The following is a 1069484-nucleotide window of genomic DNA, read 5'->3' as shown; positions in this document are numbered from 1 at the left end:
AGGTTAAATCACTGCAGCCCCCCCCGCAAGGACCCTTCCACTGCCTTGATGGGAAAGCTCCTTCTCTGCCTTTCACCCCGCTGCGCTCTGGGATCTGTGTGCGAGATAGGATCATAGACTCATAGAATAGTTAGGGTTGGAAAGGACCTTAAGAGCATCCAGTTCCAACCCTCCTGCCATGGGCAGGGACCTGTAGGAAAACAAAGAGGTTGAGCAAGAAACAGCCAAACCCCACTGACAGCAAAAAAAACCCTCCTGGAGAAAGAAAAAAAACCCCATATATATATAAAAAATGGGGGGAATCGATAAAAGCTTCATATTTTATTATTGATTTTTAAATAATGGAGCAGTGCCCACTGCGAGGGGATGCGACTGCTGCTGGAGCCTCATGCAGACAAGCTGGGGTTTGCATTACAACGTTGTTATGCCCTGGCTGAGATGAACTATCATCTTCCAGATCTGGGAGCACTGTGTGTTTTAAAGTCTGACCCGCTCAGCAGCAAGGAAACCTCCCTCCGTAGCCCTGTGAGGAGGATTATGCTCTAACCCTCCTTGTGCTGCGTCCTTCAACCTGGATCTAGCACCCTAAAAGCCCATTTCCAACCCATGACACACTCATGCCGCCCACTTAGGAACATACAACTCCTGGCTGTTTGGTGGGGATGGAGTTTTAAGACCTGCCTCTATACAGCAGCTCTGCCCCAAACCTGCTTGGCCACATTCATCCCTGCCTTCACTTCCTTGCCTGTCCAACCTCTGTGGGCAGGGACGGTCCCTCCTTCTGTGTGCTGTAGCTGGTGCAACAACAACTCCACGCTGGCTGGATGCTCTGTTGCATGTCAAACGACAACCACCTTTGCAGCACGCCGCTCAAAGAGGGCGAGAGGGGCTCTTGCATCACTTCAGAGCAGTAATTGCAGCTCGCGGTGCCTCTGGGAGGGAGGCAGGACACCTCTTCAAGATGGGGACAGCACAGTTAAGCCATTTGTTGTTTATCATCTCTGTGGGTACACAAAGGAGGGGGGTAACCCCTTAAAGAGCAAATATGTCATTTGTTCGGAATGCATCTTCTCAACAGCTTTGTTTTTCTGCAGTGAAACGCAAAGGCTCGAAAAGGTTTCTTTACCTTTTCACTGCCCGAAGGAAGGCCTTGATCCTATTCAGTCTCTGCACAGATGCTGGCTACAGGCAGATCAGTTTGGCTACGGTCAGATCAGCTTGGCTATGGTCAGATCAGTTTGGCTATGGTCAGATCAGCTTAGGTATGGTTGGATCAGCTCACGCAAGGTGCTGTGTGCGATGGAGCTGAGAGCAGGGGAGGATGGAGAAACCAGCTCTGCACTGGCATCAGCCAGCGTTACCTTAGTCAGTGCACTGGAGCTGTACCAATTTACACTGAGAGTCTTGCCCTCAAACCCTCCTGTGTTGGGATTTGCAGGGAAAACTGCATCCTGGCGACCTGTGCTTGAGGGATCTTCCCAAACCCCAGAGCAATTTCAGGGATGCTGGTGACCTACTGGGGATTTATAGAGACCCAATCGAGAGCAGGCGACCGTGATTAATAGGCAGGTACCGTGCAGAGCCATCCCATGGTGTACGTTAATGATTCACAGCCGAGGAATTCACTCGCGCTGACACCAATGCAAAGTGGTATCAAGTCTGCAAACCAGTTGCAGAGAACCCCATCCGCATTTTTATGTTAACAGCTTCCACTGCTCCACTGAACCGCTTCCTTGGGCGATGGGTGTTCAAAGAAAGGCTCCATAATTACCACTGTGTGAACTGCAATGAGTTATTCTACATACTCTGTGACAGCCTTTGCTTTATTACCCTGCTCCTTTGCTGCACACCCTTTTCTCTCCACCCATCCCCTACTCTGGATCACATTTATTGATTCAGTTACATCACAACATAGAGCTGAACAGTGTCCAAAACATGAAAACCCCCCTTTTTTCCATGCCTTTGGTGATGCCTGACACATATACCTCAGATTCCTGGGATTCTGGATGGGAAACAGGTTGCATTTTCTATACACTTCAATATGCTGCCATCTCGAATGTGAAATACAAGCTCTGCGCAGGAAAACGCTCAAAACAAAGATGCTCCATGTGAACGTGCCTCCCTAATCCCGCTGTGGCTGTACAGAGAGTGGGAACAGCGAGATAACGCTGCCAGAATCCATACGATCCAACACAGGCAACGCTACAACGGCGTAAAATGCTGGCCCTACTTAAAGCGTTTGGCCACGAAGATCAATATTACCCCAATGCCTTTAGGAGCTACAGACGCTGCACGTCATGAATGCGGCTCGGCTTTGGCAGCGCTCGCACGTTCGTAACAGCTTTACCAACTTCAAGCTGTTCCTCCGAGGGGCGATGGAGCCTGAACTCAGGCTGGCCCCGGCTGCCGGTGCAAATCCCTGCAGCCGGAGCCAGCAGGCAGCAGAAAGCTGTGAAAACCACATCCCCCTGTTTGAAAGCGAGGAGAGGCTCGTGTGGAGCCATCAGGAACTCGTCCCTGCCAACGGGAGCGACTGAAGGAGGAACAGCAGAACCAGCAGGCGCAGCAAGGGGGAAATGAAGGGGTGCCATGGGAGAACACACACCCAATAGCTAAAGGGGCTGCAGGGAACCTGGAGAGGGGCTTTGGACAAGGGCCTGTAGGGACAGGCCAAGGGGAATGGCTTTAACCTGCCCGAGGGGAGACTGAGATGAGCTCTTAGGCAGAAGCTCTTCCCTGTGAGGGTGCTGAGGCGCTGGCACAGGGTGCCCAGAGAAGCTGTGGCTGCCCCATCCCTGGCAGTGCTCAAGGCCAGGTTGGACGCAGGGGCTTGGAGCAAGCTGCTCCAGTGGAAGGGGTCCCTGTCCGTGGCAGGGGTTGGAGCTGGATGGGCTTTAAGGTCCCTTCAACCCAACCCATTCTATGATTCTATGATAAGAAATCACGTTCTTTGCGCACAATAGTGCAGAAGGAAAACATTTTTCCACGAAAAAGACCTTTTTCTTCACGTTCAATGCGCGTTTCGCTGCCTCTGGCAGAAACCTCGAGGGTTTCAATCACGACCTTCAGCGCCGTTCCTCGTTGGTTGAAACCGAAATCACAACTTCTAAGAGCGAACCCGCAGTGCCCCCAGCTCCTCCCGCCTGCTCCGCGTTTACTTAAATGAGCCGTGCCATCTACTGGCAATAGGGAATGCTGCAGGCGGAGCAATTCCTCGCTCCGGGCCGCTGGTGGAAGCAGCAGGGATGGATGGAGACACCGGGAATTTCCTGTGGATTAGGAACCAGCTGGTTAAAACGCTCTGGGCTACTTATCCCAGCCAGGCACTAATCCCATGGAAATGCCCTGCGCTGAGGTCAGTATAAACCGAGACATGCTGGGGGGGAGCAATGCAGATCAGTGCTGCCTGGGCGCTACGTGCCTGCTTTCGAATTCCAAGCGAATGCTCAGTCTCAGGAGATGCAGCTCCACAACAGTACGACCTGACTTTATCTTCGTGCAACAGCAGAGTGAGATGGGAGCAGCTTTTTCTCCTTTATTTCATCAAGAGTTGTCGAGGTTAAAGAGGAAAATGAATCATCTCTTTCAAGAAATGGAGCCTTTTCAAGATGTAAAAGAGCACAGCAATGGAAAGCAAACCTCAAGGTGGTCCTTTCCTTCATGTGATAGCCAGGAGCTCCAGCAGCAAGCATGGGGAGGGGGAACAGCAGCACAAGGTGATCTGATCAGAGAGTGAGACAGTTTGAAGCATCCTCTCTGCAGCGTTGTGGCAAAGACGGGGCATCAGAGCTCTGCTGTTTTAATAGGGACTTCATTTTGAGAAGGGATGGCTTGTGGGTCTGCAGTGCTCAAGGTGCTCCTTTGGATTTGCTGGTCCAGTTGCTAGTGGTGGTGATGGGAAAACAATGGATTAAACCTGCTTTGTCCCTTCTCTGCTGGAAATCCTGGCAAAACACAGCACATCCCATCAGGAACGGATGCAGAGCCCTGGATGGTGTCGGTGGATGCAGCCAGAGGACACTTGCAGTGCTTGCACTTGAACATTATTAAATATTAAGGACATGGAGCTGTTGGAAGAAGTCCAGAGGAGGCCACGAGGATGATCAGGGGCGGGAGCACCTCCCGTATGAAGACAGGCTGAGGAAGTTGGGGCTGTTCAGCCTGGAGAAGAGAAGCTGCGTGGAGACCTCAGAGCAGCTTCCAGTGTCTGAAGGAGGCTACAAGGATGCTGGGGAGGGACTCTTCATTAGGGACTGTAGTGACAGGACAAGGGGTGATGGGTTCAAACTGAAACAGGGGAAGTTCAGGTTGGAGATAAGGCAGAAGCTCTTCCCTGTGAGGGTGCTGAGGCGCTGGCACAGGGTGCCCAGAGAAGCTGTGGCTGCCCCATCCCTGGCAGTGCTCAAGGCCAGGTTGGACACAGGGGCTTGGAGCAAGCTGCTCCAGTGGAAGGGGTCCTTGCCCGTGGCAGGGGTTGGAGCTGGATGATCTTAAGGTGCTTTCCAACCCAAACCATTCTGTGATGAATGGGGTTTGCTATTCCGAAACCACAGCCCAAGCCAAGGCCCAGCCCTGCTTCCTTCAGTAAACCAGGCAGTTCGAAGCTATTTTGTGTGGAGCTGAGCTGGGACACAACATTAGTGAAGCATTTCACAGTTTTGGGCCCAGGGAGAGCTTCTTCATGCCTGGTCCTTCCTCCTAGGATGGACGAGCTCCTCATGCAACTCTCCCACCTGGATCCAGATACAGAATCACAGAATCCCAAGGGTTGGAAGGGACCTAAAAAGATCATCTAGTCCAACCCCCCTGCAAGAGCAGGGTAACCTACAGTACATCACACAGGAACTTGTCCAGGCGGGCCTTGAATATCTCCAGTGTAGGAGACTCCACAACCCCCCTGGGCAACCTGTTCCAGTGCTCTGTCACTCTTACAGTAAAGAAGTTCTTCCTGATGTTAACGTGGAACTTCCATTTCATGTTTACCCTGTTTTTTCCACTTAATGCTGTTTTCACCATGGAAGAGAAGGAAACGGAGTTTTCCCATGTTTTTCTCACCTTCTCAGGACAGAAACCCATTGCTCAGTGGAAAGAGCACCAGGCAACGCTCCAGACACGGGCACTATTCTGGTTTAAGCATCAAGACCACTTCATCCCTGTGTTTTTCCCACTGAGCCCAGAAGCTCTGTATGGAAAAGACTCCCTCTATGCCTCTATGGACACTCCTTGGCACAATGCTGGGCCCAGGGCAAGCAACCAGAGCCCAAATGATGCTAAAACAAGCAGGGAGACATCTTTGCCTTGCCTACCCATCCAACCCTGCTCTGCTCTCACATCCTTAGGCATTACTTCAAGAGCAGATGGTGCTCTGTGGTAGAGCAAATGAGCAATTATCCTCCTGACACCCTGCAAGCCCCCCCCCCCCCCACCATGGAAGAAGTTACTTCACCCCAAGCTAAGAGCTGTTGTCTGGCTTTTCAGCATAATGGGATGTAATTGAGTTTCATCTGGTTGGGGCAGTAACTCTGAGGACTTTTCTAACTGCATTACTGTCAGCTCAATGGTCATGTGCCATTATATCTGCTGGTCAAAAACAGAAGCCAGAATAGAACCAGATGCTTTCCCCTCTACTCCTCCTTCCACCGACACCCCTTCAGGATATGAGCTTGCACGGTACAGTCAGTATAATGCTATTAGAATAAGGAAGTCATTGCTGTCATATTATATCCAGGCCTCCCCTACAAAGTGTAAATGATTTAGAGTGTGTTTGTTTACAACTGCAGACCACGCACAGCTTAGAGCTAAAGCGACTGGAGCATAAACCTAGGATGCACGTGGGCTTCGGGACACATAAATCTTATTCTTCTTGCTATACAAGTAGGGAAGCACGAGCAGGAGCGAATGGATGATGAGGGACGAGTCCCTCAGGTCCTGTTTTCCACTCTGCACCACCAGCTGAGAACAAGGAATAGACAAAATGCTGTGTTTATAGGAGACTTAAAGCTCTACTACAGGTAACTTATAGCTGAGAGAAACAGAGCAAAGCCAGGAGCTTATCCTGGAGAAGAGAAGACTCCTGAAGGGGAGACCTGAGAGCAGCTCCAGTGCCTAAAGGGGCTGCAGGAAAGCTGGAGAGGGGCTTTGGACAAGGGCCTGTAGGGCCAGGCCAAGGGGAATGGCTTGAACCTGCCCGAGGGGAGACTGAGATGAGCTCTTAGGCAGAAGCTCTTCCCTGTGAGGGTGCTGAGGCGCTGGCCCAGGGTGCCCAGAGAAGCTGTGGCTGCCCCATCCCTGGCAGTGCTCAAGGCCAGGTTGGACACAGGGGCTTGGAGCAAGCTGCTCCAGTGGAAGGGGTCCCTGCCCATGGCAGGGGTTGGAGCTGGAGGAGCTTTAAGGTCCCTTCCAACCCAAACCATTCCATGATTCTCTGATTTTCAGACTCCCCCCCGGCTCCCACCAGCACTGGGTCAAGGCACAGCACATAAAAGCCTGTTCCCATTACACTGGAGGTCAAATTTTGCAAATGGCCTTTTCCAATGCCCTGCAACGCTGCGAGCTCAGACACTCGGGTACCCGCCCGACACAGAATGAGGCCACGCAAATGGAGGCTGAAACGCGGCACTTGTTCAACAGTGAAAATGAACACTGGAGTGAGGTGTGGAGGTGATAGGCTCCTGTGGGCTGAAAGCATTTGGAGGCATAGGAAGTGAACTGTATTCCTCGTTGAAGTGTCGACTGCATTTTAGACAGACACCTCCTAAAAGTCAGGTCAGTTTTGAACTGCAGATTAACCATAAAAACATCAAAGTGTGAAGAGACCTCTCCTAGATCAGCACCAGAGGATGCTCTCCAGCTCCCACCGAGCAGCCACCCTCACAGCTGAATGCTGCTAAGCTGTAGATGCAGCCATATGCATCCCTGGGCCTGGCCAGACGGCTGTTCTGAGTTTGTAACGCTCTGGGAAATGAACACTTGATAATGTCGTATCTCAGACGTGTTAGCACAAACTTTCTTCCTTTTTTCCATACCAGCACTGTTACAGATGGCATTAGATCTCAGGAACACAGTGCTAAACCCACTGCGGTTTAGCACATAATGCAAGGCTGCCCCAGGGCAGGTTTAGATGGAGCTGAGGAACAATTCCTGCCCCAGAGGGTGCTCAGGCATTGGAACAGGCTGCCCAGGGCAGGGCTGCAGGCACCGGCCCCGCAAGGGTTCACACCCCGTGGAGACGAGGCCTCAGTGCCATGGGGCAGGGGTGGCCTTGGCAGTGCTGGGAATGGTTGGACTGGATGAGCTTAAAGGGCTTTTCCAGCCTGGTTGGTTCTGTGATTGTACGACACAGAATGCGATCCTGCCCAGCAAGTCATCCATCAGGTTTGTTAAGAAAGAGGCTCATGAAATCCTTTAAATGCTTGAACCCTAAATCTTGAACCTAACTTGAACCTAACTTCCTAAATCACCCTAAACACCAGTAATTGATTAATACCATTAATAACAATGGGATTTGGAAGACTGAAATCACTGCATAAACCAGGCCTTTGGTTATTTGGGTTCTGCAGGTGGCAAGGTTCAGACGTGCAGGGTGACCGGGGAAAGCAGCACCCAATGCCTGTGTCCAGACAGGCACCTACAGCACACCCTGCCCAGCACTTCAGCTGCTGCGCAGAGCCCCTTCTCACAGCACGGACCCTGTGCACCCACTGCTGGGCAAGCCTGCACGCACACAGTGATTTATTGACACGAATCAACTGCAGAGGTCACTTCAAATGCTTCACGGAGATGCCATTGTGAGACTTGAACCTGCCACAACACGGCCTCAGCAGGTAAAGTGATGCCAGAATCCCTGCAGAAGGCAAGTGCTCGCAGCTGCATCTCTAGAGATGCAAACTGGCTACTGACCGAGCACTGATTTCCATTGCTTAGTGCAGAAATGGGAGAAACCTGCTCCTGACTCAGGCAGGGGAGCCTGGAAATCTATCCCTGATCCTCTCCATAGCCTCTGCAAGTCCCTTTGTCCCCTTTCCACCTGGAGCATCCCAGCTATGTGAACAGCCCTGGCAGCACCAACACAGAGGTCAGTAAGCCTGGAAGTTGTCTATGGTGTGTGTCTGCCTGTCTCACGTGTGAATGGGCAGCCTGTGGCCATGCCTTCATCAACAGGCAGAAAACAGGAGATGTCTCAGCCAAGTGTGGATCACAAGCCTGTTCCACACAGCTTAAGCACTGAGCACTTGGAGCCCAGGATCTTCGAGGGGCCACAAAGATAGCACTGAATTAATGCTCAAAAATCACTTTGGTGGGAAAGACACCATAAAAGCATTATTACAAAACTATTGTGCCTATGAAATACAACTATTTCTCCCTAAGGATGGAAATCTGGCTCTTTTAGAACTCATGGCAGAGAGTAGATAATAATACAACATAGAAGCTTATAGAAACTGGGTTGGAAAAGCCCTTTAAGCTCATCCAGTCCAACCGTTCCCAGCACTGCCAAGGCCACCCCTGCCCATGGCACTGAGGCCTCGTCTCCACGGGGTGTGAACCCTTGCAGGGCCGGTGCCTGCAGCCCTGCCCTGGGCAGCCTGTTCCAATGCCTGAGCACCCTCTGGGGCAGGAATTGTTCCTCAGCTCCATCTAAACCTGCCCTGGGGCAGCTTGAGGCCGGTTCCTCTTGTCCCATCCCTTGTTCCTTGGGAGCAGAGCCCAGCCCCTCCTGGCTCCATCCTCCGGTCAGGCACTTGTAGGGAGCCATCAGGTCCCCCCTGAGCCTTGTGTAGAGGCCACCTCCCAGACCACACTGATTTCTTCAATGCATTTTGCCAGCAACCTGCATGATCAGTGACTTCTGAACCTTGAGACCACCGCTCTTACAGTGCACACAAGTATCAGCACATTAACCTGCTGAAGGCAGTAAGATAAAGAGCCATTGGTGATGAGCAAAATGAAGATCAGGCTTTGCAAAGAGAATTAAAAACGTGCTCTCTTGGCTGCCTCAAATTATTCAGGAACAAAAATCAGTTGTAGGGGTACTAAAACTAAACAGCAGGATTGCTGCCTCCGAAGGGCCTCGGGACATGCGGGAGAGATAAAAATCACTGGAGCAGTCTAGGAGCTTAGAAATGCCAAAAATGCGTTTGAAAGCGGAGCACTTGCAAACTTCCTGCCTGGCTTCTGGTGTGGGAGGGCACCCAAAGGCAAACAGAGGGAAGTCCTGTGGGGAGGTGCTGAGCAACAGTTGGGTGATTTGGGTCAGTTCATAGAATCACAGAATCCCAGAATGGTTTGGGTTGGAAGGGACCTTAGAGCTCATCCAGCTCCAACCCCTGCCACGGGCAGGGACCCCTTCCACTGGAGCAGCTTGCTCCAAGCCCCTGTGTCCAACCGGGCCTTGAGCACTGCCAGGGATGGGGCAGCCACAGCTTCTCTGGGCACCCTGTGCCAGCGCCTCAGCACCCTCACAGGGAAGAGCTTCTGCCTTGTATCCAACCTGAACAGTTCCTCTGTTTCAGTTTTAACCCATTACCCCTTGTCCTGTCACTACAGTCCCTAATGAAGAGTCCCTCCCCAGCATCCCTATAGGCCCCCTTCAGACACTGGAAGCTGCTCTGAGGTCCCCACGCAGCCTTCTCTTCTCCAGGCTGAACAGCCCCAACTTCCTCAGCCTGTCTTCATACGGGAGGTGCTCCAGCCCCTGCTCATCCTCGTGGCCTCCTCTGGACTTGTTCCAGCAGTTCCATGTCCTTTTTATGTTGAGGACACCAGAACTGCACACAATGCTCCAGGTGAGGTCTCACAAGAGCACAGCAGAGGGGCAGGATCCCCTCCCTGAGCTGCTGCTCACGCTCTGGGGGTGCAGCCCAGCACACGGGGGGGTTCTGGGCTCAAACTGAAGCCAGGTCATGGGGAGCTTCTCATTGACCAACACCCCAAGTCCTTCTCCTCAGGGCTGCTCTGAATCACTTCTCCACCCAACCTGTAGCTGGCTCTGCCACATCTTTCAGTACTTTGGGCAAGCAGCTTAATTGCTCCATGCCTCAATTTCCTGCAGTAAAGTAGTGTCAGCGGTAAGAGAAGCACAGATTCTGCAGTCATTTCATCCACGTTTCAACCATAATCCCAGACTGGTTTGGGTTGGAAGTGACCTCAAAGCTCATCCAGTTCCAACCCCTGCCATGGGCAGGGACACCTTCTACTAGAGCAGCTTGCTCCAAGCCCCATCCAACCTGGCCTACAGTTCCTGCTGGAACTCTCTATGCCTTTAAATGGCCACACAGTCTTGCCCTACTCTTGCCCTTCACATGAAAGCTCTCCCTTTCCAGCATCTTTGCCGAACACCTTGTGCAGCACACAGAGCCACAGCTGTAGGACAGATAATAACACGTTTCACAGCAGCAATAAAACAACGGGAGCCATAATTTCTTTGAACTTTGGGTCAAATGTGTTGTTAGCCAAGTCTGTAAGAACTCCTGTAGTAAATTACATACGTCTCTTTATCGGCAGGACCATAAAGTAGAACTTTACAACCCTTCTGAAGGTCACGACTCTGCAACAAACAGTAAGACGAGACAATAAATTCAACCCCAAGACCCCCATTTCTGTGGCTTTGGAAGCATTGGTTAGATCTGTGGAATGAGAGCTTTGACAATCTTCATACAAACTCTTCCTTATTTCTCCTTTTGGACCCATCTCCCAATTCCCCCTAAGCACAAGGAAGAGGCGAAAACGACAGCAAGAATGGCTGCTGTTGGGTTCAGCAGCAACAAAGCCACGTTTATCTCTATACACACATTTAATGGAAACAATGACCAAAGTGTTTCTTGGCAAATGAGTGCCTTCTCCCCCCCACCACCCCGAAGCAAAACACATCTATAAGCTACTTCCAAAACAATCAATATGAGTCCAGCAAGCAAAACTGTACATTTCCCATCAGTGCCTTGGCATTCCCTCAAACAAGGGATGCTTTAGAAATCACAACAACTACCAAAGAAACTGGAGGGAGGAGTGCTGAGCTGCGCACCTCGCTGCTTTCCCCTCAGCTCCGGGGCCCAAAGGCAGGTAATCCAGCTAAAATCCCTGCGCTGCTCTGTTGGCTTCTTAACATTTGGCCAAGAGATGCATCTTTTTGTCTGCGCTCGTACAGAAGCTGGTGCGACAGTCCAAGATCTAAACACTGCAACGTAAATCATAAGGGAGAGAACAGCAATCTCTGTTATTAGCTTCAGAGCACGCGTTTGCTCTCATGTGGATTTAAAACTGGGGAGACCGAGACACAGTGTTAGATCTGCAGGTATTACTCTTTTAATTAAAACCGGAGGACTTTGGGATACTTTGATCCTGAGCATAAGGATATAAAGTGAAGGGATTATCTGATATTCTTGAAGTGAAAACAAAGGTTTTCCCTCTAAACACTCTCCTGAGAGGCTGGCATTTGGTTATGCAAAGTTGATGGCACTGCTCTTTTGTTCCCAGTGGTGCTGCTCTCCCATCCCTCTGTCCTAATGTTGCAAAGCCACAGATGCGGTAATCAATGATGCTGATTCTCTCCTCTGATGCTCACACTAAGGATAAACCTGGAAAGAGGCTTTGAGGAACTGAAACTTGAAGAGATGCTCACCAAAGGGATGCTAGAAGAGACCGCGCTGGTTACCTGGGCTGGAGAGCTGATCGCGCACCGCACTGAGAACACCCCAGTGTAAGGCACTGCACTGCATGTTCAGGCTAAGAGAGGATTCCTGTGTGCAAAGAATAATGGCTTTTTATTTGAAGAAGTGTCATTTTTTATCTGGCTTCAGCCTTTCTCACAGTGCAGGCTCTGAGAGAAGAGGTAGCACAGAAACCTCCTTCAATCTAAGTAATTCGCAGTGTGTTTCCCTGCCTACATGTCCAAGAGCAGTGACCTCCCTTCTCCCTCCAGATTAACTTCCGCTTCATTCCGGGAGAGGAGATCCGAAGGAAATACATGACATTCCACATGGAAATCCCAGGGAAAACACGTTGCATTCCTTGGCAATACCAGCCCACGTTGTATATACATAGCCTGCCTGGAGGGACAGAGCAGCTCCCACCCTGGCTGAGTATCCATAAATCAGGCTTCTCACAAGAACATCAGTCTCAGTATTAACTCTAAGCAATATCATCACACACATGGGCCTCAGCCTCTCCCATCACTAGGAAAAACAATGCATGTTTAAGGCTGTTTTCAAGACTGGATAACCCTTTCTTCTCCCTTCAGAGCCTGAATGTTCATTTGGTTAGTTCTGGGGACAACCCTGCTCTCCTCCTGCTTATTCTGCCATATTATTAGGGGTAGTTCTTTCTGGATGAGCTCTTAGACCCAAGGATAATGTCCCCTTAGCTCAACCCTATCTGTCAGATCTCCAACTCACCAAATATGTTTGAATGAAATAGAAATACATGTAGAAGATGAGGGAGACTGCTCCTCTTGGACACCTAGCTGGAAACACATGAAGAACCCCTCACAGTGCATCCTTGCTGCATCTTTCTTACCATATACCTTCATAAACCTACCACCTACAAATCAAAGGTTCAACCTACTCCTTCTGTCCTGCAGTGACCTCTTATCAAGGCAAAGAATGAAGGGTGGATTATAGCAGTTCTTGGTTCCTGCAAGCTGTCACCTCCTATCGGGCCCTAACAACCACTCTGAAACAGCCCTGCCATCCTTCCGTGACTTGTGACTCATGGCACGTCGTCCTAAGATGTTTTGGCACCTTCCATTGTCTTCTCTACACCTTGTTTTTCACTTGTCCTTGTTTAGCCCCACCCTGCCCATCAGATCTCGCATCTGACAGCGTGATCAACAACCTCCTGTTGATGCCAAACCCAGCACAGCCAGCCCAGAGCTGCAGTGGGGATGAGAGCACAGTGAGCAGGGGATGGGTTTGCCACCCGTCCACTCTGTTTTCAGCAGATGGGCTTCCAGTTCAAGCACTCTCATTTACAGCAACTGTGGTAGAAGCAGTGACTAAGGATCTTAGTGAGGACACTGGCTCATCACACAGTGTGGATGGGGCTGTTTGGCAACTGTACTCCGTCCGCATCATTCTGCTGAGAGAAGTAATTCCAAAACATAAAGGCAATGACATTTAAGACAATGCGTTAAAGGGAGAGATAGTCCAAGTGCAGGAAGACACTTGGGTGTCTGATGCAGGAACTCAATGGTTGCAAAGAGAAGGCAGGTGCTTGAACTGTTTTGTGGAAGCAGACTTACCAACTCAGCCTGGAGAAGAGAAGGTTCCTTAAGGGGAGAACTGAGAGCAGCTCCAGTGCCTACAGGGGCTGCAGGAAAGCTGGAGAGGGACTTCGGACAAGGGCCTGTAGGGACAGGCCAAGGGGAATGGCTTGAACCTGCCAGAGGGGAGACTGAGATGAGCTCTTAGGCAGAAGCTCTTCCCTGTGAGGGTGCTGAGGCGCTGGCACAGGGTGCCCAGAGAAGCTGTGGCTGCCCCATCCCTGGCAGTGCTCAAGGCCAGGTTGGACACAGGGGCTTGGAGCAAGCTGCTCTGGTGGAAGGGGTCCCTGCCCGTGGCAGGGGTTGGAGCTGGATGAGCTTTAAGGTCCCTTCCAACCCAAACCATTCTGTGCGCTGTACCAGGCAACACAAACCAGCACATGCACAGCTAACACCGGCCTGATCAAGCAGACAGAGGACATAAAAATCCAATCTCAATATGCAGGGGATACCCCAGTGCATGCAACAACCACCCCACAGTAATGACCTTGTGGTGATGTTGTCTGCATGATCGCATCACTCAAAAGCCCCAGCCATGGACCAAACTGAAACGTGGCAGGTGCCAAATGACATAAATATGTATTTTTAGGCACTGCAGGTGCAGTATTATCCAGCCCTATCCGAGAGAACTGTGACTGCAGCATCACCAGCGCAATGCTTGTTGATTACCCCTTTTCAATCTCTTTCATCTAGCTGGAAAAGAAGTCTTCAAGGCTGTTCTGCAGCCACTTCACGTTGTATGTGCCAATTTACACAGCACACTGCTAACGCTCATTAGCAATGAAGCTGTCACCTTGCTTTTTCTTTCTATATATTGTTTATACTGCAGCAGGCTTGGGCTCCAGAGCGGTAAGCACTATGCAAATGCCCAAGTGTTGGGTTGTGATAATTTGGAAGGGAAGAAGGATGCTGGAAACCCTCAGTTTAAGTCCCAAATAAACCACTGGTTTCCAATTGCCTTCGGCAAGTCACTTGATGTTCCCATAATCTTCAAAACAGAAATGAGTATTTCTTTACCTGGCAGGGAAGCTGAGAGAATAAAGCCATTACAGACGGCAAGGAGGTCAGATCCTAGGGTGATAAGCAATTACTTAATACATATGCAATGCTTGGGAGCATATGTTGGTTGCTGTTTCAAAATACAGACAGAACTTCTTGGTCTGATGAGCACACAAGAGGTTTTCTCAATAACCACAATAAAAAACCAGAGCAACAAGAAAAACACCAATAAATTGCAAACTGGCTCTGAAGAGATGAATGAACTCTCATATAAGTGAGTATTTCTTTGTGCCATGGACATTTGCTGTCTCGGGGACAGAAAACAGACACCTCCCGCAGAAGCTGGGTAACTACTTTGGGTATACAGAAAGGAAACATGTACCCAAGACAATGAAGAGAACACTGATGTCAAGTGCTATGGTTTTAAAACAGAAGAAACCATGCAGAGTTACAAAACAACCCAGCGCACGTCTTTATTGATGATTCACAAACTCAGACATCGTTCACCTAATTCACTCCAGCGGTTCCAATGTGGCATTTTTCCTTGCTGGATTTGGCTGATTTTTCCAAGGTAAACAATATCTGCTTTCAACTTGGGGTGGGGACATTCACACTTTACAGCAGCCATTTCGCAAGAGCAAGTGCATCACAGCCATGACAATACTTCCCAATTTTATAGCACTCAATCTTCAAAGCACCGTTCAGGCATTTAATGAATGCCTATTACAGCCTCACAGCATTCCTGGCTCCCAGTCCATTTCAGGTCACACCTCTTTATTAGTATTTCACATAAAACCCCCACTACTCCCAACAATGCTTATTCAGTACTCCCATGGCTTGTACTGGTCTCATGAGTATCTTAACCCTTTAGTTAAATGGGATTTATTAATACTCCTGAAGCACACTGAGGACACAAACTGTTATCAAATGTGCTTCCATATCTTACCAGAACATGTATTCTTTTCAATAAGCCATTATTACATGTACCAAGAGTTTCAGTGATACAAAAATGACCTTGATTTCCCACTAAACCGCACTTCGTCATACCCTGGCATGTTCTATCCATTTAGCACGCCAGCAGTTTTCCCCATGTGAGTCAAGTGCTACAGGAGACAGGAGTGAGAAAACCTGGGGAAAGGAATGACATCCTTGATATTGTCAACTCCCAGGATGTACTGCAGGTAGCGTTCAAAGCCCATGCCGAAGCCTCCGTGAGGAACTGAGCCGAACTTGCGGAGGTCTAGATACCTGTAATTTAAACACACAGTTACATTTGCAGCCTGCTGGAGTGGGGCTCTTCATCAGGGACTGTAGTGACAGGACAAGAGGTGATGGGTTCAAATTGAAACAGGGGAAGTTTAGGTTGGATATAAGGAAGAAGTTCTTCACTGTGAGGGTGGTGAGGCACTGGAATGGGTTGCCCAGGGAAGCTGTGAATGCTCCATCCCTGGCAGTGTTCAAGGCCAGGTTGGACAGAGCCTTGGGTGCCATGGTTTAGTGTGAGGTGTCCCTGCCCATGGCAGGGGGGTTGGAACTGGTTGATCTTAAGGTCCTTTCCAACCCGAACCATTCTGTGATTCTATGTAATTAGAGTGAGCTTTTTATCTTGGGTTTTGCTTTCCGTCCTCATCGCTTTGCTTTGATCACTGTGGATTTCTGCCAGCACAGGCAGTGGGGGTCAGGGATGTGAAGAGGAGCAGCTCCCTGACAGGCAGAACTATGTTAGCAGAAACCCCAAGTGCAAACACAGTTCAAGCAGCACAGCTACGCTTTGCTAATACACTAGAGCCTGTCTTGGTTAGGAGCAAGAACTCATCTGGGTACAAAGAACAGCTCAGCTTATATTGGAAGCATCTTGGTAAGTTTCAGTATCTAAAATACTCCCAGCAGAGGCACAAAGCCCAGCTCCTGTAGAATCACAAAACATTTTCATTGTTGGAGATGGGAGTTGCCTGCTTGGGTTTGTTTAGCCCCTGCCATGCTGGTGTGGAAATCCGCCCTACGTTAGTCTTTTTCTGTCTTCTTTTTAATAGCCAAAGTAATTTCCAGTAATTTCTCAGAAGCCTAAACAGGTCTTGCTGCCCGCTGAACATTCCTTCAGATTTCCTTTTGTCTCTTAAGGTAATTACGATGGGGCTTTGTTGCTTTTCCCCTAATCACTCTTACAGACTGAGTCATCTATTTCCACAGTAAGTCAGCAAAAAATCTTGGACATATCTTCTCCACAAAATGAGACCTGGAACAAGAAGTTTCATATCGGAGAACAGCACAGGAAACTTGGAAAACATTTGGAAATAGATATTCCAACTATATGGGTGTCCACAAGACTATGATGGCTCTTCTCTGGAGAAGAGAAGCCTGCGTGGAGACCTCAGAGCAGCTTCCAGTGTCTGAAGGGGACTACAAGGATGCTGGAGAGGGACTCTTCATTAGGGACTGCAGTGATAGGACAAGGGATGATGGTTCAAACTGAAACAGGGGAAGTTCAGCTTAGATAAAAGGAAGAAGTTCTTTACTGTGAGGGTGCTGAGGCATTGGAATGGGTTGCCCAAAGAACTGGTGAATGCTCCATCTCTGGCAGTGTTCAAAGGCCAGGCTGGATGGAGCCTTGAGTGGCATGGTTTAGCGTGAGGTGTTCCTGCCCATGGCAGGGGGGTTGGAACTGGATGATCTTAAGGTCCTTTCCAGCCCTAACTATTCTATGATTCTATGATTCTTTAGAGTTCCCCATTTCCCAGCTGGACTGTGGCTGCTGTGAACTATATTTGCAGCCATAAATTGTCACCAACAGTTTTATTTTAATAGGAGTGAAAAACATCTCAGTGGTTCTAATGATTTATGGGGCCACTTCTGAGCTTGCTGTGGCCACAAAGTTATTCTTTATATGAATGCCCTATAAAAGAGATTGAGTGACTCCAGATGCATTACATGCTTCTAATCTTTGTGTGTATTTAATCATCCCAGTTTAAAGAAAGAGAAATCAAGTACACTGAAATATAAATGCAAATATATGTTTTACTACTTAGGCAGTGGAGTAGAGGGGGAAAAACACTGTGGAAAAAAATGAAGATTGGATTGATTGCAGTAAATGGCTTCCCAGGTTTTAACCACTGTTAATGAGCTGTGAGGAAAAACAGTATATTTGTGTGCATATATATATATATATAAATATGTAAAACATACATTATTGTATGGCTTAAATATACATCTATTTAAGCATACTTGCTTGGATGTCAGAATTTTGTTGCCTTGAAGACTACATTTTAAGAGTGAGGTGGAAGTATGAAGACAGGCTGAGAAAGTTGGGGCTGCTCAGCCTGGAGAAGAGAGGATGTGTGGAGACCTCAGAACAGCTTCCAGTGTCTGAAGGGGGCTACAGGGATGCTGGGGAGGGACTTTTCATTAGGGACTGTAGTGACAGGACAAGGGGTAACGGGTTAAAACTCAAACAGGGGAAGTTCACATTGGAGATAAGGCAGAAGCTCTTCCCTGTGAGGGTGCTGAGGCGCTGGCACAGGGTGCCCAGAGAAGCTGTGGCTGCCCCATCCCTGGCAGTGCTCAAGGCCAGGCTGGACAAAGGGGCTTGGAGCAAGCTGCTCCAGTGGAAGGTGTCCCTGCCTGTGGCAGGGGTTGGAACTGGATGAGCTTTAAGGTCCTTTCCAACTCAAACTATTCTATTATTCTATGAAGGAATGCCACTGATCACCTCTACTTGCAAAATAAGATACTCTCCAATAAATTCTACATCTGCAAGAGATCGCCCTGGCAAGCTCAGTTTGACACTGTGCCTTTTATATCATATGGAATCATAGCACGGTTTGGGTTGGAAGGGACTTTACCATGAAATAATGTTTTTCCTTGCAGTTCATTAGCAGCAGTTAAACATCTGGGAAGCTATATTTATTACACTCAATCCAGCCTTCAGGTGCTTTTTCCCACAGTGGTTTTCCCCTCTACTGCCCAAGTAGTAAAACCAGAAGCAAACTTTGTAAAATCATAGAACTTCTTAATTCTTCCTACCAGCACTGACACACAGACTTAAAGTCTGAACTTAAGCAGAGGAAGCTCAGGTCAGATTTAAGGAAGAAGTTCTTTACTGTGAGGGTGGTGAGGCACTGGAAAAGGTTGCCCAAAGAAGTGGTGAATGCTCCATCCCTGGCAGTGTTCAAGGCTGGACAGAGCCTTGGGTGACATGGTCTAGTGTGAGGTGTCCCTGCCCATGGCAGGGGGTTGGAACTGGATGATCTTAAGGTTCTTTCCAACCCAAACTATTCTATGGTTCTATAAAGTGCAGTTATGCCTCTACTCTAAGTTGAGCAGCAGGCTTAAAAGTGAGAGATTCATAAGAAGTATTCGAGTTTCCACTAATACACTGGAACTGCCCCTGGGGAGCTCCACTCAGCAGCTTCTCAAGGCTTGACAAGGAAGATGATGGGCAGATCTGATGCTGAGGGTGGGGGTGACTTGTGAAACAGGAAAGACCTTGTAAATGTGAGGGATGTGGGTGCTGGCCCTGGCAGATCAATCTGTACCAGCCCAGTAGTTCTGAGCAGAACTGGTGACAGCTCTGGCTGAAACCAGTCATACAAATAACAGCACAGCCATTTCTGATGACGTTTGTAAGCATATCTCATCCTTTGCAAAGACAGTTGAGACTAAGCCCAGCATCTTTTCTCTCCCTTTTGCTGGCAGCAGAGTTTATAAAGTCATTCTAAGGAGATGAAATAACTCAGCTTCTTCCAGATGAACAATAATAATAAATTCTACCCTTTCTTATCCAGGGCTTTCATCTGTAGATCTCAAAGCACTCGGAGAAGCCATCCTGGCAAAAGGAGCGAAACAAAACCCATTAAAGCTAATGGAAAAAGTCCATTGAATTAAACATGCTGAGGATCAAGAGTGTGAATCCTTTCTGATGACTGTGCTTAGAAGAAGCAAAAGAATTGAGAAATTTTCCATTCTTCCCAGATGAAAGAAAAAGTAACTGCCTGCAGATGATGAGAAAATTCCCTTTAGGATGGAAAATGCTCCCTGAGGTTTTCCTTCATTCAGTAGTCTCCAGACACTGGACGTTTCTCACCTCAAACACAGTCATGAACTAGTCTTGCTATTCCTCCTAGTAGCTCATACTTAAGAGGAGAGCTGAGCCCTCCCTTGGCAACTGAGGGACTGTGCAGCATATTTCCACGGGGAAATAAGTTTCTGTGACCCCAGCTAGCCCCAGAACTCATATTCTGGACCTGGAGGTCTTCAGAGATTTGAATCTTACTGAAGTATGTGCTGCAACAACATCCCCCAGCAATGAATTCCAGGAGCTTGTTATGTGCCAAGTTAGAAGAGCATTTCCTTTCATCCTTTAAAAAACCTATACCCTTTTATTATCATCGCCAGCTCCTGTGTTGCACAGAAAAGCACTGTGAACATCAACGCTCTCTTAGTGACCATTCATGAGCAGAGTGTATTCTCTTCGGTCTCCTTTCAAAACAAATACAATCTTGATCTTTTGTGTAACCCCTTCGCTCCACTGAAGCCTCTGCAGCCGGCTGGAAAAAGGGAAAGCTGAAAGAATAGAGATACTGTGGTGCATGAAGTTTTATATTCTACTAGGAAATAATCGTTAATGAAAGGCTAATGAAAAACTACTCTGAAATGCCATTTGCAGGATCGTTTTGTTGAGTGTTTCAGGACAAACATCACCAGGGTTGCTGGGTTGAAGGCTGGCTTTGGTTTCAGGCTCTGCTACAACTTCTGGGGGATCCACAAAGAAAGCATTCAATATAAAACACTTCCATTGGCATGACAGGGTCTGGGCACAGTTTGGCTGGCTTTAGCACTGACTTTGTGCCTGCATCTGTATGGCCCAGCACAGTGCTCTGGTTTCTCCCCAAAACAGGAGTAGTAAGACTAGGAAGCTGTCAAGGACAGTGATGGGCTATTCATCTTCACTGGGCTATGGAGGAGGTTAAAGGTAGACTGAAATGAGCTCTTAGGCAGTTCTTCCTTGTGAGGGTGCTGAGGCACTGGCACAGGGTGCCCAGAGAAGCTGTGGCTGCCCCATCCCTGGCAGTGTTCAAGGCCAGGTTGGACACAGGGGCTTGGAGCAAGCTGCTCTAGTGGAAGGTGTCCCTGCCCACGGCAGGGGCATGGAACTGGGTGAGCTTTAAGGTCCCTTCAACCCAAACCAGTCTAGGATTCTATGACATGAATGCTGCCACTGGCCATGGATTGCAAGTGGCTCACCAGTGATGCTGCTCCTGAAGTCCAATTCCTTCTTTCTACCCTGCCACACAAAGACCCAACAGAACACTCTGGCTTTAAAGAAAACTAGGAATTAAAGAGCTTAACACATCTCAATCTTCTCCATCTACAGCAGGAGCAAGGCCAAGACAACACAGTAATGTAAATTGTAAGACAGCAGATAACACCTGTTCTGCCACTGTGTACCTTTATCAGTGTTACACCAGAACATAAGGTACCTGGATTCTAGAGGGCTCAGCATGAGGCCATCTTCTTCACTGATGTGCATGATGATAACCAGAGTGAGGAAATGGGTGCCTTGCATGTAGAAAGACTGTCTGAAATGCTGCTCAATCTGATGCTAGTGATGTTGTTCATTACAAAGTACCTGCTCCCTTATTGCTCGTGCTAAGCTGGCACCAGGAGGCCGCGAACAGGATCAGGTCCCCTGTTTCCAAGGCAGTGAACTGAAGAATATTCAGGAGTCTGACCATGTCCCTTTATCTACTTCTTCTGAAAAGCTTTCTAAAAGGTAAGAATGGGCAGGAGCACAACAGCATTTCACATCATCAGCTTCCTCTTTGCCCACTGATTCTTGCACAAACACCACTCCCGAAGCTGCCCTAGAAGTCAGCCTCCACAATATCCTCATGCTTAATGGGAGAAGAAAACAGGCAGAAACAGATATGGCAACATATAAGGGATATCAAAAGGGATAACATCTCATACCGCAGACCACTATTAGTCAGCAAGTATTATACCGAAAAGGGAATGACTCAACTGTTCTTCAAGGAGTTTGAGAGCCAGCTTTGGAGACTAAATTCAATCACTAAATTGGAGGAGATTAATCTCAGTCTCTCCTGCCACCTCCACTGAAAAGATGGATGCTGGCAAACCATCTCCGTGTTTTCTGGCAGAGTGCGGACTGTAGTCCAGAAGCATTCAGGATTAGTCCTACCTTGCACCTCCCTAGCACACTAGACCCTGCTATGTCAAGGAGTAACAACAGTATTAATCTTCTCTGGGAATGTGCATCCTCTGTGATGGAGTGGAGAGAACAGAGGAGGAAAGAGTCTCCAAAACAAGATGACAGAAGGAAAGAGTTTCCAGAATGTGATGCAAAGGGGTGATGGGCAATGTTATCATCTTCTCTTTTACAGGAAGCATGAGGCAGAGCTGTGCTATCCTAGTCATGCTGGAAGGCTCTTCCACTGAACACCAGGCTTCCTAAGGCTGTGTCGCAGCATCTAATCACACAGCTGATCATCCCAGTTCAGGATAAGCCTTCCCTCAGATGAAGTGATACATTAAATTCTAGCCCATAAATGCCAACAATAAACGGAGATATTTAATCCATGCTGTTTGCAAACAGATGACGTAAAGGTCTGCCATGCACTGGGCTGCTCCCAAGTGATTCCATGCTGTGGAAATAGGAGAGTGAAGCCTCTTACACTTGCTCTGCTTTGTTTCAAGGCAGCCTCCCTAATGAGCAATCCAAATACTGCAGACTAGTTGAATATACTCTTTTGAATCTAAACTTCTCCACAGTAGATACTACAAAGTACATCCCAATAAACACTTGTCAAGAGGAACATTAAGATCCTTCTGTCGTTTTAATAGGCTAAATTGTTAATTCAAAGGTTGATTTGTCTCCATTGCTGGACAGTTTTAATTGCTTCAACTGCTTTGTTAGGGGAGAGTTTTCGACCCAACTGCCCTGCCAACTGCAAAGGGAGTTATTCACAGAGCTGCTAAAGGTCACAGAGTGCTTGTGGTTCTCTAACCTGTTTATCTCAGGCAACGGCGGTCAGAATCTATTCAACTCTGAACACAGCCTAATGATTTAATATCAAAAATCATTATGGGTTGCAAATTAATCCACTTCATGCAATACTGAAAGGAATGACCTGTGCTGTGAGTGGACAAATCAGGAAGACAAGCTAAATAGCATTAGATTAAATGTTGTTTAAATGAACAGGCTGTTCCATTCAGACTGGCAGTGATGGCAACTGGGCCAAGAAATGTCCCCTCAAGAACAGGATCGACATAACTGGTTTAAAGAGTCTCAAAATAAGAAATAGAGCTTGAAGACCAAGATAGTGCCTTACCATTGGTAGGTATCTGCGAGTCCTAATCTGTGGAACAAAAAGAAAACCCCTTGTAAATTAAGGAACAGCGGAGATCCACACAAGCAGCACTTGCCTGGAAAAGAATGCTACAAGGAAAGGGAGGCTCTGATGATTAAACTCAGTCCAAAAAGGAAAGGCAGGAACTGAAGGGAAGACATGCTCCATGGCTGTCAGTTCTGGTAATTAGCAGTCTTGAACAGGTTCCCAACATGCTGCTTAAAACATGAAGTTTGTTTTGTCAACATACAGGGTTGATCCCAGCTTCATGCAAAGACTTGTGCTTGCTCTTAACTTCAACCATATCAGTAAACTCTGCTTGTGAATGTTTGGAGAGTACAGGCCTGAATATTAAATATACAAAGACCTGCAGCCAATAAATCCTCATTTGTGAGAGAGTCAAAGTCTCTCCACGTGTGTGGCTATGTGGCTCCCCTTCCATAGTGCATGAACTCATTGAACTCCTGTACTTTATTAATGTGTGTAACTTCTGTAAAGCTACCAAATAAAAAAGGCTTTTCTCCAGTTGCCACCAGTGAACCCTCTCTCCTTTTCCTGCCTTGGCAGAACCAGAGCAAAGTTGGGTTTTTTCCTATTTCTCTGAACATGAACAGAAAACCCTGAGAGCAGAGACCAATTCTCTCATCTCCAGTGCACTGCAGCTGTCTCTGACTGTGGCTTGGAGAGCTATTGTATGAAGTGTGTACTAAGGAGACAAGAATCCTCCTGTTCTTTATTTCTTGGAGTTATGCTGGGTCTGCAGGAAGCAGAATTTAAAAGCTTCAACAAATTACTTGGGCTCAGCAGATCAGATCCTGAGCACTCAAAACTGGGAAAAACATGTGAAAAGAGGTGTTATTTTCCAGGCCATCCTCAATGCAGAGCTGTACCTTAAGGTCACTCAAGACACACCTAGTGTGAGCTGCCCTGCCCATGGCAGGGGGGGTTGGAACTGAATGATCTTAAGGTCCTTTCCAACCCAAACCATTCTGTGATTCTATGTGCAGCTTGGAATACTTCCTATGGCTTCCCTGACAAACAAGGAAGTTTGGCTTCAACTTCCACAGAGACCCTTCCTCCAGCCCTACACCTTGAGGGCTGTAAATTCCAGATCTCATTGGCAAACACTGCAAGTCCAAATGTGCAGCAGGCAACGCTGTACTTTGCTTCAGCTGAAGCATACCTGCTTTGGCAGAGTTTGCAAGGAGAATAGCAGGAAACAGGGAATAATAACCTATACTACAAATTGAGAGCCAATGTTCTGGTGATTTTAATGGCCCTGCGCATTTTGTACTCATGCTGAAGTAGATTTTGCTCTTCTCCATTGTCTAGATATCTCTTTGTGAGCACGTGGCTGAGTTAAGCAACAAATTCATTCCCAGTGTGTAAATGGTGTGACTCTGGGATTAATCCTCCTCCCAGAATCACTTTGCACAGATGTATGACTGGTCCAAATGGGAGTGTTCAAGGCCAGGTTGGATGGGGCTTGGAGCAAGCTGCTCTAGTGGAAGGTGCCCTGCCTCTGGGAGGGGGTTGAAACTGGATGAGCTTTAAGGCCCCTTCCAAAACAAACCATTCTATGATCCTATGAATGGTTCTTTTGAACAATCAAACGTGATTAATTGTCTATGGGAGTAATTGTCTATGGAGAATATTTCCATCTATTGTGTCAATTGTTGTTAACTAAACATCAATTTTGATATTCTGACACTGAATTTAGCCCAGAATTACTTAAAGTCACATCATCCAGAATAAAGCAACAGGGAAGGAGCCTGTATGACACAGTACAGGTCCCAGACTTCCCACAAAGCTATTAGTAAAGAGCCATATTCTCTGAAATGATGCCACTGGGGCCAGCTGCATCACAGTGAGAGAAGCTTCTGAGCAGAACTGCAGTTCCTCGGTTACACAATGTGATGACAAATATACCCAAGCTCTGCCTACGTGACAACTTCCACCTTTGCAACCCAATCTCAGCCTCAAAAGCTGTGAAGGAAAGGCTAAAGGATGAAATGCCTTGCATCAGACCCTGATCCAGACAGTCCCAGTGGATCTGAGGCATTCTGCTGCCCTAGCATAAACAGACTCTTGTTCTCTGATGAGTTAAAACAGAGAGGCAGTTTGCATACCTACAGCAGAAGCACAACTTCATCAGTTTGTGATCACCTACTCAGTTAAATAGATATCTCAAAGACAAAACCAGGCTTCCATTAATTACCATCAATTGCCCTTCTGCCCCTGTCCTACTAACCACTGAGGGCTGCTGAAACACTCTTGGTCAGGCCATCTCCTGCCATCTGTGGGTTTTCCATACCTCTGTAAGCGTGACTCGAGGAAGGGCAGTCGCTCCTCTCTCAAGCTGCCTCCACACAACTCCCCTACTCCTGGCACCAGGAGATCAACTGCTGCAACCTTGAAAGAAAGAAAACTGATTTAAGCCACATCATACAGCCATACATCTGTGGCAGAAGTACAGTTGACACTGATGGTTGTTTGCAATTAGGTAAAGTACTTGCACGTGCTTGAAAAGTCTCTTGTTGACAGGAGAAGGCTGGGAGGGAACTTTACAGTGATAACCGTCAGTAAGTCTACAGAAAACCTAAATGAGTGCAGTGATGTTCCAGATTGAGGACATCTACAGCAGGTGGTATGAACTGAATCCCATCAGGTCACTCTGGTGACAACCTACATATGTAGGCCAGCCTGTGCAGGGTTTAAAGAACTCAATAGCAACTCAGAAGGAAGCAAAGACACACTGGCAGCTTTCCTGAAGCCCTGATTCCCTCAGACTTTAAGCTGCCCTGATGCTGCAACTTGTGTTTATCCACAGCTGCCCCCATTTCTTCAGCCAGCACTAATGGTAATGATGCCAATGGATAAATGGTCCCAGGGTTACCACTTCTGCTGTTAGGTTTGGGCTGGCAGTTTCCTCTGTACTCTAGAGATACTTTGCTTATCCCATAGTTGAACCGTTACTAGAATTAAAGCCACTGAAGTACCACAGTGGTACAAGGTGGGGCAGTTGCTCCTTTCAGCAGAAGCAATGCTTCCAGTTGTCTCTGTTCAACTGGGAATCACACCTTCAAAGCATGAGACTTGTGAAAAAAGAGCTTACTTCTTGTGCCCATCTGCTGTTTTGAGGATTACGTGGATGCCACATTTGGATGACAAGAGAATCATGGACTACTCACAGCTATGCAATTGTCGGCATTTCACCCAGTAGTGCAGAAGTTTACCAGGAAAATAAACTATGGCAAACTTCTCTTAAGAGACTTAAGCAATAACTGAACACTATCCAGCTCCTGAATCTTCCCCATCCTGTTGTTCCTGCTTTGAGGATTTATTTTACAACAGGAAAAAGATTGAAGAGGATCACCTAATGGTCATATCTTATATTCGACTTCTTGAGTGGAGGCACAGAAGACTATCCTTATCTATACATGTATACGTGCATGTATCTACCATCTACAGGCTAAGACACATGCCTAGCCAAAAAAGTGGTGGAAGTGTGATCCAAAGACTCACTGTGTGCTGAGGTCCATCTTCATTGTCTCGCATGTAGAAAGGTTTGAGGTCATATGGGTAGTTAATCACAAACACTGGAACCTCACCACAGTGCTTCACCAGGTACTTTTCATGCTCCGTCTGGAGGTCACAGCCCCACTGTAAAGACAGCAAAAGGGACTTGGGATCCTGCTCTGGTGCATCTTGCCTGTGGCAAGAGACCCACCAAAATCCCTGTGTAGGAGAGACGTGCAGCTCTGAATAATATGAAACAAAGCACAGCAATTTCTCACATAGGCCATCTGTTAAGCAGAGTTTCATGAGTTTTAAGGCAGAGTAAAGCAATGAAAAGAACATGGTTTGACTTTCACAGAACAGGGAGAGATCATCCCTGCAACAAGCCCAAGCATTTAATATCAAACCAGAACAAACCCCAACCAAACAGAAAATAACCCCCAAAACCACACTCCACACACCTCAAGGGAAATAGGCACCTATCCAAAGTCAGCTTGCTCAAGCCAGCAACACAGCCTCATTTCAGTATTACTTTTGGTATATAGGAAGCAGCTTTGCTAGGCTGACCGCTCTCTTCCCTGCTGGGTCCTGTTACATGCTACATTAATTCTCACTTAAGAAAACCCAGCATCCCATTAACCAGTTCTCTGTTATCAGAAACCATGGACATTTGCAATGCCCTTCACATCTCCTTTCTTCCAGTGATGTTATAAATTCTGTGGCTTTTGACCAGAGACCATTATAGGATGGGCACAGAACACCAGGGGAGCGCAGAGGAAAGAGGGGAACAGACATTCTGCAGACTCCTTATCTGAACTATGTTTGCTGTCTCAGACCAAGGCAGTACAGACAGGGGATTTGAGGTTCTACATCCACTTGTACACAGAGATGAGACAGTTACCCACTGGCTACAAAGGTGGCTTCAGCCCAGAGGGTTATCTTCCTCAAAGCATCAGACTGAGACGAAGATAAATCAGTATACACGAGATGCATGCTCTCCCTACTGCTCTGTGTGTGTGAAATTGGGTAAAACACAAGTTTTAGAAAACCAAAGAATAACAGACCGGTTTGTGTTGGAAAGGGCCTTAAAGCTCCTCCAGTTCCAACCCCCTGCCACGGGCAGGGACACCTTCCACTAGAGCAGGTTGCTCCTAAGCCCTGTCCAGCCTGGCCTTGAACACTGCCAGGGATGGAGCATAATACCATAACCTGAGAGTATTAAAACCAGTCGCATATGATCCTTTTTCCCAGTCAACATCCATGTTTTGGAAAGTCAATGGATTCCCTTTACTTACATCTTGATTACATGCTATTTTGACATGTTTTTGGCTTATTAGTCCTTGTCAAACTTGTGGTGCTCTCCTAATATTATTCCTTTATTTGACGACTATTGCAGCATCAATCCTTAGATGATTGCTGCTGAATTCACAACACACTCAGCACTACTCACATACAGGAATGTGAAGCGCCTTTGCTAAAGTCTTGGCCCTTGAACAGCAAACTCATCACTTCCTTCCCTGCACATTACATGTTCGCCTGCTACAGATCTTACTCCTTATACTGTTCCCATTGCAACCCCAAAGGGCAAAAGTGATACCTGGGTTACAAGTGTGCAAATACCCCTTGGAGGGAGATATGTTACTGTATGAAGTAACAGCTCTTGTGGTATCAGAATAAAAGGAGATCTACAAAGTTCAGGCTGGTTGTGAGCAGGCACAGGGACAAACCGCCATGGAACCACCTACCTCTGGCTTGAAAGTGAAAGCTTGAGAAGCTTGCTTCAGAATTTCCACTGCTTCGCTGTAGGAAATGCTGCAGAGGAGGAAAAAAAAAGTCTTTAAGATAACTATGAGAGGAACAACAAAGTTTTCTGGCTAAGAGCCGCGCTGGAAAATGAAGGAGGCATTTCCCCCCCACCATGCCAACTTGTGCTGTGATGTCAGACTTCCCAGCAATGCTTCTCTGGATAGAAACCAAACCCCATTTTATATGGCAAAGAACGCTGTTTTCCTGTGCTAGATGCAGGGCAGGAAGTGCCAAGCTCTCCAGATACTTTTGCTTTATTGCAATGCTGCATTTGAGTCAGAAGTGAGCTCTGCAGAGAACTGCTGCTTAGAAATTGGTGGAAAACATTTCCTCATTGGTATGGCTCCAACAACACAGCTCTCCTGTTCAGGATGGTGTTAGGTAAAAATAACAGCCCAGAGTGCAAAGGGCTTGGAGCTCAAACATTTTCACTTTACTTTGCTAAGATCCTGACATTTATCTCAGCCTGGAAGTGAGGAAAAAGTGCTTTATACTGAAGGTGGTAAAACACTAGCACAGGTTGCCCAGAGGGGTAGTGGATGTGCCACCCTTGAAGACGTTTAAGGCCAGGCTGGATGTGAGCAACCTGATCTAGTTGAAGATGCCCCTGCTCATTGCAGGGGGTTGGAACTGGATGAGCTTTAAAGGTCCCTTCCAATCCAAACTATTCTACGACTCCATGATTTGCAGCAATGTTTCTCTTCTCTTCTGACTCATCTGGGAGTGGATTCTCCACCAGCTCCCACCAGAACAAAATAACAGCATGATGGCAGAGCAAACAGAAAAAGTACAGTGGAAGATGCTGCAGGTTTGATAACTGGAAATCAGGACTCAGTGGAAGACACTTTTGCTGACACGTTTTCCAGGTACCAAGCAAATGTTGTGGGCAGAGTGAAGAAAGCATAACCTGATCCCTATGATTTGATCTCTCTGTATCACTGGCTAAATCCAGCTATAAACCAAATTCCTTAAAGGGCACAAGCTCCTTACACCCGGCTACGAGGTTTCACTAATACAGGGAAAGCTTCTGGTGGAAATACCTGAAGAAGAAATATATTCCCTCCATGTGTTTGGGTTATGTGAGGCCATGGTCCAAGTAAGGTATAGCACTGGCAGAGGTTCAATGCATGTAACTGACGTGTATAAGCCAGGAATGCCCCTGCCAGCAGATGATGAAGAGGGAAACAGAGAGGGAGAAAGAGATGGGCTGAGTCACTCTTTTTTCGCTCAGACCATGGGAGAAGCTGAGTGCAACTCCTTCCTTTTGGGAATATAGCTTAGGTCCAAAGAGAGAAGGACTGAGATGGGGAGACACTGACTTCACTGAGGTCTCCCACAGTGCTTAATGCAGGCACAAGGCACAGGGAGGATCTATCATCATCGTATTGCCCAAGTGTGCCTGTAGCTTAACAGGAAAACCAGCGCTGGGCTGAGCAGCCCTACAGTGCTCTGGGCAATGGACAGCATCACTGGTTGAAGAGACAGGCAAGAAAGAGTAGGGAAGAAGATGTATTCTTGGGGGCCAAGGAGAGAAATCAAAACCCTTCAGTTCTTCAGCACACAGGGAACTGGGAAAAGGAGCTGCACAAGCAACTGGAAATAGAAAACTAACTGGGACATTAAAACAGCAAACAATAGCTTCATAAAAAGGGAGCCACTGGAGTGGTAGCTTGAAGAAAGGCAGAGCACCAAAGCCAAACCCAAGTAGGGCAGTGAGGAAACCACTGTGCAGGTACATGCTGGAAGGAAGATATCCATATAGAACAAGATCTTGCCCAGGGAAGCAAAAGCCAAAGGCCAGCAGATTCAGATGCCAGTCTCATGCAGTACAGTACAAAAGGAACTGCAATTCATGCTCTTTTGGAGACATCACGCTAACCCAGAAGTTATTGAGCTGGGAAATGAAAAGGACATGCACAAAGTAGGAACTCTTCCCCCAAAAGCCCTCTTCCAGATCACTTTGAAACACAAGTACTTACGTTACAAATCTCTTCTTCAGCATTTGTTCCAACCTGCCCTTGGACAAAACAAGAGAAAATGAAAATGTAAAGCTACTCTTAAGGGTTCAAGGAACCAGAGGAAACTCAGAAAAGCACCTCCTTCTAAGTTTTAATGTGCAAGTCTGCATTGTCATCTAAATATGGGCCAAAATCCCAGCTATACAGTGCTTAAAGGGTACCACATTACAGCAGCTGATGATTCAGAGGTTGGATGATGTGACAGATACAGTTCTGCCACATGAGCTACCAGCTATAGAAAGTTCTGTGTTCTCCCTCTGTTGGCCTGAACACTTACTCAGCCTCAAGACTGACCTTTAGCTCCTCGTAGTTTGTTAACACAGGACAACACAGGCATAAAAATAATAACAAAATTAAGCCCCCTATAGTAAAAAGCCCCCAAAACGCATAAATTGCAGCTCTTTCCTGTCACATTTATTACCTTCTGGCCAGGAGCTACGTATTTATGAAATAGCTCAACATCACGAGGACACTTGGAGAGCACAGTGCTTGTTACAGTCTGGAAAAGATCTTCCATAACCTAATAGAGAAAACAGGAGGGCATGAAAAATTAACACTGCTTGAATGTCCCAGGCTATAAATAAAACACAGTGCACATCAGCCAAAGGGTAGAGAAGGAGCTTCTGTCCTTCTGCATGGTAAGACTGCACAACAGGATTGCTCAGTAGCTGAAGAGGACTAGAACCTGTTATCTCTGCTGCCCGTTTAGGGCTTTAGTGCCTGCTGATGGCCTCAGTACCTTCAGTATGATATCTCCAGTGAAAAAGGCACAGCTAAAGTATTCAAGCAGCAGCCCTGGGCAGCCACAAACACCCACTTTGCAACCATTTGTGGTGACTGGTCTCAGATTAATTATTAGTGAGGTGCCTGCTCTGTAATGAGCAATTCTGGGTTTGTGCTTTGTTGTTAGAAGAGGCAGAACTAAAGGAATGAAGTACTCCTAGCACTGTGTGCAGCTCTGGTGTCCTCAACATAAGAAGGACATGGAGCTGTTGGAACAATTCCAGAGGAGGCCACAAGGATGCTCAGGGGCTGGAGCACCTCCCATATGGAGATAGGCTGAGAAAGTCAGGGCTGTTCAGCCTGGAGAAGAGAAGCTGCGTGGAGACCACAGAGCAGCTTCCAGTGTCTGAAGGGGGCTACAAGGATGCTGGAGAGGGACTCTTCATTAGGGACTGTAGGGATAGGACAAGGGATGATGGATTCAAACTGAAACAGGGGAAGTTCAGGTTGGATGCAGTCCAGGATACAGTTGATTTCTGGGCTGCGAGTGCACACTGAAGCCAGCTCATGTTCAGTTTCTCATTGACCAGCACCACTAAGTCCTTCTCTTCAGGGTTGCTCTGAATCTCTTCTCTCCCCAGCCTGTAGCTGTGCCTGGGATTGCACCGACTTAGATATCATCCTTTACTGTGAGGGTGCTGAGGGGCTGGCAAAGGGTGCCCAAAGTGTTAATGCTCCATCCCTGGCAGTGTGCTAGGCCAGGCTGGACAGAGCCTTGGGTGCCATGGTTTAGTGTGAGGTGTCCCTGCCCATGGCAGGGGGTTGGAACTGGATGACATTAAGGTCCTTTCCAACCCAAACCAACGTGCTGAGAGACTGCTCAGTAAGAGCAAAGCAAAGAGAACATGTGATGAGGAGAGAGCTAAAGCAGAGGACAGCAATGCAGGGATGTTTGAGAAACTAAAATAGATGTGGTTTCATTTCCCTAAACCAATGCGAATTAACTAAATGCCATTACCATCCAATTTGGATACACCTGTCCAGTAAAATGGGCTTCACCCACGAAAAAATTACAATGCCATTTTGGTTTTGACCAAAAAAGCCCCCATGTGGGATGCTGTGGCGTTCTGATCACCTGTGAGGGTGATCTTTTTTGGGTAAGCAATGCAGACCATCCAAGACACTTGCTGTTGTGCAGGTTAAGAGTTCCCATGGCTCCTCATAGCCCTACACCTGCACAAAGAGGTAGCTGGTACCTGTGTAGTACTGATGATCCCAACTCTTCTTCAAAATCACCATCCCTATTCTTATCGCCTTAAGAAACAGAGCCATACAAGCAGGCTGCACATCTCAACCTGGGATAGGACCAGGTTTTTCCCACCTCTGAAAGTCTTGGTACATTCCTGGCTTTTATTGTGAGCATCTTTAGTTGTAGAGAGGAGAGAAGTGAAGTATCCACTGATGATATCTAAGTTGGAGCAATCCCAGGCACAGCTACAGGTTGGCGAGAGAAGAGATTCAGAGCGGCCCTGCGGAGAAGGACTTGGGGGTGCTGGTCGATGAGAAAATGAACATGAGCTGGCTGCAGTGTGCGCTCGCAGCCCAGAAAGCAACCGTATCCTGGGCTGCATCCAAAGGAGCGTGACCAGCAGGGCGAAGGAGGTGATCCTGCCCCTCTGCTCTGCTCTTGTGAGACCTCACCTGGAGCATTGTGTGCAGTTCTGGTGTCCTCAACATAAAAAGGACATGGAACTGCTGGAACAAGTCCAGAGGAGGCCACGAGGATGATCAGGGGACTGGAGCACCTCCCGTATGAAGACAGGCTGAGGAAGTTGGGGCTGTTCAGCCTGGAGATGAGAAGGCTGCGTGGAGACCTCAGAGCAGCTTCCAGTACCTGAAGGGGGCCTATAGGGATGCTGGGGAGGAACTCTTTGTCAGGGACTGTAGTGACAGGACAAGGGGTAACGGGTTAAAATTGAAACAGGGGAAGTTTAGATTGGATATAAGGAGGAAGTTCTTTACTGTGAGGGTGATGAGGCACTGGAATGGGTTGCCCAGGGAGGTTGTGAGTGCTCCATCCCTGGCAGTGTTCAAGGCCAGGTTGGACAAAGCCTTGGGTGAGACGGTTTAGCGTGAGGTGTCCCTGCCCATGGCAGGGAGGTTGGAACTGAATGATCTTGAGGTCCTTTCCAACCCTAACCATTCTATGATTCTATGATTCTAAGTGAGCAGCAGTCTGTAGACACAGCGAAGCCCAAGGGAGGCTACCTGTGACAAGACAAACCTGATGTTCAGTCAGCAGACCTGAGCAGGTCTCTGCCTTGCAAGGCACCAGATCTTAGAGGGTAAGAGGAACAAAATGCACAGAAAAGAAGAAGCTGGGCTATTGACATAGCCAAGATGAGATTTCAGGCACGTTATTCAAACTCTCATGCTTAGAAGAACATCCTTCATCACCTGAACCACCTCTGCATCCCATCAGACAAGAGGAGCTGGTAAATCCATTCTGACTCCTCTGGAGCCAAACTCAGCCTCTGGACTCCTGCATCAACGTGGGTCCTCAAGATCCAAATAAAGGAACAGCATTACCATATGCAGATGAAGAGTTTTCCCCCTCCTGGTACTCAAAACACAGAGGAAATGAAAAGCCAGCATTCCTGCTGCTGAGTAGCAAAAAACCAACCAGGCAGCTTTGAACTTTCTTCAAAGTAGCAAGAAAAAGGCTTATGCAAATGAAATTAGAAAACTTCTTGGCATTTCATCTTGTTTCACCAAGCAGAGACAAAGGGATTTTACATGAAGCTTCCTCTTTCTAGCAAATGAAAGTATCATCTGGTTTCAGAAGAGCATGTTGTTTAATTAGCACTTCTTTTCCTCACTGTGCGATAAAGTAACAGTTAGGTTCCCACAGCATTCCACATGAGCAGCTTCCTCCTGTGGAAAAAAGAGGTGGGTGGGATGGGAAAAACAATCTGAGAAACATTTCCAGGTTTGAAATGGAGGTTTTTATCCTGGCAAAAGAGACAGACATGTGGGTCATGCGTTGGCCTCCTCGCTGCTCTTAGCTCTTATTCATGCCAAATGTGCATTAGGCATGAACAGGGGAGGGGACAGAGAAAGGCAGGGGGGGAAAGCTGCTGAACTGAGTTCTGGCTTTGAGCATAATGAAGGACTGGAGAACAGGCTATATGAAAATGAGTGGGGAAACATAAGCACTGGCTCGTTGGTTTGAGGGAAGACACGAGCTGGAGATACAGGCAAAGGGATTGGTTTGAACATATCCTGAAAGAAACATGGGACCCCTTGTCTTAGGACAAGGGGTAACAGGTTCAAACTGAGACAGGGGAGATTTAGGTAGGATATAAGGAAGAAGCTCTTCCCTGTGAGGGTGCTGAGGCGCTGGCACAGGGTGCCCAGAGAAGCTGTGGCTGCCCCATCCCTGGCAGTGTTCAAGGCCAGGTTGGACACAAGGGCTTGGAGCAAGCTGCTCCAGTGGAAGGGGTCCCTGCCTGTGGCAGGGGATTGGAAATGGAAGAGCTTTAAGGTCCCTTCCAACACAAACCAGTCTGGGATTCTATGTTTGGTAAATGACTTGGGGAAAAAGCCATTGGAATAATAGCAATTAGCTCATCCCAGAGGTGAGACTCCTGATGCCTAAAAGTCCATTAATACGGGTGCTTCATAACGGGAATGTAGAAGTTGTGCTGGTAGGAGGGCAGGGAAGGAAGACAGAGATGTTTCCCCTTCTCCCTCCCAGCCTTTCTTTATTCACCTTTCAAAGCAGCTCAGCAGTATCAATCCTGCCTTTCCCTGATGTTGCTGTGGAACTTAATGGTTAACTGTCCAGTTTTGATTAGGAGCAGCTCCCAGCTGTATTGTTTAATTTTAACTTGGGTCTTCTGATATTGCAACTTATCCTCTTCCCAAATAAAATTATAACCAGAGCTGAAACAGAGAAAGTCATCCAAAAAACAGCACTAAACGTCAGCAGCAGCAATTGAAGGTGCTGTGCACTATAAGAAGGGCTCAAATCACCATCTTTATTGCACAAGACACTTTCAGGAAACTCACAAGAGCAGGCAGTAGAATGTATGTTGCTGCCTAAGAGCTCATCTCAGTCTCCCCTTGGGCAGGTTAAAGCCATTCCCCTTGGCCTGTCCCTACAGGCCCTTGTCCAAAGCCCTTCTCCAGCTTTCCTGGTGCCCCTTTAGGCACTGGAGCTGCTCTCAGGTCTCCCCTTCAGGAGCCTTCTCTTGTCCAGGCTGCCCCAGCCCAGCTCTCTCAGCCTGGCTCCAGAGCAGAGCTGCTCCAGCCCGCACAACATCTTTGTAGAATGGGTCCAGTCTGTACGGAAATCTCTGGATTCACTGCAGCCATTGCCCCTCCAGTCTTGAACTGAAAGTCCAAGGTCTCTACACTCATCTGTCCTCTGAGACGCCTGCTGCCCCCCTCTCCTCTTCTCTTCAGTGCTGTGTCTTGAAGCTGTATTTGTAGGTCGTCATCTTCTGTTCTTCATTCTGCTGTCTTGGCAGTGCACTGGATTTAAATGATCCCACTTCACTCATGACACTAATGGGGTCTCAAAGAGGCCATACATGCAGACATTATGGAATTCAAACACACATAAACCCCCATGTTAAAACCCACATTATTTAGGCTGTAAAATTAGGAAATGCCAAAAGGAAGTTTTCCTGAGGGCATTTTTGGGAGTTTATGGATAGCATTAGTCTTCCTTGACAAGGTCACATCCTAGCAGCATTGTCTCTTTAAGAGATGGACAATACATCTCTTTAAGATGAAGAACACAATTTAACACACAGTATTTGAGCTCTGTCCTGAGGGCAGAAGTATTGTCTTCCACTGGTTATGTACTTCATCAAAATTAGTCTGCTGTCATTACAGCCCAGTGACATGGAGCATTATTACCTCCATTTACAGAAGGGATTCGAGGCATGAAATGAAGTCAGCAGTAGCGCCGAACCTGGGTGTCTGTTTCAGGCCACCTCAGATCTGAAACACGGGTGTGGGTTGATTCCCAAAGCAGTTTGCACTTGGAGTATTTTCTGTCTTCAGTGTAATGGCAAAGGCAGTTGGGCAAATCTGACTCCAGGCTCCAGGGAACAAACACTGGTAAGCACGTGGAAATGATTTGCTCCAAGTGCCTTGCGCAGTGCTCTATAGGGACATCTGGGTATCTGCAGGGCTATGGGTTCCTTCTGTGAAGTGGCATCCAGCAGCCACAGCTGAGACTCTCTGTTCCCTAACCTCCATCAGCATTTATTGTTCAGCTTCAATGGCCTGTGAAGGAGTGGTCTGACAGACAAGACTCTCCTTCTTTTCATGACAAGAGTCCATTTTACAAGGGCCTGTACGGACAGGCCAAGGGGAATGGCTTTAACCTGCCCGAGGGGAGACTGAGATGAGCTCTTAGGCAGAAGCTCTTCTCTGTGAGGGTGCTGAGGCACTGGCACAGGGTGCCCAGGGAAGCTGTGGCTGCCCCATCCCTGGCAGTGCTCAAGGCCAGGTTGGACACAGGGGCTTGGAGCAAGCTGCTCCAGTGGAAGGTGTCCCTGCCTGTGGCAGGGGTTGGAACTGGATGAGCTTTAAGGTCCCTTCCAACCCAAACCATTCTCTGATTCTATGATACTGCCTTAACCTGATCTTCGTGTAACTTCCTTCTCTTTCTCATCCAGTTTGAAAGAGAAGTGCCTTAGGGGAACCTGACTCGACTACTCTGGAAGAGGCCACAGAGGCCTCTTCTGAGATACACTCACATAAACCCTGTGCACTAAAGTAGTAACACTGTCACCCAACCATGCAGGGTTGAGTACTACACTGAGCACATGGGACTTTCCACAGAAAGTATTGTGAAACCAGCACCATGAGAGTTTAAGCTTTTCTGTAGCTCTAAAACACATTTTGGCACAAAACACACATTTAGATTGCATGATCAAGACACATGAGACTTCACAGGAATTGTGCTACTAATTTAGGAATAACTGAGCACTATTCCAGGCTATTACAGTGGGGAAAAAAGGCCGTTGCTCCAAGATTCCAGGCCCTTTGCTCCCAAATACATGTAACTTTGTCATTAACTCTTCCTTTTCCTTTTATTTTGTAAGGAAACGTGTCTTTTGGAGCTTTGGAAGAGACAAAGCTCTCAAGCCAGTGAATGGCAAACATGCACCTCTTCATAGCAAGGCTCTTCTTTCATGGTGTATAAGCACACACCTCACACTGAGCATTCCCAGCACACTGACTTGCTGCAGTTAAGAGGTATTCAGTGCAAATGTTGAAAACCAGTTTTAAAACTCAAGTTTTAAACAATACAGCTCTTATGGGAGGACAAAGTTCAGATGCTCACCCTGGCCAAGAGCCCCTGAGGCTTTCAACTGGGCGCTCTACATTAAAGAAAGAATATAGAGATGGCGACAAACGAAGCGCCCAAGGGGCAGATCCATGAGAGAACAGTGAATTTAGGTCAGTGATGAGGGGAAAGAGAAACTTCAGTTTAAGGCTTTAGAGCAGCTGTCAGGTTTGTTTTGTTTCGAAGGAGAGATTGCCCAATGGTTTAAAAATAAGTGAAATGGGAACTCCACTTCTGCAAATGAGAACAGCACAGAAGTAAGTGTGTTGCAACGCAGGCTTGCTAGGAGGAATACAAAACGATGGCTGCTGGGAGGCTTTTTGCTATAGGGTAAGACTTTGGAACACGAGGGAAGAAGAGAAAGGGAAGAGTACAAGCAGAGACTTCACAAGATCTTTAGCAACAACAAAAGCCAAGCCAAGGAGGGAAGTTCCTCCTTTCCCTACAATAAAAGCCCTACACAGTCCAGAACAGTTCTCAAATCTAATTTTGTAAATTGTCTGAACTGGCTATCTGTACTTTAAAAAGGCAAGAAATGAGGGTTCTCAGCACACAAGTACAGATAAACAGAAACACAGTCCTGAAAGAGAGGAGACAGAGATGAGCTCTTAGGCAGAAGCTCTTCCCTGTGAGGGTGCTGAGGCGCTGGCACAGGGTGCCCAGAGAAGCTGTGGCTGCCCCATCCCTGGCAGTGCTCAAGGCCAGGTTGGACACAGGGGCTTGGAGCAAGCTGCTCTAGTGGAAGGTGTCCCTGCCTGTGGCAGGGGGTTGGAACTGGATGAGCTTTAAGGTCCCTTCCAACACAAACAAGTTTGTGACTCTAAGATTCTATATCTTAATGATGGGCTCAAGGGCTCAAAGGGAAGATCCTGCTTATTATACTAGATAAAGGCAGTAAAGACTTCAATCAGCTCCTTATTAACTAGAGAAACAGGGAGCTCAGGAAGCATAAACGCAGACTTATGCTGTGCTCCAAAAATACACAAAGTTGTCCTGGAGAAAAGGAGAAAGAAAACACAGAATGGGATGCTATGAATGAGCAGAGATTCCCAGCAGGTCAGCCCACACAGCCCATTGCCACCCGGACACCCAAGATGCAGAAGCACCACACACAAGGGATGGAGGATGTCAGCTCTGCTCAGGCCATACTGACTCAGCAGCCTGTATGTGATCCAGGCTGAAGAAACCAACACATGGATGTTACTTTTTACAGTGCCTCAGGTCTTTTACTTTTTAAGGCTGTTTCTCCAATAGCTTCCCAAGGAGTATATCTGATATATGAGAGCATGCGGATGTTTTTACAAGTCCTGCTGGGCACAAGCTGGCTTGTGCTGAGACTGGTACAATGCTTTAGCATCCCTCATGAGGTTAAACTGCAACCAAGAGGTCAATCCTGAAAAACCAAAAGCTGGCTGACTAAGGATTTCTTTCAGTCCTCTGCTAAAGCCACAGTGAATAGTGTATGCCAGGAACTGCTGTTTCTGCTTCAGATTTCAATGCAGGTTTCAAGGAGCTCCTTCCAAGCACACCCAGGGACACACTGCACAGATACTGCTCACTCACTGGGGGGATGCTGCAGAGTTGGAAGGGGAGAGTGCCACTTTCATTAGCCCATTCACACATTTCCTGGCAACACAGCAACTGTGCAGCCTCCCATTCAGATGAGGGCTGTGTCTGCACCTATCTTTTCCCTTCCGAATTCCCTCTGTGGCTTCACTTCCGCTGAGCAAACCCTGAGCCCTTGGGAAGTCTCTCTGCAACCTCTACATAAGGCGAAAGGAGCTATGACCTCAACTGAGGGCAGGAAACACAGCTCAGGGAGGAAGAAGCAGCTCTGGCACTGGTCCTGCACGGACACTTGGAGTGCTCACCTGCATGATGTCTTGAAGGCTCTCAGTGAAGGACAGCTCAGCCTCCACCATATAGAACTCTGCCAGATGCCGGCGACTCTGTGAGTTTTCCGCTCGGAACGTCGGGCCAAAGGTGAACACACGGGTAAAAGCCCTGCAAGCAACAAGAAACAGGCAGGTCAGGCCCAGCACACAGGTGAGTCTGTTATAAAGCCCTCAGGTTTCTCCCAGGAGACAGGAGCACTCATGTCTCTGTTTCATCTTTGACCAGTTCAATGGCACTGCTGGGTATGCTGCTGTTACGCTCCTTCATCCAGGGATGGAGAGGGGTTATTCACACGTCTCCACAACTCAGGGAGGTTGCACAAACCCTATTCAGCTTTCACTTAACACCATTCATGCTCAAAGAGCTTTTTGTAGCTGTGTAGGAATAAAAAATGCTATTCTGCAGAACTACATCATTGGAGAAGCACCCAGACATCACACTAATTGGGCTCCCCTTGTCCAGGTCCGGTTTTGGCTGCAAGGTCTGACCTTTATGGGTGCTGTGATATCCTAAAGCTCAGTAAACCAGAGAGGTTCCTGCTACTGGTGTTATTAGCACTGAGAGGTGGCTGGGGAAGGCCCCAGGATGGATGTACAGTGCATGGCCTGCAGTCCCCCTCTAGTGGCAAGCCCAAAGCTTATTGCTGAAAGAGCCTTCCAGCCTGGGCTCCTTCCACACAACTCAAAATGCTTCAGCTAAAAGAGGCCCCTGCTGCAGAGAACACAAAGAATCATAGAATAGTTAGGGCTGGAAAGGACCTCAAGATCATCTAGTTCGAAACCCCTGCCATGGGCAGGGACACCACACACTAAACCATCCCACCCAGGGTTCATCCAACCTGGCCTTGAACACTGCCAGGGATGGAGCACTCACAACCTCCCTGGGCAACCCATTCCAGTGCCTCACCACCCTAACAGGAAAGAATTTCCTCCTTAGATCCAATTTAAACTTCCCCTGTTTAAGTTTTAACCCATTACCCCTTGCCCTGTCACTGCAGTCCCTGACAAAGAGTCCCTCCCCAGCATCCCTATAGGCCCCCTTCAGGTACTGGAAGGCTGCTATTAGGTCCCCACACAGCCTTCTCTTCTCCAGGCTGAACAGCCCTAACTTCCTCAGCCTGTCTTCATACGGGAGGTGCTCCAGTCCCCTGATCATCCTCGTGGCCTCCTCTGGACTTGTTCCAGCAGTTCCATGTCCTTTTTATGTTGAGGACACCAGAACTGCACACAATGCTCCAGGTGAGGTCTCACAAGAGCAGAGTAGAGGGGCAGGATCACCTCCTTTGCCCTGCTGGTCACCTGATGCAGCCCAGGATACGGTTGATTTCTGGGCTGCGAGCGCACACTGCAGCCGGCTCATGTTCAGTTTCTCATCGACCAGCACCCCCAAGTCCTTCTCCGCAGGGCCGCTCTGAATCTCTTCTTTGCCCAACATCTGGGATATCATGTTATGCAGGAGCAACCAATGCATGTCCTAGTATGAAGCTGTTTATCCAGCAGCCTTCTGGGGACTCTATTTAAACACATTCTCTCTTGTTCTGCAGCCACATCATGCTGGATTACACAGGATACAAAAAGCTTTCTTGACTCTTCACTTTCTTGGTAAGGAACCTTCCTATCAACAGCAACACACCTTTCAAAGGTTGATTTTTGCTGTGGGGAAGCCACACTCCAAGCAATACCTTTTACACTGTGGGCTCTGAGCACTTGGGCTCCTGGACATCCTCAAGCCAGTGAGAGCTTCCCAAAAGAGAGTCAGCTGTGTTTCCTCTCATGCTGCATGGGAAGCAAACCAAGACCAGGGAGTGAGCTGCTTCACAAAACCCATGGACTGGGCAGCTGCTGCCTCGGGGTACATCTTTAACTTGACATTATTATAGCTGTAGAGAGCTTGTAGGAGCAAAAGAACCTGATCAGTAGAGATTAAGCACAGTTTAACACATGAAAGGCTGCGTGCTAATTGCTGGGGCTGGCATTTGACTTGCATCTTGCTTCGCAAGCTTTCAGCTGAAAGAGGATGTTCACTGGAGTTTCTGCACAGGCTAATTTTGTTCAACTGAAGTTTAAACAAACACCACTACAGAAAGCAGCGTTTTCCCTTCACCCCTGATGGAGGCATCTACACCACAAATAAAGGAACACACACATTCAGCTTCTCTCATCTGTTCCCTCATGTCACATGATGGTTAAAGGTTACGATCCAGAGAAACAGAACTTTCTTTTTCCTTGAGTTTCTAGTAGTAAACACACCAGAGGAAAGTTCCAGGTCAAGCCTGAATACGTAGCATGCCCGTAGGTTTCTCTTCCCCATGGGCTCTGCTTTCCCTGCTCCAACAAACACACTTTCTGTCTCTGCTTTGTTCCAACACCTGCACTCATACATGACCACAGCACCTACAATGCTAACCACATTTAAGGCAAGTATCTTTCCTCAAGCATCATTTTCAGTTGCCTCTTTTCCCTCTGCTGCCCTTCTCTCTTGCTGGGATGTTACTATAAACTTCTGCCGTCACTTGATCATCCTCCTTCAAGCTGCCCTTTGCTGTAGTGTCTACAAAACCTCAGCAGTGTTTAGATAAGTGACTACCAAGACTATTACTCACTGCACAGGTCAGTATTATCTCATCAGTTCCTTGTGCTCCCCCATCTGGAGCCATCTGTTGTCTTGGGTCACACAGAAACGCATGTCCTTCCTCACAAGGCCTTTCTGGTTTGTTTTTCAGTTTTCCATGTTCCTACAGCACCTGGCACAACAAGGTCTTGGATCCAAAGCTTAAGAGCCTCAACTGCTATAGCAATACAAACAACAAACATGAAACAATGAGTCACTGGCCAAAATTGTTCAATATCACTTTTGCCTGCCAGGCCACAGAGGCTGGCCTGCAGTGAGAAACAGGAGACGCAGGTTCTCCTGCTACCTGTGCCCAGGTTTTAGGCTTTGCTGATACATTTCAATCTGGGGCTCTTCAGTTAAAGAATTTCCCCTAAATAAATAAATAACAACTGTGACTGGGCCGGGACCGGGCACAAGACAAAAACATGTTGAAAAGCTTGCAATTGCTGAAGTACCCACTCGGGTCTGCTCGGTTTGATGTGCAGGTCTCTAAGGTCTTGCTGATAGGAAGTCCTTAAGACAACACTTGAAAGTAAAGAGTGGTACCAGCTGCCTTGCAGGAGATCCTATCCCACAGAGCAACACGATTCAGTGACACACACGTTTCTCACAGTTTTTAGGAAAGTTGGGGCTGTTCAGCCTGGAGAAGAGAAGCTGCGTGGAGACCTCAGAGCAGCTTCCAGTGTCTGAAGGGGGCTACAAGGATGCTGGAGAGGGACTCTCGCTAGGGACTGTAGAGATAGGACAAGGGGTAACGGGTTGAAACTGAAACAAAGGGAAGTTCTGTTAAAGGCAGAAGCTCTTCCCTGTGAGGGTGCTGAGGCGCTGGCACAGGGTGCCCAGAGAAGCTGTGGCTTCCCCATCCCCGGCGGTGCTCAAGGCCAGGTTGGACACAGCCTTGGAGCAAGCTGCTCTAGTGGAAGGTGTCCCTGCTCGTGGAGGGGTTGGAACTGGATGAGCTTTAAGGTCTTTTCCAACTCAAACCAGTTTGGGATTCTACGATTCTCGGCAGCTGTCCAGGCATGGCATTGACATGTCAGTGACTATAGGTTACTATGGCAGATGAGAGTCTCCAGCAATGCTACTGTGAGCACTTTGACCTGGTTCTTCTTTCCTACTGACTAACAGCCCAAGCATGATGACTAGTTATCTTCCAAGGGGCTTGCTGACTGCAAGATATCCGAAAGTAATGAAAAATAAAGCCCTTATTGCTCCCAAGATGTCAACCATGGTCAAACGCTTCACAGTCACAGATCGATTTTGTGCTGCAAGAATAAAGCCTCTCTGTGCCCAAGATGGAGCTTTTGGGGAGGACAAGTGCAGAACAACTCCCATAGGAACTGATTTCAGCCTCTTCTCAGCAACAGGCATCCTGTGAGGACCAATCTTGTCTCACTTGTACACTGAGTACCACTGACGTCTACAAAACTGAAGCGTTAGCATCACAACTTCATGGACTATCCCAAGGTGCTCAACAGCAGCAAGCGTAAGGGCCCTGGGATAGCCTGTAGAGAGCCTCCCATCATTGGTGTAGGGCTGGATTTGGCTGGAAAGAAGGAAACAAACCCCAAACAAATAGAGCCCAAACCCACATCTACAGGGAGAGGAGGCACCATTCATTGCTCAGGCAAATTGTAAAGGGAAACAGAGAGATACAAATAACTGTGAGAACCTCACCACGATCCTGGGACCCTGGCAAAGGGAAACTAGCCAGATGTCATGCTGGCAGAGTGATCAAAGGAGGGCTGTAAATGCAAGTCATGTGGTCATGGCAGTGTAGCACTGATCAGAGGCCTGCACATAACACAAAGAACTAAAAATACACACGGGCCCTGTTATCAATTCTAAGCGTGAACAGTTAGTTTTCATCCAGGCATCACACACTGTTTACTTGCCTCTGCCATTCCAGACATCAAGCAAATGCATGCTACACAAATCCGACCTTTATTTGTAATTCATCTGCTATTAAAAAACATATCAGTGATTTGATATGCTTCTGTTATCACACTGAGCATGTATAAACGCATTAGAGAAGAGGGATGGGAGCTGACTCCAGCTCCGTATTCAGTGTACCGAGAGCAAAAGCAGTCACTCTGTTCTGTGTGCATTCAGCACCTAGCACAATGGAGTCTCAGTCCAGGGCTGTGACTCTGATGCTCTCCGAGGCAAATAATCAATCATTTAACATTCCCAGACCTCTACAAGACATCCAGCATTCAAAAATAACTTGAAAACTCTTCTTTAAGGATCCAAAAGTGCCTAGGTCAGATAGGGCTGTGTGCACTCAAGAGTCTTTGAAATACATCAGCAGTGCTAATTCCTCATCTCCAACAAAAGCACATACACACAAGCAGGAAAAAAGCAAGCCCAATAATCTGTCGAGCTCTTTTCCTTAGCCATGACAAGCAGAGCAGTAATGTCTGTAACACTGTCCTTGTACGTGCTAGCAAAGAAGACAAGAGAGGCTTTGAAAGGAGACCCTTTGCAGTTCAGCTTCCCCCAGATCAGAGCTCTGGACAGCAAGGCCGAGTGCATTTATGCTGTTCACAGGCACTGCCAGGGTCGACACCAGGAGAAGGCACAGAGCTGCTTAATTAATTGCTCCCTTTCTGGGGCTCTGTTTTGCTCTGCCCAGTTCTCTGAGAAAATCTGAGAGCTTAATGGGGAGGCCAAGAGAATACCCACAGCGCTCCTCCTGATACGCTGAAGTGCGGCACGACGCAGGGCTCCATCCTGCAAAATGGGTTTAAACTTACTCAGGGGAAGTTCAGGGGGGATGTAAGGAAGAAGTTCTTTACCGTGAGGGTGCTGAGGCACTGGAATGGGTTGCCCAGAGAAGTGGTGAATGCTCCATCATCCCTGGCAGTGTTCAAGGCCAGGCTGGACAGAGTCTTGGGTGCCATGGTTTAGTCTGACGTGTCCCTGCCCACGGCGGGGGGTTGGAACTGGCTGATCTTAAGGTCCTTTCCAACCTCAAGCCATTCTATGATGCTATGAAAATGCTGAGCTTGCCTGCTTCAGACCAGTGAAGGGATTAGCCACCTTCCAGGTACAGGCTCACAAGAGTCCCTCTGGATGCAGACAGCAGTGCTTGGATGCATTGCTGGAGCACAGCATCCTCCTCATGGATGATCACCTGATGGCGGCTCATTCTTGCACTGGCTGAGTTTGTGATCCCCACCCTGTGAATACTCAGGAAGGGAGAAACTTACCCCTTTTCACCCTTATTTCACACACTACTAAACCCCTTTTCAGAAGCAGCTCCTCTCCCCCTTTGAGAGCTTTACACCACGCAGAACGGAAGCTCATTTCATTTGAACTCGTTGACAATTCATTACTGAGGCAGTGATAGAAACCAATGGAGAAGTATAAAGGAGCTGTGCCCAAAGCTGCTCAAAATCACTCTGTTAATTAAACTCACACAATGTTTATAGGCTCGAGCATCTCTGCCTTTTTACACTGCAATCCCAATATAATTAACTGTACTGAAAGTTCCCAAGCCAGGAATGGATTATGCTCCTTTTCTGAGCCAGGACTCCATGCTGCTACCGGGGTAATAAAGACTTATTTGTGCTGTCGAACCAAGGGGATAGAACTCAGAGCAAGGCTATTAATCAAGAAGATGCAATCCCTGCACAGTCAGCTCACAGCCTATGCCAAGGTCACACCACATTGTAGTGACCACAGCTGGAGGCAGAAGCTGCTTGTTCTGACTCAGGGTTAAGAACTAAACCACACCAGCACACGCTATCCATTTGTACGGTGCCCTCCTGCTCACCCCAAAATACAGGTGTCTGTATAAACACAAGTGCAGTGAATACTCCGACAAGGTCTGCAGTAAAGAGATCAGCTGAAAGTGGTTCCAAATCTTATGTACAGTGTGTTCCCCAGAGAAGCTGTAGCTGCCCCATCCCTGGCAGTGTTCAAGGCCAGGTTGGACACAGAGGCTTGGAGCAAGCTGCTCTATGGAAGGTGTCCCTGTCCGTGGCAGGGGTTGGAACTGGATGAGCTTTAAGGTCCCTTCCAACACAAACCAGGCTGGGATTCTATGAAACAGTAGCTTCTAATGCAAGGACAAAATGACACATGATGTCAGCAGAGGAGGAAAGGAGAGCAAGGTGACCCTAAAGCCCAGGAGCTCAGCTTTGTCAACCACATTTTCCTTTCCCTCAGGAAGAGAAGAAATTAATAAAGTGAGCCATCTGATTTAATTCTGCTCTATTCTAGCATGACCGTATTCATTTGGAGCATGGAGGACCTACCTGCTCCATCAACATATGTAGATGACTTTGCTTTGCTGCCAAGAGACACCACTTGGCTGCAGTGCTTGAGCCCAGTACAACTGGAATTGCTGAGGGATGCTGAAATTTGCATGTTGAAAGATGTTCTGGCCCCATTCACAAACCCACAAGCACACAGACAACAATTCAAACATACTGATCCAATGCCTCCAGGGTCTAGTTTTTGGAAGAGCTGGAAACCCAAAGCTCCTAATGCTGCCAGCGAGGTACAGGTACCCAGCAGTTTGAAGAAGAGAAAGAGCATTTCGTATCATTGAGCTGGGTAGATTGTGATAAACTAAAACTTCAGAGCTGGACAGAGATACCTGCTTTTTAACCTCAGTGTAAAAATAATACTCCCATTACTATTGTTAGGTGGCTTGGATTTGTCACAATAAAAATCAGAGAATGGTTTGGGTTGGAAAGCACCTTAAGATCATCCAGTTCCAACCCCCTGCCATGGACAGAGACACCTTCCACTGGAGCAGCTTGCTCCAAGCCCCTGTGTCCAGCCTGGCCTTGAGCACTGCCAGGGATGGGGCAGCCACAGCTTCTCTGGGCACCCTGTGCCAGCGCCTCAGCACCCTCACAGTAAAGAACTTCTTCCTTATACCTAACCTGAACTTCCCCTGTTTCAGTTTGAACGCATCACCCCTTGTCCTATCACTACAGTCCCTAATGAAGAGTCCCTCCCCAGCATCCCTATAGGCCCCCTTCAGACACTGGAAGCTGCTCTGAGGTCCCCACGCAGCTTCTCTTCTCCAGGCTGAACAGCCCCAACTTTCTCAGCCTATCTCCATACGGGAGGTGCTCCAGCCCCTGATCATCCTCGTGGCCTCCTCTGGACTCACTCCAACAGCTCCATGTCCTTATGTTGAGGACACCAGAACTGCACACAGTGCTGCAAGTGAGGCTGAAAAGGCAGTTGGGGGATTCAATTTCATACAGCAAAAAGGGGTTTAAAAGACTCCTCACTGAACAGGCCACCTCTGTGTGCCCTCTGAGGATGTGAGATGAGAAAAGCTGCATCCTGACATGGACTGTTACAGCAGCGTATGAGGCTCAGGCCTGGGCAGCAGAGCTGGTGTGCTGTGTGCTAAGGTTTCAACTTGTGCTGCAATGAGATGGGACTGTGCTTCGTTTTGTAAGCAGCCAAAAATAAATACATAAATTAAAGGGAAAAAAGATGCTGTCTAAGTTCCCAGACAGGGATTGGGAAGTGCCAACTTCCCCTCCAGCCAGTCAGGCTGAAGCAATGCAGCAGTTTCCCTTACTGCAACCTCCAATGAGTCCTACCATGCTTGCAAGGTCTTGTGCAAAGCATCACCCTCCTGCCATGCTCCAGGATCAACTCTCACCCTGTCATATCCTCTGCTCCAGCTTCAGCAGCAAGAAAAGGAGAAGATGGGACAAGGATCCTGCCCAGGTCATCCTCCTCTGCCTGAATATAATCCAGGCACATATGAGTTATTAACAATGTGACCCATATACCGTAATTATCTGGCAAAGCACCTGCATTTTCTTTATTAAACCTCACAGCACACTTAAGACACTGAGGTGCTGGTTTACAGATGGTAGGAGAAGAGGGGAAAATGAAGACAAAGGAAACAGGTACTCAGAGACATACAGTGCCTTCTGCCCCAGGCTCAAATATGTCACCAGCCTTCATCCTCTGCCCTTTTATGTGACACTGCTGTATTTTATTCTCAGTGGAGCCTTCTTTTGTCCTAGTTTTGGTATTGTTATTCCTAATTAAAGTGAATAAAACAACCAATTTTTGATGTTTTTTATAATGATAAACGTATCATTTATTATATGATAATAAACACTAACAAACCTCAAGTTGGGCGGATGAAAGCCATCAGAAGTACTTAAGCATGTTTTCAGGTAACCATTCCCCACAGCCCAACTAGCAGAGAACTTCTAACAAAGGAGTAATATAAAATGTTTCAAAGCTTTAAATAAAACAGGGAGCAAAGATGTTTTTGAAATCTCAGTCATCCCAGGGTCTTCTATTTTAAGCCACAAAAATACATTACCAACATTGGGGGGGAGGGGAGCCAATTGGGTTAAACCTTTGTCCTCTCACAGCAGAAAAAACATTTCCTCCAGAAATTGCATTAGAATACCTACAAATAGGATTTTTTAAAGTGAATTTAAGTTTGCAGATGGGCACCGCATCTACAAACTCTGTAAATATGAATCACAGCAAGAAACCGCACCAGAGTGTACACTGTGGCACAAAGAGAGTCACGGTTCAGGCAACTTAAAACGTTTGGGTGTCGTTACTTAAACTCTCCAAGGCCTCAAATTAGAACCCCAGACTGGTTCGGGTTGGAAGGGACCTTAAAATCATCCAATTCCAACCTTTTGCCATGGGCAGGGACACCTCACACTAAACCATCTCACCCAAGGCTCTGTCCAACCTGGCCTTGAACACCGCCAGGGATGGAGCATCACCACTTCTCTGGGTAAAGGAATTTCCTGTTTCCCCTCCCAAAAAAGCAGAGGAGGGGAGAGGACCAACAGCGTATCTATGAGAACTGCAACCTCCACCCAGCCTAAGTGACCCTAAGCTGAGTGCTGCACCTACCAAGTTCATGCATTTGGCCTCTTAGTAACACAGAATCATTACCAATTCCTGCAGCAGTCATGAACCAGACTGAAGCTTGTGGTAATTGATTAAAACCAGACATGTCCCAGTTGCTTTTTATAGCTCCTATTAAGTGTCAGCCTAATTAATGGAAGTTAGTGCTAATTATAAGAGTCTGCGTCGTGAGTCAGCCTCAGCCAAACGTTGTGCAAGAAATGTCAGAAAGTGGCTTTTTTTTTTTTTCCCAGGCATCCAAGATAAATAATTACACTTATTTTTGCTACTTCTTAGCAACAGGAATGTTACACAACTGGACATCATTCCTGCAGCTGCATTCAGAAGGATTTCAAACGGTACAATGGAGAGCAAATATTTGCTTAAAGACAATGCAATCTGTTCCATCATTAGCAAGTCATTCTGGAGTCAGATTTTAAGGCTGTGTTTGCCAGGCTGCTGAAAATGAAGCTTCAAACACATCTCTCGTCAGCTCTGCGGGGTTTTCTTGAACACCAACAATGACAGCTAACTCTCTCCATCTCTTCCATTTAAAAGGTGGAATCAGTGTGATCTCAGTATCTTCTTTAACCAACATTCAGCTCTCAACAAACTCAGGTAGACGCAGCCAAAATGGTCTGGATGTGTAAGATTGTTTTAGAGCCTCTCCGCAACGAGAAAACTCTGCTGAAGGACTTCAGAGAGTATCTGGAATAGGAAGAAAATCCATGCTGGTTTGGAAATCAAGGGCACGTGCTTGAGGAGGGAGGAATGGGATTAATTCTATTTCAATTAAGCCATGTTTAATAGCTAGATGTGAACAGGCAGATGTCAGTATGAAAGGCTGAGATTTTAAGTTAGGCAGAAAAATACAGGTCCTGGGGAGAGATGCTGAAATGAAAGTGAACTAGAGAAAAAATTCACCAACTATAGTCTTGTGGATGAGACTGGTGGAGAGAAAATGAGCATTAAGACAAGAATAAACTTATGAGGACAGAATGATTCAGGCTGGAAGGGAGCTCAGGAGATCACTGGTCCAGTGTTCTCTTCAAAGCAGGGTCAGGAAGAAGGCCAGACCAGGCTGCTCAAGGCTTTATCTAGCTGGGTCTTGAAAACCTCTCAGGATGAAGAGTGCACGGTCATGCTCAGCAATCCTTTCCAGTGCTTGACTGATGTCTTGGTGATTTTCCCCACAGTATATCCACTCAAAACTTCTCCTGTTTCAACTCTGGAGCAACCTGCTCTAGGGGAAGGTATCCCTACCCATGGCAGGGGGCTGGAACTGGATGAGCTTTAAGGTCCCTTCAACCCAAACCATTCTATGATTCTATGAGAATCCCCCTGAAGGCCTGATAAAAGAAACAGCTAGGGTAGAAGGCAGGGAACGAAGAGATGACTCATTCTGTGATTTAGGGAGGGGATAGCCCCAGAGGTTTCAAGAAGAGCAGTTTTAGTTAAACCTATGATGCAAAAGGCAGAACAGACAGTGCATGGGATGAAGTGTGGCACAAGGAACAGCAATGCAAAACAATGATGTAAGCTATGAGCAAGAGGGGTTGAAGGGAGAGGAGCAGGTTGAGCTTGTGGGAGGTGCAGATGGGTGAAAGGAGCAAAAAACAAACACTAAAACCAGAGTAAATACAGCCAGTGAGCTGCACTTCTTGGCAACACTTGGTTTTGGCTGTCTCCAATAGGCCTCTGAATCATCTTCAGCTGTCACAAGCCCTCCAGCCTAGTTCAGGTCCCCAAAGGGGCCTTTATTCTCACCAAAGGATCACTGGGCAAGGAAATACCACAAGAACTTCACAGTAAACCCATGACATTTAAATCCAGTTATCAGGACACACACAGTCCTACAAGCTGCTACCACATACACTGGTTACTGACTCAGCTGAGACTAAAACTGAAGGGGAGTTGTATGACTGAATAAAGACTTTTTGCAGACCTTAAAGAGCCTATAGATTTACAGCTGACAATGACTCAGACACCATGAGCAGCCAGCCTAGATGCTATCACTGCAAAGATGATGTACAATGACAAGTTGTGCCAACTAGGCCATTCACGGCATGCTGAGAAATAGAATGAACTTCTCTGACCTTGCCTTCAATAAGAAGCATACACAGCACAGCAGATAGTAAGTGCAGGAACATCGCTCTCTACACCTTTCCTCATGGAAAAAGGATGATCAGGGGGCTCGAGCACCTCCTGCATGGAAACAGGCTGGAAAAGTTGGGGCTGTTCAGCTTGGAGAAGAGAAGCTGCATGGAGATATCAGAGCAGCTTCCAGCGTCTGAAGGGTGCTACAAGGATGCTGGGGAGGGACTGCTCATTAGGGACTGAAGTGATAGGACAAGGGGGGATGGGTTCAAACTGAAACAGGGGAAGTTAGATACAAGAAAGAAGTTCTTTACTGTGAGGGTGCTGAGGCACTGGAATGGGTTGCCCAAGGAAGTTGTGAATGCTCCATCCCTGGCAGTGCTCAAGGACAGGTTGGACAGAGCCTTGAGCGACATGGTTTAGTGTGAGGTGTCCCTGCCCATGGCAGGGGGTTGGAACTGGATGATCTTAAGGTCCTTTCCAACCCAAACCATTCTATGATTTTATGATTATAAATGGCTCAGTGTTCTCTCTGTTATCATGTTATCATCTGTTATCTGCACCAAGCAGCCCTGCCATAAAAATCGAGCCCTGAGCCCTGGACAACACACTGGCATGTGTACTCAGGTGATAGCCTCTGGGCTGCGGATGAACCCTCAGCAAGGACAGCAGAAGACCTGGTTCCAGATACATCAGCTAAGTCTTCCCCTTGCCCAGCCTTTTCCAGCCGCAGCTTTAGTTCTACAAAGCTCATGAGCAGCCTCCAAGCTAACTCCAGAGATGATTGCTAAGCTGACTTTCTGTTTCCTGCCACATAAACACCATGGACAAATGCCTCCCTGCCTGTCATACCTATCCTGCTTCACCCCTGCAGGATCTGTCTCTATGCTCCTGTGCCCCACAGCAAGTCACAACAGGATTACAGGCCAAGACTGGATGGGGAAAGGGCTCCCAAGCATTCCTACCTTGCTCTCCTCCCACAGATTCTCAGGGAGCAGTTGCTCCTGAAAGCCTGCAGCAACTTAACCTTCTATTTAAGCTAAAGAATATTTCCTCTTCTAGGCAGGAAAAACTCTGTCTGGCTAAAACAAAGGGTAAATTGCACAGGACCAAATCCAAACCACATAAATCTTCACTGTTTTGGCTGCTTTGTTTATTGGGAAGACCAAAATATTTCCGTTTTGGGGCAGAAAGACTCCCACATCCATCACAACACATTCATTCGCCAAGCAGCTCTGGTTGCTATTATGCACTTACATCCTTTGATCATGTAGGAATCCCATTCACAGAGTATGGCCCAATTTGATAACCACAGGTAAAACCTTCACAGATCTGAAGGGCTTCAGATCAGTTAATACTGTGATGCATCACTACGGTGCTTCTGCATCTAGACGAGCTTAATCTATTTTTGCAGATTGAAAGGATTCAATATCACTTGAGCTATAGGGTCAACAACTCAGTGCGCTTAAATAAAGGAGCAGGTTCACAGACTTACACGCCATTATGAATAAACACATCTATATTTAGATGGCACTGGATCCATTTAAAATGCCTGTAAGAACAACACGCTACTGTAAAATAGGAACACAAAGCTTAATGTCATGTACTGCACACTGAAGAGCATTGATTTATTTTTACCTATCCTTAGAGGCCAAGGTGCACCTGAGTGATTATCAATGGAAAATACATTTACCAGGCAGGTCTTGCATCTGCCCAGTTCAGCCTTCATCCCAGAGCAGGCTGTGTGCTATTTAGAGGGAACAGACTGATGTATGAGAGTGAGATTGTTTTTCAAGTTAATCATTACTATCCCTAGTTTTGCTTTAGACTTACTTGATTTGTGGAATTACATCTTTCAATAGAGGTCACAACATTCATCAGTCAATTAAATCCTACAGGTACAAATCCATGTCATCCCATCTTCTTTCAGGGACACACAAACTCCACCACCCTCCAGTTAAACAAACCTCCTCCTCATTAGCTTTCCCCAGCTAATGGCTGAGATGACGCATCAGCCTGTTGCTGTCAAGTGACCTGTGCTTCAGTCACAGCAGCCAGGGCACCACATGTTAAACATCCTGTCCAGTGAGAACCTTCAGCTGGAACATGGCAGCAGATGATAACCATCTAGGTGGTCTGGGACAGTGCCAGGCAGAAAACAGCTTTCTGAAGACATTTGTACCTTTTGATTTCTACACAAAACTCACACTTTGAACTGCAGCTATTTACCAGCAGCCAATTGAACTGCGCAGCAGTGATTAAATAAAACCCATTAGTTCTCAACAGTGGATATGACGCACAGTTAACACTAAGACTGTTAAGAAACATTCATCAGAACCTCTTCATCAGGGTCTGCAGTGATAGGACGAGGGATGATGGGTTCAGACTGAAACAGGGGAAGTTCAGGTTGGATATAAGGAAGAAGTTCTTTACTGTAAGGGTGGTAAGGTGCTTGTACAGGGTGCCCAGAGAAACTGTGGCTACCTCATCCCTGGCAATGCTCAATGCCAGGTTGGATACAGCGGCTTGGAGCTATCTGCTCCAGTGGAAGTTGTCCTTATCCGTGGCAGGGGTTGGAACTGAATGAGCTTTAAGGTCTCTTCCAAACCAAACTATCCTATGATTCTATTCTGTGATAAAGCATCAAGTGAAAATGCCATGAAACAGGAGAAATGAGAATTGGCAGAAGGAAGAAACACAGCAGGAAGACTGAAGGAGACAGAAAAAGGAAGCTTTGGAGAAAAACAGTAAAGGGGAAAGGAACATGATAACTAAAATGAAAGAGCTTTTCTTGCTGAGACATGCCAGATATGAACAATAGCAAAAAGACATTTAAGGTATTACACTGATTAGCAACAGTCCTACAATCATTCCCATAAAGATTATGCTTCCATCCAATATTCCCAATTCATGGCAAGCAGGAGACTCCTAGTATTTAAATCTAGTTCATAAACCAGAATTAAAAAGCAGTCTGATTTTGCCCTGCTTCTCACACCATCATCCAGCCACTGCTGCTCTACTGGTTTCTGGCACACATGGGGCAGTTATCTAATGGGTATCAATGGGACAAAATCAGGAAGATCCCTCAGATCAAGCTAAAACCTTCTCATTCTACTCACCCTGCCATCACTTCCAAATGGAGCTGGCCAGAAACAGTCAGGAAAGCAGGCACATTGAAGAAATGGGTCTTTTCTGCAGATTCCTTTGCCTCATTTGCCACCTGTAAGTCAAACCAATGAACAAGAAGTCAGCCCATCAGGGTTTCATTAAAAATCACAGCTCCTGGTTTATTTCTCCTATTTTCTCTCCGGAAATTCCATGAGATTCAACCCAAACAATGCTGAGATGGAATCCAACAGTGTGGGAGGTCACAACTCAACACTCCCCCTCTTTGCTCAGACTGGCTCTAAAATCTTCTCAAGCAAAACACATCAAGATAAAGCATTCCTCAGGACTTCTCTATGTCCCACACAATGATGTGTCTATGTAATGAAAAGCCTATTTTAAGTGGGAAACACCACAGCTCCCACTTCCACTTTCAATGACTCATAAGGACATAGGTTGTGGGCATCACAACAACTTGCAGAACAGGTTTGCGAACTGTAGCACGTACCCCCAGTGTCACCAGCAAAGCTTGGACACATAAGCACAGAGGGAGGGTACACAGCTCTTTCATACGTTTCTCAAACTAATAGGGATTGTAAACTGGATCCCCAGGTATATCTGTTCAGATGACTGGGAAGTAACCTAATACAACACAGCTTCATAGAGTTTAGTGTTTCCCCATAACTTTGTGGGCAGCACAGAGTTCATACAAAGCTAAGAGAATCTACAGCTCTTCACCTCTCACCTTCACACGTGGGTATGTCAGGAGCTCTGAATCTTACTCAAGGAATGGTGTAACTTCTGTGTTTGACCATGGATGAGCTGAATTAGAAAAGCCATTGTAGAAAAGTAAGAGATAACAAATATAAAATGTCAGGAAGGACAGGGTGCCCAGAGAAGCTGTGGCTGCCCCATCCCTGGCAGTGTTCAAGGCCAAGTTGGACACAGGGGCTTGGAGCAAGCTGCTCTAGTGGAAGGTGTCCCTGCCCATGGCAGGGGTTGGAACTGGATGAGCTTTAAGGTCCCTTTCAACCAAAGCCACTCTGTGATTCTATATTGACCATTTTACAATCAGGGATGAGAACAGATGTGGTAGAAATTAAGATTTTCTAGAGCAGCCTCTGATTTTTGGCTCCCTTGTAAAGTAACACACATAGAATCATAGAATAGCTAGGGTTGGAAAGGACCTCAAAATCATCAAGTCCCAACCCCCCTGCCATGGGCAGGGGCACCTCACACTAAACCATGGCACCCAAGGCTCTGTCCAACCTGGCCTTGAACACCGCCAGGGATGGAGCATTCACAGCTTCCTTGGGCAACCCATTCCAGTGCCTCAGCACCCTCACAGTAAAGAACTACTTACCTCCAACCTGAACTTCCCCTGTTTCTGTTTGAACCCATTACCCCTTGTCCTATCACTACAGTCCCTAATGAAGAGTCCCTCCCCAGCATCCTTATAGGCCCCCTTCAGATACTGGAAGGCTGCTCTGATATCTCCATGTAGCCTTCTCTTCTCCAGGCTGAACAGCAACTACGTAGCTAAGGGCTCCATCTCTACCTAGGGGTTTGGGAACAGGTGAAGAAACTATATCCCATGTTTTTGGGAAATGCAGATATACAAAATGAAAATCCCTATGAAACACATGATGAAGAACATTTTACCCAGCAACAAAAAAGATGCCATCCTATCAACCTGGTCTCCAAACATAAGCAGTGATTTTCACTCATTCCTCCCAAGATGGGCAACCTGATCTAAGTTGCTCTAATTGAAGATCTCCTTGCCCACTGCAGTGGGGTTGGACTAGATGAACTTTGAAGATCCCTTCCAACCTAAAGTGTTCTATGATAAGATAAACAGTGAGCGGGAAGAGAGAAATCTCTATCATGTTGAAGTTTGAAGCTTCACACAGCATTGCCTTCAAAATCCAGTTTCAAGTCTGATGATAAAATGGAGGAGTATTTTCCACATCAGGTGCCTTGGCTTTTAGCAAAGAATTTTCAAACCACTGTTATTTCCTTTTCATGGGCAACTGAATTTGTTTCCATTGCAAAAAGACAAAGAGTAATCAGAACAAAGAAAAAGGAATGCAATATCCTCTTTAGACTTGTTATTCAGGCTTCAAGAAAAGCAGAACTGAGACAATATGGAGTTGGAACCATCACAGCTTACACATCACACAGGCACTGAAGAACAAACTACGTTTCATGTTGGCTTTTGCATGGTTTTTTTTTTCAGATCACCAGATATTTTCAGCATAAAAACCAGGGAGTAATGGAAAATGTAGCAAGTTGCTTGTTTCATGGTGAAAAAAACCTAAAAACCAAAGTGCCTTTAAAGGAATGGTATATTTTGGGGTTTTGATTTACAGACACAAAAGAAAAAAAAAAAAAAAGACCTCCGTGTCAAGCACCTTAAAAGTAATTTGAATGTAAGGACTGAGCTTCACCATCTCCCTGCCAGAACCAAGCTGACCACAAGACAGTGAAGAGCACACATGGCAAATGGAATCATAGAATCAACTAGGTTGGAAAAGATCTTTAAGATCAAGTCCAACCATTCCCCAGCACTGCCAAGACCACCACTAACCCATGGCACTACAGACCTCATCTACATGGCAGTGCAAAGGAGGGGATCCGTCCCCTCTGCACAGCACTAGTGGCTCAAGAAGATCACTGGCTGAAGTGCTTGCTTCCCCAGTACAAGAGGGACATGGACATACTGGAGTGAGTCCAGCAAAGGACCAAAAGAAGATGCTTAATGGATGGGAGAATCTTCCATATGAGGACAGGCTGAGAAAGCTCTGGGACTATTGAGCCTGGAGAATAGAAGGCTCTCGGGGGACCTTATCCTTGTGCATAAATACCTGATGGAAGGGACTGAAGATAGAACCAGACTCATCTCAGCTGTGCTCACTGATAGGACAAGAGGCAGTGATTTTTTAAAGAGATACATGACATTTCATCTGAAAACAAGAATAAGCCTTTTTCATTTGCTGTGAGGGCAGTCAGACACTAGAACAGGCTGCCCAGAGAGGCTGTGAAGTCTCCAACTCAGGAGACATTCAAAACTTAACAGCACAGAGTACTGGGCAACTTGCTCTAGCTGCCTGTCTGAGCACAGTGAGATGGATGAGATGCTCTTTAGAGGTCACAGCTTTGTGACTTTTAAAAAACCATGAAGATAAATGAGATTTTTGCTTCAGCTTTTTCTGTATTTCAGTATCATCCCTAAGCTCTGGAAGAGTCAAAAGTTCAGGAGCAAGACAGAAATTTCAAAGCTAATTTGATGAATCCTTTCCTCTGAGATAAGTCTGAAATAGAATCATAGAATAGTTAGGGTTGGAAAGGACCTCAAGATCATCCAGTTCCAACCTCCCTGCCATAGGCAGGGACACCTCACACTAAACCATCCCACCCAAGGCTCTGTCCAAACTCGCCCTGAACACTGCCAGGGATGGAGCACTCACAACCTCCCTGGGCAACCCATTCCAGTGCCTCACCACCCTCACAGGAAAGAATTTCCTCCTTATATCCAATCTAAACTTCCCCTGTGTCAGTTTGAACCCGTTACCCCTTGTCCTGTCACTACAGTCCCTGATGAAGAGTCCCTCCCCAGCATCCTTATAGGCCCCCTTCAGATACTGGAAGGCTGCTATTAGGTCCCCATGCAGCTTCTCTTCTCCAGGCTGAACAGCCCCAACTTCCTCAGCCTGTCTTCATACGGGAGGTGCTCCAGCCCCTGATCATCCTCGTGGCCTCCTCGGGACTTGTTCCAGCAGTTCCATGTCCTTTTTATGCTGAGGACACCAGAACTGCACACAATGCTCCAGGTGAGGTCTCAAACACCCAGTTTCCAATGCGTACTTCTTAGGAGTTATGCTGAGTGTTACTAGCTCAGCTAAGCATTGCACTACCTCCAGCCACTCAACTCCCCAACTTAGTTACAGGGATGCTGCTAAGCTCAGGCTTGTTTCATAGAATCACAGAATGGTTTGGGTTGGAAAGGACCTTAAGATCATCCAGTTTCAAGTCCCTGCCATGGGCAAGGACACCTCAAACTAGACCACGCTGCCCAAGGCTCTGTCCAACCTGGCACTGAGCACTGCAAGGAATGAAGCATCCACCACTTCTTTGGGCAACCTGTGCCAGTACCTCACTACCCTCACAGCTTGTTTGCCAGCCTTTGATATTCTACAACCTGCCATTTTCCCCAAAGAGTCTGAAGGTGTTGCTTTTGTTCTCAAAGAGCGCTGCAGCTCCCCTCAAAGATAAAACAGAGACTGCCAAGGCCTTCATATCACAAGGCATCATAGCATCACACTAGAGGGAAGAACAAGCTTGCTTTGTTCCACAGAGATCAATGAAAATATGACGATCTGTGGCTTCCTTCCTTTGTTTCATAGGTTTTGCGGCTCTAAAAAACCCCAAAGAACAAATTCCAAGGATGCAGAAACAGGCCCCTATTGTTTTCTTCAAATAAACCCAGAGTATTTGCTCAAAAACAATAAGGATATTAATAATCATACAAAGATCCACATGCCACAGCCCCAGAGCCATGGCCAGAGCACTAGAGAGAGCTATGTACCCTTCCAGCTCCTCCTATTGCCAATTTAGCTTTGCTGCATTCCTCATTCCACCAATGAAAAATCCCACCTAATCCTGTAGGATGCAACTTCTAAACAAGGAGAAAGAGGCAGACTGGGAGCAGGAAAAGAACAGAAGGGATCAGCCATGAAATCTCCACGCTTCCCCGCAAATCCACAAACAGGATACAGCTGTCTGCAGGAGCTGGGGCTTGGTTTATTTATAATGACTTTGTGTCATTTTTCATTCTCCAAATCAGATGGAATCTCGGGGAGGGAGAAGGAAAACAGACACAACAGCGAGGGACTGAAGGAAGAGTGTGAGAAAGTCTAGAGCTCAACTGGGCTTAGAAACTGCAGCCAGTTTGAGAGGCCACTGAGAGATCCCAGATGCGAATCTGCTTTGCGAGCAGCTCCTAGATGGCTTCCAAGAGAAGATGAAGAGTGAAGAGAAGGCGAACGTTATTTCCCCATCACCATCCAATCGCCTCTCCACAACTGCCCACTTCCTCTCCCTCATTTGGAGACAGAAAGCTTGATGAACAGGGGTTGCGAGCTGCAAGACAATCCATTTGCTATGCAGGGAGAATGAAGTAAGTCCCTTTTCCTTCAGAAGGGACCCCTTCAGCAAGGAGGTATCCTGTAATCAACTTCACACACTGAAGCACAGAATTAGGACCCTGTTTTCAAGTGCCTGTGCCCCAGGTTTATGCTCAGCCTTCTAGATCAAGCATGTTTCGTCATTATACACAACCATAACCACTGGTAGAAGATAAATAGTAAGTGATGCTATCCCTTCACTGCTGACTCTGAGATTGTTTTTCATGTCCATGATAAGCAAAACAAAGTGACAACATTGTGATGCCTTTATTTCAATTTGATGGACTTTTCTCCCACTTCCCAACCACAAAATACCTATCTGATAAATGATTGGGGGGAATAATGTGTTTGAAGTTCTCTCCATTCCGTAGTCAAAAATGACCCAAAAAACAATGGGGAAAGAGGGAGGGGGAATTACTATGAAACATTTTGGCGTTTTAGAATAAACATGCTACAAACACACTAGGAATCAACATCAACATCAAAAGCTCATTCTCATTCTAAATACAAGAATGACTGGATTTAGTACCTGTTTTGTTCTCCATCTCCTCAAATGGCTAATGATTTCATTTAAGATGATTCCCTTTGATGTCAGTCTTGTACTACCATTTGCTAGAGGCAATTAGCTTTGGGAAGGTATGAACCATTTGATTCTGTCTTTCACTCGATGCAAGCTAAACACATGAAGGGATCAGAGACGATTTGAAAAGCCCATAGAAATCACTGCTGTAGCTCTAACCCAGGCCCACACCACCATCCTGCTGCAGCTTCACAGCACCACATCTTCAATCCGGACCTGCCCCCCTGTGATGTCCCATTGTAAACATGTTTGGGTTTTCCTCTTTAGATAACCACTGCAAAATTCATGACTTCCAAGAAGTCCTCCTTCCAATTCAGTCCTAATCCCAGTCAGATGGACTTGCACTGGGCAACAGCAGCTGGTTCTGCTGAGACAAACACCTCAAATATGGACTGTAATTACAGATAGAGATGAACAAGATAGAAGTGAGCAGAAAGTGAGAGAGCTAGAAATACAAGAGCACTGCCCTCAGCTCAGCTCCAGCTTACCCTGCTCCCTGCTGAGCACCTCTCTGACGTCCTTGTCTCCCAGGGCCTGGCTGCCTCCCAGGCTGTGACACGTCTCTAAAGGGGAAAACACCTGACAGACGCCAATACTGCTGCCTTTAACTATGATTCTCCCCAGGAGATCCTTTCTTGGTGTTGACAAGGCTATTTCAGCAGTACCAAAGGAACAGTAGATGCTGCCTGCATCTTTTGCAGCAGACTCGTATCTCTGGTGCCACAGTAGGCACAACCATGAACCTGAACCCTTCAGGTATCGAGAAACATTTACATTCTCTCCTGTGAGAAGGTAGAAAAAACAATCCCAAAAGCCAAACACCGCATACTCCCTAGATTGTAGAGAAGAATAATAACTGTAAACATGAAAAAAACATCCAGGCAAGTATCCTTAACTGTATGGGCTGCATCCCCAGAGTGTGAATGGCACATTGAGGGAGGGGATTCTGCCCCTCTGCTGCACTCTCAGAAGACACCCTCCGTCCCCCCCACAGTCCTGATCCAGCTCTGGGGCAACAGCACAAGTGGGACATGGAGGTGTTGGAGCAAGTCCAGAGGAGGCCATGGAGATGCTGCAAGGGCTGGAGCAGCTCTGCTCTGGAGCCAGGCTGAGAGAGCTGGGCTGGGGCAGCCTGGACAAGAGAAGGCTCCTGAAGGGGAGACCTGAGAGCAGCTCCAGTGCCTAAAGGGGCTGCAGGAAAGCTGGAAAGGGGCTTGGGACAAGGGCCTGTAGGGACAGGCCAAGGGGAATGGCTTGAACCTGCCCGAGGGGAGACTGAGATGAGCTCTTAGGCAGAAGCTCTTCCCTGTGAGGCTGCTGAGGCGCTGGCACAGGGTGCCCAGAGAAGCTGTGGCTGCCTTGTCCCTGGCAGTGTTCAAGGCCAGGTTGGACACAGGGGCTTGGAGCAAGCTGCTCTAGGGGAAGGCGTCCCTGCCCATGGCAAGGGTTGGAGCTGGATGAGCTTTAAGGTCCCTTCCAACAAAAAACATTCTGTGATTCTATGATGATGATCCTTTCAAATAAGGAAATCATCTGATACAGCCCCTGGATAAAGTTAAACAGCACCCAGATAATGAGTTATGTGTGAGGTAAGAGACAAGACTACTACAGAGCACATACTCTCTACTGGAGGCAACAGGTAGAGTGTAGCAGTTCTTAGGCACACAGCAATGCCCTGAGGAAGGAATACAGCCACAGGCAATACAAAACACATGTGAGACCTATTTTAAAGAGCCATGAATGCCAACAGAGCTGTTGTACTTGGTAACTCAATGCATGCTGAGTTCTTCTAAAAGGCTGCATTGAAGCAGCAGGGAAAGTGGCTGTCCAGGGCCTCTTCACACGAGCTGGAGTGTCCTGGGCCAGAAAGACTTCTCCTTGGAGTACAGAGGAGCTTCCACTTCTCCACAGCAGCTGAGGACAGTCAAACAAGGAAACTTTCCAGGGAGCAAAGTGGAAAAGACAGAGCAAAAGACCCAGAAAACAGGGAGCCTTCAACACTGCAGACAGAGTGGGAGGCTACCGAAAATAGCAGGGCACAGACATGCAGCTGGGTCACAAAGGAAAGGCAGATTTCCTAGGAAGCAGCCCCAGAAGGTGACTGGGTAGAGTTTCTTGCACCATACAAAGCTGCAAAGAATTTTAGACTTCAGAAGGAGGAAAAAAGAAGGAAGGAAAGAATCTGCCCTGAAGTGCTGAGACTACTGGTACAGAGGAACTAACTCAGATTTAATTCAAAGGACTGTCTCACCCTGCTGATCTACATTCCCCCTCATTCCACTACAACCCAGCTTTCAATATTCAAAGCTCTTTTGGTGTTTTCAGTACATTTACTTTAGTACATACTTTAAAGAGGGCAGCACAAGCAAGATGCTACCCTCCCTTCCAAGGTTCCCCCAAAGGCAGGGACCATCCAAGGTGCAGAAATCCACAGGTTGGTGCTGCTGATGTTCTCCATGTGGGATAGGGGCTGCCTGGCTGACCACTTGCGGTGGTGTCTCCTCAAACCTACACTTTACAGGTGTAGAAAGCCTCAATTGTAAAAGATGTCTTTGGAGTTCTTATGATTGATTTCTCTTTTCATATCTCCTCTGCTTACCACCCTCTTTTCACTGTTACATGATAGAAGTGTTTAGCTGAGTTGATTTGCCCAGCAGATAGAGAAGGGATTCTCCCGCAGTCCAAGCCCTAGTATGGGAACATCCCAGCCAAAGCTATGCGCAGACTAATCAGTACACCCCAAACCAAACAAAGATAATAAGGAAGCTGAACATATAAACAAACACAAATCCTACAGGATTAAGAGATCACAGGCCTTCAGAAAGCCTTTTCCTTCTAACTTAAGATACTTTTCCACCCCATCTTTTCATGTCTCATGTAAAAACAGATTCCTCTTCACTTTCCACCATTTCCAAGGAATGCAGGGGCCTGAGCAGCCCTCAGACATTAGTCAGAGGATTACAATTGTGCCACTCAAGAGAAAGCAGCTATTAAAAGGCAGTGGTTCACAGCGAGTGCAAAAGCAGCCTCTGCTTGGGTCCTAAAGGCTCCTCAGCCAAAGTTTTCACCTTATTCCACTGGCAGCAGGGCAGGAAAACTGGGGAGATTTATCACTTTTATACACATAAATCAAAGCAGAAAAACCAACCTGTAAGTAGCAGGTGTATTAGAACTACTGTAAGTTCAGGAGCAATAGGATACCAATTTATATTCTAAGTTGCAACTGGAGAATAGGTCTTAAAACTTGAAGTAGAGGATTTAAACATTTATTAAGATGAAGAATGTAATATGCAGGTGGCTTTCACCATAATTCTTGGCTACTGCTCAAATATAAGAGGAACAGGAACTTACTTTGTTCCTTGGTCTGTTCAAGCAGGGAACTAAGGGCTAGTTTAAAAGTGACTAAACACAGCAGATGGGGAACGTCGTGATGGTTGGTTTGATTTAAAGCATATAAAGATTCTGGGCTTGCTGCAAATACCACACCCTTATTTTTATGTCTGGCACCCTTCTGTCATCCTTCTTTTTATATCTGACAGCCTCACATGCATGGCCTAAAGCAGGCTTAATCTTCCCCAGATTCCACTGTCAAGAAGCAGCGTCACTGTGAAGTGGTCTTGGTCTCTGCTAGCCAAGACCAACTCCAACAGAGCTCTGTAGAAACAAACCCAAGTCCTAAACTAGGCCAGACAATGAAGTGGTACTTAAAGAAGAAACAGGAAATCGGGGAGAACTTTACACTTCCAGAAAGCAAGTGGGTTTCTGAAGCCTTTTCTTTGGGGTATAGGACATTTAACAAGATCCGGCTTGACACCTCTCAAGTATAGCCATCACTGGATTTCTCCAAGACAGGTATTACTTACGCCTATGCAATCACACTGAGAAAGAGCAAGGTATTTGCCTTTAACTGCCTATTTAATGCAGTTTATACAAGTTTTTATTATAATACATCTTATACAAGTTCCAGACTAACAATTTAGCACCTCAATCAACATGTGCATCAGTGCTTCTGTTACCACCAGCCACCTACGCTGTAGTCCTGCATCCTCTACAGCTTTCAAGTGGATACAATTTGTACCAAAGACGTAATACATGTACAGCTGCAAATTGTATAATGTTCTCATCATTAACTCTCACTTGTTTTCACATCTTAATTTACATGCAACAGCCTGGAACAAACCTTTGGTAGCTTTAAGGGATCTCAATTAAACCAGGAACAATTTAGCTAATCAAACTCTTATTGTCCCAGCAAGCAAAAAGCTGAGCTGGGCTGGAAGGGAATCACTAGCAGCACAGGTTAGACCTTGAGATCCTGAAGAGCCAGCACATGGAGGCTTTTTGTCTGCAGAGTGGAAGACACGATCCTGCAACAAGCAACTGCTACCTCAACACTTTCTTTTGCTTACAGATGATTCACCAGCAAGGCTGGAGCCAATAAGCATAAGTGGCAATGGGTGTAATTGTTTGAGACAGATGAGTGAATTTCAAATACACAAGTATAAAAGGCAGATGGAATTTCTTAAGATTCATGGAAGCAGGGGTTAGGAATCATGAGAGGCCTGTGGGGAAGATCTTTGTGGTTTAGTTGGATTTAAGTTTCATGGGAGGTTTTGAACCAGGATGTGAAGTACTGTGTATAATGACAGACTGTGGCAGTACTTAGGTGGATGGATGGGGTGACTTGGCAATGTTGAGGGAGAGTCCTAACATGCAACAGGAGTAGCATGTAGGAATAGATACACAGGTGGCAACCTGATCCAGTTGAAGATATTCCTGCTCACTGCAGGGGAGCTGGATTAGATGAGATTTGAAGGTCCCTTCCAACCCAAACCATTCTATGATTCTTTGCGCAAGGGGGTTTAGGTATCGCTGACTTTAAGGAGTTATAATGAATTATAGCCTTCATTAAAAAGCTAAGAAATCTTTGTCATGGGCTGTCCTGAATGCCCCATCCCATCTCTTGGCCTCTTATAATCACATCTTTCTGCTTAATAAGATGTTCCACCTCCCTCTGTTATTCTCTGCTGGAAACTTCTCCACAGTACCAGGGACAGAAAAACTTCATCACTGCAAAAGGTGCTGAGTAATGTCCAAACCAGCAATAACAACAAGAATATAAAGTAATGTATCTGTTTAACTCTAAATTATTAGTAGAAGCAAAGGACTGCTATGTTAAAGATATATTCACAGGAGTACATAAAGGAGAAGTTTTGCAAAGACAAACCTTTCTTCCAGCCTTCAGTGACTCCAGAACTGCTTTGCAAACAAAAATCAAACCAAACAACCAACCAAACCAACTTACCCCAATTTGAAAGAGTTCTCCAGCACCTTCACAATCATTTGATGTAATTATGGGGGTATGGATATGCACGTAGCCATTGTCCTGAAACAGACAGAACATGTTAAAGATACCAAATTCAAGGATGGCATCAACCAGCACCCATCAAAACTCAGCTATCGGATCCCAACCAGGGAAAACTCAGCTATCAGACCCCAACCAGGACAGAATATCTGCTCTCTCAGGCAAGTTCTGCCTTCATGGACAGAGGACTACCTAAATACTAGCACGATGTACAAATCCATGTTTACTACTTGTGCTTTTTCTTCCATGTTTCATAAAGAAGTGAGATATATGTCATTAGTATGGGGTTTTTGCAACTGCCCATCTCCACTTCATTCCCATTTCTTCTCGCCTCCTCCAGTAATATTATATTTTTGGGCAGTTTCCATCAAATTCACCCCTATGGCCTCAATACTTCAGTTTCTTCCACATTTTTGGAAGATGGTGGTTAGGCAGAGGATACTCTTGTAGTGTCCTCCACTAAGAGAAATGATCAAGTGTGTTAGGCAACACTGCATAGGAAAGAGGCCTTAAGAACACCCAACCACCATGAAAATGTCAATTCCACCTCACACCATCAGAGATAATGAAGTCAAACTGATTTTGAGAGACAGGTTATACCCTGGCTTGGTCATATTTTAGGTACCTGGAGAAGTAATTACACATTCATGTAATAGTTCATAGATTCAGCAGAGGCCTCCAAGGCTGTATGAGGAAAGAGCCCCTACTCTCTGTGTTTGTCTGTAGTGCAACTATGGCTTTTATACCAGCTGCAACCCAATTTTCAGTGTATGGGTACATCAAGCTGACCTCAGACAGTCCCACAGCATGTTAAGAGGCAAAACCAGGAACAGAACTCTGCTGACCATCACCTTCCTGACTTAATGTCCCTCCAGAGATTACTGCTGGAGCACGATCATACCTGTGCATGTCAAGGCAAACAAGAACCTAGAACAACCTGATTTCAGCTGTGAACAAGGGATTTGTTCTTCTCTCTTGCACCATTGTAACAAGGGAAGCCCTTTAAAATCAGGGTGTGCCAGCATTACCATGACACAGGCAATGATGTAACATAACCCACTGTCTATTTACTCAAAATACTGGTAAAATGGAAATGTTTTTAAAGCCCTAGTTTCACAGCTTGTACCAGATTCATACAAACTGACCACTCACATGGTCCTGGTCCTTACCATCAGCTAGTTAAAAGGCTGGAAAGACAGGAGCAGTATTTACTGCCCATCCTGAGAATCAAACTAAAACTAATTTGGACTATAGAGTTCATAAGGACAGGCAATGCATTTTGTGGAAGTACTAAAACACAACAAGAGGGAGCAAAGTCCCTGCCATCAGCTCTATGCTACCTTGGTTACAGGTGAAAGACCTTGGCTTGCTCAGTGCCTGGCAGAAGCTCCTCACCTACAAGTTTTGGAGCCAGCACTATTTGCTTTGTCAGGGGAGGGTGGTTTCAGCTTATTGAAATCCAGGTCTCTGCCACAATTCCATGCATACTCCAGAGATCTGCTGCTCATGTGGCCTCCCAGCCGTACACGAGGTTTGGAAAATTGCCTAAATTCCTCAGACAGTGGTAGGAGATGCTGTAAAGAAGCACATTTCACACAGAAGATCCCCTTTGGATCACTTTGGAAAGGACTGTGAACTGCACAGGTCTCAAAGATGAAAATCCCATAGAAGGACTCCTGGACAATTCCCCTTATAAAAGCTCCTAAAAGACTTCAATATGATTCAAGTCACATTATTGGTTCTGACAAACCTGGAAGTCAGTGGAAGCGCAAAGTGGAGGTTGCCATTCACATGGCAACTATTTCACTGGGCCTAGGAGCAATGTGCCTACCCACACGGACCACAGGATTCAGGAGAAGATTTAAAGATGACATTTTAGGCTTCAGCATTCAAACCAAAGGCATTTGGCATTAGACATTCACTGATGGAAATGAATAGGCTACAAATGTTTCTCAAGTTACAGAGAATCTAGATAATTTCAAGTGTGTATTAAAAAAAACTCCACTTATTTTCTTCCAGCATCAGGCTCTTCACAGCTTTGCACAGTGAAAACACTCAAAAGAATCACAGAATAGTTTAGGTTGGAAAGGACCTTAAAATCATCCAGTTCCAACCCCCTGCCATGGGCTGGGATGCTTCACACTAGACCATGTCACCCAAGGCTCTGTCCAGCCTGGACTTGAACACTGCCAGGGATGGAGCATTTACCACTTCTCTGGGCACCCTGTGCCAGTGCCTCACCACCCTTGCAGTAAAGAACTTCTTTATATCTAATCTGAACTTTTCCTGTTTCAGTTTGAACCAACCACCCCTTGTCCCATCACTACAGTCCCCGATGAAGAGTCCCTCTCTGCACCTTGTATAATCCATTCTGATTATACTTCCTGGTTACGGTATGTTCTGACACAAGCTGGACGCTGCAACATTTTGGGGATGGTGACACACAGTTTTGGTAGGTGGCAATTTAAAGGCAGTTTTCCTTCCATCAGAAATGGAGCAAACTACAAATGTTCCTTGTGAGAGGAGAGTCATGACAGAAGTAACTGCAAATATCAGGTCAGGTACCAAATCTTCCTCATCCCTTTAAGTATAACTTTAGTGCATTTGTTGCTGCTAAATTAATGATACTTTACATATCTTAATGCTGCTCAGCTCTTGAGTGTCTTGAAGAGGAAGGTATGTCACAGTTAGAACAGGAATTAATTTGAAGTAAAGTCTCTGTCACAGCAAGATGCTTTATCTGGGCTGCCTTCCCTGCCCATGTTTGGAATCACAAATGGTTGTAGGCGATGCCATCTAGTGGCTCTACACCAGTAAAGACTGCTTCCCAAAGTGGCTCCACACCAGTAAAGACTGCTTCCCAATAGAGCTGGCTTGTGAACTTCCAGCTGGCACAACGCTGAAACAACAGCAGCTTTACCTGACATGCTTATTCTATTAGAAAAGTAAAATTAAAATTGCATAAGTCTTCCAAATACCATCCAGTTCCACACACATTAACTTCTAGAGCAAGCAAGCCTTCTTTGCCACTGCAGGAGACATGTACAAACATATTTGGGACCAGAAAATGAACCCCAATGATTTTCACATTACTCAGGATGGACTAATCATGACACAGAAAATTTTTAATCAGAAAGCTCTTAATATGATTCCACTCAAACTAAAACCAGTTGATCTAAACTAAAACATGCATCAAAAGGAGCATGAGAAGCAGGTCGAAGAAGGAGATTCTCCCCCTCTGCTGCACTCTGGGGAGCGTCCCCCGCAGTCCTGATCCAGCTCTGGGGCAGCAGCACAAGAAGGACATGGAGTTGTTGGAGCAAGTCCAGAGGAGGCCATGGAGATGCTGCAAGGGCTGGAGCAGCTCTGCTCTGGAGCCAGGCTGAGAGAGCTGGGCTGGGGCAGCCTGGACAAGAGAAGGCTCCTGAAGGGGAGACCTTAGAGCAGCTCCAGTGCCTAAAGGGGCTGCACGAAACCTGGAGTGCGGCTTTGGACAAGGGCCTGTAGGGACAGGCCAAGGGGAATGGCTTTAACCTGCCAGAGGGGAGACTGAGATGAGCTCTTAGGCAGAAGCTCTCCCCTGTGAGGGTGTTGAGGTGCTGGCACAGGGTGCCCAGAGAAGCTGTGGCTGCCCCATCCCTGGCAGTGTTCAAGGCCAGGTTGGACACAGGGGCTTGGAGCAAGCTGCTCTAGTGGAAGGTGTCCCTGCCTGTGGCAGGGGTTGGGAATGAATGTGCTTTAAGGTCCCTTCCAACCCAAACTAGTCTAGGATGTGATGATTTCAATCAACAGCTTTAAAAGAAAGAGCTCAGGTGTGCTAGAGGAATTGCTACCTTTATCTACTCACACAAAGAATCACACTCTCTCTATACCATATCTGTGGAGTTCATTTGCTGCCCCACCACCTGCACAAAGCCTGTGCCATGCCCACAAGTTGAATGAGACACATTCATAAAACACAGGTGCTTCCCACCCATCAGTCTGTAATACATCAAAACAGGAGTCTCCAAGTCTCAGCCAACAGCATTCATACAGACTTGTAACCCAGTAACAGAAAGGTAAGAACTGAGAAGAAAAGTGTGAAGCTCCAAGTCAGTTTGTCAGAGCCTTCTTGCATTACAGATTTTCCTGTGTGGGATGAGGCTTTTATCCAAGGACTAAGGTCACCGCAGAGGATGGGTTCAACAACTCTGTATTATGTTGTGTTCCACAGACCACACACACTCACGGGCAAGTATGTTGCAACTTAGTGAAAGGAATAAAATAACTAACAGGAAGTGGGTGGAAAGATGCTAACAAGACCGCAGATGTGCTGACCTGATCATAAGCAACACAGTGGCCAAGCCCTGAGCCAGGCCCAAGCCTACAAAGAAAACCACCATGTCTAAAATCATAGAATCCCAGACTGGTTTGGGTTGGAAGGGACCTTAAAGCTCATCCAGTCCTAACCCCTGCCACGGGCAGGGACACCTTCCACTAGAGCAGCTTGCTCCAAGCCCCTGTGTCCAACCTGGCCTTGAGCACTGCCAGGGATGGGGCAGCCACAGCTTCTCTGGGTACCCTGTGCCAGCGCCTCAGCACCCTCACAGGGAAGAGCTTCTGCCTAAGAGCTCATCTCAGTCTCCCCTCTGGCAGGTTAAAGCCATTCCCCTTAGCCTGGCCCTACTGGCACTTGTCCCAAGCCCCTCTCTAGGTTTCCTGCAGCCCCTTTAGGCACTGGAGCTGCTCTCAGGTCTCCCCTTCAGGAGCCTTCTCTTGTCCAGGCTGCCCCAGCCCAGCTCTCTCAGCCTGGCTCCAGAGCAGAGCTGCTCCAGCCCTCACAGCATCTCCATGGCCTACTCAGGACTAGCTCCAGCAGCTCCACGTCCTTCTTGTGCTGTTGCCCTCAAAGCTGAATCCATACCCTGCAGTCAGGATAACGCATTCCCTCCCTCCCAGTGTGCTCCCATGAAGCCAGACTGGGGGAGTGTTTTAAAGCTAAGCTCAGTACAGAGGGGAGTACCTGGAAGAATGAGTGGATGCTTGCAGTTGCTTCACTGCGGATTCTCAAGAGGGAGCCAAGTGTGTTGTTTCTGCATCGCAAGTGAGGGAACTGTCGGACATACTCCAGTGGGTGCCTCTCCTTCATTTTCAGGGGGAACAACTGAAAACAGGCACAGAAAAATAAGAGGATGAGAACTTGGAGTCAGTCTAGTTTTATTACTGTTCATGGGATACTATTTCTGTCCACTAAAACTCAATTGTCATTACACAACAGGGAAGAACCAGATGCTTTCACCTATCTTCTAGTTATTCTGTGGATTTTATAATGCTTACAGCAGAGCAAGAGCCATGAACACAAGAGAAGAACGCAGTGTTCTGAAATGCTCCACCCTTTTGGACATTGAGTCTTCTTGAAGTCCATCTCGCTCCTGCCAAAGGAAACCGGTTCCAAACATGCCTGTGGCAAGTACGTTCCTCCTCCTGCATAATCTGGAGTGTTTTGCCAGTCCCACTGCTTTTCCAATTCACATCCCAGCCAGACTGAATCAGGTGAACCACCTGGCACAGCAAGTGCTTCACGGTGGGACAAGCTGCTAGCATGTGTGCCAGTTTCCACATAGAAACAGCTCTGCCCCAGAAGAGCTTTCATGGTGATCCCATGTTTCACCCTTGAGGTACCCTACAGACACTGCTGACAAATCAAAGCCTGCAGGATCAATCAGACTTAAAGAAACTACAGTCTGAGCACGCTTTGCAGCATACTTGGACCTTCTGAAATCCATTTCCAAAGTGGTCCTACCAGTTGGGCCCCTGCTGCAGTGACATACCAAAGCATTACAAGGTCCCACCACGCGGATGGTTTCAGCTTTCAGCTCCATGTTTTGCATCTTATGAGGACTTTTGACCAGCTTCCCTTGCACTTCCACTGCGCTTCCAAAAGTCAGGTCCCTAAAAAAACAAGGAAAACCAATATTCAGATACACAGACAACAACATTCAGAGGAGAGATTCCTGTTCATGTAGCTGGATCACTTGAGATCACAAGAGATACTGCAGCCATAGGGCTTAATCCGTGAACTGAAAGTTTATTAAATGCATAGGTGGGAATGTGAATAGATTCACAAAGCTAAAGAAGAATTCAGGACAAGTTAGGAATGTTGAACAAAAGGAAGGGGAAAAGAGACAAAGGGCTCTTGTGGGGACAAACCAGGCTTATAGAGAAATGAAGTTAAACATTCAAGTTACATGATGAAGGTTCCTGGATCATCCCAGAACTCCCAACCCCAGCCGAAAGAACAACTGAGAGTAACAAACAAAATGAAGCTGTAAAACAAGTGCATTACTTTATTATAGTACAACAGACATGCCTATCTAGGGGTTATGCCTACCAAGGCTGCCCCGAGGTAGTTATTGAAAGAACAACAGCCTTCCAAAACTTGAGGGACAGTTATTCCTGGTTATCCCTGGCTATGTTGTGCGATATCCAAGCAAGCCCAGCAGTAGTCCAGAACAACCACACTGCTACAGCTATTAAGAAAATGAGCTCCAAATTGATCTCAGAGGACAAGATACCGAACCACAAGGCCTCAGCTAAGTGGAGACAGAGTAACCGGACATGCTCCATCCTAAAAACACATCCAGAAAGCCCAGAATGCCAAAGGGCCTTTCCTATGATCAGGTGAGTGACTGGCAAGAGGAAAGGAGGCCTAAGCAGACCCCACCAAGATCACCACATATTTCCTCAGGTATCGCAAACAGACCAACCTGTTTTCCAGGCTGGGATCAGCAACGATCTGGAGGCTTTCCAGAGAACTCCCATCATTTATGTGTAGGAACAAAACTTCCTTCTGGGATCGGACAGAGCGGACCCAGCCCTAGAGGTAAGAGAAACAGGAACTTGTTATTTCTTGGCACCAGCTCAGTGTCATGATAGTCTTTTTCCAGCTGGGCAGGACAAGCTACTTTAGCCCTATTTTAACTTCTTACTGAAATCAAAGGAAATATTTCTTTAAGGACAACAAAAAATTAGAAGAAAAATAATTAAAAGCAAAAATCAGTTTCAGTTTTTCTATTGACTTCAAAGCAAAGAGAAAAATCCTTAGGCAGAGACATCAAATCTCCTCCTGAGTCCAGGAGGGGTAGCTAAGACCAACCTGCATCTCTGAGGTGCTGAGAATACAGAAAGTGTGCTCTGAAGATGTAAAGTGTTTTAGCAAAGTACATACACTTATTAGTGATGTCCCTTCAAAACACTTCTTACTGAAACAGGAGAGAGCAGGGATGCACAGTCCTTTATAACACACTCAAGACTGTTTGGATGCTGTTCAGCCTGGAGAAGAGAAGCTGTGTGGAGACCTCAGAACAGCTTCCAGTGTCTGAAGGGGGCTACAAGGATGCTGGAGAGGGACTCTTCGTCAGAGACTGTAGCGACAGGACAAGGGGTGATGGGTTCAAACTGAAATAGGGAACATTTATGTTAAATATAAGGAAGAAGTTCTCTACTGCGAGGGTGCTGAGACACTGTAACAGGTTGTTCAAGGAAGTGAATGCTCCATTCCTGGCAGTGTTCAAGGCCAGGCTGGACAGAGCCTTGGGAGACATGGTATAGTGTGAGTCGCCCCTGCCTGTTACAAGGGGTTTTAACTGGATGATCTTAAAGTCCTTTCCAACCCAAACCATTCTGTGATCTATGACTTTATGACTTTTAGTATTAATTTTTGTTGCTGTATCACCTGTAGGGAGGTTCTGACTGAAACCTGTTCACTAAAATAAAACCTAATGCGCTGGATGCTTCCCCTTACACTTCAAATTCAATACTGATATGAAAAGATGCATTAAGAAAAAAAATCTAGCCATGCTCTTGTCTAGTTTGACTAAAAGAATTAAAAGAGTAGCACAGCAGTTCTTTGTGACAGTAAAACAACAGAACTGGCCATGTACCTGTTAGGTTAACATTTTCATATGAGTTTTCAATGAAAAACAGCATTTCCTTTAAAAGAAATCAAAATTTAAGTCGGCACCAAGCCACCAAGCAAAAGAAACAGCATCTGAAATACAACTTCCTCAGTTGCTCCCCAGTTCGCAAGTGTTGAGACAAAGCTGCCCTTGAAAGCAAAACTATCTGTTGGGGAGCTTCCAGCTCATCTTATAATAATACCATAGAGAACAACCAGAACCAGTGCTGATTAAAGAACCAAACTGCCTCTTTTCCAAGCAGTTTTGTCTTTGGTTTAACTGGAAGTGTCCAAATTGTTCCTATAACTTCAAACTGCACAAGTGCTTTAGGGATTTTATGCCAAACAAATGCAAATCCATCAGCTTCTCTTGTCTAGACTGAACCATCTTCAGGCATTGAATAGTACCAAAAGCACTCTTAAAACTACGACGTTACTACTAACACACACAAGGCATTAGCCAGGTTTGTATAACAGGAAGAGGAAAACTGCATGCAAGAACTATGGAAGGTTTTAAAGCCACAAACCCAATAATCAATGAAACTTCAGCTTTTGCTCCAGGCTCACGATTTCAGACATTTACCTAAATGACCTCTGCAGGGTGTTTTCACCTGAAACAAGAACTACTGCAAGAAACGAGAGTCTAAAACTAAAGTCTGATCATTTGGGCACCCTCATATTCTTATGACTAAAGAAGCAAGTGTTTAAAAGGTATTCCATACTGTAACACACCTGAAGCCGTTGTGCTTATCCTCTGCATTCCACTAAATCCCCAGAACCTGTCATACACATTATACTTGATGCATGTTTAATGTATAATGGCAGATGGTTTTTGTAATTTGTTTCCTCTTAAGTGCTCCTTAACAAAACACACAAAACCCCTGAACAATGAAACATTTTCCACCTCATCAGGCTGTTCTGGGATCTGTTAAGGAGCTGAGTCTTGCATCCTGCAACAGGAAATAAAGAGCATAACCACAGGCCTGTATGGGAGCAGTAGGGGCTGCGGCAGCAATGCTTTGACCACCTCAGGCTTTACTACAAGCAATGTGTAATGACAACCCCAACTCAGAGCAGACTGCACATTCCAGCAACCTGGCTATGAGGCTGGGTTTAAGCCAGACCAGTTCCCCAACCCAGTTTAATATAAAAACACCCACAGTTTTGCCAGCACAGAACCAGAGCAACAAAGCAGCAAGGACCTGGGGTAATAAAAGTGCAGTATTGCCAATTTCAGCATCAGTTTATTCCAGCTTGCATTATTCACAGAACTACAACTGAAAAGCACCTGTACTGGATGAGCTTCTCCCCTACCCCATTAAGCTTCATCTATGTGTGTACAGGAACACCAGTGTGTTTGAAACTGGGTCTTTTGGTCAGTAGAATCCCAGACTGGTTTGGGTTGGAAGGGACCTTAAAACTCATCCAGTCCCAACCCCTGCCACGAGCAGGGACACCTTCCACTGGAGCAGCTTGCTCCAAGCCCCTGTGTCCAACCTGGCCTTGAGCACTGCCAGGGATGGGGCAGCCACAGCTTCTCTGGGCACCCTGTGCCAGCGCCTCAGCACCCTCACAGGGAAGAGCTTCTGCCTAAGAGCTCATCTCAGTCTCCCCTCTGTCAGTTCAGTTTAACACAGTTACAAGTAGCCCAGCCCTTTACAGATTCACCCAGAAATACTGACAATTGCACAGTCCTAGCCAAGGGCCTTGCATTAAAACAGGGATTATAGACCTGCAACCACTGCTCTGTCTGTGGAGAGCACCAGAAAACAGGGGGACACACAAACTGTGTGCTGAGGAAAGCGCAAGAGCTCCATTGCTAAAAAGCCCATTTATCCCACTTTACCTTGGTGCACAAAAGGAGGTGGATATGAACACCAATGAAACTGTTATCACTGGCTTTAGCCGACACTGCTATAAACCTAGATGTAGAACAAGGCTTAAAGCAAATCAGAATAGTTTGGGTTGGAAAGGGGTTGAAAGCTCATCCAGTTCCAACCCCCTGCCATGGAAACCCCTGGATCTCTGCGGGAAAGCTGCATTTACACAGCCCGGCAGGAATCTTGCCCTCAGAGCTGTAAAACCATCAGCACAGAGGCAAAGCTTCACTCTCCCAAACCAACCTGGTGATAAAACCAAACGTGTAAAGCACACGTTTCAGTACAACCCATCACAGTAGCAGCCTCTCGCTGCAAACCCTGCGTAACCTCACAGCTTTGGCGCTGATTTAACAACCCCAAACCGAATTAACACAGCAAAACCTGGCGCTGCAGACTGTAAAGAGAACCTGTGACCTCAGGAAAACGCTCTGCACAGGCTCTACCCCGTCTCCCTGAAGCACCGGGGTGCCCAGCGCAGCCCAGGCCCCCGCCCGCCCGCTAAGGCTGTGGGGTGACGGTCGTTACGAGGCACACCGCGACCTCCCGGCCACACACCTGCACTTTAACCTGCTCCACCGGCTCCGGGGCCTGCAGCGCCTCACGGACCCGCAGCGCCCGCGGCAGGGAAGCGAAGCGGCGGAGGCCCCGCCGCCACCACCCGCCCCGGGCCCGCAGCATGGCGCAGGCCTAGCGGGGCCGCCGCTGCCGCCGCCGGCCCCACAGCATCCCACCACGGCCCAACCGCTGCCGCACGGCTGCCGTGAGGCGAGAAGAACCGCCTCCCGGAGCATCATGTGACAGCCTTAACCAATAGCCGCAAGAGGCTGCCCCAGAGAGCCAATCGGAACGGGAGATCTCCCATCGCGAGAACCGCCTCTTCCGCCGCCGCTGCGCAAGGGCTTCTGGGAAATGTAGTTCTTAAAGTTCCGTGGCAGGAGGACGTGATCCCAATGGCAGGCAGGAAGGAATTCGTATGGCAGGCGGAAAGGGATCCCTGTTTTGGGACACAAGGGATCCCCATGGCTCGAGTAAGGGATGCTGCTGCTCTCTGGGACCTTGGCAGTGCTGTGGCTGCCTCCTCTGCCTCAGGAGCTCTACCTGATCTCCCACCACTTCCATTGCGCAAGACGGGGAAGGGGCCAGCTTGGAACACCTGAGTAACAAGACAATTCCAACTGGGATCTCAGCCAGGCCAGGCTGCAGCCCTGCTCCTCACCCAGCCCTTGGGAGCAGGATGGAGGGAGAAGCTGCCCTCCTCAGTGTACAGTGCCCTGTGTATTTCAGGGATGATCTGTAACCTCCTGTGCTGCTGCATCCCTCTGTCATACCGCGGGATAAGCACTGGATGGACCTGTGCTTTTCCTAATCAGGGATGCAGGATGTGGTTCTGCTCTGCAAGCCTTGCTGGGGGACAAAGCCCTTCTTCTGTCCCTTTTTCAGCCTCACAACCCTCTGCCCTTCCAGCTCTGCAGAACGAGAAGCGTTTCCAGCTCTATGGAGAAGGATTTGGGAATCCTGCCCCTCTGCTCTGCTCTTGTGAGACCTCACCTGGAGCATTGTGTGCAGTTCTGGTGTCCTCAACATAAAAAGGACATGGAACTGCTGGAACAAGTCCAGAGGAGGCCACGAGGACGATCAGGGGCTGGAGCACCTCCCGTATGAAGACAGGCTGAGGAAGTTGGGGCTGTTCAGCCTGGAGAAGAGAAGCTGCGTGGAGACCTCAGAGCAGCCTTCCAGTATCTGAAGGGGGCCTATAGGGATGCTGGGGAGGGACTCTTCATTAGGGACTGTAGTGACAGGACAAGGGGTAACGGGTTCAAACTTAAACAGGGGAAGTTTAGATTGGATCTAAGGAGGAAATTCTTTCCTGTGAGGGTGATGAGGCACTGGAATGGGTTGCCCAGGGAGGTTGTGAGTGCTCCATCCCTGGCAGTGTTCAAGGCCAGGTTGTATGAGGCCTTGGGTGGGATGGTTTAGTGTGAGGTGTCCCTGCCCATGGCAGGGGGGTTGGAACTGGATGATCTTGAGGTCCTTTCCAACCCTAACTATTCTGTGATTCTATACTGGTGAGCAAAACCTGGACAATGCACGCTCACAGCCCTGAGGCTCAACCAGATTGCGGGCTGCGTTAGAAGCATGGCTAGCAGGTTGAGGGAGGTGATTCTACCCCTCTGCTCCGCTCTAGTGGGATCCCACCTAGTGTTCTGTGTCCAGCTGTGGCATCTCCAGCACAACAAAGACATGGACCTGTTAAAGCGAGTCCAGAAAATGATCACAAGGCTGGAGCCCCTCTCCTATGAAGAAAGGCTGAGAGAGGTGGGATCATTCAGCCGCAGGAGAAGGCTCCATGAGCATCTTATTGCAGCCTTTCAATGCTTAAAGGGGGCTTATAAGATGGAGAGAGACTTTTTGCTAAGGCCTGTAATGACAGGGCGCAGACAGTGGTTTTAAACAGTAGATTGCACATGAGGAAGAGCTCTTCCCTGTGAGGGTGCTGAGGCGCTGGCACAGGGTGCCCAGAGAAGCTGTGGCTGCCCCATCCCTGGCAGTGCTCAAGGCCAGGTTGGACACAGGGGCTTGGAGCAAGCTGCTCCAGTGGAAGGGGTCCCTGCCTGTGGCAGGGGTTGGAATTAGATGAGCTTTAAGGCCCCTTCCAAACTGTTCTGTGTTCCATGGAAAAGGGGTAACATCAGTGCTGCTTCCCCACCCAGCCCAGGCTTTGCCTCTCTATTCTACCCTTTGCCTGGGCCATGTATGTTCCTCTTCTTGCACAGTCACACCACAGGAAGGCAGCAACAGAACATAGCTGCTGTGCTTGTGGTCAGAGGTTGTCTCATTCCTGTGTGCTGATGTTTGGAGCCCAGTGGGTGAAACAAGAGACAACAGCAGTGTGATGCCCCAGGGCCAGGAGGTGCTGGGAAGCAGCTTTGGTAGGGAGGCAAATCCCTGCCTCGCTGCAAGTCAAAGTCTCAGGTACGAAAAGAACTGCCAGCCAGCGACCTCATTTAAAAGGAACAAGCTGGGCTCATGGGAAAGAGAAGAGCAAAGCTTTGTAGATGCCTGGTTTCAGCTTTCCCCTGTGGTGCTTTTTATCTGTGCATGAAAAGCTGCTTGTCCTCAAAGTCCCCATGCTGCTTGCCAGGGCCTTCCTTCACCTCTGCCTTTGCTCCCATTTAGCCCATGTCCCTGCCTGTGGCTCTTAGTCTAGACCTGAGCTCTGAGCTGCCTTGAAAGGCCGTCCTGAGGAATTAGAGCTGCAGGGCAAAGGCACAACAGAGCTGGGTGGATAAGAAAGAGGAAGGACAAGAGACTGCAGGGAGGGCTGCAAGTGCATCCTCAGCCAACAAGGACAACTTGTCTCTTCCATGCTGCTCCGAAGAATGAGGCAGACTGCCTGTACACGTGCAGGTTAATGCCTTAGCACTGGGGGCACAGGGACACACATGTCTTGGTACTCTTAAGTGAGCAAGATGAGTTTTGTTCTAATGCCAGGCACCAGCCCCTCCTGTAAGGGCCAGCACTGAGCTTTGGTGGCTGTTGGTACAGTGATGTGATGTGTTCTCTGAGACAATCACAGCTCAGGAAGGAGCTGGTGCTGCTTCAGTGTCAGGCAGAGATACAGGATGTAAAATGGTAGGAAATGAGGGCTCAATCGTTCAGGGAACTCCTGGCTTAATGTGAGGATTAAACAAGTGTGTAATGACTGTTCAGTGCATGTTATGTGTTCTCTTTGTCTGGTCACAGACAGTGCATTTCTTACTGCTCTCAGCTATAGGTTTTCCTCTCTTGTGCAGCCCATACTGCAATAGAATACCTTTTTCCAGTGTTATTTGACTCATAAAATCCTTTTTAGGCCAAATAAAGAATTAAATTAGGGAAAAATTAGGGAGTAAGATCAATGACAGTTTAAATACAACTGCAAAGGGGTAAGGTCCCTCCCCTCACACCCATCTGCTCCAGGGCCAGCAATGGATCTTTGGAAGGAAGAGGAAAGTCTGGCCTCAAGTTTAGAGGACTGGAATTGAAATATTTCCATCTGGATGAATCTATTTCCTTCTAAAGACCAAACGATATCACTGGAGAGGGCAGAAATTTGGTCCCCAAAACAAAAAGGATGACGAAGCAGAGTGCAAAGCTGATGGTCTCTCATATTTCATGGAGTCACAGCGTGGTTTGTGTTGGAAGGAACCTTAAAGCTCATCCAGTTCCATCCCCCTGCCATGGGCAGGGACACCTTCCACTAGAGCAGCTTGCTCCAAGCCCCTGTGTCCAACCTGGCCTTGAGCACTGCCAGGGATGGGGCAGCCACAGCTTCTTTGGGCACCCTGTGCCAGCGCCTCAGCACCTTCACAGGGAAGAGCTTCTGCTTAATGTCTAATGTAAATTTACTCTCTTTTCTGCCTTTTTATTTCTACCTGTTCTGCTCTTGGTCTCAGCTCTACCTCAGCTCCTGCTCCGTACACCCTGATCTACATCGTACTCCCTTTTGCCGAGTTCCTCACCTGAGGCTGATGCTACCAGGACTTTCTTACATTGCTGTGAGCTTTTCCAGGCTCCTGGACTGCAGACAGTGCTCATGTGCTGACAGCAATTTGCAGTAAGATGCCAGGAGCATAGGCAGGGGTTGCTGTGTTCTCCAGCAAACACCAGTTTATTCCGCAGCTGAACCATGGCCCCAGTGAAAACACTAGATCTGTTTGTTTCAGTAGGTCTGTATGGGTCCATGCAGTGCTGGAGCTAAGCTATTGCTCTGTTCCTTCTCTTTTACATCACCTGAGTGTTTTAGAGCCATTTCAGGTGCCTGCAAAGACATGGCAGTGTCTGAGTGTACATTTTGTTTCTTTCCCTGCAGAGCAGAGCTCTTCTAACAGCTCTCCAGAGGGCATTGCTGCTGTTTGTTGCTGAGATCTTTAATGTAAGTCTGGCTGGGAGGCAGGAAGCTGGTTGTCAGGGTGTCTGCAAGGCAGGAGGTTGAAAGGATGGTGAGAAATAATGATGCTTCTCTACTCCCAGGGGGGTGTAGGGGCTGTAGAGAATGCATGGAGCAGTGGTGGGAAAAGGGCATCAAACAGGCAGAAGTAGAGAATCAGCCTTATGCTTGTCAACCCCTTGGCACCATCCATATAGTAATGTCCAACCTGGCAGGAGAAGTTCTCTGAAGTGCCTCCTCTGTGGATGTTTCAGCCTGATGCTTTAGTTCCAGACTGTCTCCACATGGAGCCTCCTCACCCATGCCCTCTATATCTTTCTGTTCCTTCACTTTGTCCTTTCTTGCAGGTGGAGGAGGAAGAGCTCCACACAGTCCTGCTATTGAAGTGAATCTGTCCTTGTTCCATTCTGACTCGGAGATCCTCCAGACCTGGCCAGGGAGTGGGACTCTAACAAAGGCAAGAAACAGGGTGGGAATGGCACAAAGCAAGAAATCAGATCTTGCCTCCTCTGTGATGACACTCACCTGACTGGTGTCTGGGTTGTCCTGATTTGTCCATGTAGTTTGGAATTAGAGATGCTGTTGCAGAATAACTCTCCCCTTGGGGCTAGGTGTGTGCAATTCTTTTCCATGTCTCCTCCTGAGAGCCCTGAAAATGCATTTGCCAGTAGTGGCATCTTTCAGTGAGGGCTTTTATCAGCAGCAGGGTCCGGTGTTCATGGATCTCTGTCTGGACTCCTGAGTATCCCGAGAGTCCAGCATCCTTTTGACTACATTAGGACATCAACTTTTACTTCCTACTTAAAGCTTGATATAGTGGCTTCGGGGCAGATAAAGGACTATGCATGCAGAGCATGAGCATGTCCTCCCAGAAGGAATGGAGAGTAAGGCAGATAGATAAATCCTTGTTAACCTGTGGATAATATGCAGTTCTTCAACCTGACAGACTCCCTGTGGTTATGAGATCTTCTCACCGTATCAGCAGATGCCCTTTGGTGTCCTTAAAGGTCCTAGTTTGAAACTTAGATGCACGAGACAGCCAACATCCTGCTGTGCCTTAGAGGTAGGAATAGGAGCACTGTGGTTAGAAAGTGCTGGCCTTTTTTTGCAGTGGTACCTTGGTAACCTGAAATGAAGCACATTTGTCTTTATTCCAAAGTAAAGAATCTGTATTTCTTCATTTCACAGTAGTAACTTCACAGTGAGATGAGATACAATATGTAACACATTCCTTCCAATAAATATGGTTGATTTTCCCTAAGCAAACCACTAGTTTAGATGCTTCATTCTTTCTGTCTCACATTCCAGGTTTTTTCCTGAATCCTTTGCTGAAAACAAACCCAAAGCAGATGTAAAACTTCCTACCATGTCCTTTAGGTTTTGCTTTATGTTCCCCAGGAGATAAAGCGGAGATGTTGACCCTCTGTCAGAGGGTGTTGTGGTTTAACCCCTCAACTAACCCCACACAGCTGCTCACTGACTTACCCCAGCGGGACGGGGGAGAGAACTGGAGAAGTGGGAAAACTCATGGGTTGAGATAGAGACAGTTTAACAGGTAAAGCAAAAGCAAAACAAGGGATTCATACACCACTTTCCATAGTCAGGCAGGTGCTCTGCCATCTCCAGGACAGGCTCCATCACACATAATGGTGACTTGGGAAGACAAACGCCATCACTCCCACCATTCTCTCTTTCCCCTTCTTCCCCCAGCTCTATATGCTGAGCTGACATCCTATGGTGTGGTATGGGAATGTATTTCCTTCCTTCCAGGCAAGGGCAGGAATTTGGTCATCAGTCCCAAATCAAAATGATGATGAAGCAGAGTGCAGAACTGACAGGCTCTCAGATGGCTTTTCATAGAGTCACAGACTGGTTTGGGTTGGAAGGGACCTTAAAGCTCATCCAGTTCCAACCCCTGCCACAGGCAGGGACGCCTTCCACTGGAGCAGGTTGCTCCAAGCCCCTTCCAAAATGAACTTGAACACTGCATGAAGATGACTGTAATACTGGGCTTTGTGCTGGCCTTCTTTGTGGTGGTATACATCATCTCTTAGAAGAAGAGGAAAGGTGAATTATTCATGAGCTAAGTAGAAACCCATTCTTAATGGGGCTGCAGAGAGATGTTTTAAAGCCTGTCAGGCTTCACTAGAATTCAGATTTACCATGATCATTTCCTTGGGTTCCCAGCATTCCAGTGGGTTTTATATGGCCTAATCCAATATCCGCAGAAGCCAGTGCTAGCTTTTAATTTATTTTCACTGATGTTAGATTGGGCTTTCAGTGATGAGGAGCCATTTTAGAACTATCATCAGCTGCTGAAAGGTCAGCCCAGTCCTCTGAGATGCAGTCCTAGGCTGTGGTGATGGTTTCTTATGAGTACCCAATTAGCTACTCCATTCGCAAATGTCCCCACATTGCTTTGGTGCAGATGTATTTTGTACTCTCTAGAAACAAATACATTCCTGCTTGTTTATGGAAGGTTTAAATTGCTTTCTTTTGAAACTGAGCAGGGGAAAAAAGGAGAGAACATTATCTTATACAGACAGTGGGATTGAGTGCACCCTCAGCAAGTTTGCCGATGACACCAAGCTGTGTGATCCGGTTGATATGCTGGAGGGAAGGGATGCCATCCAGAGGGACCTTGACACACTTGTGAGGTGGGCTGATGCCAACCTCTTGAAGTTTAACCATGACAAGTGCAAGGTCCTACACCTGAGTCAGAGCAATCCCAGGCACAGCTAAAGACTGGGCAAAGAAGAGATTCAGAGCGGCCCTGCAGAGAAGGACTTGGGGGTGCTGGTCGATGAGAAAATGAACATGAGCCGGCTGCAGTGTGCGCTCGCAGCCCAGAAAGCAACCGTATCCTGGGCTGCATCAAAAGGAGCGTGACCAGCAGGGCAAAGGAGGTGATCCTGCCCCTCTGCTCTGCTCCTGTGAGACCTCACCTGGAGCATTGTGTGCAGTTCTGGTGTCCTCAACATAAAAAGGACATGGAACTGCTGGAACAAGTCCAGAGGAGGCCACGAGGATGATCAGGGGCTGGAGCACCTCCCGTATGAAGACAGGCTGAGGAAGTTGGGGCTGTTCAGCCTGGAGAAGAGAAGCTGCATGGAGACCTCATAGCAGCCTTCCAGTATCTGAAGGGGGCTTATAGGGATGCTGGGGAGGGACTCTTCGTCAGGGACTGTAGTGACAGGACAAGGGGTAACGGGCTAAAACTTAAACAGGGGAAGTTTAGATTGGATCTAAGGAGGAAATTCTTTCCTGTTAGGGCGGTGAGGCACTGGAATGGGTTGCCCAGGGAGGTTGTGAATGCTCCATCCCTGGCAGTGTTCAAGGCCAGGTTGAATGAGGCCTTGGGTGGGATGGTTTAGTGTGAGGTGTCCCTGCCCATGGCAGGGGGTTGGAACTGGATGATCTTGAGGTCCTTTCCAACCCTAGCTATTCTATGATTCTATGATCTTCCAGAAAGATGCATTCTTGTTCTCAAAATGTTGTCTTGAGTAACAGCATCTTACCCAGCCTTTGCTTTCTCCTTTCTAATAGTTTAAGAGTATTAGGAGTACAAACAAGTGTTGGGTAAGTCATTGTTGTGTGATATCTTTCATGGTTTAACAAGGAATATCACTCGGCTTCATCCTATACTGTTATTTTTCCTTAAGCAAACTCCCTTAAGCAAGCCACATCCAATGTAGCCATTTGCTCCCATTAATTCTCAGACTATGGGTTGAGGTCATGAGCATCAGAAGGAGCTGAATTCCCTGTCCACCATCCCAGCTGTTAATAACTAAGGAAGAAAAGGCTTGGTGCTGAAAATGCTGAAACCCCTTTCCTTTGACCCAAATATCAGTTTCCCAGTGAGCTATGATGAGAACAGTGTATAGATTTGACTCTATAGGAACCAGTTTTCAAGTCAGATCAGTGCCTGAGCTTGTTGCACTTCTGTTGTTCAAGTTATCCAAGGGATAAATGCCTTAGGTAGGTCTCCAGGGTCTCTCAGAAATGGAACTAAAAAACATTTGGGTTGGAAAGGACCTTAAATCTCATCCAGTTCCAACCTCCGGCCAGCTTGGATGTGGCTTGGAGCAGCCTGGTCTAGTGGAAAGGGTCCCTCCCCATGGCAGGGGTTAGAACTGAATCATCTTAAGGTCCTTTCCAACCAAACCCATTCTATGATTCTATGATACTGCTGCAAGGAGCTGCCAGAGGAAGACCAGAGCTCCCCAGCCCTGCACTCACCTGGAGAGAGAAGAGGGGGATAAATGCTAGCATTTCTAAGAAATGCTTTGTTCTTTGAGCAATTTATCTAAGTGCCTGCAAGGATTTAATAACTGGACGCTAATTAAATGCACTAATTAACCCCGTGTTTAATCTCAGCTCATTGCTAGCTTTCTGTGCTGCGGAAGCAGAGATGTAGTCCCATATATCATGACATCCAGCCACGTTGCTTAATTGTGATTCCTCTGCACGTGGTGCAGGCACTGAGCCACTAAGGTGATGGGAGGAACACGGAAGCCCACGTACAGGAGAAAATTAGAGGGGAGAAGCCAGCCCTGCGTGACTAACAACCTGGGAGATCATTTCCATGAAGAGGATGCTGACAGTCTAATTTGTTTCCCCTCCCCATTAGCACTGGCTTGTTCTTATTGATGCCACTGCTTTGCTAAGGGTGATGGGAACAATCTTCTGATGACAAAATGGCCATGTTACTCCTTGGCTCCATCTTTGTCACCATGGGTCCAAGCTGCTGTGCTACAATGCTCACTCTCCCTTCTCACCATAGCTCCCCATGAACTTGTTTTTCTGTGAGGGTTTATATGTGTGCTACAGGTAGTACTTTGGTGTACACCTCACACAGCCAACTCTCAGATGTCCATGAGCTGTTTCCTCAGTGCCACAGGAGAAGAGATATCTGAAGTGACTGCCCAGAGCCAGCTCAATCCAGCAGTACATCAGGAGCAATGGGATTTTCCTGCTTCCAAGGCTAAGTAATTCCTCCTGGCTCTGGATCTGTGGGACCCTGGAGCATGCTGGTGGGTTGGTGAATTGTGGTAGGCCCAGGAGAAGGTATACTCCATAGGAGAAACAGAGACAGAGGATTCACAAGGTTGAAAATCCTTGCACATCTGGCCATCATCCTGATACACACACATTGTGGATGCAGTATTTAGTGGGGAGCATCTTAAATCCCATCATTGCTTCTTCTCACAGCTGGTAAGGAAACTATGCCTGGGAAGCTACCAAGAACCACAGACTGCCCAACCTAGGGTAGAATAATAGCCCCCAACAGCACTGTTTAAACCAGCAGCATCATGTTCCCTTCGGTAACTACATCTACCCACTGTTCATTAATGTAAATATGGGATGGAGATGAGCTTCTCTCAGGCTCATAACCTCAACTTGGGGTCACAACTCCTTCTTTAGGAGTTACAAGATTAAATGTGTTTGGAAATGAGTATGTGCAAGCATTAATTCAGCTGGAGAAACAGGCTGCAGTGAGGGGATGCAGCAGTCACCTTGATTGGAAATCACCAAGGGAAAGGCAGGCACGGATCTCTCCGGGATGTCTTAGGAGAATGAATCAGGATGTGAGGAGAAGGGGGAGACGATGCACCAGGGGCTTTTCTCTGAACCAAGCAAGCAAATGATTGCATGAAACCAGCAATCCCCCAGTGCCTCTTTGTGCAGCCCTATGCAGCCAGCGGAGGAAATTGGTGACTGTACCCAGCAAGGCTGGTTTTAATTAACAAATAATTATCTACAAATTGCTGTAATTATTGCCTTGGATTCCAGAGGATGGGGACGTTAGCACGAGACGAGCGCCGTTTCCTTGCGAGTGAAGTGTTTTCCCTGCCTTATCTCCAGTGCTCTGCTGCTGTGAGGTTTGGGGACTCGGCAGAGCTCTCCTTCTGAGAAAGAGATAAACCAGCTCAGGCTGCCTGGAAGGGGAAGCATGGTGGGAAAGGCACCAAAGGAAGGTTATTGGGATGTCTGTCCTCATGCTGGAGTGGTTTGGGGGATGACAATTAAGAGATAAACCTCAGCACTGAATGCCAGCAGGAGGATACTTGCACGTTGATGAGGTGGTGGAGCAAAAGGAGCATCCTGGTTTGAGATAGTTCAATGAGAAGGGGATAAAACCAAGTTTGGAAAAGGGGGTTAGTGTTAATTCAGGTCAAATGGAGAGCATGGAGCTGCCCTGAAACTTGAGCACTGGGGGATGCTGGACTGGAGAGTGTGCACTGCTGGCCACAGAATCATAGAATGGCTTGGGTTGGAAAGGATCTTAAGATCATTCAGTTCCACCCCGCTGCCATGGACAGGGACACCTCACACTAAACCATGTCGCTCAAAGCTCTGTCCAGCCTGGCCTTGAGCACTGCCAGGGATGGGGCATTTACCACTTTTCTGGGCAACCCGTTCCAGTGCCTCACCACCAGCACAGCAAAGAACTTCCTTATATCCAACCTGAACTTCCCCTCTTTAAGCTTGAACCTGTCACTGTAATGTTCTGGACCATGTTTCAGAGGGAGAGTGATGCATGCAGAGACCTTCCACCACTTTTTCCTTCAGGTTCTGCTGCCATACTCCATGGTAGATATTCACAACCACCACCTCTTCATGGTTACAAAGAGTCTACCCCTATGGTAGCCTAAGTAATAATACACAAAGATGTTCATTATCCTGAAGGGTTTATATCCATTCAGCAGGGTCTAACAGGGGGAAATCCAGCCCTGTTTGCAGGAGAGGAACTGAAAAGGCTGTGATTTCTCCGGCTGGATGGGCAACCTGCCAAAGAGCTCCTGCTCCCAAACTTCAGTGTGTTTAATCTCTGAATCCTGCTGCCTCCCAAGAAACAATGCCCTTTATTCTGTCACTCCTAAGTGATTCTCCGAAACGATGCCGCTCGCTGCCAGGGTTTCCATGACAGCCTCCACTTCAAGCTGCTGGTGTGCTTTTTCTTATCCAACCATGGCATATTTACCTGAGGGGAGCTGCCTGTGCCATGTGCTGCTATGAAGTGTTGCCTTTATTTACCCTGTACTACATCTTTTCACTTCCCTGTTTGGGTTGGGGACCCTGTAACTCCTTCCAAAGCAACGTGGGGTGCATGGGTGACTCTTACAGCATCCTTTGTCTGTGAGAAGATCTTCTTGATGAAGAGATGCTGTGGCTTCGTGCTGTGTGAGAGTGTAAAGAACAGGATAAGCTTAGACCTTTGTCCTGCTCTCACCCTCAACTTGCCTTTAGCAGCAGGACAAGATAAAAGCCCTTAGCCCTGCTCAGCAATATCCCACTTGGCCTGAAAACATAGAGGTGGCAGATTATTTCCTGCTACTTTCTGGGGTAGCAAGAGGAATTAATTTGGAGGCATGAACTTGTGTCACTGCTGATGCCCAGCATTGTCTCCAGCATTGGCTGATCTCGAGGAGCACCTTCAGACCTCTTGAGGTTTAAGGTCCAGGCATGAACTCATCCTTCCGGAGCTCACATCGGGATGACATCCTCAGCAGGCACAGGATGACATTCCTTAACCTTTTCAGCTTCACTTGTTCATCGTGTGAATGGAAACTTCCCCACTCTGAAAGCCAAGTCTTTGCCCTTACCGCAGAGCCCTTGATGCTGGGACCTAGTTGAGCATCCATAATGCTCCTGCCTTACTGAAGGCATGGCTGTGCCTCAAATATGTGACTGTAGCAGGAAAACAAAGAAAATTAGACCGCGCTTTAACACTGTTAGGATCAAAAAGTGCCTTTTGGGGTTTCTTTAATACCAACCCCTCTCCCACGCACTGTGGCCTTTAAATAGATGGTTTCTAATGAATGGAAAGAGTTCATGGGCAAAGAAGCTGTCACAAGAAATGATTGATTGTGCTTAATATTCTGTTTTCAAGACCAAAAAGGAAATCTCTGAAATATCCTTTGGCAGGTCTGGGAGCCTAATGAAGTGGTTCATAGAAATACAGAAGAAACCGAGGGCCTGTTACCAGCAGAGCAGGCAACAGTGGTAGTGTTTCATACCCTCTTTTGCAACACGGCTGGGGGGGTGTCGTGGTTTAAACCCAACCACAAACCTCGTCCACTCACTCCCCCCTTCTTGCCCTCCCCCTGCTTCTGGAGGGACGGAGAGGAGAATCAAAAAGAATGCAACTCCCACGGGTTGAGATAAGAACAGTTTAGTAACTAAGGTATAACACAAATCACTGCTGCTACCACCAATGATAATAATGATAAAGGAAATAACAAGAGGAAAGAATACAACACCTCAACACCAGCTGACCAATAACTCGCCCCCACTCCCCCCAGCCGAGCACCGACCAATACCTCTTCCAACCCTGTCGACCCAACCCTTCCGGGTCACTCCCTGTTACATCCTGGCCATGACGTGCTGTGCTATGGAATACCTCTTTGGTCAGTTTGGGTCAGGTGTCCTGTCTCTACTTCCTCCCAGCCTCCCCTCCTCCCTGGCAGAGCATGAGGCTCAGAAAGTCCTTGGCCAGACCAAACATTCAAGCAGCAACTGAAAACATCGGCGTTATCACCACTGTTCCAAGGCCAAAAGATCAAAACACAGCACTGTACTAGCTCCTAAGAAGGAGAAAACTGACTGCTGCTGCTCAAACCAGGACAGGGGGGAAAGGCAGAATTCAGATTCAATTGCTTCAGAGACAAACAAAGCCTTTAGTGCAACCAGAGGGTTTAAAAAGTAGGGAGAAGAAACCAGCTCTTTGTTGGCAAAACCAGAATTGTCTTTGGAGTATCTGCAATGTACTGTGCCCCCCATCACTATGGTGTTTTATGCCACCAAGCTTTAATGCCTTTGGAGAATTCCCATGGGAAGCCAGTCTCCTTTTGTGCTATTGGGCTACACTGGTGAAACAACTTGTCCTAAATCACATAAAAGGTCAAGGTCACGCGTGGGATTTGAACTCCAACCTTAAGATGTCTTGTTCTGTGCATGCAACATCAGCTCTTCTTTTATTCATGCCTCATTTCACTCCAGATAGTTTCTGCTGCCTTCAGTCTCTCCCAGCTGTCAGTGATGCTTTCTGCTGCTTCCAGTGTGTTCTCATATGTCCCCAAAAGGCTGGACGACCTCGCTACTCTGTGAGAAGGAAGAAGCTGCCTTGTGCTGCTCTGCAGGATGGCCAGTTTGAGCTTCTCCCCTACAAAAACAGCAAAAATGAGGATAGGGATAACAAGGTTCCAGGAGAAATTCTGGGCTGTTCTCCAGGCCAGTGTCACCTTCAAGTTAAGGGATAGCAGACATTTCATAGAGTCATAGAATTGTTTGGGTTGGAAGAGACCTTAAAGCTCATCCAGCTCCAACCCCTGCCACGGGCAGAGACCCCTTCCACTGGAGCAGCTTGCTCCAAGCCCCTGTGTCCAACCTGGCCTTGAGCACTGCCAGGGATGGGGCAGCCATAGCTTCTCTGGGCACCCTGTGCCAGCGCCTCAGCACCCTCATGGTAAAGAACTTTTTCCTTATATCTAACCTGAACTTCCCCAGTTTCAGCTTGAACCCATCACCCCTTGTCCTATCACTACACTCCCTAATGAAGAGTTGTGCCCCCCAGCGTCCTTATAGCCCCCCTTCAGACACTGGAAGCTGCTCTGAGGTCTCCACGCAGCTTCTCTTCTCCAGGCTGAACAGCCCCAACTTTCTCAGCCTGTCTCCATATGTGAGGTGCTCCAGCCCCTGATTGTCCTCGTGGCCTCCTCTGGACTTGCTCCAACAGCTCCATGTCCTTCTTATGTTGAGGACATTTAACTCCAGAGTGTTTCCATGCAGATGTCTACATCTGAGCTGTTGTTCACACTCCTATAGCTGATGGAGACAAATAAGCTTCTCTAGGGAGAAAGATGTTCTCATCCTGGCGCAGACATCCAAAACATCCTGGGTGTATGCTCACAGGGGTGCCCGAGATAGCAGTCTCAGATGGCAAATACTCCATGGTTAGGAGAGATGTACCTGTCTGAGATGTGTTTGCTATAGACGATGCTTGTGGATTTAAAGCACTCCTGTATTACTGTGGGGAATATCTCAAAAACCACCTCAGCTGGCTCTGTGTGTATAGGTGCTGGTGAGCCAGGTCTTCAAAATATACCGTTTTCTGCTTTTCCCATCACAACCTGCACTGACATTCCTTTCATCCAAACATTTTCCTTTTCCTTTTTGGCTACTTCTTCCCTTTTGTCACTAGATGACAGCAGAGGTCTCAGAACAAGGAGTTACAAGACCAAGGAGTGCTCTGAACCTAGGGCAGGTACTGCTTCTATACAGCGCAGTTCATGGCTGGAACAGCCAGCTCGGTGGCCCAAAACATCCAGGCACCTTTTAACAACTCTTTATCTACTTATTGGTCCGTCAGATTATGTACAAATACAATATTGAAGTTAAAACTTCCCCCTTTTGGGGAGTTTTGTGGAGCTACTTGTGTGTGCTTTCCTGCTTCTGTCATTCCCATCCTATCCTTAAGTATTTCTCTCACCCTTACCCAATGCCTTTTGTATTAAACTAGGCTTGTGCTCTCCGAAGATGGACACTACCCAGCCCATTTAATCCAACAGGAATGCTTACAGACACAGGCGACTGGAACACCTTCCAGCCCTGTACAGCCTGCTTCTATACAACACCTGCAGACACAGAGCTGAGCTCCCAAGGAATAGGTAGAATTCTGTCATAATTGGGAATTGGCACCTAAATATGAGTATAAATGTTCTAGACAGGATGAATGGATGGATGGATGGATGGATGGATGGATGGATGGTTGGATGGATGGATGCATGGAAGGATGGATGGATGAATGAATGGGTGGATTTTAGTGTGTGCAGTGATTACTTCTTCTGGTGGAATATAGGCCAGATAATTGAGAGGGGTAGATAAGGAGTGAAAAGGGCATTTGAAAGAATTATTTCATTATAAATAATGCTGCTATTGGGAATACCTTTACCTGGCACAGATAACAGGGAATAAAAGGCTAAGGGTTTTGACACGACCCAATAAATGCCTGATTTCTGTACCTAGGATGCTATGGAGGGGGCTGGTGCAGACCATGATCTAGCAGAGAGCTCTGCATGAGCACATGGACCTTGTCTGATGATCAGCTGAACCAGGTCTCGGATCTGTACAAAGGTATTCTGTGGTGAGGTTGTGATTTGTGTTCTCAGAAGGATTTATGTTCTTTAGGAGACATTCTCTGTGATTTATTAATAGTTTCATAGCAGATTCTGGGACAATATTTCAGAAGGAGGATTTTCATTATGAAATTTTCCAACCTAAATCCCCAACAGCAATCTTCAGTGCCTGCAGCTCTTGGGCATGGCCTGGGATTTTGTTCTTGCCCAAACCACAACAGAGGAGATGAGATACAGAGAATGAATCTTTCAGATACTGCAGAACTAGAAAGTGTATTTCAAGCTTCTTGCCAGTGACTAGAAGAAGCTTCCAGCTTGTTTTCTATAGTGATTGTGGTTGTTGCCTTTGTTTTCCCTGCAGTATGATTTTTACCCTCAAAGGCAGCAATAATATACAGATACTGGTAGACCTTCATGGTAGGTCCTTGACCATCTACTCCTATTGACTTCAATCATGCAGCATCACATCTCTAAAGAGCTGGTGTTGTGCATTACAATGGGAAACTAACACAGCATTTTTCTTTCTGATGAATCAGCCCAATCCACAGCCGAATGAAGGAGAAAAGATGATATTAGTTATTTGATGTCATGCTCTAATTGTTCCTGGTGGTGGAGATGGAGGTTTCTATGGAACAATGTCTCCTAGTTCATTGTAGCCATCTAAATAGTAGGTAGTCAAACTAAGCTGGTAGTATTGGATCCCCATATGACAAAACAGCTGGGTAGATAACTCCCCAAAATGGTTCTGCTCTTCCCAATATGAACATCTGAAATAGGAGTAGGGAGGAGTAATAGGAATAAGGAGTCAAGAGAAGCTTGTGTCTCTCAGTTGGCCACAAAGAGAAAGTCAGATGAGTCACTTTACTTACACTAATTACTGACACTTGGGTGAGATGAAACCTATTGCTTGGAAGGAAGAGATCAGAGATCATTTGCTATATGTCCTGAGCAATCTCGTGTGTGTCCACTTGAACCCATGGAATATGTCAGGGTAAGGTGGAGTAGGGGAGAAGAGGAAAGGACAAGAAGGAAACAGACAGGAGAAAGGAGAGGAGAGGAGAGGAGAGGAGAGGAGAGGAGAGGAGAGGAGAGGAGAGGAGAGAGGAGAGGAGAGGAGAGGAGAGGAGAGGAGAGGAGAGGAGAGGAGAGGAGAGGAGAGGAGAGGAGAGGAGAGGAGAGGAGACGAGAGGAGAGGAGAGGAGAGGAGACGAGAGGAGACGAGAGGAAGGGATGGGATGGCACAGACAGGATGAGAAAGATATTTAAGCTTCTGCAGCTATAGGTAGGCAGAATATTCATAAACCAGTACACAGATACCTGCCCATTGAAGTCACTGATTATGCTTTTTGCCTGATTTCACGTGCTTCATCCTCTGGTTTGGGAGCTGCCCTGTCCCTAGGACACATGGCTCAGGTGGTGGCTGATGGATCACAGGGAGAGCCTGGCTGTGTTTGAGAGCTGGCCAATCACCTTCAGCATCGCTTGACAGGTCCCAAAGCATGAAGCAGTTCCTATGTGGACCAGCTAGGAGCTATCCATCTGTTTCATGTCCTCTATTAGAAACTGTGAATCAAGGTAAAATGTACCCTGGAGATGACAACTATCTAGGTCACCCTGGCCATGTCCACAGCTGGCAGAGTGGCAAAGGGAAGGGAGAAGGGTGGCACTTGCTGATGCATCAGAGCTGAAAGCAGATCGTTAGAGACACTGGCACAGCCTGAATGTTATAGATCAGCTACCGCTGACCTAGAACATTCACCTTGAGGTTCAAAGGATGACTTCTAAGCCCTGTTACCGCAGTTTTGGGATTAAAAGGGGTCCTGAGAAGCCCCCACAGGCTCAGTCTCAGGCGAAACAGCCTGCAGTTAGGCAGCTACGTGTCTGTGGTACCAATTGAGCTTTTAAATCTGGAAGCATCTGCCCCAGCAGTGATTTGATTTTATGCAATGTGTCTCATGCTACTGTATTGCGAAGCATGCCACTAAATCCTTGCACATCAAAGGAACAGAGTAAATCAAGCAAAACTGCATAAACCATGTGATAGCTTGGTTTTGGCAAAAGGTGCTGAGACAACGCTGGAGGCTGTGGTCCTCTAGCTAGCAGGATGAAATCACACAGCCCAGAAGCAGTGCTGGTTTTCCTGTGCCACCAGGCAAAAGGCTTGTGGCTAAGGTTGGATTAGGAACTGGTCTGAAGTCAAGTGCTCCAGAGGTATAGTCCTGAGTTTGATCATAGTTTTCCAGGTGGATTAAAGCATTATTCTTAATCTTTTTGTGCTTCTATTTCCTGCTCCATGTTTTTTTCCCATCTTCCATGAGGGAGATGAGGATTAATTAAAATGCAGAGGAGGCCATGAGGATGATCAGGGGCTGGAGCACCTCCCGTATGAAGACAGGCTGAGGAAGTTGGGGCTGTTCAGCCTGGAGAAGAGAAGCTGCGTGGAGACCTCAGAGCAGCTTCCAGCATCTGAAAAATATCTACAAATATACATTTTGGGCTATTCTGTGGTGGGGATAGGTTAAAAATGAGTCATGGTCATTTTCATGAATTACGCGCACAGCAGAGTGTTTCCACACTGCGAGCCATTATGAACCCATAGGTGGAGAAGATAATTATGGCTAGGGTAAAGCTGTGCCTAATTTCCCACTCCATAAAAGGGAGACAATAAGTCCCTTTCCTCATGGAGGTGTGTGATGATTTAATCACGAGGGGAGCTGTGTATTTATAGGTTCTAAAGACACCACTATGATTATATAGCCCCACCTTCTGCATCTCAAAGCACAAAGAGCATCAGCCACTAATGTCTATGTCGAGTTCATTTTTGTTTGAGCTTATAGCACATCTCTTAGCAAGATAATTCATGTGGCCAATCTGAACGCATGCATCAAGTTATGAACCCTGTTTTCTGTGTTGATTTATGCACAGCATTGTAATTTCAGCTTGGGATTAAAATATCCATTTAATGCTATCTGTTGATTTATCGTACACCCTGCTCACTGCAAGATCAGAGCAATGTCAGCCAGTCAGTGCCCTGAGCAAAGAAAGAGCCTGACACATCCCTGAGCCATCATCACAGAGAAATTGTGGCTATCACCATTGCATGGCCCTAACACCAGCAGAATGTTCTTCCCTGGGCTGTGAGTGATACCAGGAACCCATCCGCTGCATGGGTCTGTGGGTTTAGCCCATCTAATTCGCCATTTGCTTTATGTTCATGTACCAGATTACAGAGGACAAAGGTTTTCCTTTGTTTAATTCCCAAGTTAAAGCTTTATACAACAACCTCATGAACAAGCATGGGACTGACTGGGATATCTTTGCAGGAATGTGTATAGATAGGCCAACAGCAAACTTCTAGGAAAGGTACACCCATGAAGCTGTAAGTCTGGTTTAACAGACCATAAGAACAGACTTGGTGAAAGAGCTGTCATCTGAATGTGGTTTCCATATGGTGAAGAACCTTGTTATTCAGAGAGATCAGTTTAACCTGCTGTGTTTTGTTGCTTTATGATGTGTCAGGCACTAGTGTTGTCCATCACAGCATTTTGCTCTTGCGAAAGCTTTTCCTAGCAAGAGCTAATGTAGCCTAGAGTTATTTTGCTTATTCTGTTGGATGTGAGATCACTGCCATACATTTGAAGATGTTTTACTCTGCATGGGAGAAGGCGATGCGCTTCCTGATGGGACACATGGAGAAAACGGACCTGTGACTAGCTGTGAGGGCTTTGAAGATAAGTTTATCCTTCATCACATGCAAGGAAGCTAATGTGAAGACACAAACACTGGTTGACCTCTAAAATGGCAACAAGGTCTGGCCCACGGGGACAGCATCCTTTAAAGCCTTCAGTTATCTGGTGAAGATTGAAGATGCTTTCTAAAAGTGACATGACATGATCAAAACAATTTCTATGCCAAATGTTGGGGGGGGGGGGTGTTATCCTTGCTGTCCTCTAAAGAGTAAAACTAGCAGTGGATAAGCTTAGAGGGAATCAGGGGGAAGGCGTGAAGGCTGAGTGCAGTGTGCTATGCCTGCAGGAAAGACTGAGATAAAGGCTGTGCTTGAGCATCTGCCACAGGGACCCAGAGGAGGTCCAGCTTGAATCCAAACCAAAGAGGGGACTTATGGTCATATTTTGTGGGACTTCCTGTTTGTGTCTTCTCTTGATGGCCTTCCTGAAGTTACCAACACAAACTGACCCATGATTTAAAGACTCCAAGTTCTGGAGAAGCTGCTGTATTCCTAGGTAGGTAATTTCCCAGGAAACCCTTAAGAAAATCACTCCGCATTCCCATCTGAATTTACTTTCTGTCTTGGCTTCGGTGTCTAACCACCATACGTATTTACTCTATTCTCCCAGGCACAAAAGCTGACTTGAACATGGTCAGACAGGGGCACTCTGCTAATTCTAATCAGAGAATACACCCTCAGTAGCTGTTTGTGGTCCCCAGCTATTTTCCATTGGTGGTCAATTAGAGGACTATATTATTTGCAGCATGTCCCAGGACTGATAACAACAAGGTCTACACTTGGAAGAAAAAGGATATACTCCTCAGAGGACCAGCTTGTGGTAATATGTGGAGTAATAAACCCAATAATGCCACTGAAACAAGGAGCAAAGATTGCTTTATGGGACAGCTGGATGTTTTAATGGAGAAATATGGCATTAAGGGACATGGTGACAAGTCAAGAGAGGTGGGGTAGAGGCTTACAGAAACCAAAGAGGCAAAAGAGATGGGAAATAGCTTTTTCTTGTTAAATAAGCCCCTACCTCCCTTTTAATGGCAAGGAAAAAATGTTCCTCATGGGAAAGCGTTTTACACAACTTCGTGGAGATGAGATGACCACAGCTTCGGCTCGTAGGTGTGTGCATGGCAGCCTCTTCTGTCCAATGCTGCTCTGTGGCACCGTTGCTGCGCCTCTGGGCTGTGCGATGCTCACATGGCAATCAGAAAGTCATCCTTTTGCCTTTCCCTCCACTCATCAGCATCCTTAAGCGACCCAGGCTTCCTCCCTTAACTCCAGCCCCCTCCTATACCTTAATCTCTTCTTGGAAACACACAGCACCAATTGGAAAGAAAGGTTGGAAATAAAGAGCGATGCTTTTAGCCTTTCGTAAGGATCTAGAACACTTGACCTTTTTTTCCTCCCACTGGGTTACTTCTCTCCTTTTAATAAATCAAATAAAACTGTAGAAGCACTGCATTTCATCTTGTCTGAACTGTTATATTGAATCTCCCGGGTGGGTGGAGGTAGGTGTGTATGGAGGGGAATGGCTCCGAAGCCTGAAAACATGAGAGATGGCTCTCTTAAGCTCTTCTGATTTCACAGAGAGTTGCCAGATAGGACTTTAATTAGGGCCTATCAAAACCAATCAGGAAAAGCAAAGGTTTGTCAAGTTGTTCGCTGCTGCAAAGCTTTTTATATTTGTACCAAGGGTTTTTTCTTGGCCTTGTGCACAAATTTATTCATCCTAACAATTTTACAGCTGCGCTCCCTTGCTTATAGCGCATCTCTCTGCATGAGAAACCTCTTTTGTCATCTTTGCCTCTTGCTCAATTGGTAATTCTCCTGCTGGGATGGGCAGGAGCGCTCAGGCATTGCCAGGGTGGAGATCAGATTTTCACTTTGCACTTTTCTGGTAGCTCAGAACATTTAACTCATGTGCTGATAATGCCATTATTTGTGTTTCACCTGCAAAGCCGGTTGGAAAGCCAACAGTCCCCATCACTGAGTGATGTAAAACACAAGCATAGAATCATAGAATCACAGAATGGTTTGGGTTGAAAAGGACCTTAAGATCATTCAGTTCCACCCCCCCTGCAATGAGCAGGAACGCCTCACACTAAACCATCTCACCCAAGGCTCTGTCCAACCTTGAACACTGCCAGGGATGGAGCATTCACCACTTCTCTGGGCAACCCATTCCAGTGCCTCACCACCCTTACAGTAAAGAACTTCTTCCTTATATCCAATCTAAACTTCCCCTGTTTAAGTATAAACCCATTACCCCTTGTCCTATCACTACAGCCCCTGATGAAGAGTCCCTCCCCAGCATCCTTATAAGCCCCCTTCAGACACTGGAAGCTGCTCTGAGGTCTCCACCCAGCCTTCTCTTCTCCAGGTTGAGAAGATGAATTTAAAGCATGATAAATAATCATATTTTATAGCCTGTCAAGGAAGCCAGCGCAATTTTAAAAGAAAAATTAGAACTTTTTCTTTAGCAGATTTTAGTGGAAATGTGTTTTTTGCCCTGTTTTTAATCCCACAATGTGGTTCACATTATCCATGGAATTCTCAGCTCTGTTGGGTTTTCAGAGATTTCAGTCAATAGGGAGCGGTTCAACTACTGGATGCCAGGATCATCTTGAAGTGCTTTGCTGGATCAGAGCCCCCATTATCAAGATATTGGTCACACCAGCTCTGAGATCCGGGAATATTTCTTGTTCAGAAAACACCATTTCGACTAAAATTGTTAACTTTGGGGTCTAATACAGCTGCAGAAGGGAAATATATGGCAACTGGAGGCTGTAAAAACAGAGTGGGATCACCGAACACATCTGGAAATGCTTTAATTACTGCGTGTTCAACTTTGAACTACTTGCTTCCTATGTAAATACAAGGCTGGTAATTAAAATACAAGCTTTAGCTCATGTGGATTGCCATCTTTTAACTACTGATTTGGAGAACGGAGGGAAAGAGATGGGGTAATTTTATGTTTGTAGATTTTAAGGCCAAAAGGATTGTTTGCTGTGACTGGATGTATAACAGACCGCTCAATTCCACCCCGTTACTCCTCTTTTAAGCCACAAACCTGGTGTTGACAAATGTATGTTTTCCTGAAGACACTTAATCTTGAGAGGAGAACATCAAGTGGTGACGTTACACCTTGGAGAGAGGAGGGAATACTTGTTTAATGAGTTTTAAGAAAGCATAAAGATAATGTAAGGCTTTTCAAGTCCTTCTTTTAAACAGTCCAAGGGTGTATGACATTTCCATTTGATTTGCAATGAACCAGTTACAAAGAGCCATGGTTTTATCTGTAATGAATTGTATATTTAATTTAAGATGTGTTAATACAAAACTAATGGAGGTCCAAAGGAGATACAGTCAAAAAGCAGTTGAGTTGGTAAATTATTCTGAGGAATTACTTCGAGTAAGCTTGAATTTGCCGACTTGCCATGAAATCTTGTGCACTTGGCTCAAGATGATAAATTAACTGTGCTGTAAAACTGTTTTAAGTACGTTTTTGGTTGCATTAACGAAGCTGCGTGGTCATAGAAAGCTTTTTGCACAGTATTAGGGCATGCCTCGTCCACTGGCCATCATTTTGGGTGAGCAAGTCCTTTCTGTCTATAGGTGGCTGGGTGGTCTGTGTGAAGGCAGCTGCAGCTCTCCACAGTGCATGCTTCAGACCCCATCAGATCACCTCTGGGCTGCGTGAAAGCAATGCCAAGCTGCAGATGATGTTATTGCAGAGCTTGCCTTGAAATGCTGCACACTTTGGCTCTTCTAGATTTGCTGTTGTGCTCAAAGGATATCTCTGTGCTATGCTGGTGGAAGCTACACCACCAGCATAAACAGGGGAAGTTCAGGCTGGAGATAAGGCAGAAGTTCTTCCCTGTGAGGGTGCTGAGGCTCTGGCACAGGGTGCTTGAAGAAACTGTAATGCACCATCCCTGGTAGTGTTCAAGGCCAGGTTGGACACAGCCTTGGGCAACATGGTCTAGTGTGAGGCATCCCTGCCTATGGCAGAGGGGTTGGAACTGGATGATCTTAAGGTCCTTTCCAACCCAAACCATTCTATGATTCTATGATTCCATGCCTTTGACTGGTTCACTGGGGTGCTCGTGATTGAGCTTGGCTGAAGAGAGCTCTGTGGTTATTTTAGATTAGACCAATCCCTCTTCTAAGTGTTTCTTCCCTGCTTGCTGTGGAAGATGTTCAAGTAGCTAATTATGATCCAATATATGATTTCCTGATGGTTAAAATCCAGTACATAAAGGGGGGGGTACAAAGCTGAAGGGGGACTTTTTGTAAGGGCAAGTAGTGACAGGACAAGGAGAATGGCTTTAACCTGCCCGAGGGGAGACTGAGATGAGCTCTTAGGCAGAAGCTCTTCCCTGTGAGGGTGCTGAGGCGCTGGCACAGGGTGCCCAGAAGCTGTGGCTGCCCCATCCCTGGCAGTGCTCAAGGCCAGGTTGGACACAGGGGCTTGGAGCAAGCTGCTCCAGTGGAAGGTGTCCCTGCCCGGGGCAGGGGTTGGAGCTGGATGAGCTTTACGGTCCCTTCCAACCCAAACCATAGGATTCTGTGAACGTTACATAAGTGAAATCAGATTCCTTACTGTTGACTGCCTAAATAGACACACTCCATGGTTACACCATGACCCAGCTCGTCCATCTATGGCTAAACCCAAGGAAGCCTCAGGATGGGCAAAGCCAAATCCTATGCATAAAAGCAGCAAGTCTTTTAGGAATCAAATTGTCCTTGGAAAGCTAGGACTGAACAAGCCAAGGAGCCTGGACTGACATCCCAGTGCTGCACTGTATTGCCGGTAGAGATGGAAAGAACTTGACTTCTGCAGTTTCTCTTCTGACTGCCTTTAGTTTCCTCCTGGAGTCTAATGTAGAAAACTTGAAAACGTGGGGAAATGAAGAAAAACCACTTTGTGTGAAATATAACCTTCTGAATAAAACCGGGAAACTTTTAGAGTAACTATTGTGACATTACTGCACCTTTTACTAATAAATATTCTGAATTATGTCAGTTTATATCAAAATGTATAATATTAGCAGTAATGATTTCCAGCAATTTTAGACTTTACTACTGGTACTTACAGAGCATTGTTATACTGAATTATACTGAATATATATAAAGACGCCATTTTCCCCAAGCTTTCTTCCAGAATGATGAAGATTTTCTTCCCCATTTGCATGACAATATGAGGGGATGTAACCTTTCTTTTTTGCAAGTCAACAATATTGATGCTTCTTATTTTCAAGTTTGTAATTTCCCTACCTATTTTATCAGTGTTTATAAAGATAAAACGTATGCAAGCGCTTCAGTCTGCGGCACTATTGCATGTGTGGGGTGTATTTGCATTATTGGGAAGTAAACAATTGGAAAGGAAAACAATACAGATAAAACCAGAAGATACCATCGTGCTGTTGGGCAAAACCCTCTGAAGTCCTGTGTTCTGCTTCCTTTGTCTCAAAACTGATTTACTACAAGTGGAAAAAGCAGAAAGCAGAGCAGTGAGGATCATAGAATCACAGAATGGTTTGGATTGGAAAGGACCTAAAGATCATCCAGTTCCAACCCCCTGCCATAGGCAGGGACACCTCATAATAAACCATGGCACCCAAGGCTCTGTCCAACCTGGCTTTGAACACTGCCAGAGATGGAGCATTCACAACTTCCTTGGGCAACCCATTCCAGTGCCTCACCACCCTCACAATGAAGAACTTCTTCCTTATCTCCAACCAGAACTTCCCCTGTTTCAATTTAAACCCATTCCCCCTTGTCCTATTACTACAGAAGATAATGAAAGGTATGGCATGGTTTCTGTATGAACAGCTGAGAAGGAAACAGGAGTCTATAAAATCATGAGTGACAAGGAGAAGCTAAATAGGGAATAGCTAATCGTGGTTTCTAATGCAAGAGTCATTACACTGGAATAACAGGAGTATTTTACTGTTTAAAATGAAATGAAAAGGAGCCAGATGAGGAATGTTATGTATAAGTTGACAGGTTGTAGCAAAAACCTGACTCTGGACATCTTATATCCACACCATCAAAGGGACTGACTGATATCTCTTCTGTAATACAAAGGTTGCAGTTCCAGTGTCAGATGTAGGATGTGAAGTAGAGCATCAACCAGGAAAACTATTGATAGCTGATATACCCCTGAGAGTATTTGATGAGGCTGTACTTGAAACTGATACAGGGAACAGTATAATACAAGCATGTTTGATCAGAAAGAATCATCCAGTTTCAAAACCAACGTGGAATAAATTTACATCAGAGGGTGAGATGGAAACCATCACGGTTGGGATTGTGTGCTGGCCAGGGAATTATACACCTAACTGGTATTTCCAGTTCCAAATGAAGCACTGTGGCAACTCACGGCAAACGGCCTGACGATAACCATATCGGCTTCAGAGGTGCTGCATCCTTTGAAATGCTTCAGAAAAATACAGGAATTTTAAGTGGATGCACTTAAAGATCCTAAAGAAGAGCCTAAAATGAACTTGAGGCCAAAAAATGCAAAGTGAAACATGGAAAAAAAAAAAAGGTGTGAAACTGATGAAAAATGCAGTGGGGACGAGAGCTTGTGCTGATAAATCAGAACTATTTCAAGTCATGTGCCACATGTGTAAAACAGTGACTATCTCTTAGTTTTGCTTATTCACCTTGCCCTAAGATTGTTTTAGTGGAAAATCTAATACCAAACCCATCATCACTCATGTTAGTTTGATACGTGCCAGGTATAAGATCCCAGCAATAATTACAAGCAGGAACAACCTGCTGGTTCTGTGGACAAGACCTCAAACAAGTTGTATTTGCTCACGGATTTGAGTTCCTCTCTGCCCAAAACCATGCGGAAAACCTATCTGCAAAGGTCGATGTCGGCAGCGTGGACCCCAAAATCTGATCAGAAGAACACAGGGGTTCAAAACCCTGCAGCTGGCGAACACGTTGGTATTGCAGAGGCTCAGCTGGCTGCAGAGGATTAGGGAGATAGAAACTCCTACGGAAGATTTGTGGAAGGATCTGAGTGCAGTTGCAAGCTGTTCTGAGTAAGAGCAATAGGGTTATGAAACCTGCAGAAATAGCCCTAAAAGTAAAGTTAAAAATGAGAACGTTGCAGAGCTGTAAAGGAATGAGCAGAGGGACAGAGATGGATGGGCCTCTTAGAAGAGCAGCCAGCACACACAGTGCTTCTGGGAGCTCCTGGGAGACTCACTGAGTGCTGTTAAAACAGTTAAAGCGGAGCTGAATGTGGGTTTCTTTTTCCCTAAGTGCTGTAATACAAATTGCAATGTGAGCTAATTTGCTGCTGAAAAACAAGGGGTTGTGCTTTTATGAGGATATTGACTATTTCCAGAACAAGAAACAAGGTGATACTGCCCAGATATGCCCAAAAAGCAGCTGGGAGGCTTCTGGAGTCAGGTTAATGTTTGAACTGTAACTTGACTTTTCTACTGCAAGTTCAGCATCAGGCTGCCTTCCTGATAGGACCCTTAGTGGCCTGGTTCTTCCTCCATCAAATCCATGGTCCAAAGCTTTCCTTTTGAGCATCCCAGGCAGGACACGGCCTCTGGTTTCCTCTATTCTGGTTGCAAGTCATGTAATCCCACTATAGGTGTCTACAGTGGAGGTGTTACTGGTTCTTTTAGCTTGCCTTTGCAGTCAGAGGACAGAAATATGCTGCTTTGGTGGTGTCCCTTTGCACATCTTGCTGCCCTGGCATGATGCTAAGCTATATGGTGACAAGAAGATTTGTGCTGGAGCAGATATAATGTGGGAGAATGAGCACTGGTGTGGACAAGATGAGACCCACAAGACACAAACTATGAATTCTTGAGATAGGGTAATATCTTCTTAAGTGGGACAAGCCCTATGAGCTCAGCCTGAGACTCACCATCTATGCATCTTCACTTATCTACAGCCATAGGTGGTAAGATGCTTGTATGCTATTCACCTCCTTGTTATTCACCTCTTGACAACAGGCATGTGCTCTTCAACTGCAAAAAGACACACATCACTCGAGGAAGAAGCTCAGGGATTCTCATCCGTGCACCTTCCTACCCCAAATTACTGTGGAGCAGTTTAGCACACTCCATGCCCCATTAGATGTGCATTGATTATTTGGCTTTAGCACCATCCATATTCAGTCCATCAATGTGCAAATGCTTCCCTGGGAAATAAATATCCATAAATCATTTTGCTAAAACCTCCAACCAAAATAAGGGCAGATGATGCTGCTAAGTGAACTGTACGACTGATTGGAAGTAAGAGCTTCTGAAATAGCTTCTTGATTGAGAATATATGTCTCATTAATCTTTTAAACAGAACAGTGTGAGCTGAGCACAGGAAGATAATGGAGTCCCTAGCAGCATCCTTGGCCCTGCCCTTAGGATGAGGGCTGCAGTGCTTGGGCCTCATTAAACAAGTCACTGAGGAGAAGGTGTCATTTTTTGGAGGTGCTTGAAGTACCAAAGTCTATAGTCACTGGGGAGCATGACTGCCCTGCAGGCAATGGGATGCAAAGTGGAGATCATCCCCCTGCCCTGCTTGGTTGCTTCTCTTTCTGTAGGTGGCTGTGTTCTTCTCAGACTTGTGTTTTGGCTACTTAACCTCTCCTTACACCCCAAATCTGGCCCTGGCCTGAAGCTCCTCAGTATTAGGGGTGGTGAGCTGAGGTTGAGTGATGATGTGGACCTTGTGCTGCCCATTGAGCAGGACTGGAGGAGTAGAGGATCCCTACTTCCAACATGCAGTGGTTGGGGCACCTTCCCAGAAAGATGGAGTCGCATTTGGTTCCTTGTCCAGTGGGTTTTCCATTTGGATTCTTCGCTGGCATCGTTGTCCCAGGGTTAATGGTTGTCCCGTGAGATGTGGGTGCATTGTGTTGTCCGGCCTGAGGAAAAATGTGGATTAACCTGTAGCCTTGCACCAAGAGAGCTCCTAGAGAGACAGGGGCCTGGGCTGTGCTTCAGCCAACATTGCTCTTTTGTGTAGCGTTGTCTTCACAGCAGAGACCACAACCAGGTCATCCCTCTTGAGGTGACTCTGGGTTCTTGATCACTCCTGGCTCTGAGTGTTTCAGCTGAAATCAGAAGTGAGATAAGCTCCATCCACAAAACATCCAAAAACCTGGTGTCCAGAACAGCCATTGAAGCGCCCCGGTTTGGATAGAGGGAGAGCAGAAGCTGGTTTACTACAGCTTGGATGAATAAATGCTACCACTGCTGTGTATAAGAGAGGATGCAGCATCCTCCCAGTATGTAAATACAAGCAGGGCTTGGCACTGCCATGGGGATGTTTAATTCCCTGGTGTAAGTAACGCGCCAGAGGTGTTTGGTGGGTTTATGCTCCTTTCTCATCCCATTATAAGGGCAGGAACATTTCTGAACCACTTGGTCACCTTGTGACTATCTCTGGTGGCCATAAGCTCCCATGGCACTGCCAACAGCTCACAGGAGTCTTGGCAAGCCAGACAACTTGCCTTTCATTCCCACTTACACCAATGAGTCATGTTATCTTTGGCTGGTTTGATCACTTTGATGTTTCCTCACTCAGGTCCTTGCACTTGACACGCTAAATGTGGTATATACATCAAATTATTGACCTCTGTGCTTGCTTGTCCTTAACATGAAGTCAGACATTAACACTTTACAGATCAGTACAGAGCAAACAGAGCCAGGTTAGAAGAAGAGCTGAAACGTTTCCTCTCCTTGTGTTTTTGAAGCGTGGTTTAGCAAAGGCAATTCTAATCTCTTTCGTAAAGCGTGATGCCAATAGCAAAGTCCTTCTGAACTTTAATGACTATTTCCCACATATGACTGGGAAACTCCTGCTATTTCCACTTGAACAGGGAGTTTGGCAGAAGTCTTTGGTGGAAATAGATGAAATATTCTGATCATAACCAGCAAGGGATAAAATCAGGATCTTCTAAACCAGACTGAAAGCTGACTGCTCTGCAGTGCAGCCAAGAGGCTAATGTTTGATGAAGGTTGCCTGCAGTGCAAGCCTGTCGGGCTGTCATTTCTTAAATCATAGTGGTTTGCTTGATTTTCTTTGGAGGGAAGAGAAGGGAATGTGTAAAATTAATGTCAGCAGACCCCTGGTCTCTACCAGCAGAATGGGTTGTAAAGTGCATCTTTGCCGTTCTCCATCTTCCCTCTGGAAATGGAGGATGTTCTTCTCCCTTTATTGCTGGAAAACCAGTTTATTTTGTAATGCATCACCCGAGTTTTTTCCTCCCTTTCCTTTTATTTTTATTGCCTTGTGATGCCACGTTGCAAAACCATAACATCGTCTCTTTGAGGTCTAAGCGCCCCATGGGTGTTTGTACATAGACGTGCTTGCTATTCTGCAGGATTCCGCTCGTTACCACCATAAAGCATCTGACCCAGCACCATTTCTTTCTTAAAATGGCCTCTTTCAGTATTTCAGCCCTAAATGTGGCTTTGAATTTGCTGATGCCATCAATTACAGTTACAGATCGGGCCATGCTTCCAGTTCATGGCCCCTTTGTGAGCCCTTAAAGAACCCAGGAGCAATTGGACAACATGGTGTGTCCGGTAGATCAGTTTAAGTGTGATGGAGGACCTGTCTTCAGTCATGCTGCAGCACAGGGTGTTGAGCTTGAATGGAAAGGAAATAAGCAGAGACCAGACAGAAACACTGGATCAAATCCTGCAGGTGATGATGATTTACATCCATGGAGGAATTACATCATCGTGTGCTCTTCTCAACCCACGCAGAAGAGCGTGTGGTTCTGCATCAGAATCAAAACATCATCTGGGGCTTTTCCACTGATTTCAGGAGATTATAGATCATCATGGGATTAAGGTTGCATCCTCTTCATGTCTGATGGAGATCACCTCCCCTTTCATTTTCATTAGTGCCCTTTCCAGCTTTCTTCCCTACTCCTCTTCCCCAGGCCGGGGATGTCAGGATGCAGGGAAGGGAAGGTCGGGGCACTTCAGCCTGCTGTAGAGTTGGATGAAACTTGCCAGATTCAGAAGGAACATTCATAGATACTTCTCATTCAAGCCACAATCAATATAGCAGCCAAAAAAAAGCCCCAACCCTGCAGGTATCTAACATTTAACCATTCTTTCACCAGTTGTGAAGCCACTGAGATTTGGGGAACTCTCATCAGAAATTCTAGGGGAAAAAAGGAAGGGGGGGGGGGCTATGATTTTGGGGGGATGTTCTCCTATCTCTGTACTTCCTGTTGTCTGAAGATCTTCTTGTCTTAAGATCCTTGTTCCCTTCCCTGCTGTGAGGGGAGATCTCAGCCCAATGGCATCAGATAGACCCTGACACTGCAAAGCCACACTCGGGAAAGGGCCATAAACGCAAGGAGAGGGACAGTTGGTCTTGTTGTGGTTCTTCTCCCTTGTCAAAGCCTTATTTCTACTGATTTCGTTACTTTTTAAACCCTGTGGTTTGCTGGATGTGCAGGACAGGGTCTGCTGAGGACCTGCAGACTCCATCTGATGTTCTCCTTGACCTCCTACGAGCCCTCTCACTGCACACCCTATCCTCCTCCTCCTCACCCAAGCTAGTTAGGCAGTAATACCAGGCACAACAGGATTTGGAAGGCTGCTGTACTAACAGCAACCACATAACTGCCTTTGTTTGTCATAAATCTCCTCTAAGCTAGTTTTATTAAGGCTCTTGGGTTTAGGTGCTGATAAATTAACATAAATTGCCATCTTATTAATGGCTCCCACTCCAATCTTCCTTGTGATGAGAAAGATTGGGGTGAAAACTCTCAGCAGAAGTTGCATTTGCTGGCAGGTTGTTTTATTATTATCCTGGTGTGGTTGGTTTTGCTTTCTGCCTTATTGTAATTAACTAACAGTGGAGAAAGTCAGCCTTGCTGTGTCACTTGCAATTGCTAGGGTCCAAGCTGCAGCTGTAATTTAGAGGGCTGGAATAATCACATAATTACTCTGCAGTGATTACGGGAGACTTGCATGGTCAGTGGATGAGAGAGATTAAATGGCAGTGGGAAAAAAGATGCAGACATATGTTGCTAGTTAAGTTAACTGCTTTATATTAATCCGAGCCCACACAGGGAAAGTGCTATACTTATACCTCAGAACTGGATGCACAAAATCCTTGTCCAGACTGTGGGGGGCATAAAGCCCTGGTGTCCTGGTTCCAGTGAGTGGGAAGATTAGTTTTAAAAGAGGAAAATAGGCAGTAGGAGGATTAAGTCCTGGAGGTAATCTGCTTCGCTTTGGCATTGCTGAAGCAGCCTTATATGCATTTTCCTTGGGATGGCAACTCAGATCTGGTGAGCAAATTGGTCTGGTCACCAGTGCAGCCTTAGCAGCCTTACATGCGTTTGCCTTGGGATGGCAACCCAAACGTGGTGACTAATTTGGTCTGATGACCAAATCATGTTGCTCTTTGTTGTAACAAGGTACTTTTAAATCAGTCCTGCATGCTTGATAAGGCAGGTTGGAGGGTCTTGAGCTGGAAGGGGTTTTCCCAAGTTGTTTCCCATGGATAGGAAGAAAAGTGATTAATGGCTGTTCCCGATTCTCTGTTAAAAAGAAAGGCTGAACATTGAGGTTGTTTGTGTCAATGAAAAAGGGATACTGGTGAGATTGCAAAGGGATGCTGCAGCCCTTCTTCCCATGTGAGAAATTGTTACGGGCATGTTTGTTCCCACCCCAGCTGGGCGAAGGGGTCCATCAAATCAAAGCATGGTGTGGGCTCATCATTCCCATTTATTTTCACTGGGGCTCACCCACAGGTCTGATCCTGCATGCAAATGTATGTCTTTGCTGAATGGGTGTGTGGCAAGTTTAGGTGCAAGCTGGCCTTGGTGTCCAAAAGGCATTTATGGGCACAATACTGAAGCTCTGTTCTCCAGACATCCTTGGCTGCTGCAGGGTAATGTAGCATAGAATCATAGAATAGTTAGGGTTGGAAAGGACCTTAAGATCATCTGGAATAGAATGGAATAGGGTAGAGTGGAGTGCAGTGCAGTGGAGTGGAGTAGAGTAGAGTAGAGTAGAGTAGAGTAGCACCAGCTACTAAGAAGAGTAGAGTAAGTAGAGTAGAGTAAGTAGAGTAGAGTAGAGTAAGTAGAGTAGAGTAGCACCAGCTACTAAGGAGAAAAATGGCTACTGGTGAACCCAGGAGAGTAGAGTAGAGTAGATTAGAGTAGAGTAGAGTAGAGTAGAGTAGAGTAGAGTAGAGTTGAGTAGAGTAGAGTAGAGTAGAGTTGAGTAGAGTAGAGTAGAGTGGAATAGAGTATTTCAGTTAGAAGTGACCTACAGTGATAATCCAGTCCAACTGCCTGACCAATTCATGGCTGACCAAAGTTCAAGCATGTTATCAAGAGTATTGTTTATCCAAACACCTCTTTAAACAGAGACAGGCTTGGGACACCTCTCTAAAAAGCCTGAAGACGTGAAGCATCCCCTCCATCCTCTCAGCCCTCTCCTGGCTCCTCTGCTCCTGAGGTGATTTCCAGGTAAATCCGGTCATGGAAGTGTCCAGCTGAAGCTGCCATCAGGGATGACCTCGAAAGCACTAGGACTGGGCTACATTGAGTGTGGGATGTTCCAGCCACCGCACAGAGGTGACTGCTGGAGACATTGGCAAAGGCCGTGTTTCCCAAGGAGGTGCTTTATTTCCCTACGAGTTTAGGGCAAAAAAGCTTCCAATGAGATAAAAGTCCTGCTTTAAAATGTTGTTGGATGGGTTCCCTCAGTGGGGAATGGGTGCTGTCCGAAATCTGCTTCCCAAACACCTCTGTGTTATCAGTTGCACAGGTACAGTGTACACGAGGTTAATGAAGACAGGATAGGAAGGGATTAGTAACAGATTGCAAACAAGTTTGTGCTAAGTGGCTTAGGGTTCATCCTGTCCTGCTTCTAAATGCTGATTTCTGCTGTTTTCACCTTCCAAAACACATAAACTGTTGATTTTGATTAGTAAATGAATTTATACAGATAAGCTTTAGCCATCTGCTAACAGGAAGATGTGTGCCACCACCTCGTCCTTTGACATCCAGAACTGAACTTGTGGGGTTTTGGTGCAGGGCGTCCATGCTGATGTGCATCTGAATGGCCAAACGCAACCCCATTCCTAGGTATCCCATCCATGATGCAAGAGTGTGTAGCACATTTCCCTGCTCTGAAAATCTATCCCAAGTCCTATAATTCATGCTTGTAATTCTTGACAATGAACATAGTACTACTATGCAGAAAAGGACGGAGAGAACAGAAGGGCCCCTTAGTTCCCATCACTTTGTCTCTCTTTCTGCGCATCCTCTGCAACCATTTAGATCTGGAGTAACTAATAATAGAAGAATAACGATATATAACTATTCCAGAAGAACAGAAGAGTAACTAATAACAGAAATCAACTAATGCTGCACTGACACAGTTCAAATGGGGAAAACAGCATTCCTTCAGGCTGAATCTGGATCTCGGCTTGCAGTGATTTTCTTACTTCGGTTTCCAATGAGAAAGGGCAGTTGCATCACATCTAATATTCAATGGGAAGCCTGAAAATATTCTTAGACTCCATATCAAGCCTTCTGCATGCCCTGGGCCCTGCTTGATTTGATTATCCAAATCCACCCAAACCCTCAGCCACACAGTAGATTCAGAAGCAATTTAAGAGCTCATTACCTCTAATTTGTTTTTAATTCTTCTCTCTGAAACCCAGAGGGCTGCTAGCAGTTTCAGAGTGATTATGGGGGTCTGCCTCTGGTAAGTAAAACTCTTTGGATGGAGGCGGAAACTTATTTGTAGGACATGGAGGGCATTTCATGCTACCGCTTCCAGACTGACTCCTTGCAGCATCCCATTCAGGTTGTGCCTATGCAAGATAGCGGCAGCCAACAGCCGACAAGTAGCTCAGGCATTTCCCATTTTATAAAGACATTTGGGGCCTATGAGGTTTTCTGTCCTTTGCAGAAAGGGATCTGATTGTGTTTGACCTCCTAACAGGCTTTCAGCACCTTCGTCTACTATGTGAAGGAAGACAATGCATCAGTGACATACAGGAGAGGGCCCTAGTTGACCAAATGATCCTCTTCTGATCTTGAACTTAGGTATTCTCCACTCCTAAGGTCAGGGGAAGATCTTCACCTTTTAATATCTGTTCACGTGCAGGGCAGGGGGCTGCTGCTCCTGCACTAAACTGATGCCTTTACACTCCTAAAACAGATCAGCACCCATTCTGCCCTGTGCTAAGGGTAACACCACCATCCCCAGACACAAAGCTTGCCCTTTGCACAAGACCATGGAAAGGGGCCCCATTCCAGTCCCATCCCTGTGAGCAATAGCTGGAGTCAGCCTCCTCCTACAGCATGAAGATGTCCTGATCCACACAGGTGGACTCAGAGGATACCATGAGCTACATAGTCAAAGCAGGTAATGGCACATCACCTCTCTCTCACAGACCATTGGTGACCCAGTAAATCTGCTGTACTCTCAATATCTTTCTTTGTGGTGCCATCAAGAGACTCTGGTGGAAGGGACAAAGCAGACATCACTGAAAATGGGCTGGCGAAGCTGTAATGGGAGTAAAACCACGTCAATAAAACAGCAGAACCTGCAATAAGTGGGGAAATGTGTAGATTTCGTGTTGAAATGCAGCATTCCCTGCTTCCCGGCATTGCTTCTTCAAGTGCTAATGGCACCATCTGCCCTCTGTGCTTCCCACCTTAAGCTCCAACCCCCTTCTTAGAAACCTTTCCAGGTGCTGTAAAAGCTGTGGATGGAAGCATCAGCTCACCTTCCCCAGCGAGGGGATCATTCCTGGGGTTAAAACACCAAGTCCAACCCAATCCCTAATGGATGCCCTGGCCCCGGTGCTGCCCACCCCAGGAAGTGGCAGCCCCGCACAGCGCTGGGCTCTGATCCCTGTTTGGGAAGGGTGTGAACTATTTCTCTGCAGATGTATTTGGATCTGATTTTCTTCCTTTCCACCCTCTCTGTATCTGAACCATCTCTTTCCAGCCTTGCCTGTTTCCCAGAAAAATAAGCCCTTGCAATCTTGTCTGCTTCCTGACTTAAAGCCTGCAGGGTTATGGGGTGGTTTTTTGCTGTTTCACAACAAGAAGAGGAAGAAAAGGAAGAAACTACATTACCGCTAAATGCTTCAAAGCTAATCTGAGGTCCCTGGTAAATAGAAATCATTAAAATCCAGCCTGTTTTACAACAGAAAAGGTGAAGTGAATTTGCAGAGTGTGTATTTTCCCTTCCCCGTGCTCATATTAAGGCTTGCTCATAATATTGAATGAGCCTTTTGGTCAAAGACGTGCTGAGTCTTGCCCCGTTGATCAGCAGGGATTAAAATAAGACACCTGGGACTGCTCACATGGAGGCAATGAAATGGGAATCCGAGGGCTCTGGAGAGCAATTTGGGAAGTTTCCTTTCTTACAGCTAAGGCTGGGGCTGGATTTTCCCCAGATTTATTATTCTGCCTGGGAGAATATAAAATAATGAGACTCCTGCTGCTTCCTAGGGGAGACTCTTGAATTGCCTTCGAGACATCACTGTCAGCCTCAGGTTTGTTCCTGTCTTTTGCTGACCTGAATAAAGGGGCAAAGAAGAAAGTAAAGAGAATGTGTTTTGATGCTTTCTGGTGGGCAAAAATGACTTTCATGATTTATTTTGGGGGGAAGGGAGCTGTTTGTTGGTTGATATCAAGTAAGAAACATCAGGATTATGGAGTTCGCTGTGGAAAACCTTTCTCTTTGCAAAGTGAGAGAAGAGAAATGGGATTGCTCTGCAAACAGCTGGGGTTAGAAAGGACCTTGAGATCCTTGAGTTCCAACCGCTCTCGATGGGGAAGGAATGCTATGAGGCTGGAAAAGCACAGGATGAGTTGCACCGAAGGGAACAAAAGCTGGATGATGAAAAGGAGAGAGCAGCTATTGGAGCAGGCAGGGGAAGAGAGTCAGGCTGTGGGATGCTGAGGTTTACAACAGGGTGGCTTTAGGGCACAGGGAATGCAAACGCCAAGGATGTGATAGGAAAAATCCCACCAACGTATTCCTTGGAGAAGGAAAACCAAAGCGTCCCATTCAGAGGGCTGGAAAATGAGGGAAAATAAGGAAAAGCGGGTGCTGGCAGGATCCGGCTGAGGTTTTCCAGGATAAATTATTGCTGTTAGCTGTAAAGAAGAGAGAATTGAGCATGAAGAACACAGGGGTAGCTCCAACGCTGTATTGTTAACATACTTACCTATAAAGCTGCTCTGTGCTGAACATGGACCTTTTGTGCCTCTGATGTTGCACCTTGGGCTTGCACCGCTGGGCTGCAAACACCAATGGTCCCTCAGGAAAGGCCGTAATTCACGCATTTATGGCATACTGGGGGCTGCTCTGCAGAGCAGAGCTCTGCCTGCCTGCAGCTGGGCTTGCAGACAAGGTGGGAAGGACAGATGTGCCTCCATGGTGGGCTTTTAATGGGGCCCTGTGTGCAAATTAACCCTGCCACACAGCCACTGACCCCCAACGGTGAGGAAGAAATGTGAGAGGTTTAAAAACCATCACTGCTGACAAGTGAAATATCATACAGTCATAGAATGGTTTGGGTTGGAAGGGACCTTTAAACGCCACTTAGCCATGGGCAGGGACATCTTCAGCTGCATCAGATTGCTCAGAGCTCCATCCAGCTTGATGTTGGATGTCTCCAGGGATGGGGCATCTACCACGTCTCTGGGCAACCTCTGCCAGCGCCTCACCACCCTCATCATAAAAGTGTCCTTCCTTATAATAACGGCCCAACTTCTTGCACGCATTTCTGCTGGTCGTTTGGGTGGTGGTGTCTGGAGATCGCCCGTCTTCCACCTTGGGTGGACCTGGAGGTTCAGGCACTTGCAGCTGCAGCCGTAGGAAATGCCACCCGAATCTGTCTGCTTTTGGGAAGCTGGTCCCTGATGTTTGTGAAGATTTGGGTGGGAGAAAGTGTACTGGGGGACACCAGAAATAAGCAGTGGTTTCAATGGGGGTTAGGAGGATGGATCACAGGCCAGGGATGAGCTAACAGATGATGGGGAAAGTTAAGAACAGAGTTTGCTGGGGACTCAGTGAAGGAAAACCCAAGGATAAATCCCCAGTGAGAGCTGCTTCCCAGCCACTGTATCTCTCTGGTTACAGGTGAACCTTTCCACTTCCATCTCATTGGGATACTCTTAGGAGCAAAACCTGCTATGAGGCTCATGGAGAATGGATATCCAGGCTTTCTGCTGGATATCCATCTTTGTTATGGCTGGCAAAGGGCTGTCACGTCACTCTCATCACCCTGGATCCTTTCTGAGCTGCTCTTTTATTTGCTAGAACAAAAAAACAGGTCTAATTTGAGGGCAGCTGGGGCCACCATCTGAAAACAGAAGGCCCCAGGGAGAAAGGAGAGCTTGTGCAGCCCTGTTTCACACAAAGGGGGAATAAACATATGGAACAGGTTAACAAGTGAGGTGGCTGAAGCCACGCTATAAATAAGGCTATAAATAAGTTCAAGAGGCACGTCGACAGGCTGCTGGGGAAGAAAAAATAGCTGGTGGGGAGGAAAAGATTGAGGATATTAGGATGGGGGTGGAGGGACCTGAAAGGCAAGTTTATGATAAAGGAAAAATAAGGTGGAGAAGCAATCTGGTCTCTTCTTGTTCCAGCTGTGCTGTGTGTTGGAGGAGAGAGCTATCTGAACCAACGTGTCTGAACCAGCAATGAAGGGTCTGTTCAGCATAAGGCAGGTTTTACCCATAAAACTGGAAGGTGTTGAAGAGAGTCGACAGGGTTGTGTAAGAAATTGGGTGTTACATTTCTTTGGAGCTGCTCTAAGGGGTGAGTGCTCCATCCCTGGCAGTGTTCAAAGCCAGGTTGGACACAGGGGCTTGGAGCAAGCTGCTCCAGTGGAAGGGGTCCCTGCCCGTGGAGCTGGATGAACTTTAAGGTCCTTTCCAACCTGAACCATTCTAGGATGCTATGATCCTATGTGTAGCAGATGTTTTGTGGTTGCCTTGCCCAACCAGGTCATAAGGAACTGAAGTGTGACCAAAATCCACCAAAGCCACCATTCTCCAAGATTTTAAGTAATCTTTTTTGCTGAGTAGCAGACCTCTTTAATAACTCTGCACTGGAAAATCCCAGTGCTTAAATCAAACAGGAGACATGTCCTGAGCTGTGCAAAAGAAGAGGTCTCTGAAATCCTCACATGGACCAGCATCACCATGCCGAATGAGGGAAGCATCCAATGCTGTGGTACTCATAGATCCAGCCAAACTGATTGTATTAGATATAGCAGCCAGTCTTCTGGTTGATGTGGTGGGAAATGAGATGGGAATGTCCAGAGTGAGAAGCCAAGATTGTTAAACTGGGATTTTAAGTTATGTTAGTAGTGGGTTGCAATTACAGGGAATGGAGCTGATAGATTTAGGGGATTTCTGATGCTTCTCCTGGCAACAGACTCTTGATATCTGCTCTAAACTGCTTGGAGCCTGGCACCATTCACAACAGCAAAGACGCATTAGATCCCCTGCGTTGCTCCCTTTGAAAATGAAGCTCTCTTACTACCCATATGAACACTATATAGATCTGCCCATCTTGAGGTGATGGAGCATCTTTGCTTCAGTTGGGTTGGCCCTTCTCTCCCACACCATGGACGTAACAGGCCTTTCCCTATACATGTCCAAAAAGTAACCTAATGTGATGAAAGCCTATAGACATCACAGCCGAGTGAAAGCATCATCAGATGGTTCCTCAGAGTTAATTCATCCATTCATTATTAATGTGTGCCTGGAATTTCAATTTACTCTCATTACAATGTGATTGATGGTAAAGATCCAGCAGATTACACAGCACAGCACCGCTCTTTCTTTGAGCAGAACGAGCCAAGCACTGCTTCATGGGCAGAATCAGAGTCACAGAATGGTTCGGGTTGGAAGGGACCTTAAAACTCATCCAGTTCCAACCCCTGCCATGGGCAGGGATGCCTTCCACTAAAGCAGCTTGCTCCAAGCCCCTGTGTCCAACCTGGCCTTGAACACTGCCAGGGATGGGGCAGCCACAGCTTCTCTGGGCACCCTGTGCCAGCACCTCAGCACCCTCACAGGGATGAACTTCTTCCTTATATCTAACCTAAATCTCCCCTGTTGAGCCATTGCCTCTTGTCTTATCGGGCCTTTTACTTTGCTTTCTCTTCAAAAGTGGGACTTTTCAAGTCTCTCTATAGTAACTGTCTTTCCTTTGTTTCTTTTAAAGCAAAAACTGCTGCTACTTTATTGCCATGCTCTAAATTGTCAAAAATGGAGAGAAATACAGAGAAATCACACGAAAACTCACTACTGGGCTTGCACTTGTAATGCAGGCACAGTAAAGAGATGCTCAAGGGGGTGATGCTGATGCCCTGACGCCTGAAGCTGGCGGTGAGGACTGCGCTATTAAATGGAGCAGTCCCACTATGCCACACGGTCACTACCACCCTTCTCCTCCTCCAAACGCAGGCAGTGATTTCCCGCGTAGCCTGGCCATGCTCCAAGCTGTGCTCTGAGCCAAACCCTGGCCTTTAGTTATACAGGAGTTAAGGCCTCATTAGTTTCTTATTCCCATGTCAGCGGGCTGTTAGCAGGCTCTGAATTGGCCAACCTGGAGGCGAGCCAGCCAGCAGCAGCGCAGGGTCTGGTCCCCAACTGCAGGCACAGGGCCTGTTGGAGAGATGCGTTTCACACGCATCCCATGATACCAGTCCCAGCTCTTCTCCCAATGGATCCTGCTTGAGTTAAGTTGCATTGCAGAGCATCCCAGGAGCTCCATTGCCAGGCTCCACTGTTGATCTAGGCTCCTGGGGACACGTTTCTCCACCAGCTACTTTTCTCTTCATCTGTCCTCTGCTCTCCAAATCCCAAGGTGCCCTGATGCAGAACAAGTGCCTCTTGATTGCTTGGCTCCCCAGAGAGCTGTCTGTAATCCTGCGTGTTGTGTTGGATGGTGCTCTCCTCTGTGAAGTGAACATCTAAAGAGTTGGCTACCCTTTCATCTCTAGAGCCAAGTATTCAACGCTAAGTCAGTCAGCAGGGTCTAACCAGGTCTTCAGATCTTCTTCTGGGCAGCTCCAGCCGCAGATTGCAAAGAGCTACTCTTTTCATCTGGTACTAGACGCAAAATGCATTGGCGATGGGGTTTTCAGAGGAGGGGGAGAAAGTGCCGTTGCAAATCATGCTGAAAATTCAAGCTGGCAGCAGAGCTCTGAAACGCCTTTGAAAGGCTGAGCAAAACATTTATGTAAGGCTGTGTGGCCCATCCCTGGAGGGAGGAGAACGGCTGGTGTCCCAACACGACTGGGTTATTTCACCTGGCCCCTCTTGATCTCCTTCAGCCCTTAGATCTCCTTGCTAATAAGGTCCATATGTTTATTATCCTTCCAGTGTCAGAGACTTTCACGCCACCCTATTCTACCTTGCGGTGTTTTCCCAGTGTGCAGCAGTTTGCTAGGAGGAATGTGAAGCCTTTTGATAGCTTCCAAAGGTGGCAATTAGATCACTGCCTCCCGCCTGCCTCTCGCAGTGAAAATAAACTCCCATTTCCTTTACTCTGCCTCATACCAATCCTCAGGAATTTCCAAATGCTTCGTGGCGTTCCCCAAATCTCTGTCCCCACAGGGTGATTGCAGGGGATCTGAGACAAGGTCATGGGTCATATATACAGCTCTCTAGGTGAGATGTGGCCATTCTTTTGCAAAGCAAACCATCTCATTGCCCCGGATTTATAAACTATTCCCCTTGCAGCTCGACACTGTCTCAACCATTTCTTTTGTACAGCATTAAGGATGGGAAAGGTTTTCTGCTCTGAGAAATCAACTGCTTTAGCTGTCACATGAATAACATGAATTTTATCCAGTGATAGGACAAGGGGCAATGGGTGTAAACTGGAGCATAGGAAGTTCCACGTTAACATCAGGAAGAACTTCTTTACTGTAAGAGTGACAGAGCACTGGAACAGGTTGCCCAGGGGGGTTGTGGAGTCTCCTACACTGGAGATATTCAAGGCCCGCCTGGACAAGTTCCTGTGTGATGTACTGTAGGTTACCCTGCTCTTGCAGGGGGGTTGGACTAGATGATCTTTTGAGGTCCCTTCCAACCCTTGGGATTCTGTGATTCTGTGAATAACATGCGTGTCTGGGTCCTTTACTTCCCTCTTTCTCTGTTGTCTTTCCACTTCCCCATGGTTAAGCAGGAGATGGGATTGCTAAGCACTGCCTGGTCCTCTGTGTGAGGTGGGTCTGTTAAGGATGGGAAATTAAGGTTCAGAAATGGAGGGGCATTTTCCAGGCTGGCTTTGGTGTCATCAAGGACTATTAACCAAGTGCCTTATTTAGGTAAAATTCCATCTCAGGACAGTAAGCTTTTGCAGCCTTACCTTTTACTGTAACCCACTTTATTTTTAAGGGATATATTCTGCAATGGTATGAGCTTACAAGGGTGTTTCTGGGTGTCTCAAGGCATTCAGTGCCATTATCTGAGACGCTGTGAAAGGCCAGCAGAGATTGCATCAGGCTTACCTCCAGGAAAATAAAGAAATACAAAGACTGTAGGAGCTAAGCAGTTAAACAGGAGGAGAGAATCCAAAGGGCCTGTTTCAGGTTAGATATAAGGAAGAAGCTCTCTCCTGTGAGGGTGCTGAGGCACTGGAATGGGTTGCCCAGGGAAGTGGTAAATGCTCCACCCCTGGCAGTGTTCAAGGCCAGGTTGGACAGAGCTTGGTGACATGGTCTAATGTGAGGTGTCCCTGTCCATGGCAGGGGGTTGGAACTGGATGGTCTTGAGGTCCTTTCCAACCCAAACCATTCTGTGATTCTGTGAAGAAGTTTTGCAAATCCCACTTAGAAAACCCCCATAATATTTTGGGATAGGTGAAACAGAGACTTAATAGGAAGAAAATACACCACATACTGGGGAGAAACTATTCCTAGCCAGAAGTCTTGAGCAGATGTGATCAAGCACAGCATTTCTTTCGGAGTCAGAAGAAATTGCTGCTGAAAGCAAAGAGATCAACAGTCTGTCCGAGTAGCTCTATGGATTGCTGTTCATTCGTGCTAATAACTTGGAACAGAGAATTCAACAACAATTTCCCCAGCGAGTGGCACTGCTTCCAGATCCATGCTGTCCGGCAGGAAACTCAATGGAGATTTGAGATGTTTGGCATCTGAAACTTGAGTCATACAGAAGACCTGATGGCCTTCCTGTCAGATTCTCTGGCTACTTCTGTGACTTCAGGTAAGCCAAATTTTCATTAACTGTTTCTTTAGCCTCTTTACATGAGGTACCATGGTCTGAGACGGAAGCATTATCCCAATGCCTTTATTTTGAAGATCTGACCCCTCTTCTTTCTTTAACAAAAGAAGAGGATGCAAAGTTGTCAAGATGATGAGCCCTACAGCTGGGCAATTTCTGTCCTAATTCAGGAGGGTTTTGGTGGTTGTTCTCTCAATTTTTTTACAGGGGGATAGTAAATATGCAGTTTTTCACTTCTTTGTTGAGTGTAGGAGCTCTAAGATCAGGCTAAACTGCTTTCAATGTCTTGATAAGATGCCTTCTTTTATATATGATAATGAACTTTGGCCTCGTACAAATGGAGGCCCCATGACCAAAAATGCGATAGATTTCCTTCTCAAGTTATGACTGTCAATGAACCAACCTCGTGTTGGGTATAGCGCCAAACCAGAAATTACATGCAATGGCATTGACTGGTTTGCTATTTCAACAGCAATTCTGGTTTAGGCCCTTGGAAGGTCTTCTTCTTTACTTTCATGCCCATAATATCCAATAGTAACATATCTCCACCACTTCCATGCTTAGGAAGGCTCTACTAAGGTAGAGCTGAACACTTTTTGGGCAATGAGATGGTGAGGATCCCACTTAGAATGTAGTTTACACTGTAGCACTCTTGAGCATTTATTTATGCCATGGAAAAGGAAACTTGTCTAACTCAAAGAGAGTGTCTAGGGAAAGGCCACGTTTTGTGTTTCACGTGGATTCTGCACGTGGCTAAAACTTATTTGCTGACCTCAAGAAAATGTGTCTCATTGTCATTGCAATTGCTCTGCAGGCCAAGTACCAGAGGAAGTCAGATGTGGCTTGTGCTGTTACCAAGGAACATTTCATTACCCATTTATTGGAACTGATTTCCCAAAGACTGGCATCTTCACTGAATTACACAAACAGGTATCGCCTACACTTGCACCTTCACTTCCAAAAGGAGCCTGGAATAAACCCAGTTTCCAAAAGTGCAGATAGAAGCTCTGGATGCTCAATCCCATACCTGATTTTATACTTGAGGAATATTTAATTCTGCTCATGGACATTTTATATCACAGAATCATGGAATCATAGAATAGTCAGGGTTGGAAAGGACTTCAAGATCATCCAGTTCCAACCCCCTGCCATGGGCAGGGACACCTCACACTAAACCATCCCACACAAGGCTTCATCCAACCTGGCCTTGAACACTGCCAGGGATGGAGCATTCACCACTTCTCTGGGCAGCCCATTCCAGTGCCTCACCACCCTTACAGTAAAGAACTTCTTCCTTATATCCAACCTCAACTTCCCCTGTTTCAGTTTGAACCCGTTACCCCTTGTCCTGTCACTACAGTCCCTGATGAAGAGTCCCTCCCCAGCATCCCTATAGGCCCCCTTCAGACACTGGAAGCTGCTCTGAGGTCTCCACGCAGCTTCTCTTCTCCAGGCTGAACAGCCCCAACTTCCTCAGCCTGTCTTCATACGGGAGGTGCTCCAGCCCCTGATCATCCTCGTGGCCTCCTCTGGACTTGTTCCAGCAGTTCCATGTCCTTTTTATGTTGAGGACACCAGAACTGCACACAATGCTCCAGGTGAGGTCTCACAAGAGCAGAGTAGAGGGAGTGTGAGTTTTCAGTGCTACAGCTGTAGGTGAATATTGATTTTGCTGTGCTCTCCAGCAAGTTGCATTTCTCCTGCACTTTGGAGAGGAAAAGTTCCAGATTAAAGTTGCTATAAGAAACTTCACCCATGCAAGTTGTGTGCATATGGACTTGTACAGATTATGACTGTGTTTTATCTCCTCAATTAAAGCCTTCTTCCTTGGCATGAGAGATAGCTGCAAAGGAGACACACAGGAGCGTGTGTGGATGCACGCTCACAGTCAGCTTGTTTTGTTGCTGTCTCACCGTAGTGCATTCTGCCTTCACACACAAGGCTGTGTCTGTGCATAGAAAAAGTCAGCTGGCAAGGGGAGGAAAACCTAACCCTGCATAAAGACTTAAATGCTTCCTTGGAGCATGCCAGCTCCAAGCAAGCTGGCAAAGCTGCCCTCTCATTTTGGACTTTGGCATGCAAAGAGACATCTCATTCCCAGCAAATGGAGAAGCTCTCCTTAGGTCTAGGTGTCAGTGGCACGGGAATGAATACATGGGATTGCTGTTTCCATTTGCTTGGGGATGTGGATGAAAACCTGAAACAACACCTGCTGACTGTCAAATATGAATGAACTTGCTGGGGATAGGAAAGAAGTGGAAGAGAAGAGATCGACTCCTGCTTTTGCCCATATTTTGCCTTTGGCACTCATCTATTTGGTAGAATCATCGGCTGTCTGGGAGTCAGCCTGTTGCTTAGCAGCAGAACAGCTCTCCTGTTGCTCTGGAGGACTCTATCCAGGGACACCACGGAGGAAGGGATTGGGCCATTTTTGCTCTCAAACAGCAGGTTTCTGTTTTTTCCTTTATCCATGAATTATAGCAGCAAATCATTTACAGAGAAAATACCTTGTTCCCCAGTAATTCAGTTTAAGGATGTATAAAACCAGTCTTGATATCTTATTTAGAGTGCTGTGTTACTCACTGAATTTATCTGGGTCTTCTTGCTGCCAATGCTATCATGGGCAAATGTTTGCCCATTGAATAAGACATATGTACCCTTCTGGTTTGTTGATAGCCTCATGGATCAATAGCTGTCAGTGGATTATAGATAATCTGTGCCTTGCACTGTTGCTTGTGGAGGGGGTGTGTGTGTGTCCAGAAATTCACATAACACGATAAATAAGTAGGCATGTGGGTATTTATTTTGTTCTGCATTAGCATCCAGCTAAGACAGAGGTATTCACTTCATGGTTTACTGTGCAGCTCTGGGTGATCAGCTGTGAGGATGGCACAGACAATATAGTGCAGAGTTACGTGCTACCTCTCAGAGCAGTGCTGCAAAGTCCCTTACACCATCATCCTGTTCCTGAGCACCTCAGAACAGACATGTGTGCTTAACTGATTGCAGATCCTTCTGTGTCTTCATGGTCCTATCTGGCCAAGCCCCATTTTGGAAGGTATACAAGCTTTCACTCAACACAGCTGGATCCAGCAGTTTGATAGCTGAAAGTAACTGATGCTTGAGCAGATGATCTACAGGTGAATAGTTCAGGGAAGACACAAGATATGTGGGACCGGATAGGAAGAGAAATTCAGCCTTCACAAAGTGGCCAAGTCCTTATGAACAGCACTAAAATCATGTCCTTTGTGCTCTGCTGAGCTCTACCACCTCCTCTTGGAAAACCTCATCCAGCTTCATCCAGTTGCCTTGTCCAGTGCACCTGCTGCAGCCTCCGCTTGCAAATTCCTGTTGGCTGATCTCAACATAAGAGATGCTCTTCTATAAGGTCCTGTGCCTGGTGGCAGCACCACCACAGCTCTGATCACACCGCCTGTTGTGGCCAAGCACCACACTGGCCCACAGTGTCTTCTTGCAGCTCAGCTTCCTCTCCTGCTGAGTTCAGTGCCAGAAGAATTAAGGAATCCAGTGACTTGCCAACAGGCCTTTGAGCCTTCTGCACAGCTTAGCTGTGGAGGTTGTCAACCACATTTACCTTAGGGACCAAAAGCAGCAGAGTCCTGGCTCAGCCTCAGCCCCTCCTCTGCATTGCAGCCCCATTGCAAGCAGCCAAAATCTGCCTCTCAGGTTCCCTGCTGTCTCTTGTGCCTGTTTCCCATCTACTCTCTGCACGTGATCTTCGCCACTTGGAGCAGACCTTCACGGGCTGCCTCCCTGCCATCCCACCACTAATCCAGGAGCCAGTGCCAGCCCTGCGCTCCAACTCACATCAGTCCCAAAGTACCTCCTGTTGCCTTCCCTTGGAATAAGACCCCGTGACCTCCTTTCTTCCACTTGCCTTTTTGAACGCATGCCCCAGCCTCATCATTGTTTTGGCTTTGATGGCCAGCACACACCTTCATGTTGGCCGTGGTGCAGCAGAGCAGATAGGGGATGAATTTAGACCTGGCGCGCAGCAGATGGGGTGGATGGTCACCAGCTTCTCTGGGATGTGTTGGCGACTGTTCAACCAATTTCTTGCTCAATCTGGAAATACCTATCTATTGCTGTAAAGGTAATGGGTAATGTTTATGCAGCACAAAGGATAAATTCAAGGCCCAAATGGTTCCTGTGTCGTAAAGAGGTATTTTGAACTCATGGCGTTAGATGTGACTGATGGCGCCCGCTTGAACTGATGCGTGTTTTGCTGCTATACACCAAAGATCACCTCTTCCAGCTGGCACGGGGAGATCTGGCTGCGTTTCATCTGCTTTGCACCTCATCAGCGGCGAGGATGATGCTGGAACCAATTTCGGTGGTGATGTGGTAGACAGCGCGTGAGGCAGAGCAGGATGTTGGGAGTGGCTCCGCATCTGTCTCCCATCACGGGGTCTGGCTGGGATTTCTCAGCTGGCTGTGAGAAGAGCAAAGCTTAGGGAGTGAGGAGCACATGTGCCCTGAGTGCACAGACACAGCCGGCGAGCAGCGCTTAATGAGTGAGGTTATGGCATGAGGTTGCAAGAGCTGGGTCTGTGTCACTCCCTTGTAACATCTGGATTTGTCGCTTCAGCCCAGCAGAGCCTTAAACTCTTCCTGCAGTGGTTAAAATGCACAAAATAGGGTGTGAAGCAGCTTAGTGTTTGGAAAGAAGTGTAAGGCTGGTTTATGGGTGAAAGGAGCCTTAGGAAAGCCAAAGCATTCTTATAACTCTATTCATAGAGTGATGGATGTCGGAAGGGACCTCTGGAGGTCACCTGTCAACCCCTTCACACTCAAAGCAGGGTAATGCTTGCTTGTTGGACTGTAGCTTGCAGCCGCTTTCTTTACTGGTTGTGCATGGTTAAGTTTGAATTTCTGAATATTCCTCGCAAAATTCCTTCCGTTGCTTGCCTGGTGTGCACATCTTCTGTGGGAGCTGTTTGGGTTGAGTTGTGCCAGACTGCAGAGTGGAGCCTTTCCTCCGCACGCCCTCTGCTCCATGGACAAAAGCCTGGAAAACAGTCTGATTCAGAGCAGATTTCAAGCCTGTGGATCCCCAGAGGGATGGGGTTTATATCAGAGGGCTCTGATGCATAAGGGGAAATGGCACCTGCATGCACAGAGATGGCTGAGCCACGCGAGGGCAAGCTCCTAAACTGGAGCAGATGCCACCACTTGGCTTTGCCATCTATTGTGCTATCAGCAGCCAGTGGTTGAGCACGCGGACACGGAGCAGCAGAGGTGAGCAGCTGGAGGAGGTAACATCAACAGCCATAACTCTGTCCATCACAACTGCAACAGCTCACAGTGAGATCCAGTGAGCAATGCCCTTGGTTCGAGAGGGTCCTGTTGGACAGCCTAGGCTGAGATGGTTGGGGCAGGCCTTTGTCCTCTTCTTCACAACTGTTTCCTTTGGCCTTTGCAAACTTTCCTCCAGCCCACATCCCTCTTAGAAGCCCTCAGCAATTCCTTTGCCCCCAGTTTAAATAATAACACAACCTTTCTGGTGGTTATCTGTGTCCTACCCAGCACCTCATCAACAGGGCATAGAGCTTATGTCTGCCTCACGTGGGCAGGCACCCTCTTTCTTTTGCAATCTATGAAAGGCTAACAGAAGAAAGCTGGTTGCTATCTGTGCTGTTGCTTAATCCCCAGTCTCCAATTCCCGCTATCAGCGCTATCAGTGAGACTTTTCTCTCTGCCACCATGTTGCAGAACAGCAGATAACATAATCCTAAATCCCAGGTACAATTTTGACCCTTCCGCCGTACCGACCTTATATTTGAAAGCAAAGTCTCTTGCATCAGATGAATCACAGCTGGTAATATTCTCCTTCAGCCTCTATTTCCTTAGTATCAAACCAAGCCCCATGTGCTTTCTGCTGTCTTATTTTCCTAAGCTATTTTCAGTTTTCATTTGAAAACGTCGTTTAATGTGGCCATGCGTGGAAAGCTTTCTGGTAAGAGGAATCAAAACCCCATTCACGTTACATCTTTCCCTCCTGAAGAGCATTGATTTATGATTAAGAATTATTCTTGCTGCCCATAAAGTAATTTTTTCCAGCATGCTGGTTGCACACGGGGTAAGATTAGTTCCAAATCCAGATAGCTGTGGGTTTATCAGGCCATCTAACATGCACATACACATGCACATATGCTTAAAAATGATTCAGTGGCCAGTTTTTTTCTGTTACATAGAGTAAATTCAATCCAATTCGTTACATTGTCTTGGCTTATTACTGATGGAGTTGGCACTGGGATGTGGTCCAGGGGCTGCATCTGTGTGGGTATTTCCATGATCACCTGCACTTGTCTTAGACAGGAGTTTGTGTGCCAATTGCCAAGCCGTGGTAATATTATCTGGTTTATTCGATATTAACATACTCTCACAATCACAATGTCTGCTTTACTTACGCATAAAAATGTCTTCTAGGAAGATACTTTCATCCTTAATTGCATTACAGTAAAAGCACGGGGTTCATGATGGCATTTCTTGGAATAGCCCAAGTGGTTTGGGTTTAAGCTGTATGGAATGCTATTGTGAGCCAACCTCCAGACTCCTATGGTACTCATGGCATGTCTACTCAGGGAAAGGCTGTGACTGGACTCTGTGGGTTAATGCATTAAGTAGAAAGGGTTCCCTTTTTCCAGGGAAGTAGCAACTGCAGCACTGGGCGTTCATGGAAGCAGTTGTAGCCTGGCTTGGAAATTGCAAGGATTATTGGCCTTTATGTGTATGTGGGTGTAAACCCTTTTCCCCACATCCTGAAAGTGTGTTTTATCTCCTCCAAAGTCAGGACATGATCATTTTCCCCCCAGCATCTCCAAGGTGTCATGCCCCTTTGGCAGCGTGACTCCAGAGGCAGGATCTAGAGGGAAATCCCCACACATCACAGGATTAGGATTAAGGATCCTGCAACCACACTGTTACCTCTGAGCCTCCCTGGCCCCAGGCTGCTGCTCCTTAAACGGTTCATCCCATCTGTGCCATTGGCACAATGTGGGCTGCAAGGAGCTCAGCACTTCCCGGCTGCCGTGTTTCGTCCTGGAAGTGCCAAGGACCCAACCTGTGTTGTATCCATTGTACCATTTACTGTAGTGACAGGACAAGGGGTAATGGGTTAAAGCTTAAACAGGGGAAGTTTAGATTGGATATAAGGAGGAAATTCTTTCCTGTTAGGGTGGTGAGACACTGGAATGGGTTGCCCAGGGAGGTTGTGAGTGCTCCATCCCTGGCAGTGTTCAAGGCCAGGTTGGATGAAGCCTTGTGTGGGATGGTTTAGTGTGAGGTGTCCCTGCCCATGGCAGGGGGGTTGGAACTGGATGATCTTGAGGTCCCTTCCAACCCTAACCATTCAGTAAAGAAGTTCTTCCTGATGTTAACGTGGAACTTCCTATGTTCCAGTTTACACCCATTGCCCCTTGTCCTATCACTGGATATCACTGAAAAAAGCCTAGCTCCATCATCCTGACACCTACCCTTTACATATTTGTAAACATTGATGAGGTCACCCCTCAGTCTCCTCTTTTGCAAGCTAAAGAGACCCAGCTCCCTCAGCCTCTCCTCATAAGGGAGATGTTCCACTCCCTTAATCATCTTTGTGGCTCTGCGCTGGACTCCTTCAAGCAATTCCCTGTCCTTCTTGAACAGAGGGGCCCAGAACTGGACGCAATATTCCAGATGCGGCCTCACCAAGGCTGAGTAGAGGGGGAAGAGAACCTCTCTTGACCTACTAACCACTCCCTTTCTAATGCACCCTAAGATGCCATTTGCCTTCTTGGCCACAAGAGCACATTGCTGGCTCATGGTCATCCTCCTATCCACCAGGACCCCCAGGTCCCTTTCCCCTTCACTACTTTCCAGCAGGTCAACCCCCAACCTGTACTGGTACATGGGGTTGTTCTTCCCCAGATGCAAGACTCTACACTTGCCCTTGTTAAATTTCATCAAGTTTCTCCCCGCCCAACTCTCCAGCCTGTCCAGGTCTCGCTGAATGGCAGCACAGTCCTCTGGTGTGTCAGCCACTCCTCCCAGTTTTGTGTCATCAGCAAACTTGCTGAGGGTGCACTCAGTTCCCTCATCCAGGTCATTGATGAAAATATTAAACAGCACCGGTCCCAGCACCGACCCCTGAGGAACTCCACTAGTCACAGACCTCCAGCTAGATTCTGCGCCATTGACCACAACTCTCTGCCTTCTTCCTTTCAACCAGTTCTCGATCCACCTCACTACTTGATCATCAAGCCCACACTTCCTTAGCTTATCTATGAGGATGCTGTGGGAGACAGTATCAAATGCCTTACTGAAATCAAGAAAAACTACATCTACCGCTCTACCATCATCCCTCCACCTAGTCACTTCCTCATAGAAGGCTATAAGGTTGGTCATACATGACTTCCCCCTCATAAAACCACGTTGGCTGTTCTTAATGACCCCCTCATCCTTGATATGCCTAGTGATGGAGTCAAGAATAAGTTGTTCCATCATCTTTCCAGGGATGGAGGTAAGGCTGACCGGTCTATAATTACCCGGGTCCTCCTTCTTGCCCTTCTTATAGATTGGTGTGACCTTTGCCATCCGCCAATCCTCAGGCACCTCGCCCGTTTCCCACGACTTACCAAAGATGATGGAAAGTGGCCTAGCAATGACCTCCGCCAGCTCCCTCAGCACCCGTGGGTGCATTCCATCCGGACCCATCGATTTACAAATGTCCAGTTTGCATAGCTGATCCCTAACCCAATCCTCATCTACCAAAGCAAACTCCTCCTTTGTCCTGACTCCTTCTGGGGCTATAGAAATCCGGGGCCCTCGGGGAGAGTCTGCAGGAGTAAAGACAGAGGCAAAGAAGGCATTCAGCACCTCTGCCTTCTTTATATCCTCTGTCTCCAGGGTACCCACTTCGTTCAGCAGTGGGCCTATATTGCCTCTTGTTTTAGTTTTATTTGCTATGTATTTGAAGAAGCCCTTTCTATTGTCTTTAACCCGACTAGCAAGATTGAGTTCCAAGGAGGCCTTAGCTGTCCTAATTGCCTCCCTACATCCTCTAACAACTGTCCTATATTCCTCCCAAGCGGCCAGCCCCTCCTTCCATAATCCATAGATTCTCCTTTTCCACTTGAGTTTGCCCAGCAGCTCCTTGTTTAACCACGCCGGTCTCCTAGATCCCTTACTTGACTTCCTACTTATTGGGACGCTCCGATCCTGAGCTTGGAAGAAGCGGTCCTTGAATGCTAACCAACTATCTTGAGCCCCTTTACCGCCTAGTACACTTTCCCATGAGACTTCCCTTAGCAGTTGACTGAAGAGGCCAAAGTTGGCCCTTCGGAAATCCAGAACTGTGGCTTTGCTAGGTATTCTATTCCTCCCACACAGGATCCTAAACTCCACCATCTCATGGTCACTGCAGCCAAGGCTGCCATTGACCGTCACCACTTCAACCAAACCCTCCTTGTTGGCGAGTACTAAATCTAGCAGCGCTGCTCCCCTAGTTGGTACGTCCACCATTTGCATTAAGAAATTATCATCAATGCACTCGAGGAACCTCCTAGACTGTGAATGACTGGCTGTGTGAGTCTTCCAGCAAATATCGGGGTAATTAAAGTCCCCCACGACGACTAAGGCATGTAGTCGCGAGGCTACTTCCAGTTGCCTGTAGAAAGCCTCATCAACTCCTTCGTCCTGATCAGGAGGTCTGTAATAGACCCCCACAACTGTATCACCCGTGCCAGTCAGCCCCTTGATTCGTACCCACAGACATTCCACTTGCTCCTCATCCGACCCCGGACAGAACTCAATACATTCTAGTTGCTCTCTCACGTAAAGAGCAACTCCACCACCTCGCTTTGCTGACCTATCTTTCCTAAAAAGGACATAGCCATCCATGACCACATTCCAGTCATGTGAACTGTCCCACCATGTCTCTGTAATCGCCACTAGATCATAACCTTTAGCCCGCACACAGACTTCTAACTCCTCCTGTTTATTCCCCATGCTGCGTGCATTGGTGTACAGGCATTTCAGGGAGCCAGTCCTAGTACCCTTTTTCCCCTGCGGGACAGGGTCTAAAGAGCTATCCTTTCCCACAAGTGAAACAAGAGATTGATAGTCCTCCTTAGCCCGCCATCCTTCAATCCCTAGCATGTTCCTCTTGGGCTTGTCCCCAACAGGCCCAGTTAAATCCCCTCCCCCCTTCATAACTAGTTTATTCTATGATTCTATGATTCTATGATTCTATACCAAAACAAAACAGGGGGAAAAACCTGAGAAACCCATTCCTTTCCCAAACGAACACAGATATCTGTGCTGTGTGACCTGTAAATTCAGCAGTGATTTGGAGAAAACCTGGGCCTCTTGTTCCTTAATGTGGCCACGTACTGCTAATGGGGAGTTGTGCTCTGTAAGTGCTGCAGTACTTGATGGCACCTCCTGCTCCTGCAGCTTCCCAGTATCAGTGGCTGCTGGAAAACCCTTTCTGAACCTTGAGCCAGCTCCATAAACTGGGAGCCAAATTTGGCTGCTTTAGGAAAGCCACCCAAAATGCCTTCTGCATCCTTCTCAGTATAGAATGGTTACTTCCATAGTTTGAAGGCATCTTTTGAGTGCAAATAAAGCACCACGGCTAACCTAGAGCCAGGATTTTCCAAACATGTTTCAGGTATTTCTAGTTGTGGGTACCTGATGTGCAATCTCTGCATGGACCAAAAGCTATTGGCATGTGCCAGGTTGCTCACACAAAGACCCCTAACATGGAATGGAAGATTTTGCTGCCTGCTTCTCAAAAGGAGTTTGTCAATAAATGCATAATACATGATTATAACCCCCCTATCTTCTGTTTTGGGTCCCTCAGTGTGGAATTAAACCAAGCCACACACAACAGCATCTCTCTGGGACTTCATACTTAAACCTTATTATTTTCCCCTACGGCAGCAGGAGAGGAAGAGGCAGCAACAACTGATGGCAGAGGAATCGGAGCAGCTGGAAGAGGATGAAATCCAAGAAAACAGCGAACTCGGGTGGATTTTCTCCCCTCCCCGGAGTCTGAATAGTTTTTCCATCCCGCAGAAAGCATTCATGGAAGGGAGGTGCTTTCCTCCCTGTTTGACCGTAACAAGGAGCATGCTGTGAATAAAAGGTGCTTCCAAAAGCATCTGGAAATATTTCCCACTCCAAGCAGAGGCTGTGGCTCCTGCTGCGAATGCTTTGCAGCATCCGAAAACAGAGAGAGAAAACGTAGGGGAGAAGAAACTCAAATAGGACAGTTTCATGGCAGGTGGAGGGAACAAGGGCTGGGTGTTGGGGAGCAGTGGGTGCCCCATATGAATACTAGTGTATTGCGCTGTGCATGGAATGGCACTGAGCCTCTGTGATTTGTTCCCAGCTGTCCTGGTGGTTCTCAAAATAGGAACTACCTAGGTAAGAGCAAAGCTTGGTCTGTGGAACCCCTTGCAATGGGGATGATTCCCACCGGTTACCAGGTATACTGGCTGGGGGCAGAGGGGATCACCCTGGCTTTTAGTCACCGTTGGCTGGGTTGCCATTTCTGTGATGCTCCTTTATTGGTAATACCAGACTGTGGCCAATTCACAAAGCGGACAACACCCTCTGAAACGATGGTGAAGATCACTTTGGTGTGTCTGATAGATTCCACATCCAACCCACCTCTGCCATGGGCCCCTTAGAACTGGAGATGCAGTGCGAGCCTGGAAGCGTGCATTCCTAAACAGGGAGTTTAGGAAGGGCTCTATCTCTCCCCTGACCTCTTTTACTTTGAGAGGTGGAAGGATCTGTAGTCGGTGTGTGAAGCTGCAAGAACTTGGTGTTCAGTTGCCGTGCTCTGACAGAGCTCTTCTGTATGACACTGGTCCAGCTCCTTGATCTCTTGCCTTTCAGATTCCTATGGGAATCTTAAGGTTTCCCTTACTTTGAGGATGTGCTTCTTATTGTCTGTGAGGGATGGTGGCAGAAATAGATGCTGCCTATTGGCACCTATGTGTGCTATAAACAGCTCTAAGCAAGATGCTTCTCCCTTTCCTTTTTGCAAGCACATACCTCACTTGTGAAGCTTGCTGTTAGCCAGTCCTGCTTGTGGTATTTTCTGAAGAGCTGGTAAATATGGCCATATAATGATGTCACTTATACAGAACAGAAGCTGCACAACCCAACCGCAGACTCATCAGTGGGTCACAGATCTTGACCATGGGGGCACAGTTAATTTACCCCGGCTATTAGAGATGCTCCAATATCATCTCGTGCTCCAATCCTTTCACTTGCTGCCCCTCTGACCAGGGTGTGTTGGGTGTATTCCTCATTCCTGGACAATGTCAACCGAAGATCAGAGGGCGTTTTATGACTTGCTTCGTAAAAGGCTGGGATTTTCTGAGCTGAAGACAAAATAGCTCCTGTAAGCTAACAGAGGCTGCTCGGAGCAGGCTGTTCACTTCTGCTGGCTTCTTAGTGGCAAACTCTCAGTGAAAGCCTCAAAGAGTGATATGTGGAGAATAGATAAAGACATAACACGGCAGAGAAGAGAACCTGAAAGTTTTCTCATGCGGGTGTCTGTCTGTTGGGATGTATTTATTATCAGTTCCATGTCATTTTATGTTTTCCAACGTTTTTCAGATATATGGGATGATATAAAAATATGGACTCTCGCGACGGTGTTATAAATGATTGGAAATTACCATCTGGGAAGTTTGTCATCTGTAATATATAACACAATGGAAGCGTGTTGTGTGTATATATATATATATATATATATATAAATCTATATTAAAAAAAGTTAAATAATAAAAAAGAATCCCTTGTCAGAAGCAATCTGTTTTCTGGGAATATTCCAGATGTAAAGTGGAGATTTACAAACCCTGCAGCCTGTGCACAGAAAATGGATGAAAACATGAGCTGCTGGTTGGTGTTAAACTGCAGTGGCATTCCTGCAGCTCTCTGCATCCAAGCCATGTGCGCAGCATGGACCGCTTCCAGCCGGGGATCCAGCAGCGCTGCCTTCCTCCTTTCCAATACTTTGGAAGACTGCACTTCCCTGGTGGGGTTTGCATGGGGACAGATGTCTGTTAGTCAGCAATTGGCCTTGAGAGGCTTTGGACAGGATTATGCACCTTTGTGCTTTGCTTTTCCTTTTTCTCCCCAGATACTAGGAAATAAATGGATTTAATTCAGATGAGGATGGGAAGAGCTGCTGCTGCTCATCACTAAAGTGGATGTTTGCTTGTACGGGAAGGTAACTCGATTTTTGACGAGCATCTATTTCAACACAATTGTGCAACCATGGGAATGCAATTCGCATTTCTTGTGCTAAATAACCAGGCATCTGTCAGCCGAAATAAAACTGAGTGTGTTTGACTTCATAAGCAGCAGGCTGCTGTTGCTAGGACTTGCCACCTAGAGAAGCCATGGCAAATGCTGTGCATTTGGCTATTGATAACTGTTGATCTATGTGCCAATAGCAATAATAAGGATGACTGAACTGGCTCATGGAAAGATGGAAAATATTCCCAGGCTTGGAACTAGATCTTAAAGTCCTTTCCAACCCAAACCGTTCTATGATTCCATGACTTTTACCCTGGCTTTGGAAACAGGCGATATCTATTGTTCTCACATTAGCCAACACACAGAGGGATGTGGAATGAGAGTGTAAAGGGCCAGAAGCAAGGAAAACCATGGTTCACATTGCATTTCTGTGAAGAATCACCTATGCGAGTGTGGTGGTGGGAGAAATGGGCCCACAGACCTCACCAGAAAAGACTCACATGGGTAGCAGGCAGCGGCTTGACAAGGGGAAGGGATATGAGCCTGCTTGTCTTGGCCTGAACGAATCAGTGCTGGTGAATCTCATTCACAAGCAAAGGAATGCCTAATATCTTAATTCAGTGGGCAGCCTCATGTAAAAAGTCATTCTATTTTATGTCATCCTTGAACTATCCATTTTTCTGTCTCTTCCCCATCTGCTGGCCATTAATATCCCTTTGGAAAGCCAGGAATTTCTTTTCCCCCCAAAGGCACATAAGTTTCCATTCTTCCTTGACTCTGCACAAAGCCTCCAAGAAAATCTCTCCCAGCTACTTGCTGAAAACTATTTTTAGGGAATAGATTTGCTGCTGAGGCATAATTCAAGCTTTTCCTTCCCTGCAGACACCTCCCATGAGGGCTCAGCACCAGTCTCTTCACTTGGGTGGAATAAGTGCACAAGGCCAAAGTTCACCTCCAGCAGCTGGGGAGGGTGAGACCCGTGGCAGTTAACAGCAACCACCATCAGCTTCACCTCCCTTCATAGTCACTGAAGAGAAATAGTCACTTCTACAGTGTGTGGCATCTGTCCTAATGCACCATCTGTCTTAGGATGAGATGGATCGTGGCCCAATGCTCTTGATAGGCTATAATGGGAGAGTAGCACAATTAGTTGAATGGATAGTGTGAGGCGTCCCTGCCCATGGCAGGGGGGCTGGAACTGGATGATCTTAAGGTCCTAACCCTAACCCAGCCCTAACCATCCTATGATTCTATGATAGCCCCTGGTGGCGGACAGGATGGGCACCTCCTTCGATCACTTCTGCTGGAGGTGGAGCTATGTCTATTATACATCAGACAAAGAAAAGGATCAGTGAGAGCTTTGGGTTGAAGTGTACATGAAACTTCACCTGTGCTCCTGGGTGGCTGGTGGCGCGGTGACCTCAAGGCTGGAACAAAACCCCGATGCCAAATAAATACCTGAAAATGGACAAAGACTTTAATTATGGGGCTGACGGTGGATTCTTTCAGTCCTTTTGAATATACTAAAAATACACGCAAACGCTAACGGCCTCTTCAGTGCTTAGAAAGATATTATCCTTAATGGACTTCTATCCTCGCTGACCAACCTCTGCCTAAAATACCTTTGGTGTCATTGGCCAAAGTCAGACAATGTTGTCCAGGCTGCTTCTGTCTGAGCTAATAGGCACCACAGGTACTCCTCTAGGGATTTCAGGTGGCAGAGCTGTGAAATATTGAGTGAGATAAGGCCTGATTCTGTTTCAGAATGGTCCAAGGAAACAGATCAAAACCAATGTTTGAAATGCCAGAACTATGCCCTCTCATTACTGGTGTATTTTCTGCACACACTTCCCTGTTTTTTTGTTACAGAAATAGCTTTAGGAGGGGAAAAAGAGAGAAAAACCATGAAAGTCAGAAGCAGGAGGATTTGGAGCATCTTTATAAATCCCACATTGGTTCGATTTCATCCCCTTTCTTGTCTGGAGATGGAAAATGTTCTTGCAATTTCTAATCTTCCAATCTTCCCTCTGCACAAAGCAGGGGAAGGTGGAGGGAAGAAGGTGGGGAATGCATTGCTTGCAATGCCTAGCTGCTCTCGTTAGATCATAGGCTAATTCCTAATCTTTGTGTTGCGCAGCCTTATTTACATTACATTATCATTTCATTTATGGGCCCCTCGGAGCTCTCCATCACTTTGGGGAGCTCTCTAAATTTGCCTTTCATCACGTATTAATGAGGTGTTAATAGCTCACCCAAGCCATTTTTGAGCAAATACCGCATGATGTGTGTGTTCTGTGCAAACAGCCCTTGTGCTCTGCTAATATATGACTGGTGGGGACAAGGCGTATGCCACCTTACTGCTAATTTCTACTTCCATATGCTTTGCTTGCATAAAACGCCCCAAGCCCTTTGGAGGCCAATGTGGAGCTCTGCAGCAAACTGAACTCCTTGAAGGTCTATGTGCCATGTCTGGTGTTAAAGGGGAGGAGAATGAGACAGAGTCATTGAGGAGGGGGCAATTTCTGGAGGCTGGTCCAAGGCAGATGTGCTACATCCGCACACATCTGGCATCTGGCTTGCTGGGTGTCCAGGTATCAGGTAGAGCATTGCCTGCAGGAGCAAGGGTGGTGGGTGACCTCCTGCTGCCCAATTTGCTGGGGCTGAAGGTCTGAATCTGTGCCATGCTCTTCGGTGTGCTCAGGGATGTGGGGATTTTTGACTTGCCTGTCGCTGCCTGTCCTTTAGCAGTCAGTTATCAGCGTGTTTGCTCCTGGTTATTGATCTCTGGTGTGAGCTTCAGCCCAGGCCAAGAGCACTTTTTCTTCTTTCTTTTTATTTTCTCTTTTAAATGACCATCGGGGATGGATTGGGCTGGGTAAAAAGAAAGATTTGAATTTATGGGCAACTTTATTCTTTGCTAATTATATATATCTCTGTGTGTATATATGGGTGTATATATGTACATCATACATATATGTGTGTATATATATTATATCTACTGTACATATGCATAATACTATATATATATTATATATGTATTTCCCCCCTCCTAAAATGAGCAAGTTCCAGATGCAGCGGGAGAAATCCAAGGTGTTTTCACCTAGTAGTCAGGAAACATCAATTTTCCACATTCCTTTCCATGTTGCAGTCTGCAGTTCAGCCAGGTTGGCTGAAAAGGAGCAAAAGGGTGAAGAAAGAACAAGAAACTACATAAAATCATAGAATCCCAGAGTGGTTTGGGTTGGAAGGGACCTTAAAGCTCATCCAGCTCCAACCCCTGCCACAGGCAGGGACCCCTTCCACTGGAGCAGCTTGCTCCAAGCCCCTGTGTCCAACCTGGCCTTGAGCACTGCCAGGGATGGGGCAGCCACAGCTTCTCTGGGCACCCTGTGCCAGCGCCTCAGCACCCTCACAGGGAAGAGCTTCTGTGTTACACACTCATGGAAGTGACGGGAAAAAGCATGGTGATGTACCTTAAAAACAGGTTAATAACCAGCTTATTGACTGGTCCCTAAGAAACAGGTACCATGTATGAGAGAAGATGCAAAAGCTTCTGCAGAAGGTTTCATTGTCCCTAAACCAGCCCTCCTGGAGCAATCCCCAGCATCCCTCTGCAGGACCTGTGCTACCTGTGTTACCTACCACAGGGAGCTGTGGCAGGTAAAGTGGACACTCTTGTTCTGCATAATGGACCCTGATCACTTTGAATGACTTGGAGAGATAACCCTTTCCTGATGAGCAGACCTTGTTACCTTGTTCAACATTCCCATTAGCAGGGAACGGTGTTTGCAGCCCCATCCAGAGGACAGGATGTGTTTCCGACAGCCTTTGTAGCCCTGCCTGGACCAGGCTGTGTTGTTGTAAGACCCATCATGGAGCTCAGCTGAAGGGATGTGGTGCAGCCTTTCCTTAATGCACCTCCCATGAATTCTCTGGGATACGTGACAGGATGAGACCCTCTTACAACTGACCTTTTAGTAACAGTAAAATCACTCAGTGGTGCCCTTTATGTTGATTTATCATTGCACAACATAAAGGGATCCTATACCAAATGAGGCACTAAAATGATAAGACTGATAAGAAGAGACCAAAAGAAGATGGGGAACAACTGGAAGAAGTTTCACTGGTGTTTGCAATCAAAAGAGATAGGAAACCATGGCTTATCTTGAATGGCCGTGGGAGGGATGTTTTTTTCTCCTTCCTGACAGCCGAAAATGAAGAGATGATGTCAAGACAGGCTATGCAGAATCTATCTCCAATAATTGGAGTTCTGGACACTTTCTGTAGGCTTCAACTATGCTATTTTTTGCATTAAAAACAAATATTCCAAAAAGGAGATTTTTCCAGAGCTTTCATGTATTTTGATTTTATTTCTTTTTTATCATCAGGGCATTTTGGTCCATTGGCATAACAAATACCGAAAGTTTGAATGGCAAACGCTTGAAGGTCTCTTTTAAGAGAAGGAGTTAAGAGAAAGACCAATGATTGCCCCTTTTTAATGAAAGGGGCAATCATTCCTCAAGAGCTGCTGATTTATGCCCCTTCCTAATATTGGGAATAAATGTTTTCATTCCCCAACAAGCGTTTTGTATAGAGTTTGCTGCTGGGAAGAGATTCCCAGCTAAGGTGGAGTGATTCCCATTGTCTTTGGTCTTGCATCAGGGCCTGAGGACCATGGTTGCAGGGTCTTTCAGTGGATCTTGCTGTAGAGCACAACCTGGTTGTGCTGGTGTTGGTGGCTGTCCATCTCTTAGCACCGACATCCACTGCTGGGCATGGTGTGGAGCATCCATGGAGTGCCAAGGAAATGATTTAGAAGGAAACATCAAGTAAGCCCCTTAGGTTTGGACTGAAGTGGAGCTCACAGGCGTTCAACATTTTCCATCCTTCCATGTTTAAAGGGTCCCACAAAGAAGATGGAGACTCCCTTTTTACAAGGACTCACACAGGACAGATGAGGGGTGATGGGCACAAGTTCCTCCTGGGGAGATCCCAGTTGAGCACAAGAGGAAAGTTTTTCCCAATGAGAACAACAATCCATTGGAATAATCTCCCCAGGGAAGTGGTGACTCCCCAGCATTGGACACTGTTAAGGTTCATCTGAACAGGGTACTGGGCCACCTCGTTTAGGTCATGCTTTGCCAAGAAAGATTGGATCAGATGATCCTTAAGGTCCTTCCAACCTGGAATTCCATGATCCTGTGGTTCTATGGCTTGTTCTGTGCTCTCAGAGCATGCGTCATTGCGTATAGAGAGTGCAGACACTGCGCCAGGCTTGGCAATCGGAGATACCCCAGCAAGTCTCCCAGCTTCAGTGCATGTGATGGTGAACCAAGGCCAGGAACAGAGCTGGTCCCAAGGTAGACCACCAAAAGCCAGTGTGCTCTACCAGCCTCCTTTTGCAGGTAAGAGGCTGAAGCAGCCAGATAGCAACCAGTGTTTAACCCAAGAATACCCTTGTCAAAGTGACATGCATGGCAGCTGAAATGATTTGTAGATACAAGTTACTTTTGAACAGATTCAGTAAAAGATGCCAGGAAAAACTGTGGAAATGTCAAAACATGCCTTTTTTCCCCTTTATGGATTGCTGAAAGTGCGTGTTTCACATTTTTAAGTGTTATTTAAAGAAAATCTCATTCCGTAGCAGTCTTTTGGTTGCAAAAATGGACCTAGGTAAAAGAAGAAAACTATTTGAAACATGCCCGAGTCATTTGGTATGAAACGAAAGGTGTGGAACGAGCTCTTTGTCATTGTGCAGCCAAAAAGCAGTTCAGATTCTCCCTTCCAGTTCTACTTGACCTCCTTTGTCCTCCACTCTATTCATCAGAGCAGCCAGAGCACCAGGAAAGGGCTGCTATCAGGAGGCTAAAATTCAGCTCATCACTGTGGATGTGGGAGGTCACCTTCTCCAGCCTCTTTCCTCTATTCTAAGCCTTAGAAATTACCCAACATTAACATTTCATCAGTTGAGGGATTTGGATGGCAGCTCGCACAGTAGCTGCCTAAAAGCAGTATTGGCTGTGCTGCAAGTCAGCCCTTCCCAGGGTATTTTGGGTGCTGCTGCTGTGGTTCATTCAAGTGTTGGTTATGACTGTAAGGTCATGTAGTCACTGATGGGGATTCTAGTCCACCGTGTGCCTAGGAAGATGTAAATCCAACAGAGGCTGTGGAAAGAAGGAAAACAGACCAGGAATGAGGTCTTAAAGCACAAGGAAGAAAGTTTTGTAAGGAAAAATATAAACAAATATATGTAAATAAGGGGGTATTTCATGGGCTCCTGTCTTTGGCAAAGTGTCAGTGGGGCGCTGGAAGATCACAGACACTGGTGGATGAGGGTTAGGGTTAAGGTTAGGGTTAGGATTAGGGTTAGGGATAGGGTTAGGATTAGGGTTAGGGTTAGGGTTAGGATTAGGGTTAGGGTTAGGAGCGTGCACCAGTGTTTTCTTTATGTGTTTCAGCTAGAAATTTAGATTTAGGAGGAAGAATTTGGCTGTCTCGAAGTAGTTTAATGTTGCAAGATGTAAACCCAGGACTTTTTTTAATGCCTTCCCAAGGGTTTTCGTAGTTAAGTCTGCTTTGCCCTGCTTGATCATGGAAAGATTTAAAAGCATCCTTGAGCCTGGATCACTCACACGGGTTCATGGCCAGAGCCGGAGCTTGTGTCAGCACAGATGGTATTGTTAGACAAGCGAGAGGAGCACAAAGATAAAAGACAAGGAGATAAGTGCGCTTCAGGAGTGTCAGCCCTCCAGCTTTGAAGTGCCAGGGCATGTTTGCTGCAGTCGTTCCTCAAGGTCCCCGTAGAATTGCTGAGAGGAAGAAAGCCGTGCTTAGAAAAGCTGCCCGATGACAAGACCTGGGGATGTAGGGCACTGAGCAATCACACACTGCTTTGCTTGCTCAAAGGGTACCTGCAGGGAGGAGAGTGGGATGGGGCTGTGTGTGTGTGTCTTTGTGGGAGTAGGGGGGAGAGCAGGAAGGGGTGGAGAAGTCTCCTAAATGCTTGTAAAGACCGGAAAATCCTTCCTGTGGTTCCTCCTCTTAAACATACACACATTATAGGTATATATATATATATACACACACTTATTATATATATATGTACACACACATATATATCTATACACACGTTCTATATATATATACACATTATATACACTCATATAGATATAGATATATAGAGATAAAGAGATATAGAGATATAGATATTGATATATAGCTAGAGATATAGATACAGATATATACATATGCATATACGTACGCATATACAGGTATGTATACATATACTTGCGCATATACAGATACGTACGCATATACATACACACATGTACATGTACATATACATATACATATGCACATATATATACACATGCACATACATCTATTTCTGTATGAATATACAGCCTCTTTTGAGTTGTGGGCTGTGAGCAACCCACCGAGCTCATGTAGCTTGGTGTGCCTGGATGCTGTGTAGGTGTGAAGCTGCCCAAAGCCATGGGCATACAGGAGACCTGCCTTGGTGCTGTCTCACCAAATGCTAGGGGTGGCTCTTTCTGGTGTGACATCCAGAGGCAGGCAGCCACTGGGAAGGGAGCCCGAGGGTTTGGAGGAGATGCCGAGCAATGCCTTGTGCAGTATCCTCTTGACCCAACTTCTTGCCCCAAAGCATGAGCATCCACCATGAACAGAAGAGGATGTTAGGTCTAGCACAGACAATGACCAAGATCTAACCTCTTATAGCTGCTCTTTTAGAGTCCTGGACCAAAGCCTGGGCATACCAAGATCCATCGGTAACATCCAACTCTAGGAGCTGTATTTTCAGGGTGAAAAAACCCTTCTGTATCTTGGTGCCACCTCCCTGTTGGGCCCTGAAGGCCTCAGTAGCAAGCTGGTGAGATCCTCAGGGTAGTTGCACCCTTGGGCCACCCTTAGGACCTGCTCCTTGACTGTTTGTTCAAGGCTTGATGCACTTTGTACCTGCCCCAGGAATGCTTATCCTGGGCAGTATGAATACAGAAGCCTTTTAGGCATAGAAATGGCTAACTCCTGAGTGATCCTTAGTGATCTCTTTGCTCCACTATCTCCTGCCATGAGCTTGTCTGTGGCTGGTTCATGGCCACATGCTGATGGGGACTGCCATGTGATGGATTTGGACATTTACTATGAGGTACCATGTGCTGGGTTTGGACATTTAATACAACGTGCTATTTGAGCATCTTCTGCAGCTGTCTGAAAGTCAGAAACTCCTCATTATTGCTGCTGAGGAGCCTTTTGCTCCTGTTTATCAACCAGCTCCATCTTCCAGCCACTTCTTACCCAAAGACTAAGGGCAGTTCTGAAGTGCAGCAAGCCCTGGTTTTCAGCCCCATCCTGCTGTGAAGAAGAGCCTCCTCACCTCCAGTGATGAGAGACCACCAATGGGCAGCAGCGCTGGTCCCAGATGCTCTTTGATCCCTGCAGGCTGGTATCACCCCCCCTTTGAAATACTACTTTATTATGGGAATGTGGGACCAGCTCTAGCTAAAACTGCCATGACTGAGACAGCAAAGTAAGGCAATGAGGGGAAAACAGCCCAGAAGAGGTCACACCAGCGAGAGGGTGGCACAAGGGCCTTTGAGTTGCAGCTATTTCGTTATTTGTCCCCCAGCTGTGTGATCTCAGGCCAAGCGTTTAACCTCAGAGCCCCACTAGTCCTGCTTGTGAAATGCAGGTAGTATTTCCTATAGCTTTAAAGAGATTTCTAGGGGGAAACCACAGCACAGGTACGGAGCACAGCGATTGTAAATGACCACAAAGTCCTTATTTCTTTATAAGCTTCATTTGAAAATCACCTTTCCTCTACTTTTTCCATTAAAATCCAGGACCACAGATTACCTGGAAGAAGATTTGTAGAAGCGATTTCATCAGCTCCTTTCTGGCTGCATTGTGGGGTGTATTCACACAATCTTACGCCAGCCCGTGACCTGCCATGGCTTATTAACCCTCTGCCTTGATTACGTCTGTATTGCTGATGAGCAGTCCTGCTTGCTAAGGATGCTTTCCTACCAGGCTTGTCATGCTCCGGCTTCAGATTTAGACCTTGAGGGTTTTGGTGCTCAGATTGATGGTGGGTGGATGGTGGATGATGGATGGTGGATGATGGATGGTGGATGACGGGTGGTGGATGACAGGTGGTGGATGATGGGTGGTGGATGATGGATGGTGGATCATGGCCTCATATTGCACCAGGGGAAAGTTTTATTGGGTATTAGGAAAACTTTCTTCCCCAAAAAGCTGCTCGGGCATTGGAACAGGGTGCCCAGGGCAGTGCTGGAGTCACCATCCCTGCAAGTGTTGAAAAGATGTGCAGATGTGGTGCTTAGGGGCATGGTTTAGTGGTGGACTTGGCAGTGCTTGGTTAACTGTTGGACTTGATGATCTTAAAGGTCTTTTTCAAGCTGATCTATTCTATGACGAGGTTTGGTTATGTAAAACTGGAGGACACGAGTATCTTGCAGACAGAAAACAGCAGCATAACGATGAGCTAATGGAGCCCTCTCATGTGCTGCTCTTGAAGGCAGAAATCAAAGCCATTGCACGGTCCTGCTGGTTTGCAGCATCTCACTTGTGGGACCGCCTTTGCTGAACGAGCTCACTCGGGTGATCTGAACGACTTCCCCTGCCCGAGAAACTGTGGGGTAAGAAAAGCTTGGGGTTAAAAATCTCCACTTTGTGTCTCAGGAGAAGGACTTGGGGGTGCTGGTCGATGAGAAAATGAACATGAGCCGGCTGCAGTGTGCGCTCGCAGCCCAGAAAGCAACCGTATCCTGGGCTGCATCAAAAGGAGCGTGACCAGCAGGGCGAAGGAGGTGATCCTGCCCCTCTGCTCTGCTCTTGGGAGACCTCACCTGGAGCATTGTGTGCAGTTCTGGTGTCCTCAACATAAAAAGGACATGGAACTGCTGGAACAAGTCCAGAGGAGGCCACGAGGATGATCAGGGGCTGGAGCAGCTCCCGTATGAAGACAGGCTGAGGAAGTTGGGGCTGTTCAGCCTGGAGAAGAGAAGCTGCGTGGAGACCTCAGAGCAGCTTCCAGTGTCTGAAGGGGGCCTATAGGGATGCTGGGGAGGGACTCTTCATCAGGGACTGTAGTGACAGCACAAGGGGTAACGGGTTCAAACTGAAACAGGGGAAGTTTAGATTGGAGATAAGGAGGAAATTCTTTCCTGTGAGGGTGCTGAGGCACTGGAATGGGTTGCCCAGGGAGGTTGTGAGTGCTCCATCCGTGGCAGTGTTCAAGGCCAGGTTGGATGAAGCCTTGGGTGGGATGGTTTAGTGTGAGGTGTCCCTGCCCATGGCAGGGGGTTGGAACTGGATGATCTTGAGGTCCTTTCCAACCCAAACTGTTCTATGGTTCTACGCTCGAGCAGCCTGAGCAACGTGGCAGGCCCAGGTCCAGACTCAGAGCTGTGTTTTGGCTGTGGTTGTTTTATTTCATTCAGAGAGTGGGAGATAAACTGGCATTAAGCCCAAGCACGCTGGGTCGTGAACCACACGGATGCAGTGCTTGCCCTGTTCCTGCATTCGTCCCCATCCTTCACCAAGTAAATCCTGACAAGGATGTGCTGGCAGGGCTTGGGCAGGCTTGTGTTTTACAGACAGTATGCTGGAGGAGAAGGAGGTGCTAGGGCTTGTGGTTTGTATTGTGGGCTGGTGTTGGAGCAGAACCCAAGGAATGCTTTTACAGCAACCAAAATCACAATCATTCGTGTGATTCCCTTGCCTGGGCTGCTTCAACAGACTGAGGGACCTGGGGGGTTCAGATGGAGAAGAGAAGGCTCAGGGGGGACCTGATGGCTCCCTACAAGTGCCTACCAGGAGGATGGAGCCAGGAGGGGCTGGACTCTGCTCCCAAGGAACAAGGGATGGGACAAGAGGAAGCGGCCTCAAGCTGCACCAGGGCAGGTTTAGATGGAGCTGAGGAACAATTCCTGCCCCAGAGGGTGCTCAGGCATTGGAACAGGCTGCCCAGGGCAGGGCTGCAGGCACCGGCCCTGCAAGGGTTCACACCCCGTGGAGACGAGGCCTCAGTGCCATGGGGCAGGGGTGGCCTTGGCAGTGCTGGGAACGGTTGGACTGGGTGAGCTTAAAGGGCTTTTCCAACCCAATTGATTCCATGGTTCTAGGGGAGCTCCTCTCGCCCTGGAAATTTCCCTACAAGCGCTCACCATGTGAAAGCAACCTGCCCAACCCGGAACTGCTGTGTTTTGGCAAGGACCCAGCTCCGTTGTTCCAGAGGGACACACTAAAACCCAGGTAACTCTGCAGAGCAGGTCACTCTGCGAAAGACTCCATCCCCGCTCTCGACAGTGACTCAACCTTTCTGCATCTTGAGCCTACATCTGTCTGGAGGAGAGCTGAAGGCATTCCGATTGGAACCCTGGACTTTCTCCAGCCTGCAGGTGCAGCATTATCCCATCCACACAGTGTGGTGCAGGGATGGCAGGATGACCACACACACCAACCAAGCTAAAAAGTCCTGGAGGGACCAGTATTTCAGGCGGGCTGTGTGACGTTCTAAGTCCTGGTTTTGCCTCTAGGAAGGACCATCGGGCTACACTTGGACCTGTGGGGATGACTGGCCTGAAGGCGCATCGCTGCTGTTCTGTATGCATCCATTCCTCCCATCGGAATAGAATCACTATTCCTTATTGCTAGCACTTCCCAACTATATATGAGATGTGGCCTGTGGTTGAAGCACCGGTTGCTTTCGAGGAGGAATGCAGAAGAGGGCAAATTCTTCTGTGCTCCCATCTTATAAGCAAGGAGAGTCTCCTTGCAGCCTCCTAAAAGATAAGCCTCTGGCTATGGCTCCTATTAAAACCATGATGTGATAAGTCTCCTCTGGCCTCCTGAACTGGCATGGCAGGGTGGCTCTCCCGAAAGCACTTGATTTACTACCCATAACGTTGTGATTAAAACATTGCTCTTATCTGGCAGGACCACATGAGGCAGAGCCAAACCTGCTTCTCCAGCAGCTTCCAATGTTGCTGTTTCCTTGGCTGCCCTCAGGGGTTAGTCCTTGGTCCAACGCATTTCAATGCAGTTATCAATGATTTAAAGCAGGGTCTTTGCCGATGATAAACGATGACGAGTGATGGGCGGTGGGTACCGGTGAGGGCAGGTCACTGCCACAGGGTGGTCTGAGTCCTCTGGCTAAGCACTGCCTGAGATACCGCGTGTGAAGAGCAGCATGATGCAAGCCAATGCGTCTGCCTCGGAGCAAAGGCTGCAAATCAGACCCACAGGAAACCGGAGGCTCAAGGGAAGACATCAAGGCTGCCCTGTAGTCATCCCAACAGGCATTTTCTAAGGCAAGAAAGGGGCCAACTTTGTCTTTCTTGGAGACAAAGATCTCCCATGAGCATGGGAGAGAGACCCTGTCTTTATGCACAACTCTTGTGCTGAAGAAGGGGTGAGCAAACACACCGATTAAAACCGGCCAGCAGATGGAGAGCAGACTTTGTGCCATGAGGCTGATGGAGCTTATCTTGCTTGGGGTAGCAAAGGGACAGCAAAGAGGGAACCTGGTCGGTGTCAAGGGGACATTTGTGTTGTGGGATGGCTGGAGAAGCTGCTCCAGGTCTGGTGGTTGGAAGTTGAAGGCTAAGCTTGGCTCTGAAGCAAAGCATTGCTGGTGGAGAGGCTAATACCCCACCCGGAATGGCCAAAATGGGGCAGAAACCTTGGGGAAACCTCATACGGGATAATACCCACCAGCAGTTGAACTCCTCTCACCTAACTTAGCACGGATGCAATGAGAACTGCTCCCTCTGTTTAGTGCCGAAGGAGAAGAGGTGTCATTTGGTTGCCCTATCACAGAGACCCACCTTCAGAGGAGAGGAATTACACCCAGCAGTGCTTGCCTCTACTTTTCGCCCTGAAAGACCCGATTTCATGGGGTTTCAGAGAGCAGAGCTGTGTCCTGGCACTAAATCTGGCTGACCACAGAGGGCCTCCCTGCTCCATCACCCAGTCCTATGCTTCGTTTTATACTAAAAGAAGGGGAGATTCAGGCTGGATGTGAGGAAGGAATTCTTTGCGATGAGGGTGGTAAGACCCTGACACAGAGAGGTGGTGGATGCCTCATCCCTGGAGACATCCCAGGCCAGGCTGGATGTGGTTCTGGGCAAGGTATAGATGAAGATGTCCCTGCTCATTACAAGGGGTTGGAACTGGATGAGCTTCAAAGGTCCCTTCCAACCCAAACCATTCCATGATTCTATGATCTTCCCCTTAGGTTGTCCCCAAGGACCATGCAAGGATATTGTCCTCCATGTGCCTCTAACCGCGCTCCTGAAGTTATTCTCAGTCTTTTCCTGAAGCATCAGAACAAGCCATCAGAGGAGCAGCATCAAGGATCACAGGAGGGTTTCCCTAGATCACTATGGCAAGTGCCACAGCAGTTTTAATTCTCCCTCTGATGAACAAGGCTCAGATGCACACATCTCTGCTGGATACATCACTAAAGCCAATGGTATATTGATAGTTTTGCGTTTCTAGGGGGATGACTTGATTTTTGTGGACAATGTAGTTCATATGATGTAGTTGCATGTTATGGGGACTTCGCCAGTGCCTCAAGGATGCTCTGAATCCCTGGCACTGCCTCCTGGGGTCAGCAAAGCCCTGGGGTCATCTGTGATCCTGCACCCCATACATAGGCAGGGGATGTTCCTGCAGGTGTAATTTCGAGTAGCAAGGGGGACATTTTGGTCAAGTCACAGAATCATAGAATAGTGTCAGGACCTTAAGATCATCCAGTTCCAACCCCCCTGCCATGGGCAGGGACACCTCACACTAAACCATCCCACCCAAGGCTTCATCCAACCTGGCCTTGAACACCGCCAGGGATGGAGCACTCACAGCCTCCCTGGGCAACCCATTCCAGTGCCTCACCACCCTAACAGGAAAGAATTTCCTCCTTAGATCCAATTTAAACTTCCCCTGTTTAACCCGTTACCCCTTGTCCTGTCACTACAGTCCCTGATGAAGAGTCCCTCCCCAGCATCCTTATAGGCCCCCTTCAGACACTGGAAGCTGCTCTGAGGTCTCCATGCAGCTTCTCTTCTCCAGGCTGAACAGCCCCAACTTCCTCAGCCTGTCTTCATACGGGAGGTGCTCCAGCCCCTGATCATCCTCGTGGCCTCCTCTGGACTTGTTCCAGCAGTTCCATGTCCTTTTTATGTTGAGGACACCAGAACTGCACACAATGCTCCAGGTGAGGTCTCACAGGAGCAGAGCAGAGGGGCAGGATCACCTCCTTCGCCCTGCTGGTCACGCTCCTTTGGATGCAGCCCAGGATACGGTTGGTTTCTGGGCTGCGAGCGCACACTGCAGCCGGCTCATGTTCATTTTGTCATCGACCAGCACCCCCAGGTCCTTCTCCGCAGGGCTGTTCCAGGTCCATCTCCCATGTATGGACCAAACGGGTGACGAAATTCAACATTTTCACAAGAAAAAGAGGAAAAAAGCACAATTTAAACACAAAATATTCTTTTATTTGTCACCGAAGGCTACACACGGTCACTTCTGTCTGTTTGCTTCCGTTGTTTTCTAGAAGGTATCTACATCTGCACTTATTTACAGCCCCGTTGTATTTACACAAGTCAAGAAGACAGTCTTAGAAACACAAAGTGTCGAGAAAAAAAATTTCCTCAAGAAATTAGTTCCAGACTTCAGGAATTACACAGGGTAATGACAGGAGTCTTCAGTGCCGGCCTTACAGATGCAGCTGGGGTACAAAGTCCTTTTCCGGGCCGGAGCTGCATTGGAAGTCCTCACACATAATAAACCTTTTATTCTTTTAATAGAAAAAGTGTGGTTCTTTGATTGATTATTGAAACAACATCCACGAACTGCCCAAAAGTTCTATTGGAAAGGTCTATTGAACAGTTTCTGAGGGAAGAAAGAATTATATATAGATATATATATATATGTATATATTCTGAGTTAATTTTTACTTGTGGTTTTCTATGCTCCATTGCCCAGAAAGCATCACCCTCTGGGATGGGAATTAACAGTTGAGCCATGTAAGACTTTGTCAGGAACACAAAGTTTTATGGCCATTAAAGGAAAGCAGGCAAGAGACACAAAAGGTTTCCCTCAGGTGGGCCGGGTTCTAGTATGGGGCGTCCCTGCCCATGGCAGGGGGCTGGAACTGTGTGAGCTTTAAGGCCCCTTCCAACCCAAACCATTCTCTGATTCTATGAACCAAGGATGGAAGAGCCCCAGGGCCACCCCATGGCCCTTTATACAGGAGAGAAACAGGGATGCTGCGCGTCCCCGTGGTGTCTGTTTGAAATCTGCTCGACAGCCTTCAGTAATTCTATCTGAATGCACCCAACAGATGGAAATAAACCCCACAAAAAGCTGGTTTGCTTGGGTTTTCTACAAAACTCATGAAAATCCTTCAGCGTACGGGGGGAATTCAGGTATCTATTTATTGATCGTGATAAAAAGTGATTACAATAACAAGAGATGCTGAAAACCTTGCTCTCCTACTGTAGAAAAAGGGAGCAAAAGTGCCCCAAGCCATGACGATGGAGGATGCTGCTGGCCAAATGGGAGCCAGATTTTATCCCACCAAACCCCAGCACTGAGGCACAGCATCCAGGCTCGGCAGTGCCACCAGGGCAAGAAGATAAAGCCAATAAGAAGTAACAAGCAAAGCAATCTTTCTAGCTCCATTATTAGCATGGTATGCCTCCTCCCTGTTTAAAAAGTGGCCATAGGAGTAAGCGAGGTCCCTGGCCCTGGTTTCAATTACACCGAGATGGAACCAGACGAGGCTGCTGTGCCGTTAATACAGCGGGGGCCCTCCCTCTATATCATAAAATTGGATTCCAAAATCTCATGTAAAGAGCCTTGTCTTTGCATAATGGATCGGGCTGCCATCGATCACCGTGACACTTACAAGTCACAGCTGAAAAAGTACTTTATTAAGGGGGTTTTATATATTTTTCCTTTAACAATTTTGATTGATTCTGGTCACGCTGCCTGTGTAATAGACCGAGCGGAATCTCACACCGATCCCCTACGCTCAATAAAGCAACTACAGATAGATTACAGAAATCCCTCACTGTTCCTAAGTTATGGCCAAATGGTGTCTCAGGGACTGCTCCCAATCATCTGTGTCTTTTAAACTCGCATCAAGCATCGGGGGCTTAGAACGACCTTGGTCTCATCGGCTCTCGCCTGGTGCTGCTTAGAGTTGTTGGCCCATTTTCAGCGTGGCTCTCATCAATAGCTGTGATGACAAAGATATGATGAGCCGCGTGATTCCCTCCGGTTACTGCTGCTTAATGATTTTTCCAAGCTCCAATCTTCAGCTGAAAGGGGGAAAAAAACCCTGAAATCAAATCAAGAGCTCGGAGGAAACAAACATTGAGGCATTTCTTGTGCCAAGTCAGTCTTCATCCTCTCCTCACAGGCTGTCTACACAGGACATATTTTAGCTGCAGAGGCCTCATGGCACTGGTTCCTGTTTGGATGCCACAGCAAGTTGGTCCCATCACTGTTGTTCCTTCAAATAGAGGATGTGTTGGTACCAGCACCAGCTATTGAGGACTTGCGATGTCGGTCCTTGCCCATTGCTCACATTGAGAGCTTCAGCCCCTGCTCCAGGCTGTTGGGCTTTCTTCTCCAAGCTGTAAGACTTGGCCACAATGTTCCCTCCATCCTTTGGACTGGAGACAAGCCCATTAGTTCACAGTAATTTAAGCTACACCTTTGCATCTTGAAGGGAAACTCATTTTGGCGGAGGGGTGATTCCTCTTCTTGGGAGTGCAGAAAAATAGCTAACTTCTCAAAGTCAAGCCATAAAAGCACACGAGACTGCATTGACGTTATCCCTTAGAAGTGGTCTGGCATGCAACTGGCCTCTAAAAGAGCATCTAGAACAACGGGATATGGGGTTAGTGCCATGGGATTTCCACCCAGGACCTTCCAATCTTACAGAAGCAAGGATCTGCTACCCCCCTGCCCACAGGCAAAGGAAGAAGGGTCGGTCAGGCCTGGCTTGCGGACAGCAGAGTGCAGTCCCTCATGGATCTTTGTGTTCACAGCCCATTCCTGCAGCTTCCACAGGAATGCACTTGAGATCCCGTATTAAAATCATTTTTCACTAACAAAGGGGTAAATTTAGGACTGAACATACTTGTTTCTTCTCTAGCCATCAAGTGGAAAGCTTTCACCGAGGCTGAGGACTCAGGAACGTAGGAGCTGTCTTTGGACAGGTTTGTCCCCATCATTAGACAGTCGTCCCGTTCAACTTCCGGGGTTTGATAGAGAGGAGCAACACATACATACATATATATATACTTCTATATATATTTTTCCCCCTTTTTTGACATAATGTCCATAATTCGTGTGCTGGTGCAGATCCATGAGAAGACCCCCATGGACCTGTCAGGCAGAAGGGCGCAGTCACATCCCACTGCTGCTTGAGGATGCTGACAAACACATCCCGAGCTGCCTGCACCATGGTGCAGAGCGGGATGGCTTCCAGGTCTAGGAATGCCATACGTGTGCAGTGGGACCAAAAGACTCTTGAAAACTGGGTGAACTCCCCAAAGTCATTATCTCATGTAATAACCTGAAGAGTCTGCGTAAGGCTGTAGAGGTGCCATCTCAGGCTGGCAGGGCTCCAGTAGGAATAGCTCACACTCGAATCCCTTTCCTTGGCTGCGTGAAAAGGTGGCCCATTTACTCTCGCACTACTCCTCTTAGCATTGTAACACATGGACAGGGAGGGATACAGAAGCACCACTTCTCTTCGGAGCCACTCGGAGTGTAAATGGGATGCACATCGAACTCTTTCTGCTTTGCAGGCCTTCACCAGGAGTTGGTACCAGCTTCCCACAGGTGTTTTCTGCTCCACGGATGCTGTTTCAGACATCCAAAGCCATTACAAGGTTGAGGTTCTGGGAGGGATTTGTCCCCGGTGTGACTCGGGAAGGGGGAAGCAGGGAGCTGGGTAGCCTTGGGATGAGGGTGCTGCCTCCTTCAAGTAGGTGGCAACTGCTGGTTTGGCTGACACTGCCCCTAATCCCCACTGGTGCATCCTCAGGGCAACCAAGGCTTGCCAAGAGTTTGATACCAGCATGGCAGGAGGTAAGGCCATGGCTTTTTAACCATCCCTGGCAGGCAGTGGCCCGAAGCAACTGCTTCCTTTCCAAAGTCTAGGGCTGTCCCAGCCAATGCATCTCCTCCCAGCTGGCTCTACCAGAGCTGGATACCCTTTCCAGCTGCCTGCGATTCACTCCTGCCAAAGTAATAAAGATTTCCTGCTGCAAGGGGTGGTTCAGAGCATGAGCACAGAGCACCAGCATCGTCACCCTTGCTGCAAGCAGGAGGGACCACCAGAAAACCAGGACCATACAGATGGGTATGGGGAGTGGGAACTGGAGGAAGAACAGTCTGTTGGGGGAATTTCCATCCCATCACCTTCCTCCTGGCAAGCACCCAGGAACAGACAGGCAAGGCAGACGGAGCTGGCGGACAGCATCTACGGGGAAGCCGTGATAGCACGGGGCTGCCAACGTTTTGCTGCTCGAGGATTGCATGTCCAATGTGCACCCCTGCCTTATCTTGTGGAGGCTAGAGCCTGCAGAGCTGTGTTGGAGGATGCCAGTGGTGGGGACACGGGTGCATTGAAGGGCTCCGAGTAAGCAAACAGCCTTGGCATGGATTTGCACGTGTCCGGTTATCTCTCTGCAGAACTGGGAAGCCAAAACCAAAGTGGATGGAATAAAGAAAACAACAAATCAGGACTGAGGTGTTCCCAGAAGAGACACGGTGCGAGCTCCTGGAGCCGGGGTACGTGCAGGTGGCAGTGTGATAGAGACGTCAGTTTGGGACCAGGGTTGGCCATCTCCAGCCGGAGCTCCAGTGAGATGCGGGGTGACAACCTCTGCCCGCAGGAATGGCCCTTGCTACCACAGGACTGGTTCAGGCGGGGAAGAGGATGCTAAACTCATCTCCTTGTTCCCTTGAATTTCAAGGACTCTTGCAAACACCAGAGCATGGAGGTTTTGTGAATACAAATTACAAGAGCTGAGTAACTCTGTCAGCAGTTTCGTGTTAAAGCACTGGGTCCCCTCCGCAGTGGGCATTTCCATTCAACCTCCCCCTCTCTTCTCTGCTCACAGCCAACTGGGCTCTCCGTTTAACTTGAGCTCGGGTAAGAACCAGGGAGAGGATTGATTCCAACATTCTCCTTCTTGTCCCACCACGCACAAGCTGTTGCTACTTATTAAACGTTTTAAAATCCCTGCTGCCAAAGTCCCCAGGAGACGTTTCGCTGCCATAGTCATAAAGGACTTTGCCAGCATGCTACTCAAAACTGCGTTTCCCAGCCAATAAATACGAGCTCCAGAATGAGGAAAAGCAGGGTTTGGCTCGCTCTCATGTTCAGTGGTATGTCACTGGGATACTCTAACTACTTTTAAATTCAAATCAGCTTCCTACAAATTAACTGCTTTTATCGGATACAGCACAGTGGACTGTTAAACACGTAGCCTCATGTACTGAAACACTATACATTTAATGAAGTTATGCCATTAGCAAATGTACAACATGGGTGCATTAAATCCACCTATAGAACAGCTCTATGTATGAGAGAGAGGATTGATTTTAGCTTTTCTCAATAGAGCAGGAGTCCCTTTCTTGGCTTTTACTAGGTTTTTTTAACTAAAACCAGGATTTGCACAAAAAAACAAAAAACCCAACCCAAAAGTATCTACTCTCATAATGAAAAAAAGACTGATTTTTTTTCCTTTCTTTATTCCAGTTCAGGAAGGAAGAGAATCATCTTGCAAGTCAGTATCATCAGCTCCTTTGCCTCTAGAATCTACTTCTGCTCAGCTGGAGCTCCCCCCCAAAAAAACCCCACTTTATGTCCCAAGTGAAACGGGAAAACTACTTGTAAGGTCTCTTTTGAGGCACATGATTCGGACGGTCACTTTCGGAGTATCGGAATCAGCGTTGTCTTCCATCACCTTTCTTTCCAGGAAGAGCTCTCCAGCGCGCCGCGGGCTCCCTGTGTTTCGGGTGGAAGGCTGTCTGTCCCTGCCCCATCTCAGAAAGGGTTAGGATGACACAGGTTAGCACAGACACCCCTTTCGCACTTCACACCTAAAGGATGGACGTTGACGATTCCCCACTTCAAATTCCTCACATAGAGGTGTGTGTGTGTGGGGGGGAAATAAAAAACCCAACAAAAATAAGGACAAGAGACAGTAAATTTCACTGTGATCACACTACGGCAAAATATACCTTCTGTTCCTCGCAAAGAAACACGTGTGAAGGCCAAATTAAAGAGAGGGGAGCCAAAAGGGATGTTGCATGAGTTACAGTGCAACCGTGTTATTCCTTCTCTTTCTATTCTCCTTCCCCTCCTTCCCCCCCCCCCCCCCCCCCACCTTGTTCAGTTTAGAAAAAGGATTGAGTACAACACAGTCAGGTTAAGTGGCCACAAAAGAGTAGCTGTCTTTGGCAAGAAGTCACCTCATCGCCCCTCTCTGTCACCTTCTGCCCATCTCGCTCTGTCTCATGAAGTGGATGTTGTTGGCGCTGTCTGAGAGTTCGGGGTACTGCTCCACTGAGATCACGAAATAGCCGTCGTAGCCCTGTACCCGGCCCGTGTTTAGCACTTGTTGCTTCTCCCCTTCTGTCCACGAGCGAACACCCTCCTCCCCATCCCGCAATCTCTGCTGTTCCCGGGACCAAGCTTGGGCGACAGCGCGCTGTCGGGCCAGCTCCAGGACGCGGGTCTTCTCCTCGTCCAAGGTGGTCCCGTAGCGGGTGTTTAGACACAGCGCGCCGTACTGGAGCTGGATGTCCGTGTAACGTCTAGTCCTTCCATTCAGCACTGTGTTGATCTGGGACACCGTCACGTTCACGCCGTTCTCCAGGGTCCTCCGCCCGCCGCTGAGGCCCAAGATGGACAGGTCACCCTCCGACGGCCCTTGCTTAATGAAATAGTGTGTGTCCACCCCGTCGATGGTGAAGTGCAAGTTCTCCAGGTAATGGGCATTGTTTAGGATGGCCGCGATCCTCCTCCCATCCTCGTTGGCCACACTGATGATGTCGGTGGCCACGCGCCCGTCCTTCATGGCGAACTTGACTCCTTTGCCGAAGATAGAGCCTCCAGAGGCAAAGTTCTTGTTCTTCTTGACCTGCCGGCACCCGGCGATGCTGGAGCTGTAGATCTGCTCGAAGCGCTCCAGAGTGACAAAGGCCTTCAGCTGCTTCTGCACTTCACACTGGACACCCAGAATTGACTGAGCAGGGAGAGAAAGAAGGGAAAAATGTGTTAGAAAGGCATTATGATGACCCAAAGGCATTATTAGCATGCTGGAGACCAGCAGGACATCTTGGAGGGGAGCATCGTGAAGTGGGGAATCTAATGAGAAGCTCAGTTTTTTTTTCCCTTATTGCGTTTTTTCTGATGTTCAGTTCTTTTTAATGGAAGAGACATTTTGTCAGGGACTCTTCATCAGGGGCTGCAGTGATAGGACAAGGGGTGATGGGTTCAAACTCAAACAGCAGAAGTTCAGGTTAGATAAAAGGAAGAAGTTCTTCACTGTGAGGGCGGTGAGGCACTGGCACAGGGTGCCCAAATACATGGTAAATGCTCCATCCCTGGCGGTGTTCAAGGCCAGGTTGGACAAAGCCTTGAGTGACATGGTCTAATGTAAAGCCTGTGTCAGGAAGGTTGGAACTGGATGATCTTAAGGTCCTTTCCAACCCAAACCATTCTACGATTCTATGATTATTCCCCCTTCATCTCATTGTTTCAATAAACTGAACTGTATCTCAAATAATGATATAAAGGTGAAAAAGGTGTGAGGGTCACCATTTCGACATGTAATTATGTTCTGCTTCAGTGTTCTTCACCTGCACATAACAACTCATTCCTGTTGTGGCCATAATGCTTTATAAAAGGCGTTCAGATTTTCTGTGAAAAGGTCTGGAAGTACTTGTAAAAGTTCCCTCTATCTCCACTTTGTAACTCCTTGTGCTACCTTCCAAAGCCCTGCGTTACAGGTATGACCCTCAGAGTGGCCACAAACCTTCTAGATCTCATTTTGGCCTGGCCAAAGAAGGTTTTTCAAGTTAAAGAAAGACCTAAATCCAAATCCTCTTCACTGCAAACCCTCTAGAACATGCCAGGCTCCCTGGAGCCAGCACACAGTGAGTGAGCAGCTCATCATTACTGCAGAATGTCTTTGGAAATGCTCTCATCAATTCATGGAAGCACCAGCTTCTTATAGACCCCTGTTCATGAACAATCATTCCCTCAAATATCACAAAAGCAAGAGGATGCTAAGACAAAACTCTCCTGGCACTGCCAACAGCTCAGCTCGATAAGGGAATGACATCCGGGATTAAAAACAGGCTAAAAACAGAAGTTTGCTGCATTCCCAATTATGTTGAGGGAATTTAACATCCATGAAGGATATTGCCTTAAACTGTCCACAAGGTACAGGCTCAGGTGAGAAGATTGCACCAGAGCAGGTTTAGATGGAGCTGAGGAACAATTCCTGCCCCAGAGGGTGCTCAGGCATTGGAACAGGCTGCCCAGGGCAGGGCTGCAGGCACCGGCCCTGCAAGGGTTCACACCCCATGGAGATGAGGCCTCAGTGCCATGGGGCAGGGGTGGCCTTGGCAGTGCTGGGAACGGTTGGACTGGTTGAGCTTAAAGGGCTTTTCCAACCTGGTTGATTCTGTGACTCTAAGACAATTTGGATGACGCAGGCATTTCAGTGTGGTCCTCCCAACTGAGACTTGTAGCATGGCAAGGGAAAGGAAATAAACCCTCATTTCCACAGTGCCCATTTCCAGGGAAAGGTCTCAAAACATTAAATAAACAGAGGATTTAGCACTGCAGCTCACTCAGAGGTTTGCCTTTGACTTTGCTATTAATTCAGGATGGATGCTAGCCTGGTTGGTACATGCTTTGATACTACAGGTATCACAGCCAACAGCTGTGCCATGATCTACCTTACTCAAGCTCCATAACCTGGGACCTTCTGGCCTGAGGGAATTTTCAGTTTTCCATTTTATGGTATAATTCTACCTAGCTTTGAATTTCAGGTCAGTATTTGCCCATTATAAAAGGAAACCCTTCTTATAGATTTTATTTTAATTTAATTTAATTTTATTTTTATTAAAATGTATGACCCAATGATAGAATACCGGACCTTCCCCTGGTCTAGCTGCATCCTGCCTTTGTGATACTATATGAACTCATACAATTCTCACTACTTTACCGTCCATCCGGATGCCATTTAGAAAGAAAACAAACAGCACCCACCCTCCTACTGACAAGACTTGGAAGTTTAAGGGATTACACATGACCTAACAGCAATAGCTGTTAGATCATCTGTGTTAGGCACGGCCATCTCCTGCCTCAGGAGACACACACAGGATATCAGGCTAACTGCCTTGTTGATGTCCTCTTGGTCTCCATCCAGGTCGTCTCCTTCTCTACACTGGGAATGCAATTCTCATGCTGCATGTACAACTGTAGGACTGACACTGGCACTTCCTGGTGGCTAAAACCAATGGTTGACCAAAGCCACAGAGTTGGGAATCTCTTGACCTTCAGGCATGGAGGACTCAGTAAGTGGGAGATGCATGAAGTTGGGAGCTTGAACCACCTTAGTTAGCAAAGAAACTGAGCAGTTAACCTGGCCATGGCAGGGGGGTTGGAACTGGATGATCTGAAGGTCCTTTCCAACCCAAACCATTCTGTGATTCTATGATTCTACGAATCTGTAACTGGTGGACAGCCCTTTAAGTGAGCCCCACTGACTGCATGAACTAGACACTGGAAGGCTACAATGGGTGCACACATATAGACATCTACATGTCTAAGTCTTGCATTTGTTTGTAACTCTTAACAGCTGATAATCTGAACAGTCCTTTGGGCTTCACTGACAAGTCACCTAAATGGGTGGTGTTGAACATCACTTTTAACACTATGGGGAGCCCTGCTTGGCCACCAACTGCTGCTGGAAGAGTGTAGGTAATCCCTGCTGTAGATATGGGGAAGTACAGGAATATGATATGAGGATATGGATATGAGGATAGATATGAGGAAACTCTAGGTTGCTGGACAGGGCTTTGAGCAACCTGGTCTAATGAAAGGTGTCCTTGCCTGTAGCAGGGAATTTGGATCTTTAAGGTCCCTTCCAACCCAAACCATTCTATGTTTCTATGATTCTATGATCTCAAATGGCATCAGCAGCTGAGTTCATTGTAGATCTCTGCTGGCTGTAATGAGAGCTTGGATACCAAGTTCACAGGCAGAGACCTAAACTTAGGTATCTTAATCAAGAACAAAATCACACTCAAAGGGTTTTCCACTGGGGACTGGTTACAGGCCTTCTGGGCTCTCCCCATCTTGTGTCATATTGGGAAGTAAGAAATCAGACACGTGCAAAGCTGTAATGCTGAACATCATCATCACTTAACTATTACAATAACTAACCACATCTCTATTACCTTGAAAATGAGCCCAGGATGACTTTGAAATGACTTTTTCACTGCATTGCTTTGATAAAAAAGTATATCTGGGAACATCACCTTTTAAAAGGAAAAGCAAACACATCCATCTGAAACAATAAACCCAATAAATCGAGGCACACCAGTGTACAGCTAGCTTGTGTGCTCTGCTGTGAATAGAAAGGGGGCGGAGGCAAACAGACTACATGTAGTTCAAAGAGGCAGCATGTCCCTGACTTGGAAATTACCATTTCTGTTTCATTTTAGAACTCATTTTAACGAACTGGCAACAAAAAGGAACAGAAAATGCTGCAATGGCATGTGGTACTCTAAAATAATGCTGCTGCTTTTAGCAAGGTATCTATAAAACCAGTTTTAGGGCAGGAAGCAGGGAACTCACAGTCATTTCAATGTTTGTTGCTAGATGTGAGTGACAAATATGCTGGGTTTGTTTTTCCTCACAGCCTTTTTTTTAATCAGATGTCCTTAGGTGACATTTCACTTTATCTACTAACAACCCATTGGAGAGAAGAGAACGACCTTCATGATTTGTTCGCTGCTGCGTGGAGCTCAAGAGAACAGCACATCACAGAGATCTCTGAATAGCCTCTTGCATTTTGCCAGCACCTCTTGAGGATTTGAAATACCATAGCCAGATAGCATCATCTGTTGTTTTTAAATACCGCCTTCCAGTGTGAGACTGAAAGCTTTAATTTCCCATCAAGGATCCAAGATGTGAAGTAAGTGAACATGTTTCCAAGTTACTCTACATCCTTGTGCCGTTATACACAGTTAGGTGTTTCTCTTGCCGCCATATGGCTTCCAACACAGAAAGCCACTTCTTTAAAAGACTTAGAAGTTATGATTTCTCTGAAATAAACTCCTTCCTATTTATCCCAACCTTTCTGTTAACAAAATCACTCTTTGGAAATCAGCTTCTTTGCTTCATTCAACCTGGCCATCACCTGAAGAGAGTGAAGGTTGGACTTGGTGATCTTAAAGGTCTATTCCAACCTAGCTGATTCTATGATGACGAGTCCCCATTCAGATGGGGATCAATCACAGCAACCTATCAAGCACCCATCCATCAGCACGGCTGCACTACGTGCTGAGGGGCAATGGGCTTGCTTAGAAACCTGCCAACCACGAAGTAGGACAATGGCAGTGAGCAACTGGCCAGCAAGCCCAGTGCTGCAGATGCTGCTTGATTAGCAATGAATGAAACACTCTTGGGCTTAGGGGACAGGTCTCTTCTCCATCTCTCCAGTGTACACAGCTGCAAGGGGATAATGAAGTTGAGCTCATCAAGCGGGTTTCTGTCTATGGGGAAATAAGAGGATTTGCCTTCTTTTCTTGCTCATCTATTTTCATGAAGCTTCAAGAGTTAATGTCTTTGAGACTCCCTTCCTTGTCTGAGATCCAGTAAAAACTGGCCACTGCTTTTGCATAACACAACTAGGAGCTGATGGACAGAGGTGCACACAGTGTGATGGCCCAATACCAGGACAAAGCACCCTTAACGTCAGGATGCCCACTCTGAATGATGAACACTGGCAGAGCCAGCCCCTCAAACAGCTTGTCCTTGGGAGAAGCTCTGCCAGAAAGCACAGCCCTGAAGCTCACTCCCTGGCTGAGCATCCCAGAGCTCCAAAATGCTGTTCCATAAGGGATACCAAAAGCTGTACAGCCTGGAATGAGCACTGCAGAAAACAGAAGCCTTCCTGGAGGCACAGTACTCATGAGATAGAGAGAAGGGTAGTTAATAATACGATGTAGTTAACAATATAAGCTCCGGCTCCAAAACACTCCTCCCTGCAAATAGAGTTGTTCTCGCTCAAGCAATTACCTGTCAGTTCAACAAGACAAAAGAGAAGGGGGAAAATAAAGAGGGAAAAAGAAGAAGAAGAGAAATTGGATTCAGGTACATCAGCTCCACAATAAGCCAGAGGTCACCCAGAGTCCCCTGGTGCCAATAACACTGAACTTGTTCAACAAACAATTTAGTGACAGCCTTATGGTCACAGGGAAGAGGGCGGGGGGGAAAGTGCTGCCCAACAGAGTATTGGATTTTAAATGTCACTGCAGAGCTGCAGGGGGTTAGAGCAGGGTTTATGACACGCTGCCTCTTTCTGAGCTGGTGCATGCTCGAAGTCAGAATTATCCCTCCCATCTTCCAGCCCTGGAAGGCAAGAACCAGCAATGTTTTGGATGGAGATGCCAGGGCCCTCTGGCTACGCACTCTGAAGAGAAACAACACAGCCATTTATGTGGAGTTAGTTGCTTTGCTGCTGTGCTCCTGTTATACATTCCTCTCTGATAAAAGAACTGACTTAATCTGCCGGGCTACAGATCAGCGAAGCCAGTGGAGTAGCTCAAATTAACTATGGTTTATCTGGGTACGTGACCCAGAGAAACCTGGGATTGGAAGACATGGAGATGAGAAAGCTGTGGTGCATCATTTAGTGAATATCCCCGATTGCAAGGATGGGCATTGTTCTGTGCCTTGCGCAGGCTACTTTTAAATGACAAAAGATCTGGAGCTTACTCCATATGCTCTGGAAGATCATTTCACACTTTGATCAGTCTAAAAATATTATTAATATTTCTAAATATTACTAATATTTACTTAAATATTCTTAATATTATAGCATTTATATATTATATAATATATAATATATAATAATATATATTTATATATAACATTAATATTATCTAAAAACATTCCCTGTGCTCCCATTTACCTTTAATTCTGAATTTGCAAAAGTTTCTATTTTCTTCCACATGCTTCATCCATGAATACAGAGAGAACCAGCAGGAAGGAGGGCTGGATCGCATATGGAAGTGTGTATATATAGCTAGAAGGGCTGGGAGTGAACAGAACTTCCTGTGAAACATCAGTGTCAGCTGCAGAGACAGGCTCAGGAACAAACAGATCATGTTTTCAGGTATCATATTGTGAATGGGGTTATTTGATGCAAATATATGCTATGATATGCTGGGTGTGCCAGAAAGGAAGGGGATCCTGCTCTATCACATTTGAGAGCCACTTGCTATCACAGCATGATCCTGCAAGTGTAGACTACAATAGAAATGCTCATGTTTTGCTGCTGTCATAACACAGGGGAAAGATATGAAACAGCCTGAAATGGTTAAAATCCACTTTCAACACTTGACTGTAAAAGTGACTCATCTGGAAGCCCCACGGCTGTGTAAAGCCCTCTTTTAGCAAGCAGGTCCCTGCATGGTCCTCACTGCAGGTTTTTGCTTTAAAAACCTGAAAGGGACATGGAGAGTTCCTTTCTTTCTTATTGCTCATTCAGGCAGATTCATCTAAAATGGATGGATGGAAGAAGGAGGGGGATCCTTGGTTTTATTCCCAGCTCAGCTGCTTGCATGAGCAAGCGTCAGTCTTCATCTCAAGCTGTCAAGTTACTTGGCTATTCAGTAAGTCTAATAATAATAATAATAAACAACTAATGATAGAATAATGATATAACAATAATGACAGCAACACCAATAATAATTTCTATAGCAGCTCTATGAGAGTTATTATCTACTGCACATAACGATTCAGAGGTAATCTTTTGTGCGGGCTTTGAATGAGCTTTCCCTCTTTGCTTTCTCCTGTACAGCTTTGCCTGGGGAGCCTGTGTCACATCAGAGAGGAGGAAAAATCCTCAGGCTATTTCTCATTACAGAAATAATCTCTATTAGCGTTTTATTGTTTAATCTAAAGAAGTGAGAAGCAAAAGAGGAGTCCCTGAGCTCCAAAACGCGACCGAGTTCTTGCGGCGTTTTCAAGCATCGACTCAGCCACTGTAGCAAAAGGCACAGTTCTTTTTGTCCCCCTCTATTATAAAGTGATATGGCTTAATATAAATCTCTTGTTGAAGTTGAAGCTGGTACATTCTAGCTTGTCCTCACCATAGCTATAAGGCTGAGCACCAATGATGGGCTGACACATGACTATTCTATTAATGCACAGTATCTTGTTCATACCTCTGAGCGGTACCTTTTGTGGTTCGGGAAATGTGACGCTGTATTTTACCCTCCTGGTGTAATATGTGTACAAGACCTCAAGAATCTGCTGCAGGACAGTGAGATTTCAGTGAACTCATGGACTAAGAGGCTAGGAGAACAGCCGGAATCACTTCCACTTCCTACTGTTATCATTTTATTATGTTATATATTAAATGTTACATCCTGATCTCCCCAAGCACGATGGTGCCTCGCTGCTCTCGTGATGCTTGAATACACAGCAAGCAGGAATTCAGTCTAACAAGGATCCAGACCAAACACAGGACGGCAACCCCAGAATAAACCAGGCTAGGAGATTAAAGAGTGTCCTGAGAAGTAACTGACTTTTGCAAGGTCATACAACCCATAAGCAGTAGGGCAGGGAGTAACCCAGGGCTCTCGGATCCTGACCCAGTGTGCAGACATTTAACAACGCTGCCTCCATTTTTCAGCTAAGTAATTCCCAACAGGAAGAGAGGGGGAAATGACTGGACTATGAAAGCTTTCATTCTTGCCAATTTCATCATAGAATTTTGTGCAAGCCTCTACCGAAGTGGCTTCTGATGAAGGCCTGTTCTTAAATGTGGGACACGACGACCTGGGATTAAACCCCATCAGGTAACATGAAAGTTAACTCTCAGCTAAAACTTCTCTCTGGTGAGACCCACTGCAATGCAGAACAGTTTCCTAGGCAAGTACTGCGACTTGTTTAAGACATTTTAAACCAGAGTGAATAAATTCCTAGCAAAAATATTCCATAGAAACTATTTCTGTATCAAGATTTGCTTTTTTTAAACTTCCAAGCATCCTTGGTGCAAAGGCATTTGAACTGAGCCTGCGATATGTGAGAACAGGGCCTCTGGTGGGAGGAAGAAACAGGAACACACCATTCAATTGAGCAGCCACCAGAAAACATCACAGCAAAACCCACCACGACAATAAGGCTCATAAAATGTGATTATTCAGTCAGATTTCATTGCTGTAATGGGGACTGAGGCACTTTTAATCTCCCAGTTCACCTGGGAGCACATGCTGATAGAGGGTTTATAATAAAGACTGCAACTGTATAGTTTGCTGATAAGGGTGTGAAGTACAGTATGGAGTTGCATGGATCACCTTGCTATTGTCCCATTCCTGGGTTTTCATCTGTGTGTGGATTAACTCATAGGATGGCTCCATCGCATCCATGTCTGGTTTGGGGTAGCCGGGGATGACGTTGTGTAGCTGGAACCCGAAGGTGAGCAGCCAACTGTTGACATCTGGAAGGGAAGAGAAGCATAAATAGATTATCTGATCTCTCCAGCAGGATTGCCCAGGAGAAGGCACAGAGCAGGGCCCTGTGTTGATGGCACTGTAGCAGGACCGGCCAAAAAGATGAGTGTCTCTTTAGTGTGAGGAGCACAAACCTTAATGGTCTTTGAAAGAACCATGTGTCAAAGCTAGGCTTTCCACATCCAATCACAGTCCAATTCTGTGTTTTCCAAATGTTGGCAGTGATCAAATGGCCCAAATCAAAGCCAATGCCACATCTAACCTTCAGCAGCAGGGACCTGCCACTGCTCTAAGGTACGCAGGACAAGCACAGGAACACCACCACAGTAATGGAGGCTGAGATGCTCCAACTGAATGGGAAGTGTTGTGCAGTCCTACAGTCACCTCAGACACAATATTCTTCTTCTGATGACTTTCAAAGGGCCTGCAGGCTGAAGACTAAGTTTAGAGATCTGTGAGCCAGAACGGTAGGACATCCATGACAAACATCACAGTCATTTAGCAGGTGCTCATGGACATATCCTCTGTTTTTTATCATGGCTTTTCCACCTCAGTCCTGAGTTTCTTGGCATTTTTCATAAGAAGGTGTAGTCTGAGTATTAAAACTCTAAAGTCACGTTATCTTTTACATTTAAAATCAGCCTCCACACTACCTGCAAGGTGCATTACAGTGACAATCAGTGTATATGCCCCATCCCTGGCAGTGTCCAAGGCCAGGTTGGATGGGGCTTGGAGCAAGCTGCTCTAGTGGAAGGTGCCCCTGCCCGTGGCAGGGGGTTGGAACTGGATGAGATTTAAGGTCCCTTTCAAACCAAGCCAAACCTATGACGGTAAAGTTCAACCAATATCTGCTCCATGGGATCTTAAGTATTAGGATGTAACTGGGATTGTGCTGGTGCTGGACGTGCAAGAGGCTCGATTTTCATTTTGCTAAACAAAATAAATGTTGTTAATCTGAAGAAGGGATCAATTTAAATAACCAAACATGCATCTTTTAATATTTCTTCTCTATTGCCCAGGAGCCTAAATGAGTGTGTTGAAGAGCTGGTCAAGAAAGGACATTATGGATGAGAGTGGCAAATAAGGCGCCTCCAGATGACTGGAGAACCAGGAGCCAAACAAACACTCTATCTGTTGCTTGTTTTCTTCCAGGCCAAAACATTGCCATTGGGCAGATGTCCAAGAAGCCCTTGTGACAATCCATGTGGAAGGGGAAGGATTTCTGTAATAAAAACACTTCTGTTCACTCAATGTACAGATTGTTTCTGGAGTGTCTTCTGGAAACAGAGAGGTTGAGGGGGGAGGGAAAGAAATTAAAAGGCTCATTTGATTGTTTTTCCTTGCTTAGTGCTAAGCCAGCCGGCTTCCAAATCCTTCTCATCTGAAAGAGAATCACGGAATCACAGAATAGTTAGGGCTGGAGAGGACCTCAAGATCATCCAGTTCCAACCCCCCTGCCGTGGGCAGGGACACCTCACACTAAACCATGCCACCCAAGGCTCTGTCCAGCCTGGCCTTGGGCACTGTCAGGGATGGAGCACTCACAACTTCCCTGGGCGACCCATTCCAGTGCCTCAGCACCCTCACAGTAAAGAACTTCTTCCTCAAATGAAGACCTTTGATGTACATATTGTAGACCTGGTGCTCAGGAGAACAAAGTAAACCAGTGCAGGCTGGCGTTGGTGCAGGAACCATTTCCCAAGCACTTCACAACTGTTAAAAAGACCACAGAGCAGGGATGCTGAACAGCCAAAACCCATGTAACGTGTCTGAAAGATTCAAGACAGGCCTTTTTTCTTTTGATACCAAACTGACTTTCAAAACATTTGCAAACAGGAGCTTGTTCTTTTTGGGAAGAGGTGTTGGACTACCCAGAACACACACACAGAAAAAGAAGCGATCCCAAAACAAGGGAGGAAGGTGTGGAGCTGAGAAACCAGAGGGGAAAATATTAATTTGCCAAGAGGCAGTGACAAGTTTTTTGACAGAAAAGTGCATTTCACATCACTGAGGGGCTTTTTTTCTTCAGCTACAGTAACCCTGCCAACACATTTCACAGCAAATTCATTTGAGGGCAAAGAAAAAAGAGTGCTTAATGCAGACACATGTAATGGAAATGTCAGTTCAATCCATCAGGATTGCTGAAGCTGGCAGCAAAGCTCTGTGCCATGAAGTGTACAATCACTAAAATACTCATGTTTAACAATGGGCCTCTCAAAACATAAATACCTGCTTCTCTGCTCTCCCCTCTACATGTGCCTCCAATTTGTACTTATGAGCTCAGAAACCTCATCACTGGAGACCAAAGCACGTGCTGTTTGCCTTTGTCCTGGGTGCTGAGCTCCCATAAGGACATAAGGATCAGGATGGGGATGGAGGGTCAGAAAGTGGTTCCCTGGGCACATTTGGTTGTGATGACAAGGACACTCTCGTCATGGGTCCTGCCCATAAGATGCCTGAAAGCTTCAGCAGGAAGAAATGCCAGAGCAGCAGCTTTGCATCAGAGCACTCATCCCATCTGGTCACCTGCTTCTTCCATGCACTGGGAGTGGAGAGACTTAAAAAGTGCATTTGAGCTCTGTACTCTTGAAAGAACGAAAATGGAACTTTTAAGGCCATGGAAAAAGTTATTCAGTGCATATAAAATATTAAAGTATTGGGTTTAAACATCTTGATTTTATCATCAGAGCTGGGTGGGAACCTGCTCACCTGTACCAAGACAGGCCTGGAAATTTCATCTTGTCTTAACTTGAGCAGGAAAACAAAACTCTGTTAATATGTCCTGAAGGAACTGTTAACAACTAGTTCTGGTGTCCTCAACATAAAAAGGACATGGAACTGCTGGAACAAGTCCAGAGGAGGCCACGAGGATGATCAGGGACTGGAGCACCTCCCGTATGAAGACAGGCTGAGGAAGTTGGGGCTGTTCAGCCCGGAGAAGAGAAGGCTGCGTGGGGACCTCAGAGCAGCTTCCAGTACCTGAAGGGGGCCTATAGGGAGGCTGGGAATGGACCCTTCATTAGGGACTGTAGTGACAGGACAAGGGGTGATGGGTTCAAACTTACGCAGGGGAAACTTAGATTGGATATAAGGAAGAAGTTCTTCACTGTGAGGGTGGTGAGGCCCTGGCACAGGTAGCATATTCAAAGAAGAACAACGTCCCTTGTGAAGGGCCTGGGGCATAAATTCTGTGAAGAGGGAACTGGGGTTATTTAGCCTGGAGAAAAGGAGGTTCAGGGGAGACCTTATCACCCTCTACAACTACCTGAAAGGAGGTTATAGTGAGGTGGGGGTTGGTCTCTTCTCCCATGTAACGGGCAGTAAGACAGGAGGAAATGGCCTCAAGCTGCACCAGGGCACGTTTAGACTGGAGATTAGAAAGGGTTGTCAAGCACAGGAACAGGCTGCCCAGGGAAGTGGTGGAGTCACCATCCCTGGAAGTACTCAAAAGACATGTAGATGTGGCACTCAGGGATATGGTTTAGTGGTGGCCTTAGCAGTGCTGGGTTAATGGTTGGACTCGACGATTTTAAAGGTCTTTTCCAACCTAAATGATATTACTATTCTAGGATGCTATGAATGTACAAAGGACATTTAATTTACAGAATGATTTTCTGTATAAACACCCCCCCCCCCCAAGAGCTCATGTTATTGTCCTTTAATGAAGTCCTGAGTAAGCAGTTCAGAAGTTATGTCAAGCTGTGGGGTAGGTATGGCCTAAAACGTGGCTTTTGAGTCTAACCCACCTGCATTTATTGACTTTTAGTAGAAACTGTTAAATCTGTGGGGCAGATTAACTTTGACTAACTACATGGTTAGTGTAGGCTGACTGTAATAAAAGGTTTAAGTCGCTGCTGTCGTTCTCCTAAAGCAAATCTGCATGTCATTTGTTTAGTTACAAATAAATCTCTAGCCAAAACTGCAAACAAGAGCTGCCCCTCTACAAAGTGAAAGGTTATCAGCACATTAAGTGGTAGCTAAACTTGGGATATCTGAGGGAATGAAAATCTGGAAGCAAAATAAAGAGAACACCAAACAAAAGGAAAGGAAATGAGTTTGGGAATTAGCATCTCCATCTATGCTAATGAATTCAACATACTCTGGACATAGGCGTCAACCGGCAAAGAAAAGCTTGTGTCCATTATATTAAACATTGGAAAACCTTGTGGTGATCAGGATACTAAGAGGGAAGAAACCTATTGTGTTGGTTTGGGCCAGGACAGAGTTAATTTTCTTCACGGTAGCTAGTATGGGGCTATGTTTTGGGTTTGTGCTGGAACGGCGTTGATCATACAGGGATGTTTTCACTATTGCTGAGCAGTTCTTACACAAAGTCAAGGTCTTTTTGCTCCACCAGTGAGTGGGCTGGGGTGGGCACAAGGAGCTCCTTATGTGGCTCTTGCTTTGCTTATTAAACTGTCTTTATCCCAACCCATGAGTTTTCTCACTTTTACTCTTTCAGTTCTCTCCCCCATCCCACTGAGGGGAGTGAGGAAGCAGCACTGTAGGGCTTAGCTGCTGGCAGGGGTTAAACCACAGCAAGGTCTAGAATACATTGATGAATTTAAATGTCTTACCTGTCATGTAGCATTTGATATCCTGAGAGTTGCTAATGGGATTGTTGTTTTTGAACATATACAGGTTGAAAGGCATTATGTTATTGCTACTCAGATGCTTCCACATATCATGGTCTGGACTTGTCCAGCGACCCGCTAGCACATCATAGTCTCTCCGCCCCATGTGGATAAGCTTTGTGAGTGGGTCATACAGCCCTCCATGGTAGCCAATGATGATCTGGAAGTTGGGATTGGTGTCCATATAGATCTCCCCATATGCTGTGTACAGTATCTGCTTAATCATTAAGCCAGTCCCACTGAAGACAGCCAAAGGAGTGCCAATGTTATCACAAGCTATGTAGAATTCATCACCGCTGCTGAGCTCCATTGCAAAGAGGTGGCCTTGGAGGTCATAGTAGAGGGAGGTGATCTCGGAGCTCGAGTGGTTGTATAAGTGGGTGACCTTGGTTGGGTTGGTCAGGTCTGCGTAGAAGAACTGCAAGTGATGGCCATGGCTGGTTTTGCTAGACACTCTCCTTCCTAGGCCATCATAGCGGTATTTCACACTCCATCCACTGGCTTTATTGTAGGCTTTGATGAGCAGGCCAGCTGAATTGTACTCAAAAACATCATTGCCCCTTTGCTTCAGGAAGCCATCTTCATCCATTTTGTACTGCACATCCCCAAGTCTAGTAATCCTATCCCTGAGGTCGTACCTGAGCGGTGTAAGTCGGGCACTATTCCCTGGACTCAACAAATGGAGATTTCCATTTAGGTCATAGCTGTAACGCCAGAGGGGTTTGTCATTGATAGACACTGTCTGCAACTGGCCATCAGCATCGTATTCATATGAGTACCTTGTTGTGTTGGCATAAGGTCCAACCTTCAGCTCTTTCTTAACCACTCTCCCCATGTTGTCATACTGCACAGTCATCCAGTACATGAGAGACCGGAATATCTCATACTGGACCTCCTTCATCCTGCCATAGGCATCAAAATGTTTAGTGTGGGTCATGACAGCAGTGGTGATAATCTGGTTGATATCGTAGTAGATGACTCCAAATTTACCGAACTGCTCAGTTTTGCCTGAGACATCATCATACCTGTAGAGATCAATGGGTAAAGGTGTCTCGTTGATGACTGCTTGCATGCTGGTCACCCGAAAGCTGTTGTCATAGTTGTAGTCAAAGCGTGCATTCACCATGCCTTCCTCAGTGAAGCGGAAGATCTGCCGATCAATGAGGGGTCCTATCTGCCTGTATCTGATTGTACAGGTGAACCCTTCATTCTGCAAGTTTATGGTCTTCAACATGCCAGCAGTTTCATCATAAGTGAAACTGATCTTCGTGGTGTCGTAGAGCATCTCGGCTAACTTGGACAACTTGCCATACTTGTAGATGACCCGTCTCCCCGTGCCCAAGTACAAAGTGTGGAGGAGCTGCTCATCCTCTGTGAAATCCTGAATGACCGAGGCGTTGCCTTCTGGTGGCCTGTAGATGTTCCTGTAGTAACCAATGGAACGAATGGTTTCTAAAGTCTGACGAGCAACGTTGGGCATGGTCACCGATGACAACCGGTCGTTCTTATCAAACTCAAAGATGTACTGTCTCTGGCTGTGAAGGAGCAACACCATGGACTGGATGGGAGGGAGAAAAGCATAGGTTATATTCCTGGTTTTCAGTCAAAATGCTGCTAAACTCTCACAAAACATGCAAAATTCTCCAATCCAAAGAGTAGGGCGAGTGACATAAACCTCTGCCCCCACAGGGTTAAATGGTGAGAGGCGTGCACAGCACATCAAGCACCCCCAAGTAGAGTGGGTCACAGAAAGAATGCACAGAGGAAGGTCTAAGTTCAGAATGCTCAGCTGTTTCAATCAATACCCTGCAGCTAGCTGCCTCTACCCAAATTCCTTGTGCCAATAGCTTTTACACACTAAATAAATACAATTGGTAGAGCTACTTAAACAGTGCTTGAGAAAGCATCCCCTGACACCTTCCAATGCCTAATTAATTCACTGTATCGCCATATCTTCTACTACTCTCTTACTCCAAACTTCTGCCTGACTGCTTATTTGTTCTGGGACTTTTTTTTGCATATAACAAACAATCCACATGGATTGTATAATACAAGGAGCAAGTCAATACTTTCTCCTTTTTAAAAGTTATGTTACTGTAGTTTCCTTAAACTGTTGTAGGCATAGGCTCTATGCAAACCTCAGGAATAGAACATTCCAGCCTCAGGTATGCTGCATATGGATCTATAGAACACTGGGCAGTATAACGATGAGTGGTAATGCCCAGAAGGATTGGAGTCCCATGCCAACGTACTGAGTGCAGACCACAGACAATGCTGCAGTGTGCTACAACAATCTGACTGGATTCATGCCTCATACTTCATTACATGTATTTCCTACAGAGCAGGAATGGGCCCCTTGAAGAAGGCAGCGTGTCAGATTGTATGGGTTGTTTCCACATGGAAAATCCTATTGGAAATTCCTACTGTTCACTCTTCTAACTTCAGCTGGAGATATTTTATATTGCAGCTGGCTCAACAAAGGAATGTCGTGCTTAAAAATTCCAATGCCAAAGCTTCACAGCATTAAGACAAGCACTCAGTGTGTCTGGGAAGAAACTTCTCAGGCTGTTTTCAACTGCTCTTTGGTGGTCTGGCATCAAAGTTAGTATGTGCACCTTAGAGAAGGCAGAAGAACATAGGACCATAGGACCATAAATCAGCTGATGTGAAGGAGAACTGCTCTACTAAAGTCAAAGGAGTAAAGCCCATTTGCACCAAACACACCACCTCTAATTGATAAGAGGATTCTAACCTTCTCCAAGTAAGTGTAGCTCCATGATTTGCCATCAGCAAAGATCCTGGATGTAATCCTGCCAGACTGATCATACTCCATCCTTTCTGACATTGTGCCCCTCTGAATCCCTGCAATGTGTCCTCCTGGGGAGTAGGTGACATTGACCCCATTCAGTCTGCTGCTGGGTGACCAGAGGCTGGGCCTCCCTGCCTGGTCATAGAGGATGCGGAGGGTGAACTTGCGGTGGTCATCATAGATCTTCTCTGTCCTTGTCACACGGTCAAAGTCGAGGGACAGCAGGTTTCTGTTGTGAACCTACAGGATAAAGAGGGAGAATTAGGAAGCTGGAAAGAATTCAAGCTACAAAGACCACCCTTTCCTTCACCAAATACCTCTTTAGACCATACTGGAGAGTATCCGTTTGTAATCGTATATTGCTTCTGTTGACTTCAGTGAGGAGAGAGGCAGAAAACCAGGACAATTCTGAACCATCACCATGGTGAAGGAATATTGCTCATATCCCAAACCTAGGCTTAGAATTGCTACAGCAGGTGTGATTACAGACCTACAGAAGATAGAGTGACAACTTGTTGCAAGGAATATTTGCGAGGTACTCTGCTTCTCAAACCTAGGTTATACAGTCTTGCTGCCATGCACATCAAAAATAACGCTTGTAGAAAGAAGATGGATGTTGTGTCAACACAGGAGAAATCAGAGTTTTTCTCTGAGTCTATATACTCAGAGAATATACTGCAAGCACTGGAGGTTGAGCCTTTCCCCTGAGATGAAGTATGGAGGCTTCGACCACTGTAGATGTTACACAGAGCAGGAGGTTTTGCGTGAGAGCTGCAGCTTTAGTTTCATTGTCCTGGGGTTATTCGCTGCTGCATAATTACACTCCTGTTACCTCCACTGCTTCTGCATTTCCAAAGATCAAAGGTATCTACTTCAAAGCTAGGAGCAGGAATACATCCTCATTCAGGGATTGTAGCGCAGAGCAACAGAAAAAGAAGCTGATAATACAACTTGTGTGCAAGAAGATTCACAAAGGCACGTTGTCACAGCAGCAAAGCACTGAGCAAGGATGAAAACCCCACATTCCCAGTATGAGCTTGCCAACGAAGGAAGCTCTTTTGCCGTCCCACCACTTTTAAACCTCTTTCGTTTGCTGAACCCCTCTTCTCTAGAAAGGTACAGACTCTTCCTGGATGAATTTTAAACTCCCTTTGCAGCCCTTTAGCTGCAGGCAATAAACCAGAGTTTGCTGCCTGCTGCAGGGTCTTCAGACCAAGTTATAACACTGCCTTATGCCCCTCTGGATAAAGCCAACACTCCTGACCTGAGCACTGTTCTCAGCCCTCGTCTGGCTTTGATCTTGGCCATGGCTTTAGGGTGTATGATTGAATTCCCACTATATTTTGAAGGGATGAGGGAGTATCTGAGTGCTAGACAGCAAGAGAAAGGATGGGGCAGAATACAGAAGGGGTTCCTCGGCCCTGGAGGAACAGGAGAGGGAGAGGCAGGACCACTGCAGTGCTTTTGTGCTGTGTGGGTCCTTTCCAACCCTAACTGCTCTATGATTCTATGATTCTGTGCTTGTGCTGAAGCTTAGAGACACCACAACATTGGAATTCAAAAGAAGGCACCTCAGGAGCTGGGGAATCAGTGCCCGTGATGTAATTATAAGGATGATGTAAGAGGAGGGAAGTGCAACAGTGATTTTCAATTAATGAAGAACAATGGTAAAAGGCAGGTATGAGTCGAGGGAAGAAGCGTTGTGGAAAACAGATAATGTTCTAATTAAATATGTGTAAAATAGAATGTACATTTGTGATGGAAGAAGGAATCAGCCAACAGCCCGCTGTAACAGGCGAGCTGGAAAATAACTACAAAGCTATCGAGGCTTTAAGTACAGATGCACACATAGAACTAAGAGCATTTTGGTCTCTCGTAGGCTCTTGCTGCCATAAATAGGGAAACAGAAGTGGCAATCGCTTGCAAAAAAATCAAAGCAGGAAGGAACAGCATCTCTGCCTTCCACCTCTTCGCAGAGCAGCTCCAGCCCAGCAGCTGCAGCTTCTTCTGCTCCTGGTCTCTGCCAAGAGAGCTGGAAATAGCTCTTCCAGGGCTGGGATTGACATCCAGGCTGAAAGTGGCCCCCTGACCTGTGTGCCAGGAGCAGTGCCGTTCTCTGTGCTGGAAGGACCAAAGAACAGGTCCCCGGATGGCTCTTAAACTCAGTCCAAATCCCTGTATTCCATTACTGGTGCCCTAAGTCATCCCACTCTCCCCATGCTCTGGCAAGTGATTTCTGCAGGACTAGTTGGAACCAATCTTCCTTTTCGTGAGCTTTTAATGATTTGTTTTCTCAAACATGGAACTCATCCTTGCTCAATGGCATGTCTCGAACAGAAGGGAATTTTCTGCAGAAGAACTGAAAGGGCCGCAGGCTTCAGCCCAATAACCATGTGTTACGGTGAGCAGCTAAATAAGGTGCTGCATCCCTGAGCCCTTAACCTGGAACAGGGTCTGAAAAGCTCCTGCAAAAGGCTTTTGCCCCTCAGAGCGTTTGACAAGGTTTGTGATCAGCACAGGATTCAGACAGGGAAAATCTAAATCCCCAGTTCACAGTGTATTTGACATCCCTCTATAATATACGAGAGACTAAATTTAACCCCAGACTCATGCTCCATAATACTTCCTTCAATCCCTTAGCTTGCTTTGGGAAAGCAACAGCATAATCACATCACCATCTCTGAGTTCTCCAGTGTTTCCTAGGGAGCTCCTTTAGCTTAAATGATAATTAAACACCATGCCCTGATCCTCCTAGGTGCACAAGAGCACAGAAAAGGAAGCTTTCTCTTGCAAACACTCCGGCAACCTTCAGCAGAAGAGGGCAAACAATACTTCTGCAATGAGAGCTCCCGGAGCCAACAACATCCATGTGATAAATGGCTGCCTACAAAGCAATTTCCCCAGTGAATTACTAAAACCATTGGGGTGAGCATCTCCAGACCTCAACACCTTGCGGAGGTGATGCTGGGCTGTTCTCATTAGTCAACACACCAGAAGCGGTAGCAGCACATCCCTCTCTGGTCACGCTGGTCCTGGGGAGTGCCTGGTCTTGATGCTACCATGAACCTGCTGCCAAGGTCTTGGGAAAAACAAAGTGACTTACAACAGGAGTTTCCATGGTTAAGGGAATAAAAGAGCTGAGCCAGCAGCTCTCTTTTGGCTGTCCTATTTGCTCCATTGTCAGAGATTATTTTATGTCCTTCTTCATTGAAAACCTCAAGTTTGTTTAAAAAGGAAGGAGTCCGTTCCTTGGAGTGGAATGCACTCACTGCAGATGGACTCTATGTTGCTGTTGGCCATTGATGGGTTGAATTTGTAGCCAGACAGCTTACGGAGGTATCTCACTGCCAGGGTGGGTGGATCAGAGCACCACAACTTTCCATCGGGTGTGTGGTATAGAAGGGAAAGGGTCTGCTTTAACATGCAAGAATAAGAATACTCTCCAACAGTGGGAGGAAAGGCCACAGCTCTTAAGATGTGGAACTGTTGGAACAAGTCCAGAGGAGGCCACGAGGATGATCAGGGGACTGGAGCACCTCCCATATGGAGACAGGCTGAGGAAGTTGGGGCTGTTCAGCCTGGAGAAGAGAAGCTGCGTGGGGACCTCAGAGCAGCTTCCAGTGTCTGAAGGGGGCCTATAGGGATGCTGGGGAGGGACTCTTCATTAGGGACTGTAGTGACAGGACAAGGGGTGATGGGTTAAAACTTAAACAGGGGAAGTTTAGATTGGATATGAGGAGGAAATTCTTTCCTGTTAGGGTGGTGAGGCACTGGAATGGGTTGCCCAGGGAGGTTGTGAATGCTTCATCCCTGGCAGTGTTCAAGGCCAGGTTGGACAGAGCCTTGTGTGGGATGGTTTAGTGTGAGGTGTCCCTGCCCATGGCAGGGGGGTTGGAACTGGAAGATCTTAAGGTCCTTTCCAACCCTAACTATTCTATGATTCTATGTGGATCCATACGATGGCAGAACAAAGAATGCTGGTTTCAGGGAACTCCCTTTTCTATAGTGGCCAGATCCCGTTCTCATCTCAAAGGCTTCACAGAATGGTGCTGCAGCCTCTTCGGGTATGTTCTTTCCCCATGGAGCACCATGTCTTTGCTGCTGTCTCATGTGGGCAGTGGGGGTGAGGGGAGAGGGAAAGCAGTGATTTACTCACATATGGCGGAAAATGATAACATGTCCCCAAATGAACAAAACATGTTGAACTTAATTTCCCCCAGCTTCTCCCTTGCCAGGGAAAGCAGCAATTACTGGGATGAGGGAAGGGGAGAACATGACACACGGAGAATGTTAAACGCCAGGCAATCCCCAGGGAGGCAATTAGCACCTTGCAGGTTTATGTCTTAGGGGTGCAGATGCTGCCATGCAGGTACAGACAAGCAGCTTAAAACATCTTGTATACCCTCAGCTATTTTGAACCCCTGAACAGAGCCATAACTGAGTCCTTTAACCATGTAAGATGCTCTTCTGCTTCACTAGAAGGGTCCCGATAGGCTCAAAATGTGAATAAATGCTGGCAGATTTATAGGGACCAGCCTGAAAACTCATTTTGCAAGTGCTTCTCCAACTGCAGGACAATCTTCAAGCAAAGACACATTCTGCATTTGAATCTACTGTGAGAATTTGGGAAGATAAAACTGACATAGGCAGCTGAGCTGTGGCTAAGTGAATGGAAACTGCTTTGAACACCAAATAGCTGTGGCAGATTTCAGCAGGGTCACTCCTTTCAACAGAAAACCTGCCTGAAAATTCCATTCGTTTTTTAAATGAAATAATAAAATGGAATGGAAATACAGAAGACAAACCAACGCAAAGGGATCTGCAGGTATAGACCAGTTCCCACTGAAGGACCAGCTTCAGCTTTCACTGCTGTTTTCGCCTGATAGTAAAATACGGGGCTATTGAAACAAGGGGAAAAGAGCAGAGGCTGGGCTGGGGAGGGTGAAGAGCAACACTTGACAAGTGTGAGTGAGGAGAGGTGGGAGAAATCACACCAGGATGCCAGGGGTCACGCAGCAGGGAACAGGGAGAGGTGAAGAGCAAGGACTGGGAAACATATATCCAGAAACTAGAGCATTAACCCTGACCATTCTATGATTCTATGATTAACATTTGCTGCAAAGCTGAAGTGCAACTGAATAGCTGCAATCCTTTTAAAGTGGTGGCATTGCACAGCACTAAGCATCTTTCCCCAAGGCTCTGAATTTGCCAGGTGCTGAGCAGCTTCCCAGGAACCGCTCATCAGCTCATGACTGAGACCAGCAAGGTGCAGGGTGAGTGCACAGGACTTCCTATGACAAGTTACCAGCCTTGCCAAGCAGTTAGCAGGGGGAGATCTTCAAACAGCCCTGACAAGTCTGCGGTGCAGTGTGTGGAACAAGGTTTTCAAAACACATCAGTCTCAAGCACTGAAAGGACCGTCGGGCTGGAGTTGTTTGTAACACTTCACTTAGGGGAGCAATGACAATTGTGATGAACGGCCCTGAGAGCCCAAGTTCAACAGATCAGCAAGCATCGGGAATCCAGATATTATTCTGAGGCTTCCCTGGAAACATAATCACAGAATGGTTTGGGTTGGAAGGGACCTTAAAACTCACCCAGTTCCAAGCCCCTGCCATGGGCAAGGACACCTTCCACTGGAGCAGCTTGCTCCAACTCCCTGTGTCCAACCTGGCCTTGAGCACTGCCAGGGATGGGGCAGCCACAGCTTCTCTGGGCACCCTGTGCCAGCGCCTCAGCACCCTCACAGGGAAGAGCTTCTGCCTAAGAGCTCATCTCAGTCTCCCCTCGGGCAGGTTAAAGCCATTCCCCTTGGCCTGGCCCTACAGGCCCTTGGCCAAAGCCCCTCTCCAGGTTTCCTGTAGCCCCTTTAGGCACTGGAGCTGCTCTAAGGTCTCCCCAGAGCCTTCTCTTCTCCAGGTTGAACAAGCCCAGCTCTCTCAGCCTCTCCTCATATGCTCAGAAAACTTTTGGTGCTCAGGTCTATTACTGACAGCAGCATGGATGCAAAATACCTGCACTAATTGGTGTAGTATTTTGTAGTTACGATCATCTCTTGCTTGCTTGAACAGCCTGTCATGATAGTTAAACCTGTGGTCACACATGGAGGTCGCACATTCCCAGAGATGCAAAGGACTTGTAGGCAAATCATCAATCCTACCAGTGACGGCCGAGAGAACATCAGCGCGGATGTGTGTATTCAAATCAGAAAGGTTGTGTCACTGACAGTGAACAGCTAGTTCTGTGTCCTGCAGCCTCATCCCTATTGCAGACAACACAATCCTTGTCCCTTTGTGTCACGAGACTGAGAACTGATGACATGGGAAGTGCCATCCAAAATGCTTCTCACTTACCCTCAGCCGACGTCCGAAGACGGTGACCTGCCCTCTCGCTTGCTCCTTCCTCTGCCTCCACTCCACGAGATTGAGGCCGTTGTCGATGGGCAGGGTGACGTTCCTCTTCCCCACCGTGGGGTTGACGGTGCCTGCCAGCAGATGTGGCTCGGTCTGCAGGGCCACCTCCATGCCATTGGCGAGCATCAGCCTGAGAGAGCCATCGGCCCCTATGTAGTAGCTGTTTCGAACTTGGTCTGAAGATAGAAAAGAGATCTTTTGAAACCCAGTGATAGAGCCCCAGCTTTTCATTAGCCCTCTCACTCAGGCTTCCTCAGCATTTCTGATGGCTGTCACCAAAGGCATTCTGTCACTCACCTGTCCCATTCACAGTGAACAGAACATTGGTTTCATCAGTGACGGACAATCTCTTTCATTCTGATGAGGTTCTGCACCTCAAAGCTTTGCAGAAAGGTCTTACATGAGTTAAAAGAGGCACCAATATAAAACCCATGTAATACCCTAGCAAAGGACACAGCTTCAAACCTTTTCCTCCAGGCTAAACCACTGGGTGGGGGGATGCATGTTTTAAATCACAGTCCGGATGAAAACTTTCCACGCTTTCATACCCTCAAGATCCCAATTCCACCACAAGAGATGAAAAAATGGGGCCACCCCCTTGTCTCACCAGTGACAGGAAATTGCACAGTGAGTTAATGCCCACCAGTTCCCCAAACAACAGCCAAAGCCTTTCACTTGGGAAAGCTTTCAGGAGGCAGCCAAGGCCCTCGTGTTTGGAAAGAAAGCAGAGGCACTAAGCTCCCACACATCTCCATACATCTGGCCTCTGCTAGCTCATGAGAGATCAGCATTTGTGGCCACGATTTGGGACTTCAGGAGGGGAAGAGAAGAACTTTATCCTTTCCACATCCTTCAGGAATGAGGCAGGCTGAAAGCCCATCCTTTGAATCCCCAGCTGGCATTTCTCTCTGCAGAGAGAAGGGTAAGAAAGCACAAGGCTTGCTCAGTGCAGAATGGCTTTAAAAGCACATTATACAAAGACTGCCTTATCTGAAGCTCCTCAAAAGATGGAAAATATTACCATTTCTGCCTCCCAGGCTGCCATAAATACCTAATTGTGAATAAAAACACCCATTAAAAATTCATGTCAATTGTTTTTCCATTCTGAAGCAAGTTGGGGTTTGTTCACTCCTTGCTCTGCCACAGCACAGCAGGAAATGCGATCATAGTGGTATTATCATCTCTTGTCTGGACAAAATAGATCAGCAAAGAGCACAGTTTGGTATCATTAGGAAAGGAAACCTGAAACCAGTTGGTCTTTTCCTATAGTGAGTCTGATCCTGCTCCTGTTGTAGCCAGCTGGAGTCTTGCCACACTGATCTCAGCAGGACCACAACTCACTGTACACAGCAGTAATAGTGTCAATCTGCGGTGGCACTGGATTTTGCCACTATAAACATACAGCAGTGACCCATAGTGTAGAGCCGAGTATTTTAGCTATATCACTGAGTACTGAAGTTGATGGGTTTTCAACATAGACTCCACCAGGATCAAACCCACTGCATGCTTGGTTCTGCAAATGGAGAGAAGGGGCTGTCACTCTTCTTAGATGCTTGGTTTGGTGAGAAAGTGGTAGGAGATGTGCTTTAAATGAAATCAATGAAATATCTCTGCGCAGTTAATATATCCCTCCCTCTGTCACCAGGAAGCAAGGGAAAGTGTGAAGGCCACCACGAAATTCACTGAACATGTGATGTTCCCTTTGTGTCCCATAAGCAGCACAGAGGGGTTATGGTGGATTGTCACCAGCACTGTGGGGAATTCAAACCCTCCACTTCCAACATTTTCCCAAGAGAAGACTCTTCCCGGCTTTGGAAGCAGCTCCTCAAGGGCTACATGAAATCCAGGGGCCATTGGATGCTGTATTTTATGCTGCTTTGGCTCTAGGGCACTACTGCCCTATTTTGGCTTTGAACAAATGCTCACTTTGTCGTTAGTCCAGAGGACAAAATCCCACCGAGGTGCTGAGATGCCTGCGACCTGCAGAGGCTCCTAAATCCATCTGACAGGAATCTGTAACCTTCTGAAAATGCCTTCTCAGATCTCACCCATTCACAGTGTGATCCAGCATTCCTGAGAGGTTCACCAAGGATTTGGGAACGCTAGGGAGCTGTGAGTCCGTAAGGAAAATGCACGAGCAAAGGGAATCTGCCATATGCATTTTGCTTAGAGAACAGTGGAGAGGGCAAGACACTCACAGACCTTTAGAATGCTTCCAGCTCCACCCCTGGAGAAGTACTTGGAAGGCAAATTACATTTCAGCTGTGCTCAATACGTCCCTGGGCAACTCTTGTTTCAGTTTCTACAGCGCTGCCATGAATAAACAGCTACCCTAGTCTGGGAATTCACAGTCCCTAGTGCCTGTGGGAAAGCCAGCCTCGGCAGGTCACAGGCCACCTCTGCAGCGTTATGCAGACCTTCACTTTAAGATGAGCTTCTTCAGATCCAAGCATTTCCAGTACTGTCTACTTCTAAGGATAGTTGAGCTGTTTGTGATACCACATGTCCTGATGGTAAGAGTGGCCCCGTGCTGGAGGGCAGCACAATGAGGTAATTGACTGTGGCACCATTATCTAACTGTGCCTTCAGCTCCGGGTGTATAAATCACATCACAGTCAATTATGTCACTAAAGAGCCCCCAACAGTGGGCTCCATTGCTTAATTAGGCTCTTGAGATGAAGCCAGCCTCATGCTTGTGCAGTCGCCAGACGTTTCAATGTGAGTGGATGGATGGGGCAGGGTAGAGGTTGGATCTGCTTTGCAGGCTAGAAGTAAAGAGTAAGAAAGACATTGTGTTCCCTCCAGGAATAGTGAGGATGGCTTGAAGGGGCTGGCACCCTCTCAGCTGCCCTTTCCAGAGGCAGGAAAAGCAGTGTTCAGGCATAGGAGGTACTTGCTTTTAGGAAAAGAGAAGGGGAGGGGAGGGATATGCCAGTGATGTGGGAACAAATATGACTCTGGAACACATTGATCTCACTTGGAGCACTTCATTCCTCATAAGGAGAAATGATGTTTGACACCCCATTGCCCATTAGGCACAAGCTAAGAGGGAATGAGAGCTGGGGTGGGGGGTGAAGAAAGTGGAGTCTGAAAGTCTCCTTTTCTCCAGGCTCCGGGAACAGGAGTGATGGCTCACCCTGACCCTAAGGAGCCTACAGAACTTGCAGATCCAGGCTGGTGTGGTTTATGCACTACAATTTCTGCTCCTACCAGTATTTCAGCACCTTTCCCCCTTGCTATCAACTCCTCTTTTATTTCCCATTTCGACACCTTTCCTTCACCTCATCAGTCCTCCACTTGCCCAGTTCACCAGTGCTGGTAGAACTGTGCTCATTTCCAACAGCCACAAACTGGTCCTATGAGTCCCGCCCTGACTGCCCATCTCTCTTTTCTCCTTTGTGCCTCTGCACACCAGCCCTTCAGCTCAAACACAGACCTTCTGAGGACAAGGATGGTCATTTTTCTGGATGCTTGGACAGCCAGGCAATAAAGAATCACAGATTCCAACATCCAGCTGGAAGCATCTTCCAGGAGAAGAGTTACTGCTAAGTTGGAAGCCATTAAGAGAATGAAGCAAAGGGGTTGGCTGGAAGTGCAGCTAGATTTATGCAACCCTTTTTGTTATAACTGGAATGGTGATGATGATGATGGAGGACTGCACTGCATGAGCGCTGCATGGCAACGGGACCAGGTGAGAATGAAGCAGAAAACAACGGCAGAGCAACCACAGAGTGAGGGAATGTGGTTAAGTAGGTGTGAGTGGGCACCTGCAAGAGCATGTAAGGGTGCTAAGGATGCAGGTGAGTTTGGCATTATCAAGATGATTCCTGTTTCCTGATCACAGAATCCCAGACTGGTTTGGGTTGGAAGGAGCCTTAAAGTTCATCCAGCTCCAACCCCTGCCACAGGCAGGGACCCCTTCCACTGGAGCAGCTTGCTCCAAGCCCCTGTGTCCAACCTGGCCTTGAGCACTGCCAGGGATGGGGCAGCCACAGCTTCTCTGGGCACCCTGTGACAGCGCCTCAGAACCCTCACAGGGAAGAGCTTCTGCCTAAGAGCTCATCTCAGTCTCCCCTCGGGCAGGTTAAAGCCGTTCCCCTTGGCCTGTCCCTACAGGCCCTTGTCCCAAGCCCCTCTCCAGCTTTCCTGCAGCCCCTTTAGGCACTGGAGCTGCTCTCAGGTCTCCCCTTCAGGAGCCTTCTCTTGTCCAGGCTGCCCCAGCCCAGCTCTCTCAGCCTGGCTCCAGAGCAGAGCTGCTCCAGCCCTCACAGCATCTCTGTGGCCTCCTCTGGACTTGCTCCAACAGCTTTGTATCATTCTTATGTGGGGAATCCCAAGATGATGGATAATCCATTGTTTCCAGCTTGGCTGGGAGGGCGACAGCGGCCCAACTCACCTTGGAGCAGGGTGTAGAAGGCTCCTGATGCTGACAAATTGGTTGTTATTGTAACATCATCCTTGCTGGAGGTTTCCACCTGGACATGCACGGAGCTGTCTGTATCGCTGCGGAAGCTGCTCACTTGGCCGGTAGGGAAGGTCACGTTGGTCAGGCGGCCAAAGCTGTCGTACCTGAAAGGGAGGAAGGAGTGAAGTCAATAGCATCAACAGGGGAGTGGGATACAGGAATCATGCTATAAACCAGTCTTGAAGTCTTCACCCAGATTTTTCCCAGAGAAAAACACATTGTCACTGTCAGACTGTGATGAATTTTTGGCTTCATGAGAAGAAAATCACAGCTTTTAGCTGAAGAAAATCAAGCACAGAACAGAAAATGACTAAATAAGCATTACCCTGTATTTTGACAACATTTTCCCCTTACTTTTCATTGTGCTTCTTGTTTACAAGAGTAACTTTATTTCCCATGTATTGTGCTGTGACTTATGGCAAAGCACTGGCCTGTGCACCCTGTCTAGCAAGAGCTAGGAGTTTATGGAGGCCACCAACTGTTCTCTCTGGTTGTGTCCTGAGCTCTTCAGCATTTTCCCCCCTTATTTTAGGAGCTAATATTAAAGTAGCAGCAAGGACCTGCCAGATTGGCCACATCAGAGAGAGAACTGTCCTTTGTGAACACGGTGTAGAGCCCTGAGCGCAGCTGAGACCCCCTTATACTGTTCCTAGCACCATCTGGAAGGGCTGGTTTCAAAGTGTAAAAAGAGAGCTCAGTTTTCACCCCTACTGTATCCTTGGCTTTTCCAATGAGGGAAACTATATAGGCATCATCTGGGATGGTTTCTGTGATGTGGACACTCATGTACCAGGACCCAGATGAAATAAGCTGCATACATTCAGGTCCCACAGCAGTCCACAAACTGGGGGGGAGTACCAAACTGTAAAAAGGAGGAGCAGAAACTTGTGTCTAGAGGCCTTCTGAGCCAACAGATCCTCCTGTGACACTGCCAAAGTGTGCCTTTGGGTCACAGACTGAGCTCAGAGCAGAGGGCTGGCAAGGGACCTTTGCTGTGAGGCTGTTGTAGATGGAATTCGAGAAGAGCAGGATGCTCTACTGGCTTCTCTCTGCAGAGCTGTTGGATCTTCAGATGAGATGGACCTTCATGGAAGGGATATTTATACAGGTTTGGAGAAACAGGAGAAAAATCCCAGCTAAAGCAATCAGTGATGAGTGTTTGACTTCTTCCATATCATTTCAGAATGATTTATATGATATATAAGAAGATCATATCAAGAAAACTTATCACTTGGGGTTATCAAGTGACCAGTGGGTGAGCAGAGAGAACTCATTCTTCTGCCAATACCCACTGGGGAGCCTTTGATAGAGCACAGTGTCCAGTGAAGGCATCATTCCTCAGAATGATGAGCTAATGTAAATGATACATTAGGGATAGCAGCTTAGAAATCATGATCTAAGAGGCAAAGCTCCGCATCCCATCCCCCCCCCCCCCAACCGAAAGGGTTAATTTAGAAGAGGGGGAACAAGGACAAGGGAAGATGACACCCTGACAATGGTTGTCCTGAAGAGCATTATAATGAACTGTTCATCACATCTACTGAGGATGTGACAAGAAGTAATCAGCTCGAATGGGAACAAGGAAGATTCACATCAGAAGCTGGAGAACATTTTCTAGACCTATGGTTGCTCCAAGCAATAGATGGAGCACTGGAAACCCCATTGCTCAATGGTTTTAAGGATAGGGGAGAGAAATGTGTTAGGGAGGGTCTGGGTATAGCTGATCAGACTTTGGAGGGAGCAGATGGTTGAGGAACTCTTGATCCTCCTCTTCAGGATTACTCTGAGGTGGGGAATAAAACCCCATCTAATAACAAAAACCCCTAAACAAACACGGGAAGGGAAAAGGGAAACGGAAGGGAAAGGAAAAGGTGAAGAAGGGGAAGGGGGAAGGAATGTACTCTTGAACAGCAAGCTATGAGAGACTCAGGTGCAGCCATTGGACTGACTCTGCAATATACATGTAAAGAAATCCATCTCCTCTTCCATTCTCAGTCCCTTTCCAGATCCATACACAGTGCTGGTACTTTGCTTCCAGCAATACACTGTCAGTGCCTTAGTGTGAGGAAGGGCTGGTTGAAAAAGTGATTTTTGCCCGAGTTTAATATTTAGTGCATAGTGACTAAGGGGGTGAGCTCATTGCAAATGTCTCCATCCTTCAGGTTTGGAGCCACCATCCCCTGGAGCTTTTCTTGCCCATTGGGCAGAAGGGGAGCAGGAAATGTAGAAGAAAGCATTGGGTCCTCCATGGTGTCAGCCTATCAGTCAAGGGATTATCCAAGCATGGGGGACAGGGCAGCCTTGCCCTTTCCCTCCAAGCACTTGGCAATCAATCAGCCACTTGTGCAATGGAAAAGAGGGAATGGGACGACTTCAGGACTGCATTGCAGGAGTTTGGCAGAGACCGGTTACAGCTTTTCCAAGCATCCAGCAGCACACAGCTTGGATTCGAACTGAATCTCCTTGCAAGAGCCAGGACTAACGTGCTCTCAGCACCAAATGCTTTGCTGCATGCTTGTGGGTGTCCCGGCATGGTCCTGACACTGACATGGTACGTGCTTTGATTGTGCTTTCTCCACAGTCATCTGCGCATCTCCTCCCAGAACAGTGAGTCTTAAACTGGAAACATTATAGGTGATGATATCTTTACCCCTTCTGCTGAGATAGGACACAAGGGACACGATTTAGTCTCTCCTTTAAGCTGAGAAAACATTGTCATTGCTACAGGTGTGCTGTGTAACACCCCAAATTCTTTCTACCATGACATTAAGAGTCCTATATATAAACCAGTCTGAACTGTAAAGGTAGACCCAGACCTCACATGCTCCAGACTTTAAGGAGGATGGATATGAATTTGGCACCTTGGTGGGATGAGCAGGACTTATTTATATTGCTCTATTTATACTTTAAATAATGAGCTCCTCCTGAAACTGAGCCTGATTCACCTCTTAAAGTCATAGCACAAAACCTACACGCGCTGCCCTGAAGTCTAAGGGGCGAGTTTGGTGTAATTCAGGTGTAAGTGTGACAGGAGGTCTGTGGATTAGGGAAAGAAGGAGAGCAACAGCCAGGATGGGGGCAGAGAGCTCGTCCACATGAGGAACATGGAAGCTATTTCATGTAAGTGTTGAGTCAATGTCTCGTGAGTCACATTTTACCCTATTGAATGACACTCAGCACCATGCTGAGAGTCACCAGAATCCCTGTACTCTATTCAAGCCCTCCTTTGGTGAGCCAAAGAAAGCCTCAAAAACCTGTGGATGCCCACTTTAACAGCCCCAAGCATGAAAGAGTGTGATGGTGCCTAGCCATCTGCGCACACGTTTCTCTTTTAAAGTCAAAATTAACCAAGTACGATACATACATTTTACACAGTTCCATTTTTACAGCTGTACAACACTTACACTATAGGGAAGAACTTCACCAAGAGCAAGGACTTCCATTTGGGACTTTAGATCCTGAGAAGCAAGGTTCTTTTTGGGCCAGAACAGCCTGGAATGGTGTGCTGGAACTGGTTTAAGGTGTCTGCACATGTACGTTAGACTTTTGGCACCTCTTTAGTCACCCCATTCGCCTCCATCACAAGTAACCTGGACCATCTGTGTTTTCTGCCTTTGCAAGAGCTGCTGCCCCTCTGCCAAGCAGCGAAGACTGGACTCGCTTTGGGGGTGACAGCTCCCCTATTTGCAGCTGCAAGGAGGTCATGAAACACAGGCAGAAATGGGAGAAGGAAGCACAACTGCACTGTTCCCATTGCTGTTATTACCTGGTGGCAGATGAAGTGTAAAACACCCATGTCCAGAGAAAAACTCCTTTTAGGTAGCCCAATGCAAAAGGAGGTGCGGGAAGCCAGTTAGCATGGATACACACAGCATTTTCCTCTTGGCAAGCAGCTCCTTTTCTCTTTTGCTCAGGACTGGAGCACTTTCCCCTTTTGCCTTCATTTAGATCACACAGCACGTACCTGATATCATCTGTCACATACCCTCAGTCTCCCTGGATGCTTGAAGGCTTGCACACCCCAAAGAGATAATGTGCTTCATGAGTTAAATGAGGTGGCTCCTTCTACCTCTGCTTTCAGCTCTACAAAGGCATTTCTAGGGCACATTCTTAGCTTGGAGAGGCCAAGCGCCTGGCTCTTATATAGTTGCAGGTGTGCCCTGGTATTTGCAGTGAGATAAATCTCTCCTAGTCACCTCATTTTGCAGCTAAGCTGCCTAGGCCTGTTTCCACAGTGTTGGGATTTAGGAGTCGGGCTGGTTTTCATCAGAGCCCAAGACTTCTGTGTTCTCCAAATGCTCTGAAAGCACCAGAATTAAGGAATATCTGAATCAGGGGAGTGCACGCAGCAGCCACTACGAGCAATGAATTCATCACCTGCTAACACAGCTGCTGCCTCCCATTCCAACCTGCTGCACAGACTGAGCGCTCACCATTACAGTGGCAATTATTAGGCCAGCAAAGGAAGCCGCTGCCATCCATTCCCAACTGGAAACGTATTTAGCTAAGGTTCAATGCACAGAATTAAAATGGTATTTGGTGCTTATGAGCCCTAATTGTGAGCTTGTAAACATCCAGAGCTTTCATTTATCACATTACCATTGTGTAGAGACCTGGGTCTTGGGAATTAAAAGACAGCAATCCCAAGTACTGTCTATTTAGAAATCAATTCCTTGCATGAGTCTCTGGGTTTCTTCATTTTAGCTTTTTTCCCCATTTCATCAGCCTTTTAAGACTACAAGAGAAGAAAAAACCCACTGTGATAATATTGCATTTAGTGCCAAAGTGTCCTTTGCAAGCTCTATTTTGAATGTAATTATACAGATGTGCACCCACCGCCTCCTTACACGTTTTCAAACGATATTACACACAGCATTAAAAATGAATCTATAACAGACAAATACACATGGAGGCAAAGTCCCTAGTAACACAAGGCCAGGTTGCAGCCACCATCTATAGAATCTTTTGACTGCCCAGATGTGCTGAGGAAGATAGGAAGATCTCGCTCTAGCTTTTATGACACTCGTGGTTCCCTCGCGTCCTAAATAAACTCTGACACCACCAGGCATTCATTTCAGGACAGGCCAATGGCTCAAGACCTCACAACTCAGTGAGAGTGCTGGAGAGGTACTATTTTAGCATGGCATTTACCGGAGTTTCGCCATAACTACCTCAGAAGAACAACAAGAATCTGATTATTTTATCATGAAGAAACTGGGGAGCCAAGACATCTTGCTAAAAGGAAAGGGAGAGCCAAAGACAAAGGTGATTCTCACACCCCAGTCTGCTGCAGGAGCAGAAAGAGACCCTCACTTGAATGACTAAATCAAGGACACCACCAAAACTCAAGTGTGTGACCTGAGATATCATCAGGTACTAAAGGGATGCTACCAAGGCAGTAAGCAAGCTTTTCCCAGCGTCAAGAAGTGGTTGCTCCTCTGAAGGGAAATAAGGGTTATTTATCTCTGGGTTCCACTAAAAGAGAACAAAACTCAAAGCCTTTATGTCAACTGCAAGGCAGACTGAGTCTGCACCTCACCCCGGGGTAGATGCTGACCTCAACACCCAGTTCTGGTACCCCAGTTGCCCAGACCAAGACACTGGTTGGTGCACTAAACACTGCTGATGCTGAGGTGGGACCTCTCTGAGTCCTGGGGGTCACTGGGAAGCCACCCAAGGTCCTCCTGCATGCTCAGTCCAGCTGGCTCCTACCTTGCACCCATTACAGTGTGTGAGGTTTGGCACAGCTTGGTTCCCTGTAAAACAGCATGCCCTGTTACAGGTCAAAGCTCCCTTTATTGCCCATCTGAAGATCTGGCTCCACAAGACCCTTTGCCCTCCAGGCAGCTGTGAGCCACATCTTGGGCAGTCCATGAAAAGGTTTTGAGTTTCTGGGCTTGGCTGCAAGTGAAGTGAAAGGATTTAATTCCATATGGGAGGAGGTGACCTTTGAAACTAATTGGGCACGCAAAGGACCTAAGAAAAAGGCTTCATTTGGGCTAAATAATGCAGCGAAGGTTTGACTTGGGCTCAGGGGGAAACTGAATTACCATACAGTGATACCATCTCAATGAGCTAATCAAGATAATTGCTGTATTCTTGATTTAAACAAGTACATTAATAAGAATTCCCAGACTCTGGAGCAGACAAACAGCAACTGCTTAGAAACTTTGTGAGAGCTGGTAGCAATTTTACCAGGTCGAGTGAGAAAGCAGCAACAACAAAGACGCGAGTAGTCACATACCACCCTTTGTCTTTGACTTGAGGAGTGGAACAACAAGAAGCTGTTCCCCTGGCAGGGTTTCCAGATCAGCTTCCTCTGCTGCTGATTATCACTGTCACAAGTTCAATGGGAAGGCAAGGCTTTAATCCAGTTACTGGACAAGCTGAGCTGCATTGCATTAATTGACAGCAAATGTCAAGCTCTCTGCAGAGGCAGAGAAGGTCTCTATAATGCTAAAATCATCAAAGAAGTCCTAGATAGGCCTTTGGGGACAGGCTAATTACTGCGGGGAGTGAAGTTTCACTCTCAAGGAAAGGGAAACTTCACCATTATGCACTGAACCTTACCCAGCACTCAACCCAATAAAGCAGGATTGTTACAGCAGGCTTTGGTATAGGACATGTGAAAGAAGAGCTGTGCTGCGAGCAAGTCCGCTGCTGCCTGCAGACAGCGCGTATCTCCTTCCACTACAGAAATAAAGGGACAACGGGCCAGTTCAGCCTGAACCCTTGGAGGACCTGGATTCCCCGGTGTGCCCTAGAGATAGATGTCCAGTATCAGTGTATCCTGCCTCCTCTTCCCTCCAGAATCACAGCTACATTCCCGTATGTCACAGCTCTTCGCAGCCTTACGATAAAGGCTGAGAACAACTCAGGTTGCTCACATTGCTGCCCTAGTGGAAGGTGGCCCTGTCTGTGGTTGGAACTGGATGAGCTTTAAGGTCCCTTCAACTCAATCCATTCTAGGGTTCTATGATTCTATGAAATGCCCCGGTAAGAGCAACAAACAAAGGGGAAACAGAGATGCTGGATGTGCATACATGTAGTGCTGCCACTCTTGCAACACCACTGCTCTTTCATGTCGGACGTCTGGTTTATGGATGTGTATGGACAGTCAGGTAAAGGTAAACCTCAGAAGGACGTTCCTCATGGGATCACTAGTGAAATGTAAACTCGCCAGGTGAATTCACCTTTACTCTTAAGTTTTTAAACAGCGGTGTCCAGCTTGCCCTGGCCCATAAACAACTACCGTGTGCTGTGAAAAAGCTGAAGTTTCTCCTCAGAATTAGATATGATGTCTTCATTTCCTGGCCATGAGTAAAACCGAAATAGGAGCTTCACCTTCCCCCTCAGCCATGACTAAAAACCCTGAGTAGAGCACTTCCCAGCTGCTTGTGATTGCAGGATTTACCTAAATCACTTAAACTTACAGTAGATTTCCTGATGTTCTGATACAGAAACCAATAAACTAAAGGTATTGAATGTTGATCTGGTTTACAGCATCTTCTTCAGTTTCTTAGATACCAAGGAACTTCGATTCCACCCTGCCTTGCCTGCACTTATCCCTGCAATTCGTGTTTGACTCATGCAAATCTTCTGTCTGGTAAAGAATATGTATTAAGAAAGGCCTCCAGAGCCATGATCTAAGATACTAAGATACTGCTTCTCATCCTTGGTCAACCCACCAGTCGGGCAATCTCAGCCTCAAAATATCCTCCCTTCCCATCAACTTGAGTGTCTCTGGCTTTGCCTTCCAGCCCCTTACCCTTCTCAAGCCTTTCTGTGCTAGGAAGTCACTGTAGGTGACAGTTTTGTGCTGACATGCTGTGACCTAGACACTTTCCAGTCTTCTTTACATTAAGATAAACAGATCAAGCCTCTTTCTGCCCACAAATGCATTTTGGTAGTGTTTTTCTGCACAGCACTGGGAGGCTCTGGCACAGGTTGCTCAAGGAAGTGGTTAATGCTCCATCCCTGGCAGTGTTCAAGGCCAGGCTGGACGGAGCCTTGGGTGCCATGGTTTAGTGTGAGGTGCCCCTGCCCATGGCAGGGGGGTTGGAACTGGATGATCTTGAGGTCCTTTCCAACCCAAACCATTCTGTGATTCTATGATTCATTGTCCTTCATAAACCACGACCATCAGAACTGACAGTATTCGTCTCATTGATGCTGTACAGGGATAAAATCAGCTTTCTGCTACCCACTACAAGAAAAGCAGGATGAGTAAATGTGCTTGTTTCATTTGCCCATCGAAGCAACAAGTTTGACAGATTTACCATGGAATTATGCTGAGGATCACACTGAATCACTTCATGCTTTGCTCACTACAACCTCTAGAGTTGTAGTGAGCAAAGTAGAACTGCTCACTCTACTGCAAAGCTGAACTGCAGTGAGAACTGCTCAGTGCAGTTCTTTAGATATGGCCTGTTACATGTGTACCCTGGCACTAGGGGGTGTAAGAACATACTTTGTTTAAGTGAAACCTACTTTAGCAAGCAATTTAAGTCTCTCACCTTCATTTACTGATCTTTGCATTTTATTGGTCTGATTTTATATATTTTTCTCACATTACACATGCAAAACCTGAGTAGAATCAATCCCTGCTGATTCACCTGAAACAATCCCATTGGATCACAGAATCCTAGAATGGTTTGGGTTTGAAGGGACCTTAAAGCTCACCCAGTTCCAAGTCCCTGCCATGGGCAGGGACACCTTCCACTAGAGCAGCTTGCTCCAAGCCCCATTCAGCCTGGCCTGGATGATTCCCTATTGATTACCTTTGAGAGCTATCACAGTGCAAGTTCTTGAGCCATTTTTATGTGTACTTTTAACAGCAGGGAAGAGCAGACTGATCTGCTTTCCAAGTCCCTAGTGGATAGGTTAGGATAGCATAAGATAGGATAGGATAGCATAGGATACGATAGGATAGGATGAATAGTGATGTTCTCCAGTTCGAGCAAGGAAGATTTAGACTGAGCAGATAAAAAAAGCTTTTTAGCAATAACAGTAAGATAAATACATTGCAATCAGTATCAATATTTATGAGTAACTTAGATGACTTTGATAGGACCCATATGACCAAATCATAGACACCTGCAGTGTAAATATCTGGTATCTGAGGTAATCATTCTGGACTACCTTTACAGAGAGAAACCTTCAGAATCCAACCCATGTCCTAAAGCAGATACCTGACGTAACTCATAAGAAACACACCTTGAAAGTGCCTCTTCTCTCCATTGCCTATAAAAGGAGGCTGAGGTAAGATATAGACCTCAGATATAGACTTCAGATATAGACTTCTACACTGTAGTTCTATAAAGTTGCATCAGAATCTGTCAGGACCAGTTAAATGCAGATAACTGATCACAGGTTTGGATGAGGTATCTCTGAAGACACATTCCCAGTTCTGATTTCAGTGATGCTGTGCTATCACCTAGTGCTGACTCGCTCTAGTCAAGATTTCCATAGCCCAGCCACTGGAGAATACTGTCTTCCATTTAGCTCTAAAAAGCTTTCTTATGACTCTTCTGAAGTGCATTAAAAGACCAGAATGATGACTTTCACAAATGTTCTATTTTGCTGGATAGCAAGAACTAGTGGATCACTGTTATAAATATATCCACAGAAATAAGTTGGATTTTAGCTTCTGTCTCATTTTATCTTCTTTATATTTTCAGTCACACTTTAAAAATAAAAGATGATGTTTGAGGTATAAATCTGACCATTATTAGCTGTAATGTTTAGTTTGCTTTACTCTCCATGGCTACATCTGTTTTCAAGCACAGAAACTATTGGGTTCTTTGCAAAAAGACAATACAATGCCTCCTTAATTCAGCACAATGGTCCTGACAATATAGCAGGCTTCCACTGCTATAGAGAAAAACACCCTATCTTTCCTCCCTAAAGCCCCCCTCAAGCAAATTCACTGTAAGAGATGGAAGGGTATTAACGTTGATTCACTGAGGAATATCGCTCTAGTAATTGCAAGCAGAACATTGATGGAATGCAAATAAACCTTTCAAAAGATTCATCACAGAGTTTCCATCAGTTCTTTTTGAGGCAGGAGCACTAATGGTGAGTATTAAGCAAAGATATTTGCAACTGGGCCTGGAACATTTTAAAGGAAGACCCAAAGCAAGTGCATGTCTAACACAGGAATATGTGGGTTTAGGCAGCTTTACTTCCCTCAGCCTCTTTATTTGACTGCTTTTTTCTTTGTAATCTTGGGAACTGTCTATTTAAGCCCAATTGGACTCTTACAATGGGTCTATTATTATGGTAGCTGAACACTTCCATGTACCCACTGAAACCATATGGGGAATTATGCACTAAAAGGAGTGTTTCAAAGAGGTTTGACTTGAAAATATAAATGAAACTGAGGAAGAGGGAGGTAAAAGGCCTCTCAGCAGCAGGATGAATTTGCAGAGCCTCCTTCTAGGTGTCCTTCATTCGGTTATCTATCTTTTTCCAATTTGAATCAGAAATGTGTTGTCTTCATGGTAGTTATAAGGAGGGAATTGCTAACAGTAATACAGCGAAGCACGAATCTTCAAGCCACTGCCACCTCTGGGTTTTCAATGCATCCCATCTTTTCTCTGCTCAAAAACCTCTTTGGGGCAAGGATGGTCTTGAACAGTTCTGAGGCTATTTTTAAAGCTTAGTGAGGCCAATGACAACAATAGAGATCAAGCAGCCCATTAATTACAGACTCACTGTCTGAGCAGGCTGTCATTAGTCATTGCCAGTTGTCGTTCTACATCAGCCCTTTTACAGAAGCTCAAAAAGGACACTGCAGCATGGGAAGGAGGTGAAAAGCTGTGAAAAAAGAGGATCTGATGGAACTTTGACACTTCCAAAGCTTTCAAAGCCAAGAAAAATTCTCTGACAGCAACCTAAATACCCAGGCCTGACTGCGTGTAAGGAGAACCAGGTGTCCAAATGACTTAGCTGATTTAAAACTCAGCTGAAACTGCCTGACTCTTGACTTGATAGAGGGAGGTTATTCAAACTCTAATGTACTTCTTTCCAGTATTTAGTGTTTGATCCAATATTCTCTGTTCTGGCTATTTTATTTGGACTATAATTCTGTCCAGGGAATTAAATTCTATCAACCTTTCATGGTTCAGAGAGCACGGAATGAAGTCAGCAGCACAATATTCCTAATGTACTTACTCGTAAAACGTTGTCCAACCATTTTCATTGCTTTTAGTGGCAAGGAGACCAGAGTTGCCATGGTAAGTCATCATGGCCACTTCATGCCCCTGTGTTGTTACGCTCTTGAGTGCGCTGTTAGTACCAATTGTCACCCAGTAGACTTGGCCATCAGGCACTACCAGCCAGAGGGGCATCCCTGTGGAATCTCTTCGGATATTGACCAAGTTGCCATTATTGTCAGTGATCAGGGTTATATCTCCATCTCCAGAGTAAGTAAAATTGTAAAGATAATCTCCAGTAGTAAGGCTCTGAGTATAAAGGTGCTTCCCACTGGTGTCAAACAAGTAGAGTTCCTGGTCTATAGGTGAGGATAACTCGTATAGGTTTTGTGTGTTGAGGAATGGTTTGTTTTTCCGAATAAAGCGGATTCGGATATTCCCAAGGTCAGCAACATAGAGCTCCCCATCCGCACACACGGCGAGGGAGGATGGCGCATTGAGTTTGGCATCCTTGGCATAGCCATCATCCCCTGAGAAGCAGTCACAGTTAGCATCGTTCTTGCAGTCACAGCTGCTTGGTGCGCCAGCAACGAGGGATATCTCTCCATTGGTGGTGACCTGCCTGATGCGGTTGATCTTCTTCTCATCAGTCTCAGCAATATACAGGACCCCGTTATGTGAGACAGCCAGGGCGGTGGCAGACTCCAGCGTGGCATGGATTGCCACCTTGCTAAGGAGGAAGTGATCCATGCCTGGCACTTGGCAGTGCATGGGCCTCCCTGCCACGATGCGCACTTGGTGGTTCTCGGATATCTGTAACACAACGTTATTGTCCAGGACATAGAGTGAGTTATCCATTGGATTGACTGCCAGATCCGTGGGCCATTCCAGACGAACCTTAATGGCAAAACAACACAAGGAAATTACTATAGCAAGACCCTTTTTTATGGCATAATTGTTATAAATCAATTGCACTGAGGATGTTTCAACATGGGTTAAAGGCGGAAAGGGTAAAGGAAGCACAGCTGCTTGATATGGTGGCCATAGGTGACACAACCCTGGTGTGAGTGAGGGGTCTTAGCTCCCAGTCACATGTAGGAGGCACCTGTGGACACCCACACTCTGCATTGCGGCAGTGGTGGGAGCAGGGTGGTGGACAGAGGTAGACTCACCCCAGCTCTTTCACCTTGCTATGAGGTGTCAGGAGCTGTGGAAAGGGCACCAGTGCCCAGGGAATGCAGGAGCAAACCAGAAGATCTGAAGATTCATAGAACCACAGAATTCCAGAATGGGTTGGGTTGGAAGGGACCTTAAAGCTCACCCAGTTCCAAGCCCCTGCCACAGGCAGGGACACCTTCCACTGGAGCAGCTTGCTCCAAGCCCCTGTGTCCAACCTGGCCTTGAGCACTGCCAGGGATGGGGCAGCCACAGCTTCTCTGGGCACCCTGTGCCAGCGCCTCAGAACCCTCACAGGGAAGAGCTTCTGCCTAAGAGCTCAGCTCAGTCTCCCCTTGGGCAGGTTCAAGCCATTCCCCTTGGCCTGTCCCTACAGGCCCTTGGCCAAAGCCCCTCTCCAGGTTTCCTGCAGCCCCTTTAGGCACTGGAGCTGCTCCTAAGGCCTCCCCTTCAGGAGCCTTCTCTTCTCTAGGAGGGGGATTCAAGAGGATTTCTCCTTTTCAAACAATGCTTTTTAAATTGGTGGAGCCTGGACCTGATAGCAGAGAGCCAGGACTGGGAATTTTGTTGTGTGAAGTGCTATGAAATCAATCAAACAAAAGAGCGATCCTTTTACTAAAGGATATTCCAGGCAAGTGGCCAAGCTCCTCTGGGTAAATGACAAGGAGGGATAGACGCAATAGGGGTAGCTGTGGCAGCACGTGTGTGTGCCTAAGTTATAACCACAGATTTTCTTCTTGATGCTGCAAAAATGCAAAATAGCAATTCACAAGGAATTCAGGCAATTTCAACTCAGGGATTAAAAACCTCCTATCTTCAGAGTGGTCTGCACTTCGGTTTTAGCATAGCGGAAGAATGGGTTCAAGCAATAGTGGCACATCACAGTTCTGTTGCCCAGGGAAGCTCTGAATGCTCCATCCCTGGCAGTGCTCAAGGCCAGGCTGGACAGAGCCTTGGGTGACATGGTCTAGTGTGAGGCATCCCTGCCCATGGCAGGGGGTTGGAACCGGATGATCTTAAGGTCCTTTCCAATCCAAACCATTCTATGATTCGATGACTCTACACTGATAACCCATATACACAAATAAACTGAAGAAGTGACTGGTAACGCCATGAATGAGTGAGCACTAGAAGGTCTCTAGCTCTACTTCTGCAGTATACTGTCCTTTCAAGTGAGGCTTCTCTTTTAGTTGCCAAGCCTAAGAAACATTTAGCCACAGAATTCAGGGCAATTTAACTGTATTTGGTTTCATAAATACATGTAAATTGTGCATTTAAAAGTTATTTCAGTTTACTTCATGTTTACATAGGAAAAAAGGAGTCAACATTGTGCTGAAGGCAACTGAGCAATGCTTATATGTTTTCCTAATGTTCCATCTTCCCCATGGTGTAGGTGTGGAGGGTGATTGAATAGAACAACTGACTGCACCCATGTGGTTTTAATCTGTATGCAACAGCGTAGAATAGATTCATAGACTAGTTTGGGCTGGAAGGAACCTTCAGAGTTCCTTTAACCCAACTCCCCTGCACTGAGCGGGGATATCCTCAACTAGATCAGGTTGACCAGAACCCCATCCAGTCTGGCCTTGAATGTCTCCAGGGATGGAGCACCCACCACCTCTCAGGGCAACCTGTGCCAGTGTTTTACCACCCTCATTATAAAGAGTTTCTTCCTCGCATCCAGCCTGAATCTCCCTTCTTTTAGTTTAAAACCATTCCATGATGTGCTCTGGGACCTTGGCACATTCAACATGGATGTAAAGTGCCGGGATCGCCCTGTTCTTTTGTTTTGAGCATCCAGTTTGGAAGGATGCTTCATCCATCTCAGTTGCTGTTTCTTCTTATTTGTTTGAGGTGACTTTTGCATCTATAAATATTATATTTGCAACCTTATTGGAAGGAGGGGGAGAAGACGGCAGGAGGCTCAGGTCCAGCAAACCATCTCTCACTGTGATTTTACTTAAAACCAAGAAGAAGGGACCAGAGGAAGACAGGAGACCCCTATTTTTAAAGCCTGGAGTTGAACATCTCTGCCACAGCCATGTTTTACTTTTGATGCTCTTAGTCATGTTTGAATCCCTTTTCAAATTCTATTCTATTCCATTCCATTCCATTCTATTCTATTGGCATTGAACACAAGGTATTTAATCCATTGAGCCTTCCAATGGCAGGGCTTCCGAAGCTCATTTTCATTGCTAAGCAGCTGCTGTGCTCTGCCTACTCTAGTTCTTTATTTGCACAATCTCCCTTTCCTCAGCTCCTGGCCTATTTTAATCCTTCCTGTAGTCAAACATCATAGCCTGTGGTTTTCTCTTTAATAATGCATGCCTCCATCTCTTCCAGTGGGTCTTTAAGCTCCGTAGCCTTGAGTTAGCATCAAGAGCAGAGTTTATTCTGAACCGACAAGGGAATCTTCAATTTCTTAAAGACTATCCCTTGTCAACATTGGCAGCTAAATATTTCATGTCCTCATGTCCCAGGGAGCTTCAGCAACCTGACAGAAAAGACCCTTCTGGCCACTGTAAATGATGAAAAGCTACTTCTCAGGCTGCTTTTTGGTCTGGTTTTCTTTTGAAGTTAAACCTGTCTTGGGTGCATTTGTCCAGAACACCAGTGGTTAATTTGCCCATCTCGGACGGGACAAGTTCATCTAAAATCAGCTCCTGTCATTTTATAAAGGGAAAAGAAAGTTTTTAGCTGGTACATTTTAGCTCATCTCAGAAGTATTTAAACATGACAGGCTGAGCAAGCTGGGGCTGTTCAGGCTGGAGAAGAGAAGCTGTGTGGAGACCTCAGAGCAGCTTCCGGTGTCTGAAGGGGGCCTGTAGGGATGCTGGGGATGGACAGTTCATCAGGGACTGTAGTGGTAGGACAAGGGGCAACAGGTTCAAACTGAAACAGGGGAAATTTAGATTGGATATAAGGAAAAAGTTCTTTACTGTGAGGGTGGTGAGGCGCTGGCACGGGTTGCACACAGAAGTGGTAAATGCTCCATCCCTGGCAGCGTTCAAAGCCAGGTTGGACAGAGCCTTGGGTGGGATGGTTTAGTGTGAGGTGTCCCTGCCCATGGCGGGGTGGTTGGAACTAAATGATCTTGAGGTCCTTTCCAACCCAAACCATTCTATGATTCTATGACTTTGTTATATATATATATATATATATAGTCATGTAACCTGCTAGAAAACAGTTTTTAAAGCCTGAATCCACAATGGTCTTGTAGTAACTGCCCCTGAAATTCAGCTGAAGAAAATACAATGCCGGTAAGATGAGAAACATACTACAAGATGGCCATCAACCAGCAAAAATTGCTTCTATAGAAGGCATGAGGGCTTTTAAACTCATAATTCCAGCTTGTTCATAAATTGTGGGCAGTGGGAACCAGCTGCAAAGAAGCAAGAATAATCTGTTCAAATTAGAAGGAAAAACAAGAAGAACAGATTCCATATGGGAGCACAGAAATTATCTAGGTAGTTACAAAAAGGAAACCCCGTTGACATCTATTGTGGCTGAATAACAGTACTTAGCCCTCCAGCTATGATCTGTATTTTCATAGGAGAGGGCGACATTCCTATAGCCAGGCAAACAACACGTGGCACAAAGGTTTCAAAGGACACCATCTCTAAACTGGCACAATTTGACAGGTTGGCCAATGCCCCACCAAAGCAAGTGCTGGGCTGTAACAGATTTCTTTTCTGTGCCATCCAGAAATAAAGCAATCGTCAAACTGAGATTTTTATATTCTCTCTTTCTTTTTCTCTCCACCTCTAAGCAGCAGGACTTAAAAGCCCAGCGTGATGGTGGCTGCAACCAATTTGCAATCTGATGCAATTCAAGATTCTTGTTTTCCTGCTGTTGCTAATTTTGGCACCACGGCCTCCAATCAGTATTTCCTAGATGTTAATTTCATTCAGGTCTAAAACTGTGCTGGGCCAAATTAGGATGGAGGGAAGCAAAGAAAAACACCCCATGGTTAGCTGAGTTGTAATAACAGAGCATGGCACATAGAGCTAGTAAAATGAGTACTGCTGCACCTGGTCTTTTTAGCCTAAAGCAACTAGTTTCCTAAGAAGTGAGCCTAAGGGAACCTGCCTTCCCAGGAATCTCTGTCTCCCGCTGATTGGGAGTGCTGAAAGAGGTCTCTTCTGTGGCTGGGACATCTTTACATCTCAGAGATGTCTCAGTTCACAGACATCATTAGGGTTGGAAGGGATCTCTGGAGATCATCTGGTCCAATCCCCTGCCAAGGCAGGACCAACCCAGAGCAGGTTACATAGGGATGCATCTATAGTGGGTTTTGAATGTTTCCAGAGAGGGAGACTCCACCACCCCCCTGGGCAGCCTGTTCTAGTGCTCTGCTACCCTCAGCATAAAGAAGTTCTTTCTCATAGAATCATAGAATGGGTTGGGTTGGAAAGGACCTTAAGATCATCCAGTTCCAACACCCTGCTATGGGCTGGGACACCACACAGTAGACCACGTCACCCAACACTCCATCATGCTGGGGTAAGAACTTCTTGAGGCTTAGTTTCTGGCCATTGCTCTTCAGCCTGTTACTGGGCACCACTGAAAAGAGTCTGGCACCATCCCCTTGGTACCTGCTTTTGAGACATTTATATGCATTAATGAGATCCCCTCTCAGGCTTCTCCTCTCTAGACTAAACAGGCCCAGCTCCCGAAGTCTCTCCTCATAAGAGAGGTGTTCCAGACCCTGATTGTCTTTGTATTAGGTCACTTATGTCTTTCTTTCTGTCTCTATAGGATCTTTCTTTTTCCCCCAGTCATTTTCATACCATAAACTATGTAGAGATGTAATTCTCCTTGAGCCCTTCCCCCTTTGTCAAACATGGGGAGGCACAGACATGCAGATAGCATGAAGGCATAGGCTTCTATTTTGCAGAAACCCAACCAAACCATCATCTTACCTGAGAAATGTCCATGACAGAGTCACAGCTGAGAGGCCGAGCAGAGGTCAAGTCATTGGAACCCAGCACTGTTGAGATGATCCCATTCTGATCAATCCTCCTGATCATGGTGCCATCCACAAAGTAAATCAGCCCAAACTTGTCCACGGTGATGCCTGGGGAGGGCAAAAGCAAGACAGTCAGAAAATGACAACAACCTGACAATCATGGGATGAATAGAAGTTGGTGTCTGGTTTGACGCTCATGAAACAGTAAGGTTGGGAGCAATGTATGTTATGGCATTCAAAAGGGATGAGATGAGAGTTGGACATGGGGGACTCCTGGTTATCAGGAACCATTCCATGGAAAGCACTTCCAGCTGGCACGTGATGTCATTTAGAATTCCCTGTTCACTTGGAAAAGGGCATGGCATTTGGTGAACCACTGAAAGGAGAAGGTTTTCTAATAGCTATATGTCTTCCTAATAGCTATATTAGAAAGTCTTATATTAGTCTTACATGTTCAGAAACATGGTGTTATTGCTCATGGTAAGAGAGAAGGGCCACGAGGATGATCAGGGGACTGGAGCACCTCCCATATGAAGGTAGGCTGAGAAAGTTGGGGCTGTTCAGCCTGGAGAAGAGAAGCTGCATGGAGACCTCAGAGCAGCTTCCAGTGTCTGAAGGGGGCCTATAGGGATGCTGGGGAGGGACTCTTCATCAGGGACTGTAGTGACAGGACAAGGGGTAACGGGTTAAAACTTAAACAGGGGAAGTTTAGATTGGATCTAAGGAGGAAGCTCTTTACTGTGAGGGTGGTGAGGCACTGGAATGGGTTGCCCAGGGAGGTTGTGAGTGCTCCATCCGTGGCGGTGTTCAAAGCCAGGTTGGATAAAGCCCTGGGTGGGATGGTTTAGTGTGAGGTGTCCCTGCCCATGGCAGGGGGGTTGGAACTAGAAGATCTTGAGGTCCTTTCCAACCCAAACCATTCTATCATTCTATGATTCTAATATTAAGCCATGCACATGAACATGTTACACTGGTGAATCTTTCAGAAATGGAGACAAAAAAGGCTGTGAAAGACCCATCAGGTGAATCAAATTCCAGGTGGATAAATGTGGAAGGCTTTTTCCTAGGATAATCCTATTAATCTATAGTATTTCACCTATTTCTGAACGCTGCTCAGTGATTCAGTTCATTGTCCAGACCTCCTTTGTAGACATACTCCTGTCAGTGGGTTTGAGGTCTGCTGACAGCAGTCACAGGCTGCTGATCCTCGTTTCCTCACCTGCAGACCTGTGCCATTTCACTTCCCCCGAAACATCGTTTCTCAAGTGCTTATCTTAGCACAACCTCCTTTAATCCTCTTTATCCCAGGCTAGCTACACTCTGCATCTTCCATCGGAGGATTTCATAGTGCTTTACACTTACTAATTAGACCTCATAGCAGTGTGTGTGATCATCCTAATTTTGCATATCAGGAAAATAACAGATAAAGCCATTTGCACAAGGTCACAGAGAAAGTCCATGGCTAAGGAAGGAATAAAACGTTAAGGGCCCCATTCACCTCTCTTTTATGTTAGTATAAATTAAAAATAACTCCACAGAAACTAATAGAGTCATCCATCTCATCTACCCTGCGGTGGCAGAATGTGTGGCTCAGTGTAATGTTTGAGGGTCTTAAAGACATTAAAAGAGCTTAAAGGAACAGTAAAGAATGTAGAAGCCTTCAACATCCTTTTCAATGTAAGCAAATACTCTGCCTGGGATAGACACTCACCACTGGGATAGTGGTGAGGCACTGGAATGGGTTGCCCAGGGAAGCTGTGAATGCTCCATCCCTGGCGGTGTTCAAAGCCGGGTTGGACAGAGCCTTGGGTGCCATGGTTTAGTGTGAGGTGTCCCTGCCCATGGAAATAGATGGATCTAGCTGGAACTGGATGATCTTAAGGTCCTTTCCAACCCAAACTACTCTATGGTTCTATGATTCTATATAAATATTGGGATCTTCCTGTTCGGTTTCTTCAGCTAGCAGGGTAGCAATCACTTGGCAGAAAGCAGGCCTCTGCACTGTGCATCCTAGCAAGCATCTGGAGCTTTTCCAATCAGTGGGGAGCAAGACCTACTTCTAGGGTGGAATTCGTATCACCCTACAGCAGATATCCAGAAGAGATTACATGAACCCTGCCAGAAACACCTTTTCCTCCCCACTGACTGTAAAAGGAGAGTACAGCAAATACCTCTGAAGGAAACATTTATACTGCAGACAGATGAAATTAGTGAGATGAATCCTCACCCTAATGTTTTTCTGGCTGTCATCACGGTGACAGAAATGATGGGAAATCTGTTTCAGCCAGAAAGCTTTGAGGCTCTTCCCGAGGAAGCGATGAGACTTTGTGTTTCTCCACAGCGCTGTTTTACAGCCAGATCCCCTTGTTTGAAACATTTACCCTCAGTCTCCATCCGCTGTGAGCTCTGCTGTGAAGTACAGATGCAGCAGTTCACAGATCAAACATTGCAGAGTTACACGTGGCAGGGACTAATCCCCTGATTGCTTTGGCAATTAAAATCATGGCCTTCAGCCAGCGCCGCAACTATTGCATGGAGGTGGATGATACGCAGAAAAAACATCACATTTGGTCACACAGAAAGCCACAGAAGATGCCTGCAAGGAATGGCAGGAAAACCTTAGGACTAAGTCATTGTTTGGGAGAAAAAACAAACTTCTCTGTGGAGCTGAGGTAAAGGAAGGGATTCAGCCATGGCTGCAACCTCTTCATTCAAAGTCAGTTAGGAGTCAGGAAAGTGCTGTTTCAGATCACTGAGTTGAATGGGAGCGGTGTATTTTATGCTAGGAGGTAAACCCAGCGTTTTCCTTAGTTCTTCACAGCATCGCCCTGTCTGAAGGGCATCATTTTGACCTGGATTAGATATTGGACCATCAAAGAAGTGAGGTTTCAGAATAGCCTCTAGGGCAGCGAGGAAAATTACTTGCTGCTTTTAAGATGAAGTTCATTAATTTTGGAGGGGATTACATGGCAGGATTGCTGAGATAATGGATGACAGGACTAAATGACCCAAAAGATTGCTTCTGGTCCTACATTCCAATACCTGTGTTTAATTCATGCTGAGATAGGGCTGATCTTTGCAGGACCATGAAACAAGAACCTCAAAGAGGAGCAGAAGGTACCTGTTGCACACCTGAATGCTACAGGAGCACTGGCAGCCATTTATTCTCGCTATACAAAATAAACACATCAGTTGCATCTTAGCACTTTGCCTAAGGCTTGCAGAGGGATCTGGTGGTAAAGGCATCAATATCTCACTGGCATCCATGGCTTTCTGGAGGTTGTCTTCACCTGCCATGAGATCTGTCAGCACTGTGCCCCAGTTAGTGCCCTGTTCAACGAGCCATCCGGGATATTGGCACACGTCTCCTGTCACTGGTGTCTGCTGTTGAAGCGAAGGTTACTGCTCCTCTAACTGAACGGCAAGCTCTTCAATGCTTGCTTGACAATCAGGAATGCAGTGGAGCTCTTTAAGCAATACGGTAGATGTGCTTTTTCAGAAGAGGCATGATAGAGGGTTTAGTGGATCTTAATTGGCTTTTGTCAAGCACAAGAAGCTCTCACCCATTCCTAAGTTCACGAGGAGTATTTTGCAGGATGCCTGTCCCTTACTCTGTGTGACAGGCCAAAAGCCAGTGAAGGGTGGCAGGCTGGAGAATGTGATTTTAAATGAGGCAGAATTTTCTCTCTTAGCTAGTTCCATATGTATTGGATTGGATTTATCAGCAGCGTGTGCTGACAGCCGATCAGGGTGTTCAGTGCTGGGGTCTGATGGCTGGTCTGATTAACGGCAATACTATCCTGTACGTACTTTGGCTCTCGAGCCAGCTCTGATCAGTTGATAGAGGACAACTTCAGTTTGCATTCCAGCTTAGACAAAGAGCTGCACACCCAAAGAAGTGAAAATGGGACAGCAAAGTTGCCACTTATCATCCTACTCCAGGGCAATGTGCATGTGTTCTTATCACAGAGTACTTCGCTGCTTATCCCTCTTTCACGGAAGCTAAGCAATCTCAATTGCCTTGCATTTCCTAAGATGTTCTGCAGGGTAACAGCATTTGCACTCTGTCAAAGCCCGAAATTCCCATTTGCACATGCTCCTCACACGGCAACTGCTCCAATCCCTTCCTGACTTTAGCTGATTGCCTTGGAATCAAATCTAATTATGGAGAAGGAGCCCTGCTCTCCCACAGACAAGTGTCTTTGGATGGATGACTTCTGCAGAGTGGGAAAGAAGCATCTCGCAGTTTCTTCACAGCAGACTGTAGAGGTTAAATTGGACTTTTCTGTGCTTCCTCCCTGAAAATGGCACAGTTCCAGCACTGGGAGCTGGCTCTGCAAATGGGCACAGAAATAGGTAATTCGTGTTACGCACATCAAGCCAAAGGCCTTGGCTCGCTTTGACAGAAAGTTCTTCTCATGTTTCTATAGGAACATAAGGGAATTAAAGGTTTTCAGCACATAGCTCTTAGCTTGATCTCACAGTTACTGAGAGAAAACATCTGCTGCACTACCCAGGTAGCGTTGCAGATTCAAACTTCAAGCTCTGAGATGTGAAACACACACGTTCTAAGGTCATTCCGGCTCCCCTTGGAGAGATGGAGATCCCATAAGGAACAAGGGCTTGTAGCACCGTCTGCATCTCACCAGTGAGTTGTGCTGATAGGAGGTTGTGACGTGATGACATTAGCTTGAAAGGTCAGGACCTTGTAGTGTGAGGAGGTGACAGCACAACGTCACGCTGCAAATAACTACTGGGACACAGTGGGTTTGCTCTGGAAGATGAACTGCTGAAAGTGATGGCATTGTACTTGTAGCTCTACGTAGATGCTGTTTAAAACCCCTTTTAAGTAAAAACATAGGTGCTAAAGGGATCCATACTTCGAGCTTTCTTGTCTGGCTGGCTGCTGAATGAGTGAGTGATAAAATGCTGGCTGATAATCAGTGTCAATAAGTACAGAGGAATTGGCAGGGGATGGAGTAAGCCGAACTAGTCATATGCAATGACAAGCTGTAAAACAGCTCATAGGAAAAGGATTTCGGAATTCCTATGAAAAGTTCTCTGCAAAGATCAGGTTTGTGCTCTGCAGTGGTCAAGGAGGCAGCTAGAAGACAGCAGTGGACTGGAGAGGAGAACCGAAATCTCTGTTCTGGCCTCAAAAAGACCATCCTTTTGCCTGCTATGGTTGAGCAAGTTGTGGAAGTTATTAGCACAAACCTGGAGGAACAAAACTAGGTGTTGAGGGAGGTTTATAGACCTAATGATGATGGCATCTAAGCACAGAGGTGCAACCTCTTCAGAAAGCCCCCTAAATGTTGATGACTAGAATCTGGAGTGAGAAAGTTGGGGCTTAGGCTGAGAAAGTTGGGGCTGTTCAGCCTGGAGAAGAGAAGGCTTCGTGGAGACCTCAGAGCAGCCTTCCAGTGTCTGAGGGGGTCCTATAGGGTTGCTGGGGAGGGACTCTCTACTGGAGACTGTAGTGACAGGACAAGGGGTAATGGGTTAAAACTTACACAGGTGAAGTTTGGATTGGATGTGGGGAGGAAGTTCTTTGCTGTGGGGGTGGTGGGACATGGGAGTGGATTGTCCAGGGAGGTTGCGGATGATCCATCCCTGGTGGTGTTCAGGATTGGGTTGGACTGAGCCTTGGGTGACATGGCTTGGTGTGAGGTGTCCCTGCCCATGGCAGGGGGTTGGAACTGGATGATCTTAAGGTCCTTTCCAACCCAAACTATTCTATGATTCTACGCTAGCAAGGAAAGACCACTCCATCATTGCTCCTTTCCCTATGTGCTTTTCCTGGCTAGAGTAAGAGGCAAGATGCTTTGTTCAATCAGCCTCTGGTCTTCCCTGACATTATTATTTGACAATAAAGCCGTTAACAGCTTGTGGAGGTGGAGTTTCTTCTTCTAATCCTGTCGAATTCATGACCACTTAGTGAACAACTGAGGTTCTGTTTACACGTTCAGCAGGACACAGTGAAGGAAGCAATCTGTCCCCACACTAATTACTTCATTTTGCATTGTTTTCATGGTGCTAAGTGAATTAGACATCCCCCCACATAGACACACACACACACACACGTCCCTTCTGAACTCTTCTTCCTGTTGTGTCAGGCTTGTCACTGCAATCTCTCTTAATTGCAGGCTCCTTGGTAATTTCTCTGCCACAACATTTTCCCAAGGATAACCACTGGTGAGTGCTCAGATGAAAACAAATGCTCTGACAAGCTGGAGTTTTAATTTTGCCTTTAGATTGCTTGTAGAAGAGGATCATTATTAGCAGATGATAATTAGAAAGTGGTAACACTTTAATTTGCAAGGATATATTGAAATTCATTAGCAGCTGCAAGCTTTGCTGTGCTTTGGGGCAAGTGACTTGGAAGTATCAGACCAGGTCCTAATAGCAATGAGAAATGACCCGACCAAACAGCTGCCACCACTATTTCATCTGCTGATTGACCTGGCCTGTATTTGTATAGCCTGGCTTTATCACAGAAACTAAAGACAGGGGAAGGATGAAATTCCTGTCAGGGCTGTATCCATCCTTATATCTTGTCTAAGCTGATCGTGTAAAGGCAGCTCTTTCTTGTTCAATAGAGAGAGACAAGAACCTCTGCCCAGAAGGAACTTCCGAGAAACGTATGGACGGGACAAGGGATAATGGTTTTGAACTGAAAGAGATTTAGACTGGCTATAAAAAGGATTTTTATTGTTACAAGGGTGCTGAGGCGCTGGCACAGGGTGCCCAGAGAAGCTGTGGCTGCCCCATCCCTGGCAGTGCTCAAGGCCAGGTTGGACACAGGGGCTTGGAGCAAGCTGCTCCAGTGGAAGGGGTCCCTGTCCATGGCAGGGGATTGGAACTGGAGGAGATTTAAGGTCCCTTCCAGCCCAAACCCTTCTATGATTCTATTTTATGTCCTTAAAATACAGAAGTAATTATCTTCAGCCAAAAAATGATCTTTAGCCTTAAAAAATAGAGTCCTGTGAGAAGTGGTGAAACTCGAAGAACTGAACATTCCAAGTCCTTCCCTGGCCAGCTGATATCTCTATAGCTACAGAATAGTTCTCTAATCTCCACCGAGCATTCACTTAGGAGCGTTTATTCCCCTGCCAAGACAGGGAAGCAGAGGGTAACCTGAGGACTCCTGGTTACTTATACAATGAATCATTCCTATTTGGAACTATTATGAAATACAATCACATGAAGAGCGAGCATCTGCTGGATTCTTCTGCCAGGATGAGCCACCGCGAAGGTACAAAGAATAGAATAGAATAGAATAGAATAGAATAGAATAGAATAGAATAGAATAGAATAGAGTGGAATGGAATGGAATAGAACAGTTAGGGTTGGAAAGGACCTCAAGATCATCCAGTTCCAACCCCCCTGCCATGGACAGGGACACCTCACACTAAACCATCCCACCCAAGGCTTCATCCAATCCTGACGATATACTGTCGGTGTGAGTTTTCACTGTTAATCATTTATTGAGGTGAATGGGAAGAGCTTCACACCTCCCAAAGCTTTTGCCTCAGCAGACTTTGCAAACTCAGGCTGGAACCAGATCAGGGAACGCTAGGTATGAATTGTCCGTTGGCATTGTGGGCTTTCCGGATTATTATTTTCTTGTCACCATTTTGCTTCGTGTCGTTTCCTCTTTCACCCTCGATTTACTGCTGCTTTGTGGGATTTCAGAGCTGAGAGGAATGAATGCATGAGTTTTGCCTTTATAGGACTGAGGTGGAAGAACGGCCTCCTGAGAGCTTGAATTGCCAACAAGAAGGATTTCAGTGCTTTTCAGCACTGAAAGTTCAAAGCTTTCGCTTTGAACTCCAGAGCTCTGCTATAGCAAAGCAGAAACATAAGACATAGCATCATAGAACGGTTTGGGTTGGAAAGGACCTTATGATCATCCAGTTCCAACCCCCTGCATGGACAGGGACACCTCACACTAAACCATGGCACCCAAGGCTCTGTCCAACCTGGCCTTGAACACTGCCAGGGATGGAGCACTCACAACCTCCCTAGGCAACCCATTCCAGTGCCTCAGCACCCTTACAGTAAAGAACTTCTTCCTTATATCTAACCTGAATTTCCCCTTTTTCAGTTTGAACCCATCACCCCTTGTCTTACTGCAGACCCTAATGAAGAGTCCCTCCACAGCATCTTTGCAGTCCCCTTCAGACACTGGAAGCTGCTCTGAGGTCTCCTCGCAGCTTCTCTTCTCCAGGCTGAACAGCCCCAACTTCCTCAGCCTGTCTTCATACGGGAGGTGCTCCGGCCCCTGATCATTCTCGTGGCCTCCTCTGGACTTGTTCCAGCAGTTCCATGTCCTTTTTATGTTGAGGACCCCAGAACTGCACACAATGCTCCAGGTGAGGTCTCACAAGAGCAGAGCAGAGGGGCAGGATCACCTCCTTCGCCCTGCTGGTCACGCTCCTTTTGATGCAGCCCAGGATATTGTTGGCTTTCTGGGCTGCGAGCACACACTGAAGCCGGCTTAAAAGTCATCAAAGCCTTGCAACATCCACCCATGTAGGGAAATAAATAATACTCCTCTTATCTTGCACAAGGGAGACTGGAGGAACAACAGAAATTGTGGGGTGGTTTTTGCTCTGCTTGAACATGAAAGCGGTGCAGAAAATTGGATTACAGCTTTCTGGATGCCCTGAGCTCATGACTCATCTGCTGGGCTGCCGGAACCTCTCTGCCCAAGTCACTTCATTTCCTTTTCACTCAGCCCCCTCATTTCAGTGAGACAATTTTTACACTGGAACCTGACCACGGTGGCTGTGCCCTTTCTATAGCTGTGCCCCTGGCAATACTTTATCCCAATACAATGGTCACCTCGCGGGTGTCTGGAGTGCTTGGAAGCCATGCTGGGATCTTTGACTATTACAAGGGAAGCAGTTTGGCTTTCAGTGTTTATTGGCACAAACCAGGTCTCCCAAGGTATATTTTGCTTCATCCTGCCAGGAAACAACTGACATATAACCAAGAAAGAGATTACAGCTACAGCTGACACAAAAGGTCACTAAATCAGTTTGGGTTTCTCTGGTTCAGTAACAATAATGTCATCTCTATGTCAAGAAAAATAACTTCCTGAGATTCACAGAATCATAGAGAGCTTTGGAAGTGTCAAAGTTCCATCAGATCCTCTTTTTTTGCAGCTTTTCACCTTGTTCCCGTGCTGCAGTGTTTTCTACCAGCTTCTTTTAAAGGGCTGATGTAGAATGACAACTGGCAATGACTAATGACAGCTTGCTCAGACAATGGGTCTGTAATTAATGGGCTGCTCGGTCTCTATTGTTGTCATTGGCCTCACTAAGCTTTAAAAATAGTCTCAGAACTGCCCAAGACCATCCCTGCCCCAAAGAGTTTTTTGAGCAGAGAGAAGATGGGATGCATTAAAAAACCTGGCTTGAAGATCTGTACTTCTTCTCTGTATTACTGTTAGCAATTCCCAGCTTATAACTACCATTAATGATAGAATCCCAGACTGGTTCAGGTTGGAAGGGACCTTAAAGCTCATCCAGTTCCAAGCCCCTGCCACAGGCAGGGACCCCTTCCACTGGAGAAGCTTGCTCCAAGCCCCTGTGTCCAACCTGGCCTTGAGCACTGCCAGGGATGGGGCAGCCACAGCTTCTCTGGGCACCCTGTGCCAGCGCCTCAGCACCCTCCCAGGGAAGAGCTTCTGCCTAAGAGCTCATCTCAGTCTCCCTTCGGGCAGGTTCAAGCCATTCCTCATGTCCTATCCCCACAGGCCCTTTCCAAAGCCCCTCTCCATGTTTCCTGGAGCCCCTTTAGGCACTGGAGCTGCTCTAAGGTCTCCCCTTCAGGAGCCTTCTCTTGTTCAGGCTGCCCCAGCCCAGCTCTCTCAGCCTGGCTCCAGAGCAGAGCCTAGCCAAGAACAGCAACAACAACAGCTCAGCTGACTTCACCTTGCTGGTTTTTGTGAAATAACCAGGTTTTGCTGAGGGGTCGCTTTACAAAGAAGCTGGGATAAGCTTGGAAATTGTGAGGAAGAGGGGAGATACCACTCCCAGATGCAAGGCAAAAGAAAACCTGCAGCACATTGATGGGGGAGCCAAGAACATCTAAATCCTTGCAATCCCAACAGCTGGGCAAGAAGACATACAACAGGTGAAAATGCCGGATTCCTGACAGCATTCCTGCATCCTTGCGCCTCTTCACAAACACTGCAGAAGGTGTGTATACTAACAGTGCTTCTGCCTCATCTCTATTCCAAGGAGCTGTGGACAGCTGGGAGGAGCGACATCCTCCATATGCAGAGCTTGTTACCTTGAGACTGCCAGACTGAAGTCTTGGCTCCACACAGGACTGCATATGTTTGGCTAAACCTGCTTTGCACAATTTAGTTCACAGTCATGAAGGCTGTGTGATGCTTTTATGCTGATGTGACTGTGCTTTTATCTCATTTGAGAAAGCTAATCGGGAGCCAGGTGAAGTCATGCCGAATTAAACCATTCCCATATCAAAATTAGTGTCCACCCCCCACAGCTCTTAAGCTGGATGCCATGATATGTAATGTCAGTGTATAAATCTCAGTATCTCTGAGCTGTATGATGGTTTTGCTGCTACTATATATAGTACATTATAATATAGATCATATACATTAAATATATATATTTTATATTTGAAATATTATATATTATATACACATATGTACATTCTATATACATATATATATATAAATGCTTATAGAGCTTTTTATTTTTTTAAAGCCAAAAATGTCTCAGTGAACTGAAGTTAAGTGAACCCAGTCCAGACTGGGAAGTACCAAACACTGCTATTTGGTAAGGAGAAGCAGTGGCTAAATGGGTATAAAATTGATGGGTGGATTTGTTCTATTGCCCTTTGGACACATGGCCATCATTACACCCCTCTGGTATGGCACTCCTTCCAATAAGAAGAACCAGGACTGAGGGTGAGACATACCCACTTATTTACAGAGGCAAGCCCTTAGGATGTGCTTGTGGGTTAACTGGGGAAGGTTTGCAATATCCAAGGGCATTGAAGAGGTCTGCAGCATCACTAAACAAGCCCCTTTGTAAAAGACCCCTTTAGAAAAAGCCTGTGGAGAAGAAGCAGTCTCACCCCTGGGATTTGTAAGGGTAGCATCAGTGCCTTTGCCTCCATCTCCGCAGCGGGTATCATCAAACGGGAGGCACTGATCCCCAGTTCCAGCCAAGACCTCGGAATTCTTCACAATGTCTTTCACTGATGTGGTTGACTTGATTTTATAGATACGTCGGCTGTTGGTGTCGGAGAGGTAGATGGAGCCAGTGATTGGATCTGTGGTCAAGTAATACTTATGGGCTGGGCTGTGGCTGAAAAACAAGGGTTTGATGTTATTATTTCCTTGGATGATTTGTTTCCGTAAGTCAACAACAGGCAATGCAAGCACTTTAGAGGATAAAAATGCATAGGGCAGACAGACTGTGAAAGTGGAGCAGTGCTGTACTGGACAATGTTAGTGCACAGTGTGTTACAGCACAGGATCCTGAGCTAGAGCTGTTACCAGTCCCAGTGCCTGGGGTGATCTCTGGCATGGAGAGCACCTACCAAAGGGAAAGGCTCACTGGCTTTAGCTAAAATCATGCCAGGAACTACTACAGGTTGAGTCCCAGTGCCTGAGATTGCTTAATTTACTTAATATAGACGTAGTCCTGAAACTGGTGTTAGTGCAGTGCCAGAATGTGAAGGGAAAGCACAGTACATAGTACACTAGGGGCAGAAAACACAGGAAAAAATGAAGTTGAAAGCAAAAATCTGCCCTCCCCAGAAAGACCCCAATATAAAACCCAAACGCAAACTCCCCAGTATAAAACACTTGAAGATATACTCTTCAAGATCACTGTGTCAAGGCATATCTGATGCTGGCACTGACTCCAGCAAAGACTCTAGAGTCCTGTCCTGCCCTTATGGGGGTTAGGGGAAGTCCTGCCACTGGATTCAGCTGGACCTCAGTGAAGAGAGAAACAAAATGGTTCTCGGAGTGCCACATTTTGCCCTAAGCCAAACATGACCAAGGAGGAGAGCTGAGGAACCCTAACATCGGTCTCCTGTTAAACCCCACTCACTCACTGCTGCCTTGAAAAGGAGAAAGGGGGGCTGAGAAAAAGGGCTGAGCAGACAGGAAAAGCTTTTAGCTCTATGACTACAACACTAAATGAGCCCAAGACTGAAGAAATGAATGAACTAGCACCACTTTATGGAGAGCATTCAATGGGACTGGCCAGAGAAACAACCAGGATGAGTTTAGACACAGTTTTAATCATTGTCTTTCAAGGATTCTCTCTATAGTTTAATACTAAACTTATTAACTTCCTTTATTAGAAGTAAGTATTTACTACTAGTCTGGACTGAACTGCATCTCTTCTAAGCCTGAAACCAATGTATTAAACTTGTAACACCTGCTGCCTGAACGCAGGTCTCTTTCCTGCTATGAAAGGCTAAATAGTAATTAGAACAAGCACGAAAAAGTCTCTCCTTTCCTCCAGAACACCTTCAAGCTGTCAAAACTCATCAGGTTCCATGAATTCATACTAATCATAGAGGCCGTAGTTCACAATTTCCCACTTAGTGGAATTGTTCCAGGAGAAGCTGGTTAGAAACCCGAGTGTCGATCACAGTTGACTCTATCCCTCATAATAAGAATTTTCCTCTCTCTTTCAACCTTTCTGTTAGGAAAATTAACCCCTCTTCAGACACTATGAAATCACTCTCTGCTTAGAAAAGCTCTAAGTTGGTTCTCCATTTGAATCACTTAATACTTTTTTTGGGGAAAAAAAAGCCTTTCTGATTTATTCTGGAGCATCCCTAGTGATTTATCCTATTAAAGTCTGAACAGATTTCACCTCCCCAGATGACACTGATTCTTGCTAAATAAAATGCTCTGACCTTCAAGACAGCTCCAGCCTGACAGTTCAGTCTCCATCTGTATTCCTTCCCAACGACAGCAGGCTGGGAGGGTATTATTTCATTTACCTGCATGTCACTCACACTAAGCAAGTGGCTTCAACCCTGGTGGAAGAAGTTCCCTATGGGAATCCATCATCCATTCTGACCAGGGCCTTGTGTTTTCTGCTGACTGTCCTAACAGAGCCCAGCTGAACGTCAGTCAGCTTTTGAGCTGTTCATAATCTCTGTTTTGCATGAGAGGCGGGCAAGAGGAGGATGTTTTTAATGGCACTTTGCAATTCCTTAGCATCTTCGCACACAGGTAGCTTTCCCCACGTCTTAGAGCGGGCCATTTGCAGATGGACAAAGGCAAATGACTTCCTTAAAGATGCAGAAAAATGGTGTCAGAACTGGAAGTTCCTGCTCCCCTCTCCTTTGTTTTTGGGTCTAATAGCCTCGCTCTGCTGTATTTTATTATTGATTATAACCTTTTCTAATCCCAGCTCCTGCGTAGAATGGACACTGACATAAAAGGTGATTACTTTAAACCATGGATCAGAGAACCAGGTGAAAGCAAAGCATTCATCCAGCAGAGAAGCTGAATGGTACCAAATTTACTAAGTAAAAACCTGTCGTATTAAGGTCATACTTTGAGTTGCTGCTGGTAACCCAAGTGTAGTTTTATTAATGGGGTCCTGAATCTAGATGCTGTAAAAAGTAGGTGTGAATTCAAAGTTCACAATCATTAAAACATTAGCTCTGACTGGTTAAACCTTACATCCTCTTCATAGCTGGATGCCACAGAGGCACACACCCCCTGACTAGCAAATGTGCCTTGGAAGAGGTAGGGTAGGAGCTAATTTTGGTTAACCTACCCATGGCATGGTAATACTCTTGGGTCATTTGGGTCTGGATTTCATCTGGCAAGTTGATAGAGGAGCTCCCAAGTCATACAATTACCTTTCTAAAGCCAATGTTATTCATGGTATGGGCACTCCCAACACACAAACTTTATCTTGGCTGCTGCATGGCTCTGTGTGAGCGATAGGAAGTGCTGGTTCAATGTTATCAACTAGATTACTTATATGTGCAAGCATGGTTTATCGTGGTCTCCTGCACCTCACTCTATGTCTTTTGTGGGTATCCTGGGATAGCATAGGGAATGAAGTATTTAACCTGGAATGCTTTGGGAAGCTAAAATACAAACTGCTAAGGATTGTCAAGCTGCCTCTGCCAACAGGTTTCAGCACTGTATTGGGAAGATGTCATGCTCTGCCCTTGTCCCAGTTGCAGTGTTGTACACTGCAGCTTTTGTTTAACACTTTCTTTGAGATGTGTCAGGATGAGAGAGGCTAAATAGGTAATGTAAAGGTCCTAAACTGCTTCCCTTCACCTGTGAGAATGGATGAGCACTGGAGATGGGAACACCGGGGCTTTGCTGTTTATTTAAAGCCACAATCAATAGGCAAATCCAAGTGGTAAATTGGACTGAACTGAACAACAAGTGAAACAAATCTGCCTGGGGCAAAGCAAGAGGAAGCAAAGAGAAGATTCTTTTCCCTTTCATCCTCTCTTGTTGCTCAGTTAGATAGCAAACCAAACCAAAAGACAGGACTCCTTACTGTTCAGAAGACTTAATCAGGTACAGTATTTGTAGTCTTGGAGTATACATCCCCCACATTGACATTGCCACCACTACTGGCTGTGGGTGCAGAGCTCGTTACCCATTCAGAGTGTTTCTTTAGCAATTAAAGCTCTTTATAAGAAACCCTGAGCACTGCACTGATATTTGAAGCCCCTGAAGCAACACACCAAAGTTGCAGGGTTGGGGAGGGCTGGTTCCTAGCCAAGAACAGATACTTTGGTGGGCATTAGCTGGCAATGATGGTGTAGTCACTGGGAATGAAGACAGCTTCATAAGCAGAAGCTGTCCTGTAGCCCCAGGTGAAATGGAGGTGATACTGCTTCCTTGGATGATGTGATGTGCTGGGAAAATACAGGGAAGTCCTCCAAGTCCACAGTGATCTGGGTTGTTTGGGGTTGTATGGGGTTACATGTATGTTCTCCCATACAGCTGCCTTGTCCCCTTCCTTTCTTCATTCTCATTCTTTGGACAGGATAATGCCAGCACTATGGGGAGCTCTGCAGACATGTGAAGAGATTCAAACTCCATTTTAAAGAGCTTTACATGATTCCTTACACACAGGCATAAGGAAAAGACAGTAATAAGTTGGGTGAATAGGCTGACACATGGCACTCACAGATTACTTCTGGTATCATGTAATAGAGGCAGAGGCTTTAAGCAAAGTTTGGTATTATCCCCTTATTTTGGAGGAGTCTGAGGAAGGAACGTCCTGCTCCAGAGTGGGAAGCCAGTATTTAAGGAATAAAGATGAAAACAAGGAGATGGTCCCTGCTTTCTGCAGGCTGGATATAGTATGTCAGCACAGTGGACTGCACCTTTTATTGGCTTCTATTCAATGCCAGGGGATTCATCTCACTGAGCTTTAGGTAGGTATGGGGTGAATGCTAACATCTGAACTCACTGGCTTAAGTCCCTTTATAGGCAGTAGAGAGACGTAGCATCATTAAGGGGGTGATTTGGATGACTTACTTTAAAACATTCATCCTACAAGACAAACTGCACCTTAGCTACCCAAATGCAAGGGCATCTACCACCTACTGTACAGGACAACTTCTGTTGGCACCAGTATGGCTCTGGCTTCCACGGACACCAAGGTTAGTTACCCATCACATCTGATCTGAATAAACCCCTGGGGCTTCATTGGCTCTGATGTGTCTGTTTAAGGACACGAAACCACCTCTGTAAACCCCCTGAGCCTTGCTACCCACATGCATTTGCTGGTGACTAAAGATCCACCAAATTCCTGCAGCCAAGTGCTTTATGTTGAGCAGGGCTGTGTTTCCATGGCTCCATAGGAAGCACCCTGCAGCTCACAGACAGAGGATTTTATTATAGCTTGTGTGAGGTACTGGTCTTTTTCTTTTTCCCTGGGAGACACTCAATAGATTAATACATAAGGAGGCCACGCAGTGCACTTGAGCTGAATTTACACTTGGCCTTTTAGTGTTTTCAGTTTGTGTGCGATGCCCAAAGCTCTTCTTAGTGTCACAGGCTGGATAATAAAACTTCATAGCGATGCCATAAGCCAACCCAGGGACTGCAAAGGACTTTTGATCTGATCTCAGAGCAGCTTTCTGAGATACTTCTTTGCCTCTAATGGTAGATTTGGCTCTCTAAGGTATGAATGGAAACAAGAAAGGAAGAATCTAGTTAAGTGTGGCCACTCTTTGTGTATTTACAAGGCAGAAATGCCTCAGTGCCCTCCATGTTCCTGCAGGGAAAAGATAATGAGAATTAACTGCAAAGTTTCATTTCCATGCTTGGAAAGAGTCATCAGGTTCTATAAGCCCACCTAGACAGACACACTGGAGTTGGTTCCTATTCATCTAGTAGTGAATGCCAGATGGGTGTAAACTCAGGAGGCAGCACAATTTGGTGATGCTTTTTGGTCTACCTGATGTCCCCCATGCTCTACATGCAGCTATGTTGGAGTTAGACCTTGGTGACCTATGCTGTGCTGTACAGCCAAGCCTCTTAGCTGGTAGCTCCAGAGCCTCTGGAGATCAGGCTCACCACAGGCTACGCAGTGAGGAGGAATTCTTTCCCTTGAAGTGAGGAAGCTTTTGCACATGGATTGCAGCTTTTCCAAGCCACTAGGATTCAGTCCTGTGGATCTCACTCTTTGCCTGTCAATGGTGTCAAGCTTAGGACCTTCTGGAACTCAGAGCACTAGATCTGAGGATACACTGACTCATTTCCCTATGGCTCAGAAGTGAAGAGGCTTCCTAACAAGAAGTATTATGGAAAATCATAGAATGGTTTGGGTTGGAAAGGACGTTAAGATCATCCAGTTCCAACCCCCTGCCATGGGCAGAAACACCTCACACTGACACAGAAATGATGTCAGCTCGTACAGATGACTCCCTTAATGCACTCACAGCTGGGAATATTTGATCTCACCTCCTTCCTCCCTCACTGGTTCCCTTTGGATGTACTGGAGCAGGCATGTCTGGGCTTTCTATCATTTCATTCCTCAGTCTTTAGAAATTGCCTGAAGGCTGAAATCCTGCCAGCTTAGTAAGGCTCTAGTGGCATCTGCAGCATTTGTGGCCAGTCCATACATCTTCACTCAGTTATTGCCTTCATATATAAAAAATCCTCTTGTAACAGGTATTTGGCTGCTGCTTTTTGCTGTCAAAGCAGGTGCAGGTTGGTGGCTGTGTATTTCTAGGGCATTAAGGACACAACCTGGCGGTTCTAAAGAGAAATGAGTTTTTCTATTGCCTTCAAATGATGTGAAAGAGGGAGCCGGGGGGCTGGAACCCAGCCTGATGAAGACAGTCAGTGCAAAGGTTCTGTGTACAGACCTCCCAGTGCTGCTAATAGATGCTCTGGGCCAGCCCATTATGCTGTGGAAGCTCAGCCTTTTATTAATGTTCTGGCAAGAAGACAAAACCCCAGTTTCTACTCCATTGCATTTCCAGACATGCAGATAAAATGAACGTTTCTGGGTTTGCATAGCCTCTATGAAGTCAAAGAAACTGCAAATAAAAAGCATGTAGCAAGAAAAATCCCAAATGCAAAAAGAAAACTATATATATATGGTTTATTGCATATATATATAAAAATGTGCGAAATAACTCCAACTCCACAGTCTAAGCTTCTAATTTAGAAAGCAACCAGGGAGAAGGATGGGAAACTTGTCAGAGCCAGAGCAATCCTTGCAAACACAGATAGTGACAGGAGGTTGACATCTTCCGGAATGCAACTGATTGGATCAAACCCACTGAAACTCCAGTGAACCCAAGTGACAAATACCCTTAGTGACAAAGCTCCAGTTTAGGAGTCTCTCTTTCATCTTGTTTTCTTGTCACTGCTCCTTCTCTTTCTTTATTGCATCTCCTGGCTAAGGTTCTGAGTTGCACTGCCTCCAGTCTGAGCCTGGCACACTTTCACATGCAAAAGCTCTGTGTGAAGAGCTCAGACTAACCAAAGTAACAAGCACTTGCTTCCCTAGGTGGGTGATGCTGGGGTAGATCTGACCCTTCTTTATGCCTGCTAAACTCCCCAAAACTCAAAAGAAAGGCATGTCACCATATAAGAATGATTTGTCCATCCTACCTATTCCAGTGATGCGTATCCTGACACTGTCCCTATTTCGCTTTCTCGGCTAATTCCCACCCATTTTTCCTTCCACCCTCCTCCTCTTGCTCCCCTTGTGTCTATACTTCCCCTGCCTACAGCTATAACAGCTCAGGCAGGAATCCGTGTGGCTCTGCTCTGTGATTAATGGCTCCCAGTTCTGATGACTGATTGCCTATGCCAGTTTTAATCACGGCAGCTTCATTTGCTCTTGAATCATCTGGAAATGGCACTTGTGGATCACTGTGTAACAACATGCAACGAGACAGGGAGTGGCAGAAGAATTCTCTACTGGTTGGCTTACCTATGTCTGAAATCTTTATTTCTGACAGAAGACAGGAAAGCAGGGAATAGAAGAAAGAATGAGGCGTTAGCAGCTCAGTTCGATGCATTATTAGCAGATTGAAAACTTGACAGTAACTGTATCATACAATGCAATAATAAATAAAGACTTAGCTGGAATGACACTGATATATTTTATACTGGATATTACTTGGCAGTGAGCTCACTTATGTACCCCTGCATATCACAAAGGAAGCGTGATCTCACCTGCTTGGAGTTATTCACTTAGGCAAGAGATAGGACCAGGTAGAGTGGATCATTCAGAGCGGTGCTGAGCATATGCAGCTATCTCTACAGGTTTTTTCACTCAGTCAAAGCAATACCTTGTGTGTGACAAAGGTAACTTAACAGTTGCACAGTTATGGGTGGCAGCTCATTGCCAAAATCTCATGAACTTTAGCCCAAACGACTGAACTAACGCTGAGCTGGGTATTTCTTATGGGTCTATTATGTACCCATCTGCTGTTACCTATAACCCACAGCGCGTTTGCTTTCCTCTCCACAAAAGAACACTACGCTCAGAAGATGATCCCCCCAAACAAAACCCAACACCCAAACGGTGAGGGTGTAAATCTCTGAGGAGATGCTGATGCGAGAAGACACAAGCAAACTCTATGGCTTTCCTCCATAGCTCTCAGTCAGCTGGCATCTGAACCCACTTAGTTTATGGCACACCAGAGTGAAGAAATGTTCGTTAGATCCAGTAACCTAAGTGTTTGCACAGATGAAGCAGCAATCGCTCCGGCAGATTTAACTCTGGACTGAATTTCACCCTGTGGCTCTGCACAAAAGCCAACAAGGCCACCCTGTCAAGGCTTCCAATTCTCTCTCGCCCAATGAGGAAATGCTCAGCAAAACCTCCACTGAGTCTGGTACTTCCACTGACAATGGAACAGGGATTGCGATCTCAAACTTGTACTTCTGGGAATGAGATACTAATCCCACTCAGTTGCACTAGCATTTGGGCCCCAAATCACCTAGGCTCTGCTGGAAATCTCACCTTTGGTCATTACAATAACTGTTTGGCATCGGAAGAATATTACATTCTTTAACATGGACCAGGTCTGAAGATTTATTGCAGCTTCCCACCCTACAAACATGAGAGAAACGATGTTCTCGTGTACCACAATGGAATAGCAAGAATCAGGTTCTTGCTTATTGACTCAAAAGGTATCCTGGGCCTCGAAGAGGTAAACATCTCACTGTGGGCTTCCTAACTCAATGACATCTCCTGATTCCCTTATTGCCCTGTGAGCATACCAAGACAGCAATTCTGTATGTGCCAGCCTTGTGCTGACTGGACTTCGTTTTCTCATACACAGTGATCTAAGACTACGGTTCTGAGTGTCAAATAAGACCTTCAGCAAGGTCTAAGGACCCTAGAGTGTCTGTAAATGAGGGACTAGTGGGATCTTGCACCAATTTTTATGCAGACCAGCTCTTTTTATATGTGGCCTTGTGAAGCAAATGGAAATACAAAGCAATGCTGTATGGGACACTGCTGCTCTAGGAAGCTGTGTAGTAAGCTTCTACATGGCAGTCCTTGCAGAAAAGAAGCCTTACTTTTGTCCTTTGCAAGCAGGACATTAAATGTGAGTCGAGCAGGGAGGTTCCTACTTTCGGGAATCTTCTAATTTTCAGGCCAGGTCTTGAGAGGCAAATGGGAACATGAACCTTCCTACCATGCTAACCTCATATCGACCTCTCAGGATGTTAGGCTGAGCCTTTCAAGCAGAGATGACTCATTCAGAAACACTCATTTAACTCTACTGACTTTCCTGGAGTCAGTCATGTCCAGCCACATAGAGTCTAGAATCAGGCCCTGGTGCTTTGAAATGGGTAATTGTATTTGTTATAGATAGATAGTAAAACTATCCCCAGTGAAGTCAGCTTGCAATTTTCAGTCACCATCTATTTAATTTTGTCAGAACTTAATGCAAATCTTTATTTGTCCCTCTCCCTCCTTGTTTTTAATGGATGTTCCTTCCCCATCCTCCCTATTTGTCCTAGTATATATATTTCCTCCTTTGTAATTTGGGGTTAAAAGGAGACACTTCACTTCCTTTCAGGCGATCCACTTATATGTCCACCCTGACGCTGCTGTTCAGGTAGGAACTGAGGGGGGCTGATGAATTTGTCCCCATGAAACACAACTAGAAAGACCCAGTCTGTGACTACTTCGAGTGATGCTCATGTTTTAATTATGAATGATCATCTGCCCTGATTAACCTCTACATATCATAATCGTGCTGCGCCCTTTCAAGTCATCTCATCATTTTAGGTCATCTCTGGGGCTGACTGTTAATGTTAAGGATTCCCACTGGTCTCTAGCTACACAAAAGGCAGACTTCAACACAGTCTGATTTAGCAGCACGATAATGTGCCAATATTTTTGGGGTGTGATATATTTCTGCGTTTCTCTGGTGTAAATCAAAGCAGAGTTGCAGAAGAGGCAAATCTGGACAGCTTCCTGTTTTCCTGTGGGTTTTCTTTAAGAGTTTTGCTCATTTTCCTTTTGGATACATCAGATTTCTGCAGAACTTAAGGGTATAATCATAATGGGCACATTCAGTAGAGCGTACCTCAGCTCCAATATGTTGGTGACATTGCCAGAGGGAAAGATCCTTCGGATGTAGTTGAAATCTCCAACATAAAGACTTCCATCAGACCCACATGTTAGGGCAACAGGAGCCAGGAGTTTGTTCCCATCTGCAAGACCATTGCAGCTTGGACAAGAGATGCTACGTCTGCGGCCGTTGCCCATAATGCTTCCAATTACAGGCGGCTGCTGGGAGATAAACTGGTTTTCCCCGTTTCCTTTATGTAAGATGCCTAAGGAGAGAAAACAGTAATAAGGACATTAAAGAGAGACAGGGAAACTGAGACCAAAGGGAGCACAAACTGGCAATCCCAGAAGGGGAATTTGTCATGTAGCAAAGGAGGTTTATCATCTGTCACAGCGTTGTTTTGTGATGGTTTCTAATGAGGAGCCCCTTATCTGGAGTATTTTTTATAGACCATTGCATTTTTGGCAGAACAAAAGTATTTTGGGAGAACAAGACTGTCTTTAACATTGAAGGAAATAGACTTTTCAGCATCTCATGACTTTTTACCTGTCTTTTCTGTCCCTGCTTGCTCTGTAATTTGGAGCTTACCAGGTAAAATCAACGACACAGCTCACGGAAAGATAAGGGACAGGAAGACCATGGTGCATTCTATAGAGAAATGTTTCATCTGCAAAGCTTTAGGAAGCTCTGCTTATGTTCCCTGTAAGTGTAGTGATTTCAGCAGTGATGTGGGCTGAATTAGATGTTTGCTCCCATACCACTGCTACCATCCATGGGGACACAGTGCTTCTGTCTTTTAAACATGTTCTGATCAGCCTCAGTCGTGAGCAGCCTTCAAGGACCCTGACACCTTCCCCCTTCCCTTACGTCCTGTGAAGCCTCTCATTTCTGCAAGTACATTTGCACGTTGGAGGATGTGTCTGGGTAGAATTATGCTCAGTGGTATTATTTTAGGACTATTTTCCTTGTTAATACCCTTCTTTTAAGACACTACAAAGTCAGACATGCCAACATTCGGGGACTCTTCGTCAGGGACTGTAGTGACAGGACAAGGGGTAATGGGTTAAAACTGAAACAGGGGAAGTTTAGATTGGAGATAAGGAGGAAATTCTTTCCTGTGAGGGTGCTGAGGCACTGGAATGGGTTGCCCAGGGAGGTTGTGAATGCCCCATCCCTGGCAGTGTTCAAGGCCAGGCTGGATGAAGCCTTGGGTGGGATGGTTTAGTGTGAGGTGTCCCTGCCTATGGCAGGGGGGTTGGAACTGGATGATCTTGAGGTCCTTTCCAACACAAACTGTTCTATGATTCTATGATTCTAACATTCAACTACTTCATGATGGCCAGCTTCTTTTGCATTTACACACACCAAATCGCTTCTAAATGTAGGATACTAGAAATAATACGTTGGAAAAACGTATGTGAGGGTATGTTTGTTTTCAGGTTTCTTTTCTTTCCTTTTCTTGAATTCTTAGTGATTAGAAGCAACTAGGCCTTGCAACGGCACGTAATTCCCATTACGTGTTACAGACAACCTACCGCTCTGTATGTTGAGGGCATGGTGTTTATCCAGGGACCATCCTCCAAGTTTGGAAGCATCAATTTCATAACCCTGAAGCACGGCTGTCCTCTTCTCCCACAGGATCAAGTCAGGACAGGATTCATACTCATAACCTACTGAAACTAGGAACAAGAGAGAAACAAAAGACCCCCCAGATTAGTAACCCAGAAGTGCACACACAGAGTTTCAACTGAGAAGGGGTAAGAGCATTTCTACAGGCAACTGCCAATTCCATTTAAATGTCCTCACCATAATGCAGAGTCCTAATAGTTTTCCCTTTAAAGGCCATCCTGCATTTATAAAGGTCAATGCAGTTGCAGGTGTTGGGTAAATGTGCTAAATATTAAAAAGGCACTGGTTTAGAGACATATTTGAAACCAACGGGGATTCCAGAGTGTAAAGCACTGCCTGGACTCATGGGGAGCATTTTACTATCTGCTATCTTTGATCAAAGTCTGCATGTCAGGCACTTGCTAAAAACCATGTCCTTTCTCGGAAAGTAAAGACTTCTCCAAATGGGTCACGGGGCAGCAAGTCCCTCAGAGGCAGCAGTCTTAGACCAGGCTGACTTGTGGTCATTGTCAATGTCAATAGCATTTGCTTGTCATGATGTCTCATCAGAACCTATAAAGAACACACTGGAGTGAAGAGTAAGAAGATGTCAGTAAAAGGAAAATCGTGTTTTTGACAGGATAATGACCCCTTGATGATTTTCTCAGAAGCAGCAGGAGCAGTCTCATTGATCTGCTTTTCTTCTGCCCTACCTGATCTTTTCAGCGCTAGCAGCTGAAGCACAGCAGAGCTGCAAGTCCTACACAATGAGAAGCAATTACATAGCTCACTTTTTATTACTAGACAAAAATAAAGGTCTGATTTTACAAGTTTCTCAGCCTCCTTGAAAAGTGCTGAGCACTGAGTGAACTCAGGATCCCTCACCAAATACAGCCTTTTACCAGGTCAGACAGTATCGCAGGAAGATGTAATTTAGGAAATGAAGGCTTGGCATTTTCCACTCTTCTAGAGCAGGACACCACTGAAAGCCTGAATGATGATGTCCTCAGATGTGGTTGAGTATTCTCAGGCTGCAGAGCTATGTCATGGAGCACTCCAGGACCCAATGCTGATTTTAAAGATGTAAACGCAGCCTGTCAGGATATGCCACCAAGATGTTTCTCAGTGTGGACTCCAAACTGGATAAGGCTCAGCAGGTTGTATCATCCAGCCTGCCCAAGGTAGCTGAGCCTGAGCGGGAGGAAGGCACCCATTCTTCCTCCTAGAAAACAAGGCCCTCTACAGCTCCTCTAAAAAGACTTATCTTCAGTTGGCTATGAGGCATCAGTCAACATTCCTTCTTTCAACAAGAGCTCTATTTGCTCATTTGGGATCTCTCCCATTTTGCTGGTATCATATTTTCGGCAGCCTAAAAGATCCAGTCTAGCCTATCAAAGACCTGTAAGTGAATGTCCTCTGGTTGCTGATCAGGTGGGAAGCAATCACTGCAGAGCTGCATCTCCCCTGCTCACTGTACTCAAGGTATGCTCTTCTCTCCACCACCATCACACAGGGCTCAGTGGGTGAGGTCTGAGATGGAAGTAGGAAGAGGAATGGAGTGCGTCTGCATTCATTCACAGCAGAACTTCCTGCCCCACCATGGACTTCAGCTTCTGCCCCTGCAGAGTGGGTAGCAGGGGCCACAGTGCTTACAGTAATAAGCACGTTGATTATGCAGAGCCTTCTTACTCTCGGCCTTGCAGCTTCTGACAGTCTTTTGCAGATGTAAATCAATGCACAAGGTATAAGAAGAGCACCATACTCCAGTTTGGGATGGTGTTCTTGAATGGGTAACAAAGAGGAAACTAAGATTCAAAAGGAGCATGACCAGCAGGTTGAAGGAGGTGATCCTGCCCCTCTGCTCTGCTCTTGTGAGACCTCACCTGGAGCATTGTGTGCAGTTCTGGTGTCCTCAACATAAAAAGGACATGGAACTGCTGGAACAAGTCCAGAGGAGGCCACGAGGATGATCAGGGGCTGGAGCACCTCCCGTATGAAGACAGGCTGAGGAAGTTGGGGCTGTTCAGCCTGGAGAAGAGAAGCTGCGTGGAGACCTCAGAGCAGCCTTCCAGTACCTGAAGGGGGCCTATAGGGATGCTGGGGAGGGACTCTTCGTCAGGGACTGTAGTGACAGGACAAGGGGTAATGGGTTAAAACTTAAACAGGGGAAGTTTAGATTGGATATAAGGAGGAAATTCTTTCCTGTGAGGGTGCTGAGGCACTGGAATGGGTTGCCCAGGGAGGTTGTGAGTGCTCCATCCCTGGCAGTGTTCAAGGCCAGGTTGGATGAAGCCTTGTGTTGGATGGTTTAGTGTGAGGTGTCCCTGCCCATGGCAGGGGGGTTGGAACTGGATGATCTTGAGGTCCTTTCCAACCCTAACTATTCTATGATTCTATGATTCTATGATTCTATGATTAGAGCAATCCTGAAGGTCAGGCACAAGGAAGAATGAAGACAGGGCTCAGCTCTAGACATTTCTTTCAAAGCAGTGCTGACAGCTTTTGGCTATAGGTGACAGGTAGCCAAATGCCTCTAAATCCTAGTTCATTCCTTCTGTACGAGTATGATGGCAGCAGCTCAGGATGTATGTGCTGGGCCATGAGCCAGAGAACAGAGCAGTATTCATCTGCTGGGGAAATGTGTGCTGTCTGAGCAGCTGGGCCCAATCCTCTCCAAGGAAACAGCAGTGACCCAGCAGGGACCACTTCATGTGTTAGCAGTATGGACCATACCAATCTGATGATAGAATTAAAGCTGGCCAGGGACAACAAGGACAACAAGAAAAGCTTCTATAGGTACATTGGTAATAAAAACAAGACCAAGGAAAATGTGGGTCCTGTCTGGAAGGAAACAGGAGACCTGGTTACCTGGGATATGGACAAGGCTGAGGTACTCAACTTATTTGCCTCGGTCTTCACTAGCAAGTGCTCCAGTGACACTGCCCAAGTCACAGGAGGCAAAGGCAGGGACTGGGAGAATGAAGAGCTGCTGTATGAGATCAGGTTCAAGACCTTCCAAGAAACCTGAAAGTGCCCAAGTCAATGGGGCCTGACAAGGTGCATCTGCAAGTCCCGAGGGAACCGGTGCATGTGGTTGCCAAGCCTCGGCCATCATATTTGAGAAGTTGTGACAGTCTGGTGAAGCTCCCACTGACTGGAAAAGGGTAAATATAACCCCATTTTTAAAAAGGAAGACTAGGGGAACTACAGGCCAGTCAGTCTCACCTCAGTGCCTGGCAAGATCATGGAGCAGATCCTCCTGGAAACTATGCTAAGGCACATGGAAAATAAGGAGGTGGGTGATGACAGCCAACATGGCTTCAGTATGGACAAATCATGCCTGACAAGGCCAGGCAGACACTGGATGGAGCAGCCCTGAGCATCACTGGATGAGCAACCCAAGGACTTGGGGTGTTGGGTGAGGAGCAGCTCCCCATGACCCGGCTTCAGTGAGCGCTTGAGCCCAGAACCCCCCCGTGTGCTGGGCTGCACCCCCAGAGCGTGAGCAGCAGCTCAGGGAGGGGATCCTGCCCCTCTGCTGTGCTCTGGGGAGACCCCCCCCTGCAGCCCTGATCCAGCTCTGGGGCAGCAGCACAAGAGGGACGTGGAGCTGCTGGAGCGAGGCCAGAGGAGGCCATGGAGATGCTTCAAGGGCTGGAGCAGCTCTGCTCTGGAGCCAGGCTGAGAGAGCTGGGCTGGGGCAGCCTGGACAAGAGAAGGCTCCTGAAGGGGAGACCTGAGAGCAGCTCCAGTGCCTAAAGGGGCTACAGGAAAGCTGGAGAGGGGCTTGGGACAAGGGCCTGTAGGGCCAGGCCAAGGGGAATGGCTTTAACCTGCCCGAGGGGAGACTGAGATGAGCTCTTAGGCAGAAGCTCTTCCCTGTGAGGGTGCTGAGGCGCTGGCACAGGGTGCCCAGAGAAGCTGTGGCTGCCCCATCCCTGGCAGTGCTCAAGGCCAGGTTGGACACAGGGGCTTGGAGCAAGCTGCTCCAGTGGAAGGGGTCCCTGCCCGTGGCAGGGGTTGGAACTGGATGAGCTTTAAGGTCCCTTCAACCCAAACCATTCCGGCATTCTATGATCAAGGACAAGGTCTGTGCATTGCCACTCAGCTGCTTCTAAAAAGAGCACAAGCCCTGGGGTCACTTACCAAAGGCTTCTGAGAGCCCATACACCTTCTGGCTGTAGACGTCTGTCTTGTCCCAGATGAAGTAATAGGACAGGTCTGGTGCTGCTGCAAACCACTTTCTGAAGAGGCGTCCCTCGACGGCCACCATGAGGTGGACTTTCATGAGGTTGAAGGGGATGGTGGGGTGGGTCATGCTGATCCTCAGCACTGATTTGTAGCCAGCTGTGCGGCTGCTCAGGTAACTCACTTTTATTTTACTGCCAGAAACATTAATCTCCTCCTGTAGAGCCTGTGGAAAACCAATCCAGGAGGTGTTGAACCAGCAGCGAGCAGACAGGAAAAGGCAGTAAAGCTGTAATTTATCAAACACACCTTTACAAAAGCTCTGGTAGACACGTCTAGAAAAACAGCCCATTAGGCATCAAGTATAAAACCATATATGTAATTTATAGGATTAGTTGTGGAAGCAAGGAATGCCCTCATCTTTCTCCATCTCTCTTACACGGGACAGCAGGAGACCAAAGTATCTCATTGAAGTCATTATTTACAATGGGACTCACTGTCCAAAGGAATCCCAGCACCCATGGCTGAAGGAGCTTGGAGTCTGAGATAATCCCAGCCCATCAGTTTAGCTTCCATTTTCTGTCTTAGTCTTCTAGGTTTCTATGGCTGCTAATTTTTGCTCCTGGCTTCTTTTTCCCAGTAAAACATCAAGCCCTACTTGCCCTGTGTCCTTATGAATGTTCCCTGGCCCCGATCATAACCTGCCATTCTCTCCATGTCATTGGTTAATCTTGCTTCCACCCTCCCTCCTCTGACTTGCCCATTTCTCCCTCTTTGACCCTGCTCCTCTCCTACCTCACCTCTGACCCTCTTTGCCTGATCTACCTCCAGCCTTTCCTGTGTCAGGATCATTGTTTTCTCACCTCATATTTGCTCCTGCTTACAGAATCCTGGAATGGTTTGGGTTGGAAAGGACCTTAAGATCATCCAGTTCCAACCCCTGCCATGGGCAGGGACACCTCACACTAAACCATGGCACCCAAGGCTCTGTCCAACCTGGCCTTGAACACTGCCAGGGATGGAGCGTTCACCACTTCCCTGGGCAACCCATTCCAGTGCCTCAGCACCCTAACAGGAAAGAATTTCCTCCTTACATCCAACCTGAACTTCCCCTGTTTCAGTTTGAACCCTTCACCCCTTGTTCTATCACTACAGTCCCTGATGGAAGAGTCCCTGTCTGACATCCTGGTCCCTGCTTAAAATTCCTTCCCCTTTGACCTGTGTGATGAAGCTCTTGGCCTGACCTACCACCATCAACCCCTTTCCCTTCCCTTGTGCTGTTGCTTCCCTTCCTTTCCCAAATTCCTCTATATTCCAGGTGATTTACTTCATTTTCTCCTCCACCAATGAGTGTGGGTATATCTGAATGACTGGGACAGTGATCTCACAGGTCTCTATTCCAGTACAGAGTTTCACAAAAGAGTAGACAAACAACAGGGGAAGTTCTGTCTGCCCTATTCTGCTTTGAGAACAGAGAGGTCTCAGTAAAGACGGGATTCTCAGCTAATTTACTTGCTAAAGTACAACCAGATCTTAAAACTTCCCACACTTGTAGCTGGAGCAAAGCAGGGAAACTTTGTGGAAGTCACCCCTGACACCATGCAAACTACTGATAAAAAAGGGCATTTCTGTCTTAAGTCTTAGGAGAAACATATTTTGTCACTTCCCAGGAAATGCCACTCTTAGCTAAGCACCCAACATGGACATTGTCAGCACAAGCCAGGAACCCTTGGCACAGTCTGAGAGATGAAGGTAGAAGCTTTGCAGTGAGCTGCAAAAGAAAACGTGGTCTATTAGTGGGATGTGTCGGAAGGCCACAGTTGGCACTGTTCCTTCCTGTACCACTTCTGAGACACTTTAGCGTGCTGGACCCTAAATGAGCTGTGAAAATACTTCCCTACAATAAACAGCTTCCATAATATTAAGGGCATGGAGGCTCGAAGGCATGTAGGTCAAGACATCCATCCATCCATCCACCCATCCTGGTGTTACCCAAGCTACATGGCTCCTATACTCAACTCCTACACGGGAGCAGCAAACCACCCTGGCATGACAAGTTGCTCACCCCTCACAGGTTTTCTGCTTAGTGTTATCAATAATGACAAATCTTGTTACCTGCCCCCTGAAAAGACCTCTTCAAAGCTATTACCCAAGGCCCAACACTTGTTCAAGTGATAACTTACACCTCGGAGGGTTGCAGCACTTGACAAACGGACACATCCAGAAGTTAAAGCACTATTCCACTGTGCTCATAAATATTTACTTCCCCTCATGCAGCCTTTTCAATTTACATATCTCAGTGCTTAGGAGGCTCCAAAATGACAGAACTGGGAAAAACCCAGGACTTCTGAAGTGTATTTTATGAGCTCAGCAACAAGCTGGGCTGGGACCAACGTCAACCAGAGACCAACTGAGCCAAGCTGCAGTAAAGGTGGTCCCTTGTATCGAATCTGTCTTCATATGTAATCCCTCTAGGAAAAAGCCAGGCAGAAATAATTGTCATGGAGTTACTATTTGCAGTGTCTGGTTCAAATCCCTGTCAGATATAATTACTCCTTTCTGTCATGATCTGTCTCTGCTGTCTGCTATTCCAAAGGACGGGTCAGCACTGCGGTACCGAGGCGCTGAGCAGCACAAGGGGCTGTGTTTAAAGACTTGAAGAGAGGATTCAAATGGTAATTCAGATTATCCGAAATGCATTTGTAGCTTGCAAGTAGTGATAAACTAGCAACAAAGCAGGGCATTCGTGGGGGGAGTATAATCCAGTAGGACATTGGTGGGAGAAGAGGGGAAGAAGCTTTAAAATACTCAGAGTGCACCAAAAAGTAACAACAGCTGAATTGTGCCCTTATTTCTATTTGGTAATTGCTGTTTGGCCCAGATCAATGCTCATGGTGCATCTGGGGTCCTGGCGAAAGATAAGGGCTCTTGGAATTCATTGAAGCCTAACCAATATGATCTCTAAAAGTGGTCCTGCCACCAAGCTGGTCAGGAGAACTGGTTCTTCAGGCTTAGTAGGGATTTTCACAGCTTCCCCATTTCCGTGTCCCCTTCACTGCTGGGTGTTGATCTATGGCTCTGTCAGTATCAATTCTTCCACTCTTTGCATGAGACAACGTAGAAAATCTTATTTCTGTGTGTGGGTTACACATTTCTCTTACAGTTACTCTTCACCTGCCAGCAGACAAGGCAAGGAACAAGCTTTTCTTCTAGTATGATGCTCAGAAGGAATACTGAGACAGAAAAGCATTTAGGGTCTGATTCAGGGGCTTAACACAGACATGTAGCACTTTCAAGATGTCCTATGGTATCTAAAGCCTCTGCAAGGGGATGACAGATCTAACATGGAACTTCCTGAGATCTCTTGTCTTTATGAAGCTACAGCCTGGAGGCCTGGAGGGACACATCAGAGCATCTTAAATGGCACCAAATCTGCCTTTAGGCACCTGAATCAAACACTTGAAATGTGTTAGTTTGTCTTTTGATTGCATCCAGGTAGAGGATGCTATTTGTTGGAGCTCATGAAGCTTCTGTCTGCTCACTTGTCAAAACCTCAGCCCTGCCATCTGCTTGGCACCTCCTCCCAGCCTTTTGCTCACACCTTTTGCACTTCATATTTCTCCACTGTGAGCTGCCTATTATAAAATGCAGCTGCAGAAACTGTCAGAGAGTCACAAAATCATTGAAGGGTTTGGGTTGGAAAGGACCTTAAAATCATCCAGTTCCAGCCCCCTGCTCTTCCACTAGACCAGGTTGCCCAAGGCCCATTCAATTTGGCCTTGAACACTGCCACGGATGCTCATTTAGGTTATTTTTTATAGCAGATATATCCAGTATAGGAATGTAAAGTAGTCCATTTATGGACTGAAGTACTCTGCCATAAGTCAGATTGCGTTGTATATGTTGTATACTCTTACACCACAAATTCTGTTAACCTTCAGCTTATATTTGAGGCCCAATACTGCTTTACTTAGGTTTTGCCTCAATCATTTGGCATGTGCAAAAAATAGTGTTCATCATGTGTGGGTTTTATCTTATCTAAACTTGGCTAGCAGGCTCCTCTGAACTGTACTAGTGCTCTTCATGGCAAGCAGGCAGAGATAGGCTTTTCAGGAGGTTGGTGTGGCCACATTAGCTTGAGAGTGGGATTCAATCTGGTTCAAGGCATCTAAATTCACACGTTGGCATGTAAGTGTGTGAAGTGAGGTGGGCATATAATCATCAATTACAGTCAATGGAGATCTAACTGATACCATCAGTGGGAACCAGACACCTTCAAAATGGTCAGCTTAATTAGTCTGTAGGCTCTATTAATGATATTGATTAGGTTTCAGGCAGCTTTAATGGGAGCTTGGACATCTAGCACACATCCAGATGACTGCACATGAGCACCTTATTTAGGCGCCATAGTCTCAAAATTACTCCCACTTAGGTCTTAATTAGATCCCATAACTACAGGTGTTTGGTGCAATTTGGGATGTCCAAGTTATCTGGCATTCACAAGGGTTTGGCAGATATAATGCTGGACACTGATAGGGGAATCATGCTGGATTGGCAGTTGGAGGCCAAGCAGGGTATCTGCAGGACATTTCAAATGGCACTAAACATCTATGATGAGGGTGGTGAGGCGCTGGCACAGGTTGGATGCTCCATCCATGGCAGTGTTCAAGGCCAGGTTGGACACAGGGGCTTGGAGCAAGCTGCTCTAGTGGAAGGTGTCCCTGCCCCTGACAAGGGGTTGGAACCGGATGAGCTTTAAGGTCCCTTCAACCCAAACCATTCTATGATTCTTTGGCATGGTGAATGCTGGTGTCTACAACCCAGGGCAAAACATGCCAAATAAAGGAAAGCTTAAATGCTGTTGCATCCATGTATTCCAACACAGGAAGTGTTTTTAAGGAAAATAATACTCTGCTCTCATAAGACCTCACCTGGAGCATTGTGTGCAGTTTTGGTGTCCTCAACATAAAAAGGACATGGAACTGCTGGAACAAGTCCAGAGGAGGCCACGAGGATGATCAGGGGCTGGAGCACCTCCCGTATGGAGCCAGGCTAAGAAAGTTGGGGATGTTCAGTCTGGAGAAGAGAAGCTGCGTGGAGACCTCAGAGCAGCTTCCAGTGTGTCTGAAGGGGGCCTGTAGGGATGCTGGGGATGGACAGCTCATCAGGGACTGTAGTGACAGGACAAGGGGTAACGGGTTCAAACTGAAACAGGGGAAGTTTAGATTGGATATAAGGAAGAAGTTCTTTACCGTGAGGGTGGTGAGACAGTGGAATGGGTTGCCCAGGGAGGTTGTGAGTGCTCCATCCCTGGCAGTGTTCAAGGCCAGGTTGGACAGAGCCTTGGGTGCCATGGTTTAGTGTGAGGTGTCCCTGCCCACGGCAGGGGGTTGGAACTGGATGATCTTAAGGTCCTTTCCAACCCAAACTATTCTATGATTCTGTGAAAATGGATAATTCAGTTGTTTGTCCTATTCAGTTTGAAACCCAACTTCCCATTTGGCAAAATACTTTGAATCCACAGCAGGTTGTTAAAAGTACTTTATCTGACTCACACTTCCCTAAATAGGGAAAAAGGGGGATGACGGATTAAAAGTAACCCTCTTGCTTTGCTCCCGAATGTCAGGAAATGCAATGAAACCCCGGGTGCTCCGCAGGCTGGCTGCTGGCCAGCCATCTGCTGGCTGATTGCACATCTCAGCAGCTTTGGAGAGTGAGGGGACTGCCTCCAAACCCTGAGAAAGTTCACACCCGACCATCCACCACTGAGCTCTGTAATGCCCAGTGCATGAAATCAGCTCCCCAACAGAAGAAAGGCATTAGAGTATAAGCGACCCATCAGTCAAAGGGCTGCCTGAAGGCTTGTTGTGGGTTACATGAAGGTCCCAGCCCACCTCCTGCGGATGAGAGGGGAAAGCAAAGCAGAGCCAAACGAGGTTTTTGCTGTTGGCCACAGTGCTTTGCTTCCATCTCTGAGGGATAAGGGAAAATAAACCTTCTGTGTGTGCTTGTGAGTGAGTAATCCTGGCAAACATCTGAGAACGGTGCAACATGGAATGCTTTTTAGGAAAGCAAGGGAATAGTTGTGTTTGTTTTGCTCAAAGAAAGCAAAAGCAGCACAGAAAGGAGATTATTTTCTCCTCGATTCAGACGGTCCATACCTGGATTTCAGGAACAATAGGACCTTTCTCCGAGCAGGAACTTGCAAAAGCTGTTAGCGGAGATGGGGAGACCACAGGGTTGGGCCGGGCGAAGTTACTGAGGTCACAGCTTGGGATCTCATTCTCCTCGTGCCTCATGACGATGGTTTCCATCACGAAGAAGCGATCCCACGGCAGCCACAGGGTGTGCTCCTGGGTGATGAAGGGAGCCCGCTCGAAGTGCAGGATGATGGAGATCCCACCGATGGTCACGAGATCAAAGCTATTTAAAGAGAGGGGATACTAAGTTAGCATTCCGTAACTCTAGTTACGGCACCAGTTAGTACCATCCCGTCTGTCTGTAACAATTCCCTAGCAAGGGTCCCTTGGAAAATCACTGCAAGAAACACCAGCCACATCTTACAAGCCTAAAACCTGTATCCCACAGGAGCTTTAGCTGATTAAAAGCAAGCTGCAGAGGCAGGAGTACAAACAGCTTCTTCGCGTGTTGTCTTCGTGTATATTAAAACCATACCCACCCCTTTTTTGGAGACAAATGTTTATCTTTGTTAGTGCTTTTCTGGTGTTATTTGACCATACATTTGCTTTTCTTCTTTCTTTTTAAAGTATTTATCATCCAAACCCAGTCACAGATTGGATCAATTCACATGATGAAGGAAACCATTTGGAAAGCGGTTTCTCTGACACACCACCATATAAATTGTCTTGGCATCACTGCTAACCTGCATAATACCGAATGCAACCCAGGGAACATGTGGAACCCAGGCATGGACTAAGTTCAGTGTACCAGGCACAGGAAAGAAATGAACACCATGCAGGCAGCCTCTGTACCAGAGCACTCAGTGTTGCCTTTTGTGACTCTTAAGCAATGAGAACAGGGCAGATAATTCACTGCCTGTCGTCTGCAACTTCACCCTATGCTACCTCCAGCCACAAGGACTTTTCTGCCTGTGTTAGTGTTGGATAATATTACAGCAGACCTCCAGCATGGTGTGAAAGGATGTTACCCTGATAAGGAAAATACTCATCCCTTGGATGTAAAGATGTTGGGATTAGGGTTTTTGCTTCATTTTGCATTCAAACTCCACATCTTGCCGGAGATGGAGATTGTCTGAATTACAAGATGCATCTAGTATGCATAGACTCGAAAAGGAGGTGTTAACTGAGAAAAGAAGGGATTTCACCACAATGTGAAGATCTGTTTTCTTCTCTGTTTTCCTTCTCAGTATCTATTCAGTGGCAATGCCAAATGCATATTTCATGCAAAGAAAGTTTTCCCATCCTTGCTTCTCACTTTCGATGCTTGGCGCTAATGTATGACAGTCACACAGCTTTGAAGCACGTGAACAGGCTTGCTGGCTTCAGCAGAGCTCCTCATGCGCTTAAGTACCTCTCTGTGCATAGGAACCAGGATCTGAAAGCATCTGAAAGTGCCCCAAGCCAGACTCAATGCACCTTGCAATCACAAGGTAAGAAAGAAGCTGCAAGAAGCATTTAAAGTCATTTCTAAATGAATTATGAAGCTTTCAGATAGGCTGCAAAAATCCCAAAGGAGCAACACGGGGTCTGAACTGTTTCTGAAACCCAAAATCTTTGTCAAACAATCATACAAGAAGAACCTATTTTTTGACGGCTAAGAGACTGAAGAACCATTTAGTAAATGTAACAATGAAAAGCCAGTTATTCAGGAAACAATGTGAAATTGAGTCCATGGGAGGGAGTGGAAAGCATTTGAAAAACCTAAAGACGTGTTTATTCTATCACTCAAGTGGGGGCATCAGCTTCCCAGACCTATGGAGCTTGGCTCGCAGCAGCCTGATGGAGGAACGTGCCGGTCCTTGCCAGCAAAGCTGCTCAGCATTTGTACTTTGATGAGAACATTTTTAACAGTCAATTAGCATTTGGCAAAGCCTTCAGCTGGGAGGGAGAAGCTTGCTCTGCAGGAATGCGGGCACTGAAAGGGGCAACGGGAGGGAAGAAACTAACAGTACAAACGGTGCTCAACAAGTTTTTAGGCAAGTGGGAAGAGGGGCTTTTGTCTGGAAACACCTCCCATTACCTCCTTTGTGAGAGGTTCTTGGCTCTGTAGAGCCTGAGGCAGGGATGGGAACCTTCCTGGGGGGGAAATGACCTCGCATCTCCTGCAGCCCCAAAGCAGGATGCAGAAGGGAAAGCACCACCTCCACGTCAGGCTCCAGCAGCTGTGAAAACAGACACAGGGCAGGGCAGTGATTTTTTTAGCAGCATCTGTTGTTATGAGCCTGTTGTTCCAGAGTCACAGGGTGCAGCTTTGAAGTTACCTTGATGAACTGAAGGAAAGCTTAAACCCGGAACCCAACAGAAAACCCCAAACTGAAGCCACCTTCCTCCCAGCTTCCTTTAGTGCAATTCAGTTTAACATGAGCATCTTGGGATTGAAGGAATGAGCTCATTTCATTTCTGGTTTTGCTGCCGATCTCTGATGTCTTTCTTATCACTCCGGAAACAAATCACACTTGTTGTACAGTCATATTGGTCTGTTTTGCTTAAAAGACTCTGGAGAGACAGGCCAAGGAATGAGATTCTGTCTTTATTGACAAAGCAGGCTCAAAGAAAAACACCCCACAGGACAGCGTAGCTCTTTCTCATCTCCTTGGCTCTGATAGCTCATGGATTTGGTCTGAGTTTCAGCATGTGATGGCAGATACACCACCCTGAAAGAGTCTGGAGGCTTTCCTGATGTTATTAACACTGTGCCTACAGCCATGGGATCCTGAGGACTTGCAGCCTTTATAAACTAGCAAATTGAAATCAAATTTGATTCAAAACTTCATCAAATTTGAAGCTTTATGTAAAAAGATGGCTTATAAGCCAGTGTGGATACTTCGATCCATCGATTAACTTCGCTTTACAGAGAAATGCATAAAACAGAGTGGTTTGAGAGTTATCATTTTACTTTCATGCCTTGTTAATCTGACAAAAGGCTGTGTCCCAGTAATTAGGCTAAAATCATGTGAAAGCCTTGAAGTTATCAAAGCTCAGACTAAGTAATATGACTTAAATAGGACCAGGATTAGAGGTTGTATGTGAGGACTGTAACGGGAGCAAAACCTACTCGCAGAGACCAGGAATGCAGTGAACCCACTTACAGGGGTGAAAAATTCAGTTCACTCTAATTCTGAACCTGAAATTTTACTTACGATGCTCACTTTGAAACTTGGTCATGCCAAAAAACCCACCCCAAAACCCCAAACCTGAAGCAACTAAAGCAGTTGAGGAACCAAGCTGTGCAATCCTGTCTTTAAACCCCCTTAACTTTACAACCACACTTCCTGCTCTGCTATCAGTGAACTGATTTCCTAACTCAATTTAAGGCAACTCAGCACATGTTTTCAAGAATAGATATTCCTATGGTGAATATGCCAGATAATAAAGCCAGTGAGTTTAATGCAGTTAGCTCATAACCCCTGGAACAAGGTAACTGCTTGCATGAGTGCTCCCATTTTATCTCCAAACCAGAATGACATTGAAGATGTTCCAGGTGACCCCAAGTGACTGTGCACTGCTATGGACTGGGGATGCATGGAATCTGCTGCTGTAGCTCAGGTGAAACTCCTTCTTGCTTAAGAGCATCACCTTCTTAAAACAAAGTGACTCCATCACATGAAAACTGCACTGTGCAAAAGCTGATGAGAAGTCGTGCTCTATTCAGAAAATTAACTGAAACCCATCAAAATGCACAATAGTCACTGGAATAGCAATAATTCTTGACTTGATTTTGAAAGTGCTTTACAAATAGTATTTAATAAAGGCCGTAACAATCAGGGAGGAAGACAAGTGAGTGTTATCTCCCTTTCACAGGCTGGTTGGCTGGCCTAGGAAGGTTAAGAGATGCATCTAATGCTCCTCGCTACATCAGCAGGATTAGAAAGGAGGGATGTCGACATCCTTTTCTGCCCTGACAGTTTTAGTGTGAATGCTCTTAAATACCTACAGGCAATTTTTAGAAGACCTGGATTTTGGTGTTCTTTAAGAAAAAGGCTTTCACTTTTCCATTTATTACCTACAAAGTACACTGTGTACTACGGAGGTAATGATTCCAGCACTGCAACTGGACAATCCATTGGACGTTGGTCATGCACCAGATGTGCACAAGGACTCTGCAGAAGCAGACTGGCTGGAAAGGAAGGTGAATAAAGTGAGCTGACAGCACGCAGTCTGAGCTTTGACTGACCACCGGCAGCTGCTGACAGAAATCCCAGCTTCAGGATGAATCCCTCTCTGTTGCAGATTCCCTGCTCTAAGACAGCTGGTATCGGTCACGTTTGTCGTTTGGAGCTCAGTGTCTGTCAGCGACTGAGTCAGCAAACTGCAGCTCCTTGAAACTAATTTCACTTCTGGAGGCTGGCAGCCAGCCCTGAGGAACCAGCAGTCCACAGAAGACCGGTGGAGCATACAGCTGCTCCAGCTGCACCGCTTCCTGCCCTGCTCAGCTGGAGGCTGTGAAAGACGTGGCGTGAAAGAAACATCTCTAGTTTGAACTGCCAGCAGAATATAGAGTCATAGAATCCTGAACTGGTTTGGGTTGGAAGGGACCTTAAAGCCCATCCAGTTCCAAGCCCCTGTGTCCAACCTGGCCTAGAACACTGCCAGGGATGGGGCAGCCACAGCCTCCCTGGGCACCCTGTGCCAGCGCCTCAGCACCCTCCCAGGGAAGAGCTTCTGCCTAAGAGCTCATCTCAGTCTCCCCTCGGGCAGGTTCAAGCCATTCCCCTTGGCCTGGCCCTACAGGCCCTTGTCCCAAGCCCCTCTCCAGCTTTCCTGCAGCCCCTTTAGGCACTGGAGCTGCTCTCAGGTCTCCCCTTCAGGAGCCTTCTCTTGTCCAGGCTGCCCCAGCCCAGCTCACTCAGCCTGGCTCCAGAGCAGAGCTGCTCCAGCCCTCGCAGCATCTCCATGGCCTCCTCTGGACTCGCTCCAACAACTCCACATCCTTCTTATGTTGGGGGCTGCAGAGATAGATGCATTAGGGGGGATTTGCCTTTCACCACCCAGGAACTAGAAAGAAATTGTTATTCAAGTATTAGAAAGGTCTGGAGCTCAGACATCAGTGCTCGCCTCCCTGCCCTGTCTGTGTTTAGCTTACGTGAATGTTTAAGATAAAGCCCCTCTGTGCTAGGCACACCACAACTGCAAAGCAAAGAGGCATCCTTTTCCAAAGGAGACCACTAGTTTTCCTGGGATGCCTCTTTATTACCCAGATGTCACTGTCATGTCATCCCAGAGGTGGAGCATCACTTGGAAATCCTCCCAGTCACCATCAGTAGGTGCAAACACCCCTGAGCCTGAACAAGGCAGCATTAAGCACACATTACTAGCATATGTTCCTCTCTTTCATTATAACTATCATCTTTGGCCAAATCAAACCTTTAATGAAAGTCATAGAATCACAGACTGGTTTGGGTTGGAAAGGACCTTGAGATCATCCAGTTCCAATCCCCTGCTGCGGATCGGAGAGGTGCTAACATCGAAGTCCTCTCCCAAGTGCTGGTGGTTAGGAGTGAATGCATAGAGCATGTGCAGCTGGATCCCCTTATGTTCCAGCTTTTGTTCTTAAAAGAAAGGGACCCAATTAGCACTGACAGACAAAAGATAAGATGAAAGACATTCCCAATTTGCAATGCTTTTGTTTTGGTTGAACGTGATTGCTCAGATTTTAAGCACTTGCCTCCAACACAACCGTAATCTTAATGACTTCTTCCTAATCATTTCAACATGAATTAGCAGGAATAGAGCTGTTGGGAGCAGGAGACATCTTTTCTTTACGTGTACAGGCACTGCATTGTCCATTTGTTGGCTAAAGATGCTTGGTGTTATCACAAGGTTAATAATAATAATAATACAGGCTATTTCAGTTGGAAGGAACCTATAATGATCTGACCAATTCAGGGCTGACCAAGTTAAAACATGTTATTAAGTCCAAATACCTCTTAAACAGACAGGCTTAGAGCATCAACTACCTCTCTAGGAAACCTGTTCCAGTGTTTGACCACCCTCTTGGTAGAGAAATGTCCTTATGTCCAGTCTAAACCATCCTCTGGAGCAGCTTTATATCACTACAACACTTCCTACCAGTGGCTACCAGGGATCAGCAGCTCTATCTCCACTTCCCCTCCTCAGGAAGCTGTGAGAGCAATGAGGTCACCCCTCAGCCCCCATTTCTCCAAGCTAGACAAACCCAAAGTCTTCAGCCACTCCCCACAGGACATTCCTGCCAGCCCCTTCACCAGCTTTGTTGCCCTCCTGTGGATGCATTCATGGACCTTCACATCCTTCTTACATGGTGGGGCCCAGAACTGCACACACAGTGCTCAACGTGAGGCCACACCAGTGCTGAATACAGGGGGAAAATCCCCTCTTTTGACCACTTGGTTAAGCTGTGCTTGATGTACCCCAGGATGTGGTTTGCCCTCTTGGCTACCAGAGCACATTGCTGGATCCTACTGAGTCTGCTGCTGACCAGCATCCTCAGATCCCTTCCTGCACTGCTGCTCTCTGGCCATTCCCCTCTGAGTTTATACTTGTGCCTGCTGTTACTCCATCATAGGTGAAGAATCTGACCTTTAGACTTGTTAAATTTCATCCCATTAGTCATAGTCCAATGCTTCAATCTACCCAGATCCCTCTGTGAGGCCTCTTGTCCCTCAAGAGAGGCAACAGCAGCTCCAGTTTGGTATCATCAGCAATGGCGCTGATGGTGCATTCACCTGCTGCATCCAGATCTTTCATACATATATTGAACAAAACTGGTCCTAGATTGAGCCCTGAGGTTCAAGGAACACCAGGAACACCACTCGTGACCACTTGCCAGCCAGATGTAGCCCCGCAACAATAATGCACTGACATCTTCAAAAGGCATCAGCAATAAATGTGCTCTTGGAAGGAGTTTCTCTTTAGTGGTGATGATAATAATGCTGAAACTGCTGCTTGAACACTACAATTCCTATAAAGACATCCTACCTGCCGTCTTGTCTGCTGATGGTGTATCCAAACAGAGGATTGTTGACAAAGCTGATGTTCACTCCAACCAGAGGGGTCCCATCTGCAGTCATCACCTGGCCTCGAATCACACATGCGTGTCTGCAAGAAGAAAAGTGATGAGAAATACTAAGTTTTTTTGGCAAATTCAGGTTTTCCTCTACTTTTATGGCTGGAAATTCCTATGGATTAGAAAGCCCAGGCCTTCATGCGCTGGAAAGCCGGGAGACACGCTGTACCTCTTGATGGTGGGATGCTGCTCTTGGAGACTCTCGGGAGCTATGTATGAGCATTCAGTACCTAAAATGAGGCTAATTTTTACCCTACTCTTTAAAAGCAACTGCTGCAGCACATACTTCATTAACTCTGGACTTCTGTAGGAGTCACAACACGACGCTGGAGTTTGCTACAACCAAGTTTCTTGACAATATTGCCCTAATTAAAGGCAAAGCACTTTTAAAACCCAAGAGAATAGAAACCTATCAAGCACTTCATGGATATATTGAAGGCACAAAAGCCACAGAAGCATCCTGACCAAGGCTTGACAGCTCATTTCTTCCACACTTGGGAAAACCACGACAGTTATTTGCTAGGTTCAGACAGCTTCCTATGAACTGCTTGGGGAATGCTGACAGGAAGGGCTTTTTCTTCCCAAGTTTGGTAGATCGCACTGTTTTATGGGCTACAACTACTCCAATTACTCTATGCTCTGTAATGTGCTCTTTTATCTAAGGGTTTCAAGGATCTTTACAAACATTGATGAATACTGCAAGATAGGTATTTTACAGAGAGAGGAAATAAAGCACAGTGATTTTCAGTTGTCCAAGGTCGGTCAGGAAATCTACAGTAAAGCCAAAGACAGATTTTCAAGGTTCTTATTCCAAAGTCTGTTTCCAGAGCTCTAAGTCATTGCTACTTCAGGAACCTCCTATAAAGACAAAGCATCACATGTCCGGGAGAGCATCTGAACCCAGTTTTTAGCTGAAGGTAACTATTTCTCTGAGCAATACCAGCAAATTGTGGTGTCAGTGTGCCAACGGGAGCCAGTGAGTGATTCTCCTCACTGCCGTCCTGCTGGAGAGCAGGGATGGAAAGCCGATGTTCCTACAGGTGCAGGACCAGATCTCAGCTAGACTAAATCATCCCACCTGCACACGCTGTCTACCAGCTTGAAGTGAGAAATGCCACTTTACTGCTTCACCGAGGATGGTATCTGCAGTGGTTTGTGAAGATGGTTTCATAAGCATGGATCACCAGGGAAAGATCAAGTGATTTCCTTATACACCACCTAAAAATCTAATATTGTATACTACAAGGAGATTAAGTTTAATTTTTGTTTAACAGTATTTGCATATTCCACAGCACAGGAAACCATTTGTCAGGGTGTCTTAAACAAAACTCCTACTGATCTAAGCACGGAGCTCTGATATTAACAAAACTCCTCAAAGTGTTACCAGAATGTGACAGCAATCTAAATCAAAACTGGATCCATAAAATTACAGAATCCAGACTGGTTTGGGTTGAAGGGACCTTAAAGCTCATCCCGTTCCAACCCCTGCCACGGGCAGGGACACCTTCCACTAGAGCAGCTTGCTCCAAGCCCCTGTGTCCAACATGGCCTTGAACACTGCCAGGGATGGGGCAGCCACAGCTTCTCTGGGCACCCTGTGCCAGCGCCTCACCAGCCTCACAGGGATGAACTTCTTTATAGAATCATAGAATCATAGGATAGTTAGGGTTGGAAAAGACCTCAAAATCATCCAGTTCCAACCCCCTGTCATGGGCAGGGACACCTCACACTAAACCATCCCACCCAAGGCTTCATCCAACCTGGCCTTGAACACTGCCAGGGATGGAGCACTCACAACCTCCCTGGGCAACCCATTCCAGTGCCTCAGCACCCTCACAGGAAAGAATTTCCTCCTTAGATCCAATCTAAACTTCCCCTGTTTCAGTTTGAACCCGTTACCCCTTGTCCTGTCACTACAGTCCCTGATGAAGAGTCCCTCCCCAGCATCCCTATAGGCCCCCTTCAGACACTGGAAGCTGCTCTGAGGTCTCCACGCAGCTTCTCTTCTCCAGGCTGAACAGCCCCAACTTCCTCAGCCTGTCTTCATACAGGAGGTGCTCCAGTCCCCTGATCATCCTCGTGGCCTCCTCTGGACTTGTTCCAGCAGTTCCATGTCCTTTTTATGTTGAGGACACCAGAACTGCACACAATGCTCCAGGTGAGGTCTCACGAGAGCAGAGTAGAGGGTCAGGATCACCTCTTTTGACCTGTTGGTCATGCTCCTTTGGATGCAGCTCAGGATACGGTTGCTTTCTGGGCTGCGTGCACACTGCCGGCTCATATCTAATTTAGATCTCCCCTGTTTAAGTTTGAACCCATTCCTTGTCCTATCACTACAGTTCCTTATGAAGGGACTTGGAGCAAGCTGCTTTAGTGGAAGCTTTCCCTACCTGTGTCAGGGGGTTGGAACTGGATGAGCTTTAAAGTCCTTTCCAACCCTAATCATTCTGTTATTCTTTCCATGATTCTATATCATTTTCCATCCTTAGAGAGACCTGAGGAAGGGTTAGAAACTGCTTTCTCTCAGCTCCTCATCAAATGGCTGCACATTTGTGAAAGACAAGGAATCACAAGAAACAGGCTGTTTCTTGACGACTAAGTCTCAGGCACGAGGGACGTGGTATTCTGGATGACTGACAGCATATTCAAGCCAACACTGGGACTAGGAAGGCTTTAGAATACTTGGGAGACCAGATCATGCATTTTTGTGAACCCAAAAGGAACGCTTCCACCTGGTATTTTCTCCTTCCAAGAGTTAAAAGCAAGCAAAGGAAAGAAACACAACATGTTGCAGGCGTCTCTCCTGCTGTCCTACACAAAACACGTGTCCAAGCAGTTGCAAACTTCTAAGCAATGCTACAAGTACATTGGCCTAGATCCTCAGCTCACGTTGATGGAGGAGTGTGCATTATATCAGCAAGCATCTGGTCCATTACATATCACAGACAACTATTTCTACAACAACAAGCACCAGCACAACATGGACAAACAAAGAGCTTCCTCTCGCCTCGGCAGCTGTAACAAGTACATTGGAATTCGCACCTTCCAGGAGGAGACTCAGTTCCCATTCTAGACGACGCTTCACAGCACTGTGCTCCAACTGCATTAGCACATCTACGTGCTCCCTAACTCAGAGGACACTGGCATCTCTTCTTAGAGAAGCAAGCCCAGCTGCATCCAGCATTCCCACGAGGACTATAACAATGGCTTTATTTACATGCTATAAGGAACGATGCTCCCGCAAAGGGGACACCTCTCCCAAAGCACAGCGATAAAACAAAGCTGGAGCAACATGCACAGATCTGAATGCAGTTAAAAGCAGGTGGGGTGGAAACTGGAGGCAAACCACGTTTTCCCTGATTAGAGCCTCCAATCTCCTCTGGGTGACAAAAGTCGCTCCATTTGGGAAAACGCAGTTAACACGGCGAGCTGGAAGCAGCTGGTTGCTCCAGTATCAACGTGTCCTTTCTGGAGGCAAGATCGACTATCCACAATGCATCAAGCCCCCCCAGGAACCTGGTTAATGCTAATTTAGTCAGCCATTTCCTTCAGAAGACCTTGGTCTAAATGCAATTACACTACAAACAAGTGAAGTGGTGCTGCTAAGATGCTCCGATCCCAATACATTTCCATAAAATTAGCTCTCATGTTAATAGAAGAGATTTATTCCATCAGTCCAGCCCTGCCAGTTCAGTGTTTTCTGCACTTGAACTGAATTTCTTGGAGCTGGAGCCTCATCTTCCCATTGAATTATTAAGATTCCCCCTATTGCTTCTATTTTTGGCCTTCTTTAGGTTTGGTTTTGTTTCCCTTTCTGTTTTTACATAAGGCTGTGTGGATTCTTGCTTTAAAATGAAAAGCAGCTTGTTTTTTCCCTCTTCTTTAATTAGATTTTCCCTTTCTTTTACTTTCTTTCAATTTCTTCCATAAGAGCTTCCCTAAAAGACTAAACCATTGCCGAAGTGCAGTCTAGAACACCACATATGGCTTATCGGGCAATTTTATACCATCACTCTGTGAAGTCATTCTTTATTCCCTAGAAAATGAAATTAAGTCTTCCTGGTAAGATCTGGGCCACAGTGGCAAAGCAGGCAGGGGTGCACCGGTGCCTTCACATTCCCATTGCTCAGATACAAAGGAAGTTTGACAGGCAGGCAACGGAATTCAAGCAGGCAAAACCAGCTTTAGAACAGAAGTCACAGGAGTAAATTCCCCAAAAGCCATTCCACATTATGGGAGCACATTAAAGACTTGTCTTTAATACCGACTCCAATCCGATGTGTCATAACTTAGACATTGGCCCTTCCAGTGTTTCTTATTCAGGGATGTTTCCTGTTGGTATTGTGCTTGGTACTGGGAAACAAGACTAAAATACTGCTTCTACTAAATACGTTTCACTGGGCAAAGAACATTCCATGCACCCTAAGCCCCTTTTGCTGCAAGAAAAGTACATTCTTTCCTTGACTGAGGAGAGGCACCATGGGAAACCTCGCCCCCATGAATTTCTGCATGTATACATTTCAAAGTATTTCCACCATAACTCACAATGCCTTCTCCTTTAAAGGTTTCAGATGTGTGGAGATGGCTGTCACGACTGCTGAGCCATCCTCAGCCAAGTTATTCATAATAAATATTTTCACTTGCCACTATAAATCTCTGCATTTCTTTGAACTTACCACTTCCATATTGTATTGGGGTGTGCATATATATATACACACATATATAATGTATATATATATGTGGAATTTATCCTTCTGCTCTGGATGAGACATCAACAGAGCACCACAGAGTGAAAATCTAGAAAGCTACTACTCATTAGCAGGAGCATTATTAATTAAATCAGATGATCTTACTTCTCTTTCTTCCTCTACTATGTGGACTTGCTATGTGACACTGGCCATGTCAGCTAGTCTGTATGTGTCTTTGTATTCCACCTGTAAAATAACAATCAAGGCACATGCCATCCTTACAGAGACATTAGAAGGATAACTGTGTCCTGCTAATCCCTTGCACAGGGATTTTTACACTCGCATGGCACTTTACCTGGGATATTATGCTCAGACACTTTGCTGGTAAGAGCCTACAAATACAGTCATTTGTTACCAGCATAATCTTATGGCTTCAGCTGCTGTGGCCTTTTTGCTTCATAACAACACAGGATGAAGCAAGATGTACCTCGTCCAGTTTGGGTTGAATGTCCCTGTCTCATGTTGAACAACCTCAGGGCAGGATGGTAATAGGATAGACAGAGAAATCAGTGCTTGTGCCAGGTAAAAGTGAAGGGCAACATGATCAAACGCATGGACACAGAGAGAATGCCTGAGCTGGCAGATGGAGGACAAAAGCAGAAGAGGAAACAGCAGAGCACACAGACCTTCCACTTCACTGCTTGTGCAAGTGTTTCCCTCAGACCTTGTCTGTAAAATAGCTCTGCCCACTTGCCCCTTAACTGTGCTGAAAAACTTCCGAGAGTCTTTCCTTGAACTGAGTCAATCCCTATCTGGCTTCTTCAGTCCAGTAAGATAAGCTTAAACTTGAAACCTACCTATTGAGCTTAGCTGCCATATGAACGAAAGAATTAAGGTTAGGAAAAGGCATGGAAAAGACCCTGCTGAAGAGTCCCTTGTTAAACAAGAAAGGCATGTGTATAACAAGAAAAAGGAAATTCCAGACCCAGAAAGAACCCCACACCAGCACAGTAGCACTAGTGAGTTACTGAAAGGGTTTGGCACATCAGCCTTCCAGTATCTGAAGGGGGCTACAAGGATGCTGGAGAGGGACTCTTCATCAGGGACTGTAGTGATAGGACAAGGGGTAACGGGTTCAAACTGAAACAGGGGAAGTTCAGGTTACAGATAAGGGAGAAGCTCTTCCCTGTGAGGGTGCTGAGGCGCTGGCACAGGGTGCCCAAGAAAGCTGTGGCTGCCCCATCCGTGACAGTGTTCAAGGCCAGGTTGGACACAGGGGCTTGGAGCAAGCTGCTCCAGTGGAAGGGGTCCCTGCGCATGGTCTTTAAGCTTGCCATGAGCTTTAAGGTCCCTTCCAACCTAAACCAGTCTGGGATTCTATGCTTCTGTGTTGGGCAGCTGGGATACAAGTCCAGATGTATTTAGCAGGGTCTGTTGTGATGGGACATGGGGCAATGGTTTTAAACTGAAAGAACAGAGATTTAGACAAGATTTAAGGAAGAAATTTTTTATGATGAGGGTGCTGAGGCACTGGCACCGGGTGCCCAGAGAAGCTGTGGCTGCCCCATCCCTGGCAGTGCTCAAGGCCAGGTTGGACACAGGGGCTTGGAGCAAGCTGCTCTAGTGGAAGGCATCCCCCAAGCAGGGACTTCTATAGTGGCCGTGACAGACATGGTTTGCAACAGATTCTGCCACTGAACTTTCTGAGCAGCTGATGAAGTGGGAGATGCAGGAGAAAAAGAGTGAGTGATGAAGAGCAAAGTTTATAAGAGCTCTGACCAGGCTCAATAAAAGAAAGTCAATTCTAAGTTGTTTGCAATGAGAAACAGTATCTGCTTTGTTTAACCTACTCAGTGGAGCTATTTATAAGGTCCCATCACTGAAGGGTCAGGAGATGCTGATGATTCTTTATGCAGGCATGGTCCTTACTGTTAACTTTTTGCAGGAAGCCTTCTACAGTCATTTAGATTCCCGACAACACACACAGTAAAAACAACTGAATTAAATGCTTCAAAGAAAACCCATTACTGCAGCTGTCTGAAAAAGGACAGGGGAAAAAGCAACATAATTCTTGCATACTTTTATGCATGTGGCTAATGAAATTGGTATTTGAAGTCCAAGAGGAAAGCCCTTATTAATCAAGATTTAAAGTAACACCTCCAGATGCAGATTTTATCTGTATTGTCTCTTTAGATCTGGTTTAACCTGACAGCCACAAAACATCTGAAGATCTTCTCCAGCTGATGTTTTTAGTATCCATGACAGAGTTTCTGTTGACCTGCTCTTGTCCAGTTCCTCAAGCTCCACACTTCATGCATCCGATTCTGTTCTGCTCCATAAAGACTTACAAACTGATAGTTCTTAAGCATCTCTTTTGGCAGCATCTTTCTGGACAGTATTAGTGACTGCTACTGTAGCTCTTCCAAAAGGAAAGGAAGGAATCGTTAGTGCATGACTGTTAGCAACAAAACGCAATGCTCTTTGAGGACCACCTACAACTTCTAGAAACCCCATGTTCAAATGAACATTGCTCTCCCTGTTGGCTCCATTCCTGAAAGACTCAGGCCCTTGTTGCTTTGAAAACATCTCCCAGGATCTGAAGCTTTTTCACCTACTTGATGCGTGTCCTTTTTCTCTTTATGAAAGCCCAGTCTTCATCTCTGATCTGCCAAGCAATCTGGCCACTGTTGGAAAGAGATGCCACTGCTGCCATCCAAAACATCTTGGGTCTTTATGCCTCATTGACTCACTGTTTTTGCATCCTAAGATTTCTCAGTTGAGCTATAATGGGAAGGTGGTAGGATAAGGGATACAGGAGGGCTGGTCAGCAAATACGAAATGAAGAGGAAAAGACAGTGATGCTGGTATCTGGAGTTGTAAAACTGGCTCCAACTATACTATTTATTGACGTGGTTTACTGGCAGACTTGGCAATGCTGGGGAACAGTTGGACTTGATGATGTTACAGGTCTTTTCTAACCTGGTTGATCCTATGATTCTATGATTTATCCGAGAGTATTTTAGAACAGTTTTATAGCAAATGCAATCCATTATAAAGTTGGGCTGTGCTTTACTGCAAAGCCTTTTACTCACAGAGTGGTTGACTAAGTAATGCTTCATAACTTGATGGTTCCTTTACTCCACTACAACCAAAGAGACACTTTCTTTGCATGAGATCCCAAAGAAACAGAATCAAACTCCTATGTTTTTAGGTCTGTAAAACCCAAGTCAAGCATTCAACAGTTCAGAAGGTGCAAGGTAATTTTCTCACCTAAGATTGAATTACACTTATTTCATAATTTGTCAGAAGTGATACCATAGCCATTACTTCTATGAGAGATAAAGACTTTATGGTGCAATAACTTTCAGAGATGAATAATGTATTCATGTCACTAAAAAACGTCTGCAGAACTTACCAGCTCTTGTATTACTATCGTATTTTACGTCTGGTATTTACTTTGTCAGCTGTGACCACAGATTCAGCTCTGCAGAAGGCACAAAATAAAAGCAATTCCTTCCATTGAATTTGAGGCACCACAAAAGCAAAATTGAGCAGAACAGAAGGAAAACGAGACATTCTTACCAGGTTAATACTAAAATGAGCTCTCTTTCGGATGAAAGGGTAAGTTCTTTAAATGTATATAAGCTCTCTGATAGCTCTGTAATGATCCAAAGCCATTGGGAAAAAAATGGTTCAATAAAATATAGAGATTTTATAATTGGGATTTTAAAACTGCTTTTTTTTATGTAGGAGGTTTTAACCAATTTGGTAAGCAAACATCACACTCAAACGACAGACTCCTCTTGATATATTGAAATGGTTGAAAACCGTACTTAGCAACCAGCATCTAGAAGGGACTGCCCCAAAGCTGATCTGGCAAGGCAGAACCTTGCTGCATCAGTGCAAAGCCACCAGGATCAGCTCACACAGTTTCCCCTGCAATTTAATGTCACTGAATCATCACAGAATCCCAGACTGGTTTGGGTTGAAGGGAGCTTAAAGCTCACCCAGCTCCAACCCCTGCCACGGGCAGGGACCCCTTCCACTGGAGCAGCTTGCTCCAAGCCCCTGTGTCCAACCTGGCCTTGAACGCTGCCAGGGATGGAGCAGCCACAGCTTCTCTGGGCACCCTGTGCCAGCGCCTCAGCACCCTCACAGGGAAGAGCTTCTACCTAAGAGCTCATCTCAGTCTCCCCTCGGGCAGGTTCAAGCCATTCCCCTTGGCCTGTCCCTACAGGCCCTTGTCCCAAGCCCCTCTCCAGCTTTCCTGCAGCCCCTTTAGGCACTGGAGCTGCTCTAAGGTCTCCCCTTAAGGAGCCTTTTCTTCTCCAGGCTGAACCAGCCCAGGTCTCTCAGCCTGGCTCCGTAGGAGAAGGACAGGAGATTTTGGACTGAGCTGGCCAAGAGGTGCTCAGGCTCTCCAGTGTGGTCTGGGGTGAGGAAACCTCTGCAGAGGCGAGGCAGCAAAGAGCTTGGGGCAGAAAGCACCCTCAAAGTGTCACCTTTGCTTTTCCCTTCCTGCAGGCTTCCTTTAGGAACTTCATCCTCTCTATTCGCGATTCAACAAAAGCCACGGTGCCACATGAACATCATTGTGTCAGTGAGCCTGTATTTAATTTGAAGAAACCTTATGCAGCACTGAAATATTCAGATCTTTCCCTCAAATAGGACATGCAGCTTCTAGTGATGTTCCCATACTGAATGGAGCTACTGACTCAGCTCGTAGTTATCACAGCAGACACGTCCATCAGCGAGTAATGTACAACAATGGACACGTGGGTGCCCTTTTTTCAGAGGAGTGTACCTTTAACATTGAATAAGCATTAATCAAATAACTATGCACCAGTTCCAAAAGAACACATCAGCATCGACACTGCAGTTCAACTCCTAAACCCAAACGTGCGTGTCAGCACCTGTGTAATGCAGGAGGTACTTACCTCATCAGGAGCTTTGATTTACTGCTTGGCAGTTCTGAAGGCTTCAGGTTTGCCTTCTGCACTCTAAAAGAGCTCCTGGGTACACAGGTGTCACCTGAGACCTTTTAATCCCAGCTACAGGAAGATGGAGCATTTATATCAGCTGCTTTGCCTGATCCAAATCACATCAGGAAGGTCCTACTCAAGAGTCTGTTGGTAATAAATAGCCAGGGTTTTTTAATGCTGGTTAAGAGCTGGACTCCAGTTTTCCTAATGACTGTAGACAGAACCTCCTCCTACTGCCGTTTGTGAAAGGGGAATCTAATAACATTATGATTACACAACTGTTATGGGAAAGAGCCAGTAAAAGTGGATAGGAACTTTGGTTTGGTTCTGTGGCTAAATGTTCCACAAAGAGGATGTAAATAGCTGCATATATTGCATTGGTTTAGTATATGGAAATAACTCCATGCTGAACTTACTTACAATCACTTTAACCTGATGTAATGCCATATTATATAGTTTAAAATCAAAAGAAAAAGGCTGAAAATATATACATGTATGCCCTGTACACTGAAAATGTAAGTTTTTAAAGTAGACTTTCTTATGCTAAAAAGGAATAGTGGAAGGTGTCCCTGCCCATGGCAGGGGGGTTGGAACTGGATGAGCTTTAAGGTCCCTTCCAACACAAACCAGTCTGAGATTCTATGAAAATCACACTTTTCTTGAAGGCCTGAAAGCCATTTGGATCTTCCCCTATTTTCTTAGTTTTCCTTTGGCCACAGTAAATGCTCACAATTTTAGGTTTGATGGGCCTTGGGATTGATGCAGTTTGACAATAAAGCCCATCCATTTATTTATTTATAGTAAAAGAGTGCACTAACAGCATCTAACAGTGCTGTGATTCCCTCCCCAGCTGGATTAGTACGGTACGTTGTGCAGCCCGGCACACAGTGGGGATGCAGGGACATGGAGCGACATGTTTGTAGATACCTTGTCACTAAGTAATGATAAAGGAAATGTGCAAATTTAATTCTGATTAGATTTTTAAGCCATTAAAACAAACTGTTTATTGTGCTCACACTATTCTAGTGCCTGATACCAGCTCCGGCTCTCTGATGTGTCTTTATAACTCAGGTGGTTATTTTGAATTGCCCATGTAATTGGGATGGCAGCAAGTAGATATAGAATCATAGCATCATAGAACAGTTAGGGTTGGAAAGGACCTTAAGATCATCCAGTTCCAACCCCCTGCCATAGGCAGGGACACCTCACACTAAACCATCCCACCCAAGGCTCGGTTCAACAAGGCCTTGAATATCACCAGGGATGAAGCATTCACAACTGCCTTGGGCAACCCATTCCAGAGCCTCACCATCCCTACAGTAAATAATTTCTTCCTTATATCCAATCTAAACTTCCCCTGTTTCAGTTTTAGCCTGTTACCCCTTGTCCTGTCAGTATGGTCCCTAATGAAGAGTCCATCCCTAGCATCCTTGTAGGCCCCCTTCAGACACTGGAAGCTGCTCTGAGGTCTCCACGCAGCTTCTCTTCTCCAGGCTGAACAGCCCCAACTTTCTCAGCCTGTCTCCATACAGGAGCTGCTCCAGTCCCCTGATCATCCTCGTGGCCTCCTCTGGACTTGTTCCAGCAGTTCCATGTCCTTTTTATGTTGAGGACACCAGAACTGCACACAATACTCACAAGAGCAGAGTAGAGGGGTAGGATCACCTCCTTTGACCTGCTGGTCATGCTCTTTACATATACATATCCTTATATATACAACCTGTCCCAAAAAGAAGGGGTAGAAAACACATCTACTTACATTCTTTACCAAAAATGCCATTTCTGCACATGGTTTTCTTTAACCTGTGCCAATACTTCATATAAAAGACTCTGTGGAGCAGGACTTCAGCCTGTTCTTGCAATTTCCTGACAGTGTCCCACAAGAGGGCACAAATATATCAGGTGTCCTACTTGCAAGTCAACAACTTGACACCACTGCAGCTTGTGCTGCTCCTTATGGTGACGGACAACTAAGGATGGCTTAAAAATACAAAGCAAACAGCAAGAGTAAGTGGTTTCAAAATCAATACAAGAACGATCAAGTAGCAGAAGAGTACTTGTTATCTGTTCATCAAAATTATGTGAAAAGACATTCTGTGCATCCAGAATTTAATTTAGCTACTTGCTTTATCGTCATAAACACTCATTTCAATATGGGCAATGATTATTTTTTCTTCCCAAACATGAATAATATATAATTGCTGGTATTTTGGAGGAGACAAGGTCTTTACCTTTATCCATCAGGGCAATTTATCATTGTCTTTCTTTTTCTTCTGCAGCAGGGAGAGAGCTTGTCAGCTCAGCTTGTTCTTAAAAAGCTGGAGTGTAATTCAATAATAAATTCACTCAAAGGCTAGCTGTCATGAGGCATTCATTTATTTGTCCCCATTAGGTGATCTGCACTGCTGTTCTCTCTAAAGGGAAGCTAAGCTGTGCTTCTGAAGGCCACAAAATAGATTGCATAGAAATGCAGTCATCTCCTTCACGCTGCTGCTACTTCTGCCTTGGACATACAGGAATGCCAAAGCGCTGTAGTTCCCTCAGGGGTGATAACCAGCCAGCCAGGGCCTGGGAAAGCCCTGAGGAACAGACTGTGGCTACTGCTCTGAATGAGGAGTGTGTCTGTGCCACAGGGGCTGTGTCTCTGCAGGACATCGGATGTGCAGGAGGCAGAGGTCCACGTCACCTCTGTGTTGCCTGCTCACGAGGGACTGCTCCCAGCAAGTGGCACGGATTCAATTCCAATCCTACTCCATTAGAGTGATGGCGCTGGGACAGAAAGGTGTAGGATGTTCCATGCCCAGCAATCTACAGTCCTACATCAAGAAGGAGATTCATGAATCACGGCAGCAGTAATGGAAGGGTTATCCTATGGCAGTGTGCTGGAATCCTTCATCAGAACAAAATATTTCCTGCTTTCCCTCTTGTTGGGACAAGCTATTAAGCCAGCAGCTGGAAGGAGACATGGAAATGGCTGTGATCTTTATGGAAACACTGAGGAGTTCCATGGATAAGAGGGATACTATCACCTGTCTGTTGTAAAGGCAACTGGAGGAGATTCAACGGTGAGAGCACTATTGAACAAAGGGCATATCCACACATGCAAATACAATCAGTCTCATTTGCCCAGACTAACTGGGTCCCAGATGGTCCCAGCCCATGCTCCTCCACGGAACAGTTATTGTGTGACCTCTGCTGAAGCACTGCCATTTTCAGGGTGACAAAGAGACATCTGTTCAGAGGTTCAGCTTCTAGGAGGTGAAAACAGACAACTGAAATTGCAAAGAGAAACCAAGTCCCTGCCCACGGCAGGGGGTTGGAACTGGATGATCTTAAGGTCCTTTCCAACCCCAACCATTCTATGATCTTAGAATCATAGAATCATAGAATAGTTAGGATTGGAAAGGACCTCACGATCATCTAGTTGCAACCCCCCTGCCACGGACAGGGACACCTCACACTAAACCATCCCACACAAGGCTTCATCCAACCTGGCCTTGAACACTGCCAGGGATGGAGCACTCACAACCTCCCTGGGCAACCCATTCCAGCGCCTCACCACCCTAACAGGAAAGAATTTCCTCCTTAGATCCAATCTAAACTTCCCCTGTTTCAGTTTGAACCCGTTACCCCTTGTCCTGTCACTACAGTCCCTGATGAAGAGTCCCTCCCCAGCATCCCTATAGGCCCCCTTCAGGTAGTGGAAGGCTGTTCTGAGGTCCCCACGCAGCCTTCTCTTCTCCAGGCTGAACAGCCCCAACTTCCTCAGCCTGTCTCCATACGGGAGGTGCTCCAGCCCCTGCTCATCCTCGTGGCCTCCTCTGGACTTGTTCCAGCAGTTCCATGTCCTTTTTATGTTGAGGACACCAGAACTGCACCCAATGCTCCAGGTGAGGTCTCACAAGAGCAGAGCAGAGGGGCAGGATCACCTCCTTCGACCTGTTGGTCTTATAGCCTATGATCTAAGTAAGCAGAAACCACTTGCAGTGGTTGAGTTTATCCAGACCCATAGGATCTTTAAGAACTAAAAGGAACTTACACCATGCTTTAAGATCCTTAAATGTCATTTTTAGGAACCCAACAGACTGGTGAGCCTGGAGCGTGTGCTGTGGTGCTGTCTCAGGGGTAAAACACACCTCCTGTTGAGGTCCTTCAGTGCTATTTGCAGCTGCCCTTGTGATGAGTCAAGCTATTTAATGTGAGAAACGCAAGACAATCACAGCTTGAGGTGACATATCTGTAGACCATATTTAGTGATATACACCCTATGTTGGTATTTTAAGAATGGCAACCTCATAAATCATCCCTATCTGTATAATTCTTTGTGTTACCTTAGTGGAACAAGGACTGCCATTTATTAGTTCCACTGCATTTAATGAAAAGCAGTCATTAAAACCTTTCCTACTGATCTGAATCTTCACATTCCCTCCCTCTAGTAATCTATATGCTAGATAAACATATCTGGTAGCAGGTGCTCCTTTTGAATCCTGAATCTTCCTTTTAGCAGGACATCTACAGATGATTGGTAATTCTTTCCTACATAGAGATCTATCATCAGATTGGATGTAAATCCTATAGCAGCTTATGCAACTCTATTTTATATTCAAAGCCTGATTTTACAGCAACAAAGTCACAACAACTGAAAGCAGAGAATTCACTGTGCTAACATCTAGTCCAGAGTATGGACTCTTCAGCATCCAGAACCTGCAACCTTCAGAATGCTGATGAAGAACAACAGTTGTGACATAATGAAGGTTTGGCCTTAGTCCAAATCACTGTTGTCAGCTTTCTTGGACCCTGAAGAGATTGGCAGCAAGACAAATTAAGGCAACTCCCTGACACTGGTGTGCTTTTAAGTCTGAGGTCAGCCTGTGGACCACCGGGGACAACGACATACAGGAGGTGGTACCCAAGGGATGCTGGAGATGTTCCTCCATGGAAAAGCACTAGGTCAGGCCCAGAAGAACCTGAGAGACCTGCTGAGATGCAAGTGCTGAAATAAATACCCACACAAACATGAGGCTTGTACATTTTCAGTACCCAGTTATTCTGTGCTGTGTGTGGGAAAGCTGAAAGTAAGCAGTTAATGACTGGGTGGAATTCAACGGAGCCCAGACCTAAGAATCACCTCCTGGCTCAGGGTCATCACTTCTGAAAGGCAACAATCAGGGCAGACCCTGAATGATCCAAGAATCTGACACCACAGGGTATGTATTATGGCATCCTGCTACACGATTTTAAAGGGATGACCTCCCCTCACAGCCAGGCTTGTACTTAAATGGCCGAGATGCAGTCACAGAAGCGACCTGTGTAAGATTCCTTTGCCACTTCCTGTTCTTGATGATGATTGCAGTGATAAAGGATGTCTCACTATTAAAACCAATCTGTATTGGAGTTGATTGTTTATACTGGAATTCACTCTAATAGCCCTCCCTAGTTTGTTAGATTGTCTTCAGTTCTTTTGAGGTCTCTACTAGTCACACCATAGATTGTAAATACCATTCTGGTTTCCCTATATTTTGGCTCTGTCAATGGAAGAGGGTGTGCCATTGTTGTTTACGAGATACTTCTGGAAAATATCAGTCACTTGAACCAGAAAAGTCATGTTAAATGGGTGGCTTTCATGTCTTGAAATAAAAGAAAGAAGGAAAGATGCAACTGCCCATATGCATTGGGAGACACGTCTCAACTGCTGCCAGGACACTGCAGATGAGGAGACAGCAGAATTCCACAGAATTCTCCACATATCTACTTCCCTTAGACATCTTTTGGTGTTCTGCATCTTCCTGCTATTCCATGTCTCACAATGGCCAAGTGGTTTATGCCTTACCTCGTACTGAATCAAACCCCAGATTCACTCACCCTCCTTCAAAAGGATTGTCTCCTGGGATGACGTGAGTGCTGTCCTTGCCGATCAGGAACTTGATTCGATCATAGAATGAATGCAAGCTCTGCTGGGACACGGGGGCTTGTGTCTCCTGGATGATATCCAAGGGGTCCGGGGAGCCCAGGCACAGCGCATTGATGTGACACAGTGGTTGCAAGCAGCAGTCTGGGTCCATGCAATCCACCAGGCCATCTGCAGAAAGGTAAGGAAGATTTTAGAGCAATGGTAAATAACACGGGGTGTTGTAGACTTCAGGCTCTAAGATCTCTTTCCAACGCACACAACAGAGAAATGTGAATTTACACCTTCACAGAGTAAAGCATGTTCCCTTAAAGTCCCAATAAAATCACAGGCATATTGCACCATACCATAGAATCCCAGACTGGTTTGTGTTGGAAGAGACCTTAAAGCTCATCCAGTTCCAACCCCCCTGCCACAGGAAGGGACACCTTCCACTAGAGCAGCTTGCTCCAAGCCCATGTCCAACCTGGCCTTGAACACTGTCAGGGATGGGGCAGCCACAGCTTCTCTGGGCACCCTGTGCCAGCACCTCAGCTTGGTTGCAGTTGGAATAAACAGTGATTAAAGCCATGGTATCTACCATTGCTACAGAGAGATCTATACATACAAACCCATTAAGGATTCTGGCTGGATAGATGAGAAAGTAAGGGAGATTTCCCTGGGAAGGTTTGATCTCTGTTGGCTTCTGTCATGTTTATTCCATGCAGACACAGAGAAACAGATGACTTCATACTCTCAGGATATAAATCTTGTACTTTCAGCAGCACTAAATTAATAATAACAACAATAATAGTAATGGACACACGTGAGAAAAGCTCACCAAGTGTACTCCAGTAAAACAAGGGGTTTCGTATCTGTCAAGTATCAGATGCATGGACAGTAGTACTTCCCTTCCCACCACCATAGCAGCATTCCCCAGTTCATTTTGAGATGCCACCGCTCATTGCCAACAGCTTAGTTAAAAGCAGTAACAGGAAAGGGGTTCCAAAGAAAAGCTCAGAAGAGGTTTGATGAAGCATGGCATTTAGAAATAGAGGTTGTTAGCATGCAGTAGAGATGGACCTTTAAATCAGATAAGGGAACTGGATGGTTTTGTTCTGGAGTAACGGGATATGAAGCCCTTCACTTCCAACTCATCAGTTCAAGCAAGACAGTTTGACAGTGAATGAAAATTGCTACCATGTGGTGGCTGTTCGCATTGGCACGTTCACCTCTGTGAAATGAGTGCTGGGTCTCAACGTAGTTGCTGGGAGCTCTATATGTCAGAGAAACCACCTTTACACCTAGCATCCTACTGACCATGTCAGCACAGAGGCAAGAAATGAATGGGCTGAGATAGCAACACTCTCCTGAGAGGCAGGTCTGTCCTGAAGTGGGATGAGATTTAGAGTTGTCAGGATGATGTATTTTTTATTTCAAAGAAACAGTAAATTAAAGCAAGACAATTTGGCACTACTACAGATTGTGAGCTTCAGTTTCATCCCAGTTACACCAGTATGAATTAGAGCTGCTTTCACTAATGTTCTTGACACTACTTTGAATTTAATATAAATAAAGGTGTGAATCTGATCTGGTACTTATGATGGCTTACGTGCCGTGGACTTAAGATTCTGTTGAGTTATACCTGCTCCATTCTTGGAAGACTTTAGTGCTATAAACCAGCACTGGAACATCAATTCATATAGTTACGGATACACCAAAAACTGAACTAAAAGCCTGTTCAGTGATCCCAGAGCTTCCAGTCTATGTGGAGGTCAAAATGCAATGCATATCTGCTCCATGGAGTCACGTACACTCACACACAATGAGTCATTTTCACAAGCGCTCTACACCTGCTATTAACGACAATGGGAGCAGTGTTAGACCAGCAAAAGTGCCTTTGAAATACTATCCATTACCCTCACCTCTGTTCTGATACCTCGACATCTTTATAGCTCCTTGTGAAACTGCCCCCGAAGTTTCATCTTGGGCACAAAACCCGCCCATCTGCCTTTTCTCTTGGCGACTGGGGATAATGAAATGGCTTGATTTGACCATTAAAAATACGACTTGCTGCAGATGATTAGGCCAGTAGGATCCTGTAACGTCAAATCTCAGATGGAGTTTGAGAGACCGTTCACAGAAGGAAACCCAGCATAGATGGAATATCCTTATCCATAGAAAAAGAAACAACAAACCAGCCCTTATATTGTATTACTCCAGCTTCAAGCAAGATAAACTGTTGTCATTTTCTCCACACATTAATAATGTTTTCTAAGGCCACAGACACTCTACTGAGGAGATGGCAAACCAGCTGTGCCATAGCTCTTCATTACCCTGCCTTTTATATTGGAAATGTGTTTTGGGACCTGAAACTGCAAGACAGCAAGAAAACGTTGTCTTTGCAGGAAACAGTAGATAAATGTTTGAAGAACAGATGCACAGCACAAGGTTTTGCATAGGTGGGAATGCCGAGGACTCATCTGTAGATGAGCCTTTCAATTGATGTGTTTCAGGCCTGGAAGGAATAAGTTCATAGAATCACAGAATGGTTTGGGTTGGAAAGGACCTTAAGTTAATCCAGTTCCAACCCCCCTGCCATGGGCAGGGACACCTCACACTAAACCATGGCACCCAAAGCTCTGTCCAACCTTGAACATTGCCAGGGATGGAGCATTTACCACTTCTCTGGGCACCCTGTGCCAGCTCCTCAGCACCCTCACAGTAAAGAACTTCCTCCTTACATCCAACCTGAATTTCCCCTGTTTCAGTTTGAACCCATCACCCCTTGTCCTATCACTACAGTTCCTGATAAAGAGTCCCTCTCCAGCATCTTTGTAACCCCCTTCAGATACTGTTGAGGGTAATGACACCAAAGAGGTTTGTCATGGACACAGAATCATAGAATCATAGAATAATTAGGGTGGAAATGACCTTAAGATCACCTAGTTCCTCCCCCTGCCATGGGCAGGGACATCTTAAAGTCATTAAGGTCCTCAAGAGCTCAAACTGGGGTTTAGCTATTCAACTCCCTCTAATATCAACAGCAGTCTCAGGGCAAAGCATTTCTTCAGCTTAGAAAATGTAAAGGCCATTTTTGTCTGAGCCACGCAGAACAGCAAGAGTTAAGCTACAAACCAGATCATAAATAGTGATGTCCCCATCTGAATATTGTTTTCTTCTTGTATGGTCCACAAGTGAACCAAGTGGTGCCTTACAGTGAATTGTAAGGAGATAGCCACAGCTATGACTTCTTATGCCCTGAGATCTCTCGCTGGATCCATCAGAAGAGTGAGGATAAAGTGACATTAGTAAGAAGCTCCCTGCCCATGAAGAGCGAGTGTTCAGGGAGCTGCATGGATTAATAGAAAATAACATCAGAGCAAAATAAAACTCCTCTTTTAATGGTCCAAATAGACAAAAACAAACGTGGGAAGGAGAATATAGCAAGGTACAATCTCACAGAACAATGTGAAGTCGTAATGCAAAACACCTTTGAAATGTATAAAGCATAAAGGTGAATTTTCCTTAGGAACCACTGCACATTTTTCAGAGAGAGGTAACTAAAGGAGGTGAACGTGGACCAGTGGCTTCTGCACCCCAAGTTTTGCAGCAGCAAAGCCACAGAGATCCATGATCCACGTGTGGATTCCTAACCCCAGTAGGTCCAATAGTACAGATATACAGCACTATAAGTTCTCAGTTATGGACACATTGATACAGCTCTGGGTTTTCAAAAGGGCAGCTCCCTTATGCTACTTACAGCCATAATATGTCCATGGCTCTTCAGAGCAGAGAACAAATGTGTTGCTGAAATAGCTCCATGCAAGGTTTAAAGTCTTGCTTAGAGGGATTTCAGTGATTCATATGCTTTAAGGTCAAAGAGGCTACTATGATCAGCTTGTCTGACCTCTTATATACACAGGCTGTTCGTTTCTTTTCCCCCAAGAAGTGAATTAAAGCCTGTCTTTTAGAAAGATGTCTCATATATCAAAGACAGCTGATTACAGTGAGTCCACCACTTCCTCTGGAAAGCTATTCAAATGCTTAATTACTGCTAGGAAACTGCATCTGATTTCAAGGTTGAATTTCTCTAACTCCAATATCCCACTCCTGGAACTTGGTTTGCCTTTATCTGCAAGGTTACCGATGTTTTCTTCTGCCCTGCATGCTCAGATGTCTTTCCATGTGCAAGTCCCTCCACACAGAGCAACGATCCATTCCAAACCTTTTCTCTGAACAGCTGAGGAAGATTAAGCTTCTCACCATAAGGTCTGTTTTCCAGTGGCTGGATATTGTGTGCACCATCCTTTGATCCCTTTCCAGTAATTTCACATCATTTGGGATGTGTGGGCACCGACGCTGGATGCAGAACTGTGGCAGCAGCAATACTGGGTACAGAAGAGAGACCACATCCCAACTTTGGGTGTTTTATAGTTCTAAGGTTCACCATAGCCTTTCAGCAACAGGCTTGCACTGAGAACTCATGTTGAGACAATGATCTCCAGTGACCTCTAAATCCTGTTCTGAGTCATTGCTTCTCAAGAGTCTCACAACCCATAAGCAGAACGTGCTTTCCTGGCTCTCAGGGGTATTATCTTGCATTTTGCTGCATTAAGACACATTAGGTTGGATTGTCACCTTGTCTTGATGTGAGTCAGGTCACTGTATCCCAATTATCCAGGTACACTGTTCACCACCGTATCAAGCTCTAGGTGACCTGAAGCTTTTGCCAAGAGACATTTAAACTACATTTGAAGACAATGCTGAAAATGCTGAATAGGGTTGGATACAGCAACCAGTTCCAAGGGATCCCTTCAGAAACAATCATGGGTGCCTTTCAGCTAACAAATTAATTTGAAGACCTGTCACTGAGCCAGATTTTAAACCATCTCTTGTGTTCCTTGTTATTTCCATGGAATAAGAGTTTTCACATCTTTAGGATGCTTTATGCATCCCCTATAGACACATGAGTCCTTTTGGCAGTCCTGCAGAAAATAAAGCTCTTTTGTCACACTTCCTTTGTATAAAGCCATGAAATAAATACCTTCTGCAATCTCAGAGTTACCATGGGGTGAATCGTATCAGTGCCTTGTGAAAAGGGAGCCATTGGCAAGACACTGCCACATCTGGTAAATAGTGGGATCAACGGTTTGCATCTTTCACCAAGACTCATGTAATCGTAGAGTAAGGAATGCTGGATGGGTCCTCTGGAGGTTATCTTGTGAGTGCTGACTCATTCCCTTCAGACAGGGACAGACACGAAGGAGAATGAGCTGGGCTCAGCAGAAAACATTCCTTTTCTGCCACTGAGGATAAAGCAGCTCCAATTTATTCAGATAACATTATTTTTTAGGGGACCAAGTCCACTTTGATCAGATACTCTGTGCTCTTGTGTATCATAAAACAGTGAGGTTTACTTTGGAATTATTGCATCTAGCTTGTATGTTGTGGATGGAATCATAGAATCCCAGACTGGTTCGGGTTGGAAGGGACCTTAAAGCTCATCCAGCTCCTGCCCCTGCCACAGGCAGGGACCCCTTCCACTGGAGCAGCTTGCTCCAAGCCCCTGTGTCCAACCTGGCCTTGAGCACTGCCAGGGATGGGGCAGCCACAGCTTCTCTGGGCACCCTGTGCCAGCGCCTCAGCACCCTCAAAGGGAAGAACATTTGCAAAGAGATCTGAAGAGTCAAGAAAACCCAACGATATACCCATAATTCTCATTAAAGACCTGCATCTCCCAATGCATTTTCAGCCTGTTTTCTACGCAAGCATTGCTTCACGGAAGGGACTAAACAATAGTTATCTGTGCCTTCTTGGAGCAAGACCTTGGCCTTGGCTTTAAGATGACAGAAGGAAGATTTAGATTAGACTTTAGGCAGAAGTTCTTCCCTGTGAGGGTGCTGAGGCGCTGGCACAGGGTGCCCAGAGAAGCTGTGGCTGCCCCATCCCTGGCAGTGCTCAAGGCCAGGTTGGACACAAGGGCTTGGAGCAAGCTGCTCCAGTGGAAGGTGCCCCTAGAAGGATCCGAGCCCAAAAACAGCCTGTTGTAGGTCTGTCATGGCAGAACAGGGTTGGTTTGGAAAGCACCACAGCTGCCTGGGGGTTGGTTAAACAGGAGATGTTCCTTCCCACCAGGGTACAGAGGATGAAGCAGGCATTGAGTAACTAAAGGGATTTGTGACTGTCTTCCTTGCCCATCAGCCTTCCCATCCAGAATCTCCAGCTTCTATGAAAGCCTCTTTTGCTAGGAATGGTTTAAGATGCCAGTGCACACAACCAGCCACTAACTGACAGGAAAAACTGATAGGCAAATTTCCTATTGAACTCCTATTGCAGCTCTTTTGGCTTACCTCTAAACTATGAGATGCACGATGCATTCCCTCCTCAGAATCAAAACTAATTGTGTTCACAGCCACTACTGTCCTGCAAAAGAATTACTCTTGAACATAATAGGGATGCTGTCCCTGCATTCCCCGGGTTGCTGCTGCACTTGCTGGCTGCAAAGTGCTCATAAATCCCACAGCAGTCTCATTCCTCTTTCAAGCCCCATGCACTTCAGCTTCCGAGTCCCTCACCCACCACCATGCAGCAGCAGCGAGGTGTCAAGGCTGACGGTTCTGTACAGCAGCAAAGGGCTGGTTTTGAGAGGCTGCTTCTGCAGTAAACAAGAGCAGCCAAGAGTTAATAACATTTCAAATGAGCCGTGGCTTTTCCTGGCCCCACAATTGTGTTGCCTGATTTAATGGGCAGCATCTTAGATTGAATAATTGAGCATTGCTACAGAATTATGGATGCTGCAACAGAAATCCCTCATGCTAACAGCAACAGCAGAATGCAAACAGCCTTCAGCCAGAGGTGTTATTATGTGTTTAAGCAGACTCTGGCAGGTGCTGCATGTCAAGTGTCAGGCTGGGACAAGCAAGCAACAGGCAGGGATGGAGCTGTTGGTACACAGAGAGCATCCTGTGGACACACAGGCAGGAGGGAGGAGGTCGGCTTAAGGAGCCTTATTAGGGAAAATCTGGGATGACAAACTCAAGGAATGCTCCTGCTAAAGATCAGGAGACTTTTTGCTACTGACTGCAGTGGGAAGAGCCTCTGTGAGGAACTGTACATGGCAAAGCAAAGCTAGAAAGAAAATCATAGAATCACAGAATAGTTAGGGCTGGAAAAGACCTTAAGATCATCCAGTTCCAACCCCCTGCCATGGGCAGGGGCACCTCACACTAAACCATGGCACCCAAGGCTCTGTCCAACCTGGCCTTGAACACTGCCAGGGATGGAGCATTTACCGTAATAATAAATAACAATAAAACCTCATTGTCTTCCACTGCCAGTGAAAGCATAAAAAGCAGCAATTATACAATTAATTGTGTCTCTCACCTCATCCAGTTCTTATCTTTCATTTTCTGTGTCATTCACCAGACAACATTATCACTTTTTCTGGAGGCACTGTCTTGTTCTGTGATACTTTTGGCTGTATTACTGGGAGAGTCTGGATGGGAAGGGTTTAAAATCATAGAATCATAGGATCACAGAATAGTTAGGGTTGGAAAGGACCTTAAGATCATCCAGTTCCAACCCCCCTGCCATGGGCAGGGACACCTCACACTAGACCATGGCACCCAAGGCTCTGTCCAATCTGTTCTTGAACACTGCCAGGGATGGAGCATTTACGACTTCATTGGGCACCCTGTGCCAGTGCCTCAGCACCCTCACAGTAAAGGACTTCTTCCTTATCTCCAACCTGAACTTCCCCTGTTTCAGTTTGAACCCATCACCCCTTGTCCTATCACTACAGTCCCTGATGAAGAGCCCCTCTCCAGCATCCTTGTAGGCCCCCTTCAAATACTGGAAGCTGCTCTGAGGTCTGATGAAGATGCACAAAGGTAAAGCTAACACAGTGTTAGTTTTACCACAGAGAAAAATAGGTTTTACCCTTCCAGCTCTAGTCTAGACTCTGGTGAAACAGACACTAAGGGAATGGCTCAGTGCTTCTGTACAAAAAGCAAGTTATTGTTCATGGGAATGCTTGCGCTCATGGAGCTTTACAGGAGTAATGATGCTGTGCCCCAAGCTGAGGACCGACACTCAATTCAATTAGGTTTGGGGAATATATAGGCTTTACTCCAGTGCTTCACAGAGAGCAATTTTACCTAGTCAACAAAAGAGTCGTAGCTTTCGGCCCCACTATGAGGAATCAAAGGGAAACCAGAGTAAGGAACAAAAGCAACACGACTGTCAGCCCCCTGTGATCATGGGGCTGATTAATGTTCTCTTCGCTCTTTCTTATCCCACCTGCTCTGTTTTGATTTTGCCTGAATAAGGTTCTCCCTGGTTGTATCCTCCTTAAATGAGAGTGCTGGCTGCCTGGGAAAGGAATTACCCTCACGTCTTTCCCTAAGTGCTCAGCACATGTTTGCAAGTTCCAAATAATATAGTCAGATGTAATAGTAATCGTGTATTTGAATTACAGGATTCCTTGGGCTTTAGTGCAGCAGCAGAGCTCTGCGGTGCCAGGCACTAGAGAAATACTTTGCAAAAGGTTTAGACTAATGCAGAGCTACATTCTTGTTCAAAAAGCATCTGAAATGAAGAAGAAGGGAAGTGGAAGGAGGAAATGACAGAAAACACATGATAATCACCACTAGCTGGGCATAAAGCAGAGCTATAATAACGTGTTTAGAGTCTACAAGTTCACAGCATCCTCCAGCTCATCACTGCTCTGGAGAATACAGTTGATGCAGCTGGCTTCATGGGTTTCTTCCTTTCTCCTGGCAGGCTCTTAAAGGGAATTACACATTGCACAGCCAGTAAAGCAGAGCAGAAAGCAGGAAACTGGTGTTTCGAGTGAAACTCATGAAGCTGAGCAAGGAATGTGAGGGCCCTACCCAGCAGAGGAGAGGGCGGCAAGTATAGGCTGCTTAACCCGGTCAATGGGCATGCAACGCCGTACCTGAACCCGAGCCAAAACACCTCTCAAAAGTGATTCCTCTGAGAGAAAGGGACTCAGAGCTTAGAAATGTTTAGTGAGAGCAGTGGGTTCACACCTCCAGCAGCTGAGATATCCTCGTCTCGAGATCTCTCACTTTCCTGGCAAGTGCTGCAAGTGCTAAGCTACTGCTGAAGAGATCACCCTACACTACCCTGGTTTCTGCTGACTGAATCCAAGGCAATTCAAGCCATCATCTGAGCACAGCTTGGAAAGCGGGCTCACATGGCTCGGATACAGGGTTGTTTCTCATATTCTGGGCAAGAGGAATCTGGCCATGCAGTCTACGCACCCTGAGCGCAGTCAGGGTGAAACCTGAGGTTTCTAAGGGGACTTTCTACCCAGAGAGTCAACAGTTTTCTTCGGGTGCTAAAGTAGGTCTGGTAGAGCTTTCCTGAGTTCCTCCTTTGAGCACTGGTGCCCAAACTCTGTTTAAACATCTTTTCAGGTGCAGAAATGCTTTGTGAAATGCATGTCCAAGCCCCTATTTTCTGAAGGTGGCTCATGCCACCTTTTGTTACATCTCACACACCAGCACTGCCTCCTTCCCATGAGTAACTTTCCTCAGTTCAGCAGGCAGCGGTAGGTTTCTGACAACACAGAGGAGACTTTCATGGTTTCTTTCTTCATCTATTAGAATCATAAATCATAGAATGGTTTGGGTTGGAAAGGACCTCAAGATCATCCAGCTCCAACCCCCCTGCCATGGGCAGGGACACCTCTCACTAAACCATCCCACACAAGGCTGTGTCCAACCTGGCCTTGAACACTGCCAGGGATGGAGCACTCACAACCACCCTGGGCAACCCATTCCAGTGCCTCACCACCCTAACAGGAAAGAATTTCCTCCTTAGATCCAATTTAAACTTCCCCTGTTTAAGTTTTAACCCGTTACCCCTTGTCCTGTCACTACAGTTCCTGACGAAGAGTCCCTCCCCAGCACCCCTATAGGCCCCCTTCAGACACTGGAAGCTGCTCTGAGGTCTCCACACAGCTTCTCTTCTCCAGGCTGAACAGCCCCAACTTCCTCAGCCTGTCTTCATACAGGAGGTGCTCCAGCCCCTGATCATCCTCGTGGCCTCCTCTGGACTTGTTCCAGCAGTTCCATGTCCTTTTTATGTTGAGGACACCAGAACTGCACACAATGCTCCAGGTGAGGTCTCACAAGAGCAGAGCAGAGGGGCAGGATCACCTCCTTGGCCCTGCTGGTCACGCTGCTTTTGATGCAGCCCAGGCATTTTATTAAGGACTAGTCAGAAGTACCAGGAACTCTCCCAAGCTGTCAAGACAACCCATAGCCACTGCTTTAGACCCTCAGATCACAACCCATCCTCCTGTCTAATGGCACAACCAACTACACCTGCTTCTGGATGCTGTAACACGTAGGTTCACACTAACCTCCTGACAGTGCTAACAGCCGGCAGCAGGTGATCCCCAAATGTTACTATCCAACAGAGAGCCAGCAAAGAGCTGAAACCTGAAAACATGAACCAGTCATTTTGGTCTTTTGCTTGAGGAAAGGTTGAAGAATGGTCATCATAAGACAGAGGAAGAGAAGCTGGGTGATTTATAACAAATTAAACCAGCTATCCAATCTTCCCGGGTACAGCAGACTTCGCAGTGCTTTGTGGCTCCTCCAAGATGACCCTGCTGTTTGCCTGGCTCTGTCTGCGATGGTAAATGATAATTTACGATGGCTGTTTTCCCAGGTGTGTTCAGATCTCAACATTTCCCTTTCTACCTGTAACTAGCACATCAGTGCATCATTCTTTATGGTTTCGAGGAAGCAGGCAGCTCCCACACCATGCCCAGGAGACAACGTTCTTGGGCTATAAAAGCCTCGCAGTGTGAACAAAGAAAAGGAAGATACAAAAAGCAGACCACCACCTTGCCTGCAGCTCCAGCATTTGCAAAGCCAAAGGTTTGCGTGCTGGGGTTCTCCTGGATTCTTTGCAAGTCCCTTTAGAATGCTGACGTTACCTTCAGGTGTAACCCTAAGAACTGGCAAGGAGCAGTGCAGACTCCTGCCAGCTCTCAAACACGTTATTTGGCGTGTGGTGGACAGATGGTGGACACATGGGTGTTAAGAAGGCCAGTGAGCAGTGCCAGCGTTTCTCTTGCCAAAGGATTTGAAATGCTGCTGACCTAAAGCATTCTGCAAGGCTTCACCTTACTACAAGCACTACCTGACCCTTGAATAGGGCAAGTAAGACATGATGGACTCATGAGTCCTGCAGTCCTGCATCCAGCTCTGGGGCAGCAGCACAAGAGGGACGTGGAGCTGTTGGAGCGAGGCCAGAGGAGGCCATGGAGATGCTGCGAGGGCTGGAGCAGCTCTGCTCTGGAGCCAGGCTGAGAGAGCTGGGCTGGGGCAGCCTGGACAAGAGAAGGCTCCTGAAGGGGAGACCTGAGAGCAGCTCCAGTGCCTAAAGGGGCTGCAGGAAAGCTGGAGAGGGGCTTTGGCCAAGGGCCTGTAGGGCCAGGCCAAGGGGAATGGCTTGAACCTGCCAGAGGGGAGACTGAGATGAGCTCTTAGGCAGAAGCTCTTCCCTGTGAGGGTGCTGAGGCGCTGGCACAGGGTGCCCAGAGAAGCTGTGGCTGCCCCATCCCTGGCAGTGCTCAAGACCAGGTTGGACACAGGGGCTTGGAGCAAGCTGCTCCAGTGGAAGGGGTCCCTGCCTGTGGCAGGGGTTGGAACTGGTTGAGCTTTAAGGTCCCTTCCAAGCCATGATTACTGTGTGGAGTTGTGCCAATGGGCTATGGTGCAGTTAAAGAAACTGTATTGAATCCATTCCTGAATTACATCATCCTTGAAGTGAGAGCTGGTTTTCAGAGGCAGCAATAACGAATACTCAGGGCTGCAAGGAAAAGCTAAAATCCCTTGTGCAGTGCCATGGTGCCTCTGACCTGCTCACTGCTCCAGGGTTGGAAGACTAAGGCAGCATTTAGTTGTTCTGGCCCAGGAGGATGGAGAGAAGGAAAGCATAAGCACTGCTCCACTTGGTAGCTCTTGGGTAGCATCTGGTGGGCCACAGTCTAAACTTGCAAAGGCAAAATGGGCCCATGTGTACCTTGGAATCCTTGCTCACCCTACGCTAAAAGCATTGCATGTAGCTGTGATGAATGAGACAGAAACTGAGGGGCAGAAGCTTCACTAGTACACTTCCTGCAGAAAAAGAGAATAGGATGACTTATTTTCTTCACTCCCAAACAAAGAGCCTTGACCAGGTGACAGAGAAATGAAGCTCCTATACTTCCACGTAATATACATTAGGATAGGACAGCATTATTTGACTGGAAAGGTTATCTATCTATCTATCTATCTATCTATCTATCTATCCATCCATCTACCCACCTACCTATTTATCCTTCCACCCGTCTATCTATTCAAATTATCCTGCATTAATCACTAATACAAGCCTTTGGATGTGTTTAAATTGGGAAGAGGCAGCAGAGAACAGCAGACAACTGAACATCAACCTCCAATGAACATGAAGTGTTAGACAGTATCAGGAACATTCATATTCCAGACATATTTTTCACCTGAGAAAGACTCTTGCCTTTCACAAGTGTAGATTCACCAGGGGCAGAGTTCAGGAGTTATTTAGCCACTGGAATTGTTCAAAGCAGGAAATGAAGGATGCGGTCGGTTCCATCTCCCAAAGAGCCAGCTTTACCCTACCTGGAAGAATTGGCTACTCTGGAAAAGCCCAAAACAATAACAGAGGCCCTCAAGTGAAGTTCCTGTGTTGATCAGACAGAACCTTTAGACCAAAAGAGCAATTTACTTTATATCTGTAATTCTCCCATGGTTTCAGGACATTCTAGTGTATCCAGACAGCGAAATGGGGAATTTGCCAACTCTCTGGCTCTCAATATGGAGGTTATCAGACAGATAGATAATTTCCCATGAGCAAAGATCGCTAACACAGCTTTGCTGTGAAGAATATCCTCTCCTCTTCCCTGTTATTCCCATACACTATGTTCCTAAATGAAATGGAATCCATATATAGGCTATGCAATATCAGCTTCTTCTCAAGGCTTTGTCAAATGCCCTTAACTCCACTTCTAGGACTTGTCACAGAGGATAATTTCCTTGGTCTTTTAAACCTTCAAACTTCTTATTCTTCAAGCACATGACAGAGCACTCAGTGGGGGCTGAGAGCCCTGCTTTCAGGTAGCGAGTGTTTGCAGCCATGAATTAGAGAGGTTATTTTCTGCCAAAGAGAGGCAAGAACCACTTTTCTCAGCTTGTTTTAAGGAAACACCTCCCATTTCTGGTAATACAGGTGGCTTCGCAGGTCAAACGTGCAAAATCCTCTCCTTTCACCCAGATTGTTAAAGCTCTCTCACCGCACTGTTTTTCCTTGTCTGATACTGGATCATCACCTACGCTCAGTTACCTGCTACAACTCCTTTCAAGTTGATGGGCTTTGTGTTTAAAAGTGTAAATGAAGTGGCCTTGGGTGTGAAACCTAAGTGCTGGCTTTGACAAATGACACTGGTGCGCGGAGAGGGAACTGCTTTCCAAGACACGTCTGTTTTAAGCCGAACAGAGATTACGTTTCACTGCATCTCTGCCCCAGTGACTTGTGCCCAGCTTGTTATTGTTTGTCTGAGAAAGCTCCAGATTGAAGAGGCAAACACACCCTGTAATTTGGGACCCGCGTCCCTCAGGGTATGATTAGGCTGGGCTTCAGCTCCCATCATCCTGAGGAATTTCCGGCTGCAGGGATCTTGATTAGCAGACACTCGATACCACAGTGCAGGAGCCAGCTTCCCACGAGCTCGGGCAGGGTGAAGCTCCCCCCATAGCGGTGTCTCAGCTTCAAGAGATGCTGCTCTGCGCAGAAAGTGCCTCAAAGGGCAGCAGTCATCCACCAAAAGTAGGGGCCTGCAAGGTAACACCTGAAATAACTCAGAGAGATGATGCCCTAAATCTGCTCCTCTCTGCTGATGGTGACTAGCTCAGATGTTTGACTTCTAAAGCTTCATGAAAGGACTACAATCTCCATTGCCTGTATTCATGCGCATATGAAGACAAATTTGGCAATAACCCTGTAATCCTTTACAGGGAGCCAAAAAAACCCACCTTTCTCCAGCCCTGAGCATGCATCACTCCAGAAACTGTGACAGGATCCCAAAAGAGGGAGAAATTATAGTGCTCATACACATGCTACATGCTCTTTTAAGAGGCTCTTCAGGCTTTCATCTCTTCAGCGAGCTTCTAAGCGCAGCAGTTTCTCAGGGTATAATGTTTGTGGTGACAAAGTGGCTGCATTAAATAGGGGCTCAGTTCTAAACACAGGTGACCAGTGTTGTTTGAGTTCCCTTTGGATAGCTGAGAAATCCAAAGGCTGCTGTCACACATGAAACATATATATGTCCTATTAGAGATCCAAGTTAACATGAAGGGGAACGAAAAAGCCAGCTCGTATACTCTGTTTTCCTCAGATGGTGCTGGACAAAAGGCAACAGGCATTAAGTTGGAACATGGAAAACTATTATTAGATATTAGGAGGAAAATTATTACTGTCAGGATGGCCATATTCTAGAGCAGGCTGTACAGAGAGGTGGTATATCCATCTTTGGAGGTGTTCAGGAGTTTACTGGACATCATTTTGAGCAACCTGATGCAATTAGAACTGTGTTGAGTGGGTGGATAACTGGATAAGTGCTGGAGTTATACAGTCATATGTATAAATTATCCTATGGATGTTCTACAAATGTCTCCAGCTGTCTTGCTATAGAAATCAGCATAACAACTATGAAACAGGTAAAGAAGCAGCCTTTCTTCACAAGTCCATGTAACTATATTCAGATCCTTGTGATACACAAGGAACTCGGGCTTCAGAGCAGAAATGCCTCACCACTGCCGATGCCCCTACATCTCAGGGGTTGAAGTTCTAGATTTGAGCTCACAAATGATTAACAAAAACCAAGTCAAGAGGGTGTTTTCCACTGTTTCACTTTTCATCTGAGGAGAGCCCTTAGCAGTGATGTAGCAAAATCAAAGGAATAACAGTGTGTGCTATTATAGTTATCTGTAAGCTGTAATGCACACCATGTACATGTACTAGTTTTAGTGTACCAAGAGTGAAGTCAACACTCATTTGTGGGCTCTGACACATGAAAAAGCTGTCACAAGGCAACCCATTACAACCTATCTGTTGCTCTGCATACACCACTGCTCCACATGAGCTCACCAAATGCAACTTAGCAGCTGATGTGCACTCACTTGTAAACACATCGATGCCTTTTGTCTCTCCTGTCTACATCTGCTGTCCTGCAATGGCAAGGTGACAAACAGCTTGTTTCAAGGTGAAGGTAACCTGGTTCTAAAGTTAGCACCTTGAATCAGGAGGTACAAGGAGGTGGTGTTCCAGCAGCCTACTCAGAGGGTGGCCATGCTCTTTGTGATGTTACACTGTTGTGTTCTGCACTGTATGTCATTACTCCTTCCTTCTCTGTTTCTAAAAGCTCCACAGGATTTCTGTTGGTTATTTTTTTTTCCATGGAAACTGGGATTATCCTTGGCTCTGTTTACCATATTTTTACACATCTGATGCGATGAACTTTACTGCTGCCCCGTGTCAGCTGCACATAGGAAAGACAAGTACCGTGATGCTCAGTTTCATGTGAGGCAAAAAGCGATCTTTGTTTTAGAGTGTGCACTCTTTGCATGGTTCTCCAGTTTTTTTCCCCATCTTTTCTAAAGGGATAATTTGGTCCATTTGCCACGCCAGATGTGCAGAAGTATTTTAAGTATTCAATCAGAATCCCAGTTGCTGTGAAGCAGATAATCACAGTCTTGGCTTGGCTATTTGTTGTAGCTGTACTGTTCTTGTGAATATGATAAAACAGAGGCTTGCAAAAGGCAGTCTCCACTTCACAGTCTGGGTCCTGGCCCAGACTTGTGGTTTACAAAGCCTTTTGCTGAGTGACAACAAAACAAATTATGCAGTCTCCCTTATGCCTTAAATTTAATATCTCATCTCCTGCCCTTTAATTCAAACCTTCACACTGCACCAGGGTTTCCTTTGTAATGAGATAACCCTGAATATTAAGTTTGCATTACGCAGAGCTATTATTCACATGCCTGACATCATTACATATGGAACTGTAATCAATAAAACATGGCTCGAGAGGGATTGGATGGCTTGTGGGCATGGGGATCAGTCACCAAAAGCCTCTAAGTTTCTGCAAAACATCCACCCCAAGTCAGTAGTGACTTACTGGGGAGCCTTGATGAAAACCTCAGGCAGTGAGGCCATTTGGACAGGCAGGGATGTTGGCTGTCTGAGGTGGTCCCATTGTATCACTGCTGAGCCACTCATCTGGGGTGGGGTGATGTGTACGTAGCCTCTGCTTGCTCTCTGGTATACGGACTTGATTTGAGGATAAACAAACATCCCCCTTCAGCCCTGGCACCCCAGATCCATTCCATTTGAATTCAAATCCACTCTGGCTGAGTCAGCCTGGCAGGCTTCACTGTTTGTTCCCCACCAGCTGTCAAAACCCAGTCTGCCCTGCAGCATCAAGCCCAGCTGACTGCTCACTGGGTGAGCTCTGCAGGCTCTGTGAAGCCTGACACGACGCATGTGCTCACGTCCTACCTCCATCGTTGTCTTTCCCATCTCCACACGCAGTCTCCATGGAGGTGTCACATCCTGCTCCTCTCCATCCCAGCTGGCAGACGCAGTGCCAGCCATTCATGTCCAGAGTGCATCTGCCGTTGCCGTTGCACAAGCCAGGGCATCCCTCTGCAAGGCAAAGAGCCACATGTTCAAATGCACTGCAAAGACAAAGCAAACAGCCTGGAGAGGGGCTTAAGTAAACAGCATTTTCCCTTTGCCTTCTGTTTGTTTCTCTTCTCTCACTTGGAGTCTTCCAGCCTATCGGGATGGTGGTGACCACTCAATGAGCTGCTGCTGCTGGCTCTCCCTGGAGGTCCTCACAGCACAGCCTCACTACTTAGACCCGAGGAATCACGGAATCATAGAATGGTTTGAGTTGGAAAGGACCTTAAGATCACCCAGTTCCAACCCCCTGCTATGGGCAGGCACACCTTCCACTGGAGCAGGTTACTCAGGCTCCAACCTGTCTCTCCTGGAAAGGTGAGCTTTGGGGAGGCAATGAGATTTTCCTGCTTCACTGGTTATAAAACCCACCTTGCCCTCTGAGTCTCTCAAAGCATTTGCTATGGAAGACCAAGAGTTGGGGTTACCTAAATTGCATGTGGGGCTAAAGCTCCCAGCACCCAGCAGGATAAAGGAGCTGGCTTCCAGCAATACTGAGATCTCGGACTGGTGAGCAGTCAAAGCCAGACGGAAAGGGAAGGCAGAAAACATTTGGAAAACACTCATTTTCTCCACTGTAGTCATTTTGGGTGGGATTCATCTCATCTGGTCACAATCAATCAATAACAGAGATACCTTCAACTCTCTGTAGTTGCAGAGAAACAGATTGTCCCATGGCATCAGCCTCTTCGGATGTGTTGGATGCCAATACCAATGAGCTGAGGAAAACACCCATTTCTCCCCAGGGACTACAGAGAGCCCAGCACAGAGGCAGGCGTTTATTTTATAGGTGATAAAACTCAAGGGGGATGAATCCTATCTTCCAGTCTGCTCATGAGGGTTTGATTTCTCATCTGATGATCTCCTGCTGGAATTCTTGTCCTGTTTCTTTCCCCAGTAAGAGAGCACTTTCAACAGTAAGCAGAGATGGGAGGGAGGCTGCTTATATACTTCTGAGGGCTTTTTACCTGCAGAGCTCAGAAATATTTACCAAGAAGCCATCAGAAAATGTAAGATGCATTTTACAGCTTAGGAAACTGAAGTGCGATGGACTGAAGATCACTCAGCAGGACAGATTACAGCAGGAACGCAATTCAGTCCTCCTGAGCCCTGCTTTAAGGCCCTCTCTATTTAGATGTGTGTTGTGCATCCTGCCACGTAGTTATGAGTTTCTCCAGCTTTGCAAGACAGGTTTTGCTTGTGAAAGTGTGTGAACAACACCAACTTATCCTGTACTAATGGGTTACAACAGGACAATGAAGAGGTGTAGCATCTGGTTGACTGCCCGACACATGAGGGTCTGCCCATGGAAGTGGTGGGGCAGCATGTAGAGCACATCACGTCATGGTGTGTCCTGCACTGGGGAAGCACCATTCAGAAATGACTTGCAACTAAAGGATGGTGTCATGGTGAACTTAACAGCTTTTCTAGGGGTGTTTTACTAAGAAGTGACAGATTAACAGGGGGTAAATGGAAAAGGGAACAAAGGTGGTAATGGAAAAGTCCTTTAAGAGGATCTTAAGTTTTTAACTTGCAAACATATTTGCTGTATTTTAGTATTTTTGTTTCATTTTCAGTATTTCTATATTCATTTTTAAGTGTGTATTCTTGGGGGGACACACAGTGTGTGGGCATGCTTGCATGTACTCTCATATTTCTACACTATATTTGTATTTATACACTACAGGAGTGTTATCTATAGGCGAGGTTACTTGAAATTCTCCCTTTTGATACCCTGCCTTCAGTTACTTACAGCAGTGCCAAACTTTTAGCTATTTAATCTGATCTTTTTCTGTACTAAATTGATGTGTTTGCTCCCTTTCAGCACAAGCTTGTTTTGGAGAATGAGAGGAAGAATCATAGAATCCTAGAATAGTTATGGTCGGAAAGGACCTTAAGACTATCTAATTCCAGCCCTTTGCCATGGGCAGGGACAAAAAGAAGTGTATTACTTCTTAAAGTAACCTGGTAAAATTACTTTGCTAGGTAGGTAATCCCTCTTTGGACTAGACAAATATAGTTTGGATGGGACCACCCTTATGGTATCAATAGGACTTTTATCTCATCTTTATAAATCTGCCTAAATTTGCCTAGAGGAAAAACCTCTGAAGAAATCTCACTCCAAGGGTATCCTGCATGGATCCATTAGAGCATCATCACTGAGCACACCTCATGTTTTACTGCTTGGACTCTTTATAACTTATCCTATAAAGTTCTTTTCTATGCAGCAGTTGCTCTGGAAACTCCTGGCAATGATGCTGTGGTGTTGACCTGGACAAGAGAGCAATGAGAAACATAGAGTTGAGTGATGAGATGTTGAAGACGCCGCTGTAGAAGGATAAGAGAACAAGAGTTGGATACCATTAGATTTAACCCAACAAGTATGTTTAATTCCTAAAGCAGGCTCTTTATTTTCTGCAATGGGAAGAAGATAGGTTTTAAAAGTTCTTGCTGGGAGCTAAAGACAAAAAGCATCCTGGGTTTGGTTCTCCGGGGTTTGGTTCCAAGCCATGTAGGAACAGATCGAAACCCAGAAATGGTTTAAGTTAGCCTATGAGGTTTCATCTGATGACAATTCAGAAGAAAAAGTGGGATTCCATGTTATTGTTTTTCGTTTCAATTATATTTTGTATTTCCTAATCTTTGGAACAAAGATCTCAAAAGCAAAGATCTAACATTAGTAGACAGAAATGATACTGTAGAGATCGATCACTTGCTTGAGACTGATACAACCAAACGATCTTCATTTGTCTCATGTGAGGAGTGTCTAGCAAGTACAAGGAAAAACTAATACACCTGTAAAAATCAGGAATTCATGGAACTTCACGTGCTCCACACTCCCAGACTCAGGAAAGGAGGGATTTGGAGTGGCAGAAAATAGCTGATATAATTTGGATGAGGCACCTTCTGCACCTGAGGAAATAAGAAACCTTGATGTGTCCACTGTAGCACAGCAAAGGCTGAAAAGACTCTGATTGTGTTGCATACATTCATGGCATGGATGAAGAGTGGGAAGGGAAAACAGCTATCTAAGCTCAAGAGAATAATGCTGGAATAAGAACAAACGAGCAGGAACCAAACATGAATAAACTCTGGCTTGAAAATAGAAAGTAAAATAAATAATCTGCCAGGATCAAAGGAATAAAGTTCTGGAGTAGCTTCCCAGTAGGAGTATTAAGGAGAAGAACCCACACTTACCTATCCAGAGAGTGTGGTACATTTATGTAAAGTCTTACACAAAGTGGTTACCCTTTACAGCAAAGACTGGACTCTAACTGAGGAGACCCCATTCAGTCTATGAATTTTGTGTGCAATTCATTGTCTAAATGAAATGTGTTTGAGAGTATTTGAATGGACTTTCTTGGACTTGATCTGGACCTAGAGAAACAAAGTCAAGCATCCCAGAAAGCAGACAGGAAAAGCATCAATCAGGAGAGGAGAGACAGAAGAGAGAATCTCATGAGATTATGTATTCCTAAAGCATGCATTCCTCTTCTTGACTATTAAGGGTATCCAGGGTGCTAGATGAGAAACAAGCATCTACGCTGTAGATATCTAAAGGAGGATAAGTCCCACTTGTAATTTCATACTCCGCTGTCTGGGCATCTTTCAAGTCTAGAATGTAAGTTTACCCATCCCACAAAGGAAAAAGACACCTCTGGTTCCTAGTGAGATAAATCCCTTCCAAGGAGTCAGAAAGAGCTGCTTCCTAATGAGATAACCTCTTCTTCACATATTCATGAACATAAAAGTTTTCAGCTATTAACCATTCCATTAGCAAGTACCAGTGATGTGAGGATTAAGCTGTACCTCTTCTGTGTCACGGGTTTGATAGGAAAGAAGACGGTTTCCAGAAGTAATGAGAAAGGAAACCATTGATAGAAAACAACACAATTAAACAGCAGCTATATGAGTACCTTCAGAAAGGTAGATGGTAACATGGACATGTAGGCCAATATTTCTTCACTGCATAAAGACTTGACCATCACTGACATTAGAGGTAGGAACATGCAGTATTCCCCAGTCCACAAACAGTGCACTTCAAAGCACGTGACGAAAGGACAACACAAATAAACTTGATCCTCTCCTTTCCCCCATGCTGGGGAATAAAGCAAAACATCACCTTGTCTCCAAAGTGCTTCTGAGTACCAGCACAGTGGGATGGCTTAATCCTCACAGACTTACACAGCCATAATCTTGCAGCCCTGATTTCTCATAGCTAGAGGCACTAATGACTCATTATTCCTGTTTGTTAACTGTATTTAGGTGACTAAGAGAATTAAATACAGAGCTTTTTGAAGCAGTGCAGGGGGTACTCTTTCTGTGGGTTTCCAACCGATGCACATGAAAGTGCTGCTGAAAGATGATAATAGTGGGGGACATTCCCAAGGATTTCAGGTCTGCCATGCAAGAGGTAATACAGAGCAGGGAAGCAATATAGAAGTGATTTTTGAACTAGACAAGAGTATCAGAGTCGAAGGAGACTGTCACCAGAGTAAGAAATCATCCTGCCATTTTAAAGCTGTTGGCAAAATAATCTGCTCTTAATGATCTGTACAGTTAAGGCCTCTAATTAGTCCAATTATAAACAAGGTTCAATGGGATTTTCTTCAAGCCAAGCCTCATTGCCACTTGAAATTGGACTTAAAAGATAAGGCTATTATCTTTCCTCCATTGTCACTAGGAAAGCGCTGATGGATGTTCTAGCAAGTCCCAACAGACAGATGGTGAGCTCCAAAACAACTAGGACATGGCCGAATGCAACGTGTGAGGACATAAACACTTGGATCTTGAGGGAACAACAATCAGGAAGTGACCTGCAGAAGTTCTGCAGGACTGAAGGGGAGGAGCAAAGCATCAGCTGATCCCTGCCAATGATGAGAAACGCAGGCAAGTATCCTGAAAACACTCAACTCTTCAACTACCACCATGGTATTTTGTGACGGTGGGAATCCAGAAACCCTCCATCAGATTCATCCTGTAAAATGAAGATTAACAAGTTACTTGCCAGAGCTCCTATTGCTTATAACTCCAAATGAGAGAACTGTCTGTGGTCAGGCCTTTGGGTCCTCAGTGCTTCTCACACTTCAGAAGCTGCCCAAAGAAGCCACCCTGCAGCCATCCCTGAAGTCCAATGTTGGTTTTATTTCATATAACTTCACATAGAGTCATAGAATGATTTGGGTTGGAAGGGACCTTAAGATCATCCAGTTCCAACCCCCTCCCATGGGCAGGGACACCTCACACTAGACCATGGCACCCAAGGCTCTGTCCAACCTGGCACTGAGCACTGCCAGGGATGGAGTATTTACCTTTTCTCTGGGCACCCTGTGCCAGCTCCTCAGCACCCTCACAGTAAAGAACTTCTTCCTTATATCCAACCTGAACTTCCCCTGTTCCAGTTTGAACCCATCACCCCTTGTCCTATCACTACAGTCGCTGATGAAGAGTCCCTCTCCATTCAGACTAGCTGTTTATATGCTCACTGCAGGACTAATTTGGTTATATTTTAAGAGTGAGAATTGCTAAACATCAATAGAGATTAATTACACTGATGTACCATCAGCTCCAATGGTATTCTGGATGGAGAATTTCTCCCTAAAATCAGTGCCTTTTTAATAGCAGGCACCTCTTTTCATTCTGAGCATTACCAGTGTTAATTAGGCCTTAGGTTAGAAAACTCCACTCCAGCTCTAGTTACAGCTTCTTGGTTTAATCACGCTGAAATTTGCTACTGAAACTTGCTCTCTAATGTAGAAATAATTCTGCACCTTCTCTGACTTACTGGTTTACTGTAAAGCTGTAGGAAGGATTCAGCAGCAAATCAGGCTCACCCTTGACAATGCGGGATTACTGGGAAGGGATTTCAACCAGAAAGATGTTAATAATTAAGAAAGCCAAAAGGGCATGAGTAATTTAGGTTTGAAATATGCACACCATGCAGTTAGCCAAGTAAAAAACCATGTACTTTTAATGTTCCAGCTATTGCTAATCTTTCCAAAAGAGGCCATGCATGGAAAGAGACCATCTTTTACTATTAGTATGTTACTTAACCTGTTACCTACTGAAAAACTCACTAAGTATAACATGTCTTTATTCTTGGGCATAAAGGTGAGTCAAAAGGCTATACAGAGGAAAAATGACAGCAACAGACGACTTAGTAAATAACAATTTGGCCACTGAATGGCAAATCAGTACTGAAGGTGCCTGGACCCAGGCTCTGTAGGTTGATCCTCTCTTTTCTATCCCTTTTGTGCTTATCTGCTACCTTTTGATCCAACCTCCTCCAACACATGTTGAGATGAAAAGGAGTCATCCTGGGGTTTTGAAATGCAAACCACTGGGATGTGGAACATTAATAGGAGGCTCTGATCCCACTCCTTAGTGATGGCTCCTATCTTCCTGTAAGGATGCTACCACTATTACTTCATAAGGACACAACAAGTGACCCTCTTTCCTTGATATAAGAAGGAGAATATACTTTTTAATCCTAATTTAAATGAAGTCAAGCATGCTTTACTGACGATAAGCAATCAGAGAAAACTACCTACCACTTAACAATCCACTGATCTATAAACAGGGGTCCAAGGACATCTACAAGTTGCTGCATTACACTGAAGATGAAAGTCTCCTTATTTAAACTGTGGATGTTTCCTTACCATTAATACTTGTTTGTCTGTTAAAACCTTTTTCCTATTTGTGATTGTACCTGAACCTGCTTTTAAGCCTCAATGAAAACAAGAGAGAGAAACATTAGATTGTGAATTCATTCAGAGAAGTGAAGTCAATAGGGCAACCGTGTTTCTTGTCACACCACAACAGCCCTATATGGCAGACACTTCATTTTAGCTGTTCACTGGACCAGTATTTCGGCATATCTGTCCTTCTTCATCAGCCTCTCATGGCTGCTGTTTCTGATTGCTCACAACCTGAAAAGGAGGGTAATGCTATGGAAGAAACTGATTTGTTCAACCTGATTTCTTGGTTTGTTTAACCAGCAAACAGAGGATGCTGTGCGGTGTCAGCGCTGTGTTGCTGTTAGTGTCAAATCAGCCATGTAGAAAGAGATCTGTGTCCAATTCCATCATCTTTCTTGTCAGATTGTTGTATTTAACTAGATGTTAAATTTCAATGGTTTTAGAACACTAAATGCGTTGGGGAACTATTTCTGTTTAAAAGTCCTAAATTCATTTAGCTCATTGCTTTGATTCATAATTGAGTTTTCTTGAGGGTAGGAGATGACTTCTATTCTGTAACAGTTCAATTCCTTTTCTTCCTCCCTGACAAAAGACCTGGGTCCTAGACTTGCTTCACATCTACAGATAGGAACATAGGATTGGGTTTTGTTGTAGTGTACACTAACGCAACATCAACCACAGGGCTGGATTTGGATTTCATTGCAGTGCACACTAATGCAGTGTCACTGATTTCCATAGACTTTGTGGATTTATACAACCAGAGGCTTTGAGGTCATAACAGTTTTGTATTAAGAACCAAGAATAGTAACAAAGCATTACTCAAAGTTCCCATGTAAGACTTTGCAGTCATGGATCAAAAACATGGAGACTCCACACAGAAAGGGCACTCACCTGCTTGTTACAAAATGGATCATAGACATTGAATTAAACCCCATCACTGTACAGGGCTCCTGCTGTATTCACAGCCACTTTTGTTTCCTCCTGACTTGCCTTACCTGGGTAGGAGGGGTGAGGATGAGAGATGATTTGGAGGGGAGGGCAGGGACAGAGGGGATGGACAGGAACACTGATACGATGTTAACACGAGGGTCACAGCACTCACGGAGGTTAATTCCTACCTAAATGACTGGAAAGTTCACCCTTCCAGACATTAGGGAGCACTTTGGTGACAATGAGGAAGAGATGCAACCTCAACACAGCATGTTCACGGTGCATTTTTCAAACACAAAGACAATAGGAAAAATAGGAAGGAAGAGCATACCTTTCACTACCTTATCCAGATAGTGAGCTTGGGAGATAAAAGACAGGACATTTAAGGTAGGATTGAATAAGTGCATTGCGGCTTACTACGAGACTGTGCAGGTGCTAGAAAGGCAAAGGAGAGTTCGCTGTGATATGAAAAGAAAAACCTTGATTATGAGGAGAGAAAAAAAGGGAGAAGGGTGCAGCACAGCCCTCCTCAGACACAGAGCTCAGGGAGGCTGCGTTTAGGTATCCGGTCATCTTTGCTCGGTAAGGTCAGGGAGAGAAACAGGAAAGCTTTAGATATATACTTATGTGCTTATATATATATGCTATATATATGTATAAATACATATATGGCAGAATCTTGTAGTGCTCTCTCTGGTTTACTGCTTTTTGTTTCACCAGCAAAACCAGAGTCATTTGGAAGTGCTCCACCTCACCTGTCTCACCATTCCACACAGCTCTGTGATCTTACCAGGCTGGGAAAGGCTTTTCCCTGGATCCTCCTAATGGTAACACATTGCATTTATCCAGCATCCTCTAGCCCCGGATCAAATTACTTCCCAAATATGAAATTAACCTCACGGCAGCTCTACCACATTGGGAAGTATTCATACAGTCATTCCAAGGAGGGCTTAAGAAAGACAAATGATAGTTATAGATGTGGTGGGAGCAGTCATGTGCCCAATTCCCATGGAACAGTAATTTGGATAACCACCTTCTAATTGATGTTTTGGGGTCAAAGAGAAAGTTGGTGGCAAAGACATGAACAGAAGCCAGGATTCCTGCCTTGGAGAGCCCTTGGACGTGCCTGCAGGCGGCACTCTCTGTCCTAGCATCATCTGGGCTTTATTAATAAATTAGAAGCTCCAAGTGTTGCATTTCTCTCTTTCATTACCTGTTTAAATGTTATATCCCTTGTTCTCTTGTCTGCTCCCTGGAATCTCTCTCTCAGTTGTGCCCTGGAACCCTCCTGAAGAGGTTTTCGTTTGAGATGCAGACTGCCCACCTGAGGTCACAGTCCTGGCAGGAATGATATTCCCATCCTGTGACTCTAACAGATCCACCAAAGCACTATTGTAACAGTGGAAAGGGCTCTGAGGATCAGAGCTAATCTAGTGCAGGGCAGTTATGAAGCTTGGGAATGAGGTTAACTCATCACCCTGGTGCAGCAGTAGCGATGCAGGAAGCACAGCACCACCATCCACTTGGCTTCAGCCACCAGCCTGGGAACGTGTCTCTTGGGTTCTGACATCCGCAGCAGCCCAACCTGTAGTCATGGTGCAGGTACCAGCAGCGGAGGCAGCTGCCAACCAGATGTGTCAGTTATATGTGAAGTTCTTTTGTAATCTGAAAAATAATGGGGACTTTCTATGGGAATATTCCATGGTAGCATGAACCGCTCTTCTCTACACCTGCATGGTCTTGTTCCCATGTTATACTTCTGTCATTACTATCACAGTATCACAGAATGGTTTGGGTTGGAAGGGACCTTAAAGCTCATCCATTTCCAACCCCCTGCCATGGTCAGGGACCCCTTCCACTAGAGCAGCTTGCTCCAAGCCCCTGTGTCCAACCTGGCCATGAATTAACTACTCCTTTGGAAAGGATGGAGGACATGTAGGGGCTCCGAAGAAAAGCTACTTTTCTAAGGTGTCCCCTGCACTCGAAGGCACTGCTCCATATCACCACCCCTCTCCTAGAATCCACTGTCATAGAATGGTTTGGGTTGGAAGGGACCTTAAAGCTCATCCAGTTCCAACCCCCTGCCGTGGGCAGGGACACCTTCCGCTAGTCCACGTTGTCCCTTCAGACCTACTATGGGGGGAGCACCTATGAGCATTTTCAGCCTGAAAGCCCTCCCATTTCACCGGCCTGAGCTAACCTGGTTTGCTTGGCCTGAAAGTCCTTGTGAAGCACAAAATGAGCATTTCTCTTGGCTCACAGAGAGGAAGGGAGAGATGGGAGAAGAGGGATGTGCTGGGGGCAGGTCCATGGGCAGGACTTCTTCCCCAGCACACTCTCTTCCTTCACTTTCCAACTATTCTTTTTCCCTTTGTCTTCCCCATGGGGTGAAGAGGACAAAGATTCAGTGAAATCCCTGGAGTTAAACTGCGATCACACAGATGTGAAGGAGAGGAGACAGTAGCCATTCATCACAGAACCAGTGACGGCAGAAGACTTTTATGCCACAGGGGAAAAGCCTATCTTTGAAGTTCACCTCTAATATTTACTGTCAAATATGCTGTCCAGCTACTAAAGGCCAGATTGCCTTCAGCTTGATGCAAAATCATGTCGGAACAAAGCACCAAGCACATATTTTCCACTGACTGCTACAGCTGTGGCACTCTTTCGGCTCTTCCCATGGCTCTTCCCGAAGCCACGCATCTGAACTAGGCAGGGTGAGTGCCAGGGAGTCAAACACAGATCAGCTTCTGCTGTGGATGTGGCTGAGCACTGCAGAGAGCTGACTATCTGCTCTGTTGGGCAGCAAGAGCCTTCACCAGACACTGGTGGGCTTATTCCATATTGGGCTGCACACGGACTGAGCTGCTTTATGGATGTGTTGGAAAGCTGGGGAAAAGAGACCAGGATCCACCTGTACTGTGTGTGCCTTGTGTGCATTCCAGCTGCTCCTGCAGAAACCAAGAGGCACTGAACAGAACCCAGCCTATTCATAGAATCATAGAATAGTTAGGGTTGGAAAGGACCTCAAGATCATCCAGTTCCAACCCCCCTGCCATGGGCAGGGACACCTCACACTAAACCATCCCACACAAGGCTTCATCCAACCCGGCCTTGAACACTGCCAGGGATGGAGCACTCACAACCTCCCTGGGCAACCCATTCCAGTGCCTCACCACCCTAACAGGAAAGAATTTCCTCCTTATATCCAATTTAAACTTCCCCTGTTTAAGTTTTAACCCATTCAGGACATGTGTGGTTACTTATTCAAGAAGGCTGACGAAAGGCAAACTTAGAGGGGCAAATGTCTCAAAACCCAGACTTTTGCTAAGGAGAACAACAAACAGCCCCATGGCATCATAAGCAGAAGCCCATGTGGGTCAGGCTGTCTGTCTCTCTAGGCACTTGTTATTCCACACATGAGCAGTGCCAGGCCCAGATTTTCAAAAGGAATTAAGCACATAGCCTTTGAGGAGATCAATGGGAATTAGGCACTGAGGTGCTCTGAAAATCCTGCTAGGTAGGCTGTTGTGTGTTTGGAGAAGTAACTGCTGCTCCCTCAGAGCTCTAGAGACTCTGCAGTACTAAACTTCAAGTGATGGCTTTGGTCTTGTGCGCAGGATGTTCAAGGATGATGGACATCCCAACTCCAGCACACAGGGAAGCCCTCTCTGCCATTATTTTGCTAAATAACCCTAATATGAATCAAAGAATTAAGGCCTGTTGCTGGTAAAATAGCATACAGATGCACATACCATTGGCATTGTCTATTAAACCCAGGAAATTTCCTGTGGTGCTGCCTGTTAATCAGTCCCATAGAGAAGCCTACCACGGAGCTAAGTTGTAATTTGGCCTTTCAGAACCCACAGTAAGAGGGTTCATTTCACCTTTAAACTCAATGCTCCTAAACCCCACACTATTCTCCCTGGATGTGGTTTGGTCCAGAATAGGAGAAAGCTGAATTCTTGCAATGTTTCTAACTGGGGACAAAGTTGGGATCTGCTGGAGAGCCCATCATAGGTCTGTTGTATTGTGGCTGTTGTCATGTTTGGGGCTTTTTTCCTCTAAGAAATCAGAGTAAATCAATTGAACCATTCTTCAGGATTCCTGCAGTTAAATAATCAGCTTTCTGTTCTACTCTTTTGCCTGGATGCGTTAAGCTTGCTGAATTAGGATGATGAACGCGAGCTTCTGCATCGATTTCTTGGTTGGGAATTAGCTAGGGTTCTTCCAATGAAATCCCTGAATGTGAGCAATCAAGCTAGTGTACTTGGTGACACGAATCTTTGTATGAGCAAACAAAATTAATCCACTGGGATCAGAATTCCCTTGAACACCGTTAAGAAAGAGCCTCCTATAGCCTACAAAACAAAAGGATTTCTTACTCTCAAACATGCTCAGCAGGAAATGGAAGAAGTGTCCTTTACTTGTATCATCCATTTCTACTATGTTACCTGCACACATGGCAATGTTGTTAAAGCATCACTTCAGCAATGGGGTTTTATGCTTGTCAGTGCTAAAGCAAACCGGGCCATGACATAGACATTACTGTCAACAGAACAAGTTGCCATGCAAGGAAATTACACAAGGACGAGGGGAATGCTTTCCACATACTTAATGTAATTCCAAGTCAATGTCCTTTCATCTGTGCCAATATAACTAGCTTATTACTCCTGCTAAAGCTATTCAATTTTCTTGGATATTTATGACTTTGCCAAATCTCCTTTACATTCCACACATTTATCAACGAAATCTTCTGGAGGAAATACTGTTTGCAGCTTCAGAGGCATGAGGCTATGGACAAATGTGTTGCTCAATCACCATGCAAGAAGATGAGGAGTGGAGGGAAGTGAAAAGAAATGGAATTGCTCCTTCACTTTAAGTATTAAAGAAGGACTCTTGTACCGAGGCAGCCCTGCAATAGGAAGGTGGCACCACACCAGATGATAGTGTGCACCAGCTAAATCTCGATGCTGACTGCATTGAAGTGCTGGCCTTTCCCATGATAACATGGGTTCTTCTTACTTAAAGTGAGGAACACTGCAAATAATGGGGTAAAGTGAATTACACTGAAGGATAAAATGTTGTTTTGTGAAAATGGCCTGGGCATATCAGCTGTGTGGAGAAATATCATGTACTGAACTAGCAGCATGTTGTTTTTGCAGCAGAACTAATAAAATGGCACTGAGGGTATGAATCAGGCTTCTTTTGGTGCAGAAATGACTTTCACATCAAATTGTCCCCTGGAATTTGGGGCCTGTTAAAACCTTTTCATGAATCTGTGTTGCTTCCCAAATCAAAGTGCTTGAACACAAGGCTATAAAATAACATATTAGAAACACAGGATTGTAATTAACACAGGACTGCTCTCTTTTCATTTTGAAGTCATTTAAGAAAGGGTGTTTTTAATCCCTTCCTCGTGAAAAGAAATGAAAGCTGCGAGGGCCAGAGCGAAGAAAGCAGAATGTAATATCTAATGAGACAAAGGAAGTTTTAAGAGCTAGACATTTTTCATTACGGGATGCACGTGGAGGCCATAATGTGGTAGGGTGACTAGCATAAATAAATGATAAGTAGAATTGAGCTACAGATATGATTTGTACCATTACACTAATGATGGAATTAACATACTGTGATCAGGCTCCATTTCCTGTGTGTGTGTGTGCAAACTTACCTGGTGTTCAAGCAAAGCGATGTCTACATGTAACTAAGTTGATAATCCACATGGATGACTATGTGGACATTCACCCAGGTATTGCTAGTGGTTAATTTTGACGTGGTGTGATTTATATGTATCATGGCACAATAAAAGCAACACAGAGGTAAATTTTCTTATCTTTGAATAAAATTGATTAAGCCAAAATGACCAGAGGAGAATTCTCACTCTTCTCAAGTCAACTGCTATTTTTCAGGTGCGCAGAGGCATTATGGAGAGTAGAAGTGGATTCACTAATTTAGCTTGCCATTAACGCATAATAAATGGTGTCTGGGGAGTTTTAATGCTACTGATTTTATACTATGACTATGGAATGGGGCCTAAAGGAGTTGAATGCATGAAAGTCAGAAAAAGGAAGAAGGGAAAATGCATCAAGTCATTAAGTGAGATGAAGGAGAAAGGTAAAGCAAAGCCAGTTCATTAATGATGCTGCAAACTGATTAACATAGGAACTGCACCTCTTTGCATTATTTGAGGCATATTGGTGGCACCTTATGAATAATAATAACAGGCATGACACCAAGAGCTCAAGATAAGTGCAGGTGCATGAGGAATGCAGAACCAAAGGGAGAAGGAAATGAAACGGTTAGAAAGGTAGCCAAGCAGGCAAGGGATAAGCAAGACAGAGTTAAATACCAGCCAGAAGTCATCTGACTCCAGTTTCCTCTTTTGTACTGGCAAGCAAAGTGGCAGTGCAAATCATGGAGCAAACAAAAGGGAAGAAAACTTTAAATCAGATGCATGAGTCTGAAAATGCTGTCACCATAGTAGAGAGAAGTCTTAGAGGCCACAGAAAGACCTTTTGAAAGAGGCAAAGTGGGATGTGTTTAAAAGCATCCAGCTGACATTTGATGGCTTGTCTCTGTGAGACCAAACACCGCAGAGGTGTACTTCATGTCTGACAATCAAATATGTCTATATAGCCACATCATCAACAAATGAAAGGACATTTTGCCTTGTTCCCACATGGAAATGTATGATGTCAGAACTGGAAATCCAAGAACAAAGGTGCTCATGCTACACTAAGTCACACATACTCAATTCAGCATGCGCCTTTTCTCCTCCCTGAGCATCAGTTACACTTTGAAAAGGAGTCGGTTTTTCTTTCTCCCTACCAATAGTGCAGTGCTCTCCGTTCCAGCCCGGGCTGCATTCACACTTGCCATCCCGGCATGTCCCGTGCTCATTGCAGCGTGGGTGACACGCTCGCTGGTCGCAGGCTGTGCCCATCCATCCCTCCTCGCAGCGGCAGGTGCCTCCGACACAAATGCCGTGTCCTCCGCAGTCCGCTGCACAAATCTCTGTGGGAGAGAAGAGAGAGGAGGGGATATGGGTGGAGAGAAGGGAAAAGGAGGGGGGAAATCCAGAGTGTTATTGTTAAGGAAAACAGCCACTCTTCACTACCTCGCCTTATGGGGCAATGAAAGGAATTCCTGGAGCTCCCAACACTAATCCTTCCTGACAATAAGCATCTAATAAGTATATTACAATAAAAAAGAGATGGACATGGATTGCAGAGGTCTGCTGTGATTGATCCTCCTATTTGCTTTCTAATTCTCTGGCACTCCTCGAGCTTTTGTGATCACCAAATCCGAAGGGGAAGGCTCTTCCAAATAAGCAGAACAAAAGCCACATTTAATTAAAATCTGGTTAAGCGTGGAAACAATGCGCTGATAAAACTACTGGTGCTAAAGTTGAGTGTTGGCAAAGCCTGTTTAGGGCTTGTTAACCCACAGTTCTGGGGATGGGATTCATTCAAACCCTGCTTCTTTCAGTACAGAATACTTCTATTTCTACTGAGTCTGCACATCTGCAATGTCCTTGTTCTCCTATCACCCATTAAAAATCCCCCCTCTGGTACATGGAGGTACCACCCTGCTCTTTTTGTGAGCTACACACACTGGAGTTGATAGGATGGTGTTTGTGCCCAAGTCTTATTGGAGTTAACAGAAGCATGGAATCACAGCTGGATAATTCAGTACTTACCTCCTATAAAAGAGAAGAGCTAAAGGACATTGCCTTTTCACAGGTGCTGGCTTTCATACCCTCTGTGAGCCCCACTGGGCATGGGACGCAGGTATGCATGATTAGCTGAGACTAAGATTGGATTCAGCCGCACCTAGGCTCTGTCAAGCGGGGGTCCACTCTGAACCTCATCACCAAATGGGACGGTCTCCCTTATCCTTTTCACCTTTGGTCTCCATATAAATCATTTTATCATAGGACATAGAATCCCAGGCTGGTTTGTGCTGGAAGGGACCTTAAAGCTCATCCAGCTCCAACCCCTGCCATGGGCAGGGACACCTTCCACTAGAGCAGCTTGCTCCAAGCCCCTGTGTCCAACCTGGCCTTGAGCACTGCCAGGGATGGGGCAGCCACAGCTTCTCTGGGCACCCTGTGCCAGCGCCTCAGCACCCTCATAGGGAAGAGCTTCTGCCTTATATCCAATCTCAATGTCCTCTCTGGCAGCTATATCATGTATCAATATTTTAAATCATATTAAAACTGCTCCTCTGATACCTTTGATGTTCATTCATTCAGCAACCCTGAACCACTCATTTCGCAACAGCTTTTCAGCGGTGCTGCTCTTCCCACCCTCCATAAGCCCCAGTGGACATGAGGACACAGCCACGCATCATATTTTTGATGAGCACTAGGCTTTTGGCTGCCGTTGGGATGAATTTGGGAGACTTCATGTTTTCATCTGCACTGTATTCATGTGGAAAAAGTGAGACTTGGTGGAGAACAGGTACCCACGAGGCAGGTGTTAAAGTGCCTGTTACCACCATGACTATACAGGGATGATTTTAAGGATAAAGGTAAAACTAAATATTGATGTGGTGTTACATTGTATGGGAAGTGAAACGAATCTTCTCCAGGCTCATCCCCTGACTGCTCACCTTCGACTTTTTACAAACCATGACTGCACTCTCCCCAGAAGACAGGCAATTTAGGCTGTATTTCAGACCATCAGGTCTTTCCTCTTCCCTCTGCCTGATGCTTCTCAATGTGATTGACCTTTCCTGAATGTTTTGGTCTCGAGCCTTCTGCCTGACTGAGCCATTTCACAGATTTTACAGGGTAGGGACACAGCTCCCCTTGGGGAGAGTGAAGACAAGATGTGAATAGAAGAAATGCTGAGCAGGGCTGGGCTGGAAGCCCAAGAAGAGGTACCAGGGTACTCTGCAGAGCGCATTTTCTCTCTTCCCCCCCCCATTATATACCTCCAGAATGAATATCTCAGGCACCAACCTGCCTCTAGTGCCTCTCTTTTTGCCTTTGAGCATATTAAGTGCAGGATTCAGAGGCTTGGGGTGGAGGGGGAACAGGTATTATACAAGACATTTACTCCGGGTCACTGACTGCACATAAAATATTCAGAACTACTCAGCCTGCATTAGCATCACACCTGACTGAAATGCAGCCTTACTCAAGCTGCATTTAGTCTTTTGCTAATTAACACCATAAGGAACAGGAAGCTTGGGCTGTTTGGGGACTTTTACATGCTCTTCATACAGGGCCGGAACATCCACTTCAGCTCCAGAAGGAAGGTTATGCACCATGGAAGAGAGCTGCAAGGTCTCCACCCTTTATGCTGAAATGGATTCTTGCCTCCAAGGATGAGAGAGAGTTCTTTAGTTCTTTATTATCCTTGTAACTAGGATAATACTAATAGGAAAGCTTTGCATATCTAGAAAACATCTTATTACCCAAAAGAGACATGAACACATCTACTTCCTGCTTACTCTACAGCTCAGGGTGGTGGAGCAGTTTCCAGCTGAACCCCATTTGTTGCATGTCTCAGACGTTACCAAACCCTCTCAAACATTTAGCCCTATGTATTTAAATCTCTAATGAATAAACTCGGGAGCACAAATATGCTTAGGACACTCAGGAACTTGTCTGTCCCATTTAGAGTCAAACCTGAAAAAGCATTTGGGCTCCTTGGCTGCTTAAACCAAGGCACAAGATGTGCAGATACCACTTGCTGCCGAAACAGAACAGAAACTAATGTAAGTTTTTGAAATTACACTATCAAACAGTTACGACATGACCAAAGAAGGACTCTTGAGTTGCTATCAGAAGTTTTTACTTTGCATCTGGCATCAAGACAGAGATTTTCACAGCTCTTAGACGCAAGGGAGGTAAAACCATACTACAGTGCCTGCTATGAACATAAGGAGCCCAGCCATGCGCGCTCATTACCCCTAGCCCAAACTAGTAAAGAGTTGTTGTAGCCTGTGATGCTTCCTAGCAGTCTTTCACCATACAGCACCTCAGATATTGGACAGAAACCACTCCTCTGCTTATTGGTTTCCATCCTTTATTCATGTGCTGAATTTGACACCTCCTCCCCCAGCCTGTACTGATGCTACCTGGGGTTGCCCCAACCTAGGTGCAGAACCTTGCAGGTAAAGTAAACAAGGCATAAAGAAGTCAATGGGGCCACAGGCACAGGACCTCCTTGGTGTCCTGATATCCAGTCTTGTGTCCTGCGTGTAAGATAGGGAGATGCAGCTCATAGTAGGTCAACCACAGGTTGGTGGTGGAGGCAAAAAAAGAGAAGACAAAAAGGAAGGTATTTTGAGAGACAGTCAGAAGCCTTCTTGGAGTTATTTAAAGGTGTGAAAGGAGAATAATGGAGTGACATTCAAAAACAGGGAAGAAAGAAAAAAGCAAGCACTTTCTGAAAGGTATAATCTCTGTGGAGTCACTCCTGTGGGAAGGGATGGAAAACCCACTGGGACATTTACACCTCAGCTGCAATATTCCTTGGACAACACGCTGCCAAGGAGCAGTTATGCACACACAGGCAAGGGACATGCACTGCACAATCTAAACCCGAGAGAGCTCTGGCTAACCCAGAACACTGGGAACATTTGGGGCTTCATCTCCCACCCAGCTGAGACCCCAGCCGTACCATTGGCTACGCAAGAGAGTGCAGCCTCCAGGTTATGGATGTATAATTCATATATAATGGATAGTAAAGTGGTTTGGATTCGCAGGCCTCATGAGCTGTAATAAAGACCCTCAGCTGTGAAAAACACTTGTGAAGCAAACTACTTACGACAGTCTCCCTAAAATGTAGTTTAATTATTTCTGACAGGGAAGCAGGAGCCAGGAACTCTCAAATCTAAATCTTCCATTTAGCTGCCAGTTTAAAGATAGATGGGTACCATACAATTTAAATAGCCTTACAACACACATCCTGCTGCACGCCCCGGCCCATTATAACATGGCGCTCTTAAACGCTCACAGGTTTCTAATGGGTGATTAAATAGTCAGAGTAGCTTTTACTTTACTGCTGGCACTCAAAGAAATGATCAGAATGGATTTCAGATTAAGTTTCCACTTAAATACAGCTCTTTTCGGACAGCTCAAGACGATTTAAGGCTGATTTACAGAAAAGGGCAGGTGAATCGTTCCGTCCTCATTCAGTCCCAGGGACAGAATTTGCCACCTCTTGTCTTATGACAAGCTGCATTTTGCCTTGGTACATTTCCCCATTCTGTTGTTAAAATCAGAGGACATGATTAGCTCCCATCTGAGCTGCGTGAGCAAACGAGAAGGAAAGCTTTTAATTCTCCTATTACAGTATTCACAGCCTGGCCAGCTGCATTATATTGCTCCTGCCTATTTAAGCTTAGTTTGAATGCAGTGCTTGTGCATAAAGGAACCTGCCTGGTAAATATTTTCACACCAGCTGTTCCCAAAAGGTGACTAAATATTTCCTTTCATCTTTAATCTCTTCCACTGTTTGTATGAGCAGCTCAGCCATTCCTTATCCTTTCCTAGAGGTGCATTGTGCTTTACTACATCTCGCCGTGCAGCTCTCAAGGCTGCCCGTAATTCCATGAAGGAAGGGGATCTTCTGAGCGAATCTGGTGCTCAGTTCTAAGGGGTAATATGAGGTTTGACATTTGCACTTAGCAGAGGGCACTCTTGGATGTCAACTGATTCATGGAAGCACAGTTTTAGCTAAGGAATTGAGTTCATTTCTACTCTACCATCTGGGTTTTCACCATGTTACTGCCTAGGATTGGTGTCTTCCACTGCCTGGTTTCATCCCACTCTTACCTATGAAGAAGTATATTGAGCCCAGTTGCCCTGGGTCAAGGAGGAAAGAAAAGTGGTTCCAGGGGTGATTTACCTCACATGGAGAACTCCTGGGGCAGCCTGTGCTCAAGGCACTGTTGAGTTTTGGGTGATTCACCCATCTCAAATGCACCATTAACATTATCCTTCTAAAATGATACTGCCATTTAAACAGGATTCTGGTTAATTTTCATGCAAATAATCAAAAAAGAAGCAATCCATCTTCAGTGTCAGGACCTGCTCTATTCCCTCACTGCTCACTCCTAATGGGAACCAGCCCTTGGGACCAGCCTCAGCTGCCTGCTGGCTAGTTTCTTAGAGAAATGGCTTTTGGTTGTCATTATCCCCTCACGATCTGAGGGGAGATTTCCCTTTGGGCTGTAAAGGTTGCACCAGGCTCTCTTAAAAATCTTAATCCCCATGAAACCTACCCAAAATCTGCACCGTAGCTGTTGATGTGCCTTAACTTTCCATATTGCACTGTGTTGTTATATTATTCCACCTCCACCAGCACATTTCTGTCTGTTTTTTGTCACTTACTGCTTAAGAATCTCAACTGTCCTAGGCCAAGATTATCCTTTTTGTTCTGTGTTTGCTCTGTGCCAGGTGTAACGAGGTCACAGTCCATTAAGAGCACTTTAGAAGTAAGAATACTAAAGCAATTACTCATACAAATAAACCCCTTGTACCTGATTCTTTCTTTCTCTTCTTTTTTTTACATATCCTGCTAAAACCTGTCCCAAATCTGTCCCCTTGAGAAGAAAGAGCCTGCTATATTGCCTTTGATATTCCAGAAGAGGGAAAAGAAACCTATCAAACACTAGCCACCCGTGTAACGCTTTGTTCGTGGCCCTCTTTAATTGATGTAACAGACACGGTAGCTGCCAACATAGGAAGTGGCCTAAACCAGAGTCTCCTATTATATTCACATAGCATTAAAGAATTGGGTTGGGAAAGGGATAATGATGTCAATTTGTGCTTCATTTATGGCAAATCCACCTTTACATGTTTACCCCTATCCCCCGAAAATCCTAAAATTGGCTTGACAACAGTTTAAAGCTTTCCAGCTTAGAGGAGAGCAATGCAGATGAACGTTTTCCTTTAGCATTCATGTGATGCAGAAGCAGAGATTTAGCTGCTTGTGACCTGCCTGCTAAATCCTTTAATAAATATGGATTTAGTGCCAAAATATAAGAGCAGGTGAGATTGCTCAGAGCTTCCTGAAAACTGGGGCAGTTCCAGTGACCTTCAACATATTCATAGAGAATTTAATAATTAACAATCTGTCTTAACGGAGGGTTTCCCATTTCAAGTCGCTCCATCTGAGGCACTTTCCAGCCTCAGACAGCCCTTAGAGGAAAAGAAGCAAGGAAAGAGGGACTGCAGAGAGCTGAAAAGCTGAGTCTGGTGAGGAGCTAAAGCCTTGTTTTCGCAGCCTGAATTTGCTTTAGGAGGGAAGCTATGGGGAAATCATCTAATATAAAGATATGGATGGAAAACCCAGAAGGTTCATGATTGGGATGATTTAGACAGCAGCAAAGTGCTAAATACATTCATAATAAAAGACATTTTGCAGTGTTATGAAACACATTTATGTGATTTGATAACTCATAAGTAGTGACACACGAACTCCTCTGCTGGAGCTGAGGAAGACATAAAGCTCATTAGCTTTTAAAACCATCCTTTTTACACGTGTTCTAAGGAAAGGTTCAACCCTGGAGCAAGACAAAAGCTGAAAGGTGAGGTCTGAACTTGCTGTGCTTGTCAGTAACAAATCCGTAGCACAAAATCCTCTGGAAAGCACCCTGTTTCAGTAGAGATTGGGGAATGGTTGTACGACTCCTGTCAGTGTCATTAATTGAAGGTCATGTGTTCCTGCCATCAGAGATCACATCCTAAAAGCAAGGTCTCCATAATTTAATGCCTTTATACAAATAATTTGTTTGCCTGTTTTTGAACCAGACATGAATTATGCAAATATTACTAATGTAGAAATTATTATAATTATTTATGCCAATAAATATAGAACATATTTGCTTTTAGGAGTGTAATCAACTGTCTGGTACTGAGACAACGGTCCACTCCACTCAAGGATCTCAATGCATATTATATAGCTCAGCAGCATATTATATAGCTCAGCAAACTGAATATCTCTGAACGGTAATAGTTATTTATTTTCTTCCTATGGACGAGGAAATCGAGATTGAAGGATGCTCTCCAGGGACTGAAAAGGAATCCATCAGCTTTGCTATCACCAGCAGGATGGACACTGACCTTCAACGATGGTTTTGAAATGTGACTCACGACTTGGTCCAGTATTTATAGGGTGGCTACGGAGAAGATGGAGACTCCTCTGTTTTACAAGGAGTTACATGAACATACAGGTAATGGGTAGAATTTACTCCTGGGGAGATTCCAGTTGGACACAAGAGGAAAATTTTTCCCAGTGAGAACAATCAGCCACCAGGATAAGCTCCCGCAGGGAAGTGGTGACTCCCCAGCGTTAAGATTGGGCTGGACAGCGTGCTGGGCCATCTAGTCTAGGTCATGCTTTGCCAGGAAAGGTTGGACCAGATGATCGTTGAGGTCCCTTCCAACCTGGGATTCTCTGATCCTATGATAGGACACCTGAGTTTTCACCTACTGAACATGAAGCCCTAAGGAGAATCCCAGAGTGACTGCACTGGGGAATGCATATCCCGCATTACAGCATGACACTGTTACAATGCCTCATCAGTTGGCCTAAAAGCTGATGTTGCCAGGCTCTGCAGAAGGATGACTGAGTAGAAGTCTTCAATACACGTGCAGAAGGGACAACTCTGCACTTGCAGAAAAGGATGGGTATGTGCAAAGGAGGCATAAAACACGTGCATTACAGAAGAGGAGAGAGTTTTAGAATCATAGAATCATAGAACAGTTAGGGTTGGAAAGGACCTCAAGATCATCTAGTTGCAACCCCCCTGCCATGGGCAGGGACACCTCACACTAAACCATCCCACACAAGGCTTCACCCAACCTGCCCTTGAACACCGCCAGGGATGGAGCACTCACAACCTCCCTGGGCAACCCATTCCAGTGCCTCACCACCCTCACAGGAAAGAATTTCCTCCTTAGATCCAATCTAAACTTCCCCTGTTTCAGTTTTAACCCATCACCCCTTGTCCTGTAACTACAGTCCCTGATGAAGAGTCCCTCCCCAGCATCCCTATAGGCCCCCTTCAGGTACTGGAAGGCTGCTCTGAGGTCTCCACGCAGCTTCTCTTCTCCAGGCTGAACAGCCCCAACTTCCTCAGCCTGTCTTCATACGGGAGGTGCTCCAGACCCCTGATCATCCTCGTGGCCTCCTCTGGACTTGTTCCAGCAGTTCCATGTCCATTTTATGTTGAGGACATCAGAACTGCACACAATGCTCCAGGTGAGGTCTCACAAGAGCAGAGCAGAGGGGCAGGATCACCTCCTTCACCCTGCTGGTCACGCTCCTTTGGATGCAGCCCAGGATACGGTTGCTTTCTGGGCTGCGAGCGCACACTGCAGCCGGCTCATGTTCATTTTCTCATCGACCAGCACCCCCAAGTCCTTCTCCGCAGGGCCGCTCTGAATCTCTTCTCTGCCCAGTCTGTAGCTTTCACCCTATGTGGTTAAGCTGGCTGAGCTGCCTATAGCTAGGAGAGGAGTCAGTGGAAATCCCTAATAAAAGAAAGCACCCATCTCTGGCCCTCAACTAGACACAAAAGATTAACCCCACCTCAGCCTTTCCCCCCATTTTCCTTCTGCTGTTGAGTTCTTTGCTTGCATAAGCAGCTTTGTGTTTAACTGAAAGGCTTCTGCAAATCCTCTGCGGGGTCTCCTCTCTCTCTGGAGGTTCAGATCAGGAATGCAGGCAGCTCTGAGCTGCCTAACGTGGGGATGAAATGTTCACAGCGCAGCTGCTGAGCAGATCCAGGAGGTCTGTCCCATAACTGCCCTCAAATCACTTCCCATCTCTCAAATGAGTAAGGAAGGAGTTAGGTATAGTAAAATCCTTCAACTGATGTATGGCTGAGTCTCTTACTCTGTAAACATACAGCACCTACACAATGGGACTCTTGGGAGTTCTTGCTGGAAATAGGAACAGGAAGAACAGGAGCAGTCATTAGCAATCTGTGTGCTAATGGATCACAGCTCTCACCCAATCTGTGCAGCTGCACTATGTACAGTGGTACAATTGGGATGTCTGTCAAAAGAAATCTCTCATCTGAGTGCAATTTCAGCTCGCTTCAGATTTGCATAAAGGTTTTCCAGCTCCTGTCTGAAAAGCTATAACTCAGGGAGATGAAATTCCATTAAACTGGTCTGCTGCCTTTTACCAGCCTGTAGTTTCTACAATATTTATACCCTATTTTCACTCTTGCTTTAAATGCTTGGGACTGACCATCACACGGTGTCTAAAGAATCTCTTCTATAGCTGCGATTTACTTTTGTCCTCGTGTCAATCTTCCCTTTATTTATTATTCTGAACTTCATTTTACACTCTTGCTGTGGAATGGCAGGACATGAAATGTCAGGGACTGACGGACTTCAGCCTTGGCACTAGGATTTGCTGCATGAAAACAAATATCCCAATGTGCAGGATTAGGTTTTTCTCTTTGATGCTTAATTGGATCTCTGTGCTTTCTGGGATGGGAGTTAAAGCTTCCCAGAGAAGAAACAATTCCTAATGTATTAAATGAAGTTCCTAACAAGGATTCTTCTTCTCTGGACTAATTTTGATTTCCTTTCTGTGTCCATAAGAAGGAGATAATTTGACATTAGAAAAGCCTTTTGCTTGTGCTTACAGTCATTAAAAAGAACTAACTTCTCTTCCAATTCTATACAGTTTGGTTTTGTCTAACATAAATTCAACAGAGCATTTACAAATGTGTCTGCTGCAGTAAGCCCAAACTAGATTTGCTTGGGATTCCCCTGATCGGAGCTTGGCACTACTATATAGACAGTGCCACAATGGTTTCCGCAACTAAATACCACCCTGAACCAGGACAGTTTCATAAACCAAGTTTGGGTTGGAAGGGACCTTAAAGCCCATCCAGCTCCAACCCCTGCCATGGGCAGGGACACCTTCCACTGGAGCAGCTTGCTCCAAGCCCCTGTGTCCAACCTGGCCTTGAGCACTGCCAGGGATGGGGCAGCCACAGCTTCTCTGGGCACCCTGTGCCAGCGCCTCAGCACCCTCACAGGGAAGAGCTTCTGCCTAAGAGCTCACCTCAGTCTCCCCTCGGGCAGGCTCAAGCCATTCCCCTTGGCCTGGCCCTACAGGCCCTTGTCCCAAGCCCCTCTCCAGCTTTCCTGCAGCCCCTTTAGGCACTGGAGCTGCTCTCAGGTCTCCCCTTCAGGAGCCTTCTCTTGTCCAGGCTGCCCCAGCCCAGCTCTCTCAGCCTGGCTCCTATGGAGTTTATTAGATGCCCATCTATCCACACAAACAGGATGCAGCAGCAGCTGATCCAAAAGCTTTGTGTCTGCTGTGCTGTCCATATGCTCAACACCAGGCTGGAAGGATCACTTGCAGTGAACAGAAGCAAAGCTCTTTCCAAAGCCCTTTCAAACTTTTCATCTGTCAAGATCATTAGGAAGGTGCTCATTAGTGCAAATTGCAATGATAGCTTTTAGAGCACGAATACCTTGCAACTTGGAAGGGGGAAGAGAGGCTGCACTAAATCCAGTGCATCCACTTCAGACAACTCATTAAATCAGGGATTCCTGGCCTTCAATAGACACCAATCCACAACATGACAATCATTGGTCTTGTGCTATTTTTGCTGGCTCATTTTTTCTGTTACTCTCTTTTACTGACTCCTAGATTATTTCCCCTATTGTTTCATCTCAGCCATTCTAAATTGGAATGAAAACATGATTTGATGATGCTGAAAACATCCAATAAACCTGTGCAGAAACTCTGATCACGATGAGCTCCAGTTAGAGTGTAAGGTCACAACTGCAGGAACAATCCACCAACAGTAGCATGGAATTGTGTGATTGCAAGTGGAGAAGTCATGACATCGAACCTAAGAGCATCCTTGCTGAGGTATATGAGTGAGGTACGAGAGGACCATCTGGATCCAGCCTAGTTAAGGTAGATCACAGACAGAGCCTGACCACACACAAGTATCCACCTTGATATTCCAGCAGTATCCTGGATAAAAAAGGGAATAGTCAGAACCTGAGACTAGACTCACAATACATGGAGGATGTATACACAGTGTGAGCTGCTTACAAACTGATGGGCCAAACTTACCGAACATCAGGTACTTCAGTTCAGAGGCTGCACCACTGCCACAGAGTAATTCTAAGCCTGCAGAAATACTCACTGATTCCATGGCTTGACCTATTCCATGCAATGACCATAATGTTTCAGATTCTCAGCTGGTTTCTGTATTAAGAAACAGAAGATCAACTGGTTCTATCTTGAGAGAATGTAAAGAACCAGTTCTCATCACTCTTGCAGGACAGTAGTTTCATCCTCAGTGACAGCTGGATTACACTTACTATGTCAAAGAAGCGACTTAATGTCGTTTAAAAAGCAGCAATTTCAAGACAGATAGTAATTGCAGAGAACAGGCTAAATGATGCCCAGCCTCCATGTTGTCATCATGCAAGTCCAGAAACCGTAATGACTCTTAAGGCTCCTTTATATAAAAGAAATCAGAGAATTAGCCAAAATTTGGTCATCTGAGACTCATGAGTTTTTAGTGATACAATTGCTTAACCACCCTCAAAACACTATTTTAATGGGAGCCACTTAACCACAGAATATACTATTGTGTTGTGGCGCTGTGAAACATCTATTCTCCATCTCCAGTGTGGTGCTGTGAAACATCTATTCTTCAAACTAGCCAAGTTAACATGAACCCCACATGGTCCAGTCCGTCACGGTTGTTTTCAGTCAGTAAAGTCCACAACACAAAGCATAATTGATCCAAACAAATACAGCTTCATGGTGTAACTGCTGAGGTCACATTTGGAGATAGGGAAGAATGCTGAACTCAAACAGGCTTGCTGGGAATTAGCCCTAATTGTTGGAGAAAACAAATAGGGAATAAATAAGTCCATCCATTGCCCATTGAGCGGGTCTGTAAATTTGCACTGATGCTGGTACAGCTGATATAAGAGGAAGATTTACTCAACACAGTTATGCCTAAAGGTCAGTGGAGACCAGCATTTGCTTCTTATACCACTGGACATACGCTGTTCTCAGCCTGAGACATGACCTAATCAGACCAAACATCTTGTGATCTAATGGTGGAAGCCAGACTGATGAAATCACCATTTCCACTGGTTTTGGCCAAGTTTAAATGACAGCTAGAACACAAGCTGTCAGTCCATTCATCTCTCCCTTGGTCATTGTATGTGACCAAGACTGCAGGGACTGCTGCAGAGATGTGCCTTAAAGTAAGATCCTAAATGCATCCTGAAGCTGTCAGAAGTTTGATGGATCTTTGGTTGGCCAGGGAATGATTTCTCAGTTTTCAGATTGGAAGTAGGAATTATTTGAAACATAAGTTGTATTTTCTATCTTAGTGTGAGTTTTCTCCCTGCCTTTAGTTGCCCTTTCCATCTGCTGACCACAAAGATATTTGGACTTCAGAAGAATTGGACTCCTCACAGAAATAACAACAACTTATATCAACCATTACCCTTTTTCCTCCACCACACCAGGGTCTCCTTATAGGCATTTTTCAATAAACAAAGAGCAAGGGAGTAAAAGGGTATTCAAATGAAAGCCTCCCTCAATACTTTTATTTCGAATGTTTTGGCTGGTTTTAGTCTTTTATTGCATTTTTAATAAAAAGCTTAGAAGACCTTAAAGGATAAGTTCATCTTGGCAATGGGTAGGCTAAAATCTGCACTCACAATCCCAACTACATCAAACCCTTTATGTTTTGTACAGTGATAGTTCCTGTTAACACTGTTGACTCTCTGGGTTCGCTTATTCCTCCACAATTCACAAAGCAGAGCCTATGATAGCCTTGGGTAACAGCACTGGGCTGCATGCACTTTATTCCTGACCTGGTTTCAGGATGGTTCCCTTGGAGAGAAATCTTCTCTCTGCAGAACCACACAAATAAAATGGGGAAGATCACAAGTTCACAGATCAGCACGTTATGGCTCTGTAAGGCTGAGGATGAAATCCCTGCTGGCACAAAACATGTTTTGCCCTTCAACAACTGTTAAAGGACCAAGTTAAGGCCTTCAGGAGAGGTTCTGCAATTTAGTACTGAGCCAGAACGGGTTCCGATGGTATCTTCTGAAGCTGAGCTTTGAAGACCCTTTGCTCCCATAATTTCAATTGCTCCAGACTAGTGTTTCTCACTATGTTGCAAGGGTACTGAGACAAACAAGTTACAAGCAGAAGGAAGATCATTCCAAGTGGCATTTGATTACAAGCTGTGCCAAATAACTTCTTTTTAGGTCCTTAAGATCTAAAATATATGGATTTTTATCAGTTTCACGTGTTGTGTCCTGAGATGTTGCTCTCTTGCTCTTCCCCATGTGTTTAAAGCTAAGAAAAAGACAAATCAATGAGTTCTTAGGCATTAAAGGCTTAGCAGGCTTAGGCATAGAAGGCTCCAGCCTGTAGTAAGGTACAAGTTGATACCACATGACAGCTGATGTAGTATCCGTCTTTTAGAGAAACATTTTTACCCCTTAATGAAGAAAAGGATTGTTTAAAGGAGGAATTATATGAGCATTTTCCAAGGATGGATTTTTATCTTGGTGGCCTTGGGTACAACTTGACTTTAGGATGAAATTCTGCCCAGAGAAGCTGTGGCTGCCCCATCCCTGGCAGTGCTCAAGGCCAGGTTGGACACAGGGGCTTGGAGCAAGCTGCTCCAGTGGAAGGGGTCCCTGCCCGTGGCAGGGGTTGGAGCTGGATGAGCTTTTAAGTTCGCTTCCAACACAAACCAGTCTGGGATTCTATGTTAGTATAAATAGGATCAAGCTACCAGATTTCATGAGATATGGTCGTGCATGCCCAGCCCCAGTCTCTGCTCAGGTTTGTTCCCTTTGCCTTTTCAAAATGTGGAGTAAAACGTCCTAAGTTCTTTACTGAATCCCATCTTCCAGTTCCCAACTCCTATCATTAAAAGCACAGCCCATGATTTTATATCTCCACTGCCAATTTAGGACCACCATATACAAAGTCCTATCCCTATTACTGCTCTTCTCCAGTGTACTTTTAAGGGTCTGAAGTACTGCACTGGATGTCAACCATGCATAAAGTGAGTCATTACAAATGAATGATTGAGAAGGAATCCTTATCTGTATGCAGGTCGATGTACAACCACTGTCAACTGCCCAGAAAAAGTCAGTACACTTACTATACACAGAACATAATTTCTATTGCTGCTTTGTATAATCAGCTTCCCAATGATTCTAGCGAATACCATGCATGTCAAGATGTCAACTACCGAGCAGAGAACAGAGTGAAAATCACCGATTTAAACTTGAGGAGAGTAAAGGGCAACACCAGATAACTTAATTCTTTTAAGAATGATTTTGCATTCAAGCATAATATTGTTTCGATATGCCTGGGGTTGTACTGATGCATCACGGAGATCCCCCTGGGAAACAGTGCATTCCCAAATTCAAACAACCTGACTCACCTATTCATTTCCTTGCACTCAGCAAATATGCCTTATAGTGCATAGCTTGTTGCCTCTTGATTAGCCAGCAATACCTGGTCCAGTTTGAATAGGTCAAGAATGAGACTATATCACATATTAAGTTCAATTTCACACTGCAGCACAGGCCATTCCCTTCTTGCCACTATACTCAGACAACAAGAGGTTAAGAGAGCTGCCCTGTAATGAGTTGTCAGACCTTGGGAGAATGAAGTCCTTTGCTAGGGCTTATTAAGAGGTGAAGGGAGATAGGTCACCAAAACCCTGGGACACAGAGGATCTGTGATGGCAGACCCTGGAAAAACAGGGTTAGGATGGGTGTTTCCTTAATTATCTTTCTTTTACTGGGTTATAAAGGACCCTTTTATATTTGCTTATGCAACAGTACTAAGACGCAAAAGGGAAGGGACTTAATTCTCCATGGAGAAATCAAAATGCCCCTTTTGCTGCTCAGTCCAGGTTACCTCTGGACTTACCTCTGCACCTTTCTCCAAAAGACTTTCTTTATACGTAAGGATCTACCAGAAAAGAGTGCACACTGAGGGAAACAGGATCCTAAGAAACAGACCTTTACATGAAGGGGTGAAGCATGTTTAAGAAGCATTGTTCCAGAGTGAAAAACCTGAGGTAGTACAGCAGCAGCCCTGTGTCAGATATATCTCAGCCCTATCACCAGATATACTGGTAGCGGTTACACATATAAAACAAACCCTCCCCCATATCATTACTTCTTCCTGTAATGCAGTGCAGAGTAGAATTCACAAGAAATTGAATTGCCCGGATTTTCTATGAGGACACAGGCTAAGTGGGATGAAAAAAGACACCATAAACAGGAAACAGGAATCTCTGTAATATTATTATCTTGTGAAAACTAAAGGGTTTATCAGCAATCTGTGCTCCTCTAATGTTCCTTCTAAAGGCAGGTGAAATCTTAGCTTAGAAAGACTGAGGCTAAGGTTCAAAGATGGTCTGGTTTCACTTTCTACATATGACAATACACAGAGGTGAGGCGCTGGCACAGGGTGTCCAGAGAAGCTGTGGCTGCCCCATCCCTGGCAGTGCTCAAGGCCAGGTTGGACACAGGGGCTTGGAGCAAGCTGCTCCAGTGGAAGGGGTCCCTGCCTGTGGCAGGACAGTTGGAACTGGAGGAGCTTTAAGGTCCCTTCCAACCCAAACCAGTCTGGGATTCTATGATGCCATGATCCCACACAGACTGCTACCTTCTAAATGAATACAGATTTCAGAGAGGCATTGATCTTCATCCGAAGGTGTTCAAAGATGGAAACTGGGTTTCCATATGATTATGCTCTTCTCAGCTTCTGCATCTCGATGTGGCTTACAAAAGGGGCTGTCCTTGACACTAGCCCATGCAGGCACAGTCCTAGAGATTTCACTGGGACTGAACATGGTCCTGTTGCTTTACTACGTTGAGGTGGATTTATGCAAGTACTTGGCTCATTCATTTAATAATACTTCTATTTGGTCCTACTTCATAGGACAATGGAAACCAGGCCCCTTTACATTACCTCCACCCTGCTGGGGTGGGCAGTGTGTTGTTACATGTACTAACATGGTTGCTCACTCTATTTTCATCATGCAAGAAGAGCACCATGCATCCTGTGAGTACCTCTGTCTTTCAAACCAAGTCATCAATTCAGTGGAAAGGTCCGGCTTAGAAATGGAAGTTTACAAATCACCTCGGCTGTGGTTTTAGCTGTGAGGCACAATAACCTGAACGTTACAAGCAGCTCAGTGAGGAAAAAGGTCTTGGAATGATGCTCAAGTTTGTCTCAAATAACCTCGCAGTGCCAAAGAAACTTTGCACTAGATGGATTTATAAAAGCAGTATAAGGAAAGCTTATAAATCATCTGTACAGGAACCTGCAGGTTAACAAAGGGAAAGTGAATTCTGTCTGTGTGTAGAAATAAGCAGTTTCCCAAATCCATCCCTGCAATCCCCAAACCTCTGGATAAACTCAGAGTAATGACTCAATTATGAGCTATGCTACAAAATCACTAGAAATAACACTACTTTTCCCCTTATGGTGGTCTTGTAAAGGAACTCATAGAGCATGGAACTGAAGATGTCAATCTGGGGAAGGGAAAAGCCTGCCGCTAAATTTATCCTCCTATCAATGCTGGATAGTTTCCCTCCCTACACCTGCAAAACTTGTGGTCAGCCTAGTTTTAGCCCCAGGCAAATAGGCCTCCTCTTCTGTTTATTCAATTTTTGTTTCCAAGAAGCTTTCTAACATCTAACTTGAATGATGACAGTCAAAAGGTTTTCTTTTTATGTCCTTTGTACCACTTTATTCACATTGCCCCATCCTTGGAAGTCACTCTCTTAAAATACTCGCAAGCAGTTAACCTGATTTTCTTTACACATGAAAGTAATTCCTTAGTGAAAATGCAGTTTATGTGATTTTTCTATTGTATCCACCCTCCTAACAGGTGCTTTTTTGGTCACTTTGCTCAAAATTAATCTCATTTCATTGCCTATACTGAGCTGTCCTGGATTTTTGGCCTAGTTCCACCCCAGCTGTGCCAGGTAAAGAAGCTGTTACTGCTGTAGTCTCTTGTTTGTGAGCACAAAAGCCTTATGTTCCATAGGTTCTGAGTATTTAACATATTGTAGCATTTCTTAGTGTGGCCTCTAAAAACTAATTGCATTTGGAAGAAAAGGGTCCTGAATGTTTTTTCTTTAGCCTTCATTTCAGATACCTGATGCAGGTTTTGAGCAAGATGAAGGAAGGTCACAGTTCCAAACCTACACAAAACTGCCCATAAGCATCTATCTTCTTGGTAGGTGCTTCTATTATAAAATATTTCTACCCTGTAGAAGTACCATTTACTATTTACTTGATAGAGGACAGTGCTATAGCCTTACGTGAACCTCATGTGACACTCACCATCCTGTAGCTGAGCCTAGGAAAGCACAGCCTTTGAATTCCAAAGGGAAATGAGACCTGAAGGATTGTCACCTCCTCCTTCTTGTTTACAGCCACCTAAGGAATATTTAGTCATCTCCTAAATAGCAAACCAGACCCTTTGGTGGCTACTGGGATTCATCAAGAACTAACACCAGAACAAGCAGTTATATGTAGACCATCAATTACATTCATAGCAACATAATGAACAATAGCAAGCCTAGGTGGCTTTAATGGGGTTATTTATTATATTACTCTACGCTCAGCAATGGAAGCAGAATTATTTATGTAGTTGAGCTCTGGCATTTCTGCTTCCAGTCATGCCCTACATGGGCTTTACTGGAACACATTTATAGCACTTCTATAGCAGATCAAAGCCTGAATGTTTCACAGAGTTTAAAGCAAACAAAACCCAGCAGTAAGTCACCGCTGACGTTACCGATTGAGCAATCATGTCCAGTCCAGTTGGGATCGCAGCTGCAGAGTCCAGTATCCGGAAGGAAGGTCCCATGGCCGGAGCATTGGTCCAGACACGTGGCTCTTGGGGTCTCACAGTTTGTTCCTCCCCAGCCCACTGAACAGTGACACTCTCCTCGTACGCACACACCTCGTCCCGAGCAGGTAGGATCCATGCAGTCCACTACATGGGAAAAGAAAGAGGATACAGATAGGGAAAGCAAATGGGAATTTCATGAGAAAAAGCCATCAGACTGCTATCTACATAAGGCTATTTATATGATCTTTAGGTCCTTTCCAACACGAAGAATTCTATGATTCCTTATAGTATCTCAAAGCTCCAACCAAGAAGCAAAGCCCCATTGTGCACAAAGCAGATGCCTCATGCAGGAATCATAAGACAGTTTGGGCTGCAATGGACCTTCAAAGGTCATTTAGTCCAACCCCCCTGCAAGAAGCCGGGACATCTTTAAGTAGATCAAGAAGAGAGTGTCCCAAAAAGGCAGTGAGACCTAAAACAGTGTCATGGAAAGCAGAGAAAAATTCAATTATTCAACTCTTTTATCCAGGCCTAAATAAATGATCTTCCTGGTAAGAACAGCCTAATATCAATTAAGAATAGAATAAGAGTAATATTCTCCTGCACACATATCGTGCCTCCATTTATTCTATTAGAACAACCTAAATTACTGCTCCTAATGAATTCAAAGCCGAGCTCTAGTTTTCCAAGAGAGAATTTTACACAAAGATTCAGCAGAAGTTAATGTCCTTATTCAGCAAAAGACATGCTGAAACTGAAGAGTGTGCTGAAATCTATGCAGGTTTCACAGACACTTACATAAATTTCACATTAAATAGATCCTTTGAGAGTTTTCTGGAGTAGGAATTAAACAAAATCATATATTTTTAGTACTGATGGTTTAATTTTTGACTTATTAATAATATTCTTTTATTTTCTGGGGGTTTTCCCCACTCAAAGAGGCACTTTCCTACCAAGACTTGAGACCCTTCAGTTACAGGGTATAGCAATGCGCACCAAAAGGCTGGATGTTGTGCTGCCTGATGCCTGAGTTATGTGTTTTGCAGACAACTATCAGACAACTCTGCCCATGGGGGGATCTTCACCCAGCAATCAAAACCTATGATACCCAAATAAAGAAGTAGAGGAGCCCATTGTCTATCTGTATATAAAAGCTCATAGAACAGCCTAAAGAAATTCTTCCCACCTCTTGTAAGGGTGTGTAGCAGCACCCTGGGGATCAGTGACAAGTGTCTGGCTAAGCAGCAAAGTGAATGCTGTCCAGCTCCTAATAGAGAAGAGCAGAACACACCACCACACCCCCAGCGGGTTTGCGGCCTGTTTCTTCCCCTCTTATAAAAGCTAATCAGAATCCCAATGACCTGCTTAGAGATCCAGAAGCGTTACAAGGAAACACAACAGCTGCTCAGATAATTCCCTGGCTTCTCAAACCCTTCTCAGCCTGACAAGTAATGGCTCACCTATTACAATCCCAAGGCATGCGAGAGCGTTTGGGGTTTTGTTTGCTTCCTGGAGCCCTGCTCACAGCTGAAGATTGCAAGAGGCTGGAAAGGATGAGTCTATAAATCTCCTTTGCTGTGAGTGAGCTGGGAGCTCGGGTGCCAATTTTAGCCTGAGACCCTTGAAGCCCTGGCCCTGTTCTTTCTCAGCAGTAATAAGTATGAAAAGGACTAAGAGATGGACCAGCAGCCCCGTATACGTTCTCCACAGCTGGTTTGAACGTAGGGAACAAAGATCACAGGCTAACTGACAAGAGGTTACCTCCAGGCAATTAATCATCCCCTCTGAAGGTCAACTGGGAAAAAAGGTGAGTTTTACAGGGGCTCCATTGCAGGAGGCAGACAATCTGCTATCTCAGCTCAAACACAGGCGATTATAAGAGGGGAATGTGCATGTCAGAACCCCCCATTTATCATAATCCCAAGGCCATTTTTCATGTTGAAATGAGCCCTTTCACAAAATGTCACACACAATGGTTACTTTAATCTCAGCCTCACTAGCTGTATCTCTTTAGGCTTTCTGCACCATCAGAAGGGCCCTGGGACAGGATTACAGGCTTCTGCTTTCTTCTTAATCAATTGCTTAGTGGATTTGGAGTACAAAGGTATATTTTTAGGGAGTTCTGCTCGACAAATTTAGCTGCTTAGCTCTGGGAGGAGCAGAGATGGGGAGCAGGGCAGGAAAGCGGAGCTGACAAAATCTGGTACAGGTGGAGAAAGAAAAGAGTTTTGCATATATATCTGTGTTGCTGCTTGGAGAATGTCCCAAATGGTCTAATTCCTGCTTGGAAAATGCCCCATTTATAGTTCAGCCTTGTGCAGAATCTTTGCCAGGGAAGATAAATCATGCAGCAAGCAAGGTTAGTGCCTCTTCTATGCTTTTCCCCAATACGCTTCATGCTTCATTGGCCACACAAGTTATTAGGGCTTATTCGGTACCCAAAGAGCAACTTCTCATTTTTCACTGCTTAAATTCGCTCCGTTCCCTTCAATGTCTCGTTGGCTTAGCCCATGCCTTATAAAATATGGGCCAATAAACTAAGGAAGGAGGCAAAAGAAAAGCTCATGTAAGATTGTTGGCTGGTGTTTTATAAACACTGCTGAACTTCTATAGAGGGGGGGGAGAAAGAAAAGACAGAAGAAACCCTGGAATGAAACCCCCATTATAAACACGGCCTAAGCAGTGAAGCTGCAAGAACTGAGAAATAATAAACCCTAATCAATTCCAGATGGTTCTTCTTAGAGGAGAAATTAAAAAGTAAAAGCAATTTAAAAAATAGTATAAATCAACTTTTTTTTTTTTACCAGATCTGAAGATATTCATATATAAATGTCCTCAAGATTTCCCACGTGGCGCATTTCATCCCCCCTCCCCTTCACAACACAATACAAATTATGCTTTGAGTATGAAAACCAAACGCATACTTGGAAAAATATGAAAGGGATCATAAGAAAAAATCATGTTCCCTTTGTTCTTCATTGTTTTTCAAGTTTTTACCTAGTGGGACTGACACTGTCCCCTCCAACATGAAATAACTGAGCAATGTCTGGCTTTTCTGCTTGAAATGGGAGCAGGGGAATAAAAGGTTCCTGTGAGAATCTTATTCTGATTTACACACATTAAACACCTGGCTGGAGGCAAAATCAGATCGTTTCATTTCTGTTTAGCCAGTAAAGATAGGATCTAGTAAATAGGGAGATGCTTTAAAGATCCTTCAGTAGTCACCACCTTTGGGAATCGCATGCCCCATGGCTTCATGGAATTGTGCTTTCTTAAAGCAAAATGAAGCTTTCTCAAGAGCTGGCTTATTGTTGTAAGAGCTGATACTGTCTTCATCTAACTTACAGACACTGAAGCTACGCTACATCCAGATGTCCCACTCCAATACTTTTAACACATCAAAAGGATTGATAGATGAGATGCCATTCGAACGTCTGAATCCAATTCAGCCTCTTTTCATTGTATGTGAAATAAAGCTATTCCAGATAAATCTTTATCTTGTGCACATGAAGAACACCATAAGTTAATTCCAGTTCTTATACGTGTATCGAGTCTATCTTAAATCTATGGGGTGGTGCAGAGCATTTACGTACGTATCTGCAGAAGCATAATTTAAATATAGTTATTTATCAGGTCATCTGCATTGAATTTTAACAAGAGTTTTCAAAAGTATTGAACATTATTCTTTAAATCAGGCACTTTTGGATGCATTCTTATAACTGTCCAAATGATTTGTGCACTCACAAAACACCACTTTTTCATTTAGCAATAAGAAGCAGTCACAGACTGGAGAAGATAAAGGTTTATGGTGGCAGGTGACTCCCTATACAAAAAAGATTGAAGATAAGTGCTAAAAGGCACTGTATTTCTGAGCCATAAATCTAAATGTAAATGAAAAATGTTTGGGGGCTAATGTGTGAAAAAAGCCATGGAAAAGCCATTAAAATAATATCTGATTTTGAAGCAGAATTTAATTCAAGTCCTGAGCATTTCTAAGCTTTTAAAGCTGACAAGAATCAGAGACTTTCTCTCACACGCCACCATTTTGGGGATGGAAGCAACTGAAATCACTTGGCATAGCCCAGCAGAGAAGAAAGCACTGTAAAAGTAATTATACGTTTCAATGTGTAAATGGAAACGGTGCTTTAATAAGAACATTTGAACATATGATTAGATGCTCTGGTCTTTCAACTCAATTTGTCTGTCTGAAGCATTTGATGGCTTTTCATCCAATTATTGGACAAATATGATAGCTAATGACAAGTTATGACAACATATCATTTTTAGGTTGCATCCATCTATTGTGGCTCTAAGGTGCCTATTACTGTTCTGTTTAAGCGCCAGTCCTATTCTGAATTGCCTCCATCCATGTAATTACGTAAAGCTAAAGGCTAATTGAATGTGTGGTGCAAATACCTTCTTCACAGCTTTCTCCTTTGTATCCTGGGTTGCAGATACAGGTCCCCATGATGCACGTGCCATGGTTATTGCAGGAGACATCGATGCACTGGTTGGTTGGGACATCACATTCTGCTCCCTTCCAGCCGCTGTGGCACAGGCACCTTCCCTTCATGTACTGCCCGTTTCCACTGCACAGCACAGGGCAGGATGCTGGGGACAGATAATAGGCAACACATCAGAACACAACTGTACATGGCTATCACTTCAACAAAGACCACAGGAGTCCAGAATGGGGTTGGAACTAGATGATTTTAAGGTCTTTTCCAACCCTAACTATTCTATGGTTCTATGATTTATATTCTTCATGCACATTTTTCAGTGGGGTATGTTGCTCTTTTCTTTGCCAAACCCAATTATTTTATGGGGATGACACCCAGCTGTTGACTCTGTGCTCCTGTGACTGTTTAAACCAAACAATGCTCTTGAATTAGAATGTCTCCTTGTTTTGTGTCTCATCCTTTTTTTTTTTCTAACTAACCTCTTGTATTCTGACTTCTCAATGTACTGGTGTCTTCTTTCAGCAGCACCACTGACCTTAGCTTGCTTATCAGTAACTCTTAGCTGCTGCCAAACTTCATACTTCCCTTGACACTGCCTCTGCTGAACACAAATCACTCCCCTGTTCTGTTGGAATCCTCAGCATTACGGGTTCCAGTTGCTTTGCTCACAGTCCAGAATGCCACGTTGAGACTTGTTGCCCTGATTTAGCTCTTGTCATGCCATAAACTACCAACTTTCTCCACCAAAAGAGTTGTCAAGCATTGGAACAGGCTGCTCAGGGAAGTGGTGGAGTCACCATCCCTGGAGGTAGTTAAAAACCAGACGTAGACATGGCACTTAGGGACATGGTTTAGAGGTGGACTTTAGGGGTTAACAGCTGGACTTGATGGTCTTACAGGTCTTTTCCAACCTAAACGATTCCATGGTTCTGTGATTCTAACTGAATCTCCAGCTCTCTGTTTTGGATATCATCTCTGCTGGACTCCATTCACCATCAGACACAATGCAAAACTGGCCTCTAGTCTTCCCAAGCTCCCTGTAATGGAAGTTCTTCAAATCTCCTCTCTTTGCATCAGTTTGTAAAGGATTTCTAATTGTCCTTGTTCCTGGCAAAGGGGGCTGATTCTCAAGGTCAACCAGATACAGGATTTCTTCCCTGTGATAAAGAGGAGAAGAGGAAGCTGACAAGCTCCGGCTGTGGCATGATGGATCCCAGGAATTCAGCGTTTTCTGAGCTAAATTTGGAAAATGTCAGGCAGAGTGGCATGGGATGAACTGTAGGATACAGACCAGGCTCCCCAAGGAAGGAACGACATCAAGGACTGGACCCTAGCCTCCAGGATCAAAGCTTGGGTAACAACTGCTCTCTGAGCTTCCTTCAGTATCTGAAGGGGGCCTATAGGGATGCTGGTGAGGGTCTCTTCGTCAGGGACTGTAGTGACAGGACAAGGGGTAACGGGTTAAAACTTAAACAGGGGAAGTTTAGATTGGATCTAAGGAGGAAGTTCTTTCCTGTTAGGGTGGTGAGGCGCTGGAATGGGTTGCCCAGGGAGGTTGTGAGTGCTCCATCCCTGGCAGTGTTCAAGGCCAGGCTGGATGAAGCCTTGGGTGGGATGGTTTAGTGTGAGGTGTCCCTGCCCATGGCAGGGGGTTGGAACTGGATGATCTTGAGGTCCTTTCCAACCCTAACTATTCTATGATTCTATGATTCATGTCCTCTCTGATGATGCTTTCTCCCTTTTCCATCCTCCACCCTTTTCCACCCTCCACACCTGCCACTTTACACTCCTTTTGTCCTATGCTCTGATCTTTCCAAGGAAGCTGGTGATTTCTGTCCCTCAGAAACAAAAGCTGCCCCTGTTCGCTACCCCTTGACACTTGTTGTTTAAGCCCTGTTCCCTTCCATTTCATTTTGCTTCAACTCAGCTGCAAGAACATAGATTCAACACAGATTTCTCGTGTTCACTGTTGCACATCATCATCAGGTGAGAGCAGCTGAACTTGTCATCTGCCCCTCACAAAGGCAATTTGTGGATGTTTTTATGCAGGACAAATGTGAAAGGAGTATTTCAGTACGGTGTTTAATTCAACTGCATCAGGCATGTGATGAATGCAATGTACCTCTTTTGCTTTGCTTCTGACTCTGATTATACACAGGAAGAGGTATTAATATGGTTGGGGAACATTCCTCTCCTTCTCTTCCCATCTTTTCAGCTAGCAACTGCATAATGCACATCCAGTGTTGCTTCCATGTGTCCTTATAGTCAAGCTGGTTTGAGTGTAACAGAATTAATTACAGCAACCTCACTGAAACACAAAGCACTGCCAGCTCTGTTAAGCCCATTTGATATGCAGTGAACTATATTTGCCTGACCAAGATAAAAGAGGTTTAGAAGATAAACGAATTTGGCAACTGTTATTACTAAAGAGCCCTCTGTTCACTTTAAAGGAAGGACATTGCAGTGTTGCGTTTCAGGTTCATCGTTTGCACTGAGATAGCTACCTATACAACATGAGACATCAGCTGCTTCAGATGCCCTGTGTTTTGTACATGGTTCACAGCAAACTCACTCTGTAATTTCACTTTTCAGCTTGGCTGATGGAATTTTCCTCCTGTCTCAGATTTCACATGCTCAGTAATGGACCCTGTCCTTTCAAGGCACTGGAAAAGGATCTTATGCAGCTCTTTTCAGCAAGGAGAAAGAATAATTGCCTTTAACCAGTGGGAAAGGGCTGAGAAAGACTGAAATGTTTTCTGACAAGACAGCTGATCACTCAGTACAAGACCAGATAAATTGCTGGCCATCTGCAATAAGACTGGTGCTATACAGAGTCCTCTATGGGGAACACCTTCAGCATAACCTGGAAAGTACTGCTGCAAATGTCAAGGCAATGGCAAGAACAAAACCTCCTTTGCAGCACACCATAATGAATAAAGACAAAAGAGGTGTCTGGAGTTTTTCCACTGTTACTTGTGTGACTCTTTTCCATACATAAAGATTTATAAGTATTGTTTGATCATTCAGACTCCGACAAACAAGATCCAAGATGCCGAAGTTACAGTCATTCCCTATTGCGACTAATGGTAGCAATAACCCAAATGCACACCACTTCCCTTGTAAAGTTTAGCATCAGCGAGTAAGATCATTCCATTGTTTAATTTATACAGCACTTTATAACACCATCTCCCATGGAACCATAGAATCAACCAGGTTGGAAAAGACCTTTAAGATCAAGTCCAACCTTTACCCCAGCACTGCCAAGTCCACCACTAACCCATGCCACTAAGGGCCTTGAATACAAAGGCCCATGAATACACTCCTGTGATTTGTTCTCATTTACTCAGTTTAAATTAATTGGTTAATAATACATTCATAATTAACCCTTATTAAAAGCAGAAGGGCTTTTTCTGCTCCACAGTCTCCCACTTATTTGGATGCTGAATTATGAGGCTGATTTGAAACAAAGGAACACCCAGGAAATCTATGACCTAGAAATCTTCACGTGGGCACAGCACTGCTTATTTAAGGATTACTGCTCAGTACAAGGACCAGTGCATTGCTGCAGATGGATACTGCATTACACATGCCACAGTTGCTGCCCTCTGAGGGATTATAGGTCAAACCTAGCATCTTAGATTCCCCTGAAAACCAACAGGAAGCCAATGCTGGGGCCCTCCTATCTCATGCTCATGGGAAGATGAGCCTTTTAACAAGGCCACTGGGTAGAAATGCATACCCAAATAGCATTTTGACACTCCAGGTATTAATCTGTCTTCCTAAAGGCAGATCTGCACCCAAGATGAGTCTGAACTAAAAGATACAGTAGAATAAAAGATGTTCCTATCAGCCGGAATAAGGACTGTAGTGAAATGGGACTTAGCTACTCACGTGGCTCAACTGAAGTGTGAGGAAGCTGGCTTATAACCCATGAAGGGATGCGAGCCCCTCTGAAAGTGAATTCAGAACAAAAGCTCATATATTCTGACTTACAGCAAAGGAGCTTCTCCTTTACTGACTCTACAGGGAGCCTTGTGGGGGAACAAGCCCTGAACTTCTGCCCCTATCTAAAGTTGGGAGGTATGAGCAGGAATATGCTGTGGGAGATGGGGGGAAAAAGCCCTCCTTTTGTCTCCAGCTCCAGGGATTTGAAAAGGAGCTTGGAAATGCAAACCGAGTGTAAGGAAATGCAAACCAAGTGTAACCTGAGTCAGCAAGAAGTTTGACAGATCAGCTCTCAGGGATGCAGACTGCCACATCCATCTTACTGGGCTGTGAACTCTGAAACACCTCTGGGGTTTTAGCCTGGACCAAAGTGGTTCAACACAGAGCTCCCCTCCTGCCTGTGGGGTTTGCAGCCCTCCTTATCTCTGTCTTTTGGCTGGGCTACAGTGACTGACCCACGCTTGGCTGGAGGGGGAGAGGACATGGGGTTGGACAGAGTTTAGCTCTCCCTCTTGGGAAGGAGCCAGTCTGCCTTCCAAAGAAGTGATGGGCTGGGGTGAAGGCCTGACCCATAGCCTCAGCAAAGCTCCTTGTGTGGGCATTAGCTTTTTACACTCCCTCCCTCCCCACATTTATAAATCTGCATTTAGTTTCTGGGACTGTTGGAGCCAAAACCCAACAGGCCTCAAAAAGGTTGACGTGTTCTGGTATTTCCCACATGCAGCGTTTTGATTTCCTGATCTGAAACGTGTTCTCACTCTTAGTACTTCAGTTTGGTTTTTAAATGTTTAAATAACCTAAAAGTCTTCAGGTCACACAAAACTCCTTCCAAAAACATTTATTAAAAGTACTTATCACTTGAGCAGAAAAATGCTTTATATTGTTTTCTGGGGTAAGCCTCCTCCCCAGTTTTCCCAGTGTTTTCACTTTTGGCCAGAGTATCCAGTGTTTCATAGAATCATAGAATCATAGAACAGTTAGGGTTGGAAAAGACCTCAAGATCATCCAGTTCCAACCCCCTGCCATGGGCAGGGACACCTCACACTAAACCATCTCACCCAAGGCTTCATCCAACCTGGCCTTGAACACCACCAGGGATGGAGCACACACAACCTCCCTGGGCAACCGATTCCAGTGCCTCACCACCCTCACAGTAAAGAACTTCCTCCTTATATCCAATCTAAACTTCCCCTGTTTCATTTTGAACCCATTACCCCTTGTCCTGTCACTACAGTCCCTGACGAAGAGTCCCTCCCCAGCATCCCTATAGGCCCCCTTCAGATACTGGAAGGCTGCTACTAGGTCCCCACACAGCCTTCTCTTCTCCAGGCTGAACAGCCCCAACTTCCTGCCATTACTCCACTCCAAGCCCTACTTTACCCCTGCCCCACACCCCCAACCAGGCTGTCAGTGATCATTCAGAGCTCAGGCAGATTTGCAAGGCCTGCAGCAATGAAAAAGGCACTTGATTTTCGTGGAGTCATAGAATCACAGCATGGTTTGGGTTGGAAGGGACCTTAAAGCTCATCCAGCTCCAACCCCCTGCCACGGGCAGGGACACCTTCTGCTAGAGCAGCTTGCTCCAAGCCACCTGTGTCCAACCTGGCCTTGAACACTGCCAGGGATGGGGCAGGGATAACCCACAACTCCTGAGTGTCTTAGAAAGTATCATTATAGGGTTTGTCACACAATGGTCGCATGCTCTGCTAAACAAACAATAATGTCATATTTATAAGTCATAGGGTTTAAAGTCCCTTCCAGAGAGAAGATTCCCAGGATGACTCTTTGTCCATACGCAGCTTGGGGTTGTGTTGTTGCTAAGGTCCCAGCAATCATGACTAGTAGGAAACAAATCCACAGATCTGACCTGTTTCCATTGTACTGCAGCATCGTCAAGCATGTTGAAGTGTACATTGTACAAGCATGAATATAACATCCACAAGAATTAGCTAAAGGGGATAGGGGAACAGTTAATCAAGTATAGATTCCTACCTCTGCCACAGTCAGGGCCCAGAAAGCCAAGGAAGCAATGGCAGGTCCCAGACACGCAGTCTCCATTCCCGTAGCAGTTACTGGGACAATTATCCACTGATTCTGGAAAACAGAGGAAAATTCAGATAATTCCTTCGGCAAGGGAAAACCTCTGAGCTTGGGAGGTTTTGGATGACAGGACAGCTGAAACTTCAAAGTAATCACTGCACTCGGGGATGAAAGCATTAGTCTGAGCTTCACCAAAGACACTCAGTCATTGACAGCAACGGACGGTTCCATTGTAACACATTAGTGAGGAGTGACTGCAAATCCCATGGTTAAATCACAGCTGCCCAGCACCCACCAGGCTTTGTCCTCACTCAGTACCTGAAAACTTCCACGTGTCTTTTCCTGCTGCGTACTTATCCAGCTTTTTTCCCCTCTTTGAATGGATTGGAGAGAAGCAACACACACCATTCTCACTGCAGAACATGCACCTTTGGTCTGATTTTGTTGAACTGGGTGAGTGAAAATGGGGCATTTATTTGTGCCAAGCAGAGCTGGGCTACGGCAGCAATGTTCCCTAAGAAGTTACTGAACACAGACCCCTGATTCATCCTGTCCTGCTGGAAGATTATACCTCAGCAAATACCTTCTCATTTGTTCTGCAGTATTATACAAAGAGCCATAATAGTGCACGTTGGGGGAACAGGAATGGGGCCATTCCACACTCCCGTCTGTTTCTAGTTATTATTTGGCAACAACACTGGCTATTCCTCTTTCCAGGAAAGTTAGCAGGTAAGCCCAATGTCATCTAGCACCTTTATTGCGAGGGCAGTTCAGAATACTGGGGCTAAGTTATCTGTCATAAGAGAAGAACACAAGCTGGTAAACATCAGCTATCAAAAAGAGCATGAAAATGAGTTTACTCGATTAAACTATGACTGAAGACTGAGTAAATATGAGTAGGGCTTGGAAAGGTGATGGAATACCATGGTTCATCCCACACTATTATTTCACATGTTCTTAGAGGGTGATGCGTACCAGAGTCCAACTGGATTCAGTCGTAGAGGAGAGGCACTGGTGGTACATCTGTTGTGGAGTGTGACCCATGTGAATAATGCCTGTGCTTTAGACTCCATGAGTCCTTGTGGTAGCAGAGATTTGTAACTCCCTACCGGCGCAAGTGAAGAGAAACAGCTGCAGCAGAGATGTGCAGATTAGCCTCTAATCACAACTGAAAGGAAGCCTGTTTCTGGATGGGTGTTCTCCCAACAACACAGGTTTCGGAAGGACATTTTAAAGGATGTGGTGTAATTTCAGCGTTCCTAAAGGGCAACAGCGGTTTTAAAGACTAAAAACAGTTCCAAGCATTTATGTTTTAAGCCTTGGCACCAGACATCTCATTATCAGATAGCTTCATGCAGCAAGGAAGCTACAAGGAAATGCTGTCAGTTTTCTAACACTTAAGCTCTCTAGTTAAGCAGAGATTCACTTTACGGTGTATGGAAATCCAATCACAGCATGCAGTCAACACCTGGGGCCTGAGCTGCCGCCTTTATTCCAATCAGATCACAGCCGTGCTTCCGAGAATAAATAGCAACTCGGGCCTTGTGCATTTATACGAACACTCAGGTATACCAACACAGCCTTCATAGCAGGTCTAAACACAAATCTATGCTCTAAATGAAAAGTTAATGTTAGTCGGGATGTTTATAAGCTTCAGAACTTTGTGATGGTTTAATTTTACTGCTGAAAACAAAAATTGTTTTGCTTTATGCATTTTTGCCTCTATTCATTCCTTATAATGCTTACATCCTTCTTGTCTTCAAGAAATACATGCAGAAATGTAGAAAAAGAAGTTACTTATTTACACACATATAAAGACTATGCAGAGTATGAGCACTGTGAAACAAGATAATGAAAGGGGCAAGGAGATTTAACAGCTCCTGTTGCTAGAAGGGTCAGTCGTTTTCCTCTAATCCTCTCATCCTAGGCACAACTCTTAAGCTCCCTCTTCTTGTGCTGGCTCTGGCACTTGTCAGACCTTTCAATGAGCTGGTTAAGCTCAAAAGGTGGCAAAAAAAAAAACAACTTAATCCAGCAAAGAAAAAGCCAACAAGTGAATTGTTTTCTATGGCGTGAAAACTGGGAACACGAGGAGTAGGGCCTACTCAGTATCATAGATGTCTCATGCAACCTCACCATCACACTGCCACACTGAGCCTGGCCTGGGGTCTGAAAGCCTGTAGCAACGCTGCATAAACTTAGAGTCCTAGAGTGGTATGGGTTGGAAGGGGCCTTAAAGCTCATCCAGTTCCAACGCCCTGCCATGGCCTTTTCCATAAAGGAAGTGTTAAATGAATTTGCTTTTTTATCTTGTAAACTCCAGAGTTACTGAGAACAAAGCAGGTTTGGGACTTAGGCTTGGGATCAGCAAGCCATAGAATGACAGAACCATTCAGGTTGGAAAAGCCCTTTAAGCTCATCCAGTCCAACCACTGCCCATCACTGCCAAGGCCACCCCTGCCCCATGGCACTGAGGCCTCGTCTCCACGGGGTGTGAACCCTTGCAGGGCCGGTGCCTGCAGCCCTGCCCTGGGCAGCCTGTTCCAATGCCTGAGCACCCTCTGGGGCAGGAATTGTTCCTCAGCTCCATCTAAACCTGCCCTGGGGCAGCTTGAGGCTGGTTCCTCTTGTCCCATCCCTTGTTCCTTGGGAGCAGAGCCCAGCCCCTCCTGGCTCCATCCTCCTGGCAGGCACTTGTAGGGAGCCATCAGGTCCCCCCTGAGCCTTCTCTTCTCCACCTGAACCCCCCAGGTCCCTCAGCCGTTCCCCATCACACTTGGGCTCCAGGCCCTGCACCAGCTCCGTTGCCCTTCTCTGGCCTCACTCCAGCCCCTCAACCTGTATCCGCAGGTACCATCACAAACTGGAATTTCTTTTCACATTGCAGACTGCAGGCATTCACTTAAGGCTTCCCATAAAACCCTCTGTCTTCATCCCAGGACTGAATGTCATTCCAGAGGTTACAGCTTGCACCAGGAACAGCTGAGCTGATGTTCTGGCCCTTCTGAGATGTACACATAACGTGCCCACACATCCATGCACACTGCTTTAACATGTACAGTTCAGACTAAACAGGAGGAGATGGGTGACTTGGCATAAGAAATTAGGGAGCCACGATGGGGGAATCCTGCAAAGAACAAAGGATCAGCTGGGCTAAGTCTTAGCATTTGGAAATTTGCCTAATTATTATCCAGTGGGTCTTAGATGACACAAGAGAGCAAACTCTTCACCACTCAGGGAGCCCTAACTTAGTGGCATGAAGCAATTGTCCGCCTTTTACATCCACAGTCAACATTGCTACAGAGGTGACAAACTCAAGCAGTACATAAGACAGGTCACTGCGAGTCAGGGCTAAGTTGCAGTCTCCTTTCTATAGCTAATTCTGCAAGCTGCACATGTAATCATATTTTCCAATTTATATAGAATTCCATATGGTGTTTTATGAACAGTGCCATGGGAACTGTGTTAAAGGACCGTGACAATGTGTTCTTTTGTTTTCCTTAATTGTTAAAGTTCATTGTGAGACCGTGGTCAATTCTTGCTTAGAAAGAGATAGATGTTCCCCGTTCTCTGCCTGACTCCCACAGCTTTCTCTTGCCTTCCAAATCTCTGAAGGGATCTGATTGACACCAGCTGGTAAGGGCAAAGATTATTCATTAGAGGGTCAGCCAATTAATGATGCATGATGCTTTCCCAGGGTTTTGCTATCGTGTCCAAAGAGAACATTGAAAATGCAGCTCCCCTGACACCTTTCAACAAGCAACAGCAGCAGGAGCAAAGCTCCTGAAAGCAAACAACTCCCGCTGGGAAAGACCTCCAAGACTCGAGGTGATGGGGCTTCTAATGGGGACTGCGGGAGCTTGTGTATGGGAGTAATTGTCCTGTCAGCTTCAGGATCTAATTAGCAACCGAGAAAACAAGTGATTCCCCGAATAACTGTTCGAAGCACCCAGACATGTCATTTACTCCCCTGAGAGGAGGAAATGACATAAAGAGACACATGGTCTTCAGATCCACACTGTCCGAGAGTGGTACGGAAATGCCTTGTCTGACACAACAGGTATTTCCCATGCTAGTCCAGCCCACCTCACTCAGGAAAAGGAGGATGTACAGAACCGATTCTGCAATAGAATCCCAGACTGGTTTGTTTCAGAAGGGACCTTAAAGCTCATCCAGCTCCAACCCCTGCCACAGGCAGGGACCCCTTCCACTGGAGCAGCTTGCTCCAAGCCCCTGTGTCCAACCTGGCCTTGAGCACTGCCAGGGATGGGGCAGCCACAGCTTCTCTGGGCACCCTGTGCCAGCGCCTCAGCACCCTCACAGGGAAGAGCTTCTGCCTAAGAGCTCATCTCAATCCCACCACTGGCAGTTTAAAGCCATTCCCCCTTGTCCTGTCACTACATACCGTTGTCCAAAGCCCCTCTCCAGGTATCTTGCAGCCCCTTTAGGTACTGCATTCATAAAAATGAAAGATGGAAACCATTCATTAAGTGTGAAAGCCAAGGCTTCTCCAAGAACAAAACTCTCCTGAAGCACTCTTTAAGCTCCTTCCCGCCCAGAGCTTTAACTGTCAAAGCAGAGAAAGAAACACATCATGCTCTGGAACAAACCTGCTTTACTTCATGCACCACGTTGACTTACAGCTGCTGGGGATACTTTGAGACTGTGCCATTTGTCTCAAGGGACTTTTTTCAGTACAAGTAACCTCACAGCCGGTAGATTTTGAGGGAAACTTGGCTGAAACCCTTCCCTCGTTGCTTGTTTTCCCACTGCAATCACTCCTTACCCTGAGAGAAGCTATAAACTGGCACGATCCTGCCCATACCCTCAGTACGACTTCACACTACACTGTCTTTCATTTAAGAACATCACCGAGTTCAGTAGGAGATTGCTAATTGTTCCCATTCCCAGTTTTCTTAGGCTGGCAATCTGAGGCACAGACAAATACACTGTTAGCTTCGTATCACGGATGTGACAGCAGCAAAGCTCCCAGGCTAATGGTCTGCGCAGGGGACCACTTTGCTGCTGACAAAAAGCCCTGCGAAAGCCAACTCTACTGTGGGGAACTCCATAAAGATCCGTCAGCCTGGCTTACAATTACCCCCATGAATTACCTTTATCCAGATGAAATGCAATAAACATATTAAGGAGGCAGACAAACTGTTAGACCCTTGATGGACTTCTTATATATATACTCACCATGTTTGCTGGTCTGTGCTGCAGCTACTCGAATAGGATTTCCGCCTTATTTATCTACAATGCAACGTTCAACTTCATGGCTTGTTTCTCTATCTTTAGGCCAGAGGCCAAGGCAGATGTTTGCCTGACACCAAATCCTATTAAAGGCTGCAGTAACGCAATTGTCTGTTAAAGATAAATATTTTATAGCCTGCACTTGCCACCAAGCATCATCATTCCCTGAGCATTTAGAGGCAACTATCTATTGGCAAGGCAAAAATAGTTCTCGAGCTGGCAACTGAAGGCAGTAGCTTGCCTGGCAGTTAATAAGCACCAGGACTGCTTTCTAAGAACTCATTAAATGCCATTCAGTGCAGTGTGGTTGGAGGAATGCAAATGTTAACTATTTCATTCCACAACCTCAAAGAGCTGTTTTGGAACTGGCAGTGTTTGGTGTCACAAACTTGTAGGAATAGCACTGCAGTAAAGAATCAATCAGTTTCTGGAATGAATGATAGAATCATATAATTCCTAGACGGTTTGGGTTGGAAAGGACCTTAGAGCTCTTCCTATCCCCTGCCACGGGCAGGCACACCTTCCACTAGAGCAGCTTGCTCCAAGCCCCTGTGTCCAACCTGGCCTTGAGCACTGCCAGGGATGGGGCAGCCACAGCTTCTCTGGGCACCCTGTGCCAGCGCCTCAGCACCCTCACAGGGAAGAGCTTCTGCCTAAGAGCTCATCTCAGTCTCCCCTCTGGCAGGTTCAAGCCATTCCCCTTGGCCTGGCCCTACAGGCCCTTGTCCCAAGCCCCTCTCCAGGTTTCCTGCAGCCCCTTTAGGCACTGGAGCTGCTCTCAGGTCCCCCCTTCAGGAGCCTTCTCTTGTCCAGGCTGCCCCAGCCCAGCTCTCTCAGCCTGGCTCCAGAGCAGAGCTGCTCCAGCCCTCGCAGCATCTCCATGGCCTCCTCTGGCCTCGCTCCAGCAGCTCCACGTCCCTCTTGTGCTGCTGCCCCAGAGCTGGATCAGGGCTGCAGGGGGGGTCTCCCCAGAGCACAGCAGAGGGGCAGGATCCCCTCCCTGAGCTGCTGCTCATGCTCTGGGGGTGCAGCCCAGCACACGGGGGGGGGTCTGGGCTCAAGCACACACTGAAACCGGGTCATGGGGAGCTTCTCATTGACCAACACCTCCAATTATTTCACCGTCTTCTCTGCTGCTGCACCACAGCAACCTTATCAAGCCATGGATTCTTTCTCCTAGACCCACTTTGTCCAGGATAAAGCTGCCACCTCCAAGCTCATTGCAATAGCATCTCTCTTTCACAGGGCGCTCCCTGTCACTGCCCCAGCTACGTTAGCAGTAATTTTAATAGGAAGCCAGGCAGTAGAACATGAAAGGCAAAGATGGCTCTGAAGCCCTGTGAACACATTTAATTTACTTCCCAGTTGCAGAGCTTGCAGTCTTGTTTATGTTTCAAAGAAATGATGTGACTCAATTGAATTTCACTGCGGGATGGGTTGGATTCGATGCCTTAGAGAGCTGTCACCTGCCCTTGTAATTGTGATAACAATGCCAAGGGAGACGTGGAGATGAGAGGGGATAAAACAGGTTTCAGGTACCTTGAAACCTCAGAGTTGATATTATGAGCCCAAAGAAAAGAAAGGGGGGGGAAATATCCTGGAAACAAAGGAAATGTGGAAATGCTGGGTCTGGTATTCTCTTCCTCCTCCTCTTCTTTTCCCAGCTGAAGTTTGAAAGGACCGATTCCTTCTCATGGTACATCCTCACCTGCTGAGATTTCACTTTTTTCTCGCTTCATGTGTGTTTTATATGGCTTTTACATTTCCAGCTCAAGAAATCCACACCTGGCAGCCAGGGATGTGAATGTCTTGACAGCATCATAGAAACTCAGTCATTATTTCTGAGTGCTCTTTGTTTCCTCTTGTGCAGGGCACGCAGTGAGATGCTGATGCTGTTAATGCCACCTGATGTTGTGCCAGGTTTTGATGGGTTTTTTCTGTTTCTGAAGGCTGGGAGGTCTGTTTTAATTAAAGATCCATGCATATAACCCTGTTTTGCTCTCATATCCCAGTGGAACTCTAATCTTCACATGCCGGTATGTAAGGATGCTAAATTAGGAAAAGGCCACAGGCAGGCAGTCCCTTAAACAACTCCTGAAATTACTCCTGATTCTGGAAAGTCAGAGTGAAATTGCAGTATCCCATTGCATGCTGCTCTCCCCACACCCTTTTCCTACAAGAACTTTAACAAAGAAGCAGTTTGCAGTGGCAGATACCCCGCGTCTCCATCAGTGCTCTGACAGCAAATACCTGCTCCAGCCAACAGCGACTCCGGAGCCTGGATCACTTCAGAAGGTGATGGTGAGGCACAAAAGGTTTGGTGTTCAGGATCACTTTGGGTTACTTATTGAAATCATCAAGAGCTGCTGAGTCTGCCAAATTCGACAGCACATCATGTGAGCACATTTGCCTTCGAGATGCCTGTGCTTTTCCTTCTAGGCCTGGCTTGAGCTATCTCTCCAGGTACAGGAATGGCTCCCAGCGCAATAACGCTGCTCTTTCTCACACTGTTTCAAGCACGTTGGACTCCAGGCCCCGCTTGGAAATACTACAGAAACAGCTCTTTTTTTGTGCACTATTTTTGAACTTCTGTTCTACAGAAACAGGGACCAAGTGGGAATAGTCTGGGGAGAAAATAAAGAAGAGAACAAGACCGACCATTTCAGAAGCCTGGGCCACACTTGGTCTGAATTTGGTTTGTCCTTTGAGAAGGAGCTTTATCTCATGGATTCATTCCCTTCTCCTACTGCTTCCTTTTTAAGAAGAAAACTGTCTAGCGTAGAACACCTTTTAATCTAAAGCTATTGGATGGTTGAAAGCACAAAGTGAAATGGGATTTCAAAAGCTTTTGGGCACTGGTCTACGGATGCTACCATTTAAGTTAATGGTACGATCTCTTTTGATTTCAGCAGCATTTAGCAGACCCTGCTAATATATTTCTGCTGCTCATAGGGACATACAGGGAACATTGTTTTCTTCCCTGAGAATGTGGGCAATGCTAAAACCATGAAAGGGTCTATGATATACAGTTCTTAAGGAACTGTACATTGACCATCTGAAAAACTCCGTTCCAAATCACTTGAAAGGTGATCACAGGTTAGAACAAAGAAATCAGGACTGATTTAAACAAAGAGTAGCTGTTGGGCTGAAGCCTTCTTCTTCTTTCTACCCTGCAGCTTGTAAGCACAGTAACGTTTTAATCCCACACTTGTAACGTACACATGTATGTATGTATGAGATCTAGAAAGACACCTTGCAAACAGTTCTTCCTTTTTTGCAGCTGGGATGTTTTTAAACCTGAATTTCACTCCTGCAAATGAAATGCTCATATCCCCAATTTGCCCAAGGGATTGCAAGGAATTGGGTTCTTTTTTGTTACTTCCCACTCTCATAAATTGTTACAAATGAATACAGGAAACAACAATTATTCAGCCTTCAGGGTTCAACTTCTGGAGCTGCACAAGCAAGCAGGAAGTTACTTCACGTTCAGTACATTACAATTTCTATCCCTGTAGCTCAGGGCAAGGCTAAGGCTGGCCTTGAGTCTCATTTTAAATGATGTTGTAACTTGGTGTATTCCAGGGGATAAAAGCAAACTATTCCTGCATACACACACAGAGGACCTCAAATATGATCTCATTTGGCCAGACAAATGCCATGAGACCCTGGTATCCTGGTTTGTTGTTCTTTCTTCTTCTTCTACTAGTGCTATTATTCTATTTTACCTTTTATTTCCAATCATTAAACCGTTCTTATCCCAACCCTTTTACCTTTCTTCCAGTTCTCCCCCCTGTCCCACCATGGAAGGCTTAGCAGTGGGTAAGCAGGTCCTTAGTTGCTGCTTTGGCTTGAACCATGCCACTTGGCAATGCTATCATTTTGGATGCATGAAAGATTATGTTTCCTTTTACACAAAGTCTTTAGTAAATAAATCCAGCGTGACAAAATAAGGATGTAGTGGCTGGAGTGGCTGATGTCTGAGGTTCAGTTAGGTGGGTGCCTAGTGCTATGGGTGTGCTCTCAAGCTATGACACTTCATCTCCAGCCGCTGCTACAGAACGGCCTGAGTCTCCTGTAGGTTTTATGTCAGATCTGTCCCCCTGTAGAGCTGCCCTCTGGAGCATCTCAGGTGCTGACAGACACCTGTGCTCAGGCAACTGCATTGAGCTCTCAGTGGTCTTCAAGCAGGGTCAGGGAAGAAGCAGAACTTACAGCTCAATTCGTGCCTCTAGCAGATTCACTGCACAAACTTAGTCGAATGATGCTCCTGAGGGCCTCCCGCAAGCCCTCTAGAAACCAGTTTAACATCAGCTAGGTAACTTGTCCTGAGACTGTTGTAGCCCTTAGAAAATGCAAGCAGCCACACATCTACTGCACAGACCAGCCATTATCATTTAAAAAGTCAGCATATGCCAGGAGTTACTGCACAGACAATGTCCTTCTCATCCCACTTGGAGAGATTGGTCCAGTAACTCCCGAGGTGCTGATGCTGTTGACTTCTGTAGTCTTGCATACATATACTTTAATACATCCTTTAGGAAATTAAGGCTTTAAAAAGGCTGTTTTAGTGCAGAAAGGGTTCTCCTTTTGTTTGCCAAAGCGGACGAGTAATGAGTAACTCCCACAGCCTTCTTTCTGTGCTTTAGCAGGGGAGCACTCATGGAAAGAAAAGTCTGCAGAGAGCTGTTCTAGGAGCCCGGTGATACGACACAGGAATCCAACAAGCTGTGCTTACATCAGCCTGCAGTCTGGGAGCATGGAAAAGAGCTATATACCAAAGTGTAAAAACGAAAACCATATGCACAGTTTTACACGCTCCTCCAGAAGCCCTCCGACAGCACTGGATGTGTGTTATTAAGGCAGAATTCTGCTGCTCTGAAAATAGGGAACTGAAGGGGGAAAAAAACCACAGGGACAGAAATAATAGAAAGAAAGAAGAAAAGGCTTTAACTTCACTATTAAATAAACCTTTTCTTGACCCTAAAACTAAAGTAATTACCCCAATCAATAAACCTTTTGTACAAGCTCTGGAAGATCAAGAGAACTTGCCTGCCTGCACACAGCACACTGACAAGCGAGTTCAAGGCTCTCAGCCCGTCTGAGTACAGATGTAGGCAAAGCTTTTCAGGAAGACAAATCTACCTCGGTTTTTCTACCACTTGAAAGCATGATCAAAACCAGACAAAATCTGGATTAAAGACATTCAGACGTCTGACTTCTACTGAGATGAATGCTTGTCAGCATCCAAGCAGTTACAAACACTGCTTAATTTCTGTTGTACAACAGTATAAATATGTGTCTGCTTGTCTATTTTTCACTTGCATTCACCAGATCGATTGAAAGAAGAATATACATATAAAAATACCTTAGAAAATCAACAAAAAGCTCAAGTGTAACATTAAATTATTCCATCTCTGCCTTAAAGCTGAGCTAGTTTTACAGTATCATTTTCTATGGTTAGCTTCTACTCGCAGAGCATCAATGAAGAGATAGGCTCAATATGGAAAGAGCAGCCATGGAAGTTTTTACAGCCAAGCATCTGACCTTTACAGGCTTCTTATTATTTAATTATCTTTGAGATGTGTCCCTAATTTCCCCTTTATTAGAGATGCCTGATGTCTTGAAAAGAAAAATCCTGAAATCATAATTTTGCCTGCTATTAGCAGCTCGGGAAGCAGGGTTACAATGCAAGTATTGCTTCAGACACTTGGAGAGAGAAAAAAGGTCATCAAAATAACATGTGGATTTGAAACAATTGCTCTGAGTTCAGGTTTCTTGGAACTGCTGCAGCTCCAGCAGAAGCAGGCAGAAAACTGCAGGTGACATTTAGGGAACAGTGTGTACTTCTTCCCCTCTACCGTGCTCTGGGCAACAAAACAAGAGGGATGCGGAGCTCTTGGAGCAAGGCCAGAGGAGGCCACAGAGATGCTGTGAGGCCTGGAGCAGCTCTGCTCTGGAGCCAGGCTGAGAGAGCTGGGCTGGGGCAGCCTGGACAAGAGAAGGCTCCTGAAGGGGAGACCTGAGAGCAGCTCCAGTGCCTAAAGGGGCTGCAGGAAAGCTGGAGAGGGGCTTGGGACAAGGGCCTGTAGGGCCAGGCCAAGGGGAATGGCTTGAACCTGCCCGAGGGGAGACTGAGCTGAGCTCTTAGGCAGAAGCTCTTCCCTGTGAGGGTGCTGAGGCGCTGGCCCAGGGTGCCCAGAGAAGCTGTGGCTGCCCCATCCCTGGCAGTGCTCAAGGCCAGGTTGGACACAGGGGCTTGGAGCAAGCTGCTCCAGTGGAAGGGGTCCCTGCCCGTGGCAGGGGGTTGGAACTGGATGAGCTTTAAGGTCCCTTCAACCCAAACCTTCTGGGATTCTGTGAGTCTATGACTGAAGCTGAAGGGATTTAAGTACCAGGAGTGACGCTTGATCTGTCAAGAACTGTCTGCAAAGGCAGACAGGGAGATAAACTCCAGCACTGGAACAGGTTCATCCATTGGCTCACTACTCTGCAAAGTTCATCAGTCTGGGGGAAAAGGTGGAAAGATTAAGGGTGCACTGATAAAGCTATTGTTGACTTCCAGGTGCTAAAGTTTAAAGGGCTGTATCACACATCATCAATGTTTTACCAAGAATAACAAAAATTCATAAGGCAAGGGGAGTGCAAACTAACACGGAAAGTTTCACCTCTGCACAGCTTTCCTGCCATTTCCAGATCTGCGCTCAGGCTCTATTTGCTTTTTCTTAAGCCCTATAAAGCAAACAGATCAGATTTACACACAGGCTGGATGAAATAGTGAAATCTCACCACTACTACACCTGCTTGGAGAGGGGAATTCTTGCAGCTCATAGGAAGCTCAGACAAGAGGCAGTTCACCCCACTTTTCTCCCTCTCCAGGTTGTGTCAGTTTAAAGCCATTCCCCCTTGTCTTATCATGAAATATCCCTATCAAAAGCTCTTCTCCAGCTTTCTTGTAGGCCCCCTTTAAATATTTGAATACTATTATAAGGTAACAAGTGGTGTCCCTCAGGGATCGGTGTTGGGACCGGTCTTGTTCAATATCTTTGTCACTGACATGGACAGTGGGATTGAGTGCGCCCTCAGCAAGTTTCCGATGACACCAAGCTGTGTGGTCCGGTTGATGCGCTGGAGGGAAGGGATGCCATCCAGAGGGACCTTGACACGCTTGTGAGGTGGGCTGATGCCAACCTTATGAAGTTCAACCACGACAAGTGCAAGGTCCTACACCTGGCTCGGAGCAATCCCAGGCACAGCTACAGGTTGGGCAAAGAAGAGATTCAGAGCAGCCATGCAGAGAAGGACTTGGGGGGGCTGGTCGATGAGAAAATGAACATGAGCCAGCTGCAGTGTGCGCTCGCAGCCCAGAAACCAACCGTATCCTGGGCTGCATCAAAAGAAGCGTGACCAGCAGGGCGAAGGAGGTGATCCTGCCCCTCTGCTCTGCTCTTGTGAGACCTCACCTGGAGCATTGTGTGCAGTTCTGGTGTCCTCAACATAAAAAGGACATGGAACTGCTGGAACAAGTCCAGAGGAGGCCACGAGGATGAGCAGGGGCTGGAGCAGCTCCCGTATGAAGACAGGCGGAGGAAGTTGGGGCTGTTCAGCCTGGAGAAGAGAAGCTGCGTGGAGACCTCAGAGCAGCTTCCAGTGTCTGAAGGGGGCCTATAGGGATGCTGGGGAGGGACTCTTCATCAGGGACTGTAGTGACAGGACAAGGGGTAACGGGTTAAAACTTAAACAGGGGAAGTTTAGATTGGATATAAGGAGGAAGTTCTTTACTGTGAGGGTGGTGAGACACTGGAATGGGTTGCCCAGGGAAGTTGTGAATGCTCCATCCCTGGCAGTGTTCAAGGCCAGGCTGGACAGAGCCTTGTGTGGGATGGTTTAGTGTGAGGTGTCCCTGCCCATGGCAGGGGGGTTGGAACTGGATGATCTTGAGGTCCTTTCCAATCCTAACTATTCTACAATTCTATGATCCCCTGAGCCTTTTCTTCTCCAGGCTGAACAACCCTGTTGATAGAGTTTGTTAGCCTACCCATAGGCAGCAAAAGGAAGGGAAGCAAATCTGAGCTACTCAGTCTCTTCCTTTTCCCTTTGCTAAGAACAGGCCAAACACAAAGGCATCTCCACTGGGAGCTAAAGAAGAGTCATTCTTCTCACCTTTCATACAAGGAAGGCTCTCAGTTCCGTGCTTGCCTTTGTGCCCTGCAATTTCTCCTCTCCTTTCTAAGCTCAGTCCTCCTGTGAAGTGCTCCTCTGCTGGTGTCCTTCTGGTGGTTGTGAGCTGCTGCCCTGGGGACTCTACGGGGGTGGTTGTATTTTAGGCTATTGCAGGAAGGCAGCTTGCCTTTTGATGTGTATTGCAAAGCGCTCAAGGAAATCACTCACAGTCGTTTTCTTTATGGATAGGAGACAGGGCAGGAGGAATGAAGGTCCTTCCCTTCAACTACAGCATTGTCTCTTGCTGAAGATCAAAGTGAGATAAACCCTTGCACCCCATCACGGGTGTTCTACACGTGTTTCCTGGTGCTTGCTGGGTGACATGCTGACAAACAGCGATGCTCTCCTCGGCCCAGACAGATGACTTGACTTTGCCTTTTGATTTCTCAGTGGCCCTGCACCGCCAAGCTTGCCTGAGCTCAGCAGTACCAGCTGCTGGAGCACACTGACTCCAGAGATGCTGTTTTCAGGCTCTCAGATGTTTCTTGCTTCTACCGAGCAGGTTTTTGGCCAATAGCTCTGTCTCGGATGTGCTGACTCCAGCTGACTCCTCAGCCTTCTATTGTGCCTCCCTTACATAAGATTGCTCTGAATAAATTACCACGCTCAGGCAGAGGTGAAGCCACAAGGCACTTCTCAGGGAAGTGTTTCTATTAGAAAGCTCAGACACTGCCACCAATGTCATTGACAAAAAGGTTAATTTATTATTGAGAGACCCCGATTTTCCATTCCTTTCTAATGTTCAGAGGAATGGGATATAAAAATGCTATTAAAAGCTGAGAATTTGCCCAGAATAGCCTCTTTTTCCCTCCACCTGAATTGCCTGTACTATGCAGAAGCTCTGACAGGCATTAGGACGCTGTATTCTCCCCTGGTTTATGGGCAGTGGCATGTCACATTTTGACACCACCTAACTCCTTAGTGATAATGATTCCAGCTCCTTTTAGCAAACAGGTTAAACTGCCAGCTCCTGCCCTCAAAATCAGTGCTAATGTTCCTGGATTTACTTATAGCTACATTGGATCCCAAAACTATGTGATGGACAGCCTCAGAATTTATGGAATTAACTATGTGTTAGCAAACTGGGAATACAGATGGTCTTTTCCCATTTTTCTCTAGAACAACAGGAGCCAAACAATTCCAGACAAGCTCTGCACAGTAATTGCAGTGGATATTGTCATACAGAGCCTGCAATGATTAAACTGGCTCTGGAAAGTTCAGGCTGCTGGAACAAAGCAGAGACACTTGGAAAAGCAGCACCCTTTCCGTTCAGTACCTTTAGTGTGGAAGTAAAAGCTCTCCTTTTACTTCAGCAAGTCCTTTACCCAGGTGAGTCCTCTCTCACAGGGGAGGTTTGCCTGAATGACTGCACATTTTGGCTTTATGAACTTACTGTAATGATCACCATTATCAACCTGGTGCTTTCTATTATCCATGATTATTAATTAATGCTTAATGCATGTTCCCAGCAGTTCCATCACCCTCACAGCATCTCTGGGGAAATACCACTCTCCTCGGTTTTACATAGTGTGAGCAGCTGAAGTATGAGCCTAGGCTGGGTCAGGATTAGCACATCAATCAGAGTTCAAGAGTTCCAGGCTGCTGGTCCTCTTCTCAGATCACCGGATCCTACTTCTTCCTGCATCACAGCTCGACATTTCAAACCCACTCTCACTGGAAGCCCTGTGTCAGAGCAATAACAAAGGGAGATTTTTCTACGTGCTTCTGCCACAGAAATCAACTTCAATGGCAGCTTGCTCCTGACAGTCCACACAACTCCTCTGCAGGTTCCTCACCCCACACAGATGGCTCTAAGGCTCCCATCACAGGTGGAGTTATTTGCCATTGCAGTTTTACACCCTGGTTCGTAAGCACTATACCAGGTTGCTGAATCTTCTTCATTCTGGCACCAACAAAAATTATAGCACTAAAGTCCTTTAGTATTTATAGACTCAAAATCTAGCAACCATGACTTGCCAGCCCTCATGAATACACTTGGAAGGTCCCTTCCAACTGTTCCGTGATTCTACGATCAGGGGACTGGAGCACCTCCCGTATGAAGATAGGCTGAGAAAGTTGGGGCTGTTCAGCCTGGAGAAGAGAAGGCTGCGTGGAGACCTCAGAGCAGCTTCCAGTGTCTGAAGGGGGCCTATAGGGATGCTGGGGAGGGACTCTTCATTAGGGACTGTAGTGACAGGACAAGGGGTAATGGGATAAAACTTAAACAGGGGAAGTTTAGATTGGATTCTTTACTGTGAGGGTGGTGAGGCACTGGAATGGGTTGCCCAGGGAAGCTGTGAGTGCTCCACCCCTGGCAGTGTTCAAGGCCAGGTTGGACAGAGCCTTGGGTGAGATGGTTTAGTGTGAGGTGTCCCTGCCCATGGCAGGGGTTGGAACTGGATGATCTTAAGGTCCTTTCCAACCCAAACCATTCTATGATTCTATGATTCTATGAAAATCTTTACTTATCTCAAGTGAGTTTCAAAGTGTGCAGCTTGTACCTAAACAGTTTCTCCTGTAAACTACAGAGCTGTGTTGCTATACAGCTGTCAGTGGGCAAAGAGATTCACACATATGGGGCAAAGCTCTCTCCTGCATAGCAAAAGAAAACCTCCTTGTACTGAAACACGGAATGACCCCAGGTCAACTGGGGAGATACAGAATATACCATGGAATATATATCAAGGACTGTTCTGCTTATCGTGGCCATGAAGGTACAGCAGGGTATAAACAAATAACATGTGATTGCCTTAGAGTCAGTCTGATGTACTTCTCACCCGCACCATTCCCCTGTGGTTCAAAGGCAAATTAAGAATGGTTTGTCTTTTCTTTTTTTCCCTGTGTATGCAATGAGGAAAGTCTGGCTAGAACACTTGGCATCACAGTGAAAACAAGAACAGCTACCGAGTGTGCTTTAAAAGTGGGAGGGGTTTTGCCTGTGAGAGCCTTGCTGATTTTCCTGTGTGAAGTTTTGAACTACAGGCATTCTTACACAAGGAAAAGAAGGTCACTTACAGAAGAGTATTTAGAGGTTCTTGTGGGCAGGTGATCAGTGTAAGTTACAACTGTAATCGCTAAAGGAAACTGAAAGCAAACCAGCCTTCAACAGAAAAGACTTCAGTTTCATAAGCCAGCATGCAGCCATTTCTGCTGTTGCTTTACTGCGAACAGGGCTGAGCACATGCACTTGCAGGTTTTAAATTTAACGCAGAGCATTATAACAGTGTTTCCACTTCTGCATTAGATAAACTTTAGTGCTCAAATGGAATATTGGGATCCTAATGACTCTGCTTTAATAAGACCTAAACTTTTAATTAACCTGCCAAGATAAATTACAGCCATAGCTTTCAGGTAACTATTGCAGACAGCTGAGACTCAACACCAATGCCTCTTCTGGGAGAGGGATTAACGGCAGCTTTGCAATGAGTCTGCTTTTTTCAAGCAAAGGGGAAAAAAGAAGTCTATTAAACAATCAGTGTGGCTAGAAGAAAGCCGAGTGCTAGTTTTATGGAGCAATCTTTCAATTACAGCCAAATGAATTTGCGCATATGAACAGTTTCAGCAGGTCAGTCGAATTTAAAACGAAGTATTATTGACTCAGAAACAGACTGATATTTATAGGGTGGAAGAAGCATGCCTGGTGTGCTCGGCTGTCAGGCAGCGCACCGGCTGCATCCTGGCCTCCTTAGCAACAAATCAGTGCCTGTGCGTTGGACTGGCAGAGAGCACTTCTCTGCCACAGCAACTGAGAGACCTGGTTAGTTCATTTGTTCTTAAGAAATCTCAGCTTCTTGCTGTTAGCAAGCAGAAATGGAGATTCCCGTTACTGTGGTTCCTGCTACCAAGCCTCACAGTGCTCTGTATTAGTTTTAACCCCAGTACGCTGCCTGAACTCCAGCTTGAGTAACTTTGGTCATGCTCGAAGGCAGGACTGTCTGTCACACAAAGCATGGTGCTGCTCTTCTATAATTCCTATCCCTCTGCACAGAAAGATGAAAAAAAGCCTGAACAAAAATAACTAAATGAAAAGATCAAAGAAGGAAAATGAAGCAGGGAATTTCAAGCTTGTAATCCATCTTTGGCACTGGGCAGACTCTTGTTATGGATATAGTTATTAAAAAGGCCTACAAAATACTTATGAGATATTTAAGGCCTAACAGTACTCAGCTTATTGCTAAATACAATCTCCTACAAGCATTCTTTCTGAAACCACACAAAGCCACCATGCAATTGAGTATGTGCGTTAATACCTGGCCCCGAGGCATATTTAGGAGTTTAGGAATAGTACAGGAAATCCTTACCAATAGCAGTAGTAAGAAAAGAAACCACTTCCGATTCCTTGCCATCATTGTAGAAGGCTAAATGCCATATTCCTGAATCTAAATACTGGATAAACCCCGTCTCATGGCTGGACAAGGGCACAAAAGCTCTGTGTTGCCGCTGAGGTCCTTCTAAGCTTCTCGCCTCCTGTGTCAGTAGACGTCTTCCATCAAGGAGCTCGACAAAGTCAAACTGAAACATAAAGAAAGAGTGATGTTTGGGTGTGCTTCAGGCTTCCTCAAGCTTAGTTTCATGTTCTGGGTCTATAGAAGCAGCAATAAAGAAGTAACTCAGATCTGCTCCTGGCCTACCTGCAAGTTACCATTTTGGAAATAGCCAGTGTATGAATGTAATTACCTGAATCAAGAAATCATCTTTATTTAGAATGGGGCATATTGACCTTATTGATGTGCTCTCATTCTGTACAAACACAGCAGGGAAACATGAGGCCCAGAGTCCTAAATTGCACTGTAAGTGTGATGATAAAGATGCTTATTTGTTAGTCTCTCTGTGTCTTGGCTAACAAGGGAAATAGGAAAAGCCTAACCAGGTTGTTTGCCTCAACTGCTATGGGTCACCAAGGAAAATTTAAGAAGTATTTGTATTAAACTCTGGTAGAGCTTTTGCAGGAGTATTTTGTTTAGCCAGAAAGGGTTTTCTCAAAGCAATAGCAAAAGTGGTTAAAGAATCATAGAAGATGAGATGGAAAAGAGATAAAGTAATATATACAAGTCCCATTTAGGCGGTGGCTTTGGGAAGCTGTCCTCAAAAGGACACATCCATTTTTCGCCAGGGTAACTTCATCGGAACAACTGCCTTGATTTTGTTATTAGTGTTGCAACTACCTTTAGTTCCCTATTGAAACAACTTTCCAGAGACTTTCTGCAGTGATTGCATTTTGTCTGGTGACCCATTAATGGGACAGGTCTGATACAAGCTGAGCAGACAACACAGATGTTAAGTGAACCTCATCTAATCTAACTTTCACCCTGTAGTTAGGTGACCAGGCCATCTTGTGAGCAGAATACAGCAGCTGAGCACTTTTCTGTTCCTTAACTTCACCTGGGTTTGCCTCTCTCATCCAGCTGGTCAAATAAGGCTGTAGTTTTGGGCAGGAAGAAGGGAAATAGACAAAAATGAACACCACCGCTTATTTTTGTGGCAGTAAATGTTTCTATGCTGAAGAGTTGCTGAGTGTTGGCTGAGTGGGCAGCAATATTTAGGCTTTTTGACTTTACCACTGCAATATGTGGGTGATTCTGTTACATTGTGAAGGGCATCACTATTATAGAATCATAGAATCATAGAATAGTTAGGGTTGGAAAGGACCTCAAGATCATCCAGTTCCAACCCCCCTGCCATGGACAGGGACACCTCACACTAAACCATCCCACACAAGGCTTCATCCAACCTGGCCTTGAACACCAGGTGTCATTGTCCTGTTCTACTTGGTGCTTGTCAGGCCACCCCTGGAATACTGTGTTCAGTTTTGGTCCTGCTGCACAAAACAGGTGTGGATGGGCTGGAGAGGGGCCAGAGAAGGGCCACAAAGATGATCCAAGGGCTGGGCAGAGTGTGAGGAAAGGCTGAGAGAGCTGGGACTGTTCAGCCTGGGCAAAAGAAGGCTCAGGGAGACCTGATCCTCATGTGCCAGTGTTTAAAGGGTGGCTACAAAGAAGATGGAGACTCCCATTTTACAAGGAGTCCCATGGAAAAGACAGGTAATGAGTAGCATTTCCTCCTGGGGAGGTTCCAGTTGGACACAGGAAGAAATTTTTCCCAATGAGAACAATCAGCCATTGGAATAATCTCCCAAGGGAAGTGGTGACTCCCCAATGTTAGACACTGTTAAGACTGGGCTGGACAGGGTGGTGAGGCATCATGTCTAGGTCATTCTTTGCCTAGAGAGGTTGGACCAGATGATCGTTGAGGTCCCTTCCAACCTGGGATTCTGTGATTCTACGAAATGTGGTACTAAAGCAGCTTTTGAGAACATAAAAGCTGGCACACCTGCAAAGGACATTCCTTTTGGGGTTCTATCCAAGTTATCTTTGCCAGAGACAGAGTTTCTATTTTGAATAATGTAAATACACATCATAAAATGTACTAGTGAGAGATTGGTCTGACTGACACTTTGTGAGCCAGGTATTTGTAGCTATTGCCTGGGCTGCCTCCTCATCAGGCCTCAGTGTGGCTATGACTGACACAGCTCCATCCCCGGCAGTGTTGAAGGCCAGGTTGGACAGAGCCTTTGGCGATATGGTCTAGAGTGAGGCATCCCTGTGCATGGCAGGGGATTGGAACTGGATGATCTTTAGGTTCTTTCCAACCCAAACCATTCTATGATTCTATGATTTTGTCTTATAAGCATCCATTTCTAGTTGTAGATGCTTAAAGCTTATTGAGGTGAAAACAACTTCAAGGCACCCAGCTATGGTGAGCTGCTGTTGTTACAGTCCAGTTGGGGCCATGCTCTACTTGGGGCTTCCTGCCAAAAGCAAAAGTTCATTTTTATAACTATTTACAAGATGCTGCTGTGGATGTCGATGACTTTGCAGAGTTACTGGTTACCAGTTGTAAACAGTAATTGAACCACAAATGGATTGTGCTTTATTGCATTTTAATACATCCAGCAGTTTTTAATATGCAATTCGAGTTATTGCAAGCAAGGAAGTCGTAGATAAAATACCACATTAATCAATTCCAATTGGACAAAGGGAAAAATGCCTCCCACAAGCTGTGATGGCCAGTCCCTGAGATTTATATTTTACTAAAATTTGGCCTGGGTTAAAAAGAGTTTTAAATATTATTTGATCTAGAAAGATTAAATAAATAATAATAAACCTGTGTTAACTTTTACTATGATTTGTTGAGAAGAATGAGAAGAAATGCTTGGAGTTAACAGTAAATTATTTCAGGCTTCTGCAGGCTCTAAGACTACAGAAATCTGGAGCATGTATTTAATTCCTACTTATTAGTGTCCATGGTTGTTGGCGACATAGGCTAGAAGACAGGTCACCACGGGCAGAGAACGTTAGAATCATAGAATGGTTAGGGTTGGAAGGGACCTTAAGATCATCCAGTTCCAACCCCCCTGCCATGGGCAGGGACACCTCACACTAAACCATCCCACACAAGGCTCTGTCCAACCTGGCCTTGAACACTGCCAGGGATGGAGCATCCACAACTTCCTTGGGCAACCCATTCCAGTGCCTCACCACCTTCACAGTAAAAAACATATCTAACCTGAACTTCCCTGCTCACGCTTGAACTGATTACCCCTTGTCCTATCACTCCAGTCCCTAAAGAAGAGTCCCTCCGTTCATCTTCACTCAAGTTTCCCAAAGAGAATCTGGAATAGATTGCTGCTTTAGCATGGATAAATATGACTTTCAACAATTTAGGGATAAAGATAACTTTGAACAATTTAGGAATAAATATGACTTAACAACTTAGGAATATATGCTAAGGGTCTACAGCCTTGGGATCAGTTCAAAGATCCTGACAGAGAGAATATTAAGGCTCACACTACAGAAGATGGATTATCTAAGCAGAAGAAGTATCTAATTATCTAACGCATAAGAAAACCTGATTATCAGCTAGAATTTTACTACTGCCATCAACTAGATGATAGGCTGGGGGAAAATAATTGACCCTTTATTCAGTTCTTCAAGGGAGGCTGTGTCACTGCTCTGATCATATATTTTGCCAAAGTCTTGTTTATGACATTCCTTACAAAACTTGGGAATACAAAACTCATTGGGTAGATTTATGAGGTGCAGCAGATACTGTGGAGTATGCAAGAGGAAAGATGAGATTTGTGTCAAATATATTAACTATGAGAGACAAGTTTACAATTTCAGCACAGAAAACAAGTTACCTATTTAATGACTCCTAAGACTAATAAATCACAGTGAGATAGAACGTCATATAAATAAATAGAGGGGAACAATGTTGTAATTGACAGTAGGTTTATAGAATAATAAATCTAGGGAAAGGGATCATTTAAAATCCCAAATTAAATATTAACAAATAATGCATTGGTATTGATTCAATATCTGCAGCTTCATTAAGTTATTTCATCAGAACAGGGTGGGATATGTGATCTGTTTCTCCAAGTGTACCATTGGTTTTTATTGTCCCTCTGGTTATCTTTGGTGATATTCCGGTCCAGATGATGATTTTATTATATACTTGGCAACCCTCAGTTAGTGGTTACACAAAAAGTAGGGCTCTCAGCACGTGCATTGCCTCGTGCATCATGTCAAGTTGAGAAACGTATAGCATATCTCACGTTCAACATCTCATTGTTAGCAGAGGCTTCAACTGATCCACAACCATGGTGTTTTAAGTGGGAAACATGGATAAATCACCCAGAATATCCCAGCAAAAAATGAGGTTAAAGGGAAAAAATAAAGCAGCAATGGTGAGGTTGGCGTGGGCTTCTTAATTGCTTAAAACATTCCTATGGTTGGGTTTAGTGCCTTACACTAAATAGTTTTGCTTTAAGTTCGGCAGATCTGAGGTTTAGGTGTTAAATTTCACATTTGTTATCTAAAGAACTAAAACTATTCATGTAAGAACTCCTGTTCCGCAACAGAAAGTAATAATGATAATAAACAAGTAAAATCAATACAGACTTCTCATCTACAGTCACTATGATGTGACCAAGACTTGAGTTTTGATTTAACTAATACAGGAGGTTTAAGTCCGAAGTGTTTGAATCTCCCTGTAAAAAGAGTCTGATTAAAACTGGGCAATAAAAGCACTGCTGTGCCACTGAATTTATGACCTGCTGATCCTATTGAAACACTTGAATTCTGCAGAAAAGTAGGCAGAGAAAGTGTAGATTTATGACACCTCTTTGACATAAATAAGTTGCAGGTGTGTTAATATGTAGAAAATACCACATTACCCAGAAAGACTGTAATAAACATATTTGTTTTCTCAAGAAGAAAATAAAAGCAGGGTATTTCTATAAATCTCAAGCAGTTGTGTAGGCTTTTCAGTTAATAGCAGAGGGCAAGGATAAGTTACAGCATTAATATAAACCTGGTAATACTTTGATAACTTGCAAGTGGGAGTAAGATGCTTTGCATTGCCTGGTGAAGAGCAGCTTAGAAACTGAACTGGGAAGTAGAGAACGTAATGTACAAAGTCTTTATTTAAGGGGCTGGTTCTTCAGAGCTTTTCCCAGAATGGGATTTCTTGCCATGGCTTTTGCCAAGGTGTGTCAAGAAAAGCAATCATTTTCATCCTACTAAATGATATCTTGGTTGCTGTCTAACTAAACACGGTTTTGTTTGGTTATACACCAGTTACTGGGCCCTGACCAATCCCAGTCTAATCTGGCAGTGGACATGCATGATGTGAAGGGTTGACTCAAGGCATTTCAGCACAGAGGACACAGTGAATCTTGGTCCCATGGGGTCTTGCTGCTCTTACCTTCAGAGGGGAAAGGCAGTGGCTGAAAGAGGGAGACAGACCTGAGATGCAACAGGGTGCTTAAGAGATGGGGGTTTTGATGCAGTTTAAGTGTGGCTGCTGCTGCAAGGGTTCTAGATGGAGAAGGTGGTATCTCATGCTACCACTCATGCAACCACTAGCCCACAAACCACTTTTCCTCCCCTGGTAGCTTGCTGCGTTAGGCAACTGCCTGCTTGTAAGTGCCTATAGTACATAGAGTTAATGTGTGTAAACACTGCAGTTGTCACTTGATTATCTTTCTCTGGACAGATGACATTTAACACCTTCGAAGCATGTAACAAATTCTTGCAATAAACAGCTGAAATAAAACAATAAGCCATAAGGACACACAATTTAAAACAGTTATTAAATTGAAGTCCCATTACCTGTGTATGTGATGGTGGGAGGCCTTTTCTGCCATAGATGCCAACCAGAGCAGCCTTTCCTAAAGACACATTGAATTTCAGATGCACTGGGTGGTCGATGAACACCTGAGATCTCCAAAAGATACCAGGAGGGATCTTCTGTGTGGCTCTTCTGCCAACATCAATTTCTCCGGAGTCTATAAAACTGTCGTCGGGAAAGAAACTACTGGGTTTTCCTGCCAAAACACAGGAACAAAAACCTTGGATTAGCCTGAGATCCTAAAAGTAATCCAATCAGACTGGTATCTCTGACACTGATCTTGTAAAACAGTCAATTAGTGTCCCGAGGTCTTCAGAGTACTTTGTCTAGCCAATCCATATGATTAGGGGAGGAAAACTGGCAGGGTTATTCCTGGCTTCAGGAACTGTTTGGTTTGAAAACATGGACATAGGAAGAGCAACCTGGAGAAAAATGGCTTTTTTGTTTCAATGGTAGCATCAGAGAGTGTGTAACTACATTGTGAAGAGAAGATAAATCATCTGACATTAAATCCTAAACGAATATAAGTTCATGGATGGAGAAGTCATCGTTAAATTAGCAGAGAGAAGCGTAGTAAGTGTGAGGCAGACACGTCACAGAATGGAATGGTAGCGTGGAGAACAGCAGCATGAACGATGCTAAGTGGGGAAAGGAAAATGTTTATCTGTTAAAATTAACTCTTGACAGTGGTAACAGTCTTTGAAACCTGCTCAACAGTCCAAGGGAAAAAGAAAAGGACTGGGGAAAACGAAGGAAATCACACCCTGCACTTGAGTAGTGTCTACTAACAGATATAGAATCATGGAGTCACAGAATGGTTTGGGTTGGAAGGGACCTTAAAGATCATCCAGTCCCAACCCCTGCCACGGGCAGGGACCCCCTCCACCAGAGCAGCTTGCTCCAAGCCCCTGTGTCCAACCTGGCCTTGAGCACTGCCAGGGATGGGGCAGCCACAGCTTCTCTGGGCACCCTGTGCCAGCGCCTCAGCACCCTCACAGGGAAGAGCTTCTGCCTAATGTCTAATCTAAATCTACCCAATGTCTAGTATAAATTTAGCCCTAATCTTATAATGATAAACATCTTCTTGTGCTTAGCCTCTGGAGCCCATGCTTCTTCAAACTTTAAGCAGAGAAGCGAAAGTGGCTGAGAGGTTTTAACTGGGTTTCAATACAATCTGTAAAGTGTGCTATAATCGTGCATCTTTTCAAATGACAAGCCAACAGAGGCATCTGTTTCATAAAGCAACCACCAGACTGGAGAGCCTGAGTCTGCAGACGGTGATCACTACATGCGGTGATGTCCAGTGGAGTCAGCAGGGAGCTCAGCATCCCTTGAAACCCCGTCTGAGAGATTCAGGTTACAAATTCACACACTCACAGTCCCCAAAACTGGTGGCTGCTTCAAAAACTCTGGACCCAAAAGGAGCCCAGGAAATGAGGGGCAGAATGAAAACTATAGTGCCAGAATGTTGCCTTTACAGCCTTTCCTTCAACCAGTGGCCACAGCTTTACCTGCAGGGCAGAAAGGCAATGAAGGCGGCAACTGCTTAGAAAAGAGCCTTTATTTAAAGACACTTCTAGTTAAGAAGTTTGCAGAAGTGTCACCTGAAAGACTCTGGCTTTAGTACGGAGAGCATCATGTCACCAACAAGGACTAGTATTCACTTGAGGAATTCAAATTAATGTTATCTCCATCCATTAGAGCACACTACTGTGTGTTTCACAGACTGAGCCATTCAAACAAAATGAGGAGAAACCTTTCAGGTACATATAACCTTTTGTAGGACAATCCCATTATGAGATGCTTTTCTTACAGAATCTACATTCAGGAAATGGGAAACAAAAATATCTTTTCCCAAGCTGGATTCAGGTCAAATAGTCTTAGAATTTACTTGGAGTGTTGAAAAGGTGAGTGGTAGAACAACCTTTCCGTTTACTGTTTCATATTATAATATTTCCCTTAGTATTATATAATTTTAATTATTATCATAGAATCAAAGAATTGCAGAATGGTTTGGGTTGGAAAAGACGTAAAGATAACCCAGCTCCAGCCGCCTGCCATGGGCAGGGGTGCCTCACGCTAGACCACGTCACCCAAGGATCTGTCCAAAGTTGCTTTGAACACTGCCAGGGATGGAGCCTTAAATTTCTCCTTACACCATCCCAACATTAACTGTCCAGGAGAAACAGACATAAATTGTCTCTGAAATCCATATATAAATTAAATGCATATTAACTGTTAACATAAGACATTTCTGAAGGTGTCTCTTTGTAGGATGGAGATTTTTTATCTTCTTTAGCAGAACTTTTGCTCTCAATAAGACTAACCCCTGATTTAAAGTCAGCAGCTGCTTACATACACTGCTGGAGTGGGGCTTGATGGCACGTTCATTTCTGTGCTATCTTGTGGCAAAAGTTGTAATCATAGAATCATAGAATGGTTTGCGTTGGAAAAGAGCTTAAGAACCATCCAGTTCCAACCCCCCTGCCATGGGCAGGGACACCTCACCCTAGACCACGTCACCCAAGATATGTCATACCAGCACAGCCAAGACAGCAAAGGGTGTATGCATATTCATAGCAAAAAAAGCTACTATTAATTTTATAAGATCCTCATTTACCTTTGCTTATCACATAAATACAGAGGGAACATCACCTGAATGCTTGTCCTCTTTTAGTCAATGTGCATATTAATAATCAGAAGTGGCTTAGGTAAATGGATGGTCTTTCTGAACCATTCTGTGCTGACAGAGTACAGTTATAGGATGCAAATCAACTAGCTTGCTTCCAAAGGGGATTACTCTATCAGCTGGACTGTTACTATTTATTTGGCATACTATAAATTACTTGCCACACTGTCAGGATTAAAGGAAACAGTTCCCATGTCTTCATGCAAAGTTTCTTATTCTATTATTTAAGATGAATAGACTGAGGATTGCATTAAAAAAGAGCTAAAGGCATCACACAGTTTGGTCCAAATGAAGGCTTTATTTTTCTGATTACTACTGTCATGTTTTATAGATTCTTAGAAATTCAGATGAAAAGCTAAAATATTTGATATGCAGCCTGATTGTTCATTAATAAAGATTGTACACTGGAGTGAATCAGGGAAGCTGAGGATTTAACATGATAGATTATACAATCACAAAATGGTTTGGGTTGGAAGGGACCTTAAAGCTCATCCAGTTCCAAACCCCTCCCCATGACAGGGATACCTTCCACTAGAGTAGGTTGCTCCAAGCCCCATCCAACCTGGCTCTGATGGATGTTGCTGTGCAAGAGATGGCCTGGAGGAAATCAGTGCAGTACGTGTCCTGCCTGTACAGAGAGCAGCACTTGCTCACGTGAGCAGAAATGCTTTTGTGATTGCACAAGATAATAACACAGAAATACTTCTTTGTGCACACAATTGCAAAGTTCTTGTCTCCTCTTGTGGACAATTCATGTCTGAGAAGCAGATATCCTAAGAGCTGTCACATCATGCTGCCAGCAATTGACATTTATCCTGACACAGAAGTCTAAAAAAAGGCTGAATTCAGTCCCTAAAATGCATTCGTGTTCCATTAGTTTTAGCCTATAGTCAGATGAGGCCCTATGGACAAGATACTTCCCAAAGTACAATTAGAGCCAATTCAGCTTCTAATCAGAAATGAGGTTTTAATCAGAATATCTGACTCCTTAGAATTAACTTCAGGTCTGAATTCTTAATTGGGCTGTCAATTACTTTGCTCTTTCTACAAGTTACCTTGAACTTTTTAGTTGCCATAGCAACTATTCCTAATTTATTTGGATATCAAAATGAACAATTTCATTTCAGGCCTTGCTGACTCTGCTGGTATTTTTGACAGCAAGGTACCCTGACTCATCAAAACCCTTCAGAACACACATTTCTCTGCCTTCAATTGCAGTTAATCACATGCTTAAATATAAGCATGTGCTTCAGCGCTTTGCTAAACAGGGATGGGCTTAAACACAGTACTGGAGCACAGGCACAGATGAGAAGGGATGACTGTTACTGGGAATTGGCAAGCCATTGGTAATGATTCATTCCAAGCAGCTGTAAGGATATTCGAACACATCCCAGCCTCTTTCACTGTGATCAAGAAGACTTTCAAATGTATTTCAATCTATTATACGATACATTTCAGTCACATGCATTTTGGTTTGGAACAGCAGCCGTGTAGCTAGCACATTCAGGACAAGATACTGTCCTCTAAAACCTACAGATCCATAGATTCATAGAATGGCTTGGGTTGGAAGGGACCTTAAAGCTCATCCAGTTCCAACCCTGCCACAGGCAGGGACACCTTCCACCAGAGCAGCTTGCTCCAAGCCCCTGTGTGCAACCTTGCCTTGAACACTGCCAGGGATGGGGCAGCCACAGCTTCTCTGGGCACCCTGTGCCAGCGCCTCAGCACCCTCACAGGGAAGAATTCCTGCCTAAGATCTAATCTATATCTATCCTCTTTCAGCCAAGATTCTCTAAGATCTATATGAAGCACTAACTTGAGGTATTTCCTAATGATATAAGCAGGGTATTTCCCACAGTTCTTTTTTAATAAAGCTTTTTGGAAGCAGTCAACACTTCTACTGCTGTCACTGTAAGCATGGCTGGAAAAGAAATCAAGTGGAGGTCTTTCCATCACTTGGATGGCAGTTTTGTATACATCCCTTTCTTCTCATTTTGACTTTTTAGAGTAAATGGACAGATCCAAACTAGATGTTGGGGAAATGAAACATATGGCACGTTAGGGATAGGAAAAGGATCTGTTATGAAGTATTTTTGTCTACAACAGCAGGGGTATCTGCAGCTTGCTGCACTGTCTAGTCAGGCTTGCTGAGAATAACTCACTTAGCTGATTTGTCCTTGTAGTAACTTGATGTCAGCCATCAGTTGCTAGTAAATACACTGTTTTTAAAGGAACACACATAATTATGGCCTTTATTTGGACTCATAAAGACAGATAAGAACAAAAAATACTACTATTAATTTCAATGAAACATCAAAATATAGGCTCTCAGCCAAAGTCCAGGGAACCCTGCATAAACTTTGGAGTGCAGCGAGTTGCCAGAACAGTAGCATTCTTCTTATCTCTTACCCACAAAACTTCCTCCCCCAAAATAACTATCAAAAATAGCCAATGCCTTCAGTTTGACTGGACTCTGTTAACCTTGTATAGAGAAGCTTGACAGACAAAAGAGCTTTCTGAAAATCTGAGTTTCTCATTTCTCTAGCTCAGTCTTAGGAGGGATAAAACACCTTCCCTTTGAGCTTACGGGTACTGTTGGTAGTGCTGCCTCTATACAAAGCACAGTAAGATATAAAGCTGTTGGATAATGCACTGCAGAACTGAAGACCCATCACTTGCACTGATTTCAGTTACTGTCACAAGCTGTCAACATCGCGATGCTTTGTGGAGACCAGGCCTTTTTATCTGGCTACTTCTGCAAAGAGATGTCCAACTCTGCGGTGCCAAAAACCACACTGTAAAGTAAATATTTTGGTCTTCAGAACATATGGCACTAAATGGCAACGAATAGGCAAACTCAAACATGTTTTACTAGTGTAGGGAGACTTGATCCAGTGCTCAGGGAGTCACTTAATATTCAAGACACGTTAGTATTCCCAGGAATACAGCCACTCAAGGCAGGGTTTCACAATGACCTTCTGAAGCCTGTGAGATATGGTACGGATGGTTCCACTTTGGATTTGTGGTGAAGTTGCATATAGTTTTATGACATTAGTGGACATCAGAAGAGTATGAAACTTAGAGAACACAAGGAAACAAGACTGACAACTACTAGTTCTAGACGTGAAAGACTGGAAAAAGCACCTGGTGATGGCAGCATTGAGGGTAATGGAACATGAGATTGGATGGCTGGAGTTCAGAGGCAGACAGAAGACTCACAACATGGACACACACCAACCATACCTTCACTGGTTCCTTTGCCTTTCCTGTCAGGTAACTCTAACCCTGTGCCCCCCGAAGGATATAAGGAGACGTCCGTTGGCACTGGCCAACTGCTGGCTGTGTCTTCCGTGATCTCATACATCTGCCCTTCCATCGGCTGCAGGTGCCAGTTTAGGCCAAACAGGTGCATGGCTGTGGTGAGCAATGAGAAAAGTCATCTTTTTCTGTTGGGGAGAGGTTCAGAACTACAGGGGCACTTTCTAAAGGCTCCGCTTTGCCTTATGAGTGGTGATTGCTTTAGGATAAGAACGGCATTAATGTCATCAGACAGCCCCTGCTGCTTCTATCGTACCAACTCCCTAGGTCTTTCCACCCACTTAAACTCGTTTTAGATCACCTGTACCAATCCATTCTGCTGCTTCCAGTAGAACTGACTCACGGCCTGTGTGAGGGAATAACCAGGCACAGTGCTTCAGAAAAGGGCTGGGGTGACAGTGTGGTGAACACAGAAATACAAGGAGTAGTATTTAACAACATACCAATAAATGCCAGGAAATCACACTCCGGTTTATACTACTGTATTCATAATGTATTATATAGGTTCTTTTTTATTCCTTTGTATTTTGTTTAAACCCACCAATTACACCCAGAAACACAGATATCTCTGACAGCTTTTCCTATATAAGACCAAATAAGAACTAAGGCAATTTAAGACCCAGCACCACGAATGCAAGCGACTACGACTGGGTGCTCCTTAGTACAACTCAGCTCCTCCTATTCAGATCAAAGGTACCTCCTCAAAGTTTGAAACCAAGCAGCGCTGTTTAGCTTTGTGTGATACCAGGGCACAGCTCTTTGTCAAAGTCACCCAGTGCATATGTGAATAGGCTTCCAGGAATTTCATAAAGGGAAGTTAAGGAATAAGACAGAAAACTTAAAAGCAAACACATGGATGAGAAGTATGGAAAATCATATGCTTATACCACTCATAGCTGCCCCTTGAAAATATAAAGCAAAAGAATGTGGCTTCCTGTATCAATCCCCAACATAAACATTTCATACTCAATCAGGATCCAGTTTAGCTCCAGGCTCTGCACAGCCAAATGATCCCGTAGTTGCTACATTTGGAATGACATGGCTTTTTTAAGGGAATGCCTTGGTATTTTACACTCTAATTTCTCCAAGTAACTGTACAATGGCACAAGCATCACAGCCACTTAACATAAACAGAACCAGTGAAGAAATAGAGCATTTCCACAGCCCATAGTTCTTATTTCCTTCTCAAAGATACAGCTGAGCTGGGCGAACACTGTTAGGGACAAGAGGTTAGTTTGTTTAAGTCTGTGCATCAGGAACAATCTTTTCAAGAGGATTGAAAAGTAATCGGAGCAGTTCTCCACAAACAGCATGTTTAGGCAATTTTAACAAAATCAGTGATTTTTTCCCCCACTTTAATCTCAATTAGGTCATCTACCATTTACTAACAGGAATAAGGTTGTCTTTGCACTACTACATCACAAAACACAGTGAGAGCAAAACTCTCCTTTTACCATGTCAATAAAGTCTTAATCATTAGGAAAGAAAATACACTCCGAAAGCTTCCAACAGCAAGGAATCACAGTGAGGAAGGTCTCCTGAGGACCCGCTCAAAACCTTAATGTTTTTATCCAGGTACACATTCCAAGACGGAATGCCAGCAACACAACTGGCGACTCAACCAGGATACTTTAGGCATCTGAAAGTACATTTCCTTGGCAGACAAACTGCAAGGGAAGAGAGGAAATCAGGCTGGAAGCAAGGAATTTGCATCAAGCATTTGGCATGGCTGTGCTTGCACAGTATCTTTGTGTTTATATGGCTCTCATCATCTGAGTACGTAGGCACTTGAGAGCTATTGACCTCATGGAACCTCATCAGGTAGGAATCTTATTTCTCCTTCACTGCAAGGAAAAAGAGAACTACAGCAGATTAAAGGACTTGTTGGGGCATTAAAGTGTGATTGTGTGTTCATTGACTTAAGTTACTCCTTACTCACAGGTTCACAAGCCCTAACAGGCATTTCATGGACTGCTCCACCAGTAGGCTTCAGTGCTGGATGCTGCCTGGGAATGCCATCCAGGCTGGACCTCTCCAAGGCCGAGAGTGTTACCCAGGTGCCATTGGAGGTTTGTAGTTCCAAGTGGAATGAAACCTGTACTGTTCACTCCTCCAAACCCAGGCAATCCTATACAGCAAGCAGCCTGGATGCCTCTTCAAACCCTAAGTGTTTAATCCCAACTCCACCTACCAGTTCCAACTTCATATTCAGCGATTTGCATGAGCTTATACTGGGCATCACTGCTTCAGGCAAGAACCGAGCCAGTGGGCTGTTTGCTCTGGCCTTTGGATATCACAGTCTTAAGTGCCACACAAACTCTTAGGAATACAGTGAAAGGCCATTGTTTCCCTGGAAGGTCACTGTTTCTTCTCCTCTCCTTAGGAGAACTTTGTTGCTTGTGGATCATTATTTACTGCAAGAAAGTGAAGGTGAAGAACTCAGCATTGCTTGGGATGGGTGGGAAAGCTATAAGCATTTCTTTCAGGCATGTAAAATCCATTTAAAAACACCTGAGAGGAAATGTCTTATGAAGGGAATATCTTGCTTCAGTGTAATGACAGAACTGGTAGCTTGGAAGTGTGCTAAGGCTTTTTTTGACATTATCCATCCCCTTAAGCCACTGAACCAACCATTCAATACCACCATTCATTCCTGAACACCTGAAAATTGTCTTACAATGTCCCAATATAGAAGATATGACACAATAACCTGTAATATAGATACTGTGTTATGATAGCGATAAAAAGCTTGCATTAATACATTAACTTTTGTCTTTGGTTAATAGATTTTGTCTAAAGTAAAAAGCTTCTTGTGTTCATTGATACCATCATCACAGAGATCACAGAAGCAAAGACTGGTTTGGGTTGAAAGGGACCTTAAAGATCATCCAGTTCCAACCCCTGCCACACGCAGGGACACCTTCCACCAGAGCAGCTTGCTCCAAGCCCCTGTGTCCAACCCGGCCTTGAGCACTGCCAGGGATGGGGCAGCCACAGCTTCTCTGGGCACCCTGTGCCAGCGCCTCAGCACCCTCACAAGGAAGAATTCCTTATATCAAATCTAAATCTACCCTCTTCAATGGGAACCATTGTCCATTCTCCTGTCACTACAGTCCCAGGTAGAAAGCCTCTCTCCATCATTTTTACAAGCTCCCTCTAAGCATTGGAAGGCTGTAAGAAGGTCACCAGTGATGACCCATGAGATCTATGTGCACCATGCATGCAAAAGCACAAGCATCCAAGAAACAGAGATATATTAGAAAATCATTTTGTGATTTGTGATCATTTTTAAGTGGCTTAAAAAGAGTTCAGAAAGGGGTGCAAAAGCCTGGAGCTAGTGCTTTATCCAGGGCTTCTGATTTGATGTTTCTAACCACAAAACAAAAGCCTATAAATATTCCCACCCATAAAGCAAACAGGCATCATGCAACTTCTGCTGCAGGTAGGTGATATTCACAAGAGCCTCCCTGAAACAAGAACAAAGAGCTGGATCTGCTTTGGAAACACATTGCAGTAGCAGACACTTGTTAAGAAGTCTTCTGATCAAGTCTTTAATGTTAGTATCTTCCAAACAGCAGTGACAAGCTGGTAGAACATTCATTCTTCGGCTTGCCCCCTCTAACTGCCACACTCATGCTAAAAAGTCAAGTAGTAACAGCAGTGGATGTTTTGGGTCTCTACATCTCAGTGGGATGTGTGAAACAACACACTTAGATATTTAAAGGATTTAGGAGAGGTACAAATCAACCTTGCCCTGTGCTGAATTGATGCAAAGTTCTTCCTTGTGAGAAAGAAAGAAAGAAAAAGAAGACCATAATCAAGGAAAAACCCTGGAACAATGGATGAGAGGCACAACCATATACTTTGAAGTGTTAATGTTCCTGAAAGTAAACTGAAGCTGTAAAAATAGTTTGAGATCCCTGATGTTCTCAGTCTCCAGGTCAATGGAACCCACTGTTGACATTTTCTCTGGCTTTCTCTCCCCCTCTTTGCTCAGCTAGATGGAGGATGTGGCTCACAAAGAGCAAACGCCTTCCTAAAAGCCGCTCTTGTCCTTCTCCCTCTCCCTCCCCAACAGGATGCTCAGTAGATACTCAGCTATTGAAGGCCCCCCATGTATTAAAAGAGCACACTGCAATTAACAATCATTAAAGTGTTCCCTTTTGTAAAATACCATGTAGCTTTCACTGCCTGGGAAGCCTCCTGACATGCCCTTTGCAGAAACCTTGCTTCTCTTTCCCATGGCTAATAAAACTCTCGTGTCTGCCTTCTCTTGGAACGGAAACAAGACTTAGGGGAAGCCCTGCATGTGTCCTCTCTGGGCTGGCTCAGCACCAACAACTTAAATGATATAAAGGCACCTGGGGCCTCTGGCCCATTATACTCGTGTTTTGACATTAAATCTTCGACTTTCACAACCTTTTAACTGTAGCTAAGGACTAGCAAAAAGTGCCCTGAAACTTGCTGAGCCAGTATCAGAGTTTTCCATGCAGAATAAACCACCTTGTCCTCAGTCCTGCCGTCTTGGTGGGGAAAACAAGGAAGCCAAACTCCCACCCTTTCAGGGTTTGGTTACTTTGCTGAGTTCAGCAGTTCAGTGTGATGTGGCTGTCCATTTGATGGACTCGGATTCACTTTAGCAAAGTGAATTTACCCACAGTTTAGCATCAGCTGAGCTGTTTAACCATCCAAATAAATCAAAGTTAATCTTGGTGGAACCATGTATTCAGGGTAATGGTTCTTGATGTTTTAATACATTATCTTTATGTGTATTGCACTATTCTGACTCCATAGCTGCTTGTGGAGGCCATAAGCAACATTAGGTGATGTTATTAAGCCAAATAAAGAGGAAAATTGTTTCCAAGTTTGTTTTGAAGAGACACAGGCTTTTGGGTATCTTTGTATTATTACCACTTGCTTATGACACAGCAAAACACTAAAGTCAAAACACTTTACTCAGCAAAGTGGAGAACAAAGAAACTGGTACAGCATTTGGGATGAAAAGGGACAAACAAAGGTAATAATTCACATAGTCAACAAAATGGACATCATTTGGGACAGGTTGATGGAGCGAAGGAATTCGCAGAGAGAGGCAGATGAATGTGATAGATCACAGGGAGAAGAAAAGATAAGACATGCTTACTGAAGCATGTGAGACCCCCAGAAACCACCCCCGTCAGCAGAACATTGGAAACCACTTTGCTGGCCCTTTATTAGCTCGTTGCTTTGCAGCAAGCTAAGTGTAATAAATAACCGAACTGATCAGTTGTGATGCTTGAAATCAAGGTGATGGCTGAAGCCACCGGCTGCTTGGAGAGTCTTTGTTAAAGGCATTCTCACAGCAGCTCACAGGCTCTCCTCTCTCCTGTCCTGTCCTCTCCTATCCTCTCCTCTCCTCTTCTCTTCTCCCTTTTCCTACTGCAGCTGGCCTGGTGCTTTCTAAGGAATGAATAAAACAACAACAGTTTTACTACTGACAACTGAACTTGCCCTGAAGAGTTTCTCAGAACTGGGAGCTAAACAAAGCACCAAGTTAATCATCACCACTGCGAGCACGGTGCAGAGAGTGAACAGCACATAGGAAAGACAAAGTCCTTTGAGCTTCTCATCTGAAACACCTAAGCAGTGTTTCCACTAAGAATGCTCCATGCACTGAACCCATCTTTACCTGAGGATGTCTATGGGGCTGGAGCAGCTCTGCTCTGGAGCCAGGCTGAGAGAGCTGGGCTGGGGCAGCCTGGACAAGAGAAGGCTCCTGAAGGGGAGACCTGAGAGCAGCTCCAGTGCCTAAAGGGGCTCCAGGAAAGCTGGAGAGGGGCTTTGGCCAAGGGCCTGTATGGACAGGCCAAGGGGAATGGCTTTAACCTGCCCGAGGGGAGACTGAGATGAGCTCTTAGGCAGAAGCTCTTCCCTGTGAGGGTGCTGAGGCGCTGGCACAGGGTGCCCAGAGAAGCTGTGGCTGCCCTATCCCTGGAAGTGCTCAAGGCCAGGTTGGACACAGGGGCTTGGAGCAAGCTGCTCCAGTGGAAGGGGTCCCTGCCCATGGCAGGGGGTTGGAACTGGTTGAGCTTTAAGGTCCCCTCCAACCCAAACCATTCTGTGATTCTATGATCCTATTTCAGTACATTTTGCACAGATAACACAGGGGAATGCACAAGCTCTGGAAACACCAGATTCCTCTGCACAGTCACTGCACCCTCCTCAGCTCAGCTCTGCGAACACTGCGCTCTATGTGGAGAAAAGCTTGCCTCCAAAAAAGCACCTCACTGCACTGGTGACAGCAGAGAGAAAGAACATTGGGAAAGAGTGAGGAAGAAAGTAAAAGGGGCTTGGAACAGGAAAAAGAGCTGGAGCGCAGTCAGCGGTTGAGAAGACATTTATACATCTTGTTCCTTTGCCCTCGTTTTGTGCACTCAAGTATAAGGTATGCGGTGGCTACCTATTCCTCTTTAACCTTCAGCTTCAGCAGCAGACTTGTAATAACAGTCTTGAGGTTTGTGTTTTCTCCTCCCTGAAAAAGAAGAAGCTAAATTCCACCAGTGAATTACTCAAGGCTAAATTTGACTCAAGGAAATGTATTGCCTTCCCTCCTGTCTCTGGAATCAACTCGCCTGTAATTATCTGGATAGCTGTGTCTCTCTACACTGAAATCAGGCGATTTCTGTAGAAGAGGGAGAATTGACTGGTGCAGAATTAATCATATTTCTGTGACATTCCATGTTATGAAAAAGAGCTTTTCAGCATGAAATAATCACTGGTTTGTCAATCGTCAATAAATCAAGGAAGATATTAAGAGAATGGAAACAGTAAAACAAACACTAAAAATAAAGAGTTTTTCTCTTACATTTGTGTTCCATTTCAGTGCTAGACAAGGCTTCTGTGTCCCGGCATGGCAGAACATACAGAATCACAGAATCCCAAGGGTTGGAAGGGACCTCAAAAGATCATCTAGTCCAACCCCCCTGCAAGAGCAGGGTAACCTACAGTACATCACACAGGAACTTGTCCAGGCGGGCCTTGAATATCTCCAGTGTAGGAGACTCCACAACCCCCCTGGGCAACCTGTTCCAGTGCTCTGTCACTCTTACAGTAAAGAAGTTCTTCCTGATGTTAACGTGGAACTTCCTATGCTCCAGTTTACACCCATTGCCCCTTGTCCTATCACTGGATATCACTGAAAAAAGCCTAGCTCCATCATCCTGACACCTACCCTTTACATATTTGTAAACACTGATGAGGTCACCCCTCAATGCAGCTGAGGACTGAAGTGGCCCTATGGCCTGACTGATGTTGGCAGAGGGTAAAAGCAGTAAGTACGGACACAGTACGTTTTACCTGTTCTCCTTGTTTATATGGTCAAGTCCGGGACCAGACAGAGCCAAGATGTTGTTTGTCTAAGGGCAAGGGACACTGAGTATTGCAGTTATTTAGCACCCAAGTATCTAACAAGTTCTCAAGACAGGAATTGAAATATAGGATCCTGACTAAAGATCCCAATGGTTCTTAACATCAGGAATTCACATCATTTAGACATACAGTTTGGATTCACACATACACTGCTGGCAGTGTTCAATGCCAGGTTGGATGGGGCTTGGATCAACCTGGTCTACCAGAAGGTGTCCCTGCCCATGGCAGGGGTTGGAACTGGATGGGCTTTAAGGTCGCTTCCAACCCAAACCACTCTGGAATTCTATGGTGGGGCTTTAGGACCTTAAATAAGAGATATGTGCTTTCTCAGCCAGCTCAGCAAAGAGACATGCTATGGAACCCCTCTAGTAATACCTGGGACCCTGCCTGATGCCTGGCCATTCCTCCACATCCAGAGCTCAAACTACGCATGTACCAGCAGCATTTCTTTCAGAGGTAATTCGGGCTTCCTCCTTCCCTCCTTCAGAATCACCACGTACAAAGGAGGAATTCAAATTCCTACCTCTTAAAATTCAGCCATCAGAGTGGGAACTGCGTCTGGGGAAACAAAGCATTGTGGTAATCACCTAAAGTCCCGGCTGCAAATGCATTTACTTGCTTTGATTCGACACAAACCAGTTATTCTTTGACCCCTTCTGACTGCAGAGCTGTATCAAAGCTTTCCAAGGCAGCAGCAGATGGTCTACCAAATAGTATTAGCTCCTTCTAAGGAGAACACTTTATATTTTAATTTAGTTCCCAATTGCTCTTAATAGGGAAGAAAAAAAAGAGAGCTTCCAGCTGAAGCATCACATTTCTTTGAAACCTTTAAGGAAGTGACTAGAAAGACACGTTATAAAATGAAGCAGTTCAGCTCAATGTTTGTTCAATGCAAAGAGTCAGCACTTCCTATTCAATGTCTTCCTAATTACCCCTGGGGATCAAAGACTTTCAAGTGATTGCTTGTCCATTCAAACCACTAATAGATGATCACCGGCCCCTCTAGTGCTATAGCAGCTTGCTGGATGCCCCTCATTTCCTGCAGGAAAAGGGAAAACGCAGTTTTAAATGGGTAAATGTAAATATTTTTATGAGTATTTTAAGGGGCATTTCTAAGTGTCAACCTATAGTTAAAAAACAGACATAGACACAGCGTGGTTTACCCAAGGAGCTGTCTGCTTAAATACAATCTGTCATTCCCTTCAGCACCCACACCACCATGAAAGCACAATAGGAGGTTGAAAGATGGACTTCAGCAACACTTTGCTGCCAACGAAGCAGCTTACTGCACTGAAGAGATGTATTTCAGCCCCACAGCTCTAGTAAATGTGGTGCAACACATGCTCAGGCCTGTCTTGGTAAAATAATGTTTTCCCTTCTAGGCATCTTTTCTGGCAGAGACCATATCCCTATAAATATTAGTGAGATCTTTCGTCAAGATCAAAGTCAATTATAAGATGGTCCCACTGTACCTCTAAATGGAGTTTTAATTTGTGTGTATAATATTAGAAATAATGATGTTCCCATTGGGGTACTCACTTCAATTAGAGAAATGAGGACAGGCAGCACTACCACAGGGCCTCCTACCTTGCGTTGCAATTCCTACGTTTCTGGGCTAGCCTGGTATGGACAGTATAATTTGACAAAGGCCATTTCATTACACACATATAAAATGCAAAACCCTAATTAAAAGGGGTGCAATTTACATAGGCAAATAAACAACCTCTTGCATGCTTCCTTCCTTCATATCTCTATTAGATATAAGGAAGTAGCCTTCTACGTAGCGGCTGGAGAGGGGCTTTGGCCAAGGGCCTGTAGGGACAGGCCAAGGGGGCTTTAACCTGCCCGAGGGGAGACTGAGATGAGCTCTTAGGCAGAAGCTCTTCCCTGTGAGGGTGCTGAGGCGCTGGCACAGGGTGCCCAGAGAAGCTGTGGCTGCCCCATCCCTGGCAGTGCTCAAGGCCAGGTTGGACACAGGGGCTTGGAGCAAGCTGCTCTAGTGGAAGGTGTCCCTGCCCATGGCAAGGGGTTGGAACTGGATGAGCTTTAAGGTCCCATTCAAACCCAAATCAGTCTGGGATTCTATGCTTCAAACCTGCTTTCCAAAATGAATATAAAGGGTTGCTTAAAGTCCAAGAAATGCATTTTGCTGTGTAAAAGTCACAAACAATGCCTGCTTTCATCTATCACCCCAGCACAACAGAGGTGGGATCAGCGTTCAAATGCAGCATCCCCGTTTAAGGGTTAAGATCTAAATACTGTTGTAGAACGTGATGTGAGAGCCAACCTCTCAAACTGCCTGCTCATCCCTCCTTCTGAACATGCACATGATTTTATTATAAGGACAAGTAAATTATTTGAGAGCGCTGCTTGGGGTATAATCCTACCATCAGCTGAAAACTGCATTAGTGTTATTAGTCACCATGTACATTCTATTAGCACTGGAGCTCCAGCTGGGCTGTGCTAGTTGGTGTAAGAAAAATGAACAAAATGACAAGCTCAGAATCCCTTGATGACCAAAGCAGAGCTTTAACTTGAGCTTTACTTAGAGTAAATAAAACCCTAATAAAATAGTAAATAAAATAGTAAATAGTAAATAATAAAATACTATTCTAATAATAATAATAATAAAACAAAATAATACTCTAATAAAATAGTAAATAAAACTCTAATAACTGAATAAAACTAGTGCCTTCAAGTGTATGTTGGAAGAGCTGGGAATTCAGCATGAATTGACACACTTTATAGATCTGCACAAGTATTCAGGAACTTCTTATTGGTTTAACTGAATTGGATGACAAATACGTGACTATTTGTTCAGCAGGCTAAGAGTGTTTTACTTTATTTTTCTAATGTTTCTTCACGTAAACTTGAAATCCAAGAGATTTTTCCAACAGTTCACTTGGAGAGGACAAAATCCTTTATTTTCCTGTATAAACGCTCAGCAAATGGATACAAAAGTACAGTCTGGGAAAGCTGTAAAGCGTGTGACACAGCAAATCATAGAATCACAGAATGGTTTGGGTTGGAAAGGACCTTAAGATCATCCAGTTCCAACCTCCTGCCATTGGCAGGGACACCTCACACTAAACCATGGCACCCAAGGCTCTGTTCAGCCTGGCCTTGAACGCTACCAGGGGTGGAGCATTCACCACTTCCTGGGCACCCTGTCCCAGGGCTTCACAACCCTCACAAGGAAGAACTTCCTCCTTATATCCAATCTAAACTTCCCCTGCTCAAGTTTAAACCCTCACCTCTTGTCCTATCAGTACGGTCCCTAATGAAGAGTCCCTGTCCAGCATCCTTGTAGCCCCCTTCAAACACTGGAAGCTGCTCTGAGGTCTCCATGCAGCTTCTCTTCTCCAGGCTGAACAGCCCCAACTTCCTCAGCCTGTCTTCATACGGGAGGTGCTCCAGTCCCCTGTTCATCCTCGTGGCCTCCTCTGGACTTGCTCCAACAGCCCCATGTCCTGTATGTTGAGGACACCAGAACTGCACACAGTACAATTAATGCCACAAGAATATTTTTCCTGTCCAGAGAAAATAGGCAAGATCCAGTAGTGAACTTTCAAGCAGTATAAATGTAAGGGAATGGTTCAGATCAGTGTGAAAAGCTCTCTTCATAACAAAACACAGCCTGATGATTGTTCCCTTGGATTTAGGACTAAATCCAGCACTTAGATTAAGGTAAGTGCTGGCAAGTGCAACCCAGAGCGTCCTCTTAAAAAGACCCACAGCCATCTTTGTACTTAATTACACCCAAAAAAAGCTTTTGCTCAAAAAACTCCAAGTTCGCCAAGTCAAGCACTCAAAATTGAGCAGAGAACAGTATTAAGATTGCTTGTGTGATTTCAGATCAGCCCCCCTATGCATATGTAATCTGTAACAGCCTTTAATTCCCTCATCACAGGCTATTTTTTTTCCACTGGCCCAATGCTGAGCAGAACAATGGCACAGAAATTGCCACTCAACCCTGGCAGCTCCAGCACTGCTGCACGTTCAATTGCTTTCTAGGGATGCCATATGTGCAGCCTGGCTGGGAGCAATAGGAGGGGGTTGGAAAGGGAAGGAATACAGTCAGTGCAGACAATTTTGCTACTGCTCTCTGAATAGGTACCTACGGAGCATGTGTGAACTCTGGTTTTCTAGTTTTGTGGCAGCCGGATCTGGGTGGATTTGGGATATGATAAAGGACATGGAGCTGTTGGAGCAAGTACAGAGGAGGCCACGAGGATGATCAGAAGCTGGAGCACCTCCTGTATGAAGAGAGGGTGAGAACACTGGAGCTGTTCAGCCTGGAGAAGAGAAGCTGCGTGGAGACCTCAGAGCAGTTTCCAGTGTCAGAAAGGGGCTACAAGGATGCTGGAGAGGAACTCTCCATTAGGGACTGTAGTGATAGGACAAGGGGTGATGGGTTGCCCAAAGAAGTGGTGAATGCTCCATCCCTGCCAGTGTTCAAGGTCAGGCTGGACAGGGCTTTGGGCAACATGGCCTTGTGTGAGGGTTGGAACTGGATGATCTTAAAGTCCTTTCCAACCCAAACCATTCTATGAGTCTATCAGTCTATACAATAACAGTAGGTCCAACAGCAAAGTTGTGCATAAGTGAATGACCACACAGGGATCCAGACCCCTACACTTACAAATCTATTCAGGGTTGTTCACTTGTAATAACTTAGGCCATGTGAATTTAGTTCCATCATTAAATGAGAACATATCAAAGTGCTTGTTCAGGGACATAGGACACTGCCTTACCCCTTCATCCCCAAAGACCATGTTGATCATAGTGAATCAAACAGTATCAAGCAGTGTAACTTGAAAATCTATATAATTTATTTGTTAGAAGGGACTCTTCCAACATTTTGGCTCTGCTCAGCCAATACCTTCTGAATTCCTGCACACAATTCAGCTAGCAAGGACCAGAGATTATTCACAATACAAAGTTTAAGTGTCATCATCAGTAAGAATTGAACATTACAGAAATGCAACCACTCTGGAGCAGCTGGATGCCCACAGTGGTCCCATGTACATGTTTTACAACCTGAAGTAGTACGTGATGTAGCTTTACTGGAGAAGATGTACAAATATAAGTAACCAGTAGGATTAATACTGTTTGGAATATCACTACATTTTCTTAATAAAAAGCCTCAAGAAGCCCTTTTGATGCTTGAATTCATTATCATTTCTACCAGAATCAAACAAGATCCTATTCCAATGATAGTTCAATCAGAGCTTCTTTTGAAATACTTAGTGTAAGCGTAGCTATCGTCCCTGCTAACAGCCTTGATCTGCTTTGCTTTTTAAAGAGTTTCTGCATAATGAAGTGATGCTACAGTTGTACAACACAAGCAAGGTGCAATGCTGCTGCTGTGTTATGTGCTACCATATTTGAAAACAGCTAACATATGCTGTTCTTATCATCTTTCTAGGCAAAAGCTTCTGGCTGCAATAAGGACAGGCTTGGAAGCTAAGGTTTGATAAAATCAAATAAAGTGGAAGATAAAACCATAGAATCCCAGACTGGTTTGGGTTGGAAAGGACCTTAAAGCTCAACCAGTTCCAACCCACCTTCCACTGGAGCAGCTTGCTCCAAGCCCCTGTGACCAACCTGGCCTTGAGCACTGCCAGGGATGGGGCAGCCACAGCTTCTCTGGGCACCCTGTGCCAGCGCCTCAGCACCCTCACAGGGAAGAGCTCCTGCCTAAGAGCTCATCTCAGTCTCCCCTCGGGCAGGTTCAAGCCATTCCCCTTGGCCTGGCCCTACAGGCCCTTGTCCCAAGCCCCTCTCCAGCTTTCCTGCAGCCCCTTTAGGCACTGGAGCTGCTCTCAGGTCTCCCCTTCAGGAGCCTTCTCTTGTCCAGGCTGCCCCAGCCCAGCTCTCTCAGCCTGGCTCCAGAGCAGAGCTGCTCCAGCCCTCGCACCATCTCCATGGCCTCCTCTGGACTTGCTCCAACAGCTCCAATAGGAAAAGCTTGTGATGGTGGGAGAGGTTTTCATTTAAACACAGAGAGATTCAATGACCTCTAACTACCTATTTACTGAGCACCAAATTCTGATCGCTCAAAGTGAACTATTTAAGTGGTCCTTTTGGAGCTTTAAAGTTCCAGCATAAAGAGTGGTGCTGAAATCCTGTCAGAGAGGAAAAGAGGGGATTGATTCTTTATTTTACAGGTCATCTAGTACATTGCCTAGGTGGTATACTTCACACCACTTCTCTTAACACTATCAAGATGTATCTCTACCACATAGCTCAAGTTTAACTACAGGTAAAAACCTTAGAGAATGCATCGCTGTACATATCCAACAGAAATCTAAGACCTGGCTGCAAAATAGGCTTTGAAGGCATCTTCAGATTTGCATAGAAAATGAAGGGAAAGAAACACTAAACTATAACCGAGGAATAGTTTCACTGCCAGGAACATCCCTTTACTGAGCTTACTCATGACAAGTTACCCACAAAAATGTATGGCATTTAAAAACACTGAAAGAAAGCCCATTACAGGCAATGTTTCTCTCTGTCTCTACTTAATTGCAATTAAATTCCACACTAATTAATGAAATAGAAACATGGACTCAAGGAAAACCCTTTCTAGTAGACACTAAGATCTGGAAAACTGATTTCTTTTCAGTGTCTGTGTGCAAAGGCCAATCTAAGCCGTGAAATGAAGATCAGAGCAGCACATCTGTGCCGCTGTCATAAAGGTGATGTCAGTGTGCTGTTATTTTCCTTTGGGGGGGGCTTACAGCAACTGGTAAAAGCTTATAAAAGCTGAGAGCCCACATCGTACCATTTAATAAGAACAGATGGAATTAAATTCATCCCTTCTTGTATTAAAGATTCTTACATTTAAGAAAGGATCAGGCATCTAAAGGGCTACGGGTGATATTATGTGACTAATGTGTGGTTTCTTGATAGAAACTCCAAGATCAGATGAAGCCCTCTGGATATACAGCCTTAACCTACTTCCAACAGGTTAAAGACTCATCATATTGGTGGTCTACTTCTAAATGGAAAGCTTCCAGTGATCCTCCAGTGATGAAATAGGACCAGATTTTGACAAAGGGACCTCTTCATTCAGTGTCAAAATAGAACAATATGAAGAAATAAAAAGGGAGGATATAAACTCCCAGAACAATAGGGAAAGAGGGAGTAATCTATATCAATCTGAGGCTATGCAGAGAGTTGAAAGAAGCTGAGTACATGAAGAAAAAGATACATGCCTTGAAAAAACACCAAGACCAATAGAACATGTTTTAGGTGCATTGAAACCTTGTAAACTGAGCAACACTAAGCTATGGACTTGATGGAGGTGGGACATTGTTAATAATTTATAGCAAAGGCTGAAGTGTTCAGTAAGAAGTTTTGTTCTGGATTTTGCAAATAGCTACAATAACATGACTGTTTCCTAAGAAATAAGTTGGGGTTTTTTTCCAGTCCATTAATAACCAAGAATTATATTAAACTACATCTATTCAACGACAAACAGTTTGAAATCTGCAGGCTCATTTAACTTGTAGCCAGTAAATGAGACAGCAAGGAGGAATCTGACTCACTGATTAATACTGAAGCAGCTGCCAAGAGACTAGAACTGCGTTAATGCTGTATAGATATTTAAGAAGAGAAAAGAAGAGGACGCAAGCCAGAACAGGCAGCCTGACACCTATCACAGACATAATAAAGAATTCAACTGATGAAGAATAAAGAAAGTGAATGCATGATAACTCAGGTCCATATTGATTTACTGGTAAATAGATCTTAAGGAACAAAGAGTTACTCATTTTCTGACAATATGGCAGATTAGCGAGACATTTGGTTTAGGACTTTTGATTAAAGAAACAAGCACTTTCCAACGGTAACAAGTAAATGTATGGATTTGTAAAACTGAAAGATCTTAAAATCATCATTGCTGCTGAATAATCATCAAATGTTCAAATTCCTCGTGAAATTTAACAACCGACAGTCAGCCTGAAAGTGTCCAGCATTTACTTCAATGTTACATCAATGAGGATGACAAACCATGCAGGTGACTCAAAGACTATTCAAGTGACAAACGTAACGATGAGGACAGAACAGATAAAAGAGCTGGACAGCTACTAAGTTTGAGTTATCTGAACAAAATGTGCTTAAGGTTCAGACAAAAGGTGTCACAGGCCATCTCATACATTTAGGATCATAGAACGGTTTGGGTTGGAAGGGACCTTAAAGCTTATCTAGTTCCAATAAGGGATCGCAAGTTGTGCCCACGAAACGGGCCACGGGCAACTGGAAAGCAGAGAGTGAAAATCACTGTACGAGCAAGCACAAGAATATAACAATATTGTTGCATAACAATCTCCAAATGTCATTTTTATGGCCACAAAGAGCTAATGAGATCCTTACACATCTAAGTTGAGAAAAAGTGAAGTATGTGACTTACGTATGTAAAATGGCAGAGTAAGTAGCTGGAGTTTACTGGTCTTCAGTGCCCTAAGTGGACAGCCTTCATGATGTGACAGCGCTTATAGCTTTTACCATTGAAAGTGAAGAAAAGAGTCTTAAATAAAAATGATGGGAATCTTCCTACTCCTTCCTTCTTCAAATAAGCACTGAATTAGCTCTTAAAAGATGCAGCAGTGACCAGGCTCTATCAGTGTAGACTTCATCAGTGCAGACTTTATCCGTGCAGACTTTCTGCTTTGCACTGATTTCAGAACATGTTGCAGTCAAATGGAATACCTGAATTAATACTTCCCAGTGTGCCCACACTGGGCAACTCTTTAGCAGGTTTATACTACCTTCTACTATCCTTTTCCAGTAATGTTTTCTGGCAGTGTCTCTCTTTCAATAGCATATACATCATCATATATTTCTCCTACCCCAACAGCATTTATGCCATGTTACAGATCTTATTTAGGCTGAAACAGTGAATGTTCTTTAATGGAGTTTATATGGTATGTTTTTTAACATCATTCATCTGAAAGAATTTATCTCCACAAGAATAACTTTAGAGTGGGATCTTGTACCTTTATCACCTTTATTTTAAAGCCATGGTTAAATCACTTGGACTTCCTTTACTCTAAAACATAAAGCCGCTATCCAAACACACAATGCAAAATCCAAACCAACAAAAAAAGATGCACACAATCCTTTAATAACACAAACAGCTCTTTGCAGGTGATAGAAAATCAGATCTGAGATATAATTCAAACCACCACGCACCTAAAGCTGCAATGCCAGACAACAAAGCAGGTGGAAATATAAGACTGAATATAGCCCGTCTTGGATTTAATCTTGTGTCTTGCTCATCTTTCTGCTGATCACGATCATGTGCACATGTACTGCATTAACAACTAAACACCTTTTCTTGGTCTTGTTGGGCAAAATGTATATGTAACACTTCTTAATGTAGCTACAGTGAGCTGTACTTTGGGGATCTATCTGTGTTTCACGCAACACTGTGTATCTGTGAATGTCAGAACTGGGGCTGAGGCATTTGAGTGATTCATTGTGGATCCGACCAGGGAAAGCTTCTTTTGCCAGATTCCTGCCGGCAGCTTCCCCAAGCTAAGTGCTACTCAACCAACCTCTTGTAAACTTTACACACAGCAGCTGCCCTCACTTGTTCCTTAACAAGAGTGAAGTGTGACTGAGGATAACACAAACCCTGCAATCTTCCCATCTCTCTGCTATGGAACAAATGATGCAAAAAGATTCCTGCAACTCCACGCTCTTTCGAAGGATCAGCTGGATGTTCCCATTGATGGCACCACTCCATGGGGTTGAGACTGTTTTCATGTCTTTGCTTTCCTGAGATAATATATAGGAGCCGAATTTGGAGCTCAACAATGAAAAAGACATGACAGTCATTTAGAACTGGACCGAAGGGTCAGCATCTGCCTGGATGTATATTCTGTCTTTAGTCAGGTCAATCTCCAGAGTCAGAAACATAGAGAAATACAGGCAGACTTCTATATCCCAGCTCTTGTTGCAGACACTGGGACCAATGCCACCAGCTCTGAGTGCATTTGAACCAGTGCTAAGGTAAACAGAGCATGTGCACAAGAAGAATAAGGCCAGGATTTCCCAAATGTCATTGGGTGTAAAAGAGCTAGATGTCATTTAAACTGCATGACTTAGTGGCACTAACCATGCTTGTAGGCATTTGGTATAATAAGAGCCAGCTTTAGCAGTAAAAACCCCACATATTCTACTGTAAAAGATCAAAATGATAGAGCTGGGTCACGACAATGGTCCCTCTCAATTAGTATCCCAAAATGTTATGTTTCACAAACATTTACAGTACATAAAATGAACTATTGATAACGCTATAGCACCTTTCAGACTGGATCTGGCAGTTTTATAGATTAAGGGTAAAGTGAAGTAAATGAGACCCAAAAGTTACTGAGTGAACCATGTGCAGTAACTTTGTGAAGATGTGAAAGAACCCTGAAAGAACCTCAAAGCTCCTTAGGTAACAGACTGACTTCATAAAGGCTTTGCTAGAACAGGCTGTTTAGTTTCCATTCCTGCATTTCATCCAAGATAAGATGGAGGTAGAAAACTTTGACAGATCCTTGCAAATCAAAAGAGCAAAACAGAACTTTATCTGGGGTCAGAAAAGAAATATTAAATAAGACAGAAAATGAAAGAAACTTGCTGGCAGGGCAATAAACTGGGTCCTATTTTAACTTGAACAAAAACCTTAATATCAAGGTATAAATGTAGGTTAATAGATATCACTCATGTTTAATAATTAAGCATCAGCAACTTTTCCTATTGATCTCAAGTGGCATGTAAATACCATGGTAATTGGTGTATTACACATCCAGAGCTAACTGCCTGGATAGATAAGAGCTTTGGAGAGCTGCCTTAAATTGGGCTTATTCCATAGCATCAAAGAATCACAGCCCAGCTCAGCTGAAGTTAGTTTGCAGGGTGATTCTTAGACAATAAAGACACTTTATAAACACATCATAGTCCTAGCACAGTTTTACTGTGAAAGCATTTTGCCTGTAGCAAGCAACACTGTTCTTTAAGTGAAGCTGCATCTGTACAGAGTTCAAATGAGCACAGAGCTGAAAAGGAGAGAGAGCTCTGACTCCAATCAAATGAATGACTGTTTTGGCTTCATAATATGTTTTCCAGCCCTAACTTTAATCTAAATCAAATGCCCATCTTTCTTGCTGTTCCTGCAATGCAACCGCAGCACATGCTTAAGTATAGGAAAATTGCAAGTGCCTAACTACATCAAACTGTACTTCCATCTAGTCTGGAATCTACATCAGGCAGAGGAGAATACCTTCTGTTTCAGCAGAAAGAAACTATTCTCCATCACTAATTCATTTAGAAACTATTCCATGGATCTAGCCAAACAGCTGCTGGGCATGGAGATCTGGACAACCAAACAGGTCTTTTCTGTTTCTAAACTTGGAATTCTTCCCCCCAAGGAATGTCAGAGACTCTTTACAGTGCTGTGCTATCTGGTCTGGCATTTACCAGGTACAGAAACTCTGCTGGCAAAGTATTTGGATAGCAACGTCCCTCGGTGTATTATCTGTCCCATAAGACTCTCACTATATATTAGTTGTCTGTGGCATACAGACCATATCACATCCCAGCACAATGAAAATTGCCCTTGTTTAGCTGTCAGCTGAATGGACAGTCCTAAAAGGGGGAATTTAATCTTAAAGCAGTGTCTCTTCACAACCTCCTGCAACAGCAAACGTGCAGGTCAGTGACAAGCTGCATAAAGGGGCTTTTCACTTCAGTGGTTCCAGCAGTGCCATTCCCACCATTTTAATGTCACAGCCCTCATCTGCCACTGCTTTTCCCTTTGGTGTCCTCACCCCATGAGACAAGCTTTCGTGGAGCTCATGAGATTTGCATAAGCTGCATGTGTGCAAAACTTTGATGTGCATTGTCTTCACTGCCTCTGGATATAGGAAAAGGTGGCAACAAGTCAATCAAAAGCTGGTTAATTCAAATGAAACCCAGCTTTTGGTGTTTAATGCACCCTGTTCTATTTTGTTTGTCATTATCTCTCCAGACCAGTGACTCAGCCCTGTAAAACTGTCAGCTTGATCATGGTGTTGACACATGATACCAGCCGTTCAGCTTCCATAGACTCTATTTATGCCTCCTGTCCTCTCCTTTCAAACAGCCCAGCAAGATAAATGAACCTCAGACTATGAAATACCACGAAAACTTTCACAACATAATGCAAACTCTGCCTTTTAGCCTTAAACCAGTGATATAGCAAACTGAACCAGCTTCGGCAAAGAGCTTCAGGAATGACCCAATGCCTTGTTGTTTCCATGCCTCAAGTGGTCGCCCACCACAGTTGTATTTGAGCATCTATCACGCAGTAAGTATTGCTAATAGCAGAGTACTCTGTGCATCTCCTGATGTCTGTATCTCCACACACTTGTATTGGTACGAGATCTACAATGAGTAGTTTTTAACGTTTAAACAGAGGACTAGGACATGCCTGATGCTGTGAAGAGCATCCTGAAGCTCGAGACATTACTCTGAACTACTTCCATTAAGTGATCAGTATACAGAAAAACAGTAAATGCCAAACCACTGCCATGGGATCTGATTCAAAGTCTACTCACTTAAATGGAAGCCTTTCCAATGACCCCACTTTGCTTTGGAGGATGAAAATGGTCATTACAAAGATAATTTCTATGGTTGTTTTAACTAACAAAAGGAGATGGAAAGTAGCCAAGTTCCCAACACTCATGAGCTGTTATATAGACTTCCTTACTCATGATTAAGTTATACCTTACCACTCAAATAGTTCCTATGGCATTGAAGAGAAAAAGATAATACTTAAATGAGGACAGGTATAGAATCACAATATCATAGATTAGTTTGGGTTGTAAAGGACCTTAAGATCATCCCGTTCCAGCCCCCTGCTATGGGCAGGGACACCTCACACTAAACCATCTCAACCAAGGCTCTGTCCAACCTGGCCTTGAACACTGCCAGGGATGAAGCATTTACCATTTCTTTGGACAACCTGTTCCAGTGCCTCACCACCAGTAAAGAACTTCTTCCTTATATCTAACCTGAACTTCCCTGTTTAAGTTTAAACCCATCACCCCTTGTCCTATCGTTACACTCTCTGATCTGTAAGAAGGTGCAACTATGCAAATACAGAGGGGAAAAGAAGCAGAAACTGGAGGAAAACCAGTAACTTGTTTTGCAAGCAGACCAGGTTATTTAAAGGAATGAACAAATTCCTCTTCAGAACTGACAGTGTTTAAAGGAATGCAAAAGGCCTCAGCTTAACTTAGTGAAAGCAGAACCATTCTGACCCCCCAATTCAGTTGTTGTCTCCTGGTTTAGGTGATCCCATTCTCACGGGCGCCTTGACAGGATGTAGAAAATAATTACAAATGAAAAGGTTATTCATAATTTTTAAATGAGTTAATTAGTAAACCCCGCCAGAGTCACTCATTACAGTAATTAATAATTGATTATACTTGAAATTAAACACAATTTTTCATCAAAATCTAATTAAAGAGCTGCCTTTTTGCTTGTTGATTAGAACTCTGGCTCTGGTAGAGACAATCTTGGCTAAATATGTTTATGCTGAAGTGAAGCATCGAGTTTGATTTTTAATAATTGATAGTTCCTTTAGAAATTAGTGATTATGACCCATAATTACAGCAGTTCAACCTGATCAGCATTCCTGGCTCCTCGCCAGCCATCCATGAAGCCCGGCAAAGGCCATGGAATTCATCCGGATTAAAAAACGGGATGGGAAAGCACTCAATGGACCTACCTTTTAACCACATTAACTGGGACATTAACTGGGATTTCAAAGAGGAGCTTGAGCTTTTCAGGACTCTGGAAAAGGGGTTTGAGTTGGGGAATACCGAGTGGCATTCCAAACTCATCTCCGTCTATCAAGCAGCACACACCTCCTCTGTCGGAATGAGCAGGCACCGCTACTTTGAGTTATAACAGTACTCCTCTGACACCCTGAGATAATGTCCAAAGGAGACATGTTCAGGGCATAGGGAGACTAGGAGACAAATGAGAAAGGCGAGTCCAAATGTACATAGTAAATGATGAAAGTTGAGTGCATATTTCATCAAACTGCTGCTGATTTCAGCTTGGTTAATTAATCATTCCTGCTCCTCTTCCAGGAGCACATAAAAGTGACTGGAGTATGATGCAAGGCAGGAATGGAAAAGTATCAGTCATTAAAGAAGTGCACATGAAAGGAACACAGGAATAGCGATCCTTTGTGGTGGTGCTAATTATACTCAAGTGAAATGAAAGCAAAAAAATCTTTCGATCCAGGCTCAGATTTGTAATTCTAACCACAACCTTTTATAGATCATTAGTGTACAGGAAGTCAGAGTGAAATCAAAAAGGCTCATTTGTGCCATGAGAAAAGGGCTTTCTTCTTACCCATGATCACATCTGTAAGCATCTGACAACTAGAGTTTGAGCTACGGACAGTTTAAACATAAGTCTCGGAAGGGACCTTTGAGAGACATTTATAACACAAATATCACATCTAACTGAAGGCAAATTAATGGTAACACCCCGGCTTTACAGGCTGAAAACCACAATTTTCACCTCTAACAGTTCAATTACTTTTCCAACAACCACCGAGAATGATGTTTTGCAACGAATACTGACAACCCTTATAAACCAAAGGAATTCAGGTCATGCAGAGCTCAAGAATAATCCCCTCTTCGCCACCCCAACTTCCCCTAGTCAAAAAAGGCTCCGTTGGACCCCAGGCTAAACTCAGTCCTTCTGTACCCTCTCAGTTACCCTTGTGAACGTCAATATAGTTGGTGAAATGACTAGCATGCGGCACCAAAAGATAGAATAAACCTGCATTTTTGTGTGTAAGCATCCTGGTTCTGACCCTGTCCCATCAAAGTCAATGGTGGAGAACTCCCATGGACCTGGATGTGACTGAGACACAGACTTCACTGTCTGCTTTAATGGGTTCTGCTGGTGGGTTTGTCTCACTCCAGGTACACTTTCCTCTATGTAATGGAATGTAACCAGTCCATGTCATTGAAGGGAGCACTCAGGTTTTTCTAGAGCTCCCCCGGCTCTATGTTCTTCGTGACATATGTTAGGCTCCGCACCCTAGCATTGCAATCACAATTAAGCCAACAGAGACCTTATTTCCCCATCCCTTTGTACCACAACCTGACTCTCTTCTTCCCAACCACTAGCGTTATGGGTAGGTTTGTAGAGAAATGCAAGAAAAGCAAAGAAATAACCAACAGAAACAAGCTTACCTATGAAATACGCCAGCAGGATCACCAGCGTGACTGAGATGACAATGGCACTCAGGGCAGCACATTTCCAGTTACAGTACTTATAGGGTTTCTTCAGGTTAAAGGCAGGCCTAGAGAAGGTACTTCTGGGAAGGGGCCTAGGGGGTGGTGAGTACACAGTGCTGGACGTCAAGGGATATCCCGGCGACGTTGTACAAAAAAGGGGAGAAGTGCCTCCAGGTTTGAACAGGAAGTGCCTGAGGGAAGAAAGACCAACAGCAAGTGATTCTTCACAGCAGTCGAAGCTGAGGGAGATGCAGGGTGGGAGGATGGTGACTGCTGCCGGGACGAGGAAAGCAGCTCCACACAATGCTGGCTACGGACATGGATGGCATGCACGGAAAGAGAAAGAATCCAAATCAAACTCGAGTCACACAGAGTAAAGGAAAACAGAAGAGAACGAAAAACCACAGTGCCAACAATGCCACAGAGAACTCTTCAAGGGCAGGAGTCCCCTCTGTGGAACAGCTGGCGTTAAGAGTGAGATGAATACCCCAAGCACAGCTACGACAGACTGGTGGCATGGGCAGCACTGGGGGCCTGCTCACGCTCCCATAGAAATTCCCTATGGAGACTGAAGGGAAGCGTAGGTCAGATTAAAGAGGGGAAGGTGTTTACCAATTCATTGATCACTGCATGACAGCGTTTTGGGGGGATGGCGTCGGTGAATGGAGATGGGGAAAGAGAGCTTAAGCCATTCCATAGCACCCAAATTGTCACAGAGGGGAATATTCACACTGCCCCCGCTTGGCAAATTTAAGCGTGGGACAATGGCACGGCTAAAGGCATCAAAGCCCAGAATTCAAGTCCTTTGTGTGGCTAGTGGGGAGAGGCCCCTGCTTGCAGAAAGCAGTGCAGAGCACCTCAGTTTGATGCCTGCCTTCAAAAAGTGTGAATAACTGTCAAAGGCAACAGCGTTTCCTGTCCAGTGACACGTTGGGAGGCACCGTATTTTGCCCATCATTACAAACGCAGCCTGAGAGCCAGCCTATGAGGACCTTGGGTGAGGCTCATGAAAGTCAGCACAAAAAGAACCCACTGCAGTCCATGAGCTCCTGAAATGAGATGTCCCAATGGGAGTTCTCTCCACAGGAATCCTAAATGAGAAACTTAATTTTGGTGGGACATCATGAAATACAAGGCATTCAAATCCCAGGTATGAAACTTGGGGAAACAGATCTGACTCGCCTATCACCATGCTGATGTGAAGCCAAAATGCAGCTTGTGAGGACTGAGGAACAGCCCCAGCGCAGTTTGCACATTCTGCTGTGGTTTACAGAGCCAGATTTGCAGGCAGCATCGATGCAATCAGCATGGATCCATGGGAGTCAGTCAAGCCAGTGGGTTATCCCAGATGAAGACGTGACTCTTATTTTCCCCTCGAAGCCACTTGTCCCAGGGGGAAATGTCACATGCAGCAATATCACCACGCAGAAAAGCCACTGATTCATGCAAAATAAAGAAACACATAATTCTCCCAAATAGGTGTTTGTAGTATTCCAGCCATGGGTTTATTGGTACTCCAAGCATGACTGCTGAGCAGTAGAGAATGAGTCATTATTTCCACTAATGCTCTACATCAAAACATTCCTTTTTACAAAGACTCAGATATTATCCCGTGTTTCTGGAAAGTATTTAGGCACAGATGTATCTGTTCAGAGCAAAGAGGTACCTGCAGTGTTCAAGAACATCAATTAGACCTTCAGTTAATGACAGCTACCAAATTAGAAAGTACCAGCAAAACAAGGTCAACAGTTTTGGCACTAAGTGGCAAGTTAAAAGCTGCTTTTAACTTTGATGTTAAGTGACCAAATGTTTGGTAAAGATGCCAGCGTGGTGGATAAGTCAAAAACAAAGGCTTGGCTTCCACACACCACTAGCAGACACTTGTGAGATAAGATACGTGGCAAATATCAGTTTAACAATGAAGTATCAGGCTGCTGGCACAATAATGGTTTAAGATTTTTAAGGAAATTAACTTAATCTTAGTTTATATGGGACTCAAAATTGCTGTAGGTACTTCTTGCTAATGAAATCACTTTCAAAACAAGGGAAAAAAAGCAAGCAGCATGCTGTGGCTCACTAGCATATTAATGAATCTGCCATTAATACGGATAGGACACAATGCTCCAAGCCCCAGAACCTCAGTTTTAAAGCTACTTTGGAAGAGGCGAGCAATGGTGTTGCCCTTAAACATCATTGATATGACCAAATGCTTTCATGCAAGGATCATAATGACTGTACAGTAAACAGGAAGACCACGGAAGTGTCACATACCCATCATTGTAAGCACCGTCATGTCGGGAGGAGGTGAGAATGTCCATCTCAATGAGGTTGTCCTGCAATGTCTCTAGGAATGTCTGCTTTGCTATGTTTCTACGTACATATGGAAACATGAATGAAGCCAGTGAGTCATGCATATATGAAGTGTGATCTTATAAACCACAATGGTTATAGTGCAGTTGTGCATGGAATTAGAATGATGGACCATATATTTATATGTATAAGATGCTACACATATACATATATAGCTTCTAAGGGTGTTCACTTCTCCCTCTATACACTATATATATGCATATACACACATATAAGCACACACGCCCATGTGCATGTGTAAAATAAGCTGATGTATTTGTTGATTTCACATTAGTTATTGCCAGTGACACACAAGTCTGGATTCAGAAGAGCACATTTCAACCCAGAAAACATCTCTAACCTTGCTAAACTCCTGCACCCGTCCTATTATTCCTTTGAAAGGGCATAGCACAGCATCCATAGCCCACTGTGGTAGCACTTCCATCTAACATCCTCATGGATTTCCAGTGCAAATCTGACGCTCCTGTGCTTAAGTTTCAGTTTTCCATTTGAGAACTTTAGAGTTACCAATTTGATTAATTTCTTTTCCATTGTGGAGCAATCATTTGCTATTTAGAAGTTTCAAAATGCCGAAGATGAGCATTCCAAGTAAAAGTGATAAGCAGATAAAAGCTGGAAAAGAGCTATGCTGTAACCCAAACTCCAGTATCAGAGTATTGGCTGCAATATGACTAATACAGGCAAGAGATATCCAGGGTCTGCTGGTGCAAAAGCCTGGTTTTGGCTTTGCGTACTACAGTGGCATTTTGCAATCTCTGGCCTCCCTGGCAGGTACTTTGATGAGTCACATTTTGGTCTATATATACTAAATGGATTTGTACTTTTGGAGGGGAGAAGAAGGAACATAGAGAATTAAGTCAGTGGCACAGCTGGGAACAGACTGTGTCTTTTACACCTTCAGGCTTGTTTCTCAAGACCTGGCAAAAGAACATTCCTGGTTTTGCCCATGTCTGTTTTCAGCATCAAAACTGAATCTAAGCCTGAATGTGAATCAATTCCCAGGCCGAAACTAGCACCGGGAACATAACAGCATTGTGACACTTTATCACTTAGTCAGGATGAAACGCTTACAGGATATAAGTGACGTGATGTGAACTCAAATGAGAACTCCTCTGGCAAAGAAACTGGGTTCAGGTAACATGCTATACCAAGAGAAACCAGCCCTGTCATATTATACCAGCCTTGATACCATCTCTTCTAAACCATCCTCAACCTTCATTTTCTTTTCTGCCTCCTCCTCTTCCTGCTGCTAATGCCAGCACTTGGTTAGCTCAACTCACTGCTTTTGGAGGCTTTTGGGCTGTTTTGACAGAATAGATCTATTCCTTGATCTGAAGGAAAGTAAAAGGACTCCTGTTTGTAGATTTGGAGTAAAGTGGATCGACATGCATGAGCTGTGTGCATTAGCATTTGAGACATCAATCCATCCCCAAGTGTTTGCAGCTTCCTCACATTCCCTGGGAATGCAGGAAAGGTTGGATGTTGAATTCAATGCAGAAAGAAGCAACATGTGTGCATGCACTGAGCATTGAATGGGTAAGAGGCAAGGCATCTAGCGACACACCAATCAATACAAGTTCATCAGGAGTTAAAATCCATGTCAAACCCGTTCCATGAATTTCAGTTGTCAATAAAACAGGGTTAGATAATCATATCATGTATGGTTTTGCAACTGAGAGGTTGCTGGGTCATCAGGGTGATGAATGTCCTCCTCTCTGAAGGCTGGGCAGAGTCTGCTCCCTTGGACATTACCTGTGAATAGCTGTCCAGTTACACAACACTCTCCCTTCTCATTACGAGCTGTAGTGGCAGAAGCTGACCCTACATGATTACCACATGAAATTCCCTGGGAATGGAAAGCTGTTGGTTTGTCAACTAGACGTCCATCTAGTTGGCATTTATTTGCTCCTGCAAGGTCAAGTGTAAAGGAACAGAAAGGAAGCCACAGAAGAAGAAAGAATGAGGAATAAATACGGGAGGAGCTGACTTACCTGTCAGGAGTGACTGCTGAGCAAAGACCTTCTCATCAGAACCTTGGTAACATATTGCTTTTAAAGCAACAAAAAAGGGAGCAGAGAGGAAAAGAAAGAGGAGAAACAGAAAAGGGAGTAAAGGGAAACTAATGAAAAGGAGGGACAGAAGAAGAAGTTCCTCTTGCAACACAAAAAGTTCTCAGATACAGGGATATGCTGATGGTGGCAGTTGTGTACTTGTGCTCCACATCTTTGCTTGCCTTTCAGTGTGGGTATTTCCAGGCAGTGACAAATCACCCTAAATTCCCAGTTCTGAACACTGCCTGGAGCCCAGGGCAGTCAAAATGAGTGATAAAACTCTAACTGTAGGCACGTTGCACAGCCTGTGACAATCCCTGTTTAAAAGACGTAGCTTTTTCTTCATGTTTTCTCTCTCTGTTGACTAATATGGGATTTAAAAAGGAACGGATATTCAATGGAAATACAATTCCATTTTTGACATGAGATTACTCTAATCTCCTATTGCTGTACTTCAAAGGCCTTAATGCTTGGATTAATGTCTCTTTATTTTTTTACATATTGGACATTTCACTCTCTTAGGTGAAGGTTCTCACAATGTTTGCAGTAGGGAAGGTCATCTTCATGGAAGAGATGGAACTGGGTATCCAAGTTTGCTAAACAGCTCTGAAGCCTGGTCTTTGGTGGCGATAAAATTCCAGCTGAAGGAAATGGAAGACCTCTGTATGCTGGAAGAGCAGGCTATGGAAGTGGAGATTTGTTACAGAATTCACTGCTCAATACATACAGCCCAGCCTCTTTGTATTGTGACACCATTAGAACACATTTTATGTTCTTAATGATGTCTCATGAAGGAACAAAAGCCTGTCAGTGATGCTCTATAAACGTGCTCATTTGCTGTTTGGCATGAAATCAGACATTCTTTTCCAACATGATTGTTGTCTGAAGGGACACTGGGCAAAATGACACCATCAGTGTGTCTAAAGCCAAATCAGTCTTGAATCGACCTGTTTTCTACCTAATGAATTAAAAATAGCTAATTTGAGGATCAATCACAAATGTGACTAATTTGCGATGCAAGTGAAGTCATCAGATGATGCAGAAGATCTCTTCGTGCAGGTAGACCTCCAGCTGTGGTTAACAGCAATGATATGACCGACCCAACTTGTAGAATGAACACTCTGCTTCAGATCTTCATAAGTTTTCATCCACAATGATTTCATGGGGAGTCTTTAAGGATGTACTCACTTCAATTTAACAGGAACAGTCCAGGACTACCCAGATAATTGCTCTGTCTATGAACTCCTGCATTTAGTAAGATGTGGTAAAGCTGATTCTTCATCTCCCTCTCGAATTACCAACAGCATCAGACAAATGGGAGCAGGACGTTTTCAGCAAAGAGCTTTTATCTATCTCTGACATTCCTCCACTGACCCAGCAGCAAGGACATTCCTTCTCAGTTGCAAGGTTCTGAGACACTCCAGTCAGATGTGAGGATGCCTTGTCACTATTAAGTCAGTGTATTACCTCTTCTCCAAAGAGTTCACAACCTGGTTTAGGCACAGGGTTTCCTCCACAGTTACAGATTACTCACAAAGGGGCTGCAGGAGTGGGGCCTAAGTATTTCTTAAGGTCTTTTTTTTCTTGTTTCTTAAAAGAAGTAACACATAAAAGTCAATGCTTGGGTATATATACTTCAGAACGAGTAACACAATATAATTACTGAAACTGTTGCCAAATCACACTTGCAGTACTTGCTTATAATTTTCCCTTAATCTTTTGGATCCAGTCTTTAGATGAGCCTTTTTAATAAAGCAGCCATGGAGAAATAAATTACCCTTCAATGCCATGAAATGTGATGCTGAGGTCTGCTTGGGAAGTTTCAGAGGGCCAGCAGGCATAGCTCATCCTCAGACGTGCTCATTCTTACAAACCACTTTCTTAGCAGGAGCTGGCAAAGCTGGTACATTTTGTCCCAGGATCTCAATGAGATTCCCACAGGCAGGGATGTGACAAGTTCACGGCTCAGTTTTCACTTATTGTATGTTTGTTGCTGTCTAAAATCTTTCTTGTTGGTTTGAGAAGTTAAGACAAATGAGGGGAAAAAGGCAAATAAGTAAGTGGATCGTGTTTGGCTTTGAAGACTTCTCTCCAGACACCACATATGGGGGCTCATGACTCCAGCATCTTCAGTGGTTTCCCAGTGGAAAAGGAAATGGTGGAACAAAAGCTCTGAAGGATGCCAAAACTGAGTTTCCAGTGGGACAGGAAGAAGTGGAGCACTCACCATCGGATGGGAGGACTGAGGCTAAGGGAGGATGACAGCTCCCTGTTCCAGAACCTACATAGGACCTAACTGAAGCAATGAACTAGAACAACTCCATGCATCCCTGTTGTATCCTTCATGTGTGGCATAGGTGGAAAAGAATTGAAGAGCTAAATGGAAACCTACTAGTAGACTGATGCCCTGGTGAAAGCTGGTGTTTCATGCTTATTAGAGCAATGTTGTAGGGTACTAATGCTGCAGTCAACCTCTCCTAATCAGGTAAAACAAGATCAAGCTCCTAAATGATGTACTACAGAAACACCTGCTTGATGAGGCACAGCTAGAGGGCTAAATCTTTTCAATGTATTGACTGATTTCAGTTTCTTCAATAGGATATTGATTTATCCTACCACATAGAAAGAAAAGATATTAAAGGAAAATAGAAGAAAGAAAACCAAGAACATTTTAATCTATGCTTCCCCATTTTAAATGAGGAAAATAACCTTATGAGCAGCTGTTAGAGACAACTTTTTTAGTTTAGGAAAGAAGAGCAATTTCCCCTTCTCCTAGTCCAAATAAAAAGACACAAGGAATAATAAATACAGCTCAAAATACATAAGCCAAACACCAGGTCATAAGGTGAGTAGTTAGCTATGCAGATGCGAGTGTTTTCTATGAAATCCTCAGCACACACAGTCAGAACATCGTGAAGTACCAAAGAAAATGACTTACCTGGTCTCCAGTGGGATGTTGCTGTTGAGTAACCAGTTGTCCTGAGCATGGGCTGGCTCTTGAGCACTGGCTGGTTGTTCTCCAGAAAGAGAGTGGTCCGTAGGAGCTGGGCTGGGATTGCTGCGTGGAGTGAAGTTCCCTCTGTTTAGGGAATTGATGGAGGCCGCGTGGTGTTGATTTGGGGTGTGAGCATGAGATATTGGAGGTGGTGGAGTTCGAAGCCTCGAATGATTTTGAAGATTTGGAGGATGATCTAAAACATAAGGAAAATATCTTTAAGGTTCCTGATTTGAGTTGCTCCATACGGCGCTCATTTATGTGCAGGCACTTTAGGGAGGCTGGGATGCCACCTATCCTAAATCAAACTCAAGCCTTGTTCCATATGCTCTAATGACATATGTATTGATCCCCCAGCCAGCTAGAAAAATTGTTGGCTTTCATGCCCAAAAGTTCGGAGAGCTTAAAGCACTCCAAAAAGGCCGTCCTGACAGCCAAGTTAACTCCGATGAACAACCACAGGTTGCAAAGTGCAATCTATCTGTGACACTGATTTGTGATAAAGCCTGAAAAATACAAGCAGCCTGGATAGATTACACTTGAGAGCAAGGTTATGATGGATATACAGCTCCCAGTGAAGTTCGTTCTGCCAGTTTTACCCAAGAACTTTCAATAGTTAAGTCAACAACAAGACGGAGAACACATTAAATCATAGATGGGAGTTTAAGGAAAGCCATAAAGCTGTGTCAGGGTTATACAATTTAACAACATGCAATAGTTTGTACTGTGAAGAGATGTACTCAAATGGAGTAAAAAATGCATGTGGCATAAAAACTTGAGGTGTCAGGAAAATGAAAGAACATATGGTGAAGAAAGATAGAAAGATCAGTAATAGGGCTATTTTGAGTAAAACTCCCAAGTATTTGTTAGTCAAGAGTCTGAGGGAAGGCAAACACTTAGGAAAGACCAACCCAGTGCTGGTTATATTGGTATTTTTATTCCTTTCTAACTAAAATCAAGGATTTTGTTTTTTGCATGTTTTCTGGAAATGAAGAACTAAATTATTTGATGGAACTGGACAGAGATTGACAGTTCAGCACACTGCATATGGGACACGGGTAACTTATTCCTGATTTTAGTAGGTTTCTGTTCCTAAGCCATTAATACGTAACAGTTATCTGATGCCTTATCTGAAAAACAGTGTATCCTGCCAATGTAATACCACATTAGTGTATCTTGAAAAACTAATACTAACCTAGTGATACAACAAGAGGTGATGGGTTCAAACTCAGGGAAGTTCAGGTTGGATGTAAGGAAGAAGTTCTTTACTGTGAGAGCGGTGAGGCACTGGAACAGGCTGCCCAGAGAAGTGGAAATGCTCCATCCCTGGCAGTGCTCAAGGCCAGGCTGGACACAGCCTTGAGTGACATAGTTTAGTGGGAGGTGTCCCTGCCCATGGCAGGGGGTTGGAACTGGATGATCTTAAAGCTCATCCAGATCCAACCCCTTGTCACGGGCAGGGACCCCTTCCACTGGAGCAGCTTGCTCCAAGCCCCTGTGTCCAACCCGGCCTTGAACACTGCCAGGGGTGGGGCAGCCACAGCTTCTCTGGGCACCCTGTGCCAGCGCCTCAGCACCCTCACAGGGAAGAGCTTCTGCCTAAGAGCTCATCTCAGTCTCCCCTCGGGCAGGTTAAAGCCATTCCCCTTGGCCTGTCCCTACAGGCCCTTGTCCCAAGCCCCTCTCCAGCTTTCCTGCAGCCCCTTTAGGCACTGGAGCTGCTCTCAGGTCTCCCCTTCAGGATCCTTCTCTTCTCCAGGCTGACCCATCCCAGCTCTCTCAGCCTGGCTCCAGAGCAGAGCTGCTCCAGCCCTCACAGCATCTCCCTGGCCTCCTCTGGCCTCGCTTCATCAGCTCCATGTTCTAATAATGCTGCAGCCCCCAGAGTTGAATGGGAAAGAGTGTAAGTCCTGGAATATGCAATGGGCACTCCACAAAGTTCTCCTGATATGGGTTGACTTTCCCTAATAGAGACTGAGTCAGAGGCTGTTCCTAAAGATCTGCTATGTAAATCTCAATTTGCACCCTATTATTGCAGACACATTGCAGATGCTATTATGGATAATGCTTTCGAATCAAGCAAAAATGTGTCATTTTCATTCGCTATTTGCATACCCTCTGTGATTTCTTTGCTAAGTAAAGACAGCACATCTATCTTACTCTGGTCTATGTGCTTTTTCAAGGGATTTTATAGCTTGTATTTCTTTTTTCTGACATTTAGGGAGCTTTTCCTCCCTGAATATTTTGAATTCCATTATACACAAATTCTGAACACTTGCATTATGTCTGAGCATTTCTGAATTTCACATACCTGGACTGGGATTAGCAATTATTTCCCTTCCATACAATCTCTTTTTCTTTCCTTCTTCTCAAGTTAAAGAACTTAATTTCAGGCCAGATTGGACACAGGGGCTTGGAGCAACCTGGTCTTGTGGAAGGTGTCCCTGCCTATGGCAGGGGGTAGGAACTGAATGAGCTTTAAGGTCCCTTCCAACCCAAACCAGTCTGGGATTCTATGGACATTAGAAAGAAGGTGGAGATAAAAGCATGAGCTACAGAATCTTCCCATTGAAAATTACTGCAGCTGTGCAGGACTTTCTTGATGCAATAAAACTATTGAGGTTCTTACCCTCTGCAGTCACCAACGATCCGATGGGATTTGCAAAGGATAAGGGAAGCCTACAAAGCAAATTCTTTCTTGATTTCCTACAATTGCAACTGTCTCTTTATTTGCACACGCTCTTTGTAACTTGTTCCACAATGTTTGAATGATATAGTTTGTGGCTGTATTTCCCCACAGGAAGGAGAAACTTAAAGCTGACTGCAGGGGCTCTCTTTCATCATGTATGTGCGTGAATCTCATACCCTGGGAGATGCTTTGATTATCCTGCTATATATTATATATAAATGCTGTATCTTTGTAGCTGCTCAGGCAGCAATGAATCTTTGCAGATCCCACCACATAGGAAGGATACAGAGGAAGTCAGATACAGCTTTCTACATCTAACAGCAAGCCTTTATTGGGACAAGAGCACCACAGGATTCAGGAGACCTTACAGAGGAGGAGGACATTGCAGTCACCATAGGAATTGTATTACGTTCCCCAAGATCTTTATTAACAGACTACAAGAAAGCTAGCTGTGACCATCCCTGGCAGTGCTCAAGGCCAGGTTGGATGGGGCTTGGAGCAAGCTGCTCTAGTGGAAGGTGTCCCTGCCTGCAGCAGGGGGTTGGAACTGGATGAGCTTTAAGGTCCCTTCCAACCCAAACCAGTCTGGGATTCTCTGATTCTATTTGTAAGTTATCTTGGCTTACTCAAAAAGAGACGATTCTCAGCATTTGCCTTCTTGCAGTTTCCCTCTTTGGTTTCCAAAAAGACACGGAATTTATTATTCCCTCTCTACTTGTTGGAATGAAAAACCTGACATATACTATTCAGAAGGACTAAGTAAGCTAACAAAGTAGTGAGGACTAAACCAAAGAACTGGTAAATTACATCCTCCAGGCCCCTCCAAATTTCTACGTCTCCAGAGTCAAGCAGCACAGTTTAGGGGATGATTTTGGGACAACAAAAGAGATCTGTAAATAGCAAAGGAGCCCTCTCAGTCTTAGACGTGAGGTGCCACTGAAACAGAGTCCCAGAGATGAAGTTCAACTTGTAGAAGAAAAGGCTGGCACTTTGGAAGTCTAAATAGCTCAGAACATAATGAACACCCCTGTAAGCCTCATTTTCTCTAACGGGTCTCCAAAGTGTGTCAAAGATGAAACACGCCAGGATTCAAACAACGAAATACTGGAGATCTGACTGTGAAAACCACCAACAGAAATCACGTTGTCTTTGTGTTGCCTTTGTTTTGTTTGGTTTTTAACATTAAACTGTCATGGACTAACACTGGCTTGGTAACCACAGATAAAGCAGAGCTGAAAGACAACTCAGTTAATGAAGCTTGCACTTGGCACATAGTGGAGAGCCTTGACAGAATCCTGTGAATGAAGAATTGAGCAACTGTGAAGCATAAAAGGATTACCAACGAGGAGCTCAAATGACAACATCAGAATAAAAGGTCTAAACCCCACGTTCCTTTTCCTTCCCTCAATCTTTAATGAGTAACACTGATTTGAAATTAGTCTATATAACAATTACACTTTCTGATTCATTAGCTTTGGGGACTGTGTTCAGGGCAAACCTCAGAGTGAAAAATAGGTTCTCATCCTTTTTAACCCCTTCTCCTGTTCCTTCACACATTTGTCATTTGTATGTCTGCTCATGTTCACACTGCCTGATGCCTGACTGGGTTAGGTACAGGAAAGATTTCTCTTTACTCACTGTAATAGCGCCAAGTGGAATGAATCACTCATTGCTCCCTTGAACTTAAACTCCACAGCAGTTGTGATGACTGACTTGGTGGTGTGGCTTTGGGCAATTGTGTTTGTACCCACACACAGAGAAATCCCATCCGTTGAGAGGAAAAGATCATATTTGAAGTAATGAACTCTGCATCCAACTGCCAGAGCAGCTCAGAGCCTTGCTTCAGCTCCAAGGCCATGCTACAGTGTGGTGCGGATGTACACTCACAGCCCTCCAGGCAGCTGGAGCTACCTTCAGCTCAGGGGGAACCTGATCGCTCCCTGCAAGTGCCTGACAGGAGGATGGAGCCAGGAGGGGCTGGGCTCTGCTCCCAAGGAACAAGGGATGGGACAAGAGGAACCGGCCTCAAGCTGCCCCAGGGCAGGTTTAGATGGAGCTGAGGAACAATTCCTGCCCCAGAGGGTGCTCAGGCATTGGAACAGGCTGCCCAGGGCAGGACTGCAGGCACCGGCCCTGCAAGGGCTCACACCCCGTGGAGACGAGGCCTCAGTGCCATGGGGCAGGGGTGGCCTTGGCAGTGCTGGGAATGGTTGGACTGGATGAGTTTAAAGGGCTTTTCCAAGCAATTGATTCCACGATTCTATGATTCATCAGCTCCCTGTTCCTTTGGGTGTCAGTGGGTATGGAAGCTGGGGTGCCTTCACTCCTTGACATCATGAGCCACCTAAGGTCACGTGGACTAGAAAACACTGAACTAGGTCTTCCCCAGCACCCTTGTAGGGGGACAGAGAGTTTGCTGTTAAAAGTGGCACTGCCTGCCCGAAGCAGGGGCCCTGTCTGACACACAGAAAGCCAATGACAGCATCTGTAAAATGAAAGGCCAGCAGAATATTTAACCCCCAAGTTAGCAAATAATGGAAAAATACGAGGAGAAAAAGCAGAATGAGAGAACTGCTGTCTGCCCAGAGGGTACCTTGCTCCATCACAGAGCTGTTACTGATATTCTGCATTCTAGAGAAGAATTTCCTCCCCCAAAGAATGCTACATTAGGCTGATAGCAAAACAGCTGCAGAACATAAAAGCTGAAGTGAATTTTCATGACAACATTACCTACAGTGCCCCTGTGAATGTCTCCAGCCACTATCCAAGGTTAGTTTAGACACTGTTGGTAAAGCTACATATAGTAGGATCAGTGAAGAAAGACTCTGTAAGTATCAAAATCCAAACTTGACCTATAGCACCATAAAATGTGTAAAGAATGCAATCATTCTTCATCCTACAAACAGACTGCAACCAGTAGCGAGTGGAAATGGGGAACCTAGAAACCATACAGCAGATAAAATTGCACCTTCTTACTGAGGTATACTGGGTGAGGCATCCCCGCACATAGCAGGGGGTTGGAACTGGGTGAGCTTTAAGGTCCCTTCCAACCCAAACCACTCTGTGATCCTATGAAGCACCTCACTAACTGCCCATACAACACTTCCCTGTCTTTACTACTTATAAAACCCAACAGATACACCAAATGAAGTCTGAACTAGCCACCTCCTCTGCATTCTTCCCATCAGATGTGTACACTATATGCAAACTTTCCTCCCAAGTGCCAAAGTGCCTTTGCAAAAGCAGAATATTGACTGTGGGGTTTGAAATCAATGTTCTGTTTGATGCTGGGCTGTCAAGCTTTGCCTGTACATAGTCAACAAGAGCTCTGGGTGGATGTGTTTTCATCAGTATGCATCTGATTGAATTGAAAGCCCTACAAGAAATGCTTTTAAAAAGGTCGAGCTCACTGTCAAAGGATGATACGCATTCTTTTAACCCATGGAGTTCATTATTTAACTTCATAAAAGGGAATCAGAGAGTAATAAAATCAAAGCAGAGTATTACTATTTAGAGTCTGAGAGTTTATGAAGAATCATTGCCTTAAACACAGGGGAAAGTGGAGAAAAAGGCCACAATGTCTGGCAGAGTGTAAATGAGTTACTTAGATTGAAATAACATATTTAAGTTCTTAAGTAAGTTACTAAAAACATGGGAAGTTGCCTCTACAGTGCCCAAGTAAGCAAATTTTCTTGCAGTCTTGCAGACTCCAGGTGTTTTGCTGGGCTTACTGAAAAGGAACGCTGCAGGAAAACTGCAGCCTACCTCCTGAAGAACTGGGAGCCGGCAGCCCTCTTTTCTATACAAGAGATGTAGGAAGTCAGTACTTCTGAAAATCACAGACTGGTTTGGGCTACAGGGACCTTCAAGTTCATCCAGTTCTGTGAAGGCTACTCTACAAATGTACATACAACATTCTTGTGCTTCTCCCCCAGCATTTGATCCTTGCCATTTAGAATCATAGAATCCCAGACTGGCTTGGGTTGAAAGGGACCTTAAAGCTCATTCAGCTCCAACCCCCTGCCACGGGCAGGGACACCTTCCGCTAGAGCAGCTTGCTCCAAGCCCCTGTGTTCAACCTGGCCTTGAGCACTGCCAGGGGTGGGGCAGCCACAGCTTCTCTGGGCACCCTGTGCCAGCGCCTCAGCACCCTCACAAGGAAGAGCTTCTGCCTAAGAGCTCATCTCAGTCTCCCCTCGGGCAGGTTAAAGCCATTCCCCTTGGCCTGGCCCTACAGGCCCTTGGCCAAAGCCCCTCTCCAGGTTTCCTGCAGCCCCTTTAGGCACTGGAGCTGCTCTCAGGTCTCCCCTTCAGGAGCCTTCTCTTGTCCAGGCTGACCCAGCCCAGCTCTCTCAGCCTGGCTCTAGAGCAGAGCTGCTCCAGCCCTCGCAGCATCTCCGTGGCCCCCTCTGGACTCGCTCCAACAGCTCCATGTCCTTATGTTGATGGCCCCTGATCTGAAATCATGTGCGTCTTTTACTTAAGTTATTGTCGTGGTTTAAACCAATCCACACAGGTCGTCCACTCACCCCCCCCCCCCGACCCTCCCCACTCCCGGAGGGATGGGGAGGAAAATCAGGAGAATGTAACTCCCACGGGTTGAGATAAGAACAGCCCAGTAACTAAGGTATAACACAAATCACTGCTGCTACCACCAATAATAATAATGCTAAAGGAAATAACAAGAGGAAAGAATACAACACCTCAACACCAGCCAACCAATAACTCGCCCCACTCCCCCCAGCCAAGCACCAACCGATACCTCGTCCAACCCTGTAGTCCCTCTACCCCTTCCGGCTCACTCCAAGTTACATCCTGGGCATGACGTGCTGTGCTATGGAATACCTCTTTGGTCAGTTTGGGTCAGGTGTCCTGTCTCTGCTCCCTCCCAGCCTCCCCTCCTCCCTGGTAGAGCATGAGGCTCAGAAAGTCCTTGGCCAGACCAAACATTCGAGCAGCAACTGAAAACATCGGCGTTATCAGCACTGTTCCCAGGTCAAAAGATCAAAACACAGCACTGTACTAGCTCCTAAGAAGGAGAAAACTGACTGCTGCTGCTCAAACCAGGACATTATCCACCCCTTATTCCATACCATTCACGTCATGCTCAGATCCCACATCTTCAATATGCCGTTACTCTTACATATATATGTATACATCTACATATACACAGAGAAAAACATCATTTCTTAGTGCATGGACCTATAAAGCTGCTGAGTCCATCTGGTCCATGATGTCAGGCTCCATCTCTTGTAACAGTCTCTCAGAGCAGGAGAGGCTGTGTGCAGTGTTCACACTCGTGAATAACCTGGGCAATAGTGTCCATTGCTAAGTCCACCCCTCGATCATTAGTCCATCTCTATGTTGCATCTCTGCCCTGATGGCCTGAAGTGTCATGGCCCACCAGGCTCGAATAATTCACTGTCCCCTTCAGTAGTTTCTGCAGCTGGTTGCTGGGGACCCCATAGAGCCACCTTCCATCTCCAATGCTTCCAAAGCACTGGAGGGGCCCAGTGGACCAGATGCTCGCTCATACTGTCCCAAACACCCTGCCACTCATGACTGTCCAGCCTTGGGGAAGATCTCCTGGTCCTCCTATATTGTGGTCTAACCCCAGACAAGAAGCAAACCCGACTCTGCTTAACTTCTGAGATCAGACAAAATGGCCGTGGGTAGAACACGCTCTGTGTGTGTGCCAACATGCTGACCCCCATCACAATCAGCAGGCAGGTCCCAAGGGTACCCACAGGCCATTCAGACCCTTCAGAACTCTCAAACGATGCTGCTGTGCTTGTCCCTGGGGCTGGTGCAGCTGCTGTGCCTGCCGGCTCTCCCACCACCAGCTTCTCTCTTCCTGGGTGCTGCTTTTCCTCCTCTGCCGTGCTGGGAAATGCTGCCTGGGCTCCTGCATCCTCCTGCGGCTCTGCGGGCGGCTTCCGAGGGACGCTCCCGGCCGCCACGAGGCTCAGCTCCTCCGCTGGGCTCGGCTCCTCCGCGGGGCTCGGCTCCTCCGCGGGGCTGGGCTCGGCCGCAGGGCTCGGCTCCTCCGCGGGGCTCGGCTCCTCGGCCGCCTCCTCCCGCTGCTCGGCAGCCGCCTTCCTCCCGGCCTCGGGCCCCGCTCCCGCCGCCGCCTGGTCCCCGGGGCCGCTCTCCCGGGCCGCTTCGGCCGCCGCCGGCTCCCGGGGCCGCTCCCCCTCAGCTCCCCGCAGCCTCACGAAGACGGAGGCGAGGACAAGGGCCAGGGCGGTGAAGAGCAGCGGGACGGCCGGGTACAAGTCCACGGCCACGTCCATCTCTCCCTGCTGCTGGAGCCCACCTGTATTACAAGCCATTGCCATAAAGTACAGTGAAACAAAAACCTTAGCCCAAGCCCCACACTTGATAAACACTACCACAGGGAATACCGGCTCTAAGTAATGTACTACATTCTGAAGCTCTGAGAGCAAGAGAAACAACTTTGAGAGCCAATAAATCAGCACTGTGACGACTATTAATCTGATCATCTCCGTCGTTATCTCAACCCTTCGTGCCCCACGTTGGGCGCCAAAAAGAACTGTCGTGGTTTAAACCAATCCACACAGGTCGTCCACTCACCCCCACCCCGACCCTCCCCACTCCCGGAGGGATGGGGAGGAAAATCAGGAGAATGTAACTCCCACGGGTTGAGATAAGAACAGCCCAGTAACTAAGGTATAACACAAATCACTGCTGCTACCACCAATAATAATAATGCTAAAGGAAATAACAAGAGGAAAGAATACAACACCTCAACACCAGCCGACCAATAACTCGCCCCACTCCCCCCAGCCAAGCACCAACCGATACCTCGTCCAACCCTGTAGTCCCTCTACCCCTTCCGGGTCACTCCAAGTTACATCCTGGGCATGACGTGCTGCGGTATGGATACCTCTTTGGTCAGTTTGGGTCAGGTGCCCTGTCTCTGCTCCCTCCCAGCCTCCCCTCCTCCCTGGTAGAGCATGAGGCTCAGAAAGTCCTTGGCCAGACCAAACATTCGAGCAGCAACTGAAAACATCGGCGTTATCAGCACTGTTCCCAGGCCAAAAGATCAAAACACAGCACTGTACTAGCTCCTAAGAAGGAGAAAACTGACTGCTGCTGCTCAAACCAGGACAGTTATATATTACAATATATGCTATATAAACCCTCAACCTCGTTTGCAGTCAGCCAGGCTATCCCAGTGGCTATGGTTTGGGCAATGCCTATGGCACTTGGATGATTACCCCTCACGTCTCCTTTCAGTGGTGTCCAACTTGCACAGGCTCAACACAACCAGCTGGGTGCCCTCCGCATGCATAAAAGGCCTGGAGAAATGGACGCAACTCAGATTTGCTGCCTCCCCACTGCACATTTAAGGCACACAACTGTTATTACACCTAAGGTTATCCTTGAAAGAAATGTGCCATGTTTCTCTGATGTCTGCACTTCATTGACTTTAGGCACTGAGGAACTCTTTTGTACTGCGAGTTTAACCGGTTTCCCTGCACATGCTGTCTCCGGTGTTTGTTGTGTGGTTCTTTCATACGGTAGCATATGGAGACAAATACATAAGCAAACACAAAACCACACAGTTCAGCCTTGTGGCCAAATCAGACCTCATTAGCTGGTATGGTTACACTGGCAAATCTCTGAAGTGTTTGTGTAAAGCAGCTTCCCAAACCAAGGTACCTCCACGAAAGGTGCTTTTGGTTGCTGCAATAGCAAATAAGCTCAGGCTTTTGCCAATGCAGCTCTGTCAAATATTGGCTTTTATTTTTTCATACACCTGTATTGGAAAAGCTTTGAAATATAGACCTGATTTTTTGCTTGTTTCTCCCTCAAAATAATATGAACAGTCTCTATTTTGCTTACGCCCTTCAAAACTCTTGTCTAAACTGCAGCACTGCTCTGCCTTAGCTGCACACAAACAACGGGATTGACAACCCCTCAGCTCCACCAGCAAAGCTATTGACAGTAGCTGAGGAAATAGTCTGGTTTATATAAGTTTTACATTGCTGTTATCAGTGATGATACGGAGACTGTCCTTTTGCAAATACGAAGTGATACAAGTTCTCTGCAGTTTGACTGTGTGACAGGACCAGGCACCAAATCTTAGGGTGAAAGATTAAAATGCTGCAAAAACATGTAAAGAATTTACTGTATTCAATCGTAGAATCCCAGAATAGTCTGGGATTAAGGGACCTTAAAGCTCACCCAGTTCCAACCCCTGCCACGGGCAGGGACCCCTTCCACTGGAGCAGCTTGCTTCAAGCCCCTGTGTCCAACCTGGCCTTGAGCACTGCCAGGGATGGGGCAGCCACAGCTTCTCTGGGCACCCTGTGCCAGCGCCTCAGCACCCTCACAGGGAAGAGCTTCTGCCTAAGAGCTCAGCTCAGTCTGCCCTTTGGCAGGTTAAAGCCACTCAAAGTTAACTTGCAAGCTTTGGGTATGGATTCTTATCTCTAAGGGACACGTAACTCCCAAAGCCACCAGGGAGCTGAGGAAGGGGTTTGCTCCTTTCCTTTTCATCTGTACATATCTCAGGCTGGTGAATGAATCAGACTCTGGAAACACACAATGCTATTCTTTCACAGCAAAGTGCTTATGGAATGTGCCATGATGTGGCGTAGCACAATGCCAACAAGCACTAATGATTTTAATTATTTACTCTACAGAAAGAAATGGGGACATTTCACATTGGCAGCAACCGAAATGAACCCATTCGAGTCCCTGCTGGCAAATGGAGATTTTTATCATGGCTTTGGATCACTTCTGCACATGGTGCCACCCAGGTGCCATCAAACAGCAGCACAGAACCAGCTTGCCAGTTCTTCCCTTGTTGCCCCCTCATCCCCATCCTCTTTTTCATTGCTTTTTCTGCCTTTAAAGCTTTAACAAATCCAATTCTTTTCATTACCTCCAAAGCGCAACATGAACTGGTGACAATGCTGAGAGCTGATGCCTGTCATAGTGATTAATGCCTACACCCCCCGCCCTGCCTACAGAAGCTGCCTGATTTCATTTGGTAAAAACCATGGGTGCAGTTAAGTGTAAAATCTCTCTGCACAGGTGGAAAAACCTTATTCCCTTTGGCACAGGGATGTGATTTGTGAGAGCGGGGCTCCATGACCTTTCCCTTCAGGTTCTAGTTGACATTCTGGGAAGCGCGATGGCAGGAGGCTGCGCTCCAAATAACTCGGAAACAGACATCAAACTTTTATGTTTTTATTAACACTTGAAGAGGCCACTAAAAGAAAATCAAAACGATGAATCTGTCAAGGCACCCCTCAGCAATGCAGTGCTTTGGTCACGGCAGAAGGGCAATGGAGTTTACCCAGCGTTTGTTTGTCTGTCTATCCATGACACCTCATCCCTTAATATCTTGTTACCAACAGTCCCTCTGGCAACACACCTCCAGGAGGAAATAGCCATGATGAGTCTTAGAATCATAGAATCATAGAATAGTTTGGGTTGGAAAGGACCTCAAGATCATCCAGTTCCAACCCCCTGCCATGGGCAGGGACACCTCACACTAAACCATCCCACACAAGGCTTCATCCAACCTGGCCTTGAACACCGCCAGGGATGGAGCACTCACAACCTCCCTGGGCAACCCATTCCAGTGCCTCACCACCATAACAGGAAAGAACTTCGTCCTTATATCCAATTTAAACTTCCCCTGTTTAAGTTTTATCCCATTACCCCTTGTCCTGTCACTACAGTCCCTGACAAAGAGTCCCTCCCCAGCATCCCTATAGGCCCCCTTCAGATACTGGAAGGCTGCTCTGAGGTCCCCACGCAGCCTTCTCTTCTCCAGGCTGAACAGCCCCAACTTCCTCAGCCTGTCTTCATACGGGAGGTGCTCCAGTCCCCTGATCATCCTCATGGCCTCCTCTGGACTTGTTCCAACAGTTCCATGTCCTTTTTATGTTGAGGACACCAGAACTGCACACAATGCTCCAGGTGAGGTCTCACAAGAGCAGAGTAGAGGGGCAGGATCACCTTTTTCGACCTGCTGGTCACGTTCCTTTTGATGCAGCCCAGGATACGGTTGGCTTTCTGGGCTGCGAGCGCACACTGCCAGCCCATGTGTGGGTAGGCTCATTTATCACATTCTTTTCTCTTTTTACTTCTACATTTTATGATATAAATCTCAAGCCTACAATGAATCATAGAATCATAGAATCATCGAACCATAGAATCATTGAATCATAAGATCATAGAATGGTTAGGCTTGGAAAGGACCTTAAGATCATCTAGTTCCAATATCAACTATAAATAAACAGACACCACAATATTAGCCAATTATAGAGACATTCCTATATGTTCTCATGACAGTTTTTTACCCTGTTATTCTGAAAGTACCTTCGTATAGCTCTCTGCCCTGTTATAGATGTGCACAAACTCATACAGTGCTACAGAGACAGAAATAAGTTCCTGTACGAGGTGGTTTTGCCTTTACTGGCATCCTACATTAAAGTGATGCTTGCTGCGCATCAGCTTTCATCTTGAGAAAGGGCTAATTTGAAAGGAATAAATGAAAAGGTTTTTGGTAGAACACAAAGACTGCCCTGGCTTTCCTGAAACAAAATGCAAAAAGCAAATTGCATCCGAATTACTCTTTATTATCCCAGGAGAAGCTGAGGAAAATCATTGTAGCAGGTTATACAGCAGATTTAATAAAGTGCAGAAGATAGAAAAAGGTGTGAAAGATGCATATCTATTTCTGCTAGTCATACTTTGTAGACACAAGTCTACAAACTGCCCATGTGTGAAACTGCCACTGTATTACTGATAGAAGTATTTCAATGGGGAGATCAGAGAATCACAAACTGAGTTGGAAGGGACCCTAAAGCTCATCCAGTTCAAACCCCTTGCCACGGGCAGGGACACCTTCCACTGGAGCAGCTTGCTCCAAGCCCCTGTGTCCAACCTGGCCTTGAGCACTGCCAGGGATGGGGCAGCCACAGCTTCTCTGGGCACCCTGTGCCAGCGCCTCAGCACCCTCACAGGGATGAACTTCTGCCTAAGAGCTCATCTCAGTCTCCCCTTTGGCAGGTTAAAGCCATTCCCCCTGCCTTGTATCTCCTGAAAGCGCAGCAGAGGGGGAGAACCCTGTCCCTCAACCCACTGCTCATGCTCTGGGGATGCACAAACAGCAGTTAGGGACCTTTTCCCATTTATCCCAGTCAATGACATCTGTGAACTTGAAAAATTGTCGATGAATGTTTTAAACTGAAGCTCTGAACTAACAATATTGGTGCAGACCCCTGAAGCCAGGTGCTTCACTCGTGTAATGATGAGCTTTGGAAATACACGCTCCTAACAGTAACTGAAGTCCAATATTAGCAGAGGATTCCCTCAGCATGGGGCTGTTGAGGAGAGCGACAGTGCACTCAGATAACGCTTTGGCATGAAGCGGGTGACTTTAAAGCTCAGATTATCACGGAAGATGAATTTTCTATGGTTCTTTTCATTACTTTCTCTAAGTGCTCTTGACATTCGTGAAGCAGTTCAGGAGAGCTTCCTAGGAAAGCTGTCAAAATAAAGTAATCACTTTCTTAGGATATTGTTCAACAAAACGTGAGCAGGGCATGGTTTAGAAATGAAGATCAGCAGCTTGTGGAGATGGTGCACACACGCATACACCTGCACATTATCCAGGGCTTTATCATAACAATAAAGCATAATACCATATGTGTGTTGTCAAAGACCTGTAAGTGGTTGGTCTAGGAGGATGTTACACGACTTTCATGTATCCTCGCAATATACATTTCAACTCTATATGAAACCTGTGTGTCAAACATTGGTACTTAGTCGCTGAGCAACAAAAACATTATATTGCCTTCATATTGGAAGCATTTGGTATAATATTTATACCCCCTCTAACTCTTTTTAAACAGAACAAATCAAGTGCGGTATGGAGTCGTATTAAAATACTGCCTGGCTTTTTTAGGGGCAATCTTGTTAATAGTAGTTTACTGTGTGCCACAGGCACCGACTGGCACAACTCTGTGAGGGTGACTAAATGGCTGGCTTTAGTTAAAGGGATGATCATAAAGATCTATTTTATTATCTCTAACTCAACTACATGGGATAAAGGTTTTTTTTTTTTTTTGTTGGTTCCCTTTGTAGTCTCAGAGCTTCCCCTACCCCCCCAGCTGAATGATGTATGGTCTGGAATGGACCCATCATAAACCACAGGCTGTAAATTAAACATTGGGATGAATAACTGGATGGAGGGTTTTAGGAATGCTAACACAACACATGTGATTGAGTCTACTGAGGGAGCTTCTTCCAAAATAAGCATTTCTGAAAACAGGCTGAGAGAGCTGGGCTGGGTCAGCCTGGAGAAGAGAAGGCTCCTGAAGGGGAGATCTTAGAGCAGCTCCAGTGCCTAAAGGGGCTGCAGGAAACCTGGAGAGGGGCTTGGGACAAGGGCCTGTAGGGCCAGGCCAAGGGGAATGGCTTGAACCTGCCCAAGGGGAGACTGAGATGAGCTCTTAGGCAGAAGCTCTTCCCTGTGAGGGTGCTGAGGCGCTGGCACAGGGTGCCCAGAGAAGCTGTGGCTGCCCCATCCCTGGCCAGTGCTCAAGGCCAGGTTGGACACAGGGGCTTGGGGCAAGCTGCTCTAGTGGAAGGGGTCCCTGCCCGTGGCAGGGGTTGGAGCTGGATGAGCTTTAAGGTCCCTTCCAACACAAACCAGTCTGGGATTCTATGATTTCTGAAGCAGAAGTACAATTAATAACATGATTTAAATGAATAATGACTGGATATTTTTAGCTATTAGGCTTACATTTCACACACTATTTTTATGCATAGAGCTTTGGATTACTTACTTTTATCCTAAAGGTTCCTAAAGCACTTCAGATATATACCAGATACTATCCCAGTTACAGGAAAGAATCACTTAGCACTGGAAGGCCATCACGCCTTCTGCATCAAGGATGAAGCCCTGACTGCTGCAGACAACAGCAAAACTCAGAAAGGCTTTAGTCAAGCTGGAATTGTACAACTCATCTTCTGCAAAAAAAACCCCACCTTAATACTTGAGGGGAACTTTAATAGTGAAAACCAGGCAGGACTTTCTTCATCCTTCAGTCGCAGTGATCAAACTATGACAGGGACAGATCTGTGTTTGCTGGGAGGAATCCAGCAGCCTGGCTCCCTGGCAGCGAAACCATTGGGAAAGGAATGTGCAGAACCTCCCACAGCGATACCCTGCCCTTGATCTGCAGCAAACCTCCTGTATTGTCAATGCTCGCCTTGATCTGCAACTACCTCTTGATGTCAGCTGCAAGTTTTGTGCACCGTGAGGGCAGTGGATGGCTCCTAAGGAAAGGTTTAGAGGCTGAGGATGCTCTGAGATTAATCAGCATTTGATGCCTCGCTGGAGAAAAACAAACGAGGAGGGTTTGTGGATACAGCAGTGAGGAATAAAACCCCATCACACTGAAAAATTACACATGAAGCCAGAGAAGAAGAGCAAGAGTAAGGCAGGGAAAGGTTAGCCTTGAAGAAAGGGTCAGTGATAGAAGGATGAGGTTACCTTCATCTCTTCTTCTACAGTTTTCCTTAGGAACTATCAATTTTCATCCGGACGATCCTTGATCTTCCCTCATCAGCCAAATGTGAACTCCCCAATCCCTGCTAAACTGTCCTTAAACACAGATTTTATCAGCCATATAAACCAGCAGGGTTGGAAGCAGATGCTCAAACTTCTCTGCACCTCTCTCCTACCTAAGTCCAGCCTGGAAGATCCATAGGCAAAGCATCAGACTGCTCCCTGAAGTGAATCCCGACTCAACTTTGATGGCATCTTCTGGCCCAAGAGATGGCCTGACCTCATATTAAAACTCTGGGCAGCACAGGATTTACACCTCCATGTCTTTAAATTCACAGTAGTAAAGCCATCAGTTACAACCCCCAAAAGCTTCTGTGTAGTTGCGCGGTGTCTAGCAGAGGATTAAAGTGGTATTTGCCCTATTTGGGACATGATGCTTTTAAAACATGAAAACCCCATAAATACTATTTTTCATTGCATGGAAACTTTCAGCTGAGATTCTCCAAGTAATTTACAGCATTAATTAGTTAAGAGCATCTGATAACAGGGCTCCATGTTAAGATTATTATGCCTATAATTAAAGGTAATGAAATGATGAAAGGACCTGTGCTCCATTTGTACATTAAAATAGTGAACTCTGAAGTAACGAAAAGGTGGAGCACAAAGATTTGTGACTAAGTACACATCAACTTGTGCATTTCATTTCTTCAGGCCTCTAGCTAGGAATATATGTGTGAGATACGAAAGATTTGGTAGAAGCTTTGCCTACGGTACATAGATCAGCACCAGAAAAGCAGCAAAAATATGAGACCAGTGAGAAACGCTGGGTCCAGTGGTGGCAATGAAGAGTGGATGGCTGAGCTCAAGTGTTTCAGGATTTCAAAAGGAAAGGGTCTGCATGGCATTGAGGGGAATTCTTCAATGACGAATAGCTTTAACCTGCCCAAGGGGAGACTGAGATGAGCTCTGAGGCAGAAGCTCTTCCCTGTGAGGGTGCTGAGGCGCTGGCACAGGGTGCCCAGAGAAGCTGTGGCTGCCCCATCCCTGGCAGTGTTCAAGGCCAGGTTGTCCCTGCCCATGGCAGGGGTTGGAACTGGATGAGCTTTAAGGTCCCTTCCAACCAAAACCAGTCTGGGATTCTGTGGTTTTTATTCCATTCTTGATGGACACACACTCAAGAATGGAGTGGTTTGGGTTGGAAAGGACCTTAAGATCATCCAGTTCCAACCACTCTGCCACCTCACACTAGACCATGCTGCCCAAGGCCCCATCTAACCTGACCTTGAGCACTGCCAGGGATGGAGCATTCACCACTTCCTGGGCACCCTGTGCCAGTGCCTCACCACCCTCACAGTAAAGAACTTCTTCCTTATATCCCACCTGAGCTTCCCCTGTTCCAGTTTGAACCCATCACCCCTTGTCCTATCACTCCAGTCCTTGATGAAGAGTCCCTCTCCAACATCCTTGTAGCCCCCTTCAGACACTAGAAGCTGCTTTGAGGTCTCCATGCAGCTTCTCTGCTCCAGGCTGAACAGCCCCAGCTTTCTCAGCCTGTCTTCATACGGGAGGTGCTCCAGTCCCTGATCATCCTCGTGGCCTTCTCTGGACTTGCTCCACCAGCCCCATGTCCTTTGTATGTTGAGGACACCAGAACTGCACACAGTCATCCTTCTGCCTTGGAGGAAGCTCAATTATTTTTAGGGTTCATTATAAAAGCTCTGGTGAAGTGACACATTACTTAAGCATCCTTCTGTACAGAAAGAATCTTCTTTTTCTTGTTCCTTCTAAAAGACCTCAGATCTCCATGAGATAAGCCACAGAAGACAGCATATACCTTACGATGAGGGACTTCTCCAGTCAAATGGCTTTCAGATGATGGTGAAAGGTGTCAAGGTTGTGGGTGGAACCCTGCGAGTCATCAAAGCTGCATACTTTGATGACTACATTTTCTATACACATACTACATCACCAAAGTTTGGAGTAACTCTAGAATTCCCTCTGCAATCCAGCAGGAATCAATGGATTCCGAGGAATTACATTAGTTAGAAGTTTGTATCCCAACACCAATGTCTGAGAATGAGCCATTTGGAACTGGAGGCTGGCAGATTAATCACACTTGTATCCAAATAAGTCAAGACACTTTGATTCATCCTCTGCAGAAGCTGTCCCTGGCTGTCACTACAGGAAGCCTTCATTAGAGATCACCATCTCCAGCAGATCGAGCAAGGATCCATGCACATATATCAATAGCATTTCTATCTCTTCGCTGAGAAACATTCCGCTGACTCCAAAAGGGTTTCTAAGTACAAAGCATGCCAAGTGAACAGGTATGGAAGCAGAACAAAAGCTCTGGTTGACAAGGAACAGCTTTGTGGCTCACACAACTTATCAGCAGATGAAGACAAGCTAGATGTTAGCTGTCTGCAAACTCAGCATCTGGCACAACACATACAACAGAGTGGTTTTCTGCGGGAAAACGAAAGGTTCCAGCTCGCCAATGAGCTGAACAGCCTTTCATAAGCTTTCACACACTGTGCATTTCTGATACAGAACACAGCAATCTAAGCTGTGGTGCACAAAGCTCAATCTGATGCCGAATACACTGACCTGGACAAAAGAGATTGCTACCAAGGGGTCCACGCTGTGGTGTGTGATGATGGGGCAATGGGTGTAAACTGGAGCATAGGAAGTTCCACGTTAACATCAGGAAGAACTTCTTTACTGTAAGAGTGACAGAGCACTGGAACAGGTTGCCCAGGGGGGTTGTGGAGTCTCCTACACTGGAGATATTCAAGGCCCGCCTGGACAAGTTCCTGTGTGATGTACTGTAGGTTACCCTGCTCTTGCAGGGGGGTTGGACTAGATGATCTTTTAGGTCCCTTCCAACCCTTGGGATTCTGTGATTCTGTGATTCTGTGTGATACTGGGCTGCTATCTACTGCTCGGATCTCAGGACCAGAAGTAATTGGGGTTTAATTCTGAGCCAGTTATGCCAATGTGATTCCTCACAGCTCTAATAAAACACAGCCTGAGCCACAGAGTCCTTTGATCAGCAGCAAAGAGGAGAATGTGCCTATTTATATGGAAACATTGGGGTGGGAGAGGAAGGGAACAACTTCCTTGGAAGTATTCTTTCCTGTAGCTGTGAAGGCTACTCTACAAATGTACACACAATGTTCTTGTGCTTTCCCCCAAGCATTTGATCCTTGGCATTTAGAATCATAGGTGCCACAGAACACTTGGGGTTGGTAGGGACCTTAAAGCTCATCCAGTTCCAATGCCCTGCCATGGGCAGGGACCCCTTCCACTGGAGCAGGTTGTTCCAAGCCCCTGTGTCCAACCTGGCCTTGAGCACTGCCAGGGATGGGGCAGCCACAGCTTCTCTGGGCACCCTGTGCCAGCGCCTCAGCACCCTCACAGGGAAGAGCTTCTACCTAAGAGCTCATCTCAGTCTCCCCTCGGGCAGGTTAAAGCCATTCCCCTTGGCCTGTCCCTACAGGCCCTTGTCCCAAGCCCCTCTCCAGCTTTCCTGCAGCCCCTTTAGGCACTGGAGCTGCTCTAAGGTCTCCCCTTCAGGAACCTTCTCTTCTCCAGGCTGACCCAGCCCAGCTGTCTCAGCCTGGCTCCAGAGCAGAGCTGCTCCAGCCCTTGAAGCATCAAAGTGGTCTCCTCTGGCCTCGCTCCAACAGTTCCACGTCCCTCTTGTGCTGCTGCCCCAGAGCTGGGTCAGGACTGCAGGAGCGGCCTCCCCAGAGCGCAGCAAATGGGGAGAATCCCCTCTCTCGACCTGCTGCTCATGCTCTAGGGGTGCAGCTCATCACTTGATTGAAGGTCTACTCAGAAACTTCTCCAATACAATATGCAGAGGCAATAGACAAGGCTGGATAAGTTAAGACTGGAAAGAGGAATCCAAAAAGATGTAAAGGGTAAGAGAAAGGAAGTGAGTGGAATACCCAAAAAATGCCATGCATGTAGAGCAAAGTGCACTGAACTAACACGAGTATGTGAAACCATCAGTCTCAATTGTGTTAAGATATTATTGGTCAAACATCTGCTTCTACATCAGCATCCAGAAAAGAAGCATCTTAAGAGTACTGCAGAAAGAATTGTGGGGTTTGTTGGCTGCTGGTTCTTTCCTTTCAGATGCTGATTTATGCTACACCTACTCTCCCTACTCCCACTAGTTCAAGTTTATGAATCAAATAACCTGACTGATGAGTAGTCATAGAGTAGTCATGTTCTCATCTTTTAGCATACTACTTCCTTTTCCCAGTTCATGTCACTGAAGCTGTCAAGAAAAGAGTACTCTCTTAGTGAATCAGAATGAATGCAAAGGAGTAATGAACAACATATAAAGCACACAGATCTTTGTACTCAGCCTCTCAGCGGCTGGAAGCAAGTTCAGATAGAGACAGATTATGCCCAAGAATTTACACCTATAAAATATATGTAATAAACTGAGTACAAATGTGGAGTGTGAAGTTATCACTTCATCAAAGGCTTAGTTTGGTTCTCACCAAAGAAGAGAATTAAAACTCCTGCTGCCCACATGAGTCTCTGTGTCTGGATCTTTTCTGATAGTTAAAAGTTACTCATATTAGAGCCTATCAATATGCTTAACCAGGAAAAGAAAAGGACCTAGCATTCGTAGAGGAGATCTAAACAACTTCATTATAAAGCTGTGAGGGAGTCACAATACATTAGGAAGAACAAATGTAGTCTGCAGTGGGTTTTGAGTTCTTTCTACACCATTGACTTACCAGAGGAAAGTACTACTAATTACACCTACTTGCATTGATTTTTTTTCTGCTTCAGGATGGATTACCTTGTCCTGCCCTGAATCTAATGATTTAAATTAGAATGAAACCACAATCTGATGGAGGTTGGAAGTTACCCTTGAAAGAAGGACATCAAACATCGCATGAAAAAAATCCTCTTTCCCCATTAACTCCCCTTTCCAAAGAGGCTGAGTTTCAAGTGATGTGATTTAGCAAATACTCCAGTGACATAATATACCACACACTGCAGGAAATGCCAGATACATTTCTCGAGGCTAGATAAGGTTCAGTGATCCAGCTCCGGATCAGATATGATCCTGTTTACACTAATGTAAATCCAAACTAAAGACCTCTGAAGCCAAGGAATTAGTTAGATCAGAATCTACTCTACATTGTAAATGATTACGTTCTTAGGCGCAGCCTTCCTTATCTGTCTCCTCCTTTTCCCCTTCCATACTCTCCAGTTTTGCTGATGGGACCATGAGGATCATCTAAATGAAATGCGTATGCTCTGGGTCACTGAATACCTCCCAATCACTTCCACATCAAATCCACTCATTTGCAGCAGTGGTAGGAAAGATCAAACCTTTCTGCTGGTTGTTTTATTTGTGTTTCTTTCCTATTATCCCCCTGAGAACTCCATAATTATGAGACAATTGCCATGGAAACATATTACACCCAAACCTAATCATAATTAAATCAGTGGCCAAATGTCTATCAGGTTCTTCATAAGAGTCAACTTCTTCCTCTACTCATACAAGATTGTATCTTACCCACCAGTCTGGGACTTTTGTCTGACCTGGTTGTTGTGAGGTCAAGCTGAGAGATGGATCTTAAAGTGAATTTCCTGACTATTAGGCAGGGTAACTGCTTCATCATTTACAGGCTATTATAGCAATTATAAGTCTCTTTTTGTTTTCCATTCCCCTGCTCTTCCTACCTGCCCTCCAAGTATTCAGAGATCATTCTGTGACACCCTTGCCATTTTGTAATCAGTGACAAAACACTTCTCAGTTCCTGGCTCTGTGTGCTTTGCACAGGCAGTTACAGTGCATACTTTCCCATGCAATACCTACTATTAATCTGTTGAAAATGGATTGGGTTCAAATTTAAACAGGGGAGATTTAGGTTGGAGATACAGAAGAAATTCTTTACTGTGACAGTGGTGAGGCACTGGAACACGCTGCCCAAGGAAGTTGTGGCTGCCCCATCCTTGGCAGTGTTCAAGGCCAGGTTGGACACAGGGGCTTGGAGCAAGCTGCTCTAGCAGAAGGTGTCCCTGCCCATGGCAGGGGTTTAGAACTGGATGAGCTTTAAGGTCCCTTCCCACCCAAACCACTCTGGGATTATAAAATCTGCAAATTTGACAACTTCCCATTCGGTTCTATGGCAGGTGCACGCACAATCAAAAATTCCATGAAAAACAAGGACACTGCAATGAATGGTCCAATATGGATTTATAGCAACTGTCTCAGTGGGTCCTCATGTGTAACCTGGCACAGAACAGGCAGTGTCAGAGATATTGGCAGCATACTGAAGGATCTGGGGGGAGCAGGTGGGGAAGACACTGTAAAAGTTTATCCAGATATTTAATAGAACATACATAAAATTACAAGAAATAGATCTGATAATCAATACATAGCAGAACTGAACTTTCCCTGTTTCAGTTTGAACCCATCACCCCTTGTCCTGTCACTACAGTCCCTAGTGAAGAGTCCCTCTCCAGAACCCTTGTAGCCCCCTGCAGATACTGGAAGGCTGCTATGAGGAGCAAAGGAGCAATCGTGCTCAATACTGGAGGAAGGATAACATGAGCAAGTCCAGACACTGCAGACCAGGAGCATCCCTGACCTCACAACCCAAGTGCTATTTGCCTTGCCTGACCTCAGACATAATTTTCCCTTTCTTTTCCATACATTTCTATTTTCTGCAGCCTCACCAGCTTAGGCATTATATAACAAGTGCTTTGAAAGCTCCTGAAATCTCCTTCCCTGTACATTATTTCCTTCATCTGCACGATCCTAGAGACACGTGTAAAACTCATGCCCTAGATTTTAATGATGGTGACCTTTGGGAGTTACAGTTGAGTCGATGCCATTTTAAACAAGAGCCTGGTACTGCAGTGTATCTCTACAGCTGTAGCCAAGTGAAGCAGTGACAGGGTAATTACCAGTTATTTCCATGAAGAACTTTTACAACATGAGAGCATGGATATGCCAAGACTCTGCATCACCAGAACAAGTGGAAGAGTTATATTTTTTCACCAACTTCAGAGTAACATGTGTTTGGTGTAGAAAACAGAAGTATTCAATGTGTCTGAAGGGGGCTACAAGGATGCTGGAGAGGGACTCTTCATCAGGGACTGTACGGATAGGACAAGGGGTGATGGGTTCAAACTGAAACAGGGGAAGTTCAGGTTGGATATAAGGAAGAAGTTCTTTACTGTGAGGGTGCTAAGGCACTGGCACAGGTTGCCCAGAGAAGTGGTAAATGCTCCTTCCCTGGCAGTGCTCAAGGCCAGGTTGGACAGAGCTTTGGGTGACATGGTTTAGTTGAGGTGCCCTGCCGGGGCTTGGAACTGGATGATCTTAAAGTTCTTTCCAACCCATTCTACGATTCTATGAAACTGAAAATGTATTGCACTGTGCACTGTTCCATATGTTTGTGCTCTCTTGGAATTGGAAATGCTTTCACAAAATTGCTTTAAATTGCTATTTTGGCATGCTTGTAACAGTCTCCAGGTAAAAAGTAACATTGTGTTTATAGATTCACAAGCCTAGTTTAGAAGCTGAACTTCACAAACCAGCTGATATAACATGGACAGTGAGAGCTAAACTGGCTTATTTGAACTTCAGCTTATCACCACTAAAAACTCTGAAGCCAAATTGATGCAAATACTATGGATGTATGTGATTGGGATTTGGTTAATTCTTCTACTTAGGCACCCAAAGCCAGAGCAGAGTCTGCAGAAGCCTCAAGGTACCATCCTTTCTCTCTTGATCTTCTTCACCTCATCTTCCACTGGCTGGTGACGGCCCTGAGGCACCCATCTCATAGCACTGAAGCTGCTTTCAGACTCCAACTCCTACTCCTGTCTCTGTGGGAGGAACCAGCTTGCACAGGAGTAACAGAAAAAAACCCTTTAGATTTCCATCTAAACTAAGACAAAGTGTTTGAGGATGTATCAAGGTTTGAAAAGATTCAATAATGAGAATTGCTACACATGCCAGCAATTTTAGAACACAGAAAATTACCTCTGTGGCACTAAATATTTTAATCAACTTTTGATCCAGCATTCCAAGTCTCAAATGACAATGACAGGATTAATTTCAGCAGCCACTGACACACACTTTAAAAGGTTGGTCCTTGTGTAACAGTGTTTCTTAAAAACACCCCCAGTACAGCATGGACACACAGGGGAAACTACATTTGAAAACCAACCTGACAAGTGCTGCTGCAAGGTATTTCTCAGAGATGTTAAATGTGTCCACTCCTGCAGAGCTTGGGTTTTGTTTCAACATCCTTCTGCTATTGTCAATGCACAGAGTAATTGCACGGTACCGTAGCAATTTTCACTGGAGCTATTTCGCATGCTGCATCATATTTTACAGGAACTTGCATAGTTAGTACTGCATCTGGCCAGAGAAGTTGATGGGATAATGAATACTGTGTGCAAGAGAATCTGATCTGTGGTACACTTAACATTAGTCTGGAATAAATCTGTCCTGGTATAATTCAGATGTGAGTTAGATCTACACTGTGGATCCAGAAAACCACTCACTGCTGGAGGGAATCAGAATCATGGAATGGCTAGGGCTGGAAAAGACCTTAAGATAAAGAACTGGCTGGATGGCCGCACACAAAGAGTTGTGGTCAATGGCTCGATGTCCGGCTGGAGACCGGTAATGAGTGGTGTCCCTCAGGGATCGGTGTTGGGACCAGTCTTGTTCAACATCTTCATCGCTGACATGGACAGTGGGATTGAGTGTGCCCTCAGCAAGTTTGCCGATGACACCAAGCTGTGTGGTCCGGTTGATATGCTGGAGGGAAGGGATGCCATCCAGAGGGACCTTGACACGCTTGTGAGGTGGGCTGATGCCAACCTTATGAAGTTCAACCACGACAAGTGCAAGGTCCTACACCTGGGTCGGAGCAATCCCAGGCACAGCTACAGACTGAGCAAAGAAGAGATTCAGAGCAGCCCTGCAGAGAAGGACTTGGGGGTGCTGGTTGATGAGAAAATGAACATGAGCCGGCTGCAGTGTGCGCTCGCAGCCCAGAAACCAACCGTATACTGGGCTGCACCAAAAGGAACGTGACCAGCAGGGCAAAGGAGGTGATCCTGCCCCTCTACTCTGCTCTTGTGAGACCTCACCTGGAGCATTGTGTGCAGTTCTGGTGTCCTCAACATAAAAAGGACATGGAACTGCTCGAACAAGTCCAGAGGAGGCCACAAGGATGATCAGGGGCTGGAGCACCTCCCGTATGAAGACAGGCTGAGGAAGTTGGGGCTGTTCAGCCTGGAGAAGAAAAGGCTGCTTGGGGACCTCATAGCAGCCTTCCAGTATCTGAAGGGGGCCTATAGGGATGCTGGGGAGGGACTCTTCATCAGGGACTGCAGTGACAGGACAAGGGGTAACGGGTTCAAACTTAAACAGGGGAAGTTTAGATTGGAGATAAGGAGGAAATTCTTTCCTGTTAGGGTGGTGAGGCACTGGAATGGGTTGCCCAGGGAGGTTGTGAGTGCTCCATCCCTGGCAGTGTTCAAGGCCAGGTTGGATGAAGCCTTGTTGTGGGATGGTTTAGTGTGACGTGTCCCTGCCCATGGCAGGGGGGTTGGAACTGAATGATCTTGAGGTCCTTTCCAACCCTAACTATTTTATGATTCTATGATTCTATTGTTCAGTTCCAACTCACCCTTGCTCACCAGCAGCAGTCCTACTGCCAGCACTGTCCTGTCTCAGCCAGCTAGTGAGAAGATACACACCCGTGTGAAGCGCTCAGATCCTATCTCACTGATGGGTACCACAGGCCTATCATGTACCAAGTAAGAGGCTCAGCCACACTGGTGATACTGTGCTATACTGGCTTGGTATGTCAAGGGCTTAGTGGATACAGTTAATCACAGTTCCTCAGGCTGTGTTGATGTTGATGGCTATATTGATGGGATGCTCTTGAGTGAGCTCCAGTTTCCCCTTGCTTGCAAAGCACAAGAAGGTTTGCAGGCTGGACTTCCTCAAAGGCTTAAGCAAGTCACCACAAAATCCAAGCTGAGGTCCTACACAACTTCTAGGTAATTAGGATTACAAATTGAAAAGCCAAGGAACAGCCACGGTGACATTGATACAGTCAGATGACTACATCAGTGTTAGCCCTTTGCAGACTAACCTCTAGTATCAGCCAGTTCTCTAACCTCCTTCTACAGATGGTGGAGAGACCTAAACATTAGGAGATGCATTTATAAAATGACATGAACCACTTTGTGCTTTTTGATTACATAAATGACTTCCAACCCATAAACTTGGTGCTTATGGTTGTTTATGGGTGTTCAGGAGGTTTTCACTTGGAGAAGGGCATAAGCTTTCTTCTTGTGTACAGATGGCTGAAATGCTTTTTCAGCAAGGCGGTGGCTTAACTAACCTGGGCAGGCACCCTGGAGCCATCCCAAGGACTGGAGCATCGGCAGGGGAAGGTGGCACTGAACATGGCATTACTGGAAGACCAGAAGTCTTACAGGGAACATGGTAAAGGACAAGGGTTTGAGAGATACTTTGGGAAGCAAAGGAAGGAGTTAATGAAGAGCCGGCAATAAACAGCATCAGCCACCAAAGTCTGAGCAAGCAAAAGGGAATTTGCTGTGGGTTGAGGAGCCCAAACAAAAGAAAAAAAGGAGAAAATAGAAAAGAAAACAGGAGAAAAGAGAAAAGATGAAAAGGAGTAAAGCAAAGCAGCAAAGAACGCAGATGGCGCATTTGGTTGCAGGCATTGAAAGGTTCACGAAAGCTGTGCACATGTAACCACAGGCAACCATCAGCCCTGACATCTGCACTGCCAGATTCCCACTTTTTTGGAAGATAAATAACTTATTTTGAAGGGAATACTTCAAATAATAGTATAGATACTTCTGTAAATCATGGTCTTATTCCTCAGCTGTATTTCATCAACTTTACCTTATGTACCATCTTTCTATCATATGCCAGACACAATGTTCCTCCATCCTATTACCTTCTAACAACCACTCCTAAACTCACCATTTCATAGCCCTCTAATTCTGCTGCCTTTCAACCCATCTATAAATGTCCAGTTCTACAGGCTAGTGGTTCTATTTCTATAAATGTCCCCAGCAGCTCTCAATGCCAATGCAAGGATAAACAGAGTGAAAAAGCCTCTCTCTATAGTGCTTCTTGAGCAGGCTTTCAGTGCTCTGTAGCCATCAAACTGAATCACTATTCTTATACTTGATGTATGTAACTCACTTAATGCTTCAAGAACTAGGACAGGAATGCCATCAATATGTGTTTTCTGTGACTGCCTGCCCAGTTTGCTTTTGAGTGAAGGAAATACCTATTGTATTTATTAAAGTTCACAGAATCATAGCATAATTTGTGTTGGAAGGGACCTTAAAGCTCATCCAGGTCCAGCCCCATGGCACGGGCAGGGACCCCTTCCACTGGAGCAGCTTGCTTCAAGCCCCTGTGTCCAACCTGGCCTTGAACACTGCCAGGGATGGGGCAGCCACAGCTTCTCTGGGCACCCTGTGCCAGCGCCTCAGCACCCTCACAGGGAAGAGCTTCTGCCTAAGAGCTCATCTCAGTCTCCCCTCGGGCAGGTTAAAGCCATTCCCCTTGGCCTCTCCCTACAGGCCCTTGGCCAAAGCCCCTCTCCAGCTTTCCTGCAGCCCCTTTAGGCACTGGAGCTGCTCTAAGGTCTCTCCAGAGCCTTCTCTTATCTTCAACGACAAAAGACCACAAACTCACATGCAACCTAAGGTTAAGTACACGCTGAGCCTCACACAGGCTGGGTCTCTTATATGGACATACAGGACAAGTCAGGTTCTGCTGAAACTCCCGGGAAACAGGAGTGTTGATCAGTTCTGATACTCAGGCTCTTCTGTGTCAAAAACTCCTGATGGAACAGGACTTGGGTTCAAATTCAAAGCAGAAAAAGATATAAAGTGTGCTTATGAGGTGCTTTTAATAGCAGTTCTTGACCTGAAATGTCATTTTCATACTTCTCATTCACTGTTTACCTCATACCTAGATATTAAATGCAGATAAGCTGGTCCTAAATGTAGCCTTCCTTTTTCCATACTGATTCCAAAACTGGCATCATAGAATCACAGAATGGTTTGGGATGGAAAACACCTTAAGATCATCCAGTTCCAACCGTCCTGCCACAAGCAGGGACACCACAACTAAACCATGTCACCTAAAGCTCTGTCCAACCTGGCCTTGAACAGTGCAAGGGATGGAGCATTTACCACTTCCTTGGGCACCCTGTGCCAGCGCCTCAGCACCCTCACAAGAAAGACCTTCTTCCTTATATCTAACCTGAACTTCCCCTCTTTCAGTTTGAACCCATCACCCCTTGTCCTATCTCTACAGTCCCTGATGAAGAGTCCCTCTGAAGCATCCTTTTAGAGAACTTTGATCCTTGAGCAGCCCACCTCCTTACCATGTTAATCCATTTTAGTATTTGAGCTAATCCTTTTGTCAAAAGGATTCTTGGGAATACCAAGAGGCAGCTGCTTTTACTATGTCCTTGGCAGTGTCTGAAAACTGGATGTGTGGATATAAAGGAAGTAAAATTCACTCAGAGAGAGCCCCAAATAAAGCATAATCTCTCCCATAATCATTTCTGTAAGTCCGCAGGAGTAGGCCTAAGGTTCACTAGGTGTCCTAAAGCTTACAACCATGACTCTTTGTTCCCCTTGCTTGAGCAAACATTTGATAAAGGAAAGATGAAGAGCAATGTTAATCCTGAATTTGTATCTCAAGACATGCAGGGGTGAAAGGGAAAGGCAGAGATCTGGCTACAAGGTTACAAGAGAAAGAAATCCAAAGATACTCTTCAGGGGAATTACCTCCCATCTTACCTAAACAACTACTTTAATGCAAAGTCAAGGAAGAACTGGCCTTCCAGAAAGGTTTAAAGTTGCATAAAAAGGGAGATATACAGACCCATATGGCTGAATAAAAACCCAAGAGTGAAGAAAGCAGCTTCTAAGTGTACGATGTACAGGCAGAAGTCATGGAATGGTCTGAACAATTCCAGAGATTCCTGCAGGAATTTACATGTCAAAAGAGGTCTAAACATAAAGGAGGGCAGCCCAAATCCTCATCTCACCATTGACTGTGCTGGTTCTCGAAGTCCAAACCAAGTTATTTAACCCATATAAACCTTTCCATGTGTGCAAGAGGTTGGTAATATTTACCTCTGCATGTCTTTGGGCTTAAAACATTATTATTTGTAAAGGACTTTGAAGATGAATCATGTTATGTGATTGCTAAATATTAGTATTAATAAAACCATGGCATATTGTTTTAGTTAAACAAAACAGTATATCTTTATCTTAAGAAGCTTGTCAGTGCATAATGAACTGAGACTGTGATTGCTTAATATAGTTACTGCAGTTTCTAGTCTCAATGTTGTGTATTTGTTGTTCACATTGCATTGATGTATATTAAATTAACAAGATTATACTGTATGATTGCTCTCCTCTTGAGACCCTTAGGAAATGAGGCTGTCTTAGGGACCACAGTGTTAAAATAAATATAACTTTATGTATTAGTTTATAAGCATGGACTGGCGTTTTTCTGCAGCTTCGGATGTGTTTTTAATGTTATCTAATTCCACATTATATTTAAAAGAAACTTCACTGCTTCGAACATTAAAAACAAGAGTACAAAGTATAGAAAAAGACTGCAGGTTGGTCTATTTCATTTTTTCTCTCATGGAATGGTCTGGGTTGGAAGGGACCTTAAAGCTCATCCAGTTTCAACCTCCTGCTGTGGGCAGGGACACCTTCCACTAGAGCAGGTTGCTCCAAGCCCCCTCCAACCCGGCCTTGAATGCTGCCAGGGATGGGGCTGGAACCACTGGAGAGGGCTGCGTGAACATACTGATGGCACCTGGGGCTCTCAGAACAGACAACACTATTTAGGTGCATCCAGAACTCAGTTAAATACACTTGGAGTCAAATACTCAATTTCCTGGCTTAAACAATACTGTTACCATAGCCCTGAATTTGTCAGGGAGGGCAGAATCATTATTCAAAGTGTCAGCGGTTTCCATACACCTTCTGGGACATATTCCACAGCTTTTTTATTCTTGTGGAATTGAATTTACTTACACATGTACTCCCAAATGAGAACCACATATGCTCTGCTCAAAGCAGAGGTTAGAGGAGCTGGTCCTCAGGATGTAAATACAGAAGCCTTGCACCTCCGCTCATCTATGAACTTAGAACTATGTTTTGCTCTTGGTTTAGAAGCTTTTAAGGCTGCAAATAAATCTCGACCACCCTGACACGGCTCCCACTGCACAAGCCATTCATCCAGGATAAATTCAGCTGTCATTTTGGGGACAAAGAAGCAGCAATGAAGCTGGTTCCATGTGAGGAAGGTGATTACTGAATCCACTAAATGACAGTGATTAGATGCTCCTAAGAAGCCTCAAGAAATCTCAAGCAACTTCTGAAGGGGGGGGGGAAACTTCATCATTAAACATCTGCAGGCTCTTGCAATTGATGTGATTTTTCCTTCCCTCCCCCCTTATAAAAAGTAAGCAGGTTCCCAAGAGACAAAAGGCCGAGAAGGGAGTGTAAGTGGATCAAGGGGAGCCTTGGGAAAGTCTCAGACAATACAGCTGAATGTGGCATTAAATGGTTCATTTGGTGGTAAGTGATTAAAGGGAGAGGATTTCTTTATCATGGAAATGGCTCCTCTCTACTGCTGGACCGATCTGAAGCTCAGAGAACAGGATAACTGTGTTATAATGGTTTATAATACACTGCTTCATGTTGGACTGTGACGAACATTTGCATGAACACAGTCAGGCAAGGAATCCAAACAGCAATAGATTATGGTTTGGCAGGAATTATTCTCCTTGGTGTCAAAAGCTCACAACCCAGAACATGCTGCCAGGTTATACATCACCTTAGAGCAAAACATGTCAGTTTTAGACACCACACTGAGAAAACAAAGGCCCTTCATGGGATCCTGTTTTACTCCATTTCCAAGTGTAATTAAAATTAGACTGGCAATGGGAAAAACTATATGGCAATCACTGAGGGAATTGCACACCTGGATTTAAACCATTTAAATCCTTTAGAGCCCTAATTTATAGTTTACAATATAAGCTATGATGACAGTGAAGAAGGAAGGCCAACTTGCTCAGTATATCAGCTAAGAGTTTCAGAGCAATCCTGTTTCCAAATCCATTTACTAATTCACTTACCCTTCAACTAAGTTCTCACCATCTTATCTCTAAGGTCTGAATGAGGGGAGATTGAGATGAGCTCTTAGGCAGAAGCTCTTCCCTGTGAGGGTGCTGAGGCGCTGGCACAGGGTGCCCAGAGAAGCTGTGGCTGCCCCATCCCTGGCAGTGCTCAAGGCCAGGTTGGACACAGGGGCTTGGAGCAAGCTGCTCCAGTGGCAGGGGTCCCTGCCTGTGGCAGGGGTTGGAACTGGGTGAGCTTTAAGGTCCCTTCCAACACGAACCAGTCTGTGATTCTGTGAAGTTTGTGAAGAAGGGCTGAAATGCCTTTAAAATTTCACTGATTCAACACACTTCAAACTTTCGAGTGAAGAAAAGGCAGTCTACTATGGTTGCACAACCAGAACCTTGCATGGAACCAAAGGAACAATACATTTAAACCCTAAAAAAGCCAGAAAGTATCATTAAAAGATCATCCTTTTCTGCCTCAGCTTCCTAGACACCGATGGAAGCATAACAAATGGTTATGGTTTCATTTTGCTGTGTAGCAAGGAGGACTTGAGAATCCACAGGGCCTCATCTGCTGTTCCTTAAGCAAACATCTAATGTAATTTTAAATCTCACTTCATCATTGTGATAGCTTCAAGCAAACCTCTCCCGTGTGCCAACCTTTCCTCTCAATGGCATCCAGTCAGTGTTACAGAACTGACAGGAGCAGCTCTAAATCATCAGCTCCCCGATGGCTGTGATTTGTGACACAAGGTACACTTGGAGGGATGTAGCTCCTCGTTCTTTATCCTTTGCTTTTAAGCAGCACTTTGCAGTCTGTATGTACAAAGGGCTAAAGATAGTTATTGTCACAGTGGTAAATGATAAAGTTTAATGGTGTGCAGGGATGAGTTTACAAAGATATTTAGGTGTGTGAAAGTGCAAGAGATGAATGATGAAGTCAGTGCTTTCAAAAGCATTGGAGACGGGTTTTCTAGAAAGCCTTAGGCTCAAGTTAGGCTTTGTTTCCATGTGGTCCGTGATTTTAGTGTCTAAGTGTTCCCAAAAGTTACTGTGACTTAGGCTCGTGCATCACTTGGGCACTTCTGGAAACCATACCTTTAGTGTACGTGTACACATATACCCCTAGTAAAGTGTACAAAAGTGCCTGCACCAGTGAGGTGTCTCTCTCTAAGTGTCGGGAGAGTGAGGTAAGTGCTTGCTAGGCACTTTTTGCAAATCCCTTGGGAATCTTTCTGCATTTTAATGTCTGTAAATAAATCTCACCTCATCCTTCATTGTCCTTTAAAAGCTGCACTTGAGGACAACTCACACAAGGCCACTGTGTAAGTATTGATAAAGCCTGGATAATCAAATCTCCCAGTGATTACTGATATGGACTCACTGTTAAGGCTGGAGCAATGCCAGCTCCAACACTGCCTATCAGCATCAACAGCCCAGTTTGACCTACAAGTGTTCAAGCAGAGGACACAGACATCTAGAAGATGATCTGCAAAGAGAAGAGCTCTGCTAACAGAGGCATACTTGGTCAGCCCAATGGCTTTTGCCACTGTAATGTGAGGCACTGGCACAGGGTGCCCAGAGAAGCTGTGGCTGCCCCATCCCTGGCAGTGTTCAAGGCCAGGTTGGACACAGGGGCTTGGAGCAAGCTGCTCCAACGGAAGGTGCCCTGCCTGTGGCAGAGGTTGGAGCTGGATGAGCTTTAAGGTCCTTTTCTAACTGTGCTATGAGTCTATGATTAAGTGAATGAAGCCATAAGCACCAACTATCACTCACTGCCAAAGAAGGTCTTAAGGTGTACCTTCCTGGGCACTGAGCTGGAGAAGAAAAGGCACTACAAGGGCAGCATTTACCTGATACTGGCATCCCCGCTACAAAAGAACCACTCAGTCTTCCAGAGATTTCCATTCCTCTACAGCCACAATGAACTGGCCAGAAACCTCCTCCCTCCTAACTCTGATGGCACTTGTCTGAACACAGGACTGTTGCCTCTCACTAAATCTTCTTAAAGAGAAAGGAATAAAGTTCTGAACACTGAAAATGAGATGTTAAGATTCAAAACCCCAGGAAAACTCTTCACTTTACCTCTTGCCAACTACATACCAGGAAGCCATGCTTGCTATTTCTTCAGCAAATGAAGACTTACAGGCCCTGCATGGTCTAGAGAGGACTGAGTAGATAAAGGAGGGGGGGAAAACCTCACACATGCCTCATCAGTTCTCCCTTAAAAAAAGAAGTACCCAGCTAAGGCCTAGATGGCCCCTGGGTCTTTTTCTGGGTTATCTGACACCCAAGTATGTGGCTTCAAGCAGCAAATGTGGAGGTCGAGAAACCTCCCCTGAGATGTGTTGCAGTCTAACATTGCAGCATGATGTTTGCTCAAAAGTGACAAGCGAAGTCCCAGCCTCCTCTTTGCTTCCCTGCTACACACTTAAATGAACAGAGAACACAAGGGAATGTGCTGGGCAAAGCCAGTGCTGGCTTCGGGCCTTCAGTTGTCAGAGGGTCCCCTTTGCTTACAGAGACACAGTAGGGAACGAAGAAGAAAGAATTACAGGGGCAGAGGAATGATTATTGAAAGCATTCATCATGCTGTTTTATGGCAAAGCTGGTGCTGGCTCCAGTTCTGGGGGTGGAGGGATCTCTAAATTAAACTCACATGAGCCACTCCTGTTCATCCACTTGGTTACATCAACTGCCCACCGGCAGGAAGCAGGGCATTTGTAAATCTGAAGGAGAAAATCATGCCATCTTAGCACAGGTACGTTTTGCTGATGAAGGCTATTTATGGGAATGAGTAATAACTAACAAAGCAGATGACGAGGTGGGGCAGGGCTTCAAGTAAACCTTATGAAATCTCATTTCTGATTCCATCTGAGTTTCCAGTGCTTTATAAAAACATAGCTGGGATTAGATTGTCCTGCGCAAAGGAGAAGGAAAACAGATTGTAACGGGTAATTTCTTAATTACATGGTCTACCAGATGCAATGTTCTCCCCAGCAGCAAAATGTCCATTGACTTTTACAAGATATGGCTGGACAGAGACAGAATTATAGCAATAACTCTGCCCTGACTCCCTGGGGGCAATGTCTTCCTTCTTTGCTTACCCAAACTTTGGGCCTTGTCTATTCTTAATGAAGACAAAAGGAATTCTGCTTTTGATGTAACCTTGAGAACACCACAGCAGGAAGCACTGGACACACTTTGATGTGGTTGTACACAGATCTCGGACAACAGCAAGTTTCATGGATGGGAATCCTGGGCTGAGTTCAGCGTTAGGAGTATTACTCAAGTGCTTAGAACTTCCTAGCAACAAGTTTCAACCCCTTTATGCCTCAAAAAGCTATGAAATAAAGCAAAAATTAACACAAAATAGGAGCTAAGTAATCCCCTGTACTGGGCACCAATGAAGCCACGCCTCAAATACTGTATTCGGTTCTGGGCCCTCACTACAAGAGAGACATGGAGGCGCTGGAGAGGGCCCAGAGAAGGGCAATGGAGCTGGTGCAGGGCCTGGAGCCCAAGTATGATGGGGAACGGCTGAGGGACCTGGGGGGTTCAGTCTGGAGAAGAGAAGGCTCAGGGGGGACCTGATGGCTCCCTACAAGTGCCTGACAGGAGGATGGAGCCAGGAGGGGCTGGGCTCTGCTCCCAAGGAACAAGGGATGGGACAAGAGGAACCGGCCTCAAGCTGCCCCAGGGCAGGTTTAGGTGGAGCTGAGGAACAATTCCTGCCCCAGAGGGTGCTCAGGCATTGGAACAGGCTGCCCAGGGCAGGGCTGCAGGCACCGGCCCTGCAAGGGTTCACACCCCGTGGAGACGAGGCCTCAGTGCCATGGGGCAGTGGTGGCCTTGGCAGTGCTGGGAATGGTTGGACTGGATGAGCTTAAAGGGCTTTTCCAACCTGGTTGATTCTGTGATTCACTGACTCCCTGTCCCTTTGGGTGTCAGTGGAAGCTGAGCTGCCTTCACTTGTTGCATTGGACTTGATGATCTTAAAGACCTTTTCCAACTTAGTTGATTCGATGCTGAATGCTTTTTTCCACATACTGTTGTCATACTATAGGTTACCCCTTTTTGTATGAAAGGAAGCATTTAGGGCATAGTACGTACGGACACAGCTACCCACAGTACAGGCAGTGTGATGATAAGTGGGAGCCTATTACAGAGAATTCACAACTCACTAACTCGGGCTCCATGCGAGCGCTGCAGGATACACACCACAATCTGATCTCAGTGTTTGTCACTTGTCAAGAAATGGAGAACAAAAAGCCAATTAGTTGTGGTTTGCTTTCTTTTGTTTTGCTGCAAATAAAAGCTGAGCTATGATACAAAAAGAATTCCTGGTGTGTGTGTATGAGGCAGGGAGAGGGAGGAAACCCATAAACAAACATTCTTACAGAAACTCAAATCATTGGACTTGCAAAACAAGGACAGCTGGGATGTATAATCCAGAGCATTAGAGAGACTGTATTTTATACAACAGAAACTGTTCTGGAATCTCTACGCTGCTCTCCTGAGACCTCACTCGCAGCACTGTGCGCAGTTCTGGTGTCCTCAGCATCAGAGGGACATGGAGCTGTTGGAGTAACAGGCCTCCAGAGGAAGCCACAAGGATGATCAAGGGCTGGAGCACCTCCTGTATAAAGATAGGCTGAGAAAGTTGGGGCTGTTCAGCCTGGAGAAGAGAAGCTGCGTGGAGACCTCAGAGCAGCTTCAATGTCTGAAGGGGGCTACAAGGATGCTGGAGAGGGACTCTTCATCAGGGACTGGAATGACAGGACAAGGGGTGATGGGTTCAAACTGAAACAAGGGAAGTTCAGGCTAGATATAAGGAAGTAGTTCTTTACTGTGAGGGAGGTGAGGTGCTGGCACAGGGTGCCCAGAGGAGCTGTGGCTGCCCGATCCCTGGCAGTGCTCAAGGCCAGATTGGACACAGGGGCTTGGAGCAAGCTGCTCTAGTGGAAGGTGTCCCTGGGTTGGAACTAGATGATCTTAAGGTCCCTCCAACCCAAACCATTCTGTGATTTTATGATTCTATGACTCCTCTGTCATAGTTACATTCTGATTTCAGTAATTCTATTCCACTCCTCCAGATTTTCCCTGTCTTTGCAACTGGTTGAAATAGTCTTTGTCTTTCTTTTTTCCCCAATTCGCATTCAGAACTATTGGTTTACTGTTCAGTGGAGTGAAACATCACAAGTCACTCAGGAAATGAGACTACAAAATCAGGTGGTCCTTTTATTTCCTAAGACCTACACATCTACACAGTGCTGTTTCATGGTCTTAGGCAGCTGCAACGTGTTTCACTGCAGACGCACTAGAATGCTAGTAATGTGCCTCCAGTGTCTCTTCACCTGCTGCAGAACAGGGTGGGGAGGAGGAGGTACACAAATTGTCTCAAACCAGTCTGAGATCATCATCTCTAACCACCCTCACAGGAAGAACTTCTTCCTTATTTCTAACCTGAACTTCCCTCATTTAAGTTTACACCCATCGCCCCTTGTCCTATCACTACAGTCCATGATGAAGAGTCTCTCTCAGAGGGATACTCATGTCAAGAGTCAATATTGAGGTATCGCAAAGATGATAACAGATCTTTAAGGAACCACAAAGAAGTGGTTGAGATTTTGGGTTTGTGTCTCAGTTAAAAAGAGCACCTGACACCATCCTGGAGCACTGACCGGCAATGAAAACTGATAGTTTAGTTCAAGAAGTCCCAGCAACAATCTGAGCTGATGAAGCATTCCTGGGTTTTCCATTCTAGCATGAATCCAGTCCAACATCTGATAGCATCAAGGAGGAGAATACACGACTAGTTTATTAGGACAACCTGATTTAACTCAACAAATACATCAATAGTGCTGCTAACAGTGAAGAGGCAGCATGCAATTTCCTAACCATTCTCTAGAGACAAAAGCAACTGGGAAATTCAATTTCATCCCAGTCTGGAATCTAGCAATAATAAGAAATGTATTTTTTGCATTCAGAATTATTTTTGTGTAAGGAATTAGCCAATACCTACTTTAATAGCAAAATGATTTTTCCCATTCCTACTGATAGTGATGGGACTATTTTAGGTGCAGTGAGTGTTTTAATTCTCTTTTTGAGACTCTATATTGAATGAGGAAATCCTGCTGCTTTTCCTGCTACCACAACTCTGTCTTTCAATGTGCTGCTCATGAACTACTGAAGCTTATTATGTTTAACTAATACAATCATGCAAACCAAGAGAGTGATTCTGTACAAACACAGATTAAAGTTCTTTACCTAGAGCTGTGCTTAGGTCACTCCTAAGGGAGGATGAAGAGAACAGCCTGTGTGCATAGGGGGAAACATACTTCTTGGTTAAGGACAGCTCCCCTCCACGCTGCTTCCTTTTAAGCAGCAATGGGAATCAAGCAATGCTGATTTCTAAGTAAGAAAACAAGTCCAAATTTGCTTTTCAGCACAAACAGAGATAATTAAAGTGCTCACTCGAAAGGAAGCTGCATGAGAAAACAACTTTGCACTTCGGAGGACACACACTGTGTGTCTTGTTATGCCAATTTATTTTAATTAATCAGAAAAACATTTGTTTGAGGTGTGAGCAATGTGAGGGCTCAGCCTGTCATTCTGCCTCCCCTCGAAATGCCCAGAATGGCAATTCCAAAGCAGAGTGTACCTGGTGTAAGGAGGAATCTCTCCTTCTGTTACGTCATTAAAAAGGAGCAATATAAATTCAATGGGCCACATCTTTGTCCTTCCACTCACCTGGAGTAAAGCTGAGCGATGCTAGAGTTCACACAGCACTGAAATATGATTTAACCTTTTATGGAGTGTGAAGAGGACCTGGGGTAATGATTGACGGACCTGAACACCAGCATCCTAGCCTGTAGGTGTGGTAGCAGGACCAGGGCAGTTATTGTCCCCCTGTGCTGGGTACTGGTTAGGCCAGACCTCGAATCCTGTGTTCAGTTCTGGGTCTCTCACTACAAGAGAGACATTGAGGTGCTGGAGAGGGGCCAGAGAAGGGCAATGGAGCTGGTGCAGGGCCTGGAGGCCAAGTGTGATGGGGAACGGCTGAGGGACCTGGGGGGTTCAGATGGAGAAGAGAAGGCTCAGGGGGGACCTGATGGCTCCCTACAAGTGCCTGACAGGAGGATGGAGCCAGGAGGGGCTGGGCTCTGCTCCCAAGGAACAAGGGATGGGACAAGAGGAACCGGCCTCAAGCTGCCCCAGGGCAGGTTTAGATGGAGCTGAGGAACAATTCCTGCCCCAGAGGGTGCTCAGGCATTGGAACAGGCTGCCCAGGGCAGGGCTGCAGGCACCGGCCCTGCAAGGGTTCACACACCATGGAGAAGAGGCCCTCAGTGTCATGGCGCAGTGGTGGCCTTGGCAGTGCTGGGAAACGGCTGGACTTGATTATCTGAAAGATCTTTTCCAATCTGGATGATTCTGTGATTCTATGTGGTGCTCATAGCATTGCAGGAGCAAATACCATCTTCTATATTCCTCTTTTCATGCTTCATTCAAATAATGAGCCTAACTGACCTGTCCTCAAAGCTGTCTTTCCTTACCTTGTCTACCCTGCTCCAAAGAGCTGGGCAAACCTTCTCCAAAGAGAAGTGAGCCCCCAGAAAGCATGCGATTGACATGAACTCTTAACAATGTCTCTTTATGAAGTTTTAAAATGTAATGAAATTTGTTAATATTTCAGGATTTTCAATATTAAAATTATTAAAAGGTATTTTAACAACATACTTTGGATTTTATTCCTCTTTAGTTTGAATGTCTGTAGTTGTTCCATGTTTAAACCTGTTTAAATGATATAAAAAACACTAGAAAATTCATTTTGCTTTTCTTTTAGTTGGACTAAAGTTATTGGTAATTGGAACATTCCAGAGGCTGATATTCCAAAATAAGCACCAGATTTCTCCAGGGATAGCAAAGTCAAATGTACTATTTGCTCTGACACATGCAAACTACTATATCACCTATACGTATCAGTGCTACTACTAGTAGTACTATCACCTAATTGGAACTATTTGCTGTGCTGGAAATACTACTGGGAAAGAAAAAGCTGGGGAAGAAAAAGCAGTTTAACAGTTGCATAGCAACCAGAAAAAGGCAAGGTGGACATTCCCTGAGGATGAGTGTACACAGACAGGGGCAGCCAGTAACTTGGCTGCAGATGAGGCTGTCAGGCAGTGCCATCCTGACTTTAGTCCAGCTACAATCCAGCAGGCAGTGATTCCCGTTGCATGGCTCTGCAAGCTCTTTGCCAGTGCCTCTTGCGTGTGATCAGACCAGCTCCTGGCATCCAAATGGAATGAAAGCTCGCAGAACAAATAAGCAAGAACCCAAGTCAAACAGTATGTGTGAAATGGCAGCGTCAAGCAAGAAGTTCTCCAGCCAAGGCAGTTTTGGCACTCAAACAGTTCTGTGGTACAGTGTATAAGGAGCTGCTGTATGCTACAGACTGAGAGCAAGAAGTGACCTCTATCAAACTGGGCTGCATCCCCTGAGCATGAGCAGCAGGTTGAGGGAGGGGATTCTCCCCCTCTACTGTGCTCTGGGGAGACCTCCCCTGCAGTCTTGATCCATCTCTGGGGCAACAGCACAAGAGGGACATGGAGCTGTTGGAGCGAGGCCAGAGGAGGCCAGGGAGATGCTGCGAGGGCTGGAGCAGCTCTGCTCTGGGGCCAGGCTGAGAGAGCTGGGCTGGGGCAGCCTGGACAAGAGAAGGCTCCTGAAGGGGAGACCTGAGAGCAGCTCCAGTGCCTAAAGGGGCTGCAGGAAAGCTGGAGAGGGGCTTTGGGCAAGGGCCTGTAGGGCCAGGCCAAGGGGAATGGCTTTAACCTGCCCGAGGGGAGATTGAAATGAGCTCTTAGAATCATAGAATCATAGAATAGCTAGGGTTGGAAAGTATCTTAAGATCATCTAGTTCCAACCCCCCTGCCATGGGCAGGGACACCTCACACTAAACCATGCCACCCAATAGGAGTGGCTTTAACCTGCCAGAGGGGAGACTGAGATGAGCTCTTAGGCAGAAGCTCTTCCCTGTGAGGGTGCTGAGGCACTGGCACAGGGTGCCCAGAGAAGCTGTGGCTGCCCCATCCCTGGCAGTGTTCAAGGCCAGGTTGGACACAGGGGCTTGGAGCAAGCTGCTCTAGTGGAAGGTGTTCCTGCCCATGGCAGGGGTTGGAACTGGATGAGCTTTAAGGTCCCTTCAACCCAAATTGTTCTGTGATTCTGTGCTTCACAAAACCATCAGGGGGAAAGCCAACCTTTCCATGAGCTGCTTAAAAAAGACTTGAAAATGCCCGAGCTTGCTTATTTTGCTCACCTTGGACTCCTGCTACAGTCACTGAGCTCAATCCCTAAGTCATGTTCAATTGTGATTTACTCTGTGAAGTATCCTCCTGTTAACACATGAGAAACTGACTTGTAACCTCCACAACTACCACATGCTGCTGTGCCTAGACTGCCCGGTGGGTTTCATGCATTACAACCATTACAAGTAAAGGTAGTTTATCGTATAGAATTTACCATATATTTGCAGAAGAAGGATAAAACACTGTATATTAAAGGTAATGCAGAGCAAGCCTTTCTTATAATCGCAAACCACTGAAGACCAAGAGACCAGAGAAGTGTAACCAAGGAGAAAAAAATTGCCCATAATCTTTTATCCTCTCTCACAATAATCTTATTTTTTCTCTTCGATTTTTAACCTTCTCTGTCACCACCAGCACTAAAAGCTGCTTTTCCCCCTCCTCCTTTTGCTGGAAGAACAAACAAACAGTTGCCATTTCAGTCAAAGCAATGTTGTTCTTCTCCTGGCAGGCACTGGTTTCAGCTCACAGGGCGGTCAGTTCCTTTGGCTCCCATCCAGCACGCTGAATAAACTGTTCTGGCAGTAAGTGCAACTCTGTTCGGGCTCAGAAATGAGCGCTTCAGACCTGTTTCCAACCTGAGCCCTTCCAATTTACAGCACTCCAACGCCACAGGAAGCACACCAGGCCAATCTGAAACTCAAATATAGTTGAAACAAAGCTTTCTTCCATGCTCTTAGGTCTTTTTCTACCCTTTTCTTCCTCCTTTCCTTAATGTTTGCAGGTTGGAATTTAGTGCTCTCTTTTTTTTCTGCCCCAAGTTTGTCTTTTGCAACCAGTACTTCATCCAAGTGAGCCATTTCCTCCAAAATGCACTGACAGATCCTTGTAATCTTTTCTCTCCTCACTTCCCACCTTTTGCACAGAGCACTTTGAGAGCTGAGAAGAAATCCCCTGAACTTACAAACCTCCTGGTTTTATATGCATGCAGTCACCCAGCGCGAGACTTTGGACTCTCATGGTGCAAAATGGAAAACAAGGAAACTCGTAATGCAGGAGAAACTATGGTTCAGTAAGTGCAAAGCTGGCTGGAAGGATTAAAACTGCAGGCATAAGTGTTTGAGTCCTCTTATGCTCTGCTCTTTGGCAGAGTAACAGCAGAATTCCACTTTACTGGGGTAAGGGATGGGGTGAGGAGATGCTTGTGGAAAGGGCAGCAGATCTGAATGCAAAGGTTTAGGAACTGTACCGAGCGCTGTGTTTGAAGTTATTATTTGCTCTTTCCGCCCCTCATCCTTCACACCATTAAAACTCCACCTCAGCCCCCAGCCTCAAAATGAGCAAACAAACAGGCATTGCTGGGTATCGGAATCCCTCAGTGGTGACATTCACTGTGGTGACACTTGAGCTGGGCCAGCAGAAACCACTCAAGCGGCTCATGCAGGGGATGCCAGAGTGACACATTAAGCACCAAACTAATCCCCACGTTGTGTTTCTGCTGCACAGGTGTGTTCAGGGATTATCTTTCTGCCACACAAGTCACTTATGCCAATCTCTACAGATCCTTTCCCTTTCCTTCAGTTCCTCAGTGGAGCTGAAATAAGCTTTCGCATGGCTACTGTGCCGAACAACTTCCAGGGAAATTAATACTGGGAAACTTCAAGTGTTCTCATTAACTCCAGTGCACAGTAATTTATCAGACATTGTAGCATGCAAACATCCTGCTCTCTTTGCATCTAAGATGGAAGTTACTACATTCTTTGAAACGACCTTAAATATTGCCCCCTCCCAGTGCTCTGCAAAGAACAATTTGAAGGAAAGAAATAAAACTGAAAGCTTTAAGACCACCTCAAAATCCTGCACATAAATATTACATTAATTCATGATGGAGACAAATAGTAAAAGAGATGCAAGAGCCCTGAGATGTGTTTGAAGTCGTGAGATAAAAGTTAGCACGTACAAACTCCCATTTCGAAGCAGAAGTAATTCGAAGAGGTTCTACTTAATGGACGGCACAGCAAATACGGGGTCTGGTTTCCAACAAAAAGTGACATGCAGTAAAATATTTAGGCAATCTTTTGGGACTATATAGCATTTCATAAATTAAAGGGCATTAGTCCGCTTTGCACGTGACAGCAACCAAGCCGCAGTTCAGTCAGAGGGGAACTGTTTGTGTTTTAGCCCAAGATGGATTGGAGGAACTTCTGACATTGATATAAACCTCTCAAGAGTTTTTTAGGGAGGAGAAATGGAAGACAAAGCAAACTGTTTTAAACAGGAGCTACTACAATATTCAGCACAGGCTTAAATTCCCTGTTTAGGAGTTAATGTGACTAAAAGCTAGGATGTGATTTTCAAATAGGTAGCTAAGTGCAAATTTCACATCTGTATTTGAAAATCAGTGATTTCTCACTCCAGTTGCAAACAGGGTATTTTAGGCAGATCTAGATAGATGCATTACTCGGATATCTGTCTGAGTTAGTGCATTTTATATGAATTCCATGCAGGAACATCATGGTTATCTGTAAACTGGTCACACTAAGCCTTTTTCAGCAGGTGAAATCACGTTTAGGATGTCACCTGTTAGAAATCAATTGCACCAAAGCACTTAATTGTGTTAAGTGCCTCTGTCCACCTTTTTGGGAGAGAACATAGTGTGATGGTTGTTACAGGAATGGGAGACTAAGGGGAGATGAATCCTGCCATGCTGCTATTGCAGAATGCCTGGGTGACCTAAGGCTAGTCACTTGTGACCTCTGTAAAATGGAGATAATCACACTTATCTGATTCAAGGAGGTACCAAGAGACCTACTGTTTCCTAATTGCCTAGAGATATACACAGGAAAGGCACGCTATAACTACTTCTGCTATTAAAAACAGCTTCATGGGTTAGGTTTCTGGAAATATCTCCTGGTGACACAATAGATTTTACCCATCTGTGTAAAAGTGTCAAGTACTGCTATTATTTTGACCTCATTGATAAAGAAAGGATGGGTGGTCTGGTAGACCGAAGTGCATTTTGGCTGGAAGCTATTACCCTTTGAGACGACCTCTTGTTTCAAGTTTCATTGGGGTATCAGAAAAGTTACAGGCACCAGTCAGGATTTCTGTAACTCACTCTTACAAAAACACTAAAATCTGCTTTATCTCCTCCAACTTGCTACTCCTCTGCATTAGTCCTAATGGTATTTTTCCCCATCAGACATAGGTTAATGGCAGGAAGAGATGTCAATCCCATTTGGTTTTACCTGACTTGTCTTTCTTTGGGTACTCATTGCATATGTGAAGCTGTACCAACTTGTCCCACACTATTAGAGAGATGTAGAAAAAATTACTGCAATACAAAGAAGGGCAGCAAAACTGCTGGTAATTTAAGAGGAAGGCTGAATTTAAAACCAAGATGCCTGAATGAGGAACTATATGGCTTGAGGTAGGATGTAGATCCTTTTGATAGCCTCATGTAGCCATTCATTTTTAGGAAGATTAGGTGATTTGGGCAGGATTTATATAAACTGAGTAGCAAGGAAAAGAGCTGATTTACATTAAAACATCACCCAAGCAACCATCAAGTGGTAGCAGTTTTACTATTGAAATATGGCTCTGGAGAACTTGTACAAAATCTCCACATCTGGCCAGGCAGGATAAGTCAAAGAAGGGCTCAGTGTGTAAGCATGAGTTTTAACCTGGAGTAATATATGCTGATTTTCTTTTCATCAGAGCAATTTCATACCAGAAATACCTCTACAGAACCCAAGTATCTTCACCTCTGTCTAAAGTGCTCATTTACTACTGAGGACCCTTGTTTTACTCAGTGTGTTTGCCAGCAGGAACCACTCTGTCATTTGTATCAGCAATGCCACCCTCACCCACATGTGCTTCAAGGCTTGACTAATGCATGATCTTTATGCCGTGCTCCTTATGAAATCCTGTGTCCTATCACGTTGCCACGATACTGCCACTAGATTTATAGCTATAACTAAATCATCTGATCATACCACTTCTGTGCTGTGCTTCTTCCATTACCACCTAATGTATCAAAAGCATCGATTTTACACTCGCGAGCTTTCCTACTGAAGCACTCCAAGGTCTTGCAGCACTTTATTACTTCCCAAGCCCACTCCCAGAGCTGTCATGCTAATGAGGCATGTGGCACTGCTTTAATTTCTGTGCAGCAGGTCACAAAGCTCAATTCTCCCCTCATGTGGGAGAACCTGGAGTCCAATTCCTGAGCTGTCACGGCTGGCTGATTTTGAATAGTGCCTGTGATGACACAGACTTGCCTCTCACTGGCCTCGCCACCACAAGGCTGAAAAGATATATGGCCATTTATGGGTTCAGAATGCTTTTCCCTATTTGCAGTGTGTTGTACTTACTGAACGCCTAATATCCTGAGGTGTCCCAAATGCTGGAATTATAACCTGCTTAACCTCAATAATTCTGAGGGGCAGATTTGTTTCTCTACAATACAGGTCTTATTTAGACAGGGAGAAAATGAAACACACTGGGATTAAGAGACTAAATTGGGAGGACATGTAGAAATACCCTGAAAACCTACAGAGATTTCATGGAACAGAAAAGGCTCAGATTCTCCAGAAAAGAACAATATGTTTTAAGACAACAGATAAAAATTGCCTGTAATTATGGGTCCCTTTCAACATGAGATATTCTGTGATTTCTATGAATTTACTGCCCTGCAAAAGGAGTCTTTGGTTTCTTCAGTTAGGACAAGTAAGAAAGACAAGAGGTTACAACAAACTGACAGAAGGGAGACTGAGATAAGCTCTTAGACAGAAGTTCTTCACTGTGAGAGTGCCCAAAGGTTGGAAGTTGGACACAGAGGCTTGGAGCAACCTGCTCTAGTGGAAGGTGTCCCTGACCTGGCAGAGGACTGGAACTGGATGAGCTTTAAGGTCCCTACCAACCCAAACCAGTCTGGGATTGTGATCCTATGATTTGGCCTTCAGTAGTTCCAGTAACATGGAGTCACTGGTCTGTCTTTCTGCTACACTTTCTTTGCATACAGAAAAGACTTCCATTTATAGAAGCCAATTAGTAGGCTTCCATTAATAGATCTAATTATTACATGCAAAGAGAAAAAAAGATGTATTATATCTTCCCTGCTAAAAGTTCGGGAAGACCTTGAAGCCATGTTACAAATAGGCTGCCTTAACCACCGCTTCCCTACAGAGATGTGAGCACATATTGAACAACAACAGTAAAGCCCTGAGGTACTGTGGATCAGCAGAATGGAACGAGAGCACAACATGATTTTTCATTTCAAGAATCTAAGTATCTCCAAAGCTTGTAAGAACCAAACAATGATCACTAACTCCCATTTTGCTCATGGAAGTCAGGCACCAGCATTGGGGTCGCTTGGCCAAGGTCACAAACTGTCACCAGTCTTCTGCCTCCTACTTCCAGCCATGACTTCCTACAAATCACTGACCTCACAGTCGAAGAGTTTGAGCTAATGCCATTCAAGCATTTAAAACACTATACCAGCTATTCCATCTCTTTTGGGTTGTCTTTTTTTTTTTTTTTTTTGTCACAATTCACATGGCAGGAATTAAACAAAACTTTAACCCTCAAAATTCTGGTGTTTTCCAAGCTGCCAGCAAAAATTAATTCTTATGTGGGATGTCTATACTGGGGCTTGTAGTCCTCAAAGGCTTAACCCAATTGACTCCTAAGGAACTGTGACAGTCTTTCATATAAAGCCCTCCAAGATCAAAGGCTTCTTCTGTAATATAACTGTCTATCACATCAGCTTTACTACCAAGCATGGGCACCAAGGGCTTGGTCCTGCTGTTAGACACATGGTTAAGGATTGCCCTCTCTTGAACAAAACAACCCTACTGCTTTGCACCCAGGTACACATGGGAAGTAACTTCAAAGGATACACTGTGGTTCATAGACACACAGCAAGAAGCTGCACTATCCCCTCACGTCATGTTCCAAATATCATTTTTCAGAAGACTTGTGCTGTATCCACAGAAGGCACTTTTTCCTCTGCGTTCAAGCCTCAAACATTTTAACCCGATCCTTTCCTTTCTACTTGGAGCCTCAAAGCTTCCACCCACAACACCTAAAGCTATCACCACTTTAGTTGAAGAACTTGTTGGGGTCACAGGATGGTTTGAAAGCTGTGGCTGAGATTAATAGCGTGTTACAATAAACACAGTGAATAATGCAAAGTGCAGAAACGATGGAGGAGGAAGTGGGGGAAAACATCTTCTGAGGCTATGCAGTTACGGGATGTTTAGTTTGAAAGAACATGCAGGTCAGAGAGAGACTTCTGGCATCTTCTCCCCTACAAATTAATCACTGCTTCAGAGTGACCAGCAAATTCCAGCTTATAAATAAAGTTCAAAGCCCCCAGGTCCTCATTTTGAAATGGAGACATATGGCTTGAAAACAGCTAATGGAACAAGCCTTCCCAAAAGTTTGAGCTCATTCCCAGCTGAGAGATCCATTTCACAGGAATAACACAACGCAGCCTCAAGTACACGAGCATCAGACTTCCTTCCTGTATTTTAAAATACTTTGCACTTCCACACCAGCTTTTATCTGGTGCAGGGAAAAAGTTCTAATGAACCTTAGCCACGAGTACTCCAAGTGTAGAAGACACACAAGCCTGCAGGAACTGAGAGCACACACAGGCTCAAGAGATGATCCACACCCAGAAATAACAAGTTCAATGCTGTGCACCCAGAAATCTCAAGAGATTTAAAAGACAGTATTAGCTTACTCTATGATGTCTACAAGTGATGGAGCCATGGGTCCCTTTGACTACTCATTTGCTGTAGTGTAAACCATGGCTAGCTCCAGTAATATCGTACAGATGAGGGAATAGCTTGGAAAGACGCTGAAGCCATTTATGTATCTTCCATTTACAATGAAGAAAACTAACGTTAAGTTTTTCAGCTGAGAAGCCCATGGCAGAAACCAGAAGGCTGAATTCCTACTACTTGCTCCAGTCTCTGGACAACTCTGCCTTCAATGTTTTGTTCTTCTAAAGCTGCCCAGAAGCATTTTTTCCACACTGAATCTGCTCCTTTGGGGGGGTTTTTCATGTTAGTCACAAATCTCTCAGTATAAGCTGAGGTAGACCAAAACACTGGCAGTCCTGTAGTGAAAAAAGCATCTAATGGGCCATAAATTAATGTTTCATTTCCTTTAATAGTGTAATGATTAATTCCTCCTTCAGAGCAGGATTTTGTTGCACTACAAAGAAAGAAAGAGGGGGTTTTAACATCGAAAAGGATCAAAGGCAGAATGGTGCTATTTTTTGTTTGTGCTCTTATACCTTCACTCTTCAAACAGATACTTCTTCCCAATTTTGTAAAGAAAAAGGTAAAAGAAAAAACACCGCAATCCATCTCAGATGAGACCTTGCACAGCTTGTCAAGTTGCAACCCACAGTGAATTTTTACTGCAGATATAAACCTCTGAAAGTAGGGGTTTCTAATGGAAATGCTGACATAACCTTAACTATACCAATGCTGCTGTAATGCTCAGGTTACCAGGAATATTTCTGCTGCCAATTCAGTTTAACAAGTCTGAATGCATATAATTTGTTCCAGTTGTCTTTCCTCAGAGTGGGGCTCCTTTGTGCACACTTTCCAATGTGGCTTGCATTAAAAGAAAGGGGAAAAAAACCCCAACCCTACTTCTATGTAAATTCATATACACACTGATACGGTTTTATCACAGCTAAAAAGCTATAAATCTGCTTTAACTGATTCAGTGTGTTCCCTCCTGGCCTGGAAAGGTGACTTGTTTCATTAGTGCCTTTCCCTGAATGTGACAATTGTAACCTTGCTTTGCTCCCTTTGGGATATTTAGTCTCTGCAAAAAGAAGCTCGACTTTCTGCATATCCACATTATCCACTCCTGACCAAACAAACCCTATGTGAGCCAGAAGGATTTCAGATGGGTCAGGATTTGCCCTCTTTAGGAATCTAATCCAAATGCCTCCCACCCGTATCAGCCATAAGAACCTAATCCAAATTATTTGCTTCTCACCTTGGCTCATCCTGAAGGCAAAAACCTAACAGGTTAAACAAATACTCTCAGGGTGCAAAGTGAATTCATGGGGCAAGAGCTGAAGTGACAGCAAGGTAAGTGGGCACTTGTAGTGCTCCATGTCTTTCAAGAGGTCTGCAGCTTGCACACTAAAATCTTTCCTCGTGGTAGGAAGAATGAAATGGGAGGAATCAAAACTCAACAGGATGGCTCCATCACTCAGTGCATAGGAGCAGGAATAACTCATGATCTGATCCTGCCTCGCATCTGCCAGTTTACTCAATCTTCAGGGTCTAAGAGGCACTGGCTGATGCTTGGGAATTCAAAACCTGAACCTTGTTGTTGTCTTTACAGCACAGATTAATTTGGAAGAATGATTTGAGGATGCATTTTCCAATGTCAGTGAATTTTGGAATTGTTTTGGGGAGTTCAAGTAGATGGTAACTGTGAAAATGAAGCCAAAATGACCAGATTGAGGCTCCCAAGTAGCTTCTCAGGCTTCTATGGTCAGCCACAGCTCTTTCCACAATGAGTTGCAAAAGAAGGAATCTCCTCAGGATGATTCAGACACAGATAGCCTGAAATGCCTCAGACTAAATTGAAAGCTTATGATTAAGACTCTTGTTTAGTTTCCTGACTAAAATTAAAAGGGAAGAATTTAGGTCACAGTTTCTCAGGCTGAATTCTGAATATGTTCCCAAATAAGAGGATAAATTCAGTGAACACTTATGTAAAACTGGCTTTCAAAGTACTGTTTTTCCAAGCACCTCTCCTATAAAAATGTTCTCTTATTTAAAACTGTTTTAAAAATTATTGTTAAATTAAACATCTTTTAAACCTTTCTTCTCTTTAGGATGGTTTTGCCTCAACTTCTGAAATGTTGAAGCAGTTTTAATAGAGAACAGATTAATCCAAAGAATATTTTTAACATTTTAAATGACACTTGGAAAATGATGGGCTCTATCTTCCTATTCCTCAGTTTCCCTTGTGCAATGATGAATTGCTATTATGAGTAACACTGAGTGCTAATGGACTCTGCTAATCTCTGATAATGGAGGCAGAGATTAATTGTTATTCTTACTTAACACAGTTACTTCAGTAGTAAAGAAAGAAGCAACAGAAAACAGCGTGCAAGGACAAAACACGGCAAGAGAATAGACACTCCATCCACAAGCCTTTTTGGAAAGCAAAAAAGAAGAGGCCTTACATAAAAGAAAATCTAATTTAGTTGGGATTTATTATTAATTATTAGATGAGCAAAATATCAATTATTAAGATTACATTATCAAAGGTTCTTTTGCTCTCCCTAGTCAGATCCCTGAAAATTCTCTACTTCTAAGAAGCCTTCCATGATACCATTCTTTCTGTGAAATGCTTTAACATTCAGTATCTTTTGAGTTCCCTGCTGCAGTTTGATTTCTCTGGAACTCTCTTCCACCCCAGTGTTGTAAACACCTAACCCTCTGCTTGAGCAGGACTCCTGCAGGATAACTCGCATGTCTGAAGATGGACCTGAAGATCAGAGGAGTGATTTCTGAAGCCAAGCAGGCTGATGCTGAGTTCAGCCTTTCAGCTGGTCACACTAGGCTGCAGAATGAGTCTGAAAACAGGAGTCTCTCTGTGGCAGCACACAGAGTACTGAGTACGTACATAGACAAATTCAAAACTGAGCAGAAAGTGTCTTGTATTTCTGGAAGATGACTTCTTTTTAGATCCTGAAGAAACTCAGCCATAGCAGCAGTGGTGGCAGAGGAGCTGCTCAGTTGCTCACTGGAAGATGTCAGAAATGCACAATTTGTATCAAATTAAACTATTTGATAAAAAACAGATAAGGCTATAGCAGTTCCTTCATATCTTCATAAATCTGAGCCAAATCATTCAATAAAAAGGTGGAAAGTTATTTCTGAGGGATGGGAGAGGGAAGTGAATTGCAAATGGCAATTGTCTTTAACAGCTCAAGGCTGATCATTAAAGACAAAAAATTATAGAAAATAGGGCACATCCTTTAGGTTACAAATCAGGAGGTCTAAACTGGTCCTATTAGTTAGAAATAAGAAGAAAGATCTTAGAGGAACTTGCTGCTTTAAATTGCCCAGCACTCTAAATAAAGAAAAAGTGGCAAAGGCAGTACAGGAATCTGCATTAACTCCTGACCATGGATTTTGCTGGCCAAGTGGCTCATTCATGCAGATCCCACTAAGCAAAAGCAGCACATACTGAGTTTTTTCAGATCTTGGGGTCAGATTGATCCTGATTTGGCCTATTTTCCACTGAAATCAAGGCAGTCACACTCGTGTCCTAGGTTTTAACCCTGGAATATTGATGTACTCAATGCAGTTTTCCCTCCTCCCATCCACTGAGAAAGCAATCTGTTCCTGAGGTGAGGGCTGCATTGTCCACGCTTCACACAACGCTGCACACTCCTCTTGGAATTCAAAGTCTAATCACACTGTGAAGCCTGCCTACCTCCCATCTCTCCCTCACTCTTTCCAGCAGCAGTGTCACTGTGGGTGACTAGCAGCGTGACCCTCCACTGCTGCTTCTATTTGTGAATAAATGCCTTCAGTGGTAGAAAAGAAACAAGACTGGTTAATCAGTGGGGAGTTGTTGGAATAGGGATGTATTTGAGGGAGAAGCCAAAGAAATTGGGATATATTGAGAAGTGGGTAATAAGGCTCCAAACTGTATTCATTCCTTTCTACAGACTTTAGTAGATGTTACCTCCAGTGCCACCCAAGTACCTTCTAGGTCAGTTTTAGTTTAGTTTTAGAAGTGATTCTGGATTTTGTGATTCCCATCTCAGAGGTTGTTTCAAATGTCTACATCCAGCCTTCCTGTCTGCCTGATATGAGTGACTTAGAGAAACACACCAGACCCCACAAAATGACAAAAGCACACTTCACACTGAGTGCCTGCTCACTGATGAAAGAGCTGGAAGAAGTCAGGCACTTCGGCTTTTACTACAAGGCAACACAGTGAGTGTTCTCAAAGGAATTTAGATGTCAGCTTTCACCAGATTTCATATATTTTTCAAAATCTGTTCTTTGTCACTCTGCACATCAGCTCCCCATGGGGATAACAGCCGTTTCCCTACCTCACAGCTGTGCTAAGCAGAGATGTACCTGCTGACGTCCCTAGTGCCACAGCTGGGGATGCTAAGGGAAGTGGACAGTGATGGGCAGACTGACATGCTCTCCCTAAATATCATTCCCTAGAGATATGCTCTATTTCTTTTTAACTTCTTTTTCATGTTATTTACTGGTTCAACTGGAACAGAGCTGCTGCCACCAAGCCAATCTTCAACCTCTACAACCCTCTTTTGGCTGGCGCTCAACCTTTCCCAGCCTTCAGCATCCTCCCTACAACCCCACTGGCTCCTGCTTCTGCTCCCATGGCACTGTCAAAGACTACATAGAACAATGTTCTTATCCGCACATCATCTGGTAGTTTCTTAAAACAGATTAAAGATTGGATGCCTACAGACAGTTCTGGCTTCTCATCAGTAACACACATATATACCTACATACCACTATATTCATATACCGACTGATGAGAAACCTGAGTAACTAATTTGTGTTTCTGAAAGTCCACAAGGCAGCCCACTTTTCACATAATGCTAAACCCTCAAATCAGGAGATTAAAAGGTTTCTGAAAGGAAACATCCTGAAAAGTTCGAGAGTTGGGGTTGTTTAGCCTGGAGAAAGGAAAGCTCTGTATGACCTTTGAATACTTAAAGGGGGCTTATAGGGAAGATGGAGAGACACTTTTGACAAGGGTCTGCAGGGACAGGACAAGGGGAAATGGCTTTAACCTGCCAGAGGAGAGATTGAGATGAGCTCTTAGGCACAAGTTCTTGCCTGTGAGGGTGCTGAGGCACTCGCACAGGGTGCCCAGAGAAGCTGTAGCTGCCTCATCCTGGCAGCGTTCAAGGCCAAGTTGAACACAGGGGCTTGGAGCAACCTGCTCTAGTGGAAGGTGTCCCTGCCCGTGGCAGGAGGTTGGAACTGGATGAGCTTTAAGGTCCCTTCAGCCAAAACCGGTCTGGGATTCTATGAAACTAAGACATTCACATCCTAGTTACTTCGGGTAATTTTAGGTAACGCAAATACTATTCCAGAGTTGACATATATAAAACCAAAAGTGAAAAGGTCCAAGTCTGAAAATTCCTTTTTTCCTTAAAATTAAGTACCTGCTGATAGTATAGGTACAATAAAAGTTAGGGATTTCTTAATGCTCTATATTACTTTTACTAAGTAAATGCCAAACAATAGCTTGTAACACATCCAAAACTAAAAGCCTTAAGAGACTCCGGCATATTTAAATAGTTATTCATTTATTCCAGCTTTCATTTGAAAGTTTAGTTGGACATTTTTCCTGGAAGTGTAGAAATAATATTTTGAGTATTATTACCTTTCTGGAATGAAAGGAACTTAGATAAAGAATAGCCTACTGTATCTTCAAAAAGTAGCATGTTTCTTAAGTTCCAAGTGCGTTATATTTGCTATTTACATGGGGATTTGCAACAGCAGCACTGCTCCCTGGGTGTTACTTACTTTGGATGGACTTCTCTAAGGCTGAGTTTACACAGCTGTGGAAGGAAAACCTAGCCACAATCAATTAAAAAGTGCAACACAAATCCTTTGGACAGCATTCTCAGGCTGTCCTGCTGTTGAGACAGCTACTATTCTCCCAGAATGAGTGCTCTAACTGTATTAAACTTAGTCCTAACCAAAATAAGCTGTTACTAATTTTCACCATTTAAGGAACATAAAGACCTGCCTTTGTCATTTAAAGTTTAAGCTGACTAAGCCCCATAGAAACACAACCTTAAGGAACTAAAGCAATTAAATCCATTTACAGAGGTCAGAAGAGCCTTTGGGTTTTAGACATGATGGGCTTGTATGGTCTGTGCTTCTTATTCATGTGAACTCTCAGATTATGGGTTGGTAGGTGGCATTAATAAGTCACCTTTGTTTTCCTCCTGATAGAGGAGTGAGGCTGAGCTGATCCTAACAGTCGCCAGTGTGCTGGCATTACCTGCACTCCTGATTACTTAACAACTACAATAAGCACACAAATGAGACCCCAGACGCCCTGTCTTTGTGTGGAACGTATTTATTACCAACCTGCTGAATCCTACACACAAAGAAGGCCTCAGGGAATGTCGTATGTCTACAAACCAATGCAAAAGCACTGAAGAAAAAAAACAGACAAATAACCAGGCAGCTGAAAAGCCTGAAGTCTAACTAACTCACCAGTACATCAATAATGCAATAATGTCATAAGCCCACGGTGGACTCTGAACAATGTTTTGTCTGTTGTTCAGCTAATTAGTAAAAGAAGAGATTAAGGTATTTAATGCTTTCTCTTTCTTCCCTCTTTTACCTGGAGGGTGTGCATGTATCTGTACATACATATTCCCTAAATGAGCTAAGTACATATGTTATGATGTTGAAAACACAAGGTGGAGTGTGAGTTTGGCTTTATTTCCAACAAGAGGGTCCTCTACGTGATTTCAATGAGCTGTGACTGCAAGGACTCAGATGTGTGTGTGTATATATGTGTGTGTTACAGGGTCGGAGGGGAAGGGGAAAGCGGTACAAAGAATATGAATTTTAAGCAGTTTCCTGAATGAATACAACACTGTATTTCTCCCTACTCTCCTTAGGATGACAATTCAGAGAGATAACCTTCTCCTTTGAAAAAACCCTGAAGGAAAAGTTTGTTTTTACCATAACAAATGCAACAAAAGAAGAGGGAAGCTGGGAAAAGAAGGAGGGAGGGGAAGTTAGGGGAAACAAATTAAATGTCAAAACTTTCTCTCCTTACTTGGAGATAACAGCATAAAAGGAAACCTTCTCAGAAGCTTAACATACATGCAGTTAAGCCATTGCCAGCTGCAGTAAACCTCTCTCTCACCTTTCTTTCTCTCTTTCAAGATATCTTTGAATGCCTTCTCTTCATCATAAATCAGACTTGAGAGCAATTATCACTCTAGCCGGATGGCAGTGGCCTGAGTGGCCACTGCTATTCCACTGCTGTAATCTGCACTTCCTCAGGTTACACTACCCTTGATGAAATTTCACATTTCTTTGCCAACGAGCGTTAACCTCTCCATTTAGGACTCATTGTCTTTGCAGCAGAGAGCTGTGAATCTCATTCCTCCTCTTGAAACTTGTTTTAGCAGCACTGTCCATCCATGGGGGGAGCCGAGCACCTTCAGCTCCCCATTAGGAGTCTTAGAGCATCCCGGAGCTCTGAGGGAGCACAACAGGGTTGTGCTGCCGCCTCAGATACTTACCCTGAGGGCATCTCTCAGAGCCTCTGCGGGAGACAGGGATGCAGACACCCTCCTGAGCACACAGTACTGATGCCACTGTCACAACTGTCAAAGAAACTGAATTTTCACCATTTCCTTCTCCATCCACACACCCTCTGGTGACAGGTTTCTGACAGCAACAGGAGCCTCCTGGCTGCTTCCAGGTGCTCCAGGCCTGCGGTGGTTTGGGCCCAGCTGGCTACCCTCCCCTCAACCACCACCACCCTCACAGAGAAAGGGGATTTTGGGTCAGTTTTCCAGCCAGGAGTTAAAAATAAAGCTAAACAGAGCTCAAATCCCTTCCCCACCCCGAAAAGAGAGAACACTCCAATCTTCAACTCACATGAAGTTCCCGATCTCTGCCCAGGTACCACAGTGGCTTATCCCTCGCTAGCAGCCAGCACAGACCTTTATGAGGTGATTCGCCCACCACCACCTTATCCCTCTCCACACATCTTAAAACTCAAGCCCCAAACCGACCCCAAAGGGCACATCCGCACCCGCGAAAGGCAGTCAAGTCAAGCATGAAAAATAGATATATAGAGAGAATCACTCACCATTAGCGGCGACACAGAGGTTTCCAGAGCCACTTTTAACTAGGAATGAATTAGGGACAAACTCTTCCTCAGAGTCAGAGTCCGCGGCCGGCTGGGCCGCGCCGTTGCCCAGCAACCGCCCCGGGCCCTCATTGGCCGGCGGCGTCGGGGGAGGGGAAGGGGACTGCTCGGGGGGGGTGGAAGAGGCGGACGAACACCGCAGGGGAGGACCTGCGGGCCACGAGCACACACACACACAGACGGACACACAGAGAGAAAAGGGAGGGGGACAAAACAACAATAAAACAACGGAATGAATAAAAATAAACGAAAAAGAACGACAAAACACAGACAGAGGGACAAAGTTGAGCCGGGCCACGGGGGAAGGCTGCACCACACCACCACCCGCACCCCCCTCCTCCCCCGGCGCCTGCCCCAGTGGGGCAGCCCTGCCTGAGGGGCGGCGGACTGCACATAGCTGCTCGCCGGGGCTGAGGGGCTGGTAGTGTAAACGTCCCTTAAAACCCATATCCAGCGGGGTTTGGGGTTGATTATAGCGTTTTAGGGAGCCCGTGGTGCGAGATAAGCTTCTTGCCACAGGGTGGGCACGCAAAATGAGCACACAAAGTGGGCATTTAATCAACGAGGCAATGCGTCGACGCCCGGTTGTGTTTTACCGGAGTTAAAAGTTCTGCCCGACTTATTGCGAGGTAAATTAATTCAGCTTTCGCGTTAAAAGGGTAAAGCCCTTTTGGGGATTGGATTTAACCATCCCCTTATCGAGTTGACTTGAAGCTTCCCTCACACAGGAGGGAGCCAGGCATCGCTATGTGGTGGTGAAGCGTGTCAGCGAGCCGACACACTGATACAGGGCAGCAGCGAAGCTCGGTGCAGAGGCATTTCGTCGATTAAATAGTGAGAAATGCAGCAAACTGGGTTCTTTCTTGGGTGATATTTTACATAAGGCTGTGCCTGATCGAGGAAAAGCTGCTGCTGACTGCAAGTTGGATCAGGTATGTGGAAGTTAAGTAGATCCAGTTCAAAAGCCATAACGTAAATACGTAATAGTTATCAGGGTCTTATTCCCCTCAGCTTTTTTGCACAAGACTGGGAAATTGAAACTCCAAAAACTGGTGAGAAAAGACGTGGAGGTCAGGTATGTGCAGTGCCTCAATAAAAACAGGGGGAATGTGAACACAGACATACTAGGTTAAATACAGGACAATGCATTTAAACATAAGCTTTTCCCCTGATACATTTGATCTGGAAGTCGGAATGATTAATCTCCCGTATTTTCCCAAATGCTGAAACGTTATCATGCAAAATCCATCAAAATAAAGGACTTAAACAGCACAAGAAAACCAGCAAACTTAAAAAAAGGATTTGTTTCTGAAAAAAAAAACATGTTTTGAACATAACACAGCACACAACATAGCTGTACAGTAGTTCTTACCAAACACAACATGAACACTTTAGAGAAGGACACAAACCCAAAACAATACAGTGGGTTTAACATTTAAATCCCCCGGAGCTGGTCCTGCTGAGTTTCTTTTCACCTTGGTCATTGTTTTTTCTCGTGGTAAGCACTTGGATATCATTTCCCTGGCGTATGCAGGTCTTACAAATTGCTGATTATAATCAGAGCAGGAATTGTGGCATTGGAGATAGGGATAATAAAGGGTTGTACCTGTGCTCAGAGACACAGTGACTGTGGTCACCCAAAGGAGGAGACAGCCTCGGCAGAGAGCCTTGGCTTTCCTGCATGAACTGCTGTGTGTTTTGTTACCATTAGCAGTGGAGTTGTCTGGGTCTATTCTTTCTGACAACCCTCCAAACAAGAGAAGTTTCTCCTTCAGGAATGCGGCTTTTAAGGCATCTGCAGCCCGCTTCACACTCCCTGACCCTTTTTATGGTGCCAAGGTTATAACCTTCCCATTGTATTAACTACCGGTAGGAGCTGGAGAGAAGACAGCAAAAAAAGGAGCACGTGCAAGGGGATGAGCACTGCTTTCCCTGTCACAGACCCTGACATGAAAATGGAGATTCAGCCCTAACCCCAGTGTGCTCTTGAAGGAGCAAAGTCTCTGCATCTTCCTCTTTGTTGCAATGGAGATTTGATGAGCCCTGATGTAATGAAGTTTAAATCATGACTTTGATTTGCTATGCTTTTGTCACAAAACAAGACAAGATGCATTTCTAATACTGTGTCGCCAGAGCTTGAATTCTAGCGTGATGATGAATGAAATGGAAAGGAAGTGTTAAACTTATATCTTCCTATAGATCCATACAGTTTTTCAAGGTCCCTTCCAACCCTAACCCTAGAATCTATGATTCTATGATCAGGTGTACTTTGGAAGTGGAGGACACAGTTTTACAGCCATTGAGTGAGACAAACTTGATTTTAAAGTATGATTTCAAGCCTTTGACTCATTTACCCAAAGACCAGTAAAAATGCATGAAAAGGAGGTTAATGATGTGACTACTCCTGACAAAAAAAGGTGTCTGGTGAATTACAGTGGACCCCCAATGCTCTCCCTGTGTTTTGGTCAGGCAGCACGCTTGGCATATCTATACATAAAGCCTGAACATAAAGATCAGAAGCAGAATGAGCTGAATTTGGAATAATATAATAAAAAAAGAAGTGAAATGTCAGTGCTTTTTCTCAGCCATTTCCACATGGGTGCAGGTTGTTTTTTCTTTGTACGAGCTTCCTCATCAGAAGTATTGGAGTTTTGGCAAGGATAAAAGAAACCTCTAATGAAAACTTTGGATTTTAATCAGCTGCACCATTGCAGAGTGCACATGAGAGCTTCCCCTGGGACTTTATGGTTGTTACATGCACTTGCAGCAGCATATGAGCTGACCTTTACAACGGAAGGGTCCCTAGGAATTGTGTGTAGTAACTACATCCCCAAGGGCTGTGCTGCTGTGAAAAGCACTGGCATGTACCACCATGCTCCCTGGAAAATTCCCTTTTGGGCATACAGTAGGGGTGGATGCAACAGGAGGTTTTACAAGTAAAACAGAAGGTATGTGCTACTCAGCTGTGCTGGCAACGTATGGTTAAAATGCATGGGGAGAAAAGTGAGTCCAGAGGAGGCCACGCAGATGCTGCAAGGGCTGGAGCAGCTGTACTCTGGAACCAGGCTGAGAGAGCTGGGCTGGGGCAGCCTGGAGAAGAGAAGGATCCTTAAGGGGAGACCTTAGAGCAGCTCCAGTGCCTAAAGGGGCTCCAGGAAACCTGGAGAGGGGCTTTGGCCAAGGGCCTGTAGGGACAGGCCACGGGGAATGGCTTTAACCTGCCCAAGGGGAGACTGAGCTGAGCTCTTAGGCAGAAGCTCTTCCCTGTGAGGGTGTTGAGGCGCTGGCACAGGGTGCCCAGAGAAGCTGTGGCTGCCCCATCCCTGGCAGTGTTCAAGGCCAGGTTGGTCACAGGGGCTTGGAGCAAGCTGCTCTAGTGGAAGGGGTCCCTGCGTGTGGCGGGAATGATCTTTAAGGTCCCCTCCAACCCAGACCATTCTAGGATTCCTTTCTAACATGCAAGCAGCTCTGTAAGATGGGGGTGTCTTATGTTGTGGATCCTTTCAGACACTTGCCTCTTTTTCTCTGCTTGGACAGAAACCCAAGAGTTAAATCTGACGTTTTCGCAAAAAAATAAACCGAGAGAGAGACTGAAGATACAAGTTTGTATCTTTCTCAGACCAGTATCTCATTGTATTTGCTGCAGCAATAAATTCACTTGGAGCAACATCTCCAAGTGAAACGAGCAGGATTTGGCCTGTAAACTTTCATTCCAGCTGCCAGAGCAAAATCTCTAATTGATTAGTACAAACTGAATTCGGAGCACTAGTGGGTTGCTATGGAACCTGAGCAAGTAGGCCAAGTCACTTTGCGGTATGTGCTGTTTCTCCTTCAAAAATACAAACCAGAAGGACCAGATAACGCATTCATTATGCACACTCTTGCAATTTGGAAGCTAACTCAAAGAAAAACAAAAAGGATTCCAAGCATGGGCCCCTTGGCATCAATTTGTAACAATCTTATATATCCGCTTGCAGTGAACAGTCAAAATTGCGTTCTTTGGACTTGAGGCAGGAATAATATAAGTTGAATGTCTCTGTATGAGTGATACGTTACTTGCACATATTCAGAAGGAAAGAGAACATAAACTTGTATTTTATCTCTGCATCAGTATTTCAGATGAAGATCTAAAAAAATCAGGGGGAGATAAGTTAGAGTTTTTGTTAGATTTATGAACATACTTGGGAAACTCAAACTTGGGAAATAGGTTAACACAAAGAATCTGTTTCCCAACTTAACTGAGGAACACTGCAAAATGCAGGCAACAGCTTTAAATTTACAGAAGAGACAACCAGAGCAGACTCTAAATAGTTAGGGGAAAGTAAGACAAACAATAAACATGCCTTCACTTTCTGCTGCACATTTGGCTGTCATATTTCAGAACACTGTGTGTTTCTAGAATTACTCTGTCTCTTGCAGGATTTGGCCTTCAGAGATCAAGAGCTGATTTAAACCGGGTGTATTCATCGTGGTGTGAATAGAAGGGCTGCCAGGAATTCAGAACACTTGAGGATATACTTTTAAATGAAGGACAGTAAATTGTTTCATACATGATATTCAGTGGATTACACTCATATGTTTACAATTTGTCCCAGAAGGGGTGAAAAAGAGCAAATACACAAATGCAGACTTTTCACAGGACTCATACCACAAGACAACAGGATTTAATAGAGTTCAATACAGAATCATCATAAAAGCACAGAATGGTTTCCTTCCACTAGAGCAGCTTGCTCCAAGCTTCCACCTTCCACTAGAGCAGCTTGCTCCAAGCCCCTGTGTCCAACCTGGCCTTGAACACTGCCAGGGACGGGGCAGCCACAGCTTCTCTGGGCATCCTGTGCCAGCGCCTCAGCACTCTCACAGGGAAGAACTTCCTAATATCTAATACAAATGTCCCCTCAGTTTAAAGCCATTCCTCCTTGTCCCATCCCTACAGGCCCTTGTCCAAAGCCCCTGTCAGCAATATACCCAGAATGGTATTATCTGCAATCAATAAATCATTAATATCAGCTTTTCCCATAGTACCTCCTTTTGTTGAGCTTCAACCAAGAATCTTTAAGAGCTTGACAAGCATTGAATAGGTAAGATTTGAAATCCTGTTATCAGATCTGTTGGGATCTGCTATGAGATGGTCTGATCAAATTCAGTTGTACAGACTTACACTTCTGACAGATAAGGAAATTGAGTCACAGAGAAGTAAGTCAAATGCAAATTGTCTTGTCTCCTGCACACTGTCTCTGGCCGCTGAAATAAGGCTGTTTGTCACACTCAGCTGTATTTTAAAATAGCAGAATTCCCAGCATGAAGGAAGGACAGGGGGAGGCAGAAGTGCTGCAATCGTGACTACCTCAGTACAGCAACTGCGGCAGCTCTCATGTAAGAGTATTAAGTCATACAGCTGAAAATGCTTGGCTTTTGTACAACGTTAAAATCCAACAGCGTCTGGCACTGGTACCGGTGCACCACTAATGGTAGGCACCAATACAAACCAAACACATCCCATACAGCTCTGGCCTTTAAAACGTAGGGCTCGAGTGCAGTGTGGTTCAGGAGGAAGGCTGTGGAAGTGATAGCAGAGTGTGTTCTGTAGTGTGCTGGCTGGGTGTATTATCCTGCCGAAGGAACGTGAGTGTAAACACATGCACCTCTTTTTTTGTGTCTTCCTCTCACTTTGCACAGTGGGTTTGAGTGATTTTTCTTGACATCAAAACTAAATCTTATCAGTCTGTATTAAAACTGGAGCTAGTTTTGTTCTGGAGAAAGCCACGACCTGCTTACACAACAGGAACACTTAGTTACCTCTGATCACAGAAATTAATAAATACATCTAAAGCTCAGGCAATTTTATCCTACAACATGTCTGATGGATTAAACCCCACAAGCGTGAAGCAGTACTGAGGAGTTGAGATATTCTGAAGTCAAAGAGCTACATTTGAGAAGTGACAAGCAAGGAGGGCACTGAGACACTCCAGGCAGCACCTCTGTGATGGACTATTCATGCATATGACAAGGTGGGAAGGGCAGTGCCCTGCCTGCATGGCAGTGTGCAGTTCCCCATGGCATATAAAAGGCAGTGATTTGCTCTACTATCATTTCAGGGCATCTGAGATCCTCCTGGTTGAGGAGGGGAGTGAGAATGTCTGGTATTGTGCTTTTCAAGGTGAAGGGGAACATATTATTTGGACAAATCCAGACTATTGCAAAATTAGTTGTGTTGGGAGGGACCTTAAAGCTCATCCAGTTCCAATGCCCTGCCATGGGCAGGGACACCTTCCACTAGAGCAGGTTGTTCCAATCCCCTGTGTCCAACCTGGCCTTGAACACTGCCAGGGATGGGGCAGCCACAGCTTCTCTGGGCACCCTGTGCCAGCGCCTCAGCACCCTCACAGGGAAGAACTGCTTAAGAGCTCATCTCAGTCTCCCCTTGGGCAGGTTAAAGCCATTCCCCTTGGCCTGTCCCTATAGGCCCTTGGCCAAAGCCTCTCTCCAAGTTTCCTGTAGCCCCTTTAGGCACTGGAGCTGCTCTAAGGTCTCCCCTTCAGGAGCCTTCTCTTCTCCAGGCTGCCCCAGCCCAGCTCTCTCAGCCTGGCTCCAGAGCAGAGCTGCTCCAGCCCTCACAGCATCTCCGTGGCCTCTTCTGGACTCGCTCCAACAGCTCCACGTCCCTCTTGTGCTGCTGCCCCAGGGCTGGATCAGGACTGCAGGGAGGGTGTCCTCAGAGTGCAGCAGAGGGGAAAAATCCCCTTCCTCTACCCTGCTGCTCATGCTCTGGGGGTACAACCCAGCACACGGAGGGGTCTGGGCTCAAGAGCACACTGATGCCAGATTATAGGGAGCTTCTCATTGAAGACTTAATTGTGCTTGGAATTTCCTAGCCCAGGCCCAGGTGTAGGAGCTTGCACTTGGCCTTTCTGAACTTCATGAACTTCATTATCACATGGTAAAAGCCTGGTTTAGCATCCAGGAGCTTCGCTCCATCAGAGATGGAGAAAGAGGAATTTTCCTCAGGGATAAACAGTATTCATGCCTTTCCTGTGGATAGCATAAAACACCTCTGGAAAAAGAGCAACGTCCTCGGGCTGACTGGCAAAACGCATTGGTGAATCATGGGAATAAGGAATTGTGCAGATTTATTGCTGTTCTTTAACAATAGGTGGTCACAACTTTCCTAGTTCAACTGGGAATATATATCTTGTGTTTCAAATTGATTAAAAAAGCAGTCTTGGAAAACCACTCTTAGTTATTTATATTTCCTGACTTTCCACCTGCACTTATGTTGATTTTATTTAATTTCATTTTGTGTATTTGATTTATAGCTGTGGAGCCAGAGGGGAAAATAAATGAAATAAAGGGGGCAAATGAATATCATCTTAACAAGAAAAACCTGGGCTGCTGCCATGTCACCAAAATTAGGAAATTAATAGTTGGGTCTCAAATATGAGAAATAATCACATGCCCTGGATGAAGAGTGGCATATTGGGGGAAAAAGGGCCATGCAAGGTTAAGAAAGAACGAATAAATTCACTTGGAGTATGAAGAACATATGTTAGGTGGACTTCACCTGCCTTGTGTGGGTGGTTTGTGTTACTTCCCCTAACTGTGGTTTTTCCCTCCCCTGTGCTGTGAAGATGTGCAGTGATTGTCTCTATCTGTTTGCCAGGATGTGGAAGTCACAAAGTCACTGTTGGCAGGAACTCGGGAACATGCTCGTTCGTACAGGAGAGACCATGGGCAGACCTTCTGTTAGTGGAAAACATCTAGAATGGCATTGGTTCTGTGAGGGAAGATGTGATGCTGGGGTATATAAAAGCACTACAACTGTATGCCTGTATGATTGTATTTAGACTTGATTATCCTAAAGATCTTTTCCAACCTAGTTGATTCTATGATTCTATGCCTATTATCTGCCTCTGTCTCAGCACAGATAATGGACCATTTGAGCCCTACGGTTATTCCCCAAACGAAGGAGAAGTTAGGAAGGGACAAAAATAACCCAGACCGCAGCTCTCCTTTCCCCCACCTCCCGAGGTTACTAACCTGACCCAAAACAGCAGAAAACAATTATCCATTGAGCAAGATGGAGAGGAGCAGGGAGGAAATTGTTCCCTTCTGAAAGGCAGCTCCTCGGGGGCTTGGGGTGCTCTCAGGCAGCACAGCCACACTTGGAATGTTTTTTTGCCAACACAAGAAAATAATACAGCAGATTTCAGAAAATTACATGGGCAATTGCCTGAGCCGGATACTTGCTTTGCTCATTTGTAGGCACAACAGTAGAAACAGATTGTGAAAGTTAGTTACACCAGTGTCTGCAACATCAGTCTCCAGCGCTGAGATCGTGCTGTTATTCAAAAGCACAAACAGGTAATGTCATTTCCAACTATAGGCGAGATTGCTTCTATCTCTTTCAAAGGAAGAAGGATCAAGCAAGAAAGACTCTTCTGAGAGAGACAGTATAAACAATCCTAATCACCTCAGAATATTTATATCATTCCTTGTGAAATATTTATGCAAATAATTCACCATCATCTCAAGTTTTGAAGGGAAATACAAGCCCCTAATTACGGATCAGCATTACAAAAGCCTTTTGCAGCTTTACTCAACCCCAACTTGTAAAAGAATAATGTAATCAGTAGGCAGGCTGATGAGCTGCCCGTGAAGTGGCCTCTCTCAATCTGACATTAATGCTCTATCTGATCCGAGACACCCAATAGAAAGTATGAAGTTCTCTGCAGAAGATTACATGCAAATCTCCTAAAAGGTCCATTTTCCTGTATTTGAACACCAAACCATAGGCTTTGCAGAAATTGCTTTATCTAAGCTTAATGCTAACACAAAGGTTTACACTAGCCTTGCAAAACTTTGCCTGACAGGCTTGGTGAAGGCAAAGCACCTTTTCATATTCTTGTTAGCACAGCAGGAAGGAGTTGTTATACATGGGCCACTGCAAGACTTTCTCACCTGCCCCAACAAATAAAATTTACAGCTAAATCTTGCAGGCTGGTTGCCACTAATTCCCTAAAATTCACTGCTGAAATGATGCCAGGGGAGGCAAAACTGTGGAATGCTGGGAAACTACATGACATTAGAGCCCACGTACCAGGAGCAAAGCTAATTCGTCCTATAGCCACAGCACCAACAATATCCATAAAAGCAGCAAGTGATCAGTGATACTCTTTGTGACCTTCCTGGCCGGTGAGGATGGGTTTTACATTTATCATAGGCAAAACAAGACATGGTGAGGCACACTGTGCTGTTAAGAAGCAAGGTGTGTATTATTTCCCCCTGTTAACACAACAGTCACAAACGAGCATCTCTTGAAAGGAATTAAGATTGCAGTTGTTAAATTCAGGACTTGTTTGGAGAAATGAGAGTTTAATGTGACATTGTGCAGCATAGTCACTATATGGTCTTCCTGCAGTCGAGAAGTACAGCTTTACCTTCGAGAAGCCAGTTACTCTGTCTCCAATTTCAGTTCGAATGTTTTATTTCTACTTTTATAAGAACAGGTCATGATAGGACAGGGGAGAATGGCTTTAACCTGCCAAAGGAGAGACTGAGATGAGCTCTTAGGCAGGAGCTCTTCCCTGTGAGGGTGCTGAGGCGCTGGCACAGGGTGCCCAGAGAAGCTGTGGCTGCCCCATCCCTGGCAGTGTTCAAGGCCAGGTTGGACACAGGGGCTTGGAGCAAGCTGCTCTAGTGGAAGGTGTCCCTGCCCGAGGCAGGGGTTGGAGCTGGATGAGCTTTAAGACCCCTTCCAACCCAAACCAGTCTGGGATTCTATGATTCATTGATTATACAGAGAAGCTTGGGTGTTCCTAACTGAGGTGGGTAAGTGTAAGTTACATGAACCTGGGCTTAATGTCTCAAACCTGCCTGGAGATAAAGCAACCTCACAGTGACATTTTTGGCAGTGATATTTTGGTTTGTTCTGTAACAGCTAAGGCCCCATCATATGTGCAGACTTAACACTTCCCCAGCAAGCTCACAGACAAAGGTACTGTATAGTAGCAACGGAAGCAGAGACTAAACACGTAGGAAGCTGGAGATAAAAGTTGCAGAGAAGGAGAACTCTGAAGCAATGATATTTTATGTTTCTCTTGAGAAGAAATGTAGTCTGTCTAAGTAAGTGCAGCCCAAGCAAAACACAGCACTGCAGACCCCTGGAGCCTGACAGAGTGGTATCAAAGCTATACTGCAGTGAGAATCCGGCCCCATCTATCCATAAGCTAGCTCCCTGGAGAGGAAATTTGGGGTGAGAGGAATGTTGCCTGAATAAAGAGATTGTATCTGTTCCTATTTTTGTTCCTAAAATTACTGTTAGCTTTAGATTTCTGTGGTGCATAAAGGTAATGAACTTACTTGTTTAGCCTACACTTACTGGGACAATTTCCTCCTGATCCCACAATTTATCCCCATTAGGGTTGGATGCTTGCATCCCTAAAATTATATGGAAGTCATTTTCCAGTGACTGTTATTTCTTACATTCTAGCCAATCTTCCTTAATTTTGGGAAGACCTTTTTTTCCCAGTGCATGGTTTCGAACAAAGCCAACAGGCTCCCTTCAACATCTAAGAGTCATGGTTCAGAAGATCATTTTCTTTCTTCAACTGACAAAAGAGATCAAGGCAACCTAGTGCTAAAAGTCTTCTTAGATGGACTTCTAAAGGGATCTGATTAACGAGAAAGGTTATTTTCCATAGCAGTTTCTTCTTGTGAGCCAGCCCTGGGGGTCTGGACTTGAAAACAGTAGGAAGTGTGAAGCTCCTGCAGAAAAGGAGGCAGGAGGGCTGCACCAAGATGGTAGAAATCTCTCTGCACCCAGGTTGATAGTAGGTGTCATTCCTTTCCCTTTGAGTCTGAGAGAACTCTGCTATGTAACCCGGGAAAGAACTCTTCAGACCTGTCTTGTCTGATGCTCATGCACCGTATTCTCTTTTGGCATCCACCTCATGCAGGAATGCATTTGAATCTCGTACATACCCTGTTCGTTAAAAAATCAGGCTTATTCTGTATCCTCCAGTTATTTTGATGTTTTTTGTCTGCTTATTCTGCAGGCATTTCGAGACATGGGCTGCTTCTCCTTATGTGCATGTGGAGCTAGCAAAGCAGCAGGACCTTGATCCTGTGTTTGGCCATTAGGTGTTCCTGCAATGCAAGCTGTCAGAGTAGGGAAGTTGTGCTTGAGAAGCTATTGTTATTTTAGAGGACACTTGTTCACAATGTTCTGTAGACTGAGGGAGACTGAGAGCATCCCCTTGCTAAGATCTGAGTGCAGGACAAGTTCTACATTTCCAGGGAGGTCCAGGTGAAGACCTCATGCTTACTGAAAAAGCTATGTAGATGTGTAGCGCTCATTGCTCGAATCCAAATTTTCCCTTTGTAAACCTGCACTTCAGCTTTGTTCCTGGAAAACCTCCTGAATTCTTGCTGAAGCAAAGAGCCAAAATACAGGTATGTTTCTGCAGGTGATGCTCTTCTCTCCAGTCAAAGATTGCCAGTCAGTGGTACTGACCAAGAAGTTAATACAGCAATATCATAGTATTATGCCAGAAACAAATCTGTTTGGGACCAAAAACTGTGATTTGCTTTACATTTGTTTCAGGCATAGAGCAACATTATCAAATAAACTGCAACAGTGACCAAGAAGAGAAAGGGAAATCGGTAGAGACAAAGGCTCAGGTTATTGAATGGCATTTCCAGTCCCAAAAGGGGAGCAATTTTTTGCCTCCAGAATAATAGAATCATATAATCACAGAGTGGTTTGGGTTGGAAGGGACCTTAAAGCTCATCCTGTTCCAACCCCCTGCCACAAAGCATGTCTTTCAACAAACCAAGTTGCAAGTGCAATAGCAAGACTTGAGGAAGTTTCAGCCATCACTGATGTTACTGTTTTGTTCTCAACAGCTTTGATTAAGATCTTTAAAGCTGCAATTTAAATACCTTGATCATTGCTTTACTGACTTCTGCCCTTGAAGAGAAAAATCTTTACCTTGACTTTTGTTCAGTTCCCCACTTAGTGAAAAATGTGAGATTGTTCACGTCACTATGCAAAGAAAGGTCCCAAATAAGAGAGATTCTCTGGCTAGAGGGGAGATAATGATAATTCAAAACACATAAAAGGCCCATGAGAATTATTTGTAAGAAGATAAATATTTCAGTAGTTTGGAGAATGATTCACAGCTGTGTGGGCTATAAAGAGTAGAGCTAAATACAGAGTAAAGTATACCCATGGCCTCATTCACTTAGCAGTGTCTCCGTCTCTTGTTGCCCCAGCTTCTTGTTTTTCTGAGGGATAAAGGAATTGGTTATCTTCAAGAAAAAGCTGTTGCAGAAAGATGAGGACAGTATTAGAAACTAATTCAGTGCTGAATTACGGCACCTGAACCCATGTGAAAACATGCTACAGGCTTTGCCAGAACAGAACAAACTACTGGTCCGCCTGATTTACCATCATTTCCCTATTGCTGGCTAATCCCAGCTCCTGTAAAGCAGTTCATTACACCCTATGGGATAGGAGGAAACCTTTTTATGATACTAATCATAATACAATAGTAATCAAAGTGAAGCAAGAAAGCAAGATGCCTAATAGTCCTTATTCTTTTCTGACTGGTGAAACAGTGTGTGCTACGCTTATTCCAGCTCATAAGGCATTATTTTTCTCTAAGGTGTTTGCCCCCAAACTAACATGCAACAGGTAGTTTCACATACTAGCCATGAAATATTCCACACTTTCCCTTTTTTACATGTAATGGTTTTGATTGTGATAAAATGCTAAGGGGAGCAGAGAATCCATATGTTTTGAGTGACAAACAGCCCTTGTTTGTTTTGTCCATCTCTGAGGTAGTTGTTCACTACAGCATTGAATTCCCTTCTATAACAAGTCTAATTCTGAATTCCCAATCAATTAGGCTGGGCAGTTAGTCCCCAGAGTTTCAGGGGGCTAATAAAACCCACTCTCATATGTGCTTATGTTATAGTGCACTGAACACTTTTCAGCATGCTGTTGAACAAAGTAACCCAGTGGTCTCTTATCTCTAATTTTGATGATTACCTGCCTGCCCTCTTTGACAGCCTTGACCTTCTGTACACTGCTCAACAGTTTATACAGGCACTTGCTTTCTTACACTTCTTCCTGAAGGAAAGATCCTACTCTGCAAGCCCCATGCAGACCCAGCTGCCTTTCATCCAGTCCACATGTGTGTCAACCAGATGACTGGAGTGAAGCTCACGCTCACCAGCCCTTGAGGCACTTCTGCAGACGTTACAGTGGTTCCACCATGCTTTAATGGGTAGCTCTGGCTTCAGTTTTGCCTTCATTTTTACCTTTTGGCTGCCTCTACACACATTCTTATGAGCTGTGTTTTCCCCATACTCTTTTAAATTTTGATTGCAAAGAGGCTTTTTTTTCTCTCCTGGACCATTTTTTGAGTGATGCTTTTCATTTTAAAGGAGAAACAAACCCCAAAACAATAAAACCCATGACAGAAAAACTTGAAGAGTTTAGAAGTGGAAAAAAGCTTTTTTAAATGTATGATCTTTTGGTTCTATATATGATCAGTTGTCTTTTGTTCATAAAGTGTTAGCAAGAGGGACAGCAAAATGAATATAAAGTATGGTCAGCAAATCTGATCACTTCTAGGGCCTAGTAGGTTTCCGGGCTCGTCAAGTGTCTTGCTATTTAACCTGCTGTTTCCCTAGTTTTTTAACATTAAAAAGAGCATTACCAGAGAGAGAAACCTCTATTGGATAGCAAGAAACACTTTTTGGAGCATACACTGACATGAAGAGCCCGCTTAAATCCTCAAAAGGGCTAAAAGTAGCTAATCTCACCCAAACTGAATGGAGTCTAGAATCAAGATTTCCCACTTCTTGGAGGAAAGGCTCCAATTCCTAAATTATTTCAGAAGGGATGAGTGTTGTCATCACACATCCATCCTCAGAAGATGGCTAGAAAGACTGACACTCAAAGGCTTCCTATTAGTTTCACTGGAAGACTAAAGATACTCATTTAGGAAAACACACTGGCGACACCCAGGCCTCCTGTGCTGTCAAGGTGGGAAGGGATTCCATATGGTGGGTTGAATTCCTCTGCTTATATTCAGGGCCATCTGTCTCCTTCCACTTCCGCTTTCACACACAATGTATTAAAAGCAAAATGTAGATGCCTTTTCCATAAAGACTGGATTTCTCCCAGTCTGCTGGGGGACCAAATTGTAGCAGGTTTCTTAGACTCTTAAGATATGTGTGATAGTGTATGCATAAAAGTTACAATTTGCAGACCTCTGTCCTTAAAACCAAGAACATAGATTCATCTTTCCTTCATAGAATCATACAGTCACATAAAGGTTTGGGTTAAAAAGGACATTAAAGCTCATCTAGTTTGAAGCCCCTTGCCACGGGCAGGGATGCATTCCTCTAGATCAGCTTGCTCCAAGCCTGGCCTTGAACACTGCCAGCGATGGGGCATTTCCTTAGTTAAACTGAAATGCTGACGTCATTGAGTGTTGATGCCCTCACAGCAAGCAGGTCAGGATGTTTTGGTCATGTTGGATCCTGATTGTTTTTATAGGTGCAGAGAACCCAGAGCTCTTGGTGAAGATGATAAATGGATTTTGGTGTGTGTCAGTTTGTACAATTGAACAAAGTTATGCTTACAAGTGAAGGCTTGAAATTGCTAATAGACATTATCATAAATATGGGTTATTTCCAGATATATCTTAAACCTGCACCACAGAGTTTCCACAGAAAGAATGAGTTGTATTTTTAGTGTTACTGGCTGAAATAAGCTGCTGTCTATCCCTGTGCCTTTGGGCATAAACTAACCCACCACACGCCCGTGGGAAAACAACACACATTTGGAGATGCTTTAAGGAAAACAAAAGCATGTTGTTCCCTGTCATAGGCTCAGTGTATACAGAAGCTACAGTAAAACTCATTTACATTTGGGATTCTAGCAATGGGCAGGTAAAGGAGCTCTTGACAATCTGTTTTGCATCCGGGGGTTCCTGAAGGGGTTCCTTATCTAAGGCTCTTTCAGAGGCAGTTCTGGTTGGATCTGTCTGCTGTTCCACAATAGGGTTTCTTTTTTAGCTTTTCATTTTCTCTCATGCTGAAGCTGATGCAAAGATAAATGTGAGAAGGCATGACATTTCCTTTTTGTTATATGCTTGTGATTTTTATTATGCATGTCCCCAAAGGTAGCTAAAACCAGCATCTGGCTCTATTTCAGTATTCTGGCCTTCCAGTCAATGAAAGCTCTGGAATCTGGGAGCAAAAGAACTACTCCACAGCCAACGTGGCCATTCTGGTGTGAACATTAAAAGTCCTGACAGACACACACAAAAGGGTTCTGGTCACTGTTATTCCATGCCATTTATCCTGCAAAAACCACATGCAGCCATGCAGGCTCTGTTATATACTCTAAGCAATTTCTCTCAACTTGCACTTAGCTGTGAAGTCTGCTGCTTCTATTTCAGATTTAAAGAAAGCTTGTCTACGTTTTCTGAGTACATCACTTCCAATAAAAGATACTACCAGTGCCTGTAAGTGTTTTCTTGACTGACTCCTTAGATTATCACACCTACAAAAATATGCCAGGAGGCTGATATTTCGAGGTCTCAAATGGCATACAGATGCTTGCTGGCTCATTTTGAGAAGTAGTTTTCTACTACAATATAGGTTTTATAACTGTATTGGTAACAGTTAGAATCATTTAAAGCTCTTCAGGTACTAAACCACCACATTTGTCTTCATCCTCCCAGTTTTGGTGGAGAACACTCACATCCAGTAATAAAAGGATGTGAAAACCTGATGTGAATGACATGAAATAACCCTATTATTTAAAATATAAGGAAAGTCTACCACAGGTCTCAAACAGCACAGATAAAAAGAGAAGGTTGGCAAACTGAATGTGGCCATTTGTGGAAAGAGCTGTATTTTGTACACAGATTTAAGTTGCAGCCTTTGTGGTACTGCATCACTGATAGCATCCGCATGAGCATGGAGGCAGGAGAAGCAAAAGCCATTTGGATGACTTTGAACAAATGGGGACCTGAAGACTGAAACCACAAAGAGCACAGTGGCAGAGTGGGGAAGATGAGGAGCTGCTAGAGAAAGCTTTCAGGATATGGGGGAGAGACGCAAAGATGGGAGAGTTTTTTGTGGCATTGTGAAATATGATGTTCAAAAAGGGAATTGATGAAATAATAGTGATGAACTTAGCTATTGGACTCAAAGGATGGGAAAGCATAGCACATGCAAATGCTTTTCCATCGGGTCTACTCAGTAAAACATACACGTCTAGTGTGAGGTGTCCCTGCCCATGGCAGGGGGTTGGAATTGGATGATCTTAAGGTCCTTTCCAACCCAAACCATTCTATGTTCAGCAAATGTGTCATGGGGAAAAAGCCTTCAACTGCTGTACCTCGTGAGCTAAGTCAGGTAGAAGAATAGAGATTGGTCTGTGGCTCAAAATCTCCACAGCAACAGGAATATCTGCTGCTTATGTTAATGCTGGTTGGGAATTGGAAGGGCAACATCTTGTTTAGAGAAAGCAGTTATGTCTGATTGTACACTAACACTAGTTTAAAGCCCAAACAGGCATGGATTTTCCCTACCTGTGAAAACAACTCTTTAAGTCATTAACTTTTGCGGTTCCTCAAGAAACGTGTATATTTAGCGTAATTTCAAACCTGCATGGCCAGCATTGTACACGTTATTTCTGGTTTTCGTAACATACAAATAATACAAGCTCTGCTCTTGCTGTGGGCAAAGGCCAGTTGGAGGAACAGGAAAGGTTTTATGATGTAATTCCATCCTTCGTTCTTACTTGCTGTTTGGTGATGCTGTGGAGTCAGTCAAGAAATGGATCAATGAATATCTTCTTTACACTTCCCGTTTTATCCTTCTCCAGAGTACAAAATGGCTGTTAAACCATGTAATGGAAAACTGGACTGGAGGAGTGTTTTCTGTACCCATCACTGACAGAACTGGAATGATAGTTGATCATAGAATCCCAGACTGGTTCGGGTTGGAAGGGACCTTAAAGCTCATCCAGCTCCAACCCCCTGCCACGGGCAGGGACACCTTCCACTAGAGCAGCTTGCTCCAAGACACTGTGTCCAACCTGGCTTTGAGCACTGCCAGGGATGGGGCAGCCACAGCTTCTCTGGGCACCCTGTGCCAGCGCCTCAGCACCCTCCCAGGGAAGAGCTTCTGCCTAAGAGCTCATCTCAGTCTCCCCTCGGGCAGGTTAAAGCCATTCCCCTTGGCCTGTCCCTACCTGCCTTTGTAAAATCCATATATATTTCTTAGAGTGAACTTTTCTACCTACAATTTTTTTCGGAAAGGCCAGAATTTTAGCCACTGTTAGCAGATAACATACTTTTTTCAAAGGTCAATCATAAATGCACTCATTTCACTTTATTATTCATAGTGGCTTCTACTTGATTTCTGCAGAGTTCAGACTCTGGGACAATCTTAGATGCTCACTGTGCTATTAACAAGTTGTAATCTTTTAAGAAAGGACAAAAATGACTGTGGAGAGAGTTCACAGAAGCCTTAAATAAAAGGCAAAATAATGGTAAAAAGTTGTCAGGCAGGTCCCTTCCAATCCAAACCATTCTGTCATCTTATGCTTTATAAGCAGCATGACAGAAATGTGCAGCTACAATGTGAGATTGATGGAATAGGCTTAGAAATGGTATGTGAGACACTCAGAAGGAGATGGAGACACACAAAGCAGGCTTCAGACAGGTCATCTCTGGAAATGGAAAAGCCACATAGATATAAACAGGATGCTGCCTTGTAGCCGCTTTCCCATGGTGCGTCCCCAGCTAAAAAGCAGTCCTTGACTCTTTAGGATTGCCAAGGAATAGTCTCAGCAGTACAGACTAGCGCCATCGCAAAGCCCTGATGCACTGTTGAATGACAGATATAAAACCTCAGGCTTTTCATGTCTCTAGAGAAGTCCAGACCAGGCTGAGATTGAAATCCTTCATGGTGTCCCTGTGTACTTTTCTGGATAAGGGCTTGGGAGGGAGTTGAATTTCTGAAATCCACAGTTTGAGGTCCACCATTCACAAGTGTGAGCATCTGAGCTTTGCTTGCCATGTGCATAGAGTGTATCATGCCTCAACAGAGCTGATACCCATGGTCATTTTCCACATGGACCGATCTTATTGGTTTTAATTGAATTAGTAATAGCATAAGGCACTGTTTAATGAGACTCAGGAAAATAGGGGGTTGGAAATCCCTTGTGTCTCAGATCCTGTTGGCTGTGTTAATGCAGAGGTACATTTATTCTGTGAGCCACCCCAGTGAAATCAGTGCTCATCCCTATAGAATAACTTTTTGCCCAGTCTGATTAAGAGAAGAAAAAATAGTTTCTTTGGATGAGAAAAGTGGCATAGAAGAATAGCAGTATTTTCATACCCTTTCTTATTAATATATTAAACCCCACATCATTCTTCAGGGCAAATGAAGCACACCAGTGCTCAGCATGACTGTAGGTCACAATCACCCATGCCATTCCCTCAGATAGATGGCTTTTACATGGTGTATCCTAGATGGCCAAAATATCAGGAGGGTAATTTGTCTCTGAATTATGGCTGTTAGTAATTAATCCTCTTTTGCTCTGGACTTGAGTGACCTTTATAAAGAAGCAATTTGAATTAAAAGAAGAAGAGAGAAATAGGGGAAGAAATGAACCATCCCTCCACAAACAAATACACTTTTTGTCTTAAACTTGCAGTGAGAACTACAAAAAGACCCCAAAAGACCACAGCAGACTTTAAATATAACCCAGAAGATGTATACTAACCAACTTCTGCTGTGTTTGAGGATAAAAAGCTTTCCCGTAGTGGCAGTGGGAAGCCTGTGACCTATCCAAGGCTTGCCAAAGCCAGGTCATCTCAGTGATAAACTGCTCACTCCTGCATTTCCATCTTGAAAAGCTTCCTGATGAAGTGAGAAGGAAAATGTCCGGCCTCTGTAGATAGGGTGTTTCTTAAAACCTTGATCAAAATCAAATGTCTCCCTTCCCTTTATTAGGAACGTTAAACAGAAGCAGCTGTGCTAGGGACATGTATGCTGTCAGTGTGACCTTCAGAGCTGGTACCTGCTCACTGGTAATTACATAGCGATAGCTGTTGATCATGTAGAAAGTGAATCCAACACCTTGTGGGAAATACCTCTGAGGAAACAAAGGAGTCCTGATGAAATGCTGCCCTGCTTTATTGGTGTGAGTGAACGCTAGTGTGCATAAAAAGAAACGACTACCATGACAGATAAGAAACAGACACCGTTTTCGTGCAGATTTTGTGCAGACTGTTTCAGGTGAGACATCTCTGCCTGTTTATGTGATTGTCTTGTATGGTTTTGGCTTAGACCTTTCATTTTGTTAAATGAAAGAGGAGAGACCTCTCTGAGACTGTCCTAAGCGTGTCGAGAATGGCAACCTGATAACTTTGTTGTTCCAAAAGACATAGGAGAATGAGCAGAGTAGTTTGTGGTGAAACCATCCCTGTGCCGGAGCTGCCTTGGGTTTCCTGGGGTCGGCAATTTGGGTAAGTGAACAAGGTAATGAACATGGGCCTGGTGAAGTTTAAATGGAGAAAACCCTTTTCTGCGCTATTTATGTTTTCTCATCTGCAAACCTGGGAGCTTATCTAAAGAACAGTGGCGACTTCTCTTTCAGATACAGCAATCTCTTCCGTCTCCGCTTCATTATATGTGGTTTCAAGCTCTGTCTAATTGAGACTGCCTTATCTATGTTATTCTTAGATGCCAGAAATTAATCCGTAAGAGCTACAAGTTTATCTTTCTCCTTTCTAGCCACATCTTAACTCCAAAAAGCCCATGCCATCACCTTGCTTTGCCTCATTTATCAAAATAATATGACAGCTAATCCTCCTGGAAGAACATACTGTGAGATACGCAGGGCAGGACAACCACATTCCCAGGGCTCTTTTTGGGAAGTGAGGGCTGGGTGCCCATTCTACATCCCTGTGATGCCTATGGAGATTGGTTGGGTGGCTGGGACAACCGAATGCTAATGGAGTGTGATGGCCAGATAGGGCAGAGCCTTGGGCGATACGGTCTAGTGTGAGGCATCCCTGCCCACGGCAGGGGTTGTTACTGGATGATCTTAAGGTCCTTTCTAACCCAAACTATTCTATGATTCTATGGGAGGGATAGCAGCCTGGTAGGACCTGAACCCACTGCAGATGCCCATCTTAAAGCCTGTGCCTAGCAAGGATGCCCAGTGATGATCACCTCTCCGTGGTGACTCAAAAGACTCAGATGGTGTCCCCTAGTCCATCACTATCACCATACCCTGTCCTGTTTAATGAATTAATGCAAATGACCCCTTTTCAGAGCTGTCACCAGTCCTGCATTTGCTGCACAAAGCCCATCCTCTCTCAACACCAAGCATATTCAAACCCGAGTCAGATGCCCACATGGTAAATGATTATATTAAGTTCCCCTGGAGAACTAAGCCCTGTGTTTATTTGCAGAACAGGTGAGCTCTGCTATTAGGCTTAAATGTGAGGGAATTGGAGGTTTGCAGGAAAATGTTTAAATAGTTCTGGTTCAGTGAGCGCAGATTCCTAGTAAGCACCATAAAGAGGTGGATAAAAGGTGCTGAAAGTTAACTGCTTGGCCAGCTTCAGGCACAACTTTAACCTCCTTTAGTAATTGCATTCTTAAGGAATTGTTTGGCTTTGTGAGTATAGAATATATGAGTGAAGCAGGTTTCCCACTTGCTTAAGGAGAATGGTCACTTCAGGATTTTCTTATACAGACTTTTGAGGGGTTTTTTTGGTCCTGATGAATCTAGACAACTACGTCACAGTGATGTGAATACATACACGTACTGCATCCAGACCTCAGATCAACTCTCCAGAAACGAAAGGACCAATTCAAATGTCTCAAACCAATTTATTCCCAACACTTGTGATTTTCCAATTCAATTATGTCATAGAACATGATCCAAACCTATTAAAATATGCAGTGGTGGCCCATTGAAGGAGTGGGGTCATCTAGAGAAATGGTTAAAAAGCTTGTGTCAGGGAAGCTGTTCTATCGGCATGGTGGGGACCATGTGAACTTCAGCATAATCCAGGTCTTGAAGCACAAAAATTGCTGTAAGATCAGTGAGTTGGACAATGTCATTGATCCCTGGAGCAAAGAGGAAAGGTTTGAACGAGCAACAACTATGAACGTCCCAAACATGAATACTGAGTTGATGGGTCACAGAATCTGAGACATTAGAAATGGGAAAGACCTACAGAGGGAACTGTTATTATTCTGCTTCAGTTCTCACTCCTGTGTTTCACACTGGGCACAGACTTCTCTGACCCAAATGTGGGGTTTAATATGTGCTTTGTACAATCAGTTTAATCTAGGGTCCTGAGTCAGTCTCTTGTGTTAGGGGGCCCAGAGCTGGATGCAGGACTGCAGGGGGGGTGTCTCATGAGGGTGGAGTAGAGGAGGAGGATGTTCCTGCTCATTGCAGGGAGGTTGGACTAGATGGTCTTTAAATACATCTTCCAATTCAAACCAGTCAATGATTTCCGTGTTTCTCAAGATTCTGACTGTGTTATGATAGCTGCATTCTTAGCCTGGCATAAACCTGCACTGCTTCCCAAACAGACTGATTTTGCTAGTGGATCCTAAGGCTGAGGATTCTCCCTGTTCTTCTCAGGGTCTCAGGCTAAGTATGTCCATACATATATTGACATAACCTTTTCCATAAGACCTGGGCTTGATCTGCCCATGCACCAAACCCATCAGAAGCAGTTTAGTCATGGACCTCTCATTTACTGTTGTTAGCACTGTGGTATGTTGCTACATGGCTTCAAGGTTTACAACAGACATACATGGGGCTGGCAAAGAGCTGGGGTTGTGTGAGCTTATTCAACAACCCACTGTGATGTATTTACTATCTCTGAACCTGTTTAGATTTCCTTTGGATGGGAGCTCTTTGAGTGGGAGACACACTTGGAAAAGATACTGATTAGAAACTTGCTAAACAACCTAACAGATGACAAACGTCTCCAGCATTGAAAGCTAGAAGTGAAAAAGACCATTTGCATCTTGTTTACCTCTTCCTACCTAAGCTTGGCTGTGACTCTGTCCTCATATATTTTCATGTACTTTACTCTGATAGGCTTTAAATTACTCAAGTGATAAGGTCTATACACCATGCAATATGCTCTACAGTAATTGCGGTGTTTTTCAAATGAGCATTTATATTCTAGATAGACTGATAATAAGACTATTAGTGATGTAGCTGAAGGGGCAGAGCACTACTCACTTTTCATCAGGCTGGCCTTTAGTCACAGGAGCTGTAATTCTCATTAGCAAAAGCAACAGAATGCTGTACACAAGGTACTTAAACCCCACCATTAAAGAAAGCATCTATCGAAATGCTCCTGAAGTGTACATCAAAAGATGCTTCTGTCACCGTGGCTAGCTTCTAGCAAAGGCTGGACTGATTGCTGAAGAATTGCACCTCACCTTGAAAATCATCTGCATAAAAAGCCAAGCTTCAGGGGAGCAGCAGAAGAGATTGCATCAATCAGTTCTTTACTGTGAGGGTGGTGAGGCACTGGAATGGGTTGCCCAGGGAAGTTGTGAATGCTCCATCCCTGGCAGTGTTCAAGGCCAGGTTGGACAGAGCCTTGGGTGAGATGGTTTAGTGTGAGGTGTCCCTGCCTATGGCAGGGGGGTTGGAACTGGATGAACTTAAGGTCCTTTCCAACCCTAACTATTCTATGATTCTATGATCAAAATGATTAAAAATAGGAATAGGTTCTATCCAAGTATTTTCTTCTCTGTGCTAAGGATATTTCAGTAATAGTCACATTTCAGGCATCCAGTTTTTCACAGAAAGTTGCTGTTCTTTGATGAGAATCACAGAAATTACTTTAACATCATTCAGGTGGAGGAAAGTTCTCTTTTCTGAGATCTGGCTCTAACTCTGGTCACCAAGTGCTGCAGGCTAATGCCACCCATGAATTAGCAATTATATCTGAGGGGGAATCGACCCAAACCAACCCGAATCCAGGTTATCCCATGTCTTCTGGCAAGCTACATATAATATACAGCCCATACCATTGAAAGTGCTCTTCTAACTTTCTAATTTCAGGTATTTGACACTCAGCCTGAACTCACACCGGTGAATTCTTTGCATCACTTTCCAACCTGCAGCACTGTGTCTGTTATCCGAGTTACTGTCACTACCTCTGTGAGCAGCACCAGGACCCATATGGCTGGATTTACTGCTTGACAGAACTGAGTAAGCGGCACAATGTCCACAAAATCACGCTTTCTCAGAATAATCCTGATGATTCCCATGCACGTTGTAGGCTGTCCAGCCGATCCAGACTTCCCTCCCATTGAGCAGTTCTCCCATCACTGAATATACCATGCATGTACTTGAACCTTTTCCCATGGCAGACCTCTGAGCTGATCCCTGTGCAGCCCAACCCCTAGAATACGTCCTGTGTGCTTCCTGAATGTTTCATGAATCCCACATTCAGTCTGCAGGCTTTGAGGGGCACTGGGGAGCTGACATATTTACCCTTCCACATCAGCACCACCGTTATCTTTCCTAAAGGAGGTACAGGAGCACCTTTGTTTTCCAAAATAGGTGTGGGCAAAGGAGAGACCATGGTCCTCACCAGTCACTCAGCCGCCACATCATCATTCTCCCCAAGTGCATTCCTTATGCCATTTATTAGCATTGCTAATACCCAGCACCTCATTTTTATGCCACTAGCAGCAGTTGTGAAAGCCATACTGAACTTTCTAATCCATTTATCTATTAATTTATTATCTAATTAAGGCTCACAGTGACAGTGCTATTTGTTTAAAAATGCCCTCCAACTAAAGCAATACAAAACACACATGCATTCAAATCAATTAAAACGGTACTTGCTAATGTGTTCCTTAATCAGTTGGTAACTGTTCCAGTAGCATTTAAAGGAAGGCAGGATTCATTTTAACTTCATCATAATCGTGTGACCTACTTGCATGGTGCCAAACTGATACAAATGGATGTTACTGTCATGTCATAAGGGCACGGAATAGTGCCAGCCATGAATTTTGCAAGAGCCATCCTAGGAATAAGCCTTTAAAGGGCCTTAGAACATTAGTTTGAATGCAGTCACTGAAAGGCAAGGAGGCAAAACAGACATTTCTGAAGAGTGTATTGAAGTTGACATCATTCTTCATGCTGTATCTTTGTGTGATTTTCTCTCTCATGAGCTGTGTCTTCTGCACAACAGCAGCAGAGACTAGTGCCACATAGAATCATAGAACAGTTTGGGTTGGAAAGGACCTTAAGACATGCCTCATGCTTCATGTTCATTACAGAGAAATAAATACACCAGTCTTCCTATGTTGCTTAAACAAAGCCTGACCTCATTCCTCAGCTACTGAGCTGTGTCAGAGCCTTTCCACCACGGCATCCTGCATAATACCTTAATGCCATTTGTTTCGGCCACTGACTCCAAAAGCAGTCATCCCTCTTGTTTGGATGCAGGATGTGCAGGCACTGCACATCCCAACCAGGTGCAGATGTTACACCGTGATCTCCCCTCCCGATGCTGTGAGAGATCAAATCTGATGTGAACTGCTTACTGTGGCAGAGGTTTTCTGGGGCACAGCTGGAAGAGCTCTGCTTCCTCACCTCCCTCCCTGCCCCCAGAGCTTGCAGTCGTAACAGCACAGATTATCACGCTGGAGAGACTTGCTCCATTTGGTTATTTAGAAACATTATAAGAGCATCTTTCAAAGCCCATGGTAATGCACACTGACACCAAGGTCTGAAACGCAGAACCCCATGGAATTCAGTCTGGGAATGCATGGAGGGACATTCATTCAAACACAAGATTTGTGTTTGAATGTGATTAAGGACAAGTGCTGGTTTTCCCTTCCTGCATGAAGCATCACTTTCCCTTCTGCTCCTTATTTACAGTACCGCATAGGATATTTCTAAGATGAGGAAAGGCAGAAAAAGCCAGATTGAAGCTCCATATAGCTGTAGTTCCTTCAGCTAAGAATGGCTAAATAACATTTCTCAAGCAACTTACTTATCAAAACCTGTGGTTTCTCTTCTCTTTTTAATGCTAAACAAGTATCCATAAGAAAAAGAAATGTGATAAACAGGACATTTGTACTCACTGCAAGCCAACACTCCTATTAGGAGAGTTTTAAAACTTCAGTGACTGAAAGGACACAGCCATGTCTGGGATGGAAATCACTCGCTTTGCCTGAATCCTTGCCTACAAGGATGCCGGACAGAGGCTCTTCAGCAGGGACTGTAGTGACAGGACAAGGGGTGGTGAGTTCAAAGCTAAACAAGGGAAGTTTAGATTGGATATAAGGAGGAAGTTCTTTACTGTAATGGTGGTGAGGCACTGGAATGGGTTGCCCAAGGAAGTTGTGGATCCTCCATCCCTGGCCATGTTCAAGGCCAGGTAGGACAGAGCTTTGGGAGACATGGTTTAGTGTGAGGCATCCCTGTCCATGGCAGGGGGTTGGAACTGGATGATCTTAAGGTCCTTTCTAACCCAAACCATTCTATGATTCAGATTCTACTTTTACGCAAGCCTTATAAAAAGGGAAGCAATAAACCTGAAGAAACTTCCTTTCCTTTGCAAGGCAAAACAAGAGAGTGGGGGGAGAACTCTCAGGATCTGATCTTGCTCCAACTTCAGAGGAGGCTGTGAGCTTCAAACCTTCGCTGCCTCCCAGTGCAAGTGTCAGCCCAGAGGCTTGCAAGCTGGTTTTCAAGCGACAGCCAAGCCACCTGAAGGGTTGCTCTGCTTTATCAGTTCAATGGGGATTTGTTTGATCAGGTTTACTGGATGATGTCTCCCGGAGTGACAGCCGTGGGTCTGAGTAGCAGCTGTGTGTTCAATAAAGCACGTCCCACTCCCAGAGCTTATTTCTTTCCTTTTGTGCTTTATTTACCTTGGCTGACATTATGACACTCAATTAGTCTTAATATTGGAAATGTTTTCTGGATTAGAGATTCCTGTTTAATAAAGCCTGGGAGGAAGTGTTAGGTCTGATTAGTGATGCCTGACTCAAAGGAAAATAAACTCCCACAAACAGCCTACTGACAGCTAACCCCCAATCCTGAATAATGCTGCAGTGGGAGAGGAAAACACCACTGCAAAGGGTTGGGATACAGCCCCTCAAATACTCTCGGTGACCAGGATGAACAGTGGCCACATAAGAAACCTCCTACTCATGTGGGTAACTGCTGGTAGCCTGAAGGTAAAGCTGCACTGCCTGGTTTTGGTAGCATGTAGCCAAGCCATGGCTGATTAAGGGAGTGGAACATCTCCCTTATGAGGAGAGACTGAGGGAGCTGGGTCTCTTTAGCTTGGAGAAGAGGAGACTGAGGGGTGACCTCATCAATGTTTACAAATATGTAAAGGGTAGGTGTCAGGATGATGGAGCTAGGCTTTTTTCAGTGATATCCAGTGATAGGACAAGGGGCAATGGGTGTAAACTGGAACATAGGAAGTTCCACGTTAACATCAGGAAGAACTTCTTTACTGTAAGAGTGACAGAGCACTGGAACAGGTTGCCCAGGGGGGTTGTGGAGTCTCCTACACTGGAGATATTCAAGGCCCGCCTGGACAAGTTCCTGTGTGATGTACTGTAGGTTACCCTGCTCTTGCAGGGGGGTTGGACTAGATGATCTTTTTAGGTCCCTTCCAACCCTTGGGATTCTGTGATTCTGTGAGCTCTCCCTGGCTCCTCTTTCTGCATCATGATTCCCTGTCTCTGTTGGCTGAGATGCTCACTGCATTAGTGAGATAGGTAAGCTCAAAATCAGGCAAAAAATAATCATTTAACTATTATCGTGTCCCTTAGGATCTTTTCTACCGAAGGGAACTTGGCAGCAGCAGTGCTGCCCTCAGCAGGGAGAAGATCTCTGCTAAAGCTCCTCACCAGAGGAAGAGAAGGAATTGCTGCTGGCCTGGTAGGCAAGGGGTTGGCAGCAGCACCATGAGCAGGGAGGGTAGGATGAAGTGTAAGGAGAGCAGTTCATGAAGAGGGTCGTGGCTGGACCTTTGAAGGGATGGGTGGAGAAGAGCCTGGGGTAAATAATGATGGAAAGCTCCTGCTAGAAAGGGCAGGGTCTCCCCAGGAAAGGAGGGATCTTTATGATATCAGGCACCAGGACCTGAGCATTTTTGGGAACTCAGAAGTGGACCTTGTGGGTGCTACAACTCAGTCATTCCATGGAACAGTCAAAGGTATTGTCCTGTCTGGTTGCCAGTCACAGCTGAAAACTCAAACACAGGTCTATACTAGACTTAACCATTGGTGAATGAATGCCAGAGAACACAACAGTATCCTGCAACTTGAAAGGGAGACCATGGCCAGGACCACGGCTGTGCGTGCAGGTTTGGTGTCAGTACGGCACACAGGTTTGCTCTGGAGGACGGCCTCAGGGATGATGTATGTCAAAGAATCATAGAATCCCAGACTGGTTTGGGTTGAAGGGACCTTAAAGCTCATCCAGCTCCAACCCCTGCCATGGGCAGGGACCCCTTCCACTGGAGCAGCTTGCTCCAAGCCCCTGTGTCCAACCTGGCCTTGAACACTGCCAGGGATGGGGCAGCCACAGCTTCTCTGGGCACCCTGTGCCAGCGCCTCAGCACCCTCACAGGGAAGAGCTTCTGCCTTAGATCTAACCTGAACTTCCCCTGTTTCAGTTTGAACCCATCGCCCCTTGTCCTATCACTACAGTCCCTGACGAAGAGTCCCTCACCAGCTTTCCAGCAGTAGCAGAGTGCAGACTTACTTGGGGAGGAGGAATACGGAGGGTCACATTCTGCTCTCCAATATAGTAAAATAAACCAACTTTACACCAGCATTTAAATGTAATAATAATCATATAGTGATAGTTTAATTAATTTAATAATACACTGGGGAAAGGGTTGGTTGAAGACTTGCAAATAAATAATTGCAGTGGCACATCCTGCCTGTATTATGATAATTCTAAACATCTATCAATACATAATACCACAACTATTGATACACAGTTACCACTATATCAATATCTTCCTGTATCAATATATAGGGTGAGGGATGTGTGAGAGAATCCCTTTCTAATATTGCTGTGGGATAACTGCTGACAAAGAAATCACTGATGCTTAAATGGAGTTTCTGTACTGCAGATAATTCCAGGAATGTGCTATAAGAAAAGTAATGATCTCCTGTTGTTCAGTTTTCAATTTTCAATTAAATCAATAGCACAAGTGATGCTGTGCTCTAGAGAAGCTGACATAAAACCAGGTTATTATGGGAAGTCCCTACAAAACGTGCGGCTGGTATTGCTAATTCTACTTTAAAACAACTATCTCCCTGCGCAATTATATTTCAATAAGCAAAAGGTTATCTCTGTTGTAAAGATACAGAATGGGGAAAACACTCAAATTGTTGCAACGTTATCACTGGAATTTATCCTTCAGCTTGATTGTGTTCTCAATTACATCAGATCAAATGTATTAAATATCAGTCAGGAACGGGTATTACTGAGAAGGTTTTAGATCTCAAGAACAGAAGGTTTTTTTCACCTACATTATGCTCAGTTTAGGAAAATAAACTAGAAGCCAAACAAAAAGAGGTGAGAAAGAACAGGAAAAATCTCCATGCTATGACCCAGAGCCCAGGATTTCTATTTGCTATAATTACTATTGGTATTGTTATTGAGTATCATGCTCAGTGCACCAAAACCCTTTTAGCTTGATCTTGTGCAAGTCACCCGTCACCGATGATTCACTCGCCTCATCTATAAAGGGGAAATAAATGTCCTTTCCACAGCTGGGTCTTGTAAAGACACATTTGCAGGATTGGAACAACCACTATAAACTGGTTTCTGATTCAGGCATTTATAAACTGTAATGAAAAAAGGCTGAGTAATCACCAACAATCATATCACAGAATGGTCTGGGTTGGAAGGGAACTTAAAGATCATCCAGTACCCACCCCTTTACTTTGGGGGGTGGAATATCTTACCTATATATTTTATAGTCTATATTCTAAATTATATACAATATACTATATACTATATGCTGTACACTGCATACTATATACTATGTACTGTATATTGTATACTGTATACTATATACTACGTACTAGATACTAGATAATGAATAGATAATATATATATTAATATATATTCTATATTATTCTATATTAATATATATTCTATATTATTCTATATTATATATAATAATCTATATTATATATTATATTATATTATGTATTATATATATTATATATATATTAAAGTGTTATATGTTATATATATAAACTATGTTACATTATAATGTTGATGTCTTATCTGAGATTCCCCCTGCGATCTTCCTAGTTGTGGGAAAGTGACAAATCATTTTCTGTGTGTTTCTGATAGTCAAAATGAGTGTGGCTCTTTGTAAGAGTCACTTCTTTAACAGGCTCTTAAGCTTCCATTATGTCTTGCTCTGCTGAAATACTTTTGCTACAGAACCAGACATCAAAAGCATAATGTAGCTCCGGACACTGGGGCTGCTTCACCAACTGCTGCTCTAAGGTTGTCTGTAAGAGAGCAGCATATTGGTTTCTTTTTATGAGACCCTGTAAAAGGAAAGCTGGTACTTAGGAAAAATGAGATGGTGCGAGGAATATATTGTCTGGATTAAGTTCAGCTCCAATACTTATAATGTCAAGGAATCTCTACCGAGTTTCAGTATAAACACATTTGTGTTTTTCTGGGGCAAATCCATCCTCCTTCATCCGTGCAGTTTTCCAGAAGTTTTCTTGTCTCTTGATGCCCGGAGTGTGCTCACTTCTTTAAAATAAAGACATTTGTTGGTTCTGACCCATCTCACTGCAAAAATACCTGCTGATGGGCAACACTCTTCTGAAAGGTGGTACCCTCTGCCTTGTTAGCAAGCAATCCCTAAAGCAATGTTCACCCAACTGCTTTGATTGCCCCTGTGTCAAGGAACAGAGCACAGGACTCAGTTTTTCCTTGGTTTAGACTCAGAGGCAAAGCTAAAACATGCTCACATCCCTTTTGTGAGGATTCGGTCAAACAAGCATCTCCCTGAGATGGAAGCAAAATGGACTGATAAGTAGCTCATCTCACAGCTCACTAACACTGCAGATGGTCACTGACCAGCTATGCAAGAGGGGGACTTGGAAGTGACCGAGACATGCATTTCCTTGGAGCAGAGAATCGATAACATGGAAAACAAGGAAAACAAGGAAGGAAAACAAGGCAGGCAAAAAAAGGCAGGCAGGCAGAAAGAGAGAAAGCAAGAAAGGAAAGAAAGGAAGAAAGGAAAGAAAGGAACGAAGAAAGGAAGGAAGAAAGGAAAGGAAAGAAAGGAAGGAAGAAAGGAAGAAAGGAAGAAAGAAAGGAAAGAAAGGAAGAAAGGAAGAAAGGAAGAAAGACAGGAAGAAAGGAAGAAAGAAAGGAAAGAAAGGAAGGAAGGAAAGAAAGGAAGGAAGAAAGGAAGAAAGGAAAAAGAAAGGAAGCAAGAAAGCTAGCTAATATGACAAGTTATGAGAGATTATTAGGAAGTAGCTCTGTACTTTGACAACTAATCTCAGTTATGAAGTTTTGGTCCATGCACCCCGTGTTTAGTTTTTGGTTTGGTACATGTTTAGAGGGTGGAGGGAGGGAGAAGATTATGGGATCTTCAACCCAGAATGAGAAAAAGTGTTAATGGGAAAGATTACTGCCGTATAATCCTTAGCAAATGGCATAAAAGCATTAAATACCTGCATTGCTACTACGCCTGCCTGCAGAGATATGTCACTGCCAGAAATGTAGTTGCTCTTTCCATGGCCTCTGTAGCAGCAAGAAAAATTCAGACTGAAGCTGTTATTCTGTACGGTCTCTTTGCAAATCCATTGGATTTTGCTCACAGGACCATAAAAATTGCCATGCTGGGTCAGATCAATGGTCCATATAATCCAGTATTCTTTCTCTGACAGTGACTAATACTATATGTTTTGGTACATCACAGGAAAATGTAAGAAAGCTTTCCTGACCAATTATAAAACAACCTTCCCATAGCGAAAGGCTTATCCTTACCTCTGGCACAAAATAGAGCTTATTTGCTTGAAGCCTGAAGGATTTCTATTAACTCCTGTCTAACCTGGCCTTGGTTATATTCACTCTTCATATAAATACCTCTTCCTCCTTCAAATCTGATTAAGTTTTAGCTTAATGATATCGTGTTGCAGTGAATTTTACAGGTTCAATTGTCTTTAGAAGTACATGTCTTTTATCACTCCTAAACTTACTGCCCTTCAGTTGAGCTGGATGGTTCTTGTTTTGATTTTATGAGTGGGAGTAAATAAGGCTGCCAATTTACCTTCTCTGTAGTACTCAGGATGTAATATACTTCCACAAAACACCTTTTTATTCACCTTCTCTTTAAACTAACTGTTCCCTTGCCTTTGCAATCTTCCTAACGTATTCCGTGCTGTGGGAGACTTCTACCACCCTGAAACCCTTCTATTTCTTTCAATAGATAATGAGTTATTTATTCAGCTCTGGTTTATTCTTCTCTGTTTTATTTAAAACCATAATGACTTTGGCACGGAAATCTGCATTTCTGATTCAAAATGCCCTCAACCAGTCACTGTATTCCTACCAAGCTCCTGCCACCATGCACTAGTGTGCTATTTGTGGGATTATGATTGCAATCCAGTTTCAGTATTCAAGCAGTGCACTCGTATTCCTAAATGCAGTTCTGCACTGAGCACAGGGGTTCCCCGAACTGTTGTTCATAGTAGCCAACCATTTCTACCCTGAAATCCCCCAGAATCTATCAACGTGCTTGACCCTCCAACCTCTGCATTTCCCCAGTGGTTCAGTTGTTCCCTGCACTGGAGATAGCTCTGGATTTCCTCCTTAGCACCTCTAACCCTGTCACTGCTCTTGTGTCACCTTCTGTCTTCACTGCTTTTCCATGTCAGTAAAAGCATATTAAATCCAGTCCATTCATACTCCTTTTTCTTAATATCACATCAGAGACTTTTTATCTAAGTCCACATTAAATACAATCAACTGTCTCTTTATCCCTTTTTTTTTGCTAAGTTCAAAATAGACTGGAAAAGACTAACAGAGTGGAAAAACATGTTTACATCTGTCCCATCCTGTACATGGGGCTTATCTGTACTATTTAGAGCCCTGCTTAACATCATTTCCCATTCTAGCAAACTGAGTAAGGCTCATTGGTCCATCATTCTGAGATCCCAATCTCTCTTTTAAAGAAGCAAACAGAAGATGTTTGGCCCTCCAGTCCCCTAAGCTCAAGTAAGAAGGTTCTCTTTCTGTGACCAGCATCAGCTGCTTTTCCAATAGCAGTCAGCCATAGAGCATCTCTCTGTTAGGAAAATAAGTCATTCAGTACACTTGATTTTAGCTATCTAGTCTCAGCAGCAAGACACAGTCTGTAATAGTACGAACACAAATACTGTAGAACCTTTACAGTGTGAGTTGTTCCCCAGGGCTCTTGTTCTGGTGGCATAAATCACCCTCTAGAGATGCTGATCTCTTTCTGCTGAATACCAGGACTGCCTAGAGGACCAATGTAATGACTCAGTTCTGCCTGACTAAAGTTGCCTGAGATGGATCCTCCTCTAAGTGACCTGAGAATCTTTAATATAATGCTTTTTTTATAGCCTGACATTCAGATTCAACTCTGATGCTATGTTTTAAATGGGTGAGGGACTGAAGGGCTCAGAAGACTGACAATAGTCTATGGAAACTATTAAGAAATGAAACTCTTACTGGCTGACCAAGTGATGGAAAAGATTGCCCAGAGAGTTTGTGGAGTCTCCATCCTTGGAGCTATGCGAAAGCCACCTGGTCATGGTCCTGGGTAACCAGCTCTGGGGGCTTGGACCAGATGATCTGCAGAGGTCCCTTCCAACCTCAACCACTCTATGAGTTTGAATTCAACTGTCTGTGATGGCACATTGCATTGGTTTGTGGACCACTTTGTCAATCCCACAGTAGGAAGACAAGAGCTAAGAACCTGCCAGCTTAACTCCATATCTCAGAGCCTTGCTGGCAAGGATTGTTTGAGTCCTGAGCAGATCCGCATTCATCCTCTCAGAAATGCTGCCCAACTTGCTACAGAAGGACAAAGGTTTTAAAAGTACCATGTTCTACTGTATGCAATATATAGTCAGAGAGAGAGATTTACTCCAGGAGAACATTTAGGACCCATTCTGTTTAAAGAACAAGAGTTGAGCAATGGTGGTATTTGCTATATATAAATGTATATGACAGCTAAATATCCTCATACCAGCTGTATAAATCTATATAAAGATTTTAAAGGTATTTGCTTTTGTTTCTCTATAAAAAAAGTTTAAAACTTAGTAAGGTGTTTCATTGACTGTGAATGTTAAGTCCCAGCAGTTAGAAACGTGGCGAGGAAATTGTGTTATGCGATGGGATGAGGAAAAACCTCAAGCTGTATCTCTCAGGAGAAATCAATGCGCTGTGTCTTCTAATGTCATAAAAAATACCTCCCAGCAAGATGTATTCAGAGTAGTATTAGCAGAAAAGTGAGCTTCTAATGGCCTTTATTGATTAAGGCAAAAACAGCAGACGATTCTGAGGATACTGCTGTTGTATGAAACAACTGGAAGTACCTTCACCTTACTGTACTCCAAGCAGATTAAGTGAGGATGCCCCAGACTCAACATCCACAGAACTGCCACTGGGGTAACCATAGCCCTATGCTTCAGTGAGAAAGTGATTTACTGAGCTTGAAAAGAGCTTCCCCATAAGCTTCTCTGAGATACTCTTCCTTTGTCTCCAAATTCAGCTTTTTTCCAAGTGCAAACCCTCCTTTGTCCTTCTGAGGAACGGCTGAGGGACCTGGGGGGTTTAGATGGAGAAGAGAAGGCTCAGGGGGGACCTGATGGCTCCCTACAAGTGCCTGCCAGGAGGATGGAGCCAGGAGGGGCTGGGCTCTGCTCCCAAGGAACAAGGGATGGGACAAGAGGAACCGGCCTCAAGCTGCCCCAGGGCAGGTTTAGATGGAGCTGAGGAACAATTCCTGCCCCAGAGGGTGCTCAGGCATTGGAACAGGCTGCCCAGGGCAGGGCTGCAGGCACCGGCCCTGCAAGGGTTCACACCGCGTGGAGACGAGGCCTCAGTGCTATGGGGCAGTGGTGGCCTTGGCAGTGCTGGGAATGGTTGGACTGGATGAGTTTAAAGGGCTTTTCCAACCTGGTTGATTCTGTGATTCTCAAAGACTTCCTTAACCATCCTGTTTCCCTCATTAGCATCCATCGGAAGGAAGTTTGCATGGGGGAATGAGGACAAGAGTCCCTCTGAGGGACAGCAGCCCTAATGTATTATGCCATTCATAAAGAAAAAGTGAATGCTTTGGAGAATGAATCCACAGTGACTGCAGGACTCTCTCTAGGAGAAGACACACAGTCAAATGTAGCTGAGTTACGGAGGCTTAAGAGTGTGGCAACATCTGAGCTGCTGTGACTCAGAAGGCTGTGGTGGGGGGGGGGGGGACACAGTGTCATGTGATGCATTGGCTGATCATAGAATCATAGAACAGTTAGGGTTGGAAAGGACCTCAAGATCATCCAGTTCCAACCCCCCTGCCATGGGCAGGGACACCTCACACTAAACCATGGCACCCAAGGCTCTGTCCAACCTGGCCTTGAACACTGCCAGGGATGGAGCACTCACAGGTTCCCTGGGCAACCCATTCCAGTGCCTCACCACCCTCACAGTGAAGAACTTCTTCCTTATATCTAACCTGAACTTCCCCTGTTTCAGTTTGAACCCATCACCCCTTGTCCTGTCACTACAGTCCCTGATGAAGAGTCCCTCCCCAGCATCCCTATAGCCCCCCTTCAGACACTGGAAGCTGCTCTGAGGTCTCCACACAGCTTCTCTTCTCCAGGCTGAACAGCCCCAACTTTCTCAGTCTGTTTTAATACAGGAACTATGATGCTGAGAGGGACAGAAATGCACTCAGGGTATCTGCCTCCCTGGTAAGCCTGTGCCTGTCTAGAGGCACGCTCCTAATTGTGAGATGGAAAATGTTGCTTTGCAATTCCTTCCTTATGCTAAAATCCTTTGTTTTGCAGGGAGTGAGCAAAGACAACAGTGCCCCAGCTGCACGATGCAAACTCATCCAGCTCTACCCATTCACCAAGGCTTGACTGCATGCCCACGTCCTCCAAAATATATCATGATGGGCACAGACCGTGTCGGTGGCCTCTTGACTCGCTGCTGGGCTGCATTATTGAGATGAGAGCTGCTGAGAGCCATAGCCAACAGCATTAAGGGCCCTGCAGCGCATCTGAACAGTGGCTATGCAGCGCTGCAAATGGGCGAGGATGGACATTATCTTGGATAGAGGCCAGATCACCGTCAGCCCCAGCCAAGGAAACCAGTTTGTGACTATCCCTTTGGTGAGTGCGCATTTATTTGGTGCAAGATTAATAAACCTAAAGTAAACAGACAAACAGGCTCTGGAGCAGTGTGAGGAGGTGGCAATAAAAAGGGATAATAAAGAGCATAAAAACATAATCTGCAGCCAGCCACAGAAATACCCTGCTCCCCAGGGGCTGTTTTACAGAGATGGTTCTCTCTTGCAAACTGTAAATAATGAAGGCAGGGTCTGTAGCAGGGTGCAGAAGCAGTGTTAGGAGCTGATTGAAGGTGCTAAGCACTGCATGGAAGCAGAGAGCATCGCTGTTCCTCTGCTGCTCAAAGCACTGGAATCACCCCAAGCGATTGAGCCCTTGCCAAGTAATTCACCGCTCTGTGGACAAGACCCTGCTTCTTGTTCGTGTTTGCTGATCTGATGCAGTTCCTAGTGCTTAGTGGTTTAACAGAACTCTTCAGGAGACACTCTATTTATCACTGATAAATCGCTGATGAAATCTAAGGTTCAGTTATAAAGTGAGAGCTCAGCCACAGCTGTATGAAAGGCTTTCCTCTGGCTTAGAAATACACCAGTGAAGATACTCGATATGATAACCCTGCACACCCCCTGCACTGTTCAGTGTTTCTTTCAGGCTTTTACTCTTAAGGCATAATTATTGTTTCTGGATAATGATTGAAAAGATCTGTAGGTTCATCCCATGCAAGACCAGCATCACCCTGTCCTCAACCAACTCTCTGCTCCTTTACACACAGAGTGAAGCAGCTGAACTCAGCAAAGAGCTTCTCTGTTCTAACGAGTTTTGTGTTTTCAACACTGCTGGTGCCATCACCTCCCTTGCATAAAGCACATCAGTGGCTGGATGCTTGGAGCAGTGGCTGTCTTCCTATGTTTCAGGGGCCCTTTCTGTCTGTTGTTCAAGCAATGCCGTAAAAGCAGTGAATTCACACCCTTTTCTGTGCAAAACCTTGCAAGTCCCCTCATCTCACTGCACAGGTACAGGGATGGGGATGATTTCCTTTCCTTGCAGGTGTAGGTTGAGGATAAAGCCCATGAAAAGCTTGGAAACATTCATAAGAATTGTGGATCTGCCTTTGAACCAGGGCCTTCACCTATTTTCTTATCAGCCGTGCAAATAACAGATGGCATAAACAACTGCTTTGCAAGCTCTTTTTTGAGCTGCAGTAGACATGTAACTAGAACATGGAAACATCCTAGTGTAGAGAAGACCACGCTGCAAATCTTCTAGGTGATTTTCAAGGTTTTTTGGGTTTCCAACCCAAACCAGTCTATGATTCCATGATTCTTCCTTTGTGTATATCCATTATTTCCCAATAATAGATACAGTGCTGCTGCTCGCTCTGGATCCTGACCTCCGCTACAGTGATACAATGCAGCAGCTCCATTGACTTTCTCATTTGTGTTGCCCATAAAGCTGCTGCAGTACAAAATGCTTTCTGCTCTGCATTCTGCTTTCATTTCCATGCATTTCTTGCCTGATACCAGAGTGGAAGTAACACCAGCACAGTTCAGCCTTCACCTCTTCTTGGTATGATTTATGTGCCTCATACAGCAGCTCTAGGACAGATTATTCTCATGTATACTGTGCTCCAGCATATTTTCTCCTTAAACTACCTTGATACCTCTAAACAGAAGCAACACTTGAGCAGAGACATGAAACAGAAGTTGAAACAGTGGGGAAAAAAGTGCTTGGGCACTACTGCATTAAAAGGAAATCCCACATTAAGCCCATTTCCACTGTGATCTCTGTGAAGGGTGCAGGCTCTACATCAATGGGACACAAGTTCTGTCGACATCAGTATGCATGGGATTTGATTAAGAAATGGCAATGTATGGATGTTATTTATGGCTTGTGTAGTGGTGCTGGGGATCTGGTTGGACTGAAGGTTGGTGTGAAATGTGACACGAACCTGAATCTCACCTTCTTGAGTCAGCTATGTGCTAAAGATTGAAGATACATGCTGGTTTGTCTAAGCTCTTTAACACTTAACAGGCTGGCTGTTCTTATAGGAAAGGACATTTTAATTGCAATGAGCAGCTTAAGAGTATTTTAATTCCAGTTAGTAGCTTAGGGTTATTTTAATTGCAATTAGTAGTCTAGGGGTATTTCAGTTGCGATGTATTGGGGAGCACTACCTCTACAATACAGTTTCATCAGTGTGGCATTACTTGAGCAAAAGGCCACAGGGGACTTATTCTGATTGAGGCAAATCTGCTCCTAAACAAATAAAGTTAACTGACAACAGGGTACTCCTAAAGAAAGAAACAAAAACCCAAGGAAGAGAGCTACCTGCTAAGCTAACTTACTTTGCTTAATAGAGGAAAAAGAAGGCAGACAGGGAATATGCAGTATTTCAATTGGGTAAACACTGGAGAGGGAAAAACAACTGAGCTAAAAGAGTTTTTTTGGCACTGGAGGAAATTAGTGTAAAGTGGTATGAATAATTCTGAGGCTGAAAATGAAATGAATGTTTCTAAGCATCTGAAGAATGAAGCAACCGTTTCCAGTGAAAGCCATGGGAGCAAGGTTCTGATCTGGTTTCAAGGCAAAGAGTTTATTCCTGTCTATAAAGTGAGTCTGACTTTGGTGAACCAGGAGGTACCTTTGGGTCTCAGGAATGACAGGGCATGGCTCCCAAAGATTTGGGAGTTTCCTTGTTGCACTGTCAGTATAAAGAATATAGTCAAAGAGGGGGAAAAGCAAAGAATGGAAAGATGCAGGGAAGGATGGAGGGGAGGAAAGAGAAGAGAGAAAGCAACAGAGATAAAGGGGTGGGGGGGGGGGAGAGAAAAGAGAGAGAGAAAGGGAAATAGAAAGAAAGGAAAGAAGGAGGAATAGAAAAAGAAAGAAGGAAGAAGGGAAGGAAGAAGGGAAGGAGGGAGGGAGGGAGGAAGGAAGGGGAGAGAAAGAAAGAAAGAGAAAGAAAGAAAGAGAAAGAAAGAAAGAAAGAGAAAGAAAGAAAGAAAGTGAAAGAAAGAGAAAGGAAAGAGAAAAAGAAAGAAAGAAAGGAAGAAAGAAAAAGAAAGAAAGAAAGAAAGAGAAAGAAAGAAAGAAAAAGAAAGAAAGAAAAAGAAAGAAAGAAAGAAAGAAAGAAAGAAAGAAAGAAAGAAAGAAAGAAAGAAAGAAAGAAAGAAAGAAAGAAAGAAAGAAAGAAAGAAAGAAAGAAAGAAAGAAAGAAAGAAAGAAAGAAAGAAAGAAAGAAAGAAAGAAAGAAAGAAAGAAAAAGAAAAAGAAAGAGAAGTGTAATAATCTTTTAAACCAAAACCAGCTACACCTAAAGCCCAGATGATTTCAGAGAAGCTGATTTACTAAAGCTTTCTAGTGTTTCACATAATCAATTGCATCTCACCATTGCCTGACTATTGTTTAACATACAAGCGCAATATAGTTCCAGACCTTGCTTGGGGCAGGTAATGATGGTGTGTTTGTGTGGGATGGAGCAGTAATTCATTTCAGACACGGAGGTAATTCATTGCAGACACTCTTTAAGAGACTGGGGGGAGAAAATAAAATGACAGATGATTTTACAATAGTTCAGGATTATTCTTTTTTTAACTGCTGACCCTGGAACTGGTAATAGCAGGAAATGGAAAGATTAGCATAAAGAATGGTCATTGATACTTGGGGTCTGATAGCCATTTCTGCTGAGCCTCTCTACTTACTTTGAAAGGAATGAAGCATTAAACCCAGGCAGGGCTTGCTTTCTTGCACATATATGGTATTACAGCTCTTATGGAAAGTGTAAAATGGGTGAACAGGAATTATGCCAAAGGGTTTCACAGGAATAACTCTGAACTCACATAAAACACGACAGAGAATTAGATCTTTTCTGTTCTAAATTGAGTAAGACTTCTCAGAAACCTATAGAGAAGCTATCATTTTCCATTAGATTTATTTTTCCATGGGAGAAGAAAGGGTGGAATTTGTTTACTGCCTGCTTAGCAGCAGAAAGTGGTTGTGTGCAGTAAATGAAAAGAGCAGCTACTGATATCCATACAAATAGTCTAAATATTACTACAGAAAAGAGGTTTTCCTAGGGAAGTCGGAGATGGAGGTTAAGGGAGGGTACAGGCATTCCACCCTAAATGTGTTAAGAACCAATATGACCCTTTAAGATGGGCTCTCAGAACTTGTCTGCTTTATGGACAAGCGACCTTTAAAGAGTATTGTAGGGATCCTGATTTTGTAAGTGAGGCTCAGCTCTGCAGTGCCAAAGTTCCACCAGAATTAAAGGTGAACGGAGGTGGATTAGAGCCATTCACACCCCATCTGCTCAATTCAGCCACCAGATCTACTTTCCACCTCAAAGGCTCCTGCAGCTTAACCTTGAGTCTGAAAAATCTGTGCCTTTTCCCTTATCATCACTCTGAATCATTGGACAGTTTTAGTGATGCAACAGGTAATCCACTGCCCTTTTACATAGCTTTGCAGGTGAAATATACTTGAAAGATGTCCTTAATAAGCTTGTATTCATTCCCTTCTTCTAACCACTGGAACCTGGTGTGAAAAATACTCAAGGAAGGATGGATGTGACCTAATTTGGGGGAAATATCATCAATGGATGACACAGTCTAGATAAGTGTTAACAGTAGAGCTGCATCAAGCAGTTAACAAAATTGATGTGATTAATAACAACAATAGACAACTACTTGTGTGACTTTGGATCGTCAATGCTCTGAGTTCCTAAAGGAGCCAAGGTGAGGAGATACTCTGGAAGGAAATGGGAACTGCTGAAAATGGCCATTTTTCTTTTCCTGATAGCAATCTAGGAAACCCCTGCAGCATTCCCACCATAACGTGGAAAATAAAGCAGTCAGATGTCATACTGCTGTCTTAATTGTGGTAATCATGCATTGGTTCCAGACACAAAGAAGGATGCTGCTGGTCCTTCATTAAAGGGAGACTGAGTTTTATGAGACATAAAAGGAGGAAACACAGTAATGTGAAGACTTCCAGGGTTTAATCCTGACTGACATGGAAGGCGAAGGTGTTCGGCCTGGACCAGGCTTTTTGTCAGGGAGTAGTGGTGATGACAACACACTTTGAACTGAGTATTCACAGTAGCATCCCTAGATGTGATGAATATAAGCTAACTAGGACACCACTTAGGAAGGGACCATGCATGCAGCATGACAGATCTCCCAAGAAATGTGGCAAAACATGTGTGCAGAGGAAATTTCTCCCTTTTCTCATACACTGTTCACTTTAAAGCCCGTTTTTGCGAACACTTGCTGCTTGACTTGCTTCCTGACACCACGAGGAGTCCCATTTAATTAACCTGGCAGCCTATGGTGGTGAAAATAGACTGGGGCTTGTAAGTGTAGAGATTGACAGGCTCTGCAAGCTGCCGGGGTTTGCTCAGCTACAGACGCTATTGTTCCTCTATTATTTTGATCATACAGTCCCAGGTTGTACATCCAGTGGCTGGCTGCAGCTGCAACGGTAGTTGAGGATGGGGAAAGGAGGGGGAATGGGACTGTTTGACATGGAGCATCAGCAGTTCACTCCCCCACGTCTGTGTTGTATCGGGTATTGAATCGCCTCTGGCTAATCACAAGCCTTCTGAACATTTTCCTCTGAGAAAACAGATGATCAAATGCAAGAAAGCCTACTCATTAAAACAAGTACTGGGAAGGTTTTGTTCTGTTCAGACCCATCTCTGTGTTTGAGTACCTAGAGAACCAAGTGCTCTTAGCTCAATAGCATCTGTTTACCATCAGCTTTGTCTGAAGCTTCTCTTCTTTTGTGTTTTTTTTTTCCCCCAAGTTAATAAAAAAGGAGTTTGAAAACTGGTTCTGATTAAGCAGGTCAAACAGTGAAAATACTCTCTAAGGCCAGAATATTCCTGAAGATCCCATCACGGAGTAAAACAGAGCATGGAAATCACCCGAAGAGTAGCAGATCAAGGCAGACAGAAGTGACTGACTGAATGCTACTGGGTTTGGAGATGCTGCAAATGGAGGTGCAACAATTATAGAATCATAGAATAGTTAGGGTTGGAAAGGACCTTAAGATCATCCAGTTCCAACCCCCCTGCCATGGGCAGGGACACCTCACACTAAACCGTGTCACCCAAGGGTGCATTAGGTGCCAAGGAAGTCACATTAGGGCTTGGGGAGGACAAATACAAAGGACATATTGTATAGCACACCAGAGTCAGGGTGGCTGCGTTAGAAGTTGATTTTTTGCATTGCTTTCTGCCTACTTGTCTTGTTGGGGCTGCACCATGCTCCTGTCTCCTCAAGTGAATGTGACACTGCTGTTTTAAATGATACTTACAGCAGTCACATCCTCTCACTAACCTTATCAACAGCTGAGACAGTGATGGGCACACAGTCAATTGCTATACACCACTTCCACGAGAGTATTTTCTTTCACACTGTTATTAAGAGAAATTGCCTATTACCAAAGTAGCTGTAAGGTGGGGGGGGGGGGGGGGGGGGGAGAAAGAGGAGAAGTGTATTTTCCATCACAATGCAGTTAGGTTACGTTGTAATTGGCAGCACAGTGAGTATGGCACTCCCACCAGGTCCCTTAACCTGATTGAGTCAGTTCTTTGTGTGAGATGCTGCTCTTTGTGCTGCTTCATGTGACTTTCTCTTTTAGCAGGGCTGTCCTTCCATTCCTTGCAGGAGATGGAGAGCCAGGGGGAAGAAAAGCAGTTCTTGTCTCCTTTTACTGAAGTTAGTTCCACTGCAGTAAACGTGATTCCTTCCTATGTGTTTGTGCACTTTTGTGGGTGCTGCAGGCTGAGACTGTAAATTCTAGCTATAAAAATAAAACATGATGCACAAAGCAGGTGAGACAGAGTGAGCTGTTCTTTGCTGGTATTTGGCTGCTTGGGTGGGTGTCCATGTTCAACAAGCTTGTCAGAGATGTGGGAAGTTTGCAGATCCTACTGTGGTGTACAGGGGCAGTGTCCAGTGTTTTCGATGCTTGAAATCATGAGCAAAACTGTATCTGTTTCATCCCACTGCAAATGGGGTGTCTTTCTGTTAGGCTCCAGGGAGGGATGTCTGTATCCCAGTGCCTACTGATGTGGACTACCCCATAGCCTGGCTCCTTATGCATCGGGGACAGAGAACACCTGAAGCCTTGCATGGTCCATCAAGAGCCTACCCACACTTCGCATGTCCTTGGCATGCCTGCCACATTGCCAGCTTGGTCTTGTCATGATCTTTAATGAATCCCAGACTGGTTTGGGTTGGAAGGGACCTTAAAGCTTATCCAGTTCCAATGCCCTGCCATGGGCAGGGACAACTTCCACTAGAGCAGGTTGTTCCAAGCCCCTGTGTCCAACCTGGCCTTGAACACTGCCAGTGATGGGGCAGCCACAGCTTCTCTGGGCACCCTGTGCCAGTGCCTCAGCACCCTCATTTTACAGAATCCCTTCCTAGAATCTCATCCATCTTTGGCTGTTCTACTCCAAACGGCCTCCTGTGTGCACTCTATGCAGACCCTGCAGGGAAACATTCCTCAGACCAGCCCCCTAAGCCATTTTCAGAGACAAGAAAGTTTGGCTCCCATCAAATCCACAGGCTGCCCCTTTTACATTAAGTAGCCTGGAATTGCTTCTTTCTCCAGCATGAAGAAAGTAGCTTTCAAAGAAATACATGAAATAAAAGCTTCTTTCTCGGTATCTAATGTAGTGCAGGTTTCTTCAACGAGTTTGAGAGGAGCCTGAGGACCCAGAATCTTTATCAGCATCTGACCACAGCCAGAATGTGGAAATGCTATGGATAGAGTGAAACACGGCTTTGAGAAATCATCAGATGCCTGGGCCAAGTTTTACAGAGAAATCTAATTCTCAGATTTAAGTACAAAAACTGGGTTTAATCCATTGCTGGCACAGACTCAAACCCAGGGTAACACTTTCTATATTGCCGTACCTCCAACACACACAGAGATTATTCCACTTTATAAGTGCTGTATATTTGAGAGTTATTGGGAGCTACAGAAAAATGCAGAGGTTTATCTGCCACAAAAATGTCCTCAGCATCTCCGGGCAGCTTTGGGGATTTTTAAAGGAATTTATTCTAAAAGTTAGTGTTGCTACTTAGGAACTGAGTTTCATTTATATCCATAGAGAAATACAGAGCCACCAGGAAGGATTTGTATTGTAACACACAAGGTGAGATCTGTAGGTATATAGCAGCCTTCCAGTATTGGAAGGGGGCCTACAAGGATGCTGGAGAGGGACTCTTCATCAGGAACTGTAATGATAGGACAAGGGGTGATGGGTTCAAACTGAAACAGGGGAAGTTCCGGTTGGAGATAAGGAAGAAGTTCTTTACTGTGAGGGTGCTGAGGCACTGGAATGGGTTGCCCAAAGAAGTGGTAAATGTTCCATCCCTGGCAGTGTTCAAGAGCCTTGGGTGCCATGGTTTAGTGTGAGGTGTCCCTGCCCATGGCAGGGATTTGGAACTGGATGATCTTAAAGTCTTTTCCAACCCAAACCATTCTGTGATTCTATGATTCTATACGTAGGTGAAGTTGGATTATGAAATTCATATTTTCTGCTCTAATTGCTGGCATAAAATGGGGATACATACAGGAAAACCTAGTCTAAAATAAAGTACCACAGAAGAGATCTGCAGGACTCACGCGATGTAAGGACTTTCTGTAACAATAACAATGTTAGCCAGTTCATTAAGTAAGAAGCCAATGTGGTATTTGATGTAATATATTGTATTACAGATAATATATATGTAATATATTGAATAGGATTGGAAAGAAATCTCATCAAGTGGATTAAGATAACCACAAGCAGGGGTAGTTCAGTGTACTGCACGCACAGATTTCTCTTTAGCCATCACTTGCTCGTGTCCAACAGAAAATAGGCTAAGAAAAAATTAACCCTTATTGTAAAGAGTTATTTCTATACACAGAGGCATAGCAGCTGGTGGCATTGCTCTGATCTATCTCTATATTCATGTCTAGGTGATCAGGTCTATGTATGTCCTTCAATGTAACTCAGAAGTAGGATTTTGTTCGAAGTTAAACCTGCCACTTGCCAGAGTAAAGAGCCAAAATCCCCCCAAAAGAACAATCTGTGTAACTTGTCACAATACAGGCAAATACACTTGTTTTCATTCCAGAGAGATGTCATGAGCCCACAAAGTAAAGGGCTAAATTCAAGACTTCTGGAAGTCCATGGTTAAAAAAATGTGCTTTCACTGCAATGGGTATGAAATCTCAGGTGGCCACAAACATCACAAACAATCCCTTCTCCAACCACTTCAAACCTATGTGATGTATTTTTCTAACGTGCTAACAACTAAGCTTATCTCACATGGAAAAAAACAAAGGCATAAACACAGCTATACCCGTGGGTAGAAGTGCTCTTTGCATCCGCTGTGGTCAATTGCCAGCCCTTGCACCCCATGCTAGCAAGAAAGCAGCTCCAGGAGAGAAACCCCTTCTGCACTAAGGGAGTCCTGAAGGGTCTCCATCTCCATCTCTGCAAAGTGAAAATCGTCGTAGGAGGCTCTAATTATCCAGTGGCAAATTAAATGGCAAAGTCAGCGTGAGCCTCGAAGAGTCTCTGTTGTAAAGTGGGGGTTCTGGTGGGGGTTTTGTTGTTCTGTTGTTACGGGCTGGCTTAATGCACAGCTCATCGTTAGCAGCCACTTGGGTTTAGCCTGTGCGCTGCAGTCTGGGTCAGGAATCACATGCATGTGATCAATATATTTTGCTTTGAAAGCATGGGAAAAGCAATGTCTTTTCCAAGGCAAAAACAAACAAGTAATGGAGAGAAAAGTTCCCTGAAACTCTAAGAACAATCTCAGCATCCTTGGGTTGAATAAAACGCCATGCAGCAAACTGATGAGATCTGTTCAAGCCATTCAAACACCAAGAAGTCTGGAGAGGTGGAGAGGTGGAGAGGGACTTTTTACAATGGCTTGTAGTGATAGGACAATTTAGATTGGATACAAGGAAGACATTCTTTACTGTGAGGGTGCTGAGGCACTGGCACAGGGTGCTCAGAGAAGCTGTGGCTGCCCCATCCCTGGCAGTGCTCAAGGCCAGGTTGGACACAGGGGCTTGGAGCAAGCTGCTCCAGTGGAAGGTGTCTCTGCCTGTGGCAGGGGGTTAGAACTGGATGAGCTTTAGAGTCCCTTCCACTCCAAAACGTGCTGTGATTCTAGGTTCTATGAGTACAGGAGTTTACCAAACCATCCAGCACATGCTTGCAATTTGCTTCTCTTCATTGTTCTCAAAACCCCCAAAGTCAAAATCGAATATGAAAGCACATTTTCTGATCAGGAGAAACAAAGCATCAGGAGTTTGGCTCTGTGTTTGTCAGCCAGCTTGTCTCTTCTTCAAGGCTTCACAATCCTTTCGGTTTATAAACTACGTGTTCTGCCTGAACTGCTAATGCAAACTGTCAATGATCAAGTAAATACCTTGTCTGCGAGACTTAACTTTTTTAATAGAACATGATCCAAACAGTGAGCTTCAAGGCTAACAGAAAGAGAAAGGTTTTCATGCATATGTCAAGGTACAATTTCATATCTAAATTTAGCCGTAAATGTGTGTTGGGATGGCCTGGCAGCATGAATTGCACAGCAGAAGCACAGCAGCCCCACGCAGGGTCCTGCTCTGAGCCTCCGGCATGAGTAGGTATTATCTCGTAGGAAGCAGGACTGGGGCCTGGTATGTAAGAACAACATAATGATCCTGCTCAGTTTGGCTTCACCAGTGCTGAGAAACTGTCAATTCCATATGTGAAGTACCATAGAAAAGAGCAATTGGGATTCAGGGGATGCAACATGGAGGAGAGTTGCGCATGGGTAACCTTAGCCACTGAGCCGAACCTCCACTTGGTTTTAGTCAATATATACCTTTTCCCATCAGATACTTACAACAAAAGTGTGTGCTTTCATGTGTGCACCCAAACCTTTGTTTTTTCATACTAAAGGAATTTGAGCTTTTTAACTTTATTTGGTATTTTATATCCATAAAATTTGTAGCTGCCCCATCCCTGGCAGTGTTCAAGGCCAGGTTGGACACAGGGCCTTGGAGCAAGCTGCTCTAGTAGAAGGTGTCCCTGCCTGTGGCAGGGGGATGGAGCTAGATGAACTTTAAGGTCCCTTCCAACACAATCCATTCTGAGATTCTATGGTTGAACGCTGGCTTTAGCTCATGCTTTTAAGGTAGAGAAGCAAACTTTCTCCTCTCCTCTCTCATCTAATGGTCCAATATTAAAAGGATTAATTCCTCCACTTTTGTGGGTGCTTTATAACTAACACCATGTTGATATTTGCCAGCTGTAACACAGAAGAGTAATTTCTGGCAGCTAATGCACCTCTGCTATATGTCCCTGTCACTCTCCTCCTGCTCCAGGCGAGCTCGTATGCATGACATGAGACAGTGCTGTAAACTTCATAGTCCTGAAAACCTCAATCTAGGCAATGATTCCTTAAAACTTTGGCACTTCTTTCAGTTGCCTGACTTTGTAGGAGTTTTTTGTTGGTTAACAGGAGAAAGACAGAAAATACACGCTTGACAAGCTCAAAAATCACAAGGTAAAAAGGAAGAGGCAATCTGTATTCTCATTATGCTCGAGTTCCATGATTGTAAAGTGAGTTTCATGACTTTTGAAAGGACATTCAAGGTCTCCGAGTTTTGGTCTTTGGCAGTGAAGGCAACAGTCATTTTATCCACTTGTTTGTGAAATAAGAGCAAGCTTCCTACCAGAATTTTCAACGTGTGGGTGGCAAAATTTCCTCTCTTTGAGGAGTTACGAGCTTCTAAGTTACTTCCAATCTATACAATAGGCAATAAAGTAAATCCAATAATGCCTACCGCTGTGTTCAGCGCTCCCATCCTCTTCCCTTGCAGTGCATAATTTAACATAAAGCTCCATCTACTACACGATGTAATGTGGCATGCCAGGAAAGTGAACCGTAGGGTGGAAGTTATATAGTAAAGGCTGAAAGAAGTGTGTTTTTTCCCCCCTGCAGGGTTCATGATACCATTTTTACTCTTCTGAGATGCTTGAAGTTCTCTTCTGTAGAATGAGGCTGCAGTTTGTCTTCCCTAAGAGTGAAGGGCTGCGTTCCCCATGATGCCTTATGTGCTGTGTTGTGCAGAGGAAGAAAAATGACCCTGGTAGTTCTCACCTCCCTCTGGTCAGCTGGCAATGACTCTTAGAAACAAAGCACAGATCAGAAACGATGCAATGTGTTTTTTCCTAAGAGTGGCCAAATCATTTTGCAAGAACATAGGAGCAGGTTTTCCAATGGCACAAACTGTTCTTGTCTCACGAGAAGTGTAGCTACAGAGACCAGCATCAGGTGAGGACTTGGCCACTTGTCCTACTACTCTTGGTTATGGGTCTCACTTTCCTCCCCTTTCCATCCTTAAATGGGAATTTCACCATTTCTTTATCTTGAGTTAAAATTCTCTGGTACATAGTGAGTGCTCAGACTAATCTCTCACAGGATTTGGGAAGTGCTACGTCTAACAGGGGATGACAATCTAAGTGATCATTTCTGGCTCTTCACCCACTTTTCATAGCATCATATCATAGAACAGTTTGGGTTGGAAGGGACTTTAAAGCTCATCCAGTTCCAACCCCCTGTCACGGGCAGGGTCTCCTTCCTCTGGAGGAGGTTGCTCCAAACCCCATCCAACCTGGCCACATTTGTTGACAGAGCAGATTTCCATTTAAAGCAAACCAGAACGGAAACATCTGCTTGATCTGGAACCTGTAGCAACAAAGAGAAAGCCATGGGCTAACAGTGCTGGTACCAATCTGTGAGCTCGTGAGTACTCGATTTCCTGGATGCCCACAGTGATGAGCTCTGAGTTTTGGCTGTTGAGGATGCAAAGGGCACTAGGGTGGGAGGGAGAAGGAGGAAAAAAGCAATGAGAAACCCTCTATAAGGAGGTGGCTCAAAATCCCAGGGTAGAATGGAAACTGGTTGGATGCAACCTCCTTGTGATTCTCCTCGGCTCAAGAGGAGGTGGATGTATTTTATGCCACTGTGTTGCAGCCTCTCCAATTGGCTGTGACCTTTTAACAGTGAGCTGTTCTCAACTGTATATATATATACGTATACATATATACATGAGCATTGATCTACAGATTCTGAGGTAATTTGGGAAGTGCAATAAATATACCTAAGTGGAATATAAATTAATTCTTCTGACTCAGAAAAGTTAGTAACATATGGTTTGGAAATGACTGCACACCGTTAAGAAAAGTAAGTTCTCTGCTCCAGCCCTCCCACTTATCTTGCATGTAGAATTAGGGAAGAAGGTGTTGTAAGCCAAGGACCTTAAACTGGTCCTCTGAGGTCAACGCAAACCCTGCTCTTAATGTTCATAAAGAAGTCAAATATTATGGAGTTTAATATATACTTAAACCAAGGCATGTATTTGATTTGTTTCTGCACTTGGGGTGCTTGGGCTCAGCTCGTCTGATGTTGGCACCTATTAAAATACACACTTTAAAGGAAGGTGCTTGAATGGCTTTATAAATAACACACCGGGCTGGCATCATTGAAATGTGATCTGTGAACAAGGAAAGTACACAAAGCCCCGGAGTGGGTAGGATCAAATCACAGACAGCATATTGTCTCTGTTTTCAAGTGTTCTGAAAGGGGCAAACCAACCAGGATGCTGGGCTAAGACTTTGATCCTATTTGTAACAGTGCTATGCTTTTAAGTCTCTTGTCTTTTCTGAGTGGCAAACCACTCCTGAGTTAAGAAAACACCACAGTGCAGTCCAGCATGAGAAAAAAACCCACAAACCCACACACCCCACAAGGAGATATAAATAATTCCCTGCTGCAGAGAAAGGCTGCAGCGTTACAGGGTAAAGTTGATGAGAGAATTCAGTGGTAGCCTTTATAAATGCAGGCATGAAGGTTTTATCCGGTAGTAACAGTGGTGCTAACAAGAGCGAGTGCCTCTTGGGTGTGTTTCATGAGGCTAGGGAAGACTGTAAAAGGCCCTGCAGAGACCTGCAATGCTTTATTTAGAAGTCCCGGAATACAGCCCAGGAAATCTGGACTCTTGGAATAAAGACACGTTAGATTAGAAGAGCTCCCGAGTCCCATATGAGACAAAGGGAACACATTCCAGCGGTGTTCTTCCAAGGTATTGCAAGGACCTTGAAAGGCTGATGAGTAAACAAAGCAAATGCAGTGAAAGGCCAGTGGTGGCTCGTTCACCTTTGTGTTAGACTTGACTGAAAGGGAAGAAAAAAGCTCTAATGCAGAAGGGTCTCTAAGAACTCATCCCCATGGGGATGTTCTCATCCCTGTTTTGTCTGGATAACTGAGCTTGTGCAGCATCTCCTGTAGCAGGCAAGTGCCAGCACTCCGGCTTTACGAACCAGGTAGGAAACCAAGGCACAGTGCCCCTAAAAGGCTTCAGTGAGGGACAACTGAGAAGTTAATGGCAGAATCAGGAACAAAATTCCCTTGTCCTGAGTTTTCATCACAAGACCCTATCCTATTTTCTTTCCTCTTGCACAGACAAGGGTAGATACCACATTTTTACAACGCATTAAGTCACATCGATGGCTAAAACCACAGAAAAACCCACCCCAAAACCACCAGCAAGGCTAAGGTGAGCCTCATGGATCTGAAACACTGTGTGATCTGGACTGATCTTCCCAGCTTCAGACATGCCATGAGCTGAAGCATCAGAAATAGGGCAACATAACTTATCGCCACAACATTTAAAATGAAGTGTGAGGTGTCCCTGCCCATGGCAGGCGGTTGGAACTGGATGATCTTAAGGTCCTTGCCAACCCAAACCATTCTGTGATTTGAAATCCTGGGCTGCATCAAAAGGAGCGTGACCAGCAGGTTGAAAGAGGTGATCCTGCACCTCTGCTCTCGTGAGACCTCACCTGGAGCATTGTGTGCAGTTCTGGTGTCCTCAGCATAAAAAGGACATGGAACTGCTGGAACAAGTCCAGAGGAGGCCACAAGGATGATCAGGGGCTGGAGCACCTCCTGTATGAAGACAGGCTGAGGAAGTTGGGGCTGTTCAGCCTGGAGAAGAGAAGGCTGCATGGAGACCTCAGAGCAGCTTCCAGTGTCTGAATGGGGCCTAACAAGGATGCTGGGGAGGGACTCTTCATTAGGGACTGTAGTGACAGGACAAGGGGTAACGGGTTCAAACTGAAACAGGGGAAGTTTAGATTGGATCTAAGGAGGAAATTCTTTCCTGTTAGGGTGCTGAGGCACTGGAATCGATTGCCCGGGGAGGTTGTGAGTGCTCCATCCCTGGCAGTGTTCAAGGCCAGGTTGGATGAAGCCTTGTGTGGGATGGTTTAGTGTGAGGTGTCCCTGCCCATGGCAGGGGTGTTTGAACTGGATGATCTTGAGGTCCTTTCCAACCCTAACTATTCTATGATTCTATGATATGGGCATTTCTGGAAATACACCTCTGTAGCACAAGACATTGAGCACTTCTCTGCCAGCTCAGCAATGTACTGAATACAACTCTTCTAATCAGAAGATCATGGCTAATAGACTTGATAAAGAGGAATAAAAGAATCGCACTATTTATTTGTTTGCTCAGTGATGCTTTTTCTGAAGGCTGGATTTTGCAGCTAGAGAGCAAACTCTGGGCTATGGATTGCCCTTTCTAACAGTGTGGAGCACACTCTGCACAGCAGGATCCTGGTAATTGCTTGAGGGCTTGAGGTGTTACTGAAGTAAAAGCCATCACTGAAGTGCCAAGCACAACAATTAACATTTGAATTATTTACACACTACAGGTGGTCTATCCATATGTATCCGTCCATAGGCTTGTACCCCGCTTGGTATGAAAGACTTAAATGTAGCTCTTTGGAAGTGGAAATTCTGCATCCATGGAATAGATTTCCATGTGAGCCGAAATGGTGATTCACATTTGAAATGGAATTAGCACTGGAGGAAATGAGGGATTGGCATTTAGGGTCACCTCGGCACTGTTAAGGCAGAAAATGATACACCATCACCCTCCATCCCACCGGCTGAAAGCCTTGATCCAGCATCCCTGTATCCAGCCTCTGATTTCTGAGTGAGAAGTTAAAGCTGCAAAAGAGCAAAGGTGGGAGCGGAAGGAAGGTCCAGCAAATTCACAACCAAGGCAGTGTGTTGCCATTTTCAACCCCTTAGCAAACAAAATGTAGTGCAGCAAGAAAGTAATTGCTGTTGAGGGCAATTGTGCAGTGAAAAGCATTCAGCTGGTTCCACTTCAAGGGCTGTTAATCTGGGGGAGCAGCACAAGAGGTGTTTTCACCCTAATTGATAGATATTGCAATCTTTTGAGTATTGAAAGTATAGAGAGAAGCAAGGTCTATATGTCTTTTTGCAACACACGTCCATCATCCATCTGGGGTTTTGCCAGGCACCAATCACCATAGTAACCCCCACAAATCCCTTAACACTCCCTTGAAACCATCCGGATCTGCAGGAAAACCAATGAGCACAACCATCGCTTCCCAGCTCAGCTCATAGTGCCCTGCCTCATTAACCATCAGGTAATGACCAAGCCGTAACTGCTTCCCCCCTTAAGGATATGAAGGTTGTTTCAAGCAGCTAAATACAGTGCTTGGAAACAACAACCCCACTGAAATGGCCTGTTAATGAATGATTTATTAGAGCGGTGGCAGCAGCTTTCCCTGGGATCATTTCTTAATTAACAACCACTAACTAGTTGATGTCTGTGTGGAAAAAGAAAGGGAAAAAAGGATCTAAATGTATTGCCTATGGGGTGTGTTTTGTTTGCTTGTTTGTTTCTCCTAAGGTTTTAGAATCATAGAATGGCTTGGGTTGGAAGGGACCTTGAAAGCTCATCTAGTTCAACCGCCTGCAATGAGCAGGGACATCTTCAACTAGACCAGGCTGCTCAGAACCACATCCAGCCTGGCTTTGAATGTCTCCATCCATCTCCTCCTGGGCAACCTGTACCAGTGTTTTACCACCCTCATTGCTCTGTTGATGTGCCCATTCTGCTACCATACTGGAGCCGTACCAACCCCGATCTGTCTCAACTACATGAGAAGTGATCTGTGTTGTTTTCTTTACCCATGTTTTCATCCCTGTCTCTGACAGAGCAGGAAATCACAGATGGATTTCTGATAGAGAGGCAGGACCCAAACTTTATCCAGTGGGTTTTGTCCATTAAGCAGCATTGGTGCTTCAGTTGCCACTGAATAAAGAGGAGAAGAGAGGAAAATAGTGAGAAGGACTATTTCACTATCTCAGGTTCAAGGCCTGGACCACCACAGCAAGAGCTGGAAATGTAAATTAGGCTGTAGAAGGGGTTAAATATTCCCTGCAGAGATGAATCCAGCTTCAAACCACAATACCTTGTTAAAGACAAGTCTCTGTATGAAGGTATCTGATTCAGCACTTAGATACCCTATGGGATAATTGGAATGACAGGCTTGGATGCTTAATATCAAGTTCCAAAATTTGAGTATGCAGCATTAATAACCTCTCTTTGGAGCAGCTGAGAAAGGCTTTGAAGCATAGAAAAGTTAGTGCTAGGTGAGGAGCTGCTACATGTCAGCTGCTGCCCAGGAATCTCCTGAAATCAATGCAACCCATTTTTAAGCTGAGATATCATCAGAAACCTTATGTAGGCAGTTGTGAAACAAGAACAAGCTACACTGATACTCAGAGATGGGAAAGGGTGCGGGAATTAAATGGTTGCTTTGCCAGATTTCCATGAAAACACTGTTGGCATGAGAATCCTGTTCCACCAAGCATCTCCTGCCAGCTTGCCATCTGGCTGTGTTATCCCTGTCAAATATGCAATCATAGGTATTTCTGACCAGACTGATACTTGTTTGTTTCTGATGGTGCCTGCAGTGTGTCAGACCCACCAAGCCGAGAGGGGGAAGAGGGGTGGTCTTTGCATTGCCAAGGTGGAACATCCTTTTTCACAGCTCCTCTTCTTCCAGAGGTCCTTCCTCTGACATGGAATACGATGCCCCCCCAAGTTCATTCCTAGAGGAAATCATAAGCTGATCCACTATGCCATAAGGCATAAACCTTTGCTGAGGTCCAGTGGGAGCTCTGGAGGCATCTTTCTGGGGTTGCCTCTGATGTGGTTGGAGCCCCAGTGAATTCAGCCTAAATTGAAGGGAGAGAGGATGCTGCTCTCTGGACAGTGCTGCAGAAAGCCAGGGGTGCCCTGATTGATAGACCACAGACCAGCACACTTCATTATAGGCATAAAAAAGCCTAAACATATGCCTAAACATTACAAGCCCAGACATCTGCATGATGTCCGCTTACTTGTGTATCTGCTTATCCATCCCTATCAATACTGACCTGCTCTCTTCACCCACTCCTCCCCACCACAAATCCCACTCAGGAAAACTGAAGAGTGGGCACGGTTATCGCGTGGGCACAGATTTAAGACTAGAAGGTCTAGTTTGCTGCCAGTATGCAATCATTTGCATTCCATCCCATGGAATGCTCTCATCTGCTGCTGCCTTTGGATTGACCTGGAGAGCCTTTCCCTGCCGGAGTTCCCTTCTCCTGCCCTAACGAAACCAGCCCTGCCAAAAAACCCTTAACCTGTGGTTTGCAACACAACAACAACAACAAAATACAGCTCTGACAGGGGGAGAAAGGAGAAACCCTGCAAGTTTGGAAGAGAAGAGCAGCAACTGAAGTGTGAACCCAGTCTGCTCTTACTGGGAAGGGAAGAAAACCTGACTTCCTCCCAGATCTACGAATGAAATGGGAAAGCAAAATGATGGGAAAAGCATCCTTTGCGTGGTTGCTGGGACAGCCATGAGCTTGTCCTGAAGTCATGGTAATTGCCACTTAACTCCTTGCCTTGGGTTATGTTGCCAAACACCAAAGCCTGTATCCAGTTGCTCCACAGTCCACGGCATCCCTGTGCCACGGTTTGCTAACAGGACCTGCTTCCCATGCCCACCACCTTGCCTCTTGCTTCACCATGTGGAAAGCAGGTTATTTATTTTCTCCTCTCTGAATTGCGTTTTGGACTTTTATTCTGTTAGCTCTGAAAGTTATTGATCAAAGGAGCCGCAGCAGAGAAATATCCCTGTGCAGGGGCCACTAACAGCCACATCAATTTGCATGGCTGAGCATATTTCAAAGCACTTTGCTGTTGTTTGTATGTGGCATCTTGTACCAACCCTGGAGAGATGCGCAGAGAGAGGCTTGCTGCAAAAGGGGAAATCTAAGAGTTGCTTTTGCTTTACTCCTTTTCCTGTTGTCCCATGGGTTGTGTCAGGTAGGAGCAGCTCTACAGCCCCTCACCCACACCATAAGCAGCTTTAGTGCTTTGAAATGTGGATGCAAATGATTTTTCCAGGGTCATGTTGTGACACAGGGGCAAAGCAAGGAAGTAATTGAGAATTCCTGATACATCTTTCATGACCTAGATGGAAAAAAATCCCCTCACTGCCTGGGAAAGGGCAAAAGGGGAGCTGAATTCCTCTTTATACCTAAGGGAGAAGGAAAGATCGTAGAATCATAGCATTACAGAACAGTTAGGGTTGGAAAGGACCTTAAGGTCACCCAGTTTCAACCCCTTGCCATGGGCAGGGATGCCTCATGTTAGATCATGTTGCTCAAGGCTCCAGTCTGGCCTTGAATACTGCCTGGGATGGAACATTCACCACTTCTTTGGGCAACCTGTTCCAGGACCTCACCACCCTCACAGTAAAGAACTTCTTCCTTATATCTATATTGCACAAGACAGGGTTGTTGAACCATGCGAATAGAGGGTCTAAAACTAGAAACACAGATGCAGTCGTCTGCATGCAGGGAAAGATATTGGAGCTGGGAGAGCAATGCAGGATTCCCCTGCCTAAAGGGCAGCAAGGTTTAGTGTAGGCTGGGGAACCTGGAATCTGGGAGCAGCGAGGGAGGTTGTATGCGTGTGAGCATGGGTTTTTAAAGTGACTCAGCCCTGCAGCATCAGCAGAGGGCTGGGAACAGCGTGATTCTCTGCTCTTCTTCAGACACAGCCTAAGTCTGCTCAGCAGAAAACACCGATCTTGCTGTAACTGGTATTTTTTGACTTAAAATAATGCTTCTTCTCTTTTTATTTGGCCTTTGGGGGGGTGAAACCAACTTCATTTCTTGCCTGGACCCAGCACAGGTGCAAAATGCCTCGCAAACTTATCAGTTTACATATGCTAATAGGATGAATTCTCAATGTGCTCCAGATGAGGTGAGCTTTGTAATACCAAAAAGATTCCATTTTCAAGGACATTGTAAAGTCACTTCCCCTGTAATAACGAGAAAAGGCTGTAAATAAATTCTACTTCCCCCTTCTTATCTGTCACTTTGCATAGAGTTAAGCAAATGCCAGGGTATCTGAAGCACGGCATTTACTAACTGTGAAAACCCAGTATAGACCTGAACCTAACTTCTGCTTCCTTCATCACCCTCACAAGTGCATTGGGATGTGGGGTTTTCTTGGCCATGCCAAATAACTTAGAAAATGCAATTCTTAATGGTTTTGGAAGTGCCTTCAACTTTTCAAAGCCTCTGATGTTAGACAACTTCACAGCGAGTGCTTGCAACAAGCCTCAGCTTCCTCTGGCACTGATGAGATAATGAACAATTTAAGCAAAATGAATGAGAAAATTAAAATTAACAGTCCAGAAAACTCTGAATGATGAGGGATGAGCCTCTGATGAGTTAGAAATATTCAGGCTTTTTGAAGGATTATGGAGTATTTGCCCATGAGCATGTATGTGTATAAAAATTCATAGCTTTCTTCATAATAACCATTATCACTCGATAATCTTGAGACTATACAGACCCTATGCCATGTATTGGCAATAATCTCCCTTCTCTTTATGGTTGCACACTGGAATTACATTCATGCAGACACAGGAAAATTCTTTACTTTGACTGAATGAATCCAACAATCTTCCATAGAAGTAAATGGTTTTCATTCCTTGTCATATTCCGACTCACACTGGAGTCTGAGCAGGTTGAAGACAGGGTCATTGAATCTATGGCTAAATGCTCTGAAAGAACCTCTTTAAAGAGGCATAAGAGTGTCTAAGAGACAAATCATTATCTATTAAAATGCAGCTGCTTCTGGAGTTGGAGACCACGTCTAGAACAGAGAGTACTTGAGATTAGGATAAAAAGCCAAGAACAATAAATGCTCAGTGGAAAAGAAATGAAGAAACACTGAAACAACATAGGGCAATGTCATCTACATTCTCACTTACTCCATCTATTGTCGTCTGAACTTTACTGGAGGACACAAGAAATACCCATAATTTTTGTTCCTGAGTTGTATCTAGGAATGTCAGATGAAGAGGATCACAGAATGTGCATATAATAAGCCTAGTTTACAGCTCCCCTATCAACTTAATAACAGGATGAACTGGGATGCCATCCAAGGCTCAAACACTCCTTGCAATTAAGCAGAGTTACCAGCTCCTAGAGGCGATGCCGTGGCTTGAAAGCTGTTGTTGTGCGGCTGTTAAAATAGATTTCTGACTCTAAAAAACTCTCCAACACCAAAAAAACACAGGAAAAAAAGGGGAAAAGGTGATTATCAGGCAGCCCTAGCAGATGTTTGTGAAAGTGTTCAGTTGCAATCCTAGCACTCAGATTGGGTTTGCCAACAATTGCTCAGAGGTTTAAGAATGCAGACTGAATCTGGACTAAGTCACAGTACCTATGACTATGGAGGCAAATCATTCAAACGTTGTGTTTTCGTCTTATTTCCACAAAAGGTAGTTTAACCTCCTGGAAGCTGGATGAATACAAACCTGCTACATGGTTTTTCCCTCCTCACCACCCCAGGTCTGCGAAACAGGCCTGAATTTATGACTCCTTCATGTTCTTCCCTGTAATCTGCACTCCTCGGGCCAGATCCTCAGCTAATTTGCCAGAGTACAAGGTACCCCAAAAGGCATTGATTTAAAAAAGGTTCGGACTTTATTCTCTGGCTCTTTGCAACATGAGAAACCATTTATATTGGTGCAACGTGAGTTAAAATTGTGCTAAAACGCTCCTATATCAAACCGAACCTGATTTTCACTAGTATACAGCTAGTTAAAGCACACGGCAATGAAAAGCCTCTATGAGTCTTTTAGGTTCCAGCTGGTAGCACCAGAAGAATCCTTCAGAAGTGAGGCTGCTTCCTATTCAATATTAACTTTACACATGGGAAGCCTGATCATGAGCTATTAAAGTCAATAGGATTTTTATCATTGACTGTAACGAGCAAACCATCAAAGTATATGTGTTCTTCTCTCCCCTTCACTCTGCTTCTGAGTTTCCCATAATCTTTCTTCAAATGACTTCTCCCTGATTTTTTGTCCTTTCTTTCCCCTCAAGTTTTCTGCCATCAATGCCCCACATGGAAAACCCAGAGGCTGAATAGGAACTGCTGCAATGCTGTGATTTACAACTGCAGCTGAAAGATCCTTTCCATGTTTCCAGGCAGAACTGGGTAGATTGGGGAGCTCTCAGCAGAGCGCCTTTGGAAGCTTGGTTTCCATTCAAATCAAATTGAAACGGGGCATGAACATGAGTGAAGGAGGAGCAATCAAACCCAATAGAGCACAGCTGGAGAGGCCAGCTTGGCAAAATGCTGAATATCCTGCGCTCTTGATGATTAAATGAGCCGTAAAGTCTTTTGGCATCTTCTAACATTATGCTCTGATGTCCTGATCTTGCAGAGGACTTCAGCTATGCCTAATTTTAATCTCTTGCTTATATCCCAATGAGATCAACAGGGTTTTGCTCCAGATTCATGCTATCTCATTAGAGGCACTTAGCTGAAGCAGAGAAGAGAGGAGCAGTGGTCCTCATCTTCACTGGATAAGGGACAGACAGCTCCAGGATGTCTTCTGTGTTTTGCATTAGAACTGGTGAAATGCTTTACGTGGTGTGAATACTTATGAAAAACGATGATGATAAAGGACAAACCCAGATGATCGCAAACAACATCTCAGAACTTTCCTTCCTCTACTATTCTACAAGCATTAGATCCCAAAGTGTGTACAGACACGGCTATGCCACGCAGTCAGAACACTGCACCAGTGCTACAGGTAAAACACTGCAATATCAGATAGCTATATACAAAGAGATGGCATAATCCTAACATGAACCTGGTAAAAACTCTTTATAATCAAGGAAAATCAATGTTTTGGCACAGAAACAGAAAGTTAGGAAACCAAGCATGCATGCAGTCTCATTTTCTTGCAGGCTGTTCTTATCGGTGGAATGAAATGATCTAATTAGTTTATGGACAGCATTTGTCCCTGAAGATCACAGCCTGGACCTGGTGTAGGGGGGGAAGCCCATCTGAAAGCAGCTCATGTTTTTCATATGCTAAGTGTGTTCTGATATCTTTGAGATGAGTTATGCAAAGTAAAAATAATACTTAACAAAGTCTGATATCCACCCAAAACCTGGCTATGGTGGAGGAAATGAGGACAATCAGTTCCAAAGACTCTAAAAACAGTTTGCAGCGGGACTCGTATGGATGAAAAAGTAACTAGACCCCTAAAGCTCTTATATTTTAGTACCTAGCTAATGATAAGACATACCTCTTTTTGGATCTGTATCCTTGGGAAGACCCAGCGACTCAGTTCCGCACTCATAAATGACCTCCATGTGCTCAAAAAGGGCAGCCAGAGGCCACATTTTTCTCGTCGTGTTGGAAAAAGCAGAGTTTGACAAGAACATGAGAACCCAACAGAAGGGGTGGAATTGTCTCTGGCTGCTTCTCTTTCGTGTTTCTCAATAGAGTTATCTTTATCACTCAATTAATGTGTCTAAATCTTCATTTCCTTATCGGTTCTCAACAGTGCTTCCCAAACAGTTCCAGGAATGGAGACGACAACTGGACCATTGTGTCACATGGCAAAGGCAACAGGGTCATTTCCAAAGGGAAGTAAAAACATCAGATTTGGGGTTTTTTTTCTTTTCTTGAGATTTTCTTTTTGATTGTTCTAACTGGAACATGACAATTGTTGTGGTGCAATTCCTGGGCCATCATGATCCATGATGAAGAATCAGTTCTTGTTCTGATTTTGGCTTTCCAGGGTGATTTTGGCTTTCCAGGGTGATTTCTAAAGATGCTCTTTGCACTTATGTATATCCCTCTTTTGTGCTTTCTACAGTTTTGTTCTGCCTGCACCCTGACAGATCAGGGTAGCAAAAGGCAAATTGGTATTTGTAGGGTATGGAGGGCATGGGATTGCATTAAATAGATTCAGGTTGCAGGGACAAAGCTGGCATTATGGAAATCACTGGAAGTGGGATGAGCCTTCACTAAATTCTCCAGGAACCGAAATTAAAGACGTTTGTGCTGTCCCTGATAAAATTAAGCAGCTAATCTCTGACCTGTAGATGACAGGAACTTGCCTAGCCTGTTGTCACTCGTGCTAGCATTTTACATAGTCAGACTTCAACAAAATGCATTCCATGTTTTCCAGCCACTCATATTTTGTATTTATAATGACTTTTTTCATCCTAGCTTTCAAAGCCTTGACAAACACTGGCATTTTTACCTTCACATCAGTTCTTTGGGTATTATTAGACCAAATTTAATACTGAATAAAAGGAAATGCTGAACTCCAGAGCATCTACTAAGTCAGCTACACGGCTTGGATGAGACGGCAGGAGTCCTGACTACTAGGCTGTTATTCTAACCACTAAACCATCTTCCCTTCTTTTGCCTTATGTCTTTTGGGAATCATCCATCAAATAACTTCCCTGCATTTCCTTTTATTGCTTCCCAGGTAATGTTTATTGCTTTGAAAGTAACTAATCGTTGGTTGGGCTCTGCTCAGATGCAATTAAAAGGATATTCCACCCCCCCCCCCCCCCCTTAAAATGCAGAGCATCTCTGAGATTCCTAATCATCTGAGTTTTATAACTCTGTTTTATTACTTTCCAAATATACAATGCTCATAAAAAAGGTAATTGGGTCTTTACAATAATGCCATTTCCTAATGTTCACCAATGAGGGGAAATTATCATCATGGAGCAGAATATTATGTTTTAATTGTTTTGCTCTCTTATCCCATGTCAAAAGTTTTGAGGGCAAACGTTAGGTATAAATACTAAGCCATCACTACTGAACAAAATGGTTGTCTGGGGTGATGACAATTCTGTTAGGCAGGGAGCATCAGTGATGAAGGGGGGAAGATGAAAATATAGAGACTGGGTAGCTTGATATACTACAGGAAGAATATGAAATAGCAAGTGTACAGATTTAAGTCTTATTAGCAAGGGTTGTGGAGTCTCCTACACTGGAGATATTCAAGGCCCGCCTGGACAAGTTCCTGTGTGATGTACTGTAGGTTACCCTGCTCTTGCAGGGGGGTTGGACTAGATGATCTTTTTAGGTCCCTTCCAAACCTTGGGATTCTGTGATTCTGTGATTCTGTGGTTTTGCTTCAGTTCTTTGAACTACCTAGTGCATACCAGGCAGCTCTGCCTAATGGAAGCGCCTTAAAATCCTTCACTTTGCTCGGTCCTAGAGTAGGTTGAAAGCAGCTTTTACAACCAGCAAACACAAGGAGAAACACACTGGAGCAGGGGTGTTAGGTTGGGTCCGGGAGTCAAAAGGTGTAAGAAGCAGAGCATCAACGTGTTTACTGAAAGAAAAATATGACCATTTTTGGTGTCAGGCTTCAGGCTGAATTGCTTTTCTTTTCAAAGCTGGAAGTAAGATCGAGCCTTTAAGGACCCAAACTGAGGACATTTTTAGATATAGAAAGCCCTAATGAAGCTCCTGTTGCAGTTCCCCATGTGCAAGGTGGGGCCAATAACCTCTTTCTCTGGCAAGCTCTGTAATTCCTTTAGGATAAGAGTTGTTCCTTAACGTGGAATGAGCAGCTCTTTGCCCAGCAGGGCTCTGACTTCTCATTGAATGGTTCAAATTTGCAGTGAGTCAAAAACACATAAACCCCAAATATGACAGTACTTGCACAGATGAATTTCAAGCCGCTTCTGAGTTTCCCTTGTTCCTGTATTCCCGTGTTGAATGCAGAGACATCCTTTCTGTCTGGCAGTGCTTGCAATTAAAAAAGCCCTCTGCCCTCCTGCATGGGAAGAAAGCCTTCAGGTATGGCTCGTGTTTGATCCGTACCCACCGCCGTGGCTCGCAGCCCTGTGAACCTGGCACTGTGTTAAACCAGCGGCTTGCCGGTGTGAAGAAGTGACCTGTTTGACACAGGCACGTTATACAGGACACTGCAGGCGGTGGATGACACAGAAATGAAAGAGGAACGTGGGATTAAGAGGGATGTTCAAGGTCACCAACTCTCATCCCTCAAACGTAAGAGGCATTGCCCCGCACGAGCCTGCTCACGACGGTCTTAAATCTACTTATTTTCCTGTCTAATCTGACTGGAAGGAATTCCAGAACCCGTTCTCTAAACAGTTACAAAATTTCTCCTTTCCTGTCTACATTTATTTTTGGCCTATTTGTAGTCATCTGTTCTTGTGCCAACATCATCTTTTAGCTTAAAGACCTCTGCTCCCTCCCTGGTGTTTACCTGGCTCATGTATTTAGAGTCTGCAATCATATCCTTCCCCAGTCCTCGCTGTGAGAGATGAAACCCAGATAGGCTTTGCACTAACCCCAGGCTCCCCTGTGCCACAGCCATCCAAATTGCCATTTTTTTGCAATGGTTTCAGTTTAAACTCTCCTTTCTTGAACACATTCCTCAGAATATGGGTGGAGGGAAGAAAAAAGGGATAGAGTCAGTATTGCCATGAAGGAAATGAATGTCCAGAAGGAAGAAGATGTATGCGAAGTGAAACAAGAAGGGGCTAAATCAAGAGGAGAGCCCCCTGATGCCAAACCCACTACCTTTAAACACTTATTCATGGCATACCTCTCTCATAGCAAAGGGTTATTAAGGCTGGAGACACTTGGATCTCAAAAGCAGCATTTCACCCTGTGATCTTCTAAGTCTCATCCAATTTGCTTATGAAATGAAAATCTAGCAGGAAGTGTTTGATGGCTGTGCATATTAATCTGTGCTAAAACAAGAGCTTTCATTATCATCTTCAACGCTTGCTTTTCCCTTTTGCCACCGAGGTAGTGTGAAGGTTACAGTTAAGGTCAACCTCAGCCCATGTTTATTGGTTTATTCCCAGATTTTGAGTTATTGATATTGAGCTTGTCCAGGAAATCAGTGCAGTGCAGTGTAAGGCTAATTGATAGCCTGCTGCTCCTTTTGCATATTAAAAAGATAACGTTATAGAGTGCAATAAGGGCTTAAGGGAGGCCTTCAATGTCTTTCTACTACCCAGTCAAAGCTTCACAGACTCTCGGGCAGCTGGTTTCATTTATTTCTACACTGTCTTTTCCCTAAAGCTGTCTTTAATGGTCAAAGCAGGTTTCATTCTTTTCCCTTCTCATTTCTCCAGAATATGAAACAAATGCCCACCACGCAGATATTCAGAGAGCTCCCCTGCTTGGATTTGTTCCATGCATATTGCTAGACTGTACTCCAGCTTGCTGGGTCCCAAGTATAGACACAGCATCGTGGGTTCATGGAATCGGCAGGGCTGTGAGCTCTAGCTGAATGCTGCTTCCCTGACTATTGGTGATTTCCCTTACTTGCCCTTTGGTTAAAGTTCACCTCAGCCCAGTATATAATGGAATCATAGAGTGGTTTGGGTTGGAAAGGACCTTAAGATCATCCAGTTCCAACGCCCCTGCCATGGGTAGAGATGCATCACACTAGAGCATGTTGCCCAAGGCTCTGTCCAACCTGGCCTATTAGCGATGGATCATTTATCATTTCCTTGGGCAACCTATTCCAGTGCCTCAGCACCCTCACAGTAAAGAACTTCTTCCTTATCTCCAACCTGAACTTCCCCCATTTCAATTTAAACCCATTTTCCCCTGTCCTTGTTTTTCAGAACACCCACAAATTCACCAAGACTTTGCTTTTTATACTCTTACCTGCCCATATTGCCTCCTGTGCGTGTTTGGCTGCTGTGCGGCTCCCCTCCCTTCCCTGCCCTAATGTTGTTATAGGATATTGCTGTTTGCTGAGAAATGAAAGATGATATTTAAAAGGTTGCTAGTACCAGGTTGACTGCTGTTGAATTTCAGAGTCCCTGGTACAAATACTGAATTCTATTACTTTCATGGTAACAGCCTCCCCAAAGGATTCTCCTCTTGCCTCATATGCTCAGTCCCTGGTCAGTTCATATCAGATTGTTCATCTGTTAGATGTAATAATAGCATCGTGCTGCAGCTCTACGGTGCCTTTCATCTGATGTGTTTTACAGAGCCTGGGCAGCTGTTGTGGAGAAGCAGGTGGGAAGCTGAGTGCTGAGGCTCTTTCTAAAGTAATTTCGGTTGACATATATTTAGTGAACCCATCCTGCTTAAAGGATAAAGAGGTACCGAGTGTATTAGATATGTGTATATATACACACAGCTAGGTAAAGTGACAGGGCTGGCACCCTTCTTCATCACCCCCCCTTCAGTCCCCAAAGTGCCCCCACCATACTGATGCTTCAGGACCTGATTTTGGGAGTCTTGTGAGGACTACGTGTGATTCTATGATTCTGTGACTGAGTGCATCTGTCTAGACACAACAGGGGAATTTGGCTGTGGTTGCTGTTTAAATGTACTTTCAGTGAACCAAGACCAATGAGAAGAAGGATCCTGTTTGCTCAGAAATAAGTCATGAATGTGATGATCACAATAGCCATGTTACTGGAACTGTAGAAGAAGAAGGCAACTGAAGCAAACAGGGGTGATCACATTTATGTACAAAAGAGCTCTGCTTTTGAAGGGTAGAAAGTTGTCTTGGAGAAGCATCCAGAGACTCTGGATGTATCTGCTTTGCTTAGCACAGCTGAACCTGGGACAACTCTGAGTACTGGACTAACACACACATATGTGATATAGCACAGTGCCCTTCCAGAATGCGGTCTGAGATCTTCAGAGTAAAACTAACTGATCATAGGATCATAAAATAATGGAATCATGGAATGGTTTGGGTTGGAAGGGACCTTAAAGCTCATCCAGTTCCAACCCCTGCCACGGGCAGGGACCCCTTCCACTAGAGCAGGGTGCTCCAAGCCCCTGTGTCCAACCTGGCCTTGAGCACTGCCAGGGATGGGGCAGCCACAGCTTCTCTGGGCACCCTGTGCCAGCGCCTCAGCACCCTCACAGTAAATAATTTGTTCCCTATATCCAACCTCAGTCCCCTGCAGTTTAAGTTTGAACCCTGGGCAATAGCTGTGACTCTTACTCTGTTGCTCTGGTCCTACCAGCATCCTCTCATGGGCACTGGGTGCTGTAGTTCTCACTAGCCCAAGACCAAAGGCACAAGCACATCTTCAGTTTTCTCAAACCCAAAGGGCAAGATGTTGCACTGAAAGACAAATCCTGAAGCCTGAAGAGCTAGAAAGGGAATTCATATGAAATTGTGGCAGCTGTAACTAACTACACTGGGAGGAGGGTTGGCTGAAGTTGTACCACCACAGTCCCTGCTATAAATGCAGTGGTGTCCAATGAAATGGTCTAATGAAGTGATTTCCCCTTCCCATACAGAAAAAGGCTATTTTTGACTGGTTTGTGATCCATCAGTAGGGAGTGATTCTTGGAGAGCCATTGCCTGTTCTGATTTCCCAGTAATGCAGGTGTGAGTGGCTGAGATGTGCTGGCCAGAGGGAAGGAGCAATAGGAAGTGAGAACGGTGGCGACCTTGTCACACACTGAATGGCAAATTCGTGCTTTCTAAATATAGCCTCTTGCCTTTCCCACAACACCAACCCGCACTGCAGCTTCAGATGTGCCTGTACATCTCCTCTCAGTCACACACAGACCCACTTGATTCAAACACGATGCAGTAAGTCTGAAGTGACCTGCTCAGAAGTATATACAGGATGAAACTCAGAGCAGTGTTACACACTGACTGCTAACACTGAGCATTGTATTGTGCCTCTCAGGTAATACCTGTCCTACAACACCTTCCCAAAACCCTCAGTACCCCGAAAAGGGCGTGACTTTTATCATGCCTTAAAGAATTTAGGATGAAACTCGGTTTTACAGCAGTGCTAAACACCAAAAGTTTTGTCCCCAGTAATCCTAAAGCCACACAGATAGGATGACCATAGAATAACAGAATCACAGAATGGTTTGGGTTGGAAAGGACCTTAAGATCATCCAGTTCCAACCCCCTGCCATGGGCAGGGATGCCTCACACTAGACCATGGCAGCACAGGCACCAGGATTCAAGGGTTATTTTACAGTAGTGCTGCTCTTACTCCAGCTTCACTACTCCCAGTTGAAACACAGCTCTTCAGTGAAGACAGATGCTCAGAGCTTAAGACCCTTCTGTTGTATATGTGGGGGTGACCAGCGTGACTATACATTCACGGAAACAGATGGAACAGTTTATACTACAGTACTCATGCATATTTGGTTTGTATTTGAATGAAAGACTAACAGATGCAATGTGCTGTTTTATTTTTTAGGAAATATATGATTAGATATGGTTAATTTGCAGAGGGTAATGAGCTACATGCCCTTATTAAAAAGTCATATATTTATGTACATTTCTAGCAGAAACATCTTTCTCTTATAAAAGGAAGTTCTCTGTTAAAAACAGAAAAGCTGACCTCTTTGGGTTTGTCTGTGGTTTACCTGCTCCTTCTTTTCAGCCACTGCACTCTGATGCGTAAGAAACCCAGACAGGGGAATGCTGAAGGCTGAATTGCAGCACTCCAGAAATGTGCTCTCTGCAGCTGGTTTGATGTTTTTCTCTTATGTGTGTATATATATATAGATGGTTTTATTTGGGTTTGAGAACATCTCCAGGAAAACTGCATTTCATTCTCACCATGTTGACAAGGTCTTCGGCATCTGAAACTTGACTGGCCTTGATATTTCAGTCGTCATATAATGAGACATTAGGTGAAGTATTACTAGGTGACACCTTCTTTAAGGCTGTCACTTACTTGGGCCTCAAGCAACTAACATGATGCTTTTGCTTTCATTAACAGCTACTTTGGAGGACTTTTTGTATCTGTGAAAAGAGCTGATATATGCATTACTTTACCCCTGAATTTAATAAATTAGATTCACCAACAAAACCCGTAAACCTTTCTTTTCAGTCTCATACATTCATTGGGCTGACCATGTTAGAGGTGTACACCACCACTTCTTAAGTGTTCCAGAGGGCTGGAGTCAGTAACATCAGACCAATTCCTATACACTAAGGATCTCAGTGGCACTTTGGGTAGACTTAAAGGACTGGGTATGACAGCCCTGGGCTCTAGCCCCACTCATGCCAATGACAGAGCATGCAACACCAAGCAGACATAATAAAGAGGGGTGGAAATGCATCCCAGCAACCACTTCTGCTTGCATCTGCCCATGCACACACACACTTTGCAGACCTGAACACTGCCTCTTTGCAGCAGTTTCATGAGGTTTATTTCTGTTAACTTCAAGCAGCAGGTAATTGCTATAGGATGTGGATGCCTGTAGCATTAAACATGGTAGTCAGTTGGTTCAGTACCAGCTATAGGTTACTGATAAGAAAGACACCTTGGCACAAAACGCTTGGGTCAGCCTTCCTGTTAAAGCACTGTGAGCTTTTTAACATCCATGCAGAGCAGTCTCCTTCAAAGCAGCGACTGACAGTGCCACGGAACCGTGTTTTCCTGTCCTGGTGGGATGAAAAGCCGAGCGGACTCTGCTGAGGAGTTCAGTCCAGTGGAAGCGTGAGTCCCCCTGACACTTGGCCCAGGCTTTACCCACTCAATTCTGCTCTAAGAACAGCCTTTGTGCCAATTCATTGAGCAGAACGAACCTGGCCTTTATCGTGGGGTGCATTATCCAATTGGCTCAATCTCAAATAAATCACACTGTCCCACACTGCCATCTCCTTCAACCTACTTTTAGGGTAAAAGCTCCATCAGCCAAGCTTACAGGCACTGAATTTGTGCAATGGATAGCTTGCCAGGGAAAAAAAACACAAAAAATACAAGACTTGGCGTTTCTGTGAGAGATAGCTTCCTTTGTAGGGTTGGCAAAGGAGGAAGGACTGTGATAAACATCATTACTAGCAAGTAGTTTTCCCCCTTCTGATGCAGCTCTGTGATGAATTTGTTATCTGCCTGAATTAAAAATCTCTTCAAGATGTTTCTAGTCTCCAAGAAAGGGAGAGACTAACAGAGACTTCCCAATAATAATAAAGGGGGGAATGTCAGGAGGGAAAAGATGTCTCTCTTGTTCCTCTAACACTTGACAAAGCACTTTTCCCCCCTGTTCCCAGCACTACTCTCCTAAGCAGTTTGGAAGGGAAATGAGTTTGCTTGCAGATATTTTTTGTTCTCTAGCTAGAGAAACAAACGCATCCACTGAATATAGCTCTGCCAAGAAAATAAGAACATGGGCAGGACTTTGAATGGAGTCACTGATGGGAATGAAGGAGAGGAACAGTTTGCTGTCTGAATTGCTCATCAGGAAGAAATGAAGGTGAAGAAAGGGAGGGAGGAAATAGAGTTGTTTGAGTAAGGATACTGAATGCAAAATCGGAGTGGAAGAAACAGTAAATGATGAGAAGAAGCTGGATGGGTCTGAGTCATGCAACAGATTTTGCTCTTCCCTGAAGCTGTGTAAAACAGACACTACAACAAACCACCTCGGAAACCTTTCATGCCATAGGAAAATGACCCGGGGCAAGGTCATGCCTTCAACAGATGGCCAAAGTCAAGCTCTTCTGTTGTTCCCTGTCCTGCCCAAGTGGTTGAGATCTCAGTGGTTTCAAGTGGCATCTCTGAGGTTTTATGGCACGTCATGAAGAGAATTACTGACTGCTTCCTAACTCCCTGCAGGGCTGCATAGGGCCTTGGCAAATCCTAACTCCTGGTCTTCCCATACCAGCTTCCCTAACACAGGGCTATTTTCTTAATACTCCCTGCTAATGACCTCCTGAATTCCATGTAATTCCTAACAGTCTTAAAAATAATAAAAGCCAAAGTCACTAACCAGCTTTCAGACAGCATTTTTGCAAGTGGTAGGTATGTCTGCATACCTCAGAACACACGTACAGTAAAGAATATGTTCATTTTTAAGTTGGGTTTTTTTCCATCCTATTCTGGAATCTTAGGCTTATCTGGACTTGGAAATGTACCAGTGTAATTATTCCTGGAAAATTGTTTGGAAACACTCATTTCAAAGTAACTCTCTACATGGAATCAGAATGATCAGGTATTTGTGCCAAAAGACAGGATGCTGAAATAATCATTTCATAAGAGCCCTATCAGTAAATTTCCAATTGGAGAGCAGCTCATATACACAGGAAGGAAGCAAACCCTATTGTCTCGCTCCTTCCTTACAGCCCTTGTTTTACAGCCGAATAAGCAAGAATGAGGCTGTAGATCTATGTCGTCTTCTTCTTAGAATCCAAAAGGCTTTACAGAGTCTTTTGGATAAGTTTCAACACCCTGTTCAAGTCCAAGGAGGAAATAAGCTCTTCCAGAAATCCACCAATCTTCCTTTTTTCTTCTTTGAGTCTGGCTGTAGCTCAAAGGAACCTTATGGACCATCTGTCCCTCCTATCCTCTCAACCCCCACATGCCACCATTGATAAGACATCAATCTGTGAAGCAGCTCTGGGAGAGATTCTTTTAGTAGTTTCTCCAGGAAAGCATCCGAGTGATTCCTCTGCAGAATCTATCTGCTCTCTGTGTCTGCTGAGGAAAAGAGGTATTGACCTCTCCCCGTCTCAGCTATGGTCTGGACATTCTTCTCTTGAAGGACACAAATGTATTTGCAAAGGCTTCAGACAAAGGCAACAATGAATTAAACCCAATTCAGGGAGGACAGTGATAAACAGGGCATGGCTCATGAGAGCGTTCAAGGTTTGGAAAGCATTACTTACAGTGAGACACTCCAGAAGAAAAGAAGTAAAGGAAGGTTAAGGATTCAGTTCATCACTGTCTATGGGCACATGGATCTGTTGGGGTACTGCTCAGGGGCAATAATAGATGCTAGGTGTCTTTGGGAACACTTCCTGAATATCTGCTCTTACCCTTTGTGCTCATGTGGGACCAAACCATGACCTGATGCTGAGAATACAAACCTTCATACCACTGACTGAGATAAAAACAACTGGGGGCTGCACTTGCTTCAGAGGCCAGATTGTGGCTCTTCCTAAAAGTATCCAAGAAAAAAAAAAAGCTTCTGTTCTGAGGTGGTAAAACATCTTCTAGGAAAAAGCACTAATCCCTTCTCAAATACACCTCTGGAAACTGATCTTTTCCATAGTCCTGCTGCTTACAGAGAGAAATTAGTCTCAACTCTTCTATATCACAGCTGCTTTCACCCAGTTGGCCTGTTCCTTTTGTTTGTCTTCCAGCAAGACATCCAGGCCTGAGCTGATAGACACCAAGAGATGCTGCTGAGAGGCTTCTTAGCCCGACCCCATGACACTTTACAGAGCCAAGACCTCCAGGCTGTCATCCTGCTGCATACAATAGCTTTCCACTGCCATACAGCTGTAGATCATTGCATCTGCCTGTGCTCTACTGTGCCTGTTTAGGCCCTGTCCTTACAGCTTTTTATTTGTACCGCTTTACTACTCTATCTAGTTGTAGTTTCCATGCACATTATCAACCGTGATTTGAAGTTTTCCATTGGGTAACTACTAAATGTTGAAAAGTATCATACTGAGTTGTAATACCTAAAGCCCAAATACCTCCCCTTTGGCTCCAGAAACTCTATCCGACAATTAATGTAGCAATATCTTTCTTTTCCACCCTTTCTCCTCTTTCTTTGGTCAAAACATTGCTAATTTTTGACCAAATAAGAATCTGGTTCATCCATTTATGCTAGAGGGGTAGGACTGCACTGGAACAGGTTGCCCAGGGGGGTTGTGGAGTCTCCTACACTGGAGATATTCAAGGCCCGCCTGGACAAGTTCCTGTGTGATGTACTGTAGGTTACCCTGCTCTTGCAGGGGGGTTGGACTAGATGATCTTTTTAGGTCCCTTCCAACCCTTGGGATTCTGTGATTCTGTGATTCTGTGACTGTCCACTACTGTTTCACCAGTGCTCTGCTTCAGTTCATGCAAATCCCAAGGTCTAACAGGAGCAGGAAGAGGGGTCATAACCCAAAATTCATGTGGGAACCAGCCTATTTGCTACCAGCTCACATGAAAGAAGATACCCCTCCACAAATAGGCATGACCCCCACCAAAGGGAGTTATGAAAATATCCCATTCAGCCTTAATAGGAACCATGGAGCTTTTGTGAGTTGATCCCTGCTTTCTGCTTTCTCTATTCACAGCCCCAACAGAAGGAAAACAACCAAAGAAGGAAAACTTGCCATGATTTGAGGGCAGAGAGCATACCAGCAGAAGGGGCCCTATGCAGATAGAATGGCAAGGACTATCCTCAGGGTAAACCACACTTGATGGACAGTCAACAGCCAAACATATGCAGGTAGGGCTGAGGGACACTGTGATTTCAGAGGGGACAAGGAGAACACATTTGTCCAGCTGCTGTGTATCACATATTATATGGTTTAGACATATCATTTACAAACATATACATCTATATTCGGTTTGCATAAAGGTCTACGTCAACCTTTATCTAGATGCTTGAGCTAATGCCATGCAGAACTCAGCACCTTGCAAACATGCAAGTAACCCTCTCCTTATCAACCGCACTGCCAACATGCTGAAAGATGGACGCCTGATTTGCCTAAAAAAGACCTGTTTTCTCTACAGCTCCATCAGGAAGCATTCCTCCAAGCCCTGTCCCTATTCTTGTTTGTAGACTGATCCCATGCCAAGTTTTCTGCTCTCCTGACACCAGGGGAAGTGTCTGCAATGCCCAAGGTCATCCCCTTCCTTTTCCTGAGAAGTGGCCCAAGATTAACACTCCTTCAGACTTCTACAAACACAGCACTCATTTCGTGGCAGTCCCCCAACATAGCATGGGTCATATCACCAGTCTGGGAAGCAGGCTTCTTGAGGGAAAGCTGAAGGACACATCAAGCAAACCACACATGCACAGCATTTGCCCATCATGTCACCAAGAGGGAACACATATTAAATGATGAGGAGGAGCAGAACCAGCTACAGGTAAAGTTTGCTTTGTTGAGCATTAATAAAACTAATGGGGTATGTTTATGTAGCACCTTTCATTCCAAATGATCAAGTGCCTTGCTAGCCTTAATCATTTCACCCATCACTGAACTGCAGACACCTCTGGGGCGGAACATTAACAGCTGCTCGGTAGAGCACAGCAGCAAAACAGAGCAATTTAATGGAGGAGAAACACCTCGTCCAGCTGCGTGTGCAAAGGGAATTTTGTTAAGTGGAATGTAATTATCCAAAGCTGTGGTACCTAAGAGAGAGGGAGACATTTCCCTTCATGCTCTAATGTGGGGAGACGGCTGCTTTTCCAGCCCCCAACTTCCTAGGGAATCAGCACCGCAGCCTGGCTCTGGGGTTGCATTTGAGTCTCAATTTAATTTCCATAAGGCTCCCAAAAGGAAAAGCATCTTGGAGATATTTTGTGGGATTCCAGATTCCCACTCTTTCAGCTGAGGATTGACAATGGCCTATTTCAAACACGTAAACCAACTAGAACGAAATGAAGAACGCGTCTAGAGACAGGCTTGGTCCATCCACGTTCCTTATGTTATATGAGAGGGATAAATCATTGTCCCTAAGCTGTTCATGGCAGGGTGGCTTGAGCTGAAACGTAATAATGGCTTAAACCAGCAAACAGAGAACCTTGATTTAAATAATCAGTTTTAATCTTGTTTTGCGTGTGTGCTTTTCAGTTATTTTCTTCTAAAACTGGTTGATTCTCGCTGATTGGTATAATTTGCTGCTTTATGCTAAATCAAAGAATATCCTATATCTATACATATTTATTTCGCCAATTATATAGTTTAGCATGCATTTATTCAGATTCCTACTTTTTACATGTTTTATGAAGAGAAAACGGTGAACAACAGATTTCTTATTCAGCACATGATTGCTGGAATTTTTTGGAGGGAGAGGGGTTGTTTTTCATTTATTTGGAATTCACAAGAAGCTGCATTTAAATGGAAACTGGAATTCAGTCATAATTTTACCCCCCTCCTCCTGAACCGACTGTAATAAAAGTACTTGAACCTGCTGGAGATAGGAGAAGAAAATAAGTCTTGCACAGGAAATGAGCTGGTGTTAGCAAAGACAGCGCTAGCTGTCGCTGGGGAACTGGAACAGGGGTGCATTTCTAAGAGAGCTCGGCAGTGATTCTTCCTGGCTGCCAATGCTGGCTTAAATAGCTCCTAGGGTATTTTTGTTATCCCACCCTCAGCCACTGGCCTTTATATGTCCCAAATGAGGAAGATCTTCTAGTGGGTGGGATTTCTGCTACTCTGCCATGGGTCAAACTGTTCTCTGTGGGACAGCAGTGGTCGCATGGGATCCGTGAAATCAGAGCTCTGTGTGCTGACACCTTGTCATGAAGAAAGGATTAAAATCACGGAATCCCAGACTGGTTTGGGTTGGAAGGGACCTTAAAGCTCATCCAGCTCCAGCCCCTGCCACGGGCAGGGACCCCTTCCACTGGAGCAGCTTGCTCCAAGCCCCTGTGTCCAACCTGGCCTTGAGCACTGCCAGGGATGGGGCAGCCACAGCTTCTCTGGGCACCCTGTGCCAGCGCCTCAGCACCCTCACAGGGAAGAGCTCCTGCCTAAGAGCTCATCTCAGTCTCCCCTTTTTCAGTTTATGAGGTCTTGTCTCTGGTTTTATTCATGCAGATCTTCCTCCCTCCTCCTTTTCAACTTCTGCACATGCTCACTGAGCTACTTGAATGACTTGGTGTGAAAAACATCTCCCTTCCCACCTGCAAAAGATGCAGTTGCTTTCAGGACCTCATCTGGCACTTCCACAGACCGGCTCTAGGTTCTTGTTCATAACCTGCAGCCAATCCTTACTTTGAGTTTCCTTAAGACTTTGACATAGCTGCTTGTAAATGATCTAAATACTATTTAAAAGTCTCTAACAGATTATTCTGACTTTAAGCCTTTGTCGAGGCTGCCATAAATTCCCATTTTGTTTAAACCACTTCTCCATTAAAACAAGACATGTATTTAACTTAAACAATAAAGTTAACATTTCTCTCTATCTCCCCCACTACAAAGCACCCAAACCAGGGCAGAAATCAAAGCACGCGTCTCTGAATGCAGCAGAAAGCTGTCATTTTGATGAAGCAGTTCGCTTCTGAGTTTGCCACTGCTGAAGTTGGCTCTGGAAGCCCTGTAGCACTTCAGGGGGTCATTAAATACAGCAGCGAGAAGAGGGCTGTGCTCAGCATGAAAAGGTCTCGCCTACAGAGAGAGCGGCAGGAGGGGAAAACAGCCACTTGCCTGGGTGCTGCAGCAGAGAAAGACATTTCAGTGCCTTTCACACTGCATTCAGCAAGTGCCCTGGGCACCTGTGACCATCAGGGGACCCAGGAAGCTCTTGTGATCTCCAGGAGAGGTTTTTGTCGAATGGCTTATGCTGTATTGTTTGACGCTCACCATCTCACAGCCCCGGCAGGAATAGCAACAACAGAAAGCAGGTCTTTTTCAGCCCCCAGTATATTCAGTGCCCCTTTGAGGGGCTGGCAAAGCCAGTATTTTAAACACTTCAGCGCTGAAAACTCACTTAAATGTATTACTGGGTTGAACTGGTGTAGAGCTGCTTTGTCGGTTTATGTTTGATGAGAAAATATTTGGGTTCACAACTTAAAAGGGGGTAGAGAAATAAATAGAAATAACATCCTCATTTGCACAAAGGGAACTGCGATAAAGACAGGGAAATGAAGTGAGACTGCCAAGGTTAAGCACTGTCTGTAGGAGAGCCATGGATTAAATCTCTTGAGCTGCAGTCCAGTGCCCACCCAAAATCAGCCCTTCTCTTGAGTCCCATAACATGTCTGCTCCCTAAATATCTTTGTATAGCTTAGTTACTTGTGGCAAAGACTTCGTATTGAATGGCTTTGACTGAAAAATGTAACTTTGTAAAATGTTTAATCTATGTGAACACAAGATAGGAATTATTGCTTCCTCTTTATATACATTTTTCCAAAGGAGCTGTGCTGGGACGGACAAAACTTAGAGCCTAGAATGGAAGTTTTTAGGGGCAGTTCAAAGCAGCACTGAAAACTTTGCAGAATTAGGGCAGAGCTGCATTTTCAATCACTGCCCTCAACTGAATAAAATGGCATTTTTGCTAAAAGTTAATCAAAAGCCTCTGAGAAATAAAGCAATGAGATTTTAATGAACAAAATTCTCATGGCAGAAACTGCGCTTTCCTTTATTTGGAGCTCAGCATGCACCTCTGGGCATGGGTAGAAAAACTAACATGCTTTTTGCTCTCCCTTTGTTCTTGCTTATGGGTGGAGACACATCTTCACTGAAAAAGAAAAGCCAGATGCCTCAAGGGGCATTGGAGGAGAGCAGACCAGATGTGAGCTAACAGTCTGGACGCAGAAGTGGATGTGGTGGTCCAAATGGGAATTCAGAAATACAGACGTGTATCTGGAAACGCCAGACTGGGAAGCAAGCCTGGTACACCTTTTCCTTGTGTAGGAAATAATGCTATGCCTCTTTGAAAGGCTGGGATGGTGTAATAATATGCCCTGCCCATTGTATGTTGGTGTGACCCCTCTACAAATCCAGGATGAACCAGAAAGAAGAGGAAAGGCAAAGGGAAGATAAGCTTTGGATCCCTGGGCTGTGTTTAACCTTCAAGCTTAACTCTGCAGGGCTGGGGTTCTTTGACCACAGTGATTGATATCAGACCATTTTGAGCCCTTGGCCATCACCCTTTCATTGTCTGAATTTATTGTCCCCTCTAAATCCTTTGCTCTTCTTTGTGATGTTTCTCCTCCACCTACCCCAGGAGGGCTCCAAGTGACCATCAAGCTGCAGGTCCACCCTGACCCAAGCACTGGTGTCCACGCCAGCTCTGATGGCCCTCAGTGGCCTGACCATAATCCTCACTCCATGGCATTAGCCATTCCCCATTGGCAATGACACACATATCCCACCCCAAAACCAGGCTGGAAATCAAGTGTTGCTATCAAAAGAGCAATAGGTCTTACACTGCTGACCCTAGCTGCATGGCCCTTAGGGTGTTTCACACGGAAAGAAGTTATTTATGGTACTCAGAAATAGTATAAAAAATGCACAGATTTACTTCCAGAATACTTGGCAGCTCACCAGCAATATTAATAAATGCAATTATTTTCCTTTAGAAGAAATCTCCATGACAAGACAGTTTATAGAGGAGAAGGAAAGGACAAAAAATAACAGCGTCATTGAAAAGAATGGCAAATTCTTACCTGTTAATGTCGCTTCTACATGCCCTCTTCCCCCATATCCAGGCTATTAATGAGTTTCTAGAGTTTGGGCATTTTTTCCTTGCTTAATGATTTCACCATCATCACAATAATAATAATGTGAAACCTACACACTAACCTATATTGAACTGCAGTTCATTACAGCAGAATAGCATTGTGAAGGGTTTTAATGTCAGCATCCTTTCAGACACAGATTACAGTAATACAGAAAATACATTCTCTATGGGACCTACCATATGGGAGTAAAAATAATAAAAGAAGAAAATGGAAAGGCTTCTTTTCCTTTAGAGGCAAAGAGGCCAGCGATGAGATAGATTAGCCCTAGAAATCAGTGGGAATTCTTTCAATGTGGAACAAAATCAAGATACTGATCACTAACACAGCAACTGAAACACTAAATTTGGATTAATCCCATGTAACTTCACCTCCAAAATTGGGAGCACGGATGCCACGGGCTCCTTTTAGGTCCCTGGGGTGAACTAGATGCTACCAAAGGGATGATCAGCTCTCAAGAGGGTTGAATCCTGCACGACAGACAGCGGCATCTTCATCTGAAGGCCTATTTTACACCCAGTGGCTGAATGTGGAGGCAGATTAAGGGTCTGTTGCCCCAACCCTACCAATTTGGTGAAGAAGGGAGGTGGTTCCTCACCTTTTCACTTTCAAGATGTGTCTCGGGGCTGATATCTAAAAAGGACAAAGAATATAAGAGGACAGAATATATGAGGAATCCATCAGCAAGAATGTCAGTGGTTAGAAAGCAGGATCACAAGTAAGGAAGGTGTAACAGCCTTCAAGGGAGCCATTTTTCAGAGGAGAATGTAGCGTCTGGGATGGTCATGTACCTCAAGTCTCCTTTTTAGGACTAATGTTCTTCATTGGAGTATTAGTATCTTTACGGTTGGAGAGCCTGAAGGCACATTCCTTCCCCTGACCTTCACATTTCAAGTGGTCACCAAGTCTCTGAACACCTCTATAAGGTGGTTTCAGTAGACCGTAATATCCCAGGTACTGTTAAAATGAAGAATTTCTTGCAAATCCTATCTGGAAAGGAGCAGCGTAAGAGTTTTGAGGAGCTCAAACAAGAAAAGGGATTAGTGAAAATTCCCTTCTGGATCTGCTACTCATCTTCGTAGTTCTTCACTAACTTCTGCAGCTGATGATGGATCTTTAGTGGTACAGGGTTCTGGCTAATTTTTACTTCAAGCTGAAACATCTTGTTAATATTAAGGTTACAACTGATAGGAGGCAAGTGAAAGATGACAGCCAGCAGATGCCTGATCTTGACCGGGTAATTCCAATTTATTCTTGTCTTCCCCTACTCAAAAGGCATCAGGGAAACTGAATAAAGTAGAACTCACAGCACATTCCTTTTGCTTTTAATTTATTGTGAAGAATGTGTGTTTTGGGGAAAAAAACCTCTCCTTTCTGAATTCTCCAGAGCCTGAGTATCACATTTTTACCCACATGGTCTGCAGAAGAAGCATGTCTGAAGTGCACACTCATTTACTGGAAGTACTTTATAAGGCACTATTTAATTCAAAGGGATAAAAAAATAGATGATGCTGCTGCAACCACGGTAATAATATTAACAGAGGAATGTATGAAGCCTGAAAGGAAATTACTCATCAAAACATGGTAATAAAAAGTCACCATGGATTATCAACTGGGATATGAACAACCCATTTGTAATGCTAAGATTATACAGTAATTCTGACACTGCTAATTGCACTGATATATTGGAGTGTATTTTGGGCTAGTGATTTGGGTCAGCGTTATTTGGACAACAGGAAGGGGGATGTAAAGAAAACTGAGTAAAAACCCTTCCTATGCAGAGGGTCAGAGCTGTTTAGGCAAACCTTGCAAGGCCCTTGGTAGCAAGCATAGGCAACGTTAGGAGATGAGCTCTTAACAACCGAAGGGAAGAAGAGAAACACATTGGAATAGTTACTGTTTGCCTAGAGCTCCCGTTGCTATTGTAAAACAGCTCTGAGGAGAAAATATTTGGAAGAAGCTGATGAAACTCTGGACCTTGTGGCTTGATCATTGAGCCCGCTTTCTGATTTCATAAGAAGTCAAAAGGGATGCAAGAAACCAAGCGGCAAGCAGCATGTTGTGGTGTAGTTAACCAAGAGTACTGGGACTTACACCACTCTGGCATGCTGGCTGCTTAGCAAAAACAGTTACCACCATGCACCTAGGAGCTGATCACCACCACACACTCAGTACATGATCTAACACTGCTGATGGCAACAGGAGAATTCAAAGGCTTCAATGAGGTCTGTATCAGACACCACTGAATGAGTTTCACTCATTAGTTAGATTTTTAACTTCCCAAGAGAAATAATATGGTAGAATTTCTTTGGTGTTCCTTGTTTGAAAGACTTGTCTTTCATTATTTCCTGCTCTAATGTACCCCTGTGTTTCCAAATATCTTCTCTAAGCATTCAATTCTATCAAGTCCTATAATTTCCTATGCAGTTTCTTAAGCACTCTTTCCAGCAGCAGTAAATGGCTTAAGCAGTGTAGAAGCAGAAAGTGTGGCAGTTACTGCAAGAAATGCTCTTTAAACCATGTATTATGCCAATTAAAATGGCTCAGGGTTGGGTCTGTGATGGTAGAGCAGCCAGAGCTACCGTGGTTGCCAGTATGCTTCAGCTTTACAAAAGCCTATGAGGCAATTTATTTGATGGGAAAGCAAAAGTTAACCACAACATATCCACTGCCTTTCTGGTCAGGTTGGTAAGGCTTGGAGAATGGTTTGTATATTGGGCTGGTTGTTTGCTTAACAGTGTTAAAACTCATCTAATGCATGCCTGAACAGTAGTGACTAAAAGAAAAATTATTCCTCTCCCTAGGATGTGGGTCCAGCAAAGTAAAATGAATTGGTGCTCTTAATCTTGTCACCAGTGAGTAAGTGTCTGTACTGCTGTAGCCACCATACCACTTTTGGCACTGACTGGTGATTTCAGCGGTGAAGCCAAAGACAAATGAACCTTGAGACTGAGCTGCTCTTCTGAAACGGAGGTGACAAACAAATGCATGGTGGGAGTGTTGGGGCTGACTGTACCTGCATCCACTTCATTGTTAAATGGGAGACTGGAGTCCAGCAGAGCCATTCTCACCCCTTCTGCACACATGAAACGCATGCAGAATTGTTTGCAGGATGTTTCCTACATTGAATGGTGAAGATGGGGCTGTTCAGCCTGGAGAAGAGAAGGCTGCGTGGAGACCTCATAGCAGCCTTCCACTACCTGAAGGGGGCCTATAGGGATGCTGGGGAGGGTCTCTTCATCAGGGGCTGTAGTGACAGGACAAGGGGTAACGGGTTAAAACTGAAACAGGGGAAGTTTAGATTGGATCTAAGGAGGAAATTCTTTCCTGTGAGGGTGGTGAGGCACTGGAATGGGTTGCCCAGGGAGGTTGTGAGTGCTCCATCCCTGGCAGAGTTCAAGGCCAGGTTGGATGAAGCTTTGGGTGGGATGGTTTAGTGTGAGGGGTCCTTGCCCATGACAGGGGGGTTGGAACTGGATGATCTTGAGGTCCCTTCCAACCCTAACTATTCTATGATTCTAAGATGGAAAGAAGCAGCACAGTGCAATTCGACAGCAAGGGTCCTGTAGCCTGAATTTTAGCTTCCAGGGTGGTTAGAACTGGAATTTTATCTCATGTCTACTAATGTCTCAGTCCACTAGATAAGAAAATGCCCACTCTTCAGCAACACTTCTGCTGCAAGAATTTCTTTACACAATACGTTACAATTGAGCATCTCCAGCTCGGTTGAACTGTCTTGAGCCATCTGATGTTATTCATCCTGCCTGTGAGATCCTTCTGGCCGCTTGCTACTGCCCACATTCTTCCCAAGAAGAGACGGTGACAGAGAGAAACATCAGCTCCCCTCTGCACATGTACACAGCATAAATCACTGCTGACTTGTCCTGCTAATGAAGAAAACTGCTCCCCCTCTCTCCTGCTGTTTCTCATATTTAACCAGTTATGTGCCTTAGTAGACATTAACACTAAACCCAGATTAAAACTAAAGAAAGTTGGGGCTGTTCAGCCTGGAGAAGAGAAGCTGCGTGGGGACCTCATAGCAGCCTTCCAGTATCTGAAGGGGGCCTATAGGGATGCTGGGGAGGGACTCTTCGTCAGGGACTGTAGTGACAGGACAAGGGGTAATGGGTTAAAACTTAAACAGGGGAAGTTTAGATTGGATCTAAGGAGGAAATTCTTTCCTGTTAGGATGGTGAGGCACTGGAATGGGTTGCCCAGGGAGGTTGTGAGTGCTCCATCCCTGGCAGTGTTCAAGGCCAGGTTGGACAAAGCCTTGGGTGCCATGGTTTAGTGTGAGGTGTCCCTGCCCATGGCAGGGGGGTTGGAGCTGGATGATCTTGGGGTCCTTTCCAACCCTAACTATTCTATGATTCTATGATTCTATGAATCCTTAGTTTGCCATAGCTATTTAGGAATAGGTGAAAGTTAAACAACCTTCTTAACACATTGAATGTAGGGAAAAAAGAAGTTGGTTGGTTGGTTGTTTTCTTTGTGGGAATGGATTCTGTATGGGAATATCTACATTTCCTGCCAATCTTTCCTGTTTGGATCTATGTGGGGTCTGCCAGCATGATTCATAACAGTTTGGGTGAGTCTGGAGTAAGATCTCCCTTATAGACCTAACGGAAATATTCATGGGTGCTTACACAAAAACACTGCCCGCCTCTACATCAGTACAAGAGCGTGAGGTGCTCAAAGCCCAGTCTGACCAGTTCTGCATGGCCCTGAAGTCAAAGAAAGCACAGCAATGCTACAAACTATGGAAACTGGGGAAAGAGGGAGGCTTATATAGCTGACAGAGACAGCATTCAATATGGACCATTCTCAGCAGCTATTTGTCTAGTTTACACTTACAGACTTCTAGCACTGGAGTTCCTCTGTCTCCTCCAGTGCCTAACTGCCTACGAACTGCTTACAAGGAGAGGAGGATTTAGGTGGCTTTGTTCAGCTGATAAAAGAGGTTGCTAAAGGGAGACCTCACTGCTGTCTTTTAACTCTTTCAGGTATGGTGATATGCAGGAGGTGGAGTCAGAATGTCCTCTGAGATGCTCAGTGAGTGGATGACAGTTGTGGTAGTGGAAATTCTGGCTGCCTATCAGGGAAATAACTGATCTCAACAGGCGTGGTCAGCACCAGAACCAGGACATAGAGGTGGTGGCCTCTCCATCGTGGGAGATACACACAGTGTAACTGAACAAGGCCCTGAGCAACCCAATCTGACCTCAGTTATCCCTGCTGTAAGCAGGAGACTGGACCAGAGACCTCAGCGATGCCTTCCAACATAAATTACTCTGTGGTACTGTATTTTTGCGGTACTTCTACTTCATATCTTTATGAGTATTTTGCTTTTAGTTTGTGACTGAACTGCTGCAAAGTAACTCAGTTTCTGGAAGACTATTACCTTGTTCTTCATTGTGCTCTTCTCTATATTAAGCAGTTGCTGGCTCAGTACAAAGCCTCTTCAGGGTTGCTTAAGGTAATGCCGGTTAACTCCAGGCTCAGATCCAAATGACCACCCACTTCAGGAACTTCTTTTGCTTGAATCAGTCTTACTGAGAAACAGTATGATCTAGTGTAAGAAAGAGGTTCTCCGAATACCATTGCTACTCTTCCAGGAACCAAACTCCTCCCTGTGCGTGGGTCCAAACTGTTAATGGGAGTTCACAGTATCAGCTTAACTTAGATGGTCATATTGCAGTATAACCTCTTTGAAGTGATTGCTATATTGGCAGCAGAGAGTGATTGCATTATCCTCAGACAAGGTGCAGTAACTTGAGTTGTTCCCTCTGTCCCCTTATTCTGCAGAGACCATCCAGGTTGAGCAAAAAGCACTGCCCAGTGGAAGAGAAGCCATTGGGGCTGTTTGGGTGTGCAGGATCTGAGCTCAGGGCAATGCCAGAGTTATAACTAAAGCTAACTCTTCAGTGAAAACAAATACTTAACCTAGTAAGAGTATTCAACCTCCTGGATGGCCTGGGAATAGTTTAGATAAAGCAGCGCATGGCTTTTCATGCCAGCTGCCTATACAGGTGATTTACGGACTGTAATATGCCATGGAACCAGAGCACTTCCTCGGGTTCCTTAAAGACAGAGGGGTGGATTGTGGCTGCTCTTACTGAGCAGTGTATCTGTTCCTTCAAGGCATCGCTACTCCTGAAATAAAAGCAAACGTGCTTTTCGAGGGAGCCTGACCTCTCATTTTCTAAGAACAATAAATGTCTTGGTAGAATTGTGCTTCGACAGCTTTGGATTTACAAACATCAGAAGTAAATTCTGATTATTTATTTTGGATAAATAATGAAGAGCATAAAAATTGCTGACGTTAACCTTCATTGGAAAAGTTGGTTTAATGGGCCCCATAAAATCTTCTATTGATGGCAGGTTCATAAAGCTCCATATTGACTTCAGCTAAAGGCTATAACTTCTATCGATACTGTCAACAATTAATATTGACTAATAAAAGTATCCTGTAAACTGAGTCATAGCATTATGTTACTTTATGCTGCCATTAGCAAAACTTCATGTCTTCTTGAAAACATTTCTCCTATAAATCTGGGATTTCTCAGAATAGCCTGTGTAATAGCTATAGCGGAGGGCCCAGTGCAACTGCTTACGTGCAGAGGGAGGAAACACAGGGCAACCTTTGTGTTTGCTAAACCAAGCTTCTGAGAGGATCTCAGGCTTCATTTGCTCCATCAGCAGGTTTCAGGATGGGAGAGGTTTATGTGAAAAGGTTTCTCACACCTTTATCTGTGCCAAATTACACACCAAAAATGTCCACATTTTGTCTGCATTTATGACTTTTCCATATTCCTTCTTCTCTTCCCCCCTTGGACCGTTGTTTGGATCCATTTATACCACTGTTTCAACTGCAGTCCCTATATTGGAATGATGTCTTTCAGCTCTGGGCAGGTTTTCCTAACCTGAACCTGGCTGATGTCTCTGACATCTTCCCAGGGACGTTTAAGCATCAGCTGAAGATCCCAGACAACATAGTTTGGATCATATTTTCCCTCAAGTTCCACCACCTCTTTTATTGCCAATATAAACAATACAACTACATACTGGACACCACCATTCTAGATTATGCTACACAGACTGCATTTTTTAATATGATTTAGCCTTTCTCATTCCAAACACTCAACATCTAAGACTGCAAATGCCTTGGGCCCAAAGAAACTCCTGCTACATTTGTAAAGCACTTAAAACCCCTTCACGTATGTTCTCCACCTTTCTGTCTTCCCTTTTCTAATTGCTATGAAACGGTGGTTCAACAGATGGTTAGCATGTCGTTGAATTTAAGGGAAGAGGAATTGAAGGTTGACTCAATCCTGACAGGAGTACCACTGCCTCTGTTTTTACTTTCAGTAAAGCCTTTCAAGGCTTGTGCTGTTGCTAATGTGTTGTTGCTAATGTAATTTCATTTGTGAGTGATCTGTAGGTACAAAGTTGCATATGCATTTGTAGAGATAGCATTACGGAAAACAGTGATAAAGACTCCAACAGCTAAAGTAATGCTTCCCTCTTAAGAAAAATGCTTTTCTTAGTAGGCATGGAAAGAAAAATGTATGGGATAGGATCGCAGCTGCTCATACACCACCATGGACAGCACAAGAGAGAGCTTTGGGTACAGGTGAGCGGGATGGATGTGCAAGGTGTTTGCGTTTGGTTTGTTTTCTAGCGATTTCTTGGGAATGTGCAAAACTCGAATTGACCGTGATGATCCCTCTGGGTTTTTATCCATCCACAAGGCTTGGAAGGAGAACAGTATCATCTTGGCAGTGTGTGTCTGTCTGTTCAAATGGGTGCAACCCTGGGAGACACTACAATAAGTAAAAAAATACTGTAAAGATAATTTAAAAAGACTCTTCTGTACATCCTTTAAACAGCAAGGCCGTTTGTCTTTGAACTCTGCCTAATATATCATTATCTCCAAGCAGAAACTTATTAAGCTTCTACTGTAATTTTGTTGGGAGTTAAACATAAAATCATGTGGGTGGTGTATGTTTCACCATGTCACGGCTTCCCAAGGAAAAGTTATCATCATTTGTCACTGTAATACTGTGGCAAAAAGCATAAAGAGAACAAGCAACACAGTCATTTCACATCAGCTTTCTGCGCTGAGCTCCAGCTCCTGATGACTTGTACGCAGCGGCTATATTAAGAAGCAGGCTGTGCCATAATTGAATTAAAGGTGCAAAGGCATATAGGGCTGTGTGAACTCCCAGGTCAAGCTGCAATTGAATCAAACCCCTCTCTCCTCTCCTACACTGCTTAGCAGAACTGCTGACCAAAAGGTTCGCAGACCTACAAAACGCAGGCAGGAGTCCCCGCAGCTGGAGACACGAAGTTAGAGAGGGAAAAAATCTGTGACCTTCAGCTTTTATTTCGCACGAAGAAAGAGGCTTCTAAAAATATTTCACCATCATTTTCCTTCAGAGAGCAGTCAGTTGATTTGCATAAATGAAACGGCTCCTGTCAAGGAACCAGCAAGGAAAAGAAGGAAATTATCTGCCCCGAAAATCTGTAGCAAAGCTAAGAGCAGCATCGGCCAGAGGAGGGGAGATTTAAATGCTTTTTTGTCTGAAAGGTCGCTACAAAAAGCAGGGAGAGCATTACAGCCACTTAATGATCTCTGTCGCTGTGATAAATAACCAGGATCTTATCCAGCAGTTTATTAACAAACACTCCGTAGGACAGTACAAAAGGCCACGACATGGGGCTATTAGAAGAGTGTTTTCACTGAGTCTGATTAATAAAACCCAACACAAAACCTAAGGAAGATTAAAGTGGAGTGGTAAGAAGAGGCATTCCCGATAAGGCCTGAGGCTGATGTTGCATGCGCTGTCACCACTTACCAGTTTCAGTGTTTTCATGCTCCGTGTCAGTGAGGGTGAGGTTGGAGTTGGCCCGGCTCGACAAGCAGGAGCTGCGTCCGGACTTGGTGTTGCGTCCCCAGAGCCTCACGGGGTGCTCGGGTGACATGACCACGTCTGCCTCCGTGTCGGCATCCGAGCCGGTGCTGATGGAGTAGCCACAGTGTGGCAGCCCAATATCAGTCCGGTACAAAGTCCCGTGTGGGGGTGTCACATCTTCAAGACCCAGCTCTCGCAAGGAGAAGTTGGCTCCTGGGAGGAAACACAGCAACATGGTTACTCTTGAACAGGGGATAGGTTCATATCACACAAGTCAAGGACAGAACCATTCAACCTCTATCTTCAAGTGGGGCACACCGTTTCCTGTGTCCTATATATCATAGAATCACAGAATGGTTGGGGTTGGAAAGGGCCTTAAAGCTCCACAGGCAGGGACACCTTCCAGTAGACCAGGTCTCTCAAAGCTTCACCCAACCTGGCCTTGAATAAACCATACCAAAGATTGAACAATATCGCACCAAAGATTCCCCTCTTTAGTGGTCTTGCTTAGTGCGAGATCAAATGACCATACCAAGACCAAAAATCAGCTGGATTTCTGCTTCTGGAACCTGACAAAAACACAGGGCATGTTCAATGAAGTCATCAAATTTGAAAGCAAAGACAAATGGAGAAATGGTGGAATTATTTATGAGAGGCAAAAAGTAATCTTCTCTGGAGAGAAGCAAAATGAGGCATGCAATGATCAAAACTCCTACCATACACTTGGCAACTTTACTGCAATAGGAAATTTGAGTGAATTCTGATCATTGAAATCCCTGAAATTACATACTGGGGATTTAAATTTCCTTTGGCAATCTCACTTTCCCCTTGCTGACCACTCACACCTTGACTCAGTTTAGCTATTCATTCTGACAGTCACAGCAGAGGTTATTTGGCTGTGAATGCATGTAATTGCTGACTAAAAATACAACCCTAAGAATGACTCTTGAGTGAGTTCATGCCTAGTTACCTGCAGAACTTCAAAATCAGAGCAAATCAACGTGAAAAAGGCTTGAAACATTATCGCACTTTGGAAAGTTGCACAATGGGGAGAGCAATGAGCAGCTCCGCTTTCAGCCACATTTATTTACTAGTGCATGCTTTTGTTTTTCAACCCTGAATGTCTTTAAAAGAGTTTGGTCACCCCCGAATGCCTTTAGTGGCTCTGTGCATTTACACAGCACAACGCACCCGTGATCCCGTTACACTATGCATTGATGGGATGGATTAAGGAACTGAGCAGTGTTTGCAGCATAGACATGCTTCAAGGGGACAAATCCAAATGAGATCTCAAGCAAGGTTGGGGCCCAAACCTACATTTGACCACTGAAGTTCATGTCTACTCATTATTGACATCTGTTCGTCAGGTCTGGACCTCGAGGTTGCACCCAAAACTGAGTTATGATTCTCTCCCTTCCCAAAACCACACAATCATGTGGTTCTCCTCACATTTCCTTTTGCTGATGTTGAATATCACACAGTGGAAAATGTGTATCCAATAGAAACCGTCGGATTTATACTTTTCCAGAGTCTGGTTTAGCACTTGAGGAAACACCCTGGCTTTTTCCTGAGCCCTGCTGTGTGGGGAAGGTCTGTATTACAGCACACATGCATTGAATGACCAGCTGGCCCAAAGTAGATGCTATTTTACTACACTTTTTCGTTTAGTTGACTTTGCAGCTCATAGCGAACAGGGAGAAGGTGTTTGAATGCAAGATGAATAATGGAGCTACATTTCCATGTAAAGCTCAGAGAAAGAGCTGTTTGCCATCAGGAAGAAATAACCAATGCTCAGCTGGCTCCAGATCTACAGCTGATAATACTCAAACCGTATAAAGCTTTCGTGAACTTCGCACCTTTTTAATTGACTGAACAAAACTAAAGCTTTCACACAGAGTGGACAGATAAGGTTGCTTAGGGCTCACACCTTCATCAAAGCCCGGGGCCTTGCTTGGGAAGCACAATGCAAGCTTGTGGCAAATTAATCCATTTAACTTGATTGCAAAGTGGTCTGAGAGAGTGTCCCCTGCCACTCCATGGCATGAGGCAGCAAATGAACTTGACCTGAGTTATTAACACAAGGAAGCAGTATCTCCCCAGAGACCTCATTCCTCTGCTCCAGTTTTGACTTCTGTGCAAGGCCAGGGTAGTTTTTCAACCATCCTCCACGGAGTACTGTAAAAGGTCATCTTTTGGTTTTGCTTGTGTGTTTGAGTCACCAGTGGCGAGTTCCACCTTCCCGTGAAACAAGCCACATCATCAGACACGTCAATGTGCAGCATGACTGATGCTCTCCAGTTACAGCAGCTCATAAATTATGAAAAATGACTGCTACAATTAACTGAAAATCAAATTTATTTGCAATAAACAGCAGGAGATGCATCGATTTCCATACTCTATGCCCACCGTTGCCTTTTAAGCTGGAAGAACTCAAGTCAATAAAAGGAAGATAATAAATATCTGAGACTTTTTAATTCAGATCTGGTCTATTTTTTCCTGTGCTGACTTGCACGTTTGCTGGCACTCTCACTTGAGCTAAAACCATTTAAATGCTGACTTGTTTATTTACTGAATTTATTTGGTCAATTTGAAATGTTTCCCCCCTTCTGCCTCCCAAACCAATGCAGGAGAAAAATTCACTTTGCCTTGTTGATGTCAAGCAGGCTAATAAGGTTTGGTTTCAGGTGGCATGAGGCCAAGCAGCACCACAAAGTGAGGTGCATTCATGGCTTTCTGCCAGTGGGAGATGTGGCGCAGAAAGTCTGCTAAAGCTCTTCAGGCCAGTTTTGGGGATAAAATGGGAGAAAACCATAAATTGAAGAATCTGTGGGTGATAAATCAGAAGCAGAACTGGTGCCCTGACATGGTTAATCTTAATCTCTTCTCAATTAATTTCAGCCATTTAGATCAGTGGTTTTTACTATTTCTTGGTACCCTACGCAATTTTCCTGGGGCAATATGAACTTGTTTACAGCAAATTTATACTCCCTGTCAATAGACTGGCTCTATCTGATTTATCTTTTGTGGGCTTCGGAGGAGAAGTCTGTGGACCTGCACGGCCTCACAGACCTTCAGGTTGAAAACCGCTGACCTATACTAATTCACATCTATCCTGCGCAGTGAATATATTGTATGAAGTGATCAAACTCAATGACCTAAAAGGTGTCCTTTTCTTTCTAACTTCGTAGATTCCTTAGTGAGGATGAAGTGTTTCAGAGTTGCTAAGAGGAAAACTCCTTTTATGATGCCAAAGTATTACTTACAACACATATCGGCCCCTTTGTTTATTATTGCTTGTTGCAGTTATCCTGAGACACAAACACCAAAGCCATGTGCACAAAGATACTGCTGCAAGTCATTCTGCTTGTGCGTGCCTTCAAGATGAGTCTTGCAGGAAAACCACAAGTGCATGGTGTTTGAAGAGTGAAATTAAGCAGCCCCCAAGTTAAACGAGTGCAGTTACATGCATGCCTTTTGGACAATCAGCTTCTCCAAGCCTGGGTCAGCTATTTTATGTTCATTGTCTGGAATGCTGCCTACTCGATTTGACTCACTTTGCCACTTTGTGCTTTTTTTGATAGACTTCTAAAAATAATTTATGTGAAGCTCTGCTTGGATTCTGAACTAAGACACTTGTGTCTCTACAGGAAAATGAAGATGAGACTACATCAGGGGCCAGAAATCTGCCTCACGTAGGCAACAGCAGCAGTGAAAATATAACTGCATTGACATCAGGGTAGCAATAAAAAGGAGCCTATCTGGAATCTCTTTTAGGACTGTGGAGCCCATGCTGACCCATGAACCTCCACATCCTCATAGCTACTGTGACCCAGATTCACTAAATGGACTCCTGTAAATCATAAAAATGGTTTTCCCACTCGTCTAAAATTGAAGCATGTTCCCATCTCAAATTGACGGCCTGCAGGCCAGGTACAATGCCAAGGCTGTTAGTTTCCATCTGCATCTTCCTTCTTCCATGTTTCTTGGGTTTTGCTGTAGCCCAGATGGACAGTGTGGAGAGTGGAACTCTCCCCTCATTGCCTTCTGCCTTGGCATCCCTGCTGACTTCCTTCATGACATAGGGAAATGGTCTCCCGAGCAGGCAGGGACTTTCCATACCATGTCAGTAGCGTGCAGCATGTGCACAGAGGGTCGGGTCTCATACTGAGAAGTGGCAAAGGGCTGTTGGAGGCAGAAAGACTAAGGCACAGAAAATGTGACTTAGTAGATGTTAATGTTCACGGACTAGTGGCATCCCGCTTAATGACACTGGTTTGCACGCATCCCATGTATGTGCAATATATGAAGATGTTCCTTGTTTATCTCTTTCCTTATTCCTTGCTTTTGGGATCAGAGTCCTTCAAAGGCAGCCTCCCACCCAGCCCCAGATTAACTCATGGTACCTGCAGCAGCATCTGCTAAAATGGACTCACCTGCTCGGCAGAATTCATCAGCCTCCTGGTGAACCATGTCTTTGACCCTGTTGCTGTAGGTCAACCTGGAGTCTTGATCATAAGCCTTCAGAGTCTCACTGGAGCTGTAGGACTTCTGTGGTACCTTGCTGTCCTCGCTTTCAGCTGAAGAGCTGGTGTAGCGGCGCTCAGTGTCACGGCGCCGAGTCAGAGATCGATACGGCTTCCTTTCTTTTACATCCATGGCACCCTGGTCTGAGTATTCAACATTAAAATAATGACGTCTGTGTGGTGGTCAGATTGGAATAACCTGGAAGAGACAAGAAAAGAAATGGAATCATAGAATCATGGAGAAGTTTGGGTTGGAAGGGACCTTCAAAGGTCATCAAGTGCAACCCCCCTGGCAATGAGCATGGACATAGAATCGTAGAATAATTTGGGTTGGAAGGGACCTTCAAAGCTCATTTAGTCCAACCTCCCTGCATTGAACAGGACATATTCAACTAGATCAGGTTGCCCCGAACCACTTCCAGCCCCAACGATCTAGGTGGGATCTTTGGGCACCAAAAGGTCAATGTGCCTACTTAGAATAGAATAGTTAGGGTTGGAAAGGACCTTAAGATTATCCAGTTCCAACCCCCCTGCCATGGGCAGGGACACCTCACACTAAACCATCCCACCCAAGTCTCTGTCCAGCCTGGCCTTGAACACTGCCAGGGATGGAGCACTCACAACCTCCCTGGGCAACCCATTCCAGTGCCTCACCAGCCTCACAGGAAAGAATTCCTTATATCCAATCTAAACACCCTTTCACTGAACAAAAGAGATATAACTTAATGGACTACAGGAAAACCCTCCTTAGAATTACCAGGGAAAAGAAAGTCTCAATTATGTGTGACTCATTTAATGGTTGCCACAGCTAGCGGGACACAGACAAGTGGCAACCCGCATCTCTCTGAACTGGGCACACACTTGGGGATTTGAAACTGATTGTGATTTTCCTTGTCTTCTTTCCACAGGAAGTGATTCAGACACCTCCAGGAGTCACGTATTTGATCCATCAGTCACCTAATCTCTGGGAAATCAGGATGTGCTGAAATGTCTCCATTTGGGCAGCCAGAGAGCGTTGGAAAAAAGCTTGTCTTCTAGTTTTAAAAGTGACAGGTAGATTGTGAGGTCAGAATGAACGAATGAAAGAATGGGGCAGTGTAAGAAGGCAAAAGGGAAGGGAGAGAGAGAAAAGAATGAAGGGGTGAGATATGAACAGAAATCAGATGATAATGTCTTCTTATTCAGAGGGTTCATCTTTATTAAGCTAGAAATATATTAGAACTTAAGCAGAGTTGAGAAAGTGTAAATAAATGATAGTGCTCTGCTTCATGTAACAGCATGAGCTGGGATTTAAGCCTGTTGGAAAACCAAAGTATATATATGCACCAGTATGCAAACAGACACATTTGCAGACAGAGCAAATATAGAAAATATCAGAAATAAAACATAAATTCAAAGTGGTTTTGTCAAAATTATTAAGAAATTGTCTTTTCACTTCATTATATGCAGCAGAAAGCAAGAAGAAAAAGTCAGTCAGTCACTTGCAGCGAGATGGTAAAGTATGTTTTTGACTATCTAAACTGGTTTATACTGGTAAAACCCACAAACCAAACATTGAAACCTGCAATTACAGGCTGAGTTTCTCAGAAACTGAGTCCTGCTGACCACTAAAGAACAGAAACCGAGACTCTAAATGCCGTACCATGGTATTGTTATTTAGTGCCAGTACTTAAAATCAGAGAAGAAGATCAGAAAACACCTATCAGTTCTTGGTGGTTTTCATAGCAAATACGTATGGAAATGTGTTGGCGAGGACTGAATTGCGTTGTGTTGGCATTTCTCTCTTGAAAGGCTGAATCCTGAGCTCGCTAATAATATCTTACTGCTCTATGACTCTTAGATCCCAGCCTCAGATGCTGTGCCCTGGGTTTGTGTTGCAGCACAACCCAGCTATGGTGCAGTAGTCGAGGATGGATGCGCTGTGAGCTTTGCAGGTGGGTTTAGAGGGATGTAGTGGAACAGCATTTGTGGCTGTCAAAACTGTGAGCCTGATGGAAGACTCTTTGCACAGTTTCTGATAACCTACAAATCATAATACTAATGCAGAAGCTTGAAAACAGTGTTTTATTACTAATTCCTCACTTGCTCTCTAGCACAAGCATAACTAAGCAAATTCTTGACCTGAAGAAAGACTACAGGAGAAAGCAAGAGCTGCTGCATGGCTGTGAATACACCTGCACCCGGGTAAAGAAAAAGGGGGTCCCACTCCTATTTTGGCAGTTCTAACTCTGCTAAGACTGCTCTACATGTTTTGTCCCTTTAACTTCCCAAATGAACTTTGCAATGACAGAATCCCAGTTCCAATGACTTTTACAGTTTCTGTGGCACTCTTCCCGGAAATTAAGACACTACCTAAAAAAAAAATCCACTTAATGCTCTCCCAATCTATTCCAGTGATGGCAGCAGACCAAGTTCACACTTCCTATTTGTCAGCAAAAGGCATAGAAACTACTGAATACAAATGGAAGAGGGAAGCTGGTGGGGGGAAAGGTTGGAGTGTCTTATAATTGAGCTATGTTTAAGTCATCCGCAGAGATTTGAGTACCACTTTGATTTTAAACATGTGTTTAAACCCACCAAACTCACTGACTTCAATCCATTCATGTAAGTTCAATACCAACGGGACTACTCACCGGCCAAAATTTACACACGTTAAATGTTTTGCAGAGGTAAGGCCTGAGAGGTGCAAGCACTAAAGGCTGAATGTGGAAGCAGTACTGAAGGAAGTGGTTTTATGCTAAGCAGCAGTAGTAGTGTGCAAGAGATCTACCGAATATTGGTAGCTATTTTGCTCTATTGAATCAAACATATTGGCAATTTCACACTGGAGAGAGATAAAAGGAACAGAGCATCTGATTACTTTTCAGTGCACTGTCTTCCTCCCTTAAAACAAAATCAAAGCTTTTTTTGGCTTGAAAACCTGTGACTTGTTTTTTACAACTGTTATTGAATTGGTTTGTCTCCTTTATACCTTCTCTGTTTGTGTGAAACCCTCAAAAGGAGCAGGTTTGTTAGACCTTTTAATAAAACACCTTAAAATAGGCTCCTTCACAACGGCGTTGTAGCAGGAGCTGTTATAATGAACTCTGAAATTGTGGTTTATTGTCACGGGGAATGGAGATAGCAAAATGTGAGTGAGAAGTGGTTACTATATAAGAAAGAAATAGGGAAAGGTGGCTTCAATCTGCTCACGAGTATTGCAGCAACTCCTACCAAAGGCCAGTCATTTAAAACCCCTCTACTGGGAGGGGCACACAAGCCAAGAAAGCCTTTCTGCACAGTCAGAGCCACAAGGTACAAACAGGGTCTGTAATTACCATTAGTAACCTCGCAACATAGGAAATGGCCAAAAAACCCATCAGGAAATTGACTGAATTCCCACCAGATGAAGGTTTTTCTTTTCGTAAAGAAAGGTGCTGAAAATCTGAAATTCCTCCTACAGTTAATCAAAAATAGCCCTGTAAATTTGCACCATTCACATCCACATTCCTCTATAGCAGTGCTTCAATTCCCAAGTCGTTCGTGTCTTTATAAGTTTAACTCTCCTTAGCCCATTTCTTTCTCTGTCTCTCGCCACTTGGCTTGACTTTTCGACTAGAAAGGTCACCCCAAAACACATCGTGAAGCATTTTTTATTGTTCTTTTTTATTTAAAGAAGGAACCATTGCATTTAACTGACTTAAGTAAGTTTCCAGCACCTCTCCATGGACGTGCAGTTCTTGTCATTTCATTTTTATGGCCCAATTCCCAGACGGTTTCGATACCTCGCCTTCAATAGAGTTTTGTTGTCAGGGAATGTGCCTCACAGCGTTTCTGTGATAGATTATTATTTTTCTATCTGCTACTCCTTGTGTCTTGATTTCACTTCTGCTACAATTTCACCCGTGCCATCAACACCTCACATTTTTCCTGACTTCTCTGGCACACGCTGAATACAAAGGATCACACTCATCTCAGTTACATACTCAACCACCGGCTTCTTTCCGCCTCTAGCTCGTGATTGCTCCTCATAATTTTAAAAGCTTCCATAAACTTGCTGGATATAAAAACCCAAAGCTTCTAATATTGTCCTTTCCATCGCCTCACTCCTCCCTCCACAAAAGCACAGAAGCCTTCTGGGCTGAAAACGTAAGACTCAAATGCAGTTGATTTTAGGCTCTTTAATGTATTTTGTATAGATATAACATGATCTCAGTCCCTAGGTAATGCAGAGGATTATTATCCCATACCTGGAAGTGTTCAAGAGCAGGTTGGACAGGGCTTTGGGAAACATGGTCTACTGGAAGATATCCCTGCCTGTGGCAGGGGGTTGGAAGTGGATGAGCTTTAAGGTCCCTTCCAAAACCTCCAAACTGCTCTGTGATCATGCTCTGATCCATTTCCATTTAGGAAGCAATTTCTTGTCCTACAATACAGTGTTCCTGGTTTGATTCTTTCATCATACTGCTGTCTGCATAACATATAAAATTTCATCTTATTGTTTTACTCCAGGTCAGTTAATGGCAATAGCCATTCTTACTTCCGTCAGCCCTCTGAGTGTACGATCCCAGCTGGACCACAAGCTGGTTTGGAATGTAATTCACAACAGAAGGATCCTCCAGGCTTTATTCATTCAACTCGGAAAAATTCCACTGACCCCAGAAAGTGTTCTTCACATGCTAAAGCCTGTAAAATCAGACTCCTTAACATAGTTATATTTTTGAGAGGTGATGGACTCTTCTTGCATCCTTGCATATATGTCAAGAAGTGGAACGAAGAAATGAGCTTTCTAGTTCTGGTGCAGTGGTGCAGTAAGCACAACACTTATTTGCAGCTCTTTTTATGTTGCTTTTGCTTTGGTTGGCTCCCAAATAATCCTTTTTTATTATGTTTTATCCTTTCTATCTATCCTCCTCATTCTCGGTTCTGTTGCTTTTTTTGTTGCTCTTTGGAGCTTTGATTAACCACACCGGCTTTGTGCTGCAGGATCGCACTCAATGAATGGCAAGGGGAATGATTTATTTTCTGAGTCACTGCTCAAAAGACAAACTTCCATCAATCAAAAAGCAGACAAGAGACTATGACACCACAAAGAGATATGCTAGGAGGTGCTTACAGCAAAAGGGACAGGTGGTCTTTGATAGCTGACTTACATTGCAGGTCGCTAATCACAGAGATTAGCAGCAAGGTGATAGACAGTGCCTGTTCTGGAAGGCAGCATGTCACATCATCCAATTTGCTGTCAAAATGTGAGGGTTTAAATGGCAGAGATAGCTTTACGTGTTTCCTATATAGTTACGGCAATGGGATGATGAGAAAGCTGGAAGAGTGAAATACATTGTCTGCATGGACACGTGAACCCTTGGTGGGTTGATTCGGTTCACCTTTGCACTGGAATAAGCAAAGCGACTTCTCACAGTCATCTGTTTTCCTCCACAAAACTGCCTATGCAAAAAATGGCATCGTCTTACTTGGCAGGGCCTGCTTTTTGTCTTCTTAAAGTAGATCTTCTCATTCCACTGCTTAAGGCAATTTTTTTCCCCCTATTTTTTATTGCTGCTGCCCTTTGTAGAATGACTACAGCCACGGAATACTGAGCAGCAAGCTGGATTTTATTTTCCCTCCTTTGAGCTCCACAAATCAAATCATTACCTAAGACCTAATGCTGGTAAGTAGTGAGCAAGTATCCTTTTCTTCACTTTATAGAGGAAGAGCTGAGGCGTGGGAAGTCAAAGTGACTTGCTTAAGGTGGTACAAGAAGAAAGCAACACAACTGAGAGCAGACTCCTGATCTCCCAAGCTGAGCCTGATCCTGCGCCCCGGGTTTGTTGAGAATCAAGTCCCGTAAGCACAGCAGAATACTTAATTTACGAATTCTTGGCCAATGCATGTCTGAAATCTTTGTGTGAGAGGAGTCGTATGAACCTCAGGTATTATTAACAAGATGCTCTTTCATGTTTGGGTAGTGCCCTTCAGTCAGAAAGGCTGTGGAGCATGTACAATTGCAATTGTGTCTGACCAGTGCAGTCCCATGGTGAATGATGAAAACCCCACTCAAACTCAAAAGAAAAGAGAGGTTTTTGCCATGTGTACATGAATCTTCTCCAAAACACCACTGGATATTGAGATCAGACCAGCAATGTTAGTTGAGAAATTAGCTCCAACTCAGGACCCAAAGCAGCAACTGAAGATGTCTTGAGTTCAGATGCTTAAATGACTTTGTGGCTCTGGCTATCACTTCACATTTAGCACCTTATCGGAAACAACACAGCCCACTGTGACAGTCCCACCACACCTGCACAAGGATGCAAATGCCTGCTTCAAGGCTTCATATTCTGGTTTCATAACACAAAATGCTGAACCTGAGAAATCTTATTTGGTCATTTCTGTTTGTCCAGAAAAATCTGTGCTATTGCCTGCCATTCCACACCTGGTCTAAAGCGCGAAGCCAGCAGAAATGTAGTGTTGAATCTTCCAATATATTCAGCAAATATTTAAGCATGTACTTAGGGGTGATTCAAACCAAATTTGTATTGCCAGGTGATCAGAGGCTGCGATGATGTGATCGTAGCAAATACCCGACCACGGCTTAAACAGTGCGATGTTATTTACCAGGTTTCTGGGAGATTCTTCTATAACATAAAAGACTGCTCTGTTCTTTATTAAACTTTAAGCTTCAGATTTATAACAGAGGTTCAAACCCCAGGAGGTCTTTCTAGGAAATAAATTAAGCTGTAGGTATAACATCCTCTCACATTTTTGGCAAAGGCTTTGGAAAGAAGCAGGCACAAGAGAGAAGAATGAAGAGTCGAGTTAACACTGTTTGGCTTCAACCCAGTGCTTAAAGAAACTAACAAAAACTCCCTTTTCTGATCCCAACCACTAAGCCTTTCTTTCTACCGGTAAGAGACTTGCTAAGCAATTGGTGACGTCCTGGCCAAAAGATGTGGTTTTGTGACCCTTCCGTGAATAAATCTAAAACTGCAATGCAATGAGGCTGGAGGCCCAGAAAAGCTTGAAACAGTAGTTGAGATTTGAAGGATGGTGGGAAAACATGAAGAGGGCTGGAATGCAATCATCTCTGGTTTGCAAACCCCTAAGTCTTTCCTCATGGGCTGCAGCCTTCGGCCTGTGTTAGGGGAAGATTTGGGGGCCAGAAGTTTAAGAAGCTTGCAAATAGTTTCTGACTGGTATAAGCAGTTCGCAGCTGCACTCATCAGAACCCTCCCCAAACTGGAAATGGCTTTGGAAACAATCTAGTCTTTATATTAAAATACTCTTTATGAGTCTATCAGCCATTCTTGGACAAAGTGGGTTTTCTTCAAACCTCGGTTTAATAGATAATGCATAAGGGTATCTAAATAATAAATGCCAGAAGAGCCAGCCTGACAATGTAGACTGATTTAGGTTCTGACAATGCAGACTGATTTAGGTTCAGCCTGCAAATTGTTCCTGACTCGCTAAGTCAGACTCCAGGTTTGGGTATGTGGTGTGCCAGACATCCATAAACTGCAAAACCAGCTTGTGTATCGACAAGTCCCAGGGTGAGAAACACCTACATGGCATCGCATGCAGGCAGTCACTGAATGAATCCCACTAAAGCATTCCCATTCTTCCTCCATCACACACCATCTGCTAATTTGTGCTGCTTCCTGGAATATGGGAGGCTATGATTTAAGCCCTTAATCTGAATTTTATAAGACGAAGTCTTGAATGTGTCTCAGAGGTATCTAGGAAGCGCTAAGCTTCCTCTGTCTGTTTGGGGAACTCTTCGCTTTTCCTTCCAAACCCCATAATCAGAGTCTGTTTTCTTTCTGAAAAACAACAAAATGCCTTTGATAGTCTCTACTCATCTCCTAGACAATAAGAAAAGGCTGGTACAGGGCTCACTCAGGGTGGTAAACTTTGTACCCACTCTTGGGTAAGCTCTGTAGCTAATTCTTAGTGGTCTTCTGTGGCCTACAGGCAACCTATATAATAATGGTGGCCCGTATGAAAAGGTAGCAAGAATCCCCAGACAAATCCCATGCGCGCCTTGTGCCATTCAACCTCTTTGTCACACCGTTTGGAGAGGGAATTCCCATGCTTAGGTACACTCTTCTATCCCCGCTTCTTTGCCAAGTAAACTGAACAAGGAACCTGCATCTTTTTGTTATCCCTGTACTCAGTGCAGTCATAAGCAATGTTTGCATTTCTATGAGCTTCTAGGAAATATAGGAAGAAACAATGGCTTTTCTCTGCATACGGGTGTACGAAGCAGAACTAGCAATCATGGTAAGGATTCAGAGCAACCAAACTCCTTTTTACACAGGAAAACTTTATGCAGGGCTGTGCATTAGCTGCTCAAATAGCTGACTATACTCAACAACTTCATGCCTGTTGTCTATATCTAGTTGACCATCCTATGAAGTGCTCCTGAAATCATGCAAAGCAGAATGATGCAGTGATGCAAAGCAGACCATCATGCTCTATATCCTGTCTCCCAGTGGTGAGCGCTTTGGAAAAGAAGGGGAGAGTAGTTGGGAACAGTGATTTAGGGAATAAGGTTGGTCCTTCCCCTAAATACACATCCAGAAATTCAGCAAATTTCTTAGCAGGACCACTGGGTTTGACCGGCCTTCATGGTCCTGTCCTATGAGACTTTGCCTAACCCCATTTAACTCTTAAATGCTTTTGGCCTTTGTCAAATCCTGTGAGTAGTCCCCCAATGTGATTATGTGTTGTGTGAAAAAGCACACAGCCCGATCCATAAGATCAAGGCTTTGAACTCGTACCCACTCTCAGATGTACCTTCTTTATCACTATTATGCATTATTTCTGCTCTTATGGGAGAGAAACAAATGAAGGCTGGGATTCTTTAAGGAAAGAAGGCATGCCTGCCTTTTCTCCCTGCAGTCAGCACTGCAGGCTCTAATCCTGCCTGCAAACACACTGGCACTATCAGGAGTGGCTGTGTTTGCTGCAGGAAAGCTGAGAAAGAGAAAACTGTTGGTAGATAAAGTTTAAAGCATAAACCTTGTCGTGTGTCTGTATCCCTCAGTTAAGTCATCACGTTGGTGTGCACCTTGGATGTGAAACAGAGTTCAGTGCACATCTCCTGTTCTCTACCCTTTGGATGCAACTCGGCGTGTGAGCTGCTCACAGGGTGACAGCTTGAATGGAAGGAGATTTGTAATGGGTTTTGGGGTTTTTGTTTGGCTTGGCTGTGACAGTAACAGAGTAAGAGTTTATGCTTGCATTGGCTTTTACTACTGCAATCGAACGTCAGGGGATGCCTTAGGCTCAACTGAGTTTGGAGGAGTATACTCAAATGTATGCTCAAAAAGCATTGCTAGGCAGAGATTCATTTCGTACCTGCCTATTTATTAACACTATTTATACAGACACTCTGCAGATCTTCCTGCAGCAAAGGGAAGCTCTCGCCTAATCAGGTAGGACAAACAGCATAGGGAAATGTGAGTATTACCATCCCTCTTCTGCAGGCAAAGGCAAGTGTCCTGTCCAGATTACAGGACCCAAGCAAGTAACACCCCACAGTCCTGCAGGATTAGTCACAGACAACCTGTCCTTGTCTTACTACAGTATCACGTGTAAAACTGCCCCTGCTCTTGTCACAGATGCTGTGGTACTGGGCAATCTGTCCTCACTTTGCTTCAGCAGGGAAAGAAACAAGCCTGTTTTCTGGTACTGATAAAATCCCCCAAAGAGTAAAACTTTAAACTCAGTTTATTAAAATATGAATTATCTGTAAAAAGGCTGAAAAGTCCCATGAATTGATTTCTGATTGTCTGTGGACTTATTTTAGGACTTCTCTGTGAGATAATCAGAGTGCATTGAGAGATGCTAGCGATTGATTAATCAGTATAACCCCTACTGTGTCCAATGCTTAACTTTCAATTACACATCAAGCTTATGCAGTAGGCAGTGTATTTTTCTTAGGTAAAATGCTATGGGGAGAAAATAGAGATAAAAATAGTAAATTATAAATAGCAAATAATCACTATTTCATTTTTTTCTTAAACAAAGGGCTCCCTCATTGCAATAACAAGGAAGGGTATCACCTCTAAGAGCATTCTAAGCAGATGCAATCCCTCTTACAAAGAGAACTTTATCCGACATCCCCACAAATCACTGTCTGCTTGACACAGACTATGCTCTGTCAAGAGGACTCACATCTGGTTGCAGCTCAGCACTGACGTGTACAGGGTATGAACTTCCAAAATAGACTTTGATGAACTCTTCCAGATGTACAAATGCTGCAGGACTGCAAGATGATAGAGCAAGGGGCAACGGGTTCAGGCTTAAACAGGGGAGATTTAGGTTACCTATAAGGAAGAAGTTCTTCCTTGTGAGGGTGCTGAGGCGCTGGCACAGGGTGCCCAGAGAAGCTGTGGCTGCCCCATCCCTGGCAGTGCTCAAGGCCAGGTTGGACACAGGGGCTTGGAGCAAGCTGCTCTAGTGGAAGGTGTCCCTGGCAACACAAACATTCTATGATTCTATGTATTAAGGAGAGGGCTTAATAAGCTAATGACAAGCGGTACTGTAGCTCAAGTAAAAACGTAAACCACTGCATTTATACTCTCCTTGCAAAATTCTGCTTTCCTACTTGCTCAAAGTATCAGAATAACAGCAGGGTTAATTTTTATTTAGTTCTGGCCTTTTTGCCACCATGGTAAAAACACAGACGGTAAAATTGAGATTCTGATTTTATGTTTCAATTGTAAATCTACACGGCAGGGTGAGCAGGCTGCCCATATACGGACCATTTGTCTCACTTCACTTCGGATCTAAGTCCTGCAAACATCTACAGCCAGTCGCACTTGATTCCTTCTACAATGTGTGAAGAAAAAAAAGGCGTTTCTAGGGCAAGATTCATTAAAAACTATTTCAGACATCTATTACACACACAGGTAGAACGTTACCTGCAAGCGACTCTTTCTCTATTGACTCCAAGGGGACCCTAGGTTGAGAGCACAGACAGGAAGGGAGGTGACCTGAACAAGGTCACGCAGGAAGTCAATGGCCAAGACTGCACAAACCCCAGCTCCTGCTTGCACTTCAGAAGCCTGTTACCGGAGCTATAGGATTTTGTACCAGTACGCATGAAAGCCAAGTAGCTTTCACATTTTTCAGTAGACAAAATGCTAGGTAAGAGATTAAGTGATTTATCCAAGTCCAAACTGGAAACTAAAATATAGATTATTAGTACTAAGACCATTTATTTATTGACTAAGTGATAAGTCATTCAATTTTCGACAGGAAAATGTCCTGTATTTGACTTTTTTTGTGGCAAAACACACTTACTTATTAAGTCATTCTTACAATGAAGAGAAAGTTTGTGTGCCATTGAATGAAACAAGTGGAAAGGCTCACTGTTCTGCTGCTTTGCTACCATGCCCAGGAATCCAGCCTGAGGAATAGGCAGCAAAAAGACCTTGGAGGGAGAAAAGGGAAAGGCAAACGAACGACTTGGGGAGGGGAGGAGGCAATTGAAGATGTAAATGGCTCTTCTTAGCCATACCTTTAATGACTACTTAGACCAAAGATTAGAAGTAATTGAACTAGCTCTCAGTCAACAAAAGATGCAAATAGATCGTAAAGCAGAGTAGGATTACATTAATTTACACTAAAGCAAGAGTAATTAGTCAGTGTTTGTGCAGTGCTTAGAGAGCAGAAAATGCTATATAAATGTTAATTATTACTATTTGTTTCAAATAGGTGCAACAAACACAATCTTTTATATGTCTTAGGAGGGAAAAGACAACAATGCAAACCTCAGTAATGGGGCTCCAGCATTTAACTGAGACATAGCAAAGCACATTGGGAAAGACACAGAGGTCTTATTCAGTTGCTATCTTTGAGCTGTGAAGGTTTCATTTGAAGTCATAAGTTGACTTTCTATCTCCGGAAAGCCTGTTTTATGGAAAAGGAAAACCAAAAATCCCTCGCCCAAACCACCAGGGCTAGATGCTTATGGTGAGGCCACTACTTCTGCAGTGTACTGTGTGCAGTTCTGACCTTGCACAAGGTTAAAGGACAAGAGAATTTAGGAGATGGAGGCCATGGGTTTAAGTAGCGAGTTAATCGTCGTTTGGACCATGCAATCCTTCCTGAGATGAAGAGATAGCAATGTCTTCGGCACAGAGTCTGGGAAACAGCACTGGTTTCCCCTATGCCTAGCTGTGCCACTAATTTATTGCGTGATCCTGGACAAAGCATTTAACCTTTTGGGCCCACTTTATGAAAAACAGATATAACCATTCTCAGCTGTTTCACAGCCAAGGAAAAGGGTCCTGTTTGATGCTTTTAAACATGTTATTTCAATAAAGAATCTAGGGGATATGTATCGCTATTAAGAAGATGACTGTGAGAGTCTAGGAGTCTAACAAGAAACTTATTAGGTGAGATCATACAGTTTCAGGATGGATTCTGGGCCATGACATGCTAATGATTCGCAAAGATTATTAAGCTCGTCAGAATCATGGACATAAAAGTGAAGTAAAATGCTTATCTGCTTTTTTGCAGTAAGTTCTTGACCCAATTTCCTTCCTACCTTGGCAAACACTTGCAGAGAAGAATGATAAATAGCAGAGGTCCGACCACTTTGAATGGTTTAGAAATCGCAAAGGATAATTCAATTAAAAAAGCAATTTATATGAGAGAAATATTTTGCCAGGATATGAGCTAATAGGAACCTATATTTAGTGCTCATGACTTTCAAAGCAGTACACAAATGTTAATTTATTAGGTAACAATTATATCTGTAAAGAAGGAAGTGGTACAGATGGAGGCAGAGGAGATGGCAACATTCCCTCAGCCATGAGCTCCTGAAGCCCAGCGTTTCATTGTACATATCATTGCCCGAGTGAAGCCGGATCGATGCTTACATCTGTTGGATGCAGAAATCAGCAGGCAATCCAATCGCCAAGAAGCCTTTAAACATAAGTTTGTTTTTAGCAAAGTTCAGGCTCCTGGGTTTGTAAATGTCAGCCTCAGTGGAGGAGGGATGGTTCCACGTCTCAGCGTTTCTGGTGACAAACCCAGCTTGAGATGTTCCCTCCTGGCAGGGCTCAGCCACCCTGCTGCTCGCTGCCTCCCTAGGGATACTGATGCAGCTGTTTGTAAAAGCACACCATAAGCAGATCAGGGAAATGGCCTGGAAATGAAAAGGAAAAAAAAGAGCCCTTATCTGGCAGATCCTTACCTTCTTATTGTGTAAATCTACCCCAACTTTAATGGGGCTAGGTTAAAATCAATCTGGTTCTGCAGTGGGCTTTCACAAGTATATAGGGATGCTGGGGATGGACTCTTCATTAGGGACTGTAGTGACAGGACAAGGGGTAAGGGGTTAAAACTGAAACAGGGGAAGTTTAGATTGGATATAAGGAGGAAGTTCTTCACTGTTAGGGTGCTGAGGCACTGGAATGGGTTGCCCAGGGAAGCTGTGAATGCTCCATCCCTGGCAGTGTTCAAGGCCAGGTTGGACAGAGCCTTGGGTGCCATGGTTTAGTGTGAGGTGTCCCTGCCCACGGCAGAGGGGTTGGAACTGGATGATCTTGAGGTCCTTTCCAACCCAAACCACTCTATGATTCTAAGTACTTGCACTGGCTCAGGCAAGAAGGCAATACACTGGGATGGGAAGGAAAACAGATCGGGAAACATTCTTCCATCTAAACTGGAAGATGGATCTATATCCAGTTTAGGTCATGGCATGCAATATCTCACCTGATCTGAAAAATCTGTGTTTCTAAGCAGTTTTCAAGCCGTAGAACATGGGCTTTCTAATAACCCTTCTAATACATCTTTCCCAGCTCTGGCCCCTACCACCCAGCACATTTTATGACTGAGAGATAATATCACTCCGTTTCTGCCAAGAGATCTGCTGCTCATGGAAGCTGCCTTGCTGAAACCCCTCTGCTTCATGTCCACACCTCATCCATTTCTCCTTGCTCGGAGACCGAAGTTTCCCTGTTTTAATTGGAATTTCTGTTAACACTTCATTGTCTCTGCCATGGTTTTACCTCTCTTGAAAACTGAGGACAAATTGAAAACTGTTGACACAGTCCAATGCAGTCAGCATTTTCTTCCTCTTTCTTTCCCCTTTTGTTTCTGTAGCAATTCTTGGTATCCCATGTAGGAGAAATGGATGTGAAACAAAGCCAAAGACAGATTTGCTCTTCCCTGCCTCTGAATGTTCTGTTTTGTGAATCACGTTTTAAGATATTTTATATATTTTATATATTTTTTTATATTTTTTATATATTTTAAGATACTCAACAAAGCTATTCAACAAAACACCTTTCTGCCCTTGTATTTCTGACCGCTGACGAGTGAGTTCGTTGTGTCATCTCCCGACTAGCATTGGGGTTTACACCAGCAATGGCTTTTGTGAACTGTGCATCCGATCCAAAGCCCATTAAATTACATGGAAGTGTTTTCCATTCATTTCACCTGGGGAGTAAAATGGGGCTTTATAAGCTCAGCTCCCTGCAAAAAACCTTTTAACGTTCACGTTTATGGCATGGGCTGCACTGCATCGTATTTCAGCCTTCAAAAGTGTCAGTGCTGGGGATGAAAAGGTATAAAATTAAGAAATTGGAGTCTTTTGGAAATCTCCGTCCCAGAGTGAGCCAAAATGAGCCTATGAAGAACCACAGAAGAAAGAACATGGTCACAGATGTAGCCTGTGACCTTGGGAACCTCTGCTTTGCAAGGATTCCCCCCCAAGGACCTGCAAGGGGGCCTGGGTTCGATGAAGAAGGTATTATTTCCAAAGTCAGGCTCCTTTCTAGCATTACGAGGACAGTGCCTGCTATAATTCAGGCATGTTTGAAGTTCCATTCCCTAATTATATGGAGCTGGGGCCTGGGGCAGGCTGGTGTTCAAGCTGTCACTAAACGCTTTCAATGCCATGTGGGGTCATTAGGTTTACAAACAGGTTGAACCTAAACACTGGGGCCTGTGCATTCAAGCTGATTCCTTGGGTAGGTAAAGAGGTATTTGTGTTTTCATTTAGCGTGAGTGATACCAGCACCTGCCACTTGCTCTGAACAGAGCAGTTAACCCATAACTCCGTCAACTCCCGTTGATGGAAAGCAAAGCAGATGAATTAATGGCTCCCCTGAGAGGAGCGAAGGGAGAAGACTCATGTAAACAAACACCTCACAAAATACAACTGTATTAATGGGAATGGAAATGACAGAGAAAACACCTCTCCCCATCCTTGATAAGGCACAGCAGGCTGGAGGCAAACAGCCACAGTGATGCTAAGGGTGGGGAACATACGGCAGGCGCTTCGCAGCTCGTGCAGTGGCAATTAGTGCATCCCCAAAGCAGATGAAAGTCTTTTGGTCCTGCTAATGGCTGGGATGACTTTGCAGCTCTCTTGAAGCCTACGGATGTGTAAATACAACCCTTGCCCCTCTTTTTGGGCACACATGCTGGCAGATGCGCCCTACAAGCTGTAATTAAAAGGGAAAGGAGGTGGAATATGTGATCCTTTTAAAAAGCTGGTTTGCTCTTAGGGAAATATAGAGGCTGATCCATGCCCCTTGGCTTCATTCCTCATCTGAAGGTGGGTTCAGTATCTTCAGCTGCTTGGTCCCAGATGTGGGGATGTGATGCTGGGACATAAACTGAAAAGCATTCGATTATTTCTTCTGTAAAGGGATAATACAGAGACACTTAAATATCCTGGTGATGGCAATGTTACAAAACACTTAAATATCCTGGTGATGGCAATGTTATAAAGAGCCAAATCTATAGGTCAGTTGTGCGGGCACTAGCCTGGACACGGATCTGATTAACAGACATTTTTCCACTCCCCATCTCTGTGGTTTTCCTCTCTCAAATCTCCTTCTCCCTTTCTCTCTCTGATGGGAAACTGAATTTTACTTGCTTTTCCTATGGCTGCTTTCAAATGGTCCTGGGCACACAGGGTTTGTGCACCTCACAGCCCTCCGAGGCAGGGAAATGTTTGCCTGGACACAAAACGAAAGCAAAGACCTTTGTCTATCTCACCTTGACTGCTCCTTTTTACCCACGTGTATCTCCTTCCTGGAGATACATAAGCATCTGTGGGACTCTCATCTGGTGTAAAATGAGTGCAGAAATGGAAATAAATCAAATGCATCCAATGTGGTTCACTGCTGTATGGTGCGTTGGGGAAGCAGGATCCACTGGTGGCCAAAGCTATGGTCTGAGGGAGGGTTTATGAGAGACAATAATGCTGTGTTTAGGGTAAAGGCAGGTCCCACATCCCTGTCACCCTGCTGTCCTGGTCAGGACTGCACCATAACTCCCATCTGCTCTGCATCCCCAGATGCTGCAACATCTGGATGGGGAGGGTGTGAAGATTTTAGCCAGATTGGAGGCTTTTAAGTGCGGTTTTGCCTCCCTTGCACCTCAGCTCATCCAGGAACGTGGAGGAGCAGCCTGTAGCTGAGCTTTCTCAGCTGAGCAGAGCTTGTGTTAGGCCAAAATTGTAATTCAGGGAAGGATCTGTGTAAGGAGGGACGAGTACAGCATCAAAGCGAGGAGCTGTAAATGGAAATCTTATTCACATGTGTTTTACCTCCTACCCTGGCATTGTTCAGTGCCTGTGCGTTGGCTTGGACTGAAGCCAACGAGTCAAACAACATTCTCCATGTAATTATATGCTTAATGGGAACAAGCAGAGGTCTCCATGGCCTAGATTTGGAGAGGATTGTTTCTTAAGTAGCTGCCTCTGAGGATGAGGGGTGGGGGGAACATGCAGAAGCCAAGGGAATGAAGTGTTGTTGGAAAGGCACCAAACATGGTGGGAATACATGGTCTAGGGGCTCTGCTCTGCTCCCCAGCCAACTCTAACAGCACTCAGTGGTTGCTTTGGCACCTCTTTGGATGGCAAATAAAGAGCAAGAAGTTGCAGCAAATGATCATCTTGCCCTGTTGAGAGCCTGCCATCCTGAGCTCTGAAAGCAGATGGTCACATTGGTGCCAAAAGCAGTGACCAGGAGTGCAACGGAGGTGACCTGGCTGGACTTGTGGTGACAGGGGGTATTTCCACATCACCCTTTCTTCTACAGGTTAATGGTCCTATAAGGGCAGCAGCAATAAATAAATGAATGTGCCTACCACGGAGCCTCATTACTGTAAAGCCCAGCATTACAATCCTGTTTATTTACCCTGTAGAAGCTAGGTTGGCATGAGGATGGCAGGCATGAGCATCCTTCCACCTTCCCTTCCACTACTTCTGATGCAGCAACAGCAGGAGAGCAGGCAGAAAGCTGGGCTTGGTAATGGTTTAAACCCCTGATTTAATGCTGCTGTGCAAAGCTACTCTCGATGGAAGGGCTCTGCATAAATGTTTGGGGAAGGGGTGTTAGGATCACAGACAGACACCACTGAGATCCTGGCCTAAGGCAAACATGCCTGTAGCTCTCTTGCTTCATGCTTTTCAGCTCAAATTAGCTGATCCATATCAAAGTGGGCAGCTCTTTTCACGGGGGAAAGAGGAGAGAAGGTGTATACCACATACCTGACTCCAGGATTTTGGGAACAAGGTAAATGTGAAGGGAAAAGGGGAGAGGCAATGGTTGGGACCCCAGTATTGGGTTCAGGCTCAGGGCAATGCTTTCTCCTATAGGACTACAGAGGTAAAAACACTCCAGGAGAGTACTTAAGCAGTATATTAACGGTGTCAATATTAGTTGCTACTCTCTCTTTATTGTTTCCTTAGTTAACAGATCCCACCCCTTTCCTGGCCTGTGTTTGCGTTTTATAAACCAGTACAAGAACTACAGCAGCTTTCCAGTTGGCCCAGGGTTTATATAGGCTAAGGATGAAATCAAAGCATTTCACTAAGATAAGAAATGGCCTTGGTAATTTGTAAGTTTGGAAACATGTATTTAAACTTTCTTCATTAAAGCGAGCAAACACACAAACAGCAACAAAAGCTGTAAATGCCTTTGATGGTTACATTTATTGCTAAACAGGAATACTAATAATGTATTGGTCCTCAACCAGCTTTTACACCAGTCTGATCTGGGAACGGCTCAACTGAAATCAGAGACACAAAGGAGATATCTACACTAGTAAACTGAATATTTTATTACAGTAAATAACAGTCTGGGACTGTTCCCTCGTACTGAGGCCAACTGGCATGGAGAACCCTTCATCTATATAATAAATCCTCCTAGTATCCAAAACAGGGTGACTGGAGTCTGCTCCATTTTGGGTCTGCTCCCTGGCCCATGCTAATGCCTGAGCCCTGCTTAGAAATTGTTTGGCCCAGGTGAAAGCATTGCCAGGCACCTCTATTAATTGTTGTTCAGTTATTTATCAATACACACCGTCACTCCCTGGTATTGTTTCATTTACTACCACGAACAGAGCCAAACCCGCAGCTGGCCAAGCTGTAAGGAAATAGGTACCTCCATATTTACAGTAGTTTTCAGCCTGTTTAGTAAACCAAAATGTGCTTCTTGTTTTGAGTGAAAATTAATTACCCAAGCCATGAAATCAGTGTGATATCCTGCTCTTTAACCCATGCTAGCAGCGCATTGCAGAGACCTAGGAAGAGCTAGGTGGTGGTAGGCTCACAGGCTTGAACGGCACAAAAACTGGGACCTTGGATTTGGTTTTTAAGGAAATCCCTGCTCCTTCCCTTTCCTCCCAAGGTTATTGAGCAATGTAATTTTTCTCAGCGTTGAATTTAATGTTCTTTCTTCCTCCTCTTTCTCTGAAGAGTAAAAAGAACAAATGAAATGAAATGGATGTTTCATTAGAAGTCCATCGATAGAGCAGATATCATTTAGAGCAGGCTGTCTAGGAGTGAAGGAGCATGAGCCAGAGAAGATGCATTGCCAAGTTGCCCCCCCAACCCCTAATCTCTGATTTCAAGCTATTACATGGAGCCCTACAAATCAGCAAACAATAGGAACAATAATGAAAGGGCGTTTAAGAAAGAAAGATGTCATTTGGGGGGGATTACAGAACACGAACGCTGTCTCTCCCAGCTCTTGGCAAAGAATGAATTGGAACCGCGTTGTCGCCAAATCAAATATTCCTAAAGCACCCCTAGGGATTGTTTTGCAATTCTGTTAATATTTTAAAAGCATCCCTTGATCTCACCCGTGCCTGCCTGCAGCTATGATTTCATTACGTGCTGAAACAGATGTCTTCCCTCTCTCCCTTCTCCCCTCTTTCTCCTCAAGTTTTCACCTTAGTACGGTGCGTTATGAACAACCGATTCCGAGGCCCATGGGCACATGGGATCCACCAGGAGACAGAGCAATTTAAGGCTGCCATGCTTGCAGGATTGGCCTTCTCACCAACACCGGCCAGCCACCAGTGCAATAAAAGTCTTGGGGTAGAAAACAAGATCAAAACGTAACCGAACAAACAGAAACATTCCCCCAGAGCCATAGGGAAAGCAGAGCCATGATTGTTCAAAGCAGCTTGGTGGCCTGATTCGGAAATCCTATCTGCAAGCAGAATTCCCAACATAAATTGCCTGTACATTACCCATAACTCTCTTTTTTGAATGAAAGCTGAATAAGCAGGGATCGGAGGGGCATGCCAATGGACGAATGAAAGCCTGGGTTCTTTGTACACTTTGCTATGAAAAAACACTTAGCAGAGACCTAACAGGATCAAGGCTATCTACCTCAGCAGTATTTATGCTGCTGTTTATCTTCTGCATGGCTGACATAAAGGTGGGGTCTCCCTGAAGGTCAGGGCTCTGATTTTGCTTGACATCCGTAAAGTGCCATCCATCAAGTGAATAAATCATGAACCACAAAATGATAGAAAGTATGGCCAAAGCAGGTCAAATGCTCTGTCCCTGGCCAAAGAACAGGCAGCTGAACAGCGCTACTCCTAGCAATGACCCATGCTCCTACCTGTCCATCACCATAAAAAAGGATTGGCTTGTTTTCTGGCTAATCTCTTTCTATTTGTTTTCATCAGTTCTGTGGTTCTCAGAAGTGGGTATCACACCGAGGTGAACAGAAAGGTAGAATGATTAGAGGACTGTGCACTCATTAGTAATAGAAGTTTCCCAGTCAAACCCTGTTATGAATAAAAATGACTTCCCCATAAAAAAAGCTTATGAAATGACCACAGATGGTGTGCTGGAAAGCAGAGCTCCAGTTACAGCTGGGGAAGCAGAGGCAAAGAGGAAGAAAATCAAGGGACAAACCCATGTGGTGAATCACTCGATGCCTCAGCTGGCAGCAGAACCAGGAACTGAACAGAGATGTTCTGTTTCCTGGTCCAGATCTAGTCTAAGTCTTGCGGTTAGGCCAGTCTCAACTCTGAGACGTTTATGCTCTTCTGTCACTGCGGGGGAAGCATTATCTGCTGGAGAGCACATTTTCATCCCAAACTTGTAAACTTCACAGCTAAAATCGCTTCCTCCCTCCCCTTGCCACATGGCTTGGCTTCTTTCCTTCCTCGTTCAGTGTATTCAAATATGCAGATGCTTCAGAATGGATATTTCAGCGGTGACATCACATGCTCCTTCTAAATTTGGCTATTAAGCCATCTTCTTTCTTTAACTGTCTTTTAAATAGAACAGAGCTGGATTGTTGGACATTTTATCTGTATTGCTTGTAAGGCCTCATTTAATATGTAGACTGCAGGCAGCAACAGTCAGACATATGTTTTACCTTTCTAGAAAGACACCAGTTTGACAGCAGAGGACCGGGCAACTTCCTAAGTAGAAAGCAGCCCGATTCACAGAGAGAAATAACTGCTGCTAGTTCAGATCTGATTAGTTCTAAAGACCACCTGAAGACCAGCCTTGTCTCTGAGAGGCACCTGCATACAGTAAGTTGGCTGTGGGGATCCTGCAGGTGCGGTTATGTTCTACAGCTCTCTTATGGAGGATGTTGTGGTCCAAGGACAATACCTAAAGGCCCTGCCTGCAGGGCTCAAATCTCAGAAGGAGACATTTTCGTATCATTTAAGGAGAGAAGTCTATGCAAAGGCTGAAGGAGGTTGCACATCTGGCAGGCACGGAGAAATAAGAAGATAACAGTAATAACCAGGGGAAGCTAAAGGGAAACCTGCAATAAATGGGGACTCTTTACAGCAACCGCGGAGTTACCTTCCCAAATCAAGAGAATCAGCCTCCAGAACAACAAAAGGAGCAAACAGAATCACAGAATCCCAAGGGTTGGAAGGGACCTCAAAAGATCATCTAGTCCAACCCCCCTGCAAGAGCAGGGTAACCTACAGTACATCACACAGGAACTTGTCCAGGCGGGCCTTGAATATCTCCAGTGTAGGAGACTCCACAACCCCCCTGGGCAACCTGTTCCAGTGCTCTGTCACTCTTACAGTAAAGAAGTTCTTCCTGATGTTAACGTGGAACTTCCTATGTTCCAGCTTACACCCATTGCCCCTTGTCCTATCACTGGATATCACTGAAAAAAGCCTAGCTCCATCATCCTGACACCTACCCTTCACATATTTGTAAACATTGATGAGGTCACCCCTCAGTCTCCTCTTTTGCAAGCTAAAGAGACCCAGCTCCCTCAGAAGGTACAGAGAAGCTTTAAAAAATGGAGTGTGCTCCAGCACCTGATATGTAAACAGGATTAAATTCGATGTTGGAGCTGTAAGAGGGCATAAAGGTTGCCCAAATGAAGGAAGAGACCGGCAGGGTGGGAGAAGCACAGAGCCATGTACCAGGAGCGCTTGTGTCTTTAAGGTTCAAGCAGCTTGAGGCGGGCAAGCCCTAACAACCACTTGCGAGCTGGCTGATAAATGGGTCAGATGCGTTCTGTCACGCTTGGCTGGGGATGCTGGCCATGAAACAGAGAGGGGGATTTGTGTGGAAGTAGAAGGTCCGTGTAGCCCATGCTGTTTATGTCACTGCCCTGTGAGTCATTGCTGGAGAGAAGAAATAGGACCTTGAAGAAGAGCCTGGAAGACTGTGCAGTGGAGGTAATCAGTCTATGCCTGCTGCAATGTGATGTTCTTCAAGCTTCCCTTGCACTGTGACCTGAGCTGCTGAAATGCACGTCAAAGAGTGACAGCAGGTTACTAGCATAATGATCTTAATTATAGCAGAAATATTGCTTTCTTATTGCCTTAAAACAATAGCAGCAATGAAAGGTAGCTTTGTTCCGTTCGCTGAAGGCTGGGAGGAAGATGCACATATTCCAGAATTTATTTTGGGAATAGAAGAAACAGGTTAAGGAGACTGTCTAATATGTCATGGTGTATTAGAAGCTCTGAGGAAAGCAGAAGTTGACTTAATCCTTGTCGCCTTGTCCCACATCAGTAAATGCTGAGCTAGTCCAGCTCAATTAAACAATCCCAGTGCAGGACGTGTAAATCCAGACCCGATTATTAATGGAATTCAAATGGTTTCATTTTGCCTCTATAGCTCAGTACCTGCAAACAGCTGCCTGAAATTCTCCTTTTACCTTCCACACCTGTAAACCAGGAGGCAATCTTAAAAGCAGACAGAGACAAGGACTGCTCATTCCTGTATATGTGCTCCCCAGTGCAGAACACAGGCCATGGTTATTCTTTTTCTCCATGAATTGTTCCCTGCCTTTCTCCCTCCCAAAGACAACCGCAATTCCAAAGGCAATAACATCTCCACACTTCCTGCACTGTTGCCTGTTGATGGGTATGATTTCTGTTATGAGAAATGTGAGCATTAATCCCTTCAGGCTACACCAAGGTCTCTTGGCTCTTAGCAGATGTCCCAGCTGGTCTGCAACTCCCCAGCATTTTCAGACTAAACTGTGATGGGGTTTGTTCCCTGTATTTCATTCCGACATCAGAGCCAAGCTATAGGACACCAGCAATGGTAACAGTGGTGGTGTTGCTTCCTACCCTTGATGTGAGGTATTCCTGGGAGAGCAGATGGGGAAGGCAGAGTGTCCCCTTCTATTCAATTGTCAGACCTGGTGGCATCGCTCTACAGTTTCATCACTACCTCCCACAGCAGTGAAGTGTGTGTCTCTACATGACTCTGCTACGAGCAGGCTTAGAGTGTGACATATATCCTTAGGTAGTTGCCAAAAGTGTATCGGTATGCTGAAGAGAGTGTGTGCAGAGGAAAGCTTAAAGGGAATAGATAAGAAAACCTGTTCTATTCAACACCATGCAATAAGTGGCAAGCAATAGAGACAAAGAGGTTGTAAAGAAATCTGAATGATTCAAGTGTCAAGGCAGAAAAGGAATGGATATCAGTGCTACCAATTAATTCAGAAGGAGAAGATTTCATTAAGAAGAAGGAAATTTCTGATTCATATAATGAAATATTTTCCTAATGATTAGATCAGGGAACTAGAATAAAATGATAATAATAATTTAAAAAATCTCACTTCTGAAACTGGGCTTCCCAAAGCACTATAGGCACAGGGTGTTGTGGATAAATGAGCAGCCCCATGTCGGACTGGGAAAAGAATAGCTTGGTAGATTCTTTTCCACTTAAGTTTATTACACTGTATAGTTCACAATCTGGACCAATGATTGCAAAAGCCTGTCTTTGTTTCTCAGTACCCTAAACCAGGCAGCTTGGGCCTGCTCCCAACCACTTTGCCACCACCCTGTATTGTCAGGGGAAAAGAAAGCAAGCTGTTTCCATTTAATGGCAATCCATACCCATATCTCAAGGCTCTGGTACCCTCCACACAATCAGAACGCAATTCATTGACCCAAAGAAAACCTGAACTCATTGCCTGGGTGTCAGAAGATCGATTCTCTGTAAGGAAAACCTCTGGAGCTGCAGAAGTGCTGTATAAACCTCCTCCCCTCCTCAAACATCTGCTTGTCATTTGTATGGAGCGTGGGCTAGATTCCTTGCTCAATGGCAATCCCCAGCAGTTTGTAATGGGCCCTAAATAATCCTTAACTTATCACAACAGCTGCTGGAAGGCGGCCCAGGAGGGCGGTTGGGATGATAGTTTGACTGAAGGCAGGAGATGCTTCTCATAGCAGCTTTGACAGAGAGGAGGATCAGAGCCACCGAGTAACACCACTAAGCTCTGAAATATCCCAGTGTTCTTGTCTTTGTGAGGCATATCCATTGGAGATCTGGAAGCCGTCAGCTTGTTCCAGCTTCGTAGCACCCTCAGGGAGGAAGCAAATACTCTGCTGACTATGAAGATGTGCAGCTACAACTGCACTAATCCAATAGGAACAGTGAGTCAGGAAGAACAGACCTACCGCTAGAGACAGGACACCAGAATGGAGAGACTTATAACCGGCAGATGTGCGCTGCTTAACATTAGTGAAGACAAGGAAACTTCACATTCGTGAGCATTAATGGGGACTTCATCTGATCTACAGTATGTCTGCACCTTAAATTTCCTCTAGAGCACAGCTGGGTGTTAATCCCCTTTTCATGCTATACCCCTCTCTGGCAATGAATATACTTGTCAATTAAAATATGTTCTTTGAAGTTATTTCAAGCTTTCCAGAGTAAAGAACTGCGAAGTCTCAATATGACCCACAATTAATTAGGAAGGGACAAATTTGATCTCGTTTATGGGAGTGTAAATGTGTTGTAACTCTATTCCCAGCCTAGCAAGAGAAGCCATTTACTCTTGGTTGTTAATTTTTGTTAATAACCTTTGGCCAGGAAAAGGCTTACCCTTCAGCTGGTGCTCTGTGGACTCCATCTTCCTGTGGGTTTCAGTGTTGCATAGCTACAAATGCTTTCTTTTAAATAAACTCACCCTCGAGACAGGTTATCGGCCACGAGGATGATCAGGGGCTGGAGCACCTCCCGCATGAAGACAGGCTGAGGAAGTTGGGGCTGTTCAGCCTGGAGAAGAGAAGCTGCGTGAAGACCTCAGAGCAGCTTCCAGTATCTGAAGGGGGCCTATAGGGATGCTGGGGAGGGACTCTTCATCAGGGACTGTAGTGACAGGACAAGGGGTAACGGGTTCAAACTTAAACAGGGGAAGTTTAGATTGGATCTAAGGAGGAAATTCTTTCCTGTGAGGGTGCTGAGGCACTGGAATGGGTTGCCCAGGGAGGTTGTGAGTGCTCCATCACTGGCGGTGTTCGAGGCCAGGTTGGATGAAGCATTGGGTGCCATGGTTTAGTGTGAGGTGTTCCTGCCCATGGCAGGGGGGTTGGAACTGGATGATCTTGAGGTCCTTTCCAACCCTAACTGTTCTATGATTCTATTCTATGATTCTATCCGGATGACACAACATGGAATCTGCTGGAATATTTACAAAAAGAATGAGAATCTATCCTGTTTACTCTCTGTCTTTTGAAGTGTTTAATCTCTAGACATCTCTGACCTCATCTGCACTAAACGTTTTTGGTGTGAGATGGGGACAGAGTTGGAAATCCCATGTCCTTATGTTCTGATTTGTGCTTTTATTACATATGCCATGCCATCAATTAACTGTTTATATCATGTATTTTGTTGTTCATATCAGTTGTTCCTATCTGGTATCTATTTGCTGTATGTTGTTATTTAAAATGATCATGACTGTACGTGGTGTCTCTTGAAGAAGAGCGCAACATTGAAAATGGTTCTGCAACTGCATGACGGGTCTCACAGTGGATCGGTGACAGTCATAGGCCAATGCAGTTCAGCATCAAATGCATCAGCCTCTGCCACATGAGCTGAAGATACAATTCCTCAGATACAAGCCAGCAACTAGAAAGATTCATGATCATTTCCAGTTAAGTCGTGATGGCAACCAGATCCTCCACACTCGGCTACGGATGGAGTTCGCATGTTGAAAGTCTAAATGTGGCATGGAAATTTTGGATGAGCAATTAAAGATACCCCTTGCCAAGCTTTCTACTTACTGAGCTACTTACTGAGTTACTAAGAAGACCTGGAGATCATCCCAAGGCCAGGCTGGATGGGGCTTGGAGCAAGCTGCTCTAGTGGAAGGTGTCTTTGCCCATGGTAGGGGTTGGAACTGGATGAGCTTTAAGGTCCCTTCCAACCCAAACCATGCTGTGATACTATGCTCATTTGAAGAAAAGGATGTAAGAGATTGTCCTCTAAACTGGCAAAAAAGGGAGAACAAAGTTCAGTCTGATGTTCAAACTAGTTTCGTTACATATTTGAGATGTCTCCAGTCATTGGACACGGCTGGGAAGATGCTGGGAGAACAGGGAGGAGAGCAAAGCCGGGCAGCTGGTGTTGGCAAACACAAATGGAAAGCCGTTCCTACCGTTCCCATCTGATAGATTTTTACACCACTGTACAAAAGAAAACAAGCACAGCAGAGGGGAAGTAGTAAAAAAGAGCTGATAGTATTTTACAGTAGAAGTTCAATAGTACAGCACTGCTCTTTCAACAATATAGAAAGAAAAACAGTGAGAAATCACCAGCTGAGTGTTTGGACATATTCCTTGACTATTTCATTAATCCACCTTCATTTATTTTTAGCTTGATAGTGTGATCCACAGCAGTTGATTAAACTGTAGAGAGCAGTAATTTGTTCAGCTAATGTGAAGAAATGAAAGACAAGCACACGTTACATGAGTCTTGCAAAACTTGATGTAATAATCCCAAACTCTGTGTGCCTTCTTCGAAACATTAATGAAGTATCATCACACTTCCATATTGAACTACCACCAGGCATTATTGTCAAGACATGGAAATGAAAAGGATTAGAGTGTCGGTGATCTCCTTAGGAATATATCTGGAAAACAAAGTGCATCAAGAACCCTTATTCACCTTTGTATTAATCCTGGTTTTATGCAATTACATTTTGTTGCTTTAAGAAGGCAGTGAACATAAAGGATTTCATTTGGTATTCCTGTTGCTTTCATCACTGTATTTTACTGCAATGAAACTGTAAGTTAAAAAAAACCCCAAACATGCATGAGAAAATGAAAACCAAGAAACCTCTTTTGCTATCTACTTCTCTGAGTGACACTCTTGAATATTTTAATGCTATTTACTGATGTGGCATTCATTCCACCAGTGTAAATGCAGACAGGATCTGGCCCCTGTTAGAGGATGTTTGTGTATATTAGTTTTTAAGTGGAAGCTGGTGGAAGAAAAAGAATCAGTCCATTGGGTGACTTCAGATTTATTTCCAGTGGGCCTCAGCACCTTCAAAGTGCTTCTAAAATCATATTAACTGAAACTCAAGTAGAACCCTGTTGAGTACACTTGTGCTGTGGCAGCTACAATCGCAAGGTTTGAAGAACTGTGTTTCACAGACATATATACACAGCCTTGATGTCTCTAGTGCCCATGTAACCTTCTCCCTCTCTGTCTCCCCACGTGGTTTCCCTCTCTTCACTCATTTTTCTTATTGTATTTTGTTTTATTACAAGGGAGAGGGGAGGGCAAACACAGCCGGTGACTCTTAGAGCTGCAACATGGAGACACAAATCTCAGAGGTGGTCAAGGCTCAAAGGCTTGCTGGGGAGCCTGTGTCTTTTGGCTTCTGCTCTCTATTATTTCTTGATGAGCACTCATCAATATTGCCTTTGGGAAAAGAAAAGAAGAAAGGGGAAACGAGGGTCTGATCTTTATGTTGTCTAGTGGGCTGGCTCACTAAACGGCACCTTAAATAACAAGTCCCGTAGTAGTAGAAGTGCAATAACTTCTTTGTGGTATTTCCTTAAAAGAGCACTACACTATCAACATCAGTTTTCTCCAATGAAACAATCACACTTCTGAAACCCAAGATCTGCTTTTTGGACCTCCTTAAAGCCTGTTTTTATTCCTTCCCTGCCATCAGTTCTTTGCAAAGAAGGCCCTATTTAAATCCTTTCCCTGACTCAGTATGTGTTTTTATATATTCTTTCATTACCTAGCTTAACTTGCCAACCAGAGCTTTGAGAAAGGGTTTCAAGGATGGGCACCCAGGTATAAGTGACCTATTGCACTCTACCACTGCCCTGATGTTTGACCTTGTGCAAATCAATAGAGAATGGGTACTGTTAAAAAGCTGTATTTGCCAATATTTAATGCTATATAAATATCACTCTAACTGCTGCTCGCTGACATGGGAATAGTCTGTTTAAACTATATCCAATAATGAAGTGGACAAGAACTTCCTCAAGTTTGGAGAACACCACAAAAACAGGAGAAAAACTGTAGGGAACAATCCAGAGAGATCAGGGTCAGAAATTAGTCTCAGAAAGTTGCAATGGAGGTTAAACAGCTCCATTTCAATAAAGGGCAACCTCCAAAAGTTTGGGAAACTGTAAGTCAGGCCATAAATTTGTATTTGGAAATATGGTAAGTGAAAGACTTCAAATGTCAAGCTACCATGCAGAGTAGTAAACCACAGGCAGCAAAGTGAAGAGCTAGAATGCACTGTGCTCGGGAACTGTGTGTGGGTTTTTAGCACAGCAAATTCCCAAGATGGGAGGCTGCAAAGCGTTGTAGCAGCTGGATCTCCACTGAAGGAGAAGCCTAAAACTGGCTGAGACATCAAACTTTGTGAGATGCTGAGGCTCGCTCCAGTCCCATCCATCTGAGATGCTGTTTCCCCGGCCACAGAATGAGATCTGAGCACTGGCCTTAGTGAACCCCACATTCCCAAAGCGAAGAAAAAAAAGCAGGGGAAATGGTGAAATATGAAGTAGATGGAAAACAAATTCACTTAGAAACCCCAGGCACAGATCTGATCACTCCTTTGGAGAAAAGACAGCATCCTGGCAAAACAAACTCTGCAGGGTCTGCGAAGCTTTTGTTCTGTTACATACAACTTAATTGTTGGTTTTGCCTCTAACTTGCATTTCTGAGTCATTTGTTTTTAATTAGGCCTCTAATTGCCACATTTTCTGGGATCTTGCTATTGTGTCCCTGAGAACACCATCTATGTTCAGCGTTTACTTTCTACTGTTCTTACCCTGAAGAAAAAGCCGTGTTGTGGATGTATCCAACTCCACCTCTTTCTGCCTTGATTAGGGGAAACTGACTGTTGAGTGTCAACTGAGCACAACCCTTTCTGTCTCCTTTTGGGATTATATATCATCCTTCCTAAAGGTATCTCTTGGCCAGATCCCAGTCTCCTAGGGTCCAATATACCAATTAGTGCAGGCATTTACAGCAATCTTGAATCACAGAAAGGTATGGAAAAGCAGAGGATTTATTTGACAAAAGAGCCAGGTGCATTGGAACTAATTCCCTACCAGTACACTATTATAGTCATGGCTTCTGCCAGGGATAGGCAGTTTTCATTCCCCTTGGGAGCTAAGTGGAAGCTTTACCATCAAATGCTGGAAAAACAAGGTAACGAACTCACCAAAGATGCACACTTTGGAAGCAATCCTGCTTCCTTTCCTACTATCCTGCAGCAGCTCAGAGCTGCACATCGTCCCCTGGAGAATGACTGCCCATTGCTAGCACCCTGCTCAATCTTATCACAACATCCCAGCCCTGAACGCTGCGGACCATTCTGATCCAAACACAGGCTTGGGTTGCTAACAGGACAAAAAGCAGCTCTGAAAGGGGAAAACCCAACATGAAAAGCTATGCTAGAGGAAAACAGAATTTGTGATCGGGTCTCTTCTATGTATAGATGTAGGCTGGTTTGGGTTTGCACACTGGCAAAACCAACGGCAACACATAGGTCAGGGGAGCGAGCGTGCTGTAAGGGAGCACAAAAATAGGTTCATTGTTTTCCTCTGGCAACACTTTGCAGCCACATCACTGTAGTAGATGATCCTGTGGAGCACAGAGCAGTAGAGATGCAGGTCCCGGGAGCCCAGGGCTGGGAAAGGACCTTTATCTGGTCTATAGATAGATGGATGAAACACAGCATGGAAGAACAGAAAACACAGCAAAGCACAAGAACAAACTTAGCTGTGCTTAGACAAAGGGCTTGTGGTTGCTTCCTTCTCACCTTCTCTCTCATGGCTGCATGGCAAGCAAAAACAGTCATGGCTATAAATAGAGCCGACAAGGAAGGAGGACATACCCTGCATCATTCATGAACATGAGTCTCAGACGTTCTGCCAGAGCATAACTTAAACATTTACTTACATCAAAGTGGAGCACGATCAAAAACTGCAGGCTTCCCTCAAGGCTTTCATTCAAAAGAGAAATAGAAAGAGAAATGCACTGCACTTCTGTTACTAGATGCATTGTATAAATGAAAATTAGTGTAAACAGTCTGGAGATAACTAGATATTAAATGCACACAATTTATATAGCTTGAAGGAAAACAGTAATTGGTTAAGCTCATGAGAGAGCTAAAACTCCATATTCTATTGTTTCTTTAACAAACGCAAAAAGAACTGGGTAAAAAGGAGCTACAGCACCATTCCTAGGTCATCATTATCACCCTGAATACCAGAAGGGACTGCCTTCATGTCTAGACCCCTACAGTCACAGGCAATTATATCAAATGCTAAGACCCACCTAAATTAAGGCACTCGGTTGATGTATCCGTCTTTCCCCCAGGGATCAGCATAACCCACATCAGATGCAGCAACCCCACCCTGAAGATGCCTGATTTGGCAGGAAGGCTCCTAATGCAAGCACTGAGTTACTCAGCAACAAAGCCAAGCCCTTGCCCGCACAACATCCACTCGCACACACCAAGCACAAGTCGTAAATCACTCCTCCAGGCAGTATAACAATGCAAAGACCTTTAGTACCTATAACCACAAGAGGTAAAATCTACACTGGGCCGCAAATAAAAACCAGGGAAGACTAAGGGCATGGCCAGTGTTATAAATCCCCTGTAAAGGTGGGAAATATCTTGTGCAAATGCCTCAATGGACCACCATCCCTCTCAGAAAAGCTTTGTCATCCCTGGTAATATCGCCAAAGGAGAATTCTTTCCCAATCCCTAATCTGGAAGACTCAGCATCCCTGGCACATCACCCTGCTCTGCTAAAGCTACAATCTCCAGTCAATCAGTTAATGCAGTTAATGAGCGATGCACTGCAAACTTAAGGAGAGCCCAGAGGACTTGCTTTACTCCCTGGGGTGCTCTTGCCTACAGCCTTGCACAGCCTTCATGTCTGAATGCAAACCTCTTCCTACTTATCTTATGTATTCGTCAAGGCCAGATATAAGTTTGTACAGTGCTGAGCATGTCCAGGCTTTGGTGCAACTCTAATGCATATCTGCTAGGCTTTTAGCAAAAATTCCCCCCGGCTTTAGCAAGAACTTGAAGCAGAACAAGAATTTCATCATGAAATAGGCAGATGAAGTCAGACAGGTTTGAAATGTTTGTAATTAGAGGCGCTTTTGGGTATGATGGGTGAAGATATGGGTAGATCTCTGATTCCTGTGTCAGCTCTCTACCTTTCTGATGCAAGCTCAGTTATGTGCAGCTCCTTGGATGCATGATTTTTGTTCTTTTCCAGATGAGGATTAAATTCTCACTAAAATTGTCTGGTTTTTGTGAACTCTGAAGAAGCATCCATAAGCATCCTTCTGTTAGAAATGTTTTTCCCTATGTTTGGCAAAAATACCCATCTCTATCCATTTCTTTTTTACTTGCAAACCCTCTCACCTCCAAACTATGGCAGGTCAACAACAGTCAACAATCTCTCTCAAAGTCAGTATAATACATATAAGAGCAACAGACCTTATGGCTATAGGTCTAGCCAAAAATACCAGCTTCTTTAAAGGGACAGCATTCTGCCTTATTGTAAATGATTCTTGCTGACGATCAGTCTAGTGATGTTTGCATTGCGCTATCAGGTCACTGTGCAACCAGATACTCATCACGTATTTGCAGATCCCTGATGGAATTTGCCACTGTTCCACATTTAAATGGCTCAGTCTATCAGGTCATAACCACCAGAATTTGCCCTGATGGCAAAGATGGAAAGGAATGCGCTTAATATGCTAGTATAATACAATAGAGGACAGAAAATAACAAATACTATGATTATCTCTACATCGTGTATGAGACCTAAAGAAATTAATTAGGTTCTCTTCAAAGTAACAAGTAAAGCTTATTACTTCAAATACCTTTTTCTACTTGATTTTCCCCTTTAAATCTGTATTTTACACCTACCTATAGATAGAGAAACATTATTTTTAATATTAAAGCAATTATCCAGTAAACTCCAGCTGGTCCTACTCAACAATAAAACTAAATCAGAATATAAATTGCTTGCATGTGCTAAATTGGAATACATCTGCTCGTATTTTGGTGTTAAAGCAGCTTTCTCAGGGTTTCTAAGCTCCAGCATTGTTGTTACCTGGCAAAAATAGAATAATCTAGTTCAACAATTTAAGAGTATTAAGGGTTTTCTTGCCTTTTAAAGAATGTCTCCTCATGAACCTATAGCTCCATATAAATACATAAAAGTACCAGGGATGAAAAGGTGTCTGCCCAATGGAAATGGAGGTCTGAATTTAGAGTGAGTTAGTACTGGAATTGAAGGTTGGACAATAAGAAAAAAGATGGGAATTGTGCAGGGAAAGAGAGATTAAAGGAATGGACAAGGAAGCTGCAAAGTTGTGCAGTTTTGAAGGTGTGGATAACAAGACAACTGAAACCATGAGGCGGACTTCCCTATCTTCCAGTAAGAACAGTTTAAAAAGAGCAACTAGTATTTACGTGAAGCCCATGCTGCGAAGCTAGAAGAGATACGATGAAATAACAGGAGTGACAAAGAAATCCAAGATTCAATCTAGTCGAGACTCTAAGGATTATCCAAATAAACTCTATTTATCGCTGACAGCTGAAGTAGCAGTTGAAAGTGATGATGGTGATACTGCCTTCTTCCCTTGCCTGTCTCCCTGCTGACAGTTACACATAGCTCTGGTCCAGCCAGGGCAATTCATGGTATAATCAACGAGATTTGGCACCATGGAGGATTTTTTAACTCCTGCTCATCTAAGCAATTCTCCATTGTGAATGGGAATAGAATCTTTGCCCTTCTGGGATAGAATAGATGAAACAGCACGTGTCCCATGATGGTGCTAGCCATGACTGATGCGCATACAAGGAAGCAACAGCAGAAATTACTATTAGTCTTTAAAAAATACTTTCTCTTATCCCCAAGAAGTAAAGTCCCAAATAAACTACCACACTCCAAATTTCAGGTATCTGACAAGAACCTGCAGATAGACTTGGTCTCTCTTTCTGCCTGGATTCCCATTGTGACAAGGATTCCCCAGGATACCTGCTTCAGATGCCAACTCTGCATGCAGACTGTGCAATATCCAAGACAGTTCTGCATCCCCCTTGGATGAAGATGTGTTCTTCAGCTGCAATAACTGCCCAGTTTCCTGCTCCACACCCTGGCTGAGCACTGAGGATGGACAGAGAGTAACCAACGGTTTCCAAGCTGACAAAGTAAATCAGATTCAGGAGACCTCACCTATGTTCTTATCATTTGGAGTTGATTTCTTGGCCAGCGTAGTAATGATTCAGAGCACAAGAGCAAACAGGGAGTGTGACCTCAGGAAAGTCAGGGAGTATCATTGCTTTTCATTTTGCATTACACTTGGTCAGAAGCAAAAGCATCAAGGCAAGGAAGATGTGCATTTAAAGCACATTGGAAGTCATTAAATGTCATTTCACAGAAGGGGAGGAAGACTGCACTAAAATCAACCTCACTAACCAAACAACTCCCTATGTTTGAGGAATTTTGCTTTCAGTCCTATCTTCTCCAATGAATCTCCGCCTGAAGTTTAATCATGTCCTATCACAATTACTCACTCTGTATCAGTAACACTCAAAGAGTTGGGCCATGTTTGTTCAAACCTATAACTTTATTTATGTTTTCTTATCTCATCTGGCTGAAACAACATTGAACTCCACAAAAAACGAGCCAATTCCGTATTTTCTGTGCCATATAATTATTTTTCCACATTCAATTTTCTTTCCTTATTACAGATGTATTTTACAACGTGTATAATTAGATACAAATAAAAATCCAATTGGATCAATACCAAAACCATATTTTCCAGTTAACTGTACCAATAATTCTCCTTTGCTTTCTTTACCTATGTCAGTGGGTACCTGAAAAAACAACTAATGCAATTTTGCTGCAGGACTAAATTGACTTCCAAAGCTGGGGAGTTTTCAGTGAAAATGTGATTTTAGGGATTGCTGAATAAATTATCCATTGTTATTTAAAAATTGAGCTTACTCATATGAAGCTTAACCAAGCCTGCCAATAACTGCTTGCTTCTAAAAGAATATGATGATCATAGAAAGGTGCTGATAAATCACAGCCTGTTTTCTTTTCCATCGCGATGCCGTTACTCACCCATATTTATAACATGCCACTGATTGAAGTGTGCATGTTTATAGGCTCTCTGGAAAAGTCTGATAAAGGCAGTGATTGGTGGTGGGCTACACTCCAAACGTCTGCTGCTCCAACTTCCTTTCCCCACCGATGCTGGAGCAGAGCGTTCTGCATCCTTCAGCAGCTCATTTGCTGTGCTCTCCTTGAGCGACGTGGCAGCGGGTGCCAAAGGAATGCAAAGTCATGCTCCTGCCCGCTGCCCTTCGGCTTCTTTATTTGCTTTGCACTCTTCTACCTGAATGCATAAGAAAAGGCTCTTGTAAAGACCTTTCCCTCCCTGCCTGCTCATAGCAGGAGCCTGCTGCGTGGCAGTGTTACTCTAATTTAAGCTGGTGGGAGGGTGTACTTGATGGTTGCACCAGGTGCTGGGTTGGAGGGGTCTCCTCATTGCCACGTTCTGAAAAGCTTCATTATTTCTTCCCCTTCCTCCAGTGCTCACTCCCCCTGCCTTTGGCATGGTGATGCTTTAATTGCAGCCCAGGCTTAACTCAAATTCGTCCTGAAAGCATTTTTAGCCTGTTCCAGAGCTGCTTTTCAGTTATGAGGGCTGGATGGTAGCTTCAGTGGCACATATATATATATCTTCAGCTTAGCAAAACACTAAGAAAAGGTTTCGTTGTGCTTTCAGAGCTTTGCTATTAAACTTCAGCTTCTGCCAGTGCCACAGGAATTTTTCCTAAATACAGATAGATGTACTAGATACAGCCTAAACAGCTTTTCCACTGATGGTTAATAGGGAGGAGAAATAATTGTTGGGAATTCAGTCATTATAACTTCAGCATCAGGATATTGTGTTGGGTCTACAATGGAAAACCAGCCCAAAACTTAGCTCAGTGCTGCCAAAGTTTGGAAAGCTGGACCGAGAGCTGAAACAAAAGCCATGCTGGTATTCTGCTCTGCTGATAATGTCCTTCCATCAGTTGTGAGGCCCTGAAACAACCTCATCAGACGGTCGTTTGTCAAAACCAAAGTTAGAGCCATCTACCATATGTAATTTACAGCCGTGGCTTGACAACATACTGCAGTTATCCCCAGCAGACACAACTGTTTACATTTTATACACATAATTGGGTCTGGTTCAGTAACATTTTTCATTGGTGTGTCTGCCAAAATTATTAAGCTATTAGTACACGCTGAATCGGTGCCAAGCCAAATATTTGCCAATAAAAATGGCCTTATCTGTATAAATGCCAAAAAGGTTTGTGTTTTTTGGTGTGCATGTGTATTTTTAAGACTCTACTCCATATAGATATATGGATATGTAAATAACAAAGCTATGACTTGACGCTGATGTAGAGTATTAGGTCAAGATAACCCAGCATTTGGATGTGGCCCATGGGTTCATGTCTTGTCTGCCACATTTTCTGCTGTGGCTGTAGAGGAGATATGCAGTGTCCAGTGGAAAAGCCCATGGAGAAATCTTCCTAAATCACTTCCTAGCAAGGTGTGGAGGACTAGGCACCATATCCGTACAGAACTTGTATTCAACTTGTATTGAGGGAGAGGGATCCTTAAGTTGGCATCCAGCCCCAGCATGCAACACTCAGCCCACCCTTTAAACACAATCCTGCAACACTACTCAGCTCATCTCATCATAGCCACCCTGGCACCCATCCTTCTGTGTCAGTCCCCAGAATGGGTGTTTAAATTCACATCCCATCTTCACTACCTACAAGGAATTACAGAAGCTCAGCAAGTTGGATTTGTATGAGGGGTTTTTTCACATGGAGTCTTGGCAATCTTAATGTGTGTTGCTTTTGTGACTGGTCACAGGGATCAACAGAAAAAGAGCAGTTTTGTTACTGGGAGTTAAGCCTTCTCCTTCAGTACTATCTGCAGCTTCAACACTGATTCAGGGAAATGCTTCCTCCAAAGCACTTACCCGCACTGCATCGCAGCTTCCCAACTGAAGAGGAGGTGTGCTGCGTTATTTAAAAATGCTTCTTTTTAAATCTTGTGGAGAGGAAAATAGTTTGTAAGTGGCAACTCTTCAGGAAAATTCTCTCCCACCTCCTCAGGAAATAGGCTGCTTGCTGTCATATTCTCAGCTCTTCTTGTTCAGACCATCAAAATGTGGGTTCCTCAAACCCTTCAATTCCTCAAGTGCTCGTCTTCCCCATAGCCCATCCATGGGAAGCAAGCAATGACCTGAACTCCCACGCACCTAAATAGGACTCAATGTGTCTTAAATTTATGGGGCTGATTGTTAGTAGTGAGGACAAAGAGCAATGCTAAGATAAAGAACAAAGGCAGAAGCTTTACTCTTTACTGTAACTGGACATCAAAGATGGACACTTGTATTTATTTTGGTTAGAAGATACGTAATCAACAGAAGAAAGGTAGACTGCAGAGCCCACAAATCTGTGTGACACAATGATAACACCAGACCTCAACTCAAGTAATGAAGAGGGTGCACATTTTCCACCCCCATTAAAATGTCTGCAATATAGCTTATCTAAATGGTTTTTACAGGTGCAACTCATCCTAATGTACACATATAAAATACATCAGCTAAAGAGCTCTGCAGAATTCTCTTTCCCTTCATGGACTGTAGGTGAAGTCCAGGGTGGCTATAGCCAAAACGTTGTATTGGGTCTGGCTGCGATGGAGTTAAGTTTCCCCATAGCAGCTGTGCTTTGTATTGGTAGCTAAAAAGGTGTTGATAGCACACCAATGACCTGGCTCCACAGTGCTCTCCAGCATCAAGGCTGCCTCTCCAACATTCCCCCTCACCAGCAGACTGGAAGTGGGAAAGGTCTTGGGAGGGGATACAGCCAGGACAGCTGACCCCAACTGACCAAAGGGCTATTTCATACCATATGACATGGTCTCAGCAATAAAAGCTAAGGGAAAAGACGAGGTCGGGTGGGACGTTTGTTATTTATGTTTGTCTTCCGGAGCAACCACTACACATATTGAAGGCCTACTTCCTGTAAAGTGGCTGGACACGGCGTGCTGATGGGAAGTAGGCAGCTTGGTGGATGCCAGGAGTCCAGCCAACGTCAATCCACCACAATGTGGATGTCTTTACTGCAAAGAGCTAAAAATTAAGGCAAGGTAAATTCTGTCTCTACGAATCGCCAAATGCTTTTTGAAATGTGCCGAATTCCTTGGGTCCCAAAACTCTGACAGGTCTTGTAAGCACTCAAGAAGCCCACAAGAGTCATTCAAAGGCTGTAAGATCAATGTGCCCGTATTTTATTATTATATGAAAAAACATACTCTGTTTAATACTTCCAGAAGCCCTGAGCAAGTTTGCCGATGACACCAAGCTGTGTGCACCTCCCGTATGAAGACAGGCTGAGGAAGTTGGGGCTGTTCAGCCTGGAGAAGAGAAGCTGCGTGGGGACCTCATAGCAGCTTCCAGTGTCTGAAGGGGGCCTATAGGGATGCTGGGGAGGGACTCTTCGTCAGGGACTGTAGTGACAGGACAAGGGGTAACGGGTTAAAACTGAAACAGGGGAAGTTTAGATTGGATATAAGGAGGAAATTCTTTCCTGTGAGGGTGGTGAGGCACTGGAATGGGTTGCCCAGGGAGGTTGTGAATGCTCCATCCCTGGCGGTGTTCAAGGCCAGGTTGGATGAAGCCTTGTGTGGGATGGTTTAGTGTGAGGTGTCCCTGCCCATGGCAGGGGTGTTGGAACTGCAAGTTTGCTGATGACACAAAACTGGGAGGAGTGGCTGACACACCAGAGGACTGTGCTGCCATTCAGCGAGACCTGGACAGGCTGGAGAGTTGGGCGGGGAGAAACTTGATGAAATTTAACAAGGGCAAGTGTAGAGTCTTGCATCTGGGGAAGAACAACCCCATGTACCAGTACAGGTTGGGGGTTGACCTGCTGGAAAGTAGTGAACGAGAAAGGGACCTGGGGGTCCTGGTGGATAGGAGGATGACCATGAGCCAGCAATGTGCTCTTGTGGCCAAGAAGGCAAATGGCATCTTAGGGTGCATTAGAAAGGGAGTGGTTAGTAGGTCAAGAGAGGTTCTCCTCCCCCTCTACTCAGCCTTGGTGAGGCCGCATCTGGAATATTGCGTCCAGTTCTGGGCCCCTCAATTCAAGAAGGACAGGGAATTGCTTGAAGGAGTCCAGCGCAGAGCCACAAAGATGATTAAGGGAGTGGAACATCTCCCTTATGAGGAGAGGCTGAGGGAGCTGGGTCTCTTTAGCTTGGAGAAGAGGAGACTGAGGGGTGACCTCATCAATGTTTACAAATATGTAAAGGGTAGGTGTCAGGATGATGGAGCTAGGCTTTTTTCAGTGATATCCAGTGATAGGACAAGGGGCAATGGGTGTAAACTGGAACATAGGAAGTTCCACGTTAACATCAGGAAGAACTTCTTTACTGTAAGAGTGACAGAGCACTGGAACAGGTTGCCCAGGGGGGTTGTGGAGTCTCCTACACTGGAGATATTCAAGGCCCGCCTGGACAAGTTCCTGTGTGATGTACTGTAGGTTACCCTGCTCTTGCAGGGGGGTTGGACTAGATGATCTTTTTAGGTCCCTTCCAACCCTTGGGATTCTGTGATTCTGTGATTCTGTGATCTTGAGGTCCTTTCCAACCCTAACTATTCCATGATTCTATTTCCCTGGGATGGGCACACAAATGTATGAAATACAAGACTTTAATTTCTCTGTGTTTTTAAAGAGCACACTGAAAATAGCACAAGTTTCCATAACATCCCATTATGGTATTTTTGCTGCTTTTTGTTTTTAGTCTTCTTTTTTAAGACAATCTACACCGAGTTTCACCAGTTCTCCTCTCTTTGGATGATATCCCCTTAAAGCCATCAGGCATGAAAGGATAACAAGTCAGCTTTGATCTCACCTTCTCTGTACTTGAAATAGGGCCTTTATCTTAATGTCCTCAAGTTGTTTCTCCTGCCATGATTAATACACCCATTAGCCATCACTTACTTAAAGGTTTTTTTCAAGCAATCAATGTGCAACACTCATCAAGAAGCCTTGAAGTAAATTTTAAGTTATTTTTCCACATGGTAACCAAGAGGCAGCACTGCTGCAGCACTGGCTGTGCATCTGTACAGTGTAAGGTGTGTAGCTGCACAGTAAGTAGCTTACACACAGTGCAAGACTGCCTTGGGGAATGTAAAGAACAGTTGGACTCAATGAACTTAAGGGTCTTTTCTAACCTAGTTGATCTTGTGATTCTATGAAAACACCATGGCATTGTCGCATTGCCTTTGGGCAACGTAGGGTTCAGCTTCATCTCACCCAACCTGGCTGATGTGTCTAGGTGAGAAGATGGTTTGACCTGGATTTTCCTCCATTCCCTTTAATTGGTGCAGACAGAATGGAAGCTCCTGAGGGTGGTTTCCTCATTAAGACCCATGAATTTCCTCCGGAGCTGTTTATATCTGGAGGAAAGGGGATTCATCCCATGAGACAGATGCCCCTTGCTAGTTTTCTAGACTCACCTTATGTACAGGAATCAGACAGAAAGTAATGCTTCTGTGCTCAATTTAGCCACCCTGTTTTATATGTTCACAGAAGGTGAGAAGAACTGGCCATTAAAAATGTCTTTTTCTTTCTGAAATTTATAAGAGACACTTAAGGGTTTTTAGGTGAGATGAATACTGCCTCAAATAGGATTAAGTGGGTGATTCCAAGCTGTAACTCTTCTATTCATTATTTTACTGTATTGTGAAAATGTAAATTCATTTCTTTCTCTAATCAGAAAAGGGTTATTAAAATCCTATGAAAAAAGAAATAGTTATAAAAATTCCATGAAGCAAAGAACACGGGGCAGTTTTGCTGGAAGGGACTGCCCTGGCGTCGCTCTCCTATGCATTACATCCCTACTCCTTCTCTTGCTCAGTTCCAACGGCTATGCAGCTGCTCTGAGAAAGAAGACACAACCCTCCATGCAAGGGATGGCAATCCCTTATCACTTCCACCTTTCCACCCCGACAGCTGCTGACCATGAAGGGAGCAACCCTTGGAAACGAACTGCCTTTATTTTATTGTCGCTTTTTTAACATCAGTAAGGGATAAAGCCCTCCACCTGCCATTGTGCGGCTGAGTTTCTAATCTCTGGTGCCAGCACAGCTGCTGGGAGCCCACCCTCAAGCAAGAGAAAGTGGAGTCAGGCACACATGGGGCAGGATGGCTGCACTGATGTGATGTGACACACACATGTCCCCTCAGCACCGGTAGAGATACCCCCAGTTGTTAAGTGCTGAGCAGAATTCCGTACTTCACCCACGGCGGCAGCTCTAGACTGTATTCAGTGTGCTGGAAACTGAAGTCAAAGTTATTTCACTTGGTTTTCCTATGGGAATACATGGTCAGGAGGTTTTACTTTTGTTTTTAATGATCAGCCATAAGGAGGTGGCAACTAATCCCTAGGGATAACTCCACATGTCACTGCTGGCTCCAGCTATTGATAAAAGACTGATAAAAGAAACAGAATATGACCCTGCTCCATAGGCTCTGGAGCCAGTGATAATCTGATAATGAGTCCTACTTGGTAGGTGCTTTTCCATGTGTTTTCCTTGATTTAGAGTCCAGGCCCTAAACACCAATTTGTTCGCATTATCAACAATACTGTTTGCAAGGCCTTTTGGAAACCAAGCAAGCAAACCCTTCCAGACCCCTCTTGCAGTTCTTGTTTTCCTGGCCAGAGCTCATTTGTCTGCAGCACATTCAGGTGACAAGCCCGAGAGAAAAGTCACCTTCAGCTCCAGAGAAAAACCAGGCACTAAATGGACTCAGAAGGTGCTGCACATCCACCACGTTTTGATGATTACCAGGGGCCAATACTCTCCTGACAATTAAGCCTGAAATATTGTGACAGCCACCACTGGAGACTGAGCAAGGAGCGGCAGGAGCTGAATGTCTGAGTATCAGAAGTGAAGGTAAAGAGCCAGAACTGTGGGGGCTGCCAGTGGTTAGATCATTTTACAGTTGAAAGCAGTGAGATAGGTGCTTAACTGCAGACACCAGCTGGAAAATGACTTCAGTTTTCTTATCTGTAGACTAGGTCTAATTCTATTTGCCTCCCTCCAGGGGAGCACGATGCGTTTGGTTTGCTAATGGGTTTGGGTGCTTCAGGCTCCTGAAGCCTCAATGCTCAAGGGCTGTGAGTACAGGTGCACCCTGCCATATATATATATGTGCATCCGATCCATACAAGATGATAATGCCAGGTTAGAGGGGAAAAGCAGGCTTCCTGAAGTTGTGAGTGCTCCATCCCTGGCAGTGTTCAAGGCCAGGTTGGATGAAGCCTTGGGTGGGATGCTTTAGTGTGAGGTGTCCCTGTCCATGGCAGGGGGGTTGGAACTGGATGATCTTGAGGTCCTTTCCAACCCTAACTATTCTATGAGTCTATGATTCTATGAATTAGGAAGGACTATAAGGGTGTAGTGGAGTTTGAAAGAACTTCATAGGATCACAGAATAGTTTGGGTTGGAAAGGATCTTAAGATCATCTAGGTCCAACAGTCTGCCATGGGCAGGCACACCTTACCCTAGACCATGTGACCCAAGGCTTTTCAAATGCCCAAGAGAATTTCAAATGAGGCATCAAACCACTGCATTTGGTTTGGTTATAAAAATCCCAAGGAATCTTTAATGGGAATGAAAGTGTTGAAGCTATCCCTTGACTTAGTTATAAATTTGTTCATTATCTATGTAATATTCTGACCTACCTAAAGCTTTCATTTGTGCGTGTGGTTCTTCACTTAAAAGGGTAATTTTCTTCAGGGTGTGTTGTACAGCTCTCCCAACATAGGTCCATTTTAATAACGGGTGCAACCACACGTGTCGAGATATTGGGATGGTCTCAGAGGATCACGTAACACATCTGTTCGTAAAGAACTCTCAGGCTGGTTAAACAGTCATGGGTAAAGATAGATGTTTCAGGTTCTGGGGTATGCCCCATGAAGCCAAGTGTAGCTCGGGATAACGTAAAACTAGCCACTGATGGTGGCTCCCATACTGGTTTTGTCTGGGATAGAGTTAAGTCTTTCCGTAGTTGCTGGTATGGTGCTATGCTTGTCTACCCAAGTAACCATTATGTGAGTGGTTGTGTATGGGTTAGCTGCCTACCAGAGCTAAACTATGACAATGGGATAACCTTGAAAATGCCATGCTTCAAAATAACTTTAATTTCAGTCTTGAAAAACCATAAGGACACCAAACCTTGTCTTATGGTCAGGAACATAGTCACTGGGACAGCAGAGGGATTTATAACCCATGACACTTGTCATCTGATGTCATTACCTGCGTCTGCCTACAAACATGTTCCCATTATTGCTTACTAAGATATGCCTTCCTTTGGGCTCTTATTATATGTATAAACACATACATATCTGCTGAAAGGAAGAGGAACTTCCAAAGTTCCAAGTATCATCGAGTGCTTTAGGTTGAAGGGAACCTTTGGAGGCCATCTAGTCACACCTCCTGCTCACAACAGGACCGAGTCTGAAGTTGGATCTAACTGGGGAATTAGATCAAGTGGCTCAGGACCTTGCCCAAACCCGTTTTTAATATCTCCAAGGATGGAGTTTCCTTCTATGCCAGTATCTGACTAAACTCATTGTGAAAATCATTTTCCCAATCTCTAAACAAAATTATCCTGCTGCAGCGTGGACCTGAATGAATGTTGGGATGCTTCAATTTAGCTCCTTTAAAAGGCTTCCTCTAGGACATTGTGAGAGTATAAGTCTCCTTCAGACCACACTCCCCACTTGCAAAGCAGAAACAACATTTCTTAACAGATGCATTTTTCTGTCCATTTCACTCATATAGAAGAAAATTGGGGATGGAAAGTTCAGCATTTAGTGCAAACAGTCTCTGGCATAACCCATACTAACAAATAATTCCACACTGAAAATGCTAAATGATCACAGTGACGAGAAATATATAATGGAAGCATGGTTCATATGGTTTTGCTTCCATTAAATTTGGCTACTGGAAACCCTCACAAATTTAAAAGTACATTCAAATCCACCAGGACAAAACTCATCTTGAGTTTTGAGAGAAGGTTTTAGGTGTATTTTTAGTACAACCTAATTTCCACATCAGATAAAAGCCCCTCAGAAATCACTTATGTCTCCACACTGAAATAACTTCAAAATGTCACACATGAAGCTCTCCACCATCATTAACTGGTGTGCAGTGTTGATTTTCACGCTGCAAAATTGAATGAAAACAGGAGTTTATCAGTGAAATGCTGAAATAGCCTTGAATATGGGGAAGTGAATGAGTATAATTGCTGATGGGTTCTTTTTATTATCAAGAAGTCTGATTATAGCTTCGTAGACTTAAATTATGGCAAATCTAGGACAAGATCAATTTAGTATCTAGGCAAATATTTATATGAGGCTGGAGATTGGCATATATTGATCTGTTTATAAGAAGCATAATTCTGTCTGCAAAATGCATTGGCATTGAACAATTCCCTTTCCACTATGCTCTTCCTCAACAGCAAGGAGCTGCAAGTCATGAAGAAAGTCAAATCCCAGTCAAATAGAGCCGTGAAGCCAAGCCAGTGGTTAAGGACCACCCTTTAGATGGAGACTGATTCATGCCAGGGTATGTATTGTGGATAAATTGATAACCAGCTCATGTAGTAAGTTCGAAATCCTGCTTGAAGGGAAAGAAAGCATTCAGAATGTCTATAAGAGCCCAATTTGTCAGGTTGGCAGCTGTCCATGGGTAACATCACCCAGGGCAGAGCATCAGCCGCACCATCCCGAGTCTCCCAGCATTCATGAGAGGTCGCCTTGACACAAAGTAGAAGAGCGTTTCTAACTTGTGGGATGAAGAAGGATCCTTGTGAAACGATGACCCTTCCCAACAAAGGCTGCTTTTGTCGCAGGGAAAGGCGGGTGTGGGGGCAGGGAAGAGAAGAGGCCGGATTACCTTTTGTTGCATTTGACAGTTGAAAAGGCCCTGGTGAATAATTACCCTTAAAACTAACAAACAAGGAGAAAGCAAAAAAAAAAAAGAAAAAGGCAGAAAAAAGAGAAGAAACCCCCCCTTGACCCCTCCCCCCACACAATAGCTCCCTTTGACATAAAACCAAAATAAAAATAACTTGTAGCAGGAAAAATAATAACTTAATTTGACTTTCCTTTCTGCTTTTGGCAAGTGCGCGCACACACACACACAGAGATCTAATTGGAAGGCTCCTGGTGTCACATTCATCTTAAACTTTCCTAGGCTGGATCCATTCGGCAGCAAATCTTCTGCAGTAAAAAGAATCAAGGGGAGCTACAGCAGCAAAAAGCACACCCTTGCTTGAAGGCCCCATTGTTTTAAACACAAAAGAATAATTCCTGGTGAGCAGCAGTTGTCATCTGTTTTGCATACTCCTTATTCTGCTCTTAATTGGCATTATGTGGAAACTTATCTAGAAGGCCATGGGAACCAAAAGGCATCCCTTGCCTTCTCCTGCTTTGAGCAAGCAGAACCCAATTAAAGCACAATTATCTCTTGTGGTATTAGCATCCTCATCTAACAGATAGACGTTGGGAAGCATTATTAGTCTGGGAGCTGCCACCTTTTCTCATGAAAATTCTTGTAAAGGTCATAAATAAACTAAAGGAGGCACAAGCGTGCAGGCTTTGGTGAGCCAAAATGCAGTGTTTTTCTAAAGTATTTGATCTGGGTCTGTGGATGGTGTTCTAAATACATTTCTGTTCACCAGGGAGTAACTGACCTCACATTCAAAATGCACTCGTGGAGTTTGGATGCAAGCCTAGAAAAATCAATGAGATGGCCAAAGAAGCGCAAAAAAAGACACAGGTGTCTTCCCAGAAAGCCCAAGCTGTCTCAGAAAGCCAGGAACTTGACAGTTCCACCACTGCTCCTCTGTATGACTATGGGAAAACACTGCAGAGAAATGAAAAGATCCCATTTCAAATTAGGACCCAGGGTCAACTCCCAAATCCGTATCCTGCTGCTCAATATTGCAAAGTGAACACATGAGTTCCTGCAACCTCTGTATCCAAACGGACCTTCAGCAATCCAAGACGACCATGACTTGGAGAAGGTTCCAATTACATCCCTGTGGCAGTGTTCAAGGCCAGGTTGGATGGAGTCTTGGGTGATATGGTTTAGTGCGAGGCGTCCCTGCCTGTTGCAGGGGGGTGGAGCTGGATGATCTTGAGGTCCTTTCCAACCCTAACTATTCTATGATTCTGTAATTCTACATCACCCTTATTTTTGTATTGCTGGGGGGGAGGGATTTGACGCAATCTTTGAGGTGTCCTTGGAGAATGAACATCCACTGCTCATCCCAGTTACATATGTGCCTGGCTTTTACAGACTTCAAAGATAGCTCTGCATACCTTCCGTATCAGAAGCTATCCCCAAGTTAGCAAACATTTGCACTACCACTCATCCTGTCTCATCAGCAGCTTCTAAGAATATGCATGTGTCAGGAAACGTCACGCATTTTATCGCTTCAGCAAGTCATGCCACCACAAAGCAGTACATGTCCCAGTTGTATCCCTCAGTATTCCCCCTGGATGTAACTATAGGTTTCATAAAATGAAGCAAGGAAACAAAGTCCTGTTTTATTTTCCTTTTGGATATTCTACTGCTTTCTTTTCAAGATGTGTCAGATCCAGCTAACATATTTTGGTGAAGAAGAATCCAATGTGCCAATGCAAAAACCAGAATACCCCTCTTAGAGGTGCCCCAGAGGTGCCTGTCTGCTGCCCCACAATATTGTCAGCAGTCTATTCAGTCATTCAGTATTGTCAGTCGAGTTCATTTCCAAAGTTCATTCCAGTTAGAACCATGGAATGGTTTGCGTTGGAAGGAACCTTATGATCATCTAGGGAACACTAGAACTGCACACAGTACTCCAAGTGGGATCTCACAAGAGCAGAGGGCAGGACCACCACCTTCAACCTGCCGGTCATGCTCCTTTGTTATAGCCCAGGACATGACTGGCAAAATAGTTCCTAGAATAATGCCTGTTAGGATGGTTTTTAGGATGCCATCAGCTCTTTCACCTCCCAGAGCTGATCTCCTGCCTTCTTCCCTGGTGAGCTCAATGCTACAGCTACATAAATCTGCCCAAACAGAAAACAATGCCACTGAATATGTGCTATTGCTGTTGTCATTGCACACATGCTTTTTGCTTTTACCACTGTTGGCTAGTGCAATGGGAGGGAGAAAGACACCGTCCTCTGCCCAAGAGCCTCCTGCAACAGAGGAAGCTGCTGCAGACTCCCTAAATAAGCAGGGCAGTTGCAAACAAGGAAAACAATCCCACTTGTACACCTCTCAATGGATTTGTTCTATGATTTTTTGGAGCTTTTGATAGTGGAGTGTGCTTGCTATGGTTAAAGAGATCAGAAGTTCAAACAAGGGGGACCAACATGGAAATGATGCCAACTGCATTTAACTATGAAAATACAAGATTTCCACTGTGCCCCCCATCATGTAAGACCCAGAGGCTGCTCTGAGAGCAGTGGAGTAGAATGAGCAAATCCCTTACTCCCAGCACAAAGATGAAACCTGGAGGGAGACAGCTGCGGTGGAAAGGATCGAAACGCATGTCAAGCAGTCGATGAGATTTTGGTTCAGATTTTGATGAGATTTATTGCTGCAAATGTTTTCCCTGGCAAATGTCACACCATTACAATGCAAAAAAATACCCCCAATAGAATAAAGAAAATGAAGTGAAACCCAGAAACTCTGTCCAGATCAGTGACAGCTTCAAACTCAGTCCTCAGACTCGCAGGGTCATGGATGGCCTCCTCTGCAAGCAAGTGTGCAGGAGAAGTGCTAGAGAGTCCTTTCACCTCATCAAGGCCACCGCCTGTGACTGCAGAGCATGCATAGAGAGCCAGGACATTCTGCCAGCATCCTTCATGGTGTGGCTGGCTCCATCTGGGAATACCACATGGAGCACATTCTGCAGCTGAGCACTGCCCAGCACAGCTGCAGCATTTTTTACACACGGTCTAATATGTGTGAATTAAGATCCTGTATAGAATAAGCAGGATGGTCTGCATCTGCCTGTTGAAGAAGCATCTTAGGGAGCCTCTCCTGTTCTGTCCTTGATGGGATTGCCAGAAGAAGACCCCTTAGTGCCTTGTAATTACATTTAGGAGTGCCATTTCCTTAGCACAGTGAAAATGGAGGATTCCAGGTGAATTGTGCCTTGAACAGGGCAGCAACTCTGCATGAGTCTAGCCAAGCTATATCTTATTTTCCCGAAAGGACTGAATGCTCTGTAGATCCGAATGCACGCCTTAGGCATGCATCTGCACCTTCTATTTAGCAATCCCTGGAGAAAACAAGTTGTTTTCAACATGCAGGGATAAAGAAACCTCCTCGAGCCAGATGTCCAGCTCGGACAAACACTTCTCACCCTTTGGATTCTCTGTTCTCGGGCTGCTGTTCTCACAGGGACCTGTATTTCTTGCTTCAGATTTGGCAGATCCTTGCGGAGGCTGCAATGTACTGTTACCTGTTTTTTCTGAGCTGAGCAGTAACTCAGAGGTGCTGAACTCTGTATTAAAATCTAATGTACTTCTCTTTCCCAACAAGGCCACATTAGGTTAATATACTGCTAATAGCAAGTGTTCAGGATAATACTTTCAGCTGAGTCAGGCTGTCCTTTCCTGCTAACAGGTTAAACGTGACAAAACGCTTGCTTCTTTGCCTAAACCAGATAAGAGTCATGTCCGTTTGGCATCCAGAGCAGAAAAATAAACTAGACTTAATTTAGCAACACAGGGAAAAAGGCGACTGCTTCAAAGGCACATAAACCTCACCACGTTTATGATCGTCCATTATTATCACTGGTAACACTATGCTGTTATTACAAAACGGAGTCAGGGGAAGGATTTCACCTGTTGAAGCGTGGTTTAAATTGCCTTCCTTATTTAAGCTTGTCCTTCATGTTAGGATTTAATAGGAGTCCTCACAGGAGCTACACACATGCTGAACAGTTTTGCAGCAGCAGTACTCAAGGGTGCTTTCTTGTACCAGGTGAAGACAGATCCTATAACTCACTTTCATTTGTTTTTCCATACTTCTGTGTTTTGGGTTATCCTGTTGCATGAGAGATGAATGCCCCTACTCACCTTCCTGTTTGTTTTGCCTTGTGATATGCCCAGTGAGAAAGCGCACAAAACCCCAAATGTCCCCAGCAGCAGAACCGAGGTTAGAGTCATACACAGCTGAAAAATTAGCATTGAAGTTAGATGAAAAAGCTCTGCTTTTTTCATGCAGAAACGTTTAATGCTTTCTTAAGGAATGGAAACCCATGCTTATGCGCCCCAAAGTGAATTTCGCTCCTTCTCTCCATCATCCTCCCCACCCTCTCAGTCAAAAATTAGAGTCTGTATATTGAAACAATTCTACTTCGGGACAGCCAAGCTTTTGAAAGCTTTACCATTAGCACATATAAGCCAAAGTAAACTGGGATGCAAACCCCTGGATGCAGAGTTCCTGCATCAAATCAGCTCTCCGTACCATGGCTGTGGGTGACCAACCAGGGCTTGCATGGAGTCTATAAGGGTGACACATGCTGCTCAATTAGAGCTGCAAAACAAGGAGCATCAAGGAGTTTTGGCTGCATTACAGTGGGGTTCAGACTTGCTCCTGGCAGTGCTAATAGGAGCTACATATCTGCTGCAAGGGGGAAAGGTATGCAGCGATGGAGAGGGAACAGAGGATGCAGCAGCTGCCACTGCAGCGTCTGTACTGTCCGGTGGCACTGTCTGTGGCTGTAGTACTCCTGATGTACTGATTGCATTGGCCCTGTAGAAATCATAGCATATTAGGAAAAATCCTTCACTGAAATGATGCTCAGGCATTGGAACAGGCTGCCCAGAGCAGTGTTGGAATCAACATCCCTGAAGTGTTCACAAACCGTGCAGATGAGACCCTTTGTGACATAGTTTAGTGATGTACTTGGCAGTCCTGGGGTAATGGTGGGACTTGATGATCTTAACGGTCTTTTGAACCTAGTTGATTCGATGATTCTATGGTACTGGCTGCATTGGCCCCATGTGTATCACTGTTAGATCTGTCTACCACATATGTTATGAGGTCATGCAAAGATCCAGAAAGAAACTCAGTAAGATCCTGAAAGCAGCAAAACTGTGTTAGAGCATCTAGAGGAGTGCCTGTTTGTGGAGGTGGGTGGTATGTGTACAAGGTGTTGCACTGCGCAGGCTGTGGGTTAAGCCTATGTCATTAATACTCTCCAAACAACACGTGCTTCTCAGAAGGAAGATGCTATGATATTTTTGTGTATTATTAAACCTACAAGGAGATGAGCAATAAGTATCCCTAAGGGGAAGATTTCTCCAAGATACTCCACATCTGCAGCTAAAGGCGTTTCCACTGCTATGAAGTTACCTCTTCTTTCCAAACAGAGTAATGATGGGATCTTTGCTGTTGTGTATCAGTTCTTCGGAGGGTGTGAGATCACATCTCCTGCATGTCACAACAGGAGGAACAAAACCTAGGCTGAAAATAGCTTTCTGCAGCAAAGCAGAAGGAAAACAGAGTCTGATGCGTCCAAGAAATGCAGCTGCAATTTACTCATAAACAGGGGGAAAAATGATTGACTGACAATGTACAAACAGTTCCCATATTAAACTTCTGATTTCATACTGGTTTCTACGCCCACCCTTCCATGCACCCCACAGCCAAGTTGCTAATTACATCCTTCCTATTGTTTTGCCAATTCCTCCTCTGGCAGACAATGGGAGGGGAGAGGATTATGGAGACCGATGCACTTGACAGCAGAAATAAATAAGCAAATGAATGCATAAATAAATAAATAATGCCTCCACTAGTCACAAAGAGGAGCCTATTTCGTCCTTCCTCCAGTATCTTGAGCCAAACTAAAAGGGTTATCCAGGAAAAAAACGTGATGATCTGGTGCCTCAGAGAAATAAGTATCAATTAATTCTTAATTAACATGGCATGACAGATTGATTTGAATAAATAGAGCCTTTTAAATGAATGTCTTTCTATGTTGTGGGTTGAAACAAGATGCCTTGTGGGATAATGAACAGCTCCCTATTGTAATATACCATCTCTAGCACTGTAGCACCTGGAGGCTTAAAGTGCATCACTAGCCCAACATGTTTGATGCTGTATAAATATACAGTTGGTAAAGATGCTTATCTTGGATTTGTAGTGCAAACAAGAAGACATGCTATGGAGATCCTGTGACAGGTAGGTCAAGTCTAAGAAAACAGGGAACTTAAGGAAACCTGAAAAGATTAGCAGTTTCTAATTAGCTGGGAAAAGGGATTTTGTACAACACCTTATCCCCCAAAACTTACCTATATAAAGTGTTTGTGAACGTCCCAAAATAATTAAGAGTTGCCTTATGGGGTTTAACAGGAAAATAGATAGGAAAAGGGTACACAGGTTGAAGCAGAATGGCATGAAAGCCAACAAAAGCAGCCAGTGTTTTCAAGTTGGGGAGCCTAATGTCAGCCAGCTAATGCTATCTTTCCTCACCTGAGTAAAAACAGTCTGATCAGCAACGCACCACAGTTTCCATTGAGAGCTTCAAGTGAGCAGCAGCTCTGAAGATCACCCTGTTTCCAGATCAGTGCTGGCTGCTCCAAAGCAAAGATGCTGGCTGAAAAGCACCCCGAGAAATACTTTACCTACCCTGAGGTATTTTGTTCCTTTTAAGGAGACCGTAAACTTACAGCCCCTCCTATTTGTACTGTTCATATTCACTTCCATTGCCTTTTGCAAACTTGATTCATCAGTTTAGCACAGTGTACTTGGGAGGCAGCTATCAACAGACCCCTTGAGATGGAGACGTGATTGCCACACATGGCTGACTCCACTGCCCAGTTCTACGTAACTGAGTTAAAAAAATCCGTGATTCCATAGGAAATCATAGAATCATAGAATGGTTTGGGTTGGAAAGGACCTTAAGATCATCCAGTTCCAACCTCCCTGCCATGGGCAAGGATATACTAGACCATGTCGCCCAAGGCTCTGTCCAACCTGGCCTTGAACACTTACAGGGATGAAGCATTTACCAATTGCCTAATTAATTAATTGATTGATTTGGGGTCTGTTATTGACTCTGTGATCCTTTGTCACTAATCAGATCAGCTAGCAGCAAAATGGTTGCTAAATGCATTCAAGTTAAGCAAAACTGAGTAGCAATCTTCTTTTATTTTCAAACAAAACCTCTCCAGGTTGTGCTGTCAAGTAAGAACTTACCTTCAGTAAAAAGCCATCTAGATGTGCCCTGTGAACTTATCCATCTCTTAGTAAAGAATGCTTGTCATGTTCAGTTCAGCAATTCGGGGAGTTTTATTTTGGAGATTTCCTCTCCTTTCCCTCACTCCGCTCAGTTTGCTGTAGGCTGTCACCTCATTCTACTCTTACCACTTCCCATGAAAAGCTGACTTTGAAAACACTTCTTTTCCTGACTATTTTTCACCTCCTTCTTTTTTTTCCTTTGATGCGCAGTCTTTACCTTGCAGTGAGATCTTTCTCAGGGATCAACTTTATGAATCTTTGCTACAGACACAACATTTCAGCTCACACCAGCCCTAATACTTCCAAGCAACCAAACCCCAACACACTGTGTATTTCATTGGAGTAGGCTAAATATGCATACATGTGTGTATATATATTTGTATATATATACCATATATATATAAAATACATGTGTATATATATATGAATATATATATCATATATATATATAAAAATATATATGTGTATATACATATAGGAGACAGGCTCTGAGTACCCAATGGATTGATACTGATCATTGCTATTACGGCAAGAAGCTATTTAACTCTTTATATCAGCAAGTGGTTTCTCCCCAGAGAGTAAGGAACAAACTCCTGGACATAACCTTGCTTTGGGAACTGCCCCTTACTGTTTATGTCAGTATCTGTACAGCCCTGGTGATTAAAACACTGGTGTTCACTAACTACTTCCATCCTATCTTGCAAGTCAACATGATTCTGCTTCAATTTCATTTAAATATCACTTTATGTTCAAGGCTATGAGTTTTAGAATTCACTTGACCATACTCATCGTTTTATTATTAACAGGCATTTCATTCTCTCCCTTCATCATTCACGTCAAAACTTTCCAGGTTGAGGTGAACAGTTCCTACTTCTTTACACGAGCCTGTAGGTGCCCCAGCCCTCCTCTGTAGTGCTAGGTGCTGTATGTGCTAGCCCTCACCTGTAGTGCTAGGTGTTCTATGTGTATGTGCACCTTCCAGGTGAAAAGCTCTGAAAATCTGAATAAAGAAGGTAAGTATCAAAGCGATAACTTTGAACCCATGTTACAGATGGGAAATAAGGGCTTAGGGACATTAATTCCTGAAATCATCCCATCTAGCTTTGGACAACGGCCATGCATAATTCAGGCGTCTAGTTGCCCTAGACAGTAGCCTACAAGGAAAAAGAGAGCAAGAGAGAGACAGACTTCTCTGCAAGCAATTCATGCGCTTTACGGACTAAATCTTATAGAGAGTTCCAGTGTTCTCTCGCTGCCTGTACAGGAAGACTGGATTAGTCAACACTTCATTTAGGTCTCAGAATCCATTATCAAAATATCCACACATCCAGCAATTTCCTCACCCATTGAAGCTTCCTGGGGAGAAGTCTAACCACATCATCTTTCCCTATGGCTAATTCATTCTCTACTTCAGTTCTGCCTATTTCCCATTTAAAAGCCACCCTTGTTTTCCAGCCTAAATGTAGTTTCTGATAACTTTGTACCATTTTGACTCTGTCCTTGGGGGCTCCCTGGTCTCTTGCTATCTCCATCTCTTTCTATGTACAGGATCTTACCAGTCTCATTCAGGTGAAAACTGTCTAACATTAGATTTGGAGTAGTCAGAATGGATTTATGAAGAAGAAATCATGCTTGACCATCTGACTGGCCTCTGGCTGGACTTTGTGTTGCTGAGGTCAGTCACTGGTGATGTACCTGAGGGGTTGATACTGGGTCCAATACTATTAAGCCTCTCATGAATGGGACTTGGATGAGGCAGAGTGCACCTTGAGCAAACATCCAGATGATACAACACTAGAAGGAGTGGCTGATACACCAGAAGGTTGCACTGCTACTCAGAGGGACATGGACAGGCTGGAGAAATGAGCCCACAGAAACCTCCTTATGTTCAACAAAGGAAAATGCCAAATCCTGTCCCTGGGACAGAATAAACTCAGGCACCACTTCAGGCTGGGGACAACTGTCTGAAAAGCATCTTGACAAACAAGGACCCGGTAAGGCTCCTGGTAGACATCAAGAGCCAGCAGTGGGTTCTTGAGGTGAAAAAGGTCAACAGTGTCCTGGGCTACATCAGGCAGAGCACTGACAGCAAGTTGAGGGAGAGGATGCTCAACACATAGTGGGACGCATCAGGGTGCTGGGTCCCTTTCTGGGCTCCCTAGTACAAAAGAGACATGGACATACTGGAACAAGATGCATGGAGGGTTATGATGCTCTTTAAGGGGCTGGAGTATTTCAGTAGGAGAAGAGGATGAGAGAGCTGGGAGTTTTATTAATGTACATAAAACCTGATGGATGGGGTAATGAAGATGGAGGCAGATATTTCTCGTGGATTTGGCAATCCTGGGGTAACAGTTGGACTCGATCTTTTCCAACCTAGCTGATTCTATGATACTATGATTCAGTGGTGCAGAGCAACAGGACAAAAGGCTATGGACACAATCCAAAACGTGAAATTCCATCTGAACATTAGTAAAACCTTATTTGCACTGAGGGTGGTCAAACACTGGAACAAGTTGCCCAGAGTGGAGTCCCACTCACTGAGTTGCTAAAACTTCAGCTGGGCACAGTAGTCTCCACATTGCTTTCTGTTCATCTGAGGAGTCCTAGCCATAACCTTCAAGCAGCAAGCAGCCTTCCTTGTCTGCCACTGTGGATAATGTCACCATCCTGCCATATGCCCAGAACCTTGTTATCAGCTTCAACTCATACTTCTCTCTCAGATGCCACTTCCCAGTTACATCCAAGCCTTGCAGATCAATTCTGTATAACACACGTCAGTTAACACCTTTCTTCTCTGTTTACCCATCCAGGGAAATCTCTTCTCTCAGGCTTTATCAGGCTTCATCTCAGGCTTTTACTGAACATCTTAATTCCTGCAGAATCACTTCCATTTTTCATAGATGTAAATATGCCCTGATGATATTCCCTGGACACAAAGGCCATTTTTCCAGATATAGCCTTGATTCCCCTTCCCCATTCATATCAAAACTAGGCCGTCTGCATCCAATCAAGCCACACAACCATTTTCCACAGTCCATGTGCTGGATTTTTAAATGAGTGCTTTTGTATTTTCTTCCATGCTGTTCCCCATAAATATCTATAAATTAACCTTGTTATTCTCTTCCTTTCTCTGAAGTAATATCTAGAAAGCAGGGACAAGGGGCAGGTTGCAGATGCTCTATTAGCACTGCCCATCGTACCGACTAGCACTTTCTTATTACATCCATGGATCTCCATCTGTCTGTCACTATCCATGGCTTCTTGATTTGTACTTAGATGTAAGTCATTTCATGCAGAGAATGTCTATGTTTCTAGAGTGCCTGACAAAGTAAAAAGGAGTCCTTGACTGGCACTGTAATGCAAATTGTCATTGTCAGATAATAAGAATAAACACAGATTAATAATAGATGTGTTCTAAAGAAATCACTGAAATTCCAATTAGAAATATGTGCACAAGAAATATTACAACTGCCATAATTTGATTTTAAACCACAAAACATCATTAATACATCCCAGATACTGGAATTAGTACTTACTTTTTGTAGCAACCGTCTTAGAAAGATCTAGGAATAATCCATCAAATACGTCTTGTAGGATACAGTTTTAACCTGGACATGTGTTATTCTCAGTCTACCTGTAAAAAGACAGAGACACACACACACAAATTAAATCAGTGTTTTCTTTAGTGATTTGTAACTTATTTGGTATCCAAAACGGATTAGTGCCTGCTAACAGGTAGACGAGTCACATAAACCAGTCATCTATACACATTGTTCCGAGTGTAATATCGCATCAGCATTGTACCAGGGTATACTTAGCCATCCCATGGAAATAAATGTATGGGTTAAATACGAAGTAAGGCTTTCTGTACAGCACTTAGAATTAAATGTCTGTCCTTGGTTGACTATGCAAATATCCATCCCTTTGCCAAGAGAGTAATTTATCAGTTCCTCAGCTGCAGTTTCAAAGGTTTCCACTTAATGTGATAGTTCTTCCTTTCCTATTGTGTGATTTTGCAGTCCTCAGAAGCTGAAAGGATTATTTTATTTATGTGGTTATCCCAACTATTTCCTCCCTTAAATCTTTCACCTTCATTAGAGTGAAATGACTGAGATCTTACACAGATGCTTCTCGTCGTTTCTACTCACATCAGTAAATTCTGTCTTCTCCAACTTGCTTGTGGTATTGAAGAGCCCCAGTTTAAAAGCAAAGATGCATCTGTGAGAAACTTGTCACAAGTAGGAGGTTCAAAGAAAGTGTAGCACAGCACCGGGGCTCCTCTTCTGTTACACCTCATATTAGTCTATTAGCCTCAAGCTCCCTCTCTTAGGTCCCTTCTGTGTCTCAGGAAAACAAAGTCCGATAGGGACTGGGGAGGTGGAGAAGAGACCACAGCAACTGCGCGCGTGTAGTTTCATGGAAAGCCACTTTTGTCAGGGCCAGCAGCTTTCCCAGGCTACCCATTTTGCTTGATATTCATCTATTTTACATGCACTCTGATGCACAAGGTCTTGCAGAATTGGAATAAAATAAGGAATCTGAATGAAGTAAACACGCTATTATAGAGGTGGGCTTCCATGTCCTTCCTTGGCAACCTGTTTCTGCATACATGGTCTGAAACTCCATTGACCTTTTAATCTTGCCAATTGTAAATGAATTTTGAATCCAAGCTGTCCACTGGAAAGGTGCAAAGGTCACCTTTAAATAGCTTCTCTGCTACATTGCCCTTTACGCCATGGTCCACATCCTCTGGCTTCCTCCCATTAATTCTGCTTCTTGAACAACTCTGCTTTCACTGATTGTGTCCTTATACGGATTATTTCTTCCCCACATGCATTTTTCGGAGCTGCATCTCATTTTGGCATTTCCTGCTTAAGGTTTCTAATCTCTCTATCTTCACTGATTTATGCAGTGCCTCCCAATTTGGATCATCTGTGATTTTAATTAACATGTGCTCTTCCTGTCTTTTGGCTAATGAATGAAGATGTTTAAAGAAGACTGGACTCAAGACTGCTCCCTGATGTTCCCCCACTAAAAAACTCACGCGATTCAACACATTTCCATTTATTATCTCACTTTGCTAATGGCCCTGTGGATGGTTTTTAATCAACATCACAGAGTCCTTATCTAAGCCAATCTGAATTAATTTTGTGAGTATCCTCTCTTGCTGGTGTGCACTTCAACAAGAGGGAAAACAAAAGAACAAGAGGCCATTGCTCACCAAAAGGCTTTTCTGGGAGATTTGAAAATGAGGAGGAGGTGAGAATAAATAGTTCATTCTCCTCTCTCAGGATTCTGGTACATTCATGGTCCCCCACCGCCATAATATCTATACTTCTCCTAATTTTTAAAGTATGTATTTTTAAACTGCTTGTCAAGGTAGGGAAATGCTGTTATTTCCACTTTCATGAATGAACTCCAGCACAGAGAGAATAAGGAGGTGGCTGGCTCTGCACTTTTAGCAGTCATGGTTACAAATTGAGAGGTTATGGTTGCTTTTGCATTTTCACCTCTGTGGATGCCTGCCTGTGTATCTCTGGGATGACTGAGCAAATGCACCGTCAAAGTGATTTAATTTCATCTTTAAAACACAAAATAAATGAAGAAATAATAAAATCCAAGTTTATGTCAGTATGCACATATCTATATCACGAAGACAGGCTGAGAAAGTTGGAGCTGTTCAGTGTGGAGAAGAGAAGCTGTACGAAGACCTCTGAGCAGCCTTCCAGTATCTGAAGGGGGGCTATAGGGATGCTGGGGAGGGACTCTTCATTAGGGACTGTGGTGATAGGACAAGGGGTGATGGGTTCAAACCTGAACAGGGGAAGTTTAGGTTGGATATAAGAAAGAAGTTCTTTACTGTGAGGGTGGTGAGGCAGTGGACCAGGTTACCCAAAGAAGTAGTAAATGCTCCATCCCTGGCAGTGTTCAAGGCCAGTCTGGACAGAGCCTTGGGTGACATGGTCTAGTGCGAGGTGTCCCGTTCTATGATTCTATGACCTGAATACCATTTTGAAAGACTGAGACTAACTGGATGCTAATGATGGCAAAAAAAAGTGCGCATCAGGCACCCAGAGCACGTAAGTGCTTATTCCAGATCACAGGATATAGACTAAGACATAGAATGATATCCGCTGTAGATCTGCAAGTTATTTGGACACTTCCTTCTCACTCAGTTGGGTGTTGAGATATTTCTAAAGACCTGGACCGAAATGTTTTCCATGTTATACAGGAAATTTGCACTGGATTTGAACCCAGATCTTCCAAGCTTAAAATGTGCTCCCCACCTAAGGACGTCTCTCCTTTCCTATCAAGAGGATAATAATGTCATGTGATGGACATTTAAGCTCCAGTCAGTTTTATGACTACATTCTTTTGTTCCCCAGAAAATAGGATCTCGCCCTGTCCACATGCACAATTCCCTCCACTGTCACCTCCCAATAAACAGTTTTAATGTGGCATTCACATTCCTTTTGGATGAAAATAAAAGGCCCCTTTCTGCTACAGGGCAAAGGATTAGGAAAGGCGTTTGCAGTACGGACTTACTTTACAGGGGTTATTTATTTTCTGACATATTAACTGATGTTTCTGAATCAGCTCTGAAATATCCTAAAAACTTCAAGTTATGTGGGGTTTTTTTAATAAATTCCAGCAAGATTAAAAAAAACAGGCAATTATCCCCTTTTCCTTCCCACCCCCGTCACAATCAAAACTCATGAGGGGAAAAAATGGAAGGAAAGGAAAAGAAGGCAAGGGACCAAATTTTTCCAGGAGCACCAGCAGCCATAAAGAAACTAATCATGAGCTAACAAATGATCTAAGGGAGCACAGAGGGAGGTAAAAGCATGAAGAAGACAATTAGGAAAACATTTGCAGGAGCAAACTTTATAAATACTCATTATAGTTTTTAAACACATGTCCAAATGAATAGGTGCTCTTGCTTCTGCCTTTCCCACTAATACATTTAGTGCAAAAAGACACAGAGGACTAAATGTTTGTCGCCAATACCCTCCTCATGTGAGGAAATAATTACACAGTTTTTTTCACTCTACATTTTTAAACACAGCCAGGTTGGAAATGAATTGCCTTTGACTTGCTAAAAATAAGCATAAGAAACTTAATCTGAGTCCATCGCCGGTGCAATTTATACCATACACAACTTCAGTGAGGTGTAATTAGCAGTGCATTGCAGTAATTTATTATTGGTTTAAACAGCCTGAACAATCAGGACCTTCCAGCAAAATGGGAATATAGGAAGCTATGTGCCAGACATATTATGCTGGTTTATATTAATTCAGTTATTTTACCTTCGGTGCACATTCATCTATCCATACAATGCGAATGCTCCATTGAGAAGGATGCTGAATATTGAATCTTTGGCTCAATATGAAGTATGAACTCTGAAGCATAGCCGCAATAATACTTCCATTTGCATTATGATGATTAACATTCCTCTGAATAGGAAGCATCCAGTAATATTAATTGCAGAAATAGTGAGATTCCAATTGTCATAAATCATTGTGCGGCGTAAAGCAAGCTCTCCGAGAACCTTATAGAAAAATAGGTTTTGTGTGGGTTTTAGAGTTAATTTCAACCTCATTTTCTCCAGGCTTTCCCATTTGTGTCTGTTGACAAGACAGTAATTATGCTTTTCTCTTGATTAACACATTCTTTTCAGTAAGGTCCCAAACAGTTTTCACATGAAAGGCTGAATTCAACAGACCATGGTTTTTCTCATTACAGACTTAGCATTCACCCACAGTCAATTTATCTCACAGATACTTCCTGTCTCACAGGAAGAAGGGTGGCCTTGAAGCTAATGTTCTTGATTTGATCAGAAGTTTTCTCCACAGCAGTTGAAATGAATACCTTTTCAAATATGATGATTATTGAATTCATTTAAAGAGGGAAAATAGGGGGGTAATGGTCGAATGGTATACCGTTTCTCTTCTTAAAACTCCGATCTAAGGGAGATTTCACCTTACTTGAAACAATGCCATCTCTAAATCTATACAGACTTATCAAATCCTTATCTATATATCTTTGTATCAAGTCGACATTTCCCCCTTCATTACCATTTCTTTCCTCAACACTGAGCAAAATTGGCAATATTCATTGATGAATCAAAGCGAGCAACTTTGACATTTGGTACATCAGCTTTCATTTGTAACAGGCATACGATGCAGTGATTTATTTTGATGTATCACATTGTACCCTAAAGAGCATCCAAAAATAAAAATGCTTTCATTATAAGTGTTGTAAAAATCAGGGATCTGTATCAGGGACCACACACAAGGAGAGAATGATTTCTTTCCACCTGTCCTCTTTAATCCAGACTTTTGATGGTTGGATTGTTTTGGGGTTTGCTTGCTTGGGGGCTTTTTGGATATGTTATTTCCAAACATATCATATATTCAAAAGGCAACTGAGGGGTCTAAGCAGTGTTCAGCCCTGGAAATAGCAGAGTTTTTCCTGGTAGCATAGTGCTTTGGGCCATCCCTGATTAACTCACAGTAGGTGAGATGCCTCTAAATTACTCCGGTATCAACTGAATTCCTAAATGACAGTGTCCACTTTGTAACAACCCCCCCTGAGATGGCAGTAATTAGTGCCATGCTCAACAGCACAAGAAATGGTCATAGATGACCTTGTTGCTGCTGGGAGGCTGAGGGAAGGAAGTAGATCGTAGACATGTTCTCATGAAGGATGTTAAGACTAACTATGTGTTTCTGTCCAGGAACACTGTATTCCCTATCTCTGCGCCTGATCTGAGGATGCTGCCAAGCAGTTAGACATGTTCTGTAGTCCACTTCATCCCCAAATAATGCTTTTAGCAGACGTTTACCATTAAGTCAGAGTTTAAGTCTCGGTGTTAGCAGAGCTTCAATCTGTGCCTGAAGTCAAGGCGCCACGGCCAAATGGGGAGAGTTTGATGAGTTGGAGACACTCATGACCAGCATTAAATAAATAGATACATACATAAACGGGTCACTGCTGTATGCTTCTCTCCATCTCTTTCTCCATTATCACCCCCTGCTGCAAGCAATGACTGGGGGTTTGCTGTCTAACACAGCAGCTAAGCAGGGTGAGGTGGGAAGTGGAGACAGCACATGCGGAAATGAGTTGAAAATCATCCTCCCAAAAGAACAGGATAACACAGGACAACCTGTCATTATTTTGTTCCCCCATGAAGAACAGAAAGGCATGGCTGATGTATTCAGAGATCATAGGCGTGTTCCAAAAGGCAGCAAACGAATGCAGAACCGTCTGCATTGGGTTCAACAGAGTCAAAGGACATTTTTCTCTAAAGCAGTGCATTCCTTTGCAATGACTGAAGCCCAGCCACCACCACCTTATCACTTTCTACAGCTACCTGAAAGGAGGTTGTTAAGAGATGAGGTCAGTCTGTTCTCCCAGGTAACAAGTGACAGGACAAGAGGAAATGGCCTCAAGCTGCACCAGGTGAGGTTTCGATTGCATATTAAGAATATTTTTTGCCCTGAAATGTTTGTCAAGCATGGGACCAGGCTGCCAAGGGCAGTGGTGGAGTCACCATCTCTGGAGGCATTGGAAAGCCATGTAGATGTGGCAGTTAGGGACATGGTTAAGTGGTGGACTCGGCAGTGCTGGGTTAAGAGTTGGACTCAATGATCTTAAGGGTTTTCTCCATCCTCAAAGATTCTTTTATTCTATAAACATGCTCCAGACCTGCACATCCTGGTGTACCAAATGGACACCCCACGTAGAAATATTTATTGGCTTCAGCCTAATGTTTCAGCGCCATATATGCTGACAATTAAATAAGCATCATGATCTTCACCCACACAATGAGTCCTTGGTGGGGAATACATGGGGAAGATGGAGCTTAGAAAGGTAGGAGGAGATCCTTCATAACCAAACTGTAACAGCTTACAAGATTTACACGGAAGGCCATCATTCCCAGACACCGATTCAGCAGGGAAAGAGTTAAGGGTTATTATCCATCCTTTTTGTGGATAAAAAGGAAACAAGCGTAGACCATTAGAGGGAGGATGGAGAGCGCATCACTCTGGGGGAGGAACTGCAGGAGCACTTAAGCCTGGAGAGCTGCTCTTTCCCTAAGCACCTCTTTCTGCTCACACATCAAGTCAATTTTGAACCTCCTCAGCCAGGACAGCTCCCATCGAGTGTTTTGCACATCCTAATTGGTTCCAATTGTGTCTTAGGGGCCTTTTCACAGCATTGTACCTCTGCTGTTGTGTGGTTGTTTTAAGAAGGGTGAGGCTGGGTTTTAAGCAGTTTATAGAGTCGGAAAAAGCTGCACAGTGGAGGCTTCTCAGAATTAAGATAATTTTCTCAGTGTGTAATAATTTCAGGTGAAAAAATGGATTTCTGGGAAACGGCAGCACAAGTGAAGGATGGAGAATGTGTCCTGTTGAGCTCCGGCAGAATTACATTTTAAAGTTCATCAAAGAATTACCGCCCTGTGCCTTTTGTGGACCAAGCTCTTCTTCCCCCCTTGTTGCCAGATCACCAGGTATGCTTTGTGCGAGAAGTCGGCTTCAACATTCTACTCTTAATTCTGCCATATCTAAGTCTCATTTGCTTATATATGTTTTGGTCATCACAGATTTCACTCAGCTAACTTTATATGTCTACATATTAATTATTAAGGAGCTATCAATCTAGACTCACTTAGATGCCTAGTTTTTAGTTGCATAAGTCAACAGTTAATGAGTCTCACCCCAAGTTGTTTTCTCACTGCAAATGAGTACCTTTCCTTCCAGCCAATAATTGTAACGTTGCCTTGATAAAGGCTAAGCAGCATTTCAGTAATGACACTGTTCAAAACATTACAGTTGACCACAATAATAAACCTCTTAATAACTTATTTTACCAAGCCAGGAGAACTTGACAGAATACCCAGTTTTGGCCAACTGGAACAAAGAAACAGGGCATCTTCACCAGCCTGAAGTGCAGTGACCTTCTTTGAGTTGCTTCTGCTGTGGGAATTCGGTTCACTGAACTTAGATTTCACATGGGCTGGGCAATTGTACCAAAACACAACAGCTTCTCTCTCACAGATAAGTTGCTCCTACACTTGCAGGGTTTAAAATTAATATCTCCATCTGATCAAGGCTTGAAAAGCAGTTTAGAAAGCATACATAAAACCTTCCTTTGGATCTAACCATCAAATTTGTTTTGAAATGCTCATAATCCATATCATTAAATTCGAAGCATTAAAATATGACTTTTGTGCAACAACACCTCCAAAATAAATATTTTCCTGGTCTACTGTGAAAGAAAGAAAAGAAAATGTCTTTTTTGGCTTCTGGATCATTTTTTCAGCTACTCCTTTTTCAGTAGGAAACTGTTTTTTCTGTTGGGCTCATTTCATGAGTAAAAACATTTCTTCTGGCTTCTTCGAACTATATATTAAAAATGTCCTTGTAGAAGAAAGGATTTCTGTATTGCCTAGAAAAGCATCACAGTGTGTATCCCAGTTCACAAGAGATGTGTCTATAATTGTTGCTCAATTGTTGTCCCTCTAACGGCTTCAGGTCTTTCAGCACAGACTTGACCAACAATAAAACATAATCTCACCATCAATACGCTTTCCGTTAAAGCTGTTAAATGGAAGCAACAATCTTTCCCTTTATCCGGTGTTGATCTATAATCCAAACCCCCTTCAAATGCTTTGCAAGGAAGGGTAATCACAGCCCCTATTTTTTTGCCAGTGGGTAGGTAAGCTGACATTGAGAAGTTTACAGGAGCACAAGTGTTGAGCTCAAGGATGGAAACCTTGACCCTAATAAAGGCTCTCAGTTGTGGACTGAGCTATGTGGAGCCCTCATTTCTTGTAGGCTATAAACACTCCTGACTATCACCTTATACATGCTATCTGGTCATTGTGTAGATTATTTGGACAGCTGAACTTTGACATAATTTTGTTTGAAAGTGATGAGGAAAATTGCAACTTCCTTGCAGGGTTTTTATCTCACTTGCCACAGATAACACACAAAAATCATCAATGAGACATTTGTGTTTTCATATTTCTTAAGAGCAGAATAAGCATAAGAAATGCCAGACACCAATGATTAACAAGATGTACAAAGCCAAAGCTCCTAGTATAACCATTGAAACAAATTAATGGTATATGAAATAGGTATTAAATAATCTTTTAACATCTTTTTAAAAGCTGTTTTTTTCAGAAATTAAAACATAATGTAGCTGCTGGAGTGGATCAACAGGTAGATTGGGTTAGACAGTTCTGCACTGCTTGAGGGCACACTGTGCCTGAAACGTGCTGCTGAACCCACTCCTTACTTTGTAATTGATTTACTGGTGTAAATCAACTGGTTGTTGCATTAGTAAGACCAGTACTTTGTGAACAGTGGGCAAGGACATTGCTCCTGAAACTCAGTGCTTCTGGGTTGGGAGGATGCGCTCCTCACCATTGACCCCTTGCTTTCTGGGGGTGTAATGCTGCTGGGGAGGTGTTGAGAAAGGAGTGAAATTATTATGGACCATGTAGGGACTTCACATACCATCCCCTGTGCCTTGCTGCAGCTTTTCTCCTCCAGCTCAATGGGATCACACCCTAACACATGACCAGTCCAAAGAGGCCATGGATAGTGACCTCTGAGTAGTGATCCCCCTGGGACTAACCAAGGGTGCTTCTGACCTTGAGAGATACCACCACAACCTGAGGCATCTTCTGGGCTGGGAGGTCTGACACAATACTAAAGAAAGAACTGCACCTTTCCAAACCAGCAACGAGAGGCCGTGTCGGATGTCCTAGCACATCCCAAATGGATCAAACCTTTACTACATCAGAGAATACATTCATAATTGTATCCTTCCTTTGCATCCCATCACATGGTACGTCTACCCCATTGCTGCATGCTTAGTAGCCTGTCCTGCTGGCTATAATGCTGAGGCAAATGTAGGCATGCTGTGATGCCCTCTCTGGAAACCAGGGAAGAATTTGCCTCCTGCATTTAGGTGGCATATTGACATTTGAATGGCTTTAACAAGGGTTCCCACTGCAAAGGAGCAATCAAGGGTAGAGCTATGAAAAGGTTTCCATTTATGATGACAGGAGAGGTTTGTGGGCTCTGAATGCCCTTCTGGCCCTTCATTCCTTGTCCTGAAAGCCCAGGGTGAATAATTTAGATACTTCTGGAATGTTCCAGGAATGAGGTGGTATTAAAAAAGTCAAAGCATACACTTTACTTATGTGGCTGGACATGCACGCACAAATACATCTACTCATATCTACATAAACATGTATATACACAAGTAGTGAAATTTGCTATTATCAAAAGAACTACAAATACCGAGTGAGAACGGCACAGCTGGAGACAGATTGACATATTGTACTGTGCTGTAATGACTCAGCACAGGAGTATTTAATTTCCTCCCAGAGGCAAAACGTCTCTCCTTCTCCACTGGAACGAATGGGGTGGCTAAGCAGCCTTTGCTTTTTAGTGATTGCATACTATGATACAAAGGGTTATAATTTAATGAGGAAGATGCTGTGGATCAGAATTGCAGCATTCTTCTTGATTTCCCTTAGAATAAGAACAAAACAGGGCATTCAGGTGTTAGCTATGCAGAATAACCCAAACCTCTGCACATTCACACCCAAATGAAAAGATCCCATTCTCTGCCAGAAACAACTTCTGTGTCATGGGAAAAGCCCCATCATAAACCTTTGTTTTAGACCTTTCTACTCGGTCCCTTAATAAAATGAGAACACACCCTCTGCCGAGTGCTGGGACTGCAAGAAGGAACCTGTTTAATGAGATGCCTCAACAGCCTCTCCACCAGACTTGTCACAAGTATCTTTACAGCTGTGACTGTACCAGGAATAGTTCACTGCATCATTTTCTATAACCAGCCTCATTATTCTCCACCTCCTGCCCAGTCAATAACTTCTATAAAAATAACATTTCAATGTCCATAGACAATCTGGAATTCTCTGATGGCAACAGCCACGCTCTCCAGGGCACCCCCTCAGGACAACACAATGAGCATTAAGGTTCGAATCTGAGATACTCTTCCTCATTTCATTATTTAATACATCTCACGGAGGGCTTGAAGCTAATGCTATCATCTTGAGCAGATTGATTGGCTCTTTCCCTGCACAACAGAAGTTGAATAAAAGCAGAGGGTCCTCATGCATCCCCCTTGCCCACGCTGCATCTCTGCTCCCAGCCTTTCTATCCCTCCTGACGATGTTGTGTGCAGTACATTGGTATTTTCCTGCTTATCGCTAGATCTCCATCATTCTGTGAATGGGAATGACGTTCCTTCACAGACCTGCTTTTATAAAGCAAACCTATATCCATAGGAGCAATTAGCCCCCTGCTGTGAGTTTAGACACACCAACCCTACTGCAGCTGCTCCCTGTTGCCGGCACTAAATTTTCCTCAGTAGTGGATCAACGTGTTTAAACACTTTGATCTTCTTTATCTCAGCGAAAAGATTTGAAAGCCTCCTGGATGAACAAGTTTTCTTTTGGGTACAGCTCCATCTCACCCACCATTTCAACACTGACCTCAAACTTTTGTGCTTTATTTACTGGAGAGGCATCGTCTTTTGAAATGGCTTCTCACATCCTCTCAGAAAGACTTTCCCCCTCCTCAACACTGAGCTTAAGTAACGGTACTTCAAACAGCAGATAAGAGGCACAAAGGGGACTCAGTCTTATACACAGCAATTCAGAATCATCTTAATCTCCGTCACGCACTTTCTGATTTTCTTTTTAATCTCCCGCAGCACAGTGTGCACCAAGCACAGCTGAGAACTTGCTATTTAAGCTGCCTGATTACTGTTACACTATGAAAGCTTAACTAAGGTTTAGAATACATGAGCACAAATAAACTGCAGCGACGGAACATGCATCTTGGATGTGGGTGCAGAGTTAGGTAGATGATGGGAGATAAGAGCTAGTGTCACCATCCTCCTTCTGATGCGTTGAAGCTTACCTCTTGAGGAGTGACAACTATGAGTGATGTGAAACTGATGAGTAGGAAAAAGCATGGGGTGAAAAGCTGTCAGGCTTACTTGTTCAACCACTGCAGAATTACTGGTCTTCCTACTGTAACTCTGCCCCTTTGCATACCATGGGGTTGGAACAGTGCGGGAATGGGGAATCCAACTCATATTAATGAAATTACTTCTCTGAGATTTGGACTGTTTTACCCCAAACTGACCTGATTTACTGTTGTGTGAAATGTTACCTCCTGTGATAAAAGCAAGAGAGTTACACTGCTCAATAGAGCAGATGGGGAAGATGGAGAGACCTTATTGTGGCCTTTCAGTTCTTAAAGAAGGTTTATAAGGAAGATGGGGATGGACTTTTTAGCAGGGCTTGCAGCAATAAAACAAGGCGTAATGGTTTTAAACTAAAGGAGGGGAGATTCAGTATAGACAAAAAGAAGAAATGTTTTAGGATGAGGGTGCTGAGGTGCTGGCACAGGGTGCCCAGAGAAGCTGTGGCTGCCCCATCCCTGGCAGTGCTCAAGGCCAGGTTGGACACAGGGGCTTGGAGCAAGCTGCTCCAGTGGAAGGTGTCCCTGCCCGTGGCAGTGGTTGGGACTGGAGGAGCGTTAAGCTCCCTTCAACCCAAACCAGGCTGGGATTCTATGATTCTATAAGGAACCTAGAGAGTTTAATTGACATTACAACTTTCTGGATGTTAGGAGCAAATTAATAGGGCTGCTCTTATCAAAGTACTCAGAAATGCAGGCATTTTCCCTCACCTCAGTGCTTGGTGCTGGCAGCGGCACAGAGCTCAGGAATAAACAGCACCATTAGAGAGGGTTTTTGCACAAAGGTTTGCTCATCAGGCGTGATTTTAATACCACAAACAATCAGAAGAGTTGATGGAGAGACAGATAACTGAGTCAATACTCAGGTGAAGCTTATTTCTGCTGTGGTTTGAGTGCTCCTACCCTGCACCGGCTGGCTTTATTACGCAGGTGGATGGAATGTGCTCTGCTCCATTTCCAAGGGACCCACACAAGCCCGACGTAAATCAGTCAGCAAGTACCTTGAACCGCAGATATTAGGAATGCAAGTGAGAGGAATTCCAACGTGAAGCATGTTTAGACAAAGAAGCAATTATGGCATGGAGAGAAAAGGAGTGCAAAAACTTCAGCTGGAACCAGGGACGGAGCACGGTAGCTCAGGGAGGTGGAAAGTCTGATTCTGTATTTATACAGCCTCGTAAATGGGGTGACTTTAATCTCCTGAATATGACATAGCAATATCTATTGGAAATGAATATCACAGACTGGTTCCCAGAAAGGATTTTGGAGACTGGTCTTCTAATATTCATACCGTTCAGAAAGCTGGATTCTGGTCTCATTTACAAAGGGTCTGCCCAGGTGTGCTTTTATGGATGTCAATGGAGTTACACAGTGCAATGCAGAATTGAGCAAAATAGTAGCTAAATATCTTGCACTTTCATTGCAGAAGAAGGAGGGGAGAACAAAGTGGTTCATATCACCGCATGCTGCAAGTTTGACCATAAAACCCCATTCCCAGTGGCTCAGCACCTGTTTAGATAAATGGCTTACTTGAAATCCACAATACAGTAAAGCTTGCACGTTTATCCATATGGCACTAACATGAACTGCCAGCTGTGGCCAGTCGTCCAATATGTTCTCTCTCCATCTATGACATATGAAACCATATGGAATCATCTATCCATTAGGAAGAGATCATTTTCAGACAGGAAGGCTTCCTGACACAATTATTAGCTGTGGCGTTCTTGACCAGGAACAGGCTGAAATAGGCAGGAAACAAAAAGGGGCTTATGTTGTCTTAAGGGGTCATGTGAAGAATTTTCTGTTCTTAAATCATCTTTCAAGCTGGTCCTTTTTTCCAAAAGAGAGTGCCTTTTATCTCTCAGCTTCATGTCATTCCACTGCATGGGTTGCTATTCTCTCCACCCATTCCTGCGATGAGTGATCATGGTGCATGAGGGCTACTGCTCTCCCCTGAGTTCGGGTTTGATTTGGGCCAGCAGACAGGTACGTGACTTGCTGGGAACAATCTGGTTTAGGAGCAACTGCTGCAAATGCTATTCACAAGCAAGTGGTCCCAGAACTGGGACTCAACTGTATTTCCTTCCTAAGTGGCGTTCTCTTTGCACATGCTGTTGGTTTCACACTGAACCACAGCTAAACACTGTATATCAGCATAAAATCAAAGGAAAACAGTGACAAACCAGAGTCATTGGCTGAATTTAATAATATCTTTATTGAGACAGAAAATCCTATTAAGGCAGTTCGCCTGCTCTCCATCTGGAATAACTCAATTACTCTTGATTTGCACCAATGCAAATGAGATGAGAATCTGCCCCCAGAACACTTGCTAGCTATGCTCATTGACATGATCAGAAGTACAGTGTTGCCTATAATCAGCCCTGGTTTACCTCTAATGGATATAAGCAGAGACAAGAGCCTCAGGCATTTCAGGCTCTGTAGTGAACAGCCCGTTCCTGTGTGCCAGTAGAGTATGCAGATGATGTGCCGAGAATCTGGGAAGCTTATTTTGGGAATTTTGTGACCCAAAATGAGTTTAAAATCCAGACATATTTCTTAAAAGTAGCACTCAGATATTGGACCTCTCCCCCAACATGCATTGTACCTCTCCTAAACTTAAACGGGGGAGACTTAGGTTGGATATAAGGAAGAAGTTCTTCTCTGTGACACTGGTGAAGCGCTGGCACAGGGTGCCCAGAGAAGCTGTGGCTGCCCCATCCCTGGCAGTGTTCAAGGCCAGGTTGGACACAGGGGCTTGGAGCAAGCTGCTCTAGTGGAAGGTGTCCCTGCCCATGGCAGGGGTTGGAACTGGATGAGCTTTAAGGTCCATTCCAACACAAACCATTCAGTAGATAACAGCTCAAAAGACAGTTGCCCAAACTGCAGACTTTGTGAAGTGATCACCTGCTGTCTCCTGTTCAACACAGCAATGGCCCATCTCCAGTCCTTTTTTTTCCCCTTTTTATAGGAGCTGGTCACTACTGGAAGGATCTAGTTAACAAGTTTTGTGCTGTCTTGTGGGAATCGCCGGGAGACGAGCTCATCAGATGATGACCAACAAGTCTCCCGGCGATTCCCACACTGTCCTGCTGCCATATCATATTCTGGAAAAGAGAGATTGATGACTGCTTGCAGTCCACCACAGCCCGCAGTTAGGGCAGTAAATGGGAAGCCAGGAAAAAGACAAAATATGTTTCTTTAAAAAGTAAACTTCACAACAGTAGGAGGGTCTCTGCAAATGTCCAACTGTTTGAGTGTTTTCCGTACCCAGATAGTGACATTCACACAGTATTTCCTTACTCATGAGCTGCGCTGGTTTCTGTAGTCACAGACCTAGAAGTGCCCACTATTCACTGTGATGGTTATAGAGCATCAGTGAGAAAACACCAACCAAGGGACTTTGTAAGCAGACTAGGAGTTACTCACACCAGAACAGGGCAATTTAATGTGTATTAAGTTGAGTTTTCAGACAACTTTTTGTTGGCTGGATGGCCATATGCAGAAGGTGACTACGACAGACACAGTAAGTGAGAATTCATGTACACTTCAGAATATTTTAGGCACCCAATTACATGCAACACAAAACCCATGAAGTGGGGAACCTAAATCCTCTGCCTACTTAATGCAGGCATTGCCAGATAAACTAACATTTAGCCAACATTAAAAATCAGACGGCGTGAATAAACCAGTAATTGCCCACTTTGCTGACAAAATCAACAAGGAGGTAATAAGAATCAGTCTTGCCTAGAGAAAGAGCACTCACTGGGAAGCAGGATACATGGATTTGTTTCCTATCTATATCAAATGACCTCCATATGTTGATCTTTCCAGGGACATCAGCCCATAGTTTTTGACTACTACATTGCTGGCACTCCAGCTAATAAAGGATGCTGTTGTCCATCTACTAGTCACAAGCAGTTGTACCAGCACTTTTATGCCCATGACCAGGGACATTTCTATGATGAATCTGACATTGTGATAATCATTCTCCCACTTATGATTTGCCTTTCTTTGGTCCTGTAACTGCTTATACTTCATGTCTTTATCATGCATACCTGACTTATTTTGAAACACCACATGCAGTCATCCCACCACAGGAGCAGTTTAGCTCAATGCCATGCCATACCGTGCATTGATAGATCCACCCATTGCTTCCCACCTTTAAATCCATAGCAGGAATTTCCTCAATTGTATTTGTACCAGCTACCAAGTCAACATATCACTTTAGCTCTGACATACTTATCTCTGCTTTAGACTACAATCTGGATCAGATAGCTTCCTGAATCTACAGAGTTTATTAAGACTGAAGAGATCATAATCAATCAGGAAGTGATTAAACAAGCTAATCCATATGCTTCAATACATCTATATGTACAGACAGGGGGTTTAAAACACACATACCCATAAAAATATTTCATATAGCTATCAAAACATTATAAATCAGTGTTTGCAGCTTTCATAATGTATTTGAACAAAACCCCCCAGAAATTCCACAAAATTTAGAGGTTGCTGCTCCAACCTGACATTTTGGTTAGGAATTGGTAGGATTATTTGCTTTTTTCAGTCTTTCCCTATGCTTCTACACCTACCGCAAACAAGTGCTATGCCGTCAGTGCCAACCTAAAAGAGAGTATCCTAAAACCGTGGTTGATGGTAGCAGAATTATATCATAGCCATATATCCATATATCATATAGCCATATCATACCATATATCCAAGCATTGTGGATATATGAAGCACTAACAAAGCGCATGTACTGCACAGATTGGCTACTAGTCTTAAGTAACGTGTTCTACAAGTTGCCAGCCCAGTTGTAGGAGCAGCAAGTTCCAGAGCTGCCCATCAGCCCTTCTCAGAGCCATTGCATTGAAATCCTAGAGAAAAGGCCATCAGAAGGGGACTGCTTTAGTATTTGTCACACTGAGCCTTGAAGAAAATTAGGCAGGAGCGTTCATTTTCACACTTTCTCGAGTACCTCTTGTGACAAGTTGAAGTGACCTTGCAGAATGTCGCAGAAACTATAACTGTAACAGGAACCAAATTCCTTCTTATTTCTCTTTTAGTTAGTGATTGGGAAGAACATGTCCAAGACACTCTTCAAGGCAAATCAGACCACAAATGCTGTTTCAGGCTGCAAAACTAAGGTGCAAGGCAGGTACTTTTTGAGAAGCCCCTGGCACGTTAACTCCCCAGAGCTGAAGATAAGAAACCAGACCTTTGACAGCTGGGGCCTAATTAGAATTACCCTGGCTTTTCATTAACTTCAGTAGAGCTGCATTGACACTGATGGGGAATTAGAGTGAGGACTAGTTTGTCTCCTCCTGTAGCAGGCAAATGCCATCCCAGACCCATGGATGAGACATGCACCTTGTCCATTCAACAGATTTTTTACTCATTTATGCCTCTGTTTCCTTTCCCATTTGTTGCCTACTGAGATGTGATGCTTTGTGAGACAGGGTCGATCTTGTACATATTTACCTATGGCCTGATGTTGCCTGAAACTCTAGCAGCAATAAACTGCCCCAGCTGCATTCAAATGTAAATACCCCAAATGACAGAAAAACGTTTACATCTGCATCATATATTTCTTGTTTGGGAAGGGGAATAAGCTGCAGAAGTAAAAGGCAGGTTTACTGTAATGCAATACTATGGCTTGTAACAGTATAGTTATTTTAGTGGGGTATTTATATTCTCAGCTGACATAGTTTACTGCTAAAACCTTCTTCCAGTGCTCACCCAGTCTGTGCTGGAGCAGAATCCTTCACAATGCTGCTGCAATCCTGACTGGTACCTGTGGATGTTACTGTAACGCAAATAATGAATAATAAGAAGTAATAATTGGACATGAACTGCCTGCACTGTGCTGTCATGGGCAGGCAATACAAATTACTTGCAGGAATTTTTCCTGCTCCCCTCTATTCTGCTCTAGGTGACAAGCTGTTTGTTAACTTTTCCTTCACTGTTAGCAATGAAAATGTGCATATGTGGCAGCTAGTAACTCAAGCTTCCCACGGGGACAGTCAATTCTCTGCTCCTTGGTCCTGCGCTTAGTTCGCTCAGTCACTTTTCCCCTACGGATCCAGTAATAGAGCAGGAGAAGACATGCCAGAAAGAGAATGAGAGCAATAATTAACCACAAGGAATGGAGAAACAGGACTGGTTAGAAAGAGCAAGAAACAATGGCATGTCAAACAGCAAAACATCAGTGCTTAATGGCTTAAACAAGGAACATGAAAGCCTTGTTCGTTCTTGTCCAGTGACACAGGAGCCTCTCTATCCTCAGAAATATCTCTCCGTTAAAGGATAACATTAAACAATCCAATCTTTAATAAGCCACTGGAAACCCAGAGGCACAAGACAGACCCCCTTTGTTTATCACAGACCTTATATGCTCAGAGGTCTTCAGATGAATGAGGTGCCAGACAGCAGTCTGGGAAGGCTGGGGGTGTTAACTCAACACCCTCCATCAGCTTCACAGAGCCATCAGACTCCACCCTGGCTTTCCCACAGTGGCTGAGGATAATGAGGAAACTATTCCAAAACTATAAGAAGTCTAAAACAATTCCGCTTCTATCTGAAAGTCAGGGTTTATGCCATGTATTTACTATAGGAGTGAAAAAATCTTAGCTTTGATGACTTCAACAGAACTCCAAGAGTCACCCACTTGCCTAAGTAGGGCTATCTAGTCATGTTTGAGACCTACTGAGGTATCCCACAGTTTCTTGCCCATCTCATGCAAGCCTTTTGGAATACCTTGCAGCACCTCATATGGCGCTGAGTGCCTATGTCAAGGTACCTGTACTACTCTTTGGTTTGTACTGGGCTACAATTTCACCTTAAGGCTACTTCATGATGATTTAGAGTTTGCAGAAAGCTTCCTTTTCTTGCTTGATCACAACAGTAGTTAGGCCTCAGAGGACAAAACACTGCAGAGGCAGGATGAATATATGTGACAAGCATTGAGCTCGTTTACCCTCTCTGGCTTGCAGCATGGGGAGCAGATAGAATCATAGAATGGTTAGGGCTGGAACGGACCTTAAGATCATCCAGTTAAAACCCCCCTGCCATGGGCAGGGGCACCTCACACTAAACCACATTACCCAAGGCTCTGTCCAACCTGGCCTTGAACACTGCCAGAGATTGAGCGTTCACAACTTCATCAGGCACCCTGTACCAGTGCCTCACCAACCTCACAGTAAAGAACTTCTTCCTTATATCCAACCTGAACTTCCCCTGTTTCAGTCTGAGCCCATCACTCCTTGTCCTATCACTACAGTCCCTCATGAAGAGTCCCTCTCCAACATCCCTGTAGATCATGCATTTCAACCCATAGCAAGTGTTAGAATTAAAAAAGTTATTTCTAGATGCCAGGTCTTTAAGATTTTACTTATTTGTAGGCTGAAGATTCAAAACTGTAACCTTCAGTAGGGATTTGCCTAATGCCTCATACAAAACACATTGCCTTCTGCTCTGATAGCAGCTCTATACATGCATGACAGTGTTAGCTTCCCCATTTGCACCACTGGGACACCAACTCTGCATTAACTTCATTGGAAGCATTAGATGCAGCTGCAGAGAGGCAGTTTTAAGGCTTGGAACTTTTGAAGATCCATCCAAATCCTTGATTAAGACAAGGAACCCCCTGTTCAATGTTTCTCTTTCAGCAGCAAACTAACACAGAGGGGGGAAATGAGGCTTCTGTGCTTTGCATGAGATCTGGGCTGGAAGGTTCTGCTCAAGGTTTTCTTCACATCAAGCTCCAAGCACAGCCACCTGGGAGTCACTTGACTCTCAGACTTGGTCAGATTCATGGCAACTTCCCAAGCACTCTTATATGCCTGTTCTAAGAAAAGAGACCCAGCACTATCTTTAAAACTGAAGCAACCCAGAGCTCTGTCCCATTAGCTCCACTGGACAGATAAGTTCAAAAGCACTTTGGCAAGGAACGTGTGTCTGACACCTTTCCCTTCCATGATGCCTCTCCAAGTAGACTCCTAAGTTGAACTGCAGTCTTTGATAGGACACTTAGTAAAGCAAAAGGGGGTTTGGGAAGGTATCTGGCAAAAACTGGCCTGATTGATAATACGCATTGTGCCCAGAAATCTCCTTTGAGCTTCCTCTTCATTAAGCTAGATGATTCCCTTTGAGAAGGGTAATCTAAAAAGGCGGTGAGGCACACGCAAATAAGTGAGTGAATCCCTGTACAAAGTGCAACCCCTTTCAGAAAGGTGTTAGGGAGAACGAAATGCACGTGAGCTGTATGAAAATCCCTCATTTGCACCAGGACGAGAGCGTGTAACAGCCTCCTTTGCTCTTCCTCACTCCTCACGCTTGTAGAATAAAGACTTCCCAAATCTTTAAAGATGCCAGCATGGTGTTTACACCTTGCTACAAAGAGCAGCAGGGTTTTGATCAGGAAAATCTTCTTTGAGGTGAAATAAGCACGTGAAGGGGAGAGAGAAAGCAGGTTGAGTGTAGATGCAATAGAAAAAGATACTATGATTTTTTATGAACTTAGGAGTTCATGAAATTATGAGTAATTATGAGTTAATTTATGAGACTTTAAAGAAGAAAATCCCTGGCATAGGAAATTAACTTACACACAATCAGATTGACCCTCCTTATATTTTCCCCTTCTGACAGACCCCTTAGATGGATTTGCCAGGCAGATGGAGCTGGGTGCTTTTTGGCATCATGGGCAGGGAAGGGTTAAAACCAGTGATGCTTTACATTTGCATCTCTGCATGCACACAAACAAGAGACACTGCTGCCTCTTAGGTTAAGAAAGATAAAATCAGGTCACTTAAGATAGGAAGAAGAAGGAATAAAACAAAACCAGAGCTCAGAAATCACCACTAAGGGAACATTCCCTACATGTAAGAGTAATGCAAAGGGAGAAGTGATATTCCTGCAATCAGACTCCACTTCTTACACCCCCTCTGTTGCCATGAGAATGTCTTTTGAACTCTGCGTTTGTTTCCTCACCTACAAAAAGTGGTCAGCACTCACATAATCACTTTGCAGAGTGCACAGGAAGATTAGCTGCCTACTATTCGTCATATAAACACAGCTCTGAAAGTGGGAAGGAGTATTTTTAATAAATAGCTCATTATAATTTGACTTCAGTTTTTCCCAGCAAGGTCAATCAAGGTTTATTTTTCAGCCAAAAAGGAAGTGCAGACGCTTTAACCATCTCGTCGCTGATGGGTTGTCTTTACCTAAAGTGACCTCCACACAATACACGCTTTTATAGCACACGCTTCTCTTGGTCAGTGATGTACGCGGGTCACAGCGAGCAGCACATGAAACAATAACAGATTGATTTGTATTTTAATAATCTGACCTTGTTTTAGCTGGGCAGGCAATGGTGGTTTGCATCCTGTCATGCTGCAGATACGACAGGTTATGGATCCTGGTATGACTATTGAGTGACTTCACGTTTCTACCGCAGAAACAGAGATCCAAATAACTTTAAATAACTTGGAGTATTTCAATAACATGCAAGTGGCTGCAGCTTTGCTCTTTAGCTTTTAACCTGCACAAGCTCGAGTGGTTTTGTGCCCTTTACAACCAAAGGACCAGGGCAAATTTCTGTTCCAGCATACACAAAGCTATTTTATTTGTTCTAATCAGATTGACCTGGATTCACTTGGCTTCCTCCAAGCAAAATTCCCTGCACTGCTCAAGACAAAAAAATAAAGCCCTCAACATATCTGCCAGATGCAGTGACCCTCAGCTAAAATAAAAGATTTTCATCAGCATATTATGGTATTTCTTCAGCTGATTTGCTTTTGTCTCCTAAAAGCCTGCGGGACACAAAGACAGCACTAACTTTTCTCCCCATCACAATGCTCAGTGATAACATTAGCTGACCCACTTCAGCGCTGCAATGAGTTATGCTATTAAATGACTGAAGGCAAATTGATTCTTCTGTCTTCTCATGACCTAAGTCTTGATGCATATGAAAAGAAATTACTTCTTTTTATCATTATGAGGGCTTGCCATTTACCAAAGAGTGCTTTCTAGGGAGAAGGAAGCTGCCATATGACCTGTGTAAAGTTGGTAAATAGTAATTTAGGCAGTTTACTTTGCTTCCCCTGGACTTGTTCCAGCAAGTCTACATCCTTCTTATGTTCGGGCCACAGAGCTGAATGCAGTACCCCAGGTGGGGAGCTTAGGCATCAGCCTGAGTTAGTCTTGTCATCAAATCTTACTGGGCTTCAAAGTTAATGGTTGCAGATGTGCTGCTTTGAGTAAATGAAGATGTAGTCGGGTAGACCTATCTGTTTCCCCTTGAAGTGTATAGAGATACTTGGCTGATATGAGATGAAGAGAAAAATGGGGATGAAAGGCAACTGGTTTTGGACTCATTTTAAAGAGGCTTCCTCATTAAGTCAAGAAATATTGCGATTGTTGGCTGCAAGGTTGGTTCAGATCTGGATCCATAAAAGGGATGGTCTCCATTCACTGCTTATTTGTAAATGAAGGGTCCACTGCATGCTGGCATTTAGTTTGGCAAAATAGAAGGAAGGGAAGGGCATCAGCTTGGTTAAACTCATTATCAGTCCACTGTTGATATGATTAATTGATGCTGATGACTTTGTTTCTGCAACAGAAGGCAGTTCAGGCCAACAGAGGGTTATAACACAGACAGCAAGGTTTCCCAGATCAAAATAGGTAAGTACTTATTCTGAATATCAAGCTGGGCAAAGGGAATGGGGAACTTCATGGGCTGGGAACTGCAACAATGAGGATGGGATTGCACTATGAACTATGTGCTGGGCAGGTATTACATAGAATCATAGAATGGTTTGGGTTGGAAAGGACCTTAAGCTCATCCCATTCCAATCCCCTACCACAGGCAGGAATAGCTTCTACTAGAGCAGGTTGCTCCAAGCCTTGTCCAGCCTGGCTTTGAACACTGCCAGGGATGGAGCATTCACAACTTCCTTGAGCAACCTGTTTCAGTGCTTCAACACCCTCACAGAAAAGAACTTCTTCCTTATATCTAAGCAGAATCTCTCCTGTTTAAGTTATAACCCATTACCCCTTGCCCTGTTGCTGCAGTCCCTGATGAAGAGAACAGTGATCTTGATCATTAGGGACTCACTAATTGTACGTTTAAGAGCAGGTACATAAATAAAACACCTCCACATTGTGGACAGATTGCATGCACACATTTAATTCTATTATATCTACACTTTCTTCACAATTCCTGTTATATGGCCCATTGATAGGATTTTAAAATTTAATTCCCCAGCCCCTTAAGTCCAGAAAGCACTTTCTAAATAACATATTGCCAATACTGATCTGAATTAAGACCATCCTGTAAATGCTGTACCATGCAATTGATTTTGCTTAGCACTATTTGCTTTATTTTCCTTTTCTTTTTATTCTTCCCAGATGATATAAACCAATAACTGCCTTTCTTATTTTGGTCCTCAATTGAGGAACAGGAGTAATACCTCTGAGGGAGTAAATGAACACTGTTAAGCAGTTTAAGAACACAATTCTAGCTTTGTGAAAGCAATGCTAGTAACAGTTTGCAGGGCTGGAGTGCCTTTCGTTTCAGATCCTGAAGATCTTTACAAATTGCAATCGGTGGAGAAATGTCATACAGCAATCTGACTAACACTGGCAACTCCGTACGAACACTTAGCAACACGGCAGTGAGGTCTATGGAAAAGGCTCTGTTAAAGTGCACTGTGAGTGAAATATACCCATCACCCTAAAATTAACCCAATTTTTTAATGCACGTAAGATAGATGAAATATCCAGTTTGTCCAATGAAGTGATTTTCATTTCTTCAGCAGATAAAAAATGAGTGCTCTTTATAAATTTTTGTAATTTGCCAAATCTTGATGATTTGGTCATTTTTCTTCAAAAGTCCGATTTCAGTTGAGAGCCATAATTTTCTAACGGACAATCAGATAGAAAACCATCAAGCATAGCTGCTGATACATGGTCACCAGCTCTATGAGTTGGTCATTCTTTAAACAAAAAGATTTCAAACTTTAATTGCAAAAAAAGTCACACAATCATAGAATGGTTTGGGTTGGAAAGGGCCTTAAAACTCATTCAGTTCCAACCCCCTACCACAGGCAGGAACACCTCACACCAGACCATGTTGCCCAAGCCCCATCCAACCTGACCTGGAACACTGCCAGGGATGGGACATTTACCACTTCTTTGGGCACCCTGTGCCAATGCCTCATCACCCTCACAGTAAAGAACTTCTTCCTTTCATCTAAACTGAACTTCCCCTGTTTGAACCCATCACCCCTTGTCCTATCACTACAGTCCCTGATGAAGAGTCCCTCTCCAGCATCCTTGTAGGCCCCTTTCAGATACTGAAAGTCTTAGGTTATAAATCTGCTTAAGGTTATTCATAATATTATTGCCCTTAATGTTTAAAAACTAAATGAATGGAGGCTTTTTCACCTATACCATTTTAGTGGGATTTTCCCCTAAGCAATCTTTCATAGGTCTGCTTTAAGTCTGATTAACACAATGTTTCTGCCCTCTATTTTTGGAACATCAGGTGAATCCCAAACTTATTACACATCTGCACTGTGCTTCTTGCTTCACGATGGGGAGAGCATGTCTGAGCAGAGCCTGAGCTCTCCTTCCACACTTCTTGGTATGCACAGGTGGCACATGAGATGTTGATCATTTGTTGCTTTAGCTGTAGAGAAGAGCCAGGCGTGGAGGAAACTGTGACTCAGAGATGAACACTTTAAAGTACTTCTTGGCTTCTTTAGGGCTGCTATAACCGAGCCATGATGCAGAGCCCTTGCTGAGGGCTGTACACTCAGTTGGGTGATGCTTTCACACTTGGTGGGTGCCAGTACAAACCCACTGAGTCAGTGAGTCGAGGATGCTGACTTGCACTAAGCATGGCCCAGGCTCTTCCAAGTGAACGCAAGTCTTGTCCCAGGTGTCACATCTTGTTCCAGGACACAATGAAGCTGGGCAGTGGAGCTGGTGCAGGGCCTGGAGCACAATGGCTGAGGGACCTGGGGTGTTCAGTCTGGAGAAGAGAAGGCTCAGGGGGGACCTGATGGCTCCCTACAAGTGCCTGACAGGAGGATGGAGCCAGGAGGGGCTGGGCTCTGCTCCCAAGGAACAAGGGATGGGACAAGAGGAACCGGCCTCAAGCTGCACCAGGGCAGGTTTAGATGGAGCTGAGGAACAATTCCTGCCCCAGAGGGTGCTCAGGCATTGGAACAGGCTGCCCAGGGCAGGGCTGCAGGCACCGGCCCTGCAAGGGTTCACACCCCGTGGAGACGAGGCCTCAGTGCCATGGGGCAGGGGTGGCCTTGGCAGTGCTGGGAATGGTTGGACTGGATGAGCTTAAAGGGCTTTTCCAGCCTGGTTGATTCTGTGATTCTGTGATTCTATCTAAACTCTACCAGGAGTCAGGGACTGAGCTCCAGCACTGGCCTCCCAGTTGCTGGCACTGTTTGGCTGCTGTTGCTCCATAGCTGTGTTTTGGACCATTCCTGCTGGATGTCCTCAAAGCAAATCAACTCTGGACAGAGTAGCAATGAGGATGTGAGCTTCTTTCCCTTGTTCTCCAGGCTATAGATAAGTCCTTATTTTATGTTTTAACAGCATAGCGCTGCTGTAGAGATCACAGACAAGCCATGTTCTTCCAAGCGGGCTTTCCCCGAGCGTGCATTTCTCAGTGTCATCCTTTTTTCTGATCACATTTATGTTTTCTTTCCCTTTTTGTTAATGCATATCCTACAGAAGCTGCACCACTGACCTACTTTTTAAAATGCATCATAGAAACTCCTGGCTCTTTGAATGTTTTCACACAGGATTTATATCGCAAAGGTTAGTCCAAGCAGGTAACGGACCAAAGCAAACATTTACTATAGTGTGTGTGAAATGAAAAAATAACAATAATACATAGATCGTGTCAGACTTGTGAATAATACAAGCAGTGAGCTGAGTTGTGTCAAAGCATAAACCAAGCAATTCGTTTTAGCCATGCAAATCTTCTGTAGCCAGCCTGAAGTCTCAATCACAAAGCTTTTCCTGCACTGTTACAGAGAAGACCTTCCTTTCACTGCAGAGTGATAAAGAGGCACTAAGCCCTGCTCTGTCGTTAGTCACAAGTCATTTTAATGTGGGTCTGTAACATCGTGAAAGATGACCTGCAAAAGGCAAGTGGCAGGCTATAATTCTGTGCCTTGGAAGGTAACACTGGGATCTACTAGCTGATAATTGACTTTCCTGTTATGCACTTAGCATCTGTAATACTTTCAGACTTCAGTGGGTCCTTGCTAGATGTGTGTCTGTTAATCCCTGCAAGAGGGACAGAGCAGTAAGATATCCATAGTGTGGAAACACAGAGAAATTGTGGCTGCCACATGCCTGGAAGTGTTCAAGGCCAGGTTGGACGGGGCTTGGAGCAACCTGCTCTAGTGCTGCCCCTGTCTGGGTTGGAACTGGATGAGCTTTAAGGTCCTTTCCAACCCAAACCACTCTATGATTCTGTGAAATGACTGTCCCTTCCTGTCTGAAAGCAGCAGCAACAAACATGCAGCTATGAACCCAATTCCAGTTGCCAGTCATTATCATTCTATTATCTGATACAAGCTCTACCCGGCCTCAAAACTGACTGGGATCCTGTTGTAGAAACGCAGTATAAGGTTTTGTCTCTGCCCTGAAGAATTTATAACCTGATCAGGCAAAAGGCTGGAAAAGTATTCGGGAAATTCCACATGTGCTCCCTGTTTTCACACACCTCCCTAAGCGCTGACAAGTGGCTACTGTCAGAGACAGATAAGAGGCTAGATGGACATTTGGTTTGCCTGCTCTGAGTGCTAAGAGCAAAGAGCAAATCCATGCACTAAGGATTCGACTGATTTTGCCAGAGCTGGGTCAATAGCCAAAGAGGGCAGAGAGCTCAGGGGCTGCAACCTGGAGCCCAGCCTGGGAACTGCTGCAGTGCATCCAGACGGGTCTTCTCCTTCTCCCTGGAATCTCGACAGCCTAATAAGGCTTTTACGTGCTTTCTTTAAGAAGGGATTTCCAGACTGTGGCAGGAGCATAGATCCAGACATTGCCTGGGCTGCTTCCATTGCTGCTCCTACGCTTTTGACATTGCAGAGTGGTTGCGAAAGCCAGCCTGGTTAACACGGATAAAGAACCGTTCCTCATGTACCTACACAGAGCAAGCAGTGATAGGTTCACATACTTATTCCGGTTACATCCCACTTGTGGAGTTTGATATTCACCTCTGTGTGATGAGACAGCCTTTAAAGCAGCGCTGCTGAAATCAGACTGTGGGCTGCTCCTCTGCAGGCACAGGGATTTAAGCAGAGAAGGAGAACCACCGGGGTAGGCTGAGAAGACAAATGCAGCTGGGAATGTTTGTACTGCTCCCTGTTAGCCTGAAGGAAGGTATAACCAGTGTAGGAACATAAGCCTATGGCATTACTCAGTGCAAGAAAAGCACGAACACATAAATCCTTGGGTTTATCCTCCTTTGCTGCCTTGATGAGGGGTGTCTCCCACCTGTGATTCCTAGTTTGCACTGTAATCCTCACCTGCCTTAGTCTGTATATTTTGGATACGGATTTGAAAGTTGTGATGGTATGTGGTTTTCAACAGAGTTTCCCCAGCCATACCTAGCAGGTAATGTGGATCTGGTTTATTCTGTAAATGTGATACATCATCCTTTCCTAAAGCAACTAGATGTGGGGCTTTTTGGAGGGCAGAGAGGGAAGGAACAGAGAAAAGAGATGGGAAGGTTTACAAAATCTGCGTTAATAACTCCTAAAACCCACTAGATATACGGACATTTTTTCACATTCCTTTTGGTTTCTTTAACTGTATAATGAACTGAGACTGATTTTCATCTCATCACTCATTTGGGATGTTGAATATGTGAATCCCAGAGCTTTTTGTTACTCTTATTTGCTGCTACTAAACTGGGTTCCACCAAAGCAAGCTGATGGATATAAAAAATGTGTCCAGCCACAGTTTGGGTTCTGAACTAGACCATGAAATTATAAATAATAGTCATATCTTCAGTTAGCCAGTGAAAATATGTCTGTAAAATAGTTCACTTTTGGGCCAGAGCTAACTTGATCGTCTGAATGTCATTTAGAAGAGCTGCATATGAACGCCTGTATGTGAAAAAGAATTGGAAGGTACCATCACATCTGTCCTCTTGGAATCAGGTACCCTTAAATGCCTGTGAAGAAATTCAGCTATTTGAAATCATGATACCAAACTGAAAAACATCCTTTCACCTTGAATGCAAGAATCAATATTGATCCCCTCTGCCATGTGGTAGCAGATTTCAAGGTCAGCCTCTCACTGGCAATGTGGAGCCAGGATACACGCTGCAGTGAAAGCCTTTTATTTCCATTTTTCCTATTAATCTGGAGTAAAATCTGTATGAGCTGTATCCTGGCAACTCCCCTTTTCCCAGTCAACTCACATAGCACAGTTTTGAAACTTACCCACTTTCTCCCTTGATTTTTACCCCCTTTAAAATGTCCCATCTCCATTTATCTGTCTTTCTTCCCAGTCCCTTCTCTTTTAAACTTGGAAATTCCTTCACTTAAAACATGGCTCTTGACAATATTTCTGCCACAACTATCCGAGATTTTGGAATTCAGGTTCAGTCCAATAATGGGAAAGATACTCATCTGGAGCATTGTGTGCAGTTCTGGTGTCCTCAACATAAAAAGGACTTGGAACTGCTGGAACAAGTCCAGAGGTGGCCATGAGGATGATCAGGGGCTGGAGCACCTCCCGTATGAAGACAGGCTGAGGAAGTTGGGGCTGTTCAGCCTGGAGAAGAGAAGCTGCGTGGGGACCTCAGAGCAGCCTTCCAGTACCTGAAGGGGGCCTATAGGGATGCTGGGGAGGGACTCTTCATCAGGGACTGTAGTGACAGGACAAGGGGTAACGGGTTCAAACTCAAACAGGGGAAGTTTAGATTGGATCTAAGGAGGAAATTCTTTCCTGTTAGGGTGGTGAGGCACTGGAATGGGTTGCCCAGGGAGGTTGTGAGTGCTCCACCCCTGGCAGTGTTCAAGGCCAGGTTGGATGAAGCCTTGTTGTGGGATGGTTTAGTGTGAGGTGTCCCTGTCCATGGCAGGGGGTTGGAACTGGATGATCTTGAGGTCCTTTCCAACCCAAACTATTCTGTGATTCTATAATTCTATGATTCTATGATTTCTCACTGCTGCAGGCCAAAGTTAGGAAAATATACTTTTACCAACAGAATCCAGTGCAGAGCCTTATTTGTATTATCTACTGTATATATCTACCTTAATCTTTTCAGCCATTGATGTGTTTTATTATTGCCAAATGGCAAACTAAGTCCTAGTTTCTGAAGAGAGGTTCCTCACAAAGTCAGTAAGAAGATGAATCACAAAACCCAATTTGAGCTGCCTTATTCTCATAAGACAGAGCTCACTAGGAAAAAACAGGAAGTTTCAGGGACTTCCAGGTTCTGTTTGTGCTGTTCACTTGTACTCCAAAAGAATAAATTCACATGAAGCTTAACTAACACACTAACACTTCTATAGAATTCTTTAAAGCAATATATAGAATCATAGAATAGTTAGGGTTGGAAAGAACATTAAGATCATCTAGTTCCAACCCCCTGCCATGGGAGGAGATGTCTCACACTATCTTCGATTTAAATGTATTATTTGGGGAGTTTGTGATGAATTGTTTATTTACTTAGGAAAAACTAATGTCTTTAGACAAGATGTTACTTGTTGCAATGAAACGGTGACAATTTCTCTGTGTTCACATGTCCTTTGTCTTCTAGAACTAAGTGGTCTGAGAAGCTCCGTTCTGTTTAGGGGAACCAACCAGTGACAATCACTTTGTTCTGCGACACAGGGCTACTGCCTTGTGCTTTTGAAGATGTGGTGGCCTCAATTCAAGCATGTCTGAAGGACATTTCTGGAGGCATGAGCGAAAAAGCCACTTTCTTTCTAACTGAACTTTTTAATGACACATGGATGTTGAGCAGGCAACATGACAAAGGAAGGCACTGCACACTGGGTATGTCATTCTCTAATGCATATTGGCATAAATCTATATAAATACGCATTTACACATAGAAGGATATATATAAACTTTTTATATAATGCTTTATGTAGAACAGTTGTCTATGTACAGAATTATGCCCAGAAATATGCATTTATATACATATAAATGGAGCATGATTTTACGTTTTTAATCTATGCCACCAAGACCTGTTGCCATAATGTAGTTACACCATCTCAAGTCCCTTTTGTCACTAGCATAAAACCCCAGCATTTAGCTAGTGCTAAACTGAATGGCCAAAATCATTTGCCAGGATAAACATATGTCTTCATAAAACAGGTTTGTAGGTACAGCTAAACTAGCAAATCTGTCCCTGCACAGACATGCTTATGGCCTCAAAGGGAAAACGAGCGCCATGGATGCCTCTAAATTTGTGTCATGTATAAGTGTATTTTCTTTCCCTTCTAGATGAGGAGCCACATGGAAAAAACTCTGTCACAGCTTTTGAGAGGTACTTAAGAGGTTGTACATACCCGTTCACTTTAATTCCCATTTACTTTAGTAAGAATTCAGATTTCAGCTCTGAAATTCTATCCTGCATTTCCAAAGCACCATGAGTTTTTCATAAAGCGACTCTTATTCCTTAGGATAACAGTTAAACCCAAGGAGAGGCATTTCAAGACCTTTAGAAATGTGGAAAGCAATCTACAGCTAAGAGCTACTACCTTAGGAGGAACACTTCTTTCTCTTGACCAGGATGGCTTTGACTATCAAGAGGAGAAGATCACTATGAGAATCCTGCAAGCTTTCAAGCTACTCTCTCCAGCTGCACAGGAGAGGGCACTTACATGTCATTCATGGTACTCAGTGTCATGTATTGCCCTTGAGTACAGCTCTCGGTGCTCAGGGGCAGGAGGGTTCTCCCGCAATCTACACAGGAGAGCTAGCAAAAATAGAGTGACAAAATACTTTGCCCAAGGTCACTCTTGCAGGTTGAGACTCAAAATTAGAGTATTAAACTCCCTGTGCTTGTACCCTGGAGAAGAACAGCTCTCAGATCTTACTGAAGCCCCTTGCTAAGCAAGAGAATACAAGAACAGCCTTGTTTCCAGTTAAAATCTCAACCTGGCCAACATGCAGCAGTTGAGTTCGAAGATGCAGACAAGCTCTCAGCCTTCCCCACTGGCTGGTGCATGATTAACAGGTCACCTATGAATGCTTCATCAAACTTTTCATTAATTCTGAAATGAATTTCAGGTTTGGTTTCATTTTCTCTTTCTAAGAACATCCTCGTTCTCGACGTATCTAAACATACCCTTGTTCCCAATGAAGCCATTGTAAAAAAAAGCTTATTAGCTGTTTCTTAATTTGGAGTAATGAACCTCTTAAAGTTCTCAATGAAGTTTAGTGTTTGTTGCTTTAAGCAGAGCTTATCGCTCATGAGAAACACAACGGTGACAAAGCCATAAGGAAGTGAATGGATTTGTCTGGAATCCCTTATTGTACAACAACAGAGACAAGGATACCACCTAAAATCTCCTGATCTTCACATCACTGAGATCTATATAATAACCCACATACCCTCCTGGGATGAGGACCATGCAGGACGTGTCCCTTGATAAACAGGGAACAAAGAGCTCTGAGTTCTTGTAAGGTCTCTTCCCAGACTCACATAGCCTCAACCTATCTAAGGCAAGCTCTGAGGTCCTTCATTAAGGCCTGCAACCCTCCTTCGGCTCCCCAGCCAACTCACCCTCTACCACAAAACCCTTTCTGTCTTGCTCCCATCCTTCATACAACAGAATTCATTTCCCCGTTTGGTATTTTATTTTGATGTTCCAGGCATAAAAAAGTAAATGGTTCCCTCAAGCCATTTCCTCTCTATGAAACTGTGAAATAGCTTTGCAATTTTGGAGCAGTTTAAAATGCACTGTTATATTGAGAAAGAAGGGGGGGGGGGGGGGGGGGCTTCTTTTCTAACTTTGAGTACTGAATGCTATAGGAAAACCAGATTGAAATTCTTCAAATAAGGATTTCATAGCTTCTGCAGTTATCGAGGCGGATGGCTCCCCATTTGCATACTGCCATCTATATGAAAGAAATGAGACTCCATGGTTTTATTATAATTATACAGCTCAGGTTTTAGTATTAATAAGCCTATTGTTATCATCAGTGCCTTTTGCAAAAACCTCCCCTTTTTCTGTCATACAAACTGAAATTCATTTTTAAGGCACGTACTAAAAAAGTAAATCCTTTCCAAAGACTCTCCCTGGTTTGTTGCTCAGCACTGAACCAGTTTGCTGGAGACTAGCACCAAGGACCGGGTTTGATCACTGGGTTTTTTCAATACTCCCTTGCTTGCTGCTCAGGATGCGCAGTGCCTTATTTAACATTCAGGGAAAGGAGATGCATACTTTAAAGATGGTATCAGTGCCATTTTCTGGGGGACTTCAGGCAGCCCCGAGGTGCCTGGGTTGATGTTCTATGAAAATAGAGCATCCTTCACTGAACCACAAAAGAAGGTGACTGATAATTAAAGTGAAAATGCTGCTCTCCTGTCTACGTGCAGAACTCTTATCAGACGTGTGAACTCTTATCAGGCGCCCTCTTATCTCTCCTCCTGTGCATCCTGCGATGGAATCCCACACCGCACTCCCATTGAGATCAATGGGAGCTCTATTCCCATTGACGTGAAAGCACAGTAGCTGCTGGAGTCTCCTGAGTGTGGCTCTGCAAGCACAATGTGGTCTTAGGGACATGGTAGACAGATAGGAAATGTAAAAGGAAAAATCAATGGCTTTTGTGGCTGACACAATATATATGTTGTTCATATATAGCAGAGGTGTCATGGCCAGAAGGAGAAGCTAAGGCTTCGGAGAAGGAGAATTCTTCAGCTTCGGATATTCACAGGGATACCTTCTGCTGGAGTAAAAAAAGGTTTTTCTCCCAGGGTAGAAGAATGTAAAGAAACCTGTGGCTCAGTTTCAGAGACTTTTTGCATGGGAAAAACATAAGCCTAACTTTTTCAAGCAGATAATACAAGGGAGCTTTGTGGAGAAGGTCACAGTCATAAAAGCAGGGGTTTATCTAAGCTAAATCTCTGCATGTCAGTCACTTCAACTTCAGAAATATCAGCAGGTCCTATTTGGCATCTCTGTGGTTGATCTCAATCCATTTCTTATGGGTACAGTGATAGAAGTGGGTCTACAGGGAGAGGCTGGAGAAGGACAGATATTTGAGGTATATGGGGGAGGCAGGCGAAGGCTTTGAACACCACAAGAGGTTTGAGCATCAGGTGGTGTGAAAGGGAGCTGTCAAAAGAGATAAAAGGTGGATGAAGGAGAATGGGAGAGAGATGTTTTACAGCTAAACAACAGGGAAATCGCTGCAGTGGGCAGAAAACACAGGTATATGATAGGGTAGGTAAGAGGATACTGTAGTCAAGGGAGGTGACACTGAAATTTCATGGCAACTTTCCTAAAAGTATCAAGCCCAGAAGAAGCTAATTCTGAGCATATGCTTGAATTAAACTTTGATAATACCCTTTTGTTTGGATTTTACCCTGAGACATCACTTGTCTGGATCCTCTGAATGCTCCATCCCTGTCAGCGTTCAAGGCCAGGCTGGAGAGAGCCTTGGATGACATGGTTTAGTGTGAGGTGTCCCTGCCCGTGGCAGGGGGTTCAAACTGGATGATTTTAAGGTCCTTTCCAACCAAAATCATTCTGTGATTCTATGATTCTATGAATTACCCATAAGCCTTGAAATCAGGCACAAGTATAGGAAATGCAGGCCTTAACCCTTTTCAGTTAATATAAACCCAATCTGTAAACTGCTGAACCACAGGTACATTTTTGAAGAGCTGTAATGTAGGACTTATTAGACATGTGACTCTTTTACACTGTTTTTCATGGCAAGCACATGAGGACAACACTGCTTGATGCTTGAAGATATTACCACTGAGATTTACTCCTCTCCACAAAAACAGTTCTGGCTCATTCTTCACCTACCATGGAACAGACCTCAAGTCTAGATTTATCATCTCCCTGTGTACATGTCAGCTTGCATTATCCTGACAGAAGACAAAAATCTCGAACACATACCCTCTAGTAAAGAATTCACAGACTCCCAATGTGGGAAGGATTAAGCATCATAATAGCCAAACCAAACAGTTTCTTAGGGAGTTCATATAAAGTCTGTCAAACATGTTCCATCGCTCTGAGAAGAAAACCAAATGCAAATGTAAATCACCTCTAGGAAAAGCAACTTCTTCGAGGTGTCCAAATGCACTAAATCAATGGATTTATTTTCATTTAGGCAGAGTCCACAAGCTTTCACCACCTCCAGGACCACGAGATGAGGGAGGGGATTGACTGTGTTTGGCATGTTTGTATCAGAAGCTCCCAAGGCAGTTTACTAAACTGGAGGGACTTTAATAAAGAATCGACTCAGCTGAAAGAACTTGAGCAAGGGAAAAAAATAGGATTAAAGTTTTGTCCACTGCCGAAGAAATTCCACCTTCCATAATCACATTTTGGGAATTATGTGTTTGAGTCAGTGTGAACACTTGGACCCAAACTGGCATCCAAAATAAACTACATTTATTGGCTACATGCTCTGGAAGACTTAGCCAAAATGAACACCAGACATAGAAACTTAACTACAGGTTGTATTGGAAGAATCTGGACCTACAAAACTGTTGACTTTCTCAGGAAGCAGCAGGTATGGCAAGCGGGATTACTGAAGAAACTGTGCAGAATAGGATAAAGACCTTAATCCTTGTCATGTTTCTGAGACACACGTAAATCAACAAATTCCTTCCAGTAACAAAGAAAAGAGCTGAACACTGATAGGGTTCTTGACCACAGTTCCTGTGTCCCTGCTTTCAAAGGTCTGTTCCTTCATTGCAAGGATAGGACAAGGGGTAATGGGTTCAAACTTAGACAGGGGAAGTTTAGGTTAGATATAAGGAAGAAGTTCTTTACTGTAAGGGTGCTGAGGCACTGGAATGGGTTGCCCAGGGAAGCTGCGAATGCTCCATCCCTGGCAGTGTTCAAGGCTGGGTTGGACAAAGCCTTGGGTGCCATGGTTTAGCGTGAGGTGTCCCTGCCCATGGCAGGGGGTTGGAATTTGATGATCTTAAGGTCCTTTCCAACCCTAAATATTCTGTGATTACAGGGTTAACTTGTATCACAAAGAATTATCCATGGTATGGAGTGAAATACATCTTCTAACAGAGGAATTATCAAGAGACTGTAAAGCTTCTTTACTGTCTGAAAGCAGCAGCTAAATAAACTCAGACTCAATTTATTGTAGAACAGTGACAGTAGTTAGGAACTTGACAAAAGTTCCAGTGGAGTACTAATAATGCCAATTTTTGGCAGTGGATGAGAAATTCACCACCACCCAAATACATAGTATGTGGCAGTTCAGAAAGGAAGCTGCTCAGGGAAGTGCTGTAGTTCTTGTGACAAAACATATGTCAATGGTGTGCTCCTCTGGCTTCCTGGACTATGAGTCCCTTAGCTTGAGCAAGCCTATCAAGCAGAGAGCTCCTGTTCACACTCACTATTTGTTAGACCTTGAGACAACCTTTATGCTCCTTTCCATCTCTTAACTTGTCTTAGGCTGAGGATTCTTCTGAGGACACTATGTCTGTATATGTGTCTACATCACAGAGATGTGCTCCCGTTTGAGGTAGTCTATCTAACTATTGCGGTAATTTCAGTGGAATCCATTAGTAACACCTTTTTTTTCCTGTTCCTCCTCTCACTGGTATCTCTCAGCAACTTTCCCTATGCTAGTTAATGCAGCAAATGAGATTACACTATCTGCTACAGTTGATATGCTCAGACAGCATGCTGCCCATGTTATCAGTGTCACTCTCCACCATCCTCCTTCATACTTGCTATCTTAAACCTTTCAAAACCACTAGCCAGCTATTCCTAATCTCTGACAAAGCCTTTGTTAATCCTTCCTCACTTGTGGCCTGATCAGTTCCTACTAAAGCCAACGGGAATTTGACTCAAAAAGGACATGAATTTATGGCCATGATACACAGGCAGTGTTCAGATGTAGAGGCAAAACAGATCTAATTCCTGCCAAACAGAATTTCAGAGAAATGTATAGACCAGGTTGTTTGTTATCTTCTAGAGGATTAACGAAACAGTTGTTCATAGTGGGTGCTTTATAACATACCATTGTACGTAACAGTGCTTTTCTGGATCAGGGGAATAAGTTCTCTATGAAATGTCTTATGCTATCAGGATGGTATAGCTGGGACATGAGATGTGCAGGTATAGTAAAAGATTCATACTCTTTGTTATACGAAGGACACAGCTGGCCCTGGAATGCACATCTTCCGTGTAATCGGAATTCTATGGCAACTCATAATTTGGTAGTTTAATTTCCTTTTCTAACCTGTTTTTCTCCCTGGACTTTTAGCAAATATTTTTTCTGGCTTGAAATTTCAGAAGTGTTTTCAAGTTCTCAGATTTATTTGTTGCTATATTTCTTCTTCACCTTCCAGTAGCCACTAGGAAGAGCAAACTGGAATCAAGGTTTTCTTACTTTATATGCTGGACATACAAATATTACCCAAAAGCTTTCTGCAAACATTATGTACTGGTTGGATCAGAGAGGAGATTACACAAACACAGGAGAAAGAAGGGTGATAATGAGGGAGTGAGATCACAAAAGGAGAAACTGATCTGGCACAGAGTTTCAATTTACTTTTCCATGCATTAATGTGAAAAGATGTTATTACCAGTCACAAAAATCCCTGCTCTGAGAGCTGTCACACTGCTTTATTCAAGAGTGCAGTTGGTACCATAAGTCTGAGTCCAAGGTGAAGGGCAGCCCCAGCTTCTTTCACTTTGGAGTTAATACTTTTGTAATATGTAAATCATATCAGTGTGCCTAAAGACTACAATCTCCTTCTTTCTTTTTATATATAGGAAGAAAATGCATAAGTCAAATGATTTAGCCAGGGCCACACAGGGAAATTGGTGGTGAAAGTAGAATTCGAGTGCCTTACCCTAAAGCTAGTTCTTTATATTATGAGATAATACAATACACAAACAGTCAGTGGGGAACTACCCATAACAATTAAAAGTCAGTCATGCTTGCCAAAGCAATTGACACTCCGCATTTTGCAGAGCAGAGGGACTCTTTTAGGCATATGGGTTCACTTGCTAACTCATAGAATTTGTAAGACGCAAATACTCCCTGTAATGTGCTGTGGTATTTCTCACTCACAGGTTTTTTGTTTCAACAAAGTAACATTTCATATGAATCACTGGAGGGGTAATTACATGTGACTGAGAAGAAATCCTTGTGGTTTGGTTAAGTATTATCTTCATTTTGCAGAGGGGGAAACTGAGGAATAGAAAAATTAAGTGTTAACCCCCATTAAGGAAAACATGAAATACTCAGCTCTGGAAACAAAACCTACTTAACTCTTTTCCTCAAGTATTGTGCCTGTAGCAGACGTGTGACTGTAGTATAACTGACAAAAGGCTTCTAAATAAAAGGACCAATGACAGTACTTTCCTCTTGATTAAAAGTCTACTATTCCCTTTTTGAAAGCCTATTGAAGTATAATTCGTTTTTTATGCGAGTTATGGTAACTGCTGTTTTAATAAAGAAATCCTTACTATAGGACTTTTTAAAGCATCCCGTAAGATTCCATACAAGAATTATGACTTCATGTGTACTCCAGAAAAGTATTTATTAAAAACTACAAAGGTAAAAGCACAGAAAGCAAGTAACATCGTATTAAACTCAGCTGAAGTTTCCTACATGTGATGGATTGCCAAAAATCCAGGAGACCTCTTTCCTAAACTCTCCCATGAGAAGGGATCCAGACAGGAAGCATCTCTTCCTCTGTTGTATGCATTCCCAACAAATTAGCATTAAGCCCTTTTCCGTCCTTCCCCATACCGCTGGGTTCGCTTCATGGGAATGGCACCTTGTTCTTGCCTCCTTATGTTGTAATGATCGGTCTTGACAAGGGTTTTCAAGGCGGGGAGGGGGAGCAGTCATAGCTACGGGCAAAATCACAGCTTCTGTACTTCATGCTTGTCAATAGTTGTTTTAGTTTGCATTGCCATACTAATGTGCCTTACAAATATTCCCCAGGGCTCTACACACCACCACGTTGCTGTTGTCTTATTCATCAATACAGTCAAAACAGAAGCAGATGCTGTCAGTTAAGGTCAAGACGTGCTCCTTCCAGATTTCTGCAGGGAAAAGGCCTCCGTCCCATCTTATAAAAGAAGGAAATATTCTGTGTCCATTTAATAAGTAACTCTCAGGGCTCAAGAGTTCTATGATGACCCAAATAATTAACCTTACTGATGTATGGAGATTTATCCTTCATGACATCCTCTCTACTATGCCCATTTTACTTACTCTTTTCTCACGGCGTGTTTTAGCACTGGCACCCAAACGTCCACACTGTCTGCAGACCATGCTGTATGAGGTGGCATCTAATGGGATAGGAAATGACAGCCCAGTCTTCATCCAAATGAAAATCTAGTGGAAGACTGGAGTGTGAAAGCTTTTGGGGAAGGATGGCTCCTACTTATCTACAGGATGGATGAGGATGGAGGTGCTGCTGGCTGGAGCTTTCCCAGCATTTCCTGCATTTCAAACTCCATCACTCGAGACATTTCTGAAGGTGCTTACACAATTTAGCTGATCAGTTTTTACCCTAAAGCAGTGCACTCACTTGGGACCGGCTTTTAAACCAAACTTGATTTCCTTTCAGCTTATAAATACATCCTATTTTATACCAACAAATACAGGCCCAAAATTCCCACCACTCTTTAACTAAGTCCTTTGAAAATCTTGTTATGAGCTTCATACTGGAAATCAGTGACTTTGAACATTATGGTCAGTGTGTTTCTATTTAAGCGCTGATGTGGGATTGATTCGGAAACCAAGGGGAGCCAAACGCTCCAAAATATAGCTCCAGGGAAGAGTCATTTTTCACGAAGTCCTTGGCTTTTCTGCTAAGAATAGTGACAAAGCAGACATTTGGCATGTGCATGGATTTCTGCCTTACGTGCACTTGTGTTTGTGCACACCCGATGGCCTTGCCCAGAGATAGTGTCTTCTCAGAGCTTACCCTTGTGCATCTTCATAAAGAAGCTTGCTTTACGAGTAACCCCTCTTCCTGCCCCACCTACCACCACCAAACTTACTCCTGAGCAAATCACGCCAGATTGGACAGGGCCTTGAGCAACCTGGTCTAGTGGAAGGTGTCCCTGCGCATGGAAATAGATGATTTTAAGGTCCTTTCTAACCAAAACTATTCTATGATTCCATGTTGTTTTATGGAGAAATTCTACCGCAGTGGATTATTACTTGTCTTTAAATATACCTCAGCAGTTGTAAATTAGCAACTTGTAAACAACTTCACGTAGTATCAGTAACTCACGCAGCATAGTTTGATGGTCTCTGTCTCAAAGCACAGTGAACACAGTTACGGTCCCCAAATTGCTATGTGCATACACCTAAAGGAATGGCTTGCTTTTATTTTAATACTAGTCCTCTTCTGCGAAAGACACAGCATGTCAGAGGAGTGAGACGGCTGCCTACGCAGCCAGAGACACAGTGATTGTCTGAAGACTTTAATAAAAGTGGCAGCAATAAGAAAGAAGTAAAATATAGCCTCCGTTCCTCATGTAAGCCTTGTTTGATAAAATCTGTTGTCATTCAGGAAGCATACAAATCACAAAGACGACATGCTGAGCATGCAGAGTGGGGCAGACTTATCTGCAGAGTAATAGCGGCTGCAGACCCCCAATAGCATTGCCTGGCCTTCTTTTCATAAAGGAAGACCTGTCCTGCCCCACTCCTTCCTTTGCTGCTCCGCAATCATGTAAGTCTGACTTGATAAACTGCCCTCTTGAAGATGCCTGATTTCAGGAAGTGCTTGCTCAAAGTTTTCCCTGCAAACTCTGATTTCCTTGTGTCTGGCATGACCTCATCTTGATGAGGATTGTTAGGCCATGCAGGGAAGTTTGGTACTCATCTGGCTGCAAGTTTTCTCATTGTGCAGAGATAAGATGCTCATCATTCTTATTTGAGAGCAAACTCTTGCCAAGTGTTGATGCATGAAAAACATTCATGTTCACCCCCCTTTGTGTCATGTATTTAAATGTATGACTTTAAGAAACCAACCTCACCTTCCTAAAACTTTTTGCATGGACGGCTGTCAGCCCACTGCCCTATGGATAACAAGAACTGTTAAGAAAATAGAGCCATCAAAGCCACATCTTAAATGGGAAGTGCACACCACGCTGTGAACGGTGTGAATGGCAACATCTGCAATTGAATTCCAACCAAGGACCATCTTAAAGCCAACTCATGCAGATGTGTTTGGCTCCAAGGAAGCTTACAATGCTCATTCTTAATCTAAAGAAGTGCATCATACTCCAGAAAGCAAAAATGGAGACAAAATATGTATTTGATTTAGTATGAAGTGGGGGTAGGAAAAAGAATGTGAAACTTTCCATTGCCTTATTAAACTCTCCTTCTTGAAGCTGTTTCTGTTCAAATGAAACACTTGCCAGTTTAGCTAAGCCGATAGCTTCAGAGCCAATGTGTTCGGTTCTAGTGCCATCAAGAAGGACAGATTATAGAGCTGCTGCTCATTTATGTGTTTGTTCTGATGAAACACAGACATTTATCTCTGTGGAACGCGTAAAACAATTGCATCATTTTCCACTGCAAATTGAATCAATGCACCCAGCGGCTGCTGAGCTAGGAGCAGAGCTGAACACTGTGTGCTGTGCTATGCAGCTGCTCTGAAGGTAGCATGCACTTTGCACTCAGTGCCTTCACCTTTCAAGTCCGTTCTCAAGCCTCTTTTAGCAACAAAAAACTTGAATTTGGGGTGCTTTCCTCCTGAAACCCTCCACTTATGAGCCTGAGGGCTTCATACTGGTGGTCCGTTGTCCAAGTATGAATTGCTGGGGAAGATTGTGCCCCCATGCAAAATACAGATCCCACCTGGAATTTCTCCCAACGCTTAAGAGATATTTGCCTCTGGGATTTTCACTCAGGTCATCTCTCCTTACAGACCATCAAACACTGCTCCATTCTCTTGTCAGACCCCACACAGAGCGAGCCATTTGGTAAAAAATCATAGCCGTTTATGCAAACAAAGAAGACAAGGACACTTCCTTTGAGAGCTCATGCCCCCCGGGCAAGTCTAAATGTCTGTAATCGCCTATCAGAGTGTAATCACTACCATAAACAAAGAAGACTGCTCCAGAGAGTAGGGCTTTGTGCGGGGAAGGAAGCAAGTGCTATGATACATATGGTAGAACTGCCAAAAAGCTGTGTAGAGAAGCCACAAATATCAGCTATAAATAGGTTCTAAACAATATTCCCATCGTATGATTATTAACTATTACCTACATCACTAATGTTCTCGGGGTCCCCAGGGAAGAAAATCCAGGAGGATTACAAGCAGGGTATTATCTTGGCTTGGTTTCCATCTGCCACCCCAGAGGGTGATGGATGTCTTACAAATCCTATGTCACAGGTATCATTTTGAGGTGGAAAGCTCAGATACTGCTGGACTTCTACAAAAGCTGGAGATAACCATGCTTATGCACCTGAATCACACCTGGCACACCTGCAAAAATGAGAGACCCCTTCCAATGAGGAATCCTACCATTGACAAATTACATGCCAAGAGGTGAGAGACGAATATAGGCAGGCAGAAGGGAGAGCACAAGAAAATGGTGACACTAGCACAGTGCTCCTATCGCAGCTGGCCAGAGCTGCCTAATGGCTGGGACTTCTTTAGCATCCAGTGAAGGACGGCAACAAAAGGCATCTCAAGTAGGACTGTCATGCAGTTGCACTTGTATTAAAGGGCAAAGAGATTGTCAGCAGTGGAAGAAAGCGTGGAGGTGTCTGCTGCACTGCTATGAGGACATTCACAAATGAGGTAAGGGTTGAGATAAGGACAGGGAGGATTACTCACCAACTACCATCGCGGGCAAAACATACTTGATGTGGGGAAATTAGTTTAATTTATTACCAGAGTAGAATAATGAGAAATAAAACCAAATTCTAAAGCACCTTTCTCTCAACCCCTCACTCCTTCCCAGGCTCAATAGGGGCTGCAGTCAGTTTATCACATCACCTTTGCTGCTCCTTCAGCCTCAGGGGAGGACTCCTCCCACTCTTTCCCTGCTCCAGTGTAGGCTCCTCTCTCCATGGGGCCACAGGTTGCTACCTCTGTCACTGATGGGCTCAGCCGTGGCCGGGGCAAGTCTGTCTTGGAGCCGACTGGCATTGGCTCTATCATACATAGGGGAAGCTTCTAGCAGCTTCTCACAGAAGCCACTTCTGTAGTCCAAAACCTTGCCACGCAAACCCAAACAGACTCTAAACAGCATTATTGGTGCCAAATATACAAACCCATACAAAAGATAGTGTTTTCCATGAAGGTGAATAGAAATATGGAGAAGATGCATCTGTGGTATAGAGTACAGCAGAAAAGGAGAAAGTTGTCATAAGGAAGGATGCAAAGAAAGCCAAGATTTGCAAAAGTGTTTGGTATTCATAGGGCCTTAGGGTTTAGCTGCTCCAGCTAATATGCTTCCAAAGGGGGTTGATAATATGAAGCATTCATTGCCATAAGCCTGCTTCAAGTTAGTCACTTGTAACACCAGGAACTGAAGATCCTGCACTTCTAAAGTATTTAGACTTCCAGAAATTAATCTTCCTCTAGCACTAATGGTGCTCAATACTGGTTCTTAAAACTCCACACATCAAGAGTTCACAGTCATGTTCTCTGCAGGTTTTTCTGGCTATGATAAGAAAAACAACAAACACTGCAGTAAAGTGAAAATATGCTTTGAAAGAAGCAGCATTTGTGGAGAGATATTTTATCTTCTATTAGTCCGACAGATAAACTTGCAGAAAATGAATGAGATTTTAGGCACATGCTCAGGCTTGAAGCAGAAGCAAGAAAATTCAAGCTAAATCAAAACTGAGAGTAATTGCTCCAAAGTTGTCATTCTACAATACTTTGTCTTTGGCAAAGACTTTGTATTCCCAGGCACTCGGTCCTGCTGGATCCCCTCTACTCTCCATTCCCTGAGTCAGGACAATGCCACCATCTGTATGATCGTGACTTAAAGGAGTGTATTAAACAATGCTGATTTAAATTTCCTTTTCTCTTTTCAATATCTGAATTGTTCGATGCACAACATGCACAACATGACCTACAGACAGCATAACAAAACAGGGCATCATACTCCACAGAATAAACGAGAAGATGGGGATAAGAATTTCTTAAGTGGCTTTAGTGCCAAAGGCAACATGCTGGGTTATTACACACAAGTTTAATTAATCTGTGTTTCTCCATTAGGAAATTCAAGAGAAAAAAGATTGCCAGTGCCTTTGGAGCAAAGGCAGCTGCTGGCCAAAACAGAGATGATTTGCCTTGATAGAAGACAAACAAGGATTCACTTAGTTATCCAAGGGACTAGTTTTAGGATTGCATTGCACTTCATTGAAAACATTTGTACTATTCACCTGTGTCCTGCATTGAAATATCCTTCACAAGATGATAGTTCCAGGCCATTCACCAGAGCATCACTAGGGTTTTGCTGCTCACTTCTACTTATGGGCAACAGTATGAAGCCCTCACTGTCTGCCTAACAGCCCACATAGCAGAATCTACCTGGCTCTGCTGCTGCTGCTTTTTCTCCCCTTAGACTGCCACAGGCTACAGACAGATGAAACGGGAAATATTATAGCCTTTCAAAAGGCCAGTGTAACTCTTAAGGGGAAATTATCCTTTGATTGTACAGCAGAGATTCCTGAACACAGCTGATATTAGGAAACACCCATGTAACACTACCTTCAATAAAGAGGCACAACAAAACATAAGTGTTTCTCAAGTCAAAAGAATGAAAACTGGCAGCTTTGCACGGCTGCTTGGCAAGGAATACGAGTGCTCCAAAGTGGCTGGTTAAACGCTAGAATTATAATGGGAACTGGAAATGGAAAAGTCTGGAAACCTTCTAACTTTGGAGGTTGAGAGCTATTTTCTGTTTCTCCTGGCCGGTGTATAATGAGACACTATTGCTGCTCTCTGTGGCTGTTCTTTTGCATAAATACATGCCAGAAATAGGAGCAGACAGCTGCAGAAAAATCCATCAAGGGCTATTAAACACAAAGATACCACCTCTGGCTCAAGTAGTCCCAGAATAGCAGATTGCTGGGAGCTGGGAGGAGGTCCAGGGGAATTGCACCATGTGTCCATTCTGCATCCGCATCTCTCTACAACAGAGGTCGGGTACCATGCTGGCAACATCTCTCCTTACCCAGCACAGCTCTTTGTATGCTCTGGTGTTAAATGAGCACCTTGTGATATTGCATTCACTGGGCGCATTTTGAAACAGACGTTTCACAAAGATGCTTTCATGAATGATTTTGGGCCAGTTCAAGTGGCTTTCAGAGAAAAGACACCACCGTATTCAGTGAAATTTACCCTTTGTAAGGTCTTACAGGCTGTTGTCTCTTATTTCACATTAAATCCCCACCAAATGTGGTTATTCAGCCAGAGGATGGATTCCATTGAAAGATACAGGTCCTAAAATAAAGTCTTTTAATATGTAAAGGTATTTGCATGTCGGGAAGAGAAACCTTTCAGGTTACAAATTACCCATCTTTTCAGCTGTGAGGATTCAGGGCTCAGTTCTCATCTCATACCCCACATTTAGCCAAGCATTTAACCAAGTCCCTGTAGTCTGTTCAGAAAAGAAAGTAAAATAAAGCAGATCTATCGTATTTAGACAACAGAACAATAATTTTTTTTTCTCTTGCTTTTCCACATGTGAGAAAAAGCCTGAAAAGAATTTGTTCTCCAACCTGGGAGTGAAAAATCTCCACTTTTGAGCAAAAGCCAATATCAGAAAGTTCCATTTGATGCAATGCTCTTTTCAGAAACTGTAACCAGAAGGGAAAAGTAAAGAATTGTAAAGAAGAATCATCTGTAACCTGAAATGTAACAGTGGGCCTTGACGGGAAAATGTGGCTTCTATATTCGCACATGTACATACACACATGTATGCAATAATGTGCCAAAGTTACTCAGAAAATAAAAAGATCAACACATAAAGATGAAAAGGAAGAATTTTAGAATATAGTAGTGGGGGGAATAAAAAACCAGAAGTATTTATCATGCCATCATCTAACCATCATCTTTTAGAACTCTCATCACATGCCAATCACAGCTGGTGGACCTGGTCAGGTCAGCGGTCCCAAAAGACAGAGTCTGAGGATGTTCGTAACCTAATAGGAGGCCTGCTAGTTTTGGGCACCCCAACCCTGTTGAGCTTAGTCCGTACTTGGGACATTCAAGAGCTATAAGCTCTTTTAATGTCCAGATGCAGGTGTCAGAGAGAAAGCTCTGTCCATTTATTGCTCTTGTGTGATGGTTTTGTCAAATCCAGTGACATTTTCAAAGTTGAATAGAGTCAGAACAATAGACTTTTGGAGTCCGTAAAACGGCTGCCATATGGGAAAAGTTAAAAAAGAAATAGGCACACATATAAGACAGCATGAGAAATGATGGCTTTGCTTGGCCTGGGCAGCGCTTGTCCTCTCCTCGAAGGACTTCCAGCTTCCTGAGCAATCAATCCAAGCACTAAATTTGCCGCTTCTTGTCTTTGTTAAAGAAAATCTACCAATAAATCCCCATCAGAGTTTGTGTAACCCAGATCAGTCAGTTATTGCTCTCTCCCTCAGCATTCACAGCTTAACCAGCTGGCTCTCACACTGCCAGGCACGGAACTTGTTAGGCACCAGCAGCCAATGCAAGTTGCTTTCATGTTGCATTTCTAGGAGCAGAAGCACTGTAAAAGCTCCCAGAATGTACTTTTTTTGTGTAAGAACAAATAAGCAAGAAAGACCCAAAGTAATTTGTTTTCTTTTATGCTAAACAGGAAGATGTATGGGAAGAGGAGAACTGCTTATTAATCCCAACCAAACAGTCAACTCCAGCTGAGCAAACTCTGCCATTTGGTAGAGTGCATTTCTTAATCAGGAAAACATATGGGGAGGCAGTTTTCAGCATCTGAGACAGGAGCATTTGCAAATGCTTTCCAATTGGTGCAGACAGGAAAGACAGCACAGTTTGCATTAAAAAAAAAGTAATAAAAAAAAGGAAATATTTTTGCTTTTCCCTTGCATGAACAAATTAATGTTAAGGGAATTCAACAGCTTCCCTGTATTGTCATGAGTGCAGCAGAACTGGTAAAGATGGCTCAATTACAGAAATAAGAAAGTTGTATACAAGGCGAAAAACAAATGAAGCAAAGCTAACTCATGCTTCTGTTCTGCTCATCCACCCACCCCAGGAATGTATGTCAAGAAAACAGCTCAAAATCTGGAATCTATTGTCAGGGAAAAGAGGCAGAAAACCACTCAAAGTAGCCCAATAAATGGCAAAAACAACTCCTTGAAAGGCAACTTGCTGTGTTTCCATAGAATCACAGAATGGTTTGGGTTGGAAAGGGGCGTAAAGCTCATCCAGTTCCAACCCCTGCCACAGGCAGGGACACCTTCCACTGGAGCAGCTTGCTCCAAGCCCCTGTGTCCAACCTGGCCTTGAGCACTGCCAGGGATGGGGCAGCCACAGCTTCTCTGGGCACCCTGTGCCAGCACCTCAGCACCCTCACAGGGAAAGGCTTCTTCCTTATACCTAGTCTAAATCTACGCTTTTTAGTTTAAAACCATTCCCCATTGTCCTGTTGCCACAGACCCTACTAAAAGCCTATCCCCATGTTTTTGGCAGCAGGTTTATCTAGACAGAACCATTTTTCCTCCCTCATGAACCAGAAACAAATGTTCAAGAACAGTGTTTTTGGACACTGTGATGGTGAAGACGCAATCTCTCAGACGAAAAAACAATCTCTTTAGCATTTCTGATCATGTATGTGATGAGCATTAAGGCCAACAGCTCTTGCTTTTGATCAAAGAGGTTATGAGTGGCTGAAGCAGATGCTATGTTGCTGATGTATTTTGGTAGAATGATTCCTCTGTGCTCTCTGTAGCTCCAAATGCACCATAAGTGCCCCAGAACTTAAAGTCAGAGAAACAAGAAGACCCTGTAGGCCAATAAATATATGCAAGAGTGATCTCCTCATGTTACGTAGCAAGGGCCAACCATCATAGCCCTGTAGTACATTAGACTGGGGGAGTATATGGAGAAGTGGTGCAGCCACCATCACTGGAAGTGTTCAAAAAACGTGTACATGAAGCTGTTAGTGACATGGGTTACTGGTGGCATTGGCAGTGCTTGGGGTAAAGGTTGGACCTGATAATCTAAAGGTCTTTTCCAGCCTACCTGATTCTATGATATTTAAATGCACAACATTTCTGGGATGTAAAGGAGTCAGGAGTGAGAATTTAACTCTGAAATTTCAGCACTATCTGGTCAACAGCTTTTTTGTTGTTTCCTATCAATATTCAGTTCTTCAACAAATTGTGTATATTAAAATAAATACATGTGCAAAGCCTTTATTAGAAGAGGCACAGATATAAGGCAGCTTATAAAGATATATGGAAACTGATGCTTAGCACCTCAAGAGATTCCTGTCATGGAGGGATGCTTGTCACTAATCTAGCCACAAAGAGAAAACCCTGAAGATGAAACTGAGTGACTAACTGGAAATGCCCTTCAGCAGGCAAGGGTAGCAGGTAGGTACCTAGAATCTGCAGAGGGGTCTTGACTCTTGGATTTATATGCAATAAAACTATATATACAGCATTAATAAAAATCCAAAGTATGAATTGTAACGAATTCATAAGCTCCTCTGTAAAAACAGCTGAATTACTCGTTATTTTACCTCATCCAGGGAAGTGTGTGATCTGACCTTCCCACAACGATCTCATTCTCTTTAGATGCTTGCTTAACGGTAGATAAACATATGCTGTAAGAAAGCCCCAGCCTGCCTTCCTTTCCCAACAGTGTAGGATCAAGAGTAACCCCCTGCAGAGAAGTAATGGCCTGACCCCACTGTGAAAGAGAGATGAGTGAGGCCAGATGGATACCCAACACCACGGTGATCACCAGAGGGATCAGGACGACACCAGAAGAAAGAGGGCTTTGCTGATCGCACCATGAAGTAACTGCAGGGAATTCTTCACCTTCTTGAGGCACTGCACCAACATCTGTTTGTCACTGATATTAATACAGCAGCTTCACAGTCAAGACTGAATTAGATGGTCCCTTCAGGAGTCTGTGAAAACAGCCAAAAGCAGTAGCTGGCACTGCAAGGTGGTGAGCAATGGGATGGAGAGGGTAAGAAATATCCCTAACCGTTGACAAGACAAATGATGTTGAACAAAGTGGGAGCTACCTTTAAGCAAAGGTCATAAAAATGCAATAACAGACTGAAAAAAGCAAGTTCAGATCTTGTGGAGAAGAAACCCCACAACGACAAACCTGCTACCTGCCAACATGTCACTCCAGCTTCATCAGGTGAGCCTCACCCAGCAGCAAAGCTATGTTTTGCTTTTATTTGTTACAGGAACTCACGGCACCCTGTTATTATAATAATATAATAATAATGGAGTTATTCTGTGTCATTAGAGGGAGTTATTCTGCCCTGGTGAGGCTGCATCTGGAGAACTGTGTCCAATTCTGGGCTCCTCAGTTTAAGACAGGAAAGGAACTACTGAAGAGGGTCCAATGGAGGGCTCTGAAGATGATTAGGGCATCTCTATGAGGAAAGACTGAGAGAGCTGGGCCTGTTTAGCCTGGAGGGCTAAAGATCCGTTCAGAGGGGATCTTATCAATACATACAAATATCTTAAGAGGCAGCACCAAGAGGATGGGACCAGACTCTTTTCAGTGGTACCCAGCAACAAGATAAGGGACAATGGACACAAACTGAAACAGAAGGAGTTCCATCTGAATATGAGGAAAAACCTCCTTGCTTTGAGGGTGACAGAGCACTGGAACAGGCTGCCCATAGAGACTGTGGGTTGTGGAGTCTCCTTCTCTGGAGATATTCAAAACCCATCTGGACATGATCCTGTGCAACCTGCTCTAAGTGAAGCTGTTTAGCAGGAGGGTTGGACTAGATGATTTCCAGAAGTCCCTTCCAACCCCAACTATACTGTGGTTCTGTGATTCCGGTTTCTGATCATTTTAAAGCATAGGTTTTAAAGGACATTATCCATCTAAATTCAGTTGTAATGTTCAGAAGACTACAAGCTTTGTGGGTTTTGACAAGATTAATCTATCCTATCTTTAGACATCTACAAAGTACATCTCCACATCTGAGCCGGTCCTTTGATATTCACTTTAGAGCTATGGAAGGTGCTTCAGGAGCATGACTCATCCCATGCAAAGGTAGACATCTGAAACAGGTCAAAGAAATCACACCTGAAAAATGCCTACTTTGCCCCTCCATTGACTGCAGGAGCTTAGCCGAGGAGCTCACATGCAGAAAACTACACTGAAATGTCAAAAGCAGGAGGAGGCAAATCCCACCTTGGAATTAATCTCTCCCAAGAGCTGTCAGAGCCCTTCACTGAAACTCTTTGAGGCAAGGAATTATTTAGACTGCAAAGCTTTAGGGGGTCTCTTTCTCTGGGCCTGAGAAGTTATTGACATATTGGAAACTCAGTTTCAGTGAAAGTCTTTGCACACTGTAGTGATGCTACCTGGTGGGAGTTTCACATGATTCCTGTTTAAAAGAAAGAAGGAACACAATCTGCTGCTTGTTGCTAAACACGGTGCCACTCTCCAGTATGCAAAATCCCTTAGCTAATGAGTCTGATTCTCATCTCAATGGCCCTAATGCAGTGAGAAGTGGTACCACCAAAATCTATACAATTATATTGGTCTAAACTTGAGAGAAAGTAAACCTAGAATCAGACCTGTTCTATTACACTGTGATTTCCAAGTTTTTCCCTATATTAATCTCTCAAAATGGGTGATCCTGCTCCTCTGCTCTTGTGAGACCTCACCTGAAGCATTGTGTGCAGTTCTGGTGTCCTCAACATAAAAAGGACATGGAACTGCTGGAACAAGTCCAGAGGAGGCCACGAGGATGAGCAGGGACTGGAGCACCTCCCGTATGAAGACAGGCTGAGGAAGTTGGGGCTGTTCAGCCTGGAGAAGAGAAGGTTGCGTGGAGAACTCAGAGCAGCTTCCAGTACCTGAAGGGGGCTACAAGGATGCTGGGGAGGGACTTTTCGTCAGGGACTGTAGTGACAGGACAAGGGGTAACGGGTTAAAACTTAAACAGGGGAAGTTTAGATTGGATCTAAGGAGGAAATTCTTTCCTGTTAGGGTGCTGAGGCACTGGAATGGGTTGCCCAGGGAAGCTGTGAGTGCTCCATCCCTGGCGGTGTTCAAGGCCAGGCTGGACGAAGCCTTGTGTGGGATGGTTTAGTGTGAGGTGTCCGTGCCCATGGCAGGAGGGTTGGAACTGGATGATCTTGAGGTCCTTTCCACCCTAACTATTCTATATGATCTATGATTCTATGACATGCAGGAGTGAAGTCCTACAAAATGTCATCTTTCATGTTCATTTAATTCTGACAGATGTGACCTGGTACCCTCTGCCTCTCATTTGTGTGTTTAAAACATATATTTATATGTTTGATATGTTTTTATATACAATTCCCCTCTAGTGAAATTCTCCTGCTAAAGGAGATTCAATCACTGTTGTTAGCTTGGGCTCACAACCTCATCTCAGGGAAAGATGCAATTGTTTAGATAAATGTGGTGAAAGAATCGAATAAAATTTAAAGCGAATGCAAATTCTTAAAAAAATTAAAATACTTCTAATAAAAATCTTTCATCTTGCTTGTTTGAAGTTTTTTTTGCCCTTTTAGCGGGGCTGAACATTTTGGACTAAGAACTTTAATCTATTAAGCATTTCAAAAGGTAAAAAACCTAAACCAGCTTGTAAGAATTCCTAAAAGTAATAATTTTCCTCGTTGTTTTTACATATAATGTACAGCAGCACTGTCACCATTTCTTTGCTCTTCCGTGATGCAAGTCAATAAGAGCATTTCCAAGCTGTCTGGTTCTGCATTTCAGGCTTTACATCAGGGTTTCTCTGTCTACAGTGGAGTTTTTTACAGAGCATTGCCTCTTCCTCAGCCCACTCACTTTATCAGTGTGCGGCTGCATCATGATGGTGAATAGACCTCAAGTGGGAAGCTCAAAGAGCAGCTGCCCTCATGTGCTGGATGGCACGTGGGGACATGGGATCTTGACTGCTTTGGTGGAACCCAGGGGCAGTGCTGGGGCCATACCTGCACTGCTCCATCTCCCATAGGTAGAGAGCCTGATCTCTTTGAGTGGTTTCAGAGCAACCCTCAAGTAACAGGGCCCTTTTGGGGAGACAGGAGCAGTGGATTGTGGTGATGCAGCACTTCTCCATGCTAGTCAAAGATTCTCTGCTGTCTGTGATATGATAGGTCTTCCACACATCAGTGAAGAATAAACCCAGGTGCAATGGCAGCTTGCTGATAGCTGTCATGGCAAGGTAGAAACTGGAGATCTGTTGTACCCTAATACTAATATATGATACTTCCCATCCAGCTGGCATGTTACCACAGTGTTACAAAAGGGAGCAGGCTCACATGCCCTAATGATGTCAGGGAAACAAGAATTTAATGCAAAAAATGAAGCAAACTTCCATACTTCAGAGTCCTCAGCTCAGCAGTGTCCCTGTGCATGTGTGTGTGTGTGTGTGTACACACACACAAATACCCAAACAGGCTGGATAGGGTAAATGGTATTTTAAAGAATATAAAGCATTACCAGCTTCTAATCCTCCAGAGCACTAAATAGAGCTCATATTTAACAACTCTGGCTCAAAACTGGCCGAGCTCTGGGAAAGACACCTGTTGATTTCACACTGGTTATAGATCAATCTCCCCATAGAAGAATGCAATTTATCTCATTAGAGGATGTTTACAATTAATTAGGTGACTGTATTCTTTATTGTGTGCTAATTTCCCCTGTTCTTGTCATTAGTATTTACGTTTACAATAGCCGTGAACACTTCGATAATACCAGAAAAATTCCCAATGGAAGTTTATTAGAATATTCTTCCTTAAGCAAAACTAAACCAAACCCAACAAAGTCATTCCAAAGCCATCAATTACACAGGCTGCTCATTGTGAGAGGCATTTCCAAACGCAACGTCTCGAACAACTTTGTTCTACTGTTGTGACTTACGTTCACAGATTCTGTGGGGTCTAAATGAAGCAGAAGGATTAATTGCATACAGATGCTTTCCTATTTTTGCTTGCCACTGGTTTTTATTATTCTTTTCGGTGTGCTTTTTTTTTTAAACAAAGCCAATAAAAGGAATTTACATTATACTAAGAAAGTTAAATGCAACCTGTAAGAAGTAATTACAGGCACAAAACATATGGAAATGCCATCCCTTGTTTTGGTTCTATTTGCACATAATATATGCAGATCAACTCGTGATTAGCAGACAGGAAGCACAGTCTGTGATTATGCAGGGTTTGGTAATTGAATCCACCAAGGATAATGATGCTGACCTTCCCATTCAAAAATAAACTAGGCATTCAAGTTTTAAGTGGTTTGCATTAATCCTAATTGTATAGACATGTCTAGCCAGAGCTGCTGCTGGGAGGACATGGGACAGGTAAATAATAAGTGTTTTATTAACAACAACTACAGCAATGCTGTTTACAGCAATGGTGTTTGGACCATGTAAAACTGAAATCAAATCTGAGTATCTAGGAGCCATCATTTTCACTGAGGTACACATGCTCATGCTGCATCAGTCACAATGAGAATATACCCAGCAGGGTCTATGATTACAGAGTCTACTGCTTCGCAAGCCTACACAGAAGAAACTAATGCTTAGTTAATTCATGAGAGGTCCAGTTTCTTTCCCCATCTATTATCCTTCCATCGTTCAAGGAAGATAGGGTTCCAAAAGGTTGGAAATGTGATGGAATTTGTATAAATAAACGCAGTATTTATCCTGAAGACATGGCATGGTTTGAACTGCCTACCAAACCGCAGGTTGTTGGGGATATTTGTATTTTCTCTCAAGGTGGCTCGCTTTTGCAGAGTTATTAACTTGGTTCTACTACTATGGCTCAAGAACAGAGGCCATTTGTCATGCAGAAACAGACCACTGGTGTGTTAAATCTGATATTTTACCTCCACTACAAGGTGACCCAGTTCTGTTAGCCCAGGGAACCCACCCCAAGTCCATCTGTGACGCTCTTTCCTAAGCTCTGAAGGCAAAATTGCCTCAATCCAAAGTCTGCAGCATAGTCCTACTTATTGTACCACCAAGTCTCTATTTCCCAGTGTGTAGTGTGATAAATTTTTCAGGGAATAGAGGAGAAAAGCAAAGACCAGTGGCTTAGAGAAAGCTGTATGGCCCCCTATTCTCAGGGGTACAGCAAAACCATGCTGCCGATTGGGACAGAAGTAACGGACATGGCCTCCTATCTGTTGTCTCTGCTAGAGCTATTGTCTCTCTAGAGTAATACGCTTTTTCTTCTGTAAAACATGAAAAAGTTAAGGGCTTTTACATTTCTCCTGCATTTCTGATGTGTGTCAGCCCCAATCAGGCATGGGATTCAGTTGCCTGGCTCAGGTCTGGAAATTGCAGATGTTTCCATGTTGCTTGAACAGATCAGCTCTGTGGTGCAGGCACGGGAAACAAACATTTCCCCATGGAAATGCCAGACTTACACGTGCTCCATTGCCTGAGGCTGTAAAAGCAGTACACCCAGTGCCTGCTGCAAACACCAGGCACAGACAGGACTCACCTGGGAAGGTGTCCAGTATGTGTACTCCAAGTCCAGTGTGTTCAGTAAGCATTAGGTTTATTGTGTGTGCGCTTTAAAGCTCTGCACAAGCATTTATGCCTGGACAATGGCAACAAGAAATACTGCAGCTTAACTTCGGCTTGCCTTTACCCCCGATCCAAACAAAACTAAGCCACTGAGTAATTTCCACCTGGCCCTTAAAGTTGATGACTGGTGTTTGTAGAAATAGCTCAGGGACTCAAGCACTCCAAACTGGAATTTTGGTTTCAGTCATGGTAGATGTGTTCCAGATCTTGCAAAAAACTGTGGTACCACCAGGGCAGACCAACTGCATCATCTCTGCTAGGACACACAGATGGGAATGATTATTCATTGGTGAATATAGAATCATAGAATGGCTCGTGTTAGAAAGGACCTTAAAGCTCGTTCAATTCCAGCCCCCTGCCACGGGCAGGGACACCTTCCACTAGAGCAGGTTGCTCCAAGCCCCTGTGTCCAACCTGGCCTTGAACACTGCCAGGGATGGGGCAGCCACAGCTTCTCTGGGCACCCTGTGCCAGCGCCTCAGCACCCTCACAGGGAAGAACTTCTTCCATATACCTCACCCCAATCTCCCATCTTTAAAGCCGTTCCCCCTTGTCTGGTCACTGCATGCCCTTGTGAAAAGTCACTCTCCAGAATTCCTGACGGCCCTTCTTTAGGACCATCTTTAGTAAGACTGCGTAGACCAAGAAGCTCCCAGCAGTAGTAAGAAACGTGGATGGCTGTTCTATGGCAGACCACCAAGCTGAATGGGGAGTGCTTAGAATCTAAATTACTGAGAAACAGATAAACTGAATCACATGCAAGCTCTGTAACTGCGCTGGAATTAAGTTATATAGTTTAATTTTGCATGTGTTATAAATTGGCAATATGTAATTCACAGGCTTTCACCTTTAGGTTGCTATCTTACTGCTCCATTATTTTTTATGCACAAACAGGAAAACATGTAGTCCTCACTTAGAGTGTATTTATGTCTCAACAACACTCTGAGAGTATGTCCAGTACCATTTTTTCAGCTCATTAGAATAACTGCAGGAGGGAACCCTGGTAATCTGGGGTTTGTAAGGTGATGCAGAGGTCAAATCCATCCCAGGATCATTGTAACCAGAAGCTTTTATTAGTTACTTCCCACTTACTGCTGTCTACAATATGGTTTAATGATCTCAGTCCAAGTCCAAGTGGTTAGATATGTCTATCACATATCCTTCACATGGGAAGTAGGTAAAGAAAGCATAAAGATCACTTGCTTGTCCAGAAAAAAAACCCAACATCCCGTATCTTTGAGCACAGAAGTCAAGACTTCAGTCTAGATAACAGCCTTTTGGCCTTTCAGACAATGGAAAAGACCTTTATCGACTGCTCCTTTTGCTCTTATCCCATCTCCAGGCTCCTGCGTACAAGCAGATTTAAGAACATCTCAACTCAGAGGCCTATATGAGGCTATATAATGTTTCCTCTTCTCCTTTGCCTCTAAACACCAGGCTCTGCTTCCAAGGAAATTAAACAGCAACGTAGGAGGGATGGGAGCTTGAACCCTGTGGATAAAAAGCAGTGATGACAGCAGCGAGAGCTCTGGCTAAGATATTGAACTGCCTCATTACGTGCAATGTTGGTAAAGATAAAGGGATGTGGCAGAAGCAGCAGGACAGTTCTTCGCATCCACCATTGCAGGAAAGAAGCACACAGGTTCTACCAGCCCACATCACTTGTGATCAGCCTCAGCTTCTCTTTCATGAAAAAGGTCATTGAATCTGCTGTATCGTCTCTAGCAACAGGAAGGAGACACAAGGACCAGAATTAGAGATGTTCCTTTCCCTTTCCCAGACTTCCCTGTCTACAAAAAGATAGGCTAAAAGGAAATTTGAGTCATGACCTTCTTGCTTAGTGAAAGACCCCTGGGATCAGCTGTTAGAGGCAGCTTTGCTCTTTTCAAGGGTTATGAGCACCCAGAGTGATTGCTTGTGATAATCAAACCAGAAATGAAGAGAAATAGCCACATGGAATCCCCTCCTGTTGCAGATGGACACCACGGTGCACACAGACAGACCTGGATCAAGCTGATAGTAGTCTGCTCCTGTTCACAGATGAAGGAAAATGAGTCTCAGATTACCAGACCTGTCCCTAGGTTTTGATGCTATCGTGCACACTGCTGCTATCCAGCCTCAAAGTCACAACAGGGGCAAGCAGTGTGGCACCAAGGAGGGACAACATGGTTCATAAGAGCACATGCAGACAAAAAAAAGGGAAAGAAAAGCACATCCTTTCTTATATCCACCATCCAGTTTATTTAGCATCGTGATCCTTATTTTCTTATGGTATCAAATCACACAGGGCCCAAAATATTCCTTAAGTTAATCAGTGGTGAAGGCAAACACAAAAGCTACAACTATTCCATCAAATTAAACAGGGTCAGGGTTTGGGCTTGAGAACTCGAGTGTGACTGTCCACATTGTTTAATTTCAGCACCCTTTCTGGTTCAGGTTTGGTCCATAATAACAGGCGATCTCATAGACAAAGCCCAGACATATTTGGGGGGATATATGAGCCAGCAAATAAAGCCAGTAATAATGTAAGAAGATGACAAAATGCATAGCAGACCTATGGAGCCCTTGACTCCACTTTCTTCTCATCATCTAAATAGCTTGATGCTTGCTCTTTCCAAACCTCTTTCTCTAAATGACACTATTGAGGCATTCAAGGATCAGAGCGAGGGACAGTGAACTGGAACCCACAATATTAATTATGGCTCTGACACTGGTTACTGAAGAGACCCTTGGCAATTCACAACATTTCTGTGTTAAGTGAGAGAAGACGACGATGGCAAATCCTTACCACATGTCAGGAGGGAGAGACTTAATTAATTAATGCCCAGAAAGTGCTTTGGAGATTAAGTGTGCAACTCCTGATGTCACGAGAGCTAAATATTATTGCTGAACTCAGATTCATACATAAGGGCAGAGGTTCCCAGAAAGAGAAGCATCAAGGGTAGGAAGCAAAGACTTCTCTCATAGAAAAATACTCCATGTAATTAATTCTGTAGCCCTTTCCCAACAGCCACATGACTGTTTTCCTCTAGGTACAAGGTGAAAAGCCTTTCTGCTAAAGCCCAGGAATGTATCTGGCTTTAGGGATATGATATGAACTACAATCTTCCCCCAAACAGCTGTCATTATTAGTGGGAGTATATGTGTAGCTAACTGATTCATTAGGTGTAGGCATCACTACATGGAGCTAGCGTTTTCTCTCTCTGGATCTTCTGAAGATCAATCTTTGGCTGACAGCTAAAGAAATGCTGTTATATATGCACAGTAGACACCGTCTCTGATCAATTCTTATTCTCTTGCTTTTCTATATGGTACAGTCAGAAAACCGTGAGTTCAACCCAAATGTGATGGAAGTAGGGCCATAAAGGAGGAAATATGGGGGAATCCAAAGGGAGAGCTACCAGACTACCAGCAGTCAAAGGCAAGGCTCTTGCCCACAGCAAAAAGCATCCAACGGTTCTTTTATTTAGTGCTTTATATTTACCAGTCTTTCTGGAAAATGAGCTATTTCAAAGGTCTGCCTTCTCAAACAGGTCAATTCTTCCCCTGGTAGAGAAGGAGGCAGTGATGTGTCACTGCATAGGTGGCCACAGAAGAGAACTCACTGTGAGGAGTGGGATGAGCTAACATAGCAACATACAGAGGAGGGCATGGGTCTTTCATCACTGAAACTAATAGGAATTTTACCACAGACTCTGGAAACAAGACACAGAATTGCCATACTCTGATTTCTCACCCGGAGTATTGTGTGCAATTCTGGTGTCCTGAACATAAGAAGGACATGGAACTGTTGGAACAAGTCCAGAGGAGGCCACGAGGATGATCAGGGACTGTAGCACCTCTCGTATGAAGACAGGCTGAGGAAGTTGGGGCCGTTCAGCCTGGAGAAGAGAAGCTGCGTGGAGACCTCAGAGCAGCTTCCAGTGTCTGAAGGGGGCCTATAAGGATGCTGGAGAGGGACTCTTCATCAGGGACCGTAGTGACAGGACAAGGGGTAACGGGTTCAAACTGAAACAGGGGAAGTTTACATTGGATATAAGGGGGAAATACTTTCCTGTGAGGGTGGTGAGGCACTGGAATGGGTTGCCCAGGGAGGTTGTGAGTGCTCCATCCCTCGCAGTGTTAAAGGCCAGGTTGGACGAAGCCTTGTGTGGGATGGTTTAGTGTGAGGTGTCCCTGCCCATGGCAGGGGGGTTGGAACTGGATGATCTTGAGGTCCTTTCCAACCCTAACTATTCTATGATTCTATGATTCTCAGACATTCACGGATTTTAAAGGACCTTCACAACCACTGTTTTGCATTCCTGCATAACAGCTTTGAACTAGATCCTATCTTTTAAGAAGATATCCTATCTCGATTTTAAAATCCCCAGTTATTTGCAGGATTAAATACAACCTTTAAAAAATTGGTACCTAATTTCAAGGATGAGGTTGTCGAGGTTCAGGCCACATCAAGATGTTCTCAGCTCTTTTCAACAGATTAAAGAGCCATTCACAATGTTTATTTTATGAAAAAGTATATGCAAGGACCTAATCAAGCCTCTTTCTACTTTAACTCAAACCATATTTATGGTATTCTGAAATCTTCCATTACGTTCATGTTTCTTAATTGCTTAATCATACTTTGGAATTTTGCCTGAACCATCCCTATGTTTTTAACATCTCCTTCAGCATCACATGCAATATTCTGGTAGCAGCCTCATCAGTGCAAAACACAAAGGTGATACATTTAGTTTTACTCAAGATCTCCGCAAAGCTACTTATTATCTACTTCCTGATTATCAGCACTGATGTTCAGTGAGTGATAAACCGGGAGCCCTCAAACACATCTCTGAATCACTGCCTCTGAAAATAGAATAAATCTATGGCCTCTGTTCCTACACGTTTGACTTTACCTTTGTCTCATAGCCTGCTATCAAGCAGTCCAGATTGTTCTGTATCAGTGATCAGTCCTATTCATGATTTATCACTCCCTCAAACTGTGAAATTTGAAAACTTTACCAGTAATGAGTACATCTTCTTCCATGTAGTTCTTAGAAATACCAAACAGCGGAAGCTCAGCAAATCACGTGTGCTAGGCCCTTTAGAAGCAGCCCTGCTTGGTGTTCCCATTCACAAACCCATTTTCAGACCTAATATTCAGCCAGGTTTTGTCCTTTTAATAAGTTCTGGCATGAGCTTGTATCATTCTGGTTTCTTAATCAACATGTCATGCAGCACAAAGTCAAGCCTTATAGAAGTCTAAGTCTATTACATCAAAACTATTACCTTTCTATACCAAAATTGTAATCTCGTAAAAAAGACATCACGATGATTTGACAAGATATATAGTTTTTTTCACAAAATTACATTGATTGGCATTAATTACATTACTCTCCTGTATGTCTTTACTATTTGAGAGCTGCATCAGCCATTCCATTATTTTGTCTGGGATCAATGTCAATCTGACAAGGCTGTAATTACCTGGGTTGTTCCATTTACCCTTTTAAAACATTGGTACAATGCTAGGCTTCTGTAAGCTTTGTTAAGGATGGAGGGTTTTAGGGGAGTTTTCATATAATCTCTGCCCATTTTGACATCTCGAGGCCATGGCAGAGACTGATGCCTTTATGGGTGAAGTTCCCATTACAATAATTATTACTTTAGCTCTTCCAGGCTTACAGAGATTAAAAGGTCAGTGTTACTTTCCAGAACCCCATCTCTAAGCAAGTCTGTATGAGAAGGTCAGAACCATGCGAAATCTCGTGCACTGAGAATGAGGTTGCTCTGATACCACATCACATGCTTCAATCACTGTGCTCCCCAACACTTCTCCTGTAGGTACCCATGTCTCACTGTGCGATTCTCTTTCCCATTCTCTGGCACCACACATTTCTGGATGGGTCATGTTGTGTGTGAAATCACTGGTGAAGAGAGGTCTCCAGGCCTGTACTGTCAGGGATGTATGGCCAGTTAAGCCAAAACTGGTCAAGCCAAGTGCCAGCATGGGAGAGATTGGGCTGAGATAGCAAAGAGAAGGGTGAATTCATCACATTTCCCAGATCTTTTTGTTAGAAGGGCTTATAAAAAGTCCTCTGAGCAGCATTCAAAGTTTTATTTGCAGTGAAGAATGGAGGTTTTTAGTTTATCTTTTCTGTTGCTCCAAAGGAACCAAGATGCTGCTACAAACACAAGGCTGAGGTGTAGACTAGTATCCCACCAAGATACTGCTACTCCCATCAGGAGGAGCCAGCCCTGGCAGCAACAGAAAGGTTTCCCTGTAGCATGAAGAGAAAATCTGGGCAAAATCAGTGTTACCAAATCCAGTTGTATCAGACTTAGGTATAAGACTGTGGCCAAGTTCATGCTTGGCAGAAACAGGCACTAATGGAACACCTCAGTTTACCCAAATCTCACAGGAACATTTCTCCCATTCAAAGACTGACCCGAAGAAGGGAAGCTGGGCTGTGCCTCTCTGGCACACAGCAGCTCGTGAGAGTGATTCACAGTTGCATAAAGCTGCGTTCCTAAGACACAAAGGTCAAGACGCTTCCTTCAAACCTGCAGAAACAGGTCCTTTTTCACACCTCTTGTAGCTGGAGTTTTGCAGCACATCAGATGTGCTCCCTAGGAGAGCAGAGATTATGTCTGGTCTTGACATCTGCTCTGGTCTGTAACCAAAGTCTCAGCTTTCCAGACCAGTTGTTTTTATTCTGCTCTATTATCAGGGCAAACTTTAAAATATCTGCTTTATTACTCTGCTGAAATTATTAGAAATGGATCAGACTGTATAAAGCTACAAAAAGAAGAGGTCATCAGCTACAAATTCATAGGCAATACATCCATCCATGTATACAGTTACTTCATATACCAAGACAACAATGCAGAGAGCTGTGTTCAGTTTATATTTCAAACCAGTATGGTCTGAAGCTAGGCTTCACCCATGCTACTCACTGTGATGCTCCTTATATCTGCATTTATCCGACCCTCAAAAATGTGGGAAAGCCTACTTCCTTGTGAATAAAATGTACCCTGAAACTACTCCATCTACCTGATGATGTAGAAAACAAAGACAACAAAGAGGGAAAGAACAAGGAGAAAGCATGTCCTGTGTACAATTAAATATGACCATACTGCATATAATTTAATTAAGACAATTTAATGTGCTCCTGTGTTCCTGTTGCCTAGTACCTGCACTCAGGCAGTGGTTAATTAAACATGCAGCTTAGCACTGGTGACTGCATCACACACTTCACATGCCTCCTGTTAAAATGGTATTTGGGACTCAAACAGAAAAAAGTAATTTGTTTTCTCATCTCGTGTAAGTGTGAGGAGCCGTAATCAAACCAAGGAGGTGCAATGTTTATGGGGTTTAATGCTGGATAAGACCAAGAAGAAATAAGAGTATGCAGAAAATACAAGGTGGCTCTTTGGGGATCAGCCATGTAGGGAGAGAACAGACTCCAGTGCTCTATATCTCGTTTTTGCGTTAATGCAAAATAAAAAAGAAATCTTGAAATATGTCTAGGTTAGAAATGAAACATCCCCTTCATAAGTCATAAATGAATACTTCTTTGTCTGCCGAGGACATTTTAAATACTGTTTGGATTGTCTGCTGTGTTTGGTGGTTTGGTTTTTCTTCGTATGGGGATGGCACCTGGAATGACTAAATACATGCAGCTGAATTCACAATGTAAATAAGATCCATCACTTCTGACAGATCCAGAAGCTTCCAATTTTCCTCTTTGCTTCTTCCCCATGAGCAAACACAGGCTCAAGCCTGGTGTGTATGAATAAGTAAGTGAACTATTAGATACTGTATAGCTAGCTTACCTGGTGTTGAACAGCAGGTAATTACACCGTGAACACTTATACCTAGCAGCATCTTCACAAGCTTCCCTATACAGTCTTCTAGGATGCTTATTGACACAATATCATCAAGAAGACTCTTTGGAATGCATCTCATTATAATGTATAGAAAGATTATTGCAAGATGATTCACTTAAGTGGCCACATATTCAATCCCAGGCAATTAACTGCCCAACACAGTCAATTATGTAATAATAAAACTGGACCCTTCAAGACTTCCAACTAAATTAAAGGGTCTCCTGCCGAACAAACAGAGTGGCCATAAAACTCTCTGCAACTTAACACTGTTAGAGGAGTCTAAACATTTCCTGAGTCCATTTCGAATATAGATTTTTTCTTTTCTTCCCAAATGACCACAGGAAACAGGTTATATCATTTTAATTATTGCTGATGCTGCTCAGAGGTTCTGAGGGCAAGCCAATAACTCTGAAAACAGGTCTCTTCTGATACGGAGTTCCTCTTCAGCACATTCTATTCCCACACTTAAACCTTCCATCTACCTTATACGCTGCCTTTTTTTTTAGGGAAACCTTGAATATAGTGCCCAAAACACTAATTCTCTCCCTTCTCCCCTGTCTGTTAGTCCTCCCCCCATTGTTAACTACAAAGTCCAGATTGTGAGACTCGCAGGCTAATGGAATGTCTAATGCAGAGCAGCTGTACATTTTTAATGCAAAAGGGGAAAATAAAGGCAGCATATGGTTTTATGTAATCTTCCTATGAATTTTTAACTGAGCGTCCTAATTCATGTCAGACAGAAAGAGCTTTTTTACTGGTCCTGTGTGGTTAGAGCCTGCTAGCATGAAGCATGTAGTACTTTAAAGCCACAGTTAGTGCAGGTGCAGTAGATGCTGGTGTGGATGGCACTTGGTTTCTACTGATGGCTTTAAATATCACAATTCAGTGGCTGGAGCAACAAAGGGGTGTTAGAGCAAGAGGGATGAATCGGTGTCCTCTGGACATGGATGTCCTTGAGGGTTCTGTGGCATCCTGTTCAAGCATTATGAAAACACCACCTGAGCATCTACTCATAAGTAAACTGCATGGTAGACCAGTCACAACATGGGAGCAGGCTTTAAAAAATCCTTGTTCAGTTTTGAGCCTTCTATTTCAAAGAAGTTGTGGATCACCTGGAATGATTCCAGAAGATAGAAAATTGCCAGAAGTGAATGTAATGCATTGTAGGATGAAATACATATAAGGTTAGCACAAAGACGCAAATGAAGAATTTCTCATTCACATCCATTGGGGCCAGGGGAATAAGAAGTAGCTATGTAAAATAAAGCAAAAAGACATTAAGTGATATTAAGAGTGTGCTGGTTTTTGCTGGGACAGTGTTAATTTCCTTCATAGTAGCTAGCATGGACTGTTTTGGATTTGTGCTGGGAACAGTGCTGATAACATAGGGATGTTCTAGCTATCGCTGAGCAGCGCTTACAGAGTCAAGGCCCTTTTTGCTCCTCACACCACTCCACCAGTGAGTGGGCTGGGGTGCACAAGGAGCTGGGACGGGACACAGCTGCTCCCAACTGACTTAAGGAATATCCCATACCATACGGCATATGTTCAGCATATAAGCTGGGGAAAGATAAAGGAAGGGGGGATGTTGGGAGTGATGGTGCTTGTCTTCCCAAATCACAGTTACGTGTGATGAAGCCTGTACTGGAGATGGCTGAACGCCTGCCTGATCATGGGAAATGGTGAATTAATTCCTTGGTTTGCTTTTTCTTGTGTGTGGCTTTTACTTTGCTTATTAAACTGTCTTTATCCCAACCTATGAGTTTTCCCACTTTTACCCTTCCTGTTCTCTCTCCTCCATCCCATCAGGGGAGAATGAGTGAGTGGCTGTGGGGGGCTTAGTTGCTGGCTGGGGTCAAACCACAACAAAGAAGAACTTTCTATGGGTAAAGAAAATACTGAGATAGATGTTCTAGGAGCCTGTGGAGTCTCCATCAAAGGAAGTCTTCAAAACAAATTATGGAAACATGTGCCAGAAATGACAGAGATACAGTTGATCCTGCCTTGGGGTCTTTTGAGCCCCTTCCAAACTTATAATTCCTTCATTATTAACTGCCAACATGATGTACCCTCTGCAGCCTCAGAGCTGATCAATAGATTCCTCTGTTACTTAGCTACCACCCTCTAAATGTCCCTGCATTAAACTGACCTCTCACATTCATCCGTTTTCTTTGCTTTCAACTTCCTACCTTCCCTAGCTTGTTGCTCACTCATTTCTTCTAATGCTACATTTAAGACCTCCCTGCTTCACCTTCTCCTTTTCCGCTGGCCGGAGTGGCTGCCCTCCCTCTTTAACGCCTCAGCTCTGCTTTTTCAGCAATCAGTGGTACCCAAAAGTGTTTTAGGAAGGAGGCCATTTTACAGGTGAAGAAACTGAATCACAGAGAGGGAAGTAACTTGCTAGATAGCCAGCAAAGAAGCCAGGCTCCCATGCCATGAAATCCAGCAGGCAATACTTCTTCCATTGTTTTCCATTAAGGATGACCTGCAGTAATTTTCTTCTCAGACAAATGGACAGGAGAGCTGAGAATAGAGGGTGAGAAAACCTGATGAAGACATGAAGAGACCATTTGTGGTGGTGTTGTCATCCAGTAGGCTTGACACCTTCTGTAATCACAATTATAGGCCAAACAAACGCCCTATTTTCTTACACAATGCACCCTCCTTACATCCATGCATCTTCAGGTGTTATTAATTTCATTAAAACAGGAAAAAAGAACCCAAAACCAACCAACCAACCAAACCAATGAAAAGGTGTGAAAGTTTTTCTTCTTGACAAATTGTTCCAGAATTAAGCCATGTTTTCAAGCTAGTTCTTTGTGACTAGAAAAACCTTTCCCTTTTTAAACAAATGGTGAGATCTTTGTCTAATTACCTGACCCTGGGCGCTGAAGAATCCCAAATATGGTTGGACTTGCAATAAGATTGTTAGCATTTTCAGTATTAACACCGTTCCTCTGAAAAGAGCGTGGTGTCACATTTCCACCCTCAGATGATCTCATTTCATAATTAGTGTTTGCCATGTATCACTTATATCACATTCATTATGTAAATGTCTATGCAAAAAAACAACACTGGAGAGATTTGAGCCTGATTTTCATCCAAAGATGGGTTATCTGGAGCTCTTTTCACTAATGTTATCTGCAAGCACATATGGGGAGGTCTCCTATGATCTCTCCAGCATTGTGCTCTATACCCCAAGCACCTTGATTTTCCCCCTCATGGGCTTTATTTGCTTTTACCATTAGAGTGAATCATAATCCAATATAAAGATCTATACATGGATCCTTAAGTTACAAATGCATATGAGGATGCAGCCCCATGCAATTACACCTGAAGAGAAAGATAGCTATTACTGACTTAGCTCTAAGAACTGGATTGCATTGTGAAGGCTTTGCTGCTCTTACCAGTATCTTGTCATGGGGCTTAAAATGGGCTTGATCCTTTGCTAAAGTGATGTAAGTCTGGCTTTAATGCAGTAAAGTCTGTAAATTCTGAAGTTATTCTGCACTTACTTAAAGGAGAATGACATTTGCCATATAGCCCTGGGCCTCATTCAGCCAGAGGGTGTCAGGAATTTAGAGACAAGAAGCAAAAGGAAGCAATTAACAGGCAGGCTGCCGTACTTGGAAGCAATCAGCATGGTTGCTTGGAGAAAGAAATGTATAACAATCCAGTATGACTGATCCAAAGACTGAGTCTAAAGACTTATCCAAAGGCATATAAAACCAATCAGAACACATCCTTTCTTGCCTTGCGCATTTAGCATTGATTTCTTTATCTCCGACTTTAAGGTCCTATGGACGTGACATTATGAAAATCACATTTCTTAGGGCTTTTATTTTAGAGAGGGTAAAGAGTCAGATAAATTCTGTCCTCCTTTTATGAGGAAAATTAAGACTTGTCTTTCATGGGGCAGTGTAGCCACTGAGAAAAAAAAGAATTTATGAGAGTATTCACCATTACAAATTTGCCTACCATAAATGCAGCGATATCGGGAAAAAACCTCAAAACCAACCAGATTTGCTATGGAAAGGGACAGAGCTTTATTTCTCCTCCCAAACCACCTGTACACGGTCTAAAAACACATTTCGAGGATTGGAGGACAACGCTGTATGCTGAGCTCACCTGTGCATCCTCTGCCATTCATTGACTTTTCTAGTTATTTTACCTTGCCACCACTTCTTTACCTCATATGAAATGGTCTACTGTTCCTTATTTATATTTAAAGCACTTTGAGATGCTTAGTAGATGCAGCTCGAGTTGTAAGCAGCATTAACAACTGGGTTGCAACAGTAGGTAAATAAAGCCTTTTATATAATTTTTAGGTTTGATGTAATATTGCTTCTTGTGAAGTGTGTTTTCATAGCACAACTCTCCCTACACACACCTCTTCTGCAGCATGTCCTTCTGTTACAGTTTTTCTCTTTCACTCACAGCTCTTCCAGTGCTGGCCATGCAAGCGGACAACTGTGTGTCACAGAGATCTGAGAACTGCAGGATGCAGCACAGATCACAGTGGAAGACTTTGCCTATTAGAGGCTAACAAAAAAGCTTTAGAAACAATAGCAATAATAAAACAGAAGTATCTGGAAAACCCTATACCATGATGAGAGTTGCCATTATTTTTTAATTGGAATGATAAACCTATTGGGATTACCCTGAAAATGCTTCTCGGCTAAGATTAAAGTGCGATCCTTTTTGCATATGATAGTTTACTGATTGTGCACCTTTAGCTTCTGGATCAGTGAATAATTGGTTCAAGTTATGGCAGGAATTCATTCATCCTTGATATTTGAATGAGTAAGGGATTAAAAACTCCAAAGATTTCCTGCAGGAAGGGAGTCTCTTCTCCCAAGACTGCATTCGTCAAAGTTCCATTGTCTGTTTTTAGCCCTGCTCTGACGACCCACAGAAGACCACGAGGAGCACAGCTTTCTGCAACTATTGCTGCATTCATAAGCACAAGTCTGATGAAGCCTAAGATGTATCAGAACAGCAGGAGGTCATTAAATGTGGTCACAATTGTAGCACTTTATCCACAGGAATGTGTAAGGATTCACTAATGAGGAATGACTTCCAAAGGTAAATATACAGAATATGGCTATATGATGACAAAGAAGGTGTCTAAAGAGCATGCAGGCTTCGGGAGATGTCAGCATCTTTTTGACGAAGGAGCTATTTAAAATGGTACAAAACACTTGGAGCATGGGGATGCATTTAAGAAATGGAAATCCTAGGGTTATTAGGCGAGGAAGCCATCAAAATACTGATGATAAAATGGTTTATCCAATATAGGTGCCTTGTCAGTAGATTCAACTTCTCAGGGCACATTGACAGAGAATAGAAACCGTCTTCATTAGTGAAACCTGCCTTTCTGTCTTTAAGTCAAGGATGTCATTCAGCGAATGTCATTCAGGCATCCAAGTGGGTTTACAAAGACTTCTTCATTTCTTTTCCCTTTGTTTATGTTTATTTGCTGTCTGTGCTCGCAGCAACAGTGCAGAGAGCTGGATGCACACCCACACGGCAGTAGTTAAACACTCCCTTGCTAGTGCTAAAGATATGTCACCGATTCCATAAACAACATTCCTACTCTTCCCATCCTTTTAGTTTTAATGGTCAGTAGGGATTTCATGAAGACATGACCTATCTGTCAAGCAAAGAGCATCAGATTCATTCCTAGTACTCATCTCAAATGTCATTTAAACCTAGAAGCCTTGAATCCCTGGTGGAACTCACTGCTGCAGGAATCCAGAAGATCTGAAATGGAGTAGTTTGGAACTGTTGGCAACTTTTGCTAACAAAGCCACCACCATCTTCCTAAGTCCAAGCATCTAAAAATTATGAACTAGATCTTCAAATACACTGAGTGTCTTAAAGTCTTTTGTTGCCGATCTAGATTTTCCATCATTTCATCTTTTCATGGCCCAATAACATAATCTGTTTCTATTAGAACTGAATGCGACAGATAATTTGTGGTTGTCTAAGTCATGCCAGCTGATTGGTTTGGGATTCCTTTGAAGCATCCTCTGTTTTTCACTTCTAGGGTTATGACAGTTAAAGGGCATAACTTTGAAAATTCATCCTTGATATTTGGTTTTGGGGTTTTCAGTTTTTACACATAGGTATATATTGGGAAAAGACAGGATGTGGGTAAAATGGGATCATTTTTTACCTTTCAGTCACTAAATTCCGGAGTGCATGTATAGGTCTGGGCAGGATCTTGTGAGCAGATATCATAGAATCATAGAATAGTTAGGGCTGGAAAGGACCTCAAGATCATCCAGTTCCAACTCCCCTGCCATGGGCAGGGACACCTCACACTAAACCATCCCACACAAGGCTTCATCCAACCTGGCCTTGAACACTGCCAGGGATGGAGCACTCACAACCTCCCTGGGCAACCCATTCCAGTGCCTCACCACCCTCACAGGAAAGAATTTCCTCCTTAGATCCAATCTAAACTTCCCCTGTTTCAGTTTGAACCCGTTACCCCTTGTCCTGTCACAACAGTCTCTGATGAAGAGTCCCTCCCCAGCATCCCTATAGGTCCCCTTCAGGTACTGGAAGCTGCTCTGAGGTCCCCACGCAGCTTCTCTTCTCCAGGCTGAACAGCCCCAACTTCCTCAGCCTATCTTCACACGGGAGGTGCTCCAGCCCCTGATCATCCTCGTGGCCTCCTCTGGACTTGTTCCAGCAGTTCCATGTCCTTTTTATGTTGAGGACACCAGAACTGCACACAATGCTCCAGGTGAGGTCTCAGGAGAGCAGAGCAGAGGGGCAGGATCACCTCCTTCGCCCTGCTGGTCACGCTCCTTTTGATGCAGCCCAGGATACGGTTGCTTTCTGGGCTGCGAGCGCACACTGCAGCCGGCTCATGTTCATTTTCTCATTGACCAGCACCCCCAAGTCCTTCTCTGCAGGGCCGCTCTGAATCTCTTCTCTGCCCAGTCTGTAGCTGTGCCTGGGATTGCTCCGACCCAGGTGTAGGACCGTTCCACGTTAACATCAGGAAGAACTTCTTTACTGTAAGAGTGACAGAGCACTGGAACAGGTTGCCCAGGGGGGTTGTGGAGTCTCCTACACTGGAGATATTCAAGGCCCGCCTGGACAAGTTCCTGTGTGATGTACTGTAGGTTACCCTGCTCTTCCAGGGGGGTTGGACTAGATGATCTTTTTAGGTCCCTTCCAACCCTTGGGATTCTGTGATTCTGTGACCTTGCACTTGTCGTGGTTGAATATGCCTACAGGACTCAACTCCAGGTCAAAAAGTGTGACTCTGTTGGCAGGGTTACAACTCTGATCTAATATATCCCATTAATACTGAGCTTACTAGTATGAGCTTGGCCACATGCTATATGGTGTCACATCTTCTGCTTGGCTTGGAGCACACATCAGCACACAGTATACCATAATGCAAAGACAATTACAGCCTTCTCCACTGGCAAGTGGAACTGGCACCAGAGTAAATTTGGAAGCATTATGCTTCCCAAATGACAGAAAAAGAGGAGTCATCTCTTCTACATACAGAGAACACCAGAAGGCACACAATAACATGCAATGATGGCTACTCATCCCTTTGGAAAAGAGAATAATAATAGTTTCAAAATCAAGAGATAACCAGGGAAAAAAAAACACTGGAAGAAGAGCAAAAGCAAAGAGGATCTTACAGATTCAGAGTCCAGAAGAGTACGTTCGTGTTTATCCACTCACTGTGGGGTTTAAATGGCCTGCTACATTGCAGCATGTCCAACTGGCATGTCTCTGAACACTGAGCACGTGCGTTGGCTGCAGGGCACACGGATTTCACAGCAAGATTTTTATCCATGCAGTTGGAAGGCTGTTTGTGTGCACATTTCAACCCCAAAAGTAACATAAACTTTTTCAAACATCAGATAGTCAATCATACAGATAACAATTTCAAGCCTGAGGAAAAGGTTAAGGGTCACTTTTGGCTTTTTTGGGCTGCCAGCAGAGAACAAATATGACTTTCTCTGAACTGGCATGTTTCCCTATAATGAGTCCTGGTGCTTTTTCTTGACTAACTGGACTGTGACCCTTAAGCCAGTGCTTTGTGCTTAGAAATGCACAGAAAATGGTCTGCATAATGCTGCAAAGAGTTGGGAAATTACAGATTGTTATCAATAATTAGTATGATTTTTTGCCATTTACCTAACAAAAAAGATAGAAAGAGGCTGGGTCAGTGGCAGTGGTTCAGGCTTGTCACTTTTCATCAGCTTAAGTGCTGAGAGCAGATGTGAATCAGGTTACAGCTAAAAGCTTTATACACCAGTATTCACAGCCAAGAGTGCATCAGCCGTGAGCATTTGGTTAACTTTTGTATGTTACGATTCCTAAAAGGGGAAGGTTCTTGATGACTAAGAATCCATTTGAAGTAATGAGAGCTTACTTGGAGCTAACAGGCTCAACTTTGTTAAGTAGTGCATGCAAATAACCTGGATCATGCTGCAAGCTATGCAAACAACTCAATAACATCCAATGCAGACATCCACACGCTATGGCAAACTTCAACACACAGCATCATGCAGCTCATATGAACATTTTCATCCTCTTTTTAAGCAGATAAGTCACATTCGTTGGTATTAATATCCAATAGATGACTATCTAATATATATAACACTCAGAAAACCCTGTGCATGCTTAGGGAAGGGGGCTTACTCTATGGAATAGCTCTTAAAATAGACTTTACACTTCTTTTTCCAGGCTAGCTCTTATAAATTTCCTGTCTCCATCTAACTGCTCAGTTAGCTGAAAACAAGCAATCATGTTAAAAAGATAAAGCCTTTTTGTGGCTTCTGGGATGCAAGCTCCCATTTTGCATTTGAAAGTGTTTGGAGACTGCAGAAACATCAATCTGCTTGCTTGCCAGAGTAAAAGCAGCTCCAAATCCATTATTAGAAGTCTTCTGTGTCATTCCCCTAAGTTTGCTGCACTGTATTAGGGCAGCAGAGAGGCACTAGTCAAAGCCTTCTAAGTTTTAGATAACTAGATGACCTAACTTTAACCATAATTTGGCATGGGGACGTGGGGATACGTAAATCATGAGTCCAACACAACAACACCCAACATTTTATCAACTAGTTAAATGTGTCTGAAAAGTGTCATCATTTTTAAAGTGGTTCAAGACAAGTAATGTGAATTTGGGCCTTGATCTGGCTAAGCTGTATCAGAATGAGCATATGGCTGGTACACCCTTTCCACCATGCGATAAATCATCTGTTCTGTGCACGGATTTGCAGAAGGGTAAAGAATAAATAGGATGTTTTTCTTTGTAAAACAATATGAAGTCTGTATTAGCAGCTACATTTTAGATAGTTCCTGACTGCAGCTGTCAAGCAAGGAATGCAAATAACAACTCTACATCGGTTTAAAAGTAGCAGCTTTCTAAAATCCTGTTGTTTGTGTAGTTTCCGTGTTTCTTGTCTTTTAGGAACTATCTTACCATGAGAAAAATGTCAATTGTCTTCCTGTGCAAATCTAGGATTAATGATGTAGTGAACAGATGCACAGCAGAAGCCACAGACAGTAGCATTTTTATGCCCAACACAATAGGTTGTAGGTAGGGTTTGAGGCCACAAGTGAAAAGGACAGAAGGAGATAAGGTTTTAAGAAACAGCCTAATGGTTCTAAGCGTGATTCACAATCTGCTGTCCTCACCATGTGAAAACCTGGATAATGATGAAGACACACATATACATGCACAAATGCACACACAAAATGCAAAGAAATGAAGCAAAATAGTTGGGTCTGTTGTAAAAATGCTAACAATGGCAATCACCATCAAATCTGCTAATGCTGTAGAGAAGCTTGGTACATCGCAGGTAATCTGAATGTAAGCAAAGGAAGTAAGGGAAGGTTAACAGCATCAAAGGCTAATTTTCAGGTAAACCATCATAGAGAACAGTGCCAAAAATCACTGATCTTCATGATTTACTGGTACACTGACCACCAGGTGGAGACAGGGAAGAGTAGTTAGGGGCTGTCATGGGATATAAATCATTTTATTTTGTTCTGAAGTGTGTAGCTGCTGTTGTTTCAGCTCTGGTAGAAGCAAAGGTGGGTTAAGGTCTAGATTCAGACACCTGAAATTAGACCTCTACATGAGAGGCAGGGTGTCTGTCTACATTTCAATTACAGTCAGAGGAGATCTAATCAGCACAGTCAGTGGAGTCTAGAAAGCCATTTTGCTGGTCAAATGCAGGTGTCTACTTTAGGGTCAGGTAAACAGCCCTCTAGATTCCATCGGTTCTATTGAATAGATCAAGTTTAAAGGGAGCTTTGCCATCTACCTCGCAACTCAATTCGCAAGACACTAAAATTCATGTGGTTGAACATTCAGATGAATCCTGCTTATTTTATTATATCTTCATTTATTTTGATTTAAGCGATTCCCAGGTGATCTGCATGGATGTGAGTATTAAGATGAAGCAATGACAGAGCTCAGTCACAGCATGCCTATGACCTTATAGCAGCCTTCCAGTACCTAAAGGGGAAAAGATGGGGAGGGACTCTTTATGAGGGAGTGCAGTAACAGGACAAGGGGTTAACGGTTTTAACCTGCCAGAGGGGAGACTGAGATGAGCTCTTAGGCAGAAGCTCTTCCCTGTGAGGGTGCTGAGGCGCTGGCACAGGGTGCCCAGAGAAGCTGTGGCTGCCCCATCCCTGGCAGTGTTCAAGGCCAGGTTGGACACAGGGGCTTGGAGCAAGCTGCTCCAGTGGAAGGTGTCCCTGCCTGTGGCAGGGTTGGAACTGGATGAGCTTTGACGTCCCTTCCAACCCAAACCAGTCTGGGCTTCTATAGTTCTATGATTAACCTAAAGCAGCATTCTCACTGTGATACAGGTGGTCTATCAACATTACAAGGCAGCCAAAAACTGATTGCTGTGCAACCACAGGTTTTCAGAAGGATAATAAGCAACGCATTCTTCCCAAACTGAAAAACATTTCCCCCCTTTCTACATTCCCCTCATCCTGATAACACTCACATTCTCCTTCAAACCCATCTTCCAGCTTATCACAGTTTAATGAAATTCCTCCCATGCATACTTACAAACACAGAGATAAGATGGTAAACCAAGGCCAGCACAATGAAAGCGGAGTACGGAAATACAAGTACCTCTCCAAAACTTGTAGCAAACATGTAGCACAATCAACAAAACCCACCTTAAAACAATCTAAACACTTTTTATTGTATGTGAAGGGTTGTTTTGTTTAGTTGCCTTTTTCTTTTCAGAGAAATCATCTCTGTAAAAAACAAAAGGCAGCGACTGCTGCCAAACAAATGTGATTCAAAATAACCTGAACTCACTGCTTTTCATCTCTCCTCACCTTGAATCAGAAAAATCTCAAGTGAGAGCATATTACGCCCAAACAGATTGCTTGACCTCCTCTAGAACAGTCCACCAGGAGGAAATGGATGAAAATTATCTTTAGTTCTCACAAATGCTTATGCTGTCCTTGGACAAAGTGTGAGCAAGGAAGCATTATGGGCAATGAAATTGTTTATTTCTGTAAAGTCTCTGGGCCAATGCATTTTATCACTGATCACATGGAATCAAAGGCAGCATTTTTACCAAAAAAGGACCAAAATTTGGACAGAAACCTGTCATTGTATTGACACTTTAAATCATGAGATGTGCCAAAATTTATGTTGCAATCAAAACTAAAGAATGAATTCCCACACCACCCCATCCTACCACCTACCACTGGTAGAAGTAGCCATGGCAGGGGTGTTGGAACTAGATGATCTTGAGGTCCTTTCAAACCCTAACTATTCTATGATTCTATGATTCTATGAGCCCCATCCTATTGTTACATAGACTGCAAACAAATAATAGAATCATAGAATGGTTTCGGTTGGAAAGGACCTTTAGATCATCCAGTTCCAAACCCCTGCCATGGGCAAGGATGCCTCATGCTAAACCATGCCACCCAGGGCTCTGTCCAACCTGTCCTTGAACACTGCCAGAGATGGAGCATTTACCACTTCCTTGGGCAACCCATTCCAGTGCCTCACCACCCTCACAGTAAAGAACTTCTGCCTTATATCTAACCTGAACTTTCCCTTTTTCAGTTTAAAACTACCACCCCTTGTCCTGTCACTACAGTCCCTAAAGAAGAGTCCCTCTCCAGCATCCTTGTAGCCCCCTTCAGAAGCTGGAAGCTGCTCCGAGGTCTCCACGCAGCTTCTCTTCTCCAGGCTGAACAGCCCCAACTTTCTCAACCTGTTTTCGTACAGGAGGTGCTCCAGCCTCTAATCATTGTCGTGGCCCTTCTGTGGACTTGCTCCAACAGCTCCATGTCCTTCTTATGTTGGGGACACCAATAATTGAGAGAGAGAGATTAAATCTCCTGTGCTCCTGCACACAAACGTGCATTCAAATCACTAAAAAAATAAAATAGAAAAGCCTTCCCCAGCTGATCGTTTTTGTGTCCTATTTCTTCCAAGGTGCTTTCATAAAGCAGGTCAAATATTCCCCTTTTGGTATGAGATGGAGCCCATTAAACCTGGGGAGTTGTAAAACAACAGCAATGACACTGTTAGCTCTAGTAATCAGCTTGCAAAACCCCAACTTTCTTCATAGCATCAATTCCAATGGTTTTAATAACCTTGTTGTTTTTCCACTGACATCAGTGTATGCTGGGGAAGAAAAAAAGAGCACAAGTGGGCGAACTTAAGGCCTGTTTTGCAGAACAGCACCACAGAGTATAAGCGACTGCACACGTCTGGCTAAGTAATTTCCCACCTGTCACAGGAGAGAGTCAAATCCAGTGCTTAAATCCTTGATATACCCCAAGGTTTCATCATTTCATCTCTCCTGAAACACCAAATTTTTCCTTTCTCATTAATTGTCCTTAATGCAGAGAGTTTGCAATTAAACTGGGAGTAGTGTTACACTCCTTACTTTGTGATACGAGCCTCCAAAGATTAATAGATTGCTCGTAATTCCTCAATTGCCGTCTGTGTTCTATTATGCTCTCGTCGTTTGTTCTGGTTGTGAAACCAAAACAGAAAGTGTCTTACAGAGAACGGCAGTAGCTATCTGGGTCCCTTGGGGAGCTGTTTTGATGGAAAAATGGCCAAACTCTGCTTGAATGCAATGACAAACCCAAAGTGAATGCACAGAAACCTACAGCTCCATGGAGGATGCCATCCAAATTTCAGTTCCATTCATTAACTCCTGAACAAGGCAATCCAGGTGTCTTTCTGCATGATCAACTTTGTGTGCTTTGACCCTAGTGAGGGTTTTTTTTTTGTGGTGTTAAAAAAGAAACTGGGAAAACCCCCACAGTTTTAGGAAAACCTGGATTTTAAAGCTAAGTCTTCTGAAGAGACAATAGCAAAAGCATGAACTGGAATACATTTTCTTAAATAAGGCTTATTGTGTCATTAACCTATGATATTTACTACCCTGCTTTTATCATTCTCATTTCATATTTGCACTTGATAAGTACCATGCAGATGTCCTCGCAGCTATGCTAAGATTGAGTATCTGCTCTTAAACTTTACAGGTCTCAGGAAAAAGTTTTTATCACAATCTTGTCACCAAAAAAAAAGGCTTTACTTGGATATTAGTGAAGATAATCCATCGTGTAACAGTCTCAGGTTGGAAAATAAACCCCCCCATACAGGAGCTAATCTATAATCATCTACATTAACGGTGATGTAACTTCTAAAGAAGCATTCGGCAATGGTGCATAACCTAAGATGTAGAACGAGATAGGTTGAGCTTGACCTAGCAATTCCTGTCATGTGAAAGGGGACTCAACAACTGTAAGTATAGAAGAAGAAAATAGTGAAACACCTGGAAGCTTACCAAAATGAAGTCCTGCTCTTCACACATCAGCACTTTCTACAACAAATACATAAATACATAGAAAGTACAAGGAATCATAATCTGCCTGAAAGAGAGCACTTAGCATCCAGCCTTTAGCTATAGGTTTATCTACAGCTCAGACCAGGGGTAGCTCAGGCTAGACGGACAGTTAATGGAAGGTATCACTCCTGCTAAGATCACATCAGGTGTTACAGCCACAACAATGTCCAACATGGCCAGTGTACGCCTCCCAAGGCTCCGCAAGATTATAGTTATCTGTTATAGTTCATGATCACTGATGTTCTTTGTAAAAAAGATGGAGAGAGACTTTTTTGCCAAGGCCTGAAGTGAAAGAACAAGGGACAACGGATTTAAACTGAAAGAGGGTAGGTTTAGATTAGATATAAGGAAGAAATTCTTCCCTGTGAAGGTGGTGAGGCACTGGCACAGGTTGCCCAGAGAAGCTGTGGCTGCCCCATCCCTGGCAGTGCTCAAGGCCAGGTTGGACACAGGGGCTTGGAGCAAGCTGCTCCAGTGGAAGGGGTCCCTGCCTGTGGGAGGGGGTTGGAACTAGATGAACTTTGAGTCACCTCCAATCAAACCTTTCTATGATTCTATAGAATTAAGGGATTAATTTAATTTCTAGCTTAACTGTCTGTTAGGTGAGGGAGGAAAAGACAATGTAAACTATGCATGTTATGTGGCCAGTCTTAACATTTTTGGGTGATCAGATATGTAAAGGACTTACAAACAAGCAGATAAAAACAAATACGTTATCAGTGCAGAATTCAGACAAGAAGAAAAAAATATCTTGATATATAATCCTATATATAATGTGGCCAAATACTTCCGAACTTCAGCACAGACTGAGGATGTCTGAAGTACCACTTCATAACAGTGCATGTCCTCTGTACATCTGGAAGAAACAGTCATGCAGTAAATGCTATAAAGAAAGTCAGACATCAGCTAAAGGAATAGGCAGCTGTGGTGTGTTGCCCCTGGCTCGATACCAGGTGCCCACTAAGCCACTCTACCACTCTCCTCCTTAGCAGGGGGGAGAAAACAAGATAGAAAAAGGCTCATTGGTCAATATAAGGGCAATTAAATACAGCAAAAGCAAAGACCAAGCCTTGGAAGCAAAGGAAAACAAAAGGTCTATACTCTACTTCCCATTAGCAGGCGATGTCCAGCCACTTCCTGGGAAGTAGGGGTAGTGGCTGTTCAGAACACAAACATCATAATAACAAATGCGCTTCCTCCTTTCTCTTAGCTTTTATTGCTGAGCAGACATCATATGGTGTGGAATATCCCTTTGGTCAGTTGGGGTCAGCTGTCCCGGCTGTGCTTCCTCGCAACATCTTGCCCACCTCCAGGCTACTGGTGAGGGGAAATGCTGAAGAGACATCCTTGATGCTGTGCAAGCACTGTGCTATCAACACCTTTCTAGCTGCCAATACAAAGACGGCTGCTATAGGGAAACTTAACTCCACCTCAGCCAGACCCAGTACAGCATTCTGACTTTGTACTTCTGATATTTTGAGTTTTGGCCCATCTCAATTAAAATTGGTTAGAAGTCAATTTCACAGCTGTTGGGTTTTAAGATCTCACAAAAATGATAATTCACTGCTAGGCAATAATTTACTTCAGTGCAGCCATTCCCAAGATAAAGCTAACACATTTTAAGACTCCCTCTCTCCCTCCCTCCCTTATATCTATCCTTCTGTAAGCCAGGGAAAGGACAATGATCTTTCTTCTTGAAGAGTGTGGGGAGGAAGAATGACATTACAGATGTGTTTAACTCACCCACAGACACATCTCACTGGTGATAAGGTGAACAGCAGCAGTCCATGCCTTGTCTGCTGGGATCTGAACCCCCTTGTGCTTCACTTTCCCTACACTCAATATTGCCAGTAATGACATCCCATGGGAAGACATAGCCTAAATTCAAGTCATTCCAAGACTGGAGCTAGCGAGTTTTTTTAATATGAAATCACCTTTGTCTTGGTTAAAACAGTTGGACTATATTTACATTCTGAAACCTATCCTAAGCACCCTCCTGAGGGATCAGAACAAGATCAGTTCTTTGGTGGAATTTGTTTTCCAAGTTAAGGTTGAAAAACTTGTGCTGGAAACCTTAGACAGGTCTTCAAGTGGATAATTAAAGCAGACTGTCCCCAAGAGGGGTGGCCTTTAGTGCAAGTTGGTTGCCAGTACATGTCTACTTAATAGATTGTATGTTATTTCTTTCAGGTTTATTTGGCTTGTCTTTGAGTGTGTGGAATTGAAAGTAAATTGAGTAATAGGCATTATCTAAAAGCTATATGGACTTGGAGGGCTCATGTAGGTGAGGATGATGGGGCAAATGATTACACAGTCCTGGACCCCCAAAACCAGCCTGGGGCTGCAGCCAGACATTACGTTCAGGAGTGTGATGCAGAGCACCTCCGAAATGCAGTCAAGAGAAAGATGCCATAGGGCTTGGTTTGCTTCAGTGAGGAATATAGGAAGATTTGCTCACATCTAGCAGGATTCATACATCTTTTCAGAGCAAAACAAAGTCCAGCACTGAAAAACTAGAGCGTTGAAACACTTAGCCAGTATATTACTGACTTCTGGTAAATTTTAAGCCTATCTTCCCTTTGGGACAAATTTCAGTTTATTTGTATAGCAAGTAGCAAAATGATGCCTTGATCTCAGTTAGTTGCTAATCTTATATGAATGCTCATCTTTCATAACTGTAGTCTACAGAGACCTGACAAAGGGCTAGCTACAAGAGAATCTGGATTTAGTTCAATCCTGATGAAACTGTGTTTGTAATACCAGGTATCAACATCATCCAAGTTTACCTTTCTTCTCCTAAAGACCATGTTTTCAACAGTAATGAATTAACACAGCTCCCACAAAGCCTGTGGGATTATGTATGTACAGAACTAACTGATATTTGAAGCACATTCATTTTCTTCAACATTATTTTCACGTTTTCCCTGGTGACTGGCTTCTGCTCATTTTTACCTAAGTTATTAAAGTAGATCATATACCATCTGCCTTCAACCTTACACTCCGTTAATGCACTTGACATCGTTAGGTCTGAAGAGGTCTACAACTGCAATTAATGTATTCCCAGTAATCTACCCAACATGGAGACAGCCTTTGTTTTATTATGTGCAGTGTTCTGTGCATCGAAGTATGTTTTGATGCAAATTATCAATTACTGTATCCCAGTGTAGCACTTGCGAAGTACTTTTAGATGGTGAGGCATGAACGCCACTGCAGAAACATTTCTCCTTTATTCCTGTTGTGGATGAACATGCCTTAACTGTAGACCGCTGCTAAATTAAAGAGAAAAAGCCATTTCAAAGAGTCAAACATCTGCCCAATTCCAAAGGGCAGCACCAGAGCACTTAAACAAAAACACAGCAGGGAATTTAATCATGAGAAAACTGAAGCGAAAGAAGATTTTGTCTGAGCACAGCTAGTTTTAGTTCTTTCATGGCAAAAATAAAGGGGTCAGAGAGATCAAGAGGTCACCCATTCATGGGCTAATAAAAAAAAGGAAAGAACAAAAAGGACTTTTCTATAGTCGACTATGCAGTGTTAGGAAATGTCCAGAGCAGGCTTTCCCCACCCTGTACTCTACCCACCTTGAAGAAGAAAGAAAACAAAATCCTTGGGCTTCAACCTCCCAGCCGGCTTTTATCATAATCCATATTATTCGCAAAATAGACTGGAGGTGACTTATGTGGTGACCTCTCACCACAATTCAAAACGAGTCTTAATGAACTAGGGTAATTCATTCCTCCGGCAGAGCTTATGAGATAAGGCAAGACTGCACTGGTGGGCTCAGCAGACTGAAATGTTAATCTTTTGTAGTCTTTGCTCCGGAGGACCCCCAGGTCAAATCCTGGTGCTGCCGAGAAGTAGCAGCGCCTTTGTTTGGAGTTGGAGAAGCATGGTTCTTGATTTCAGTGTTGCCATTCACTTGGAGAATGCAGTGTGTGTGTGTGTAAGTAAAAACAGCCCGTAAAGTTATTTATAACCATACAACAGAACTATCTGCTGAAAGGCAGAGAACAAAGGCTGGGGGGGAGAAAAGGGGGAGTTTAAGGAGGCTGAAATGTAAAAAGACAATAGGGCTGTGCTCCCAACCCACATTTGTTGTCATTGTCCTCTCCGGGTCATTAAAAATCCACTGTGCTCTTGCTTCAGGACTTAACTGGGAAGAAACCACAAGTGAACTGGCTTTGATTATTCACTGCAAAACAGGAATGTATTCCTTTTTATCCTCCAGCAGGGAGATAAAGCAGTAGCAGCAGAAAAGTATGATTTACCTTACAAAATGTGATAGCATGTAAACATCTCGTTCTCTCTCTTCCCTGCTCCTAGACAAGCTAGCTGCCTCTCCGCTCCAGTGTGTAGAGGAATCACTGGTATTCCTTGCTTCAAATCAGTAAAAAAAGCCATTGAGAAAGAAAAGGATGGGTTTTAAGTTGAAGTGGAAGAGTATGGAGAGGGGAATTGAACTGAAGTGCCCAGATCCCAAGATTCTGCCCTAATCTTCCTGTTCCTTTCTTTCTCTTGGCTCTGGCAGCGTTTGCCAGGCAGTAAAACCAGTGAGAAAGTCTTTGGATATGTGATCCAAAAGCAAGAGTGAAAAAGGGAGAATTAGAAACTGGTTGTAAATAAACTAATCCAGAAGACATAAAAGGGAAAAGTCTAAGAGACTTACTAAGAAAAAGACAGTGGACATAGAGTTAAAAAAGGAAACAGAGCTGATTAAATTGTTTGCCATTCCCTATATTTTTCAAGAACATAGCAAGGTCGATGCACACAGGGAACAGCTTTTTTATACAGTAACAGCAGATTCCAGACTGCTGGAAAATTAATATTTGGGTGGGGAAAATATATGTGGGAACTACTCATAACTATCCTGACTACAGTAAGTTCATCCTGAATGTGGTACATCAGTGGCCGACAGAGACCAGCCTCCTGGCCAGGTCCATGACCAGAGGACCAGAGGAGCTGGGATGTTGGGCTGCAGTTGTCCCCAGTGAAATGTGTTTGTGTGGTGGGAGAGAATTCAGACTTAGACATACCTGAATTTATTAGGAAATGATGATGGTATTGACAGCTACAGCTGGACTTCTTTTTTGTGGTCAGGGTTGATGAAGAAAGACCACTTCTGAGATCCTCTCAGTACTTTCTGTCTTAAAGCCTTCCTTTTTTTCCTAGTTCTTCCTCTTCCCATGTTGAAATTGAGACTGTTCGGGATGATGAGCCACCCTAAACACAATTAACTACCATGGAAACTATTCAGTTTTCAGCTGAATGTGATCAACACACTCGCACATTATGATTGTTGTTGTTATTATTACTATTAATTTTTAGAAGCAGACTCTGACTAATGCACTTCTATGTGAGGATGTTGAATGGAAAGACCCATCTTCCCCTTGGCTTCAGTTATAATGTTACCTTTCTCACCTTGAGTTAATTTCTGCAAATGGAAAGGAGAGAAAAGCTGTTGCTTCCAGCCAAGAGAGAATTCTGGGATGGGGTTTGGACAGGGTTAAGTGCCACATTGCATCAGAGCCAACAAGACTCTTCTCAGCTGAAACCTCAGTGAATAATCATGCAGTCTCACACAGATGCTTCCATTGGGTAACTTAGGGGAGCAGGTATAAGAATCATGAGAGAGGCACAGGCCTCCAGAATAAAAGTGCCTCCAAATTTAATGTCAATCATCTGCTGTCGGTACATCCTGCAAACACTATTCCCTTGCATACATTCATAAGAGCTGCGTGTGCCGGTGGCAAATAGAACCAAGGCTCTTAATAACGGGTAACGGATTCAAACTGAAACAGGGGAAGTTTAGGTTAAATATAAGGAAGAAGTTCTTTACTGTGAGGGTGGTGAGGCACTGGAACAAAGAAGTGATAAACGGTGCATCCCTATCGGTGTTCAAAGCCGAATTGGATGGAGACTTGCATGCTATGGTGTAGTGTGAGATGTCCCTGCCCATGGTAGGGGGGTTGGAACCAGATGATCTTATGGTCCTTTCCAACCCAAACCATTCTACGATTTGATGATTCTATTTCTTAAGTATTTTCCCCCCTTTTTTATTATTTCTGTCTGTACTCAGCTGCACAGCTCACAGACTTCTTCTCAAGCCTGATCCTGCAACCAACTCCTGAATGGAAACCCAATGTCAGGAATTGCAATTGAGTGCCCATATTAAGAAGGTTCCTCCCTTTACTTCTGGGTAATTAAAGCTACTCATGGATAGATTTTTGTGCAGCAACAAGGAGGCACAGTTTCAACAAGCGGATGATTATTTTCTTTTGCAGCCAAGCATTTGAAGGATATTTCCACTGTGAAAGCGACTCGTGTCAATTCAAGCTGGTCATGAGTTTGAAGAATACTGCTGCTCCAAAGGCTGCATTCCTATAAAATTATAGGGAAAGAATGTTCTTCTTCTTTGTTTTTATTACCTTCCTAAAATTGGATCTGTAATGACTTTAACAAAAAAGACAGTGGAGCAATACACTTGCAGAGCTCAAATAAAATATACAGCTATGTTATCTCAGAGTAATGCCCTATAATTATATCCATTTCTTTATTTCCAAGTTTGTGTATTACAATCCACTAAACCAAAAGGCCAGATCACTCTGCTACCTTGATCCCTTGCAATCTATTTAGGCAAGGGTGAAATGATTTGAAATTCAGTGGCGATGTGTTGATTTACAAGCGGAGGATCTTTCTCAGAGTACCATAAAAGTCTCTTTTGCTTTTGAATGGATGAGTGGTTAGATTTAGATTAGAGACCTTCTATAACCACAAAAAGATAAACAGTTCCCATAGCCTTTTCTCAGATCATAAAAAATAATCGGATGCGGGGTTAGCTTTCTAAAAAGAACAATCTACAGAAGGAAAAATAAAGGAGCATCTTAAGCCGCTGTCACCGCGCTCTAAAGTCCCCGCACAATAGGTTCACTTCAGAGTGAAACCAGTTCTCCTTTTGGTTCATTTGCTGACATTGTCTGATGGGCAGCTTTGCTCTTTGCCAATAACGGTTCAGAAAGCCCGAGTGAAAGGTTCAGAGCTGGATGGAGAAGACAGTCATTCATCCATCCCATGATCACAAAATTCACTGAAAGCCAGGGTGTGAGAAGGGCTGATTGCTCCCAGAACAAGTGCCTGAACTTGGGCCCCTAGAAGTACATAACCAGAAATATGCCTAAAGGGTCTTGTTCCTGTTTGTCTTTTACACTTCCCTCTGTCTCTGAAAGGGATTCTTTTTGATGAAAGACTGCTGTCTGCCACCATTCCCCTTCAGGTGAACCTTTATGCCCTTTAAGCAGCATTCACTAAAGACCAGGAAGTAAAATAAAAGAATGAAAAGGGAAAACACCTCTGGCAGGAAGTCTTGGATATCCAGGAGAGCAAACTTGGGTCTCACTCATTGATCAGTTCTTGGAAACTCAAGACAGTGCCCTTAAAAACCCCTGAAGCATCACATTTAACATTGCCTGATCAACTGTCGTGGTTTAAACTGATCCACACAGCTCATCCACTCACACCCCCACCCCGACCCTCCCTGCTCCCAGAGGGATGGGGAGGAGAATCAAGAGAATGTAACTCCCACGGGTTGAGATAAGAGCAGCCCAGTAACTAAGGTATAACACAAATCACTGCTGCTACCACCAATGATAATATTGATAAGAGAAAATAACAAGAGAATACGATACCACCACCGAACGAGTTCGACCCCCCCGAAGAGAGAGTGTGCCCTCCCAGGTAACTCCCAGTTACCTCCCTGGGCATGACGTGCTGTGGTATGGAATACCTCTTTGGTCAGTTCGGGTCAGGTGTCCTGTCTCTGCTTCCTCCCGGCCTCCCCTCGTCCCCAGCAGAGCATGAGGCTCAGAAAGTCCTTGGCCAGAATAAACATTACTTAGCAACAATTAAAACCAATCGGTGTTATCAGCTCTCTGCCCAGGCTGGAAGTCAAAACACAGAGCTTGCACCAGTTACTAAGAAGGAGCAAAACAGCTCCTGGTAAACCCAGGACACCAACACATAGAGGAAGGTGTTAGAAGCTGCCTTGGCAGGGATGAATTTGTGACCTGAGAAGCTATCTCCAGATACCAGGTCTTTGTGTGAGCAGAGACCTCACACCACATGTGAGTATCCTGCTTGCTGACCCCAACAGTAAGATGCTGCCTGTGACTCTGTGCCCACCTGGCTACTTCTCCTTTGTGTAAGTGCCTTAATAGGAGACACTGCTCCTGGCAGAAAGGTAGCGTGGATGTAGGGGGATCGGACCATAGGGATTTTGAAGTGAGGTCAAAATGTTGTTGCCAAAGATGGGACTGAAAAACAAAAGCTTTGAACTTTAAATCTATTTTGCTATTCATGCCTAAGGTTCCATCTCAATCAAAACAACAACCACAAATCAACCAAGTTTCTGTTGACTTCAGGCTAATAAAGAGACAACGAAAGTGAGCAGAACTTGGTCTTAACATGTCCAATTGACTGACCTTACTAGCAAAATCACGTCTTGTCCCCTATCAACATTGCAGGGATCAGGTAGGAATGATGCGCCAAGAGCTATATACATTCCATGAAGAGCCAATATTATGTAAAAAGTTTTCACTACAGAACTACAGAGCTGGGCCTTTCTGCTTGATATTCTGATCTCAGACTTCTTAGCTTTAGCATTTCTAAGCCACAGCCCCAGCCAAAGTATGAGCTGGAGTAACTGTTAACCTATTGTACCACTGTTCTCCTTGAAGACAAGATAACCAGCACAAAATGTTCCCTTCCTCCCTCAGGTCTCCCCCACCGAACTGAGGAGCCAGTCTTGTGTGTTCCCTTGCTCACTAAATTGGCACTTAAAGGAAGACACTGTTAAACATGGTCACCTCTGGTGATCCGCCTTCTGCACAGTGATGAAGTCATCAGGGGGCCACTAGATAAGCCAGCTAAAGAGGCTCAAGAAAGTTGTCCTCTACTTGATAGCAGCATCTTAATAGCTTTCTAAAAACAGTGGGCCATCAAGTACCCAGACAATTTAATTTCACTGCTCAGCTGGAAAATAAGTACAGAAGTTGCTTTCATTCAGAGAAGAGAGGAAAAAGGAGAACTCCTCTGCCCACTGATTCATTTGTTCACTCATCTCCCGTGCTTGCTTTGACGTACTGCAAGCTTCAAACTTCCAGAAAACTTCCTAAGCCAATACATGATGACATTTTCCTCTACCATCAGTACTTTCCTTGACACTTCTCTGTGTGGTGCTTGGTTATCTTCTGATGCTATAGGAAATGTCTAGATAATATTCACAGACGATAGTCATCGCTAGGCTATATTTCTGCTACTCTACCTCGTAGTCATACAGCTAATAGCATTGACACGTGGAGCTGAGCAACTGTGTCTTCTCAAGCTTTTGAAGAAGTCCTGTGCTGAATTAGCTTTCCAATTTGGCATACAATTCAATAAAGTAAGAACAACTCACAGTGTGTCAGAGTCTCTTGCAGACTTGGACACACAGTGGCAGACTCACTGTAAAAGCCTATTCTGTAGTGTACAGTTAAACAACAATGGCAATGGTCCAGCTTTTCTCAGCTTCTTCAGAAATGGTTCAGGCCACACATTGATTTTGTCATTAACTGGATTGAAATTATATTTCAGCATGCAAACAGCAGTGTTGGAAGTTTTGCATGAAGTTGGGGAAGGCTGTGTGTGTATTTCTGTAGCATTTAGCAAGTTGCCAAATGACATAGGTGAAGCAGAGATTTGCTTCCTGCTTTGCTCAGAACCAATCACAGTAGGTCTGCAGTCCCAGAGCACAACCACAGGAAAGATGCCAGCCCCTGGGCTCCCCACAGCAAAGCTACTGATCGCTGTGAGATTAATATAGATTGGCATCAGAGCAACAGACAGTCTGGAGTGCAAAGAGCAAACCTGAGATTTATCTGCTGAATTTGGAATAGGCTGTATACAGCGACTTACAGTAGTATTTGAAGCATCTTTTGCTCCAGTGATGAGCTTTAGAGCTTTAGAATAGTTAGGGTTGGAAAGGACCTTAAGATCATCCAGTTCCAACCCCCCTGCCATGGGCAGGGACACCTCACACTAAACCATGGCACCCAAGGCTCTGTCCAACCTGGCCTTGAACACTGCCAGGGATGGAGCGTTCACAAGTTCCCTGGGCAACCCATTCCAGTGCCTCAGCACCCTTTGCAGTAAGAATTTCTTCCTTATAGCCAATCTAAACTTCCCCTGTTTAACTTGAACCAATGCTTTAGTATACCTACCGCTCTTCAGCCATGCATACTAGACTCAGTCAGCTGAAGGCATGCCTTTAAGTCTACAACTTCATGAAGAAGACTCATGTCTGGGATGCATGGCATTTAAGCACAAGAAATGGTTCTTACTTGCTTCGATGTTTTGACTAGTCAGTGAATGTCTATGCAGTAATCAAAAACCTGAAATGCTATTATCAATTATTGGGGTGATCAGAATTGTCCCTTCCAGTTCTCTAATCTACAACACATGCTTTTTAAAATCACTGAGTGTGAACACTCCCAAATAAGTGCAGACAGCCTGGAAATCCCTTGAAGTGTTCCCACTAATTTACTGGCAAAGTCTTTTATATTCTGTGCAACTTTGCAGGCAGAAATCTCATCAAGGTGCCAAACTAAGCTGTCATGCTGCTCTGTGACTCCTAAACTACTGGCACACCCTGGCTGTAGTGCATGTTATTAACAACCATAAGTTGTCAGAAAAACAGTTTCCAGGTCATATTGTGAAGGCATCTAATTGGTAACAATGAACAGTAGATTCCCTTTAAAGTTGAGGAAATATCTGGATGCGCCACACAAGGATGCAAAATATAGAGACAGCCAAGATAAAGACCAAGTTTTGGCACAGCGGTACCTTGCTAAGACCCTTCTCAAAAGCCAAACCAAAGTATTTGCAGAGGATCTTAAGCATCCAAAAGCTTCGTTTTCCAGGCAGGAATTAGTTGCAGGCAGCGTAGCAGGAGAATGAATAAATAATGTGGGTCTCAGTTGATTGCTATCGTTAATCTATAATAACTAGCTAACCAAACATGAAGTAAAGGTTAAATTTCCAGAGGTGTTGAGATATTATTGATAGGTTCACATGACCAAATTAACACCATCAAGCTGATACCTTAGATCCCCCTCTTTAACCTTTGGAGAAACAGCTCTGCCAGGGCATGATTCCTCTCATCTTAAAGGCAACATCTGCAATAGTTAGGACCTATCACTCCTTAGTGGTCCTAAGCCCTCTTCCTTAGCACTGAGCATAAATAGAGCCCAAGGTGCCTAGCTTAGATGGGGACGTCTAAGTTTAAGCAAGTTTAGTCCCAGCCTTTGAGAATGAAGACCACATAAGATGTAGTTCACTCAGAAAGACGAGTGAAAGGATGCACTACACATGTACCAGGTGAGTAAATCTGATAGCCAAACTGTCCCAGACTATGACTTCACCCTCAGTAGTCACAGCTTTACGAGCAGGAATAGCCAAAAATACCCCCCATAAAGCACTGTTTGAATTGCTTCTGTTTATTGCTTAGCTTATTAAACTAACCTGCTACCAGTTTTGCATACTAAGGTGCAACCTAAAGCCATTTGGGACCTGCCTTTCAGGCAATCTCCAGGGACAGGGCAAACTCCTGGGATTTGAGCATCTCCTGAGGTAAGTACCAAGCAGGGTGCCTACATCCCATGAGTGCACCATCACTTTAAGTTCGAGAGCAGAAAGGGATTTAAGCAGAACCCAAACATACCCGTATCACTGTGCAGCAGTGTGAATTTCACCCTTAGTGCTTCAGCTCATCATCTGCAGTGTGATTCAGAGGCGCACAGGCTCTAAGGCCAGAGGGATCTCTCACCAGCCCTTCTCAACACACAGACAAAGCCGCTATTCCCAGGAGGTGGATTAAGCTTTTTTGAAAGATAGCTAATCTTGTTTAAAAGAACCAGAATGATGATGAGTCTGCACTTCTCCTGGTAAGGTGTTGCAATGCTTAATTACCCACGCTGCTAGAAAATAGCACATTCCTTCAAGGTTGAATTTGTTTAACTTCAGCCTTCCAGCCAATGAATCGCGTTGTGCCTTAGTCTGCAAGACCAAAAAGACCTCCCTGTCTCAAAGTTTATCCAAGCACTGGTGCCTTAGTACTGAAGCCAAGTTTCTGTCAATCTGTCCTTTGATAAACAGCAGGCAGTGAACTCTTTAACCTCCACATTACACAGGCTGCCTCCCTGTGTCTGAGTTTTGAGCTGCCTCTCAATTCTCTGAAGATCCCCTCCATTGCTCTCCAACTTGATGGAGGAGAATGACTGCGGAGCACCCTGAGCTTGGAGCACACACATGAGGAATCATGTGGGTCCTGTAAGGTTTGACCGTCGACATGCAAAACGGGAACTAAACTTGGTGGCTGGGTTTCACTTGCTGTCTTGACTCTCCTCTATCTCCATCCAGTCTTCATCTGGACTTGCCCTTCTCTAGTAGAATCACAACTATTCTAGGGTAGATGACAGGCTGGGAGAGCTGGGCTGGTTCAACCTAGAGAAAAGGATCCTTAAAGGGAGACCTTAGAGCAGCTCTAGTGACTAAAGTGGCTGCAGGAAAGCTGCAGAGGGGCTTTGGACAAGAGCCTGTAGGGACAGGCCAAGGGGAATGGCTTCAACCTGCCCGAGGGGAGACTGAGATGAGCTCTTAGGCAGAAGCTCTTCCCTGTGAGGGTGCTGAGGCGCTGGCACAGGGTGCCCAGAGAAGCTGTGGCTGCCCCATCCCTGGCAGTGCTCAAGGCCAGGTTGGACACAGGGGCTTGGAGCAAGCTGCTCCAGTGGAAGGTGTCCCTCTTCACTGCAGGGGAGTGTTGGACTAGATGACCGTTACAGGTTCTTTCCAACCCAAACCCTTCCATGATTGCATAAGGTGGAAAAAAGGGGGTGCCTGTTCTAGCATTTTTGCCACTCACTTGAGCAAGGAGAAGGGGGGAAGGAAAAGGAAAAAAACAGTCCTGTAGATTCATCATTTCTGGTGAGATTGCATCTGCAAAATCTGCACAGCAACAATTCCCAGGAAGCGCTGGCAGCAACACAAACCTGACTGGGGCTCTGCAACTCTAATCAGCTCCACGATGCTGTGGGCAATGCTGCAAGCGCCTTGCCTTGCAGGAGGAAAGCCATGAAAGTGATGGATGATTCCCCAACTGCTCCTACATGCCCTGCAAGAAAGGCAGGAAACAGGTTCTGAGCAGGGGAGGGATGAAAAAGGAGACAGTGGATAAATATATAAATAAAACCTGAGGAAGGCAGGCTGAGGGAATGATAACCAAGCGGGGTTATGGGCTGTAACTGGGAGAATGCTGTCAAGTTGCAACATGAATAGCCATAGATGTGCAAAAGATGAAGGGGGGAAGGGAGAAGACAGAAAATATTAAGATGACAGTGGAAATGGAGAAAAAAAGAAGAAATAAATACCTGGGTAGCAGAAATAGTGGGTTTTGTGAAAAAAGATACCGCTATAAATTCTGGATATCTGGATTTGGTAAGAACAGTCTCATTCCCATTGGACAATAAGAAACTAAGGGCTTGTAGAAAAGGGATACTTAAGAAGAAGATCTAGGTTCTCTCTTTCCTCTGACAATGCCTCTGCTGCTATGCAGTCGTGGACAAGCTATTTTAATGCTGTGAGTTTCATTTCTGTTTTGCATAAGAACAACAGTGTCAGGCACACCAAGCAGTTTCTAGACATGACTTATGTCCACACAGTGTCATTTTGAAAGCACCTTACAATTATGGGCTAATTTAGCATCACAACACTGTGAATAAATTGTTGGGTTTCGAAACAGGGAAAGCAAGGCACAAGAAATGTAAGATCAGAACTTTGGCATCCACACGCATGTTAAAATCAATAGCTCAAGGCTCCTAATTTAGACTGGGTGCCTGATTGTTCAGCAGTTAAGTGCAATAATGTGGAAATCCCTAAAGTGGGATTCCTGCTCTACTTTAGAAAATGCCAAGGATGTAAAATGTGAATTTCTGTAGTTCTAATGCAAGTGATCATAGTCTGACACTGCATCTTTCTTAGCTCCGTCAATACCCATCGCCTCGTGTGAAGCTGAACCAGCTTGGATTTCAGCTGCAAGCCTCCCTCCAGTGCTCCCAATGCTCACTGGCCTCAGTGACCCCAAAAGCCAGCACTCCATGTCCATATTTCCCAGACAACCAGCATCCTGTCCCCTCCTATGAGCAGCTCTGGCCTCTTTCATCTGCTTGGAGTCTTTCTGTAGATGTTTCCTGCTGGGGTGGATTGAATACCACATGCAGAACAGCAAAACGTGGCTAAGGTAGGAGGCAAGTGTCCCCTTGCATGTGCTTCAAAGCAAGAAGGTTTTCTGCCTCCCACCGACCACCTGCAGTTCAAGAACTGGTTCAGGGCCAAACCTGACCTAAAAAGCCTGTCCTCAACCTCTTTCTTGCTCATGGGCATAAAAGCTGCCCATGAGGACTAACACAAGTTAACACAGGTCATCTAACATAGGTCAAGTGTATTTATGGCATTGTTTCTCCCTGATCCTTTAGCAGGCTTGCAAAAATACAGTGTGTGGTTGAGCTCACTCTACATGCAAATGTATGATGGAAAGGCACTGAGCAAGCTGTTAAACAGAGATCCTAATTATGAGCACTGGGATATCATCTCTAATAAGGCAGGAAGCAAGTGGCCTCCCTTCGCCTTGCCACTCACCTCAGACCAAAGTACCAGCCTTTGTGTACACACACACTGGGCACCACTCGTCTTAATGACACAGATGATGAAAACTTACGCTGCTCTCAGGTAATGTGCATTAACACAGTTTTATCTGCTGCAAATAAATGGCACTTTGCCATCTTTTTTAGTGTTTTCAAAAGTTCTTCCATAAAAAAACACTGGCTTGATTTACTGGCATTAAATAAAGAAAAGATCTGGAGAGGCATCTATCTATCCTTCCATCCATCCATCATTAGATGTAATTTAATACTTAATGACATTTGTGATCATCATGCCATGCTTGTAATTGAAAATGAATAATTGAAATTCCAATTACCACAGGGGTCAACGTAAGGGGAATTCGTATAGTAACTTGCTAGGCAATAGCCTAAATTTGCAGTCATGTTAGGACTGCAAACAATGTGTCTCATTCTTCAATTATTTACTGGGGAACATAGTCTTAATTTCTCTTGGCTATTTCTGTGAACAGTCCGGGCATTGTCCTGAAAGGCAGAAAATCCAGACCTCCTCATGCTCATTCAGCATCTATCGGGAGAGTCCTGGATCAGCATGCCTGTGGGGCTCCCCACTCACATTTATCCTTACCAGGTACCACCAACAGACCAAATCCATTTCAACACAGACCATGCATCTTTCAGCATGGGAGAAATGGCAAGAAAGTATAGAGCTGCCCAAGATGAAGAATAGATGGTGGAGCTAACCTTAAATAGTCGATCCTGGGCTTCAAACAACTTCCAGTGGCAAGTCATCAACATAACAAAAGAGCCTCATTTTCAGGCCATTAGCTGCTTGCAGTTCAAGGAACTTTTCTGGCTCTCTCAGAAATTTGATCCCCTAATGACTGCAGAAAGGGCATGAGGACAGAAAATAATTACAGTCTGTCAGACAGTCTGGCATTCCACCTTCCACATGGTCCAGCAGACGGTGTCAAAGCTTTGACCTCAAGGGGCTTTAAAGCACGTTGTCAGAAAATACTCATCTAAATGGTCTACAGAGCATCCTACAGCTGATCGATGTCTTAAGCGAGCAATACTTAGCAGCTGGAATGTGTTTGATTAGTACATCTAACCCCTGATTGATTGGTATTCTAAATAATTAATTGCCTTGTTCGTGGGGGAACAAAATAAAACTTTAATAAGTGACAAGGATCTTAGTGTCTCTGTAGCAGGCAACTGGGATGCTGGCTCTGCTTTGCCCTCGTCTCTTCAAATTCACTTAGGAAACCACCTGTATTTCCACCCAGAGCTGCAGAATTTCACTGCTTTCCTAATACCCAAGGATTTGGCTCAGTGGCCATTGCTTCACTTCCAGAAATTTTACATATTCTTTTCACTTATCTTTTAATCCAACTGATGGAGAGGGACTCTTCATCAGGGACTGGAGTGACGGGACAAGGGGTAACAGGTTCAAACTGAAACAGGGGAATATATAAGGAACATATAAGGAAGATATAAGAAAGAAGTTCTTTACTGTGAGGGTGGTGAGGCACTGCAACGGGTTGCCCAAAGAAATGGTAAAAATCCCTGCAGTGTTCAAGGCCAGGCTGGATAGAGCCTTTGGTGCCATGGTTTAGTGTGAGGTGTCCCTGCCCATGGCCGGGGGGTTGGAACTGGATGATCTTAAGGTCCTTTCCAACCCTAACTATTCTGTGATTTTATGATTCTATGATCTTTTTAGAAGGGTGCAAAGTTTTCAGGCATTAAACCCTGAACATATGACTTTTAGCTATGAATACAACTAATATTCATTCTGCTTTTTAGACTAGGCTGCTGATCATCCCACATTAGACATCTGTGTATAAACTAGTCTTCCTTGGCTTTTCATTGCACCCACTGGAAATTGATACCTCCAGAAGGTGACTCATCTGGTCTGTCTTAAGATACATCTCTTTTAAGTGGGTTTGTGCGGTGACTCCTACCCAGCATGTAGGACTCTATGTGCCCAAACAAATCTCACACTGCCTTCAATCAAGGAACTGTGGAGTGACTCTGATCCAGGTTCATAAGTAGAAAGAGACACGCAGCCTGTGTTAACCAGATATATAAAGTCCTTCGTTAATAAAATCTGGAGGGACTGATTATTTCTGCAAGCATTGAAATGTGCGCACAACCTGTCCTGAACTGCAAACTAGCAGGACTGGAAAAACCTATATCCCTTCTACAGAGATACCAGGTTGAAGGGCAAGAGATTATCACACCATGGTCTAGTCCTCACCCATCCTGAAATGTTCTTCTGGCCTTGTCCACCACTTTCTAGAAGGCAAAGTGAATGGAGGATCTGACAGAGTTTGCTGGGAAAGGCTCATCTGAGCATGGAAATTGCTCTCCTGTGATTAAGTTTCTCCCTTCTCCTTTCCCTCCATCAGCAGGGACCCAATTCCAACTTTAATCCAGTGCACAGTGTCTCACCAAGATCGAGATTCATCTTTGCAGTAAACAGATATTTCCCAAATATTCCTAAATATCTGTGTCCTAGGACATTCCCAAGTGCTTTCCCCCATATGGCACTCAGTTAACCCTGTCCTGGTTAGAGTCTCTTGTCAGCATTGGTTCTGAAGCACCAAAAGGTCAATCACTCCAGCTGGGCTCTCAGGTGCTGAATTGTTTTAGACGAAGAAGAACAAGCCCCTCAAGAATCTACCAACATCCTTTTCTCCTTGGCACACCAATGCCACCATAGGAGACACAACATGGCCAGGATAAGTGTTGGCCAGTCCTGCATACTGAGCCAGCCCCTTCCATTGCAGGTCCATGGCATGGAAGAAGTTTCCTATATTGCAATCTCAACTTTAAAATCTCTTGGAATATAAATAGTAATGTGTTAAAACCATCTTTGTGTTGTTTGAGCCTGTGCTTTTTCGGTCAGCACTACCACACTGCCACTCAGGTCACAATGTTGTTATTAGTGTCAGATTTATAAGGACCATCAGTAGGTGAAGTGTCCTTGGAGAGGCTTTTTAAACAAACCTGATTTCAGCTTATGGAACCAGACCACCATTATGTCTCTCACCAACCAAAGAATGTGTGTTTATACAAGAGGAGGCCATGGGTCAGAGGCAGAGAGCAGAAGCACAGACAGTGCAAATCAATATTTTTAGATAGTTTACTGTTAAATAAACTGTAAGACCAGGCCCAGCTGGTTTGCATCAGCTTCACCACTCTTAGTATCAATGGAAGGGAAGTTTAGTTGTATTGGAGTTATGGATCTCAGCACAGTTACAGATAAACTCTAATTACTTACTCATTAAGAATTTGGAAGAGGTATTCAGCTCCTTGGCTTACAAAAAAGGAACTAAATAGTAATTTAGAGATGAGGGTGAGATCCCCTTTGAGGAATCAGGGACTGCTGAGTGTCAAACCAGTCACAGGATAGGAAAGGCTGAGAAAGTTGGGGCTGTTCAGCCTGGAGAAGAGAAGCTGCGTGGAGACCTTAGGACAGCTCCCAGTGTCTGAAGGGGGCTACAAGGATGCTGGAGAGGGACTCTTCATCAGGGACTGTAGAGATAGGACAAGGGGTGATGGGTTTCAACTTAAAACAGGGGAAGTTCAGGTTAGATATAAGGAAGAAGTTCTTTACTGTGAGGGTGGTGAGGCACTGGAATGGGTTGCCCAAAGAAGTGGTAAATGCTCCATCTCTGGCAGTGTTCAAAGACAGGTTGGACAGAGCCCTGGGTGACATGGTTTAGCACGAGGCATCCCTGCCCATGGCAAGAGGGTTGGAACTGGATGATCTAAAGGTCCCTAGCAACCCAGACCATTCTGTGATTCTATGATAGAGGAAAGCAGTTTCTCCACCTCTACATGCTCAACCCAGGGTCCTGCTTTCTGCAGACTCACATCCCTCCTATGCACAGCAAATGCCAAGAGGCAAAAAGCTTGATAGCAGAGAAATAGAAACAGATGCCATCCCGTTAGCTGGCAAATTTAGGCAATTTTTGCCTACGCTGCTGGAAGGTTGGCTGTAACAGAGTGGTGGGGTGGATGAGTTGTCTTCACTCTGCTGTGGAGGGCAAAAGGAATTTGAGTCCAACCACAAGAAATGTCATGCAAAATAAAGCTCCTGCCAGGCTTGGCACCAGCAACAGCATCAGGGTTGTTCACCTGCTTCCTTGTGAGTCATGTCCAACTTTTGAACATGCATTTCCATGCGTATCCAACACAGCCTGAGGTGGGAACTAATGAGAGGACTGGTTTTGACATGTGTTGATATACACAGCGCAGTTGCCTAGCACAGATGCTGCTTCGCACATATTTCTGCGCACGGGGTTTGTAAGTTAACAGGAGCTCTGGCTCAACAACACTCACTTGGGATCTCCCCACTTCAGGCTATGCATTCTGCCAATACCCTCCACAACTTTCATGAATACATTAAATATCTATAGGTCATCTACCTTCTGGGAGGATTACTCTAAGCCTTGGATGATAACACAGCCAAAGAATTACAAAAGTTCCATTTTTTTAACCACTAAAACTTACAATGAGCCTTTTTTCACCTCTCAGCTATCGTGTCTCCTTCCTCCCTTCTCAGCTCTCCCATCTTATTCCTCCCTTCTTAGCTCTCCCATACTACTTTGTAAGGTTTAACTTTTTATTTACTTTTCCCCTTATTGAAATAGTCAGAATTGATTTTGTTTTTTACTAATTAATACACAGAAACTCAAAGAAACAATCAAGTTACCTGAAGGCTAAACGGTATAAATAGTTCTACTCTCCCTTGAAAGCCACAACATGGGTTTTAATTTTCTTCTAAATCATAACGGTAAATGTTGATTCATAAGCTCGATTACACATCACATTCAATTGGAATTTGGTTAAATCACCTCACTTCTCAAAAACATAGGATATCCCTGCCCACGGCAGGGGGGTTGGAACCAGATAATCTTAAGGTCCTTTCCAACCTTAACTATTCTATGATTCTATGATATGTATCTGATGGCTGCATTTTTATTATTATTAGGAGAATCTGTTTGTGCTACTGTAGAATGCTAAATTCCTGATGGGAATTACTATTAGTCCTACTCCAACTCTTCTGCAGCAAGCATTCTCCACATCCATCTGTAATAAGATACAGTCTTACACCACTTGTTTGAATTTAATAATCAACCTTTATTCCCCAACAGACACCTTATTGACTTCTGTTCTGCTGGCTTTTTGTCATTGCTATCTTCACTGTCTTTCGATTTCCAAGTTTTTCCTATGTATTTTCAGGGCAGCCTTCCCATATAGAAGACTTCACTCATGCAGTCATTCCAACAAGTTCATGCATGAGGATACGTTTTGGCTCAAGTTTAAGATAAAGTCGTAACATAATTCACTGCAAAATTAAAACAAATACCAAACACTATCCTTTGTGTTTGATCTTAGCTCTGTAATGGATGTTACAGCCTCTGGTTTATGCTGCTAAAGGAGTTTTGCAAGACTGGCTTTGTTTCCCTTTTTGATTCATAAGCTGAATCCCCCAGAAACAAACAGAGGCAGGTATATCTCCGGCTGGCTTGAACGAGCTTTCTTACTGCTTTTCTTTTCACTAACAAAACAGCCACAAAATTGAACAAAAGAGAGGAAACAAAGGAATGGGATCAAGCGAAACATTTTCCTTGGACTGATGTATCATGTTTTCCTTTCTGGAAGTTGGAGTTTTCCTTCTTTCTTTTACTTTTTATTTCTTTAGGCCAACAGGCTTAAACCAACAGCTTCTACCAAGCCACTGAAATCTTTCATGTCAATGTTTTTCTAGTCTTTATTTTCTCTTCTCTGGGGGAGAGAGCTGCTAAAATATATGGATGTCACACCGCACTATGCGGCAAACACGCTATTCCGAAATATTATACCCAATTCTATTTATATGGCCATTTAACCGTAAGATCAGACATAGCATCAGCAGTAGCAAGGAATTAAGACTCACACAGACTCAGTGAAAACTTATCCTATCTTTTGGCAGAAAAAGAATGAACTTATGGTAAGAAAGTCGTCTCCTTCCTCTGCAACAGCCATTGCAAAGCTTTACTCTTCTGTGACTGCCTATGGATTTTCCACTGCACCAAGGACCAATGTGTCATGTCTATAAGTCCACTAAAAATGTAGCTATATTTTTCCTCTGTTACCTTTTGAGTTCATGCACAGAATTTACAGAGTCCCAATTGTCTCCGCTCACATTTGTGGCCTATGAACTGAAATGAATTGGTTCATCTCAACTTGAGGTTCATAGGTTGGCTGGCCCTCCTCAACCTCCATATCTATAATCTTTCAGTAAACTCTCCCTTTGCTCTTCCAAGCCATGGACAATGGTGCAGTGCCCTGTTCCCCACTCCTTAATGCAGTAACATACCTTAACTTTCACAAAAGGAACAGAAGACCTAGGTTCAAAACTTGCTTCTGCAAACAGAAGTGAGAAAGGATTTCTGCTAACATGGGACTTAAACTCTGACCTATTGCGTGATCTCAGAACCAATTTCAAGGCTGTGTAGAAGGGGATGCTCTTTTTCCTCCTTGTTGAAGCTTTTCACCTTTGCAGGCAAGAATGCAAGGCAAGCTACCTGCAAGAACGGGATCACCACCTTGTAGCTTAGCAGTGAGAAGACTAATTGGCAGCACTGATTTCTCACCCAAGGTCTTTTCTGCACAGTGGAGAGAGATTCCATTCAGATGGGAAAGAAACACATATAACTTCAGTCATCACCAATGGGGGCTGGAACTAGACGATCTTAAGGACCTTTCCCACACTAACTGTTCTATGATGTCCATTCAAACTTGTCACCCAGTGTTCCTTTTTCAATCCTCAGAGTGAAGCAAACAATTTTAGGGCAAGTATTATGCGGTTTTACTGTAGGTGTGCCTTTTAAAATTAACAGATTGCACCCTGGATGTGCTTGTTTCTCTCCACTGACTGAAAAAACAGTGTGTGGTGACTGTCTCAGCTGTGAATATTTACATTCGATCAGATGCACCTAATCCAGGCTGGGTTTTCTGTATACTTTGTCATCTTCTTTCCCAAACAATACTTGCATTTTGCTGAGAAACCTCTTTCACACTATCTCAAAACACAACCTCTATAAAACCCAGGATGAAAAACAAAATCAAATTAAAACCTCCTGGTTTTAGATGTTCGTGTCCCAGAATAGACCCTGAAATCCAACCTCCACTATTTGGGCAGCCAGAGGGAGAAACAGACTATAAACAAAAGTGAAACAGATTTTATTGATTTTTCCCCATGCAGCCTAAGCCACATGCAAAATCCAAATCAAACACGGAATATCAATAACTAACAACAAGTCAAGTGCGTTTTGAAATGAATTCTCTCTCCGTGGTCTAAGGCATTCCTGCAGTAAGTCAGATTAAGAAAGATACCTGCAAGTTATGCTTTGAAGTGGATTATGCCCATTTACAGATTCATTTCAATATGTTTTCACGCTGATGACCTCCCTGGAATAAAGAAAGTTATATTACCCAAAAGCTGTTATCCAGGGACAGTTCTCTATTGCCTCTGCATCATAATGGTAAAATGTTTTCTCTCACAAAAAAAAAGAGCTAACCTGAGGCTTCTATTCTTACTCCAGCACTTCACATCTTTTCCTTGAGCTTTGTATTCACACTTCCAGCTGACTGATCCACCACACCAGGGCTCTGAGCCCAGAAGTGGACCCGCAATTAGGGTTTAACCTAGAAAGTTTTGGCAAAAGCTGAGGGCAAGCCGGGGTTACACAAGGAGACACTATGAACAATTCTAAGTACAGGGTAGGATTCATCTCCCATTAAACTCTGGATGTCGAGGACACCTTCACATGAGCTCCTTTTAGTGCTGATGGAAAAAACCTACTGCTACTACTGGCTCCCTCCAGCTGGGATGAACTCCAATGTAGGAGTGCTTTATAGGATACAGCCAAGCTAATACAGTTGCTGCAATGTGATTGTTTTGTGCTCCAAATATATCCTCTCTGTGCAAGAAGATGCTTGAACTGGTGTGACTCCTTCCTCTGCTGAAAAACAGCTAACAGTGAGTAACGCAAGATGCCATGAAGACACAGTCTATGTCTGTGAATCACAGATCCCTCCAAAACTGCTTGGATGGAAAACTTCTGAAGTATTTCACTACAGTCCCAGACTCTGTTTACCCTCTGGACTGCTTCTGTGTCTTGCATTTTAACTTCCCTGGAATTTTTCATACAAGTAAACATCAGAAGGAAAGGACAATTCAATTTACATTTGGTGGGGTTCAAAGTCACTGTAATTGAATGATCATTTGCCGTGAAGCATAGATGTGAGTCCTCATGTTTGCCTCTTGACCTAAAAGGACACGGCTAGTGGAAATGTCTAGCAGATAATTACTGCTAGGCTAACCCTGAGGCTTGGCCATTATTCACAGGTCAATCTTTCCAAGACAATTCCCAGGATAATATTACTGGGGAACACACTCCCCCTGCATAATGGAACACCTGCCTCTGTCATGAGAGCCCCGGGATGGAGAGCTGAGCTTTACCTTTGGTCTTTTCATTAAGCTTTCTTGTAGGGCAAAGGATGGAACCAGCAAAAGGGAAGAATAAGGGAAAAGTCACCTTGCAGTAGAGAACCTGGGGTGATTTTATTTTCATTACTTATCAAGGCTATGACTTCTTATAGCATGTGCAAAGACGAGGAACACATATTCTCATGTCATGTAGCAGGGTCAAGTGCTGCTGTTGGAGAAAGGAAAGGGGCTGGTTTGAATACACAAAATATTTGCTAGCCCAAAAGCATGAACTAATGGGCCTTGCTATAGCTCATCATCCTCTTCGGTGCACAGGATTGTGCATATCTTTCAGCATCAAAGAGAACACATATTTTAGAGTATTTACAACACTGTGAGGAGACAAACACTGTGTGTTTCTATTTATATCCTACTACTTTGAATGCCAGAAAACCATTCGTCCTTATAAATTCAGCTGCGGATGACCAAGAACAAAGATAAGCATGTTGAAAAGCGATCTCAGAAGATCACTTAAAGTCATTGTTTTGCCCTCTTTTTGTCAAGATAAATATACTACCAGGACCTAGGGGCTGCAGTCAGATATATGCTGTGTTTCAGGCAGGGTCAGGATGCTCCTTTGGCTTCTACAGCACTGCAAGGCACATGAGTATGTGCACAGGACAGACCAGGTCAGAATCATGTGTGGGGGTGCTCCCAGTGTGCTTTATTCCCTTCATAGAAGTGTAGGGCCATAAAAGATCTCTAGAGGTCATCTAGTCCACCCCCTTGCCCCGGGGAAGGCTTAACTACAGCAAGGTCACGCCTGACAGATGTTTGTTTAACTTGCTCTCATAATGATGGAAACTCCACAACCACTGCAGATAACCTGTGCCTGGTCTTTTAGTGTCCTCATCACTAGAAATCTTTCCTTCCCAGTGTTATAAATCCTCCCTTGCTGTTGTAAGACAAGAAACAGTAATGATCAACATCAGGAAGATGTGCACAAGGACGGGTAAAGTTAATACCCAAGGCAGAGAAAGGGGAATGCAAGAAAAAACCTACAAGGGTCCAATAGGTTGATCTGCACTAGTTCATTTTGCAAGTCTGAAAGTAACACTAAAGGGGAAAGTTTAGTAGTCCCAGTGCCAGCAATAAGAATAATAATTATTAATTATAATGCATCTGGTCAAAGAGTTACATAGTGAGGTTACATGAATAGTCTGATCAGCAACATAGAGAGGGGATAGGAAAAGGGATGTAAGGGTCTTAATTAATGCCACTTACAGTGTTATTAATAATGTATGATTAACTATTTAAATATTAATATATTTTATTACTTTCTCTTATTTTGCCATATTGCACAGAAGGCAAAAACATCATCTCTGCCTATAATAGCTTTTATATAAATGTTACCGGTACATTTTTGACCCTGTATTGGAAGACCTAGATCTTGAACGTTCTGATTTACACTTGTATATACCTCTTTAATTCCACTTGTGTTAATTATGTCTTTCAGCTCCTTAGCTGAAGGAATTGGAAGTATCATATTAGTATATATAAATTAGTAGGGTTTGTGTATTGTTTATTGTTTTGCTTCCAGTTTGTTCAGAACATAGAGCTGAATGAACTGGTTTGTTCTGGAGTAGCAATGTAGCACGGAACAACTCCAAAAGATGCTGGTTTCAATTGGAAACAGTTGGGAAAGGGGAAATCAGCTGTCAGTCTTGACTTACTACTACTGTAACTGGAAACAACTTTACAAGTACGGTTGGTTAATTCATATTATTTTGCCAACACTTTGAAGTTACACTTTCCTCCCTCATTTCTTAAGTCAGCAAGAAACGGTTATTAAAGGCATCTCTTAAAAAAAATGGAACTGTCAAGATGTGGCTTTGAAATCTTTGAAAAGATACCTGTAATGTATAATGTGCTATAAGCATGTCTATTAAATCATAGCTTTTGCGGTTCTAACACAGAAATACCAGGAAAGAATTCTTTTCACATCGGATCAGTAGCTACACAATAATAGGAAACACTTGGGCTGAAGGTAAAAATTGGCTAGAGTACGCTCCTTCCCCTCTGCTTGTTACCCTCAGTCGTAGGAGCAGAGCAGGTGACCCATAAGTATGGGCGGCTTTAAATGAGAGCTTTTTGTTTGTGACTGTGTCATGATGAAGGGTATTGTTTTAACTTTGTAGAGATATTGTTCAGGAATTCAACATTCAATAGCAGCTGTTAGTAAAGAAAAGAGTGATGCTGAGAGAAAATGAAATGATTTTCCCAAGTTAGAAAAGAACAAGTGTTTTAAAAGTTAAGAATTTTCTGGGCATTGCTGTACTAGAAAATGAGAAACAGACTGAAATCAATAGAGGAATTGATCAATTAACTTCCCCTGTCCCAGGTAAATGAAATGCAAAGAGAAGTAAAAGCACTGGGGAAGACAATGAAGAGAAAAAATCTGTTTGGGTGCACAAATAAATCCAAGAGGAGGAGACAGACACCAGAGCACGGGCTATTTAGTATTGAAAGACACAAACCAAGGACTGAAAGGTAAAGCTAAACAAATTCACACCAGAAAACAGATACAGAAGCTGAATGGTGATTGCAGGTAGCCACTTAAGTACAGTTGCGATAGGTATGGGGGGATCTCCATCTCTGAATGTGCTCAGTGGGTCTCCGGAAGATAAGAGTTGTCCACACAGGAGTTCCTAGGCTCCAACTGGGAATGAATGAAATTCCATCATCCCCCATTAAATGGGAGGTCAAGGTGGAAGAGCTAATGGTTTCTCTGACCTCAAAAAATCTTTGAAATTATGAAACCATTAGATTAGGTTGCTGATTTAATTGTCTGGGTCACTTGGAGTTGTGTGGTTTTTTAGATAGGCTTTTAAATTTAATATATTGCTTACTATAGTTGGAGTAGATGCAATAATTAACCTTTAGTTGTTTTTTCAAGACATAACACAGCTTCTCATTTAGAGAAGAAGAAGAAGAAGAAGGCATTATTGTGTATCTTAAGTGCCGGCTGGCATTCAGTAACTACAACGTGAAAAAAACCCCTTTGAAATCCCTTAATGCCATTCTCTACACTGTGTCTTCTTTTAAACATTTTGTCATCAAGAACATTAGTGAATTGCTAAATCAATTAAATATTTGTTAATTAAGAGCAATAAAGAAAAACATCAACTTATGTAATTATAAGTGAATGAAAAACAATGGAATTATTATTAATACTAAAGATTGGCGTTCTTCCCAGAGCTGTAAGTTCCATTTTACTTGCCTTTTTAAAGCTAAATTCCTTCTCTGCAGTCCATCCAGCAAAATTCTTGGTGCTTGTTTCATCACCAGGGGGGTTTGCAGATGCAGGAAAAGTGGAAGGCTTTTGCAGAGATGTGCCTTGTAGCCTAACCAAATGAATGCAATGATTCAAAATCCTTTAACATCCAGGTTCTAGCAGAGATGTTTCATGACAACAAAGGAAAAGCTAAATTAAAGCAACTTTTTAAGGAATCTCCAACAGATTTGGCCTGAGATTGTATTTAAGTATGATCTACTGAACCTTTAGGGCAGATCTGGTTGCATATAAGCTTCACTGAAATAAAAAATAAGACCAATCTATGAAATTCAGACTTATTTCTTGAGCTCAAGGTTGCTCAGTTACAGGGTTTTAGTCTATCCCCTCAAACAGCTCTTTCAGTCAAACAGAATCCAAATCACCTTCATTTTCATGACCACCCAGGCCAGCTCACTGTTGAGAATTGATTTGTTACTGCAAAATGAAGGCATGATTGGAATAATGATATCAAGTAGAGTCTGCTTGGTGCTGCTCCGTGATGGGACAGCATCTGATTTGTCAATATTCCCTGCTTGTGCTGGCCTGTGCTAACCTTAGCCCACATGTAAACCAGAAGGTTAGGGAAGATCAACAGCATTGCTCTTACTTGAGAATGAAGAGGCAGTAATAGAAACCAAGAGTGCCCAGACTGCATGAGTGTGTCACTGCAAGCCATTAGCCTGAGCACCTCTCTCACAGCACTATTTAATCAGGGATCATTTTCTATCACCAGTGCTGCTATACTGATTCCACACCTTCATAAAGGAAGGGCTGTGGGCAACTGAAGGAGCACGATGTTGGCTCCAAAGAGATGTGATTAGTCAAGTGGCTGGGAGAAAAGGTCAACGACATGTACAGCCAGGCTTAACACAGGTTTAACTGAGATCCTGTTGCACAGAAGGTGAAGGTACACGTTCCACTGTTTTATTTTGGCACAACCCATATATTTACTAATTGAAAAGCAGTTGCAGAACGTGAGAAGAAATTCAGCTGCTTTTTTCCTTTGGCCCCAAACCCAAGCTCTCATAGTACCTACCTTCTCCTTACAATCTCTCTCATTTCAGCTCTGGCCTTGCTCTCTTTGCTGTTTCCTTTTCTTTTGTTTGCTCACTTCTCTCTAACCCTTTTATTCTGTGCTGTTCCTCCTGCTGAAATGTATTTTTTCATCTTTCATTTTATAAATTCAGCTGCCTTAAGTCTCTCGGTTTCATTTTCTGGTGGCCAGCAGTGCTGGGGATCTGGTGCCTTTCACTTTGCTCCCTGCCTGTCAGCAGTACTAACATATGAAGCTTGATGAAATAAAAACAAACCTGCTGATAGGCCTGGCCAGGCAGTGCTTTGATGCAATTAAATACTAATTCAGATTCAGATTTGTGATGGTTTGCAACCAATCAAATCCCAAGGCCACTTTGTCCTTTAGATACAGCTATATAGCTCTGTCCTTAACAGCAGCAGAAAAGGCATGTGGCTGTATGCATTTCCATGATGAACCATAGAATCATAAAATAGTTAGGATTGGAAAGGACCTTAAGATCATCTAGTTTCACCCCCCCTGCCACAATGAAAGTTATATTGTCTTCCTAAAAGCATCTCAGTCTCTCAAGGGGTCTGCTAGGAGACCTCCAGAGACAGTGGTGTTCTACTGCAGCCCAAGTACTCATCCTGAACCCTGAAAGACCTAACACTTTGCTTATTTCTTTTTCTAAAACAATTAGACGTGGTTTTAAATGATTATAAAATGCTTGTGGAGCTGCAGCTCCCTGGTGGGATGATAGAACTGTATATTCCCATCACTACTTTCCTGCATCGTGCAGAACTATTGTTTCAGGCTTTTACAATCCAAGACGGTATTTCTTTACCTACATACCGTGGTCAATTTTGCAGGCAGTTAGTTATGTGTATGGCCACACTTATACAGAGCCCAGTTTTCAGTTAAACCCTTTTAAAAGTGTCATAACTCTCTGCACCTTATTCCCCTGTTGTAACAGGGAAGCACAGCAGTGGTGGCATAAGGAGTATACAGAGCACTGGTAGTCATTTATTCCCACTGCGAAGAGATGCCTGTCTTCGCCTACAGTGGTACAATGGAAGCATCACATCTTTGAAGTGTGTCAAGATCAGTCATCAGTCAAGATGCTCTAACCTTGGTCTCACCTAGACATTTTCCTGCTCAAAACATCACAGAATACTCCTTTTACAACAAAGTCTAAGAATCGGTAGGACTTTTTAGGGCCACTGTGAATACACTAGTCTCGATTCCATCTTGGTATTGAAAAGTTTAACCTGCGAGTGACTGTTAGAAAAAAAAAAGGTTCTAATTTTCACTCTGATCTTTTTTAATAATTTTGTTTTTAATTTAAATATTTTGTCACAAGCTTTGAGACAAACCAGATTTTTTCCCATGGAAATTTCTGCCTTCCTGACCCTCTCTGTTAAACAAAGACTGATGATTCCTGGTTAATCATCGCTAAACAGAGACCGATGATTCCCGGCTAACTATCCCTGCTCATGCTTCAACATGATGAAATCTTAAGCTTTTCTTTGTTCTTGGTTTGTGTATGCTTGTGTATTTGTGCATGTTTTTAAGGACTTTCACATTCATTCACATCTCCACTCATGAACAAGGAGGAGAAGACAAAACACAGACTTCAGAAGCTGAGAACCTCCCAGCAAAATAGCTGTCCATGCTCTCATATGCAACCTTACACTGCAGCAAAGCCATGCAGGTTTTCTGTGTGCTGACCCCATCCTTCAGTCTGGCTCCCTGTGCATCAATATCACAGCAATCAACATGCCATATATCACTACACAGATCCTGAAGAAAGACAGCTGCTCAATGTCAGTGTTCACCTCCTGAGTTAAAAAACACATTTGGGGAGTTATTATTATTTCATAAATATGGTTTATTAATCCGGCAGGCTGTAATGTTTGAATTGAAAATGAATCCTCCTGTCTCACACAACTATTGATGGAAAATGCCATCATCAAAGATCCTGCTGCATGGGCTGGTAAGTAAATTGTTTTCTTGTGCATAATAATTATTCTGCTAGAGAAGATGCTCAGCAATCTTCTGTATATACACATAATTTCACTTATTGTTACAACAGCCTGCTTGATGTACTTAAACTGAATCCTTATGAACTCCTACTGAAGCTGTGTACCAATGGTTTTAAATAGCAGCTACAGACAGACAGGTAGCAGTGTGAGCGTAACTGAGTATCATGAAGTATAAGAAGTCTCAGATAGTTAAACCCTTAATGCAGTATACCTGTTTACAGGAACACCAGCACATGTAAAATAGCTTAGTATTTCACAATACAGTGAAATAGAAATGAATGGCAAAGTCAGTAGGAATATTGATTTTTATACATGTTCCAAGCCTGATCTTTGAAAAGTAGTGAGCATATCACTAAAACATTTCTACTAAATCCTTGGAAACTGCTAGGAATGCCATCACTATTTAACAGAAAGGGAACATCAAATGTCCGAAGGTTAAATATTTGCTTATTTAGGGTTTGATTATTGTAGAGAAAAGGCAAATCAATAGTCAGATGATCGTGGAGTTTGTAGCATCCTGCATATATTTTGACAACTTATTAGAAACAGGGTATATATGATTCCAAACAGCATCCTCTCCATATACTTCAGGATTTTTTTTTGCATATACTTTTTGAAGTTCTTCTCATGCTTTTGCCCCTTGCACCTATTAATATAGAATCTGCAATTTATTTGTCTTTATCAGCAGAGAAACTCAAGGATTGAAAGGGAACAGTTCCACAGTATCCTAGTTAAGATACAGCTTGGGATTTGTTTGTGTCCTTCCAGACAGATGCCAATTAAAATAGCAGGGTGGGGGGGGAAGGTAACAATAGCAAAGGATTGATTGACAAGTGCTATCGAACAAGTCTCCCTTCAAATATTTTATGGAAAGGACACTGGATTTCATTAAAATCTGTTTTCAAAAGCCATTTCTACTGAAAAGAATGCATTCAGAGGAATTAACTGTTTCTGTCCTGCAGATCACGTACCATATTCAGAGTTCAGCTTCTCGTGGCAGGAGGCCTCTTTCCCTCTTGCCCTATCTGCAATAGGAAGATAAGAGGCAGGTGGAAAGGTCTTGCATCCTTTTTATATGCAAAGAGGAGAAGTATTTGTACAGGGCTGGGTGCATTTTTAAGGACCAGCTTAAAATACATAATTGCTTTATCTGCTGATACACTGAGGATTGTGTTATCGAGGCCACACAGGTGGGGAAAAAGAGCACTCAGAAGAATGCTTAAAAAAACCTATATTGCAAGCTGCACATTGAGCCTTCTCACTGTGGAAACTTCCTTAACTCCTTCTAAAGGCATGAAACTTCAAATTGCTCCTATCGGCTGAAAGCCACCAAAGAGCAATGGAAGGTGACATAGCAGAAGATTCAGGCTCCGAAAACCCTTTGTCATAAACACCCTTCACACCCAGTTTGTGGATGTTTTACTAATATATGGTGACTGGGACTCATGCAACAAGCAGGGATTTGGGGAGGAAGAAGAAAACTTTTCACACAGCTGTAGTAGTTGGAGCCACCAAAAAATGGCACAGATGTAGATACAGAGAGGACAAAACAATGTGCAGTTCTCTACAGAGCAGTGGTCAAGCGATGACCAGTCTGACTACCTAGATACAACTGAAGCAAAACCTAAAGAGAAAATACAATATAAGTATCCTACTGTTGTGAGGGTTGAAGAGGCTGAAATTGTTGCTCTGTTGTAACTCTGTTGTAGAGTTACCTGTGAGGACATGATAGATATTATGGATATTATAGGACTTCTACTCAAACCTCAGCCACGATACACACTCTCTTGACTTCCTACCTACGACCGTGCCTTCTTGTAATATAGAAACAAGGACACAAGCGTAAACATTTGTTTCTCCACTCATACTACAGGTAAGGAAATCAAGCAAGGAGATGAGAAAGTGGAGATGAGAAAGGTGGGGGCAGAGGGAAGGAAAATCCTGATGAGTAGGTCAATGGTGTCTGTATGGCCTATTTGTTGGCTGGCAGTCTGGCTTTGGGTTGAAGCAAATCACAGTGCACTCTGAGTAGGAAAATTCAAGAATGGGAGAAGCCACTTGGCTCATATCTTGACCACTCAGGCAGTCTGGATTTGGCTGTGGTGTCCATCATATTGCTGTTATGAGCAACCTGAGTGGAGGACCCAGAAGGATTAACCTTCTCCTTTGCAGGGATATTCTGAAGTGGCTGATAACAGTTCACTTTACTGCTAATGTACAGACACAGCACTGGTATTGGATATGAAGGGAACTCACAAGGATGGAAAAGCCTTCAGCCAGGAATCTCATCCTACTTCTTTGCATGGGGATATCTAGTGCAGAACAGGCAGTGCTAAATCCCCACTGTAAAAGTGATGACATGGAGAAAGGAAACTTCAGCTAATGTTTATCTGAAGCTAAATGTGAGTGTCAGCAAATTCAGCCAACCTCTCCTCACACTCTATCCAGGAGTTGTCAGAGAAGGTGGATTTGTCCTCTCTAAGAAGTAGATAGACAGAAAAACCCCCTTTCCCACTAAGACACCTGTAGCTACAGATGTACCTGTCGATAAAGACAAAGATGTGCTTTCCAGATTTGTCTTTGAACTTTCCTTTTTTGATGCCTTTTATTCCTAGAACCACAAAATAATTCAGGTTTGACCAGGAGTGCTCCAGATCTGTAGTCAAGCCCCTGTTTCAAAAGCAGGTCTACTTAAATTAGGTGTTTCAAGCTTGTCCTACTATTTGGATGGAGATTACCCCACCATCTGTTCAAACAACTGATCATCTTCATGTGGAAAAAGGTCAAACCCCCCTGTTTGATAGTTGTTATTTTTTAACCACTTTGCACCTATTAAACAATCTATTCTCTCATAGACTGGCAATGGTAGTGATTTTAAACCTGAAGTTACCACTTCAGCTAACTGTCTTGTTAATTCCATTATAAATATCTAATTTCTAAAGATGTTTTTGGTGTCTAGCAGTGCTCTATGCCTCACTTCACATAATGTAGTTATCCCAGCAGGTTTATATCTGACAAAAAGAATTACTATGCACATCTGCAAATATGCATTTTTTGCTTGTTCCACCTCTAAAAACAGAATTAGCTTTATTTGACAGTCTTGTGACGTTCTATCCTTTTCTCAAATCCTTCTGATATATCATCATGCAGCAATGCCAACCATGCATTATAGAAATGATCCACGTCTAATGAAAGGGGTAGTGTACTAATATATTTTGAACTAAAGAACAGGGTGCTGGAAATCAGTGTGTATAGTGGAGGCTGAAAGGGTCTGAGTACATCACCTATTCACATTGTGGGTCCATTTTCTGGGAAGAGTGATCATTTGACCTCTCCTTAACAAAAGGAACCGCGACACTTCCCACAGACAGTGCTTGTACTGGCTCATGGAAAATACTCCTACTTAGACATATTCTCCTCACAGAAATTCAGCTGTGTCAAGAGCTCCAACAGCTTGAGAAGCATTGCTAATAAACACGATCAATTATTGCTGCTGGTTCTTGTCTCCATCAACCCCCTACTTGGAGTAAGCAACAGATTTCACTTTCATAGGAGGTCTTTCAACCTCAGGGTCTTTGAGAACATGGCACCAGGAAAACAATAGCCTTGATTCAGTAGATGCCTTACAGGGATTCCATGTGTGTTTATTATGGAAGCTCAATGTGCCTAGTGTGCAACCAAAGATTATTTTTCTTCCAAAGGCCAAGCTTGCTTGGAATTCTGTTAATTAAATGCACTGTAGAAATGTCAGCCTTTACCCTTCTATATATATATAGCATCCTTTGTCCTTCACATAATGATTTTAAAGTGTTCTTCAGACATAATTTGATAGAATAATAAGATATTATTATTGAATCTTTGTGTCTCCTTACTGTCCCAGGAGCACTGACCTTGCTTCCCCAATGCATAGGTCTGTCTACCAGGCTAATCACACTGACATCTGAGTACCTCAGAGGAGATGCTTATATGGCAACGTTTCTGCATGAGCTCTACACTGGCCAGAGGTACTGATAAGCTCCATTTATTGTTCTTGTGCATTTCTGCAATGTTATAAACCTGTTTCAAATGTAAATCCCCACCCTGGTGACATGTGGGGAGATGCATGCATGGTTCAGGTAACTCAGCTGTCAGAGTTCCACATACAGGTAAGCAGTAGATGCGATTTACAATGAGAAAGCATCCACAGGGAGCCAAGATGAATGAATCCCCCATTCACTCTTTTCCTGCAGATATGTAGCACTGATTAATGTCTTTGAACTACTGAATCACTATGGGAATAACCCTTCATTTATGTCCTTCACTTTCCTTCGCTAGGACAAGGTATTAACACTGTATGTTTTAGCCATGGACAACCAGATGTTAACACACCTTCCCACCAGTATTATTTTGTTTTCCTTGACTGGTATGTTGTATAGACATACCTATAAATATCCATGCACACAGCAGGGTATATGCAATACATCTGGCAGGGAACGGTTACCCCCAGCACTATACCAATTCTTAATATAATCTTGGCTTGTTTCCATAGCTGTCAAAAAGTCTAGGTTAGCTTGATAGGTCTCTTAAAAAGCACAATTTGTGGCAATTGAGTTTTTATTGCTCTTTTTAAGAAAGTCCTGACACTTAGGAGGGTTTTCTCCTCCAGGAATGAGATATTTTAATAGCTGCTGAACAAATTATGATAAAATAGCTCTTATCTGGAGATATGAGATATTTAATGGCATCATCAACATCCTTTGCATATCTGCATATCTGAGAAAACGTCCAAATATTCCATTTTACCACTCAGAAGCTTTTAATTTCTTTTCTTTTCTAAAAGGGAATATGAGTGCTCAAGTATCGCCTCACCACACTTTTCATTTGTCCTGAAAAAACCTTGTTTTTCTCCCCTAACACAGCAGAGATGCCTAGGCTATGGTTTCTTTTATTGAAATCTCTCAGTGAATCCCCAAAACAAAAGGAAGCTTGATATAATGACATTATTGTTACACCACTCTCTACCAAATCAGTCATCTACAGGCAGAAATCTAAACATTCCTTAAATACATTTATTTTAATAAAGACATATCAAGAACAATCTGCCTGTCACTGTTACAATGTGTATTTTCAACAACTTGCCCAAAGCTGAAAGGATTCAGCCTAGTCTCATTACTATATAAACGCAATAACCTGAAATATGTAGTTATAGCCTGGACCAAGGGAGGATTACAAGCATAGGCTTATTGTTTAAAACCAAGTGAGAATCACTACATCAGTGAAACATAAAGTTATGCTTGGAACCCTATCTGAGTAAAGACATTATCCTGCTCTGGATTTCAAAACCAGAAATGCCGTAGGACTTTTAGCTTTATCCTTACAAGTCAGGCCATTACTTTACAGCTCTTCCTGATTTGGTTTTATATTTTGAAGTACGGAGTTCCTGACTTGAAGCTGTAGAAATAAATTTAATTGTATTTCTAAATCTTTATCTATAGCTACTTAAAGTCTGGGTATATGTGACACTTTAAGAATATTTCAGATTTCCATTAATTTTCTTTTTTTCCCTTTGAAATACTTTGGGATGTGCACTCATTTGTAAAATTGAGGTAGAGGATTCTGTGGCTGACAAGTTCTATTTATTATTTGTTAAGCACAAGTGTCTCACAGGGCATACTACAGTTCTAACAGGCACCTTGTGCAGCATCATTAGATGAGTCAGAAGAAGTAGATCCACATGATGTTGTAAAATCAGGGGTGGTTAAGCTCATTCAGCAAAAGTGTTGGTGTAAGTCAAGATAAAGTTGTCAGTTTGAAAGTCAACATACAGTTTATATTTGTTGGGGAAAAAATATGTTATCTTTGTATTGGGAGTGTGGAAGAGTTAAAAAGTGAGTATTGGTAAGGCATTTGGTGAGCTGGAGTTGCTGGTGAAACAGAGAATGGAGGCTGTGTAGTAAATAGTACATTATGCTAAGTGGTATACAAGCTGCCATGAAATTATATTTAGGTTATTTCTTATATTTCAAATGAACTTCCAGAACAGCACATTAACATTGACAATGTCATTTGTTCAGGCTTCGGGAACTTGGGATCATTTCTCGTCTTGATTCAATCACTTTGGTTAAATCTCTTGTTAACAATGCAGAAAAGAACGGATTTTCCAAGTGATCACTATTTATTAGACAATAAATTTAAAATGACACTGCAAATATAATTTCATGGTTTGCGCTCTTTCCATTTCTTTAAAGAAAAAACAAGGATGGAATCAAGAGACAAATAATGATGCTTTAAAATATCACGAGGAATAGCTTGATTTATCAGCTCCACTTAAGTATAAACACACATTGAAAGAAAATGACAATGTATAAATCCCAAACCCATGATAAAGTTTTATTTCTTTAATTTTTGCAAATACATGAAAAAAAATGATAGTGTACTTACATATTTCAGATCCTCATCTGTCTAAGAATAGAAAGCACTCAAGTCATGTGTCAATAACTCGGGTGGTCTCTTCTCAATCCCCTTTTTGTGTTCACCATCCACAAAAATCAGTGCGCCACTGCAATGGTCCAGCCATTCTCACTACAGAAAAGGAGCCAGGTTTTGTGTGTCAGAAAAGACTGGCATGGATTTGTAGAGGTTGTTAGCATGGCAGCTGTCAGGATTGTCCATGTAGGATCCTTCATAAGTTCAAAGACCCACATTCCCCCTGTCTGGGAGCACTTAAGTACCTACATCAGAAACATGTACTCCCCAGGCTACCATTTCATCAGACAGCAGCTGGTATCTGTCTTCATGTCCGTATTGATAGGGAGAAATGTCTATCTACCTTCATATCTACAGGACAGCCATGCCCAAGCTGCTTTCCTGTGCTTTGATCTCCCCAGGAACCTGGGCAACCAGAACAGAGTTAGGGCACGTTCCAGGCTAGCTCCTACCCAAGATATACAGGGCATGCCACCATCCATGGGTGGCTTTACAGTTTAGATATGGTCTCAAAGGCTAAATAAGGAGTAACTATACACCAGATATGAGTAGAATTAAATTGGAACTAAATTACTATGCACACATACTTAAATATGAGAAAGTATGTTTTTTCATGGGACAAACCTTTAACAACAGTTGTTTTCTTCCTTTATGCATAATGCTGGCTATAAAGCATATTTACTTATTTTAAGATACCATTAAAATATTGAAGTTTTTCTAGACTTATATTGGTCTTCTTTAAGAAATTAGAGGAGAGAAACTCCTGTGTCAGACACCTGGATAAATCCAATTGTTTCAACATGCATAAAAAATGACTCTCAGTCCCCCATGGTCCATATTGTGCAGACACACTTTACATTTAATTTGGTAATATCCTGAGCATTTGGGGGGGATATTTAATGGGGACTTGACGCCAATTTTCAATTTTGTAGGCACTTAAATCTCTATATAAGTTTACTGGGAGGTATATTTGGTAATGTCACACCGTTTAATGGCAACACTTGCAGGTGTAATGTGTGGTGCAGCAATGAAAACGAGCCAGTATATGATCTTGCTAAAGGCCAACAGCTTCTGATAGATCACAATTAACATGGCCCTCAGTGTTATCCAAAAATACCCTTGAAAAACAGGGACTGCAGATGTGAGACACGGCACAGCAAAGCTCTACACACAAAACCGCCCAGTGCCAGTGGAGATGCCCTAGTTATTCTGATTGCCATCCAGAAAGACATGGGCTTCCTCCACATCCTGCATCATCTTTGCCAGTCTCTTAAATAAGTTTGGGCATCAAGAATGGCCTTGGGCATCTCAAATTAAGTTTATTACAAAATTAATCACACACTAAATCACAAGTTATGCAGTGATAAGAGGGCTCTTGAGATCCTCCCACCTTAGTATTGTAACTCCCCATCTATAACGCCAGCACACCACTCCTTTCCACAAGTACCGCTTCAGGGAATGGGTGTCATACCAAAATGCCAACACTTTCATGTTATATGCTGCTTATGCACATGCATGCATCCTGTATAAGGGCTTGGCTGTTTTTCTGGTTTTCTTTTTTTTTTTTTTTTTAATTAATATTCTTGCTTTTTTTGTAAAAAATAAAGCAATTCCAAAAAGCTATTATGTTTTGATTGTTAGGAGCTGACATAAATGGATTCCAGTAGAGATAATGCTGTAAATGTTGATCATGTTACAAGTTGGCCCACCTACTGTCGCTTCAGGAAGCAGAGGTTTAAATATAAATCTCCTATTTTTAACAGAGTTAATATTAGAACTGAAGGAGGAGATGTTCAACTGGGGTAAATAGTAGCTTCGCTGATCTAAGTGGCACTATGCTGATTTACAGCAGCAACAGCACTGTCAGGAGCAGTGTATCTTCTCCACCAACAGCTCCGTTAACGTATTTATAATATGAATTCTATAAGAAAAATCATAACAAAAAGAAAAGATGAGATTATTCAAAGGTATCTGCTGAGCCCTGACAAATTTCTGTGTGTAAATGAACGGAAATATGTGTCTTAGTATGTGTCTTAGCCCACTAGATTGCTTCAAATCCCTGCGCTAAAATCTGCATGTTAAACCACCATTTTGCTTACAATGAGCAGTATATTCCAGATATAATTAAAATAAAGAAAATTGGCTCTGGATACCTCTTGATGATAAAAAAATAATATTAAAACAAACAAAAAATAAAAGAACAACAAACCAACAAATGAAACCCCAAGGTATTAAACTGAAGTATTTTCTATTTACTCCAAGCATTAATTTATGTTTTCTTTTTGAAGCTGCATTTCCTGGAGTACTGTAAGTAAGATTATTATAAGAAATAAGACCAGAACTGTCAGATTTTGTTACCAGATTGGAAATAGGAAAAAAATCTGTATTTGGAAGAACAATAAAAAGAACAAAAAACTCCGTGATGTTTAAAACTCACAGTTGTAAGTATCTTAATTTACCTTGAGTTATTAAATATTCTAGAGTTAGGTATTAATTTGGTGCGTCTACTCCACAGCGCTTGGGCTTTGTAATATTGTCTAAACAAAATTACAAAAATCTAATCAGTTTAACCCAAAAGGAACTTTGCTTCTTCTCAAAAACTCCAACTAAAGGAGCCGAAGTTGTGTTTTCTTTTCAAATGACTTTCTCTGTCTTTAGCTTAGGTGTTTAAAGGCGCCGTAATGAAGCACAGCACAGAGGGCTGAGACTATGGGCTTTAGGGAGATTAAGGGCTGCAGAGCTGCTCACTTTTTCTTACGTTAATCTGCCCAAGAAAGCAATTCCCTCTATAGCCCCCATGCCCAATCCCCATAAGTGGAGACATATGGCAGTTCTGTGATACAGAGAACACACTGTGGTACTTGTATTGATACTGGGACTGCTTCATAGCCAGTGTAAGTCTTCTTTGCTCAGCTATGAATTGATCCCATTGACTCTTGGCAAAGGGAGACTAGCCATAAAGGTTAATATTGCCCTTGAAGTATTCCAGTCAGATTCCTGCTCAGAATTGCCCTCCACTGACTCCAGGGAGATTTGGTGATTAAATTTAAGTGATTAAATTTAAGCCGGAGCCTCTGCCGATTTGGTGGGATTGATTTGCAATTGAATTCTTCGGTCTTTGTGAAAAGCTGGTCCAGAACTCTCAGAAACCTATCAGAAGTAGCAACAAAAGTGGTGCAAGAGGTGCATGGCCACCACTGCCTTCTCATTTGGTACAATGTCAAGACGAGCAGTCTCTCCCTGTCTCCTACTTCTGCCTGTCCGTTATCTGAGACTGGTAACCATTAAAACATTTCAAAGCCCAGATTCCAACTTTTCTACACTGAATTAACATGAAATTGTTGGTTAACATGGATTACCCTGATTGGGAGAGCTGCTATGTGCCTTGGAAAGACCTTGCAAAAGGGGTTTTCAGCTCAGATTCTTGGCTAAAGGATGAAAGGCATTGGCTATGTGGCACAACATTGCACGCACACAAGCACACAGCACTCGTTTCACATTTTCTCCTTCCCTCCTCAGATTTCTCTCCTCCAGCCACCAGCTTCTCAGCTAACCTTGAAACTGCAGGGAATTTCATTCTGTGGCTTGCGTTTCCTCCAAAGCAGAACTGTAGGACCTCAGTTCCTCCCTAGAAATTATGTCTCCTGGAGTCATTATTCCCTCTCGGCCTCAGACCACTTCCTGCAATTTCAGAACCACTGCAAACATCAGTTTCAAATGAGCTATTAACCCATGAACGTTAAACCAGCCTGGATCCACAAGTGTTCCTTAGGCACGCATTCCTTTCCTCCTCTCCCTGAACTTTGGTTGAAATAGGACTGAAGAGGTTCTTCCTCAGACAGGTTTTAGCCCATTTTAGAGTTGATCGTCTTATTGTTCTTTGTTTTCTTTCACCTCCAGCTTTCTGCTGTAAACTACTATTTAGCAAAGCAGCCTTCCTGAAGAATCCTGGTGACCTGTAAAAGCTAAAATGTTAGCTATTGAAACCCTTGGGTATATCCACAAATGACTGTGTAAGGCTGGAGGCACAATGCCAGATGAAGAGAAGACAGACCCATTTATCATCAGTAGGAACAGGCACATTAATTGGCTACGATACAAGTCCCGTCCTCCAGGATTAACAAAAATCTTCCTGATCCTGAATATACCACCAGAACATCCTTTATTAAATAAGATGAATAGTACTGAGGCCAAGGGTTGCCCTGCTTCAGCTGAGAAAGCTCAATTATTTATGGATACTTCACTCGCTACGACACCAACAGGTTACCAAGCTTTGTAAAGAGAGCTTTTCAGTCTATCAAATAAAGGTTATTATCCTACACATATGCATCTTCTGTATCTTCAACAGCAGACAATTGGAATCATTTGAGTTTTATAAAGCTTCTGGACTGGGGGATGGTGGTCGAACTTTGAACAGGCTACACAGAGACGCTGTGGAGTCTCCATCCTTGGCAATACTCAAAACCCAATTGGAGACAGCCCTGAGGTGTTGTAGCTGATCCTGCTTTGAGCAGTGTGGGTTGGACTAACCCAGTCCACCGACCTGGTGGATCACCGACCACCGATCACCTAGATCACCAATCCTGAAGGTCCCTTCCAGCCTCTGTGATATTCTGTGGTTATGAATCCTGAAGACAAAGCCACACAACCATATTCCCAGGTTTCTGTCCCTGCACTGCACTCACACAAAAGCCAAAATACTCATAACTGGCCACTGTTGCCATCTGCCTTTACCATGGAAAGAGGAATCTCATCTTGAGAGACTGATGCCAATTTTCTTGTGTAGAACCCAACTGGGCATGTGAAAAAGGAGCCAGTGGCCTTTGCTTGGTATTGTACTTGCAGAAATCCCTGCAATTAAGTGAACTTGTCTGCAAAATGGGAACTACAAGACCCTATCAGGCACAGCTGCCATGCAAATATTGAGTATTATTCCAGGCACATTGGAGTAATGGTTTCGTGTGTCTTTTCTTTCACCTTGGTAAGTCCAGGTGCAGTGATATAATCCAATAGCTGTGCGTAATGATGGAGAAAGTAAAACACTGGTAATTTTAGGGGAGAATCAATCACAGATTGCAAGCAGTGGAAATTAAATGCTTCGTTCAAGTGTGGTTTCCACCTACTTCTACTTCTGTTGGCAATGAAAGACCTATTTCATTGGAGGAGCTCAAAAGTAATACTTTAATATTTCTTGAAAGGAACAGCTAGGTCAGGTCCATTTTGACAGCACCAATGAAGTTTTGTGCTTACACACAATTTCTGCCTGGTGGCCATGTGGTTCTACCATGGCTGCAGTAAATACATATAAATGTTGATGTTATCGACCCCCCCTCCTTGCTGAGTATGTCCATGACATTATGTGTTGATCCTATCACAAATTGGTTGATGAGAAACTTAACATGAGCCGGCAGTGTGTGCTCACAGCCCAGAAAGCCAACTGTATCCTGGGCTGCATCAAAAGGAGCGTGACCAGCAGGTCGAAGGAGGTGATCCTGCCCCTCTACTCTGCTCTTATGAGACCTCACCTGGAGCATTGTGTGCAGTTCTGGTGTCCTCAACATAAAATGGATGTGGAACTGTTGGAACAAGTCCAGAGGAGGCCACGAGGATGATCAGGGGCTGGAGCACCTCCCGTATGAAGACAGGCTGAGGAAGTTGGGGCTGTTCAGCCTGGAGAAGAGAAGGCTGCGTGGAGACCTCAGAGCAGCCTTCCAGTTTTGAAGGAGGCTACAATGATGCTGGAGAGGGGCTTTTCATTAGGGACTGTAGTGATAGGGTTAGGGTAATGGGTTCAAACTTAAACAGGGGAAGTTTAGGTTAGATTTAAGGAAGAAGTTCTTTACCGTAAGGGTGGTGAGGAACTGGCACAGGGTGCCCAGAGAAGCTGTGGCTGCCCCATCCCTGGTTCAAGGCCAGGTTGGACGGAGCCTTGGGTGACATGGTTTAGTGTGAGGTGTCCCTGCTTATGGCAGGGGGGTTGGAACTGGATGAGCTTTAAGGCCCTTTCCAGCCCTAATTATCCTATAATTCTATGATTCTATAAATGACATTTCCCCCCTCCCTTTATCACCTGATCTTCTGATATAAGCAAGAGAATTACTGTTTCTTCTCTCTCCCCAGGGGGCTTGAGGATTTTTTCCCCCAGAATGTTAGAAAATTTCCTCCATGGTTGGAATGAAGCATTTTGTTTGCACACAACACACACTCCTGGGGAATTTTCAGTGCTGCCACTATGCCAGGCTGGCACGCATGCTTTATACCTGCCCAGCCAAAGGAACTGGCAGACGGTTGGTGACAAAAGGAGCATCCCGTGGAGCTGCAGGAGAACCATCTCAACAGATCCAAGATTTCAGAGCCTGAAAGACACTGTGCAACAGCCCAACCGTAGCAGTGTTCAGCATTCAGCCAGAAGCGAGGCAGGTGCTTAAAACCTTTGCCAGGATTCAGTGAGCTCAAAAGGGCTTAGTCTCCAAGCCAGAAATAAATCCAGAAAATGGGTGTGAATGCTCTTACGAAGAGATCTAAGGGCAACTGCCTTGTGTAGGACAATATCTATAACCTTGCCTCTGTGACTTTCTGATCTCAAGAGCACAGACCAAAACTGTCCCTTTCAGGACTCAAAGTAGGACAGCCTGTGAGAACAAGGCAGGGCAATGAGGATGCACATCAAACGGAGTACTAGCTCAAAGAGAAAGAGATGTGCTACCCAGCAGGTCTCCTTTGAGCATGGCTCTCCAGGACCACAGCATTTGCCACCCCACAGCATTTGGTGCCAGGGGTCATCTTATAAGGGGCATGCAGCCATTTATTTTTCAGTGTTGCATAAACACATGAGATATAACCCTAGCTGATGAGGTTATGGAAAAGGGAGTCAAGACTGTTGAGCTCAGTATGTTCGACTTGTCAGACATGGATCAGTCCTTCTCCCTGCTTGACAGCTCCGTATTTCATGTCATCCTACCTCTAGTAGGCAAGTGACATATTTGGAGTTCTGTCTCCCATCTGAATTTGCTAAAGAAAAATGCCATTTTCTGCATCTTTCCTTCTGCAAGTTGGTGGAAGACAGAGGAAGAAGGATACAGGTTTTAAACAACACTGTTCATTTATCTTCTTAAATCCTTTTCTCTGTGAACTTTCCCAGTGCCTGCCTCTGCTCCTGCTCAAAATATCCCATCCTGCAACTGCACAATATTGACATGATTCACAGTTCTTGCAAAGCAACGCTGAGCCTGTCCAGAATACGTTCAGCCTCCTCCTTTCTACAAAAGAAATGAACTGTAGCAAAGATCACTGCAGCTAATCTGTCTTTGGACTCAGGAAGATTCTTCTGTGCCTCTGCATTTCAGAAGATGACCTTTATCAGATGTAAAGCCTACAAATACATTTCGGCTGTGTAGGGCAGGCTACGGATATAGGGTTTGATGTATAAATGTAACAGCTCTTCTCCTATCATACATCAGCCAGTACTGCACAAATGCAATGTCACAGAAAGAAAAGCATAAAGTAGAGGGAACAAACATAAAAAACTAGTTTATAACTTGCCAATGGAGAAGAGGAGCCCAAGTAAAACAATTTATACTGAAGGTCCAATGGAGTACCATGGAGTTTCTCTCCATAGAGGACACAAGGGAAGCCAGGAACAATATTATCTCTCTAAACGCAAACATTGTTTGAGAGAGATGGTGCTCCTGTGATCAGGCCAGCAAGAACAAGAGAGCTCTTTGCTGAATATGCAACCGGCCTTGCTGGTATAGGAACCATTGTACACACAGAGGTGCCCCAGGGCATGATCCGTAGAACCTGAGACCTGCTTCAGCTTTGCCATAAATAAGACTAAGTTCATTCATCAAACCTGAGATTTCAAGGCTCAAAGTTCAAAAAGCTACCAGAGCTGAAGCCATTCCCCTCCTTCCCCCTTTTCTGGTCCCTTCCAAAACCAACCCCACTATATGTTTTTTTTCTTCCCGATTGACTGAAATCACCTGGGTGTTCAATTATCTTTCTGGGATGGAAACCATATGCTCCATCCCTGGCAGTGTTCAAGGCCAGGTTGGACGAAGCTTTGGGTGAGATGGTTTAGTGTGAGGTGTCCCTGCCCATGGCAGGGGGTTGGAACTGGATGATCTTGAGGTCCTTTCCAACCCAAACTATTCTATGATTCTATGATTTCATGTTCTTGCATAAGGTTAAGCTGCATATGATGAAGCCGACCAATTAAATTTTGCGGGAAAAGAAGGGAGGATGAAGACTGGCCAGGAGTTCACATTCTCCTTTACTGACAACCTAATCTAAGGATCAGACCATACCAAAATTCACTTGCCTACAAAGAAACACAGGCGTGAAAGTGCTGCCTGTGTATAAAATGAAGCCGGGGAACATTAAAGCAGGGAATATTCATGTAAACAAGATGGGGACATACACTGCCTAAGACTGGTAAGATTTTAGTGGGAGGCATCCCTGCCCATGGCAGGGGTTGGAACTAGATGATCTCCAGGTCCTTTCCAACCCAAACTATTCTATGATTCTATGATTTGGGTTATTGAAAGGTTTAAAACCCCAAAGTTTTCTGTGTGTTTTTTGTTGTTGTTGTTGATGCAGCCTGCAGACTGGTTTGAACACAGCAGATAGCCTGCTGACGTGTATTCACAGAATCCAGCTTCCTGTGTGGGTCTATGCTTGTCACTTCACTTTAGTCCAGGAACAGTCCCCTAAAATGCTAGTCTGAATTTCCAATCTAGCTGGCATGTGAGGTTGGTTCTTATCATTGCGGATGGTTTTGCTTCCAGCTAGAATATAGATTTTCTTGTGGTGGTCTGGCAGGGATAAAAGAGAAGAAGGGAAAACAGATGTGGAAGCTCTGAATCGAGTCTCACACTGGTAAAATTCCATGCACACAAAAACTGCAAGTGGAAATTAGATCTACAACCACACGCAAGCGACTCAAGTGCGACTCAGGCTAAGGCCTGTTTACAAATATACTCTTGACAACCCCTAAGCCAATAACTTTGTTGCCCGTTATCACTTAATTTCCTTGTCAAAGAGCAACTTTCTCTGCCAGTGAAAAAGAATAACTCTGAGAACCACTCCATCCACAGCTCTGAAGGGTTTAGGTTGAATCTAGGGTAGCATTTCGGTGCACTTACACTTCCTCAGCATCTAGCATTTGGAAAGTGTGTTACTGAAAAGAAATAGGCATAAACACACACAGATGTCTACTGTTCTGGCTTCAAATAACCCTTGTGGAGAAAGAGGGGTGTATATATATACGGGTGTGCACGTGTGTGGGCATGCATGGGAAAGCAAAGTGAGCTTTAGTTTTAATCTGAAGCCCACCTAAACAAAGATCCTAATGTTATCCCCTGGAATGAGGTAAGAAATATGATCATTTAGTTCCAAGACCTGCCTTAAACTACAGTTTTTGTAGCCCTGAATGAGCAGCAGCCAAAGTAAGAGAGATCAGATGAACTGCATTTAGAAGTGGTGCAGTGAACTGGTACAAGGGGAAAGTGCTTTTAGTGATCAATATGAAAACAGGGGGCTTTCATCTAACCACAGTGAGGATGGCAAAGAGGAATTTGGGCAATATAATATGGGATAAAAGGGTAGATAGGCTCTTATTTCAATCTAAAGACTTAATGATGCTTATTAAAAGGTTGTTACTTGGTTTCATGGAAGAATTATGGCCCTCTACTTCTCTCCTTAGAATGAATGACCTGACAGTGAAAGGCAAGGGTTTTTTAAGTCCTTGGTCCTTGTTAAAGAGGTGTTCTTCTCATTTCTCTGTACCTTTGCCAAGAGATCAGCTCATGCAAGCAAGCACTTCACACGGATGGTTTCTATTTGAAGACCACTGCCTCTTGCCATGCACAATGCTATTCATCAGGCAGCACATTCATACAACAGCACTTGGGTAATAAGTTATGATTTGATTCACATAACAGTTGTTAATATTTGGGTCAACTTTACCAATAAGTGAGAGCTCTGAAATAACAAAACTGGCCTTATGCTTGGGAAAATGCTTTGGGCCAAAGTCAAGTCTGGAGGAGACACATTGAAGTCAATGAGCCCCCAGCAGGTGAGCTGGGCTGCATGTTTCTGCTGGGCAAATCTTTTCACCACAGCAGCACTTCATTATAGCTGTCATTTTCTTTATGAATTATTGCCTTCTTGTCAGATTTACCTCCCCTTCCATTTGAAAACAGTCATCTGGAGAATAGGCCAGCAACAAAACAAAACCTCCTGTAGGTTAATGTAGCAGTGACAACAGAAAAGCTGGCCTACCACTTAAACCAGGGGGCTGAACCACATGGTACTTGCTCAGCTACAAGGATCCAATCTGTCTGTATCTGAATATAACAGGCAGCACTGCTTTTCTGGCACTGGATATCAACAAAGTGTTTTGAACTAGATTTTTTTAGACTACTTAGTGTGCTTCAAAGCCTTACAGTTCTTCAACAATGACTAAGAAACACAATTCAGATGGATTATTGTCTCATAAAAAATAAACTCTATTAATCAGCTCTTCAATTCATGTTAGGAAATCCCATATGGCATTAAAATAGAAGTATATAAGGTGCTGGCATTCCTGCAGTCCTACAGTAAGGAGACATGGGGCAAAGATATGCCTGAGAAGGCATTAGTCCAGAGCACCAAACCACCCTTCTTGTTAGATAAATTCATACCATCATCATAAACTGCCCTTTTGTGGGATAAAGAACTATCACTTATTGTAGAACAAACCATGGAAGATTAGATAAAATAGTCTTCTAAAATAAGATAAACTGGGCCAAACCTATGAAAACCCATGCTACTCACGTATTCCACCTGAAAGTGCTTGTCTTACACGTGAAATGCAACTTCTGAGCTAACTAAACCTAACTAGTATTCAGAGGGAGCCTCCGGATTTCAGTCCTCTTGGATTTCAACCCAAGATGTAGATTGAAAAACCTTTCAAATTGTAAAATGGGGGAAATATTTTTAAGTTAAATATTTTCAGACATATAGAACATGTGAGAACCTTCCTTTAAAAACTAACATGGTGTGGAATCGAGCCAGGGCCAAATGAATGAAACTAAAGGGCCTTTCTTCTTCTGCCTTCCTTGAATAGTCATTTATGAACCAGAAAGTAAATGCACAAAGGATCTTAAATCACAGCGAATCACCCCGGAAAAACTTTTACACTCACTTCACACTACGAAACAATTTAAAACAGAACAACAGAAACAGGAGATCAAGTCCAACTTTGCTGGAACAAATTGTGCTTTGAATGATGCTGGTGCAATGCCACTGATGTCAACGGGATATGACCTCTGCAACTAATGAAAGAGGTTCACTAAATTCACCCTAGTGAGCTTAGCTTCAGAGCCAATTTGCACATCCTATGCACAGCCTCTTGTTCCCTCTCTTAGGAGAAGTAAAGAATTTTCACTTAAATTATAAGCTAATTAATGTGAGAGACATCCTTTTACAGTAAATCCTCCTGGTAACAAGGACAATACACCGGAAACTGTAGGCCAGGTCTACATGAAAACTGATATAACAATGAACTTGACTTAAAAGTCCTTTCACTGTGAGATGTCTTTTCAATAGAGCAGATTTACTACAAGGTGTAGAGGGCTGGCAAGCGTTTTAGAGTGTTGCCCAGTGAGCCCTAGGTGCTGCTTGTGTGACTGCAGAGCAACCATGGAGTAGACACTCATCCTTGACATCCTTCCCATCTAGATCACATCTGATCCCAGCCTTACATATGATAGTGGGCTAAAGAAATTCCTGAGATGCTCACACTTACAATTTATGGTGTGGCAGACATTCACCTGACAATTCTGTCAAACACACATTTGGGAAATGATTACAGGAATGAGTTTGTTTGTTCTTTAAGAAACAGATTCAGTTAACAAGGGGAAGGAGGGGGAAGGAGGGAGGCAGTGAAAATAATGAGGAATTAATGTAACTATCATTACCCATAAATATTAAAGCAGATTAACAGATTATGAGATAAAAAAGCAAATGGAGCTTCCACAGTTTAAGGTTCTAATAGCATTAAGGTTCTATTTCCTGTCAACTCGTTATAAGTTAATTGCCATTAATTTTTCATAGCTAAATAGCGGAAGAAATGAGATTCCTGTATTCTTGGCCGTACACTCGAGCTGTGAAGGGAGTCCAATGTGAATGGAACGTGGTGAAAAAGCCTCATCACAAGATAATTGAAATTATAGCAGGAAAAGGCTTACTAATCCATACCCTTGCCACTGCAAATTCTTCCCTACAATGGAACATATGATGAAGTATCTCCCTCAAAAGAGGTTTAAAAGCAACTCAGTAATTTAGAATTTTTTGCTATTATGTGGATAAATTATTTTTTAAGTGAAACCTCTACCCATGTAGCCTTTAAGTACTATATGCTATATACCTATACATGATTAGAAATGTATTATCTATTAGAAAGGCATTTGAGCTCCATGCCAGTGACAGAGCTTACCCCTTCTTTTCAACACAAATAGCTCACTGCTTCCATCCCATTTTTACATTGATGCTGTTTTGTTCAGTTAATAGTGAGGAGCTTGTTCAAACCATCTTCCTTAGATATCTGGCTTGGGAATCTTGAATACTTTTCTCACTGGCTGCTTATGGAGTTTTGGGGTCTGACAGACCCATATAGGATAGCAGTCTAAATCAGCCTTTTCTACCCTGATCTTGATGTCACAGGAAATACATTATAAGATCTGGTATTCCCAGTGCCTTTTGCATATTCAAAGCTTTTTTTGGAAGACTGCATCACTACTACATCATCAACAAAATAACAAAGATGCAGGGCTTCCAATAGTGTGGGTATGAGTGAAGAAGCCTATTCAGTGCCAGGATACATATTAACCTGTTCTGCTGAATAGAAAAGTGGGTATGTATAGTCTATCAGATAACAGGCTGCAGTCAATTCATCAGCCTTGAATCTTAGAGTCATAGAATGATTTGGGTTGGAAGAGACCTTAAGGTATCTACTTCCAACCCCCTGCAACAGGCAGGGACACCTTCCACTAAACCAGGTTGCTACAAACCCCATCCAACCTCTCCTTGAACACTGCAAGGACGTCATGATACATGCAATACAACAAGCAATAAAGCAGTGACTCTTGCAGAATGCCACATATCATCAAGTGCACAAAACGTACAATCTGAAAACATAGGTTATTGAATTTCATTTAATTTTAATAAAAAAGTTACTTGCAATGATATCACAACAAATGACGCTCTGATTAAGGTTTTTATGCTGTCATCCCCTTTTAATTACATAAATGTCTTTCACCATATACTGCAGAAAACTCTTCAAGTCACACTAGAGCAGGAACTACTTCCTGCTTTGCAAATTTCCTTTTGTTTGACATAATCCCATCATGTCTGTTTTTGTCACCTTGGGATAACAGAAACAATCTTTTCCCTTTATCCTCTGAGTGCATGACTTTCTTTTTCCTACCAAGTCAGGTTGCTCAGCCCCTTAATGATTTTTGCTGCTGTTCTTGGAATTCCCTTCAATTTGTCAACATCCATCACTAGATTCAAGGTGCAATCTCATCTCTGCCGTATAGCAGGAAAATCACCTCCCTGTGGACAAAGGAATGAAGACTCTGCACGTACAGACTGAAATCAAACCATCCCTTTATGTCATCCTCTAGCTTTCCGGCATGCATATATATTATTTGCTGTCTGCTAAAACCCCAAGGTCTCATTCAACATTTCTGCTTTCCAGGTATCTTTTTCTGACTTAATAACTGTGCTTTAGATTATTTCCCTCTCAGATTTATTAGCCTACATTTTTCTAGGTCAAATCTCATTTTGTTACTTCAAGCACATATTTCTGACATGTCCCGTTCTCCTTGCACTATTTCCTAGTAATTAAACATAGCTTACTATTTTGAGGCAGGAGTTGGACGGCCCTTATTAAGATTTGAGTAACAATTGATCGGCGTAGGTCAGTCTTTTTATCTTTTCATGGCTTGCCCTGATCCTGCTGTGTGCTACACCCTTGTTCACTGCTAGGACACTCATATTTTTATCCATGTGATTGTACAGGTGACAAAAGGCAGCCCTGGAACTCTCTCTTATCCTTGGATGCTGTCCAGAAAGAAAAATGCAACCGTCCTACCTAACTTTTGGTACCTATCGTGTTGACAGTCCACACAAGAACCAGTCCAAGCTCTCCCAGAATCCACACATGAACCAGTCCAAGCTCTCCCAGAATCAATGGAATAAAAAAATGCACATAGACTCATAGAATAGTTAGGGTTGGAAAGGACATTAATATCATCCAGTTCCAACCCCCCTGCCATGGGCAGGGATACCACATGCTAAAACAAGTCACCTAAGACTCTATCCTACTTGGACTCGAACACTGCCAGGGATGGAGCATTCATGGCTTCTCTGGACGACCTGTTCCCGTGCCTCCTCGCCTCACAGTGAAGAACTTCCTCCTTATATCTATCATGTTCAAGTTACAATTAGTCTTCCTCTGAAATAAGCATTAAGACTGTGCTTAACAACCTAAACCCTCAGAGTGCTTGTTTCCTTTCAATGGCCATGGAGACAACCCAATAGACCTAGCTGTGCATATGTAAACAGCTACAGGCAACTGCAGACCATTGTAGACATCTTTGACTGGCTTCAGGATTTACACTTTCATTTTTTTCTAACTATTAAAATGTAAAAGCATAAAAGCTTCTTTAGATTCTTTTCTTTTTTTCCACATCATAAAGCTTTTCCTCTGTGTAACTTCGGAGTGGTTTTGATAATCCATGTTTAACAGTGGGTTTTACCCAGCAGATGTCTAGGCAGTTAAAGTACTGTATGAATACTCCATCCTATATTCAGCTTTTGAATAAGTGGTCTGAGGAATTTATATTTTCTTTCATTTCAAGCCCTGCAACAGATGCCTGCTGATGTCTTTCATCCTTTGTAATTGAATCTAAAGTATTCCACTATTCTGCTATTCATTATCAAATCCTATCCATCTCAGTGGCATTGCAAACACATAAAACTATTCATGATTTCAGTGAACAGTGGTAAAGAAAAAAAATAATAGAAGCAACACAAATAAATAAACCAACCCTCTTATATATTTACTGCCTTTAAAAACTCTGTTATGTGGGATGTATTTCTCTCTAGGGTATAAACATCGGTTTCCAAGTGTTTCATGCCTTACTTCATTAAGAAAAGTTCAGATAGGTTACAACAACTATAACTGCATCAGTCAACAGGTCCACAGATTTTCAACTTCATCAGTCTGTTTCAAACTTAAGAGTTGAAGGTGAAATCTGAAATGACAGCCTGGCTTCTAGAACACTGCCATGACAGATCCCTGAACCCCATTAAACCTGCCAAATATGAAGATACTTGCCCACCATACGATACTGTACATTAAGTTTATTTCAACAAGAGAAATCTCTTTAAGTTTTATTATAGGAATAACTATGAGTTTTATTGTTTGTTTAACAACATGGAACATTCCATAAAGATCAGAAACCTTAATTACAATCCTCTACCTAATCCTCCAGGGAATTCATTGGAATGGCATATTAAACTCTTTTTTTCTGGTTCTAGGCATGGCTCTTCTGTTTTCCATTGCCATTTTCCACCCATACTTTTTAGAAGGAATCAAATCCAATGTATTAAGTACCCCCACAAGCCAGTGGCATCCTGTTTTCTCACTGGGCTCAAACATTTACGTTTGCATGGTAAGCTGCACATGTTTTTAACATCTAAAATGTTTTTTGTGCAAGTTGTGGTGATAGTAATAAACAACATAATATATGGTGCTAAAATGAGCAATGACTATGCAGAAACAACACCTTATTCAGCAGGTTTGTTCCCTCGTCTTACACTGTGTTTCTATTGATTTCAGGGATACTCTTTATTGTATAGCTGTCCCTGCAGTTCCAACATGGATGCAAACAAGAGTCTCTTCCTGTGTATGCCTCCTCAAAGCAACTGTTAATTATGCTCCAAGTAATTACACCGTTATAAACTAGTCTGCAGTGCAGGGGGTTGAATATCTATAATTTCAAGAGGAAGTATTTACCCAGGGATAATCAGGGGGAAATTATCCCTTTAAAGCAACAGAAAGGATGGAAGAATCCTGTTTGACTGTGAGACAACCTGTCCTGCTTAAAAAAAAGTCCCTGATGCATACTATATGAGCCTGCACTAGACTGACCTTCAAAATGAAAGGTATAGAACCAAATGAAAGTGTGTTTTTTGTGCTGTGTGTTTAATAGCAATTGCAAAGCAATATTAATGGCAGACAAAGGCATCTGGATGCAGGTCAGAACATCTCGTCGAATTAATTAACAGTAGAATTACTGATAGTACCTCAGAAACATTGATTTTATTACTGGAAGTGACCACTTCAGTAGGAAACTACTGTAATAGTTTAACATTTTCCATGTGAAAGTGAATCCCAGAACTATCCATTCATGGTGCACTTTGGGTGGTGTAGGCACTCAGTCAGCCTTAAGGAGAGGTTTAATAACGGGACAAGTGCTTCCAGACTTTGGCTTTTTCTCAAGGAGTGAACATCATGGGAGACCAGAAGAAAGGCTGGGATGTCCCCCAGGACTAAGACACTGTTTGGATCTGTGGAAAGGATTCATGTTGTGGGGTGACATGGCCTTGTGCAACTGAAACATCTAGTAACAGCAGTGCGATATGTGAGATACCATCCCACAGAAAAAAGAAACTTGGATCACATTTCTGATATAAGAAGAAAAGTGTTTCAGAAGAAAGCATAATACATGGAGATCAGTGCTTTTAATATTACAATAATCAAACCGATGAATGAGCTTGCATTCTTTTACTGGACAGCAAAATATGCTCATTATTTATAGATTTTGGTTAATAAATATGTGTATTTAGACAATATTTTCCTCTCAGGTACAAAACCTAAATAGAGTTGATCCTGAATAGTGAAGATTAGAGAAAAATCACAGAATCATAGAATCACAGAATAGTTTGGGTTGGAAAGGACCTTAAGATCATCCAGTTCCAACCCCCTGCCATGGGCAGGGACACCTCACACTAAACCATCCCACACAAGGCTTCATCCAACCTGGCCTTGAACACTGCCAGGGATGGAGCACTCACAACCTCCCTGGGCAACTCATTCCATTGTCTCACCACCCTAACAGGAAAGAATTTCCTCCTTATATCCAATCTAAACTTCCCCTGTTTAAGTTTTAACCCGTTACTCCTTGTCCTGTCACTGCAGTCCCTAATGAAGAGTCCCTCCCCAGCACCCCTACAGGCCCCCTTCAGATACTGGAAGGCTGTTATGAATCTTGAATACTACAGACTAGATGCCTCTGGTTATCACGGGTGGTTTTAGGAAGCTTTAGAGCCATGATTGTGCAGCCTTTAATTTCAATTAATTTGGATCTTAACTAGTATTGCTTATTCATATATTAACAAGAAAATTCCATGTACTGGTTTCTCAGCTTTTAGCTGACGAGTTGACAAAAATCCATTATTTTCCACAAAGAAGGTGGCAAAGCATAGGTGGTTCTGGATGAAGCACAGCATGAAGAGAACATAGCACTATGGGACAATAAAGAAAGAACACTCTATCCAATTCAAAGCAGGAATGAAAGCATAAGGGTAGTTTTGGGTTGTGTTTGAATGTTTCCACCTCACAGGTTAAAAATAGAATTGGCTTAAACCTGCATTCTGTTTTCCAAATATAATTGATAAAAATGAGTCATTTTTCAATATTTATTGCCATTTTTCTATGGCTTTTTTTTCCAAGCAAACCAGAAAGGAAAGAAAGGAAAAAGAAGAAATAATTAACCCAGCAACACAGATTTTTGGACCTCCTGCAGCTAACTGACAAAAACTTAAATAAATTGGGATGCCAAACAATAAAGCCAATAATATCAGTAATTATTCTAACAGACATGATGAAGCAGACTTACAAGTGGGTGTCTGTTGCCATTTCAAAACCACAAAAAAGCAGGCTGCCAATACTGCTAAGTGAGAGGAAACAAATACACATGCAACTTCTCGGCACTGAATAGTAACTGGTATTTATTGCATTTAAGATCATTTTATCTGACTTTTCATTTAATTTTACTTTGCTCCTCATAGAGTGCATTCTATTAAATATTTACTATCTTGGTTAGGATGTCAGGCACACTTTACTGTCTTATTAGATTACTGCACAGTAGTTCATGTAGGAATTGTTTAGGGTTGCTGAAGGTGGAGAATAAAACGCGGTGGAGTGAAATTAGAAAAGGAAGAAGTAGAGACAGTTAATCCAGACACATCCAGAAAACTGTAAACCATTCCCCAGGGAAGAACTAGATCTTTCCTTCCTTCAGATTCTTTCAAATAGATGAGGTGGGCTGAAAACAGCTGCTTAATAATAAATATTCCTGCGAAGAAAGAATAAATCACAGTCTTGGTTGACTCGAAGCACAATGCTACCCTGCCATAAGCAGTGTACTGGGAGGCAGAAGACGTATTCCCAGCTGTGCCAGTGACTTCCTGCAAGTTTGCTGATGACACCCATCTTGGTTGGATCACCTCAGCAGCTTCACTTTCTCTTAAGACTCTTGCAGTCTTAAGTCTCTCAAAGTGAGGTTTAACTCCAACTGGGGCTTGTCATTGCTGCAATGCAATGCCATTGTCATTAGCTGCAGTGCAAATAATAAACAACTGCTGCATTTTATAGCAATGCTCACGCTCTTCATCTTGTACTATCTTACATCTTTTTTTAAGGACATGAACCTGTTAAAGCAAGTCCAGATGAGGGTCATGTCAGCAAAGGGAACATTTAGATTAAATATAAGAAAGTAATTCTTCACTTGAGATTGGTGAGGCACCGGAATATGTTGGATGCTGCTTGGAGCAACCTGGTCCAGCAACCAGGCAGAGAGAAGCTGTGGCTGCTGCATCCCTGGAAGTGTTCAAGGCCAGGTTGGATGGGGCTTGGAGCAAACTGCTCTAGTGAAAGGTGTCCCTGCCCATGGCAGGGGTTTGGAACTAAATGAGCTTTAAGGCCCTTTCCAGCCCAAAAGGTGGGACTGAAAAAGTAGGACCTTCTATAAACAAGCATTGAAAAATCACCCTCAGAAAATTCTTTTCTTTCTCTCTATTAATAATACATGAAGCCCAAGTGATTCCCCTAGGAATGACTGTAATAGGTTGGTCCAATAACTCATCAAGACAAGTGACCAACACAGACTTCTAGAAAAATAGGCAGGCAAGCATACTGAGAGTTAAGTCACCAAATATCTTCCCAGACCCCAATAAACTGGGATCTCTTCAGTCAGAGAAAGAGATGTTGTGATTAGTACCTTTCAAGGGATGTTTCACCATGATGTTGTTTATTTAAAACAGCCACAACCAGCTAGAAAACTGATCTTTAGATGGCTAAAGTCAGCAAGAAGCAGTTCATTCTGTAACCCCTGTATTTTACCACAGGTTTTTTTCTTATTCCTGGTGGTATTGGATGATCCCCTTTTTTTCCACAGGAGAAGAAAGCTACGATGTCACAAGAGCCGTCAGCCAGAATTCTATTCAGTAGCCTCTGGAAGGCAGGAGGGGGGGATATCTCCCTGGGAGAGACTGGATCAAGTGGTCAGATTACTTGCTGGGAGAGTAACTGAAGATTAAAGGCTGGAGGAAGAATTGAAGGATAGAGGGAATGAAAAAAAGATGTGGTTCCTTTCTACCCAGCAAGCAACCTTCCTTTCCAACTGCGGCTTGGAGCCAGGACTCTCTTCCAAGTGCACCTCTGAACTTGGTCCACCACACTTCCCAGGCGGTTAATCTCATTAAACTGCTTCTAATATTCCATTGAAAATTGATAGCTTGTTCTGCTGATCTATAAACTCCTGCTCCATGCAGTAGCTGTCTTTTCAATCATAGGTTGGAGGCTTTCCCAATTGTCAACTTCTAAAATCTACCCTGTTGTCATACAACTCCTATTTTCTCCCACAGTTGCTTACAATAGGCCTGGTTTATACTTGTTTATTTTGATTTATTTTAAATAAATGTGGATTTATTTTGATCCCAATGGATCTCAGTCATGACATGAATAATATCTTCGAAATAGCAACCACAATCACATATATCATCATAAAACCGCTCAGAAAATAGCAATGCACCTCTTCTGTTCTTCCGTGATAACTGGACCAATTCTCTTTGTATATTCCCCCAAATTCAGCATCACTTTCCCTCTGATTGTACAAAAATAGTAGGAAAGGTCTGTTGGAGAACAAGAGAAGGGTTGGATTTTCAGTGCCAATAAGCAATCACAGTTTCATGATGAGGATCACAACTGTGTAACCACCCCATAAACTTTCTACAGTTATTCTGGGGTAGAGAGAATGGGATTTCCTTTTTTATTTTCCTTTACTATTTCACATCAAGGTTAATAGAAATAAATAGAAAATATGTCCTTGTGCTTGTAACAGAAGATGAGATATCCACTGGATACTCTACCAAAATGTTTGATCAGCTACCAGTTTTCTCATGCAAGGGGATAGATAGTCAATGCCATGCTTTTGGGTGGATCAACCCCTGTAGACCTTGCACATAAGCCATCTAGAAGGAACTTGCGATGAAATACTAGTTGATGTTGATCTTGTGATCTTGTTGCACAGATTTATGATCCTTTTGGGGACTAAAAGCAATAGATGGGAGTAATGGGAGGAAAAAAGTGAGATACCAAAGGCAAGAAAAGAAGAAAAGTAATAGTTTTCAACTGCCAAAATGCCCAATCAACTGTAGTCCGCAGCTCTGTCAGATACTTTAAATCCACGTCTAGTGTCAAAGCTGAAGTGGAATCTGCTCAGTGCTCAGCATTACTTTTCATTAAAGAAAGTGGCTGCTGGGAGTATAAGTTGAGCAAGGAGAGGATCGAGGAAAGCTCAGAGAGAAAGAGGGAGAGCTAGAAAAACATAGGCTTGATTTTCCTCTCACTTAAAGCAGTTAAACTTGTTAAATGAGCTGATTTCAGAAGAGGTACCCCACATTTAGACCAATATGAGGCCATGCGACGCAGTGTGTCCCAGAGGGATATATTTTATAGGTACCATCCTTGCATTCTTTGTTAGCCATTTTCATAGTTGCCAGAAAAAAAAAATACAATGAGGAAAGTAAATACATTGCTTTATAAAAATAAGATTAAAAGAATGGAGCAAATAACATGTTTCCCCAGAGTTTGCATTCACAGATCACATATGGTGGCATAATAAAGACTTGTGAATTTGGATCAGTGTTACATATAGGTGGTAACACAGTAACAAGTATGTCTATTAACAGGTCGCCCCCCCAACCCACTAATTCTCTATATAATTACAAAGGATGACTGTCAAATTTCCCATTTTGCCTTATCTAACAAGAAATGTCTATGTATTTGCAATAGAGAGGCCCGGAGAGAATCATCAATTTCGAGGTAAATGTTATAAGGTCGGATAACCCAGCTGTATGAGTTCTAAGGGCAAACGTTTTGTATGATGCTTTGCTTATTGAGTAGCCACATAGTCTGCAGTCTTAAAGGAGGTTCTGTTTACATGTGAAAGCATGAAAATGACTATCAGGGAAAAATATATATATATATATAAACATAGTGTTGCCTGGCTCTTGACAATTGAGGCTATGGACAATATATTACATACAGATGTACATTTTGTAATGCTTTCATTTAAAAGGTTTAAGCTGTTTCCAAGGGGACTGCTCCAGCTCCCAGACAAACAGCCGCTTGACAGCTCTCCTAGTGCTCAAAGCTCTCATGCAATTTTGTTCAATACACAAAGTGCCAGACTGAAGGAAATTGCTGTTCCTCATCTGATGTTAAGTGATTGGCTTTCTATCTTCATTAAATGTGTGCTATTCGATGCCTCAAAGACATTTTACCTTGTCCTAGAACGTGAACTTTAGCAGCTTTGTGAAATACCCAGAAGGGCTCTGTGGAAATAAGAAGAAAAATCCTAAAGTCCTGCCTGCCTATGCCCTTGGCCCTATTAAATCGATTAGAGCTTGGACAGATCAGACATTGTCTCACTAGATGTACTGAGTTGCTCTTAAAAGTTGGTTTCTGAATTCAAATGAGATTTTATTCCCAAAGACCCCAATCTCATCTGCAAAGGCGAAATGGGAATGGAGAAAAAGGAAAGGGTGGAAAAGAAAGAGAGATTTTGGCTGGGGAGGGAGGGGGGAGATTTCTATGTGACTGATTACAAAACTGAGGTAGTACCAGGGAAGCATCAGTGGTGGTTGCGACTGTAGATATCTCTGTGCTAACTGAAGTGCCAGGTGCCCTCCCTCTTATTTAATTCTCATAAGAATTATGGTACTTAGTTTCATTAAAAATGGGTTTTAGCCAGAATATATGAAACCACCGATTCCCGGGGCATGGTGCGATATGAGGCATCTTTCTGGACCAGGCATGACAAAGAAAGAGAGTTTTGTCCCTCAGTAGCCATTACAGAAATGAGCACCCTTTTATTTATTCTTTTCCCCTCCATTTTGGTAATAATGAAGAGCTGCTGCACCTCTCAAAGCTTGAAAACATGACTGTGCTGTTGAAAGCCACTATAATGAGATCTCTGTTTGAGAGTCAGGTCTGATCAAATAATAGACCTTCCCTGTTTGTGTTTAAGGATGGGTAAACAACCTCAAAGTGAATCCTAACCAAAAGAAATTGCACGAGCTTCTCACATTTGTGCAGCTGGTTTGTTCCAGTGCTATTCAAAGCTTTACTGGTCCATGGCTGGACCTAGGTCTGATACAAAAGCAGTAGTTATTTATGAAGAAAGGTGACTATTTACCCTGCTGACAATTCAGCATGCTAGAGAAAGACTGAAAAAGGTAAGATCATTATGCCTTGTGGCGAATATAATCACCTTTGAAAGACTGGATGGATGGTGGCACTACGAGTTTTTATCCAATTCTTCTGTACTCCCCAAACAGTAAATGCCTGTGTGTAAAAGGGATGTAACAGCCAAAGCACCATTACTGGGAAAACAGGCCCTTTGGGCAGCATGAGGAATAGCCTGCTCTAGACAAGTATGAGGGGACAAATTTGTATTGAAAAATCCCAGGGACAGAGTGCTGCCAGCATCCTCATGGAAATGACAGAGCAGCTTCCAGGTGGGAATAGCCCCCACAACGCTTTATGACCCACTACAGAAAGGAAGATTCACATATATGTCAGTACACAAACATCCTCTTCCATCCTCTGAAAACATTCCAGCCTGCATAGTCTACATGAGCCGAGCACAGTCTACCTCAGCCATAATAAACTCACAAGCTGTAGAGCTCTTCCAGCCCAGGAATGAGGTTAACATTCTCTGGAGGCCTTCTGTAAATTTGAAGACCTTTCCAGGTGGCTCCACATGATTTATCAAAGTGAATAGCTCAAAATCCAGCTGAATCTTGGCATTGGAGGATCTGGGGGGACAGATTCCTCTCACTCTAACCCTGAACACTTAACTGAGCTGGTAGATCAAAAACATTCGGGGAATGGAAATAACCCATTGTCAGATGAAGGTGTTTCTGTCCACTGACAAAAAATGAAGTCTAGAACAACTGAACTTTTAACACAATTGCTAGTTAGAAGCCAAAATTTAGACAGAATTAATCCTAATTCTTCCCCTTGCTAGATTTCCTGCAAGATATCAACCACTGTACTTCTGAAGCCTTCTATAAACCTTTATCTAGTAAAAAATCAGGAAACCAGACATCAAATATCCTACTTCTTTTAAAATTGAAAATAGCAGTAAAAATGCACCGAATGTTCAGTTTAATCATTTCCAAGTTCAGCAAAAGCCGTATGATCTAAGAGAGCAGGTAACAGGGCCCATGAAATGTTCTCAACGGGGGCCCAACAATTATTTGCAAAGAGGACAACCGACTTTTCTCCTTTTTTTTTTTTAACTAAAAAATGATAAACCAAATAAAGAGTTAAGAGGTTTTTATTTCGATTTCAGATCCCTAGTAGAATAAATATGGAAAACTGAGATTTAGCAGCTTGAGAGTTTTCTGTATTCGGTGCTGCACAGGGATTGGCTACAGGAAAACCTACAGGAAAAAGAATGATGCTTTCCCAACACGAGTTGCACAGGAATGGGATAAACAACCAATCTGCTTGGAAATGCAATTCCAGCAGCAGTGGTGTGCCGTTATGAATGTACAATCCTATCTTTATATTCCACATGTGGATATAAATTGCCAGCCTTGCTCTGCACTTACCAATATGTCATACCTGTGAAATATTTTATTATATAAACAAAACAATGTTTCACTTTATATGGGCCAGTATTTCTATGTAGATCTGACATCAAAAGGGGTGCTATGCTGCTGCGTTATTATATCGTCTATCAAGAAGCTCAACCAGTGTCTTTCAGCACACCGAGCTGGGAGACAGCCCCTTCCACTCTTGTCTTGAGACAAAAAGCAAGGCATATATTCCTTCTCCCTCTGTCCCTGTTATTAAATGAGGAAAACATCTGTTTCTTGCATGGAGTGGCAAATGTTTGTGAAGTTTTCAAAAGACTACATGAAATTATTAATGAAGAACATAAATATTAACGGCTTGATTCAACATAGCAATCATCTGTCTTCCTTTAAGACGTTTTGCTGTTCTCCATCATCACAATATCTGGAAAGAAGAATAAAATCCCACATAATATTTCATGAGCAACCAAGAGCCACAGAAAAATTCTGGGACTTCATGGTGCTGCTGCGGCCTCTCTCTCTGACAATAATTCTTCGGTTTTAGAAAGGCGAATTTTCCTTCTTTTGCTCTTGCTTTGATTTGTGGTTTTGATGGTTGATTGATTTTACCGTGCAACTGATTTTATTTCCCCGTTATTTGATTTACTGGAGACACAATTGTGAGGGGTAGAGGGCATGTCCATGTTCTGAACAAACTTCATGTTCTGCTGGAAGGATTTTTTTTCCCCATGTGAGCACTAGGACATTTATAATGTACAGGTAACTGTAGTTTCCCATTGGTCAAGACTTTGCATTGGTATGATGGGGAAATTATCACAGTTATCAACAGCAGCGCAAAACCCACAGATGGAGACCTTATTTATCAAATGGAACAGATCACAACAAATTCCACTAGAAACAATGCTGTAAAAGAAGTGTAAAATAGTGCTGAACCTAACCCCTGTTTCTTCACTTGCTCAGTACTAACCTGTGTTATGAGGTTGGGAAGATGCCCCCAGGGTTTTGCCCTGTCTATGCTGATGGAGGAGGGTGACACCTGAACTCTGCTTATCCCAGTTGTGAGGGCTGGACCTGGGGATGCTGCTCTCACATGGCTAAATTAGGCCATCTTCAGAGGTGATTTAAATGCACAAAACCCATTCATGAGCACTGAGGCCAACTGGCATGGAACAGTGAGTGTCTAAGCTAGTAACCTCCAAAACAACACATATGCATAAAAAGAGCCTTGTGGGAGTGATCTCTGTTATTTTCTAATTCCTGCTCCAGACTCAGGAATTATCTGGGAGAGCACTACTTGATGCAGGCAAACACCATGCCACAGATGCTTCTAACAGTGCATCAGAAGAGATTATTGTATTCTAGTGCTAGGACTGTTCCCAGACACTGTTTAATTTACTTGCTGGAGATAGTCTTAATGTTCCCATCAGTGAGATGAGCTTAAACATCTACTGTAGAGCAAGAAATTATTCAATACGTGCCCTGATTATGCCAGTGCAGGATGGGCTGGGAATATTAAAGTAGTTGCCAACCAGTAATGCCCCTTTTTTTAATTATTGAGAACAACTCTGCTGTTGTCACAGATAAAAGGCAAAGGCTTGGCAGAGAAAACTGAGATCAAAACCCCACCACCACCATCAGGAAAACCAACAGGGGATTTGGAATCACCAGGTGTTTCTTTCCAGATGTTCTCTCTGATGATACCGTTGAGTGGATTTAACCAGAGCCAGAGGATAAACGTGAAAGCTGCTGTTCTGTACCAATGCTTATCTGCACCTTTTTAGTACAAACAGCACAATTCAAGTAGAGGAGGTTAATGATTTCCCACACAATGTAATCTAGTTTATAGATCTGTATAAAGGTTTTATGGCAACACTTGATTATGTGATGTCCCAAATGATTTATCAGAGAAGCTGATGTGAAAGACCAGCAAGAAATGCTGGGGAATTAACTATCTAATTCTTTCTGGGAAATAAACAAACACTCAGAGCCCTCAGGAAACTTGAAAGCCGTCTGGTGCAGAAAACAGCTTGTAATTTGTTTGCCTTTGATGACTCTCCTTAGTCGCAGGTAAGAGTGATAAATTCACAACTTGTGACAAGTAAAAAGAGGAGTGGGAAAGGCTCAGCACACATTAAAGGCATTTAAACACACACAGAATAGGGGGTCTACAAAGCAGGTTTGCCTCACTGTGCTTTACTGCTGATAGTGGGGAGGGGGGGAAGGAAAAGCAGGCTGCACAATGGACTTTGAAGTAGCTGCTGAAATAGCAAAAGACCAGGAACAGAATGGCAAATAAAAAATGAAGATTAGCTGAGAGAAGTGTATTGTCCAAATTCCAGTTTCCTTATGTCACCACAAAAGGCCGTTAGTCGGGACCATGCCCACTACACAGGTTACCAGAACACAAACTGCATCAGTAGTGATTTCTCTCTACATGACCAATGTACAATGCTGTGCTCAGAGCAAGAGCTTCAGCCATCACAAGTCATCAGCTGTGACTGTGAATGAGGAGCTCTCCTCTCTGCTAATGAACTTCTAAGGATGACGCCATGCGGCAAAGATGGTCCATAGCTCAGGACACTCCTCTTTCAAGCACTCCAGCAAACCAGTGATGATCCCCTGCTCTGCTGTCTGGACAAGAGAAGTAGTAACAGATTCATCCTGAATTGTAAGCCCTTACATGAAGTATCTGAATGAGAAGTGTAGAGGTCCAGGTAGCTCCAGAGAGAAACACAGCTGTTGTGAGATGATGACAGCTCAGTTAACTACTTATTTAAGCTTTGGCATCCATGGCTCTACTTTTTAAGATCTTATTCTGTGTAAAAACAGACGCAACCATACTTTTCCTAAAACAAACAAAAAAAAAAAAAAAAAAAGAGGTGAAAATACCTAGAATAAACAATGAAACAACTTAAATTTGTTCTTAAAATTGTTCTTGACAAGATTTTCTACCCTGACAATGCACATGATGGCACATCTTTTAGTAGTCCAGGAGAGCCACTATTAAAAAGATGGTGGTATACTGTTCTCTGCCTGATTCCACACTTCCTACGTATATTCCTGGGACTATCTACCATTGAAGGATGAAACAAATGAGCACAAAAGCTCATATGCATGAGTATGGTCCAGGATCTGACCTTTTATGTCAAACATTTTTATAAGTGACCGCTTGGAAAGTAAAGCAATATTCCTACAAGAATCAGAAATGCTTTTAGGCAAAGGATTTATAAATAAGGCTGAAAGCCTGACTATTGGGTGATGTAAGTGTGCTAGAAGACCCATCAGTTTATTGCTTGAAGCCATTGCGAGATGAAGATCTATTTCTGACTTAAAAGGCCAAAGGTGGTACATACTGGCATGCGGTCACTAAACACAGCTCTTGCACAAAGGGTACTCATTGAACCCAGAAGATTTAATCTAACTCAGCAAAATTCTATTGAGGCAGTGGCTTCATAGTTTCGGTCACCAGAAGCTACAACTACTCTGGATAAATTAAGAGTGCCAAAAGCATGAGCATTAACCTGTGATTGTCCCCACTGTAAAATTGCTGATCTGGCTCCTGGCAGAGTTTTGATCCAGCACTTACAACTAATTTTGGGGAATATTTCAGGCTTGCATGAGCAAGGGGGAACTCCTGAGAGGGTGTGTGCAAAGGTTTAACTCTGAAAGAGAGTTTAGAAATAAATTCCTAAAGACTACAAGTTATCAGAAGTAATTCTTTTGAGTATATCTATGCTGGTAGAGGTAACTTCTTCATAATAGCTATGGGGCTATGGTTTGGATTTGCACTGGAAATAGTGTTGATAACACAGGAATGCTTTCACTATTGCTGAGCAGGTCTCTGACCCCAAATGACCCAAGGGATATCCCACACCATAAGATGTCAGCTCAGCATATAAAGCTAGGGGAAGAAGGAAGAAGGGTGGATGTTGGGAGTGATGGTGTTTGTCTTCCCAAGTCATTATTATGTGTGATGAAGCCTGTCCTGGAGATGGCTGAACAGCTGCTTGACATGGGAAGTGGTGGATGATTGTTTTTCTTGTGCACACTGCTTTTACTTATTAAACTGTTTTAATCTCACTTTTACCCTTCCAATTCTCTCTCCTATAATATTGAGGGGAGTGATGGAGCAGCTGTGTCATGTTTAGTTGCCAGCTGGGGTTAAACCATGACAATACACTCTGATTTAATCTTCATGAGAGAAAAGTAAGAAAACCAAATCGGACTCGAAGAGGAAGTGCATTGCCTTGGTCATTATTAATGCCTGAGAGATAAAGAAAGGGATATTCACTGGAATGTTTCCAACTCAATAAATTGTAGGACAAGTAGAGCTCAAGAGCAGAAGTCGGTGTAATCAACAATAACTTAGAATATTAAACTTTTAAATGCCCAACAGTAGTGGAAATGAAACCCACCAAAGCTCTTATAAAGGAGCCAACGCCTGACAACAGCCATTACTGCCTCTTAACTTTCAGCAAGCAGTTCATATAAACAAGAAGTCCCAGAGGCTGAGGTCTGTCGGACTTCAGAGTACGCAATCTTCCTGAAAGAACTGCAAAAAAGTGATCTAGGGATATTCAGCCCACCCTGGTAGGACAAGATTTGTGTGTCAGCAGCATCACTTTTCTTCTTAGAAGCCCAGTATAAGAAGGCAAAGGCACTTTGCTTGTGCCCCCACATGAAAGCAATTCATTCTTGTATCATAGCAAAGGCTGCTTATAAAAACTGTGCAGAATGGTGACAAAGCTACCACAACCATAGCATCATAGAATTGCTTTGGTTGGGAAGGAACTTCAAAGGTCAAACCACCCTTTAATGAGTAGGAACATCTTCAACTAGACCAGGTTGCTTAAAGTCCCATCCAACCTGGCCTTGAACACTTCAAGGGATGGGGAACCTATCACCTCTCTGGGCAACCACTTCATTCATAATAAAATATTTCTTCCTATATCTAGTCAGAATCTAACTTGTTTTTGTTTAAAGCCATTACACCTTGTCCTATTGCAACAGGCCCTTATAAAAATCCCCTCTCCTTTCTTGTCAGACCCTTTAGGCATTGGAGCTGCTCTAAGGTCTCCTTGGAGCCTTCTCTCTTCCAGGCTAAACAAGCCCAGCTCTCCCTGTCTTCATAGGAGAGATGCTCCAGCCCTCGGAGCATTTTTGTGTGGCCCTGGACCCACCCCAACAGGTCCTTGTCCTTTCTAAATGAATAACATCTCTGCAATGTGTCTACAGCTGATGCGGTCTTATATTCTTGGCTATGAACTGTGATCTCACAGCTGTAGTTCTAGAAAAGGCAGAAGGTGAATCTGTAACAGGACTTAAAGAGATTAAATAGGTGACAAAAATGGTTTTAATCAATCCTTAATGAGAAAATATTTGTTCAGCAGCTGCTCAAAGAAATACCCTTAAAAAACTTAAGCATTTTGTTGGAGATCACAGACCAAATTGTGTATCTTCAAAACAACTCCAAACCCCCTTTTGAATTTATGTGCTTTTGTATGTATTTATGTACACAAACACATACATATATTCTTATATATACAGATGTAAATAGGAAAAGGCTGCTTCACTTAATGCTGTGAATGATACTTAGTGTTTACAAAAGACAAGAATTTGTGGCTCAAACTTGGAATAAAGCCATACTGGTTCAGTGTAAATTAATAGTTGCGTGCCAAGAGATAGCTGGTCTGCTATGATGTTTGCAGTGGTTTATTGCCTGGATTAATTAACGATAATGGTTAAGAGAATGATAATCTACTGACTTCCAAGGGGGAATTGGGCAGACTTCCCTGCTCAATGGAGTGTTAGAAGACTTGAAATATTTGAGGCATCAGAGGCTATGGGGAAGGTTTCTACAAGTCAATGCTCAAGCTACCCAGTCCTGGAAATGGGTAAGTAGAAGGTTTTCTGGACCTTAAGTGGATATGATTGCTTCATAATCTACTTTTATTCTTCCGTGATTTCTGGAAGTTTCAGGTTCTTCAAAAAGCTATGTAAATCTTTTTTTTTTTTTTTCTCTTACTTTTTAATGCATTTCGAATATGTTGATGTTTAGTTGTCATTTTCTGTTTCAATCAGTTATTTACAGAACCAGTTATTTCAAGTGCTTGCCTAAAGTATAACTACATAACAACCATTTGCATTCTCCTAATACATTTAAATTCTTTATCAAGCTGAATATCTTGAATTTCAAAACAGCACTGGATATACTCTATGACAAAGCAAATCCATTTATTTTCCTTTCTGTATGACAGCAAACCCTTCACTTAAGATTCCTGGTTCTTGGAAACATACCTGCATATCCTGTATTAACCGAGGAAAGCAACCATTCATGGACTCAAGTATTTAAAGTCTTTGAGCCACAGATAAAAACAGGCATATTATGAATAAGGGATCCAAAATTAAGGAATGGGTATAGTAAAGCCACTTACCATTCTGTTTCTATTGTGTAACAACACTAACTTAGCAGGAAAATAACATTCCCTTAAACATTTATTAGAGGGAAAGTTTTCCGCTCTTGAGGTTTGATCCCCTTCATGACAACAACTCCACACAACTGTGTCTTTAATCCGGGAAGTATGAGCCAGGTGTGCAGCCTGTTTCTTGGCATGGACTTTTATGTTGATAAGTTCCCTCTATTTTTAATTTATTTCCTCCTAGCAGCTGGTGCAGTAGATCTGTAAACCATTCCTGTAACTTTCTTGGATGAAAACCTTACACCCCTTCAAGGACACCCACAAGTCATGTATTGACTTGACAGGGGAGGCTGTCAGCTTCTTGATAGTATTTTCAGTCCCTTTAGTTTTATCCTCTGAGAAACAGCCTTTGTTATCCAAGAGAGGCTGTTCAGTTCATGTTATGACTGGCACTGATTCAGGCACTGCTCTTGTTTTCCCTGACGCTAGCTGGTTTACATGTCTGCCCACCCCTTCAGAAGCAAGGTCTGAAAACACAGCCTGAAGATTACTGTGCTGATCACATATACACATCATTTAAGGCCAAAAGAGTTTGCTAGAACATTTTGTTTGACTACAAGTATGCTATAAGCCGTAACATTTAAACACTAAACACCATATTAATTCCAAACCTTCCTTTTGGCTAAACTGTGTAGATCTGGAGTCACCCTACGCAACACAAGGCACCCAACGAAACGCTCATTTTGATCCTTCTTGGACTAGGGTCTATGAAAGGTCTAGAAAAAGAAAGCAAGCAAGCCTCAAGAGAACAAATAAGGCCAGGATATGAGCTGTCCTGTGGAAAAATTCCTTATCATACACATAAGGATGTAAACTTGTAGAAAATTCCTTGTAAAATACGACCCTCGCAAAAGTAAAATAACATCAAAGAAATTAGGGAATACATAGAGAATAAAGAGTATTATTATGTCATTGTATAAAGTCACATTGTGTGCAGTCCTCATGTGTAAAATGCAGATGAACAGTAGAGCTTTCTACGTCAAAAAGATGTGAAAACCAGAAATTATAAGGTGAATGCAGAGGATCAAAAGTATAGGTAAGCTTGCACATTAGGAACAACTAAATATACTGAGGGTCTTCATCTTGCTAGAGACAGCTGAGAAAGACTATGATTGAGACACATTCAGGATGTTTTCATGGTCCCTGTTCAATACTAGAGTTAGCAAATGGCAAATGAAGCCAGGAGGCAGGTTGAAACCAAAAGGAGGGCATTTGTGTGCACGTAGCAATGCAGCATAGCATGTAGTTGTGCTGTGGAACTGGGAAGTCTATTAAGGTGAAATAAGGAGCATTTATAATCTAACACTTCAGTCTTCCAGAAGTTTTTAAACAAATCTCACTGTTTAACTACCGTGCTTCCTAAATAGGAAACCATTTGGTTATTTGAATTTTGCAGGAAGTCTGAATAACAAAAAGTGAGAAGAAAAAACTCACTGACGTGCAGCTATTGCAGCTCCCGGAACAGACGCTGTGTACACACAAAATAGCAGCTCAGGAGCAGCGATGCCTGGTGTTGGGCAAAGCAACATCTGTCTGAGAAAAAACATCTGGACTGCTGCAGCATTCAGTGAGAAGCAAAGTTTATCTGGAAGATTTTCCCTGGGGACCTGGCAAAAAAAATGCTTGTTATGTAGAGTTGTTTTTTTAGCAGTCCTGTGTAACTGTACCTGTAATTATAAGGGTACTTCGAAGTGGCTATTGTAGGTGCCTTTTCAGGGAGTTCTGCCATTAGCATCACATCAACAGTATTCAGAACACTTCCAAAAGCCTTTTGAGGGCCAGCCCCAGAGAGACCCTCACACTTTCTCAGCATCTGAGAGTTTGGATTCAGTTTCAGACATTCTCTGCTGCACTTGAGCACATTAAAATACTATACAAAGATGTAAGCCCACCCTCCCAGGTGTTCGTCGGCAGCCTGGTTGAGCTAGCTCATAAATTCAGAGCATGGGGAGGCTGGAAAATGCTGTCTTCAGCTGGCAGATCTGAATGTCACGATGAATGTGACATATGTTAGAGAAGATCACAGACTGTTCTAACCTGTACCTGCAACTGGATCCAGGAAAAACTATGCCTCTTTTTGCTTTTAGAGAACTGTCTGTGTGCCAATAGGCACGTACCAGAACTATAGCAGTTGTAACTCATTTCATATAAGCAAATTCTGCCTGGTTTGAAAGAATACAGTTGCTCCACGGCTGTGAAACACAACCTTTGTAAATTCAATCAACATGTTTTAAAACATATAGTGACATGAGAAAGGAGATGACTGGCTTTAGGGTATGCGAAGCATTGCAACCCTGTAATGTTTAAGAACAGACAGGGAAGAAGAATAGCTAAAGTGATTGTATCAGCAGCTGGCTTATTTGTGCTCATCAGCTAGCGCTGATGGGCATGATCCTTCCCTGCATGCTTGCAGATGAAAGAAGAGAGGTGGCCTATAACATAAAGGGTGCTGGAACCAAAAACTGCAGTTCTGATATGAGTTGCAATGTTTTCGTCACCATATTGCATCAGTAAAGATGCTGGATTGCAGCAAGACATGAATAGACTGTGATAATTCTGTAGCTCTCAGCAACTTCACTTAGTGATTGAACAGCTCTCCTGCTTTTGATCATCAACTGATGAGGGCTGCCTGCCTATGCAGGGAGACCATGCTTTTCATATCGACCACGATATCTGCTGAGATCAAACAGCAGAGTCACCTTTCAGATCTAACATCAGCTATCCAGGGTCGTTTTGGTATGACAAAAATGACCTATGTGCCTTGTAATGAGGGATTTAAATTCATCCAGCAGAAAGTGAAGTAAGACACATTCAAACTATGTACCAACGTTTCTGTGATACAGCCCATGGGGGGTCCAGTCATACTCCATGCTCCACAAATGCTCACCAAGACACAAGACACATTGGTGAGCCTACACCATCTGTAAGAGAGAAGGAAAGTTTCACAACCTTTTTGATGTGTAACACCAAGGCCACAGTCCGTATGCACAGCAACTACTCTAAATCCCTCTTTCACGTTGCAACTACAGCAGTAAGCAATTCAGATCATGACTACTCAAAGCATCCAGACCCCAACCCATCCTATCCATTGAAAGAAGAAACCATGACACCTAGATAGATAGCAAGCTGTCTGATCTCATACAAATGAATAAGGTTTACATGATTTAAAATGGCTTCCTGAGTTGTGATCAGGAATTAACACAGTCTTGTTTAAGCTAGAAAAAGATCCAACAAAACCCCATCAAAACCTACATACACTTCTCTCTTAAAAGTTGTTTCACATGGGTCACCTTGAAAAACTGGAAATATGTATTTGACTCCATATATATTAGACTCAAATGTATAACAGGCTCAAGTGGTTAACCTAGAGACACACAGGGAATCAGTTGCAAAGCAGTGCCTCCGACACAGGGGCAATCTTCCCACCTACCTACAAACAGTAATTAAGATGCCCAGACACGTGAAGAAATGTTTTTTCTCAATCCTATTGAAATTCACCCATTAGCAGGAACGCACTCTGTTAAATGCATGGTTTGCTCTAAGTGTTATGCTGTTGCATTTTACCTGGAATACTTAATTGTTTCCGAAGAATAGCAAATGGTTAACAGCTCTTTGAACAGGGGCTGTGAGCTCACTCCTGTAAATCACTGCAGTTCCACTGGCTGCATTTACCGACTGAAGATCTGGCTTTCCAAAAAGAAAGGAAAATAAGAAATACATGCACAGGAAAAGCAGATAAGCTTTACACATCCTAAAAGGCAAATGTGGAACCGGTGAGTGGAGCAGCGACTAAGCTACAAAGAGGAAGCTGTCTGCTGCAAGAGAGAGCGCAAATAACTCGGAGGCGTCAAAATACACAGGTATAGCGATACGGCTTACTCAGGTTAATGGCCTGATATTATCATTGCTGAAGCCTGGAAAACCATTGCCTCGACATCCATTGCTGGCAGTGTTGATACAAACTCCACAGTGCTGGGGCTAGGGTAAGTTCTGGGGCTCTGCATGCCAGGCTGATGAAAGAAGGGAAACCTATTTCAGTGCTTAAAGAATGGAGTGTCTTTTGGTGCAGGAGGTCAGACAGATACACGGGTAAGCTGCTGTATAGGACTAAGCTCAAAAAGGACTACTTAAATGAAAACCAGATAAGGGCCTGGAACAAGATCCTACAGTCTATCAATGCCCTGGGATAGTGTAAGAGAGACACATGGGAACTCAGACGTAAGGAAAGCAGGGTTTTTTTTTGCAGTGTTGACAATAAATATGTTTGTTCTATGGTGGAAAAAAAACCCCAACCCTTGGAACAAAAAGGCCTTGCAGGCTGATACAGGAAGAAAAGCCCATTTGTGGTGAATACAATGGAGAATTTGTTCACACCAGTGCAAACCCATCACTTGAAAGCTGAAGTCGCTGTTTTGTCTCTGCACACTCCAAGATATTGAGTCAACCAAATTGGGCATTTAATCCCCCCATTGCTGGGGAAATCCATCTACCTCCCCTCTCATGAAAAACAGGAAAACTGATTGCTGTGGGTGTATTTCCAGAAGGCTTATGCATGGCAGGTACTGGATGTGTGCAACATCCCATCAATGGCCAACTGCATCTTGCAAACCTTCTGTCATCTCTCACAAGAAAGCTGCTCTATACCTGGTCGTCCAGGAGTGTTTTCTTCATTTCAGACTAAATCCCTAGCTAGAAACAGTGTTTATAATATCCTCTCTAACATATTTTAGGGTGTTCTTATTTTTGTAGAGCTTTCTAGTGCAAAAAGCTTTTCATGGTATAGGGCACAGCAAAGCACCAAAAACCAGAAGCAAAATGAATCAAAAATTACAATCTAGACAAAGAAGATAAATGGCCAGTCTATTCTGAATACTCTACTTACACGCAAATTTCAGGTGAAAATTCAGGAAAAGGACCTGAATTCAGGCAGACCCCAAACCAGCACCAGGATCAACAGCAAAAGCATGAGAGAAATCTGGCTGAAATCACTACTTAGGCTAACAACTATGTGCAGGCTGTAGTTTGCTGCTGGAGCTGGGCTTTCCTCAGTTGGAGGGACAGGAAAGAAAGCCTTTGAATTGAGACAAGGTTCTCAGACAAGTACCCAAGATCTTATTCCCAACTTAGTACAAGCTTAATACCTGTTCCTTTGCTACCATTTGAGCGTTCTCAGTTCTCCATCTCTGAAGGGGTTACTGCCTGCTTTCCAGGAAATGAATTGGGGCTTAAATAATCCACAGAGTTAAATAATTTAGGTGTCTAGAAGGAAAGCTCAGCTTCCAAGTGTTATTTTAAAATTAATAAAGCAGTGCAGGCATTGAAGGAGCAGCAGAAGCAATAACCCTATTCAGAAGTCTTGGTTTTGAGCTGTAACAAAGGAATTCACAGATTTCAAAGCTCAAAAGGACCTGATCTCCCAGATACCAAACTGAAGATTCTACCATAGTATCCAGCAGACCTAGTTCCAAATCTGATAGTACTCTACACCCAAGATCTTTACATGTTGCACGCAGTCCACATGGGCACTGTTTCTCAATGGGCAGCCAAGAGGCCATGTCTATCTCCCCTGAGATAATACCCAAAACGGTCCCCCTGTCTGGTTGGTACAAAGCCTCCCCTTTAATATTAAGGTGCTGAGCATTGCATCAAGTATTCCCAGAAGGGCAGAGGTGCTAGAATCTGGCTTCATTGCCAACCCTAATGAGCCAGGCAGGGATAACTCCACTAAACTTTAATTATCTTGTGGTCATCTTCCTTAATAATACATCCAGAGAAATGTGGGTGTCCTAAATGGGATGAGAGCAAGTGATATTGGTTGTGAGGCAGCAGGGATCAGGAGAATCCCAGGTAAACAGGAGGTCAGGACATAGATGCATGGCTTTATGGGTGTATGGCTGATTGATAGACTCAAAATGGAGAATAAAGGATGCAATGTGGTTGTGGAAGATCAGAGACCTGGAAGAGGAAACTTTCACAGGAAGACAGCTGCCGAAAGAAGTGATCTCAGAGGACTGACTAATGGTAGATTTGGGGGACAAAAGGTAATGATACCAAATCATATCATATCAATCATGATCAATCATATCATATTATGGATGATTTGGGTACCTTAAGAATCATCTAGTTCAAATCCCCCTGCCACTTCTGATCTGACATGCTGGGAAAACAAGAGACAGATGTAATGGTGCAAATAGGAGTGAGGAGGAGAGAGGAAGAAAATAGAGTCCTTGAAGAAGGAAAGGCATACGAATAAATGTTAAGCCAATGTGCAAATAGTAATAGATAATAATAGTACTAAAATCTTATTTGAGATTTTGGGCTTTTGCTGGGGGAACAAGAAACTTTAGGCTCAGGAGAAGAAGATGGGCTGGTTTATGATAGGAAAATCCCTGTGTAAAGGCACAGCAGGCTCTTTCAGCATGGGTTAGATTTACATCCTATACAAAGATATATCTCAAAATAACGCCTATATAAGAATACCAAACCATCATGCGCTTTATGTTGTGCAAACTAGGTAAGAAACAAGCACAGGAACAAGAGTAGCTCCTGCCTGCATCAGCATTGCCACTGTTTTCATGGGTCCTTGGGAAGGACCAGAGCTCCAAAGTAGCTGCCTTAGGTGCAGTACATGAAGGACGCAGCACTATCCGTTCTTTTCTGTTTGCCCAGAATCACATTCATCTTTCATAATCAGCAAGACAGCAGCAAAAGTGCCTGGCATAGCACCACGCTTTAATTTTTCTTCGTTTAATTGTGCTCTGTCCCACGGCATGGATCAACGAGCAAACAACAACATGCAGAAAAGAAACCAAGAGCTAGTCACAGGCCTGGCTGGGGACATTCACTTCCCGAGAGCTGGGAGCAGAGCCAGATCCACCTGAATGTGGGACTTGCTAAGGGAGGTGGGAGCAGTGTTGAGTTTTTGTAAATAACCCCAAAAGAGGCCAAAACCCTGAAATCGGAAAGAAATAATCTTTCAATTTCACATAGTGGGCCATAAAAGTCCACATGGAGAAGCTGATTCAACTCTGAGCCGGCACCACACATCACTTCATCCTCCATCACGGCCGCCGCAGCAAGAGCTTTACAACAGCAGAGCAAGGCCAGGTTTCATATTTTTACACCCGAAGAAAAGAATTCTGTGGTTTAACTGAAATGGCTTTTCTGACATGTCATTTCTTAATTCTCACTTGTTCCTGCCCTCCATCCCTCTTCTCCCACCCCCCAAAATCAGGCTGTTCCCATGAACAGCTTGCACATTTCAATGCGATCTTGACTTGATTTCTCAAATGGTATGGAGTCTCTTTCTCTGTCTCTCCCCAGCATGAGCATGCTCTACAGCAGCGATGACACTGAACCTGTTTTCCTGTGTGCAGGCTGTTGATGCCTGCTCAGCCATTTTCTAATGAGGCACTGACTTCTCACACATCAGAGAGACATGAGGAAGAAAACTTCATGCCCTGTGGTTAAACTCACACAGTGAGCAAGACTGCAGCAAGGAGACAAAGATATGTCCTTAGCACTGACTTTCCCAAAAGCTCCAGGAAGCCTCCAGCAAACCCTGGGACAGCAGAGATGTCATCCCAGGATGATGTCAGAGGCCAGACCACAGTGCTGATCTTATTTACTACAGGGAATGGAGGCAAACAGGACCTGTAGCATGCTTCATCCACACAGTATCCTGAGATAAGCAACCACAGCTAAGCAAGATGATCAGAGGGCTGAAGCACCTCTCTTACGGAGACAGGCTGAGTTCAGCCTGAAGAAGAGAAGGCTCTGGGGAGACTTTACAGCAGCTCCCAGGGCCTGAAGGAGCTACAAGAAACCTAGAGAGGGATTTTGGACAAGAGGCTGTAGGAACAGAACATGGGGGAATGGCTTTAACCTGCCCGAGGAGAGACTGAGATGAGCTCTTAGGCAGAAGCTCTTCCCTGTGAGGGTGCTGAGGCGCTGGCACAGGGTGCCCAGAGAAGCTGTGGCTGCCCCATCCCTGGCAGTGCTCAAGGCCAGGTTGGACACAGGGGTTGGAGCAAGCTGCTCCAGTGGAAGGGGTCCCTGCCTGCGGCAGGGGGTTGGGGCTGGATGGGCTTTAAGGTCCCTTCCAACCCAAACCTGTCTGGGATTCTATGTTTCTGTGAATATATAGCTTGCCTATTGTTCTTTTCCTCCATGAATGTCAGGAAACTTAAAAAGCCTTTTAAGTATGGTTATCCCCATATTAAACAGTGATCAGCTAATGCATGCTGAAGTGAAGTGAGTTCACCAAGGTCATGCAGCAATGGCAAACCTAGAAATAGCCAACACCTTAAAGAAAAGCTCCCACTCAGCAACCATCCTGTGGCCTTGTTGACATCAACCAGATATTTTTGCAGTGCTCTTATTCATGAGACAGGATACTTTGAGGTTCCCCTGCTCTTCTCAATATGCATGGAGAGCTATTTAAAGATACAGGATGTGGCGCAACAAAGCACCATTCCTTATTTCACCAGACCTGGAGGGGACAATCTTTCCTTATGCTGACAATGGAGAACAGGGAGGTGATGCCTACCTGGCTAAAGGAGCTCAACTCAAGTAAGTTTTAGGCTGAGAAAGTTGGGGCTGTTCAGCCTGGAGAAGAGAAGGCTGCTTGGGGACCTCATAGCAGCCTCCCAGTGCCTGAAGGGGGCCTATAGGGATGCTGGGGAGGGACTCTTCACCAGGGACTGTAGTGACAGGACCAGGGGTAACGGGTTAAAACTTAAACAGGGGAAGTTTAGATTGGATCTAAGGAGGAAATTCTTTCCTGTTAGGGTGGTGAGACACTGGAATTGGTTGCCCAGGGAGGTTGTGAGTGCTCCATCCCTGGCAGTGTTCAAGGATGTGTTGGATGAAGCCTTGTGTGGGATGGTTTAGTGTGAGGTGTCCCTGCCCATGGCAGGGGGTTGGAACTGGATGATCTTGAGGTCCTTTCCAACCCTAACTATTCTATGATTCTATGATTCTAAGAAGAAACCAACCTGGAAGATCTGCAAAAGCACAGACATGTTGTTTTTATCTAACATAGCAAAACTCATCTGCTATTCTCCTGTTGCCAACTGACTGGTTTTGGCTGGGATAGAGTTAATTTTCTTTCTAGTAGCTGGTACAGTGTTGTGTTTTAACTCTAGCCTGAGAATAATGTTGACATGGCAATTCTATACGAGTGGTGGTGGTGTTATTCCTTCTGTGAAGAAGATATCTATCTTATATGGCCTAGCTTCCTGCATCACACTCCATTTAGGTCTAAACCCAGAGTTTGCCCAGAAACTTTGTCTGATCTTGATGAAGTTTCCCTTACCAGTGTGTTATGTATCTATTAAGATAAACCACTGCTCCACAGATATATTTCAATGCATTTTTTCATGCTGCTTAGAATTATGGCTTGTGCTCTGGTGACAGATAAGATCACTTGCCTACTTTTATTACTGCTCAACAGTTACGATCTGCTGGTAACATCTAGATTTATGTATAATAAAGCAGGGCACTTTCACACAAGCAAGGCTGACTTTAGCAAAAAACTCTCTTTTCCATACAAGAAGTCCTTATTATCCATCCAAGCCTTGTGTGGGATGGTTTAGTGTGAGGTGCCCCTGCCCATGGCAGGGGGGTTGGAACTAAATGATCTTGAGGTCCTTTCCAACCCTAACTATTCTATGATTCTATGATTCCATCAGGGTGTACTTCAGGATCTGCTAGTGCATTTAGCCGTAGTCTGTTGTTTGGCACAGTAGGGGATGAAAACACTATTTCAGGATAGTTGACACTTTGTCAATGTAAGTGATGGCAGTAGGTGGCTTTGTTCTATATTTTTGGATAGACTCGGGATATAAATATTTAAAAGATGAACAACAAGAGACATTTGGTGAACTGGGAGTTGATACTGCAAAAAGAGCAGCGTCAGGAAGGAATTGGGTCCACAGCTTTCGAGGGACTCTGTGTCTTCTGCAATGAAATTTGGCTTCTTGCCTCTTCCCTTGAACTTTTTCATCTAGATAGTGATAAGCTTGTGCTACTACCTCCTGACACAAGGAGAAAGATTGTAGCTCTCTCCAAATGAGATGGCAATGCTGCACTAAATGACTGTCAGACGCTCTTGTACAGGAGTAGCCTAGCAGAAAGCTTCCATCTGATTTTTCCTGCTAGAAGACACAGCAAATAACAGACCTATCTATTTTGCAGCTTTATCATTGTGAGCTGTGATTCTGTGACATTTCCTAAGAAAACAATGCCTGGTTTAAAAAAGGATTTGTTAAGAAGAACAGGGATACTATGGGGGATACACAAGAGTCAACCCTTTGGCTCACTCTGGGTAAGCAAGGAGCAGAAGGTGAAGTAAGATCTGTCCTTTCTGGTTCCTTCTGATGGAGATGATTTCAAACTGCAAACAGAAAGACAAGAGGGTGGGAAATCAAAGAGTTGGCTCCTTCATTCTCCCACTGTGTGTAATGATATTCATTTAGTTGTCCCACTCGCACGTTACTTGTCAATTAGAGCTGACCTACGTAAGTTGTCCCTGTACTAGGGAGAATACTAGGCAGGAGAATTTCTCATTCTGTCTCCAAACTCCCAATGTAACGAGGCAGGATGTTGTCAAGACAGTTGCTAAGTTTCACCCGTAAGGTGACTGCACTACAGAGCATGGCACATTATACATTCATAGCTGACGATGTCTGTAAAACACGACAAGTTCCAGATGGGGTTGTATGGATGCAAGCTCACAGTCATCATATCCAGGGTACAAGTTCCCTATCCTACTTAGCATTTGCCTGCTGATGGCTCCATGGGTTGGCATTTAAAAAAGAAATGAAGGACCCTCATCAAATTATTCCTCTACTTCCATCTATCCAGAGGCACAAATATGTCTGGAAAAATCCAGATCTGCAGAGAGCAATTTAAGCCTGTTTTTCTGATATTAAACTAGCAGCTCTGTATTACAAGCAGTCATTTAGTCTGGGGAGGTGAATGTGTGGTCAAGTAAGGCTGAATAATTCCTGCTTGATTTATGTAAGAAAGTTATTTTGTTAATTCCTCTGTTTAATCCTGACTCTTTCCCTGCAAATGACAACACTATTATTAATGCTAATTACTCTAGGCCAAGTAATATGATCATCCTAGAAGGAATGGCTTTGATGTATGCTAGTGACATCTAATGTGTGGTGCAAAATTGCTCTGTTACTACTCAATAAAATTATATTTGTGATGATTAAACACAGGAACTGGAACTCCAGTCCCATTAAGTTAATGGCAAAACTCCCAGTAACTAGAACGGGATGAGGATTGTTCAGTTTTACATAAATGCACTGATTTCACCATTTTTCACATCTGAGTAAGCAGGAGAAAATGAGGTTGTGCCACTGCCACTGCCAAAGAGGCTTTTATCCCTTTTTATGCCTGTCTTCTCTGACCTTAGTTTTAAAAGCCATACCTCTGTCTTTTTCACCCCATCATTGAGCCACAGTGCTCAAGACATGAGAACACGCATGTACCACATTACTTAAGTGACAAAAAACTCTGCTTCAGGTTCTTACGCTGGGTCAGAACTTACTCCTGCTTGTTTGACTTTATACTGTTCTCAAATATCATAAATAGATTAAACCAGCTCTGACCCAGAACAGGAGCATGCACACTCATTTTACGTTGGTTTAAAAAAATCTCTTCATCTTAAGTCAAAAATTTAGGGGCACACACCTTCTTTTTTTAACCAATATTTTTTTTAACAGATATAATTTGAAGACTTGTTTATTTGGCATTCAAAGTATCCACTATTGTGACTGGAAAAAGAGGTTTAACGAGAAAAAAATGGTTTGATAAAATCAGCTCCGTGGGTCCCTTTGGTTGGATAAAATCCCCTCTATTTCTACTCAAGCCATTCTATCACTATAAGATATCTGGAAATCCCAACTGAATCATAGAATCATAGAATAGTTAGGGTTGGAAAGGACCTTGAGATCATCCAGTTCCAACCCCCTGCCATGGGCAGGAACAGCACATGCTAAACCATGTCAACTAAGCCTCCATCTAATTGGCCTTGAACACTGCCAGGGATGGAGCATTCACAACTTCTTTGGGCAACCCATTCCAGTACCTCATCACCCTCACAACAGAGAACTTTTTCCTTATAGCCAGCCTGAACTTCCCCTGTTTAAGTTTGAACCTGTAAACTAGTGTCTCTGCACTAGTGCATGTCAACTCATTGGTCAACGCACAAGGAATGTAACTCAGCTGGGATGCCCTTATCATTCCTTATGTACCTTGAATAACCCCTCATGTGTTAACGGTAAGTCTATCGCATGCAGGAGGCATCACACTTACTGGACAAATCATCAGTACAACACAAGAGCTCAGTGCTTCCAGATACTTCAATCCTATGATACATGGACTTCCGATATCCACCAGGTATGACCAGTAAGCATGAAATGGGTGGGCTGAGCTCCCGCACTGTGTTCAGGCCATCTGTATAGACTAAAAATACCCCAGAGAGGAAGTTTAGCCTTGAGCAAACTTTCACATTAACCAGCACAGCTCTAAACACAGCCACCTCTTTGCTCTGCCTATAAAGCTTGCCTGACACTTTCTGTTGCATAGCGTATAAGTAATGTCGTGCTTCTATTCCCTGTCCGCATTGATCCACACTGACCTTTACAACTTCATCTTGGATGACCCTGCAGTTGAAGGTAAGACCTGTCTGCAGAAGAGCTAAGGAGCCAGAGCATAAAGCAATGTTTTATTATGTTCTGACTACCACCGCAACCTGCCTGGGTGCTTTCATTGAGTTATTCACAGCTCAGGTAGGGTTTTCTTACCTGAGAGGTCACAACAGAACTGGAATCACTTCATGCAGCGTTCTCTTTATCTTCCTTCCTACATCAATTCCTCCAAATCCTTTATCTTCTCTGAAAGGAGATTATTGGGTGCTTCATCTAGTTTATTTTAATTACCATAACATTTAAAGAAGATACATGATTCCTTTAATCCAAAAGGCTAATGAATCATTTTTTAATCGTACAAAAATGCCATGTCCTGTAGCGGTAAACAGCCTAAAGAAAATAGTAGGAGTTGGAACGCATATGCTGGCTTGCTCTTTCTGTAGCATGAAGTAAATGCATCAGCCTGCTGCCGGCTCCTGACTGCATGTGCCTTTCTTAACTTCAAAGAAGCAGACACTTTCTCTTCCACTCGTTCTTCTCTCTTTGTCCTTTGATTGCACATTCCAGATGGGTTCGGTAGCCAGTAATTACTTTTATAACTAGAACTCACTTGCAATGCATCAGGTTAATGTTAATGGCATTCTGTACAGACACTCATAATCTCCTCTCTGTTTTCTAACTTCTCTCCCATCCCAGTGTAATTGTATTTTCTTAATACTAACCAAACAGTGATCTCTTATCTTCCTTCTGGTTTTGACAGCGGTATGTGGGGAGGAACAATTTACATTTTTCCAGTCTCTCTCCCCCTCCTTCGCTCTGTTTATTAAATCTGTATCTGTTATTTTTATGTCTTAATGCCAATGGATTTTCCTTTTAATTACAGCAATCTGATTTCAGTTTATTTAAATGCTGATTTATGTTTATGCTATCCCCTGGTATCAATTTCATTCCAACAAGATCCCAGTGTAACTTAATTACTTGTAGTCTTGTCATTCCAAGCTAATGCTAATTAAAACAGTTTTATTACTGCAAGGTATTAAAGATTAACCCCTCCACTGGTCTATAGGAAATGAAGTAATAAAATCAAGGTGAGGAAACAGAAGGCTTACAAAACCAGAGAAAAGAGTACACAAAAGTGGCCACTACATCTGCTTCTTTCTATCATCCAATGAGCTGCAATTTCCCAAGGTTCACAGTGTGGCTGCACTGCAGTGTAGGCATTGAGATGTCTACATCCCAATGTAGACATTGAGATGTGCTTATCCCATGTTATATCCATCTCCCCTTTTTCAACCCTTTCTGTGAGCAAGAGATGCAAAAGTTGGAGATGATCTTAAGGTCCTTTCCAACCCTAACTATTCTATGATCATATGTTTCTATGCACACCTACCAGACTCTCCTCTCTATGTCCCCCTGTGTCCCTCTTCCTCTTCCTCTGCCCTTACCTCTCCATACCTACCCTTAGTTGCCTCTCTCCTGCTTTCAAACTCCTCTTCATCACACATCCCACTCTGCTACTCCCTGAAAGCACACACTTACCCACAATCAAATTAAAACACTGTTTTGATCCAGTTGTCTTCCTTCTGTGTCTACAGTGGATGGGGATCTTTGTCCACACCTTGCCCACTCCTGCCTCTTGTTTCCAGAAGAGATGGAGCTGCAGGACTAACCAGCCTAAGCTTTTCATAGCAAGTGCTTTGCAACCAAAGAGATGGATCCTAGGCCATATATACCGAGCAATAACAGAATGTATTGCTATGAGTCTTCAAGCAAACTAGAGAAGTTAGTAGAACTGCAAAGCACCATCTGAGTGCAATTATGTCCTGTGCAATGCTTGTAAACTTTACTTGTCACTACAGCACTCCCTGTAAATCCCTCTGACTGCAGTACAGTCAATGCACAGCCTGTGCCTCCCCAAAATCCCATCCCATCTCACACACAGCTTTATTTCCTTACTACCTTACTACAAAGTTCACATTTGCAGAAATGGCAATAAACTAACCCAATTATTTTAAGAGATTCCCTGCATCCTTTTTCTTTGATATTAAAATAACTCATACATCTCTCCAGGTCTATATACCTATGCACATGCATGCAAATGGGTACAGTATTGTACTCAGGTGTTTGGTTTTCCAGCACAGTTTTTCGGTTGGTTGCCAAGTAACTGGAACACTTTTGATACCTATGTGCAGAAGACATACTTAATTGTTTTTCAGGTGCACCCAAATTAGGAGACAGTGAAGGCTAGTGTGGGTTTTTTCCCCTGCTGATGAGTAAGTGACATCTGTGGGAACACAGAAAGCTACAGAGTGTGTCTGTCTGGGCTAATTGATTTATACAATGTGCCGACAGACAGATGTGAGCAAACACTCCCGACAAACAACATGATTATAAATTAGCTTCTTTTTATAGGAGGTAGGCTAAAAAACACACAGCGAGGATAAGTAATGGGTGCAGGAGACGTGTTATTTATTTTCTGCACCCAGTGAAGCACAGCAATTGTACTCCTGTTCTGTGGGCTGGTTTTCCATCAGGGGCTAGGAGTAAGAGAGAAGAAGCTGAAGAATGAGGATGGTTTCTACAAAGCAGAAAGCATATTGCAGTATTCCAGGGAAAGCAAGCTGCTAGGCAAGATGTAAATATGACCTCTCTTAAGCTCTCTTTTTGAACTTGTGTTTTTTAGCTGAAGGAAGTGGATAGGTCGTGCTGTTATTGAGGAATTTCAGTGCTGTCTTGCTTAACAAAATTCCCTCCTACGCAGCCCGAGCAACTCAATTGCAGAATTTGTGCTTTAGAGGAGAAAGGGAGTGTGAATTTCATCACATTTCTTTGATAAGTGAATAAAGTTGTGCAATTCCTCCGAATTGTCTTTTAAGTCAATGGACTCTTCTGGTTTCCCCATGAGAAGAAAGGAGAGTGCGAAGCGGGGGTGAGCCCATGAGACAACCAAAGTCCTGTATGTGGTTATATAGACGCTGAGAGTGCTCTTCAAATGAACTAAGTGCTTTCTGCAGTGCCCCCCCCAACAAATTAAACCAGAAAACCTCTCTAGACCTATGTTGTTTCTGAAAATCAGTTCCACATACTACTAGATGAGAATTTAACTTCATTTCCCAGTATATAAGCAGGAGGAAATAAGAAATAGAATGAAAATTAACTGGGTTCAAAGCAGTAGGTGAAATAAAATAAAGAAAAATAAACATGGCAACAGATGACAGAAATTCCAAACTTTTCATTGGTAAAGCACGTGGAGAAATCAAAAATGAAGGTAAGAAAAAATCTCAAACCCCCACTATCCCCATCCGCACCCCACCTGGGTTCTACTGGTCCTATTGACGAGCACATGGCAGCAGCAACAACAGGGAACAGTAGAGAGGAGTATGCTGTGCATGCATGCATTTTATACAGAGGGAGGGCTCGCTGTCCATCATCCCAGCTCCAGAGGGAGATGCAATCCTAAATCTTTCCTCTCTGATGCTTTCCACTACAATGCAGAGAAATCTCAGACTGAAAGAGAGGGAGAGTGCTAAGTGCACAAGCACAAGCACAGAAATGGGGGGGGGGGGGGGGGAATCATTACTTGTCAGTATTAAGATTTACAGCCATCAAGGTTTGCTGTGAGAGTGGGAGCTGAGCACAGGCAGCAGATGCTGCTTCTTAGCTAAGGCACAGCCCTCCTTGACTACCTGGCCCTGGGCAGGCAGATGATGGGGAGAAAGACAGGGATTGCTCCTGTTACTCATCTCTTGGGGTGCTGCCCTTGTGCATAGGCGTGTGCAAGGAAGTTCGAGCAGCAGCACTTGGCCCCAGAGCTGGGTAGGGCAGTGACAAGCCAGCAGAATTTGGGGGGTCAGTGAGGGATTTTCACAACAAGAGAGCTGAATGCAATCAAGATGAGGTATCTGAAGCACTCCCCACTGCTGTGGTTTCTGGGAGCAGAAGGTGGTGGCTATAGAGACAGACCCTTGAATGCAGAGGCAGGGGTTCATAGGGTTTACCCTGCTGAAGTCAGTGGTGCAATGAGGTTTAGAACTGAGGGTCCTGCTACCCTTAGTGGCATTCAGCCGCAATCAGGAGGAGCAAGTGCAAGCAAATTCTTCTTCCAGGTCCCAAAGCTCATGCGGATGCAGATGCTTGAAGTCCTGGCAGACACAACATGCCAGTGGGACACAGAACACCAAGCAGTCCCTGGAAGATGATGCTAATTATTCTTGTCATTAAGAGCAGCAGGAAATGAGTCTTTGAGAGCAGCTTGTCTCACATACACACATGCACGCATGCACTCATGCACAAGCCAAGGCAGGCTTTAGGAGACAAGGCTGTTGCTCAGTGTAAAGGAAACTAAGTCAATATTATCTTTTAATAACAAATCCGAAAGGAGGCAAGCTGTCCCAAAGAATGAGCCAACAGAAAACATGATTCACAGGAATATGACAGATCAAGGGGCCTCAGCTGAAAAATTAGCATGTGCAAATATTTGGGCTGATGAGATTTAAATTGGAGAGACCATATTAGCGAGTGACATCCCAAACTTGAGTTATATAAAAAAGAACCTCCCCCAACGCAGGACTTGTTTCCCCTGCCCTGTTTTCTTGCACTTAAAGGAGGATGTTTTTCTCCTTCATGCTGTGAGAAACAGCCTTTTTTTTCCCCATCCACATGCTTGCTTCTCACTTTTCTGATGACTGCTCCGAGTTTAATAAGGTGCTGTCAGACATGTGCAGTCAAAGCTCAGGGTTGTGTTGTTGTTTTCCCTTGTACTTGCACAGCACAATTCCAGCGGTGTCACTTCTGCAAGGCATGATGCAACCCCTCACAGGAACGATGTAAGACAAAAGCAAGGTGTTTATGGAGCGCTGAAGCATCCCTCCCCTGCTGTGGGACATATGTGCGAGGAGAAAAAGATCTTATGTAGTCCCTCTTCATCTCAAACTCACCTGGGTTTTTCCAGAGTGCTCCCTGAATAAACAGGATAGGAAGGACTATGTCATATACACACAGAAAACGCACAATTTATCCCTTATTTTTACCTTTCTAGATTTTCATTTTCCATGCTTTTGCATGTATAATGGAATAAATCCTAGGATCATCTGAATGGAAGCCAAAGCAGGAAATGCGACACAGTGAGAGAAATTAACTGTTTACTTTGTTCTGCTTTGATTTGGTTCTTGATCCCAAGGAGGGAGAAGATGAAGCACAAGCCAAGTTCTTATATGGCCACCTTGATTTTTCCCTTTAATGCCACCAGAGCAGAGAATGGAGAGAAGCAAAGCTGGTAATTCCTGTGCTCCCGTGTAGGGTTAATGCATAATTTCTGACCTAAAAATCATGTCGTTAGCCTGCTACATGAGTAGCATGACATGAGTTAGAGGAAGGCACTTGCTTTTGTATTTATTATTGCTTATCTCAATTGCTATTCACAGTCTTAAGCCTTCTCTGGCTGCCATTTTGTGCTGATCACTGTGCTAGACAGAAGAAAAGCTTATGAGCATATGGAAGCATTTGGCTGCTCACTCATTCTCAGGATTTCACCCACTTCTCATTGACTTTCAATGGCATCGGGACAACTAATGGCCACAGGCATCATTCAGAGCCTCAGCTGGGTTACCCCAAAGTATGAAGGCTACTTTACAGTCTAACCACACAAAACTGCAGGTTCCCTGCCTCCAGACACTCACACCCACTGTTAAATGCATATCCTGAAGTGTGGCAAAAAGTCAAGCAAGGCAGAGAGGTTATGAAAAGTCTAAGGCTTACTGTAATGCTTTGGGAAGAGCTGTGCTATACCATGAACATCAATCATCCCTCTTGCAGTGACCATCACCAGACATAGCAGCAAAGGTGCTGAGCAGCCTGTGCTTTGAGATGCAGGAATTATTTCATGTTCTGCCACTGATGTCCAGCAGAGCCTGTCATGTCACTTAATCTCCGCACTACTTTTCTCTCTTAGCTCACAAAGTATTGGGAGCAGCAAATGGCTCCAGTTACCCGCGTGCAAAGGGAGCTCATCTTTGAGGCACTGTTTGGAATCAGAACTCAACAAGTCTATGAGAAATAACAGCAGCAAAGTATTTCTGTGCCCTGGGAAGAATTCTGTGGACTCGTTTACACTCTGTAAGCTGACGGTACCCACTTAACCGACCTGCGAAAGTGGCTGGCCTTGATTTTGGCAAGCTTGTTTCCTTCGTAGCCCCATGGCTTCCGCACAGCAGAGGAAATGCTTTTTGAACGAGATGATCCAGAACAGAGGAAAGCAGCATGTTGCATAAACAACTTTCTGAAACGGGATAGAAATCTCTCTCCTCTATCCTAAAAAGCAGCAAGACCACTGCAGAGGTCAGAATAGCCAGGGCTGTAAAAGGCTTCTAAAAACCTATGTGCTGCTGTTGAATTGCTTTGCCCTTGTCTCCTGAGCTTCCCAGGGAATAGTATTCAATCTTGAGTTTTATGAAGACGAGCCCGATGAAGCTTTGGTCTGCTGCATTTCTGCCCATAGTCTGAAACGCTGCTCAGGATGTCTTTAAAGATTTAAAAGGAATTCAGCTTTAGCCTTGCTTGTGTGTGATTCTGGTTTTATCCAAACCACAGAATTGCTGAGAGGTTTTAATACCTTTTCTGTTTTCTCGCTCCAAAGATTACAGATAGACTCATCACCTAATTATTTTGTTTCCATCTTGCAAACAAGATCTGGAGAATAAGATAGCAAAGGACATATCTCTGCTTGCATCTTGCAACATGCGTCCACTGACAAAAACATTGTACATAACAAAATTCCATTTCAATTTCCTGTAACAGGGCACCCTGTGAAAGGGGAAAGGGAAAAGAGGAGACACTGTTAGACACAGGCTGTAGTGTGCTGTGAATGTCTGCAAAATGGAAACTTTCTGTATACTGACATATATAGTAGCATTAATATGATCATAGAATCATAGAATGGTTTGCATTGGAAAGGACCTTAAGATCACGTAGTTCCAAGCCCCAACCATGGGCAGGGACGCTTCACACTAGACCATGTTGCCCAAGGTTCCATCCAACCTTGCCTTGAACGCTGCCAGGCATGGAGCATTTACCACTTCTTTAGGCAACCTGTGCCAGTGCCTCAGCACCCTCAATACAAAAAGAACAAAAGTTCACACTAAAATATCCACAGAAGTTATTTAAGAAATCTTTCCTTGTAATATACAAAAGGCAGATTTCTTAATTCTAAAACTCTGATGAATAAGCTGACTACAAAGCACAAAGAAAAGGTGTTTTGGATGATTTTGTTTATTCCATCTTTCTTTTCCAAGTTCAGTCAAAACCAAAGAAAGTAAACATGCAAAGGGGCACATTTTGTGTTAAGTTTTAATAACCATCATGGTTACTTTTAAAGGAAGTTAAGAAAAATACTTGCTTAGAGTATCATTTTAGTTGTCTGTGCTCCTTCAAGAACAACTGGAATAATAATGTACCTGCTTCATGTTCAGAAAATAACCCTCTGCAAACCTGCTGCAATGTATTTTTTCCCTTAGTTTCCTAGGCTGGAAGCCATCAGCTTGTGAGAACCTCTATGAAGATCGCAGGTTTAAGGCAGATATTTAATTTTAGGTAAATTTGCTTTTTTTAAATACATTTATTTTTAAATTGGTTTATTTTTTAGGCTCTTCAGATACGTAGTTCCTGGTCTGTCAAAAGAGATCAATGATAACACCCTGTGGTTGGCAGCAGAAAGATGGGAAATATTCTAAATGGAACAAAATGCTTCCCCTATTCAAATGTTAAATAAGGCAATTACCATATCGAAAGTTAAGATTTTCTACTATTGCAGGTTGCATATATATGGAAAAGTGGGGCAAAATATAAAATCACTCTTATTAGACATGCAGCCTGAGGACAAGACTGTTTTAAGCAACATCATGAGATCCTGGAGGTCTGCAAAACCAGATAATGCATGAGGGACCCAAATCACAGGCACTTTAGAGTCTATTTAATAGCTTGGTTTTCCTATATAGCAAATATTCTCCCTTAAATGTATGGCTTCTAATAGGAAAGCACAATCGGCCTCCTTTGATTTTGCAGCTTTAAGACTTGGAAACGAGAAAGCATCTGAACCTTGATGCAGGAAGACACAAGCAGTCATACCGATTTCAAAGGAAATCTCTCAATGTTAGGGCATCTTTAAGGCCTTAAAGACATCAGTGGGATTTCAGCACACATTTAAAGTTAATCACGTGCTTACGCATCCTTTCTGAAGTGGGCCCAACAGCCCAATTGAGTCTTTCAGCAAGTCTTCAATCCGTACAGACCTCAGGATGTGGTTTCCTATTTTATTCATTCCTTACCATCCCTCATTGAGATTTAGGCAACGATGTGTGTGTTACTACTGAACTAGAGCAGGATGAGAGATCACCCACTTTGGAAAACTCATAAGTTCCTGGTGCCTGGCTGTGCTGGGAGCTGGGGTTTTCTGCTATCCTAGATAGCCCTCTATAAAGCGGATGTAGAGGCATTGGAGCTGCCTGTCTGATGCTCTCTATGGACATCTCCAGCTACGTGGACCTCAAATCCATGCAACAACCAACCGCCTTTGCCTTCTCTTTCTATAAAGTCCATACAATGAAAAGGGTTTCTGAATCAATGGTTTCCTGTAGATTTTCCTCCAACTATTTTTTTGGTTTTGCTTATATATTTTAAGTTGAAATTCAATTTCATTAAATGTACAGGTGAGCTGCTAGTCTAATGAGGGCTGAGCATGGAAATATCTTTCCATGCTTTTACTCACCATTTCACCTGAAGATGATGCCTTTCAAGGCTGAAATGCATCAAAGGAAAAGGTGATGGGGAAGCCAGCTGCTTCCACTGCTTGCTGTCAGACCAGCAAGAAATGAAATGAGCTGTCAGGGCACAAAGGGAATGCAAGAGGGAGACATGCAGCTCCATGCCTACAGTTCCTAGTGCATGCTCTCCCCTGAGCCTCAGAAGGCATTATGATGGTGCAATACATGGCACTACTCAGAGCAATGAACTCTCTGGTGCTCTGAACACAACACCAAAAGGCAAAGCTTCACCTTTAGTGGCGACAATACAAAACCTCATCTATGCACAAGAGAACGAACCCCCCTGCATCTTTTCTACTAGTGCTGAGTAATCTCCCATCCCATGGTGGGACTGAGTGTAGCACAGCACCTTCATGGACAATAAGACCAGCTGCAGGTTTAATGAATAGTGATACACTTGACACAAAGGCCACCAACCTATGCCCACCAATCTCCCAAGGCTGCAATTAATATTGTCCTTGCTGCTCTGGGGACTCCCTCCTCAGCTTAGAAGACAAATCCCTTCTCCTCAAGACAAGTTTCCTTGCTTGCTTAGTATCTCTTATTCACCAGCAAAGCACTTCAGTGCTAAAGTAAAATTAATAGTAGAAGCATTAATGGTAAATCTGATCATCCGTAAATGCACTAGAGTGGTTCAGAGCAAGGTGCACTTCACTCCCAAAGATGCAAGGAAGCACGAATTTCTGCTTTGAAATCAAGGGAAATAAGGATAGAAGGTTAAAATGAAAAATAAAGCTAAAAGGAATGATTTATAATTATTTTTTCTCCCCAGGAAATCACTACCTGGAAATCTCAGGGACAACGCAGCCACTTGAGCAATGAATAAGGTAGATGGGTTTAAATGCAGTGGAATTGCTCTCTCCTCAGCTTTCTTTTAATCTTTTGTGGCACTACAAGGGGCCTTACAAGAGGTGGCCCTGTGACATGCTAATCTAGCAGTCCTCCAGCAGCTAAGCTTAATCAGTCGGTAAGAGCTGAAGCCACTATTCGCAGCAGATTTTCAAGCAGGAACCTCCAATTCCCTTTTTGATGGCTAAACACTTGTTTTTGCCTCTGTTGAATTAACCATAGGGGGAAAAAAACACCACCCAACAAACAACACTCACCACAAACAACTTAAATGACTAAATCCACATTGCTAATAATTCCCTAATTGCTAACCTACGAGTCCATAACAGACCTGATTGCCGACTGTCACTCAGGTTGTTTTATAAATGCATGTTGATTTTGAAACTGTAATGATGCTGAATTAGTAAATGGATGGGGCAGAATGGTTTTCTGAGTCAGGGGCCCTACATTATGAATGAAAAGGTTTCCCATCTGTGTAGCTTCTGGGATCTCTAAACATTTAAACAAAAAGTAATTCACCATCACTCAGAACGCCCTGGGAAGTAATCAGACATTTGCATTGCGCTGAAGTTAAAACCACAGCATTAACACAAACCTGATGGCTTGTCTCCTGCCACCAGGTCCACTGCAGCACGAGGCAGCATTAAGGCCGGAAAGCTGATTTCAATAGAAACTGATAGAAATCCATTTTTCTATAGAGCTGTGTCTCTGTAATTAATTACCAGTGTGTCTAGAAAGGTGCAGACTCCAGCTGGAGGCACAGTTTCAGCTCTCTCTTGAGGTTACACTCTGCTGTGTTGCAAGCGGTGAGCTATAACTGAGCCCCCCTTGCTTAGGTTGTCCATAGGGTCACCTTCATCTCAGGACCTGAACAATCTTTGGGACTGTTCTTTGGCTGAGAAGAGAAGCGGTAGCAGGGACACAGAGAAAAAGAGAAACATAATGCATATAAGAAGAGCAGTGGGATCACATTAACCTCATTTTTGAAGGAATTAACCCCGAAATAAGTTTTGTGTTCTATTTGTGCATGTCACAAGTCTTGGCATTTTCCATTTTTTCTATTTTCTAATAGTGCAACCAGTCTGAAAGCCTAGAAGTGTGGTCTTTGCCAATGGACTCCTGTGATTGGGAAAGTGTCGCTGATTAGACTTCACTGCAGCAACAGGGATTTAACGTATTTCTCCCTTGCTGTAGAGAGCTTTAAAGAGAACCGAAAAAAACCAAAAAGCTTTAAACACTTTCAATTTCTTTAATCAAATGATACTAAAGAAACCAGGACAAAGTGTGCACAGTCCAAAATTGATTTTCCTTTAATGAATAAAAAAATAAGCCAGTTGAGAGCACACCTTCAAGGAACCAGCTTGACATTACCTAAAATGATATTACAGAGAGGACAACTGAATTCTGGCTTTAGTTTGCTTATCTATACATTGACCATTTGATCATCTTCACATCTCACAGAGGTGAAGGAACTCCAGCGGGACAAAATCAAGTTATAGGCACCAGAAATGCATCCAAGCAGTCATGTTATTATTTAACCAGCTGGTTTTAGAGATCACTGTCCCAATGTCCAGGTGTGCTTTTGACCAACCTGTTATAGATGGAAAAATGGATTTCCATATGTAAAGGGTTGACCCGAAGCTCCTCAGGAGAAGATATTTACGGGGTTAAAAGTCTCCTTGTCTGGAGAAGCTAACAGCTGATGAATATATTAGCTCAACTCAACTCCAGCTCCCTCCGGACTATGCAAACAGGATACCCAAGGTGGGAATCAATTACCCCTCGTTCATGTGCTGCTAAATATTCAGATCCCGTTGGTGCATCTCCTACTGTTTGGCTCCAGTTCTCTTGCAGGTTAGCAAGGAAATCAGATGCAAATCACATAGGTGATTCCTCTGCGGGAGGACAGAGCTGTGGCTGCCAAGGAGGAGGCAGGCTGCCTTTGTGTTTTTCAGAGCCACATAGCACTTAGCCACACGGTTCCCATTGACTTTCAAATGGGAAATATGTAGATGTGAGTCAGAGTTATGGAAATGTAGCCTTTCACTGTATCATTAGTTTTTTGTTTCCACATGACAGAAACTCATGATTTATTTTGAATATTTAAAGTGTGTCAGTGCAGCTTTCTTTTGGGGGGGTTGTTTTGGCGACTGACATAAGCAATCACTACAGTATTGGCAGTGCGGCACTAAGAAGCTAACACAGATGAAGAACATTGTAAAGGGGCCTATTTTGCATCTCATCTAATCTAATTGCAACGTATGTAGTGTCCTCATAATTGTAGGGCAGGAATATGGAGGTGGTCACCTGGGGTGTGTTCCTCCCTGCTGGACAAATCAATTAGTCTGCATGCTACATCTGTACAGCAGAAATAATACCTTAATCACATGAAAGTTTTAAGCCTTTGTCAAGGCCTTGATAGTGCTCTGATATTTTGGGTTCATTACAACATACTATCTGAGCCATATACAGATATCAGCAAGCTTGCAACTATTACAGTTTCATTGCTCACACCATCCCACCAAGCATCTTTTACTGGTTCCTTGGCTGCCACGTATGTCTGTGGTTTAAGACTGGGCTATGTGGGACACAGTCTGCAGGGTTTTCTGTCCTCTTGTTAACACTAAAGAAAACTAGAAATTAACTCCACTGAAAGCAAGGCTACAGCCAGCTTCAAACTGAGCCGCAGAGATGAAGGCTGCTGCAATATCTCTTATTTTTTATCTATTGCAATCCTGAACATTTAGATTTAGCAGAATCCCTCACCTGATGGTTTGATTTATCTCGCTCGAGCCTGCAAAGCAGTTGAGCTACTTAGCAACTCAGCTGAGATTACTCCTGAAAAGCACAGGCTGGTGTGCCTCACTGAATCGTGGCCTCACTACAAGAACTACAGGGGCCACCACATGATCTGGCCCATGAGCTAAGAGAGATCTCTTCTCTTAACTAAGTTTTTCTCAAAGGGAAATTAATATTTGTGTATTTTAACAATTGTATTAGACTTTGATTAGTTGAAGGCATAACGGTATCTACCTATAAATGACCTACTCACAAGTACCTATCTATATGTTATTTAACTATTCAGGACACTTCACGGGAGCCTTTGTGCAGAACTAGAAATTACTGGCCTCAGCCTTTTCTCAATTAAGCAAACATAAATCATGACCAGTTTCACTGAAACCAGTGGAATTTCAGTGATGCAAAACTGATGGGGAAAGGCAAGAAGGCCCTTGGATTTCATAGCTCTGTCTTTAATACGCTCAGTGCAGGAGCCTTCAGCACACAGCCCCTCCCTACTACATTCCAACAGGAGTCTGAATTTCCATCTACAAAAAATAGGGTTAAAAGAGCTAAAAGAGTGTTGTGTTTTTTTTTCTTGGAGCAGTGCTAAATACTCATAAATACAGTGCATAACACACTCTTCCCAGTATGCATCTATTAAACAGAGACCAAAGGACGATCCACTGCTACATGGCCAGGACAGCTTGAAAACAAAGAAGTGTGCCCAATAATTTACTCCACATCTTGTCCAAGTTTACAGAAGCACTCGGGTTGGGATAGATATTTTTGGCAGTAACTCAGTAGTGCTAAAACTCTGGAAAAGCAGCTGAGTGAAATGGTTTGCAGAGAAAACAGGCAGGTTTTTACCAATCTGAAGTATTACCTGATCCGTCTGGTCAAAAGGCTTGGGACAGGCTATGAAAAGAGAGTGAGATTACAGAAGAGGGATGAAATTAATACAGTCTGCTTGTCAGGAGGATCCCTCTTCCTCCCTGAAGCCTTTGCAAAAGCAACAATTTGTGATGACACTGAGCTGCCTTTTCGGGGGATCTTGTATTTCTTGGCTTCACAGGTTCCCAGATGCTTTTGTCTGGCATTAATATCTGTGATGACTGAGTCTCTTGCCCTAATAAGATATCATGGAGGTGGAAAAGAATTTCTGTCACTGCTGCAAGAAGCAAGCTTTATGTTCAGATCCTGGAAATTCAGCTCTCTCTTATCCTCCTGCAGCAACAGGGGAAGACTGAATATGTGCATGTAGGAGGCTGGACAGGTAGCGAAGAAAGGGGCCTGGAAGAAATGGATGCACAGCCCCTGTTCCCACATGTGCCTGAGCCTCGAGGTGTTTATTGTCACTACTATCATTAAAAAAGGCTTTTCAAAACATGTTTTCACCATTTTTTTTTCACTTCTCTGTCTCCATATTTTGCAATTTCTGCAAATTCCTTTCCTAAGGATACAACAGGGAAGTTCTCATAGGCAATCCTTTTGGAAAAAGGAAAATATGGGCATGTTGGCAGCAGTCTTGGTCATTGAGAACCAAAGGTGCTGAAACAGAAGGAAGGAAAGGGGAGAACCAGTTTTCAGGCTTGGAAATGCTAGAAACATAATCAAAGGGTTTGCAGGCACATAACCCAACTTTGTCATTGTGTACGTGTTTTATTATCCCAAACTGGAGAGGAAGATGAACCCAGTGTTTGCAATCTGGCCTTGCAGGTGTAGTCTGAAAGTTTCATCCCTATGATCACCAATTGCTTTTCATCCCCTCTTTCAGTCTTTATCCTCCCTTTCCCTGGCGATGACAAATGGGGGCACAAAGAAATAGGGAAGAACAGAGTGAAGTGCTTCTCTCTAGCAGCCACTCGAACTTCGAGCAGAACACTAAAAGAAGCAGTGCGAAAGAACAGAGGCTTTTTTTTTCCCCCCACTTGCTCCTTGTTAAGCTTCACAGCTCAACAAGTGCCCTACTTTGACAGAGAAAAAGGAACAAAAATAACCACTCACTTCTCCAACTCACTAATTAACCTTTTTTTACCCCTTTCTTTCCCTGTCTACATTTCCCTTTAGTGTTCTCTTTCCCTTTTCTGCCTTCTGTGAGACAAAATGGTGGAAGATGAGACAAAATGGCAGAGGGATAAACTGCCAGTAATTGGCAATCTTTCCAAGAATAGCATGTCCAGAGTATATGCAAAGGTGCTGCCTCGCTACTTAGGTCATCCCCTTGACAGCAGGACAGAACAGACAAATTCAAACCAATGTTCGGAGATTTTCAGCTGCGGATCTCGAGTTTTGGCAAGCTTCTTTATTGGTTTTTTTTTTGGGGATTTTTTTCCAAATGGGAAAGCAAAGGGACAGGGGATTTGAGAACATATGGTGATAGAATAATAAACTGATAAACAGACTCCTTGCAGGCTGTGTCCTCTGTTGAACCCAAAAAAGAAATTAACAGTAATAGATTCACTATGATAATGATAGATATAGGACATGTTTCAGAGAGCCAAAGAGCCACTGGAAGTGTCCTCAGCCTCCTTCTGTCAGGGCTGATGTACAATAGTAAAGTTCACTTATGACACATAAATCAAAACTCTGCACTGAGATTTGTCATTTTGCTGCCTGGTGTGTTCCCACTGACTCCTGTTGAGCTAAGCTTCTGGAGATCCAACAAATCATGGAAAAGACAGGTCAAAACTCAGTTTTACCACCAAAATACATCTCTTATCTGCAGATGTTTCTTTCAATTCTAACTATGAATCTATACAGATGATAACAAATACCAGAAGCTCCTTGTTTACTGAGATATTCTGACCCTGAAGCCATCATCACAACTATGTTAATCTAAACTTTAGAAATATATTATGTGTTAAATTTAGCTAAGAACAAAATAATGAGCACTATCCCAGCAAGTATTTGGTTACCTCCTCATCTGTATACCATGAGGGGACACATGGAAGAAGATCTGTTGCTGAACAAGTTACTTTCTTTTATTACACCAGTTGCCAGCACCCCTGAAGTTTGGAAAAATTAAAAAATGGGAAAAGTAATTAAAGCATGCTAGGCCTAATTACTTTCCTGCCTGTTTCAGCAGTGTTTTGTGGGGGAGAAATCGTAGTACTTCAAACCCCCATGTCTGCTTAGGAGCTGCAATCCCCAAGCCTTCTGCTGAGTAGAAAGCTGGAATCATCTCTTGTCAACTGGACAACCTCCTGCTTTCATCAAGAAACTTGACATTTTCCATAGCCAGCTCCACATGGAACTCCTTCCACAAGATACCACTGAGACCCAGGGATTTGAAGAGGAAAATCAAAATGAGTATTTATGTTCTCGACATATTGAGGATGTTGCGAGTTGGATGCTGGTTGCTGAAGGATGCTGAGAATATTTAAACTTAGAGGGTATATAGTCAGAAATAAACAAGATTGTTGGAAGGCAGGGGATGGCTCATGCTTTAACAGTTCCTGTAACCACTTCTGGTTAGTTTAGAAGTATAAGGGTTGATATAGAAAGGATCTGGAATCATAATTAAGAAAACAAAGGAAAAAAAGATCTGACAAACAGTGAAGAAAAGGGAAAATCCAAAAGGAAAGAAAAATAGTGGCAAAAAAACAGAGAAAATTAGTGTAAAATGTCAATAAGGTGAATAACAGCAAACATGCAGAGTAGAAGAAATGCCTACTGGATTGGGGGTTTGGAGGTTTCTGGTTTGGTTTTGTTTGATTTGGATTTTTTGTTGTTTTGGGTTTGTTTTGGGTTTTTTTTTTCCCCCTGAAACAAAAAGAAATTTGAAGCCAGGAAAAGAAAAGAAAAAAGGTGATTGGAATAAGGGAAAATGAATGTTTCAGAAGTACTTTTTTTCCCATTACTCGGTGCTCATCCGGTCACATCTGGAATAGTGCATCCAGCTGGGCCCCTAACAAAAGAAGGCTGTTGACAAACTTCAGGGAGTCCAGCATAGGCCACCAAGGTGGTCAGGAGGTTGGAACACATGATGTACAAGGAAAGGCTGAGAGAGCTGTGTTTGTTCAGCCTGGTTACTCAGCAGGGACTTCATAGCAGCCTTACAGCACCTCCAAGCAAGTAATTAAGAAGATGGAGCCAAGCAGAGGTACATGACATGGAAGGATCCATCTGTATAAAAGCAAAAAGAAAATCTGGAATGAGATATTCAAGCCCAGATAAATGGTGGGACTTCCATCCTTTGGGATTTTGATGGCCCAACTTAGAGAAAGCCCTCAGCAATCTGGTCTGAATTCAATGCTGACCCAGCTGTGTGCAGGAGGTTGGGCTACAGACCTCTTGAGGTCCCTTCCAACCTCCATGACCCTCTGATTCTATGATAACTTCAGCAAAGACATTTTAGATCGAGTAACTTGGGAGATGGAAGGGGTAAAAGTTGGAGAGAAAAGCTGCAGTTACTGAAATATAGGAGAATCTGAGCACAGGTCAAAATATTTTATCACTAAAATAGATGTTTGGAAAAGAAAGAAAAGATTTTGAAGACTATAAAGGATGGAGAAGTATATTGGACTAGTCAGAATTATAATCTGTGATTCTGCTCCTTTTAGAGTAAAGTGTTAGGTGAAAAGTAGGCAAGGTCATACCCATGTTTTCCTTTTGCTTTTACCTTATAAATGACCACGGAATGACAGAATCTCCGGGAATTAATTCTTTCTTTTGCCCCTCTTTCTACCTTTCCAAATAATTTGGGTGCATATTTGGGTTTGAAACAAGTTAGCATACTTTGCTCATAGATTTTAATGGGAATAGTTTATATAGATGAAATCTTTTTTGTTGTCATCCTTCCCATAGTAAAGAGCACATATTGAGCACATTGATGAGTGGTGGTCTCTTGTGTCTTCAGGCCTGCCATTAGTCTTTGTTATATATGAAATAGGTAATAAAAGAAGCTGCAAGATGCAGTCAAAATGTTTGGATGGGTTGTAACCAAAGTTTGGGCAATACCTGCTTAGCACAGGCCAGACCTGCTAAAGGTGTTACCACAATGCTATAAACATGGGTTTGATAACAGGCGACAGTTACAGTCCTTTTTGCATTGGGGTCACATTCTGATTTCTTTATCAATCTCTGCACTTGAGTCCTCGTCACGTCTCACTGCTCCACAGGGAACAAGGGAACAGGATTAAGGTTCTGGATAAGTAAAACTTGAAATTCCTGAAGGCAAAGGGAGATCCACTTATGCCAGTAAATGGTAGCGTGTTTGACATTTAAAGAGAAAGTATGGCTCACACACATTACAAAATGGTAGCAGCTCTGAAAAACAAAATTGCTGTGATACTTCATTTTGCATCGCCTACTCTGTATGTCCAATGGGTTAGTGAAGTCCTGGAGTTTCATTCCTTGGGACAAAAACTCAATCACTAAATTTGATGCCATGGCTGCTTTGCAAGACTTTCTATTACAGTTACTTTGCTATACAACTAAGAAATGAAATCAGGAACAAAAGGTGGTACTTCCCACTCTCTGCTGGACCTCCTTAGACTACTCCATGCATCCTGCTTCGTCTTAGCCCTTCTTTCGTCTGCCATTGGCTTGTTACAATGAACCTATTAACGAGATTGTGCTCACACAGAGAGCTTGTGAACCTTTAAGGGGACCCATTGACTGGCTTGAATAAAACATCCATAAATTTGGATTCCTGAGTTCTCTGCAGCTGATTTGATCTTTTCAAGATCCACAATGCCCTGAAAACGATTTTGAGGCATATTCCTGGCTGAAGAATCCTGGTGTCATACTCGTAAGCATAATATGCAATGATAAATTGCAATTCTAATGATAAAGAACTAATCAACTTCCCCAATACTTCTTAATTTTGTACAGCCCTAGAGAGGCTCAAATATTCTTCCCAAGAAAATAAAGGCACCTCCTATACATGCTAAAGAAAATCCCACACATTCACCAACAAGCTCAATAATGTATTGATTATGAGCAAATGGGAGCACAGGGAACTATGGAGGGGCATCCACAGCCCTATTACCAGTCTGCAAGTCTTTATCTAATTTGCTTTGCTGAGATGAAGAGTTTAGTCTAAGTGATGTGCTTTCCACTGTATTTAAGTCCATACTCCCAAGTCATGATAGAAGTAGTTACCACTGAGTACCCAAGGGCAAGTGATCACAGGCTGAAGATATCAGTAAATATTTGTACAATTGAGTAGCCTCACACTGCTTTGACAGGAGATGCCCTAAGAAGAACTTGTCACACTAAGAGATAGGTCCACCATATTTCTGATGTCTCTAAATTCAAGATCTCTCTATGAGGTAGGACCTAGCGGCCATCTGCATTTTTGGAGACTTTCCCATGTAAAGTTATTTCTAGGGATGCAAAGAACCTGGAAAGGAACACAGAGCCTTCAGTGCAGTGGAGAAAAACTTTTCCTGGGATTGCCTCCACTTACACTTTATGGTAGGTAGTTATTATAGAGATTTAGTTATTCTACAGGCTCCAAATGTGGACAGTGCTGACAGTTTGCCGGAAGCCAGATAGTGACAGAAAAATCAGGACAGAGGTATTCTGTGCTTCTAAAACATACAGGGGTGATTTGCTGGAGACACTCCATTTCAGTACCCCATCTGACAGCCACCTTCATCTTTAACTTGTGAAGTTGAATAAAGTGGAAATGTTGCCTCCTGGGGTACATAGTCTACATGACTTGCTCAAACACCACCGAAAGCTCCAGGGCCCAAAATGTCTCATGACGGGCTGGGTAGTGCATGCAGCCACAACTGCTGTTCTGTTCCACACCTTACGGCAGGAAACATTTGCTGTTCCAGAATGAAAACCAGCCACAGTTAAAAAAGAAAAACCTCACAAGCAAAGGACACAGGGAATTAAAATTAACTCAGCTGCTTCATTTGGCATGTGAGATTCCAAGGGATCAAGAGGAATTATATGAGAAAAATGCACAGGAGACATACTGTGGATTGCCGTTCATTATCAAATTAGCACCTTTTATATCATGTTTCAATCTCCTCTCAGGCTTTGCCTTGTAATGCATGTGATTAGAAGTGAATTAATAATAGCAATAATGTGCCAGAGAGTCCATTTTTAGTGACTACTTAAAAACAAAAATGGAAAAGGCACTTTTACAATCTTTTTAAAGAATACTTCAATAAGTGAAGGGAGGTATACTAGAGTCACAAAACTCCATGCCCATGCAAACACAGTGCAAGCACACAATTTCCACGCCTCTGCCTTTAATTGCATCTGAAAGTCATTGTTCCCCAAACAAAAGAAGTCGTGGGGCGAACGTTTCAAGTTCCATTGTGTCTTTATCAGCTTCCATCACTCAATATGAAAGAGGCATCCAAGTCAGTGGTGCCAAAAGATTTGCTAGTTTCCTACTGGTCTAGCTGCTAAGGTATTCTTTTTCCCAACTAATTTTAGCCATTCATTAATATTCCCCTGCCTCACAATATGATGCATTCGCATGGTGCTTTTTCTCTGATGACCTTAAATTCTTTAAGCAGTTTCTTTTACATCACTGTGTTTCAGAGGAGATGCTTTGCAGAAGACACAGAGTCAGACAAGTGGATTGCTCAAAGTCTGAAGTCAATAGCTGAGCCAGTAACTACTATTCTATTATTATTATTATTTATTATTATTATTATTATTATTATTATTATTATTATTATTATAAGGTATAACTGTGTGCATTTTATTTCTATCCTCTGTTGTGCAGAAACACAAAATAAATGCACGGCACAACATTTGAAAGCACTATCCTCATCCCTAAGAAAGGACATTCTGGGTTGTTTTTCTGTTTTATCAAAATGAGTCAGACAAAAAGCCTTCTAGAAGGTAGACTAGCAAGGAAAAGCAATACTTATCATCTCATTGCTGTTGTTTGAAATGTATTGGGCACTATAGGGAATAGTGCTTCTTCCTACAAATGAGAAAACAGAAGATATCAGACAGAACAAAGTTATGTATGAATAAATCATACATGCATGTGTGATTTGATTTCCACCATGGCTTCAGTTGAAGGAAAATATTCATTTCACTCTTCAAGTTCTTTCTTCAGCCCTCATTTTTTACGATATAAAGAGAAAGAAAGAAGAGAAATAAGTTTATGGTGTCCTCCTCACATGTGTAGATACTGAGCTTAGAAAGGAAGGTGATAAAATGAGCTACACTGATACACTTAAACATAGGTAAGTGTTTCAAAGTTTAGTAGGTCCCTGGATTTAGCAGAGCTTGGTGATGAATAGAATAATTACACACAAAACAGTCCCAGTTAAATACCATCTGTCCCCTTCAGCCATGCAGATGACGCATTTTGCTTTCAAGCAGGCTGGTGGCACTGCCCAGTATTGCCCCTCTGCCCCAGTACCTCCCCCTTGTCTTTCAGCATCAGTCCCCATAGGAAATCTAAGCAGAGAGTGAAAAGAGCTAATCAGGAGCAAGAGGCAGGGACATCAGATATTCTGTGATGTGCACCAAAAAGGATTATCTTCCTTCCTTTGTTTCACAGAAATAGGCATTATAACTGTTCATGAATAACCCAACTGATAGACCAACCTTTTTTGCTTTTGATTCCCTTATTTGCTGTTTAATTGAAAACTTCTAGGATATTGCTGTGGAGCACAAATATGTGACGCTGCTAGGATTATGCCTCGACTTTCTAGGAAAGGTCAATGAGAAAGAGAGGTGCTGGGACAGGCAAATTGGACCTTTGAAACATCTAATTAAGGCTATGTTTGCATATTGATTTCAAGGTTGACTACCTTTACCCATTGACTCAGTACGGACCATATGTAAGCAGCAGCAGGATATTAATCACAATGAGAGTGTGTTCTCCCCCTATGTAGACTTGTTGTTCTTTTTCCTAGAATGTCTTCTATTCAGAGAGTTGAGGCATTATCATTGGGAACTATTAAACAGAAACAATGCCTTTCAGTTGCTCTTTTGCAGCATGAAGACAACATACATTCCGAAAGTAAAGAGCCATATAGGATTAAAGATGGGTTTGTGCTGGTTTTTCTCCCTACTTACCACAGCACTCACTGTCTTTTAGATGAGCATCTCTTTTCTCCATCATCCCCAGAAACTAACTGAAGGTGCTTTTCATTTGGCCTTTCTCACTTTCCAGGCTTCTCATTGCTTGAACTAATGTTCTCTTCCCCAATCCTCGTGTTTTAAAGAGTTGGAATGTTACATGCGATCTTTGAGAAACATTCTGGTTTGAACAAAAATCCTCCTCCCTCTATTGCTGTGAACATTCACAAACAGGAAAAAAATAACTCTTTCTCCCTTTGCTTTGCTTTTTCTTTTCCAAGCTTCACTGCTTATTCTTTAATCACGCATACAGTGAATACAATTGTCAATTCCAGACTAGAGAGAACAGCTTAACACAGATTTTTTCTACATGATAGTGCTTTCGTTTCCTGAAGTCTCCTAAGTGCAAATCTATTAAATTTGCCATTTTAAACACTATTCTTCATATGTGCAAATAGAAAAAGAAAGTACGCACATATGAAATGAAAGTGCGTCCATACTAAATGTGCAAATGCAAACCAGATGATTGCTACCATAAGCATGACATGCACATAAATAAAACTGCATCTTGAAAATACATTTAAAAATAAAACAACTAAAAAGCATTTCCCTTTAAAAAGGAACTGAGGCAAGAACAGACATAAGGAAACAACGCTATTGCACTGAAACCTGCTCTAACACTGCTCTGAATCCCAAATACTTTCCTGCTTTATGGGATCACCCCCATACATAGAAATGAAAGCAAAAAAAAAAATCTCTTTACTTGTTCATTTTCCTTCCTAAGCATCTTCCCCAGAGCTGTGAAAAAGAGAGGCGAGGCAATATGTAACAAACTACAGTTCTGCTTTCCACACACGCCTTGCCAGAGCATGGTGCTGGGTCCATAAACAGTTCTGTGTTCAAGCACTTAACTAACAAAACCACAGTGATGGGTGGGCATTCGCTCCTGGCTCTACAGGCTTTCATGTGCTGGGAATGGGGGAGGAGGAAGCTGTCTCAGGGTACCACAGTACCACCACACCACTGGTACCCAATCTGGCATCATTCCCACTGAAAAATTGCTTTGCCTTCTAGAGAAAGAAAGGCCAAAGATTGCACCCAGTGGGACAAGTTGAGTCTTGGAGCTTCTTCATTCTTGTTTAGGTCTCCAGACCTGAGGTGAACATGGAAGTTTGCCAAAGGAACAGACCAAGAGGAAGTGAAACTTTACTGTCTCCCAAAACACCCTGCTTTATATCCTTCTTCTATACAGACAAGCAGAACAATAAAAAAGATAAAGACATTCCAGGCATTACAGAGATGGTGGCTCATACTCATCAGTCTGTTCCTTGCTACCTGTGCACCTCAGCTCTGGCCCATGTGTGTAGGGTCTGATGATTCTTGTCTTTTACGTACAAACTCTATTGTACAAATGCAATGCGATTCCCCAGGCAGCTCATTTTAAGGAATTACTGCATTTTTCAAGCAGTTAGTCACCTGGTCTTCAAGGTCTAACACTGTGCCTTGTGACACACCATGTGAAGCCTCTCAGTAAAAGCTGGAAACAGTGCCATGTCCTAGCACTTGCATGATGGGGAATGGAACCTTTGAAGTTCCTTTGCCAACCGGCTTTCATTGAAATGCAAGCTTCAGTCCCTTCCCACTAGTTTTGGATCCCTACCATTCTTCTCAGCCATCTTTATGTCTCCTCTTCCCTGTGTGCTAAGCATTTTCCCCACTGTCTCCAGAAACCTGATTCTTTCCCCTTTTTCACTTACCGTCTTACCACTTCTTCCCCAGCTTATGCTGCTAATAAGGAAACAATCTTCCCAAGTTGGAGATCCCCAGTTTATTCCCCATTTATGGAGACACCTCTCCTACCTTCTTTTCTTATGTCCTGTTGCCTTTCTCTATCTTCTCTCTTTCCTTTCCCCAATACATATGTATTAATTGACCCCTCTTATTCCCACCCTTTCAAAACCCTTTCGGAATTCATGCTGGGAATGTGATAAGTACTTCTTTATTGCCAAGCCTGCAGACAAAGTGGAAGTGGCCTGAACGAACAGACGCTGGGCAAATCCTTGATGGCAAACCATGGGACAACTGCGCGACTCATTTAAGAAAATCACTGGGGATGCTGCCTAATGAGACGAGATATATTTTATCCTGGTATAAAAATATATCCTTATAATTTCTTTAAGAAGATAGCCGAGGATCTGCCACTCCAGGATCTATCTGTCCCTGAGAAAAAAATGCTGAATATAACTAAAAAATTCACCATCATCCCACAGATTTTCAAAACGCCCTGGTTTGCATTTTGCATCTTTAATGTAGATGTAAAGAGGACTAAATTCTGTATACTTTAGTACCAGTGAATTAAACACTCAATTCAGAGTTTTATCTTCTTCTTTCTTTCTTCTTTTATTTTTCCCCCTAAAGATTATATGCAGCACTTAAACCTTCTCGTGAGATAATCAGACTTTTTGGTATTATTATTATTTATGTTTAACTGTTATCTGAAATTAGGAAGCAAACAGGAGCTGCTCTGCTGGCTCAGCAAGCTGAGGGGCTGCCGTTATAGATTGGTTTGCACTCCAGGGACTGGAGTCTGATCTCTTTCCCACATAACCTATTTGGGTAGAAAAATCACAACCACTATAATGAGTAGCATCTTTATCTCCATGTGTCAGCTCAGAGGGTGCTCTTCTGGGAGAAAATTAAATGTGACCTTCCACTGTTGATGTGACACAAACACACATATATTGCACAAGCTTCTGGATCAATGGCTGTTGCTCGCAGCTCTCTGATGTGCAGTGCTCCTTAAGAAGGATACAAGCCCCAGCACTTTTCTTTGCATATCCAACATTGTATTTAAGAGATTTTTGGAAGTGAACTGAATATGACAAACATTTTGGGATCTATTCTGCTCAGCACAAACTGGGTGAAACTCTGCTAACTTCAGTGTTGCCTCTGGGCTTAAGATGTGACGACGATAGCAGCATTCAGTTCCCATTTTCTATGGTAATAAAGCGGTTTGTTAACTACAACATCATGTGCTGCTCTACTCCTAGAACTACCATATAACTACAGTTCACAGATGTCCCAACAACCACACTGTTCAAAATAACAGTATTCATTGTGTGGATATAAATCAGATACTTCTTCTGAAGTCAACAAAAGTTTGCAGAAGCATGAAAAACACCACGGTCCAAATCACTGGAGATCCAGCCGCCACCTCTGCCTCTGTTCCCTTCTCTTCTCATTTCATCTCTGGGTTTGTTTACTGGTTTTGACTGGGAGAAAGCCAATTTTCTTCATAATAGTTTGTTTCAGATTTGTGACCAAAACAGCATTGATAAACAACGTTTGCTTACTGCTGAGCAGCGCTTGCACAGAGCCAAGGCCTCTTCTGGTCCTCACACCACCCCACCAGCGAGTGGGCTGGGGATGCACAAAGAGTCAGGACAGCTGACCCCAGCTGACCCAAAGGATATTCCATATGCTGTATGATGTCATGCTCAGTATATAGAGCTGGGGGAAGAGGAAGGAAGGGAGGATGTTGGGAGTGATGGTGTTCATCTTCCAAAGTCCCCATTATACGTGATGTGGCTGTCCTGGAGATGGCTGAACACCTGCCTGACCATAGGAAGTGACAAATGAACCCCTTGTTTCGCTTTGCTGGCAAGCACAGCACAGCTTTTGCTTTACCTGCTAAACTGTCTTTGTCTCAACCCATGGGATTTCTCACTTTTACCCTTCCAGTTCTCTCACCCATCCCATTCATGGGGGGACTAAGCTGTGGGGGGTTAGCTGTCTACTGGGGTTAAACCACAACAGCTTGATGGAATTATTTTTCCTGTGTAAGAAGGTCCTATGGACCTACCACACATTACAAACCTTTTCTTTGTAACCTTAAGCCTTATGGCCATTATAGCACAAACATTGAGCCAACCTAATGACTCCCTTTAACCAAAGGTAAATACCTGGTCCACAATATGGCTTTCTGCTTGCATGAGGCAGAGCCACTCTGTGAAGAAACTGTGGCACATCTCTGTTTCTCACAAATCTGCCCACAAGCAGGGGACAGAGGCAAAACAGAATAGCGATGGTCATTGACTTGATAGCATGTGCTCAATAAAACTCTCTTTTCCATCATCTTTAAGAGAAGAAAAGAGCACCTCTGCCTGTGAAGCCTGTTTCTCATTTGCTATAGCAGACACATAACTGCATGAGAGACTATATTGCATTGTTCATCATGGATGGGTCTGTATGGATCAAAACTAAATTTCCAGGGTAGAGGAATTCACTGCTTGATAATACTACTGATAGTGAACATATAATTCCTGTGATGTCAGCGGAGTCATCCTAGCCTACAACTGGACTAATGGGAATGAAAACCCATCCCATGGGTAAAGATAAAAAGATATATAGCATTAAATAAAAATAGACAGAATAACTACTTCAGCCTTGGGCAATATGTTGGGTAATAGCCTTTACTATTAGTTTTACTCATGAGAATTTTTACACAAGGAGGAGAGGCTAAATTTCATGTGGAAGAATCAATTCTTGGGACAAAGGAAAATGACAAAGATAAAGGCGATGACAAATATGGCTGAAGGTATCACAGAGAAACAATTGCTTTTCACATTAACCATCCCCTTTTTAAATTGCCAGTGGCATTCTGTTACAGAAAAACGGGGTGTTTCTAAAATCAATGTATGAGGCACTTTGGGTCCAAATTTGTGAGAGTCCCTTAGAAAGGGAGGAAACTCTTGTATCATTCTTCATTAATTCTTCACTTCCTTGAGTGCTTTGGGAATTATCTGTTAAAACAAGAATGCAGTGAAGGAAAACTAAAAGAATGTGTGTAAATACACAAAGTTGGCCCCGTATCAGCACAGCCTGGAGTGTGATAAGGAAAGCTTTGTGCAAGGAGCAGGTATTTTATGATGTCACAATTACTGGTTCGATAGTCAATTGTCAGGGGTTTCAAGCTGCAATGAAAGCTATCGCTTGCCAACCCAAACACTAAGAAATAAGGCCTTGAAGACTGCTGCATCCATGAGTTACCATTACCTGTATCTCAGATAGCTCATGAACCAATGATGTGCTAAATGTTGCAGAGCCCAACAATTTTCTGGGAAGTAAAAAAATAACGTGGTTTCATAACACTGAGTTTGCAGCTGCCACCTCAGCTCCCCAAAAGCCCATCCATTCCCATAAAGCCAAAGCCCTTGTCCCACTCTCTCCCTGCCAGAAAATGAAACATTGCTTATCTCTGCCCTAATTGGGAGGACTGAAATGGGAACAGATGGAAATACAAATTGGGAAGGACTGGTGCTAGGAGCAGATCAGAGGCTCAGATTGCATTTCAGTAACTATAAAGAGAAGAGCTAACACAGCTTTCCTTCTTCCTTACTTCTTCCTTTGCCTGGTCATATGGATTTGTTGTCTTGCTCTTCTTAAAACAAAAGACATCTCTGTACGATGTGAAGGCTGGGCCAAGTCAGAAAACTAAGATGGCACTTGAGGCTGAAAGAAACAAATCTGGTGCATAATGGGACCCAAGTGTTTATACTGAGATTTCTCCAGATTAGCAATGGATCACAAGATTCAGAGTAAATAAATACTATGTGCTCATATCAGTGCCTTCTTCACTCCAAAACACTCAAAACCAGAAAAGAACCATCTTTTTATTTCCAGAGTTAGCCATTTTTAGCAGATTTCCTTCACTTTTGTATCTATTCCTAAATTTCAGTTCAACCTAGATACAGTAGCAGGCACATTAATCACTGCTGTTTTGCATTATCTATCTCTGGTCACATATGGAGTATATAGGGAGCTAATGTGCTACCAAATGATAAGAGATTTGTATTAGTTTTGTACAGACGCAGATTAATACAAAACATTTAAGATGGCAAACATCTAAGAAAACTTCCTTTTTTATATGTGCAGTTTCATTAGACTCATATTTAGGGTATATAAGTACCTGTGATTGAGATCTTGATAAGCAAAAATAAAACCCCCCCAAACCCTAAACAAACCCCAAAACTGCAATGGTTCCGGCAATCAAAGCTCTGCTCAGGAAATGTGGTTGTCACTGTATCTAAAACGTGCACAGGATAAAGAACACCTCTATCCACATGGGAGATTGTACAAATGAGGTGCTGAATATCAAAGTACATGTATGTTATATATGCAGAAGTTATGCAGATAAGAGGGACCACTAGCCAGACCTTTCATGTAATATACAATGGAGTGTGTAGCTGAGTTAATTCCAACTTGAACAAAAGCATATACTAAAACTCAACAAAGCACTATATATTCCATGTCTACAGAATCATTCTATTCCTCCTCAAGTTGTTCCCTTCATAATAAATAATACTTAGCTTGCCTACTTTGCCAAGCTTCAGCTTCCTGACATTTCTTACTGATGCATCTTTGTCGCATATATGCAGAAGAGCCCTCTCCCATTGTATTTCTGTTGGCTCTGCAAGTAGTCAAAATGATTATACCAGTCCTTAACTTGCACAGTGAGGAGCTAAACAATTGGAGTTTTTCCTGTTGTTCACTGTGTGATCTGTTACCAAGCATTTAATCATTCTCTTATCTGTTCTCTGAATTTTCTCTAGCTTATCAACATCCTTTCTCTATCACTGGTTCCAAACTAAAGAAGTATTTCAACAGCAGTTAACCCATGCCAAATACGGAGGTGGGTTCATTATGCCTACATGAGACTCCCCTGTTCATGTACACAAGTAACAGTTCCCATTACACTGAAAGCTCCTTTTCCACCTAATTATCCATCATGCCAGACAAGTGTTTTGCAGCCTCTGAGTGCCTGGATAGAGTATCCCCAAAGACAAGCATGCTTTGCTTTTTCTTTTCTTTGATATATGAGTTTATGTTTCACTCCATTAAAGAAGAGATTGCTTTCCTGTATGTAGCTTACCAAGATACTTAGATCTCTGTCAGCATCTCTCACTCTTTCATTACCAACTCCCCCAACTTTTAGATCACCTGCAAACTATTGGTAATGGCAGTATTTTTTAACCTGGGTCACTGAAAAACATGGGCAGCAATGTAAATAATAATCCTGTAAGAAGTTAGCTGGAAAGACACATAAGGAAATAAAAATACCCATAATAACTTATAAAGAGAGACTTCACACTGTACTGGAACAACTCCATTTATGAATAAAGCTTTAGTCAGAAATAGCCCTTCTTATACAGATAGGGATTGGATGTTGTTGCATCCAATATACTTTATGAAGGATAAAAACCATATTGACTTAATGTGTTGGGGTTATTAAGAGTCAGCTGACACCTGCAGATAACTAAAGACAAGTAACAGGAATACTGAAACCATTATACACTTACTCATCTCACAGAGGGGTTTTTAACCTCCTAGTTTTCTTCTTACATGGTTTGATTACTAAAGCAGTTTTCCAATCACCATAAATCTTTGGCAATACTGGATACTGTGGCAATTCTGAAACTACACCCTTTCCTGTAAAACATTTTTGTAGACTCGTTTTTTCTTGGTTGAAATATGCTCAATGTCCTCCTGCAAAATACTACTTGGCAGTGCCTCTGTCTTTGTCTCTGACATTCAGTCACTGTTTCTCAAGTGGGAAATAATATGCCTTGGAGTTATTAATAATCGTATGGAACTTTTTCAGAGTAGTTGGGGTGTGAAGAATATATACCAAGGACATCCATGTCGTTCTGATGCCTTCCTACCTAGATGTTATCTATATTATCAGTTATAAAGTATTTCTGATTAGGACCATCAGGATACACAGCCAATAACAAGAAATGACAAGCAGCTACAAGAGACTTTGAACACCTAGAATTTGACAGGGGTTTCCTCACAAAGTGCGTGTCTGCTTTATTTTACACATAAGAAAAAGCTAGTGCGTGGTCCCACCTGCCTGTCCTACATTAATGTTGAGAATATAAACTGACCTGAATTGCTGGCAAGAACCTAATTAGCATGGCTACAGTGTGAGCAGTGCTTCCAACATGATAATTTATTAGCTTGAAATCCCTGGGCCTTGGCCAATGCAAGCTTCCAGCCAAGGAGACCTGAAGAAGAAAGAAACTTAACTCACAGGATGTTCTGACTCTTAGCACGATGAGTTTTGACAGGGAACCTTCTTTCACCCCATTCCCTGTAAGTTAAATAGGAGGAGGAGAAAAGAGATTTGATACCTGTAGGGCTGCAGTGGTTATTTTGATTTCTATTAGTAAGCAGCTCCCTGGCGACCACAAGGTAATAGTCCCCATCAAGAGCTCCTGCTCTGTCTTTTATCAAAGACAAAAGTGGCATCTGCTTTGGATAGGTTCACAAAATTTTGGCATGTTTGCCTCAGGGGGGGTTTCTAATCTGTCTTCATCATATCTCGCAGTGCAGCTTGTAAGAAAAGATGGAGGTTTCTTGTGTTAGCCTTTTCTAAATATATTTCCCTACTCTTTTCCTCTTCTCTGGACGGTTCCCCAAAAGGATGTCTAAACTAACAGGAATAGTTATGAGCAAGGTTTGAAAATATATAGGCTTTATCAATTTATTTGGGGATCATCCCATCCCTATGCTTCCCTCTGTTTCAGTTTGAAGAGATGCTCTTCTTTTCCCATGGATGAATCTGAGTCATACTACATGGCCCTTTAGAATCATAGAATAGTTAGGGTTGGAAAGGACCTCAAGATCATCTAGTTCCAACCCCCCTGCCAAGGACAGGGACACCTCACACTAAACCATCCCACACAAGGCTTCATCCAACCTGGCCTTGAACACTGCCAGGGATGGAGCACTCACAACCTCCTTGGGCAACCGATTCCAGTGCCTCACCGCCCTAACAGGAAAGAATTTCCTCCTTATATCCAATCTAAACTTCCCCTGTTTAAGTTTTAACCCATTACCCCTTGTCCTGTCACAACAGTCCCTGACGAAGAGTCCCTCCCCAGCATCCCTATAGGTCCCCTTCAGGTACTGGAAGGCTGCTCTGAGGTCTCCACACAGCTTCTCTTCTCCAGGCTGAACAGCCCCAACTTCCTCAACCTATCTTCATACGGGAGGTGCTCCAGTCCCCTGATCATCCTCGTGGCCTCCTCTGGACTTGTTCCAGCAGTTCCATGTCCTTTTTATGTTGAGGACACCAGAACTGCACACAATGCTCCAGGTGAGGTCTCACAAGAGCAGAGCAGAGGGGCAGGATCACCTCCTTCGCCCTGCTGGTCACGCTCCTTTTGATGCAGCCCAGGATACGGTTGCTTTCTGGGCTGCGAGCGCACACTGCAGCCGGCTCATGTTCATTTTCTCATCGACCAGCACCCCGAAGTCCTTCTCTGCAGGGCCGCTCTGAATCTCTTCTTTGCCCAGTCTGTAGCCATGCCTGGGATTGCTCCAACCCAGGTGTAGGACCCTGCACTTGTCGTGGTTGAACTTCATAAGGTTGGCATGAGCCCACCTCACAAGCGTGTCAAGGTCCCTCTGGATGGCATCCCTTCCCTCCAGCCTATCAACCGGACCACACAGCTTGGTGTCATCGGCAAACTTGCTGAGGGCGCACTCAATCCGACTGTCCATGTCAGCGACGAAGATGTTAAACAAGACCGGTCCCAACACTGATCCCTGAGGGACACCACTCGTTACCGGTCTCCAGCAGGACATTGAGCCATTGACCACAACTCTTTGTGTGCGGCCATCCAGCCAGTTCTTTAAGTGTTACATGATACGTGTGGCTTTAGTACATCAGTTGCGCCAACCAATCTGAAGTTAAAGGAAACTTTTAGACTTGAGGAGTCTTTCTCCACCTCACTGAATCTACTTCTCCCAACACCCTCATTCAGAAAGGCAGAAAGCAGAGTGATATTTCACCAAATAGTTAAGATAACTCTACGTTTTGATATTGTTCTTCACATAGTCCTTTTGTAAAACCAGTGAGGACAAATTAAGGCAACAAAGGGGCTTGCTTTCATCTAGAAACTAAGGTATTTTCTCTATTTGCATTCCAATTAGTCTGCTTCATTTGGCATTTTCTGTCTCCATCCCAGTTTTCATGTGTAAACACCGCAGTCATTGCTGATAAACAAGCTGGAAAGTTAACTGTATTGTTACCATCTATCAACATATAACAAGACTATATCTAAACTGACTTAATGCTATAGATACATAACACTCTGCTGATGTTGGATCTGAGCTAGTTTTGAAATATTATTTCTCTTTTAAGATAATACTTGAGATGAGAAAATGGAAAATTCAATAAGCAAGGGCAGTAAAATAGTGTGATTTTGTACCCAGGTCTCTTTTGCCTTTTTGTACGCACTTACTGTCCTTTTTTTCCTCATTTAATGTAATTTTTTTCCCTTTCCTAAGACACAGAATTATAGAATCGCAAAATAATAAAACAGTTTGGTTTGGAAGGGACCTTAAAGCTCATCCAGTTTCAAGCCCCTGCCATGGGCAGGGACACCTTCCACTAGAGCAGCTTGATCCAAGCCCCTGTGTCCAACCTGGCCTTGAACACTGCCAGGGATGGGGCAGCCACAGCTTCTCTGGGCACCCTGTGCCAGCGCCTCAGCACCCTCATCGTAAAGAATTTCTTCCTCATATTTGTCTAAATCTTTCCTCTTTTAGTTTAAAACTATTGCCCCTTGCCCTATTGCTACAGGCCCTATTAAAAAGTCTATCTCCATCTTTCTCATAAGCCCACTTTAAGCATTGAAAGGCCACCACATGGTTTCCCTGGAAGGAACTTTTCCAGGTTGAACAACCCCAACCCTGAAATCATCACTCTCTGATGCACGTAGGACCTGCAGAAAGAAAATATACAAGTATTGTCAGAATGTCCCAGGATTCAGCTCTTTTGGTGCAATACAGAATTCAGCTAGTTTTCAAATCTGACATTTGGAACAATGCACTAAACACCGCACGTTATAGAAATGCTGGATCCTGTGGGCTCTTAACAGATAAATGTCTAACCATTTCCAAGTGGAAGTAACAAATCTCTATCTCATAGAGAACACTGGATTTGTAATTGAGAAGATCTGGCATATTCAGACAGGATTTTGTGCACGTGCTTGAAGAAACTGACACTTTTACAATCTGGCCTGCAATCGTCTTCTAGGATAGCATTGAAAGGATCAAAGTAAACATATGTAGGAACCTAATAAAACTAAATGCCCAAAAGACAGGTCAACCAGTTTTCTACTTCCCAGCTTGACTGCAAATGTGATTCCCATTCAGCAATTTTGCATCAGGAATGATGCGCTGAGTCTCTGTGCTGCCAGGACACTGCAATGATTTATTGAAGGAAGAGAGGATGAGAAATGGAGTTGCCAGGACACCAAAATGATTTGGCAAAGAGGAAATAGCTAGGAAGTTATTAGAAAACTTTTTCTATGGGCAAATAAATTAAGATGAAAATGCAAGTGGCTTCTTCTGGGTCAGAAAACAGAGCTGCAAACAGATCCCCTCCTTTAACCTGCTTACTAAAGTCAAACTGTCTCTCGAATGACCACATACAATGGTATGCAGTTTAATTAGCACAGTCAGAACTTCTTTATGTTTATCATTCAAATTTCAGGTACACCAGGTGCAGAAGCATAAGGAACTGGAAAAGGAGGGCTGGGAATCATGTCCTTTAATGATGCAGTGAGGAAGGGACATCTACAACGACCAAGAAACAGTGACAGAAAAAGGATCAGCTAACTTGCCCTGTGGGACACAATCTGCAGGCTGGGGGTTGTTCAGCGCCCTCCCAAGCTGTCTAGCACATATGCTGTAAAAACAAGTGTCAGCTAATGGAGCGTGCCCTTATGCTCAAAGAGAGAGCAAAGTGCATTGTGCTGCTTGTCCCTGTAGAATCAGGCTCTGTACAGTCAGAGACCAATCGCTCCAGACAGGCTGTGCTGAGTGTCCATCAGGTGTTAACTTTCAATATCAATCTGTCACTGCTCCTTCGTTTTTCCTCAAAGGTGGTCCTTCTGGTTCAGGGTTGCTATTCCAAAATGAAACTTTCTTGGGTGTTCTCACTTATTAAAGGATAACATCTATTCTGCTCTTGAGTAAGCTGTATCAAAATTGATCACAATCAAGTTTCTCACTTATATGATAGGCAGAAGAAAGGTAACCTTGGAGGGAATGAATCAACTTGATAACAGATACCTTACAAAGCATTCCTTCAAGAAATCAGCCTGAAATCTACACCATAGGCATAGGGTTAAAATCAGAGATGAATTACATTAAACTCCCCTTGTTTGCCATCCCAGATGCAAGAATCATAAAATCATAGAATCACAGAATGGTTTGGGTTGGAAAGGACCTTAAGATCATCCAGTTCCAACCCCCTGCCATGGGCAGGGATACCTCACACTAGGCCATGCCACCCAAGGCTCTGTCCAACCTGCCTTGAACACTGCCAGGGATGGGGCATTCACTATTTCTCTGGGCAACCTGTGCCAGTGCCTCACCACCGTTACAGTAAAGAACTTCCTTATGTGTAACCTGAACTTTCCCTGTTTCAGTTTTAACCCACTTCACCTTCTCCTATCACTACAATCTTTTAGTGAGTTACTTATTGAGACAGGAATAATGGAACCTGGTCAAACTCCACCAAAGAGGTCTACCAAGCAAAAAACATCCTTTGTGGCAATTTTCCTGCAGTTCTGGGATGACTCCTGTGAAACCCCACAGGTGAAGTGATCTAAGGGAAATGACAAACTGCTTTGAAAATGAAAAGCCCCCCATATCGTATCAACCACGGCTAGAAAACAGGACCTAAAATGCCTCACCTATTCCTGCTCTGACACAGAAGAGGTTAATTGCCATATTTGGTGAAAAACGTATTTAAAAGCATAAAATCGGAGGTTTAATTACATTTGGTATGTGCTTCTGGCAGAGCTTCATGAAATGATCAACAATTATCTTTCTCATCCATCAAGTGCTCAGGGATCACACAAGGACAGGGAATTGGAATACGAAGTCTGTTGCGCCAAAAACACAAAATGTGTTATTTCTCTTGTAGCTTTCTTCATTTTTCCCCCCATATTTTCCATGCACATCATTCAGATTAAAGCATTTCTTTTCAGCATAGCTACTTTCCCACTTATCTGGAAGCAATCAACTCCACAAAACCTTTCCAACATCAAACTCGTTACAGGAAGGCACAAGTTTGTCAGGACACAGTGGAGTATCATTGTAAACCAAGAACAAATTAACACGTTCCCATTTAACTTCAGCACTTGATTAACCCAAAATGAATAAAAGAATGCTGTTCATTGACATGCAAAACCATCTTTGTTATATTGTTACTCATAAAACTTCATATGCAATGGCACAACTGTGCCAAAACGTTCAGGCAACAAAAACCAGCTTAATTTCCGAGATTTACACATGTTCCTGAAAGGCTGAGATATTTCATGCCTACAACCAAACTTTAATTAGAGCTAAAATTACAATACAATGCATCCCATCAAAGCAGCCATGCTATTTATACTGCATATTTAACTCTTTGGTCGTCAGCTGCTCTGTACATTGAGATCACTAACATCCTATTTAGCTAAGAAATTCATCGCTGGGTGCTTAAAACACAGCTGGAGGGAGAAGCACAATATGCCATGCTGTAAATGCCATCGGAGAGATGTGTAGCTCAAGAACGGTGCTTTCATGAATACAACTTGCACGCTTATCTATTTACATTCTGATTATTTCTCTTTGAGATACTGAGCCTATTTGTGAAGGACAAACAGTAGAAGGGCTGTTGCTGCAAACATGTGGATGCATTTAATGGGGAAAAACATTACTTCAAGGAAGGGCTGGGATTTCTGTGGGACTCTACACAAGCCTAAGTATTTGGCACTTGTATAGGAGGCTCAGCAGAGCAGTTATCTGCTGATTATTATGGGGAGATGTTTGGAGTCTTAGCTTGAGGTCTAAAAGTTCTCTAAATTCACCACATAACATGCACAGCTTTAGTTAACAACAGGGGATAACACCAGTTACAGCCTGACCATCACAAATGAAGCACAACTTTCCCTACTATCATCATGCAAAACTGGACTTCTGAGAAGAGGGGCAACGTAATGGAAACGTTCCCTACCACTACACATTGAGTGGTCCCAGTAAGCACAGAAAGAAAGTCAGTGCTTGCCAGCCACCTGGGAATCCATCTTTGTCCAGGTTTTATTGAAGACCCTCCTCAGATAGATGAAGCAGTGCTTGAAGTCTGTCTGCCACCAATTACTCTCCTCCAAAGCAATTCATTCAGGTCCTTTATATTCAGCTGGGATGAATCTGTACACAAAGGCATGGCAAATAATGTTGCATGCAATGTAGAGGTGATACTATAATGTGGAACCTATAGTAAATATTTTGACCTGAGGAGCCAGCTTTCACTAGCCATGTCAGATATGTTATTACCACTGCTTAGGTTTAAGGATCTCAAGATTATGTCAGTTGGTACCACTCAGATAATAATGATGGGCTGCTTTGAAAACAAACCTTTATCTCCTATTTTAAAGGACAGAATAATTCAGTGCTCTTGTGGCCAAGAAGGCAAATGGCATCTTAGGGTGCATTAGAAAGGGAGTGGTTAGTAGGTCAAGAGAGGTTCTCCTCCCCCTCTACTCAGCCTTGGTGAGGCCGCATCTGGAATATTGCGTCCAGTTCTGGGCCCCTCTGTTCAAGAAGGACAGGGAATTGCTTGAAGGAGTCCAGCGCAGAGCCACAAAGATGATTAAGGGAGTGGAACATCTCCCTTATGAGGAGAGGCTGAGGGAGCTGGGTCTCTTTAGCTTGCAAAAGAGGAGACTGAGGGGTGACCTCATCAATGTTTACAAATATGTGAAGGGTAGGTGTCAGGATGATGGAGCTAGGCTTTTTTCAGTGATATCCAGTGATAGGACAAGGGGCAATGGGTGTAAACTGGAACATAGGAAGTTCCACGTTAACATCAGGAAGAACTTCTTTACTGTAAGAGTGACAGAGCACTGGAACAGGTTGCCCAGGGGGGTTGTGGAGTCTCCTACACTGGAGATATTCAAGGCCCGCCTGGACAAGTTCCTGTGTGATGTACTGTAGGTTACCCTGCTCTTGCAGGGGGGTTGGACTAGATGATCTTTTTAGGTCCCTTCCAACCCTTGGGATTCTGTGATTCTGTAATGGCGATTCCAAAAAGTAAAAATTAGATGATCTGACTACCCCAAAGCACTATTTTCAAAGGTCAGATGCATTGCTCATGGAAAGCTGGAATAACAGCAAGGAGAAAACTGTGAAATACCCAGTATCCCTGATGGAAAAACAAATATCAGTTTATAGACAACAGAGGCATGCGGCATGATCCCGATCTATAGGTTTCCTTTCAAAGCCGGATGTCTACTTGCAGATATCCACTAAAAGCCCACACATTAATTGCAAAAGGAAAAAGATAAGAGTTCTAGTCATTTAATTCTTTTGTTCCAGGTATTTCATGGCTGTCAGTCTGAAATTCTGAAAGAGGCCCACACTGAAGATATCCATATAAACATGATAACTTGGGATTTAGGGGAAAAAAAAGAGGAATAATAAAGAAAAGGTATATTTCCCCCACATATGGTTCTAACAGATGTGGTTTTAAATTACCGTTGGGACATAATAATGTTTTTTGAATAGACTGAATGTTAAATAGTTGGCTCCTCCTATGTGACAGACATTAGCGCTCAGTGGTTTAAGCAGAAAACTCCCTATTTGTGCCTTTAGCTGGCATGTACTTCATTTTCAGCCCACGCTGGTCAGTATGATTTAATACCTTGGCCTGATGTCCCTCTCACCAGCAAGAGAAAAGATAAAATAGGATTAAAAGACATAAAACAAGACAAAACCAGGCAACATCTCCCCGCCTCAACAGACAATGCCAGGATGCCGGTATTGTTCCTTACACAACTCCTGCATCCCTGCAATGGCAACTCACTGGAGAGGACAGCTGAGGAAGGAAAACATTAAATTATTCAAAGCCACTAACATCGAGTCTGATGTAGGTATAAAAATAGTTACAAAACACCACTCTGCATGTTTTCGTTAGAGGAACTTTGGCTTACTTGGAAACATCAAGAAAACCCCAAACCTATCACCCTCCCAGCCTCGTACGCGCAATTAGTCTGGCAGTCAAGATGACATCCATTTCCAAACCAGCCTCCACATTCTTGTTTCTGCACTGGGACACAGTTCTACAGCAGGAGTGAAAAAGTCTGATCCAGAGCCCATTAAAACCAACAGGAGCTTTTGAATTAACAGCAATGCTCCCTGGATCTGGCCCTGGTTTAGGTTCATGTGTTCCGGTGATTCGGGGAGTGAAGCAAGATTTGGTGTGACCGGCTTTTGTTGTCTCCAAAAACCTTTGTTGCTGGGAATGTCCACTTCCAAACACTCCGTCTGAGACAGCAGTGCCTATTTTAGAAGGAGGCCTTCATGAAATATGCAAGGAAACATGATGCGAGGTGAGGTACCGTGTAGCCTGAGTAAAGTTAACTCACAGGATTTTCATTTGAACAGAGGGGAGGAGCGAGAAATAAGCCGGAGTATTCGCAGATGAAGAATATGTGTGTCCCACACATACATATTTGATCAGCAGCTTTGCTGGGGTTGGGTGTGGGGAAATCACATAATTTTTGGCCTTCCATGCTCTGAAAGAGGGGAAAAATATCCCAAGAAAAACAATGAAACCATCTTCACTGTACAGAGCACAACACAGCAGCAGCTGCAGCAATCCAGCTCTAGCACTGAAAGAGCTGGCACAGGTCCCTATGTTCCTGGTATTCCTCCATTTCCTCATGTCCAATGCTGCCTCTCCCACATTTCTTCCCTTGTTTCTGTTTCTGCTATCCCCTTCTTTCCTGTTACCATCTTCTCAACTAGAAACTTCCTGTCTGATAATCTCAGAAGACCCAAAAAAGCCAAAATGAAAAGGCAAAATAAATAAATGCACAGAATACAACAAAGCATTAATTATGCAGAAGGTATAAAATAATACAAAACTACGTGATGCAGGTGTACAATAACGTTGCTCCCCGGAGCCCATGATCAGTAGTGTTTGGCACAAAGAGCCACAAAACAGATGACATTTTACAGCGTATGAGGGGTACGCAGGGATGTAAGCAATGGTTTGTAGCTCCTGTATGAGTCATTTGTGCATCTTTTCAATCCCAAATAATATTGTGAGCAGCACCAGCAATAACAAGCTATTAAAACCCAACCCCTGAAGCAACCTCTATTCAGGTAGACCCAAACGCCTGTCAATAAACAGGGCTTTTGGTGACAGAGAGATGCCTCTGTCTGCTCACACCTTGCAAGATAAAAGAAAACCCAGGAGAGTATCAAAAGTTTCCAAATCCTACATATCTTTGCAGGGCATCATGAACATGGATTTTTGGATAGGAAAGAGTGAAATTTAGGAGATGGAGATGCAGATGCAGGGAAACATGTCAGGCTTTTTGAAGATGGCCCTTAAGCTGTCCCTTGGTTCAGGTGCTCCAGCATGGATGAAGCAAAGGGCATAATCTGCTGTTTGAGGGAAGAGCGAGTGCTCACTAGAAAGAAGCCTAAGAAAAAAGACTCAAATGCTGTCGATGAGAAGCAAAAACATTTGAGCCACAGATAACTCCACAGTCAGATGCCACAAGACAGGCAGGCTGGTTGTTCCTGCTTGATATTAAGTGTACTTTGTTGCTTGTATTTTTGTTCAGATTATCCCCAGGACAAGAGTAAAAGTCAAAGTGAGAGCTTTTTTCATTGCTGGGCTTTCTGATTCCCACTTGAAGCCTCCAATCATTACACCACAACCTACTCTCAGAGTGATGAGTAACTAGCTGGGTGATAAAAACATCAGATGAAATTCAGTATCAATAAAAGCAAAGTAATGCATAAAACGGAAAACCAATTCTAACAACGCATACACAATGTGGGCTCTAAATTAACTGTTACCACACAGGAAGGTGGCTGGGGAATCACGATGGGATGCCCTCTACAAATAATGGCTCTCTGCTAGTGCCAGTCAAATGGGAAGGGAAAACCTTGGGATACGCAGGGAAAAAAATAGACAACAAAAGAAGAAAAATATAACAGGATGATGCTATACAAGCTGATGCATCTTAATGCCACATGCATTTTTGGTCAACCCACCTCTAAAATATACAATAGAATTAACAAAGTCAGAGGGAAAAGGCTGCAAAGATTACTGGGAACATGGAAAGAATTTTGCAGGAAAGATGAAGTACAACAGGGATTTTCAGCTTGGAAAAGAACAACAGAAAGAGGGAGGAACAGACCCCTATTAAATCATGATGCCTATAACTCACAAAGTAACAGTCACCTAATGAAATTACCAAACTGTGAGTTTAAAGCAGAAAAAAAGGAAGGCTTTTCCATGCACTGCATGATTCTGAATCTTGAAACTTTTTGTTCTGGCCATCACAGCTACACACTGGGTTCAAAAAGAATCCAGCAAATTCTTAGAGGTCAACTGCTTCAGTGCCTACTGAGCAGGATAGGATGATTCAAAAGACTGAAGATAGAAGAATGCAATGAAAAAGTGCACTTTATATTTTAATATGAATCAAATTAGGCTTCATATAAGCGCGATAAAACTGCTGTAAACACTTGGCAACGCAGGAAAACATCTCCTGGTTAATGAGACTAGCATAAAAACTCACCTTCCATAAAGTGGTTTGTACCTCCTTGTTTCTCCCTTCCCCTTGGCATATGCTCCCACCACATTGACTCAATGTAAGTCAATAGCTCAGCAGAAAAAAAACCGAAAGAGAGAGCCAATTTTCTCCTCTGTTGATTAATTAAATCATCACACATATCTGAAGGAGTGGAAGGACAGAAGCTGAGGACAGGGGACATTACAAAGGAACGAGAGGCAGAGCGCAAGACCCCTCTCCTTACGTGGCAATGGGTCCTGAGGTTGGCTCTGACATGAAACTCCGGCCTTAGCAGCCAGCTGTGATGATGATAATAAAAGGAAAAAGCTGATCAGATACAAAATGCACTCATCTGCTCATGCAGTTTTAGGGTTTTCCTCCCCCCTCGCCTTGTTTTTTCGGCTGTGATGTGCAATAACAGTTGCTGTTACAAAAGAATGTTGTTATACTAAACCAGAATCCTTCCATCAGAAGGACCATGAACCCAAAAGGTGGGGCTTTGTGTGACTGCCCTGTCAAAGCAACATCTCCAGAGATCTCGTTGGTTTTCATCCCATTCTACAAATCCTGCAGTGTTGTAGCACTTTGATGCGGCTGTGTGGGATACTCATTAATTGTATTCACTGTTGTTTCCAGGAAGCTGGAGATTTCATCATCTGCTAACATGTGCTGAAACGCATGTGCCAGTTTTATAATAAATTTCCCAATATATAAAAATATCTCTAAAACACACAAACACCAAATTAGTTTGTAACAAAAATCTCCAGTTCTCTGTTTATTAGGGAAAAGCAGAGTCGGGAGTACTGTCAATGATGGGAAGAGTGAGGCAGCTTTAATAACACAACAGCATTTGCAGTTTCTCATAACTATACTAAGCAAATTGTTTGAGCTGAAAATTTCCATGCCAGCTGTCTGCCTCGGGCTGAAGTTTTTTGGAGAAAATCAGTCAAAACAGTTCAGCAGATTCTGAGAACAAGGCTAGGGAAAAAATATGTTGTTTTACCCATGTTCAGAACATGCCTTTAGCCTTCTCTCTAAAACCTCCTCTGGGATCTTTAGAAGAAGGACTTGAAATTTGCCTGGGAAAGAACTGGTTTTCGTTTCGTGAATTTTGTGTGAATCTGTGTGAATTTGGCCAAGTTTAGAGATCTTTGATAAAAACACGGTTGCTACATGCTCCTGGGTGCATTTGTACACATTTGCCAGCTTCCATCATTAAATTTCTACCTCTGTGGGACTAAACAAGATGCTTTGTGCTGTGGGATGTGCCAGTTTGCATCCAAGTGTCAGAACTGAAATCAGAGACACTCTTCAGAGCTCGGCATGATCTTCAGCTGGAAGGAGATGAATGTCGTTGGGATGCAAGACCTGAAGAGCAGGGATTAAGAGAATGGGATTACAGAATACAGCTGGAAGAAACAAGAGATGAGGACAGGACCAGATTAAGTGGGAAGGACCAGGACAGATCTGTTCAGGGAAGCGGAGTACTCTGTTAAACAAAGCAATGACACACACAAACACCAAAATGATGCAATAAGAAAAAGCTTTTGCAAGACTTAAAAGAAAGTAATTCCAACAAAGATTAGACTAACAGACCAGTAATAAGGTTTAAAAGTATATATCAGAGACCCAGAATTTAACAACGAATACTGCCTTCATCAAGTGCCCTGTCTGCCTTCATTACGATGGAGTCATTATTCAACAAAACTGTCTTTTATCCAAGCCAGCCTGGAGATGAAACAGTGAGAACAAGGAGTAGAAAATGAGGTTTATGATCCCTGTTTCACTCGTTGCAGAGCTGGAAGGTTTGTAATGACTAAGCAGAGGGCTGAAGAATGAGAACTAATGTGCTTCAAATTAAGCAGCCAACGATGGCCCGGCACTGCGGGCAATGTTGGGCAAGTCACTTCGACCCAGCATTTCATAGCTGTGCCAAAGCTAAGTGTGTTGCAACCTCTGGATGATCATCTTGATAGCTCAGAGTCTGATGTGTCAAACGCCCACAACTGCAATTAAAGGTCATGTGAACTTATCTTTGCTTTAGCACCGTAAGTAACCCCTGATCACAGCTCTGTCTGCAGGAATGCATCTTGATATCGGCTCTTGAGATTCTTCTCTGCTTTCTAGCACAAAAATCTATGCCAACACCAAAAAAAACTGATCACACCTTAAACCCAGCTGCACAAAGGGTAAATTCCTAGAAATAGCAGCATTTGCTCGTTCCTGGCTGACAGGATACACCAAGCCCAACCAGCCACTACTGTGTGTATCAACAAGCAGGAAGCAAATTCCAGCGTCTCTCACATTCCATCAATTTTTCCAACCACTTCTAACAGTCCCTTCTGAAGGCTTTTTGATTGACCAGACTTTCCCTTCCTATTCTTAATTACATTACATAGGTGGGGATAATATGGATTTCAGCATCCAAAGACTCAGAGGTAGATCAAAAGGATGTAGCAGAATATTGAAAACTATTCCATCATAAAATGTGGGTGTCCAGTTCATTTAGAAGTTTGGGCTATTGGAGTCCAGGAGACCAGTGCAAGAAATGACTTGGTGGCCTCTAGGACTTTGTTTTCACATGGAAATATAGTATTTGAAGACACTTCTGCTCAGGAATTCAATACTGCCTTCTCTTTCCTTCCATACAGCACAATAAAGAAGACCAAGACTGATTTTATGCACAGACCCATTATTCCCCAGAAAGCACAGCCCTAGACTGAAAGTTTTAGGCAATCTTAAGATTTTCAATGCATTTACTGGAATTTGAGGAGGAAAGGATAAAACCTGTGAGCCCCTATTGCATACATAACACCAGGTTGAATTAACACTGAAATAACACTTAACCCTTCTGTTTTCTAACCTTTGATTGTTTAACTTACCAGCCCCCAGGATACTTTGAAGACACATGAACAGGCAAGAGTTCCAGCTTCTACTCAATGTTTAGAGAGAAAACTGCACTGAATAATCACCTAAAACCTAAATCGATGGGCAGAGAGACATCTCCTGCCTTTATGTTTGCGACTGCTGACTGGGTAGCACATCTGCCACTGGTACCATACCGGTAGGTATGATGTTGAAGCAGGATTCTGGAACAGAGTGTTTTTTCTAGTCTGTTGCAAATGCTACTTCACTAAAGCCTGAGGAGATATGAGTGAAATCTAATTGAATCATCCCCATTTAAACAGACTGATAAATGCGGTTCAGCAAGCTCCTCTACCTAAAACGACCACCATCAATTTCTCTTTCCTCCTTCTTCTCCCCTCTCTCCACCACCCCCCACCTTTTTAAAGGAACAAGGATGTGTCACATTGTAGAAAGCAAGTCTTACTTGGAAATGGAAACTCAACTGCCAGCCCTGTTTCATTTCATAGCGCATTTTCCTCCTGCCTGCCAACACATGGGAAGGACATGGATTTCTGTGTCTGCTGCTTTCATGGACATCTTTACATTGAGAAGATCACCTCTGCTGATATCCAGCAGGACAATATGTAACTAAGTTTGCATCCCCATACAGCACAAAGAGCTTAGCTCACAGCAGTCTAGTATAAAGGCATAAGGGTTTTGGTGAGTAAGGCTCAAGCTTTCCAGAAACTTGGACTTTCTGTAAGAAGCGTTTGTCAATCCACATAGCCAAGGAAATGCGCCTTCCTATTCAGGTTGCAACTCTGCCTTTAAAGATGCGCCAGGAAGAGTGATTCAGGACAGCTGGCAGAAAAAGAACCCTCCAAAGCCATGTTTCTAGGAAAATCATTTGACTGTCAGCGCAGCAACAGTGAAATGACACAGAGGAGTGCAAATCATATACTTCTCCCTGTGATAGAGGTAAGTCCTATAGCCACACTACAGCACCACCCCTCAAGCTGTGCTGGTATAGTTAAGCCACACAATTTCTCCATCATTATTTTTCCTTCTAATCTACAGCAAAGAGGAAATACAGGTTTATAATTTCAAAACTATGCAACTACAAGACCTTTTCTCTGAAACGCATTGGTCAAGGGTCCATGAATACCCAGTTCACTGGCAAGCGGTGCACGTTACTCCGTCAGAGTACCCAGCAACGCAAATGTCAGCTCAAAGTAGAAACAGAGTATTTTAGCTTTTAGTTACAATAAGGTATGCTGATAGACCCTGTAACAGGGAAAGTAACAGCCAGTCTTTAAATGTGAATTGACATTGATTTACAGAGTTTCGTTTCTTTGAATCAAGCCCGAGAGTTACAAGATGCTTCGCTTTTTGATATTACACATTTCTTACACAGAAAAGATTGCTTTATAAAAGAAAAAAATAGTCTCAAGTGCCTATGGAGATCAGATAAAAGGAGAAAGTGATGTTAAAGAAGATATAAAATGAGCAAGCTTTTGTCTCTTCATCTTAACAATTCCTCTCCCCCCCCCCCATAAATGTTTAAAACTGTCTTGATTTGAAATCCTAATAAGAAATCACATGTGTCATACAGCATTCCTGCAGCCAGATCTCTCCCGTCCTGGTATAACTACACCATTTGTAACTTTTGATCTGGAAACATCAAGTTACGTAAGATCATGCTTCTGTTCCTTGCAAAGGATGTGATTCTGTCAGAGAATGAACCAGTGAAGCGGGAACTTGAACAGAACTGGAAATGACTTTCCCAGGGAAAAAAAAAGGTAGTTTTGCTTCAGCTTCCCAGCTATTTTGAAGTGCCAGAACTCAGTGTTTTGTTCTGCTGAGCAGAGAAATGGTAAACGACCAGGTTAAAAATAATCAGAGCGCGCTCTTAATTGGAATAATGTACATGTTGTAGAGGGAATGAAATAACATTTTAGTTATTGTGCACACCAGGAAACCAATCACATGAAATAAAAGCAAAAAAAAAAGATTCCTCACTTTGTAAGACAAAAGAGAACATTTTTCCCTTGCCAGCGTACTATCTGCTCACCCAAACAAAAGGAAAGCATCTCATTTAAATGAGTCAAGGAAAATAATTAAGCTATGAGGACTTAAAGAAAACACAGTCTTCCCAGTGCAAATCTCACTCCTTCCCCGGACCCACTGAAACCGGAGCCACGTCTCCCTTCTTCCATACTTGTAGTAAAACAAATCACTGCGGGGGGTACCTCCCTCCCTCCCCAGCTAAAACCAGACAGAGCAGCTTTACTCTCTTCTCTCAGTAATTTTCCCCCCTATCCCTTAAAATCAGAGAAGGCAAATTCTCTCCAGAAAAGCCTTTCTAAGCCAGGACCCCTTGCTAATGAAAAAGGAAACTACAAAGTTAACTTGTGCACCTCCGTTTTCCTTTTCCCCCTTCCCCTGGCAAAGACCAGCCTATGACCCTCTTTCCACACCAAAGCCCCTCTTTCTCCACCAAAGCATGGTATTTTTTTCTTCTGATCATAGACATAAATGACAGATAAATTGAAAATCCCTCCTTGTAAAGATGTGCACATACAGACACACATCTGTACATGAAGGGAGGTGAAGCACAGAGGCAGGAGTCCCTGCAGTGATATAGCACATCTCAGTGCAGTGGCAGTAAACCCCAATTTAGGTTAGTTTTTGGGGGGAAATAGGGGAAAAACTGAAGTAGATTGTTTGCAAAGGCACCTCCTTGTCTTGTCCTTACCCCAGCTTGGGGATACAGCCCCCTTCCCAGCATGGTCCAGTGCAGAGCATCACAGGGGGATGCATAACCAGGTAACATTTTCCCATGCCTGAACACACACCATGACCTCATGCTCCCTTCCCCATCCCCAAACCTGCTGGAAACCTGCATTGACCCTCATTTTCCTGGCCCGTGTGCTAAGTTGAGAGTCACATTCTGAAGGGATCATGGCAGCAGGCAACCCTCATGGCCACAAACCAGCCTGCACCAGCAAGGACTGATCCAGCAGCATGGCATAAGCTGGGAGCTGGGAATTTAGCAGGAAAGGGCAGCTCACAATGGCCACAAAGCAGCAAATTCCTACAGCCTTGTCACACAGGCAGAGCCAAGCAAGCTGCCTTTGAAGGCTCGCCTCACTGCAAACCAGTGCAAGAGATGCGTCTTCCTGCCTTTATGGCTCCCACCACACACACCCCCTGCTAAATATACATATATATATATATACACACACGCTCCTTGTTTTTTCCACCAAAGCCTATAAAAGTGCTACAGGCTGAGACACTAAGTGGGAGGCACCTGGCTCTGAAGAGGCCAATGGAACAAATTAAATACAAATCACCTGCTCAGCCCCAGCTTTCCCTAGCAAACCAGGAGATGCTGAGGTTTGTGATGGACGATACTCTGCCCAAGCTGGACCCAGAGTGCGGCTGGCATAGTAACCATGGTAAACCCTGGGTAGTGCAGGCACATATGGTGCACATGTTGGGAGCAGAGCACTTTCCATAGGAGGGGAGGGGCCACTCTACTAGTTAAGCAGTTTTATTAGGGTCAGTGAAGCAGGCAGAAATAAGGTTGGGATAAGCTGGGATCTGCTGTGTTCTCCTGCCCAACTCCTGTGCCCCAGAGCAGGGAGCAGCACAGCAACAACCCGCCAGGCTACAGCATAAGTTTACCTATAAGAAGTGCAGGGGCAACTTCCAACTTCAAAGCTTTGCTCTCATTTGAAGAGTCCCTCCCTTCAAAAAGGACTTTTATGGGGAAAACAATTAAAAAGTAAAAGAAATACTGCTATAAACTTGAGACTTCTCTTAAGAAAGTTAAGGAGGAAGATGCGGGGGGGGGGGGGGGAGATTATCTGACAGTTTGATGCAGGGGTTTGGTGTTTGGGGTTTTTGTTTTAATCATATAGAACTGAACTTTCCTCTAAGAGCCATGAGCAAACGCACGCAAAAGGCAGAAAGGTCTTGTCTATCTACTCAGTATTGCTCTAGCTCTGTTTTGGCTGTATGAAAAATGCTTTTCAGACTGTGGATCCCATAAGACTATGGTATAAATATGGTTTTGGGGTTGTTGTTTTTTTCCTATATCATGTGCTTACACGGTTGTAACCACTGCACACCTCTAAGCACGGCAATGGTAAGGAAGAGTAAATACAGTGTCTCGTGAATACTTTAAAAAGGGGGTTTTAATTATTATATTTTAAAGATTTGGCATTCCTCAACTGCTACTTATTTCATAGCAAAATATTTCAGATATTCTAGACCAATTTTATATACATATATATTGCTCTAAATCAAAACAGCTACTAAGAAATAAATGCCCTTTGCTAGAGCCTGTTTTTACATTCAACAGCCCCAAATTTGTATTTGGAAATGCGAATTGCTGGGAACACAAGCAGAAGTCTGAACGACTGCATTTCTCCCAGGCACTCCAGCATCTTTCCTCCACTAATTTCCTACACTGTTTAGGGGAGAGCTTTTAACACGGGCAGGGCATGCCTGGAAGCAGGGCTTTAACATTTAATGCCTAAGAAACCCAATTGCCACTCAAGTTGCAGCCAAGCGCGTTTTTGCTTATGTTTTCTTGGAGGCAAACCCACCCTCTCGTGTGGAAAATGGGAGACCCCTTCCCCACATCCCCGTCCCTATGGCAGATCCAAATGTAAACATACACACACACACACTCCCACCACGCACCACCCTGCAGCAGGACATGGGGACGGGGCGGCGGGGGGGGTCAGACAGAGCAAAAGGAGCTTTATGAATATAAGGAATACCGAGGCAATTCTTGTTTATTATTATTATTATTATTATTATTATTCGCTTCTTTCTCCCCCCCCCCCCCCTGCTTTTACTATTACATAAATAACACCGACTGATCTTAAAGCTGCATCCTTGCTCCAGTGCCACCGAATCTGCGCTGCTGCCTTTCCCCTCTGCACAGCCCCGGGTGCGGAGGGAAGGGTTTGGATGGGAGAAGCCACCCCGAACATACCCCGGAGCAAGGTCTTGTCAGTCTGAAGGGGTGCCTGGTCCCCACCGCCCCAGGCAGGAGCCACCAGCAGCATCTTTGCCTCCTGCGGAATTGCTGCGAACTGTGTGGCAGAGGGAGCAGCAAGGGCTGGGATGTGAGGGGAGGAAAGCAAAGGGATGGTGGGGAGGGAAAAACCCAGGGATTCAGGGAGCTTCTCCCCAGCCCGTGTGCCTGTCTGTTTGGTGGGAAGAGGGAAAGGGGGGAAGGGAAAACTGGAGGGAGGCGATTGCACAAACGCACTTTTTCAGAGCAAAAAAGCAAAGCTTACCATGTCTGCAGGCTTCCCCGCACCGAAATGCCACTTATGTGTCCAGCGATCCCAAAGTGGGCAACTACAGGCAGGCAGCGGAGCTCATCTCAGCTCGGCGATGCACCGCGGCCACCCCCAGCAATAAAAACCCAAATGAAATTAAAAATAATAATAACAATAAAAAATTAAAAGGACCGGGTCCAGCTTCTTTCCTGGCAGGAATCGTCCCTGGTAGGACTGCCCAAAATAAGCAGCTGCAATCCAAAGGCTTTATTTAAAGCTTTCCCCCCCTCCTCCTCCTCCTTCTCCTTGCCTCGCTCGCTCTCTCCCTCTCTCTGTTACACACAGAGAGAAAGAGAGACACACACAGGTTACATGAATGGGCGGCAGGAGCCGGCGCTCCCGGGCTGGGAATGACAGGCGCACATGCGGCCCCGCGGCTCCGCACCGCCCCGCTCCGCACTGCTCCGCACCGCACCGCACCGCACTGCACGGGGGTGGTCCGGGCAAGGGGATGGCGTGCGGAGGGGATGGGCATTGGGTGGGAGGGCATAGGGAATAGGGGCATGGACACAGGCATGGGGCAGGGGAGGACATAGGCATGGGTATGGCAGGGGATGGGCACGAACATGGGCATGGGCATAGCGTGGGCATGGACATAGGCGTAGCGTAGGCATGGGACAGGAGAGGACAGGCACGGGCATGGCATGGATATGAGCAGGAGATGGGCATGGGCATGGTGCAGGGGAAGACATAGGCATGTGAATGGCATGGATATGGGGAGGAGATGGGCATGGGGCAGGGGGCAGGGGAGAACATAGGCAAGGGCATGGCATGGACTTGGGGAGGAGGTGGGCATGGGTATCGCATGGACATGGCAGAGGCATGGGGCAGGGAGGATGTAGGCATTGGCATGGCATGGACATGGGAGGGGGCGATGGGCATAGGCATGGGAGGGCATAGGCATGGGAGGACATAGACATGGGTATGACATGGACACGGGTATGATTACAGCACAGGCATGGGACAGGAGGACAGGCATGAGTATTGCATTGCCATGGCACAGGCATGGGGCAGTGGAGGACACAGGCATGGGCATGATACAGGTATAGGGAAGAGCAGGGTGTGGGCATGGCATGGGCATGGCATGGGCATGGCTTGGACATGGGGAGAGAATGGGCATGAGGAAAGCTTAAGATCGATATAGAGAAGGGAAGGTCATGTGGAAGGGATAGGCATAGCCTAGGCATGGGGATAGGATGGACACAGGCATGGGCACGGGCAAGGACATGGGATGGAAAGGAAGTGGACATGGATGTGGTGTGGGGAGGGGATTGGCATGGGCGTGACGTGCATGTACATAGGCATAAGCATAGTGATGAGGTAGGTTGGGTGTGGACATAAGCATTAGAAGGGAATAAGGAGGAGAGAAGATACACTTGGATATGCGATAGACAAGGATTGTGCATGAGTTGACCATAGGCATGGAATCTGCATGAGATGAGTTGGACAACGGATTCAGCATTTGAACGGGAGTGAGATAAGGATGGAAATGACAACAGGATGGAGAGCTGCCTCGGGTGGTGCCTTCATATCCTGGCTTGGATGAGCCTCTCCCTCTTCTTGGGGATATGTGATATGGAGGATAAGGAAAACTCTGCTCCTCCCTTGCCCCTAGTTAGGCAATGTGCACAATGTTCTGCTCTTGAGGGTAGAAAGGATCAGCCACAGCAGTGACAAGAGGTCCCATTATTATTATTATTAATTATTATTATTATTAATGACTGTGTATTTGATAATTGTGTTGTTTGAGAACCAAAATCAAATTCTCAGGAAGAAGGCCTGAAAGATTTCAGTTGCATAATTTACTTCTTGTTTGGGAGGAAGATCAATGATACCAGTTGCAGCCTTTGAAATATTTGCGAGGCTTTGGGTTTGTTTTGTTTTAAACTGTAGTGACAGGAAATCAGAGCTATTTAATGCTGCTGTCCACCTTGGTCTGAAGTCAGAAAGGGTTGTGGTGTTGCTAAGGATTAGGCCCTGCTACTGCTTCATTGCCTGACCTTGGGCAAGTCCTGCATAGCTTATCATCGCTCGTTGCCATTTACACTTATTTTTTCATTCACCAAACAAGTCCCCTTTTCTCTTTCAAGCCCCTCCTCATAATTTGCTCTTACAAAACTTTCCAGCAACAGCCTCTCCATGCCTTCTGTTGGCACCACAAATCTCGGAGCAATACTGGATAAGGCCCTAAAACTGCACTGTAAGAAGAGTGCTGAGCATAATGGACTGCAGTACTTTGTGCAGTGCTTTGAGCTACACGGGAGTTGTCCTCTTTGTGCCATACCTTTAAATCAGCCAGGTGCAAACTTGCTATGTTCTGCCTTTATTTCCCTCCCTAAAATTTCCATGCTTTGGGGAAAGCGAAAGGTAAGGTTGTGTTTTATTCCAAACCCAGATATCAGGTTAAAAAGGCACACAGCAAATCAGAACATAATCTTAAACAGCAGAGCTCTCGACATAAAGGTCTGCTTTGCAAAATAGCTGCTGCTGTTCACTTGTTTTTTGCAGTCATACATATTAAAAATGAAATACATTTGCATTGGCCTTATTGCCTCTGGAATATATTGCACATCAGGAACCTAAGACTCTAGACAAAGGTAATTTAGGTCTCTAGGAGGGCAAAGTTTAATTGAGAAATACATATATTGTTAGGAATAGACCTCATCCAAATTCAATGGTAATTGTATAAGCCTTTCAAAAATCATACAGTATGCAAGCTTCCAAAATTTCTGAACAAGAAACATTTCCATTTAAATGCCAAGAAGCAATTTTCCCTCTCTTGTTCAATACTAAATCAGTCACATGAGCCGTTTGCATTTGATTTGAGAAAGGAAATGGAACATCTTCACTTCCAATTGCATATAACTTCTGCTTTTTCTTGTTCTTAGTGCTCTTACTTGTTTGCGGCACTTCCCTGCAGTTTGGAAATGCTTCCATTCAATCCGCCTGTTCAGCCATTTATGCATTTGTTTTTTAAACTCCAGCAACATTATTATAAGGAAATGGGCAAACCCAAAGTGTGGAGGAGAATGCTGTTTGTTTAAATTCCGACTGGTAAACCCAAGTGTAACAGATCAGCACTGTTTGTGTAATTGGCCTTTCCCTGTTAACTGAACTAGACAATGATGCTCTTGGAAGAAGGGAAAGAAAAAGAAGAACAATAGTAATTTAATGGCAAAAAAATCCAACTTTGCTTCGGAAAATCCCCCTGCTTCAATTCACAGTGAATTACTATGGATGCAGAAGCGTGCTGCATACTAATTCGGAGCACATATTATGAAGATGTACATTGTCAATGTTCACCAGCCTGCCGTATCATGCCTGTGTCCTGCACCACAGCAGCTTTGCATGGTTGAAATGCTCCTTGTGAACAGAGACTATTCAGTCAAACTCTCTTCCAAACAGTGTTTCTGCAGAATTTGTATAGAAGCTACATCTGTGGAACAAGCAGGTGATTGAAAAGACTAATGCATGAGCCTATTAGACCTTGTGCACTAGGGAGAGCAAGGAGAGCAAGTCCTGGAGCTGCTGCTCAAATTAGGACTTAATAGTCCTGATGTTGGGTTGTGTTTCCATGCTGACATTTGCTCCAACAAACAATGAAAACACCTATCGTAAAGTCCCCATTCATCAAGCAAAAAAAAAGTAGCAACATCTGCTGTGGTCAAAGGTTCCTTGCTGAAGAAGCTGAGCAGCAGAAGTGCCTTTGGTTGGTTAGGCAAGCCCTTTGCTAAGAGGTGCTGCAGTAGTTGACAGCCACTGCTAAAGAGATTCTTTTTTTCCCTACTTCCAGGAGAGTAATCCAGAGGGAAAAACTCATATATTTTAATCAATGGAAGTGAAACCATTTGCCTTTCAGAGACTATAAAATAATACACACCCCAGGGTTCAATGCTCTTTTCTACTCCTCCAGAACATTCTTAAGGGGAAATCACTCTTTTCTTGATGAATGTGCAATTCAAATGTGGAAATATGCCATTCTTCATGCTTTCTCCATAGGGAGCAAAATGATTTCTGTAATTAAACCCTTTTTGCCAGCATTTCCTGATGAGAATGGCTTTTTTTTTTTTGTTTCATAGACAAGGGGAAAATCCAGGTACAAAAGGGTTTGCAAAACCAGGTCTGGAGTGTGTTTGACCTTTAAGCCTCTATTTGAGTTGGTCATTTTGGTTTAAAGGTGAGTGAGGATGAGGCATGTGAGTGAGGGCTGAAGTTTAAGATTTCAGTCAGGCACTGCTGAAAGGATATGGCTGCAGGACAAAGGAAGATTATGGGTACTAGTGTTAGTCTAGCTATTAGGGATGATGTTAGCACTGAAAACACACAGCCCAGTCTTCAGCACAATTTTAGCAGACCCAAGTGTGTAGCCAGGGTCCCTGTTGGGCTCATACTGAAGTGTGTACCGCGGTATCAGTGCTGCACTGGTTCCCATGGTAGCTAGATCGAATAAATCCAGCTTCCCTGATATATGTTAGGCTGTCATGGGCAGTGTAGACAAAACTGGAGTTAGAAAAGTTAAGCAGATGTGTGAACTTTTACAAGACTGGGATCTGAGGTCCATCACAAGCTTCTTGTCGCTCTAGAGTGGACCATGTAATACAAAGACCTGTACGGGACAGAGCTTTTAGCCACCTGCACAGTTGAAAGGTGAAACCTCATTCCTGAATGATGGGTGGGAGGGCAAAGATAGATGCAGATCTGAATCCTGAAGTTTCCACTCTGAGTTATGTTAATGTCGATCTGCCAAAGCTCTTGAGCAGGACGGTGGAGCAGGAATCACAGGGACTCTCTATAAAGAACAGGATCTCCCTCCTCTTCCTCCACATTCCATGGATGCCTACAGCTTAGATCAGCCTGCACTGACTCAGAGACATCTCCACTGCTGGTACCATCAGGTGGACTCCAGAGTGGGGACGGAGAAGTGTTACCATGTATAAGGGTCCTTCCTTTTTTTAGCTGATTTTCAGCAGGATGCTAAAGGGTGGAGAGGATCATTCTATTTTGACTGCACCTTTTTTAGCATCTCAGTGGCTTTCAGCGCTTAAGGAGGACAGAACTGAACACCCACCCACAGTACTGGCTTGTATACCTTCCCTTTCCTTGTTTGCAAAGTACCAGTGCCTGTTGTCATACCTGAGAAACCAGCAGAGGCATACAATGGAGCTGAATCTGCTCCTCCTGCTTACTCAGGAAAAGTTCCCATCAAGTGGATTGGACATTTGCCTGAGCGAGTGTTGCAGGATTCGGCCCATATGCTTCTCAGCTCTTCTATTTGCATAGTGCGGAATATGCTTACAGTACAGTGCCAGTAAAACAAAACTATATACAGTAAGCACAGAAAAATCAAGAGCACAGTTAAGACCATTTGCAAACAGCAGCTGAGCTCTGCAGCTGACACCCAGGCTTAGAGCCCTGTCAGAGACCATGCTCTGTGGTGGGTAATATGTGCAAGATGATTATTTATAGGCCATTAGGTGGAAGGTCCTGTAAGTGTATAGGTCTCTATTCTCCTTTTCCTAAGCCTATTATTGTCTTTTTTCCCCATGCATTATTTATATTTTAACTCTGCAAAGGTGTCCTTTTTTTTTTTTAAACTAAGGAAAGAATTCCAGAAGACTGCTTTCGTGGAAAACAGTTGTTCTTCAAGTAAGTGCTCTGGTATTGTGTAAACGTGCTGCATACACCATGCGCGGCCAACTTCAAATGAGGTATTGTTTCATTCATTCTAATGAAGCAGAATGACTCTTTTGTTTCAGGACATTCCACTGATGTCTTATGAAGTAGGAAGATCTTCATCAAGAAGGTTCAGATCATATCCAGAAGAGTATAAATTGTTCAGAGAATCAGATTTCACCTTTTCATGGACAGATTTTCCCCTCTAAAAATCTAAAGCATTTGTTTTTTTTAATCCAGGAGATAGGATAGAATATTTCTTAATCCACGGTACATGATAAAACAGCCACGAACAACTGTAATATAATACATCTTCAATACAATTGACCATAAGCATATTAGAAGAACCTCCAATAAATAATTACCCCATTACTACACAGTGACTTCACATCCAATTTTGCTCACCTCACCGTACAAAATGGATGGAATAGATGACTTTTATACTTTTATTAATAATGAAATGTTCAGGATTTGATATGGAAACCTGGCTACCAAAGTAATAGGTACATATAAGAACCTATTTGGAATTGCTGTGTGAATGGGAATTGCTGTTAAAGTGCAATGACATACTGTAGTGTATCAAACAATATCTGAGATCAAATAAAACTCGGAAGGCCAATCTACACTCACATTCAAGCCATAATCTCATTGTGAAGGAGACCTTTTCTGATGAAGTCTGCTGTTACAGACAACTGTGTAGTACTTCCTTATTCTCCTATAAGGCCACTATCTTGGCCAGCTTTAAATGACTCAATCCAGATTTATGCCAGTGCAATAGCAAAATTAACAGTCCCATTCCTGTGCTAGATGCTCTTGGGAAATGAAAAGCCAGCTGTTCCACTCATAGACAGTCCTGGTCTTAGTATAAGCACAGTTCTGAACTGGAGACATCTCTTTTCCCCTTTAAAGGATGACCTCTGAGACAGCAGAATAAAGCCCCCACTTCCCCAGCACCTTCATTTCAGGCATTTCTTTCCATGCATTGAACCAACTGACCTTTGAGATGGCAAACTAAGCACATTATTGTACAATTACAGAGGGAAAAGGTGAACTTGTGGTGCCACACAGCAAATCTGAGCACTGTTACTGGCTATGATACACGTTTTCATCCCTTGTTAATCTCCAGGGCTCAACCAACAGCCTATCCCTCACCAGACAAGTAAACAGCACCAACACGTCCTCTGTCCCCTGCCTGGGCTGCATCCATCAGCAGACATGCCACCATCCATGAACAGGGAACAAGCAGGCTCTGCTTCTGCTTTCTGCTCTGTCCTCCAGATAAATTGTGTTAGTTTACTGGCAAAATCTAGTTTGTATTATTATTTGCACTTTAGAGTCAATATGGATATGGAAGAATGAGCTGAAATATATGCCTTGTGCATCATTAATAACAGCGTGGCCTCTCCGTAGCTACGTGACAATTCCCAAACACTTTATTTAAGAGTAAGCAATTTATCATGTCTGCTGTATCATGAACAAGTAGTTCAGTATCCCCAATTTACAAGGAGCGCTATTCTTTGTGCCTATTTGTATTGCTTAAATCAAGACAGACCAACAGTCTGAGTGCTAGCTTTCAACTCGGAAAACCCAGGTTCAGTTCCCTGGTGTGGCAAAAAATTATCTAGGCTTTGGTTTCCTCTATATAATATACAGATAAAAACACTTCCTCACTTTATCAGATGTTGTGAGGATAAATGCATTACAGACTGAGTCCCTCCAGTATTACAATAGCCATAATTATCTCAAATAGATACATGTAGTGCAAGTACAGCGATATTTAATACATACCCTATGTATATAAACCATGAGTCAGGGCTGATACAAACACAAACTCTGCTAAGGAGTTAAAAATGGTGCTTACTTGCATGTTCTTCCCTGGCTGATGCTCCATTAAAGTTTGTATATCAGGGACCAGCTTCAGCTCTCAGTAGTGATGGAGCATGTCTGCTAAAGTCAGTGTTTTGATCCCAGTCTTATACTCCTGTGGGCAGGAGCCCATTGTCTGGGCTGAGACACTCAATCTGGAAGAGAAAGAACAAAAGGGCTCCAGTGTGTAAAGTCATTCATTACAATCTGGAATGAACAAGGAAATCAGTGGGGTTGCTGGAGGTTAAGCAAGGGCAGAAATTGGTCTTTTATCATTAAAATGCCATAGGGAAAAAAAAAAAAAAAAGAAAAGAAAAGAAATGAAAGCAACAGATTTAATCCTGCACATCTCTACTCACATCTCTTGCCTTTCTTCATTGCAAGGGGTCACAAAGAAACAGGCATGTACATCTGCAGGACCGGATGCAAAATTCATTTATAACAGAATTTCATAAGCAAGCAACTTCTTTTTTTCCTAGGATGGAGCTCCAATGAGATTTTGATACGACCTTTATGTACTTTCAGACAAAAATAAGATTATTTGGATTGCCATCCTCCATAAGTAAATTTTCTACAGTAACTCGGAACTCAGAGACATGAGAACATCCCTTAGAAGTCAGTGAATATTTTTGAAGATTGGACCTGATGGGTTTTTTTATAAGAGGAACTTTTGCAGCGAAGGGAGAGAAAGAGGGAATGATTACAAAGCTGTCTGCACCGAAGGCACAACGGATTACTGGAAAATGAGGAGTGAAAGTTGTTCTGAAGTGCTCCAGCAGTGCTTATTTTATCGTATTGGAGACCCTTAGCTGTGGTGACTTTATGCATGGCATCAAAAGCATGAGATGTTTTCATAGGTATCCTACAAGTTAAAATAAAACTGAGTAACACCGTTTCAGTCAAAAATGCAGGTAATGGCATTACTTTCTGTAACTTTTTTACTTGCTCCATTTCAGGCTGCCCCACACTGCAGTCAGCACCTACAGACAAGCTTCCAGCCTTCAGATGAACACAGCGGTGAGGACAACTCAAAGTATTCTTGCTGATCAACACTTGCAGCAGGAATTTGGGCTCAGCCAAAGGTTACACCTGCATTCCTGGGGGAAATCTGATAACCAGTGGAGGTGGGCTTTGCTCTCATAACAGCTCTGCACATGATAATTATCCCAACAATGGTATTTCACCTTTCTCTGCCTTTACACTCCCCACATGCCCTAGGATGCTGCAAAGGAGTGATGCCGTAAAAGTGTCTCTGCCCATGGCAGGGGTGATGGAACTCGATGATCTTAAGATCCTTTCCAACCCTAACTATTCTATGATTCTATAAAATATACTGTCTATATGCAAGAGGCTGTATAAGTCCTTGATCATATAGACTTTAACTCAATCATGAGTCTAACAGGGACCAAAGAGTCTAAAAACTACACCACTACTACTGAACCCCAGTGAGGGGTTGCAGAAGTTGGATTTTTGTTGTAGCATTTTCACATCTAGTGACTAAAGCTTTAGAAAGTGATGTTTAAGTGGTGGGTTCAAGATTCACTAGCTAGTAGCACTCAAAAAAGGTCTTTTTTCTTGTTTGAAATCCCCAGATATAGCTATGTTGCCTGTTAGGCTTGATCATCCCTGATCCAGCCATTTTCGGAGTGCAACTGGGTCAGAGGATGGGCTCAGTCATTTGCTAGATGAGAGACTACAGTCTTAATATGCTATTTAATTTATCCTGTTGGGCTGGGTAAAGTAAAGCATCAGAAAAAGCTTTCATGAGCCTATTGGGTTGGATTAAGAAAAGCCACAAGAATGCTTTTAAATGACAATGCACAAAGGAGTAACGGAGCTAGTGACAAATCTGCCTTCTTTTCCCTTTCCCTTTTGAATGAGTAGCTACCACCGTTTGCTGTGAATCTGCAAAGACAGAACAGGACTTAAACTCACACCTTCAAAACAAAATGAGGCACTTCACTTGCTTTTCCTCTACATCTCTTTGCAGAAGTGCCTGACACATGACATCTGTTAATGAGGGTCATAATCCCCCCCACCCTATAACTCCATCCTAGTAGTGCTGAGACGCAACAGCCCCTTTTCCTGAGGAAATAAAGCTTTTATGGGAGCGCTGTCTGTCCATCTGGCTCCCCATCTGTCAATCCTGCACCCAGCAATATACTCAGAACCTGGTGGCTAATTTCACCCTGTTCTCTAGAGGGGTGAAAGCTTAAAAGCTATAAATATCCCACATGTTTTATAGGAGTCAGTGGCGTGGGAGACGACGACAAAGCACAGCTCGGTTGAGTGAGAGGCGGTGGTGTAAGCTCGTTAGCTAATTGCATTGCTCGGGCTGCCAGCTGGCCAGTCAGCACATGCAAACTGGCCAGCTCAGCTACCTGTTAGGGACCTCTTGGATCTGCACACAATGCAGCTGGCCAGGGGAGGAGAGGGGACCTTTCTAGAGGCAGTATTAAGGAGGTGATCCTGCCCTTTTACTCTGCCCTTGTGAGATTCTACTTGCAGCATTGTGTGCAGTTCTGGTGTCCTCAGCATAAGAAGGACATGGAGCTGTTGGAGCAAGTCCAGAGGAGGCCACAAGGATGATCAGGGGACTGGAGCACCTCCCGTATGAAGACAGGCTGAGAAAGTTGGGGCTGTTCAGCCTGGAGAAGAGAAGCTGCGTGGGGACCTCAGAGCAGCTTCCAGTGTCTGAAGGGACAAGGATGCTGGGGAGGGACTCTTCATCAGGGATTGTAGTGATAGGACAAGGGGTGATGGGTTCAAACTGAAACAGGGGAAGATCAGGTTGGAGATAAGGAAGAAGTTCTTTACTGTGAGGGTGGTGAGGCACTGGCACAGGTTGCCCAAAGAAGTGGTAAATGCTCCATCCCTGGCAGTGTTCAAGGCCAGGTTGGACAGAGCCTTGGGTGCCATGGTTTAGTGTGAGGTGTCCCTGCCCACGGCAGGAGGGTTGGAACTGGATGATCTTAAGGTCCTTTCCAACTCAAGCCATTCTGTGATTCTATGATGTGTGAGCAAGGGTAGACAAAAAATGGAAACGAAGGCCATGTTGAGGGCTGAGGTGTTACTGAAGTGGAGAAGCAAAGGAAGGAAGGAGTGTATGATTTTGTTGGGGAGGGATCTGTGATTCAAATTGCTAATAGAGAGACTTAGTTGTTCTAACTCCTGGGTTAGAGTAAGCTTCTCTAATAAGGACTTTCCTTCTCTTTTATCTTCAGAGCCTAAGAACAATCAACCTGGTTAAATGTAAAAGGCCTCCTAATCCTATACCTTGTTTCAGATGCTTACCAATAGGGAAAGGTTAAGGAAAAGCAGAAAAGCAGGACACAAGCAGAGAGCAACCTACAGAAGGAGACTTATGATTCCCTCTCCAAATAAACAGAGGCACCAGAAGACAAACTGGATTAGGTTTCAAAAGTTCAATTTAAAATCCTCTTAGTAAAGGCATGCAGTAAATTTGCCACTGTCAAAGTCAGAGCATTCAGTTTCCAAACCTCTGGTGTGGGAATTTCCCTGGGAAACCAGAACACATAAGAGGGAGCGGAGCTGCCTTGCTTACCTCTGCATTCAGGAGTGAATTACTACCCACGGACCAACAGAGGGGAATGAAAACACACTTCTGCCTCGGTTCTACCATCGGTTAAGCAGATCCCACCACCACTCCTCTTTCAAACACATTTTGGCATTATTTAGTACCTTTCCGCTCCTAGAACACGTGGTTTCCCCCCCATTTTCTCCCCTTTCTTACCCTTTGCATGTCCTTCTGTATTTAATGCACACTCACACATAGCATAAAAGATAAAGCACAATCATTCAGGACAGACACCTAAAAAATCAGCTGAATTCAGGATTTCCAGTGTTAGACGATAAAGCGCCTGAGTTAACCTTCTGATAAAATATGTGGTAAGCAAACCCTGTGATCTGCACAGATAGCTTAAGCTTCTGCAGGGCTAATTGCTATTACAACCTTAAGCTAATATTTGAGCCTTTCTTTTGAGCAAGGATGTGTAACAATTAGATTACAGGATTTGGGGCATTACAAAGAGAGATAAAAGCAGCAGTTTTGTCATGGTATGTGGTATTTTGTTTACATAGAGATAACGGCAGTGCTAATAATAATAATATTAATAGTAACTATTCTATATCCTATTTAGGCCCAAATTCTCATTTCAGGTGCATCAGACCAGATCTGGAAAAACCTTTTGCCTACAAGAGAACTATCCAGAATTTATTTGGGATGAAGCATGCAGATCTCTAGACTGAGACTATTTTGCAGTCACTTAAGAGCCCAGCATGGTGTACGATGAACTCTAGCTACTCACAGTAGTAAACAGTGAGCCAACACTTCTGAAGCAGGGCCTGAGCTTGGTTATTTTACTGTACTTCTGTCCTGAGCATCACTGAGAGCTCTGACAGCGTCTATTGCATCCTGCTCCTGATGAATGCATGACAACTCCAACAATGAAAGGGACCTCTGCTTTTTTGCTCTCTAAGATTCTTTATGCTTTCCTCTCTCCCCCTACCAAACGTATGTGCGTATGTAAAAACACAATATGCTTGAATACAGTGCTCATGCATAGCACAGGGAAAAAAACCAAACACCACTAGACTACAGAAACCACAGGAAAAAAACAGTTCACTATATAGTGGCATGCCAGATTTAATACATGTTTTGCTTTAGTATGTTTGGCTCAACATCTCAAAAACTTTCTGCAGTGTATTAAAGAGAAAAGGCATCTTCTGGTGCATATTTTTAGGGCATGTTTTTCTCTTTCACGCAGTTTTTTTGTTTCTTCTCCAAGGCACCCGAGAGGAAAAGAATCACTGCATGTCTATAACAACAGCCAGCTCTTCTGATGGACCACAGAATTCCTTGCCTCAGAGAGAATTCAACTTACACAAGTGAGCATTTGGCCCCTGAAATTTGGTTGCTGCTAAGATCCTGGAAAACAAATTCTAAACACCCCCATTGCCAAAACCAGATATTGAGATTTTCCTCTGCTTTAGATACTAAAATCAAAGTTCCTGACTAGAAGAGTTTTTCAAGTATTTACCACTAATGTCCTGCAAGTCAGAACTAGTTACTCAGAGCAACGCAAATAAGTGTATCCACTCAGGAATATTAAAAGTGCTATTACAGCATTAAAAAATAAACATGTCTGCTAGTAGTGGGTTTAAAGTAACTCCCAGCAGCTGAAAATCTGGTCCCATCGTCACTCACAGCAAACACGTAAAGCAATTTAATAGGAAAAGACAAGCCCTCGTTCCACTTTCAGTCTATCACAAATACATAGGAAACCTAAAAGCAGGCAATGTAGCCAGATAGGATGATGATCTTTCTTACTCACAGGCACCAAGGTCCTTTAAGAGAACTGCATCCTGCAGACTGCCGATAGTTGCTTGAAAACTTGAAAAGCTGGTTTTAAGCAAAAACTCTTTTGAGAATTAAATCCAGACTCAAAAGGCCCAAAGCATCACTCGACACAGCCCGTTTAATTTGCTCAACTAAAAGCCACACAGCTCAAGGACAGGTAAGTAGGTAAATAAGCCACTGCCAGCCCCTTCTTGGCATAGAAAGGTGCCGTGAAAAGCCTGCCTTAAAGTAGATCTCTGCATAGGGAACGAAGAAGCCTCCGGTATAGACATTAGGTTTATTTTCTCTGAGCATGGCACAAGGGAGTGTGCAGTGGCTCAACCTGTTGTAATCAAACATGCGGGTTGCTAGTTGTTGCGATGATGTTGCAGCAGCCTCTTCATTAAGGAGGCTGCGTCTTTAGCAGCCACAATTAATTTCCTACATATGAAATCAAGACGTTGCCAGTGCTTCTGTTGATCTCTGTTGTTCTTTTATCCCCCTGCACCAGCTTTCTCCCCCACCCCCCTTTCTTTCTTGTAGTGAGCAGGAAGGGATGCGGTGAAGGAAGGATTGGCACTTTAGGATGGCATTTCTGATTTACTGCGCTGACAATCCTTTTGCTACTTGATTTCACTTTAATAGGATCTTCTTGTTACCCACTCAGCGTGGAAAATCCATGCATCCAAAAGCTTGAAAGCTGGAGGCAAAACTTGCCTCCCTGCAGCTCTAGATGGGGTGAGGGAGAGACAAAGTTATCTGGTTGCTTTGCAAACAGTATTAAGGCAGTTCAGGGATGTGTAGGTTAAGGACATCTTCCAGCAGGCTTCTGCTCTTTCTAAAGGCAGAGAAGCTAAGGGAAGAGCCAAATACACTTAAAAGATGTATAACTGTCAAGCAGAAGTGGTGAAAGGATGTCTTCCATGTGAAATATGTGTGCATTTTTGCATGGTTTGTGTACGCATGTGCGTGTATTTGTGTACATCCAAAGGGGATCCTGTTGTTACAGAAAGATGTGAGTACGACAAGCAAAAGGGGAGGGAAAAACCTCACAACTATGTGTCTGTGTGTCGGTGTGCAGGAATACGAGTGTACATCCACATGTGGATTTACTTGTAGGTAGGGCTGGGACCGTCTGTACAAGCCCAAGACATTTCAAGGGTGTCCCTGTCATCCCGACAGATGAGTTTCAGAGAAAAGGCAACCCCAGCTTAAAGTAGCCTCTGTAATATAATAGTAAAACCTTACACTTCAAAACAAAACTGCATTTAGAGCCCTGCTGCACCTGTGTTTCCCAGCACTTACTCTGAGACTTAAAATCCAGTGTCTACATAAGTCTTATTGCATGGGGGGTGTATGCGAGGGTTAGCATGGTGACACCTCATTTCTTGCTCTGGGTTAAGACCACTGTGGCAAGGAAGCAAAGGGGATTAAATCAGTCGTTTGTGCTGGCAGGGGGAAATTGCAGCTCTGCAAACACAAGACCTGACATCTTTCCTGGCTGCTTTGCTTTGCGTGTGTGTGTACCACTTCCCTCTGCTGGAGGCAGCCCAGACTGTTACCTGTTTCCCTCCAGCCGAGGATATTTCTATAAGGTACTGCAAATACTCCAACCCCTCTCATCCAGCACAGCAGCAATAACGAAGTGGCCATGAATCATTTCAGTAGCTTTCATTTATATACAAATCTCAGTGCTAGCTGTGGGGTGGAACAGAACGGCTCTTACAGGACTAGAGCAAAGGGATGTGTGCTGCAGGGATTGTTTAAGCTGACACGTTTTAGAAGGAGCCAGAATACCACAGCCGGGATATCTAACACTTCTTAAAGGAAGAATGAAGTGTCTGATTGCTCACGGCTTTGCCCAGCCACGCTCATCCCCCATGCCACCAACACTCTTCACAGCATCAGTCAGGCTTTTTTAATACGCTGACATCCATATAACCATGCACTGATAAAGCTTGGTTTGAGGCTTATGCAAGATCACAGGTCAAGGCAGTGTGTGGGGGCTGAATAAATTAGTGGAAGGAAAAAGAATCTGCAAGCCATCTTCCCTGCTCTCCTCTTGCATCATCTTCAGGCATTAAAATGCCTAGTGTGATACTGTATAGCTGATAGGTTTCCCCATCTAATCCCTTACTTATAGATTGTAAACATCAGTGGTTTTATGACCAAGGTCAGCAGGAGGCTGTAGGAATTTATAGCCTAGATGGAAGTAAATTTTTTTTTCTATCTGAAGTATGCAGAATATTTCCTAATATTTAGGCGGTTCTATTTTCCCTTAGATAAATGCTCATGACTTGCTCCATTATCCCTGTGGGATAACAAGGTCAGGTTGGATGGAACTTTGAGCAACCTGGTCAAGTGGAAGGTGAGCCTACTCATGTCAGAGGGTTGGAACTGAATGAGCTTTATGGTCCCTTCCAACCCAAACCATTCTATGATTCACAACAGGATACACGGTTGAAGAGGAAAGTGTTTATTACAAAACTATTATCTGTTAGAAAATACAGAAACAAAATCAAGTTTATGTTTTGTGCACAAACCATTCTTGTTTAGCTACCAGCTTCTCCAAATATACTGATTTTTCTAAAGGACATGTACTATCCCTAGCTTTCCTGCAATCTTAATGGCATGGATGCTACCTCCTCAGTCATATCTACCCACACCCCCTTGAAACAAGGCTGAGTCTGTGCTTCACATTGCAGTTTCAATTGTAAATCCAGCCTCACTAAAACATGGCCCCTCTCCCCTATTTTGTATGAAAAACAGAGTGAAGAAATATGAAGAGATTGCCTAATTTCACTGGTTATGTGTTTTTTTAAGGGGTGAGAGAAGGCATTTGCCTCATAAACTGCATTACGATACCCACCTAACCACCAGAGATGCTTGCTGCAAACAGGCTGTCCTGCCTGAATGAAGCTATCCAGGTTCTTTGTTAAATCAGCGGTCCAACAAAGCTGGAAACAAAAACGTAACAAGTATTCTGTGCCTCATATGTATGCATCTACACTAGTGTTTTACTTTGCATCAGGAGGGTGCTACCGCAGAGTATCTGTTGATGGTGCCCACTCACTGTGATTTGGTTTGCATCTCAGAGTTGCCTTGGAGCAAGCTGGATCCCTTTCACATACAAGTGAAGGGAAAGATGGGCTTCAGACGTTCACTTGACGTTTTCAGCCACTAATGGGCATTTATCCTATGGGACTAGAGTAGAGCTAGCTCAAAGCAGCACACCAAAATAATTATAATAGGGGTGTCAGGCCTTCAGAATAAACTCCTTCAGTCTCTGAATCTGCTCCTCTTCTGCTTTCCTATGTTTAGCTGTAGCTCACAAGACCAGAATTCAAAGTGCTCCTCTTCAGCCAAGTACAAATATCAAGAAAGCCATGTGATAAAAATCAAAGTGACAGACTTAGGGACATACAAAAGGTGATCTAGGCAAGGTCAGCCCAAAGGCACCCCAGGTTATGTCCACGCTAGCATTTCTACAGAGATTAGAGGGTAAAACTAGTCTGATAGATCTTGTTATGTTGATGGAAGACGACAGCTGAGAGGGACTATAGCTGTGGTATACCAAGATATTCCTACATGTCAAGGCAGAATTCCTCCTGAAGATCTATGACACAGACAAGAGGTTTCATAGAAAAGTTATCAAATGCAATTGGAAACATGAGGAAGATCCTATTCTATGATTCTATGCTAAGATGACGATCTGTGTAAAGCACTGTCCCTGCAGTTGCATGCTTTGCACCTGAATTTCAGTTGAGTTATTAGCTCACATTTGAAAATAATGACTAAATTTATCCCATGTACAGCTGCATGAAGCCAAATGAATTACAGAAATGAGGTTAGTCTGCAGTGGCCATTCATGCCTTTGGGATTTAAATGTCATTGGGAATGAGGAGAAGTAGGCTTCCACTTATTGTGTCAAATTGATGACAACTTCTATAGGCATTTCTTTATTTGTATTAAAAAATAATAATAAAAAAGAAATAAAGAAGGACAAAAAAAAAAAAAAAAAAAAAAGAAAAAGAAGAAAAAGAAGGAAAAGATAAAGATAAAAAGAGGGGAAAACCCTCCCAAACCCAGAGAAAAAGGTAGCTGGACTGTGAAGATACAGATTAAAGAGACTGTTCCCTGAATGGGCCCTATAAGGATGCTGGGGAGGGACTCTTCATTAGGGACTGTAGTGATAGGACATGGGGTAATGGGTTAAAACTTAAACAGGGGAAGTTTAGATTGGCTATAAGGAAGAAGTTCTTTACTGTAAGGGTGGACTTTTTTACTTTACTGTAAGGCACTGGAATGGGTTGCCCAGGGAGGTTGTGAGTGCTCCATCCCTGGCAGTGTTCAAGGCCAGGTTGGACAGAGCCTTGGGTGCCATGGTTTAGTGTGAGGTGTCCCTGCCCATGGCAGGGGGTTTGGAACTGGATGATCTTAAGGTCCTTTCCAACCCAAACCATTCTGTGGTTCGATGATTCTATGAATAGGAAACAACAGATTTTCTTATTTCTTCATTTTTCCTGATAAAGAAATTCTGATTTTCTTACTTCAAGCAAGGAAAGGTAACTAAATGATAGAGCATACTGATAACAGTACAGACCCTTTATTTGCAATAGCATTTGGTCTATGTCTAATATCCTGATCATCTCCCAGTGTATGCATTTATCTGGCAATGAATGTACTGGAAATGGTACTGGCATTTAAATCTCTTTAACTAACTTTTCAAATAGTTTCCATCTGTTTTTCAAGCATTCACTGTCATTACTGTTCTCCCTTGACCAGGAAAAATAACAGGCATATAAATAAAAGCAGAAAGGGAATACACTTCAATGGTGACTTCACAGAATGGTTTGTGTTGGAAGGGAGCTTAAAGCTCATCCAGTCCCAACCCCCTGCCATGGGCAGGGACACCTTCCACTAGAGCAGCTTGCTCCAAGCCCCTGTGTCCAACCTGGCCTTGAACACTGCCAGGGATGGGGCAGCCACTGTGCCAGTGCCTCACCATCCTCACAGTGAAGAACTTCTGCCTTAGAGCTCATCTCAGTCCCTCCTCTGGCAGGTTAAAGCCATTACCCTTGCAAAGGAAATGAAAAAGAAAATGCTATTCCCTGTCGTTAGAGTGCTGGCCTTCAATAGACTGAGACTGAACAGGGACAATAGCGGAGGGAGAGACCTGAGGCAAAGCAAGATCTGGACCAGGAGCTTCCTAGGGATTGGCACATTTGGCTGAGGACAGAGAGTTTGGCAGGGCTACAATCAGTCCATCATCCTGCTGGGGAAAGAATGAGGCCATGAAGCTGATTGGGGAGGAAACACTGACCTCAGTTTTGTGTCCAAAGTTGTAGTTCCTTCCTTAAGTTGATTTGAAAGAAAAACAAAATTAAAATAACAATGAAAACCAAAACTTCTACATTCTGTATAAGTGCAATTACAAAATAATATAGCATATGTTTACCATATGCCAGTATTTTATATGTCAACGCACAGTCTGAATGGTACTGTAGTCTACCCTGTGATGAGTTACAATGCTCACAGTGGTCTGAACAGATGATGCTGCAGTGAAGATTCATTCCTCAGACGAGGCACTTGTAAGCCTGTTTCTCTCATCCAGATAAGTTAGTTATACATATTTTCTGAACCTTTCACAGTTCTTTGACATCTTCTGCTAGAAAGAAGGTTATTTCTGCTGAAGTATTTAATACCAAAAGTTTTCTCATCCCTAGAAGAAAAGGAGTTTCACAAGACTGCAACATTTGACTATCCGCTTCGTAAAGTTCTATCACACCTGCAAACTGTGGAGCTAAACATGGACTTCAGCATTCTTGTAGATTTTAGCTTTATATAGTAAAATACATAATGGTCTCTCCAGAGGTGTCCCTGCTCAGGGCTAGGCTTTTCCTGAAGCTTTTTCCTATTCATCTGTGCCTTGTGCTTTGCTCTGTACAAATGTTTGCCATGATTTGTAAGCAATCTATGCAGAGGTAGGCCCAGCTGAGAATTATTATTACACTCAGACAGCTTTATGCATTGACAGAAGATAAAATACACACATCTCCTTAATACTATATACACACTTTCTCTATGTATAGTATTAAAGTGTCCTTACTGACATTCTAACCATAGGATCAGTAGCTTGCATTTATATTTATACATTTTTTCCTTCTTTAGACCTACCACAGTAGTATTCAGAGTGAATCAAGGCAGCTTTGTTTAGTTTTGTTCCAGACTATATAGTTTCTAACGTTGCAGGGACACTGCAGTTCAGAGCATAATAACTCTTCAGACCAGGAGTCTGGACAACTGCTACTGAGTGCTCTCAAGTCTTCTTAACTTCTTTGTAAACTAAGGGGAGCAGTGATTTGTAAAGCTGCCTTGAGATCTGCGGCAGGTAGATGCCAAGTGTGACTATAAATATAACTTGGACAGCTTAAGGGGCCAGAGCCAAGCTCTTTCAGAAGCACAGTTTTAAACTAAGGATGCTGAAAATCTCAGGCTCCCTATCTAAGTTAGAATGCTTTCAAAGGTTGCCAGATCATTTGCATTGAATTCAGTGAGGTAATTCAAGAAGGAAGGGCCACGGCCAAGCTCTCTTTGGCCACTAAAATCAGGCAGATTGATATTGAGTATATAAAAACTGAGATTGTTTGAAGACTGCATTCTTCATCTAGTAGAGATCTTGAACTTCCACAAGGGGTTTGGGCCAATAATAAAATGAAGAGCAAATATGTGTTGCTACACAAAGAAACAGTCCAGTTTGTTTTCTTTCTTTCCATCACCACTGATTTCTGGTTGGAAAGCCCAGAATATGTGTTAGCTGATGCAGCCCTGCTAAAGCAAAGTCACTGCGGGCCATAGTGAGGCCCATACTTAGGGCTCAGTGACCGGTGGGTCAGTGCTGTTAATATGAATTTCTATGCAGATGCAGCCATAGTGTTAAATGACAAGGATGACAGCATTCCTAATTTATGAAGGCACTGAAAAGAGAACTAACCCATAATTTTGTTATGTTTTCAGGGCTTGACTTTTGTTCTAAATGTCAACAGGGTTTGCAAATGCCATACAAGTCTCCCTTAGGACTTGGCTCAAGTTCACATGCAGATACTTCTGAGGATGCCTTGGGATTCACGAACTTAAGAAATTCAGCTTAAATAGAGGAAGGGGAAAACAGCCTTGATAGATGATGTGTAAACACTGTATAACTTCTATGTGTTTGTGCACATATGCACACATATGTGCACAAACACACACATACATCTACACACATGCATACCATGCATGCAGGATCTCAAAACAAACTCATTGGCAAATTTAAACCAGTCATAAGTATAATTTTCCAATTTGCCTCCTTGGATTGTATTTCTGGCTGTTTTACTTGATTTTCCCCATTTCCTATTTAATTAACATTTAAAATGAATGGAGATGTTGAAAATTTCTTGGAATGATAGCCCTGGAAGCTGTCTCTTCAAAAGAAATAGTATATAAGCACTGGGAGAGGGAAGTACTATAGACTTTATATACACTATATACTTATATACTATATAGTATGTATACTATATACTATAGACTATATACTTTATATAGACTAATCTATATAGACTATAAAGGCTTCAGCCTTTTCCTGCATGGAAATGCTTATACATGCGAAAGACCCAATGACACGAAAGTTCTTATGCAGATCCCTCTGGGGCATGGCAGTGCTGAATTGCTTGGCAGGGGTGAATGGAAAAATCTGTGGAAAGACCTGACTTTGCACTTCATCATGCAAATAGAGGGCCTGCATAGATCCTCACTGTGTGAAGATCTGGAAGGCAAAAGATATTGGCAAAAATATAAGGTATTTTAGACATTAATATTTTTCTGAATGTGTGGAGAATATAGAAATGTCTGAAGAGAGATGCCTGAAAGAGAACTTCTCCGAAGATCTCTGTTCTTTTAGTAGCATTCTCTCATAAATTTCCTTGACAGGGAGACCCTGGTAAAATTTGAGTGAAAAGGTAAAAGAAGCAGAGAAATAGCAGAAATACTTTAAGAATCAAGAGGTGAAGAGCATTAAATAGATGGGAAGGTCTGTGAACTTCGTAGGAAGAGCAACCTGGAGCAGTAGAAGCAAGGCGTCTCTTATGGATCCACAGGGTCTTTGTTAGGCTACCAAAAATAGAAACTGGTTTAGGGGAGAGCTGGAGCACCTTTCCTACAAAGAGAGGCTGAGAGGGCTGAAGTTGCTCAGCCTGGAGAGAAGGCTCTGAGGAGACCTTATTGTGGCCTTTCAGTTCTTGAAGGGGGCTTATAAGAAGGATGGAGGGAGAATTTTTACCAGCGCTTATAGCAATAGGAGGAGGGGTAAAGGTTTTAAGCTAAAAGACGGTTGGGTTAGACTGGACATCAGGAAGAAATTCTTTATTATGAGGGTGGTGAGACACTGGCACAGGTTGCCCAAAGAAGCTGTGGCTGCCCCATCCCTGGCAGTGTTCAAGGCCGGGTTGGACACAGGGACTTGGAGCAAGCTGCTCTAGCGGAAGGTGTCCCTGCCCATGGCAGGGGGTTGGAACTGGATGAGCTTTAAGGTCCCTTCCAAACCAAACTATTTACTTATTTTATGATTCTATTATTTTATGATTTCTATCAAAGATTTAGGACACAAACTGAGCAGTAGCCATTCTTCCTTTGGAACAGAACGCAGTACTTCTCTTCCAGGCTAAATTCTAGTTTCCCTTAATTTCCATTATATCAAAACTTTGCAAGTTGCCCAGATCTCCAATGTATTGGAACATTCAATACATAAAAACATTCCACCTATTCCTATTGAATTTGAAACATAAAACTTTAATTTTCCCCCCATGCATAGACAGTAGAGCGATTGTTTCTCTGCCATTTCTCTCCTGTTTCTTGACTCATCATTGGAAATTATATGGATCAGGCACCTTACTTCACAGAAAACAAGCAGGGTACCAACATTTAGGAATTTGCTAGTCTGCCTGTTTGACCGTGTAAAATAAATTACACCCACACCCACCTCTTCACACAAGCAGTAAGTTGGTTGATTTACTTCATTAAGGAAAAGAAAAAAGAAGGAAATGTGTTTTGGCCAAACTGCCATTCCTAGTGCTAAGAGTGGCTTTATCACAGAAACAAACATTTATGCACTGCATGAGGAGCAGTCAATAGCATGACATGAGGTTAAACAAGAACAAAATGCATATTGTGGAGGACAGTTTCTTTACATCTTCAAAATGAAACCAAGGATGGACAGAGAGTGTTTGTACCACTGTCTTTCTCCCTTCCCTTGCTCTTTACTTAGAAATGTATAAAAGATGAAGTTATCTTGCACTTACACCTACATCTGAACTTAAAATAGAGATGTGCCTGAGCAAAGCATGGGAGGCTTAGTTCTTCATAGAGGTTGAGATTATTAATCGTCAATTTAGTCTGTAGTATCTGACCAGTAGAGCAAACTTCCTAGTAGCTCAGTTGGTTTCGCAGCTCTGACTTGTCATCACCTCTCTGCCAGACCAGGTAAATGGCTATTATACACATTAAGAAATCAATTATAGGTTCTTGTATTAATAATGTTAAAAAGATTAATGAGACCACACACGCACATAAAATCCTTCTCCAGTTGTGATATTGGAGATAAAACATGATTAATGTTCATGAAAACTAAGCCCTACTATCCACCGTCCACCACCACCCTCTAGCTTCATTGCTTCCACTGTTCAGTTTTCATGCCAAGCATTCCTTATCTCCTTATCATAAGGTATTGAGCACGTAGAGTCATTTGAAGCCAACATCAATGCTGGTCTTTTTTGGCACCATACTGAGGGTGGTACAGAGTTAAAAAGCTGCTGGCAATTACCTTTCCTTTCTGACTCAACATCACTTGAACATGTGATACACATTGCAGCACGCAGGACGTTTGACATCCCAAATCTTTCATTGTCAAAGCAGGATCATCAGTAGCTGATCCCACAGCTACAATGGCTTCATTCCTTGCAAACCTGCTAGCAGCTATTGTGTTTTTCAGATTTATGCTGTTACAGAGCTTCAAGGTTGTCTGTTGAATGTCAGCATCAAAGATGAAGCTGATTTTTATTCCCATATTTTGGGCTTTTGAGTTAAATACCCATTTCTGAAATGTCTTTTGGAGGCTTCCCTTACTAATGAGTGTTTTCAGAAATAAATGTTGGCTGTCACCAAACCCAAAATTGTTTAGCATTCCTGTTTCATTTCCTGTCATTTTGCAAACTCTTTTGAAATCAGCCATTCAAAATAGTAAACAGATGTTCTAATAACAATTAACAAGGATTTCTGCAAGTAGGGGTACTAACAAAGCCTGCAAACCTACGGGGCTCTGCTCTGCTCTATCTACAGGCTCCCTCCACTACAACAGCTCCATTTTTTTTCCTTCCTTCCTGATTTCCCTATGATCTCAGCTCTCACTTCCCAAGCCTGCAGATATCCTGTAGATAATCACTTCCCCTCGGTACCCTCCATGCCTCCAGGCTCTCTTCTAAGTCTAGCAATTACCACCTGGCAAAAGACACCACATGCTGTGGCTGGTTCCATAACATTCATGCGATAACTGGCTGGTCAGTCCGTACAGTGTCAGACCAAGCAGATAAAAAGTCCTATCACAGCCTTTCTAAGCTGAGGGTTGCTCCCAGGTTTGGAGGGTATTAATTTCAGTCTTTTCCTCCTACTCTCCCATTGATTTTTGTTAAACTTAGCAGTACCTCATTATATTTTCTTGGAGACTCCTAGCCCTTGTCCAACACGATTAATGCAATCAGTTTTGATTAAGGGGACAGTTTTGAGTAAGTTTGATCAGTTTTGAGTAAGGGGACTGATAAACAGATGCACAGACAACTGCATAAGGCTTCAGGAACGCAGAGTGAAAATTAGACTGTCACAAAGCTTAAACTCTAACCAGCTCAGGAGACTTGATATCTGTTCATGAATTCTACTTCATGGCATCACCTCATCAGAGAGATAAATATTCTTGCCCTTAATTTATAAATGGGTCAACAGAGGCATGAATTGGTTAGGAGACTTCCCAAAGTCCTAGACCAAGTCTGTGGCAGGGACAAAACATTGTATTTAGTTGGGTCTTTAGTAAAGGTGTGACTTTGCCATGACGTAGGATGAGGAATAAAGGTGCAAACCATGGAGAACCTTTTGGGATAGCTGGCATGTCCTGATTTATTGGATCCTTGGCCCATCCCTCTTACAGGCAGTAGGTACTGTCATTTAAGCTGTAGTCCCTGCATGGGGAGAGGGGTAGAAAGAGATAAACGACACAGATGACATTTGCAGACTCACTAGGTTTCTAAAGGTTAAATTTTCTGCTCCTGATGCTCATCTCACCAGCTCTTGGCTCCTCGCATTTGTCTTGTGTGCTCTCAGCCGCCCATCTTCAGATTCTGCCACTGGCTCACGGCACAGTTCCTTTCTTTCCTCAGGATTTCTCCTACACTGATACTGGCCATGCCCAACTTTCTCTTATGACTAAGTCTGCCTTTGCACCACCTCCTTTCAAGTTCACATCCTCTCCATTAAGCCTTCTCTATTAGCCCTTTCCGCTCCTTGAAGCAGGCGACAGCTCCCTGCTGCAGGACATCCCCAAGGAACATGAGACTTGGATGAAAAGGGAATAACCCTCAGGAGCCCTGAAATTCTGCCCGTCAGTGAAGTCAACAGCAAAAATATTATTCCTTGACTCCTTCCATAACCCCATGATTCCTGTTGCTGGGAAGTTAAAGGGAAAGAGAAAGGGAAAAGGAAAGAAAAGGGGAGAAAGGGGAAAGGAAGGGAAGGGAAAAATGAAAGGGAAAGGAAGGGAAAGGAAAAAGGGAAGGGAAGGGAAGGGAAAAGAAAAAGGGAAGGGAAGGGAAAGGATAAAGGGAAGGGAAGGGAAAGGGAGCCATTTATCTCTGCTTTTCTATCTAACTCAATGAGCTTTGCTGCTCATTGATGAATCAGAGATGAAAATAATAATCTTACAAGTTACCTACAGGAACCCAGATTCAGTTTCTCTCTATCATGATGACTTCTGTGTGACCCTGGGCTAGCTGTTTCCTCATCTTAAAAAGTAGTACAGAAACGTATTCTTTCATTGTTGGCTGAAATAAATCATTAGCTCATCAGACAAGCCTTGTTTGTCACTATAGCCATGTATGCACATACGGTCCTGATCTCAACTGACATCTCTAGGTGCTAATGCAATGCAAAGACTGCAATCAAAACTTTGCCGTCAACTGTGCTAAGTCAATCATTTTGTGCAAAATAAAACCTTTGAGAATCCCATGACAAGTAAATAAATAGATAAATAATCATCAAACCCACCACAGTTCAGATCATGTTTTGGACAGGAATAAGTATTCAGTGATGGTGTGAATAGCGGCTCTCAGTTCTCTCTTGAAATCACTGCCTTCCTGCACTTCGCTTTTTATGACTGGAGCACAGCAACAATGTACTAAAAATAAAAAGTATTTTCACCCAAGCATCTTGCCACGGGAGGATTCGAGCCATTTATGAGATGTGATAATCTCCTAACTACTTTTCTCAATTAAAGAGCAAGCTCCCTACTCTTCTGTAAGAAGGATTTAGCACACAGAGCTGGCTGAGGTTGAAGCAGGAGCCTGCCACATCCAATCCACTTCAGGTTTTTCTAGACCAGCAATTCTTAAGTGCCTCAGGGCAGCCAGATTTGGCTATCGGGAGCTTTGTATATGTTCACTGTACTTCCTGATAATCCACATTATAACACTTTGACAATGAAAACTCATGGTTGCCATGGATTTACATGTGAGTTGTTGCCAAACACTACTGCTGGCCTGCAATTTTCGATGAAATCTCATTTTCTGTCCTTCATGTGAGAATATTAATTTGTCAAATCTGGTGCCAGTCACAAAAAAACCCACACCAGCCTCAGCCTAAACTTGTGTCAGAAAAGAAGCGGTTTGGCTGCTGCTATATGGTTGTGAAGCAGAAAGTCATTCACCCCAGAAGACCTGGCTGCTTGATGACCAATGAGGTCCTCTTGCAGCTGTATAAATAATGAAATACTCAGTTGGCCAAGAAAGAGACAAGCTCTTTATAGCTGCTTGGTTAAAAACTAATCTGGGACGTACGAGATCTGTGCACTGAAACCCTTGCTCCAATAAGCATGCATTTATTCACACAAAGAGCTTGGGCACCAAAGGGTGAGGGAGATACCTCTGGGAGACCCAGGAGGATCTTGATGTCCAGAGTGCCTTTTCTGAGCATCAAATTGTCACAGAACCATAGAATGGTTTGGGTTGGAAAGGCCTTTAAGATCAGCAAGTTCTAACACCCCTGCCACGGTCAGGGACACCACACACCAAAATCACGGCTAATGAAACAACATGTACGTGATCTTTTTCCTCCTCTTCTAAAGAGAGCTTGGTTTGACTTCGCTATGGATTTTTTTGTGGGAACAGGAAAACCATGTCCAAACCCACCCAATGTTCTGTGGCATCCACCACCACAGAAGCAGACACTCAAATACAAATGGTGCCTGTAAAGCATAAATTGAACTTTGCTAAACAAAATTAATGCAATTAATCATAGGCCAGAAGTTTGTTAAAGAAAAAGGAAGCCTTAGAGTGTGCTGTGAGAGCTGCCAGCTCCTGGGATTTGCAGTTGTCCCACAGGAGCAATGTGTTACCCTGCTTCCTCAACAGCGATGTTGAAAACAGAGCTTTAAACAGGACCAATAGTGCTGTCATTCAGAGGGTCATACTTGTCTCAGATATGTGTAAGTTAACTCAGACTCCTCAAGAGCTCTTTGCTTTGTGGAAACCTTTTGGTAAAGCAGAGCTGAAATTCCCTGAGGATGGACTGTTTTGAAGTTTTCCAGGTCTTTCTGCCCCCAGTCTTCTATAGGAGATAGGTTTCATCATAGGCATCTCCCACTCGCTCCACCTCCTTTCCTCATGGTGAGAGCTGTCACACATGTACACATAAGTATACAACTAAATGGTAGGTATACACATAACGAAATATTCTGACCTTCCCAGATGTAACTGCCTTTAAATGATCATCCCTTGACTTTCAACAGTTTATTCTTTTCCACTGACCATAGTGAGAGCTTCAGTGATTATTCTTGCAGGTATAAATATTCTACTTTAAACAGCCTTGGCTTTTTCAGACTGGACAGATGGATTGTGCATGGACCCAGAGAGACAATGATCTTTCAACAATGCCATTTGAATAGGTGGTGGCAAGCCAGGTTGGCTTGAGGAAGGTGGAATTCACACTGCTGCTCTCCTGATAGGTAGCACTGTGGATGCCTGCCTGTTAACATGCTGTGAATGGTTGCATATGTGCTTTCTGACAAAGAGGACTCCATGCCATAATGCCTTTGCCAGGAGAGTCTCTTACTGCCTAACTCAGATGATTCTGGATTTCAAGCCAGTTTTGCTGCTGTGCAATGCAGAGGTATTCACCTATATAACCCCTCCCTCAAACTCCCAACCTATCCAGGTACTTAGAGAGATAGGCAAACTTCATAAACAGAAAACGGATCAAGTGATTTGGCTCAAGTCAGCAGAGTACACCAGGTAGTTAAAAAAAGGGGGGTTCATTCTTCATTTATGAACTTTCTGGCTTCTTCTCAGGTTTAGGTCCAGGACTGCCAAGTTTCTCATGAAGGATGGTTTGGACATTATTCAGGAATCCTCCTGAAGCACCCTATACCAAAACCCACATTCCACATCCTAGTCAGTTTTGCAGACTCAGGATGTGTTAGAAGAGCCTTTCCTCTTTGAGATAAATCCAGCAAGCAATTACTATGAGATATATTTTTATCTTGGCAGAAGCAGTGGTGACTTCAAGTACCTGAGGATTTAAGGGAGTTGCATTTTGGGCCAGACTTTAATTCAGTTTTACTTGCTGGAGAGCATACTGCTTCTCTGTTCTGTCCATACCCAGTAATTCTTGCCTCTTTTGAAGAGGGCTTGGATATGAAAAGGTGAAAAATACAGTGCAATATAGAATGTTTGTTTCCAGGGATGGGGCATTGAACAGCTCACTGGGCAAGTGTTTCACCACCCTCATCGTGAAAAAAACTCTTGCTTGTATCTATCTAAATGTACCCTTTTTTAGTTTAAAACCATTATCCCTTGTCCTATTGCAAGGGACCCTACTAAAAGTTGTCCGCATCTTTCTTATAAGCCCCCTGTAAATACTGGAAAGTCTCCCCTTCAGGATCCTTCTCTTCTCCAGGCTGCCCCAGCCCAGCTCTCTCAGCCTGGCTCCAGAGCAGAGCCGCTCCAGCCCTCGCAGCAGCTCCATGGCCTCCTCTGGCCTCGCTCCAGCAGCTCCACGTCCCTCTTGTGCTGCTGCCCCAGAGCTGGATCAGGACTGCAGGGGGGGGTTCCCCAGAGCACAGCAGAGGGGCAGGATCCCCTCCCTGAGCTGCTGCTCACGCTCTGGGGGTGCAGCCCAGCACACAGGTTCTGGGCTCAAGTGTACACTGAAGATGGGTCATGGAAGCTTTTCCCCCACCAATACCTCCAAGTTGTTCTCTTCTGGGCTGCTCTCAATCCCTTCATTCCCCAGCCTATATTGATACTGGGGGTTGCCCTGACCCATGTGTAGGACCTTGCACTTAGCCTTGTTGACCTTCAGCCTGGAGAAGAGAAGGCTGTGTGGAGACCTCATAGCAGCCTTCCAGTATCTGAAGGGGGCCTATAAGGATGCTGGGGAGGGAGTGTTCATTATGGACTGTAGTGACAGGACAAGGGGTAACGGGTTCAAACTTAAACAGGGGAAGTTTAGATTGGATATAAGGAAGAAGTTCTTTACTGTGAGGGTGGTGAGGCACTGGAGTGGGTTGCCCAAGAAAGATGTGAATGCTCCGTCCCTGGCAGTGTTCAAGGCCAGGCTGCACAGAGCCTTGGGTGGGATGGTTTAGTGTGAGGTGTCCCTGCCCATGGCAGGGGGGGTTGGAACTGGATGATCTTAAGGTCCTTTCCAACCCTAACTATTCTATGATTCTGTGAGGTTAGCATAGGCCCACTTCTCGACTTTACCCAGGTCCCTCTGGATCCCATCCCTTCCCTCCAGCATGTCAGCTGCACCATATAGCTTGCTGTTATCGGCAAACTTGCTGAGGGTGCACTTGATCCCACTCTCTGCTGGGGTGTAACCTTTCTTAATTCTTCTAATTCTATGTTGGGTTGAAAATCTGTTCTAAATTCAGATAATATGAATTATGGTTTGAGGAAGCATAGAAGTGGCAGGGGCCAACCATAAGATGCTATTTAATCCATCCCATGTCCAAGCCATGCCTCTGTGGTTCCACAAATATGCTTTCTTAGCTCTTAGAATCACACTTTACCTCTTTAGGAAAATTTCCTGTTGTTTATCTACACTTAGCTTATAAAGTTTTATTAAATCAGACCTTTTCACCTAGATATTTGGTTTTTTGTATTGTCCATAGTGATCATGTTCAGTATGGATTCAAGTCCTCATTGCAGCAATATTTTCGTTAAGAAATTATAAGCCCTCACTTCTCTTCACTGAACGCATCCCACTTCTTCAACTTTCCTTCATGCACTTCTTTACTGCTCATGCAAATGTATGGTTTGCCCAACTAGCCAAGTTATGTCTGCTAAGGTGATAATTGGGAGTAATTCATGTCCCTGACATGCCCATCTGTCTGGTTACACATCCCAATCTGAAACTTTTTCACTGTAGTATACTGTTGGAAATCTAAACCCAAAGTTGTTATGATCTTCAGACACAGACAGGCAGAACTGTTCCCTGTAATAGTGCAGCAATTGCTCCCCCATGGGCTCTTCACACTTGCCCTTCTTATTTCAGAGTATGCAAGAAGATTAGTTTGAGTTCTACAAATCTATCACTTTTTCCACGTTTGATAGATCTCCCTGCTTATTGTGTACTAAGTGTGTATTTAGTGTGTACTAAGAAGTACAGAAGCTTTCATTCCAATAACTAAAGCAGCCAACAAGAAAACTGGAGAGGGACTTTTTGCAGGGATGGGAGGGATAGGACAAGGGGGAATGGCTTTAAACTAGATTTGATATTAGTAAGTTTTTCACTATGAGGATGCTGAGGCGCTGGCACAGGGTGCCCAGAGAAGCTGTGGCTGCCCCATCCCTGGCAGTGTTCAAGGTCAGGTTGGATGGGCTTGGAGCAACCTGCTGTAGTGGAAAGCATCCCTGCCTGTGACAGGGGGGTGGAACTGGATGAGCTTTGAAGGTCCCAAGACATAACAGCTGCCAATCCTCATATGGAAACTCTCTCACTAACAAAAAAATGCTTCTAGCACATCCACTTCTGTTGCAGTTTCATCTAAGCCTGGCTTTGTTAAAAGACTGATTTCTCAGAGCCTTTCAGAAGCCTTACTGAAGCTAAGGAAGATGGTTTACGCTGGGAATTTATCACGGTCCCAGAATTATCAAAGATAACGATTAACAGAGCACTTCTGTTGATTTCTTGAATATTCCACGAGGAACTACATCAGACTCTGCTGATTTCAAAACATCTAACTGTTCTAAAGAATTCTTTACCATTCTTTCCTTGTTTCACTGTTGGTTCTCACTCTTTCAACCCTGGTATTAATTTTGTTAGTCATCCAATCGCAGTTAATCTTTCTAGGGAAGACTAAGGCAAAAAGGCATTAAATGCTTCAGCCCCATCATCAGTTATTTTCTTTCTTTGTCCGTTGAGTAATGGCCCTGCACTTACATTTCTTTCAGCAACAGAACTGCTTTAGGCAGCTCCCAGCCCCTCCTCCTCCTCCTTTTCCCTTGCCATCCCTCTTTCCCTTGCTTTACCGCTCATTTGTGCCAGTACAACAGTTTGCAGGACCGCATGGTGAATAAATTAACTGATTCAAGTAAAAAATAAACATGTTTTGATGGGTTATTCCTTCATGCTCTGTACTTCCTCTTCTGATTATTACTAATGCACCTACACAATATGCTTTCATATTGCTGTAAATCCTTTGCATAACAGTCTGTCCTTTCTTTGTAACAATAGGTTTGTGCTTATATTATTTCCCACTGATGTGACCTACCTTCTACTTTCTCTGTCATTTCCTCCCTAAATTTCATAGAATAGAGATGATCGTACATCAAACAAGCTCTTAGTAACCTTCCTACACCTTCCAGATGATCATTCGAGCCCCAGAGTTGTCTCAGTCAGCTTTTGGGAACTCCTTCCCCCTAGACTTGCTTCCTATGAGTACCAATTCACTGAATTGATTGATGTCTCCTATCTTCAATCCTCTTTGCTCTCACTTTCTGATCCTCTCTTATTCATCCCAGGAATCAGGGTATTCACCCTCTTTTCAGCGTCTTCGTATTTGATTTTTTATTATTTATTTTATTTATTTTTATTATTTATTTTTATTATTTATTGATTTTTGACACAAAACTGGGAGGAGTGGCTGACACACCAGAGGACTGTGCTGCCATTCAGCGAGACCTGGACAGGCTGGAGAGTTGGGCGGGGAGAAACTTGATGAAATTTAACAAGGGCAAGTGTAGAGTCTTGCATCTGGGGAAGAACAACCCCATGTACCAGTACAGGTTGGGGGTTGACCTGCTGGAAAGTAGTGAACGAGAAAGGGACCTGGGGGTCCTGGTGGATAGGAGGATGACCATGAGCCAGCAATGTGCTCTTGTGGCCAAGAAGGCAAATGGCATCTTAGGGTGCATTAGAAATGGAGTGGTTAGTAGGTCAAGAGAGGTTCTCCTCCCCCTCTACTCAGCCTTGGTGAGGCCGCATCTGGAATATTGCGTCCAGTTCTGGGCCCCTCTGTTCAAGAAGGACAGGGAATTGCTTGAAGGAGTCCAGCGCAGAGCCACAAAGATGATTAAGGGAGTGGAACATCTCCCTTATGAGGAGAGGCTGAGGGAGCTGGGTCTCTTTAGCTTGCAAAAGAGGAGACTGAGGGGTGACCTCATCAATGTTTACAAATATGTGAAGGGTAGGTGTCAGGATGATGGAGCTAGGCTTTTTTCAGTGATATCCAGTGATAGGACAAGGGGCAATGGGTGTAAACTGGAGCATAGGAAGTTCCACGTTAACATCAGGAAGAACTTCTTTACTGTAAGAGTGACAGAGCACTGGAACAGGTTGCCCAGGGGGGTTGTGGAGTCTCCTACACTGGAGATATTCAAGGCCCGCCTGGACAAGTTCCTGTGTGATGTACTGTAGGTTACCCTGCTCTTGCAGGGGGGTTGGACTAGATGATCTTTTTAGGTCCCTTCCAACCCTTGGGATTCTGTGATTCTGTGATTTTCTCAACCAATTCATACCTAATGGTCAGAAGAGAACATACAAGAGCTTCTTCTTGTTCTAATCGTCCCAACATCTGGGGGCAAAAGGCAGCTCCCAGAGCAACCCAAGAATTTGCTGTTCTTGTGCTTCTGTCTTGGCTGATGCTTGGTGTCAATGTACCCCACTGACAACAGCCCCTGGGCTCTGAATTATTCCAATAGCCATTCAGGGCATTCTTCTCAGTTGCGCTCGCCATCAGCCCATCTCACCACTCTGTTGGCTTCCCTTCTGCATCAGCAAGATGGTTTCAGAAAGTCTATCCCACAGTGAATTCTTGCTCTCAAAGCCAATGATACAGCCTTGATCCATAAGCCACATCTTCTCTCTTTCCCACTGCCCTCTCTAAACAAGCCATACCTTTTTACATCAGTATTCCAGTCATGTGAATTAACCTAGCCAACCTCTGCTGAGACAATTAAGACATCATTCTAATTATGTATCAAGATTCCCAGCTCCTCAGGCTTGCTCCCCGTACATCTTACATTGGTGTATAGCTATTTAAAATGTTCAGAAGCTTGACCCAGTGGTTTTTGTTTCATCACCCTTTTGTCCTTTTATGTTTATACTCATTAATGCCTGACAAATTTAAGTTCATCCATATCACCTGCATTCATAATTGATAAACAAAATATTGAGTCATACATATCGCTATTGAGGTAAATAATACTCAAATATTGCACTATTAAAGCATTAAAATATTCTTAAGCACTTAAACTTTACAAAGGAGGGTATTTTCTGTGAAATAGCAGCACAGCTACTGGATGTGTTAATAACATTAAAATGAGAATGAGTGAGACAGATAAGTATTAGTCAGTGGAAACGAAATAATCCCCAAATAAAAATCAGACAGAGCTGGAATGAGTCATGCAGATGATTTCTCATTAATAGGGAAATTTTCCATATCATGTCAGACCATCCCTACACCTTATCCTCACCCTAGGCTATCACACTACTAGGTATCATTTTATTCAGGAATAGGGTTTTTTTTTTGTCTTGGAGAAACTGTTTATAAATCATTCTGAATAGCCAAATTCCACAGGACTTGTGACTGCTGACAAGGCAGCCTCTCCCTATATTTCCTACATTAAATATAAAGACTTCCGTTGCTTTCTTTCATTCAAATCACTACCTGTACTTATGCACGTACATACTCAGGCACACAGATACACAGCCAGCAGATCAGCTATAGCTCCCTGAAAGCTGCAACGAGGCAAAAGAAGGGAAAAGATGCCATGCTCAGCTATAAAAGATGGCCACATTACTTTGCAGCTGTAATAACAAATGATAATATTTTACTTAATATTTCCATAGCACTTTCCATCCATCATGGACTTGTATTTTGGCAGCAACTTTCTGTGCCTCTATGTTTTTTCTTGCTGGCATTCTCCAGTGCAGGAACCCACTATGACTTTAATCCTAAACACCTTAAGTGTCCTTTGGTCTCCTGGAGCATGTGGTATTGGTCATTATTAATAAAAAAGCTACTACTGGGTCCACTGTTATCCTACAGAAAGGCGACTGATATGAATCAGGCTATAAAATCTGGGTTAGAACAAATATATCAGTAATGCAGATTTCAGTTCTCCTGGGCTGCAGGTCTCCACTGAATTAGAGAGGATGTTGTTATACTCATTTTACATATACAAAACAGAGAGGAAATCCCAAAGAAAACAAGTCCCAGTGATCTCAGTTTGTGAGTATTCACTTTGTGAATCTTTGAGGCTGAGGATCCTTACATTTCATTGAAAAGACCCCATAATCTTACACCATGTAGTCAAAAAGCAAGGCATTGAAGACTGGACTTGCACAAATCACCTAGTTGTAAGGAACAGACTAACTGTGAGTGTAAAGGCTTTGTCAGGCAGTATAGACCGGCATATCCAACGGGAGACTGAGATCTTAAGAATCCATCATTTACAGACAAGCCCCGAGCCTCTAAAATCAGGCTGTTTGGTGAAATACCTAAAGTTAAGCAGGGTGGATCCATCCTTACATGACTCAGGCAGACATGGCAGCAAAGCCAGGTCTAAGAACAGCCTGTTGGCTCCTTGCCCACCATTGTAATGATCACACTGTGTTTCCAGCAGAGCAAAGCCTGTGTGATGGACCTGCATGACAGGTATTCACAGCACCTCCCAAATTACTGCCAATCCCTAACGTATGATTTACTATGCACCACCCCTACCAATAAGCACCTTCCTTATAGTCCTAATTGCAAACATCATTTAAAAATGTGCTCAAATATACAATAGAGAAATAAGCAGTCTCAGGGGGCGGCAGCCTTTAAATTATGATCACCATCACGTGAAAGCGGATGGTTCACCTCCCATCCGAACAGTGAAGTATCACAGTACTAATAAAATAAGGCCTGCTCACAGCAGATGCAGGCAGATCATTCAGCCCACTCTCTGTGATAATAGATGTAGTAACGTTTTGACTACCGCCTCGTGTTTACTGTGGGTGTTAGCTGAGACATTTCCATGTAAATAAAACATTTATCAAGCTCACAAAAAATGTCTGCAGAGTAATTATTGCACAAGAATGGTGAGCACTGGAGAAACAAGGCTCATTCACCCATTCCATATACCTGCTTAGGCTTGTTGCAAAGAAGGATGCTGCATTCACGGATGTTGGAATCAGGTCAGGTCTCCTGTGTAGAAGTTGTGTGGGCCAAGGAATAAGGCTTGGCATCAGGAGACCTGGTTCCTATTTGCATAGCTTCTGCTGAGTTACTATGTGGCCTTGAGCAACTCGCTTTGCTGCTCCATGATGCTGCTTCCCACCCATCTGTAAAATGGGGTTAATGGTACTTACCAGGCTTTGCAAAGTACTTTTGTGATGAAGGGATGAAAATTATGGTGACTGCTAATTGTTTTCACTCTCTCCATGGAGAGAAGCTCCTTTCTTTCCAGGAGTATAAACCCAAGCACATTTTCTGCTAGTTGTAGAGTTAAAGCTTTCATTTGCATTGATGGTAGCACCCTTTCCTACAATTTTTCATATATATGATGAGCAACATCCAAGATTGAGATTCTCTGGGGATGGATACTATACAGCATCATAGCAATAATGGGCAACAGAGCTTACAATAGAGAGATGTCAAAAGAGGGTAGTACAAAACAAGTGCTCTCCACAGGAATTGAGGGCAACAAGAGGTTGAGTTGCCTCACCAAGGTCAGAAGAATATGTTTAAGAAGCTTTGATGAAGTTCACATCTCCCAGCTCCAGGTTAGTGAATTAGCCACAAGCACTTCCTTCCTGTCTGCAATAACATCCTTTTGGATTAATAATAGACATTGCCAGGAAACTTTTCCTTGTGGTTTAGTTTTCATTTTCAGAGTATTCACGCTCCCCAAGTAACTCTTTTTCCTACAGAATGATCACTGACAACATGCAGTAGTGGGGTAAGTACCTGAAATCTCTTAGTTACTGGAAAAGAAGGGCTTCAGAAACCTTGCCTTATTAGCACATTAATTGCAGCTGTCACAGACAGCAATTATTTGCTCAATTTTCCTCAAATTCATCATTTACTTAAAAAAACCAAAACCAAACCCAAAACTGCAGTAATGAATATTCAGAGTATCCTGGCACTTGAAACCCTGTTCTCACTTCGTAGCTGGCTGTGGCTTCCTCCTATCTGAATACCTTGCACACCTTTCAGGCATGTATGACTGACAGCTGTCCTGCATGCATAGCAAAATGAAGTTTAATCCCCTGTATCACAGACAAATGCACTCTGACAGCCTCTTCTGTTCCTCACACCACCCCAACAGTGAGTGGGCTGGGGGTGCACAAGGGCTTGGGAGGGGACCCAGGTGGGACAGCTGGCCCCAACTGACCCAAGGGGTATTCCATACTACATGGCATCATGCTCAACATATAAAGCTAGGAGAAGAATGGAGAATTCCTTGTTTTACTTTGCTTGTGTGCATGGCTTTTGTTACCTATTAAATTGTCTTGATCTCAAACCAAGGTTTTTCTCTTTTAGCCTTCTGATTCTCTCCCTCACCCCATTGGGGGAAGTGAGCGACCTGCTGTGTGGGGCTTCGTTACTGGCTGGGGTTAAACCACAACATTGCACAATGAAAATCAACTACCACTTTGGTCTTGCAGCAGTAGGAGGGGGAAATATTGCAAGCAATTCCTGTGAATACGCCTTTCCTTTAACAATATCAACTAAATAAAAGGCCACTAACCCATGTTCCTTAGCTTTGGTGTTTTGCTAACTGCAGCTTTAAAAGCTGCTTGCCCTCATACACTCCATCAAGAGCGGAGAGTGCAGTCCAGGAGAACTACAGCATCCCTGGGAAACAGGTAATTCCTTCAGACCAAAGGGACCTCAGTTCTGAAAGCCATTGTCAGAAGCCTAAACGCAGCTCTTAACAAACTCCATAAGGCACCCTTGATGTATGTGTGTGTGTACACACACACATATATATGAATGAGCAATATTACAGCCATTACATTGAGAAACGGTGAGTTCAGGAGTTGATGGATTAGGCTGTAAACACTGCAGGGAGGGATGAATGCATGAGCATCACTGGGGTGCCGAGAAAGCCATGTTCTTTGTCCTTTTGCATCAGGATGTAAAAGTGCAGGTAACGTTAACTGAGCTGTTACAGCACATTCAAAATCAATTTGTTATGATGGAATATTTAGTATTATTATTTAGATTAGTGCCTTTTATCACTAGATGGTGCTTTTATGACCATCTAATGTACCCTTCTATGTATCACCTGACAATTCTGTAGCGTCATACCTAACGGCTAAGTATAACATATCTTTTACAGAGACATCACATCTTGATTTAGAGCCTTCAAGTCATGGAAAATCTAACACCTCCATTGTAATTGTTCCCAAGATTCATTACTCTTGCTGCTAAAATTTGCACCTTATCTTTAGTTTGAATCTGTCTGGCTTTGACTTCCAGTCACTGGATCTTGTTATACCATTGTCTGAGAGATGAAAGAGCCATATCCTATTGAAAACAGTCTTCCTGTGTAGGTACTTAAACAGCGTCAGCAAGTCTCCTCTTAACCTTCTTTCTAATGAGCTATGTACACTCAGTGTCAAATTAGTCTTTCTTGAGGTGGGAAGATTGATGGTACCAAACTCTGGCAACTACCTGTGCCTACTTGCCTACTTGCTGAGCATCCCTCTGTAATCAGTGGAGGCTCCTCAGAAGGCAATTTAAGTAACCTCAAATGTGAATATGCCCTGAAGGTGCCTTTCTCTCTCTGGTATCTATTTCACTGTTTTAGGGCCACTATGACCTTCCTTTGGATGCCTCATCTAAGTGACTGAAGTTTGGTGAAATTTCCAGCCTTTAAACCATCTTTTATCTCTTCCTGAAATCTTTTCTATTTTCCTCAACAACATTTTGCAAGGATAGACATGAGAAATGGAGACACATGTCAGCCCCAGCTCCCCTCAGTATCCTAATACATGATTAGTGATGCCTCCATCGCCCTGTTCATCTTGCCTCCATTTGACCAAGAGCAAAATCAGCCTTGTCTCTTAGCCATTACCTCCACATTCACAGTTCATAGTCAGTACATTGTCTGCAATGACCTTTCAGTATTTTTTCAGAGCTTCTGCTTTCTCGAATACAGTCCCACATCCCCTAAGGCTCAGAGATACAGAATTTTCAATTTGGGCTTATATTAAAATAGATTTGTAGTGTACTCAGAGCTGCCAATCAGGATCAGGGCCTCACCATGCAAACACACAGTGAGAGACAGTCCCTGCCCTGAAGAATTTACACTCTAAATTAGACAAGACAGACAGTAGTACTGTGTGTGGGGGGGTGTGCTTAAACGGATACACTAAAAAGTGAAGGCCACAAAGAGATTTGAGGTTTCCTAGACCTTCCTACCTGCACTAGCTTATCAAAGGAATACATGACATTCGTTTTGCTGATACCCACTGCACAACTTCATCTCAGCATCCTTCTTGCTGCAACCCTACATGGCTGGGTACAGCTCCTATTACTTCACCAGCTCTGTCTGATAGACCCATATCCAACAGGAGGTTAAACATATTTCAGAGAAGCATGCATTGTATGGGCTGCAGGAAGCCCAAGGGACAGGAGTACAGCCAAAATGAAGCTTCCTGCCAAATCTTCTCCCAGGCACAGACAGTTCATGGTTGTGGCCAAGGCCAAACCAGGGCTCAGCAGCCCCCAGTAACAATGTCCAGCTCTGCAGTGGCTGGGTTTCACAGAATCATAACATGGTTTGGGTTGGAAGGGACCTTAAAGATCAACTAATTCTGACCCCCTTGTCATAGGCACCTTCCCCTAGCCAGGAGGTTTTCTTTGCTATTAGTGTTCAACAGAATCAGAAACCAGGTGAGGGTAAATTTATCATTAGAGGAGCAAAGCAAATGTACGTTATGAAGTTCCGCATGCTGGAGCTGGTGCACCTTCCTTCTCAAACTCTTCATGATGCTTTTATGTCCACACAAGTTTTCTACAGACTCATTCACTCCAGAAGTGAATGCAACAGAAAGAAGGACTTTAAAAGGTATTCTAGAGACATAAATAAACTTTTGGATTTAATCTATCTCGAAGCACAGGCTTTCAAGCTGCATAGTTTGCAGCCCTACAGTAAGAGATGCAGACATAAGACAACCATTGGGAATGGAAGGGAGTCATGGGGGGGCACATGCTTTCCTGAGTTTTTGAGCCATCTTGCTTTGGGCAGTTATGCAGCTTGTGGACATATGAACAAGCTGGAGGTAGGATTTGCATGGTATAGTCTTCCATAGATCCATTCTGCTTCAGTTAAAGCCCATGTAGTTTTATCTGCCTTTACCAGTGGAAGGAAGATTTGACCTTTGTCTTAATCTTCAATTTTTCTGTCATTGCCCAATTTTTATTCCTCTGTAGGTTAAGCTAGTAAAAAACAAAATGAAGCAAAACAAAACAGAACTGGTTTGGCAATCAATTCCAGCCACTGAATGAGCAGTAAAGTACTTTCTTGGGAAGAAAATAATTTAATAAGGGTGTTAAAACACACTGTAAAATCATTTATAGAAAATAACATAGCATCTGGAAATGGATTCTCTATGGTGAGAGCCTGCAAGTCCCTTCTCACACATGTCTGTGAGAGCTGAAGACAATCAAAGCTTAATCCTGCATTAACCGAAGTCAAGAGCAGTAACCCAAAGCATTCAGCACATTCTAGCAGGTATTCAGCGCCAGTGTTGCTGGTCTCTGTATATTACTTCAGTTTATAGCAAACCATGTCCTGCTCAAAGAATCATGCTAAACATGTCCTTTCCTTTCACATCTCCTAGCACTGACTAAATTTTCAACATAACATTCGAATAAATTGGCTGAATAGAAATGTATAAAGATATATATACTTTTAGTATAAAAGACTTGCTTTCCTTTGTAACAGTTATTCCCAATTGTTCCAGGTTGGGTTCAGGATCTATGTTGATCTTGACCCTATGCCATCATCAAAACTGTAAAGTTGAAATGAAGAATGGGGAAAAGCCAAACCAGAAAGAAGTAAAGCATAAAGGTGAAACAGGGATCTGATGGAGCTGGGACAACAGCAAGCGGGGTCTGGCAAGGGTAGATAGGGTGAACATAGAATCATAGAATAGTTAGGGTTGGAAAGGACCTCAAGATCATCCAGTTCCAACCCCCCTGCCATGGGCAGGGACACCTCACACTAAACCATCCCACCCAAGGCTTCATCCAACCTGGCCTTGAACACTGCAAGGGATGGAGGACTCACAACCTCCCTGGGCAACTGACATTATGGTTGGAGGCACTAGGCACTGGGTGGGAAAATGGCAGCTAACACTTTACCTTACAGAAGGATATAAATACCAGTTAATTAACTTTCCTCAAGGACAAAGGGACAAAACTGCTGAACACCTCGGAAAAGAACATAGGCAAATTAATTTCTTCACGTCTAGTCAATAAGCCACAAAAAGGTGAACATTATATGTATGTGTATAATATGTTTGTTATAATTATTTATACACACAAACAATTAAATCATAAGGATAAAGGAATCTGAGCACTCCCCACCTCTTGCATGAAATCAGGAGTCAATAAATAAATCCCCTACCAATAAAAACTATGTACTTAATGAATACTAAATAAAAGAGACAATAAATGTCTCACAGGCAACCTTCATGTTGGATTTTCTATGCTTTTTAGTGTTTGACTTTGAAGCATTAATAACATTCTGCCAGGTTGGATTGGGATGTATTCTGGTTTTCGGTAGCAATGTCATCTTTCTGAATAAAGTCCTGCTTTGCCCTGTGCTACTCTTGTGGAGAAAAAAGAGAAGAGAGATAAAACGAGATGTGCTGGGTCCTAATCTGATTGCTTAACGTGTATTTTGGAAGATGCTCTGATACTGTGATGATTCAAGCTAAATGAGAACTTGCAGATAAGTGCAACTGAGCCCCAGGTTGTCAGTAATGAACTTCAATTAACTCACACTGGGCCTGAGCCCAGTAGCACTGGGCACTTTTACCTACCACAGAAGGCAACGATAAGACACGAGTATGCTGATCTCCCTGTGGATCCAAGATATGGTACCACTTGCAGGCAAAATTACATTAGCTGCTCACTGTGCTTCAAATTTTAATGGTTCATAAGCAACGAGAAATTGCCACACTGTAAATTTGAAATACATGACAGAAATCAGACAGACTTACAGGGGATGCTCCCTGAGCTCTCGGCTGAGTTACACTTTATTAATATCCTGCTTTCTCTTTGTTTACAGCACCAATTGGTTTTATGAGTAGGTAAAATGCATTTGTTCATTTGTTTTGGTTTAGGGAATAGAAAGAAAGAAAATAAGGAAACAAGAAAAAAAAAAAAGAAGGAAAAAAAGGAACCTCTCTGCTGCTTTCCTCTTCTTCCTTCTCATATCTCATACACACACACAACAGGAAGAGTTATATTAGTGACAGTGCAAGTGTCACTAAACACAGTTGTTGCTAGAAAGGTCCTAACATTGTTTCCTTGGCGACGTATCTAGGTACCATGGTGATGAGTGTGGCTGTGTCCTGAATGGGGACATCCACTCTTTGCTTTTTGCTTTGGATTTCCTCTTGCTGCTACCTATCTAGGTACCTACCTGCTATAGGAGTTCTCCTATAGCAGAGACAGGACTGCCCAGAGGAATGCAGGCCATTTGGCTGATGGCACACACACACTCTCCTGTGCTCATTATACAAGCATGCTCTTAGGCAAAAAATTCCCTGTTCGCAGGGAGTTAGCCTTGCTCCATGACCTCTTTTCAGTGAGTCTACCAGTTAGCATAAAAGCGAACTTGTGCTACTACTGCAATGTGTGGATCCTTCTCTGGTGCCCTGCAGGTGATGAAAAGACACCAAAACCTCCGTGATGTGAACATGCCTTTATCATGCTGTGCTTGTAAGAGAGGTAAGTTGTACATATAAACACTTGAGTAAGTTACTTCAGCTGTTTAGGTGAGCAGTCATTAAGTCTGATGAGTATGGTTAATACATACTTGGTGAAACTATGCTGGCTGTCTTAAATCACCTTCCTGTCTTTCACATACCTTAGCCTAGCTTCAAGGAGGATCTGTTCCATGATCATCCCAGGCAAAGAAGTGAGGCTGATAGGCTCCTAGTTCCCAAGGTCTTCCTTTCTACCCTGTTTAGAAATGGGTGCAGTGTTTCCCTTTTCCCAGTCACTGGGGACTTCACCTCACTGCCATCACTTTTCTTTAACACTGTAAAGAGGATTTGAGATTGTCCTCTGCATCCTGGGAACCCACATTCACACCACCTACACTAACATACATAGCCAGAAGTGCAGGCAAATGCTTATGCACAACTGCTTCTCAAGTATACGCACCTCTAAATGAGCGGGGTGAAAGTGTGATGAATTACATCCAGAGCAATGCATTTCCCTCTATCTCATTGCTGAGCTCCATGCTCAGAGACGTAGCAATATTATACGCACAGCTTACGAGATGTGCACACTAATATTACAGCTGCCACTTCGAAGGGTAGTGAGGAGGGAGTAACAAATGCTGCATTGTCAGTCTGCAACAATAAAGAATCATTTTCATTCCTTGTGCACAAGAGCTCCAATTATAATCTAATTCAATTCAGATTAACTATGCTTTGATGGCATTTCCATTACATAAAAAATAAATTTATTAGCCAAGTATAATGTGTTTTGACTATAGTTCTAATGCTAATAAGGAGGCTGTTTAACTGCTTTAATGCTGCATTTTAACTACAGTTATAAGCTATTTCTTCAAAATTTATAATCAGGGTGTGCAAATATTACACTGGAAACTCACAGAAAAGGGAATTATCAGGATTTACAGGTGAGCTGCAAATAAATGCTTATAATCCCTTGGGTTTAAATCCCACCCGTTAAGAATTTCCATAACAAGCTTTCATCAAAGTCTCTTTCCAGGTGCTTTGTCCCGGGCTAACGGCATGGTCTAGTGAAAGGTGGAAAACGTGATGGGATCAAATAAATGTAGCTTTATCTAAGGATTGTTAATGACTCATCGCGGGTCTATCTAAACCACAGACACCTAATCTAATTATAGCAGTAGAGCTCTGTCTTTATGCTTTGTGAATGATCTCAATACCTTTTGTACTGCCAGCCTCTCCAGCAATCCTCATCCTCTCCCTGCGTTCCCGATGGCTTTGTCTTCTGCTCATTGGCCCTATTTTAATTTCTTTTCTTGGGTTTTAAGGACAAAGTACTCACCATTGCCCTCTCTATCTAATGCACAAATGGAAGGAGGCTCATAACTAATTTGCCATTCTGATGAGTGAAGCACATATTTGTTTCCACCCAGAGGTTTAGGTGATGTTTTTGAGCTATTACAAGTGGGAACACAAAGTAATCTTCCCTCCTTCCTCAAGAAATCAAGAAGTTGGATCAGGTCCGTGTCACTTTGCTGGTCTTCAAGCCATCATTTGCCTCTTGGCAGACTGTGCATAGGATGCTGGCATGGAGTCTTAGAGGCTGACAGCTCTGCTGATTACCAAAATATGAGGGGCTCTATACAGCTAGAATAAACTGTGAAACTAGACACTATAAGGAAACACGTGCAGTACACACTCACCCCATTTGCTGCAGGGAAGACCTACCCTGACCATCCATCTCAAGAGAAATGATAACTTTTGTATAGCTTGCAATGGAATTGAAATGGCCACTGCTTGGGCAGCTTGCTTTAGTGAAGAAACAGTTGTCTTGGAAGAAGATAGTTCCCCCAGCTCTGGAAACACTCAGAAATGGATGAAGGAACAGATGGAAAATTCTAATTGCTCCCAATTTATATCTATGGAAGCTCTATTTTAATTACATTCCACGGTGACAGAAAACCAGACCCCTGCTGTACTTATGAATTACTTTCTATTCAAATTTACTTCTCATTGATGCTATTAGTTTTTGTGAACAGAAAGTAACATTTGATTTCTCTTTTACAATTTCTTTTCAAAACAAAACCACTTTCATTGGGAAATCATCATTGAATCAAATTATATCTGGGGGGGAAAATAACAAAAACCCACTGAAGAAGAGCCCCCAGGTTTTGCAGTAATATCTTCCAAAAGGAGGTGGAAGACAAATGCCAAAGGAAATTTGGGACATTAGTCAGCCTTCTCCAATTATTTATGATGAGCAATTTATCCCCTCTTTTTAATACTCTTATGGGAAAAATGCATTTTCCACAAACAGATCAACAATTTAATATTTATTTTTTTCCCCTCAGCTTAAATCTTCTTTTTATTGCTTAGCGCACATCTGTAGACAATATATCTAAGCCCCTGAGTTTGTCATTTTCTTTGCAAGTGCAGTTGCTTACATGGGTAAAAGATTTATTATAGCAATCTGAAAGATCAAGAAAAAACAAGATCTAATGACTGGACTCTAAAGCTGAATTAATTGACTCTGGATATGCTGTGTATTTTCTTCTTTTCTTCTTTTTTGGTGCAGTAAGGGCTATTAGTCATTGGGATAACTTATCTAGAGATAACACAGCCTGCCTATCACTGAAGTCTCTGAGACATGACTTTCTAAAATACATATTTCAGTTAAATCAGAAGATGGGAGTTACCTGTTAAATTCCATGCCCTTTTTCTTGTACGATATGAGATTCTATGAGATTAAGGTGCCTTTTTGGTTTCAAAACTCACAAAATATTTACTTAGAAGTTGATTTTGTACTCATCACCTAGGTCAAGCATTAATGAAAAAGCAGACAAGCAGATGCAAGCATCACCATGGGGCAGAAAACTGCAGTCTTTGAGTTAAGTGCTTCAGCCAGAGCCTCAAAATGCTGACCAGAAAGCTGAGGGCAACCTGCAGTTTTAAAACAGCAGCTCAAGTGACAATTTGAAGGGCAACAACCAACACTGGGATGAAATATCACCACTCATAAGGGAGGATACAGCTGGTGAAAATGTGCTCAAGTCATTTGCTCATTTCTAACCTGTAAATCAGACATAAAATTGCAATTGATACATAACAGGAAGGAAAAAGATCAAACAAAACCCCAACCCTAAAAAGAAACTATTAAAACTTTATTCCAGAGTGCATTAACAGAATCGCCACCATGCTTCTGCATAAGGTGGTAACAACCTCCCCTTTGTGCCTACTGCCAGTGACACAACATCTGGAGAGGTGTTCAGTTGAAACACCTCATTATCAGAAAGAGCTGGAGGCAGTTCAGAGGCATCCACTCAAACAATTAAAGAGGTAGGAGGACTGATCTGGGAGGAAACAGCCTCTGAATAACTTGGGAAAGTGATGACTAAGGCGCTGTGTTGGCTCTTTGTGACTTTTATGGGAGGTTTTGCAGAGGTTTCAGTGGGATCTTGATGAAGGACAAAGATATGCTAATCAATGGCAAATGTTCCAAATGTGCGAAAAAGAGGAAGAAAAGGAATATTTAGACTACACACAGGGTTGAAATGAGGTAGAATTAGAAGGTAAAAAATAGAAGCAAACTTTCTGAAAGCATCAGAATTTATAACAGGTAAAAGGATGAAGACAAAATGTGTGGAACAATCCCACAGAACACAATGCGCTTTTTGATGACTTTCAGCTAACTTCACTCCTGGAAAAAGTATTAGGAATTGACATGACATAGAGTTCTGACCTGTTCAGTGGAAAAAGTGCCATGCCCCTTCTCATGTTTTGCCTCTTTACCACCCATTGTTTCAGTACTCCTATCCAAAATACTACAAATATTTAAATTATGAATAACGAGGAGTCATCATAAGGAAATCTATTCCGATATTTCTTTCCATTGAGATTAATTACCCTTATTTGTCTCCCATTCTCTCTTATTTGTGTCTTTTTTTTTTTTTTTTTTTTTTTTTCCATTGGTTTGGCTTTTTTGTTTGCTTATTTTGTTTTTTTTTTTGGTCTGGAGGGTCAGCACTACAAGAAAAATGACCAAGTCTAAAAAGAGGCAGTTGTTATCAGCTTAATGATCAGTGAGTAACTGAAACCTGTGAGGACCTAACGGCTCTTGGTTTAACGAGAGTCAATGACTACTTCAGGTACAGAACCTTTTTCAGCACTGATCCTTATTTATACAATTCAGGAAAACCCTGCAAGCAGAAGAAAGCATGTTAATGGAAATAAGGTATTTATGGCCTTGAGAGGTTGCTGTTCTGTGGAAGACTGTTAAGTAAAGCCTCAAGTTTTCTTCTGACTGCAGCTGCTGCAAATTCTGCAGAACATCGACATTGCATACAGAAATATTTTAATAGCTTTAATTATAATATAGAAAGATGTTGATCTCCTTTTACATGCATCTTCCCTCTTTTAGCACTTAGGCTTCCTTTTGTTCTTGGTGGAGGCGCTGGATAATGTATGTAAGTGTATTAAAGCGCTTCTTTCCAAAGAAAGACATGGAGGAGAATGCATGTGGAAGGAAAGAGAAAAATGGTGAAGCATGGAAAAATAGTAAGAACTGAATAACAAATTATAAGAATCTTCTAAAATCATCTTATAGGACATAAAAATGATAAAATTATTTTATAGGACAGATAGGACATAGTAATTTCCATACTGATATCAAAACAGTCCAACTGTATGTGTTTCATTAGCCCCTAAACAAGGAGTTATGATTAAGCAATCAGAGTCTGATAAGGTAACAGCACCCATGCCAACTTAGCAGAACTATTGTGGACTTCTCTCTGTTTCATGTCGACCAAACAATACAGTCTTACTGGCACGTTTACACAAATGATGCATGAGGCTCTCTACTCCAAACAAGTGGTGGTCTTCTCCATGCATGATTCTCTAAAACCAGCAATCACTTAACCCCAATGCACACTTCCTGTATGTCCTGCTGCATCTACAGATCCTACAGCATATACAAACTCTCCAATCCTACACCTCCAAAAAGAATTCTGCCACACCATAAGTAAGAGAAGACTCTGCAAGTGATGAACAGCCATGGTATCTATCCTGGTCTTCTGGAAACTTTGGTGCATCATTGCAAGCACTTTCTTTTGTGCCGTAGTCCAAGGACTGTTTGCAGATGAGCAAAGATGGGCTTTTACTCTGAAAACACTAGCTGTGCAGAAACAGGATGCACTGAGGAGGAAAAAGAAAGACTTACATCCCTCTAGACTCAGGTGCCAGCATGGGCTGTCACTTTGTGAAGCAGGAAAGTACTCAGTACAGGGCCTGTGACAGGCTTTATGTTGCCTGGAATGGGAGCTTACACAGCAGACCAATAGCATGAGAAATGGGCTGGGGAGAAACCAGAAGGAAGAACAAACTGGAGTGTGCTGAGCAAACAAAGAGAAAATCATGTAATCGGGGAAGAAAGGTATGGCCCTTGGCAAGACCTCTGGTAGTAAAATCTATGTTAACAATATCACCTTGTAAATTTGTTGAGTGCATGTAACTCTGCTTCCTCTGGATAATATTTTTATGATGAAAAAAGCCTTCCTCACAAGATAAATATGTTTCAAGGGAAGTTGGAGTGGAGTTTTAACAGATCACACTTACACTTCTATAAAAAGAAAAGAAATGCAACATTCAAACATTGCTTGGGGTACAAATGAGAAATTTGTGGCCTGCTGCAAGTCTTTTTATTTTCTTTTCCAAATTAACAACACGGAGGCCAGCTCTGTTTGCTTTCCTGACATTATAGCCAAGGACCATTTCTTTTCATGCAGGTTGGCTGTGGCTCGGGGGGATATTAAACCATTTGCATTAATAATAATCAAGGCTATCTACCATCAAAACAAGTCGTAGACTCGACCGTCTGATTACATCATTTGAGGGAGAGGAAATGAAGTTTAGCGTTTGTTTAAACATAGCGAAATGAATTTAAGAAGTTGCTAAAATAACATTAAAACTCATCTCCAACTCTTTCAGTTTCATTACGGATAAGAATCAGTAGGCTAAGATAGAGGCAAGGTCTTAGATACCCTGACCATTGTGAGTGTTTTGTTAAGAGTGACTCATTTAATAAGAAGTGTATTTCAATTCAGATCAATGCAAGGTCCTCCCATCTAGGAACCGGGGATACAGACCATACTTAAAAGGCAGCGATATGCTATGCTAAAAAATGACCTAAGGATTCCTAGATAACCAACCAGAAAACCAAACCCAAAATGTTAAAACCATGCGGTGCTGTAACAAAGAATGCAAAGTCTTTGGGTGCTTATGCATTGAGTTATAGTACAGACACTCTGATAGTGACAGGCCTTGTGAGGTTTTTCCTTGACTGTTTCCAGCAATCACATTTCCAAAAAAGATATTAATTAAGAAAGATTTTGGAAATTACCTGAAAATGATAATCTAGGTTAGGGAAACATGCTTCTATTGGGGAATTATAGTTTCACAATCTCTTTGGTGTATTTGTAGATGACTAAGAGTTGACCTGGTCACAGTTTATATGCACTTAGACAAGGAAGAGCTTTCTGCCTGTAAACTGATCTTTAATTTCATAGAATCATGCAATCATAGAGTCATTTAGGTTGGAAAATACCTTTGAGATCATTGAGTCCAACCGTTAACTCAGCACTGCCAAGCCCACCACTAAAGCATGCCCCTAAGTCCCATATGTATACAATGTACAATTAGACAATGAATCAGTGATGGCCTTTGATCTATGGAACACTCAGTTCTTTTCAGGAAATATGAGCACCATATCTATACATCTTTTAAATAGTTCAGGTATGGTGACTCAATCACCTGGGCGGCCTGTTCCAGTGTTCGACAACCCTTTGGGGTAAGAATTTTTTCCTGATATCCAATCTAAACCTCCCCTGGTGCAACTTGGTGCATTTCCTGTTGTCCTGTCACTTGTTACTTGGGAGAAGAGACCAGCCCCCTGCTTGCTACAGCCTCCTTTCAGGTAGTTGTAGAGAGGGATGAAGTCTCTCCTGAGCCTTCTTTATACACCTGAGGTAAGACCTTATTTAGTAGAAATGGAAACAAAGTGGACCAGCCAGCGTTTGGAATATGAAATTAGATAAATTCAGACTAAACCATTAATGCGATAAGCTTCTCAAAGAGGAGCTATCTAGATTTCATGCTACTTCTTCATCAGTTAAATTGTTTAAAGATTGAGCTGCAGTATACCCATTTGAAAAGTAAAAGACTTGCAGCAGAGGCTGCAGAACTGACACAGAAATTACTAAATGCTGTGCTGCAGGACAGCACAAAACTGAATGTATACCTTAACATTAGGTCCCCTGTAGACAATTATATCACTGAAGGATGGATGGAGCAGGGAGGAACTGAGGGTATCCTTACTGCTCTGAAGCTCCGGCAGACCATTCATTCCATCAGAAGACTGTGCCTGTCCCAGTGCCTTGCTTGGGGTCCTCTCATGTTACACAAGGCTTAAAAAGGAGATGCCCAGCTTCCCCACCACCCGCATAGTGGATGACTACCCATCGTCTTCACATCCTGACTTTCCCTGTTGGAAAGTCAGAGCACAGGATCATACTGATCCTCATTCACAAGTTTTGCACCTTTAAAAGTTACAATTCCCCTGCTTTTTCTTTTAGTCAGATATGGACTGGTTTATACTTCATGGTTCAGGCCAGACTAGAAAAACACATCTATTCAGAAAGCTTCCTGATGTATTGATGCTCATTTTTTTCATCATCATACGTTTAGCATTGACAGGGATTAGTACATTTTTAAAACGTGTTGTTCAGCTATAGCAGATAACACATGCTCAAATAATACAATTTTTCACCTTTAGTCTGTAAAAAGTGGTGATTAGAAATATGTTCATTATCTGCTGCACTCAGATTGTTTTTGTAGTCTAGAAGAAAGCCCATCTCAAGCTCCATTTACAGAATGAACTTCAGAGAAGCATAGAAATTATGCCAGATTTTACATCATCATTATTCTTACACGCTGAGGCATCCAAGCTAAGTTCGGTTGTTGCAAAAATCTTTGAAGAACACAGCTACTCTCAACAATTCCGGATGTTTGTGATTATGGAGTTTTCAGTATCATCAGAAATATTTCAAGTGTAAACCATTTCTTTTTCTCCACTATTCAGAAAACCAAAAGGAAAATCAAGATTTGTCTTGTAGAATCATAGAATCACAGAATGGTTTGGGTGGGAAAGGACCTTAAGATCAACCAGTTCCAACACCCCTGCCATGGGCAGGGATGCCTCACACTAGACCTTCTCACTGAGGACTCCATCCAGGCTGGCCTTGAATGCTGCCAGGGATGGAGCATTTTCCACTTCTTTGGGCAACCTTTTCCAGTGCCTCACCACCCTCACAGTACGCATGCATATGTGTGTGCATGCGCATGTGTATGAACATAGATATGTGCACGTATATAATTTCACTTTTTGCTTCTTATATTTCCTATAATGATATCTCTCCTATATAGATTTTTTTTTTCAGGCTTGTAAATGACTATTAGTAATGTTAAAATAATCCATTACTTCATTCATCCATTGTAACAAAAGCAAGTTTTACTGAGTAGTGATGTGTGATCCTTTATTCTTGCTGGATAGAAGAAAAATGCTCAGACAAAAGCTTAAACAACTCTCTAAGTATGAATAGATTATTTTGGTATGTCATAACAGGTATATTATGCAACCAGGAGTGATTATGAACCAGCAAAAAGTTTTTATCCACTTCAGTTAATCCTCAGTGATTCATTTGATTAGATCTGAGTTTCCTTGTTTTGATTTGTTGAAACCAGGTTCAACAGTGATGGGTATGTTTTAAAAACAGAATAGCAAAAGAAGGCTTGACGTTGTATATATATAGAACCTGTAGCTGTTTCAAATACTACAAACAGGCTTTGAGGAGATCCATTGGAAATGCTTTTAAGAATGAACAAATATGTCAATGTTTTTTTGTTGCAGACATAAGCCACTGCATTCAAATGAAAGACTGTATTATTTTACAAGATGAAAACAGCACAAAAGATTTTGACCTTCCAGGGGACACAGAATCACCCTGGGATTTCCAGGTCAGCTGCAACCTGACTCCCTCTCAGAGATTCAAGATGATACTGTCATTATCTTTAAAACTTTTACCTACATCTGCACTTCAAAAAAGTGATGATCTATCAGCTTTCTGCTCAGTCGCATAAACTGAATGGCTTTGCATTCTTTCACACTTGGCTCTGAATGGAAAAGCTGTTCTGCTTCTATACCTGCAGTATATTTTACAAGTAAGTGCGATCTGTTTTTCCTTTTTGTTGAGTATGTACATGCAGATGTGTTATGAGACTATGCAGGTATACATGTACCCCATCAAAATTCATGTATTTTGCAGGTATTCAAAGGATTCTTCTGCCAGCTCTCTGAATGGACCCTGCATAATTCAAAGAAGTCACTAAAAGAGGGTGGTGAAGGATCCCAGGTTGTAAACCACCCACTGTTCCTCACCAAGGGCATAAAACTTGTTAGAGCCAAGTGGAAAACTTCACTCTAGCAAATCTCCTGCATAAAAGAATTGTATCAATAAAGGGGAATCTAAGATGAAATGGACAATATACCCAGGCGAATCCTCTGGGCATATTGTCCATTCTCAGGCATTACTGAGTAGCTACTGCTGGGACTGAGCCTACGGGCAGACCCTGATGGGACTGAAAATGATAAAAACTGGGGTATTTTCTCCTACCTGGTTCTCTTGTTGATTTCATTCACCACTTGTTCCTTAATTTCATGCACTGACATTGCTGCTTCCATAAATTATCACATTTTATGGTTATATTGCTAGCAAAATAAACTTTGATGACATATTTAAAAGATGTCAAGGCTATGAAAATGAGTTTGTGTTTGCAGAATATCTCTGAGCTGTAGTATTTGCAATAGATTGCAGCCAAAGGTGGGAAAAAAACCCCCAAGTGTTTAAATAAAAGTGACACAGCAAAGGTTATTCTGGCCACATATACCCACAGACACATGCAAAAATGACCTTGAAACACATCCCATCTGTCAGGTCCCTCCATCTGACTGAAGCAGGGAGTTGCTTTGCAGCCAACCCATGCTAAATAGAATGAATTCAACAGAAAAAAAAAAATGTGGCAGGCAGCTTCTTGTCAGTCTAACTAATTAAAATAAAGCAAACAGATGGACAAGCAGTGACTCTTTATTTGGGCACTCTAAATGAGAAGGCACTGTTGTAATTGTCTTCGGATGCAAAAAGGAGTGCCCTCACAGATCAGTTTCCAGGTTCTAGATGTGAAGGCTTGATCTGTGTTTCCGTTTGTCCCGCTGCAAGACACACACGCAAAACCACATACATACATTGCTTGTATACTGAATTCTGCCTTGCAATGCATGAGTAGGGGTCTAAGTGGCTCTTGGAGAAATGGGAGAGGAAAGGGTAAGAGAAACAAGAGCCCACAGGCCTGATTTAATCATGTTGCTGCTCTTAATCTTTTGTAATCCTCAGTTTTATATATTCAGCTTTTGCACTACTGAATTATTACCGCATCAATGGTGACTGAGGGAGGGTTGCAAAGAGGGAGGGTGATCGCTTCTCAGGACCAGTGAGCCTTAAAGTGGAAAAATGAAAGAGGGAAGGGAGTTGCGATACTTGAAGCTTGCTCTGAGACAAGAGTGAAACTGCATGCAACAGGCAGCACACACAAAACAACACTAGCTGAAATGAGATGCTGCTGGGGAGGGCTCAATGTGCTTCAAGTTGGTGCAATCAGATCCTGTAGCTGATTTTAAGGATGAAAAGAGAAGGGAGAAGAATGGGGATAGTCTATACGAGGAAACGGTGATGATTGCTTTACCTGCAGCAGCTTGGACAGAGTTAAGGGGGGGCTAAAAGTGAAGTGGAAGTTACAGGAGCTGAACTGGAAAGGTGGTAGTTGAGTGTTGACCATATAATGAAACTTGTTTATTACTTTCTCATAGCAGGATGAGCCTTTATTCCACTGCATTGACATGGGAAGAATCAGACACAACCATGGACAGAAACATCCCACATAAAAAATAATAACTGAAATAATGGAAACAAATGCTTCATAGTGCGTTTTTTTTCAGTATTCTGTCCATATAAACAGACAAATAAAATTATCTTATTTGAACTTATGGCACCTCAATTAAACACTTTACAGTGCAAGACATCTGTTCTACAAAGAGTCACAAACATGTCATGGCGTAATGTTTGTAGGGCTTTATTGAGTGCTCAGCAATAAGCATGTGTTTAAGCCTTTCCAGGGCAGGGAGACTAGCAATCCCAGCAACTGCAGAACTGATGCACTGAACTGCCAAAGTCATGAGATTTGGCCTGGAAGTTATTAACATTTTCTGTGTGAGCCTCCAAAATTCTGCTTTTTGAACAGCCTTTTCTGACTTTGAGCATGCGAGCCAACTCACAACAGTTCCTAGTGAACAAGGCCAGCTTTCTACTCTCTTTGGGAGCCCTCACTAGAAGAACCAGCTGGGATTAAATCACAGAAAGCTGCCAGATGGTGTAGCCACCTTCTCCACTCCAACTGAAATGCCCAATGAGAAATAATTATGTACTTCTCTAGCCTGCTATCTGCCAGCCCACTGATACTGCAGCAGCTCGCTATGCATCCTCCTTCCCTCCACCATTTCAGTTTCAGCCTTTATCATTCCCTATGTCAATTAATTTTCCATTCTTTGCCTTCACACATCCTGCGTTTCAAGCCTGATACCAGCAAAAATGAGGAGTTAAGTCTGGGAGGAGTTAAGTCTGGAAGGATTTGGAGGACCAGAACCTCCAACTAAATAGGATTTACCCTGGGCTCCTGAATACCTCCAACTCATGCCTCTTTTTCCGTGCCAATACCATCACTTATTCTTTCTGCTTTACTCATCCCAGACCTTCCTGGTAGTCCTCGAAAGGGAACGGGGAAGAGTCATCCTTCTCCTTATAACTGCTCTGCAAATACTTGCAGTATGGTTAATCCTGAGTATTCCAGAATAATTAATTAATCTGCTGAGAATATATATTAAAATATACTAAAAGGGTCATATTTTCAAATATTCCTTTTATACATTACTGAAATAGCAGGCCTTCAGATGAAGTTGTAATTTCTGAAGGTGTAAATTACAACAAAAATGATGATCAAATAAAGCAGAAAATTTCAATAGAATCATGACAGTTACAGTGAATCTCTTGCCTGTGAAATCTCGTACACAAGTCTTAATTTAGGCAGATCAATGATTTTCAACACTGGTCCACAGATCACAAAGAGATCTGTAGACAAGTTCTAACAGATCTGCAAAAGGAAGCAGAGAGAAAACAAGTGTAATGTAAATAGGTGACATCTCTTAGAGAGGAATATCTCCAACTGAAGATGTTAATGATTCTTAACTAAAACAAGCTTAAAAATCATAGAATCATAGAACAGTTAGGGTTGGAAAGGACCTCAAGATCATCCAGTTCCAACCCCCTACCATGGGCAGGGACACCTCACACTAAACCATCCCACCCAAGGCTTCATCCAACCTGGCCTTGAGCACTGCCAGGGATGGAGCACTCACAACCTCCCTGGGCAACCCATTCCAGTGCCTCACCACCCTAACAGGAAAGAATTTCCTCCTTATCTCCAATCTAAACTTCCCCTGTTTAAGTTTGAACCCGTTACCCCTTGTCCTGTCACTACAGTCCCTGATGAGGAGTCCTTCCCCAGGATCCCTATAGGCCCCCTTCAGATACTGGAATTGATTATTTTCTCCTTTACAGTCTGACTTAATATATTTTATTCTTCTTAAAAAACAACAACACAAACCCCAGCAACCATATTTCAGGGAAAATCTGAAACCCAGATGTCCTGGTCCTGCTCCCAGATATTTGAGTGTTAAGATGAGAAACAACTTCATGAATGCCAATGCAGGTCAAATCAGCATCAGCACTTTCATCTGTGGAGAACAGAGCACAACAGAATCAATATCTGCAAACCTTGGAGTCTTGTCAGTTATATCATTAGGATATCCAAACTGTGAAATCCTTAGTCTGCTCCTCCTTAAGCAAAGTTCTTCCTGACTCACATGGGACTTAAGGGCTGAGTTTGAACCTCAAGGTTTGACCCAAGAGCCCTTGAACAACCCTACCAATGGGCTTTTCAGGTTTATAACAGTTCTGTGATTCATTCTGTAGATCACACCCTCCCATAGAGCCCTGGATCTGACTCAAAATCTGCCTTTTCCTCTAAAAGTCCACAGACAAATCGTCTATCTTTAGGAACTGATGAGTGCATGAGAGGTTAACAAACCTCCCCAGGACTACTGCAGTCCTCTTCATCTCTTTTTTAGATGTGACTTCGCTGCACTCTCTAACCTAAACAGAGAGCTAGCTGTGCATTAAATATATATATATGTATATATATATATATATGGTGCACAAAACCCCTTTCCCAAACCTACTAAAACAAAACTGTCTCCTGCACATCAAACGCTCCCACTTTTCAAGGGGAGTGGTGATGGGAAAAGTGACAGGGAGAACAGATCTTGATGTGACAGATGTTAGTCATACTGCTTAATGCGCTACTGGAAAGCACTCAGATCGTGCAGTGATAAAGGCTGGGTATGAAGCAGAGCAGAACATAATTCGTTCTTTTCCCACCATGTTTTGGAGTCCACATCCTTTGCTCTCTCTCAAGAATGATGATCAGCTTTTTCTGTCATTAGGTCCAAATGTGATTTGACAAACATTCACACTTACTGATTTCATTCATTCACTCAGCTGAATACACAGGGCCAGGGAAATCATCCTTGGTGGCCCAAATCAAACAATTACACTTCAGTTTGCATATAGGAAAACCCTAAAAGCTCGCAATTCCCACTAGACTATAAATGCACTGAATAACAAAACAACCTCACCTCAACTTTCTGCTCTTTCTGCTCTCCTCCACGCTTTAGATGCTCGCTGTTCTTGATTATTTTACTAGTTATTCAGCACAAAGTACTCAGCTTAACAAGGCACAAATACAACTGCTAATCCTGAAAAAGCTTAGTAAAAACAAGGATTACACATTGCTACAGCCCTCCTGACTTATGACAGCTCCCTGCTTTTCTGTCTTGTGCCATGTCCTGAGTAATTAGTGAAGACAAGGTGCCACTTTCAACACTAATTGCATCATTACATGGTCTAACAAAGACTTTTTCACCAATGCCGCACATTTTACAGGGCTGACTATGCAATCACTGCGAGAAAAAAAACCCACCCCCAATAGTCTCAGTCAGACAAAACCATTTTTAATAAGGCTGAATTTTCAACTCAGTGATTTAAATTTCTTTCACACCACATTTATTTCCTGACGGATTTGTTGTAAGGCGATCGATGGCAATATTTTTTGTTCTTTGAATGTCTTTAAATTAAAGTCCTATACTCTGCTCCTATTGCCCCCTTTTTATGAGTGCTTCTCATCACTAAATCTCCAAGTACTTCACAAAAAAAATGTGTAAGAATCATTAGAGGTGTTTTATGGACAGGGAAGGTGAAGCAAAGGGTGTGAACCAAGTGAAACCTTGGCTCATTGCACTACATGATCACCCAGAAAAATCACCTATAGAAATATCTCAGGTAATAATAAATACCATTATGCTATGATTAGTTTTGAATGAACTAACTCATCAGCTTACTCTCAAGTTACATTTCCATCACCTGGCAATAAAGGTAATGATTATACTCGGTGTTAGCATCACTTAAAGGAAGAAAATCTTTAGTTAATACCAGGCTTTATGTATAAACGCATGTTGAGCAAGTAAAATAACAAGGTATTCATTTCAGTATCACTAATGGGACAAGCTAATTTGAGATAGAAGGGTGGTAACCCCTGTTCCGAGTGTTGTGTAGCAATAGTAGCTTGTTCTGGATTTATATTACTTTATTATCTTCTCTCATTCGATTTTATATTTTATTTTATGAATTTATTTTAATTTATTTTTGAACTGGTTTGTTTGGTTTTTTTTTTGTTTTGTTCTTCTTTTAATTATTTTGGTGTGCTATTATATTTAAACTGCTTCACATGCACAGGCTATTATTTAGCAAATGTAACACTGACATAATCATACCACAGGGCCATCTTTAAGACAAAACTGAGTAACAAAAAGAAGCCCAGTTCTCCTTTACTATTAGCCATCATGAATTTGTCTTAAAATAGCTCCATGGATTTTAGCTTTCCCTTCAAACCCTGAAAACACACAATAGAATATACCCACAGACAAACGAAAGGCAGATTCAACAAAGGCTGAGCAAAAAAGCAGGTACCAGCATTGTAAATCTAACATGAGATTTGAAAACATCCCTCTTTTCTGCTCATTTTTGCAGGAGCTCCTCCTGCCTCTTTTGCCCTTTACTTATTCAGCCTGCAAAGATCTTTTCTTTTCAGGTCAAAGGCCATGTTTTATTCTCGTTGCTTAACATAAGAAGGACCCAATTCAAGGCATTTTTCTAGTGTAAAGGAAATGATAAACATCTTCTGTATTAAAAGGAGTGTATTTTCAAGAGGAAGTGCTGACAGTAACAGAGCTGCTCCATTATCTGTACTTCTGATTAAACTATCAGCAACTCGTTCTGCAGTGTGTGCAAATGCTCTACTTGAGAAACAGCATAGAAGGAATCAATTTGGAGTCCCAAGCAAAGAGGTTGTTGTATTTTGGCATAAGAGATAGATCTCTAAACACCCAATTGAATTCCCATGTCTGCATCACTTGTTACCCCATGGACCAGCAGAAGAGGAGCCAGTGCCAACCCTGGGACACCCAACACCACAATGTTGCTGTTGCACTGAGGTTGATGGCTTGTGTCACCCAATGTCTCACCTGGATCTGCCTTGGGAACAGCTACATTTAGACACGCTCTGCAGCCTTACCACTTCACAGTTAAAAGAAGAGGACAAAGCCCAAGACAGAGAAGAGAAAATGAGACAACCTGGACTCTTCAGCAGCAAAAAAAGGCTGATGCAGCCTTTATCTGCGGCTCGAGCTGCTGAAAGCGAGAGCTGCCGCAGAAGGAAACAAGGACAAGCCATATTTGGGATTGCTCCAGATACTCTTATTAAAACCTGTGCATCACAATGTGCGGGAAAGCAGAAAGCAGGAGGCCAGTCAGTCTCCTGTTATGGGTTAAAAAAAAAGAGTTGCAAAGGAAAGGGGAAACACTTTGGGATCAGAGGGAAAAGATATAGTGAGCAAAGAGCAGACAACTTCATGCATATCAAGGGCTAAGCTAAACTCTTCTTTTGCTTTATCTACTGATTTTAGTGGGGGGAGAGAATTCCTAAGTCTTTGCTTTGTTGTTCTTTCCACGGTGAAAAAGAAAAATTAGAGAAAGTGAGAGAGGCTTCTTGCTCAGGATTAATTATTGAGTGCTCCAGAGCTTTATGATATATTTATATTCTCCCTAGAGCGAGGCAAGCTCTCTCTCTCCCTCTTTATGTTTTATTGTATCATCTCCATCCCAGCCCTTTTCACTCAAATCCTTACGAGACCCTATGTGGTATCAAAAGACATGGAAGTGCTGGGGGAAATGCTGGGGGGCCATACAGCTCCTGTTAGTGCTGCTCCTTCTAAGGGCTTCCTGAGACCTCCTTCAAACAGCTTTGTTCTCAGGAGTTGAACAACATGGCTTAAGAGGCATACGGTCATTCCAAAATCTAGTACACAAACTTTCAGTTCACCTAGAAATAGGTTTTACTGCCATAATTATTACCTTCTGCCACAGAATTTGATTATCTGTGCATCTTTTCCACACAGTTTGCTTTTCCTTTAATCTTAACCTTCCTTCCCACTACAGCGTAAGAAGCAAAACCAGACTAAAATGTGCTTGAAGTTTGAAATGAGGGTAGCAGGAGGTTTTTGATTAATACCTGCCGGAGGAGAATTGAATTTATTAGATGTTAGCGCTGCTGCCGGACAACTCAGATGACCCAGAGGATGGTGCAGAGATTATAGTCAATGGGCAAAAAGCGAGGAGTAGGGTCACAAGCTCTGATGTTTTGCCACTGTTAATGAGCACTTTGGTGGTACACTGCCACTTGAAAGCCCTAAGCAAACATTAATTAACACATTCATTAATGGTCCTCCACTTGCAGAGACAGGGAAAGAGATGAAGAAGGTGAAGTGTTGGCCCTGTTGACCTCAGTAATGGTTAAGTTGTTTTTGTGAAGCCAGAACTTCACTCCAGAGTGGTTTTCTACAGACTACACTGAAAACAGCTCATATGAAAAGCATCCTTGTTTTTCCACCATTGTTATGCTGGTGATAGTGAATTCCCTGGTTTACATGGCCACTCAGACAATTAGAACACCTGGAGATACATCTATATAAATGTTCTAGATGCTTGATTTACCTCTGGAGCTTGGGATGGCAGTAGAAAGAAATGAAGAAATACAATTTTGGGATGAAGATGCTGTGAACTGTTTCCTTGTTCTATGCTTGGTGCTGTGTACAAGAAATACCTTAACCCTATTTCTTCGATCTTTGACAGGCTGAGAAATTTGGGGCTGTTCAGCCTGGAGAAGAGAAGGCTGCGTGGAGACCTCATAGCAGCCTTCCAGTATCTGAAGGGGGCCTATAGGGATGCTGGGGAGGGACTCTTTGTCAGGGACTGTAGTGACGGGACAACGAGTAACAGGTTAAAACTGATACAGGGGAAGTTTAAATTGGATATGAGGAAGAAGTTCTTTACTGTAAGGGTGGTGAGGCACTGGAATGGGTTGCCCAGGGAGGTTGTGAATGCTCCATTCCTGGTGGTGTTCAAGGTCAGGCTGGACAGAGCCTTGGGTGGGATGGTTTAGTGTGAGGTGTCCCTGCCCGTGGCGGGGAGGTTGGAACTGGATGATCTTGAGGTCCTTTCCAACCCTAACTATTCTATGATTCAAACTGGCATGAAAGCAGTGAAGAAGTATCTCTGAGACATTGGGCTACAGGTCTTTGTTTGCAGTATTTCTCCTTGTTAAAAAATGTCTTGAATAATCACATTTTACAAAATGGTGACATGCAGAGTTCACACTGTTTGTATGTGAAATCAGTGCTGGTCCTTTAATATAGACACAAGTTGTAGTGACAGTACAGGGATATGTTACAATCTATTGAACAAATGGCATGAATTTCAAAATTAAATGATAAAGCATTTACGCAAGGGATAACAGCTTTATTGATCTACCAAAACAAGCACAGTTTACAAGTTATTTAGCTTTTGCATTCAAAGGTAGGGAAGCTATTGTATTCTGCTATCTAAAGAATATAGCTATGGTTATGGAGAAGGAATATTTTCCCAAACACAAACTTCTATACTGTGTAGATGCCTTCACCTGAGTTAGCCAACCTGGGCTTCCCTTGTACTTCTCTGACTTCATGTAGAGGAAATATACCTCCAGAAACAGAATCCCTTAATCTTAAAACAAACTTCCGAAAGAAGTTAGATGAATCTTATCTTGTTTTTCTTGACTCACTCAGGGGGAAGTCCAGTCAACCAGCTTACATACAGTCACCTGCCTACACTGTATATATCTAAAGTTAAGGGAGGCAAATCTTATGCCTGGTAGCTTATGATACGTCCCCAGCAGCACCTCAAGCCAACAGACCTAATGTCTTTGGAAATACTTATCAGAGAAATAATCTAATCCAAACTGGCCAATGGAGTGAGATAGCTTCATACAGACAACCACTCAGTCCAACCTTAGATATCATCCTATGGAGTTACATTTCTCTCTGACTAGATAAGATACTTAAATTTCATGTGGCTACAGACAGGGGAAAAAAATATCCCCCAAGGCTGAATGCCTTCCTGTGGTTCAGTGAACCAACAACTGTTTTCAGTTTAGGTCTATCTCACAATGTGTGAGGCATGTGGAACAGTTTGGCTTTATCCTTGCTACACCCTGCCTCTCTTACAAAGAATGCATCTCAGTGACTGATAAAAAGTGGGGCTTTGAAACAAGGACTTGCAATACTTGAGGTTATGTTTTCCAAACACTGGTGAACTGGGATGTCTCAGGTTTCAGGTGTCAGACTTGGATACCTGAAGAGAGTGAACCCCTCTTTGGCCCTGATAAAATATACTGGTAGTTATAAAGTTTTTTGGTTGGAACACTCAAAATAACCAGTTGGTTTGGAAATGCTTACAGATACCTGGAACAATATTAAACCCCACAACTCCCTGTAAACATATTAACACTCCAGTTACATCTGTTTTATGTCAGTGTTTTAAATTCATTCAGTTTTCAAACTCATGGCTGTATCCTGACTTAAAGACATGCTTCTTTCTAAGTGTGTTTAACATCTATAGAAATATTTCAGCACAGACAGGAGAGGTAAATATTTTCAGTTATCATAAAATCAGCATCAGAAGCCTGGTATCCCACATGGGAACAAATCCACGGGAACGTGTGAGGTCAAACGGGGTAAAATAGGGCCACGGTCCAAAAAGTACTCCTGAGAGGCCATCACTAGCTGTCATAAGAAGCATTAATCTTTATATTAATTTTGCAGACAGTGCTTCAAGAATTCCCTACTGCCCTCACACTTCCTTCTCAGCCTGCTTTCACCTTCTGCCAGCTGGATCTTGATGCAAGACTGAATTTAGAGCTTTGGTCTCTTAGTTTTGTCAGCCTCTGGTATTTCATTTGTCATCAGAAATCCCTTGCAAATCAAGCAAAGGAAGCTGCATTTGTCTTGCTGCAGGCAAGCAATGAAAAGCATTTTATAATGAACCAGCAGGCTGGTCCCCACTCGTGTCTATTAACCAGCTGGGATCAGGTTCAGATCCCACAGTATCATGCTATGGTGAATGTCCCTAACTCGGCTGTTACAACACACCAGGTTAGCGCTGCACATTCCAACCCAGCTCAGAGCAAACCTTTACCCTGTGTTCATTTATATACCATACTCTTTTAAGGGCAATATCATGAAGACTCTACTCATTCAAGTAAGAGCAAGCTTGCTGCTACTTCAGTTTAACTTCCAGGAGTCTGCATGTTTATGGTAGAGGACAAGACTGTATTCAGCTACAGGTCACAATGGTAATCCCTTTTAATACTCTTCATATAGGAGGAGCAAATCTATCTCCCATTCTGATCCAGCTTTCAAAAGCAATGTAATGTCAGTATTTCATTCCTGATAATCGTTTTCTTAATCACTGGGTTTTGCTAAGATGACCTCCTGGAGCTTTGCTTTGTTTTTGTGTTTGCTCAGTCTCCAACAGCACAGCTTGTCACCTAACTGTATTTAGTCAGGCGCTTCTCTAGCTCCACTGTCAGTAGGCTTAATGGAAGTGACCCATTCTCCTTCCAGTGATAATTCTGGAGTGGATCCAACTCATGGAAGGACCAGCTTCTGACTCTCTTTCCCTGCCCGTCCCCCCCCCCCCCCGTTCCCCCCCACCCCGAATAGATTCCTTTTTCCGTCAGAATTCTATAGTTTTGTGTTTTATTCAGTACTTCAGCTCAGTGACTACTGGGACTAAAGTAAAAAAGTAATCAGCATAAGAAGAAACACAGAAACATCAAACCCTAAGTATCACAAATAAAGTGAGTTTTCTGAGAAGAATTAACAACTAACTGTGCTATTTTTTTTCCGCTATTTGCTTTTCAAAGCTTCTATCTATCTTAAAAATACCTCAAACAATGTGAGGCAGAGTTCAACCCATAATAACACAATTCACAAATCCAAGGCAGAAGAGGCTTGCAGGAGCCAAAAAGAAAGCCTGATGGAAGATTTCATATCCTGGCTCTTGGGCATGTCACGGCTGGCCTGAGCCAATATGAGGCTGAGATTTGGTGCCAAAATTGTCTCCAACGTTTTAACACCTCAGTTATTTCTTTGGCTGTAGAAGAGTGGATCAGCATGGGTGATGTCCAACTTCAGCCTGGTTCAGCAAGTGGGAAACTTGGGTTAAATGACCTTCCTAGCTTGTGGGAAACAGAGATCATACATCTGTGGAGTGACCTGAGTACAGACAAGTCTGTTGAAGGTGTGATACATCTCCCTGCTGAAGGTAGACCAATAAGTTGGAAGGAAGCTAGTTTTGGATGGCCAGAGGTAAAGCACATCACTCAGAGACAGGAACACCTTGTGGGAGAGAGAAGCCCATATTTCCAGTTTTTTTTTCTGGTTTTATGAGTCACATTGATGCATTTCTGGCTGTACTACCTGTATAAAATAGACTTATTACTGTGGGTGCAGCACAGTGCTGGAACAGAGAGAAAAAACTCAGATTTGGTGCCTTTTCCAAAGTCAGGTTTCCCTGTGTCACTCTCCTTTGTGCAGCGTAGACAGCTTGTCATTTGATTTGATTCCTGGATGACTTGAAGGGATGTCAGCACTAAAACTCAGTGTTACGTAGGTATTAGGTGCCTGAATCTTTCCTGGATGTAATCCTCTAGGCTTCACCTCTGATCATCCAATGCACGATAACATACTGAAAGAGGAACTGAGTGAATTTCCCAGTGTCTAACAAGGATGCTGCAGCAGGAAGAGATTTAGGTGTTGCTCACTGTTATTTTCATGAATAGGCTACTGAGCTCTGCCTCTTCATGAAGCTGAAAATGACACACCAGCCACCTAGGTTATGCAAAAGGACAAAAATTCGGAAAGAGAAAAGCACTGATTTCTGCTTCAAAACAAAAACTGTAATACAAATATGCCCAGTGCGCTACGAAATAGGAATGATTTGATTTTGTTCTCTTGCATAGATAAATATGGAGAAAGATTAACAAGATAATATAAATATAAGGAATAGATTAATATATTTAGATCCACGGCCTTGGTTTGTGGGTCATTTGGATCTCAACCTAGGCTGATGGCTTTTTTATCATTCCAAAATGTTCACAGCTGAGATTTTTTTCCCAGTCGCAGTGTTCCAAATATTATTTTAATCAGGAACGCTTGACTCCATCCTTCCAAAGTGGAAACAGCGGTGGAATTCAATCCACACCATTGCCTCATGGAACTTATTATTCTTTGTCAGCAATTTTAAACTGATCGTTAGGGAAGGCTGAATAATAGTTGTGCTGGGGTTCTGTGAATCAGGGTGACACAGCATTAACACTTACCATGCTGATACCAAGGGTCAGTCATCCCCTATTGCCAATGAAAGGCTTGTGTAAAGAGCAAGAACAGAGTATTATCCAAATAAAGCACAAATCTATGTTGTCAATTAGCCCAATTTTGGAAAGCACTTTCACCTTTACAATCACAGCTTTTCTGTTCTTCATCTTTCTTTTGGTGCCTTTCTTCTCCTTCATTCATGTCCTTCTCTTTTTTTGCACTTTCACACTTCTTTATCACAGCAACTCCTAGTTTCCCATCTTGGGCTTTATCTTTATCCCATAAAAGATCAATTTCATAGTGAATGATTATATGAGAAAGTCTTAGACTCTAGCACAGCACCAAAAAGAAAACAGAGGTGAGAAATACACATATCCCAAAGATATAGGTTTAGGCCACTGATTCAGTAAAAGAAACTCTGAGTTTTGGGAAGCTATTTGGGAAGCTCTGTGCATTTGGGAAGTTTCTCTTCCCAACTGAAGAATATACTTCAGGTATTTAAAACCCATAAAAAAAAAATCATCCCTTAGATTCTGCCAAATGTGAATGTGCATAAACAGACGAAGCAGAATGGAATCAGCCCTCAGGAAGGATGTTTAACACCTCTGTTCTTCATATCATCTTGTCTCTCCTCAATCCAGGCAAACTGCAAAAAGCTCACTGCCAACCTTACAGGACTCTTATGCATCTGCGTCTATCCAAGCATCTTGCAGAAATGATCTTCACAACAGCTGGGTGCTGTAGGCACACAACTACTCCTTGTTTTACAACTGGGAAACTGAGTCATGGTGAAACTAAGTGGCTTGGCCAGAAGTCACGCAAGGAAAACAGCGGCAGAGCCAAGTGTAAACCTGATGGTCTCGACTCTGTCTCTATCATGAATCAATTGATTATGTTTTCTCTATCTCTGTCATTCTACAAGGACACTCTAAACATGTTGAATTATGTTTTGACACTTTAGAAACATGACTTTTTTTACTAAGTTCTTATATATTCCATTTATACCATCTGTAGAAATTCTCAAAGCTGCAGTTTAACTTGGCTTTGGTTGTATTGCACTGAAATAGAGAAGCTTTAATGAAACTCATATTCCATCCCCTTCATGGTGAAGAATGAATCTTACTTTACAGTACAACAATTAATATTGATTATATTACTTGGAAATGTAGGACACTGCACATATATATATTTATTTTCCATGAATCAGTGTTCTTAGCAAGGACTTCTATTTATTATAGCTGCTGATATGATCAAAGAAGTGATTCTTTAAAGTAAATAGCTCAAAGTATGAAATTAAATATCAAGATTCATTTTTCTTAGAGGAATGACACTTCTTTCTATACAGCAGAGAGTGAAGAGAAAATCTTTGGTAAGAATAGCTCTCAGTTAAGGGCACAATTTGGAATATGGCATAAAAGATTTAATTCTTTGCTAAATGTGTGAGTCTGGGCAAATTACAGAGTCTCCCTGCTTCTCAATTAGCCAAATGCAAGTGATGTCTCACAGTACATCTTTACGTTAGAGGGAGGCAGTGCCAATTTACTCAAGAAATTTATGCTAAGTGTATGTTGCATATTCATTCTCACACTGAGGAGGTTGCCTCTGGTGCAACAAGGGACAAGGCTGAAGGTTCTGGAAGATGCCAGAAAGTGCACAAACAGGAGTGAAGGGTCCTATGGGTGTCTGATGCTGATGAGTTGAGTCAGCCTCAGCCCATTTTCCATCTCAGCATCAACACTGAAAGGCACTCCCTCAGTTCACTTGGTGCTGTCACAGATTGTGTTACTCTTCCTCTCCCTCAAGTTTTTGTGCTACTTCTTCTTCCTTCCATATCACTCCATTTCCTTGACCTTGTCATCCTGCTGCATTGTGAACTGCACATTCCAATACAGCAGAACCAGCCATAAGGGCTTATATTAAGTGCATGAGCTTGGAAGAAGCTCAGAGTCCCTCAGAAGTCAGTGAAGCTCTACCAAATTACTGTCTGCAGGGATTTTGTGGCATAGATGTACATACAATGAGGCTGGGGTTTTTTATTAGCTATACGGTTTAACTGCATTTTGGTTGTGTCAATAATCCACGCCCAATTCATAACAACATAATGACTGCATTTCAGACTGCCAGTGGCGTTTGAGATAATGTGATTTAATTTCACGGTGCTTTCATATCATGCACTTACAAAATACAGACCAGTAAACAATTTTAATTGTGCTCCAAGGAAGCCATGACAGGTGATGTACTAATCTACGAATATTAAATAATAAAACCTCAGATTTAATCATCATTTTTCTTATGGTTAGAAAAAGAACCAGCTTGGTGAAATTAATGAGGTACACATACAACTTGGTCCTCTAATAGCAGTGAAGCAAGCCACCATTGCATCAAAGTATAATGGGACTGGTACAACAAAGGACGGGGCTTCTATCTGCTTCGAGGAAAACATGCTTTTGACAGAGCCAAGCTGATGTTGCCACCGTCAAGTAGATGATGCTACCAAAGCAAGCAGTTTAGATGCTGTCCAGCAGAGATCAGTATTGAATAGATGCCTGTCAATCAATAGAATCACCTTTCTGCTGATAGAGGCAGACAGCATTTGCCGAGTGACGCAATAATCCAGACAGCTGAAACTCCAGCACAATAGCCATAAACCCATCCCATTGCTCTGTAAATCGAGTAGCAGAGTGTTAGGAGATAGGTTTAAAAGAAAGATGGGGGTGGGAGGGAGAGAGCATTCCTCCCAGCAACTCAGATTTCATAGATCAGAGCCAAAAGAAGCAGGAGGTTTCTGGCTACGCTGCATTTAGATCAAAAACTCTGTTATAGCTTATATGATTAATGAAAGATGAACAGCATTCCAAAGATTAACACTTTTAATTCCTGAGAGTGTAGCAGTTATCTACGTGGGCAGACTGACCCCTAATCTCTGACTTGGTGCTGGACCGTGACACTCTCATGTTTCCTCTCTTTCCCTTCTCCACCACCACCTTCACGTCGGCACCTGAAAGACGACATTGAGTAGGTGGGTTCAGCCCAGGAAGATAAAAACAATGTGGAAAGATGAAGATTGGGAGCTTATCAGCCGAACAGGACACAGGATATAAAAAGTAATCAACTTAAAGCTCTTATCAAAATGTCTCCTGGGAACAGTTTTTCCTTAAAAAAATATATCTGTCATTGCCCTGGAAAAATTCTAGGATTATTATAAAGCAATTTCATCTGGTATACTCTGTGTGTGGGGGTGTGTGTGTTGCCTGAAGAACGCACATGCTTTGTAATTTGAGGTGTTTTAAGCCAAGGGAATCAAGTTATCGCGTACAAAAGGAGTATATTTATAAGAGGAACCCAGACATGACATTTTCTGTCTTATTTATAAAGTGAATGGGGAAGCACTGAAAAGGAACGCACGCGCTGCAATATGTTAAGAACTTAGAGAATTAACAAAATATTTAGACAAATTACATATAATTATGCACTAAAACAAAATAGCTGCCTGTAAGATCCTCCCTACCAGGATTCTATAGGGTTTCATTTGCAGAAGTGCTGCTTTGAAAAGGTTTTGAAATCTTACAGAGAATCCCATAATCTGATTATAGCAAACAACTCCTAAAGTGGGATGTGTTTGGATTTGTGTGGTTGCTGGATTCAGCTTTCAGAACTAATAATTTTCAGTTGACATGCCTATTCTAGTATGCATCCAACCTCTTCTCTACTGCTAAGAAACTAAGTTTCCTAATCTATCAAATATCATCCCACTCATCTGAACAGTCTCCTTCTTATCAGGGGTGTGGGAATAAATAAAATAGGTGATTTTATTTCATAAATTTTTTTCCAGCTATCAAAGGAAATAAACACTTCTACATTAGTTTGGGCTTGGGTTTTTTTGTTTCTAAATTAAAAAGCTATATTGTTAATGCTCCATCCCTGGCAGTGTTCAAGGCCAGGTCAGATGGAGTCTTGGGTGACATGGTCTAGTGTGTGCTGTCCTTGCCCATGGCAGGGGGGGTTGAACTAGGTGATCTTAAGGTACTTTCTAACCCTAACTATTCTGTGATTCTATGCATGTGCTGGTTTTAGCATGAAAGCAAAATACTTCTTAAGCAGATAGATAATACGTGAGCACTAAAAGAGTGGTAATAAATAAGAAAACATAGTAGAGAACCACTATCACAGGAAAAATATTGCACTAAAGCCATAGAGATACTTTCAATGGTGAGACCTTGATTCCACCCTGATTTCATCATGACATTTGGCATAACATGCTTGAGGATGGGTTGAAGGCAAATTAGGCTTTATGCCACATTTGTACTCCAGCAACTCATTTGGTTGCCAGCATAAATTAGAGCGGCCTGAGGGCTGCTCCAGTTTACACTTAGCTTCCTATGCCCAGATTCCAGACTGTGTTGTGGTTCAGGTTCTGTGCTGGCCAAAAAACCCCCTGTGTATTGGAAACCCACCAACAACATAACAAAGTATGTTAGGGTTTTTTCAGTACTTAAATGAGCTCCTTAGTTCAGTGAGGTCTCTCAGCTGGTTACCACAAGACAATCATCTCACGAGAGATGGACAGAACTCCAGCTGCCCCTTCAACTCCTCCAGAAGTCCATTTCTTTAGGTCACAGAAGGTATTTGCACAACACATATCACAGCTTCCCCTGGCTTTTACTTACACACAATGAGAGGTTCATTTAGGCTTGAATTCTGCAGTAGGTGTGTCCTTAATATTCAATTGCTTATGAATATTTAAAGGTAATAAATGTCAAATTAAATGTTTAACGATCTTGTTTACACTTAAAAGACCTTGAGAAGGATCAGGAAGAAGACAAGTTATCTAAATTGGGCAGTTATTGAGCTCCGAGGAATGTCTCCCAGAGCTTATGTTGCTCTGGAGCATGTTCCCTGTAATAGCAATGGTGGCTGACTTAAAAGAGGCAGGCACACTGATGTGCCTGCACTTACAGGCAACAAAATATCTGTGCTTTGGGCTGTCCTAATGCATCCAGTTGAGGTGGGTTCAAACTAAAACAGAGAAAGTTTGGGTTAGATATAAGGAAGAAGTTCTTTACTGTAAGGGTGCTGAGGCACTGGCACAAGGTGCCCAAAGAAGTGGTAAATGCTCCATGCTTGACAGTGCTCAAGGCCAGGCTGGACAGAGCCTTGGGTGACATGGTCTAGTGTGGGGTGTCCCTGCCCATGGCAGGTGATTGGAACTGGATGATCTTAAGGTCCTTTTCAACCCTAACTATTCTATGATTCTACGATTCTATGACCCTGACATAATGATGCAAGAACCGGCTAACAACTTCTATGGTTCTTTTCTTACTTTTCTGTAGAAGCTCCAGGATTACTTTATGACTTCCTGACACATTGAGGTGTATGCAGTAGATTTTCAGTAATTTAAAGTAAATTCACTAGTTTGAACTACCCATTTCTATAATGCTTCATCATGGTCAACTTGGGTCTAAACTGCAGAGCATAGCTATGGAGAAGAAACCCTCCTCATCTCCACTGTGGAGACACAGACATCTAGAAGAAGGTATTTTTACAAGCAGCTGCCTTATTATACACTGTATTTTTAAAAAAGTGAGAGTTCAGGCCTCATTACCACAAACTGTGGAAACAATATCCATAATCTCAACTATTAAGGAACAGGAAAAGAAAGTTAATTGTGTACAATTACAGTTGCCTTCACCTTTGTGTGCTTTAATGAACTACAAGAGTTTAATTCTGGACAGAGGTGAATAGACTTGAGACAAACTTAAGAGTGACCTGTGAGACTCCAGAGCGAGAGGTAGTGTAGGGGAGAGCAAAGGCGGCATCTGAAATAGTGGTGAGGGAGCACATTGTTTCTTAGCTTCTCCACATCTGGTCCCTTTTCCACTCATTTCTATATTGGCTTAAATTATTGTTTTCTTGCATTCGCTTGAAAACCAGCCAAGCTTTTTAAACCATGCCAGAGAAATATCCTTTTCATTTTTTGCTCTTTCTTATGGATTTGGGTATTTAGGTTTAAATGAAGCCAACAAAAGATAAGCATGTATTCAACTCAGAGCCACTCATCCTATTCACACACCCCAGTATAGCGCTTGCCTCCAGACTAATCAAGTTACTCCTGTTTTGCCAGTCAAAGCCGAAGGTTAACCAAAGACTCACTTCATTTAATTGAACCCCACTTATGCTGTTCAACAAGAATTCAGACACTTGATTTGTTATCACATTATGCTTGTATTACAACTACCTTAAAGTTCATATATGGGTTGACGATCCAGAATCCTAGTTTCCCAAATGCATAATAAAAGGATAGTTTCACAATTCAAGAGCTTATTTTTATAAGTGAGATCTCTAGAGGACAGCAACACTGATCTTTCTGGGCTTCCCTCTGTTGAGGCTTTGCTGGTGGAACAGTCTGTAACTGCTTCTTTCTCTTTCTTGCTTGTTTTTCTTTATTTAAAGTAAGTGCAAGTTTTCCTTTGTGCCTGTAGGAAACCTTTCATTGACCCATTTCCTGCACCAAGCAAACAGCCATCAGCTTACAATTGGGTGAATTAGCCACAGGAGAGAAAGCAGACTTTAAAATAATTGCTCTTTTTCCTCCTTTATATCAACTTTTTTTTTTTTTTTTCCCTGCAACAAACCACCTGGATCCAAATATTTGCTTTCAAATCACCCAAATCCAAACCTCACCAGACAGCAGAGCCTGAAAGGTCCTATAGCAAAAAGCTGCTTGTCACATCAGAAGTGTTCAAACCCTATTCAAAAGGATGAGATCGGCAAAGCATACCCCCATACTGTGCATCATTCGGCTGGGAAAGGGAGCCCCCCTGCAGCTCAGAGCTAAGGAAGCAGAGATTTTACTCTTTAAACCACATGAAGTATACAGAGAGAAAGAGGGAGGGAGTGAGGTGAAACTAGTGCTGATCAGAGGAGATACTAATGGAACAGAAGAGTTTGAAGATGTCTGATCTCTTCTCTGCCTTGACTGCAGACAAACTCTCAGATGAATTATGAAACACGCAGCCCTATCATGCCCCCCTGAAAGTTCAAGGAACAGCACAGTTGTATACTCTTCATGGGGTACTCTGCCAATCTGCTACTTATTTTCCACCTACTTTACAGGAAAAAAAAGGTATTTTATATGTTTTCCTTAGACAATATGTTCCTATTTCTACCAGTTTTCCTCCAATGTGCTCAGGGCAAGGGTGGCTATAATATATTCCTTGGCTTTTTGCACTATTGTAGGGAGGCTACCAGCAATTGCTATACTGCAAGCTCTGCTCCAAGCTAAAGTCCCAAGAAGGTTTATCTCCACCCTGCTGCGGGAGTCATCTCACCTCACTTCAACTCATCTGCAGTGTAGATACCTGCACACAAGATAGTTTTCACTTCCTCTTTACAGTCAGGAAAGAAGTTAAGTCCTCCTAGGGAATGATTAATTTGACTGATTTCAAATAGCTACCTAATGGTGAGATAATTAGGCCTTAGAAAAGCCTAATTATTTCTGTTAACTCTAAAGGGAACCTTGAAGATTGCTAGACATACAGAAACTGCCTCTGGCTCAGGTATTTCCTGAGCTACAGATCACTGGGAGCTGTAGGAAAGACGGCTCCATGCTTGCGTTGTCCTTTTGCTTCTCCCTCAGCACCTGGCATCTACTGCTGGTTATGGGCCAAATGGTCTTGCAGTCAAATTAGAATTTCACTAAATATTGCAACCCTTCTAGAGCACTCTCAAACTTGCCTCTATCCATGACATGCAGGGAAAGAACTACAAAAACATCTCCACACAAGCCCAGATTCTTCCCCTTTGGGGAGCTGCACAAGTCCAGGCAAGGCAGGAAGCAATAATCTTCCTTTTAGGGCAGAAGGGAAGGATGCAAATCTGCTTTTGGGATGTAGTCTTGTGTAGAAGTGCAGATATCCTTTGTGGTCACATTGTGTATGTCAGAAGCGGGGTCTAAAGGCATGCACAGGCCTGTCTTCATGAAAGCTCTTCAGAGGGGCAGGTAGGCTGGGGCTTCCTACCTGCCTGGCTTTCCAATGGGCTAACACAAATAGACCATTTATCCTTCATATTATTCCTGCCCATAGCAGTGGGGTTGGAACTAGATGATCATTATGGTCCTTTCCACCCCTCACTATTCTATGATTCTGTGATTTTTTGGCCACCAAAACCAGGCCTCTGGGAACAAAATGGAAAGGTTTTTATTGACTTCCAGTAGTGGATTGACTTTGGTTTGCCAACGCATGCCCACCAAGCTGCCCTCTCACTCCTCCTCAGCAAAACAGGAAGAAACCAATGAAAAGCTCATGGATCGAGGTAAAGACAGGGAGATCATTCACTGAGCACCTTCACAGGCAAAGCAGACTTCACTTGGGGAAACTAGTCTAATTTGTTGCTACCTAATAACAGAGTAGGATAATATGAAATAAAAGCAAATCTAAAAACACCTTTTACCCACTCATCCCTTCTTCCCTGGCTCAACTTCCCCCTTCTACTTCCCCAATGAGCAGTGCAGAAGGATGGGTGTTGCAGTCAGTCCGTTCATTTCAACTTCACAGCTCCTTCTCCCTTATGCTCTTTCCCTGCTCCAGTGTTGGGACCATCGCATGGGAGACAGCCCTCCATTAAGTTCTCCAATGAGTCCTTCCCATGGGCTCCAGTTCTTCATGAACCGCTCCAGCATGGGTCCCTTCCGTGAGGTGCATCCTTCAGGAATGGACTGGTCCTGCATGGATTGGTCCCTCACGAACCACAAATCCTGCCAGAAAACCTACTCCTTCTGGCCTCCTATCCATGAATCACAGTTTCTGACAGAAGGTTGCTCCAGAAGGGGCTCTCCACAGGCTGCAGTGTAGGTAGCTTCTCCAGTACGGTCCTCCATGGGCTGCAGAGGGACAACCTGCTTCATCATGGGATGCAAGCGCAACTCTGCTCCAGTGCCTGGAGCATCTCCTTCCACTCCTTTTTCACTGACTTTGATGTGTTCAGAATTGTTTCTCTAGCCTTTTTCTCATTCCCCTCTCTCTCAGCTACTGAACATCATTTTTACCTGTTCTTCTATGTTACCACAGAGGCACCACCAGCGTCGCCCATTTGCTCAGCTTTGGAGAGTGGCGAGTCCATGTTGTAGTCAGCTGGAACTAGCTAAGCCCATGAAGGTGGCAGCTCCTCGTGTCTTCCCACAGAAGCCACTCCTGCAGTTGCCCTGCTATCAATTTAAACCCAATACACTTCAAAAGGGCCAGGATATCCCTCTATGTCTTCCCCAATATTTGACATTCAGGCGATGTATTTTTCTATTTATCTTCTCTGCAGTCCAGACTCTCCTCTTGGGCATATTTTTCCTTATTCCTCATAACCTCAATTTAGGGCTATAGCAATTAGCCACAGGTGCAAAGAGAGCAGTTTCACACTTCCTACTGCAAAGAAGAAAGTGATAAATTCAGTTTCCAGGTCTCTCTGTAATGTGCCTTTTAGGCTTCTTGTCAGGGCAATACTTCATCAGCGCTGGTCCCTTTGCTACTGTCAGTTATTTCAGGAATGCTACAGAATTAATGAGGCTAATGGGTTTTGTTTGGTTTTTTGGTGATTTTTTCTGTGTGTTTTCTTTTTTAAAGTCTGATTTGTTTAGAGGTGCTTTCTAACCCTCACAGCTCCCATTACACAGCTCCCATTATACACTCTAACTGCCTATGGCCTTCTTATGAAAAAGAATAATTTGGGAAGCAGATCTATGCCATCAACCTCCCCTCTGAGGAAGGTAAATGGGAAATCTAAATGATGCTTTTTCAGAAGCACTTCAATGCAGAAATCTTAATATGTGAATTAACAGGCTGGGTTAATAGGCATTTCACGGTGGCTACAAGAAAGTCACAGATGTAACTTAGTGTCTTTAACCCTATTCCTGCCATTCTTGACGGATCGTAAAATAATTTTGCTTTAACTGTGCTTTTCATGCCTCCATCTTCAATATACACATCAAATTTATTTGCACACGCATATAGATTCATATATAATTTAACAGAGGTTTGAATATGTGAATGCCTCTAAACAACATAATCCCAGAAGAAAAAAACATGATGTTACTGCTGTCTTGTTCACTTTTCTTCCTCTATATCTCCTATGCTGTTAGAAAATTCATCCAATAATTTCAGTGTATGGCAAATTTTCAGTAGACAAGACTGTATGGACTAGGGAGGGCATGGACTGCCTGTTCTATTGTGCATTAGTGATGCTAAGGAGTACTGTGAGGAAGTCAGGGTTTTCCTTATCTGTATACCTATCCTTAGTATTAGTGACAGGTTTGATTTTGAAAGGCTGCTATCTTGACATCTTTTTATAGTGTTGCAGTTGTCATCTGTGCCATAGAATCTCCAAGAAAAACTTAACTAGAAGCCACTAAAACTGCTTTTCCAGCAGAAGGAAGGGAGGAATTTTTGGAGCTCGAAGAAGGAAAGTAACCAGAGCTTGCATTAAAATCGTTGTTCTCCACCCAGGACAAGCGGTGATGGGTTTAAACTGAAACAGGGGAAGTTCAGGTTAGACAAGGAAGAAGTTCTTTACTGTAACGGTGGTGAGGCACTGGCACAGATTGCCCAGAAAAGTGATAAATGCTTCATCCCTGGTGGTGTTCAAGACTGGGCTGGACAGAGCCTTGGGCAACATGGTCTAATGTGAGGTGTCCCTGCCCATGGCAGGGAGTTGGAACTGGATAATCTTAAGGTCCTTTCCAACCCAAACCATTCTATGATTCTATATGGGATGCACTAAAATCTGTATGAGATACAAAAAATTTTATTAACATGCACGCTCATAGATGTGGGCAATGTTAATAATAGACAATAATTTTTAATGTTTGCTTCTTAACATGACAGCAGAGAAGAACATATTCTAGGAAACTTAGGCTAAAGCAGACACAACCACTCCTGCCTACAATTATGCACAAGCACAGACACAAGCATATAGAACTGCTAAATCTTCCAGAAAAGTAAGCTGATTCTTTAAATCAGACCTCTAGCCTGGCTCTCATCCCGTATTTTCTTTATCTTTGTATAGAAAAGTATCTATCATTCTTGTAGAAGGTAGCACGCTGCTATAGAGGCCCATTACATGATTAAAGCCACAATAATATGAAACAAAGAACTCTTCCTTCCAGTTCAATGCACAATGAAATACCTCATAGTATGTATACACACACAAATAAACTTATAGTGCCTCATAAAAATGAAATACAGACTTTAAGTAATGAAGAAGTTGGGCAACACTCCCACCAACTGTAGGCAGTAAGGGACAGATTCCTGCATGATCACGTAAGGGCTATATAGCTACAGACCCATCTTACTTAGTTTTGAGCTGCATTTATTGCTGGAAAAGGTGAACAATCTACACTCCAAAGTCAGTGCTAGCTCCCCTTGTAAGATCTTCCATGAGAAGGTCTTTCTGCTCATCGATAGGAGACCCTCCCAGATACATGTTTTGGGTTATGTGGCAGTAAATTCACCTAACTAAGCACTTAAGACTCTATAGAGTTCAGCCAAAAATACCATTTGGAAACAGTATTTTCCAAACCATCATTCTATTCAAATTCCTGTTGTAACCTTCCTAAGATACAACTACTGTTGTAAGAGTGGGATTACTGTGCAGACAGATTACCATTTTAACCACTAGACTATCAATCTGCTATGAGTAGATATCAACCGTCCTACCAAGACAGATTTACCGCAGTGGCTAGGAACAGAGCTGCACCAAGAAAAGTCTTAAGGAAAATAATGCTGGTCCAGGCATGTAGGTGCATGTAAGTGCACTTGTAGTGCAGCAAAAGAAATTTCTTCATTTCTTGACGTGAATTTTATATAAGGGATAACAGAGGATAAACAGAAAAAAAAAAAAAGCCAAGCAGGACGTTGAGAAATCCCGACAAGGACAGTTTGGAGACTGTGAAATATTCCGAGGGATGCAAATATACTATGAGAGGCTGTTTTCTGCAAGTCTTCCAAACCAAGATATTTTTATGTTATCTTCACCAATTTTAGCTGACTGCTAATCTGGGATGCAGCCAGAATTTAATTTTCCTTCTCTTGTGCCTACTAAACACTTGCTTATTTAGTTAAAATGCAAATATTGTTAAGAACACTTTACCAGATGCTTCCCTGGGTTCAAAACACAATTGTCTTTGGAGGCTGTACTGGGTCTTTTTCTCCTGCTTATGGTAATTTAGACAACCTATGTGATAGTAGTTAAATGCTCGAAGATTCACTTCTAAGTGATATGCTCCAGGTCAAGGGTATCCCAAGAGATCTTGCCTAGGAAATCAAGGCTAAAAATATAAATACTGTAATCTAAAATAGCATAAAGAGAACCTTACCGAGAACACAGTGTAAATCACAGCCTGGAACAATATAGAGAGTTCATTCTCGTGTTATTTGTGCTTTTCCATCCGTAAAGGCAAATGAAAGGAGATGTCTGTACAGACCTTTGGATATGCAGGTCCCACCCAAAATCTATTGCAAGTTTCCTAACAAATATAAGGAACTAAAATGGGTATTTCTGTGCCGCCTCAATCAGCTCGTTCTACTACACTGATCCCTGAACAGAAAGCATTGCTCTGGAGAATATTCATGCCAAAGGGTGACTACTTGCAAGTCTAATGAAACATCTTTATACTTTGTCAAGGGAGGAGAAGGGAACCACAGAAATGTCACTGTCAAGAATCATCTTTCTCTTTACATGATATCTTTATGCTGAATTTTTAAGGGTCATGAGGAGGACTGCCAATTCAGCTGCTGAATTATACTGAGATCTGATGTGTCTATCAATACACTTTCATATCAGCAGTGGACTGACAAAACAATGAGATGGCCTATCTTTTACTAGAGAGCTTTGCAAATGAAGCAGGCTGAGACAACATCTCCTCTTGAACTTCAGACCCCAATCTGTGTTGCTGATCTCAATTTTACAGCAGAAGTGAGTTTTGAGGTGAAAAGGGCTTACATGACCAGTCTGAACCACCTGATGCATTAGCAAGATAGTTGGGATATCAAAATACCTGAGAAATTCTCCATGACCTGTTGATAGCCTATGAAGTAATTTCTGAGGTAAGAAAGCAGTGCCATTTCCCTTCTATAAATAAGAGGGCTATATGACAGAGAAATCTAGCTATTAACTAAAAACCACACAAGTCTGATTAGGAAGAAGAGAACTGGACCTGTACTTGTAAAGGTACACAGAGATATACTTGCTTATATGTACATGTACCGACATCACTAGACCAATGATTTTCTCAGTCTCTGCATGTGCACATTAGTTGTTCTCCAGTGAGAGTTTAATTATCCTAATTCCTGTAAGACAGGATAGGCTGAGAAAGTTGGGGCTGTTCAGCCTGGAGAAGAGAAGGCTGCGTGAAGACCTCAGAGCAGCTTCCAGTACCTGAAGGGGGCCTATAGGGATGTTGGGGAGGGACTCTTCATTAGGGACTGTAGTGACAGGGCAAGGGGTAACGGGTTCAAACTTACACAGGGGAAGTTTAGATTGGATATAAGACAGAAGTTCTTTCCTATTAAGGTGGTGAGGCACTGGAATGGGCTGCCCAGGGAGGTTGTGAATGCTCCATCCCTGGCAGTGTTCAAGGCCAGGTTGGACAGAGCCTTGGGTGACAGGGTTTAGTGTGAGGTGTCCCTGTCCATGGCAGGGGGTTGGAACTGGATGATCTTCAGATGATCTTGAGGTCCTTCCCAACCCTAACTATTCTATTATTCTATTCTACATGTAGCTACTACGAGATAAGAAGCAGACCAGATCCCCATCCTTGAAATTTAGGTAAATTATGGTAGCTCGTAGTCCTTGTTTTCAGATATGTATCTATTGGAAATATGCAAACAATAAGGACTGTCCCCTCCACCTTCTGCTCTTGCATACACATTTCACATCTCCATATTTCAAACTGAAAGATTACCATGCGCATTTTCTTAAAGCCCAGAGTTCCAGACTGCTTGTAAGATCTACACTGTTAAAGGATTGTAAGTTTTAGCTTGTGAGTATTTCTTTAAAGAACTGTCCTGACAACATCAATCTTTTTTATACTGTTAAACAAAATATGCCCATAGTTGGAACTGCATGATGTGTAGTGATGTCCTGAAGATGAAGACTCTGTGCCCTGCACTTTGAATCTAATACAGGCTTTGCCTTAAAGTAATGAGACCAAAGCAAAACCGATTTGTAGTTCCTATTATTGGCTTTACCCAGGAATCAAAGGATTAAACCCCTCCACTGTATTTCTTAGAAGCAAGGCAGCAACAATGCTGACCATAACCCCCTAAAGCTGGAGGCCTTGTTAGTAGTAACGTACAGCTGTGCTCCCAGTGGATGCCTCCACCCTGGTCCAGCAAGATCCCAAAGGGTACATCCACACTTCAACTGCTGAGGCACCATTAGATTTATTGTCATAACCAGAAGCAGGTGCTCTGCAATGAATAAACATTGCTGTGGCTCTGTCACTTTCTGATTGCACCAGTTAACAGATGGACATACAAATTTGGGTTGGCACCCGCTACTGCACTATTTCCATCCTTGTTTTCCCAAAGAGAACTGAGTTTTCTGGATCTACACCTGTGGGTGTGCGCAAAAGCAGAATAAGACCCACAAAACTCTTCTGTAAGGCAACGCAAGTGCAAGCAAAGATAATGGTTTGCACAGCTCTGGAAAACATCAGCTTAGATTGTTTAAAATACAAATAAACTCAAGCAAGTTCAAGCAATTAGCTTGGCACAACTCTGAAATGTGTTTAATGGCTGAGTGATCAAACGGGTTTCCATCAACTTTAGCTGAATCAAACTGGCAACTAAATCTTTCCTTACACATAATTTTCCGAAGTCTGAAGTGACAAATTGGACTGAACTCAATTAAAGCAGCAGGTTCTATGCATTTAATTGCAAGCAGTGTCTATGATTGTGAAGGAATCCAATTCAGAATGAAAACACAGATGTGGCTGCGGCATAGCTCTGTAAAACACAAAGAGGCGAAAGCAAGTTCAATCAGGAAAAAGTTACAGGCAATGTAAAAATGAGGTATTCTGCCACACTTCTGGAGCACTAGCTGTAGGCAAGTATTAAAGTATAAAACTGGGAAATGTTTACCTAGCTATAGCACTGCAGTCCAAAAAACGCTATGAGAAAAAGCGAGTCAGTATTCGTAAAGCAGTTTGACTGCGGAAAGTGCATGAAAATACTAATGGTATTTCCAATTACTATGCAATGACACTTTACTTCAGAGAATTAATTGTATCATCAGTTAGAATGTAGGAAAAGAAAAAGTTTGTGCTAAAAAATGGTAATTAAAGAATGACTTTGTAATAGGACACTCAGTCATTATGGGGGAAGAGCTTAGAGGGGTAAATTTAGTATTGAGTCCTTCAGTGCACACACATGGCTCCCATTGATATTAATGGGAGCCATACACACTTTCAAGGGCAGGTTTCAACCTGCACCGAGAAAGCTAAACTAAAAAGGAAGCAAATAGAGCAGATCCAGTTATTCCTAAAATTGACCCAGGCAAGCAAGACATGTGCTAGTATTTTAAAGCCTGCAGTCTGTGAAAATTAAAGTTGTTAAATAAGCAATGGAATCGATTTTAAGCAATTGTGGTGTGTATTTATGGAAACAGCACCTCCATCAAATATCTAAACAACTAAAAAGGGAACCTATTACTGTTTAATTTTGGTCCTTGGAAGAAGATGATTTCCATAGTAAGGCAAGTGTGAGAATCATTCTAAAGTCTCAGCAGGGAATTTCTGTACAGCCTATGAGTTCCGTTTGAAATTGGGAGCTTTTTATATGTATCTGTGTCAAACTGCAGACCCTATTTTGGATGTGGGTTTTTTTCTGTCCTTCCACATCACGGTTGGGGGTGAATTGTAGAGACTGTTGTGAAGGATTAACCCATCAAAAAGACTAGAAAGATTAAACAAAAAAGGAAAAGAAAAAAGACCAAAACCCCAAAGATGATCCGGTTAAAGATGCAAGGTGAAAAAAACTATTTGAACTGAAAAGATATCCCTCAGAAAGCTGAACGAAACCTTCCAAAAAAGGGAAACAGAAGAGAACTAGTTAAATATAAAAGCAAAATACAGCAGGAAAAAAAGGGGGAAAAATCATTTTGAAGAAGATATTGATAAAGCCATAAAAATGGAAACCTTTTTCCACAGGACCAGAATACAGAAATCTGCCAGAGAGCTGTAGGACTGAGAGATGATCAAGAAGTAAAACGATCATAGAGGGAGACTAGGGATACAGAAGAAAAGAGATTTCCTCCATGATCAGTATTGATATGTTTAGGGAGATTCTCCCACCAGAAATTTTCCTTAAAAAGAGGTGAATTCAAATATGTGTTTCAAACTGGAGTATCAGTAGAAAACTTTTAAGAGTAGAATCAATAGAATTAACAGTATTACATCGCCAGGACCAGATGGTATTCACCCAAGAGTTCCCGAAGAACTCAAGTGTAAAATTGCTCAACGATTAATTACGCAGAGTAATCTTTTACCTAATGCAGAGTGCTCACTGCAAGAATGGGATGCCAACGTGGGGAAAAAAAAAAAACAAACAAAAAACACCACAAAAAGAAGGAAAAGAAATAAAAAAAAATTGTTTTAGAGAAGGCATTGGAAAGCACAGAGCAATAAAATCATAGGGGTCAATTGATAGAATCATGGAATAATAGAATGGTTTGGGTTGGAAAGGACCTTAAGATCATCTCATTCCAACTCCCCTGCCATGAGCAGGGACACCTCACACTAGACCAGGTTTCCCTGTCCAACCTGGCCTTGAACACTGCCAGGGATAGAGCATGTAGCACTCCCCTGGGCACCCTGTGCCAGTGCCTCAGCACCCTCACAGTAAAGAACTTCTTCCTTATATCTAACCTGAACTTCCCCTGTTTCAGTTTAAGCCCATCAGCCCTTCTTCTATCACTACAGTCCCTGATGAAGAGCCCCTCTCCAGCATCCTTGTAGGCTGCCTAAATTTACAATAAAAAATGGAAAATGAGAGAAAATGGAAAAGGACATTTTTTTCCAGGGGAAGCTTTGCATCCTGAATCTCTAAGAGCTCTTGTTTTTTTTGTGTGTGTGGTTTTTTTTTTTTTTTTTGTAAGTGTTTTTTAAACACATTTTTTATCATACTTACCCTCCTGGAAATAAGGGTAGAGGACAGTGAGAGAAGAGTAATCTCCTGCAGAGGAAGATACATATCCACAGGAAAGGAGGATGAGGCTTTCCAGGGTAGGAAGAAGCAGGCAGTGACAGAGTGAGGTTTTGTTATTGTCCATGCTGACAGGTAGCTGTGTGATCTCTAGGAAGACCTTGGTAACTTGACTGGAAGGTACAAAGCAAGTGGACTTCATGAGGTATCTAGACACATAATGTGCTTGTACAGGTGTGGAGCCAGCAATCTCTTGTGGGACTATGTACTCTATAGGCATATAATTACACTTAATGCTTTTAATCCTCTGGTGACTTTTCTTTTTTAAATGCCTTTGATGAAGAAATCTGACGAGTGATCGATGACGCTGAATAAAGAGAATACACAAACCTGGCCACTCATGGCACTTAATGTCCCCTATGCTTACCTGACACCTGCAATTGCTGTACTAGGGAACTTGGAATGTATATCTATGTTTATTCCCCTGAATGTCTGCTCATGAATTTCATATAAAGTTTTCCAGTCCTTTTTTGATCCTGCTGCTGCTATCTGTCTCCACGACCACCCATGAAGAAAGTTGGTATAATTTGCTGCCCAGGGGCTCAAGAAGGGCTTTTATCTGTATTCCAGTCATCTTCAGAATGCCTTGGTTAAGTGTCCCCCAGTTCTTATATTGCCAGGTTGCAGCACTTCTAAATTCACTTTACCTACTCTCTTCTTGGCTTCAAGAAGTCACTTGGTCCCTGTGATCATTTTAGTTGTCCTTTGCTGTTTCTAGTCCACTTCCACTGTACCCTTCTTGACCAGGAGAAATGAGACCTGTGCACAGTATCCACAATATGGGCACAAGCAGCTTTAGAAAGCAGCCAAATAATACCCTCTCTCTTCTCCTTTGTCCCTTTACTGATGACACAGAAGATTTTATTGACTTTTTTGGTTGTCACTACACAGTGAAATTATTATTTCAGGGAAACATCAATAGTGACTCCAAGATTTCCTTCTTGTAACTGCCTTTTCTCAGTTCAGCATCATGTTTCTGTGTGTCAGACTATTTTCTCTAGATTCATTCATTACCTTGGGTTTTTATTTACACAGGAGCACACGCGCCAACTTTCAGCCCCTTTTCTCAGTTAGGTTTTAAAGCTGCAGCATTTGACTACCAGACAGAGCTTAATATAATTTGTAAGCATACAGATTTCACTATTCTTTGCTTTCTCAAGGGCACTGATGACAACCATCAAATAAAACTGATGCTTACACCAGTCCTGGGGGTATCCCAGTGCTGAATCTTCTACATCCTGAAAAAAAATTAATACACCTTTGCTTTCTGCCCTTTAGTTAGCTTTCAGAAATTCTTTCCTCCATTCCCATAGCAACTCACTTTCTTTAGCAATATTTGACACAAGGACATACCAAAGTTGGTAGGGTTTTTTTGTTTATTTATTTTCTTTTCCAAATCTAAATGCTTTATGACCACTCTATTTTTTTTTACTGAGGTCTTCACAAATTTATGGTTAAATTCTAGCATGCAGTAAGACAGAATTTCCCTTTACAGAAGCCATGCTAATTCTTTCCCAGCAGGTGATGCTTATCTGGACGCTCACTGATTTTATTCTTCATTTTGAAAATAGCATCTTACTAGAGACAGTGGTCAGACTTATCAGCTTATAGTTTCCAGGATCTCTTCTAGAGCTATTTGTATAGATGGATGCTATGTTTGCAACTCAGCAGTCAACTCTTGAGAGTAGTTACTTGTAAAGAGAGATAATGGTCATCAACTGGAAGATGGATGCTGGAAGAGATGCCATTGAGATGAAAGAATGGTACAGAACTCCGTAAAATGTGGATTATCACAGAGAAGGTATGGATACCTATAATATTTAATAGTTCAAGAGGTACAGGACATCACACCAAATGTATTGTTAAATGCAGTCTCTCCCCAGCCAGACAATCTCAGGAGTGCACTCGAGATCTGCTACTCAAAGAAGAGCTACAGGCATAAGATGCCTCCCTTTTCCTCATAAAGTCAATGTGCATGTTTCATCATGTGGGTGACGGGGAACACTTCCACTGGGGACAGATATATGGAATAGGAAAAGAAGGGGGAAAAAAAGGTAGAATAAGGGTGAAAAGCTTCTTTTCCCAGAGAATCACTGAGAACTGTTGCACTGCGCAGGAAATCTGCACCATAAAAGCATCCCTGGGTCCCCAGCCCAAGGACAATGTTGAGGCTCCAGGCTAAAAGTTGATGGTTACCAGCGAAGTGTAATCTAAAGAGAATTCAAAAGAAAGTACACAAAAAAAATCCACCTCAGATATTTATGACATGAGGAAACTACAGACTTGGTGATAAACTAGTCAGCCTGTTACACTATGATATAAAAGAAATAACAGTTGCACTGAAAGAATGGTGGTATTGTTATTTGCTTATTATAGTTTTTGATCCTTTAGTAATTTAAACGTAAAACTCCAAGCTTGCTATTGGAAATCAATTTATTTTGGATTGATTAGACACAAACCATAGTTCTGCTATTTCAAACCATTTCAGATTAGCAGTATGACCCTTAATGAGTCATAAAACATGACCTTTATTTTATCTCTCTTGGAGTAGCTGAAAACTCCTTGATTGGATAAAGACTGCGATGATTTTTACGACTTTATGACAACTAAACCAGTCCTAAATCTGAAGTAGTTTGTTTATCACTTATTTGGTGCACCTGTGAAATTTCCTTGTCAACAGTTTCTGCTTCAAAAGATGATACTAGATCTTAGTTGTGAATTTAGATATAGCTCATCTCCGAGGAAGATTATATTCAGAACTGAGGACACTTTACGTCTGAATAAGAGTTTCCACATGGGGCTTTAAGACACTTGAACTGCGATGCTCTAAGTTTACACCTCCAATTAATTTGAATTAAATTTCCTAAGTGTGTAGATGTCAGCTGGCTCCAGAACGCTAGATATAAACAACTTCACACTCTGGCAAAGCCTAGATGTAAACTTGACAGCTTGGATTCATTTCTATTGACTTGAAGCCAGGACTTGAAACAGACAGAGCAAATTAATGTGTGAAATACCCTTAACCAGTATTTCAGATTTCTGAGAAACAAGTTTTACCAAATACTGCTTGAGGAAGTCTGAACCCTATTTCAACAGTCATCATGTTTTAATAAGGTTTATCTAAGCTCAGACTCTGGAAACTTTGAAGTTTGCAGTCTCCTGATAAAACTTGTTTCATTCCGTGTCTACACAATTCTGTAGCTTAAATGGGCTTGGCACACTTCGCATTGGCTAATGTTGCATTAAAGAACTGTATATGGCACAAAAATGTCAAAGGCAGCTTTAAAATGTAATGAAAATGCTCTGAATGGAGACTTGGAAAAAGATTCTTTTGCTCTTACATATTGGTACATGTATTACTGAACCAAGAGATATCAGAGCTTTGATCTTACACGCACCTAAAAATACCCAACTTCAATAGAGAACTCAAACAATTCTTTTTCCTCACAATGAACCCATATGTTCTTTGAGCACAAAAGAAAATTAGCTTTTACTGCTCAAAATGAAATGCTGGAGAACAAGCCAAATATAGGTCATTCCTAGCAGGGTTGTGATCCTGTTAGATAACACACAGCTAAGAAAGATCAGGTCCGGGCAGCATGTGCATGGATGACAGCCAGAGGGTTGAAGAAAGCTTTAATTTGGTAAACAAATTGGAAATGAACCAAGCAATGTAACCAAGTATTGAACTGGACCCTTCCAGTGATGAAATGCAACTTCTCCCTACAGAATCAGGGAAGACTATCATGACAACTCATGGCCATTAACGATGCTATAGCACTTGTCCAAGAAGAGTTTTGTTAGTCCTGGCACCCAGATAAATTCCAATTTTAGTAATGATATTCTACTGACCTACATTTCCCTTCAGAGTGAGCTGAATGAGGCTTTTCATCCATTTGTGTCTCTGTGACAAGTTCATTATTGCTGCGTGTTGACAAACAGATGCTACTTTGTACTAGGAGATGAGTGTGCACCTCACATACCCTACGATAGCTGTGATAGCTGTGCAATAAGCCCCAGAACAACGGCAGTGAAATGTGTGACTCCGCACCTTTCTCAGCCCATAATGTCTTTTGTTACACCTGTATGGCATAACGGGGCCAAAATCCATGTAAGTGACCTGCTGGGTCACTGTCTTATGGAAACAATCCTATTGGATTTAAAATGGCAGCAAGAAGAGCCTGTATTGCTCATTATCATTTATTTTGTGTGAGAATTCCTGCACGTACTTTAAACACAGGACAACAATTTTGCTTGTAAAAACAATACTTTCACCTGTATCTTCTACACAGGTAAATAAAGGCACAAACAGCTTCCAGCATCAGCTCACTGTCACACTCCCATTCCTTTCAAGCCAGTCCAGCAGCTAGGGTCTGACACCACAGACCACAGGCTCCAGTAGTCATTGCCTGTGAAAGTTGTTTGTAATGGGCAACAAACTGATTGCCAAGACAAAGGTGAAGAAAGGTACTTGCAGTGGCTTGAGAGCAATGAAGCATTACCAGGTAGGAATAAGTAAGAATATAGAAGAGAATAGGGAAGGCAGGAGACAAGAAAGATGAAAAAGAGGGCAAGGGGGTCTAATGAAAACTTAATGGGCTTGTGCTGGTGAGTGGTGTTTCTCTGTCACAGCAATCCTCGGTGTGAAGCAGCAAGACTTTTCTCGCTGTATGTAATCGTGCCAGGGAGAGCACATAATAAACAGGAACAGACAAGGCTGTATGCGCTCACAATAAAGCCTCATTCTTTAATTTCTCTTCTGTGGAAAACAGCAACTCAGAAGCTAATCTAAACTTCTGGAAGGGCTGAGCTTGAACACCAGGAGTACTCCCTGTTAACGTGGAGCATGGAGCCACAGGGGCTTAGATGGCTCGGCAAGAAGATGCAGAATCTCCTGCCTGCCTGTCAAGAGTTCAACGTCTCTTCTGTGCTGGTTGATGTGGTCCCAGGTGGTTACTGTTAAAGGGGTGTTTGGAGGCTGACATGAAATTAATTCATCATCCTAAACCAACAGCAGGTCAATCGAATGCCTCTCTCCCATGGTGAATGATGCAAGACATTTTAGAAGGAAAAAATAAAGGGGATATGGATCACCTGTCTCCATTGCAAAAACAATGTCTCTTGTGGGACGTTTTCAGTGCCAAACGTCTACATTTTCCGCACACACAGGCTTGGAAAGAGGCTTCAGCTTACAGTGGTGCCACAGCCAAGTATGGGGAAAGAAGGGAAGAACTAAAAACATGGGTAAAAATAAATGTGGAGGTAACTCAGGAGGATGCAGCAAACAGCCAGGTTTTCTACCACTGGTCCCTTGGTTTAGTTGAGGTGTTTCCATTTGAGCTGCACTCCAGAGTGTGACCTGCCTGCTCCTATTACATTGGTTTCTTCTAGGGAAATGAAATATTAGCCTATTTTCTTAACTTCTGTATTAAGAAGACAAGTTAATTTTTCACCCCTCTGGTGAATTATTGTATGCCGATTTATATGAGAGATGTCCCAGGAGTGAGAAAATGAGTCATAACTCATGGGAGGTGAAGCTACAAGTGAGTAATGAAGAATATGAAGATCATTCTTTCCCCACAGTGCCTGAACAGGCTTGTTCTGCAATTAAAAGGGCAGGGAATAGGTAAATACACAGCTGAGCTACGAGTCATCTCTGTATGCTGTGATCTTTGGGAAAAAGTCTTACGAAGTTTATTTTTGTTGGAAATGAGCATGTGCAGCTATAAAAATACATTAAACCCCTTCACTTCCTACCTAAGAGCTTCATTAAACTGCCAGGGAATGGAGCAGCTCTTACAGAAGAGTTTCCTGAAGACATGACTGAACTCTGTTCCTCCCTGTCGCTGCATGCCCACCACCTCTTCCTTGCAAGGTTCAGAAAAGGTTTACTCTGCAAAACCAGCTTACAAGCAGCCCATTGAAAAAGGTCTCCAAGCCCTTCTTATTACGGGTGTGACCTGTGTGGTACACATGGAATGGAAATACATTTTTAAATGCCCTGACCTGCCTTACTTCTCCATCATCTGCCCTCAGGCTGCCTATTTTCACTACCTCAAATATCTCCCTTACCAATCTAGTTGCTTGTAGCACGTAGCAGTCAGGTTCTGACCAGTTCTTGCTGAACATTTAAGTCTACAAGACACAAATATGCATTTTCAAGATCCCCACATTTCAGCACAGCTCCTAGCTGCAATGTGCAATGCTGTGAAGAAGAGTCTTGGTCATAGAGCCACAAAATCATAGAATAGTTAGGGTTAGAACAGACCTTAGGGTCATTTAGTTTCAACTCCCTTGCAACAGGCAGGGATGCTTCACACTAAAACATGTTGCTCAAGGCTCTGTCCAACTTGGCCTTGAACACTACCAGGGATGAAGCATTTACCACTTCTCTGGGCAACCTGTGCCACTGCCTCATCACCCTCACAGTAAAGAACTTCTTCCTTATCTCCAACCTGAACTTCCCCTCTTTCAGTTTGAACCCATCACCCCTTGTCCTATCACTACAGTCCCTGATGAAGAGTCCCTCTCCAGCATCCTTGTAGGCACCCTTCAGATAGTGTAAGGCTGCTTTAAGGTCACCTTCTTAGCATGCCACTTTTTTTAGCATGAGTAGAGGTATGACAGCTTATGCACCAAACCTGGTCTCTCATGGAAAGACAGTGTTAGTCTCATGAATCAGCTTTTAGTGGAAAAAGCATCTGAAGTGAATTTTGGCACCTACAAATGAAGTGGGAAGTCCTTGTGTGGACAGCAGCTCATGCTGCAGAGTAGGAAGCAGAGGAAACCCTCAGGAACAGCAGCCGTAAGGTGTATTCCCCTCGGTCATCAGACATCTGCAAGATTTGCTTTTTGATGGTTCTTGATGTTTTTTTGCAGTTACGTTGACAGCTGGTGAAATTATCTTCTGACCAGGCCAAAGTAACCTCAAAGGCATCTAGTTTTCTTGCTGTTACAGTGTTTGGGATGAAAACTCTGTGATCCCTGAAATTCAAATATCCCTGAACACTTGGAGAAATGTGGCTCCAGTTACCTTCAATTTCCACACTGTTGAAGCTTCTAAAGAGACTCCTTGCTACCTTCATTGCTGTACTGGCTATATAGTTTACCATAAATCTCAAGGAAAGATGCAGATGCAAATGGCCACTGAAGCCGGTCATATGCAGAGTTAGATCATCTTCAGAACTGAATCCAAGTAAGTCCATCTCCTCAGCCCATTGGATGCCCTTTTATATACCATGCCACAGTATGACTATTGGAGCAGGAGAAGGAAAAGGAACAGTAATAACACCTTCTGAAAGACAAGCCCCAGATTGGCAACAAACACTAGAAACCTCACATCTGCCATCACCATCTAAATACATGGTTTTGTCCTTGTGCTGGGAAAAACCAGCAGCAGCTTTCCCCCCACTCTGTGAATATGGAATTAAACAATTTATTAGAACAGGGACCTCTCTAAATCAATCTAAAAATTGCTATCAAAGTTCTGGAAGCAGATGTGAAGTGCAAAACTTGACACCATCGAGTGTACAAGGGTTTGTTCATTCTAGTGATGCCTGAGGGATTTGTCCTCAGCATTTGTAAAGGTGCCCGAACACACTTTAAATGGCAACATTTCAACATCATTGAATACACAAGGTGGTTTTGTTCTCCTCTAATAGATCAGACACTTGGTACATTTTGGAGACATGAACAAGTAATACATGAGAGTTGTTTTTACCCTTGCTCTGCGGAGTTGGACTAAATCCGTGCTAATGCATATGCACTTGGATGTTTTATCTTATACCTGCTCACACAGACAATGTCTGAAGGTCATACATGGACCCTATAATTTCTCAGATACATACTGTTTGCTAAACACATTTCTGTTATTATATACCACTGATTTCAGCTGCATTCCCCACCAATCGCCCCCTGAGGTTAACACATACAGTAACTTGAATTTTGAAGGCTCCTAACAGCAGCTTCCACCTGACCTTATGCTCCTATCTGTACAATCAGTTCTTCTCAAAGTCATGTTTTTCACTTTCAAACAGCCATATTTTAACCCTGCATCTGAAAATAATGCAAACAAAAAGGTCAGGAACAAGCAAAGCCTCAGTTCATCTTTAGTAGGGTCATCATACCCAGCTCAGAGGTCACATGCAGTAATACTTGTAGCTGTAGTTCATGCTGGGGGAGGGTTGTATTAAAATATCGAATGATACAAAAAAGAATGTTCCAATTATTCAAAATAAAAAATGGGATAAAGAATTCCACTGTATCCATCTTTGAAATTCATTTATGCCTCAGGAAACGTACGTGTATTTCATTGAGGGAAAAATTAAAGTTCCTCTAAGAACATTACATATGCAGATGTTTTTTAGGATATGACCTAAATCTGTAATGATTACTCATGTTTCATGGAGGACCCTGTAATTGTGGAGGCTGGTTGTTTTATTGGGGGATGTTTCCTGAATTTCGAGTGAATGACAAATTCCAGCACCCCGGAAATAAAGCCTTGCAAAATCATAGGAAAACAGAGTACTATGAAGAACAATTTGTCCAGCTTTAGCAGCCAGCAAACCACACCAAGCCAGAACACAATACTTGCTGTCATGTTAGTTATTAAACAATCTAAATTAGGGAAAGATATTGTGAATGTCTGACCAGTATGAAAGTTTCACTCTTACTTTTGTGCTATCTCAAGCATGAGATAAGATTTCATTTATTCACTGAGAAGTAATAAGATGCAAATTCTGCTAGTCTCTCCCTATCGGTTAGTTTCTAACTTATTCTCCCAAGTGTATTTTCTAGTTTCTAATAAGGGGTTGACCTAAAATCACAGCCTTCCTCTCAGCAGGGGGATTTTCAGGGCATCACTCCATTACATAGCTGTTTATTTGCATGAATCCTATTAAGATTTATACTTTATCTCTCTGCCAAACTTGTCTCAGTTAAGCCAGTCTGTTTTGAGGCTACTGGAAAGCAGACTGAAGGACGGAGCTGACATGCAGTGTGACTACAGCAGACTCAGTCCTGAAAAACGAGACTCATACTCCCCCTTAACTCGCAGACACTGTCTGGTTTACATCATGATGCTCTGCATTACCTCATTAGTGCGTAGGATGCAGTGACACCGAGATGGTGTTTCCTGCTCCAGAGAGATTACCAGGGGCCCAGTATGAGTGCAACTAGTTGAAATTTTATGGCTTATGTTATAAAGGAGGTAAGACTTTAGGCTTTGGCACATGAAGGAGTTATGGGAGCCTAGTAGGTTACTGTCTCTTAGACAAGATGTATTTTTGGATGTTAAGAGCCCATGTACATGCTCCTAATCTGTCCCAATCACAAGCTAATGTGACTTAGCTTAAAGCTCTTTCAATGAAGTTTAAGCTTCAATGCACTACATCACTTTCAGGGCGGGCCAGGAGCGTGTCCCACAACTGTTCCTGTGGCTCACAGTTGGGGATGATTTGTTAAACCATGGCAAAGCAGCTGCAGAGATGTGAGTCGGCAGCCTGTGTTCTAACAGCGGTACAGCCCATGAATCAAGGCTTTGCACGGACACGTAAAGGGAAAGGAATAATAGAACAACAGGGTGACCAGCCATGCTTTGCTGGTGTCACCGCTCTTCCCTTTCATTTTGGTTTTTCTATGGATGGCTGAGGTATTTTTTTCCAGCAGGATTCAGTTTTTAATACACTCTTGCTAGGCAGCATGAGCTCCTCGTGCAGATGCACTTCAACTGATTTAACCACTGTTAACATCTCTTTTGCTTAGTTGAGGCTTTTGCTTACCTTTGCCAAAGCAATTCAAGCAAGGGTTAGTATGTCCCTATATGCATCTGGTCTGCACTACTGGGCTAGCTCATTTTCACATTGATTCAGTTAAATCAAAACAAGTTTTCTGGTCTTTACAAGATCTTAACTAATTGAATATACATGTTATTGAGACTATACAGGTTTACTTCTACTTTGTAGATTAGAGCCACACTCTTTATAGCCAAAGGACTCCATAAACTGTACGATACTATTTATGTTTATTTTTCTTCTCTATTTTTCTAGATGAAAGTCACCTTGGGACATGAAGGAGGTAAATATATACTGAACAGTAATAGACACTAATTCAGTCCCTTCTTCTTTCATCTTTTTAAGCACTCATAGCATCTATACCAGATTCAGAGGGCCGCAGACACAGCTAAAAGCTCCATGGGAGGATAGGTATGGTCTAAATGGATTGTCAAGAGATTCAGCTTCAACATGGGCATAGCTTAGATCTGCTCAGATGAATCACTCTTGGAGTTAATCTTCCCACACACCTTTCTCTCTCCTTGCAAATGGCTCTTTTTTATTAAATAGGTAGTTTATTTCATAACCACTGTTGCTGATTCAGGTGATGCTTTACTGGCTAAAAACCAGTTGTGCCTAATCCACATAGAGCAGATAAAGTCAGAATCTTTAAAGTTTGTACTGTTTTATTAGAAATAAAATCAAATCCAGATGTGTGGAAGAATTTGTTGAGGACACTGCAAAGGTATTTCACTGTAAAATATAATCAACATAATATGATTATCCTCTGTGTTTTACTCAGAACTTAGCATCTATAAATGCTCATGAGAAGGTACCTGTCTTCCGCTCAATTATACTAGTCATAAACAGAAAAAAGAAAGAAAAAAACTACAGAAATCTTATTATTATACGTATGCAAGTCAATGAAGATAATCAGGATTCATTAATCCTATAGTTCTGCACCTCATTCCTGTGTAGATGGGAGAAAGACAATATATCTGACTGATGATGAAAATTCAGATGTGATAAACCATGCAGAGAGGAGAAGAATGGGAAGTGTTTGGTGAACCCTACTAATGCGGAGCTTTTTGGGGAATGATGTGAAATTAAAGAAAGACAGAATCTGGAAAGTGGTATCCTACTGAGCAACATTTCAACAAGAGAAAATGTGCACAACGAGGAGCTGTCTATACAGCTCTTTCTGTCATGAAAAGAGAGAGTCCCATCAAATTTAATAAGGCTAGAAGGAATAGAAATCTCTAGAAGAGATTAAGACAAAATTAAGACAGAAGACTTTAAGAGACAAAATAACTTAACATGAAACACTGAGATCCTTTCTGTGCAATTTTAAGTTGGTCAAAGGAATTTAATAAAGATTACATACTTCCAAAAAGATTTCTGTAAGGAAGTTTAACTTGCTGTAAGAAAGTTAACATTCTTTTGTTATTGTCCACACTGTATTTCCATAGAGGTTAAGGGAACACGATGGTTAAGATAACTGAAAGTGTAATTGTGTGGCTTTGCAAAGTAATTAGATGTAGCTCACATACACAATGCAGTCGCATTGTGCAAGCAAAGCCTTACATATACAGCATTTACAGAACAGAGAGAAAACAAATTTGCATTCTCTGCCTTTAACACCCTACCCTGCAAATGCAGATAACTATGGTAAACAGGACAAAGTCAAAGGTTTGGCTGGTGAGGAAATTAGGCAGAGAAGGGTGCAAGCTTAAATGGAATGAGTATTGCTGCAGTCACCTCTTTCATTAAGCAGGATAAACCAACTCCCCTGCATCTATCCCAGAGCCCATTGGCTGGCTACTTGGCAATCTTTACCCTAATGTTTTTTTTGGCATCATGTATGTTGACTTCCTAAACTTTTAGTCCAACAGCAAAAAGGATGTGGAAAAATCCCCACCAGTTTTATGCTAACAAAAGGTATCCTTAGGTAACACATTCTTATTCTCTGTGTTTTTCCAGTCACACTTAGGTTATAGAATTATTGAATTAGGAAATAAAAATGTTCAGGAGGTATCAAATCCCTTACGTTGTAGCTGGTATCTTTATTTCCCCTGACGTAATACGAGTAACTTCTCTGTTTCAGTTGATACCAAATTAGTTACTTTCAGGTTCATCAATCTTCTACAAGTGGAATAACCCACAATTAACACTTAAATTATGAAACGTCTTCTGCATGAATTTCTCTGGATCTGGAAGGGGATTTGGTTAGCTGCAGTGCTGCTTATCGCTATACTAGAGACAGCCACAAGAAAAAAAAAGCAGCAAAAAACCCCAAGTGGACACCAATAATCTACAGACTTTGCAGTTCTAATTCCCACCAAAAATAGAATCATAGAATCAACGAGGTTGGGAAAGACCTTTAAGACCATCGAGTCCAACCATTACCCCAGGACTGCCAAGACCACCCTTAAACCATGACTTTGAAAACACAGATAGGAAAAATCAATATTAGAAGTAGCAATTACTACAGCAGTGTAGCCTTTTTCTGAATGAACTTCATCCCACCTCATGGCAACGGGATGTATCAGCTGTGTAAGTCAAAATATCTACAATATTAGTCTCCAGCTGTGCAGACAGAAGAGGCAGGTGCAAAATTAGTAAGGCCTGATAATATGAGTAGTGCCAGAAATGAATCACAGTCTGCATACGTTGCGTGACTTGCCCAGCTAATTATATTGGCATTCAATAGCACTACCTAGCTAAGGACCTGCCAACATTTCTTCCAGAATAAAACTTATTTGCAGGATTTTATAACGTAGCTGTAAGGAAATCAATTCTAGGCTGAATCTTGACACACACAGCTACATATTTAAGAGGTATTGGTTTCTACCAAACAACAGGCAAACTGCACTCAGCATTTAAAGAGTCAACAGCAGCCAACACAGCAAGATTAGAATAATGGAGCATTCCTTTCTATTTACAGCAGGAGATAACTGCATTAACTCAGCTATCTTATGGGGATTTTTAATGAAGGAAAGCATCAGGCAAATAAAATAGTTTTCACAGGCCATTTTTTATTTGTATGATAAGTAAATATTCTTATATATATATATAAAGCACAGATTCATAGAATAGTTAGGGTTGAAAAGGGCCTTAAGATCATCCAGTTCCAACCCCCTACCATGGGCAGGGACACCTCACACTAAACCATCTCATCCAAGGCTCTGTCCAACCTGACCTTGAACACTGCCAGGGATGGAGCATTCACAACTTCCCTGGGGAACCCATTCCAGTGCCTCACCACCATCACAGTAAAGAACTTCTTCCTCATATCTAACCTGAACTTCCCCTGTTTAAGTTTAAACCCATTACCCCTTGTCCTATCCCTACAGTCCCTGATGAAGAGAATACACACACACACACACATATACGTAATCGTAGAATCATAGAATAGTTAGGGCTGGAAAGGACCTCAAGATCATCCAGTTCCAACCCCCCTGCCATAGGCAGGGACACCACACACTAAACCATCCTAATATTTCCTGGATGGAGGTAAACAAATTAATCTAGATCATTCTTCATTATCCTGCCTTTTCCTTTCTCCCCATCTCCTCCCATATCCTGGCTTTAATTTTTCAAATCTAGTAACAAAACATGGTATATAAAGTGCTGGTTAATGTGCTGGCAAAATGATGCTGAAGTTAGGCTCACAAAGTTAAATTTCAGAATTCATGTCTTGCTGATAAAAAAGCTTTAGCCTGGAAGAAAACACCAAGTGCAGACCGTATCATCCTCTTGTTGCTACCAATCTGTTCAAATCTACATCTATAAGCACTTAAGGCAAATGCCAAGCTAGGAAAAAGCAAGTGAAAACAGCAATGTTTCAGACACGTGATAATGAAGAGCTATGAAAGAAAATGTTAGCTGGTTTAGTAACAGGTGCTGTCCCTGTGCTGCTTTACATTTCAGAAGCTTAACTCTTAATTTATCTCTCAGTGGTACTTATGCTATTTATTGAACAAATTCATATTTCTATATGCTCAGGATGCTAATTTATTAGTTGCATTTTTCATGGAAAGCAAAGCAAGGGAGCCTTGTTACTCTGGTGCTCAGTACCAATCACCAGGAAAAAGAGATATCATCTTTTACATGATTTTGAAGTGACAGTCAGCGATGTCTGCTTATCTATATTCATGCCTGCTCCTAACAATGTATTTTTCAGTGATTTCTATTATTTACATTCATTATTTTTTGAGTGTAACAGCGTTCCCTTTTAATTTTCTGTGGCAGTAATTTCCAGTGCCATGAATTTATTCACTAGGAAATGAATTGAAGATATCGTGCTTTGAACTCTTGCTTTGCAGAGACAGCAAGACCCCTTTCCATCTGGAATAGTCCTTGCAGTATGCGGAACACATTCCTATTGTGCAAAGAAAAACAGTGCTAATTTTTACATATGGCTTCATACAATGGCAGAAACGGAAACACACCCCAGGTATTAATTCTGAGAACAGCATTTACAGGCTACCTTTCTCAGTAGATGGCATTTGCTAGAGTTAGATGAAAAAGCATCGCCAGTTTTTGACAAATGACATTGGAAATCTTTCTTTTTCAGGGACTCACTGACTTTTCAATGACAGGAAATCCAAAATAGGCTTCACTTTGCAAAGCTGAAAATGCATTTCCCTATTTATCTTTCTTATTCCCCTTGCTTGTTCTCTTATAAGTACATAGAATCAGATAACAAGGATTCAAACTTTGACCTTGAGTAAGTGTCACCTTTAAGAAAGTAATGCTACCAGCTCAAATTAATAAGACGTTCATTGTAGGATCTGAATGTAACCTTTTCTCTAAGTTTCTAAAAATGGAACCAACAACGCAAATGTCTCAGACTTGCAAATTTCCTTAAGGTTTTTGAACAATTTTATCTCTTCAGGAAGCATTTCTCAGACGTTCCATCAGTTTTACCCCCTGGCTCCCTGGAGACTGAAGAGCTAATTGTTATTTGCACTTTCAGCAAGGCTTGTACTGTTCTCCTGGCATCATAGTCGCAAAGTCTTATTACATTTCTTGTTCTTCTTTTCTCTGAGACTATCCCAATGGTCCCCAATGGGCGGGTAATGAATGATAATACACTCAGGTTGCAGCCAGCTTGTGCATTTATATATACATACTTAGAAGACAGCTTGCAGTACAGAAGATTTAATAACATTCACAATGCTCTGGCTTCTTCTTTGACCCATCACCTTGAGAAAGAGTTACCTTCAAAATTGTATTCCTAACTCTTCCCGTCTCTATTCTTCCATAACTTCTGCTCAAACATGCAGAAATAAGAGGCGTTCAAAGTCAAGGTTGATGAAAAAATGGTAGAGATTTTCAATCAAGGTGGCTGTAATGTCTCAAAGAATGAAACAATTCCCAGCTATAAAGGTCTTCAATGCTTTTCAGGGAGTGAAACACAATTGCATAAAAAAATTGAAGGAATTTTGGCTAGAGTCCCTGGAGAATAGGATTGTTTTAGTTTCTATACTTTAGCTGAAGAGAAATTCATGTGGATGACTTTAATTTTCAGAATACCAGTTATTTATAAAATACAATACTTTTACAAATAAGAAAATCATCTGGAACACATACTAGCAATAGTAGAGAGTTTACATGACTGTTTTCTTTTAATTAAGTATACCCAAAATTGCAGAACAGCTAAAGCCGTGATACAGAGAGCGATATGTGGTGACAGTTCTGGTGTCCTCAACATAAAAATGACGTGGAACTGTTGGAAGTCCAGAGGAGGGCCACGAGGATGATCAGGGGACTGGAGCACCTCCCGTATGAAGACAGGCTGAAGAAGTTGGGGCTGTTCAGCCTGGAGAAGAGAAGGCTGCTTGGGGACCTCAGAACAGCCTTCCAGTACCTTAAGGGAGCCTATAGGGATGCTGGGGAGGGACTCTTCATCAGGGACTGTAGTGACAGGACAACGGGTAACGGGTTAAAACTTAAACAGGGGAAGTTTAGATTGGATATAAGGAGGAAATTCTTTCCTGTGAGGGTGGTGAGACACTGGAATGGGTTGCCCAGGGGGGTTGTGAGTGCCCCATCCCTGGCAGTGTTCAAGGCCAGGTTGGATGAAGCCTTGTGTGGGATGGTTTAGTGTGAGGTGTCCCTGCTTATGGCAGGGGGGTTGGAACTGGATGATCTTGAGGTCCTTTCCAACCCTAACTCTTCTATGATTCTATGATTCTATATTTTTGCCCCCCTCTTTCTGCATGGTCCTATTTCCATGTATAAACTGTGTTTTACCATTCCCACTGCTGTGCTTTAAGGACTTCTAGGGGGAATGAACACTTTTTTTGCCTGAGCAGGAGGATCCTGAGCTGTCATCTTCTGTCTTTTGCCAGAGACAGAATACAGGGCTAAAGGAAAAGAGAGCTCGATCCCATATGGTCATTCTTATAATGACCTAACTGGGCTGGAAACATTCAAGTAAATCTTTCTGGGTAAAGGAGGCTTACTTTTAACCTTGGTCATATGAGTCATGTAGTTTCTATCACTCCCCTAATGCAGCTGTACCAGCAGAAGCAGCAGGGTCCAGGGGTGGATAAACAGCGATTAAGGGAAGAGGAGGAAACTATAAGCTATAAGGGTGTGAGGGTATAGAAATGTCTCAACCTTCAACATCAAGTCATGGCTTCATCATATAAAATGCTTCATGGCCAAAAAATCACAGCCTTGCTCCATCCCAGTTCTGCTACAGCTTTGTGTTTCTGTACTGTGGTAAAGCACTTCTGTCCCATACATGACCAGTTGTGACGGCAATTGGGATGGATAAATGATACAGATTTGAGAAAACAAATCAATGAAAACCATTTTTGCTGGGCTTTTTTTTTTTTTGGTTTTGCCACTAAATGGGAAGCATGGCTGGATTCCCACTTAGAGCAGCCCCACAGTGGTTTTGGCAGAGCTGATGGGATGATATGCCTCAACTGAGTACATGGTGAATATGTTAAGCTCATACTGAGACAGAACCCTTTAAAAGGTGAAAACTGCCATGCACATCTACCCTTGAACAAGCCCATTTACTTCTGTAACCAAAACCATCCTTATCATCTGTTTTACAAGTTGAGAGATTTCCTATTCACGGAAGAAGCCTAAGGATTTCTGTTTCAATTGGGTAGAAGTCATGTCTATCTCTGCAAAAGATAATGGAAAATCGTATGCTTCTGATTACTGAAAAGGCTAGATAAATTTTACTTGCTAACTGTCCTGTCCCTCCAACCTCTGACTCCATAGTGACAGGCTCTTTGCATTCAGGCATCAGTCTCTGATCACATCAGCTAACTGAAGAGCAAAAAATAAAGCAGCATCTGTCAAATTTCAGTTATTCTATAATAAAATCCTTATAATGACCATTAGCCAGAGCTGCAACTGGCTACATAGAAGCCAGTTTTGGCTTGTATGTGCTCTGTTTGAATTCAGACCTGACCTACAAGCACAACATTGGAGACAAAGCAAGGAATTCACCTCATCCAACGTCAGCACTAAAATTCAGTAGCAGAGTAGGACACTTGACTGTAAGTTTTTACTGTTGTACGGGGAATTTAAGCTCACTGTACTCAGTGAAGACATAGAGCTGAATTAGGTTGCTCAAGATTTCCCATGCCATACAACATGTCCTACTGTGCACACGGAGGATTTGTGGACATGCCACAGGTCTTGTAGAAGTGTTGTGTCTGCTGGAGGAGCAGTTGGAAGCCAAATGAGACTCTCAAGGGCATCACAGACAGTGTGAGATCCCTACATGCAGGGCTGAATGAAGTCTCTAATGATATTCTACAAGCAGCAACACAAGTATGTTTGTTTTAAGCTGGAGCTGAGTCACACTCTAAATGTCTGCAAAAGAAATCTATATATCTCAAATATGAGCATATGCTGAGATTTGTCTAGGTTTGAAACACAGGGACAACATGTCAATAGACTTCACCAAAGGCAAGCTCCAGGCTAAAAACTAGATCATACTCAAAGAACGGACAGACTCTATTTCATATGTGTTATTGAATGTGTCTCAAAAGTTTTTTAAGTTTGGTAAACTTGTGAGGATTTTTATTTGCAGGATGGCGAGAGAGGGTATAAGAAGTAGATCAAAATCCTTCACCTGCAAGAGTGAAAGCTATTTTATGTGCATAAAGCTAGAGAAAGGTACGTGCGCTACTGTTCAACCCACTAAATCCTTTGAATCAGGGATTTCAAATGTGAGTTTATATTGCCTTGGTCTTGTTCTGGTTCTGGTATGGACTTAAGCAGTCAAACAGGAAGGAGGAAAGCTCAGTCAGTGAAGAGCTCCTTCTTCAGCACTAAGATTCTTGGCTATTCCTAGACAATAAAAGCTGACTTAAAATCCTTATAATGGGTGTCTTGTTTATTCACTGTTCCCATGAAACAATACCTCCTCGAAAGCAATTCACAGCTATTCTCTTTCATGCAGTCATATTCCACTCCACTAAGATCAATGAAAACATTTCTGCAGCTTTTTAGAGTGGAATTAGCACAATGTAAAGATTTCTCCTCTCATTTCTGTCTGGTCCAGCAACACAAACTTATTATGAAGCTTTTTCATAACATTTCTCATTCTGGTCTAAATACTTTAGCCATGACATCACAACTCTTAAAACAGAACAGGCTCAACATTACTCCCTCCCCACACATAAAAGGTCCAGTATATTCATCATTGCACTTGAGTAATTTCTTGGTACCTATTATTTAAAGATTCTGCTCTTTGACCACTCTATTCTTCATGCAATCAAGAAACCTTCTGCTAGCACAATATCTATGCCTTTATACAATGAAGCCCTATTCAGACAAGCCAACATATTAGACCTCTTTTACTGCAGCTGCAGTAAACTGGATACAGAATGTAAAACACTGGCCAAGACACTGGGGAAAAAAAAAAGCTATTTTACGTGTCCAACTTGACATGCTTACAAAGATCTAAAATTGAAAGAATGGGTGGATATACTATTGTTTTTTTGGAAGATGGACACTCTAAAACATCCCAGGCTGAGCTTCAGATGTGAATTGTCAGTTCCTTTTTGTATTTCATCCTAGTTATAATGCTATGTGAACTCTAGAGCATTTAGATAATATCTGGACATCTATAGAGTCAAGTGCATTTGAACTAATGGAGCATTAAGCATACCAGGTGCTTCATTTAGTAAGACATGGCCTTACTAAGGCAGAGTCTACTTTTAGACATTGCACAAAACACTCATATATAAGAAGTTGAGGCTGAGTAGTTGTGGGAGAAAGAAGGGGATGCATCATAGACAAAGGCTCCAGCAGTAATTATCTTTCTCAACGTGCAAGAGTTAACTATCTGCTTCTTTCCTCTGAACTGTGTTTCGGGGAACAGACCCAATTACCCTCCCTAACCACAGACCTCTTGCTGTGCAAGTGAAAGTGGGGACATGAACTGATTCAGTCATGGTGGGAAACACAGATTTCTGATTTCTGTTGTATTTATACATTTTGTACGTGATTCCGCCCTTACCTACATGGGTGGGGAGGATTTGTAATGGATGAATGAACTCCTAACATGAGCACTTGAAGGATTACATGTGGTGACATTGAGAAATGCAGTTTACAGTTTCCCTATTATCTTTGTAATCTTTTCAGTATAATTCCAGGAAAATGGTTGCGTATATATGGAAGCATCAGTACTCAACATACACTTTGGGATCAAAGGGATATATCAGATTCCTTGTGGTCTGTGGTTTTGATGTATTACCTTGAGGACTGTGGTCTAAAGGCATTTTTATACCTTACTTCTTGAAACAGAAGTTCTTTTCCTTAGTCACACAATCCTTAAAAAGCTAGATGGGTAGTTTACTCCAACGATAAATGTGGTAGGTGACTTAAATATGTCACCCATAAACAGCAATGGACCATGTATGACCAAGCTGACTAAAAGCCAGGATATTAGGCTGGAAAATGAATCAGAGTATTAAGGAAAGACATTCTCTATGACTTAGGAGGAAAAGATGATCTTAGTGCAGTGCAAACTATATGTGGTCATAAATTGTACTGTATTTGACTGTTCCTGGAATCACTCTTGATAATATCTATGTCTCAGCACTGCCTCAATGAATGAGATGCTATACACAAAAACTCAACTCCTGCCTTAAAATGTAGTTAAAATGAACAAGGGGTACAAGAGATTTTTCTGTCCAATTCTCTGATCCATTTTTCTTCCCTGCTCATGTTAGGAGACCAGCGTCATATGTTTGGATAGTTATGGCACTAATAGCTGTCTATGGATGCCACATGAAAACTGGGAGCTGTGAGGTCATGGGTTTTCCTGGGCTATCTGCCTATGAGCTCAAAGCCTATGTGTGAAGAGGATGTGAGAGGCTACCATGCTTTCTCACAGACAGTTGAATCATCAGGAGATGGTATTAAGAGCTCTATTCAGGAACCACTCATCACCAGAGAAGCTGTGGCTGCCCATCCCTGGGCAATGCTCAAGGCCAGGTTGGATGGGGCTTGAAGCAACCTGTTCTAGTGGCAGATGCTCCTGCCTGTGGCAGGGGGTTGGAACTGGGTGAGCTTTAAGGTTCCTTCCAACCCAAACCATTCCATGATTCTATTATTCTAGGATTCTTGGCACATGCTCAAAGTTCCATCCAGCCTGGCCTTGACTTCCAGAGATGTCCTCCTAAACGTAATACAGACACATGAGTAGTATTTTTAAATTCTTTTAGTGAGGCACAGGTTTTCCTCCCCTTACAATAACCAGCGCACCTTTCCCTTTCATCTTTGCCCTGACATTCTTAGTGCAAAAAAGCCAAAGTATCTATTAAGTCTCACTTTTTATATAAGGACAAATCTCCACACAGCATGAAGATGAGCCTCTTTTAGCTACATTTGTCATGCTAACAGCCTGTCTATTCCCAGGATTACACCTCTTAAAACTCTTCTCGATTCTAGGCTTCAACAAAGGTAGTTTTACAGAGAACACCATTAAGTTGTACTTTCATCCCTATTTTCCTCTATACTAATACTACATTTTTTTCCTATTTTTATTTACACGTACAGTTAAGATATGTATGCCTCTAAGGAATACAAGCTTTCAGTCACATTCAGCTTATTTACCCTTCTAATACCTGTTGCTCTTCTATTAAGGTTTGCACAATGCTTCTAGCAACAGAATGACTTCTGCATTAGCATCAGTCTTTAAAAGTTTTATACATCCAATGTAATTTCTACAGTTGATTCAACTTGTGTCACAGCTCTATCTACATCTTTACAAGGCACAACCTTAATATTGTGCTGTCTACAGCCAAGTGCAGTGATGGTGCTTGAAAGTTTCCAAAATTAGCAAAATCTGTTACGCTTTATTTCATTTCTCCAAGAAAGCCACCTGACACTGTCTTAGCTTGTGCTGGTCTTCAGCACTTGCTCTATGTGCTGGTTTTGTTTGCCTCTACATTTCCCTCTATTTTCCATCTCTTAACAATACCGATTCACATCCACATTCATGCTACTATCATCAATAACCTCCATATGCTTCCTTCTAAACTGAGTCACTTCTTTTTCTTGGAAAATTAACACAGCCTCTTGTAGCAGTTTCTAAGTGGTTTTGTTCAATTCATAAACCAATCTTTTATCAGAGACCAATCAAAAACCTGCAATACAGGCTCCTCAGCTTTATCTTTAACAGGTTTATTTAAGCAAACTCACACTCCTTTTTAAATCATTTGAAATACTGCATACTTACATAGAGTACGATGCATCCTTTTCACTTCTGAGGTGAAATAGTGAGACAATTTTCATAGGCAATAGTTGAATCAGAAGGATGCCAGCAAACTCAATTTGGAAAGACAAAACCTGAATCGCTTTTACTGTAGGCAGTGATTGCTCGCAAGCAGTGTTTGTGGACTAAAAATTCCACATATTTCTGTCAGTTTCTGTATTTCTAGACAGTTTTAGTGCAGGTTCATGCAATTATAGAACACTCTGGAGTCAGGTCAGGTTGCTCAGATCTTACTGAGCTTTAAATATCTGAGAGGTTGGTGATTCCACAACACATTGGGTGTGAGTCAATGGTGTGTTCTTGTACCGAAGAAAACCAGTTCTGGTTCCTTCTGGGCCCTTTTCCAGTATTTCACTATCTTCATGGTGCAAAACTTTTTCCTTATATCTAATCATAATTGCCCCTGTTAAAATTTACTTCTATAGGCTCTGATCCTAATGCTGTACATCTCTAAGAAGCTCTATCTCCTATAAACCTGTCCAATCAAGTGCTTTCACAGAGCTGTAAGATACCTCTTTTGCCTTATCTTTTTAAGGCTGAACAAACTCAACTCTCTTGAGATCTTCTTGTATCGCATGTCATCCAGTCATCTAAACTTCTGTGTGGCCTCCACTGGAATCATTCCAGCATGTCCATGTGTTTCTTGTATCGCAGAGCCCCAAACGGGACACACAATTCCAAAAGAGGTCCTGCAAGTATTGAATGGAGGGACCTATTGACAACAATACTGTTAATACAGCTCAATATGCTACTGGTTTTCTTCACTACAAGAACACACCATTGACTCACAACCAACATGTCATCCACCACGAAGGTCCTTCTCTGCAAAGCTACCTTCTACTCAGTGTGTACTGTTGTTCTGGTCCCCTCTGAAACTCAGGGCAGTCCCCCATGGGTTCCTGCTAACTGATTGCCCAAACAAGCCCAAATCTGCTATACTGAAGTCCAGAGCTGTGATTCTGCCATTTGTCTTGCTTGCTTATCTGAATATGTTGTGGCGTTTTTTTGCCAAAGCTGACATTGATTTTCATGTCCATTAGTGAATTCATTCTTTTTGGTGAAAAGCACACCCAGCAGTGTCTCCCCTAGTCAGATTTCTGCTTTCTGAAAGCCTCCTCCATTTTAAATGGATCCAGCTTACCCTTCTAGGCAATGTCAGGATGATTGACTAGGATCAGTGATGCTTCTTCCATGTGCCTAAAAAAAGTTTCATCTACTTCTTTGTGATCAGGTGATCTGGAGCAGGTCTCCTCTGTGATATCACCACTGCTGATCTTTCTTCTGATTCTTTCCCATAAGCTCCTAATCATCTTGTCGCAAATTATGTGGCAAAGCTCTGTGCATTCAATCTACTTTTCAGATGGAGGAGGGTGTGACACCCTTTCCTTGCCTTTCTGCCTCTCCTTTTAGGAAGGTGTTATTCACCCATTTCAGTTCTCCAGCCACAACATCTACCCTCCCACCACCCCCTTCTCCCCATTTGTGAGGTCATAGCTCTTCAGCTTGCAGCCTAGTAACTCCTGTTGTTTCCCATGCTGCAAGGATGCATGTACAGGCACCCGAGATGAACCCATCATTGGTCTTTTTTAAGTGAAGTGTGAGACCCATGACTTCAGGCTGCCACTTGGAGTTTCCCTACACCTCTACTCCTCATCTGTCTGGGGTCATCACCCTCTCACACATTCCTCTTGGATCTCTCCTCATTTGATCAGCAAGCCAGCTGGCACAGATGCTTTTGCTGCCTGAGTTTATCAGATGGATCCCACCTCTCCTCAGAAGTCCTTTTTCCTCCAGAAGGATTCCATAATAGAGCTAAAGTCCTGCCTGAAACACCAGCGCTACAACCAGAAACCTAGCTCTCCTCTTGATTGACATGTCTAAAGAGAGGAACCTTGGGCCCTCATGCTCCCTCCTTGAAGACTGTAGTTACTCTTTATGCATTCACAGTCACTTGATACTTAGCAGTATCAGCCCAAGTGGATGAGCAGCAATGGGCAATCATTTAAAGACTGGATGGATTTCAGCAGCATCACAGATTCAAGCCTCAGCAAGTGATGAACCTCCTGAGACAAGAAGTCTGGTTGGCAGATGAGTGTTTCTGTCTTCTGTAGAAGTCTGTAGCCATGACCATCCGCACTTTCTTCTAAATGCCAACATGTGGATCAGTGTCTGCTGGCCCAGATGCCTCCCCTGAGGGAGCTTGCTCCTCCTCACTTGTTACACACACATCTGCAAGTACACATCTGACATCTGTAGGCATTTAATTACTAAAACCCACAGACTTTCATCCTTCAACCTGACAGTCTCAATTCACCTCTCATTTAGACGCAGCCTCTAACTTTCCCTCCTTCCAAGCAATACGAGATTTCCATCCTGCCTCTCCAAGGTCTTTGCAAACAATCTGTTATGTTTTGTCCTCCTTGATACTACACAGTCTGCTCAGCTCACCTCGTTCAATAGTCCTTTTAGCTCACTGCTCAACCAGAGCTTATCTCCCACTTACAAGACTGAGACCCTGCAAAGTGCTGTGCCAGTTGGACCATTCTCTGTGGCATCTCATCACCTCTGACAGTTCAGCACCCTCCCGAGCAGTTATCTCTTTCGCAGCTTTGTTTATGTAAGCTACTGTGCATTTCTAGACCGTAATCTACATGTATTTGGCAGATAAAGAGTTTTTGGTACAGGAGACATCTCCTCGACAGCTATATTAGGTTCTCTTGTAGAAAGGACTTTGTTTAGATTTTTCTTATTTAGTGATATCCAGGAAGCCACAACACCCCTACTGGGATATGGAGATTTTCCATGTTATAATTTGTTAGCAGTAGTCCAGAAACAAGTGATGTGATCCGTCTGGGCATAACTCTCAGAAACTTCAAAAGAGTGCAGAATAAATCAGATTCCCTCTCGTAATTACTTGGTATCAGTGTGCCACGCTCTGCTCTGATGATAGTTACAGTTCTTTAAACATAAAGTGGTCTGGGCTCCAACCAGCACAGGCTCCCCCTGTCCCCTCTGCGTTTTGGGAGAGCATTTAAGATCTTCTTTTTTCCTTTTCCTTTGATGACTAAAATTCCACTCAACAATAGGAGCAGACGAAAATTCCCACAGCTGTCCATATTTGCAAGACTTAAAGCACAATGCAGACTGTACCTGATGAACTGCCTGATATTGACAGTGTTAGATAGCATCTTATATTTTGGATTATGGGCTGATGAGCTATGACTCATCAGCTTATTTTACTGATTATAATTTCACTACTACCTTCTGCTTCCCCAGCTGTTGTATTCACTGGTAGCTGCTTACCTTGGACTTTAAGCACTTTGGGGCATAAAGTACCTTTCAGGTACCGCTATATAATGTGGGTCCAATCTGTTTGACAAGTTATGGGCAAAAGTTACTCCTGGGGAGATTCCAGCTGGATACAAAAGGGAAAGTATTCACCATGAGAACAAGCAGCCATTGGAATAATCTCCCTAGGGAAGTGGTGGGCTCCCCAACACTGGACATCATTAAGATCCAGCTGGACAGGGTGGTGTGCCATCTAGTCTGGGCCATGCTTTGTCGATGTAGCTTGGACCAGATGATCCTTGAAGTCCCTTCCAGCCTGGGATTCTGTGATTCTAAGAAGATACTCTCTCTATGTAGCAGAAGATAAGTGATTATATTAGTACCTAATGCTGCATGTTAGTTGTCCTCAAAAATCTGTATTTACATTTATTATTTACTGACGGACCTTTCTCCTGAAAACATGTTTTAAAATTACCTTGGATCTTGCAGAGGGTAAGACCTTGATCTCATGAAGTCCTTCAGTAGTTCGAGACGGCAGGTATTTCAGTTTGAAGTGGAATGGCCTAAAGCCCAACACAGCTCCCAACAAGTTTAACGAAGGGTGGAGCCCAAGAAAATTGCTTCTAATGATAAGATGGTTTGGGCTGGAAGGGCCCTTAAGGCTCATCCAGTTCCAACCCCCAACCCCCTGCCACAGGCACAGGCACCTTCCACTAGAGCAGGGTGCTCCAAGCCCCTGTGTCCAACCTGGCCTTGAACACTGCCAGGGATGGGGCAGCCACAGCTTCTCTGGGCATGCTGTGCCAGTGCCTCAGCACCATCACAGGGAAGAGCTTCTGCTTAAGAGGTGAGCTAGATCTACCCTCTAAGTTTAATGAGGCACGACACTGCAGAACACACAAAAATCTCAAGTGCATTCATGTACAGATGAGTTTCATAGAATCATAGAATAGTTAGGGTTGGAAAGGACCTCAAGATCATCTAGTTCCAGCTCCTCTGCCATGGGCAGGGATATCACACACTAAACCTTAGTTATCCAAGGCTCCGTCCAACCTGGCCTTGAACACTGCCAGGGATGGAGCATTCACAACTTCCTTGGGCAACCCATTCCAGTGCCTCACCACCCTAACAGGAAAGAGTTTCCTCCTTATATCCAGCCTAAACTTCCCCTGTTTAAGTTTTCAAAAGCCAGGATTTCAAAACAACACAAGAATTTCAATAATACATCCTGGAGTGCACTTTACTAAATATGCAGCTTACATTTCCATTTTCCTTTCATCCTTCCAAGACTATGAACTACTTTTGCTCTCCTCTTTCCCTTACCCATTTTTACATGAAGTTCTTTATAATTTTCTGGGCATTATTTTGGATCCATACTTTGTAAGCTTTACATGTCAGTTTTCTACCGCTGTCTCTCCATCTGATTTAAAGTTCTATTGCTACTCTCATCTCTTCTAAGTATCCATAATGCACAGTAACTTTTTATGCCTCAGGGCTTTTAAGCCTTCTATTTAAATAACTTTCTGGAGATGGACTTGGTTACTGGAAGGTTTGGACTTAAAAAGATGCACTTTCCTGTCAGAGCAGCAAGGTTGAGTACAACTAGGCTGACGCTCTTAGCGCTCTAAAACTGATCTCACTAATTGATGACCTAATATACCATCACGTTTTCCAGAGCATGTTTCCAGTCAAACATCAGACACAGTCAAAGTTCATTTTAGGCTTATCAAGCTGAAGCATGCCCTACTAGGATTACATTCTGAATGCAAGGAAATTACTTACTGAGGTTCTCATCAGCCCATGTTGCACATACCTACAGGGTCATCAGTAATATAAATAAATATTATATGGAATATACTTAATGGTCACAAACATTCATATTCCGGTGATATTACACTGTTTATGAAAATATTCACAGTTACATTAGAGATATTGAAACTAGGAAAAGGTTATACACTAAATGTAAGTCAAAGCTAACTGGTGGGAATTAAATTTGCTTAATAGGTTATTCCATGATTGAAGATTATACATTGCTGATATTTTTAATGTGTAGTATTAGCCATGAAAACAGCTGATACTGGCCACTGCTGCAGAAAAGACTGGTTAAAACAGATCAATGATCTGATTCAACGTACTTAACCTCATATAAAACTATGTATTGAGGTGCTCTTCTGAGTCATGTTAAAAAGGGACATGGTTGCCGTAGTATTATAATGGCAAATGATATATTTTGTAATGGACAAAATCTTCTTGCTTATCTACCACTTTACAGAACATTATGAAAGAATAAAGTATGACAGGAATTAGTGGGGGTTTTTTGGTCGAAATTGTAACACTGGTTTGGAATGACAATCTGCCTTCCTAAACTCCATCTGGAGTTTTCCCTGAATAAATATTCCTTGCTTCTCAAATTTGTGAACTAAATTATTCAATGATACTGCTTTGTGATGTTAAACAGCTGTTGTGTTTCACCCCTAAAAGTTCATTTCATTGATGGGTGAGGCAATTCTTTCATTTAAGTAGTATTTAAAAGATGGCTTCGGTACCTCGAATTAAATGCAATCTATGTGTACAAGAAAATACTATATATTTTATCGCCTGTAATGAAAGTAAGGTCTTTGTAGATGACAGATGTTATTAACCCCATAGACACCACTGAAAAGGTTTTTAATACAACAGTATTCTGGAAAAGATTAAATCAAAAATGATTTTACAAGGATCTGAGCTGCCAAACTGAACAGCTATCACACAGCACATACAGGACAACCAGGTGATCCAGTCCAGTCAGCATGGGCGCATGAAAGGCAGGTCCTGCTTGACTAACCTGATCTCCTGCTATAAGAAGGTGACTCACTTAGTGGATGAGACAAAGGCTGTGGATGTTGTCTACCTAGACTTTAGGAAAGCCTTTTGGCATTGTCTCCCATAGCATTCATAGCGGGGTTCCCTGCCCATGGCAGGGGGGTTGGAACTAAATGATCTTAAAGTCCTTTCGAACCGTAACTATTCTATGAATTCTCCTGAAATAACTGGCTACTCATGGCTTGGATGGGCGTATTCTCTGGGTAAAAACCAGACTGAACGGCTGGTCCTTACGAGTAGTGATGAATGGAGTTAAATCCAGTTGGTGGTCAGTCACAAGTGTGTGCTTGGCGCTGGTGAGGCTGCACCTTGAATACTGTGTTCAGTTTTGGCCGCTTCACTCCAAGAAAGCCATTACAGTGCTGGAGCAGGTCTCAAGAAGAGCAATAAAGCTGATGAAGGGCCTGGAGTACAAGTGTGATGAGGAACAGGTGAGGGGCCTGGGGGAATGTAGTATGGAGAAGGCTCAGGGGGGACCTTATCACTCTCTACAGCTACCCGAAAGGAGGTTGTAGCGAGGGGGGGTCAGTCTCCTTCCCCAAGTAACAAGTGATAGGATGAAATGAAATGGCCACAAGTTGCACCAGAGAAGGTTTAGATTGGATATTAGGAAAGATTTCTTCCCCAAAGGGTGGTTAAGCATTGGAATAGGCAGCCCAGAACAGTGGTGGAGTCACCATCTCTGGAGGTATTTAAAAGTCCTGTAGATGTGGTGCTTATGACTTAGTTTAGTGGTGGACTTTGACTGGGTTAACGGTTGGACTCGATGATCTTAAAGGTCATTTCCAACCTAAACGATTCTATGATTTTATGATCCCAGAGATACAAGTTAAGTTGTTTTACTGGGAAACCACCTGCTTTTATATAGTGATGAGATATTTCACACAGGTGTATTTTGCCCTCAGACACTCATCCATAATTGAAACTGATTTCAATAGAAATTGTGAGTGCATATTTGGTTGCTTTTACGGAAGCAGCACTCTTGCAGAGGTTTCTATAGAGATTCCACAGCCAGATTTGCCTTTAACATTAAAATCCCCATTTTACACTTGAATTGGCAATTTTAGCTTCCATATCTGACAAAGTCATCCAGAGGGAAATAAAATCTCCCACGAAGAGCTGGAGCCTGCCAGAGTATCCTAGAAAGAGTATCAGCTTGCTCCGTTCCTACACCGTTTCCCAGGCACTTTCAGAGCCATTATGCTGGAATAGAGTGACCTTCATTCTAACCTGATAAAACCTTTCTTATTTTGGCAGGCAATGAAGGTTTTTTCAGATGAGTATATTCCTTTAAACATAGTACTCTCCTTCCTTTGGTAAATTTTGATTTGTCACTCTCAGTTTCTCATTCTATGGACCGTGAGCCACCATAATCGAGAAGTACCTCCTTTCCCAGACAAAACATAGATAAAAGAGTTTACGCCATTGTCAGACCATGCCCACTGATGTTTTTCTACTGTCCTTTCCCTAACTTTCCTTTTAATACATACAGCCCACTCCCACTCTACATTGATGGAGTATCCATTTTCAAGTTAAAGAGTGGGGCTGTAACTTTTCATCTCAGCACATTCTTCACCTCTCCAAGCTTACAACTGGAGACACCAGAGTGAAGTAATATACAGGACTGCAGTCTTAATTACAGTAACTGTACAAAAAGAGAAAACAGGCTGAAAAGAACCAAACTCTAACTTCACATGTCTCAATTTAAACTCTTCTTAAAGCAATTTTGGCCTAGCACAGAGATGAAATGTAAAAGTGAAAGAAATACTTCTCTGTTCTTGCTGTTTGATGGTCTCTTAGCTATGCATTTTCTTTGAACAAGATCAGTTAAAACCTCCCAGTCTGACTTTCTCCACTTACTCCAGCATTGGATACTATCCCCAGATCCCACTCCGCTCCCTGTGCGTTATTATGGTGTGTTTTTACTCTATCTTATCTGAAAGCTGAACTCAGTAATAGTGAATTTAGTGAGACCTCGCCATCTGAGTATTTCTTTGACATTACTCTAGGTCTCAATAGAATCAAGCTATCCACTGTGACCCCTGCCCCTTTACAATTGCACCTCAAACTCAGTGCACTGTGGAACACAACAGGTAATTTGAGATGGAATGTTGACAGCCCATGGCTTAATAAGTTCCTTGGGTTCCGCAAAAATAAAGACAAAGACTGCAACAACAACACTGTTTCTATGAGCTCCACATATTAAACAACTAAGAATGCTCTGAGAATGCCCCTAGAATGCCCCTTGATAGTGCAATTAGCATGACTAAGCCAAGAACTCACACGTGGAGAACCCTTACCTGTCTGAAACAGTCCACTGAAGGCTATCACCATATCAAAAGAATATATTTCAAATCCATTCATTATCTAGATTTCAATTCACTTTTATGTGTTGAATTGCTCAATATGGTATTACCTAGAACACTACAGCTATGAGTACGTTTACCAATTCAAATTGACTAGTTTGTGTATTTATTGTAATAGTCTCTGACCTCTCACCCTGCAAGTATCATCTTAGATAATAAAGTCCATTTAATAACATCTATTGTGTGAATTTAGATATTTTGCTCCAAACCCTGTCCTTACAAGAACATTCTTCTATCAATCAGCCACTGAAGACCAATATCTCAGCTGATTCTATCCATTCACTTCCTTAACTTTAAGCAATTTTTGACTGACATTCAAACTAGGTTACATTTTAAGCTCTACCATGTTTCATACATCCCTTTCTATAAGGATGGTAGACTATATCTGGCAGTCAGTTGATTTGGCACTTGAACTTAACTCAATAATCATAGGCAATTGTGCTATTGCAATGTTTGTACATGGAATATTCTACCTTCCTGAGTTCCACAACATCATCATCAGACATGCTGGAATTTTATTGCCAAAGGCCAAATGTCTCGTTACAATCAACTGCTGGATCTTGGCTACCATGGGCTACTTTGACTGAATTTGAACAGAAAAAAGTCTAGCCTGAAATATATCCAGGGTCAGAGTGAATTTCTGAGGTTTACTATAATTGATCTTAGGTTTAGGATTAGTATGGGTCAAAGAACAATGAAGGGAACCCATCATAGTTTTCTCATTTTGCTTATATTTCTTGTTCCTTGCAAAGTCCTAGTATTAAATCTGGCTTCTCCTAAATACAATAGCTTCAGTGACAAGAAGGACAAGGTGCTAATATCTGTCCATGTAAACCTTTCAGTCAGTGATCATACCAGATGATTTGGTCTCCAAGATATCCACTGATTAGATACTTGATGACTGCTGGCTATGAAAATTAAGCTAGATGTGAAGCATGACTACTATATTCTCCTATTCACTGTAAGCTACTGTTTTGTTTAAATTGTTTCTGCTTTAAGAAAAGAGGATAACCTGTGTTCTTGGATTTTTCTTCAGTATTCTGGCACTGTTTCAGTGACAGGAATTACCTTTTAGCTAAAACTCACAATACACTCTCCTACTCTTTAGCTTTTGGACTCACAATACACTTTCCTACTTCTCTTTTATGGCAGCATCATAGCATGCCTGTATCCAGCTGCTGGCTTTGGAGTCAAGCAGGACCCCAGAATTATTCAAGACAGGAAATGAGACCCCCTGTTCTGTCAGAATAGAAAGGGAAGGAAATGAAATTATCTATAGTTCTGTGCCTAGACACCATTACGTTACACTCAGGAAGGTTCAAGACAGTGAATATAACATACTATCTAGCAGGTGAGTAAAAGGAATGGAAATCAGATTTACTGTGTTCTCTGCTGTCTCCAGTAGCACTGATGCTGAAGATACTGATGGAAACTTTAAGTTTCTCTGTGCCCTGGTCTACCCATTTGTGTTTTCAAATATCTCTGAAAACTTTATATTCAAGCCACATAATTGTAGCTTAGGGACTACTATTAACCATGGCATTTACTTAGACACATTGCTGTTGTCCTAGAGCAGCTCCAAGCTGAATTCCCCTTCACATCCTAGTGAGTCTTTCTTTTCAACTTCTAATGACTCTGAAAGAGTCATGCATAATAAATACATGATTCACAGACAGCTATTTAGCCTGCTGTCTAACAAATCTCTAATTTGTTATCTAGTAAATATAGTAACACTTAAAATACAGAGACTTAATCAATGGATCTCTCTCCTCAGGTATCTGGAATACACAAAGTGTGACAGACTGCTGCTATCCATGGACTGGCTACCTCTGATTAGAGTATATATATATATATATATATATATATATATATATATATACACATGAACCATCATTACATGAATGTACAAAGAGTGCTAAAATGCTGAAGCAATCAGTCATTATTAGCTTTTCTCTTCCTTCCTCCTCCCCTGTGATGTCCTATGACTGTCCCCCAAAAGGGAAAAAAGGGAGTTAGTTATCTACAACAAAAAACTGGATCTAGACCAGATTTCAGTGTGTTATCTTTTCTTTTATAACAGGTAACCCTATTTCAGGTTGGCAGGACAGAGCACCATGCAGCATATGTAAATACTGTAACTATCTGATGAAGACACTGTGGATAACAAGGTAAAAGTGGTAAGCTACAAAAGCTAATTACCCTAAATGAGGGTAACTGAAGATGATCTAGTCTGTGTGTGTGGAACTCAACAAATATTCTTCTATAATCCTGAAAAAGTATTAGAAAACATAAAATGTTTCATTTTGGGGACTGGCCATAACTTCTAGTGGTCCCTTTCAACCACAACCATTCTGTGACCTATGTGGTAGCATCTTCCTTGAGTTTCCAGTGATAGGCTGTGAGTCTATCACTACAGTAAATTCTGATACAATCTGGATACCAAAGTCAAGAAGTCTGAATCCTGCAGATGCTGACTACCCTTACCAATGAGTTTCTTCAGTAGGAATTCTGCTGTTCCCTGCTTATGGTAAAGAAGACATTGTATAGTACTTGATAAAACATTAAAATTAGAACATGTTGCCTTCCATGCATGGTAGAGATGTTCTTAAGGTTGGTATTTTTATCTCACTATTTGGTTTCATTACATTGAATAGATCATCTCCAGGGGAGTGGTTTTACACACACAGCTCAGAAATATCTGGTTTCAGGAATACATGTGAATATTTTGTAGGGTTTTAATCCGTGTGGGTCTGTGATCCTTCCCCTCTATTTTGTTTGCATTTTGGAACTAAAAATAAGGAAACTTGTCAAAGCCTTTGTTTTGCCTGGCTTCATGTCAAACCCATGTAGAATTCTGCATTCAATATCTCTTTTCATAAGATGACCTGGGTTTCATGAAGTTAAAAAGTTTTGTCAGCTTTCAGAAGATGTGCAGCTGAGATATGAGTTTGCAATTATATCTGAAACGTGAAGTCAGTTGGGATCACATTTCATTGAAAACATAATTCTCAGCATTGTGTCTTTAAAACAGTATGTTTTGCCAAAGAACTTTACAAAAGGTCTGTTTGAGATTAAAAAGTAAACCAAAATACATTAAACGAAAAATCCCATACAACTACGCTGCCTAATCGAACTCTTTTTCTCAGTGCTGTTTTTAACATGACCCTTAAAATACTCAACTTTCTGCAATGACACCAGTCACTCTTCAGCGGTCAATTATTCACCATTATCATTCAAATTACTGGAGAAGGCTAACTATTGGGAGGAAAAATGCAATTGAGAATATGCTAAAAAAAAAAAACCAAAAAACAAACAAGTCAGGAATCCATTTCCACTTCTTGGGGTTTGGGATAAAGAATAATGATAGATTGGGTAAGCATGTAGGAAACGCTATGATCACTTGATCTGAACTCTCAGAGAGAGCTCTTTTTTCAAATGAACGTTAATGAATGGGGGTTGGTTGCAAATATTTCACGTGTTTTATTTTGTTTTGTGTTGGTTTTGTTCTCTTTCTTGTTTGGGCATTTTTCAGCTCTTCAGAGAAGTTAGGCAGGGAAACCTCTGCTAATTATAAATAAATCATTACATGATAAAAGCATAAATTCATTGAAATGTGTAAGATAGCAATGCGATAGAGTGGATGGTGACAAATATTTCTGAAGTGGACTATAAAGGTTCAAAGCAGTGAAAGAGGAGTTTTGTGTTTCTTGTGTGCTACCAAAGAGCAAAGGGCTGTTTGCTTCCCTGCACCAGTTTTTTTCAGGCTTTATATAAATGTCTTTATGATAAATCCAGGTCCACCTATAATTGATATAACCCAGAATTTCCACATTCAAAGAAGTTCATTAGTTATATTTAACAGGAAGAGAAGCTTAATAAGATTGTTGACTACATGGACACGAAGGAATTTTCTTGAAGTGGAGCACAGCTTTAAGCAATGAAGTGTTTTAATGTTGATGTGGTGAGATTAGAAAGCTGTTAGTGAAATCCCCATTTTAGAGTACTTTATGTACTCTGTTCCGAATTCTGTGTTGTGGGAATCTCTATACCCAGAGAAAACTAGTTAGTTTACACACATACATATTTATAACACAAGCACACCCGTATATACCTTTATGTATCAGTTTTCTGATAGACAAAAGGAAGCCAAACTAGAATGCAAATGTAACTTTTGGCAGAGAGATCATGTCAACCCAAACAGACTAAAATGACTTGATGATTTTCCAAGTGCAAATTTACATATAAAAAGAACAAAGTAGCTATAATTCTACATTTGCTAACTGGAGACCATTTTACCTCAGAGGGAAGATAAACTCTTGAGTATGAGTTTGGACAACTCTGTTGTCCAATTTTTTATCATTAGGAGAAACTAAATGAGACTTTACTTTGGCCATGCAAAAAGAGCTATCTTCTGTTTTGCCTTTTACCTGATGAGTAGGTTGCAAATTCTGTATCCAGTTGACTTAAAATAGTAAGAATCCATTAACATGATTTAAAGTTAGAAAGCAATGCTGTTTCTTATCAGGAAACTTGTTTGGGGTTGATTTAAAGTCTGCTTTAGGAACTGTGATAGAGACTTGTGTCTGACATCTACCCTATCATGCAGTTCTGTGTTGCCACTAAAGAGACCTTTCTTCATCAATGGATGTGTGATACAGCCCTCAATGGTGTATGCTTTGTTCGGGTACACAGCAAGGGACAGGGTGGGTTTTCACTGTTCAGCCTTTTATTCCTTTCTGTGAAAAACAGTTTTCAGAAAAACAAAGAAACGCCAAAAAAACCCAAGCCCAAAAATTACTTCTTCTGGTTTAGACAAAAGGAAAAGAGAGAAAAGGTCATATTCATTTTTCTTTGAATTTCATAATCCATTTCTACAGTGGGAAGGAATTGCCTGAAACCACATTAAACCCTTTCAAAGTAAGGAGTGATTGGTAAGAATTGGCCTGCTTTCTTCAGCACCCTTGAATCACAAGATGAAAACAACAAATGACTTGCAATGAGAAGGAGTAATTGTGGATGTTCCACTTTATCCACCCTAGATTTTAATTGTAAATCCTCTCTTTGATAGCAAGTGTCTGATCCAGCATTGACTGAAGTCCATGGAAGAGCTGCCATTGACTTCAGACGTTATTAAACCAACATACAGATGCAGCATATGGTAAGGAATGAGTATACTTCAGATACCAGTTTTATATTAACCTCAGGAAGATAATTAGCCTTTTCACTCCTGTGCCTGCGATGACAAAAAACAAGGGATTTGAATCAATTTTCCTGTGTTAGAAATGCCATTTCTTCTAGTCCTAATTACAGTCGGGAGAGGAAACATGCTGTCCTATTCCCAGCTTCTTTCGCTGATTTACTATTTTCTCACAAAGTACATTGGTGTGTTTCACCTCAGTTTATTTGTTATTTAAGGAATGACACACCATACTCTTACACACCTTATGTGCAAGTGTCATGAAATCTTTGCCGAAAATCCGACTTCACTGTAATACAAGAAAATAAGCCTCCTTGGAGCTGTCCCAGCATTATGTCAAAATCACAGGATAGCTGAGGAGAAGGGTGTTGTGTATGTGAAGGAGAAGCTACACTTTTGGCTTTTTTTTCCCTCTGTATTACTTATACACAGGAAAACACACATGCACAAACACAGACTTGGGAGGGCATCACGAAGGAAGCAGGAGAACTTACGTTTGATATAAGCATCCCAGCTAAATCTAATTCAGATTGGCTAATTCAAAGTAATTTGAAATGACAAAAAAAAAAAAAAGCCCCATAATATAGTCAACCCCCCCTTTGGTAGGTCTGTTCCAAACCATAGGTAAAATCAAGGGAAAAACTATAAGGCAGCTGTCCTGGGTTCAACAGTATCAGTAATTTCTTTCCTCCTCGGTAGCTAATGTAGCACTGTGTTTTGACTTTTGGCCTGAGAACAGAGCTGATAACACAAATGTTTTTGTCTGACCAAGGACTTTGTGAGCCTCATGCTCTGCCAGGGAGGAGGGAAAGCTGGGAGGAAGCAGAGACAGGACACCTGACCCAAACTGACCAAAGAGGTATTCCATACCACAGCACGTCATGCCCAGGATGTAACGGAGAGCTACCCGGAAGGGCTGGGGGACTGCAGGGTTGGATAAGGTATCGGTCGGTGCTCAGTCAGGCGGGGGGGGCAGGGGCAAGTTATCGGTTGGCTGGTGTTGAGGTGTTGTATTCCTTCCCCTTGTTATTTCCTTTATCATTATTATTATTGGTGGTAGCAGCAGTGATTTGTGTTATACCTTAGTTACTAAACTGTTCTTATCTCAACCTGTGGGAGCTGCAGCCTTTTCAATTCTCCTCTCCATCCCTCCAGCAGTAAGTAGAGGGAGGGAAAGAAGGGGGGGGTGAGTGAACGAGCTGTGTGGCAGGGTTTAAACCACGACAGCAGTAAACCCCTAAATGCAAATTGGCTGATACTGAGTTACTTTAATAGAGCTTTTAGAGTATTTTTTTTTTTCTCTTTAATATAAATTTCACCCAGAAGCACTGAACATAGGGAATTCTTCCTGACCTCAATGTCAGCGATAAAACAAATTGGTTTGCTGCAGGCAGTAATTAGACAAAGAATCATTAGTAAAATCCTGCTGTAAACTGTATGCTTACTGGAGGAACAGTCAAAGAGCTTCTACAATGCTTTGCAGAATTGCTATTTCCTTTTCCTTTTGAAAACACATTACCCATTTTCTTCATCCATCTATCAAAAAGATTCCCATGCACATACTGAGTAGATGTTTACTATAGTCTGCCAAACCTCAGCGCTCAGCTCATGGGAAGTACACATCTGCTTGCGGAATGTGAGGATGCTCAAGTGATGATGAGGTTCTTGACATATGGATATAAGGTCGTGATATGCTTTGTCAAAGCATCCCATAAATATAATGCTAGAAGCAAGTGAGCACTGCTTTAATAAGAGAATTAAGAAATGACCCTACACAAATTTTCCTTGATTCTGGACTTTTGAGTGCAAGTACGTAATTTTGGCTGCATCGCACAATAAAAATGCATTGATTTATTCAAACTTTTACTTTCCAAACCCCAAAGCACTTTATGAGCTGTGCAACATACACGGGAGCACTTTCATTTATGACTAAATGCAGCAATCTCTTCAGTGGAGCTCTGCATCTGTTAATTAAGGTACACGTGTAGCCCAAATTTCTTTTTACAATACCCTCGTGTGCCATCTCCATACCTCAGGCTGGGAACTAAGGTAGTGAGGTGGCCATTAATCTCTACAGGCTCAGAATTTCTCCCAGAGAGATTACAAAACTAGATTAAATCTATACTGAGATCTCAAGGCAGTGCAAATAGTAGACACATGTCAAAGTCCTGTAGGGAGAAGACTCCTCTTCCCTATCAAAACACCAAAAAGGTGCTGGTGAGTGGCATTAAGCTTCCAATCTGCAACAACGATCTGCTTTATTCTGCTAGGAGATAAGAGTGACATTTAGCCTCTGAAAATGTTCATTGAGTACTAGGGAGGTAAGGCTTTTCAAGCATCATAATTGATAGATTTGTAATTAACAAGCTATGCAGCAGGAAGAAAATCATTACATGATGACTAGATTACAAACCCCGTCCCTTTCATCCTGATGCTTGTGATTTTGCAATGGCTCTGATTGTAACTTCTCTGCCATTTACATATCTTCCCAACCATTTGAGGTGCATGCTGATTTCATGTTTTCTCTCATTTTGATGTGTTGCAGGTGCTTGTCAGTGACTACCAGAATTTCTATTACCGTCAGCTTTTATTTTACTGAAATATTTGTGCAGAATAATACAACACTGGAGCATGACACGATTCCATCTTAACCCTCCTATGTGGAAAGACTTACAGAAGGCATTGAATGGACTATACAAGAGAGGAGTTCTGGTCTGATGGTTACAGGTAGATGGCAGGGGGTAGATCTTTTACTGCAAACAGCATATGGGAGAGAATTTAAGAGTGGTTTTGCATCCATTTGTATTCAGCAGGCTATTTATGCATATGATTAATGTTGCCTCCCTGCTCCCTCGGTTGCTGCCTTTGCCTCCTGATTAACACCAATCCAGTATCTTGTCACCACTGAGGCAACAGTGGGACTTCAGTATGACAGATGCCCTCATGGCAAACACACTCAAGACTGACTGGAGCTAAAAGCCCAGTCTGCAAAGTTAGGAAGTGTTGACAGCTGTGGAATGGTATCATAGGGTACATTGTGCTATTAGGTTATTCGATCTTGTGCTTTGAGTTAAGATTTTGGGCTGATGACTTAGGACTATTACTCCAACTCATTCTTTGTCAGGTTTCTTCACTTTGTGGAACCTGGGTTTCTTCACCAACACTTCTTTACTAAGATCAAAATATCCAACCATTTGATGTATGAAACCTTATTAATTCAGGTGTTTGTAGAAATTTAGGACCTTTCCATGACATGACTGGTATAAAATGACTAGCAAGCGTGTAAGCATATTTTCATGAAACAGCAGTACAGAAAGCATCACTTGCTATTTATTTTAATGGTACTTTCAGCTTATGCTCCATTCACTTATTTCTATTCATTATTTTATGGTTCAGTTCTGCAATGACAAATAGAGAGGCAAATCACTCAGACAAAAATCAGACAGAATGATCCATTTAGATCTTCTTTTGGGACAGAAGAACTTGGTACAGAGCGATGATAAGTAGGCATTCATGTAGTATAAAAGAAACTGTATAAAAGAAATGCTTCTCTATCACTGAAAAAAGATTCGGTGTGTTCAAAAATGTGACTGCCCAGCTTATATCATATAATAAAAAATGTCGCTAGCATAAGCTTCACTTTAGAGGAGTCATGAAAGCACTCCAATCCCTCTTTTCCTACCTTTTGACTAATAACACTGAACAAAATGTGAATTATCAGCCCTCAGCACTATATTTTGTTGTTTTCCTCAGTCCTGGAAGGACTAGCAACAGGGCTCTGACTTTGAGAAGGAATGAGATTAAAATCAACTTCAGCCATCTCAAATTCTAATATGCTGTTGGTCTATATGGGCAGATCACAGTAATTTATTACATATGGATTATGCTACTGTATACCACAGCCAATGATACATGTTACCATTCTTCTTTTACTTTTTCATCTTTTTCTTGAGGCTGGGAGAGGGCTGTACTTATTTTTCCATGTGTGATGGCTAGCTACACAGCCACTGGTTTGACACACCGGTATAGCTAGAAATTTGATGGGCATTTTTAGCCTACCTATCTATTGATCCATCTATCCACGCATCCATCCATCCATCCTCAAATCAGTTTGGTTACTCTAGTGAGGACACTTGTTTTACAAAGACTGGCATTATCTGATTTTCATTTTCAGATAAAAATGTGTCTTTTAGGATATTTAAAGATTTTTCTCATGCGTCAATAACAAATGACATTCAAATCAGCAGTTCAAATCAGCAATCACTTCTAGGAATATTAGTCTTTTATTATTTTTTCTCTTTTATTGTGCTTTGCAGCCATAATGAAAAGTGAATTTAGTTATAATTATGCCATTTGTATTATTAGCCAAGTAGAAAGCAATAAATGTTCATATTTCTAATGTAAACCCCACCTCCATATATTATATATAATACTTAAAATTCTTTTATTTCAGTAAGGATAAGAGATATATTAGAAATGTGGCTTCTTCATAAGAAATGGTGTAATTTGAAAGAACAGGATTGTATGTTTTTTCCTAAGAAACTCTCTGTGATATAAAAATAAACCTTTGATTTTTTTATGCTCTGCATTAATAACTGCACCTAGAAAGAACACAAACAGTTGTGGTAGCCTATACATCATACAAACTCATTTATAAACAAATCTAACTTTATATATGGGAATTATGACAAAAGGGAGGTCTTTTGCAAGATAACTCATTTTTATAGAAGAAATAGCTCAGATGCACTTGACAGGTTCTTGAAAACAACAGAATCAGACTTTGTCCACCAGCTTAACAGGGATTTTTGGCAAGCCTAGCATTGTAATTCACAAGGGCCAGCTACTCCCTCTGCCACATGCGCTGCAGAACAGTAAATGAATTAGGGAGGGCTTTTATTTGCAGGAATCAATGACAGTGCCAGGACCACTGAATCTTTAAAAAGAAGAAAAACCAGGGTTCTTTGTGTGCCCCTGATTTAACGTGCTGACGTGCCAGTGTCACTTCAACAGCTTAACGAAATAATGTTCACAGCTATTGAACCTGCCTTTTACATGTTCAGCGATACATTTTCAACCACCCACTCCTAGCATCCCCCCTTTATTTGCCTGCAGGATTTAATCTCACACACATATAGTAAATTTGATGGACAACTTATGCTGGATTCATTCCCTAACCGCGTATTGCATCAGCCAGCCAGATTCAGAATATCTGCTGCCCTGCATCTCACAAGGAAATTGTTATACCCATGGAGATCCTTCCACAGACTATGCACCCCATCATGTCTTGAAGCAACCTTTCTGTCCTTCCTACTCAATTGACTGACCCACGCTCATAATTTTCTTGTCATTCCCTTTTGTCTCCCTGTAGGTACTTCCGCCTGGAGCTAATGTCCCTTTGAAAATATTACTGTCTTTATGTTTGAGCCTAAAATACTGTGTATGAGTGGGTTCACTGCTATCTTCAAGTGTGCATTCACAGACTACCTTATTGTTGACAGCAACAATACATTATTTCTCCCCTTCCTTTTGTTCTCACCATTTAGCTGTATTTTTCAAGAGGCTCAGCCTTATTAAGCACTCAGTTTCTATTACTAATAAGGCTTAACTTGGAGATACTGTCACTCATCTCAGTGCTTCGGGCTCTATCATCTGAGGCAGAAAAGCACCATAGTACCATTGAATGATGAACTTCAAGTACTGAGTATGAGTGTCTTGTTGAATGCCACAGATCCCTGCAAGAACATGCTTAATACTCGTGGTACATGACCTCTGCTTTTGCAGTCAGAAGAAGTTTGACTTCTTTTTTTCCTGTCTAATATTACAAAGGTCAGGAAATAAGAAGATGAGGTAAATTACGTATTTATGCTCATCTCCATCTCCCACAAGGAATCGGAGAGGTACTTAAAATGCAATTATTTGGTTCAGATATTCTGTCCAGGAAAATGTTTCCACAAGCGTTTTACAGACTTACTGTAAATAATACAATCACACGCTTCAATCATAAATAAGCAAAGAGAAGCAGGAGAGAGAGAACTGAGGCATAAGCAGAGATTTGAAGCCTGGTGCTGAATCTACGAGACAGCAGAATGCAGAGTGGCTGTTCCAGGTGACAGACGAGAAACCAGGTCTACCAACAATGACAAGGATGGGTGAAAGGGAGTGGAGAAGCTGGAAGTGAGAGACAAAGCCAATGCAGGAGGCTCTATTTTGTTTTATTTTTAATTATGTGGGGTTTTATTTTTGGTGGTGGTAATTGTGCAGGTTTTATGCTACCTTTTAGGAATATCTCAAAAGAACATGCAAGACAACATCTTTTTTTTTGTCACATGGTGAAGTGAAGGTGGGTCATTTCATAGCAACAAAAAAAATGTTTTGAGTGCACTCTGGTGCCATGATCATATTTTTTGCTATATAGAATGAAGACAAGGATCGGCAGACCACAGCTGGAGAGATAGGGACAAATATCCATGCATTTGATCCTGAATGGTAGTCTCCAGAGAGCTGCCTCTTACTGTGGTTTTAGTGACAGAGATGGGGGAAGAATCTCTGGAGAACGAGATGGAGAAAATGGGTAGCTGTTCTAGGGTGAGATCTAAGGGAAGCACAAAGACGTGTTTAGAGGAAGTGTAGGTGTTCATAAATACAACACTGTTATCCTCCTTGTGCCAACTCAAGCCTAATGATTATTACTAAAGAAAAGACATATATAAATACACGTTGCCAATATCAAGACTCATCTAGATCTATCCAAAAGTGATCCTTGTTCAGAGGCCAACATAAAAGCCCATGTTTGTGTTATTAGGTTTTCCCAGCCTCCAGGTGCTAATAGCTGTATGAAAACTGCTTGTGGTCCCAGATGCATAACAAATCCTGACCCATGCCCACAAAGAGTTTTGGGGAATGGCAGTGTGCTCAGATCCTGATCTTAGTGCTGTATAATAAGACAGCTGAAGTCCAGTGCCTGGGAATGTTTGTCCTTTACAGGTTATTGGCATATATATGGCTATTGTGATCAGCCCTAGTGCAAGGCAGCTCTTGAGCATTAGATGCCATTTAAAAACACATATTGTATTAACTCCAAACCAGCAATCTACAACGATTTCCATATCCTTAAAGGATTTTCTATGTCATATCTGGCAAGGTATAATCTACCTATCTCAGGCCAAGACACTGAGAATTACAGGCTTCAATCCTCTGTGTGACACCAATATTATTCTAACCTCTGACAAGTCTCTGACTCAGTTTCTCTCCTTATGGATGTTTGTAAAAATTAAGCCATTACAGCAGAGTTCTTTGAAGGTAAGAATCCTTTGTAACAGCTATGTGTAATTATCCTTTCTTATTTTAAGCTGAGTCAATGACACCCTGTCTATAAGTATGCTAGAGTAACCTGGTTACAGTAGTGACTGTCTTGGCCCGATTTCACCCTTTTGCCTAACTGTAAAATGTGCCAGATTCAATTCTGGTGACTATTATATGTAAGGATTTTGAGATGCCTGCCATAATTCAGCCTTCATCAAAAAGTGAAATACTAAGATCAAGGTATGGTATTTGATTGAACTATTGAAAAGGCTCCAGATAATATATCCTGAAAATTTCATGAAAGCATCTTACAGGCTTCTGGCCACAGATGGCTTATATAGGCTATCATTTTTCCCCAGATGACACCAATTTCTATATCTTCCTTGACTTACTCTTCTACCCTTCAGATTCCCATTTATCTGTGTGTCTCAGTTCTGTCAATCTCTTGCTTCCACCATAACTTTTTCCTACTGAATCCTTCAAAGCCCGAAGGCATAATATGGATAAAGAGTTACTGCTGTCCAATGTCTCCGATGTCTCTAGCTCTGTGATTGTTATTCTTCACTTTGCTTTCAGGGATGGAAATTCCAAGATTTGCCCTTGACTCTGAGGTTGTTTTTTCCTCTCACAGCTTTTCAGCCTCTTTCCATGCACAGAGCTTTCTCTGGAGTGCTGCCAGAAGTTATCTTTATCCCATCACCCTCCTGCTGTTGCCAAAACCCTTACTCATATGCCAATTGCAATTCAATCATTTATAATCTCTCTTAATTTTTTATACATTGCAATTTACAGAGTGATGCCAAGCTACTGACAAAGAACATCCATTTCCGAACTATAAGTGACATCAATGCTATCCCACTGTCTTGCTGTCATATAATGACCAGACTGTCCCCTGACTAGAATCTAGGAACCAGACACAAGTGTTAGAGGAGATGAAAGGAATTTTTAAATCAAATACTAAACTAGTGGACTTTCAGACTTCAGGGTCTCTGATTGCTCCATAACTAGAAGTTTCACCCTTATCTATAAGCTAATTGTCTTGGAGATCTCCAGGTCTTAACCAGCTTGGGTCCCCCCATCTCCTTCTAAAAGCCATTTTCAGTTTGAATGTATATATTGCAGTTTGAAGCCACAACAAAAGGTTTCCATATGCTGAAAATGAGAGAATTAAAAATAACAATGCCTGATGAGGAAGACATCCCAGTGTCTGATGCTTCCTGCCACCTGGTGGAAAGGTTTGTTAGTTGCACTTTTCTCTCGGTTGAGATCCTCAAAGGATTTCCTAGGGAATTCACAGGTTTTTGAATGTGCAGTGCATCCCAGAAAGGTTAGATACAACCAACTAACTACCTGAGTTGCCTTCAAGACCATAGCAGTGGGACCCCAGAACAGCAAACTGGGAAATCTGCCCGAGGTCCAGGGACACTGATGGTTACTCACAGCAGGCTTCATGGTGCCGCTGCTACCCTAAAGCCTGGATCGTCTTAAAGATGGCTTAAGCCTGCTTCCATGAGTCAGTCACTACATTTCAGGCTTATATAAGATCTGTTATGTGCTCATTTAAAACAGATTGTCCTGTGGCTGTTTAAATTGCGACAGTGGGTGTTACGTCCTTATTGATTTTAGCACTGTAGTTCGCTCTGTTTGTGCCCTATTCCATAAAATGTGCAGTGTGGCAATGCAAGTGAAGGTCCTTTTCAGTGTATACTGTATATTCTTTTGTGCTTGCTTCACACTGAATATCATGGTGAACAATTGCTATGGAAAGATGCTACGTAAACATGAAGGTCTATTGAGAATGAAGGTCACGCTCCACCTTAAAGTTAACTTCAGGCCTTCAGGCAGGTGAGGGGCTTAGAGATTACAGGCTCTAGTTACTATGTTCCATTATGCCTAAAAAAAAAGGTTTTGTAGCTGATTGTGAACCATACAGATATGAGAAGTCATATGAGAGATACAGCTTGAGGCAAGGGCATTTTTAGTTTCTGGATTGTGGTAAGGACATTTTTAGCAACACGCTAAAGATACAGATTCCACATTTTATCCAGTGACTCCTGAAGGTAAAACATAGCAGCTATTGTGAGAGCAGATACCAAAAGTCAAGACTGACATTTCCCAGGCAAGTATTTCCTCTCTTTGGGATGCAAAGCTATACTTCATCTTGTCTTCTTTTATTTGACCTATTGCATTCCTGATTGCAGTGTGATGCATATTAAACACCGCAATAGATGTTGCTGTTTTCCCACCTCAGTTCCAATCTTAGTTTTATCTCTAACCTGTAATTATTTCTTCCTTTTGGACTGTAAAGACTTGAGATTTATTTTGGAAAGGAACTAGCTAAGCCATGATGAAAAAGATGAGAAACCTCCTCACCCTACTACTGCCACTGACAGTGACACTAATGACTACTACTACTACTAAAAGTTCCTTGTTCTTGTGTCTAAATCACTAGAAAACATGTTTTTTTTCGATTTGCAGTGACTGAAGAAAGCTGTTGTACTACCTAAACTTCAGATATTTAGACAGAGCAGTGGATGTGGGACTCCTTACAGGGTAAGCCTAGGTAGCTACTAAACTTCATTGACTTCCAGAATTTCACTTCAGATGACATTATGAGCACTCAAAATCAACTTGCTGGAGCCAGTAACGAAGTTTGTAAGCATTAAAACATGGATAGACCTAGTAATCTTACAAGATTGCTTGCACTAAGACCTATGAAAATTACACACCTGAATCCCATGGAAGATCTGAGTTGAAAGCGGTGGAAATGCTGTGCTTGAAAAGCAGAACTGGATCCTGGCCCAAGTTTCAGTCCAGAGACATAAGATATCTCCCTCCCCAGATACTTTCTGAGGTGAACACATCCAAAGTCTGTCACAACACTGCAACCCTTAAGTTAAAAGTAAGGCTTTTTTTACGTTGCGCCCACTCAAACGTCAATCAGGAAGCCTCTATCATCCTACACTGAAAAGAGGTGTCATGCAGCAGTGCCTCCTATAAGGGGCTGTTCATTTCTTCAGCACATTTCCTTGACTGTGAACAAACAAAAACCCTTTTCTAGCTTCCTGATTTGTACTTCAACTAAAATTGCCCTCTTCAGCCAGTGTATGTTGAAATACTTGTGACATTCATGCTATAAAGTGAATCTCTCCAGTCTTGAATGTTTCTCCGCTGCGATAAATGCCATCTATGTTTCCTTTCTATTTTAATTTTTGGGGGAAAGAAAAAGGAGAAAAGAAACTACACTGCAAAAAGTAATCCACAGCTAATTTGCAGATATCAAATATCAGCTAAACAGAATTATTTCCTTTATCAGCACAAAGGGATAAATGCCTATATGAATAATCAGTATAAAGTAAAATTCTTTCCAATGTCCCAAAGTTCACTTAGTCTAAGCTGTCCCTACAATTATATTTGTTATTGATGTTTAAGATAATTACCAGAAAATAAATTGAAAGGAAAGCAGCAACACACAAATAATAGAATCATAGAATAGGTAGGGTTGGGAAAGACCTCAAGATCATCCAGTTCCCACTCCCCTGCCATGGACAGGGATGCCTCACACTAGACTATGTGGTCCAAGGCTCTGTTCAACCTGGCCTTGAACACTGCAAGGGATGGGGCATCCACAGCTTCTATGGGCAACCTGTTCCGGTGCCTCATAGTAGAGGATTTCCTCCTTATATCCAACCTGAACTTCCTCTGTTTAAATTTGAACCCATCACCCCTTGTCCTATCTCTACAAGATAAATAAATTCATCCTGATACAGGTTCCATGAAGCTTTTTTTGTTGGGGAGTGTGACCTTCTGTTTGCTTGCCTTACTTAGGAGACGGCCTAAATTATTCCTTTTATTTAGTAGATTTATCAGTTACATGCTACATTTAATATTATTTGCTTGTTTGCTTCAGTAGACTCAGAGCTTTTAGGGAAAATGCAATAGAAGCCCCACATACCTGAAAATGTTTAGTGAATGGCAAGATCTATAGATCAATAAGTAGATTGTGTTCAACTGGACCTCTCAGTCACTAACAGCAGGAAAGTGCCCTGCAGACTGAGGTCCTGGGAGTGCAAGTTTTCATCTTTAATCTTTCTGGATGGACAGTTTCCCCATAGAAAGAGCTGTGTGTACCATCACTGGAGAAATCAAAAGCTTCAGGTAAACACAAAGGGATTTTCGCTCATCTTTATCATGATTATGCAGGTACAAATTTATAGCAAGACTTTCACAGCAGTGTACCTTCAGTACACAAATGGGAAACTCTCCAGAAAATGAAGTGAGGGAGATGCCTGCTGCAAATGGAAGTTTTCAGAGGTATGTATTGGTTTCCATTGTCTTTGCAAAGTAGTTAAACTCTGCAGGAGAACTGGGTTGCTGCTTCATCTGTGTAAGTTATCTAAAGTTCAGACAAACCTCTGAATTTGTACATGATAAAGGCAAAGAAGAGGAGAGATGCAAGAAGCAGGAATATTGAGAATGTGTCTTAAACAGGAAAGAGAAGGAAATAAAGTTGCTTGGCAGGTGGCTGCTTTACTTACGCAGGAAGCCAACAGCTGTAGAACCAGGCTGGTTATTAAGCTGTATCTAAGACTGTTCCGCTAAAGCTAAAGCAAAGCTCAGCATGACTTAGATCTTTGATTGCGTATGCAATGACAGAAATCAGGAAGCAAAAGATCACAGAAGAAACATGTGCTTGATCCTCGGGAAGATGAATAACAACAAAACATACACAGGGACTTATGCATTTAAGTCAATGTGAGTACCTGCACCTTGAAGAGTTAAGAAAAGAGTTAGTTTTGGGGAAATCTAAAGATGTTGACCTCCTAAAGAAGAAAACAAAAGGGATGAAGAACAGGCAAAATGAAAGCAGGAGGATGCAGAACTGAAGACAAAATCCAAGTTAATTTTATTAAAACTACCTTAGCATTCCATTTTCATCTCAATCACGTATTAGGCACTAGGCTAAAGGAAAGCGGTTTTGACCTTCTAAAAATTAGCTGAGCTTTTATGCCATTCAACCCATGGTTAAATCTAAGTTATACACTAAATATATTAGCTTAAAATTAAACTTTGTAAACTACTCTCCCTTTACTGAGGGGTGACCTCATCAATGTTTACAAATATGTAAAGGGTAGGTGTCAGGATGATGGAGCTAGGCTTTTTTCAGTGATATCCAGTGATAGGACAAGGGGCAATGGGTGTAAACTGGAGCATAGGAAGTTCCACGTTAACATCAGGAAGAACTTCTTTACTGTGAGAGTGACAGAGCACTGGAACAGGTTGCCCAGGGGGGTTGTGGAGTCTCCTACACTGGAGATATTCAAGGCCCGCCTGGACAAGTTCCTGTGTGATGTACTGTAGGTTACCCTGCTCTTGCAGGGGGGTTGGACTAGATGATCTTTTGAGGTCCCTTCCAACCCTTGGGATTCTGTGATTCTGTGATTCCGTGATTCTCCTTTCTACAGGATCTGTCCACACTCATATCTGTGCCATCTACCAAACACATACAGAAATGTCTATGAGCTCAGCCACAAAATGCAGCTTGCTAAAGTTTTGACAGCCTAACAACTGTCCTACCTCTTCCCTGATGCCCTTCAGGAAAGACCTATGCTAGTGTGCATCTGTTATGGCCAACCTCCCACTGTCCACCACCAGTCAAACAAATGTCTGAAACTGGGAGCATTTTCAAATACAATTCAATGACACAACAGGGGGAAATAGAAAGAGACTTGTATTTTCTTCTCTATTTATGCGCACTATTCGGATACTTAAAGTTGCTCTGAATTGGTAAAGCTTTGGATACATATGCATTCAAAAATACATTATCTGTCTTTCAGTGATGAGCAACAGACTATTTTTCATATCTGGGTCTTATGGAAGGCCAAATTTGTGTCTCTGGCTGATGTGACTGATGTGTTTGTGCATGCTGTGTACCGAATTAGACACCTGTTAGAGTCAGCAGGATGACGTCCTCTGACCTTGAGTAGATTGACTTAAATTGACTTATATACTTATGGATATATACAAAAGGGGGAAAGAAAATTCATTTATATTATGTAAAAAGAGACAAGGTAAATTCTCAAGCACAGTGTTTGCTCAGGAAAAGCAGTATAATTCTTAAAACATGAGTATTTTGAACAAGTATTCTTTCTTCTAACTACTGAGCACAAAGACCAATAACCTTGCATAGCTCCTAATGCTGATGTTTCTGAGACTGCTCTTTCTCTCTTGGTCTCTGGTCTTACACAGACAATCTGTAGCGGCAGTGAAATACAGCCAAATCAATGGTCGTAGCAAGTCAATTCCATTTTGCACTGTTCTCACACACTAAACAATATGCAGCCCAAGCAACGAAGAATCACATCCTTTTTCTGTACGAAAACCCTAACAGATTAAAACTCAGGAGTGACATTAAGAAATGTTGACCAGTAGTAATGTTTGCCAGTAGTGAGTTGAGTTTCACCTACTGTTGTGAAGCTGCACCTATGGGAGACAAGTACTTGGAGAAACACTGTATTTACATTACATTGCATAGGATCTAACCCAGCAAGACAACGACAGTGAATGCTACCATAGGCTACTGCAGCATATGTTACTACACTGCAGTATATACAGTGTTAATGCATTTGTATATCTTAAGGGCCTGCCTAGTGCCATAGGCTAATCTTGTTCCATACCCCACACCACCTGCACCTATGAAAGTGATCCACAGTGACTGAAACACAAGAATCCTTCTCCTCACGATGTTTTCTTTTACTTAAGTGATTTTTAATCCACTGCAAGACTTTTCCTTACCCTGTGGAGATTTATTCTCTCTGAGACTTCCTGCTAAAGAAGTATCAAAGCAAGTTATGTCCATTGAGTCACCTTTATGTACTGTTTTATTAACATTTTCAAGGCATCTGAACAGGTCAGAGGGGTGCTATTTTTCTTTGAAGAGCTTATGGCCCTATTCTTCAAGCACCATTCTACTTTCTACTTAATTAAGCCCCTACTGTTTCCTTGTCCTTTTTATTTCCAATTTACACTTTAGCTGAGGTAGTTTATGTTCCAATATACTCACAGGTAGGACTTCCAAGTCTTCAAAACAAGCTCCATGGTTTGCTTTCGTTTCCTCACCCAAAGACAGGACACAATATATATGCATTAACAATGGAAAGGATCTAATTTCACAGCAGGGAAATTCCAGCTGAAAAAGAATTATTGGCTTGGCTAATTTTCCTACTGAGATTAACTGTGTTCACTGGGGAAGCATGACTTCAACAGATTCATAGAAAGGATGTCTGGAGGGGACTTCTGGAGTTCTCTGGTTCATGTTCCTGCTTGAAGCACTGCCAGTGTCCCCATGACTTTGGCCCACCCCATGACTTTGTTTAGGAGAGTCTTGAAGATCTCCAGGAGTGGAGACTCCACAGCCTCTGTGTTCAACCTGTTGCAGTGCTGTACTACCTTCTCAGTGTTGTTATTATCCTTTTTAACTCATGTCTGATCTGAACCTCTAAAGTCACAGCACGTGGGCCACTGCTCCTTGTTTTGCCATCTTTCACTTCCAAGAAGATTTTAGCTTGATTTTCTCTGAAACTCCTCTCCATGTAGTTCTTGGATGCTATTAGATTGACCTGATTGCCTCTACTTTCTAGACTAAACAAGCCCAGTGGACCTACGAACCGCCCATGTGCCCTTAGCCTCTGTTGCACTTTGCAGCCACTCTCTATGCTATTTTTGAGTTGGACTGAGTACTCATCAATATGGAATCTCACCAGTGCTGGGAAGAGAAAGGTGGCTTACTTTGATCTGCTGGCCATGCTTTTCAGTAGCCCAATTTGCAGCCCACCCACTTCCTGGTAAGAGCACATTCAGTAGCTTATTTTCTATCTTGGAGACCATTGCAATCACCAAACCGTTTTCAGCAGGGCTCTTACTTTGCTAGACACTTCCCATCCTGTGCTGATTCTTAGGATTATTCTGCCATAGGTGTAGAACTTTCCACTTTTCCTTGCTGAATCTAATAATGTTTTTGTTATATCATACCTCAAGTTTGTCTAGGTCACTGTGGATGGAAGCTCTGCCATTTGCTGTAAGTCAGTCTCCAAGTTTATAGTCATCTGCAAATGTGTTGAAGGTACACTTGATCTTTGTCTAGGTCTTTGAAGAAGATGCTGAACAATATGATGCTGAACCTCCAATCTCTCTCTGGTGATCCAGCTACTTTTTTCCCCACCTTACAGTCTGTTCAACCACCTTGTATTTCCTTAGCTTCCAAATGAAAATACACTGGGAAACAACATAAGAGAAAGCTTTTCATTTGCATACCTGAAATAAAACTGAGTTCAAAATGAGACAGGTCCCTTGCATCACTTCCTACAGACCTCAGTAGCTGACATTTCTTTGTCACACTTTCTCAAGAGACCATTAACTATATATATGCCTCAGTTTAATACTCTGAAGATTACCAAGATAAATCTGTACCTATTTCTGCTGAGAATCAGGTCCTACCCACCTGAGTTCTTGGCCTTTTCTCACTCACTAACTCCTGTGTGATGATTTACACAAGTTTCTCACAGTGAGCAATGGGGCTAATGAAGCTTATATTCCAACACATATGTGCCCAGTAACTCTCAATATGCCAACACCTCAGCTGCTTTCCCATTACTTTCAGAGTATTGCAGGATGCAGAGATTCAGTTCCTCACAGCGCCTTTGGTATCTTCTCACCAAGAACAAAACTCCCTTTCCCTTCCATGTTAAAGGGACAGGAAGCAAGTTCTGTGGCTAGTTCAGATACATGCTTGTAGGTGAGTCTCCACAATGGACATGTAACAGACATCCCAGAGCTTTTCTTTGGTAGACTTTTGTCAAGTTTCCTTTCTATACCCAGACACCAGTTTTCACTGAAGCTTACAACTTGGTTTCTATTTCTTCTGCTGTATAGATCCTGTATAGACTGGATTAGTTCAGGACGTTGGGAGTGATGGGAGATACAAGCGGGGAAGTACAATAGAGCTCATTCCTTAAGTAACCACACTAAAACGCTTTTAAGCTGCATCTCCCCTAGAAAAAGAAAATCAACAGTTGACTAAATTATGTCTATTTTGTTTTTTTTTTTTTTTCTCCTAATATAAACCTAATACAATCCATTCCTACTTAAACATCAGAGTCCTAGTCATTAATCTAGACAAAAACCATGTGCACCACACTTTGCTTGCTCTCTCTGTTGTATCTCTGACCTTGAAACTGCAAGCTTATCATGGAAGGCAGGCAGACACTGATTCTGATTTTCTGCAATACTGGACAAAGTACTACTTATGCTGAACACTAAATCCTCCCTTCAAATGTTAGGCCACATTGATCCTAAATTGTGTTATCCTTGTTTCAGGAGACTGTGCTGTTTTCTCTGGGTGAATGCAATTTTATGGGAAAGAGAGACCAACACCAAATATCTGATACCAAACCAGATTTTTCCAGGAACATTTATCCAAGCACAAATGTTAGTAGATATCAAACCCATTTTGATGAGCTGCCTAGCATGTAATAGCTAAGAAACCAAGGCCTTCACTCACTCTCTACCAAGCTAAAAGCATGGTAATATGGTCTCTATACAATGTAATCTCTTCACCTTTTTCTATGTAGATAAAGTGAAGTAAAGGCATGTAAAGGACAAAATACTTTAGTCCCTAATAACTTGAATAAGGATACTGGGGGAAGAAAATCTTGCTCCTGGTATATAAGCTCCTCAAAACTTATTGTTCAAAGCTTGTTTCAGTTCTTAAACGCACATTTTGCTTACATAGCTTCCCTATTTCTGCACACAGACCCACAGAAACCCAGTCCAAGCCACTGGTAGCATTATGTCTGACAGCTGGAGCAGTTTTGTATTCCAGCATTTGCAAGTGAAAAGTAGTGAGTGTAATTACTAAGAAAGATACTTAGCAAATGCCCGTACATTCATAATCCTATGCAAGCACCAAGATGACTGCATCCCCACAGTAACTCTGATGACTTTCATATACTTAAAATGGATTTAGCTCATCAAGAGAAATGCTAGACATGTCTCACTCTTTAAATATATTCATTTCCCTTTGAAATTGATTTAATGAGGAGGCTGATTTAGCCTATACAATCAACAGAATCAGACATTCAAAATGCATATTATATTACATTATATATATATATGCACGCACAAGCAGATACACAGCTATATTTGGGTATAAGCATATATATAGACAAACACTCTGATTCTGTTCCATTGGCTTTTCTGATCATCTTTCCACAGAAGACAGTTAAAACAAATCCCTTCATTCCCTAAAAAAAACCCTGGAATATGGCATCCCTATTAATTGTTTATAGCACCCGAGGCCCTGAAAGTTAGCAGGGATTTCTGTATTAAAAAAGAACTTTACACTCTTTTCTAAGAGGATAGTTGTGCTGTAGCCATTGTCTACTTAGCAGACACTATATTATAAATACACTCTCACCAAACAACTGAAGTACTGTCCCATTAATTTCACCTATTGACACATCCCTTTCTGTATTTGAGAGAAAGGTTGGGATCTAATGCAATGAGTCTGCAGGGTATTTAGAAACTGCCTTGATTTTAGGGGAAATTGGTGCAGTTTGTTTTATGCTTGCTCACTTTCCCATTTTACTTACTAAGACTGAACGATTTTAATTTCTTTCCAGAAGAATAAGAGATCTGTAACATTAACAGAAGCAAACCAGTTTCAATTCCATAATTACCAGACAGTAAAATGGGCAGGAGGGAAGTTTGGGAAGTATTCATTTGAGGCAGCGTGTGCTGATTAAGTCAGAACACAATCGCTGAGAGGCATTAGCTACTTTCTATGGGCCACATGCAATTTTTATGCAGAAGATGTGCAAAATGCAATTTTTCATATTGTGACCATACAAATCACCTTTGTAAGCAATTCATTATCTCTATTCTCACATTTTGCATAAGTCATCTCTTATTTGTAACACTCGTTTACACGTGATAACCTAAAAAAAGCATAATCTAACACCCAAGAACTGTAGTCATCACATGACTGCTTTCCATTCCTGTTCCATTCACTGTTTTTAATAGCAACATGCCTAGAAATGTGGAGAGGGGAATGATAACTGCCTGCAGCTATTTGAAAGGGTTTAGTTTGAAAAAAGGGGAAGAATTAACTTAGCGTAATAATGGGCATGGCTCTGAGTTATGGGATAAAATTGAGAAATGGAAGATAATGGTTGAGTGTTAAAGAGAAGTGGGAAAAGAAGACAAAGAGGAAAGAGTGAGACCTATTAATCTATAGAGTAATCTCCAAAGGGGAATAATATAAGCCCCATTTCTTGACATTTAAAAGTAGCTTGAACAAAAAGTGATTAAAAGTACATCAGGGAACAATACTGCATTATCAAAGAGAATAACGAGGTGATCTAATAGAGCTTTGCTGCCTCAGTGAGTGTCCACTGATACACAGCAATAAAGATCTCTTTTGGTGCAAACCCAGGACAGTTAGGATGTTTCCTAGCTCTGATCAGAGGTATAGACCTGTCGCTCTAATGAAAAATATTCTAGCCTTCCCCTGCTCCCTTCTTAAACCCTTCCCTTTCCTCTACCACATCAGTGTCTGTTGTGTGATGAGCTTCATCATAGTGCATCAAGAATAGAAGAAAGAAACCCATGACCCTGGGGAGTCAACAGTTTCAGCCATCCCTCTGACGGATTATGGTACTACAAGAAAGCCTGTAGATGATAAAGTAGCATTGATGACTGTACTACTAAAACTTTCTGAATGTATCTATCGTATAAAGTCATAATGGACACTAGGCTCAACATGAGCTAGAAATGTGCCCTTCCAGCTTCCTGACTACATTGGAAGTGCCATTAGCGGTTGAGGGACATGATCCATCCCCTTTGCTCAACAACGGTGAAGATGTATCTTGAGTGCGCATCCAGGTCTGAGCACGCCAGTAAGAGAGACACAAGGATATACTGGAGTGAGTCCAGCAAAGAGCAATGAAGGTAATTAAGGTATTGGACAATGTGATGTATGAGGAGAGGTTGAAAGACCTGGGACTGTTCAGCCTGGAAAAGAGACAGCTCAGGGGAATCTTAATATGTATAAATACCCGAGTGGGTGAGGAGGGAAGAAGATGGAGTAAAGAAGAGATGAGGCTCTTCTCAATAGCTCCTAGTGAAAGAAGGAGAAGCAAAATTTAAATGCAAACAATTATGTTTAAACACAAGAAAACACTATTTTCATTGTGACAGTGGTTGAACACTGGCACAGGCTGCACAGAGCAGTTGTGGCATGTTCAGCCTTGGAAATAACCAAACCTGGACTGGACACAGCCCCTGGGCAGTCTGCTCTGGCCATCCCTGCTTTGAGCAATACGGTTGGACTGTATCATCTCCAGCAGTTACTCCCAACCTCAGCAATTCATGATTTCATGGTTCAAATAATTCATATTTGAGTTGTTGAGAAAGGAAGTTTCCTTGCAGAGTGTTATTCATCAGGGGAACTGTGAAGTTCTCCTTTTCACTCTGCACTGCAAGCGGCTCTAACTTATCAGCTATAAGACATTTATAGTGTGTTGTCATTTTGAGCAACTATTTGAAATTTGTATGAGATTGATATGTAAAATATGTTTCCCTCTGCAATCTCTTTTCTCTCTCAGAGAAATGCAAATGGATAAATTCAGTATCCTAGACACGTTGTGTTTTTTTTTCAATGGAAAGAGTGAAACAGCACTTCTGCCCTACTTCTGGATGATATAGTTGATAGAATCTGAGACAGTTAGAACAACAATAAAAGGTAGTGAAATATAGATTTCTTGTTAACAGCCTTAGTTATAAATAGATGTGATTTTGTGTGCAAGATTTGCAGACACTGGTCTGTAGCTGAGGTTTGGCCCTTACCCTTTCCTAAGGCACCATCCTTAGGCATGTAACTTCATACCAAAGAGGGGCAGGGCTATAGAGATGCTAACACAGGGAACTGGTACCACTGCCACAGATCAAGGCAGTTAGTGCAGTGAATTGAATACAGTTGATTTAATTTTAGCCCCCATGGGCTTAGGTTCACGTACTTTTCATCGGTTCAAAGAAATACCTAGACTGAATAGCCCACCAACATTTTTATTTTAATTGTTACCATTATTTTGAGTTTTTAAAGAAAAAATTTCCCTATTGCACCCATCATCTAGAATAACTGAAATCACTATGTAACTGATTCAATAGCAAGTTTTTGGTAGATTTGGTTTTATGCCTACAACTGGTTTGGAATGAGCTGCATTCATAACTACATTTTGAGGACAGAAAGAAAAGGGGATACAGAGACAGACATGCAGGTGTTCACACATGGCATACACATGAATTAGAGTCAAAAGAGAAAACAAGCACCTTATCCAATAATAGCAACTAAGTATATTTTGGTAAGGAGATAGGCCTCTTAGAAAGAGGTTTGCAACAGGATAATGACTTCACAAAACGTGACTGACAGTTACTGCACTACCTCTTTAATCATGCTTTTATTTCTATCAGGAATGCCTTATACTTTCATCACGTTTCAAACACACATTAGAGCTGAATGTGCTACTGAAGCTTCAAAGGAATGAATAAACATTGTGTAGAGCTAAATGGGCTCATATGTTTAGTGAGCACATGAAAAAAAAAAGGACCATGCTGTACCATACAGTCAGAGCACTAGAAAGAGCTGCTTTATCTTCTGTAGCTGGTGCTCCCAGAAACAGCCTGTCCTGTAAGTGACATTTTAGATTGAATTTATTACTTATGGGCTTCTGTGCTGAATATCTGTTGCAATTATTTACCCAACTGATGTATCTGACCATGTTCTTGCCATAACTGGCGTGGTACGTTTTGCTTTGGATGATGGCAGTCTCAGACATCAGAAGATCCTTCTATCATTCTCAAGAAATAAATCATGACCAAGACTGATGGGAATCTGTGACTATGTCGATATCATAGGTTTGGTAGCAAACTCCAAGCATTAGCATCATCCAGTTCCAGTCCTCAGGAGATTCCTATCCCATCATGTTTCTATTTCTTTGCTATTGGTTCTCCAAGTATGAAGCAGGGTTACATCAGGCGCATGTGCATTAGATGCTCCCCAAATGTCCAGTCCAGCTTCTACAGCAGACAGAGGAGCCTTGGGCCTTTTTACTTTAATTTCCTAAAGTAGAACTGCTTTCAGCCCACCAGTTCTACCACCTGTGCGTTATCTGCTACCCAGTTTCTCTTCCAGCATTGAAGAGACTACAGAGCCCTCTTTGGAACTAGGATTTCAAGTCCTTCAGTTAGAACTGGGAACCTAAATACACTTGTGGGTTTGGCTTAATAATATTTCTGAATTTTGGCATTTAAAATTAAAGCAAAGCCAAACACGATTATTCTAAAAACATGGAAATGTACATGTAAATCATTAAAACAACTACTTGCCCCTGCTTTAGGGGTGTGTGTGTGTGTGAATACTTAACCCAATACTACAAGTGATGCCTCTTCACAATACACTAAACATTAGCATATGAGGTGTTAATGATTCCCAAATGACAGATTCAATTGAACATCCAGCAAGAATTCACAACAGAGTAGAACTTGTCATAATTGGCTTTGATGATCACAGTGAAATAAAAACTGTTGAAGCTGGAAGAATGGATTGAATTTTAGGAATTTCATATTTAAAAAAAAAAAAAGTCATTTTAATTGGGAAGGGGTCATCTTGTAGGTGGGCTCTTGTATTCAGTTACACTGGTTTTGTCTGCAATATAATATGGAACTATAATTCCAAACTGTAGTTTGGAACTTTATGATCTTAAGGTCCTTTCCATCACTATTCTACTATTCTATAATTTGCAGTCCTGGTCTCCATGATCTCCAGACTATAGGACACACTTAAATTAATTCCCCAGCTGCACACTCATACATTCTTTCAAAGCAAGGTAGGAACATGGAAAGAAGTTTGTGTATCCAGGTCCCATCCCGACAGGGTTTTAGGCTATGAACAACGATGCAGCTATTAAAGATAAGAACAAATAAGAGAAATTCTGAGGAAGTTGTTCATCATGAAACTCTCTTTAAGAATGTTATTCATCATCCTCTGTCAAAGGACCTAGAGTAAAGGCAAAAAAATACCTTCAACCTTAAAACAATTTATTCAAATGCAATCACCGCACAAAATAGTGTATTTTAGCTATACGGGAAATTGAAAAGGCCCACATTATTACAATGATGGAAGACAAAATATGAAACATGGCTGTGCTTTACAAAGATTAATTTGCACACTTTCAGAACGTTTTCTGTATATATGAATGTCATGTCCTTGCCCATGGCAGGGGGATTGGAACTAGGTGATCTTAAGGCCCTTTCCAACCCTAACTATTCAATGATTCTATGGTTTAACCCCAGCCAGCAGCTAAGCACCACACAACTGCTTACTTAGCCCCAGCCCCACTCCAACAGTATGGAGATAAGAGAATTGGAGAGAGAAAACTCGTGGGTTGAGCTAAGAACATCTTAATAATTGAAATAAAATATTGTACAACAATTATAATGAAAAGGAAAATAACAAGGAATGAGAAATAAAACCCAAGAAAAAACAAATGATGCAAATGAAGACAATTTCTTACCATCAACTGACTCATGCCTTGTTGATCCCCCAGCAGCAGCCTCCCTGGTCTATCTCCCCCCAGCTTTACATGCTGAGCATGACCTCATGTGGTTATGACATCATATGGCTTGGAATATCCCTGTGGTCAGTGGGGGTCAGCTGCCCTTCCTTGTATCCCCTCCCAGTTCCTTGTGCACCTCCAGCCCACTCTCTGGCGGGGTGGTGTGAGGCGTAGAAAAAGCCTTGATGTTGTGTAAGAACTGCCCAGCAATAAGGAAAATATCCCTGTGTGATCAACATTGTTTTCAACACAAACCCCAAAAAGCCCTATACCAGCTACTGTGAAGAAAATTAACTCTACTCTAGCCAAAGGCAGCAGAGCCAGTGAAATAAAATCTGTAACTTTGGGAAGATGCGGTACATTTTTCATAGGTAACACAGTGTTTCAGTTTCAAAGCATAAAATTCAAATCAAGTGTAGTTATGGAATTCTGGACTGTGCTTATGGTAGAAAATAATTCTCCCTCTGAATCTTATAAATAGGAAGCTTTGGAGATTGTGATCTTTGCCAATGTGTTCTAATAAGAAATGATGACTGTTTCAAAAGAAGGGCAGTCTTAATTTCTACAGTGGAGATTGAGTGTCTGTTATACCATAGGTATGAAAACACCGCACATCAATGGCATTTTGAACTCATCCCACAGTAAGCTCCTAATCTCACACAATTTGCAGTTCAGAGACTTTTGAGACCTTTCTGCCCCTGCAACATGGCCAAAGATGTCTCAGAAGAATTAGGACAATCTGGTAGCATCTTTGGAGGTTATCAAGAGACAAATGTAATTTTCTCCCTGTGCTCTGAATTTTGAAAGAGAAAAACGTGTGTTAGAAGGTTCATATTTAGTAATATTTAAAAATCGTTATAAATAATCCCATTAATCATAAGGAAAATGAAAATTTGCATCCTTTTCACACTAAAGAAGACCAGTTCATATATGGTCTTGAAGGTACCATTTTCTGTCACAACTTCATTCCTTATTTAGCATACTTATGAATGTAACTAGACCAGCTGGCCAAATGTAATAGTAAGCACACTCTTCCTGATAATTTCTTCCTTCTTTCCACTTTTGCCTGCCAGTAGCTTATGGATTTCTTAATTTTAATTTTCAGCTAATATAATCACAAAAAAATAGAGTAAATAAAACTTGTATTACTATGTTGGTTACAGTATTCATTTAGGCAGCAATCAAAACAAACAGCATGCATCTGTTCACCAGCAGGATGTATCTTTCTTATGTGTTTTCCAGAGGAATATATTTCCTGCTACACATGAAAATAACTGTAATATGTACTGTTTTTTAAAAGTCGACTTTAAATTAGCACATTAAATAGAACAACAACTTTGATTTGTTTGTTTCTGGAGGTCAATAAGCTCCATGAATGGATCAGAGACACAATGTAGAAGAAGTAGGAAGTAGGCATGCAGAAGATATAGTAGGAGTGTAGAAAATATATGAAGATGTGGTAGGCACACACAACTGTATAAAAGTCTCTTGTGTGCTTTGTTTCAGCATATGTAAAAATCCTCCCCTCCCTCCCCAATTTTCACCCCAAATAGACACAAACTTCAGCTTTGAACAAAGTCCTTTTAGCCATGTTTAAAGGCATAAAAAGCAATCAGTATTTTGTATACAATGCCTACAATCTAACTACACAACCATAGTTTAGTGTGAAACAGATTGGTCTTTCTCCGTGATTAGATTTCTTTTTCAGACCTCAAGTGTTGGCTGTAATTTGCAGACACGTAAAAGTGTAGAAACGCATCATATATAAATCAGTAAAGCCATGAACTATCAGGCCCATTTGGAACTCTTTCATTCTTACCAATCACCAATCTGAAACCTCCCATCTAGGAGATGTACAGGAGTTCAAGCAGCATATTACTCTGTATAAACACCTTTTTACTACATTCTGACAGCTTTTGACAAATGTAACACAGAGCAAAATCATTTGCAATGGCTGCATCTGCCTTTTTAGAATCCCTGATTAGAACTGCAAAGATTGGGTATTTATTTAAGAGTCAAGACTACATTCAGCAGATTTTATGAAGTGTGAACAGTGAAGTCACTTCAATGACATCTAGTTTCTACTTTCCTAACCTATACCTTTGGTATTTTAGCTTATTTCCGAAGAATATTTGGCAAGTAACTTGTGGTAACAAACCCTTGTGAGTTAATTCACAGCATCACCTCTGAAATAATGTGCTGGCTTCTTTTGCCTGGGTAATGTTGATACACCCTGACTGTATAACAATGCTCAGGATCACTTGGATTATGAATACTTCAATCTATGCACGTGATGAAATATTTATTCTGAACTTAGTAGTTGACTGAACATTTCTACCTCAACACAAAACTTCTTAGGCCCTCCTGGTGCTGAAAAATGGTAAAATATTTGTACTGGTTGGCCAGCTCTAGTATTCAGTCTGGGTGATTAGGATGAAATTAGTGAGTCAGTTGCAGAGAAAAAAAAGTGGATTCACACACCCAACCTTTGACATAAAGCTAAGCATAAAGATGTCTCTACTAAAGCCAATGAACCAAGCTTTCATGAACCACCTGTTTTTTTCTGTTTAAGGTCTCAACTAGGTGCTCTCTCATCAATAATCACGGAATGATCTGGGTTGGAAAGGATCTTAAGATCATTCAGTCGCAACCCCCCTGCCATTGGAAGGGATGCCTCAAACTAGACCATGTTGCCCAAGGCTCTGTCCAACCTGGCTTTGAACACTGCCAGGGATGGGGCATTTACCACTTCTTTGGGCAACCTGTTCCAGTGCCTCACCAGCCTCACAGTAAAGAGCTTCTTCCTTATATCTAACCTGAACTTCCCTTGTTTAAGTTTAAACCCATAATCATTATCAGCATCTGACGAGCAACCAATTCTAGAAATAAAAACTTCAGGCTCTTTGAAATTAGGTTGCTGAGAGATAGAAGTAACACAGCTTTTATCCAGGCTACTAGCGCTAACCTAGTTCTCTTGCTTATTTCCTTTTACCTACTATTTTTCAAAAGGTACAAGAAACAAATCGTATTATCTGATTCAATATCCTCAGTCAAGTTGCTGTTAGAGACACAACAACAGAATTATCTCCATTATCTGCTAATTTAATCATATTGACCTCCTTTCCCTCTGCTTCTTGCTAAGGACTCTACCATTTAATAGTTTGCCTGAGCAGATAGATGCCTGTGTCTCCTATGCAACACTTCCCAGCTTCAGGGTTACACCTCCCTGAGATGATTACCTATTATATTTTCCCAGAAGACCATTTCCTTCACAGCCTTAAGATTTTTTGTGATGCGGGATTCCTGAGAATACTGCAGGCATCATTCCTTACATTTTATACTACCTTCAACACTCCCACCCTTCAAACTACGGTATGCAGGAACACAAACCCTTACTCATTATCACCAAAGTCAGCATGTTTATCTTTGGACCCTGCTCTTCTATATCTTTCCCAGCACTCACTGCAGTAAATAGGAACAGTTTCTCCTCGACCTGAGAACAGAAAGTGGTCTTTTACTGATTCTTTTCTTTCTGGAAAGGATGCAAGTTTTTCTAATTACCTGGGGTGTGATCCTGTAATCAAAGTCACACATGTTACAGGACAGATAAGAAAAAGCCATGAGTTTAATGTAGAGGAAGCAAACTTGGCTGGAACATGGAACTGGAAGGCAGGAGGTTTGGGATTTATTCCTATCATTACTATTTGCTTTTACATGATCAGTGTAAAGTCATTTAACCCCTGTGTCTCAAGTTCCTCTATATACAGAACTAAAAAAGAACATTCACTATTCCAGTTGGCTATTGCATGGAGTGAGGCCTAATTAAACCCAGTAATGTGTCTTGAGATCCTTGGATAAAAGGTACTATAAAATGCTCCAACTATTAATTGCTTTTCACTCCCTAGTAGGTTTTAAGTCACATATCTCTCAGAATCATGGATCTCTATTAAACAAAGATTGCTAACAGTGTGCAATCCTGCAGTTGTTGGCTTTTTAATTTCAGAAACAGATGTCTTGTGAGATAGAGACATCCTTGCTTATGATCTAACCCAAAATCTCAGCTAATACCTTCAAACTTCTGAAGAAGGGAACAACACGCTGCTAACCCACTTTCATATTTTCTCCACATTCTTCTGGCTTTCTGTATTAAGCCTACCACTTTATGCTTTTGCTGAGGTGGATTAAATCTAATCTAAAGTAGGGGAGGTTCTGTTTGTTTTGTTTTCCTCACATTCTGGCTAGAGAATCTTCAGGAGGAGATGGAGTGGGTATTGTGTAACACCTTCTACTTCTCAGATTACCAAACTGACACGCTTCACAGATGGTGGTACTTCAGTCAGCACAGTCTTGCATGAATTCCGAGCAGTCAGATAGTTTCTTCTAAGCATGTGCATGGATGTGAACCACTGTGTAACACAATCACCTCTCCTTTGGTTACCCTTTCTTCATACAGGGTTACAACGGGCAAAACAGCACACAGTGACCCAAAACCTGGGTTAAGCTTCTCCTTAAATGACTACTTGATTTCTTGCCACTCTGGCAAAACCTGACCTATTTGATTTTCAAGAGAGCCAGGAAATCTATAGACTATGACCTTACCTGCAACTTACTAGACACTAACATAAGGTATCTGGTTAATCACTGTATTGCTTTGAGCTGAATGAACAATTGCTTCTCAAGAAGGCCCAAACACAAATCCAAACACATCTTTAAAGAAATGAGCACTCTGGCATTGTATCATACACCCATCATCCCAGACTGACAACAGCTGGGTTCTTTAATACATAGCATGTGTCCAAGAACAGTGTAGCGTGGCAAAAATATTCCACAGAACTATACGAAAGTCCAATATTCTTCAAGCTGAGTTAAAACTCTTTGATGAGCTGGATTTTTGCAATGAAACATGAAGGTAGAAGGCAGAAGAAACAACTCTTTGAAAATAGGCAAACCACACTGTTGCTCAGTTTTGAAGCCAGCATTGATACTGTGAGCCCCCTTTAGCTACCTGAGCACAATTTATAAACTTGTTTTGGCTAAAATATTGCTACGGGGACATGCAGTATTGCTTTAACTGGTATCTTTCATCTTCCCCAGTAACACCAACTATAGAAACACAACTTGCACTTTGTGTAGGTATACGGCGAGCAGGACACATCACTGGTTGGCAGTATGAGGATGCGCAATGCCCAAGCCAGAATGAGTTTTCCAGCTTGATCTAAACAACTGCACTGGTACTGCAAGGAAGCTGCAAAGAGTCAAGTTCCAAGTACATTTTCATGTAAAATGGATTTCTACAGGTGATTCTGGACTGGAGAAAGAGACTGTTCATCACTAGGCAGCAATCGTCCATAGAGCCATGTCAGAAAAACATCAGTGATGATGAATGCAACTTTTCTACAGTAAAACTTCATTTTTAAACATTTCCAGGGATAAATTATACTTTTTTCTTCAGCAAAAGCCGGATTAATCACTTCCCCTCAGCCTGGGGTCTGCTACAGAATAGGAGCCGGCTTGTAGTGTTCAAGTATTGGTGAGAGTTCCCAGCCTCTGCCCTGGGCTGTATTTAACTCTTTATTTATTGAAAATGCTCCAGTTGCAGCTGGAATCTCTCTGTTCAATATTTATTATTTTTTAAACCATAAGGAAATGGGAACACTGAAACCATTTATGATCAATGGATTCAGCTTTGAAAGGCTTCAAGGTGTGGCTGGCTGTGATTTCTGCAGAGCGACTCTTTACTTTTAACGCCACTCTCCCATCATTAGCAACTCAAGCAAATGTTTTCTGGAAGGAAATCTCAACTCTCAGTTTGTCAGCACAACTGCTACAGTTGCAGTCCTCAGACAGTGAAAGACCAGAACACGATACATATGCAATCCTGCAACTGCCACTACATAATGTAATAGTAATATTTTCAAGGTTACGAGCCCTATTTCAGTGTTTTATATCAAGCTGTTTCCAGTAATTACATAGTAGAGCACCTGTGCTGGATGAGCATCAAGGGTTTTAAGGCCAGAAATTTTACAGACAGAAAGAACACTTATTTTTACCCTAAATTGATTTTTTTTTTTCATTCAAATAATCCATCAGAACAGTCAACACCCAAATTTGTGAGTATGTTTAGACATGAGAAGGAGAAAATTAAAAGGTGACTTACACCGCAGCAGCTCTAATTGGCATTATTCAAGCTGGGGAAGTACAGATAAAGAGCACAGAAATGAAAAGCTGGAGCTCAGTTCCAATGAGCCCTTCTCAAGCAGGTTTCACATTCTACTAGTCACATAAAAAAGGGCTATTATAACTACTTATATTTCCATACAATTGAGATATACAGAGAAGTATGTCAATTGTCAATTCATACACCTAACAGCAAGACATATAAACAAGATTATTTGCTAAAGAGTTTATGATTCCTAGTGTGTGGAAGCAGCTGCTGCTTCTTGTAATTGATCTATTGAGCTCATCATAGTTTTCTTTTCAGTCACTAATTTCTTGTCTATCCCAAACAATATTATGCCCACACATGTAGTACAGTTGCTGTGTATGTTCATCACAGCTATTTGTGGTATGCTCAGACGCCTTCAGATCCCCAGTATGGCAGTGTTTTGCCGCTAAAAGCATCAATCTGCAGCCTAAATCAGTTGATACGTCAAGTCTCATAATGAATGCAATACAGGGGCTGTTGATTTTGAATGGGGTATCTGAGTCACACTGTTTCAGAGGAAACAGGGTAACCAGATATTGTCTTTATATTTTTAACACATTGAGAGTTCAGTCTGAGTTTTATGACTGTAAATGAGAATGTATCTTGTCAACGATTCAGCTTCCACCAAACAGAAGTTGATACTGTCTATTCCTAACTTAGACAATAAAGACTTTACCTGGTGCAAATTGCATTGATTGCTCACTATAATGTACATACAGAGGTGTGTTTATCCACTCTCTTTCTCGCAATCCTTTCCCCCCCCCCCCCCATCTCCCTTTTTACACAACCATTTCCCTTAAGAACAGCAATTTTACATTTGATAATTGGTGCTCCAGATCCAGGGGCAGCCAATTAGGGACAAGCAGGGCTGGTAGAGACCCCAGGAGACAACCGAATCCAGGCCTTTATTCCAGTGTTACACCTGACAGAAGTTTCTTCAGCCTATTCTGAAAGTCCCCCAGTGACCATTCCAAAACACATCCAAGCAGTTTATCCCAACACCTTATTTTCCCAACCTGGCCAAGCTTTCTGCTGCTACCTAAGTTTAGTTTAAATTCCCTACCTTTTGGTCTGTCCAGTATGAATCCAGCAGAAAGCGAAAATATCTACTTCTTTTTCTAATAGGCTATCATGTATTTGAAGCTCATCAATCCCTTTTCACCATAAACCATGTCAAGCACTCCTCCCTTTCTTTTAGATCTTACTCATGAACCTATCATAGCTCACCCTTGTTTCACCTCTGAGGTCTATATCCAACTGGTCCACACCTTTCCTAAAATGTCCCAGGGTGGACATTCCCTGAGGTTGCACCAATACTAAGCAGAGCAGAAGGATTATTTAGCAGTTTGCAGGCTGTACTTTAATTCACTGTAAAATAACATTTTATCCTTTTTATGGAATCCTACTATTCTTCATTGATATTCACCTGTGCCATTTTATAAGCCTCTGCTAGGGAGACTGGACACAGAGTTCCCTCTGTAAAATCAGTCATGATTCCCCAAGTGAGCATCAGTTTTGGCCAGCATATGAAAACCTGTGCCCTCCGGTGATCAAAGCAGTCAGTGATCACACAGCCTTCTGAGAGCAAGTCAGGCTCTAAATCAAAAGTGTTTAACGGAAAATTTGAAAACCACAGGACAATTCACACACACACCTACGGTATTAGGTACCTAATTATCTCCCACAGTTGGACCCTAACCTTACTAAAGAAATCCCTCTTTCTTTTTTCTGGCTCCTCATCTTCCCTCAGCACCTTTAGAGTTCAGTTGGTCTTGCCCATTCTATAGCAAATCATGCTATTTCTCTTAAAGATTAAGTAAAGTACCTTCATGTGTGTACACCGTCTAAAGTTTTCTGATCATCATAAGTTTTTCTAACTACAGAGACTCACAGACCCTTAGAATAAGTGACTTTGGAAGGAATCTCTTGTCCATTCTATAGTAAATTGCTATTTCTCTTGAAGATTAAGTAAAGTACCTTCATGTGTGTACATCATCTAAACGTTTCCGATCATCACACGTTTTTCTAACTACAAAGACTCACAGACCCTTAGAATAAGTGACTTCGGAAGGAATCTCTGAGTGCCTAGTTGAAACCTTGCCCAAAAGCAAGCCTAAGTGGATGAGGTTGCTGTGGGACTTGTCCAGTTGAGTTTCAAACAGCATCTGTGGAAATGAATGCCCTTCTGCAAAGCAAAATTTGGATCCCTTTCTGCCGGTACATATGCAGGTGATATATGAAAACACAGTGCAAAGACATTTTGTCTCTCCCTCATAAAGACTTAACAGAAAAAAACATTTGTTTTAAACTAGTGACATTTCAAAGTGGCAAGTTTTGCTGTGGCTAACATCAAATAAAATGTCCTTTTAATATGTAGAACATGTACCTCCTTATAGAGCAACCTGGCAAGTCAAACCTGGTGATTTCACCTTGAATTTCTCTATTTTAAAGCTATAAATCTTTGCCTCATTGTCAGATACGAAATCCCTAACAATGTTTGAAAGGTGGATTTTACTCCCCGTTGATGAAAGCAGCAATCAGCAGTGAGGACAGTATTGGAAATGCAAGAGTTAAAGCAGCTCCATTAGAAACTAAAGTTATGTTTTATATTATTCCATTTTTTGTTAAGGTTTTTTTCTTTTTAAGAAATAAGGCTTATGAGACTTAATGGGTTTTAGTCATTCTTAACAGCTACCTAATGAGCTCTCCAATTATGTAAAGAAGAGCAATTCAGTTCTACATTACTGTATCCCTTCACAGAAACCCAGCTTGCCCTCTTCAGAAATGACTCATGCAAGGTCATACAATAAACCAGAGGTAGGAATAGGACTAGAGCTCAGGTGTTCCTGAGTAGTGACCTTATAAGTAATCCTTTAATTGAGGTGTGATTGTCTTAACACTATTTAAATACTTTTAATATCTGACACACATTAACCAGCTACAAATACAAACTGCACTCATGTTTATAGCCCCACACTTTTTAGCATCACAACAAACCAAAAGCACACCAGTAAATACCAATAAATTACATACCAGTAAATTAGAGTAAATACAACCCCCAAACTAAGAAACAGGAAGAAGCTTTCCGACTCCTTCAGAAGCCCATGAAACTGATTTTTCCACATTTCTTACGATGGAGCGTCTGTAGATAAAACCACCTCCAGAACATCATGATACACAGAAGCACAAAATAAAACTGAAAACATGTCTCTCAAGGGAGGGAGAAACACAATCTAATAATACTGAAGTTATTTGGTAAAGGCAAAAGGAACTGTAAATATTTAAAACATCCTTTGTTTTCAGCAAATATGTAATTGAACATGATCGAAGCCTTCCTTTGCATAGCTTGACATAAAACATTGCAAAAGCAAAGAAAGAATATACAAGTGGCTTACCAGCACGGCTGTTTAGTAGGTAGGTATTTCATCCAATACTTGTATGACACACTATCTCCAACAGAATCCATATACTATTACCACGGTCCTATACAGTGATAAACACAAAACACACAGTAATTCTTTGAGGAATGATGCAAATAAGAAATACACTATTCCTTACTAATACTCTACTTGTATGTTACCAAAACTTCATACCATACCTACTAGAAGAGTGTAGCTACTATTATAAAGCATTTCAGCTAAGATAAGTATTGGGAGAAATTACATTTCAAAAATAACATAGCAAGTTACTGACAGATGGGTAGGCTTTAATTCATCAAAAATGGTTGATAATTCTATATTATATAAAAAAATACATTCATGCTACGAAATGGATAAAAACTACATTGCATCCATCTACTTGAATGCAGAGATTTTTCTGGTGCTGTTTGAAAATCAAATGCCAATCTTACTAGAAAGCTAAAAATTAGTTGAGAAAGAAAAAGAGTAATTTGTGTTACTCTACTTTACCTCCTTAAAGCTTAGTTTCAGCAAGCTATTAGACTCTACTCTGAAGCTGGTATTTAAGGAGCAGCACCTCTAAAGCAAATCACCTGCGGGGATGCTCCTCCCTTCACACAGGTTGTTTAAATGGTCAGTTCAGAGTGAACTGTTAGCTAGTTAGCTTAGACAGCATGAATCCCATCCAGAAAGTGTAGGGAAAACAACAGAAATATATAAATGAAATTGTCTATTTTAATCCCAGCAATGTTTAACTGTCTCCAAGTCCTGCAGTCTACAACGTGGCAGCGGTTCAGTAGGCAGGCTTCTGCATGGGTTATGAAGTTCTGCTTTCAGATGAGAGTTCAGGCTTTAACACAATTAACTTTCCCTGAACAAAACCATGACTTTAGGATCAGAAAAGTGCTGCAGATTAGACTTCACGCACCTTTCTGATGCTCTCCACTGAGATAATAAGAGAACTAAATGGCCCAACTGTAAGACTGCTGCTTCAGCATGCACAGACCCTTATTCAAGACCCCTATTTGAATGCACTTTTCATATCTTCAGCATTAGTAGGACACATAAAACTCAATGTTTATAAAAGAAACTGCAGTATATGCAGGGTACAACATAAATATTTTACAAGTGTGCAGAACCTGCTAAAAAAGACCTCTCACTTTTAGGAATGCATCCTTCCCACCAATAACCACCTCAGCGTGTGTAACCACTTCATGTAAAAGCAATAATCTTGCCAAATACGAGATGGTTGCTGAGATACAGCCTGATCTGCCCAACAAAGAGCAAATGTTTCAATCTGCTTTTAGTGAGTCCAGCAGCATCCCTCATCCTAAACGCTCTTTAAGAGTATTTTCCCTCTTAACACACACCAATTAGAAGTAGGAAAAGCAGATGGACAAAATAAATTAGAGACTGCATACCAGCGCTGCCTCAGATCAGCACCATTGGCAGATCTAAGCAGCACCAGCCAGTCAGTAGTTAGGAGAAGTATATACATGCTTTTTCCTCCATCCCTTTCCAGAACAAAACTGGGGAGGCATTGTAACTGTTGGAATATTCAGTTTGCAGGGCTGAAGAAAGAAGAAACATGGTCAGGGATGCACAAAACTTGCAGATAATATTTTGATTCCTTGATCCTGCAAACAGAATGAACACTTCAAACTTCCAGTGAAGGGAAGGGCTTTCATTCCTTGCACTAATTATGGTTGCATGGTATGGAGATCTTACACATATGTTTTCCTCATATACATTGCTGAAAAGATCCAGGTTTCCTAGGCTGATAAAGGCAAGTAGAACATCTTGTTTAATTGCTAGGAAGAAATTTGGTACAATGACTTGTGGGAAAACAGGAACAACTGCACAACAAGAACCTTACCATCACAAAGGATCAGCTTAGTCATTCCTTGTAGTTGTCCATCCCTGAACACCCTATGCCAGGTAGACTGGCAACCTAGCTTTCCGCATTTGCATTGATGTGTAACATGGCATCTATGTTATCATCAAAATAAGTCCTAATGATTTTTAGGTTGGTTTGGTTGACTGGGTTGGGTTTGGTTGGTTAGTGTCTTATGGTGGTGGCTCCAGATACTCCATGGTGTTGTCAGTAATGGATAGTAATCCTAGTCTGCAACACGGTGTCATGGACTGCACACGTTGGTGACACTGGGGCACAGGAGTTGGGTAGGTAACTGGTGAGGAGCAAAATATCTTGTACAAGAGGAGTAAAAAGCTCAAACACTAAAATTATACCCAATCCCAATAAGTCCTCTACAGGATTATCTCACCAAAATGAGAGAATCAGCTTGGAGAAAGCTGGTAAAAGCAGAGCAAACCAGTATTTGAAGTCATATCCAGGCAAATTAATTCAGGAACTTTGAACCAAGCAGTAGAGTGGCATTCAGGCCTTGCCTGTGACTGAATTCAAATTAATGGCTAGATGAATGAAATCAATCAAAATACATATTGATCTAGCTTCTTGAACTGAGTAAAGAGTGCAGTTCTGCCTTCCCTGTGATGCCGCCTCGAATGACTCTTATACATGACCCTTATTCCCTTACCTAAGAAAATGAAAGAGCTTATATAGAACAAATGATAAGTACTGAGAAATGTGAGGAATTTGTTCCTCCTGTGCTGGCTGGAAAGTGCAAAAAGTCTCACAATCCTTGCATAAAAAAGTGCGCATCACGTTGGCCATGAGTGCTTGATGAAGCAAGTGCACAGATGGGAATGTGGAAGATGAAAAAAGAAAGGAGGGAAAAGTTACAGGCGTGTGTGGTGGAGCTGACTCACTGCAATGGTGCAGGCTGAATACTGTCTATACTTAAGCCAAAAAGGACTTCATAAGGCAAGAAGTAATGGGAGTCAGCTTTAGATAGAGGAGAAGAATGGAAGATGAAAAGCAACCAGAATAAGACAGATTTCAAATTAATGAGGGTAGCTCATTCCCCTCCTCTCCCTGAGACTGTAGGGTAAGGCATGCATCCAGCACAAATCCAAAGGAATAAGACATACTAAGGCCCTTTTAAAGATGTCCCTTTATCAGGCAGTCTGTGACATGCATTATGGAATAAAATGGGATGTTAGGGATATCCTATACATTAGAACATCTGAAGCTTTGCTGAGGCAGTTGACGTGCCTCAATGTTTCCAGAAATTAATGAAACAACAAGCACAAACTTCATCAACCCCAAATTAGTTATTGAAAGATCTAAATGCACAGTTTCATTACTGAACCAAACAAACAGATCCACCTCTACAGATCTCAAATGCTATGCTTTGCTTTATATGTTTAAAAATGACCTAAACAAGGTACAAAATGCTAAGACATCTGAATGCTGAGTGGAACAAGAGAGATCTCTGCCACTGCAGAGCAGTTAAACGTGCAAGTGTGCCTGTAAGGTTTTGTTGGGTTTTGTCTGTTTCATTATGCATTTTAATTTGAAGACAAATCACAGGCCACAAATAGACACAAGTTATCGGCCAGCCCCTTTACGTTTTCATACAATATTTTCATTGCAGTAGGGTTTTTTCCCCTGTTGCACTACTATAAACTGTAAATACTACATGCTCCATCTAATTGACACAGCCGCTTTTCACATTTAAAAAGTCAAGCATTTTTCAGTGCAGCATTGAGTATCAAACATGTCACAGGTATTGTAAGATATCATTTGTTTCCAACCTGAATTGCGTAAGTGGGTAATCCAGTCCCCGCACAACTCGCGGCTATTGTGCTTTCGTATGTCATCCTGAAAGTCTTTTATTTATGATAAATAATTCTTGTTAGTGTTTCCACTGTTGCTGGAGGGTTTCCTACCTCTTTATATTCTACTTTTCTTGCCAGTCTAACAGATTTATTCAAGAGATTTATCTTGTGAATACATTATTTTTGCACCTTAGACCTTGCATTGGTGACTATATTTTATGGTAGGGCCACTATTAAGTAGATGGGGTTTTACTTGGGATAAATATATGTCAAAAACTGTTTGCCAGAGCTCTGGGAAAGCCTTGTATATGGGAACCTGTGCCACATATCGCAAAAGAATGGATTCATGCAATTCAAACATTGCCAGATATCCACTTCGGTTAAAAATAACTTTTTACAGCATTTGAGCTTTTTCAGGCTTGCTCAAATCTGGGAATTAAAGAACTGTGGAAATATCATATCATTGCATATAACACCATTTGAATTAGAGTCCTGCTGTGTTAGGCATTGCTCACAAATTACATCCAGATTGCCCTTTAGCCCTAATTGCTCTCAGTTTTTTATTTATAGGTTTAAAAGAAGAGACAATCAGCCACACCAAGTTCTAGTCTTCCTTAATAATTACTTACAGATACATCCCACTGAGAACAAAACCAGCTGCCATTTTCCATTATCTATGACAATCATTCACAAAAGAATACAAAGACACCCTCCTAAAATAGTACCTCTAACCTTCAGAGCAAGCGGAGATTTGCACCAAAAGCTTAAAGTAAAAACTAATGCAGTCAACTGGAGTCCAGGAAGGGGTGGAAGTGAGTTTTAAGTTGTATCTAAGCAATAAAATTGCAACTTATGCCATGAATTTCAATAGTTACAGCAACATAACTACAAGAAACCTCAAGATTTGTCATACGGAACATGTTTATTGATTTGCACTAAATTGTCAGGACTTACAGACAGTGCTCTACTGATGATGCCTTGTTTTGCCATGTGGACAAGAACAGAAGGTAGAGCGGGGTTGGGAAGATGGACAGATAAGTCTGCATAATGGTATCATTGCTAAAAGATTTTTTTCTTGAAGGAAAAGGTCAACAACATGTGACTTCAGAAGGTCTAAAAGGCAGTTCAGTTGACTGGCCAGTGAAGACTCAGCCCAGTTGCCGTAGCATACTGGTCCTCTGACATGAGAAACATAACAGGGTAAACCAACTGGCCTTCAGCTGCTGTTCCTAAAGAGCATGTCTCTCAAAGATCCTTCTTCATAACTCCCAACATCACGTAAATGGCCTGGATGTACCTGCAGTACTTCTGGAATGGCAGTGTTTGGAACTCTGTATCATAGAATCATAAAATGGTTAGGGCTGAAAGGGTCTTTAAAGATCATCTATTTCCAAACACCATTCCAAACACCTTTCACTACAGCATATTGCTTAATATCATGCCCTAAATGTCTATTTTATGGAAAGCTGAATAGTCAGAATCATGCCTGCATTTATTAGAGGCGAGATCCAGATGCCCAGCCATCGGTAGATATGAGATGTCCAACTATATTCTGCTTGGTTTCCAGATATTGTTCCAGAAAGCTGTAGGCCCTGGATACAGTTAGGTGAGTCAAATGGTGCTAGAAAGCTGGATTTAGGCAACTGAACTGAGCCACTAGTCTCCTCTATATTTGGAGCTTAGACATATAGCTCACAAACAGGTACTAATGAGTAGGCACATGGTCTGATATATAGGTATATAAACATGCAACTAAATCACACTTGGAGAGCTTGACTCAGGTTTGCCTTAATGAAAACACCTAGAATCAGCTGAGAGATTTGGAGTACCTAAATTGCTGATACCACATAGGACCTACAGAAGAACATCCTCTTGGAAAGGCAGCTGAGGACCAAGGCGTCTCACACAGTCAAGACATCGTTAGACAACTACATCGAAGACGTACCTTAAACCAAAAGAGATGATTTGCACACTTTTCAAAGTCCTTATTGAAAAAACTCCCTCGCTTAAAAGACAAAGAGGAACAACATATTTCCTTTCCCACAGGGAGTTCATGATGGTGACTGCTAAAAAGGCACCTCTTTTTTGCAGGTTTTAAGCATTTATTGAACAGGAATTGGCTTGCCTTTCATGATGATGGACAGACTGTATTTCTCCTTCCTGAACCAAGAAAAAAAACCAAACAACTTGCTGGAAGAAACTGAGTAGGATGTTAGGGATGTTGCTTTCCTAAGAAATAAGATGATGTTGGTCAGAAATCAGAAATTGCCTAAATGTATGGTGAAACTCCTGGTTATGCTGAGTTTGCAACATGCTGAAAGGCTTTCTGAGGGAGCCTTAATTTGGAGGACCATGCTAGAACTGCTGCATGTCCTGTTTGATACGTGCATTTATGATTTTTAAAGATATATCAGACCTTTATAGTTTTTATCTAGGATGGGGTTAACAGCCTCAGGTATCAAGATGACTCAGGATTTGCAGGCGCTGTTGCAATGTATAACACTTTTAACTATTCATAGTGACTAATTAGAGAAATCAGAAAACTATTGCTAGCAGAATCTGTGTGTGGCTACTGTCCCTGAGGAAGCTGGAGAGATCTGTTCTATGCCAAAGCCAAGCTAATGTACCTTTGAGCAACACTGGAGATAGAGCTGATACTTGATAAATCAGGCCTGCTTGCGGAAGATGTCAGTTCTCATTTTCTTTCCTGTAACCTTTACATAAAAATAAGTGACATTGTGGCTTGTACCAGAATCTCTAATGAAACTGAAAGGCTGTTGAAATAACTACCTAGCAAATCAACATGTGTATATATAGAGAGAGGGATCATTCTCCTGCACCTTCTCACTTAGGCACCTAGTTTCTCCTATCCTTTTTGTTATTTAATCATAGATATGAAAGAGGGGAAAAAAAAAAAAAAAAAGAAGACAGATTAGGAGTACAGCATGAAAGACATTAGAGCTTTAAGGCAGATGTAATGAAATGAAGATCTGGGCTTAAATTCCCTTCTTCCACACAGTTATCTATTGTCATTCAGGTTATTCTAGGGACCCAGGTCACCTGCATTTTGATTCCTCCTCAGATCTTTTGGCTGACAAAGGAAATATTACAACTCTATGTACTTTAAAATGAATTTATATTTGCATCCATTTTGCTTATGTGTTACAGTAAGTGCGACATGAAAAAGCAGCCACTGTTAAAGACCCTAGCAATAGGTATTTACACATATTACTTTCATATATCTCACAGAGGGATATTCACAAAGGCTAACTTCAAACTTGGACAGCTAATTTCCCCAGGCTTCCATTACAGTCAGTTCAGGGAAGGAATCCTCCAGAGAATGGTTCAGATTATGAGACTAACTTCTGTTCGCTTTTCTGACTGTCCCCCAAAGAGTATCATTTTATGACTAATTGACGTCCTCAGTCAATTCTCTTGCAAACATTTACCTCAAACATACAGACCACATGAAATTGCTCTCTTGCTGCATTCCCAGTGCTCTTTCACAGTAACATCCATTCCTTTCAAGTTATTACAGTTATATTGCAACATGCCACTTTAACAGCAGGGTTACTGTATTAAGCAGTACTCAGTTCTTGAATCATCACTGCATCACTTCTTTACAGCATCACTGTATTGAAACGTCACACCATGCTCAATGTACTTGTCTAGATGGCCCACATTTGGAGATTTCTATGTCCAGCCAAAGACCAGGTTAAGGATGGTGCTTCCTGAGCTAACACTACATAGAAGACAAAATCTTAAAAAGCCACATTAAAAGGGGACTGGAGAACTCTAAAAGCCAAACTCTTACTGGTATTCACACATCCACATGGAGAAACAAAGAAGTGTATCTTCTTTGGATAATCCTTGAGAAGGTGAAGAACAACACACCCGTACTCTGCAAAAACCCTTCACTGTGCTGTTGCTGTTTCATAGAATCATAGAATCATACAATAGTTAGGGTTGGAAAGGACCTCAAGATCATCTAGTTCCAACCCCCTGCCATGGGCAGGGACACCTCACACTAAACCATCCAACACAAGGCTTTATCCAACCTGGCCTTGAACACCGCCAGAGATGGAGCACTCACAACCTCCCTGGGCAACCCATTCCAGTGCCTCAGCACCCTCACAGGAAAGAATTTCCTCCTTATCTCCAATCTAAACTTCCCCTGTTTAAGTTTTAACCCGTTACCCCTTGTCCTGTCACTACAGTCCCTGACGAAGAGACCCTCCCCAGCATCCCTATAGGCCCCCTTCAGGTACTGGAAGGCTGCTATGAGGTTCCCACGCAGCCTTCTCTTCTCCAGGCTGAACAGCCCCAACTTCCTCAGCCTGTCTTCATATGGGAGGTGCTCCAGTCCCCTGATCATCCTCGTGGACCTCCTCTGGACTTGTTCCAGCAGTTCCATGTCCTTTTTATGTTGAGGACACCAGAACTGCACACAATGCTCCAGGTGAGGTCTCAGGAGAGCAGAGTAGAGGGGCAGGATCACCTCCTTCGCCCTGCTGGTCACGCTCCTTTTGATGCAGCCCAGGATACGGTTGCTTTCTGGGCTGCGAGCGCACACTGCAGCCGGCTCATGTTCATTTTCTCATCGACCAGCACCCCCAAGTCCTTCTCCGCAGGGCAGCTCTGAATCTCTTCTTTGCCCAACCTGTAGCTGTGCCTGGGATTGCTCCGACCCAGGTGCAGGACCTTGCACTTGTCATGGTTGAACTTCATAAGGTTGGCATCAGCCCACCTCACAATCCTTCTGGATGGCATCCCTTCCCTCCAGCGTATCAACCGGACCACACAGCTTGGTGTCATTGGCAAACTTGCTGAGGGTGCATTCAATCCCACTGTCCATGTCAGCGACGAAGATGTTAAACAAGACCGGTCCCAACACCAATCCCTGAGGGACACCACTCGATATCGGTCTTCAGCTGGACATCGAGCCATTGACCACAACTCTTTCTTTGTATTTCTATTTCTTTGTATGAAAAGTAAGTTTTCTCCTTGGAGTCTCATATAGCATGTTAAAATGCTCCTGAACCCACCTCTGCTAAGACATCTCAAAGTCTGTTATCTAGTAATGTGACGAATCATGTATTCATTTCCAGCATTCATCAATGCTTTAAACAGAAAGGCTTGAGCTCCTTGTCAGCAGCTCAGATATTCTTATGACTGTTGTACAGATTTTAAAGGAAGAGAGGGACGGACAAACTGCATGTGGTGATGTGTCTAGTCACTGTAATAATTCAGTTCTGTATTACTACCTGGCACTGCTAGGATCAGTTAACACCAAACCATACGTAACATGTATTTACTGGCAGGTAATTTCTAGTTTTCAATAGTTAGAAACTTGTCTCTCATGCTGCAAAGAGTAGGAAAGCAGGTTTCTTATCTTATATGCTACATATTTACAAAATGAAATCCAAAGTCCTACCAGAGGGACCTTGACACGCTTGTGAGGTGGGCTGATGCCAACCTTATGAAGTTCAACCACGACAAGTGCAAGGTCCTACACCTGGGTCGGAGCAATCCCAGGCACAGCTACAGACTGGGCAAAGAAGAGATTCAGAACGGCCCTGCAGAGAAGGACTTGGGGGTGCTGGTCGATGAGAAAATGAACATGAGCCGGCTGCAGTGTGCGCTCGCAGCCCAGAAAGCAACCGTATCCTGGGCTGCATCAAAAGGAGCGTGACCAGCAGGGCGAAGGAGGGGATCCTGCCCCTCTGCTCTGCTCTTGTGAGACCTCACCTGGAGCATTGTGTGCAGTTCTGGTGTCCTCAACATAAAAAGGACATGGAACTGTTGGAACAAGTCCAGAGTAGGGCCACGAGGATGATCAGGGGACTGGAGCACCTCCCGTATGAAGACAGGCTGAGGAAGTTGGGGCTGTTCAGCCTGGAGAAGAGAAGCTGCGTGGAGACCTCAGAGCAGCTTCCAGTGTCTGAAGGGGCCTATAGGGATGCTGGGGAGGGTCTCTTCGTCAGGGACTGTAGTGACAGGACAAGGGGTAACGGGTTAAAACTTAAACAGGGGAAGTTTAGATTGGAGATAAGGAGGAAATTCTTTCCTGTTAGGGTGGCAAGGCAATGGAATCGGTTGCCCAGGGAGGTCGTGAGTGCTCCATCCCTGGAAGTGTTCAAGGCCAGGTTGGATGAAGCCTTGTGTGGGATGGTTTAGTGTGAGGTGTCCCTCCCTATGGCAGGGGGGTTGGAACTAGATGATCTTGAGGTCCTTTCCAACCCTAACTATTCTATTATTTCTTAAGTTCCTAATATTTTTTTGTTGTTTTCTGCATTATTTCTCTCCAAAAAGACTAAAGCTCTGTAGTTTATGTCTGCATGAAAAATAGCCAAAAAGTCCAAGTTCTAAGTTGGAAGAAATGGCAACCTGAAGATTTTAGGTATTTGAAAATATTAGGAGAAGGATTCCTATGAACACAGTGGAAACTGAACTGAAACTTATTGCAGCAATTTTACATCTGTCTCTGGGCATCTTCGCATTTTTTATCATCCCAAGCATTGAAAGTGGGAAAATAATAAAAAAGTGTTATTGCAAAATGAGATTATGTCCAATCCATGAAAACCAGCTCTGGATTTCTGAGTAGGATAACAGTGCAAAGTCTACAGCAGTGTGGTTTTCAGCTCAAAAGCTCTTTAATCACTGTTCACAAATGCTTGAAATGGCAAAAGTTTTATAATGATTTAAAGCCATAAAGATATTGGGCTTCCTATAAGGCTTATTTCCAAGTTTTCAGGCTAAAGGAGGCTTATTTCTACTTTTAACAAGGAGGGACAGCAGAGACCCTGGAGAGAGATTCATCACACCTAAGTTAGACATCTGCATCTGAGCTAGTCACCCTAGGCTCCCTTTCCAGTCAAGAAGAGCGAATAGCACTGTTACAGTATGAGACATCTGTCTCCTTTAGGCCTCTTCTTCAAGATGACATGTTTTTCACCCTAAAATCCACTGTTCCTCTTCTTTGATTTTAACTGGAGTCTGGTTAACTAGCTCAGATAGCAGATGTTTAAAACTGGATGTGGAAATACTACTTCTGCTGTGTCTAAACCCTTCTAGAGTGGGTATGGTGTACATGTATATATGGGCTATATTCCTCAGTATCAGCTGCCACACTAACGTCTAGTAATGTATCACTGAAGTCAAAATATCTCATAACATGTAAAAGAAGCAAGGAGGTTGAGTTCAATGCAACTGAGTGCTTAATAATAATATTTAGCTAAATAAATGAAACTATTTTTTCTTGTCATATTTACTAATGGTTTTGATGAACAGACACTGAGGGGACTTGACCCTTTACAGTATTTTGGGGATCTCATTTAATGGATGAGAAATATCTACTCTTAAGTAGGGGCTATATGTCAAGAGTCCTAATGTTTATCCCTCAGTAGCTGCTTTCACATCTATAACTCACAGTGAGATTTTCCCTCTCCCTATTTTGCGTGATCTTGGTGCTTCGACCCGATCGAACACACGTTGAGTTCCTAACATGTCTTGTAACCTCTTACAGACACTGTTATTGTCCTTCTAGACTGCTCACAATTATATCTATTGTTAAGAAATGCTGGTTAACATCCAAGCCTACGTGAGACGCAGAAGATTGTGTCTTCGATAAACAAGAAAAAATGCTTCTTGAAGAAGCATTTGTAAAAAATATCTTTTGTGATTTACTAAATAGTAACTAAACTAAACAGATTCAGGAAATCCCCTCAGCTGAAGAGTTATATGCTTCAGTTCCTGTAGCTACAAAATGGACCTAAAGAAGATTGACATTTCTGCGTGCAGGTGAGTCTCTAAACTCTCTATCCCCTCTGAGAAAAATCAGGAGTGAGTAAATTAAGTGGGCAGAATGTTTATGCATCGATTGAACTGAACCAAAAAATGCTGTGCCGTATTCTTAAACAGAAAGGTTACGATGGATCCCGATGGATATTCTTGTAGGAAGAAAAGGCCTACCATCTCTTTTACTCTTTCACCCAGACACTGTAAATAAAAAGCGAGGAAAACATCTAATTTCTAATTCCATTGATTCAGTCTTAGACTGTGTATTCATCCATCATTTCCAACACTAACCTCATGAGTGTTACTTCTTTTTTCTTTTAAGCTTAAATACATTAGGAAAAAAAGGAAGAAGAAAAAAATGCAGACTTACTGATCCTGGCTTCGTAATAAAACCCTCAATCATTACTGTCTGTGTCAAATCTACCGTTTCCAATCACATCTTTTTTCCTCAACTGGAAAAAAGGAAAACATGGCAGGGATTACAGTCAAAGATATAGCAACAGTGTCCAGAGCTAAATTCAGCAATGAATCAAGGTGGCAGTGGGAAATGAATGTTAATGTTTTCCTCCATTCATCCTCTGTATTGTGAAGACTCGTATATCTCTCTTACAGTCTGGAGAGTCATTACAAGAACAGACTTAATTCTAGTGTTCCAGATAACTGTGTTGGAAGACAGGCTCTGCAGGGGAGAGATGTGTCACCTCTTTTGTCTGGTACACTTTGTCTTATGCTGGTGATCTTACACAAAACTGTTGCTGCTGTCTCATTATGTGCAGCATTATGGGGAGTTTCTCCATAATGTAAAGAAATGTTTTCAACATTTGCCTAGTCTTCATAGATTTCATGTCAGAAAAGACCATTAAAATACAGTCTGATCTCTAGGCATGTACATAAAAACTTCAGTCAATAATTCCTGTATCACATTTACAGTTTCTGTTTGAACTATCACAAACTTAGTTGATGGACAGCCAGTCTCAACTTCTGAACTTCATGTGGTGAGGAATCCACCATACACCTAAGAAAGCTTTTCCAATGCATAAATTTCTTTATTTAGTTTATGTACCTCATTTCTAGTCTGGGTTTATCCAGTATCAGCTTCTACCCGCTGAAACTCATTATGAATTTCCAGTAAATTAAAAAGCCATTACCATCAGATGGCTTTCCTCACTTAAGTGCTTGTAAACCATGATGCAATCACCTCTTAAACTTCATTACAAAACAATTGATTGAGGATGTTTACTATATCTACTTAAAATACATTAACTGCTTGTTGAAGTTATTAGGTAGCAAATATACCGGCATGCTCTCTAAAAACTTTCATAACCTCTCTAGTGCATCATAAACCCAATACTCATGAATGGTATTTCTTTCTTGGAACACAGGATAACCCAGAGTGAAAACAGAAATGTACACTGAAATGCTCACACACCTTGTCAGTGTATACAGGGATTTTCTCATAGCCTGCACTATGTTTCAGAACAGCAAGGCATGGTTTTACATTCTTCAGCTGTAAAATTCTTCCTCTCTTTCTCCCTCCAGAGCCTAATGGGTTGTTTACCAAAACTCCCAAATGCACCAGTTCTTGTCTTGTAAGTACAGAACTTGTTAGGATCTCTCTCAGAGTTTCTAAAATCTGCTCAGAAAATCCAGTCTGTGGCTCCCTTCCAGCTGGTAATGTTCGATTTTCTGTTAATAAGGGATTTTCCCCTTCTAGTTTTATAGATAAGAAACATATCACCTAAATACTAAAGGTTTGACACGTCCGTATGCGACAAGAATCCAATTTCTCCATGCTGCAAATTGTTATCCTCTCTTGTTATCCAAAGCAAGTCAGATATATAAATCTTTGCTGTTTTTTTCTCCTATGAACTTAGTCAGAGCCACAACATTAAACAGTTAGCTAAGAGCTACAGTTAACTTCAGTAAGCACTATAGACTCTTTCAGCTCACTCTTAATCCATAAATTGTTGCAAAACTTGTTATTCTGGAATGTATCCTCCAGCAAGAACATGCTTTAAGAATGAAAAATAGTTGTCATGAGTTCTGAGATCAATTCATGGCAGCAACAACATATTCCAGCCTTGAACAGTGTTCAGCTAAGGCTACCCATTGCTTCCAATGCCTGTTACTGTGTTTGTTATATACCTGATTTGGATTGATCTGGTTTGGACCATAACAATTGTTTTAGATGTATATATAGCAGTATTTTGTACCACTTTCTATAAGAAATGAGGGGATCAATATATCTTTCTCCTTTGTGCTGGCATAGCACAATGACAGCTAACTCAGTCACGGTTTGCTGTTAGCTATTGCTGAATATTATAAACCTGTAACTCTCTGGTTAATGTTGTACATCTGGGAAAGACACTCAATTCTGGGCAGTCCTGGCTAATTTCTATTGGTTGAGAATGCCAGGTCTGAAAAAAACCACAAGTTCCATAATCCGAAAACTATTTTCATCTTAGCACTTTTATCATCATTGAATATGTTTTGGGATGGATCAGAAATATGAAGCCAGAATTGCACCAGCCCCTGCCTTGGTTCCAGAGTGGAGGTGGCACAGTGCAGGTTTCACACTGGTGCAGTCATATCAGGGTCTGAGGTTTCTAGGTCCACAGGTAGAAAATAACTTGCCCTTCAATGCATAGTGCTGTATTGGTATTTTGATATATAGGTAGTGCTTATTCTATATGTTTGGATAATGTAACAGCTTCAAGTCCTCCTTCAAACTTACTGGAGATTCAAAAGCTGTGTTATCATGCCACGGGTTGATGACATTTCACAGCTCAGTGGGGTGGATTATATTTGTATAGGGGTATTCAAATATTCAGTACATTCACTTTGTTCATCATCCTTGCTTTACATTTGTTTACCAGGTTATTACGTGATACATCTATTCATGCAGACATGAGAATGGTAGCACAAATAGTTACTTGTGTGGATTTGACTTGACAATCTCTCTTGCTTCCTGTATTCTTTTTTTTCCTAGTTTTTTTATTTCTTTTATCTATTTCTCTTGACACAGCTCCAGCTTCTTCTCTCAGCTTCTAAGTCCCAAAGCTACCATCTGGCCTGTATCTTGGAAAAGCTGTTCTCAGTGTAGAATCCCCCTTATTTGACACTCCAGCTAAGGCTTCTTATACTCTCTACTCCTACTATCCTAGGCATGCTAATAAAAAACAACAACAAATACTACTAAAGGAAACTGAAGTGAAACTTCTATGGCAGGAAATAATTCATGCCAATGATGCTGAACAAATCTGAATTCACTAACAATCTGAATACTAACAATCTGCTTATCCTTGGAATAAAGAAAACAAAACCCAAAACCAAACCAAAACCACCCCTTCAGCCCCAAATACCAAAAATCCCACCAGATGAGATTCTGCAGCAGATAACATGGCAAGAAATACCCTCTTCATCATGACACTACAATACTTCAGCTGACATCCTACTTGCTGCTGTCATACTACTATAGAGAAAGACAAAATAACCAGTCAGCCTTTCAATTTCTTACAGGATACAATAAAGCTCATGATTTTTTCTTTAGAATATTTGTATCTTTATTGTGGCATACCAAAATATCACCTTAGCTTCATTTTTTGTCATCATTTTAAGAACAGTGAATGAATCACTTCTTAGAATGTAATATACTGTAGTAACAGTAGAAATTTCCCTGAATTAAACACTTTCCAGATCTGATTTGCCGAACTCATACCCTTTGATTTGTCAAGAGCTAACTGCACAGCAGTACAATAGCAAGCAGGGGCAGAGCAGCAAATCATACTAATTCAACTGTGACAAGAGCCTGGTTGAAAGAAAGACTCTCACAAACTGAAATTTCATGTCGGAAATAAGTTTCACAGAATTCTGGAAGAAGAAACCAAATTTAAACACTAACCGTAACTTGAGGGGAAAAAAGAGAGGCCTGAGTGCTTTTTACTCTAGCATTTTACTATAGTTTTTTTAATAGCTTTGAACGCTCTATTGATTAAAATCATAGAGTAATAGAATCATAGAATACCAGGTTGGAAGGGACCTCAAGGATCATCTGGCCCAACCTCTCTTGGCAAAGGATAACCTAAACGAGATGGCACAGCACCCTTAACAGTGTCCAGTCTTAACAGTGTCCAACACTGGGGAGTCACTGCTTCCCTGGGGAGATTATTCCAGTGGGTGATTGCTCTCACTGTGAAAAAGTTTCCCCTTGTGTCCAGTCAGAATCTCTCCAGGAGTAACTTATGCCCATCACCCCTCGTCTTCTCCATGTGACTCCTTGTAAAAAGGGAGCCCCCATCTTCTTTGTAGCTACCCTTTAAATCCTAGCATATGGGGATAAGGTCTTCCCAAGAGCATTCTTTTCTCTAGGCTGGACAAACCCAACTCTCTTTCCTCATACCCAGGACAGCCTGGCCCTTCTCTGGACAGTCTCTAGCCTGTCCAAACCTGGTTTTGTATAGCTGGAACCAAAATAAAATTAGAAGATTAGAAGACATGAGGAGAGGCTGAGAAAAATGGGCTTCCTCAATCTGGATAACAGAAAAGTAAAAGGAGACCTTGTTGATATTTACAACTACCCAATCAGAAAGTATAAAGTGGATGAAAACAGACACTTCTTAGCAATACAAAGCAGAATAACAAATGGTAAAGGATGAGATGCAGCATGGGAAAGTATGATTATATATTAGGAGAAACATTCATAAGAAAGGTAATAAAATGCTAGAGAGGGTGGCATGAAGAGGTTGGCAGTCTCCATTCTTGATACGTTAAAAATCCAACTGGAAAAGACTCCAAGAAATCTGAAGTAACATGGCCCTGCTTTGAGGTGCAGATGGGACAAAACACTCTCCAGAGGTCCTTTCCATCTTAAATTACTCTATGATATGACATCATGTCTTACTGATTTAAAGTCTAAAAAGCTACTGTCGCTTTGTCATCTTATAAATTCTTCTTCTGCTTTAGTTATAATTTCTGGATATTCTTGTTGGCAATAAATGCAGCTCAATTCTTCTTCATAGAATCATAGAATAGTTAGGGTTGGAAAGGACCTCAAGATCATCTAGTTCCAAATCATAGAGTAGTTAGGGGTGAAAAGGACCTACAAGATCATCTGGTTCCAACCCCCCTGCCATGGGCAGGGACACCTCACACTAAACCATCCCACCCAAGGCTTCATCCAACCTGGCCTTGAACACCGCCAGAGATGGAGCACTCACAACCTCCCTGGGCAACCCATCCCAGTGCCTCACCACCCTAACAGAGAAGAATTTCCTCCTCAGATCCAATCTAAACTTCCCCTGTTTAAGTTTTAACCCGTTACCCCTTGTCCTGTCACTACAGTCCCTGACGAAGAGTCCCTCCCCAGCATCCCTATAGGCCCCCTTCAGGTACTGGGAGGCTGCTATGAGTTCTCCACGCAGCCTTCTCTTCTGCAGGCTGAACAGCCTCAACTTTCTCAGCCTCTTGTCTCCAATCATTTGATAACAATTCTATTTATGTCAAGAGCAAGTTTTCCCTTGGATGTTCAATCTGATATCCCATTAAACATTCACATTCACATAAACATTCAAATGGCTATTTGATTGGCTTGATTTAATTTCCCAGTGTTTTGGTTTTTTTTTCTACGGCAGAAATTCTATTTTTTGTTTGACTTTTTCCATGTTGCTCAACTCTTCTAAGTCTTTGCTTCTGCAGTATTCAGTGTGAAAATAGTGGTCTACTCTACATTCAAGATGGGACAGCACTGATATGTAGAATGGCATAATCCATGCCTTGCTGTAGCCTATTACTTTCCTTATTTATTCAGAAATCTTTTGCTTTCTAACAGCAGCAGCACTTTAAGCAAAAGGTGCTATGCATAAATATACTGTACATAATTAAAATATATTAAGGCTGGATTTCTAAGAGTAGAGACTTTCATTAAGGATAACAGGCAATAAGGTGGGGGGCGGGGGGAGGAGTAAGATCTCAATTGCAAGGTCCATCTGTTACCTACAGGAAAAACAACATCACTTTCCCTTGGAAATAATTCCTGGCTCAGAAAGAGGGTGCAAAACCACAGCATAGTCTCTGCTAACTGAAGGTTATTTCTGCTTAGTATGAAGATGTATGAATATAAATCTGACTTGACTGCTTGGGCTTTAGTGGTGATCCTGTTTCTAGCCTAAATGAAAAGTGTTGTTCTGTGGCTATTCTGTTCTTGTCTCCAATATATTAATTTCTCCTACACTATAATTCTTATATTTCTATTAATCCCATTAGGAATCCGTTTTGTGAAGAAAAGACAAGGTATAAGTCTTGAAGGTCACATAAGGTAAACACATTCAAAGGCTACAAAAAATATAGCTGTCTTTTGCTCTTCCACCTCTCATTCTCACCTCAGTTTAGCCCCTTTGGCTGGGGTGCTGTTAATAACCATATGTCGTGGTTTAACCCCCATCAGTAACTAAGTACCATGCAGCTGCTCCCTCATGCCCTCTAAAATCGGGTGGGAGGAGAATAAGAAAAAGGTAAAACCAACAAGTTGAGGTAAGAAGAGCTTAATAATTGAAATAAAGTTAAATAATAATATCATAATGACAACAAAAATAATAATAGGAAAAAGAGAGGAATAAACCCCAAGAAAGAGAAGTGATGCACAATAGAATTGCTCACCCCTCACTGACAAATACCCAGCCTGTTCCCAAGCAGCAATCAGCACCTCCCAGCTAACTCCCCCCAGTTTACATACTGGGTATGATGTACTGTAGTACGGAATATCCCTTTGGCTAGTTTGGGTCAGGTGTCCTGTCTCTGCTGCCTTCTGTCTTCTTCTGCCCTCCTCACTGGCAGAGAGTGAGACTTAAAAGTTCTTGATCAGGGTAAGTGATACTGAGCAACAACTAAAACATCAGTGCGTTGTTAGCACTGTTCTCAGGCTAAAGCCAAAACACAGCACTGCACCAGCTACAAGGAAGAAAATTATCCCATCCAAAACCAAGACACCATACGTTATGTAGTTGGTGATGAGAAGTACACAAAGTTACTTTAAATAATCACTGAGTGACAAAAAAGGAGGTATCCGACAGCTTTTGAGGAAACATGGAGAACGCTGCTCTAATCATGTTGATCTTGAAGTGGCCATTACAGGCACAACCACAGGACAAGCTGGAGAGACAGTGGGTTTTTATCTGGATAAACAGGCATAAGTCTGAGTCTGTCATTTCTCAGCAAATTTTATTTAATGGCATTTCCAAGAAGAAAATGTAGAAGGAAAGAAGAGACAAAATGTCGGGAATTAAAAACTAACCACTCAGCAATGTGGCGAACATTAGGTAAAGACCAATCAAGCGAACGAGTACTTTGCTGAAGGGGGAATTAAAACTGAACATCAAAAGAAAGAGAAGAAACAAGTAAGTAGAGGTGGATCATAGTAAAGAAGATGAACATATTGCAATTAAACATTGAGTATAAAAACTCAACTCAGAGATGAATCTTTTGCCCCTAAATAATAGTTCACATGCACATTCATAGAGAAAACAGTTTTTAATGAGAAATTTCTTCAACTCCTTTCATTAGGAAATGAGAAGTTTAATTAGAGGAGTATTTGATGATATTTCTTCTTCTCTCCCTCCCTTCAGTAATTCAGCCCCACTCATGCCATATTCCACTTTTGTAATTGGTGAATTTTCCTATTTATCATAAAAGAAGCAAGACACGAAGTCTTGCTAACAGAAGAAAACTGAGAGGATTAAAGTAGAAAGGAACTTCGCTAATACGGAGGGAAATAGTAAGAAAGAGTTAATGAAAATTCACACAACAGAGGAGAAAGCACAGGAGTGGGAAAACAGTGAGGATCAGAACCCTAGCATGTTCAAGGGCTAATAAGCAAGATTTCTCTGCAGTTTCGGGAGGGTTTGTTTTGGTTTGGTTTAGTTTTTTTTTTCCCTCAAAGGTTTCTGTTTGCAGAGGACACATATGCTAAAATATATATTTTTTGAAAGGTCATTGTTTGATATTTTCACAGAAAAAAAATGTAAAAGAAGAGAAAATATAATTTTTGAGCTGGAAAGGGCTACTTGGGTCAGTGATCAGAGAGTGAACATATGATAATACAGCAAATAAGCCAAGAAGTCAGAGCTAGACCACTATTATTTCTACATTAAAGGCTCAGATATCCAGCAAGCAACACTTGCATCAAAACAGTATATTGAAATGCAATACAGGCTGCTGTACATGATGAACTCTGTTTGTTTTCTCTCTTCTCTCCAGCCTTTATCTTACACGTTTCCAGGTACAAGAGAGAAAGGTAGCCCACAGAAGACCCCAAGAGAAAGCCAGCTGTGGTATGGGCACAGTGACTCTGGTCACACTGAAGATTGCAACTCAGCAGCTAATGTAAAGGTTGGGAGGGTAAGATATTGGCACTATTCAAAGGGGTGGTAGGGTTTGAATAAAGTTTAAGTCTATTTATATATGGTATTTTGAATTAATATCTGTATAAACTGATTATAGAATGATGAATCCAGGCTGAAAGAAGGGAAACTCTACAAGCATTAGAGGAAAAAGACACTTAGAGTGATTAGCAGTTACAGAATCATAGAATCATAGAATAGTTAGGGGTGGAAAGGACCTCAAGATCATCTGGTTCCAACCCCCCTGCCATGGGCAGGGACACCTCACACTAAACCATCCCACACAAGGCTTCATCCAAGCTGGCCTTGAACACCGCCAGGGATGGAGCACTCACAACCTCCCTGGGCAACAGATTCCAGTGCCTCACCACCCTAACAGGGAAGAATTTCCTCCTTATATCCAATCTAAACTTCCCCTGTTTAAGTTTGAACCCGTTACCCCTTGTCCTGTCACTACAGTACCTGACGAAGAGTTCCTCCCCAGCATATGTTGATCTGTTTATGATTCTGAATTGAAATATTATTTATAAGGCAATAGTAGCTAATGACCACTCTTTCCCCCCTGTAGAAAGTGTTGAAATACACAAGACAAAAGAAGCATCTAAATGTCAGCCAGATGATTTCTGAGTTCCTTATCTAATCCTGATCAATAATAGCTCACTGAATTCCTATAGCGTCTGCATAGGAAGAGGTCAAAGTATCAGGAATACCTCTGTGTCTTATAAAGAGAAAAAACCTGGGTGAGCAATCACTGCAACTGATATTTCAAATTGTTTAGTCAATTATAAGTCCCGTGTCTATTATAACAAGTTGAGTTCAAATAAAAAAGTCAAAATACTCAAGTGAATATCCCAGAATAACTTTAAAACTCGCTATCAGAGCTGTCTTTCAAACTCCAAACTCCCAGCTCTTCATCTACCCACTGGAACTGCAACAGCCCTAACTGGTTACGTGTGTAGTTTTGACTAAAATAGAAGCATTTGTACAGTATTTCAGAAGAGGATACACAGCTTTTTTTGGGGAAACAAATGAATTATGCATCTTAAATATCAACAAATATTTATACAGCTAACAATCTGCAGCTTAAGTGGTCTCTAGAAATTTAAAGAAAGGGCATATTGTAGTACTCCATGATAAACTCAATAATAATTAGAATTCCTACCAGGCTGTTAACTAATGCAGACATATTAAAGCGTATTTTTAGCTGAGCTTATTATGTTCTAATAAAATTTAAAGAAGCATAGCTGAAGGGGAAGAAGTAGCAGCATCTGGTCTATTACCAGCTCTGCATTCTGCTGTGCCATTTAGACACTGCCAGTGTGTATGTTTTCGAAATGCTGAAATGTAGTCCTAGATTGAGCCACTATTACTGCTTTACAAATAATCTGTGTATAATCCTCTGCTTTTAACTTCTGTGATGTAGCTTTCCTGGAGGGATGCAGTCCTGAAAGAAGCATCCTAAATTATGGACCCAGCTCAACAGAAGTAATGGCACTCGATCCTTATGGCAGCCTGCTCATAGAATCACAGAATCATAGAATAGTTAGGGTTGGAAAGGACCTTAAGATCATCCAGGTCCAACCCCCCTGCCATGGGCAAGGACGCCTCACACTGAACCCTGTCACCCAAAACCAGCTTCCACCACACATACTCCTGAACATAGCTGCAGCTCTCTCTTTGATGTCCAGGCTCATTAAAAGCAGATTTTAATTTATTTAACTTTATTATCATTCTTTTTTTACATCTAACCTCTAACTGCTGCATGAGTGATGTCCATTTCATGGCCAGGAATCTCTGCTGATCAATGGAGGTGGTACAAATGTTAAATGGAAGTTGACTAGTTTTGAAGTTATAGATGTTCCTTAAGTGATAAGTGGTACAGATTGCTCTGGAGGACATCAGATCTCAAGGCAAAGAAGAATCTGGGGGTTTACATAGGATTTTAAAGAATTATTGTTGCATTGAAAAGCATTTCTTGAACTCTTTGCCAACAGAAAAGTCACCCGCACACTTTGACTCCTCCCTTTACATCTGCTTGCAAGCCGATAGAGTCAAGGAGTCTCTCCAGTAGCACATCTAAATTATGATGGGCTTATTCTCATTTTGCTGGGCATCACTGGTGCTTGACAAGGTGTGAGATCTGAGGGCACACTGGCTTGTGGAGCATGTTGAGTGCCTCGGATGGTGTCATTCAGACATCTTGAGGAATGTCCCCCCTGGGTTATTTCACAGAAATGATATTATAATCTGAGAAGTTGTTCCATCAGGTTTGATTTCCTTTAGGAATCAGGAAGAAACAGAATTTAGTTGACTTCAGGCTTTCATGTTCTCACATAAGGATAGCAGAAGGAAATAGCAGTCCTAGTCCTATTTACTGAGTATGGCTTGATTTAGGCTGCAAGATGATATGGGAAGGGGTCTAAATTACTTCTGGGAAAGCACATGCACAGAAATAATTTTAATGATATATGAAGCTTTAAAAATAAATATTTTATCTCTCTTTTTTTTTTTAGTGATGTCAATTATACTTAATCTGTGGTGTAAATCTATTAATGCAGCCCTTTTCCCTCTAGGGATTTCAGTACACGAGCATCTTTTATTACTATGTAATTTGCATATAATAGAAAAAAGAAAGAGGAAGCAAAAGGAAGACAAAGGAAGGGAAGGTATTGAACAAAGCACCACCGAAGCAAATCTGGGAATACCACTAGTTATGAGAATGACTGCCCATTACAGACTGCCCATGGGGACACGAAACAAATGCACAAAGGTGGATTAGTGGGACAGCTGCTTGTCAGTGCAGGGCCAGGACAAAACTTGTTAAGCTCTCCTTGTGAGACTGTTTTGAAAGCCTGACCAAGCCAAGCATCCTAAACCATCATTAATGCAACTAAATAAGAGCCTAGCAGGAATGTGACCCATGTCATAATGCAACTAACAGATGCCTAAAGACAAGAGACTTTTTAAGTCAGAAAATAAATGAGAAGGTTATTGATGACTCCCTTCTGTCTAGAGAAATGATCTTCAACATCTTTAAGTTTCAGCATGATACTCATTTTTCCATCAGGGATATTCTAACTTAGGATATAAGTTTCCATATATTAACTTACAGTAAAGTTTAATGCCAATAGGTTTTCTTTTTAATATTTCATGAGGGCTTTCATAGGAGTGCAGAGATCCCAGGAGACCCCCAATAGCACAGAATGAAGAGCATTGAGGTAGTACTGTCTGCCCACAGATGACACTAAAAGAGCAAATATCCCAAATAATAAATCCATGAAAGATTCCACCACGTTTACAGTTTCTTAATATCATTACACTGATGCTCAATGCAAGAAAGTAATTCCACAACTGTTAGCTCTTAAGAGCACCTCTTCCAAGAAGGTGTAGCTTTCCTTCACCCTTCCTCCTGTACTGATATCTCCCTATGCCCACTACTCACTTTAAGTGATGCCTCCTTTCTCAGCAGGCACAGCTTCTGATTGCATAAACCAGAAACATCTACTTTTTCATTTTAAATGTTTATATGGGCAAAAAACTATTATAGTCATTTAGTGGAAAATTCGAACTCAGTTTCTATGTGGCTTCGCAAGGTGACAAGTAATACAGAGGTGTAACACATCATTATGGAGAGAGACTCTTTATCAGGGATTGCAGCAACAGGACAAGGGGTGATGGGTTCAAACAGAAACAGGGGAAGTTCAGGCTGGATATAAGGAAGAAGTTCCTTACTCTGAGAGTGGTGAGGCACTGGGACAGGCTGCCCAGAGAAGTGATAAATGCTCCATCCCTGGAAGTGTTCAAGGCCGGGTTGGACAGAGCCTTGGGTGACACGGTCTAGCGTGAGGCATCCTTGCCGTTGGCAGGGGGTTGGAACTGGATGATCTTAAGATCCTTTCCAACCCAAATCATTCTATGATTCTATGTTTTTGTATTTTTCAAATGTTTATGTAGAGTATATAGAATTTACAGTGTACTTTATAAACAAGATTAGGGTCTATACTCATATTTTTTGTCTACTCTACATATTTAAACAATTTCTATAATACCTCAGGGTCTCAAAGCCCTTTGAAGTATTTCATAGAACCATAGAACACATAAAAGTCTTATCTTGGTAAGATGGGAGAAGAAAACAATAGTGTTATTATATTTAGGTAACAAAGGAGGATCAGAAGCCCAAACTCTTCTGACACAGATATCTACATCTCAGTTGCAATTCTGTGCACCTGCATCTGTAAGGATCTAGAAAAGCAAGTGAAGGCTTATGTTTTCAGGGTATCTGAACAGCAGACTGTGCACCTCTGAGCTTGAGTTGATTTATATCTGTGATGCCCATTGATTTCACAGAACAGAGCTGCTTAAAATATGCCACCAAAGCTGTCTCTGTAGCTCAAATTCCCTAACAGCTTTACAAAAAACAGAGCCCTTTTTGGCATTTTAAAGACTGTTGAAGTCTTTAAATAGTTAACACTATTTTCCTGCTTTCTGTATGGCTGGATGGCACCTCCTAGTACAATACTCGCTGTTGCTCGAATGTGCTGATTTATCTTTGTCTGAGGCATTTTTAACCAGTCTCTGAACTGAAGAGATTCAAAGAACATCATTTTCCCCTGCATGCTAATTAGCTAGATAATTTTGTTTATTTAAGCTTATTAAGGAACCTGGTAAATTAATACATGGCATCATAATATATCTTTCAGGTTCCCCACAGCTGATTACTTGTAAGGTTGTTTAACAGCGCAGCATGGCTCACAGAACGATAGTCTTGTGGGATTTGCAAATCACTGAAGGAGCAGGGTTTTTTGCACAAGTTGTATCTGTGGCTCACTGAATTGTGTGCGAAGTAAGGTGTTAATTGTGTCAATAAACAGAACCAAAGTGCCTTTCACAGGCCCCACGATAACCACTGTTGCCTCAGCTGGGGTTCTTCAAATGTTCTTAGGCTGTATTTTTCCACAGTTGACTTGTACCGCACAGTTGGTATTTGTCCCTGAGTCATGCACCAAGAGAATTGGAACTGCTGGTGAGACAGCCACAAGGCCCATTCTGCACCCGGCATAGAGGGAATGTCAAAAGAAAACCAGTAAGTTATTCCCACAGATCACCAATCAGCAGTAAAATGTCATTTTCATCAGTAACAACATAACCTTTTTGCATCCATGCAAAACCCACCTTCATCACGAATTCATTTGCCTCTGCTATTCCTTGTTAAAATAGTTTTAAAACTGTAAAACTAGATTCCAATTTGCAAAGCCTCGGACTTATGATGGGGGGAAAGCAAAAGGATACAGGCAGCTCTACATTTATGTGAGTTTTATGAGGAGTTCCTCCTGAAATGAACTCTGAAGTAATCTGCATTTTGCATTATTCTCTTTAGCAGTCCATTACAGTTTCAACCACTTCCAAGATCTCCCATAATTGGCTGTATTGAATCAAGGATGTATTTCAGAATAGCTTAACTTTATATCTTAAGATTTTAGGGAAAGCACTCTAATAAATGGGAAGTGAATGGAAATACTGTTGGTTATTGTAAAGAACACCCTAAATACTTGCAAAGGTCATTTTTTAGTTCCTTATTACACAGTGATTACTGCAAAATTGCACTGCACCTCCTCCTTTTATAGCTTGTTAGATGACATTGACTTAAAACACATATGTAGCAACAAAGTTTGCAAACCATTATGGAGGAAAAATATACTCACTACTAATCGAGTGCTAAATAAGAGCTAAATTATTCTCAGTCATCAGCATAAAGCAGAGATTAATAAAGCAGGTGAATCGAATATGAGATGAAGAAGCCACTACAATACTTTTTATTAACTAGAAATTCAGTAGTTCTTTCTTTTTCTTTTTTCTTTTTTTTTTTTCTATTTCTTCTTTTTTTCCTTTACTTTAAAAAAGGTGTTTTCATACTTAGCACAACGTGGTACAGATCTCCCAGTGGAGACCTGTGACGAGTGGGGTTCCTCAGGAGTCAGTACTGAGACTGGCGCTGTTCAACGTCTTTGTTGGTGACAAGTGGGATTGAGTGCACCCTCAGCAAGTTTGCTGACGACACCAAGCTGTGTGGTTTGGTCAACATGCTAGAGGGAAGGGATGGGATCCAGAAGGACATTGGCACACTTAAAAGGCAGGCCAATGCCAACCTCATGAAGTTCAAAAAGGACAAGTGCAAGGTCCAAAACCTGGGTAGGGACAATCCCAGGCACAGCTGCAGGTGAGGCAGAGAAGAGATTCAGAGCAGCCCTGCAGAGAAGGACTTGGGGATGTTGGGTGAGAAGAAGCTCCCCATGACTCAACAATGAGCTCTTACAGCCCAGAAAAACAACCAGTTTCTGAGCTACACCCCCAGAGCATGAGCAGCAGGTAAAGGGAGAGGATCTTCCCCCTCTGCTGCAGTATGGGGAGACCCCCTGCAGTCCTTATCCAGCTCTGGGGCAGCAGCACAAGAGGGATGCGGAGCTGTTCGGAGCTGTTGGAGCGACTCCAGACGAGGTCATGGAGATGATCAGAGGAAATTCTTTACTATGAGAGTGCTGAGGCATTGGCACAGGGTGCCCAGAGGAGCTGTGGCTGCCCCATCCCTGGCAGTGCTCAAGGCCAGGTTTGACACAGGGGCTTGGAGCAAGCTGCTCTAGTGGAAGGTGTCCCTGCCTGTGGCAGGGGGTTGGAACTGAATGAACTTTAAGGTCCCTTCCAACCGAAACAGTCTGTGATTCTATAAAATGTCACTCAAAAAGTTTTATTTTATTCTGTTAAATTTATGTTTTACCTTATTTTATTATATTTATGTTTTATTATATTTTATTAAATTGATGTAAATTATTTTATTTATTAAGTTGATGTTTAATTATCTAATACAAGAAAGCAGTGTGGTTGTCCTGGAGCCCAGAATATTTGCCCATGTCTGAACCTAGGCTGAAGTTAAATGGCTACACAAAGCCCTGGCTGCCTAGGTCTGATGGTGACCATGGTCCTCTCTGACCTTGCAGATGGCTTCCACAGGCCTCTTCCAGCTGCCCCTCCTTTGTACTGCTGATGCTGTGACAGGAGTGGGAATGACCCACATTTAAAATCTTGGTTTCTATGCAACTGGTTTTGCATGGATTTACCTTTTTTATTTCTGTTATAATCTCCCTTCAGTCTCTTTGCTAATATTACCCATCAGTTATCACCTAGTAGAGAACCTGTGTCAGTCCTCCCAGAATGAAAACATAATAGCTTTTCAGCATGGCCTCTCCCATGTCAGAACAAAAAGGTATTAATCTGTTAAAAATACAGTCAATTGAAAAGCTGGTTGGCTATTTTGAGTTCACTCTGTTGTTTTTTTTTTTTTTCCTAATGTTACACAAGTCAGGGAAGAAGTCCTGGTTTAATTCTTTCTGGATTACGCTCCAATCAGGACTTGTTTAAATCGCTGCCATGTGGAACAATAATCCACAAACAAAGAAAGAGAGGAGCGGAGCTTGCATTTCAAGGACAACCCTCTACTACTTTGAAAACCAAGGTAAAAATACCCAACTCTGCTTTTCTTTCCATCAATAGGAAAGTTTGCATGCATAAGCAATGTACAACCTGTAGAAACTCTGTTCAAATGGCATTAGGAACATTACACCGAAGCAAAAAGAGAACTGTGGTGGGTTTTTTTCTTTCTCCTTCCTCCTTCACCTATAAGGAAAGCTTGCTATATATGGTCTAAAGAAGAACTTACATAGAAAAAATCTATTCAAATGGTAATATGAATGCTACGTTAATAGAGAATCCACTTTCCATGCATACACGGAAATAAAACCAGCTGCCTTCACTAGAAACGGATGGGGCTTATTGTTATTTTATCTTGATTCAGAAAATCCTGACGTTTCCCTCATGGTAGAATTTCAGATATATGAAGTGGGAAAAAAGGAAATAAAAAGAAAACAAAATCTTTTTTATGCAAAAAATCTTATTTAAAGAACTTAGAAATTCCTTTTCTTCTAAAACCTGTTCCTCTGAGTTGCAGAACTGACTATTCAATGCAGCTCTGGACACCTGATGATATTTAATATAGCAGAAAACATTTGTGTTCTGCTCAAAAGAGAAGTCATCTCCATGTGGGCTCGAAGACAAATACCAATCAACATGACAGGCAGAAACAAACACACGCTATGCTGTATGCTAATGTGTCCTAATTCCCTCTTCATTTACAATGATGGATATTCAAAAGATCACTGAAATCTATACTGTTCTTTAATGACGAAAATAGTCCTCAGGTAATTGCAAAAGTGTGCCCTTCAGCAACAGGTACATTCAGTAAACTGGTAAAAAAATAAAGGATGCGTTTTAAGTTGCTCAGATTATATGCAGTCTGTTCCACTTTATACAATGTTGTGAGTTTACTGAACACAATAAGCAGTGTATACTGCACAGTAATTCTTATTTTCCCTTTGACTGAATTTCTGTGATATTAGCAATTTCTATGTATTCACATTCCAGCACACTCTGACGGTATGAGCATACAAAATTAACTCAAAAGTATAAACTAAATTCGTCTATAAACTATACATACCCTGGGAAAAAACCAACAGAGGTTGAGAAACCAGATATTATGAGACATTTACATCATAATAGAGACTAACACTGCGATTCTGCTCCTAATGAACACCACTGGCATTCTGTCAATGACTTCTCTAAGAACAGGACTTTGCATAAGAAAGACACCATTGTATGGCCACTCACTATAATCTGCATAAACACCCCATAAAAATCATTCTAGTAATATCTTCACTGAGTCACTTCTCATTATGCTGGAATATAATCTTTAAATCCAATTTGGGCATAGAGTTGTTAGAATCATAGATTCAATTCCAGGTTAAATGTGTTTTATTTGTTTCTAATTTGAACTTGTGTACTTTCAGCTACCAGGCACTTGATCCACCTGAAATACTCTTCTGGCATGAGAAACCTTCCACCATTGTCTTACACCACAATTACTGTCTTTTTCATATTCTCTAAAATATATTTGCTAAAGGGAGATGGCTCAGTGTAAATCAATTTCTTTTCCACTGTAAGGCTGACTCTTAATTGTATTATATATCCCTTTCAACAGTTGGGCAACACAAAGGGATTTTAAGGATAATGAGATCCTTATGGTCTCCCTCACTCAAGTTAGAAAGAATTCACAAGAAATACTGTTTATCCATGTTATTGAAATCCTTAGTGGATTTGGGTAGGAAAGCTCATCCTTCCTTCTCCCATATACCAGAGAGCCATTCCCATGCTAAAGAGATCCAAAAAAATTGCATTACATGCAGTTGCAGGTCTCCGTATAAGCCATACTTCACAACACCTAACATTATCTGCAGTGGATATAGCTGCATTTGAGCCAGTAACCTGACTGTCTTTCCCATCAGCAAGAATACCAGACCCTGCTAAAGTGCAATTCATCTCTCCTAAAAGAGACAACTGAACTCAGACAGATGAACTGTCCCCCAGATGCACCTCTATTGACTATAAATGGAAGCCAGGGCAATAATCTCAGATAGAGACATCTATACAGGGGATGCATACAGTCACGTCAAATTAATTCCACCCTCACCATACTGCTTTTGAAGAGAAAGATTAATTTAGGAAACAAAATCCTGAACACATTTCTAATGTTGAGAACAGGGATGTTTAATCAAGAGTCCCTGCTCCTTGAGGAAACGAATGAAAGTCCTGGTTTCTCAGCAGATCCTATTGAGAGAATAGGGCATCTCAGGCTTTAGACCGGGAATTAACAATGACATAAAGAGTCAGCATGATAATGTGACTAGATGTTCTAATTTTTTTTCTGTGTGAGATTCTATGGAATTATCAGAATTATTAAAAATGTGATCAACTCACTAAAGAGCATTTTTTTCTTTATTTGGGATTCCTTTAGCATTAGTAATGGTTAGATTCAGTTAATGGGGTATAAATACAGATGAAATACCTAGGTATTTAGGATTCTATTTGCTTTAATCATTGGGTTTTTTGGGTTTTTTGGTTTTTTTTTTTTTTTTCTCAGAACATCTGTTTTCATAGATACAAACTTTTGCTCAGATACAAATATCCCATGTCAAAATCATACAGAAATTATAGTTTAGTTCTGGTTTGCTTTTAGTTTTTTCAGTGTTTCATTTTCATTTTAGGAGTCCATTATTCAGAGTTAATTTATGCAACCAGGTTTTAAGGTATTTTCTCCAAGGTAATACAATGAACAAACTGAAGAAAATACTTTTTCCTCACAGGGACAGTATAATGCTTGTATCAGGTATATTTAGACTTATTGCAAGATCTATTTAAAACAATAGCAACTTTATATAATCAGCACGTTAGCTTAGAAGTAAACAAAGAAGCGCAGCATCACTTGGGATGGAACAGATATTCTAATTACAGCTCTTTCCTTCTATCCAGCTTTATCCTTTATATCTGAATCACAAAAAAATACAGTATTGCATGTGAACCTGTACAAAGTAATTGAACAACAGATACAGAACTAAAAGAATAAATAAATTATAAAAACCCTCCACAACCACAAACAAGCAACTAATTGGGATAGTTTGTCATCACACTTAGAAGTTATTTTTGATGAGGTTGATTGATAGAGAAATATTGTTAATTTAAAATATTGGACTTCTACAAGACATTTGACCTGGTATTGCGAGAGATTCCATTTCAGAAATTCAGATCACAAAACTCCAAAACAATAAAAAATACAGGACCTATAACATGCACATTATGTTAAAAACCTCCTAAACTATAAGTCAGAAAACATCATTACTAATGTCGAATCGTATATGAGTACCTGCGTCTCCGTTGGGTTCAAGAGAGAACTTTGTTGCTCTATGCTATTTGGAGATGTTAAGAATGTCTGGGAAAATAACATTATCACTGAGAAAAACCTGGTAGTGACATGAGAGGAGGAAAAGTGATTAATGAGAAACGATATAGTTTGGTTTCAGTGAAACAGTATCTATTTCAATATGGCCAAGGTCCATGTATATAGGAATCAAGAATGTATGCTACAATAATGTTATGGGTTTGCTAGTGACTCGGAAAAGTACTTAGGGCCATGGAGGATAATCAACTCGTAATGAGATCCCAGGTGACACTGCAGTCAAAAGTAATAATGGATAGAAATATGGAATAGTGAGTAGGAGTTGTGAAATTATAATACATATGCATTTGACAATAATGAAACCATTCAGGGAATAATTTGTCCATTTCTGGCATCAGTGCATTAAGAGAGATGCTAAAAACCTGGAAATAATTGTAAGGGGAGCAGGGGAAGTGACTAAAACCTGGATAGCAGCATGGTGTCCTGGGGGAAAAGTACTCCATCTTTTCAAGGAGAAACCTACTTAGAGACACGTGATGGTGTCTCTAAGTATCCAAGTGGACCACGAAATTTCAATGAAGGTATTTTCAATCTAGAACAACGAGGCAAAACAAAACCAATATTGAAAAGCCAACATGAGTTAAATTCAACAGGAAAAAGGAAAAATTAATGAAGAAGATTAATTGGTTTCAATCACTTTCTAGCTTTCATGGTTTCCATCATTAGAAACTATAAAGCCAGGATATTTGGTTCATAAGACACCTTTATTTCAACCTGGGCTATTGTACTTCAGAAAGGAATTAATGCATGCCACTGCTATGGTTTGAACTTGTCATCAAATCAGTTTCCTTAAGCATACCAAAATTTGCGAATAGTATTTATTGATACAAAGAAAACAATTTGGCACTTCCAGATTTAATTTGGAAGGTTGACTCTCATAGTGAACAAAATAAATCCTTTCAACTTTTATTACAGATTCCATCTTACAGCTTATATTTGCTTAAGTTATTATGATTAGCTGGAGGTTGAGGTCTCAGCTGCAGGCATGACTTGATCTTACAGATGCTGCACACATGAAAGATGCTGCACATATCAGACTGAGAGCATGGTAAGTCTGTACATGATCTCAGCTTGGAGGGTGAAAAATGTGAGCAGCTCTGGTCCTGATGCCACTGAGATGAAACCCTGCCTAAGCCTAGGCCTTTTAACAAGAGTATTAATGAGGAAACTGCTGTGTGGGATAGCAAATCAGCAGGTTTTGACACAGACCTCAATAATCTAGGAATACTCTGAAGCTGGTGACTTTACTGAAAAAACTGATCTGATTCCCTTACTGTAAAAGGTATTAAGAACCAGTACTTTAGACTATGACAGACTCAAATGTCTTCTGCTTTCACCAACTGGGTTGCAGAATCTGCCCCTTTTGTAGGAGCCCACAGTCTACAGCAAAGAGAGTGATAGCAAATGCAGCTTTGGAGGAGAAGTTTTGAATGCTCCATACTTGGCAGTGTTCAAGGCCAGGCTGGACAGAGCCTTGGGTGCCATGGTTTAGTGTGAGGTGTCCTTGCCCGTGGCAGGGGGGCTTGAACTGGATGATCTTAAGGTCCTTTCCAACCCAAACCATTCTATGATTCTATGATTCTATACTACTATACCTAAAGCCTTGGCCATTTGGAAAGACTAGTCTGATATCACAAGGTATTCTTCTACTTCTTGCTGGCTACGCCAGTGGTTTTGTTTCCAATGCCTCTCCCCAGGAGGCTGAGCCTGAATTGTATTCCAGGGGCAATCCAGAAACAAAAAGGCAAGTTGGGTCTTATTTTTGAAAATTAGCATTTAACTTTAATTGTTCCTTCCTACAGCACTTTGGAAATTATTCCTCTGTGCAAACTGAATGAAAAGGGAAAAGGTCATGTTCAATTGTAGATCTTAAAAATCCCTGAACTTTAGCTGTAGTTTACCACCTTGTCTTCATCTTAAGAAATAGCAATAAAACCCAAACAAACCTTGTCTTCATGCCTGCTTTACATTAGAACATTACAAGGGAAGTTATAATGTTGTCTGTTGCCCTGCTGAAAAGAAAAATAACCAATTTACTCTTGTGTGGTTCAGGAGAAAATAGCCTTGAGAAAATGTTATTGATGTAGTGTATTTATGTAGGGTTGCAAGACAAATTATGCCATCAGCAAATAAGGTCAGAGTAGCAGAGTGAATTACTGGCAAAAATAGGTTGCTTGCAAAGGACAAAGGTTGTTTTAACTGCATATAAACCTTGAAGCCAGATGAGAAGAAAAAATAACAGACTCAGTGTAGAATTTAGTATTTTAAAGCTCCACAAAACTCAAAATGAGGTTTTTTTGTGGATAACTGCTACCTGTTTTGGAAGGATGAAAGGGGCTGCATGATAGAATATCTGCCTGTGATTATTGGGAGCCAGTTTTAGGGCCTCCTGTGAAGCACAGCGTAGCTGCTTCAGTCAGCAGACTTTGGACCCTGCTTCAGAAAGGAAAATGCCGCACATAGGGATCTGCTCCTAATGCTTTCTCATGCTGTCCTAAAGAAGTTCATGTTGTTTTCTACAGCAGGGAAGAAGGAACACATCAACAGACGCCAAACAACCTGCTTAACCACAAGTATACACAGGAGTACACTGTATAGAAGAGCACACTATTTCGTTTTTAATGAAGCAGAATTTTGTTTCACAGTTCTGGATGCTGTCTGTAATTCCTCATCTGTCTGAAACACGTTTAACATAGGTTCTGCTTTATCCAGGAATGACGACTGCCAGCAACTGGCAATTTCCTCCTAGGACACTTCAAGTTTTTCAGTTGCTCATAAAAATGAGCTTTGAAGGTTTATTTCTGGACCGGTTCTAGGCTAGCCAAATTACAGCATCCCTTCTTTAAGAAAAGAATTGTCCCATTAGTTTGATAAATAAGCTTTAAATACAGCAGTACTAAGCATGTCAATATTGCTTTGCAGTTGTAATTGGCATTGCCTGCATTATTTAAACAAGCGAGCACGTGGCTAGATACACCATGGGCATTAGCTGCTCTCATGCTGACATTTCATACTTGCCATTGGTGACAATGCAACTTTTTGGAGAAGACATCAGAGTGGACATCTTCCCTTCTTTAGGGGTGCCCTAACTGCTGGGATAGATCAATGCACAGGATAAGTGCACAGGTATAGCCAAAGCTAAGGCTGTGCTTACACCCCTTATGCTGCCTAAAGACCATCTTGCCCATGGTGAGCAGCACCTCAAGAGGACTTATCCTGAAGAGGGTGAATTGGGCCAAAGCAGACCCTGGGAATGAGCTATCACCATTGTGAATGTCTCCACGTCAAGCTCAGTTCTAAGCCCACCCCTGAGTGGCGACATACCCTATGGCTGTATGTGTTCATCTGTTCCACCACACCCAGCCTTGACCCCTCACATGTTATGATCTCTTTTGCTTTCAACATGGTCCCATTCAATCATCCCAGGCAACAACTAAGCATTGCTCATGGTCAAGTACAGTCCGAGGACCGGGTCTGATAGGCAGTTTGGGTATCAACAGCTTATTTTCAGGGCTTAGGAGCCTTGCTTGAAATGGGTTGCATCTGAGCCTAGGTGGGGTGATGTGATGAGACCTGGCTGGTGAGACCCTGCCCTGCTGCCTCTGAGTGGATCCCTGTGTCATCAAGCACTCCAAGAGCCACCAATCCTCTTGCCCCCAACTCCTACGGTGCACAGCCATAGTCTTAGCGGGCAGTTTGGGAACATAATCAATTAACAGCTACTCTTTCCAAATAAGAATTTTCCCCTTTGAAACCTTTAAAGATCTGAACCAATCTATCATGACTGTAAATCCTACAATATAGTCACCGACGTGAAGCTGACAGTTACAGCTGCTTCCTCATACTTTACATTGCTCATATTTAGCCTTCCAAGACTTTGTAATTTCACCTCTTACTTCCTGGGCACATAGAAAACACTGTCACTTCTGCTTTCCCAAATGTTACTTACCGGATAATAGGAAAGAACATTTGTGTCCTTCTGTTAGTCGTGTAAGAAAAAAAATTGTGTGAAACAGGTTTCTACAACAAGAAAGTAGAAGAGGACTTTAAATAGTGTGATTGAGAAGGAATCATCTTCTTTACACAGGAGGTAGATGCTCAGCTATATATACTTCATAATTATAATAAAGGAAATAATAGAGCTGGAGAGTTCTGTTGTGGATCAGTGGTTAAAGTAATAGCCTGTGAGACTAGATTTCTTGATCATTATCCTGCTCCATCAGCAGCTTCTAGGTTAGTGGCATGTAAGCTCTTTTTGAACCCAATTCTAACATCTTTTAAGGGTGCTTTACACTGATGTTAACTCAATAGATTCTAATGGAGTCACTTTCACTTTACATCAACGAAAGTGAAATCAGGATATGATTGCAATCTCAGTTAACTCACCTACCAAATAGATTCAGTCTATTGATCAGGGCTAGGGAAGAGTTTAGAGCTAGAATTTGCATTCTCTTTTCATAAAATACATCTTCTTGCAATTAAAAAATTGGCAGGAGACATGACATTGCTGTTATTTCATAGGACATGGCTTAAAAAGCAAGGTGTTGGACTCTTGAACTGACAAAATGCATCATTTTGGGTCTCCAGACTGCATATCGTGTAATTGTCTGCCTTTAATTTGGGTCCACTTGCGATGACGTGGACCTGGTAGGTTGGATAGGTTACTCCTCGAATGCAGAGGTAAATGGTGTCAGGCCACACAGCTCTGTCCTCCATCGCACAGCAAACAGGGGAGCTCTGCAATACGTTGAGTAGCTGCTATGTTAATCCTGCCTGGAAGACAGAGTTAACAGGCAACCCAAATTAAAATGCAAATGCAGCTGAAACAAAACATTCTGTATCAGTTAAACATAAATGGAATGTTTTAATTCAGTTATACCATCTATTGCCTTTCAATATGAATTCAGTTCTGCAGATTGCAAAAGACAATAGTAAGCAAACTGCTTATGGGACACAGAACAAACGCAGTGCTATCTTCTAGAGATTTCTTCCTTAAATCCACTGCCTAAAAAAATGCTAAATACCTTCCTCACTCCATAATTTCCTCATATGCTATCGACTTCCAACTGTGATTATTAATTTAATGTCTATGTTGTAAAATGTCATTGCTTTTGAAACAGAAGCATGCTGCCTGGCCAGTGAGGACCAGTGTCTGATAAAGCAGGGGATGCCAAAGAAACAGATGACAGCTGAGACCATGCTGCAGCTCCTGTTCTCTGTGGTATGATTGTTTAAATTGTTTCTGTAAATCTGAATTAAACCTATAGGTTGCCAGAGAATCCATCAGCCAAAGGACTCAGAACTGCTTTGGGGAGGAGGAATGAAAGGTGGATGGAGGAGCAGACTGATTCCAAAGCAGTCAAGGAAATGGCAGGAAATCACGTATTTACAAATTGTGATTTATTTTTTCTTTTAACTTTGTGTTCCTTGAGAATTCTTCCTCTTTTTTACTTTTTTGTTTGTTTGTTTGTTTCAGTTCCCATTTCAAGATGAGAACGAACAATGAAATATGAAAATATTCCTCAAGGGAAAAGGTTTAATAGTATTTCAATCTCTAATGCTTATCTACTTTACAGAAGCTTTTTGAGACTCAATTTAGGTCTAAAAATATTAAGAAATCTTTAGGTAAAAAGGACTTAAAAATTGCTAAGCCTGAATTTTATTACAGCCTCCACTAAATATCAGTTGTTCGTGTTCACCCTTCTAGCTTTCTTGAATGCTCTTAGGACTTATTTCTATCATGTTTCTGTACCCTTTAGGCTTCATGCTTGCTTCAGAAGTGTTATATATATTGTGATGGAGAACCTGGCTTTTCTGGAGGAAAAGGCAGTCAAGGAAGAAGTTGGACTTGAGCTTTTCTCTATGGTTGTGCATCTCCTGCAGTGTGCTGCTATTGCGGGTCTGTCTGCTCCAGCCTCAAGTGTGTTGCAGGGCTGCAGCCCAGCCACCCCAGGTAAAGCCCGTTATAGAATCACAGAATGGTTTGGGTTGAAAAGGACCTTAAGATCATCCAGTTCAAGCCCCCCACCATGGGCTGGGATGCCTCGCTCTAGACCATGTCACCCAAGATTCCATCCGTCGTGACCTTGAACATTGCCAGGGATGGAGCATTTACCGCTCCTTTGGGCACCCTGCGCCAGTGCTGCAGAGTAGAGAAACCTGCCCCTGTCGAAACATATTTCTGAGACAAATGCGAGTTAATAGAGCAGGAAAAACTAACACAACATGTGCTGTGTTTGGCTTGTTTGCAGATACCTAAAATATAAATCTGCAGTTTTCTGCCTGGAATGCTCTGTGTTGCTTTTTCTTCTTTTAACTTCCCTAAGCAAACTGCAAGTTTTTACATCCCCACCTCAGCTGCAGGAAGAGTTGGAAGCAGTTCAGATTTCACTCTTCATGCTAAAGAAGAAAGGACAAGCCTGCATATCTCAACGTGAAAGGAGCTATCTCATTTGCATTCTTAGTTATAAGAACTTGTCACTGTGGTATGTAAAAGCAGCATTTAATATATTTACTCTCCATGGGAGTAGATAAGTACTTTATCCCTGTTTTACATATGGCAAAGGGAAAACAGACAGACTGGAAGCTAGATATTCAAAATTTCAAATGACTAATTCTCAGAAAGCCGAGCTCAGGTGTCTGCTAAAATTAGCCCTGTTTAGGTTTATTATTATCATTATCATTATTATGATGATAATGACTGGACACCTGCTCGAGCAGCAGGTTAAATTGTATTAGTCAGTGTCTAAATATACACAGAAAATAAAATCAGCTTCTGACTACAGTGCTTATCATCTCAGGATGAAACAAGAAACCAAACTGAGATGTGGACAGACTGAGGAGCTACAGAGGAATGACATGCACAACTACACAATGTTTCCAATCCAACATTCTCAACAGGCATCATGTATATTTTAGGGGCTATTTGTGCAATTGATCTAAGATTCCCATCATATTAAATATATTTATATCTTTATTGATGGGTGTATATATACTTAAAAATATGTATAACGCAATTTCACAGAGGTTTGCAAGAAGCTCTTTCCGCTTGTGATAAACAGCAGATGAAAAGCAGAGGTGTTTTGTTGAAAGTACGGCTTGTAACTGCTGAAGGTTGGAGCAAGTCCAGAGAAGGCCACGAGGAAGATCAGGGACTCGAGCACCTCCTATAAAGACAGGATGAGAACATTGGGGCTGTTCAGCCTGGAGAAGAGAAGCTGTGTGGAGACCTAGAGCAGCTTCCAGTGTCTGAAGGGGCTACAAGGATGCTGGGGAGGGACTCTTCATTAGGGACTGTAGAGACAGGACAAGAGGTGATGGGTTCAAAATTTAACAGGGGAAGTTCAGGTTAGCTATAAGGAAGAAGTTCTTTACTGTGAGGGTGGTGAGGCACTGGGACAGGCTGCCCAAAGAAGTGGTAAATGCTCCATCTCTGGCAGTGTTCAAGGCCAGGTTGGACAGTCTTGGGTGACATGGTCTAGTGTGAGGTGTCCCTGCCCATGGCAGTGGGTTGGAACTAGATGATCTTAAGGTCCTTTCCAACCCTAACTATTCTATGATTCTGTGCTCTCTAGCTGGTAAATAAGAGACAGCGGGTAGGCAACAGGTCATACAGATTCTTGAATCTGAAGACTGATAGCTTTGTTCAGTGCTATGCAGGAACAAATGAAAGAGTATCTGTAAGCGAACTGAGACTAACAGAAAAAAATACCCCAAAATATTTCAGGAGAAGGCTAAGTGAAGCAACATCTTTAAAAGCAAAAATTATCAGATGGTACTTCACAAGACCAAAAAGGTGGCTATCAAATAATTAAGCTGTGACATGAATTCAGCAGGCAGAATTCAACCAATGTGAATGGAAGACGCTGAAAAAGGCCTAGGGGTTGTCGTGCACACCAGGCTGAGCACGAGTCAGTGTGTTTGCACCAGGAATACAGCCAAACTGCATCATGCGCTCCATTAGGTCAGGAAATTAAAATAAATTAGTATCTTCCTTCACTTATTCCCAGTGAGGCCACACCTGGAATAACGGGTCCAGTCTGTGACCTCCTTAATTCAAGGAATGAAACTGGATGGGATGCTGCAGAGACCTGCCAAGATTATTACTGGCCAGGGCAAATGACTTATAAGAAGAGCTTGAGAGAACTAGGCTTGTTTAATCTGACAAAGAGGAATCAGTAGAGAAGTTTAATAGCCGCCTACAGCTTTTGAAAAGGGGTGGGGGAAAATAAGTAGTTACCAAGGGTGGATATGGAAAGCAAATCCTTGGAGATTTTCTAGACTTGCTTAAAGTCATGGCTGACTTGATCTGATGTTGGTGATAGTCCCAGTCTGGATGGGACCAATAAACTCCAGAGGTCTCCTCCAGACAGCATTTCTAGGAAGACAAAGCAGCAGCTATTTTACTGCCAGTAGATCATCTTTTGCAGGGAGCTAGAGAAAGCTGTCTCACCTGGACATCTGCAAGTAGGAACAGTTCTGATTAAGGGCTAAAAATTATGAGAACCATAGGACTGGTATTTAGTTGAAGATTCTAAACTATCACTTGGTCACATAGCATTCATCTGTTTAAAGTGCAAGTTACTGCTGTGCCACAAAATCCCACAGTAACATTACTATTGAAATGCCTATCAGGTATGGATAAAGTCAGCAGAGAAAGTGCATTGGCTTTTAAAGACAGCGGTACCCACCTAATTACTATGAGTTCCTGACCAGTTCTATCTATCGATAGAATGTAAAAAGAATCATAGAATCATAGAATAGTTTGGGTTGGAAAGGACCTCAAGATCATCCAGTTCCAACCCCCCTGCCATGGACAGGGACACCTCACACTAAACCATCCCACACAAGGCTTCATCCAACCTGGCCTTGAACACTGCCAGGGATGGAGCACTCACAACCTCCCTGGGCAACCTATGCCAGTGCCTCACCACCCTAACAGGAAAGAATTTCCTCCTTAGATCCAATCTAAACTTCCCCTGTTTAAGTTTGAACCCGTTACCCCTTGTCCTGTCACTACAGTCCCTAATGAAGAGTCCCTCCCCAGCATCCCTATAGGCCCCCTTCAGGTACTGGAAGCTGCTCTGAGGTCTCCACGCAGCTTCTCTTCTCCAGGCTGAACAGCCCCAACTTTCTCAGCCTATCTTCATACGGGAGGTGCTCCAGTCCCCTGATCATCCTCGTGGCCTCCTCTGGACTTGTTCCAGCAGTTCCATGTCCTTTTTATGTTGAGGACACCAGAACTGCACATAATGCTCCAGGTGAGGTCTCACAAGAGCAGAGTAGAGGGGCAGGATCACCTCCTTCAACAGAAGACCATATGTGTTCCTGCACAAGTCTAAAATATTGGAGAACTGCACAGTGCAGGGAATTTAGATCTGCATTGACTCAAATTGCAAGTTTGGGATATTGAGTACTTGTAAGAGCAAGCAATGAAGAAGTTAATTCTTTATGTCTGGGAGGTTTAAACATGATTGAACATCTTTGTGGGGCACACTAATGAAGCACACTGTTAGTGACATATTTACTGGGGAAAATGGACATAGAGGGGGCATCTTATGATGTTTTCTTTAGGGTTTATGTGTGTGCAGAACTATTAGGGACATCTCTAATATAACGTAATAGCATCAGTTAGCCATGCGGGCCTATTCAAGATCTGGCTGCTAGCTTTTAAGTCATTTCCACTCAGTGCAAGCAATACATAAAGAAAGTGAAAAAGTGGAGCACAGAACTTGAAAATGAAACCTCAACAACGTGAGAACAGTCCTCTGACATAAAGCTGAAGTTTGGCTTCCTGCATTGCCCAAAGAGCACGATGGCCTCTCAGACATCTCTTTCCCCAGAGGCACAGGTTTCAATTTGCACCAAGCTTCCAGAAAAATCAGTGAACTATCACAAAGCTACTAAATCCTCTGGGGCTTAACCAGGCCCCAGTTTAACTCCCATGGAGTACAGGGAGAAAGTAAGTGATAATTAAAAGAGAATGTGGGAAAGCAATGGACATCTATTTGAAATGGTGCCTGATGCTAGGAAAAGAGGTGTGTTAATGGCCCAAGTAATATATGAAATCCCAGCAATGGTAATAGTATTCTTCACCAGAAGGTATCCTTAAAGGACAGCTCTCATTCAGAACTGAATGGAATGATTTACCTCTAATGCCAATTGCCAATGTTAATTAGCACAGTCCTTAAAAATCTGTTCCTTGAAGAAGCCCTTTAGATGGTGTAACATGCCAACGCTTCCTAAAGCATTCACCCTCTGTTCAGTGCTGGCATTGCCAGGAAGAGATAGAGCAGCAGCTCTGTAGGTGCAACCTTTCGCTAGCAATTAATCAAAGGTTGGTAAGAGGTAAGGAATGGCCTTTTCACATAATAACAGCAACAACATTAATAATAACCATGGTGGTGATAACGACGGTGGTGATGATAGATGTACTAAACCACAGGAAAAAAGTTCAAGTAATGAAATATGCTAAAGCAGTAACAAATAAAGTGAAGAAAATTGCAAGAACTAGTTGAGGTGGCAAAACCATCTAGGCAACAAACTACTTTGCCAAATTTAGACTTCAGGAATGGCTTCTCAGTCTTGAACCGTTTCTTCATGCATACTGCTGGCTTCAGTGGAGGGTTTATGTATCCACGTGGGCATATTTCTTGCAGGTGTCTATAGATGCTGTATTTCTGTTCAGAGAAGTGACAGTCATATTTGGTATATTCGATAGTTTAGGGATGAGTCAGTTTTACAGTACTCGTGCTACTGAATTGCACACCCAGGCAAACATTTCTCCTACACTTCACGGATGTGGCAAACTAACTTTGCTAAAGCCAGCGCTGTAGGTGGGATGCCTCCAGGAAGCACCACACTTGCTGTGTGCACACAGATTGCATGGTTGAGCTCTATACAGTAAGAACAGCTTAGCCAGATCTTCAGTGGACTGCCAGACACCTCCAAAGCCTTATTACATGTGAAAAATGTGATGTTCTTTCAGGTTTGAAATTGGTCTCAGTGACAGAAGAGGACTTGTCCATCAAAACATGAATGCTTGCAGTCTACATTTGCGTTTCTGAGCCCTTGACTTCTGCATGTTTTTTATTTAAAATGAAAACCAGGAATAGCTTGCTTTTAATTTTAATTTTAATTTTCTTTTACTTTTTAATTTTAATTGCCTGGAACAACCAATTGCTATACAAGTGCTCAGATACTAGTAATCTATGGGTACAGAAGTACCGATAAAGAATAATAGGTTTAGTTGATGATATTTAACTAAAGATAGACATAGGTGCGAAGAAAACAGAGAATAGAAAAGCTATTTTATGAGAAGGGACTAAACCAGTATATTTGCTTAACAAGATGAATGTAGATATGAGATATGATAGCTACATATACAAAATATCCTTTCCCTTTCTTGTTCTTTATAATTATTCAAGCAAAATACAATCCTAAAACAAACAAACTGGTTATCAACATCTTTGGAGTGGACACTAGTCAGACATTTATTGGTTGAGGAGTAAGGTGTCATAACAGATCTCCAATGAAAAGACAAAAAAAAAGGGAACAGAAACTAACAATGAACTCAGATCTTCAGGAGTAGAGTACACTGCAAAATCCAAAGCAGCTCCAGGAAGGAACTTGACCACTGTGACAGGACATCCATTTCTCTATTCTGCCAAATTACTGTCAAGCCCTGAGATCTCCAAGGAATTAGCCTTTCTGGTTTGATGTGCTCCAGTTCGAGGCTGAGCTAGAGCCGGGAGAGGAGATCTAGTTTTAAGCATAACACCAGAAAGCAGCAAACAGTCTATAAGGAACTGCAGAATCTGGGTAGGCTTAGCTCTACTACCATGTTTTCTTCTGTTCCCTGGATGGCTGATGAATGACCTTAGTGGTCTTCTTTTCAAGACAGTGCCATTCAAAAGTATTCTATTTAGGAAATACTTTTTCCCAAGGTGGCAATGCTTATTATTACTGAACTTTCCAAGTGCTTCCCCTTTGCTGTCTTTGTTTTTGCTCTCTTTTTTCTCATATTTAATGTGATACCAAGAACTTCACACTTTCAGGACTTCTTTTTCAGATAAAGTTCATATAGCAGTGCCTAAAGCCTGGAAGCTCTTCAGATCTCACCAGCTGAGATTTCTCTTGGCATTATAACATCCCTTGCTGGCACACAGTCAATGAACCCTGCTAATATACCATCAATCCTGTCTGGCCCTGGAGAAAGGAGAGTGCCGGGACTTGGCCAGAATACTACTGTGTTTGGCTTATTCCCAACTGGAGTTGTTTAAAACAGTCCCCAGGCTGCTTTAACGCATGCCAAAGACAGCTTGAAAATCAGTGAGCTGACTCCCTGAGCCACCCCATTTCCTGCACCTTCTGTGCCCAATGGTCTCTGGGCACATCAGGCAACAGGGACCAGGCAGCTCCTCTGATCCACTGCCACTGACAAACTTCAATACCATCAAAGCTTCCCTGCATAGCTATCGCACTCCCAAGTAGCTAAAGTATTACTGCACACATGAATAGATTGAATTCTACTGTGAGGGAAACTGGGTTGAAAGTTTCAGATATGCAAAACACTATCTTTATACCATTATGCTTTAGAGTGCTGTGAAATGAAATTATACCCTGAACTCTGCACACTGCTGGTGCACATGTGTGTATATCAGCCAAAATCTCCCCATTCTTCAGATGCATTGCCACTCAGTGATTTCTCTCTTCCTGCAATGAAATAGAGGTGTGTGTATTACCTTCTGTAAGTTCCCTATTTTTCCACAGTTACTGTGGAATCTGAGCAAATCCAGCCTGTGGAGTTTGAATCTTGTTCCTTGTAACCCTGGCTTGGTCGACATCTTTTTAAAAGGTGCGGAACAAGTGTAAAAAGCTGCTGTTCCTGTCTATGAGCGTTTTACACTCCCTGTGCACTCTCCACATGATTGTAAGAGGTGGCATAAGGCAACAAGGTGTCTTGGCTGAGACTTAGCAACAGAATATATTCAAAAGTCATTCATTCCCTTCCACTAAACTCAGCTGACTTTTAACTTAGATCTACTGAAATCAATATGAAAAGGCTATCTTTTAAATGGAAAAAGTTCTTTTTTCAGACACCGAGCCATCACCATGACAGTGTCCATTTTCCATGCTCAGCTGAATCTGCACATGCCTGCCTGGCAGCTTCCCTGACTTAGCATGGGCAGGAACGTGCACTTAGCATTGTTGGGAATGGTTATTCAGAACATCATTGCAGGGGGTTTTATTGCCAAAGAACACGGGAGGGCTTGTTTTTCCTGAAATTCAACTTGCCACTGAGCTCAGGGATTAACCTTACTTTGTGAGTGGATTTTGGCAGCTGTTACTGGTAATTCTGCAGCTTTTGTGGTTTTGGGTTTGCTGGGTTTACTTCTGGTTTTGGGTTGTTTTTCTTTTTTTAACAAATCCGCAGCAGTGCCTTTCTTGGTCTAATTCAGGTCTGGTCTTATGAAAACAATCTATTTAAAGATAGCACCATGGTGGGCTAAATAATAGGGCTGGAGATGTTAAGAGCTGTCTAGTACTGTGATGTATGAAGAGAGGCTGAGAGAGTTGGGTTTGTTCGGCCTAGAGAAAAGAAGGCTCAGGGGAGACCTTATCCCCATGTTCTAATATTTAAAGGGTGGCTACAAAGAAGATGGGGACTCTGCAGATGCAGAGACCATAAACCTGTCAGGGCATGGACCTTGTCTTCTCCTATTTGCTTTTTCAAATTCTGAATACGTATAATATTAGGACTAAAGAGTGGCTTTGACCAAACACTATTCAATATTCAACAAAGTATTCTATTTAAAAAGTATTACAAAACATTTATCAATTTCTCTTTCGTTATGTACCTGTGCCTTTTTTTTCTATTAGCTTTCCTTTGTTTTCATCCTTTCATTCCTCCACTTCGAGGAAACACTCTTGAGCTTTGACTGTGGCTTACCTTTGAATCCTTGGGTGACCCATTTGCCCTGCACACATCTTCAACAGATACACCCTGAATGCTTTGACATAATAGCACTTTCTAGAAGGACAAATAAGCTAACAAATATTTAAAGAGGGTTAATCAAACACATGGGCATGTGTGTCTTAATAACCTAAGCCCTAATTCAGTGTTGGCACAGCTTTATGTATTTACATACCACTATCTCCACATGATAACAGCAAAGTGTTGCCAAAACTGCAGCTTGCTCTAGTGGAAGGTGTTCCTGCTCATGGCATGCGGCTGGAACTGAATGAGTTTTAAGGTCCTTTCCAACCCAGACCATTCTATTATTCTGTGATTCTATGATACATATGACTCTGCTTTTGTTATCTGTGCATTCCTGAAATTCCTCATATTGTTATCTGGGGAGAGGAGTCAGGATAAGCCTGGCTGTATGCATACCTTAACAGACACAGTCAAAACAACGGCAGGATCTGCAGGGTGAGCAAGAGGGATAATTATGCAATCATACATAAATACATCACTTTCAGTACAAAGGAGTTTCTGCTCTGGGTCAGACCAGTGACTCATTATATACAGAATGCAGTCGCTGGCAATAGCAGACACGTACTGCTTTTGAGGAAAATATAAGAGAGCTTTCACAGTGTAATTCCCCTTATTCTAACAGATAATGCATAAGCTTTTACCCTAAAGAAGAAGTTTTGTATCCAAAAAGAACGGAGGTGTGCATGCAGCTTGGTCTCCTCCCAGAACACATTCAGACTGTGGTTAAGGCATGCACCCAGCCATGGAGCCAGGCTTTATACCCAGTCCCAAAGGCATTCTGCTGGCAATGTGTTTCACAGGCCACATATCCTCCTTCTACCACATGCTCTCTGCATCCTTTTAATTTCTTAGTTTTATTTTCTTTATTCTTTCTTTATTCTTTCTTATGTGCTAAGATGCTTTGAAACATGTTTTACCTTCCCTGAGCCATTCACTGTTTTATGCTTGCAGCCATCTCTGAAATCATAGCTTACCAAGCCCTGACATTTCACAAGTCTTGAAGTTTTCACATCCAAATCACAAAGTTAAAGTTTACTTACGCTGTGCTTTTAAATCACAAACCAGGTGAGGTGGGTGAAAGCGTCCATGCAGCACAGGAAATAATAAGAAATTGCCTCTTGTGAATAAATAAATATGGCCATGAAGTGCGGCTGTGCTTCTTTGCAAAGAAAAAGGCCTTAGAGAAACATGGGCTTGTGGGAGTTAGAGTCACGCAATCTACGTCTGGCATTTGATGGATTACCTATTATGCTTGTTTGAGTAAATACGATAAATTGTGTTTAAGAACTCCTTCCAAAACTACTTCTACTTGAAGTAGAAAATGGGAAGAGACAGCAACCAAAAGCTGAAACTATTCTGTTTTGGCAGCCGTGAAGCCAGAAGACTTGTGAGCAAAAGCCAGCAGACAAGGAACATAAAACATGGGAAGGCAGCGATCATCTTACAAAGCTGCTGTTGTGAACTGGAATATAGCGTGGTCAATCATGGGCTGCACAAGCAGTGGTGCTTTGAGTGCCACAGGCAGGCATTTGGGTAGCACTGTGGAGTACCATAGAGGAAAAAGAACTGCAGGCTGCAAAGAGAGTATTGTGAGACAAGAAAGAATGATTCAGCAGAAAACCAAATGCAGGGGTTTTATTCTTAGTCTGCAGGGTCTTTTAAAATATATTAATAGATAAATGGAAATAAAACATATAGAAAGAAGCTGGCTCTCTGCTTCAGCTCCCTGTTTCAACACACACAATCTGCATGTATTGAAAGCTTGGACAAAGGTAGGTCTCATAAGAAGCAAAGCACTTCTGTTTGCAAAGCTGTGTGAAGACAGGTTACCATGAATCCAGCCTTGGCGGAATGCAGGCTAAAGTGGACTTGCTTTCAAATACTGCTTTTGGGGTTTTACTTATTGCTTCTAAGGTTATTGCTGGGACCCTCCAAAGCCTTTTGGCACTGGTTCATAGCCTGAGCAGGATCCCTCAGGCTCCTTTATGAGCTCCCTGCTGGGGACATTGGTTGTCACCACCCATTTTCTTCAATGAAGCAACAATGGTGTTCTCTGGGACCTTCCCTACATCTCCTTGTACTATCACCTCCTCAATCAAACACATGGTGCTCACTGGTGATGATACAAAACTAGGCTACAAGGAGGGTGTCAGCTGCTTGAATTTTGAGGAGAGACAAAGGTAAAATAGGTCCTAAAATTACTAAGCCAGAAATATCAGGTCTGCCTGCTGCCAGCTAACCTATCACCCATACAGACTGGAAAGTCATAGTACCAGTAACACAGGCTGTAGATCAGATGCATCACATGTAAAACCTAGTAACACCAATGAGCTGTCTAGATCAGATATTCTTTCCCATCAAGGTAATAATAGCCTGCATTTCATGGGACATTCACTGCAATTTCCATTTACTGAATTTTAATGTCCCCTCCTGCATTGTGCTTTTCTTATGACTATGTCCTAAATTCTTGCTTGAATCTGTGTGGTTTGGTACTTCGCTTGTATAGATTTTCTGCCAGCTTTCTTTCCTGATTGTACGTGATATTCATTTGATGAGGTTTCCCATGTTTCTGAAAGCCAGGAACATCAAAACCCACCTTGATTCTTTGCAGTATAACAGAATCTTGAACAGATAATAACGAGATAACTCATCATTATAAGAAAAAGAGAGAGGGAATTCCTTTATTCATGTGAAAGCCTCTGGGCCACCCTATCCAAACAGAATTGCTGGCCAAAACTCACAAGAAAAGGAAAGAGAGCTAAGAAATCTCTGAAGGGTTTTCCAAGGTGGATTCAAGCAGTTTCCTTGAGGCTCTAGGGTTAATATGTTTTACTAAAGGGCTGGTCAAGGCCTCTGCATGAATTGTCCCTGCCTGTTGCCGATTGTGTCCCTAGATGATTAAATCAGTTCACTGTTCCAGTTGTCTGGGCAGTTTTATAGATGCAGCTGTCAACCCCAATACCAGAAAGGTACCAGCACACTCTATCTCAAGCCAAATATTAAGTATGTACTATGGGCCCCGAGGTGCTGAAATGAATGCACACTCAAACACCATCCTGCAGATGCTCAGCGGATGGTTGAAGAGCTCATTCCTGTGGTCAGAGCGCTTGGCTGAGGCTTTGTGAGCAGGCAGTAGGCAGGGTGAGGGGCATCATCAGTGGAAAGCTCACCTCATCCATCTCCTGTGACACTGTGTTCATTTATCTTCAAAAAGAAAAGCAAGATCAAGTTGCAGAGAGTCCTTAAATCGCATTGCTTTTTGGACTAGCCTTCACCAGGGTGCATAAATGGGCTCTGTTAGTGTTGCTCCCATTCAGAATGCATGCAAAGACACCCATGCTAGTTTCTATTCCGCACCAGTACATATTCATGCAGAGCACTGTAGCTAAAGCTTTTCTGTGCCAAACTGACATGGGAAGAGTGTATTAGCAGTTACGGGCAGCAGACACCTTCCAGATAGTTATTGTCACTTGTTTCTCTGCTCAGTGAGATTCTCATACCAATGGTCTGTCTGCAGCCTCAGATGTTGCCTGGCTTTCCAGGAATAAGGCATTTTTCATCCTGAATTCCCCTTATCACTGCTGCTCATTCAGCTGCATAATCCTCTCCTGTTTTGCCTCGTACTCACAACCAGCAACCAACAATCTGCAGCTGGTCCCAGACTAAGCCTTTCTCAAGTATTATCAGGGTATTTCTTTTGGCAGCTGGCAGGCATGTGGAAGGGAGGCAACATGCCTTTGCAAATGCTGTGTAACGCAGCATCCCAAGTCCAAAGCTGGTGGCAGTGCTGCAGCAGTGCTCACTGCCACTGCTTGCTGCAGCAAGAGAAGTCAGGGAAGTTCGATATAGTGCAAAGAATCAAATGCATAATAATAATAATAATAACAATAATAACAATAAATAAAATAAAATAAAATAAAATAAAATAAAATAAAATAAAATAAAATAAAATAAAATAAAATAAAATAAAATAAAATAAAATAAAATAAAATAAATGGCTTCTGGATAATGGGAGCAAGTGTGAGAAAGGCAATGCTCTGACAAGGCGTGAGTCACTTAAAGTGAAGCTGAAATCTCTGGGAATGAATGACTATGCCCATACTGCCTTTAACATTGCTCTTAACAAAATGTCTGAAAACATACTGGTGTAAAAAACCCCCCTTTTTTTCCTCCTCTCCCTTAGACATGTTGAAATAACACATGTTGATGTAAGAAACATCAGTGCCTTGTTACACTGATGGCCACTGAGTAGGAGGCAGCTGCTTCACCTATGCTTGCCATGGTGCAATTTGGTGATACAGGAATCTTTCTGCCTGGTTTTATGTTATTTTAATAGTATATTAGCAATAAAACAAGTTATCCCTTTTCCATAAGAGTTGCTACATGAGAGAGTTAATAAACAAATGACAGTATTGCTGGTGTAACATATCACAGCTTCACAGATTCACCTATAATCACACTTCTAAAAGGAGACATTAAGGCTAGTGTAATTCACTAAAGGTTCTCCATTGCTCACACCCTCCCTCAAGCGTGTGCTGCCAAGATTTACTTTCACATACAGCCATTTTAAACTTTCCCCTGTGTAAGGACATGAGAAACCCATACCGGGAATAACTGCCAAGTTGCCAGAAACCAGATGGTGCCCTTGCACCCTGTTACAGGTAGCCTTAATCCTTAGCAACACATCCTCTCTCTCATGGAGAGGTCAAAGCATGCATGCAACTGTTGTGTCTCCATCTTCCCCTGCAAATGTTGGCCAGAGAGCTATCCTGGAGCCAATAAAAGCAACATGGGAAATATTAGGTGTTTTGGAAGTTATCCATAACACAAGATCTTTTCTTGCAGCTCAATGTCAAAATCTCAGGCTCTCGGTTTTAAGTCTTATCCAAAAGATAAGGGAAGCCCTTGCCAGGGCAGAGTAATACAAGTCAGCTGAGAAAGCTGAGATGTGATTCTGGCATTACTTGAATTTCAGTTTCTTATCATTTCTATCCCCCTCTTCACTGTTTTTGATAAGTTTGTGCACTGATTTTTGTTGTTTTTCTCTCTACCCATCTCTCCTCCTATTCAACCAGCAAAATTAATCACTGACATTTAGAGTTTTATGAGTTTGTGACTTCCTGGTGGAGGGGAAGCCTTGCAGCAATAAATTCCACAAGAAGAACCAAACATGACCGTATTGGTTCTCAATCAGAAACTGGTCACTGCTTTATGAAACCTCCCCTTAGTCATCCAACATCAATCACGCCTTTTCCTACTTTCCCTGTACCTGGCTAACATTGCTCGACCTGCACAGAGCTACTTCACAGCATCTGTTCTCATCTCTGTTCCCATGATATGTTTAATCTTTGCCTTTCCTAATCACCCATGTTCTCTAAACAAGGATGCATTTTCCTCTATAAATGCCTCTCTGGTAAGATCTTCCCCTCAGAACACTGAAACGCAAGGGTGGGAAAGGAGAGGGCATTTTTGTCATGGCTCTAACAGCACACAATGTCTCTTATCTCTGGGAAGGTGCAAGAGCCAAGATTTGGGACAGCACACTGCGGATGATAGTTTGAGCAAGTCTAAGCAAGTGTAAGAAAGCTCTTGTAAGTGTGCTAGCTGTGTGCTAGCCACTGAGGCATAGCAAGGCAATCCATTAAGGGGTTAGGTTTACCATTGGACTCAATGATCTTGAAGGTCTTTTCCAACCTAAATGATTCTACGATTCTATAATGCAGAAGAAACCTCCAGCTGGAAACAAAAGAAGTGGTTTATAATGTTAACCATAGTACAGCACAAAAAAACCCCAAAACACCCAGAGTAAAAGAGATATTTCTTGTCCCGTGTTGAATACATGTGAATTAAATTAAAAAAAAAAAAAAGAAAAAAGGAAAAAATATACATTTTTTTTAATGTAAAAACCAATAACAAGACAAGCAATGACATCATCTGCATCTAGGATCATCCACTAGGTTACACAGAGCACTTTGGGAGGTGGAAGCAAACACTTTCTTGTAAATTAGGCAGCAGTTGGTGCCCACACAGCCTCATGAATTTAATGGAAACACACTGCAGATGTTCCGAAAGAGGTTAATTAAGCATTTCATTCAGGGATTACAGAGTTCAAACAAAACACGCACCAAGCTTTAAATATACATGGAACTTCGCGGAAGTTGGGCTTAATTTACTATAGGTTTTGTCTCTCTGCCAGGCAAAAAGGAAAAGCTGAAATGCAGAAATCAGATACAGCCTGTTTATAAATAATAAAGATAATTATGTGGTGTGAATGCAGCCATCCATATTACACTGAGAGGAAAACAGACACCCAGAATAAAGAAAACCCTTTAGAGTTTTAACTCACAGCCTCAGCCCAAGGCAGATGATTTATCTCCCAGGATACACATTCTGCTTACACTCTATAGGGATCTGAAACTAAGTACTGTAAGTGTTAAATTAGCTAAAAACACAAGAGGGAGAAATTTTCTCTGTGCAAAATGACATATGAGCTACCAGAACATCCTAAGAGTCATACAACGTAGTCACATCTGAAGGGACTCGAGTGACTCAAACTAATAATTTCACAGTTTGCATCAACAGCTCTATGGCAATGTAAGCTATAAGCAGTTATTTTAATCCTTCAATATTAATTACAAAAGCTGTTCACAAAAGAAAGCAGGAATGTATTATGCATTTGTTCATGATTGAGATTCAATGTTTGAATAATTAACCACACAAAGTTATGGTCAATTATATACATGGGGGTGAAGTGGGAGGAAGTCGTTGCACTTGTTCTTGTCGTGAGTAAAACTCATTAAGCCAGAAGGTTTGATACTGTTCCTTGTCACTAATTTGGCTTGATCTGCTGCGGTGCCACTATTCTGTCATGTAAATTCTGCACAGCATAATTAACTGCGTACATTTTTAATAAGCAAAGATGCACTTTTCTACATCAGGCTTTGAGTCTCTAGAAGACTTATAAAGTAATTTGGTTTTAAATAATGGTGGGGCAAGGAAATACAAGTTCTGGGACTTACCGACTGCATGGTGTTATTATTGTACTGTATACATTACAGCTTCTATAACCTTGTCTATATAGAATCATAGAATAGTTAGGGTTGGAAAGGATCTTAAAGATCCTCCAGTTCCAAATCCACTGCCATGGGCAGGGACACCTCACACTAGACCATGTTGCTCAAGGCTCTGTCCAACCTGGCCTTGAACATTGCCAGGGATGGAGCATTTACCACTTGCTTGGGCACCCTGTGCCAGTGCCTCACCACCCTCACAGTAAAGAAATTCCTTAGATCTAACCTGAACTTCCCCTGTTTCAGTTTGAACCCATTCCCCCTTGTCCTGTTGCTACAGTCTCCTATGAAGTCTCTGTCTGGTATCCTTGAATATGTGCGAGTATAAAAGAGAAAAACTTGTAACTATTACACACATACCCTGAAAGCATTCTGTTCAGAATCACCTTGTTAACTCACGAAATGAAAACAAATTAACCCTATTATGGAAACTTTCTAAGGAGATCTGTTTTTTTTTCTGGGTTCTTCCAATAACAAACAGAAGACATAAAAAATTCATGAAACCCCCCCATCATATTTACTGAAAGTTTCCAGATTAAAAGGTTTCTGAGAGCTGAAAGATTTTATTTTGACTATTGAATGTTTTCTAGCACCAAGCACTTAAGCTTATTTCCTTGTTTGCTGGCTTGCAGAAGGTGTGTGTAGTATTTACTTTTTAATTCAGTTTATGTCAGCTAAAGAAAACCACTTAAGCACCATTTTTACTCAGGAAGATCCTGAAGGAATGGTCTAAATTGGCATTTTTGTTATGTATAAACTCGATTGTTATTTTTTAATCTATTGTTTGCTCAAGGATTTCAATAAGACTTCGCACACATCTCTTAATTAAGTCTCTCAGTGAGTGCTCTTGGGTGAGCAGGCAGGTAGTACCAGAGGAGTTTTGTGCACGAAGAACCAAAGCAGAAGGAAGATAAATCAGCGAAGTTGACCGTGGCACAGGCAGGATGGCAATCAGGTCTAGTGAGCACCTATCCTGCGACTCAAAGGTGCAGCAATCTGTTGTAAGTATTTCATTTAGGAAGAGTCATTTTCCTGACATAGCAAAGCTTGAAAAACCACTGGAGTTCCCAGGCCACTTCTTGCAAAGCCTGTGTTTTAATTAACATTTAGCTAAGGGAACTCATGCAAGTATTTTTATGGGCACAGCTAAAATCCTCTTGCCTGATGACTGACGATATTGCATCCCTCTTCAGCAGATGGATTAAATGGGAGGTATATTGGGATTCAAATGACTATCTTGGCTTCAGAGCGTTAACTATTTCATACCTAATATAAAGACTATACTGCTTCACTTCCCACAGAAAACAGTAGGTGGATATACAGCATTTATCTGGGGGAAGAGCGTTGAATGAATAGATAATGAGAAGAGGTACAACCAAAAATATTGATCCTGTTGGATCTGTCTCCTGCAGTCTGTATTCCTAAATATAGGATGGTAGCACTACAGGGACTGGCTGATATTCAAACTTTAATACCAGCTTCTCCAAGATTATAATGTTATTAATGGATTAAAGACTAAAAGCTACCTACAAAAGTGGAAGGCGGTATTTTTGTCTTAAGTGTGTGGATTCAGGCTTTCAAATTTACTTACTTGTTTCTGCCAAAACCTAACCTAACCCAACCCAAAAGCTCTAAAAAAGTTGATTTTGGATTTTTTTTATGCTCTTTTTCAACATTAAAACAATATGCTTTGACTTTCCAGTTCCAGAAGCTGTTTCTTGCCAAAATTCAGCTCAATTTTTTAAAGAGAGTTTAAAAAAGGGTTAAGAGAAGTTTGAAATGAAAGGTGATGTGACCGGTCAAAGAAAAAGATGTTTTTTCTGCCTGACATGTTTCTTCTCAACTTGCTGGAACCACCAATGAACCAAATCTGCATTTTATTTATAAACAGATCTACTCTACAAAATTCATAGTCTTTAAATATTAAAGGGCTGATTCTGGCAAGTTACAGAAGCACGTAGTAGCCCATTGACTTTAGCAGGATTTGGCAGCATCCAGTGTCCCACTGGAGGGCAGAAAGAGTGAGATAAAGTGTTTGGGGAGGAGGTCACACATGGAGAGGGATGTTATTTATCTATTTATGTTTAAACTGAGCTGAGGGAAAACTTCATATTCTGAGAAATCTGACTGTGATCTTTGATCATGGCATTTAAAACTAAAGTGTACAGGGAAAACATAATACAGGGATCATTCCTGTAGTAGGAGTTCATGAGATGAGATAGAAGACTTTCTTGCTTTGCTTTCTAAACCACTGTATGCCGTACGCAAATTAAATAAAGCACTCATTTTCATCTATTCATGTCGTTGTTCCTACCATCATCAAATTGAGCAACATCCAGGAATACAAGAAGACTGGTATCTCTGGTTTCATGACTGACATCTACATACGATACTTGTCTGTAGGCCGCTGACTCTAAAGTCAGCCTTTGTATAAGGAATCAGCATCTTTGTGAGACAATTCTTCCAATCAAATGTAGAAATCCTATGAAATGCACCTTTCATTGTTAACTGTGTTGATGTAATTTACTCAGCTGAAGTCAACATGAAGTATCACTGTCTTATACATGTCAACCATAGGAACACTTTGCCAAGTCGGTAAAATCATTATATAGACCATTGACACATTCTATCTATGTGTAATCAACAGTGTTGTACTCTGTGCTGATAAAACAACATGGTCTTCCTCTGGATAAAACAAAGTATACCAGGAGAAGGATGCTTTTGCCAGCAAAACCTGTGGCTGCTGATGGTGCTTCTGGCCTTGCAGTTGTGTCAATCAGGGACTGACACCTTGGACATCCTTGTCAGACACAACTATGCTGACAGCAATCCGCAGCTCACAGATGACTTGCAAGATAGAAATAACTTCATTAGATGTGTTATTGCCCCAAGCAGAAGTTGTTTCTGTGTTGGATAATTCCCACTGCCATCTAACTTGGCCTGCTGACCCCAAGCGCTTAAAACCCTGGAGAACTGCCCTGGTTCCTCTGCCCTAAACCCAGCTCCACAACATGGCATTAATAAATACAGACCATTCCTCTACAAAGATGATCATAGCAGTCCCTTTAAATCTACACAGCTACAAATTCTTGTACCTGTGCCAAACCCTGCTGTTTAACGAGATGTAAAAAGGCACAAGTAAAACAATGTAATTGAATTAAATATAGGAAAGGATTAGGTTGAATACATGGGAAAACTTCCTAGTGGCAAGAAGCTGACTCAGAGGGGTTGCACATGGGTGTAGAGTTTGAGGCACTGGAGAACTGGGTCCTCAAGTACAAGAAAATAGAAGAGGGCAAAATAAAGTCAAGTCTAATTAGCTTAGAGATTCACATGGGAAGCAGCCATATGGGTCTTTGCAGCTACAGCTCTTTGAAGTGAATTAATTGCTTTGACCTGGTGCTGATTACAGCTTTTAGAGATGGTAGAATAAGTCTCGCTTTTGGGGAAGTGACTTAAGTGAGGAAAATGCAGAACCCTGAAAAAATGAGCGCACACAAGAGTCACAGGGCAGAGAGTGACTTTAAATCCTCAATACAAAACTCCTTCAATAATTCCGTAATTAAGGTGGATGGTGATATATAATCTGTCCTTCTACCTTAGTTATCTAACTCATCTCCAGCCATAGCATCCCAATTCCAAATGATGCTGCAACTGCTGTGTCATCAAGGATTTAGCTATACTTAAACTTTACAAACGTATCACTAAATTAAACCTTCATACACCTATGTAACTCTTTATTTGCTTAAAATAAAGACACGCTGCCTCTGTAATGAAGACTGCCTCAGTTTTATGTAGTGAGGCTTAGCTTATGGTACTATTATTATTCTTACTCCCAGCTCTGTCCAGCATCAGTTCTTCTTGGTCAGACTGAGACCTATGCAAAATAATCCAGGGACAATCTCACCAAATTTACTCCTCCTCAGTTGCTGGGGTTGTTCTACTGTTGTATCTAGGAGAATCAGGAGTGGATCATACGTTGATGGGAACAAGAAGTGGTATTTCAAATTAGAACCAATACACTGGCAAATCTGCTACTGCATCAGGCTGTCTGAGACTAGCTTAGTGATTTCTTTTAGAAACTATAGGGAACACAGTGATTCCTGTTAGCATTTGATGAAGCTGGAAAAGGAATCATAAAGAGTTTTCTTGGATGTTTCTACCAGGTGCCCATTTTTTTCCCAGGGAATGAACCCTACTATAAAAGGGCATATTCTTTTGCAAAAGCACATCTGAGAAGGGGAAAATGTACTGTTAAAAGCTTAACATTTGCACTTGCTTCCATGCGTATTTAAGGTTTGATCTAATCTTGAGCACAGCCCAATTCTGTGGCTAGTTTGGTGGCTAATAATATATTTTCTTCAAGAGCCTGTTATGTACACCAGGTAATAACACATAGCTTTTCTGTTATGCTATAAGACTGTCAAAATCTGATTCTCAGACCTGATTCCTCCCTGGTTTCAGCCTGGTTTGGGATCATCCAGCTCAGGAGAGATTTCTTAATTGAGCTGCGACCTCTTCTAATTCTCTTAACTCTTAATCCAGCATCTTCTAGTTCAGAGTTTCATAGAAGTACCTTATTAGTAGGTGATACTTTAAGGACATTGCTGCAAACAAAGTGCACTTCTCAATTTACCATTTCTAGGAAATCATACTTGGAACAACATACACATTAATAAAAATATAATCTCAAAAAGGATTGATTTGACATTCCTTCTCATCCATACTTCTTTTATCTATTTCTACTGTCAGATGCATGGCACAACAGGGCTGTCTTCCGCTTCCCAGTGAAATGAGGTCCCAAATTCAGTGAGGTCCCTGATATTGCTGGTGTAAAAATCACTGTGTAAATAGTAAAATACAGACTCAGGGAGGTGAGGAGGCCACTTTCTGCCGTGACAGAGGAAGTCAGATTCATTCCACAGTGAAACCTGAGTGGGCTCACAGGACATGATTCCTGTAGCTGCAGTGTATTAAGTCATGCATCCAAATTCCTTAAATCATATTTGTTTCTCCGTTATAGGCAGGGCAATAAAATCCCAAGTCATGATGCTAATGTTTAATAACCCATGTGGTTTCTTTTCTTACTATAAGTTTTTGTTGGGGATTATTTTGGTTGTTTGGGTTTATGGCTGGTTGGTTGGTTGGGTTTTCTTGCCATTAATACTCTATCAAGAACTTCATTTCTGTGGAAAAAAAAAAAAAAAAAGCCCAAACCAAAATAAACAAAAAAAAAGTAGAAACTAGAAAAATATTTGCTTTCAATAAACGCTATTCATCTAAATCCTCTATCTGGAACTAAGTAAAGCGGAAGACCAGGCAGCAGTTCATGAGTTACAAGCAAGACAGAGACTTGACATATCCCAGGGCACATGTACCTTCAAAACCTACCACAAATTCCATGTATCTATTGAGCAAAAGGTGTATAAACACTGTATTATTCCACTAATCTACCTGTTCATTGTGCTATAGAGACTATACTACACTGTGACATTTTTCAGTTAATTCCCACAGTGTATAGTTCTAAAGCATATTCTACGAAAGAAAAAAACTGTCTGCTTTTTCCCTTGTTGCTTACTTTTGCAGCAATCAGTACATTTCTAAGGCTTGGGTTCCAATTCTGTAATTCCCATGACTGCTCTTATTTCATGCCCACCTGCTTTTGGCAGATCATCCAGCTCTGTTTCCACAGAGTTTTTATGATATATGGAAGAAATACTTGAGAGTGTTGCAAGCCATAGAGTGCGAGTAGAAAGCATATTGAAGGTCACACAATTATAAAGGATAAGAACAACTAGCACCTAAATCAAGCAACGACTTGGGCCTGCTGAGCTGCTCTTCTGGGCTCAGCTGAATCTAGCCTTCAGCAGGATCAGATCTGATGCAATCAATAACGGTGCTGGGAGACAAAGGGTTGCATAGGATAGGAACTTCATGGCACATGTGGGAGAAGGATGCAACATCCATTATCCAGATAACTTGTCCTTGCTCTTTCTTAGTGGCCACTTTGGTGTTTTTCAAATTGCTGCAGTCACCGTGGCTGCTGTAATAAAATGGGAACTGCTGGAAAGAAGGAGCAGAATTCTTCAGGTTGCAAGGCTATGTCTGTATGGTTGTCATAACCAACAGTAAAAGAGCTATTAATGAAAGTCCATCATGTATCTGCTAGCAGAGGACTTGGTTTTACAGCCCATGCTGGTAAACCATGATTATTACTGACCTAGTCAGACTAACGACCATTCATGTTGTCAATCTGCTGTTTAATTATATGAACTCTGTTGAAATAACAAATGTAAACCAGGAAGACATTTCAATGATATGTATAACAGGACCATAGAGGGCAAAGATAAGTGCAAAATGAAAAGTAACCTCACTGAACACTTACAAGTGGGCAGTAAAAGAGCTATTTCTCATAAATTGCTGAGAGTTAGAGACAGCTATTTGTCCAAGCTAACCACTATTAAAAAATGAAGCTTGTTTAAATATAGCATAAGTGGTGGGGGGGAAAGCCTGGCTGAGACATACCACCCCAGACATGAATATATCAGTCTTCTCCCTAGGGAAGAAAGCCAATGTTTAAACTTAACATTCTGCTAGTAATTTAATGGAAAATCATAAAGAAAAGAAAAATCCTTTGTGCTATTTAGGGCAAAGAGACAAGTCTTTATTTAAAAGGAAATACATAACAATTGTAATTCACAAGAGACTGTTTTTACATACTTGTTCAATACAATGCCTAAAGCAGCCCTCAGAAACAAAAGAATGAAAATCACCCTTAACTGTTTTTAGAGTTTGTTGTCTTCTTTCTTCTCTCTCTCTGAGAATGAGATACTCCTAATTCTGCAGTAGGGAACTAATCCAGAAACCTATTATAGAGTGAGAGCCCTTCCATTGACTCCCACTAGGCACTGGGAACGCGGATCTGGTCCTCAGTTCCATGAATCCAAGAGTATTGTCCAGCTATAGCATTCACCACACAATGGATCCCCTCGTGTCAGATAAGTACCTGCATTTGCTCTTTAAAGCAAATGCATCATAATTAACAAGAAATTCCACATTAAACACTGAGACATGCATTAAAACCTCACTTGGGCCAAAAACATTGCTGCTTTTTATGTGAAAGAGTCAGCCAGCAGTATGGGTTCAGATGTGCAACCTGCTTGATTTGGAAGGGATAATACAAGCCTTTCATGACAAAAATTCTACCTAGGTTGAAGTAATTCCACTATTGCCATATCTTATAAGTGAGGTAATTGATGACCCAAAACTTCTGCCTTGCAAGCCACCCTGAACAAAGGAACCTTTTCTTTTCCAAAGGCCACTAAACCCAGTAAACATCATGAAGCTTCCAAAGACCACCTATCTCAATATCCCCTTCTTTAACTGTGGGTCATTTAAACACAGTGGAAAGTAAAGATGTAATTGGCACTTGTTAGCAAGTATAGGCAGACACCTTGTGTGGCACTTTCTTACCTCCCTGGTGAATTCCTCCCTGCAATGGTTAAGGCCTGGCTCCATTAAATTGGAGTGCCAAAACAAAGAAGACAAAACCCATGTAATTAAAACAACCCAAACCCTGCACTTGCTTCGGTGAGTGATTTGAACTATCCTTGCTCTCACTGAGACAAATGGAAGAAGAAAATCTCAGATTCAGGAAGAATCAACAAAACAGTCTCTGTGAAATCTCTGCACCATCAGTCAGCTGCTGCAGTCCATCTCTCCATCAGATTTATGTCTGCCATCCACCCCATGTTCAGAAGTGTTATCTCGTTCCCTTTTGGCGAAATTCCAGAGCACAGCAAAGAAAATGTTTCAACAGATGGAGAAAAAAGATATCTCCTCATCTGCAGGAAGCATTTTTGCTCACTGATAGTAAAGAACTAAAAAAACTTTTGTAGAATAAAGCACAAGAGTTAGTAGCCGAGGATGAAGAAGAATAAAACATAGCAAGAGGACTAGCTTCTTATAGGCATTTTGTTGGGGTTTTGCTGTTTGTTATTGGTACATATGACTTCTTGCTTCACAAAAGACACATTCGGCAGGTACAAATAATTTACACTGAATGCTTAATGAGTGAATGAAGCTTTTTATTTATGGAATTTACAGCAATTAATAAAACACCTGTTAGTTAGCTAATGACCTTTAGCAGGCTTAGATAGTTAATACTGCATATCCAGCCTTATTAAACTTGGTACTGTAGGTTGAGCCTTGAGTTTTGGAGTGAAACACAGAAGTGGCTACAAGGAGTTCATTCCAGCTAATGGTGACTTAGAGCCACTGCTCCAAGACTTTGGGGACTTCAGAAAATCTTATTTACCAGGCAGTTTATGAAGCCTGAAGACCGGTTTTATGCTTTTGAAATTGAAAGTTATGAGTTTGGATAACAATAACCACAACCTCTTGTTGGATAAACAAGAGGTGCAAAGAAGCGCCTCTTCCAGCCTGGCAGAAGCAGACATATCAACCCTCACACCTCTGCTATGAGAGTGTACAGGTTCACGAAGCCTGATTTCCTGCTCAGCAGCAGCTAGTTCACACCATGCCCCAAGGAACTGTGGAGTGGAGACTCCCTTGCTTGCTTCATTTCTCATCTGTTCTTCACACAATCCAAGCCACAGTGGTGGAGAATGAGTCTTTAACCCATCTTCTCCAACCAAGGCCAAAAAAGACTTTTTTCTTTTATCTAGACATATTGTGCTAAATAAATATAATTGGCCATAAATAGACAATGCATGGTCAAAGGCTCTTCGCATTTGCTACAACAGTAATGAAGATCTGGTTCAACACTGACTAGAGACTTGCAGACTTCAATGTTTTTGCATGGTGTTTCCTTCAAGTTCTCTGCCCTTTGTGCTTCACACCCTTCCCAGACATTGCCCCAGTAATACACTGAGGAGGGATTTGCAGACCCAAGCTCTAGGCTTTTATTTATCAGACTCAAAAGAGAAAACTTGCACCAAAATGTTTAAGATTAACCTTTCTGCAGCTGGGCAATCAGGCTAATGTCAGATTACAAGACTGTGCCAGGACAGAAAGGGAGAAGACACAGCACATGGAACAAACAAGACCACCTACTTCAATATCAGTGCTGGTTTCTCCATTTTCACAGCATTACGAATCTCTAACACATCACTGGAATGATCAAGTTGAGTGACCACTGGATTAAATCACACATGAAGGCCATCCAGCAAAATATATCACAACATATAGCAGGCTGAAAATGTCACCAAGCAGTACTCACTGATGTTGTAAAAACTAATCAGAATCTCCTTTTCCCTGATGCTTTTACTTGTCATCTCTTTGTATCTTGATCTTGGGTATTGGTTTTGATTATTCATTTTAATCATTTTGTATCAATAAAGTGGCTTTTATTTTCCCTTTTATTATTTACATGAATAGCTCGCTCAGTTGCTGTGGATGGTGCATAATATATATTGCAGCCTATTGCAAGGACAGAAAATAACACTGAAAATTTGAGCAGATGTCTCACTGTTTTTATTGGTAGCTTGAAATAATGCTACTGGCCTCAGTTTTTCTTCTTTCTTATTATATATGAAAATACAAAAATCAGAAATACAATATTCAAGTTGTATGGAAGAAAATCTGAGCCCTTCAATTAAAAAAACACTGCATGCACTCAGACATTTGTTATGTTTCTTTGGGTTCTGCTATGCTCTTTGAAAGCTGCTTTCCTGTTCAGTCCAGGCACGAGACAGGACTTAGTTCTACACTGCATTGCGTTCTCCATAGGTTGTAGGAAACATTAAACCTCAGATGGCCCACATATGTCTTTGAGTCTGAATTTTATGGGTTTAGTAGTTGTTACTGTTGAATTCCCTAGAGTTGCAGCAATAATTCTGCTCCACTGGACTAGGCATTATCTCAAACCCATGGCTATGCTTTAAATTTAGAGCACTGGGCTGTTGGATGTAGAAGGCAAGATTAAACAAAGTTCTGCAGCATTGCTCCTATTGCTTTTCATCGAGGCACTCTGCTGTTATGCTTTTATATTAAAAATGGCCAAAAGAATTTTCTTTCCTCTTTTTGGCTCATGAATCACTGAAACCTAGGACTTAAAGAGTTAAGCAGCCATTCATAAACATGTTTTCTGAGTGTGCTGATTCGAGTTGCAAATGACACAAAACTCTTCCTCTGTATTTAAAATAGTTCTCTGTATCTAAACCCAATAAATTTGGAGGAAAATAAACAAGACTTTCTTTACCGACTGTGTAAGTAAGTAATTATGAGACAGAAAACATTTTATGAAGTGAATGGAAGATGCATTATTTGACTTACTTAAGCCTGTTTCAGGGAAAAAGCTAAATACCTACTGTTGGAAAAAAAAGGCTTTCCAGAGCCTGTATAGCACCACATGCTGTTAACTGGTAAGCCTTTATACATAACTACAATGTGATTCTGATTCCTTTATTTATTTAGGGCTTCTGGATACCTTTGTAATAAATAATGATAATAATAGTCTCGTTCACGCACTGTTGAAGTTAATGGTACAGATCCCATTACTGTTAATAGCAAAAAATCAAGCTTTCTACTGTTTCCACTGAAAAAAAGTATAAAGAAATGTCTAACTAAGCAACAGAGATATAAAATTACTTTTTGGAAGAAGCTGGCATATGATATTTCAAAATCGGGATTTCCTATTTCATAACATCTGTATTATTTAAGGTATCTATGAGTTTACACGTTCTTCCGTCCCTAACCAGAAATACTTGCATTTTCTTCTTTTATGATGTATCTAAGATAAACAGGTTTGCTCCAATCAAAACAACATATTTCTATACAGTCCTAGAAGTCATGTTTTCCTTCTAGTCTCCAAAAAAATTGTGATCATTAGCACTCATTTTATTTGTTCTGAATAAATTATTCAGCTCTTATTTACTAGATTATTAAATTTTAATTGTTCTATTGCATTTCCTCAAATGTAAACAAACCTGTGTGAGAACAAAACATGGCTTAATTATGGCAGCTTCAGTCGCTCAACGAAAGAGAGATTTCAGAGAGGAATTTTTAGATTGCCTAACTCTTCCCAAAGGGCAAACTCAGCTTCCTCAAAGATATTGCCTACCCCATTTTATTACATACCCACAAAGGTAAATTTTCCAAAGAAGATCTTACAAAAGAGAACATTTAAACTCTTTTTTTCAGTGAAGATAATTGCACATTAGTAGAATTTGCCTTTATTTAGCACTGCCCAAAAACCTGTCTTGAAAGTGACGAGACATTCATGTGGGTCTTTATCAAAAAGAAAGAGCACACCAAAAATAACCCCAAAATGCTGTAACAGACTGGCTTGCACTGGCTGATGTGGATTTTGACTGGTATCTCCACTTGTGTACTTCACTGCCTAGGGATAAAAAACTATGTCTTGCAAACCGCACCACTCCTGTACAGTGATGGCTGTGGGATATCCCAGCAATGTGGGAATAGAAATGATCACCAGGCTAGCAGAGGAACAGAAAATAGCTGTGTTTTGGCTTTGACAACCACTGAACGTGTGCAGACCTCATATGCTCCTTGATATAAAAACCAAAGTCACAGCACAGTAAGGACTGGCTGTACTGACACCGTTATCCAACATACCAAATCCATTCCCATGCTGGAACAAAGCACAAGTTACACTCACAGGGCTTACTGTAAGGTAAAGCCTTACACAGGTAGCCTACACCCAGCCAACCAAGCCAGCATTTCACCCCAATTCACATAACACACGGTTGTGAGCTTTCCAAGCAAGATGGGGCACGCAAGTGGTCATGCAGCCCTGTAAGATGAAGTAATCATTTATTTATTCTTGCATTGGTTCCAGTAACAATACTCTAATGACTGAGGATTAAAACCTGGTCCCAGCTATTGCTGGTGAAGGAAACCTCTGCCTGCCCCAGTGGGGTCAATCATGCTAGCACAGCACTCTCCAGTGGTGGAACATGAGCCAGCAGAAGTCTGGGTTTGGCTTAGGTGTGTAATTACAGCATGTGCTTCAATGGGTAAGTCCTCTGAAAGCATTAAAAATAACAGAGAGGCCACAGTGGGACTCATTAGTGAGTCACAGAACTCAATCAATGCGTTCTAACAGTTCCTGGGCTGGCTTGGCCCACAGGAGGAACTGTCATGCAGCTCTTGATGACATGCCTGTAGAAGTCTCACTTGCATTGACTACCAATGACTTAGGGCCCTGGGGTGTTGACAGGTCAGTTGGAATTTTTTGGTATAAATGTTGAGAAACATGGGGAAAATAGATGAATACTTCAGAGACAGAGAAGGAGGGTTGTTACATATACAGAAAAAGAACAGTGTGCTACTGGAACAGGGACTCCAGCCCCTACAACATTGTTTTTCGCCTAGTGAGTTATACTCCCATTTCGTATGCCTCAAATTATCCACAATGGAGCAAATTTTTGCTCATATTTAGCAAAGATCGTAGAAGGAAGAAAAAAGCCAAAGATGCTGTCAGCAAAATCCAGCTGTAATCTTGCAATCACAGCTTCTCAGAAACTATCAGAAAATACATGTGTGGTCTGATCATAGCCAGAATGTTTGTCTGGAATTTCTCCACTGTTCTCATCCATGGCTAATGTTTATGACTGCTTTTGCACAGCCTTGGGGGCCCTCTGTCCTACCAAGTATGCCTTTTTCGTGATGATAAGCTAAAGGACTCAAGCTGTAACCAAGTGGTTCGGTATTCCACTTTACTACTGGTGTGCGATACATTTCTGATAAAGAAAATACACCTGATGCGCAGCCAAAACTTGTATTCCCTAAATTTGTTGAAGAAACAGCAGAAGACTGACAGAGCTGCAGATAACTGTCTGCTCAGCATTCAAACCTCAGTGAATACATGACTGCAATTCTGTGTCATTCTTACCTGCCTTTGTCACTCACCAGCATCAAACAAAAAGTCTGGAGAAAAATTATGTACTTCAGGGCAGGATCCTCAGGTACGAGGTAAGAGACAAGTAATACATGGCTCCAAGTGAGACCTAAATGCTGCAAAGTATTTAGCAGAAATAATCTAACAAGAGCTACTGAGAGCACCCAGGAAGTGACACCCTGCAGAGCTGCAGGAGCCCTTGGGTGAGCCCTGAAAGCAGATTACTGCCACTGTGACTTATTCCAGTCTGTGAGTATTCAAGTTAAAGTAAAAATGTCAATTAAAAAGCAATGTATAGCCCCTCATTACACAGTAACACTTGCTATTCTTCTCTGGATTACCAAGAAAATACTAGAAATTAGAAGAAACACAAGAATTAAGTTTGTAGGGCTTGGTCTAGTTTGTCATTTTCCTAAGGACTGGGGGAAGTAAGGTGAGGACCTTAGAAAGCAGAGTGACCTACAGCCATCAGTGGCATCACTTCTAAAATAAGTATCCACAAATGTCCCTGCATCCCCATGGACACTGCTGTTGTGCCTAAGCCCCTGGGGCCCTAAGATGTGAATATAACCGCATAAAAGGTTAGTTCCAACACTGGGAAACCAAATCATCTTCTTTTGCTAAGCAGTGTACCAGGGCTAAACAAGAGGTCTGTGCTGTCAGTTGAACTTTGAAGTTCCCACCTGGTCTTGGGCAAGGCAAATTTTTAATGGCAACTTCACAGCTAATAAATGGCTAACAAACAGCTCTAATTATATATATTATATATGTAACATGTGCAGGATGTTCAAACCTAGATAAGAAATATTCATTTCAGCCCCTTTACCAGCCTGAAATAATCTAAATAGCTGCTCTCTGCCTGCTGTATTTGCAAATCTAAACACACTGCACCAGTACATGGGGTTTGAATTGCATCTGAAGAAGAACGCAAATCTGACCTCAGGCCTTAACCCCTTCTGTAATTTCATTTTGGAGTCGGGAATTTGTGTCTGGACAATTCCAATTACAAATGACCTTTCCCTGAAACTCTTCTCCCAGTCATTTAAATAAGAATGGCTCTAAAATTCAAGAGATAAACAGAGCTGCATGACTGCTGCATTTCTGAGGCTTAGTAATTGACAACAATCCAAAAGCGAAAATGAGAGCAGAACTTAAAGATCATTTTCCATGTAGAATTTCCCCCTAAGTATTTTACTGTTTAAATGCATATTATATCACTACATTATATTAATATATTACTATCATAAGAATATTTATAATAATATGAAAATAGAAAATATGTATATATGCATAACATATATACTGGATACACTACATATATATTATATTATGACAATATGATATTAGTATTATTAAATACTATAAAATATAAAAAATAATGTTTTTATATAATATTTATAGATAAAAAGAAAAAATCCTAATAACTAAATCAGACTTTAACCAAATTCACAAATGCTTCTTCCTTCCAAAGTTCTATTTTCAAAGTAATCTCATACTGCTCAACAATATTCCCTAGAGCTGGCCATGTGCACCTGCCAGCCTGGCATTTTTCTGTTAAAGCATGCAATTTTAATACCATGTGCTCGGTAACGCTGAACTCAAGCCATAATTTATGTTGCTAATAATGCTCTGCTGTAAAAAAACAATACAAGGTGAGGCTGAAGGAAAGGTTTGGTTGTCAGATGCCACCGCAGCGAGCGGAGTTTGACAGCAGGGAGCACGGGGTGAAGAGAAAAGAGCGGGCTCTTATTAAGTGCTATGCTCCTCCATGAAAGGCAGGAGACAGACCAACTCCTGCAGTTTCAGCTATTTCCCTCCAGCCAGGGTGCTTCTCCTTGCACTGTGACATCGAGCCAGGAAGTAATGACATTACTCTGCAGACTGGAAGCTCAACAGGGCAGGGACGGTCTTGTTATTTGTGCTCATCCGGCACTCAGCACAACAGAGGCTTGATAGAGAATGTGGTCTCGGGACACTGCAAACGTTCGTATAAATAGCTCCACATGCACAGGGAAGCCTAGCTGGAAAGTTTAATTGCTGTGACAGTACCAACATCTGCTTGGGTAAAAGCCTACTTAGATTCCAGCACTGCTTTATCAATCTGGGACTGTTCTCCTTGTACACTGGCACCTAAAGTATATTTTACATGGGCTAAAAAACCCACAACCCTGCTGTCAAGTATTTCAGCTTTGCCACTATCCAACACTTTTATTCTAGACACACATTTTTAAGTGCAGCTGGGGCTAAGTGACCAGCAAATGTGATTACTGTGAGCGTACAATGCCTGACATCCTTTATGCACTTGATTCTTGACTCAACACAGTGGGGTCTAATGGGAGCTGTGAGGCTAATGCCCTGTGTGGCAGGTTGAGAGCACGGCTCTGAGAATTAACATGGAGGCTTTGCATCTGCATACGGCTGCTTTACTGGCAATGATAGTGATGGGTGATGGGTAGCAGAGGGAAAGATCAGACCGTGGCACCGTGGCACAGGCAGACAGCTGTGACACCAGTGCAGAGCTTCTCAAGGACTTTAGCTGTTGGGAAGAGGACTAAAAGCCTGACTTAGCTTCTCAAGAAATAAATTTAATATCTTTAAGAAAATCACTGATTTAAAAAGGAGGTGATAGAGAATTATCATAACAAAAGAGTTTTGCTTTTATTCATCACAAAAAAGATGCCTGTGGGGGTAAAACAATACACTGGGAGCTAGAAGATTTATTCTCTGGGATTTCCAGAGGTTCTCTTGTCAATCTTAAGGACAGGCACATTTCTTTCCTCTCACCCTACTGCAGGACGCAGTTAAATCACAAATTCTTCAGGGAAAGGGTGATCCCTTATGTGTCTGGTACAGTGGCGCCCTGGACCATGAACATATGCTCGTATTTTTAATATCTCCACTGTGAGATTTGTTGTTAGAATGGCTTGGTGAGAACATAATGCTTGCGCTGGTGGTGGGGGGGGTTGGGGGTCAGAGTCGATAATTTTAATAGGCCCTCCTGAACATGAAATATATTCTCAAACAAAAACACAGAGATAGAGGCAGCAATTATTTTCATAATGAGAATTGGTAATTGTATGGACAGTGTTGAGCAAAAATAAATGAGAGCTGGGGACTAATAGCAGGCTTCTGTAACACTGAGAGGAGAAACATTTCTGTAAACAAAATTAGGACTGCTAATGCTTTGTATTCGCACAGCATTTCTCAGAGCTGTTACCTCCATCAGGAGCAGGGAACAGAGGTGAAGTGGCTGCCCAAGGCCATGCAGTGATGCACTAGTTGAGGGCTGCTGGACCATCTTTACCAGCTTGCCTGATCCCATCAGACCTCTGGCATACCTGGAAGTGTCAACGTACACAGCACCAATGAAGTGCCACTCTCCTGACCCACATTGATTCCAGGTGACACCATGGATACCTCTGACAGTCACTTTCCCTCCCATCAGTGAGGACCGGCAGCAAGTCCCTCTAGCTCCTGGATGACCCAATTCAGGTGGGGGGGATCAGGTCAGGGCAGGTTGGACAGAGGGAGCTTTAAATCAGGCATGTGGACGTGGCAGTCCTGGGCTGGTCGATGAGAAAATGAACATGAGCCGGCTTCAGTGTGCGCTCGCAGCCCAGAAAGCAACCGTATCCTGGGCTGCATCAAAAGGAGCGTGACCAGCAGGGCGAAGGAGGTGATCCTGCCCCTCTGCTCTGCTCTTGTGAGACCTCACCTGGAGCATTGTGTGCAGTTCTGGTGTCCTCAACATAAAAAGGACACGGAACTGCTGGAACAAGTCCAGAGGAGGCCACGAGGATGATCAGGGGACTGGAGCACCTCCCGTATGAAGACAGGCTGAGGAAGTTGGGGCTGTTCAGCCTGCAGAAGAGAAGGCTGCGTGGGGACCTCATAGCAGCCGTCCAGTACCTGAAGGGGGCCGATAGGGATGCTGGGGAGGGACTCTTCGTCAGGGACTGTAGTGACAGGACAAGGGGTAAGGGGTTAAAACTTAAACAGGGGAAGTTTACATTGGATATAAGGAGGAAGTTCTTTCCTGTTAGGGTGGTGAGGCACTGGAATGGGTTGCCCAGGGAGGTTGTGAGTGCTCCATCCCTGGCGGTGTTCAAGGCCAGGTTGGATGAAGCCTTGTGTGGGATGGTTTAGTGTGAGGTGTCCCTGCCCGTGGCAGGGGGGTTGGAACTGGATGATCTTGAGGTCCTTTCCAACCCTAGCTATTCTATGATTCTATGATTCTATGACTTGATCCTAAAGGTCTTTTCCAACCCAGTTGACCCTATGAGCCTATGACTCCTATGTGATGACCTTTACCTACAGCTCCACCTTGTCTCTGAATGCACCCCTTTGACAAACTCTCTCTCAGAAACTGCCAACGCTGGTACGCACTTGGGGGCATGAGGGTGTGATTGCTCATGTCAGCATGTAAAGAAATAAGAGAATGACTCAAAAATACATCTTATTGCCCTATTTGTTTTCTTGCTCTTTCTCATGCATTAACTGAGTATACACTGGCTTCTTTTGCTTGGAAAGCTTGTTGCTTCTGTGATTTTGGGTAATTTTTTGCCTTTCATTGGTAGACACACACGTCCTCACTGGGTAGTTTTCCACTTAACCTCATTGTCTGCTTGAGACCAATTCACAGGCACTATGTACAGCATCTATATGGCCAGGAGCCAAGTTCCAAGGAGATGTAAATAAGGAGAGTAGCAATTTATATCAGCAGATTATCTGTTATGGCACTAAATTTCTCCTTCCTCCTGTCCCTGATACAGGATGCTCTGTCTACCACATGCAATAACAGTAAAACGCTGGTAAAATTAAAGGCCCATTCTAGTAACCTTTTACAGTCTGATTTACTAATTGGGCCATGGGATTCACAAAACTGTGATTCTACCTCAAATCTTAATTATCTGGCACTCAAATCCCAAATTAAAGACCTTATGCAGATGACTGGAGTCTTAGGGGGATGTGATTCTCTCCTGTCATTTGAAGGCGACAGACTTTTCGTATACTGTATGTACAAAAATGGGAAGAAGATGACAGGAGCAATTTTGCTTCCTTGCTATTAACATTCATGACACCCATGCTATCCAGGAAAAGAAATAAAAAGAAGAAAAAAAGAATTATACTACAATAGCGATGTTTTGGCAGTCTGTGAACAACTGCACTTATAAAGGGCTATTAATAGATTAAGATCGTGTCTACTGTTCTCCCAACAGTTACCTAAGGATCTTGAAGTGTACTCGTAATAATAGCAATGCTCAGTACTTAAAGTTTTACATCTCCAAAGTACTGTACAAACATTAACTAATTGATCATCAGCACCAGAGTGATCAGTCAACATTAATCAGAAATACCTTTTGAAAAACAAACTAACCCTGTATTTCAGTTGTTCGGGTAGCAGATCTATTCTGTGGAGGGCCCTATGCTCTGGAGGCTGAGTGCCTTTTGTACTGCAAAATTAAGCACTACAAGAAACACTTGTCATGGGTGCTCTATCTTAGAATCACAGAATCATAGAATAGTTAGGGTTGGAAAGGACCTCAAGATCATCCAGCTCCAACCCCCCTGCCATGGGCAGGGACACCTCACACTATACCATGGCACCCAAGGCTCTGTCCAACCTGGCCTTGAACACTTCCAGGGATGGAGCACTCACAACCTCCCTGGGCAACCCATTCCAGTGCCTCGCCACCCTCACAGTAAAGAATTTCCTCCTTATATCCAACCTAAACTTCCCCTGTTTAAGTTTTAACCCATTACCCCTTGTCCTGTCACTACAGTCCCTGATGAAGAGTCCTTCCCCAGCATCCTTATAGGCCCCCTTCAGGTACTGGACGGCTGCTATGAGGTCTCCACGCAGCCTTCTCTTCTCCAGGCTGAACAGCCCCAACTTTCTCAGCCTGTCTTCGTATGGGAGGTGCTCCAGTTCCCAGATCAATTGATGAGAAAATGCATTCATATAAATCTATAGTAAAGATAACACTGACAAAAATGTATACAGTGTGGGGTCTGGCAATTCTTGCTTTGTAGATGCCCATCCTTTAGTTGTATCCTTAGATGACTGCAGTGTACAAAAAGAACAAAATTCTTCACTAGTTGATACCTTTCTATCTTCAAACCAGTTCCCTTTGATTATGAAAATAAAGTGGACCTGGAAATAGGAAATGTATATTTCTTGGTTTTTTGACTTTTGATGGATCATGATCTCATTTTCACTGTGATGCCAGAGGGAGGCAATTCTGTTTGCTTTGTGCAGTTAACATTTCCATGGTTGTGGAGGTGTCTTTTTTAGCACGAGACCAAGCTGTTGCGTCTGCCTCCCCATACCAACACTGATGTAAAGGACTACCCCAGGAACTATTTGCAGTTGTTGAAATAGGTTATGTATCCTAAACAGCACAGGAAACAAAGTACAAAGTTCTAAGCACTATTTATTAATGCTGAACTTAGTAACGACTGGCAATACACATACAGTTCACACTATCTGTCCTCTGCATCCCACTGAAAGGATAATATTAACAAACAGAAGATGAAGGTCACCAGAGAATTTTAGTTGCTTGTGTTGTCTTAAATAAACATGTATATACAGGTCTTTAGTTATGTGATCATGTAGTATTTTCCTGGATGACCTGGTCTCATGTGGTCCAGAAATGCAATGATACAGTATGCTGTTTCCTCTTATGCAGTGTGTGGCTTTTTGGGTTTGGTTTTGTTTTGTTTTTCCTGAACATTATCTAGCCAAATTTTCCTGTTGATTTCCATATGGGATTTTCTGCCTAAGTGCTTCAAAAATATTAATGAACTCCAGCTGTATTCCAGTGCAGGGTGGAGGGTGAGAACAGAATAAAATGATTTAAGGTTACTTGTGTATTCAACCATTGCATGCCTGAATTTGTAATCTTATTATAATGATGCTTTTAGGGAGAAGTTTTGCATTTCATTTGCTAGATGTTCAAGAATGAAATTGATAAGCCCCCAAATTTCATTCCTTCGGACAGTATTAAAACCTACAGGATACATTGGTAGGACTGGAAACTTCAGTTAAGTTTCGCACACTCCTGTCACTAAAACAAGGGATAACTGCAATAGGAGAGAAGCTTCTCTCAAGGGGGGGTTGGCACACATTTTGCAAGCCCCATGAGGCTTTGTGCTGCAAATGTGCTTTGTAGAGTTCCCACTGGTGGAGACTGCAGGATGTGAAAAGGAAAGAGCCATATGCTAGTAAACCAGCTGCTGAGGGGTGTACAGACTATCAGTGTGGGCTAATAGTACCAAGCACTGATGATTCCCCATTCAGACAACACCATTAGTATGAGTGGGTTGGCTGGATGACCAAAAATATCAGCCTTTCTGAACTGATGTTTATTTTTCTATTTTTCTCTATCTATGATGACTCCAGTGATGCAAGGATCTTGTTCCAGTCTTTCCTAGTGCGGCTCCCAGACCTCCAGCTCAGAGAGGCTGTCTCCCCCTTCTGTTTTCAGCCTTGTACTTTCTCCTTTTATTACTCAATTTCAGTACAGCCTCTTAAATCCTCTTCCCAACCCCACCCCCCTTAACTCCAGATTTGCTTTCACATACTTCTCGTTAGTGCAAATCCTATTCAACCATTTTTATTCTCCCAGTTCAACATATTTCCTCTTGCTTATTATGTGACCTCAGTTTCCTCACCAACCCCTGGACCTGCTGTGTTGTTATACCCTTCTCCTCAGTCCCACACCTCTACGATGCGCACAGAGCACCAAACTCCCTTACCTACCTTACCTGTCAATCTACACTCTCCATCTCCCATTTTCAGGTCCTTTCTTTGTGCTTTACTTCCCTAAACTGTTCACTTTCCAATCTGTTTTTGAATCAAATAAGTATCTCTTCCTTCCAGCTTGGCTACTGTTAGAGAGAAAGCTTTTCAATTGCTTACAGAGCCTGTATCACACCAGATTAGGAGAAGATAGACATGTCCTTAGAAGACTATCTAGCTTACACCTCAAGGGCAGTGGAAATTCGGAGTACATTTGCTTTATGTTGTGTGCATGGTGAAAATCTCCTTGGGTTGACTCTAGAACTGAAAGCAGTAGGACGGCATTAGCAAGGTTCTGATATGGAGGTTACCCTGAATTGTTTCCATATAACTGCTATTTCCAACACTTGCTTTCTCCCCAACTAACTCAGAGCTTGCTTAGGTTTCCCCAATGCATCATTGAATCACCATGTTCAGATTTGCCTTCAACATTCAGAGGAGTTTGAGCTATATATTACAACAGCCAAGGGAATGGAGAGACACCCAATGAAGGCTCTTGGCTCCTCAAGGGATTATATAACTTTCAAATTACTTGTTTTAAGTTAAAGTTAACTTTCAAGCATCTGTTTTATAATGTCTTGGTATATATTTGTGTGCTAATGCCACAAAGAAAGAAACGGTGCCCAAAGACTTGGAGTCAGTACGAATTATTAGACATCTCATGAAGGTCTCTCTTGCTCAATATGTATCCAAATAAACAGTGATATTTAAATAGGCTTCCAAGAACTGAGCGTCTCCTATGGAGCACATCCAAATCTCCCAAGTCTGCAGAAATCTCAGGAGAAAGAGAAATTCCTCACAATTGTGTGAATCTCAGCTCAAGTAATGCAAGATGAATTAGGGCTTCTTTTTTTTTTCTAATCCCAGGTGGAGTCTGAGAGTTTCTTCATCAGGGACTGCAGTGATAGGACAAGGGGTGATGGGTTCAAACTGAAACAGGGGAAGTTTAGATTGGATATAAGGAAGAAGTTCTTTACTGTGAGGGTGGTGAGGCACTGAAGAGGAGCCTTTGCAGAGGAGCTGCAAATGATACATCCCTGGCAGCGTACAAGGCCAGGCTGGACGAGGCCTTGGGTGACATGGTCTAGTGTGAGGTGTCCCTGCCCACGCAGGGGGTTGGAACTGGATGATATTAAGGTCCTTTCCAACCCAAACCATTCTATGATTCTATAATTAAATGAAAATGAAATGAAAAACTTTCTACTAGAGGCAAGGGGTGGCTGTATGTCTGAAACACCCTTGCTGAGGCTATCCCTTATTTAAACACGTATTTTGTCCGTCTCCTGGGAATCATCTATGTACCACTTGCAAATTCTGGTTTGACTCTATGAACTCTCTGCATTTTTGCACTTTTGTGCTATCTTTTGGTGTTTTTGTCAGACAAAGTCACACCAAGTCCGTAGCTGAAGGAGGAAATGAATACAGATCTTCTGAAGGCCAGGTCAAACCTCTTTCCATTACACAGCCTCTCCACACACTGCCAGTAAAAGCGGATTTCTTTTGCTTGATGCAGTGTCAAAATACAGGTCACTTCAATGAAGCAAACCCAAAACTTTATGGTTTTAGCTTCGAAATTTCTCAGCTCTCAGAAATGAAATGGACACTATAAAACTATTTTGTTTACAATCCTGTAACATGGGGTAAAAAACAGCTTAGTGGATTTTCATAGGGAACAATGCAACACCAGCACCTTTTTACTCGATGTAGTCAAATGATTAGCTGGCCTTAAATCTCAGAGGCTGGGATGTATATAAACAGCAACCCACAACCAAAAAAACGCACCTCAAATGAAAAAGTCAAACCCCAAAACTGCAGAGAAACAATTATTTTCCTAGGAAACAGTCTTCCTGCCAGACAGGTCTTTCTGTGTACATAACTCCTGGCTTTAGGGGTAAGAAACTCTAGGACAAAAAGAAAACAAGCACTATCTGTTTGGGTTTTTTTCCTATGGAAAACACATTTTTTCTCTGAGTACTTCATGTGCTCATTTAGTATAGTGTTTTACAAACTCTTTCAACTAATTCTTTCTTCTTCCTCTCCCTTCATTCCTTCCTTCCTTTGAAGCACATTTCCAGTTGGTGGGTAATTGTAAAGAGCGAATTAGACACAAGCTTGCCAGTGGCAGCACAAAATACCTGGGTAATTTCAGGAAAGTTTACCTTCACATTCTAAAGGAGCAGCATTGTGATGCAGAAAATTGCCTCACATAAATTCCTATTTCTTCTCTATAGCCAATGCAGGCACGGAAGCAAATGTATTTTAAATGGGGTTGCTTCCAAGCTGCTATAATACATATTTTATTGTGGTTTCCACTGTAGAAAATGCTGGGAATGGAGCAAAGGAAGTGACTGGCAGTGCAGAAGCACTCTGTTTTTCTGCCCTGTTAAGGAGAGGTTTGAGGCAACCAGTATAAGACTGGGAGTAAGGAATTGCATGCTGGCTTTTGTGCTGATTTCCTTGAGGCTTTAGGCAGGAAACAGGTTTCTTTTTTTTTTGCCTTAATTACTCTAACTTGTAAAAAGAGCATGAGAACTTTTTTTCTGCTTTAGAGGCCAGATATGAGAGTTAAGACCGAAGACTAAAGATTGAAAAGGTGAGACTGAAGATACAGAAACAAGAAATATCACTCTCCTGCCTCAAGCATCCTATTCCACTCTTCGTATGTTTGAAAATCAGCTTTGATCATTTCAAAGCACATATCACAACACAGCCTGCACTTCTCACAATGCAGACTTAAGAGATGCTGAGATTTGAAGGCGCAGTTCATGGCTGGGCTCCTAGTGACGAAGAGGAGCAACTCTCAGACCTCATGATCCCATAAGGATCTTTTCCAGTGAACTGAACCACATCTCTGTTTCCAGCATGCGTGAAGTACACAGCTCTGGTGAACATAATTTCTGCTAATATCTTCTGTTAGGGACCCTGCTAAAGCACTGTGGCTCTTTGTAAAATGTTTGCTGTGTTTCAGCTGTTATAGTAACTAAGTAAATCAAATCTCTGTTCTTGGATGCTTTCCCTCTCTCTATCCCAAACTACTCTTTCAACTTGCTCTCCCTTAAGGATCCTATTTCAGTGTTAATATTTTATACATTTAACTATGATAAATAATATAAACATGGCACATGAATGCATTCCTGCGGGATAAAACAGCACTATGAAACCCCAATTTTGTTTTCATTTTGACAAATTATTTCTTACGGGAATAAAAGGTGTACCTAAGGAAATGCCTGCCAGTCAAAAGTTTAAATGAAAAACAGAGCAGCAAAACATGCAAAGCTTTAAAGTTCTAACTAACTTCACCCAAAAGACATCTTGGGGAAGGTAAAGTAAGACTGGTATGTACCCATTAAGAGATGTCATGTAACCTTTGATTTCTTTCTTTGCAGAGGACTTGGAGATGATAGGAAGAAGATGTTAAGAAAATGGGATTGCATCAGCCATACAGGGACTGAGGAAGAATTCAGTCACTGGAAACACTTGTTTTTTGGTGCAAGATGTTTCAAGTGCTCTGAATCTAGTAAACCTGATGCATTGAAAAAGCCTCAAAATAGTAACTGCTGATATATTTGAAGACTTTATTCTGGATGCAAGAGGAAAATAAAACCTGCAGAAAATACCCAGAACACTTTACATACTGCATAGTGGGTAGGGAACAAGGAAAGGTCTCTATAGCCTTGTCTCTTTATTCCCAGTGACCTATAAAAAGCTTTTGGCTGTCTGGTGGAAGATTTCCACTCCTTTGGAGACATGATAAAGCCTGGACTTTTAGTTTAGGTCTAACGCCAGTGTGAGATGCTAATGCCATCTGATGCTTCACTCTGCCTATTTCATGCCTTCCTTCCATCGCTTCAGAGATGAAGAAGTCAAGAAGGTGAGCATCCAGCAGTAACAGCCAAGCTCATATTCCAGAGCACAGCATCATTTCTATGATGCCATAGACTTGTTTTAACAAGGGCAGAAAAAAAAAATCCTCAGATGTTATGAATTTTGAATAACAAAGTACCACCTAGGACTCTGTAACTAATACTAAAGCTGAACGGAGACCCTGCGTTTTACATTATAAATTGGTACAAATGATGCCACTTATAGCACTATGTCAGGCTTCAGCAGGAGGCTTACAAATGCCACTTGTAATTAATAAAAACTCCAGTCTCAAATACATTTCACAGTCTATTCCTGGGGAGAAGTACTTTGCACTTTTTGAACTTTCAGGCTGATGGGCTGAGTACACAATCGGTGCAGTTTCTTTTCAAATGGATAATCCAGTACATGGCTGAGCAAATGACAAACCAGATGCAGAATGAAAGGTACCCCTTGGGGCTTGGAGAACTGGAGAAACAATGGAATCTGCAGGACATTTCTAGTGAATCAGACCCTTGTTCTTCTCCACAAAGGAGTAAGGGAAAAAAAAACCCATGGTGACACATAAAACATGTGGCAACAAATTGATGGCAACTTCTACAAAATGGGAACTTGAACTACGTGGCATGTGGATAAAAGAGAATGCATCTGCAAAACATGTGAGGAAAATTGTGAATATAATTCTAGCAATTATGATTATAGCGTTGTATACGCTACTGCACTTAATTACAATTCTCTGTTCTTTTCATGCTATGGAAATGGACTAAATGGACTACAAAATATATCTCAAAAGACAAGCAATCTGTGGCATGAATAGGAACGTCCTTTATCTTAATACAATGAGGCCTACATTTCACAAACATGGCAGCATCTCTGTGATAATTCTTCAGAGCAGGATTTTGATTACAAAATGAACATTGTGGAAAAAATTTAACAGCCTTTATTATTTCATCTGCAAACATGAATAGGATTATTAGGAGCATTAAGAAGAGGTTTGTTGTGTTTTATAAGAGTAGTTTACTTAGGAGTTACATTAAAATGGAAATTCATCCTTTCTTAAAAAACCCAATGTTATTTTATTGAAAGAAGGTTGATTTTAATACAAATAATCATTTGCAAGCTTAGTGCTTTCCTCATTTTTCTTCATTGAAATGAGGTGTGCAAGCAGTGTAATACACACGCTCACTTAAAACAGTCCTAATCATTAATCTTTAACTATGAACCAGCACAGTTCATCTGTGCAAATATTTTGCAAAGAGTGAATTCTGTTTAGGAACATTGGTTTAGAAGGGATCCCTCATGGAACTGAATTAGTTTTCAGGGGTGTTCTTTCTGTACACATTTAAAAATGTACGCTCATGCTTTAAGTGTCCATTTCAGGCAATTCAAATGCTCCGCTGAATTAAATGAGCCAGTGCAGATTGACAGGACCTGAAGAAGTAAGCCATTATATGTACTGATAGGGGAGTTATACAGAAGCATGGTGTTGTATGGCATAAGGCTTTCAGTGGCACGGATTTGGGACAACGGCATACTTGGGAATAGTAAAGCTGAGAGTTACATGATTCTCTGTAAAGACGCACTGATAAATCTTGACAGTTCATTGTGCCATCATGTATACTGCAAGCCTCATTCATTTTATAGGGGTTTTTTGAGTGTTTAAGAGTGCACTGAGTTGGATAACTTGTCTCCAAATAACTTAGTTATTTTGGATGTGGGTTCAGAGTCGAAGACTTTGCTGGGTAGGAAAGCTGCTAGAGCCTGTCAGGGCTGTGCCATGTATCTCCAGGGTCAGGGAATGTGTTGGTGAGCCTGAATGACTCTAATTTAGGTGGGAGTAGACTGAACAGGGAAATAGGTGAGGGCTGGTTGAGAAATACACTGAATCTGAACCCTGAAATTTCAGCAGTGGCAGAAGAAACTACAGTATCGGTACAGCTCTGGGCAAATAGAAAGGCTGTGAAGGTATATGTGTGTGTTTGGCATGTAGGGGAAACCAGAAGATCCAAGACTATGAGCTGGGAAGGAAGAAAGCACCAGGAAGTGTCAAAGTTTGGACAGTTTGGTTTAATCTAAAAGGGAAACCCAGAAAGGGAGTGACTATGGAGAAGGGAAAGGCCATTATGAGCAGGGTGGAGAAAACACACATCTTGGAGAAGATGGATGCAATTGCAGGAGCATATCAGCCTAAAGCTATACTGACCATATTGGCCATTCTCAGACCTGTTACCCAGGAACACTCAAGAATGTGAAGAAACTGAGCCAGAGATATGCACATGAATGTGCTTATTATGTCATTGAATCATGATTTTATATGGGGTTATTTTCTACTCAGAAAGGCTTATGAAGACTGCAGGAAGTTATTTACAATCAAGTGAACTTTCCTTCAGGTTTCATTCTGAAGCAGCACACTTCCCTCCTACTAAAAGCAGCTTAAACTAATGGGACTTCACGGAGCTCTCTAGAATTCTTGAGGGCCATGAACAACTGGGATCATGCTTTTTGAAGTACAAGACGTAAGGGTACCAAAACCAGCAAGGAACTCTTGAGGGCCATGAACAACTGGGATCATGCTTTTTGAAGTACAAGACGTAAGGGTACCAAAACCAGCAAGGAACAAAGAGTTTCCTAACACTGGAGCATCCTGGGCTTGTGAGTACCCAGGTCTAGTGAACTACCAATCACATCTGACAGCTCATTCAGTGCCTACCCAGCAAAAGCTCTATGTGGGCTGTGTCTGAGTTGGTAAAAACTGGGCTAAATTTATTTCTTAAACACTTCATTTTCACTATAAATCCAAATTCTGGCTTGTCTGCAGAGTTCAGCTGGACTCCGATTTACACCATCTATTTGATTTGACTGAATTTATACTATCTACTATAATTCATTGGTAAAGCTGGTACTCCTGTGTGTGACATATAACAGAAGAACCCTTCTTCTCCTGGTTGAATACAGGCTAAATTAGACCATTTCAAATCTCCAATATTTACACCAAAGAATTAATTAACAATGGAGACTTCCCACTTACCACTTGTTTATTTATCAGCACTTTCTTCCTTAGTGTTCTTCTCCAGACACCTCACATATGAACAAAGTAGTCCATGCTGCTATAACTTATACAAAACCTAACATCTTTGCTTGAGGTCATCTAACTGAGCATTTCACTCCCTACTGCCTTCCACAACGCCTTTGTCTAGACTTAGAAACCCTACCTATGCTAACTGAGATTGATTTACCCAGTCTGGACAAGCTGTACAGGTCTCAATCTCAAATTTGATCTCTTCCTGTCTGTATTTTCTTGGACTCATCTTAGCCCTCTCTCTGTAACCAAGATACCTGTTTTTCATTACTGAAGAGCAGAACTACAGAATCTACTACACCTTTTCCAGTGTTTGATTAAACTTGTATTTCACCAACAGTCTGGGAAGGACTGCATTGCTCTCAGAAGATTTCTTCTTTCTCTGCATTTTGACAGTATTCATTTCAAAAAGAGAAAATTCATCCTCTGCAGCACTTAGTCCTTGATAATAAACAAAAGAAAGTGCCTTTTTCTCTTTTGTGCCATGGGCAGCCACATTTAGGAAGAGGCTGACTCCTAAAAAATTACTTTGAGCATCTATAACAAGATTACAATAATTTAATTAAAGCCCATTTAAAACCCCTAATGTTTATTATTAGCTTGTGTATTTCCTATTTTATAGGCTTTTATTTTTTATGGCAAGGATCCAATCATTAGAGATCTGTGGAACTCGATACATATACAAGCAAAGAAATGCATTTGCAAGCTTTGTTTAAAGACAGAATTGTCAGAAATGTCAGAGCATAACATTTCACAAAAAGAGAAAGAATAACTTTGCTTTTAATGATATAGTGCTTTTCTTCCTTGTTTAATATATTAAAGACTACATTACCCGTTTTGGAGGGCAAAAGGGGAAAGAGGGCTGCACTTAGAAATTGTGGGTCTGTGTAATGTCATTGATGCCAAGAGATTAAGAAGTAAAATCAATACGTCAGTGTTCACCCAGTGCAACACTACCCTTACCCACAAGGAAAAAGAATTTAACTGGTTTTGAATGAGTAACAGTGCATAAAATGGGACTTCTGAACACAAACATTTTTCTAAAGACTTTCTGGGACTACTTTGTAAACTTAACTGGGTAGTAGCCTTATATCTGGATTCATGAGTTAATGACATAGGACCCTTATAAATACAGTAATGTCAACTAAAAAAGAATCAGCCGTGTCAATACAAAGGGTAAATTTCACTAGTTCTTATTTCTGAAGAGCTCCTGATTTCTCAATATCATCCTTGTTTACTCTGAAATCAGTGGGATTCAAGAGGCATGGAATGTCAGAATTAAGCATTTCTTGCTGTTTTCTGGTTAGGAATTACAAACAAGTAACACATACACAGCTTACCCATCTTTAAATCAGGCTTTCCTAGTTTGAAAGTCAAACACAGGTGCTCTAAAAATAATGATACTATAGTTACCTGGGGGATTCAACCCAAGGGGAATCAATTTTATTGTAAAGATCATGCTTTTAATCCACCTCTACCTGAGTGCCAGATGGTCAAACCAAAGAATTAACACATTAAACAGATGGACCTGGTATCTGATTCCCAATTACTAGAGTTGTTTCAGGTGGAAGGTTACTTCTACTGATCAGAGAAAATTATTTCTCCCCAGATGGTGGCAAAAATTTGCCCATTCTCCTCTTTTAGTATGAAAGGTTCCCACTTATCTTTTGAAGTTAGGCAGTAGCATTATAAAGATTTGATCTAAGGCTCACAGAAGGTAGTTACCGAGGTCGGAAGGTTTTGGATCAAGCCTTAAACGTGGACGATAAATACTTAGGCATAAGAAGTAGTTAAGGTATGTAAGCCAGGTGACTAGGCTCTGCCCTAAGGCTGAACATAAGAAAACACTGGACATGATACAAAAAATCATGGAAATAACAAATTACATAGCAAGAACTTGCAGGGCTGGATGGATTGCATGGGTTGTTAAAGAGGACTTCAGTAAGAGGCAGCCAAACACCACAAACACATGAACAGGGGTGCTGAGGGCTTTTGGGGAAGCAGAGTTGTGCAAGGGCTACACATAGTGCCCACATAGCACCACTAAGAGCAGATAGGGATGACATTATGTGAGTAACGATACTAGAAATATCATATTTGGGTTCAGATTCAGAAAAACTAGGACCAACAAGGACAAAAAAATAGATAAAGATTATTTGCAAAGAGGAAAGGTCAGAGAAAAGGTTGATGAGGGAAGAACCAGCCATCAATGCTGTTGAAATCCTTCCAATGTTTTTCTGCTTCTGTTTCTGCAGGTGTTGGTAAAGGTGTGGTTTCCTGTTTGTGCTGATCTGAACAACCAGCTGTGTTCATACCCAATGTGTGCACTGGCATTATGCATTCAGCCCTGCTCATGGCTGGACCCCAAAATGAGAAAATCAGCATCCTCACATCCAGCAGTCCAGGAGAGCAGGAATCCTAGTGTCTTACAGACCAGCAGATGTGTCTTTCCTTTAACAAAAGTGTCAAAAGTATTTAAAATAATCTTAGTAGATAATATAGGACAATAGAGCTGAAAACAATAGAGCTTTATGAAAAGCAATAAAGCTCCATTAAACCTTGTTCAGGCTTCTACACACAACCATGCATTAGTTACCAGCTGTACATAACTATTTAGTCAAAGCATCTATTTCAGTGACAATTCCCCATCAAAGGGATAAATGGAAGTATTGTTGTGATGGATTCAACAAGTTGGCTCTGTAGATTTCTGGGAAGCCAGAGGTTAAAAGTGGGTATTGTTCTAAATGTAGTTCATGCCTTCCCAAAGCTAGCACAATCAAACTGGATTCCCAAGTCCTATCCCCCATCTGTTGTGCTCATGACATTTGTAATAATTCACAGCCTAGAAACAAAGACTGTTTGTCTTGCTACTCAGATAAAATAAATAAATACCCCCCAATATTCTATTTTGTATCTATAAATCTATATATCCATATATCTATATCTATATCTATATAAAAAATATGTGTATGTATATAAACCCCTATATATTCTAAGTCAAACCAAAATGCATATTTCTTGTCAAGTAATAAGTATTTCTTTTGAAAACAACATTCAGGCCAAAAGAAAACATTTAACTGAAAATGGTACTGTTCATTTTAATGTTGTTCCGCCATTACAAATCCTGTCCCTATTTTTAAATCTTTAATTGCTGAAACAGCATTCTAATTGCAAAACAAAGAATTTAAAAAACCCTAGTAATGAACATCAGTCTTTGGATCTTTTAAAGGTGTTTTTTTTTTTTCTGTTTTTGACTGTGGTCATTCCTTCAAATTGTGAAGCTCATGAATGGAATCATAGAATCATTGAATAGTTAAGGTCAGAAAGGACCTTAAGATCATGTAGTTCCAACACACTGCCATGGGCAGGGACACCTCACATTAGACTATGCTGTCCCAGGCTATCTAACCTGGCCTTGCACACTGCCAGGGATGGAGCATTTAGCACTTCTCTGGGTAGCCTGTGCCAGGGCCTCACCACTCTTACAGTAAAGAACTTCTTCCTTATATCTAACCTGAACTTACCCTGTTTCAGTTTGAACCCATCACCCCTTGTCCTATCACTACAGTCCCTGATGAAAAGAACATAGTCTCAGTCCCTTACAAATTATGTATCCCCACTCACAAATCTCTCTGTAACCTCAAAAACCCCACCATCTGTACCACCTGTTTATCTACAATCGTTGCATCTGCATCTTTGTTCCCCTACAATTACCTACAGGCGAACAAGGACGCAAACCTCCATGACTGTTGGGTAGCACAGATCATTTAACATCAGGCGGATGCACATTACATGCTTTGGGGATTTGTATAAATAGCAATGAAATTTTACTCTCCAGCCCAACTGCTGAACCTGGTCCTGTTGTAATTAAATCCAACCTTTTGGTTGTTCGAACAGTTCAGGTTTCTAAACTACATCAGCTTCACGGACTGATATTTCTGTTCAATGACCAGGTTTAGACAGGCAGTAACTGCTGCTTCTCTTTGTCCCAAGGGACTGCTTTAGTTTCATACAAATATGGTCTGTGAAAGTAAAGGATAAAGTAACCTTTTTGCCAGAAAAGGCTGGAGCAAGTCAATTCCCGTGTGTAAATAAAGGGTAAAGACTAAGTTATTTAGTTTTTTGGAGGAACAGTTGCATCTGTTTCAGGTGCATCTTCCAGCAGAGATAATGTTAAATGAAAGCACTTTGCAACTTTGACAATGCTATTAGTTATAAAATGCTGCAACACAAACACAATTGGTTGGAAAATCTGAAAGGAAATTGCCGTAATCAAGAATGGAAGAAAAACATTTTTTGCATTGCAGATGTGTATTTTTTTTTTGTCTAAATATCCTACTGAAATCATCTTAGCTCAGTAGCCAGTGCCAGTTTATTTGTATTAAAAGGAAGGAAATAAAGAATATAAATAGTAAAAGAACATAATTTGTCTTTAAATGTAAACTACCTTAGAATCGAAATAATTAAGACTTTTCTCATAGAGAAAAACTGGAGAAGCAGTGAGGGTACAGGGCAATGCTACAGCTGCATGACGGAGACGGCATCACCTCGCAGATTTACTGCACCACACCACAAGCAGATAGAGAAGAAATGCAAACAGCTTTTTAGGTGAGCAGGTGAGACGTGACATTGACCAGACACTTCAAAGATAGTTTACAAAAAGAGAGAGGATTGGTATGACCTTTTCCTGACTCTCATGTTATTTATTCTGTAACAACAGGTTAGTGATTCTCTATGGCAACCACCCCAGATTGGTTCAGGAGTACCCGTGGCTCCTGAGAGACTCACCTGAAACAACTCCTCTTTCTATGTAATCATTCATTGTACCTCAGATTGGTGTAAGACTATGAGGAAGACTACAGAATAAATATGATAGAAGCTTCATTGCTTATATCTTCATTCACAAGCAGACCTGACTTCTTGGGATACATGGGAAGGCAAAAGAGATCAAGAGCTGACAGGCAAAGGAAGGGGAGACAGGGAGCAGAAACAGTGGAGTGACAAATGGACATATTTATAGTGGCTCTGTGGCTTTCTGCTTCAGGGGGGCAATTCTCTCTGAGGGTCTGGAAAGTGTCTTTGATGAGTCCCAGAGCCAGCCAGGGCTTGGAGCTGGGCCTGTCTGCACCTCCTCCTTAAAGAGAGGGCCCCCAAAAATGCCAAAAGGTCAACTTAGGGCTAAGTTCTATAACGTTATAACGTAAAGGAGATCCTCAAAACTTTGCAAAACAGAGAAGCCACTGCACTTGTTTCGTAAAAAAGTAAGAAGGTTTGAAATAAATCCCCTCCCCATCCAGTTTCTCTCCTAAGAGTTCCTTTTCTTCCCACCTTCCCTCTACAAGCTCTGGATCAAGAGTCTCTTCTTTCCATCACCCCAACCCTTCTCTGTGTCTTTGCCCCACTGGCTCCCAGTGCTTGCAGCAGCTCATCTCTCTCTCCATTTGCCCCATCCTGCCTTGTTGCTTTTGTGAAAGAATTAACATTATCCCAGTCTAGAAAGCAGCATCCTCCTGTCCTGCATCTCAGCTATGTTCAGTAAAAGGACATAACAGACATTAAACACTGGCCCTCAGCATCCTCTGCACGAATTCCTGACAGGATACTGGGCAGCAGATGCCTTCCTATATAGTCACATGGAAGACATGACACAGGACACCCTGACCCCTATAGAACAGGGCCAGAGTCAAGCTGGGATACACTGCACAGCTAACGTATCACCAGCCACCTATACCCAGGTGACTAAATCCTGCCCTTCTGTCTTTGATTAAGCAACACCAGTGCAGCATTTCTCTCCCTACATTTGCTTTACCCAGTTGACTGAAGTTGGATAAAAAGAGGTTCAGTCTGTGGATTTTATTTTCTTGGTCATTTGCACCTGTTTTTCTGCAGTGTTAATGCATTTTGAGAAACTCCCATTGCAGAACATGCCCAGAGATGTGACCAGTCCTTTGTATTTTATTTTACAGTTTTCAAGGCAGAAAAGACTTCTTCAGTTGTATACACTACCTCCACAAGGTATTTGGCATTGGAGATCCTAGCACCAAGGAGCCTCTTACCACAGGAACAATGCCTATCAGCAATGAATCATAAGAGGCAGTATGGTAGTTTGTCCAACTCTGGATACAAATTAAGATAATCATACAAGGTTTTTATCTCTTCTCATGCATGGAAAAATCCATCCATGGGCATATTCACATCATTCACTGCTCTGAATATGCCCCAGCCAGAAGGAGTTGCTAAATTCATTGTTACTAGGTTAGATTTTCTGTCTATCACAGACCACAAAATGTCACCTAATGCACTTCCAGATCTATCAAGTCACCAAGTCATCAAGTAACAGGTAAGTTGTTTGGGGAAATTCAACCAAAATACAACCCATTGCATATGGGGAGGGAAGGGCAGTTTTATCTTCCTCAAACCTAGCTGAAGTCCAAAGCCATCTGATAAGACTGTTGCAGTACTGCAAGTACCATAAAACCCATAATAACATAATTTCCTGGTTTAAACCCTGCTCTTAAAGGAAGGTAGTGACTGAGTATGCTCTGAAAGCCTACATTTCTCTGCACACAGTAGCATATGTGCATAATGAGTATATTAGAAACCCCAAATGTTTCTCTCAGAAACTTTTTGCATGAACATTTAGCCACAAGACAAGGACAAAAGAAAGTGTATTTTATATGAGAGGTAAAGTATGACTGTAAATTGTTTGTGTGGTGGTACAAAACCCTTATTAGGTTGGGTTTTTTTTGGGTTTCTTCTTTCCTCCCTCTGTAAATACAGTCTTACCATTCAGATCATAAATTTTATTGTCGATAAGGATGCTGTTCCATCGCTGGATTGGAAAGGGGAAACGATTCAATTGCCTAAATACTGAAGTGGTGCTTTAGGCATGCCAGGGTACCCAAAATGTTCCCATGAAGCTGGTAGATACAACTGTGTCTTCTGGAGCAGCAACTGGAGACCAAATGGGATATACCAGGGAATTTTAAAGACTACTAGATAACTAAGTTTAAGCAACTGAATCCTATCCTGTGGGACATGGGTGAGAAAGCTGCAAAATGCTTTGGCTAGCTGTAAAACTCTCCTTAGCACAAGCAATAATTTAACACTTCTTTTTTGGAAGATATTTAATACTGAAAGGAGATGAGGGTTTTTCTGCTTTCTTTTATTATCAATAATCATGTCCAGAAAATGTAGGCTGAAATCTCTTCCTCACGGAAGGAAACACTCTCCTCCAGGAGGTGAGTCAGTATTGTCAAGATTTAATTTGTCCTCTGAAAGGAGTCAAGGGTGACAATATTACCAAATGAAATGCTGCAGGCAATGCCAACAGCGAAGTTCTGTGAATTCGAGATTTAATGTTTCACCAAACTTCATTAAAATGTAGAACCGGATGTAACAAGCTAAAGCATCCATTTCTTCTTCTCGGAGTGAAGATGCTGTGAGAGAAACAGGATAATACTAGTGGAGCATTTCATCCATTGTTGGTTTTGTGCATTTCAGACAAGGTTGGCATCTTTCTTTTCTACCAATTGAAGGAATTTTGTGCAGTTCTGGTGTCCTCAGCATAAAAAGGACATGGAACTGTTGGAAGAAGTCCAGAGGAGGCCACAAGGGTGATCAGGGGACTGGAGTGCCTCCTGTATGAAGATAGGCTGAGAAAATTGGGGCTGTTCAGCCTGGAGAAGAGAAGCTGCATGGAGACCTCATAGCAGCCTTCCAGTATCTGGAGGGGGCCTATAGGGATGCTGGGGAGGGACTCTTCATTAGGGGCTGTAGTGATAACACAAGGGGTAATGGGTTGAAACTTAAACAGGGGAAGTTTAGGTTGGATATAAAGAAGGTATAAAGATACAAGGAAATATCTTTACTGTAAGGGTGGTAAGGCACTGGAACAGGTTGCCCAAAGAGGTAGTAAATGGTGATGAAAATCCCTGGCAGTGTTCGAGGCCAGGTTGGGCAGAGCCTTGGGTGGGATGGTTTACTGTGAGGTGTCCCTGCCCATGGCAGGGGGCTGGAACTGAATGATCGTAATGTCCTTTCCAACCCTAATTATTCTATGATTCTATGATTCCATGAATAATTCTGGCCATTCTCTCCCCCTTCCATTCTTTAAATGTGCCCTGGGAGTACATCAGTAATTTGCACATTTCCCAAGCAGGCATTTCTTGCTGCTGCACAACAAAGAATCAAGTAGGGGGGCAGGAGGGTTTCACTGATATTAAAGAGCAAAGCTATGAAAATGGATTAAATGGATAAATAGAACTTTTCTGAAATTGGTGATAACTATACATTTTGCCTGGTAAATAGTAATATACCTGCAATGCCTGGACACAATGCTCTTAGGCAAAACAAGCCATTAATTGACAGAATGCTGATAGCTGTATCAAACATTCTGTTGTTATTAAAGAGTCTTTATGAAATTGTCCTCTGTGAATATATAAATCCAAGTAAAATTAAATGTTTCAGACAGAAAACTCATGCTCAGCTTGCAGCTTGATTAACTGCATTTTGGTAAAGGACCAACACAATCAGAAGAGCATCTTTTTACCCTTCTCTTCCCTACCTGTCTTTGTTAGCGAATAAAAGGCATAGTTTTGTTTTTCAATACACAGAATGGCCAAAGTATCGCTGTTGCAGCAGAATAACCACAAAGGTACTGTGCAGTTGACCTGTATATGCACAGCAAATCCATAGTTATCTTGTTATATCAGACATGAGATTTTCCCAGTTTTCCCACATACAAATGTAAGAGTAATTATGGACAGATTGAATACATTCTGTTTCTTAGGGACTTCTCTTCTGTAGTCCACATGGCACAGTGCAAGGTGGAATCACAAGCTACTGCATGATCTTCTAATTTATGGCTAGAACAGTGGCATGTGAAGGTTAGCACATAAAGTCATCAGCAGTGTGGTGGTAGTTTTGATATAGAACCATTAAGAACTGAATAATAATGGTAAATGATTTCATTTTAGTCAGTACTTAGTAACAGCTCATCTGTGTTAAGCAAAGTCTGAATAGATGACCCTGCAGCATGAGACATGTTTTTCTGGTCTGTTCTATAGTCCATCCTGATCAGAAACTGGAAACATTTCCTTGTTCACAATTTTGTTCCCATTGCAGAAATATTAAATGCCCATCTGTAACTTTTCCACAGTATAAACTCACTTAATTACTTCTGAATAAGAAATCACTATCCTTGAAGCTTAATGAGATGTTTTACAGACCACAATTGCAGTGTGTTCGTTTCTGTAAGGAAGACAGAAAGCACTGCAAAACTGAAGGTAAAATTAGACTTCAGACATACTGAACAGTTCAGTTTGGGTTATTGAAGATGAAAGGCTGAGACTGCAGTCCTCTGTTTGTGTCCATCTGGGGTGTGTCTGCACCTTAACTGGTGCAAAAGCTCTTCTTTTTTCACTGGAGATTTTTCTATGCTGTGATTCATCTGACCTTTTTTGTATGTCTGAGATAAGATGAACCAAACCCTCACATGCTGTGAAATGAGCCTAATGCAACCAGTGCAGGTGCACAAACCCACACTCCGATTCTCTGTGTTAGTTGTGTGAATCCCTCCCCCTGCAATAGCTTTACTTGCTGGTGGCCCTGTTCCAAAATCCACTATGGCATCTCTAGCGTCCCAGCTGACCTGAGCCTACAGTAACAGCTAGATGTGTCTGGTGATAGAGGACCAGGTCTTCTCTTGTTTCCTCTTCCTGATCATTTAGTGGCAGATTTGCACTTTCAGTTTTCCCCTTTTACTTTTCCCTAGTGTCTTTGGAGATAGGGGCTGTCCCTTCTATTGTTGCATGACAACAAGATAAGAGCTGAAGAATGCAAAAATACATTTAGCAAATGAATCACTAGAGTTTTTGAATTTACCTAAGGGTGAAGCTCTGGACTCAGAATAAGGAAATGTGGACTTGCATCCCTCAGGTTTTCTTTTGACCAATAGTTCTTTCAGCACATTGAAAGTAGATGTGCCCATTTCACTCACTGCTGCAATAAGCACATGAGAAATAGAATTAAAATGCAGAAACCTGCTTCTTGAGTACTGCAACTTTTCTAGGTACAGATCCTAGACTCGATGCTAAAATCCCCCCCTTAAACTGTCAGACCCATTGACATAGGAGATTTTACTCTTTACATACAGACTAGAATTCTCAAAGGAAGACCTCTGTCTGCATCTCTTTTTAAGACATTTTATAAGGGCCTGTAGGGATAGGCCAAGGGGAATGGCTTTACACTGCCAGAGGGGAGACTGAGATGAGCTTTGAGGCAGAAGCTCTTCCCTGTGAGGGTGCTGAGGCACTGGCACAGGGTGCCCAGAGAAGCTGTGGCTGCCCCAGCCCTGGCAGTGCTCAAGGCCAGGTTGGACACAGGGGCTTGGAGCAAGCTGCTCCAGTGGAAGGGGTCCCTGCCCATGGCAGGCGGGTGGGACTGAATGAGCTTTAATGTCCCTCCCAGCCCAACCCATTATATGATTCTGTATTATGACGCTATGATTCTGGGTTATGGCTTTTCATGGTACCAAAGAGAACTGTCACTTCTGGAAGGCTCAGTGCTCATCACTACAGCAGAAAATCAGGAAAACTTATCTAAATTACATAACTATATGGACGTAAAGTGACTTAAAGTAAGAGAAATTACATCCACGTTGATTTTCTAATAATATGTATTTACATTGCTTCGTTAAACCCTTAAAAATTAATTTGGAATTAATTTCCTGCAATCTCCTGTGCAAACAAATTCTCACGGAAAGAGGTGATTGCATCTCTTTGGGCTGGCATAGATCTAATCTGTCTGCCTTGATATTTAGCATGCAGTCATTCATGACATTAAGAACTTTAAAAAGATTCATGTACAAATGCAGTGAAGACAATAGTTTTATCTTCCTGTGCTATGAATAAAAGTCATATTCCAGTGCTTGCCATAATTCAGTAAGTACCTCCTAAGTCTTACAAAGAGGTAGTATGGCCATGGCCCATCTCTACCCATGCTCTAATACAAAGCATGTAAAGGTCATTTAGAGGAACTAGCCTAGGGTCTGTCCTATGCTAAGTTTACTCAAACTTTTTACTATTCTTAGTAACATCAAAACAGATTCTAGACTTGAAACAGTTCACTTTCCCATAGGCGGTAGGTGGAGGCAGTTTATTTCTGTCTGAACCTAGCAGCAGATGCACTGTATTAATTAGAATTTGGATTCATAACCACCTGGCCACACAGTTTTTCGTCTGCCTATAAATAAGCAGTGTGTGTTTGCCTCCACACTCTGCACTGTAAAACATACACAAGCAAGGGATTTAAGCAAGGGAGAACTGCAGCTCAATGGCGAGGAGCCAACAGGTCACAGGCAAAGCAGAGTTGCTCAGAGACTTGAAAGGAGGACAAAGAACCTGAGCAGGTGTAAATTACAGCCATAGGTATGGGGCAAATGAAGGCAGAAGGCCAAAGAGCTGGGAACTGAAAGGGTTGAAGTAAGAGGTGATGAAAATCTGTACAACAGCACAAGTTTTAAAGCAGGAAAAGACAGTTCTGAACAGGAGTTTGGGCTCTCACATTTGATAGGAAGGTCAACGGTAAAAAAAGTCAAACGAAAGGCTTTTTTCTTGTTTTTCAAATGAAAACATTTTTTCCTTCCTTCCTCCTTTCCTACCTCCCTTTCTCCCTTCCTTCCTTCTTTCCTTTCTTCCTTTCTTCCTTCCCTACTTTTCTCCTTCCCTCCTTTTTCCCTTTCTCCCTTTCATCCTTCCTTCCATTGTAAAGAGGATGTAGAGCTTCAGCTGCCTTACCTCTATCAGGCTATTGATTTCAGCAACCCTTACGCACATAAAGTTGGGTGAAGCAGGTCATCCAGAGTGCACTTTTCAGGTGATGGACAGACAATTTTTAAAGGCATAACGAGTCTACTGTATTTTCTGTGTCTTTGACAGAAGCAGTGATGATGTTTCCTAAGGTGCCTCTCCCTCCTTACAGGCATGCCCTTGCAGGCAGCAGAGCAGAGGAACTGGCTTGGGCACCACGTTCGGTTCTCTTTGGCCTTCTATCCATTTGTGACGCATCTGAATGTTTTTTACCCTTCACTTGCTTTGATGATTCCCAGTTCCCTTTCTTTCTGTTCTTTCTATATATCTTCCAAAGGACCCTCCTCACTCTGGATCAGCTGATGTGGGATGGTTTAGTGTGAGGTGTCCCTGCGCATGGTGGGGGGGTTGGAACTAGATGATCCTTGGTCCTTTCCAACCCTAACTATTCTATGATTCTATGATTCTATGTATTGTTTAGTGTCCAGTCTCCATTACCCCCCTTCCAGATATATAGAAGACATTTTTGGATACCCTACCACAAAGCCTGTTTAGCTGATGAAATGCTCTACTTCCCTACAAATCCCTTATGATTTTACCATTTATGACTTTACCATTGAGCCTGCTGAGAAAAACAGACCTCAAGAAATTGCCCATTGCAGACTGACCAGGAAACAAAATGCTTCCTTGTGTCGTCCTGTCTCTTTGCATAAGCCTGTTTTCTCCTGCCTTATGCTTTGCATACAGGCCCTCAGGGACAGAGGTTGTCATTTTAATCCAACACAATAGTTCATGACGAGACTTTTAGGCATCACAGTAATATAAACTGCAGTAAGAAAATAAATATGATGGCTTTTCCTAAGGAGTGGTTTGAGAACAACTACCTGGTCACTTCACTTGCCTGGACCTTTGTTTGTTCAAGGTCAAAGAGGTTAAAAAGCAAAGCTTTCTCAGTAAAATCTCTCAACCTTTCCTCACCCAAGTCACTTCTGCAAGTACTTTTTATTGTTACTTGTCACATTACAGTTCCGCACAGTTAAAAAATAGCGTAGAAGCTACAGTTATTATAGTTATTAACATTTTATGGCCTTGTTATTCATACCTTAAGCTCCTTAAAATGAAGTGGTGCATTTTAAGAGAGCAGCATGTATTTAATTGATTCCACTGTAAAAAGGTTGCCCTACTTCAGCGATTTCCAATCTTTCTCCTTGGGTTTTGCCGCTATTAATGATGGCAATATGAATTTTATCTCTTTAAGAGAAATGGTACAAAACATTTCACATTTTCTTATTGTGCTGTATATCTGTGTTTAGTTTGAACATTTTCCCTTCTTTCATAATCAAACACCATGGAAATATCTGCAGTGTTCTGAGCTACCTGTTCATGCACATATCTACCTCTGCAGAGCAGCGTCTTGGATTCATTGGCAGTATAACTAATCTTGAATTATAGACATTTGCTATGGTGTAAGCACATATCCTTGGAGAGCTACGAGCAAGTTTCTGATGTCTATGAGCGAAGTTTATCTAACCTAACTTTAGATGCTGGTACAGTAGATACTTATATTTGCAGAAACTTCTTTAAAATCCACTTCCGATCACCATAGAGAAACAGGACTGCTCACTTGAACAATATTAGACATATACTACTCCATAAGAATAGTCTTTCTATAGAAAACCCCTTTTTCTCTCTTGATTGAATGGGAATTCTAGAGTAAAATAGGGAGATAAGATCCCAGTTAGCTCTTGTGCAGTGGCAGCTTTCTTGTATGCCAAAGTTCCTCTGTTTCAAGTCCCAAACTCTAAATATATAGCACACATTTCCCATACCAAGAGATGGGCACAAACTGTCTCTAAATGCTTATATGAGGCAAGCACAGTGGTCTTTATTCACCACAGGGGATTGTAGTCATTGAAACATAAACCTAAAAGAATTCTGGTCACTCTGGAATACAGAAAAACGGCTTCCTTATCTTTCCTGACTGAAAGAACTTCCAACACCTGCATCTGGATGATGAAGCTTATATTTCAATGAGGTCAGGAAGGTCGGAACCAAGAGAATGAAAAAAAACCCCATAGGCAATTAAATTACAGAACAGTGATAAAGTCAAAGTAGTATATGTTCACATTATCTTACCCTGACTACATGAGTCATTACAATTTAGATACTTCAGTGTCCTGGCAAAGACTGATGGAATAGGGAACGGCCGCTCATAAATTCATTGTCATAAAAGAGGGTAATGAGAAAGAAAAGCAGTACAAATGTAAACCATTCTTCTCTACATCGCATACCCATACACCTGGCACATTTCTGCTCTGCTGGCAGCTTGTGCTCTGGAAAGAGCCAGAAGCTGAATGTGGTATGCCTGTTGCCAAACACACTGAAAAGGACAGAGGTGTACTGTAACTTAAACAGCACAAGCAGAGTGCCAGGACAGTGTCTGGAAGGTTACATAACATCTGCTTGTGTTTCAGCTAATCTGAACCCCCAAAAGACGCTTAAAGTATGTATTTTTTTTTCTATTTTTAAGTCTTAAAAAAAAAAGAAAGGAAAAATGGAAACAGTACAAAACTCAGTAATTGTGATGGCACAACAACAAAATAGGATACAAGCTTTGCTGGACCACTGATCTGAAAATCTCAAGGTACTTTCACATACAGACAAATTCTCTTTGCAAGAAGATGGATTTTTTTTTTTTCCCCTTATTTTACCCAGACACACAAAACAAAACAGGAATAAAAAGAGACTGCAGTATCTGAGTTGTGTTGCATTTCCAGACCTGAGCTGGGTAACCTGTTGATTTGACTTGCTCAATCCACATCAGAGAAAGAAAACTCACCTAAGTAGTCTTCTCCTGAGCTTCCTAATATAATGAATAGTTAAAAAAAGGGATACAAAAAAAACCATGAGGAACATTATGAAGAACCTGGAACATCTAGATTACAAGATCATGGAATCATAGAATAGTTTGGGTTGGTAAGGACCTTTAAACGTCATCTAATTCAACCCCCCTTTAATGAATAGGGACATCTTCAACTAGACCAGGTTGCTCAGAGCCCCGTCTAACCTGACCTTGAATGTTTCTAGGGATGGGAAGCATCCAAGATCTCGTAGCTGTTCTTCTTTGACTACCTCTGCTTATTAAATGAAGAATCTCTGCACTGATTATAGGCTTAGTATTGTTGCCTATATAAGATGGTAGTAAGAGATTCACAACTGAACGCATTGAGAGCTATAAAAGAGACATACGCTGACTGATAGTTTAGACTTCTCTTTCCACCATCTGCTTGGATATTGGACTGATGCCTTCAGTCCTCCCAGGTGTGGGGCTCAGCCCTTGGCCAACAATCATAGTCAATGTTACTGATCCATCATGCAAGGAGAAGCAGACTTGAAGCATCATAAGCAAGTTACTTGGTAGCTAGAAGCCAGTAGTGGAAGAAGCTCTTCTTAGTGTTTGGTCCTTCATGTGGTCCTCTCCACAACTGTAAAATCAATCTCCTTAAAATGTTCATGCTGCTGAAACTATCCTAAATTCAGCATTATCGTATGCACCACAGATTGCAGAGCTGCAAAATTGGTGGTGGCTTCTGTGGTGGGAATTCATTGCACCTGATTTTATCCAATTGAAAATCAGGCTTCTATCCCCACCAGGGGAATAGAAGATCCATTCTTGGGTCCCTTGCTGCAGGTAATACTCCCTTTTCATGATTACTGCCATTAATCCTGGAGGCGATCCCTTCCTAGTAATGAAATAATCACTATAACAGTTCTTTTGGCCTTTATGGGGCGAGCATGAACAGACCTGAGTTCTTGCACAGATTAAATAGGGGGCTAGCTAAGGGATGACTTGGATTACCAAAGGTAGATAAAATGAAGTAATCTCAGAGGTGTCAGTGTTCAAGAGTGTCTCTGTCCCACAGCTTAAATAAGAAAGTAATCCCATTAATCTTTCCTCATAAACTTTTCCTCCTGGCCCTCACATTTTTCATCTGTTCTTTGCTGTTCTTGATTTGCTCTCGCTTTATGTGAAAAAGTGAATAAGGAAGGCTACATTTTTTACTAATACCTGCAAGAAAACAACATTTTTTTCTCAAATGCTATAATATAGAATATAATGAGATTGAAAACTCACATAATTTCTCCATACTTTTTTCCTCTTACTTTTCATTGGAGTATTTCATGTATACAAACTACTTTATTTCTCCTCCCAAAATGTGAGTGTCATTGTTTGCTGGTTTCTGCCTGTGCTTCAAAGCCCCTCTTTCCTTTCTATTTCTTTTTGTTTGTTTGTTTTTCACAACTTTCTCCAAATCTGTGCACTTAATCCTTGTTCGTCATCAGTAATGAACATGTTAATTAAAATATTGAAACACTTTTGAGCTTGTTTGACACCTCTGCTGTATCCAGTATGTACTGCTACTGACTTTGATACTAACAAACATCTGCTGTTAAGTGGCTGATCATAGCTTGGAGAAGTGTAATCTTCACTGGGTAAGAAACTGCCTGAATGGCCGGGTCCAAGGAGTGGTGGTGAATGGAGTTAAATCCAGTTGGTGGCCGATCACAAGAGGTGTTTCCGCATGGCTCAGTACTGGGGCCAGGTGTGTTTAATATCTCTGTTAGTGATCTAGACAAGAACATTGAGTGCACCCTCAGTAAATCTGCAGACAACTCCAATTTAGGGGGGAATGTTGATCAGCTTGAGGGTAGGAAGGGTCTGCAGAGGGATCTTGATAGGCTGAATCGATGAGGTGAGGCCAATGGTATGAGATTCAACAAGGCAAAGCTCCTGGTCCTGTACTTGTGTCACAACAACCCCATGCAGCACTCCAGGCTTGGGGAAGAGTGGCTGGGAAGATGCCTGGTGGAAAAGGACCTGAGGGTGCTGGCTGACAGAGTTGAACTTGATCTGGCTTGTGCCCAGGCAGCCAAGAAGGCCAATGGCATCCTGGTCTCTATCAGCACCGGTGTGGCAGCAGGACCAGGGCTGTGACTGTCCCCCTGTACTGAGCACTGGTGAGGCCACGTCTTGAATCCTGTATTCAGTTTTGGGTCCCTCACTACAAAAGAGACATTGAGGTGCTGGAGTGGGGCCAGAGGATAGTGACAAAGACTGTGAAGGAGTCTGAGAAGGAATGGCTGAGGGACCTGGTGCTGCCAAGCAATGGAATAGGCTGCCCGTGGAAGTGCTAGAGGTCACTACTCCTGGAGGCATTGAAAAGATGTGTAAATGTGATGCTTAGGTACATGATGTAGTGGCAAACTTGGCCGTGCAGGGTTAACAGTTGGACCTGATGATCTTACAGGTCTTTTCCAATCTAAATGATTTAATGGTTATAAACACACTATTTTTACAATAGCTGCTGTTTTGTATTATGTTATGTATTCCTAATTCTTCTGCGAGGCTATTGCATAAGCACATGGGGGTCAAAGAAGAGAGCTGCTAGGAAGAAAAGAAGCGTCTGCCAAATATTGTTGAGCAATGTATTAACATTATTGAAATTCCTTTTAAAGAGCAGTCCTTCCCCCCACAGTTCCTCTTTGACAGGTGTCAGTTGATGAAGAGATGACTGCGGGGGTGGGTGTTCTTATCTAAAAGGATTTTAAATAATGTTACTGACATTATTTGAATCGAAATTACTGCCTAAGTAATGCTATAAGGGAGTTTTGTCTTTTAAAGGGTATTCAATTGCATTACACTGCTCAGTAGCCTCACTTTTCAAACTCCCTTCTTCCCTGTGTGGGACTTAGGTGTTTGTGTTTTCTTGAGGTATAAGATGCCGCAATGGCATTCGATCGGTCACCGTTATTAATCAGGCATTTCACAAACATTGGTCTAAGGAGACACAAGTGAGCTTCAAGGGCTTGAAGTGCAGACTTGGTTTGCTGTGAACCTGTGGCAGTTTGTTTTGCATCTACGGAGTGATGGGGTCCTGAGGCACTGGGTGTGAGTGATTTGGTTTACACTGTGCTTTAAGAACAGCTGAAAAACAGCAGAGGATTTCTAGCACTATAGCTCTGCTCTGTGCTCTTTCTCCTTGTTTTGCTTTCTGATCTATTTAAAAGGAAGAAAAAGTGTTTTTCAGTCTCTGTGTGAATGGCCTCCTTTGAAGTAGAACTAATAGCATGTTTTTGCCTTAAACTGGCTTTAAAAGTAGGAATAAGAAATCCATGATGCATCTATTGAACTTATTTGTGCATATCTTTTGAGATGTCAACAAAGAGGCTGGCAGAGTTTTAAAGAGTGGCAGATGATGTGTTGCAGGGAAAGTTTACATTTTAATAACTGTGTCCAAAACTGGCTGCTGTTGTTGATAAACACAAGAATTGTGGTCTTCTCAATACATTACAAGGAATAATTAGCAGCTGAAATGAGGAAACTAAGAATATGATTTCTTTTAATTCTTTGTCTGACTCTACTGGTAACTCATTATAGAGTAGCTATATAATGGAATAAATTAGCTTTTGTTCCCATAACCTCTGTGAACTGATGGAGCAGTGTTAGAGGTGCTTGCAGGATGACTCTAAGTTTAAAACATCTTTCCTAATAAGTGCTTTCAAAATTAGAAATGCTGTGAATTGTGGGTCTTTTTCAGAAATTATTTCCCATATATATAAAGGAAAATAAGCATTAAATAGTCCTACACCGAAAAAGTATCGACAGAGTAGGATAGCCCTGTGAGTATGCCCTGTGGGCAAAGAAGAGATTCAAACCAGCCACGCAGAGAAGGACTTGGGGGTGCTGGTCGATGAGAAAATAAACATGAGCCAGCTGCAGTGTGCGCTCGCAGCCCAGAAACCAACCGTATCCTGGGCTGCATCAAAAGGAGCGTGTCCAGAAGGGCGAAGGAGGTGATCCTGCCCCTCTGCTCTGCTCTTGTGAGACCTCACCTGGAGCATTGTGTGCAGTTCTGGTGTCCTCAACATAAAAAGGACATGGAACTGCTGGAACAAGTCCAGAGGAGGCCACGAGGATGATCAGGGACTGGAGCACCTCCCGTATGAAGACAGGTTGAGAAAGTTGGGGCTGTTCAGCTTGGAGAGGGCTGCATATGTAGCTCTTAGCAGCCTTCCAGTACCTGAAGGGGGCCTATAGCAATGCTGGGGAGGGACTCTTCATCAGGGACTGTAGTGACAGGACAAGGGGTAACGGGTTAAAACTTAAACAGGGGAAGTTTAGACTGGATATAAGGAGGAAGTTCTTTCCCATAAGGGTGGTGAGGCACTGGAATAGGTTGCCCAGGAAGATTGTGAATGCTCCATCCCTGGCGGTGTTCAAGGCCAGGTTGCACAAAGCCTTGTGTGGGATGGTTTAGTGTGATGTGTCCCTGCCCATGGCAGGGGGGTTGGAACTAGATGATCTTGAGGTCCTTTCCAACCCTAACTATTCTATGATTCTATAGGGCTATCAGATAATATCAACTAATATGCAACCCATGTATTCATATAACTGTAAGGTTTCATGACTAAGCAGTTGTTAGCTTTTTGTTAACCGAAAAACCACAACAGAAGTTAAATAAAATACTACCCCAATAATAAAAAAAAAATCAGAGAATTATTGAAAATTTAAATGTTTGTTTGTTTTTTAAAGTTTCCCTTGTAAAATCTCAGTTTCCTATAGTAAATTTCCTGGATATATATATATGAATCCTCCAATCCCTCAAAAGGGAATTCTATTCATTATATATTACTTTATTCTATATTCGATGAATCTGGGGGGAAAAAAAAGCTACTAGTACACTTGCCCTTCCATAAGCTGAATTTCAGGGAGGTTTAGAGATGCACTTCAGCCTCTTCATCTTATTTGCACTATCCTGGCTGACTATAAAGTGATCAAATATTATTTCTACATAATTTGTGTGATTTAGAGATTTCATTTTTAATACATATGTAAATATTTCTCATATAAATGTGGAGGGAAAAAATCCTAGAGCTGTTGTGATTTTCAGTTAGATAAATAACCACGTAGGCAGGTAAATGTGCTATGACATGGCCAAATATGTAAGGCGGTAAACAAAGAAATAAGCAGAATCTGGAGCTACTTGAAAGGAGCAGGCCTAATACCTGTTTTTATTGTGTTTCTGCAGAAAGGTCCATAGACAGTAAGGTTTTCTATTGAGAAAATGAGCTGAAGAGAAACCGCATGGAGACCTCGGAGCAGCCTTCCAGTATCTGAAGGGGACCTACAAGGATGCTGGAGAAGGACTTTTTGTTAGGAACTGTAGTGATAGGAGAAGGGGTAATGGGTTCAAACTTAAACAGTGGAAGTTCAGGTTAGATATAAGGAAGAAGTTCTTTACTGTGAGGGTGGTGAGGCGCTAGCACAGGTTTCCCAAGGAAGCTGTAAATGCCCCATCCCTGGCAGTGTTCAAAGCCAGGCTGGACAGAGATTTGAGCAACATGGTCTAGTGTGAGAAGACCTGACTACGGCAGAGCATTGAAACTGGATTATTTTAACATCCTTTCCAACCCAAACCATTCTATGATTCTATGACTCTGTGATCACAGCATACTCTAAAATGTAGAACTATTTTGGTTAATTTTACTTCACCTCTTCATCCTCACTAATAGTTGTTTATATAGAAGCCCATGTTTGTGAGATTGTCTTCAGAAATGATGAAAAAGACATGATCTCTGGCTTAAAGAAACAAGAATCATAACAAGAGATGAAGGAAAGTGGGTGGGAGGAAGAAGATTTATAACAAGTAGAGGTAATTAGGCGGTAATTGCATATAGATTTCAGCATTTAAACTTCGAATCAGGACAGAGAGAAGAAGAGGAGTGCTAAAAATTACAGCTCTGGAGAAGGCATTTGAAAACAGGGAGAGTTAACTCCCAGCTCAACAGAAATGAGTGAGATACGAAAGCATATATGGGAAAAAGTGTAAGACTTGGGATAGTTAGTTTCCAATGGTCTGCACATCTCAGTAGGCCAGAAAACTGTCTAAAGACTGGGGTAAAAGATGCAATTGCAGATCTTTAAGTCTTTATCTTGTATATTCCTCCACTCCACTGCTTGTATTTACACGTCTTGCTTGGTATCTAGTGCCTGGAATTGCAAGAGATTGACAGCAAGGCAGTGTTCCATCTGTGGGGCTGTGATAATTCATGCATTTTTGACTGCAGCAGATCCCAAAGAATACAAGGAAGGTAAATGGTCTTCCTTGAAATCTGTCATGCACGAGGGACCCACACCAACCTGTCCTCCACACCACCTTCCTGCAGAGGAAGCTCCTAGCAGAGAACAGCTGAAATGTTAAGATTTCATTCAGAGTAAATGTGGAAAAAGGTTTAGGAATGCATAATGGAGAGGAATCTCTTTGGTCAGTGCATCCAGCCCTCTGCACACTCTATTTCAGAGGATCCCTATTGTGAAAATGAGCTACATCTTAAAATTAGCTCAGAAGTTATTTCTCCCCTACTGCTCTGGCTCTAGACTTTCTCTAGTGTTCAGGGTTTTTTCATACTTCCTACTGAAAACACATTTACAACCAGTTTATGGCCCGTTTGACCTCATGGCTCTAGTTCTATTTCTTCTCTGATACTTTCCCATCCAGAGTATTTATAAAGAGAAACCATAAACTTATTTCTTTACTTTCAAAGTAGTCCTGTTGTGCACCAGACTACACGCATGCTCCTGCTCAAGTTCATATTTGCAGGTAACGGGTTTTCTTTTGCAGCACAAACACTTTCTTACCATTGCGACACATACCTCCTTCTAACTATCATATTATTCACCCTACCTTCTTGCACTTCTAGCACCTGAAAATCTTTTCCGTGCTCTCCCACAGAAGAATGCAGTTATTGTGACATGTGCATTATTCACCTATACACTGCACTGCTGTTTTTCATTGCATATACTGCTGAATGGAAGAAAATAAAGTACAGCCTCAGCTGGTTACTTATCTCCCCCATGTATCAAGATGAGCCATAAATGTATCTGTTGCTCCCTTGGCTGTCCGTGAACTCTGCTCATCAAAGCAATTCATATATAAGGCTGCAAATACCCCTGAGATTCTCCTTTTAGGTGCCTCAGCAACTGCTGGAATCATTTTTGATTATTTATGCATAAGCCATGGAGCAAAAAACCATTTCATTGGAGATGAAAAGGTTGACTAAGCTTCCAGAAAACATCAGCACTGGATTGAACCACATGTTGACCACATCAAGAGATTTCCTTGTTTGATCAAAACCTTCCATAATAAACAGAATGGGATTTGTGGTGATAACCCCCATATAAAAATGAACTTATCCAGAACAGAACTCTGTCCATCTATTAACTGCTAAACACTCTGATATTCTAATGATGGTAAACAAAACAAAGACCACAGAAGGATAATATAGACTCTACTCACTTGAGAACTCACAGTATTTCTGTTTTACAGATCATAGAGTCATAGAATAGTTAGGGTTGGAAAGGACCTTGAGACCAGTAAATTTTATTTCACAAGCAGCATGAACATGAATATTATTGTAGTCCATGACATTTGCAGGGATGTCCAAAATGGATATTTATTAAAATGAAAATAAAGCTTCTCTGGAGTCCAGTTGGTGTTTATTAAGCTCTTCCTTTGAAAAAAAGAAATACTTGGACATTTTCTTGTTTTTGCAAGATGAAATAGAATGAAGATACGTAGCCAAGCAGGAAGCAAAGAGAAAAGAAATTCAAAAATTCTTATCTTAAAACAAAATTAAATGGATTTTTTTTTCCTTTTTTATTAAACAAAGAATTTTTCTTTGAACTGAGGTGATATTTGAAGTGACTTTGAGGGATTTTTTAAGTGCTGTGCATCTTTCTTTGATTATTCTTAACAGAAGATGTTAACAGAAGTAAATAACTAATCAGTAATGATCATGTGGAGGTCACTGCCACAAAGTAACCCAGTCAAGCACTTAGCAGGGTTCCTAAGGACATGCACTGTGTTGTAGGCATTTGGTGTTGGAAGAATCTAGAGGGTGCACGTATGTTTGCAAGAATGGGTGGTAAAAATGGATCATGCTGCCTGCAACCTAACAAAAAAATTGAAAGATAAGAGCATTATAATTCCCTTCCTGCCTTGCATTGGAGGGACAGCAAATAGAGACCTACACTTGATGTATATAGATGTTAATGCCAACAGCTGGGGATTAGGGAACTGTAGGCACTGGTGTGGGTACCAGTACATGTGTACCAGTATGTGGGTACCCACAGGGGTACAGACATCACATCTCCAACAGGAGAGGTGTGAAAATAGGGGAAACAGCTCTGAGAAGAAGGATGTGTGCTTGTAACCCCCACATCCTGGTGGGAGTTGTGTGCATTCAGCTCTGTGTCTTTAAGGGTGCACGTGGGTGTGATTACAACCTTTGGGGATTAGTACAGGAGGATGTCTTGACAAGCATAGGAGTTCATTATAATTTTGTAAGTGTCTAGTATTGTGGTTTGTTTTACTGCTGTCTGTATAGCTCCCTGATTGCAACATAATGATGTGTTGTTAATGAATCGACATACCTTCTTGATACTGAATTGATTTAAACCACATGAATTGAGGAGGGTTTTTTTTTCCACCCTGCCACACCTAGGAATGGAGGCACTTATTTTAAGAGACAATAATGAGCCAATTTTGGGGTTAAAATCAAATTTAAAGGGAACTTCTCATAAAAATATAAATTTATTTATTTTTTTATTTATTATGGTTTATAGTCATCAAACTCATTTCCAAAGTAATACCCTATGACAGGATGCTTCCAAACCTTTTCAATTCAACTAAAACAACAAGCCTCTCAGAAGCACTGGGTTTGTATGATCAATCCATGAGTCAAATTTGCACGTGCCAATCAGGAAACTTTAGGTGAAGTTTAGATTGGATATAAGGAGGAAGTTTTTTACTGTAAGGGTGGTGAGGCTGGAATGGGTTGCCGAAGGAAGTTGTGAATGCTCCATCCCTGGCAGTGTTCAAGGCCAGGTTGGATGAAGCCTTGGGTGAGATGGCTTAGTGTGAGGTGTCCCTGCCCATGGCAGGGGGTCAGAACTGGATGATCTTAAGGTCCTTTGCAACCCAAACTGTTCTATGGTTCTAAGTGGCTTTCCCAGGACATTTCTAGCTCAATATCACAGCAACAACTCCAAATTTCAAAGCATTCAAGTCAGCTTCTGCCTTTCTTTTTTGGTCAATCACCCTGGCCTCCTAGTTGGAGAAATTCAGACCAGATTCTGGATCAATAATCCATTTCATGATTTTAAGTTTATTTCCTGTTGAACTTCAAAAGCATATATGGCACGAAGGATAATTAGTAGAGACTAACAAAAAGACTCTGATAAATATGAACAAAAACTTCTCTATGATGCTTTTCTGCACGTAAACAAAGTAAAGGAAGGCAGAAAGCTGTGAGATACACACAGAATGGACTATGCAGTAGGTGTAAGAATGAAAAGGGCAGTGAGAGGTGGTGGCGCTGTCAGAGGAGAGCTGTGGGAAACAAATAACCAGAAGTATAAAAATACATATATTGGAGAGAGAGACAGTAAAAGAAGCTGAGAATTCACAAGTGTACCAGAACACCCACTGATTTTGTTTTGAACTAATCCAATCCGGTTTTATTCTTATTTTATTTTCTTCTTTTGCTCTGAAAACTCTAACCACTGATTCTCTCCTGCTGGTCTCTATGTCTCTTTTAGCTCCTTTAAAAAAAACTAATCAAAGAATTACAGCACAGCACCATCTATGGTTGCTAAAAGTCTTCGGAACCATAGCATTAGAGGCACTGGAATGTGTTTAAGAAAAAAGGGGCTGAGAGAGTAGTAACAGGGGTGAGGGGGAGTCTTATGTATAAATCTTGGGTTCCAAAATTATTCTCTGATGTTGTTGGGGCCACATTCCGGGAAGGTGAGATAGAACTTCACAAAACTGCAACCAAGTGCAGTTTATTTAAAGAAAAGGAGGATTACAATAATTCACAGACACAGGGGAAGAGTGAATGCAGTACTAGTATGAGCAGTCTCGCAGCTACAACAGATGATCAGCAGTCAAGATAGCATTTCACTGCATCACCTCAGAAAAAGATAACCTTGCAACCTCTAGCTATAAGCAGAGATCCTCTATATTTTTGGACACTTCAGTGAGAACATTAACTTCTTAGGAGAAAGGTTATTCATATGCAACATATTCATCATATGCAATAAGCTCAGAAATTATAAGACCAAAGCATTAGTTTACCTAAAAAGTAAAAAGCAACAGTTTCTGAAACACGAAGATAATATTCTTGGACAACTCCTTCCTATGTGACACACTTTTTTCTGCCTTTCACTCTTCTCCTTAACCTTTTCATTCGTGTCTTTAAGAGGATGTATACGTGACATGCCCACTATACCTGTTGTAGTAGTTGTTAGCTTTAAAAAAGACCTAATTCTGCTCTTGCACAAAAAGTTATTTCTTGGTTCACTGAATTACACCTGCTTTGCTTCAGTGTGAGCGGAAGGACTTTTAATTTGCTTCTCAGGATACTACAGAGGCAATAACAAACTCCTGCAATAAGGGTCTATGCGAGACAGACAGACGAGATGTCAATCTGCAGATCCTGGCAGAGGAGGTTGCCATGGAATCACAGATATTTCCTAGATGTGAAAAATGCTATTTTGATGTCTCTTGAATTGGATAAGGAAATATTTGTCAGTAAGGCTGCGATTTACCTCATCAAGTTTTAGCTTTCTAAAGTTAGGCATTATTCAGGTCCTGCCTATGGTTAGTAGGAATAAAGGAGGCATCCTCAGAAGGTCTGGTCACACTCATTATGGTGAATAGTTGGGTTAGAATGGTTTTCTAAGTAGCATCTCTCTCCTGAGTACTGAAAGAACCCCAGCTTAGCCTATATACTAAATTTTTACAGTGAAATGGATTTCATATTTCATCCTATTTTAGGAGGGACTTTATTAGAATTGTAAGTTCTTAACCTCTGAAAGCTAAACTACAGCAAAATAGACTTTGTTGGGTCTCAGATAATCCATTAGTGACCTGAGTGGGGGGACTCCAGGCTTAAACAACCAGTATGAAAAGTAAAGCAACTCAAGACTGACACAGGATTCTAAAAAACTGCAACTTCCCTCCTGAAAGTGTGACAGGATTGGGGTAAAATGGTCTCTTACACTATGTTGAAAATGTTATTTAAAGAGAACTCACAGTCATCCTCAAAAATGAATCAGATACCAAACACTAGAATGGCAAACCACTATCTCTTTCCATTTGGAGCTATATTGACAACATGCTTCAGCGTCAAATCAGATTTCAGCCAATTGTTTTAAATGTAGCTCATCTCAGAGGCAACTAAAGTTTATCATAGAAGTATGGGTTCAGTTTCAGGAACCTCGGAGCATGACTGCTGTAGTTTAGCTGTGGAGAAAAATATTTAACTACTTTTGATCAGCCTAAAAATATAGAAAAATCCAGGGAAAGTGACAGCCTTGTTCATCAAACAAAGACACACAATCTTCATTTCAGTTAACGATGCCAAGTAATGGCATGCCGAAGATCATTTCAGTGACACCAAAAGAAGAGAGAGAATACTTCTATTGTTAATTACAACAATTAATTTCTGATGGATAGAACATTTAATGGAACAAAATAATTACAGGAGGATTGCCTAACTTAGTTGTTTGATTATTCACAATTTTGAGAGAGGAGCTTCTCTACTCTGCACAGTGCACAGTCCTGCTCCCATGCGTTTCCAAGCTTTGATAGTGAAGCTGAACACACTGGGGATTTGGTTCTCCTGACGTATTTGAGAAACAGGAAAGTTCTCCTGAATCAGTAGCTAGAAAAAATAACAAGTGAGTTTCTGAGCTTCTCAACCACTACAAGATGGGAAATGCCCAGTTCGAAAACAGCCTCTTGCAGTGGGAGGACCCTTTGAGATCCAGCAGTAAATAAGGCTGTACAAAAAGTCTGCTGAGTTATAGCTTCAGTCTGGAAGGAAAAAGAAATTCAACAGTACATTTCTGTGGGCTGTCTTCTCATAAGTTGTGAATGCTCCATCCCTGGCAGTGTTCAAGGCCAGGTTGGATGGAGTCTTGGGTGACATGGTTTAGTCTGAGGTGTCCCTGCTCACGGCAGGGGGGTTGGAGCTGGATGATCTTAAGGTCCTTTCCGACCCAAACTATTCTGTGATTCTATGATTCTGTAAGATGAGAAATAGCAGAGAAAACTAGGTGCCCTCTCACCAATAATCACAGTCACCCCAATTAAACAAAGTCTAGAAAGTGTATTCTGCAGAAGTGAAAATCACGTTGTGTTTATTTAACTTTGAAGCTTTTAGATGGCTAAGCTTGACATAAAAAAGACATAAAAACAAAAATCAAAGGAAACCAAGTAGCTAGAGAACACCAGGGAACACAGTGAAATCCTTTCTGAACAAGTGATTATCAAATTACAGACCTGTCACTACAGTTTCCTGCAAAGGGTCAGCACCTTCTCTTGTTCCTGACAGACAAAGAAAGTGTGACAGGCTTGATCAATATTTCAGTTGACTAAACAGCTGGCTAATAACAGGACTTATGACAGACAAAGGCTTGTTTCAAGACAATAAAATAAATGTCTTCTCAAAGGTGTGGTTTAGTTTCTGCTTTCTCTTGTTTTCCTTTTCTTCCTTGTTGAAAAGCTTTGCATTAATCTGAATTTTCCCTCTTTGAGCTTGAGATTTGTGTGTTCAAAAACAAAATTGCAAAGAAGCTAAGATGTGGAAGAAAAATAATCAGAAGGCCATGTAAATTAAAACAAGAACATTTTTAAAAGGACAACGATGTTGAAAGGGGATGTTAGCGCATTAAAAGCATTCTAATGTCACTCTCATCTGTTGAGCCCTGTCCACATCTGACTCATACCAAGGAAAGCCTGGGGGTTGCAGGGCCAAGCAGGCAGATCTGTCTGGCAGAAGAGAAGACACTAAATTGTTTTCCTTCTATTAGTGCTGTCTGAATGAAAGTTGATGAAACTCCATAGAAACTTGAGGACTTTTACGATACTTCTAAATCTTGGAATTACTTTTCTTCACCTAGCAGCAGCCTCCTTTAGAAACCCAATCCCTTTCCTTTGGGTTTCTTAGGAACCTCCCATGGATGTAAATTTCAGTGCAAGGCAAATGAGATGGAGTCTGACCATGCAACTTTCTCCCTTTGAAGAAAACTATATTGAGGGAAACAAATGTTGCCCTCATTGTAGGGGCTCCCAAAATGGAAACGTATGCGTACATCAATGGTGCACCATAATAAGAGGCGCGCTGAGAACAAAAAGCAGAGCAGACCTCGATATTATCCTAAATTCTGCCTTTGCAAACTATTTCCTTTAACTGCTGCCCTCACCAGCATTTGTTCTTGGGTCAGTCACAGCTGGATTTAGAGGACAGCATCAGAGCTCAAGCCTATTCTGCCATGCACAAAGAATTCAGAAAAGGATTATATTGCAGATTTCTCCTTCTGTATAGTCATAACATTTAAAATACCATTAAACCTTTGCTTTTGCTCTCTGTGGGTTCCTGTACCCTACAGCTTACCACATTTCAGAGTCTGCAGGGGTTCATATTGTACTCCAAGCTTTGTGTAATGTTGTAATGTTTCTATAAAGCCATTATGAGGAAGAATGTTGCAAGCTTTGTTTCTTATTTTTTCTATGGCAGTTTTGTGTGACACTTATTTATACACCTTGTTATGTATTGTAGTCCTTAGTGATCATTTTTCATAGTGATCTAACTTGTCTGGTATTCTTTCCCTAAAGGCCCTAAACACAGTGGCTCTATATGATCTTAAGGCTTTAAAGCCAAGCTGTTCTGATACGGCATTCAGCAGCTAAATCTTTCCACTTGAGCTATCATCTTTGTGTGCAGAGTGCCAGCTGTGTCTGACACAACCCAACACTTCACGTGACAGAAGATGCACTTCTGGAAAGAAGAGCCACCCCAAAAGATGCCTCTTGGCAATGACACACATAGATCGGGACAAACACATTAGGTCCATGCAAGGGTTGATGTGGCCAAAATCACAGTGTTCAAATAGAAGATTGGTCCCATTCTTAAACATTTGAGTCCAAGCTTGCTACAAGTAGATGGAGTATTACCTTAACAAGTACCTTTCCAAGATGTCCACTATATATTCCTTCTTTTTTTTACCATACATTATGATGCTGAGCACCTCCTGACAAGCTGATGCTGGGGTGAAGGAAGAGAGATGAGAAGGAAGGGAAAAGTGTAGTTTACATTTCAGTGGCTTCTGTTTGTGTTTATGTTCCCACCCCCCATAGACTTTACTTAATGCCTTGAGAAACCTTTTATCAAGCCAGAAGAATGCCAGCCCCAGCGGGTTATGGTAGGGCTTACGCTGTTTGATTCAGACTTTCATGCTGATTCAAATTACTTTCTATCACACATCAAAGAAACATCCAAAATTTGGCATGTTCAGATTACTGCACTATTTCTGGGTGTTGTTTATTACCATTGAACATTCAAAGTCTTCAGGCTCAATTAGCTGTTTCATTTTATAACAGTCTCTAGCATCCGTGTATTCATGAATTCATCCCTCCCTCCTTGTAGATTCTGAATGCTGTTTTCACCAAGTCTCCATCTGAAGTTTACACTCTGCAACAGCCCAAATGAACATGGCTTTCTACGAGGCAAATCACTCAGTGGATGCTAAAGTCTTCTGATATTCACTAGACCTCAAACAGGTGTTGTGGAATCTCAGTATCTCCTTGAAAGCCAGTCTGCCTCAACTGCCACTTATTCTGCTTAACTTTGGTCATAAAAAAATTGGGCAGCTAATATAACTGAATTGCTTAAATTCCCTGTGAATGCAATGAAGTTACAGAGGCATCAGTACTGAGCAATTCATTCCTTTCAAGGGCAGATATCTGCGATACGTAGGATGGATTGCCCATGGAGGTGCTACATTCTCTGGGTTGGCTGTAGATAATGACCTTTGATGAGTAATTTCACATGGATAAAATTAGAGGATGTGATGATGGAATGACCTGGCACAACAATGGCTCCCAGTGCAAGCTATTTTTTAAACCTATGAACATTTTGTTGTACAAATGCTGAGATATAAACTTGAGACATTGGCAATAACAGTGCTATTGAAATACTTCAGGTTTTGTCAGACCTCTTGAAAACACCGAACAGGTGTTTTTTCATTTAGTCTTTTTTTGTTGTTTTGTTTCTTTTGGTGTTGTTGGGTTTGGTTTTGCTTTGCTTTTTTAAAACTTAAGGTTGATTTAAAGCTCATTAGAAGAAACAGACTGGATCCAACAGCTGCATCTCCAGGCCTACATTACTCACAGATGACTGTTAAAGCACAGGATGGCAAGACCTTGAGTGAGGTAGAGCTCTGGGAAGGATCTGCTACATGTTTTCTTTGAAATGAGCATTCAGAAAGCAACACAAAGACCTTGGCACTTTAAAGGAACTTTTAATATGTGAAAAACCTAGCAGAACAGTGAGGTTTAGAGACAGATACGTCACATACAAAAGAAATGGCTTGAATGTAAGTCTCCTTTCTGCTCATTGTGCCCTCTCATTCCTTTCCCCTTATAGAATCATAGAATAGTTAGGGTTGGAAAGGAACTTAAGATCATCTAGTTCCAACCCCCCTGCCATAGGCAGGGACACCTCACACTAAACCATGTCACCCAAGGCTTCATCCAACCTGGCCTTAAACACTACCAGGGATGGAGCATTCACAACTTCCTTGGGCAACCCATTCCAGTGTCTCACCACCCTGACAGTAAAGAGCTTCCTCCTTACATCCAATCTAAACTTCCCCTGTTTAAATTTTGACCCATTACCCCTTGTCCTGTCACTACAGTCCCTAATGAAGAGTCCCTCCCTAGCATCCCAATAGCCCCCTTCAGATACTGGAAGGCTGCTATGAGGTCTCCACGCAGCCTTCTCTTCTCCAGGCTGAGCAGCCCCAACTTTCTCAGCCTATCTTCCTATGGGAGGTGCTCCAGTCCCCTGCTTACTATCAAACAACATCTGATTTTGTGACATTTAATAATATAAAACAATCTCCAATACAATCCCCTCAAGGCCAGAGGGCCACAAATGCCCCCTTCTTTTTGTGGGAGACAAGAAGATGGGAACCCCATCTCTGGTTAAGTTAATGGAGCACTTGGTGTTCCCCAGGGTTCCCAAAGTATGACCCTTCCCATTGCTGTTGGCATTTAATCTCATTTAGAAGGTATGGCTAGTACTAAGGAAAATATACATCTAGTAAAACCCCTTTAAATGAATATGATTGACCTGTGGAATACTATCTCACTAATCTCACCCAGTAATAGGCACAGTTCAGAATTTGTTGAGCATTTGTTTGATTTTTTGAAGAAAACAAATTCTGATTTCTTATCTTCAGCTGCCAATGACAGTCCAATTGAAAGAAAAATAACAGCAGTATAAAATACATGTATAATGGTTAAAAAATAACCATAGTGTGAGTACCTGAAAGTCCTGTCTTGCCTGTCTGAAATGCAGATTCAGAGACTCCAGCAAATCCCATCAATAAAGAATTCCAGAAGAACTAAGGCGGAAAGTTAGGGTTTGTCACAGACCTAGCTGAGCTACACGAAAACTGTAAGGACAGAATAAGAGAATGAAAAGGGGAAAGCATCCTCACATGACCACAGATACCAGGATATTCCTGTCCTTTAGGTAGTTGGATTAAGTTTCCTTTGAATGATTTCCGTATCAAGAAACTTCTGAAACCCCTGCCTGCTTCTGATTCCAAACTGACAGCACTGTCAAGGATTTCACTACATTTTGTTGGTGTGTTAGCCTGTATTTCCTGGCCCCAGTGCAAAGACAGGTATTTGGCTTTATGATGAATTGGGATGATGTGAACTGCCTGGCGTATGATCTAAGACACAGTATGTGATGAATGCATGGGTATCAAATAGTCTATGACAGATGTGAAGTATCTGACAGGGTGAAAAAGATGATCCATATCACAAGAGAAGATTCTGCATTATTTCTCCTTTTATATTTTCATATCCCATCTTCAGAATCTCATGTTTCTCATTGGATAGTTGATGCCATATTCGGGTACTAGCAAATGGCAAGCAGGAAGAATCTCACTGATGAAGGGAATCTGATCTGAATACAGAACTGGTGCTAGCAGGCAGCAGTAAAGGGTATGTTTGTTCAATATCAGAGTGGGAGAGTGGGTTTTATGAATGACTGCAAAAAGCCATGTAACCTCTCAGAGAGAAAGAATAATCTGAAACATTCCTAATAGAGAATCCTAAGAGAGACTTTTTAGCTGCTGTGGGGTGGCAGAGAAACATTAACAGTGCTCAAAGCATTGAGTGACTGTTCACATTTGTAAAGTTTATTCTCCAAGGTTAAACTCCTAAGAGTCCATAAAATATGCACCTATTTACTCTGAGAAATAATGTAATGGAATAAATATTAAGACTATTAATGCAACGATTCTTATTTAAGACAAAAAAGTGCTTCACCAGTTTTGGTCTTTTAAAGATAATGTTTGTCTATATTTACTTCAAGTACAATGTAATCACAAAACTTCAGCACTTGTTGACCAGAGCCCCTGGTGTTAGGTGAGACACAGACAAAAGACTTGGTAAATACCTTAGCTTTTCTGTGCTTCTATTTTTTCCTGAGATATAAAATGGAGCAACAGCAATTTCTTATCTTCCTGGTAGGATGCTGTGAGTAATAACTAACAAATGCCTGCAAGGTTCTAAGAACTTTAATCCCATTTACCGGAGAGGTCAAACTCTTGTTCTTCCAGGAGGAAACAAAGATTTTATAACATGAAAAAACTGAGGCTTGTTCCAGTGTATGCATTAGGCCTGAGGAGAGACAGATATCCTTCCAAACTCATGGCAAAGAGCTGTAATGTGTGGTAGGTAATTTGATATGTCTTCATGTGAATTAAGTTCATGCAGTTTTTGTTTCTAAACAATTTGTTATTCAAACCCATGCTTTTTTGTAAGGCTCTGCATGTCTACGTATCTTCCCTCCAAGACAATTAAATAAAATAAGCTAAGACTTAAAGGTGCTTCTGCTGTCAGTGAGGTCCACTTTATTTTTTGGAGAAAACAACCTTGTCTGTCAAACTATCTTAGAAAACAGAATGAACACAGAAGTGTGTATGTATATATATATACATATATATATAAGATCCATGAGTCATATATAAGTGCAGTTATTTAGACAGTAGGTATGTCTGGAAGCATACTGGGTGTTTTGAAGACCTCTGAACTATAATATGGTGGTGTCATTCACGTGCAGCCTTCATTCGTGCACACTATAACTTCACTCTTCGTGCTAACCAGTTTCAACATTTTTAGAGGGACAATAAAATAGGTCCAAGAGGGTCATATGAGAGTGTTTTGTTTATTAGCTCTGGGATAGAAACCAGTCCTCTCTCATAACCCCTTATAATGGTAAAATAGCAAAAAGGTTTTTTGTGATGCAGGCAAAGAATACAAACAACTGACTATGTGACAGTCAAAAGCTTAGTAGTGATAGTGTCTGTTATCAGGAGACTCTGAAAGAAGAAAATGTCCCAGGTCCTGCAACTTTTGCCCATACACTCAAGAAAATCCCTCCAAGGTAAGGCCCCTAATGAACTTAATACACTCAAGCTACATAAGAGCTATATGCAACCTAACACAATAATTAGGTTACACAACTCTTATAAAAGTAATATATAATCTAAGCTGCCTGGAAGCACACTGGTAAGATGATAGACTGTATTATTTCTTAAGTATGTGGAACAGTTGTTGTATACTGTCATCTCATCACTTTGGGTTATTTTTGGTATGGCATACAGGCCATCACAAATGAAGGGTAAAAACCCAGTCTAAAAATCAGTGTATTCTTTTCCATTGTTGTCATATCACATTGTGCCATTTCATTTGATATTTAGAGTTGTCACATCCTGTTATGCTGTAGGTCAAGTAAATGGTAATGTGATGGGACACACCAGATACAGATAGCAGGAGCCCAATCGGAATTCATTTGCATAGCCTCATCAACTTCATTAGCTGGTTGATATCTCAATATGATCACAGTAGTTTTCAGAAAAACAGAATTATTTTGTCTAAGTACATGTCGTCTAAGTGGGAGTACTGAGAAGTTCATGACCAAAGGGAGATTTAGACTACAAATATTACAAATGTTAGTTTTAGATAAGCATACATAAATATATTGTGCACACACACACATGCAAAATGCTGAATCTTATGCGATGAGAGAAATTTCTTAAATAAAACTGGCCCTAAGATAGCTTTTTTCATGATCAGGAACTCCAATAGCTTTTAGCTTAAGAAATAGTTTTCTATTAGTCTTATCAGTGGAACACTACCAAAGTAGATGGAAAAGACAACTATGAGAAGCGTAACTATAAATGCATTGCGATTTTTAAAGTAATCTGACATTTTAAAATCCATCAATAGGCTGGGTAACATGTCTGTTGTGTTGTAGTTGTTTTGGGGTTTGGCTTCGTTTCCTTTACTTTTAGGGGTCTTTTAATAAGCATGAAGTTTTAATGTGCCTGTCTCATGACTAGTATTTCTGATACACATATGAAAATTTCTTATATGTGACAGTTCTCTTCTATGACTTAAATACTGCAGACAAACTTATGTCCAGAGAGTTTAAATCCCTTCTGAATGCTGAGTTGACAATCAAGATCAAGAAGATCCTTGAAACATTTAAGCATGCGTTTAACTTCCAAAGAAAAACTTACATCACTGCACATGTGACATAAATGTCACCATTTCCCTTGAGAGATTCCTGAAGCATATAATATCCATCAGCAAAGAGTAATTGCGAATCAGATCTTCTGACAAAGCTGATGGGAAGTCAGAGAAGACATTAAGGATACAGAAAGGGGCTAGAGATGATTCACACAAATGGCAAACATGTCAGATACAGGCTAATTTATGCAAGGTTTTAAGCTATCGCTAACATTCTCAGATGGGGTTACAAGGTCAGATTTAGGTTTTCCTAAGCACTAAGACTTTAGGATCTTCTCCCTACCAAACTAAAAGCATTTGATGTTTAGTCAAATTACAGTTTCAAATTTTATGTTGGATGATGCAGCAATGCCTGCAAACTTCTCCACATAAAGCATCTGGAACTGTAGAGCCATAATCTTGGCTCAGTTCTATAATTTACCATTAAATTAACAATGAGAGTAATTGGAGAATACTGCAGTAGTTATTAAAACACTGTTTAACTCGTGTTTAATGTAGTTTTAAGGCTAGCTAAAATCTGGGTCTCTTGGAATATTGTTTCAGATGTGTAAGATCTGTCCTGTCTGCAATTATTTTTTAGTAGACAAAAAAAAAAAAAAAGAAAACCTCTAAAACCCAGCTTCTGTCTGGAACTTTGTTTAGCTACTGCATAACTTGATATTACGTATATAATATAGCCCCCACAGCACAGGGGTTGGAACTAGATGATCTTAAGGTCCTTTCCAACCCTAACTATTCTATGATTCTATGTATGTCAAGTTGACTTTAACTTGAGTCATTGTGGAAATTTAAGCATGTTTTGAGCTTAATTTTTATCCTGGCCACTACCTTTCTAACCTGAAGAGTGTTAATAATGATACGCCTTCAGTAGAGCTGTTTTCAATACATGCCAGTCCTGAGCAGCTTCTTTGCTATCCTATAGAGTAGCATTGATAAAGCACCCCAGCATGATATAATGCTGCCTTCTTTAACTCCCCCTCTGCCAGATGGGAATTCTGGCTCTAGGGCTTTGCATTCACGGTTGACTAAGGTCAACTTTCAGCAGAAACAAAGCAGGCTTCCCACCCAACATAGATCTCCAACCTCCTAGATGACCCTCTAGATTATTGGGGGGGGGCGGGGGGGGGGGAATCACCTGAATAAAAGCAATTGTTACTTGTTCTAGACTTGATGCTATTTTATTTGGTTTAGCCACCTCTTCAGTGAGTCTTGGTGCCTCTCTGCCTCAACATTGTGCTGCAAGTCTACAGTGTAGGAGAGAAAATGTGATCAATGTAGGAGTGATCTGTTCCATGCCTCTGTGCCACATAATGGCTGCTGACAGAGCTTGGTACCTGATGTAGAGCAGGGTTTTGTTTCTTTCTGTTTTTCTTTCGATTCTTTTTTAGTCTTTTTATGTGTATAAAGGTGTCCTCAGGTCCCACTTTAGTTGCAAGTTTTTCAACCCACTGATACAGGTGCTTACGCACATTCCTGCATCAGCTTTGAGGTGGATCAGGTACTGCAGCAAAACAGAAACACCCACTCCACCCCCAAAGCTGTGCTGAGGTGCCCAAAGCAGGATTGCTTTACTCGTTGCTTCAACTGTCGGCAAAATGACAGGAGGCTTTGTCATCTTTCTTGAGCAAGTTATTGGTGACTAATGGTCCTCTTGTTAATCACTGAAATAATGCACCAAAATACTTTTGCTATTCATTTGTCAGATCTGAGTATTCTGAGTCATAAGGCAAATTAATTTTATTTGAACATCAATTAATAAAACAAGGAGGAGGGAAAAGAGATTTAAGCTTGATAAAAGACCTCATTAGTCTATTAATATAACTGTAAATAGACATTTTTCTCATCTTGTTTAAATTTCTTTGTTATATTACAAGGATTATATAAGAAGAAAGTTTATGTAAAAAAAAGCCCAACATCAAACACAAGTCTTCTTGTGGAAATCTCTGCCTTTCTCTCTTTCTTTTAATTCCTTCTGTCTGCCCCTCTGCCTTCAATGCACCTCCTTTCTGCCCACTCTTCTCCCGGTCTCCCTCTTTCCTTCTTTCTCTCTTTCCCTCTAATCCTTTTTCTCCTTTTCTTCCTTTCTTCTTAGCCTATTCCTGTGGATTGTATGAGTTACTCTAGACACTCTTAGGGTCGTGGGTACCATATCTGGCTGCTTCACTGAGGGGCTACTGAGGAGTTACTACAGGGGCATTGTTCAGGAAAGCAAGCAGGAGTTGAAGGTACCCTACTCTCCACAGGCAATGTTAACAGACAGGTAGGAATGCTTCAATAAGTAGACATGCTGCATAGCACACTCAGCGTGGATATATACAGCCAGCCCTCAAAATGACCTCATCACACTGAGCTCTGCTATTTCTCAGCAGCAGCTGCTGTACCCCATGTCCTGCTGCGTTTCTCTCGTCGTGTATCCCAAGTGCACATCTGCATGTGATGTTTGTAAATACGAATTACCCCAAAGACTCCTAACATGCCTTGTAACCATGGAATTTCCAGTCTGGGTGTGTAACTCCTGGTTCCTCAGCTCTAGTAGTGGGGTTGCCTCTTAAAGGACTAGAGGAGAAGTGAATCCTGTAATAAAGGAGGGAGCTGTTGTCTGTGCTACATATCTTAGACCCAATTAGCTGCATGGCAAGCACACCTTGCTTTGTCAGATGTGTCTGCTCCTGCTGCCCGAGAGCTCTCAGGGATAATTGATTCTGGCACTTCTATTACTACCCAGAAACACAAGGGCATATTTTTTACAGTCACTCAGGCAGTAGTTTGAGAACGGTTTTCCTACAGGATATTGCTTACACTACCTATTTGTGCCTTCAGTGAGACTGTGCAGACTTGGCACTCTCATACCACAGTGATGAGCGCAACATAAAAGTGATAGATTCAGAATGCCTTTTATTGCAACTTTTTTATTTTTTTATATGTCTCTGTGCTCTGTGTTTGGTCAATGAAACAGCCTTTAAATTACAGAAATTCCTAATATGCCAGCATCAAGAAAGAAGGGATCTGTTATTTATCTGGTATCTTCTTCCTTTCTTTTTATTCTCTGTACTTTTTTGCTTGTAACGAAAGATGGAGTAGAACAAGCTTTGCAGTTGCAAAATGGCATAGATTTCACAAAGAAATAAATACAATTATGTATGTGCATTCATAGAATCATAGAATAGGGTTGGAAAGTACCTTAATATCACCTAGCTCCAACCCCCCTGCCATAGGCAGGGGCACGACACACTAGACCATGTCACCCAAGACTCCCTCCAGCCTGGCCTTGAACACTGCCAGGGATGGAGCATTTACCACTTCCTTGGGCAACCCATTCAAGTGCCTCACCACCTTCACAGCAAAGAACTTCTTCCTTGTATCTAACCTGAACTTCCCCTGTGTAAGTTTTAAGCCATTACCCCTTGTCCTGTCACTACAGTCCCTAATGAAGAGTCCCTCTCCAGCATCTTTCATGAGTGGTTTCATCACAGAAAACTTGTGGTATGCAGAGATAAAAATATACACAGAAATCCTATACATTGAGGATTAGCATTCCTGGTTGCTGTGTCCAGCTGTGTGATTGTACACAGAGAAATGATTGTGCTTTGAGGATTCAAGTAAATGGGAAGAACTGGAAGAAATGCACTTTCAGTGATTATGTATAGATAAGTGTCCCAGCATGCACTTAATTTTCCTTACAGTTCCTTAAGACACAGAACTTATGAATACAAATTTTATCAGTGGGTTTTCCATGAAGTAGAGGAAAGAAGAAATAGCAACATTATACTTGAGCAATGAAAACCGACAGAAGAAAAATATTTTCCAAGGCTGATAGTCCAAATATTCACAAAGTTCTTATTAAATTTCAACTGCGAATCTACATGCAGTCAATGAACTGCATATGTGTCCACAAAAACTTGCTTATACTGAGTTTCTCCTATTAAGTGTAGGCATGAACCTGTTTGCTCATAAATAATTGAATCTGGGTTAAATTTACTGCAGGAAGAATGTGACCATGCTGATAGATTTAGTCCTTGCTGAGATCTGCTGCCGTGTGCCGTTTGAGTTTAGCACAGACTGCTCATTCAATACTTCAGCTTGAGTGGGTGAGTTCAAACACTTGGAAACCAGATTTGTTTGGGAGCAGAGGACTGGGAAGAATTTGGCTAGTGGACATGGCCACTGAATCCTCATTTTTAGCTGACCAAAAAAGACTGAGCAGTAACTAACCTTTGCAAACACCTCTGGATGAAGCAAGCCCTTTTTGTAGGTTAAAACTAGATGATGTTAAGGCCCATTCCAACCTTAACTATTCTATGATTCTGTAATTCTACGATTCTATGGTTTTATGAAACAAGCTCTTTAAGTGTTTGAACAGCATAAAAATCACAAGCCGCTTGAAAACATTAGTCCATCTTTCTGAGATGGACTAAAGGCTACTTTTTTTGCACTGGTCTTGCAGTGATTTGAAATGTGGGATGAGTAAGGTCAGAGGCACATGGAAGATGCTATAAACCACTTATTTGAGTAAGTGCTTTACTATAACTCGGGCTAAGTGTCTGAAGCTTACGGTTCCCCTGCTGTCTTAGCCTTACATGCTATTTTGTCTGTACCTGTTGTGCCTGATAGGGTATGACAGAAGATGCTACAATAGCATCAGTATTGCCAGGGAAATCAGGCTATAAGAGAAGCTGTGGACAGAGAGCATGGGCAGCAACACAATGTTGTAAAAAGCATCCTCATCTTGTTTTTAATTCACTCCCACCATCCCTGAACTCTGACACCCACACACAAGCCTGCTGAGCAGGGATCAAAGGAAGAAAATCTCGGCTAACTGTGAGACATGTGAAAATTACACATGCACAGCCAAGTACTCATTTTGTATGGGTTTTTTTTTTTTTTGTAATATTGAAGGCATTTATGTCTGTTGATAATTAGAGATGTTTATGACATGCATTAATAGTAACTCTGCACACTGCCTCTTTGGAAAAATGTGATTTCATGTTAATGGCTTGAGTTTGCTAACAATTTACAGGCAGACACTTACCACTCTAATACGCCACTTATTCATTTGTTCTTCATATTTTTAATTTCATGTATATCCCTGCCTGAGCTCCAGAAATGACTGACTCCATCACCCACGCTGCTTCTCCTACTTAAAGATGTAAATGGGTCCCAATTGTACAAGATATTTAGCATATGCTTAAATTTAAGCATATGAATTCTCCCACTGAGGTAAATGGGACTGCATACTTAGAGTCAGGCTCACACTGAAATTACTCATTCAGAGATGAAAAATACCCCACATATTTGCCTTCCTGATCCTTGCACAGTCCAGTGTTACCCGAGAAGGTTGTTGTGATTTGTGACTTAGTAGCATGGTTTCTTGTAAATCCTCTATTGAACAGTCATCCTGCTAGGTTCCCTCTGTTGTCTCCTTTGCTGAGGTGTCAAGCTTTGTGTTTGCCTGCTTCCAAGTGTTTTATCTAAAGCAGATCCGAGCGAAGAATCATTCCCAGACTGGCACCCAGCTGCAGGAGCACGGCATTAGCTGCTGTTACTACAGGTGTTATCCTCAATGTGCCATGCACATTGCAGCGTGGTTTTACACGGCGAAGTGCAATCTATCAAAACAGTGCTTTTCTCTGCTTTTCACACTTTTCCTCCAAGCAGCGGATGCCTTGGATGATGGTTTTAAGAACAGTGAGGTCAGCAATGGAGTCTGTGTGTATCTTAAGTGCTCTGCACACAAACACACCTAAGTCTTTGAAAAATGCAGTCAGACGACACAATCCTTATTTTGGGAAACTTGACCCCAAACTGTGTTCTAATTCCCCAGAGACTTACCCTTCTAGGAAACCTGAGTCTGTTCAGAGACCTAGAGAGAAAGAGCTCCCCTACTACCCTTAATGTTTGTTCTCTGAGGATCAAAGCGTTTATACACCATCTCGTACAATTCTCATAATACAGAAAGATTCCTAAAAAGCCCTGGTCATTTATTCACAAGTTGAAATCCAAAATATAATCCGAACATTTGAAAGGCTATTTGTCTAACCCTTCTATTTTTTTCCTTTATACATTTCAGTTCTATTCTCTTTGCACTTTATAGAGTAGGGAATTCTCTTTTGTTGTGTTTTTATATAGGACAGATAATAGGAGCTCTCTTTTAAACAGGAGCTCTCTCTTCCATATACTATCATAATACTTGGGTCTTTTAAACGTGAACTGAAAACAATTACAGCAGCACATGCTTTTTATTTTTTCACAGCTTTTCACATGTGCTTCTGGAGTGCTATGCAGAACTAATTCCTACTACAATATTCACAAAATGATGTTTCTTAATGTATCTGTCTGTTAAAAAAGTCTCTGATAAAAGCAAATGATTTAACATCTCTAAGGAGAAAAAATATGAATTTCACAATGTCTGGATCTATTAAAAATAAATTTTCATTGGAAAAAAAAAGAAGACATCTCTCAGATAATGATAGCAGATAAGGAGGAAGGATTATCAGGTAATATATTCATGTCTGAAAGCACCGGTTCTTATTTTATTTCTGCAGATAATCTTTTATATGAAATAGTATTTGAGTCGGTTTACATTTTCTTTTGAATTGGATCCCAAAGACTATCAACCAAGGAAAAACAGCGGCATTTTCCAAACTACTCCGTGTGCTGAGTAGAGCTGGAAACTGGATAGAAAAAGGACCAGGTTTTGCCCAATGAGAAACTCTACCATTAAAGCAGATGTTCAGAAGGACAAGCTTATTTAGAATAGCAGTCACCAATCCCTCCGAACTCCACAGAGAAATCCCACAGCCCAAAGACAGACAGGCAGGCATGGAAACAAGATAAACGGAGGAAACAAAACATGATTGAAGGAAGCCTCATTGTAACAACTGATAGTCATGGGATGGTTTAACCTTAAAACGTGCATGGGTTTGTTGAAGCTCTGTGGAAGTTGAAGGTGTCAAGCATATCTGAGGTTGACATTTTTGAAAGTCAAATGCCTGATTGTAATCACACTTTACTCTGAAAATCAATCTCTCCTCTTAATCAATTGAGCACGTTTCATTTAAAATACGTGCAGATAGACACAGTTCAAACTCACAGTGGGGCAAATTGTGTAATAGTAATATGTTCAATATCTGGACAAATGCCTATCTGATGTATGAAAACATCACCTAGTGTGTTGTTTCAAGTTCAGATTTCAGCAGAAAGGCATAAATGTAAGTGTCAATAATATCGCTTTTTTACTCACGTATATCCAAAGTGATCATTCATTACAACACCAGAGAATATGTGTTATTCCTTTACCACATATATTCTCTGGAAACACTCAGCTCAGCTAGTGAAGAATTCAGAGTCTGTATTTATTGTTCAAGATAGCCATTTCTTTACAGCAAATGGATTCTGGGAAAACACCTCCTTAGGATTTAACTGCTGGCTGCAGGTGACTCTAAGAAATAGGATGATGCATCTTTTCGAGTACTTCACCTGCCATAAACAACCTTCAGATCTGTAGCTAAAAACTATTATCTTAGTGCATTTGATTTACAGAGTATTAGAACTGGTTCTGTATTTAGCAGGAGGCCCCTCTTGCCGTACAGGAACCTGCTTCACCTGCCTGACATCGATCAGAAGGAGCTAATAGTGATTTCAATGCCCATGTAGTGACTCGGAAGATGGTGTGATCAAACTCTGAGGAGACGATGGGTTCACTATCTGCACCCTTTAATTCTCTTACTCCTGTCAATGAAACTCGCGTTTTGGTAAAGTATATTCTTTTTTTTTTTACATAATAGGTGCTAAAAGTGGAGATGAACTACAGTGCAATGATGATTAGCAGCCTGCAGCTCATTCACACGGCACACAATCCCTATTCTTCCTCCTTAGAAAAGAAAGTTAAAGCGTCTGATTTATCCGCAGGTTAAGGCTTGCAGCTGCTACAGGCGCAGCCCACCCACTGAAATCAGTATGAACGTAACGTATCAGGTTTGCAAGAAAAAACCTATAAACTGGCTTTTATGGGTGGTTCTTTGTTGATTGTGTTGTCCTCATACATAACCAGCCACAGCTTTGAAATAGAAAACACAGATAAAGGAAAGCATCACCCTCATTATAGGCATTTAAAGAAGTGCTTTAACTATCCATACCCACTGACAAAAACTCTAATCAATTAATGGATTCTTATTCCAGTTCTATATGTCACTATATCCCTTGGCAGTAGATCATTAGTCCAGCTGAAAGCTACATTGAACAGCTCTCTCATGATCAGATGCAACTGAACTCTGGCACTCGTGAGATACGCAAGCCAATAAATTCAGTAAGTGAGAGATCTATACCCAAAATATTTGTTTACTCAACTCCAGGAATGCCTGAACACAGCCTAAAATTTTGGAGAACTGTGTATATAAAAAAACAGAGACTAAAAACTATTAGAAAATGTCAGAATAACTAATGTGAGAGAAGGAAAGATTTCGGGTGTGAAGAAATGTGGTTTTCCAAGGCATTGATTCTGGGTTTCATTCTATCTGCACATTTCTGCTTGCACTGCACATAGAATAAGTGGTCAAATATCACCCAAAAATGAATGTTAAAATTGTACAGGGAACCATAATGATAAACACGCAAATATATTTGTGGTTGAATAGATTGTGCCTTTTTGCTGTCAACCATGAAAGCAAAGCCCTATGACTGATTTAATAAATCTCTGCTAGGCATCTAGCAGGATATTTGAGGCTTGCTTTTGTATACAGACAGGAAAAAAATCCCCTAACTATGTCTGAAAAAATATGTGAGTAAACTCATCTACTGGAGGATACTATTATATGAATGGAAAAAGAAGATAAATTTGCCTGATAAAATATTTATTGAGACTTTTAAAAAACGTTACTTTCAGCCTGACCAGAGGAGATCATAACTGAACCTTGTACAGCGGAGACATAATGAAATGGCTTTTGTTAAATATCCAAAACATATACGAACTCATTTAATATTTTATAGTCCCACTATGACATTTCAAGAGATCAGAGTGACTGCCTTTCACAGTATTGAGAATACTGCAAGAACAAACACAGAGCAAAGGAAAAATGCACTAAAAAAAACCAGAAAAAGTTCCTTAAGTCAAAATACTGTAGCTCTTCTACTGATTGGTTTTGTAAAAACACACAGAAAAGAAGACAAAATTTAAATGAACATGTCAAGCAAAGTTTATCATGCTTCAGAGGAGGACAGTACCTGATCCTAGTAAAGATTGGCATAAGCTTGAATATATAATCTAAAACAGTTCATTCTTTTGTAATAGTAGTAAACTACATCAAAAACAATAAGAAAGATTTCCTTACTCTATTGTAATAGAACTTCATAATGTGTCTTTCGAAATGAAGTAACAGCTGAGCTTTCAGTAACATGAAACTAAATAGCTATAGGATGGATTTCTTGTATTATCCTACTGGCTAGACAGTACAAAGAATTTCTCAGTGCATACTGATGAACTCTGATTCAGGTGTGGTAAAAATTCAGCTGCTTCTGTGGAATCATGCATTCTTAAGGTTTAAAAAGTACTTTTTTATATACGTGTACAGAAAAGAGAGTCTGATGAGAAAATAACAGAAACCATGATAGGTGGCTTCTTCTGCTTTAAGAAAGAAGAACATTAGTATTCTACTAATAGATAAAATGTCACCCTAAAGTTCACCTTTCTTCATAATACTGTAATTAGTATTTCATATACTATAATTTTACTCTTGATGAGATAAGCACTTTCTGAGGAAATTTCAATATCTATATTGCTAGTGGTGGCGAAAAAAGCAATTTAAAGTGATAAATTTTAATACCTAATGGAGGTCCGAACCTTCTGATACAGTGGCATGAATATCAAATATTTTGGGTACCTTCAAGGTTTTAGTGACTTTACAGCACTGCAAACAGCCTTTCCTAATCTTCCTCTATTTTCCCTATTTCTTTTTGTCGAAGTCATCCTCCTGCTTGGCTCAGCTTTTGCAGAAAGAATTCTATTTTCTTTACCCTAGTCTGAAAGACTGTCAGTTTTGTTCTCATCTAAAGAAATCTGAGAAAGCCACTCAGAGCCTCCTTTCATCAGCAGGTGTCAACTGAGCAGAAAGAAAATGCTACAGAAAACCTTCAACAATCCAGGGTGCATATTTGTGTAAGAAGTTGCAGCCAAAGACAATGCGACACATTTCCTCTTATCTTGGTGACATGCAGGGGCTTGTGTCTGTAATTCCCAGACATGCTAATTCTGTTCCCAAATCCCAGCTCATAATGACTGAACCATACCTTAAAGCATTTTAAAAGGACTTGGCTTACTTTGGTACTTTGCAAGGCCTAATTAAGTTGCCACAAATTTAAAGACAAAATGGGGGGGGGGGGGGAAGAATAGTAAATATACTGTTAATATATTAACAGTAAATATATTGTTTCTATATATATAAATATATATAATATATTAACAACAAATATACTGTTAATATATATTTTATATATATATATATATATATATTTAAAACATGTTAGAGATGAGAAAAGTATTATTCACCTTTGAAAAATTCCCTCAAGGCATCCAGGAGCCATTCAAACATTTCATGGGACTGGATTCTGTTACAGATCAACCCCAACTTACCAAAAGGGAAATAAAAGCTCTGCAAATATTCCAGTTAAATCTGTTTTAGCTTAACCTGAGACAAGCTTCTGGGTTTTATGTACAAACCAGGTGGATGCTTTTTGACTGAGATTATTATGAGGTTCATCATTGGTTCAGAGCCAAACCCCAAAGCTAACAGGTGTTCACCTACATGACTCGTAGGCAAAATACATTCTTGCTTTGTCAAAATGAAGATAAATTCCCAGATTTTACAGCACTGGAGTGGTAAATCTCAGATCTTTGCTCTCATGAAACACAAAACAGAGACAGAAACAGGCACTTTCTTGCTGGCTAGGCATATCAGTTGTATTTTTCAAGGGAAAATGTGATTTTTGACTCTTAATTCACTCCAGAAACAGCTTCCACCCCCACGATGGGTGCTGGGGGACAAAGGGTTTCTCTAAAGGGGTAAAATGGGGACAAAAGTCACATTCTTTGCTCTGAAAACTGGGCTCTGTTCCTACCACTGCAGAACAAGCTCATTTCTTTTCCATGTCAGTCTTTGCAAGGATACAGGTGGCCAGCAGTGGGGACCAAAGGGGCAATGCCTTAGGGACATTGAGTGATAATCCACCAAAGTGGGCAAATCTGGGTTGTACAACATGAGTAAGAAAGGTGCAAGAGTACTGACAGATCCCAAAAACTTTGTGCCAAAACTCCTGTTGCCAGTGTACCTAAGAGGAAGTTTGTCAGTCTGCTTCAGTGAAACCTACATGGACGATTTTGCTCAGCTCACTAAAATACGTTATAGTAAAGATAATGTGGAGATGTAAAATGCTTCCTGACATGACTTGTAAAACTCAGATAATAATGTTATAGGAAACTTATTATCATAGAAATGGTAAATGCTCCATCCTTGCAGTGTTCAAGACCAGGTTGGATGGAGTCTTGAGTGATATGGTCTAGAGTGAGGTGTCCCTGCCCATAGCAGAGGAGGTTGGAACTGGGTGATGTTAAGGTCCTTTCCAACCCAAACCATTCTATGACTCTATATACTATATGATAATAATATTATATGAAACTTGCACAAGTTTAGTGACAATTTAAGCTGCCCTAAATTTTCTAAACTCATGTTTGTTTGCATGTTTGTTTAAGGAGAAATGACGTACAACATGTTAAAGAAACTGATATCAAGGACTATCAAAAATACCTCTCTACAAATATGACTTATTTTAAAAGTCATCAGTTTAACAGGCAAAAAAAAAAATAAAATAAAATAAAATGGAGACAGATTTTCTTTTTACATATCAAACATCCCTGGAACGGTGTGTCCTTGCAACTGCTTGGGAAACAGCTTCAAGCCTAGAGAGGAAATTAGTCATCGCACTTGGCTAAAACTGGCCCACATATTTTGCCAAAAATACTACTGAAAAAATTAGCTATTTAAATTCTTTGTGAATGCAGATAATAAAAAGTAGCCATTTCAGGAACATTTACTTTATTTTAGAATAAAAAAAAAAGACAAGTTATATAATAACATAAATATTGTGAGTCACTTGCCTAGATGAACACCTCCAGAGTGGGGGCTCATGGCACACATGGGAGGTACCTGAGCCATGGATGAGCACCTCTATAGATAGGAGCAGCCACATGTTCACAAGACCTGTTCTTTATGGGAGACTTCAACCACCCTAATAACTGTTAGAGGGAAAACATAGGACATAAGGAATCCAAGAGGTTCCTGAAATGCATTGATGATAACTGTCTTCTTCAAGCAACAGAAGAGACAATGAGGGAAGGTGCTGTGCTGGACCTTGTTCACACCAAGAAGGAGGAGCTGGTGGGAAACGTGAAGCTCAAGGGCAGCCTTGGTTGCAATGACCATGAAATGTCAAGTTCAAGATCTTTAGTGCAGAGAGGAGAGTGCACAGCAAGCTCACTACTCCGGACTTCAGAGGGAAGAGGTAGAGTGGAGGAGGAACACAAAATCCCAGCCCAATCCAGGCTGGGCACCTCTCATCCCGGGATTGATATAGAAAGAGGGATATAGTTATAAAATACTGCTAACTGTAGTCCTATCTGAAGCAACCACTTTCCTTGTCTTCATTACATTTAAACTTAAGGTAACCAGCAATTGCAAAGACTGAGTCCCCTAGTCGAGCTTAGGAGAAACTACAAATGCACAGCCCAGCTTTCAGATGCTAAGAGCTACTCTCAGCTTGAAGTCACAAAAATAAGAAGTCCAAGAAGGATAAAACTTCAATTTCACAGTAAGAGGTGTTTTTAATTGTTGCAAACCCGCCTATAACTATGACCATACTACAGATACGTGCATGTAAGCACACGCCACATAGAAACATGTGGCATGCCAAGTACACAAAAATAGCATCCTATTACCACTGCAGAACAGCACATCCACTGCTTTGTGTGAATATTGTCTGTGTATAGGACGTGCATAAACTTGCACTGCTACTTTTACATTAAAAAAAACCCAAAACAACCACCAGCCCATAATAAGATGACAAAGAGAAAAATAAATTACAAAGACATAATTTTAGTAAGTTCTTGACAAGCACTTAATGTCTTCCAGTCAGGCAAGAACAGAAAATATGTTAGTTGCTTTTTAAACTATTATTCCAATAAAAAGTAATTATAGTGATTAATTGCATAATGATTACTGTAATCACAGCCTATTCTTAGTTGATTAAGAAAGACAGAAGCAGCTCACAGAAAGCTTTCCACTAAAACTATGTGTTTATTTTATTTGCCCCTTTGCTAATTTTCTTATCAAACCCCATGAATGGCAATATTGCACAGACAACCTTGCCAGTTGCTTTGAGACTAATCCACTGTCCATTGATAAAAACTCCCTTTATGAGACCGACAAATGTGTTAACTGCTATTATGGAAGCAAGAAATTCTTTGACCTATTACATTTTTTTTCCCTGCTTTTTAATGGAGTATGTCTGCTTCGCTAGAAGGTTTTGAAAGAATTTGCATGAACTTTTAAATACATATAATTTTTAGCATAATGCATACATCAAAACTAGTGTATGAACACTCTGCAAAGATGAGTGGGGTGACAGATGTTGGATTTTACTGGGGGTGTGTGGAAATCTTGGATGCTGGGGAAAACCTTCACATTTCTTTCAGATCGGATGGAGTTGTCAAAAGTGACTCCATTTAAGACTGCTCTGTCATGTTGTTCTGCCTTACAGTCCATTGGGACACTGGCTTTTGTTAATTTGGTATGTAATGAGATCAAATACTACTGTGACAATCAGCATCACAAACCCCTAAATAGAGAGGCTGAGTGATGGACAGAGATCTCAAAATATTATCTACTTTTGTTGGAAAATTGGAAGAAAAAAGCAGCTAATAGGCAAGGCAGTTACTTTAGTTAAAACTTGTCAACTCCTGGAAAACTCAATAATACATAAGACCCATCTATGATCTTGGTGTTGCTAAATTCTTTTGTTCATTGTACATGAGATTTTTGGGGCATGGAAGTACAGAACGCGGACATGCTCCAAGGTTAAATGGATGGGATGTTTGAAAACCTTTGTGACAAAAGGTCTTAAAAAGGCTGGAGATGCAAAACAGAGAAGGACCTCTGATATAGGAGGATCATACTTCCTAGAAGGGAATCAGGTCATTCTTTGGTGTGGTTTAGCAACATGAACTTGACTCTCTAAAAGCCCTGCTGAGCTAAGGATACAGCTCAGATGCATCAGCATCAGCAACACAACAAGATCCCTTGTGAAACTGTCTAAAGATGCTCCCATAAGATGACCCAAGTCTGTAACAAGCACAAAATGAACTCATCCCTCCTAAGTCTCATCCCAGCCTTTCAACCAAGAGTGTCAGGTGTCCTCTCCAGTTCAAGATGAGCTATCAGGCTTTCTCCAACTTTTGCTATGATGACTACAGACAATAATCCTGAAGTCTGTTCAGATAAATGTCTGTGCACAGATTACAGCTATTACAAAGGGAAAACACTTTCTTTTGTATAATTCCTCCACCTGGTGGCCAGGTCAGGGATTCGGCTGCTCCAGGTACTGGACATAGGCTACTTCCAAGCTCAGTCGTATTTGCCTTTGTCACTGAAGGTGCTTGCAATTAAGGTGGCCAAACAGGTAAAGTTCAAAAGTTATTACTCACCTAGGGGTCAGACCTTTTGATTCCTGGAACTGGACAGATAGCCCCCATTTGGCTAGATCTGTGCTTTACTGATACAGAAGAGCATCATCCAGAAATGTTTTATCTTTCGTTTTCCCTAATTTTTCTTCAAAAGTAAAACCATTTACAAAAAGGGACCTCTTGTGAAAAATACCACATTTCAATTTTATAGGAAATGTATCATGGTTTGCAATTGTCAAAATGCCCTATTTTGACATTTGAGAATGAAAAGAAACTTTGAAAGGTCACCATGAAAACAAAATGCTTACAAATTTTGAGGTGAATTCTTAACGTGATTTCATCCAAAGGGTTCTTTTTTTGCTGTTTTGTCTCTTGGGTTTTGTTTCCTCCTTATTTTCCCGACATTCAGCTCCAGAACATCTGTAAAGCAGAGACATATTTAGACATCCTGTAGACTTTTCGAATGTACCAGGATGCAGAACTGCTTTCGTAGCTAACGAGAGCAAGGAGCTTCTTCACATCCTACATCTCTAAATCCTGAAAGTACTTGGAAAACGGAAGACCTGCTTCCCACCTGGCACTCATGCGTATATTCCATCACGCTGTTTTATGGCCCTCTTGAGTTGAAAGACATGCAATTATCACAACTGCTTGTTATTATAAATTCATACACACATTAGAGGTTTCTCTCTGTCTCACTCTTTTTCCTTTGGCTGTAGCTTTTCAGTTTGTTCTCTATTACTTTACAATTCCACTAAATATATCTTTTGCACGGAGGATATATTGAACCTGTCAAGTTTATTTAAAGAAAAGTTAAACTGGGGAAAAATCAGGAGTATGTTGCCTGGTCAGGGATGGTAAGGTATTCAAGACAAGGCCTTGCTCCACTTATCAGACTACAAATCCTCCAGATGTCGAGGGAAGCACAGAAAAGCAGATGATAAATGGCAAGGGAGAAACTGTACATTGATAAATGAGACTGCAAAGGAAGAATACATCTCCAGCAAATCCTTCATTGTTGCCTGCAACTCTGCTGAATTGCAGAGTGCTATTTATATAATCAAACCTGCCAGTAATCAGTCAACGAGAGGCATGGTCCTACATTTGTATGACTCCAGAAAGTGAAAGCAAATTGTAACAGAGAACAGGGGAAATAATCAGGTTGTTCCCATCCCCCAGCAGAGGCACATATTCCCTGTCAACTGTGGACTGAGTGTCCTTTAGGGAACAGACAGGAATGATAAACCCTGGGATGAAAACAATCAAGGGGAAGGTGTTCTGAGGACTCTAGTGCCAGCCGCCTATTGTTGTATTGTTGTATGCTAGTGAAGAAATGAGTCAAAGACTTTTGATTCTTCCATATTTATATACTTCTTATTACTTGTGGTGTGTCTATAGAAGGAGGTCATGTTATAGATGGGCGAACAACAGGTTGCAGGAATTGTGTTGTCTTTCCGCACCCTTCAATGGACCTTCAGCACCCTTCAATTTAGTCCCTGGACACAATAGCATTTGAGTGTTTAAGAGGAAGAGGCAGTAAGCAAAGAGGTGCACCATGACTTAAGGAAATCAGAATCTTTCATGGAATTTGTGTGTGCCTTTTAGCGGACACCCACTCTTTGGAGCCAAAATCTGCCTCCACTTAAACATAGTTTGAATATAACTTTGTCATTGATAAGTATGTTTTTTCACCAATAGATTGATCCAGCCCTTGTAATAGGCAAGTTACGGAGTTACAGAAATATTTTCTATTGGTGTATCTTACATCCCTTAAAGGGGAAGGGGTCATTTTGGTACAGGCACATTTATACTGATATAAGTATAGCCTCACTTGCGTGACTGAAAGGCTTGAGCTATATGGGATAGATAAAGAGGTTTAATCAGGATACAGACAGCTTTATTCTGTTGTTTATAGATATCTCTACCCACAGCTGCTCCATACTGAATGCATCCAACTGGACCTTGATGATAACTGTATGGGGACCACATGAAAATCTCAGGCGCTATAGGACCAAGCCAAATACACGAGTGAACACGAAACCACAAAACCCAAGAGAGTGGGAAGTTTTCCATGAATTCCATTGCCATTGCTGAAAAGTAGGTAGGAACAAAAATTAAACTTTTCTTTCCATATGCACCTATTCACCAGTCATACTGATATTTATATAGATGTATGAGCCATGCTTCATAATATGATACCTTTAGGTCTTAAAAATTGAATGATATGGCTCCTTGTTTGTAATCCTGTTGCTGAAAGTCCTTCAACTTGCCATACAGAATGTGCTTTCATTCTTCTATAATTCAATTTTAAATACCTTCAGAAAGTTTAAACTGGCACATAATATGCAAATTATAAGTACTCTGAAGCACCACGTCGATTTACATTGTAATTATTCCATTACAGATTATAATGAAAGTTGGGTGTCCATGAGTGCCTGTTCTTATTAGGTAGAAACTCTGCAAAACAGGCTGCCATTGCGTTGCTTTTGCAGCTCTTATTTCAATGTGAATGGAAGAATCATAACACCTCATCCACATTGTAAGATATTGAAAAGGATTCTGGAGATAGTGTTATTTCTTAGAGGTTTATTATTAGGCAAAAAACCCAAACACAAAATAACAAAACCCCCACCTCATCTATTCATGACTTCATGACTACAAGTACAATAGTTAATCTTAAAATACTAATGATATGGTTCATGCCATGAAAATGTATAATAGTGACAAAGCTATGGAAAAAATTACATCTAATCTAGGTCTAACTAGTTCTGACATTGCTGCCTACATTAATCTAGGAAAATATGTTTGGAATGGATTTTTTTCTTTCTCTCCTGGCTCTTTCTTCTGCTGTTTTTCTCCCCTTCTTTCCCCTCAGTGAATGAAAGACTGTTCGATATCATTACAAATGTACCAAAAATAGGCAATGTATTTGGCACCCATTCTGCATGTAGAATCTCAAATCAAGAAATAAGTGAAAAAGGAGATTGAAAGAAACAGTGAAGACTTAGGAAATTCTTAGCATAGATTAAGGGAAAAGATTTTTACTTTGATATCGGTGGTATGCATACTCAAGAGAAAGTAACAGCAAAGGCAGAATAGTTCAGAACTTCTGGTTTTAATTTGAGAAGTTTGAAGGTAAATTTTATTTTTAAGCTGTGTAAAACACAATAGAAGCCTCTTATTGTGTCCATCTTGCAGTGAGACCTCACCTGGAGCATTGTGTGCAGATCTGGTGTCCTCAACATAAAAAGGACATGGAACTGCTGGAACAAGTCCAGAGGAGGCCACGAGGATGATCAGGGGACTGGAGCACCTCCCATATGAAGACAGGCTGAGGAAGTTGGGGCTTTTCAGCCTGGAGAAGAGAAGGCTGCGTGGAGACCTCATAGCAGCCTTCCAGTATCTGAAGGGGGCCTATAGGGATGCTGGGGAGGGACTCTTTGTCAGGGACTGTAGTGACAGGACAAGGGGTAATGGGTTAAAACTTAAACAGGGGAAGTTTAGATTAGATATAGGGAGGAAATTCTTTCCTGTTAGGGTGGTGAGGCACTGGAATGGGTTGCCCAGGGAGGTTGTGAGTGCTCCATCACTGGCGGTGTTCAAGTCCAGGTTGGATGAAGCCTTGTGTTGGATGGTTTAGTGAGAGGTGTCCCTGCCCATGGCAGGGGGGTTGGAACTAGATGATCTTGAGGTCCTTTCCAACCCTAACTATTCTATGATTCTATGATTCTATGATTCCTATTTGAGGGTCAGGTGGAAATGAATAAAACTTAGATCTCTTGGTTTCCGTAGTCAGGTGCGATGCAATGATGAGTTTGATCTTTGGAGGATGAACTCTGAAACCATTCTGAATAATGATTCAAAGATTGAGTCCCTTGCAGTCTCAGCCAATTCCTTTGATTTTCGTATGTCTTGAAGATTAATAGTTACTATCTGTACATAAGATGATGATGTTATTTTCATAGAATCATAGAATGGAATAATATTGGTTGGAAAAAACCCTTAAGATCATGGAGTCTAACTGCTAACCTAACACTGCAAAGGCCACCACTAAACCATGTTCCTAAGCACCGCATCTACATGTCTTGTAAACACCTCCAGGGATGGTGACTCAATTACTTCCCTGGGAGCCTTTTCCATTGCCTGACAACCCCAGTTCCCTCAGCTACTCCTCATAAGAGTTTGGTTGTAGACAATTCACCAGCTTTGTTGCTCTTCTTCAGACATGCCCCAGCACCTCAATGTCTTCCTTTCCCCCTGTGAGTGTCCCAAAACTAAACACATTTTTATATGAAATAAATTTGTCTGTGTCTATATGTATGTTTGTATGCAAATAAATCTGTGTTTCTCCTCATTGGGTGTTCATTTGTTTAAAAATTAGCTATAATTAGAAAGTATAAATCCTTAACCAGGTAAACTATAATCACGTGCTAGCAACTCATGTCAGACTTCTGTAGCTCAGCTAATAAGGCTTAAATGTTACATATATTTTTGTTGGATTCTCTTTCAACCAGGATCATGCCTGTAAAGAAAATGCTGACTTGTCTCAGGGCTTGAATAAAGCTCTGCTCATAGAAAAGGAAAACAACTTCCCCAGTTTATGATGTAGAACAGGGTTTCCCTGGGATATTTGTGCTCTGAATACGCAATTCTATTCCGTGTATTTTCATTTCTTTGTGAATTAGCAATGGACTTTGCTGGGGGTTTTCTGCTCTATTTTAACATCAAGCATTTTTTCTGTCACTTTATTTTTCCCTTTCTTTTAGAGAGCAGGGTCCCCAGAGGACATGATCCTCAACAGCTAATCTGAATAATGGAGAAAATAAAGGAAAAGACAAATTCCCACAGTACTTTAAATGTCCATATGCTTCACACAGTCTGCTCTTTGGTTTTGCCTTAAGATAGTGGTAATTTGTTACAAATATATGTGATGATAAGAGCAATTAGTCTGAATAGAAGAGGCCTCTCTGAGTCACTCCTGCCTCTCGCTGCATTCGTTTGTGTTTATGTAAGCAAAAAAATGGCATGCATTATCTTTTTATGAGCCTTGCGATTTATTCTGTTTTGTTGTCAGACCTTTGGGAATGCATTCTATAAACTTTATTGAGACAAAATATCTAGAGGCGTTTGCATATTTGTGAGCTCAGCACAATATTACTTTTTAATGCTCTTTTGACTTTGCGTGGAGAAAATGGAGTAAGAAAATGTAAAACAGCAATATTTCAGGTGTTGGGATTTTTTATTACCTGCTTTTTTTTGTTCCTCGAGGTTAAAAACAAATAAAGACTCAATCATTTAAGTGTAATAAACACAGAGATCTCATAGTTTAACTTCTGCCTATTTCTGTGGCTAAAAAATCAAGTTACTAATCAAGACCTCCATTCAATAAAATAATAAGGCTACTGCTAGCCCAAGTATGTATTTAAGTATGAGGTTATGGCATATTTCTTGAATTGGACTTTACAACACATGCATGTTTTCAATAAAAACCTTGAATGTTTTTTGTTGTGGTTTTCATTCTCTATGTTCTATCTGATATTTACCGGAATTTCCATGAGCACATCTGCAGTACTGTGCTCAGTTATGCACAATATTCACAAGTCCAGGAGCAGACTATGAAGATGATCCAGGACTGGAGCATGCATGAGGTACAAGCAAGCAGAGCCAGAAAGAACTGGGTTTGGACAGACTTAAAAAGAGAAGGTGGTCTTTAGCTACCTACTGGGAGTGTTAAGAGAAAATGTAGCTATGACCTTCTCAGAAGCATACATAAGGACAAGAAGATGCAGCAAGGAAAAATCTGATTAGATATAAAGCAAAATCTATTCCCTGGTAGACAAACATTGGAAAAGGTGCCCAGAAAAGCTGTGATTTCTCAGCACCTAGGAATAAGGTCTTTAGCTATCTGATCTACTTGACCCTGTTCTGGTCAGAATATAGGACTGCATAGCCTCCAAAAGTCCCTTGCAACTTAAATTACTCTAAGAGCCCGTGAATACATGTATTTCTATTGACTTTCAGTAGCACATAATTTACCCTTGTGCTTTTGACAGTCTCAGCCTTAAATACTGACTAGATATCTTATAAAATCGACATAAATTCATGTATTGATTACAGCAAGGTTGAGGTAATATATCATACTGCCTTAATTGATCGAATGTTTAAAGTCTTTTTTAAAGTAGATCTTAAATTATCTGTACTCATTTTATTTTAGATACTTTATTTACATGAGTGGTTTATCATTGTCAGAAGAACAGGCCTGGACTGTCAGGTTTAGATACTAAGCATAATTAAACAAGTATTTGGTTTATATCCATTCTTTGCACTTCACTCTATGCTGACATCTCAGAACCCTCCAAGGATGTCAAGGCTTTAAACAAGGGAAGATTTGCCTTTTCTGGTTTCTTTCAAAGGCCAGCATTGGGAAATGAGTCAAAATAGAGTCAAAGCCCCACTGGCTTCCATCTTTCTCTTCCCTTCACCTCATTTCTCTGTCATGATTTGTTCCTTTTTTTACTCGAATTGTCCTTAGAAAACTAGAACTTATGAGCACATTAGTATTTACTGAAAACATCCTACTATCATAACGAAACTTGTGATAGAATGGAGAATGAGAAGTTACAGCTATTATTTCAACTCCTTATGGAAAGATTTCTAACTTGTTGCATTTCCCTTCCCCAGTAAATCACTTGATGTTGAAATAACACCTCCGTTGACAACTTGGGTACTTGGGTAAGTGACACAAAGCATCCTCTCTCCATGGTGTAAAGGTTCCCCTGAAAAATTTCTAAAGAAATAAGGAGGCTTTTATTCTCTGTTTGCTGTGCTAAAGGAGCTTAACGACTTTCCTACTCTCTCCATAGCAAAGAAGGAATGTATTTGACTGTACTGACACCCTTCTTTTGCCCCAATTTACCAAAAAGGTTGACTTAACAGATGAGTATTCCTGTAGTTGTGATACTGGACCATGTTGTGACACAAGTTGTGCACTTGTTCTAAACTTATTTCATTATGCACACTGAGGAACTTTAAAGCAAAAATTAAATGAGCGGTTTCTCAATTTTGGCCCTAATTCAGCAGTGCAGTAAATGCATACATCATCATTATTCAAGAAAATATGTAAAGAATGTGCTGATGGATGTACTTATTATGAAAGACAAGCTGTAAAGCTGAACAGCTCATATTTGAAGAACCATGTCCCCATGGACCTCAAATGTTAATGTCAAGTGTACACTGACATCATAAGAAACTGCAATAGATGTTGTAACTTTGCAAATGATCATAATCCCTAGAATGGTTCGGACTTTGTTATTTATCCCTGGATTTTGTTGAGGGTAGAAACACATGCGAGAGAGGCAGTAACACGCTAGAGTTTGCTGCCAGAGGAGATCGTGGAGACACAGAGTACCAGGAGGTTTGAAAAGGATTAGAGAAATTAGGCAGACAAATTAGATGAGACAAATTAGATATTAAATGGGCAAAATCAATACTACACTACTGAGTGACTGACAAATAAAGACTCAAGTGTAAAGGGATTTTGATGAACTGTAAGGTTGAGTGAGCAGAAACTTCATGGAGTTTGACAAGGAGAAAAGTCCTGCACATGAGCAGAATAAAGCCATTTATCACTACAGCTGGCAAACAGGCTGAACAGTTCTGCTGGAGGACCTGAGCACAGTGAGTGGACACTGAGTTTAGCAGATGCCAGGAGCACTCTGTCTGTGAATAAGGCATGCTCCATATTTATATGCAGTAGGAGGAGCATGACCAGAAGACTGAGAACTGGTATTATTCTCCTCACCAGTGCAGATGAAGTTACAGCTGAAACAGCGTTCAGTCTTGGACCCCTCAAATTCAAGAAAAATGTGGAGAAACCAGAGGCAGCAGAGAGTGACCAATGTGATTTATGTCCTGGAGTACACCGGAGTAGATGGTACAAGCGAGATGCAGATAGTTTGTGTGACAAAGATGAGGGAAAGAAGTCATCTAATGACATCCTGCAATTACTTCAAGAAGAGTTACAAAGCTGATGGAGTCCAATTCCTATTGACAAGTGGAACGGACCCAAACTGTGTCTTGAGATGTTCAGGGTAGATGTTACAAAGAAGGCTGCACAACACTGGAGCAGAAGGAAGAGATGCAGTGGAATCTTCATCCTCTGAAGACTCCATTTGCTATATGCCTATATATATATATAAAATCATATTTATGCTTATATAAAATTCACATTTATGCCTATATATAAAAGCATATTTATGTAGATATAAAATAATATTTATAAAAAACATATTTAATCATAATTATGCATATTTATAAAATCAATGTTACTGCTTTTCTTCTACATCTGATGAGAGTCGAACACGTTTGGAAAAAGATATTGATGCCTTAAAGCTTATTCTGCTAAGGTTCACTTGGTCTTTATAACATGTGAAGGAAAGTGAAATCCACAGTATTTGCCCAAAGCAACATTCAGCTCAGTTCTAATGACATCACATAGGAAAAGTCATCGTCATAACATAGGCTTCTTCCTTGCACACTGATGCCACTCCTTACAGTGTACTGATGCATTATATGTAGCCAATGTGAAAGTGAAACTGAAACATAATAGCCTCCCAAGCAAAGCTTGAAGAAAATACATTTGCAAAGGACTTTGAGGAAGTCAGGTTATGGAGATCTAATGTAGTTATCTATAATGCATACATATAATGCAATCATAGAATATTAGGGTTGGAGAGAACCTTAAGATCATACAGTTTCAACCCCCCTGCCATGGGCAGGGACACCTCACACTAAACCATGGCACCCAAGGCTCTGTCCAACCTGGCCTTGAACACTGCCAGGGATGGAGCATTCACAACTTCCCTGGGCAACCCATTCCAGTGCCTCACCACCCTTACAGTAAATATTACATACAATAATACATGCAATCATCTATACTATTTCAACTACTGGAAGCAAAAAAAAATCTGTAATGTGTTTTCTTGCATTAACTCTACCTACAGAGGGTCCAGAATCATTATAAGCATAACAAAGTGTTCAGGCTCACAAAATTCTGTAAGACTCTGTACCCACACTGTGTCCTTAGGTTATCCCAGATGCAATCTACCAGAGTAACTATAAAAGAATCTAAAGATTTTTGCTTTGACTTAAGGGATGGTGACAGAAGTCTTGGAAAACTCAAGAGTCTTTGCAAATGATGGGTTTGCTGTGTATCTTTGATTTTTAGTTGATATATCCTTTCTGTCTATTAATCTCCTTCCCTCTCCCCTTGAAGGAATGCCATGGCCCCTTGCTGCTGATCTGGCGTTCCATACAAGATGAGTGCATCAGTACGAAACAGAATGGAGTTTAATCTACTATTTGCAGATAAAAATGATTCTATTCCACAAGTAAATCACCATTACAATGGAGGTTCAATACACTGATCAAGCAACGCTAGCCCAGGGCTTTGAGCGTTCAGGTATAATGCTATCAGCCTGATTGCCTAGGGAGTACAAATATATTAACAACTAATAGGGTTATTGACCTCCTGTCCCAGAAATGAAATAATTCCAATTTTTCAATTCTGCTCTAATTGTCATAATTAAGAACTCTTTTCCTCCTTCCTTGACTTTCACAGGGAGTAGATGTATGTACTGAAGAGAAAGACATGTACATACTTGCTTTGTAAAGCTGGAGGGGTAATAATAAGAATACAGCAAGTTGGCAACCGGTGTGCAATGAGTAGTTCACCAGTATATTTCTTCATAGAAGAAATCAAGTTTAAGAAGTTCCTTGCCTGCTTTATTTGTGGTGATATGCTGCTGCCCTCATGCAAGTGCTTACTCCTGTTGCACTGACAAAAATACCTGTGGATCCCACAAGGTAATATGGGCCAGAGAAAGGACTCATGCAATGTAAAACATTATTTTTATACTTTTATTTTTTTCCTCTTAAGTTTTACTCATTTTCATTTGCTGGACCTGATTTACAAGATTTAAAAACACAATTATAAAGTATAAAAAGAATCTGACACGCTAGTTATAAACTACATCTACATGTCTGTTGTTTGCCATATTGGCTTTGATCAAGACATGGCTTGCTTCTGTTTCAGGGTTAGAATAAATGCAGAGAGATGTTTACATGCATTATATATATAATAAAACATGCTTACTGTTTCTTCCTTGTTTATTCCTCATTATTTAACCTCATACAGTAAAGCAGACACATTTTTTATGAACTATTCTGTCCTGACAATAAACAGAGGAGTCCTTTTAAGGAAGATGTTAATCACAGGTCATCTTCCAATGTACTTATTAAGGTTTTCTAACAGCCACCTTCACAGCTGACTTCACAATTTTCTCCTGTATTATGCCACAGGCTGGATTTGGCTTGGAACTTGCCAGCAGAACGCGAGCATAAGACCTTTTCCACAGGTAGGCTTTTTAACTGCGGGAATGGTTTTCCATGACATACACTGGAAAGAACTGACCTATTTGTCACCTTGTTTTTCCGTGCAGCTAATGGATTTACACATTCACAAAAATCCTCAACAAATCAGAAACTTCACAACGATGGATGAAAGGCAGGTTTACACGAGTGCTCCCTTCCTGCCCATTTCTTTCAGAGAAATTTGCCCATTTGAAAGAAAAGGGCATGAGAGGAGAGAATGCAACTGAAGTAAGCTCCTTTCCTCCAAGCATAGAGCAAAAACATTAGCCTAGAGTAGTCTTATAATTAGCACTTTCTCTGAGCTATCCTACAGCCTCATTCAGGAGATAAGTCTCCTATTATGATTACTGTCGCCCACTGACTGTTTCCAGTGTCCAAGAGAGTTTTGAAGCCAAAAGTGGAATATGCAGATGTAGAAGAGTGTCACTGAAGAAACCTAGACACCTGCTATGATGATGATAAAGACATAAAATCCTGTCCAGTTATAAATAACTAGATAATCTATCATGTTTTAAGTAGGCAGAAGTAGATATACTTGAATCATGAGGATGGCTGACAGTGAAGAAATAAGAAAGGTGGTTTTCCTTCTTTTCTGATTTATTCCTTTATTTTAATGGGTCAGGTAACATATAACGTGGTGGAGGCAACAGCAACACCTCTGAGCAGGACCCCAGTGATGGATGTGAACCCAATTTTGTATTGCAGTTTACCAAATATCAAAGGTGATCAATGGGGAATGATTTATTAAGTCACCCAGTCTGTTCTCCAGTACTCCACAGTTAGTTCCAACAGTGTTTCTGTGTGCCTAACGGATAAATACAGTCCACTGAAATTTATTCATGAAAGAGAAAGTGGGCTCAGCATTTTTATTCCAAGTAGGGTGTGTGAAAAACCCCTGCATAACAGAATTCAGATTTTATTTGGCAGGAATAGGACCCAAGAGGACTCATTTGCTAACCTTTGCAGCATACCCTCCCTTTAACACAAGTGGCAGGAACGAGATAGTTAATGCAACCCCTGCTTTATGCTGAAAAAATAGCAGCATTTTTAACAATGCACAAAGGGCCAATTTTAATCACAACTGCATGTCCCAGACCAGCACGTATTACACAATAAATATTGATTTTAAAAGTTTTAGAAGTCGACATTTTTGGAACAGGAAAGAAGAAACAATCAAAACCCAAATCTAAAAATAACTGCATTTTCTGGGTATGTGCTGACACACCAAGAGTTTTGTGGTGCAAGTTTATCGGTTGCTGTGTTTTGCTCCCTTTGGTGTAAAAGGTGTCAAACAAAAAGAAGACAATCACAGACCTGACTGTTTTCCTCAAAATGGACAATCTTGAGTGAATGTCAGTAAAATGACTGCAAAGACCATATTAAACTGTTTAAATTTAAAGACTTTTTTTTTTTTTTTTCCTAAGAGTAGAGGAATGGAATAACTAAAATATAGCAAAAAATCTGTCTCAGTTTGTGGAGTTATTTTTAAAGCATGTAAACATTTCAGGGTCTGCTACACTGAAAATAAAACTCTCAGAGGACAAACACTAGATCATTATATAAAATAAGCTACTGAGAAACATCAGAGAAGAACAAGTGGGAAACACATTAACAGCATGACAAAGAAATCCCCTTTTTATCTCATTTCTTTGCTTCCAATACTTAATGAAATAATTTTTCCCTTCAGATTTGCAAACCAAAGGGATTTCAATAAATTCTGGATCACTATAGTTTCAGGTGTGTTGTGTGAATAAATAGAATAATAGAATCATAGAGTCATAGAATCATAAAATAGTTTGGGTTGGAAAGGACCTTAAGATCATCTAATTCCAAACCCCTTCTATGAGCAGGGACACCTCACACTAAACCATGTCACCCAAGAGTCTGAAGGGTAGCTTTAGGATACCTGTAAGTACTATTTTGTATTTCTAATTCTTGGTTTTATTGATCAGTAATCATGAAACAATCAAAATAATGATAAGGACTTATTACCTAACCAGCAAATTCTTAACTGTTGTATCACTTTACAAAGTATTTTAAGGACATAAAGGGATGTAGTAAAAATGAAACTTGTGATTTTTTCTCCTTTTCTAATCATCATGAACTCTCAGGTTTTAACCATATGGGTATTTGGAGAGATGACACATCTGATCATGGTCCCTTCTTTGTTCCTCAAGTGGGAGCAGCATTTTTATTGCTTCCAGAGCCTTCCTCTACATGCTTATACACAATAAAAAGACCATTATTTTTTCACGCTCTATGACATGTAGCACTCTTTATACAACTGCCATATCATCCAGCTTCGGTCTAAAAAGAACAGTGTGACCAAATCAGAGAGCAGAATATGCCTACAGCAAGTATACTTCAAATTTATCTTGAGAAGGAGACACTTGACATCAAAGGTCATTCACTGCAGAAAACAACACGTTAGCAGTGTTACTTATTTTAAATACCATATTGCTTATAATAATGTTAGTCCCATCAATTACAATATTAGTAAGCACTGAGGATGTGTTCTGCACTGCTGTTAGGGACTTACCAAGAATACTTAACAGAACACATAGCTGAAATCAGACAGACAATAACTAAACAACTTCTCAAAAGGATGCAAATTAGGAAATAATTCTGGAAATCCAGACATATAAAACCCCCATTGACATTACGGCTCCTGAGTTTAATCCAGCCCAGTAAGACTATCACCCGTTCATCCCCAAAGAACATGGAGAAAGAGATTTGGAAGTAAGTTCTTGCTGTTCTTGCAAGTAAGAATGAATATGGGAGCTGATGAGTGTGGAAAGTTCAGGGAGCTGCCCCAAATACATTACATTTTCATCTTGCATGGTAGACCTTGGTTCAATACACAGTCAGAACACTGTGCTGGGAGATGTTCTGGGACACCTGAGCTAGGACAAGAGATGTTGACTTACTCCTTTAACTTGTTTTATTTACCCTATTCCCTTTTATTTTCTCTTATTCTGCCCTTCACCTCCAATAGGTTGGAAAGGACTCTGAGCAAGTAAAGGGGATCACCAAGAAGACAGAGAAACATCTTGCTTTTCTCAGAGTTGCATATAGGAAGCTAAACTCCAGGAGAAGTCCTTCATCCATCCTTCAGGCCGGCTGGCTGTGTGGCACTCAATCACCTGGACTGTCAAATATATAGGCAGCCCAAAGCATCCCTTAGTGATTTTTAGTGCAATGTGATAATTGCCTCATTTCTGGACAACTTGTTCTGGAAATCTTTGGAAGGGATTTAAAAACAGAAGGGGATTAAATATAGATATAGATATATAGATATATAGATATATAGATATATTTTAAAGAATATTTTTAAACAGGGCTTTTTTTCTGTTTTGCCAGAAACAAAATGTAGAGAAGGGACATTCCTGTATGCAGTGGAAGAAACAGCACTCAAAATGTGTGGAATTCTTGTTTTACAAGACAGTGTGCATAGGCTCCCTCAGCCAATTTAAGGGGTGTAGTCTACAGTTTGGAATCCTGAATAAAAGGAGAATTAAATAACATATTCAGTTTCAGACACCCATTTATAGTGCAGCACTGAATAATATTTTTTGTTGTATGTGTTGACATCTATTTGACATATGGAGATTTGTTATGTTTATATACATTTGTTATTCATCATTGAAAAAGATAGTTGCATAAATTTGAATAAAAGAAATACACAAACCAATTCACACTTAAAATAGTTCTGTCTAAGTGGGATTTTGCATCTTTTTGGTATCTTTTGGATTAATAACCCAGTGGTAAAACTAGTCAATCTACAGCTTTAAACTGTATTTTTTGTTCTCTTCCGTACTGAAAGGAACACAATGGAGGAAATAATGTAGCAATATAATCTTGTTTCAGTCATGGAGTTATACTGAGAAAATACAAAAAGTTTGGTAGTTATGAGCATTACCATTTCTTGTTTGGGCATTAAGTATTCTTATGCTGTCAATCTTCTGGAAATGAAAAAGGTGTGGAATAGGTGTTAGACATTAAAGCCATTTCATATAATTATTAAATGTGCCACTCCATTCTGAGAAGGGTGCAGCATTAAATGGGCTTTGTTTGATATTAATCAAACTTTCCTGCCTGAAATACTTTCTAAATTCAATGACTCCGGCCTGCAGTCAAGTTCAGCTGTCATTCAAATTCAGTCTATGGAAGGATATGTCTCTCTTTTTTGACTATATGATTACTGTATACAGAGCCAGAGAAAGTTTCACGGAAATAAAATGTAATTATATGAGATGAAAGATAGAATAAAGCTGTTGGAGAGAATAAAAGTATATCATTCAATACCTCATATGTTCTCTGTCATGGAAGTTCTGCATTTGAAAGAAGAATGATGATTTAATAGGAGTTACATTCTTCACTTGCTAAAGCACCGTTGTACTTTTACTGTGCATGCCATATAGCTGAAACTCAGCAAAAGGAGAAAACAAACGGGAACAAAAGTTTCAGTGGCAGAATCTCTTCTATATTGCTTTAATAGCACATTGCATAAAGGTCTGTGTTGTAAAAGATCAGTGTCCTTTACAAAAATCAAGCATCTGAAAATGTGAAGAGGTTGTTATAAATCATCTGATTTTCACTGAAGGTAAGTTTTCACAGGAAAGAAAGTATTAATAATGCAAGTGAAGTGGATTTTGCCAATCTACATTCTTGGAGAATCACAGAGAAACAGATTAGGGCAATGGCTTTGCCATACATACCACAGGGAATTTTTTCTTCACTCTATTATTTCCCATCCCAGTGAAACTAAGTAAAAATCTGCTAATTCTCTTTCCTTGACTGAAAGTAAGTGTAAGGGGCGAGATGAAACAAATACAATATAGATTTGAGTTGCCTTTTCCTGCAGAAGGAGAGAGAAACTCTTCTCCTACCTACTTGTCTAAAATCAACCTGACGCTCCTGGGGTGGGGTGTGTGAATAAATCATCTCATGCCCATAGAAATGGAGCACATAAAAATGAAGCACATATAAACGAAGCAAATGAAAGACCAAGTGTGGGCTTTGTCCTTCAGTTGCAGAGGTAAAGATAATGGATTGCATGCTATTTCTTTGTGGTTCTCCTCCATTTCAGAGTTTGTATCCTTTTACCCAGATCTGCGCTCTCTAAAATCATTTTAATGCATCAAATTGATGTTCTTTGTCTGTAAGTTGCTTAGGGACAACTGAGCCCATAGCACCTTCATTAGTGCTACTCCCTACAGCATACAAGTTCCAGCTCATAGGATGCAGAAGCGACCAGTCCCCCTCCTCCCATACTCACAGCATGGCTCAAATTTTTATATTAAAGTTCCATTTATAAAATTAATTAGAGTTATAACTCTAGCACAGGAAATTGAGGATGTTAATAAAAGAGCTGGCTGGAAAAATTCCATGCAAATAGTTTTCTCTTATTCAGTGCTATTCAGAGAAAAACAGTTAAATGTGAAATGATAACAACTTGGACAAAGTTGTATTGTATGGCAGTGTACAGGAAATAAATCACTTAAAAATGTTACAATAAGACTTTTCATTTCTTGGAACAAAACAACTTTCATAATTTCAAGCTTTTTTTTTTTAGGATGAATATTGCATTGCAAATGAAGAAATATTAAAAATACGAAATATCAAAATGGAATTATTAAGCCAAGCTGTTAAATTTATAAAGGGAATCCTACTCTAATTTCAGTTGAAAGTATTTTGATATCTTAACATTCTATTAGTGAACAGAAGTCCATTCTTTCATCTTGTGTAGTTGTCTTCATTCTAACTTAACCGTGTAAATATATGGGAAAAGTAGTATATACCCTATTACATTACACCTGTTAGTAGGATTCCTTGTCCTGGAAGTTTATCCTCTTCCTGATGCGTTCTTAATAGTCTCCACAACTTTTTGGTCATCTCACTCGCTCCCCTTGTCTTTCCATCCCTGCTCTTCTGCCTGTTTCCTGGCTCTTTTAAACACCATCATTCCTTTTGTGTTTCATTTTGTGAATGTATTTTCCAAATAAGTGTAAAATTAATGCAAGCAGAATTATGGCATTTTGCCATACTTATGCTTTAGGTGATGTGGTCTAGTGGAAGGTGTCCCTACCCATGGCAGGGGGTTCAAACTGGATGAGCTTTAAGGTTTCTTCCAGCCCAAACTAGTCTGTGATCTTATGATTCCATGTAATATTCCACATCTTCCATTAACCTTTTCCCTGCTCTTCTGTTTAGATTGTGGGAAACTTAGAGCATGAATGTAAATCATCCTGTCTCACCAGTGCCCAGGACAGCAGAGGTATACATTTGTCTGGTTGCTCCAAAAGTAGTTCTGTAGCAAATATTGTAATAAATAATAGCATCACTCTACACCATTTTATCAATACCTAGAGAAGATTAATTAGCAGTAATTTTATGCAGATTTTTAAGCCCAAGTCTCTAAGAAATTCTTTCTCCCTTTTAGAATTAAAATTCCCAGTCCAAAAATACAAACTCATGGTAAGCAGTAAGACAACTGCAAAAGAATAAATGCTTTGATTCACTCACAGGTGAAATTTTCATGTCTATATTTATTTATGTTTCATTTTAATCACATTGTTCTTTAATGTCTCCTCCAGTTTTCAAACCCAACATTCCTCCAAATTCTGCAGCAACTTTGCAGAGTGATTATCCCAAGAGATACGTTGTCATAATGGGATTAACAGCCTTGCCCCTCTGTTACACCAGTTCAAACACAGTTAAGGTCAATAATGACAGAATGTGGTCATCATTTTCTAATAGCTTTGGTCTAAATTAAGTGAGCCAGTGGTCCCAAGGCAGTTCCCATCAGTAGAGTGAGCATAAAAATACAGTGAACATCACCGCTGTCAGTCTCAGGAGACGGAAGTATGAGTGGACTGATATAAGGAATAACTTGCTCCTTCACTTTGCTAAGCAAGCTCTCCAGGTGTGGAGCAAGGTATGAAGCAAAGGGAGAGAAATGCCTCTTG

The 1069484-nt window shown here is 43.1% G+C and overlaps 2 protein-coding genes across 7 annotated transcripts; both read right to left on the bottom strand.

Annotated features, from left to right (window-relative positions):
- Positions 1–14699: 14699 nt before the first annotated feature.
- Positions 14700–75280, bottom strand: NARS2 (asparaginyl-tRNA synthetase 2, mitochondrial). 2 transcript variants are annotated; one of them, XM_065678855.1, is made up of 14 exons: positions 75122–75280; positions 71497–71606; positions 70561–70681; positions 69753–69893; positions 64691–64771; positions 53640–53740; positions 38919–39051; positions 30379–30477; positions 29919–29956; positions 27879–27945; positions 26140–26277; positions 24929–25026; positions 22597–22623; positions 14700–15499 (listed from the first exon to the last, which is right to left on the bottom strand). In XM_065678855.1, the coding sequence occupies exons 1-14, from the start codon at positions 75242–75244 to the stop codon at positions 15355–15357; spliced, it is 1422 nt and encodes a 473-aa protein (XP_065534927.1). In that variant the 5' UTR covers positions 75245–75280; the 3' UTR covers positions 14700–15354. The 2 variants fall into 2 exon arrangements, with proteins under 2 accessions (XP_065534927.1, XP_065534928.1); XM_065678856.1 differs by lacking the exon at positions 22597–22623.
- A 76076-nt stretch (positions 75281–151356) lies between these two features.
- Positions 151357–923411, bottom strand: TENM4 (teneurin transmembrane protein 4). Of its 5 annotated transcripts, XM_065678851.1 has the most exons (33): positions 923324–923411; positions 782082–782241; positions 682813–682953; positions 571595–571692; positions 516569–516857; positions 512079–512348; positions 427285–427494; positions 371539–371791; positions 366451–366549; positions 364135–364370; positions 341396–341566; positions 335445–335659; positions 329574–329784; positions 311752–311853; positions 305771–305965; positions 301298–301498; positions 283295–283480; positions 268653–268799; positions 252017–252233; positions 236397–236516; positions 229401–229662; positions 223198–223465; positions 218979–219122; positions 217459–217708; positions 207502–207734; positions 196337–196491; positions 190258–191135; positions 179014–179186; positions 174558–174793; positions 168148–168444; positions 165339–166953; positions 160606–160748; positions 151357–152243 (listed from the first exon to the last, which is right to left on the bottom strand). In XM_065678851.1, exons 5-33 carry the CDS (start codon positions 516789–516791, stop codon positions 151485–151487), a joined length of 8469 nt encoding a protein of 2822 aa, XP_065534923.1. In that variant the 5' UTR covers positions 516792–516857; positions 571595–571692; positions 682813–682953; positions 782082–782241; positions 923324–923411; the 3' UTR covers positions 151357–151484. The 5 variants fall into 5 exon arrangements, with proteins under 5 accessions (XP_065534923.1, XP_065534922.1, XP_065534925.1 ...); XM_065678850.1 differs by lacking the exons at positions 782082–782241; positions 923324–923411 and adding an exon at positions 774503–774701; XM_065678853.1 differs by lacking the exons at positions 341396–341566; positions 782082–782241; positions 923324–923411 and adding an exon at positions 774503–774701.
- Positions 923412–1069484: the final 146073 nt, after the last annotated feature.

Source organism: Lathamus discolor, chromosome 4 (genome assembly GCF_037157495.1).
Source record: "Lathamus discolor isolate bLatDis1 chromosome 4, bLatDis1.hap1, whole genome shotgun sequence".
In the NCBI taxonomy this organism is placed as follows: domain Eukaryota; kingdom Metazoa; phylum Chordata; class Aves; order Psittaciformes; family Psittacidae; genus Lathamus; species Lathamus discolor.
Note: the sequence above shows the minus strand (reverse complement) of the source record. Positions and strands in the feature narration are given on the sequence as shown.

Excerpts from the sequence above, each read along its gene's own strand:
- TENM4 (XM_065678851.1), bottom strand. The coding sequence starts at position 516,791 with ATGGATGTAAAAGAAAGGAAGCCGTATCGATCTCTGACTCGGCGCCGT. Across the intron at positions 341,567-364,134 it reads CCTGCTGGCGTATTTCATAG|CCATGCACCTGTTTGGCCTA; the intron begins GTAAGCTTGTTT and ends TGCTCACCACAG. Across the intron at positions 219,123-223,197 it reads TGGGCTCTCAGAAGCCTTTG|TTTCAGTAGGTTATGAGTAT; the intron begins GTAAGTGACCCC and ends TCTTGTTCCTAG.
- NARS2 (XM_065678855.1), bottom strand. The coding sequence starts at position 75,244 with ATGCTGCGGGCCCGGGGCGGGTGGTGGCGGCGGGGCCTCCGCCGCTTC. Across the intron at positions 53,741-64,690 it reads GAGAACTCTTTCAAATTGGG|GTGGCAAATGAGGCAAAGGA; the intron begins GTAAGTTGGTTT and ends TTTGACTTACAG. Across the intron at positions 22,624-24,928 it reads CTCGAGTCACGCTTACAGAG|ATTAGGACTCGCAGATACCT; the intron begins GTATGGAAAACC and ends TTTGTTCCACAG.